The 1153433-nt window shown below is 37.1% G+C and overlaps 3 protein-coding genes, 1 long non-coding RNA gene and 1 pseudogene across 11 annotated transcripts; 3 read left to right on the plus strand and 2 right to left on the minus strand.

Annotated features, from left to right (window-relative positions):
• Positions 1-24681: 24681 nt before the first annotated feature.
• On the minus strand, positions 24682-27856 carry LOC115947190 (uncharacterized). Its single transcript, XR_004081138.2, has 2 exons — positions 27696-27856; positions 24682-27122 (listed from the first exon to the last, which is right to left on the minus strand). It is a non-coding gene; the product is annotated as an uncharacterized lncRNA (long non-coding RNA).
• On the plus strand, positions 27851-43590 carry PTP4A1 (protein tyrosine phosphatase 4A1). 2 transcript variants are annotated; one of them, XM_034060346.1, is made up of 6 exons: positions 27851-28114; positions 35070-35620; positions 37154-37246; positions 37608-37738; positions 40667-40741; positions 41981-43590. In XM_034060346.1, exons 2-6 carry the CDS (start codon positions 35516-35518, stop codon positions 42096-42098), a joined length of 522 nt encoding a protein of 173 aa, XP_033916237.1. In that variant the 5' UTR covers positions 27851-28114; positions 35070-35515; the 3' UTR covers positions 42099-43590. The 2 variants fall into 2 exon arrangements, with proteins under 2 accessions (XP_033916237.1, XP_033916238.1); XM_034060347.1 differs by having other exon boundaries at positions 27866-28114; positions 35073-35620.
• A 14412-nt stretch (positions 43591-58002) lies between these two features.
• On the plus strand, positions 58003-111040 carry PHF3 (PHD finger protein 3). 7 transcript variants are annotated; one of them, XM_034061081.1, is made up of 16 exons: positions 58003-58220; positions 68326-68594; positions 78035-78196; positions 80138-81953; positions 92252-92573; positions 93787-93964; positions 95630-95780; positions 95894-96050; positions 97043-97159; positions 99121-99252; positions 99676-99808; positions 100266-100461; positions 101825-101972; positions 103780-103869; positions 105109-105304; positions 106702-111040. In XM_034061081.1, the coding sequence occupies exons 2-16, from the start codon at positions 68351-68353 to the stop codon at positions 108876-108878; spliced, it is 6219 nt and encodes a 2072-aa protein (XP_033916972.1). In that variant the 5' UTR covers positions 58003-58220; positions 68326-68350; the 3' UTR covers positions 108879-111040. The 7 variants fall into 7 exon arrangements, with proteins under 7 accessions (XP_033916972.1, XP_033916973.1, XP_033916974.1 ...); XM_034061082.1 differs by lacking the exon at positions 68326-68594 and adding an exon at positions 77345-77419; XM_031052749.2 differs by lacking the exon at positions 58003-58220 and adding an exon at positions 66192-66250.
• A 1829-nt stretch (positions 111041-112869) lies between these two features.
• EYS (eyes shut homolog) lies at positions 112870-889552 on the minus strand. The gene is made up of 47 exons (XM_031052748.2): positions 888799-889552; positions 886710-886823; positions 836463-836656; positions 833631-833758; positions 827106-827220; positions 814257-814416; positions 799425-799529; positions 799020-799159; positions 789210-789376; positions 779961-780214; positions 761577-761681; positions 675248-675370; positions 661264-661368; positions 649605-649727; positions 647825-647938; positions 646553-646666; positions 645999-646112; positions 625726-625923; positions 624061-624182; positions 596221-596342; positions 571185-571444; positions 558747-558843; positions 557600-557707; positions 556610-556755; positions 533390-533561; positions 532863-532941; positions 519715-519914; positions 453350-453474; positions 447866-447990; positions 444042-444291; positions 377324-377514; positions 375462-375553; positions 359821-359971; positions 327536-327648; positions 304620-304849; positions 259871-260035; positions 250073-250226; positions 217713-217821; positions 214233-214453; positions 163291-163463; positions 154617-154799; positions 147298-147464; positions 146969-147113; positions 140526-140700; positions 133926-134098; positions 122755-122916; positions 112870-114150 (listed from the first exon to the last, which is right to left on the minus strand). The coding sequence occupies exons 1-47, from the start codon at positions 889550-889552 to the stop codon at positions 112952-112954; spliced, it is 8736 nt and encodes a 2911-aa protein (XP_030908608.2). The 3' UTR covers positions 112870-112951.
• Positions 889553-1059498: 169946 nt separating this feature from the next.
• On the plus strand, positions 1059499-1059617 carry LOC117435978 (uncharacterized; annotated as a pseudogene).
• Positions 1059618-1153433: the final 93816 nt, after the last annotated feature.

Raw genomic sequence — 1153433 nt, forward strand, 5'->3', positions numbered from 1 at the left:
ATGATTGCATGCTAAAGCCATATTCACAAAACTCCAAATGAAAAGGACCCTGGTTCAATATACTGCAGCCCTCTTCATTAGCAAGGCACATTGACTAGGGTACATCACAACGCTTGTACTGTGTGCAAGAACTTAATATGTTCTTTTGTAAACCCTCAGTAATGTAACTGGAGAGCATTTTTCTGAAAATTAGTGTTACTTACTCCTTGCATCTATCGATTTCCAGGACTGGGGCCCTTGTCTAATTTTAAATAGTCTAGCAAGTGAAAATTGGAGACCATTTCTCCTTTCAGAATCCATGGAAGAGCTTCAATTTGTACAACAGCAAGCAACAAGACAGGTGTTAATGTAGGGAGTAATTAATGGAGCCCATTTTTTGTGGACTTCATTGCTTTCGGTGATGAGACTGAACTGGACTTTTGCCTATTCATTTAATATGTGTTTTCCTAAAGGAGGCATTGTGCTGTTGAATCGCTAAGGGAAAGCAATGGGGTAGACAGGAAAAGGGAAAAACAGAAGCAGAGATCTTTTCACATCTTTATTACTAATGCTTTAGTTTGCACAATGCCCCCTGAACACAGTGGAGGATTTAGAAACCATTGAACACCAATAATTAGTTCAGAAAAGACAATACTACTGAGGTTTCAGGTTAATAATAAACCATTTCATTCCTTTTTTAAGCTGTGTATCTTTTTTCCATTTTTTTCTGTATGTTTTGCATATGAGTGTACTTTTTCCTTGACTACTATGAGGAATTTAAATAATATAATAATTATTTTTGTGGAATATACTTGGTTTTCATCAGTATTATTAAATAATGTTGCTTGGAATTCAGGCAGATTACTAGATATGTGGATTTTGAGGTACATCATGCCCTGTAGAAACAATCACTAGCAGTTCAGATAGCACAGATGATAAATGAGATAGAGACAATCAACGGATTTTAGATCCCTGACAAGGAAAGACAGATCAAGTTCATATGGTTACAAATTGACAAATCCATAACTAGGAGAACAGAACAAACATGACTCTTTTCTAATAGTTTAATAGGGTTGAGTTGCTAAATGCATTGGGAATAAACAATCTTTTGATAAATGCAAAAACCTATATAGTCTGCAAGTGACTACATGCTTTCTGCCAGTTTGCTTTGTCAGATTGCTCCACAGCATCATTTTAATCCAGGTACCAGATAACTGTAAATTTGCCAACAAAGTCAAATTTGTACTTACTGCTGAAAAGAAGCCTATGAAATCTGAGGTCCAGATGAATAGACAGCAGTGGGAGGATGGCAGAAACAGACATGACACTGGGGTTATGTTTCATGGTGATCAGTGTCTGAGAGACATCAGCAAGCAGCTAATTGTCTGTAAATGAGTGCATTTACCAGTTCATCAGAGCAAATTCTAACCTAATGATATTTAAATACTGCTACACAGACAGACCATAAATTAATTCTTTTTAAATTACAGCTTTCTCACAACAGAAGCAAACAAACAAATTAAAAAAAAAAGTTTTAATTTGCTCTTTCAAAGCTAAATTTAGCATTTGTAGTGTTTACATATTGATGGATTGCTGAGGCAGAGATTCTTTCAAATGCCAATGTAGACAATACTGCACCTAAACTGAAAAAGACTGATTTAGCTGTAATCTTGTAAGAGGTTTTCACTTCAGCTGTCCATTTCTGCCCTCTCATGAGATAACTAACTTAGCATTAAGTGGCAATACCCCTAAGCATTTTGATCATATTCGCTTAATTAATTTCATTTTGATTTTTGCTTTATTTGTGACTTAGAACAGAAGTGCATCTGCAAAAGGGACCAATTCTATTCTGCAGAGTTTTGAGAGGTTAATATAACTATGAAATAGGAAATAATCTGTTTATACGTTATTTCTTATTCTCTGTCTAAAGATACTAACACAATGCTTTTTATCATGCTCCAGCCTTGAACCTTCCCCATTGCTCTAAAATAAGCTAGTTTTTCAGTCTAGTATTTCAATCCTGCTGTGTCTTCTATACCTTCAGAGGCACACAAATGAGCTGTTTAATCCCTTAAATACCATGGAAGTGTTTCTGCTTGTTCATTTGCTATGCTTTATTGTGTTTGCTATGTGATACCTGCTTATTCAAACTCTTTGCAATCATGTTTGTTTCCCAACCCCTGAGCAAAAGGATAATGCAATCACCTTTCCTCTCATTCTTTTCCTGTTAGGTCATTAGCCCCGAGTAGTTTACAATCAAAACCTGTTGGTAACAGATCTTGCTAGAGTTTATGAGACATGAAACACCTCACTGCCAAGGCAGTTCTACACTGTACATTTTGATAAGCTGCTAATAAATGCATTTTGATAAGTGTAACTGTACATTCTGAGTAGCAAGATATAGCTTCATGTTGATGCCTTTCAAATGCTGATACCTCATCCAGAACACATTCCTTCTAAACAAGGTATTTGCTTAGGCACAGCTGTATCAGACAAGCCACAACAGTTCTCTGATAGCATCATACATCGAATAGCATAAACTCTGAGATATGGAGTTGGGTCCAATGGAATTATATACTTCTGATGATGCTTTTTATATGTGTTTCCTGTGAGATATTATAGCCATATTCAGAATAGTCATCCAGTGCTCTCAAGTTTGATGCCCTGAGTGAAGAGAAGGACTAGAAGTATGTTTAAGCTGTTACTGATTTTAGCTGTTTGCTTCACTCCTTTTCTAAAGGACCACCATAGACACCTGAGGGGCCTCAAGAAATAAAGGGCATTTCAAGTGTAAGCAGGAAACCCTATCAAATTTTCCAAATTATGAGAAGATGGCTTGATCCTTCCTGGGGATGAAGACATTGTTTCTGGATCTGTAAATTGCTTTTCTGAAGAGTGCACAAGTGTCTCCTAATGTCTAAGGCTACTTGCTACAGTGGAAACCAAGGAAAATTAGTTTTAGTATCCATAGGGGGTCTACAGGTAGCCCAGGCGAGCAGTACTGCTGGTTCTCTTCTATGGGTATGTATGGGTATCTAAAGGTATATGCTTTGGCTTCAAACTGGTTTCCATTTTATAGGCACACAACTAGGAAGGAATAACTCCCTCCTTGCAGAAGGATATCCAGCAGACACAAACATATTACCAGCTATCTCATGGTATGCACATTTTGCAAAACTTTGCTTTTTTGGTGACTCACTGACAATAATATTTCTTGCCTGGGCACTTATCTTAACTTGAAGTTCCATGTTCTGAAACACTATTAGATGCATGCATACAGTCTTCTCTTGTCCTGAGCAAATAGGCATTTTCATATCCTTGCTCAAAACAGATCAATTGCTCTCCTTGCTGTGCTAGGATTGGCCATGGTTTTTTGTTATTCCAGAATATCAACACACTCCTGAGCTCACAGCATAGCATTGTGAGAAATTAAATCAATGCTCCAAGTCCTAACACAGGCTCAAGTAAAGAATTGCTAACAGCCACTCATTCTTCCATAGCATGTGACACATGAGAATGTCACTGTGCCCATTTGAAACTTTTGCATCTGATCACAATCCTTATAGCACAGCTATCTGTTAACATTAATTTTTCTCTAGAAACACAGAAATTCAGTGGAATGAGGACAGACCAACGGAGATGGTGATGAAGTCAGCAGGTCAGTCAGTCTGGACTGCACAATTTCCACACTCAGTGTCCCACCAAGCTCAGCAGTGATTCAGTGGCTGAGTGCACATCAGTACTTATATGCTTGAAACAGAAATATCAACATCTGCAAAACTCCTTCCAGTGCAGTATTTATGGCCTTACTCAAGCACAGGTTAAAGGAAGGTTAAATAAAAGCCGTGGCTACACCAGGCAGTCAGCTTCCAGTGCAGCTGCCTCCTGGGGCAGCAGCTGAGTTATGAAGAAAAAAGCAGATAGAAAAGTGCTGGATATGGCAGCTTTGTGAAAGTAAAGGAAAGGTTAGACACAAGACAACCCAAAAAATCACATAAAATACACAAGAAAAACTGTCACAAAAGCATAATATATGATTTCTCCAGTGCAGGCAGAGACCATTCATGACCTGACCTTGCAAGTACATGTTGAACTGGTCCTAATCTACTCTACCAGGTAATCTGGTTCTGCACAGACATAGCATAACTGCTTTTATCGTTAGACTTCATAAGTACATCTAAAATCAAATAAATCCTATGTTCTCAAACCTGCGATTTTATAAATTCATATTAAAATCCTACCAGATACAAAATAAAGTATTCTAATAGAACACTCAAGATTCATTTTTGTTGAGACGTCTACCTATTGAAAAATACTACATGAGAAATAGCTTGTGTTTTTATATCTCTTTAAAAGCACCAGTTTAAGAGCTTTTTCAAGGACTAACAGTGTGGATATACATATACACATACTCGGTCCCCATAAAAAAGAAATTATTTCAGTACTAAGGCTGGAATTAAACATCAAACATTCAATTTAAAAATATTCAAGACAGAGTGCAGTCTTTTTTCCCCTTTTGTTTACGCTTTGTTATAACAAAGTTCAGTACATTGTTGACTGATTTGAGGATTTGAGACACTGAGCAACATTTCTTCTCAAAACCAATATCACTGAATAAAAAAAGAACTTGTGTGGTATTGCTTACAAGGTTTGTACGGTCTGAATTACATGCAGAAAAGTTTTGTGTGCAAAAACACTGCAAAAAGGACTTGCAGGTACTGGTGAATGAAAGGCTGGACGTGAGCCAGTGATGTGTGCTCACAGCCCTGAAGCTGTAATGCTGACTAAATTATTTCTTAATAAAAGAATAATCATTGTTATCTCTTCTATTAGATATGTTTCAGAAAGCAGAACAAGTTCTGATGGAATTTGAAGGATCTCAAATTTTTATGTGGAGTTAGGCATATCTGGAGCAAGGTTTTCAGATCTGATCCTTTTATAGTCTTAGCAGCTGCTTTGGGTAGGTTTTGGATCCTACTACAGCAAAGGTGGAAGCCAAGCACTGAGCTGCTGAAACTGGGACAGTGTAGGAACAAAAACTGAGTACAAATTAAACAGTCAGGATGACTTACTGAAACGAAGCACTTAGAGCCATCACATGAAAGTTTTTGATGTATGACTGAAGTAAGTGCAAGATTAAGCAACCTAAATTCAAGTGTTATAGGTATCTAAGCTGTGGAACTGTTTTATTTGCAGTAAGGTTTTAGCCTTAATGACTGTTCTGAGGTGAACTAAACTGCTTTTAGACTCCAACTGTGTTGCTTATATTTCCATCAGCTATAATGGGGCCATAGGCATGTCTGTAAATTTCTAAATATAAAAATCGAAACTTAAGAGTCTTAATGTCTAGCCAAGTATCACTGTCATTCATTGCCCTAGATGCCATTTGTCTTTTCTTGTATATGCCTCTGAATCACATTTCTCCAACAGTTTTTTATAAACTCCCCTCTATTCTTATAGTGACCAATTTGTAATTTTTCTCACTTTGCTCAAATAACAGCATTAAAAATGTTAATTCATGCTTAAATTACATATTTTTTAAAGTTTCATTTTGTGTAGTACAACTATTTCACACAGTTAAAAATTGGCATATTTGCATCTTTTCTGGATGTTTGGCGGCATTTACGCTTAGCGTAATAGGGTACCATATTCTGGGTTAATGTTCCTTGAAAGTTTAACAATGGACACACTACATGACATGAAAATCAGTATATCTGAAGTGATTATTTACTTTTTAGCTCCCACAAATTTTCCATTATTCATAGATAACACGCCATGGTAAAATATTCATGTATTTTCAATCCAATCAGATTGCAATTTTCTTTTTACAGTGAGAGTATACTATTGTTCTTTGAAGTTCAGACAACAATATCTGAAATTGCTTGTTTAGTCACATAGTAACATTCATATCTAATGATAAAGTATATTTACCCCAAATTTTGGTGTTGATAGTTTCAGTGCTGAAAAAAATAGTCCAGGTTTCCAAAGAATGAGATTAAATCAGCCCTTTTTTCACTCTATTCTTGCTTGTAAGCTCACTATAACTTTACAATTGTTAAAGTACAAGTAGAAATTGAGATCTTTAGGGCTTTATTAGCGATTCTTTGCTGACTGTTCAGACTTGTGCATTTCCTTACCTTTCATTTCTGTTTTCCTTTATGTGTGGTGCTCATGGTATAGTCCAGAATCCCATATAATTCAGCATGAAAACAAATTTTACTCATCTTAAACATCACTAAGGTGTTCAATTTTGAAGGAAGTTCTGATTATTCTTCCTGCTGTTACATACAAATACCCTTTGAAACTATTTTGTGTTTATGTTTGCCCTGATTTGGGTCACCTTAGAGAGCTCCAGGAAGAAACATCTGATTTGCTCTCTTGCAGTGGTTATGGTATGAAGCCAAGGAAAGAATGATGCATAGGCAGTGCAGAAGGAGCAGTTCCATGGGAACCTCTTTGCAAACAGGCACTGTTTCTCTGTCCCCTTAACTGAAACTGGAACTTGTGGAGTTTTACAAAGGGCTTCCACCCTCTGTAGCTTTCCAACCACACATCTTTGACAGAGCTGAACATGAATGGAGCTCTGAGCAGTCTGATCCAGTTGAAGATGTCCCTGCTCATTGCAGAAGTTTGGACCAGATGACCTTTAAATGTCTCTCAGTCCAAACCATTCTATGATTCTATGTTCTATGCCTTCTTTGTTGATTATAGCACTACGGTTTTGGATACTCCTGCACATTTTTAGTAATTTTTTATTTCTTTTGTTTTACATCCAAAAGCATATGTCTAAGTACAAGGGAAATGAGCTCTGACAGTGATATGGATAGCCTTCTATTAGCCCACATAAATCCTGAACATGGAGTAGTGCACAGACAAATTTTAAAGTCCCATCATTAATTTTCATGTTAGTAAGAAGAGGTATGATGTAAAAAGCATCTATGGAAAATGTAAGATGAGTGGCAGAACATGAAACTCTTTTCTTTCTTGCTTGCAGTAACAGATGGGGGATATCCTGTTGCTATTCAATTCTGCCAAAAAACTGCCAAAAGTCACTACATAAATTTTACTCAGAATAGGTTTCTTTACCCTAAAGGCTGAAGTAATTCTTTCTCTGGTTTGATACATCAGTATCTGTTAATGTTTAATACCGGCCTACTGTGATTTTTGAAATCTATGATTTTTTTAAAAAATGTAGATTTTATCCTCTGCTTATATAAATCAATTTTAGTGGCCTCTTCTATTTTACCCAATATAAAAATTGGAAGTCTTACTTTCTGAAGTTGTTGCAAAATATAAAATATACCAAAACAGCACTCTAAGCCCAACTCTCAAACATCCCAGTTTAAAACTACTTTGTTTTGTTTTCTCCCTATACCAATGAATAAGTTACAGAAATGAAACTGGTTTGGTGTGTTTTTTTCTCTCCTTTATATTCTGTTGATTAAGGTGTTCTCGCATAAAAGCAGAAGACTACTCCAGATCCTGGTATATTAAAATGAAAATTTTAATGTAAGTTTTATCTTCCCACATGTGTGTCCCAACTATTGCTTTTTTGGAAGGAATGTGTATATCCACGACCACACAGACAGTAAAAGTCTTTATCATTCATTGGAAATGGTATAACAGCACTCCCCTAAGAAAAAATAGGATAGCTGGGAAGATGTCTGCTTTGGCAATCCTGTCAGGAGATAATTTTCAGTGTAGGTCCCTAAGCAATGAAGTGTCATCCAGTGTAAAGTGATAAAGCATCCCAGGTGCAGAAATTCACACAGTACACTATCTGCAGAATTGACACTACCTGAGTGAAAGACTTTTGCATTAAGCATTATTTGGTATTAGATTTCTGCCTCAGAGAATTAAGAGAAATGTTCTCTCCTGACCTTGCAGAGATTGTGGGGAAATAAATGCCTTAAATATTGCAAGGTTCTGACACCAACAGGTAAATAGTCTTTCACATAGCTTTCTAGGATTACACGCTGTGTTCAGGACCTATGAGAAAACGATTAGTCTAAACAGATGGACAATGCAAAATAGTGGAGTGGAAAATTTACAGATGGCACAGAAATATTCTGAGGAATGAAGCCAACATTTTCAAGTATAAATCTTCGGAAGCCATGCATATAGTGAAAGAAGCATCTTGTCTAAAAGAAGCTTCTCAGAAGTGTTGGCTCCACCAGCACAGACTGCCCTCGTTGTATATTTAATATTATAGGACTTAAGTGAGCATTCAAACTTGAAAATGATCATCTGTTGCTCATTACAATGCTCCAAACCAAGAGTGAGGCAGGTAAAGCTCATGCCATGAAATATTCACACATAACTGTTGTTCATAGAGCCAGTCTTAGAAAATAAAGAAGATTTTATGTAAATTAAGTTGCTTATCTGGAATTACTGAGTGTCGGGATGTAGACAATTGAAGGTAAGTTGGAGAACAAACTGGGCTGTCTCCTAAAAAACTGCCAGAGTGTGTCTGGAAAAGCAATTGAACCTAGAAATACTTCTAAATACTTGATGAGGAAAAAAAAAAGCTCAACCATACTTCATTGTCTCATTTTTAGCTGTTCAATATTCAGTATATTTCTTTCAGGCACCATGTGTTACTTAACCAAATAATTATTTTAATTTTTTTTACATTATTTTTATTATTTGATATCACTTTTGCACTATTGTTATTTCTTTTACAAAAATTAAATTATTTTGGACTTGGTGTAATTTTGAGCAGAACGAGGTCCTTAGAATTACCAGAAGGGCAGGTGGCTGAAATAACCACAGCAAATACTTTCCAGGAGAGGAAGCTGGATCAGTTATTTTAACCCTGCCTAACAATAGATGTTTTAGCTGATGTTTTCCATACTGGAAATATGGCTGAGCCTGGAAATATTTAGAAAACATTATCAGTAACACTTTGGTTATTTGTGAGAGGGGAATAAGGAAAAGCGTGATGATTTCTACATATTAAGGGAAAAAAAAAAAAGAAAAAAAAAGTCTGGCATCATGCCTTAGGATTTTATCCCCATCTCACTCTCCTCACCTTTCCCTCCTCTGTAACTTGTACCACAGCAAGATACGAACGTTTCAAGGACTCATCTGTCACTGTCCCTGTGAACTACCATCTTAAATGGCCATAATTGTAAAGCTTATAGTGTCACTCACACATAGACATAGGGACCTGTGAGAGACAACAAATTAGAAATTCTGTACTCACTGCACATATCAAAGCTTTGCAAGGCTTGTAGTGATGAGTAGGCTGGTTTTGCACAATTTCCATAAAGTAAATGACTGAGCTCATCCACATAGTTTTGGAAATCTTCCCCTTTCCTGGCTGTCCCCAGCTGCTCTGCCTCAGAAAGTTTCTTCTACAAGTAAAAATTGCAACCACATAGCTCAATTTTTTTAAGAGTTAAGGACTCAGACTGTAAAAATTGTCAAAAGGACCTCTCCTCTAGACACACAAATTGCTAAAAATACTACCATATTTGAAAAATGAGGCCTTTTCCGTTAGACACATGAAATTAATGGATTCCTTTGACCTTAGCTTCTCCATACTTCAGCTTCCTACAGTCAAATTGGGGTAAAATAATTCCGTTATTTCACATGGGCATTGAGACAATAAATAGTGAATTTTTGTGGTGATTCCAGATGTAAGAGATACATTTCATAGAAAAGTCTGTGAGAAAGGTAATAATTCAGAGAAGACTCTAAATACTGTGCACTGTCAGCAGTAATGAATTAGGCAATATTTAAAATATATTCTTCTATATCATAATACATAGGCAGTTGGATGCCAAATTAGGATTGCAGAGATATTTTTCATTCTGGCACTTACAAACTTCTTATTGCTTGGTTTCTCAACCTACTCACATTTTTATATTTATGCATATGTCTATAGTCTTTAAAACAGTGAATTTTGCAGCAGCAGCCCTTTAAGTCTGTAGTTAATGGCAAATTCTAAGGCCTATGAATAGAAAAGGACTTATTTCGGTCTGCCGAAATAACTGTTATTAAATACTACTGACTTTAGTTTGCTTTTACAATCTGTTTTCTCCCTCTGTGATCTGCCTTGCATTTTTGTAATCTTGTGAAAGCTGAAAAGTCATTTCAGTGACACTGTCACTCATTGCTTTACAACATTCTTACTGCTCTGCAGTTATGCTACCTGAGCACAGAGCTCTGTTTATAAACATTTTAATCTTTCGATTGCTGATCATATTGAAAAATAAATTACCACTACACTATTTGAGAAAGGATTCACTCCCAGAATTTTGCCTACAGATTATGAAATCAGATAAATGAACTGAAGAATAGTTTACTATTTCTTGCCTTTTTTCACCTCCAAGGGACATTTTTACAGACAAGTTTGTTTTAGCATCACTCAACTTTAAGAAAGGTTCAAAATTTCAGTCTATGCTACATGTCAATGAATTTAATGGCATTTTTAACTGTTGACAGTTAAAATCAGTATATATAAATATGTCCTTGATGTTCTAGAGATATGAAGGGGGTTAGCAGGAATATATGTTCTACTTTGTTTTGTCACTGGCTTACTCTTGTAGGTGTGGCTCTCAATAAAGAAATAGATTTACTTAGCAAGAAAGTGCCACATTTACGTAAATAATGTCCAAGGAAAGTCACAGCTTAACATTTTAACTAGAATTTGAATAAAGTGGAAATTGTAGTATCCAATAGCCTAGATAGAAAAGACAACATGCCTATCTATTTACAGCAATACCAATGTTAAATCCAAGATGGAAAAACACCAAAAGTAACAGATGCTGTGGCAATTTTTGCACATCATCAGAAAGAAGATATGAACTGTTGTTTTATTTGTATGCTGTCCAAACAGTCAGACTTCTAGAAACACCCTTTTAAAAAAACCATAGCCAAAAAGACTTAGTCTGGACACTGTGACAGCCAAGTAGGTCACCAAGAAAACAGCCTAACTAATGTAAACCAGAAATAATCCTGAATATAACTAAACAAAAAACCTTGGGGATCTAGCTGAAGCAATCATCTAAATCCTAATGAAAAGAAAAAGAAAATAAACAGGTTATGCAGAACAATTTCTCTAAGAGAGGTCACTATAAATCCAGATCAACAAAGATTAATATAGCAACACGAGAAATTTGCAAATCAGTTTTACAAAGTAAAAGTCCTTTATCTCAGTGACAAACTAGAGGCAAACTAAAAGCATGCAAGAGAAAATCAGACAAAAGTATTAACTATGACCTCTGGTGTAACATATCAAAGTTAAGTCTACAGTATCATCCAGTAAGTTTAAGGATTACAAATGTAAAGAGAACATAAAACTTTTGGTGAATCCTTAGATCAGAATAATTTGATGTACCACAGACAATATCTATGTTAGAAGTAACACGAAATCCCAGTCAGAAGCAAAATCCCCTGTCCAAAACACATATGAAATCATGATCACTGTTCTAAGCTAGGAAGTATAGGCAAGATACAGCCTGAGCTTGCTTTATTCACTGGAGCTTTTACAAGACAAAAATGATGGGGTTTTCTAAATAGAGTTGCTGTGCTGCTGTGAGTTTATCCATAATGACGGTCCTACAAATTATGGGTGTTAGGATAGCATTCAGATACATGCGTAGGCTTTAATTAGACATAGCAAGCTGTTAGGGACCAAATCCAATATCACATAGAACAACAGCTTTCGAACATTACAGCCTAAGCTTAATAAAAACTAAAATTCAGTTAACTGTGGACTACATTGCGGTTCTCATGTTATAACAATAATAGCAATATATTTTAATCTTTCTTACAAAATACAAATTTGCCTTAGTCAGGAGATAGTTTGCATTCAACATTCCAAAAACTGTTCCTCCTGTACATTTTCCTGTTTAATCAGATAAACATTATGATTCTTTAAAATAACTGTAATCATGTTTGCAACTCCAAACATCTGCCAGTTTTGTAAAAAAAGCTAAATAGACAGGGTAGACATAAAGAATTCAGAAAGATCAAGCTCTAAACCCAAGGTTTAGATCTGCTAAGGATTTGACTCCTTAAATCAGTGATTCAGTCATAAAAGCAAGGATATTCAAAGACCACTGAAAAAATTCAAGGAGTAGGTTCTTTTTGAACACTATGAAAATCCAAGGTATGATCACTGAGCAGAGCAGCATTTATTTGTCTGTCATGCACTAATGATTTAGCCAATCAGATTAGAAGAGAGCAACAACAGAAAAAAAACCCAAGAGTTTTAGTAACAGCACACATCTCTTATGACTTTGATTAATGCAAAGGTATTTAAACATAGCAACAAACTAACAAGGTACATATGTGAGAATGATTGTAAAGAGCACAGGAACAACTCAGCTCACAAGGCAACGTATATCTGTAAGATATGCTTCTAAACCAAACTTCAGAAACAGATTCGCTAAGAGATTCCTGTCCCATTCTCTCTTTTTTTTTTTAATAATCATTGTCTATTTGCATCTTACTGACTGAAATTCTAAGGTCCTGTCTCAGTAAGCTCTGACCTCAAGAAGAAATCTCAACAGGATTATCTGCACAAAGTCTCCTTTGATTCTCCAAAATTAATTCAGGGACCTAGCATGCATATTCTACTCATTCAGTTACTCAACAATTTATTTAATTGTGCTGGTTTTAAAATATGTCAGTATTTGCTTTTCCCTCAGCATATAAATTATTATTCCTCAGCCTTATTGAGAGGCATGGAGACCTTACATAGTAGTAAGGAAGATGAATACAACACATGTGCAAGCACGGGTATGGGAAAGCTAACTTGGGCAACAAGTTCGTAAGCTGTCAGTACTTCACTTCAATGCCCCTAAGGGCCAGTAGGAAGATTTGCATTTGATTGTGGATACTGGGTCCAAAAGCAGGTATATTTGGATTATAGGTTTTTCCAGGCACTATCAAAGCTTTAAGAGGTCTTTACTACAGGTTGCTGACCTACATTAGCATTTAAGTATGTAAACAGCATAAATATATGAAAAAAACTACTGATATGTTAGAATACTTTTTGCATTTGTAGTTTCAGGATATTAAATAATAGATCACATTTTCCTTTACCAAAGAAGATGGTTAATTACTGTCATGGTAGATGGTTAGCTACTGTAACGCAGGCATTTTTGCACACATTGTTTCTTGTAGTACAACCACAGTGATCAAAAAACCTCAATAAGAAAGTCAGCTAATTAATCTAGTCTTTTTCCCCTATTCATGAAATAGCAACAACTAAAAATATTTTTAAACATGTATTGAAGTAAAACCAGTTCTCTGTAAATATCAGTATTTGTTAATTTGTATAATTTACTTGCAGTTATCAGTTATCAGCAACATCATTGGGTTTGTCATTATATGAGAGTACAAGTTTACTTAATTATCATATATTTCAAAAAGGAAGTTTACCCACTTTTTCTTTAACTTCATTTTGTTTCATTTCATTAACTTCAATGTTTTTCCATTCTATTATTTCTTTTAACAAGCTGGACAGCTTAATTGAATATCTCTCTTCGCCTTTCTCATCTCAGCAGTGACAAAAGGCAATTGGCAATTATTAACTGGGACTTGTCTCTACTTGTTTTACACTTTAAAAGTGTTGTATAAATCCCATTATTCTTAACAAATGTCCTTTTGCAGAAATTCTTAACTATATTTTCCTTGTCATATCAATGGAAATGTTAAAACTAGTAACAGCTCTGGTGCTGACTCATACCCCACTGCCTCCAATGACATTGTGCTGAATTAATATGAACGATATTTTACTCATGAATCAAGCAGTAATGCACTGCTTTTAATTCCAAAAGGTCGCAAATCAAAATTGCAAACTCCTTTTCCATAATTGTAAGACAGAAATCAAACACGTCCTACTGTTATTTTGTTGCTATGTTCAAATAAGAGGCAAGTATCTTGCCAAATTTGAAGAAGAGCTTTGACTGGTTAAAAAAAAACAAACAAACAAACAAAAAAAAACCCACCCCAAACTCAAACCCCAAAACTAACCTTTTTCTTTAGAATATCTAAAAATTTATAATTTTTAATATATAGCTCTGTAACATCTATATGGCAAAAGCAGGTGATGCACTGGGTTGCAAGTTTCTCTTCCAGTAATAGAATATAATAGTTTTGGTATTAGCTCAAATTTACACTAATTCGCTCCTACCTAGTATTTCTACAATATTTTATTCCTGTGCATCCAAAGCAAGTGTTTTCTTCTCTTCTTAGAATTCAGCAGTTGCTAGGTAATAATTCCAAGCCAAATTGCTCCAAACCAAACATCAGAACTCTCAGTAGCAAATAAGCTAGAAAAGAATTCTCTTCTCGAAAGTTTTGGAATTATATGTCCCTTGCAAAGACTAAGTAAGATTGGAAATTTGAGGTTCCCTGCTCTCTTGTGCAGTCTTCTTTTACCTAGAACAAAAGAAAGGGGAAACTGAAAATTAATATACATGATGCTCATTTGCAGACACATGCAGACCTGCTAGAACTGTACTGCATTTTCTACCACTGCAGTCTTTGGAACACATGCTTTTTGCCTTAATACATCTACCTGTCCTACAAACATCATACTTTCTCCTAAAATTAACTCTGTATTGTAACAATCGTCTTTTGGCCTTCTCTGTTAAACTGCTTGTATTTTATGGTGAACAGCCTATGCTACTGACTAATTTTATACAGCTAAAATTAAAGGACAAAAATCCTTATTAAGCTTTGCTTTACTAAAAAAAAATGGTTTTTTAACATAACCTGGTTTATTTTTTATTTAAGAAGAGTTAAATCATATGAAGCTGGGTCTTCTCTGGAAGATTTCAGTCCCCAAAATACCAGTAGTACTCCAATCATCAAATTAGGGCTTTGTAGAGGCCATCCCAATTTAGCTTAAGTATTGCTCTTCTGACACTGTCATTATATGAACACAAAGCTCTTCCTATTCTCAGCTCCCACTTGCAGTTTATAAATAGCTGCAGTGCTCAGTGCAAAAACAGGTTGCAAACAAGATGGAAAGAACCAGCAGTGGGAAATAACCTACCTTTTTGCTGGGGACTAATTATTGTTTGCACTGCTGTAATGACCAGAGTCAAAGCACTTGAGTACCCTGTGTGCTTTAGAAATTATCTATGTCCTTTGAACCTTCCTCAGGACTTTGTGGACATGATTGATAAAACAACATCAAAGCAGAATCCAGTCATGATAGGTTGATCAAAAGAATAGTTTAGATTAAAAATAATTTTCCTTGTTTTTTTCCACAGTACTACTTCTTCACATTTCTTCAGGCAACTTTTCTGCCTGGCACTGACACGGGAAGAGAAATTTTGGTGGTATGAGGGCAAAGGGGCACAAAAGGTCACTATGGCAATTAGAAGGTCCTCACTGCATTCAGTGGCAGCAGTAGTACATAGGAGACCTATCAGTGACTGTCATGGGTTCAGCAGTAGCAGTCATTTTTTCTCCTTCTTGTAGCTGGTGCAGTGCTGTGTTTTGACTTCTGGGCTGTTGCTTGATAGCGAGCATGTTTTGAGGGTGTTTTTGTTCAAGGCCTTTTCTGAGCACATGCTCTGCCGGGGACGAGGGGAGGAAGGAGAGACAGGACACCTGACCCAGGCTAGCCAATGAGGTATTCCATACCATAGCACGTGATGCCCAGGATGCAACTGGGAGAGAGAGCTGGGAGGGTGGAGCTCTGAAGGGAAATGGAGGAGGGAGCACGCGGTGCTCGGCCGGGCAGGGTGGAGTGAGTTATGGGTCGGTGGCTGGTGGGGGGTTGTATTCTTTTCACTTGTTATTGGCTTTATCATTATTATTTGTAGTAGTAATGGCAGTAGTGATTTCTGTTATACCTTAGCAATTAAACCGTTCTTATCTCAACCCGTGGGGGCTACGTTCTTTGGATTCTCCTTCCTAACTCTCCGGGACTTGGGGGAGCAAGGGGGGGAATGAGTGAGAGTACTGTGAGGATTTGATTTAAACCATGACAGTGACAGCCATTGGCCCACAGCCCATGCGATCTGGATTGCCTGGGGAAAGACTTGATCAAGTTGCTTTGTCTGGACAAAGAACAATTTGTGTAGGAAGAAATGATCTTAAAATTCTCAATACAAATTGGAAAATTGTTGGATAAGTTTCCCCTTGCAAGGGAATTGCCCTACACATGTACTCTTTACCCTCTTTGACTTCTTTTTTTTAGAGAGATGTTATTAACCCTCCAAAAAATGCAGAAAAATACAATAACCCTCTAGTCAAGATAGTTCTTAGCTCAAAAAGTTCAACATAGTGTCTATCTGGTGTGCTCCTAAGACTGAACAGCACCTGTTTTCCCAATACAGCTTGCTCCTGTGCCCTTCCCTGCCCCTGATACTCTCAGCTGGAAACCCTTGGTCTAAAATCACATTGCATCCTCTATTCAAAGATCTGAAAAGAGACCCAAGAAAAATATTTAAACACTTGGTTCCAGGAGCAGGTTTCAAAACCAAGGATGTGGCATCCAGACGACACGTACAGCGCACACAGCAGTATGTAAGTGACTTAGAATGAAAACACAAAAATTTGATACCCTGCTGCTCAGACAATAAAAAAACCCCAAGGACAGTGACATGTCTGAAATCCATCCGCTCCAGAAATGCTGCATGTAATGCCAGAACAACAGTAAGGTATTCCTGTCCACTCATGATCCACAGTCATGAATTCTTGCTTGATAGTCAGCTGGGTCCAGATTTATTACTTTCTTTCTAGAATGCAACGGAATGGTTTCTGCATAATTGCCCTGAGGTTAACATACTGCTAAGGAAAGGACTGCCTTGGGTTTAAAATTTGTCTTTAATCAGAAACCCAGGGGTTTATTTTCTAGAGATTTTTCTAATTGACACACTAGCTGTATGTTGTAAATAAGGGTCCAGAAAGAATAACACATTTTAAACGGAGGCAGAGAGGGAATTAGGAACTTATGAACCAGTCAGACAACTGCAATAAACAGCCAAACAATTTGGAGGTTTTTAAGAGACAGCCTAAGAGATTTGTAAGGAATCCCTTGAGTTAAACCAGCTTAATCTCCTTCTAAACCAGACTGTAGGCTTTGTGGATAGGAGAAAAGAAGAAAAGATCACAAGTACTAATTTGCAAGAAGTTTTTTGATACTTCCATGAGACTTTATTTCAAGCAAAGACAAATTTATTGATGAAACGAAAGTAAGATGGGTGCAGAAGCACTTGAGAAACTTTAAATATTTTTTTAAAGAAAATTTAAAATTAATAGTTCATTGTTCAAAGGGAGGGGTGATGGAGTATAAAACTATAGAAATTTTCCTTACAACTGGTACTATTCAGTAATGCAAAATCAGTAAATTAGACTATCACATAAAAGAACAATTTATTACAGTTGTATTTTATATTATGTTTTGGAGCATACATAAGCAGACTGAATGACAGAATTAGAATTATTGTGCTTAACAAAATTCTTTTTAGGGGCTAGCAAATGCACAACTGCAAGACGACTAGACAAAAATTCTTTGAAAAAGAATCTGGGAATCACTGTGGTTTGTAAACCAGGGTGAATCAACACTGTTTTACTGTTGTGAAAATGTAAACCATACTGGGATGCATAAACAACAGTGCTGCAGACAACACAGGGAAGTAGTGCTTCTATTCCCACAGACATGGATAGATATTGAGTACTGCATCCTATTTCAGGCATCTAACTTCAAAGGAGCTGGACTAACTGGATGGAACAGGATAAGGAACAAAATATGTACTCTGGAGCAAAAGACTGAGGGAACTGGGTTTGCTTAATTTCAGAAGAAACTAAACCTATAGAACTCCAGCAATGATTTAGGCAGATGGTCCATTAGTTGTTCTAGAAAATGACCAAAGCTGTGACGAAAGTACTGTGAAGTATTAAATTTCTTCTACTGTCCAGAGCTGAAGTAACAGTGAAAAAGTGAATGCAAATGAAGATGGATCCAGAGGAAAAAAAAAATAAATTTAAATGTAAACTAGGAACAAAGAATTCAATATTTCAAATATTAAACTACATTTGGAAATGTATTTTAAAATATCTGTTTCAGGCCATATAAGTTAGGGAAATATTCACTGAAAACCAAGGTACCTATGCAGCAAGTCTCTGTTTCTAACCAGATGACTAACTACTATCCACAGGAAGGAGGGCATCAGCAAAGTCTTCCTTACACCATTTAGTCCAGAATAACAACTTTGACAAAGAGTCATTAAAAGCATTAATGCAACTTTCAATACTTAGTTTACACATTCTTAAAAAATTAGATTTCAAATTCAGAAAGAACTTAATATGAAATCAGAAGTTATCACATATTTTGTCCAATGAAATCAAGTAAAATTCATTTTGGATTATTGTACCTCCCTCCCAAATTACAGGGAGATCTTTGACATTGATAATCAGCAAACACTATTACAGACCTCAAAATGGGTGGAAAATGGTGCCTCCTAAGGTCTGTATTTCATGTTAAAAGGCATTAAAAATGTAAACTCTTTGTTGAAATACATACCCGAAATCTATTTTTTAACATGATGTATGGTTGAAACTGTGTTTTTAGATGGATGTTTAAAGACTGAGCTACTGTACCTTTTCTATAAGCAGCAGAAGACAAGGTTTCAATTTGGCTGAATGCCCCCAACCAGAAGGCAGTAACCAGAATCCAGAATTCTTTTTGTGTCACACTAACTGAAGTTATGTCCATAGTTCAGCTAAGGCATATTCGCAGCACAGAGCTTCATTAATCCTACAATCTAGGGATTTGTCCCTTCTAAACTAACATTAATCTCATTGCCAGCCTTTTAGTTTTCAGTCTTATTATGCTGAATTACTTAAAATATAATTGAAATACCCTGTACCTCCTTGCTCTTTTAAATCCAGCAATAAGACAAATTACTAGTTGTTAAACTTATGTGCATTATCCTGGAAACTTTGAGGCTTCTGTTTAAATAATTATCCAGAAACAAACAGACCTAACTTAAAATCCTGTTTCTTTAATCACTGTCTATCCCAGATCTACCTGGGCCACCAATGATTCCATTGCACTATGGATATAAAACATAAATAATCAGTGAGTCAGAGACCAAAAAAGTAAGAAGGTAGACAACTAACAGGTACAGCACATGTGTTCAGCAAGGATCTTTACATCTGGTTAGAGAGAAGAGTAACAGGAGAAATTGAGAGGCCCTAGTCACTCGCTATATACTGAAGATGCAGTACAGCCTCAGGATTAAGGGAGTCTTCTGAGAGATACAGGCGCAAATCCCAGAAGGTGGAAAAGAGGATTACGTTTACGGTCTTGCAGTCCTTAACAAGTGCCTTTGACCTTGCAGTATTAGGCCAATACCACAACACAGTTGTATTTGGAAAGAATGTGAGGCCCTTAATTTATTTTGTTTTCCTTAAAAGTGCATAATGCTGTAAAAATGAAATTATAGGGGTTTCTGTTCCTCATGGTTTCTAAATGATTTTAAGGTAGGGATAAGAAAGAACTGAAACAGATGTTGAAGAGGTTGTAATATGCCAACTATTGGAACACAGCCAGGACAGATGAGAAAAGCATCTGTCAGGAATGACACATACTGACCCATAACTTTTTGTGACAGCAAAATGGACTGGATGACTTCCCAAGGTTCTTAGTTAGCTCCATTTTATTCTGATCATCTATCCTTCAGAAGGGGTCAGACTGGTTTTAATCTTAGCTAAAGCAGAAATTCCTCCCACAGGTTTAAAGACTATAAATTCACTTGAAATGTAAGAAATTTAGATTCAACTGAATAATTTGAAATATTGAGGTATGTTCTTAGGGCTTGCAAGTACTCTACATGTCATCTTAACTCGTATTTTAAATACAGTAACTTTGGGGTGATGAGTTAAGAGAATGTATTGAAATATTGCAGAAGAAAGGTAGAAAATCATGTCCTGTGAAATAACTGATGTACTCTGTCAGTTGAGTGAATATATTTATCAATAGTCATATCTGACTGGGCTGCAATTCTATCAGTTTCCACAAGCTAAGTGGATTAAAGTCTTTTTGGTATGTAGCACATCTCAAAGTAAAATATCAAGCAGAGTATGGGAACAGATACTGTTTAGAACTAAGCCAGAGGCCTACATGGTTTTAGGTATTAATAGGGTACGTTTTTTCACAACTGATATGCTAAAGCCATTGGTAAGGAAAGTCCATGTCATTCTAGAGATTGGCAAGACTTGGAGTATCACTTTTGACATGGCATCCAACCCCACATAAAATCTAGTTTCAACAGACACAAAGGCAGTCTTCCTATCACAGGTTGTTAGGGAGACTTCTAATGCAAAGATGCTTCACTTCAGTATGGTTATTGTTTTCATGACTGTATTAAATGTTATAGGACAGTAAACATCAGAGGTATTCAGGGTATCACAATGTAGTTTTAGAATTCACCCTTTACTTTTAGATTTATTCTTGCTTGAGACATTACCTACCATTACAGTTAAAAGGGGAAAAGTATTTTTAATATATATAGCCACTAATTTTAATATTACAGTTTGACTCACTGAAAGTGAATACTTCAGCATGAATAGATACTAACACAAAACTAAGAAGTACTACAAATAGGACTATAATTAGACAGATGTGGAAATACCAGAATTTGATATCAGAAACAGTGTGCTGTTGACAGTCATGCATTTCTTGCTAATCCTATAATTTCATCAATTAAAAAAATTAGGCATTTGAATACTGAGGAGGCATATGGAATGAAGGGATACCAGCTCTTTAGGAACGACAGGCTAGGAAGACCTAAGAAGGAGAGGGAATTGCCCTTTATGTGAAAGAGCAGTTGGAGTGCATGGAGCTCTACATGCAGATATGTAAGTGCGAATCAGAGCTCAGGTATTGGAGCATCTCTCATATGAGGCCAGGCTGAGCAAACTGGGACTCTTCAGCCTGGAGAAGAGAAGGTTCTGGGGAATCTCATCAATGCATATAAATACCTGAAAGGAGAGTATAAATTAAAATGGAGACCAGCTCTTTTCAGCGGTGCCCAGTGGCAAACCCAGTTTCACAAAGTGAAACACAGGAGGTGCCATCTGAACATCAGTAAACACTTTTCACATTTTCTATGACATGTTCTAAACTTCCTTCTTGCAGAATAATTTTAACTGCAATTTAATGGTATAAGCTTGCATCTAAAGACATAACAGAACTGCAACAGAGCTTGTGTTATCAAGCTTTGCCTTCTATCTTTCAATCTCAGAATTAAAATCAAAGGCAACAATTTTCAACGATAATGAAATTATAACAGTAAATGACAAGATAAACTGAATCTAGTGACAGTGCAGCATATCAGTTGACAGAAGAATAGACTGAGTTATACAAGTGGACCTATAAAGCTTTCCTGTGTCGGTAATCTGCTGATATTTTACTGTACAACAACAACAAAAACAACCCAAAACACCACACAACAAAAAAACAAAGCCATGCAGAAAAATCAATGAACATTCCTCCCTAGCAACAGAGAAGAAAAATCAGGAGCAGTGTGGAGAGGATGATGAACAGGCAGTAACTGACTGATGGCTGCAGTAATCTGAATAGACTCAGCAGAGATCACTGTTTAGTTCTGGCTGCAGCAGTAATAACAACAGGCAATAAAATGTGGTTAGCATTTTAGACCAAGAATGTAAATGAGTTTTCACATTCATCCAAAAAAACAACCCAATTTAAAATGGAATAGTTATTAGTCCTTACAATTGTACTACATCTTGTAATTGCCATTAAATGTCAAAGATATTATTATTAAAGTACCAGCCAGCAGCCTTCAATGTGTAGCACTGTTAGAAGACATTAACAAAAAATATCAGAATTAGATTGCAGTTTTGTAACAGCAGCTGTATAGGATCTTTATGCCACAATTTATTACATACATGGTCATATCAAATATGAAGAACTATAAGCACCAAAAGCTCTATCTGTCATCCCTATAGCTAGGCTCTGTTTGCTCCCCTAACTTATTTTGAGAAAATATTCCCAGGCTGTCAGCACAAATAGCTTGCTGAGATAAATGCCATGACATATCCAGAATGTCAGACCACTGGACTGTTCCAAAAAGAGTCGTTGTAGAAAATCTAACTTAAATGAAATCAAAAGGCCCAACTTTCCTTACAACAGACCTAATCTACTTCAATAGTAGTTAATAAGGAGACATGCTGTAAAATTGCATAACAGAAAACTTACATATGAGCAATACTGTGCAAATTTTTTTTGAACTATTAATCTTTAGAATTACTCCTGTATTACTTAAATACAATCTATTTTTATTGTATGTTGCCTAAGTGCTAATCATGAATGTTAAACCTGCTGAGTGACAATTACAACAAAAAGAGCACAACTTCTTCAGTCATGAAAAATCCTTCTTTAGCAAACCTCCAAAGTTTAAACAGACACTGGGCAGAAAGCCCTTTACTGAGACAATTCTTCCCTTGGACAGAAGTAACATGAGTAATTCATTGAATTTTCCCAATAAATAACTGAAAAGGGGTTTCATAATGTTTGACTGTGTTTGTGAAGTATCGGTAGTAGTTCTCTATTCCCTCTAACCAGTTCCTGACCAGAGTTCTAGAAACGGAAAAGACCTTCTCTTCCAAACCCAGCAGTTCTATGAGCTGAAAATAGAAAACAACTCATCACTAAAGCATATGGACAAGATCTATCCCAAGATCATGAAACTATACCAGAAATGTTTAGCATACCACATCTCATATATAAAGCTCCCTATTACACTAAGAGGTGAAAGGATCTGTGCTAAATCCTCATAATGAATTATGATTATTTTTCTAAATATGCATGGCCAAAGAAACCAAATAAATAAGAGCCCACTGTAAAATATTTCCATTTTGGTAACATGCTAGAGCAACTCACATAGATTTCCCACAATAATGAAGAGTGTACCACTCTTCAACCAGTTCATTCCACTCGGAACCACAAATATATCAAAAATATCTTCCAAACATCTGCACAGAAATTTCCATAGCAGAGCAGCTCCCCCTTGTAGCATAGAGCACGTCTGTCTCATCAGTCTTGCTTTCCTTAGGTACTATATGCCAGCAGCAGAGGGCTCAGAGGCATGCTGTAAGCATGTGAGTCCAAGCCATGGAAATCGAACAGGCTTCCTGACTGTGCAGTTGAGCAAAACCTGGACATAGGAGAAAAATTAATTAACATTTAACAATCATGAGACTTTTTAAAGGACTGTTCAAAATTAAGCAGTTTGAAAACAGACTACAACTGAAAACATCCTTCAAACAATAAAGAAGAAAATTTGTTAGAGGGGGCAATAAATGAGACCAGCCACAGAAATGAAACTGACATAGTGAAAATTGACATGTGCAACAAAGTAATTTAGAAGAATTTTATCTAGACAAAGAAATTAGTATCACTGGAAAAATATAAAGAAGCAGCTGGTTAAATTTAAGTATTAATGAAGCTTAGAAACATTAAAAGCAGCATTTCAAGGTGAAACAAAATGTGAGCAAAAAAAGTGCTAAGAGTAGCAGTGGTAAGTGTAAACGAGTAGGTAATAGGGCACATGAAAAATGCCACACAGAGAATCAAGACAGTTGGATTTTTTTTTTTATATAACAGAAAATAAGGTAATTTGAGAAGGCTGTGGTGAACAGCCTGGTATTTCAATAGCTAGTATTGATGCTATTTATAAATAAAAATCCTTCTACTCCTCACAATTTCAGGTTATATATCTAAGGATCACATAAGGATCATTTTTACTGTTACCACAGCCCTGCCCTGGGAGTTCATATCGGCTTACTTGTGCATTAAAATCCCTGGACTCTTTTGAGAGTAACAGAAACATTCTTAAAAACTTCTAATTCTTGCTTGTGTTCCTGGTTCTAGGTGTTTGACTTTGCTTCCAAGTGAATCCGAATTACTAAAAAAAAACACCTAGATTACTCCACAAAACTACACGGACATCATTGTTACTTGCTATTAATCAGCCTTTGCATCAGTCACACTTGTTTTTTTTTCAGTGATCTTTGATTACACTCCTTTAATAAAACTGAAAACATGAACATTTAGTGTTACAGCTATGTAGTTACTTTTACGCCAATCTTGTAACCTTATCAAAGCATTAGGTCAGCTTTCTTTACAACAGCAATTTTCCCTAGAACTGTTGATTTCCATTAATTATATTCTTATACTTTAATTCTTTATTGTTTTAATCAGCTTTCAGAAATTTCACCACAAAAAGCTACCGTTAATATCAGCAAATCAAAAATCTAACCAACAAACCCTTAAGTTAATTCACAGAATCACAGAATGGTTTGGGTCAGAATGGACTTTAAAGGTCATCTAGTTCTAACCCCATCACCACAAGATAGAAGGTGGCACACAGCACAAATCTTACAATTCACAACTGTATTTTTGTCCATACAACTCGTAACTCCATACTAGTAATAGACATGACACCAGTATCTATATAAAAAAACCCTGACTATATTCAGATTTAAAATAGGATTAGTCCACATAAACACACTGAAACTACAGTTAAACTACAGTCAATAGATATCTTAACAAATTCAGATTCTTTTATTTCTTTCCAGTATACAATTGTGGTTTTTTGCCCTCATGTTATGATACACAAGACCCACCTAAATGGGTGCAACTGACTTCTGTTTAGACGGACTAAGGAAGTTAAGTGTCTGCAAAAAACAAGCACAGTAAAAAATCTGAATTTTTATTTAGTCTTTGTGTAATATTTACATTAGTTTATACATATAGATAACACACTTCAAACATAAGAGCAATATTTTAAAGCTTAGCTTTCATAAATCCCATAGGAATGGCATTCTCAAACCAGAACATATGTACTAGCAAGAAATCAATACAAACCACTTCAAAGTGATGCATGCACACTGTGTGACTGCATGCTGAAAACTACTTCTACTTCTGCCTCGAGTTAAACAATAATATATGTTTTGGAAGTACATAAAAGTTGACAAAGATGATCAGAAATTTAAAAAAATTGCTTCCTAACTACATTAGGATTCCCATTCTTGACAAAAATGGCTGAGAGAGCATATAAAGTATATAGACTTCTACATAAAGAAAGTGAATAGGGAATCTTTTCCACTATTGTACGTCAGAGAATAAGGCAACATCAAATTACTAGAGATTACAAAACACCAGGTTTTCTAAAACAAAGTAATCATAATGTATATCTTACCATTATGATTTTTGAAACTGGTATTCTTTAAATTCACTGGTTTAACACACAACTTCCTATTAAAACTTTCTAAAAGTACTGGTTATAGTAGACTAGGTAAGGGCTAGACATTCAGGCAATGCCCAGATTTTATTTTTGACTCAAACTGCTTAAAAAATATATTCAAATTCTACCCTATTATAACCTCTTATCATAAAAGTGGTATTATTTTTCCTAATACTGTAATACTGGTGATGATCACATCTTTGCTCCTCAGACTAATAATGTCAATTACTTATTAATTCACCCCACTTCTCTTTACAAGCATTTTTTTAAATCTTTCAAGTTCTTCAGGAGCCTTTTCTCTTCCTGTTATTTTCTGCCTCCTCAACTCAAATTGTTTCACCAGTTCACTAGCTGGCACCTTGTAACTACCCACTTGTCTGTCTCTCCTATAAATATCTCTCTGTCCTATGATACATGAAATAGTGGACTACTTTATTGTAGTCTACTTGTAACACTCCATGTAATTCTTGTCACCTCACAGTGTAAAGCACAGGAACTGCATCTTAAGTACCAACTAGTATGATATAATTAATCACAACTAGGGGGTCCAGATAGGGACTATCACAATATAAATTAATCTTAAATAGTTAAAATGACACAGGCATTCTTTTGTATTAAAAACAAAAAAAGTAAAAAAAAATCACATGGGTTTAGACTAAATGATGGTTTTAGACTAAAAGCTTTCTGATCTAAATCCTTTCTTCTTAGAGTATACTGTCTCAAAGAAACTGCCAGTGACTCTTATTTCCAACCTATTGTGCCACAGCACTGAAAGGATGTTGTCGCAGAAAGTAATTTGATCCTAAAATCCTGATCAGTTTAATGTGCAATGAAAAGTAAACAAAAGCCTGCATTGTTGCAGGAAAAAAAAAAGCACCAAAACCCAACAGTGTGGACGAAAGTAGGTAAAGAACTGTTTGATCTGTCTCAGAACTTTATCCAGAACAAACTTCAAACTTGACTAACGAGGGGAGCTGTGTTGACTTTTTCTTCTTCCCTAAAATGCTTCCTATCACTGTAACCACCAACAAAAAACCCCACATTATTCCAAGCAGTCATTAACCTTGGGATCATCTTATTATTTGGTAGGATTCTGTGCATATTTTCAATAAGTTTTACATGGAGAAGTAGAAACAGCTCCAAGTACATCAGACAGAAGCCCAGAGTCAAGTCAGAAAATAAAAACACTCAACTGTAAACAAATGCAGCCCAGATGTAGTTTATAACCCAGAAAAGCTGAATGTTTTATCCTAGCAGACATGGCTCCCAGTCAGAAATTAGCTTACGCTCACTTGAAGCCAGGTGGAGTGAAAGGTAATACAGACACTGAGTAACACATCTGTGGTGTAGACTACCATGAAAACCTCCTCTGTACAAGCCATGGTCTCTTCAGGTTAAAGAAAATCAGACAATTTAGGCAAAGCCACAAACTGGCCGTGCTTTGTACAAGCCAACACAAACTGCCAAGATTCAGAATTGAGCTATGTATTTTCTAGATGAAAAACAACTTCTGCAGACTCTTGTAATGTGCAGAGTGACAGTAAAATATCACGCAGAAAAAAGGCGTAACTGGTTAAATGTAACTAGAACAGTATCAGCCTAACTGAAGCTAAAAATAGGCCGTTATTTCATAAAGCTAGCGCTGACCCACATTGAGGTGTCTTCCAGGCCGGCAGTATCTGGCTGTGGGGACTGACTCCCGTGTCTCCACCAGTTACGCACGGAAGTGACACCACAGGTGTTTCCCACTGCCGCATTTCACCCTGGAGACGTCCGCCTGTCAGTAAACCCTGTGCCTGAGGAGAAGGGGCTTCTTCTGGGCGAGAGACAGCTCAAGGCTGAAGTCCACATTGTTTCCCACTCTACTTCTGCCCTACTGGGCCGACCTCCCACCTATAAAACCAGAAACCACGATTTTATTTCGTCTCAAAAGCACAGAATAATTTGCGGACAAAATGCGCTAAGAGCTTCCTATTAGCATCAAACTCGCAAAAGAGGTTTTGCGGCAGGGGCGTGAAGGAGTTTAGGGATTAGAAAGCACAACCGCGACTGCTCCACCACCGTCCGCTTCAAGGCCGGAGTGTCGCAACACGCCATCCGCCTACCGCCTACCCCCACAGGGAACACCGCTCCCCCCTCACACCTCCCACCATTTCTGCCACTCAGCACCGCCGGGCGCCCCGCCCTCAGACACCCCCGACCCGGGAACTGGCTGTCTGCAGCCGGCGACCCGCAGGGGCTACGAGGCGCCCATCGACCGCCCTGTACCCAGGGCGCGGGGAACCGTCTAGAACTCGCCGTCCCTGGGGAGCCAGAGGCCGCTCACAGATAAGCCGCCGGCAGGGGGAGCGGCTCCCGCGGAGGGTGGCTCCAACCCGACCCCAGAGGCGCTCCCCGCGCGTCCCGCTCTGCCCCCGCCGCTCCGCACCCCACCCGGCCCCGCCGCCACCCGCTTCATTCACTAACCGGTTCTCGCCGGCTGCCTCCGCCTCCCGGCTGCCCCCCGTCTCCGCCCAGCCGGCCGGCACCACACTCCCCGGCACCTTCGCTCCCACCCCGCGCGAGCCGGCGGCCCCTCTAATTGGGCGAGAGAAACGCTTATCGGTGACGTTCACGCGTGAGGGTGGGTCCTGGGGCGCCAGTGCGGGAGGCGGCGCTGAGTGTCCCTGCTGGTGCAGCCGCGTCCGCTCCGCGCCAGCCCGCAGAGCCGCCTGCTGCTGCAGCTGTATGGTCCATCCCCGCTCTGCCGCTGAACCCCCTCCTGCAGCTCCGCGGCCTCCAGCGCCTCCGCGTCCTCCTGGTTCTGCTCCTCCTGCCCCCGGCGGTGGCGCCCGCACCCCGGCTGTATGATCAGGCTACAGTCTTCAATGAGTAACCATATTCCTGTGAGTGTCGCCCGCACGTCCGCGCCCCCAGCCCCAGCCCGCCTCTCCCGGCCCCTAGCCCCGCCGGCTGTGCGGCCCTCAGGCTGCCCGCGTGTGCCCTGCAACCGCGCCTCTCCTCCCCCTTTCTCTCTGCCTTCCCCGTTTCCTCCATGTTTCTTTGTTCTGTCGCCCGGGCCACGCCGGCTCCGGGCGGCTGCTCGCAGGGCCGGGCTGTGGCTCTTTCCGGGCTGGCTGCAGGAGAGCCGAAGAAGCCAGCCCCGCTGCGGGGGGGATCGGCCCTTCCGGCGCCCCTCAGCTCCTTCTCTCGCTTGACAGTGCCCGTTTCTTCTTCTCTGTCGGGAGAGAAGGAGGGGGCGACCTCTCCGCAGCTCCCGAGCGGCCCGGCCTGGGCACAAAGCCGCTTTGTGATCCTGGCTGCTGCCGGCCCCTCCCGCAGGCCCAGCATTCTCCCCCGCCAGTGTCTGTCTGGCGGCGGCTGGCGGGCCGGGCTGGCGGGCGGCCGCCGAGAAGGGCAGCGCCCCTGCGGCCGGGGCCCCAGAACCCCCGGCCTGTGTCTGGCCGGCAGTGGCGGGAGCCGGGAGCCCCCTGCCGGGGGGGAGGCTGGGGCCGGGCGGCGGCTCCGGGGGACAAGATGGCTCCGTGTCGGGAGCCTGATCGAAGCGTGATGTGAACCCGTGACCGCCGCAGCTGGGGCGACGGCCCGGCCCTTGGGGCGGTGTCACGGCCGGGACAGTGGCTCCTCACCGGGGAGAGACGGGCAGGCCGATAGCCCGGTGCCCCAAGGCTGACGCGACGCTGGGGGTGGCCGGACCTTGGGTCTTAACGGGCAAGCCAGGGCTTGTCCGTGGTTGCCCGCCAGCCTAGCGGTGCGGTGGGGAAGCGTGGCCGAGTCATGCCGCTGGCGGCTGGTTGCTGGGACGGCCGGTTCTCGCCCCCCCGCCGTGGCCCCACGTGTGCCGCCGCCGCCGGGGCGGAGGCGGCCGAGCTGCTGCTTTGTCTCCGGCGTCCTCGGGTGAACGTGAATCCTTTCCAAAATGAGTTTTACGCAGCAGAGGTGGGGTATGCACAAACTCCCGTATGCAGCTGGTCTTGTTCAGGCCGGGCTTTTAGATGGGTCTTCGGCCGGATGAAAAGTCCGCAGAGGAGTCACTTGAGTACACGTTGAAGTGGATGTTCCTGCAACAGTGTGCTATTATCCCTCAGAAGCTCACAAACGCGGTCAAATTTAGACCGAAGCTGCTTCTAAGATCTTGCTGTCTGGCTTTTCGAAGAAGGCATTTTCTTCCGGAGGTGGATCACGGTTTCAGCATCTGAAGTTTTTGCTTTCCTCATCCTGTTTGCCAACTCCCTGATCTCCCTTCCCCCTCCCAGGTAGTCTCCGTGCCAGTTGCTGCCTAGCATCTGTGACCGCAGTGCACAAACAATGCAAGGCTTGCTGGTGGTAGTAAGTCCTTCAAAAGTGAGGAAGCAAGAAAGACAAAGCATTATAAGAATCAAGTAATCTACAGTAATAGAAGCAGGATTAGTGGTGGTTATGTGCAGGTCTTGGTTGTGGTCTCATAACCAGCCATGCACACAGCAGATGTTGGGAGATGACAAATGCACAGTCTCTGTAGCATGAGGGTCCCACAATTCTAGTGTTTCTTACTACTGCTGTAGACTTTCCAATATGTCTCCTGCATCTGCAGAGTCTTTCCCAAGCAGTGTGTGACTCAGACATATGAACCCTGTCTTCTTGTAATCTCGTAAAACTGAAATCAAAAAAACATGAAGGTGACACTTAAATGTCAGTTCTTACTATTACATTGATGGAACAACAGAGGGTTTTGAAATTGTTGTATAGGAACAGATTTTTTTGGGGGGGGAAATATAAAAGAAGCAGCACAAAATTGCATAGCCATGGGAGAAAATAAGAGAGTGAGAAAGAAGAGTGACAGAGCAGGAGCCAAAGAAGGATGTCATTGTCCTGTCCAAACTAAATGTGTCAGTAAGGCACTAAATAAATAGTATTTAGCCTTATCTAATAACTTCTATCTTGTGCAACCTTCCTGTTCTGACAGAATACATGCCACGTAAGAGTGCTGGATCTGTCCCAGTGTGTGGGCTGACTATAAGTGATCACTTGTTCTCTTAAAGATTAACCATAGCACCCAGAGTATTACTGAATTCTGAATAATCTAAGTAGTAGATTGTAACTTTATTTTAGAAAAACCAAAAAACAGCTAAAATTCACTCAGGTCAATTCAAGAGGTACTTCTGTGTTAAATGTAAATCTGTAACTCCTTACAGTTTTCTTCACAGATTAAACTTCTTGTCTGGCACTCATACCCTAGTAAAATAGAGCAATAACTGTCTTTGCATGTATATGCTAAATTTCTCATATTATTGCTTTAATCATAATGGAGTAATTCTTGAGTAGCATGACAGGGTTTATGTCATTCACTATTGAAGTGACAGCATTAAGGAATTTTGAGATTCAGGAATTTTGATGCTTTCAGGAACTCAGGAGGCTGTACTAGACAAGTGCATGGTTTCTGTGATTTATTACTTTTTTCCCAATATCTGCTGAAGCTTCTTTGGTGGGGTGTTTTTGGTTGGTTAGCTGTGGAGGGTGGAGGTTGGTGGTTTTGGGTTGGTTTTTTTCATGGTCCAAGCAAAACTAGAATCACAACTACATGGCCTCAGTTTTATCATCTCTGGAAGCTGTATTGACTTGTTAGACAAGAAGCTTTGAGATAATTTTTTTCTTCCACCTAAACTTCATTCTTGAATCACAAGAAACATCCTTCCTTCACAGTGCATGTTGCAACAAATTTATAATAAAACCTTTGAAATCTCCCCTCTGTGATACATGAATGTATTTTCTTAGGCCACCGGTCACTTTCTCTGGTCCAAAATGGGTAGTGTTATCACCATGGGTATGGTAATACAGGCATTGGTGTGCCCAGTAGATAGGAGACTCATCATGTCAACAGTAGGAAGTTAGAGCAATGAACTTGCAGGTGTTCTCAAACTGTAATGAAATGTAGTTCTAGTTTTCTAGTTCTGATCCTGTGGTTTCAGTAGTTGAGCAAGTGGTAGGTCTTGACTTCAGAGAGTGTGGTAGCACATGGTTGGTTCTGGGTATAAATGTTTGTGGTCTGTGCGCAGGTGGATTGAGCTTTCCACCTGTCAGTAACTGTCTAGTAAGTTACTTGTTACTTTCATAAGCAGGTTTTGCCAGACACAAGTGATTGTTTCAAACCCAGAATTAACATGCAACTGAATCTGCTTGGCAATGAAGACAGATACTTTAGCTTCCAGCACTAAAGAAAGACCTGAATTAAAGCTTTCCTTTTCAAGATAAATTCCTCTTGCTTGAATTCTCTAATTTTTCCTAGCATAAATGATGGTAGATGGTACAATCATAATTAACATTATTTTATCCCATATTGAACAGGATACCTTCTCTTAATAGGTGGTCCTGGTGTATTAACCTTAGTTTTGTTTTCCAAGTTTATTTTGATGGATCTAACAGCCTAAATGTTTGGCTTTCAGTTACTGATAAGAACAGCTGCTTTTATTTCCAAACCCCTGATGTGTTAATTTTCCTCAAGGAAAACTCATGTGTAAATGGAAAGGGATATGCTGGAATACCCAGCTTGATGCTACAAATGATGAGTTGCGGTTAAGCATAGAATACTCTGCACTTGAGTTTCACTTCTGTGGCCTTACGCTTACATACACTATCTTGACTTTTTTGATAGACAGTTAACTACTTGGTAGGTAAGCTAAGACAGTAATTTAAAAGTGTATTTCAAGCTTCTCAAAAATTTGCTCATGTAATTTCAGTTTTCTCTAAGCCTGAAGTGGTCTTAATTACTACAACACTTTTTATAGCTGATTTCTTATCCTCCAAGTCTTTTTGCTAAAGGGTGAAGTCTGCTACATACAAACAGTATGCCAGGGTACTACTTGTCTTTAATTTTCATTTGACTCCCAGAACAGAACTAAACTTGGTTAGCAAAGCTGTCTTAAAGATAGTACAGTGTGTCACTGGCCGAAGAAGTTGATCTGCATGTGGAGATTTCTGACTAGAAATGGTGAGAAGTGATGGCATTCTCATCAAAGGAAAATGTGAGCTTTGCTCCTTTATACTGGGGCAGCAGCAGTTGCCAAGGCAAACAGTGAGAACTCAAGCTTAACATTGTGTAATATACTTGCTTCAACTTTGCATAAGAATTTTGAACTTTGCACCCAATTTCTAGATATGATTAACAATCTGCATTTAAAAAGTAGGATTTATTACTTGACTAATGCTTTGCTGTCTGTCTTCCTCTTTACCCCTGTGATCAGTTTGTCTGGTATCATACTGAGTACTCCTAATTGTATACTAATGGCAGGATGCTTACCAGGCTGGATGAATCCTGATTACATCTTACTTCCTACTTTCCTCAGTATGGGGTTGTATTTACTGTTTACAATTACTCTACATTTTTTCCTCCCCAAAAATCTGCATCTTGCAGATTGAAAGGTCTTCTATTTACCATAGTGACCTTATTCTATATCTCCTTGAGCTCACTTGCATACTTTTCTATTTCTGTTTCTGACAACCTTCACTCTACCAGGGATAAAGACTGGCTATGGCTCCTCTTAGCAGTCTTAGAGGAGATAAACATGAGATTTGCCAGAGCATGTGAAAAGCGGCAGAACACCTTGTGCAGCTCTATCTGCTTAAAGCTGTCCTGTCCTTTTTTTGCTGTTCTGCTTCTTAAACCAAATTAAAGTGACTTCAAAAAAGCTAACATTTGGTCTTTTTTTTTTTTGTTACTATTTTAGGTGTTCCTTAGGTCTGCTCTTAGGAGTCTTTTTAATACACACCTGCTTTCTGCTAGGGCATGGCTGGTGTGTCAGGTCATGATTCTTGGAGATCTGAGTCTGAATTATCCTGATTACTCTGTTGGCCTTTAAATTCAGAGGGTCTTCCTTATTCCTTTCATGCCTCTTACATTTATAGTTCTTGCTGTTCCTCAAGCTATCATAAATAAAACCTTCCTTCTACAACCCATACAGAAATGGATATGGTAATATCTGGGGTGGTGGCCTAGTGCATATCAAATTGTCTTATTAGTTTCTTCTATTTGTTAGCAGGTTTTGTTTGTTTGGGGTGTTGTTTTTTGCTTGTTTTCTGTGGTTTTGCTGGTGGGGTTTATTCGTTTGTTTTTGTTGCGTCTTTTTTGTGGGGTTTTTTGTTTGTTTTTTTAGTGAAGCTGTAAAACTTCTTACAGGGAAGCTGTCTAAAAATATGAAAAGGATGCCTGAATGTGTTTGGTCTGCATTTTTTTAGAGGTCTTTTGCAACATTGTGCAGTGCTACTCTACCCATCTGTTACAGTCCAATCTCCTAATGATTCTGATCTTTTCTGTTACTACTACTCTGTTGCTGAACTTCCTCTTCTCTGGACTTATGAATGGAGCAAAGCTATGTCTACAACATAAAGCACTGCTGCAATTCTTTAAATTATAGTTGTCTTTAAGAACTCTTTTACTGTCAAGATACCTAGATGACCTTTAAAGGTCCCTTTCAACAACTATTCCATGATTCTATGCCTCTTAAAAAAGTCAGCAATTATTAAACTATTGGTCTATTGTGACTTTCGCTTAATAATAGTTTTTGTTAGATAGACTCACTGTAGTCTTATAGTATATGGTTTAATGCCTGTAGTGGAATCTTGGACTAACTTCAAATCCTAGATGGCAGCCAATGACCATGATTTATTTGCATGTCATTTTTTCTTTCTGCGCTTTGGGAAAGTGAATGAAGATACTAGTTATTACCAGCACTTACTGTATAGTTGTCTTAATTTGCTTTCTTATGATTGGTAAGCTTTTCAGCACAGACTGCTGCTTTCGTAGTCTTTTGAATGGGAGGGTTTGAGTGTAGAGGTCTGAAATAATGTCTCTTCTTATTTTCTCATGTACACTTGCACTGATTATATATGTGGATGGATATGCAGAGCTTGCTTGTAGTTTAAAAAAAATCTGAACACTGCTATAATGAAGTTAGGGCTTCTGCTTGCTAGAAACTAGATTTACGAAGGCAAAGAACTAATATTACGTGTTTTTAGCTAGACTATGACCAGTATCATGGAATATTAATACAGTTATAGTGTAAAAAGGTAGTTAAAGGCAGATGAAGGTTGCCACGAGTCCTCAGCCTTTAGTGTGTGAAATGTTCCTTAGTCAGAAATCTGTGTGACCTGAAAGTCTCAAAAAAAGTTCAGAAGATCACAGTTTTTTGTTAGCCTACAAAGACCTTGCATTTGCTTCTACAGCCTCCTATTTGAGACAGCTGGATTTAGGTGATTTTTTTTTTGTTTTAACTGGCTGTTCTGTATGTGAATTAATGATGCTTATATGCAAAGCAAGTCTTCTGCCTTTAAGACAAGTGATTCTACATCTATTTTAAACATTAGAAATTGTTTGATACTCAGCTTGAGTATCAAACAAGGGATCTCATCCTTGCCTTCATGGGACTGCTTAAGGTCAGTATAACTTTAGTATGTGTTGTATGTCTCCCAATTCAAAATGTAAAATGCAGTTGTATGGGTATCCTGGAAAAGCTATGTTTTATATAAATACAGGGTTTCTTGAAACTTGGTGTCTTCTTCCTATGTTTATCACACTTGAATTGGTATTTTAATACATTTCGCATTTCTGGTGTTGAAACAACCCTATATGCAAACTTTGTATTAATTAAATGCATTTATTTTCAAGTAATCCTTGCTAAGAAAGGTTAATGGGATTCTTGTGCAAACCTGGTTCTTGGATTAAAAAATAAAACTTGTGAAACTGCATAGTTTCCCTGATCTTAATTTTTAATTTTATAATGCTTTGTGTCTTCAAAACAACCTCGCTTCACCTGTGCTAATTATGCTTCTTTTTTTTGTTTTGTTTTTTTCCTCTTCTCTTTACAGCAGTTCTGTGGTGTTCTTGGTCACACATTTATGGAGTTTCTGAAGGGCAGTGGAGACTACTGCCAGGCACAGCACGACCTCTATGCAGACAAGTGAACTGTAGAAATTCATTACTACTCCACCAAGAAGCCCCCCTAAGAGTGGTTGACCAGGATAAGTAGTATTGAATTGAAATTGGCAGAGCATTTAACAACAGAATTCAGACCTGGATGGGGTAAACCTCAGTGCACTGCCTTTCTTTTGCCTCAGTATTACTGGATTGAAGAATTGCTGCTTCTTGTTAGGAGGTTCATTTCATTTCCCATTGCTCCCAACTTCATACGTCCAAGCACTGAGAATTTCACGTGGAGTACAGTGAAGTAGACTTCAGTTTCTCTACATCACTTCTGTATTAGATTTTTATTTGAATCTTTTCATAATCTTGTTGCATGTTTATCTAAATCAATATGGCCCGAATGAACCGCCCAGCTCCTGTGGAAATCACCTACAAGAACATGAGATTCCTAATCACACACAATCCAACCAATGCAACCTTAAATAAATTTATAGAGGTAAGGCCAGAACAAAGTTCTTATTGGTGTATTTTTTTTAATGTCTGAACAGCATGCTGTATTGACAGTTTCCTCCTTTACTAGTTGATAACAGGTGTGGAAGCCATATGAAAAGGTATGACACTATTTGTGTACTGACCTTTTTCAAATACTGATGCCATGATCCAAAGACCTACAGATAAATCTGTTCACAAAAACATACTTCTGAAAGTGAAGCAAAGAAATAATTATACCATATAGTATGTTGTACATTGGTTAGGTCTGAAAACAGGAATTATCTGGCAGTTACGTGTAGAGTGATACAAAAGTAGGCTAGTGATAAGAATTCACTTTTAGATTAACTTAAAGTAGTGTAACATTTCTCTGCACCTATTGCATAGTGATTAAAAAGAGAATAATTAACTATACATTGTGGATCAGAAGCTTAGGAACAAATAACAGGATGACAATATGCTTTCATGACTCTAGTATAGGTTAAGAGAATCCTCTGAGAGTCATAGTGAAATCTGTGGTGGTAGGCTTGCTCTGCATCCTGAGCTGCTGAAGCTGCTGTAAGTATTTTGGCACATGCTGCAATTGTTTACTGACTAAAGCTAGGTCGCTTGGTATATATTGCTAGTATCTGAGTAGATCATCTGAACCTTGAATCTAGCATGTTGGAGCTATAAACTACACAGGTAAAGTTGGATGCATATATTCTAACAGATTCCTCCAAAGTTACGTTTTGGTAAGGTCTGAGCTTGTAATGCAGTATCTTGTCCAGTGTGGGATAATTTACAAGAAACAGATAACGTTTGCTTGCCTTTATACACTCACTACTAAGTCAAAGATGCTTAGGCTACATTTCAGTCATTTCAGTGACAGCTACAGTGACAATGATGGGTTGCTGCAAGGAGAATGAAAAATGGTAGCCTTTTTTTTATTATTATTATTGAGGGTAATAGCAAAATTAAAAGGAAAATTTTGTTATTCTTTAGTTTCAGTAACTTGGGAACTGAAACAATGTATTGTCCTGTGCTCTTAACAGGAGGTTTTATAAGCCTGTTCTAAATAGAAGGAGAGAAGGGGAAGAACTAATCCTCATATCAAAATGCTTTTAGTGATGTAGCTTTGCAAACCAGAAAACATCCTGTTACTTTAAAAGAAATTATCTTTTTGGAGATAGACTACTTATTTTGTCAGTATCTGGATATGTTTTTAAAAGAAAAAAGTCTGATCCAACATAACAAACCTTAATCTTCAGATCCGTTTGCAGCAACAGCTTAAAGGTCTCTGGCATTAGCACACAGGTTTTTAGTTATTTCAGCTGTCTGTATTCCTCACAGTGTGGCAAGAATGTTTGTGAGTTTACTTACTGAATATTTTGAAGCATTGTTAAGGTAACTGAAAATTCAGTCATAAGTGAAGTCAGTTTACTCTTAAAGCAGGGTTGTGGGGTTTTTTTGTTGTTTTGTTTGGTCTTTTTGGTTTTGGGGGGGTGCCTTTATTTATTTATTTATTTGTCTATTTATTTATTTATTTATAATTCCCTAGGAACTTAAGAAATACGGTGTTACCACAGTGGTAAGAGTGTGTGAAGCTACTTACGACACTGCTCCGGTGGAAAAAGAAGGCATTCAGGTTTTGGTAAGTAATGCAGGAGCAGAGTTTAAAACCAACCTACTCCCTCACGCCACCTCAAAAAGTAATTTCTGTTGACACCACCTTATTAGCTTGAAAAATGTATTCCAGCAGCTGATGAAGGCAAAAGCAGTAGAGACATTTTCTCTTGTCAGGAAAAAATAGCCAGGTTTGAGCAAAATTATTTGCTCAATTAAAATTGATTGAAAGGACTATATTCCTAATATTGCTATAGTTATACTACTAGAAAATGTAAGCTTGAGTGGTTCCCATAGCTGTCAGTTCTGTTTTCCGTTGTTACACACATCAGCATACAGCATAAAGAGTTCTATGCTTACGCATTTATATATGTCATCCTGTATTCTAGGATTGGCCCTTTGATGACGGTGCTCCACCATCTAACCAGATTGTTGATGACTGGCTAAACCTCCTTAAAGTTAAATTTCGTGAAGAACCTGGTTGTTGTATTGCTGTACACTGTGTTGCTGGTCTTGGAAGGTGGGTAAAGTTTTAAAGAGCTGTTGAATTGCCATGTGTAAGTACAAAAATTTACTTGAGGCGAATGTAAAATAGTCACATACCAAGTACTGGAATGACCTCACAGTTAAAGGTCATTCAGATGGCAAGGAAATAGTTGCAAGTACACATTAGACTAAAAGGATTTTACTTAATAGATGATGCTATTATCACAGCTCTTTCACAGAAACTACTGAGTGAAGTAAACAAGTACAGTCTTGTACCAAGCATATTGATGAGTGTCCCATTGATATTATGTCTTGCTAGGTTGTCTTCATTCATATGGATGTGGCTTTTACTAAGTTTTCTCTTCATCCCCATTTCAGCAGTATTGTCAGCCTCCTTGTACTGACAGGGTATTGTAACCACTAGCCAAAAAAAAAGAGGGCTGTTCTGGCACAACATGACAAACTTTCATCTACTACCTATTTGGGGGATGAAAAGCATTTTCCAAAGTCCCAAAGCTCTGTTTCAATTTCAGCCTCAGTTGTGAGAACTTAAAGGTTTTGATGCTATTGTTCTAGACTACCTGGAAATAGATGTGTTCAAAAAGCAGCAGCCATATTCTAGCCATGGATTTCAGCATAACCAATATAAAATGTAGGTTTCTGGTGTTGCTGTGCATAAGCCTGGCTTATCCATTGTTTGTGTTATGGCTTCACATTAACAAATTTGACTGTAGTGGTGAATACTACCAGAAGTCTCTTCAGGGCTTTCCTCAAAATTGGGCAGTTAATTGGTTGCAGTTCCTAGCTTTTTATCATGTTGAATTTTGTTTGTGGGTTTTGTTTTGGGGTTTTTGGGTTGGTTTTTTTTTTTCTTCACTTTGGGTGTTTTGGTTTGGTTTTGGCTTCTTTTTGGTTTTTTTTTTTTGTTGTTTATTTTTAGTCCCTGAACGTGTGCACCTTATAGCAAGCTTAAGTGGTCTCATAAGTCTGTTGTTAGCCTGTGGCATGAGGGTTTGTCTTATTATCATTTTTTTTTAGCCATAAATTGCTACTGTATTTGAGTTTTATTAGTGTTAAGCTTTCCTGACTGAAAACTGTGTTCTGTCAGAAGAATAATACTGTGACAAACAAGGAAATCCTTGGGGGTGTGCAGCACCCTGTGGATTGCATCTGTTCCTAAAACTTGTAACTAGTTCTAGGACCTGTCGGTTCTTGTTGCTATGGGGTCCTCACTGCTTTTAAGGAGGCTTGTTTATGGGAATAGAAGCCCATATGCAACTCTTGCTCACTATCAGTTGTTTTGAATCAAATGGGCAAATATTACTTGCATTTTATTCCTGCTGTCCTCTCCTATACCTAAAGTCAGATGAACAAAGCTCAGGTTAATTTAAACACCATTTTTACATGAGGATGGGTAGCTCAAACAGATGGTATAATGGCTAAGTTAATGTAAAAAAAAATCACTTAATAAGGAGGATGTGTGGATGAAGCCCTCTACAGGCAGGTGGGAGCAGCCTCAGTCTTGCAGGTCCTTGTTCTCATGGGGGTACTTCAACCAACCTGGTATCTGTTGGAGGGATGGTATGGCCTGGCACAGGCAATCCATGAGATTCCTCAGTTGTGTGGAGGACAGATTCGTCTTGCAAGTGATAGAGGAGCCAATGAGGAGATGTGCTATGCTTGACCTTGTGCTCACCAACAGGGAGGGGCTGGTCAGCATGGATGGACCACTCGGTGGATAAAGAACTGGCTGGATGGTCGCACTCAAAGAGTTGTGGTCAATGGCTCAATGTCCAGTTGGAGATGGGTAATGAGTGGTATCGATACCTCAGGGATCGATGCTGGGACCGGTCTTGTTCAACATCTTTGTCGGTGACATGGACAATGGGATTGAGCGTGCCCTCAGCAAGTTTGCCGATGACACCGAGCTGTGTGGTTCTGTTGAAATGCTAGAGGGAAGGAATGCTATCCAGAGGGACCTTGACACACTTGTGAGGTGGGCTGATGCCAACCTTAAGAAGTTTAGCCATGCCAAGTGCAAGGTCCTACACCTGGGTCGGAGCAATCCCAGGCACAGCTACAGGTTGGGCAAAAAGGAAATTCATGGTAGTAGTCCTGCGGAGAAGGACTTGGGGATATTAGTCAATGAGAAAATGAACATCAGCTGGCTTCAGTGTGCACTCAAAGCCCAGAAAGCCAGCCACATCCTGGGCTGCATCAAAAGGAGCGTGACCAGCAGGTCGAAGGAGGTGATCCTGCCCCTCTACTCTGCTCTTGTGAGACCTCACTTGGAGTATTGTGTGCAGTTCTGGTGTCCTCAACATTAAAAGGACATGGTACTGTTGGAACAAGTCCAGAGGAGGTTCACAGGGATGGATAATCAGGGGCTGGGGCACTTCCCATAGGAAGACAGGCTGAGAAAGTTGAGGCTGTTCAGCCTGGAGAAGGCTGCGTGGAGACCTCATAGCAGCCTTCCAGTATCTGAAGGGGGCCTACAGGGATGCCAGAGAGGTACTCTTTATCAGAGACTGTAGCAGTAGGACAAGGAGTAATGGGTTTAAATTTCAGCGGAAGAAGTTCATGTTAGATGTAAGGAAGAAGTTCTTTACTGTGAGGATGCTTAGGCACTGGAAAAAGTTGCCGAAGAAGTGGAAAATGCTCCATCCCTGACAGCATTCAAGGCCAGGTTGCTCAGAGCTTTGGGCAACATGATCTAGTGTGAAGTGTCCCTGCCCATGGTATGGGGTTTGGAACTAGGTGATCTTAAGGTCCTTTCAACCCCTAACCATTCTATGAAAAACAGCTTCTCACCTCTTTTTTTGCTTCCTCAGGGGAAAAATATCAGATACACAGACGGACAGAAAAGGGAACTGGGGGAAGTTAACTCTTCTTTAAATATGTATTGGCAAATGCAAAACTGATGTTGGGTTTGGTTTTGTGTTTTGTTTTGTTTTTTAACCAGGGCTCCAGTCTTAGTTGCCCTTGCACTGATAGAATGTGGAATGAAGTATGAAGATGCAGTGCAATTCATAAGACAGTAAGTATGAAGCTAATAATCTAGCTGTTTCCAAGATTTAACATGATATATCCTTGGGCACTAAAGCAAAGCAAATTCTGAATACTGTTCTTGTCTTACACTTTTAAGAGATATTTAGTACGTCTGAACATTTTAACACGTGCTGCATACAGGCAGCGTTGTAGGACTTTGCTTATGTGGGTTTTTTTTCTTGTTCGTGTGGAAACCAGAAAGTAATCATTTGAGCAAGATTTTTTTTTCTTTTTCTGTTTTGTTTTTTTTTTTTTAATCTAAATAAAACCTTTAACAACTAACCTTCAGTTAGATTTGCAGGGTTATCTTTGTGCATATGAGAGTTAGAATACCTTTGAAATTTAGGTTCTGTCTAATAGCTAGAGCCAACAGTCATTCATATTTGTGGATCCTTTCTTCTGTATTACATCAAAGTATGCTAAACAGTTCTTCTTAGTGTGGGGAGGTTTTTTTGTTTGTTGGGGGTTTTTTTCTGCTATTCTGCAGAAAAATATTTCCTTGTTTTTTTTTAATAAGTGTATGTATGTTGGATGAGAACAGTTGTAGTCTTGGTGGCTTAATTTTGCATATATTTAATTAACTATATTTATAAGAAGCTGCAGATCATATAAACTATCCCAAAATGCTTCTTGCATAATTGCCAAGCCTTTAAAAAATTAAATTTGGTATGTATGTCTTAGTAGGCTGGTGTACATAAAGTGAGAAATAAGCCTGGTGTGTATTCCAAACACTCAACATGTACCCTTTTTTCACATAATTTTGGTTTGCAGAAACCAAGACAGCTCAATTTCTGTTAAGCTTTTATTATGGGGAATTGCAGTGTTTATGACATATACTTCAATACTGCAATACTCTCCATAATTATTTAAAGAGATCGCATAACTTCAGCTTCAAGACCACCGTATCATGTCTGTTTTCTAGCTTCCTTTTGAAGTTCCTTCTAAGGATATTAATATAAGATCATTGGCTTGTGTATATCAGAGAATAAAACACTGTCTAAAATGCTGGATACTCCTTTGAGCATGCAGTTCAGTTGAGGTATTTGTGAAAGGAAGCTACCACCCTCTTTCCTGGCACTTTTAATTATCCGTATTTTGGTTATAGTCTTGACTTAATGGTGGGGGTTTCTTTAACGGACCTAAAAATATTTTTTCTCTGGTTGATGATATTATTTCACTGGGCAGTAGGTTAATGTTCTGTTTAAAATACTTATTTCCCCTCGTCTAGGAAGCGGCGTGGAGCTTTTAACAGCAAGCAACTTCTGTACTTGGAGAAATACCGCCCCAAGATGCGTCTGCGCTTTAAAGACTCCAATGGTCACCGAAATAATTGTTGTATTCAGTAAAGCTCTACAGCCTATAGTACTTCTTTGGGAATAAAGGATGGTATCTAGAATTAAGCAGACTGCATGCCAAAGACATCAGTCTGATACTTTTTTTTCGTAGCAAAGGAAGCTTCCTTAGGAGTATTTAATAGGCTAAAGGCTTAGTAGAAATGCAACTTCTATGTTTAGATAAATATCCATCTGTTTGGAGATCCAGTAAATGTTTTTGCTGTACCCTGTTTCTGAGCTATCTCCTTGTTCATTAAGTACCGGTTCAAATAACCTTTAATCATGCCGTTGAGTCTTTACCACATAGTTTCAACTACTAAAAATTGGGGTACTAAAATCAATTTGTAGAGAGATTAGGTGCCAAAATACCCAGCATATCAGCTACATGTTTTTCATTATAAATGAGCATAGTTCTGATGATGTGAGAACTACCAGCTTACCTGGACCCTTATTATATTTTTTTTTCTAGTCATTTCAATATTTAAGAACATGGCCTCTAAGGTAGTTGCCTGCTCACTGTATGTTTTGTCTCCCACAATCGCACTCGAATTACCAGGATTTGCACAGTCTTGTCTTTTTAATACTATGAATTACAGTGACTTTTTACCCCAGCATCTGTACTTTTCTGTTACCTGAACCTCTTCATTTTACAAATCATGACTCTGGTTACTCATGTAGAAAATCTTTTAAATTTTACAGAAGCACACAAGTCTTTAATGTCTCCAGACAAAAAGCCTTACAGTAAAATTAATGTCAGCACTTCATGTGCAACTTAACAGAGGGCCTGAAAATGTTGGGAGGGGCTATTTAATATTTCTAGTAAAATGTTGCCTTTGTCTTGTGCAGGAAGTATAGAATATGCCCTTTACTTTAGTAAATATTTTTTTAAAATGTAGAAATGCTTTGTTATTGTAGCTAAAAATTCTTAATCAGAAAATTTCTGAGAAATCTTGTAGTTTCTTTTACTGTACCTATTGGAAGTTGTTTACCAACTATTGCTTTGTTGGAAGTGTGATTTCTTTTTTTTTTTTCTTTTTTCTTTTGATTTTCCTCCTTGAGTTTCTGCTATGAATTGGGCAGACCTCTGTAATATTTTGTATGCCTTTCAAGCTGCGTAACTTAATATTTGGATACTTGATAATTTGTTTTATTATGTAATTGATAAAATGGTGATGTGTATTAATGTTAGTTCAACCATATATTTATACTGTCTTGGGAATGTGTGGTTATAGTTCTGTGGGAGAAATAATTTTGCCAGTGTTCACCAGCTTGTAAAACCTAGTGCGAGAGCTTAAACATCTAAATAAATACTGAAATGCACTTAAAAAGTTTGTTGAAATGCTCGTGGCTTTCACTTTTTTGTGTGCTTTGTCTGCAGTCTTGAGGTGCCTAAATTCAGAATTTATCCAGGCATCTGTTTTCTTTTAAATCTGGCCCTGAATGTCCCCTTTGCTGTAATGTTTGCTGTTTGTTTTACTCATAAATAAATGTGGACAAAAATTAATAGTAGAAAGTACAGTATTTCTTTATGTAGCTTATTTTTTAAATTCCCCACTACTAAAATAGTTGCTTACTGTTCTTGAAACTGTCTTTGCAGTAAATGCAGAAGCATATGCACATCTGTAAAGCTTGGAGAATAATTTTATCAGTAGCCTTAGAAGGTAATTATAGCATAAGAATTACGTGAGCTAAGACCTGTGTTTGAGTTTACAGTGGTGACCAAACTTCCTGATGAGAACTGGAAGATGTTCTTAATAACCAGCTGAGGTGGTGATCATAAGCTCAGGCCAAAATTAACCTATGCTTAAAATGAACCTATGGTTAAATATATGTTGTCTTCTTAAGCAGTGAGGTGGGTTGCTCTTGCTGTGCAACATCGGCCTCAGTGAGATTTGATGAAAGGTACAGTCTCATTATACTCTGAAATTATGTATGATTTAAAATGCGTGAAACAGAATATAACTTAGCTTAGTCCACAAAACAGCAAAACTTTTAAAATAGTTCAGCTTTCCTTTGGAAGTTGAACTTGCTTTAAAGAATATTTTTATAAAGGAATACAGCTTTTGGCTGAGAAAATAAGGCCTTTTCTTTTGGAATGCTGTCCAAAGTCATCTATGTTTCTATTGTAACAATGGACTAGACTTTAGCAAAGACATAACCTACAAAAATTCTGTAACTCAGAAGTACAGCAGACTGATGTAAATACTGGTTTAACACAGATTAATATCCACGTTGAGTTAAAATTATTCTCTTGGTCATTCATGCAAGTAGGAGAAATATGTAAAACAGCTGCCAGTAAAATATTTGATTTTTTTTTTCCTATTTAAGTATATCAGTGTAATTTCTGTACATACATCAGATTTTGTTGTGTTCTCCACAGGACTACATTTAGGTTAAGAACTCTAACATGACAGTGATTTGAACATGATCCTTTGAACTCTTCAAACCTGACTGTACTTCACTCAATTTCAGTAGATGGAGATTTCTAAAGAGGAAATACTTTTGCATACTGTGTCTGCTTAAAGCAAAGATGAAGTCAACTTCTGAACTATTCCCACATTTAGACATGAACCTTTTGTCTAACAACTGGTAGGGTTTAGGGACTAAAATGCAGACTACTCAAAACATGAAGGTAAAATAGCAGATGGAAATGCATAATGCAAATTAAATAAAAATTATGTAATTTATATGAAATCACAAATAAAAAGGGAAGAAGATCTTAAATGGAATTACTGGGTCTTCAGGGTAAAGCCTGGCATTGAAGACATGCTCTAATGTTATGTCTAATTTTAGATACTTAGAATGGCTATATAACTGCTTTGTCCTTTTTTTCAAGAGTTATGTTGTGGCACTACTTAATTACGTTGTAGCATATTCTAGTTCTCAGCTATGTTTTATGCTGTGGACCTAATGGCTTGGGTAGGTATGGTTTGTAAATGCTGGTAGTATAATATGATTCCTTAGCATGTAGTGGAAGATAAATACTTACGGGAAACAAGAGCATGATCTTACAAATACTGCAGCAGAAATCATAGGTTCCCTATACTGTTCTGTAATATAGTCTCTGGTAAAGAAGATTTCTACTGGTGCCGCCAGGAAAAAGCGGCGGGTTGTAGTAGTAGGGGACTCTGCCTTGAAAGGGACAGAAGTGCTCATCTGTCGGCCTGACCCGGTCGCAAGGGAGGTGTGTTGCCTACCTGGGGCACAGATCAGGGATGTTGCAGAGAGGCTGCCTGCTCTAGTAAGTCCCACGGACTATTATCCACTTCTAGTGATACATGTGGGTGCTAGGGATATAGATAGTAGTAGCCTGAGGAGCATAAACGACTACAGAGCTCTGGGAGAGGTGGTCAGGGGTTCTGGAGCTCAGATGGTCTTTTCATCAATTCTCCAAAACACAGGGGAGGACCTTCCAAAGGCAAGGAGGATTGGACAGGTTAATAAATGGTTAAAAGGGTGGTGTCATAGTCAAGGGTTTGGGTGTCTTGGACATGGGGCCCACATTTGTAGGCCAGGGCTACTGGGGATGGTGGAGCTGCTCTGATAAAGAGGGAAGAGTGACTTTGCTGGGAGGCTTGCCAGACTTGTCAAGGATGCTTTAAACTAGTTGTGTTGGGGGAGGGGAGCATCATTCCATCCCAACACACCCCGTCAGTTGCCAGCACCTATAATAAATACTCTGAGCAATGTAGTGATATCCTAGCTGCTCCAGCCAATGAGCTGGCTTCATTCGGAGCTCGGATCAGATGCCTCTATATAAATGCCCGTAGCATGGGGAACAAACAAGGAATTAGAGATGTGGGCACATCTACAGGACTATGATATAATAGGCATCACAGAAACATGGTGGGATGGCTCCTTTGATTGGAATGTTGGAATGGAAGGTTACAGGCTTTTTAGAAAAGACAGGCCCGGTAGGAGGGGAGGGGGAGTTGCCCTTTATGTTAGGGATAGGCTGGAGAGTATGGAACTCTGTCTGGGGACAGGTGAGCAGTTAACAGAAAGTTTGTGGGTCAAGGTTAAGGGGAAATCAGTGATGGGAGACATTACTGTGGGGATATGTTACAGACTGCCTGATCAAGAGGAACCTGTGGATGAAGAACTCTACAGACAAATAGGAAAAGCCTCACACTCACAGGCCCTTGTTCTCATGAAGGACTTCAACCACCCTGACATCTGTTGGGGCGACGGTACGGCCTGGCACAAGCAATCCAGGAGGTTTCTCAATTGTGTGGAAGACAACTTCCTTCTGCCAGCAATAGAGGAGCTGACGGGGAGAGGTGCCCTGCTTGACCTCGTGCTCACCAACAGGGAAGGGGTCGTTGGAAATGTGACTCTCCAGGGAAGTCTTGGATGCAGTGATCATGAGATGGTCGAATTCGAGGTCCTCAAGACAGTGAGAAGAGCGTGCAGTAAGCTCACTGCCCTGACTTCAAGAGAGAGCAGTCTTTGGGCTCTTCAGGAACCTGCTTAGAAAGGTTCCATGGGATATAGCCCTAGAGGGCGGGGGGGGAGGGGGGCAAGACTCTTGGTTAATATTCAAGGATCACCTGCTACAAGCTCAGGAGTGTTGCATCCCGACCAGAAGGAAGTGCAGCAAGAGGGCCAGGAGACCTCCTTGGATGGATAAGGAGCTGCTGAGGAAACTTCACAGGAAAAAAGAGGCTTATAAAAGGTGGAAGCAAGGACAGGTGGCGTGGGATGAATACAGGGATGTTGTCCGGGAAGTTAGGGACCAAGTTAGCAAAGCTAAGGCCCAATTGGAGCTAAACTTGGCAAGGAATGTTAAAGATAACAGGAAGGGATTTTATAGGTATGTAGCGGCTAAAAAACAGACTAAGGACAATGTAGGCCCCCTCCTGAAGCTTTTGGGAGAACTGGCTACACAGGACTTGCAGAAGGCTGAGGTTCTGAATGACTTCTTGGCCTTGGTCTTCACTGGCAAAGGCTCTGACCGCACCACCCAAGTCTTGGAAGGCAGACGCAGGGACTGTGAAAACCTAGACCTTGGGCCCACTGTACATGAGGATCTGGTTCGAGACCATCTTAAGAACCTGAATGTAGACAAGTCCATGGGACCTGATGAAATCCATTCGTGGGTCCTGAAGGAGCTGGCGAATGAAGTTGCAAAGCCACTGGCCATCATATTTGAAAAATTATGGCAGACAGGTGAAATTCCTGATGACTGGAAAAAGGGAAATATAACCTTTATTTTCAAGAAGGGGAAAATGGATGACCCAGGGAATTACAGACCAGTCAGTCTCACCTCTGTGCCTGGCAAAATCTTGGAGCAGATTCTCTTGGAATGTATGCTAGGGCACATGAAAAACAACAAGGTGTTTGGTGACAGCCAGCATGACTTTACTAGGGCAAATACTGCCTGACCAATTTGGTGGCCTTCTATGACGGGGCTACAAAAGTGATGGACAGGGTTGGAGCATTTGACATCATCTACCTGGACTTGTGCAAAGCATTCGACACTGTCGCACATGACATCCTTGTGTCTAAATTGGAGAGAAATCAATTTGATAGGTGGACCACTCGGTGGATAAAGAACTGGCTGGATGGTCGCACTCAAAGAGTTGTGGTCAATGGTTCAATGTCTGGCTGGAAATCAGTAATGAGTGGTGTCCCTCAGGGATCGATGCTGGGACCGGTCTTGTTCAACATCTTTGTCGGTGACACGGACAATGGGATTGAGCGCGCCCTCAGCAAGTTTGCCGATGACACCGAGCTGTGTGGTTCTGTTGAAATGCTAGAGGGAAGGAATGCCATCCAGAGGGACCTTGACACACTTGTGAGGTGGGCTGATGCAAACCTTAAGAAGTTTAGCCATGCCAAGTGCAAGGTCCTACACCTGGGTCGGAGCAATCCCAGGCACAGCTACAGGTTGGGCAAAAAGGAAATTCATGGTAGTAGTCCTGCAGAGAAGTACCTGGGGATATTAGTCAATGAGAAAATGAACACGAGCCGGCTTCAGTGTGCACTCAAAGCCCAGAAAGCCAGCCGCATCCTGGGCTGCATCGAAAGGAGCGTGACCAGCAGGTCGAAGGAGGTGATCCTGCCCCTCTACTCTGCTCTTGTGAGACCTCACTTGGAGTATTGTGTGCAGTTCTGGTGTCCTCAACTTAAAAAGGACATGGAATTGTTGGAACAAGTGCAGAGGACATTCACGAGGATGATCAGGGGACTGGAACTCCTCCCATAGGAAGACAGGCTGAGAAAGTTGGGGCTGTTTAGCCTGGAGAAGAGAAGGCTGCGTGGAGACCTCATAGCAGCCTTCCAGTATCTGAAGGGGGCCTGCAGGGGTGCCAGAGAGGTACTCTTCATTAGGGACTACAGTGATAGGACAAGGGGTAACGGGTTGAAACTTAAATAGCAGAGGTTTAGATTGGATATAAGGAAGAAATTCTTTACTGTTAGGGTGGTGAGGTACTGGAATGGGTTGCCCAGGGAGGTTGTAAATGCTCCATCCCTGGCAGTGTTCAAGACCAGGTTGGATGAAGCCTTGGGTGATATGGTTTAGTGTGACATGTCCCTGCCCATGGCAGGGGGGTTGAAACTTGATGATCTTAAGGTCCTTTCCAACCCTAACTATTCTATGATTCTATGATTCTAATGCTGAGGAAAGATAGTAAACGAGATACTCTGTTACTGGATGTTGCAAATTAGGTATAAAGTTAAATGTTATTTTCTTGAATCTGATTCTCAAGTTCTGAGCTGTCAGTTTCAATTGAAGTCAGTAAATACTGTACTTATATATGAAACTATGTAGTATTGCATATTTCTGAACAGTCCTGAAGCATTTTAGTATTCAGAACTACTTAATGCTTCTAGTTGTTAATCTCCTTGGTCTTCAGTTTTCTGAGCATAATAATTCATTCATTCCAGTCACAGAATCATAGACTAGTTAGGTTTGGAAAGGACTGCAAGATCATCTAGTTCCAACCCCCCTGCCATGGGCAGAGATGCCTTGGTTTTGGAGATAAGCAGTAACTTGTGAACTGATCAGACACATCTGTATAACTGCAGCAGAAACAGGAAAATGTGTAATTCTGTATTGTGTGTAAAACCTAGATTAGACTTAAGATCTTGTTTGGCCATAGGAGTGGTAGTAAAGCACTGCTCATTCACATGAGCATTGTTCATCCTTACAAGTGAGATGGGGGGTGAAGAGGGGGGAAGCTATGTAATTAGATTTCAGTATTTGAGAAGAGCAGACTAAGGCTTCATAGATGACATTACCTGTATGATTTTTAAGCTTTCAAGTGTTTGAGTGTGTACTATTAACAGTTTTTTCATTTTGAAGTATGTGCAACATTAAATTAAATAGTAACTGAGCAATAGTATTCAATATTTTTGGTTTTTTGGGATTTTGCTGTATCATGACGTATTTTTAGGAAGTATGGGCAAAGTTGTCAAACTGGAGATCATAGTTAATTACTTGGAACAATGTGTTTGGTTGGGTTTGTTTTTTTTTTTTTTGCACACGTTTGTATAATCCCACTGTAATAAAAAGAATAGGTATACTTCTAGTTGAATTCCCATTTTAAAATCAGGCTGAAAATTGGTGGGGTTTTTATTAGTTTGGACTCATCTAACAAATAGAGACTTACATATGAGTAGAGAGTTCCCTTACACTTAGTGAAAGGGATTTTGCACTTCTCAGGAAATTAATCATGATAAAGTTGGGGCTGTTCAGCCTGGAGAACAGAAGGCTGTGTGGAGACCTCATAGCAGCCTTCCAGTATCTGAAGGGGGCCTGCAGGGGTGCTGGAGAGGGACTATTCATTAGGGACTGCAGTGATAGGACAATGGGTAATCGGTTGAAACTTAAGCAGCAGAGGTTTAGACTGGATATAAGGAAGAAATTCTTTACTGTTAGGGTGGTGAGGTACTGGAATGGGTTGCCCAGGGAGGTAGTGAATGCTCCATCCCTGGCAGTGTTCAAGACCAGGTTGGCTGAAGCCTTGGGTGATATGGTTTAGTGTGAGGTGTCCCTGCCCATGGCAGGGGGTTGGAACTAGATGATCTTAAGGTCCTTTCCAACCCTAACGATTCTGTGATTCTATGATTCTATGTGCTGAGAGATACCTAAATTGGCTAGAAGAAGAGCTCTTCAAAAGTAAGAACATAGTCTATAAGAGAGCATGGGACAGCAAATTCAGTTTGTTGTGTGGGGATCTACAAGTAGATTAAATCAATCTCGTCTTACTTGTTTAAGTGCAGTAGTAAAAAGTATCAGTTATTGTCTATTTCTCTCAATGTACTTGAGAGATTACCTGCTGTTAATGTGTAATAAACATTGACAATTATAACCTGATTTGATTTTGATTGATTTAGATTTATGCTACACATAATTAGAGCGAACCCTATTAGGAATTATTTTTCCTCTTGATAATCACCTGCATGAATGCTGCTAATTTTGACAGATACTGTTCTAATGTGTTCTGTCATCAATGTATTGATATTTAATTATCTCAATAACAACACAAACGGTGGAAAACATCTTTGTAAGTTAATAGTGGTTAAACGGTGGTCTGACAAGAAATGATAAGGACAGTGTCAGAAGATTGAGTTGCCTGCTTCAGTTTCTGATTCAAATGAGAACTCTTTCAAAGTACAGCTGAAGAAAACTAAATGTTTAGATACATGGGAATGCCCAGTATAGAAATACTCAAAGGACAGAAGACAGGTAACCTGTGTCAGTGTAACAAAACCTAAGTAAATATATAGAAAGGGTATTTTCTAGTGGGCTGGAATTTTAATTCTACTTTATTGGTAAAAGTTTCTACTGGCACAAATAGATACTTATTCTTCACATGAACTTGTATATGACAATATGTTGTCCACAAATTTCACAGATACTTGTTCTGAAGAACTTGAATTACATTTGGGTTTTGGAGAAGATATAATTGAAGGCAATAAACTCTTCTTCACAAACCATAAGCCCATTGTTATGATACTGATCTGAATGGGACAGTGCCACTTCAGCATTGACACATATTTCATTGGCTCCTAACAGGAGACTACACACTCCTTAGTGTTTGCTTTCTTCAATTCCCTAGTAAATCTGTGTGTCACAAGGTAGGGCATGCAAACCCTGAACTTGCCTTTCACATTTCAATTCAACTCTACAACAACTTTCAATTCTTCCTAATAAAAGCACATTAAGGAGATGAGGGCATAGTAGATCTGTAAAGTTGGAAAAGAGTTCCCTTATACTGCAAATACAACCATGTCTTTAAGCTCAATACACAAGGTATTCTACAGTAAACAGGCCCTTTCTGCAATGCTACTTTCCTGTCAATTGACCCCCAGCCTGTACTGGTGCATGGGCTATTACATTCCACATGCAGGAGTTAACAACAAAAATAACAATGTTCTCCATCCATTGAAGCAATCATCTCATCAAATGCTATCAGATTGCTCAGACAATTCTCGACCTTGGTAAATCCAAGTTGGCATGCACACAATCCCTTCTTTTTCATGTGCTTACTGGGAAAGGAAGTGAGGCTGATGGGTCTGTTTTTCCCTGGATCATGTTTCTTGAAGATGTGCATGAGGGTCTCCTTCCTCCAGACACCAGAAACTTCCCCAAACACCGTAACTTTTCAAAGATTAGAGAAGTCTCACAACAACTTCAGCCACCTCCAACATTATTCTTGCATACATCCCATCTGGTTGAGTTAGCTTAATTGCTCCTAAACCTGATCTTTCTCTACTGTGTGTCAGTGTTGAATAAGATAAAGGCTACAAAGTTTATGGAAATAAGAATGTAGAATGAGAAAAATTCACACAGAGGCAGTTCTAAAGAGTTTCTTGTTTTCTAGTGAGGGGCTGGAAAATGCTAATGTCTACATTTGGAAAGAACTGAGTCTTCACATTTCAAGTTCAGAGGCAAAAGGTGGTGATATTTGCATGCTGTGTGAGGTGAGTTTTAGACTGGACATTAGAAAATATTCATTTACTGAGGGGGTGGTCAAATACTGGAACAAGTTCCCTAGAGAAGTGATCAATGCCCCAATCTTGTCAGTGTTTTAGAGGCATGTGAAGAATGCCCATATTAATATGCTTTAACCTTTTACCAGCTCTGAATTGGGCAGGCAGTTGGACTAAATGAGCATGATAGGCCTCTTCCACTGGAATAGTCTATTGCGTTCCTTAGCCTATCCTTTCCTCTTTTTCTTTTATATACTGTGACAAAGCCAGAGGCAAGCACTCAGGCGCAGTTTCTGCATCTGCTGTAGCTAAGGCTGTGACTGAACCATGCAACTGCAGTTGTCTCCCTGCATACCCAACCACTCTCCCTGAGGAGCACTGGGAGCAGTGGCCTGTCTGTGTTGGTAGGGCATGAAGGCTAGGAATATACTGACATAATATACAATAATATATCTATACAGAAATTATTATTTAACTGCATTTTCATAAAACCTACAATATGATCAAGAATTGTGCTGAGGAATATCAGAACGTTATGCATAGCTCTCATTACATATGCCTAAGACAGATGAATTCAAGCTAAAGCATGTGTGCTTAATAAGATTTCTTCTCCAACGGCCTGGAGGAATTTTAACAATATCAAATTCAAACTGGTCCATGCTCGCTCCCCTGCTACTTGATGCTACATCACAGTTGTTGGCAGGAAAAGGACAGGACTTAAAACAACTGGTTACTGAATGTGCATAGAGCATAGAGGTGAATGGAGAGCATGTCTGCATAGGAAATGCAATGCTCAGCCTTACTGGAAAATCAGAGAGGAAATCTGAGACATTAGAAACCAGCTTTACAAGAAACTTGTACAGGTTTTAAATGCACGATATATCACATGCACACTACAATGCTTATCAATAAAGCTACAGGGATACAGAAAATTACTTATGTGAATAAAAATTTCTTAAAATAATAACTGATAACTCTCTCAGATCTCTCTTCTTACAAATATATAGAAAATAAGCCCTGATAAATACCAAATAAGCATTTACGCAATATCAAATTATTTGTTTATTGTACTTCACTACTGTTTTATTGCCTCTACAGAACATAAAAAATAAGCTAAACAGCACTGGAGTGAAATCTCACTCTAGTGAGACTGAGAGGATTAGTAACCCTAGCAGCAGTTCCATAGGCAACTGCCCAAACTAGTTTGGGAGATAAGCCTCAAAGGCCTGTTTTGTGCTAGCTATCATAGTTTGCTTTCCTCTAGCACTCCACAACCTCAGTCAAGGATTTTTTTTTTCCCCTGGTGTACACAAATCTCTGCAAACAATTTCAACAACATCCTTCTGGGATAAAATGGCTTTTTTCTTTGTTTTTTTTTTTTCCAGCCTCAAATCTGTGTATTCTTAATAAATAGCTTGTAGGTTTTGTATGCTTCATCTCTCTAATAAATCTGCCCTTAGTCATACAATCAATGGCTAAACATCCTTTGTCTTCAGAACCTCACCCTTGTTCACCAAGGTGTATTGTTGATTTTAAAAGCTACAGTCCCCTTCACCTGTGGAACTGAGTGGTTTTCTGCTACTTCCTACAGTACGACTAGCAACTACTGTTTGAAACAACTGGCAGCTGCTAACGAGTTTTTATGTGGGGCAAGAGAATGATCTTATTTTAAACTTAGTGGAAAGGAGATGCAGTGGAACATGTTACTCCTCCTGTATTAGCTACAGCAAGGAAAGTTGGGCAATATAACAAAAATGGTGTCAAAATCAGTCATTGTTAATAAAAAGTGGGACTAGAAACTTTTACATTATTGACTGTTATTGTTCTCCATTTGAAGAAGTCAAATTATTCTTACTACAATAAGAAATAGGAAAGATCTGAAGAACTAAGTTTTAAATTTTGCTAAGGGTACTAGTTCACAGTGATTTACATCAAATAGGGTTTGAATGACCTATCAATGGAGCTTCCTGAACTATTGATATTGGCAAATCCTAGGTATTGTGTGTAGGCAGTCTGCTGTTCATCCTGGGGGAAAACATACCATATGTGGTATTAAAGGCAGTTTTCTAATTATTAAGAGGTGTAAATGTAATACTTACGAATTTTCATGAAACAGAAGGTAAAAAAAAAGCTTGTTCAGTGTTGCAGATTCAGCAGATAAATGCAACTGCTGCTTTAGTATATTTCCTTTAGAGGTCTCGTTCTGCTTTGTATGACATTCTAAGAAGTTATGTAACTTACAAACTAAATAAACCACTTGCATTTTAAAATCATTTGAATCAAGTATCTTGAGAGAATTCAAACAGGCATACCCAGCCAAAATATGAGATTCTCCTGTGAGACCCTGCTTGCATAATTAGAATTAAACTTGGCTAGGGATATTAAAAATAAGAGGAAGGGATTCTATAAGTACATAGCGAATAAAAGACAGACTAGGGACAATGCAGGCCCCCTCTGGAAGCTATCAGGAGAACTGGCTAACCTGGATTTGGAAAAGGCTGAGGTTCTGAATGACTTCTTTGCCTTGGTCTTCACTGGCAAAGGCTCTGACCACACCACCCAAGTCTTGGAAGGCAGACACAGCGACTGTGAGAATACCTAGACCTTGGGCCCACTGTACATGAGGATCTGGTTCGAGACCATCTTAAGAACCTGAACGTCCATGGGCCCTGAAGAAATCCATCCACGGGTCCTGAAGGAGCTGGCGAATGAAGTTGCTAAGCCTCTGTCCATCATGAGAAGGACTTGGGGGTGTTGGTCAATGAGAAAATGAACATGAGCCAGCAGTGTGCACTCACAGCCCAGAAAGCCAACCATATCCTGGGCTGCACCAAAAGGAGCATGACCAGCAGGTCGAAGGAGGTGATTCTGCCCCTCTACTCTGCTCTCGTAAGTCCTCACTTGGAGTATTGTGTACAGTTCTGGTGTCCTCAACATAAAAAGGACATGGAACTGTTGGAACAAGTCCAGAGGAGGGCCACGAGGATGATCAAGCGACTGGAGCACCTCCCATATGAAGACAGTCTGAGTAAGCTGGGGCTGTTCAGGCTGGAGAAGGCTGTGTGGAGACCTCATAGCAGCCTTCCAGTATCTGAAGGGGGGCTATAGGGATGTTTGGGATGGACTATTCAGTAGGACTGTAGTGAGAGAACAATGGGTAATGGTTTGAAACTTAAACAGGGGAAGTTTAGACTGGATATAAGGTACAAATTCTTTACTGTTAGGGTGGTGAGGCACTGGAATGGGTTGGCCAGGGTGATTCTGAATGCTCCATCCCTGGAGGTGTTCAAGTCCAGGTTGGACAGAGCCTTGGGTGACATGGTTTAGTGTGAGGTGTCCCTGCCCATGGCAGGGGGGTTTGAACTTGATGATCTTAAGGTCCTTTCCAACCCTAACTATTCTATGATTCTATTCTATGGTTCTATGGTTCTACAGTTATTGGCCTACCGCTGTAACATATCTCAGCTTTTGAGCTTTGGACAGGAGCAAATACTACCATGCAGCATAGGAGAAAGCCTGCCAGTTTGCTATCATATCAACTAACTCCTTTATCCAGTTAGGTGTATGGAGCAGTACAATTCCATTCTACATTTTGACAACTAGAGAACTAGTAATTAACACTCAGAAGTGAGCCATGTTGAAGACCAGTATGGCAGGGGAAGCTGTTAAGAAAGTTATTCAGGAACCTCTTGGAAAGAGTTGTGGCTGAAAAGACTTGGAACTACAAGCAAATAAACTGCCTTCTGCTTCTTTCTCTTACATTCAGGTCACTAGTTGACTGTTTCCTGAAAATAAATAGGTTGCTTTCCAATGGAAACAACTTGCAAGATCTGGATTATTACCAAGTATCTCATGTGTAAAGCGACAACATGATAAAAAACATTGCTAGGAAAGATAGCAGATGGTGCAGTTGTAATTGGGTAAAGCTGATCTGCCATTGTATACAAAGATGTCTAATACCTATTAAACTGTCTGTTGAGATTTTTTTTCTTTTTTGTTAAATTAAACCAGAATGAAGGTGCTACAGGTAGGCAAGGTAATTATCCAACAAATATGACTATAAATGGACTGTCACAGCATGGGTCATGGTAAAATTATACCAACTCTATTAAACTGAGATGGGTCAGTGGAGTTACATGACTTTTGAAAGCATAAAGGAAGAACTGAATAGGGCAACGAACAATGATCAGATTACCAACAGTGCTTTGCCTTCTGCTTGTGTCAAAAGCAATGAGATCAAAATGGTTGAATGCTGGAAAATTGCTGACATTCAGTATGTAACTGGATTTCACTTCCAATAGTAATTTTATTTCTTGGTATAATCTCAACAATGTCAGACGTTTAGCACCCTGTTGAAAGATTGTGCTTAAAAACCCTCTGAAGAAATTATGTGACCAGCCCAGTAGCTCAGCTCTGTGCATCATAAGACAGTTGTATTTTTTTAAAGATGCTTGCCTTGGAAAGGAGGAAGAATTTCTGAAACTGGGAAAGCATGGGAGGGAAACTGGAATAAAAAAACCTTGTGGTGATTTGCATAAAGGTGATATAAGAAGGACAGACAAAAAAAACCCAAGTAGGTTAAAAACTGTGCTCTGCTTCAAAGGTGTTACTACCTTATTGCAACTACCCTGTGTAGTGCCTGAAAATGTCAGTTACCATGCCTTCAGTTTAAAGCCTCCTTTCTCACTGCGATGATAGCAAGAGAAATATTTAACGTATTTCAGCCTACATGGCACCGCAGAAGGCCCTAGACAACATGCATCTCAAGGACTCAACGCAGAATTGAAAGAAAAAAAAAGACAAACTGATCCATTTTAACTTCATCTTTTTGTTACTCTTTTTTGTCCTGCCTTCCTAAGATGCATTTCACTACAGAATAGGAGGAATACATAAAGGTAGTATTAATATATTCATTCAGAAGGTAATTCTAAATTTGACTTTCAGAAACAATGTTTCTCTTTTGGGGGTGTATTCAATTTGCAGCTTGGTATATGCAATAAACCCCCAGTACTACACTTCATAGCAGCCATGAGGCTGAAAGAAGCATATAGACATTGCATTTAACTAATGATATAATGCAAATTCGAGAGTCCTTTTGTGAGATAACATTTCTGAGATAACATCTCAGAGAACGTCTCTAGACCAAGTTCAGGTTCTGGTGAGGGCTGTTAGAATCTTATTAAGCACACATGCCTTAGTTTAATTCATCTGCCTTGGACGAACTCCCACCACAAAAGCCTGGTCGGTGGGGATTTGTGCCAAGGTGCGTGTTACACGCACCTACACTACTTATGGAGAAAGTACTACCAGAAGGGAAGGCCAGGGAGAAAACGTGCGCGCCAAGAGGCAGCAAGAGACGCACCCCCTCCCTCCCCCTCCCGTTAGGGACTGACAGGCTCTAGAAACCGCTCCTGTTCGCCCTGTAGCAACCGATGAACTTAACACGCAGACGGCTGAAGGAACCTGCGAGGCCGCCGGCACACAGGAAGAACCGACACCAGGCAGATTGCGTAACAGACTGCTCCGAGGAGCATCTGCCGTTTACAAAGGCCTCAATTACAGTCACGCCCATCAGCTCGGTGCCGTGCCCCCCATCCCCTCGTAGGGCAGCGCCCTGCGCCCCCCTGCCTCCTCTGCTTTGGCCTTAAGGGGTTATACTGCGGCCAGCCCTCACCGCCCCACAGGTCGAGCCCTGCCAGGCGTGGAGCTTGGCGCTGCGGCCGCAAGGCCCCCGCTTCGCGAAAGTTTCAGGGACGCGCCATGCAGGCCAGCTCCAGCAGCGACGCCTTCACGAGACCTGGTTGCTGTGCCCAGTAACAGAGGGACCCCCAAAACCAAATCGCGGGCAGCACCAAACCCCCACATAAACCCCCGGCCCAACCCAGTTCGGTCCGGCGCCTGCGCACCGAAGCTGCCTGCCCGCCCCCTCCGTAAACAGGGGCGTCACGTGAGCTCCCGGGCCCGGCGCGGCTCGCCTGACGCCGCGGGGGCGCGCCTAAGGGGCAACGGGCACGCGGCCGGCACCGCGAGCCGAGCCAGGCCAGGCCGGGCGGGACCACCGGCGCTGAGGTAGCCCGCGCGCACCCCGCTCCCACAGGCCGCGGGGCTGCGTGCGCCGCCCTTTCTCCCTGCGGCGCGGCCGCTTCATCCTTCACTCCGCGGCTCCGGGTTAGCGCTGGGCAGCGGAGCAGGGTGAGTTACAGCTGCCAGGTAGCGCTGCGGGCTGCGGCAAGTAAAGGGGTTAGAGGGGGAGCGGCGGGGACAGCCAGGTTGCGCGGCCTCCCCCTGCCTTCGTTGGGGCGCGGCGGGCGGGCGGGCACGGCTGAGCTGGGCCTGCTGCGGCGGCAGGGCTGCGGCCTGTCTTGGCCTGGCCTGACGTCTGGGCCCGGCGCGGTGGGGCGGCTCAGGTGGAGGCGGCCTGCTTCTGACGCGGCGCTGCTGGCATGGGCTATACGCGGAGGTGATGCGGACGGTGGCAGTTGTGGAGAGGCGGCTCATGGTCTGGCAGCAGGCCCGGGGATGCTTTCTGGGCGAACCGCGGCCGCGCAGCGCCATTCCTCCCGGGCGCGGCCTCGCGGGCTGCTGCTGACCTTGCTGAGGCTGAGCTCTGCGGCCCCAAGGCCGCCATGGCCAGGGCTCTTCGCTCTGCCCTCTGGCATGGCGCTTTGGCCCCGGCTTCGCTGCCTGCGGTGGTCTCTCCGTTCTCCGCCCGCCCCGGCTTTCGTGCGGCACCCTGCCGAAGGCCCCTGCCTGCAGCCGTTCTGCGGGCTGACTTTCCCGCACCGCCTCTCCTGCCCTTGCACCTTCTTAATAGTGCTTGTCCTTTCCCATCTTATCTCGTGGGCCACTGATACCTTCTTGCCCCACACAAAGCTGAGGAACAAACGCTAATTTAGACCCCGCTGTGCTTCCTGCTATTGGTCTGACCCGTTCCGGGCTCCTCCTCCCGTCTCTCAAACTTAGCATCATCAACAGTTTCTGTGTTTAACTCTTGTGTATAATACGCACTGTAGGAAGTGCAGGAGAAAATGTGGTCATCGGCAGTATCTGGGAATTCAGTGGCCTGGTAATATTTCCAGGTCCTGTTCTTGGATGAGATGCTCTTTTTGAGGGAATGTGTCCCCACTTCTAGCTTGCTCCTGGAATGCTAGGAATTAGAATCTGTGAAGCCGTAAAAGAGCCATTGCTCATATGGTTGTGAGTGTGTGTTCTGTATGGTCTGCACAACAGAGAGCTGTTATAGCTATGAAGTGAGGGTCTAGAAGAGCACTCTATGCTGTGTAGTTTGAGTTAGTAGAAATAGATAGTAGAATGAAGCATAAAAGTGAGTAAGGGAATATAGGAGTATGTGATGACAACAGCTGTACCATACAAATTGTAGCTGCTGTGTTGTCTTTTATGTAGCTGTTAATCCATTGTGTAATTTCTGTACATTTGCAGTTATGAAAATGGATGATAACATCACTAACCGGTGGATATATTGTAGTATTAAATGCAAGGATGGTAAACATACAGCATCTCTTAAACATGGTTAATTCATGCTTTGCTTTGATTAGTAAATTAATCTTTTGAGGTTTGGAGCACAGTGTAAGGGAAATTTTGGAAATGAGGATTTTATGTCTTGGAATAATTTAACATTGCATGGGCTTTACACTTAGTGTGTAGCCCACAATGAAATTGCTATTCAGCTCCCTTATTTGCTTTACCAAGTATCTTCTGCTTTTAATTTCTGTAGTTAGCTTTAAATATAATGCATAAAAATACACAGTTCTGAACATCTAAATTTTTTTTTCAACTGTCATTGCCCATTACTCAGTCATTCTGTTTTTATGTGCATTTTACATTTGCAAACCCTCAGGAATTTCAAGTAGCTGAAGGGGCACCTAACTTCAAACTATGTTCTCTAGATCTGATTCAGCATAGTTAACTGAAATAATTCATCACAGTAGTAAGGTGTTTTTAAGAAAAGAAAAGCTCTAAAACGTCTGCAATTCTTATAAGCCATACTCTGCAACCTCCGCTTTTTAGAAAGCTGAGCTCTGCCTCCTGGAGTAAATACTACTAATGTTGTGCAAAGACCTGAGTGGATGTATGCTGTATAATGGGTTATTAAGATGTTATTTTAGGGGAAGTTTATATTAAAAATATATTTTGCTCTGGTCAACTTAAGTATCATTACATTCGAGTCTTAAAAATACTAAGTGGAGGTAAATTATTTGTAGGAAATAATAAACTTTAATTGTTTTATTGTATTATTCAGGCACGATATGCCAGAAAGGTGTTAGTTTATTGTAATGACAAGGGAATATTCTTGAAAGGCAATATTATGAGGTAGCAATGGCAGTGTCCCCTAAATGGGGATATGAGTGATCGTTATGTAGCAGCAGAAAGCAAAAAATACAGACAGCTTGTGGTATCTCCCTGAATGGTGTCAATATAACTACATGATGGCTGGTGTATTCCTGTGGAATAAAGAAGCCATTAAGCTTCTAAATACTTCTGAAAAACAAACACTCTAATGTGTGTTTACAAATTAGTCATTATAAGAGAGATGCTGGCAAGTTCAAAAGGTACTACAAATGAAATTATTCTGTTTGGGGGACTAACAATCCATGTAACCTGTTACACAGCTTCCTGTTTATACTGTGTTTAAGCTGAAAATACTTAATACTTGAGGAACTTGAGGGTAGAAAAGAGTTGAAGTGCATAGCAGTAGTGATGGAAAAATAATCTCTTTCTTTTCGGGGAAATGCCTCTTACAAAATTCTAGAGTTAGATGCAGTGATGGAGAGATTAATAGAACGGTATATAATATTTGTGGTATTCAAGAGTATACACTGATGGTACAGCAAATGAAAACAGTGTACTTTACAAAATAAATTTGCAAGATTTTACAACATAAAGACATATTTGTAACAGAACACAACTTCTAGTGCAGCAGTGTGCCTCTTCAAGCTGTAAAGTGAGGGTGAGGAATATTTTGAGTATTTTTTGGGACGTAAGTTAGTCTGTTCAAAGATAACAGTTAAATTGATTTTCTGTGTTATAATAATTTGATCTTGATTAAGAAAAGGCTTCTTTGTACTTTTTCTGCATTTGATTGTATTCTAATTAAGTACTTTGAAGTTTACTTCTTCCTCTTCACTGAAATGAGGTGTAGTTCTGGCTGGTGAATGTAATTCTTTTGGATAGTGGTTTAATAAGGAAAATATCTTGAGCTATCTGCCTTTCTTCAAATGCCATGATAGCAAGTAGTAAGGCATCTCCTGTGTCAGGGAGGGCAGCAGCAAGCTTCAGGTTATAGACAGATATTTGGGATGTGATTATTACTTGATGTGTCAGACTATTGAGATTTCAGTAGCAGAGTGCTAAGATTTGTGTCAGTTGGTGTCTGAAGACTAGGGTGAGTAGAACACAAAAATAGTGTAGAAGAGCTGTTTAAGAACAAATTAAATGCTCAGATTTTATATTTCTCGTTCTTTGATTTGTGACAGGGTTTTGGTTTTGGTGTCACTAAAAACTATATATTTGATTTTTAAATGCCTGATTAAATAGTAGATAATATATAGGGGATTTACATAAGGCAACATATGGTGTATGCATACTTATAGGTTGATGTTTCTGGCATATAGTTTTTGTTAGTGTACCTGGGCCTCCTTTACAGTAATACTGGTGTTTAAGATGAACCTGTTAAGTATATATTGCTGTTAGGCTGGTCTTTGACAGTGTCTTGTTTAATGGTAGATGGGTAAATGAGGAAGATCAAATTTTATTATGCTCAAAGGCCAAAGCTCAGCAAAGCACATTCTGTCCAAGTGGTAGGGTTTTTTATTATTTTTTATTTTATTTATTTTTTTGAGAAAAGACATTGAAATTCTTTTTAACAATACTGAACATGTTTTTTGGTGGCTATTTTGCAGTTCATATGCTCATAAATCAAATAGCCTGTGCCATCAGAAATATTTTGTAAGCTAATGCAGTTCCTGAAGATTGCCCTAGATGATGGGATTTGAGCCAGTGTGAACCAGAGTGGAAAGTGCATTAGTGTAAGAGTTGTTAAGTCCAAGTTTTCTTGCCAGCTCTGCCACTGATGCACTGTCTGGTATTGACTTCATTTTTTTTAATCCTGTGATGTTTTAAACTATGAAGTTTAAAGTTGGCCAAAATCTGTTACTGTAGAGGACCTGGGTCTTGGGTTTGGTGTTTGGTCCTGTAGTATCCATAAGTGTCATGAGTGCAGCTGCTAGTGCTTAAAACACAACTTAGCATTAATTTCCAATTAGATGCTTGTGACCTTAAACTTTAAAGTTGTGTAGATGGGGAAGGGGAAGGATGGTAGTAAAATTAGCCTGTGCTCAGCATCAGCGCTTTGAAGCAACATTGTTTGGTAGGTGGGTTATGTCAAGGTATCAGTGAGCACATGGGATGGTCCAACATCACAGCTCCAGTGAAAAAAGATAGGCATTTCATACCTTGATTACCTTGAATGCTCTTTTTAGGTTATAGTGTTTGCCAGAAGACTCAGGTGAGGATTTTTTTTAATTACCTGCCTGTGGTGTTACCTGATTTCATTTTCTAATTGCATTGAAAATTTATAATTTTCAATTACAGTGCAGTTTCCCTCTTTTGATGAAAAATTATTATTTGATTCTTCTGTGACAGTGTGGAGTCAGCTTTTCCCATGCTTTTTGACATCTAAGGTGCTATTTATCTGAATAGCTCTGTTCTTTTTGTATACTTTTCTGACCAGCATTTATTATTACTACTTGAAGAAATAAATATAATAGGGATTTTTTTTTATGGAGTATGTTACTGTTATGACTAGTCCTTGCTCTCAGTCATTTGGCCTGTGGGTAAGTTAAAGGAAGGTGTTTACAGGTTAAGAGACCAAGTGTTATATTTTGAGTGTTGTGATGTTTCCAACACAGTCCAGTCAATAACTAGATTTACAAAAGCTTTTAAAAGTACTAGATGGCTTCACTGAATTTGAAGCAACAGACACTATTGAGAAAGGTACATACATGAAATGGAAGTAACTGTGATCTTCAGCAGCCTCAAACTCACTGATTCGGGTAGGTCAATAAAGTGGATAGGATCTTCAACAGCTAGGATTTTGAGTATTCTAAATAAGCAGTGTAAGGGGTTTTTTTCTTTTATTTGGTTATGTTCCTTCAGATCCCCTTTATTCCCAATTTAGGCATTTTTTATTAAGTTTCTTTGTAGAAATATTGTATGCTTCTAAAGTCTAATTTCTGAGGACTTTTGTAAGCCAAATTTCTTTTAAATTCACAATCATTAAACATACAGGAACTTCTATTTTATATTGATAAGTTTAAAATGTAGGCTAATACATGAATGTCAAGTTTAAAATAAAAGCTAACACCTGAAAGTCACACCCTGGGCAGAGAGGGGAGGAGAGGAAGTAATTACAGTGAATGTTATTTAAAAGTATGAAACGTACCTTTCACTTAGTAAAATAAATGGTGTAGGAATACTGTTAAAATTGAATAAAACATATGTGAAGGAAAATAATAAAATATCAAGCCAAATATGAAAATCTAAAGCCATGAAAGACAGTATGGTCAACACGTACATCAGCTAAGAAACTCTTAGGATTTCTAGTGGTATGTGAAATTTGTGATTGCCTCTGCTTGAGGTGGATTTTAGATAAGATGGTAGAGACACGTTGATGCAGTTGGATATGTCCACTAAACTCTGTTCCAGTTGCTGTGTTCCAGTTAGAAAATAATGTAACAGGAACTGAAGTAATTTTCTGCTTCTTTCACAAACTAAATAATGAGAAACCATAAAGATGTACAGTATCTTTTGTCCAAATACTAGTCTCCCTTCTACTTGAAGATCAGTTAGAAAGGATATACTTCTTTGAGATCTCAAGTTTCTTTCCTTTGCAAGTTATCATTCTGGCAATTTATCTTTTAATTTTGGAAAGTATTTTAGAGCTGCTAGGGATGTAATGAAAAGTAGTAAATGGGAACAAGATAGAAATCTGCCATATCAGATCTTACAACAAATTTGTTTCATAACAGTATTTGTTGGGATTTGAGGTGATATTACGACATCCCTGACTTAAACTAATACAGCAGCTCAAGAACTTTTTCTTTTTTTTTAAGCTGACTCAGGCTGACGTTGAGACCGTGAAGAGATTTTATGGTAAACATAACGCAAGTGAAATTCAGAAAGTCATATTTAATTGACATGCTTTTTCTCTTTAACATGGTTGTTTTTTAGTGATGCAATCAGTGATTGGTGGGTTACTTCTGTGAGTACCTACTGTTGCAGTGGGGAGGCAGTTTGAAACAAATCAGTCTTAAAAATGTAAAAGAAATCTACTTTATTTGAGGAATCAAGGAGAAAGCTTTCTGTACCTTCAGCTTTTCCTGATGGTCAGATCTTGTTGCTTCCACACTCCTGTGTCTTGCTGCGCTGTGTGCTGTAGCAGTCTCAGTACATGCCCTGGTACTGCAGAAGCCAGCAGGTAGAAGTTTCATGTCTGTCCAGACTGAACATGGCTCAGACTTCCTTCTCTGTCATTTGCTCCTTTGCCTTGTTTCTGAATGCTGTTCTCAGTGGTTCTCCATACATGAGACTTTGCATATTCTGTTGCTTCTGATCACCCAGTGGGAAAGCACTTTTGAATTATTGCACGGTGGGGGTACACTTGGTACATGCACTTCTGCTGAGTGATGCTAAGCCATTGGTCTTTAAGGTTCAAGTGGAGGACACAGCTGTTTTTCAGGGGAACAATGAATTCCTCCTCCAGGTGGTTAGAGTTATCTTTGGAAATAAGTGACCATAAAAAACTAAACTCTGTTTTTACTTTTACCTCTGGCTACTTTTTTCACTGTGTTTCAAATGCAAAATAAACTGTTCAAAATGCATACACTTTAGGCATTGTGTAAGGGCAGATATTTTTTTTTCTTGTAACAACTGTTTCTAACAGTCAGCTGTGTAGCAAGAAGTGTGTCTTTCATTGTCAGTCCCACAGATGCTACACTTCATGGGAATCCAGTAATGCTAGAAATAATTTTCTAAACTTGATACTGTACAAGTTATGCAAAGAACTGAACAGTGGTTTCTTGAATGAGGTAAAGCAAAAATTTAATTTCACGCATTGAAGTTTTGATATGTATTCATATTGTAGAAAATTCCTCTTGAATTTTTTCTAATAGCTAGTTAGGTGTCATTGAAGGTGACTGTGGCCATTGTATGTATAGTTGCTTTCCCAGTTATTTTGCAGTGCTTTTAGTGTTCTGAATGGCTGCATGTTAGTCTGGCAAAATTTGCAGGTTTTCTTCTCTCATCACATAGCTGAAGTCTGGTTAATTTCTGTCAGGAGCAATTTCTTTACCAAGAGCTAACATTCTGCTTGAGCTTTGCTACTTAACACTGCTCCTAATGAAGAGGCGAGTGCTGCTCTGGTAACAGCAGTGTTTGAGTAACAATTACAGAAATATTTCCCTTCTTTCCAGAAAGAAAACCTGAGGTGCATTATTGTAAATGTGTTCAAAGGCCCTGCCACTCTTTAATTTTGGGTACAAAAGGTTTCTTGCAGTAATTCATAGGTGTTCTGTTGTTAGTGTCAGGGTTCACCTTAATATGTTACTCTTGCGCTCCTGTGCTAATATGAAAAAAAACCCTGAAACTTTACGGGAAGGTGTTTGAAAGTACTGTATTGGGGCATTCATAATACTTTGCTTACTTTAAGCTGCTGCAGCTTTTATATTTTATCCTCCGTAGTATCAGATTTTTGTAACTACATGGCATAATAAATACAGATTATGCAGTGCAGCACGCTTCCTCAGCAGCAGTTAGTTTGCCAGATTAGGAAATTATTTTTACAACTGCAAAAGGAATGTGGGCTGTAAGTGCTAGTTGGCATGGCATACATGTAGAATCACTGCATTGCTTGATAAGAATTTTTTGGTGAGGGAGCTTTAAATTATGACACGCTGCTGTGAGACTGCTCCCTGCACCTGTATCCTGGGTTCAGCAGTAGCATTCATTTTCCTTCTTCTTAGTAGCTGGTGCAGTGCTGTGTTTTTGACTTTCAGTGTGGGAGCAATGCTTATAACACTAATGTTTTTAGTTGCTAGGTAATGTTTACTCTGACCAAGAACTTGGTGAGTCTCATGCTCTACCAGGGAGGAGGGGAAGCCGGAAGGAAGCAGAGACAAGACACCCGACCCAAACTAGCCAAAGAGGTATTACATACCACAGCACATCATACCCAGTATATATACTGGGGGAAGTTACCTGGAAGGGCTAGATCACTGCTTGGGTCAGGCTGGGTATCGGTGGGTGGGTGGTGAGTGGTTGTATTCTCTTATCATTATTATTATTATTGGTGGTAGCAGTAGTGATTTGTGTTATACCTTAGTTACTGGACTGTTCCTACCTCAACCTTTGGGAGTTACATTCTTTCAGTTCTCCTCCCCATCTCTCCTGGAGCTGGGAGAGGACGAATGTGGCCGGGGGAGTGAAAGAGCGTTTGCCTCATTCTGAAATTTCAGTATTCATTCTGGGCTTAAACCGTGACAACTTGCTTTGGCCTCACTTTGCTTTTTGCTGGCTGTTGCATCAGTAGGACATTGTGTATTAGACTGTTTTGTCATGATTAGTGTGTAGATACTGTAAAGGCACTGTGCTCTTCAAAGACATAATGCTGTACTTGACTGTTCTTCTGAGCTGCCCTGTGGGAGAAGGAAGAAAGACCAACATATTTAAAAAAAAGGATCACCCCCAGAACCCCCAAACAAAGCAGAAAATAAAAAACAAAGCCCACAAACAGACAAACAAAGACCCAACAAAACAACAAACAAGCAAAACCAAAGCAAAAATGAAACATTTTTTTAATGCTCACGTCTAGTTTTTGTTAATTTTGGAAATTAAATAAATTGTATAAATAGGGTTGAAATCAGAGCTCTTACATGTGTATGGCTAGGATTTCCCCTGATGATTGATTGCTAAACCAGAAATGTCCCATTAATGTATATAAGGAAGCATATTTACTGCTAACAGTAAGCATTAGGAGGTACTTGGATTTATATATAGTGGCAGGTTGCTGGAATAGGGATATACAAGCACTACAAACTCTAAATCTTACTTCTCATCCTTTTCCTTTAATTAGTGTGTTCATTAAAAAAAAAGAAAATAATAGTCCTGTCTGGTGTGGGGGAGAGGGATGATGAAGGAAAGAGAGGGCGAGAATGTATGTCCTTCTCCTGTTCCGAAAGCTTGAACAGCTTTGCGTGTGCCAGAACTGCTCTCCTAGACTTTCCTGTATACCAAATTAAGCAAGGCACTGCTGCACTACTCCATTTTTCTTGCCTCTGTGATATTTGCTATAATTCTCTTTCCACTCTTAAGATGTGCTTATGCTAAAGTTCTGAAGAAGCACTTTGATGGCTTTTTTTTCTACTCTGTTGTGTCATTATATATTCTTCTTAGTTGAATCTCTGCTGCAATAGTTGCATTTCTGTTGTATCTCACATAAGTGATCTAGAAAATACCTTCCTGTAGAACATAGGTGCCAGCTTTGAATACAGTTCCTTCAGTTTTACCTAAACTTCTTCAAAATTGAAGCTTCTAAAAGGCTGCTGGCCCTTTTGAAGGCATCTCAGAATTCTCATATACTTGATTGAGGTCAGGCTTTAAAGTTTCTGTAACTTTATTGAATTTTATGATATGTGAAAAATAATAAGGCTTTGCTGCTTAAAAATAGTTTCTTGCTATAAAGTACTTGGTAGTTCTTTTATGAACTGAAGTACAGTTCTTCTCAGTTTTGGGCCTATTATGGTCAGGCTCCTGAGCCTTCTCAGCTCTGCAGGTGTTGGTAGAACCTGACTTTGCCTTTTTCACAGGTAAAGTGAAAATGTTCTGTTCGCAGTGCTGTTAACCAGGTTAGCTTTATTTCCCCCTCCCTCTAGTGTCCCACTTCTTTGGGTTGGTTAAGTTTTAAACAAATTGTAGAAAGGAATTGTTTCAATTACCCTTGTTACAAACACTGTAGAGGTAGCAGCACTCTGATACTGATAGCAGAGTTTATATTAATTTAGCATGGTATTTCTTTTTTTAAATAATCAGTTGGAGAATTGATCTTTAGCTATGCAGTCAGCTGTCCTAAGGCATAAGTAGATTCTTCTGTTTGTTTGTTACAATTCTAAAATACCTTAAGCATTCTTTATAAAACACAACAGCCAAAACAATTTGCTGTTTTCTTAGGTGTTTTATAATTTGTAGCTTATTTTCTTATGGTATTTTTCTTGTCTTTCTATAGGGCTGAAAGACACACAGGACTCTTCATGGATATAGTTGATACATTTAACCATTTAATTCCTACTGAACACTTAGATGATGCCCTATTTCTAGGATCCAACCTGGAGAATGAAGGCTGTGAGGATTTTAGTACAAGTCAAAATGTCTTAGAGGATTCGCTGAAGAACATGCTCAGCGATAAGGATCCTATGCTAGGATCTGCAAGTGCCCAGTTCTGTTTGCCTGTTTTGGATAGCAATGATCCCAATTTCCAGATGCCTTGTTCAACAGGTAAATCTTATAATTTTTTAAGATTACAATTTAAATTACAGTTATACTCTAGTACACTTTTTTGTGATGTAGAAATATTAATTTGGGATTTCTGTCTTCTTCCTGCCCTTTTTGTTATGCTGCTTACATGCCTGGCATGTAAACTGCGTGCAGTTCTTTTTAACTTTGTTGCATAACCGTAGAGGAAGGCTCCTAATCTGGATCAGGAGTAATTTAGGCTTTGTCTTGAGTACGTGTAAATTATTCCAAAATAAAGTCATGATTTGTTTAGAGTACATACTACATACTGTGCTTCATCAGTGAAGTTTCTGGTTGTCGTAAAAAAATGTAGTAATTCTGGATTGGCAGTAGGAGTGTGAGAGTTGTACAAATTATTGCTCTGACATCAGGGTTATTCAGTTAGTTCTAGGCATTCTAGTAGTGGGCTGATATGGATTCTGGGTGCTTTGCTTTGGTTGGTTTCAGACAAAACCCTCGATGGTAATACAGTTTTGTTTTTTTTTTTTTTACTGTTTGGAAACAATTTAGAGAAGTTTTAAATAAAAATAATTTTAGGTGTTGTGGAGTAGTTTTTGAAGGGTGGGGTTTTTTTTGTGTGTGTATGCTTTTTTCTGTTTTTTTTTTTTTTTTTTTAAGAGTGATCAGTCACTAAAATTCTTTATATTGATGAACAGTTAGAATAATTAAACCAGCTTGTTGTAAGAGATGAAAATACACTCTTTGCTTAATATTTTTCTATTTGACTTAAAGTTAAAAAAAATATTTTGGGTTCATTAATGAAAGGTGGTGTAGATAACTTTGATTATGTAAACATTTATTTTTTTCTAGTAAGTTTTATAGCTGTTTCTGAAAATCCCTGATGCAATAGGTAGTTTGTTCCTACTAGCAGACTATATTCTCACCTTCACTAAGTTAGGTCTGTTACAGTACAGAGATAAAAAAACAAAACCAAAAAACCAAACCTGTAAATCAGAGGTGATACTGACTTGAGGCAATTGAAAAGCAAACTACAAAGCCAGAACAAGACATTTGGTCTTTTTACTACTTTAGTAGAATATTATTTGAGGCCATCTTTGATATTTTTTGTTTATTCTTTCTGTGGTCTACATCCTCATACATTTTCGTAACCCCCAAAACAAAAGTGTGTCAGTCTTAATGTGCATGAACATACAATGTATGCAACCAAATTCCTCCTCTATTTTTTTTTTATTTTCTTCCAGTAAAACAATGATGCAGATCCTTTTTTCACATTGCATCCTGTGCAGCCTCTAGTAAACCTATACTGGTTTTTTAATTACCTATTGGGTGCAGATGGATATTTTTAAAGTTGTAGGGAGACTTTTAAGGGCGTCTTGGCACATATTTCTCCTAAAAGTGATCAGCAGTGCAATAATTAATACTACTGATGGTAAAATAATCACAATTAATTTCCAGGTCCATTAAAATAAGCAAGCTACATCTCTTGTGTGAGGTCTATTATTTCAGCCTGTCTGCAGACTAAGGGAGTCAAAACCGGATTACATTTAGTGGAGTTCATTAATTTACCTTTTTTTTTTTTTTGTAATCTGAAAGCAAGAGTAGAGCCATATTTCAGTAAGTAAACAAAAACATACAATTTGGAATTAATGTAGTATGCATTCAAAAGGAAATGAAATGTTCTTGCTGTTGCTTATTCTTTCTAGGTCTTGATGAGAACTGTGCCTATTCTGAGATGGTAGGACCACAGTATGTGTTTATAGGGTTTTTGTTTAGTTGAGAATAACAATTATCAGTTTGAAGCAAAGATTCTTTGCATATATTTCTTCCTTGACTATTCGTATAGGTCATGATTGATTTGATTTGTCTGAGACCACTGGTGATCTACCACAGCTTGCGTAGTCTGCTGGTAAGAATGCAATCATACAAGATAATAGTACCCTTGGTAAGAATTATGCTTACAAAGCCTGTTGGTTTGTGTTTTTTTCCCCAGACATCATGTCTGAAAGCTAATCTTTGCACCAACATCAATTTGTGTAAAAAATAAAAAAGAATAGTTCTTCCCCACAAAACTTGCTTTACTTTCATCCTTAGAGCTACAACTCCATTGGTGTGTCATATGAAATGATGGTGTGCTTTATTCTGATCCTTCCAGTTCTTACCCCTTATCATCTCCCTGCCCCCTATTGCTTTTTGTGGTAACAGAATGGTTTGTTATTGGCCCTTTCACTAGGGCTATGATTGTACTCAGCAAAATGTATTGTCAGTAAAGTTTTACTAGGTTGAGATACATTTGTTGTTACCTATTTAAGTTAATGAGGGCAAGACTTAGGAAATACTAGAATGACAGATGATGGTGTTTTTTACGGTATTGATACTATTCAGGAAGAAAACAGTTAACTTTTTCCAGAGATACAGATTTATTTACTACAATTTATTTTAGACCTTCAAACAGTATTTTGCATAATACATGCCTAGACTATGGAACTGTTTAAGAAAAAGACCAAAATGCTCATGAAAATCAGTTCAGAAGGTCAGCAAAGGACAGACTGCTCCACGAATAACTAAAATGTACTCTGTTCAGTCCGATTTTTAAAGTGGTGAAGGTTTCATGCTATAGCTTATTTGATTGCTTTGAGGAAGCTGAAGGACATAAAGGTAAAAGTAGTTGGACTGAGGAGGTGAGTTGGCTAAAGTGGTATTAGGTATCATAGATAACATAGAGGAGCAGAAAGTACAGCTAATACTTCTTTGAAAGCATGTTTTGAGCAGAGTTCAAGAGTATTTGTAAACCTGTACACAAACTAAGACACTAGAGTCTTTCAAGCCAAGGAGCTTGTACCATGTTCTAAATATGAAATTTCTTAGGTGAACATGTGTATATGTGAGTGGCAGAAGCTTTGAGAAAGACTCATTTCAGGCATGCTTACTCACATACCAAATTACTTATGATCATGACATTTTGTCTGCTTTATTTTGGAGATCAAGTCTTTTTGTCCAAGGATGCTTTCTCTCTTGCTCATAACTTGAGTTTGAGTGTGAGTTTGTTTGCTGTTTTTCTTATAGCTGCATTTACATTAGTTCTTGTTGGGTGTTATTTACAGGCCTAATCCAAAGTTATTACTCATCAACATTGCATCTCTCTTGCTTAGCTTCCGGGTTTATATTGCACACCATTTACCCTGAATTAGCTTTTTTGTTCATAGCAAGCTCTCCGTGGTGAGTTACCAGTTACATATGGTATGTCATATAACCAGTTGCTACCAGTATGTTTTCTGAACAGCTCAAGTGCTTGTCTGTAGGACAGAAATACATAGCTTTCTGTGAGTTGAAGTTTGATTTCCAGTCGCTGCTTGTTAGAGGCATCTGTCCAGCAAATGCAGGTTTTGTGAGCTGGATTAGAAGTGCTTTTCTTGGGGAGGATGGTAGCATAGAATCATAGAATAGCTTGGGTTGGAAGGAACTTTTACAGGTCATCTAGTCCAACCCTCCTGCAAGGAGCAGAGCAGGCACATCTTCAACTAGACCAAGTTGCTCAGAGCCCTGTTTGACCTGACGTTGAAGGTTTCCAGGGATGTGGCATCTACCACCTCTCTGGGCAACCTGTGCCAGGTGTCATCCTCATTGTAAAAATTTTCTTCCTTATTTCTAGGCTGAATCTACCCTCTTTTAGTTTTAAACCACTACCTTTTGTCCTGTTGCAATAGGCCCTCTAAAGAAGTCTGTCCCTGTCTTTGGTAGAATCTTTCTTTAAGTATTGGAAGGCTGCAGTAGGGTGTCCCAGAGCCTTGTAGTCCATGTCCTCCTTGTACTGAATATCTCATAATCAGAAGTACTGATATGTGACAAATAATAAAGAGCATAGAATGGATGTCTGTTGGCTATCTATTGATAGGAAGAACTGTATCAGTACCAGTAAAGTAATCTTGTGTTCATGTCTTGGCCTGAATTCAGTTTGTACTGGATTGAAATGGGTCCCTCGGTTAGGTTACATTGTTGGTCTTCGTCTCCTCTGTGAGCTGGCTTGGTGATTGCCACTGAATAACTGAATAGGGTTGTATTGTTCAGTGGGTTGTATTGTTCAGTTTTCATTGAAGTTACATGTTTGGAGAAGATTCTTTGCAGGTGATCCTAGTAATGGCTTTGAGCAGATGTAGAAGGAACTCTGACCCTCTCACAAGCTGGAAAGGTTATGGGTCAAAATAACAGATGTTATGCTGAAATTCTTTTAGGATGTTTGTAAAGAATGACTGCTAAACTGTATAGACGTAGCTGAGTTGCAAGTTTGTGGAGTTAGAGTGAGCAGATTGCTGCTCGTAGAGCACAGTTAGGAAGTTTTCTGTTACTGAATGAATCAAGGTACAAGCTGTCCACAGATCTTATTATTCACTGCAGCTCCTAGGAACTTAGCAGTAATGGAAGAAGCAGTTCACTGTCCTGAAGTAGGTATTAGCAATAAGACGTGCTCTTGATAGGAAGCCGATACATGTGCTGTCTTTGCCAGTTGAAGGACAGAATTTGACAAAATGAGGCTTTTGAGAGCTATGTGCACTCAAAGTTCTTGAAACAAGCAGAAGTGTCCGATACCATGTTGTAAGTATGTGTTTCTGGTCATCAGAGTGGTCTGGTGGCTGTTCTTCCGAGAACTGACTGACTGACTCAGGAGGGGCTCTTTGGCATATTTAGTATTTGGGTGGTGAGGGTGGGTGTGGAAGTGTGGTTCTGCTGTGTTGTGGGTTTTGGTTTTTTTTCCTGTTTTTCCTGATCAGTTCATTGGTCAGAAGTGAAAACTTCTGAAGCTTAGAATGTGACTTAACTCATGAGAGCAACACCTTTTTTTCAGTTTTGGATGGTACCCTAGTGATAGGTTTTTTTTGTTTTCTTCTGTAATTTCCTGCTGGAAGACATGTTGGAATCTTATCCATGAGTTTTATAAGCTTGTGAGCATAGCAGGTCAGACTAGTAACATGCAGTTGAACTGAATAACCAGCACTCATACTAAATTTGTATTTCTCAGCAATCACAAGTTCCATAGCTTTTCAGGATATCATTTACTGGGGCAGTGTGATTATACATGTAATAGAGGTAACGGAATTTGAATTGTGTATCATCTGGAGACGTTTCCGGATTTAATAATAAAGAATCAAACCAATTTAGTTTGAGTGTTAATTATTAAGTCAGGTGTTTCTCATTAATGATAAGGAAAACTGACCCTACAAGAGTGTACTAAGACTCTTAGGGACATCTTTTAATTGTCCTTTTTTTCCTGTCCCTCTGTATTGCTGCTGGGAAATTGTTTCACCCAGATGCAGTCTGTTCTTTCTACTTATAGCCTGTTTTCATGACTTCTTTTGAAAGCAGCATTACCTCTGCTAAAATCGTGATCACTTACTGAATCTCTGAAGCCAAACCAATTGTTTTGACTGCAAGTATTTCTTTTCTTTAACTAGTGGCCTGTTTGGGCGTGTAAATCATGTCAGGCTTTTTTTACTAAATCCAAATGTGTGTATTTTTCCTCCTACAGATGAAATAATTTTGAGTGTAACCTTCAGATTGCAGCCCAAAATTGAGTCTAATGTTGTTTCTCTCAAGATTTCTTACCTCTTTATGCCTTCCTTCCTCCAAGCTGTCCATGCGAACAGTTGTACAGTTTCTTGTGACCAAGGTAGTAACTTTCCTGTATAAAATTTAAATTTACTATATTGGAATCATACTTAGAACCTGGAGAATGTTTATTTTTCACTCTTTTCTGTTTGTAGGTAACAAGCTACCATTTGAAAGCTTTAGTTATTTATTCCTTTGGATCAGTTTTATGGATGGAGAGAGGTTGGATGTGTAATAGGATTTAAAAGGCAGTTCATGAATTTATGAATCACAGAGCTCATATAGAGGCTCTCTTCTTTATAAAATAACTTAATTTGGTTTAAAGTGCTTGGTTTGGTGCTGTGTTTTTACTTTGATGAAATTTGTTCTTTACTACTCCTTATTTCCAAAGTAACAGGCTCCTGTGGCTAAAGAACCATAAACTGGTAGCCCTGTGATGTAACTCCCATCTTTTTTTGAAATGGGATTTCAGTCCTCTGTCAAGATGCATGCTTTATTAAATTTATTAATCCTAGTTGATTTTCATATGTTTTATTCAAAAGAGAAAATCCCTCTCTACAATTCAGAGATTAATGAAGAATGGGAGTAAATCTTTAGTATTTCTTGTGGTACTTATTGTGAGTCTTGCGCTGGGCAGTCAGTACAGAGTACTCAAAGGCAAATTCTTAGTTAAGCAGGTTACAGGGTTACAGGAAAACTTCTTTAAAGCAGTTGGAATTTGGTGTTTCCTTCGGTAATTTATATCAGTGACCTTGTTTCCCTTGCAAATACATTTTTTTCTAACAGAGCATTTTTAATTCTGTCTACTGAACGTATGCATCACAAATGTCAATAGAAAAACATTTTAATATAAAGTATGCTATCTTCATTTACAGTCTAGAGACTTAGTAATACCAGAGTATTTCTAATTTTGGCTGAAGAAAATCAAAGGAAGACTTGCATTAATAAAAATAAAGATTTATAAAGTTCTAAGATTTTGGTCATGTTTTTAGGGGTATTTTCTTCTCTGTCTCTCTTTTACTACCAGCAAGTAAGGGTTGTTTTGCTCAATTTTACATTGCTGAAGAATTAAAAAATGGCCATGCTTTCGTTTTAATGCATGGAAAATCTTACTTTAAACTTGCAAGTGAATTTTTTTTTCTGGATGTTATTCTATTATTGTATAACATGATACATCAGCACAGCACAGTAGTTTGGAAATTTAAATACTTTACAGGTAACGAAGAGACTCAAAATACTAAGGTGAAGGCCAGTGGTGTCTTTTCCAGTACAAGTATGTTGAATGTGACTCATAATTTCGTTATTTGCAGCTTGTTCAGTTGTACATTGGTGTACAACTTTTTCTATTCACATGTTTTTCCTTGATTTTTTCCTTTCTTTTATGTTTTATCCTTTTGTCTTAATTTCTGTATTACTGAAATAATCTTAAATATTACTAAGATCATCTATATCTTTCTAGTTCTGTCTGGTTTTGCTTTTGTTTATTTACTTTTTCCGATGCTGTTTTTCTGCCTCTGCTTCTTTTTTCATAATTTAATTTTCTAGTCTCCTCTGTATCTATTACTGTTCTCTGTCCCTTTTTCTCTTCCCAGCAGGGTCTGTGTCGAATGCTCCTCATCCTGGGGCCTCATGGGGCTGTACTAGCCGAGTTATAGCTCAGGTGGTTTGAAATTTGCAAGATTCTGTGCTTCAAATTCCTCTGTAAAATTAAAGCTACAGCACAGAGTCTTGTAAGTATGAAAATACTTTAATTCTAATATTTCAAACTGTCTGTCAACAGTAGACTAAATGTGTCCCCTTTGTTATTGATAAAGGAGGGTGTGTAAATTCAATAACTTGAACAAGAGCATCATAAAGCCCAAGACTCTAATGGCAGCCCTGAAATCTGCTCCAGAGCTGTTTCAGAAGTCCGAGTAGTTTTTATTTGTAATGTTGTCTTCCACAGCTTGGTAGTTTAGTTCTACAGTGAGAAAACAGAAGGGAATCTGCAAGGATCCTCCTTTGTTGCAGTCTGTTCCCCAATACCAATTTCACATTTTGAAGGAATGTTCTTTAATGAGAATGCTAATACCAAAGTGCAGAGCAGTTGGTAGGACGTCTTTGAGAACACAAGAATGAGCAACCAGAATTAGGATGAGAGTCCGTCTTGTTCAGTTTTCCATCTTGGACAGTGGGAAGTATTAGATATTTAGGGCAAAATAAAGACTAACAGGGCACTTTTAATGTAATCTTTTTGCCAGTGTGTCCTTTTTCCCCAGGAGGTAGCTTATAGCAAATAAGTGATTAAGGAACATTTGGATGAGTGGAGTAAGACCATCTTATCAGTCCTCTGCAGCCTGTGTGTGGTGTTTGTTACATAAATACATACACACAGACATAAAGGTGGCTCTGTGGATTGGAAAGTGAAAGTTGCCAGTAATTTAATGAAACACACTTTTCCTGTAAATTGATGTGCACAATGCAGTAACTAAAAATTATAGCTAAAATAAAATGAGTAAAAATAAATTGTCAGTTCAAGAAACTCCTAGCTTTCAGCTCCTGGCAACCATCTAATTTTGGAGGTTCAGAGTGCTGATTACCTGGTACCAAGGTCAGGCTTCCTTAAGAGGCTTTAAAAAATCCTAATATTTGAATTTTAAAATTACCAGGTGGTTTAGTTGGCTTTTTTTTAGTTCTTCATGACAGGTTCTTGTGGATTGAATTAAAGGCTTGATATACTTGTTTAGCCGTTGGTAGTAGTGTTTCGCAGCTTCCAAGTTTTGTTATCTTAAAAGTATACTCATTATTGTAGTGCCTTCGCAGGAACATTATTATTTTTTTTAAGTTGTAGTAACATCTGACTTGAAAAGGAGCATGAATTGACAGATTTTTTTTTTGAGACAGTCTTAAGATTTTAAAATTTTTTAATTTCTATTGTTTATTTTGAATTCTAAGATAAATTTATTAATTTAAATCAGTTTTAAGTAAGCAATTGGTAGAAAATTTTAGGTATATTATTTCTATCATGTGAGGTGGTTTATCTTAAAAATGCTTCTAGTTAGGTTCCTGAATAGTGAAAACCAGGCATATTTGGTTGTTTGGAGTCTGTGCCGTATTTGTTAGACCCTCCTACATGTTTTGTAAAGTCACTTGGGTGTTTGGCTTGATCTCGCAAATTTCTCATTCCACAGGGACCAGGATTCATTAATCACACATAGGATCTTGGGATAGGAGAGGCTACCATTGCAGAACTAAACTTAGAGAAGGTGAGGAGAATGGCTGGTACGGTGGCCTGACTGTCTGTTAGGAAATTTATTTGCAGGAGAAACCTCTGGGATCTTTTGTAGTGGAGGTTAGGCATTTAACAAAGATAATATACTTACTCTCCTGGGAGACTAGTGCATGCTGCACTCCATACTCTTCCCAAAAGGGGTTGCAGAGACGTGATGTGGGTGGGACTTAAATTTTTAAAGTTGTGTCCTGTGAGAAAGCTGTGATTTTAGATTCTTTGCACTGCTGGATCAGCTCTTTCTGCTGTTTACCTTTATTCACTTTTTCTTAGGTGGGAAGGGACAGTGAGGGACAGCTGATCCTCTAAGACTGGGGACCTTCCTGTGGCAAAAAAAAAAAAAAAAAAAGTGAGTCCACCAAAAGCTATAAAGAATAAGAAATTTTAAGCTTTGGGTAATAGCTTCTTCTACACTGAAACTGCCTCACATGGAAATTCTGTCTTGAGTTTCTTCTTCTTTTCCCATTTGTTTTAAGATGACAAATTTATTTATTTTTCCCTGTCTCTTCCCCTGTCTTGCTTGGCATTACAGCTGCAATATGTTTTTTCATTTAAAGTTTTAGGCTCTTTCTTGTTTGCTTGTTTTTTCCAGTGATTGGTCTTGATGATATTATGGATGAAGAAGGAGTTAAAGAGAGTGGGAATGACACCATTGATGATGATGAGCTTGTTTTACCTAATAGGAATTTGAGGAGCCGTTGTGAAGAAACATCAGTCACATCACCAAGAAAATCACCACGATTAATGGCACAAGGTGATCATTCAATAGATTGTGTATTTAAAGTAAATTAAATTTTTATAATCCCATGAAGTGCGGATAGACTCCACAACTAGTTAAGGTTGTAAAGTAGGTATGCTTTTATTCAGCGCTGAGGTGCATGGGGATAGCTCCTCCAAAACATGCACACCTCAGGGTTGTTCTCCCTTTACATTTATTGTCTTAAGGTATACATAGACATGAGGTTGCTCAATACACCTATACATATTTAGTATCTATCCCCACTTCATATTATAATGAGCCGGAAGGTCCTTTGCACCTGCGCAGTGCCCCTTCTGGTCATGGACATGGGTCTCAGGATGAAGTAAATGAGTCTTCCTCTTGTGGGTAGGGGTCTTCAAGATGAAGTAAATGAGTCTTCCCCTTCTTAAACTTTACACCTTTTAACCTCCAGACATGGCCTTAGGGTTTGGTCAGCTCCCAGTCTGCTTCTCCCCCACTTCTCTGTAGGACCAAACACCTGTGCTTTTGTCATGGTCTTAGGGCTTGGTCGCCCAGTCTGCCTCTCCCTGGCTTATCAGCAGGACCAATCATCTGCTTTTGTCAGTAGAACTAGCATCTGCTTCACCCCCTCCAGCAGTAATCAATGCCTTGGCAAGATGGCAATGGCAGGTGCTTAGGACAGGCAATACTTTTTTTTAAGCAAAGGAATTCCTTTAACCCCCTTGTACAATTTCTCTGTATTACCCCCCTGTACATTGGTTATCCCTGTATCACCCACACCCCCAACATTTATAAGCCTAAAGTAAAGCTTTGATGTTTGCTTCTGTGAATTCAAGTACAGATACATCATTTTTATACACTGCAGCTCGAAGTCAGCATCCATAGAGCACTACTCAGTTTGAGTTCCTGTTTGATAAATATTTTGTGTCCATTTTTTGGCCAGTGGTCCTGATAGTAATTTTTAAGATTTTGATCCTTTTACCTGCATCAAATTAGCACTGTGGTTCTTCACTAACAAAAGCATAGTGGATTTGCAAAGAACATTGGAATATTAGATTAGTGTGTTTCTTTATTTTAAATTAAAATTTTAGTTCTAGTGATTTTTGTTAGTGTATTCTCTTCTTGTTTTAAGTAGGTTTATAGCAATTACAGTAAAAGTCTTCCATCAAAATATTTCAATATGGCTAAGTATTTTAATCAAATTTTAGATTGTGTGGCAGCTAGTTTCTTATGGTTAGGGTTTTTCTAACTTGGTGAATTGATGGAGTTATTTACAGCACTGCTTATTCCCTCAGTAGTGTAGGCTGAGTTAAAAAACTCAGGATTTAAATAAGAGCCTGTGGTACAAAGCTGATGAGTATGCTTTTTAAAAAGACACCATGCTGGTATGGTGTCTTGTTTAGAAAATGTAGGAGATAGGATCAGGTGAGAATATGATTGGATCTCAGATTCTGGTACTATGTTGTCTAAAAGCTTTGTAAGCTTCACACCTATACTTCCAAACACAATATAACTTACTTGTGCAGCTTTTACTTGAGATAGAAAAAATTGAACTCTAGAAAAGTACAGTGGGTTTTGATTGCCTCTGTTGTCACTTCTGTTTTGTATATACTATTCAGAAGTTTTGTAGCCATTAGAATAATGAGGACTTAACCTCCATACTATAGTTGTGTAAAATTGAAATGCAGATAATTTACTACTTTTTAAAGTAGACAGCTGTGAGGGCTTTTTGTGTTTTTTTGTTTGTTTTATTTGTTGCTTGGTTGTTTTTTGTGTTTTTTTTGGGGGGAGGCGTGTTTGTTTGGGGAAGGGTGTTTGAGTTTTATTTGGTTGGGTATTTCAAGTTTATTAAACAACTAAGTTGTAAGTTCTCTTTGTGTCCAGTAAGCTAAATCAGTTCTATTCTGGATAGGTCTTGTATTTGCAAAGAGGAGGATGAAGTATAGCTAAGACATTTTCTTTCTCCCTTTCTAGAACCAGTACGGAGTTTGCGACAGAGCACGCTAGCCAAGCGTTCAAATGTTGCACCTCTAGTTAATACCAAGAAATCGTCTGTCAAAAGTGGATCTGCTCCAAAAACCGGACAGAAACAAGAGAGAAGTCCAGCTAAAGAGGCAGATGTTGCTGCACCTTTGAAAACGGAGCAGCCTAAAGAAGTTAGACGTAGTACAAGAAGATCAGGACAGATAGAAGGAACTGCAGCAGCAGTTACTGCATCCCAGAGTCATGCAGAATGCCTTCCTGGTCCTGAAGACATGAATGAAGTAACGTCTGAAACTCCTGACCAGGCAAAAGTTGAGGAAGCATCCCAAGAGTTAAGTTGTGCTAGTTTAGCAGGAGCTTGTTCTCCTTCTTCTGGAGAAAGAAAGGAAATAACAGAGGTTTCAGCAAAGACTGAATCTGAAAATGTTGAGTCAATTTGTTCAGTATCTGCAGATACTGAAATTACTGCAGTTAAAAATGAAGCAAATGATATGCTTGATTCAGTGGTCTCTGAAACTTCTTCAGAAGAAAAGACTGAAAATAAAACAGAGGAATTGGAGAAGAAAACAGAAGAGCATGAACAAAGTGGGGTAACTGGAAAAACTAATGATCCATCTAGTGTTTGTGTGAATCCAAGTGAAATCTCTGAGACCTTTTCGAGTTTGTCCAGCTCTGTAGAGGAGGGGGTTGATTGTATTTTAGGTTCCCAGAATGTGGAAGTTCCTGATGAAAATACGTTGTCAGTAAAGGAATGTATAACAGAACCTGCAAATAATGACAAGGAGAAAACTGTAACTTCATCTGAGAAACCATTGGACAGTACAGATTTTGATAATAAAGACTTAAAAAGCAAAGAGTTTACTTCTGCTGACCCAGGAATTAGCATTTTGGAAAGCACTGATCTTGACCAGGCAAGCCAAAATATACAGCAGCAGATAAGCACTAAAACAGAAAGCCCTGAAGCAGCAAAGTTTCAGGACGGTGATAAACAAGTTAGCATTCCATCAAAATGTGACAAGCATATTAGGCCCCGGCATAGTAAATCTGTTACGCAGAATAAACAAAATCTGGCTGCAGGTACTCGACAGAAGTCGGGTACAGCACAACAAGAAATAACACGTTCAAGAACAAGAGCTGGTCTTACAGTTTCAGGTCTTCATAGTCCATATTCAGCAAGTCTGAAGCGGAATGCGGATGATCAAGAGAGCCATCAGCATCCAAGTAACCCAGTTAAAATTAGAAAGAAACAGTCTGACCTGAGTTCGAAAGCAAAGAGCTGTATTTCAGGGGTGACGGTAAAAAAGCAGACCAATACGATGCTGAAGAAAATACCCCGAGTCCAAACTTCTGGGCAAATGCAGAAGTCATCAGTTCAAAGAGCAAGTGAGAAATCTCCTACTCATCATAGCTTTTCTAAAGATACCCACCACTCTGCACACTCCTTGTCAGGGCATGTTTCAAATCTTGGACAGAAGCAAGCTCAGGGCCAGAAACACCAGCTTACAACTGTTCTAAAAACAAATAGCTCCACAAAGGAAGAGGCAGAGACAAAAGATCCCACTGTTGTAGAACATCTGAAGGAGGATGATAAAGAAAAAAACAAATCAAAAAGAATTGATAAGAATCTCCAACCTCGCCAGAGAAGAAGTAGCAGAAGTCTTTCACTTGATGAACCTCCGTTGTTCATTCCAGATAACATTTCCACAGTTAAACGGGAAGGCTTGGAACACACCTCTGTTAGTGAAAGCAAATATGTTTGGGTGCCCAACAAGCAGTGTGGCTTTTGCAGGAAGCCACATGGCAACAGGTGTGTGTAGCTTTGTGTCTGAGGAATTTATTATTGGTCTCAGAAGATAATTTTTTTCATCTTTTACCAAATGTTTCATGCTGCTTCTGTTGAAACAAAAAGGCATAGCCTCATAATGGAATACTGTCTTACACTGTCAGTTAATTTCATTTGCCTCATAATGGAATACTCTGTTACACTGTCAGTTAATTTCCTTTGCACTCGTACACTTATATGCCTTTTAAATAGAGTAGTAGAAACTAGTTTGACAAAAAAAAAGTTACTGGAAATGCTTTGTTCTAGGAATAAATTTGTTGATGAATGTGTAATTCTGCTATGCTGCTAAATTGTGTACTTTAAACTTGACTTTTTTTTTTCACAGAAGAGAAATAAGGCTAAGATGTCTGTGTTGCAGATTGTCATTTTCTTCCTTACAGGGACATCTTAACTTGAAGGATTACTATCAGCCAAAAAAAAAAAAGTAGTTGTGTACATGTGACTTTTATCTGGTAGAAGTGTGATCTTAAGGTCCTTTCCAACCCTAACTATTCTATGATTCTGTGATTGCTGTGAGGCTTTCCTGTCATAGGAGTACCAAAGTGGTTGAGGAGGGTGGTAGAAAGAATGTAAATCTCAACCCCTGGAAAACTTTCATATGAGGCATATCTGAAATTGCCTTTAACTAAACTTAATAATGAGTTTGTGTCTGAAGTTGATAATGTCCCTCTGTGGCAAAAGTTACTCTTCTACACTGTAAGTGAACTGAAAAAGTCTGTTAGGTTTCACCCTTGGGATTCTGTGATTCTGTCACTCCAAGACTAAGAATTCCTTTATTACCACTTTTTATTTTCTGGATTTTTATATTGAAGTATTTTTTTGAAGTTACAGTTCTACCTCCCAGTTTTTTTATTTTTTTTTGTTTTGTGGGGTTTTTTTGGTTTCATTTGTTGTTTGGGTTTTTTTTGTGTTTTTTTTTTGTTTGTTTGTTTGTTTTATGAAATCATGTCTGATTAGTCCTTTCCTTATGTGAAAGAAAACGGTAATTTTCAGTGAGTGTGCTTTAAAACTCCATATATCAGAGTGAAATATGGAGCAATTACCTTTGGTGCCTGAGGTTTTTATAGCATTCATTTGTAAGAAGAGCCCTTGTGAGTTTTATTGACTACTTACATAATTTGAAAAGCTAATACATCAAATTCATTTACTGTACAGCTATAGTAACTGCATCAGTGTAGCCTATTATAAGAATAATGGCTATATTTGCTCTGCCTGGTTGGTAAGAATTTTCTGATTTAGGGGGCGCTCAGGCTTAGTTCTGTGTGATTTTGTGCTTTTATTTTTTTGTTCTCATTTTTTTTGGTTGGTTTTTGGGTTTTGGATTTTTGTTTGTTATTTGTTTCTTTAATGCTTCTGTTGTTAGGGCTCTCCCTTTACCATTTGGGCCTCTGTAGCAGTGTTTAATTTTATAATATTGTTTAACTCTCTGCATTTTGCATTCTCTTAGTTTTTATCATCTCGTGTATTGCCACAATGGTAGAAGTACATAGCCTGTATTTCAGTGAATTGTTTACATTCAGAAAGGCTGCTTCATGACATGGAAGTGTTTATGTGGATATTTTTAAAGCAAAATATGCTTATTTGGGGTTTAAACAGCTTTCTTAATGTCAGTCTTGTTTTTTTGTTTGATGTTTTTTTGTTGTTTTGTTGTTCTTGTTTGATTTGTTTTTAATGTCTGTTACAAAATTGCTGGCAACCAGCAGTTTCAGGAGAAAAGGAACAGATTTGCTAAATGTAAAAATATACAGAATTTCTGTATATAGAATGTAACTGAGACACACTAGTAGAAGTGAGGAAGCTTGCAGTATTGAGCCTTGTGCTTAATAATAGAAGAGTTAAGACTGCCATTCCAGCACTTTTTACTATCACTATTCTAAAAAATGTTTTGTTTACGTTATTTTTTATTTTGTAGCTGTATGCTGCAAATAAAAACTCAAACCTTTCGGATTCATTTGGTGACATTAAGATACAAAAGGAACTAAAACTCATATCTCAAGTGCTTAGCATTTTGTATGTGTTTAATTATTGATGCACGAACAAGAAAACTTTTTTAGTATGGTGCAATAGAAAAAAAAATCTTAACATGAATTTCACTCTTATCCCTTGGAAAAACATCAAAACTCACAATATTGAGTGTATTGATAAGGAGTTTTCATTTGCTTTGTGGATTGCTTTTCAAGGAATTTTTGTTTCCCTTTTCTAACAGCCTGGCTGGTCAGTCTGTTTCCTGTATGGTGGTTTTTTTTATTCTTTTATTTGCTCATTGCATAGGAGAAGAGGAGAAAGTGCGAGACACAAATGCTGTCAAATGACAGTAAGTTCAACAAATGTCAAAGCCAGAGCTAAGATCTGAAACATTTGTGATTTTTGTCCTGCTTTATGGTTATTTGAACTTCAGAGATTTTAGCAGTGCTCTGGTACAGATGACCAGAAAAAGAAGTTGAACTGAAGTTGCAACCTCAAGTTGGGATATAATGTGCATAGGAGTTTTCTAGTACATCATGTTAATGTAACACATTTAGAATTCAGGCTGCAAATTACTTGTCACTGGAACTTTTTTGTATTCACTACAAAAAATGAAAAACCAGTAGCTTGTGAATGTTAATAGTGAGCTAGGAAAATTGATTTGGGTTGAAGATGTGGAGATGTGTTGGAGAGGGTTTCATCAGCTTTGTTTGTGTACAGGATTACCAAAGGGGGATGCTTACATAGGTCTGTCACAGCCCCAGAGTAAACTTATTGTGTCTGCTGGAAGAGTTAAAGTGTGTTTATGTTGCATTGCAGATGCAATGGATTTGGCTGTAAAAGGAGAAATCCTTTATAACAAATGTGACTTGCGTGATCAAAAGAAGTTCACAAGATAGAACATGTCTTGATTTTTAAGAGGCAATATATTTTTTTCTTTTCCATTTAATAATTGCATTCTTTGGCACATGAGCTTTGAACAATGGCTGTTTGTTTTCTACTTGTCTTGATGCTTATAAGCTGGAATCAACGTAACAGGGGGTTTTTTGTATCTTCATTACCCAGAGTGGGTAAGCAATGCTTGGCTTTAGAACTGTTTCAGCCTGTGGGCTTGATGTGTGTTAATTCCCCTTCAGAGATTTACCCTTATAATATAACACAAAAGTAATTTTACTTTTATGTGAAAACTAAACCATTTTTTTTTTTTCTGGGCAAGTCGGATAACTATGGTGTAGCTTTGTACTTAGTAATTTTCAGCATATCTGAAAGCGGGTTTTTTGTTTGCTTTTGTTCCAGTGCGAAGTTTGAATTATTGTTACTCATTATAGTATTGCTTTCAATTTCTTTGACTTTGCCATTGTATCATATTGCTGTTAGATGTTTTCTCATCAGCTAATATAAATCATACATCTAGATTTTCATTCATCTATAGATGAAATGTGTATTGATATGCATATCACATATATGCTGAAGTTACTACCTCAACTTCTTGATGAGTTCATGCAATGCTGAAAAGAATAAGTTTTATCACAAACAGTAATTATTTTTCTGAAAACAAATTGAAGGTGTTTAAAGACATTTGAAGAAAAAAACAATTTTATTTCTTGACAGAACTAAGTGAAGGTCATAGCTCTGCCGTCACTGAATAATCTACTAATGTAAGATTTCTTCTTATATGCCTTATATGTTCCCTATTGCAAATTTCTCCAGTTTTCACCATATATGTTCGAGTTATCTACAGACTGGAGAGCTGAACTCATTTCTTTCTTGTACACATAGACAAAGCCTAATATTTTGCAGATTGTCTCCCTTGTCTTCACCAAGTCTTGATCAATGGAAGACGTTCCACCAAATTCCAATTAATAATTCATTGTACCTAACTTGAGGTACTCTGTTTCTAAGCAAATTTTCTAAAAAGCCTTGTGTCACGAGGAAAGTTTATATCTTTAATTTGTTGCTGGTGACTTCTGCTTTTGATTTCTATAATTCTAGTGTTTTGTGTTTGGGTTTTTTTGTTTGTTTTGTTTTTTGTTGTTTTTTTTTAATAGGGTATGAGAGTTTGAGCATTCTCTTTTATTGTTTTTTTTTGGGGGGGGGAGTTGTTTGTTGTTTGTGTTTTCCTGTTTGTCTTTGTTTTGCTGTTGCTTGAGATTTGATCATGCAGTTTTTGTGGTTGTACGCAAACTGGCCTTCTCAGAGCTCGCAGAAAAATTAAGTGATGCAGGACCAGAGTTTTACTCAGCTTTAATATAGAGGAAAAGTTAGTAATACTGTAGAAGGCAGTTTACTGGAAAATGCAGGAGTTGATTTAGCAAAGACTCAGTATTCCTGATCTCTTGCATATGCATAGCCACTAAAAAGTTTCCGCAGAGCTGTCATAGAGAAAATTACTTTGTCTGATGGGTGAAGTTAGAAAAGAAACTTCAAAACTGCTTTTCCTCTTGTAAAATCGTTGGGGCATTTATTTTTTCAAAGTAGTGCTCATACTTCAGTAAACTATTTTGGAATCAAGCAATCATGTAATTTTTATAGCCAGTACAAAAGAGAATGGCTAAGGAAGGAGATTAATGCTCCAGACTTATAACCACCCTTAAATTAAGTGTGCATATTTTTTAAGGGTGGGTGCATATAGAAGCAACTGAATCATTGTTGTGACAACACTTCAGAAGAAACAGTCATTAGAATAATTGTGATGCCTCAGTTCTGGTACATCTTCATTGAATAGTATATTTTATACTGCACATTATGCAATATATCATCAGTTTACAGTCATGGATGATGCCTGTAATTTCTGCCTCTGTTACTGCTTTTTTTCCACTGTGAAAGCCTTGCAACATTAAAAGCTATCAACCGTGTCCACCCACAGCCGTAGAAAAATTCTATGACCGTATAAACAAAATTGCATTGTAATGTATAATTAGTGAATGGAAGGACTCAACTGTGTTTTGTGTTTACAGCTGTGTCATTTTATTAGTAGATTTTTATAAAGATTATATTACTGGGCAGCAGTACAGGTAGGATTATTATTAATGCCATTAGGGATTCAAGGAAATGGATAGCATGAGTTGTCTAAAATGCATAGATTGATATATCAATATATATGTATATATGCAGTTAGAGAATGTACGATCCTGATCCTGCAATTTGCATTATGTGTGTAGAATCCTGTGATAGTAGAGCTTCCTTAAAGATTTTTTTTTTTTTAAATATGGATTTGTTATTAATGTTAGGAGATGTACCATTTTTGTCAGGGTTTTGGAAAGTTCTGTGATTTTGGTTTTCTTGTTATTGGGCATGTTTCATGCATTTACCTTTACTTCAAAGAGCAGAGGATTGCTTGTCTCCCTGTTTGCTTTTTGGAGAGGTTAATTTAACATAAAAAACTAAAGTTATGTTTTCGCAGAAAAAAGAAACTTACATAAAAGATGGGCTATTGGAAATTAATATTTTAAAAATGTTCGCAGTGTATTTTTCCTATGCTGCAAATTTTGTGCAGACATATGCTGATAGTGTTTCTTTGAAGATAGGTTATTCTTGTTAGATCAAAACCTGATAGCTCTTGTCACCTGTGTAAGACCTATACATGAGCAGTTTCTCTTTGTTTTTTGTACATAGGGAATGCAGTTTTTTGTTTTGGCGCTTTTTTTTTGGCAAACACTCGTTTCACTTCAGCTGTGAATCAAGCTTATGCTGCTTCACTGATGTGAACCATATATGCTACTAAAGCTGTTACTAATATCTTACTACTAGTAATGTCTATATTAGCTGAAGAAATAATTCCATGTTGTATCTCTGCTTTAACGGTGACTAGCATCAGTGCAGCTGAGATGCAGTTGTAATGTTAATACAACTTTACAATAGATGTTATGGAAGATAGATGAACAGTGCCATTAATCGGGGAGAAAATGCAGGCGTGAGACATGCCTTCAATATTTAAGTTCTTTAAAAGTGTGTGAACAGTAGTTTTACTCCTCCTAGGTGTGTTTTTTTTCTAGGGTGTCATTTTGAATAACTTGGATTGATTTTTTTTTTTTTGAGATTGGAGTCCTCTTACAGTGTTTTCCCTAAGCATTGACCTACAAATGCAAAGGACTAAAGAGAAGCAATTCTTTCTGAAATAAATTATTTCTTACATTATCTTAGAATGCCCACACTGAACTATTCTGACAGCTTCCAATTTATTTCATTCATAATTATAGCTTTACAATGAACACCTGTTTTATTAATACAATGGTTTCTGCCCATTTTAATTGTAAAATCTTATTTCATAGTAATGGATATCTCTAGAAACTTGCTTTTGAAACATAAATGGAATGGTTTTTACATACATGTAATTTCCATATATTTAAAACGTGGCCTCTATATTTTTAAGATAAATCATCCAAGCATGAGTTTTTTTGTCTAAGAGATGAATTTACTTTGATACAAATAAAACACCAAACAGAATCGTGCAATCCTAAGAGAGGCTGTGGAGAACTTGTATTATTTATCTCTTTTTATGTATCATCCATTACTTTCTAATTTTAAGGTACATCTTTTCATGCTAATGCATGGACTACCAAGAGGATTCTTTAAAGAAATTAAACAGTAACATGTTGTATGCGAAGGTCCCAGTGTACTATTGTACTCTTTGCTGTCACTTGTCAGCTATTTTAAATTTTTTTCTTAAAGTCTGGTTTTATATTCAAGTCCAGTGAAAACAATTCTGTTATTTAACATGGCGTGATTTAACATTTTAAAGGACATTTTTCTTTCTCTTTCAGCTTTACATCTTCCAATCCAGCCTTACAACATGGGTAAAACTCCTGCACTTCAAACTTGAAGCAATCTGCAATCAGAAACTTTGGTGTTTTCATAGTCCAAGATATCAGAACCTCTTCAGTCACAACTTTGACAGCTGTGCAAGAGGACATCCTTGATACTTCAAGCCAGGCTTCAGTTTCTCTTGACTTCCCTTTTTAGTATTTAAACATTGCCCATTACCCAATTATAATTGCTGTTACAAATCATAATTGTGTTTTTTGTGCAGTTACATGAAACAGATAAAAATGTAAAAGTGGCCTTATGGTAAAAAGGATTATTTACATTACTGATATCAAAATCGGTGTGTTCTCTACTGTCCTCAGAAGTTGTAGTCTTTCAGTTGACTAGTGTGAAAATATAAGTAGAAATAGTGAATATTTTAGGCAGACAGCACTGGTATTCCTATTACCATTCAAGCAAGACAATTGTAAACACTGCATTCTGTTTTATAGTACAGGCTTCATGGACATTTCCAGATTCTCTTTGTAGTCCTAGCTTCTGAATCCTGAATTCTGAAGTTTTATTGTGTGTGTTTAAATACAGTGTAATTGAAACCTTATTGTGAAGACTGGAATGAAGGCAAATGGGTATTCCATCTCAGTAGTTTGCCTAAGATGGCTTGAATGACATCTGTCTGTCTTGGTGTGTGTTCTTAGTGAAAAATGATCTTTCCTGAGCTGAGTTTATTACGGGGGGGGGGTTCCTTTTTTTTTTTTTTTTTGCTTTCTTTTTTTGATAGACCTGAAAATAAAGATATAAGACTGGATGCCTATCCTGGTGCTTTAATTATATCATACACTATCCCTGTTGCCCACGTACTATGTGTGAGCTAAGCTGAAAAATTACATGTGCTGTCAATTTAAAGTTGAAGATGTGCAGCATCTTGTGTCTCTGCAGTTAATCTCTTTAATGCAAATTTAGTCTGTTTTCTAAATATTAATGAAAATCTTGTTTTGGTTGCTAAATGTTGCAGTCTAGCTTTCTCATTTAAAAAATAGTCTCCAATGCTTGAGTTTCCAACTGGGGAAAAATATATACATTTTAAATAAAAATCCAGGTAGCAGTTGTGGCTTCAAGACGGTGTATTCTTGGTTTACTTTTATTTTTGACGGAAAGTCGTTCATTCATTGGTACACCAAAATACACTTTAAGCAAGAAGCACTTTACGCTTTGATTTTTACTTCAGCTCTGCAGAAATTCCTTTGGATTTTTTGTAGCCATTTTCAGTGTTTCCAAAGCTTTACTAGTAATACAAGATACATCTTATGTAACACTTCCTTGCAATTGTGAAGTAGGCACTCATGCTGTATTTTCTGTCATCGCATGTTTGGCTCCATGTTCACAGAAAGGAGCAGTCATCTTTGTGCTGAAGTCCCATTGCTTCTCTCTTGTTTTCCTGTGGTGTTTATGGATACTATGGTATTACTCTGGTAAAACCATTGGAAGCAGTTGTTCCCTAATGTTACCTTTCTTTTAAATTCACTTTGCTGGAACATGAATCTGAAAATATTGAGATACTGACAAAACATGAAGGAAGCTCTGCCTTCCTAATTGAAGATGCTAAGTAGATGGAAGTTTATGGTTTGCTAGTGATAAGTAATACCACAAATGTACTTGAAGCTCAGGGGAAAAAAAAAAAAAAGAAAAAATGATAAAATAGTTTGTGAAGAAAATGACTGAAACCTTCTCCTTCACATCTAGCAAGCAGCATCACAGGCTAGTGAAGCTGGAAATGACTTTGTTCTCAAGCTGCTTGAGTTTTAAAACTTCTCAGACTCATTTTGCATCAAAAGATTATTTATTTCAGCAGAATTTAATCCTAATTTATTTTGGGTAAGCAAGAACACTATAACCACAACATTCTGTTCTCATTTCAAACATCTGCTGTTAGTAAGAATTTTCATCTCTTGAGTTATCAGTATTTCTTGACTACAATACTTGCATCAAACCATCTGGAGTGTTCATTTGCGGTTCTGGACAAAGAAAGTTCCTCTAAGCCCCTCTTGTAGTATTTATATGGTTTTGCAGAGTAGGTAAGTCAGCAGAGGGCAGATTCTAGCCTGAATAGGAACATACATAAATTAGGAATCATTTTCCTTAGACTCATCTTACGATGGATTAAAGGCACAGGGTTTGCAGGTTAGTGTATGTAGCTTCTGGCATATATTGCTGAAACAACCAGCATTTTATGAATTACTGTTTTAAGTATAAAACAGAAGCAAACCCAGAGATACAAAAGGGAAAAGAGAATGAGTGGACAGTGCAAGAGATCTTCCTAGGTCATTTGAAATCAGGTCTCTAGTTAATGGTACCAGTTTATTATAAGAAAAGATTGTAAAAAAGATCATTGCTACCATGTAAGTGTCCTGGAATCGCTTTATTGAGGGGTTTATCCTATGTGACTTTGAAATTTCACATCCCTCCCAAATTGTTCCACTGACAATTGTACCTATCAGTGCAAGTAGGTACTAGTGGTACCTAAGGAAGTTTTCAAAATGCTTCCACAAAATAATCAAATTATGGCTTTATTTTAGGCCAAGTGATCTTTACTTTGAAAATACTATCTGTACCTAAAGTTACTTTTACTATTAAAGTAATGAAGGACTTGAAGTACCTCTGAGAGGAAGGGTGTCCTTTGGTGTTTGAAACATCCTTTAAATAACTGTTAGCTCTGAATAACATAGCAACACAAAAGTGGCATGTACCTTGTTTAAAAGAAACCAGTCACTGCAAGCTAGACAGATACAGTTGAAGGCTCCTGGTTCCATATTCACCAGTAAAGAGAATAAAAAGGAATTTTCTGTAAGTATTTAGGGTTATAGTCTATTTAGGGTATAATAGTCTAAGGAATGTGATGTTAAAATAGCAACTAGTTTAGAATAGCTTGATGTTGCTGTGTTTGTCATGTTTGTCGGAATGCGTATATATCTTACTGATATGGAAGACTGCAGTAGGTATGATGCAGTGGGTAGGATGGTGATCATATTTGAATGAAAGAAAGGGTAATAGGAACTTGGAAGAAACTTTCCAAACCTTTTGAACACAAGTTTACTGGTTTGGAGAGTTTAGGTGTGTGTTTGGTTTTCAGTTTTTGTTTTCGTGGGTTTTGTGTTTTGTTGTTGTGGTTGGGTTTTTTGGTGCTTTGTTGTTGGATTTTTTTTTTCCTTAATTCAGTCAGGAATTCTATTTTTTTATTTAATAGTATGAAAAATCCTGTTGGTAGGATTTGGGGGCAGGTTACAAAAAAACTTAAGGAGGTTATGATAGTCTCTTGGACTACTGCAAAAGGCAGAACAGCTTAAAAAGTATTTATCAGGAATTCTGTGCCATGTCGTAAGGCTGGAGATGGATGTAAAGCTACAAAGAAAATCCCTTTCCAGGTAAGAACAAATTGTTGAGATGCACAAATCAAAACAAGTATGGTACGTTCTACTCTAATGGCTGTTATCTTCTTTGGAGTCTGTATGCTGACTTATCTCTTCTTTTGTTTCCAGGTTTATGGTAGGCTGTGGAAGATGTGATGATTGGTTTCATGGTGATTGTGTTGGACTGAGCCTTTCTCAAGCACAGCAGATGGGTGAAGAAGATAAAGAATATGTGTGTGTGAAATGCTGTGCTGAAGAAGACAAAAAAATTGAGTGTTTGGATCAAAGTGTACCAGATAGTCAAGTGAAAACTGAAATCCACAGAGAAGAAAGTCAGTGTGAAAAACTGGGGATGTCGAAGCAAACACCTGCTTGTAATCTGAACATAACAACTGAAAAAACAAAGCAAATGGAGGACACTGGGAAGCACAAAGTCAAAATCTTCAGACGGGTGTGTCTTATTTAATGCTTAAGATGCTTTTAATTATTGGGGCTAGAAGGAATTTCCTCCTAACCCCCTGCTATTTAAAATACCACATTTCAAACATTTTTGTGAATCTTAATTGCAGACTTACTATTTTCAGAGTTACTTCATTTTCTAACTGGTTTGACTTTTTTTTTAATGGCAGTGATAAATTCCTTTGATACTGAGCAGGGTTATGTGCACATCATATGCATGTGTGTATATATACCTATACATACTGCTGTATATAGAAAAGGTGAAGAACTTAATTTTTTCTTCAGATTTGTAAGCACTTCTACAGGATGTCTGTCAATTTGCTGTATGATATAAACTGCAGTTCTTTTAAATATCTGTAAAGCAAGTCAAGCACTGACACAGGCTGCCCTAAGAAGCTGTTGGCTGTCCTATCCCTGGAAGTGTGCAAGGCCGGGTTGGATGGGCCTTTGAGCAACCTGGTCTAGTGGAAGGTGTCCCTGCCTATGGCATAGAGGCTGGAAGTTGTCCCTGCCTATGGCATAGAGGCTGGAACTAGATGATCTCTAAGGTTCTTTAGAACACAAACCATTCTATGATTCTGGGAATATGAAGACAGTATTTTAGTTTGGCTGTTTCAAGTTTGGTTTATATGCAGAAGAAATTGCCTAACATTTTAATTGGGGCCTTTTTACATTCTCTGTGTCTCATATTAGACGAACAATAATTTGCAAGAGCAGTGAGATGGTTTCTGTTACAATTCTTTGGAGGGTTTCAGTATATAACATATTCCTCATAACTTAATCCAGTAAGCCTTTTTATCTTTATTTTTGAGTAGTAGTGTAATTCAGACACGTAAGTATTGTGTTTAATTTTGGTTTATGTCTGCTTTCTAAACATAAGTGACTTCCTGTAGATACGTGGTTAAGGGACGTTCATTCGTATCCCTGATCTTTTAAAATAACTGAAAATATAATGGTTTTCAACATGGAGTTTAACTGCAAATTCCTTGTGATGTGTTTTCAGCCAGTATTTCAAAGGGGTGGTTAAGCAATACTTTGCAGTAATTTGGGATATTCAGTAACCTTTTAGAAAATACTATACATACATCCAGGGAATTTATTGTATGTTATGAATTATACTTAAAATGTGCGAAATGTGTGGTAATTACATAGTTGTTCATTGTAGCATTTAGTAGCACACTAACATGTGTAAATGTTTACTTCAGGAATCTGGTGATGGGAAGAACTTGACAGAGTCCAGAGACTCAGATATGAAAAAAGGGCAACACATTCCTGCTCGAAAAGGATCACAAACTGGTGTAGTTCCTCGGCGGTCCCCTGAAGACAAAAGTGAAAAAATAAGTAAAGAATCCCTTAGTGTGGTGGAAAGGTCCACAAAATCAGGTAGTGAGGTTTGGTGATGTACTCCATGCTCTAATTCACATACGTGTACAGTGAAAGATAATGACTTTTCTTTAGTATCAATTTTTCAAGTGCAAATAGTGTGAAGGGAAATGAATCTGCAGCATCTATGAAATAATTCTTCTAAAATATGTTGCTTGAACTAGGAGATGACAGATTTTATGATTACAATTTCAGACTATAAAAATCTTTTTTAAACAGGAGAGGTTTGGCAGTCTCATTTAGGACAGTTATTATTAGTTATAAAATTATTAATCAGCACATTTGTCTTAATCTCTTAACTGCTTTGAATTAGGCTTATAGTGGAATTGTTTATTGCTAATCTTGCCCATAGCCTCCCTGTTGCAGGACTGTGTTTTCAGAGGGCTGGAATTTTGCGAAAACATTGCTGGCATGTGGAGGTTTTCCATTTTCCATGCCCCCCTCAGGCTATTAGTTTTAGTCCAGCTCCTCCTCTTGAGGAGAAGATAAGCACAAAAATGTATTGAGCAAATAAAGCATTGTTACAGCTGCTTTAATAAACAAGCCTATTATCTGAAGACTTTAAGTCACAGTGCAGAATGGCAAACAGTGATCTCGGGTCAGTACAACCTTGCTGGCAAGGAGGGGAAAATCAGTAATTTTGATAGGGATCATAGTCAAAATAATGAGACTTAATGATCCAACCACACAGTCTGCCCAACAGAAAAGAAAATCTGTCTTTATTAACTACTGGAAAACACAGTTCATTTGCATCTGGTATTAATACATTTTAAGTTGTACTCAGTGGCTGAAACTAATGATGAAGAAATAGGGATTTTTTACCATCAAACACATAAGCTAGATATTTATCAAGTCTTCAATTTATTTAAGTTTTCAGAGTAGAAAGTAAATAATATTATTTCCCATTGCTTTCATAAATAAAAAGCTACTGCTTTGTATTAATGACATTCACAGGCGAAGACAAACAAGCTTTCAGTTTACATTCTGAAAATTTAAGTTTGAAGGAATTTGGGTTTTTTGCTTTAAAGGTTTTAATTTGATTTGAATTTTTCATTATTCAGTTATTTGTGACACAGATCGTATAATGGCCTTGTTTAAGAATGTCTGTTACCTGAATCAGAAGCTGAGATTATTGTAATTGAAATAATTCTGATGGCTAACAGATGCAGAAATGCTAAATTTAATGAAAAATGCTATCTTAATGTAAAGTTTATGATGCTTGTAATACGTGCTTTCCAGATATTATTTCTCAGTATACTCATTTAAAAATTAATGTATGCTATTACAGAAATTCAGAGTCAAAATTCCCAAGTAAGATCAAGCTAATGAGCACTGGTCATCTTGGTTCAGTGTAGAAGGAAATACTTTAGTCAAAGAGGGAAAGTCCTGTTTGTTTCTTTTAAAGAAGTTTCTTTTGGATTAATCTAATTAAAACAATATCCAAATAAAAAGAGAAAACAAAACAACCAAAGAAACAGAGCACCAAAACAAACAAACAAAGCCCCAAACAAACAAAACGACTAACTGACCTTCCTATGAGTCCATTCCTTTTCCTTGAAGGTCACTTCTTAGCAGTTTAAAAAGAAAACTTCATGACGTCCAGCAGCAGTAAAGGTCTATATCAGTGGCTTGAGTAGCTTACAGTTTTTAACTGTGTTTTGGTAGGTGTTCATGAGAAACAAGAAATTAAGAAAAAGAAAAATGAGAAAGGATCCTTTAGTGCAACACACCTGCCAGCTGTGCCAGCTTCCAAACCTTCTGCTGATCAGATAAGACAAAGTGTCAAGCAGTCTCTTAAGGAAATTCTGATGAAAAGGTAAAGATATATATAATTAAAATATTAAATTACATTTTCAATTATTTCAGAAGTCAGAGAAAAAAAATTATTTGGAAGCATTTGGTAATTTTTGCCATTGTGTTCTCTCACAGATTGACAGACTCCAGTTTAAAGATTCCTGAGGAGAGAGCAGCAAAAGTTGCCACAAGGATTGAAAGAGAGCTGTTTTCTTTTTTTCGGGACACTGATTCAAAGTACAAGAACAAATACAGAAGTTTAATGTTCAATCTAAAAGATCCAAAAAATAATGTGCGTATTATTTGTCTGTTGTGCTTTACATAAATCCTTTATTTGCTGTAGATTAAAGTCTCCTATGTAGATACATTATTAATCCTTTCAGAGTTTATCTTGTTTGGTTTTGTTTTTTTTAACTTTCCTGGTCTCTTTGATGTTGTTTGCCTTGTGCACAGTGTTCCTTGTGTTATTTTTCACCTGTTCCTCATAATTAATTCTTCAATTCCTTGCTCTGAGAGTACTTATGATGGTATTTCAACATGTAGTAAATACAGCTTGCCTAATGTGTTTCTCTTTACCTCTGATCTGTTGTCTTGGTGTCCCTATCTCCCTCCTTCTCCCCCACCCCCAACCTTTGCTGCTTACTGCACGCAGTTTTGTTTCTGTCCTGTTGTCTCACTGCTTTTTAATACCCACATTTCTCAAGTTTGATCTTTTGCTCTCTTTTCTGCTTTCTTAGAGCCCATTATTCAGTATCGTGCTTAATCAACTTACGTCTTTTGTCCTTTTATCAATTATTCTGATCGTGTTGCTTTGTCTGCAATATTATTGCAGTTAGCCAGCTGTGTGATCAGGATAAATTCTGTCACTGGCTTCTCTTTGCTTGTGCTGCTAAACTATTTGGGGGTGGTTTACCCCTGGAATTTGGTTCGTTCAAAAGGCAAAGACATCATCTTAGTACTAACTTCTTTCTGCTGTGTAATACAAGGGAGTTACTGCTGCCATGGGCATAAACTTACCTTCTTTTTTGGAACAGTAGTTAATTAAGTGTCTGATCATTAATGTGTATAATGTAGATACAATCTGTTATGTAGAATAAATGGAACTCTGGAACTGGGCTTTTATGTTGTAAAATCTAGTACAGCTTCCTGTAGTGCAAGATAATTACGAAACCACAGTACCCATATAGCTGTAAGAGTATGTTGTTTGTTGTTTCTCTGCTTCATTCCCAGCTGCAAGCTGTTTCTGTCTTGATAGCAAAAGTGAAGCTTTTCTTCTTTCTCTAGATATTATTTAAGAAAGTATTGAAAGGAGAGGTTACTCCTGACCATCTAATAAAAATGAGCCCAGAAGAACTGGCTTCCAAGGAACTTGCTGCTTGGAGACAAAGAGAAAACAGACACGTAAGATTTGTCAACTTATATTGTTTACTTCACTGCTTAAGCATATCTAACTTCTACATACACTTAATGTGCAAACAGAAAGAACAGAATCTATGTTGCACAAAGAAACTCTGACAAATCAGGAAGATCTCTATAATTTATTTAGTGTTCAAAACCCAAAGGGTTTGTTTGAACAGAAGTAAAAAGAAGTATAGTAAATTCCTGAAAAGGGGAAACTGTGTGTTTTCCTTTGCTGTGCAACTTTGTTGCTTGTTCTTCCTGTCTTCTGTCTCAGGTGTGAAGGCTTCTTTGTCATTATTTCCAATAAGATTTTAAAGGTCTAGCTGGAGCTTTAGAGACATCAGTTTCTTAAAAACGGATATTTCTTTGGACAAATTAAACAGAACTGTTGTTTGCAATTTACATACTGATGGAGCATGACAGGTCACTTGCCAAGAAGCAGACCTGAAGCTGGAAATCTGATCTGCCACTGTGAAAAGAGTTCAAAGGGGAAAAAAACCCACTCACACCCCCAACCCAAAAACCATCCAACAAAATGAGCAACGACCCCTACACACAAAAAAGGACCCAAACAAGTTTAAAAAACAATCCCCCCAAAAAATCAAAACAAAATAAAAATCCCAAACAAAAAATACGCCATCAAAAAGTTCCCAACAAAGTTTGCTAGGTTAGTTTGGGCATTACTTTTCTTGAAACAGGAAGTCACACTATATCTATAGCTGTGTTAACAGCTCAGAAGGACTAACAGGAATATGAGGAGCTATTTTATTTTTATAGAACATCATTTTTTCTTAGTACCCTATTTATTGTGCAGTTAATCCAATTATAGTTAATTTCAGCTGCTCAGAAATGCCTGTTTTTTAGCATCAAGTTTTCTAGCTTACAAAATCTGGATTTGTGTTAGCAAAATCTTTCGATATTTGTATGTTGCTTTGTAGAACTGATAAGCACAAAATTTGAGTAGCGTTAACTGGCATGCATTTTGGTTTTCTCATCTTCTGTAGTATATCTTTATTACATTTACTTTTATAAACATTAACAAAATACTAAAACCAGACCACACAAAACAGTATTCTGCTGCTGTGAGGAATAGCTTCAAAACATAAGTGTATGCTGCTTGAAAATCGCTGAAGGGTCATAAATACTTCAGAGAAATACTTCAAAATTTCTAGAGGTTGAAATGGAATATGGTGTGTGAAACAAATAACAGTGTACCATTTGATGGTATTTTTCATTTTATTTAAGCAAGTCTTTGAGACTGCTACATACTGATGTCTTTTGAAGTTTCCCTAGCATGTTCTAGAGTAACTGTAAGTGTTTGGCAGACAGATAAAACAGTCATAGAATGTTGTTTCCTTGTAAAACCAGGCTTAAAATACTGGGGACTCCCAAAACAAACTGTTTTTGGTTTAGATAGAACTGTTCTTCAAGAAACAATTTTATAAACAATGGCTTATGTTTCATTTTTTGCAACAGAGCAAAGCAGCATTACTGGTCGGAATTAGCATATTCATTACCTTATGAATATTTTGAAATGCTTGGTTTTTTTCAAGGCAGAGTGTTAGCTTTGTGTACTAAAAAATGAGCCATTAAAAATTACACAAATCTGTGTGTCCTACATTGTCCCTACTATTATGGGAATAGAGTTGATGTGTTTTTTCTTCAGCTATTGTAAATTCAGAATTGCCCATCTTTAATTTTAGTCTCAAAAGTCTGCTTTATGATGTGGTTAAATACATGACCAATAAGGACTTGCTGCACTGTAGTTCGGCTTAAAATGGCTGCTTGTGCATCTGCTTTATGAAACTATTTGAAAATTGCAAAGTAAGGATATCTTCTTTTTTCCGTATGTGGTTTCCTAATTGTAATCCTATTTTTTGTTGTTATATATGTGGTATATATGTGGTATTCCAAATTTTATTGTATAGAATTAAATACATGTAACTTCTTGGTTTTTACAGACAATAGAAATGATCGAGAAAGAACAGAGGGAAGTTGAAAGAAGACCTATCACAAAAATTACTCACAAAGGAGAAATAGAAATTGAAAGTGAAACACCAATGAAAGAACAAGAGGAAGCCATGGAAATTCAGGTAGAAAAGAAAACATGGCAACAAAGTGTATTAAATTCATAGATAATATGGTTGTAAACTGGTCTGTGTATGATTTTGTTCTTTAGATCCGTGATTATATGCTAGATCTGATTTGAGTTTTATTTTTCTTTTATCCTTACTTACTTTCACCTCCAGGCCTGGTGGTTTTGTGTCCATCACTATGGTGAATACTGGCAATACTAGAAAATATTTTTTATCTTATCTAAAAAATATTTAGGAATACTAATTCATTCTTTTAACAGATCTATAGATTTTGGAATAACCTTTTAGGCTATAGAGCTGAAGGGAGAGTTTTATGTCTGAAGAGAAGAAAATGCCATAAAATATTTAAGCAATGTGAAGAGTAATACTAGGATTATTAACAGAGGAAAAAAAGCTAACAGAAATGTGTTTAACTTCTAGGAACCTCATACGAAGTTGTTTGAGAAGTCAGAGGAAGCTGAAAAAGATAAGGATATAAATGAATCTGCATCTCCAGACACCACAAGTCAACATAAAAATCATCTCTTTGATCTTAACTGCAAAATCTGCATAGGTAATTTTGAAAGCATGTCAAAATAAATACGTCATGCTTGTGTAATGCTTTTCAGTCAGAAATCTCGTTGTACCTTGGGGATGTAAATAAATGCCTTTTTTTTCACTAGTTTGCTGACAAAGATGTAGAAGAAGTGTTTTACTTCATAATTTATGAAAGGGACTATTAAAATGACAAGCTATGGGCATAAACTTGTCTTCTACTGAAAAAAAAAACTCTGGAGAAGAAAATCTCTATAATGGGTGTACATACCGTTTTTAATTCCTCTTAATCATATCACATTAGTGCAATATTTATGTATAATACTGTATAAATGTGTTTAAAATTTATCTTGGATTATGCTGTCCCACTTCAATGCCAGTTGTAGTGGTTTTGGTGCGTCTTCCATGTCTTTGAAGAAAATCCTCTTCTGTTTCTTCAGTAAAAATTAAAAAGCGTTACATTTCTTTCCCTGTAGGACGAATGGCACCACCTACCGATGATCCTTCTGCAAAAAAAGTGAAAGTGTCTGTTGGAGTTGCATGGAAGCAATCAGACAATGAAGCAGAGAGCATTGCAGATGCACTTTCTTCAACATCAAGTATTTTAGCTTCTGAATTACTAGAAGATGATAAGCAAGACTCATCAAAGTCATCATTCACACCTCTCCCAAAGTAAGATAAAATGTAGAAACAGTATTTTTAAATGAAAGACATTGTTAATCTTATTAAGCTGTTATGACTAAGGCCAGTTTTTTAATGACATTTCAGTAATCCATTTGTGTACTTGAACTTGTACACCTCTGTTTAGGAATGGGATTTTCTTCTGAAGTAAGTGATGCTATGCATTTATATAAATAATACTTCATATATTGTTGTGATTATAAACTTTTTATTGGCACGTTGTCTTTTGGGGAAAAGTAAGCTACCTTATGTTTTATGGTGCAAAAAAATCTAAAAGGGTGCATGAGTTCATATTAAAAAGTCAGGATATAGATTTCATATTTTGCTGTTACGGAACATTGAATGTACAGTTCTGCATTTGAATGGCTGTGTGTGTTTATATATATAAAGCTAGGGGATTTTGAGATTTCTCTGAACAGAGCATTTATATTGATAAATCAGGCTAGTTTCAAATCCTAAAGCAATGTTTTTCTAGAAATGTCAGTTAACAGCAGCTTGTTTGATGTTTTGCCATTTTTTCTGCCAATTCTGTCTTCATTTTCTTCCACACTCTATTCTGCTACCTGCTAAATATGAAATTTCATTTTATGAGGCTGTTTTTTTTTTCTGGTTTGAGGGAAGGTTTTCTAGGAAAACATTGACTCCCAGTTATTTATAATTGACCAGAGTTTGTGCTGAAATTCTTCCTTTCTCAGGACAGTGTGATTGATCCCTTACTGAGGACAGTGGACTTCTGAATAACTTGCAGAAGTTACTTTGAACAAAAGTTAAGATCTTGCTGAAGATTCAGAGAAGCAATTTCTAGTGTAGACAGAAAGAAATGTGCTGTGTTACTGTAACAGCACAGCTGGTACTGCTAGTGGCTAGCTTAAACCACTAATAGTGTACCTAGGATATTTTGATATTTAGGAGGAGGCAATCACAGAAGCTGTGGAAGTAACGCATGGGGTGAGAAGAGGTGAGGAAACAGCTTGTTGGGCAAGGTTGGGGAAGGGGAATGCAGGTATACAGGTCATGGACAGACAATATTGCAACAAAATGGGGGAGCTAGGAAAGCAGGGTTGAGGGTAAGCCAGCAAGCAGTATGTTGTTTTCTGTTCGTTCTTAAAAGGTACGTTAGTAAACTAACGTGCTGCTTATCTGATTGTCCTTCTTGTAACTTGTTTCTGCTCCACTGGAAGATGAGAAATATGGTTGTATGCCTATCTCTTTTCATTGACCTTCAAGTATGCTTAACAGAAAAAAAAATTCTTAATGGCACATCATTTCTTCTGGAAAGAAAAATGCTGATTTATATTATCTTGTGGGTTGTATCATGTTGTAAACAAAGTGATTTTTGTTTGTCTTTTTTTAGATCAGAAACACCTGGTACTGTGGAATGTGAAAGCCTCTTTCTGGCACGCCTGAATTTCATTTGGAAGGGTTTTATCAATATGCCTTCAGTGGCCAAGTTTGTCATTAAGGCTTATCCAGTTTCTGGCTCTTTTGAATATTTAACAGAGGTATTTATATTTACTGCAAAGAATGAACAGTGAATTTAGTAACTTCAACAACCTGTTTACATTTTAGGCTAATAATAGTATCGTAATGAAATGCAGTGAAGCATTGTCATTGTACTGACTAAAGTATTTGTGGGAGGACATAGGTTAGGGTATGAATTTATAGGTAAAATATTTTTCAGTTTGTCCTACATGGACCCCAGGGCTCATCAGTATTCAAGCTCTTTGTATTTTCCTTGCATCTCACTGTAAAATGTTTTTTGAGGTAGAGCATCTGTATTTCAAGAGCTGGTTTTCTAAAAGTTGAACTTTTTTTTTGTTTATTATGGAGGGTCTTCTGTAGCATAAAGTAACAGGGAAGACAGGACAAAATTGCTGCTGAAATAACCACCTTGGTGGCATCCCTTTTCTGAATTAGAGGCAAGAAAATTGTAGCTCAGTTTTGAATTCAAAGCAATAAGCAATTCAATACCAATTCTTTGTAAGAAAAGTGTCTCCTGGTGTTTCATGTTGGCAGTGTGAGAAGTCTTTTCATCTTCTACAACAGAAACCTGTGTAAGAGGGTTTAATTTTTAAAATTTTGCCTGTCTGGAGGCAATTCTGGTCATAACTTTCCATTGTGAGACTAAATTGTCCCTGTAACAAAAAAAAAAAAGAAATTAATCTATGTAGTGTCTTTCAATGTCTGAGAGACGGGAAGAGAATGCAACTGCTTGTAATAGTTGTATTATTAAAATAGTTGTATTTATGTCAGACACTGAAGAGAGCTCTTAAGGCTCAGTGTTACTTCTTGCCAGTGACAGAGGATGCGTCAGCTTTCTAATGAAATGGTTTTCTGTTAATACGATTGTCTTTGCCATAAACCTTCAGTGAAGTGGGCCTATGGGGGTGCTGGTGAGGGACTCTTCATTAGGGACTGTAGTGAGAGGACAAGGGGTTGAAACTTCAACAGCAGAGGTTTAGATTGGATATAAGGAAGAAATTCTTTACTGTTAGGGTGATGAGGCACTGGAATGGGTTGGCCAGGGTGGTTCTGAATGCTCTATCCCTGGCAGTGTTCAAGGCCAGGTTGGATGAAGCCTTGGGTCATACAGTTTAGTGTGAGGTGTTCCTGCCCATGGCAGGGGGGTTGGAACTAGATGATCTTAAGGTCTTTTCCAACCCTAACTATTCTATGATTCTAAGTGCAGGAGATGCAGTACCCTTTAATATTGAAGGACTGTTTTACAAACGTGATGTACTTTTCAAAACTCATCTGCTATATTAAAAATAATAAATAGTATATTTTTCCTGAAGTGTTCCTAAATGACGTGAAAGCCTGGTTTTATTGCTTATGTATAGTGAACTCAGACATATCCCAGGAGAAATGTATGTCTATATGTACACACATGTCTAGGTTATTTTTTCCCCTTATGATTAAGATTTTGAAAGTTTATTATTTACATAGGTGTGGGCTTGTCATAGCAGTTTGATCTTGTGGACTGTACAGATAAATTGAGTGTTTCTGAGCACACTACACTTGTTTGCAGTTAATGTTAGTGAAATAAATAATTTTGGAAAAGTATATATGAACAGTATTGAATGGTAACTGATTTAGTACGAATCAGTGACTTTGCACTAAAAATCTTCATTTAAATATACCAAAGTTAAATCAATTTGCTTCTACTTTTGTAATTTTTACTGAGATTTTAAAATTATAATTTGAGAACTGAAAGAATTAAATATGTTTTGACTATATGAACATATACTGGATGAAGGATTTACCACAATTTGTGTGCTGGATTCAGATTTCTCTTGTCCTTTCTCACAGGATTTACCTGATAGTATTCAAGTAGGTGGTAGGATATCTCCTCACACTGTCTGGGAGTATGTAGAAAAAATCAAAGCTTCGGGGACCAAGGTAAGAATTTTACATATTAGAAGGCTTGTGGTTTAACATACATCATATTTGCCCTCAAGATCTTGGTCTTTTTCCCTGGGACATTTGCAAAGTACATGATACTTCAAGGACTGATGGTTAACTGGATGGATGTCAGCTGGTAGTGTTTATTTTCTCACTATCTAACCTTAACCTTTCAACTGCTGTTTGAGAATCCTTGTATTCCTTTGAGACAGGAACTCATCACGAATGATTGGACACCTTGTCTCAACTCTTACCCATTTGGTTTGGTATTGTTACAGTGCGCAAAACCATCTCAGTGGGTCTCTGTGGAACTTGTCCCACTGTGTGCAGCTTGTCCTTGTGCTGGGGAGCCCAAAACTAGATGGTATTCTCCAGATACGCTCTCACAAGAGCTGCATAGACAGAAAGAATCATTTCCCTTGGCCCCATGGCTGCTTTGATTCTGTCTGGCAGCATGCAGTTGACATTCTTGGTGTGGACACATTGCTGGTTTATACAGCTTGTCTACTAGCAGCATCCACACATGCCCTTTTATACCAAGCTGCTTTCAAGCCAGTCAGTCCCCCAGCCTCTCCTGGTGCATGGGGTTACTCCATCTCAAGGCACAAGGTTTTGTTTACCCTTGCTGACCATGTCAAAGGTCAGCCCAATTCCTGAGCCTGCTGAGTCCCCTCTGAATGGCAGTCAGCCCTTCAGCATATCAGCCACTGCCCATGATAAGGTCCCATGTCAGTTTTGAAGGATGTCTGCTGTGCCATCTTCCAGCTTAATTAAGCTATTAAATAGCATCAGCCCCAGCATCAACTTCTGAGCTGGGTTATAGTTCTGGGATCTGAACACTAGTCTTCTCCTAGTGTTAATTGGTATCTTGACACAGTAAGAGTACAAAATAAAGCTGTCTGATAATGTTAGGAGTGGGAGAGATACAATTAAGTAGAAGCTGACATTCCATCATAAAACTTGGTGTTTACCTGGCTGATAAAATGTTGGCTTTTTTGTGTCATATGCTGTAATTCTTTTTGTTACACTAAATGCTTTTTATTTGTTTTCTTCAGTTTTCCTTAGTTGTTTTTGGCCCTGTTTCTGCTGCTTCTGTCTCCTCTGTTTTCTGCTTTTTTGGGGAGGCCTTTTTCCACCTCTGAACTGTGCTTTTAAATAAAGAGCAGTTACCAAACCAGTTAAAATATCATAGAAAATTGCATATGACCACCTTTTTCTCTCTCTTTTTGTATACAGGAGATCTGTGTAGTTCGCTTTACCCCAGTAACTGAAGAGGATCAGATATCCTATGCGTTACTGTTTGCCTATTTCAGCAGTAGAAAGCGCTACGGTGTAGCAGCTAATAACATGAAGCAGGTGAAAGATTTGTACCTCATACCTTTAGGTTCCTCAGATAAAGTCCCACATCATCTTGTGCCTTTTGATGGGCCTGGTAAGTACAGCTTGGAATTTGGAACTTTATTATCATAATGCTACTTAACGAGGTAAACAACAGAACTATAAGAGAAATTAAATTTTAAAATGCCACCTGTTCTGTTCAAACATGTCTTGAGTTTTCCATTGTATTATATTAGGTTCCATGAAAAAGCATTAATTTCCCATTGTAAGATTATTCTGATACTTTATTGTTGTCAAAAAATTTTCTGTGCATAACTTTGTTTCATGTTTACTGTATTCTTGTTTAACCAATGTGACTTTGTAAGTTACAGTCCCAGTAAATTCAGTAATGCAAGTGAACTAAGGCAGTAGTCATACTGAGTTCCAAATTGATACTGTGACTTTAAAATAACATTTTTCATTATTTGAAAGGTACTAATTCCTTTTTTCTCGAGTGTCCCAACCTTCCTAAAAAGTAAAAATAAATTTAAAAAGCAGATGGGCAAGGAAGGAAAGATCCTGAAGTGGCTCTCACTTGTTCTGCTTGCACCCAACTTATTTTGTATCAGTTTACATTTCTTATAAAAATTTGTGTTTGATATTTGTCTTCTGAGATAGGTAGGGCTGGAACAAAGAGAGGATGAGGGACAAGAGATAACAGCCTCAAGCTGCAGTTGGGAAGGCTTAGATTGGATATTAGGAAAAATCTCTTCACAGAGAGGGTGCTCAGGCACTGGAACAGACTGTCCAGGGGCAGTGGTGGAATCACCATCCCTGGAAGTGTTCAAAAAATGTACAGATGAGGCCTTTAGTGACATGGTTTAGTGGTGGACTTGGCAGTCCTCAGGTAAAGGTTGGACTTGATGATCTTAAAGGTCTTTTCCAACCTAGCCAATTCTATGATTCTTTTGTGCAAGAAGTTAAATTATACAGAATAAAATACATAGCGAAGAGATGGCTAATAGTATACCTTGAAACGCAGTGCCTTCCTGGAATGAGGGAAGCATTTTGGGAAGTCACTCTTGGTAAATCGGAGAAGTATTTCTAACGCAAATTGACGAGGAGATACCGTGGTTGCAAGTGTGCTCTTTACATTTTTTTTCTTTTTTTTTGCCTCTTGTGCTTTGCTACCACTGTTACCAGACTATAGCCTTGTTAGACTAGAATGGTGTTTAACTTCTGTGTTTTTTCTTATGTGATTAGATTTCCTATGTAACTGTCTCATATTCTGTATTTGGAAGTTATAATGGGCAATATAATACTTAAAGCAATTTTAAGTTACAGTGTTTGAAGTCATAACTTTTATTTTGGAAATGTATTTTTTATTGTTTGGTGTGTTTTAATCTTAAAATGAATACTTCCTATAATGTATTATAAGAGTATGGGGTTATTTTGTTAAAATGGTTGCCTTAACGTAAGGAGATGATAAATTGCTGTTGCAATTTTGTACAGGGATTGAAATACATCGACCAAATTTATTACTGGGATTGATAATTCGCCAGAAAATGAAGAGGCAGATTACTGCTGTTGCAAGTGTGACTAATAGTTTTGCTGATGAAGCTTCTGAAAGTACCTTGAGTAACTTGCCACCAGAGAAGAAAAGCAAGCCAAACAAACCTGAAGTCTCTCATCACGAGTTGACAATAGAAGAAGAAGAGGAAAATGATTTTTTTAATTCCTTCACAACTGTGCTACACAAGCAGAGAAATAAACCTCAGCAATCTGCTACAGAAGACATTCCAGCCGTTACTGAACCATTGGTGGAAAGTATCAAACATGAACTGCCAAAGCCTCTCAGATTTCTTCCTGGAGTCCTGGTTGGGTGGGAAAATCAGCCTTCTACTCTGGAGCTAGCAAACAAACCGTTGCCAGTGGATGATATTCTTCAAAGCCTGTTGGGTACTACAGGGCAGGTATATGAGCACAGCAAGTCAGAAACAAGTACCAGTGAAGATATACCATTATTAAATGAACAGCCAACCTTAAAAGAAGAAAACATGGATGTTACTGATGTAACTACTGAAGTTAGTGAAGCAAAGACTGGTTTGGATGATCTACAAGAAGCCACTGACACTGCTGTAACTGTGGATGCAGCAGCTGTAGGGACCTCAAGTTCTGCAAGAAGTGCTGGATCTTTGATAGGACTGAGTCTTAAGGGAAAGCCTCCAGATGTCTCCACAGAAGCATTTTTAGCAAATTTATCTGCTCATTCACAGAATAAGGAAACTGAGGAAAGTAAGGAAAATGACCCAAAGCAGCAGTTAACCGACAAGGATAATAATGTTGCACAGGAAGTTAGGACCACAAATTCCATCTTTTCTTCCTCATCAAATGCAGGGAAAAAGCCTAGTGAGAGCAATGTTAATATAGGCACTGCTGAAGGTACCACTTCTAATGCCTCTAAATCATCGCCATTTATTAATCTTAAGAGAGACCCACGACAGGCAGCTGGACGGAGCCAGCAGGCTAATGCTTCAGAAAACAAGGAAGGAGATGTTAGCAGAAATGAAGACAGACAGAATGCTTCAGGAAGTGATCAAACAGAACCAGAGAATAAGCAGTCTTCTGGAGAAGTGGGTGTAAACCTGTATCAAAGCGATGCACAAAGCAGTGAGACACAGTACAGTTCAACTGCAGCAAAAGCAGATAACACAGTTACATCACAAGCGGAAGATGCCAAACACTTACAGGAGGATGCAATGATGCAAAACATTGAAACTCTAAATTCATTTAGAAGAGGACCAGCAGCAACTTCATCTCATTTTGAAACCGAAAACTCTTCTCGTTCTGAATTTATTTCCAATGTTCCAAGCCCTATTGCAAGTGCTAGCTTCTCATCTGTTAGACCTCCACAGCAGAATTTTCAGCATCCTAAATCTAATCCACCTGGATTTCAGTTTCAGGCTCCTGCACCTCATAACTTCCCTCCACAAAACAACCCTATGTTTGGATTTCCTCCTCATTTACCACATCCACTTCTTCCTCCTCCTGGCTTTGGCTTTCCTCAAAATCCTATGATGCCATGGCCAGTAGGTCATTTATCAGGTCAGCCACCACACTATGCCGGACCCATTGCACAAGGGCTACCAGTGGCTCACAAACAATCAAGATTTATGGGGCCAGAAAATTTTTTTCAGAGCAAAGACAGTAGGAGACCAGAAAGACGCCACAGTGATCCTTGGGGCAGACAGGAACAGCATCTGGAGAGAGGGTTCAGTAGAAGCAAAAATGATCAACATAGACAAAGATTTTACAGTGATTCCCATCACCAAAAGAAAGACAGACATGAAAAAGAGTGGAACAATGAAAAATACTGGGAGCAAGATTCTGAAAGAAATAGACGCAGAGACAGAAACCAGGAAAAAGAGAGAGATAGGAAGAGTAGGGAGGAAGGCCAGAGAGACAAAGAAAGATTGCGATCTCCACACAGTGATAGGGCTGCTGATGGAAAAAGCCCCAGAGAGACTAGAAATCCAGAAAAAAAGACAGAGAAGCCTAAAAGTGAAGAACAGCCTCATGAAAAAGATAAGGAGAGGGAGAAAAGCAAAGAGAAGCATAGAGAACGAGACAGTGAAAAGAACAGAGAGAGACATAGGGACCACAATGACAGAAGTAAAAGCAAAAGGTAAAAAGATGCAGGCAGTCTTTTAGAATTTTATTTAAGTAAACTGTTCAGAATAATGTCGTAAAACTTTGTATAAAACAAAAGAAAAAGCCTGCTAGGATTGTGCCATCTTTTTTATTCTGTGTTGGTGTTTTGCAGAAACAAGTCTGTGTTTTGGTACCACTTGATGTACCAATACTCATCCTTTTTTTCATTATACCAACTATTGCTAGAAGTAGGAGTTTAATATTTTTAAAAATTTTACATTGCTGTATATTCAAAATTTTAAAGATTTCTTTTATTAATATGCAATAAAGGCTTAGAAGTTTTCTTAGCTGATGAAGTTGGCTTTAGTCAAGTCTGCAATATAGTTGCTGCCTTTGGTAATTTGTGCTCTCTTCTGTTTTAAGATGCTTGGATAATTTTAAAGGTGAATTTCATACAGTAACCTTTTTAAATTGCACTGTTTTTAAAGACTGTAGCAGAGCCTCAGAATTCACACACCTTACAACAAAATTGAACATGCTTGGTGGTGTAAAGAGTTTTTGAATTATTTGGTAGTACAATAAAACAATTCAAGTATATTTCATTAGTTTTTCAAGTATTTCCTAAGCATCTGAAGCAGTTTGTGACCAGAAATTGGAAGGCTGAGCTGCTCGAATGTTATTGCTTTAAACGGCACTCATTTTAATAAGAAATCATTTTTAACCTGAACTCTTAAAAACATGATTTGTAGTAGTAAATTCATTTCTCCCAGAAATTCCCATGCTTCAAAAACTTGAATACTTAAGCTTGTACATTACGTTGTGTTTTGCTATCCTTTTTACTGTAAAATGTAAATATTTTAAGGGATATTTTGATTCTAAAATGATAAAACTTTCTCACATGCTGTGTGTGTTTGATTTCGTAGGTGTGAAACTGTAGGCTGAATGAATACAGCAGGCTGAGTTACAGAGTGCCACATTTGTTGTATGCTTCATGGCTTGGTCATTTCAAATTTTGGGGGGCAAATGGAGGGGGAAGAAGGGCAGAATGTTTATTGTGCCATTGGGACTTCTAGTAAATTGATATTTTGCAGTGACTGCTATCTACTGATGCAAGCTAAAAAGCCAGAAAAGATGCAAACCTGAAGACAAGCTAAGATGTCCTGCTCTTACACTTCTTAAAATACACTGGTCATTTTGTTGAGTCTGTCAGAAACAACAGAAATATTCCAACATATAAAGGAAAACCTATTTGTTGTTCTGGTTTTCAGTGTTTTGTTTTTTATTTTACTTTGAGTACATCACTTTATGTGCTGATGAAGCATTTGCACTTTGCTGTAGAAAAACCTCTTCTTTCCAGAAAGGTCTTTCCAGTTTAACAGCATACTAATGGTTAGTTTTAATTACAAATGAATTTTAAGGTAAAATTCCATTTGGATACCTTGCAGGTAGTTTCATTGTCAAACTGACTAAAATGAAAAATCTTGCACGGAATAAAGGGGGTGGTAGAGTGTTATTAGGTAATGTTTCTTAGACTAATAGTTGAGAAGATGCATAAAGAAACATCCTCAGTTTTTGGAAACTAGAAACAGCATTACGCTTTTATAGCGTAATAACATTATGTGATTAAATTAGTCTTTTCCAAATTTATTCCGTGGTCTGTATAGCAGTAGTGCCATTGAATATATCTGACAGTATTATGCATGTGTTGTTTAAATATTTACATCAGAGTTTTTTAGGCATAGAATCGCATCAAAGCATTGTTTTGATTTTTAGAGGAAATTTTAAAATTGGTAGCTCTGTTTGTAAAGGTTTTCTTTTAACCTCTTCCAGTGTAGTCTATTCCTGATCCACTGGTGATCCATTTCTCATATTCACATTCATTTACGCTTCAAAAATAAATTGGGAGCAGTGAAAATTAACTGTCCGTACAGAAGGGATGGGAATGCTTTCTAACAGAACTACCAGAAATAGTTTGTTTGGAAAGAATATGTAAATGTTTTCCAGGTTTGCCAAGTGCTTTGCTATCTGCCTTGTGTATGTAGAATCCAAAAAGAGCTACAGTAAAGCACCTTTTGAGAGAGAGTTTTGTTAAGAGTTTAAATTAACAAGCAGCAACAATTTCCAGGATTTCGTCCTAGAATCTGAGTTGTTGTAATAGGAATAAATCCCATTACTACAGGAATAAAGGATTTTGTCTTCAGTCACCCTCTTTCCAACACTCATATTAGCTGGAGGTGGTCTGATTACTGGTTTTACACTGAATCACTGCTCAGACCACAGAAAATAGAGTGTGCTGATGAGGAACTGGCAGTACACCAGGAGCACCAAAGAGAACAAGATAAACCCTGAATACATTCCCTTAGCACCAAGTGGCCATAAAAGGCCCTTCTAAGCGAAACTGAAAGAGGGGAAGAATCTGGGGGCACCTCAGATGCCAAGTGGGCTTCATGAGCTGCCTGCTGGGGAAAGGGGAAGGAGGTCTTTTGCATCAGGCTGGTCACTTTAGGGCTCAGAGCAGCTGAAGATGATAGAATAAGACTCACAAAGATGTTGGCAGGTGCTTATTAAAACAGCTGGGGGTAGTTCCATGACCCCACCCCCCATTAGTTATTTTCAACTCATCATTAACTGACTTGGCAGTGCATTCATGGCTACATACTGATTATGGTTATGGGGAAACAAATGTGTGTCACCTGGTTTTACTGTGTTTGTTGTCTCTGCTCCATATCTGCTTTATGGAAAGACAGAAAACAAAGTAGAAGTAGTTACTTGCTGTTGATGGGTAGCCACTGAAAACTTGTATTCAGAAAATTACCATGCAAGGAGGTGATGATTGATTGCATGCTTTTGAGCAATAGTGAAGTAAAAAAGGAAAAGATAAGAATCAATTGCTATTATTGTTATTTAATAATTTTATTTAGATAATAAGCCAGCAGTCAAACAAGAACTGTAGATACCCCATAAGCACCTCATTAAGCACATTAAAATAGAACTGGATTTTTTTCTTGCTCACTTAAGTATAATATAACTGAGGTTTTTTTTTCAGAAGGAAATAGAATTTTTGCATTTACATATGAAGAGCTCTGTTTACTTTTGGGATTGTAAATTCATGAAGAATATAGTAATGGAAATTCAATTTACTGTGGCCCAAACCTTTGTCTGTTTAAAATCTCAAAATTTCCTTTAGGGACACATAAGCCAGAAAACTAAAGCAAAGCAGTTCTTAGACCTTGTGATTTTCAAGCTGTTGGGAATAGCAGTTAGTTGTAGGCAGACAGCCAGCTTCCCACATTTCAATTGTGAATGGTAAAATCAAAAAGTTTTCCTGTAGTCAAATAAGGGAGACCTCTGCTGTGCAAAACTATCAGGTATGTTTTATTATCTTCAGTAATTAAGTGAAATACATTTTCTGCTCTTAAGATCATTCTTCAAATGGAATATTTTAGTGTGAATACAGGCTTAAGTTCTGGCCTTTTACATAAATGCTTACCCAATAGATAGAAACTCAGCTGGGAGGGAGAACAACTTTGTTGCCTAGAATAATCATTGTGGACTTAAGAAGTAATTACAGATATTGTGATTTAAAAAAACAACAACTCATTACAATAAATATGAGCTTTTTACCCCAAGTACACCTTTTCATCCCCTCTTCCCCCCGTCCCCTCCACAATTTTACTCTTGACTTTAATGTGAAAATGTTGTAAGAGAAACTCTTCATTCTAATGGAATGTAAGAGTTTTGGAGGAACAGGTAAGTTGTCTGCTCATAAAGCAACAAACAGTTAATACTGGAGTGATGGTTGGCTTTATAAGCTAATTACTACCAGTTTGTCTACACAGCTAATTTCCAGAACAATAAAGAAAAAAAACCTCAGACTTTCCAGTTATTTTAAAGTAAATACTAAGGACTATATAGACTAATTTTCTGAGTAAAACATCTGATGACATTTTAGGCAAACTATTAATACTCAACATTAAAAAAAAAAAATAATTAGGGATAATTATTAAGTGCTTTCTTATGTTGGTTCCTGAGTCTTACACTGCCTGCTACTACAAGAAACAGGAGGAAAAGAAAATTTATCACTTTTGAAGATTCTTATACAGTTTTTCAGTTAATTTCTGTAATTTCCATTGTAAACATTATACCCTTCTGCTTTCATGAGCTGGATCTTCTTGGAGTCTTGGAAGAGCACAACATCTTTAATTTTACCACTGAATTCCTTGTGAAAAAGCCCTGTAGTGACTGTATTGACTTCCCTGCCAATTTCAAACCCACCAAAATAACAAATACCACCATAGTTTAAAGCAGTGTATTTTCTGTGTGGATCAATATCTTCAAAAAGAATTAGCTCCTCATCAAGGTAAACCTTAATACAAGTTTGGTTTTGAACTACAGTAACGAAATGCCACTTTTCGTCACAACAGGAGGAGTAATTACTATGAATTAGAGGAACAGAGATTCTTTCTCCAAGATTAATCACAACTTTTAGTGTTCCATTGGCAAGACCAATGGCAAGGAAATCATTATCTTCATCTTCACCTTTCCCCATCCATACTATTAAGCCTTCAGATTGATTGGTAGTAAAATTTAAAGAAATGCGGCTATACTGGAGGTCTCTTTTTCCGTAATACGGATCTATGTATTTGATGTAGGAGTTGCCGACAAACTTTGCTATAAAAAAATGGATTTTGCTATCACAGTATTTACCTGACCAGCCTAGTGCGCACATGCAGGAATATGAAAACAAAGTAGGTTGAGGAATACACAGAGCCTGAGACCCACACCTGTGTTGTGAACAGTGAATAGATTGTTCACATGTGCTCCCTGTCCACTCCTGTGGGCAAGAACAAGAAAAGCCTGAGTTTTCAACTTGACATGTTCCATTATTTTTGCACACCGTGTACCCGCAAGCTGTTCCATCACAGTCACCAACATTGGCTCCACCTGTGGGATCATTCACAGTAAGCTTCAGTTCCCTGTTGTTGATAACAACTTCTCGTATACAACCAGTGAAACCTGTGGGTTCATTTTCTACTGCCATTGAATTAACAAGGTTTAAGGAGGACACCCCTCCAACAAAAAAGTCTGTGTGCGTGTCTAGTGCATTCATTCCAGGGCTAGCTTTATGAGTAATGTTCACACCATCCAGGTCCAGGTAGCCTTCATTGCCAGCTCTTCCTGCTTTGAGTGAATGCCATGTACTTCCATTTGTACAGACTTTCTGAAAGGTCTGTAGGGTGACTGTCTTGTCTCCGAGATTGTAGCGTAACTGGATAAATCCATTTACTAATGATATACATAAGAAGTCACCTGGAACAAGCAGGATAAAATAGTTTTAATTTTTAGAGATGGCACACTGAACAACAGCAAATTCCTAATACTGATGTTTTCATACCTGTGCTTCAGTAATTTTCAGCAGTCTTGTATCGCCATTGTATCTAAATAACACAAAGGGGAATGTTCCCTGATGAACTGCTTGTATCCCCTTTTATTTTTTTCATTATTGGAAATTGAATTTATGTTTGCTTCCAAGTAAGAAGTCCAACCTTCTGAGAAGCTTTCCTTGTTCAGATACTTAGGTAACTGTGAGCTAGAAGGGAATGGGATCATGTTGGCATCCAGGCAGTGTGAGCTGGTGTTCCTATGAAAAGGAATCAAGTTTTGGCAAAGCTACAAATGCCAGAATATTCTTAATTTCTGTATGCTGAATAAAGGTTGATAGATTTGTCAGTTTAATGCACTGAAGGTTTGTTTGTACCAAACATACTCCACTTTCCCTGCAGCTGCTTTTTGCAGCAGGAATGTTTTGGGTTTAATAATCTGGCAGCTGTAGGAACAGATAAACCTTTTATTGAACTGGAGGCCTCCATGACCAGAAATATTAGGAGAGAGTTATCTTTCATTGTACTCTTGGTATGTCTGGCCTTACAGGCAATGTAGAAGGAGAATAGTGCTCTGAAGTACACTTACAAACATGAAGAAAAGCTGGGAATGGCTAGGAAACAGGAGCTGATACGAAAGTAAGGGCAGAGACAGTCTTAATAGGAGAAGGTGACAAGGGGACAGAAGAGGACAGCAGAGGAGTCTGCAAATAGAAGTCACATTCACAAACTTTGATATTTACCTGTGCAATTTTTTTCTTACGTTGCTTTTGGAAATAGTAGCCATCAGGTTTTAGGGTTTTTTGGCTTGCTTGGTTTTTTTTTAAGTTCTTCAGTTAAATTGATAAATAATGTTTGTTAAATTTTAATGTAAACCTTTGTTCCTAATAGCTACTAGTAAAACTTAAGTTTCATGTAGTATTTTTCTAATGAAGAAATACTTTTAAATTTGGGAAGTACAATTTCCTTAAAGATTTAGCGTTCTTAGGGTGGACCTGTTAATAGAATGATGAAGTTTGCGTTCTTGAGGGTTTAATTTTTGCGTATTTCTAATCCTTAGGTTACACTGTCTTTAGTGAAGTTAAAAATGAATGGCTTAATTTACTGGAGGCTTGCAAAAGTTACTAAAATTTTATCTCTGTTTTCAGTAATTGCTCAGGTTCCCATTCAGGCAGGGGAAGATGTTTCAGTGTGTTAGCAGCTGTAGAGCACAAGCATAGTGCCTCACCTTCCCTGCCCCAGACACCCGTGGGAAGAATGAGAAGGCTCTTTCTCCTTTCAGCTCCAGTCCAACAACAGCAGGCACTTCCGTGTAGCTGGCTAGTTCCAGTTATGATTATCTGTTTTATTTCCCAGTGTTTAGTGTTCTTTTTGAGTACCTTATTTATTCTGTCTTTTTTCAGAAAATAATTACCTTCACTTGTGGTTTCTCTTGCTCAGAGGTGTGGCTTTAATCTTTATTTTTCATTGCATAGTTTGAAAGCCCTAATCTCTCTTGTTTGTTTGAGCAGTGTATATAACCTGCTTGTGTATTGCTTTTATCAGGACCTTAATCATTAGGGTACTTGCAGTCAGTTTGAATGTCTTAATACAAGAGGAAATCTGAGTTAGATTACACTGTAGATAGTATTTGCAATCTACAATGTAAAGAGAGGTTGTGGCTGAGTCCTCTGGATTATGGTCTAACACGTATTTGAGGCCTCTCTTCAAACTGGAGTAGCTTCCTTTTCTGATAGTTATGAACAAAAAAAATGGCACTATCCACTTTCAGTTCTCTCTGAGGCTCTCAAGGCACTTAGTGCCTCGGTTAGCCCCTCTCTTTTCACAGATGACTTGCTATTTTAGTCTTCGCTAAGAACAGCAGAGTGTTGAGATAAATTTTAATCATGTGGACATGGATCCCAGGGTTCAGCTCAGTATTTCTTCATGAAGTTTATCATGCCATAGGCACTACCCAGAGATAACTGGCTGAAAACATTTTGGGACTTTGAAGTGCGGTGTGCTCAGTGTCCATGAAACTGCCACTCAAAGTGAAGGCAAATTATGGACCTTGTTTCTCCACACTTTAGCAACCAGTGACGTTTTCAACAAGGGGCCTCAGCTGTCCCTGTCTCTGAGGGACAGCTTGCACAGCTGCAGCCTGTGCAGGCCTATGCCATCATAAGAATTGCATCCATTATTTTAAACAAGCAACATTCTTACCACTGAATTTCCCCTCTGGTCAGTCTCAATATGGAAGGCCATGAACACTGTTCCAGTTTTAGCATTATTCAAATGTGTCCCATACAACTGTAACAGGAACCAAAGGCTTTTTTGAGGAGGTTTGCTTCAGAAAGAGATGACATACTCAGGTTTTCTGGGCTAGCTGTTATGGTCCCTACTTTCTAGAAAATACTAGAAAGGACACAGGACACACGACTTTGCAGCTTTTCAGATTAGCATCTCCTCCAATACAGACTATTTATCCATATCAGTAATGTCACAAAAAACAAAAGCAGAGGGACACTTGAGGTAGGCACTCATTCTTTTCTTGTGCACCCAAGTCTTTGCCCAGCCTGTGGGATGGTGTGCAAGGAACTGTAAGGCAATCTTTATCAATAAGGTTGAATCTTCTTTAGATACAGGCTACTGTAGCTTAGCTGAGGTTTGGAAAAGCAACATCTCAAGACCCTGGGTGTTGAACAAAATCTCAATAGTTACAGCATTCAGTTCTATTCTGATGCTCCTTCCTTCCTCATCTTCCATGTTTCAGTAAATTAGAAGGGGTTTTTTTATAGCCCAAATGATTAAAGGTTGTTTCCTTGTCTTCTCAGGCGATAGGCATTTTGTAGCAGGTGATACCTTAAGGAATTGTTCTGGAGATAAAATAGTGCTTTTACTTGCAAATCCTATTTCAGGTCATTCACCAAATGACTGAAGGTCAAAGTTGCTCCACCTCAGGGTGGATTATCTCTATTCCGTAGTAGAAGCCAGCACTCCAAAACAGTCCCCAAAGCAGGCCTTAACCTGCTTCCGAATCAGATGTCAGCATTCCCTGAAACCAAGTCAGTTCCATGCCCTCAGCAGTCAAGTTTCTAAAACTGAGAGTTTATGAGAAGTCTCTTGTAAGTGTATCTGACTACTACTGTGAGATCTGGATTATCTATGATGATGTCTTCTTATATGACTTCTTATGATGGATTCTGAAAATTGCTGATTTGACTTAGAGTGATTAATTCTGAATGCATCACAAAAAAAAAATCAGCTTGCTACTATTCTGCATGAGTATGTAAGTCTGTGAGCAAGGTAGTTACAGTCACACGGTCAAGTTCTGAATTCCCCAAATGGTGACAATGCTTTATCTAGACATGCCTCTGTGTGTGTATATCCCCATCTTGAGAACGGGTCATGTTTTAAGCAATGGCAGGTCACCATGTTTTTATGTTTCCACAGGAAATCTACATCAAAATCCACATGTCAAAATTTTGTACAGTTGGGTATGCATGCTGGAACACTGCACTCATATTTTGGGATGTCCTATCCGTGCCAGAAGTACTACCATGCATAGCAGATATGATAGTGTTAAATTTACGCAGCTGTAAAGCCGATCTTTGCAGAGGCAAAGATCTCAGCAGTTACAACTTTCACCATCAACTCTGCCTAATCCCATACATTTCCCAGGGGGACTGGATATGATGTCAGAGGATCTTAGGCTGACAGAGCATGGCAGGGAGGGTGTCCTGGTATTTTTAACATTACTCTTCCAGGGTCTATTCCCCACAATGATGGAAAGTGTACCCTTGTGCTCCATGTGTATGCATATGAGGCAAAGCCTTTTTTACTTGCCAGAGTACCTGAATTTATTCCCACACTTCACCACAAATTAACAATAAGATGGATATCCCATTTCTTTGTAAAGACAAAGAAGCTTCCAAAACATCCTTTTAAATAATTCTGGAAGCAGTGAATGCAGCCTTCTAGTCAGTGGCATTCACTTTTTTCATGCAGGTGTCATGTCCCCAGCGATACAGAGATGCAAGTCTCCATAAGGCCTCCCTCTTTGCTCAAAGCTCACCAATGAGTTCCTGGACTACTGAAGGTCTAGATTTCTTTATAGAACTTTGTAAGACAGCTGATCCTTGTCGTTTTTCTCATCCTGTGTTACTAAGCAGAAACCTCTGTGTTATCCTGGAACAGAGGCTTTGATGAAATCAGTGCTTCAGCAGCTTCTGCGGGGTAAGGTGTCTCAAGAGCTGTAGGCAGTGGTTTTCTGGTTACAGAACATCTATAGACTTGGTTCAGCCATTTCAGAGCCCTGAGATGGCATCTCTGGAGGTATGTTTGATGGCCTCAGTCTATGCCTTCTGTTGCTTTTTCCTTGCCTTTCCATCCCCTAGCACAAGGCCAGAACTTGTTAGTAAGCAGTAAGTTTCTTCCATTTGGAGCACCACCCCAGAGCAGAAAGGCATAGCTGGGATCTGGAGCAATCCAGCAGGCAGTGTGATGCTCATGCATCTAGAAGGTGTGGGTGATTATCTATTTGTAGGTTAGACCATTCAGCCTCGCCTATAAAAAATGTTGCTTTCCTTGGTGAAGAAAGTTTTTCTGCTTCCTTTAGTCATCACTGTCACCCTGGCATATCTCAGCAGGTAGAAGCAACCTTCCTTGAACAACCTCAATATACCAGTCATAATTTTGATTTGCTTGCCCGTGGCAAATGGGTAGCAAAAACACTCCATATGCAACAGATTTCAGGACAATGGTGGTGTCACATGAGTAACCAGCAATTCTGCTTCTTGTGTTGATAATTCCCATAGAAATTATCACAAAACTAGTGACAAAGCAGAAATGATGTCCCTGGTGGTTAAGAAACATGGCTGCCAAAGGAGAAGACTTAACCACCCTGTTCTGAAAGTGGGTGGATAATCTATTTCTGATCAGGAAAACAACAGTTCTCCCATGTGAGTATTCTAGAAATTTCTAGAGTATTTCCATAAGATTTCAGTCCAGTTCCATCACTCTGTTTTTGCCGTAAGCAGTATCAGAAAACTGCAGACATCACACCCCCCCCCCCCCCCCCCCAATGCTGGCTGTCTCTAATTTTCATGCTCAGGGTTTAAAACTGAAATGCCTCAAATATCTGGAGTTGAAGTTCTGCATTTTTTTTTTCAGACCAGCTAGGTAACATAATGATGTTAAAGAGAGACAGAGCATTGCTCTTCCAAATGTTAAGTATTAAATTCAGCATGAGTCATCCCATTCTGTCTATTAACCTGACTTCCTTCTTAGTCACCCAGTATATCTGTTCTCTCATCTCATCAGGGAACAAACCTTTCCATCACCCTGGCCTGGACTTTGAAACAGTGCAGAGAGTCCGCAGCATAATCCACCTTCATAAACAAATGTAGACCTTCAGTAATGCTGTGACTCAACAAAAAAGTAATGTTTCTTACTCGCTTTTAGCCAGATTGCCAAGGCCTTCAAATATATAGAGTGGTTGCTATGTAAATGGACTGAATTATTCATTATTCAAGCTGTTGATGGGCACCTGGCAAACACTGTCTGAATTAAAAACTATCACACTTTTGTTGGTAGAAATAGGATACACTGCACTTGAGAAAATGTGAATTGGGCTGGCTTTCACTGACACTGCTGAACTCCACAAGTAATTCTGTATTATCTGCAGAGGACTCACATAGAAACAGTGCATACAACTGTCTGTATCTCCCACATTTTTACCTCATTGGCATAAAATAAGTAATCAATGTGAGGGGAAAAAGACCCATTGTCATTATATCTGCAAGTTTCCAAACTAAAATCTTCATATACAGCTCACTTATTGGGGTTTCTTTCCAGCTTATGACTAACATAGCCAGCCATGTAAGTTTTGCCAAACTTTGGAAATGGTTTTCTCAGGGCCTGTGGAAATCAATACTACCAGGCTTAAATTCATGATACACATTCAGAAACAGCTGGCAAAGAGAGAAAACCAGTGATTGACAGAATTGCAGGAAATTCTGTTAACAGATAAAGATTTGTAGGATGTTCTCTGTTTTATGCCTGTTTGCTAGGTGTTCAAATACGTGTACTGAAGGTATCACAAGGTTAGAGGAGTTAAGTAGGATAGCCACCTAACCACCCTTTTTAGAAATGCATGTAATGTTTTTTGAAAACAGAGCAAGAAGAAAACGTTTTAGTGGAATTCTTATGTTTATTTCTTCACCTAATAAAGGTTCTTTTTTGATGACGGGAGGATTTTTCGGCAGGGGCATGCTCCTGAAGGGAAGGTCTCAGTTTAGTATTTACATGGGTGACAAGCCAAGCCAGTGTACAGCTGTGCCACTCGGTATCATTGCTAAATTGGCTGCATAATCAGAGCTCATTTCTTTTAAAAAAAAACAGCATTGCCTAGTGAGGAAAGAAAAAGGAATTCTAATCACTTCCTATTAAAAGGGAATTTACAAAAAAAAAAAAATCCTGTGATTTTGGCAATCAATTTATTAAATCTTATATAACTGTGTAGGAGAAAAGACTTTCTCTAAAGTGCTTTCTAAACTAATCCCCAACAGAAAGCTCTTTCACATCTGCTGGCTGCTAAGAATACTTCTGAGTCTTTCATCAGTCTAATTCTGTCTGGATTTGACAGGATTATGTGAAAAAAAATATAAAGACCCAGACTATTAGCTTTTCCCAAATCTTTCAAAACTTCAGGACAGTGAAAATGGAAGTAGTGAATTTGTGAAGAAATTAAATTACTCTATAGAAGATGGGTTTTATTTTGAAATGAAATTGTTATTATTCTAGAAAATGATTTAAAGAAAATATTTCTTCCTGTGCAAACTAAACATTCATGAATGGCAACAGAATGAAGGCAAGCTCATGCTAAAATACCCCTGGTCCAAGTTAAACGGGCTTAGCACTCTCTTTGATGCTTCCAAAGAGATACTGAATTTCTTTGTATGCTAGCTGCTTCCCTGACCTCTGACTATTCTTTTGAGAGAGATCCTTTTTTCTCTTCTATTTTTCATGGCCCGTGTAATGCTTTAGTTTATACAGGAGAGAACTGTTCACTGATAATTTCAGAATTTGGCCTGTAAGTGATAGAATTATAAAAGATTCATTGTGGAAGACAGAGTTCTTTGCAAATAAATTTATTTGTATTACAGATATGCCATATATTTTTCTTTGAAGCTGTTCTTTGCATGTAGTTGAAATTGGAACAAGGCAAACAGGAGTTGCCAGCAGTGTATGATGTGTTATCAGTCTTACCAAAAAGCAGCCTGTTAAAACATCTGTGTATAGAATAAGAAGTTGGTTATTTGGGCATATGTGTGTTTCTATGCATATATCTTTGAATATGTTTATTGAAATGTCTCAAAGCTTTAAGCTTTGGGCAAAGGAATGTAAAAATATGTGTTAAATAGTTAAGTGCTTTTTTTTTTTTGTCATACAAAGGCCTGCTTCTCCAAAACATATTGCTTGATTTTGCTCTAAGATCGTGTTTGGGTATGTAATGCTTCTGTTTAAAAATGGAGAAGATACCACATAAATGCAATATAAAGTATGTTAATAAAGTAATTATAACAGATTTGCACCTTAAAGACTACATTTTAAAATGTATTTACACTGGGTGGCAAATAATGTTTTCTTGCCATGAAGTTTTAGGAATGTTAACTCAGTTTGTAACCCAGTGTTACAAGGAATCACCTGGAAAATACAAGTGGCAGTAGGCACAAGTTACTCCTGGGGAAATTCTGGTTGAACACAAGACGAATGTTTTTCACAATGAGAACAATCAGACATTGGAATAATCTCCCCAGGGAAGTGGTGGATGCCCCAACATTGGACATTTTTAAAATTCATCAGGACAGGGTGCTGGGCCATCTGGTATAGACTTTTTTCGCAAAGAAAGTTTGGACCAGATGATCCTTGAGATGCCTTCCAACCTGGTGTTCTCTGACTTTATGGTTCACCAAAGTTTAAAATACTTATATAAATAGTGGAAATGCCTTATTTAGATTTGTTTTTCACCCTGCATAGCTGACAAATACAAAACTTTTGCATGTTTTTGCATGCTGCCCAGCAAGATTTTCAGCATTATGTAATAAAAAGTTAAACTTGCAGTAAAGCTCATAAATCTCTCTCAGTCTGTTCACTTTCACTTAACTTGTTTCTTTATTGCTTTATTTCTGGTCATTTTAAAATGCTGGGCAAAACACCCAGACAGTGAATCCTAGGGTAGCTGCAGTGAAACTGTGGGATCAGTACCAATAAATGTCATAAAGCTGGCTAGAGTTACTTTTCAGGGGAAAATGATCTCCTGAACTACTTCTTTAAATACTTGATGGCTTTGGACTAGTCCAAAATTTTATGTTTTTTTCTTGTTTACGGTTTGTTATGTTTTTCCAACGAACTTGATTATTCACAGTTCAAAACCTAGTCACTGTGGACAGTGAGTTGCAGAGACTGAAGGCCTGAATCACTTCAGTATACTGCCTTTCTTCGAAATGAAGTTACCTGCATGTATGATACCAGCAAGCTGGAAGATTCTTACCTGACTGAGTACCCAAATGCTGTGCAGTGTAAAATAGGATACCATCTGGAGATAGAGGCTGAAACTGCAGTTTGATATGAGTCTTATGCCGTATATAAAAGGGTGCAAATGACATCCATGATGATTCATTACTTCTGAAAGATGGATCACTAATGGATATATCTGAAAAATACAAGAGGAAGTGTCTTCTGAAAGGTGGTTTTTGGTTTGGTTTTTTTCTGCATTTCTATGGCACTGGTTGTTTACAGTTATTTTGTATAGTTCATAAGTGCTGTACAGAATACTTGCAAATCTTCCCTTTCCAAAGACTGAGAATAACCCAGATACAGAATAAAACAGATAATAGCAAATCAATGCCATTTTGTCTCCCACGTGTCTTATTTTCATTAACAATCAATCCCATCATTGTAATGCAAAATAAATGTGATCTTGTTAGTGTTCATTTTCAAATAAAAGTGTAAATTTTACATTGTTTAGAAATTCAAATGTAAAATACTGTTGCAGACGTCAGAATAAACATTCATTTCTTCACCATCCAGATGAAAACTTTAGTGAAGGATTTTTAAGGAACTGCTGTGTGTGTAATAAGAATGCACAATTTAAGTGGAATGTGTTCATTAATTGTTGCTGAAATTCATTCTTAGGATGATCATGCTGAGATGCTTGATAATTCAAATTGTCCTATCTTATGCTGAAATGGAGCACAATTACAGTGAAGTTACAATGTACAATGAAGTTACAATGTACAAGTAAACTCTTTTGAGTTATAAACAAATTCATTGCTCTGTCTTACCACTTCTACTCAGCGCTGATTGTTCATACACCTGTAGGAAACTGAGCTGGTTAAACTTCAGCCAACTGATGAATTATTATACTCTTCTATGCTTGAAACTGTTTCCAGTTTTTCCCATTATAACAACATTATATATTTGAGATATATTAGTTATTAGCTAATTCATTATTGAGTGCTTGCTAATTTGCTGTATTTGTGGGATCATAGGAATAAATCTAGCTATTTAGATGTGAAGAATGTATTTAGACTTCTGTGTGATAAGACCTTTTTCTTACTTAGTTAACAGCAGTGCTAAATTCCTGCACTCTAAGTGCTTCCTCCCTCAGTTTTCAGTTTTCCTGCTGAAGCTATGCTGTTTCTCTTCAGAGAAGCCAATAGCTTTCTTCATTTTTGCTCTTCCAATTTCATAGTTTTATAGTAACTTGCTTGCAGTCAAATACACCTTCAAGGTGTCCTTGTAATGCACTCCTAGGCAACCTTATGCAATCTATCTTTCCACACTCAGGTTTTCTGCACTGTAAATGCACTGGCTATCCAGTTGCACCTTGTGTTCCCTATCACAGATGGAACTTAGTTATTAGATTTGTATGCAGTCAGCAGGCTGCAAGGTTTTGTGATTTGTCTATTTGTCACACCACCTCTCACAGAATAGGATTCATGGTGTTCCCTGTGGACTGTGTCCAGCAGACAGATGCACCACTGTATAGGATCCAGATCTCTCACTTGTTATCAGCATATAACTTGAGGATGCCTCTTGAATAGGTACGAACAATACAGCTGGCTTTTTATTGTTCATTTCCACCACTAGATCGCAGTTAATACTTCTGAGGAAGGTGCATGGATATAACATCACAAATTCTCAGCAAGTCTAAAAGGAAGTTTTAATCTCTGAATATATGTAAGGATTTATGAAATGCTTAAATGAACAGAATCAGGCTTTTGATGAGCTGTAACTCCACGTATATATACATTCTCATGCAAACATAAAACATTAACAAATCACTTCCATCCTAAGCATCATAGTAGCTGTTATGATATCAAGGGTAGGTAGTGTCTGTAGTAATATATTCCATAATGTCCAAAATGTGAAGTTCCTGGTATCTATACTTAAAAGCTGAAAGAAATAACAATAGTTTTGAGAGCAGCAATTACCCTGGAAGATAAATACTAATAAAACTTCCTAGGCATATTAGGCTATATAACTTGTATCACTAAATTGTTTTCAAAAGACAAAATAATACTTAATAATTTTCATATGGATTTTTAGATGCTCTTAATTTTTTCAGTGCATAAGAGACAATGATCTCCATTAATGTTTAAAAATCTAATCCCTATACTGATATCTCCTTATTTAAAAATCAATCAGAAATAATAATTCATTTTGTACATAAACATTTTTGCTTTATGCATCATTTAGAAGTCAGCCTTCTCTTAGCAAATTTTTGCACAGTGGGACTTACATATAGAGTAACTGTGCCACAGTTGTCAATCTTACATTAAAATATGCTGCTGCTTAAAAGGTCATACCAGGTGAAGTGTACAATGAGGCATCTGAAAGTCTTTGTGTCAGATTCAGTCTCACTTTGTCAGTGTAGTTATTTCTTTACTGCTTGTGAAGAAAGCATGAACAAAGGCTAGTGTGAAAGCAAAATGTTCAGCTGCAGCAGGATTGAAATGTTACATTGCTTATCACTGCAAGGTACATGAAAGGAAGATTGCTATGATAAAGAGCCTTGGAGCTGAGAGAGAATAAGGATGAAAAAAGGTAATTTTATAGTATCACTCAGAGAATGAATGAAAACCATGGCTTTACATTGCAAACAGGGTAATAAAAAAATAACACCCATATCTTGAGCAGATGTCCGAATGCTTTAGAAAACAGGTGTTAATCTGATTGACAGATACCAAATAAAATGCTTTGTTTAATAAAGTTCATTCTGAATCTTCTAAGGTGCAAATATTTTATTCCCATTTTGGTAAAAAGGTGGTTTATTCCCAATAAATATATCCTAACAAATGTCAGAAAGCAACATGTTTTGAAACAGCACAACAGGACTAACTGCAGGAAGTACTGGAATGCCTTCTAATTTTCTTGTAAATTATCTTTAGATCCTGTAAGTGCTGATAGTATGCATACAGGAAGTCTGACTTGACAGGTACGCCCATATCTCAGAACAGAATGCTTTAACTCTACAGCAGTGCACAAAGATGATCAGTATAAAAATTTTTTTTTTTTGTGAAATTGCATCTATAGATAGACAAACTTTTAAGGTGAAGAATAAGACAATTCAAGATTTTCAATTTGCTTTTATGGCAGGTATGTGCAAAACTAACATGTCATATCAAACGCTGTTGATCTCTTGGCAACAAACTTTTGCCACCCAAGATAAGAAAATAAGCTCAGCTAAACTTCCACAAGATAGTTCCTGTGTTACATATGCTTACTCCAGAGAAATTCTTTGCTTAAATAAATGAAGTGAATTGATATCTTTGCTAATCCTATAAGATGAATTTGTAGGACCTGTGTTGTGTAACTACTGCATTACTTGCTAGGGTGCTCAGCACTGTGTGGTGCACTGTAAACAGAATAGGCATTTAAGCAAATATTTCTGTTCTGTACCTGATTAATGACTCACTTCTCTAAGCTGAGTAGCAGTATCTGGTGAAGCTATACATTTCTAAATGATACCAAGAGAAACTCTAAATCCCTTTAGACCAGTTACAGCTATGGGAACACAAAGTTTCTGCAAGTACTATTGCTGAAGCGTGATTTTTTCCCCCTCTACTATCTGGATATCTCCTGCTATCCTTGTTTGATCAGCCCTGTAACACTCACATATCCTATATAACTGTTGTCATGATCAAAGCTTTTTAGGTTACATCCTTGCCGCTCAATTTCCACTACTGAAACAGATGTGCTTGTACACATCCCAGTCTACATTTTGATAGCATTAAATCACATTACTTTCAGCAAGCCCATTTTGCTGTTCAGCATGTCAAGGAAACTTACAGTGGAAATGTGTAACATGCAACATGAAAAACTGAGCTCAAAATCCAAGATGGAAGCACAGAGGCTGTGGAAATAGGGATGGGCCACCCAGCAGGAATACAGAGGCTGAGTGGAACAGAGATGAGTTAGGAGTCAAAATGCAGCAGGGTTTGAAACTGGCAAAGGATATGAAAGGAAATGAGGGCTTCCAACAAGAAGGAAACCAGAGTTATGATATGGCTGGCAGGGAAGAGACCTCTTCAGCAATGGCCCTGCCCAGAGTAGGGCAAGCAGGAGAGGCCAGGGGAGCAGCCACATCAGCTCCAGAGGCCAGATAAGCAGGGAGTTCCACAGCGATGAAGCAGAAGTTAAGGTCAAGCCTGCAATCAGTCTGTGGATCAGGGTCCAGGTCCAGATCAACACAGCCAGGCAAGGCATGAATGTGATGCTGCTGCAGCGTAAGATCAGCAGAGGATAAAAGGCAGGAGCCTCTAAAAGCTGCTCCTGAAGCAAGGCAGGAGGAAACTCCTGCTCAGGCTTCTCAGCAAAACTGTCTTCAAGACCAGACACCAGCCCTATCCCTAGGCCAGCCCTGTAACCAAATAGACAAACCCTCAGGAAGTGGTGGGAGGAAGGGCTCAGGGTCCTGCCAGTTGCAGTGCAACTTTAGCAGCTCGTTAGCAATAAACAACTGTCTGAAAGCTTCAAACTCCACTGTCAGAAGTTTTCAATGGTTTTGTTCATTCATAGAGAGAAAGCAGCTCTGTCAGGTGCTTTTTTAATTTTGGAAAACAATGACAAATACGGCTGTGTGGAACTCTTAAGATGCAATTTACTTAAGGTTGTAGCTCAGAGATTTCTGATATTGCATAGACATGTTTTTCCTTTTCCTGTGTAAATATTTGGAAAAACTGAAAAAAAAATCATCTTATCTAAACGTATTTTTTTCTGATGAATTATCACTTTTATTTACTTCGAAGACTAATTCATCAGAATTCATAAACGAATCCATATATAGCAGAAAAAGAAGAAAAAGTATAGCTCAACTTCAATTTTTTAACAAGTAGAGCATGTTAACAGAAGTATAAATTAACACAACTCAAATATGATTCTATGATTCTATAAGAACAATGTACTCATGAAAGCTGTAATTTTGCCAGGATTGTAGCCATTAGTAATCCTTGCTGTCCCTGAAGAGGAGAAAATGAGGCAATAGCTATTCTGAGCAATAGTGGAACAGAAGACTGCAGTTTTGTAAGTGAAGTCTACAGTTCTGTTTGGTTTTGTTGTAGTGGAGCTGAAATCTTTACTATGAGCTAAATAGATGTCTAATTATCTAAGAAGTAACACTGAGGAGCATATGGCTAAATCTCTAAAGAGACTTCTGGTCTTCCAAAGCCTAAAATAGCTGTGACTAGCCAAAGTCAAAACAGTAGAATTCAGTCTTTCAGTATGACACATATTAAGAGATGAGTGCTGAAGAATAAGTTATATGAGCCAACAAATTTAATAGGAGCAGATATGAAACCTTAGTACTAGGAAATCAATTGGACCAGAAATCTGAACCTGAGGATGTGGATATTATAACCAGAATAAGGGTAATTTCTATTTCAGCTGTCCAATGAATATTTTAGTAAACAAAAATTTCCTAGAAGAGATCAGACCATAGAAGAAAAACCCCAAACCCCTACATACCCAATTGCTCAGTCGTTATTAATTTCCTTGAGGGTATGACATATACATGGGTTCAAATATTTGCATTATGATAATGAAAGTGAATAACTAGGCAATTAGGAAAATGGGATATAAACAAAATCTACAAATGTTGAACCCATGCCTGCATTTGGTAGTAAGCTCGTTCTAGGTACTGAAATCTCTGAAGATGTTGTCAATATGAAACCTGCAAGAAGAAACACTCAGTCTGAGATTCCCTCACTATCACCATTTTGGCACTGGAAGCCTTCAATTTTTTAAAGACTAGGGCACTGGATGGGACTGTGAGTATTTCAGTGCAGCCTGATAAAGAAATTGGAAAAGAATTAAATATCTATGATTTTGTTAACATAGTGTCAAATTGAGATCTTCACTTACATTTTGGACTGGATTTAGTACGACAGTGCTAGTGTGCTTTGAGGAGAACTGGAGCACAAGAAAGTTGGTGTCCTGCGAAGTGTTTCTGGGACTAATTAAGTCATAGAATCATAGAATAGTTAAGGTTGGAAAGAACCTCAAGATCATCTAGTTACAACCCCCCTGCCATGGGCAGGGACACCTCACACTAAACCGTGCCACCCAAAGCTCTGTCCAACCTGGACTTGAATACTGCCAGGGACAGAGCACTCACAACCAACCTGGGCAACCCATTCCAGTACCTCACCACCCTCACAGTAAAGGACTTCTTTCTTATATCCAATCTAAACTTTCCCTGTTTAAGTTTTAACCCATTACCCCTTGTCCTATCACTACAGTCCCTAGCGAAAAGACCTTCTACAGCATCCTTATAGGCCCCCTTCAGATACTGGAAGACTGCTATGAGGTCTCCAACAGCCTTCTCTTCTCCAGGCTGAACAGCCCAAACTTTCTCAGCCTGTCTTCATATGGGAGGTGCTCCAGCCCCCTGATCATTCACATGGTCCTCCTCTGGACAGTTCCAACTCCTTTCCTCCTCTTCCAACAGTTCCATGTCCTTTTTATGTTGAGGACACCAGAACTGCACACAATACTCTAAGTGAGGTCTCACAAGAGCAGAGTAGAGGGGCAGGATCACCTCCTTTGACCTGCTGGTCACGCTCCTTTTGATGCAGCCCAGGATACGGTTGGCTTTCTGGGCTGTGAGCACACACTGAAGCCGGCTCATGTTCATTTTCTCATCAGCCAACACCCCCAAGTCCTTCTCCACAGGGCTTCTCTGAATCTCTTCTCTGTCCAGCCTGTAGCTGTGCCTGGGATTGCTCCCACCCAGGTGTAGGACCTTGCGCTTGGCATGGTTAAACTTCATGAGGTTGGCATCAGCCCACTTTACAATATGTGAAATATTGTTATCAACACTGAATTTATTTTAGCCACGGTGTCCTGGTTTGAGCAGTAGCAGTCATTTTTTCTCCTTCTTGGTAGCTGGTGCAGTGCTGTGTTTTGACTTTTGGACTGGGAACAGTTGCTGATAGCAAGCATGTTTTGAGTTACTGCTCAAATGTTTGGTTTGTCCAAGGCCTTTTCTAGGAGCCTCATGCTCTGCCAGGGAGGAGGGGAGGCCGGGAGGAAGGAGAGAGGAAACCTGACCCAGGCTAGCCAAAGAGGTATTCCAGACCATAGCACGTCATGCCCAGGATGTAACCGGGAGAGACCCGGAAGGGCTGGAGCTCTGGGGGGATGGAGGAGGTATCGGTCGGTGCTTGGTCGGGGAGGGTTGGGTGAGTTATGGGTCAGTGGCTGGTGAAGTGTTGTATTCCCTTCACTTGTTATTGGCTTTATCATTACTATTTGTAGTAGTAGAAGCAGTAGTGATTTGCGTTATGCCTTAGCTATTAAACTGTGCTTATCTCAATTCGTGGGGGCTACATTCTTTGGATTCTCCTTCCTAACTCTCTGGGAGTCGGGGGAGCAAGGGGGAGATTGAGTGAACGAGCTGTGTGTGGACTTGATTTAAACCATGACACACGAACAAGTCTTTTCTAATACTGCCATCTATAGAGTCTTTCAAATATTACATTGCTGTCCCCTTAAATGGGAATATTATCACGCCTTTGAAATCTTGCAACTGACTAATCTGAAATTATTTGGTTCTTCATTCCTCCACAGAATCAAGTAAATTATCTAAGACATAAATTTCATATGCTTACTATCCAGAGGAATTCCATCTTGTGTCTCAGTACTTAACAGAATGTCAGAGGAGCTTCATTGACTCCAAATTTATTTTTGCTGAAGTTTTCCACTGCCTGAAGTGATACTGTTCATGACAAGATGAGAGATTTGATTGAATCCACGAAATAAATAGCAAAAAAGCACAGGGGAAAAAAAAAAAGATAAGCTACGAATGTTTGGATGTTGATGACTACTTCAAGGAGATGTCATATATAGTTGCTGTGTGAAACTTTCCTCTAAACCTTCATTACTAGCCACTGCTACAGACAGGATTACTAGCCTCACAGAGGAACACTGTTTTTATAGAGGAATAAACTGCTGAGACACAATCTAGTAGGGATTTGGATACAATTGTAGACAGTCATGGATAACATACCTATTTTTAATGTTCACGTCCCTTAATAAGTATTAGTTATGAAACAGATATTGAGTTCAAATATATAATAATAATGTGCTATAAATCAAACTATCTGCAGCAAAAGGTGTTTAGATTGTTGCTTCTTTCCCAGGAAGAATCATCCTTGACATTCTATCTTCACTACTTTTTCTCCCAAGTAGTAATCATACTGAAGCCAGTAGTTCTACTGTAGACTTGCAGGAGAGCTGAAACGAGTACCTTAGAGTTTTCTCCCTCTTCAGAAACCCTTTAAGATATCTAATTACAGAGGTACTCATTGTGCTAAAAAATAAGCTGGAATTTGGTGTGCAAAGCCATGCAGTAGACTCCCCAGAGTGCTGGGAGCTGGAACCTCTGTTGGTTTTGAACATTGTGTTAATGAAATAACTACTCTAAATAGCATGCTGATGTGGGTTGAAGGTTCACTTAATCAGAAGACAATTTAGAGTTGTCTGGTACTTCAGTTGCAAACTTTAAGTCAAATGAACAGAAGCTTTTGTTAACATTATATTTTGGTGGAAAATGTAACTACTTTCAAAAAAAAATCCTTGATAAACTGTTTTCATTGCATTCTTAACCCTAGTGGTTAAGGGAGCAATAAACTAGGAATTAACACTGTGCTAGATCTTGGCAATGTTTGGTTTCTCTTTAGGCACTTCAGGATTTGGGCTGGGTTTGCTGTGTTACTGTTAGAGTTCTGACCTTTTCAAACCAATGGAACAGAATTATCTCCTGCTTCATGTGTCATGAGCTGTTTTAGAAGCGGTCTGAGTCCAGATGGCAATGTTTGCACTAAGTGAAAAAGACTCCTAGATAAATAATCCATTTCCTTCCCATTTCATTACAACTGATTTTTATTCTGGCAGCATAAATTGATCATTTTTTAATTTGTTAGATCAGTGTTACCTTTAGAAACCTAACACTCTTGAAGAACCATCCTGTCTTATGAGTGTTAATGGGTTTGGACAACACAGAACACCAAAGAAGTGGAGCTTCAATTTACCCTAGAATTAATGTGTTACGCTGCCTTGCCTGAGCAGGCTTTATTCCTTGGACCCATTCAGATGTAATTTTCAACCCTCTTCTTTCTTTCTAGTGCTCTTTTTAGATGCTTGCCTTTCCAAAATAGGTCCTCAGTTTCATAGGCACTTTCCTGCTGCACTTCAGTCACCAGTCTGCTGCCTACCTGCTATACCACTTGATCTTTCTCCTAGAAAACCAAGTCCTGGCGCTTGCTTTGGCAGGTTGAAATGTACAGTGAAATATTTGATCTCAGAGTGTAAGACCAAAAAATATCAGTGTACTACTCATTGAATATTCATTGGTCATGTACAGCCTGTTGGATATGCAGGATAATTGAAACTGCTACACTCTTTTCACCAGTTGGGTTGATTTCTTTGAGCTTCCTCTAAAATATATGATCTAATACACATCTTACCACAACGTTCTGAGAATATTGCTCAGTATTTATGCTTTGGCAATGAGCATTGTGAAAGTGGACCTCTCTGTCAATTTCAAGCCATATGAAGCGTTAAAACTACGCTCTTTAACTGATGTTGCTCTCCATGGGTTTACCTTTGTGCTAAGTTTTCCAAGTACCAAACACTTGCTCATGCAGCTCTGACTTCTAAAGCTTAACCATAATGTACCATATCTCTGTGCTGATAGTCATTGCACCCTTGGTGGTTTGAGTTGCTGCTCTAAGCAGGTTACTTCATGTTACTCTTTAAGAACAGTTATGTCTTTAGCTGCAGATATATTTTCATCACCCATGTACATAGTTCATAAAAAAAGACAATTTTTAATGTTTGCTAGGCAAGTTAGTTGCTTGATTTTTCTCAGTTTATATTTAAACACCCTTCAATTTATGGTCATAGTAGTTTTCCTTATTATGGTTCTACCCCTAATGCTCCATTTACTCAGACCTGTCCTCATGCAGTACGTACTGTTCTCCTGTATTTACTGGTTGCTATTTTTTGGTAAAGTCCTATTTGTTCTTACTGCTTGTTATTCTCCTCTGTTTTTTTTCCTCATAAATCTCGTCTGCCTTTTTCTCACAATTCTTCCCTTTCTTTCTTGCACATTTATTAGTCCCCCTCATTTAATTACCATTTGTTCTCTCCTGGTTCCTTGGGCTGTTCATTGTTCTCTGTCTATTTTTCTTTTGGCTCCAATAACCACCATCAATCTAAAGATGAGATATTCAGTCTTGATAAGCAGCTGTTTTTTAGCAATTTGCCATCCACTAAAAGTGCAAACTGCACTTCAAAAAATCTCATGATAATTCATTATTCTGACAGAGTGAGGTGAAACACAGGGCAAAGAGTTTGGTCAGGACCAATACTTCCTATTCATAAAACCATGTCTTTTAAATAAACCAGAGAGGAACTCTCTAATGTGTATACCAGATAAAGGAATTACTAGACGGTTGACAATCTACAGGAAATACAATTTTCTGTTGCTCAGATATGCCCTATTTATACAGGTAATAGTGGCCATAACAAAAAGATACAAATCTATTCTGAAAACAGAACACGGGAATGTTTACCTGATTAATTACCTGCTTTATGTATAGCACCTGCCCTGGTGATCCGTGTCCTGAATCCAGTTGCATTACTTTCAAAAAGCTCACTTGAAATGAGAATTCAAAGTTGAAAAGTTCATCTAAAGAGCCCCGAAAAGCTCTTTGCAGCAGATACAATAGAGCAAGCACATTCTTATGTGGAATAAAGAATTTGCGAATTACTTCCAACATACTTTGTTATGGTGAGCTTGGGAATTGAACTAATCACTGTAATGCTGCTATACAATGCTTTCTATCCTCTTGGCATTTAACAAATCACAGCTACACTGCCCATGAAATTTTCATTGAATAATATGAAAAAACGAAGAAACAGATGTAAAAAATAAGCAGTTAGAAAACAATATCTAAAAATGCAGAGCTTTCCCCTCCCCCCCCCCCCCCCCCCCGATTTTTTTCTAATAGAAAGGAGCACCACTTTCTAATATAAAATCTATTTTGTACTTCAGGTCTTTGTGTCACATTTAATTGATATATTACAACATACTGTTTTTCTACTAAGGCATTAACAGCATACCTGTATGTACAGTGTACTATCCGTTTGACATACCTTGTTCACAGTAGGTACCGGTTGTTCCAAGAGGACAGTGACATGTGTAGCCATTAGGCAGTGGCACACAAGTACCACCTTGCTTACACAGATGTGGAGGAATGTGCTCAGGTTCACACACTGACACTGTTTCTGTACAAAATGCACCTTTCCATCCAGTGAGGCAGTCACAGCTACAGTGGTAAGTGAAAGGAAAGAATGCAACATTATTACCAAAAGAATCAACAAGACAGTAGCAATGTAATCAACACTTTCAAGTCTGGATACCTGTATTTAATCATCTGAACCAAACTGGTTAAGAGAAAAGTGTAGTAACGAAGTTTCTCATGCTCACTTTAGGTTCATTTTATTGTAAAAGAAACATGTACTCAATAGGAAATGTTTTATTTTATATCTTAGTATTAACACTAACTGCAATTTTAAAATCAGTATGAGTTCTATAGAAACTGTTAAATAAAGAACACACTTAGCATTGATGTTACTAGTGCCCTCCTTACTAAAATGTTTTAGAATAGTTAAAATGAAATATTTCAGATCTGTATTTTGGAACTTACTGACACTTTATGATAAACAGAATTATTCCCTTGAATAAGAGCACTTACAGATTTTTCCCTGGAAGTTTTCTCTCTCAGAGCTAAGAACGCAAACTTGTATATCTTGATTGATTCTTTGGCCATGTCTTGTATATGTGCAAAATCTTGAATTTTGTTTCACACTCACTGCACTACACTTTCACCATTAATCAGCTCACTGTTTCTGGGCAAAACTTAATGAGGAGTCTGTGAAGCTTTGCTATTTCACTGAACCTTCAGATAAGACAGCAACATGTAAACAAAGCACAGCCAACAAGGCTTTCAGAGTGATAAACAGCTATTTGGAATGAAGGGGGAAAGAGGACAGGACCTTGCAAAAGCCAAAGCACCTCAATTCATCAAAGTCAGTATCAGAACACTTCCTGTCTCAGCTATAAATGTTATGCTTGATGCATGAAAGCTACTGAGAAGGGGAAGTAATTTAACTCCCTGAGTGCAAACAGAAATGTCTGTTTCTTGGGCTGGGAAGCAGGGTGTTTACTGCTCTTAGGCAGCAGACACAAGGGTTCTTCCCCTTTTCTTTTGCTTGTGTCTGTGTATAAATTTCTTTTCATTCTTGCCTTTTAGGACTTAAAAAAAGCTAGGCTTTAAATGAGTTGAAAATTATTTGCAGAGAGTTGAACATATTTTCTGTGGGCTACAGTGGCAAAGGTCTATGAAAGAATGAAATCTCTTTTATCTAACAGTCCTAAGAAAGTTAGACTGGGATTGGGAAGTTTAGATTCAAGGTTTCCTAATCTATAGCAAGATAAGGAAAGATGTAATCTTTCAAATCATTTCCACCATGTGGCCTGCTATGCTGGTCTAGTTTTCTCTATATTTTATTGATTGTCGTTGCTTGTTTTTCTAAACCAGGAGAACACAATGGCTTTCAACATCACTACTGCCTTTTACTCTTAGAGACTTAAAGACCCATTTGGAATTATAGAGCATTTCAAACTAGAAGGGGCCCGTAAGAATTTTACACATTTAGCTCACATGGAGTCCAAAGAGATTAAGATTGGAAGGAAATTAACTATACTTAAACAAAGAGAACAATGGAATACTACAAATGTGTCCCATTAAATAAGCCAATTTGAATGACAGTTTTTAGATAGCAAATTCACTCCAAAAACTTTATTGAGGTAAGCTACAATAGTTAAATAGAGAAATGCCTTTACCCTTACAAACTATGCAAGTATGTCCTTGCATTAAAACTTAATTCCATCCATGCATTGAAAATCGGTTCAAATTGAATTAAACCTAATAATGAAACAACAGCAAATAAATTTATGGGACTCTACCATATAGATGTATGGTTTAATTTGCTAAACTGCAGTGATTAGTGCTATTTAAAAGCTACAAAATACAGGAAAATCTACATGATGTTTGGAGATACAACAGAAGACTTAAATGAGTCCTAAGCTCTTCTGAAGCAGCAGCTGAAGGCCAAATGGTCTACCCATGAGCATCTAGAGTGACAGCACATGCTTACATTTAACAAATTGAATCCTGCCTGTTATGCCTGATGTTCTGTTCAAAGTGACCACAAGACATGCTTTTTCTCTTACTTCAGCAACAAGCAATAGCCATAACACATCATAAACAATCTTGTTATATGCATTTTCTATTTTGTATGATTCTGTGCCATAAGTAAAATACTGGAGGATATTATTGTCCTTTGAATATAAAAATCTTAATTTTATTATTAAAATATTTCATCTCTATTTTTAAAAAACATAGTAGTTATCCTCTGTTGCAGGCCAGAATGTAAAGTATAATGCTGTATATCCCTGCTTCCATTAAAATCAAAGCATTATGCCTATAGCAACTGAATCTACAGCATTGCACACTTTCTGGCACATTGGTGAAAGTAAGACACAAAAATAGCTCAAAGGAGCAAGAAAAACCCCTGGAGAAATTGAATTTCAGGAGGAAAAATGTTTGAACACAGATCCAGTTCCCTCAAGGACTCTGCTTTCAAAGGTTCTGAATGACTTCTTTGCCTTGGTCTTCACTGGCAAAGGCTCTGACTGCATCACTCAAGTCTTGGAAGGGAGACACAGGGGCAGTGAGAATGAAGACCTCGGACCCACTGTAGGAGAGGATCTGGTTCAAGACCATCTTAAGAACCTCAACGTACACAAGTCCATGGGACCTGGTGAAATCCATCCGCGGGTCCTGAAGGACCTGGCAAATGAAGTTGCAAACCCACTGGCCATCATATTTGACAAATCATGGCAGTCAGGTGAAGTTCCTGACTACCGGAAAAAGGGAAATATAACCCCCATTTTTAAGAAGGGGAAAATGGATGACCCGGGGAATTACAGACCAGCCAGTCTCACCTCTGTGTGTGAGACTGACTTCTCTTCTCTTGGAAGGCATGCTAAGGCACATGAAAAACAACAAAGTGCTTGGTGACAGCCAGCATGGCTTCATAAGGGCAAATACTGCCTGACCAATTTGATGACCTTCTATGATGGGGCTATGGAGCTGTTGGACAGGGGTAGAGCAGTTGATGTCATCTACCTGGACTTGTGCAAAGCCTTTGACACTGTCCCACACAACATCCTTGTCTCTAAATTTGAGATGCATCAATTTGATAGGTGGACCACTCGGTGGATAAAGAACTGGCTGGATGGCCTTACACAAAGAGTTGTGGTCAATGGCTCAATGTCCAGCTGGAGACCAGTAACAAGTGGTGTCCCTCAGGGATTGGTGTTGGGACTGGTCTTGTTCAACATCTTTGTTAGTGACACGGACAGTGGGATTGGGTGCGCCCTCAGCAAGTTTGCCAATGAAACCAAGCTGTGTGGTTTGGTTGATACACTGGAGGGAAGGAATGCCATCCAGAGGGACCTTGACACACTTATGGGGTGAGCTGACGCCAACCTCATGAAGTTTAATCATGCCAAGTGCAAGGTCCTACACCTGGGTTGGAGCAATCCCAGGCACAACTACAGGTTGGGCAGAGAAGAGATTCAGAGCAGCCCTGCGGAGAAGGACTTGGGGGTGTTGGTTGATGAGAAAATGAACATGAGCTGGCTTCAGTGTGTGCTCGCAGCCCAGAAAGCCAACCGTATCCTGGGCTGCATCGAAAGGAGTGTGACCAGCAGGTCGAAGGAGGCAATCCTGCCCCGTTACTCTGCTCTTGTGAGACCTCACTTGGAGTATTGTGTGGAGTTCTGGTGTCCTCAACATAAAAAGGACGTGGAACTGTTGGAACAAGTCCAGAGGAGGCCACGAGGACGATCAGGGACTGGAGCACCTCCCATATGAAGACAGGCTGAGAAATTTGGGTCTGTTCAGCCTGGAGAAGAGAAGGCTGTGTGGAGACCTCATAGCAGCCTTCCAGTATCTGAAGGGGGCCTATAGGGATGCTGGTGACGGATCTCTTCATTAGGGACTGTAGTGACAGGACAAGGGGTAACAGGTTAAAACTTAGACAGGGGAGGTTTAGATTGTGTATAAGGAAGAAATTCTTCCCTGTAAGGGTGGTGAGGCACTGGAATGTGTTGCCCAGGGAGGTAGTGAATGCTCCATCACTGGCATTGTTCAAGGCCAGGGTGGACGAAGCCTTGTGTGGCATGCTTTAGTGTGAAGTGTCCCTGCCCATGGAAAGGGGGTTGGAACTAATAATCTTAAGGTCCTTTCCAACCCTAACTATTCTATGATTCTAATTTGAAAACAGAAAGAAGTTGCTTCTGGGAAATGTGAGATGGTATTGACAGCTACTACTACATTGACAAAACCAATATGCATTCCATGTCCACACATCTTTGTTTGGCAATGTTCCACTTTTTTGTGAGAGGAAAAATTGGCCATTACTAGTACATGCATGCTTATATTCATAGTCTGTGAAGACCTAGCTGTCCAGAAGTATGAGGAGAGGAATATAATTCAGCAGTAAGTCATGACAAATTAAAAACAAATGAAACCCAGAAGAGAAAAAAGAAAGAACCCCACTATTTTAGAAAAATCCCTAAACAAATCTGGAATACTAATTATGAAACTATAATAATGAAAAAGAACTTTGCTATCATATCAAGCTTGCAATATGGCTATGTCAACAGCTGCCACTCTAGCCTGCCACCTTCTTTCGAAATGTTGTCTTAATCTTGCTGGTGGTGGCTCTGTGTACCTTATGGTTGGGAAGATGACTTTTCATGGTTGGGAAAGCTGCTGAAGCAAGGATTTAGAGTGAATGGTGTAGATGGGTAGATGAGAGTCTGCATTTCTGACACCTTTTTTTCCTTGCAGTTTTGGTTTTGTACCTCCTCTAATATCCTCATATGTGAAAAGAGTGCCATTTGCCTTTTTTGTTCCTTAGAGAGAGCAAACATTCTGAAAATCAAGGGTTTAACATTTCTGGAAGGATCATGCAAAGTGCATTAATTATGACATAATGTAGTGCAACAAATGGAAAGCAATCCCAAATTATATCATTCAAAGCATTTCCTTCATTTCTGTATTTAAAAGACTATAAAAACACTTGTGAGAGGAATGGGGAGGAAACTTCACACTGCCTCTCAAGGGTGAATATTTAAAATTTTAGTACAGCCTTACTAGCTTTGTAGTAGCTTCTAGTTTTGTACAGGTTTTCTTGCAGATTAAGATTTCTCTAAGGGCAGCAAAACCAGTTACCGTGCAACACTCTCTCCAACACACAGTTATTAGACTGTTTTTAGCTTGACAGGTATGCAAACGCTTTTCTTTGTAGCACACAGAATGACAGGTCTTTGTTGTTTTGAAGAAGAATCACACAGAGGTTCCATTGTGCAAAACCTGTGTTTTTATTCTTCTTGTCTTTCTGTCTGCAGTGTTTTCAGTCAGTGTCAGATGTTTTAAATCAGCACTTTTGTCTTTTTTAAAAAATATGTAAATACATATAAATAAATGAACACATGTGGAAGCACATGAAGGGAAGCAAGTATAATTAATCTTGGCAGATACTTCCAAAATCGAAAGTGCTCCTAAGCAAAGGTTTTACAGCTGAGTTACAAAGTGTTTGAAAACAAGCTTTATTACAATGGAAGTGTTGACACACAACAGCAATTTGGAACTGCAAATATACTTCTTTCTTGTATGCCTTACAGTCTGGACACTATGATCCATCTGCACTTAGTGATGAGGCGTGAAATACCATACACACATCTGGGCCAGCTGTACTTTCACACCACTTATTATCCTATAGATCAGCTTATATGAACTTACCTAGTTCAATGTATTTCAACATAAGATTCTTATTAATACATTTTGTTTTGATTGAAATGGATTAAGAAGGTCTTATATGGGCAGGCTAGCCAGCAGATCTGGAAAGGCAACCATGAATGAATGCTTGAGTGGCATGAAGGCTGACCATGAAGGTGCATTTGAGAGTTGGGAAAACATCCACAAAAGTCACAACTGGGGGCACAGAGAACTGTATGTATTAACGAGTGACTGAGCATAAGAGAAGGATGCATAGGTGCTAGGTAAGGAAAGTCCTAAGGATTTGAACTGTCTCAGAACTTTCTGATGTTGGGCAGCCAGTGGTTTACTCCAGAAAGAGGTTCTTAGATAAAACCACTATTTTCCAGGAAAAAGAACTCACCTATTTTTATTCCATCAACCATGTTTATATATTAAGGCAGTCAAGCTCTTCTTTTTGCTATTTGTTCTCTGCTAGCTAGGCTTCTCACTAAGTTTTTGAAAAATGTCTTTCTTACCCATCTAGTTCTTTCCATGCATTTTGTCATGAATAGATGCCAGTGACTTCAGTGGAGCAGAACCAGTCCATGGCATTTCTTCAGAAAGTTCCCCAGGAAGTGGCAACACAAAATTCTAATATTTCAGTTTTGATTTTATTAAAGTAAGATTAAAATTCTCTACGTAACTAAAGGAACCTTTCAGCAGTTTTCATAGTTTCCTTTCCCTAATAAGGTGATAGGCTCCTGGAGATGTCTGTTACCAAGCCACTAAACTACCATAGTTATAAGTCTAGAGATCAGTCCATGTTGTAGTCTAAAAAATATATATATATACTTACTAAACAGTAGAGCCACTTTCTATGCATTTCCCACCATTTCTGCATTTTATTAAACTGCATGGGGAATCTTTACATTGTCCAACACTGCGACCAGAATTGGGGTGACCTTCTGGATTTCCAGGTGATTTAAACTCTTGATTCATGCTGGTGCGAACTTGAACATCAAAAATGCAACCTCAAAAGTCAAATGAAAAAATAAATGAAGTTTAATCTAGACACAAGAAGTCAAAAGAACCCAAAGAACCAGACAGCGGACTGAGGAGTGACTAGGTACAATTTTGTGTTTACACATGCATACTCTTGTAAGAATGCTTCTATATAAGATAAAAGTGATAGCCCTCCCCCCCCCCCCAAAAAAACAAACTAAAAAAACACCACAAAAAATGACCACATCAGAAAAAACAACAGAAAAGGAGAACAGACTTCAGGAAGTCTGTTTAATGTAAAATATATAAGCATCTAGAGAACACACACATATAATGGAGGTAGGGAACATGGATTTGAAACTCCTTAGGCTGAAAAGGGCCCTTTCAAGGAAAGACAGAAATAGTCCTCTTCTTAAGTGAATGCTTCAGTCCCTACTACCTACAGATCATGTCACACATGATCACATTTTAAAGTAGGCATATGCTACCCCTTTAGACCCTTCATCTCAGAAAACATTTCTAAGGTTTAATGTATACTATTAAGGCAAACACTTCCAGGGCCTGTTACTTGGTCCTGTGAGCAAGTGACTTGATAGTAGTCATTATTATATTACCAAAGTTCTAGAGCAGTATAGCTGCATCCAGGCTGCTGATAGAAAATGGTGCCTAGATTATGTTAAGTCCCTAAATACACCAAAGAATTGTTTGAAAAAAATGATAGTTGTCACAAATCAAATATTTGTAAGGGACCACTGTAAGAATATATTTGCAGAGATGATTGGGTGCCAGTGCCTGGACATCCTATTGATTTGGTAATATATTGGTATCCGAAGTGAAAAGGGGAGCCAAAGCTTCAGAGTGAAGCAGAGGTGCTCCTTACACTCTACCTCCAGGCAGCTTCTGCTTAATCTGTGGGCAAAGACTTTGGAAAGTCCTTGCACTTCCTAGAGACTGCACACAGTGGTTAGTTTTATGGGTCTAACCTAATTCCATAGTATTTCTGAATCATATTTCCAGATTTACATGTTTATTTATGTACAGCAAAGCTGCATATAGTATATCATTTTTGATCAAACCCCATATAACTTTTCAAAATATACCTGAACATCCTATTGATTTAAAGCCACATTTAAAAGTAGTCTTAAGCACTTTTGAAATGCCACCTACATCTATACATAAATATATAAAAATTCAAACTAAATATCACTTTAGTTAAGTCAGTACAGTAATGTGTTTGGAAATACCAATACCTTTCTAAGTCTGATTTACACAATTTAGCTGTGAATTCCCATAGTGCCTGAAATAATGAGAAAGTAGGTATTCAGCAGTGCATGTCAGAGGCTCATTGCTTAATATTAAAATCAAGGAAAGGATATGCTAAGGAGATTGCAAGTAATCATCACACTGTTTTTTTAGAAAGTTTGTGCATGATTCACTGAAATCACATAAGAAAAAGTCTTGCACCTGAAAGACAGAATGAATGTCACATAATTTGTTTCTAACAAGTTAGAAATAATATTTACAGCAAGATAACTATTTTAATTACAGTTAGAACAGTGTTACTAAAAGTAGCTTTCATACGCTTTTTCCATATTACACACATTTTGTGGTTCTGTTTATATGGACAGATAACTCATCAAGCAATTTAAAATAACCTGGTCTGATGATTATTTGCAATCTTAATATTGCTTCTCTGCTTTTAACAATGTTAGTTTTAGGTCTCTCTATGCTCACTAAATCCTAACGTTTCATCTGTTTATCAGTAGCAGATAAAGCATGTTCTGTTCCACCGAGTCTTGCTGGAGTGCTAAGAAAAAGCAGCCTGGAGCTCTTTGTAAACAATGGAAAGCACACTGAGTACCCAAGAACTGGTAAGGTCATAATGGAAAATGAACTGTCATTTGTGTTGATGACTACTTTAACTGTACCAGCAGAACATCTAGGTTAGGAACAATTATTGAGCACTTGTAAACAAAGCATATAGTAGGTACAATAGTATTTTGGCCCAGCTTTATGAATTCAACTGTTTTTCTTTCCTTTAATTTTCTTATTTCTTCTAGTTCTTAGTCAGTGTGATGCAGAGGACTCAGAGAAGCAATTTGAGCCTGTTGTAGCAAGCACTATAAAACCTTCTGCAGAGGGATCAGCTGATGAATGTGCTTTCTTTCTGACCTGAATTCCCTCTGCTCTGCGTGTTCTGGGCCTCTTTTAATGAGAGACTGCCAACTATTCTGAATAGTGGAGAGGTTTTCTGACGCAGCCAAGTCTGTAAGAGGAGCTCAAAAGAAGGTTCTGAATTTGTGAGTTAGACTTGGTTTGATCCCAAAGATCAGAGTTTGATGCAAGTAAGCTGAAACACAAGACAGTGTACTCACAGAGGGTAAACTATCTTTTTATTTGGAATCTTTTGTCTAGTGACTCCTTAGACCATACTTAGAGCTTTCTGCCAACTACTTTTTTTTTCACTCTCGATTTAATCTATGGCTTTCACCCCAGGCTAGCAGATCTCTCAAACCACCAAAGAGCTACCAAAAATGGATCAAGGAAACTTCGGAGATTATAATAGAAAATACAACTTTATTACTCAGCCTTATGTTGTTGTTGGTTTTTTTTTTCTCCTCATATATACTTATCACATAAAGAATTTTTTGCAAAAATTTCTCACTAGTCTCCCTTACCTGCTTGTAAGTGCTTGGCACTAGTTTGACTATAAAATACACAAAGCAGTCATTTTCAAAATGTACTAAAAATGCAGCAAATTACAGAAATAGATATCCTAAATTTACACATTTTTAGAATTCTACCTGTACAGAAGTGCTTTGTATTTTCCCTGTTTTAATTCAAGGTTTATGAGTAGTGTGGTACTTGTCCAATAGAGAAGTGCCCCACAGTGACCACCCAGTGCTGCTCTGAGCTGTAAGCCAAACACCTACAGGTCCTGTATGGATCATACCAAACTGTGATGCAAGAGGCAACACTGATTAAAAATTGCTTCAGAAATCACTTTCCTTCTGGGACACCTGTGATGCAGAAACATAAAGAAAAGTAGTCTTTGCCCTGGCAAGCTTGAAATATATTCCATTTTATTATGAATATAAACTTTGACCACAAAGCTATATTTGTATCTATTTGGAACATCACTGAGTTCTGGGTTTACTTTAAAAAGTGATTTCAGTAGCTGGAATTTCATTTACTTCTTTGAAAAATCATTTCTGTGAAAAGGTGGCTCTCTCAGTGTGAAAAAGGTTCCTCAAAAAATCAGCTTAATGGTAAGAACTTCTTTTGACTCTTTACTCCTTCATTTAATACTATTTGCTGTGAAACAGCAGATTGCTTCTATAGCCATACTTAATCCTATTTACAAGACTACAGGATCAAGCAGTTACTCCTGCTTCCCTGTTCTGCACTTCTTTCTGGCTAAAAACAGCATCATGCCACCAGGGATGGCATGTTTCATGCCTTACCATGAAACATTAGACGTTTGTCTCTTTTTCTGCCTGCCACCAGATTTCTCTCTGCCTGTTCCAGCTATGTGAAGTCTGGAAGCAGCTGTAACTTCTGACTTTTTCTAAATAACAGCCTATCTCATTTTGTGTAGGCGAGTCATAGAGCTGAGTTGTGCAGACCTGAACAGAAGGCAGTTGCTTTTATACTGTGTTTCAAATTGTCCATAATGAGCAGGCTGAGTCTGTCTGGCCACAAGACTTGCAGCTACCTAAAACCTACAATGACTTTTTAGAGATGAGGCAGTCTGATCTGCTACACACCTCAGTAAACTCTCGAAGGTCCTTTAGTTGCACTGTTATAGATCAATAAGGAAAAGCTGGACACTTAAACTATACTACCATGTTAACATTACAAAAGGCACATATAAGCCCAGAAAGAGCTGCAAATTCAGATGAAGCTCAAAGTTAACAGCACCTCAAACTCCACATGAATTTGGCTTCATCAGAGCTCTACCATTACATGCTAATGTTAGCGATAACCAACAGGAATCTGGTACTTCACTTTAACCAGTTTTACAGTTTTTTGACAGTTTTACAGGTTCCTCTTGTTGCAACTGTGTTGCAATGGCCAAATTTCTACCAATGCAGTTTATCCCAGAGGCTGAAGGAAGTTTTCTAAATCATTCAAGGTGCCATCAAACATTCTTCAGTCTACCAAAAGAATCTGTAGGTGCCAATGCAAGAATTTCCTAAACATTAAACTCCCAACCTTTTTCTTATTAAATTACAGTTTATTAAGGACATTTCTTTTCAGTTTCTCCTCCCCCACAGAAATTCCTTGAGCAACAACTGCTAAAGGCATGCAGGTAGGAAAGGAAATGGTCTGAAACAGTAGCTGTACACAATAAAAGTCCTAAATGATTGCACAGTGACACTGGGGACAGTTAGTCTGCAGCAGCAAGGCTGACCTCAATGTTTCTTGACCTAACAGTGATTGCTTACAAAAGGAAAGGTACACTCTGGTATTAGAAGCAAAATGGTTTTAATAAATCTTGTCTTTAAAAGCAGCCAACAGCAGCTATCCAAAAGCCTGAGTAGTTTAATCAACAATGTGCTAGATAAATTAATCTTGGCTGCCACTTTCAGAGTTTTTCTGCTGGCCCCCTATAGCTGTAGATTGGCTGAAGTAAAATGTTTTTATATTAGTGGTATTGCAGTTCCCACTCTAGAGAAGGGCTATGGAGGTTTATTTCTGATCATGAGGATCCTGAGAGCTGAAACTGGGGAGGTTATTTCTGAGCTAGAAGAACAAATGAGGTGCTGACCACACCTGAAAATGTCATGAGAAATAGGTCATAGGGAAGTTCAGCTGCCTTGAAAGTCAAAATGCTCTAGAGAATAGACGCAAGCTGCTGCTGCGAAGTGAAGCATGGAATGAATTAGCAAATGTAATCGACTTAATACTGTGAATGGTAGGGGCAAAGGGACAACTGTGTATGTTCTACACATTTGACAAAATTTTGGGGTAGAGATTTCTTTTTAAACAGTAAGAAAAAATAAAAAAAAATAGGGTGCTAACTAACAGTACATGAACTTTAAACTACTTTTCATTTTTTGGGAGAATTCTCATCTTGCATTTGTAGACATTTGGCTATCACAGTACAGTTGCAACATGAGGAACCCGTAAAACTAGCAAAATATTTGCTGTTGAAGTGAAGCAAAAGATTCCTGTTGGTCACTACTAACATTAGCATGTCTATTAAAAAAGCCAGAAGTATTTCAGAAATATTGACAGTATTAAAATACTTGCTTTCATGATATGCCAGTTTGAAAGCTGTCAAGAAGCAATGAAAATTATAGCTATGCAAACCATAATTCCTGAAAAGATTGAGGCAGATGACATGTAAATTCATATGTCTTTTTGAGTGAAAAGTTAACTACAGGAAAAGAAATTGATATTGGGGAAATTTCTGTGTAAGAACAAAAAGTAAGGTGGTGGCTGGAAAAGCAGCAGTTACATGGTCTTAGTGGAAATGGAGTGAAGCAGTGTATGAAAGTGAATTTTATTGTTATGCTTGCCTTTCATAATGTGCCCCAATTTTATAACTGAGAACTCCAACTTTGTTCTGTTATAGCAAAATGTTTTCTTTTAATTTAAAAGTCTTTCCAGTCCTTAAAATAAGTAGAAGTTTACCTCACAAATATTAAGCACATTATTCCTATGGAAGTAAGGAATGCAGATACAGAAGTGTTATGAGCAAATACTTTACTTCATTGCTAAGCTGGTAGGAGCTGAATTAAGAGTTTTACAGAGCTTCAGTTATCAGTTTTGTGGTAGGATTAATTATTTGTCAGATAAATAGCTGAAGTACAGCTAACAGGAATTACTTAGGTCCTGTCTAGAGATGTAGGTCATGATGTCAGGGAAAAAAATCAGATTTCATGATGTTTTATCAGAAAGAATCTTCTAGCATGAAAGCTGTTACCCAGACCAGCACTGCCAGTAACAATGGACAGAGTGAGCTGGGAGAAAAAATTCGACTGCGGAGAAAGGAAGTCCTTTTGGACTGATGCTGCACAACAGTGGCAGATAAGGAAAAATATAATGGTAAAGTTCTATTTTTATCAGAAATTTAAAGTATTAAAAATATTTAGCAAAACATCTCATTGCATAATGTTTCTTAGTTATCATAGTGAAATAATGAAAAAGCCACAGGAATTTGCTTGGCTGAGCAGGGACGTCCTAGTTTGTTTCCTTACAAGAAAGAGATTTTAGATCTCTGTTTCATAGGCAGCTGAAACGATTTAAAGCATGTTTTATAAGGAATTGAAAACAGTAGATAATGTTTACCTTGAAAGCCGTTCTTAAATCTGGATCCCTTTGGCAGGAGTTCTGGAGCATACTCACGATAGCCTCCTAAATAAAACTGGCTGAAAACATTGAGTCCAACCAGTCTCCCAGGAGAAGTGACAGTTTTATTCTTCTGATCATTCACCTTTCAATGAAACATTTATATTCGTTACAACAAAATATTTTACCATATTTAGGAACTCCCAGTGAAGATGGTCCTCTAAACTTAACAGGGAAACACAAAAGTAATTTTTAAACTTTCCGTATAAAATGTGAATAAAGAGAACCTGTTAATCTAAACTATTCTTCTAAAGAAAACAATTCCTTACCTTTAGCCAGCCTTTTTGAAGATATCTGCCAAGATGGATGACATGAATATTGAGTGTCAGATCAAGTGGTTTGCTAATGATTGTTGCTGTGCCAGAACCTAGATTATAACTATATACTACTCTGCCATTACGGAGGCCTAACTCCAAGAAATCATCTCCATTGAGACCTGAAAAGACAAATATAGAATAACTGCATATTCCAGTCTTTACTGAATACTGATGAAGAAAACATTCTTCAAATGCACCAAAAATATATCAGTTTAGAAAAATTCTAGCCATCAAGGTTTTATGTTCTGTATATATATTTAATATTCTCTGTTTAACTTGTAATACTCTTTCCAGAATTCTTGTAGACTTAAAATAGAAACTGTGGAGATTTTGAATATTTAGTATTTTTGGAGGCCTTTTTTTCGCACTATAGTAATCAGTGACAACCACAAAGTCTATCTGTTGTTGTGTCTGTTGGATTTAGCAGTCACTGCTGTTCCCCCTGCAACGTGAATAAATACTTAACTTTCTCCAAAATCTTTAAAAAAAGCAAACTGAAATTCCAAATCACATGTGAGAATAGTAAATTATTTAATTCTACTCCACTATGCTTTTAGCTTTCATGGTAGGTACTTTAATAGACAAAAACCTTGAGGACTTTCTACAGGCAACTGGAAGTAGCCTCGCAACTACATGCCTTAGTCCTCATGGGGGATTTTAACTACCCTGATATTTGCTGGAAGACTCACACAGCCAATCATTCACAGTCTAGGAGGTTCCTCCAGTGCACTGATGGTAACTTCTTAATGCAAATGGTGGACAAACCAACTAGGAGAGGAGTGCTGCTAGATTTAGTACTCACCAACAAGGAGGGTTTGGTTGAAGTGGTGGTGGTCAATGGCAGCCTTGGCTGCAGTGACCATGAGATGGTGGAGTTTAGGATCCTGTGTGGGAGGAACAGAATACCTAGCAAGGCCACAGTTCTGGATTTCTGAAGGGCCAACTTTGGCCTATTCAATCAACTGCTAAGGGAAGTCCCATGGGAAAGGGTACTAGGCGGTAAAGGGGCTCATGATAGTTGGTCAGCATTCAAGGACCACTTCTTCCAAGCTCAGGATCAGAGCATCCCAATGGGTAGGAAATCAAGTAAGGGATCTAGGAGACCAGCGTGGTTAAACAAGGAGCTGCTGGGCAAACTCAAGTGGAAAAGGAGAATCTATGGATTATGGAAAGAGGGGCTGGCCACTTGGGAGGAATATAGGACAGTTGTTAGAGGATGTAGGGAGGCAATTAGGACAACTAAGGCCTCCTTGGAAATAAATCTTGCTAGTCGGATTAAGGACAATAGAAAGGGCTTCTTCAAATACATAGCAAATAAAACTAACACAAGAGGCAATATAGGCCCGCTGTTGAACGAGGTGGGTGCCCTGGAGACAGAGGATATAAAGAAGGCAGAAGTGCTGAATGCTTTCTTTGCCTCTGTCTTTACTCCTGCAGACTCTCCCCAGGGGCACCAGATTCCTGTAGCCCCAGAAGGAGTCACGACAAAGGAGGAGTTTGCTTTGGTAGATGAGGATTGGGTTAGGGATCAGCTATGCAATCTGGACATCTATAAATCAATGGGTCCGGATGGAATGCACCCACGGGTCCTGAGGGAGCTGACGGAGGTAATTGCTAGGCCACTCTCCATAATCTTTGGTAAATAGTGGGAAATGGGAGAGGTGCCTGAGGACTGGAAGATGGCAAATGTCACACCAGTCTATAAGAAAGGCAAGAAGGAGGACCCGGGTAATTATAGACTGGTCAGCCTTACCTCCGTCCCTGGAAAGGTGATGGAACAACTTATTCTTGACTCCATCTCTAGGCATATCAAGGATGAGGGGGTTATTAAGAACAGCCAACATGGTTTTATGAGGGGGAAGTCATGTTTGACCAACCTTATAGCCTTCTATGAGGAAGTGACTAGGTGGAGGGATGATGGTAGAGTGGTAGATGTGGTTTTTCTTGATTTCAGTAAGGCATTTGATACTGTCTCCCACAGCATTCTCATAGATAAGCTAAGAAAGTGTGGGCTTGACGATCAGGTAGTGAGTTGGATCAAGAACTGGTTGAAAGGAAGAAGGCAGAGAGTTGTGGTCAGTGGGGCAGAATCTAGCTGGAGGTCTGTGACTAGTGGAGTCCCTCAGGGGTCAGTGCTGGGACCAGTGCTGTTTAATATTTTCATCAACGACCTGGATGAGGGAACTGAGTGTACCCTCAGCAAGTTCGCTGATGACACTAAACTGGGAGGAGTGGCTGACACACCAGAAGGCTGTGTTGCCATTCAGCGAGACCTGGACAGGCTGGAGACTTGGGCGGGGAGAAACTTGATGAAATTCAACAAGGGAAAATGTAGAGTCTTGCATGTGGGGAAGAACAACCCCATGTACAAGTACAGGTTGGGGGTTGACCTGCTGGAAAGTAGTGAAGGGGAAAGGAACCTGGGGGTCCTGGTGGATAGGATGACCATGAGCCAGCAATGTGCCCTTGTGGCCAAGAAGGCAAATGGCATCCTAGGATGCATTAGAAAGGGTGTGGTTAGTAGGGCAAGAGAGGTTCTCCTCCCCCTCTACTCTGCCTTGGTGAGGTCGCATCTGGAATATTGTGTCCATTTCTGGGCCCCCCAGTTCAAGAAGGACAGGGAATTGCTTGAAAGAGTCCAGCGCAGAGCCACAAAGATGATGAAGGGAGTGGAACACCTCCCTTATGAGGAGAGGCTGAGGGAGCTGGGTCTCTTTAGCTTGGAGAAGAGGAGACTGAGGGGTGACCTCATCAATGTTTACAAATATGTAAAGGGTGGGTGTCAGGATGATGGAGCTAGGCTTTTTCAGTGATATCCAGTGATAGGACAAGGGGCAATGAGTGTAAACTGGAGCATAGGAGGTTCCACATTAACATCAGGAAGAACTTCTTTACTGTGAGAGTGACAGAGCACTGGAACAGGTTGCCCAGGGGGGTTGTGGAGTCTCCTGTGTTGGAGATATTCAAGGCCCGCCTGGACAAGTTCCTGTGTGATGTACTCTAGGTTACCCTGCTCTTGCAGGGGGGTTGGACTAGATGATCTTTTGAGGTCCCTTCCAACCCTCGGGATTCTGTGATTCTGTGACACCTGCTGCAGTGAGGTAAGGAACCAACAACGATATGGACCTGAAGCTCTAGCAGCTTCTATCAAGCTTGGACAGTTGCCCTTGACTCAAGAATGCTGGAGACTTTATTGCAGCTGCCCCCACCTAGAATATTTGTTACTGAAGTTTCTCTGGTCAGAAAAGCCATAGGATTTAATTCTCTGAAGTCTTCTTAAACTTTCAGGTTAGAACTTGTTAATTTGCAAACACATAGTAAATAGTTTAAATTCTTTACATTTAGGACTACATGCTGTAAGTGTAGTCTGTGTTTTTCAGGTACCATAGTATAAAATCTCACTTGAAAGATCTCACTAGAAAGTCTAAAAAAAAAGCCTGTGAATAAAAGTTGAATTCTTGGACCCATTCCTGGTCACCCAGATAAATGGATTTTAAGGCCAGTATCTTCGAAGAGAATTTGATCCCTCTTCTCATGTAGGCACAAGTGGAACCACTATTATTAGGTCATGTTAAAGAAAACATAATCACCTGGTTTCTTTTTACAAACCCTACCCTTTCTTTTGCACATACTCTTAGTATGGTAAAAGAACTGGGATACAAACAGTGGTAAAAGGAAAGAAAGTTCCCAATCTTGGATTAGGGTGTCCTGAATTGAAATTGAAAGCCATCAGTTTCTTTTTACAACTCTCCTGTGAATTCAAGAAATTTGGTGCTCAATTTCATGCCAGTAAACTGTGTTTTATTGGATATTTGCTTGTTTTCCTAAGACTCTTTCGTTTTGTATTTGGTTTAGTGAAGGTCTCTTCCTATTCTTGCCGTGTCATATGGTGGTCCTCGTATCATATGTGTCTGATGCCCCTGCTCCTAGTGCATGGGGAATTTGCTTCATTTGCAAAAGATAAAGTGGGCTGGCTTTTCCCCACAAGAAGCAATGATACTTATATCTCGTTCTCCCACTGAAGCTCTGCATACTGCTGTTTCATGTCCAAAATTTCTATATTCCACTTATTTCACATGCCCTAAATGATCATGCTGCGCTAGCAATGCACAGGTACAACACCACAGTACTCTGCTTTTTTTATACAGAAGTTTGATTTTTCTATACAGTTACTATTTTGATGCACCATGAATTATACAAAAAGAAAAGCTCGTTCCGGAGAATTTGAATACACAGACTCTGTAGAAAATGTTCAATTACATTTAGTTGAATATAGCACAAACACTGCTCATTTTTATTACAGTGATTTGTTAATGACTGAATGAAACCCCATTGCTTTCAATTACACTGGCAGGCTATGAATGAACAACTTCCAAATTGAAAATAGCATTTTTTTTTAAATTGTTACCAAAGTTTCTATTTTCAGCAGTGTCCACAAAGTACTTGCATGTTTTGGCCTGCAAAACTAGGGGAGGCACATTAAAGACAAAGTGTTATTTAAAATGATGTCTGGATTTTTAAAGAGCTTTCTTGGAAATCAAGTGCATAAAAGAAATGCAACAGTGTCAGTGTTCCACAAAATCGACCTGATGGTGAAGGTAAGGTTAATTAGTAGTCTGCATAAACGAGACAGCATTTCACTGGTTGGCTTTGATTCTTTCAACGTGCTCCTTGTCTGTACCAAGAATGGAAAGGAAAACAGATTCTCGAGTAGGCTTCAAAGAAATAAGGCTATCTTAAATTCCCATTCTTTTTGTTGATTTCTGACTTATTTTGGGATTCAAACCCAGCTGATTTTTGCTTCTACATTAGTCTTATAAAGGCATAATTTTATTAACTTAGTTTTTCTTACACTAATATAACTGCAAATAGAATCAGATCCAGATCCAAAATGTTTTAACATTTTATGCTTTCAAGGTTGTAACTTAAATTGCTTCAATACCTTAGCTACGAAAACCAATGGTGGTTATTTGGTATACACTAATAAATGGACTTCAGGGAGGAAATACTTACTGCTTTTTCTGCTTTTGTATCTGTTATTAGTTCTGTTACTAAAGTTTCTCTGGTCAGGACAGCTTTAATTCCCTGAAGTCTTCCTAAATTTTCAGTTTACAAGTAGTTCATTTGAAAATATGAAGTAAATAACTGCTTTAAAATTAGCACTACATATGCTATCATTGGCAGAAATCCTTAGAAATAAATGTTTAGGGTTTTTTTGGGGGAAACACACACAAACAACCACAATATCTTTTCATTTCAAGAGGGCAGCAAATGCAACTTGGAATTACTTGTTTCAAACTATTTTTTAATGTACAATATTTAAACCCTGCAGCTGTTGACAGAGCACACTTTTATACATACCAGTTTGAAGTGTCCTGCAACATAGGGATATAGTAAACATAATTTAAAAATAATGTACACTGAGAACAAATGTTTGGTGTGTATAAATAATTTCAGGTGGGTTTGCTTTTACTTTAATATTATTATTCCCACTTCTAGAATAATTGCCACTTACAGAAGCCTAATGTTACATAAACTTAACAGCTATTTACATAAGCTTAACATATGTTAGGGCCCACCTTCACTTCTTCACTACAGTCCGCTCTTCCCCACCCCTAACACCAAGTGGGGTGTGGGATGGGGGTCTGTGGTCAGTACACAGTTTCTCTCTGGTGCTTCTTCCTCCCCACACCTTTGCTCTGCTCAAGAGTATTGCTAGTCTGATGGCTGTGAGAAGTTTGGTTTTAAGTGAGATATCAGAACAAGTATGACTTCCGATTTAGAAGCTTTGTGGGTGGAAGAGGAAGATCTTACACATCTCTGTATTAGACAACATTTGATAGAAATTCACCAGAGGTTATCCGTGACATCTGTGTCTGTGGTTTAGGCAGATATGGTGAGGGAGGGGAATCAGGTAGGATACTGCAAAAGAATGCTTGCTATAAGAAATTAAATGGAGAAAAGGGAAAATGAAAACAGAACATTAAAAATACTTCCTTACGACAAGATCAGAGGCTGTGCAAATCTGCATGCTTCTCATGGTGAGAACATTATTGTCAGAACAACAGCATCTCCACTTGGTCAAATGAGCAAAGTTCATTTGGTAAGAAATACTGCTTTCTGGTAATTGAAACAGGGGTTACTCAGTCTCCCCAGCTATTTAAACTAAGGAGAAAATAAACCTGTGATTTACTAGGCATCTCATTGTTTTTCAGCCTTGCTGACAGTGGGTGCTGTGCTACCTACCCATCATTTGACATGATGCTGAAGAAATGTGTTACTACTCTATGGCAGTGTTCACAAAAATTTACATGAAAGTAATAAAGATCCAGGTTTCTGCCGGACAACTGTATAATAAGTCCAGAATGCTAGTATTCTGGTTGATAAAAATGATATCAGTAAGAACTGATTTTCACTGTTTTGTGGTTGCAAGACCTACATTTCACATGACTTTGACACTGCAAGGTACACTCTGCATACAGGTCTTTTTGAGACAAACTTTAGTGCAATGTATTGTTAAAATCTTAGTACAGATATAAGTAGATTTATATAACCTGCTTCTTATCTGTGTTAATCACAGCAAGTTGGATACTTTGCAACACAGACTGTATCACAACTTACTGATAGCTAGCTTGGGTTAACCTGCATTGAGTGACTTCAAGGGTTACAGTCTGCTATTTTATGTAAATAGCAGAGTCCAGTTCTGTCTGGCACAGGGTTGGATTTCAGTGTTGAGGGTCCTGTGGGCCCTGGAAGTGCAGCCCTGTCACAACAGCAGCAATTCATGGTTACTTCTGCGGCTGTTGTTTGAGAACACAGGAAGAAGAAATGAAGGGTGACTGTGGCACATTGGATGGATGGATTGATTTTCCAATAAAGTATCAGTGGAAGAAGATTTGAGGCAGCACCTCTCAAAACTGCACACCAAATAGATGTAATCAATAATGAAATTTATGTTTATGCCTGAAAAGAGAACTTGAATATTCTGTTTTCCATTTATTTTGTTCAGAAATATGCTGCCTCAAGCATCAGATTAACTGCTGACTTTAATTAATGGAAGAAGTTATACTTCTTAATGAAAAGAAACATTTATACAGCCTGATTGTTTACTGTGTGTTTTTTCAAAAGAGTACAGTATCAAAGAGATTATTTTCCTCCCAATGAAGTTATAGTCTAAAAATAATGAAGAAAAAAACTGTATGTGTTTTTTAAGTACTTGTTTAATGAACTTTTCAAAGCCTGTAAGGATAGGTAATAAAAATAAAGCTTACCTTGACCTTTCTGTCCAGTGAAAAAAATCAGGTTATCTTGTAAAGCTGAGTGGTGATTTGCCAAATGAAATTTCAAGCTGAATTCATAGTAGAAGGTGATATTTGGGATTGTAGAATAAGCCAGGAATGAGGTATAGCCAAAGGCATCTGTGCCACTGAAACTCGGCTGGCTAATATTAATAGCTGGATTAAAAAAATAAATTCAGTGTTAGAGCAAATTCTTTAACATATGTATTTGCAAGTTCTATTTAATAGCCCTTTCAGAGCTTAAAAACTAATGATTAATACTAAGAGTTCATTATATTATAATATTTTACACACATGCAGATATAGTTTGGCTTTCCTCAGAGTGTAATCTTATTTTTTAGCTCTTGTAAACAGGTTTATCTTACAAGCGAATTATTGGCAACCACTGCCATCTCCTGGATTCTATGTTACATTGTTGCAAACAGAAGTACACTGAAATATTTACTCAAAACTCAGGTAGACAAAAGAAAACAGACATTCTTCCATTAAAAGAAATGCCATCTCTGAGGGATGTGTCCCGATGGGTCTAATTATAAGCCTGCAAACCCACACTCCAATTAACATTGTGCCTCAGCTGCACACCACTCTACCAGAGAACTGAAGCATCTTACAACTTTTGTCCTTGATTGTGTTCTGTGTCTGTCAGTCCTATGCCATTCATCATTGCTCTCTTCTGCATTCCCAGTACTGAACAAGTAATGAGGTATGATTTGTCCCATCAACTCACAAACAAATAATGACAAATTATCACATTATATAAATACATTAATATGGTTGGCTAACTTTCCCTGTCTTTGTATACTTTATCAGAGGGGAGAGCACAGAAGTGGGAGGTAAAAAAAAAATAATTATAGTTTGATAACAATCTTAACAAAGAGGAGAAAATAAAGTGACAAAGAAAAGAGAATAATAATTTAATTATCTTTGGATTTTCTGTTATGAGTTAAAATTAATGTTCCTTTCAGTGTTCCCAGCTAATGTATCTTGAATCATAGCTTTACAATACATTGTAAAAAACAAGACAGATGAAAGGGATGGAAAGAGGTGAAGATTTCAGGTTACAGAATTACAATTGCATAATACACCTTTTTGTATTATCATTGACTAACTGTGCACAGTTATCAGCTCAGTGTCTGGTTTTGGATCAGCAGACATAAACACAGGACGATGAGTATAATTTAGTCCTCCTAAATACCAGCTCACATATTTGCAAAGACAGTGTTGAAAAAGGAATGCAAATCACTATTAAGCATTGCATTTTCCAGTCGTCCAAGCTGTGGTGGGCTGCGGTCAGTCCACCACACGTTGGATATGCTGCTGCTTCCTCCTAAGTGGCAGAATTCCTCACACTCTTCCTCTGCTCTAGCATAGGGTCCGTCTCACAGGAAACAGTTCTCTGTGAACTTCTCCAGCATAAGTAAATCTGCATTTGAACTGGATTGGCCCTACAACTGAAACCAGAGGAACACTTCTGATGACTAGTTGCCTGTCAGATGTAGCTCATTCACTACAACCGTTTGATCTCTGCCCTTCAGTCAGTTCTTGACCCAGAGCACCATGTACCCGCTCATCCCACAGTTAGACAACATCTTCAGACTGTGAGGAACAATATCAAAAACCTTACTAAAAATCTTTCCTCACACCCCTTTCTTTGGATTTGAATAACGTTCCAGTCAGCAGAGACCTGCCCAGGCTCCCAAGACCTTTAGTAGACAATCAAGAGAGGCCCTGCTGTAATGTTCGTTAGTTCATTCTGAATTCTGGGAGGAATCCCATCAGGCATCATGGACTTGTAAACATGTAGCTGAAATAACTGATCCCTTACAATTTCAGTGTTCACAAATGGAAAATCACTGTTCCTATACTTGTCCTCCAACTCAGGGGACCAGGCAGCCCAAGGTCTGTGAGTCTTATTAAAAACTGAGGCAGAGAATATAACCCTAACCCTAACCCTAATGCCTATGCTTTTCTTCATCCCTATTAATCAGATGACCATCTTCAACAAGTATCAGTCCAATGTTTTCTTTAGACTTACTCTTGCTATTAACATACTCAAAACGCTCTCTTCTTGTTATCTGACACAATACTAGGCAGTTTCAACTAATTAAGCTTTGGTCTTTTGTGTCTTCTCCTGCATAAATAAACCACAGCTCTGTACTCTTCATGAGAAGCCTGACCTTACTTCCAGAGATCATATGTTTTTTTTCTCTTGAGCTCCATGAGGAGTTCCTTGTTCAGCCAAGCTGGTTTTCTTCCCCACTTGTTCAACTTGCAACACAGTGGAATTGCATGCTCCTGTGTATTTAGTTCACATGTTTTGCTAGTCCTACATTAATGATGTTTTCATTAATAGGCAATCAAATTTCCTTACGGGAAACTCTGGGAAGTGCAAGGAGGAAAAGGTAAGGGGTGTTGGAATTGCAGAGCAGTGCAGTGCCAGCTGAGCTGAGGTGGTAGTAAAAGACTTTTGATGTCTGGAAAACAGCTGTATGAGGAATTAGTGATCCACATAATGGATAATTCAGGTGTATGCCTTCCCCTCCCCAGCTGCAGTAAATACTTATGTTCCTTTTATTTGTCTTGTGGTATCGGTAGTCATGGAGCCATCGGCCCATTAGCTTAGCTTATTTCTAGTAACTTGTACTCCTGATCTGAAATAATAAAAGTGATTTCACTGCCCAAGGATGAAAATATAAATCTGAAAAACTGGTAATACAGCAGTGACATTAATAGCATATGAGTGTGCCTATGTGTGTTTTGTACAATTTTTATGACATTCCTCACTTGGAGGGGAGGGGGAAATTAAAGGCCAGCTAAAAGCAAATGACCCAGAAAATAAATTCTCTTGAACAGGAAGAGCAGCAACCCTGATCAGCATTCCCCAAAGTCTCTTTCCACTGACCAGAAGCCTTGCGATGCAGGTGTTTTTTTTTTGTTTTTTTTTTTTTTTGTTTTTTTATCTGAGGAAATTCCCTTTGGGCATCTGCTGTCACTGAACTGCACTATTTAGTCTGCAGACCCAAACAAGTCTGAAGGTGACATTGTGTGCCAGACATAGCTGCACAGAAGCAATTCACTTGCAGGCTGATTTTCACTCTTCAGAGCTTGGAGCAAGTGACTATTCCCACTTCAGCACTTGGAAATTAATTTTATACATGTGGGGAATACATCCTACAGAAATCCTGCTGGAAATCTTTGCACTGTGATGCATTGCCATAAATGATGCTCAGAAAAGTTTCAAGAAAGATACTTAAAGATTGCTGTGAATGCATGCTGTGGATGGCCCTTTTGTGTATTTATTAAACACAATGTCACAGCGAGGACTCCATTTTAGTGAAACTAAACCACTGAAGTTTTGTTTAAACTACCAGAATTGACACAATAACTCATCTTAGCAATGCACATTCCTTTGAAATACTTCTACTTTAAATTTACCTTTGTGTTACAAAATGCTTGCTCTTGATTCCTGGCTTAACAATATACTTCATCTTATGAACAACAGCTTTCCAGAAGGGCCCAGTTTCTTGTGTAACATAAAATTAAAAGCAAAATCATAATCATAGAATAGTTAGGGTTGGAAAAGACATTAAGATCATCAAGCTTCAACCCCCCTGCCATGGGCAGGAACACCTCACACTAAAACATGTAACTGATACTGTCCAACCTGGCCTTGAACACCACTAAATCAAGAGTTTAGAAGTCAAAGTGTTCATTTCCATTCCTGGTGTATAAACCATTTCTGCATCACTCACATTTAGAAGGCCATGACAACTCTGCAATGCAATTATATCCTGATATTTCCTCTTTAAAATTTTCCTTGCACTCAGATAATTCAAACATACTGGCCTTCTGTATTACAGACCATACCAGTTCCCTGTACCAAACAGGGAATGCTTTCAGTCTGTATCTAGGGCTTAAAAAAAATGAAAAATGAAATAAAGGCTGATTACAGAGATTGCAGAAATTGAACAATCCTTTAATTTTTCAATTCTTGGGGGACAAGAACTGTGTCCTAAACTTCTCATATTTTGGTGAGACACAACAACATAATTTTAATATTTTAATTTCATTGAAACTACTTGACTTTTAACAACAGTGATTTGGACACATTTCTGTTCAAATAATTATAATTAGAGTTCAACTTAATTTCAAAAGAATTGGAGTATGGTGATCTGGACATCTCTCTAATTGTCTGTGCTCAAGTTTTGTCTTTAGATCAAGCAAGCACCATGGATGTTCATTCATTTAAGCCTTAGAGTTTATGAAATTACAAATTTCCCTGGATGACAGGCACTTCAGAGCTAATCTAATCCTCACTTCAATAATGAGTTGTTGCTATGTCTTCCTGACCAACTTCAAAAGCAGAAATATCAAATATATAGGAATTATTTTAACAAGCATTTTCCAGAAAAAAAAATCATAGCACTGTTGGAGAATGCGTATCCTGTATTCATTTGGTCTGAAATGGTGCTATTTGTAAATACTTTCATTCAGCTGTGTGACCCTAAAGACTGCAGGAGACTTATAAGCTGCAAGAAACACAATGCAAGCAACTTGTTACTAAACGAAGTATGAAACAATTTTATCAGAGCAGGGCTTGAATGTTGACTGCTTTCACACAAAGCTACTGAGAAGACAGAGCTCATAACTGGACTCAGTTTAAATGATGTAGATCCCTCTCTGTACAGCTTAAAAAGCCAAAGTCACATTGGAGATTGAGTCAAGTTGCCCATGTAGATACAGTCTCTGTTCCAAACTGTTGCATACTGATGATTTTCATTGCTAAATACTTCCTGTTTTCTATTTTAATAAGTGACTAAATTCTTGTTTCAGGCAACTGCACCCCTTTGGGTTGAAAGTCATCGGGGGCATTTAACTCCTCAAATCAAGAGTTATGTGATAAATGCTTGACCTCACACACACAAAGCAGCACAGACAATGGCAGGTGGTGGAACTCAATTATGACTTTGCCCCATCTGCTCCCAGACCTATCCCAGGAACCATCAGCCACCACAGGTCCATCCCCACAATCCCAGAGGAGCAGAGTCCAAAGGAATGTGGGAACCCAAATTAAGGATTCAGAGGAAGGGACACCCTGTTTGGGCCCCTCCCAGAGGAGACCCAAGAGACCCTCAGCCCTAGTGTCCAGCTGTGACACTCACTATGACAAATTGGCACTGGAGCACCTTTTAAACAGTGGGGTGTAACTGCCATGGAATTGGGGACATATTACGGGATGCAGGTGAAGAACATTTTGGAACAGCACAGAATTTATGGATGTCTAAGGGGGAAAACAAAGGATAGAAGAAGGAGGGAATTAGGTGATTTAGGAGGAATAAGTGTGGGAAAATAGAGGGATACAGGAACAAAAGGGGCATGAAAACAGTTGTCTGGTCAGCATGTTTGTCTGGCTGTGTCCTTCCCCTGATCAGCCCAGCCTGTCCTCTCTTCTAACTTATATTACCATCCCTGGGGCTACTGACCCATTCATTATGTGTTAGCTATGTAGCTTCTTGAAAGAGATTTCCACATTTAATGGTCAACTTGCAGTTATAATAACATGGTCATCTAGTGATAAAAGCAAGAAAAGATGTGTAATGAGAGATAATGTACTTTATTATACATATTTGGAAAAATGGACATGATTTTAGGAAGCTTTTCTTGATGTCTGAAACAAGCATAGGGTAACCAAAATAAGCTCAGAGCTTATTTTGTTTTTATTTTCCCCCACATTTAATAGTGGCATAGATTTATTATCACTTTTTCTTACATTTCTGGGGAGATTGATGTAGTTAGAGTGTCTTCTAACTCTAAACAGATGGTAATTGGAGCTCTGATATGTGCAAGTTCTGTAGCAGAGGGTTATTTTGTGGTTCTGTTCACATCTTATTTTAGCTTTACTTTGTCTTTTGTAAATAATATCTGTTGGCAGGAGCAGCAATGCTGGCTTGAAATCTGCAGATCAATTTGTTATATTTGCTATATTAATTTTATCAAATAATCACTGTAACTTCTTGCACATTTCTTGTTGATGAAGTCCAAGCAGTACTCAATAAGCATTTAGGAGAAACAAGCTTTCCTTCAGTGTTTTAGACATAAAGTAGTATGCACTTGATTACTAAACTTAATAGCAGAGACAACATTTTCACATATCTTAAACAGGAGATGATTGGTTGAAAATCCATGCATCCAGACTTTAAATTTTATGGACCATTTCTTTCTAGCAAGTTTATTATCTGGACCATTCATTTTGTTATAGTAAACAATCAAATTTGTGTTCTGTTTCTAACGTAATTTATATCGCTCTACCATTGTAATTAGTCAATCTATCACTATCTTCAAAACACCTCACCAAATGTACGCCTTTGATGCTGCTGGGGCTATCCCTAAAGCTGCAGCCAGACTTCACTGCACTGTGGCTGTTTCTTCCCTGTTTGTTCAGTTTTAGTATATGTGATAAAAAAGGCTTTCTTTTGCAGCTCATTCAAGTTTCAATGCAAAGTTTAGCTAACAGGATTTCTGCCTGTGATCAGTTAATTTCTATTCTAAACTCTTAAGACACAGGTCAACAGAATAAATATTTGTATTTCAATATTTTTTTTGTGCTGTGGGATTATTGACCCTAGATTTATACTCTGTGCTATGAGGCTGGGTGCTCTTCCGCATTTTGTTTGCTTACAGAGATGATCCAGAAAGTTTTCCCTTTCCATTAAAAAAAAAAAATCATTCTTTCTGCGTTTTCAAAGCCTTCAGCTCTAGTCTAATCAAACTAATGATTTTGTGTACTTCCTCTCAATTTAGGCTCTGTTAATTTTTACTCACTCTCAATTTAGAGACAGCTAACTACAAAGAGTTGCAAAGAGCCTCATTGAACTACTACAGGGAAAAAGCGTTAGATGATACTCAGTGCTGACAGATGTAAATTGAGGTAGATTATACAAACAGTCCTAGCCTTACATAGAGAACTGTGGACTCTGAATTTGCCATCAGTATTCAAAGAGAAAGGTGTTAGGAGTTTTAACAAGCAGTTTTATGAAAAACACCAGTGCACTCATAAAAGGAAATAGGCTGGAAGAAATGTTTAAGGAAAGGACATAGAATAAAACAGAAAGATGTCTAACAGCGCTATATATTATCACACCTTCAGTACTGCAGTCAGCTCTGGATCCTCATTTTAAAGAGGGTGCAGTGGCACTGAGAAACAACAAAGAAAGGAAGCCTGGATGACTAAAGATACAGCATGGCTGGTGTCCCAAAAAGTGAATGAATCTACTTGAACTATTCAGAAATTTTTTTTGGGGGGTTATAATAATGATATATATAAAATCAGGAGGGGCATGGAGAAGGTGAACAGGGAAACATTCATAAAACAGGGAACAACTATGAAACATCTGTTCTCACACAGAAGCTTGAGCCATTAATGTCATTAACAATTGGAGCAGTTAAGCAAACAAATGGAAGTACTTCTGCACAAGTTATATACTTAAGCTCTGGAGCTTTTGCCACAGGATGTTGTGTATCAAGTTTATATGGACCAATTAGAGAAGTACTATAGCACAGAGTTCTATACAAAGTACTGTACAAAGCACAAAGGCTATACCAGGTACCAACCCCAGCACAAGAATCCCCAGTGTCTTGTGATACCACAAGTTAAGAAAGATTACCAAGAAAGTATCATGCATGTTTCATACATTTGCCTACACATTCACTACTGGCTATCAATTATCAGTGTTAGGTGAAAACATGGATAAACCAAACATTCATCTGCTAAAAATTTTGGAAATGAAAGTTTTGGAAATTAAATTTTTAAATAAGAGCTACAGATATATGTGATATGAAGAAAAAGACAGATTTCAATCCAATCTGAACATTGCTTAATACTTATTTTGAAAAGCAGTTCATATGCAGTGCTAAATCATCTTGAGACCAATGATTATTTTCTATATGCAGGTTTTTCAATCATTACTTCTTATTACATTTTTAGAGGGAAAAAGAACCTTGGATGCTCACACACAGGAATTTCTGACCTAGAACAATCATTATAATCAATGATTGAAGAACAAAAGCCATTCATTTGATAATATTAGTCAAAATGACCTATTCACTTAGCTTTTTTAATTTCCCTTCATCCTGTATCTTGTTTCGTACCAACGCACGTGGTAAATTTTAACTTGTTCCTCTTTTTGACCTGAGAAATTAATCAAATTTTAGCACCTGCTGGTATTTTTACAATCCAGAAAGTATTATTTATACACTCCTTTAATGTACAAAATTTACAATAATGCTTCCTTAAGTAGAGGAAAATTCAAACTATATGAGAGATTAATTTCTCAGCTCTCAGTCAAATCTCTCAGCTTCTTTTGAGGTAAATTGCTAAAACGTCAGACACTATCTGTTTTTTTTCCTAGCTTGTCTACTCTTAAATTTTTTAAATTTCCTTTCTCTGGTCAACACTTTTATGAAATAACAGGCAGCGAGGGTGCTCAGCTGAGACATTTTTTTGCATGTGACTGGATTTTGGGCTTTGTTTGTAGGTGGGAAGCTGGTCACTTTCAGTGTTTTGCCTTTAGACCATTTGGCTTGTTTATTGTACATTTTCTATGAATGATAGAAACTATCACCTATGCATGAAGAAAATGGTTCTTACCATCACTGCAGAGGATGCCAGATCTTCCGTATGGACAAATGCAAATGGCATCGCGCCTGGACTTTGGAAAACATGTAGCACCGTTTCCACATGGGTTTTCTTCACAAGTCGCAAACTGGCAGAGTTTTCCAGAGTAGAGTTTAGGGCATTCACAAAACCAATTTTCTGCATCACTGAAAGATTTAAATGAAAAGCAAAAAAATATGAATAAGTACCAAAATGCCTTACAAAACCCAGGATGGGTTTTATACTCACAGAAAATCAGTGACATTTGACTTACAGTTAAAATACATTTTTTTTGTTTGGTTGGTTGGTTTTTTGCTTTGTACTTGTCATTAGAGATGCCAAAATGTTTTATGGCATATGGGTGACTTGACTTGAGAGATTCTTTCAGGTTTAATTTTATATTTTGATTCATCTTTCCTTTCCTGGTAAGATATATGGCTTTTAGCATGTATTGTTATTCGTGCTGCTGCTTTCATGAGACAGTTGAAATAAGTGCTACACAAAAACAGCTCTCCTGTTATGGCTTAAAAAAGGAAAGAAAGTGAAAACAAAAATTATAAAGCTACTAACTTACTTTGCAAATGGAAACATCATTTGTATATTCAGCTATTACATATAGCTTGTGACAAGACAGTAGGATGTAAAGACCTGAAATAAAAATACTTACAGTAGTGATTACATTGAAATTGAACCAGAGTAAACAGGAAATATCTCTGCTTTCATATATTTTGTGTTCTCAGTCATAGACAGAATAGTAGAATAGGCAAGGAAAAAACTAAGTCAGAATCAGTCTTGAGAGGTGATAGAAACAAATGTTTAGAAACATGCATATTCTGTTTGTATGAATTACGTGGGTTTTAGTATACAAAGGTAGCACAACAGCAGATATGGTAGGAAAACCAAAATAAGATAGGTAAAGCATGAGTGTAAGACATTTCTACCTATTACTTATTATATAATGAAAATACAATTTCATTAAAGGTCTCATTTGATTTTCCCCTTGTTTTATGACTGAAATTAGATGACAGCTAGGTAGGTCAGTTCATGCCATTACTATACATCCTCAGTATTGAACAGAAACATGTCTGTCTTATACTTGATAAGGTCACATGTGCCTGTGGGTATGAATACAGAAGACGTGATGTGAGCTGTATCAAACCACAGTCTTTGTGTTTGTCCAGATAATAGCATAATTATTAGGATGTTCAGTGATAGAATGCAAAATACATGTGATTTTTTAAAATCTTGATAATGCTTATAATATCCACACAATCAGGTTGGAGAAAATAATCTGGGGCTGAAAGAACCCCTGTATTTTTTTAACAGGGAAATAAGTGAGCCTTGTGACAGCCTTTGTGCATAGCAATTGATGAGTGCATTTCTAAAATGACCACCTGCAGTTCTGGGGAGAGAGGATCTCAGCTGGAGAGTCTACCAGAATGAATCTCATGAATAATGCCTCCAGACACCTTTGCAAAAGAAAATTACTATCAGCTGCAATAATAAATTTCTGTTTGTAGCCTATTCTATTTATAGATCTGCTGCAGACACCAGCAGAGGAATGTAAATGGGGTCTCGGATTGCTTTTGTTTGTGCAGCATCAAGAAGCCTGCTTTCTACGGTTTTAATATCAGCATTACATGGTTCAGCTAATTAAAAAAGAAACAATAAACCAAATTCTTCCTGGAAATCTACATTGATGGTGATGATCACTAAATCATCAAATGTGTTTCTGTTTGTTTATAGAAGAGAAGACAGATCATCCCTGCTGACTGCCAAAATGCATAGACTTTAGTTTTCATCTTTAGAAAAACAATTTTCATGAATACTTCTATTGAGCTGTATATGTCACCATTGGCCATTTCTTTTTATAGCCTTATTTTTTTCTATTGTTGAGAACGTTAAAAATGAAATCTCTCATAATAAATTGTGAGGAGTTTATTGTTATAAAAATAAGCAATGTTTCAACAATTCACTATTCATGCCGTAACACCCTAATAACAAAGACTGATTCCCAATGAGGCAAAGACAACAATTTTTAAAAAGTTCTACAAAATAATACAAAACTTGTAAATATAACAGCTAGCCATAGAGAAAAAGTATCACAGCACAGGAAGTCTCAAATGACTTACTTATTCTCTCTCAAAGCATTCTGTCACTGTACTTATAAAGGACAAGATTTCCCATAATCTGCTGAATTAATCACAGCTGCAAGAAACACATAAATGCTTGAATGGCAGTGGACTTCTCTCTTCCTGAATGTATTTCACTATTTCATGATTCTGCTATCCTTTATAAATGCAAGAAGCAAATGAAAAGGGACAACAAATCAGAACAGTAATATCTTTTGTCTACACTGTACCTATGAATGCTCTAAGACAAAGTTGTTGGATAATTACACACATGAGCTGAAAACAGTGAATAATGCATGAAAGAAACAAGAAAAATATCAGAATTTCTAGGCTTCAAAATTAGAAAAAAATTTGGAATGTTTTTCTGTTATATAACTACACTTGCATTTGAGCTCAGATGTAGAGACATCTGAAAGAGATTTGAAGAAAACCTCCCTGTTATCACCAGTTGAAATGCTTTCATTCGTATTGTGGAGTGGTCTTGAATGTGTGAGCTCAATTTCTTTCAGATGAACCTGCACCAGAAGATTTTCTTACACCTCAAGTACTCCAGCTGCTAGTGGGCATTTAGCCCACAGGGCCAGACCTGGTCCAGTGTGAGTTAAAGCTCCCTGAAACATGAATAATGGGGATACTGGGTCCTTAGCACTAATTGATATGTCCTCTAAATCTATTCCTATCGAACTACATTATCTAGTAATGTGGAAACGTATTTATATGCCACCAAAAGAAAATCAGGTAGCCATGGTGTAGGTCATATACCAAAAAAGACTCCAGATTTTTAACTGCAATATTGAAGAACTCCAGACATAGACAGAGAAAAAAACCTAACCATCCAGAATCATATGAAGGAAGAATGATACAAACAGTGTGAGAAAATGGGAGAAGAGACAGAAATAGTGAAGAAAAGACAAGAACAATACTCCTACAGCACCATTACTTCATATCACCGGACATAATATATAAAGAAAAAGGTGCAGGGAAGATGAACTGTCCTCTGAACAACTCTGAAATGGTGAGAGACACATTTCTCTTCATTACCATTACCCATGTTAAAATATTCCTTTGATCTTCAGTCTAGACATTAGCTTGGAAAGAAAATAATCAAGAAGACTTTGCACGGTACAACATGATACTGGTAATTCCATCAGATCCTTCTCCTTGAATCAGTATGACATCAGTGACCTGATTTAATGAAATCAAAATGTTGTGTAAGATTGACAGCTTTGGGATTTTGATTAATTCCTGTTTTCAAATATTGCATAATAAGGGGAGACTGGATTGTAACACGTTAATAATACAGTCACAGCTGTATATAATCACAGTTTTTTGCTTTTAAATTAATTCTGTTTTTGAAAGAAAAGATTATAATGCCTCTGTGCAATGTGCCACAGGCATATTTTGCACTCTGGTGATATAGTGCTGAGATTTTCCAAAGCAGGCTATAATTTTCTATATGCTTGCGTTTTTTTTCCATCTCTGAAGTGGAAGCACTATATTCTGCCATTCCCAGGGAAAACATTGTACATGCCATTGTTATAGTCACATATGAGAGGGCTTCCCTGAAAGGCAACCCTCTCCACACCCTTTAATCATGACAGTACTAAGCTGACAATGTAAGAAACTATGTGCTGGCATGGGTTCAATATTTAACTACACAAGTTCTTTTAGTGCTCTCACTATATTGTATGGGACCGTTATGGAAGTTGGAGGAAAGAGCTTCCCAAGCTTCTTCAGTTAATAAATAGTAGGTACAATTCAGTTAATTTTACAGTTGTTACTAATATTTATTACTAGTGCCACTTTGTTTTAAATAACTAGAAACTGAAAGGAGCATCACAATTTGTCACTTTAAAGTTTAAGTTGAATTATACTTCATGCAAAGGTTCATTTAACTCCTTATAGAAAAATAACAGGATAATGTAAAGGGGATTAGGATCTTCCTTTGAAAGCTTTGTGTAATAGCCAAATCCACAGAAACTCATTGCAGCCAGAAGGATAACCTTATCTCAGCAATAATCTTTAAAATATTAAAGGACAATATATAAAGGAAGCATTTCTTCCTTGTGCACAGCAGGTGTTTTTCTGCTATATAATACATCTGCCAATCTTTCCTTGTGTTATACAGCACCTGAAAATCATTTCAGCTTTCCTGCTGCTTTAGTACTTTCAACCAGGTTTCCTCAATTACAGTATCTTCTCTAGATCTGAGAGCTTTTGTTAGCTTTACTGTTTACAATCCTTTTTTTCCCAATCAGGAATTATTATTCTGAAAGCTCCAGTTATTCACTCTATTTTTTTATTTTTTTTTTACTGAAAGAACTTATGTACTGGGTTTGTGTGGCCAGGTTTTGGTAGGGGGAGAGAAGGGTGGGGTAACTACAGGGGTGACTTTTGTGAAAAGCTGCTGGAAGCTTCCCCAGTGTCTTGACAGAGCCAATGCCAGTGGGCTCCAAGATGGGCCCACTGCCAGCCAAGACTGAGCCCATCAGTGATGGTGGTGGTGCCTCTGGGATAACACGTTTAAGAAGGGGAGTAAGCTATTGTGCAGGAGAAACTGCAGCCAGAGAGAGGAGTGAGAGTATGTGTCAGAAACAGCTCTGCAGACAGCAAGGTCAGAGCAGAAGGAGGGCAGGAGGTGCTCCAGGTGCCAGAGCAGAGATTCCCCTGCAGTTGGTGGTGTAGCCCATGTTGAGGCAGCTGTGCCCCTGCAGCCTATGGATGTTGATGGTGGAGCAGATCTCCACCTGCAGCCCAGGAAGGACCCCACACCAGAGTAAGGAGATGCCTGCAGGAAGCTCTGATTCTGTGGGAAGCCTGTGCTGGATCAGGCTCCTGACAGGACCTGTGGCCCCACGGAGAGAGGAGACCAAGTTGGATCAGGTTTGCTGCAGGACTCATGACCCCACAGGGGACCCACACTAGAGCAGTCTGTAAAGAACTGCAGCCCATGGGAAAGACTCACATTAGAAGTTCATGGAGAACTCCCATGGGAGGGACACTACATGGGAGCAGGGGAAGAAGCAACAGAGACAAAGTGTGATGAACTGACTTCATGACACATTCCCTGTCCCCCTGAGATGCTGGAGGGGAGGAGGTTCAGAAAATCAGGAATAAAGTTGAGGCAGGAAGAAGGGAGGTGTGGGGGAAGGTGTTTGTAAGAGTTAGTTTTTTAGTTTCTCTTTACCCTACTCTGATTTGATTGGTAATAAATTAATTTCCCCAAGTCAAGTTTTTTTTGCCCATGACGGTAACTGGTGAGTGATCTTTCCTTGTCCTTATCTCAACCCACAAGCCTTTCATTATATTTTCACTCCCTTGTCCAGCTGAGGAAGGGAGTGATAGAGCAGGTTTGGTGAGCACCTGGTGTTGAGTCAGGGTCAACCCACCACAGCTTTCTGAACTGATTCTCTTTATTCAAACTACCACTGACAGGCTCTTTTAAAACCAAGCCTAAATCACTTGTGAACTATATCAGTTTTGAAAACTCCTAGGGAAAATATTTCCAGATTGGTTGAGTGCACTCATAGAGAAATGTTTTTGCTTTAAATTTTTCCTTGGGGCAGGCTTATACTCAGAGTTGTACTGGTTCTACCATTTAAAAGGTATTTTCAAATTCTTTGATCCAGATTAAAAGTATGGGAGTGGGAAGGTTCCAATTCCACTTCACAAAGGACAACAGAAGAGAGAAAAATTTTCCAATATGCTGCTTGCATGCTGCCAACATGCAAGAAATAGACCATTGTGTACAAAACAGTTCAGCTCAAACAGAAAATTAATTTTTAGGACCTTAAAATATGTCATTATTTTCAGGAATTTAGGATTTTATTATTCTATGATTATTTTATTTAGGAATGTACACCATCAAATGTCTAAGAATGATCAAGAAGCATCTCCTGGAGTTTTTGTAAACCCTATTTAACATCTATTTTCCACTCAGATGGTGAATACACAGGTGATTCCCTATCACAATGGATACACACCCATTAAAAATTATGATGCTTAAAAAATCCTGTCCTCTCATGTGACAATTATGACCATTCCTGACACACAAGCGGATATACCAGTGTGGGGTATCAAGCACTTCTGGACACATAGCACTTAAAGGTTCACAGTTAAAGATCCCTCAGGAAAAAGTACAGCAAGCAGTGGTTGGTTAGAACAATTTATGTGGGCAGAAATCCATTCCCTGGCCACATCTAGGAACAGAAATAATGATCAGTCAGGCTGGGTCCACATCAAGGGCTGCAGTTAACACTATTACTACTCCTTTCCCCAATATCCTCAATCTTTCCAGTTAATCTACATTTTCTCTTTCCTTCTGTTGTATGGGGCAAATAGAAAATAAATAGTATCATCTGCTAAAATGTATTTATAAAAAAGAAATTAAAAAGATTGAAAAGTTGAAAGGCTATGATTTTAATAATAAAAAATTAGCACTGTATGAAATGTGGTTGGGGAAATACATAGACATTTAAACAGTGTAAAGTAGAAGCCAGATCTCCATCTCTCACTGAAATCACATGCTGCCTAACTTCAGTTTGTCTTTTAAAAATCTCTCATAATCCCTTATAACAGAAAGTTTCCAGTTGCTCCCAGCAGTCCCTAGAGCTCTGAACAGTCTTTTCTCCAATATATCTACTATTTGCAGTGGGACTCATAAGCACCATTTTCAAGGTAGTGACACTGAACATGGGTGTGCAGCATATTGCTTGTTGCACTGTTCTCATTAAACATGCATTGTATGCTGTTACTCATTTCTGTTTGAATTTTAAAACTATCTTTTAGTACAACATCATTCATTACTTCAATATTAGATCAACTGATAGGTTGCAGAACCATGTAATTTTTAAATCTTGTAAATTACTAAGTCTTGTCATAGTGAACTGCAGTTTGCTACACTGATCATGAGGAGCTTGCACTCAAGTGGTCAGATAAGCCAGGTAGTCTGGTTTATTTGTAGCAAAAGGTAAACTATTATCTTGAAAAAGTAAATTACATGAGAATTTATGTTAGAGGAAACCCATTGCATCACAACATCATTAGTATTACTGTCTTTTGCTTCCAGACTTCCTTCAAAGGAACAAGTCAGTTGCTCATCCTTGACATCATGATGCCGATTCATTTTGTTATATTTATGTAGAAGAATACCGTGAAGTGACTCTGTCAGTCTGGCTCTACAGGCTCAGTCTGGCTCTACAGGCTATCTTATCTTGAAAGCTTCAGGGGAATGGAAATAAGCTGCTCTTTTAAAGAAGACACTTGAATTTGCAAACTAAAATAATCCAAATTCATACTGGAAAATACAGGTGTAATCATTTACATTTAAGCATATCACTGTTTAGAGTACTATCTATGAGATAAGGGCTTTAACAAATCTTTAACTGATACAAAATATAGCTGATTATAAACATTTATTAATTTTTCAACAGTACTATTTAAAATATAAAATCAATGATTATATGATGAGAAAATCCTTTTAAAATCTTACTTTCCATTTGTATTTACACTACCACTTATTTTTAAAGATGTCAAGGGGATGAATAACAACTGTTTTAAAATACATTACTATTAATAATCTTTTAATTTGTTAAACAGCAATAAAATTCATATCACAGTGATATTTGTGAGAAGGGCACCTCTGGCAGAGGTTTTTGCTAAGGCAACTGAAATGGAATATCTTCACTGGGATTGAATCTGCTTTGTGATTGTAAAGAAAGCCGAGTATGAGCAGTTTTGTTGCAGATGCTGATTTCAGTCTCCAAGATTTTACTGAGCACAACATTTTTTTTCTGGCAGAAATTTCTGTAACTCAGATGGCTACTCTTAAATATATTTTCTGTGCGATATAATTCTGTCTTTTAGTATAATTTAAAATAGTGTTTATGTTTAAGGTATCATTTGCGTATTTTCTGTGTTCCAGCAATTAGATTTATGCTTGTCTAGAAATTGCAGTGCTGGAAGAATGGAGTGATTCATTGCTAGGGTGTTTCTATGGTAAGATTTTCCACTACTGTAAATGTTCAGCTCCACAGGTGGCAGCTGTGGCAGCATCACTTGTGCAGACAGAATACCATGCAGTTTCTGATGGTTTAAGGAAGGCTATTTTTTTAATTGCTAAAAGAAGTCCTATACAGCATGATACTTATATGTGGTAATAATTACAGTTTCTATTAAAGACTAACTCATGCACAGTGAGAGTCTCTGTAATAAACACTAAAAATAGAAAAAAAAGAAGATATTATAGACTGACTTAGCAAACAAAGAAATCTGAAGCTGTACAAGTCATAAGCAGAAGACATAAAAAGTGGCTGACATGATTTTAAAAGGTCTATAATACATAAACTGTCAGATTTTGTTATATTTGTCCATTTTGTCTAAGGGTGACCTTTAGCTCCAAAATAGAGGAGTTATGCTCCAAACAGACAAACTAATCTAGTTTACACAGAACTCCATAAATCTCAAATTTTAGGTAAGACAAGAAAATACATAGCTTTTGTGGAGACCCTTTAGCACTCTATTTGTTATTTATCAAATATCTGTTTGTATACATAGCTAAGCTGTGATGCTGACATGACACAATGAGATGCAAGGAGCACTAGCACTATGAATTCATCTAAGAGCCACCAGCATAACTCATGGAGGAGCATGAACTGTATATTAATCACTCCTTCTTCATATGTCACCACCTGCCAGGGGATGGTCAGTAATATGCCCTCTTGTTCTTAAACAGTTGCCTGAAATAGTATTAAGTCCTGTTTTATAAAGGTTAAGTATCCTGGAGGAAAGGCATTGTCCTCTTACTAGCCAAGCTATTAAAGCCTCATCCCCCATTCATCACCTTTTCAACGAATACATTGCTGTGCAGTCACTGTGCTCCCCTGCCTGCCAGGGAACGCAACCTCTGGAGAGCACAAACCTCAGCATGTTCCTACCACCTGTCAGATTGCAACAGCAGAGTTTTTCTAAATGCACGCGAGAGACCCGGTAAAAAAGCCCCAAAACGCACTTTATTGCAGAAAATATGATGACAAAGAAAAAATTCCTTCACACTTTCCCAGAAGAAATTAGAGCAGTGTTCACAGTGGCTCACAGTATTTGCAGCTGTACTCTGTCTGATCTATGAATGAAAACTAGTGATCTCCCTCTAAAGGAGTTGTGGCTGATGGGGCAGTGTCATGCACTCTTTCTTTTCTGAAACATGAAGAAGAGCTGGTGATCTAGTCATTTTTGACATGTCTTATTAACTCATGGGAGAAACTCAGAACCCTTTCTTCCTCCAGGCAGACAAAACCATACTCCCTTTTAGCTTATGTGACATGCATTCTTGAAATGGAAACTCTGTTTCTAAGACCTGTCCTGTGGCCAAGACACATTGACACCAAGCTATGCCTCCTCACCTGAAACAGTACAGGGTAGCAGAGGCACATGCCATTTTTATCTTTTACTGCTCTGGTGTTTCAAAAATGAACAATTTTGAAAATGTGTGATGTCAAAGAGAAAAGGGGTGTGAAGTGGAAAGCCTAGTTATTGCACTCCATCACATTCAGCACCAAGAGAAAAGATCTTTTATTCCCCAAAACTGCAGAATGGTTGATGTTGAAAGGAACCACTAAGGGTCACCTAGTCCAATCTCCCTGCTCAAGCAGGACCACCTAGAACACGTTGCTCAGGATTGTTTCCAGAAGGCTCTTGAGTATCTCCAGGGACGTCACAACTCTGGGCAACCTTTTCCAGTGCTCACCCTCCAGTAAGGGAGTTCTTCCTCAAATTCAGGCAGAACTTCCTGTGTATTAGTTTATGCCTGTTGCTTCTTGTCCTATCATCTGACACTGCTGAGAAAAGTCTGGCTTCATCCTCTCGACACTCTCCCTTCAGATACTTGAATCCATTGAACTTATCCCCCATCAACCATCTCTTCCCTAGGCTGAACAGGCTCCACATATGAGGAAAAGGTCTGATGATCCAGACCCTTAATTGCTCTAGTAGCACTTTGTTGGACTTCCTCTAGGAGCTCCATGTCTCTCTTGTACTGGGGAGCCCGGAACTGAGCACAGTACTGCAGGTGAGGCCTCACCAGGGCTGAGTAGAGAGGAAGTACTACCTCACTTGACCTTCTGGTGGTGGTCTTCCTGATCCACCTCAGGGTACCATTGGCCACAAGGGCATAATGCTGGCTCATGGTCAATTTACCGTCCACCAGGACTCCCAGGTCCTTCCCTGCAGAGCTATTTTCCAGGAGGTCAGCCCCAGCCTGTGCTGGTGCATGGGGTTATTTGTCCCCTGTGCAGGACCCTGCATTTGCCCTTGAACTTCAAGATGTTCCACCATGCCCATCTCTCCAGCCTGTCTACATCCTTCTGAATGACAGCACAGCACTCCTGGGTATCAGCCACTCCTCCCAGGTTTGTATCATCAGCAAACTCCCTACAAAAATGGTTAATTAAAAATGCGTATATTTTAAAGCTAACTTTTCCATTGTTATCCTATTATTACCATGATGACATTTCTAATACTGCAAACATTTCACACTGATGAGATGGTCTGCCTTGTGACAGACATTAGAAAAACCATCAGTTTAATTTTTCTACTGAGTTGAATTTTATGCAGGGTTTGAAACACATTGTTTTTTTTTTTTTGACAGGAACTAGCTTTGCCAGAGAATAGCTAGGTGCCTCATGCATTCAGTTTAGGTCAAAATTTGTACTTCATCTATTCTTTGTCTCTCATGGCCACCAAAGAAGCCAGTTGCTGCTGAATGGACAGAGTGAGGACATTCTCCCTCTAAAATCTAAAGAAGATATAAGGCAGATTGATATGGACATTATTTATGATTTTATACATTGACCTATTACTGAAATGTAACCTACTAGATACTTCATAGTTCATTACTGTTGCAACAGATCAGTGTTTTCTCTGCTTCTTATTCTGAGTAACCTTGCAGTGGGGCAGGATGTTAGAAAGAGACACAGTCAGGACAGCTGACCTGAACTGGCCAAGGAGAAATCTCATACCATATGAACAGTGCTCAGCAATGGAAAATGAAAGGTTCTTTCCAAAGGATCTGTTGCTTGGAGACTGACTGGGCATTGGTCTGCTGAGGGTAAATGATCTCTTTTGCATCATTTGGATTTTTTTCTTCATTTTCCTTCACTTACTAAACTGTCTTTATCTCAACTCACCAGTTGTCCTGCTTTTGCCCTTTCAATTGCTCCACATTTTGCTGGAGGAGAGTGAGTGAGCAACTGGCAGGGGCTTATCTGTTGGCCAGGGTCAATCCATCCCACTGAGTAACTGACAAATTCCAAACTGGCCTGGGAGCTATGATACTGCAATATAGTCACTCTGGAGGAGTTTGCATTTCATGTGCTATTCAAGGACAAATGATGTGACCCAAGGACTGGAAAATATGGAATTTGCAAGGGACATCAACTTCGCGCAATTCTTCTGCATTTTGATAAAAACAAACATTTGTCAGAGTGGGTTCACTAGCAGGTCAGGATTTATGTGACAACCAGGCTGCCACACATTTAATCAAGAAACAGAGAGCAGAAATACTGCATATCCTTAAAGGCTTTAATTCTTCATTTTTTGACTTTGTTCCTCCTGGTCCACAGATCACAGTGGACGCCTTGTCTGGGTTCTGCGATGGCAAATACAAAAAATCCACTTCCCTGGAGTCGGTACAAATCCCAGTCATATGCCCACAGAGCTATGAATAAGTCCTTGGGGTTGACACTAAGTGGGGCTGAGCAACACACAGAAATATGCAGAGACACTTTGATCTGGCGCAGTGCAGAAAAAAAAAGACTGCAGGGGCAGTGGGCTGTATGCTATCAAGGGAATCAACTTAGATGGTTAACATGTATCATTCTAAAGCCCTTTAGCAACTCTTAACTTTGATTAACTTTGGTAATTTTCTCAGAATTAATTGTGAGCGTTCTTGTACTAAGAAACACTGGAGGGTGAGACCCCATAGGATGGACCAAAGCACACCAGGGATTTGATTCTGTGGGGCATTTTGCAATACTTGTAGATACTAGCTTTGAGGAGAAGGCAATGTTTCTTCACATGCTCTTTGTAAGAATACTTCAGAGAATTCAGAGCTAGAAAGTTGCTTCTGCTGTTGGCAAAAGATGATCAGGAAGAGTTCTGGACATGCTGATCTATACTGGATGCTAGGTTGGGACCAACAGCATCCAAAAGCAATTCAGTATTGTCCCAAGATTTTTAAGTGGGCAAAACTAGAAAATTACAGTCACTTTTAGGGAGAAATATACAGGAATGCTATACCTGGTACAATTATATAACAAGAGAGGAATGTGAGAACAGTTACTCATGTCAGACCAATGTAAGTTTTTACCATTATTCTATCTATGACAACAGACAAAGCTGTAATCTCACAAAAGGGGATAGCTATAAATCATGACCTGCAGCAAAGAATGTCTTGAATCAGATATGTTTCACAGTCCCTAATAGATACTTTTATCCATGAACCTCTCTGATTCCTTTCTAAACCTATGTCAACTTTGAACATCTACATTGTGTGGTGCAGTTCCACTAAGCATGTACCCCTGCTCTGTTTGAATTTCTTTTTTTTTTATGTGATGTACACAAGTTCTCATAAAGAAGAACAAGTATTGTCTATTTGCTTTCTCATGTCTCTCCTGATGTAGACATCTTTCATAACACTCTTCAAACATTTTTCTTTTCTGCACTAGGAAATGTCAAGCTAATCTGTTGAATTAATGGATTCCATTTCTTCAATCACCCTTCTCACCTTTTTCCCTTTCACATCACCACTCTCCTTTTGGAGAGGAGAGAATAAAATGACAAAGTAATGCATGGTAATAGAGACATATTAATTCATATCTGTGCTTTCATGATGCTTCCACCCTCCCTTCCTAAGGATTTACTCTTTGCTTTCTTAATTGCTACTGAACACAGAGTTGGTGTATTTAATAGATTATTCAGAAAGCACTGCAGAGAATAATAGAACCTATAAACTTACAAAACCTTTCCTGAGAGGTAGTTTATGATTCAGAGCCAACCCTTCCATTTGAAAAGTTAAGATCTTCTCCTCTTTTAATGTGTTTTGCTTCTCAGTATATTGACTTTCTTTATATTGAATTGCTATCCACATTTATTTTTCACTCAGTCACTCAGTATTATAACTCTCATACAATTCTTCACAGTTGGCTTAGATGGCTACAGATCAGCCTTTAGAGGTAAAGGATAAGGTAATGAGAACAAAATGTTATAGTGGACCTTGAGCAGTCAAGAACCAATTTGCAGCTGAGAATATTGTAAGGATGGCTTACTTATCATGAGCTTTGGGAAAGACAGCAAAACCTCTGTATCTACTGAACCAAATGCCCTAACTATTTACCCTAAGTGGAATAAAGCTTTTTTTAATATTTCAAATTCTAGAATATGAGGGAGAACAGGTAAACAATATCAATGCACCAGATACATGCTTAATGCGTAGTTAAAAGATGTGTCTGATATACTGCAGTTACAACTTTCCCTGTTATTTCAGGTCACCTTTTGTATCTGTATTTCAGTTAATGTTTAAAAGTGATTCCACAATCATTAAAATGCATATCTAGTTAAAAATAATGAATTAAAGAAAATTAAGAAAAGCCACTTTCTTTATGGCAAAAACAATGAAAATGACATCTTGCTTATTATGTCACACCCTGTTGACTTTAATCCATTAAAATGCCAGTTTTAGAAAGCTGATAATTGTATTATAAGATGCTCTGAAGTAAAATAATATTCAGTCTGTTTCTAAATGTGTTTCCATTAAAAGCAGATTAAGGCGATTTATCTCAAAGGCCTGTTGTGCAGAGATGCTAAGATTACAAACACATCCTAATTGTGAAGAGCCATCAGCCTTTTCTGGAATATAAAGGAAAGTGATGCTAAGAAAACATGACATTCACCTGGAATTTTGTAAATTTATATTTTCATCTATCGTATCAATTTTTCTAGAAATCAGCTAATAGAGCTACTGAGACAGAGAGAATTAATAAAACCTAAAGTAGACTTTCTGCTGTTTAGTCTCCCAATGTCAGCAGCAATACATTTAGTTTATGAATGTCCTGAAGGCACAAGCGTCTCCTGCTCTAAAGACTGTGATATGTCTTATTTCTCAGGAAGAGTGAAGTTGCCACTGGAAATTACATTTAAATCCAGTGAATTTCTAGAAAGCAAAGAATCAAAACCATCAAAATACAGATGGGAGCCAGTCATCTGCATTTTGAGTAAATGCTTCTCATGATCCAAGGCTCATTACTGTTCAGTTTCTGAATAGTCCTGCTTCATTTATGCAGAAGATATGGTAGGACTGGAATGTGCTAAGAGCTGTGGTACAGGGAAAATCCTTGCTTTTCCACTGTCCTGGTTTGAGCAGTAGCAGTCATTATTTCTCCTTCTTGGTAGCTGGTGCAGTGCTGTGTTTTGACTTTCAGTCTGGGAACAGTTGCTGATAGCAAGTATGTTTTGAGTTACTGCTCAAATGTTTGGTTTGTCCAAGGCCTTTTTCTGAGCTCATGCTCTGCCAGGGAGGAGGGGAGGCCGGGAGGAAGGAGAGACAGGACACCTGATCCAGGCTAGCCAAAGAGGTATTCCATACCATAGCACGTCATACCCTGGATTTAACTCGGAGAGACCCGGACAGCCTGGAGCTCTGGGGGGATGGAGGAGGTATCGGTCGGTGCTTGGTCAGGCAGGGTGGGGTGAGTTATGGGTCAGTGGCTGGTGAGGTGTTGTATTCTCTTCACTTGTTATTTACTTTATCATTATTATTTGTAGTAGTAGTGATTTATGTTATACCTTAGCTATTAAACTGTTCTTATCTCAACCCGTGGGGGCTACATTCTTTGGGTTCTCCTTCCTAACTCTCTGGGAGTCGGGGGAGCAAGGGGGGAGAGTGAGTGAACGAGCTGTGTGGACTTGGTTTTAAACCACAACATCCACATATTTTCAGACCTTGGTCAAATCTTTTTGATGTTTTCAATGAAGACCATACTTAAGAGACTACAGCATAGCACCTACAAAGCAGCCTGATAAGATCCTTCTGTTAGTGCAACCAACTTGAGTTAAAAAGGTCAATATACATGAGTTTTTGGTAATCAAGGAATTTAAGTTAGATGAAAGACTCAACTTTGAACTGGAATTATTTTTCACCTAAGGGAAAACAAGGCTTTTTTCTATGCTAAGGTTCCTGACCTGTAAAATCAGTATCATTTTAGTTTTCTGGATGTGCTATAATGTTCAATGATCATAATGAAGCACTGGAAATATGACCCAGATAACTCCTTAATGCATATTTAAAACAAATTCTGTTATAACAATTTATGCTGTCTGCTCACAGACTCATCTAACACCAGTGATTCAATAGAATGGATTAATATTTCTACTTCCATTTAGCAATATTTACCCCTTGGCCCTAATTTCAGTGTGTTAGTGTACTGGCTAGAAAGAAACATTATCTTATTGTCTTACAAAATGGAAAGGTTTTCATTTGGAGAGTAAAGATGAAAATTGCTGAATGCAAAATTACCTATTTTTTTCTGAATTTAGGAAATTACTATAATTATTTTTGTATTTTTATTTGAAGTCATACTTATAAATACAAGGTTGCAGAAGCAAAATCAGTAATATCGCAGCATTTCTAATGTTTTGTATGGTAAAATTACTGAAGATACTTACATGCAAATGGATGTGTGACTTCCTTTGGATTAGCCTGCTAAAAATGGCTGTAGTGCTAGCCAGACTACTCAAATATCACTGATGTAATAAAGGCTTCAGGATACTTTCTACAAGCGTGCCTGAGCCCTTCAGCAGGGGGCTTAACCCTTTCATGGAAAACTTTTCTGAAAACTATATTCCCTTCACTGAAGTTCCTACATAAGCTATCTATCTTTGATGAGTCTACTTGTGTTCCACCATCTCTGTTGTTTTAGAATAAATATACTTTTTTTCCTAAAAGAATAAGAACTGGAGTTATTAGTATTTAAAAAAAAATAAGCCTATATAGAACAATGTTTTTCTGTTTACAACCAGAAGAAACCCCCAATAGTCTGTGACTTAGAACTCCAAGCCATTGCTGATATTTCAAACAGATCAGAAGGGCCAAAGTGACTATAACTAGTAGGCAAATATAATTATCATAAGCAGACATGTAAACTTCTCAAAAACCCAAGCATATAAACCTAGGACTGTACATGATGATATACTGGATGTAACACCACAGGAAAAGTGTCCTGCCACCTTTTTGAATAGCTCAGTCATTTAAAATAATAAAATAAATGCAGCTGTGCAAAAAACCACCATAAGTCCTGAACACAGATAATAGCCAAACATCTATAAAAATAATCTGCAAATAAATACTGACACTCAGTAAGTGGAAGAATAAAACTCACCCTCTGAATGAATACTGGAGCTCATCTTTGAAAAGTTATAGTGGGGAAATTGAATGTAAAAATGTCACTGGAAGCAATTGGCTTAACAAATCTGTTTTCAAACTTTCAAAACTGAAATTTAAATAGATCTGAAAGACTCTAAATCAAATAAAATCACTCCAGTGGCTTCTATTTACTTTACTCCAGGTTCTCCAGTAAGTAGATGAAGACTATTGGCACCATATGCATTTAATCCCTTTTGAGAAAACTGTCAGCTATTATGCATCATAACAGAAAAACAGCCTTGTAATAGGCTTTTAACATTGTTACATATATTCTTTTATGCTTTTATGCCTTTGTTTTCTTTCTCTCTTTTTTACTGTATCTAACATTCTGCCACCCTCCCATCTGAATGTGTCAATGAAAGTGTCTTAACATTATATGTTAATCATCCAGGCAGTGTCTTGTGGAACCATTAAGGATGGGGTCCTACTATAACAGGTGTATAACACAGAGAAAGAGTCAGATCTGGCAGTGTAATGTTTGAAGACTTTGGTAATGGATATGTTCCTGCAGTTACTCAAATACTGTGGAGATGACAATGTTATAAACAGAAAGCCTAAAGACGTCAATAGATTGCTAGCTCCTACAGCTACTGTGCTCCTTTCTCTGAAGGCTGGAAGCTGTGGATGCTCCATCCCTGGCAGTGTTCAAGGACAGGATGGACAGAGCCTTGGGTGGCATGGTTTAGTGTGAGGTGTCCCTGCTCACGGCAGGGGGATTGGAACTATGTGACCATAAGGTCCCTTCTAACCCTAACTATTCTATGATACTATGAAAGATGAGGGGGCTCATATCTCACTTCTGCCCCACTCCTCAGATCTATCTGTAAGCAGAAGTGACAAACCTCCACACATTCCTTAATACAGTTCATACTGGTGAGCATTTTTGCTATGTATGCAAGGGTTTCTCCATGTCCCAAAAGCCCGAGAAAAAGATTTGCACCACTAGACCACTGTTTATAAGATCATTTCATTACGCTTAAATGCTTGAAAACTTAAACAACATTGTAGTAATTTCATTGTAGGTACAATTGGGGAATGAACCATTTTAGCAAATTAAAGTCTGCCCCGCGTGTTACAAATGTTTGTGCATTTGCAATTTGTTATCAGAATGTAACTGTCTCCTTCTAGCTTTGGTATCCACAGCAGTAAGCTTAAGCACTATTGAGAGTTACAACCAAGAGGCTTCATCAGTCAGGTTTCAGGATTGCTTCATGACAGTTTGCAATGTTTATGATTCTGGCAACTGTCTGTAATGTAAACTCTGTGGTCATCTGGATAAAATAATGCTCTTAAAATAATATGATAAATCAAAACTACTATATAGAATTTATTACATATATTATAATGCCCTTGGTTTAGCATTATCTTAATGTACTCTGCTGCAATAAGGCTCTGTACATTTGCAGTAATATGCTGCAATTTTATACTGTTACATAAAAGCCTTATTGAAATAATACTGCACAGCATTTTTATGCATTTCTTTAAATAGCAGAGACATAATGTAACCTAAAAATCATAGGCTATTTAATAATGCATGAGATGTTAAAATTATGCCTCTTTTGTATTGTAAATTGTTCTTTTTTTCTACATCTTAGTGTCTCGATGTGCTCTTCAGCACTCTGCCTACTTCACCCTCCTTCACTGATCTCAATGCAAAGAAGTATAATTTTACAGCACACTACTGTTGTATTTTTCCACCAATCTATAATGCATTATAAAAAGCAGGTGAAGAATAAAGTATTTCCTTTTGCCCCTGCTTCCCCATTTTCTTTGCTTCATTTGCACACATTCAGAAAATGTTGAAAGAACCACTGTGTTTATCTTGCTGAATGCTATTTCAGAAATTATAAAAGCAAGGAAGAGATTCAGGGCTCATGATAATCTTATGCATAATTTTATTGTTCTTTGGACACCCTTAGATATAAAAAGCTATGTACACAGAAATTAAAGACTTTAACTACCAGTCTAGAAGTACGTTTTTCAGTCAACACAAAGATATTATAAAAGTCTGTGTTCACAGAGTTTACCAGAAAAGAATACCCTAGCCTCTTCAGTTCCTGAAGTAGGCAGGCATTGTCTTAAGTGTACAACACATTTATACGATGAGGGGACCCTAAAGCAGTACAATTCTGTTGCTTAGCAATATCAAACAAAATTAGAAATATTTCCCTTCATCCTATTCCCCTCTGCCTCATACATTGTTCCTTTTCTGAAATATCCACGGGCACTTGTGACTAAGCCATGCTAGGCTTATATTGAGTATGATAGCCTATATTTTTTTTAAATATGAAAAAGGCACTTTTATGAAAACCTTTAAAGGAAGTACCAGCCATTATTGAATGTTTAAAATTATTAGACTGCTACTAAGGACAAGACACAAACAGTGACATTTCTGGCAAACAAAAACAGCCATCAGATTCAGATTCTTTAAAAAATATTACTGTGCCAGAAGCAGAATTCCTGTTTCAAAGATTACAGATTCAGAGAATGGTTGGAAGGCACCTCCTCGTCCAGCCCCTCTGCTCAAGCATGGTCACCTACAGCCTCTTGCCCAGAATCATGTTGTTGTGGTTTAAAACCAAACTGCACAGCTTGTGCACTCACTCCCCCCCTTGCTCCCCCAACTCCCAGAGAGTTAGGAAGGAGAACCCAAAGAATGTAGCCCCCACGGGTTGAGATAAGAACAGTTTAATAACTAAGGTATAACACAAATCACTACTACTATTAATATTAATAATAATAAAGAAAATAACAAGTGAAGAGAATACAACACCTCACCAGCCACCGACCCATAACTCACCCCACCCTGACCAAGCACCAACTGATACCTCCTCCATCCCCCCAGAGCTCCCTAGCCCTTCTGAGTCTCTCCCAATTAAGTCCAGGGTATGACATGCTATGGTATGGAATACCTCTTTGGCTAGCCTGGATCAGGTGTCCTGTCTCTCCTTCCTCCCGGCCTCCCCTCCTGCCTGGCAGAGCATGAGGCTCAGAAAGTCCTTGGACAAACCAAACATTTGAGCAGTAACTCAAAACATACTTGCTATCAGCAACTGTTCCCAGACTGAAAGTCAAAACACAGCACTGCACCAGCTACAAATAAGGAGAAAAATGACTGCTACTGCTCAAACCAGGACACATGTCCACACAGATTTTGAGTCTTTTTTTGAGTCCAAAAAGCTTTTTGAGCTTTTAAGGATGGAGACTCCACAATCTCTCTGGACAATGTGTATCATCATATGTTTAGCTAATTATGTAGCACAAAGCAGATTATAACAATTTCTGAATACATTTTACTGCTGATTTCACTCCTTATCAGATAGTTAAAAGGAAAAACCAAGAAATACAGCTGCTGACAACCTGACAAATAATCACTTCAATTTCAAGATAAATTACAGCAGTCAGTCAAATGGAAGTTGCTTACATAGATGAAATAACATCAGAACAGTGCAAACAGTGAAGGAAGTTCATTAGATTTTGAGCATTTTAAATGTTGGTAATGCTTACTTACCAGCTGGCTGGCTTGCATTTATAATTAAATTTTCAGACTAGCTGTGCCTTGCAAACAAATGCCAAGTATGACATTTGCTTTTAGAAACTGTAACACCCAGCTATTGAACCGAATGCTTGTAATTCCAGAATGCTAAATTTTCTCCAGCATTTTATGTTCACTGAACAGTTCAAATTATAATATTTCTTATTCTACAGGAAATGAATATCCATAAATGCATACTTAACACTTAAAAATCTTCAAAGATCACAGATTAATCGAATTGAAAGAATCTCTGTAGATGAGACAAATGATGCTGAATGAAGACACAGGGTCAAAAGAGCTGAACAATACCCAAGGGAATATATAAGCACAGACTATATAGAGAGAGCTATGTTAAAGGCAAAAAGTGTTTATTGTTAGAAAAATACAGCTGTGGGTTTTTTCCCCCTTCCCTTTTGTATGATAAATACAGATCTAATAACTTTTAATGACATGGCCCCTTTTACAAAAATTTCAAATTTATCTCGGCCATGTACTATAAAATGCACTAGGTGGCAGCAAAAAGTAAGATAACAAATCCGTAACATGAAGGTAACACACCAAGATTAGCGCAGAAAATCTGCATTATTTCAGCAGGGAACAAAGGTGAAAGGAAAGAAATCTAGTTTTATTTTGCTTAGACCTTTTCCATTAAGTAGTGCAATGGCTAAGCAAGTTGTCCATTACACTATTATATCACAAAGCTGAGATGTTCACAATGGTCTTAAGGACAACGAAATGTAGAGTTACTACATGGCTCAATGCAGAGAAAGTCAGTAACAAATCCACTGGTGTTAATAGATGCAAAAATGGCTATGCCAAGCACTCAATACTTCAGGTCAAACATTCTAATTAAAATTATACACTGTACTTATATACAAGAAGATGATGAAGAATAATACATTCCAAAATAGGACCCTGATTTTCAAATTATTTCTACTGCTGTCTCCCCTTCAATATATTTTTTTTTCCTATAATCAGAATTTCAAAATAAAGTAATTTCAGGATTCATGTATTGACCAGTACAATCATTAAAAGTGAATCTCTTCCATAAAAATAAAAAAGCCATGTAAAACTATACCACTTTAATCTTATCTAAAATAGCTGCCAGAATATTAGGTATAATACAAAGGACAGCTGCCAAGACATTATACTCTAGAAAACATTTGGAAGCTGTCATATAGTACTTACCATGGCTCCCATTAAAGTTAATTACGTACATCTAACTGCTTGCCTATACAAGAGACACAAAAAGTTACAACTAACTAACAGAAGTTTAATATAATTTTTATTATATCACAAGAAGGAATCCTTTTATCATAGTTTTAACCCCAGCTGTCAACTAAGCACCACACAGGTTCTCACTCCTAGCCCCCTGTGGGAAGAGTAAAAGTGGGAAAACTTGTGGGTTGAGATAAAGGCAGTTTAATGGGACAGAAAAGAAAGAAAATAACAACAGTGATAATAATAATGATACATTCATTTGAACATACAAACCCTCTGATGCACAATGCAATTGCTTAATACTTACTGACTGATGCCCAGCCAGTTCCTAAACAGCGGCCTCCAACCAGCTTTTACCTCAGTTCATATGCTGAGCATGACATATGATAAGGAATATCCATTTGGATAGTTGTGATCAGCTGTCCTGGCTGTGTCCCCTCCCAGTTTCATGTGGCTCTCCAGCCTTCTCACTGGCAGGGTGTGAGAAGCTGGAAAGTCCTGGACTCAGTGTAAATACTGCTTAGCCTCAACTAAAAGCATCAGAGAGTTAACACTATTCTCACGCTAAATGCAAACCACAATACTACCCCAGCCATTAGAAAGAAAATTAGCTCTATCCTAGCTGAAACTAGGACAGCCAGGTGGATTTGTATTAAGGTACTGATCTGTGAAGTGGAGGAACTGGACCATGGTTACACATTCTGTCCTACTGATTCTCTGCAGTGGCACTTCCTCCAACAGGGGATGGTGCTGAGGAATGAGGGGTTGAAACTCAGTCAATTTGACTGTTTATGATGTATGTGAAAGCCAGAGATTAGGGAATCCTATATGTAGGACAGTAATTTACCTCACTTCTTTTTTTTTTTTTTGCTAGATTTGGGTCAGTTTTTTTTTCTTTTTGTTTGTTTGTTTGTTTTTATTATCACAAATTACTTATTTCGGTAACCCAGACTTTATACCCTTTATATCTTGAATAACAGAAGTACTTTATCATATTTGTAAGTCCACTGAAACCATGGATTTAATGGCAAGTGGATCATTGTGACTGTCTAGCTTTGGATACTCCATGATGTATGGATACTCCATACTTTTCACCTCATCACAGCCTGTTGATATGCCTGTTAGTTTTGCTTTAGCTATAGAAAATCTCTTAATACATACTGTCCTTTTTACTGTTTGAACATAATTTACCTACCCGTAAAGATGAACTTAGGTTTAGTTAATGTTTGGTTACTTAAAGATGTAATACTGATCTCTCCATTAACTGCATTTTATTATTCAATGGTACACTAATAAAAGCAAATGTGTCACAGATTAAGTATTTAGGGAAGATTACAGAGCTCCTTTCTCTCTTGGACATTCAACAAACCTCAATGGAATAGATGTAGTTTATGAAGTAAATTAAAGTCTGGGTAATTCTTTTCTTAAAAACTATTTTCATTTTCATTAGTACATGCTGACATTCCTTTAGTGCTTTGTTTCCTTTCTTGATCATCAAAACACAAGGTAACTACCACACAGGATTTCTGAGTTGTTTCCAGGCTTTTGTCCAAATACACACGTGCAGTGCCTCTCCAAGACACACAGATACTTTGACATATTTCAGAAAATAATTTTCTGAATCTGGATTCTTAACTGTTGCACATCTAAATGGAAATGGAAATGTAGAGCCTGGAAACACTATTCTTAAATCTCATTTAGTATTTTTGGGAGCTGTGGATACAACAGATAAAAGGTTAAATAACTGCTGCCACTGTTGTGAAACACAAGTAAGATTTTTTTCTTAACATAGACATCACAGATTCATGGCACGTACCTGGAATGTGTCCATAAATATGTAGAACAAGGTCAAACTTAAGCTTGTGACCCAAAGAGAAAATTAATAAAATAAAAAGGAAGTTGAGCATTCAAGTTTTAACTGGCATGTCTGAGTTTATAGAAAGAAGTGCTATACCCTGTCTTGTAAAAGCAGCAATATGGTAGGAATAGTAATTTCTTGGCAGTTGCAGCAATGCAGTAAATGTCTTCCTGAGCTCCTTGTGGAGAATATTTCTCCTTAAAAAAGCCCAGAGGGAAAGACATATCATATAGCAGAGACACGTCAAGGAGGAATTATTTGGAAACTATTAGGACTGGGCTGCAATATTGGAAGAAGAGCAATGTTACAGAAATAATATTTTTTCAAGTATGGTACAGAGTTAAAAGAGCTAAAAATGCCTTAGAGAACTTAGAATCTAATTAGTGAGAGGTAAGATAGACATGGGTTGTTGTCGTATCCATTTGCATAAAAATAATTGGAACTGAGCATTACAAGCTGCAGCATTTGAAAGAGTGTAGTGGTTACATATAAATGTCTGAATCAGCCTCTCTGAGGGTGATGGGAGAAGATGCTGAAATATGACAAACCAGCATAATAGATAAGAAGCAAAGGTTAGAGACAAATTATGATTAATTAGTGCAAAATACAGATTGAAATCCTCTGGAAACTGAGAGATTTTGTTTCCTTCATCATTTACACAGTGTGAATACAGTTCTTCAGAGTAGACAAGGCATTATGAGTGGGAAATACTCATACCATTCACTCTTACCTTGTTTTTACCAACTTTAATAAGAAAAGTTTAAAATATTGGTGTTGTTAAATGAAATATTGCAAGGAAAGCCACCAATATGTATTTCTCACTTGTCAAGATCAGTGGCCAGTTCAAGCAAAATCTAAGCTGTGGTCAGTCTGTGAAGTCACTACATCAGGTAAAGTATTTCTTTATCTTGGCTGAAATAAGCTTAATTATCTTAAGGTTGCAAACCTAACTGTTTTATTGCATAAGTGCCAGGTTTTCAATCCCTGCATTCTCTAATTTCATTCTTGAGACTATTTTGCTTCATAACAACTTGCTGGAAATGACTGTGGAAGTACTAATAGACCATAGAAAAGAAGGATTTTTAGGGAAATATTGATGCAGTTTTCTGAATCAACTGGCTACTACAAACATATTCAATGTTATTTATTTATGTCTTCCAGAGTCCCAGACAAGTGTGTTGTAGGAAAGAAGCAGGAATAGAATCTGAAATGGTCTGGAGAGGGTTGTATATTACCGCCTTTTTATTCTTCTCAAAAGACCTAGATCCTGTGAAAACAATTTCACATCAGTACTTACACAGCCAAGACTTGTGGCACTTTACCTTGCATTGTTAATTACACATGATAAGCACCAGTTTTGAGGGAGCATTTCACAGTGAGGAGAAAAATTAATAATGCATATTCCACATGAGAAATCCTAACTAGGATTAGTAATTCTTGACAGTCCTTAGCAAAGAAAAGTGGCCTTTTCTTCATCAGTGGTTAATTTCTCTTGAAAGTATAAGTTTTCTGGCAAGCTGAAAATCAACTAATAAAAGAAAGTTAGTGCTTGAGTTTAAGCCCAGCAGACTGAAGTTTTTTACACTCTGATGATCACTGCTTATTTATTTTCTTTATATTTCATGGGCTTTATTATCACAGTGTAGGGCTTACAGTAATACAGTGAAAATCAGATTAGAAACAGTTCACTTCATCTGATTCAGTTCTCATTAAAATCCTTTAAATAATACATTAGTACACATTATGGTTTTTTTGGCCATACCTGACATACCCAAAAGTATGACACTGATCCTGTTCTGACCTGCTCAACTTATTTGCACACTTGGTAATTCCAAGTCATGAATTCACTTTAGCTCAATGTAAATTGGACTTCTGCTGCAACAATCATAAATGTTCTTAATGCTTGCTTGAGTTTGTATGAAACTTGCATGCTGCCAGTGTTGCTCTAAATGGTTTCTGCCTCAAGGATGATTACAAAATCATACCTAACAGCTTCCTTTCAATTTATTTTATATATGAGAAAAATAAATTTTATCCAACGCAGATTTGTATACTTCTGAGAAAACTTCTTAAATATGGGCAAAAATTTGACACAGGATTTTAAAGCTGCATATATAAATGTGTTTACCTGAACAGACCCTGTGGTTTGTAATACTGCATCAGCACCTCACAAGGTCCACCTGATGCTAAGGGGAAGCAGCAGAACAAATAAATAATTGTCTTTCAGAAAGAAAAGGCATAGAATAGTGTGAGAGGTGCATATACTCTCTTGGCCTATTGTATTCTGCAGTGAAACTGTCAGAACTGTTAAGATGTGTGATACTGGTTCAGTGATCAGATAGGAAACCTCCGCAGAAAACCCAGGTGGCAAAGAATCATAGTTGTTGATTCAGCAAGGGACTCATGTTTAAAAAATCAATTCTGGTTAAACGTCTTAGTCTGATGCTAAAGAACACAACAATTCTCTTTCAGATGAGACCTTAGGCATGAGTCTTGTTTTCAGTTATTAAAGGTTGGCTGACACTTCAAAATTAACGTATGGCAGATTTATGAAGGAGTAACCTGCTGGTTGGAAAACAAGGTGGAGTCTTGCAATTCTCCTCCCACACCCAAATAAATTATTTCCTATCTGGATGTTCAGTTCTCATTAAGCCAATATTGTTTTCCTTTCTTAAGAAGGCTGCACTTAAGTGGTAACAAAAAAGGATCCTTTAAGTATATTTTTCAACTAGATTTCTTAAATATAAAAAGTCTTAACTTTAAACACTGTAAGAAAGCTGATTCTGTTCAGATGAGGACAGTTACCATATTATAGGAAAGGTGTATAAAAAAAGGATAACCATGGTATTAAGGGTAGGAATATTTTGACAAAAAATATGTTTGACTGCAATAAAAGAATAAGTATTACATGTCAAATTCCTCTTTGGATATTTAGTACAATGCAAATTTCAAATTGATGTTTTTTAATATTAAAGATGATATTTAAGATCAGTAAGACACTTAGAATGAAATTTCTTACTTACAGTTCTGTTACTTTCTACCACAATACTCATCATGTTCTGTAGTTTAAATTTAGAGTCTATAGGTTATTTGGGATTTCAGCTGATGGCCAAAAAAACCATGTTTTGACACAGTTGTGTTATGCGTGCTGAATTTGCCAAATAATACAAGTTTGCAACAAAGTTGTCATGTCTGACCCTGAATAACTCAACAGATTAGAGTCTGTTAGAGTATATACTAAAGCAATTTAAATGAAATAATTTACTCTTGTGATCTTTTAAAAAAGTCTTCTGGTCACTTTTCCCTCTTCCTCCTTTCCTACTAGGCAAAGCAATCCCTGATGTAGATGGGTGTGCAGAAAAGTATATTTGGATGCAAAGTGTGAGCTACTGAAATTAGTTCATTGTAGTACTGTGATAGAATGGAAACTAGGAAGAGTTAAAAATATAAAAGTATTATCAATAGCAAGTTATCTGCTTTACACATGTTTTCATCTGTATTGCTTGCCTCCGGTCTTTTGATCTATTTGCAGGTTCCCTGTTTCCTTTAATACAGAGATATTTATAACAATATCCTGGTTTTGGCTGGGATAGAGCTAACTTTCTAACAGCTGGGATAGTATTGAGGTTTGAATTTAGTATGAGAATAATGTTGAAAACCCACTGATGTTTTTAGTTGAGGCTAAAGAGTGTTTATACTAAGTCCAGGACTTTTCAGCTCTTCACACCCTGCCAGTGAGGGCCACAGGAAGTTAGGAGGGGACACAGGCATGACAGCTCACCTAAACTGACCAAAGAAACATCACATACAATATGATTTAAATGGGGGTGAAAGCTGGTTGGGGGCCGCTGCCTGGGAGCTGGCTGGGCATCAGTCAGCAGATGTTGAGCAATTGCATTGTGCATCACTTTTTTCATATATTTTAATTCTTTTACCATTATTATCACCACTATTATTTTCTTCCTTTTCTGTCCCATCAAGCTGTCTTTGTCTCAGCCCATGAGTTTGAGCCTTCTGATTCTTTCTCCCACCCCACCACAGGGGTGAGTGAGTAAACTGCTGTGTGGTGCTTAGTTCCTGTCTGGGATAAAACATGATATTGGCTTATACTAAAATGCCAAACTGGGTGATGAGATATAGGCATTCATTCCTTCATCTGGCACAGAAGTAGAGCAGACACTTTGAACAGGCACTGCCAACATTATCTGTCAGAGCTCTGAATGAGTTCATCTGGATTTCGAAATTTACACTGGACAAGGGAGTTTGTGTGACATCTTTCTTGTTGGACTCTGTGGGTTTATCTATTTGAAAAACAAAAATGACAGACTATCCTGAATAGTCAAACAATGTTCATGTAAGTATATTTGCATAACATTTGGGTTACAGATGTTAAATTATCACCTTCTGCATTCTTTCTGCTGCTGTATATACATTATTTGATATCTCAGAGTATTTCCTCTCGTCCTTAGTGATATAACTTACTGCACTGTTATGCTACATGTGATGCTCCCAAATTCTCTTTTGCAGATGTCCTTCAAAGTTATTTTTAAACAATGGTCTCAGATGATCAGACTTGTGTATCAAACTGAACACCATACACACTCATTTTAATGCGCTATAATCAATTCTTGCAGTTTCTCTATTGATTGTAAAGTGCAATTCTTTTTTGTTATTGCTTTTCAATAACACGGCCATCAGCAAGATATAATTTCAAAACTGAATTAAATGTTATCAAGATGCCTTCCTTCCAATATTTTGTATGGTGCATATTAACTACTAAAACATTGATTCACTACATTTTTAAAAAGGGTGAGAATTCTCTCTTTTAACTTGAGTGGTCTGAAAGTTAGATAGCAAGACCAAGCTAATTATCCTCATACCCTTGACAGTCAAATAGGCAGAAAATTACTTCCAGAGAAGGATTTATCGAGTACTAAGACATATGTCTAAGAAAGGTTGTGTGTTCTGCTAAAAGTGCCTGCATGTCTGTGCTGACTGAGGAGGAAGCACAATCACAATTTAACCATCAGACATCTTACTCTCTGGGAGCCTACATTGGTATGGTAAATCTTATTCTAGTGCCTCACCTGAAGGTTGAAAAGTAACAGTATTCTGAAATTTAGGGTTTGACATCATGCATAGGCTAGTAATGCTAGCTAGTTCCGTATTAACATTAAAATTTAAAATTTTAAGGTTTCTTTTTTGATGATTTTTTAAAATCAGATACTTAAAAAAAATTGCAAAAGTTTAAAATACATATCCTAGTGAGAAAGTAAAACACCTGAGAAAGTGTGTTTGTGTGATTTAATAAATTAGCTGCTACATAATTCTGTTAAATTTGGCAAATCAGATGGAGGTACAGTTACAGAACAAAAAATTGACATCTTGATAGCGTCAAGATATCATTACATTAATTCAGTATTGTTATAACTTGCATATGGATAAATTATGATTTATGTTATATAATATCATACAATCATAGAATCATAGAATAGTTAGGTTGGAAAGAAACTTAGGGTTGGAAAGAACCTTAAGGTCATCTAGTTCCAACCTCCCTGACATGGGCAGGGACACCTCACACTAAACCATGTCACCCAAGACTCTGTCCAACCTGGTCTTGAACACTGCCAGGGATGGAGCATTCACAACCTCCCTGGGCAACCCATTCCAGTGCCTCACCATCCAGTGCCTCATCACCCTTGCAGTAAAGAATTTCTTCCTTATATCCAATTTAAACCTCTGCTGTTTAAGTTTGAACACATTACCCCTTGTCCTATCACTACAGTCCCTAATGAATTGTTCGTCCCCAGCAACCTTATAGGACCCCTTCAGATACTGGAAGACTGCTATGAGGTCTCCACGCAGCCTTCTCTTCCCCAGGATGAACAGCCCCAACTTTCTCAGCCTGTCTTCATACAGGAGGTGCTCCAGTCCCCTGATCATCCTCGTGGCCCTCCTCTGGACTTGTTCTAACAGTACCATGTCCTTTTTATGTTGAGGACACCAGAACTGCACACGATACTCCAAGTGAGATTTCACATGAGCAGAGTAGAGGGGCAGGATCACCTCATTCGCCCTGCTGGTCACACTCCTTTTGATGCAGCCCAGGATACAGTTGGCTTTCTGGGCTGCGAGCACTCACTGAAGCCGGCTCATGTTCATTTTCTCATTGACCAACACCCCCAAGTCCTTCTCCACAGGGCTGCCCTAACATATTACATGAGCTCTTTTATGTCTCTGTCAGAATTACAAAGTTGTAGAAGAACACCTGAAATTTTTCCCAGCTTTCACATTTTGGTTAACAGCAGTAAATTCTTGCTGAGAAATAAATGTGTATATTTTAACAATGTGGTGTTCCAGACCATTAAAACCAAGGGTTTCAGTAACAGTAACAAACTCAGTACCACGCAGTCTCTCTCTCTCACTCCCTCGCTTTCTTCCCCCCTGCTCCAGGATGGATGGGGAGGAGAATCGAAAGACTATAACTCCCACAGGTAGAGATAAGAACAGTCCAGTAACTAAGGTATAACACTACCACCAATAATAATAATGATAACGGAAATAACAAGGGAAGAGAATACAACCACTCACCACCTGCCGATCGATATCCAGCATGACCTGAGCAGTGAACTAGCCCTTCCAGGTAACTTCCCCCAGTTTATGTACTGGGCAAGACGTGCTGTGGTATGGAATACCTCTTTGGCTAGCTTGGATCAGGTGTCCTGTCCCTGCTTCCTCCCAGCTTCCCCTGCTCCCTGGCAGAACATGAGACTCAGAAGGTTGTTGGTCAGACTAAACATTACTGAGCAGCAACTAAAAGCATTGGTGTTATCAGAACTGTTCCCATGCTGAAAGTCAAAAGCACAGCACTGCACCAGCTACTAAGAAGGAGGAAAATGTCTCCTACTGCTGAACCCAGGACACTGCCCTTGAAGATTTCACAGAAAAAGGTGGCCTTGATCCAACTGGAATGCAAGAGAATGTTTACCAGAAGCTTCCTCTCCTTGGCATTACAGGAAATCGAATCATTCTGCATTGGTACTGATTGTTTCCACAGCCATTTAGGAAGACTGAGCCTATTCATTGCTGATGTGAGCAGGTGCCTCTCCAACAGTACTATCAACAGTGAATTCGGCTCTAAGTATCATAATAGACAAAACAGTCCTTTCAAATCTAACTGCAGAGAATAGCAATGAAATGCAATGGAAGCCTTCCAGCTTCAAGAGAAGGAAGTTAAATGTGTGATGCAGTTACTAGAATTATTTAGTTCTAGTGCAGGTTTGGCAATATGTGGTTATTGGGAATACCTGCATAAATAATTTTCTCAGGTGAGTTTAATACCTTAAGGGGGCCTATAAGAAATCTGGAGAGGGGCTTCTTATAGGGGCATCTAGTGTCAGGAAAAGGAGGAATAGCTCCATGCTGAAAGAGTGTAGACTCAGATTAGATATTAGGAAAAAGTTCTTTACTGTGAGGGTGGTGAGACACTGGCACAGGTTGCCCAGAGAAGTTGTGTATGCCCCATCCCTGGAACTGTTCAAGGCCAGGTTGGACAGGGCTTTGAGTAACCTGGTCTAGTGGAAGGTGCCCCTGCCCATGGCACGGGGTTGGAAATGGATGATCTTTAAAGGTCCGTTCCAACCCAAACCATTCTATGATTCTACAATTCCATCTGAGTATCTGGAACAATGGATTTGTACTGCGTATGGCAAATTCTAAACTAAACAAAACTCCAAACTGAACTGTTTATACTATATTTACATATAAAGAAAAGCAGGAAAGCAAAGGTACTCCAGTCATAAACTAATCCCAGTCATAAGAGGTCAAACAGAAACAAAAAGATATAATTATTAACAGGAACAATAATCAGTTTAGTTAGCAAAATGATTAAATGATTGTATTGCAAGTTAGGAGAGTGGGTATGAGCAGTGGGGAAAATAATGGCCCCTAGATATCTTAGTATTAAAATTTAAAGAATTTAAGCATTACAGAGAAAAAAAAACCCATAACCCAGTGAGCCGCAGACCATGAAATCTGATGTAATAGAAATAATAGAAAAATGGTAAATGTACCTTTAGAGGTTTGCCAATGATATCAAACTGGGAGGTGCAATTGACTCTCTCAAAGGACAAGAGGCCTTGCAGAGGGATCTAGACAGATTGAAGCACTGAGCTACTATTACTGTGATGGAATTTAACAAGTCAAAATGCTGAATCCTGCACCTGAGATGGATAATGCTGAGCACAAGTATGAGTTAGGACAGGAGTGATTGGAACAGCTCTGCAGAAAGGGACCAGGGTGCTTGTTGGCAGCAGGCTCAGTGTGAGTCAGCAGTGTGCTCTGGCAGCCAAGAGGGCAAACCACATCCTCAGTACATCAAACACAGCACAAACAGTCGGTCAAAAGAGGTAATCATCCGATTGTATTCAGCATTACTGTGGACTCACCATGAGTACTGTGTGCAGTGCTGGGCCCCATAATTTGAGAAGTACATGAAGGTCCTTGAATCCCTCCAGAGGAGGGCAACAGACCTGGTGAAAGGGCTGGAATGAACATTCTATGAAGAATGGCTGAGAAATCTGGGCTTTTCTTCCTGGAGAAAAGGAGGTCGAGGGGGGACTTTATTGCTTCCTACAGATCCTTGAGGAGGGAAAGTGGAGAGGGAGGTGCTAAGCTCTTCTCCCTAGCATCCAGAACATGAGGGAATGATTCAAAGCTTCCATACGGGAGGTATAGACTGGACATTAGGAAGCATTTCTTTACCATGAAGGTGGTCAGAATTAGAAAAATCTTCCTAGAAAGGTAGTCTATGTCCCAAGCCTGTCAGTGGTTAAGACATTAGACAATGTCTGTAACATTCTTTAATTTGGTCAACCTTGAATTGGTCAGGCAGTTAAATCAGACAATTGCTATTGGTCCATACACAAACTAGTCTATTCTATTCTATCCTACTCTAGTCTAGTCTAGTCTATTGTCTATCCCGTTTAATTTTAATTTTTTCTCAGGAAAAAAGGAAAGAGTGATGCACCCGTAATGTAAAATAAACATAAAATATCTGGACCTCAGTAGATTATTTACTTGAAGGTAACTTGCTGAACTGTACAATAATGTTGGGTGGGGGTGTGCATACCTTTTTTACCTGCCTCACCTTCAGCAAAATGTCCTTGAAAACAACAGCTGATAACTTAATGAGGTCAGTGCGTTACAGTGTATGCAATGGGACACCCAAAAACACACGAATGTTTGTCCCAGACTCAAATTGTTCAGTAGGAACTCCATGATACCATCACCCAGACAAAGCAGTAACAAGGGAATTACAAAGAGACTTTAGAATTCAAGGAGTCAACTTGAAATGCAGTGTAGAAACAGAAATCAGTAAAAGATGCTGGGAGAGATAGGGTCAGCAGCAGTGACTCTGGTTGGACATCACCTGGTGGTATCCCCAGGCCTGCCTGAGTGAGGCCCATCATCAGCCTGTGGGGGACACTAGCAACCTGCACCCAGCTAAAGACCCACAGTGTGGGAGGGTCACCACAGAACCCACCCTTAGGGTTCAGGTAGGGTGGGGATGTGTGGGGTCTGCTGTGCTGGTGCCTCACTAGGTTGCCAGCAGCAGCATGGATGGACACAAAGCTACAGCACCCACATCTCCACAGGAGGATCTGCCAGACTTTTCAGTATTCACAAAATCCACACTGCCTCCAAGGGGCTGGGTGTCCACACCCCATATGCATAGATTAGTTACAGAAAATTGCTTAGAAATTTGTAGATGTTTATTAACAGTCTGCAGTGTCTAATGCTGAAGTTTATCTGGGACATTGCTGATACCCATCCTGACTACTTTGTTTACTTATTGTCACATCATTAATAAATAAATAATTATATATAATTAATAAATCAAGAAATTCTTTTGTTTGTGATTTAAACTACATAAATTAAGAAGCTTTTCCCTGTAACAAATGTCTGTAAAAATGTTAAGATAGGAAAAGAACTAGCCAGTCCAGCCTGCCTCTACCTTCTTATACTATGTAATTCTGAACATGCACAGACTGTTGTGCTTACATATTTTAGGAAAGTTAAAATGAAAGTACCAGCTAATTTTAAACACCTCTTGGAGCTAGGAAGTGCTTGAGAGGAAATAATCTGAATTACTGAGACAACCTAAAGTTTGTCTAAACTGAGAGAATAGATGTAGAGAAAAAAATGCAAGTGTGGACATCCAAATAATTATCCACATTGCACAGTGGCAGATCTGTTTCCAGCTGTATCAAACGCAGATGAAAGCACTTAATGGGACAAAATCTGTGAAGCATTCTGTTAACTAAAAGTAGATGCAAAGCTTCAGTCATGTTCTCTGTAGAATAAAGAAGACCCCTGAATTAGACTCCCACTTTTCAGACAGAATTAATTGATTATTACTCAAGAATTCCATTCTCTGAAAAAAATCAACCCCCTTTCCTTCTCTCTTGAAAAGGAATTATAGTCAAAACAGAAAGAATAAAGCGATTGTAGTGCTGTTTACCGGTAGCTATGGTGACTGCTCACAGTAAAGGGTAATATGTTCGCAGAGGAATGAAAAAACCCTTTGCGTGTCCTTCTTTGAGTAAAATTAAGCAAAACCAAACCAGTTCATTTTTCATATATGTTTCTTTACTCAAGCAAGCAGAATGGGAAGCAAACTAACTTCCTACAGTTCAATATATTAATTGGAAAATTGTTCTAGGAAAAGTGTCGTAACACTTCAGGAATATCATCTTTCTGTGCTAGAGATCTACTATCTGGCACCTTTGTAATAATTAACTCCTTCCAGAAAGCAGAATGATAAAGAGGGGGAAAAATGTTCATGCAATAGTAATGGTTACTTGTATATTAGTATTATAAATAATTGAGTCAAGTAGGCCTCCTGTCTCCAACATACCCTTGAGATGCTGGATTCTTGTTCATATTGATGTGGTTCTGGGACACAATATTGATTTAATCATCATTATTAAATTATTAAATCTGTGGTAGGAAAACAGGCCAAGTTTATACTTCTGTGCATAATTCATTCCAAGATAGAGAGATCTGAATGTGTTTATTGGCAATTGCCCTCTCTGTTTGCACTGCACTTATCCAGCAGCCATTTTTAAGCTGGAGTACAAAAACGTATCGCTTAATCATGAGCTAATGTGCATTCAGCTAGCAGTGGGCTCTAAGGAACAGGTCATTGTATTTCAGCAATATTAAATGCATTCTAAAACCTAACATATTTAAAGACAAATGTGACAATTGACTTGATATTAGTTCAGAACTTAAAGTCCATCCCTGTCATTTTTCATGAGGCCTGTGTGGATCACTGAGTCACTATGGAAAGTGTTGCAATGTCATCTCAAGATGAAATTACTTTTTTTCTTTCAAAGGATGAATTCTCAGACTTCTCAGCAACACATACACTTATCCATGACTGCTACTGCTAGAAGTAGAACAGGTTTTGCCCTTTTCTTTGTCCAAGAAGTGAGAAGCTAGTGGATTTCACTCTTCCCGAGTTTCACTCTACACTGACATCCATAGTGACACACGCTGGCAGCAGCAAAACAGTGACACCACAGCAATTTCTCTCTTACAGAGCCATTCATTCAGCAGTCTGAAATGACTCAAACAGCGCTTATTGTTCTGTTTTCCATCACTTGTTATACCACACCATCTCTTTCCTTCTAGCTGGCTACATTTCTCTATAAAGAATAATAAAGGTAAAGTTGGACAACTTCTTAATCAACAGGACTGCAGTACTATTGGTGGTATCATCCCTGCCTCCAGTCTTTATCTTCTATCCATATAAACCACTTAAGAAGTTCAAGACATTTTTGTGTGCTTCTGACTGCAGGTCCTTCATTGATTTCTAAGGAAGATCCAGCTGAGTATGGCAATGGAACAAGCACCTTAAGAACTTTTATTAGGTTCTAAATGAGACACTGTTTCTCAGGTTTCCCTCCTGTTGTTTTCTGTTCAGTTTTGTAATGCAGATCAATACAATCCAGATTTATCCTAGATGAACATAAAGCTGTTGAATGTATCCAGCTGTGGTCTTGATTAGATTTTCACTTCACTGGTACAAATCAGAGTAACTCCGCATAAAGCAGAGGGATCTCAGCACCCTAAATTGATGCAATCTCAGATGTAAACAAGAATCAAGTTCCATTTTCTTTCTTCTTCTGCTGTTAATGTTAGCTCCAAACCCCGCATCAGAGGATGGTGTTCCTTTACATGTAAACTCTGAATTGTACAAATAATATTTTTTAATGATTGCAATATTTTGGCAAAGAAGAATATGCCCCTCACGTCTGCTGTCAAGAAAGATAATTGGAGATGCCTCCTGAAAGAATATGTACTTCTGCCTCTGTGACTCATATGTCAGTACATAATTTCCGTTTGAAGAAAGGTAAGTGCTCTGAAGAAATGCTGGTTACAGGCTGGATTAAGTTGTTTTTATTTCTTTAGTACAATAATGTATTCCTGGGGGTTTTTCATAGCACAATGAATTCCTGTGGGTTTTTTTATTATACTCATTCCACATTCAAAAATAAAAAACTAACCAAAACAAAGTCACGTGTTAAATGTAATTCCTGTGTTGAAGATGCAGAATGAAAAAAAATATGCTCTGCAAATGATAGCAAGTTAGCAGTGCCATGCAGGCTGCTGCCTAAGTGCTTACACATTTCACTGTGCAAGGATACCTTCATGAACACAGCATTTCTACTAAAATACATAATTAGCTAAAGCTCACTGGAACTACTTACATAAGAAATGCTTTTGGGAGTGAAGAAGCTTGATCAGCCCACATAGAGCACTCTTCTTTAATGTAGCATAAAAAGTGAAATGAAATCAAGAAGAGCATAGGAGGAAAACCTCAGATACCACAGTAGGAGTGAAAAAAGAGGATACACTTGAATGGAAACAAACAACAACAATTCCCCTTCCTTCCCATGCATACAGAATTTTTCATGCCATTATTTACTAGGATAAGTACCCAGAATAATTATTAGAAGCAAGCAACCCTGAATTTTCTGTATGGAAAAAGATACTGCAATAAAGCACAGACCAAAAAAGGTGGGAGCAATTGCAGAAAACGGCACACCACTGCTGCACATTATTATTCCTGTTCTCCTGAAGTCTTAATGCAGTGGGGAGGAGGGACTGAGTTTATAGGAGAAAAAAACTGTTTTGCAGTACACAAAACCACAATCACTACATAGGTCCCACCAGAGTATAAGCTTTCCTTTTCCTTTCTGATAAATCTCAGAGTGTTTCAAATGTTAGAAAGCTGAGGGTTAGAGTTTGTGTATTGATATTTTTTTCTTCTATGAAATTTAAGTTCTGCAACATTCCTGCCAAGGTACTGCCAGTAAGAAGGTACTGGAATGAGAAGGAAATTGCTTGAACATGCTACTGGGGGATTCACTTTCTCTGTAGCCCTAATTTTATTTAAATGTTATAAAAAAACTCTGGCAAACCCCAATTGCTAACAGCTCTGCAAAGTCCTCCTTTACCTCATCTCTAAGATCTACTGCATTTTGTTCAGAGAGGCCCTTAGTGCAAGGTCCATTTCTTTATATGGGAGTTGGTAGCATTCCAGCTGTAGGTGGCAGTAACCCACAGCTCTTCTATTTCAGAACTTGGTGGAGGATTAAAACCAGCCTGGACACACTGAAGAATTTCACTCAAATGCAGCAGAACAAAATATGGATAACAAGAATTTTTCCTAGCCAAGGATCCCAGAGTTTTCCTGGCAAAGAAAATGAGATTTTGAAGTACCTGTTTACTTACATTATGATCTCTGGGTTTCTTTTTTTTTTAAATTGTAGTTGTACAAATCAGGTATTTTTCTTTACCTCAGTTTTGTTTGTTTGCATTTTTGTTTTTCTTTTTGCTTTTGTTTTCTTTCTTTTTTTTTGTTTGGTTTTGTTTTAGAAAAGGACTATTTTGCACTTGGACAGTGTATAATCAAATGTCTACAAAGCAAAAAGATCAAATTTAACATAAATCCAACTTTTTTCATTTTGTCTACAATTTTATTTTTGTAAATTGGGGTATTCTGTACTGGGTGGACTCAGGATGCTCTGGGAATTCTTTTGGATTTGTGGCTAAGGTTGCAGTGTTCTAGTCTATGGAAAGTTAATTGTACATGTACCTAGCTTCTTAGTGTAAATTGATGATAGAATACACAAGCAATCTGTATCAAAGACTTGAGAAATACACATGTATTGAAGTTACTAAAAGTGCATAATATTAAGGCTAGCCTAAAGAAAATTACTATAATTTTAAACAATTCATACTAAAAAAATCCCACCCCAAAATATAGGCAAAACCATACTGATTAAAAAAATCATTATATGTTCACATATATGAATTTATTAATATTGTTTATTGTTACACTTATGTAACAGTGTACAACTGTTTTTACTACTACACAAATATTTATCCACTAAAAATGGATCAAAGTTGAAGTTTTAACTGCATTAGCTCTAGGCAGGAAAAAAAAAACCAAAATTTCAATTACCATTTTGAACCTGTTCTGCACCTAGCAAGATTAGTTCATAACCACAAATGCCACCTTGTTCATATTAAATCACAGCATTTTACCATCAAACTAGAAGACAAGCCTCTCATTTTTAAACTAAGTATAACCCCACATATGCCCCTAAATCATCTTTGAGCTTTAAAGACCTGCTTGAAAACAAACAAGCAACTGTCAATAAATACAAAGAGTGTCTTGATATTGAGTCCTGCTTCATTTGAGCATTGACTCTTGCCTTGCAGCAGCTCATATGCAAAACATTCTATCCTACAGATGGAATCCACTTGTCCTTGCTATTAAGTGAAACAGCAGGACCCAGAGAGCACTTGCTGAAGCTGGAAACTGATTTTATAATTTAGCCTTGAATCTTGAGCTGGCATAGCTATCATGTTATAGATCTGGCTGCTGAGTCTCAACACTTGTAAAGCAAACAATATAAACTCCTGAATGATTTGTCTTTTTCATTGCAGTTTAGGCATACATACTAAAGCTAGATTTTAATGCTAAAAACACCTTATGTTTGTCCACTCAAGGAATTTCAATACCTAACAATTAAATAGGTATCTACCAAGAACAAAACAAACATGGTTTGTCTACCTCACTGTTTTTCAAAGCAGGGGGACTAGCAAGGATACACAAGGACTGCATCAGCTTTTAAAATGTGAGTGGCTACATTTAGCTTACTGTGTAAACAGATGCACATTTATACACTGCATTCTTTGTCCATCATCCCCGCAACAGTGAGAAATCAAGGAACTGTTTTCCAGGGGCAGTGCAAAGCCTGTGTCACATTTCAACTCTGCTTCCAGGGTTTAAATGAAACTTAAGTAGGCAAATTTCACCCTGGGGAAGGCAAGGCTATAAGAATCAGAAACCGAGAGAAAGCAATAGGAAAAGGAATAGGACTGTAACGGTTTCCCTAGAGACTTAAGGCTGGGGTGTGGCATTTAGACCTTCTGTCTAATTGACAGATTTGGTATTAGTCATAAGGAAGATTCTTTTAAGATGCTCTCTTTTGGATAAAAGAAGAGGGTTCTATCAGACATGATTATCAGCTATAAGTGCATCATAATTTGGAGTAAAAGCACCTAATGGACTGTGTGTCCTGGGAAACAGAAGGGGAGATTCCAACCCTTTGGCAAGCTTTCAAATTACCTTCTTCATTAAATGTGCTTGGGGGAAAGCTAAAAAAAAAGGTTAAAAAGCTGTCCACCTTTACAATACACCATTTATTTGTTAATGGTTCTTACATCCAAATGGTTTTCAGTCCAATTTACCCTAGATTTTTCTAAGTGGTTTATTCTTTTTCTTACACTAGTGTATTTACCCAGGTAGTGACTCTGATCCATGTAAGAATATCATGAATATTAATGAATACCAAGAATAAAATCTGGATTACATAGAATGATAACATGGTGAAAATAAGCTTAGCTTGAATTTGGGGATTTAAATACATCTCTGAATATTTTGATAAGGTGTGAAGTCCATAATTAATCCCTGAAGATATCAAGGAAAGAGTTTAAATCTGTGTTAATGAACTACCATGCTTGATTTCCAGACTAGAAATATACTGCATTGTTTCTGAAAATGATTTACAGAATAGAAAAATAGAAGAATAATTGGGTGAGTCTGGCAACTGAAATATAATGGTGATACGCTATAATATTATATCCTTCTACAACAACAAAATATCCTGGATATTCTTCAGCCTTCAGATAGTAGCAGTCTTCATGTTTTACTTGAAGATTTGTGTTCAAAATGCTGTTTATAACTCAATACCCCTTGTTGTTAAGATTTTTTTTTTAGGTTGAATGTAAGTTATTGATGCCATACCATCTTCTAGCATATTTCTGTGTATTTCTCTGTGACTTTTCTTTGGCTTTTCCAGATCCCCAGTCTAAATAATTCTGAAGAAAATACACTAAATTAAAGCTTTGAAAAGTAGCAGGGCTAAGACTGACATCAAGAAAGAAGAAAAAAATGGCTATTTACAGGCTATTTATTAATGTAACTTGAACAAACCAGTCATATGTCATTAATACAGTTCACTACAAACATACTCCTTCACCAGTCTGTTGGGGATTTTACCTATTTTCTCATTGACCTAATCTTTACAACTGGGGAAGGGGTGAGGGGAGGAGAGAAACAAAATAAAACCAATTGCTCTTAGTACACTCACCAACATTATGTCATAAAACTCCATAGTATAATAAAGAGAAGACAATTATGAACAAAGGAATAATACACACAGCACAACTATAGCCACCATATAATTAAAGTATTCGAGTGCATAGACATATACATGTGTATCCAGTCACAGAAATGAGTATGAGAAATGTCTAAAAATTCATAAGTGTATTTCATATGCCTTACTTCAATGTCACAACCACATTAGAAGATGATAAGAAGCAGCATGATCAGTCTTCTACGTAGCTTCTCTTCAGAACAGTGTAATGTTTTCTTATCTGCCTGTAAAACTCCTTACTGAGGCAATGTCTGAAGAAATCTAATGCACATACTGACTTCCAAGCCAGATGAATTTTCCAAAGCACACAATGAGGCTAAATTGATGGGCATATTGAGAAGGTGACCTGAATACAAGAGAACACAGCACCCCATATGGAACTCTCATGCCTTGTGGAGTAATACAAATCATGGTTTGACTCCCCTGATCCTCTAACTCATAACTCCTAAGCACTAGCCGATTTTGAAGCAGAGAAGAATCAATACCAGCTTTACCCTTACAAGCACACAAAGAGCATAGTTTAACTGGGTGTGACTAATAAAGCTGGTAATAATACAAACACACCTATTAAAAAATGTGGACTGTCCCTAAAGGAAAGATTAAGCTTTTTAAAGCTATGTAGGACATTTTTATGTAGTGATACAGTACCTTAGATAGGTAATTAAACAATATTGATACTGAATAATAGAGAAATGAGATAGACAATAGACAACTATTACTGAAAATAGTGACATGGGCTTTCTAAGTGCTGCTGTGAAATGATTTTTATTGTTCCACAGAGATATTAGATGGCTCCACAGACTATGCAAGGTACCAATGGACCCATATTAGAACGTGCACTGACCACTTCTACTATGATTTGAGGTAACCCAAGAAAGGTCTTGGTGAAGGACAAACAGATTTCTGTGGTTCTAGGGTCCTTTTATCTTCATATGTCCTAAGATATTACAGATTTCAGATAATCAGTCTTGATGACCAACAGATATTGGGGTCAACAAGGCCAGGCTGCATGGGGCTTTGAGCAACCTGGTCTAGTGGAAGGTGGCCCTGCCTGTGGCAGGGGGCTAGAACTAGATAATCTTTAAGGTCCCTTCCAACTCAAACCATTCTATGATTCTGTGATTCTATGAAGATTAATTGTTTCATACATGTTTTTTCCCAAAAATTGTCTTTTTTTTTTTTTCTCTAAGAGGGATGCACTAATTTTCTACTTAAATCACTGATTATCAGGACACCTAATAATATTTAAATCTTCGATTTTTAATAAATTTATCTTCTATGCACTGCTTAGAAGTAATGCAAAACAACAATAGGTCATCCTTAGTAAAAAAAAATAAAAAATAAACCCACAAAAACAAACAAACCAACCCCAAAACAACCACCCCCCCAAAAAAAAACCAAACCAAAAACAACCCCAAAACAAAAAAACCCACATTTCCCTCTTTACAACATGCAAGGCTAATATTTAATCTGAAATGACTGGAGCCAGATGTGGGGAAGACTGTACAAGCACCATGTACTAGCTTGTGACAACTGGCAGAGAGAAGTAAGTGAGGTACTAGTGAGGTTAACTTTGCCTTTTAATAGCTGGCTGAACACCCACAGGATATCTCCTTTATTTCTGTCTTTCTGCTCCCTAAAAGCTTATCTTTTAGCTGGGTTTGGCATTTGATCACAAAGCTGATTGGCTTTACTAAATCCAAAACTGAAAGCTTACTGGTAAAAAAAAAAATCCCATTTCCTATGTTTCTATAAAGCAAACTTAAATAAGTGCTGTTACTGAGAAAGAAATAAAGTAGCAAAACCAGATTTGGTGACATGGTAATCTTCTGTATCAAGATGATAACTCATATCCAGACTTGCCACATTCAAGAAGATAACAAAGGTGAAGGAATTTTCTCTAAAATTCTTTGTTCTGTTACGCGACCTCAGATAAACTTCACTCTTCTTTCAATGATAAGGGAATTCAGAACAGGGATTCAGAATAATGATGTTCTTACCCACTTAACTGCAGTAGTCAGGACTGATATTTCATAATATTTCATTTTGTGATAACTTACACTAAACAGCTAGAGCATATAATGGGTCCTTATGGAAAACTTGCATATTTCACTAAAAGGATTATCTCTGTGGAATTTTTGAAAACCATGAGTACAAAGAATATGGCATATTTTTCATTTTTTTGTACACGAACTACATGATACAACTTATAACAAACATCAAATTATAACAAACATCATTATAACAAACAGTACCAGCTAAACTATTTTTCAGGATTTATAGCAGAGTGCAGTTCTTATTAAGACACTGTGCACTACTTCTGCAGTTAGACATATATGTATAAACAGTGTTTTGAGTATTTCTATTTCTGTATATACTTAAACATCTCACTGGCCTTGGAAAAAGACTCAGTTAATTTTGCTGATATGTGTTTTAAAGCTACTCCAAATAAGATACTCCTTCTGGAATCAAAGCTATCAGAAATGTTGATTTGGTTGTGCTGTAATTCTCAAAAGCAACATTAGACAGTATTTCTGGGAATTGAGTCACAGCATTGTAAAGACGACTGGTATTAAAATGACATTTATTGGGATTTCAATACCCACAGAAAAATTTTAGCCATGGCAGCTTCCTTCAGTAAAAACAAATTGAGATTATGTATAAATATAATGTTTAACAGATTTTGCACACAGCTTTCATATTATCTAAACAGGAATTTGAAGTGATGTTTATATTTGGATGCTTGATTTTCATTCGTGCTCTGTATTCAGCACAATACTTTTCACATTAATTGAATACTAAATCTGCAGATCTGAGAACATAAGAAATTGATTTTTCCGCAAACATTTTTAATAGAACTACCACTATACTACCTGCGTTAAAAACAGAGAAAGGTTTACTCTTTAAACACTGATTTTCTAACTTGTTGGCTTGGATTATTTTTCAATTGCCAGAACTTGTTATTTCAAAAATAATGTATATTCTGATTCATATTCTAAGGAGTATAAAATATTTAAAAAAATTAATAAAGAAGTTGCATATTTTAAATGCTTCATTAAAACTAACAACAGGAAAGTACTTGTATGTCCAATAGTTTTTAGAATTATATAAATTAGAATTATATAAAATAGTATTTTGCTACTTCCTCATGTGTTATCATAGCATAACCCAAGACATTTCTTGGGGGTTTATCCCAGTTCCCTGCGATGACACAGGGAATTACAGACCAGTCAGTCTCAACTCCAGATGTCCAACAGGATTTTGGTCATTCTGAGAAGCTTAACAGCATTATCTTTCATAATCTTCAAAAGTGACATAAAAGATTTTTCTTAGGCATTATGGCATTATTTTTTCCTAAGATCATGTAGAACCTGAAATAATGAAATATGAAATGATGAAATGATGAAATGATGAAACCTGAAATCTTTCTTCCAGAAAAAGAAACCACCTGAAAAGAAATTTAAATTAACTCTTCTTTTCACCCAAGCTCAATGTGAAGTTATCATTGGAAAAAACAATGGATTTCAAAGTGAGAATCTCTTTTATAAGTACCAAACTCCAGCTACACTAATCTCATTAAAATTACAGGATCAAAAAAAAATCAAGCCCCCTAATTAGCCTTCCTAAGTAATTGTGTATGTAAACATTAATCAAAATAATAATACCAGCAGTTTGAGGAGTTGTACAACATGTAAACATCTTTAGCATTGGCAGCATAGTATTGCCTAAAGAACAGCCTTTTAAAAGAAAGCAGATTAACAACTTCACACAAATCATATTATATACAATTCCTATGTAAATTCATATAGCACATATTCTGAAAAGGTATAGGAATACACAGCTCCCTTCTGGAAATCTTATTCCTTTGCAAAACAACTAAAATGAAATTTAATCCGTTTGTTTGGTTTGTCTTTCTGCAAGAGTTGAATACAATGGAACTTAAAATATTTAGTCTGGATTTAATATGGATCTTATTGAAGTTAACCAGGATTCAGATTTGTAAAAATCCCAACAAACGGATGTTCTAGATAATGTTGACTGAGTCTCTTAGTCTATAAAACAGACCTATAACAAGATCTGCGATACATGATCAACCCTGCTATTTCTGACAAGCTTGCTCCTTTGTTACCTAGAAACACCTACATCTAAAGCAGTGATAGGAAACACATGAGCAATTCTAAAATAATTTTTAATTATTTTAATTATTCCTGGCACATAATCTGGGAAAGATTCACTTTGGCTACCATTTGAAATGGAAAAAAGGTATAAAAATATTTTAACATCTTAGTGTCTCCAAATCAAGTTTGGAGTTCTTCTTTTTTTCTTCCTTAAGAAAATCATACTGCCTTTTCTGTTTATTTTAATTAACATTGAGGATTTATACTAAAAGGAGATCACAGCATTTCTTAAGTCACTCCCCTTGGTTTCCTCAGTAACTGCAACACTTGGAGCTCTACCACAACCAAGTTCAACTACAAAATTTCCTTTAACTTACAAGAAAGCTAATCTAGACCTCATTTTATATTAAAAAAAAAGGTGTTCAAAACCTTATCAGATTATTTGGTAATCAGATCTTTAAAACTTAACAAGAATTGCATGATGCTGCAGCATGCAGTTTCTGAAATATGATTTAAAATATGGCTTTTCCTATTTATAGCTGAAAAAGTATAATCCAAATGAGACCTACATATCCACAAAGGTATTATTTCTTACATTATCAGGAGATGGAAATTGAAAAATTACATTCCTTGTGTATTTGTGGTGATTACAGGATTCATGGCGGTTGAAATCTGAAGATAAATGTCTCTCTATTGAAATTTATTGCTATTTGAGTTTGATTTTTCAGTCTTGGTTAATTGATTAACATTAATGGACCCATCTGCTGCACCAATCTATGGGAACAACAACAGGAAGAATAATCACTGTAAGAACAGTTTGAGACACTGGAAACATGATTGTGGGAGCAATTAACTTTGAGATTGTACTCTCCACACTAAAAGCTAGGCTTGTCTATGTTTACATTTTGTTGAGTCTATACAATTTAAAACAAATGTATTCATCAACTTCTACTACTGTAGTGGCTGTCGTAATTGTCAAATCATTGATGAAGTAATTTTATGAGTTTATTTCTCACATACAGATGTGTCTTCTTAAACTATGCTTGGTTTGGCTCATATGAACAGGGGCCACTCAGAATGTTAAGAGTTTCTTAGGTTAATCTTTCCATGCCCTTTTCAAACATACACTTTAAAACCCAATGAGGTTTGAATTTCCTAAATTAATCATAGAACTATATGACATTCAAACCATAAATTTATTGAATGGTTGCCATTTATTTTCCTCTGAAATTAACCAGTCTCTGGAATTTTACATTAGTATGGATATAAAGTGCAGTAAAAGAGCTAGTAAACTTGCAAAAGTGTTTCTAAAAGCAATAAAGCATTTATGCAGGAGAGTACTTTGTTTTTAAAACTAATAAAATAATGGCTATGTAAAGAATTAGAAATTTACATATGTACTGAACCACTCATCTGATACAGCATATATTTAAATAATCTTGAAACAGAATAGCTTTTGTGCTATTGTGCTATTTTTGGCTAGGTTAGAGTTAATCTTCTTGACAGTAGCTAGGATGGGGCTATGTTTTGGATTTGGGCTGGAATCAGTGTTGATAACACAGAGATGTTTCAGTTATTGCTGTGCAGTGATGGCAGAGTCAAGACCTTTTCTGCCTCTCAGACCACCAGTGAGTAAGCTGGGGGTGCACAAGGAGTAAGGAAGGGGCACAACCAGGACAGCTGACCGAACTGGCCACAGGGACATCCCATACTATGTCATGTGTAGCAACAAATAGCCAGAGGAAGAAGAAAGAGGGGACTTTTGGTGTGATGTCATTTGTCTTCCCAAGTAACTTGTGCATCATGGAGCCCTGCTTTCCTGGAGATGGCTGAACACCTGCCCGCTAGTGGGAAGTGGTGAATGCATTACTTGTTCTGCTTTGCTTGTGTGTATGGCTTCTGCTTCACCTACTAAACTGCCTTTAACTGAACCCACCAGTTTTCTCACTTTTACTCTTCCAGTTCTCTCCCCATCTCAACCTTAGCAGGGACAGGAAGCGGATATCTGGTGCTTAGTTGCCAGCTGCAGTTAAACCATGACACCTGTACAGAGATATTTTAGTCAAAATAAAAATGGAACCTATGTAACATTCTTTTTTTTTTTTTAACAGAAACAGAATGTGTCTTAGCTTAAAAAGAATTAAGACAACTACAGATTTCTAGTTCCACAATACATGATACACTGAGTAGCATCATGGGAAAGTGGTGATTACGCAGCCCATCCCTATCCCCAAGGCCCTGCCCGGCCACCTTGGGACTGTGCCTGATTCTGGTTCCCCTCACTGGACTCCCCTCACTCTCTTGATCCCCCATCAATGTCCCAGCCTCGCCTCTGCCCATCCCCATCATTATGCCCAGAGATGTGCCTGATGGCCAAGCCTGGCTGCCCCAGAGCCCTCCAGCTGCCCTGCTCATGTGAGGGACACAGGGATGGACCTTGGCTGCCAGGCCCTGCCCTGCCTGGCCCCTGGGGAGCACCTGATGCAGCCAATGGCCAGACCAAGAGGAGCAACTGGCCTCTGCTGCATCCTAAAATTTTGTATCTGAGAACTAGGGACACTAATCCCTGTCTCTCACTACTAAAAATATAAAGAAAACTTTTTTTTCCTGTCAAGTAAATTTATTCTGCATAATTATTGTAATTAATAAAATGAACACTACAGTAGCATTTTTTTACTCAATGAGGAAAAACAACTTTCTTTTAAGAATGACCGTAAAAAATGTTTCTTATGAAACACACCTGTCTATGCCCAGCAGTATGTGATGACAAGCTCCGGTGTTCATTATGAAGCACAGCTGAGGTATTTGTACCTTTTCAGATGCAAAAGCTTTAATTAGTTGCCAAGCACCTGAAGAATAACACACACTGAAAAATCTTTTTTCATGCCACTAAATACTGTAATTGAAAGAACTGGCAAAATTTTAAACAAGTAAATAATACTTTCATATGAATTGTCAAAATGTTGTCTGTTTTGCCCAATATTTTTTTAATACAGCTGTTTTACAGTAATGAATACACAAATGGACAATTAATGGTGTAGATGGTAATATTTTGTGACACTATAGATTATTTATAGCTCTTACTGGTTTCAGTCTCCTGAATATAAACTCATTATCTGAAGATAACACAGTTGTATAGTCCACACACACCACTTGAACACTGGGTCTGAAGCTTGGAAATTTTTCCTCATAAACAATACACAAAATGTTCATCTCTGTCTTTTCAATTCTCTTGCTTCACATTGAGATAATGTGATAGGTTGATGACCAGATAATTAATCAAATAATTGCTGGGATAAAGCAACAAAGTGTGGGGATAAGCTTGTGTCTTTGAGCTAAATAGGTACCAAATACTGTTTGTAACCAAAGCACTGAAGTACAACAAGACTAACACACTCAGAATTGGTCCACTTACTGAATAGAGGTTGTTGCAGTATGCACATTTACTAAATAGATCCCTGACGTGTGCAGGCCCTGCCTGGAAAGAAGTACAGGAAGAGTCTATAGTACATAATCTCTCATTATTCAGGAGATGCTTTGCCTACTGAAGCAGCGGCCTTAGGTCATAAGACAGCAGATTGATAAACAAACTTTGCAAGCATTCAGAGGTTCTGGAGCCAGACCAGTTAAAGCTGATCAGGTGGTATGTAAGTTATTCTTATTTGCTCAAGCCTGTGGAAAATGGAATCAGGATACAGCAAAGTGAAGCATTCCCCAAAGGGGTTTCTGACTTCTGTCAGGCAGAGTCTGTGTAAGATGCCTGCCAGTACTCCTGAAAAATGGCTACTAGCACAGGCAAATTTACATCCCAGCTTGACACGACACCTTGTTTACATCTTCTATCAAGAAATTGCTGAAGTGAGGTAGATGACTTATCAAGAAGTGAATCTTTTAGGTCTGTCACTCTTAGCAAAGCAAAAGCATTTGGTTGATTACATGGTATATAGTGACAGAGCAGTATCTTCTCATATATGTGTTTAACTCTCCAGGCAAGGGAACATTGCACACACTGTAGACAAACTGAAGCTTCAGGACTTTGGGACGTAGGAATTGCTCCTCTGAAGACCACTACCTAGTAACCTATGCAAGAGAGAACTCCAAATCCTGAGAAGTAATTTGTTATAATAGTTTTTGTTGGCAGCCTTGACACCTAAGAGGAATGATCAGCCTCTTATAAAAAAAGCGCTATTCTGTCAAGTGAGCAGTCTGAAATCAGAGCTGCAGAAATTGGATGCAAGAAATGGCATCTAGATCTTCCTAGCAATGTGAAACTTACTGAACATGAACACCTTGTGAACTGACTGAAGAATATGTGCATGGACATATGAAAACCAGCAAACCAGGTGAGAATAGAGGAGCCTCCCTTGACCCACTAACGCAGGATGCTGTTGGCTTGCTTTGTCACTAGGGCACTTTGCTGACTCAGGGTCAACTAGTCCACCAGAACTAGTAAATCTTGTTGTGCAAAACTGCTTTCTACCCAGTCAGATCTGCCTCCAGCTGGAATTTCTGTTGCTCTTTTTAAGCCTGCCCTTCAGCCAGTTTTCAGTTCACCTCACTGTGTATTAACCTAGCCAGTCCTTAATCAGTTTGTCACCAATAATTTAATGGGAGGCAGTGCTGAAGACTTACTAAAGTTGAGTAAATAACATCCAGTGCTCTCCCCTCATCTGTCAAGGCAGTCATCTCATTGTGGAAGGCTATAGAGTTGGTTAAACACAATTTCCCCTTCACAAATCCATTGTGACCACTCCCAACCACTTCTTCGTTCTTATTGTGTTTGGAAACGGTTTTCAGAACAATTTGCTTCTTCAGCTTCCAACAGATCAAAGTGAGGTTAACCATCCTGTAGTTTGTCAGATCTTCCTTCTTGCCCTTCCTGAAAGTAGTCTTCTAGTCCTCAGGTCCTCAGGAACCTCTCCCTTGGTCTTTCAGAGATTATCAGGATTAGCCTTGCTATGACATCAGATAGCTTCCTCAGCACTCATATGACTCCTATCTGATCCCAAGGAGTCATACATATCCAGTTGGTTTGACTGGTCCCTAATCTGATCCTTCTCCACCAAGTGTAAATCTTCCTTGTTCCAGACATTCTCCTACATGCCTGAGAGGAATAAGATTCCTGAAGGTCAGACTTATAAACAAAGACTGAGCCAAAAAAACCCAGAATTTCTCAGTCTTTTCTGGATGCTTTGTCACCAGAACACCTGCCCCTTTCAGCAGCAAGCTCCCAACTCTTTCTTTTGCTGATGACATTTGTAGAAGCATGCGGGTTTTCATTGCATGTCTCCTGCCAGCTTAATATCCAGATGGACTTTGGCTTTCCCCGTATCTGTATATTTGGATATTTTCTCTATATTCCTCCCAGGTCACCCAGCCATGCTTTTACCTCTCACATACTTCCTTTTAATGTTTAAATTTTCTCAGCAATATTCTGTTCATCCATGCAGGCTTCCTGCCACTTGATTTCCTGCTCACTGGAATAGACCTTTCTTGGGCTTGGAGGAGGTGATCCTTGAAAATCAGTTGGTGGCTGTAGAAAATCATGAAAATTGTGCTTCCATAGAGCTGCTTATCCTTGGTTTGCACATACACATGGCTTCCATGTCTCCTCTGGACAGGATAGCAAGTGACCCATTTCAGAACAAAAGCATTTTTTAAAAAGGCTGAGGCCAGCAGTTGGAAAGCAGAAAATCAGGAAACAAATCCAATAGTCATGAATTATTCAAAACCCAAGCTTTAAATGAAACAGTATTCCATAATGGTAGATAACAGGACAGTCATTAGAATGCCAGAGTTATCAAGGAATAAAAGAGGAAAACCAGACTCATTACTCTGAAGTACACACTGACTTTCACCTTTTTGGTAGGCAAATTATGCTTGTTTTCATAAGGTTGCCTTGCTTTTATCTGTGCTCTAGTCAAAAAAGACTTCGAGATCAAAAACCTGTTTGGTGCTCTTTCTGTGCTTACATCAATCAAGAGAGGCAAAGATGCACCTCAAAACTTTGATACCAGTAGTCCTCAACCTAAGAAACATACAGTGATCCAGAGCTTTAAAAGAATTTTAGACTATGTTCTATTCAGCATTTGCCTTGAAGTTGAAGTACAATTTTTAAAATAGACATGGCAGCTACTTCACAAATATTATCAGTTTCAAACAGAAACATGGTTCCCAAATGCTAACTGCCTTAGGCAGGGATCAAGTTGCTGTGTACCAGTAGAACCATCATTCAGCTGAACTATCATCCTCTATGCTTTTAACTCATGTCACTTTTGGACCTCATTTCCTCTTTCAGCATGATGCACTTTAACTTTCAGAGGTTCTTTGACAATGATTCTTCACACATCCTGAAGGTGGTCTTACCTGTTAGTGTTTCCATAGAATGATACTGAAAGCCTATGCAGTGTACTCAGGAGAACATCATGAAGATGTGCGAGGGTACAAGGCTTAAAAATATACAGTTGTTAGACAGAAGAACGTGTCTTATGTGCTTCTGTCCAAAACATCTATAAACAGTCTGATTTAGCCACCAAGCCTTGTAGTGGAACTGATCTAGTTGATTGCAAAGTAATTCTGGCAGCCACCCAATACGTATGCTGTGTTGGCAATGTAATTACATTTTGTATCTTTTTTTCATGTGAGCAAGCAAGCTATAAAACCCCTCTGGTTAGGCATGAGGATGTCACATTTTCTATTTCTTCATTACACAGAATATTATAGTAATTTTTCATGAAGGATGAATCTACCAGTCACAGAGTGTAAACGGATGATAAAATGATTAAAGGGGTGACTCTCACCTCATACAGGTACCACCATTGTGGCATGGATGATAATCACATATTGGAACATTGCAGTTCTCAACATTCCTCCCTCCAAGAGCCTCATCTATGATGAATAACTCTCTGTTGTTAACTTGAAAATCCCTAATGCATCCTTTATAGCCATGTATCTGTCCAGCACATCGATGAACCTGTTCATGAACAGGAACATTTCCAAGGAAGATTGATCCAAAGGTGATCTGCAGAAACAAGAAAAAAATCATCAGAAAAGAATATTATTTGAGATGTTACTGTAAGCAACCAGTGAATAATAATTAGAGATAAAGGAAATTGCCTGTGCTTGAAGCTTGCCAAAAACTATCAAACTGGCTGAAAGGATTATTTTTTTTCAAATGTGGTTCTGTGATTCTCTTTAAAAACATAATAATAATAAAAAAGCCATACAAAAGAGGAGTTTATTGCATTTACATATCTTCAAATGTGCAAGACAACATGCACATGAATTGGAATTCCCAGCCTTAATCATAATAAACATGGTAAGGATTTCTCATTGCTTCCCTCATTCTATTCTGTGAATTTTACATTCATGGTTGAGGGTTGGTGCAGGAATACAGGAGAAGTTTTAGCCCTGAAGTCTTTCTTCAGTATCTTGATCCTATAGGACCCTATGAAAATGTGAATACAGAAAAAAGATATTTTTTTTGGATGAATGACATAAACCAGGCCACTATGCTGAAGCCCAGGGGAAAAGGAAAAGTTTTAGGTAGTAAATTCTAGAGCCACAAATGTCTAGAACTTCATTATGAATGTACCAAAAGCACACCCACAAGTATTTCATACTGGGACTGACTAGATCGTATTTGTGCCCAGGATGATATTTCCTGTGTTACCTGACATAGGAGTCAAACTCTTCACCATCACATATAAAGGATCTGTGACTTATTTAGCACTGATTTCTACTCCTCAAACTGATGCCTGATTTTCTGGAGTTCTGACATGAGGTTTCACCATTCCTAGGTTCCTTTGCTAAATGCCTGCCATGAAGAATCGAAAAAAAACATTTTTTTTTCCACAAGTGTATCACTTTGTGGTGCATCTATTTGTATAATGCCATTAATCCAGATGGAAGTTGAAACCTAGCCAATACAAGCCAAGTTGGAATAAGCCAGTAGTATGAAAAATATAACACAGTATGTGCAAAGCATGTGATGAGATAATTTATAGAGAAGAGGCTCTTCACCATTATATTCAGACATCAACTGTATAAAACCAAGAAAACATCCCATTGTTTTTTCTGGAATTTACACAGCTGTATGGTTTTGCTGTTTCCTATATTGCTTTTATCAGTCTTGGAGCTATGTTGCTGACAATTGCAAGTTTGAAGATGCAATGAACATGAACACTACCAGATATTCCTTTACTTACAAGATCTTTTGTTTCAAAGAGAAAGAAAAATCACTACTTCTTTTAGAGCATGGATAAAATTAAATCAGAATTTTCATGTGGAAGGAATTCAAAGATAGCGGCACAGCTTGTGCTCAATTCATTTCATATTACTTGACTTTATCCCTTTTCAAACAAAACTATAAACCACTATAGTTATAGACAAGATTTGTAAAGTTTTTGCAGACAGGCATTTTCTTTCTGCTTGTGAACCTGTTACAAAAATTAAGGAAAGCATTGGACTGGAATGTAAAATGTCTATAATTAGGAAACAGCTTTAAATCTCCTCTTGCAATGCAATATTTTTATTATTTGGCTTATTTTATGAAAACACTGACCTTGGGGGAAGACCCAGTGCACCACAGAACAACTTCAGTGGCCTCGGTTCAGCTTCTCATATCAGTGTATTTTATCATAGTATGTTAGATGTTTGAACTCATGCTAGTACACCATAATACATATTCTTTCTCTAAAGATCCTGTTCTGAAATTAACTGAAATATATTTTAAGGAAGCACTCATTAATAATTCCTGCAAGTCTTACTAAAAGGTTCAATATAACATTATATTAGCATTATGTTAACTTATGTAATAGTAATGCTTAACTTTTCAAATATTAATTTGAAAACGTCCTCCTTTACTTGGAGCCTGAGTGGTAAAAATTATTAACTTGGCCAGTAATAGGAAGCAATTAATTAGTCCTCTTGGTGGTAAGAAATGCCTTTCTTTCTTTCTCTGCTTGTGTACTTCATAAAGAAAATTGTGGCTCTGAGAGATTAGGAGGAGACCTGTGGAGTGTAATAGTCATGAACATTCATGCTACATACCATGGAAGCGGTGATTCTGGACGAACTATAATTTTGTGCTATGAAATACCTGTTTATGGTTACAGCTCATCAAGTGTATTTACAGGGAGCAACTTTTGTGTTATTTTACCCTAAAAGAATTCAGCTCGCAGTCACTCCAGGACTGCTATGCAACATGAACCAAAGTGTGGTAAGTGGGAACATTCACTTCAAAACCCCATTTTGCAGTATGAAATGTGGACACACCCCCCAGCCCCAGCCAAAAAAAAGAAATAGGGAAGAGTTGTGGACTTTTTTAGGAGCCCAGGAAATTTCCTGATTAGGATAAAAAATATTCTGATGTATGATCTTGGTGCATGACATGAAATGTAGTTACATGTAAGTTTTTCTACTAGTAAGGTATTGCTGGTTTATCTATATAATTAGGTACTGGTGGTAAGTTCTTTCCCCATATTCTCTATGCAGAAGCTGCCAATAGTGTTCTGTCAGAGTTAATGAACCTGAAACACAAAGTGAGAGGCAAAGCAATCTTCTGCAGCAGAATGTCAGGTTGATCAGCTGGAGTCTAGGAAAGGACAACTGATTGGGTTGATAGCAATGTCTAATACAAGTTAATTCTTTATCTCAGACTGAACAAGTACCTAGATGCTGACTTAGGGAAGAAAGAGGGAAGAAATTCTGTTACTAACTAGCAGTGTAATACAGTGAGATGCACATCGTGATTAACAACTCTATAGCTAACTGGCCTAACTTCTAGTGAAGAAATTTCCAAAATAAACTGCCAATCACAGTTAAAATTCTCAAGTCTGAAAACATTTAAAATGTATCATGCAGCAATAACCTTGTGATGAGACAATGCATAACAAAAAGAAGTTATGTCATGGAGATAAAAAATAACAGAAAAACTCTAGATTTGGAAAAGCTGTCATATTGCCCATTTATAATAAGTCTTCTGATTCCAGTTTCACAATGGGGATAGTCATGGACTTTAGACAGTTAAAATAGAATTTTCAAAATCAGTTAAATCAAATTAGTTAAAAGGAAATACTGTGGATACTTGATATGAAAAGAGATACTAAAGAGAACTTAAGTTCTATAATTCTATGATATATGATGAAATCTGAAGAGGAATTATATTTCTTCCATTAGAAAAAGTTAGAATACCTATTCTCCTTTGAGAATAACTAAAGTGCATATACTGATGAAATGTTCGAAGCAAATAACTGGCTTTTGATATTTTGCAGACTCACCTGAGTTGCTTGATATAAGAGAGAAAGTCTGTGCTGTACAGGAGTATTTCCATCTACAGCCATTTCAATCATACAGTAGCCTTCAGGACTGCTCACAGGCAACATATAACTGGAAGAAAAAGGAAGGTATCATTACTACATACGCTATTGACAGCAGAGTATCCAAACCTCACACAGCAAAGGCAAGGTGAAAAAGATGTTTCTGCCTCCATAAAGAATGACAATCTTTGGACACTAATAATTCCAGTTTCATGGCTACTTGGACTACCCAGGAGACAAAATATGCAAGTTTCTTCTAACATCCGTCGTTTATTTGTTTTCCTACTGATTTTGACTCTGGTGTTTGAAATGTATACAAAGAAGAAAGAAAACTTTACAGATGAAAGTGGGTATTGATAAATTTTAAGTGCTAACTGTGGCTGACATATGGTCTCCCTGGTATAGAAAATGTTGGACGAGTAACATCAACACTGAATGATGCTGAGCTCCCTCAACGGAAATTTCCTTTTCCTTCCCCACAGGTGAAACAGAAATAGAATAAGAAATGAAAGGCTGCATGCCTCTGAGCAGCAAGATTACACTGTGATATAGTTATCGCTACTTGGGAAGCATGTTGTTAATGTAAACTCTGGTACTGAGCTTCAGAGATAAAGATGAATGTAAGGTTAAGGGAATTCATAAAGTAAATATCAGAGAACATTCAATAAAACACTTAGAATTCTTCAGGTTGTTGCTATGATGAGATCCTAAAAAAATGCATTTTATAGTATCAGCAATAAAAATTAAATTCAACAAGATGATTTTCAAATATACTGGGTTTGTATTTAGAAAGGAAACTTGCATAAACATTATCACAACAAAGGCAGAATAAGAAGATAGATTCCTTTAAACTGAGCTTTGCTAGTTTTGTAGAATGCTTCCCAATTCCATTTTGCCTCAGTTTTATTTTTCACAACCTTTATAACAGAATGCGATGGACCTCCTTTTAGGAGGCATGCTGAGGTTTACTGACTACATGCACTTTGTCCATGAAACCCTATTCAATTAAATCCATGTATTTTGGTTTCCAGACTAAGGCCTTTAACAAGAACAATGTTAAATTCTTGTGTAGCATTTCACAAATGTTACACAAAAGATTTTACAAGAGATTCTGAAAAAAAAACCAAAGCCATAAATTTAGACTGCCAAATTTTTTCTTTTTTTTTTTTAATTTGGGCAAATAGTAAAGGAGAATTGAAGGAATCTCATAAGGTATTTTATATTGGGATAGATTAAGTTTTATGTTAGGCCATAGACATTTTTTAAAGCCGATTATGTCCTGAACACTAGAAGCATAGATTACTGTTCCTAAAAATGACCTCAGCACAGCCAAGCACAAATTTGTCTTTGAATAATCCTGAATAACCCACATCAATATGTACCATGCTCTTAGATGCCTCCCCTTTTCATACACCACCCCTTGTTGGTTGTGTATAGCTGCCATCGTATGGTATATCCCATATGATGCCTTGAGCTTTGTTTTTCTACTCTTGTATCTATGGTCTTACTGTTTCACACCCTGTCTGTAGATTCAGTATGAAATTTAGTCTCAGTTTGCACCTCTGAAGTTAGTGGCAACATTGTATTGACATAAATGGATATAGTATTGGTCCCCTAATGAATATTTATAGCATTCACTGCAGTGCAGTGGTTTCTGAGTGAGTCTTATTTGCCGTATATCTGTATCAGCAGGTGATGCACCCATATTAATAAATTCTACCTTTCCAATGGTTATATTGCTTCTGGTTCCAGAGTAAATTCAGTCAATATTAACTCATTGACTTTTTACTGTGCTCTGCTGCATGGGGTTGAAATGTGCTAAATTATTTCACCTTTGCAAATATGCAACACTTTTCCTGGTTTTGAGCCAGGAAGAGCTATGTTTTTAATTTTGTTTTTAAAGACTGAGCTATTTCAATGGTATATTCTATTATCACCTTTTGAAATCTGATCTAGATCCCTAGATATTCTAATATGTTTGAAAAATGTTAATTTTTCTTTATTTCATTTAATTTTTATTTCAGATAAAAAAAAGTCATGTTGTTTTAGGTATATTTTAAGTTCATTCTCATGTAGTCTAAAGTTAGCATAACATTCTGCTTTTGAGTGTAAGGAATAAGAAGCAATGTCTGCTCTTCTGAGGATCATCTAATTTTCATAATTTCATTATAAACTGTGAACTGATTAAACAGAAGTTCCTCCTTAAAAATAATGGGTATAATGGAAGATAGTTTTGTGATTGCCTTTTTAGATACTTGGAATAAGGTCAGTTTTGGAGGAAGTACTTTCAGCTACTATGACTTCCAACCAATTCTTGATATATAAAATATAATTTGAATTTTATTTATTTTTCCTACTCATATTTCAGCTGCTGGGAATTGTCCAGCTAAATCATAGTGTATAAAGTATAAACTTTCCCACATGAAAGAAAATCTGCTCATTTAGGATTCGCAAGAGAAAAAACAACTCATAACCTTTCCTTGATGCTATGTACTTACTGCGTGGATACTTTAGTATAGACTTAACATACTCCTGACAAAGCCTAGCCTCTGCCTTGTCCCTGCATTTTAGTTAGATTTCTGAAGTCAGCATCTGCTGCAATTTCTAAATCAATTTATGGTTTAACCCCTTATATCACATATTCTAATAGTCCAGCGCACTAAGAACAAAAGTTCAAGTGATGCAGAAAAGTTAGTAAAGAAAAATGTTATCTAATGGAAAAGAAAGAACAATATGGTCTGTTCCAGTTTGATAATTTTCAAGGAATTAGCCATCCAAGCCAAATTCAGCATTGTAAACTTTCACTGAAAATAGCTGGCATTCAGACATTCTCATTGTCTTGTATACATAATTTCTTGTTGTATTCTGTGCTAGGGGAAAAAGAAAAGTGGAAGATTAAAAATAGGTGCAATCAAAATAAGCCTTAAATATTACTTCACACTGACATGTTTTTTACTGCAGTATGTTTATGTAGACAAGCCCAGGTATCCTAAATTCATATAGATAATAACACAGTCACCCCTACACAGGCATACCTGATGATCCATTCTACCTTTAAAGAAATGTGTCAGAAAAAAAAAGAAAAAAAATTATCAAAGATCCCAGTCCCTATAAACAGCAGCTATTACCCAATGATTATGATCATTAGGTCTCAACTCCACAGAGGAAATAAAGCCTTTCTTTTATTTTTAAAATATAGCAATGAAATCTCAAATAAAAGAACTGATTTGTTTGACATCAACAAGTAGATTATAGTGACTAAGTTGTGAGGAAAAATACCCACAGGCTATAAGCAGCAATGCACTGCCTTGGATATGGAGTGCACATTTGGAATGCTACCTACTTTCTTCAGTATTTGTGCCTTTATCTGCAAGGATTTCCAAGCAAGTAATACCAGAAATTCCTTTCTGTCTTGTGTCAGAAAGGAAAAACTGTCATTTGAAATGTGAACAGAATGAATATTTTTCATGCTTACAGTACCACAAAATTAGGACTGTTTGAATTTGCTAGATTACTTGAATATGTTTAGAATAGCTTTTAGAAAGAGGCAGAGCATGGAAAATTACAGCCCAAAAAGACAGCTTTCTGAGAAAACTATGAAAATAATGAAAAATGGCAATTAAACCAGAAATGCTGTCTCTATCTTTAGTATAGCATTTAAACCCACAAAGTGCTACAATATAGACATATGCAAGACATAATTATACTAGTTTGTTTTTTTTTTTAAATAACAGAAAAAGAATGTATTTGAAATATTCTGTGACAGAAATGACCTGAAGGTCTATAACTTGATAATATTTTGCTTATAATCTAAGATTAAATTTGTCTTTATCTTGCAACTGGATAAATGCAGTTGTATTATTTCATGCATCTTATAGAAGACTGAAATCCATTATCCACATTAGAAAAGAGAAAATTGAACTAATGATTTATTCTCTTGACATTTTTTCTTTATTTTTCTAATTAACCTTATATTATGAGATGCTGACCTCACATTAAGAACACCTGAGATGTAATTGGCTAATCGCTGACATCTTTAAATTTTGAAGTATTTTTAGTTCAGTTGTACTTTCTCACTCATTTAGATGCAGAAGGCATTTCAGTCCATCTGCCTCACATCTCAGTGGTGTATTTCAGTTGCATTCAAAGCCAGTGTATTTTTCCCTCCAGAGACAGCGACAGGAGAGAATGTAATGTGATTCCTACTGCACGATTATTTTGTCAGGCACCAAAATTGTGATTCATGCACATCACACTCATAATGATATAAAAAGGATTTACAGGCCAGTAGAGAATTGAGTGTGTGGGGAGCAGTTATAGGAAATGGGTGTGGGGTGGGGATCTAATGGAATGTTAGGCACAATAAATAGGTCTAGAGCCATGTGGAGCCAAACATGTTCCTGTAATGTACATGCCTGATGTAGTGTTTGTTTCCATAATTTGACATAAGAAGAGGTTCAGCCTTCCTTTCTATGCTTATCTTAGAATAACTAACTTGATTTTTTTTTTCATAGCTGCTGAGGATTTTATATAAAGTAGTTAAGAGCAGGAATTAACAAAGGCTTTTTTACGGGGGTTGTTTCTTTACAAAAACTCACGGACCTTGACAGATGCAAAACACAAATTATAAAGAGTAATTACTCTTTATAACTAGTTACATCTTGACTAATTATGTGTATAAACACTGAATTTCTATCAAAACACAATGTTTATTTAACACATTTATACCTATGACATATACCTGTGGATATTAAGTATTGGATTAATTTCAGCCTGGAAGTGATATAGAAAGAAATCATCTTAACCTAGCTAAGATTGAGGCATTTCTAAATCAAATGTTACCTGGTATAATCTTGCTGGAGCAAATGTTTTAGCTTAAATTATCACAGCTACTTCACCTGGAAATGTAATCATACTTTTTTTTTTTTTTTTTTTCCTTTCAAACTAGTCACCAGGTGGCAGTCAAGGAGCACAGTAGAAAGAATGAAGGCAAAATTCATATTAATGTCTCTTCTAATCATTGGAGAGACTGACTTAAGCCCTAATTGATAGCATGATTGCTTCAGCTTCCAGTTTATATCAAGGGAAACACAGTAAAGTGTCTTAAACTGATTACATATTTGACAATGTGGATGAGAATAGGTCCGGAGACTGGAACTTCTGGATGACTTTTAACTGCATTCATGCATTATAATTATCTAATGTAATTATGTAGAAATGGTGCATTAATGCTTGTGCAAACATACTTAAGGAAATTTAGTTTATAGCAATTATGTTTTCTATATAGTGTTGAAAGTGCAGCCATATTTCTAACCCATTAAGGAGAGGCATAACAAAATTAAAATGTCAGATCATCAGGTATAAAAAACCCCACACTATTTTAACAAGAAAGAGCTTCTGTTTTTATCCACACTAAATTATTATGGTAAAAGATTTTTCTGAGCACAGATCTCTCACTACTAGCAGACTAGGATTTCTTCTGGAAAATGATTACAAAGCAGTTATATACTACCAACTATTTTCTAATGCCACACTTGGAGCATTATATTTAGAACTATTTGTTATTTTCTTCCCTACAAACTGACAAACACTAGGCCAACTTAACAGCTCAACATAGGAAAAAAAATCCTCATAAAAAGACTCCTTACTGAAAAAAGTGTTGATATTAAGGACACAATACAAATTACTCCTGAAAACCACTGAAACAGTGGATTCATCTGCACCCTTGATTAACCAGAGCAGTTGTCAAGGGAACATCTAACCAGCTGTCAAGAAATACAGGAGAATTTTCAAGAGCAGTGATTTTACTTCCGACTGAACACATTGAATTCACAAGTGTGAAAATCTGCACTGCGTCTTACAGTTTTAATAACCTCTTGGTACTTCTTTCTAAAATTCTTGTACTTACATTTTTTTTTCCTTAAAAAAAAGCAACAACATATATATAACTTACTCTTCCTAAAATTAAATTCAACCTGCTGCTTTCATGGAAGCTTTCATGTGTCTACCTTATTTTATTTCAACAAGGTCATATTTTGGTATTTCTTACCACCTTCAATTACAGCACTAAGAATGTTTCTGTCCTGGGTTCAGCAGTAGCAGTCAATTTTTCTTCTTCTTAGTATCTGGTGCAGTGCTGTGTTTTAACTTTCAGCCTGGGAACAGAGCTGATAACACCGATGCTTTTAGTTGTTGCTAAGTAATGTTTACTCTCACCAAGGACTTTGTGAGTCTCATGCTCTGCCAGGGAGGAGGGGAGCCCGGGAGGAAGCAGAGACAGGACATCTGACCCAAACTAGCCAAAGAGATAATCCATACCACAGTATGTCAGCCCAGGGAGGTAACTGGAAGTTACCCAGAAGGGCTTGCTCTCTTCTGGGTCGGGCTCATTTCAGAGGGTGGTTTCCTATTCTCTTCCCTTGTTATTTCTCTTATCATTACTATTATTGGTGGTAGCAGTAGTGGTTTGTCTTATACCTTAGTTATCGGGCTGTTCTTATCTCAACCCGTGGGAGTTACATTCTTTCGATTCTCCTCCTCATCAAAGGTACATTAAGTAAGTTTGCCCATGATACTAAACTAGGAAGAGTTGTGGATTTCCTTGAGGGTAGTCTCTACATACAAAGAGAGGTTTTATAGAGAGAGCTGGATAGACTAGGGAGCTGGGCAATCACCAGCTGCATGAAATTTAACAAGAGGAAGTTCCGGATTCTCCATGTAGGATGGGACAATCCTGACAGGCTGAGAACAGCCTTCCAAAAAAGATCTGGGGTTTTGGGTTGATGCCAAGTTGAATATGAGTCAACAGTGTGCCCTGACAGCCAAAAGGGCCAACTATGTCCTAGGGTGCATATAGTACAGTATATCTAGCCAGCTGAGGGAGGTGATTGTCCAACTCTACACTGCATTGGTGCAATCCCATCTTGAGTACTGGGTGCAGTTTTGGATGCCACAACATAAGAAGGACATCAGACAATTAGAGTGTGTCCAGAGAGAAGTGACCAAGATGGTGAAAAGTCTTGAGGGCAAGACTTATGAGGAGTGGCTGAGGTTTCAGTTTGTTCAGCTTGGAGAAGAGAAGGCTAAGAGGTGACCTCATTGCAGGCTACAGCTTCTTCAAGATGGGCAGTGGAGTGGGAGGTGCTGATCTCCTCTCTCTTGTGGCCAGTGGTAGGACATGAGGAAATGAAGCTGTGTCAGGGGAAGTTCAGACTGGACATTAGAAAAAGGTTCTTCATTGGGAATGGTTGGTCATTGGAATATGGTCCCCAGGCAGGTGACCATGGCACCATGGCTGTCAGAGTTCAAGGAGCATTTGGACAATGCTGTTAGTCAAATGGTTTAGTTTTAGGTAGTCCTGTGAGGAGCAGGGAGTTGGACTCAATGATCCTCATGGATCCCTTTCAACTTGAGATATTCTGAATCCATGATTAGTTGTCAGAGGTCTGGGTTTGGAGAAGAAAAGAAACTGTAACTGTGAAAGGCTCTTCTGATGGGGCAGAAAATCTGACAGTTTTGCTGATGGTTTTATTTTCAGTGTTTTCTTAATTGTTGTGTCCTAGAATATCTGGTATTTGTGCAATATGCAAAAGCTGCTCCTCACTATGTGAAGAAAAACAGTTAACAATCTTTGACAGCATTAGACTGAACATTACGTTCCCCGTTATTGCTGACACTTTCCCATATCCACAAATAGAAGACTACTTCTCCTAACAATGCTAAAAAAATGTTCTATTTGTTCTTAAATTCCTCTTTCCTTTCTTTATCAGTTTTTGTAGAATATGCAGGAAAATAAGAACTAAAAATATGTGAAGGTGAATTTCAGAAAGTGAGCCCTGAAAGATAACAAATTAGCATAGTAGTGCACATGAATATTTCTGGGGGTCTAGCTCTCCTTATGTGTATAAGCAGTTGCTCTGACGTATGTGTTTCCAATAACAAGGGTACTATGGCTAGGAGAGAAATTATATTGCTTATCTATCTCTGTGCCTTATATACAGCTTGGTTTGTTTCTACAGTATAGTGGGTCCTGCAGTACTACATGATTTTTGTTGATTCAAAAGGACATTAGATGTTCTGTTACTAGCTGCTGCTGAAAATGAAAAATATTTTAGATTGAATTGGAGTTTTCTCCTACCATTGTACACAGTGCCTTGTCTTCAGCTCAGTTTATCTCTGAGTGTCTCATATTGCATTGCTGCAAAATACTGCTTATTGTTTTCAGTGAAAAGAGTTGCAAAAAAAGTGCTCTAAAAACCCTGAAGTTTTTAGAGCATCAACCCAGTTACATTATAGTTTGACTTTGAAAGTCTTCAAAGGACTTCATTTTCTCTTTCTTCATTGTAGCTGCAAAGAAGGAAACATAAAAAGGAACTACCTATCTGTTGCTTGAACACAGATACACAGTTTTATGGGAATATCAGTCTTAGGCACTACTTTTAACATCAATTGTCTTTTAAATTAAATGTTTCTTATTTGCATTTGATTATAGATTTATTGACAGTGTTGTTTTATCTATAGAGCACATTTGATTTTCTTCCAGACTTTTGGATTTATCTGTAGGAAATAAATACTTCTGTCAACATCAAAATCTGTGAGAAAGTTTGAATTGAGTTGTACATATGATGTTTACATCAGAACTCCTGTGTAATACACAGAATGATTTGCACAGTAATATCATATTTTTTGTACTAAATGCATATTGTTCCCCTATTCTGCCACACAGCTTTTTTCCATCTTTTAAAGGAAAACCAACAAGAAATGGTGAAACCTTATAGCTTTTTGCCATGTGATTTTGCATATTCCAGGAGGTCATAATTTTCTTAACAAAAATCTGACCATATTAATAATAGTGCTGTTATGTTACTATGTCTAATCTCTCTCATAGATATTTTATACACTTTGCTATAAAGATGATACAGTGTTTGGCACTAAAATTGTACTAGTTGCCTCTTGTTTCTTAGTAGACTGCCAGCTAGTGTAATTTGTTGTACATTTGGAAAACGTAATTTGTCAAAATTCTGACTTCAAAAGTGCCATCACAGTACCTGCTGGGTATTCTGGGAACAGGCCAAATTCTAACAAATTATAACACACGTTAACAAACTTGCATTAACACAAGAGAGAAAATATGGCTAGCTCTTCCTCAGTTCTGATTAATTCAGGAAGAATAATAACATTCTTACATGGCTCTCATATTAAAGTTGCTGAGCATTCTTTCATCATACATATATCAAGTTATAAGAAATTAACTATCAGTAAGAGGACAACACATCTTGGCTTTCCATTATTAACATGCTGGGAGAATATATTTTGCATACTATCAAAATGAACCTGCTAAATTTCAAACCTGTTTATTATATGTGAGCTTCCATACTCCTCAGTTTTATTATGAAAAGATGTCAGTCTGACACTGATGTTTACCATGGTTTTGTTGGACAAAACCTTTTCTGTTATGCTAAAAGGTATTTTAAGAAAAAGTTTATTTATTCTACTCTTCCATTCCTGTGACATTTTCTTTGTTTTACAGATAAATTAATACAATTAAGGTTCACCAGAAACTGTCTTGATGCAAAGCATCAGCTTTCATCCAGTTAGCTCATAAGGGCATGTTTTGCTAAGCTTGTTGTCATGTCCTTTCTCATAATCCAGTAATAATTAATCTAGTATTAACATAATGAACACAGTGCTTAATATGGCATAATAATTATAAGGAAAATGTGCTTCACAGTGGATTTTGGAAGCTCCTAGGACTTGGAAACAGTTATACAGTTCCACAGGAAAGATCCTTGAGAGCAGATGACAAGCTGAAAATGAGTCAACAATGTCATCCTATTACAGAAAATGTATGCACTATAATGGAATATATAGATAGATATAGAGACAGCAGACATGTAAAACATTTTTCTGCTTTCTTCAAAGGTGAGGCCAAAGACTGATGCAGTATTTCTTAACAGCCTACTTTATTAATCAGCATTAATTTTGATTAATCCTTTTACTGATCTCTGATCTTCTGTTCCCTTATTATCATCAGCATATTTGGCATCTGCATTCCCTCGTTTTGATTGTTGCCTGCTACATAAGGCATGCTAATAGCCTTCAAATGGTGCATCACATTGAAGAATATGTGAGACTATATATCAGTACTATCACTACATTGTAAAATGTCCCTTTTTTCTCTTTTGTTGTGGATATACGAGTAGAATTGGATAGCCTAAGGAGAACAAACACATTTTAACTTGTCTAATATTGTCTATCATGCACAGAAGATGCAATTTCTTTACTTAATGTTGGCATACACTTTTTCACACATCATATAGAATCTTAAAAAAAACCAGAAATTCATGTTTCTGTGTAAGCACAGATGAGAATGGTAATATCTACCTAGGGTCAAACAGATGCTGTTTATGCTAGGTTCTACTTAGCTTGCTTTATGCCTCACTTACTCTAGCTCTGCCAGTCCAACAGTCAAGTATATGATCCTTTAGTAGATTGGTTAATGGAACTCTTTCTATTGCATATATCACCGAGCATACTACAGGCAGCATGCACCTAAGGATCATTTACTTCAAAGGAATGCTTTTCTTCAAGATATATACTTCATGAATCATGACTTTAAAGATATCTATTTTCAGTCTGGATCCTTAAAGGAAAGTGGAAATTCTGCTCTTAATCATATCTCTGCTGTTGCACTGACTTCACAGGGACTGCAGTGGTGTAAACACATCAATGCACTGTGACAACAGACTGAAAAACTGTGACATCTACATTTCATACACAAAAAATGAGAATAACACAAACATGCTGGAAAAATTAGTATTAACACTTATGCAGAGTTTTGAAGATACAGCAAAATTTAATATTTATCATCATTATGACAGTTATTGTCAGTTATCCATGATCATGACCATACTGGAAGAATAGATTGTTACAAAACTAATTGTGACAGTAGTCACCAGCTCTTATGGAAACATTATGTGCTAATCTGAGTTGAACAATAACTTTACAAGAAGAGTACAAAAGTACGAGATTTTACCAATGCAGATATATTTCATTCTCAAGAGAAACATGACTATCTGTCCACCATTAGTCATACCATCCTCTTTAATTACAAAATCACTTGCAGTTACAATGATTTTGAACATCCTGAGAAAGTATATTGGATCATGCTTCTATTAAAAAAAAACCAAACCAGTATCTGTAGAAGCTGGTTATAACTCTGTATGAGAAACATTTAGCATTATCTCCCAGTAAGCAAATTAACATACGGCAAAATATGAAACAGAGCACTCAGTAAAAATCTCAAATTTCAAAATCTATTTGGATACTGTGTACACAGTTGCAGTACAAACTATGATACTGCATCTTAAAACTCTTTGTTAAATCCTGTATCTACTTACCAGCAAACTGAGTCGTATACATAGGAAAGTGTTGATGAAAATAAAGGAAAATAGTAAATCAGTGTATGTATGTATAGAAGCAATAGTCCCATGAAATGCCTGTGAGATACAAAGATTTGAGAAAATACACGCATACATAAACTTCTGACAACCCACATTTACCTACAATATGGTTGTAATAACAATTTGCCTGCAGTGTTGAGTTGGGTTTTTTTTTTTTGTTTGTTTGTTTATTCATAGATTGTGTGTGTTAAAATGGTTAAAACAGACCAAAAAAAGGAATAAAGAAAAAGAATAATGTATCCAAAATACCATATTTTGAGGTGGGAAAATTACACTTAAGAATAAAAAAAGTAACTTCAAACAAATATTGAGGTTTCAGTTGTTCTAACACCTCACCAACTAAATGCCTCAAAAATAATTGGCAATGTGCTAACAAAGAGATCTAGTAGGTAATGTCCTACCAATTACGGCCAGCTTCCCTGAAGAGTCCTATCATTCCCAGCAGCAGAACAACTCTTCTGGAGTTACCAGAAGTATAATATTGCACTAGAGCATAGGAATAAATGATTATGTTGAGCTATCTTCAGATATAGTCTTCCATTTAGTGTCTCATGTAAATCTGATCCTATGAATGAAAATTAGGAATCCAACTGACACATGAATAAAGCTGTATCAATGCAAAGTTGTACAGATAACAGTGCAGTACTGCCATGACTTTGATTGAGAATCTTCTGTTTTCTTACCTATTACAGACAGAAAAAATACAGTAACAAGTAACATATATTACTTCCACATAGCAGCAGTAATTAATTTTCCTTTGTCTACTCTAATGGTTTAAAATTGCTACCTCCCCTCTACATGGGAAAACTAAAGAGAAAAATTGGTTAAGTAATCTGGTTAATGAGAAACTGTCTTTAACTAGAATACCAGGAGAAGGACCAATTTATATACTTGTGCTGAAAGCTCTGTGGGGACTCTAAAGCATAACAACCTTCTATTGCCAGCTAGTGCAAGCCCTGAGGTTGATGCTGGCATTTTTGCTAGCACTCATAACCAAGAGACATCCTGCTGGTATTTAGGTTTTATGCATTCAAGTAGGAAAAAAAAAAAAAGAAACAAACCAACAAACCCAAACTAAACCAAACCAAAAAACCTGTGGTATTTTGATTTCAGACCCTTTAAGGCTCATGTCTTCTAATCTTTTATAACCTTAAGTCTTTGGACCTTGGAGTTACTCTCACACTGCTGTAACTGCAGCTTAAACAAATCTCATGTGCCTGTTTCTCATTCATTCAGACAGCCTATTCTTGGCCTCTGCTTATCACATTAAATAATTTAGTTCTTCACATTCTCAGAAGCATCTTAGTTGCAAGAAAGGAATAGGCAGACCCCTAATATCTCTTATAATGCAGGAACAATTGCTGAAGCACATATATCCTCTACTCGACTCTTCTATAAATGTCTAAGAATGCCTAATTCAGTTGAATTACATTAAGTTCGACTGAAAAGGTGGCAAGAGAATGTGAGTCAAGGCATATGGAGCCCAGGAGAGCCTCTTAAAATAAGATATCAAGTTTTCTACTGCTTAATTTGGAAAATTATTATTTTAATTTCATTCAAGGTGCTAATATATATATATATTTTTTTTTTTTGCTAAAGAACAGTTTTCCATGTATGACAAGAATCATCACTAACATTTTATCTGTGACAAGCATTACTTCCTATGCTGTCATAAAAGGCCAAGCAGACCTGCAGAGTATACTGTAAAGGGTGATATATCAGCCCAGTAACTCAGATGAAACTGGGGATAAATAATTCATCTTTCTTAGTAAATTGTAACAACATTTTTGAGCATTATCTCTGTGTCTGTCTGCAGCCTCACCAAAATTTTCTCTTGCTTGTCACCATCTGTAAGAAATAAGGTCTTTGTCATTATAATTTCTTCAGTCTCTCTTCAATACATGTAAGAATAATTCTGATTTTGGATAAATGAAAGGCAGCAGTGCTACTTAAAGTGCTGGCTATATTATAAATGTGCTTTCACAAAGTATGAGCAACTCATTTGAAGTTAATAATACAACACAGAAACATCAGATGGCATACCCTCTTACCAGATTTCTTGATTTCTGAAGCCTAACTGTAAAGCAATGTAATCAGTTAATTGCATTTTTAAAAAACTTATTTTGTTACTGATATATATTTATATATATTTTGTTCAGAATATATACATAAATGCAGAATTGCATGGAACTTCACTGTTGTAGTCTGAACTGATTAAAGGGGTCCACCCACCTTTAATTGGACCAGGCTCATTAGGTACTTTAAAGCAGTCTGCTTATGATAATACATATGCTGGTTTTTTCACTGTCATCGAAAAACTATGAGCTTTACAACAGCTATTTCAAAGAAATCAAGATTCTCATAGTATTTTCATATGTACTTTGTAGCTGAAGCTGTCTGAATTAGAGCATCCAGCATGAACAGCCAAGAAAATGTGTTAAGCTATAACTACTTTTAAATAAAAAGAAAAAAGAAAAAGAGTCTGCTTTATGGTGATACGTTTATTCACATTTTAACTGCAATTTTCCTTAAATATACTTTTAAATATACATGAAAGTAAGGATCGTAATGCTTATCCTCTATTTGAATATAAAAAGGCAAAATATAGATTATAAAGTCATTCAGAGGTGCTTCAATAGAGACTATTTAAATAGAAAACAGTACATTTTCTAGTGCATTAGAAATGTGCCACCTGTTTTTTCAGTCACTTTGATTAGTGATTTGAGCTGAAGCATATTATCTGAAAAATAAATATTGCTCAAAATTCATGAATATTAACTGCAAAAAAGGAAAAAATAGGTAAATATGACTTTTAGATTGAATAAATGTGTGTTCAGAAGCCACACGTTATTAAATTTTCTGTTTTCTTTTTTTTTAAAATAAATAAATTACTTCCATCAAATTTCAGAAAGTATGCAATGCCCTCGGAAAAAGGAAATCTTGTATGATATGAAAGGTGCTATACTTCATGTGTAAAAAAATCCTTATGTAGAGCAGCAGCCTTTTAACAAGATTATATTTTATGAATGTAACTCATTAAGGAAATTATTAAAGTATAAACAAACACAACAATAAGTGTTGCTGTGTATGTACAATCTGGTTTTCCTTAAAGATGAGGTGCTTTATGTCTTCATTTTGATGTCCACTTTTTGACTTAAATATTATGAATGCAAATACACACATACAAGAAAAAATTGAGATTAACTCTTTCATTTCAGAGAGATGCTCAGTTCTATTAACCGTATGGATTCTTTAGTTAAAAAAATCAAGTACTGAATAAACATTTAGTTTATCAGAATAAACATTTCTAATTGAGAAAAATTAATTTCATATTATGCTGTCTCTGATCTGCAACAGTTTAGATTAAATGCACAAATCAAAACAGATTAAGTTTAAATATCCTGTTCAGTAATGTGAAACCACAAAGTTCCTACCTGGAAGTGTGAATTAATGCAGACTTTATTCTCACTGCAGGAGACTGCTTATGTAAACCAGCCATGGTACTACACAAACTTTGGTGGGAAAAAAGGTACTCTGAATACCCTAAAGGAGTTACCACCAATAGATCCAACCTCTGTATGGAAGTACTGCCTTATAGGATGATGCACAGAAGCATTGATCATTCATTGCTGGAAGGTAGAACAAGTGTTATATTCCAGACTTGATCAGTCAGGACAGAGTGTGGGCTAGCTGGTCCCTCAAGGCTGGGGTGTCAGGAGTCACAGGGGCTCTCTGGGGTAGCAGGGCAAGGATTGGCAGCCAGGGCCTTTCCTACCACCTCAGTCAGGAGCAGGGCAGCTTTAGAAATGATGAGGAGTAATTTTCTTGTAAGAAAATCTGATAATAGCTCAAATGATCAAAATGGGGTAACCCTCTGATTGGAAACCCATTTGATGCTAACACAACCCAAGGTTGCCATTGTCTGAAGAGATATAAGATGACTGTACTATCCTCTTTCCAGTGTTAGACCTAATAAATAGCATTTTAAATGATACTTTACAGAGTCTAAGTGCCTTTCTTACTCGGATCATTTAAAAACAGCACCTCCTGGTGCAGAACATGAGCCTGAGCTGAGTCTAGGTTGGGAGGTCAGCTCATGGGTTGGTATTGAGCTTAGGACCTGAACTGGTGGAATACAAGGCCAAGAACAGGCACTGCTGCGGGATGGGTGCGCAGCAGCAGCAGAACCTCAGCTGAAAGAAACACTTGATGTATGGGGATTACCACTGGCTGTGTTCATGTCCGGTGGGAAAGGTATCCTCCAGGGTGTGGGATCTGAGCCAGCCCTGGCAGTCAGATGTATTCAGGGCCCTGACAGGATGAGGGTTAGCACGATGCATGGCCTCCCTGCTGCAGTTGTAGCATGGGCTGCAGATATCATGCAACTGTAACAGGTTATTCCTGAATGAGATGTCTATGTGTTGTGTTGTTAGTAGGTACAGCTGTTGTTTAAGTAGTTCTTTGTTTGGTATTCTTGGCTTTCTAATTCTGATTATTATTGGTTCCTTAGGTAATAAAATAAATACTGAATTAAGTAAGGTGTTGTCTCCTTTCCTGGCATAACTACATGCACACTAATCAGTCAAAACCTTCAAGATGACATCTGGTGTGCAGTGCTTTGGCAGAGGGCACTAAAGGTAGGGGAAGCCACAAGCTATTCCTTGTGTTTCAGCACTATGATTCCTTCCCTCAGAAGGATCCAATGCGCTACTTTATTATTTGGTTTGTCACAGTATTGAGCACTAAAGGATTCCACTAGTAACTGACTGCCACCTAGACTATACACTTCTGACCATCAAATTTTCCACCCACTTAGCTAATCTGGATATAAGGGTCTTATGGGAGGCAATGATGAAAGACAAATTGAAAGGACAGAAAGGACAGCAATAGGTTAAAGCAAAGGCTTTTTAAATATTTTAATTGAATAGCAGTGTATTTTAGGAAAGACATTTACCTATCAGACATAAGCTATTTTAGTCTTCAGTATGTATCTCAGCATTTTGTGATTATTAATAAATTTTATAATAGCAAGATCTCTGCAAATCTTTTATCACAGGGAAGGAACTGAAGCTAACATAGATAAGAAGTCTTGCCCAAGATCATGTCCCAGGAATGCCAAGTATGTCAAGTAGTGAGCACAATTTCTGTGATTGCCACGGTTATATCCATAATTAGATAAGCAGAATAAGTTGTTTGGGGAATCTAGTATGGAAAATCTGCTGCATGATTAATTAACATTTGTTTTCTTTCCACTGTATTTTTTTATCACTGTTTTCTCATTGGAAAGGTTGGAGGTGCAAAGGAAGCTGTCCTGGGTTCAGCAATAGCAGTCAATTTTTCTCCTCCTTAATAGCTGGTGTAGTGCTGTGGTTTTGACTTTCAGCCTGGGAACAACACTGATAATACCGATGTTTTTAGTTGTTGCTCAGTAATGATTACTCTGACCAAGGACTTTCTGAGTCTGCCAGGGAGAAGGGGAAGCTGGGAGGAAGCAGAAACAGCACACCTGACCAAACTAGCCAAAGAGGTATTCCATACCACAGCATGTCATGCCCAGTATATAAACTGGAGGCAGTTACCTGGAAGGGTTAGATCACTGCTTGGGCCAGGGTGGGTATTGGTGGACAGGTGGTGAGCGGTTGTATTCTCTTCCCTTGTTATTTCTCTTATCATTACTATTATTGGTGGTAGCAGCAGTGATTTGTGTTATACCTTAGTTACTGGGCTGTTCTTATCTCAACCCATAGAAGTTACATTCTTTTGATTCTCCTCCCCATCTCTCTGGGATCAGGGGAGGAAGAAAGAGGGGAGTGAGTGAGCGACTACGTGGTTCTGAGTCACTGACTGGGCTTAAACCATGACAGAAGTTCTGTGTGTCTACTATTGTTACTGCTGAATGATGATGTAACTGTTTGGCTAGGTAGTGAAGAAACAGCCCTTATTTAGCTTAAATCAGAAACTAACTCTATACTGATGTAGACAATGATTCTTTTCAGAGAGGTAACTGCAAAGGAGAGGGTAAGAAGCTTGTTAGACAAAGTTTTTAATATTTGTCTTTCATCAACTCAGCAATTTGGAGTCTACTTGTCCTCCATCCATGATGATGATTTAAAACATACTGTTATAATAAGAGAAGTTCCTTGGAGCCCAGGGAAAACTATCCTTAATTTTCTGGGATTAAAATGAGCAGGGGTACTCTCAGCTGCTGACATCTGAAATATCTCAAAAGATTGAATATGCTGTTTGGAGGAATAGAAACTCTGAACTTTTGTCTATTTTTGGTTTAAAGGTATGCAATGAGATTTGAAAAGTCTAGAACATGTACCTACAATTTTCCCAGTTATTAGGCAATTTAATTTATTTCATCATCTGAGATGCAGCAGCATTATGCTGTGAAACTTGCGGGTGGCAAAACATTACTTCATATTTAGTTCAAGAACTTCTGTTAGGTGAGATGATATGTACTAGCTTCTTGCAGCTCAACTCGAATTTAAACTGAACAACTCTGTGCTGCTTAATTTCCTACTTAATGTAGCTGTGAATGTTTCGGCCCTTTGGACTTCTGTATTCAACATGCACCTTTGGCATACTTAACAGTCTTTCTCTTCATAACTGAGAAAAATTACATCCTTTCTCCGTCTTCTTAAAATGGATTTTGAGTAGTTTACCAAAAAAAAAAAAAGAAAAAAAAAATCATAGAAAGAGTTGTGAGAGCAAAAAAGTGTTCTGCATTTAAGCATTGATAAGCATGAACAGGAAGATAAAAACTATCAATAAAAAATGCTCAAAAAATTGCTGCAAACCTGTCAGAAAACATGAGCTCTAATTAAAACTATATGGACAAGTCACCTTAAATCACAAAGCAGTTGTATGAAATGAACAGTGATGGGCCCCCTGTCTTTGGATAGTTTGTCTTCTACACAATAACTCATCAAATTAAGAATCAGCAGAATCTATAAAGAACAAGAGAGGAATTTCCAAGCTTAGGCTTTATTTGGCTTATGACTACCATACTTGCCTGAGTGGTAAAATATCTCATATTTAATCTACTGTTAATAAGGGGCAGATTTAGTAAATCTGAGACTGTGCTGCTGACAAAAAGAACAGTGCCCATTAGCACCTTGCTACAGGTGTTCAATTAGTGTGATTAGAGACCTGATCCCACTAAAACTCAAATTATCAAATCCCCAAAAGATGATTTTTATAATCAGTTCAAGAGAATTTCTGTAGGCCTTCACAGCTAATAAGACAATGTTAGCCTTTTCTTTCTGTAGCCTGACCAGTAAGACTGACACTACCCTCCTGAGCAAAGAGGACTTTAATAAGAGATATATTGATTCCAAAAGCTGTAAGATGCTTATCAGTGTAAAACTCACAAGTAAAAATGTTACAGGTGTTATATCGTCTTAAAATACTTCATGTTGAAATGCAGTATATGCAATAATATGCAGACATTTGTTATTCAATATGAATTAATGTTCTAGGTGTTGGAATGTGTGAACACTTGAATACCATAGGATTATATTTTAGCATTCTCAGATGTTTTGCAGTTTTTAGGAAGGATGAAGCAAATGATGATGTCTACTATGTTTCCCTATTATGAAATAGAGACATCCCCTATTATTAAGTATGTTTTGAAAAAAAAAAAACCACCACCAAACAAAAAACAAAACAAACCTCAAACCAGCAAACCAAACCCCAAAACTTTCTGTCTTAACTTTGAGGCTTAAAGAGGTTAAGAGGTAACATATGGAATAATATAGGCTTAGAAAGCATTCCTTGTCCCTGGGGTATGAATTGGGTGTTTAGCAAGACCAGCAATACTCTGTCTTTAGCTGGGAGAACCTCAGTGCATCATCACATGGAGTACTAAAATTGAAAAACATATATACACATTTGGCTTATGCTGCTGCTGAGCTTATTGTCTACATCAACCAACAAACTTCACTCATGTAACTGTGATCCTGTTTTATCTTACATATCTCCACCTTAGGCTGATTTACATGAGAACTGAAGAAACACCATTTACAAAGTGGTACAATAGAAATGCCAGATTCAGTACCTGCATGAAATACAGTTAGCAATCTGAAGTAAAGGAGACTCTACAGAAAGATTATAGAGGTATTTGGTTCAAATAAATTCACTAAAACAAAGTGATATGTGCCTCTCTTCTGTTAAAGGTGAAGGAAGAACTCGCAATCTTGATAATCATAGAATCATAGAATGGTTTGGATTGTAAGGGACCTTAAAGATCACCTAGTTCCACCCCTCTGCCATGGGCAGGGAAATAATAGACATCTACCTTCAGGAAGAGTGTTTTTCATCCACTGCATCCAAAGAAAGAATGGTCAGATTATGCCTTGTTTTATGTGAGCCACAGACTGGTGTTTAGTTTTGTATTTTTCACAACACTTGCCATTGAGCAAAACTTATACCATTCCCCAGAAGGCCTGCAAGTATAATCTTGTTATTTTCCAGATGGGTGAACAAAAGAGGTTGCAGAAGATTGCTTCTGACAGTGCTGGGAACAAAACCCAGGGGCCAAACCACCTATCAGATTTACATAAAATATATTCAAATGCAACAGAAAATGTATTTTCTGACGGTGTTTTGAACAGCTGCTGTGTAATTTAGTAGTAACACAGCATGCTACATTATAGCTCCTACATTCACATCTCTCATTACTTCCAGTTCACTAGGTGCTGGCAGCTCTGACAAGACAATGTGAACTGTAGGGGGGATAAAATGATTTCTGTGACAATGTAAAGATCCTTAGTTCCTGGTGTTCTCACTAAGACCCATCAAGTCGTATCCACCATCAGTGCAAATAACTGACCAGCACTGCAAACTGCATGGAAGCTGTAGAAGAAAAAACACAGGGACATATATCCCAAAGCTATATATGCACCATTTGCTTAGATAGGGAAAGGTACAGCAAACATGTGATCCTGCAGTTGAGAAAAAACCTCCAGAAAAGGCAGTCTACAGCCTGAAGAGGAACTTCGTTTTATTGTAATCCAAACCACCATATTGCATGTCTGTTTAATACAGTTCACTTGGAGTGTGAGCTCAATGCATATCTGGCCTTATATAATGTCTTGTCATTTCACAGTAAAGCACAGAGTTTCCAGAGACCTAGAGAACCTTTTTACAAACTATGACAAAATAGCTACTCTATCTTGAAATACCTTGTACCACAGCCGATGGTTTTCATGCCTCTGGAAAGAAAACAGCACCAGTACTTAGACATTAATTAGTTTTCTATGTTCATTATATGATAAAACGTATAATGTGACTGCAAGAATTCTACAGTATGGTCACCTTTATCTTCTGTTGAGCAACAGAAGAATAAAACCTTATCCAGCACAAGGCAGCAGTAGCTGTGATTTAAGTAAACTACATAGGTCACATTTATTACAGTGTTTTACCCACGCAACTATGTATGCAAGGAACATAGAAAAACTTCACAGCTCCTTCTGTGGTGGGTTGAATTTGGCCAGCTGCCAGCTACCCACCCAGCTGCTTTCTCACTCCCCTTCATAAGGATAACAGTGGGGAGGAGGGAATAAGATGAAAAAGCTCCTGGGCTGAGATCTGAGTGATCACTTACAAATTATGGACACAGGTAAAACAGACTTGCCACGGGGAAAAAATAATTCAATTAATTAATTACTTAAATCTCGGCTCTGGCACCTGAAGCACCTCCTCCCCTCCTTCTTGACCTTTGTCCTCACAGAACTGCTTCCCCTTCCCTCCTCCGCATCTTCCTGTGTGATGCTTGCCCTTGCTTAAAGACGTTTTCCTGAGGCATCCCCACCTCAGATGTGGGGCTCAGCTGTGCCCTGCGGTGGGTGGGCTGGATCTGGAACTGGCTATGTCCAGCAGAGGACAGCCCAGGTCTCTCCTCATAGATGCCACCTGGCAGCTCCTGCTGCCAGTTCCTGGGCACCCGCACTTGGTACACCTTCTTCCTATAAGCGCTGCATGCACTTTGCTGAAAGATTAAGATATTGACATGTGGATGTAAACATATTAACTGAAAACCTAAGTGACTTATTGTACAACCTTGTCGGTACAAATATGACAGCAATGACTTTGAAAACTAGTCTTAGCTATTTTAAAATAGCTTACCTTGTTTTGAACTACATGATGTAATACTAGCACAAATCTGCATCCTTAACCTGCTCCTGGTGAAGGTGTCTGCCCCCTAGTTTCTGCAACATTTACCCACAGCTTAGATTTCTGTCTGCAATCAGTCTCCAGTGAAGTGCACAATTTTGATTCTGTATTTCCAGCCATGTCAAGGACAAGATCAAGTAATGGTCACAAAATGACAAAGCATCTTTAGATGAAGGTGAGCAGAAATAGATGTAACAGCATCATCAGTAACTCGATAAGAAATAGATCAGCAAAGCTAAAGACAGTGGGACAAAAGGCAAGGGGCACAAAATGATAAGCAGAAGATAAAGTTTCATGGACATTGCATGGTCTAATAAAAAACCAGGTCAATGTGTGCTTCAAAGAATAAGCAAGAGATAATGACAGTCAAGAAAGTGCAGAGATAAAAAAAAAGCTTCTCCCACTTGATTTAATTACATTCCAGAATATAAATGCATCACATAATGTACTTCAGTTGAAGGGAGAGAAATAACTTCCTTCCTCAGTTGTATTTCTGAGTTTCTTTCAGACTTTTAGAAAGATGCAGCTCACACGTATCTCTCTCAGATGTATCTCCCTCTGAAACCTGACTACTCAAGACGACTAGTTAACAAATGTACGTGTGAATTTTACGCAATACTCTCTTTAACCAAGTAATTAAATTTACAGCACCAGATTTTCTCACTGCCAGTATGCAAAGCTAGAATTAAACTGGTTAGTTTTGAAACAATCAGCTGTCTGATATCCCATTTTTTTCCTTCTCCTCATATATGTGAACTATATATAAAATATCTGCCTGCAATTCATTTAGAAAGCAATAAGTTAGAAATAAGGTTATAGCAATTAAAATAAAATAATAGTAATAAGCCACAGAGCAACTATTGCTCTTTCTTCATTCCCTCATCACCTTGAATATAGATTTCCAAAAAATTGTATGAAACAGACATCCCTAGTTACTATATCTGAGGTTCTGTGGTGATTTTGGGTTACACAGCTGGATTGAGTATAGTACAATATACAAATCATGTATCAGGATCTCAATGACACATTTTAAAAAACTGTTTAAATACTTGACCTCAGAACATTTAAACTTTTGAACATCTCTCTGAGATAGGAAAGTAATACTCCCACTTCAGAGCTGTGCAAGCTAAGTAACAAGCCAAGAGTAACCAGACTCTGTCAGACCACACAGGAAGTTTGCTGCTGAGCTAAGAGCTTATCACCTAGACCAAGAACTGCTCCCTTCTCTTTAGCACAGAGGAGAAAATTAAGTTCATCTTGCAGCAATCCTGACCACACTGCCTGTTTCATTGTTTGTGGAGACCTTCCCTCTGATTCCTTTACAGCTACTGGTGCTCATGAGGTGTATCAGAGAGCTAAGCTGGCTCGTCTGGACATACATTTTCTTCCCTTTCCCTCCACCACTCCTTTTTTGGACATTCATGCAAAATCTAACTGCCTACTGTTTTTTGATTTTACTGATTTTCAATATCTACAGAGCTAATAGCACTTCCTATTGCTTTCAGCTAAAACAAACCTGTAGAGAATTGCAAACTGTTAGAAACACACTGAACCAATTTTCTTTCTGTATTGATCTTCCACATATGCAACAACAGGCTTGAGGAAGAGAATTTTTAAAATTGCTTTGCCTTCAGAGGGTATTTTTTTTGTTTGTTTTTTTTTTTTAGCACTTCAGAACTCACAAATACAACAGTGTAAACATTTACTACCATCCCACTTTGTGTGAAGAAGGCATAGTTACTTGGCAACATACTGTATTGCTATAGTTCCACATGCTGTGCCAAACTAACATGAATTATCATGTATGTGAAGGAACTGTTCTTCCTTCCAAGCAGATCAGAAATGCTCTGCATTCTGCTTCTTCACTGGAATAGCTGGAACAGCCAAGCATTTTGAAATCTTTGCTGTTTCAGACAGACTCATTTAGCTAAAAGAATACAAAAAAGTGAATACTATGAGATCATGGAGCAGAAGCTATTTGTCTAGAGAAACTGCAGTGAGTAAGCAATCCCATCAACAACATGTGGAATACAATGCTTTATGTAGCACAGGGGAAATAAAAGTACTATGGTGTGTTTGAAAGGATCACCATTAAAGCTTTAATCCATGAGTACTTGAAGGGAGAGTTCTAAAGAGTTTAACAAAATTCTGGAAATTTAGGATAAAAACAGTTTAGAATTTCCCTGATATAATAAAAAGAACACTTGCAAATGCTTTAGCTGTAACGTTGCTAAAAGGCAAATCATGTAATTTTCAAAGCAGATGTATACAGAAAATGGGAATTGTGTTATAAAGACTATTAGAACTTTAATCCTGCTATTTCCCTTGCAGAAACACAGATATTCTTCAAAACTTATTATAATTTTTAAAATTATAACAAAAATCAAACCCCAAAATAAAAGGTAATAAAATGTGCATTCATATTGTTTTGTAATGTATATCTTAATTCTGGTGAATATGCAGATCAATGTCTTTACAAGACCCAGTAAATTGTGACTTAGAGCTTCAGTAAAATCACATAAACTAAAATTTCCTATTAGCAACATCAGTCACTGAGAAATTAATAAATAATTATTGAATTATCAGCAGTGGATTGAAATGGTTTCTTAATGTGATTACTAATCCTAGAGCTTTCTTTGGAAAATGAGATTTTCTGGTTATTCTTGCTTCTGAAAATTACACTAGCTATTAGTCATCTCAATTTTGATAAAAGGGGCTGCTAAACAAGAAGGTGTTAGAATGTTCTGAATCATACAATACTTCAGTCACGCTTTGCGAAGGTTATAGCATGAAAACCTAGCAATCTTTTCACATATCTAATTACCAACATAGTTTTAATACTCACAACAAAGAGGTACTGAACCTTAGAGATTACTATGGTTGTTAAACAGCTGATCCTGTTTAAACAAGTGAATATGGATCTGACAAAGTTTGTAAGCAGCCCTCCTTAGTCCTATTCCTATCACAATTTAAGTCCTAGTATGAAAAATTCAAAGAAAATATGCTGTCTTGAGCCACTTGGTATTTCCCTAAAATCAGTAGTTGACAGCAATGGAATTAATGGTTTGAGGGGTATTACTGAAATGTTAAACTTGTCTTAGGGAAAACAGGCATAACAAAAAATATTGGACAAAACCGAGAATATCAACCATCATTATTATTTTCAAGTATGATCCTCTATTTAGAAATGAAGACTGGGGAAAATGCAACAAATTATTGGCCAGGAATTAAGCTTAACCACTGAAAAGATACAGAACACCTTCTATTTCACCACCAGGCTATACAGGCACTCTCAGTGGGACAGTTTGTACACAAAATATAAAGCCTAACAAGACAAAAATCATCAGAAGTATTTCTTTTTTTTTCTCAACATCACAACGTTTATGTCTTGTACATTAGTGAAAAGTTAACTCTTCAAGTCTTTATGGCTAATTTTTTAGTTTACATAGTTATGAGATAGTTATGTCTGCAGGCAAGCAAAATAACATCACAAAATGAGAAACAAAAATATTTCTCTATTTTCAATATAAATGTCTAGGAAATGGAACAGCTTTATTAAAGTCAAAGGTTACCAGCTGTCACAGGCTTGAAGAAAGGAACTCAAACCAGTCTTTCTTCACATACATGTACATATATGTATGTTATTAATAAATCTACTCTTAGAATACTATGCGTGTGCAAACAAAACCACACATTGGTAGAATGAATTCCTTGTGATGATTTTCAAATGGTAAGTTGCTATACTAGAAGTCGTTGTCTGAGACAGAATTGCCAGTCATCTTTTCTTTTAGGATGAGTTAGCTCATCCTAGAAAGGTAAATGCAATGCAAAACAAACTATGGTGAAAGTTACTCTAATTTTTTTGTGTTACCTGATTTTGCTTAATTATGCTAAGTAGAGCTGCTTATAACTATAAATACCCCCAACAGCCTTGGGAATACAAATGAAGTATGTTAATTTCTTAAAAGAGATAAGAATATAGAATCATAGATTTTATTCTTCTATGATTTTTAAAACAGATAATAATATAGGTAAAAATAACAGCTGTCATTTCTTCTTACAGTGAATACAGTCATCTGTAGCATCTCTTATTCTGTCAAGCAAAAAAGTTTAAATTCTAGTAGATGATACTTTGAGGAATAGAGGTTAAATTGTGCCCTCTTTTTTTTCAGGACACTGAAGGGCTGACAAGAATTTACTATGTCAATTTCAAGCTCAAGCTCAGAGTTATCTTTTTGAGTTAAAAGTCAGCATTTGACCCCAGACAGAATTGGATTTAACAGAATGTCAGATGAGACATAAAATTTGATAACATAGAATCACAAACAAAATCTAATTTTTTTAATTCCATTTTTATTAGGAGGTTGGAAGGTGCACTGTACTAACAGGACTTAAGAAAGAGAAAAAAATTGTTTAAAATTCTAATAAGTTTGTCACTTTTTACACTATTGTTTTTCATGGTACTAAGGAAACTTAAAAAATATATTCCTTTTACCATTAAGGCTCACAACGTCAGAATCTTGACTCTTCAAGTAGATTTAACTATTCTATGATTCTATGATTTGTTGTTGCAGCAATTTCAACAGAAAGAAGGTTTTATCAGTGGGGAAAAGATTGTGAGAAAGTAATAACTTTTGTTTTGTAGATCTATTCCTTTATCTTTTCAGAATGTTTGTCATTTAACATTGACCTCTATTTTTCAGTGGAGGTAGACAACCTAAAGACAAGCTGCGAAATTTCAGATGAATGGCAAAAATTTCAAGTGATAATAGTCTTAGTACTGTATGAATTTGTATTTTTTTCCCATTAATCCACATATTTATATGTACTAACTCCTTTATACTAGATACCTAACTTGAGAGCAGATAAAGTTAGGTGGAATGAATACAAGTCATTAGAATATTTCTTGAATAGCATAAGTAGTCAACAACTCATATTTTTTTCAAAATTTTTATCTTTGAAATATCATAAGCTTCTGTTTCTCTGTGGCTTCAGGTAGGTTACTGTACTCCATGTGACTCAGAGTAGACCACAGTATGATGGAGGGTGCTGTTCACAATTATGAGAAGACCTGTCAGTGCCTGGCACTTCAGGAATGGCAGCTGACAATGCTGTACTATGCCACTCAGTATTACTGAACTGTTGCTACAGTTCACATTTAAAAATTCACATATTTATAAATACGTATTTTGTATGTATTTGAAAGAGACTGAAGAAAACTCACACCTAATTACATAAGTAATTAAACGTTCTTTAACATTTTTTTTCATCAATTGTTATAACTTCTGGACTAGACATCCTTGCAGGTACTCAAATGACATTTAATACAGCTTGCTAACTTGCAAATAAGAAAGCACAGCACATATCAATCACTTCCATAGTGATATAGCCCTTTTATCTGAGAGAAAAGCAGAATGACACGAGACTCCATAGACTATGAACTTGTTGGCAGTGAGCCTCTTTGGAATAAGCTACCCAAAATTAGTTGATTAAATTTCATAATAGATCTAACCAGCTAAAAATTACAAAAATAAAAATAAAATAATAAATCTTAAAAATCACATTGTTCAAGAGAAAAATAATAAAAAAAAAATCATGGCCAAACCTCATGACACTTCTGCCCTCCTCTTAACACAGCTGCCATAAAAAAGCTTAGTGATTATCTGTGTCGAGGATCACTGTGTAAAGAAAACAATGTGAAAGAGGAGAATTCTTAAGTATGTATTGTATGGAGCTAATAAGACTGTAGTCTTCAAAAATTTACCATAAAAATACTGTTAGTGGAAGGGGAAATCCAATGGATGTTGTTCATCTAGACAATAGTAAAGCGGTTGACACAGTTTCCTACAGCATTCTCCTAGAGAAACTGGCTGCTCATGGCTTGGAAAGGTATACTCATTGCTGGATAAAAAAAATGGATAAATGGCTGAACCCAAAGAACAGTGGTGAATGGAGTTAAATCTAGTTAGCAACTGGTCACAAGTGGCATTCCCCAGGGCTGAGTATTGGGACCAGCTCTGTTTAGTAACGTTATCAGTTATCTTGACAAGAGGATCAAGTGCACACTCACTAAGTTTACAGATGACACCAAAATTGGTGGGAGTGTTGATCTGCTGGAGGGTAGGAAGGCTCTGCAGATGGAACTGGACAGGCTGGATCAATGGACCAAGGCCAGTTCTACTCATTCTACTGACCACACTTTCTTATACAAGCCAGGATGCTTTTGGCCTTTTTGGCCACTTGGACACACCGGTGGCTCATGTTCTGCCGGCTGTCAACTTTCACAGTTCAGAACATGCCATATGCTTTTCAAGCATGAAGATCAAATAATAAGCTTCAGCAACCGTGTACCACTGCATGGCCTAGGCTAGAATTAGGTAAACAACATTAACTGAATAATGTATTTAACAAATACAGCTTTTTATGGATGGCTAAAGGTGCCCTTTTCAACCATGAGTAAATGCTTACATCCATACCACTAATTAAAGTGTGACAGAATACTGGAAACAACTACATTTGATATGTTCACTTGGAAGATATATGAAATATTAATGTACAGAATACATTGATAAAGCTCTGTGGGGATGGGTACTATGTTCATTAAATTCCACAGCAAAATTCTAACAATTCTGCAGGTAAATAAAATGGAAAAGAGTGACACTATGATACATAGGCAAGATTTTAATTGATGGTTGCCTGGAATCTTTCAAACAGAAAAGAATCTCATATTCCCCACTGCTGTCTAGAACAATCTAAACTTTTTAAGGAAATATAATTTAAAAAATAAAATTTAGAGAAAAAAGTGTAAGATGTTTAAAAAATTATATAAGTATTCGTGCTTTAAAAGGTAAAATCCACCCCACTATCTCACAGAATCAAAATAATGGTGGCTTGATCATTTCAGTCTCTTGCTTGTTAAAATTACTTTAACTGATGCGAAGGGTTAACCGATGTACAGGGGGGTTAAGGTTAAGCCACTTTTTAAACAATGTTACTGCTTCCTGGTGCTTACTCAACACATGTGCTCAATGCTTATCCTGCTTGCCAGAACAGGGTGGAAGGACCAAGGCTATTGTTAAGAGGAAGGAACAGTAACTCCTATTCTCTGGACCCCTAAACCAGCTGAAATCAGCTTTGCGGATTGGACAGTGACTAAATCACTAGGGAACATGCACAGCTAGAGATGAAAAGTTCAGGGAAGACTCCTTTACTTCATCTTGAGACCCTCACCCACAACCACCAGGAGACACTGCGCAAGCAAGGACCTTTTACCTCATTATAATGTGGAGATAGGTCATGAATATGTATATGCATGTTGCATAACCTCATGAATATGTAATAGTTTAGAGGATAAATATGAAGGAGAACAACACTGAGGTGTGTAAGCCTTTGGAAGAATGATCCCCCATGCACCTCAGCACTGAATAAAGCATACCTACTTTACAACTTCAACAAGTTGTGGAGTCTACCTGCGTATCATAACCACTGAATTGAAGAAACACCATCTGTCCCCAGTGACAGTGACATCATTTTAACCACAAATAACATACAACAAATTTTGCGTGATGAAACACATTTCAGAACCTATGCATAGAATTAAATGTGTTTGAACTAATATGCTTTGAATAACTTTAAGGAACAAATCCATAAAGGCAATCTAAACTACATCTCACATGCATGCTCAAAGCTTTAACTGAAAAGTTCAATACAGTCTCAATTATGTAATCACAAAAAGTGAAACCCAAACAAATGCACATTTTAAAACCCAGAAATCAAATAATTTTAAAATAAACAGAAATGGAAACAGTGAATAAAACTGCATTGAAACCAGCTCTAGTTTCTACAGGCAAAGCAAAAAAAGCAAGCAATCAGAGTTTTATAGCTTTTTCCTATAGAGCTGTCATTTCACAAGGACCATAAAAGCAATGACTGAGCATTTAAAACTCATTAAATCTTCATCAGATTTGAAAGAAATGGCCATATCTAAGAAAAATAACCACATAATTAAGAGAAAGCAGCAGTTGTAAACTATGAGTATATCCTAGTTTCCTGCACATAGTGAATGTAGAAATAAAAAGTTTGAGAAGATGAAAATCTGTTCTATAGACATTATTGGTTGTGTTAATTACACTGTTTATCCACTGGAGCCATAGTTACACCCAGAACTGTAATATCTGTCAAATGAAATATTATAGAATTATTAAAAGTCAAGTTTAACAGAAATACTGTCTCCCAGTTGGAGTGTTTTCAAATAGAAACAAAAATAGTTATTTATTCCAGTGTGTGTCTTTTCCTGCATTACAGGAGGAAAAAAAAAAACAAACCCCCTCATTAATCTTGCAGGTAAAATGTACAGATATAGTTATCTATCTTCAGCAGTCACTAAGAGAACACAAATCAACAATTCTGTTATGGATTTGCATTTTATAGCCTATGATACAAGATCCGGGGGGCGGGGGGGGAGGGCAAAAATGCCTTGTCATTTGCTTTTTCCTTTGGCAAAGGTTAAGGATGATTTCCGAAGGATTACAACTTTATTGCTGGTTGGTGAAGGATATACTGCTCTCTACATTTTGGAAGGACTCACAAGAATAATCACTAGTTATTTTGAAGGCCATGCCTGTAAACTCAGATGCATGTAAATCCCCACCAGTCACAGTCTACAATCACACACTTCGAGTTATTTAATATGCCACTTTTAAAGACAGCAGTATAAATTCCAGTAAACAAAGGTAAAGTGTAAATTGAACTGACATTACTTTTTAATGTAACACTATGGAGAATGAAGCCATAAATACCCAGGTGTTAATTTTCAGCTGGAAAACGAGGAAAGTTTTTTTTTATTGTGAACATGAACTTTATAACTAGAATCAATCTTTTCAATGCCATTTAGCTGCATTTGTTGCTTATTATTAGACTCTGAAATCTGTGCAACATTTTAATGCCTCAGTCTCACAAAGCAGAGACAGTGCTATCACATACAGTGATACAATACAGTGCAGACAGTTAGCTGACCAATGTCTCACACAAGAGTAGTCTTTGAGATTAAAAAAAACCCTTGGACTTACTTGTTAATGTTAAGCTTTATATTTTTAACAAAGAGATCTTTGTTATCTTCAAAGAGAAAAAAAATCTTTATCTGTTGTCTTTTAAGGATAGCAAGAGATAGAATTGTCTTTATAAATTTTAAATACATTTTGTACAAAACCCCTAAAATAGATTAATATACTTTCAGCTAATGTGTAAGTAGATTTGAATGTATGCTATGTGACTTTGCTTCATTAATGTTAGGGATTAATGTTAATATAAAATGAAAGGAAAAAACCTGTTTTAAATATAGCAGACGAGTAATGTATAGACCTGTGTCTGAGAAGAAATGTAAGATGGAAATGAAAAAATTTCTTAAATGGTAGATCCTTTAATTCTTCCATATGTTGAAAAGAGGTTTTATATTTACATTGTAATAACTTTGTTAATAAAAGATCATGGTAAAGCTGATGGGGTGAGAATAATATCTAGCAAAAAAAAAAAAAAACCTAAACAGACCTTTCTCCCCAAATCAGTCTACTTAATATACTGAGATCTCAAGCTCAGAAGTCAAACACAAAAAACCTTTAGATGTACTTTTACTTTCATTTTTGGTTGTTAAAGGTAATTTTGAGAACTCTGATGTGCACATTTCAGAGTAACTTTTGCAGTCTCCTCTAACAGGAAAATCGTTCATATCTAAAACTACTTTCAATTTAATAACTTGTGCAATGAGTTCTCTCACATCACAAATGTTTACAGTTCAAGTGCACCGATTAGCTCTGATATTTTAACTATTTAATAAATAAAATAATATCTTAATTATAGTAAATTTAAAATTTATATGAGTGTCAAAATTATTTCTAAACCATTTTTAAGATAAATGGTAGATACTTTACTAATATAACACAACATCTATAATATCCCATTCATACCTTTTTCCAAACTAACACATATGAAATTCCATGAGTAAAAAATAAATTAATCGTTTAGCAAGGCATGATACCAATATCTTTTCCAAAATTATAAGTTAACCATTCTGTGAACTATTGTGTGTACTGGGTTAAAAATGACAGTACTGGTCAGCCACCACTGTATACTGCATGACAGTTACATATGTAGCAATGACAGCTTATAAAGTCATTTTGGTTGGGGAAGATCATCAAGTCCAGCCTCCATTGTGAGATGCTGTCAACATGCTCATTTTTTAATGTTTCATCTTACAAAATAAATTAGTTGTATATTTATCACCAGAATTCTGATCACAAGTCTAACTTATTCAATGTATAAATTAATAAGCAGAAATTATGAGCTGCCAATTTGATACCAATTTGGTAGCTCAAATTATGAACTACCTCCAATGTTATGTCCAAATTGTTTCAGCTCTCAAACTGACTATCTGTATCTGTAAAAGTGTCTGAAATTTGAATGATTCATAAGTTCTACAAAGGATAGAAACAATCTGTTTGAAGTAAAATGTATTTTACATTTATACCTTATGAAAAAGCTTTCCAAATATGCATACAATTTTGCTTTCCAATATGACTTGTCTTTTATTGTCAAAAAAAAATGGTGAAGTCAGACTTTATTGCTGATATATAATACATATATATGACTAAAATTCTTCAGTGCAACACAGTGGTAAGTTCTTACCTTATTGTGATAGGGATGAGTGTACCTTTGCTAATGGATTGATTGACAGATACAGTCAGAATGTTCTGAGAGTTTCCACAGCTGAATCGAACTGTTGGTCTTCCTTCCACAAGATACAAGTGAAGGAACTGTTCTCCAAAATTCCTTTCACTAGCTTTGAAAAGAAAAATGGAGACAGTTACACTTCTGAAAGTGTAAGACCTTCCAAAACTATTTCACACTACTGGAATGCCATCACCAGTCATAATGCCTGTGTCTTATTTATTATAATTATGACAATCATGTGTCACAATTGAGGAATCTTCTATTAATATAAAAGACTCTTCTTAAGTGACTGTAAGAATAAAAGCAAACTCTGTATCAACAGCTGATAGCAAGACAAAGTAAAAGAAAATAACCAAAAGACAGAACTTATTTTTAGACCAGTGTAATTGCATGGACCTGGTAGAGATCTTTACATTAATTGAAGGTGAACTTTCCTCTATATTCAGGAGTATTATTAAGGTGCCAAAGGTGAGACAAAAACACCAAATAAATCACAAAAATACTGTATAATGATTTATTATTTCATTCTGCTTTTCAACCACATTATAGAAAACAAATATTATAAGAGAACATCTCCCTATTCTTATAATCTCTGTAAAGATCATAAATGAGTCACCTTTCCCAATTAATGACACATGTCAGAGTTGATAAGAATAACTGCTGTCCACAAAAATTTAGACATACTGTTACTTGCACAGTTCAAACTAAGGATAAAACTATAAAAAAAAAAATCTTTCAGTCTTTGTTTGCTTCTACTGAATAGTATATTGTAACGATCACCCCAAAATATTTCTATTTAAATGATGGATGGCACATTGATAACACCTCCAATGGCAAATTATTTTGAATGAGTAATGCTTTATGAATTTGCCCTTTGAATTTAACTGTACTTACTTCTCAGAAGCTAAGACAGTTCCTATTTAGGATTTTTATTCCCCATTAAGGCAAAGTGTTAAAATATTAATCTGTTCTTTTCTCTATATTTTACTATATTTAACTAAAATAAAAAAGGCACAATAGCTAGGTCATGAAATTGAATTTACTGCTTATATTTTTTGGCAGCATTTGAGCAGAAGGTTACTAAGTTATTCTTAACTTCCAGAATCCTACCTGTATCCAATTCTCCAGCTTATCTGTAGTTCAGCTGAGAAAAACCACAGCATATACCATATACAAATAAATTCTTTATGAAGGTATGTGATAAGAGAGAAAATTTGCTTCCTTAAGATTATCTGATCAACAACTTTATCAAACAGGATGATAAGGAAAAAGGGCGAAACCAGAACACAAAGAGGCACAAACTTGACCAACAAATGGAGATAGTAACAAGAACCAAACCTGGTGGTTTACAGTAACTGGTATGGGCATGCAGCGTGTGGGAATGCTTGTTTCAGTAAGATTTTCTGATTGAGGACCCTGCCAAAAGGGGACAATTAGGAAACAGGAAGGCAATAAGCAAAACACAGATGTGACAGCCACAGAAAACAGTAACAGAAGCAACAAACAGTAACAGAAACCAATATCTGCTACTGCTGAACCCAGGACACCAGTCACAGTAATGGATGGACTATCACGAATGTTCAGACATCACTTCAAGGAGTGCTAACCTGGACTTTGTAATTGAGAAGGGTGCCAACGTGGAGGTCCAGGATACTGAGGAGGTTTGTGTTGGTAGAGCTATGCAAACAGGAAACTGGGGAGGAGCAACCCACGAACGCATATGTCCTTTTAAATCTAGCAAGTGCCATGTGTGTGCCTTCATTAGTGGACTTCTGTCTCTACCAGTCAGAGAAAAGAGAATTTGACTTTCTACAGCCATGTTTTGTGAGTCCTGTGGACAAATGTTTTGAAGTCAGTGCCTTGCCTGGGGCAGCCTGTGTAGCCAGCTGTGTAATGTTCTCTGTGTGTCTGCATGTGGGCACATGCTTGTGTGCCTCTGGCATGCATGATGAACTTTGCATAATTTAAACAGCAAATAGGAAAGCAGAAGCCTTGCCAATCAGACTGGGATACAGACCAGGTCCTTGGGCTGGGTTCCAGTGGCTGGGAAGGAAAGATTTCCAGACCTGGAGCTGCTGGAGAACACAGCTTAACATATCCCTTAACATTTTTATTCAGAAAGATGGAAAAAATGTGGGTGTACTTGGAACAGCCACCTGCTGAAAACCTACTGATTTGTTAAGAGAAAATGATCAATTTTCATTTGGAGGACAAAACAGAAAGAAAAAGGTAATAGCAGGTAGAGAGGGGCAACAGGTGCTAGCAACTTCCTGATCATTTGCTTTTGCATAATTCATAGGAAAAACATTTCAAAAAGTAAGCTCTGTCCTCTAGAGCAGCTTTCTAGTCAACACGGTATTTCTTCAGTCTGTTACAAATCCTGATGACTCCCTGAATGTCTTTTATGCTTGGTCATATTTTGTATTCTGTTTACCTAATTAATTCCAAAGGTACTTTAATTTGACTGGATTTTATGCTTTTGGCTTTTATGTGTCCCTTCTACAAGAATCTGTTAATTCTCTTTCAAAACATATTGCACTGTTAAAAAAGCCACTGCCTTCTAATCCCAGCATAACTGATGCACATACTGCATCATCTATTTCCTTATCTTCTCCCCTTCCTGCACATGCTGTTCCATGCATTTCTAATTTCTGTCAATAAGCAAATCTGTAAGGTACATTGAATTCAGAGAGAATGAAGTGGGGAGGGTTGTGAGTGTACCTAGTGACAACATGTCATGAAGAGGCAAAATTACAGATGAATAGATCATTTCTCCCAGTGAATCTGTCTGTCCATTCCCATGGCCCATTAGTAAAAACTTGTACATAGGTCCTCATTATTATTATTAGTAGTAGTAAAGTAAAAAATTTGGGACAGCTCCCCCAAAGGCAGCATTACCCTTTGAAACCTCAGCAAGTGTTACTGCCTGAACTTCAGCCCAGGGAGTGCTTATAAGTCACACTTGCTGGAGTTTAATATCATTCTTCATATTACCTGCTAGGTGGTATGAGACCCTTGGAAAGGACAGTCCTTCAAATCATTCTACAGTGAACATGAAAAAGCAGAGTGTCCCTGTGAAAAATTTTGTTCTGGCAATGTAAAGGAGCATATGCTACTTATCATATATGGTGGGAAATTGCCTCCATAGGAAGAACCCTAGTCTTAAGTACTAGGAACATATTCCAGGAACAGACACAGACAGGGAATCATCTGAGTGAAAAAATCTTGATGGATATTAAGGGTAACTTATCTTGACCTTAGTAGAGATTATGTCAGGGAATCAGGTCAAAGAAACCAGGTCTCAGCAATCATCCTTTCAAAGGAAATGGAAAGCTGGAAGGCTATATTTGTATGACAGCAAGCAAGTGGCCACTGAGGTCAAATGGTTGTCTATCTAGAAAAGACAGATTTAAACTCCTATTAAGCTATGGCATGAAGCTTTATTATGCAAAAGCATTTTGACACGGAGGAAGGATACTGTGAAATACTCTGCTTGAGAATGCTAGCTGAAATAACAGGCAAATAGACCATGACTGAACTGCCTGAAATGACTATTCTCCATTTTAGGAGAGGAAGTAGCACTGGGGAACAGAGCTTCTGAAAGCATTGCTTATGAAAAAGGAGACAGTGTCCTTAAGGAATGCTATAAACATGGGCTGGGCCACCTAAAATCCAATTGTCAGAAGTTACAGACTACCATATATACTAGAAGTTAAACAATTTGTCCTTGAAGGGATTGTGAACAGCATTATGCTAACCCTGTTAAAAGTGACAATGATGAAGTGAAGCTTTATAACTGTATCAGGTTTTTTACGACTACTTGAATTTGTTTTGTTTTGTGGATAAAAGTCACAATTTGCTTTTAGAATGCAAACTGTATTCAACAAAGAAATATTTCCCAAATTATGTCTAATATTGTTTGGCAAAAGCATAGTAACTGTGTATATTTTCAAACTTTTTCTCCTGACATATTTAAAGAAAAATCTCCTCACAGTCTACCAATAAATTAAAGACAAGGTCCAAACAAAAATTCCAGACAATTTTAGTCCATTGACAGTTACCATTTTTATGCTTATTAAATACATACTAAAAATAATTAGGGAAAACATGCTTATTAAGAAGGAAAGTTGATTTGTCATTGTATTAGAACAGATGATGGTTTATAATCTATTAAAAATTATATGCTAACTATTTCTTCCTGGGTTACTTTCTTTGCCTCTGATACATGTGGCAATTTTCTATAAATAGCATATAAACTTATATCTCTTTCCCCATGTTTTTAACAACCTATTTTTGCCAGCCTCTACAAAAAAAAGTTAGTCCTTAGTATTTCTTGTTCTTAACCAACAATTGACAAAATCTTCTTTAATTAAGGTGTTAAATAGGAAAATGTTTTTCAACAATATAGTGCAAATCAGTAAAGTGACATGGCCAGCACAGTAACCAATTCTTTTATTCTACCTATTAGATAGCCTATAAGTAGGCTTACTTTATGTATACACATATTTTATTTTTCTTATTTGTATTTTTGTATGGGCATTTACATCAACTGCTAAAAGCTATGAAAACAATGCATCAGTACTTCTGAGAGTTCACTTTATTTTAAAATGCATGTATATGAACAAGAGAAGGCACAGATCACCTTTTTGATTCTCACTGGGTGGTATATTACACAAAGATAGGTACAAGTTTTAATGCTTTTACATTTTCCCATAAGATTCTGAATTAAATATTCTTCTTATGCACTCTTTCTGATTCTAGTCATTTGTACAGCAAAAGCATCTTGTCTGAGATTTCTCACTGAAATAAAATGTTTACTAATTATCTGTTAGAGAAAAGGATGTAACCTCATGACCAATTGGTAAAATCAGGTGCTCTTGTGAAAAGGATAGATCTCCAAGTGGAATAATTAAAAAAAAATAAAAAATGTAATTATTTTCTAGTAAAATACATATGACACATGCAGATCATTGTGATTTTCAAAAATGCTTTCAACAAAGAAGATTTTTGCTTTTTGAAAGAGTGAAACTTGTTACAAACTTAATCACAAGCTATTAATATCTGTATATTAACAGAATATGAAAATGTAGGGAACATTAAACCTTTTTTGTAAGTCTATAGTTCTTGTTTCTAGTGAGTGTACTAGCCTCAAGACGACTTTCTGCTGACAGTTCATTTCTCAGCTGTTTGATGGTAGCACAGCAGCAGCAGAAGCACGAGTTATACTACTATTAAAAGGAGAACAGCTGGCAACAGCAGCTTCTCTTTTGAAGTTGTTAGAAGGGAAAATGAAAGAGCAAGGAACAAAAAATGGGTGAAGGAAGAACAGAGGGACCATATGAGCTCATGAATGATATTATGTTTGTTTATCTGACAGAAGAGTTTGTTGCATAAAAAAATAATAAACTACAAAATTCAGCATAATCTGTATATGCATATTGTACTCATTCAGAAAACACTAGAGATGCAAGTATGCTGGGTTTCTCAGAGACAAAGAAGAAAACGTGAGTAAAACATCTGCTAGAAATCATGAAAAATTACCCTAAGTTCCTGGAACTGTCCCAGCTCAGTGTCAGGGTTAGAACTGAACTCATACCATTTAATCCTGACCCTCACTTCTTCCCTCTGGGTTCATAAAGGGACAAGAAGGGAGCTGTGATAGTCAGTGGAGGTCTCAGATATGGGTAACTGGAAAGCACTAATACCATTCTACCTTTCTAGAAGTGCAAAAGCAAAGAATGTGAAGTGCTCAAGTTCTGCTGTAACAAAATCTCTGTAAACACCCCAAAATCTTGCATTAATAATTTCCCACAGAAAGCATGAACTGATAGCTGAACAGCTATGAGGTTAGATTCAGGATGAGTGTATTATCTAGAAAAGAACGTATGTAGAATCACAGAATAGTTTGCGTTGGAAGGGACCACTACAGGTCATCTAGTCCAATCTCCCTGCAATGAGCAGGGACATTTACAACTAGGTCAGGTTACTCGAAGCCCTGTTCAATCTGCCCTTGAGTGTTTCCAGGGATGGGGTATATACCACCTCTCTGGAAGACCCCTTCCAGTATTTCAACATGCTCATCATAAGAAATCTGTTTCTTATATTTAGTCCACCCTCTTAGTTTAAAACCATTACCCCTTGTTCTGTGTCTACAGGGCCTACTAAAAAGTCTGTCCCCATCTTTTCTGGAAGCCCACTTTAGGTACTGAAAGAATGCTACAGGTCTCCCTGCAGAGGCTTCTCTTCTCCAGGCTGAACAAGCCCAACTTTCTCAGCTTGTCTTCATAGGAGAGGGGCTCCATCCTTCTGATAATTTTTGTGGCCTCCTCTGGACCCACTCAAACAGGCCCATGTTCTTCTTATGCATTTCCTTCGTGCCCTTTAGTTTGACCAGCAGGTCTTGACTCAGCCATGAGTTTCTTGCAAGTTTCTTAAATCTGGGGGTCAAGAGCTCCTGCATACTATGGAAAGTGTCCTTCAAGATCTGCCAGCTCTGTTCTGCTTCCTTGTCCCTTAGGGCAGTTTCCTATGGGGTCCTACTAATTCTTTGAGAAGCTGGAATTTTGCTTTCCTATAATTGAAGGTCCTGACTTTACTCCTTGCTTGACCTATATTCCTCAGGACAGTGAACTTCACCAGTGTGTGATCACTGCAGCCCAAGCTGCCTTCAATTTTGACATCACTGATTAGCACACTTGTGTTGGTGACCTGGTTGGTTTGGTATTGCAACCCCTCTAGTAGTGCTATTATCTGGTTTAAGAAGTTATTCTCAATGCACTCCAGGAGTCTCTTGGATTGCCTTCAGCTCATTGTGCTACATTTTCAGCTGATATCAGGGTGGTTAAGGTCCCCTAGCATGACAAGAGCCTGCAAGTGCAGTGCTTTCTGTAGCTGGAGTAGGAAGCCTCCAACTGATTGGGCAGCCTGTAGCAGACACCAAACACAAGATCCCCTTGGCTGCCTTGGTCCCTAGTGCTTGCCCATAAGCCTTCAACCTTCTCATGGCTATAATCCAGAGAACAGCTCTTCTCACTCTATCCATAGATGGCAGTCCCTTCATCTAATTTGGTGGGATTTTACACCTAATTAAATACAAAGTAACATCAAAATGTCCATAACATTATCCAGTATTTGAATGCATATAACTGAATTAGGCATAAAGGAACTGTGTTTTTGTTAAATCAGTTTTGGATTGTGAGGGTTTTTTAATATATGTATATATATGTACATATATATATATAAACAATGGTAGAAGCAGATTCACTGGGATACAGAGAATAAAGTCAAGGAGTGTAATACAACTCATTTATGGCCACTGTGGTGTTCTCTCACAGTGCACGAACAAGGCATCTGCATATTTATTTGTAATGATTGGAAAACATAGTGAAAGAGCTGGAATTTGGTTTTCAGTTACAAATTTTGAACATTTGGTGTTTCAAAGATAGGCAAATTCTTTCTGTGTAAAATGGTTAAGTTGTAAACTAAACAAACAGCATCCAGCATTGTGATTTCTGTTTCAAAGCCAGGAACCATCCCTCCTCGGCTTCATGAATTTGCTACTTTTCCAACAAGTAGTGACAGAAACAAATTTGTCTCTGCTTCTGGAGTAGAGTACATTTATCCAAGTTTTCAGAAAATGCCACTTCCTCCCCCAGAATAGCAAAGGAGCTTCCATTTTGGATGTTTTTTTTTTTTCTTTTCTTTCCTTCTTAACAGACATGCTTACTCAGGGCTTATGGGTAGATAGTGAGCTTTACTCTAACTTGCTGGAAACCAACTACTTTGCAGTGATGAGGCAAATATATTCAAAGTACTTCAAGTGACTCTCCTTGAAATCCTTTTGAAGGACAAATAACTTCTCTGCAAATTCAAACAACTAACAAGTATAAAACACTTCAAGATAAAGAACTGCCACCTATCCATAATTTTTAGCAAGATTTACAGCCATGCAGCTTAGGCAGCTACAGCAACAGCCCAGCTATAACATAATAGGATTTGAGATCTCATTTTGAAAAGCAGTAAACATAAATGTTCACTTTGGGCTACAGTGTTTTGCACCTAAAGAAAGCATAATTAAACAATACCCTGGATCTTATACTACTTTTAAATCTGACTTATAAATACTGACATTGTGCAGGTGAATTCACATATATTATGTCCATATTAATATATCAATAATAAAATAAATTAAAATAATTTATATTAAATCAAGATTTCCGTGTGTAGAAAATCCTTGGGAAACTGCTGTGAACAGAGAATCCTAATGATTTTCCCTTTGTGGGGTAAATCTATAGCATAGATTATACAAATGATACGCGGATAGACTCCACAACTACTTAAAGTTGTAAAGTAGGTATGCTTTTATTCAGCGCTGAGGTGCATGGGGATAGCTCCTCCAAAGCATGCACACCTCAGGGTTGTTGTCCCTTTACATTTAATCTCTTAAGGTATACATAGACATGAGGTTGCTCAATCCGCCTATACATATGTATTATCTATCCTCGCTTCGTATTATAATGAGCCAGAAGGTCCTTTGCACTTGCGCAGTGCCCCTTCTGGTCATGGGCAGGGGTCTCAGGATGAAGTAAATGAGTTTTCCTCCTGTGGGTAGGGGTCTTCAAGATGAAGTAAATGAGTCTTCCTCTTCTTAACCTTTACACCTTTTAATCTTCAGACATGGATTTAGGGTTAGTCGGCGCCCAGTCTGCTTCTCCTGCCGCTTATCAGTAGGACCCAACACCTGTGCTTTTGTCATGGTCTTAAGGCTTGGTCACCCAGTCTGCCTCTCCTGCCGCCTATCAGCAGGACCTTTCATCTGCTTTTGTCAGTAGAATTAGCATCTGTTTCTTCCCCTCCAGCAGTAATCAATGCCTTGGCAAGATGGCAATGGCAGGTACTTAGGACAGACAACACTTTTGTTTAAGCAAAGGAATTCCTTTAACTCCCTTGTACAATTTCTCTATATTACCCCCCTGTACATTGGTTACCCGTGTATCACAAACATATTTTTCTAGCTCTTCCTGGATTTGTGAAGAAGTCACTTAATTTTCCAGGTTTTCCATTTGGATAGAAATTACAATATAAAATATGTAATAAGATATTCAACTGGCAGAGAAGCCTATTTCTCTTGCTGACTAATGAAAAGCATACTGTCTCAGAAGTTCGTGTCATATACTGAGGAATGAAATATGCAGGCAAGAAGGAACATTCTTATGTGGTATTACCAAGCACACACCTAACTCTGCAAGTATACTCTTCAGGGGCCAGAAAAGGATCCTCTGAATTGCAAAACCAAAAATATGGCAATTTTTCAGAAACTAAGATACTTCCACAAATCAAAATATATATTGAACCAAGATCACAATTATAATAAAAAGTCTCAACCTCGTTATGGAGAAGATGTTTTTCTGTAATAAATTGTTCAAAACTTCTTCAAGATTTGTATTTTGAGCTGTAACACTTATCACTGGAGTCAAATGCTTACTATGTTCTTTTTTGTCAGGAAGCATCTTTTTCACTTGTAAGTTTATTTTGCTCAATGAGTCATAAATTAAAGAACTTTCCAGAGGAACACAAAGAACGATGGTTCAAATTTTATAATGCATCACACATTAGAATACCAAAAGGCTTCTACTGCAGTTTAATGACTCATTTTGCAGCTGAATAGGAAATGCCAGCTGATGTACACTAAAGTTAATAAGGACCTGAAGGAGCTAAAACTGATACTTAACTTCAAGTATCATTGGTACTCACTGTAAAGAATTGTGCCATTAAGAGCAGTTGTTTTCACTGCCAAGTACAGAGTCGTCAGATTACTTGTTTCCTGCCCAGATGCAGTCCTGGTCTCAGATACAGATGTCAGAGAAGGTAGTTCCAAATAAGAGTTTCCAGTGAAGGATGGAAAAAACAGTGCTGTGTCTGTAATGAATAACCAAAAGCTAATTTTATTAAATTATTACAAAATCAAGTGATAAAATAAAATACAATCAGCAAAGAACGCTTAAAAATATTAATTCTTCTGCATACCTGTGAATAGTGTAATCAACTACATTATTTGCAAAGCATGCATATACATTTAATTTCAAACATTCAAGTTAAATATGCAGAAAAAGAAAATGTTCTAGCATCTGCATATTGCCAGAAGCGTAAAGAACATTTTAAGACGGACTACTCTCAGAAGATGCAAAGTTTGAAAGATTGCTACAATATTTTATCTTTACAGATGTGTCTGTGCAGAACTTTTGTCCCATGACATCCCTGTGAAGTACCTTTGGTTTATAGTTGTAGACAAGAAACACAGGTTTCCTTCATTTTGGCGATACTCCAACCTTCTGGGTTTGAAATTACGATGAGGATGACATTGGGTGGTATATACATTATTCCATTACACTACTCTTGTCTTGCAAATGAATACTCATAAGAGAAAATTTTTAGGTATGAAAGCTTAATGTTTGCAACATCTATTGCATTCATTATCTTTTTCATTATGATTATTTTAGTTTTGTTTTTTTTTTCCACCATGTAGCTGTGATAATAATAACCACTCAAGCAAGAAAAAAAGAGTAGAATCAATTGAGGTTAGGTGGAATGTCTTCCTGATGCCTAAAGCATCCTAGTTAAGCAATACCCCTTGAAGACTGTCCAAATCCATCACTGGGGATATAAATAAAGAATGAAGAACAAGAAAAGCAGTCTGAGTTCAAGTAATATTTTTGCGAACAATTTTTAATTGAATGAATTAAATCTATACAATGGATTTGTGCTTGATTACAAATAAGCATGACTACTACTTGGAGGGTTTTTTTTTTCCAAATGTTTATTCTCTTTACTTGTTGTTTCTTTATGAAATCTGCCTGTTTTATTCTTTGTGACTTTAGTGGATTCAAGAAGAAAAAACAAAATGCAGCCCATAGTTAAAGAAATGAATGTTGAAGGGCATTCATTAAAAAAAAAAAAAAAACAACCCACCACAATACAACAGTTCAGCTGTGCTTTCTATGTCCCATAGTGCAGAGGAGGAAGAGGTTTGGGTAGCCACAGATCCTGCAGGGAAGAACTTCCCAGCCTCAGGAAGCATGATCTGACATCCTCTCCTCAGGGAAATTTACCCATGAAAAGTCTCTAAAGCATTCTTTTCCAGAAACAATCTTTACTGTTAATCATACTAGATTGTTTTATCTTTTGTAACTTTGATCGTAACAACTTGTTTTTAAGTATGCATATTCTCTTGTTCCTTAAATCTTGACAAATAATAAAAAAAACTAATTCTGAATAAAGTAATGCACTAATCAGAACACAATTCCAAAAGAGGGAAACTGTAATTTGGTGGCAAGCATTAGATAAGCAAATAGCCCAGTATATGGCAAGACAGTGAAGCATGTAGGAAACCCAGCATCACAAGCATACCTGTAGCAATATCCATTGAGTCTAAGTATTTTTTGTCTTCTATCTTGCACATAGTGGAAGCACCTTTTAAATGTCCTCAATATTTGTCAAGCAACATGAAATTCTTTTTCAGTATTGCTGCATTTGTCAAAAGTAACAAAATCTAAACCCCACTTTTGAATCAATTTTCACATCTCATCTTTTATCCTTAACAGAATTTATACATAGAGCTAACTTTAGACCCAGAATTTGAAATTAATTCAGTAACAGCAGCAAACAGTTTGATAACAGGGAATAGGCTATGCAATGCAAACAGTTATTTGCAGAAAATTGCAGCCTCACGCACAGCATTATTCTTCCTAAAGATTATCAAGATCAATCAAATGACACAGTATTTTTGGAAAAATTTAGTAATAATTTTTAACAAATTTCCTTAAGATATGCATTAGGAGTTCACTGATAGCGGAATGTTGCTATCAAAGTTGCAAGAAATCCATAGGCAAAAGAAACACCATAATTCAAAACGAAGATCTTTTCAAGTTCCTGATAACTTACACACATACCTATAGATCCATTCCATAAGCCTATGTTGAACAGTAATACGTAATTCCCTGACATGGGATTCTAAGGAAGGTGACATTGTATGTACCATAAGAAATAGCTGTCTCAAACTTATTAATGTTTTCAATTTATACATATAATTGGTAATAATCGACAGTGAAAAGATGAACTATGTTTAACATGTATAAATAGTACATGAGGATGGTTACCATAAACTCTTTCTAAAAATTAACAAAATAGTAGCCTTGAAAGAATAAAACATAAGCTGTGAAAAAACTTGGAATAAAAAGTAACTTTTAGGTAAAAAAATGTGGAAAATACATGTATCTACAAGTAGCACATATACTAAGATAAAACCATGGTTCTGAAAAATCAGTTGCTGCTCATTGATGTAGTTAATTGTGTCTGTGTATTAATAGCCTAAAATCCAGGTTTGTGATTAAATAGGTAGAATAGCACACACCAAACTGCTTGTCTGGAATCTCTTTTTCCACTTCTCTCATTCTGCTGAACTCTGAATTAGCAAAAATTGAGGTCCCATGAAGTACTGAGCATGGCTGCACTGTACTAGGTTCTGTGAATCAGAGAGAAGGAGGGCATATGTTGAAATTCAATAAGCTAATTACATACTATCCATGCCAACTACAATGTGTGTATGAGACTTATTTTGTATGATATGTTTTCTAGTAACATTTACAAATTTCCATATTTTAAGGTGGTAATAAGTGATTGGTAATAAGTGATTCTGTACTTTGTTTATTTATTCTCTCCTGGGGCCACTATCTACCAACTGTCAGCTCTGTTCATGACTCCAGCGAACTCTTCTACTAGGGCAGTTGTCTCCAAAGTGGAGTGCATGCACCCCAGAGGGTACACAAGACAATTTGCTGAGGTGCAAAACAAAAAATCTTAGAACTGCAGTAGCACATATATGTAATTTACAAATAAATATATTTATACATTGGTGTAGTGACTTCAAAAATTTTTTACTGGTGGGGTGCACAGCTGAAATAGTTTGGAGACCACTGCACTAGTGAAACATTGAAGGGCAATAGGCACTTGCCGACTATGTCTCCCACAAGAAGGAGAAGGAACATAATGGAGTAACTAGCACAACAATTCTGTAGTATGGAGAATTTCTACAAAGAAATTGCATTATGATTCTTTGACCTAAGCTTTACCATTTACAGAGTGTAACTTTCTGAGATATTAAATGTTACTGCAACTAAACAGTGACAAATGTGACACTATACCAACAGAGAATAGTGAGAAAAGTAGAATGATACAACTAATCAAATCCATGCAGTACTTTTAGACTCAGAACATGTCCCTGTTTCAACAAACAAAATGGTTTAATAAACTTAGGACATTCTTTGCATGCAAGCTTTATCAGGAAGCAACATAATAGAGTGATAAACAAAATGAATGTATAAAAAGAGTAAGTACAAAACATAATTAATGTAACAGATTTACAGATCTCAATTACACTGGAAGAAATAAAAATCTAAGATTTTAAGGGTAAAAAGGGAGACTGCAAGTAATTCAAGACATAACACCCGCAAAAATTCATAACAGTGACTACAGAGTTGGGTCTTGGATTCCCTGAACAGTGCATATTGCTAAGAATTGCACTTTAACTGTTTTACTAAAGACTCAGATTTTCTGCTGAAATAGATTATCTGGGATATTATTGACTAAAATTTTCATAATACCACATGTGCAAGCAAATTTCTATTATGATCCTATTTAACCTTTTCTTAATTAGAAAATAAACAGCAGTAAGGGAAATAATACGGTTTTATACTGTTAGTAAATTGGAATCAATCTGTTTCCACTCCTATCTCTAATTTTCCACTTCCACTGCTTTGCATTTTGTGACGTTTGGTTTAGTACTGAGTTCTGTTCAATTCTATTGAATTCTCTGAAAAATAAACTTTTTAATCTCAAAGATCAACTGCACTAGCCATCACTAAATAAATTCAAACAAGAAATAAATAACATTTTTAATAGTAACAACAAGTAGGGAATAAAACCCCAAAACAAGAAAACACCAGAAAACACTGGAAAGTAATGCATTCAACTTCTGGTAGAAAAGATCTGGTGAAACATCTGACCAAGCCATATAAAATTTACAGGGTAGATAATTGCTTTGAAAGTCCTTGGTCCTCTTGAATAGTGAAGAGAAATGGATAATCATAGGATGGGAGTCTGCTCAGCTTATAGTAAACATTTAAAAAGACCAGGTGTATCATGGCCGAAACCTGCCTAGTTCTCTTCACTTGCTGTAAAGGGACTTGAGGGTTTCTAGTTTAGCTGTAGGCGTGTACACCAGCAGTATCTGAAGTTAGATGAAAATTCTCACTTTTGATGTCTGTGCATCAGAATGTAATGGCCTGCTGGAGGATCTTCTTTAGGCAAAACCAAGTTAACATAGTAGTTCTGAGTTGAAATGTTGGATATGTGAACTGAGTAGGATGTAGAAATTTTAAGTCTTAAATTCTGAATTTGCTATGTGTAGTTTTCAATTTCAGTGGTAAACATCCTATCACAGAGATTTGAAACTTATGGACAGGTTCTGTTCTTGTTCTTCTTTTCCATCACTTAAAGAAAACTATAGAAATACAGATGATAAAAGCTTTGCTGACTAGTGGATCAAATATTTTCCTTTTTACCAAGAATGGAGGTGTTTCCTCCCAGCAGACAAAAAGTCAGTTTAGGAGCGCTATTAAGGGACTGATGAACACGTGACTTGCTCTATCCATCTTATACTCACAGAATATCCCAGGGACCCCAATTTAACTGCCTGAGAGTAATGCATGCTTTTATCTCATGTTCACGGTGTGAAGAAAATCAAAGTGAAATAAATATGATTCAGATAATTCCTAGGGATTATGTCTGGTACATACAAAATCTGACCTGGGTATTCCATAAGGCATCACACACACCTACAATAGTACAGAAATACAGTCAGCATTTCCTTAATGACTGTAACTTTTGAAATCTATGAAATAATTGATTAGTTGAGTTCAGCTCTTTCCAGACAATAAAATATGAAACAAAATAGATTTCACCCTTGCTGCTTTCATTCATATGTTTCAATGCACAGAAACCTTCTGCTTGCTGTAACTGAACTACTACATCACAAGGCAAAAAGTCCCTAAGGAATAAAATGCACAAGTTTTTCTTTATCAGACCAGCTTAGTGCCTTGTTGATAATGCTCTCCGCTGTCAACTGGGAGATCTGAATTCAGATCACTGACTTAATCTCTTACTTTGCAGATTGCTGGGGGCTTCAAATGGCAGAAAGACTCTATATGTAATTGTGAAGACTCAGAGGAGGCACTGGGAAACAACGGGTCACATAAGCAATCCTCAAGAGCAGGAGACAATTTCATTTTCATTGAAGGAAACTCCCTTAAAAGTGAAGAAGTATTAGATGAAAAGAGTGTAAAAAATTACAGGCAAATAAAGCAGCTGATACCATTAAAAACCTCTTCTGATTTTTTTTCCACGCAGCCTGGTAACATTCATCTGCAGAGATACAATGAAACAGAAGAGAAACAGGGATGATCAAAGGGATGGTATGCCTGCCAGAGTGAGAAACAGACCACGCCTATTCGACATGCAGATGAAAATGTGAAAAACAAATGACCACTCCATGTCTTGTAATGCAAAAACTGAGGGCAGTCGTGGATAATATCAGGTCACAGTCTTGAAAGCCAGAAGCAAATGATTACTAACCTTTACAAAATGCATATCTGTAAGAAAATAAAAGAAAACCAATCTGTCAGACTAGCAACTATAATGGATTCACAGCTCAGGAAATCCTGGTCTCACTGCCTAAAGGAAGCTGAAGTAATTGTACTTTAGGAAAAATCACATTTGCCCTCTTTTTTATATCACTTCCAAGTATTTTTGACTGGTTTTGATCAGAGACAGGATATTGAGCTAGATGACCTGCTGGCCTGATCCAGTTAATAATTCTCATGTGACTTGTTCTGCTTGCTGTATTGCTGCTAAGATTGCATGACAGAACATAAAGAGTTATGCACACCATTTAACATAAAGGAAATTAATGTTTCCATAGTAATCTGAAACATATAACAATTGTCATTACATAATGCCTAGAGATCAAGTTACCCTCTTTGGCAGCTGCACTGTAATAAATAGATCAACCCGATGTAAATACTTTATTAGTTTTATTTGAGGAAAAACAATTGATCTGTTGATAGTTTTAGTATTTCTTACATACTGAGAAGTTCAAGAATTAGCTGCTTGTCTGACAAAATGGAATCACAGTAAAGCAGCTTGATGTTCATATGCTTTGGGAAACAGGAAGCCACAAGAAGAAGAAATTATTTTCATATTCCTGTTTAGTAGCCCTAATTATTTCTCTTCTGACCTCATATTTTAGGAGGGAAGAATCACTTTCCTATTTTTTGCATAGACCCTCAGTTGCTGTACACCAGTAAAGTTATAACTGCATCAATTTACTGGTTATGAGAATTCAGTATTTCCTGCCAACTTCTGTGTACCCTTAAAAGGGAGAAATTTATCTGTCTCATAGAATAAGACGAAACTTACTCAGTTAATGGCTACAAATGGTCATTTATATTCAGTTCAAGATTTTGTGAAGATAGTACCTCAACAGAAGGTGTGAAAAATAATCAAGTTGGGTGTTGAAGAAATTGCAAGCAATCCAGGGTTATTCAAAACCCAGAAACAAAATTAGCAACTTGCTACCTGCATTTACTAGTTTTGAAAACAACTTGGTAATTTATCTGTTAATGCTTGATTAGTTTAATCTAAAAAATTTTACTTTACTTTGCTTCTAAATGTGTTGGATTTTAAAGCAAAAAGAATGCTCCTAATTGATACAGCGCCTAATCAGTTGTATTTCACCACCTGCATTCAAAATGATGCATAAGTACTTAAATCTTTTCCTGAATTTGACATAGAGGAAATTGGGAAGTTATTATCTAATATTTCCTTCAAGCTTAACGTATTTGAGAGGAAATATGATCTTCCTGCAAAACACCAGAGATTTATCTATTAAAAAAAAAAATCTATCTTTTTATAGATAGGAGGGAAATGAAGGCCCTTTATATCTTCATTTATATTTTTCAACCCCTTCTAATTAAAGGAAAAAAAATAAGGTAACTTTGAATGTCAAACCTTAATATACACTGGAGTTGTCCTGATGCACTATTATATTTGATGTTGAAAAGCGGTTTGCTTTTAAGGTCACTGTGACACATACTATGGCAAATTTTAATGAAGCAAGGACTTGTAAAAATCTTTTGAAGTTCACTCATTAATACTTTTGTTCTGTAAAGTAACACAGAAAGTCTACTTGAACATGAGTTTTCACAGTCTTGATTCAAGTCTAATGAACTGGTAAAAGGAGTAAATGAAGTAAAGTATTGGTTTTCAGGGTGAAAAAGGCAGCTGTCAGAATACATTTGGAAACTCAGACTTTTCATAACATGTTTGTCTACTAGAGGTCATGTATTACTCATTGTAATAATAACTGTTTAGTTACACTAATGAATGCAGCTCAATAGCTTCATTTATAGTTGGTTTACAGTGAGTGTCAGATAATGTGTACATATTTTATATTTGTATTTGTAATTCTTATGTCTATCAAAATTCTAAGGCCATCTTTTTTGCTTTATGAGATATCAATGTATTTTCAGTCCCTTCAATTTTATTTCTGCCTGCTAATTTTAATTTTATTTTCCTCAATGGTGCTTGAACACATAAGCTAACATTCCTATCCCAAAAGATCAGAGAAATACTTGTCGAATAATTGGCTATAAAAGTCTAATTTGAACAAATATTCAGACTTTTTCACTGTGTGTGTCATATTTACTCAGTTGAAGCAGAATCTTCCATATGCATAACACTGCAGACTACATTATTGTATGGTTGGCACCAGATAATTGATGATCAATATTATATGTGAAATATAAGCTACATTTTAAAAAACACTAAATTTAATGTTCACAGATAAATAACAGTTTATGTATTGCCACATTGTGTATGTAAGAAATTTTTATTACTTTCCTAGGAATTTTTAATGAGATTTTGATTAGACTTTCCTATTATTATTTAGGCATATAGATGCATAATTTTCAGAATTGTGTATATCTAATCTGAGTTTTGTTTTGTAGGTTTAGGTTGCAAAGGTAGTTCCTGAAATTTCTCATTTTCTGGCTATCAGTACCTTCCCTGTAACAATAAGTTCCTTCAAGAATCAATGATCAATTGACATCCTTCTACTAATGCGTTTAATGTAGAAAACATTGATGTGGCCTTTTTAGATTTCTGTTTTGAAATGAAATTCAGTATGTTTCCTAGGACTTTGCAAGATCTCTAAACTATATAGGAACATGTTATAGAGGTCTTTATGCCCCTCTTTATTTTGACACAATAATTTGTGCTTAACACATTCAATGTTTCTCCAGAAAGCTGGCTGTATCTCCTTATTACAAAATACTTTTGGAGTTAGTGTTCTTCTTTTGTTTGATTTCTTTTTTCTGCAGAGGGTTAGTGTATGAATATACATTCTTAATGAAAAAAAAAAAGAAAGGCAACAGTAATGTGTCTGCAGATAAATATTGTCCCACAGAACAGATGGCTGAACAGCTACTGGCACACAAAACCAGGGGGAAAAAAACCCAAAAACCCCAGAACTTAAGAACAACATCGTACTAAGAAAAAAATAAGAAAATTATACAAGTAATGATGCAGCAAAAGTAAATATGTGGTATTCAGCGGAAGATTGGATTTCAAAGGCAATTTCATAATGTAGACTCCCATTTGCAAAACTAATTAGGTGGTTGGACAATAAAATCTACAAAGCTACAACAGAATTGTAAAAATAAATGCTGTATTTTGGCAGAAGGATACAAAAACCACAAACATCAAGTTCAGCAAGATGTCCTAACTTCTTGGACCAGAGAGTGTAAGCTTTTCTACTTTATAAGCCTGGAATGAATTAATTTACTAGATTCTATTTCTTACTTAAAATGAATCAGTGGATTGGTTGCAACGGTTTAATTTGTTTAAATTGGTATCTTACAGTTTTCCCTGAGACTCGGTTTTGGGGTGGGAAATGCTTCAATACTGTTGCTGTGTATGGTAACAGCCTGAGATTAGCCAGTGACATTGTCTACAAGTGAGAATGAGAAAGGTTAGAAACAATGTGAGCATAAATATTGCTAATTTCTACCCTGTCAAAATATGCATTTTTAAGAGGTAGCACGAAAGCCACAAAATAGGAATACAAAAGTGATTTCTTCTCCATTGTCCAGTTATATTAACACCTTGCCATTGCTTCTTTTGGGAATCACGTAGCTAAATCTAGAGTTTGGTTAAAATAAAAAATCAACAAATAGCAGAACATTTATAACAGAACAATATTTACGGTCAAAAATTATTAACAAATTAAGTTGGATTAATCTTCAGTTAGCATCAGAACAAGAATTAGAAAACCAGGCATTTAAACGTATTTACTCTTTCCTCTGAGGATTCACAAACCAGTAACTTTCTGGCTCACCACAGTTTTGATAACGTAATTTTTTTATTTTTAGCCAGAATTTTCTGAAGAACGTGAAATTATAAAATGAAAAAGTATCTCTATTCCCTTCTTTCATTTCCAAACATTTGCTACTGTTATATTAGGAAGTACCAAATTAGAAATACCACTTACATATAATGATCATTTAAAATATTTGCAGTAGAACATATCTAACATTCAACGGTCTTAGAAAAGTTTTCTAATTGATTTTTAGGCTATTTACTGTATTAATATTTAACAACAACAACAACAATAATAATATATCTGAATTGCAGTAATTTTGGTTGTTATTTTAGCAGTTATAAGACAGCAACATTTGGAGGAAGCAGGAACATTTGCAAATATGCATGTTCACATAATCCCAACAGCAATAATTTCAAAGTAGCTTAATTGGGCTCAGTGTTGCAGGCACGCAGCCAGTTTAGTCACATGAAGTTGCAAAAGACTGTTATAAACAAGTAAGCAATATTATCAGATTATCTAATGAGGAGGCCAACTGAAAACCCAGAAATGCACTATCTATTTTTTTAGAATTCTTTATTTTTAGCAGCGTTATTCTGCCAAGTTGTAAATTCAATACTGTCTGATATTACCTTAAACAAACGAATAATTTTATTGTCATTGTGTTGACTATCTTGGCTTTAAGTGTAGTACCATCACTCTCACCTTCCAAAACATAACCAGTAGTAGAAGTGCCAGAGGAGATGGATGCTCAGTATTAGAGCTTTCAGCTCACATTTTCCTTTTTTCCACTGATTTGATGCTACAGTGATGTAGCAAACCCTACCCTGGCGGTAGGTGAAACTAAAAGGGTAACTGTTCAATTTACTTGTAGATTGTCTGCTGTGTGTAAACTGAAGCATGAATTTTTAGACTGTAGCATTGAGGGGCCTTCAAACAATCTGATCTGGTTAAAGATGTCCCTGATCGTTGCAGGAAGGTGGGACTAGATGACCTTTAAAGATACCTTCCAAACCAACCCACTGTATGATTCCGTTATTTCCTCAAAGCAGAAGTGACTGAACAGTAGACAGGAAACTTATTGCCTTGCCATAGCTGGTGCATTTTGGGTCAGTTTAAGTCTGTCCTGAGAAAGAAGAGGGAGAAGACTGTTTCTCCAAGGAACAGCTGAGCAAGCTTTAGAGATGGAAGAATCCTTTGGCATGGCTGTGAACACAGACATCCCCAACTCCAGCTCTTCTCACCCTACGTTCTGCCTGCCCAAAGAGACCTGACAAAATTCAGCCTCAGAGGTAATAAAAAAGTCTAAGAGAGTTTCAATAAAGCTAGGAGAGCATCCTTCTGGAATAGATGTTTTTGATCCTTTTTAGCCTCTTTGCAGTAAGGATGTGATTTTCATCTATACAAAAACTTACTTTAATTTTGTGGTTTATGTTCTATGTGACAAAGATGCCTTTCATGTTTTGGGGTGTTCTCTGAAAAAGGAGGAAAACAATATTTCAGCTTTAGGCTGTGGTTTACTTAGGAACCTGTTGAGTGGTTAGTACAGACTAAAAGCTCTTATTTCAGAGCCACTCAAGTTACTACAAAATACCACATGACTATTGATAGTGAAGCATTACACATCACCTCCCATAATTTCCCTTTTGTTTAACTGTACAGGAATATATTTTAGCATTAATGTAAAACCTTTTGTATTGCTGTAAGTAGGTCTACTCAAACACAGTGTTGATTTGATTTACAGCATTAGTTGGTAAATATGCTTAAATAAGTAAACTCAAATTAATAGCAAGGTGGTCAACAAAACAGCAGATAATAATTTTACCCTACAGAAAAACACTTGAAGACAAAAATTTCATCTTCTCCTTGTCTTTGCTGCAGACTTCAAACACATAAATTTCAAGGTTAGCAAAACTTCTGCTTTATCACAATTCAAGTCCAGGTGGCAAAGCTATTAGAATATGATTTGAGAAATACACCAAGTGAAGTGACACAAATGCTGGAAAGCAAGTGAAAAATTATTTTCCAGCATTTGCCAAAATTTTAGATACACTTTCTTGTATATATACATATTTCTACAAAGAATCCCAGCAGGAAAATCATCTCTTCTATGCAAGAAAACAAATACAGCAACATTTGTCATGTATTAAAGTAATCCTTGTACCTCAAATACAAAAGAGAATTTGTAAAGCAAGGTATATAAGCAGCAACAGATCTTTAGTATACCTAGCTTGACTGTGAAAAAAAACACAGGAACTCTTAAAAAATTGATTGATGCTCTCTGATGCAAAGAACACAAATTAGAAGGCATATGAATATTCCATGGCAATAAAAGTATGAAATATGCCAATATTAAAGTTTCTCAGTGAACCAGGACAAGTCCCTAAAATGTCCTTATTCTATGATTCTATGAAAATATTAATGTGTCAGTATGCTTTTTTTTCTCTTCAGTTCAGAAGGTAACTGCACTTGAGCTACTGAAAGCTTGTCTATCTGACAGACAAAAGCAGGACATTACTATGGAAGCAAAAGAGACTCACAATTTATAAATCACCAAACTCCAGTCTATTCTGACACTATGAGCACATATTCTGCTTACACAATGAAGTAGATCTCGTTGGAGATGGCACTGTACGAAGCGAAGCAAAACAAAATATCTGAAGCTGGTTTAGGGCATCAATGAATAGTGAAACGTAAATGACATGTAATAGAAAAGTTTCCATTACATGTTTTCCAAATTAGATTGATTTCTCACTCACTTTTACGTATCTAAGGAAACAGCCCTTCTTTTCATTTCAAGATTTGGTGCTGCTACAGTCAAGCAAATAGCACTTATCTGATGATCGTGTCAGTTTTTCCAGTGCTAGAGGACTGACTGCACTGCACAGCTTTTAAGTACTTTTAAGTGCATATAGGATTTAGAGAAGAGACAAAAAAGGTCTTAGAAACCACATCCAGGCCTCCTGCATTGTGATGCTGAAATGTTTAAAAAAACCTGTTTTTCTTTAATTTTATCATTATTGTATATTAAGGTACAAAATGTTAAGCAAATGTAATGGAAAACCCCAATAAATTAAAAAAATATTTTTATCACATGCAGGATACATCTCATTAGTGACATTAATCTATCTTAAAAAGAAGTAAATTTAATTTTAGTAATTTAAAATAATTCAGTGTTAGTAAATGTTGCACTAGAGAATTAATATAATGGTATTGTCTTTTCAAATTAATTGCCTACTTTTAAATAGTGTGCTGCATGTTTTCATAGTTTTTCAAATTATCTTTTTCTTTCATTGATGTCAAGGATTTTCTCATGTAGTGGGATGACTTTCACATATTCTTAGGGGAGAAAAATGATCATTCTAGCAGTTTTCCATTATAAGACCTGTTTAACAGCTGAGTTGTAATTAAAAAAAAAAAACAGCACCTGGAAGCTGATGCTGAGTTTTTGTAGCACAGACAGTGAATCTAAACTGTTCCGCTTAGACTTTAATGTAAAGTAAAATCAGGACAGTCTGCCCTTCGAGCCAGTGATGAAAAAGCTAGGAAGGAAGCAGTTTTATTTTTATACAATTAGTATTTTTATAGAACATAGTAGCAAATGACATAAGAAAAATGACTTTATAAACACTACAAGGAGTTTTGAGTTGAGAAGCATTTTGTAGGAGTGATCAAGATAAAGAAAAGTGAGGAAGATATCAGGGAGAATATCAGCCCAGAAGAGAAACATTTTTCAGTCATGGGTATAATAGGCAGACGGAACCCATCTCTCAAGTCTGAATAGGGTTTACCTGAGTGAATCACTTAGATCACAGACAAGTGGCTATGTTAGAAGTACAAATCATGTTGTTCAAACTTACTCTTCACTTCATATGACCCTATGGAACTGCACTTCAGACAGATCTGTATTAGGATACTGTATCAAGGATCCACATCAATTCAAGTACTCAGAGAATTAAGTTTTATTTACGTGTAAGTGGAGTAATTTTTCTGGTTGGAGCTGTTGAAAACTACGGAGCCTGGACATGATAAGTGTTCTTTTCTCTCCCTTCTTCATTTGGATCAGTGTTTTGTATAAAAAAAAAAAAAAAAAAACAAACAACAAACTGTGGCAAATAAGAACATGAAGTTTCAGAATAAGTAACTTTATATTTTGTTTGACATTTGCATGTCTACCAAATCACATATATTCCTTTGAAAGCCACAAGTAATAATAGTATGAAATGTATTGCATCTCCTTTAGAGGTTTAATGTTTGTGTATCAGTTCTTTTCTCCCAGCAAACTCTGAAAGGTCATGTCAAAATGAAGCTGCTGATGTTGCTGTGATGGTTAGGCTGGTTTTCCCCTTATTATTAAAATCATAGACAACTTAGTAAACAAACCCATTATGACGCTAGATATTTATTTCTCTAAAGCTGAAATAAATCCACCTGTATATTCCATTGGAAAATTACTTCACTACCATACATGAAGTTGGGAAATCAGTAAAATTTAACACAGTGAGATAAGATACAAGCAATTACTCAGGCTGGACAGGTGAACACACCTGAGAGACAAATACTAACTTTTAATTACATTTTGTGAAACCATCAAAATTTCAATTTTATTCAGTATCAGAATAAGAAAAAATGGATTAATACCTTCCGTTTAAAGTAAACATTTCTATCTTCGCTTCATCCATCATGATTTCAGAATATATATTCTCACCAACTACAAGATTCATAGATAAATACTTCACCTTATGTTTGATATAGGTTTTAGATTTACCTTTAACAGTCATTCAGTGAGCAGCTGCTAAAATCAAAACCATACTAAGGCAGACAGGAATAAATGGGACAAGATGATAACCAGGATTATGTGATTTCAGAGAAGTCCCAAACTACTGGAGTTAGAAAGTCCGCTGTCCTCACCAATGGAGAGCTAAAAGCACCTGCAGATTTTCAGCTGGTGTATTTCTGGTTTTGGCCTTAGAGTTGCTCACAAAACATTTACTATCTCCACAGAGCTAGGCAGCATTTGTTTTACTCAAAAAAAAAAACCTGATGTATATGCTGTAAGAGCAGTTAATTTACAGAACTGGTTCAAAGCTCAAATACTTCTCATTCTAACTGTGTAACATAATATTACAATTTATCATTGATGTACGGTTGATAGGTATAAAATGAAAGGTTATCTACCATTTTGCACTACCTTAATTCTATCACTTAACCTATTGGAGGATACCATCAAAGTAAAAAGAAAATTAAAAATTTGCTTTTATAAAGCTAAAAAGAACCAATAATCTAGACTATCATTAATTGGTTAATGTGCTGGTCTTTCTGCCTTGTTAATTAGGATTTCAAGAGCTACTTCATGAAGATCAATACTTTGTTGTTACTGTTTATAATAATAGAATCAACTAAGTTGGAAAAGACCTTTAAGATTATCAAGTCCAGCCATTACCCCAGGACTGCCAAGACCACCACTAAACCGCATCACTGAGGGCCTCATCTACATGGTTTCATAACACTTCCAGGGACAGTAATTCTACCACTTTCCTGGGAAGCCTGTTTAACACATGATGTGATTCTTCCAGTTTTAAACTTGAGATGTTCCACAGCAAATTTCAATGGCATGACTTAACTGGTTTTGGCTGGGACTCAGGTAATTTTTTTCACATATTTCACTGTATGGTGCTATGTTTTGGACTTGTGATGAAAACAGTGTTTCTCGCTTTTAACTTTTGATTCTCTTCACCATTCCACTAAGTGAGGAAGCAGCTATGTGAGGCTGAGCTGCCTACTAGGGTTAAACCACATCACCATACTAGAAAAATACTTCCAGCCCATCTAAAATCCATTGTGACACAGTTTACTGTCATTTTTAGAAACAAGCTATTAATTGTTCTGAAAAACAAGCAAAGATCCTTGCTTAGCCTTGGATAATGGAGATAATAGCTGGGAAGTATGCATGCATGAGAGTCCTAAGATTAAACATAGAATTGTCAAATTATAGTAAGAGCCTCACTGATTGGAAACTCCAAGAATTTCTAAAAAAAGATCTGAGATGTCTGAAGCAACAGGATTCAGAACTATAATTGATAGAGAAAAGGTGGTATCACCCCTTTGACAGGTCTTTTTGTATATCAACTGTTCTTTCAGTAATGTCTGAAAACTCCTTTCAGAATTACAGGATTGGCCAAATGCATTGCTGGCAACAGAAAAGAGAAATAGAAGAGATAAATAATATCTTTTAACACTCACTGCAAAACCCAAGTAAATCCATTTTAACTGCATCACTGGGGCAACCTAAGAAGAATAGGTAGAGGTCATCATAGAATCATAGAATGGTTAGAGTTGTAAGGGACTTTAAAGATCATCTAGTTCCAATCCTCCCCTGAATTCATAGTTCACCATGAATTTGCTGTATCCAGGTTTTGGTTCACAAACACAGATCAAATAACACTTTTAATTCTTCCTCTCCAGAGACCACAGGCCTGAAGTATGGAGTGTGGAGCCTCTCCCAAGCTCTGTTTTTATATATCAAAACACAACTATGATTCCTTTTTAACATGACACCATACTTTATGATGGAAAAATTTATTTGAAGTCATCGGCAGGGCTGAGTTCAGTTTCGTTTTGAAAACTACTTGCACTACTTTTGTATTAATTTTCTATACATTTTTCCCAGTCTGATGAACAACTGCAACTGTAAAACAACCTTACAGTAGTGTCACAGCTCTGGCACTAACACCACCAGATGTTATGATTGATTAGTACCTGATAAAGAAAACAGGAAAGCAATGAACAAAACAATACTGAAATTACATTTACTACTACTTTTAAATGTTACCCATCTACCTTACTAATACCTGCTTGGGTATAAATAGTCATCTATAAAATTACTTCTTTTTCAAATCATAGATGAAAAATGAATATGGGAGGAAAAACCAAGGTTGAAATGAGCTATCATTCAGCACAGCTCAAATACAATTTAGAGCAGTAGCAGTGCTGATGATTCTTTTGAAAGAAACTGAATCTCAAAACACACTGAAAGGGAGATAAAACCAAAATGTGTTCACAAGAACATGTTCTAGGATAAGGAACACCTGCCCTTTTAGCTTGATGTATCTAATTATTAACAAAGTTACATTCTGCGTTTTAGTGCTGTCTGATTGTTCCTCTCTGAACCATATTTCACCCTGAGTCACACCTCAGATATTTTCTAACAGTCTCAGTGCTGATGGATTTCAGATTGGAAAATGTAATTGCTTTTCTGGGTTTTTACTACATTCATTTGGTAACAAACACACTAAAAAGTATCACAATGGATGAACTGCTGGTAAATGATCCAAGACATTTAATCTAATTTATCTACTAAATCACTTTAATTAGTTTTGGACTGTCAGCTGTTACTTTCAGATTTTTAAAACAACAAAAAGAACAAAACCTCTCATTTGGAAAAAAAAAAAAAAACCAACAAACAAGACTCCTACACACTTTCTCAAGTCAAATAACCTCTCACAAATTAAAGAAACAAACAGAGATAAACCCCCATGTCATTAGTATACTACTTTCAGTTCACGGATTGGATGACATGAAATAACTAACATCTGTCATTTTGAAAAATGTTCTTTACCTTTATTATCTAATGCCTAGCAGAGTCAGACACTGAGTAGTCTTGTTTAAGCTGATTTAAATTCACATTTATTTTAATGCATGTTAATGCAAAACCCTAAATATTGAAATTTGCATTTATTTTGTTGTTTTTTTTTTTTTAACATTGCTTATTGATATCAGGTACAGTAGTACAAAGCCAAAATAAAGAGTCTGTAAAGCTAAGTATGACAGTGATTGCTGCCACAAAGTGTTTGCAGCTGTTATTAATATAAACTATCATAAAAAATGGCTAACATCGGTTTGTATCTTGGACCAGCAGAATGAAAACTTCTTTTTTTTTTTCTTTTATGCACTGCATATAAATAAACAATAGATGTTTAAAAACTCTTTATAGAGTGTGTTCATTTGTTGCTGAACTGTTTCTTGTACAGAAACTGTTTTGTAAGAGGCTTCATATTGGTTTTAAAGAACTAATTGTATGATATAAAGCCATTGTTTCAACAGTGAAACATTTTCAAAATTATATTCAAACACAAAATGAATTTGTAAACCATGTTTGCATTACTAAGAGCTCACAGTAGAGGTCTTGCTCTGTTACTATATTGGCTTTGTTAGACTTGTTTAAAAAGGTAGAAGAGGAACTAAAAAGAGCAAATAACAAATGAATATAGACTGAAATCTTCCCCAACAGCCTAAGTCCTACAAGCTGATATATTTGCTTCTTAATCTATAGGAAATTTTCAGTTATATTAAGAACTCTGGGACTTCCTTTTTTATTCTTTGGCAATCAATGAAGCTATTTACTACTATGGCATACAACTCTGCCATGGAACAGAATGTGTGGCAACTGAACAGATACTATTGCTGCAAAAATGTACTGCCTGGTCTTTAATTAGATTCACACATTTGCATAAGGAGGTATCTGGAGACAAAACATGTTGATTCTTCTTTGCTTATGTTTATGTATCGAGGAGATAAAAACCAAAGTCCTGATGGATCAACAAAATAAATTAATTATTTTTTCTCTACAATTAGAGTGGCAACCCTTCTGTTTTTCTAAGGGGGCTGGGAAGGCACTAGAGCAGCAGCTGGTGCATGTCACAGATTCAAGGTCTACTAAGAGAAACACCAGACAGGAGATTTCCATATGGGAAAATATAAAGGAGGGATCTGAGTGTATCTTCAGATATGAGAGATCTGGGGTAAAAAATTTTAAGGTGGTGAGTCTGTTCTCAGATGCTGATACCTCCAAATAGGCCTTGCATCTCTTATAACCATCACGTTCTTTGTTGTCTGTGAGAAACAGCCAAGGTGAAGCACAGATGAAGCTTGCATGTGAGAAGAGTAAAATCCTGGTGTCATAAGAACAGGCAGTCCAACCACAGCCTAGACCAGGATTCTCTTTATGATAGGGGCTAAGAGAAGATACCACAGAAGAGTATATAAATGTGGCAAGTACTTACTGATGCTTCTGGAATGCTCTTCCGGATTCCAACAATTGTTGGACTTTCTGAGCCAAAGATTCAGACTTTTAATTTAATATCTTTTAATGAATGTCAATCTCATGAATTTATATATGTTTCTTTTTGAACCCATGTAACATTTAGTATCCACAATGCCCTACAAAAAATGTCCCTATGTGAAGTAAACAAGCAGGAGAATCCCCAGTGATTTCAACTAGGCTGAGGGTTCTTTCCCCTCAGAACACACAGTGCCTTAAAAAAGACAAAACAGTTGAAAGAGGTGGGAAAATATGAATTCCATGAAACAGTTATTTGGACATTTTGTTAGCAGTTCTACATTATATCCCAAGAAATTAGTTTCAGAACTGTCTTTTTTTTTTTTTTTTCTGAAGAACTTCATATTTATCCTTAGAATCTAAAAACTAAGAAAACTTATTATAGGTTTCAGCACATTTGCTGAGAATAATAACAGAAAGCAACTGATTCTACTAAAGCAAATTATAAATAGAAGAAATCTTGATGACTAAAGACCACATAGGCATAAGAAAAATGTAACAAGCTACCATTCCTAATGTAAAAACATAAAAAATGAGTATCTTCTATTAAGAAATTGGTTTCTATAAGCGTAAGTTTACAGGGAGAGCTCAAGAAGCTCTGAGCCCTCTATTATTTCTCTATACAGTGTGTATTCTGGAGTCATGGGAGAAATTCCTGTTCAAAACCCTCATGTTTGTGCAGACACATCTACCCTTGTCTGTGTATCTTTAAAAATAAATTTAATTCATGCTTTTTTTTTCTTCTGAGAAATATTGACATCTAATGAAATAATTGAAGTTTAACTAATTTATCTGAAAGAGAATATCAGAGGACATACAATGGAGAGCAAGAAGAACTTGCTAATTTGAAAATGAAAGCAGGAAAATCTTTCCCTAGATGAGCTACAGTTTTGGAAATGGTGAAAATGTTGACACTATAGTCATGTTCATTTGTGAATTAGATACAGCACCTTAAAATGTTACTTTTCTTGAGCTGCACATTACTGTTTCATCAGATAAGATCTAATCATGTGAATCATGAATCCTTTCAGCACATTTCAGTGCACAGTAAAACATGTTAGATTAAATCTTCTAACAAATGAGAACATAACAGAATCAATTTTTATCACCATGGATTACAATAATATCCTAAATCAGGTGAAAAATTAGAGAGTAGACTCACTTTATGGAATTTCTGAAAAAACTCTAAAAATAAACCTTTTACTTATTCAATTTTGTGCTTCCAAAAGCCAAATAAGCTTTCAGCTTTTTTAGAAAACAGAACACTTCACAATTTAAAAAGCTTGTTAGCTGTTAGGCTAATAATGAAATTAGTACTGTCTTGAGACACATATGTGGAAAACACAGCTTTCTAAAGGACCAGAACATGCTTGCTAACTTAATTAGCTCAAAATAGTAATAATGAACCTCCAACTCCACACTCAGCAGAAGCTCTTATCATCTATGTTTCCTGTTCTTAACTCATGCATTCTGTATTAGTTACATTTTATATTAGTATAAAATAATGCTTTCATTGCAAAACTCAGTTTTAGAGTTATACCTTGCTCCTCTCTATGGTATTTTGGTATGATCCTGTTCAGAATTTTTCATATAAAAATAAAAAACTCTCAAGTATGACAAAAGGTTTGTGGTGGTATTTTTAGATAATCAAAATGGTACTACTGCTACATAAAGTAAAATATTTCAACACTTTTTGTTCAGGATTTTGTGTTTTATAGACAATTTTTAGCAACACCACCTGTGTGAGAAATATTTTTGTAGTTATGAAACAGCTGATGTAGAGTTTCAGCCTCTATAGATATGACATTGACTCTTGATGTAAAATGACAGCTGAAGTTTGATATAATAAAGTTTATAATAGAATATTTCTACTTCTTTAGGTCTACTACAAACAGAGTAAGGGTAGAAAGAATATCATGGCATCATGAGGCATTTCTTCACAGTTTCAGTTGTTTAGCACTTAGTTAAATGAAGCAAACTGAAATTTTGACCATGTAAAATCTGACTCATGTCCAAAAGATGCTACTAGCGTGCTAGAATTCAACTATGCAGATTGAAAGGAAACCAAGAAAATTAACATTCACAGATTAAGTCTGGCTAAACTCAATTGACCTTTACGCCTCAGAAAGAGGGCTCATCATCCACACTTAGAATCGTAGAATGGTTGGGGTTGAAAAGGACCTTTAAAGATAACCTAGTCCAGCATTCACTGCTTGAGTGAGAACTGTTAATGGATGCACAGACAGTGGATATTTCCATGCTGTATGTGAGGCAGGTGGGAAGTAACCTGGAAAATGTCACTCATTCCTGCTACAGGAAGATAGAGCTCTGGTTACCATACACTCACAGCACTAAGAGCTGCTCAATCTCAGGCTTCTTCTTCACACCAATTACCCATGTAAAATATGGCACTGGGGCCATTCTACAGAGGTGAGGAGATCACTGTGAGATTGTAAGCTTTCAACAACATACATGAAAGTACTTGGTGGTGCTATCCCATTTCTGATTCAATGTCAATACCCCACCATAACAATTTGTACTGTGAATAATTTTAATCCCATCAGTTATCTTGGAGGTATTTTTGTCATGTCCTAGAGATAAATGCTCTAAATTGTTACTGTCAGTAATTCAGTAAGGGTGCTAGTACTGCTGGTCCATCTGCTACAAGCACTCTGCTAATTTGGAGAAAAGGAACAGGGAACTTAGAGTTTTGTTGCATGAAGAAGCTCTTCAATCCTAAAAACCAACCTGCCATTCCAAAGAATAACCTTTTAAGGAATGTTTGGTTTCTTAAATATCTTCATATTTGCTTTTCTCACAAGTTTTTAAAGAAATTCACTAGGTGCTGTAATGTTATAATTAACAGTGAAGTCCATATTTCTGTGACATAAATGTATGATGATGCCAAAGAAGTATATGTTAGGACTGGAGTTAGCTGTTTAGCTTACAGTCACTGCTAAGTGCTACTGAAGGCACATTTAAGACTGCTGCAATATTCCTTATGGATTTTCTCTGCAATTTTTCTGCTTTTCTGACCAAGATATTTGGGTAAACACATAGTTGTATTACGCTGCACTGTGTCAGCAAAATCAACTGGTTACATATAGATGATCTTTATTCCCACCAATAGAACAAGACCTGTATTTGTTCCTGAAGAAAAGTATACATTGATGCATCATTACTGACTTAAAATTATGCATAGACCCCCTGAAATGGAACCTAACACGCAATTATGCAGGCAGTAGAAACTGTGCTGACAGGAATTCTACTTTTCTAAAGCACTCTTCATTGTAATAGATAAAATACACTTTATCCACCCAAATAAATAAAAAATACATAATCAGCCAGAGCTGATGATACAGAAAGCTGAAAACAAGTGTAAATAGTATAAAATAATACACAAAGGCCAAAGCCAGCAACTGATACTGTCATTCTGTCACTCATTTAAAAGGCTTATTTAGTGGATACTTCATACATAGTTACTTTTATTAATTCATAAGTGGTTCATTAGAATATCATAGGCAATATATATAAATAATGAAAACAATATAGCAATTCATATATGAAATATATGCAAGTAATGACAAACACTGAAGTGCCTTATGACAGCTAGTGAGCTTTGAGAGATACTGTGCATGATTGATAGCATTTTTCTCTTTTCAAGACAGATTCTCTGGAATTTACTAACAGCAGTTCCTTCTCTGCAAAGTTTTCACAGCTAAGTAGGGAGAACAAAAAGCACATCACAAAATGCAGCTACAACATATTTCAAAGTTCATCATTTACTGGGAGATAAGAGACAGTTTCCTATAACTACAGTATGGCTATGTGTACATATCCTACTGGTGATGATCTTCTGCAGTACGGTTTTTTAATAGAAATTCTGAGCAAAAAAAATATCTACACAGTGAAGAAAGCAAAGTATACTAATTTTCATATCATCAAATCAAGGGAACAGGCATGCATCTGGTGAAAAAATATTAAAAAGAATGACTGTATCACATTCCCCAAAGCATCCAAGCTAAATAACTACTGATGCTTAATGCTTGTCTGAGGGCCTGACTCCTAAAACCAGCTGAAATTTTGTCAAAAGCAGCAAGTCTTTCAGCCATGTGATGATATACCTGACACTTCCACATATTCCACTGGAGATACCTTAATTAATGACAGACCTGTATTTTATTCTTCAACCATATATTCCCAGCTCACCAGGACGTTTTTCAAAATGTACCTGTCTAGATAGCTTGAAAATTCTCTGCAAATATGCAGTATTACAGTCTGAGTTCTCCTTACCAGAAAGTCACTTGGAAATGCTGGCAAGCGGATAGGTTCACTTTTGAAATGACACACAATTAACTTTGTCATATGTACAATATGTAATTTCACAAAAAATTAATGAAATATGGCAGGAAATTCAATTATCAATGTCTATTACTCACTTCATTCATGGAGGTATTGCCACAAGTAATGAGATATAAAATGTGTGTTTAAAATGTGGGATCATGAGGTTTGATAAGTCCAAATACAAATATAACTTACAGCATACATCCACTGAATAGACTTTTATATAAATCCTTTGGAAAGGCAGACATTTGCTGACAAAATGCTGAAAAAGCCCTGTAATAGATGATACACAGCTGAAGTAGCAGCTAACTATACTGTTATCAAATCCAGTGACAGGCACAGCTGCTTAAGCAAACGGTTTAGGATATCTGGAATCAGAGATATTGTTAGTAATGGCTGTTATTGTGGAGAAAATTATAACTGTATTTCTCACTTTGCTAGTATCTAGGTTTGCTAGAATTGTTTCTGTTATGCTTAGACCTCTATGGTACTTCTGAAACATGCACCTTGTCTTGAGGAAATCAGGCCCTGAGCCTCCAGTAAGGCAGGCTGCACAACTAGCTGAAACAAGGCTTAGGTACACCAAGTTACCTTTACCTTAAAAATATGGTGTTCTGAAGCACATGAAGTGTGGGTGGCCTCAATAAACAGCTACTCAGAAGCTATTTCATCTTTATTATTATCTGAACAACAAAAGATGATTACACTGCAACTACTGCTAACCATATATAATGGCAGCATGCTTTGAGCATGAAAATGAAAAAAACCCTAGCAAACCCTCTATTGTCTATGAAAATACAAGAGAAGGTGTGAGAGTCTCCTATACCCACAGAGGGAAAAATGGCCCAAGCACTGGAAAGAGAACAGCGGGCAACTGGGTTTGAAAGCCTTTTGTTGTGTTTGAGGTTTACTACCATGTGAAGATTGGCACTCACAATTAGTCAGAATTTCTCAAAGTGAAAATGCAGCAGCAGCTGCATCACTTTGGGATAAACCAAGCCTGCTGCATTTGACAGCCTGAATGCCAACAAAAAGAAAGGCAGAGCAACTGGGAAAAGTTATTTTAGCTAGGTGACACTTAATTATTTGGTTATATAAAGTGGTTATAAGGCACTCGTAGATTGTCGGGTTTTTTTTTTTCATAAATTAAAAACTTAAATGTTTAAGCAAACAATCAGAAATGTAAGAGCTGTCCTTACATGACCTTCAGGCATGTTCACAGCATTTTTTGCCTTTTAATTCTTCTGTGCATCTCATGTCTTTAAGCAGCATCTGAGGATTTTTTTTTCCCTGTCTATCTGCTTCTGTTCAGAATTCAGAGTGTTAAAGTAATAATGGAAAAAATGCTGCTGTTGTTGCCTTAGGGTGATGCTGCAGCCTCAACAAAATGAGGGCTCATTATAAAATTCCCTGGTTTATTATTATTAATGTTAAAAGAATTCAAATAGTGTCAATATGAACTGTGTGCAGATTGTAGCTAAAAAAATCCAATGAAATACAACAATTAACTTACATAGCAGTTTACCATTTCAGTGCCATAAAACAATAGCCAATTGTGTAATAATACTTGTAAATAAGAATTACCTTTATATTATCAGGAAAAAGCAGTGTTCCTATTCAAGGGTTTATACTCATGAAGAGTAGTCATTTATGCACTTTAAGACACCTTCAGCAATGGCCCAGCCAGCTCAAACACAACACACTACTGTCTGGGCAATAATCTAATTCTGTTCTTGGCTTTGGGCTTTGAGTTTAAATCTCCAGTTGCTGTGGCACAGAGCTGGTTAAACCTTGTTGATCGCCAGGTGACTCCCTTGTCCCTAAATGCCAATGACAGCACTTCTCTGCATGTAGAGAACCTTCCAGAGCAACAGATAGGGAAGCCTGCATGCTGGCAGCCATTCGCCAGGTGCCATGAGAAATTAAGACAATCAGAACCAGGTATTGCACCTCTGCCCCTGTGACTGACAAGAGCTGTAGATCAGGGACAGGGCAGGTAGAGGCCCTGCATGTGGGGGCTGGAACAATTTGGGGTTCTGGCCGCTGGTCCAGCCCCATGGCTGGAAGCTCTGCTCTGACCTGTCCAACCTCCTCCCTGTGCTGTATTGCCCTACCACATCAACAACCACTACCACTGCTACTGTTGAGAGGCAGGGACATCGTGTGAGGAACCTTTATCCTCATCCACCTAGCTTCTTTCCCAGGCTGTCCCATCTACCCAGCCACAGGCAGGGATGCCTGTCATTCACTATCATTAAATACATATCTGCACTAAAAGTGCTTCAGTACCTGAGTCCATTTGTCTCCACACTGTCAGTTCAGTCTCAGACAGTCATATCCTGATTTAAACAATGATTGTTTATAGTGTTCCCAATGAAAGGCTAATAGAAAGAGACTTACTGAAAATTATACAGTGATTGCTTACATGGCACTTACCATATTAAATTTTAACATAATTTAGCTCATTGCAAAATATACTTTCAACAAAGTTCATGAGCAGTGTGGCATCAACACAGATTTTCTGCAACTTTCTGAAGACAACAAAAGAACATGCCCAGGAGGGATACAATCATCTTAATGTATATTTCAGTCATACTAGAAAGTACATAGATTTAAGCAAGGTAAGAAAGTATTGTCTGCAAGTTAGCACTACTGTTTGATAACATACTGCCCACTAAGCACTTCAGGCTGTTTTTATGGTACTTAGCCTGATAAGTACTTCTTTTGAGTACTTCTTTTGGGGCTACAAAAACAATGGACAGGGGTGGGGAAGTTGATGTCATCTACCTGGACTTGTGCAAAGCATTTGACACTGTCCCACATGACATCCTTGTCTCTAAATTGGAGTGTCATCAATTTGATAGGTGGACCACCCCGTGGATAAAGAACTGCCTGGATGGCCGCACGCAAAGAGTTGTGGTCAATGGCTCAATGTCCAGCTGGAGACCAGTAATGAGTGGTGTCCCTCAGGGATCAGTGTTGGGACCACTCTTGTTCAACATCTTTGTCAGTGACATGGACAGTGGGATTGAGTGCACCCTCAGCATGTTTGCTGATGACACGAAGTTGTGTGGTTCGGTTGATACGCTAGAGGGAAGGAATGCCATCCAGAGGGACCTTGACACACTTGTGAGGTGGGCTGATGCCAACCTCATGAAGTTTAACCATGACAAGTGCAAGGTCCTACACCTGGGTTGGAGCAATCCCAGGCACAGCTACAGGTTGGGCAAAAAGGAAATTCAGAGCAGCCCTGCAGAGAAGGACTTGGGAGTGTTGGTTGATGAGCAAATGAACATGAGCTGGCTTCAGTGTGCGCTTGCAGCCCAGAAAGCCAACTGTATCCTGGGCTGCATCAAAAGGAGTGCGACCAGCAGGTCGAAGGAGGTGATCCTGCCCCTCCACTCTGCTCTCATGAGACCTCACTTGGAGTATTGTGTGCAGTTCTGGTGTCCTCAACATAAAAAGGACATGGTACTGTTAGAACAAGTCCAGAGGAGGGCCATGAGGATGATCAGGGGACTGGAGCACCTCCTGTATGAAGACAGGCTGAGAAAGTTGGGGCTGTTCATCCTGGGGAAGAGAAGGCTGCGTGGAGACCTCATAGCAGTCTTCCAATATCTGAAGGGGTCCTATAAGGTTGCTGGGGACGAACAATTCATTAGGGATTGTAGTGATAGGACAAGGGGTAATGTGTTCAAACTTAAACAGCAGAGGTTTAAATTGGATATAAGGAAGAAATTCTTTACTGTTAGGGTGGTGAGGCACTGGAATGGGTTGCCCAGGGAGGTAGTGAATGCTCCATCCCTGGCAGTGTTCAAGACCAGGTTGGACAGTCTTGGGTGATATGGTTTAGTGTGAGGTGTCCCTGCCCATGGCAGCGGGGTTGGAACTTGATGATCTTAAGGTCCTTTCCTACCCTAACTATTCTATGATCCTATGATTCTATGATAAATTATGCATTTAATCCAGAAGAAGGAAGTGCTTATTTTTTGCATTGTTTGAAGTCAGAAGTATGTAAAGCTACCTGTGGTCTGACGAAAGCATGTTTGTGGGAAGACTGTATAGGAGCATATACTTAAAGATTAATCATATAATCATAGAATAGTTAGGATTGGAAAGGACCTCAAGATTATCTAGTTCCAACCCCCCTTCCATGGGCAGGGACACCATAATTTGTCACATGCTTTAAAAGCTCATCACATGGTTTCTGTTGCTATTTGGTACACTGACACAACTATTTACATCTTGTGCCCAAAAAAGATACAATATCACTGTTACGTCAAAAATAAATAAATAAATGAAAAGTTGGTGCATACAAGGGAAAAGTTACCTAGACAATTTTAAACATGCTTTTTGAACTCTGGCTAAATATTAATTTCCCAAATGCTTCACACCCTGAAATAAAAAGACTTGAAATATTCTTCTTGCTAAATGAGTCTCATTAGGAATATGATTAATATAGCAAAAATGTTGCAGTCCATGGCAAGGTTAGTATGATCAATTGGTAGCCAGTTTTATAGGCTGATAATAGAGAGAGACATTTTTCTTTTAAACTTACACATTATAGCCTCACTGGATATCAGCAACAAGAGATAAGTAATGTGGGTACTCACAAAATGATTCATCTTCATTACTAGTAAGGACACCAACACATATCACATATCTTCAATCTGTGTTCACCTGGCTTAAACTTAAAAGCAATGGAAGTTCAAAGTCTGTAATCACATCTTATTTCATATGTAAATAACCTGAAAGCCAAATACTTGCTTCTGGAAAGCTGAGAAAAAATGTTGTCTGATTAAAAGCTATTCTTCTCACATCCTGCATTTTTTTATAGAAGATAAAGCTTCCTTCCTTTTGAGTGGATACATAGCATTGTATATCAAGACAATGCCAGGAGTGACAGCTTAGCTACTTAACCTGATATCAAGTTTTACTTTACTATCTTCAAACTACTGTAGTTACAAAATTGCTGGAAAAATTGTGTTAGTTTATCTAACAGTGAATAATATTTGAAGTGTTTTAGTTCTCCAATGGTCATACATCTTTTTTTGCCTAACACTCTGGTTAAAGTAAAGCTCTCCTACCTGGTTTTCCAATGCAGCTTTTCATTTTCACTAGCTTTTTTATAAGGGTGTACTCTCTCAGGTAATGGATCTAAGTGATTTACACAGTATCAGACCAAGGGAGCAGAAATTTCTGTGTTCCTCAGAGCAGCCACGTTTTTAATCAAATATAGCTCATAAATCACATTTACAACTTTCAGAGCTCAATCAATAGGATATTTTATAGTCTGTAACAAAATTATCTGGAAAGAAGTAGAAGTACAAGAGGGATGTTACTGAAGGGCCACTCACACCTAGGCTCTGCACCCTCTCTGCCTTTAGGGATTAAACTGCTAATTCTAACAATGAGTGACCTGTCCCAGAACTCTAATGCATTTATAAGCAACGCACAGTTTGCTGATAATGCAGTATTTTAGGAGGCTATAACCAATAGTATCAAAGCATAGCAAGTTTTCTATTCCACTTTACCTTACTTTGGTGACAAGTGTTAGTACTTTTCTCATCAAACTTTAGTTAAACACTTCTATTCTCGTGGGCAGAAGTTTTTTGTGGCTTTGCTAACTCCACACTACTAAAGTTCTCTGAAGATGTCTCAAAGAGAGTCACAGAATACCAAGGACTTCTCAGTGCTAATTCAGTTACATGTCTTCCTTGAATTCAATTTACATATTAAATATAGCAAATTCTTCATCAAGTGTTAAATTTATATACTGAACAATCTCCTTCTATAAAATGTAGTAAAAATTACTGCATTACACAGTACTTCATCTAGGACTGACGTACATAAGTAAATGGCAAATTCTGTAAATTACTGCTAAAACACCTGTGTAACTTCAACTATATATTAGATAAATTTGTCATAGTTTCTGGAGTATGCAACAGAAAATAAGAACTTAATCACTTCACATTAGGTACTTCTTCAAAATGTGTTGCCTACTTATATATTCCACTAATGACAGAAATACTCTGTACCTTGTGTTGAAGATTTATTTGCAATTTTCCCCTGCAAAAGGCACCATGAGAATTCTCATACTCTGTGCTAAGACTACAAATAACAAAAAGTATTATCTTGACCTCTTGAAGATGTAATGACAGAAGCTTTCATGAAAATATAAGCCTTTCCCTGCAACTGTTGTATCAATAACCAAACTGTACACGTTCTGTAGTGATACCAGGGAGTGCTGGCTAAGTGACTTTTAAGTGACAGACTACTCAACAGCAAGTTTCATTCAGATGAAAATCACCTTAATAGACTGTATTCAGATAGCTTTGCTTTTAATTCCTTTTTGAGACCTCTCCAGAAAGTGTTGGCAAATATATGGATGATTTCAGTTTTGAAGACAGAAGACTAGAACACACTGAACATGTGAGAGCTGTTACCAGGCCTTAAAGCATATAATGGATAAAAATTAGGAAATAGCACTGATACATTAAGACCTTGTATTAAAATGTATTTCCAGCATTATTTTCAGCAATTCAGATGGAAATTGCTTGTAAAGACAGAAGACAAAATGCCACCACAGATAGGAAGTACATTCCCTTGCCAAATTGCAAGTGACTTTTAGTATTATGTCTATCAGTGATCATGTTGCCGCTGATTCAAGACAGTTCTACAGATTAAAATATTAAATAAGGCCCTAGATGTGACTGGATGTTCAACGGGTTTAAACACTTGTCCTTTTCAATATAAACCTTCAATAATTTTACTTTAAATTAAGGGTGGGAGAAAGCTGTTTGGCAAATATATGGCAAATATGATCTGGTGTTGGGTGGTCAGCTTCCAGACAAACCCTCTTCTTGTAGATGGAGAATATGGCACCTAATAAAATTACCATATTTATCTATTTTCTACCATAAATGGAACCCTCTGATTTATGACTATTATGAAAATTTTGGCAATCAGACCTTTCTGGTATTTAAGGGACAGAAATTGAATGGACATACAGAGGCCTGCCTGCATGATCTGGTACAGAAAAATACTTATTAATTCAATTTCTATTCAAAGTTGGCAGGCCATGAATCAGATCTGGTCTACAAGGCACGGTACTGCAGTAATGCACACAGATGGTAGTAATTTTCCCAAATGTGTGAATTCCCATGCTAATAAAATCACATTATTTATGATTTCTTCACACACTGCTTCAAGACCAATGATTTCTCAGATGCACTCAGGGCATGACCATCTGTCAGTAATAATAAAGATATGTATAGAGCAGAGCAATCATGCAGCATCTGGTCAAAATATAATTCAAAAGGCCAATAATGGCTACATAATCTGCAGTATGCTATGATAAAAGTTATCATATCATGAAACAGATGTATGTGCTAGCAGGGCAAGTAACACTATACTATAGGGACTGGATTTTTTTTCTGATTATAAGATTCTGAAATCTGTACCAAACCAGGTAAACCCTGAGCTTAGAGTTTTCACAGGAGTAATCATATCAGAGCAGGGTTGTTTAGCTTGTTGAATATATGCTGAGTATCCAGCTTTAAAGAGGAAGCTTTCTTTTGTATCAGCCAATCACAAAGGAAAGGTGCACCAAGATAAATGGCTTTTTAAATTATATGTGCAACTTATTCCATTAAAACTGAAGGAAATTGACTTTATGTAATTACTAGACTGACAGGCATATTTTTTATTAATAACAAGTAGAATATGCTGTGAAGAATTTATTATGGATACTTGATGTGCATTGATAGTACTGATTTAGAAAAATACGTATTTTAAAATTGTTCAGTGCAAATAAGTTTCTTTTGCACATTAATGTTTTGAGTTTTCAAATCCATGAAAGTTTCTGTTGTGATTAAAAAATACTCTGGGAAAAGAAAAAAGAAAAAAGAAATTACTGATAATGTACATATGCCTGTTTCAGAGAAATGTTGAAGGTTTGTGTTCTGTGAAAAGACATAGTGCATAGGATCCTTGAAAACACAAGGTGTATCTGTGGTTGGTCTTACATACTGGGCAGTGGATTTAAAACTGTTGATCAGAAATACCTGCGCGCACAATTTGATGTTCCTATTCTCAAGCACTCTCATGAGAGCTTGCCTGTGCTGACTGTCCCATCCTGAGTTAAGGACAGCTGTCACAGCCTGCAAAAACACAGCATCTCTGGGTGATCAGTTGATCCTTGTCATTAATAAAGGTTTTGGAATTCACTTTTGTGGGACATGACTGCTGACAATTACATTTCCTTTAATGCTTGAAACCTGACACATTATGCTATTTACTAATTTGTTAATCCCTCATGCTCTTTATGCTACTGTATCAGCTTTCAAAGGCAGCTGATTGGAATTATCACATATCTCATGATTAGAAAAGGAAGTAAATAAGGACCTCCTTGCGGCAGCTTTGGGAATTTAAAAAAACAACTAGATAAAGAATGAAGAGTGAATTGCTGTTTGGCAAACAGAATCACACTGTTGTGATCCTACAAAAAACCACAGAAAAATGTGCAGCAAGAATTGCAGTGAAGGAACAGAAGTCCAAGGTCACAGAGTGAGTCTGAGGCTAATTCAAGAACATAAGAGAGCTTGATTTTTAGTCTCTTATGCTATTTAATGTTAACAGTTTTTCTATCAAGGACTGAATTTGTCGAGACTACAGTAGAAAAAAATGTATCTGTAACTGGAAAACCAGTTTCTTGCAGAGCATGCATGGAGTTGCTTTTGGTGCCCTGAAGTACTCTCTCTCTCTAAGTTACTTCCAGGAATAGGCTTTTGCTCTGATAAATTACTAGAGGTTTTCTTGGGGGTGGAGGCAGGGATACTCTTTTCACTTCCTTATCTGATTGTTTCTTTCCTCAAATACAGTCTGTGTTGACTGAGAAACAGTCACATTCTTTGATTTGTGACAGTCTATTTTACTTTTCTTTCAGTATATTTTGCTTTGTTAGTTCTTTCCTTACACTGAACATTGTCTGTGCAAGTACCTCTACTCCTTCCATGAAATAACTGAATAGCTGGCCCCAGGAAACCAATTCTGAAAAACTACCTGACATCATCTTTCTCCAGAACCTATCTCTTTCGAGTCAAACTCTCTGGAAACTAATCCCTCTTTATGCTCCACCTTTGTGAAGGTATTTTTCTTTGCTACTTCTTTATAATCCACTGTGTACAGCCAAAGAAAACCATTTCTGTGGTCTCACTAGATTGATTCAGGGCATCTCAGAATATATATATTATTCTTCCTCCCTAAATCCCTTCCCCCTTTCCTTTATTATTCTTGTAGATCTGATGTGACATGTGCAGAGCACCAAGTTAAGTTGTGTGGTGGATTCTGTTCTCTGCTTTATCATATATGTGATGGTACACTGGTCACAAAAGCAATGAAAATAAGCAACAAGCTACTGCAGATTTCAAGAGGACTTATGGAACCAGCAGAAAACCACAAAATGCAGGCCCTTGGTTTTGTGGTCAAAGATAGGACAAGTAAAACATAGCAATTACTAATGCCAGATTGGTACACCCATATTTGGATATACTTTCTGAAATAATCTCTGGCTGATAGCAGTGAAATTATTAATCTGTTTATTTGAATTCTCCATACATTTCCTAATATTGCCTCTTTAGTTGACCAATATATTAATAAAAATTCAACCCCAGATTTTAATGAATCTTTTTCCATTTCACATTCAAGACATTCTATCAATTTTTAAGATCACAATGGCTGCCAAATCAATTGAGCCTCATGTACTTTATTACATTATATTAGCTTTTGAAAAGAGCTGATCTGAATGATCAGACATTCCAGGATTAGAAAAGGAGGTAAATAAGGGCCTTACAACACTACATACCGAAGTCGTGATTGGAAAAGCTGACTGATTTTATTCTGCACATGCTGTTGGCCAAAAACATTAAGGGCAAAAGAAACAATGCTTACAAACATTATGAAGATACTTGAAAGTTAACCTTTTCTCAATTTTTGCTTTCATCGTTATTCTTCTAAGTAGTTTTTTAATGCTTATGCTGCCATACCTTCACTCTACTAGAACGTTTTCCATTTTCAGCCAGAATAAAAATAATAATTGTAGTACAGAAAATATAAATCAAAACTACATGAAGAAAGAAATGCCATGGCTCAGTCTTTATTCAGTGATGGCAACAGGGAAACATTCATGCTCTTTTAAGAAAAAAGGCTAGGTTGGACTTGGTTAGACTAAACATGATTGGTTTTAGACTCTCCTGGATTCAGCAGTAGCAGTCATTTTTCTCCTCCTTAATAGCTACTGCAATGCTGTGGTTTTGACTTTCAGCGTGGGAACAGCGCTGATAACACTGATGTTTTCAGTTGTTGCTCAGTAATGATTACTCTGACCAAGGACTTTCTGAGTCTCATGCTCTGCCAGGGAGAAGGGGAAGCTGGGAGGAAGCAGAGACAGGACACCTGACCCAAACTAGCCAAAGAGGTATTCCATACCACAGCATGTCATGCCCAGTATATAAACTGGAGGCAGTTACCTGGAAGGGTTAGATCACTGCTTGGGCCAGGGTGGGTATTGGTGGACAGGTGGTGAGTGGTTGTATTCTCTTCCCTTGTTATTTCCCTTATCATTATTATTATTGGTGGTAGCACTAGTGGTTTTGTGTTATACCTTAGTTACTGGACTGTTCTTATCTCAACTTGTGGGAGTTACACTCTTTTGATTCTCATCGCTATCTCTCTGGGATCAGGGGAGGAAGAAAGTGAGGAGTGAGCAAGCGACTACATGGTTCTGAGTCACTGGCTGGGCTTAAACCATGACATAGACTTACACCCAGACTTCTATCAAGAGATAATTAAAATCAGATTTTGTTTAGTAAGTATTACCTCATTTTCAAAGTTATTGTAATCATAATTTTTACCTAACCACACAGCACACTCAGCATTTGCAGATAGCACCTAAAAGCAACGAGAAAACTTCAGGAGTATTTTATGTAAAAGTATTTTTTTCATAAATACTTCTATTTATAATTTAGTCACAGCATTTAGCATTTTGCTAAATGCTATAATTAAGCATTTAGTAAAAACATCAGTAGTAAAGAACATCACTTTAGCTTCTTGTCTCACTCAGTTTATCAAATCTGATGTGGTACACAACACTTCTACTCACCTATATTCCCACCACAGGGGCCACCACAACCACCTTTAGCCACAACTACTGTGAATGCCTTTACCACAGAATGTATCTCCTGCTGACTCATGTGAAAAGAGCAGATTACTTCAAACAGACGCTGTTCTAGGTGAGCAAGCTGAGCAGCTACTAAATGGCTCAGACTGCCTCACAGAATGGCACTGCAGTTGATACACAATGTGCTAACATATGCTTTGCTGTATCTGTAAAGTTAACTTTAGATTAAACTGGTTTGGACTGGAAAGCAAAAAATTTTTCACATATGATGGACTACATATGTTTTCCACATAACTGTACTACAAAAAGAATAATGCAAGTTTGTAACAGTGGTCAGGCAGCATGCAGAAGACATCACTTTCCATCTGAGCAGGGATTAAAAAACCTCACACCAGGTCTCCCTTCTTTTAGACATTGTCATGCATGTAAGGGTAACAAAGAAATTGTCTCATACAAGGAGATGTTAAAAATGTTCCTAGCATTATACCATGGCTCATAAGAAAGGAGATCCAGAGTCAGATTTTTTTCTTTTCTGTTCACACTGCACTGGAGAGTAGTCAAGTCACAAGAGACTGTAACAGCTACAAAACTAAGGGAGAATAAACAAAAAAGGTGACAGGAAAAGGGATAAAACTGTCATGAAGTCGAAATGCAGCGTTTCTATATGCTTTTTGTGTATTATACACATATACACAATAGCACATAACCAGTTTATTCCTTGAGGTGAAAAAAAAAGTTGGAAAAGACATACTATCAGTATTGCATGGTCTGTAGCATAACATTTAGAAAGGAAAGAAGAAGCTGTGTTGGTTAGGTTCAGAAAGAAGCATTTCTGTTATTAACAAAGACACTACTTTTAATGACATTTCAGAGTATTTTCATAGATGCCTTTAAGCATTTCTCTCCCAGGTTGTTTTTTTTTTGGTAGGCAGACATTGATTCTATCTTCTCTCAGACTCATTAATCAAATGTTAAGGGGGAAGACACTTTTTGTCAGGAGAGCACCTTTTAAAGCAGAGAACGAAAATGGCCATATTATGAGCAAAAAAAATAATGGCATAGATAAATGAAGACATTGCTAGGACTTATAAAAATCCTTATGGATTGTCAGGAGTGAGATTCAGCACTACTCCTAGAGTTCTACATAGTTTTGGCAAGTTGTTTATGTGAAAAATAAGATTCAGCAATATAATAGGATAGTATTAATCTACTGCTTCTAAAACTGTAACAACTCAGCAGGATTTCAGTGTAGCACTAGTGGAGCTGGAAGAAAGAATGAAGAATGTCTCTGTTCTGGAAATATAGCAAATGTATAATGTATTTTCAGAGATAACATAAAATGCAGACAAATGCAGGGGTTGGTAATGTCCTTGCTGAAATCTCATTTTAAGAACAACAAAGTAGTAACACACCTCCGCACTGAGGTAAGATGGTAATACCACAAGCTGAAAGAGTTTGTGGAAATGTCAAGTATAAAATGTTAGTTTCCTTTGTCAGATATTTCTGAGTTTTTATTAACATTCTCTGTGTCCAAGATTTTTTTTTTTATTCTTATAAGATACTTTCAACTGGATTAAATGTAATGCTGATGAATACTTTCCTTTATAACTCCTCATTTCATTTTGCTTTTCTAGCTTAGTATTTCAAGAATATTTTCAGTGTTGATCTGCCCTATCACACCAGCTCAGAAATCTGTCCTGCCTGCTGCTAAATGACAGAGTAGTAGTTTTTTTATTCTTTTCCCTCCTCCTATCCTTAAATGTCATCAGCTGTTTAGCATATTTAACAGGGACCAAAGGGCTTATCATCTTGTTAATGTACCTAAATCCCCATGAAACTAACCCTTTGTTGTTTTATAAAAAAAAAAACAAAACAAAAAAAGCACAGGTGACCTTTGCACCAAACACATTTTAATCCAGTATTTTGGATCACAATGTTCTGTTTTAGCCAAATTTACTGCTACTGTTTCATCAAAATCTTTTGCCTTCCCAGCCTCTCTGGATAAATTTAAGATCCTCAAGCATCACTATCTTGATTACTCACAAAAAATATTCATGCTTCAAATCTGGGCTGACATTTTTCTTTTTATTCTTAACTGCACCCAGGCTGGTCTCTAGAAATGTCAGAAAAAGGGAAACTGATCCTGATCATCTGGAGCTGAATTTTGTCATATCATTTCCTGTCTTGAGTCTGTCTGTCTTCATCCTTAACGGAAGAGATTTATGCAGTGTGCTGGATTTCAAAGGCAATGAATGAAATGTCCCTTCACACTCAACTTTTTTTTTTTTTTGTGCGTGTAAATCCTACATTTTCTGCACCTTCTCTATGCATTCTTTTTTTTTTTTTTTTACGAGTGATTTAAAATGTTTTTATATCAAGATCAGAATTAAAATAACAGGAGTTCCTATAAAATTCCTATATAAGAATCTCCAGGAACAAAGAGGGTTGCATACTGATTCTACTATGCTATAAATAAAACATTTAATTAAGTACACACGCATTTAATAGGAATATTCCCATCTTATATTTTTTTCTATTTTTCTACTAAAATAACTCCACAATTTAAACGATGTACAAAGTCTAAATGATAAATCTTTTTTGTTTTGCACTCAGCTGTAAAAAATATCCCAGTAACATAATCCCTGTTATATGAGAAAATGTACGTGAAGAGATAAGTGTCTGAGAAGAGTCTGGGATTCTGCTGTTAACTCTAAGAGAAACCTTAAATACTGAATTTTGTCACATTGCACATATTTTACTCATATGAATTTCTGGTTGATTTATTATTCTTATTTTGCTGAAGTTAACCAGTTGCTGAAGCAGGTTGTTCAGATGAACAAAAATCCCCAGTCACTACAGCTAAGATCATTTCAAAAAGATAATGTTAAGAGTAATGCCATGTGTTGTAAAACATTTTTGGAAGTCAGATGAATCTACAGTTTTCCACCATGAGTGGTAGAGGCTAGCAAGATGCTTGCCTTTATTCTCTTGCTTTTATTTCCTATATTTGTGTATTTTCCCTTGTGTTCAATAAGCAAGAGATTTGTATTATTTATATATCATACAATGGTGGGGGGGGGGTGGTTTGTCTTTTATAGGGTGGAAGAATTCATTAAGCAAATTCTTGATACAGGACCATACCATTCACATAGGAAAATTATTTTTATTTATTCAATTTCCTGTCTTAAATATGAATCTAAAAGAAAGCAGGATTCTGACAGTAAATGCCTCAACTCTTTGCTCTGTTTGATGATGTATTCAGTATTTTCACTAATTCCACTGAAACACAGGGGGACTCTACATGCTCCCTACTTCTTGAACCTCCCAAATATTCTGCACAGAACGGATCTACAGGCATGAAGAATGTGAATAAATAACTACAGGAAATTAATCTTTCGAATGCTGAATTTCCTGGGTAGTTAAATACCTAAATAGAGAAAATGGTTTTGCTATATAATTACTTGCATATTTTATCAAAACAAATTCTTACTGCAAAAATGTAAAGAAAATACAATTGTAGAAAAAAAAAATCTGTCTTTTTATAGTATAAGCTGTTTTCTTTCCCTCAAAGGAGGTTTGTTCTCTTAAGGAGCCTCAAAACTGCTTTCCTAACATTTATATCTTAAATTTTCCTCCCCCTTGAACAACAATGGTTTGAGAATTTATGTAACACAAGCACCAGTGTTCCATGAAGATGCATGAAAAGAACGTGTCAGGCAATCTTAATTAGAAATAATGGGGGGTTTCATAATTGAACCAGTTTTATGCTTAGGCCAGGAAAGAACAAAGGCATTTCCTTTGTAACCACATCGTGTAAGTGGTCGGTGTTGTCCCAGAATGACCATTCACTTTGGAACACTCTGGAATGTGACATGAAAGAATCTACCAGTTGGCATTGTTCTGAGCAGGATGCTTTAGGGAGTTCCCTAGAGAATTCTGATGTTCACACTCACAGCTAGCTGAAGATCCTGAGAGTGATCTGGGAGCAGATCAGCAGCTGAACACCTTTGTATCCAGGAATGGAAAAAATAAAACCCTGTGTTTTTAATCACAACATTCTTGAAATCAAAATGTCGTAGTAGCACAATATACTGTTATCCTAAGTTGCTAACACGGCTGATTTCACTGATAAAAGGACTAACTAACTGTTTATTCTGTGCTATAAAAGCAAACCAGTCTTCTCTTTCTTACAGGCTACATAATAAAGCTCAAAGACATTATTTAATACCTCACCTGCTTTATCACATGGCATTTCCTGTGGAAGAATGCAAATGACTCTAGCTCAGAAAATCAGCATTGCCATACAGCCTGGGGAGACAAATAACATTTCCACAGATGACTTGATTATCAGCAAATTAGCACCAACTGAACAAATGGCAGCAATTCAAGCATCACTGAAAGAAGGTGTTTCCAGAAAATGCCATAAATGGAGAAGGAAGAAAAGAAGCAAGTATTTGTCACCTATGCAGCAATGGTTATCTTTGAATGTAAAAGGACTCGAAGGCGCTGGGAGATTAGTAGCTGAATAGGTAACAAGGTTTATGAAAAAATCAATTTTATACTGACATTTTCAAACAGAAAATGAATGGAAGAAAACTTGTTCACCACAAATTCTAAACTTGTCATTGTTTCATTTTCTGTTATCTGTTCTTGTCTAAAATATGTTATAAAATTGTTTCAGCTCTCTTAAAGATTACTATGACAAGAAAAATTTCATCCACAGTAAAGAAATAGTGATTCAGATGCCTAATAGTAGAAATGACAAAATTTCACAGGTCTGATTTACATCGGAAAGCTAATAGGTTTGTACTGCTTTTATAATTAATTTTTCCCTGAAAAGGCTGACTTCTTGAGATGTGCTTATGCATGAAAGCCTCTATAGCAGAATGCTCATTTCTAATAACACTCAAATGATTAAAAAAAATCTTTAAACAATACTGCAGTGACCATATGCTAAGTCCAGGTGACTGTGCACCTAATGTGATTACTCACAGACGCATGGCAATATGAAGCATTAACATGTTACATTTCACAAGGTTTGTCTAGTCTCATATCAGTGCAAGATCACACCCACAGATGAAAGTGCAGAGAACATTAGAATTAATTTAGATAATTCCTTTTTCTTTGCATTGCTCATCAAAATATTACTTCTGTTGAATTCTAATGTATCAAGTAAACTGCATAGGAATGGCTAGCTATTACCTACACACAGTTTTAGAATTGTTGCAAGCAAGCACAACCTGTGTATCAAAGCCAACACATAAAGTTATTTAAATTCTGGATAAATCTCTGTTCTTAAGTATCATAATGTGTTTTAATTTTTAATGTCTTCCTCTTAATCTGAGGGGAAAACTTCATACTTTTTATAAATTTAGCCCAAATTGAGAGAGTTAATGTGGAAGTTTTACATACACATATAAATGTTTTTTCTTAAAATTAATAGATATCTCATATGTTTAGACATTGAGTGTGGTTTATGACATCAAATTAATTACTGAAGTTTACACATAGCTCTAAATATGTTGTTTTTCTACTCACAGAGTCTTACCAAGTTATGAATCATTTTGAGGGAGGACAAAATCAGTGAAAGACACCTGAACTCTGAAAAAACAGAGCATATGGCGTGACAGTCTCACATTTTTCTTTCTGGCTATCTCAAAATGAGACTTGAATGTGGAGATGAAAACACAAATGTCTTTCCTCACTCACACATCTTCATATGATTCCTCATCCTTCTTTTTGATGGAAGTTTTCACAGATTTGTTTTAAATCATACATACAAAGTATAAACATTATTAAGCATTTAAACAGATTTATGACTTACTGAGACATGAGATTTTTCTAAATATGGCCAAAATCACAGATATTGGACGAATTACATTTATTTTTAAAACCATATACATTGACATACTAGTCAATGATGCAAGTTAGAAATGTTAAATTAGGAAAAATCTCTATAAAAGCTGCTAGTAAAAGAAACCTGGAATGTTAGGGTGGTATTATGAAGTATTGCTCAATAAATCAGGAATTCTGCAAGGGTATCCCATGGAACAAATGTAGCAAAGTCCCCAGGTGAGACAGTTGCAAGATAAATGCACCTAACAACCTCCTCTTTTACTCCTGGTTTTGCAGCTTTGTGGAAGCAGTTGACCTTTAAGTAACATACAGAATATACACAAGCAACATATAAAAATTACAAAGATTTCCCATTTTGTAGCACGACATTTAAATATTCTTTTTATTGAACAATCTATAAAACTTCTACAGAATGCAAAAAAAAATTTGGTGACTTTAGAAATGTTAATCTTATAATTAACAGTCAGGGACATACTTTCTTTGCGCATACAAGACAGTGATATTCCAAACCTATTGCTATGAACTTTACAGTAATAGACAACCATCTGCCTTCATACTAAAGCATTACATTTTTTCCACTCGTGTGGGGGGATTTCACAATGAAGCAGGTACAACCTCTTAGCTAATAATTGTTTAATGGATGAAAGAATTACACATTTAATATTAAAGTCAAAAGACTTATTTACTCAGAAAGGAAAAAGAAAAAAGCCAGCTCAGAGTATACTACTCTTCACTGTGTTCCCTATCCACACAATCTTCCCTTTCTAGTGTATGACCTAGCACTCACTACTCAGTAATAAAATTTAAATTTACATAGACACCAAATTTTTTATACTGCATTTAAGGTTAGAGGTTAGTGTTTTTAAAGAAAAACTTGTAGCAACTTTTTATTTCCATATAACTTTGGTAATCTGTAGTATACTTAGGCATATATCCAGCATTGATTGCTTCAGTTTGACTTTGGCAAATACACTGATTCATACGCACAAATTTCTATTTCAATAGGAAATGGAGATAGATTTCCACTTTTCAAAATTGTCACTTAGAGACATTTCAGATTCACAGGTATTTGATTGTAAATATACTATGCATTTAAATGAACTAGCTTGGCCCCAGTATGTCCATAATGACTATTTTGACTTGGAACACATTCCTTGTACGGACAGAACAACCTACTGAAGTTTATTAGTTAAAGAGCAATCAAATAGGAAAATGCAATAATGCATGTAATAACATACTATCAAAGTAAACCATATAATTGAGATAATAGCATTCACTTACTTTCACTCCAGAAGCTGATCTTATACACTGTAATAAATATACAGTTGTTACTAAGTGGCATATCTTAACCTAGAAATATACAATGCATTCTAATCAAGAGGTTTGTGTATAGGACCCTGTGGTGTGCTATATTGACTGTTACTATGTCAGCTGAGTGTGTGATATATTTTCTTGCTGACCTGTAGCTAATGGCTGGTGCAAGGTAGACCACTAAGATGCTTAATACATATATATTACTGGAAGGAAGAGGTATATATTACAGCATGATTAAAACAGATCATAGCTATCTCTAATGAGTTAAGAGGTAACTTTCTTGACTGGAAAAAAAAATCTGGATTGCATAGATGATAACTTAGTTTATAATTTTCAATGTTTAGAGTAAATAATAATAAAATGATTACAGATGCCCTTATCTTCTGCAATTATGGGTTCTTTCCAGACTTCTTGAAGAACTGGTCTCTATCAAAGGCTTATAATGCCAGTTCAGTTAGTCAATTTCTGGTCTCATTACATGAAATTATCAATCACATTGAAACTTAGGAATTAAGAAAAATGACATTATGCTTCAGTTACTTTTCATCTGTTAAATACAGGATACATCAAATCTGATCCTGATCTACCTAAATATACAATATGACTGCATATGCCCTGCACTGCAGCTGCCTCAGTTAGCTGCCAGCCTGTCACATATCACAGCCCTGGCTGACCCAGGACTGCTAAACATGAAGAAGGAAGCTATTCCCTGTATTGATGGTGAGATTGTAGGGTGTAAAAGAGCACTATGAAAAGAGGAATTTCTTAATCGGTCTTCTTACAGAAAGGGAAAAAGAAGATGAATGTTCAAGAGCTATTAAAAGACATCCAATGCAGAAAAATGGATCTCTGTTAAAATCCTATCATCAAGCATGCCTGCAGGGCTCTGCAAAGCAAACAGCATCTCTTCCAAGTACAGAAAAAAAAAAAAAAATCTCATGGAAATTAGACACAACCAGTGAAAGGATTATAGAAATGAGGTTATATTCTCAAAAGGATCTCATTGTTTCAGGGGTATTTTAAGGCTTGCATTTTGATTTTATTGAATGGAATAGTTACCAGTGTGTCTAACATAGGATGCTAGAGTCCTAATCTTCAGAGATTTGGTTTCAACTGCAATTTACTGTAATAATCCCCTGCTTTTAATCTGCTCTACAGACAGTCATTATTCAGCCATATTTTCACACATTTTTGAAACAAAGTAACAAAGAGAGAAGGTGACCCCATCATTCACACAGGTAAGATAAACACGCAAAATTCCCTTGGAAATATCATTTAAAGACAGTCAGCGCATTACATTGTATGAACTCAGTAGGCCTGTATTGGTTAAATTTCAAAGGAGAAAAGATTTAGGATGACGGTTTAGTATGAGGTGTCCCTGCCCATGGCAGGGGGGTTGGAACTAGATGATCTTAGAGTCCTTTCCAACCCTAACTATTCTATGATTCTACAATTCTACGTATTTTTTAATGAGCAACCCAAATATAGTTGTTTCTGTCAATGGACTGGAATGTACTTCCATTAAAGTCTGTGGCACAGGGGGGAAACTACTTAGTCCAGATAATGTAATCCAAAGATAGATTATGTCAGTTTTCTTTAAAAACATCAAACTGTCAAAGACTCCTGAAGACTTACAGATCAACAGGAAAATAAGATTAGGACAGTAGAAGGTAGCAATCTGACACCAGTGGAGTCCAGACAAGGTATCACCCAGCAGAGAGGTTGTGTATATACACTGTTGCAGCCTGTTACCCCAGGATGTCTATCAAACTTCTGTTTGAATTTAACATTGTTTACTCCTGGCAGACCCCTTGAGAAAAGGCAAAAGTTGCTCCCATCTGAAATACTGCAGATGATGCTGATGCAAAGGATGCCAACTGCATTCTTTGGAACATGGAAAGGAATTCTAGCATATAAAATATGGGTTAATAAATAAAACACTTTATTGAAATATTGAAAAATCTTCATTGCAACACACAGGGAATGGTAACTTAATCTATTCCCTTTGAAAGAAACATGCTTTTTTGGTTCTACAATTTTATGGCTCAGTTTGCACAACTGCCATGTACTGAAAGCAAGTGCAAAGAGTATGTCCAGATAGCAGATTCATAGAAGATATTCACAGAATTCAACTTAATTACTTAATGACACTGAGAATTTGAAATTATATGATTAAATTTATTATAAAATTGGGAAAGGCTGGAAGATAAAATAGTCTCTGGTATCTAAGCAACACATGACAATTTCTTTTTTTCTTTTTAAGCTTACAATCATTGATTGCTTTCACATACAGTGAGTGTAATGACCTACTTTCAGAGAGTAATACAAGGTGATGTTAGCTCATATACTGTCAGGCTAGCAAGTGAATTTTTAACTCTAGTAGCTTCTATTTCATACCATGAGAAGTTCATTAGGAGGATGTTACAGTTACAGAACCATAATCTAGACACTTATTTTTTTTCCTGTGCACCAGTAATGCCCTTTAATACTATGAGATTTATCCACTGCCATTTATAACACCTGTACCTTAAAAGTGAAAACAGTTTTTGAAGCTAGCTGTAAAATGTCATAAAAAGAACTTTCTGAAATCTAGTAATGCAGAATAATTGCAACTACAAAATAGTAACATAGATCAGTTTGTCTTATAGCCTTGATTCTTTTTACAAAGAAGCCCAAATTGTTTAAAGAATTATTTTTTATTCGAATTCTAATTAAAATATGTTCATTTGACTACTATGTGCTTTATGAGCAACAGTAGTACAATAGAAGGACAAATGAACAGCAGAGTAAAAAAAAGCCTTTTTAAACAAAGGACCAGTTACAGTGGCAAAAAAAGACCTCGATCTGTAGTAATGGAAACCATATAATCTTTTGAGGAGATCTTATTTTCATAAGTTAACTTCCTTCTGTCTCAGAAATAATACTTTACATAACATGCATTCACACAGTGCACATGAATTTGCACAAATGCTTTTTTTATTTACTCAAGCTTGCTATCTTTACTAGTGCCTGACTGATACCACCAAACTTACACTGCAAGTATTATTCCAAATACCTCAATGAATTTACTTCTGAGTTTCCAACAGTAACTGGCAGGAAAAGCAGGGAAACATGTTGATTGCCATCTCTTCCCCTTTTCCAGCTCCAAAAAGCATAAGAATTGCATTTCACAACTAATACAGAAAGAATGACCCACAACTACCTTTTTCGCAGAACCGACCAGTGAAGTGTAGTGGGCAGTCGCACTGAAATGAGGTGGCCCCAGTAGGCAGAGAGAGAGGATGACAAGTCCCTCCATTATGGCACAGTCCATCCTGGCATACAGATGGCAATGTGGGGAAAATCTGAGAGGGCACAACAGGCTCAAGCAGCTCAGGCACATCAGAAGAGACCATAGGGAATGCTGTTGACAGATGTGTGGGTACAGGAATCCTGATAGGAAAGAGACAATATATCAAAACAAAAAAAAAAAAATCCCAAGACTTTTCTACTTCACTTCAGCTTCATTTAAAAACAGTGTGTGTGTGGGTTGTTTAGAAATTCAGATTATATTTAAGAAAATGTGAGTACATTAGTAATTCCCAAATCAAGTCCCCATCCTGAAATCTATCAGAGAGATAATGAAAGAATTTTTCCCTTAGAATGCAAGAAATAATGTGCATGCATATAGCACAGTTTGTACATGTTCTCACAATTCCTTTTCAGTAGATGAAAACAATGGAGTGATAAATAAATATAGGCTTGTATTATTAAGCATTTTATTGCTTGAAGTTACCAAATCTCATAAGGCAGTTCTACAAGACATGACTTTCATACAAGTATATTAAGCATGCATATTCAGAAGAGAAATGCTGTAGTATAGCAATAGAGTATATTTTAATTAGCAATAGAGTATATTTTAATTCATACATATAACTGGGGTGATGGTGAGAGAAAGGCAGATGATTTTGCCTTTATTTCCCTCCATAACTTTTCTTGTTTGGAATTACATTCCATCTCTCTAAATTTTTGAGCCCTCACATTAACTATTAGACTGATATGTTAATCAGTAACCTCCTTTTAAATTATTTCCTACTGCAAAGTTACTAGAAATAAATTAGCAATATCACCTGGTTGTCGTAATTGCCAGCTCTATTAGTTACTGCTTTTTGTTTCATACAGAAAGCCAAAGTTACACCTCACTGAAACCATACAAATTTAAGGTTACTGATTTACTAACCAGAACAACTTATGTGCATCACAGAAATTACTAGAATGAGTGTAAAGCAAAAGGAATCAAAAGTCACAGAAGTCATGACCATTTAATAAGTTTGCACAATACTAAGAGATAGACTTTTTCTTTCATTTCATAAAGTTCAAGAGGTTCTACTTGTTTCCAGAAAGTAACTTTTAATTCTGAAATTTGGCAACAGTAACCTCATAAAATACCCTACTATTTTTACTTCATTCGTATTTTTAAACTTTCTGAATATTTCACCTATGTCTTCATGTTTTAAAAAAAAAAAGGAAAAAAAAAGGAAAAATCATATTAGAGAGTGAGAGACTAGGTTGAACTGACATGTCACTAGCACTTTGGCCAAAAGAGAAATTAGAAATTAAATGCTTCATGCAACGGTTTATAAGCGTTACACCTTGTGAAAGCCAAAATTTTCAGCAATGTGTTAAATACCAACAGTCAAATTCTTATTTTGTTAAAAATGGTGGTATATACCTGCTTTACAAAAAATAAGATTAAAAAAAATTCATACATTGGCCCCTGCTGCACCCTCCTCTCTCTCCTTGTCACCTGCTCTTATCAGCTACAACGTCTGCTTACGTTATTGTAAAGATTGGAGTATGTCTTAACAAGAAGCATTTGAAAGGGATGATGCATCATGAAAACAGAGGGTGCCTACTGAAGCAGTGTGATGGAGCACCTTCACTGTGACTTGCGTTCACAACTACAAGCATTTGTCTCCTTTAATCTATCTTCCAATTTTTTTGTATATCTCACTTAGCCATGACAACCCAAAACCTGATTTTAGTAGTTTTCTTTTTTGCATCCCTTATGTGCTGCTTTGGGCCATTAATTTTCTTCATAGTAGCTAGTAGGGGGCTATATTTTAGATTTGTGCTGAAAACAGAGTTGATAACACAGAGATGTTTCAGTTCTCACTGAGCAGTGCTTAACAAAGAGTCAAGGCATTTTCTGCTACCCACCCCACTCCACCAGCAAGTAAGCTGGGGGTGCACAAGAAGCTTGGAGGGGACACAGCTAGGACAGCTGATCCCAAATGACCAAGGGGAAATCCCATAGAATATGACATCATGCTCAGCAATACAAGCTTGGAGAAGAATGAAGGGAAGGACATTTGGAGTTATGCTCTTTGTATTCCCAAGTAACCATTACATATGATGTGTCCCTGCTTTTCTGGAGATGGCGGACACCTGCCTGCTGGTAGGAATGAATTCCTTGTTCTACTTTACTCGCACGCACAGCTTTTGCATGACATATTAAACTGTCTCAACCCATGAGTTTTTCAGTTTTACCCCTCCAATTCTCTTCCCCATCCCATCAGGGAAAATAAGCAGGTGTATCTGTATGGTTAATTAGTGAACTTGCTTAATTGCTGGCTGAGGATAAACCATAACACTATATTTTTATAATTACTAAAAAACTTCATAATATTCTGAAAGAAAACAATAAAACATATCCCAAGTAAGTACACTGTCTGAAAATATCACTATTGAAAAAATCAGTTATATGATTTATTAATATATCACCTTTACAGAGAAGATGATACATGCTGAGAGGCAGGTAGTAAGGAAAAGAATTGGAAGAGGAAGGACAGAAATAATTTGAGACAAAGTAAGTATCTAAGGGGAGCCAGAGAAAGGCACAATAATTGAGAAACAGTGGAGCCTGGGGAAGAACAAAAGGGACACAGGGGTTATATGACAGAAAAGAGATGTGCAGAGCAATAATGATAAGGGAAGCATTAGAAGGGGATACTGAAGCAGACACACAGTTTGTATCAAAAAAAAGATAGCCAAAACATTCACACTGTGATGCTTAGAAATGAGGATACTGGGACTTCAATGTGGTTAAAAGCCATCCACTTGATTGAGAGGAACACACTCAAAAAGATGGCAGACAAAAAGAAGGCTAAAACCAAATCCCTAAAAGGTCTTGAAGGCAGAAGACTTGCTGATAAGAGGCTTGGAATTTAAAAAAAAAATAAGTGATTTCCTCTTTATTTCCATTTACATGAATAGAGTAACATTTCCATTTATATGATTAAAATTACGACAAAGAAATTACTGGGTTTATAACCACCCCTTTTTTCTCCTAAGGGAAATAACTAACATGATCTTCATATAGGCTATTCCACCCAGAGTAGCACTAAGAGTACACTAATATGTGTGTTATCTTCCACCAGGCTAGCATGGCAAATTAAAAATGTTCAGTCACTTGCCGCTGAGATTACAAACAGTGATTAAAAAATAAATAAATTAAAATCTTCATTTTCTACCCAAACACAGCATAAATGTCTGAGAAACTCTGAACTAATTACATAAAGAATCAGGAGAAATTTCTTGGGAGCTGTTACTAAGATTTGGAGTTGATTTTTCTGTTACTTCTGCGGAAAAAGACCCCACCAAAAAACAACAATAAAAACACTACCCCCCCTAAAACCTAAAATACATCTGGGGAAGAATCAGGGCATAAATTTCACTCTCACTACAAGTTATTACAGAGATCATTTCTTTAATGACAGATAATCATACAGATGACCATTGCAAAATTTACTCCTCTGAACCCGGTTACAGCTAATGTCAGGGATAAAATACTGAATGAGAGGGTATTTGCCTCACTGGCAGGTTGTGCATTTTTGCGTCTACTTGGAGGCACTGATCTACAGCCATAGAAGTTTCACATGCCCTTTCTGATGGGAAGCTACTGCTTTTCTCTAAAATAGAATGTCAGGAGTGTGCTTCAAATGACATTTTATGAGTGCAAGCAATGCAGCATGGCTTAATTTTTTGGTTGACATTCTAATCCACAGAGAAGCAAGAAAGGAAAGCTCCTTGGTAGGTTGATTTCTCCCTGGTTCATTTGCTAGTATATTGTTGGGTTTGTCAGCCTTTGCTGTGTTGTTCTGGATGTTTTGCTTCTAGATGGTGCCTGACTGCTTATGTGCAGGTGCCTGGTGGCTCATTGGCTTACTGGAAAAGCGGAGAATTTGCCTTGGCTGGTTAGTGGGGCAAAGGTCTGCAGCTGCACCCACAAGCCATTGAAGCTGCTGCTGCAAATAATCAATGACCTCAGGTCAACAGAGTTTAACTAAACATTTATTTAAATCAACAGCCAGGAAATGTTTAAAGAAATACAGTAATTGAGGTGTTAGAAATTTTGTCAAAGTGAAACAAAAATAAATCGGGCAAAACTTGATTCACTGATACTACCCAACAAGGCTGCAATTTTCTGTTTGTTTGCTTGTTTTTTCCCAGATTGTCATTCCCTGGCATGTCAGTAATGCACAGAAAGATCTTCTAAGTTTCTGTGAGCATCAACACATTCTTTTTAATCTTAAATTAGCTCAGATAGCTGAAATTTAAAGGCTTGCAATCTTGTGTTTCATAGCTGAGTTCATGCAAGTTTGAAATGCTTGTCTAAATATAGGTGTTAGTGCAATCTGAAGTCTTGGTTGTTCTATATTACACTTTGCCACTCAAGCAGATGTATGATAAACTGAATGGCAGAAATATATGAATCATGGTAGATGTTATGTCATTAAAGTAAAAGTACATATACTAATACCAACTGTGCTCCCCACACCCCTGTGCTGTCCTCTTTTCTAAAAAATTTTTAGTGTGTGGAGCTAGAAGCACTTTTAACTTTGTTGACTCTATGATTCTCTCTGACTGAACATGAGCCAGCAGTGTGCCCTGGCAGCCCAGAAGACCAGCGGCCTGTATCAGAAATGGTGTGGCCAGCAGGCCCAGGGCAGTGGTCTTCGTCCTGTACTTGGCACTGGTGAGGCTGCACCTTAAGTACTGTGCTCACCTCTGTGCCCCTCACTGCAAGAGAGACATTGAGGTGCTGGAGCGGGTCCTGAGAAGGGCGGTGAAGCTGGTGAAGGGTCTGGAGCACAAGTGTGATGAGGAACAGCTGAGGGATCTGGAGTTGTTTAATCTGGAGAAGAGAAGGCTCAGGGGGGGGCCTTATTGCTCTCTGCAACTGCCTGAAAGGAGGATGGAGATAGGAGGTGGCTGATCTCTTTTCCCAGGGAAAAAGTTATAGGACAAGAGGTAACAGCCTCAAGGTTCTTCAGGGGAGGTTAAGATTGGATATTAGGAAAAAATTCTTCACCAAGAGGGTGATCAGGCATTGGAACAGGCTGCCCAATCACTGGTGGAAGTGGAATCACTGTCCCTGGAAGTGTTCAAAAACTGTATAGATGAGGCCTCTAATGACATGGTTTAGTGGTGGACCTGGAAGGCCTTGGGGTAAAGGTTGGACTTGATAGTCTTAAAGGTCTTTTCCAACCCAATTGTTTCTATTATTCTGTGGTTTAAAAAGTTAACAAAACTTCTGTGATGCCTGGCTGTGCTCTGACCCAGCAGTGCAGAGCCTGAGCTGCCTGTCACTAGTTTAACCCCTGTACCACCAATTAGGGCAGAAAGCTGGGACTGTTCAGCCTGGAGAATGGAAGTTTTGGGGGGATCTTGCTAAGTTGTAGAAATACGTGAGGATGGTTTTTTTTTTTCTTTTTTTAGGGGAGATTTATCTGTATGAAGGACTTCAAACTGAGACCTGAGAGCAGACTTGTCTCGAAAGCAATTCATTATCAGGCTGATGGCAGACATGTCTACAGAAGCACTATGACATTTTTCCATGAAGCAGGTTGATGAGACATGCAATGGCACTGGAGTCCCAGTGATATGATAACATCTCCACTGCCTATATCTTCTGGTATTTACACACTTAACATTTTATTACTGAAGTAATGGATTTAGCCTTATCTGATATGAGTGTGATAAGGAAGTTTGTATTTTTAGCTTGTCAATAAAGTAATTTGTGCTGGGAAGCAACTGCTGTTATTTGCAATTTTCTTTGGTGGAAAAGTCTGTACATGTCATTTTTCTTAGGTTGTGACAGGATATTATTTTAAGCAAGTGTTTTAGATTTTGGAGCCAAAAGAAAGATTTTCCAAGGGAATTAGCATGTATGGTAGAATATAAATTCAAAACATTCTGAAACTGAAAACAACTTCACTTTAAGGAAATGTTGGTATAAACAGGAATAAAACACTAGTACCTTGCATGTAATTTGTCAAGAATGAACAAAGCCTTTTATAGGTTGTTTATTTCAATATTCACAACCATGTTGAGGACAATACTTTAAATAGTACATCACTGATTGCAGTGAATCCTTAGAACAGTATATCTGCATGCTTACCTTACTGGAGAAACCACTTAAATCACTCAACACAGTAATTTAGAAAGCAATTGAAGAGATTACTAGAGAGGGATATATTTCAGCAGTTTGCATCTGAATTTTATTTCTTCTCCCTCCCTTCCTCCCTCCGAAACCTGTGTTTGTTTTATTTGGAAGAATCAGGTGTCTGCCTAATAGAGATGACTTATGATCAGGCATGTCTCTGAAAAATTCAATTCACAATGTATGTTCCAGGCCATAAGACCAGCTTCTCCCTCCCACTAGGCACAATATTTGGTAGCAGAACTCAGTGATACTGTAGTTGCAGCTTTCCATTTAAAAATTCACAGTTGGTCTAACATCATTTGCAACTGCTTTTACACACACAGCATCTTGTTTAATGGTGCAAACTCTTAGCAATGAAAATAATATATTCAATATACAGTGAAGCTGAAGATGTGAGAATACAATTAACAGATACAATGAAGTCTATGAAAGTTTGGTTTACAAATTCAAAGAAAAAAATATGAACTCCAGGATGCATAGGAGTGCCAGATATGGGAAGAAATGTCAGGTATGGAAAGAGGTGAAAGGGGAAAGAGGAAAAGGAAACACATGTACTAAGAGACATCTTCCTGTTCTGTTTGCTTTAAAGCATGTAGATTCCATAGACTTTGCAACAGATAAATAAGTTAACAACACAAAATTTGCAGCAGCAACACTTTATGTTGAAAGTTTAATCGCAAAAGCCTTCCTAAATAAGACATTGAAGTGAGTTTACCTTAGATTATAATTAAAAAAAAATCTCTCAGTCCCTAAATTTAGAACATGATAAATAATGACTTTGCTAGAACTGAATTTCTGTACCAAATCCAGTTCTCTTTTTACTTGGATTGCTTTCAGAAGTGAGCATTGAATCTTTCAACTGTTCTCAATGATCTTTGGCTTAGTTTTGCTGTTTTATAGGCTTTCCCATTCTCTCTTTGACTCTTGACTTCCTATCATCCAAACAGTAAACAAAAAAAAAAAGGTGAACAATCAAAACTACTGAGCACTGAGTAGACCAATGTGCTAATCTTAAACTTTCTGAAGATCAAGCAAATCTCAAATCTGCCTAAGCTTCGGCTTTCTTTTTCACATTTAGTCAATAATCACAGTTAGGAAACCTCTTAACAATTTCATCTTAGCTACTGTTTAGGAAAACAGCACTTAAAATGCCCAAGTATTGCAACTTTTCATTGATTTATGAAACTACTTTTGTTTCTTGAAACTAGTGGGTTTGAATGGGATAACCACTTTCATTCCCTCCTTGAAGATTCTCTCAGCAGATCAGAAACGTTATTTTTTTTTAACATGGCACTGTATTTGTACATCTGAAAAGCATCTGCTAGATCAGAATACAATCATCCTGTCGCAGTCCTAGCTGGCTAAGTAAAAGAGATGGTGTGAGAGCTATCTAAAAAATCATGATTCAAGAAGGCAGTCACTACTGTTTACCGAAGCTTCTATCTAGCTTCAAGGACTAAAGGCATTCATCCACCTCAATAATGACATCCAGAATTTATACTCCAAAATGAAAGATCTACCTATGGAATTTTATTGCTCAGTGTGTCTGTGAGGGATAAAGGAGAATCACTTCTTGCTCCTGAATATGCAATTGATTTCCTAAGTGATAATTCATCTCAGGCAAGAATCCCACGTTTAATTCTCAGGAGTGTAGTGCCTAAACCTTTGGTCTTTGCCCACAGTGAAGATTCTCCAGATGTCTGGAGCCGTGCTTCAAAAAAAGAAAATTAAATGTTTCAAGAGCAATTGATACAATGGAAAAGTTTGTATTCAGATGAATAACCCAAGAGATGTGGAACCATATGCAAACTCTATTCCTTTCTCCACTCATCTCAATGAATACTTGTTCAATGAGGGACAGAATAGGCTGAGGAACTGGTTTGGTGAGTTCTTACAGTCTTGGTAGCAGACTATCAAGTTGATAATTCCATCAACCTGAGGACACAACTGAAGTCAAGTATCTCATAAACCAGAACAGTGCTCTTACTACTGATATGAAGAATAAAAAGTGAAAGCAAGTATTTGCCATCATTGGCTATGTCTTGTACACTCTCTTCTCAATTTCTTCTGGGCATGCCTAATAGTTCTTGCTCCCTGTGAGATACACAGGAACAACGAGTAAAGTCATTCTCAGACTCTAACAGGAGTAAGGGGGATTCTAGAGAACCAAGGTGCTTCCACAGATACATAGAAATACACACTTTGGCAGGCTGGAACTTCAGTGCACCCTGATTACATTACAGATAAAATGCAGTACATACTTTGTTCTGAGGTGTATCATATAAGTATAGTTTAAGTATCTGAATAATTTTTAAAAACATTTTGCTATTCAAAGACTGTATGACTGGAAAGAGGAAAGAATATAAAAGGTGTTCTGTACCACTCACTATGAAATTACCATGAGAGCTAGTCTGCAAGCAGGAGGACACAGAAATAAGAAATTATTAGTATATGAAGAGTTAAAAGTGCAGATTACTGTTATGTATTATCTAGTATTTCTTTCAGGCTTCATTTCTAATTTTATCTTAATGCTAGAGAATGGCTGGCATGCATACACACAAACATCATTTATTCATTAGTAATCTGGCATTTAATTAAAATATTGCTTCATTCTCATTGAGTGCAGAAAGAGGAATGCTGTAAGTATGACAAGTCAAAAGCTCCTTGTGATATTAACAGACAGAGTGAAAAAATATACTACCAAAAGCTTCCTAGAGGGTATTTTACAAGTTAACAGATAAGGAACTAAAATAATAGGCCTTTATGTGCTTTTATTCTATGAGGAAAAAATATTTTACAGTCAATAAAGCATGTTTCACAGATGAGAGAGCAAACTACAGCCCATAGTGGATCCGGATACTGAGGTTTACTTAAGAACTGATGAGATTAAAGCTTTTACCTTGCTTGTTTATCTCACACTTTCCCTCATTCCACCTCATGCCCTGTTATGTTCACTAGTTTTCCACTTCCCTTCCCAACAGGAAGTTTGCTGCTGGTCTGGGAAGCTCAAGTGGAAAGCGATGTTGATTCACATTGAGCTGCTGGTCTGAACTGTTACCAGCCATGGTCCCTGGTATTCATCTCCATGCACCTTCCTTATCTACATTACTTTCCTCCACTTCCAGGATCCTTCAGGCAGGAAGTTTACCTCCTTCTTTCCTGGACACCTTCTTTTGTCCAAGACCAAATATTTTCAGGAGTTCTTATTTTTCAGCACTCACTTTCCTCTCCAGAACCTCCAGCACCTATTTTTCTCAACCAAAATAGTCTCTTTGTACAGAAGCACAATGCAAGACCAGCCTCCTACAGGGTGCTTTTGTCTCATGTATCTTTATTAATTGGAAGCTTCAGGATATGCAATTATTCTTTGGTCCAGACGTTATCAAAATTTACAACCACCTCATACTGATTGAAGATATTGAGAACGAAGCTTCTATTTGAGAATTCACAAGTTCGGCTTGGGATATTTGTATGTACATTGTCAGCTGCCTGCTATTACTTCCAATTTAATATTTTTTTTTCCTTACAGCAGTATCATATTTTAGAGTGTACTAGTGTAACAGGCAATACTGGTAGAAGTATTTTCTTTCTTTCTCATATTAATATGGAATTACTGTAAGAGTATACTAAATAACGTTATGTTCTTACTAATGGGATTTTCCTAAAGAAAGGTGGTTAAGTGCTGGAGCATGGAATATTTTTCTCTCACAATTTTCTGATCACAATGTATTTGTATCGAGCACTGTCACTTTACTTGAGAGTGAATAAATACTGTAACAGTGACAATGACAGCAATAATAAGAACAATCAATAATAAAATAATTAAAATGTTCAATACTTGTGGCCTTATGTTCATTCCTTTTTCGATTCCAAATTCTCCAAGGCTTCAAAATGCCACCCAAAATAGCCTTTCCCTTCCTAAATATTTGAAGAAATTTCATCTGCCAATAAAGCTCTAGGACAGAATTCACTTTGTCAAACATTATCTGCCTAAGAGCTTGGAAACTTGGTGTGACCTATCGCCTTCCTTTTCCCTGTAGACAGTCTATAGGCAGGGAGAGGCATTTCCAGTTCAACCCATTCTAAGAAAAATATCACCTTCTCCATTGACTAGAGATCGAACTGAACAAACTAACTCTCATTTGAGAATATTTTAGATCTTCTGGTTTATGAAATTAATTTTATAGCTGGTAAAAGCTGGAAGCCAGTTATTGGTGTTATACATATGTTTATAGTGCCCAGAAACTGAAGAAATCTAACCACTTCCCTTCATTTTCATACAGTACTTAATTTTATAAGGTCAATAAAATACGTTAGCATTTAGTTCTAAAAAATTAATGTATGGGCAATGTAATTTGGCCTTCAGCCTTGTTTCTTACAGATGTAAAAACCTTAATATTATCCTAATATTATCTTGCTATTTTTATAAGGAATTCTTTTGACAGTTAAGAAATGCTAACTCACTTATGTCATCTAGGACCTTGTCTGAGTAACTAGCAGTGCAGCATCTTCTCCTACCTCTCCCTTAATTTTAGAGTGTGTGAAGAAAGGGAAAATGGGAAAATCTGACTTCAGAAAGCTGGTCTGGAACATGTATATGTCAGTAAGCTTACTGCATAGAGACAGGTGTTTTTTTGAAGTTCATGTAATTTCTGTTCATGTCCTATTTTTGACACTGCTTGCAATTTTACCAGTTTAGGATTTTATAAGCTGACACCCTTCCTTTTCCACATACATACATGAATTACTTGAGATTTTTACTATGGCTATGACCAAGCACTGCTTTCTTTAAACTTCAGAGCTTTGAAAGAAATCCATAAACCTGTAACTAATGTTATTCTAGAAATTAGTAATTATTTGAGGAGATGTGAGCAGGAGCTGAAGGGGTGGATACAAACCCCAAACTTAACTTTATATTTTATGTGTGATTTTGAGTGAATTGACAAAAATGTACATGAATACCTACAGCAGTTTTGCACATAAAGCAGTAATTTCTGTACACTCTGAACATCCTACAAATTACAGAATTTGTCTCTTGGAAGATCAAATTCTTTTTGTAACCTTTTTTTTTGTTTTGGTAATTTTTTGTAACTACTCATTTTAAAATTTACACATATATTCTGAATTGTTTATGCTTCTGATTTCTGTTTTTCATATGTTGGGTATTTTGATGAAAAACAGAAAGGATTTTTTTTATTATCACAAATATATCAAAATGTGCCCTAATTTTTAGATTAAATTTCCTAAGCATTTTCTCTTTACCCAAAAGTTGTAATTTCACTTTTAAAGAAGGAAGGAGGAAAAAAAGAAATGTTACAACAGTATGCAAAGCTGTTCTTTTTCTGAATAGTTACTTCAACAAAGATCAATAGCATATTTTTTTTAAATGTTATACTAGTATTTCAAGTCTGCAGGGGGCACTGATGCTCTGTATATCCACAGCACTGCAGAGCAATATTCAGACAGGATATGATTAAACAGTCCTGCAGGTTACAGGGGCAGAAAAACCACATAAACAATTTATAGTCAATTTAGGTTTTGAGAAATTATGTAATTGTAAAATACCCATATGAATTTTGGAGACAAATTAAAGTTTCTTTTACTGGTAAATATATTTGTTTTTCAGCTGCGATCAAGTAATTTTAAGGATAAGACTGTTAACTTCATAACCAAGGATCTTTGAAGGATAATATATATTTCTAGTATTACATTACTTAATATTACAGCCTTAAACAAGCAAGCAAAAAATCCACATTCCCTGTAGAAAATAAAATTTTGCTTTACAGATCCCCAGACAAGCCCATTTATTGACTGCTGATAACATTTTTATGTATTGATCAGCCAATACAGTTACAATTTATTCACAGACTCATTTAGGCAAGAATGTATATCAGTAAGAAATAATTATGTATTTTAATAAATAATTATGCATTTTATCAGTTTATTTAATTTCTCTATTTTAGGATCCAAGAATGATATCATCTAAGATGTAGAGATTTCTTGATAAGAATGCATTGCAAGTTATCAGTCAGCAACACACAGTAGACATGCATCAGTTTTGTCTCTTGTTTACCTCAGATCATCATATTGCCTCCAGTTACAAATGTACTTAGCCCAGTAAGTTATGGCTGTTTAGAGAATCCTTTCTAGAAAGACATGCAAATCTAATTTTAAAGCAGGAACACATGAAGAAGCCACCACTTCAATTGGTAGTTTGTACCAATTATAATCATCATTACTGTTACAGTTTGTTTTTTTTTTGGTTTATTATCAATTCAGATGTGTGATTACAGCTTTCAGCCACTGGATCTAACATGCTTATTTCTGCTAAGCTAAAGAAATCTCTGTCCAGTTTCTCCTCGTTAAACATATGTCCTATCTTCATATACACTATAACCACCTTGGTCATATTTTTTAGGAAATAAACAGAGTGACTGAATAACAAAGTCTCTTTCTGTACAACTTTTGTAAAAAATACCCCCAATTTCTTTGAGGATTTTTAAATTATACTTTTCATCTTTTGTACTTTTTAGGTACTGCTCCAGTGCACACTACACACAATGTAATACAGCACAACCAGTATCGCAATCAATAGTGTACACAGGAATGAAATTGTCTTCCTACTTGCTTGCTCAGACACACAGAAATCGTATTTATCATTTTGCTTCAGAAACTCTTCAGAACATCGTTCTTCCTTTGGGGTTTAGCCTCTTGAAAGCCAAACTTCTAATATGAAATTTTGCACAAAAGTAATTTCAAAAACATTCCTACATATTTCCCTTTTTCAGGCTTTCCTTTTCTTGTAATAATTAAATCTGAAATGTTAGAGCAATTTTAGAGGAACTTAATTTTATTGCCAATACCTCTTATGAAGTCAATGCTTATTAATATAAAAAAATTTAATTTATAGGTTCACAATATATATCTCCACAATGGATATCTTTTTGATATTAATAATATAAGAGACTTAAAAAAAAACCCAAACAACTCACAAACCCACTCAGTTTTAAAGATGGATTCTTTAATAACTTTAGATCTGAAATACTTTTAATTAAAACTGCTCTGCCAAAAAGTAGCTCAAACTATCTTATTGATTGTAAAAAATGTTTGAGACCTTAAGAATTTACTATTATTTATATATATATATAATCTTGTTGATTGTTCCAGTTTTAGCTTTGTTAAATGAGATTTTTACAAACCCACAAATAATTTATAAGTTGAGAAGTCCTGTGGTCTTCACTGACACAGTGAAGGACACAAAATGATTGCCAACAGAGCTGCTAGAGAGAATCAACTGAACTTCCAAGCTTCCCTCTTGACATACTGGCTGTTAGCAGTTGAAGGCAATTCTTATCATTTCTGTATCAAATTCAAAAGTGAATCTCAAATATGACAAAAGTCAAAGTATTATACTGATTCAAGCTTCCATTAGGCAAATTATTCCTTTCAGTATTATGTGTTCTGACTTATCCTAATATGCTTCTCTTCATGATACAATCTGATTATAACAATACAAGCAACTGCATCTCGATTGAAAGGCTCTTCCTGCACATAGCATGGAAGTCATGGAAACCTGCTCCAAAGAAGGTTTAATTATTTGTGAGTATATAACAAAAGGGGTTTTTTTCTATTTCTAGGTTTCTGTAATCGGAATGACATGAAATGCTAGTGCTAAAGCTAAGCATCACTGCAGTCCAATAAGGAAAGCATGCAATATAATTTCTTTTATTATGCAATTGATTTTAAACAATTCCTCCTTTTTTTATAGTTTGCTTTTTCTGAACCATTGCTCATAACAGATTTAAAACTAGAAATTTAGGGAAATATCCTAAGGCAGAATTCCACCAATCCATCCATGCATCCATCTGTAGGCCTTAGATGGGTAGAACAAAACTGAGATTATTTTTTTCTATTCTAATAGAGCAGAAGAGGGTTGTAATATTCATATACCCGTCTGGCTAGAAGCCTAAGTCATTATTTCAGGAAGCTACTGAACCATACCACTTGATGTCTTGTGTCACTAAGATAACTTTTCTTAAGAATTAAGATAAAGCTTCAGAAGAGTATTAAAATGGCTATGACATATGATGTTATTAATATTGTAAAAAATACATATAGTGAAGTTTTAAGAATATTGAAGAAGGGCTTTAAATTTAGTTTTTATTTTGTGAATCTGCTCCAGTTTTGTAGGAAAGATGGGATGTTCTCCATCCAATCCTTTTATTTTTTTTTTTTTTAATTCTAACAAAGCCCTTCTGTTTTCATATTTATGATATTACTTGGTTTTTAGGGGAAGCTATGCTGAAACTTGAAATAAAAGACATTACATTCATTAATTAAAATGAGTCTTTCACGTAAATCTTAAGAAGGTATTTTCTGGATACATACTTTTTTATGGTTTTACATTTCAAAAAACAATCATGTTCAAGCACAGTTCTTGTTTGGATGACAGAGTTTCTAGGAAAGTATAAATACTGAAAGCAATTTGGCAGAAGATAATGAACACTTTTGATAACCTAGAGCAACCCAAAATGTTGTGGCAATCTCTAGTGTTCCTGGAACAGCGACCTTTGATATAAAGCAAAAAATGAGTCCTTCAAATTTGCTGGATCTAAAAAAACACAGCAGGTATCTTGTATCTCTCCACCCATCTTTTTACCATATAATCCACAGGTAAGAAAGGCTAAAAAACTGCAAAAAGGCTTTAAAGTTATCTTGGCAGCATTCTAATTCTGATCACTCTTAACACTGAAGAAGCTCCAAATACAGAGAATTCACAATGTTGTCAGCTAGACTGTAATGCTGCCCATAATTTCTGAACCACCATGCTGGTCCTCTGAGCAATGTCACACCCTTAACTCTCTTATCTCCTTCCTATATGAGAACTTGTGATGATCTACTGAACAGGCACCTGATGGGCCATCTCTCTCATTTCCACATTTTAAAAATGTACTGTGGATGGATACAGTGATTTTTTTCATTAATCACAAATGTTTATGGGCTTTGAATCTACCAAGGTAAAGAGGTCAAAGCAGACTTTTTTTGTTGTTGAAGCAGAAGTCTTTAATAAATACTTCTCCTTCCTAAGTATTTATTTAACAAATTTAATTCTATTCTGTGAATGTTCTGATTAAAGCTTAGAATTTTACTGATTTATAAAGGGGTCAATTCATATGCAAGGGTTAAGTATTTCGGGTAAGAGAAACTTTATAAATTTCATTAATAAATTTACTAATCATATAGTGCAGGAATCACCAGTAATCGGAGATGTTCAATATTATGCAACTGCACTAAAATATATAGAAAGATGGGAAACAAGAACAAATTAACGTTTCTCCAGCACTGGAGCCTTTTCTTTAGCATGTGAAACAAATATGTTATAAAATATTGAAGTGCATATGAACAGTAGTAGGAAGACAATGTCATTAAAAATCCTATGAATCCTATTCATAAGCAAATTTCCTTTCTGTGCTACTTGTGTCAGAGAGCTTTCCAAAATATTCAACTGGGAGGTTTATTTTCAGCAACACACTACCTCAGATTTATACATTGGCATGCATACAATGATATATATACTTGCAAACAGCTCCTTGACGGAAACAAAATTAAAAAAATGCATGGTATCCCTTTAAGGCTTATTAGCTTCCATGCAGGGACCTGGCAATTTCAAAAGAAAACAAGATCTCATTACAATTGCTCATTACGAACACACAGACAGTGACTGCTACTGAATTCTGTTGAAAAAACTAAGAAACAATCCCCTGTTGGTATAACGCACACACCTAAAGCCACAGCAGGGTAAGTAAGGTCAAGGTAAACATCAGCAAAACCTGTTATTAATCTTGTAGAAATAGAGAGTTGCCCCAAGGAAGATTGGTGTGAGTTTTGCAGTATGCTGATGAAAGTCAACCTTTTCCAGGAACAGGGAGAGAAATGTAGTATTTACAAATAACCATTATCTCACCTTCATATATTTGACACATGGGTTTGGCTAATATCCATCACAATTTACAGTGATTTTGAGGATTTCTAATAGTATGAAAGATTAGATCTGTTACTTCTTTCTTTTTGTTTTTCTTTTCAACATCGAAGTCAGTGTCACTGAAATGTCATTATCTGAACAGGATGGCCAAGGAAGGAAGGAAGGAAGGAGGGAAGAATAGGGAACAGAAAATAATACACAGAATTCACGTACACATATGGAGCAGAAAGGAAGTTGAACAAGACAACAAAACTCACAAATGAAAAGAAAACATGCACAGAAATGTTGTAAAAGGTAAGGGAAATCAAAAAGAGCAAATCAAGCAAAGAGAATGAAAGAATATACAAGCAACTCAGGCACTGGGAAAGGAGGAAGGGGCAATTAGAAACACAGAAAGGGTTATTAGACAGCAAAAGCAATAGATGAGAAATAAGTAAAATGATAAATGTAGAAAGGAGAAAAAGTGCTTGTTATCATTCTGCTAAAATTGCACAGAATTGTTGTTAACATAATATCATGCATCATATGTGACGAATACAAATGGGTGATATTTCTTGTCTTCAGTTCTGCACTTTAGAAACAGTCCAATTTCTACGTTAACCATTGAATACACATAAAACCTGTTAAATAATTAAAATTGAGTGGTGTCAGTTCTGTTAATTTAATAATTTTCTTCTGCAGTGTGGAGGAGCACTATATAAATATATTTTTTGTTTGTTTCAGAATTAAGCACATAACTCCAAATTTATAATGAAAAAATATGAACATGACTACTTATGCTGATATGTAAGAAGATAAAGTCTTAATATTTTCTCTTTCACATAAAACAGAAGATCAGTGCTTCTCATAGGATCTTGCATTTATTTATAAACTAAGATGTAAGTTGACAGAAGAGCTAAAATTTGGAACGCGATGATTTCCCTTTCAGGTTTGAGCCAGCTTGTACATTTGATTTCAATGTAAGCTTTTCAGCTCAGGCATATTCATATGACAGAATCCTTTGACCTTATTGGGGTCTTGTATGGATTCTTACAATGAAGTCTAACAGACAGTATGTACCACCATAGTCATTTTTCCTTTTCTAGGTGTGGAACAGTATTGTCGCTTTTCCTTTTCTAGGTGTAGAACAGTACCTGACATTCATGACCAGCTGAAAAATAACTTTTCAGCAGACCCAACTTTTCTCTTTTCAAAGTACGCAGTTAATTTCAAAGACAGAAATCAAACACTTCAGATGCCTGGTGTCAGATGCTCTGAATTGTGATGTTTTATAATACTCTGAAAAAGCAGGAAGTTCCATAAAGGAAGAGACATGCTGAGAAATTGCACAGGAGACTGAACTTCAAAAAGGTGTTTATGGTCTGTTAGGATGTTTGTAAAAAGACTACAGAATGGAAAGGAGAGTACTCACATGTAAGAAAAGGGATTTAGAGCTTGTTGGGAAGTGGATAATTGAGGAGAAAGTGGAACTGAGGGCTTACTGTAATTGTATTGCACAGCTCCTGAGAAAATTCCATGCATTAGGAAACCTAGCAGTCCTCTTGATCGAATGGAACTTGGGTAATGCAAATTCAAGAGCCTTTTCCCTAAATGCAAATGGCAATCAGTTTTTGCTGAAATGAACCTCAGTTTCAGCCTGGAAAAAACATCTTAAGATAAATTGACAGAAAAATAAAATCTTTAAAATATTAACCAAAAATCTTTTTGATGGGCAGTAATGAAGAACTGAGCTTATTATCTCCTATCTGTGAGTGCCTTGTACATTTGCATTCATCAGTAAAACTTCTCTTAGGAAAACAGCAAACAGTATTTTTCTGTTTCCTAGTTAGGAATGTTTTCAAAATGGAATATATAAATATATGCATACTCATACGTATATGCATATATTTTATGCATGTGTGTGTGTCTGTTTGGAACCATTGAATTTACTGCATATTCTTACAGGAATATATAGCAGTCCTAACCCCCAGAGACTAAACCAAAAGTGAGCTGCAGCAGATACCAGCTTTTAATACTGGGATTAAAAGCTTCGTTTCTATCTGTTATCTACCTGAACTCTACCTGAAAGTGGTACTCATTCATCCTGCAAATCCATTCCAGTAACTTTTTCTGAAACACTTACAGGAGCTTTATGTTGCATTGACACATCATGAGTATCTTACTTGCTCCAGAAGAAGGAAAAAAAAATATTTTTTTTTAACAGATCTCATCAGAGATCCATTATTTCCAATTGTCTCTTCTGCTACTGTGGGCCATTATATAATCACTTTCAGAATTGTCTGTATGTTCATAGCTCTGAGACAGGAATAGTTTAGACAGAATCTTAAAATAAACTGACAGGATTTACATAAATAGGTAGTTTAGTATAACTGCAGAAAACTACCTAGAGGAGGCTGACCTTTTCTAATTGATATGGTTCTCTTATAACCTTTCCTGAAAGCAATAGCTTCATAGCTCAGAGGACTTTTATGTCTGTAAATCCACTCTCACGGAGTCAAGCTTAAATTCATTCCCCTGCTCATACCATTATTCTTATGTTTCTTATTCCACCTTGGTTACATCTTGTGGCAGGAAGCTCTGATGAGCCTTCAGTGCAATACATCCCTCCTAGCTGTTCTCCCCATGGTATTATGTGTTATTGCATATCTATGAACTCCAGGTTTAAACAGAGATGCATGGGATTAGCAGAAGGATTTGAGCTATGACTTCACAGATTAGCTGAGTTAAAGCCTCATACTTGAAAGGCTGCTTCCAAGCATGCAAACATCCTACATCTTTCAGAAGGGTCGGGATTATTGCAAGTTTTAAAGTCTTTGAACTTATCCAATTGCCTGGTGCTATGTTCATCAATTATCCTCTTGAATTTAAGCAGAAGTTCAGCATCTGCTTCCAGAACACCATGAAAGGCAACTTCCATGTTGCTCCCATCTCCCATTTAGTGCTACCAAATAATTCTCCCTCCTTTGCAGTGTATGATATTTGCAGTACAAGATTCTGAAGGCACAAAGACCACTCTTGTCCTACATATTTAAGGTATTTTAAGCAGATAGTCAGATATGTTTGACAGTGAAATTAATTTTATGGCTTCATTTTTTTTTACATTTTGTAATTCTCGGAGATTTTTAAACAGTAACTTAAATTGCATTAATATCTGAGATAAGGAACATGAAGTAATACCTATGAAAGGTACTGACTTGTCCCGAAGTAATGATGACAATAGTTTTTGAAAGGTTAATTGTTTCTAAAATTTGGTTTTGACAGCTCTCTATATTATTTGCACATGTTAGCTCATTGTTAGGTATTTTAAAATTCAAATAGATCCAGTTAAAAAAATGGCAGAACATATTTGAGTAAATTTCAAACCTATTAAAAATTCATAACCTTAAAACTTACTCACAAAGCCATACTCTTTAAGAAGTTTCTGCATGTCTCCCTTTGGCTGACCTCCTATACCAAAATAATGAAGCAATCCATGCTGCTGAGAAACCAAGAAGTAAATCCCCCAGCACGGTAAATGAATGCCACTAGAGTATGGCTAAATATGCAAAAGCAGGGGCATTCAAAAGGATTAGAAGTCTACAAACTGGTGATGATAGGTAGAAAGTCAATTAAAGACAAATTCCAACAGCATGAACAGAAATGCACAGTGTCACTGAATGATAAATACAGGAAGGTTTTTACAGAAAGAAATTGGATTGCTTTGAAAGCCACGTTGTGGAGTACTCTTCTACTGACAGGCAGCTCCAACTGTAGCAATATTACATCAACAGAACCATATGAAGTCTGAAAATACAAGTATACCCGGCTTTCTAGTATTCACCAGCTACTCATATTTGCAACATATAATCTATTACTGCTATATTTAAGGAACTTTCTTCAATTTCTTCTTCCTTCTCAACACAAATGTCTTTTCCTGGCAAGTCTGTCTTGAATAAAAAGAATGGCTGCTGGGATTCCTATATGCTTCCTGAGAAGCCGAATTTATATCTAAGGACTGATGATGGTCAGGATGCATGGGAGTTATACCTAAAGTGAAAAGCAAAGGATAACGTAAACTGCCATGTGTGGGCACATATGAGATTCTTGTGTCACAAGGAAGAGAATGAGTAATGAGAATGCTTGCCATGCTTCCCTGCGGTCACTCCTATGGGACAGCCATGCCACTGAGGGAAATTCAGTCTAATTTCACTTCTGTTTCCCAGCTTTTCACAGACAGAAATAGTTGTGATTTGGAGCAGGAAGGAGCCAGCTCTGTGTTGACTGCATGGGCCTGGACACTGTTAGGATCATCTGCAGCATTCTGAGATAAACAGGGGGGTAAAATGAGCATATTGCCCAGAATAGAGGATTAAGAAGGCCCAGCATCCTTCCAGCACCCCTTTAATTACAATCCTATTTTCGACAGTTCATCTGTACAAATTTACCATGTTAATTCAATTACTTAATCTGTTACATATACACAGTGAGTATAGTTTGCAAGAAACAGCCCTAGACTGTAATCACTGAGTTCTGATTGAAATAAAGCAAAATTTAGTGTCTGTATCATACTGTAAAAGCCATATTTCTATGCTAATTGACTAAGTATGAAGGGAAGTATCAGAAGTAATACAAAATGCAGTAATTTTGGCATATAATTCTATAGATTAGAATAGGTAATATAGCATTCTATATTAAAGAAATCAAAAAAAGAAACAAACACAGATTTTCTTGTAAGCCATCTTTGTCCTGTTATATCCCTCTATACGTTAGGTACACAGACTGGAAAAAGTAAACTTAATTGGTCTTGTTTCTTGAAGGCTACTGGTTCTTAACTGAATGGTTATATATGTCAAAAAGCCCAAGGATGTAAACACCTATCTCAGAGAAAGTATTCTTTTTGGCAAATTAAAAAAAAACATGGAAGATACTAAGAGTCCCGGGTTTTAAGTTATCGCTCTTTTATCTAGCAGTTAAAAAAAAAAAAAAGAAAAAGTGCTTTAGTGATAGTACAAGGCGGAATGGCTTTAAACTGAAGGAGGGTAGATTTAGATTAGATACTAGGAACTCCTTGCCATGAGGGTGGTGAGACACTGGAACAGGTTTCCCAGACAAGTTGTGGCTGCCCCACCCCTGGCAGTGTTCAAGGCTAGGCTGGACAGAGCTTTGAGCAACCTGATGTAGTGGAAGGTGTTCCTGCTTGTGGCAGGGGGTTGGAGCTAGGTGATCTTTAAGGTCCCTTCCAACCCAAACCATTCTATGATTCTATGATCTTGCTTAGGATTTGGGACACCAAAGCTCTAATACCTGTGCAAAATCTAGAACAATTTCCTACCCTAACCAGAGAAGACATCTGAGATGGTTTATAGTTTTTTTTTTTTAAAGATTATTTGATTTCTAATTTAGAAATAATTCTTGAAGTGAAGATTATTTTCCCCCTAAGTTAATACCTGAATTAAATGCATGAAGCAGCTTCCTTACTTGCCTTCATCTCCATGAATTTCTGTTCTGCAAAGAGCCATAGCTTCACAGACAAGTGTATATTCTCCTGTTTTTGAGGAGATCACAGTTGTCACTAGGGAAAATCTCTTGGCAGAAATTCGGGTGTGGAGCAATTGCTTCTTTCTTAGCTGGGATTTGTCACAACTGAGGCCAGAGTTCTGTATTTTGTGTTCTGAATAAATTTTACATGCAAAAGCTTAGATGTCTAGGACTTGAGTCAGGTGGTTTATTATATAACAGGTTCGATGTTTACACTCCTTTTGTACCTTTGAGTGTGATGTGTGCAAATTCATGAAAAGGCTAGTGGTAGAAGTGGAAGCATAGTTCATATCTCATGGATTTTTAATTAATGATCTAGTCAGTTACCACTAATTTTCTAACATATTGTTTAAACAAGCACATGGACATTCATTAAAATATTCTGTAAATTTTAGAGGAAAAATTTAAAGCCATATGTAAAAATGATTATATGAAATTCCCCAGGGATATTGGACATATATGTCCTATGATTAAAATCATACTCTCTTTTGAAAGACTTCATGATCTACAAATGCAGCTCACCTCTACTTTCTTTTGTTTTCCACTTTCTCGTATTTAAATCTTTTATAAAAAAGAATATAATCCTAATCTACACAATTGCCTCTGTTTAGTGTTTTATTTCAATCAATTAATGACCAATAGCAATGTGAATATACAAAAAATAAAACCCAGGGGGTTTTTATGTATTCAGAAACAATACTTTCCAACATTTTTCACAATCTCATATATAAAAGTGTAGCACAAAGTCATCAGTATTTTGTAAAAGATTAATGGAAATCCCAAAACTGTAAGTAGAAACATAGCCAGAGCACCACCCCAGTTCCCACTCCTGTATTTTCTTGCAGATTATCTTTCTTAGTACAGCAAGATAATGTTTCAGCATTCAGTGGGTGAAAACACTCTAAATAAGCTGTCAAGTTTAATTGAACTATTCTGAAAAAAGCGTCTTCCATAAAGAATATGCTTCAGAAGCATAAAAGAAAGAATAATATCTCTCCATATACTTTTTTTTTTCTGAAATGGTTATATTTACAGTATTTACAGGTAAACTGTTGAAATTACCTAAAATAGTCATCTTATTTAGCGAAGAAAGCAAAATCAACACGGGGAAAAGGCCTAGAAGGTGGTTTACCTGCAATTGTCAACATTATTTCTTCCCACAGCACTAGAGAAGTTGAAAGGTCCCACATCATTAATTTCTACAACTTGTATGCAGCCAGTGTAATTGTAGACAGGTCCAGGTATCTACAAAGGAGAAAAAGCACACAATTCTTTTGCCTATTGTCATTGTGATCAGTTTAAGAAACAATTTTTCTGCAAATGTTTTGTAACATAATTTAACCCTACTCCTGAAGACCCATCCCAATCCCCATTTTTAATTTAATGAAACCCTGTTAAAAAAAATATATACGTGAAAAGGAGTTACAGCAAGGGAAGCAGTACTGGCTTAAAAATAAACTCATTGAGTTTTGGACATGCAGACAGTCAACAGGTATAGTGAGACACCAGCAAAAACTGGATTTAATTAGGTACAAGGGGTAACGGGTTGAAACTTAAACAGGGGAGGTTTAGACTGGATATAAGGAAGAAATTCTTTACTGTTAGGGTGGTGAGGTACTGGAATGGGTTGCCCAGGGAAGTTGTGAATGCTCCATCCCTGGCGGTGTTCAAGGCCAGGTTGGATGAAGCCTTGCATGGCATAGTTTAGTGTGAGTTGTCCCTGCCCATGGCAGGGGGGTTGGAACTAGATAATCTTAAGGTCCTTTCCAACCCTAACTATTCTATGATTCTATGATTAACTTTTTATAGATGACCACAGGTCATGAAGAACAGTAAACAAAGAAACTTTGAAAAGTCTACTTTTAAATTTACTACTCCATCTTCAAAAGATGTCTAGTACCATTAATCATGTTTCAAAGATGCCTAAGGAGCTACTAAAAAAGGAAATCACTGTAGGTGCACTAAAAAAAGCAGAGAATGAATTCTTATGCATATCTCACCACCTAAACAAATCACACTGATACAGTATATTGACAGGCATTATAATTATAACATATAAACAAACCACCCCAAATGGTGCAACCAAGTCTTATGGACTAGACAAGTTCCTGGTCACACCAGATCATGTGTACCTGTCTTTGGGGGCAGATAAGACTCAATATTTTATATAATAAATTTTGTGCCAAAATAATACAAAAATACTGCTGTAACTGTCCATGAAGATAAAAATCATTGAAACAGTTGAATGAGAGATTACTCAGGAAGAAAAGGCAGCATCAGAAGAAGGTATGACCTTAGACACCTAAAGGGATGCTGGTCATAAGCCCATAGGAAGAGAAGTAAGGCTTGTCTTGGTCCTTAATAATGCAGCATCAGTTTTAGATGCAAGCAGAAAGAAAAACAAAAGGTCTTCAGGAACAATTTGCTAAAAGCATAATGGCAAGCATTAAATGCTTTTTAAAACATAATAGAAGCAGTAAGCCTGACAGAAAGCCTGTAGGGCTAATAGACCATCAAAGACTAAAAGAGTGTTCAAAGAGATAAAGCTCTAGCAGGAAATGTAAATAAATTCACTAAATTAAAATTTAACATGGAGGAGCTTTGGGAGTTTCCCATGACAGAACGTCTTTTTAGTAGGGATACATCAGAGATCTGTCTCAATTGAATTATTACTGTAAAAATGTTTTAAAATTAATTAACAAAGTTAACAGTATCTATAAAGAGAAAGACCAAATAATATTTGTCCAGAAGTTCTAAGGGAAATTACTGTGGTCATTACTTAAAATGGCATCCAAACATCAGGAATAATAGATGTGGATTTTTTTTTTTTTGCTTTGTTTTTTGTTTGGTTTGGGTTTTTTTTGTTTGGTTGTTTATTTTTTCCCTTTTTATGATTTGGGAAATGGGGAGAAGACTAGGGAATGAAAGACACACCTCAAACTAGCATCAGTAAATCCCAGTTCCATTCCAGACAAACTATTAAGAGCTTCAATAAAAAGCAGAATTAACAGACACATAGATGAGCATAATGTACTGGGGAATAGCTGAGATGGTTTCTGAAAAGGAAAATTGTAACTCACAGGAGGAACAGTGAATACGTAAAAAGGATGCCTTGGAACATAGCCTTTGATTTCCAAAAGGCTTTTAACAAGTTTCTATGCTAAAAGATTCTAAAATAACTTGGTCACCCAGGGATAACAACAAAAGCCTTCAACGTATTAAGAGAATGGGTAAAATAGAAGCATAAACATTGGTAATAAATAGTGAGCTTTCTCAATATGGAGAGACCCTAGAAATTCTATCAGAAATCTGTATTAGGGTCCATGCTCTTCAGCATATTGACAAGTGGCTCAATGATTCCCATGTTACTCAGGATAGCAAGACCAAAATTTTGAGACGATGATTTCACAACATGCAAAAACTATAAGGTATGAGGATGGCGACACATATGAGAATTTCTGAACAGACAGTGACTACATAGACTAGGAATCTTTACTCAGGGAAACCCATCATCAAGGAGATTTAGAACAGAGTGGTGTGCCGATGGATAAAGTGTTTTCACAATTTCTCACTATACACAGTCAAAAGGACATGAAATTATATAAATAAGTGTGAAGATCAAAGCAAGATAAAGGGTGTACTTCTCATACTCCTCAAAACTAAGCTGTGCAACTCTTCCACAGGATGTTGTGGATGGTACAAGTCTAAATGGGGTCAAAAAGTGATCAAATTAATGAAAGATATTTTTCCAGGATAGTTTTCCTTATTTCTTTTCTCATCATTAAGTGTCACAAAAAGAACAGTACCCTATAGCCTGTATATTCACCTTCTTCCTTACCAGCCAGTAAACCACATTTCACATTGTGATGGCTTCATGCTCTGTTCGGAAACTTGAAGTAAAAACACCTTCCATTTTTTTTAAAGAAAAAAGAGATTCTGAGGGACTGAAATATTTTAAAACTATGTTTACTATAATACAAAATCCTAAATTAGAACATGGCAATCATTTAATAGATTTCTGATGTGCTGGATAATGTAGATGTACTTCTTTACTGTAAGAGTGACAGAGCACTGGAACAAGTTGCCCAGGGAGGTTGTGGAGTCTCCTACATTGGAGATATTCAAGGCCCGCCTGGACAAGTTCCTGTGTGATGTACTCTAGGTTTCCCTGCTCTTGCAGGGGGGTTGGACTAGATGATCTTTCGAGGTCCCTTCCAACCCTTAGGATTCTGTGATTCTGTGATTGATTTCCCACTTCCCTTGTCCACCTTTGCAGGGAGGGCACTTTCCTCAAGTCTTGCTCTTTAAAAAGCTTCAGTGTAAAAAGCATTTGGCATTCTAGGTGCATACAGCTGCTTCTGGGTCACAAGGAAAATCTCCTTTTTGCCATTACTTCTACAGGGTGGCTGAGAGTCAAGCTTTAAGAAAGCACCCTGTTCCTCTCAGGGAGGAGAGCCTCCCAGAGGCTTTCTGCCTGGGGCCACCAAAAGCTGCTTCCAGTTCTCTTGGAAAAGAAGAAATCTCTCCCTCCCAGCAGAGAGATACACTGCACAAACACAACACAGCTGAAGCAAGGCACATTGCTTTGCACTGTTCAGACACTCTGTAAGATAACACACCTTGACATGCTATACAATAAATAAAATGAAATGGCCTTCCAACCCATGGGAAGGATCAAAGAAGTTCACTAACAGTTCATTGTTTATTCCTTTAGCAGCAAAAGCTTAAGGGCAGTTGAGACTTGGAAACACATTACTATATTACTACAATGCAATATGTTACTACAGTGCAACAATGTAGAAAGTTATGTAACTGTTTAATGTGGCATTTAAAGTCAGAAAAGTTCAAGTGCTGGAATGAGGAAGATCATATCTCTGTGTAGTAAATGTGTTTTAGAGGATTGCACTCAGGCTTCCTGGAGCTTAGAAAGAAATAAAACCCTCACTCAATGACTGGATATGAACACACCTCTTTCCAAAGATACACTTCTGCTGTTGAGAGGACAATGCTGCTTGATATATCGTGGGAGTGGACTATTGATATTGATTACAGACAATAGAAGACAGTTTCTTTTCCATTTTGGCAAGGAAATAAGTGTGATGGACTGCCAGGTCTTATACTCAGCAGTTTTTTTCCCCCTGTCTTTTATGAATAGTAAATAAAATAATTTTCAAATTGTCCTGGGTTCAGCTGTAGCAGTCAGTTTTTCTCCTTCTTAGCAGCTGGTGCAGCGCTGTGCTTTGACTTTCAGCCTGGGAACGGAGCTGATAACACTGATGTTTTTAGTTGTTGCTAAGTAATGCTTACTTACCAAGGACTTTGTGAGTCTCATGCTCTGCCAGGGAGAAGGGGAAGCTGGAAGGAAGCAGACACAGGACACCAGACCCAAGCTAGCCAAAGAGGTATTCCATACCACAGCACGTCATGCCCTGAGAAGTAACTGGGAGTTACCTGGAATGGTATGTTCTCTTCTGGGTTGGGCTGGTTTTGGTGAGTGGTATCTTATTCTCTTCCCTTGTTATTTCCCTTATCATTATTATTATTGGTGGTAGCAGTAGTGGTTTGTGTTATACCTTAGTTATCGGGCTGTTCTTATCTCAACCTGTGGGAGTTACATTCTTTTGATTCTCCTCCCCATCCCTCTGGGAGCGGGGGTGGGGAAGGAAAGAAAGAGGGGGTTATGTGTGAGAGAGAAACTGTATGGTTGGGTTTAAACCATGACACAGATTAACAGAATTCAGGATCTATTTCAAATTTAATATGAACAGAGACAAAAAGTAAAAGATTCTGAGTTGGAAATTACACGGGACCCACAACATTGCTAAAAAATTGAAAAATTAAACATGTTTTAATATTGTTATAGTTCTGCTGCTTCTTGTCTTCCTTACCAACAATGAACTTTCGTTAAATCTTAATTATGACTGTTTCAGTTGCACCATGGGTGTTTTCCTAGAAAAGCCATGCTCTCATTCTTGGGATTGTAAAAACAAACAAACAAACAAACAAATAAATAAATAGAAAATGAAAGGTACTAGTAAATGCAGAGGTCAGATACAACACAGTTTTAATATTTACAAGAGCTACTGTGCCTAGCTAAGTTCTTTCAAGAATCTGAATGACAGATGGTATACGAAAAATTCGCTATGGCAACCTGTGATCCATTTTGCACACTGAACAGTAAATTAATTGCTTGGTTTGGGAATAAAAAAATTACCTGTGTATTTCCCCAAGCACTATTATCAGTGAATATTTTAACAACATAGTTTCCTTCCCCCAAACCAAACATACTGAGTGAGTTCCTAATAATTTCTCTTACACTATTATGTGAATATTTTGAATGCAATGCATTCCTCTGAAGTAATATTAAAACACTTTGTTTTATAATTAGCACCACATCATAAAAACTCTGGTCAATTACTTGTCTTTAAACTGCTATGCTATCTATAAAAAAAACTAGTGTCTTATATTTAGGAATAAGGACTATTTATTAATAATCAAAAGCAAATAGCTTTTATTTTGTTATTTTTGAGAACAGATACTCATTTGTGATTAGCAGAATATTAAAACGTAGACTTTACATGTAGCTGGGTTTCCTTCCATTTCCAAAAAATACATTAATATGCTGACAATCTGTAATACTTAAATTGCCTGAAAATGTCAGGGTCATAGCAACACCAGAAATTTAATTTAACACAATTCACTATTCAGAAACTATGCAGATATGTTTGACATATAGTTACCATGCTCTTTAAATGCCCTTTATACCTGACAAAAATGAGTACAGATACTTACCTGGTAGGAAAAGTTCACACATATATGCCAAACCATTTATTAACATCCCTTACTGACTAGACCAAATTAAAGTTCCTGTTAGGTAGAATTAACCTAGAATTGAGCTCCCTGTGAAATGAGCTTGCTTGCTGTTATTTATCTCCAGATTCATAAATAATATAATGAGGCTTTGGCTTATGATCAGAGCATTTATACAAAAAATCACAACTAACTCAAAAGAAAACAAATCAGAGCACAATCTTTCCTCATTTGTCTCCAGTCAAGACAAATTCTATATATCTGAAAAATTCTTAATACAGATATTACAACATACCAGGATACACTTTTCAGTAATCTTTCATGTCTTCATGATTCTTGTGAATCTTTTCCAGAGAGTTCTACTAATCAGACTCCAAAATCAATCAGACATATTTCACAGGATTTAAAGATATGAAAATTTTCAAATTACAGTATTTTAAATATAAACAAAATGGCCCAGGTACACATTTTTGAATGCTCTAGGAAAGTTTTTATTTATATTTACTAACAATATTTTGAACAGTTTAGAAATTAATGCTGAACTCAAAGATAAAAATCAACCATGTGATAACAGTTTCTCTGTTATTGTTCTGGTTTTTGATAGGGGTTAGAATCATATGAAATTGTCATAATGAACTTTGAAATGAAGCAAGTTCTACTCTCAACTCTGCATTCTCTTCAGATTGTCCAAAAAGCAACAAATTTGACTGACCATATTGGGTTTAATCTGGTTGAAACCTACTGCAGCTGAACTTCAGGATCATACCCACTAAAAAAAAGATCAGAAAACCAAAATTAAACTTAAAAAAACCCCAAACCAAACCCAAAATTCCATGGGGGTGGTGGTGCTCTTTCCTCCCTAAAGAAGAATTTAGTCTTTAAGGAACATCATTTTACAACCCATGTTTCTCAGTTAAAATTAAATGTAGCACAAAATAAAACTGCATAGACTACCAAATTATCACCAAGGTAAACAGAACATTTTTAATCCAACAGCACCTTATTCTGCCTTTGTATTCCATTTAATGAGCACTTAAACTTGCTTGCATTTGAGGCAACATGCTATAGATAGAATTTCGCAGTCTCTTCAAGCAACCGAATTTTAAAGGGTTTGTTAAAAATGAAGAGTGGGATTGGTTGTGAAAGCAAAAGTAAAAAAAAAGAAAACACTTAACATATGGGAGAAGGAATATTGTATTCTGTACTAGTACAGAAATGAGAAGCAAAAATAAGAAGGCATACTTGTAAAATTGCTTACATGCCACCATATATACAATAAAGTGGATGAAACACAAAAGAACTGAAATCTTTCATACATACTGAGCAGTAATGTTTATTATATGAAATGTTAAACCTACGCAAAACATCAAAGTTTTATTTAATTAATATGTTAATACCTGCTTTTACACTGAAACTGTGGTTTTGAGCCAAACATCAAAAGAATCATTTTAATTCACAATTAAACACAACTAAACTAACACAACTAAAAACCACAACTAAACACAACTAAAAAGGGGTTAAGAACTAAGTTAAATTAGGATTCTTTTTCATGTAGCTGCTCTAATGATTTTTTAAATAAACTATTATTATTCTGAATCTGCACTGACATCTACCATGGATATTGAACCCTATCACAAGACATTCATGAAACAAGAGTGGTGAAGCATCATAAAACAGGCAGCAGAGCGGGAAAGAAAAACATCCCCAAACTGCCTAGGGTGGAAGAGATTTACATTTGTGCACCTCATTCCTCATTTGTTTTAACAACTTAAATCAGGGGTTGCAAAACTTGCAACCCTGGTAGTTCTCCCATATGTGAAATCAGCAAGTCAGGAGTTCTTCCGGTCTCCTGTGCTTTAGAGCAAGGAACTGAGACTATCTTCTCATATTAGATTTGTAAAACACCTTCTGGGCTGCTGCACTCTACAGTGGGAACCAGGCTGGTCCCAGACTGATGGAGCCAGCTCACCATGTACCAGATATTCACATTCCTCTTTCATAATTTCTTTTTTCTAAAGTGACTGGCAATGTAATATTTGAGAGTGTTTCACTGTCAATTTCCTATGATTCTGCCAATTTATTCTGGCTGAAAATTGTTCATTAAGCCACAAAGGATTAATTAAATTCAGTAAGTCTGAAAGATTCAAGGGTACTGAGAAATTCCCTTACCATTTTTATGAAAGTTTGTCCCTGGCCAGGATCCTTATCTTTTAAACTTGCTCTAGCCTTGCAGTTAAGGAAGTGCAATGTTGCATTTCAGAAGTGCTATGAAGAATCATGAAGTAAGGAAGGACTTCCCTAAGTTTTATAGCTATCAATATGTGGCTTTTTTGTCAACAATTTTAGTGTTTACACTTACAAGCATAATGCATGACTTACTGTTTTTGCTATTCTTCATAAGCTCAACTACTGTAATTTATCTTATTTTCTCTTATTAATGTGGCACAATACCTTGCCCATGAACAAGATGGAAAATATACTGACCTGAGACAACTAGAACAGGTAGAGTGAAATGTGGAAAATAGACTTGTATCTCTTAACTAGTACAGACTCTATCAACTGACTGTGGAAATCAACTCAGTCCCCTTCATATCAGCTTTTCAGAGTGGTGATGAAGTTAGAGATATTAAACACTCTGGCATTCTAATATAATAAGAGTATTACAGCACATCAGAGAAAAAATGTTTGGAGCCCATTAGCATGAACCAGTTTCCAGTCCAAGCTGGCTGACTTCTGTAGTTCTGGCTCTTGTCCAATCAATAACCAATAGCTCAGACCTACAAATGTGTAACCTGAAATATGTTTATATCAAGAATGTATGTTTATGCAGTGATGCATTTGTAGCAAGTACATACACTTGTATATACATTTGTATCAAGTATATGTACTGATGCATTTGATGATCCTTAGGGTCAGTTTCAACTCAAGGTATTCTGTGATACATAAAACAGGATTCAATGTGAAACACTTGTTATTGAATCATTAACGTTAAATTACAAAAAAAGGTTGAAGCAAGCAGTTGTACATCTGTCTGAACTAGAAAAGATAATGTTTTATCTAAAACAAACATCTGCATGTCAAAGGAGTTAATATTTAGACAATGGCCAGGCTATCACTGGCATAACGAGGAAACATTTATGTTTCAGGGAGAATGACTGTATTTATCTGGAATATCTTGAGGTCTTCAGAAAGAAAAGATGTCTGCAAAAGCTAAAAAGTTCCAACAAAGTAGGTTTTTTGTTTTGTGAGGTTTTTTTTGTTTGTTTGTTTTTTTTCTGGTTAATATAAACTGAAGTATATGGTATTCAGAAGGGATTCATTTTGCCAGTTCTAAGAAAGTCGAAAATTCTCTGGTAAAGAACAAAGAAACAAAAAAAAAATTCTTCATAAATACTTGTGATTATGTACTTTTTTATATCTTTCCTGTACATCTTTTTATAAACATTTGTGACTGGATTGTCTGGTTTTGTAGACTGTAAACACTTCCTCCCTACCCCCAGCTAGCTAATTATCTTTTAAATCAAAGGGTTTCAAGGTAACACGGTATTCCTCACACTAGATATAAGCAATATACCAGCTGGCACACTACGCCTTTCAGAAAATGCCTTTACTTCCCAAAACACTTAGAGAATCCTAAATCTAACAGTGTAGCATATTTAAGCTATCAGGACCAGGTGAGAACTTATATTCCATAGTTTGCTGTGTTAGGAACATGGTAACAAGGAGAGCTGCCGGACACCTAAGAAGTTGTTTATGAATGTGCATGCATTCCAAGATCACGAAGATGTTAGCCACACATATTTCTGTTATCAGAGGTGTACCTACAGTAGACAATCACATAAAAATGTTAACCATATTGAAGAAGGTAAATATCCATGTAGTTCCAAAATGATTTAATTCTCTTATTATAGTAAGACTTTTTTTTTTTGTTCCAAACACAATAAACTCTACCAATGAGTAAAAATTTAAAACCTTTATCAATTTTGATGAGACAACTGACAGGTTACTACCCACTGTTGTCTGCACTGTCTTTCAGATAGATACTACTGCCCATGTGACAAACGTAACAGAACAGGAAAATGTATTTATAATACATGATAATAACATAGATTGAGATTAATGGCAGTTTAACTTGGCACGACTGAAAAGTAGACCCATGACCTATTTTGTCATCTCTCCTGAGGAAGTAAAAACCTTTAGCAAGGGAGTGAGGTAAGCAGTTGGATTTGGTTACCTAATTATTTGGTTTAGCTTGAATTTCCAATTTGAGAGTCACAGTCCTGAGATTCACAACAGCATGTGTTTCCCCAGAGCTGGGAACTTTCTCTGTACTGCCTACTCATTGCCAGAGGCAGATGTAGGCTTATGTGGAATACTTCCTTTTGTTCTAACTCTCAATTCTATCTACCTCCACCTTAGCTTGTATACTATTCATATATTTGCCAAAAGACACCTGATTCTGAGATTCTCATAATTGCCCTGAGTTTCATGTTCTTAGAGGCCTTGCCTACAGCATTCACAAATTTTATTTGGAATTGACAGTGCCCAGGAAAGCCAGAGTAGACAAAAGGGTCAGATTCACATGAACCTGTATTTTGCACTAGATGATTCAGATAAGAAAACTGGAAGCATGAAACAAGTTTTTCACTTAAAAAATATATGAAACAAGTACTAAAATAATTAAATATGCATGGCAGATTCTAAATAGATTTGTTACTTGTTCCCATCACTCAGGTCCTGGAACTGAGTTCTTTCCCCTCCCTCCCTAGAATTGCTTTAAACCTCAGTGCTGTTCTACCATTCTGAAGATGAAATCTTATCTCTTTTTTTTTTACTTGCAACATACCTCAGGCTGTTATTCAGGGCAAACACCACAGGGTCAGCCCTTTGCTTTTTTTGAGACTCCAGAGCATGTGTATTCTTTCTGTAGCACATTCCTTCCGGCTGAAAAAAATTTCAGCTGTCATGATTTTTCTAAGGCTATTAAAAGCCAGGGAGGTTTAGATTGGATATAAGGAAGAAATTCTTTACTGTTAGGGTGGTGGGGCACTGGAATGGGTTGCCCAGGGAGGTTGTGAATACTCCATCCCTGGCAGTGTTCAAGGTTGCATGAAGCCTTGGGTGATATGATTTAGTGTGAGGTGTCCCTGCCTATGGCAGGGGGATTGGAACTAGATGATGTTAATGTCCTTTCCAACCCTAACTATTCTATGATTCTATATAATTATATATTAAAAAGTTGGTCATACAATATACATCTTACCAAACGAACAGAATTTAGTTTTCTATTCTATCTCCACAGAGACTACAAGTGTCATTAATAACAGTATAGAGATCTGGTACTCAGAGGGCTCTGAACCCTCTCTTCTGCTATTCTGCAGCCATTGCGGCTTCTACTACCACATCTGACCGTGGGGAAAAAAAATAAAAATTTCCCCTCCACCCCCAATTTTCTCCTAGAATCAGAAATATTAGATGAGAGTAAAGAATCATTTCACTAAACACTGAGCCTGTACCCTATATCTCAAGTAGCAACCAATAAAAAATGGTAGGGAAGAGAAAAATAACATATCATGTAGGCTGTGGCATCTCAATGAACCACAGCAGGGTTGAAGTTAACCAGGAAACTCTTTTAACTAGATCGTAGAATGATTAGGGCTGGAAAAGACCTTAAGATCATCTAATTCCAAACCCTCTGCCATGGGCAGGGATGCCTCACACTAGACCATGATGCCCAATGTTCTGTCCAACCTGGCCTTGGACACTGCCAGGGATGAAGCATTTACCAGTTCTTTGGGTAACCCATTCCAGTGCCTCACTGCCCTCACAGTAAATAACTTCTTCTTTATATCTAACCTGAACTTCCCCTGTTTAAGATTAAACCCATTGCTCCCTGTCCTATTGCTACAGTCCCTGATGAAGAGTCCCTTTCCAGCATCCTTGTAGGCCCCCTTCAGATATTGGAAGGCTGCTATGAGGTCTCCACACAGCCTTATCCAAATTACATCTGATAAACACATAAATAGATCTGATTCACTCAAATCCCTCTCCTCCAACTCCATTAAAGGATTCAGAAGTATTTTGCTGTATGCCAGAAAGCTAACCAAAGACAGACAGCAGGTTTGCAGCATGGGTGAACAGTTTTCACAGACTGATTACAAGGCAAAATCAATAGCTTTGTTTTTCAGGGATTGAGTACCCATGAGCTCACAAATGGCAAATAATATAGGCTTATGTGAAAAGCCAAGATATTGCTACCTTTTCAGGTTTACATTAACATTACCTCTTATAATTAATTTGTATCAATTTTGAAATATGTTCTATAAATATATTTGGTTTTAATTTTGTTTTCTGTTTTTCCCTACTATTTTGCCAGTGCTATGAACAATAGTCTGTAACAGAGTATTTGGTGACCTGGAATGAGAATCTGTATAACGAGACAGTGACACAATCAAAGAATGCTTTTTCTCTTTACTATTGTACACCAAGAAAGAAGCTTTCAGTAGTTGTATATATAACTCTGAGAGTTTAGTAGCCACTAGCAGAGTAAAGTAGGTAAAAACTAGGTAAGTAAATAAGAAGGAAGTCTAAACCACATGAATGACAGGCACTGACACAGTTACTTATCTTTACTCCTTTTTGCCTTAAAAAGCATAGTAGTAAGATTAAAAAAGCAGGCAATTAATTATTTTATGCTAATGTTCTCCAAAGTTCCTCTATTCTTTCATTTCCAAATGAAAGAACAGAAAACAAGAGTTGTGTTTCCAGTGGTTTCATGTATAAAAGCTGCAAATTCCTTTGTTCCTTTCTTCATTTTATGATGTACACCAAAAATCAGAAATTCACAATGTGATCACTATGTTCCTCTCTTAATACTGACTCTTTCTTTACATTACAACAGATTACTTGGTTTCTACCTTTGAGCAGATTGCACTTCCTACTGGCTTGGCAAATGTGTTATTTGACTATCTTTCAGGCTCAGCTATTCTCTGCATGCCCAATAGGTACATTCAGATATTTAGTTTGAAGTGATGTTGTTAAGCAAACAGCACTGAAGGGCTTATTTGCCAGGGATCAGAAATGGGCTCCACTTACTATAGTTTTCTATAAAAATTGTCTCTGCTGCATTGCTTGCAGTTGGGAAAAGAAATGAAACAACACAGTGAAATGTCAAAGCTGCCGAAATATACAAGGTCAATTTATTATTACTGAAATATTGGAAACTTGCATGTAGAAGATCAATGAGAACAGAAAATCTTGGTAGTGAGAATGAATGCAGAGAAAGACCATTAACATTATTAGAGAAGCAGGTTTTAGAAGAAATCACACAACTATAAGAGTAACTTAGCACACATAACAGGAAACCAAGTGCTTTAGATTTTGATAGAATCCCTATTCCTCAGGAAAACATTTTTTTAAAATTTTTTTTATTCATCAAATGTGCACTCAGCCTGAAAAAGATGATGATATGTTATATTTTAGTTTAGTTTGATAAACGTCAAGGTCACTATAGAAACACTAGTCACCCAGATTAACTCTGGAAGGAGCAAATAGGAATCACTATAATTTATACAGAGCCTAGACAAACAAAACTATGAAAAATTTTGGAAGGAAAAAGTACAAAATTAAAGGAACCAGTTAAAGAACTGAAAACATCAAAGATGGGAGGTGTGAAATTTCATGATGAAAGTGACAGAAATGTCAGACAATCACCATCTGGATGACCGCACTTGGAACAATGAAGAACACAAACAATGAAGAACAAAGAGCTAAGAATTTTATGTTAGAATAGAAAGCTGAAAATAAAGATGAAATAAAACTTGCCAAAACTCAAACTGAGTTGGACCTTCCATAAAATTTGAACACATTGGGAAAAGAAAAGTGACTACGAGTGAAGGGATGGACCAAGTTACAGATACTGTAGCTGTAACCAACAACATTGTCTTACTAATAGCGGAGAAGCACTCATAGGGTTCTCCTAGACTGTCTTGTATCAATGTGCTGCTGCAATAGGCCACATATTATATTTGCTTCTATTTTAAGCTAATATTATTTTCCTTTAAGAATAACAGTTACCCTGGTAGAAAGGGAAAAATATGGTTTATTTTCATAAGGAGCCACAGAGTGGGCCCTGGTTATGAAACCCAAAAAGTCCATAGAAAACCCAAATGGCAGGCCACAGGCATAGCAGGGAAGTAGCAGAGTGCAGCTGAGTAGAGGAACTGAAACTGCTGTTAGGAGAACAAGGCAGAGAACCTGAGCTCAGAGGTAATGGAGAGGGGAAGAGGGTCAAAGAAGATGCAAATTCACTAAAGTTTAGAAAGGCAGTGAGAGACTAAAAACTCACCTGCAAGATCATGGTTGCTGGGAGAGGATTGTGTCTAGATGTTTTTCTCCTATTTTTGTCTGACGCCATACTAAACTTTTATAATAAAGAGATCAAATGTTCCAGATTTTATTCTGCTAAAGACTGGGATATTTCTTATTTTGAATACTTTTGTTTTTCATTGGTTAGATATTATCATGCACAGTTATCTTCCTGTAATCTGAGTCAGATCAGGTGGCTATCAACTGTGAGAGCATTTATGCAGCCTTGAGTAAAGATTCAATGAGAAACTATTTCAACATCCAATTATTTCAACATTCCCTTCATTGAAAGATTAGGGAAAGCATATAATCCTATATGAATATTTTCTTTCTGTAGTACCTTTCAATATAGTTTCCTGCAATTTGTAAATCAGATACTTCTACTACCTGAAGAGTTTAGTAAAAAAAAAAAAAAAGATTAAAAAAATTATGCAAAAGTAATCATTCATCACCAGCAGACCATTGCCCAGCCTGAGCAATGACTACTTTGGAAAAACTTCCCCCTGATTTACATCCTGAGCATGATGCTACATAGTATGGGATATCCTTTTGGTCAGTTGGGATAAAATGTCCCAGCAGTGTCCCCTCCCAGACTCTTGCCCACCCTCAGGCAACTGGCTGAGGGTAAGAGCAAGAAATAAAGAAGGCCCTGATGCTACGTCCTGTTCAGCAACTGCCAAAGCATCCCTGTGTTAGCAACTGCTAAAATCAGTTTAAAACACAGCACCATACAGGTTTCTATGAAGAAAATTTGGTACATCCAAGAGTGCCTGACCAACTACAGGCAATCAACATGATTCCAGAATTTCTCAGACATATGACAAGAGTAGTAAGGCTTACTGTGAGTCAGTGCATGGAAATACAAACTGCCACTAAAGATGTTAGAGAAATGCAAAGTGATATAAACATTACTTTAGTGATAATGGTGACAGAGGTGAGAAAAATAGCACAAATTTATGTCCAAGAATACTGTAAAAACACAGCCGTGAGAACAAAGATTTTTTTATTAATATCATTTCAGGTGGCAGTATATGGTTATGGAATAATAAATAAAGTACCTCAATATATTTTCTCACTACATGCATGCTTTTGATTACTAAGTTTGTATTTATCAGAAATGGCAACAAATTGCTCCGCTTGCCATCCAAAGCACACAAGTTTAATCAGTAAAAGTAATTTTCAGTGGGATTTTGTGGGATTTAGCAGCAAATTGCCTCCTTTTTTTCCTGAAGAGAAACTCTTGGATTTGCATCTTAATAGGGTGGAGGTTTATACCCAAAACTTCATGTTTGTGGCATAAACCACTCTGCTGTTAAACAAAACTGGAGAAAAATCATGCATACATAAAATAGGGAGAGATGAATAATTGTTTTGTCTATTAAAATGTGATAAGAAGTTTGCATGATGCATTTTTTCTCCTGTGGTTGTATTGCTACAGCTTATGCCTAGATATCAAAACCAAGTTAACAGAGGAGTAAATAGATAGCTGAAGATCAGTTCATGATTTTAGCTGTGTGTTTCAGGGAATTCACAAAGAAATACAAGCTAATATTTGAGCATTTTCATTAATTGCAGAAAAAAACAAGTTTGAGAGAGATGAACCTACAGTTCCCAAACACACAAATAGCAGGCTTCAGTATGGTTTCTGATGTTGAGAAGGTCCTACCTAAGCTACATGGAAGTAATTGCTTGTCGCACATTTCCCCTCTAGGTTCACACCATCAGGCTGTATCATCACAAGAACTGCAAAGGAAGATTATAGGCCACTAACTGGCATCTGTTGGTTTGCATGGTCTACAAATCCCCGTTTCTGAGGAGTACATCCTCACTCTTCTCTGTACTTCACTGTTTATAGGGAGAGTACAGTAACCAGTATTCAAGACTTAGACAGAATTCTGCCTTGCAAAAGAGACTGAAAGGTTGGGGTGAGCCAGAGTGACCAACAGTTGTGGACTGCATGTGAATTTTATGTATGAAACCTTTTTCTTTTTCTATTTGAGGAAAATGTACCCATACACATTTTCAGTACAAGCAGATATTCTGCCATCAAGCTTCTTACAGAAAATCCCAGAGTACTCTTACGCAATGAATGATTACAACTTATCCTCCAAAGCTTTGGGAGGTTGCTTGGAAACAACATAATGGTCAGTCAGTGTCTGGAAGAAGCTCAAAGTGCTTAGATGACAGATGTTTGGGATGCAAGCACTGAAGGGCACTGCTGCATTAAGTCACTTCTCCATAGTTTCTTATAGCTTTAAGCTTTGTTGGAAGGGATTGATACCAAACATATACTCTAAGGGCTCATGAAAGTTATCTGCTAACTGCTCAAGCCTTACTTCTCACTGATCATCAACTAGACTTGCTGAAATTTTCCAAAAAGGGTAGCAGAGTCACACAGAAGAACTACTGAAATGTCATCTTCACAGATGATGCCATCTGTTGAGCTCCATTGCTTACAGACAAAGGAAACTATTTCTTTTAGTTGTTTGTATAACATGTGGAGCAAACCTATACTTACAATTCTCAAAAGTATATACATTATGAATTGCATCAACTTCTGAGATGTCAGTATGAAGACATAGCTCCATCAAACACTACAGATCCTGTGTAGCAGACTGCTTGAATGTGATCTCCTTTCCATAATGCTGTGTGCAGCCACTTTCAAGACAACAGTTAGATTTTAAAAATAATCTTCCAAAATGGACCATGAATAATAGGCGAATAAAGGTGAAGTACCTGACAAGGTACCTGAAAAGGTGTTATGTGCATACACACAACCACATTTCCAAGTGAGTCAAACAATTGGAAACATGGAAAACTATTGGATAAAAAGGTTTGAATATGCTTAGTAGAAGTCACCCTAAATGTTTATAACTGCTATGAATTTTACACAGTGAATAGGAAGAAGAGACAAATGGTTAATGTTAGAGAAGCAGGGCTGTCAAACGATGAAAGCATCAAAGACACACTGAAAATTTTCTCCCAGGACAATTCCCATCTCAGCCCATACATCAAGATAAGTGTCAAGGATATGTCTTGCCAACAAAAAAGGGCTGTAGCTGTTGCCAGCATCCTGTTGGAATATGCAGAAGCTGTTGATTAATTAAGTGGCAACTTCAACCACAAACTGAAGATCGTAACAGCCAGGTCAGCCTGTCAGCTATGGAAAAATAAGTGCCCTCACAGTTAAAAAACAAAAAGCTATCTTGTAGTCTTGCCAATATATTCAAAGAAAAATAATCACCTGCAAATTCATGAAAGCAACTTGCATGCAAGTTCAAAACAGTGTTATCCTTCCAAAATGTTCTTCAAAATAAGGTAACAATATCTACAGAAACAATCATATCTTTGCACATCATCAAACCATACCTTTGTATATTGCTAGAACATATTTTCTCTGATAAAATTAGTGGCTTTTTGTATGGAGTGTATGTATCAAGGCTTTGGCAGTGAAGAGGCTGCAGAGACGACCTGTGTGAGAGGAGGCTGGAATTGCCCAGTGCCAGAGGCAACCAGTTCCAGCTGACTCCAACAGACCCATGCACAGGGCACAGCTGAGCCTAGCAGCCAAGATGGTGATGACTCTGTGGAAATGCCACTAGGGCAGAGGAGGCATGGAGAAAAAAAGAGAGAGGGAAACAGAAGTGTGAACATTAAGGTCAATATCTGCTCCATGTTGTCAGAGGAGATATCCCATGCTGCCCATGAAGAGGGCAAACCCAAAAGTACTAAGGGTACCAACTGGGCGAAGTACAAAATGGTGAAGAAGAGTTTTCAGCTCTATGGAATAATTGGTGGCAGTGATGTAAAAGTCCACTAAGGTACTATTCAGAACAGATTCATCAGTTTCAGGTATTTTATTACTAAGTTCTTAGTCATGAACAAAGCCCAAGTAGTTCATTAGTGAAACCTAAGGGATATAGGAGAATAAGCTCTTCTTCTAGCAGTCAATCTCCTAACATTTCATTTTCCTGCAAGGCACTCTGGTGCAGCCATGAAAGTAAAGGACAAAGGAATACACATAGGTACTCAGTATTTCTGGAGGTTTAGTAGTTGTAGTTCATTGCTTTTACAGATGACAGTAAGAGGGTAACAGTTGCCAAATTGCCTGGTCAGGCTCCAGCAAGACCTCACATATTGAAAATAATCTTGCATGGGCTAATATAGAAGAAAACTTTCACTACGCTATGTCTGCTGTTACTCTTTGAATGCTGAATAGAAGTTTCCAGGATCAAACAGCACACCAGATTAGCAGAAGAGGACAGGCTTAACCTGAGAGCTTCCAAAGCCCAAGAACACTACCTCTCAAGGCATTCATGCCTGTGAGAAGACGTGTATCCATCTCTTAGCTGGCCACAGTGCCATATTATGATAATGCACAGAAGATACTCTGAAGAGGAGTTCTAACTCTTGGCTCCAGAGTAAAAGATTCAATACAGTGAATTGCCAAGGAGAGGTAGAAAAGAAAGAGGAGGGGCAGAGTTAACAGTAGGTTTGTGAAGGACTGACGAGCAAAACCCTCTGAGCATTTAGAAATAAAAGATGAGGGAGGACTTGAGAGGAAGGGATGACAAAAACAAAAGAACAGTCCCAGGTTTTTCAGCTTTTCCTCGTATGAGAGATGCTCCAGTCTCTTAATTATCTTTGTGGTCCTGTGCTGGAGATGCCCCAGTAAATACATATATTTCTTGTACTGGGATCACATTAATTCAGACGTGGCCTCACCGATACTGAGTAAAGAGGATGAATCCCCTTGCTTGACCTGCTGGAAATGCTCATTCTAATTCAGCTGCAGGATACTGCTGTCTTTCCTGCATCACTGGCTCATGGTCAGCTTGTTGTCCACCAGAACTCCAAGGTTCTCCTTTGAAAAGTTTTTCTCCAACCACTTGGCCCATCATATATTTGTGTATGCAGTTCTTTGCCTTCAGGTGGAAGACTTTGCAACTCTCCTTGTTGAATTTTATGAGATTCCACTGGATGGCAGCACAACCCTCTGCAGAATTAGCCAGTCGTCTCAGTTTTGTACCATCTGCGAATTTGCTGAAGGTGCACTCTCTTCCATCATCCGTCAGTAATGAAGATGTTGAACAGTATTGGACCCACTATTGAATCCTAGCATACACTACTAGCTACTGGCTTCAACCAGACTTTGAGTCACTGATCACAACACTCCAGGCCTGGTCATTCAGCTGGTTTTTAATCCACATCACTAAGGATTTACTAATACCTGTACTTTGTCAGTTTGTCCATGATGATGTCATGGGAGACCGCATCAAAGACTTCACTAAAGTCCAGGCAGACAACATCCACTGCTCTCCCTTGTCTTCCAAGCTAGCCACCTAAAAAAAAAGGCTATGAGGCTGGTCAAGTATGATTTCCCTTTGCAAATCCATGCTCATGACTCCCAGAAATTTTCTAGTCCTCCATGTGCTTAGGAATTGTTTCCAGGAGGGTTTTCTGCATCATGTTCCCATGGACTAAGGTGAAACTAAGCTATAGTTTCACAGATCTTCTTTCTTACCCTTTTCAAAGACAGTGATATTTGCTCTGTTCTTCAGGAACCTCTCATAATTGCCATGACATTAAAAGATAGTGATCTCATTATGACATCAGATAGCTTCTTCAGGATTCCTGATGTAACCAGTCAGGCCTCATGGACTTAATGCATGAACTGTGCTCCCTAACTTGGTTCTTCTCCACTAATGCAAATAATCCTTGCTTCAGACTTTCCCTCTGGTCTTAGGGGCATGTGATTGCTTCAGGCTGGTGGTCAATGACCAAAGCAACGAAGGCATCAAGTATCTTGGCCTTCTCTGTGCCATTTGTAACCAGTTCCTCTCTCCCATTCTGCACTGGACTTACTGTTTCCCAATGGATGAACAAGTGAATGCCCACGATGGGCCTATCTTGCCAGGTAAGATTTGAATCAGTGTTGTCAGTACAGAAAAATATAATATGTCTCAGGAAATGGGGTACAAACCCACAGCTGGCACAAAGATGAAAGGGAGCCAGTGTTGAGTTCCTAAACTTTAAAGGCAAAGCCAATTTCTGTTTTACATGCTGAGCAAGAGGAGAGAAAAAGCTTGAGCAGCCCCTCTAAAGGTACAGCAACAGAAAAATTCTGAGGTCACACAGGAATACACATGTACTTTCTTTCAAATAAATACGCATTTCTACAGTGGTATATAAATTCATCTGAGTGCGTCCACCAGTTGCTTTTAGAAATTGTCAGATATCATACTATTTTCCTTTTAATTTATCTTTTATTTCTAAACCCCTTATTTCTGTCCACAGGAAACACTAGTTAGAAAATGTTTCTTCCACATTAAACAGAAATCTGAACTCAAATCTCTTATTAAATTATCCAAGTACAGAATTTGTTTATATTCTCTTCCCCTGTATGTTTTTCAAAATTATCTCAAGAGAACAAGGCAGAGAAAGTTTCAGTCATACTTTTGTATCAGCCTTTTAATTTACTGAGGATGCTTTCTAGTTAGCTTCAAGCATTTAGAAAACACAAATCTGAATTCAGGCACTGTAAGTATGAAACAATAAAAATACTTTTGAGAAAAATACTCTATAAAGTCAAATCTGAGGGGATTTCAATGAGACAGTGACAATCATTATTCAGGATTAACAGGAGACTTTTCTATCATTTTGTTTTCATTTTCTCCACACATGCCTTTAATTTCAGACTCAGAAGATTCAGCAGTTTGATTTCCCCATGCACAGAGAGGCCTGGATGTTTCTAACTGCATGAAAGAGCTTCTGGAGAACTTGGTTAAAGCCATGCATATCAAGACTCTCATACAAATAAAAAAACAGGAATAATCTATTTGGCTCAGCATCCTGATTCTGCTCAGAGTTCTGGAGTGCAGACCCATTGTTTTTAATGTCCTGATTCAGTGTGGCTGCTCCTAATGATGGCCTGCTCCACAGATGGCCCAGAACATCTTAAAGGTCATTGGCTTCTTTTCTGCAGAATATTGTAATTATATCACTCATTTGGGTGATCTATAGCTCTGTAATAAGTATAATGAACCTGGAATTCTAGTATTATCTAATCAGACTGAATCACATTTTTAATCTTGCTTGTAGTAAACAGTTTATACTGTGGATTGCTGACATATTACATGTGTGGAAAGCAAATGCATTTTTTTCATGTAGAGTTGTGCAGTTAGTTAGATTTTGAACTTTTATAAAGCACAGCCATGCAAAAAAATGGTATACAATCTTAAAACATCTCCCTTAATTTGATGCACCAGATGATCACTGAAAAAAGATGTTGATTTCTCAACAGTGATACTTTCTGGTGAGTGTACTTAAAACAGTGAAGGATATTTTTTGCTTTCTGGTTTGTGATTTTTTTGTTATGGTTTTGTTAGATCATATGGTAAATGTTAATAATAATTTACTATCAATACAACGTTAACATAGTATTAGTATCAACAGCTAATATAATACTGATATTGGCACTACTAATATTATTTTTATATAATATGGCAATGAAGAAATTAATATAAAATTATAATACATAAATATAATATATACACATACGAAATTATAATTTCTTGAAACCAGCTCTAATTAAATTAAGAAATGGAGTAAAAATATTTCAGAATATAGCTGGAGAAAAGGCAGAAAAAAGATAGCTACTTGTAATATACATGTTTACAATCAATAAGAAGTCTAATATTATAAATATCAGAAATACTTTTTTCAGTATCTTCCTAACAAAACATAAATGCAATCTGTAACTAGAAAAATTGCCCAAATCAATAGGAACTTTTCAATATAGTTACCGAGAAGTATTCAGGAGATAGGACTAGTAACCAAAAAATTGACATTTTGATTAATATAGTCTAGGTTTAGATTTTACTAGGTCAACAACAATCTCTCCAAAACACTTACAAGAATATATTCAGATGTAAGAAGCACTAACGAATCAATAATATGTCTATAAGCATGCTGATTAATTAGAAAAAAAAAAAAGAAACAGAATGTGGCACTAGACACTACAATGCTCTCCCCGCATACCTCTAAGTTTATACTCAAATACTACAATGTCCATAATCATCTTCTACAGACTTTACAGCACACATTGACTTGAAAGGAAGAATGCGGGCAAGCAATACAGTATTACAGGAACATAGATTTTCTTTGAGGGTATCACTTCTCTGTCTCCTTTAGACTTAAAGACCTAGCAAGACCACACCCACAGATGGTAAGGGCTACTGACACATTGGTAACAGAGAATCCCAACTGGGAAATATTGTGTACATCCAGAAATATCAAGGAAATATCTTTTTTTTTAAAAAAAAATAAAAGATTTACATTTAAAATATACATGATTCAACTGTGGTAGGTAAGTATGATTTAAAAAAAAATAATATGATCAATTTATGTGCTTTTAAATACAACTCCCTTTCTGTCAAACCACTAAAGAATTATTCCTTTCCAACAGACAAATGATTCCCCCTGGAAACATCTGAATTCCAAAAACTTGAATTCTACCTTGATGACAGAAAAATAAACACAGAGATACTTTGACGCAATTATAAGAATCATGAGAGGCATAGGCTACACGAGAAAAAAAAGACAGTATAAAGGAAGTAGTTGAAAAAATATATACAAACTAGCACAAATCCTTCTGCACTGAAATTTCATGCAGAAAGAAAAAAAACAAACATGTTAGAGCTATCTCATATATCACCTAACCAAGATGATGATGGTGTTTGTTAAATACTAGAACAGATTATAAAGGATAAGGTAGAAAACACAATAATAGGAGAGTTTAATTACTCCCAAGCAGCCTGGTAAGAAATCATGAAAAGACGTGATGTCGGGACTATATTTTCAGATGCTGTAAATAATGGTTTCTTGGAACCGTTAGAAAAACCACAGGATAAATAACTCTTGATTTTGCATTAAGCTAGGCATAGGATCTGTTTCAATATATAATCATCAAAAAACTCCATTTACAAACACTGACTATAATGTACTCAACTTCAGTGTTCTTCTGGGAATAAAACATGCTTTAAAAATCCACCAAAATAGTTTAACTTGAATGGGGCCAGGTTAGTAAGGATAAAAATAAATGGCAAAACTAATGGGTAATATGTTTGCAGGTTACAGCAGAACAGTTCCATGGAGTTCAGATAACTACGTATGCTCTAGCAGAAAAAGAAATCAAGCATGATTTTTAAAAAATTGAGCATGAATGACAAAATAGCAGAATAAGACTACTAGTCGGCATCTTTCAAGCTGAAGTAAGGGTGGAGGGTATAAGGGAGAATACCTGGTAAATTAAATCTACAACTATGCATATTCTAAAAGGTTCTGGAGTATAATCTATTTTAGGCAAAGAAAAATACTCATAGAACCATAGAATCATAGAACCATAGATTCATAGAACAGCCCAGATTGGAATGGACCATGAAAGTTCATTTCATCCAACATTTAATGGGAAAGGGAGCTTAGATGTGATTTTTAGCACACAATTTTCAATTGCATACTGAAAACCTCTAGTGATGGGGACTCCAATATGTTCCTCAGGGGGTTGTTCCAGTAATCACTAATACTTTGTAAAACATGAAAAGTAGGAAGCCTGGCAGTGTTCAAAGACAGTAGACAGTATGCAACTTTTCACATAAATCATGTTCTGTACTAAAACACAGGAAAGTGACAAATACGATACTAGGTTTTTAAAAGGACAAATTAAGGGCCAAAATAACTGAAGCAAACTAAACTCCAGCAAATCTGCATTCAGAGGCAGTTTCCTAAAAGTTGCAATATGGAATGTATGTAGCAAAAACATGAACAATGTGACATAAAGAATCAGTGTAAAATTTTGTACAAGGAATTTATCTCCCCAATAATTAGACTTCCTTGAGCACATTAATGGTTCTAAACAAGAGTGTCATCAAACAGTATAGCTAATTTAATTTCCAAAATTATTTTGACACCTTTCCCCACCAAAAGTTTTAATAAAAATTGATAATCATGGAAAATTCAGGAAGGTCTGCTTTTGTGTTTATAAACTGCTTAAAAGATAGAAAAAAAAATACAAATAGTAGGTCAGTTTTCACATTGATTATCTATCACAAATATTGCCAACTGATTCTTATGCTCTTATACACATTCACAAGTTATCTAAGAATGTACAAAGTACTGAGGTGAAAAAGTTTGTTGATCACAACAAAATATTCAGAACAGGCAAAGCAGTAGGTCCCTGCAGAAGACTGCAGAATTATGTCTCCACTCAAGAGACAGGATCCCTGATTTCAGGGAAATGATTAACTGTACCAGAACAGAGCATGTAGACTATGATTTCTCAATATAAAGAAGAATGAGTAAAAGTGATTGTGACAGCAGCCAACAAAACAATGAATTCTGTGTAGAAGATGTATTTTTGGTGATGTTGCAAATATATAGTATCTATCTGTATATTTATACAAAACATAAATATAGAAAAGAGCTTGAGGAAGAATAAGTAGAGCTGTTTATTCTAATAAGCATTTGGGTGATGCAAAGACAGTTCCAGAGCACACCCTAAATAGGACACAAGAAAGAAAATAGTTGTCAGGATCTAAGGCTGTCATGTGAATATCCAAGAAGAAACTAGACACTCTTCAGGATGTACAGTGCATTTCAAACAAATAAACAGTCTGGAAAAGCCTTTCTGAACACTGTAATCACAAACCTGACAACAGAGCAGACATGGAAGATGTATAATATGAGTAAGAAAAGTCAAATTAAAAGGGAATAAAAGGACAAATATTTGCATCCCTTTTTTTGAAAAATACAGGTGCTGGAATTGATACAAGGAGGAAAAGCTCACAGTTTCTGCAATGTAGTACTGGAATCTCATAAAGATGTAGGATAGAAGAGTCAACACTGTTCACTCTCATTTTGTGTATCACAGCAGAACCTCAAACCCAAGTGCATAGCTACTACAAGCTAAGCACCTATATTCTCCTATACCTTCAGTGAAGATTAATGCCTGGCAACTAACTCCCAGTTAGTCTATCCTAATCTAGAGCTTAAAGTCATGGAGCAGATGATGCTTTAAATAATATCAAATATGAATTATCCTTTGAAAAATTGCCAAGTAGATTTATGATCTAATGAAAAAAACTAACCAGTCTACAGGTCTCATTGTATACATTGATGAAAAAAAAATCTAAGAACATTGAAGCATTTTTGTTAAAACTTAGAGGACTCTGAAGAGATGTGGCAATTTGACTAGTGGTCAATATGTCAAAATTCTGTCAAAATAAGATGGCTTTATATATCTTATTATTTTTAATAGTTATGTATGAAAATTTCAGGTGTGTTGTGTACCAACAGGAAATTTGTGGAGATTCAGGAACTAGCCCCTCTGAGGTTTCAAACTATTTACTTTTGCTTATACCACTGTAGCAAAAGGTTGTGGCCATGTAACAAGATAGTATGCCTTGTAACCCTATGAAAGATTGGATGTCCCTTCCTTTGCTGGCTTCTCCAGGAATATTCTCAAGCTGGACACAGTAGCCCAGAGGGCATTAACTGGATCAGGACCAGTGTAATTTGCTTACATCCGATGACTACTGTAGCAGGATATTAAAGCATCGTCTAAGTACAGTTTTATAAATTATTATGTGAAAGTTACTGCCAGAGCCCCATGCTACAGCATTATCAGATAAGGTGAATGCCAGATAATCAAACTTGAATACTGTGCACAGATTGTACTAAATTCTCCCACTGCTTTACAATGCTTTGGCAGAGGAAATGGATCATAAACTATGTCTAACTAGACAGTTACAGAGAGATTACTGTTGCTTTGGTCTATGGAAGCACAGCAGCTGCAGCATACTGCAAACTGCCTTTGGATCATTCCAAATGAAGGGCCTGATACTGTATTTTACATTGTCTATTTCTTCAGTCACTGACATTGAATTCAGTGGATGAGTAATTGAGACAGAAAGCATGTAATTTTATACATTTTAGCAATAATTTATTAAAATGTTTAAAATATTTTTATCGACATATGGTAATACCTGACAATTTTCTCAGACTAAATAGGCAGTTTCATTTCATCATGTGATTTTGATATCACACTGTCTCTTTTTCCTGAGAAAAACATATGTTTTCTTACATATGCACTAAATATTTTAGACCCACATATTTAAAATATGTGCCCCCACAAAAAAACCTATCAGGTCTAACTGAGAGCCTTTAGGTATATAATGATTTCCATCTCATCTTAGTTACAATACTAACACACTATTATCCTGAGCTTATCACTCAACTGTCTCTTTCCATTTCCCAATTACCTGTTGACATTTCCCCACTGGTAACATGGGAATACCAATGTCCACATATATATTTCCACACTTTCCACTTAATCTTTAATCTTTATTTAGAAGGCTGTTCACTTTGTACAGAAGCTTCCTTTCCTTTTGAAATTTTACTTTCTGAATACTTGCAAAGTTTAATTATAGAGATCTGCTTATGTTGAAAAGGAATATGAAGATATAATGACATTTCATATTCTCAATACTAAAATACTATTAAGTCCAGAAATATAAGCTATTGGAGCAATTATAGCAGCAGAAATAACACTATCACTGCAATCAACTGTTGCTGTAGGTATTTGAAAACAATCTTTAATTTCCCTTTGAGTGTACCAATCTTCTCTGCAGAGGAACAAGCTACTGTAAACAATTAATGACACTGAAGCTGGCATGAAATTAATTATGCTGAAACATATCTTGAGTTTTCAGAAATAATACATTCTCCTTTTTTTAATTTCTGATTTAAAATGTCTTCTTTCTGTGTGTAATTTGATTTCTATTCCTGTGTTTTTTATTTTTAGGTCTTATAAAACAGCTATCATAAACAGCCATAAAACCCCAATGTTTTGAAAAGATGACATTCATTAAAAGATTAACTGATTTTTCCATTTACCTGGTTTTTATATGTGACAAGTCTCAATTATGCCTATCACATTATTTAATGAAGAAATAGGATATGACTTAAAAATAAGTAATAAACAAAGCTGGCAGAGAACTGAATGGGAATGCAGAGACAGCAGGATGAGATGTCTGCTTCCCTCCTGACTGTTCAGCTCTGCCTTCTTATGCTCTCAGATGAATCCACTAAATTTTGCAAAGGACAGAGAGTCATAAAAACAATTTCTTGCTGTGCATGAAACCGTTTGCACTGCTTGAACTTTAACGAATTCATCCAAGGTGTTTCAGCGCATGTGTCTGTCAACTCATTTTCCACCCACGTCTTCAGATCCTTCAGAATCCATAGACAGGCAAACACTATTTTTATCTTTGGCCTGTGGGTACATAACATCAGAAAACTTTAGATGTGTATGAAGGAGTTGCAGAGATGAGCTATTATGAACTGACCTGTACAACTACCTGAAAGAAGGTTGTGGTGAGGTGGGGTCAGTCTCTTCTCCTAAGAAACAAGTGATAGGACAAGAGGTAATGGCCACAAGCTGCACCAGGAGAGGTTTAGATTGGGTATTAACAAAAAGTTTTTCACAGAGGGGGTGCTCAGGGATTGGAACAGGTTGCCCAGGGAAGTGGTGGAATCACCATCCCTGGAAGTGTTAAAAGAAACATGTAAATGAGGCCCACAGTGACAAGGGTTAGTGATGGTCTTGACAGTCCTGACGTAACAGTTGGACTTGATGATCTTAAAGGTCTTTTCCAATTTATCTGATTCTATGACTCAATGACCACAACTCCCATTCTCCTTCCCCTGTGTTGCTTGTGAGGAGGAGATAGAGGAGCTGGGAATGAAATTGGCTCTGGCAAAAAGCCTGGAAAAAAACCTGCTCTCCTTTTAGTCCACAGAGCCAGTCATCTCAACATGGAACGCAATCATACTCATCAGGCAGTATCCCCTTGGTATATCTATGCTGGTGGTTCCCAAGGACCTATTTCTTTTTCATTTGTTTCTACAGTTCTCTCAGGAGTTGTCCCACTGGGCTGACCAGTTCATTATTACCCAGATCTTTTTTCTTCGTCTTTCTGAAGATGAACATGATATCACATTTGACTTTTTCCAGCTGCTGGGGACCTCTTCTGATTGCTGCAGTCTTCCAGAGCTGATAGAGAGTGGCTTTGTGATAACATCAGCCATTGACATGTGCTTGTAGGCATCACATCTGTACCCATGATGATATGTCTGGTTTACTTTAGTAGCCCATAACTATAAATATAACCTGCTCTACTGTTGGTAGTGCTTCTCCCCACCAACCACAGCCACTGGGCACACAGATCTTGAAGTTCTGAGGACTTCTGATTAGTGAAGAAAATTCTTATGTATTATGGCATGGCTTCCCTAAATGTCATGGATGTTGTTCAAATTTACCACTGCCTTAAAGATAAGGCTGTAATCTGTTCTCCTGAAGTGCCTTTCCAAGCTGTGGAAGCAACCAGGGAAATCAGTAGAGTGATTAGGCAGGAAATTAAAATTAAGTCTGCTAATATGGTGAGTAGTGGAAACATACATAGTGCTTATCAAACCTTCCAAAATATTACTGTTGTGACTTTGTTTATTGATACTTCTATTCAAAAAGTGTATAATAAGTAGAATGTCAGTCAGGTTCATAACAGAATCAAAAGACCTTAATGAGTACATACAGAGAAACAGTACCTTCTCTTAATTATTCCTGAAAGACCTTATGGTTTCCTAATCAATCTTTAAGAAAGATTGAAACAATTTTCTTCCTTAAAGAAAGAGTAAAAGGCTACCTGTTACAGAACCCCCTATACAAGTATAAAAGGAAAAAACTGTCAAGATAGGGAGGTAATTCCCTTCTCATTTTTGGAGAAGTAAGTTTCCACTTTTTAAAACTGAAAGGCAGTGAATAGTTGTTGCATATTGCCTTACATGTTGAGGGCATTTTGACTCTAAGTAATACCAGCTAATAGACATACAGACAAGAAATACATATGTGGAAAAAAATGCACCGATACTTAAGAGCTGATTAGGAAACTGCAGTACAGGAAATCCTCAGAGGACACAATATTTTACACTGAGGGCTTCACAGACCATATCAAACTTCAGTCATAAAGGAAGAGAAAACTACCCTGGAAATTAATAGTGTAGCACGAGCCAATACTAGTGATATGGAACTCGTGTCTCAACAGTTTCTGTCACGCAGACGTAGAAGTTCCTGTTAGAAACTGAAGCAGTCTAGGGTCTGAAGTCACTGCTCTCTACAACTTTGACAATATTGGAAGGTAAAGAGCCTACAGCAGAGTGAAGTACTCCAGTGAGGGAAACAGCTCATCTAAAACAAGGCAATGTATTATTAGACAGATACTACAGATATCACAAGGGTCATCAGACTTGACTTCAAGAGTGATAAGAGCATTTGTCAGAAGATGCTGAGTCTCAGCTGGAGCAGAAATCTCCCTTGAAGCAAACTGCAGGATGAAGGTCAGAAACAGACCTTTTCTGTTTCTGGAATGATGAAGCTTTTACAATAGAAGCCTGACTGCCTGGGTCAAAGCTGATGATAAGGAAACTTTCTGGAGTGGTTACCTACCGCTGGGACTGAAAAGTCCACATAAAGAGAGAACTTGGACAGACAGCTCTCTGACTAAAAGAAAAAATATAGCTTTTATAGAGTGTATGTGGCTTATAACCAACAGACCTTAATAGTGAATCCAAGGAAAATTAAACTTGCCCAAAGCTACAAAAAGGAAAAATTAAGCAAAATGAAACACCAAGATCAAAATGAACACAAAAATCACAAAGGAGCAAACAAATTAAGTGAAATAAAAGGCTGAGGTAATTTCAAACAGAAAGCTTCGCAATCAACTGGAGAAGCAACTGTGGATGTGTTTTTACCCTTTGGGGAATTTATCCGAACATAAATTTATCCGAACATAAATTCTCTCTTGTTTTCCAAGTACTAAGAGAGGTTAGGTACCACCAGCTTGAGCACTTGCACATGTCCCACATCTATTACCTCATCTAAATAACAAGCATGTACCATAATATTTCATCTATTAATCCTGTATTTAGAATAATCTATTTAACTACAACATCCATAAAGAAAGAAAACCTATCTTGATATGGCAATCGAATGCATATATATGCAAAATATTTTAGCAGTAGATTACCCTTAAAACATTGTGGTTTACTGCTATTTCAACTTACCTAAGGTAAACCTAGTTTCTGGATTTTATTTTGCCTATAGCTAGTGAAGAGCTATTTACCATCTCAAATTTCCTTCTCACATATTATTATGTATAACCCTCGAACAAATTGTTTCTTTACTTGCTCCTAAATACTCTCCACGGATTGAACTTCTCTAAGATTTCACTATAAATTCTTTGGGGCAATCCCCAGAGTATTTCTTTTAGCTTCTAGAAGATAAGTCATTTAAACACTGAAAATATAATTTCCTTCCATCTTATTAGTATAAAACATTTCTTGAAGACACATTTCTATAGTAAATAAATTTTTATGTGCAACTAATAGGATAAAATATTCCAGATGAATGGACAGTTTGCATATGAACATTTAAGTTAAAGGAAGAGTTATATAACTACAAATACCCTTTGATATGTTTTGTAATGCCATTATATGTTATTTAGAAGTATACTCTTGTCTGAGTATTTTTCAACCCTAAAAACACCTACTCACAAAGACTTCTAAGTTGGGTTTCCACAGTACTGTCACTTCATTGGTTACACTACTATTGATTAAAAACATCAAAACCACTTCTGTGCGTCAAATTACTGTATTTGCCTGATGGTAAGATGACCTCTACTTCCCAAAGAATAGAACAGAAATGAAAAGGTTAAAACAATTGTCATAGAGTGAATCCCACCCAAAAGTACAGCTTAAAAAATGAAATCTGAACTACATATGTCCAGCTCTGACTATATGACTCTGCTTTGCACTAGGAAAACAAAAAGCCCCACAGGTTAACTTTGCTACAGTTGTGGAGTAATAGGTAACCAGAGATCATTGCTCAGATAAATGAGTCCTGGACTACACCAACTCACCACTAACAGTTTAGTTTATTGCACTATGCATGGAAAACAAAGAAAGACTCACAGATAATTTTTGTAAGGTGATGGTGAACAGCTTTACATTCTGGTAACACATTTGGGACATGAGACTAGAAGGTGAAACGATCCAGGTAGCCACACTGATTGGCTTTAGAAAAAAGGAAAATCAGAGCCTGACTTGGAACTATGTTACCAGCAAAGCCACTGGCATCTTATGGAAACAAATTTATTTTAAAAATTCATATATAGTTATGATATTAGCCCCTTGGGTACAGAGGGGGGCTCCACACTCAGACACCTGACAATATGTAGAAACCTGAGCCACCTGGGAACTGCTTTGCACAGGGGTCATGCTGCCAGGAGCTGGACTGAATGTCCCCTGGGTGTACAGTGCCAGCCCCAAATGAATTATAGGGGCTGGGGTTTTGATATATGTAAGTGTGAAGAGTTTGAGTGTTATAAACTTGGATAGAAATTGCTGTATATACTCATCCTGCTGTGAAAAAAAATGTTTAGATAGGAACTCAGTTAAGTGATGTGCATCTGTTATTGTGACTACCCCAAATCCCTCCATAACAACAATTCAGTAATGAACTACTTATCTCCAACCCTTTGCATAACCTTGTGTGTACTCTTCTTCCCTAGTAGTATGCTAGCCCTATTATATCATTACTTCTCACCCCTGCATACGCCATTACCCTAGCTGTAAGCAAGGCCCCACACATTTAAGCTCCTTTACCATACCTCTCATAGATTAGTATAGTTCTGCAGGTTAACTTGCTTGGTCTTGTTTTACACACATTTGTCTGTGCTAGCACAGAATGCAAGCAAAGAGTCTCTTTCATTACAGAACCTAGTACAGTTATACTTTTTATATTTTTATATAACTAGGACCTGAGGGAACAGGTACTGATTCTAAATTTGATCATACTTGCTCCTTAACTCTGCCTACTCAAGGCAAACAGGATTGCAGATAATAACTTCAGGTGAGAATGCTGTTTCTGTTCACTTACTAAAGTCCCACGCACCAGCAAAACTCTGCAAGAGACCATACTCATCTGTTTGATGCAATCCTCAAAACGTCACAGCCAAAGTAATTTTAAATTTTTGCATAGTTTAAACCACTTCAGTTATATCCTATTCAATACACCACTCCCCAGATCAAAACATTTTAAATAAAGATAAATAATAAGAAAAAAGTTACCTGTTTTATTGCATAATGATGAGGCAAACCACCAACAAATATGGATCCCGTTTCAAGCCAGTATGAACTGGACCAGAAATTTCTAGGTGTACTTGTCTTTGCAGATATCCTCAGGACCGACATTTCTGCTTCACATGGTACCATACGTTGCCTGCATAAATTTAGAAGCAGGCACATTTTACCACCATAAATATCTTACATTGCTGTCTATCTGACAAATTAATTGGGCTGTTACTAAACCAATGAGGAAAGAAAATCAAGTAAATAAGTGATTTTATATTAAAGACTATAAACATAAAAGAAGCTGTTTAACAAGCTGTAAGTTGGTATGTCTTTGGGGCTTGACCATGTATTAAAATGAAAACCTATTGTAAATCTGAGCAATATAACCTCTAAAAGAGCCAAAGCACATAACAATGGCTGAATAAAAAAGTTAGGCAATTTTTAACAATAACAAGAAGGCTTTATAATTTGAAAAAGAAGACATCTATTGACATCGAATATTTGACATATCCCTCTTTTTCAACACAAAAAAAGATAACCCAGAAAAGCAATTTAAAATAAACTGCATTTTAGAAAGTGAAGATGTACTATAATCTGTAATACTTATCTTCAAAAGCATCATTCCTGAAACTGAAGGCTGTAACATTAAGCCCTTAAATTAATATATATGTTCCCTTCTCCCCGCACCACCTTGCACACACCCTCTTAACAGTGTTGCTCTTAACAGCATCATAAATTGTTAACAGTAAACAGAAAGTGCAAAGTAAACAATTTGGATTTCTTATTTTTTTTTAAATGATGGAAAGCTCATTTGCATACTGATAACCAACTGACAGCAAGCACTTTGTCTTCATGAAAAAAAGCACAGGAAAGTAACAGCAGAGCTGAACAAGAATCTCTCATAGAAATTTCTCTCAGCCTATCCTCCTTGCTTCACACAAAACAAATCTGAGTTCAACAAGCTGTATCTTTAAAAATGTTCCAGTGCCTCTTTAGTATAGGTGCCACAAAAAAAAAAAAAAACCAACACACAACTGTGTGAAAATAACACACACATACACATATATATAAAAAAAGCCCCAAGAAAACCCCAAAAACTATAAAAGCAACAATCTGTAATTTAGATAGGATGCTCTAAGTAAAATATAAATTCAATTTAGCTTTTATGATACAAAATTAGGTTCTGAAACATCTTAGTTATAAAAAGAGCATAGAGATTTTCTTCACTACCTTCTGTCAGATAATGAAATATAAAGGATTTCTCACATACTATTTGTTAAGATGTTCTATCATTTTTTAAATTGAGAGTATGCAGACTTAACATTTGCAACATTTGCAGACAGTTCTCTATGTTTGTTTTCCATATAATTCTGTTAGTGGATACTTCCAGGAAAATATGCAAACATATTTAACTGAAACAACTTTCTGAGCAAAATGGACTGTTTAAACTAGGGTAAATAACTTTGGATAAAGAACATAAATTATTGTTGTTAAAATCAAGCTTAAAAAGATAAATAAATTTGGTTCTTAATTCTGTGGACTAGAAATAAACTTCTTAGAGGACCAGTTAGGAGAAATTTTTTGTTTCGTTTTCACCTCATTTTTTTATGCAGGTTTTTTTGGGTTTTTTTTGGTTTTTTTTTTTAAGCTTGCTAACTAATAGCATGGATGAGTAAAAGGAAAAATCTGTAGTCAGAACTGCAGCCAGGGAAAGGAATGTTTTGTAGCACATTTTTTAGATATTATAGACTGGTTGTATGTCTAAGCACACACATGAGGTTCTGCAGCACACCGTTTTCATTATTTGCTTAGAAAGGAGGTTTGTTTGTATGTCATACATGCATTCTCAGTAGTTCTGTTTGCGATGATCAAGCAGTTATTTCTGATAAAAGGATATAATATTTATCAATAAATGCATAATATTAGGATAGCAATCTTTCTGAAATATTTTAAATTAAACCTGGTTTAATGCAAAGTAATTTTTAGAGAATCGAGTGGAAGAGGGTCAGGGGAGGAACTGACAGGAATTTTTTATTTTTCAAAGTAATTAACAGATATGCTAATTAAATGAAAGCTGCCCAAAGAACTTCATTTTTATTTTAAAATTCCTATTTCTTCTATACATTTTGATAACTATGTAACTGATTCTGTGACCACGTATGTACTTCCATTACACAAGCATCCTATTTCTAAATGTAGTTCTTTTCACATTAGCTTTATACATATTTGTCAGCTTGTCCTTGATAGCTAATATGATGGATATGCAGAGGTATTATTGTGTGCATATATAAATATATTTTGAAATTAATTACCAGTACTTTATGTCAGAAAACAAGTTAATGCAATTCAATAGCATCAGCTGCCTTTGCCCTAAGCTTGTTAGAATGTCAGCCATGCACCTTTGATTGTGCTTAATTGAATCTAGCAGGGTCTGGCCAAATTAGAATAACAACCATAAACCATTATTTTTTAGCATTTGCTGATAATACAATCAATGGTTCATAGATGCACTCCATGCAATTTCCATCAGGCTTTTAAAATTCTTTTTCAGCAATCAGCACATTGTGTGCTTTAAAGGTCAAGTAAGAAGTCAGAGCTTTTTGCATAATTATAAATGTGGAAATGCATACAGCGATTCTCAAGCACTTTTGCTGGGTAAGCTACCAGTAATTGTGCCTCAGTCCAACCCAGCAGTAATAGTTCACACTTTCTTTATTTGTACTCACATAAATGTAATGATTAAAGACTGGCCTATTAATTATAACCTGAAGATGAGTTCTGTCTAAACAGTATTAAATCCATTGCCCAATGCCTCACAGGTTGGAAGGATGGAAAGGTCAGATAATAATTTGATAACTGTTGGGATAATGGTACCTAAACATGACAATGTCTGCATGAAATCCAAATCCTTTTACATAATGACCTTACTTGCTGACATTTGTTAGTGATAATTAAATTACATGCTTGGGATTGTCATAAAATGATAAAAAAAAAAAAACAACAACTGGGGGAAGAGGAGGAGGGAAAGGGGGGAGTTATCCAGATAAAGTATTGTCAGTCAGGCTGTGCATTCCTGGGAATAAAGCTTCTTCAATATGGTGATCCTGATCAAAAAGTGAAATCTCTTGTTCTAGAAACAAGATTGAAACTTACACCCAGCTCTAGCAATTCCACTTTGAAGGTGACCATGCTAAACAACAACAAACAATTAACTAATTCCCCTGAACTCTTTAGGATGTAATGTTAACATTCAGTCTATTAAACAAAAAACAACAGTAGGTTTGCAAACAGGTACACAAACATGAGTTGTGAACTACAAAAATTAAAGAGGTTTTATTATCATATATTCTAAAAAAAAATCCAAAATTTCCCTGATTTTATTGAAGACAACTGATTAACTAAAGCTAAGAAACATATTTCATTTCCACTGTGTTTATTGTATTACATACTTCTTACCTTAAAAAAATCAAAGCAAATTCATGTTTCCCTCTGTTTTCACTGAGTATCTAGGAGTTTGAATTTTCTGGTTCCATACTGAAATTGCTCCTTGCAGTTGAATGTTTATTTTTGTAAAATTGCAGGGGGGGGAAATAAAAGAACTACTGTCACAGACAATTAAAAGTTACATTTTCTTAATGCACTTTTGGACCAGCACTGGTTTTGAAACCCTTAAGGCTTTGCAAAGGTGTTTGAGACAAATTAAAGAATGGAACATCTGCACCTCTCTGCTCAGAGAGATTGTACAGGTTTCACCCTTGGAGGTTTTCAAAACCTGACTAAATAAAGCCCTGAACAACTTGGGCTGACCCCTTGGCTGGCCCTGCTTTGCACAGAAGGTTGGACTAGAAACCTCCTGGGTCCCTTTTAGCTTATGATTCTCCAATCCTGCGATATCTTCCTTTTGCAAAAAACACTAAACCCTGTAGTAATCGGCTTTAGAGAATAAGGCAGAATCTCATATTACCCTCAGTAGATTAATTTAGATAGAAAATATACCAGTTACACTCACAGTCATTAAGTTTTCCCTCCGCAGTAACATGCATCATTTTAGACAGCTTGTATCTACTGGTGTAGACTGTGACTTGTGGAGGCAGCAGGTGACAGGTGCTTTCATGTTGCCGGTGAACTAGAATCAACAATGTATCTTTCCTCATTCCCTCTGACAGCAGACTCATATTTGCTGGTCCTGGAGCTGATTTCTTAATCTGGTTTTAGAGAGTGATTTAGCTAAATAAGTAAGAAAAATTAAGCTAATCACAAGGCATGATGTAAATTTCTCCAAGAATAGCGGGGGTGGGAGGAGGGAATAATCTTTGTTTCACATTCTAAGGAATGAATAAATACGGTACACTTATTCTTTTCACAGAGGTTAAACTTATGTTACTAAACTAAAAAGGTCCACAACATGAGTTCCTGCCCTGACAGATAATAATGCATATTTTTATCACAATTCCTGTTACAGTTGCCACTCAGACTAGCTGCCACTTCCAATTCTGAAACTGAACAAGTTCTCTGGTTAGTGCAATTTAGGAATCATTCCTAGTTTAAATGTTACCAACCTACTTTACAATAAGTACTTTTATAGATATGATCTGGAACCTGCTGGTTGGCCTCATGTACAGAGAATAGTCTTCAGATTTCAGTTTTATTTATTGCTACAGATTTAGCTAGAGAAAAAACCAATGATCTATGCCTCTGGCCATTGCTGTCTTTGCAGTTTGGAGAGTTTCAATTTTCCTGCTGTTCACTTTATAACAAACTTACCCCCCCCCCCCCCCCCCCCCCCCCCATCTGTGTTCTCCTTAATATAATTTCTGTGCTTGTGGCATCGGGTCACAGGACGTTGAACCTTTAACTACCCATAAGCATCCTTAGATATTCCTCAGAAAATAATATAGAACAATGTTTTAAGTATGTTATTAGAGTCTTATTCTATTGCTTTTAAATTTCTGTCCCTGAAATAAGTTGTTTCAGAAGTTAATGTAGAAAATGTGTGTTCTAACAAGCACTATTGAGATCCAAAGTAAAAGAAAGTAGCAAGTTTTAGTATTTATCTAGTTAAGTAATCTGAGCAAGAATAGAACACAACATACCACAGATTTGTCTCTTTGATCATTCTAAATTCTAACTTGTGTCTGCTTTGATGGCAGAGTTCTGACAAGGTAAAGAATGTGATTTGTACCCAAGATGCGTCATGACTAAACAAGTAAGCTTTTATCTTAAAGAGGCTATAAAACAACAGTCTGTTTCAAACTAATGGGGGTATTAAGTTGCTGTTAGCTGTCACTATGATCAATTTAGTATAATTAAATCCATTGCATTCAATCACATTTCTCAAAAAAATCAGCTGCTTAGTCTCAGTTGAGTCACATGAAGTTTAGGAAAAACAGTCACTTTTTGTAGAATATAGAAAACATACACAACATACTGAGTTTTGATTTCATAACAATTTTTCATTCCAATTAAGATTTCTTTACACTGCATTGATGCAAAATAACATTATATTGTTTAGTTGCAAACAAATGCACTTAGTTTTAGTCTTTCATTTTATTACAAGATTTGATGAGTGCAAGGGTTTTGTATACAGTGGCAGATATGCAAGAAGAAAATCTACTTTCATTATTCTCAGTTTCTGGAAACTAAATGCAAGATATGAAAATATTAACATCAAGTTCTGTCACCATTTCTAGGTTTCATCCATTTCCACTATTCCTTCTTTTTCTGTGAAGTACTAGTTCTTGTTGAATGAATAAAGCACTTGTAGAGACATTGAAATAGCAAAGGGTATTCTGATATGTCTGGCAGTGCAGAACAGAGATCTTTACTACATGGTGTTCAAAAGCAGTATGCTCATGGAACATCAGTAAGATAACAGCATGACTTCTTTTTCTGAGAGTTAAATTGCTCATTTAAAGAAGACAAGCTTTAAGCTAAGTGTCCTGGTTTGAGCAGTAGCAGTCATTTTTTCTCCTTGGTAGCTGGTGCAATACTGTGTTTTGACTTTTGGACTGGGAACAGTTGCTGATAGCAAGTATGTTCTGAGTTACTGCTCAAATGTTTGGTTTGTCCAAGGCCTTTTCTAGGAGCCTCATGCTCTGCCAGGGAGGAGGGGAGGCCGGGAGGAAGGAGAGACAGGACACCTGACCCAGGCTAGCCAAAGAGGTATTCCATACCATAGCACGTCATACCCAGGAGGTAACCGAGAGTTACCAGGAAGGGCTGGAGCTCTGGGGGGATGGAGGAGGTATCGGTTAGTGCTCGACCGGGCAGGGTGGGGTGAGTTATGGGTCGGTGGCTGGTGAGGTGTTGTATTCTCTTCACTTGTTATTGGCTTTATCATTATTATTTGTAGTAGTAGTAGCAGTAGTGATTGTGTTGTGCCTTAGCTATTAAACTGTTCTTATCTCAACCCGTGGGGGCTACATTCTTTGGATTCTCCTTCCTAACTCACCAGGAGATGGGGAAGCAAGGGGGGGAGTGAGTGAACGAGCTGTGCGGACTTGGTTTAAACCATGACACTAAGATTTTAGAGAAATTCTGAAAGTGAATGAAGGACTGTGAATATGCACAGTAGATACGGTGGGGACCAGATCATCACACTAACATTTATTATACATCTATAGGTGTGGTTTGATGGGCAATTTAGGCAAAAGACTGAGTTCCAGCCTTTATTCCATGGGCATTCACATGTTCTTCATGCAGGAATTTGCATTAAAAAAGTAATTTACGTGAAACCACTAAAAAGTATGTATATTTTAACTGATCAGTTTTCTGTGTATACTCTGGCCACATGAATCGTAGCCACATTAAAAAAAAAAAAAAACAAGCAACCAACCATTCAACCAAAAAATCCACAAACGGAATAGAGGGAGAACAAACCAAGTTGAACATGATGAAAACAACCAAGTCTCCCTGAGGACAAAAGTCTCCTTTTGAAGGGACTTTGAATTGTCTTCCTTTAGTTAAAGGGGCTTCTCATAAAAGACATATAAGGAGCTCCCTCTTTAATAAAGCTCCCTCTCTAATAAATTTAAGACAGACTTTATTCAGATTTTTAAAAGGTAATATTTTAGATATTGAAAATGTAGAAATAAGTGTGATAGATTAAGTAGAAGGTAAATGTATTCTCTAACTTGAATAAATGCTTTACACTGTTGGTCCCTAACAAAATCTCCTTTCCTCCATGGTCTGACAAGGCTCCTATTAGTGCTCGCTTACAACAGCAGTCAGACTGCTTTTGCTTGACTGGTTACTTGATTGGTTTTTGTTTTGTTTTTTTTTTTTTTTGGGGGGGGGGGTTAGGATTTTCCCAGTCTGCACTATTGTACTATTGCTGCAGATACTTTGCAAGCTCTATCCCATCCTTCATGGAGACAAAGTTTATTTGCTTTCAGAAAAGGAGCAATCTCCTTGCCTCCACATGACTCTGAAAGGGAATAATGTGAGATAAAGACAGCTTCCTTCTTGCTAAGTATGTGTTACAGTGTACAGCATTCACACAGCACTATCTGAATAAACAAGAAGAGAAGGCTGCATGGAGATGTCTTAGCAACCTTCCAGCATCTGAAGGGGGACTATAAGGATGCTGGGGAGGGACTCCTCATTAGAGACTGTACTGACAGGACAAGGCGTAATGGGTTCAAACTTAAACAGGGGAAGTTTAGATTGGATATAAAGAAGAAGTTCTTTATTGTAAGGGTGGTGAGGCACTGGAATGGGCTGCCCAGGGAAGTTGTGAATGCTCCATCACTGGTGGTGTTCAAGCCCAGGCTGGACAGAGACTTGAGTGACATGGTTTAGTGTGAGGTGTCCCTGCCCATGCAAGGGGGTTGGAACTAGATGATCTTAAGGTCCTTTCTAACCCTAACCTTTCTATGATTCTATGATTCTGAGACAGCTATACTGCTTGGCCTGCTCTCTGCACATCCCTCTTTTTTCAGTGAGAAAAGGGGGGCTTGCATCATCTTTCAAATACTCATGGTTCCTCATATCTGACTCAGTACAATGATTTTCATGAAAAATGCCTTCATGTTAGGCATTGCAATTGTCTTCATGTTAGGCAACTGCCTAACAGCAGTTTTCTCTCAGTACAGAACATTCAAATTATTTTTGTTTCTCCATTCCCTGGGACATCTCTGAAATAGCAGACTTTGAAGCTTGCTGTGAAAGGATATCTAGCAGGTAAAAAAAATCTTTGAGGTGAGAGTGAATTACACCTCTCTTGTGTCTGCCACCTCTTGTTCATGTAGTTTGGGTCACACATCTGAGACATAGGGTTAGCAGGGTCAGACAGTAATCTTTACCCAGATTTTATTTTAAAATTTTCACTGAAGTATTAGCTGTGGTTTGCCAGCCATAGTGATATGGATGAATAATTCTTCACCAGTGCTGTTGGTTTAGTAAGAGGTGACCAGAGTAGAATGTGTCTTAGGAAAATATTTAAGAAAAAGAGCTTGATTTAACTGAAGTGTGGCTTTCTGAACAAAATACTAGGTTTGATATAAGGAAGAATTTTTTTACTGTGAGAGTTCCTTACTTTTTACTGTGTGAGTGTAAGGCACTGGAACAGGGTGCCCGAAGAATTAGTATATGCTCCATCCCTGGCAGCATTCAAGGCCAGGTCAAATGGAAGTCAAATGGCTCAGCACATTTAAGCATATAAAAGAAAATACAGGATAGTGTGCGCATTATATACATATATTAGGTCTGTTTTCCATATAAAAAAGTCCATTCAGAAACAGTATACTGTTATGTTCAATTAATTTTTATATAGAAAAAATGTTTCAAATGTATAAAATATGTCAGTCAATGTTGTTATTATTTTGTTTAAAACATAGCAATTTGCGGTATTCTGAGAACATAATTATGAATAGTCAGGAAAATTAATAATATGAAGAATGGAGTTAGTATAGAGATCACATGGGGAAGAACAGGATTTAAGTATGTTTAAAGAGAGAACCAGCTTAGGACATGTCCTGAGGAAAAGCCTCCAGCACATAAATAAATTATTGAAACAGAATCTCTGAAAGATATGGAATTTAGTGATATGCAACAGCTAGTAAGAGAGAGCGTATTGTTTCTTTGCTTTTTTTACTGAAGACATAGAAAGGCAATTGTAAGTGTGGAAAGAAAAAAAAATTATTTGTAAATCTAGAAATAATAGGTTTGGTTTTGATGATAATGACACTTTAAGGAAGAGATAATAGTTTTGGTAAAATAGTTCTAGTATCAAAGCTTAAAATATCTTTTCAGAAAAAAAAAAAAAATGGAACTAACTGAAATTTGAAAATATCTAAGATTAACAGAAGATAACTGCATTGATAAACTGTATAGTAAAATTAATTTCTGGTATTTCTTCACAAAAATAATCAGCTACATAAATCCATACTTAAAAAGCAAAATGGATAAGTATAATTTTATTGATTATCACTTTTCTTAATATTTCTTCAACATCATGTTATGAATGTATTCTCAGTGTTCAACTTGCGCATAGACCACTTATCTGAGTTTATAACTGTTTAACTATTCAGATGATTTTTATTGAGATGCTGCATTTGTATTTACGTTGCTATTTCTCTCTAGAATTCACAAAATCATTATTTCCATAGTGCTCTAAGTCATTATAAAGGGATGATTAAGATCTGGACAAAAAAAGTATAATCTTAAAACCATTATTGATTGAACATTTATTCTTAAGAAGCACCACCATTTATTTTGAACACTTGGCCTCCAAATAGAAAGACAGATTAAGCCACATTTAAATCAAGTATTTATGAGATACAGTAATGAATAAAATTAGTCACAGGAGGGAATGTTATTAGCCCAACTCCCCTTCTACTTATCTTGAAAGGATTAAAATCAAATTAATTCTCTCTAAATGTACTACACAGGTTAGTAGAATGAATTGGAAAGTATATGAAGATATAGTCTGACTAGCAAGATTTCAAAACTTTTCGTCTATTTAGTGTTTTTCATTCATATTTGGTTTTAATCTCACAGTTCATAAATCAGAATCACCTCTGATTCTCTTGCTTCAATCCAGCATTGCCATTTCTGTAGCACTGTCACACACTGCTAGTGGTCAGTAATAGTGTCACTGTGTAACGACCATCTTTAGGCCCTAGAAATTAGTTTTCCAGTTTTTAAGCTACTTGTGCCAACAGCCAATTTCCCATTGCAAAGTCAGTCTCTTTTTCCTTTCAGATATATTCCAGAATACTCTTTTTTTAGGAGATATTCTCCACTCCTGCCTCTTCATCTATGATAGTCACCATAAATATTTTAACATAAATTTCTTTATCTCTGTCCAAAAACTCCAAACGAAACAAAAAAAAGAATCCTTTCAATTTTCTTGATGCTTCATGATCAACTAATTCCTATTTTCTATCTTACAAATCCAGGTTTTGATAGTAGCATGATTATTTCAAAAATATTCATATAAACTATATTCTCAAATCAGGTTGTTTTCATTGGCTTAGCCTCTCTTCAATGAGCTTCCTTGGGAATGGCCTAGAAAATGAAAAGAGCATGAAGCTATCTTCTATCAAGAATATACTTCTTACTGCATTTTATAAATATTGAATACACTTCTCTAATTAAGCAGCATCCATTGCTATTAATATCTTGTGGTTTACACTGTTTTTTTGGGAAGATGGCCCATTAAGCATATTTTTATTAAGTAGACTACATGGCATTTACATGGTACATAAAACAACAGATGACTTCTTCATCTATATGCTGTTACATTAAAAATGAAGGCTGATGTTTAGCACCTTAGCAATTAAATAAAAAGAGGAATTTAAAATAAAATGAAATAAATAAATAAATAAGCCCCAAAATACAAAACAGAAAAGCATCTGCATTTTTTTCTAATATTTGTATCTATGATCTGCTTATCATATCTGCCTGTAAACCATAAGGAAAATATGAGCTTTGTAATATATTCTGAAAGATAATAAATACAGTGTATTTTCTACCATATGGATTATCTCAAGCCTTCATTAAAAGTGATCAAAACCAAGCAATATACAAGCTCCAGAGTGAGCATATGTTGCATTATGACATTATTAGAAGGATCTTTTTCTGACTATAGGAATCAGAAAACATCTACAGACCTAAGACAATAAATCATCAGACATCCTATAGTTACCTAGTGCAAACCTCAAATCACAAATATTAGGGTTAAAGGAGAAGAATAATGCACTCCTTAAAAACTAAAATTGTCACATTTTGCAGCTGTTCTCCAGACTGATGCAGAATATATACCAGTTTTCTAATCCTAATGCTCACAGTCAATTAAAAAAGGTAAAGGGGATAGACTTCATTTTTAAAGAAAAAGTTGCATTTGTGACACCTACTGCACAATCAATTTATATATGATCGATTTGCTAAAGCAATCAACATTGTGATCTGAGATTAAAAATAAAATAAAAAATGCTCTTTAATCAAGGAGACTATTATTATCAGTACTGAAATAATTGTTGAAATGAAGCATAGTGAGCCAAAAAAGGGATAAATTTCTAATACCTCTGCTACAGATTAACCTGTTTCTGCAATACATGTTATTCTGTCAACTTGTTTTGATGATAAAGATCAAAGAAGATAAATCTTTAAGCAACTAAATAAGGCGGTTTGATGAGGGCTGGAATGAGAAGATTGTGCAGAGCATTCCAAACATGTAAACTTCACAATTTCCTTTCCTTCATAATAACCTGCAGAAATCTAATCCCTGGGTGATATTGCCCATACCTGTTTTACACTTCTGATGTTTCACTTCCCTGGAAAGATTCTTAAGAGAACTAAAATGATACAGTCAGAAATCTGAAATAGCTGCAATGATTTTCATTAATAGCTAGACTTACCAAACTACTGTGCAAGCCTGACATAAACCAGAACTGCTGGCTATTACTCTGAGACAAACCTTGACAACGTATTGTTTTTAGCAGCCAATGCTAGAAAACTAATCTGAGGCAAAAAGTTATATCCTATCCAAAATTATCAAGTTATCTCAGATTTTAATGTAAATCCAGACCTCTTAGTATATTCAATTTCATTAAATTTTTACAATTGTTGTAGCCACAATATTCCATCATCACATTGCTGTACTTCAGCAATGCTGCCATTTTACTTTCAGCATGAGTATTCTGGAGAACTGTAACAACTGGATACAGTGCAGTTTCTGACAGTAATATGCACATTTATTTGCAAACATCAAAAGGTATGAAATTTCTTTTATTCACACCAGCAATGATTTCTGTGGGATAAAGGAAGCAGAAAAATAGTCCTTTGTAAGCAGAAAAAGAAGATATTATCACTACCTAATTTTTACTGTATTCAGACTTGCATTACACAGCACTCATACTTTTAAGTCTATTTCTTCCATTTAATACAATATTGTAGAGGCAGTATATTTTTTGCAGATGGCTTATCTGCAGTTGCTGAAATGCACTGCTGTTAGTAAATCTGAAAGACAAAAATCTTTCCATCACAGGGAAAGACCAAAAAGGCTCCAAAGAATTAGGAATATTTTAAGCAAAGAGAATGAACATTTTCTTTCAACAAATACAACATCTTTTTTTTTTCTTTTTAATCACCTGTCTTGTCTGTTCATAATACTTTAGATCTGCAGAGCAAAGAAAATCCCACACTATGCATACCCACTATGTTAAAATATCTAGTAGCTCCTACATACCCATTCTGACTTCACCAACATCCCAGATAACATTGTTCAAAACTTGTCTTACTGGAAATCAGTTCTGAGAAAATCAAACAAACTTTGCAAAGCTGTAGACAGCTGTTGAGTAACCTACAGCAATTTTTAAGTTTCACTATGCCATCTTATACTACTGTTGATTAAATTAAATGGTCATAACCCAAAAAATATACATAGTTCAAGAGTGACTTTATAAAATATAATTGCCAATATATATTTGTTAATAAAAAAAAAAGAGTAGCTATACTTTTCCATGCAACATATACATTTTCTTAATTAACTCAAGCACATGTGAAGATAAACTAAATTAAAATAAGAGGCAACTTTAACAAAATCTTTCTGACATCTGTGACATTAAGACTTTAAATCTTAGAAGCACAGAATCATTTAGTTTGGAAAAGACCTTTAAGATCATTGAGTCCAACCATTAACTTAGCACTGCCAAATCCACTACTAAACCAAACCACTACTAAATCCACCACTAAACCAACTCTAAGCACCACAAATATATATGTCTTTCAAATGCCTCCAGGAATGGTAGCAACTACTTCCCTGGGTAGCCTGTTCCAATGCTTAACAGCCTTTTCAGTGAAGAAATTTTCCCTAATATCCAATCTAAACCTCTCCTGGCACAACTTGAGACCATTTTCTCTTGTCCTATTGCTTGTTACCTGGGGGAAGAGACTGATATCCATCTCACTACAACCTCCTTTCAGGCAGTTGTAGAGTGATAAAGTCTCTCCTGAGCCTTCTGTCCACGCTGAACAATCCCAGTTCCCTCAAACAGCCCCCATAAGACTTATGCTCTAGACCCTTCACTAGCTTTGTTGCCCTTCTTTGGAACTGCTCCGGCACCCCAATGTCTTTCTTGTAGTGAGGGGCCCAAAACTGAACACAGGATTCAAGGTGTGGCCTCACCAGTGCCCTGTAGAGGGGAATGATCACCGCCTTGGCCCTGCTGGCTATGCTATTGCTGATACAGTCCAGAATGCTGTTGGCCTTCTTTTCCACCTGGGCACACTGACAGCTCATATTCAGCCAGCTGTTGAAAAACAACAACAACCCCAGGTCTTTTTCCACCAGGAAGTTTTCCAGCTTCTCTTCCCCAAGCCTATAGTACTGCATGAGGTTGTGGCCCAAATGCAGGACCCGGCACTAAACCTTGTTGAACCTCATGCAGTTGGTCTTGTTCTATCAATTCAGCCTGTTCAGATCCCTCTTCAGATCAACTCTCAGCAGATCAACACTCCTGCCCTACTTGGTGGTGTCTGCATAGTGTCATCCTAAAACAATGTCCAAAACCATTTCCAGTTTACTGAAGTGAGTAGAGTGATTAATTAAAAATTGCTTACTAATTAGCCCAAGTCCCAGAAGTAGTATGCATTCATTCTCTTTTAACAGCAAAAATCAGGGTGGCTCATCTTACCTGAGTTGTTCTGAAATAATTTCCATTCTCTGCAAATAAAAGAAGTTACCTTTTTCTTCCTTCCTTTTTAGGCTCAAATGGAACACCAGAAATAGAAATTGGGTTGTTTTTCTTTCCAGCTATTGCCATAGGGTGATTTATGGATTTAAGTTATTTTCTGCTCAGTAGAGTTGGGGCAAAATCCATAATATGTGCACTCACATCATGGTAGCTAGTGCTACCTGAGCAATGTCAATGACATGGGAGTTTTCATGCTTTGGCACTAGGGAAAGGTTGTTTTCCTCAAAGGCTCCTACAGTACTTAGGGTTCGGGTATCCATTCATTTGTTATTTTCAGGATCTTAAATCTTCCTTAGAATTAACAACAAAGGAGTAACAATACAATTGTAATAGATTAAACCAGCTAACAGACTAAAGATTTTATGTCTCCAGTCCTTACACACTTCCTCTGTGACACTTGTGATTTCAGAGAATTTGGTGTTCTCCCACAGTCATCTTTAATAGACTTGCAGAGTCCCCTGGTTGTTTAGTCATTATCTAGAAGCTGCTTAATGCCTTTATCATCCCTACATCTCCTCTCTAAATAAACTTGCAATCACACTTTCTCCATTTTGAGATGGAGAGGGAGTCAAAACCAGAGAAATAAACAGAACTGCACATGTTATTCAAGATTCTAGACACTTTCATAGTGTCACAGAGATGTCTTCTATTCCTTCTTGGTCAGAGAGAAGCTTACACTTGCTTTTAGCTTCTATTAGCAAGGGTCAGTTTTATGTTGTTTACTTTTTTGGTAATAAGCACAACTGCTGTGAATTATTGACTTTTGTTCCTTGTATTAGTTTGCAGTTACTGTGGAGCTTGAGCCTAGTTTACCATGCTAGAAAAAAAAAACAACAAAATAAAAATGATGACAGCTGAAATGCAGCAACAAACTGTGGTCCTTCTCACTGACTGCTCACTGCCACATCTGAGCAAGGCACAATACAAAAACTCACTATCTACATTCCTTCCTTTCTTTTTATGCTGCTTCAGTTGCAAGTATTGTTACGTTTGCAGGAGTAATATATCCTCTTATGAGTTGCAAGTCAGCGGCAGTAAAGTCATGGTGCTGCTTCTGCTTATATATCTTCCAAGATTTTTCTGTTAGTTACACTCTCATTAACAGAAATCCACATATTTCACCTATCCTGGACCTACTGTACAGTAGCTTCCCTGACAGAATGTTTATATTTACTATGGTACATGATTGCAGTGAGAATAAATTTATTTCCATTAAGCATATCAGTGATGTGATGAGCACTGTCCAACTGCATTACAGGTTTAAACATTCTTTCCAAGTATGTGTTGTAGTCCATGCTGTCATAACATGATTTCACTGTGCATATTCAGGTATCACTCCTTTTTAATGAGATACATTATCATTGGAATTTACTAGCTACGCAACTTAGAAGATCTTTGAAGCATTTAGAAACACAGACAACAGTAAGATAGAAAACTTACCTAATTTGCACTTCATACCAGTGTCCATCATCCACTCTAGCAGTAGTAGTGATGCTTTTGACTTCTGCTGCTTCATCACATAAAAACTGGTACTACAGAGTAGGAAAAACACTTTTATTATATAATTTCTAGTAATTAAAAAGATACAGACCTCAAAACTTGAATTTAAAAATAACAAATGGTTTTATAAAACCCCAAAGGATGAAATGTGCATTCAGTAAAACTAATGCTTCATTAAAGGTCTGGATCAGGAAGTCTATTGCACCAAACATATACAAACACACATATATGCTTCCTAGCTTGCATGAAAATGATCTAATCTATGTGTATTTGTACAATCACATATTACAGGCCTGATTTGCAAGGAGGCTGACCATCTGCAAGCCAGTTGAAATTAATGTTGGCCATGGGTGAATTTCACTTACCATTTTATGGCCTCCTTACACTTTCAAACACGTAGTGTAGCATGGAGACATGAGCATTTTGGAACACCATTTAATTTCCTATACTAACTTGAACAAGCACTTGATTTCATGGTTTGTCTACTTGTAATTGTAGCTTGATTGTAAGCTTAGAACCATTTGTTCATAGGGTTTTAAATCTACATTTAATTGACCAGCTTTGTGAATGATTAAGTGAATTCAATTAGTTTTAACATGGCATACTGGGATCTCTGAATAGGTTTTTGTCAGTTAAAGTACTTTCATATTTTATGGTGCTAATGATATGTTAGAAAAATATTTTTCTGCATCATTACTTTACCATGAATACAAGCAAGATGGACCTAAAACCATCAACATTTTTCTAAAGCTTGGATAACGTCCTGCCCCATACTAATCACATTTGTTGTGAATAAATGGAATTAGTCAAAATAGATAGTCAAAACATAATAAAACACAGCAAATCACAATATAATAAAGTAAAAGAAAAGGTTTTTCTCCTACTGTTTTTCTGCAATTTATATACCTTTTTAGTACAATCATGCTCTTTAAACATGAAGGCAAATATAACTAAAATGTTGTTCTTAACAATTGTTTCATAGCTTTTAGAGAAGAATGTAATTGCAGCAAAACTTTCAGAAATTTTTAACAGGATGATGGAAGATTCATTATAAGAAAAGTAGCTTCTCTTTTAATAGCCTTTTAGAGTGTCTTTAGTATTTGCCCATCTCTTCGTAAGGCTCAAGATTTATCTCTTCCTCAGAAAGGAAGGAATAATTTACTACAGATAAAGATACGCTGGGACACACACTTTATTCTTTAAAGCTTATAAACAAATATATTTCCATTCACTTTGTCCATTAAAGCCAAGCAAATGTTTTGGGGACTTTTTCTGATCCTGTGAAACTGTGTACTAACATGATAGCTGAAATAAAAGGTTTCTAGTCAGAGCCACATGGTAACAAAGATACACTCTATTCCCTTTTACAGTAAATTTTCTTATGACAATTAACTCAGTTCCACAGCCTCCCTTATAACAATTTTAATGAACTTGCACATGAAGAGGTTCAGTCAGCTTAAGCTTCAAATACTAAATAGAATACCTTAATTCATACTGGTTGTAAAGATAAAGTCTACCTTTCTTTATTTTTGTCTTTTAATGTGTACTTTTCATATGACACATTCCAATTATAATCACTATTCAATTTTCCTCAAGCACCACATCTTGGGAGACATAATAATGTTAGCCGTGAATTTCCTGTAATAGATAGCAAGTTTGACAGCTATTTTCCTTAAAATATTAAAGAGCGTCAAGACTCTGTGTATCTCTATCTACCATCTTCTACAGTAGGAAACAGAAAAAAAAAACAAACATTTTTACAGATCCTAGCTTTAATTCTCCTTCAGTGGGAGATGACTTACCTGTAAGGTGCTATGTTTGATGAAAAGCTGAATTAAAAAATGTCCTATTGTTCCTGGGCTCTGTTCAACATACAGGAGGAGTCCATGTGGTTTGTACGTTTTAAATTCCAAGTGGATGAAGTTTTGTATGTTCAAATGCAAGCCTTTAAATTCCAGGTAAGAATCACCATAGTAGTGAGCATAATTAAAATCTGTAAATAGAATTTTGATATAAGGATACAAACACTTTTTTCTTCTTCACCCACTGCTTTCATATTCTGCTAATGGTAGCACAGATACAGGATGTTCTTTTACATCTGTCAAGGAGGCAGACATGAATCTGAAAATTTATATTGGTTTTCTTCTGTCAAAGACTTAACACTGAGAGTTTATAAAACTAGACATATAGCTTTAGGTCAAATTATATAAAGCAGGCAACTAAGATCAATGCCTGAAAGAAAAGGCGATCAAGACAATAGCACCTGTTACATATCTAGAAGCTTTAGCTCCCCATAAGGCAAGAATAGTCTTTTAAAAGTTAGGCATTCACAGTTTTTGATGCAAGAATGAGCAAGTTTGAAGTCTTTGCAGAAATCACATAGTATGTAAAGGGAGGAAGGCATTCCAAAACCTAGTGATGAAATTGACATCTCAATCAAATATGTCAACTATTTCTGTCTAAAGCAATAAACTCCATATTAGAATGAAAGCTAAAATTTTGCCTTCTGACTACATCTAGCTTGTCTGTTTGATTTATCTAGATGCCTTTTAACCTCCAGCACCCTGTGCTATACCTGGCAAAGGAAGATGCAGCTTTTAATGAAAAAGGTATGTGAATACACGGCTGCAAGCACAGCAGATGATAGAGGGGTACAATTAAAAGGGGCTCCCCCACCATCTTTTCCTCTCCATTCTCCTTCACTTTTCCCTCTTCTTTATAATCTCTTCTCCTTCATTCACTTTTTTCCTTCCTTTTTATTTATTTTTTCTATGTATTTTTCTTTTTTTCTTGATTTCTCACTTTTCTCTGTTTTGTTTCTCTTTCTCTCTCTACATGTCTCCCTCCCTCTCCTTTTTATTTTCCCTTCCCTGCTCTTCCTTTGTTTCTTCCTTCCTCTTCTTTCCCTTTCAATCCTTTTCTTTCTCTTCTACAAGGTGTGGTTTTACAGAAGAGCATTCAACATACACTTGTTGTGGTTTAATCCCAGCCACTGACTAAGCACCACACGGACACTCTTTCACTGACCCTGTCTCCAGAGGGATGGGGAAGAGAATTAGTAGAGCAAATCAGTAGAGAAAAAGTGAGAAAACTCACAGGTTGAGTTAAAGACAGTTCTATGGGAGAGAAAAGGAAGAAAAAAATAATAATGACAATAATAAAATTAAAATATACAAAAAAAGTGATGCACAATACAATTGTTCAATACCTGCTAATCAATGCCTAACCAGACACTCATCAACAACCAGCCCCTCCCAGCCAACTCCCCTGAATTTATATGCTGAGCATGATGTCATTTGGCTTATGGAATAGCCCTTTGGTCAGTTGGGATCAGCTGTCCTGGTTGTGTCACCTCCCAACTTTTTGAGCACCCGCAGCCTACACTGGTGGGGTGAGAGGCAGAAAAGGCCTTGACTCTGTGTAAGCACTGCCCAGTAGTAATTTAAACACCTCGGAATTATTAACAGTATTTCTTGTACCCCTCAGTCTTCTTGCTGGCAGGGCATGAGAGGCTGAAAAGTCCTTGAGTTAGTATAAACGCTACTTAGCAACAACTAAAACATCTGTGTGTTATCAGCACTATTTTCTTACTAAATTCAAAACACAACATTATACCAGCTATTATCCCAGCTGAAGCCAGGACAGCATGGGTACTCATTCACACACAAATGCAGTCATGTACTTCTTAAGTATTTTCGCTTGCTAATATTTAAACTGGGCCTCAGATCGACATTTATCTACTCATAAGGAACTAAAAATGTGTGTCCTCTTGCAAAAATCTAAAATGAGGGGTTTAGTTGTTTCGTTTTAGCACAGATACAGGTTTTTTATTTTTTGCACAAGTAGACATATGCTTTAGTCTCACATGAAGAATTACTCAGCCTGCAATTATTTGTTTAATCAACTTTATGAGACTGATGAAAATTTAAAAAAACATGAACAACTCACCCATCTTGTTAAAAAAGTCAGTGCGACAATATGAATCTAGATACAATGTGCAACACGTAAGTGAAGAATTTAATTTTGTTTGGCTTAGATTTCACTGAATCATCTATACAGGGACTCTGAGCATCTTTGAAGGTCCCAGACCTGTTTCTATTTTCCAAAAATATGCAAAACTTTAATCTGTTCTGACACTAACTCCAGTAGCAAATACATTACTACATATGCTTAAATTCTGAACATCAGCAATACTGGGATAAATTGCAAACTGCTATATAAATTGCACTCCTATATATCACTGTAAGACTATGCTTAATTTTATCCTTTCATGACTTTTCAAAAAACTATTTACAAAGTCAGAGTCACTGTGGTCAAATCTCAAACAAAGCTCTTCTAACAAGTTCTCAGGAAGAGATGAGAAACAGCAAAAAATCAGCGATATATGCACACATACGACATGCAAGAAAACAAACCAGAAATTTCAAGCAATACAAATCAACAACTACTGATGGGAAAAAAAAAGTACAATTTTATATGTATTTAATCATTAAAAACTTTGTTTTCAGACATAAGCCTGTATGTGTAAATTTCAAAAAACTCAAAACAAACAAATACAAGAGAACTTCTTCCATTTTATTGACAGGGCAATTTCTCTAAGAAAGGACTGACACTGCTTTAGAGGATTACCTCCAATCCCTAACCCTTCTTTTTCTTTCTGAGCTCACCACTGACCTCTAAGTCCTTCTCTTATTCCATTTGCCCCAAGTTGCCCCTGGATATGGTTTTGCTTCTTCTACAGAACCATTCAGTTTTCTCCCCACTCCTGAGACACTGGTATCTAACCACCTCTTTTTTTTTTTACTCCACTTAGGAGATCAGCTTGGCTGAAAGATAAGTTTCATGGAACTTCTTTCCTGAAACTCCGACTCCTTCTGTACGTTCTCGGGTTTTTGAAGGGTTTTTTCTTTTGCATTGGTGTTTTGTTTTACTTTGTTTTTTTGCATTGTTCTGCATACAATTAACAACACATATGAGAATACATAAAAATTATGTCAGTTCTTTGGTATTTTGCCAACACAAGGCATTTGAGCCCCTAGATCTCACTACAAGAATAAAATAGCTAATTGAGAGGAGGAAAAAAAAGTGAGTGGGGGAACAAAGTTGTTTATTCATGGTTCTTGAGACTATAACTCTGGTAACTGAGGGCAGACTGGATTATCTACTAAATTTCAAGAAAGAACAAACAAGAGAAAGCTGCTAGCATCTACATTTAGCTTTCTATATACAATTGCAATAAGTACACATAGCACTGCAGTCAATAAATGCACTTTATTGTTGCTAACATCCATATCTTTTTATCTTCCTATGATGATAATGATGCTGCTTGCAAGACAACACACTCCATTATTCTATGGATTTGATGCCAATTTGGCTTCTTATAGGAACTATATTCATGATGCTAAGCAGAAAGATTTTTAAAAGAATCAGCTGCAGCAAAATTGCTGCAATTGCTCTGTGTCCATAAATATGGAAAGAGCTAATGAGAGAAAGCACAGAGGAATATTTAGCAGACTTGAGGTTTTTGTGAAACCATGAAAACATGATGCTTGAATCACAAATGGCTACATACCTTACCACAAAAGCTATTAACAAAACCCACTGCTGTGGCTTTATCCATAAAGATTCTCACATTGTTAGTAACAGTACACAGTCTCTTTTTATAGAACGTAAGCTTTGCTTTTAATCCTTTTACCACACTTACTTATATGTAGCCTTTTCATTTGACCTCTAGAGTTGGCTTCCTAGATTGCTATTTGTCCTAGAGCAGAGTATTCATCATCACCCAAGCCTTCAGAAAAAGAATAAAAAAGCTGAAGTTGTATTTTATCTTTCACTCTGAATGTCTAACACTTGTTTTCCTAAGAAACAGGAAAGCCCTTTGGCCTACAAAATCCTCTCAGCTGTAGCTCGCTCCCCTGTGTACATACAGCTCTCCTCGTTTTTCTGTTTACACGAATTCACTTTAATGTCAGAACGTTAAAAGGTTTGAGACCTAGCTGTAACGGGAAGCAAATACTCAGGCAGGTCTGCAACTCAGCTGACTGGCAAAGCTTCATTAACTCTTGCCAATACCTACCAGTTTTCCTCTGTTCCAATGAGCTTCAGCTGCAACAGCTTCAGAATGAAGGCCTTCAAATGTAAAACTTGAGAGCTAGGCAACCGAAAGTGTTGTTTTTTAAAGGCAGGTACAGACAACAAAAACCTTTTAATATGCTTGTGAGCATGTGCTCCTGTGGATGATGTAGCTTCTGTACCTTGATATTTCTAACGCATACCCTGCAGTTTGCATGGATTTAAGCACAGAGATTATAATACTACTTTTCTTCTTTTATCTGCTATTTTTTGTTGTTATGTTACACCTTGGAACAAAACATTCCTGTTTGAGCTATCATTTCTCTTTTATGGACACATCTTTTACATCATTTGCTATTCTTTTAATTAGCAATACATCACAAAATTCAAAGAGAAGGCATCATTGCTGTGGGAAGGTATGAACACTTAATTTGCTGTTTGGAAATTTTATTATTTTTTTTAGAAAGAAGGAACAGATCTCTTACAATACTACAAAACTATAGTCATAAGAAAGTTATGTTTGTTTAAGACTGGGGGATGCAAATGAAAAAATAGTTTTAGAAAAGCAAAATGAAAAGGTCAGAGCAAGGACTACTTCACTGGGCTGGCTACAGACTGTTCCAGCCCAACTATTGACTTCCAATTGCTGCCAGGGACCAGGCTCATGAGAAGAGCATGCAAAGAACAATGCTTTTCCTGGGACAGCCCATAATCTCCTACCATAAACAATGTTATGGTTTCCTCACACTGGGTATTCACCCCTGCTTACCACCTTCCATAAGCCTGGCTGGGACACCAAAAATATAAGCAGTGGCCCAGTGCCCTGCCCCTCCAATGGCCACACCAATAATTCCCTTGTGGCTCCTTGTTGTTGCATACAGCTGGGTACTTCAGCATGCTCTGGCTGCAGCACTGTGGTGTCAGGTGAGGGAGTTGCAGGGAGAGATGGGCTTCCCACCATCAGAGAAGACAAGGGTGTTTGCAGAAATGTGCTCTTGAAGGAAGCTGAGCCACCCAAAGAAAGGGAGCAGGCACAGCTAAAGGTCATGGCCCCATGAAGGGGCTGGCTGGCTGTTGAGATGGGAGAGGCTGGAATCTTGTGACCTCTGGTCAATCAGAAACTGCCCAGAGCACTTTGAAGGCAAACAGGATATTTTAGGAGACCCCTCTGGGCCAGTTCAACCTAAAGCTTATGTCCTCAGAAGGGAACAAAGGCAAGTGGGACCATTCCTGGACTCACTTTTGTGGGGTATGGAAGCACCAATCCACTAGTCCAAACTGATGTCTCTGGAGGCTTGCTGCCTGGCAGGGCCAGGATCTGGGATTTTGCAGCATCCTCCTGTCTCAGGTGGTCTATGCATATAGGAGTGTTTCTTCTTTACTGAAAATATGCTGAAAGTACTTTAGCTTTCATGTTCCTTACTTTCTATGTTTTATCTCCAAAAGCTGTGTTTCTTTGAGGTTTTAATGAGTCATGTCAGTCATTCTCTTTTGCATTCTAAAATAAGATCCATCATTCCAGCAAGTCCTGGAGGACAGCCACAGCAAAATAAGTTTTATTCTTTAAGTTTTTATTCTTTAAGTTTTATTCTTTAGTCCCTTAAATACAGCAACATACTTCATACTTGTAATCAGCACTTAAAAGGTTTTAGTGTGTTTTCAAATGAGTCTCATGTTCTTTAGTATGCTTTATTTAGTCTTCCCAGCTGAATCACAGAATCACAGAATCCCAAGGGTTGGAAGGGACCTCACAAGATCATCTAGTCCAACCCCCCTGCAAGACCTTGAAGACAGACAGAACAATGGTCTTCAACCATTTTTTCTATTTTGAGGTGCAATTTTATTTCACTGTAATATGCCTTACCTTTGGTTTCACATAACATACCCACAGTTACAGTGAACCTATGTTTTATGCTGTCAGTCTGTGCTGCATGACTAGCAGAGAATTGTAGTTGTGTTTTTCTCTCAAAGTTGAAACGTTTTCTAATGTGACATGCTAGACAACAATAAAATGTGGTTAACATCCAGAACTGTTGCCAGTGCAGCCCACAAGCAGCTTTCAAGCAAAGAAAAACAATAGTTATGAATAAACCCTCTTTACTGTTCCTTTGTCATGCTTACACAGAGCTACAGATTTGAGTAGACTGCAAAATTCTTCTGAAAGAAAAACACAGATGTTTTAGAGCTCCTATAATTCACAGTGTCTACACTTCTAGCCTAAACATATGCATGCACACATATACAAACACCTACATAGAATTCATCTGCTTTAAGGGGTTGGAAAATCAAATCCCTAACCCCAGAAAACTCCTTCCCTTTTGCTGCCATTACTGTGTATCTTTCCTCACACATGCATCAATCATGTCTGTTGATGCATGTTTTGATTCTTAACTCCTTCATGTTCAAAAGTCAATCTGCAATACTGCTGGTAATGAGATCTGTGCTTAGCCTGCCTGCTCACTCCATAAAGGAGACAATTGGCTGCATTTTCTATTAATTTTCAATTCTCCCCTCCATCCTGTTCAAGAGTTAAAAAATATACTTGGAAACAACAACAACAAAAAAATACATGAAAGGCTTTCTTATTTTTTTTTCACTAAAGATATATATGCACACACAGCACAGATCTTTAGAAAGAAGAGAGGCATAAAAAAGACAAGAGAGGTAGATAGATTGAAATTCAGAGATTTCTAATAACACAAGTAGCAACATTCTGTAATATAGACTTATTTTAAGGGAAGTGAAAGTAAAATCCATTTTTAAAAGTTTAAACAATTACTTTGTTTATTATTTACAGTATTTGGATACCGTGGGGAAAATGGGCATGAAACGTATTTACATCCAAGGATAAGAAGAGATTATATTCACGGTAATAATTTTTCTATATATTGAGATATAGATATATATAGATATTACTTATAAAATTTCTTTGTAGAAATTACATAGACCACACACTTTTTAAAAATATATTGGGAAAGAGGAAAAGGGTTTCTTTTAAACTATTATAGATTTTTTTACATAAAAGAAAACTCAGTGAGCACCAGAAAATAGTTCTGTTTTTGTCTCTTTTCTATGACTCAAATAGGTCAGAAAAAGAGGTTCTGGAGGGTTCCCCTTGGAAAGGAGGGATTGAAATGCTGGACTGACCACAGCAATGTGGACTATGTCTCACACTGACATATGGTATGTGCCAGCACAACATTTGTGCTCCAAGAATTTTTCAAAAGTATAATTGAAATCAGTCCATTTCAAACTAAATGGAAATAGGATATACATCTTTTTTCCTCTTGGAGAGCTCTAACACCTGCACCTTTATTCATGAATGCTGAGAATTCCTGAATTACTTTTAAATTATTTTAGGATGATAGATACTCAATTGTAATGCCTAAAATGAAGCTCCCAGTTTCTTTTGATTTCCATTCTGTTTTTCATTGATGCCCTCATTCTGACAGCCAAATTGTTGGCCATTTACAGACAGTCAGGTCAGCACTTTTAATTCAACATCTTTCCAGAATCGCCTATTGCAGGTAAGGTGTGGCTGTGCTCTACCTTGCCAGAACATTTATAGCTACATTGTATTTCTGGAAATAGTTATTTGCTATTTATATAGGTAATATATGTGTATTTCAACACCTTAAAGCTCCATATTTATTAGCAGTTAATCTAGCATTTCTGGTTTTCTTCACTCCTCTTCCATATACTGAATTTGAAGAGCACCATGCTCTTGCAATGTGACCTTTCTCTACTGCTGTTACTTGCCTGTGAGCAACACTTTAATTGCCAGCTTTACCTATTACTTTCAGATGTCAAATTCCCTCTGCCTCTTTTGCACTCCGACATCTATCAGGGCCCACTATAATAGAGTTTCCTGCGTTTAGCAAACCTTTGCTGCAGCCCTGTGCCAAAACACCTTTTGGTGTATTCCACTGATGCTTAAATTAGACTGACAGAAATGTCTTCTCTAAAAACAAGTCTACAGAAGATTGTCATTCAAGACATGTCAACTGGCCCAACACACTTGAAAATCTTTACATTTTTCTTGTCTCTGCATTTATCACTAAGAGAGTCATACTAAATGATTCTCCTGCTACCACTACAGCTAAATTAATTCCAACAATAATCCAACCAGAAAATACAAGTGTGCTACATTATGGAAAAATTGCTGATATTGAGAAAAAGTCAGGATAAGATATATGCAATACAGCTTAACCAAGCGAAAGGTTTGTTAGAATGGGAGTGTAATAACAACTGTGAATCACTTATTCTGTTGGGTTCTAATACTAAAACTACTTAAAATGCCTACAGATGAAGAAGAGCATGACAATCTTGACGTTTTAAATGTTTCTGTTTTAATTTGATATTCTGCTCACTCATATGTTGAAAAAGTATTTCTGTCTACAAATAAATGCTCACAATTCCTTTTCTAGAAAATTCACAATCGCAGTGAATGCTATAGGCTTATGGATGTATTAGAGTGGAATAGCAGATGTTATCTGATTTTTTCTTAAAAGTGCACATAAACAAGTAAATAAATTAATTACTGTACCTTTAAAAATAGTAATTCCAATACATCTATTCATATGTATATCAATTGCAAGGAACTGAGAAGATGGTAAGTCTTAGCCTCTCCTTGAACTGAGGGAAAATGAGGGCAGTCTTGTAGCAGTAACTCATTTAAATTATAGGAGGCACCTGGAATGTAATTAGTGCAGGAAATTGTTTTATTATTATCATTAACATATGAATATTTCCTAAAACAGGACTCTGTTTCGTGCTCAGGTATGGAATTTAACATAAAATACACTGCATGACTGTATTAATTACAATATTAGATTAGCGAGATGAACTAATACTTATGTGACTGCTGTCTACCAGTCACACAAGAGATTTTTCAACGTGTGCTAGCTCCACAATGTACAGATAATGAAGAGAGGTGCTAAGTTTTACTGCAATCAGCAAGTGAGTAGAAGAGATTCTTTCACTGAAGTTCTAAAACGATATATATATACCAGCAAAACCCCCAGCCATGTGTGGTTCAGTTTCAGCTAAAGCCTGTGTTGTTTTTTTCCTTTTTAAATGTACCATAAGGGACATAGAGAGGATCAAGTATTATTACAGCCCAACTCAGGAGCAGGTCTTTCCGTGGGGATAATTTGGCCTGCTCTCAGCAGAGCTTCACAAGCCTCACTAAAGTCTTTCCCTTCTGCTGCACTTTCTACAAAGTGCTGGCAGCTGGCATACAGCCAGCACAAAGTACAGTGCCATTGCTTGCATGTTGATAACCCCCATGGTTAGAAAGCATTAGAGGCGCCACTAGGAGAGAAGCAGGTGTATCCATAAGAAAAGCTTTTTCACTTCTATTAATAAACCAACTTTCTATTTCCAGTCTCTTACAACTAGACTTCAAACAAACAGAACTGAACTAATTTTAACTTCTTATCAACTGTTTTAAAGATTATATCCAGTATCAATGGTCACAGCATGAAGTGCACATAGTATGGGTTTAAAATGTCCTTTAAAGTGTTATAGGTTACTCCAGAAGGCATTTGTCTCTGTTACTCAGAATAAATAATATAGATGCCTATGGAACGATAATCAAAATCTTGCAATGCATTGCAATAACTGCCCCCTGAAAGCATGTTTTAATTCTATAATGCAGGAAAAAATCGGTCAGTAATCATCCTTCCTCCATTAACCCCCAATGCCAAATCAAACATTTAAGCAAGATTAATTTTTACTGGAAAACAAAACAGAACAAAAAATTCTTGTGAAATCCAGAGCAAACCAACATTTCTATCTGGCCAAATTCACTGGTAGAAGTTTCATACATTTTGTTATGGATGCATGTACTTGATGATGTAGTTGTACTAGGTTCAGCAGTAGCAGTCATTTTTCTCCTCCTTAGTAGCTGGTGCAGTGCTGTGGTTTTGACTTTCAGCCTGGGAACAACGCTGATAACACCGATGTTTTTAGTTGTTTGTCAGTAATGTGTACTCTGACCAAAAACTTTGTGAGTCTCATGATCTGCCAGTGAGGAGGGGAAGCTGGGAGGAAACAGAGACAGGACACCTGACCCAAACTAGCCAATGAGGTATTCCATACCACAGCATGTCATGCCCAGAAAAGAAACTGAGGGCAGTTACCCTGGAGGGTTAGATCACTGCTCAGGCTGGGCTGGGTATTGGTCGGTGGGTGGTGAGCAGTTGTATTCTTTCCCCTTGATATTTCCCTTATTATTATTGGTGGTAGCAGTAGTGGTTTTGTGTTATATCTTAGCTACTGGACTGTTCTTATCTCAACCTGTGGGAGTTACATTTTTTTGATTCTCCTCCCCATCCCTCTGGGAGTAGGGGAAAGAAGGGAGCAGGGAGTAAGGTAGCAACTGCGTGGTTCTGGGTTGCCGGCTGGGCTTAAACCACAACACTAGTGTAGCAGGATAATGGAACTTTCTGTGAGTAATTTGTTCTTGTTTCAGAATCTAAATAATTTCTAAATATTCACAGATCCAACATTCTGATTTAGCTGAAATTAGCGTGAATTGCTTAGCACTACACTGCCCTGGGAGAGGTGATATTTAGGTGATTTGCTGACAAGTATTCTCAGGAGTTTGCTTTTTTCTGTGTAAGGTTATTGGGAAAATTCTCCTGAAGTGGTAAGATTAAAAGTGTGGTCATTCTGAAAGCCATCTCTCCCCAGTCACTGATGAAATACTGTGGGAAGATGGCATTGTAAGATAAGCTACGCTTGTTCTTCATGATTTATTGTAATTTTTACCTATTAATAGCACACTGACTAAAATGACAGGTAAGTTTTATCTGTTCTGTATTGATAAATAAGTATGTTGTATTTACTGCAGTTACAACTTTGCATAAGCCTATATTTGCCCAATGAGTTGCAGTTAAATCAGACAAATGCATGTCTCTAGTATGTCTTGTTTTGGTCATAGTTATGTATGCCAGCTCTCAGTGGTGGCAAACCTGTTAGTGGACAGGTACATCAGCTGCAGAATCTGTCTTTATCCTGGATATATGGAACCTGAAAACAATCTCAACTGAGCTGCACCTTCAGACATGGAGAGGATTCACAGTAGTACCTTATCAAACTGTCTTTTAGAAATAGGGCTGATGCTATTGATCCTAACAGCAGAGCCTGAAATAACACCTTGATTCACTTCTGGTGAAGCCTCTTTCAACTAGTATCTTACACATAGTCTTATATTCACTCTGCCTGCATCTCTCCGCTTTCCTTTCCCCCAAAGTACTTTGTAGTGTAAATATACTAAACTGTCAGTTAAGAGCATGGTAAACCTTATTTCTACTCTCTTCATCTTATGTCAATTATTAGAAGCCTGCAGGCTGTCTTGTGTACTGGTATGTATTTTATTCTCCCTTAATGAAGAGCCGCATGCATTCAAAGCATCAACAAAAAAAGACCCTCAGTGATTTTTAATGGCACTCATTATTAACTTCCTTGATGATGCCCAGTAAAGGAGGCCTAACATAGATGCATACAATATACAATTTTCTGTTTCACTTTCTGAATCACAGTGTCTATGGTCTGCTAATGCTATCAAGTACTATGGAAACGTGCTGCTGTGGATATTCCAGAATATAAATAAGGAATGAATCATTAATAACATAGTAGTCCAGCATTATACCACATAAACCTCAGTGAATATGTTGAAGGACACACAAATGAAACTCTGATTAAAAACGGGATCAGGAAATTTAGTAGGTAGCTTTTATGCACATAAGCTACTGGAGAAAAACAAAACTCAAAACCTAAAATAGATGGTTCATAAATTATATCTTGAGAGATGTACATTATAATAAATAGTCCCAGCTGCTTTCCTTCCTGTTTTGTATGTGCTGTAGTCACTTGCAACATACAAATGCAAATGCTTTTCAATACGGAAACTTGGTAGCTCAAAGGATGGGGAAGATTCTGAATGACAGTGCTGCTTAGGTAATTTATTTCAAAATATAAATTTAAAGTAATTTCTGTGCTGACAAATTAAGTTATACATTTGGAGTGGTAGTGTAAGCACTGCAGAATAATTTCCCCTGTGTATAACTTAAAAGCACAAAAGGAAGCTTTCACACAAATTTTCTGTAGCACAAATTTTGCATGAATCATGAAGGAAATATTAGTGTTCAGACACAGGCCATCTTCCAAAATAATGTATGAAATTTTTCTGTATGATGAAAAATGAGAAACTTCTTATTGTTATACCCGTGTTTATACACATGTAAATGCATGTTTTAATAGTGCTTGGCTCTTGTGTTTTTGATTTCGATGCAGTTTGGACTCTGAAGAAAGTACACTGTGGTCTGTAGACAATTTGTGAAAAGTTTCCCACTTCTGGTCATTATATCAAGTTAAACAGAAAGCTAACTGTTGTGGTTTAAATGGGCTTAAACCATGACACTAACTTAAAACCTTACTGAGGGGACATGTCTGGAAGATAAATGGCTTACAAATGCTAGCTAGCTATTAATCAGGCATGCAAAATAAGTAAGTTACCAATATACCTTTAGTTTTGAAGGGGTAAAAAAAAGCAAATAGGTAAAGATGTCTGCTATCAAGATTACACAGACAATTAAGGTAGCAAGAATGAGAATTTTTGCTTCTGCAAAACTCATGTGAAATAGAGAATATTTTAGTATGTTACAAAGGCATGTATTTATATATGGAGTTTTTCCAACAGAGCTCAGAAATTAAGATGACAACAACAGATGCTGGAAACACTAATCAAATTTAGAATAGATCCAAAGACAAAAATGTTGCTAGAGCACCAAATGCCAAAGACAATAAAAGAGAGGAACTGTACAGTTACTTATGTTTGAGACACATTCTGAAGGTCAACATGAGTTGAAAATTAGTGTCAATGAAAAGGATCACTTAGCCAGTGGCTGGGTTATCTAATTTATCCTTACAAAAGCCGGAAAGGAGCTTTATATCAAATTTTCTTCCTGTTCAGTCAATGGAGAAGTATGACCAGTGGAAATTTCACTAATCCCAAGGCAACTTTCAAAAAAAATAGAAAGAACACCCTGCAAAGGCATCTTTTTCCACTACTGAAAGATCCCAGATCATAATCTTCTGTTGGTCATTTGGAAAATTACTAGTATCTATATGGTAAATGACTTGCACAAGAAAACAGCTGGAATTTTTGTTAGTTTTTATAAATCTCCGTGCATACAAGTAGCAGGGCTACTAGAACTGTGGTCTGCTTTACGAAGGGCACCTTACTGTTGTGAGTTTGAATGGACCAGATGTCTATAACATCAGGTCATGAACTTCTTAATATAACTGCCTCCTTTTAAAATAAAAATTGGATCTCAATAAGCTGGTTACCAAAGAATCAGTGTTTCAAATTTATACTTATTCCTTATAAGCCTTTACACAATTTTCTGACTATAATTGTTTATATTGCTGAAATTATATTAAGTAGGAGTAAAGCCAATGTATTTTCTACATCTTGTGAATACCATTAGTATTTGAAAACAGTCTGTATATTTATCTTCTAATTAGAAAATTTTAAAAAATCTTTGTAAACAGGGTGAATATAAAGCACCACCTTACCTGCTTCTGTTTTCTCCAACAATAAAAGCAGAAGAAATATTTGAGGAAGGACTGAGGAACACAATTACAATTTGTATGGGAGCTGGCAATACTCTTTTTTCACAGTCAGGCCTACGAGCAATTCTTAGTTGTTCTGTTACTCAGTTCTCTGCCTAATCTGCTAATATGCCAAACACTTCCATCTAAATATATTTGTTGCCTCTCACAGAAATCTAAAACCTCACCACTGGTAAGGCCCATGTTCACCTGCCCTATATAAAATACTACTTAAGAAAAAAAATGTTGTCCCATATGCCTCTAAGTAAACATAACTCAGGAAAATCAAGCTACAAATAGTGGCTTATGCTTATATGCCACACAGCAGCAGTCACTGAGGAATTCTTGACAAACAGTGGATTCTATTTTGATCAAAACAATGAGAAAAACGAACTGTAAAAATAGATTACTTTTTGGAGCTAGAGCACATTGTATTATTTCTTTAGAATGTTAGACATGATAAGGATGGAAAAAAACATTAGTTACACCAAATAAAATTTGAAAAAAAAAATTATAATCTCGGGTATGATGACATTTCATTTATTCAACTCTGCTTAAAATTCTCTCCAAAATGCTAGCTTGATTTAATAGAATGGTTAGGCATGAAATGCAAGCAATTTGAAACAAGTATTTTCAGATACAAAAAAATACAAAAGCTGTTACATATATTTGTATGATAGATAGGATTTTCACAAAAAAACATTAATGTGACAATCATTTGGTTAAAAACAAACATTGTAGGATTTCAAATTTATTATTTTCAATTGTCAATACATCAAAAGTAACAAAATAGTTGCGGTGTATTTTGTAACAACAGGAGTGAGTACTGCACACCCTTTTTGAAGAACAATCATTAATGGAAACCAGAAAAGCCTGGAATACAAAGGCCTTGTCCTGAAAACTAGTGTTAGCTCAGCACATATAGATTTAGAGTGTAGTATGGCAGTATGCAGTCCTTGAATTATTTAGCATGGTGTTTCCAGGGTTAGAGAAATATTGAAAACACTGATTCTAACTACTGTTAATGTCATTCACTGTGTCTTCTTTAACTGGTTTGTAAAGGTCATACACTTCTTTCTCTTCATGGGGTAAAAAATTTGTATACAATTTAGTTATGCTAAGTGAAATTTCAGGCTAGCAAATAATGACTATGCTTAACATTCCCAAGTGAATTTATTTCTATAGTATAAAGAAATACTGGGGAAATATTAAATTAAAATTAAAAAAATTTAAAAAATTAAAATTACCCTAATATTAAAAAAAAAACAAAAACAACCAACCAGAAACCAACTCAAAAACCAAACAACAACAAAAAAACCCCAAACACACACACACAAAACCCCAAACCACATAGAGAAGAGAAAGTGCATTACACAATTAAGGACATATAAGATCTAACCAATGCTTTTTACAGCCTGCCCCAAAAGTTTTATTTTTAAACTGAATACATTTTAATGTTTTAACCCTAAGTGATCCAAAACATCAGAAATTTGTCTTATGTCTTTCATATATTCAAATTCAATGTTACACAAAAAAAAATGGCAGTATTACCAATTGTTAATATTAAAAATGACATTTTCAAGAATAAGAAAATCCATAATTTTGTCATGAAACTTTTCCATCTCCATAGGTACAAGTTCTACCAATTTGGTAAGGACAGAACCAAAATCAGCCTCATGTTTAAAACTTGGTTGTTGTAAAGGTCTAATAAGGATTAACTTACTGTAAAGAAAAGGAAATAGTTAAAAAAGCATTAAACTAATCAGCACATTGAGCTTTGTCAGCAGCTTTAAGCTCTAAGGACTTAAAATCAGCTCCCTTATTTAAAGTACAAAGCAGGCTTCTCCTCCCATATGGAGCATAGTGCTAAGCCCTCTGAAGGAATGAGCAGCACTTTCTCTTCTTATATGAACAGTAGACACGACAACAATTCACACATACATGCACAACCAAGGAAGAGTCATATATATTAGAACCCCCCCCTGCCTGAAGAGGTTTAACCTACAGCTCTCATCTTCCTTGGGAAAGTTATAGATCATATTCATGTCTTAATAATACCATTCTTCAGAAATTAATTGAAAATCCACTGGGATGGACAAAAGGAGGGAGATGTCCAAGACTTCTAGATGCAGCCTAGTTAAAAAGGCTGTCTCCTGGCTAGAAATCTGAGAGGATCTGGGCATTGTAACAGGATTTTGACTGTATGATTCCAACTGTGCCACAAATACAGAAAAGAATAGCATTTACATGAACTTTTAACACTAAGAAATTCTATGCTGTTAAAGAAGTGTGTCATTTTTGGATGGGGATTGAGAAAACATTTGTAAGAATAAATAGGAGACTGCAAATGAAGTCTGGGAAAGATCATGCAAATATGGTGGCTTATATCAGTTGAGGCCTAGAAAAGCAAGAAGAAAAAAAAGATAACAGTTTTAGTGGATTTAACCTCTTATTTGGTCTGAAGAAGGTGTAATTATATATATCTGGCTTGAAATAATCAAAGACAATTTAAAAATAGGCATCTAAAATTCAGTTTGCTGAATAATGAATATTCTGCTTTTGTTTTTTTTTACATAATTCAGGGAATTATTGATTATTCACCATCTCCACCAGAATGATTATGCCCAAATCCTTATACTGTGGCTTTCTAGCCACCTAAAATGAGATCAAGAGCTACCCAATACTTGTAAAATTTATAATTTTCAAACCATATACCTGTATACAAAGCAGGAACCTAATACTAGATAATAGAAGCTAGGGAAGGTAGCATCTGGGACTTTAACCCCTCCTCAGCTGCCTGGTGTCTGATTGCGCAGATCCATCCACCTGGAAGCTGAAGGTCAGAATTTTCAAAGAACTAAACAGAGATCGTTATTTTCCCTTACAGCAGTACCACAGAGGTGGTTCCACTGTTCACTTTTTATACTACAGAGTAAGTATTACAACATTCAGATAGTGGGAGAAGCAGGTTCGTTTTTGGCTCTGTCTAGTACTCAATATTTGTATCTCCTATGTATTAGCAAATGTCCTAGCAACTAGAAAGCTAGTTCAGAGGGCATTTTGTCCCGCAGAATGGCAAAACCCATGAAAAATATAAGAGAGGAGGAAAGTATAGATTTTGTAGCCTTAGATGATAAAAATGCATTTGTTTGAGAGAGAACAACACAGTATGATTAGGATTTGTTTTATAGTGGATGGAGAGAGGGGTACTTCTATAACACAATTTACCTGAATCATTTTTGATACATTCCTTGACATGAATTAAACTCTAAAACCACCTATTTCTCTGCATAAAGGCAGTTGAGTGTCAGATTGCAAATCCTGCCACGAGCAAAAAAGAAAACACCATTTATATGGTGCCATGAAATCTGTGTTTTAAAGGTCTCTTATCACATACTACCCAATTAATACAGAAATACCTCATTAATTTAGTTAAAATAGTTATGCAATGAAGTCTTCCTTGTATCTTTCCCTTTTCTTCACTGTTATTTGCTGTCATCTTTCCTGTTTCCTGCTGGATCCTAAGCTTGACTTTTTGGTCTTCCCAAGAGTGATGGGGGTGAGGGTTTGTCATAGGGGATCACAGTGAGATGTCAGCATCCTCAGATGCTGACAGAAAATGTTATGTTTTTCTCCTCAGGCCTATGCTCTGTTTTGGGTTCTTTTTATACACTTCCCTCTCACAGCCCGTTTCTTTCTCTCAAGCTGCCAGCTGCAGCTCCCCAGCCCTGCCAGCCCCAGGCACACGAAGGGCTGTGTTTTGCCAGGCACTGACAGGCAGGAGGTGTTACCCCCTCCCCACTGGGGGCCATCTCCAGAGCAGAAGTTGGAGCAGGGGAGGCGGCAGCCAAGGGCCCAGTGCAGGGGTTAAACCAGTAACATGGTGAGGCTGAGTCTCTGGGGTTGGCACATAGCCAGGCCATCCCCCTGCTGAGGGTAGACATTGTATTTACTGGGCTGTAATAGTTATCTAGTTCCCATATCATTATAATCATAAAACTCCAAAGTTAAGTATGACAAAGTCTATATTTTGTGACTTGCTAAGAACAAACTCTAGACTATTAATGATCAAGTGTAAGACAAAGAATAGCTATTGCAAATTATGTCAGTCAAGCTGACTTTTCTGATGTGATTAAAAATTACTTTGCATGTCCTTGAAAGCAGCGGATAAAAAGAAAAGGAGCAGGATAGAGTAATTTTAGTTGGTACTAAAATTGCTAGTTGGTAAATGTCGTGGTTTAAACCAAATCCTCACAGTACTCTCACGCATTTTCCCCCTTGCTCCCCCATGTCCCGGAGAATTAGGATGGAGAATCCAAAGAATGTAGCCCCCACGGATTGAGATAAGAACGGTTTAATTGCTAAGGCACAACACAAATCACTACTGCCATTACTACTACAAATAATAATGATAAAGCCAATAACATGCAAAAAGAATACAACACCCCACAAGACACCGACCCATAATTCACTCCATCCTGCCTGGCTGAGCACCGTGTGCTCCTTCCTCCATCTCCCTCCAGAGCTCCGCCCTTCCAGCCCTCTCCCCCAGTTGCATCCTGGGCATCACGTGCTATGGTATGGAATACCTCATTGGCTAGCCTGGGTCAGGTGTCCTGCCTCTCCTTCCTCCCGGCCTCCCCTCCTCCCCGGCAGAGCACGTGCTCAGAAAAGGCCTTGAACAAAAACACCCTCAAAACATGCTCGCTATCAAGCAACTCTTCCCAGCCCAGAAGTCAAAACACAGCACTGCACCAGCTACAAGAAGGAGAAAAATGACTGCTACTGCTCAACCCATGACAGTAAAAACAACTCTATACATGCCTGCAAGATTCTGAGAAGTATCTATTCACTCATGTGCGGAAGTAAGAGAAATTCAATTAATTGAATGAAATCTTTATCTTTGTCTTCCCTCACAGTTCCCTCAGATTCCCTAATCTCTAATAGAAGGAAGAGAAGGAAATTTCAAATTAAAAGAATATGAGATGACTCCAAATTCAATGAACTTAAAAATTAAACACTGTGTTTTTTTAGATAAAACAAAGAAGTAACTGCTGCATTTATGTACACTGAATTAAAGTATTTAACTCCTAATTTGTCTTTCATATTCACTCAGTACACCCCTACTGATGTCATTGCACTGATCTTCAACATGCATTTCTTTTCTGCTGTTTATTTAGAAGCCATCTGAAGCACTAAACTGAGCACTTGCATTTTCATTAGGAAAAGTCCTGTTTTTTTTCTGCTCAACTGAAAGGATAGAAAAGGGATATCACATCAGGATTTTACTGACTGCTGAGGTGTTTCTGTTCCTAATTTCTGATAATCTGGAAAGTAACAATATCTGATAAAATTTAATCCATCAGTGATTCCAGACAGAAGCCTGTAACATTACTGAACCAGAACAAAAGGAAAGACAGCTCATATTCTCTGAAAAATAATCTACTACAGGAATGTTTCTTTCACCCTCTCCTTTACTGAGCAAATCCTTAAAATTTTAGGAAATTACCAAAACAGTTTTTTTAAAGCCTTGAGGAACTGTTTATTTTTCATTTATTAGAACCAAATGGAATGTGTCTAGAACTTGCAGTCTATTAAATATGTATGGTTTTTTAATTGCTAGCAAAGCTAAGGTAACAAAAAAGGTCACAAAACCCTTAGATCTTTAGTTAGTTACCACTTTATTTGGTTACCATGATGTTTGGTGTGGTTTTAAGTCTTCTGTTTCCAAATGTGCTGATTAATCATGAGGTTTTAAGACACATTCATATCAAGAAAGAAAAAAAAATTTAAACTACTAGAAGTATTAAAATAAGAACAGTTTTTATTCTGAACCATGTTTCTTAGGATTTCGATTATACAGCAATTTGAATTCAAAGTAAATAGTAAAAATTCAAAAACATATCCATTTTATTTTATTTTTTAGTTTTCTAGTCTCTACTGAAAGGAATTACAGTTCAGAAGCATCCATAGATTAATAAAGAAAAAGGGTTAATTAAGGTTAATTCCAAGCTAGCAGAAAAGTCAAGAAACCACCTATTGTATATTTTGACTCTATTGGGCTTAGTGTTACAAAATATTTTTCAGCTGGGCCAAATCTCCCACAAGAACAGCTCAGAGACTTCAGCACGGTGAGTCCCAAACTGTAGCTGTGTTTTGATCACAGATACAACTCCTAGTAGAAACCCAGTTTAAATCAAAGCATATTCTGATTAATCAGTCTCTTTTAGTTTGTGTAAGTGAACAGATGTACTTTTATACTGTAAAAAAATAGCCGCCTTCTATAACTTTTCAGTGTTGACTGTAAATATTTTACATCCTACATAGAAGAAATGGTAAATATCAAACAAATTTTATATTTTTTTTCTTTATTTCTTAGTTCCTGACAGAAAGACTGTGCTTTAAAAATTTCATATATATAATACCCAACAAAATTAAACTATATCATACAAGCCTGTTGTCATTTGTCTTCTGCTGCTCTTAAGACTTCTTCTGGCAAAGGTTGCCTCTGGAATATTTTGGTAATCACACACCATTTTCAGTACTGATAATCTGTGCTGTTGAGGAGAACCATAGTATCAACCAAATTTAAGATAATTAATTTTCTCACAATTAATTTTAAAGCAAGAAAAAATGCTGTAGTAGTTCATACTGAACACATGTAACAAAACTGCTGTAGTTGCTTGGCAACCAGGATCAGACTTTTTGGAGAAAAACAAATACCTACAGTGATCTATAGAGATTTGCCTATAACAGAAAGAGGTAGCCAATACTTTTTGGCAGGCTGGTTTTCCCACTATACGAGTTCTGTCTGGGTGTTTTTTTGCGATTAACAGTTTGAATTTCTCTGTTTAGATTGCTGTGGGTGTTATATTCACTTTATTTCTTCGTCTCAACCTACATTGGCAAAGTAGCAACTATCAGATAAATCTGTTGAGCAGATCCTCTGTCCAGCCTCCAATATAACTTTGAAGGTTTCTTGGAGCATCTACATTTGCTTATTCAAGAAATTACTAACTTTGAACCACTGCTTCAGAACAGTATCTCTTAGCAGTGTAAGGGGTTGTGTTTGTTTTCACAGCACATTTCAAGCATCAGTACGTAGAACACACCCAAGTCCAACCCTCTTGGGTTTCTGTGCTGTGATGAATAGAGGTGCAGACCTGGAGATCAGCAGGAACTCTAAGTAAGACCTGCATCACTCTTACACTCAAAAAAACCCCCACCTGCAGTATGAATGCTTGGAGTACTTTTTGCCTGGCCTAGTGGCATACATTATTATAATTCCTGACCTCTCCAGTGTGAAAGAGCCCCAAGACTGCCTGCTGCAAAAGTTAATGGGAGTTATAGACAGTGTAAATGTAGGGCTGCTTAGCCATGTCTATAGCTGTTCTCCAAAACCAGCAGCTTGGCCTTAAACAGCTGAATCTAGAAGACTGTGGTCTGATCTGGCACCCTATCATCAATATAGATATAGCCTTTCCTGCAAGGGAAACTATTTCAGAGTTTTAGAGAAAGAAAAAACTTGCAATCAGCAAAAAAATATATTAACTTGGAATAACTGCTTTCTACACAGATGCTTCATTGCCTCCTATGTTCCAGGTAAAATGCTGACGGCTGGTAAAATATCCTCTGATCTGGAAGAGAAGTAGATCATTTCATTACAGATTAACTTTGTTTCTGCTATCAGATTTGTCATGTATGATGTAACAGTGCTTAGAGGTATGAACTTCACTGAACACATAGAGGGATTCCCTTTAGAGAGAACTTAACTCCCTCTGGACTAAGCTATCAGTGCAATGGAAGCTCAACATACAAGGTAAAAGAAAAAGAGAACTATGGTGCAAACTGTCCTTTATTCTGGTTGAGATTAATTTCTGTAATCAAGTGTAGCCTTGTATACACAGAACAAGTGTGTATCATAAAAGCTCCTTCCTGTTTTATCACAAAAAGAGCCAATTATTCAGAGACAATAAGAATGATAAAGGTATCCTGCCACTCTGGTAACTTTAGGTAAAGCCTAACTTTATTTTTCCTTTTGTTATAGAATACTTTTGCTTATATAAATGTGTCTGTTCTCTCAGCCTTTCCATTCTATTTCCACCTTTAAAGTACTGTCTAAGGCTTCAGTCAAGATAACAAGAAAGTTTTTTAAAAAGGAGTGAGAATATGGCACTATTATAATGGAAAGAGAATAATTCATTTATGACCTACAGATATACAGACTTTCTTTAAAATAATTTCCTCAGCAGGTTAATGCTCCCATACCATGGACAGGATACCTAATGATAAAGGACAAGAGTTTAAATAACGCCCTTTTTTCTCTTAGTGCTTAAGAGAAAACTAAACTTACAAGACTAAATATGCTTCAAAGGGATTAAAAACAGACATAAAAATGGAAAACACTGCAGAATAAACAAGAGAGTGTTTTATTGTCTTTTTTTTATCTGACTACAGTGGATGAGTAAATCTAAGGTAACTTCCATTTGATTTAACTGTCTGTGGAGAACAGTATGAAACTAAAGCAAGCCATAAAGAGGGAAGCAAAGATTCTAAGTGTTTCTGTTTTTTCTGACACATAACCAGATGCCCCACATTTTATTAGTGCATGAATAAGATACTGGTAGATATGCTGAAAGTAACACCTGCCGCAGCCGGGTGGAGGGGAGAAAACACCGATACGATGTAGGTTCACAAAATGCTCTGTTTATTGATTACAAGGCTGCTATTAATATACTGTCTTACACGTGATCATGCATTACTTGATTGGCTGCTTCGCTTTGCCCACGAGGGATACACGCTCCCCTTCACCTCTCCTGATTGGTTTCACACCTTCGCTTCAGCTTAGCGTTACATCATGCTTCTGCAATTACTGGCATCCTGTTACTGCATTCCTGTTTTGCTGATCTTGACACTTCTTCTTCTTTTAACCTGGGGTCATAAGTTCACTTTCTCACAGATTGCTGTAGGCCTGTTCAAGCGCCCATGCTCGACCCCCAACAAACACCTTTCTTTTCTATTTAATACTCTAACCTCAAAGAATCAGAAAAAAAGTGTTTTCTGTTAATAGGCCCATATAGATTTCATAGAAATCCTTTATGGCTGTTTACAAGAACACAGCTATTGATGGGACTGCACATAGAGGTACAGAATTAATTTGTATGTACTAATTCCAAACAATACACTTAGATTTTATTACCTCTCTGCCTTTGTTCACTCTGCCTTTGGTTCCTTATTTAACATAGTATCACTGAACTGTAATATTACTTCATACATGAAACCTTCAGCAATTTAACCATTTTAGTGGTCTTACTGATCGCATCTGTAATGCAGAACTAGAAAAACCTTCTGATGCTTGATACCTATAAACCTGTCATTGTAGGTCATAGAAAATCTATTATACCAGTGAACACTTTCTGCTTCAAAAGGAGATGAGCAGGCAAACCTTTTATGGCAATTTGAGAGGCATTTAATGGTGTGAATCACTATTGAGAAGTTTTTTATACATGTATTAAATCCAATATAATACTTGAGCTGAAGAAGGTGACAAGCATTATATAATAATTCTGTCACTTCATAGGTTGCACCAAGTGTTAATGAAAATGACATTGGACGACTTAGCAGAAAACAAAACAAAATATACAAAGCTACTGCATGATGTCATTTGAAGTTATCACATTTAAATTAAATATTAGAAGAAAAAACCAAAAAAGTATAAGAAAAAAAAGGAAAGAAAAGTCTGGATGTGAACCTTATTTATATTTTGCTAATAGCAGTAAACCTCCCATCGATCAATAAGCCTCATACTTCCTCCAAACAAGCTCAGCTGAAGTATTGCTCACTACTTACAGAATCAGTTTTTTAATTCAGTCAACACCTGTTGCATTGCTAGTAGAGTTTTCCATCCAGAGCCTTTGATACACATTATAAAGGTGCTTTCAGATTTAATAAAGGTAGTGTTCCATCTCCTTACAGTTAAAAGGTTTTCACAATATCTTTTTTAAATTTTTGAGTTAAAGCATCAAAAAGGCACAGAAATATCAGCAAGGATAGACTTTTCTAGCTTAGATTTTATAACAGTGACTCTAACACTTCTAACTCATGTCAACACAGAGGCAAATTTCTGGTGTTCAATATTTTGTATACTGAGTACATGTGTTCTCTATAGATGAGCTCAGAGGTGCAGGAAAATGAGCAGTTGCTGGTATGGGCTAATTTCTCAGGTTTCATAGCAGGTTTCACATTGCTGAGCTCTGTGCTGGTAAAACTGTTCTGGCTATTCTGATGTCTTCACCACAGCAAGCTATTTTAAAGCTTGGTTCTCTGCATCTGCATAAGCTGTAGTCATATCTTTGACTATGTTCTATTTGGAATGATTCTTAATTAAATGTTCATGGTGCAAATGTTATGTAAAAGAATATGGAGCTTTAAGAATTTTACTACTCACAATTAGGGATGGTATACAAAACTAACATTCAGATAACTCTCCCCATTTCTGTCTGGATGATGTGCAACAGCAGGAATTCCTAGAGTTATCTCCTTTTTTCATTTCATTGCACAAACTTTTCTGTCTTGGTGAACAACTGTCAACCTCAGTAATTATGTGAACAATACTGTGGAGTAAATAAATGTAATTTCATGGAAGACTGTGTGCAAAACAACATCAGAGATGAAAATACAACCTAGGCTGAATGTAGGCACAGAAAAAAAATTAATCTTCTAAAGCTGACAATAGTTGAGGAATTCTGCATTCTGTTCTAAACATTAAGTAAGCTGGAAGAGGACTCCCCTAGAGGCAGAGACACCACTACATGTCCATCTGCAAAAAAGGGATACTCAAAGAATGCAGGGCAGGAAAAAAAAAAAACACCAAAAAACCAAAACCAACCAAACAAAAAAAACCAAAACCCAAAACCAACGGATAATTACAAGGCAGTAATTACAAGTAATTACAAGGTTCCAGTGCCTCACCACCATCGGAGTAAAGAACTTAGAATCATAGAATCATAGAATAGTTAGGGTTGGAAAGGACCTTAAGATCATCTAGTTCCAACCCCCCTGCCATGGGCAGGGACACCTCACACTAAACCATATCACCCAAGGCTTCATCCAACCTGGCCTTGAACACCGCCAGGGATGGAGCATTCACAACCTCCTTGGGCAACCTAACCTGAACTCCCCCTGTTTAAGTTTAAAACCATTCCCCTGACCTATTGCTACAGTCCCTGATGAAGAGTACCTCTTTGACATCCTTGTAGGCCCCCTTCAGATGCTGGAAGGCTGCTATGAGGTCCCCACGCAGCCTTCTCCAGGCTGAACAGCCCCAACTTTCTCAGCCTGTCTTCATACGAGAGGTGCTCCAGTCCCCTGATCATACTCGTGGACCTTATTTGACTGTTTCTTCTGCGTTTGAATTTGCAAATTTTTTTTCACAGAATCTTGTATTCTTATTTTTGCCTACTAAATATTTTTGTTCTTACCTAACCCCACTGGTTCAGGAATTTTTTGTATGACTGTAGCTGCGCATTGTGGCTACAGGAGATAACGAGGCAGAAGCCATTCCAGACACCAACGAATCCCATGACTGCACCTTTGAGTGAAGAAATGATGGCTGCAGTCACATGAGAGGCACTGCAATTTATGTCTTAAATTCAACAGACCCTGAGGACAAATTAAACATAGTTTCAGTCTACATTCTTGATCTAAATTTCAACTGAAATAACCCTGAAAACAGTAGTATGTCATTCAGAAGGAATGTTGTATGGTTATAGAAGCCCTTATGATGACTAGCACCTAAAAAAAAATATCCTTGCATCCCCAAACCCATATCTTTTACACACACAAGGAGTTAGGCATGCCTGAAGGACCACATCACTCTTGACAGTCAAGATGAAGTGAACTGATGTCCGCCTCGGTTTTCCACATTTTACATCTTTTTCATGGCACAGGGTCAGGTCACTCATTTCTCCTCCTTTTGTAATGTGACAGAGGATGACTACTGAGAAAATCTATTCTGCCTGACCAATAGAACTGATCAAACATTGTAACCCATTAATGGTGAAAAGAAAGCACAGGAAACAAACAGACAAATAAACAAACAAAACCAAAACCTGAAAAAGCCCAATATCTGATAAATCGGAGTAGGATTTATGTTAAGGATATAAAAAATCTACAGGAAACACACCATTTCCTTTTTAACTGTGGTCACTAAACTTAAAAAATCACCATGGATACACATTACATGCTTTTGTCAAGACAAATATACAGATTGTTTTTCAGGGTTCTTGAGAAAAGTTTTATATTTCTTTTTGTTTTCTTAGAGTCTCTAGTTTTAAATGGGAGATCTTATAGGAAACAACTCTTTCTGCCTAAGATAAGACACAGCCAAGTGTATCTCACAAACTAAAATTAAGGCACTGATGTTACTGACATCTATTTACATTTACAAAGGATGAATTAATTTAGTAAACAAATAAGGTCAAATGCTTTGTAATTTAAGATGAGGTTTTTATAGATAACAATCTGGAGATGAAAGATGTACCAGAAAAGAAACTCAAATCTTTGCATAATGGTTCAAAATTAATATAATAATCAGTTAAAGTAAAAGAACTGATGTAAATAAGTGTAATAAATACATACAAGCAAAAAGAGTAAAGAATGGATGATAAACATAGACTAGCATGAAGAAAAAAAAGGTCATAAAATTGCAATGTAATAATGTAAAGGTATTAGACCAATAGCCAAAACATGGCTATTCTGAAATCAATCTTTCTCGCATCAACAGGTCACCTGCAGAGGACATAGAGATAAATGTAGTTTTAACATTAAAACAGAGAAAATGTACTTTTAATTATATTTTTAGGTATCTAACCCACCAGCTTAACAATTCATAAAATTTATCTTTAAAACTAATCTTTATATTTAGACTAGTATAAAATAATCCTTCTTGTATAAGAAACATACCATTAATTCAAAACATACAAATAGATGCTGTCCATACAGTAAGAAATATGCATGCTAAATTTCACTATTCTGAAAATACATGCATTTGTTAATTCTACACTCATTTGTAAAGAGTCTTTGAAGAAGCGTCATTTTCTAATTCCATCCATATTAATTCTTTATACAGACTATATTACATGATCCACTACATCAGATCACAGGGTTTATCTAGAGCAGACATATGCATCTAAGTGCATCTAGTATAACAAGCAGAAGATTTTACCTGAAAAATCAGAATTTTTGAATATGTTGTACTGATTGTTTTGACTACAAAGGTGCAATTTCTAACTTTGGTATTAGGAACCATATTTGATACATAGTAAATGATTTCTTTACAGCAGTGCATCCTTGACTGTTCTGGGATTAATATGCAGAATACATATCATTCACAAACAAAAAATGGCTGGGAGTATCTAGATGCAAAGCACCTAATACACATTGTCTTTCCTGAAGCCTGACAATCTTCTAATGCTTCTATAACAGATCAGGAATAATATAATTCAGAATGAATTTCATTAATTGTGTCTCAGACTTGTCTCAGATATACTTATTATAAAATATTTACATGAAATCTCTCAAATGTTTATAAGGTGAAAAAGCATTATCATGGCCTTGCTGGGGCTAGGGGTATAATGGAAATAGGGCCCAAGTTTGGAATACTGTTCAAAAGGACATTCGGAAGAGAACCTAAGTACTGTAAGTCTCAGCACATGCCATGGATTGATAACCAATAGGAAAACAGTACCTGAAACTGCTAGAAATATGCATCATGACAGCTTGTCCTGGTTTTGGCAAATCACACAGTGATCTGATTGGCAGCCTGTGCTGAAATCTGGATATAAACACCCCCTTGTAACCTAGTGGTTATAGAGGTAAGTTATAGTATGTGATAAAGATGGGGGAGAAACATTTTTATATGGATGCAGAGGACATGAGGAACAACAGTTTTGTGTTTGTGCCGAGCTGCTGGCCAGAGCCCAGTCCTGACAGTGCTCCCTTCCCCTGACGTCGATGATGCCTGCTGGTCACAGCAGCAGGGGTGGGTCTCAGTTAACAGTGTATGTGTGTGTGCACAAAACACAGCCCTGTGGATCCCTTGGTTAAATCAAAAGTACAAGTAGCAGACTGTTCCATTCTCTTCTGTGACTGAGGGGTTCTTCTATGTTTTCTATCTTGCAATTTTTTTTTTTTCCAAGGATGGGGTAAACCAATTTTATATGTAAAAAATCTAAAGGAGTTAAACAGAAAAGCTGATTTATCCCAGCCCTCTTGTGCTGTAGCACAATTAAGTTCCCATAGAGCAAGAATATAATGTTCTGAGGACTTCTGGCCATCCTGAAGCTGGAGACAGGAAGATATTTCTCAGACTGGACAAGAGAAGGCTATAAGGAAACTTTATTTTTGCCTTTAAATACTTTAAAGTGGGCTTATAAAAAAAGATGGGGACAGACTTTCTAGTAGGGCCTGTTGCAATAGGACAAGGGGTGATGGTTTTAAACTAAAAGAGGGTAGATTTAAACTAGATAGAAGAAGGGTTTTTTTTTACAATGAGGGTGGTGAAGCCCTCACAGGTTGCCCAGAGAGGTGGTAGATGGTCTACCCCTGAAAATATTCAAGATTAGGGTAGATGGGGCTCTGAACAGCCTGATTGAAGATGCCATGGATCATTGCAATGGAGTAAGACCTTTAAAGGTCCCTTCCAACCCAAACTATTCTGCTGTTGATTCTGTGATTCTATGTTGTTCTGAATCCAGCACTGGGACCTCAATAATGGAACTAGGACTGCACCACAGGCACCTCTACTAGAAATACCGGGTTCCTTTATATTCAATTTGTAACTGTACTTACAAAAGTCACAGAACTGATCAACTGCAGTGCAAGAATTCAAAAAGGATTTTCATAGATAGTGGTTTCCTTCCAAAACGCTTTCCTCCGATAAAGATAAATGCAATAATAAGTTCTTGTATATTTCTAATAGTGGATCTCAAAGCTCTCTGCTGACAACATCTAATATATTAATCACCCATTGTAGAGATGGGGAAATAGAGATATGCTGAAATGACTTTTATGAAGTCAACACATCAAAAGCAGGGACTGAAACCAGAAACAAGATGGAAACAACTGATGCTTTCACTGAAAAGTGATTGATATGGTCTTTTTCGAGAACCTTAGTAGGGTAGCTGAATTATTGCCTCCTACACTTTAGGGTTTCACCTGACAGTACTCAGATATCATTTGTATGTGGATCCATTCATCTACTACTCTTTCCCCTAAGAAACAAGACACATCTGAGAGTGCATTCAATCATGCCCCCAGCCACCAATACAACCCTTGATAGTCAAACCAGATCTTTTTTTAAATGAAGAAAAAAAAAAAAGATGAGTATACTTTCAGGCAACATGAATTTACCTGTACAATACCTGTGGAACAGGCTGCATTTTCTGTTTTTTAAATACATCTTTATGGAAAATTAATTTCTCTGTGGATTGTTAAAATCTCTACAGAAACACTTATTAATTATTGAAACATGTAACTTTTTTATTAAGAAAAAGCAAAATCCAAACTTTTTCTTCTGTAGTTTTTATAAAGGTTGTACATTTAAAAATGAAAATAAACAGCATGAGTGCTGTTTTCCCAATTTAAATATTTAATAGGCATGAAAAAATCAGTAAAAGTAGAAATATATGTGTTAGTAATTTAGGGCAGAACTAAATGAGACCAAATATTAAAAATATGTAGCGAATCCATAAATACTACTTAAAGGCAAGCCTAACAGTAATGCACATTAATCAAGAGTTAGTGAATAGGATTGAATGGAATAGTACTGGGTCATATTAATGAATCTGCTGATTACAGTTCGGGGATCATGAGAAATCTGAATTAGTAATGATTACAACCTGTGTTCATACTAGACAGCTAGAAAACAGAACCGACCAACACAAAAAAATTATTGTGTCTGTCTTTTTAATTTGCTCTCCATACAGACTGCAGCTGAAGAGAGAAAAAAAGTTACAGCTCTGAACTATAAAGTAACCAAGAAATAATTAACTGTTCCTGTGCTATGTCTGATGCGTCTGATGCATTACTGGTAGCACAAAATTAAAAATAAAGAAAATGTGCTCAGAAGAGGGACTTTTCCCTGACATATTATATGTAGGTTAAACTCTTGAGGCGTAAAAGCAGATTTGTAAGTTCTTGAATGACAAAAGGTAGTTAATAGTATTAAATTATTTAGCACAGCAACAAAGAAGCTTTCTATGACATAAGCAAATACTGGTATCTAAAATGAAAGAGGGTTGGAGAGAATGAAAACAGCTAAAACAACGAACACTTTTGTTAAAATAATTGTCTGACATTAATTTTTTCAATTACTTTGATTGTCAGCTGCTCAGATCCTGTCATTACAGTGGACTCTGTAGCTGTATTTGCATTCCCCAGCTCTTGGTATATCATTTTCCGGCGAGCAAAAGACAGGAAAATCCTGTGGTTGTCCAATAATAACAACTTCACAAGCAACTATTCTGCAATCAAGATTCTATTATTCTGAGGAAATACTGCTATGCATTTCATATTCTCCTTATCAGACATTTTTTTCCACACCTTTCAAAAATATATATTTTGGATTGTAAATATCATGAAAGTCCTAAGCATTTATAGTCTCAAGAGGAAAAAAAGAAAAAGATAACATAGATAAAGCTTCTGAATATCAAATGTCTCAAGTGCCAGTCCCCTGCTTTTTCCTGAAGGCTAGAAGGAGAGAGGAATGTTATCATGGACTAACACTCATATGTAGTTCTGCAGCTTTTAAGGACAGTTAAAGGTAAGCACAAGAAATTAAGGTTTAAAAATACACTGCCCAGAGTCTACAGGCATCCTAACGTATATGAAATTTGTCAGCTGCCATCAAATTTGTCAGCTGGCTACCTTAACATCTTTAGACCAGTCACAAAGTATGCCATTAGTGCATGTTTCTAACATTATTCTTATGGATCCTGGTGTTTCATGGAAAAAAGATTTATACTAACTGTTCACATGTATGAAAACACTCTCAGCATTATTAATTGGTCCTGACAAAAGCAGTAGTTTTTGCTGCATACAACTGAGCAAAAAGCCTTACTCAGTACAAAGCTTTCATCAAATTATCTACCAGTGAAAGCTGACAAGCTGATTGAATGTGCCAGAAGGGGGAGGTGATATATAACAGTACAATTTTCATTGCACAAAACAATATTTTTAGCCCTTACAATTTGTACTGAAACTCATTATTCTTCTCCATTATGGGCAAAGGGGAAATTCTGTAAGTGCCCAAGTCTCTGACTTCTCTAATTTTAAATCTAGCTCAAATGACTGTTTTCTGCAGGGAGATGACTAAATGATATACAGCCACTCACTAGGCATTTGTCTCTTGTTCACATTCAGGGAAAGCTATCAAGAGTTAAACTCTGTGCAGGCATTACACTGTTGGGAATATCAAAGCTGGGACTCTGCTACATTAGATGCAGCATAATGAAGGATGTTGCATTGCAGTCAATCGAGAATCAATGTCACAGGACAGATGCCCGTGTCACAAACAGAAAGAACTACAGCACTCTCATTCAGTACCTGCTCTAGAGTGAACGCTTCTTGACATAACATAATGACTTGCCATCTATGTGGCCTCTTTGTCTTTTATCACAGCAAGAATTGACTGAATTGCCTGGACACACCAGTGTAAATAATGGTCTAATAGTATTCATTACATGCACACAAATGAGAAAATGATACTAACAGCTGATGAGAATCTGCAAAACCAATTGAAAAAACCTATCTTACATAAGATTTTCTGAACTTCTTTTAAGTGAAATTAGCCAAGTGGTAAATTCAATCTAGTAAAATCAAGTAATTCCATCACCTTTTGGTTGGTTTTGGCTTTTTTATTATTATTAAGAGCTACTATATATCTATGTTTTAGAAACAAAACAGATCAAGAAATTTCAGCCAAGTCGTTTCTTGGCCTAGTAAATCATACCAGGCAATAGAGCACAAACATGAATTTTCTATTTAACAAGAAATGTCTAGTTGCAACAGATGATTTAAATTTTAAATAAATAAATAATAATGAATTGTAAATATTATTTTAAAGTAATTTTAATTATTTTCTTCTTTATTTCAAAGCCTCAGTTACTTGCAGTATATCCATTAAACACTCATTACAGTGAGACTGTACAGAGGCAAAGAAAATAGCAGTTGTGGGTCTGCAGTACTTTTCAGGGGACCATCCACTAAGCCCGCATGGCCACAAAGGATGAAGTAGTATTTACCCAAGGTCATGCAGGAGCCAAGTCCTGTAGCTGACTTTTACTTTCGTGAAATATTTTCTAGACTGTGCATGAAAATCTTCCCAGACCACCCTCAAAAACAAGTAACATTAGATAGAGGTCATGGCAAAGGTCATCACTCTTGCATGCCTCTGTGTGTTCCTTTAGCAGAATCTGTACTTCAAGTTCTTCACTTTCGATGCAAAGTGAACTGAGATATGCATGTTATTCAACTACAGTAACAATAGTGTGAACTGTACCTACGGAAAAGTTAAACTTGCTACTGTCTCTCCCCTAGTACCCCAACATTTTAGGGTTCAGGCAATTCATAAAAAAAACCCACCAAGCACCCAACCAAACAAATAGAACACCCCCCACATTTTGTGTTTAAAGACAACTACAGATGAAGACCAGCAGCACACCGAACCAAACAGCTTGGTGTCATTGGCAAACTTGCTGAAGGTGCACTCAATCCCACTGTCCGTGTCACCAACAAAGATGTTGAACAAGACCGATCCCAACACTGATCCCTGAGGGATACCACTCATTACTGGTCTCCAGCTGGACACTGAGCCATTGACCACAGCTCTTTGCATGCAGCCATCCAGCCAGTTCTTTATCCCCTGAGTGGTCCACCTATCAAACTGATGTCTCTCCAATTTAGAGACAAGGATGTCATGCGGGACAGTGGTGAACGCTTTACACAAGTCCAGGTAGATGACATTAACTGCTCTACCAATGTCCATCAGTTCCGTAGCCTCATCATAGAAGGTCACCAAATTGGTCAGGCAGAATTTCCCCCTAGTGAAGCCATGCTGGCTGTCACCAAGTATCTTTTTGTTTTTCATGTGCCCTAGCATGCCTTCCAGGAGAATCTGCTCCAAGATTTTGCCAGGCACAGAGGTGAGACTGACTGGTTTGTAATTCCCTGGGTCATCCATTTTTCCCTGCTTGAAAATGGGATTTATATCACCCTTTTTCTGGTCATCGGGAACTTCATCTGACTGCCATGATCTTTCAAATATGATGGACAGTGGCTTAGAAACTTCATTTGCCAGCTCCTTCAGGACCCACGAATGGATTTCATCAGGTCCCGTGGACTTGTGTATGTTCATTACTTAAGATGGTCTCAAACCAGATCCTCTCCTACAGTGGGCCTAGGGTCTTCATTCTCACAGTCCCTGCATCTGCCTTCCAAGACTTGGGTGGTGTGGTCAGAGCATTTGTCAGTGAAGACCAAGGCAAAGAAGTCATTGAGAACCTCAGCCTTCTCCAAATCCAGGTTAGCCAGTTCTCCTGATAGCTTCAGGAGGGGGGCTACATTGTCTCTAGTCTGTCTTTTATTCACTATGCACCTATAAAATCCTTCGTGTTATCCTTAACATCCCTAGCCAAGCTTAATTCTAACTGGGCCTTAGCTTTCCTAAGCTGGTCCCTAGCTTCCCAGACAACACCCCTCTATTCTTCCCAGGCTGCCTGTCCTTGCTTCCACCTTTTATAAGACTCATTTTTCCTTTGAAGTTTCCTCAGCAGCTCCTTATCCATCCAATGAGGTCTCCTGGCCCTCCTGCTGCACTTCCTTCTAATTGGGATGCAACACTCCTGAGCTTACAGTAGGTGATCCTTGAATACCATCTAATAGTCTTGGGGTCCCCCTGCCCTCTAGGGCTATATCCCATGGAACCTTACTAAGCAGGTTCCTGAAGAGGCCAAAGTCTGCTCTCTTGAAGTCCGGGGCAGTGAGCTTACTGCACGCTCTGCTCACTGTCCTGAAAATCTCAAATTCGATCATCTCACGATCACTGCAACCAAGGCAGCCCTGGACCATGACATTTCCAAAGAGCCCTTCTCTGTTGGTGAGCACAAGGTGCTCATGGCACCTCTCCTTGTTGGCTCCTCTATTACTTGCAGAAGGAAGTTGTCTTCCACACAATCGAGGAACCTCCTGGATTGCTTGTGCCAGGCCGTACTGTTGCTCCAATAGATATCAGGGTGATTGAAGTCTTCCATGAGAGCAAGGGCCTGCAAGCATGAGGCTTTTCCTACCTGTCTGTAGAATGCTTCATCCACAGAGTCCTCTTGATCAGGTGGTCTGTAACAGATCCCCACAGCAATGTCCCCCATTGCTGTTCTCCCTTTAACCGTTACCCACAAGCTCTGTTGACTGATCACCTGTCCCCAGAGAGAGTTCCATACTCTCCAGCCTGTCCCTAACATAAATAGCAACTCCCCCTACCTGCCTGCAGTCCTGTCCTTTCTAAAGAGCCTGCAACCTTCCATTTTTCTATGGTGCCTATTATACCATACCCCCGTAGATGTACACACAACTCTAATTCCTCTTGTTCCCCATGCTATGGGTGTTTGTATAGAGGCATCTGAGCTGAGCTCCATATATAGCTGGCTCATTGGCTTGAGTGGCTGGAACATCTCTGCATTGCTCTGAGCATTTATTAGAGGTGCTGGCAGCTGACTGGGTGTGTTGGGATGGAATGATGCCCTCCTCCCCCAACACATCTAGTTTAAAGCTTCCTTGACCAGTCTGGCAAGCCTCCACCCAACACTCAATGTTAATAGTATTATTTAATCATTTCTAGGAAGTCTGGGATTCGAACTTTTGTCTACTGGCTCTATATGTAAATATACTATTTAGCTATAAACATCCCCCTCCCCAAACACTGAATAAAAGGGCAACAACTAAGCATGTACAGCCCTTCGTCTTACAAAGGTAGAACTGAAGTTCCCTGCATAGGTTGCCAATGGTCATCTAGTGATCACAGTCCACAAGACAGGGGCCAGCAACTCTATCTCAGGAACAACAATGCAACATTTATAGTCTTGCAATGTCTTGCAATCTCACCATGTTTTACTTTTACACAAAAAAAACCCCTTCTCTTAATCATGAAATGGAATTTGGTCTAGGTTACTCAAGGAAGCAGTTAGCAGGAAAACCCAAACTTTCCCTTTGGTTATCTGTCTCTTGGTATCTTGATATTGGTTATCTGTGTCTTGTCTATGGCAACATTAAAATCAAAAGAGCTTTGCAATACCTGCCACCTCAGCAGCCAGGCTCTTAGAATAATTCTGGCCTGACTCATTGGAGAAGGGCGGCTGGCGTGATGGGATGCTGGATACATCTATTCCAGTCCTTTATTCATCCTCAAAACATGGTCAGATGTACATAAAATATGGAGACGAAATCTTGACAATTCTTTAGAACTTTATGGAAATTTTATAACTTATATACAAGTTCTCTGGCAGCAGTCTGTGGTCAGCTGAGACCTGTAAGTGGAGTTAAGTACTATGGTATTTCAAATTACTTGCTAGAATACCAGCATGAGCAGATAGAGAAGCAATACATAAGGTCCACTCACATCCACTTAATTTTGTGTTTCCAAGTCTTTTTACCACCCCAGCTTTGCAGAACATTGAAAAACACTGGCCACACTAATTTTTGTCTTTATTATTGCGTAGCGTACATGATTATTTTACTCCTGTCTGAATAGGTGTACCCCAAAACCAGATAGCAAAATCATCTTGTAAAGTTTGTGCCTGGTGGTGCATGATTGTTCAAATGTTTGTAAGAAAATTATTTCCTAAAAATTTTCCTGGAAAGAAAGAGGTCAGGATCTGAAAGTCAACTTGATACCTAATCAAGGAAAAGAACAAAATCACTAGTAATAAAGTTTTTGAAGGTCAAGTGTTTCCTACGGCTACTTCTATGGAAGCTGACTATTCCCAAAATAGAATTTAAATTACATCTTTACAATTCTATTATCTTTAGTATAGTAGGATCTGAGGGTGTAATTTGAAGAGAAAACAGTTTGAAAAAGGACACAAATAAAACTGGGTTCTGATGACTATGTGCAAAATAAAATGTATTCTAATTCAATTTCAGATTAATGTTGTTTATAAAACAGCAAAGGAAAATCCTGTAAAAATATGCCAGTAAGTATGTAGAAGCACATAAACAAGCAAACATAAAGGCAAGTGAAATTACTTTTTTTAATATAGTCATTTCAGGACTCAACTACATATTTAGGGAAATGAATGGATTTATATTTTCCCTCTGTTGTTTGTCCTTTGCCCCAAGTACTGGCCAAAGATGAGTCAGAGACATTGTTACTCATCAGAAGCAGACAAGACAGCAAAAGGACAGCCTTCCAAGAAAGAGCTATAAGGTACAGGATGTTATTCACAAAGGAGGGTCAAAACGTGGTATTTTTTTAATTGTGTTTTAATTGACATTAGAAGTGTGATGATAAAAAAGCCTAGTCTAGAAAAACAAAACTGATGTAGGGAATTTTAAATGCCATTTTATAGTTTAATGTACCTGTAGATCTTGCTGAACATAAAGAAAGAAAGAAAACCAGAAAGCTAAACTACAGTGAAGGCAGGAGAAAAATGAGGTGTGAGAAAACTAAAGATTGCTGCATAAGAACTATAGACATTTTTTTTTTCCCATTAATATAAAAAGAAAATGAGACCAGTGAGAGGAAAAAAGAAAATAAGAAAACAAGTAAGAAAAATAGCACTGTATGTAAGAAAAAAATAGCATTATATATCTGGAACAAGAAGGAAGTTAGTTGAAAATATTAATAATGTGATGGTAAAGAGTGTCAAACTTTCTAGGGTTAATGATAATTCAGCAGCATTTGTTCTCTGTCTTGGAATTCTCTGGCAGAAACAGCAATGCATCCTTTAAGAAATCTTTCTGCTGTCCCTAGGTTCATTGAAAAATCAATCGTATATTGGTTTTGCTATCTCTGTCTTAGGACCATGTTCTGTTAAAACATTCTCAATAAACTCCTAATGAGAATGTAAACTTTGAAAATTTTAAGAGATAGTTCAATGTTAATATGTGATATTTTTTTTTTCCTGTTTACCATGGGTGTTTGACAGTACTATTTCTTGACAGTACTGTTCTAAAGTTCTTTGCAGTTCCATAAGAAGAAGAAAGACTATTTTAACTTACTAACTTATTGTTTTTGCTTATAAAATTAAAAGTATATAATCAAGTGAGATTACTGTTTCTCAGAACAAATTTGCTTACTATATCCAAACTAAGAAACTTACATATATATCTATATATCTTAAATTATACTATTACAGGGATAAAGTTTATCCAGGTTGAACAAAATAACCATAAGACAAATCTTGAGCTTAAATATATCTCCCCATAAAATGTGAATCTCAAATAATTATCCCATTTCAGTTATTTTTCCAGTAGAGTTTACAATTTTTCCCTGACCTAATTACAAATTACCCCATATACAGTTCAGATCTATGTCAATTCATTAATGATCTACAACAAAAGCAACAAATAGAAAAAAAACCACCAGTTCCCTACAACATAGATTCCGCTCAACAAAGAACTGAAAAGAGGAAAACATGAGAAAAGCAGTCCCAAAGACTGCTTAGGTATTATAAACATTCTCATGCTTTTGAGAGCTATGTTGTCTAAATCACGTACAAGTAACCTCTCACTAGAAGAATCATGGGTAAAGGACAACGTCTTTCTAAAAGGCTTTTCAACACATTAGGCTATTAGGATGGTTCTTCAAAGGAAGTAAAATTCTCATGCCTTTCTAAAACGTCTCAGAGTTCAGACTTGACCATAGACTGGTTTGGGTTCAAAGAGACCTTAAAAATCATCTGACTCGCCTGTAATTCCCCTGGTCTTCCTTTTTTCTCCTCTCCAAAATGGAGCAAGTTTTTGTCACTGACTCTTTGGGACTTAGAATGACCATTACTGGATCACAATTAAGACAAATACAATGAAGTCAATCACTTTTGTCAACAGGCTCAGCCTCCATTTTGCTGCACATAAATAACTACTTCTTGACATGGCCTAAATCCAAAAATATGTGTGACAGTGGTGTATTAAAAAAAACAAAACCACAATCAAACAAAAGAAAAACCAACCAATCATTACAATTCTGCTCTGGCTATTCCCAGTCAAGCTTGAAACCACTAGTGAATACCTGAGGATGTGGTATCTTCCCTGGGAGTCTGAAGAGAAGGATTCCTCATGCAGACTACAGGGAAAGCAGGATGTTCTGTCTAAGAGCACTCTAGTTTAATATGCTTTCTTGACATCTCCAAATTAAAATCAGAAAAGACAAACCGTAGCAAGCAAATCAATTGAACAATAGGAAACAAAAAACATCCTTCAACTACTTATGAGTCAACTACAATTTCAGTGAGTTGGAGGAGAGAATATTTTTACCAAACGAGTATAACTTTTAAGAGTACTAAGATCTTGGAGAGATTTGAATAGCAGCAATGATTTAGTAATAATGGGCTGGATTTCAAAAGGAAATACAAATGTACTCAGAGTATAGAAAATTAATTAGCATGCTGTAAAATGACTATTTGATAAATTACTAATACAAATGTACTCAGAGTATAGAAAATTAATTAGCATGCTGTAAAATGACTATTTGATAAATTACTAATGATAAAGACTTTCAAAGTTATACCTTTTTTCAGATCTTCCTGATTTCTCTTGAATGTACTTTATTCTTAAATTTCATTTGTAATTATTTGATGTTTTTCTTATGCAACAATACCATAAAGGATTCATAAAATCCGACAGCTCTTGTATTTTTCAACTTTAAACTTTTCTGAAGAAATTAGAGTTTAGCATTTCAATTTCAACTTTTTCTCTTATAAAGTGAAATAGCTTTTGCAATATGTACCATAGCGGACATATTTTAAAGTAACTGTCTAAAAATCCCTGAAAGAAATAAGGATTTCTGCTCCTGTTTGTAGAATGTTCTTTGCTATTATACATACACATTTTAACAAACACAGCTGGAGGTTCAGGAATGGATATTACACAGAAACAATATGCAGAGAATATGTAACCAATTTTGTTATTGAAGGATGGATATGCAATTTGTGGATGGATGAGCATTCCACCTGACCTGAGCTTAAGCACAGATCATGCTGTAGGTCTTAGCTACCCTTGCAGGTTAGCAGTGAGACCTGCCTAACCTCCTCTGGCTAGAACCAGCTACAGCTGGGAACTTCAATTTGTTTAGCTGGAAACCAGATCATGGATTGCTGAGTGGTACTGAAAACCCATCAAAAAAATTGTATCTAGCATGACTGTAGAAAGTCTAATATGTAAGACTAAATTGGGCTTTTTCAATTAAAGTTTTTACTAAAATTTTTATTGCTCAAGATTTGAAAAACTCCCTTTATACCACTGCTTATAACTCAATGGCAATAGCATCAGTAAGGACTACAATGAGGACGACTCTTCTGTCAAGTCAAGAGATAGCAACAATGAAACTCTGGTTTTCATATAACCCTTGTGAAGTTTTCAGGGTCAGGAATTATCTCTACAGCTTTCCTGATGTTAGTGAGCTCCTCTGGTTATCTTTGATCAGTGGAAGATTGACCCCTCCCATACCAGCTCTCACACTAGTGAAACACAGCATCTGCAGATAGGCACCACGATGGTGAAGGGCAATTGCAGGGGAATGCCCAAACCTTATTTATAAGAATTTCTCCACAGTTAAGTAAATTTGCATGCAAAATGAAGATAACACTTGAGTACTGATTATGAATAGACACTATTGACAGAGAAAAGGGAATAGAAGGTTTAAAAAAATGAACCTAGATTAAGAGCTCCCTTGGATATTTCTGTATGTTTATCTCTGATGATGCTGAAATTTTCTTAAGATTCAGGTGACAGAAGAGGTAAAGAGAGGCTTCCAATACATGCAGAGATGTTTGTTGTGCTAGCCCAACCTTCCAGTATGATTTATTCTCGTTAATTAAAGTTTTTTCTTCTGTATTTAGGCAGTAACATTACTATGTTTATGTTTTTGACTTATTAACATTACTATGAGTTTCATAAAAGAATAAGATTTATTTTTTCCTCTCCTTTCAAATTGTGCCAGAGTTTCTGTTAGGTTTTTGTCTTCACAGCTACTTAATACATGTCTTAATTCAGTCTGTTTTCTCCCTTCTGAAAATACACTGTGTATTTAATTTTTTCCAATGGAAGCTTTCCAATCATCTTACAAGAGAGAAATTCTGTGTTTATGAATATCAGAAAGATAACACTTGAAACCAAAGATGTTAATATTTAGAAATGAATGCTATGTTGAAAGAGACAACCACCTATTTCTGCATTAACTTAGTTTAAATCCTGACAGATTTGGGATACTACTGCCTTGGTTTCAATGTATCTGGCAATGAGACTTCAAATTACTCAAAGACAAGTTAGAGATATTAGACATAGAACACAGAGATCACAGTATCATGTCCATAGCCATAGACTATTAAACCCCTTCAGATTCAGTGCTAGTGACTCAGGAGACAGCACACGAAACCAAGAGCAATGGATGCAAGGTAATACAATCTCAGTACCATGAAACATCAAACCTAAAACTGCTGTAAATTTTCATGTCATTTTGATGAGGCCAGCAATTGATTCTTCAGTAAGTGGCAGAGAGGCAGCTATTCTGTTTTACAAATAATTGAGTTTTTATCTCATTTGCCAGAACAGTACAGAAGCATCTAAACCAGCACAATTTTCTGTTCTATCAGGCTGCAGTCATTGTGCTGGAGTTTCTTGGCAAGTATATACAGATACAGACCTCTGGAGCTCATGCAGTTAGTCTTAGTCTAGAGAGGATTTCCTCTGTTCCTCTGGTCTTGTTCCAAGTACAGATAGCTGCTGCTGACTGAAGGGGATTCAAGACTTTATGTCTATGGTTAGGTTTTGATATGCATCAAGAAACACATTTCGTATAGCCTGACAAGCTTCTCAGGGTTGCACAGAATTATTCTTTAAAAATGATTTTGTTGCTTATTAACCTTCTAGGTTCTCTCAAGACCAGATTCAAAAAGGATTTAATGAACTATTTGAACTGGTACTCCTTAATGTTTACTTTTTCTGGTTCCTACAGAAGAACCCCAAATTTCTTTGTAGGTAAATGCTTCATGAATGCCCCAAATCAACTAGCTGAAGAATCAGTTGCCATTGATAGGAACAGTGCAAAGTCCATCTCCTGGCTCATATTGTATAAACCATAAAGCGTGGTCTGAAACTCAGCACTGGAAAACCATTTTGACTAATTTTTACATTTAGCACTTTACCCTTAACTCTGGTATTTTTAATAGATTAAAACATCAGTGGTTTAATCTGTAGAGAAAGATAGTTCTTGGTAACAAAAATTCAAAATAGAATTTGCAGTAACTGACAGAAAAGGTGCTGATTTTAAAACTCTTCAATGCAATCCACAGCGATTAGATAGTTAAGAACTATTTACTTACTCCCTATTTAATGTAGTTCAAATGATATAAGAAAACAAGAGAACTCTAAGGCCCTTATGAGATAGAAGCAGCGAGCTATATATGACTCTACTGATGGGGCTTTTATCAGGACCACCTATTTGAAGAAATTCCAGTTTGCCAACCATCTCCATTAAAATAAGCACTGTGGTTCTAAACAGTATTTACAATGTTTTTATTCTTGCTACTTCATAGCATTCTTTCTTTGCCCTTACTGCAGGTTCAAATTTGGAAGCACTAGTTTCTGTGACATCTTTACATATAGTTTGTGTAGATGCAGTTTTGTTCCATTACTTATCTCCCACCCCAAGAATCTGCATGATACAATCAGAAATTGGTGATGAAAAGGCTGACACAGCCATTAGGGTGCTTTTTGTGGCTCCCTGAAATGATTCTGCACCTGTGATAGAATGGAGAAACTGCAGACATTCTGCAGTATATTCTGAACATGGTGCTATCTCTCATATAAGCAGCTATCACAATCATATTATTAAAACAGAAAGCTTTTGCTGGGTACAAGTTTCCAGTCAGTATATTTTCAAAATTTCCAAATAGCAGAAGCTACTATTGAGATTTTTAGAAGGGTGTTTGTGGGTTTATTTAAAGTTACAGTGTGCATTAGGAAATCTAAAAAGTAGTGACCAACACATATATTAATAACCACCACATTCTGAGTGCCTTCCTCTCCTAAAACAAAGAAGGAAACACATTTTATTGCCACAAGAGGGTATAAAACTGTCTATAAGCCAAGCATCACAAAAAGCATGAGAGTTATGTACCTTGCTTATAGCTCTATCTTTACTTTTTACTGTGATTGACTGCTCCTCTCTTTTACTAAAATTCCTATTGATCAAATTTTGCCTTTCCTTTCCCTCTTTGAATGGTATATCAGATCTTTGTTCTTTTCTTTCAATTTCTCTCTCATCATCGATTCCTGGCTCTCTCTTATCACACTTAGGAAATTTTCCCCCATGTGCTTCTTGCATGTTAAATAGGTTGCTATTCTAAGGTATTTATACAGTGAATGGTACTTCTTTACTGGTATTAAATGCTTTAATGGAGCTAGTCTTTGAATTGTAAAAGGTCTGTGTTTGCACAAGGTTCACTCCACAAAGCTCATGTGAGGTCAGGCACCAAACAATATTCACAAAACATTTTCCAAGAGACAATTGGTGGGATAATCAGAATATACAGGTACTTTTGATATACTGCTGCTGAAGGTGGACACTATCTGCCAGATCCCTTCCTGAAGAAAGGGGTCAGGAAATTTCTCAATGTACTTGGCAGGAACTTTGTTTACCTTTTAAGAAGGGGAGTGCCAGTGGCACTGTAGCTGCTACCTCCATGAATTATAATCCTACCCCTCTGGAGCCAAGAACAAAAAAAAAATCATTTGTGTACATATGTGCACATACACAGTTTACTTAGATTTATATTAGGAACAATGTGTAAGGAGAAATTTGATCATAAACAGAGAGATACCCAGCACAAAACAAGCGCTAAATTTACTCCTTCAGTGAATTTATACAGTGCAGTAAAAGTCATGCTGACAAAGAATAAACATGCACTTCTACTTTATTCTGTTCTTAAGATTGGTTGTCCACTGTGACTCTTCAACCTTCCAGTTAAAAGCTGAAATAACTCCCCCAAACCACAGAGCCAAATTTCCCCCTTCAGTTCTAGAAGGTCATGACAGCTTAAGTTTCTGAGCTGATGATTGTTACACCAAGTGAACTGGAACAATGAAGAAGGGTTTTGCAATATTAACTTACAGAGCAATAAAATTATGACTGGAAGTCAATGTAGATAAAGGTGATGTTAGACACTAAGAACATAGAGACAAGGAAGCAGAAAAGACCTTATTAGGCTCATGTAGTGGTGATGTCCCCATTCTATGAATACTGAGTGGTCTGGTCCTTTTGTTATAAATTGGCAGTGTAAAATTGGAAAAATAACAGAGGACAACTTCTTTCTTACTAAATAGAGTAGGAAGGATGGAATAATAGTATAAGAAAGGGCTAGGAAGCTATAGCTGACATTAGAAAGTTTAATGAGGCATTCACCATTTTCCAACAGAAAAAACAGAGGACTTATCTTAAATCTATCCCAGCTAACCGAGGCCAACTATCAGCAAATGCACTAATTCCTCATAATTTCCATAATTTTTTAAGTCAACCTGTGTCATTCTGCTCTCCTAGGATTTGTTATGGTATTTGGGAAGACGAAAAACAAGCATTAGGTCAGTGCTTATTCTAAATGACTCAGCAGTGCTTTGTGTTTAATTTGCTGCCCTGAGCCCACAAAAAAGTATACTCACTCGTTTTTTTTTTGAAAAATGCACTTGCAAGTCCTACCTTGAAGCATAAAGTTTATTAAATGCCTTTGAACAATGGTACATACTAAAAAAAAACAAACCAAACCCAATCCAAACCCCCAAAACAAACAACAAAACAAATTAACCACTTTTCCTTACACATGAAATTAAGAAGTTGCGATCACTGGTCTTTCTTTGAATGCAATATTGCATTGTTATTCAAGTAATTCTCTTGAAATAGTGCCTATGTTCTCTGCAAGCTGAAGCTATGCTGACATAAAACCACCACTGTACTGAGAATCCACAGCTCTAAAGGTGGGGCAAACACTGCAGTACTTGGAATCTGTGCAGTGACAGAGGGCAGGGGTGTTGGAACTAGATGATCTTCAGGTCCTTTCCCACTCTAACTATTCCATGATTCTGTGGTCCATTCCCATGAGAATCCCCCATAAGGACACCATCAGGATTTGAAGAAGCATGACCATGAGAGTGACAGCACAAGAACATGGGAAACATACCATCACCACACCTGTGCACATTGGTGGCTCATGCTCAGCTGGTATCCTCTCAGATTCTTCTCAACAGAGATGCTCCCCAGCCAGGCAGTCCCCTATATTTTTCAGTTACAGGTTCTAACAGTAATTTAATTCTCCTGTTGCTACATCAGATACACCAGCATATTAAGTCTTTTGGCAGCAAACTTCTGCCTAAGTTTCTGCTGGTTTTGGCTTCCCCACATCCTTGTATTCCAACTCCCTCCCAATTACTCTAGCCACCTCTCTGTGAAACACAGCCAGCCTCACATACACAGCTGCAGCTCCCTCTATAATTTCACACCATTTTTAGGAAGATTCCTTCAACTTGAACTCTTAATTTCAAATTACTTGTAATATTGTCATGAGTTTACTTCTCACAGCTTTATTCCTTTTGCAAAAATTATCATCTCCAGAAATCTTACTTCTGAAACATTCCTGAATGTGCAAGAACTTTATTGTAGGATTCAAATATCATGAAGACTGACTAGTTCTGCTATTTGTTACACATAATTATTGTGTCTTTTGAGCTGTAACCACAGGTATTAAAACTATGTTTTCCACTCTGCCTACACGCAATACTCTCACTTCACTTACAAACCCAGCAAAGCTTAGCTGACTATTTTAGTACAGTTTATGCCAGTCTTGTGCATCATATCCCACAGATGCTTAGCCAATTTATGCTCTTAAATGGGCGCCTCATTAACTAACAACTTCAATCGTGAATAAATATTCTATACTTGCAGTCTGAATAATGATCTTCTTTGCCATAGGGCAGGGGCATCAGAAACTTTATCTTCACAACTAGAAAATTTTTGATGAGCTACTGCAATTGCAGTATTTCAGATGCTCCACATCATTATGGCACACATTTCTCAATGTAAAAGTATATTCTTCCCTATTGCAGGAAGCGTAAGCTAGCTGAGTGCAACAGGGAATCATGGAATAGTCAGGGCAGTATGTAATGTTATGTCCACTGCCGCATGGAACCATGTCTAACTTTCCAGAAAGAATCAAAGGTGCAAATCCCTCGAAGTGCCCGGTTCACCTCCCCTCTTTCTGTGCTTAAGCAATAACTTGGCTATTCTCCCATACATTAAGTTTTAAAATATATTTTTTAAAAAATACAGTAGGATGTATTCTGAGAGAAAGAATGGTGAACTAAAATCTACCACTTGGATTAACAGAGTTGCTATATACCTTATACAAAGTAGATTTGAAAACTCTGAGAAATTCTCTTGGATACATTTTAACTTGCATTTCTTTGCTAATACTGTTGGAAATAAATAAAACCAATTACTAAAATGCAGAATGGCTCAGTTTCAGAAATTGGAATCTACAGAGCTGTCTTACACAAGTACACTAGCAAGTTCACTTGTGAAAATAATTTTCACATCACATGCCATAAATTATCACATGCTAGTGATGTCCACTTACATCATAAAGATACTAAGAGCTATTAGATTGGTGATTATCACTTCATGCAGATTAAAAGAACAGCAAGAACTACATTTGCTTGAATATTTCTTTTCTAATTCATTTGGCTATTATGAAAGGGGAGAAAGAACACTACTGCTTGCACTATTTTCTGCTTTAAGTAACAAAAAAATGACAGCATTCAGAGAATGAGATATTGCATCTGTAGGAAGGGAAGTGTGCCTATAATCTCATAACTGTTGTACATAGGCACCTGGGAGGTTAAAGTGGGCCATGGGGGTTTTTGTGTGGGCCAAAGAGTTTTCCAAGTGTTGACTGGCATCCATTAATTCCTCTCCCTTCAGTCTGGCAGGGATAAAATTCAGTACCCCCTGGGTCATGTTTTTTTCTGATGGCCATTCCTGTTCCTGTCTCAGTAACACCAGAGCCTGATTCCACCACTCTATCATCTTCTCAGACTCCCTGATGCTTTTTGACCTTTCTACTCCCTCTTAGCTCTGCCACCAGGCAGAGCAGATCATCCACCTGGTCACATCTGACACAGTTGCTGTCTCTTCTGCCATCTGATACTAGAGAAAGGCTCTGGCACTCCCTGCTGCCAGAGACCTGGATGGCAGGAAACTAAATGTTTTTCATGGGGGCTCCATCTAGGTTGCTACACCTTTCCTGGTGAGTGTAGGGGACATAACTTTTTAGCAGGTGGACAGTACATCCAAGCTCCTTCTGGGAGGTTGATAGCCACCAATAGAGCCAATATCTTGAGTTGGTGAGGGGCCTATGACCTTCCTGCAGGAACTGCTGCATTACAAACCTGGGTCGGGGCAATCCCAGGAACATCTACAGGTTGGGCAGAGAAGAGATCCAGAGCAGCCCTGTGGAGAAGGACTTCGGGATATTGGTTGATGAGGAAATGAACATGAGCCGGCTGCAGTATGAGCTCGTAGCTCAGAAAGCCAACCGTATCCTGGGCTGCATCAAAAGGAGCGTGACCAGAAGATAGGAGATGATCCTGTCCCTCTACTCTGCTTTTGTGGGACCTCACTTAGAGTATTGTTTGCAGTTCTGGTGTCCTCAACATAAAAAGGACATAGAAGTGTTGGAACAAGTCCAGAAGAGGGCCACGAGGATGATCAGGGGACTAGTCCCATAAGAAGATAGGCTGAGAAAGCTGGGTCTGTTCAGCCTGGAGAAGACTGTGTGGAGACCTCATAGGAGCCTTCCAGTATCTGAAGGGGGCCTATAGGGATGCTGGTGAGGGACTATTTATTAGGGACTGTAGTGACAGAAGAAGGGGTAATGGGTTAAAACTTAAACAGGGGAAGTTCAGGTTAGCTATAAGGAAGAAGTTCTTTACTGTAAGGGTGGTGAGGATGGGAATAGGTTACCCAAGGAAGTTGAGAATGCTCCATCCCTGGTGATGTTCAAGTCCAGGTTAGACAGAGCCTTGGGTGATATGGTTTAGTGTGAGGTGTCCCTGTCCATGGCAGGGGGGTTTGAAGTAGACGATCTTAAGGTCCTTTCCAACCCTCACTATTATATGATTCTATGAAATATGTCTTCTGCCTGTTGATGATTGCATTATAAGGATACTTCTCACCCATTCAATCAAAGATATGAAACTGTTACAACCCAAAATATGCAGTTAATGAACTCTAACCAAGTAAGCAAACACTAAAAATTTCAAAGAGTAAAGCATGTTAAAGGCTTACAAAGGAAGACTAAAGGGCATGGCACAGTAGTGTTGGGACAGTCAGAGACACATTATGAAATAAATACAAAGGGCAGACTGGACATCAGCAGATTTTTATTACAAAATACACAGAAAATCCTGGAAGAGTGGGAACACAGGACTCTCCCTTCTTTAGGTATGGACACTAGTATTGGTTACATCCCTAGTCTAAGAATGTAAGCATACACTTCAGATCTCTTTTTAAAGTATTATAGCCTAAGGAGCTGCACATTATTTTAGGTGATGATTAAAGCAAAACCATGGCAGAAGAAGTCTCCCCTTTCGCTTAATACTAAAATGAAGAACTTCATAAAATTCCCACCTTTTAAAAGGTACTTTTGCTCCTCATTTTCCAAATTAATTTGGTAGAAATCTCCACTCTTTGAAGAATAAATTCATGTTTCACTGAATAAGACCTTTTCATCTATAATTCTCTAACCAGCCCAAAGCAGTTCAAAATGCTCATAACGATTTATGTAACAAAATTTAGTCCCCTGAACTTTCAAGTACAATTTCAGAACAAATCATTAAACCAGTGTAACAACTGCAACTTTCCAACCTGACACTTATAATTATGTTTTGTTCCTTACTTTTTGAAAAAAAAGGTTAATTGGCATATTTAATTTGGTTCTTTAACTGACCCAACTTACACTGAAAATTGCCAAGTGATACAACTGTTTCATTAGCCCTGCCTTAGTTAACTCTGTGTATTCATCTTCTACTAGACAAACCTATTATATAGGATTTTCTGCAGAGAAAGACAATTTGAGGGTTTTTTTTTGTTTGTTTGTCTGTAACATTAACTGTATTTCCACAACTGTCAAGCCAAAATGTTAAGCTCCGTTTCTCTAGCAAGACCAAATACTTAGAAAATGAAGTTAGTCTCAGGTTTCATGACACACTTTTCAGTTTCCTTACTATTGTGTCAGTTAAGAGCAAATCTCCGCGAATATTTGTTCCAAGTTCTAGCAAAACATTACACCTCTATCCTGGAAACCTCTACTCCAGGGTCTACAAGAGAGCAGAAATAAACATGCGAGACAAAGAAGCCATATGCCCTTCTCTGTGAAAATTCTCATTTCGGAAGTTCTCCCTAGGAACAGAATTCGATAGATTTTATTGCTTCTTTGAACTACACAAGAAAACGGGATGGAGAAGAACAGTATAACCAATTGTTTAAAGTATTGATGAGATGATCTCAAGGTAAGTGAGTAAGTGTTAGAAATGAAGATTAACAGTTCAAAAGTCTTTAAAGTAGAATTCAAACTATATATATATGTATATATAAATGTTACTGTAAAAGTACCAGCGTGTGTTGGCATTTCAAAGTAAAATAAATCATTTATTGAACTGCACTAAGAAAGATGAGCCAAAATTAGTTTGCTGCTAGTTTTTTTTTTTGTTGTTGTTGTTGTTTTTTTTCTGCTTAACATTGGTCTTTAACAACCAAGCAAGAATTCCGTCAAAAGGAAGATGGGACTCCAAATTTTGTCATAGATGTGACAACAGCCGTATTGTTTGATTTCATCAGTCCCCATCCTCCAGAAGTATTTAAAATTAATAACTGTACAAAGGCAAGAACAGATCAAATATACAAGTGTCTTTGCTAATCTATTACTCTTCAGCTCAGATGTAGCTTTGATGGCTTTCACACTAAAATCTTCAATATTCTTCTCTAATCTTTCCCAATTTTATTATATCTCTTTGAAAAGAGCTAGGAAGACCGAAACTACAGATGGCAATCAAGATATAAACAACTATGCTATATCTTTGATGCTATAGAATTCCTCATCTATTTTCTTAATAATTCCTAATACTTTGTGTTTTTTGTAATTAGTACTGAACTGACACTTCCATTAAAATATTAGGCATGAACCCCAAATATTGCTCCTTAGTCTGTCACTATAACCTGAGTCAGGATTTTCTCATCTTCCTTCTATGCCTGTTCACCATTTCAGACATATGGCAAATTTTATCATGCCATTTCATAATGCAGTCTGACAGTGTCATAAGGCTCTATCTTCTGTCATTCTTCAACTAACTTGCTTTCTTCAGTAAGCTGTTTATCATTGCAATCATTATTTCATTTTCAGGGCATTAAAGAACTTACTAGTTTGTAGAATTTCACTTCTGCTCTCCAGCTGCAATAAACATTTACTGTTTTACTGTTTCCTACCCTTTAGCTTCTCACTTTCCTCAAAAATCTGTTTTACGGGACACAGCAGCAGCCTTTTGGAAATTTAGAAAACTTTCACCAATCCCTTACCCACATGACAGCTAACTCTTCCAAGCCTTTCAATAGGTTTTAGGGTACAATTTCTATTTAAAACAAACCCAAACATGTTGACTTTTCTTAACTAGGTCATATTTACTTGTGTATTCATTCTATCCTTAAATATTACTTCTATTAAATTATCTGATACAGCAGGACATCGGTCTTATGGCTTGTAGTTTCCTAGGGCTTCCCTAAAACCTTGTCTGTCATTGCTTTAAAGCTGACTTGGCACTGAACACAGAAAATTTCTAATGTTCATTTTCTCAGTTTATTCAGCTATCATTGGTGCAGTTTCTTTTCCAAAAGTGTCTTTTGAAGACTCACACTCAAACAAGGGATTCAGCCTAAATGCTTCTTCAGTTTCTTGTAAGTGAAGACAAAATAAAGAGCACAAATATATAAGGACTGATTTCAGTTTTCTTGTAATGGCCCTTGCTGCTCCATTACTCCTTTTTTACCTTTATCCATCAGCCTTATGGACTTGCTTGCTGACATCCTGCCCTTGCAATACAGAAGAAAAACATGTCATTAGAGTGACACATTTTTCTAGCTGTTCTTCAAAGCCTTTTTGACCTGCCTTATATTTTTATGTTTAGCCTGCCAGAGTTTCAGAATTTATCATCCTTAATTCTCCTTGAACAATACTTAACAATACTAGCTTCCTATGGTGCTTTTTGCAGACTCTAAGTATTCTGCCATAATATACAATCTCTTTCATTGCTGCTCTAGATTTGTAGAAAACAGCACTAAATGCTTAAAGGGGACAGCACCCAGCTTTCTAGTCCTGCTATTAGAGCAGACAGAAGTAAAGACTACTGGTTTCCACCCCTTCCTCCAGGGCAGCTTCCACAAATTATCAACATATTTTAAATGCAAATGTGAATAAGTTAAAAAACAGGACCAGGTGAGATGTAGATGATAAGATTCTATTCTTCTTCTTTCCCTGGTATATTTCACCATTTTGTATTTAATAGGAAATGCTAGATGCTTGTAATTCTTTTAGGTGCAAATTTGTATCTCATCAGTCTGTGATACTTGATATCTGCTAAATATAATGTGACAGGAAATTAAATCAACACCATAAACACCAGGCAGACTTTAGCCAATTTAGAGGCTGGACTTTGATCACATTGAGAAGAAAGTTATACGTAACATGACAAATAAGTTATCAATCATGGCAGTAAAAAGCAATCTGTCATTAACTCCCTTGCTCTGCAAATACTTGGAAGGTGTATATTTGTTCTATTTTCATTTCATATTTAACTGCCTTGCTTAGAATATTTAATAAATACACTTTATGCTTACCATTTCTTAAACATATGATTTTTTTCTATGTTAGAAATCTAAAAGTATACAAAATAGAAAGCTATCCTGATTATAGCTTTATCTCTTATGGAACTGTTACTACCTTTGCAGAAGCCTTAGCTAGCTTTGCACTTCCAAGTTAGATATGGTACACACTTATTTCCAAACATTTTTGAATTCACTAAAAATTCAGGAACTAAGGCAAGAGCCCTTGTCTTTTACTAAATGGAACTTTCTAATACATTTCTAAGATGATATTTTAAACCATGCATTTGTACCTAGGTCATTGCCAGGGGCTTCAGCAATAAAACCAATCTATACACTGCTACTGTTTGCTCTTTTTCTGTTAGAACATGAAGTAAGAGAAAGAAATTCAGCAGTAAGGGCTGGTATCTTAACTATGGACAAAAAGGTTATTGATACTTCTCATCAGGATATTCTTCCTTTTCTTTAACAAATTCGAAGAGAAAACAGAATTAATTATATTTGGGTTATGTAGCCTATTTTTATAATTCAGCTTCATAATCAGTATATAATCACATTTCCAGTGGCAATATCTCTTTGCCTTCTCTTTGATACAGTGAGAGAATGACCTTCATGCCCTTCCTCAGAAATTTATAGTGGTATTTATATTAATCTTATTTCTTGTTTATTTACCTTTCCTTTTATTTTTAAATTTAGATAAGTGCTTTACCTGCTGACCTAAAATCAATTAAGCTACTTTCATGAAAAGAAATCAAGAAAGAGAAAGCAAAATGAACAGGAAAACCTCCACTGTAGTCAGTCAGTTTATTCTGAGAAGAAACTCAATAAAACTCCCTGATTTTTCCCTATCCCACTTCAAAATTTTAATTTCAGTCTATGAAATTCTGACTAGGGTCTGAAGGAGGAAAAAAATATTTGAATTCTTATGAATTGTTTAACAATCTGCTATTTTCATGCACTTTAAAGGCTTTATTCCAAAACTAATACAGTGGGAATGGCTGTATCCATGCATCGACTTTCTGTGTTGATGAGCAGAAATCCATGCAGCCTTCCTGCTGTTATACCAGCAGAAAATAAAGCCCTTTACAGTTAGAGCAGAAGAGCAATACAGCGAAAAATATGGACTTAAAATCAGCATTTACATTACAGTTGTGCTGCAATGATTGTAAAGATGAAGTTAATACTATTTCCTAAATGGAAAATTTTATTTCAAAGTTCAGTTAGCTATTTAATTATTTATTTTTAACTTCGAAATATACAGTTGTGCATTTGAATGTGAAAGAATCAAGAACTGAACAGTATTAGGGTTCATTAGATTATTTTTTTCCTTGAATTACTGATTTTTTTCTTCGTTTGAGCCTGGTGGGAGTTTTAATTATGGAACCTCATCTCACTTTATTTTCTGTCACTTCTTGGGAAAGAAAAGCCTGTTGAGCCACAAAATGAGCAAAATTACCTCCCACTGCTTAGAAGGATGAGTCATGTGTTTGCTTCACTTCCATGGATGCAATATACCTGTATAAGCCATTTGCTTACATCTTATAGGCCAATGCTGTATAACACCCAGCAAATTACATTTCAAGAGATTACACTATGCATTAGGCAATTACTTCAGTACTTGAAGAACTGTTATTGCTTTTCTTGCCACTCTTACCTTTTTTTTTTTTAATGTATCTGAATGAAATGGTTACCAGGAATAAGCTAATTAAGTCTGTGTCATGCTTGCTTAATAAAGGTATTTTAAGTATTTAGTAAGTGAAAGCTGCATATGGCAGCAGCCTGTACTGTTACAAAACTGAAGCCATTCCTAAAGTAGGGCATTATCTAAAAGCAAAGATTTGGAAATACAGTAATCAGAGATTTTATAATGATTCTTTTGATTATGAGTGGGTACTTCACAGTCTCATTGAGTTAATGCTTTATTAATATTACTGAGTTATTTTACTGTAAGTGTTAGTATTGAAATGTTTTCATTCGAAATTAGTAAAGAGTAATGATTAGCCATCCATCAGAAATGTAGTGGATTAAGCTTTAATAGCTCAACAATACATAGAAAAAAAAATTAAAATGCTGAAGTTCAGTGAGATAGGTGTTTTAACAGCTTTTTCAAATTAAGCCCAAGAACACCTGTATCATTTGTATGAACTACACTTGCTTCCCCTGCAAATAGGGCATGATACATTCAGCAGTTACTATAGCAATAATTTAGTGATTACTTTAAATTGCAGAAAAGGTACTTCAGTAAAACTCACAGAAAATATCCTCATCAAACTATATTCCATTGAAGCTTCAACTGTTGAGGTTTTTTGGGGGTTTTTATTTCAGCTTTGGGGTTTCTTTTTCCCTAATTAAACCCAACAAAAAAACAAACCAAAGAACCAACCGCAAACCAACAACTTTTGGTAAGAGCTTTCAGTCACCCACTCTAAGGTCTTGATAAAAAATATGTATATAAGACTGATACACATATGATACACATAAGAAGTGCCCTACATTTTAAGAAGATATACTCATAGAGTCCACAAAGATTTTTAAATTGGTATAATAAAACATACAACTTGCTGTGGTCTAGAATCTGCAACTCACATCACAGGAAAATCAATTTCATGACAGGGAACATTACACCCATTAGCAATCGCTTGTAGAATTATATGGAAATTTTACTTTCCTATGACATGCACAGATACATAAAACATGTGTATGTATATAAGCATATATACATTTAATCAGTCTTATAACACTAAGGAATACAAGAGATCTCTTTCATTTCAGATGAGAGTTCTAATGAACTGGAAGTCGCATCACTTCTCAGCACTATAACATCATTGTTTATATCTGGTGTCATGGATATGGTCCAGAGCAAACAGGCTTGAAAAAAACAAAAAAAGGGACCTAAAAATAAAACTTAATAAAATTTTTATACTTACTAGAAGCAAGACTACCAGGAAAAAACCTCACTCTCTGAATATTATTTCTTTACCAGATGGGAACTGGCAAGTTTAGAAGTATACTGTAAATAATCACATCAAGTCAAATAAGTCCTGATTTCTGTACTTGTACCTTAAGATAAATGTTTAATCATCTATGAAATGAAAGCCACACTTCTGCACACAAGTGTACCATTTACTTTCAACTCTAGGTCAATAAATATTTTAGTGAAGTTATCTAGTAACAAATAAACATAATTTTTAAAAGAGACTTGACCACAATATTATTTATAGTTGGGAAACAGCAGATCACAGTATGTATATATTTTTCAATCCTTTCTGTGACTTTAAAGACTCTATTATTAGTGCTGATGGAATAGCTTCAAGCTAGCAGTTATTGACATTAATTCAGAAATATCTATTATAATCCTTTTTTTAGTTCATTGTAAATATTTGATTTTTATTTATATTAGAAAATGTGTCTTCATAGAAAAGTAGTTAGAAAATAAGTGATTACTAAGTCATTCAGTGATTAGGCTTGTATATTCATTTAAATATGGGAGTACAGAAATTTAAAACTGTTCTTAGCTTTTCTAACACACCAACATGTCAGTTCACGCAGATAACCTTGAGAAGTCTGTATTAAATGAACTGTGTATGTTAATTCACCCAGATCTCCATTTCTGCACTGCAGTAATTTGCCTTCAAGAACAACTTACTTTTTCAAGTTACAATTTTTAGTGTTTCTTTGTATTTGTAAGATCAAAATGCACATAGTACAGCATGTTTAACAATCAAGACAGCATACATCTCTCCTAAGTAACTCAAGTCAAAAGACAGTCAAACTGATAAACTAATAGAACTTCTATTTAGCCACAGTCCCCTCTTGGCAGCTTGTGATTTCTAAGAATATCTAATCTGTGAACTTCTTTTCCCCCACAGAACGCAGAGCTCTCTGTTAGGCATCTATGTTCTTTTCACAGTTCCTAGACAGTTTGAAACCTCTGGAGTAGCCTATAAGCAAACTAACATATTCATGGCAAAAATTATTTCCCTACATCCTTAGCCAGTCTCACCTGCCAAATTCACAATACATTTTTTGATCAAAGTCCATGGCAGAAATCTCATAGGATAAGTATTATCAAGGATTCCACACGAAAGTGCTTCCCTTCATGAGAGAATTCATTACTTTCCTTGCCACAGCTAGGTTTAGTGAGAACCCTGACTCTCTGGCCAGTGTTTCCATTGAAGACGTGCTAGTGAGATTTCTTCCTTCTCCCCCCATGACACTAATCCTCAGACCACTTACGGAGAGATCATGCAGGCTAGTCTGCACTTCACCTTCACTACAAAGCTCAGTAGAACTAGAAATAGATTTCCTCCTCCAGGGTTTACTGAAAATTTGTTCTCATTGACAAAGAAAGAGAACTTTAAAAGAATCAGAGATGAAAAGTCTTGTAGCAAAAAGGGCACTTATTTCTCAGGCAAGGCAAAGGAAGGCAAAGGAAAGGAAGGGAAAGCCTTAAGTCCTAACACTGTATTTTCAGCAATGACAGTTACCTAGTTGTCTCTACACGTGGGTAGACTTCAAGATTTGACATATACTCAGAAAAAAAAAATCTAGATTTCCTTCCTCACACCAGTAATTTTGGTTCTTTCTTGTTTCAAATTCCACTTTCCTAAGAGTGTTGTTATATTAAAGCATAAAAGCAATTAAATGCTTCTCACCAACAAAAGAATATTATTTTTACCAATATTTACAAAGATAAGTATAGACAAAGCAATTAATAAAAAAGTCTTCAGTAAAATTCCATCCTTTCCAGAAAAAGATGTAGTATACGCAGAGTATTGGAGGTAGAGCTACTTTTTACTTCATAATCCTAGTATGAAGTATAATGATCTTTAGACATTTTTCCAGTATCCCCACCCTTACGTAAAGTTTAAGTAGCTGCATGCATAAAAAATTAATGTTACCAAGGAAACGACTTCTAAAGAGAGAAGAGAAAGCATGGATGTAGGTGATGGTATCTGTACACAAAAAGACAAAAGGAAATCAGAAAATTTGTTCTACTTTTCCATGTTCTGCAATTTTTCACATGTGATCTTTAAACTAGATCCACCAAAGATAATTTAGTCACTGTTTGTCGTGGTTTAAACCAAGTCCCCCCAACTCCCGAAGAGTTAGGAAGGAGAATCCAAGGAATGTAGCCCCCACAGATTGAGATAAGAATGGTTTAATAGCTAAGGCATAACACAATAATAATGATACAGCCAATAACAAGCGAAAAGAATACAACACCCCCCCAGCCACCGACCCATAACTCACTCCACCCTGCCCGGCCGAGCACCGTGTGCTCCTTCCTCCATTTTCCTCCAGAGCCCTACCCCTCCTCCTCTCTCTCTCCCAGTATGCATCCTGGGCATCAGGTGCTATGGCATGTAGTACCTCATTGGCTAGCCTGAGTCAGGTGTCCTGTCTCTCCTTCCTCCTGGCCTCCCCTCCTCCCTGGCAGAACACGTGCCTTGAACAAAAGGCACTTGAACAAAAACAAAGGCCTTGAACAAAAACAAAGGCCTTGAACAAAAACACCCTCAAAACATGCTCACTATCAAGCAACTGTTCCCAGCCCAGAAGTCAAAACACAGCACTGCACCAGCTACAAGAAGGAGAAAAGTGACTGCCACGGCTGAACCCATGACACTGTTATATGTTTTCCTTTAAGAAATCCCAGTTATTTAATTGAAATAAGTATTCTTGGTATAAATTAAATACACCGTCAAATGTGCTGTTGTACTGCACACATTTACCATTCCATTTTGCTTAATAGTTCTAAGAGATCATTAAGAAGGCTGAATAAAACTGTGAATCTAATACTGCTGTTCTTTTAGGAACATCCAGTAGTCTCCAACAATTAAGGGCAAATGTTATATACTAAGATATTTTCCAATACTTGGTGTATTCCCCAAATTAGGATAAAAACATCAACAAAAACATCATTCAAACTAAAGACTAAGAAATCAGGAGAAACTGAGATACTTGGTCCACAGAGTACATAGAGATACTCAAGCATTTAAGTTCATGCTACTACCCATGGTTGAAATACTAAGTTGGAAGATAACTGCTCTTCTGTGTAAGGAAAAGTATTCTGATACTTTAATTTCTACTTCTATCATGGAAAACAGGGCAGACTTTTAACTCATGTTTCTAAATTGAGTATGTTCAGCATGACTTATCCCCTCCAAACTTTTCTGATTCATTTACTGTGATACTGAATAAATTCTGAATACTTCTAAACAAAATTATTCTCAAATTAATTTTTAGAGTTAATAGTACAAAAACTGCTTGTGTTGCACAGAATGACTGAACTGCCATATAATGGTTTTTGATACTTTACAATGCAGTTTATTTGGTATTTGGAATAGAAAACATTTTGTTACAATGCAAATCATAACCTAAGTAAGGATTAACAGCATTGCATTTGCACAGCTTGGAAGAAATAAGAGCTTCCGCAGTAAATTATACCAAGAGATGCTAAACCACTTCTCTCCCTCTTCCCCCAGTAGAAAAAAAGTGCTCAAGAGATGTACATTAAAACCTTTAGTTGGGGAGTAGCTATTTCAAGCCAATAACAATGGTAAAGCATTTTTCTTCTGGTATATTCTTGACCTACTCAGGTATGCAAAAAAGGCATAACTCAACACCTCTTCAGCTATCTTATTTGTTCTCTTATAGTGACAGGTGCTCATAATCAACTGTTTAGTTAACAGATACCAGCAAGTTATATAAAGATACTTAAGGTATTTTTAGCTTCTGAAGAAGAACAAAGTATTTGAGGAAATTTGCTCCAGCTCCACACTGTGTATTTACTAATAGGGAAACTGTGTTGCATCTTTCTTTTCAATAATAATAAAAAAATAATTACTACGTATGACAGATTGCTGGCCAGGCCAAGTGAAGCCACAGGGCAGCTTACCGTGGCATAATCAGGCACAGTTATCTCAAGAGTATTGAGTAATCAGTTCAGTCTTTATGAAAAAGTGACCCATGTACCATCAAGGGAAAAAATAGGATTGGCTTATGAAGTCATTTTATGTTTCCCATAACTGCACACAAAGATTTATTAGCTACTTGAAACAAGACAACCCTACTGGTCAAAGGTCTGAGGTGCATAATCCACTCTTGCTCACAACTATAAAAGCCTGTTAAAATTAGTGGTATTGAAAGGGTAAAATAGCAAGCATGCATCACACACAGTAGGAGCACTACTGCTTTACTCATGAGAAGTTATTGCCTCTTGTTTCCATCAGGGTAAATATGGGTATCTTTAGAATTAATACATTGACAGAAACTGAAAAGAATCTGGAAAGAGTACAGGCCCTCTATTTTTCTTCAGGACCAATTACTTGCTGTAATATTTCTGGTCTTGCCCCTAAATATGTCACCCTGAATGCTCACAGATTCTTGATCAAGTTTCCTGCTTGATTCTTATCACACATCACTTATTGTTTACCTCACTGTGCACCCAGTTCTGCTTATCGTGTCCTGACCCTACAATGTCCCCTACCTTTTACCTCACATATTTCTCTCCTTTTCACCCTCCCCATCCTACAATTTCATTCACTTGCAAACAGATATTACGGCACTTCAGAATATTTGTTTTCTTCTTTTACTTTCAAAAGGACACTGCCCCATTACATCTTTACAGATATGACTGAATTGAGAATAGAGCTGAGATTTATAGATATTCAGCCAACAGTTCCTCTATCTTATTGTAATGTCTATGCAAGCACAGATCACAATCAAAGGAAAAGAGTTTCTCAGATGCATCAAATCAAGAAAGAATTTTTTTACCTTAAGTACTTATTATCTTTTCTTGGATGGATGAAGTCTGAGAATTCACATCATTTAAAGATAAATACAGGCCAAGTTTGCTCAGAGTTACTCAGAAATGTTATGGTTATTTGCAAGGAAATTCATACATCATCCACCCTTAATGTTTTTCTTTTTTCCCTTCAGTCTTACATGGGTGATGGCTATCTGTCCTGGGTTCAGCAGTAGGAGTAATTTTCCTCCTTCTTAGTAGCTGGTACAGTGCTGTGTTTTTGACTTTCAGCCTGGGAACAGCGCTGATAACACCAATGTTTTTAGCTTTTGTTCAGTAATGTTTACTCTCACCAAGGACTTTCTGAGTCTCATGCTCTGCCAGGGAGGAGGGGAAGCCAGGAGGAAGCAAAGACAGGACACCTGACCCAAGCTAGCCAAAGAGGTATTCCATACCACAGCACATCATGCTGAGGATGTAACTGGGAGTTATCTGGAAAGGGCTAGTTCATTGCTCAGTCAAGCTGGATATCGAAGGGTGGTATCGTATTCTCTTCCCTTGTTATTTCCCTTATCATTATTATTATTATTGGTGTAGCAGCAGTGGTTTTGTGTTATATCTTAGTACTGGACTGTTCTTATTTCAACCCCAGTGAGTTACATTCTTTCGATTCTCCTCCCCGTCCCTCCAGGAGCGGGGTGCACGGGGGGGAAGAAGAGGGGAGGGAGGGAGTGAACAGGCTGCGTGGGTTACTGACTGCACTTAAACCATGACACTGTCATACTTTGCATTCATTACACAATAGAATTTACACGCAGATGCCTTAGTCTGAACAATGTTTATCAGCTGCAGGACTAGAGACCTTGTACCGTAATCCAGTGCATCCTTCCTATTGGACTCCTCTCTTTGGTCCAGATTCCAGTGACTATTATCTGAACTTACCACTGCTGGTGAGAAGTTACTCACTCGAGGGAATCACACAGGAACCTCTTTATTTCCTCCACTAAACTGAAAAAATAACAGTTGAAACGGCAGTGTTTACACTTCCTGAAAACTGCTAAATCATCCCCAAGTATAATTGAAATCCATGGCATGTAACAGTATCTTTGAAGATGAATCTGTGCATTTGGGATGCACCTCATACTACACCAAATAATAGGTTTTTTTAAAAAAATAATGAGAAAACTTTGTTATTTTAAACCACAGATGTTGATTATTATAATTTATTTTGACAACATTCAACATATGGGCTTAAAAGCAAAGCATAAGTAAATTCAGTAATTGCACTAACTGCTCTAAAATGTAAATGTGAAATGCCAGCTGCATGGAATTCCTCATAACTTTTATTTGTTTTATTTTAAAGAAAATTAAATCAAATCTTTTTAGGCTCCTCAGAACCCACAGCAAAAATGACATTTTAAGATACTGAAACACTATTGGCTATGCTGATGAATGCTAGCATGAATGATACATGGATTGGTCAGTCCAAAAATCTACAAAATAAATCAGCATATTCACAACCTTAACATAGAATGCTGATACTATTTATCAAAAGCAAAGCAGTCTTTTGAATTACTGGGAAAACAATAGCTTTCCTAAGCCAGAAATACTTGTTCTATTCCACTTACTTCCCCTCTTCCCTTTTATTTTTACTCATATGGAAGTTAACTATGCCTGTATAAAGTTCCTTAGAGTATTGTCTTTCAAAGATGGAAGACATTACTTGTCTTCTGTCAGTTCCAGGAGTAGATGCTACCCATAGATCCCACCGGCTTTGAAACTCCAAATGACAAAAGCTGTCATACTGTTCTTAAGATGGCTTCTATATACCTGACACTCAAAATCTGCTATCACTGGTATGTATGCCAAGAGGTTTATTCCCAACATCATGATTCTTTCTGCTGTAAATTAACATAGTCCTGGGAATATCGGGCAAAATGAACCTCTGTGCAGATGGACAATACGAAGTTTAGAGAATGTGTAAATAGTATTGGAACACTTTTGATGGTTAGAAGGCAGAATACAGTTGTCAATTCAAAAGGGATATTTAATCTATCATAGGTAAGAATCTGGCACCTATAACTATCATCTTTTTTACTTGGACAACAATATCTTATCTAAATTACCAACATTATTTTTAAAAGCTAAACCTAATTTCATATTTGGGAAATACAAATATTATCACTAAAGACTTGATTTTGCTATTTGTACTAAGTATTTCTTATTGCTGTGAATCACTGTCATCAGTAAAAAGGCTTTTACTATAGATATATCCTGTATGCAATCTCCTGGAAAAGTCTGTTTCTATTTTCTGTGGGAAGGAGCTAGTCAGTATACTATACTGTCAGATATTACACAATGCTATGAACTAGTTTCTCATGGTAGTTTTTAAAATTGTTAGCAAAAATGTTGTCTGAATATAATTCCGTTATATTTTTGGACGTTCGTATTCTTATAGTTATTACGCTAGCTGATAACACGGAAAATACAAAGTGAAAAAATAAAGGTAAAATATTTATGAAATTAAAATTAAGTGACCTAATTTAATAGACAGGCTTAACTGATCTTAGTTTCATTTGACCAAGAGCTCATATAAAATTAATGAAGATGTGAAGGAGTTCTACTTCTGTGGAACATGAAATTATTAACATAGTAGACCGGGTTTACAAGAAATCTGGAGAGGGGCTTTTTACGAGGCCATGTAGCGACAAGAAAAGGGGAAATGGCTCTAAAATGAAAGAGGGTAGATTTACATTGGATATTAGGAAGAAATTCCTTTCTATGAAGGTTGTGAGACACTGGAAAGAGAAGTTGTTGTTACCTCAACTTTACAAGAGTGTTCAAAGCCGGGTTGGATGGAGTGCTGGAGTCCTGAGCAACCTGGTCTAGTGGAAGGTGCCCCTGCCCATGGCAGGGGGGTGGAACTGGATGATCTTTAAGGTCCCTTCCAAATCTAACCACTCCGTGGAATTCCAAATTTTTATTTCTGACTCATATCCAGTTATTATTAAAGACTCCTAAATTAGTTAAATTTTCCTAGAAGAAACGCAAATTCAGAGCTTTTATTTTTTTTTTTTATTCTCTGTTACATAATGTAATGCTCCTCCGTCTTTCTCCTCAATCAGGTTCTATTCAATCATGCGAAATAGTGTGTGCCAAGGTTTCTGAAAAATGTTGAAATTACATGACACCTTTGCCTTCTAATTCTGTTTTATCATATTGAATTGTGTCCATTACATTCACTAGATCTGCCATCACTCTCATGACTCCTTTAAACTCTGTCTTCTCTCAGTTTGGCAAGACATTATTATTCAGCCCATTTTAGTTTCCCTGTTCTCAATATCTGCAATGATATGCTGATTTAAATGTGTCTTGTTACATCTGCTATATCAAGGAAGGAAATACTTTTAACATCATTAAGATGCCAGCTATGTAGTTTAGCATGGAATTTCATGTAAAGTGAATGTGTTGAACCCTGATCCAGTATTTGCACTGTATCTGTAACTGCTAGAAGCTTGAACCTGGCAACTTTCCAGACCTCTTTCACAAGCAGTCATTCTCTCCAGTGATCCGATAAAGAACACATAAAGTGTTAATGTAAACCTGACCTGCTTCTGCTTTTATTTAAGTGCCACCTGCTGCCCTGCAAACAAAAGGATTTTGATAGCCTGTAACTATAAAGTGTGCTTTTTACTCTGATTGCTTCATACTCAAACTTCATGGCAAGTAAGATATATAGGAAAATCTGTGGGAATTCTATATATGTAGGCAGCACAGCTAGAAGCAGGTAAAAAGTATACATAACTTTTTTACTTTTTAAGTTTCTATATTAGAATGAAAATGAGTACATGGGAAATGGTTAGTGACCTGCTACATCACTTAGACATACAGAAATCTATGGGGCTGGATGGGATCCACGCAGGCGTATTGAGGGAGCTAGCAGAAGTGCTCATCAAACTATTTTCAAATATTTATCAGCAGCACTAGCTAACTTGGAGGTAGCAGTTGACTGGAAGTTAGCAAATGTGACACCTATCTAGAAGAAGGGCCAGAAGGCAAGTCCAGGGAACTACAGGCCTGTCAGCCTGACCTCATGGCTGGGGAAGATTATGAAGCAGATCATCTTAAGCACTTCACAACCCTCACAGTGAAGGATCTCTAACATCTCATCTAAATCTACCCTCTTGTAGTTTAAAGCCATGCCCCATTGTCCTACCCCCACATGCGCTTGTAAACTCTCCAGATTTCTTGTAGCCCCCTCTAGGCACTAGAAGGCTGCTATAACATGTCCCCAGAGCCTTCTATTCTTTATGCTGAAAAAACTCGTCTCTGTCAGCCTCAGACAACTTGACCTCATGAATGTAGATGCAGTATCAGGAGGTGCTTCTGACAGTAAGAATTTGAACTGTTTACTTATGCATGCATGCTGAGAATGAAATCTACATGGACAAGTGTTCACATGAAAAAAAAAACACTGTTATTCGATCCCAAAAAATCATAATGTTTTACTTGACTTTTGGCACCTTTATACTTATCTTCCATAGTTTAGAATCCTTTTAAATTTTTCTGTGGGAATTAAGTCAATGGAATAAAAACATTTTTCCTATACAACCCCCCAAACAAAGAATGAAAAACAATTCTCTCACTCCTTGGCTTGATAGGTATTCATTTTGTAGAAAGTATTTTTATAAAAGAACATAATAGTAACACAGTCCAAACCGATCAATATTCTCTAATGTTTAATTCTAGAATTCACAGTTTTGTGTGTTCTTTTAATTTTCTATTTCTAAAAGAGTTCTAATGTTCTTACAAAAGTACTGTTTAAAAAAAATGTAGCCATTGTCTGTCATTTTGGAATGAGAAGTGCAAGTTAATTATATTATATATAAAAACGACTCTCTCAAGAGATAAAAATACATTTTTTTCTATATCTATTTTACATTTAAAATGTTAATAATTATACTCATATACTGTAACATAGAGATACCATCTGAATTTATATGTAAGTATGATGAAAGCTACACCTGAAATCCTGAAAACTTTACTGTAGTGAAGCGAAACTGTTCAGTTGCTGATTGCCTGCCAGCATTATAGCAGTCTCCAGCCTGCTTCTATATTGATCTAGTAGCCTATATGGCAGAATATGAAGAATAACCATCTGTGTCAGGTACAGCAGCAGGTGCTGTATTCATTGAACAGGCTGCTGCCTGATTACAATAAATCTTTTTGAAGCACCTGGTAACCTTGACAGACACTTTTATCTTTGTACAAAAACAACCCACCACCTCAAAAACTTGTCTGAATAGAAATGAAAAACTCAAGAGATAACATCAGCTCATAAAGGCCAGAAACTAAATCTACTGTAGATATACTGTGAAGTCTAGGTAAGACAGTATTTAGATTCACAAGGAATTCCTTATCATACAGTACAGTATTGCTAATGTTATTGCAAGGCAGAACTTAAAGTAGGATAACAGGTACGTAAAGATAAATGCTTTGTCACTAACATTTTACAGATTTCTGTTTGCACACAGACAAGGCTTGTGCAGATAAACCAAGTAAGACAACTCACCACTAGAAGATTAAAATAATGATGACCTTTCACGGTATCTGTGAGTAGGTTTACATTCAGAGTTTTTGTAGGAAGATGATATACATCAAGAATACTTGATCAGATTGTTTTTTTAAAATATTTTAAGTGTCATCTGTATTTATTAGTAGATGTATTTTTGAACTCAGAACTACTATTTATGTGTGCTAAAAGTAACTGAGATAAACTACTCAGCTGAATGTTCTACTATTTATTATGTGTGCTAAAAGTATCTCTTGAGATAAACTACTCAGCTGAATGTTTAAGAAAGTACTCTGACTTAATGAATGATAGATCTCTGTAACCAGACAGTTTTGTCTACAGTAATTGTTGAATTTCTTCTGTTGTCACGTGCTCAATAGTAGTTAATAATTTTGTCAAGTTGGCATTTCTCTCTTTAAAGGACATACATGATGAAAATTAAGATTATAAAGAGAGTCTTTAAATGAAAAATAATCTGACAATAGGAATAAAACCATGGAAAATTAATATCTAATTCTTGTGAAGGAAAAGGCAGAATAGAAAGTTGTATCAGAGATATGTGTGCGTATTTCCTGCAGTGGGATGCAAGGATGACAGTCATGTGAACTCCAGGAATGTTATTTTGCTAGATGAAGAACATAAATACCCAGAAGTAATAGCAGGAGCTCCCATTAGTGTGTACCAGCTGGTTAATATCACTGAATTAATCCAAAATGTCTCATAAAGTGGAAACTGTTTGTTATGCAGAACTTGATCCGGGAATTGATCAGTTTTATTCCAGTCATAGAAAATGCTGCACATATTTGGCTTAACTCACTTAAAGATTCAGCAGACTGTGATTTGGTGTTTGGATCTGGCTGATGAATGAAGCAGTAATAGATATTTACTAGGAAGAGATGTTTTGCATTTGAGTTTCGTGACTAATTAAGGAAAGATATCTGTTTTTATGTGCATATATTAGTAGAGAAATTAGAAATTATTGGAGGACTTTGTAATGTGCACTCTTCTGATACTGAAAAAAACACCTGACAATTTTCAGGAGCTTCTTGAGACAACCTGGAGAGCACTGAAGCTGCACTTGTAGAATCAGTTATAAACTGTAACCCATATGAGAATAGTGACTTGCTATTTAATTGTATTTCAGCCCTTGGTATATTACTAATTTCTGAACTCATATCTGTGGCAGATAAACAACAGTCTAGTACTCCTGTAATGATGATACTTGTGTAGGAAAAGTGTCATTAACAAACTAGTGATAAATGAGATTCTATCATAATTATGTTTGGGAAGAGGTACTGACCTTAAATCTATAGAAGTATCAGGCTACTCTGACCTGCAAAGGTTCCTTCCAACTCAAGCTATTCTATGATTCTGATTCTTGTTCCACCTTTCCTCACCTTCAAAAGGCAGGTTTTCTTGATTTGTGAGTAGCAAGTCCAACAGTGCCTCATTCCTACTTGACACATATGTATATCTCCAAAAGACTAATCTGTACAGAAATCAAGCATTAAGTAAAACTCATTTACTTAAATTAAAAAAAAAAAAAAACCCAGGATTCCTGGCTAATTTCTTGTACAAGTAATTACTTGGAAAGAGTATATAAGCAAACAATTCTAAAACTGTAAAGAGGAAGCCTTGTACACATATATCTGTATAGTACTAGCTTTAATAAAATGAACAGGCCACAATCTTCAAAATAAAATGTTGCACTTGTGTTAGTGTTGACTTTTCTTAAAAAATTTTAGAAATAACAGGATAGGATTTTTTTAGGCTTCCCAAAAACATCACTATAAACAGTTCAGACTGGCAGAGATGTTGAGAGGCTTGTTCCAGATATTTTTAGTGAGAAAACTGTCTAGATGCACAGAAAAGGAAGCACTGAGAAAACATGTGAAGTAGGAAAGGAAAATCAAGTCTCCATGGAATAAGGCAAATTATCTTTCTGCTGCTGACTAGCCAAGGAAGAAGAAAAGATTGGCATTAGGGTCAGAGATTGCTGAACGCAATATGAGGTATATGAAATTGTACACTCTAGCAAAGCAAACTAAAAACCAAAATCAAAGAAAGTGCAGTTTTCCTTACTGGATGTGTAAGATGCTTAGAAAAACACTTTTGAGAGAAAAGAGTAATTTTCCAGTTACATATGAATGCAATTATGAAAGCATGATGGATTAAGTTAATGGAATAGAAGGTAGTACAGGAAGTAGAAAACATTCTTAAGAAGAAAATACATTTTGAGTATTCTTACCATTAAAAATTCACAAACAAGGAAAGAAGACTAACATATGCAATTACTCAGAAGCTCTTTCTGCTTACCTTGGGACACTTCTTCTGTATGAGAGTCAGGAGAAGAACGTTCAGACCAAAGTTCCATAGACACAGCCAGGGATGATGGAAGGTCATTGTCTAAAATCTGATCAGGAAACACTTCAGCCACTTCGGTGACAGTTTTTTTGCTTTGGGGGATAGGTAAACAGGTGATATTGTTTATTCCATCAACACAAAGAAATCCAGTGGAGCAGGACTGTATATGACAATCATTGTAATTAAGCTCACAGCTTCGTCCCTGAAAGAGAATTTTCAAAAAGCCATTTTTAAAGGCAATTTACATTTCATAGTTACATTAGTTCAAATTATTGCTTCCTTTTCACTTTAAAATGCTGTTTACCTATATTAAGCTTTCCACACTTGTGAAAGCAAATCTAATCATGTGGAAAATATTGCTTTACTAATTTTACGGTATAGTCATATACTTTAAATTTTAACTAAATGACATTTTGACTCTATTACAAATTACCAGTATAAATATTTTTTTTCCACAGATTTATAACTGCAAAGTATTAAAGATAGTATTGTCACCAGTAACAAAAAGTGGTTAAAATAATAATCTGCAGTTAACCTATAGTTACACAGAAGGTCTTGTACTGTGGACATGGCTGTCCAAAAGCCTGTGGTTTGTTCTGATTGTCAAATTAATGCTCTTTCTTTTTGTACACTGAAGCTCAGTATTCGTTGCCTGCTGTTCTTCAGACAGAACCTTGCTAATACATTAAGTTCACAGGTACCTTTTGGAAAGGAAAAAAAACATGTAGTGGCAGTCTCAAATTTGATCTGATACTTTTTATTTTTTTATCAAGACTAACAATTCATGGGAAACCTAAAATATCCTTCCTAGTAATAAATTAAAAATGTTTTATTTAGTGGCTTGTAAAAAAGACAAGAAATACTGAATTTTTTATAGTAATAAGTACATGAATTAAACACATTCTTGAAGTGTGAAATAAACATATTCTGAAGCCAGACCTGCATTCATTTTATTTTCACTTCCGTTGTAATGAACTAATGGGTTATGTGAAGAAGTACAGCTAACTCAGCTAACATAGAAGGTTCCTACACATCTGGATAGGTATTTAAAATATGTATGGTGTCATTCCTGAAAGACATGCATATCTGACAACATATCATCGTGATACATTTGCTGACAGAAGCTTCTCCTACAGCTGGGGTATATGTAAGAAAATTCAAGTAAAAATTCAAATAAATTCTGTAGTGCTCAATAAGCATGTGCTCATTGCACTCTTCCCTCAAACAAAATGCTTAAATAGTCTCTCTTAGCTATGTTGCTTGATATTCACACAAAACTTGAACAACTTACATTTTCTTAGATCTCTAGCCACCCTATTAAATTAATTTATAATGCTGGGAAATAATAGGAGGTGCAAGAGAGAAAGGCAAAAATACAGACGGAGAAAATGAAATTACTCTTCTTGTAAGTAGTTTAAATCAGTGTTTAAAATGGAAGAGGTTAAATTGATGGGTTTTGAATGATTTAGATATATCCATGCCTGTTTCAATCAAGTTCTTAATTTGCTTTGGCAAGCAGATGAGTTATCTGGTAAATTCATGGCATCTTATAAAATCACTCACTGTATCAGTATTCCAAAAAAGCATGAAGGAACAGCAGGCCAATTCATATGTCATATTCCCACAGAATGATAAAAAAACTTTTCTTCCTTGATCTATTTTAATTCCACACATAGCACAAATGATCAGTTTGAGTAATATTTCTGTCTAATAATTTTTTTAATCCTATGAGACTTGTTTTATTCTGACTTTCCCTATGACTTATTAGTGCATTTTTATTACTTTTGCATGTAATGGTGAAGAGCATTTCATTAAGATTTTATGACTCATAGAAACAAAGCAGATGTGGATAACCTCTGCTGTGTGTGAAGAGTACATTAAATAGTCATAGATAAATTTGACAGCCTTGAAAGTCTGTCTGTAAACGCTTTAACAGCTTTCATGCAGGTAGATCATAGAATCATAGAATCGCATAACTGTTTAGGTTGTGCAGATTTGCATTTAAAAGTATGCATAGTTGTTTCGTTTTAAAAGTAAACATCTATTTCATATGCTACTGGCTACTCTTTCCCACTCAAAATTAATGAGAAACTTCATGATCCATATTTTATAATCCATACTTCAGATAGTATCACATACATAGACTACAGAAGATTTACTTTACACACACTGTAGCTGGAGCTCCTTGAATACTTACTTCTGTGGGAGGTGCCCTCTTTCCTCCTCACACTTACCCAATAGTTAGGAACCAGAACCCATCAGGGGCCTACCAAATACACATCTTAGGATGTTTAATCCCTCTGATAGTTCCTCTCTGATGGTTTTATTTGATGTCCAGAAGATTTATTTGGGCGAGAAATTAATATGAAAAAACACAGTACAATTCATCTTCTGCTTAACTTTAGACCAACGTTGCCTTGCCTAGACTTGGAAGAACCTTTTGGATGGTTAACATGATCACTTGTCTTGTTTTGCTCTCCTTTTTCAGGTACTACAGGACTCAATCCCTTGCCTGCAAGCTCATTGCATCAGCCTACCTTGCTGCTATCCTTGGCTTCTGGCCTACCTTCACTTCTGAAGCAGCCCACTTGACACTTGTACTCCTTGACATGTGCTAGTATGTACTGGGGATCATGAGACAATGTGTGTGGGACAGAGATTAACGGTGCCTGAGAACAACTGAAGATAAAAGGGTTTTTCCTGCTTTTCAGAAAAACCTTTTTTTTTACCATTTTATTGCTTTTTAGTTTTTCCCTCATTGACTGTAAATGAGAATCTTCTGCTGTAGAAAGAAGCCCTGAAACCAGCTGTCTGAAAACTTACTTTTTCTTGACTTGATTGCAGAGATATATGAAAGCGAAACTGAATCTTACTTGCAATAACCTGATCCTTTTTTTTACAGCTGTAGATACACCAAATAAATCATCAACATTTATAAAGAAAAGGTATTCAAATAACAATTTCAAGCTTAGAGTTGTAGAGATAAGAATTACTGAAATAAGAAAAAAACCCTAAAATCATATAGTCCCTTTTTCTCCTCATAAATAACCCCAAACTAGCAAACGATATCAAAAAAAGATTATATCTGAAGTGTGTATATCTGATTATAAACTGAAGTGTGATGAGGTAAGGAACAAGCTAAAATTGTATGTAGCAACTGCATGTGTTCAGCTACAGAAAGAACTGGCAAAAAAAGGCGGTAACAGCATGGAAATTTCAACCTTACATGAATATAGCATTGGCATTTAGCCACCCTCAAAGGATTCTTTTGGTATGCTGAACAGAGAGAATAAAACATAGCACCAAAGCCTAGAGTGTCAAGCATAAAAAGGAACTATTTGGCTTAGTTTCAGGGAACTTGTTTTCAAAGTATCTGTCTGTATGCAATAGTCTCAAGTATGAGTTATATTAGTATGCAAAAATATTAATTGATATGTGTAATACAACCGTTGATTTATATGTATGATAAAATTAGTGGGTTTTTTTAATACTAACATACTCTGCTGACTCACAAAGCCATTACATGCACACACTTTTCCACTTTTTGTCAATATCAGATAGTTATTTCTCTGGAATATGAGTTACTATTAATAAAACAAAAATATTAAGCCAAACCAAAACAAAACAAAGAACAGTTACTAACATATTGTATTTTTCTGAAATGCCAGGCTTTATCTGAGCAAGGTTAAAAAGGAAAAGGATTGCATATAGTGTTTTCTGTGCAGCAATGAACAGTCAAGTTAATGGAAGGACAAGAAAGAATGCCAGCATCTCACCACAAATCCTGCCTTGCAAAAACAGGAGTAACCAAAGCTGGGGTCCTTCTGAACACAGATTCCATGTATGCAAGGGTTGGATATGCACTCATCGACATCCAGCTCACAATGGAGGCCTTCCCATCCTGTCAGAAAAGAAAGAAAACCCAATCAAAACAACAAAAAAACCCAAACTAAGACTTATTAAAATTCAAATCTATTTATGGAATGTCAATCAAAAAAACCTGTGAGTAACTGTAATCAATTATTACATATAAATATATATAAAAACATAGTATAGGATGACTTTAAACTGAAAGAAAGTAGATTTAGATTAGATATTATGAAAAAATTACTTGCTATGAGGATGGTGAGACAATGGCGCAGATTGCCCAGGGAAGTTGTGGCTGCCCCATCCCTGGAAGTGCTCAAGACAAGGTTTGAGTAACCTGGTCTATTGGAAGGTGTTCTTGCCCATGGCAAGGGCGATGGAACTAAATGATCTTTAAGGCCTTTTCCAACCCAAACCATTCTATGATCCTATGATTCTGTCTATTAGGGAAATTAATGTTTGCCAACTTCTGTTTCTGTAGACATAAGTAAGCAAACAAGAGTAAAAGCTGAATATACTCTTTTTTTAAACACCAATGGTTCAGCACTTTGGGGACAAGAATATTGGTCTGGATGGATCTTCTCTCTGATGGTAGTCCCGTTGTTCTCAGGTTCTCCCAAGTGAAACAGCTCAGGCATTTCTAGAAACGAGCATGAGGAAATAAAACCAGGTTCATAGGGAACCAAACAGGTATTGCTCACCTCAAAAAGATTTGGACCCATTTGGTTGGGGAGCATGTGCTGCTTCAGACTGAGGCTTCGAGCCTTGCTAGCGTCCGAGATGTGGAAACCCAGCTCAGCTGGATGAACACAGAAGACTTCCAACGAACACATTCTACACCTGCTTTTTGCAAATCCGATCGGATGGTCAAACCATCTCGAGACAATCCACAGCTCTTAGCTCATGGGAAGGTACACACCTCCTTGCCAGAGGGTGACAGAGCTAATGCCTTGGCTGGGACATGATTATGGGTATTCAGTGCCTTCTGCTAGTAGAAGGCATACCTCCCATATGAAGATAGGCTGAGAAAGTTGGGGCTGTTCATCCTGGAGAAGAGAAGGCTGCGTGGAGACCTCATAGCAGCCTTCCAGTATCTGAAAGGGGCCTATAGGAATGCTGGGGAGGGACTCTTCATTAGGGACTGTAGTGATAGGACAAAGGGTAACAGGTTAAAACTTAAACAGGGGAAGTTTAGATTTGCTACAAGGAGGAAGCTCTTTATGGTAAGGGTGGTGAGGCACTGGGATGGGCTGGCCAGGGGAGCTGTGAATGCTCCATCGGTGGCAGTGTCCAAGGCCAGGTTGGGCAGAGCCTTGGGGGGCATGGTTTATTGTGAGGTGTCCCAGCCCATGGCAGGGGGTTTGAAACCTGATTATCTTAAGGTCCTTTCCAACCCTGACTATTCTATGATTCTATGGGTTGCACTTTACCTACAGAATTATCTGTATTCTCACCTCTCTTGTGGCTAAGAATTAGAAAGTGTAAAACATCCCCTGAAACCTCTTATCTCCTTTCAGATTTTCACAGTGCAACCAAAGCCATATTGTTTTTTCCAAATCTAAACTGAAAGAGTATGGAATTGCCTATATTAGTTTTTGATCCTTTTTGACCTATTCATTAAATTTGTGCATTATTGCCACACTGAGGAATGAAAACTGGATGTTTAGATAGACGAAAATAGTTACATTACATAACATAAAATAAGGGGAAAAAAAATAAAAGAGAAAGTTTGAAACTGATTACTGTACCAGATCAATAAGGACAACTTCTGATGAAACACAGGTTTGTGTTTCAATACCATCAGAATAACACCTGCTTATATTTCAATTGTCAGATTACTGGAATTTTTGTCAATAGGCATTTCTTATAAAAATAGGTTTTACATCATAAATTAGAGGCCAAAAGCTGATCTGGAAGTTGTTTTTTAGATCACATAATTTGAGCCTATATTGAACTTGGTCCTTAGAGGCTAAACTAAACTAAGGAGCCCAATTGCTTGGTAAATATGAACCCAGAATCCTGTAAAATATGGCTAGTTGTTGAAAAACAGCAGACTTTCTGCCATGATATTCCCACTGCCCATGACATACTTGTTATTTCTCCAACTAAATTTTCCCATTTCTAAACAAATAAATGTATCTTGACTTTCCCTAAAAAAATCCAAAAAACAAAAACAAAACAAAATGAAAAAATACCTAAGAAGCCAAAACAAAAAAAAATTCCCAACAAAAAAGCCCCCAACCTAACAATAAAACAAAAAAAAAAACCAACCCACAAACAGCCTTCAGCTGATACAAATCTAGTTGTTACCCCTGTCCTGCATTTGCCTCACAGCATGCATCAAGCAGACCCACCAGTTACATTCCAGTCCTGCTTTAGCTGTCCTGGCAGAAATGCAACCTATCACAGTTAAAGACTTCAGCTGTGAGGCCACTAGTAGTTCCAACAGCTGCTGTTGTTTCTTTTGAGCTGTCTGAGATGCTGTTAGAATACAGTTTATATCTCTCTGTGCTGCTTCTGCACCTGAACAGCCTGCAGCTGCAGTCACACATCCTGAACATGCATCTATTATTCTAAGGGCATGGGGCCTGCTACTGGGACAATAGCTGACAAAAATCATGATCCATTACAGAACAGGTTTGTCAGTGCTAAATCAATTCCCTTTTCTGGTATCACATGCTGTCACCACATGCTTCATTTTATTCTCTGGAGGTTTTTGGAAAGCTGCAGTCATCTGCTTTGTTCCTACTTCTTTCTTGCTACTATCCCTTTTCCATTTTATTAAATTCCAACTGTTGATCTGTTGCTGCATATCTCACACTTCCTGCCTGAAGTTCTTTCCCATAGTTGCCTCTACAAATCCAAAAATACTCAATCTCGTCTCCATATTTCTATAGAATAAGCTTAGTAGAGAAATGCAAGACCTATCACATGTGAACAGCAGTAGCCTGCAACAACAGCAAATTTGTTCCAAGCATTTCTACTTTCTGTCTCTGCAAGATGTTTTTAATTCATCTTCTTTCAAGCCCTTTTTTTTCAGTTATGTAACATTCGAAAAAGCTGCTCCTCCTAAAGATTCCCCTGCATCTCCAAATTCACTTACTTTCTGAGTTGCAACCTTATCTCTTCAGCTGTTTCAGAGACTGAAATAAGATTTGAAAATACCATATAAATTGAAAACAAAAAGCTAGATATATAACTAAATATACAAAAATCTAGATATATAACTGTGATGCATATACATAATGCATATGGTTTCTCCTGGAAGGCATGCTAGGGCACATGAAAAACAAAAAGATACTTGGTGACAGTCAGCATGGCTTCACGAAGGGGAAATCCTGCCTGACCAAAATGGTGGCTTTCTATGATGGGGCTATAGAGCTGATGGACAGGGGCAGAGCAGTTGATGTCATCTACCTGGACTTGTGCAAAGCATTCGACACTGTCCCACACAACATCCTTATCTGTAAAATGGAGAGACATCAGTTTGATAGGTGGACCACTCAGTGGATAAAGAACTGGCTGGATAGCAGCATGCAAACAGTTGTGGTCAATGGCTCAGTGTCCAGCTGGAGACCAGTAACAAGTGGTGTCCCTCAGGGACCAATGTTGGGACTGGTCTTGTTCAACATTGTTGGTGACACAGACAGTGGGATTGAGTGCATCCTCAGCAAATTTGCCGATGACACCAAGCTGTTTTGTTTGGTTGATGCACTGGAGGGAAGGAATGCCACCCAGAGAGACCTTGACACACTTGTGAGGTGGGCTGATGCCAACCTTATGAAGTTTAACCATGTCAAGTGTAAGGTCCTACACCTGAGTCGGAGCAATCCCAGGCACAGCTACAGGCTGGGCAGAGGAGAGATTCAGAGCAGCCCTGTGGAGAAGGACTTGGGTTGTTGGTTGATGAGAAATGAACACGAGCCAGCTTCATTGTGCGCTTACAGCCCAGAAAGCCAACTGTATTCTGGGCTGCATCAAAAGAAGTATGACCAGCAGGTCAAAGGAGGTGATCCTGCCCCTTTACTCTGCTCTTGTGAGACCTCACTTGGAGTATTGTGTGCAGTTCTGGTGTCCTCAATATAAAAAGGACATGGAACTGTTAGAACAAGTCCAGAGGAGGGCCACGAGGATGATCAGGAGACTGGACCACCTCCTGTATGAAGACAGGCTGAGAAATTTGGGTCTGTTCAGCCTGGAGAAGAGAAGGCTACGTGGAGACCTCATTGAAGCCATCCAGTATCTGAAGGAGGCCTATAGGAATGCTGGAGAGGGACTCTTGATTAGGGACTGTAGTGATAGGACAAGGGGTAACGAGTTAGAACATAAACAGGGGAGGTTTAGATTGGATATAAGGAAGATATTTTTTACTGTTAGGGTGGTGAGGTACTGGAATGGGTTGCCCAGGGAGGTTGTGAATGCTGATCCCTGGCAGTGTTCAAAGCCAGTTTGGATGAAGCCTTGTATGGCATGCTTTAGTGTGAGGTGTTCCTGCTCTTGGCAGGGGGGTTGGAACTTGATAATCTTAAGGTCCTTTCCAATCCTAACTATTCTATGAGTCTATGATTCTATGATTTATAACTGTTCAGAAAATTTATTTTCATCCCACCCAACACATACAAGCATGGATATGTGTGACAGCAATAATAATAGATGTTGATTACAATTTTCAGAATCTCTTTCCAGTCAACTTTATTAAATGTCTAGTTAAATTCTGTAGTTGATGTACATTGCCTGTTTGAGTGCTTGCTTGGTCAGTAAGTTACATTAGTAAATCACAGAATCATAGAATATAATGTTGAAAGTGACCTCTGAGATCATCTAGTATAGCTTTTCTTGGCAAAACATGACTTAGACTAGATGCCCCAGCACGCTGTCCAGCCAGATTGTACAAGTGTACAATACTGGGGAGTCCACCTTCCTGGGGAGATTGTTCCAAAGGCTGATTGTTCTCATTGTGAAAAATTTCCTTCGTGTCCAACCGGAATCTCCGGAGGAGTAACTTGTGCCCATTACCCCTCCTCTTTTCCATGTGACTTCTTGTAAAAAGGATGTCTTCATCTTCTTTGTAGTCACCCTTTAAATACTGGAACATGGTGATAAGGTCTCCCCTGAGAGAAATCATACATAATAAACCTAGCTCCAGATAATTCTTCTGACTTACTTAATGAACTGGGTTTTGTTTCAAGTGTTTTTAATGTCCTTATTAGACTAGGTCATTCTCTTCAGATTTCATTCAAAAAACTTGTCATGGAGAGTTAATATTCATGCACCCTATAGGTTATATACAAATAGTGAGTTTGATATAATTTACCATTTTTCTTGGTAGTAGCACTGATACAAAGTTTAATAAGCTATAGTTGTTTAAGATTATTCTATTAAATGCCAGTTACCTTTTTGACATGTACAAGTGTATCCACTGATATGATCTTCACAGGTTGAGCCATGTAGACAAGGTGATGAATTACACTCATTAACTTCTATTTCACAAAACTGTCCAGAAAATCCAGCAAGACACCTGAAGCAAACAACATTCAAAAGGGTTATACTATGCATAACCATCATATAAAATATAGTTTGTGAGGGAAAAATAGAAAATGTGTAATGTATGTGTATTAACAAAGACACGATCTCATGTATTCCTTTCGGGTTTAAGAAGTACTTTAATGGAACTCTTCCACATTTCACATTTTAGCCCATGGTGATCTGTTAGAGGATTTATGATGGCAAACCCATAAACCAATCACAGATTTCACATCTGAATCATAATTAAATGCAACAGTCTCAGTTACAGTTTACTGGTTCTATCAAGGTGAGTACAAACCTTTCTTAATGTATTACTGGGAGACTGTCTACTAAAAAAATTTAGTTAGCTAAGTAACTTCAGCCTATGTTTGAAAAACTGCTTGTTGGGAAATGTTGCATTAAATGTAACTACTGCATGAAAACTAACCTTCAGGGTTATTTATCATTCTAGTTATCAGATGTTGGTCATCGTGGAAAAACTCTTCTGTATATTTCTGGTTGCAAATCCTACGTGATCATTTATACCAAAATACTATGATTTCATACAACTAACCCAATTTAGACTCACAAGACCTCTAATGAAGCTCAGAAATTTTACTAATCTCGTAATTGACACATCCTTGCATACATATGCACAACTTTACAGATATACTCAAAATATATTTTGCAAAACAGGGCCCCATGATGGTATTTACAATACTTGTTCTTTTGAGATGCGTCGTACATGGATACATTTCACATGAGACAGTGTATTCTAAAACTTCTGTTGGCAAGTGGGTGGTGCACATCTTGTATGTTGTCTTGGCTCTAATGAAGAACTTAAAACTTTATGCCCCATTTTAAGGAAGATAAGCACATTAACAGATTATGTTAAATTAGAATAGTCATTGTCACCTACTCCTCAAGCTGCTACATTGTGTGAATGCAAACCACATCATTAGAATGAAATATCTGCAGGGTCTATCTGAGCTTTCCAAATACTGAAGCAACAGAGAAGGAGGATAGACCACAAACAGGTATGTGTAACACTTCTGAAAGATTATGACACTGTGTGCCCGTAATTACATTTTGGTTTAATTCTGCCTTGACTATTAGAATATATTTGTTTCATTTTATATCGAATTCACTCTGGGCAATGGGAATTTGGAATCCATCAAGACAATAACAGCAGATTTCCCAAAGTCTGTATCAGTTACAGATCGCAGCAATATACTACTTGGAAAATGTATAAATTGAAGCACACACTATTATTTTTCAAATACCTCATCATAATGTGCAAGAGAAAAACTTAATGAGTGAACTGTAAGGCCACCTGTGTAGCTCTTTGGCCACAAAACACTAAGCAAAACCTACTGAGAAGATACAGTCTGGCCTTTCATCCTGTCAGCAAACACCAAAGACCAAAGTCAAAACGTCAAAAACAAAATTGTTCCACCTAACTTCACATGCCTAACTGTAACAACCCTAGGATTCTCTTACACTTGGTGGAATAAGGGATGCAGAGGATTATGCTCACTGTAAGCTTAAATACTTCTCTGCAGATACATTTGTCTTTCCACTGGCTGCGCAGTGTATTAAAAAACTTAAAGGAAAAGAAATAGTTGAAGGGAAAGACTTCTACCACATATGTGAATGGAGACCAGGAAGAATGAATACCTACAGAATAATAGAAAGAATATTCTACAGGAAAAAAGGCAACTAGACACAGGAAAAATTGGGGTAGTTTTAAGATCAATTCAAGTTTGTGCTTTGGGGTGCTCATAGTCATTTCACTTGGGAAAAAGTGATTACAACATCAGCTACAAGAAAAACACATTTATTATGTAAAAATTTTGTACAGAATAACTATACCTACATTTATCTAAGATGAGTGGTCTTGATTTTTCAGGCTGCAAAATGCAAATACTGAAGAAAAGTTTAAAGGTCTTTTTCAGAGCTCTTCTGCTGGCAGCTTCAAGGTGGCATATTTTTATACATGATGTGTATATTCGCTGACAGGTAGAAACCAGTAATTTCAAAAGCAGTTTACCCAGTTACTGTGGTCATAAGTAGTTGGAGTAGGTTGATATAACTCCAATGGAGCGAATCAATGGAATTGAATCAGCTTCATATCACAGGATACAGCCTGGATAAGCTTTCGATGATTTTCTATTCAGTTTATATTGACACTTCAGAGGCACTATACAGCCATGGGCCTAACTCTCTAAACACTGAAGTAGAGAAATAGATATAGGTATAAATGTTTGGTAAAAAAATATTTTGTACTGAAAACTTTTAAAATATTTATTGTATGTATAATACTACATAGAGCGATGGTGGCACCACCAAAAAAAGAGAAGTTATAAAAAATATTACTCTGCTTTCTATTAGAAAATATAAAGTCATGAAAGCTCTTGGATATCCAGTAAATCAAATACCACATTAATTAATTTGCACTAAGTACACTTTCTCCCAAGTCAAACAATCATTCAACTTAGAGAATATTTAATAATACGGCAAGTACTTCACATACTGATTTGTTTTATTTATTGCAAGCATTACAGTACCACAGTGTTCACTTTGCTTGTGTTCAGATAGCATAATTAGATGGAAATGATGCTTCATGACTGCAGAGGCAGGCACTCTACTAACTAAATGATTCCGAGCAATTATGAAACAAAAGCAGCAAGCATATTACTGGTGCTTGTAAGTCATAAAACAACACCTCAATGTCAGCAGCTGTTGTAAATTTCCCAAAATTGTAATACATAGTATGCTTTATTAAGAGTGTTAATGAAGTTAACGCTTAGGATTTAGCAATCACTTTAAAAATTTCCTAAGTTTTGTTCATTCTTACTTCTTTTAAATTTATATTTCTGTTCTGCCCCTCCTCATTCATAGCTTTTGTCATTTCTTTTAGAACATTAGAGGGAGCGCAAAAAAAAAAAATATAAATACTACTGACATTAGAAACTGTAAGCAGATATGCAAAATAGTTGTTGTGCTGTAAATGGTATTAAATCTAACTCAAATACTTCAGAAAACATTTTTATGTGGTGGCTGGGATATGATAGTTCTGCAAATGAAAAACAGGGTCTTTGTTTTTTTGATTTTCATTCCAAGGTATGACCACTGCAAATTTCGTACTGTGATTACTACTTAATAAAAGAACAATTCAGGTCTTTGTAAGTAAATGCATAATTAGGTTTAGCAGCAAGTAACTCTTAGACCTTATCTGATAAAGAAAGTTAATACACTGAGAAGGCTGAGCTTTTAAACTTAGAAAGGTATCAACATAAAATCAACAGTTTAGTGCCAAAAAGCAGCAAAAAATGACTGCTGATTTGCTGTAAAAATAATGCATTCACAATTTAATTATCATAGACTCATAGAATCATAGAATAGTTAGGGTTGGAAAGGACCTTAAGATCATCTAGTTCCAACCCCCCTGCCATGGGCAGGGACACCTCACACTAAACCGTATCACCCAAGGCTTCATCCAACCTGGCCTTGAACACTGCCAGGGATGGATTATTCACAACCTCCCTAGGCAACATAGAATGGTTAGGGTTGGAAAAGTTCATCTAGTTCCACCCCCCCTGCTGTGGGCAGGGATGCCTTATCCTAGATCATTTATATGAATTTCAGCAAAGATCTTTTTTTTATCATTCTCCACAGATTTTTTCCTCTCATAAAAAATGCTGACATGAAATGGTCCCTTTTTTGTTGCACCTTTACATCAATCAATATCAGGATTGATCATCTTATTTTGGACATACGACAATGCAATAGCTGAACAAAAGACTGAAAAGATTCTATTGAATTTGATGGATTTGAAACAGAAAAATGTAACTTCAGTACTTTTACACTGCAGTAAAGAACAAAGACAGGAATAAGCATCTCAGCAAAATGCTCAGCTGAGGATTAGCATGGTGTAGAAGGTGACAGTTCATTTTTTTTTCTTTCAAAAGAACACGGCCAAGGAAGCACCTTTAAATCTTCTATGTATCTGAAGGAGCCAGTTCTTTGCAGTTTTCAACCTGCAGCTGATATTGACTGCAAATTGTGATGAAATCATACTTGCAAACTTTCAATTTTGAAATCTTTCCTCACTCCACATTAATCTCAGCTGGATTGGAAACTCTGCCTTCTAAAATGAATTCAGGAGTTTATTAAGGTGACCTTGAAGGTCCTATTGGAAGCTAATGGACATTTAACCTGGTTATGACAATCACTCTTTCAAAAGTGCTTGTATTATGTAGCAAGATGAAGAACAAGAGTGAAAAGAGGTATACATGCCTCTAAGTGTCTAAACTGCCCCTTAAAAATATACACAGGTTTAGAATCAGTGGCCAATTTCACCGGCCATCTAGTAAGACCTATCCTACATCTAAATTAACCCCAAGCCATATAGGAAACCTGTGAGTTAAAATGAACCTTAAGTGTAAGTATAACGTTTTAGGCACTTCCAAGCTGAAATTCCTAAACCAGGAGCAATCCATTGATCATTTTAAAGGTGCTTCCTCTTTATGCTTGCCCTTTGGGCCACTGGCTGATATGAACACAGAAAAGACAGGTAATATGTAAGAGATAAGTTTGTTTGTCAATAATTATTTTACTGAATGTGTCTTGAGAGAGATCAGATGGCACATTACAGAGGGAGCAAGAACTCTAAAATAACAAGAGACTAGGAATACTTAGGATAGGGAAATACAGTCTGAACAAAGACCCAAACACCAGTGGTCTTATTACACAAAAGAATCATTCAAGAAATGGAAAAGGGAAGCCAAGTTTAAAAAGTAAAGCATGCGGTTTAAAATCATACTTTAGTGACAAAGGTAAAAGCTATCAAGAAACAGAAAAAATAGAAGGGTCATGCCCTGCCCTTTGAGTGATAAACTTGCTTCTCAGCTGGAGGTAGGAATAGCTAGTGCCCTAATGATGCTGCATTGGGGCCATGACTATATTTATGCCCTCTTCACCGGAAAGGATGACAAGCAGCAGCTCTGGGATAAAGACTGCCTGTTCTTGTAGAAGACCAATTTTCTCATCCTCAGTGTCAGTATCCAGTCTTTCCAGTAAGTAGTGCTAGTCTACCTTAGGTTTCCTCTTCCTTGCCTGTACCCCTACATCTTTGAAGGGTGTTGGGAGTGATAAAACAGAGATACTTCCAGCCCTATTCTTTTAAAGAAGCCATGCTTCTATCACAGCTATTTTCAAATATGGTTTCAAGTGAGGTGTTCAGATTGAGAAGTTTGTTAGTTATCACTACATACTTTCATAACAAAATCCTTGCACTCTCACCATCCCCAAAAGTACTGAGATAACAAAGACTGCTGTTATGCCTTGATAGCACTGAAGATTGCTTAGCTCATTGAGGTAGCTGGCAAAAAAAAACAAAGGTTTATACTTTCCATTTGTACTTGATATCACGAGCAGTTGCAGATACCTGGGAAGATTCAGTTATTTGGAAAGTGGTAAGAAATTTCTTCTGCCTTGGTCCTGAACAGTAGGGCTATGTGTTATGGTGTCTGCACTGTTTCTCTCACTTATTCCTCTCTTCCACTGCTTCTCTGCAGCAGGCTTTTTTTCCCATTCTTAAACCCAGAGGCTCTATCACTGCTACTGTTGGGCTCAGCCTTGGTCAGCAGTGGGTGTCTTGAAGCCAGCTGGCATTGGCTCCATCAGACAGAGTGGAGAGTTCTGGCATCTCCTCACAGAAGCCCCCCTCCCCCCTTACCAAAACCTTTCCACACAAACCAAATACACTTTGGTATTTATTTTGTCAGATACAGCATTCTAGCTTTAGTAAGATAATTTCCACTATGGTTTTCATTATGATTCACTAATGATTGAGACAAGCTTCTCTTTGTCCCTGCCCCACATGGCTTTGTGGTGCTTTGTTTCAGTTACAGTAGAGGGAACAGCTATGCACTGAAGGCTTTTTTTTTGCAAAAAGCAGCCAGGACATTTAAACTGAATGAGAGAGGCAATACACAAACTCAACAAAAAGACTGGAAAGGGGCTAGAGAATGGGCCTGTAGGGGGATAAGTATAAAAGCAATTTGCCTGAAGCTGGCCTACACAGTTTTGGCTAGAAGAAAGATGACTTATTCAGGATGAGGACTTAGCTGTCTAAGGGGCTGCCAATTAATATAATGAAAAACTGACCTTTAAATCTAAGAAAGCTGCACAGATACAAAACCACAGCTCATGTTGTCCATATGTGCTTGGCTGACCTATTTAGAAGACATGAATCAGGTCCTAAGAAACATTCACAGATGCAGTAATCTTAAACCACAAATTAAGCACTTACTATTGTAATATTGACAGATTTATAGAACTACACGAAATTGTAACATTATTGATATTTTCCCAACTCAAAGTCGGAGTAAATGCCATCTACCTGATCTCACAGTGCTGTGAGATCCTACCCCAAGGCTAGCTATGCAATGGATTAGAACTGGGCTAATTATCAGTAATAAGAAGCATCCTTACTTTATATGTAATATTTAACAATCTAATGCAGCAGAAGCTGCACATATGAGACTGATCCCAGGTCTTCACTCTTGGTTTTCATGACATTAAATGGGAAATGCAGCAAGTAAAATTACCAAATAAAGAAAAAAAATATGGATACCTTATTTTCTTTTTAGTTGGACATTATAAGTGAATAGTAAGGTAGAAGCACACAGTTCTTGTAATGAATTCATACAAATTACACTGGGAGAATGAAGTAGTTATTTTTCCATTAGTTCAGAGCTAGTCAGATCAAGCCTAAGAACACCAATGTTTCCATATGAAAGCAACAAACATTTTTTTTTAGATTAAAAATAAAAGAACATCAGAAGAATCAGCTAATGAATCAGAACACAGCTGAGGAAAAGTCTACCTGAATGTCTCCTTATTTCCTGACTTCCTCACACTTCAGCAAAAACTCAACTGCCTACAATCTCTTGTATTAATGATTATCAATCAAAACACAAACTATAAAAAAAAAATCTGAGGCATCCCCACAATGCATCTCTATGAAACAGGAAGATAAGTTGTTTTACTAACTTGTTATATAATAAGTACATAAACAAAAACCCTGCAGTTATTTAAACAAATAAAAAAAACCCAAACCTACTTCTACAGAAATTAAAAATTTCATATTTTTATCAGCATAGGAAAGGTCTATCAGAAAAGGAGAAAAGGAACTTCACAGACTTCTTCAAGCATTTATGCAGCAATTGAGTTATTCAAGCCTAATCAGAATTTTATTGGGATTGCAAAAATATTTTTAACATTCTGTATTAAAAGTGAGTAAATCAGTAACAAATTTCAACTTCTAGATGGAGTTTTCAACAAAAATCCAAGATGTCCTATGTGAATCTCTTTTAACAAAGCAGCAGTGTTAACTGTTGTCAGTTTTACTTCATCTTAATTATCTATTTTAAGGGCTATTGGCGTGCATACATTTCTACTACCCCAAACATTAGATAAAAAGCAATTCCAAAAAGACTGATTAATGATTAAGAGAATTAAATGATGTATTTTGATCTACAACAATTATAGCTGCAGCAACAGTAAAATTTCTTCTATGTGAGTAAACTTTCAGCATCAGAGAAAATCTGCAAGGACTGAAATGTCAGCCAAATTTTTCCCCACAACTCTACTTCATATCCTGTTGTAACTCATCGCTCTTTGAGCCTGTTTTGTAACTCATCTTTTGAATATTTTTTATCTGTACCCTTTTCCTTCTTTCTCCCACTCTTTTATCTGCTTTGTGACCTTTTACAGCTTATGAATAATTTGTGCATCTATGAGATATAAGGTTCAAAAAAATCGTGGTTCTATAACATAGAATTTTATTAGGTTTATCTGGGAGCAATGATTAACAGCAATTGTACTTTCAGAAAGAGCATTTATGCTGTAACCTTTACCTGCCTATGTGACTCATTCAGCCTTGCAAAATCAATAAACTTTGTGGACCAGTCCACAGTATGAAATTTGTTTGTGGCATCAATTTTTCTTCATGTGTGTTAACCTTGATGAGTGAGGTAATATTTTGTGTCTCATAATTAGGTCATTAGGACTTCAGGCAGAATAATGGATCACTATGGAAAAAACCTCTCCTGAGCAACTGTGTTAGCTAAATAGACTTGTAAATGTACAATCTCTTTTGACATCAGTTGTGAATTTTTTCTTTTTCAAATCTGCATTCTCTATCCAAAATAAATCTAGTTAACTGCTCTACTGTAGCAGGCCAACTCTGTCACTGCAAATTTATACTGGAATTGCTATACATTATTAACAAGCTATGAAAAGTCACTGGCTAAATGTCATGGTAGCTGAGATATAGCAGCACCTTGGGATTCATATAGCAAACAGTTTAGTTTTAATCATCTTGGACCACAAGGTGCCTTGACATTTGCGAGGCAACTTTTTCCTTTTTAAGTTCCACTGGAATTAGACCTCTATTATCTTCACCCATAATTCTCAACTTCAAATATGATGGAAGGTTTTACCTTCTAAATTAAAAAAGTGAAAAATCGATCAAACATGGATCAATTAAACCTTATCATTCATTTAATCGATGCTCATATGCCAGCTTGGAAAGGAAAAAAGGAAGAGCAAGAAAAACGAGATAATTAAACCACCTTCAGTATTAGACATTTCCTGTGAAATACATGACCCTTACCTTAGCACTACTGAGGCATGACCCTCCTCAGCAATATTAACACTGAAAACTTTTAAAAACACTACAAAACATGTTAATTTTAAGGATATATACCTATCATTACAACATGATTCTTAAAAATTAAAAAATTATCTAAAAGAATTAATCTGTGGTGCCAAATGAATTTGCAGTCATTGTCATACTTCACTCTCTAACCGCCAACCTTTTGGATTATAAGTTCCAATGGAAGGCAATGTATCATTTTCTTCCAGATACTTTAGTATTCTAAGCTTTGCGTCAAGCATTTCAAACAACTTTCACAGTGAGATTTATCAGGGCCTTCGAGTAACACTAAAATTGTGGGTGCTTTACAGGTGACATAATGAGCTCATCTTGGTGGAAAATGTCCCACACGTTTCAGCAGATTTTGGTGATTTATTACAGATTTTGCTGTTTTTTTTACAGATTCTGGCCTTTTATCACATTAAGTAATTCCTTATGGACAACTAAAAAATGAAGGTATCACATGGGAAAAATGAGGTGTAATAGGTACAAGTTATTCCTTGGGAGATTCCAGTTGGAACACAAGAGGAAAATTTTTTACAATGAAAATAATCAGCCATTGGAACAATCTCTGCAGGGATGTGGTGGATTCCCTAACATTGGATACTTTTATGATTCAGCTGGACAGCGTGCTGGGACATCTAGTCTAGGTTATGTTTGCCTAGCAAGGTTGGACCAGGTGATCTTTGAAGACCCTTCTAGCCTTTTATTCTATGATTCTATGATCCCATTGAAGCAAATTATCTGCTGTCTGGTCACCCAGCTGATTTGAAGATTGTTGATGCTGGTGTTGACCCAACCAATGTGTGTGCTATATATTAAAGAAAAAAAAAAGTGTGCTATTGCTTTTAGATTCTGAAAAACAGCTAGGGGGGATTGACACTGGTGTGCATGTGCGTGTGAACTCCTGATGATTTCTGCAATCCTGTGGTGGATCAGCTTAGATCTTCGTTGTTACTGTGGTTTCACTGATGGCTTAAACTGATTATCTCCATAATCACAAAGACTCTCAGTTCAAATTAATATGAGTCAACTGCCTTATTACTAATACTAATGAAAATTGCTTTTCCTGATAGCCTTTGAAGTACATTTCTATTGAGAGAATATGAGAAACCAGCCAGTATGGAACTTACTGAAGTCTCCTGAGAGAGCTTTTCTCTGATTATTTTCTCTAAAACCCTTCCCAAGGGTGATACTGTGATTAATAATTTTAGAACTGACAATGAAATTTTCCCCAAGCTATAGGTCTAGCATATCACATAACTTTTTTTTTTTTCTTTCCTTTGCCTCCTCTGAATCTCCTTGGAGATGCTGTCAAAAACGAAGCAAGTTTATTTATCTTTGAAGTAAAATCTTGCTTAGAATGTAGTAAACATAAAATATAGTTACCAGGGTGATCAGAAAATGTTACTTCTATTTTAAAGAATAGATTTTGTGAACCGAACGGGGGGAGGGAAGTAATAACACACTTGAGACTATATTTGATTTCAGAGGTCTTTCTTCCATTTATTCGAGTTCCTATCTCCTTAGTATCAGAGGCCCTCCTAGAGATTTATAGCCCCAAGTAATAAGGCTCATCTTTTTTCTTTCTGCTTTCTTTCTTAGTTTATGGAAGAAGTCATGCAGTGATTAAAATATTTTAGAGTTGAATAAAAAAAAAATACTAGAGAAAAATTAAGTTGAAGAGTCACATACATAGTCCAAGAGATACAGGTTCAGATCTTGTAAATGTTCTGATTCTCATAGTCAGGAACTTCTCCATATGCATTACCAGTTTCTATAGAATGTAGATTTGCAAAGGTAAAAATAATTTGAAAAAGGTAATTCATAGTGCCATTCTCTCTGAGAACTATTTTTAGAACAGAAGCTACAAACCATAAGGTTAGGACCTTACCCATATGTTCACAATTAACAGCCCCAGATTTTCACTAACAATCAGAATTTACTGTAAACTTACATAAATCTCTGACTGGTTTAAAGACATGAGACATTTATCACCGGTTTTTGGCCCCATCTCTACTACATATTATTGCCTGAGATTTATATTCACACGGCTAAATATAAGAAGGAATGAACTAATACATCCACACTTTGTAAGGAATGAAGGAAGAAGCAGCTTACTCTTAGTCCTCTTAGAAAACCCTGTCAGTATGCTATGCTGGATACTCTAGCGGAAGGCATCCTTCTTCCCAGAGGAGGTATATTGCATGTAACAGCCCAAAACAGGTTCAGCTAGTTTAGATAAGATTGGATCTGGAAGCTCTGCAACTTTTCAGCTTTCTTCTGTGTTTGAAAAATTGTTAACAAAACAAAGAAATTACCACCTTTATATAAAAGAAAAAAAAAAGAAATAAGAAAAAAAGAGAAAAGGAAACAGAAAAAAAAAGAGAAAGAAAAAAAAGAAAAGAAAAAAAGGCAATGCAATGGCAGGATAGTAAAGACCATATTTAGAGCTTTATTCCTGACTATAATATTCTAAGTGCAATGTGGGCTAGATAAAACTTTTTTTTTTTTGCTACTCAGGACACAAAAAACTACTGAGGACATAGTCTACATTTTTATTTTAAAAAGGTATCTGGACAATAAGGGTCCTTATTCTCACAGAATGTCTCAGGATCACCACAATGCATACTAAACATTTGCTTATAAAAAGTTCCATTCTTTCTAAGGTCATTCTCGTTATAAGAGACCTTAAACTTTCTCAGTCCACTTGGATACAGTCTTTATTTTCCCTAAGAGAAAAAGCAGATTTTACTGCCAGTAAAATCTCCCACAGCGGTTAACATAGACATTCTTATTAAGTGATAAATTGCATACTTGCTAAATCACAGTTGGTGGGGTGTGACCGAGTTGTAAGAAAGGTTAATCTGTGGAAGATCAGGAAGAATGAATACAGTAAAATAACCAGAATGGCTAAGCCTTGATGAAAATCTGCTAGAGTTAATACACTCCTTTCATTATTTTACTGATGTATCCGACTGGAAACTGGATGCATTTCTTCACACACCACTGTGGGCAGAATTAAAGGAGGAAGTTGCATGTGTGTTTGTGTGTGTCTGTGTGTCCTTGCTTGATTGAGGAAATCCACCATTCAACCATTTTCTAAAATAATCCAGTTTTGCACTCAAATTTCACATACATAAAAGCTATCATTAGCTGGTCAATCCCTGCTCAAATGTAAGTCTTCCTGACAAAAAAGGTCAGGAACTAAGAGTTCCTGTGCATAAATATGTTAAGAAAGGTCCTCAGCTGATGTGAAGACTCATGTCAGTCTTGATATATGTCTGTGCTATCCAGTATTCATTCACAATTTTAGATACAACAAAACAGATTAATATCAGACACCACTTTCTTATTCTTCTTTGTTTGGTCCAGTTCCCTTGGTTTAAATCAGTTCTGTTCTTATGTGACTACGTTGAGAACCATGCATATGAAAATGGAAGCTTTGAATTAGTAGATTTTATATAGCTCCACTTACAGACACTGCTTTTTAATGTCTTAGTGATCTCTTTGTCCTGCAACAGCCACCAAATCAGGATAAAATTAGCCAAAAATGGTCTTCAGCTTATTCCAGCCAAGACAAAAAATGAAGTAAAGCTATCTTTATTTGTAGTGCTCCCCATCCCCAGTCATCTAAGATCTCCTTGTTTTCAGAGGCAGAAGTCTGGTGCATCCAGAGAGAAATGAATAGTTTATATATCTAGCCATCTACCTTGCGATCTCTAGAAAGTGACTCAACTGTTTATTTCAGGAATGGATAATTTGTAATTTGAGGGTGCCTGTTGCTCCATTCACTAACAGCAGAACTCAAGCAATTTTTTTACACAGATGACTAATTTTTGCTAAGCAGATTTAAGCAAGATGAATCTCATTATTCATCTTACATTACTGGGGTTTTTATCTGTAGTAAGATTTATGTGATTTTTATAAAGCCAATTAGCTAAAAACCATATTTACTTGTTTGTTCTCTGAAGTTTCTCATTACTCTTAAAATTATTTTGTGCTTATAAATATCCAGAATCAAATATTGTTCATGAGAATTATTTTATTTTGAAAGTCATAAATTATGGAAAAGTGACTGCAGTCAGGGATTTCTGTTTCCTAAAGAACATGTAAAGCACTCACTCTTCCAAGCTGAAAGCTATCCTGAGGGAGAAATCTACAGGAGTATATACTGGACAATAAAATTCTCACTGAAAAGAAATGTACTCTTTGAAGTTGATTTTTTTTTTGTTGTATTTAAGCTACCAAAGATGTTGCTCTAGGCATAGGAGGATTTCTGAGACAGAGCACATCTCAAAGCTAAATCCAGCCTTGGATTAGTCACACATTTCCTAAAAGATGCCTGGAATGTAAGGACATCTGGTTTGTAAGTATATCTGTTTCACAGCTATTCGTCATAAGGAAAAAGGAGAAAACATAAAAAAAGCAACAAGTGAAACAGAACACACAAACCTTAAAGAGCAGTAGATAACTGAGATTGTAACAAACCTGAGACCTTTCAGGTCACTAACTGATGGGACACTGAAGGAACTAGTCAAGTAGAACAGTGGAGAGGTTCAACCCGAATGTCATAACAGTAAGAAAGGAAACAACATTATCATGCATGTGATAGGAATAGCAATAGAAAGAAGTAGTCATGTGTAAACAAGTTTCTTATCAGTATGCTTCTCTGGCCAGTCTCTCTATTGGTCCGTGCTATCCTTTTATTAAATTCCTTTGCTAACTATTTTCTCTGTGACCATTGCTCTGTTGTGTGTGTGAACATAAGCAGCCAGTGAATTTTAAGCTGGACTAGCAAATGAGAAGACTAGCATCCTGAAACACCCAAGGTAGGGCCTATGGTGTGACTATGGATATTGGACTTTAGGTCCCCACTAATATTTGAGGAATCCATGAATATGATTTGTGGATAAAGATGTAGAGGTTGTGTGCAAGTTCTGCTAGTGAAAATCAACACCATTAGCCAGAGAGAAAGAACAGCATTAGGCAATCTTGGTGATCATTTATCTGTAACTGCTGTTTAGTTTATGTGGGTGTCTGTAAAGGCACTTGTGTGCTGTGTGGCTGGCAGGGGGTGTATTTGCATTTTTGGAATTTGAATGCAGCCTTATTTCTGGATGGATGTGTAAATACACAAACATCAAAGAGACCAACTGGGAGAATTCTCTGGGCTTGCTTCTCAGGGTCCACCAGATCCACTTCTCTTCCTTACTGCTCCTGCTTTTCAATTTGAAGTATGAAGTCAGAGAGCTTTGGGAAGTTGGCATCCTTTCTCACTGTCTTGGGGCCTTGCCAGAAGACTAAGCTGTTGCCTTCTTGGTCACGGTTTGCAAACTCTGCTCATGTAAATATCACTACAGGTTAACTTACTTCCACTGGCCTCTCACAACTTCATTCTGTAACTGACCTTTGTCAGCACCAGAAAAGGTTGGTCCTTGAATTGTACTTACAGCTGAGGCACTCAGTTGTGTGGTGGGTTTGTGGGGTTTTTTGACTTCTTTTTTTTTGTAATTTTTTTTGTCATACTGTTCATTTACTTTTCTTTTGTGAACCACTACAGAACCTAATGTGAGAGATCACTGCAAATATTTCATGCTCCTTCACACTAAGTGCTTGACCTAAATTCCTTTGTGTATATTAGCTTATAAAACAAAATGCTGAAGCTAAAGGAGAACAGGACAGATGTTATCCAGAGAAATAACCTTTCTGATAAAAAAATATTCTGTACTACAGTTAGTCTTGTTTTGCAAGTACTATTTAAGACCTCTGTACTTCCCATTCTGGCGACACAGTTATAATACAGAATCATGAGCCCTTCATTAGCAGGCTGCTATTTACTGTGAGGACCAACCTCCCTACCCTCTTAGCTTCTTGTTAGAAACCCTAGGGATGATTTCACAGTGGCTATCTTGCTGATTCTCAGTGCTAGTCATTCTGACTTTGAATGGTTCAAAACCAAGTGAGCTGTAATAAATTCAATTTGAGAATATATTTCTCAGTTTTACAAACAACATCACAGTTTGTTCCATGCCTCACGTCTGTAGTCCTTTAGCTCAGCAGATACGGCCTTGCTGAAGGAAAAAAAACTGCAAGGTTTGTTCTAACACTGCAAGACCACTAGGCTAGGGCTTATCAGGCATGATTTGTCTGGACTTGTCTTACACTTGCCTGGAGCTTTGTTTTAGCTTTTCAGCTCTAGCAGACTGTTATCTATTTTGTCTGAGTTTTGCTTATCTTTGTACAATTCTGTGGTGCAATGTCTCTTGTTATAATAATTCTGATATAGCTCTGTAACTAACAGTGATAACAAGTACTATTCTAGTGACAAAGTTTATTGTGCATAGAATAAGTTATGTGGTATTATGGAATAAAACCACCAGATAACAGCAGAGGTTTTGAAAAATATAAACAGGGGATGACAGATCGAGGCTGTAGATTAATCATCACTGACTACTAATCACTGAAAAGATGATACTTTTGGAGCTGGGTGAAACTGGCTTTAGGGTAACAAATAGGAGATTCCAACATAAATAAAACAAACCTTATGTAACAAATGCAGATGTAACACAGAAATGCAAAAGCAGTAAGGTGTAGAACATGTTAGAAAATGCTTTAATATATCCCTTAGTATAAGCCCCTCAAGTATGAGAAAGAAGAAGCCCTCCACTGCATTCCCTTGGCAAAGGATTCAGGATGACAACTTACAGTTTCCATTTCTTTTACATTTCCCCTGAATTAAAACATTGCAAGTATAAAGTCTGTTTGACAGTTAAGAGTTTAATAACTATTAAACTATTATTACTGTGACTGAACTGCAACAATTGGATAATTTGCATGGTAAGTTTTAGTACTTTTGTAACTGCACTGTTAATACTTCCTTGGCAAGACTACAGTAAATTCTTGGCTTTGCATATGAAGCATGCCCCTAGTCCCAAAGTTTTCATGTGGCATACTGGGAGAGACAACCAGACTTAAAATTTAGTTGAACCTTTTTCCCCCATCTTTCTCTCATATCTCCAGTGCACTCTCAACCTACAGGCCCTGCTGGATAAAAAACAATCCCCCCAATCCCAGACTGGGTTGATAAAAGGCAGAAAACTAAAATATATATTATGGATCCCAGACTGACCTACAAAAGTGAAGCAATAGTGCCACCTGGAAAAAATGTTACTTGTTCATGACTAGTCGCTGCTATTGTGTCTTTGGCTGAAGAAAGAAACACTGAAAGTTTTCCCATGACAGTGGTCAGGGGAAGAGGCTGGTGAACTACCATAGCAAGAGAAACTCTGATATATAAAAAATGCCTCTAATGGCTAGCAGCAACTAATTTTAAATCAAAACTGCTACCTTAGATTCCCCAAAAGTATGATCAGACTCCCCAAAAGCACAATCAGACAACATTGCAATCTGTCCAGATTACAGGCATCCACAGCAATTTCTGTGCAGAAGACATTTTAGGAGAGCATATAGCTCCATTTAATAGTAGTAGAGAACTCTGTCAAGTCAGTTTATTTATCAAGGGACATATTTGACTGCCATCAATGTAGTTACAACACTTAAAACCAACATTCCCACAGAAAAAGTCAGAGCAACTCTTTGAAAGGCTAGACAAAGCTATAATAATTCTTGGAGATCTGAGAACAATTTTGACACAATAAAAGAAAATAGTGAAAAAAAGAGAGAAGTTGTGAAGAACCAAACGTAGTTTGAGTGATAGTTTCACAAGTGCAAACATAGTACTTACTGTTCTATTTTTAACATGTATTTATTGCTTTATTCAATATGACTGTAGAAGAATAATCTAGAACAGTACTGCATACCAACTTCTGGGAAAGACTGTATAGATGTCATTGAGTATGAAGCAAGAACTGATTTTTCAATAAGAGCTCCCTACATTAACCAGAACATTAGTTGATTTTCTTCTTACACTGCGTAATTTCAAGATCATGTATACAAACAAAAAAATCTCTACACTTTGTCACTAGCACATACCCTCCACAAAACACTCACAGCCACTTTAGCTGTTGATGAAAAGCAGAAAACTAAAATACACGTAACGGAAAAAACAAAAGTATTTACAGAATTCAGTATACACACTTTCTAGGTGCAACTGAATGAAAAATGTAACTTTCTTTCTCCCCATGTCTTTACATGCTTCTTTTCCTTAGCTCGGGATATTCTTTGGGGCAAGCATACCTACTGCATGAGAATGAAAAACCTATTCTTTCCTTACATTGTCTGTCATTTTACAGATACTCATGACTGTGTTATGTTACCAATGCTGCTGCAAAAAGTTAATCTCCATTTCCAGATGCAATATAAGAAACTGATTACTATAGACCTTTCCACTCCTCTACCCTAAATGGATAGGATGAGTATTAGCATAAAGATGATGCTAGGCGGCGCTCAGTCATAAAATGTATTTGTAAAATTCAGTAGTGGAAATAATATATTATCCACCTTAACCCATCACTTTTCAGCATTTGACATTAATCTTCTCCTGTCCATTGAAAACACTTCTATTACAATGAAACTAATTTCCCACCTTCAAGGAATAAGTTGAACGTTCTGTTCAAATACTTATCTGCCTAAAACTGCATCTCCAACCCTGAACACCCCATTATATATATTTTTTTTTGCACATTCTACTTTTTAAGCTGTGTTTAGGACTTATTATACTCACTGACTAAAGGCTTCTTTCTTGCCGTTTTCAGCACATAGTGCCTTCTGCTTATTTTTGTTTCCTGGTCTTTGGCTACTAGCAATACTTTTATGGGTGGGATTAAGTCACCTGCACAGAGATATCAAGTAGCAGTTCAGGCAATACATTCCACAAGGCTTCCTGCCACTTTTCCAGAAGTGCTTAGCTTTCCCAGAGGTCCCATATCATATTTACGACCATGTCTGTATCTCAGATTCAGAAGGGAAATTACAATTGCACTTGACACCTATTGTGCTCCAGTAAATGTGATTTGTGCTATGAACAGTAGAAGGACACAGGCTCTATATTGACCTGACTGTGGGGTCTCATGATTTGTCTGAGCTTGTCCTAGCCTGAACTGGATTTGCTTTGTTGTAACAGCTATGCCAAGCTCAAGTGACTGCTGACTCCCCTGCTCCAGCTTCAGCTCTGGGGATAGCCACTCTGGGAAGGGTGTCACCCCCTCATGCCCTATGTCACTGCCAGACAAATTAAAGCTGCATTGGGGTGGGGGAGTTCAGCCAGCAGGCTGGGAGAAGGAAGCATGCTGTGATATGGAAACACATGAATGAAACCCAAGTGGACCCAAAAACTGAAGAGGAAGAAACCCCCAGCATTAACATCATGCTCCTCCTCACAGAGAATGAGCTAATGGCTTATCAGTTTACCCCGCATTTTGCGTATGGAAGACTTGAAGTGTCAGCCTTTAAGACATGGAGGGACATTGGAAGTATGAGAGTAACACCAAAGAAAGGGCAGCTAATAAAATGAAAAGATTATATGATAACTTTAACTGCATTTGCTAACATATTGGGCAATTCGGATAACCAGCCTGATAAAACTACTTCATGGCTCTACTATATATTTTGCATTCCCCCTTGCCCATAAATAACACTGATTGCAAATCTCACCCATCACACCACAGGATAGTTCTCATTTCCATTGCACTCCACAGCCCAAATCACAGTAAGAAATGCAGTGCTATGTCCAACTTTATCTGATAAGGTAAAAAGCTTTCCCATTAAGCTATTGTAAGACCTTTTCCACAGAAAGTGATATTGAAAGGTCTCATGATTAAGTACTTAGCAACAACAGCCAACATTTACACCTGAAGGCTTGATTTAACTTATTTCCTTTACTTTTACTCTTTCACAGGGCTATCATAAATATCCATTAAGAAAGTTACCTGGCACATTGTAAGCCTCTGCTTTAATTTCTTTTGTAACATCTTTGGGGGGAGTGGGGCAAGCAAAAATCTCCCCGTGACAAACCATGTCCAAATAAAGTATCCATAAACTGCCTAAGAATTGGCCACCCACCCTAAAAACTGCTGAAAGCAAGGGCAAATCCCAGAAAAAGCTTGCCATAAAAAGTTCACCATCTGCCTTTCTCCTATGCCTGGATGCACCATCTAGACAGTTCATGCCTTGCGCTTGTATGAAAAGTGGATGATAAAAGACAAAATGTCTGCTCATGGTGGCACTGGAAACAGGGCATGCATGACGCAAGGCCATGCTTGGGTGCATCACCAGAGGACATCTCAGACCATCCCAGCCAGGGACTAGAATCATCCTGCTTTTTCCTCACCCTGTACAGAGCTAGGTCACTGCTCTCATGGGGACCTCTCCAAGGCACACAAGGGTGACATTTTCTGGCAGGCAACCTAGTCAGCCCATGTATGGCACAATCACAGGGACAGCTCCTCACTGCATGGGAAGGATATGGTTCCTTGCAGACATACTGTAGTCTCGCCCTCCTCTCATCCAGCTCTGCTGGTTTCCTGTTTCCCAATTTCTTATTCCTCACATCTTGTTGCTCACCTGATTGTTACTGGGGGGAAGCAGGGATGACACTGAATGTTGGCCTTTCTGACATGCTTCAGTTGTGAGATAAGAACAAACAAAAAACATGATTTCACATGATGACATATTTTAAACACCCTTGGCATGCTCTGCAGAACTTCCTCTTTTGTTTCAGGACCTAATACAATTTTGACTTTAAATTTGGCCAAGTAAATGTCAGACTCTGTCATCTTTATTGAACCACAGTGTTGTGGTTTAAACCCAGCCGGTAACCCAGAACCATGCAGCTGCTTGCTCACTCCCCCCCTGCCTTCCTCCCGCTGCTCACGGAGGGATGGGAAGGAGAATCGAAAGAATGTAACTCCCATGGGTTGAGATAAGAACAGTCCAGTAACTAAGGTATAACACAAAACCACTGCTGCTACCACCAATAATGATAATGATAAGGGAAATAACAAGGGAAGAGAACACAACCACTCACCACCCTCTGACTGATACCCAAGCCGATCCAAACAGCAAGCAAGCCCTTCTGGGTAACTGCCCCCAGCTTATATACGGGCATGACGTGCTGCGGTATTGAATACCTCTTTGGTTAGTTTGGGTCAGGTGTCCTGTCTCTGCTTCCTCCTTCCTTCGCCTCCTCCCTGGCAGAGCATGAGACTCAGAAAGTCATTGGTCAGAGTAAACATGACTTAGCGACAACTAAAAACATTGGTGTTATCAGCTCTGTTCCCAGGCTGAAATTCAAAAACACAACACTGCACCAGCTACTAAGAAGGAGGAAAATTGACTGCTACTGCTGAACCCAGGACATAGAGAAACTGGGATTACTACAGAGGTAACCCCTTTTGGGACAGGTTTTGTCAGATGACAGCATCAGCCCCTTCCTTCTTCCTCCTTTATTTTGTCAGTGAACCAGATTACTGAAAATCAGGAGTGTCCAGCTCTATACTCAAGCTCTTATTTACCATTTAAAATTCAGACAAAATTTCTGTCTCCCCATTCCCTTTACAGTTTTTAAATACATTTTACAATAGTGTAAAAGAGGCCAAAGACACTCTGACATTTTGCTGCTCTTACTGACTCTGGCATTGTGCCAAGCACGTATAGAGGGGACCAAATTGCTCCAACCCTTACAATTTTTATGCTCCTCTTATGCCACTGTTCTCTCAGTTCAGCCAATTTAGGATGCTGGGACCTTGCACAAGTGAACTAAGTGGCTTTCGAAGCCTGATCTGTTCATTCTTTTGAAGTCAATAACTGCTCACTAGATAGAAGTTATAAGTAATATATTTCTCTTTGTGCCTCTTACTGGCAACAAGAAAAACATTAATTTAACTTCTTTGGCTGAATGTGAACTAAAGCCTTAAAAAGAAGATGAGTGACTCAAACTACTTTGCTGCTGTTGCCCTGCAACTCTTAAAGAGAAATGAAATACTGCAGGGATTTTAGAACTCAGTTACAGTGACTTTCAAGGGAGAGAATAATTTCAGTTACAATCTGCCAAACCATACAAAAATACTGTTTCAGCTTTAAGTCTCCTTGACTCTGTTAAATTCTAAAAAGGATACATATATTTAAGCAACTTAACAAACAATTTATTTCCAGCTGATTTCTATTTGGCAAAGAAACTGCTATTGAAGTATTACTTTTTTTTTTTTGCTGTAGATTCAGAAACACATCATTAATACATTTACCATTGTATTTTTTATTATTGTTTGTACAAATGTAATACCAAAACAGCCAGATCAAGATCTGTGAGTCTGTACACACAACAAGAGAATGTGTTAGCAATATAAATAGATTAAGCCAGCGGGATGGGAGAGCGGTTGAAGAGAAGTGACATACTCAAGGCCATCCAAAGTATCAGTGAGAAAGAACTAAAATTTTTATCCCAGTAAAAAATTTCTGAAGCTTTCCATATGACAGCCATTTCAAAGGAACATAACTCATCAAGTTAGAGTGATCTATATTTACATTGTTATTCTGCATAATGTAATACACTCTAGCTTAATCTTTTGCAATGCATGTATAGTAACTTGTTAATCCTGTCTGGCATAAATAAAGAACAATCAGAAGTAATAATCTTTAATTCATTAATCCTGATGTTTGTTATGATGCTTAATACTGTATTTTGTACTACTGCCTTATAGCATGTTCATCTGCAATGCAAATGGTAATTAACGCTAGAAGAGGAAATGCAGTTGTATAAGTAGACTCCTGCTTTTTTTCAAATTTTCAATCTTTTTTTTTTTAGATGTATGTACATAACACAATTAGCACTCAACTAATTCAGAACTGCGGTATGTTTATTTATATAATTATTTGAGATGTTTACAACTACTTTTTTCATACTAATTAACAGGAAAAATGTAAACCATGTCCTGGTTTTTCAGGCTGTGAGTCTTAAAAAACATTCCACTGATGGCATTTTTGCCTAATGCAGTGAAGTAATGTTTTATTAAAGTTTCATAGAGGTGTATGAACTCCAGTTAATATTTAAATCTTGCTTTCAGTGGCATCAGGAAATGATCCACCTATGTCAATAGTAGAAAATAGCAGCAACAAAAGTTTCCTTGGGAGGTATGCCCTTTTTAACACAGGCAGTTCACATATCTTGTAGAGAATTGCTCAGTGGGCACCCCTATGTGCACACAGTGCCTCCTCTCTTGTTTAGACTCTATTCATCATACCTCAAGGTTTCCGTATCTCTTCATTCAATTTTATGTGGTTGACCTGTGTTAAAGTTTGCACTTTCCTATTCCTCAGGAAAAAATACCTGTAACATTCCTACCTCCTGCTTATATTTGTATAACTGTTTGCCATGAAGAGTGTTCAAATAACTTATGTCTTACAAAAGTTTAAATATATAACATACAAATTAAATTCTTGGATCAGGGAATAAACAGAAATTGGGTGTTTGACTTCTCAAATACATCTGCACACTGCTTTACATCTTTGGCTCTCCCATGCCCTGCAATGTCTCAGTTAAGGAAGACACAGAATTCATTTATCTCAATATAGGCACAGTTCTGTATTAATGTAGCTAGAACAACAGTCATCAAAAAAGAAAGTACATGTACTGTGGGGACAACATCTTTTTCTTGCTACAACAATATTCTACAGTCAGTAATCTGTTGTTCTGTTAAAGACAGAAACTGAGGACCCAAAATGAATAAAAAAAAAAAGTGGGAGTTTTATACTTTTTCTCTTTGAGTATTTAAGAAGTCTTACAAATAAATGTGCACACCTACACACACACGGATACTTGTGTGAGAATAAGCTCTTGCAGCTATATACGATTCTTTGGGTAAATATTGTAATCCAGGATTTTTTTTTCTTAAAAAAAAAAGCATATGCAGAAACATATATCTGTGCACATTATTGCTTTTTTCATTTTGAAATATATATACATTTCCATCCATGTAAAAACTTTGCATGCATATTTAAACTGCCTCTATGCAAGAAAACTGATTTGCTATTACAAATGCTAACAGTTGCAGATGTCTCTTAAAATTTTAGTGTTATGTATCAGATGAAGTGCATTCAAAGGTGTTTATTTTCTGTTCCTAGTTTTAACATTTGAATGAAATACAAATTTATGTTCTCTGTATATACCCCTGAAAAAGCTAGGAAAACACCTCAAAAAATTTAACAATTGGACATATCCACACATTAAATCTTGTAAATTCATGAAATTAATTTCTAGGGCAGCCTCTTGATTTGTGTGTGTAGATGTTTGCAGCTTTAAAAGTGCATGTACATGGTTAAGCACGTGTATTGCTGTGACCAGATGCTCTGATGTAAATTGAATGCTGGATGTTCACTTGCTATTTAATGAAGAAGTTCTAGGTTGAATGCAGAAAACCAGGGAGCCACTATCTAAGAAGGCTGTGTTCAATCCATCTGAGATGTAAAGTCGACTAAGATATCAGTCTTAAGGACATTTGCATACACAAAGAGACACTGCTTTGGTCTAATGAAAAAAACATTTTCCATAGGTAGTTGCCTTAAACCTAGCAGCTGTCAATTATAAAGCTGCAGATGCTTTGAAATTTGATAAGGGCTGACTGAGTCCTTTTGGTTTTAGGCCATTGATTTGAAGAGTGTTTGGAGATTTGCTAGAAGGCACAGTGTGCAAATCTATATAAATAAAAGTGCTGGCAAATTGCCAGGGTATTAAACATAATCTCATAATGCAGCAGGTGCTTGCTCTGGGAAAACAAAGTGCTTGATGTGACTCTCAAGTTTTCTACAAGGCAGTACCTGGTATGAAACACAAATACTCTGCAGTCTTCTCCTTTAAACAGAATATTAAAGCATATGTACCTTGTATTTTCAGAAATTATTGTTCCAGTGCTATAATATGCAAGACCTTGGATCATATGTACAGCTAGAGAATGCTAATGAGAGGGATTTTAAAACCTAAATATATATTTAAGGTTTCAAAAAAGAAAAAGAAGGTATTCTTTCACTTATCAGTACACCTAACACTTTTTTATTTTCCAGCATATTAAATTTTGCTAACAGGTGACACTTCCAAAATAATAAGAATTTGAGAGTTACAAGTAGTTTTTTGGCATGGAAGTTGTTTCCATGTATCTTTTGTTAAAAGGGATGGCTGAGATAAGAAAAAAAAGGTATTATTTGGACCTAAAAAAATAGTGAACATGTATTTAAGAAAAAAACCCCAGAATGCTGGAACTGCAATCCAAGCATAAAATACTGATGCCCAAGGAAGAAAGTTGGTTTAGCATACCTTATTAATATTCTAACCTCTGAAAGATACTAAACAAATTATAGAGTCATAGTACAGTTAGGGTTGGAAAGTACCTTAATATAATCTACATCAAATTCCCCCACCATGGACAGGGACACCTCACACTAAACCATGTCACCCAAGGCTCTGTTCAACCTGGACTTGAAAACCACAAGGGATGGAGCACACACAGCTTCTGTGGACAACCCATCCCAGTGCCTCACCACCCTTACAGAAAAGAAATTCTTCCCTGTATCCAATCTAAACTTCCCCTGTTTAAGTTTTAACCCATTACCCTTTGTCCTATCACTAAAGCCCCTAATTAAGAGTCCCTCACCAGCATTCCTAGAGGCCCCCTTCAGATACTGGATGGCTGCTATGAGGTCTCTACACAGCCTTCACTTCTCCAGGCTGAACAGCCTCAACTTTCTCAGCCTGTCTTCATACAGGAGGTGCTCCAGTCCCCTGATCATCCTCGCGGCCCTCCTCTGGACTTGTTCTAACAGTTCCATGTCCTTTTTATGTTGAGGACACCAGAACTGCACACAATACTCCAAGTGAGGTCTCACGAGAGCAGAGTAGAGGGGCAGGATCATCTCCTTTGACCTGCTGGTCATACTTCTTTTAATGCAGCCCAGAATACAGTTGGCTTTCTGGGCTGTAAGCGCACAATGAAGCTGGCTCATGTTCATTTCTCATCAACCAACAACCCAAGTCCTTCTCCACAGGGCTGCTCTGAATCTCTCCTCTGCCCAGCCTGTAGCTGTGTCTGGGATTGCTCCAACCCAGGTGTAGGACCTTGCACTTGGCATGGGTAAACTTCACAAGGTTGGCATGAGCCCACCTCACAAGGGTGTCAAGGTCTCTCTGGGTGGCATTCTTTCCCTCCAGCGCATCACCCAAACCACACAGCTTGGTGTCATCAGCAAACTTACTGCGGGCACACTCAATCCCACTGTTCATGTCACCAATAGAGGTGTTGAATAAGATCGGTCCCAACACTGATCCCTGAGGGACACCACTCGTTACTGGTCTCCAGCTGGACATTGAGCCATTGACCACAACTCTTTGCGTGTGACCATCCATCCAGTTCTTTAATCATAATAGAAGTCAAGTGTATCTGGTTCTATATTGCAAGAAATATTAAAAATTACTTTCAACATGGATCCTAAGACCTAAGAAATTTAGCATTCAACTGTTTTCCTTTCCATCCAGCTCTTGCCATATCCCTGCAAACTAATATATTCTAAATTCAGAAAGATTTAACTATTTAGATTTCTGGCAAAGCACAGATTGTAAGACTGCTTCCAGAAATGTACTCATTAAGCCTGTCAACTTTTGTTTCAACTGATTGTGTAGACATAGCCTGATTTTTTCAAATATCATTTTCTGAGGTCTATTATTCTGCATTCAGCAGTGGGAAGGATCACTGTCTGAGGAACTTGTTCAAGCCTCAAAGTTACAGGGAACTATATGCATTAGAAATTTCCTTCTCCTTCCAGGTGATTTTCTTTATCACGTGTAGCATAATTTACACTTCAACATTTCTCTTCGACCTCACAAAATAAATGCTGTATACTACCTTTTAAAAATTATATATATTATAATGCATTTTATTTTACTTTAATTACTTATAGACTGTATCCTTATCAGCTAATAATGTATTCTGAATTGCTCATTTTATTCTGCTAGAATAAAATGAAGAATCCCAAAGGAAAACCACCATCATCCAAGACTATATCTTCTTCTGAGCAAGGGATAAGCCTTATTTAGTTATTTTGTAGTGCTAAAAGTAAACTGAGCTGTTTAGAAATAACAAGCAAAGAAATAGTGTTCAGCTTTTCCATGAGGATGTATAGTTCTGTCTTTAATAGTAAACTGCCACATTCGCTGGATATAAAAAATATTTCCATTTATTTCTTCTTACCTCATGGATACTTTTATGGATATTCACTGATGGACTACTTAATTCACTTACGGCTTTGACTAGCAATAGAGGTGACTTGACTGCTGATGAGCAGGCAAAACACACTACATTTTTTGTACTTCTATTTTCACACTATGTTCAACAGTGATTATCTTTGGTCAATATTCAGAAAGTGTTCATGCTGATGGCTGGAAAATGTTATTACAAAAATCATATGTGACTACATATGTACAAATACATGGTTGTATCTCTATGTATATACAGACATGCACAGTATACACATAAACGTGTGTTTATTTTACACACAAACTCAAGAGTATAACATGACAGAAAATGTTTCATAGAGAGATTTAACTGAAAGAAATACGTAAAAATTCAAGAATCGTCTATAATGAAAAATTTAATTACCTGAGAAAGACAGTAACATTTTCCAAAAAAGGCGGGGTTTATACTTTTTCTTCTCTTTACAGTTAAAATACAGCTGTAAAAGAATTGCTTTCATTGCATCAAATATTGAATCACTCTCTACAATTAAAGGTGGATGGCAGCCTCTTCTGCCAAGTAATGAGTTACAGGGCAAGAGGAAATGGTCTCAAGTTGTGCCTGGAGAGGTTTAGGTTGGATATTAGGCGAAATTTATTCACTGAAAGGCCCTTCGAGCATTGGAGCAGGCTGCCCAGGGAAATGGTAGAGTCACAGTTCCTGGGAGTATTTAAAACACATGTAGATGTGGCACTTAGGGACATAGTTTAGAGGAACTTTGCAGGACTAGGCTTATGGTTGCACTTGATGATTTTAAAGATCTTTTCCAATCTAAATGATTCTATGGTTCTATATGTTTATGATTGAATAGCCTCTAAATTTATGGTGAACAAGTTGGGAAGTACCATTTTAAAAATGTATCATTGAGACTGAGACCAAATTTTGTACTACCCAGAGAATTTAAATGTTGATAGACATGATTTGATATATTAATTTGTAAAATTAACATGTGATGGGATTGTAATTTATACATTAGTTCCTTTTCTTCCTTATATATTCATATGAATATTTTATTCATTTTATAGATAAATGAATTGTGCTTTGTCTGTAGTAAATTCCTTTACCAACTATTGAATTTTAGGCCAATAATAATTTTTTGTATGCCGTTTCAATCATATGCAGAAAATCAAAATTATTCCCACTATCGTGATGCAGGCAGCTAATGGCAAGAGGAGACATACAAAATGCAATAGCTTTTTGTTGCCACCTGTTACTGGAGGTGGTAACAGCCCTGCAGGTCTTCAGACAGATATTTAACACAAGTTTTGTTTAGCCTGTTCCAAGAAAAGTCATTTAGATTGGATTAAACTGTCAATGAACTAATACAGTTGACTGTATCTGACTTGGATTAGGGCAATTTTACTTGATCCTTTCTGCTACAGGCAGTTATTTCCAGGAGCTGATAAAAATCCTGTGGGGCAGACAAGCTTAGAGACACCACTGATGAACAGTAATGAGCAACATAGACAGTATTTTTAGCTGGCACTGTCATACCTGAAGATGATGTATGTCCACAGTGACCATTTCAGAGAGCTGTCCTGGTCCCCTTGCCTTGGAGGAAAATAAAATTGAACCACACTTGTGTAGTCAGAGAGCAGTGAATTCAGCAAAATATAGAGATATGGACAATTACACAAAAATACAATGATTGAAAGAAAAGAATTCAAGCATGACCTTTTATAAAACTGAGTTAATACTTTTGTCCATGCTGGGAAAAAATCATATTCTAATCTTCATAAACTGAGAAAGTTTGAATTTGTTTTTCCTGCTCTCCAACAGAATGGCTTAATTTTCCATGTCCCTTTCCTTAAGTGTTGTGAATTATCCAAATTTTGAGATGTTGAAACATCTTAATGAAGCAGTGTGAATTTATCCTTGACTTAGTGGCAAAACACTGAAATAATGTTCTTACTTTGATAAATGCAAAAAAAAAAAAAAACGCACAAAAAATCACTAAAATCCTGTGTCTTAAAGTCACAGAATAAAACCTCCTGAGATAAATTAGATCTGCACTACACCTGCCCACCTGTAACTGATGAGATGATTTGCTAGGAACTGAGAAAACAAAGAACAGATGACTGACATTTTGAAGGTCAACTGGAAAGCAGTCATGAGATCTGACCTATCTCTACTCTGCTATAATGGTTTAGCCATATGTTCTGTAAAGAAATAGAAAATCACAGATCTATTGTTAATACCTTTACATTTTTGTAGCACATTTGGGGTGGAGTCCAGAAGGTGACCATTACCCAGACTAATTGGCTTAGATCGGGAGAAAATTGTAGAGATTTATCTAAGGTGACTTCACCATCAAGGTCATTGTGCTAACCATCCAAGTTAAAAAGCAAGGAGTAGTACTAGGAGTAGCTAGTCCCTTGGGGGAACATGTCTGCAAACAGCCAGTGCTGCAGGGAGGGCTGGGCCTGAAATAGAAGTGCTGCACATAAAGGCTAGACTGCCACCCAAAACTGGGACCAGCCAAAAGTCCTGTTACCCCTGACAGATCCATGGTGCTGGCCACAGCCACACCAGAGGAGCTGGTGCTTTGGTTAGTATGAATGTATTTATGAATACGTGTGTGTTGTAGAACAGGAACTGCTCTACAGCTATACCCATCCCACAAAGTAAATAAATCATATAGTTTATCTCATTGAGGAGTGTAGTTCTGTTCTTGCAGCCACCCCAGCCCTAATTCCTCGGCTGCAATCTGGGTCAGCACTACACCAACAATCAAGAGTAATAAAGAACTTGGGTTGCTTCTCTGATACATCTTCAAATCAGTGTTAAACAAGGGTGCCTTGTAATGGATGGTATATGTACACTGGTAATTAACTTTTTTTAAAAAGATGGCCTTATTACTAAGCTGAGGAAAAAGCAAAAAGATTTCCTTGGGGACCAATATAGGTCACAGTATTGATTATAACAGAGTCTGTAACTCTTAAATCTGTTCTATAATTTTTTTAACAAATCAGATACTGTAAAATTGTTATCTCTAAGATGGTCCCACTGCCTTTGGAAATTTAAGTGTTCATAATACAGTAGCTACTGTAAACTTAATGCTAATATGCAAAGGTAGGATCTAAATTTAGATGTCAACAAGCAAATATGCTTAGATACCAAATAAGGTACCTAATGCTCAATCTATGTGTGTAAGACGTGGACTGACAGTGAGGATTTCAAGATCAAATAATTTGATTTTGAGGATCTGACACCCATATTGTATGCATTTAATTATTTTCTTTATACTTTTTTGCTTAACTTTAAAATAGTTATCATCTAGTCCTGTGGGCTAACCCATCTGCAGTTGGAAAGCATTAGTTGCAGTTTTGGTTTAGTTTCATCCAAAATAAATCTTATTTGTGCACTCTGAGGATGCTCCACCATATGAAGGAAAGCATAGTAAATCAGCCAATCAAATGATATTTAAAAAATGCAGTCTACATAAACTAAAACACTAATGTAAGCCCTTCCTTAGATCCCATAATATTTGACAGACACCTTATATTTGATAATATAACACCTGAGAAACAGTCGTCGAGCCAGCTCAGAATGACAAAACTAACTGTCCTTAGGGATGTGATTCAGTACCCACTGTTTTAGGGGCTGCATCAGATCTGCCCTAGATCTGCTAGTCTGTTGTGAAAATTTGGGCATTCTAGGCCATTTTCAATGGCACTGATATCAATGCTTAGGCAACAGAACCTGAAAAAGATACTTGAGCTCCAGGTCTCTAGGGAGGGTTGAATTACTTTGCAGGCTACAGTGACTGTACTGAGTAGGTTTCATTAACTACAGAACCAGCATAGACACCTGGCTGTTTTCATATACCTAAACACAGGCATGTGTGGAAATTTAAAATCCGTTTAATGTTTCACTCTGGAAGTGAATTGCCTGAGCTGTCTGCATTGCACACAAAGAGATGCATCACCTGTAATGGTGTGTTGCCACTTCCAGTACTAAATCCAACATTAACGTAAATATAGGATGAGCTAAGCATTTTTTATACCAAAATGGCTGGTCATTGCCAAGAGTTAGAATTCTATTGCTGGGGTAATATGCCAGATTTCGGATATTACTGCCTAGATAAGACAGTGATTACTGGCTAGATTACTAGCTTTAGATTTCTTTTTTACTAGATACTGGTTTTACTAGATTTAGATCTTAGTTTTTACTAGATTACTAGTTTTAGATTTACAGTGATTACCAGCCTAGATTACTGGCTTTAGATAAGACATAAGGGGAAGGGGAAAAGCTGTGCTCCCTACACCATGAGAAATGCTTTAAATAGAGAGGTGACACAGTAGTTTCCTACCATCTCTAGGGTTCTGGGCTCAAACATAGTACATCAGTAATGGAATGAGATCTTGTGATACTGAAATAATCTGTAATTGAAATTCACTCCCATTTAAAAGTATTATAGAAGCACTTACACTTACTATATTTCAGTAGAAGCAGAGCTTTACTTTAAAGTGCTGTATCCATAAAACAGATTGGAAATAGAGACTTCTGGAATACTACTGAGTGAAAGTCACAAAATTCACATAATATTAATCATTGTGAATACTGATGCAGAGCAGATGTGGAAATACACATGCATATAATACAAAAGAACTCTGCTGGAGCTCACTTCTAATAATAGTCACAATGTATGTATGAAATTATAAGCGGAGATAGTAAAAATAACACAATTTAAAGAAAACTGGAGAATATCTTGCATTAGGAGAACATATACAGCTGCCTTTTTTATTTCAACATTATTTTATGCTATTCTGTTAATAAAATAACAGAGATGGAAGCTATCAGTGATTGAGATAGATTATGAGAAGTATTAAGTAGTTTTCCAACATTCTTACTTTTGTGGTGAATATCAACATTTCCCATGCTCAGAAACTTATTTGTCTGTGATTTTAATGCATACAGCTTAAGAAATGCCCAAAAGTGATTTGTTATTGTCTTTGGGGAGAAGAATTGTGTTTTAATTTTTCAGTTAATTCACAAAATGAAAGTGACATTTATTATAAAGCACTCCTGTATATCCAAGTTATTCTGGAGTTAGCATTAAAACGGGTTGAAGCCTTCTTTGATGACTACTGATTGCACTCCCTCATTGAGTAATGATCTGAAGCAAATTATTTGTTCTTTCTGCCCTTCAAAATTACTAGTAATATCCATACATATGCACATGCACCAGAATTGTATATTTAATTAGTCATTGATGAAAGGTATACTGGTTTTGTACTCAAGTCTTCAAAAAAAAAGGAAGTCATCCTTTTCTTATAAGTTCCATTTCACTTTTCATGCAATTTTTGGATGATCTTTTGCTGTTAGTGTTTTCATTGATAGAAATATAAGTAAAAACCTTAATTCTATTGTAAACACTGCATTTTAAAACTCAGCTAGTACGTTATGGAGTTTCATTCTCTTGATCAAACTAATTGTTATGTTTGTCTTCAAATATATAGATGCAGTGGGAGGCAAAGTACAACTAATAAAGAAATTTCATAGAAACATAGAATAGTCAGGGTTGGAAAGGACCTTAAGATCATCTAGTTCCAACCCCCCTGCCATGGGCAGGGACACCTCACACTAAACCATATCACCCAAGGCTTCAGCCAACCTGGCCTTGAACACTGCCAGGGATGGAGCATTCACTACCTCCCTGGGCAATCCATTCCAGTGCCTCATCACCCTAACAGTAAAGAATTTCTTTCTTATATCCAATCTAAACCTCTGCTGTTTAAGTTTCAACCCGTTACCCCTTGTCCAATCACTACAGTCCCTAATGAATAGTCCTTCACCAGCATCCCTCCTGAGTACACCTCTGCAGTTCTGGACATTAGTAGAACTATTCCAAGGCTACGCTACCTCAGGATTGGCAGAATTTCATTATAATGCTATAGGGCTGAAGACATGGTAGTGACAGAGATTCAAAGATACTGATAGTGTTATGTAGTTTGTTATCCTAAGATCGTACAATCTGTGATTAGTTTTAATGCCTGATTTTCTATGGTGCTCAAGTGCTCACTGATTTGTTTGAAGTAAGCATCAATGAATTATCGTGTACTAATAAATCTTCCATAAATGAGCATGATCCTTAAATCTCGTCTTCCTGGCAGACATAACCCATATGTTCATTTATAGATGAACTTCTGATAACTTAGCTACCTCTAAAACTTTTTCTTGGCCTGAGAGGTATATTTAACTACTTCTTCAGATACTTAAGAAAAACCTAAACCCACGCATCCACTGGTATCAGTGGAAGGTAACTGAAATTAAAAAAAAAAAAAGAAAGAAAGAAAGGTATTTGGGCCAGAATTGGCATTGTATAAAATGTGTCTTTCTCTTTCATCTCTATACAGAAGGAAAAAGCCCTAGAGAACTTTGTATTAGGCTGTGACTTTCTACCCTGATCATAGTAATTTTCAAAGCAGCACAGTATGCTGATACCTCTCAAGCCTATCATCCTTTAAATCTATGGCAGGTAGCTGTGACTGAGGACAAAAGAAGCCTGGCTATGTCTAACTTGCCCACTAAAATGTAGCCACCTATAAAATACCACGTATTTCTCACAAACCTGAAGATACTTGTACTTCCTTTGTAATTTTTGATGTAAGTCAATTTCTGTATGACTATGGGCCCATAATTTCAAAAGCATCCACACGCAGACAAACAAATTTTGATACACTGACACCTTTTGGAAATTTCTGAATTCTCCTGATCTTCACATTTTACCTGTTTGATTTTTTTTTAACCAAATGTCATAGTTTCCTTCTAAGCTATCCTCAGACTGCTGTAAGAGAAGATCTGGTGTAAGCTTGTCTAAAGCATGTCTAAATCATAGAAGAGAATCAGAGAAAATCTTAGAGTGGAGGGGTCCTCCACAGGTCATCCTGCTGGAAAAACACCAACACTGCTCAGGGCACCCAAGTCATATTTGGCAGAGTTGCACCTCAGTCACTGTGTCCATCACCTGCACTGAGGCAGGGAGTTAGTCCTACAATCAAAACTTTGCATTAATCTCTGTTGTAACCCATGAAGTACGATAGGCTCATTCCTCATGATATTTGAGGTCCCTCTCACAGCAAATGCTGCGCTTCCACTTATCAGCTGCTCTTCCCACTTCTGTTGTTATCATAGGCAATGTGTGGAGGGTGTTTTCTCTCCTTTCTTCCATGTCCCTCGATCAGTGTTAATAGTGTTATCACTCCTGGTGTCAAATCCTGAGGAGCACCATTTAGAACAGTTGCCCCCTATAACTGTGTTTCTGTGTGTGGATGTTTTCATTAATGCCATAATACTCTTTGTTAGTCTCCTTTATAATTTAAAGAACAGCGTGTGAGAAAGAAAGTGGGCCAGTGATTGACTAGACAGAACATATAAGAACTTTTCTATTTTTAGTGTAAAGGTTTAGGTATTTTTTACTGTTTTTTTTCATATTTATTAATCCCACAACAAAGTGTATAAGAGTTAGTGGAAGTATTTGAAAGCTTCTTTCACATACAAGTTTGACTTGACCAAAGGTAACATTTTAAGATAAAATGAATCATTTTTTTTCTGTAACTATAACTGTCACCTGCCTATGCAAGTGTAAACATCATTTCTCCTACCTGACTCAACCAGTTGAAAAGTGTACATGAAATACAGCTACAACAGATAGAATGGGCAAAAGCTAGAGCTATTTTTCAGCAAGTCACCAATGTAATACACATTTTATACATTAGTTTAAATTATATTGGTCTTATATAGAGTTGAAGAAACAGGTTTGGTTTTCTCCCTTGGCTGCCAATATGAGTAATAGAGTTTAGCAGTAAGAAAACATTGTAGACAAGCCTGGCAGGAAACAAATAGCAAACTTCACTTGCCAGGTAGCTCATTATCTGGGCCTTTTGCAGAGAAAGACAGATAAAAATAAAACACTAAATGAGTTAAAATTGTGTTAAAGTAAATCTGTGTTACTTTGAAGGGTGTCTACAAAATATTTTTTCTAACATGGTATACTTTGCCCTGTCAGACTTTTATGAGCCATAGCCTCACCAGACACTCAAAAGTAAGTGCTTTTACATTTATTTACTGGTTTTAGCAGACATGCTTTCTTTTCTGAAGTCCAGAATCTACAGGAAACTAAAATTAATGTAAATATATAACCTGTCATCCTCTTTGTAGTGACATTTTTGTTATATGTAACATTAAAAACACGTTACTTTCTTCTGTAATGTCTTCTCCACAGTACTTCAAGTTAACAGTTAATCATTGATTTGTGATAACCACTCTCCCTTTTTTCCTGTTCAAAACTTAGTATTTTTACTTTTTGTATACTACACCCATAATTCAATGTTTCATTTTCAGCATACTATGTACATCTGGAAGCTTTCTTCAAGAAGCACAGGTTAGTTAAAGGCAGCAGAAATGTAATAGCTCTGCATTGATATCCCTCTAGGTACATCCCCATGGCATTAAAAAAAATAACAGTGTATATTCTGTGGTTCTCCTATACTGAAAAATCTCCAAACCCAATATATGTTTGAGAAAAATAATGTTGCTGCATTTATACAGCAAAGTGTTCTTCTGCATAGAATTCGGTTCTGACACATTCCCATTCACATGAGAGCTTGTTGTAAAAAACCCCAACAAAACTACAGTGCCTGTGAACATACTTCAAAGTTTTCACAATCTGATTTTAGAGCAAGTTTGTGTTTTTTTTAACAGTCAGTTTAAATTATAAGATTTCTAAAGAAATATTAAATGTTCATATTTAAAGATTATGTGCAGAAGGTATGCAAAAAGCATAATATTTCATGAGTTTTTTTTTAAACAAAATAATTATGTTACCATATATTTTTCAAATTCTTCTTATATATATTAAAAGCAAAAAAAAAAAGAAAAGGAAAAAAGAGAAAGAGTATTTATTGTAAATCAAAAAATAACAGAACCACAGAATGGCTGAGGTTGGAAGGTGCCTCTGGAGGTCAGCTGGCCCAATCTCCCTGCTCAAGCTGGGTCACCTACAGCAGGTTGCCCAGGATCATGTCCAGATGGCTTTTGAATATCTCTCATCTACCAAGTCACTCATTCCAACACAGAAGTTTATGAAGTTGGCCAAGCATCACTTCCCCTTGGTGAATACACACTGACTACTGAATGATTCTCATGTCCTTCATGTGCATAGAAATGCTTTCAAGGACTAGTTGCTAAATAATCTTCCCAGAGATTCACAAGAGGCTGACTGACCTGTAATTCCCTGGGTCCTCCTTCTTGCTCTTCTAGAAAATAAGTCTGACTGATAAAAAATAGGAATGATTTTTTTTTCCTCAGTCCCTACTTACACAACAAATTCCCACTCGACTCCAATGGCACCTCTAGGCTTTCTCTTTTGCTCAACCCTAACCCTAATTTCCAGTTCCATTTGGGACTAAAGACCCAGCCTTTGGCCCACAATGCAATGTTTCTCTCAGCAAAGATCTCTGTGGTGCCCCAGTCAACCCTGAACCTAGGCCTAATTCTAAACATGCAAATGGATCACATCTCTTTGAATAACTATTTAGTGAAAAAAAAAATCTGTACAACAGATTATTAGTGACAGTAGGCACCAGCTTTCTGTTTGAAACAAATTGGTTTTAATTCTTCCTATTCTGTAACTCAAAGAAGAAAGCCACAATCCCTCTGGTATGATGTGGCACAGGGGCAAAAATGGAAGACTGCACCAATGTGTCTGTTCATATAAGCTAATAATTCTTCATAAAACCTCTGGTATTTCATATTTATTTAAAACCTACCGTAATTTCTCATTACAGCACTTACAAATTATCGGTGTTTGAGATAACATATTTCTCCTGACATTTCTTATTTATCTTCAAGTAACTTTAAGCATTTTTTGTTTATACAAATCAAATCAAAAGTACTGCATTATTATGATACTGTAATTTTTTTTTGTATAGTGATAACATATAAAATCTTCATGAATCTTTTCGAACACATATAATCAAGGAAAGGTGGTAGCAGCTAATATGATCTTATGCCCATAAACAACATTATCTATACTCACAGACACACACATTTCTACACACACACTGTACAATGTATTAGCATAACAGATCTGAAAGAACATAACAAGGAAAGAAAAATTCTGAATATTAGACCACTCTTTGGTAATTCTGTTTAATTTTTATGAACATATTTTTAAAGACTGCTTTCATTACAGAAAATTCAAACAGAACACCTTAATAACTAGCACACAACAGCTGAACACATAAGCTAATTAATCTAATCGTAGTAATTCTATTACACTGAAAAAAGAATCTTTTGAAAAGAAGGGTGCTCTACCTTCTTTTAGCTGTAACTTCATTAGTGAATAATTTCCTGTGCACAACATTAATTTCAAAGATTTGCAAAGTCAGGCACTACAATGGCTATTTTAGAAGAGGAACTGTATATATGAATGGGAAACCACTACATACAAGCAATCCAGGAGGTTTCCCGATTGTGTGGAAGACAACTTCCTTCTGCAAGTAATAGAGAAGCTGACAAGGAGAGGTGCCATGCTTGACCTCTTGCTCACCAAAACAGAAGGGCTGGTTCAAAATATGATGCTCCAGGGAAGCTTTGCTTGCAGAGATCATGAGATGGTCGAATTTGAGATCATCAGGACGGTGAGAAGAGCAAGCAGCAAGCTCACTGCCCTGGGCTTCAAGAGAGCAGACTTGGGCCTCTTCAGGAACCTGCTTAGCAAGGTTCCATGGGATATAACCCTAGAGGGCAGGGGGGGGGCCAAGACTGTTGGATGATATTCAAGGCTCAGGGGTGTTGTATCCCAATTAGAAGGAAGTGCAGCAGGAAGACAAGGAGACCCCATTGGATGGATAAGGAGCTGCTGAGGAAACTTCAAAGGAAAAAAGGTGAAAGCAAGGACAGGCAGCCTGGGAAGAATACAGGGATGGTGCTCAGGAAGCTAGGGACCAGGTTAGGAAAGCTAAGGCCCAGTTAGAATTAAACTTGGCTAAGGATGTGAAAGATAACAGGAAGGGTTTCTATAGGTACACTGCAAACAAAAGACAGTCTGGGGGCAACATGGTCCCCATCCAGAAGCTATCAGGAGAACTGGCTACACAGGACTTGGAGAAGGCTGAGGTTCTCAATGACTTCTTTGCCTCAGTCCTTACTTGCAAAGGCTCTGATCGCACAACCCAAGTCTTGAAATGCAGATGCAGGGACTGTGAGAATGAAGACCCTAAGCCCACTGTAGGAGAGGATCTGATTCAAAACAATCTTAAGAATCTTAATGTACACAAGTCCATGGGACCTGATGAAATCCATCTGCGAGTCCTGAAGGAGCTGGCAAATGAAGTGGCTAAGCCACTGTCCATCATATTTGCAAAATCATGGCAGTCAGGTGAAGTTCTTGATGACTGGAAAAAGGGAAATATAACCCTCATTTTCAAGAAGGGGAAAATAGATGACCCAGGGAATTAAAGACCAGTCAGTCTCACCTCTGTGCCTGGCAAAATCTTGGAGCAGATTCTCCTGGAAGGCATGCTAGGGCACATGAAAAACACCAAGATGCTTGGTGACAGCCAGCATAGCTTCACAAAGGGGAAATCCTGCCTGACCAATTTGGTGGGCTTCTATGATGGGGCTATGGAATTGATGGACAGGGGTAGAGCAGTTGATGTCATCTACCTGGACTTGTGCAAAGCATTCAACACTGTCCCACACAACGTCCTTCTCTCTAAATTGGAGAGACATCAGTTTGGAGAAACCAAATGGACCACTGTGTGGATAAAGAACTGGCTGGATGGCTGCATGCAAAGAGCTGTGGTCAATGGCTCAGTGTCCAGCTGGAGACCAGTAATGAGTTGTGTCCCTCAGGAATCGATGTTGGGACTGGTTTTAACATCTTTGCCAGTGACATGGAGAGTGGGATTGAGTGTGCCCTCAGCAAGTTTGCAAATGACACCAAGCTGTGTGGTTTGGTTGATGCGCTGGAGGGAAGGAATGCCATCCAGAGGGGCCTTGACATGCTTGTGAGATGGGCTGATGCCAACCTTATGAAGTTTAACCATGCCAAGTGCAATGTCCTACACTTGGGTCAGAGCAATCCCAGGCACAGCTACAGGTTGGGCAGAGAAGAGATTAAGAGCAACCCTGTAGAGAAGGACTTGGGGGTGTTGGTGGATGAGAAAACGAACATGAGCTGGATGAAGTGTGTGCTCACAGCCCAGAAAGCCAACCATATCCTGGGCTGCATCAAAAGGAGCGTGACCAGCAGGTTGAAGGAGGTGATCCTGCAGTGTGTGCAGGATCTGTATGCAGTTCAGTGTCCTCAACATAAAAAGGACATGGAAGTGTTGGAATAAGTCTAGAGGAGGGCCATGAGGATGATCAGGGGACTGGAGCACCTCTTGTATAAAGACAGGCTCAGAAAGTTGGCGCTGTTTAGCCTGGAGAAGAGAAGGCTGTGTGGAGATCTCATAGCAGCCTTCCAGTATCTGAAAGGGGCCTATAGGGATGCTGGGGAGGGACTCTTCATTAGGGACTGTAGTGATAGGACAAGGGGTAATGTGTTAAAACTTAAACAGGGGAAGTTTAGATTGGATAGAAGGAAGAAGTTCTTTACTGTAAGGGTGGTGAGGCACTGGAACAGATTGCCCAGGGAAGCTGTGTGTGCTCCATCCCTGGTGGTGTTCAAGACCAGGTTGGACAGAGCCTTGAATGACATGGTTTAGCATGAGGTCTCCCTGCCCATGGCAGGGGGTTTGGAATCAGATTATCTGAAGATCCTTTCCAACTCTAACTGTTCTATGATTCTATAAATATTCTTTTTCTAGTGAAGTCAGAATTCTATGTTTTAGTTCTGTTTTTATTCTGAGCTGTACCTGGTAAAGTGATGTGAAGTCACCCTAGGAAATCTAGGTGAATATCGGTTTACTATTTGTAACATCTTTACCACAAGAATCATTTGTTTCTTCACTGATGATGGTGAGACACTGGAGCAGGTTTCCCTGATAAGCTGTGGATGGCTCACCCATGAAAGTGTTCAAGGCCAGGTTGGACGGTGCTTTGAACAACCTGGTGTAATGGAAGATGCTCCTGTTTGTGTCAGAAGATTGTAACTAGATGATTTTTAAGGTCCATTCCAACCCAAAACTTTCTATAATTTTATGATTTTGTGATGTTGTGATTGTTTGAATAAAGTGAGTTTGTGAGTAGAGATTAAGCAGAATCTTATCCTCTATGCGCTTCAGTATAATGCTTGCCAGAGTTTAGTAAAGACTCTTGTAACATGAGATCAGTCAGACATAAACGAGATTTTGCAGAAACAGCTGCAGGCAATGGACCTGCACGTGTGGTTAAATGTATTGTTCCATACATCCCTGGTGTTTGGCCAGGTATACACCTCAGCATGAGCTTTATGAAAGGTTGTTCTCTTGGATGTTCTCCAGGATGCACTGGCATCCAGTGCCATCTGGCTGAGAGGTAATTTTACAGTTCATTAGTATGCTATGTCTGAAGGTCTTTATGTACATTCTAAATGTCTGTATTACTTTGCAGTCTACATATTGGGCTAAAATAAAATAGAAGAGGGAAGATCCTTGATTCTCAGAAAGAAAAAAACAAGAAGGACTAAGAATGCACAGCCATCTTTATGTGGAATATAGATATAGGTAAATGTTTTAGCATCATAGAGGTCAACAGGAGAAACTGACTTTTAATCAAACCAAACCAAAGCAAAGCAAACCAAACCAAATTAAACCAAAAAAAAAAAAGATTAAGAAAATCATCCCAACATAGACAGTGACTTAAAACAGTGTAAGGAACATGAATAATACAGAGAAATAAAAGAAAGCTGCATTTGATCCCACTGCACAGCAGTCAGGTCACTATGTAGTTATATAATCTATCTGAATTTCCATGGGGAGGAAAAAAAATCCCACTCATACCAGTGCTCATACAGATTATTTTCACTGGTTCAGTATTTGAGAGCAGTTTTTCCTATTGACTTGTGGCAAGTGACACTGAGCCCAGAGACTGAAAAGCAATTCCAGTGTAAACATCCAAATCCTTTCTAACATACAGAATACACAGATGACAAACATAGCTCCCTTTCTAAAGTCTACCTTAACCTTTTGATAAAAAATTCTTGTGTGAGCAAAAAAAAAGCCCACCCTTTTGTTATTCATACATAGAAATTAAATAAAACTGACCATAATTTTGTTTTTAAAAACATGATCTTGAAATCATGAGTCAGCAAATGCACCTTTGCAGTAAAGAAGATTAAGAATACGTTGGGCTGCATTAGGAGGAGCTTTGCCAGCAGGTAAGGGAGGTGATCCTTACCCTATGCTCAGCACTAGTGAGGCCACACCTGGAGTGCTGTGTCTAGTTTTGGGTTACTCAGTACAAGAGAGCGATGGACATTCTATAGAGGGTACAATAACGGGCCACAATGACAATTAAGGGGCTACAGCAACTCTCCTGTGAGAAAAAGCTGAGAGACATGGGGCTGCTCAACCTGGAGAACAGAAGGCTCAAGTGGATCTTATCAATGTCTATAAATACCTGGAAGGAGGGTGCACAGAAGAGAGCTAGGCTTTTTTCTGTGGTGTCCAATGACAGGAACAGAAGCTATTGTCACAAGCTGTACAAAGGTGGTAGGTACTCTCTGAACATCAAGAAATACTTTTTCACTGTGAGGGTGACTGAGCACTGGCATAGGTTGCCCAGAGAAGTTGTGGAGTCTCCATCTGTGGAGATATTCCAAAGCCATCTGGACACTGTTCTTGCAACCATGACACTAGGTGACACTGCTTGAGCAGGGGCACTGGATAAGATGACCTCCAGAGGTACCTTCAAACCTCAGCCGTGCTGTGATTCTGTGAAACTATTATAGCAAAGAAACTGGTGTTCTGCATGGTGAAAAATACAATCCAACTCTACAGGAAATAACACATGTATTTTAGTTATTACAAGCCAACAACAAAAAACCCAATTCACTGTCACTAATGGAAGCCAAATTACAGATAAAATACAACTGCTACAATTTCAAATTTAACCCAAGGATGTAAATGTCCTGTAATAAGATGAATTTTACACTTTAAAGGCTCCATGTTTTGAAATACTAATATTCAGAATCTTAATCAGCATGAATGCATGCAGTCCTGAAATCCAGATGGTAGTTTATAATTTTCAAAGAGTTTTTCTTAGATACTATACAAGAAAAACAGATTCAAACCAATAGAGGACTGATGAGATTCACATTTGTCATGCAGATATGAAAGGCTCAGTAACAGTTTAAAGTCTGAAACTGAAACTGATTCAACCAAGATTAACACTGCAGAGTATAAAGCTTCACTTGAAATCTACGATAGTGCCGAACAGTTGTTGAAATTGGTTTCTTTAATAAAAACTGAGTTATCCATTCAGCCAAGAAGCTGGCAAATAAAGACTAAAAACCAGAAAATACATCAGCTCTTTCAGTGAACTTCTCTATATACTGATCATAAAAAGAATGAAAATATAGAGGTTATTGTTCAAGTGCTTAGTCTTATCCTTTCCAAGAAACATGCAATAGTGCTACTGAGGGCACTATTATAATCTTTTTTTTCATTAACTTAAGATATGACAAAAATCAGTACAAGATACTTATTTTATATAGATTTATATAGATTTATATAAACACAAGAAATTCTAGAAAACCATTGTAAAGCTTTAAAAAAGAGATACCAAATAAAGCCAGGGTTTTGTAAAAGACAGCATGTGCTTCCTTCCAGGTACAGCACTGGCAGCTATTGCAGACATGTCCAGGAACAAAAATCATCATGGGGCAGACTATCAGAAGTATAGAGGATCATACCTATACTGATTTTTATGAAGATGAAAGATTTATACCACAAACTGGTATATCTCTTGTGGGATTTATGGCCATGGCATTCTGTAGAATTTTGCCTTCCTAGTTGGTTGGTTTTGTTTCAGTTATGGTAAACAGAAGGAAAATATAGACTGTCTGTAACAAAATGATTGATGTTAAATATGCTGTGATGTCAAAAATGCCAAAATGTTTGGCACTGATAACCACATAGATAACTAGCTGCCTGATGAAAGCTGCAGGGTCTTTTAGAGAAATACCATAAACTAATTTTCATGAGGCTTAAGACTCTTGCACCTGCTACTAGGTCTAAAATCTGTCCTTAATCTCATCAGAGAATAGGACAATGATCTGAATAAATAACAATTTGAGAATAGCTATTACATACCTAGGGAGAGAATCGATCACTGAGATGGAGAGACTGAAAAGCATTTTAAAATAATTAAGCTTCAAAAATGAGGCATCTGCAAAAGATGTAGCAGTTATGAGCTGTCTATTTCATAAATGTAAAATAACGGAGGGTTAATATTACACTTAAAAAAACCCCAAACAGCCTTTTTTCTGTTTGTAGGAAAGAAAAGAAAAACAAATATCAGGTAAGAGCCACAGTAACTGAAAGGACAGGCTAGGAGTAAACCTTTGATTTATTTCTGTATGTAAAATAATCCTGATTGTAAAGATTTTCTTATTATAAACTTCATATACTATGCATAAATAAATTTACAGCTGAAAATTAGACTGTCAAACAGGAAACTTTTCATAGCCACATTTACAATGTAAGGCTTGACTGTGCCCTGCTAAGTGAATGGAAAAGTAGGCAATGCCTTGTATAGAAGCAGGATTAAGCTGTAGTACTTGAAGCACTATGTACCATTTCTGTAGGGATAACTCAAGTCACAGAGTATTACAGCAGGGGGAAACCAAACCCTTCACTGAGCTTTGCTATAGACGTGCCTGCTTCATTTAAATGTAGCACAGCTCCAGCTTTTATAATATATGTTCCCCAAGTAAAGTAGGGCATTGGCTCAGAGTGAAGTTAAAATGTTTGTCATGTGAATTGTAAACAGTGAGCAACAAGAAGAAAAATATGATGGAAACAAAACCGCACATCTCCACACTCCAGAGCACTCCAGTCCTGCTACAAAAATTTAGTCTAAGCAGAAAAATCACTCACTTTAAACAATGGAGACTATCTAATAGAAATGGCACATATTAATACTGTCAGTGTGACAGATGGTTGTTCAGTACATAATAAAGTAAAAGACATTTTGACGAGAAAGAAGATGTATCTGATAATTTGCAAATCAGAATCCTGGCAGCACAGTGAGAGAAAGATAACTGAGCACACATTTTGCTGGTTCATCCTTAATGTTTTGTATTTTGAGGCAATAAAGGAATGGAGGTGAATACAAGTACTTGGAGAACTGAAAGGAAAAAAAGGGTATGTTTATCTGCTACCAACAAACATACACTATTGCAGCTTTCGGTTGTTTCTTTCTAAACAGGCCCATATTAGCTGTATGGGATATATGTACATACTGTAAGTATTTTAATTGAGAAAGTAATTTAAAAAAAATCATATTTAGGGTTGATTTATATTTAGAATGCCAACAGTTCCAATCTAGCCACAGGTAAATTAAAACCATGCTTAATTACAAGAAGCTCTGCTTCTAGTACTGTTGTTTTAATTTACAACATATATTAAGTAGATCAAGATGTTTAATCAGAGTATTTCCTCCAAAGGTATTGCTTCTCACAAAATATCAAATAGACTTAATTTATAAATTGTGTCTTCAGATAGTCAGAAAGTGTTAAGGTTGTATACTATATATCTAGGGCAGGAACATATATATAATCTCAAGAGGTAAAAACTTTTTTTACATAAATTGGATCTGGATGATGGCTGAAATGTTCAGGATTGCATTTAATTTTAACTGCAAAATTCATAAATAAATATGCCAAATATTCACAAAGAAATGGTAGCATCCTCACCTGAATTCCCTTACACACACCAGAACCCCATTCTTAATCTATGGAAGTTTCAGGGAATGGCACTTGGAGAATGAACAACTCCTTTCCTAGTCTAGTTGTCTTTAACTGCGCTAATCTGTTTTCTTTTGTTCTTGTGGTAATGACAAGATGCACAAAATTTTTGTGATTCTTGGAAGATGATGCATTCACATGCCTTACATGTTCCTCAGCCTCTGTTTTCCCACTTGGGACTTTCTACTATATTTTAAAGTATCCTTATGAATTTAAAATATATAAAAAAAGAACTTATTTGCAATTGTTTGGCCCCACCACTGTCTGCAGCAATAGTTACAAACTTCATTTTGGACTAGAATAAACTTAGTTTAGAAGAAGGATACTTTGTGATCCACACAGATGAATCTGGATATACCACTAGCAGTGAATACGGAATTTAAAAGATTTCAATTGACAGGTTAAATCAAATTTGAGGCTTAGCACTTGATTAAATTTATATGGAATTTTAAAACTGAATGAAGATAAAATCAGAAAGAGAAGTTTTTCTTCTCCAATGATGATTTTTAGGGTTTATTGCTTCAAAAGACACATTAGTCAGTGAGGTTTTAAGGAAAAAAAAATCAAATCTGTATGCAAAATATTTTGTCTTGACTTTTGGCTGGATTTGTCTTCCCCTAAATAATTTAGCAGAAAAAAAATTATCCCAAAACTTTGGAACACGATCATTAACTGAAAATGGCCAAATCATGTGACAAACCATCAGTCTTAGTTACTGGCAGTCTCAATTGTAAATTGATGGTTTTGTTAAGCACTTCCGCTATTTCTTCTCATAGATGCCTTATCAAGAAAAGCAATAACATATTTTTGATTTTTTTGGCCTTTACCAATTCAAATATATTCCCAAATAAATTTATTATATAGGTCAAATTTCATTATTTGCTGTTACTAAATTCATCCTTATTTGCATTTCAGTCTTCCGTTATCAAATTAAGAGGAAGAAAAATCTGTGACATATTTTCTAAAGGTATAGATTTGTACTGCTTAGTAAATCCATCTGAATCCTGTTGAACAGATTTTTTTTCAGATTAATCACTGAGACTCAAAAAAACCCTGGCAATAACGACTAACATGCTCTCTTATTATCTTAGCATCTGCCAGTATCTATATAGTTTCGTTGATAGAACTCTACAGATATCTCGTTATGAACATCTGCATGGACACACATCATGAAAAATTATCACATCAAAGGATTTAGATTTTTGCCCTGACAAAAGAGAACAAAATGGATCAGAGAAGTTCAATGAAACTTTTAAAACATTTTTTTTACATTGTGTGTGAATATACATATATTAAAAAAAAGGATAAATAACTGCTGGCTGCTGTAGTACAAACAATACAGTTGAAACAAAATGTGTAACCTTCTCAGAAAATGGAAACAGCTGTTACTGAGTTTCTGAATGCTGTATACAGCTCTCAGAGAGATTTATATTGACATTTGAGACTGCAGATTCCCATTAGTCGGACACAGGGACACAACTCTCATTTACTCTCCATAAAAATGTATGAGTCCTGCTAAAGGCATTTCATGTATCATAAGGATATGTGATAAAGGTGTTCTGAGAATTACTGCTCACTTGACCATTTTATGATTACAAACTAATGGCAATTGCTAGGCAGTAAACCTGAAGTTACATTTAAGTAACTTGTAAGCTGAGCATTATGAAGAGTTGCTCTATGAAGCCTGACGCAAAGGTAGAGATAGTGTAACTCTTCTCTCTCTGCAAAACACTCAAGTCACAATTTCAAGAAACATGAACTTGAAGACTTTTGTCTTACAGTAGGTTGGTAGATAATGCACACCAAGTTAATAAGTTCTTAAGTCTCTAGTATTCAGGTCTTTTAAAGCTTAACACACCTACCCAGGTCTTGTAACACACTGTAATTATTAATGACTGGTGATTTATACACATACAGACACCTTCTCATCACGAAAGCCACCAAAATGGTAACAAAGAAAAAAAGCATATATACCAAAAAATTTCAAGCTGTACTTTTATCTTAAAAGTATCTTGTGGTCATACAATAAAAATTTGCTTCCTGACTCCTGCCTATAAGAACAGTTTTTTTTCCTATTAGAATTTTCAAAATATTTATAGAAACGTTAAAGATAATTAAAACTAAAATTTTTATTATTTAAAATAATAACCCAAATATTAAGTATTTTATCTTTATAATACTATTCCAGCTGTAATATAAGAATGAGACAGAGGTGACTTATGGATTTTTTTTCAAGGATGAATAGTTTTGACTCAGGTATCTTGAGGAACTGAAAGAAGAATGGATCATACAACAGTATATAATGTAGAACTATATAGAATGCACACATTTAAGTGCCCAAGTATAGAGGTTAGTCTTGTGAGACAGGTAATGTAAAAAAAAATTGAGCCTGACTCTCCCATTTAGCTCCATGTAAAAGGTGGGTGGAGCTTTTATTGTAAATAATTTCTTCAAGTAATATAATTTCAGGCACCTATTTCCAACAGTCTTGCTTCTTATGTTCTACTCTTATGATTACTAGCTTGAAGTTTTGATCATGTCAGCTGAAGAAAGTGTTATTACCTAGTCCCAGATAACATCTGGCTTTTCAGATCTAGGAATTAATATTCTGGTAAGTCAAGTATAAAGGCTACATGTAGTCCAGTTTGAAACTTCAGTGGAGGTTGCACAAAGAGTTATTGTACTGGGTTTGGCTTAGATAGAGTTAATTTTCTTCATAATAGCTGGTATGCTACTTTTTGGATTTGTGGCCAGAACAATGTTGGTAACACAGCAACTTTTTAACTATTGCTGAACAGTGTTTACACAGTGTCAAAACTTTTTGTGCTTCTCAAACCACCCCATCAGCATGAAGGCCGGGGGTGCACAAGAAGCTGTGAGAGAACACAGCTGGGACAGCTGAACCCAACTGAGCATGTAAAGCTTAGGGGAAAAAGAAGGAAGTAGGGACATTTGGAGCTATAGTGTTTGTCTTCCCAAGTAACCATTATGTATGATGGAACCCCGCTTTCCTGGAGATGGCTGAACACCCACATGCCAGTGGGAAGTGGTTAATGAATTTCTTGTTTTGCTTTGCTTACATGAATAACTTTTGCTTTACCCATAAAACTGTCTTTATCTCACTTCACAAGTTATCTCATTTTTACCCATTCGATTCTTGCCCCCTCCCACAGGGAGAGAGTGAGCGAGTGGTTGGTTGGGGCTGAGTCATCTGCCAGGGTTAACACGTAGCTGTTTCAAAAAAAGTATTCTTCTCCATGAAGTATAGATTAAATTACAATGCACTGCTTTTGCATTTAAATTTGTTATGACAAATACAGATATGTTAAAAAAATAGCAGAAAAGCTACCCTTGAAAGTGAGTCCATTAGCCTACATTAATTTACACCCAGTACATCATGTTCATTTATTTCTTTGCCAATAGGTAAGCTAAAGCCTGTCAGAATCACTCAGATATCAGACATAAATCTAACTGGTCAGCTCACTGAATTTTTCAGTCATCAGATTTCATATGCAGCACAGTGTTAGCTAGTAAATGACACATTTGCGTATTGCTGATTACTGTTTCTAAAGGAACAGCCTTTATCATTACTACTTCCAATTTTTTAGAATACAACTGTCTCTCAATTGTCTTTTTTATGATATATCAAATATAAAATGACCAGGCTACATTGCTTTTTGAAGATTCAGTAGAGCTGATGCCAGCATCCTGTATTATCAAGAATACAATGATCTGGAAATAATCTTGCAATATAGGAAATAATCTTTCAGGACAAAGAAGCATGTCACTCAGTGGGAATCAGCATTAGCACACAAGAATTCACACAGTCAAAGAGGTGAACTTTCTTGCTGAAGAAACAAATCAAACATGAAAAAGAAAAATTAAAATGAGAAAAATGAAACACTATAGCCATAAAAATGACACATTTCTCAAGAACTGATTGGTCTGCGTAGTGGAGCGTTTTCTCTCCTAAATGGAAAAGTTAGTTTTGTATAGTACTATGTGATGAGTTTTAAGCTTAAATATCAAACACTGATATATGTTATTTGAACTCTGTGCATCCAGGACTTCAATAAGGAAAATTAATTAGACTATTTCTAGATAAGCCTTAATATTTTGTATTTGACATCTCTGGTAACTATTACATACTTGTGCTAATGGAAAAACAGTGAGGAACTAGCTAGATGAAAGAAGTATGAATGGCAGAGTTATATCCAGCATTACGACTCACTAGACTGTCCTGGGTTCAGCAGTAGCAGTCATTTTTTCTCCTTCTTGGTAGTTGGTGCAGTGCTGTGTTTTGACTTTCGGGCTGGGAACGGCTGCTGATAGCAAGTATGTTTTCAGTTACTGCTCTAATGTTTGGTTTGTCCAAGGACTTTCTGAGCTCATGCTCTGCCAGGGAGGAGGGGAGGCCGGGAGGAAGGAGAGAAAGGACACCTGACCCAGGCTAGCCAAAGAGGTATTCCATACCATAGCACGTCATACCCAGGAGGTAACCGGGAGTTACCCGGAAAGGCTGGGACTCTGGGGGTTGGAGGAGGTATCAGTCGGTGCTCAGTTGGGCAGGGTGGGGTGAGCTATGGGTCGGTGGCTGGTGAGGTGTTGTATTCTCTTCACTTGTTATTTGCTTTATCATTATTATTTGTAGTAGTAGTAGCAGTAGTGTTTTGTGGTATACCTTAGTTATTAAACTGTTCTTATCTCAACCCATGGGGGCTACATTCTTTGGATTCTCCTTCCTAACTTTCCGGGAGTTGGGGGAGTGAGTGAACGAGCTGTGTGGATTGGGATTAAACCATGACATTAAACTCCATATTCTGTAGGAAAGATGCTCCCAATATTAATCCTAGATTATATTTCTGCATAATTTAATTTCTTCAGCAGCTGATCCAAAATTTTATTGTAGCTTTAAATATATATTTTTAAGGCAAATTTTCTCTTCTCACCGCAAAAAATCACAAGCAAGTACTTGCAAACCAGGCCCCACTTTCCACCACACACACATACATTTTTCTGGGGTAGATTTAATGATGATAGGGTGTAACACAGTTATGTAAAGGGTAAGGGAGGGTACTAAGATGGGCAGTAATAAGGTGGCCTTAACACAAGAAGTGATGGTATTAAATATCTGAATGAAAGATTGAAAATAATTACAGGCTAGAAATTGTTGAGAAAAAATAGAGAAAGGGTAAGAGAACATAGAAAGGAGATGGCTTAAGCTACTGTGGTGATATTTCCAGAGTATAGTGGAATGTGGGAAATAAAACAAGCTTATAATACTTTCAGATGTTTGTGTCATTGATACTGGTTTTCAAAAAGTTTGGGCTTAGAATACAGTGTTCTGAAAATAACTATTTGCCTGATTTATATTAGAGGAAGAAAGGCTATGAAAACCACTCCTATGAGTACAAATCAATTGCAGACTGAGCATCCAGAAGTTCTACAGAGCACCCAGAAATAATTTAGGAGGAAAAATATGTGAAGATATTTCTCCTATATTCAAATGCTTAGGGGAACTCGAAAAAAGGTTTCTTACTTGAATGCAGGCCATGCATATGTGTTCAGACGTAGCAATTTGATTGGAATGCAGGAATATCACCCTAACTTAATAGCAAGTAGATAGTCAACATTGCTTTCAAATAAGAAATGATGGTAATTTCAAAGATTCATGATTGCAAATATTATATCTGCTGTAATTAATAAAATGTGAATTTGGCAGGCAAGACTGATAAACAGGGCTATTTTGTCTTTAAATATATGAAGATAATGAATACATTCACTACATGTAAAAGATAAATCTGAAATACAATATTGAAATATAGTATTTTTATGTGTTATTTAAATTTGAATATAAATTTAACATTTAAAATTTAATTTTCTCCTGAAGAATAGCTGCTTTCAATGTATTATGGCCTGGATTTCTTTATTTTTAATGCTTGGTGTTAAGCTTTTCTTTCAAGAATACTTTCAACATTTTACCTAATACAGGGAGATATTCACCAAGGAAATGAGAAAATAGACACTTTAGTTAATGAGAAAGTAAGAATTATTTAGAGACAAAACCTGAAATTAGATGCATCTGTCCCCTTCCCCATGGTTCCTGTTCTCCAGAAAGGAAAGCTACCAGCAAGCCACAGTTTTACTCGTTCCTACTTCTATAGTTTATTCTATTGACATGAAGACAGTGCCAGTGATGCACTGTAGTATCATATTTGCCTCGACACAGTCTTCGTAAAATATATAAAAGCTAATAAGATAACTCAAATACTTCAACACCTTTTCTGGTTTTACAGCTCAGTCCATGAACAGTAACCAGTGTCTCAAGGGCTCCTTCCTATCCATAAATACTGCCCTTAATAACTAACTATTCCCCTGGTTTCTACATTGCTACAGAATAAAATTATGTTGGGACATGAGAGCCTAGGTTGGAGAAGAACAGAAACCAAAGTAGCTGCTCTTGTTTCGTCAGCAAAACATGAGAACTAGAGCTCTCTTACTTTATACAAAAAAAAAATCCTTCCTCTTGGGTTAGGACAATGTAATCTATCTCAGGGCAATTTATAGATATGAAAAATATTTATTATTAAATTTTAAAAATACACATATTAACACATGTACATACAAACCAAATTAAACCTTTCTTCCTGTTTCCCTCTTCTACAGATATATTGTGATATCTGTTGTTTTGTTTAATACTTCAAGGAGTTTGGAAAAAAAATAGAAGGAAAACCTGTTGGGGCCATAAGTAGAACTGCTTACACCAAGTGCTTTGTTTAAGCCCACTCTGCATGACTACAAAATGAACTACCAGAAAACAATAAAGTCTACTTCAACAGCCAGCTGAAATTAAGTAATAGTAACATACCTACTTATCACACCATTTTCAAACTGATTGAGAACATGCATAATGACATTGTGAATTATCTTCTACTCCTACAATAATACTACTGTTATTTACAAGTAAAGCAAAGTTTACTGATGTGCAGCCTTCCTAACTCCACAGCTCCTTTCAAATATATAATTTTTATTATTATTTGAATTTAGCTACCTGTCTGCTAATTTGCAGAGAAAAAAAAAATCTTTTTTTGAATCAGAGGTAAGCTTTTGGTATGGTACTGATCATGTAAATACACCTTAAACAAGAAGCTAAACTCACAGTATGGGTTAGCATCAACACAGGAGGCAAAAATTGTCAAGTATTTACTATGACTGGTCTATGCTTAGAACTGTGGTTCACGTTTCTGCTAAGAGATCTATTAAGTATTAGAACAAACCACTGGGATAATTATTTGGTCTGAGAAAGCGACACAACTGAATGGTCTTCCAAAGAGATCACCTCCTCAAGAAAAAAACAAACAAAACCCAAAAAGCCAAAACATAATGTTTAGCATCTAGTGATGCTTTTCTCTTTCCACTGTGACTGCTGGATATTGAAGCAATACTTATCTTTTTGGTTGCAGTTTTACCTGATCACCTTGTAAATTAAAGGGTAGGGCAGTTAAAGTGTTGCTGAGAGTCCTGAAAGCAACCTGGCACAGTGGCCTCAAAACGAAGTGCAAAATCTTTAAAAGTGGAAATAACCTGTACAAAGATAAAATGCAGCTGGAAAAAACTCTAGATGATTTCACATACATAACACAAATCATCTCACAACAGTATTTAATAAGATTTACCATATATTTCAAAGAAAATGTGGAAATCAATAGTGTTAACATTTCAGCAAAGTTTCCATATTTGGATATTTCTTTTTTTGTTCCATTCTCTTGCAAAAATTGTTTCATACTCTTGCCAGTAATGATCCGCGTCACAGAAGATGCCTTAGTGGCAGTAACAAGTATGTATTCTAGTGGGAACATTCTTACTGCACTGCTGGGACTTCACACAGAAGGGAACTACTTAAATGTGAATGAATAAACATAAAGGACTAATCACACAGCAGGACTTGTGCTTTGCACCACCTTATGTAGTTAAAATCAGCTATTTCCTTATGCTAATCGTTTAATTCCATCTGTTGAAATCCTGCCAGCCACATGTCTAACATAATGGTAGAATTTGTACTTCAGAGTGTCATTCACATGTCTACCATGCCCATAAATTTCTTCCTATGGTTAATGCTATTGCTGTATGAAACAATCTTCAATATATGTGAAAATGGTTGGTGAAACACTTCACTGGAAAAACTGTATCTTCTTAAACAAAGCGAGACTATTTCTTAAGAAAAAAAAAAAAAACAAAACCAAAAACAAAACAGAAAAAAACAATCTTAATTTCTTAACCAGCAAACAAAATTTGCAAGATAAATTTTCAGTGAGAAAGTTTATATGCATTGAACCAGGAAGGCTATTCTATACAAATTCAATTGCTAGATCAGCCAGATTTAGAGTTTCTTAGGAGCTTTATGTATATCTGAAATATTTACTGCACATAAAGCAGCATTAAAAATACAATGTGGCTACACAAAGACTCTATGACTGCATTCTTGTGAACATACATGATTTGCATAATGACAGTTTAAGCATTTTCTATACTTTAACTACTTAACTTTGTAACCTCTATAAATCTAATTTAGCATTCAGTTCAATGGGGAAAAAGAGATACACACAGATATAGCCTGCATGCAAGTGTATGACTCGAATCTCCAGTCTTCCACATTATCTGCACACATCTCTGCATGTTTAGTTACATATTAGGCACAAGAAATATCTTTCAGTTGGAGAAAGTTCATTTTGGTACAGAGGCGCACTGCTCAGACTACATTCAAGTGACTGTTGCAGACTCTCTCATTGTCACATCTTCCTCAATTCTGAAGAAACTCTCACACAGCCTGTGCCAGGTCCACAGACTGCAGATGTTTAGAGACAGGCATCTCCTCCCACCAGCTAGTAAAATTGCTCTGGCAACTCCCAAGCACTCCCAATGCAGCATATGCTGCTGCTGCAGGTGTTGCTTTGGCAACAGTGTGAGCTTAACTCTTAAAAATATTCATGTTCAGTTATCACTTTGTCAAACAGCCAACTTTTTCCTGAGGAGAAAACCAAAATGTCTGAGGCTGAATTTTCAGTGTTGCAATAAACATGGCTGGAGGGGGGGAAATCGCATTTCCATTCAGTTCAACTAGGGGGACAAAAAAATCTCTGTGAAGATGTAAATTATACAAGAAGATCCCTCACACTCCTATAGTTTGTGTCATTCAAGAAGGCAGTTTAACTATGGTGAAGAAAGAGTTTCTTCTGCAAGTAAGATCTCTCTAGTCAAAAGCTTTATTGGTATGGTTGTCCTGGTAAACTTACTGCAGTCTCGCTAGTCCTGAAATTCAGCCATAATATGGTGGTATTTCATAAACCAAGAAAAAGACAGCAGTTTTGCTTCTCTCAATTTTAAAGGCTATTTCAAGTAAGCATGTTAGACCAGAAAGGAAGGTCAGAATAATCTCTCATATAACAAAGTCTAAGTGGAGACTGGAATAAGGAACAATATTTACCTCCTGACTGCTATTCTAATCCCCACTGTGATGAGTGAGGAAGGGATAAGCAGAAAGGGGATGGAAGCTTTGACAATATATCACCTGCTAGTATTCCACAGCTGAAAGGATGCAGTCCCCACCTAGGAACAGATTGGTTCATGACAGGATTCAAGAAGCTTTCTTGTGTGCTGGGAAAAAAAGAAGTACATTTTATTTCATTTATGATGGCATTCTAGCACCATCCCAATATACCATATTTTATTTGTGCTAGCTTCAAAACTCAGACTGTGGCTGCAAGATCTATTTCCTGGAGCATTTTCTTACTATTTTTACATTTTACAGATTAGCTCCGAGCTTTGATTTGTCTGTATTTATCAGGTAAGTGTCAAAAGACTGATCATGCTACATGTGAAACAAAGCAGTACATTGTATCTCTCATAGTCTTATTTAAGGTGTGCCTGAAGAAGCGTAAGGTGTAGGGCATGGCTTCTAAGAGCTGCCTCTAGAAAATTCAGTGAATAAAGAATCTAAGTTAATGAAATATATGAGTAGTAGATGGTAAGGTAATACATGAGGAAACTGGGAATGTGACGAGTGCAGAATGGATCTAATCATGCAGATGATAAATGATTTCTGAGAAGTACCCAGTGTTCAGTAATGCTTATCTTGGCTCAGATTCACTCTTTGATACCTTTTACAATAATATGGTCGATCAGTGCTTGTAAGTAAATTGAAGAGGCTTTGTCCTTTCCATTGATGCTTTTTTCATTTTTTTTTTTTTTTTTTTTTTTTTTTTTTTTTTTTTTTTTACTCCCTTGGTTATTCAGGACATTACTTGAAAGGTACAAAGTCAAATTAACAGGACTCCTGGAAGAATCACATAGATACACACTGCTTGGGGGAAAATGTCAGTCTGAGCTAGAAACAAAGATGGATCAAAATTACAATAGAAATTTGCAGACTTAAAAATTAGCTGGGTATTGTTTAAAAACTGAATATGGAATGCATGTTTTGTGCCTAATGGTAATATTAAATATTTAACAACCTCTCTCAGATCACACACAGCATGCTATTTCAAAGTTATTTTACATGTAAATAGTGACATATAAGAACCATTGACATCTGCACTGCCTCCAGTTTACAGTTATCTTTTTAATGTAATATTTTCAATGCCTACATTTCCAAAAGTAAAAGAGTCCTGAACTGAAAAAGCTAAGTATATTTTCTGAACATCAGACCCTGTTGTGTCGCAAGTTCTGTGCCCATTTATTCATAGCAAGGTACAGAAATCATTAGTTGCCATTTGCTTCAGAAACTATATTTATTTTTTTCCAAGTAAAAGGTACACTGTTTTTTTTTATGTACAATGATAACACTTAATATAATATTTTAAAAAGCATCTTAAACTAAATGTATGCTTCATTTAGTACTGGAAATTTGGATTATTTTTTTATTATTTCTCCAGATAAACTCTGTTTCACAACAAAACAATGTATATATTTGCATATAACTATGTATGCATAAACACATGTTTATATATATAATATTGGTTATGCCAGTTTTCATCAAGGAGTAAGATTTTACTGTATGAATCATGAGGAAAGGATATGTCTGAAATGGCATAGCAAAACAGAATGCAGGATTCTTCCACTCACTGCCAACTGTTGCTGTTCTCCTATGTGAAGGATAGATGAGGCTTGGAGAAGATTTTCTTTATTGTTTTGAAGCAGTTGGCTCTGAGTGTAAAAAAAACATCATGCTGAGCTACCAGGAGCAGCATTCATTCTCATTTGAAAGCAGGTCATGGATTCAGCTTTGCTCTCAATTTCCAAATAATCTAAGCAATGTGCACCACATGCTGCTTCAGGCCTCTGAGAGGACTCATACTGGTAGCATTCCCTACCACGCTTATCTTATTAGTGGTCTGGGCTTGTCTATTTTTTAGTTCAGTTTCTGATTTTGCACACCTGCCACAATGAGGAAACCAAGAAGTCTGCCTATGTTGTTAATATAGAATTTTTTTTTTTTTTTGGGTAGTAACACTCAGTTTTTGTCTCCAAGCAAAGTGAAAAATGGTATAACCGCTACAAATTCTGCTACTGCTTCTCAAACAGTGTTCACAGATAGGAAACAAAAACAAATGAGCTGTCAGCATAAAACTCAGAACAACAGATTGAATTGGATTTTGTCATCTTCAACACAACTTCAATTACTGAGAAAATTACTCGGAAAGGTATTTAGATCCTATCCCCAGAGGTGGCTATTTTTCTATGTCAGTCAGTTACATACTCAATGTACTACCCCAAAAGCCCTCTGTAAAGGGTCTCTTGGCAATGGTATGGATGCATCTTGAGCACTACACTTAGTTTCACTTCCCGCTTTGTTTCTTTTTCCACCCTCCCCCTCCTCTTGGGTTAAGCAACAGAAGGGAGTTTGGGTCAAAATATCAAGCATTTAGCTGATGTGATCTACATTGGGAAGCTAAGGGAACTTGTCTTGTAAAATCTTGTGTAGAGAAGGCCAATGAGTGCTTGAATAACAGCATCAATTATTTGCAGTGTTACAAAGATGATGGATATTAATTCTATTTGAGAAAATATAAGAAGAGCTAAAAGTCACAGATTGTGGGTAGGAAGGTGCAGTCTGGACCTTTGAAAAAAAAAAAAAAAAACAAAACAGAGGCTGAAGGGTTCCCTTTTTTGCAGGCTTTTAAGATTTGGCTAAGGAAAGCCATGAGCTAATCCAGGACTAACAATCCTACTTTAAGCCAAAAGCTGGGATAGATGACCTAAAAGTACCTTCAAGCCAAAATTTCTATGATTTTATGATTATTTGCCACTCCTGATTTTGCAAAACTGTGTAAAGTTTTTATTACCAGTATAATGAAGCTGTGGGAGAGAAGCTAGACTGCAGATGAAAAGACAGGCTCTGTGACTTCTATTTAATCCTTTAAATATTGTTATTTTCTGAGAGAATGCCCCGTAGATGGTAGATATGCTTTAGTCTTGCTGGATGCCAAGTAAGAAGGTACCAACTCAATATTGCAGCTACACTGTCAAGCTGTTTTCAGGCATTTTCCTTCCCATTTGAAAGAAGAAGACTTACTGCAGCTAGTCATGCTTGCTGCTGCTGGAATGAGTTCTTCCATTTTGGTAAAACTGAAATTTGTGATCTCTGTAAATGCAGCGAATACTCTGTACTGTCAAAAGGGTGGAGGCAGATCTATGGCCTAAAGCAGGTGCTCTCTCCAGCAGAAAGTGCATCTGTTTGCTCATTTTTTGAGATTCTAATTCATAAGTTTAGTTGTATCCACATAAACTTAATCATCACTACATCATCTTCTGCCACATCTCATTCATAGTGCTGGGATTTCACATCAGTAATCTATAAACTTAATTTTTCAGTTAAAACTGATTTGGTATTCTAAACCTGGTAAGACCTGGAGTGAAAAACAGATGCTTCTCAATTTTTTCCCACTGCACAATACTTCTCTAGAGAAGGTAGTTCAAATGATACAATGAAGGCATTGCACAAGCTTCCTATCACCCTAGTTTTTTAAAAGTTTACCAGACTAAGATAACTTCAGTTCTCGCATTGCCAGTGTATTACCAAGAGTCCCATTTTAATTTCTGAATCTACCCAGCTGCAGATACTGGAAATGGTTGAGAGATTTACAAACCATAATACAAAAGAAATTAAAGTTGTTACCAGTGTAAAAGTGGAATATAAAATTGGTTTAAACCTTACAATGTTGTGCTTTAACCTTTCCTAAGCCTTGCATGAAACATCACTAAATAGCTGGAAGGAATAAAACCAGGAGATTTTTCCTTATGAAAAAAATAAATACATCAGAATCAAAGAATAGATTCTTTGAGTAAATGTCAGAGTCTTTACCAAACAGGAAATTTTCAGAAGTGGAACGGGTTGTACACAGCCGAACTTTAGGATAGTCTCAGATACTTTTCCTGGAAACTACAGTCTCTTTCATCTGTTTGGTTGTTTGTGTGCTGTTGTTTTGTTTTGATTACCCTTTTAAATTCAGTGGAATTTAGCATGTAAATGAAATATATTAATTTCAATAAAGCACTGGCAATGACAAATTATGTCTTCTGTTCCCTATTTCCATTACTCTTGCAATCAACTAATTTCTGCCAGCCCTCTACACTTACTTGGTAAGCAAAGGTGGGCAAATCACTTTCCAGAAGTGTCTTCATTCCCCTTTATTTATTATTTGAGAACAAACAGTAGTTATATTTCCTACCATCACAAGAAGACTGTTGATGAAAAATGAGAAAAATCATAGGAATACTTAGTAGGAACCAAAGCATCTAGTATGTGAAGTACATATTCCCTAGTGCTCACTGAGAACAAGACAGAGAACCTACAATCTTGCAGGAAACAGTTTCTCTAGGGAAACCTATCCAGAATAACAAATACTTGTTTGGGGAAAACTGAGTTCCAGAAGAAATAAAAAAGGAAGATATATACAGCAATATACATGACATACTTACTTAAACAACACTATTACTGAACATATTTATAACAAATAAGCAATATTTACTGGTAGATATGTGAAGAAAAGCTTGGAATGGCTTGGAAATTTTATGGGATACAGAAATATCCATATTTAATGGTGTCATGGGTTCAGCAGTAGCTCATGCTCTGCCAGTGAGGAGGGAGAGATAGGGCGCCTGGTCTGGGCTAGTCGGGGAGGTATTCCATACCACAGCACGTCCTGCTTGGGGAGGGGACTGGAAGCTGGCCGGGAGGGAAGGAGTTAACACGCCGGGCGTTGGTGGTATAGTGGTTAGCATAATTGCATTAAAATAACATTTAAGAAGTATCTTAAACTTATGCTTCAGGGCAATTACTGCCTCTGACCAATTACACTGAGACCTGTACATGTTGGTATATGAATAGGTGGGGAAAATTATGTAGTTTTTCTACTGAGTTCTTCAGGCATTCCTCTGACCTCTGGTTACAGTACAGTACAAGTACAGAGAACAAGACGAAACTGAGGCCTGACATTAAATAGCAGTTCCTGTGTTCCATTTGCTCTCCCCCAATTCCCTAAAATGAAAACAAGTACAAAGAACTATGCATCAATATTAAAGTTATTGAAAATAATAATAATGCAATTGAATATAATAATAATGCAAACAGAAGTTTTACAATGCTCAAAAGGTGAGGAAATTTATTTTACAATAGTTGTTTAATTTGTCCTTAGCATTAGTGCTTACTAAGGTCACTTTTACATGAAGTAATTTAAGTGTACACAGTTGGAAAAAAGAAAAAAATCTGTTTATGGGACCATGGTAGCCATTACCTGGTACTACACTACAGTAGCATCTGAAAGGAAAATGTTATGCCACTGGGGTTAGTTCTTAAGGGAAAGCACCAATTCTCCACTGCAGATGAATAGAGACTTGATCTTTAGCTGTGTCCTGCACAACTGAAATTGGGAAATTTTCAGGAAATAATGAAGCATTTCAGGTAAAGCCATATACAGAAAGAATATCTAATTCCAGTGGCATTAATATACATAATTCATGACACTTTGGAGAAATTGTAAGAGAATTACACTGTATGCCACATTTGGACAAAGAATACAATACCTTATGTATGATTTTCAATATGGGTAGAATAAATAATACTTGAAATTACAGAAGGTTTTTATGGTAGAAAAATATTTTTCTGGTACTATTACTCTGTCAGATGGACTTATTTATATTTATTTATTAATATCAAATTCCAAGGTGTATCTAACCACATTCATGCATATTGGCACACATATGCATTTCTCAAAAATTGTATGGCTCTCCTACAGGCTAATTCTGAAACAACCATTTCCAACACTGAAATTAGATGGAAAAACATTTTTTATTTTTGTGGGCTGTGAAAATGACCAATATAATGTCTTTTTTTTCCCCATTCTCTTTCCCTTGCCCTTGTTTGTGCTCTTCTCTAAGATGTAACAATCTGTATCTCTGACTGACAATGTGAAACAGTTAGTGCTACAAGAAAAAAAAAATCAAATGCTACAGAGAAGTCTGTTTTTTGTGGTTTTTTTTTTTTTTTCAACTGTACTTTGTTTTCTCACTTTTTACATGCAGGGTATAACAAAACCAAATAGCCATGAGCTATAGTGCACCTTTTTCAATAAACGCCCTTTAAAGCCAACCAACCAGCCAACCAAAACCTTTTGAAATTCTGTTGTTTCATACAATGACTTGAAAGATACTGTCATTCAAATTCTTTATGTTCTTTGCGTCCAAAGTTTATGGACAAGTAAATGCAGTTTAGAAGAAAGCTTTCTTATGCAGAAAAGCTGAAACTTAAAAACTTCTATTTTTGTTTTCAAATAAAAAGCAATATTTTCCCCTTGATAAAAAAGGCAAAGTCATTGTTACCAATATATGTGCCATTTATGTACATGCACTCAGAATATATCTTTTAGAAGGAAAAAGAGAAAAAGAGTGCCAAAAATACCACTAAGTTTTGAAGACAGTTAACAGGAAAAATATCAAAGGTGATATGTAACTAAATCACTTGGGAAGCATGCTTTAGTATTCCACATGTGACACTGAATAAATAAGCAGCACATTGCATCTTAAAGCACTGTGAAATTTTAAATCTTGTTCCAGGTGCTGGATTTTATTTGGGCATGGATGTTTTGGGTAAAGCTGAATTAAACATTCTTTGTGTGTAGCTAGAAAAACCTGAAATGTTCTGTTACAGTCACATTCCCAACTGTTCAGTCACTGCATCTTCTTTAATGGGGATGTGAACACAATTCTCAGTAGCTGTTATTGTTTAGCTTCTGCTTCATGAAGTCAGAAAACAACGTAGCTAGAAAAAAACAAAACCAAACCCATAACCAATATACACATAGGGTAGGAACATTTTGTGTCTTTTCAAGGAGTGAATTTTTAAAGGGTTTGCAAAAAATAAAATAATATAAGAATTGGCATTAGCTATTCAGATATAAGCTCTAAAATGGTTTTATTCTGAGACTGGGCAGCTGGGTGATTTGTATCAGATTTCTGTTTTGCTTTTGTGTGTGCTTTTTTTCTACTAGGTTTTAGTGCCCCATTTCCAGACACTGCTGTCTTCATTTTTGTAGACAATGTTAATTCTCTAGCAGATTTCACTTTACTGTTGAATTTTAGAAATTTAAAATGGTAAGAGTGGTAATTCTAACTAGATGCAATACTACCAATGTAAATATCAATAGTAAAATGAAACAAGACAGAAAGTGCATCTATTTATAAAAAATTGTAGCCATGTTTGGGATGTGTTTCTTAATGCTTTGCTTCTCTTCATGCTCCACCTGTCACGGTTTAAAGCCCCTTTGGCTAGTTTGGGTTAGGTGTCCTGTTTCCACTTGCTCCTGGTTTCTTGTGCCCCTCCTCACCTGTAGAACATGAGAGACTGAAAAGTCCTTGATAGGAGTAAACACTACTTAGCAACAACTAAAAACATTGGTGTGTTATCAGTGTTATTCTCAGACTAAAGTTGAAAAACACAGCACTGCACCAGCTACTAAGGATTAAAATGATTGCTGTTGCTGGATCCAGGACACCACCATTACAGCCTCTTTGTATTTTTTTCCTTTACAGCCTCTTACCATTTGTATTTTTTTCTACTTGTATTTTGCTATTTAATTGGCAAAATGCCTCTGTAGGTATTTAAAATGACTCGATAAAATGTCTGAATGTCAATATAACTATCCACTTCAGTGAGAGAATGACAATTTTTCTCTGCATTTGCCCAGAAGCACTACAAGATACAGCTATAGCAGTTATTCCACCAGGCAGAGAGTGCACATCAAACATCTTTAGATACTTTATCTGTTTTTTTAATTGCTCATTCCAAATCCTGTGATCTTGACCTTCATATACATTTGCTATTATATGAGAAACCTCTCTAAAATTAATGTCTTTGCAGCTGTGATATATTCCTTTACCTTTCATGCAATACCATACAAAGAGAGCAACATATCAATTTGATCCAATTTGAATGAAAAAGGAGCAATAAGGCATGTATTAATAAAAACTTATTTTAAAGAATGCAAATTATAAGCACCTAAGCTTCTTCTCAACAAGATATGTCTAAAAAAATTCAGAACTATAATTCACTTGGAGAACTACCTTTTTGAATTACATATTAACATTTTTATGGTTACAGTTCTGATTTTAGTTGAAAGTGTAGATATATGTTAAAGAGTAATAGCATACACAGTTTATTAAATGAATTATTTACTTTATATTCGCATGTAGCAAATAGAATCCCTTAGAAGCTTGTCACATGCATAAATGAAGATTTTTATTGTAAATTCAGAAAGTAAGAAAAATACAGGACATGATCTGCATTTTTACTATACTATTTCTTTTAATAGTATCACAGTTAGTACTTTTCACATGGAGACACAAGAATTTGTTGCTATAAAATTGAATAAATGGTTAGAAAATGTCATTAAAATAATTACCTATTTTTATTGCTCTGACAGTGAAGTGGTATTTTGCTTAAATAAAGAAGTGCAGTGTAATGGAAACACACACACATATCGATATGCATATTTATAGTTAAAATAATTATACATGGAGTGGTATAGGAACATGTTAGTATGCCAACTTTATCAAAACTTTCTCCATGGAAACTGTATCAGCCAACTTAAGAATAAAACTGTAATACCTGTGTGAAACACCCTCTCCTGCCAGCATCAATGAAATGCTCGTTGCTGTTATGGGAGGATTAGAGAAGGAGGAAGAAAACATGCCACTGTATAAAGCACAAAGAGGCCCACAGCTTCGATACTTTGTGTACTTCTTATCCCCTCGTGTCAGTAAAGCAAAAAATACAAATTAAAAAACAAAATACAAATCAAAAAGCCTGGAAAAAGGGCAACAGGAATGACCAGGAGCTTGAGATGGCTTCTGAAGGAGGAAGAACTGGGAAAGCCAAAAATCTTTAGCCTGGAAAGGAAGAAGCATGGGGCAATATGGAAGTGGACTGCAAAATCAAGGAAAGGATGGTTAGGAATCAGCTTTTCATTCTTCTTATTCACACCAGAATAAGGGAACATGAGAAAAAGCTATCAGGAGTGGTGCTCAAAGCTAAAAAATTGAGGCCTTTTTCATGCAACAGGCTAGGCCTGTGGGTCTGCTAGCTGAATGGTATTGTCACAGAACAGCTGATGTTGGCAGGGACCTCTGGAGATTGCCTACTCAAAGCCCCCTCCTCAGAGAAGAAATTTATAAAGGTTTAAGGGAAGCTGTGTAAATACTTAGAGACTCACTGACTTCTACTGAGCAAACCACAGGACACAGGAAATCCCCTGTTTGAGGGAACATGGGAGAGTACTGGAGGAAAAATATTATGCATGCACTTTTTATATTCCTACAACCCACTGTTGGGAATAGCAGTGTTGGGTTAGTGTCCTTGGCTTCGACCTGTACATCCATTCTCCTTTTTTCATGTTACCTAATACACAATGCAAAGCCTAAAATATCAGTGCTTCATTAAATGTGAAGAACTATGTACCTGATTATTAAATCAGCAAGTATGCAGAACCCATCTCCTTATCTACATACAAGTGGAGGAGCATCTGTTTTCACACAGAGGAGATAGAGAGAGAAAAGATTACCACACATGTATTCACAGCACATACAAAAGTGAGAACCTATCATTTTATGTATTGCCTGCTATAAGAGATTCCGATGTTCCAGTGGAGTTACTCCTTCTATATGATAAAATCACTTTCTTACATTTATCTCAGTGCTCTGACAAACTTAGATACATAGCTCTGTGTAATGTGTACTCTACAACTTCAGTCAGACCTTGCACACTATCAAATGCTAAATGAAATGAAGCTTTTCAGTTAATAATCTTCCAAGATCTTTCCAAGAGAAACCTGCCTTTTCTGTTACCTGGCACATAAGACCTAACTGATTGTCAAAACAAATACCATTAAATCACTCTTTGGGTTGATGGGGGCACACAGTTGAACAATGCTCCACACGTTCAGCCTTTTGAAGTGCAGGAGAACCTTTTGATTATTGCCTGGATATGTCCTGTGTAAAGTGCTCTAGGTGGCCCTGCCTTGGCAGGGGGGTTGGACTAGATGATCTGCACAGGTCCCTTCCAACCCTAACGATTCTGTGATTCTGAAAAGCAGCTGAAAAGTGCTGGAAAAAATCTTCAGTTCTGCATGTAATTCAGCAAATAACCAAATATAATCCAAAAAGTAGATTTAAAAAGCACTAGTCTCCCTTTATGAATTCAAGGGTAGCACCAAACCTACCTTGTGACCCAACATATTTCTCAGACCAACAAAGTTATCTTGTGCTAATAAATGATTTTAAATTCTGGAAATGATTACTCAAGAGCAGATCACAAAGGACAGAATGACATTAAAAAATCACCTCTGTCTTCCCTAACAAAAGCATTACAAAACCCAAATGTGCTATATATATCCTGAAAAAGTACAGTGAAGCTATAATACTCAAGAACTTAATCTAAGTACCTGAAACACGCATTTGAAAAAGGCTCAATGCCAGCATGAGTGGGGAAGGAGGAATACTTTAACTGGTTTTGGTTTTACTTTTTTAAATCCCAAGCCAAACATGCAAAATGGTCTGGGACCAAAAGGTGAAAAAGTGAGGATGAAACAACTGTGGATTAAATATAATGAAAAAAAATCTAAGTATTTGATGAAGAACAGTTTCTCTTCCTCAAAATACTTGCAGAATACTATGAAAAGGCTTCAGATTTCCTATTACATACTTATTATATTAACCATATGTAAGTGGAGTTGAATTGTCTTCTGAAAGCATCACTGAATCCAATGACAGCTTTATTATTAATTTGCTAATTTATACAGTGTTTGCTGTTGTGGCAACTAGTTCCTTTAATTAAGAAGACTGAAATACAAAAGAAAGTAGATGGGCATTCTTTCAGATTGTAATGTTTCCTGAAGCCCTGATTCAGTGGCACTTTGCCCAGGACAGAACTGAATTACAACTCCCAACACCCCTCTCATTTCCAGTGAGTTGTTTTAATTTTAAACCAAGGATTTGAAGACAGAAAGATATTTCAGCTAACACACAATTCAAGGGCTATCCCAAAAGGCATGTTTAATATTTATTTCAGGAAGAAGCCTGTAGGGTTGCTCCTGTAATTGGTTCCCACATAATTCAAGAAAAGTTGAACTGTTCACTTACACTACTGGGCAAAATATCACATACATCATAACTCAAGCTGGCAGCACTGCCTGCAGTTAAGTCAGAGTGACATTTATCCATTACTGGACACTTTTCATTACTGGCTGTTTCCAGTTTTACCAACCACAAGCCATACCAAGCTAGATCCACAAAACAAGGAGTCTCTAAATGATACCAGATTTTTGTCTTTCCTCCTGCCCATTCCATAATGAGTGTGTAACAGGCAGGAAGACTCCTTACTCACTTGAGTATCTGTGGCATTTTGCTAGAGTAGAAGCTGTTTCTCCCTTCCATATTCTGCAACTATTCTGCTTTTCCTATCCTCCGTATCAGTCCTATTCTCCAGCCTGTACAGGAGTTTTGTTCAGACCTCTTAAAGCAGGTGGAACAAGCCAACTTAATGATCTTTTTGTTTCTAATTTCCACTTGTACACTTTAGTTGGAATGGGAGCAGCTGCTGAATGGTAAGAAATGAGTTATGTCTGTTTTCTGAAGCATATCAATGTAAAAGTGACAATGAACTGAAAAAAGTCCATTCCCTGTACCCCCTCAGAAAGAAGAAGTTTGTGAGTATGACAATTCTTGTTGTATCATTGCAACTGTATCTCACATCAACTTACCTTTGCATAGTCTTACAACAGTCATTTAAAACTTCATGATCTTGGCAACACTAAAAATCCTGATCTTAATTATTTGCAGTTTTTCTCACTCTGCATCCATGATCAGCTCCTCCTGATGGCCAGTGCTGCACTCAAAAGCACGTGCAAAGTAGTAACACTCACAATGTTTGGAATAACTTCCCAAGCAGAAGAGAGGAGAAATATAAGTAATTTCACTTAGCTCTGAAAATTCATTTGTGAAAGAAGAAAGGACACTGCAGCTTGAAAAAAGAAGGTCTTTGTGCAGGTAGCAGCCCACTGCAAAAGTATTTCAGTGCACTAAAAACACTGCACTTTGAAGCATTTTAGTATGTATTGAGTGATGTAAGCTAAACAATAACATATTTGAGTTATCTAACAAGGACTATATATTAGATGTATTTAGCCAGAAGCCTTAAACAGACAGAGAATTATGATAGATCATAAGAAATTTCTTTGGATATATGTTGTTACACACATACTATAAATCATAGAATCATAGAACAGTTAGGGCTGGAAAGGACCTTAAGATCATCTAGTTCCAGCCCCCCCTCCTTGGGCAAGGACACCACACACTAAACCATGTCACCCAAGACTCCATCCAGCATGGCCTTGAAAACTGCCAGGGATGAAGCATTCACTAATTTCTTGGACAACTCATTCCAGTGCCTCACAACCACACAGTAAAGAACTGAAGAGTCCTTGAAGGACTTGAAGGTCAAATACTACCGTCATCTAAGTTTGATTGTAAATGAATTCTCTCTTTGAGCACAAAACACATGAGTACATACATACCGGTAAACATAATGACATAATGATTTAAAAAAATTTAGGGTCAGTTTATGTCAGGATTTTCCACACATAATTAGGAAAAGCACTAGAAGATGTTTCCAGATAAAAGGGCCTGATGTTAAACAGTAACTGGTTTAAGGTAATAATATTTTTGATCACTAGATTGAACATCAAATTAACTGAGTTCACATACTGCACAAATACCACTGCTCTGAAATCTTAGCAAATAAATATGTATTAACTAAAGCAGCTATATGACAATGTTCATACTAACCTGCAATGAAATGTTCTTCCAGGTCCATCAACACATACACCTCCATTGTAACAGAGAACTGAGTTCAGTGCAGGCTCACTGCAAACATCAACATCAACTTCACAAAATCTGCCAGTGTACCCACTCAGGCAAGTACAAACAAATGCATTGACAGCATCTTGACAGAAACCTCCGTTAATGCAGGGAGCAGATTCACATTCCTGAAGAGAGACATAATAATTGACTACACTGCTTTAAAACACATTACTTATTCATTCATTTCAACAGCAAGTGCAAGGGAATGAATCTGGAGATTAGAATAAGTGTTAGACTTTTTTTATTGTCTGATAAACAAAAGCCTCTAATTTGGGATAATTTTTGTTTACACAAAGATCCTTTGATTGCAACTCATACTAATTTTTGAACTATACTGGCTATTAATTAATCTTGGAGAGATGCAAATATATTGTTATATAAGCAGTCTTTCAGCTGTAAGTATGTGCTTCCCACTCATGTTTCCTTTATTAAAAGTTTAAAGCATGTTTTCTGAACCGTAGTTTATACAATTATTCCTTTTAAGTTTTTATAATAGGGCCTATACCAGTGAAAAAAAAAGTAGCATTAGTCAGGCAGTTCTGGACAGAATACAAAATTACTTATATTAACCAATGCACACAAGCCTTTTATCAGTATTTCCTGATAAATATTTTCTCATTATCAATTAATGCATAAAAATGCAAACAGAAACACGTAGAAATGTTTGTGTTCACATAAAACAATTTCCTCTGATAAAGCTAACGTGAAAGTAATCAAATTCAAACCATGCAAAGTAGCAGCAAATCAATGTTTCCCCAGAATTACAGGTGAGTTTAGTTAGTGCAGTTGCCAGTGAAAAAAGTGTGGTTTTGCTGTTGAGCACGGAAACCTTGTTTTGGCCTATATCCCAGAGGAGGTTTGTTTTGCTGCTACCACTCAGTCTAGCTAAAATCAGTATTTTAAATTTATTCTCACACTCCTGTAACTTTAGGAGGTTTAATTCTTTAAGAATATCCAAGGGCACTCAGATTTCTTTCAGGTACTACACTTGCTTTGACAGAATGCAAATTCAGATATCCAGGGGGAATTGTGCGAAAACAACTTATTTTCCTATAAGCTCTCCAGCTGGGTGTATATAGGATAATTTATTAGTGAGCATTACCTAAACTAATTGAATTACATATCCCATGGGAAGATGGGGATAGTTCTACACACTGCCAAAAATCCTGTGCCTAGGTTCTAGTAGTCTTTTTGCTATATTACATTTGGGTTTGGCAAACATAAGTCTTTGTTGTGCTCATAAAAAAATCTCAATTCACAGGTCCAACTTTCTGCCTTTTTTTCTGTTCCAGTAATTTCTCTTGTCTAGTGTCCTTAATTTATATTCATTTGTATCCATCTCTAGTACTTCTGTTATTACAGCTTTGCACATTAGTAGAATAAATTATGAATATATCAAGTAATAGATCATTTTTTTTGCTTAATTATAATTAAAAAATTAAAATTTAATAATACCAAAATTAAGTGAACTACCACACTAGCATTACTGCACTCTGCACCAGACACAGACGATTCCAGCTGGTTCCAGTGAACCTATCACAGGGCACAGATAAGTCCAGCAGACACTATGGGAAAATATGTTTAAGAAAGAGTAAAAAACACTGTGCAGCACAACATGAGAAAGTGAGGAAAAAGTGTGAAAACCAGCCTGCAGACACTAAGTTCAGAGGAGACAGAGAAAGGCGGTGGTTCAGGCAATCTCCACCAGAGATTCTTCTGAAGCCCCTGCAGAAGACCACTGTGAAACAGGCTGGCCTCTTTAAGCCCATGAAGGACCACAGTGGAGCAGATATCCACACTGCCATGTGTGTGAATACTACACCAGAGCAGGTGGATGTGCTCCAAAGTAAGTTGCAACCCATGGAGTGTCCGTGCTGGAGCAGGATCCTGGCAGGATGTACAGCCTATATGGAGAGGAGCCTGTGCAGAAGCGTATTTTCTGGGAGGCTGGAAGGAAGTGTGCTAGGTTTTCATCAACAGTAAATTAATCTTCCCAAGTTGAGTCTGTTTTGCCTCTGACAGTAATTAGTGACCATGACCAATTTCCTTATTTTTATCCTGATCCATAAATTGATGTGGAAGGGGAGTGCAAGAGCAGCTGTGTGTGTGCCTAGCAGATAGCCAAAGTTAACTCACCACACCTAAGTTTATTCATAGGCTGGAAAACTTTCTTTCCGTCTTTATAGAACAAGTAACCTGTCCAAACTGAGCTGTATTAACTTAAGTGGGGTGTTCATCACCAAATCTGTAAATGATGCCCAGTACTCACGCTTTACAGCATACCAATACTCTCCTTCCCAGCTAATTTTTAGAACATGGACAGCTTCAATGAGCTGTCTTATAAAGAAATCAAACGATATCACAAAACGAAAATTATACAATTATCATTATTTGCATAGAGTTGTTTTGGTAGTTTTTTGTTGGTTTTTTTTCACACCACCAGTCTGACATACTTTACCCTCTTTCAAATATCTTGGAGTTTTCTTGAACCTGAGCTCCTAGAGTAAAGCAGGACGGCTCCCTTCCATTAGGCTTTTTTTTTTCTGTGTCTGTTTTTCCTGTGAAGCATACACATTTCCCCGTCTGCCAAGGAATCCTTTGAGTTTATGTTTTGTTAACAGGCAATGACCTTGGAAAAAACTTGGAAGTTATAATGGACAAGTTATCAACATGAACTCCCATTGCAGTGCTACAGAAAAAATTGCTAATGCTATCCTTAAGTCTTCAGAGAAAAGAACTGTGACTTCCACTTAGACAGATAATTATTCCTCGTTTTATGGCTAGGGGAAACTGAAACATTGGGCCAAGTTCTAGAATCTGTTTATTATAAAGAATGTCAAAAAACTGAGAACATAAAATGATTTAGGTACTAGATGAAATGCTTTACAGTAAGCTAAAGCTAAGGATAATAATACTTAACAGAATTTTTAGGATAGATTTTATTTTTTTTTCCAAAGCCATTATTACACATATATCTCATTTTCACATGGTACTGCTGAAAACATAAATAATGTATATTGGTTAAAATGATTAGACAAATTCATGGAATATATGTCTGTTTCTAGCCATTGAAAGAAATAATCAGTGTGAGCTCTTGGCTGTAAGAAGTTCAGAATTTGGCTCTATGAGTGTTCTTAGGTTTAGTTTATTACCAAGAAAATTGAGAGAGAGAATGGCAGTGCACAGTTATTTTCACAAGAAGTAGTACAAGTTATGGAGTACTTTAAGTCCCAGAGAAAGTCAGTATAAAGCTGACTAACTGGATTCCCGAATCCAGATATATCTGTTAAAGTCCAACTTTACTACTAAGAGTCACCCACTGTAAAACTGTCAAAAGTAGTTGACCTTCCTCCTCAAGTTTTTAAATAAAGGCTGTAAGTATCTCGAAAGCATATGATTCAGGCAAATATAAATTAAATACAATTATTAGTTTCCACAGGAAAGAATGACAGGAATATACAGACTTCTGATATGAGAACAGAATGGTGATTTTCTGCCTTTATTTTTACTAAATTATTGTTATGGCACATGAAATGTGAAATGTGTAATTGTTATGGCACATGTGTAATGGCACATTGATTTTTCTTAGCATAGCATGACAATTTAAAAGTCATGGCAAAAACTGAAAGAATATTAAGATGCAACTCTTTTAAGGGTAAGTTTTGTTGAGAATCCTTAGATCAAACAATGCAAAACAAGATCCGCTACATTTAGTAGAACATAGTAGTTTACTGTTTCTTGTTCTCTGAATGTCATGGTGTAGTAAAGCTTGTTTGCACTAGGAAAGGGATGACTGTCCCTTAAGAGATCCCTCCTGTCATGGCACAGCCCATTGGTTCTGCTGGCAGGGAAATGCACTGAAATCTGGACTCTAGCAATTGACCTAGAAAGGCACAGCACTTTGTTCAAGGCATACTGCTCCCTTATCCAAATCTGTGGGCCCATACTTACATTTGCCTTTGGAAGTGAGATCAACTTTCCACAAGTTACATTATTGCACTTCCAAAGCCACAATCCATAGCTTGCAATAATTACAAGGTAATACATTTTAGCAAATTAATAAAAATACTGAAAATCCATATTTTTAAAACTAACATGTTCAAATCTCTTAAAATCTAAAAAAGTATTTTAAAGTTAGGATTTTTTTTTTTTACAGAAAGGACTGTTTTTCAGTAGTTGTCTTTGGAAACTGATTAGAAATAAAAAATTATTTCTACTGTTGCTTCAAAATCTATTTCTATAAAATAGATTCAAGGCAAAACAAAATTGTGATGATAATGCTTTTTCATTTAAGTGAAGTTTTATATAAAAAAGGTAACTATGAAGTGGACTAATTCTGAGCATAATCGACCCATGCAAATCCATTCTGAGTGGAAAAAGTCTACTGGAAATACACATAAGCTATTCGCAAATGTATCTTTCAACATACTTGTATGCATGTAGTGCATTATACAGTTTAATTTCTTGTGCATATTTATGACATAAAGCCCCAAGTACTATTTGCTATCTGATGTGTTGTAGACAATTATGAAGTGACTAACTGTATGGCAGCACTTGAAGAAGAAAAAGGTAGTAGCCTTAAACATTTATTCAGGGAGTAAAAGCATGCATCCTGGTATTTGGGACAAAATTGGGTTCTAGGTTGAAATCACTTACTTGTAGAAGGTTGTACCAAACAAAGCTTTAAAACCCAAAGTTTGATGAAGTTGAAAAGAAAGAGATAAGAAAGCAGTTCAAAAATAGATACTCCGTCACAAAAGAAAGATGCCTTCTAGAGTCATGTTTCCAGTCATTTATGATAGGAGTGAAGGCAAAATTATTCTCAGCTCAGAAGTGGATGTTTTTGTGATAAGCAAGAGCTATGTGGTTAAGGGTTTGCATTACAATAGAAAAAAAGAGGGAGAAAGGGAATCAATGCTGTAAATAAACACTTTAGAAACTGATTTATGTGTTAAAGCAAGGTTATGTACATACCGCCCTGAATCTAGATGTCAAGAAATTTTCTAAATTTACATTAATACTTCATAGGAAATATATAATTTAATGCTTTAATAATATTTCATAGTTATACAAAACAGCCACGGAGAAGTACATTAGGCAGAAACTATGGATATGGATTTCAGTTCCTTTCAAAAGTATTTTACCACGATTTAATTTATTTATCAAGAGTGAAAACATTGGATGTAACTACGACTGCTGTTAACAGACTAAAAGACCCAGGTTTTCTTTGCTAAGTTTAAAATAGCACTTAGTATAAACTGAGTGGTTTGCTAAGTTATGGACTTTTCCATTCACATGGGAGACTGAGTGCACTCTTTCGGATAAATTTCAACAGTATTGCTACTATGTAAAATATGAGAGTCACATGGAGAACAAGGTGATTGGTGACAGCCAGCATGGCTTTACAAAGGGGAAATCATGCCTGACCAAAATGGTGGCTTTCTATGATGGGGCTATAGAGCTGATGGACAGGGGCAGAGCAGTTGATGTCATCTACCTGGACTTGTGCAAAGCATTCGACACTGTCCCACATGACATCCTTGTCTCTAAATTGGAGAGACATCAATTTGATAGGTGGACCACTCAGTGGATAAAGAATTGGTTGGATGGCAGCATACAAAAAGTTGTGGTCAATGGCTCAATGTCAGCTGGAGACCAGTAACGAGTGGTGTCCCTCTGGGATCAGTGTTGGGACTGGTCTTATTCAGCATCTTTTTTGGTGACACGTACAGTGGGATTTTTGCCGATGACACCAAGCTGTGTGGTTTGGTTTGTATGCCGGAGGGAAGGAATGCCATCCAGAGGGACCTTGACACTCTTGTAAGGTGGGCTGATGCCAACCTTAGGAAGTTCAACCATGGCAAGTGCAAGGTCTTACACTTTGGTCAGAGCAATCCAAGACACAGCTACAGCTTGAGCAGAGAAGAGATTCAGAGCAGCCCTGCAGAGAAAGACTGGGGGGTGTTGGTCAATAAGAAACTGAAAATGAGCCAGCAGTACGTGCTTGCAGCCCATAAAGCCAACTGTATCCTGGGCTGCATCAAAAGGAGCGTGACCAGCAGGTCGAAGGAGGTGATCCTTTCCCTCTACTCTGCTTTGGTGAGACCTCACTTGGAGTATTGTGCACAGTTCTGGTGTCCTCAATATAAAAAGGACATGGAACTGCTGGAACAAGTCCAGGGGAGGGCCATGAGGATGATCAGGGGACTGGAGCACCTCCCGTATGAAAGACAGGCTGAGAAAGTTGGGGCTGTTCAGCCTGGAGAAGAGAAGGCTGCATGGAGACCTCATAGCAGCCTTCCAGTATCTGAAGGGGGCCTATAAGGATGCTGCAGAAGGACTCTTCGCTCGGGACTGTAGTGATAGGACAAGGGGTAATGGGTTAAAACTTAAACAGGGGAAGTTTAGATTGGATATAAGGAGGAAGTTGTGTATTGTGAGGGTGATGAGGCACTGGAATGTGTTGCCCAGGGAAGCTGAGAATGCTCCATCCCTGGCAGTGTTAAGGCCAGATTGGACAGAGCCTTGAGTGGCGTGCTTTAGTGTGAGGTGTCCTTGCCCATGGCAGGGGCGTTCGAACTTGATGATCTTAAGGTCCTTTCCAACCCTAACTATTCTGTGATTCTATGAATGCTACAGATGTGTATTTCTATTTTAAATTTAACAAAACTACAAAGTGTATTTTTCTAACCAGTAAAATTATTATTTTTTCCTGTAATTTTTTTGTTAATATTATTAAGTACCCATATTGTTTACTTATTAACTTCCTAAAGTGTTTTCATTTTGTGGATTAAATATGCATACAACATTCTGTGGAATAAACTAGGAAAACTGATTTTCATATTTTAGAGTGTTGGTTTTATCCAGCGCCATTCAATTCAAAGTAAGTTGAAAATGACAAAAATATTTTGCTTTGAAATTTTTAATTATAGACACAAGGAGAAGATAAAAATAATAGAAATAAATCTATAATTTTAAGTAACAATTAAAAGCAAGAACGTATTGGATCAGACCATTGCTCCATCTAGCCCAGTTTTCTGTCTATAATAGTGGCAGACAAAAAGCCACTTTAGAAAAATCATGTGAAACTTGCCACTATCTACAGTCTATGTCCCATGCATCCTCCCAGCAAGCAGAACTTTCTAATCAGGTATGGTAAACCTTCCTGACTGGTTCATTTAACATTCATTTATCATTCATTTATGGACCTATAATCCATGACTTACTTAATTTTTCTGAACCTACTAATAAATCACCTGGCTCTTCTGTGGAAGCAAGTTCTTGATGTTCTCTGCTTCCATGAAAGCATTTTAAAATGTTTCTCCAATTCTTTTCATCATGCCCACCCAATTCTTTTACTACAGAATTTAGTGAAGAAATTTTCCATTTAAGTTTAACTACCAGTGTCATAGTTTTCTAAAACTTAATTGCCTTCCCCTAAGCTTTCTCCAAACGGAATAGTTTCAGAGAACAGTCAGTGATTGCTCAGTCTTCCTTCCTGAGTTCTGACTGAGAGTTATGAATTCAACTGTACATGGCTATACTTCCCTAGATTGTTGTCTTACACTGATGATTATCCACCACCTTTTCACTCTTTCCATTTTGTGAGGTCTTTCTGCACTCCTCAAATGCAAGGAATTCACTGTGCTTCTCCAGCTATGACCTTACCCTGCACGAGTGCCATTTTACACTTTAGCCATCAAGCAATCCCACCAGTTCCCTTCCTAAATTCCTGATTTTGATAGATGTGAAGAGCTTTTAATAAGTTAGAGTATCCTGTAAGAGGCATTTTTTATGTTTCAACTTTTTGATCTTCCTGCAAACATTTGAACTAACATGTTTTACAGACTTTCTATTCTTATGTGGGCAAGCTTTCAATTTGTTAAAATGCCAGTTTTCCCTGTGAAATCCTTATGTTTCTTCCTTAAGTCATCCAGGGGCTTTGAACCACTTTGTGTTCTTGAATTGTGGCATGCATTTTACCTGGACTTTTAACAAATTATTTGTTTGATAGCCCTGAGTCTGCCTGAAAGTTTCTCATGGTTTTAGCTTGCTCCTTTTAAGTTATTTGACAATGGACCTCATTTTCACATGGTTTCCTTTCTTGAAATTGAGTATCTATCCACTGGATTAATTTGGCATGCTCTTTCATGTTACTGTCATAAACCCAGGTGTATTATAGTCTCTAATAGACATAATCTCTGTCACTAACACCTCTCGAGCCAGATTCTGGTCTTCTCCGAGGCACACTGAACATTAGTCATATTCAGATTTTCAGTTTTGTCATTCTTATACAGTACTCTCCTATATGTGTCAGCATTCCCCAAGCATCTAGTTTAGATATTCCCTGACAACCATTTTAATTTTCATTCAATAGCCTGGTTCCATAATGTTAAAGGTGCAATCCATTCCTGTACTGGTTCTTTAAATTTCAAAAGGTTTTCTATTTTCAAATGCATTTGAATTGCTTTTGTCTCTAAAAAGATATTAATCATGTACTGGATCTCCATCTCTGTCTCCCTCTCAGGTCTTACATGGACATGACACTTTTTCAAAGAAAGCTAGATGCATGCCCTAGACATGCCCAGCCTGAATTTGTAACCTCAAGAATATCCTTCCTACACTTCCCTCCATTAGGTGTTATCAACACAGGTCACATTTATCAGCTTCTTTTCAGCACACCCAAGTAATGTCTCTAGAAAAATTTTGAGATCCACCATCTTTCCAGATGCAAAGCATCTGTATACAAGGCTTCTCTGATGTCATAAAGCCAGTTACTGTGTGACAAATAATCAAATAGTTCTGTTTTTTAAGATACTCTCTGTTGTTAGAGCATCCTTGTTGAAAGAGCATACTGTGAGCATCTATTTACAGGCTTTCTCATGTAGGAGATCAGAAATATGCCTATCAGTGAAATGTCCTCAGAGGGCTTACCACTTTGGTGGTGAAACTCCTCTGCAACATTCTTGCAGGCCTCATGCGTTTCTCTATTTCTTCAGTTTCTATTCTCTATTTTTCTATTAATTCTCCATTTAATAGAATCTATTAAATTCAGCCACTTACTTAAAATAAACTTATAACTTCAGGTCTGTCCCATGGGTGAATAATCACAGATGTGCTTTGTAGAATAAAAAGGGTATCTCTCTCTCCTTCTAGTCTTAGATTTACCTATCGGAATCTAGGGCATAAATTATGTTATGTTTTGGAAGTTTACATTAGTTTAACTTCCTTCATGAAACTACTTACTTTGTTCAACCCTCTTTAAACTATTTAATAATACATAAAAATAATTGAGTGTGTGAACTCTCGAGTATGTACTCTCAGTACAAACAACAGCATTCAGCTCATCTGAGGATCTTCGTATGTTCACGAATGATTGCCCTACATGTATATGCTAAACATCTATAGACAGAATTCTTGGGAGGATATTCTACTCTCTGGCTATTATAGTCCATTAAGACCCAGTCAGCTCAGTCAGTGGAATCTAGACTCACTAATGAAATGCGGATGTCCATTTTAAAATCAGCTGAACAGCTCTGCAGATCTCACTAAATATTCCCACATTCTCGTGGACTACAAGAAGTTCACAGACATTTAGCTTTCACAAAGACACCTCAAGTTAGGCAAGCTGGATCCTACCATTAAGTCTCATGCCTAATATTGTAAGTCCTGGTGAATAATTTATTGCTTATTTGCTTGGACTAGCAGAACACTTATCTGACTTCATGTGTGCATTGGGCTCTGGTGCCTTTGTGTAGAAAATTAGTTGTTTTTCCTGATTTCCCCCTTGTTTAAGTCTTTCATGAAAATAGAGAGAAAATATCTGGAAAACCAGACAAAACAAAGTAATACTAGGAAGCTGTCTGATCACAGCTTTCTATCAGGCAGAGGGGGAAGCACCAACAAGCTGCATATCCTCCTGTGTAAAGACTCAAAATGCTTTTTGCTCCCTTTTCGGCAGCATACGATAGACTAGCTGAACATGGAAGAAGCACAACTGCCAATGACTTCTATTCAGTCACTGCAAAAAAAAAAGGACAAAAGAAATTTTGTCTATCACTAACCCTAAGTACTACCACTGGCCATATCAGCAATCTACATTTATGTTTATGAGACTGAAAAGAAAATTTTTCAGTTATGTATATTTATTTATTTCAGAAATTTGTAAATTTCAAAAGAAATTGTGTACTGCAACTAATTCATATAGTGTTTTACTTTTTGCTCTTTCTTGAATTAAATCCATATATGAAAAATCAATGAGAGCTGTAGTAGATAGGGAAGTTCCAATATTCACACTCCATATTAGGTATGCAAAATTTACAGTCTGTGTCTATAAAGTGTTTATTTTTTTCCTAAAACTATTAGGTAACCTGAGAAAGCCTTGAAGTGCATTTTCTTGCAAACTATACTGCAACTCATGTAGAGGATGAAAAATTCCAGGAATAAAACTAAAAAAAATACAAGTATGTCTACTAGAGAAATATCCTACCCATTAATATATTTTTAAATTGGTTATTTGAATCAGCTTAGCTGCTGACTTTTCCTGGCTGTATAATGCCAGTCTCTCACTAGTCTCTCACTCTCCCTCCTTAACCAGACAAGGGAAGAAAGTAAAATGATAAAGGTCACATGTTGATAAGGACAGAGATCACTTAAAAATTACTGTCACCAGCAAAACAGACTCAGGATGGGGAATATTAATTTAAGTTATTGTCAATTAGAAATTGACTTTTGGACAGCAAAAACCAGAAACCTAAAACCATCCCCAGTTCATCTCAGGCTCAAGTTCACCCCTCCATTCCTGACTTTTCTGCTTTCTCCTTTCACCCTGAGCAGTGGAGGGTGGGTGGGAAATGGGATTTGTAGTCAGTCCATAACAAATCCTCTTTGCTGCTCCTTCCCTCTCAAGCTTTTCCCCTGTTCATGTGTAGGTCCCTCCCACAGGTCCTGCTTGGAGCCTGCTCCTGTATGAGCACTCCATGGGCTGCAGTTCTTTTAGGGCATATCCACATGTGGTGTAGGGTCCTTCATGGGCTGCAACATGGGTCTGTCTTAGTCCTCTCCATGGACTACACGGAAATACCTGCTTTACCATGGTTCTCTCCACGGGCTGCAGGGGAATCTCTGCTCCAGTGCCTAGAGCATCTTCACCCTCTCCTTCTTCACTGGCCTTGGTGTCTGCTGGTTTTTTTTTTCCTCACACTTTCTTTCCTCACTCCTCTCTGCTGGGCAGTGCTTTTTACCATTTCTTAAATATGCTTTCATGGAGTTGCTACCATCTTGGGGGAGGGACTCAGCTGTGTCCTGCAGTGGGTCTACTGGAGCTGACTAGAACAGGCTGTGTCCAGCATAGGGCTGCCCTGGCCAGTCTGCAGCCTCTCTTCTGAACAAAACCTTGGCAGCTACACACAGTGCTGCTGCATGGCCCCTAATAAGAAGATACTTATCTTCAAGGGAAGAAGATATTGAAGTATATTTACCTGTATTGATTTCTGATTATTTTTTAAACAATGGGACTTGCTGATGTTAGTCTAGAACAAAACAATTATAGAGCATGAGCCTACCGTGGTTTTCCAGATGTGCACACCCATACACAGTCAGACAGCCCTGTTAATCACTGTAAGACTTGCATAGGCATGGTATCTTTCTGAGCAGGATGAACGCAGTGCTAGAGCCTTTAAAAGCATGACATCTGCATTACAGTCTAATCTGGGAATTGCACTGCATGCAAATAGAATAAGTATTAAAAATATAGCCATCACTCCGACAGACTTATCTGTCAAATATATATGTATACTGTTTCTTTCTCCGAGTTTCTAATCTATGCATTTTCAAACACCTCAGCATGAAATATAGTTATCTTTTGAATATGATTTTATGCAGTTGTTTACAGATCATTCAATCTCTCATTCTCTTAAAATAAAGTGTAGATCATGGACATTGCTAGACAAAATATTACCCAAAAGTATTTTGTATTACCATTGGCAACAACTGATAATCATACAGATTTGCAGTGTCATATCATGATGTACACTCTTTTGAGCTGAATTACTTATTTTCTGACTTTTTCTTTCTGTAAAGGTAGTTGGAAGATAATATTCCAGCTAGGCTTACTCCTTGTGCAAGACTGTAATACATTTTCAAAAGAAAAGTTATAGATCTGAAGAATTTTTAATACTTCTACCTATATATAAAAATCATGAAAGGTTCTTGCATACGTAAGTTAAAAAGAAGTTTAGATAACATTTTGGAATGTGTTTTTTGACAATTCAGAAGCACAAGAATAGAAGCCAGGTAGCACAAAGGGAAGTGGATTTCAAGCCAGATTTTCTCATGAAAGCAAATACATTTGAAATGAACATATCCCAACATCTTATTAAACTTTTTGGCACGAAATCTGAAAAAGTCCAAACAAATTCAATACTTCCCCCAAAGTGTGGCAAACATTGTAAGGGCTGTTTCTAGCTATACTAGATGTCATTTTCTACAATTTAGTTTGCTGACTACGGGAATCTTCATGGCACAGACTCAGATATACAGATGCTTTCTTATACACTGCCATTCCCCATGATAAAGCAAAAATATTCCTGAATTTAAGAGGAAGAAGTGGGTAGTGTATTTTGTATGCTACCATTTTGTATCATAGAATTCTACAGTTGCACAGATTTTGAAAATTTAAACACTAGTCATGCCTACTTTCACTGCAGCACATTGCACCTTGAGTTTTACTATTCAAACATACAATTAAGCTACAGCAAATGGGGCTTGCAATGTGAATTAGGTAGTTATGTCATCCATGAGGGATAAATGATTTTCAGGTAGCGTTAGCTTATCTTGCTGTGGCTTTTCACATTTATCACTCATACTCCACTTTTAAACATTTTATCAACGGTCTTTTCTAAAACATTTAATGAAAGTAATAAATAATGAACTTTTCAGAATTATTTGAAACAACTGGATTTGTCATGCATTTTCAGTAAACGGACTGGTTCAGAAGTTACTTAAATGTAAAATGAGCTTCAAGCAGCATATTACCCTTTCCCCTATGATTAAAATAAAATTTGAAGACATACATTAATATTTATCTCACATCTTGAGCTGGTCCATCCTGATTCACAAGAGCATTGATATCCATCAATGAGATCTATACATCTGAAATACAAAATAGTGTTATTCAGATGAAGCTATGTAATTCTAGATTCAGCACTAGTAGTATCATTCCATACATTTTCAAACAATGGTCTGATGTAACCTACTGAAATCCATAGCATTTAGTTTTAATAATGGGGCTTAAATACATAAGTTATGGGTGCTGAGGAGTTTTATAAGGATTCTGATTGCAAGATGTCTTCCCATTTCAATCTGTTGGCATTTAACAGCTGATGACTTGTTTTTAAGTATATTAAACTCTAATTAATCCACACATACTGAAAACTGCTTAAGTAAGCAACATCTATCATCTTTATGTTGCTAGTACTCTTATTTTATAGAAGAATATTATTAAGAGTATATTTATCAATCTTCCCATATCAGTAATCTTAAATATTGCTAGTTAGGTACATTATCTTGAAGACCATAATAGTTAAATAAAAATAGCCACCTTCCATGAAGACAAGGATCTGGCAAACATTCATTAACATTGATCTCGCAGTTTGTTCCAATGAAACCTCTTCTACAATGACACTTATAAAAACTGATATCATCAATGCAACTTCCATTGTTGAGGCAAGGAGTAGACATACATTCATCTATATTTACTTCACATCTATCACCTGTGTAAAAACCAGAAGATATGAATAACCTTTAAATTCTAAACTCAAACCAGTTTATTTATTGTTTACTATATTCATCAATAAACAATATCCCACTTGAATTACCTATAGGTGCAAATGCAAAAAGAATGGTTATACTGCAATACATTATGATGATAACATCTGTAATTCAGCAAGGCAAGAAGGCTTTGAGGGTCAGCTTGCAAGCAAAATAGTTAAATGGAGAATCTGAAATTTCAAGAGCATCCCAGTTTCAGCTGTAACAGTTATTTTTCTTCCTAGTAGCTGGTGCTTCTTTACACAGCTATTAGAAAGATGAAAAGCACAGGTTTCCAATAGGAGAAATAGAGAATTAAAATTATACGTGTCTTGGTGGTGATCTAATGGTTAAAACTTATTTTATCAAAATAAAATGAAAATGCAATACACAAAATTCTTTGAAATCTTTTTTAAGACATTCATTATGAGAGATATGGTGATGTGCTTTTCTTCTTGCAATTTTCCTACAAATAAGCACCACTCATCTTCCATCTAAACATCTCAAAGTATTTTAGAAAATACTAGTTGACAACAAACACATTCATAGATCTCTCTGTAGGCAGCTAAGCCCCACATAGCTGCTTGTTTCCATCCCACCATGGAATAGGTGAGAGGAACAAAAGGCTAAAAGTGAGAAAACTGGTAGGTTGAGATAAAGAGAGTTTAATAGATAAAGCAAAGGCCACACAAACAAGCAAAGCAAAACAAGGAATTCATTCACTGCTTCCCACCAGCAGGCAGGTGTTCAGCCTTCCCTAGGCATGCAGGGCTCCATAACACATAAAGTACCCTCCCTTCCTTTTGATTTCCCACAGCTTTCATTGCTGAGCACACCGCCATATGGAACAGGATGTCCCTTCGGACAGTTGGGGTCAGCTGTCCTCTCTATGTCCCTCCCAGCTTCTGATGCACCCACAGCCTACTTTTTGTGGGGCACTGTGAGAAGCAGAAAAGGACGATGTAGAAGTACTGCTCAGCAGTACCTACGACAATGATGTGCTATCAACTGTTTTCAGCACAAACCCAAAATATAGTCTCACACAAACTACTATAGAGAAATGTAGCTATGGATAAGTTCCAGCAAAAAACAGTAGACTACATATAATGCAAGAACATTCTCCTGATTTTTTCAGGTGTGTGGGCCAGGGGAGGTGTGGAGGAGAAAAAAAGAATGCTGGAGGTGGCAGGTCCTCCTCTGGAGCAGACAAATTGTCCAGAAGCCAGAAGTTACACTAGTTCCTCTGGCTCTCCATTTCAGAACAAAAATGAAAGGCATTTCTTGCCTTTCTGTAATGAAGCACTTAAGTACTGCAGTCTCAATTCAAATTCAGGTATTTTATATACAAATGTTTATAGTAAATGAAAAGTTCCTATAGCCTTTTATCATTGCTATCCACCTGACTACTGGCAGCTTTTTAAAGGAAGGAATTCATAGCAAGAATTACAGAGATACAATAATCTTTGTCTAGTCCATATGCGAATATATAGCCAAAGGTAAAAATCAGACATCTGTAATAAATCTATTAACATGTTACAAATAGAACTACTTTAAGATCATGGGAAATGTTTTTACCTAGTAAAGATTAAGTGTAAAATAAAGCATCCAAGATTCTGTGCTGACATATGTGGCCTTAGCCCCAGCAGCCCTAGATGTCAAGTTCTAGTGGAAAGTTCATGACAGAAGATTGGACTTGGCAAGTACTCCCAGGAAAATGAGTCCAGGGTGGCTGCCATGTGATTCTGTATTTGACCAGATCTTGGCACAGTGGTACTTGCAATATGCTAAACTATGCATTGGTACAAATTAGAAGGCAGTTCTGAAACACGTTTATCCTTGTTAAACCACAACAATCCCCCATACCATGCAACATTCAGCAAACAGCTCTGACCAATTGTGCTCCCTGGATGCTCTCATTTAGCATCACACTCTCTGAATCACTGGTGACTTATTTGATATCACCAGATATAAGAACTTTCAGAAACAGATGTTTTGTTAATATATTGCCAAAAACTGTGTTCAAGATGACAGAAGACAAGCTCATCTGTCCATTATGGAAGACTGAACTATCAAAAAGGCAATTGTTGTAAGACAGCATTAGGAAAGAAAATTCTTAATTGCTCTTATCAAGGAATTCTTCAAAAGCATTGGCAGGCCAAAAGTACTACACAAGAATATACTTCAAGCTCACTTTACTTGCAATTCTGGAAGTGTTTATTTTTCTCGTATTTGAATGGCGAGGGCATCTCTAATTCCACATGATTATAAAAAACAAGGTCATTCCATGATTATAGATATTTTGATCTTTGATCTTCCTGGTCTATTTAGCAAAACCTGAGAATTTTAAAATGTGATAGTCATGAGGTTTTGGTTTGGGGCTTTTTTTTAGTAAATTAATAATTCCAAGCTTTGCTTTCATAACCAGCTACATTTTCCCTCAATCATATTTTCATTCCTATCATTCCAATGCTACTGACTAGAAAGGATATTAGCTTCCCATTAAAGTAATCTGCTCTCCTAAGAAGTTCTGATAATTTAAAATTATTAAATTAGTGAGAGGACATATTAATTAAATGGGTAATATTAATGTACACAGACTGCTGCTGGCTTTTGTACTAGGTATTATTACTAAACCCATATGAGTTACTTTTTAAAATTCACTTTCCTAGTAAATCGCACGTTACTTAGGAAATGCAAATCTGTATTTTAAGAGTTCTCAGTTCAAATTTAGTAATTTGTTTTTGATAGTGATATATATATGAAAGCATAATAATTAAAAAAAAATTAGTGTTTTCCAGATTTTTAAGGCAGATGTTTCTCATGTCATTTTTCTTCCTAGTAGATAGTGCAGTGCTGAATTTCAGCTTAGTCTGAGAACAATGCTGATAACATATGAATACTTTAGTTGTTGCTTAGTGCTTACTCTAAACCAATCTTTTCAGTCTCTCATGCTCTGTCAGTGAGGAGGGGCACAAGAAGCTGGGACAGAGCGGAGACAGGACACCTGACCTAAACTAGCTAAAGAGGTAATCCATACTGCAGCACATCATGCGCAGTATATAACCTGGCGGGAGTTACCCAGAACGGACCGATCGCTGGTTGGGTTGGGCTGCTTATCAGTCAGCAAGTCATAAATAATTGTGTTTTGCATCACTTGTATTTTCTGAGCTTTCATCTCTTTTTTTGTTATTTCCTGTTTTTATCAGTATTTATATTGTTGGTATACTTTCAATTATCTCTATATTTTACTTTATTTTAGGTTATTAAACAGTTCTTTTCTCAGCCTGTGGGTTTACATTCTTTTGATACTTGTCTCCATCCTGCCTGGAGAAGAGTGAGTGGAAGGTGAACAAACACCTTCATGGTACTGAGGTGCCAGCTGGGTTTAAACCATGTCAGCTGACAGGACTAAAAGACCATTTTGACTATTAACATTGCTAAAGCTTTCCTATTAGGGGCAGATTATGGAGATATCCTTACAAGGCATTTCTATTCTTTCCCTCAGATTCAATCTTTTTTGATGGAATCAATCTTACTTACACCTCACGATATCTGTTTTTTAAAAAAACTAAGCACAAACTTGCAGTTCTCCATCTCCCAAAAGTTTTTCCATGCCTGAACATTACTTCGTGAATTTTGGTTCCTGTATTTTGAATACACCTGGGGAATAAAGACCCTCTCTGTCATTAAACATTGTCCTAATCAAAGACTGCCTTGAAAAATGATATACAGGATTTCACATTACTTGGACAGAAATAAAGGAAAACTGCAGTGATATGTTCTTGCTCCCAAGGTGTGGGAGCACTAAGGCTGAGAAGAAAAAACTTATTTAAGGAAATATTATTTCAGGACTCATGCTGGTATTCCAAAACCTCATATATATAGCACAAAAAAGAGAAACTATAGATTTAGAAATTGTGGCGTAAGCTGCATTACATGGATAATGTGGTTTGCAGCTGATACTAGGAATAAGGTTAATTTTCACCAATTTTAGTTCTCTATAAACTCCATATGAAAGAATCATTTCTTTGCACTAACAATACATATGACTAGCTCTAGTTTTGCACTTTGTTCAGAATTTTACTGAATTAACCACTCTTCCCTGCTCCCTTCCCCACCCTTCCCCCCCCCCAAGCAAATGTTTGGGCACTTAAATGGAAATAACCTGTTAATTTAGTTTTCAAACAATTCTATGGTATTTTTCTGTCATGTTCTCTTTTACTCTATTAAATATGTTAAGTCATATCTCATTTAATTCTTCAAGTTACAAAAAAGGAAAATCTCTTTATATAATGGACACTTTGAGTATTTTTACACAATTTGTTAATTTTGAATGTTTTTTTAAAGAAATGATTCCTGGTTTTAAAGCTCTTGAACTGTAAGGTGGGCTTTGATTCATTGAGTTGTTCAGGTAAAAATGTATTCAATGTAGCATAAACAAGAATCAATCAAGAATGTAAAACAGAATCTATTCAATTACAGGATATTAATAATCTAAAGGAACTATAACTTTTCCTTTCTCAATAGATTAAGCATCATGATTATTTTAACCCTTAAATCTGTCTTTCAGAATCAACATGCCAATATATGTCAACCTCTCCAAATGAAAGCCTGCAGCCACTGAGGTATCTCAGTCAAGCTGGGTTGATAACAGTCAAATCAAATTTCATTACATGATTTTGGAATCTGCTACTGCTATAGTGCTGAACTAATTATTACTATATTTGTAGCAATATATTATTTTTTAAACTTTAATGTAAATTGATGTCAGGTTTATTTCCTTCAGTTGATGTATTAGACCTATGTAGAGGACAGAAGACAGCAGCAGTGAAAGGCAGCAGTAGGAATGAACAACATTGGATTATTTATAAAGCAGACTATTTTAAATAATAAAAACATACTGAACAGAGCTATTCTATAAACATCTTTATTTAAACTATTTCCAAAAGAAAAATGGCCTTTGTAATTTCTCACAATACAGACACAAAAAAGATAGCAATCATTTATGACTGCAACCTAGACAGCCTGTCATTCTCTTCCAATGTGACTGTCATTTATTTTGAAACCTGTCTCCTTTTTCAATTCTTGTGCAAAGCATGAAAACTTCTAATAAAAATAATCTTGCTGCATCGCAATCATTATAATAAAGCATACTGCAAAGCTGGTGTGAAAGACAGACTGCAATACCGCAGAACTAGCACTTAAAACTTCACCTGTAAATTCTTTCATAGCTCTGATTGCGCCAGATGTGTTATTGTGATGAAGACACCCCTTGGAGCTTTGCTTTACAGATTGTACTTACCATGCTGGAAACAATGCATCCATACATCAAAGGGAAAAGCCTTCCAGTATCTGTAGGGGGCCTATAAGGATGGTGGAGAGGGACTCTTCATTAGGGACTGTAGTGGTAGGACAAAGGGTAATGGGTTCAAATTTAAACAGGGAAAGTTTAGATTAGATATTAGGAAGAAGTTCTTTACTGTGAGGGTGGTGAGGCACTGGAATGGGTTGCCCAGGGAGGTTGTGAATGCTCCATCCCTGGCAGTGTTCAAGGCCAGGTTGGACGGAGCCTTGGGTGACATGGTTTAGTGTCAGGTGTCCCTGCCCATGGCAGGGGGTTTGAAACTAGGTGATTTTAAGGTGCTTTCCAATCCTAACTGTTCTATGATTCTATGAAAAGTACCTCACATGTATCACGTTTGAGTTATTACTGATAGCAACAGTAATCTGGGGGCTCTGCTGCACATCAAGAGTGCTGTGGAAGGCAAGGAAATGTCATAGATATGAGGAAACAAAAGTATGGAGTGGTAAAAGTAAGACAGAAAGGAGACAACTATTCTCTTGCTCTTTCGAATCATTCATTAATGGGAAGGATTAGCCTGTCTCTTACCTTGATAAAAACTCAACAGCCTCTTCCAATGCTTGTTTTATGTTCAACCTACTTCATTAATTGGAGCTAATTTGCACAATTCCACACCAACATCCTAATCTAGAGGTTGTCACATCTTCCATCAAGACTTTAATCTTTTTAAGTGTAAATCCAAACATGAAATTTCACTTCTCTGTCTTTAAGGATTTTTCTCACCAACTTCAAATCCCACCTAGAATCTCCATCTTCTGATCACTAGGTATTTATTCTCAGCCTTCTGTTAAAGTCGTGATGTTATTGCATTTCTTCCCTCAGAAACACATCCCCTCAACATCTGACTTTTTACAAGCTGCAGTATACCTAATAAGGTGAAAATCAGATACTAGACTTCATCCACTAAGTATTTCAGCACAGGAAAGGAGGAAGTTTTAAACAGTGGTGGGTCCTTCAAATTACTTACTTTTCTTAACTCTCTCTCAGTTGCAAAACCTGAGCTCCTTCAACCTAAGAATGGACCATGCAATGAATACCTGTGACTTATGTGTGATCTCTGAGATATGCAAGCATTCTTACTTATGCTCTCCTGAAGCTTTTATCCTACTACTAAGAAAAGCATGTCTGAAGTTTTCCTACATATTTTTACATTTTGCCTGTGGCTGATGCACTCATGCATCTGTAGTCTGTGTAGTGCATATCATTATTTACTTATTTTAAAATCATTCAGCTATTCAGCTTCATTACATAAAGACATACTATCTGAAAAAGAAAAATAAATGCATGAAAAAACCCCCAAACAAACCAATTGGTTATTGAAGGTGTACCTGAAAATGGAAAAGAAGAATAGGAAATTAGTACAGTATACTAATTCATACATGATATAGGAAAAAAGAGTAGGTCCTTCTATGGCAACTGCAAATTTTATATCCAGTTGGAAAGAGCCAGAAGCAAGAGAAAAGGAGATAAATCCTTTCAGAATTGCTCAGCAATACCTAGTTCTCTTGTTGAAGCAAATTTTAACTAATATGATAAGACTACTGAAATCTACTTGTGACTATTCCATGAGATGTCATCATAGATGTTAATCGAAAGATTAATTAATAGATTTATTATATGGATGTATAAAATGGGAATTAAAGTAATAATAAAGCAGATTTTGTACAGATAAAAAGATTGTATAGCATAAAGCTTAAGAAAAAATACTGCTCAGCTTAAATATGAGCAGAAATACAACAAAGCACAGTGAAGAGCATTTTTAAGGTACAGAAAAAAAATGGCCCATTTACTAAATAATTTCAGCATGAGAGCATTAAGCCCAAGAAGACATAGAAAATGAGAAACAAAAATATTTTCAAACATGCCTATGTATCATAGAAATTGTGAATAATAATGGTTATTCTTGTGAAAAACCTACATTTGTAGAAGAATTTCATGTCCTAGTACCATACTTTTTTTTAAAAGCACCATTCATCTACCAGTTGTCCTGGTTACTGATCTAACTCCAAGAAGCATGTAATAATACATAGTAAACAACTACAAATTATCAACAAAAGTTGTGGAAAAAAAATATAATATAATAGTTAACACTGGTAGCTATTTACAGCTTCAAAATCTTAAGACAGACAAAAAATATGTATTCAAACATGTTTTATCTTGACAGTGATCAAGAATGATAACTGATCATTCTGAGCTGGCTTTTTGCAGAGGAGAAGAAAAAACAAGAAAATAATAAAGAGAAAAAATACATCAGGTGAGCTGTCTGGGATCAGCAATGTAAATGATAAATTGGTGTATGGAAAAATAATGTAGTAGCATCTCATAATTAAAGCAAAGACAATCTGGGATGACCAGTAGGTGAAAAATTCACGTATTTAACTTATTACTGGAGGATGTGGAAGATACATCTTGAAAAAATACAGTATTTAGTAATTTCAACCAGCTATAAATTAATTTCCACAGCTTTCAAAATGTCTTCTCTAATAAACACTTTTTCTGTATAAACATATGTACAAAAGCACGTTATAAATAAATACTTTAGTCTCCTTAGAAGACTCTTTGCAGGAGAATTTGTGTTTCTTCTCTAACAAATTAACTTTGATGTAATATTCCCCAATCACCAAATTCTAAATTAACCCTTTTACAAATCTAGAAATATGTTGCCTTTTAAAATTATTAACTGACTGCAAAGAACCACTGTGATGACATTAATCTTGTGAACAGCATAAGGTCCTTTTAACATGATTTTAGTATTGCCTCATTCAGTCTGTTATGAGTCAATAAACTGTAACAAAAATTTTCTCAGTACACTGCATGAAAAACTAGGGCTGTTAAGGTTGCTGAGCTTGTTTTTGTTGATTTCCTCTTCAGAAAGATTTATTATAGCATATTTACTAATACCAGAGATGTAGGTTTTCTGTTTCTATTGTATTTTGTGTCAGTAATAGATTTATTTCAAGCAATAATTTCACTTTCCTTATATTAAGTCATGTTAAATTGGTGCTGATCAGGCTGCAGAAAATTAGTGTGGTTGTAAACTATTTTGAAGTATTTTTTCTTTGTTTAAACAAGGTTTGGTTTCCATTCTGGATAGAAAAGTGAAGAGAACATTACAAAACAAGATTAGACCACAATAATTAAAACAAACACACATTAACATACTTGGTCTAAAATTTGAAGATATTTTTTTATTAAATATCAATTTGAGACCTCAGATGTGCATGTATCCCAAAAGTGAATTGCATCCACCCGTTTAAAATATAAAAGTGAATGCAAGAACGAGACATCAACTATAGCTTGAATGGTATGTTATTTGGATGTTTGAACTCTAGAGCATGTTAGGAAGTCCTGTAACACTCCTATTTATGTTTTAACTGTCTGACAGTCAAAATTACCAGTACTGAAAAACATTGATATTAAAATGGTTATACCAACAATCCCCCCAAACCTTGACAGTATCTAATCCTTTTCACTGGTGGTGCACCCACACTTCAAATGTCTCTGTGGGTTTAAAGTATGGCACTGCAGTTTTTTCCTCAAAAATATAGAAGGCAGTGGAGAAAGGGGTGTTGTAAAGATTTGCCAGCATTATGACATCTTTGCCAGAAGGACTGCGATGGACTGGGATTTCTTTCTTCTCTTTGTTTGAAGGAACATGATATTTTATTCTTTCCTTAATCTTGGTCTTTGCTTTATACATTTCCCTGTCACAGCCCTGTTCCTTCTTCTGGCACCCAGCCTTCCTAGTCCCAAGCACACAACGGGCAATGGTTTGTCAGGCAATGACTGGGGGGCAGGGTGTCACCCCTCCCCAGCAGGCATATTCCCAGAGCCAAAGTCGGAGCAGGGAAAGCAGCAGTCACTGGGCCCAGGGCAGGGATTAAACCAGCAATGCCCATCTTGGGCCACGACAAGACTGAGCCCCATGCAATGCCAGGTCAGTGCACAGCTAAGCCTCCCTCTGCTAAGGGCACATATCATATTTACTGGATTTCAAAATTATAAAATCAAGTGATATCTAAAGATATCACACTTTATATTCAGTTCACAGATGAACAAATTTAAAGAAAGGGATGGAGAACAAGATAAAGCTGAAGACAGTGCAAGTAAAATCTATTAATTTATGTCTGAATATTGGAAAAAATCATGACAAAAGTGTCATAGTTGTCAATATTGCCAGAGGAGGTCACATTGCAGCTGGGCAAGCTGTAAATATCAATTCAATAGTTACAACATTTTAACTTTGACTTTGAGGACACAGGTTCTACTATGAGAAATTACTGTATTAAAAATAAGGAAAACTTTTAATACTAAAAGATATCTAAAAGCTCGTAAGTGAAAGGTAAATTTCTAAGAACCAAAATATCTCTCATTTGAATACATATCAATATAGAGAAAAGAGATGTATTGGTATGTTATATTGTCTATATAAATGATGTATTTCATATATTGCATATATATTTTAATATAAATACATACTCTTAAAGAGAAATACCCATGTTTATTCAGTGTAGTTGCCATTTAGTAGCCATTTTAACATTGCAATATAGAACAGAGTCTAAAAATTAAAATAAAGGAAAATTGGAGAGCTGTATTATGTGGTAAAGTCATAAAGAAAAATATGTTTTAGCATCATTCTAAAATAATGTAAGTACAGCTGTGTGTAAAAAATAATTGTATTCACATTTACTTCTTTATCAATCTATAACCTAAATGTCTCCAGAATATCCTAATATTATGAATACTTTTATAGGTTTGATTTTCTTCTCTATTAGGCTTGCTTTATGTAGTCTGTATTAGCCGTAATTAAAACTGATGCACTTACACATTTTTATAGTCAAATGATAAGATTAGTATACATGAACCTGTATAGCTAAAAACTCATCTTTCTCTTCCTGGAACACAAGGAATTACTATTAATAAGTAATATATTGTTCAAATTACAATTTAAACGTCTCATCAGAAATGAGGACAATACTGTCCTTGGAAATTTCCCAGACCCAACTGGATAAAGTGTCATGGTTTGAGCAGTAGCAGTCATTTTTTCTCCTTATTGTAGCTGGTGCAGTGCTGTGTTTTGACTTCTGGGCTGGGAACAGTTGCTTGATAGCGAGCATGTTTTGAGGGTGTTTTTGTTCAAAGCCTTTTCTGAGCATGTGCTCTGCCGGGGAGGAGGGGAGGCCGGGAGGAAGGAGAGACAGGACACCTGACCCAGGCTAGCCAATGAGGTATTCCATACCATAGCACGTGATGCCCAGGATGCAACTGGGGGAGAGGGCTGGAAGGGTGGAGCTCTGGAGGGAGATGGAGGAGGGAGCACGTGGTGCTCGGCCGGGCAGGGTGGAGTGAATTATGGGTCGGTGTCTTGTGGGGTGTTGTATTCTTTTCGCATGTTATTGACTTTATCATTATTATTTGTAGTAGTAATGGCAGTAGTGATTTCTGTTGTGCCTTAGCAATTAAACCGTTCTTATCTCAATTCGTGGGGGCTACATTCTTTGGATTCTCCATCCTAACTCTCCAGGAGTTGGGGAAACAAAGGGGGAACTGTGCAGATTTAGTTTAAACCATGACATAAAGCCATAAGCAGCTTGGTATGACTTCATCGCTAACACTGACTTCAGCAAGAGATTGGACTCCAGACCTCACAAAGTCCCTTCTAACCTGAATTACTGTGATTCAAGAATGAAATTTCCTCTGGGAGCTTGCCCTGGTGGCCTGGTTAATGGCAAAATGCATGGAATCAAAGGTATGCCATGGATGCATGGAAGCAGAGAACAATGCAACAAGAATTTGATCATGGCTACATGAAAAACTTCTTGTCAACAGCATGTAGTTCATCATAGGGTAGAAATTTTTACAATTCTTATGTTATTTAATTACATGTAGTCAAAATACAACCTTCCCTCAAAAAAAAAAATTACAAACAAAAGTATGAAAAAAAGGTAGGCTGGGGTTTTTTTTCTGTTTAGATTGTTACTAATCACAAACTGAGACTCTATGCAGGCAAGTGGGAAGTACAAACACTTGCAAATAATCTTAATAACTGGAAATAATATTAATTACTAATGAGAAAATGTATTATTTAGAATACAGGTATGCCTTGGGTAGTATATTTAGGCAGCAACATTCTGTTCATTTAATTGCTATATCACACCACCTTCACTATTTAGTTCAAATGAGAACTTAGCAACTTGGAATAGTACTTAAGGCTGACTGCAGGGAAATACAACAGATCCGAGTCATATAATCAGTAAGAACTGGAGAGTTGCCCCATACATTTTTCCACTATGAAACAGGAAAAACCCCAACAGAATTGCTAAGAAAACTACTAGCTTCTTAGCATGAAAAGTCAACTCATTCTACTTTAGTGAACTTCACGAAGTCATCTACTTCTCTGAATTCTGTTAAGAATAAAATCAGATACTGCCAGCAGAAGTAACTACAAAGAATCAAAAAAGGAATAAAAAGAAAAATATCCATGATGGTACCATGGCCATGCTTTTCCAAAATAAGAAGTGCAACTTTACAGAAACTGTTCTAATATACAGCATATTGATTTCTGTGAAAGTGAAAACATCACTCAGCAGTCATTGTTTAGATATTTATTGCTGTGACTGACTGAAACATCCACAGGTTTTTAAGTGATGAATTGCATGTTTTTATCTAACTAGTTCCTGATCATGTATTTTTGAGTGCATAGCAAAAAACCCCACACCATCAGAAATAGTTATTAAAATATTCTTAGTTCATTTGTAATGTTATCTTTTAGAAGCACTACAATATCTTAATACAAAAGATTTAGTACATTTACAACTTACACAAAGCTCAAAGAAATATTGCAGAATCACAGAAGAATAGACTGGCATTATGGTGCAATGTTCCTTTGTGGTGCTCTCTCATTAAAGCTGCTTAAAAGTTCCTTTGTCACAGTATTTGTAGCAGAGCAATTTGGGTGGAAACTTAAGAGTTCAATCCCCTGGGCCTTGGTAACTATTACAGCATAGAAACTCCTTTAAAGCATGCACAGTGGCATACTTGAATACGTTCAAAGATCCCTCCAAAGTTACATTTGCTGAGAAGTACAGTGACTTTCCTAGCTAGCAGTAACTGCTAGGAAATAGCTCTAACAATTGTATCAGGGCTTTCTTGAATTTGTTGTCGATATAATATGAAGCACTGATTTTGTCTTTAGAAGTCCTAGGTAAATTCCCATCTGATAGCTTACCATAATAGATAAGATCTAATCACATGACCTCAAACTCCCAAATGTTCTCACTGGACAGTCCTGAATTCTTCATTTCAAGCAGCTCAAAAAATCTTCAGGAAAAAATTCTACTTCTGCTTTACCCTGAAACACTGCTCTGATTGATCATATTTATATTACCAATTTCAGTTGCTATCTATTTAGCTTGGGATTGTTTCAGTTTTCTTGAAGGTTCCCATACACACATGCTATCTAAGTGTATCCTAAGAAAGATACTTATGTGCTAATATCATATATATAAATACTGTATACATATATATAAACACACAGAGACATATATATATATTTCATATGCATATACATCTGCAGGTCTTGAGGGAATTGGTAGATGAAGTGGCTAAACAACTATCCACCATATTTGAGAAGTCATGGCAGTCCAGTGAAGTTCCTGCCGACTGTAAAAGGGAAGGATAGTCTGCATTTTTAAAAAGGGAAAAAAGGGAGATCCAGGGAACTACAGGTCAGTCAATCTCACCTTGGTGCCTGGCAAGATCATAGAGCAGATCCTCCTGGAAACATAAGGCACATGGACAAAAAAGAGGTGATTCCTGACAGCCAACATGGCCTCACTAAGGATAAATTGTGCCTAATGAATTTGGTGACCTTTTACAATGGGGTTATAGCATTGATGGGTAAGTGATCAGCAACTGGCATCATCTACTTGGATGTGTGCAAAGCATACTGTCATGCACAGTATCCTTGTTTCTAAATTAGAGAGGCATGGGTTTGATGGATGGACTTGGTGGATAATTAATTGGCTATGTGGTGTGGTTGACACACTGGAGGAAAGGGATGCTATCCAGAGGGACCTTGACAGGCTTGAGAGGCTGGACAGAGCAAACTTTATGCAGTTCAACAAGGCCGAGTGCAAGGTCCTGCATCTGGGTTGGGGCAATCCCAACCACAAATACAGGATGGCTGAGAAAATGGATTGAGAGCAGTCCCAAGGACTTGATTGACAAGAAGCTGGAAATAACATGGCAATAGGTGCTTGCAGCCCAGAAAGCCAAACATATCCTGGCTATATCAAAAGGAACATGTCCAGCAGGTCGAGGAAGGTGATTCTCCCTCTGTACTCTGCTCTCATGAGACCCTACCTGCAGTACTGCATCTCTGTGGCCCCCAACATAAGAAGGTTGTGGACTTGGAGTGAGTTCAAAGGAAGGCCATGAAGATGATCAGAGGGCTGGAGCACCTCTCCTATGAAGACAGGCTGAGGGAGTTGGGACTGTTCAGCCTAGAGAAGAGAAGGGTCTAGGGGGGCCTGAGAGCAGCCTTTCAGGACCTAAAGGGGCACTACAAGAAATCTGGAGAGGGACTTTTAACAAGGATATGGAGTGATAGGACAAGGGGGAATGGTTTTAAGCTGAAAGCGGGTAGATTTAGATTAGATATTAGGAAGAAATTCTTTACTGTGAGGGTTGTGAGGCACTGGAACAGGCTGTCCAGAGACCTTGCAGATGCCCCATCATTGGAATTATTCAAGGCCATGCTGGATGAGGCTTTAAGCAATCTGATCTAGTGGAAGGTTTCCCTACCCAGGGCAGGGGAGTTAGAACTAGATGATCCTTAAGGTCCCTTCCAACTCAAACCATTCTATGATTCTATTCAATGACACAGAATCATGATCATGATCAAAAGCTTAAGCAAATAACAGAACTTCACAGTAGCACTTCCATAATTAGGACACAACATTTAACAGTGATTCTATTCTTGTAAGGCATGGTTTCTTAAAGAAAGGGATTGCTATTATTATCATCATTATTGTTATTACTGTGATTACTTTGATTACCACTTTGTGGCAACAAGATAGAAATAAGATTGGTGTCAATCTTGCTGTAGGATTCTGCAAAATCTGTTACTTTGAGAGACACAACTAGGCTTTCCATGCAATCCACATGGGAAGTCAAGTACTTTAGAAGCTAGAAAACAGAAGAAAGGACTATGAGCATGCGTCTAGGTAGCATAAAATAGTAGAGCTTTAGAGTCCCCAAGAAAGATGTGCACAGCAATAGCTCTGGAAGCTTAGTGGACTTTTGCCATGTTAGTATGGCGTTGTGTGTGGTTTTACCGACTCCTCTAAGGAGAACAAATCAGCACGGGCTGACAGAATACTGATACAGATGCATTTTTTAATTTTGGGTTTTTTTGGGGGGTGGAGGGAGAGCATTTAAGCTAACTTGCAAATTTTTAACAGTGCTGTGTAGGCTTAGTCAGCTGTGTAAGTCTAAAGAATCACTGTCTTCCATCTTCCCTAATGATTTAAAAAATGCTCTGTTCTCAAGTGTTTCCAGATCTGGTACATATGGAACAAAAAAGTAACACATGAACTGCCAGAATGCACAAATGGCTCATGTACCACATATTTATATTGAAAATATTTCTTCTGCTTTATTTTTTGCTTGGTTGGGGGTTAGTTGTTTGTTTGGAGGGTTGTTTTGTTTTGTTTTGGGGGAGGGTGTTGTTTGTTTGTATTCCATTAGGTATCAATTATTAATATTAAAGAGACCAGCTATGAAAAGAGAAAGAATATGTCAGGGGACATGGCACCATAATCTTGCATTATAATATAGGATTCAAGACTTTGTTCTGCTCAGTGTGGAGTGATGTATGGAAAAAGATGCAGAAGTTATCCAAAACTCTTTACAAATATTGTTACATTTAGTAACCTCTATGAAGGTGCAGGAAAGTTGGAGGGAAATCTACGGAACCAAACTGAGATTTTCTCCCAATCCATCACACCATTTTAGGGAACAAGTACAATTGGAAATGGGTCTAAGTCCAAACATGTACATGACTGCATGAACAATGTTCTTTTTATCATTATAAAGCACTTTCCTACATTGATGCTATTCATAAATAACTATGATTCATAAATAACTCACTGTTTCTTTTCAGCAGTCAAATGTAAGAAGCAGAGCTAGTTCTATTCCTCTTTTAGTGACTCCTATAAATCCAGAAAAAGAAGCTGGTTCTCTCTGTAGATAAATAATAATTAACTATAGAACACAGTGGTGAAATCACCTTAGAATTGCTGTGCTAAATATATTCAAATTAGACAGTAATAAGCATGAAGAACAAACACTTCAGATTTAGATATCCTTTGCCAAAATACAAGGATTTTTCTCCCTAAAGACACAGATCTGTAAAAAACCCCAATTTTATTTCACTAAACAAGGGGAGTGTGCTGCCATCCAAGTTCTTAATCACCAGATTTAATTTGTATACATAGTGAGAGTTGCTGTTGCCAAACACTTATTATGAATAGACTATAGAATTGTATATTTCAAGCATAATCTGTAAAAAAAAAATTAGGCAGTTATTTACTGAGTCTTCTTAAGGACCAGAGACGTCACATGCTGTAGAAACCTTTCTTACAAATAGGATTCTTAGCTGTTCAATAACTTCATTGCTTTGAAACTACAAATAAATTTCTCTACAATTCTATGATTCCATGATAAAGACAGGGAGATCACTTAGCAGTTATCAACATGGGCAAAATAGACTCAACTTGGGGAAAATTAGCATTTTATTTCCAATTAAAATAGATTTTTGGATGGTTAGAAACAAAGATGAAATAAAGCAGTTCGTTCCCCTTTTCCTATCCTCCTCCTTCCACTTCTCCATTGGCTCAACTTCATTCCCAGTTCCTCTACTTCCCTGACCTGAGCATCACAGGACAGTGGGGAATGGGAAGTTAGGGTTAATCAGCTCCTCTTTGCTGATCCCTCCTGCTGGCACACTTTTCCCCTGCTCTTTGAGTGGGTCCTCTCCCCAGTCCTTCAAGACATACCTGCTTCAGAACGGGATCTCTACAAGCCCACAGTTCCTTCAGGAAAGAATCACCTCCTCCTGTGTGGGGTCATCCACAGCCTGCAGTATGAATACCTGCTTGTGTGAGGACTGTTTTCCAGAGGCTGCAAGGGAATACTTGCTCCAGCATGGTCTCTTCCATAAGCTGCAGGGATATCTCTGCTCCAGCACCTCAAGCTCCTCTCCCTCCTTCTCTGACTTTGCTTGCTCACAGGTTTACTTCTCAATTTTACACCTTCGCCCTGTAGCTCTGAACTTTTGTCCTTTCTTAAATACATTTTCTCAGAGGTGCCACCAACTTGGCTGAGGAGCTCAGCTGTGTCTTACAGTGGCTGCATTAGAGCCAGCTGGAACTGTCTGTGTCCAGTAGGACTCAGTCCCTGGTCTCTTCCCACAGAAGCTCCTTGCAGCTCCACACCCTGCCAACACCTTGACACCTCCACCCAACACTCAAAATAACATTTCAATGGCTAAAATAGAATGTGTATAAGTGTATAAATTCAAAATTCTGATTCACACTGCCAATTATTGAATATATGATTCAAAAGATGCCTAAAAATGACTAAGTACCATGAAGTCATTTTTTGCTGTGAAGGTTCAGTCATCATTTCTGCAGAGAAGTAATTATTCCTGAATTCTAAATAGCTATTTTCTTAATCTCATATCTGCCCTAACATTCTTATCTTCTCTATGAGATCAGTGCAAATTGACATTTGGAAGTAAATAAGGGTGCATTCAAGTTGTATATTAAACCAAGTCAAAACCTTGGCTTAAATAACTCATAATGTATTTTATCTTTAATGCCAGTTCTGAGCCCCAGCCTTTCTTATCCTGGACCTCAGAACCTGCTGTTCATCTTGTCCATATGACAATGAAAATCTGCTTTTTTTTTATACAGTTATTTAACAAAAAAGTCCCACAAGATCTAATCAATGAAAAGGGAAAGAAGTTTTCTTTTTCTTTTTGACCTTCCCAGCTACTTCTACAGCTTCTTGCTGCCATCTATCTCTGGCAGTGGTTGCATCTGCACTCATCAAATCTCTGTCTGTATTCCTTGCTATTATATGCAGAGGGAGGAGAGCAGCTACATTACTAACTAAAGTGACTATTTATTTAGAGTCAGATGGGGGGAATCTCATGGTACACTCCCTGAGATGTCAAAGCAAGTTGCCACTTACACATCAAGAGAAGCCAAAACTGACTGGCACATCAAGACCAAATTTAACATGTATACTGACAGAACCAGGTTTCTGTACTAAATATGGAGCTAGTGGTGTCTGTCTTTCAGTTCAATGTTTAGCACATTCACATGAGTTTTTGGGAATTGTAGGATCAGTGAACACACTCCTTATGAGAGGAAAATTTACTTAATGCATTTTCCTGAGAAGTACTATAATGTCCATGCTATAAGTTAGCTTAATTTGTAAGGAAAAGAGGAGGAACTTTTGCTGGACTTGCTGATTTTCAACACTATTCAGCAAAGATTTCCTGAGCCAGGAAGAACATAGAAGAGTAAGGTATAACCTCAAGTAGTTTTTGCCTTGAAGTACCAAGTCTAGACTGCTAGTCCCCTCTCCTGAAAGTCAAGGTCAGGACATAAACATTCTTTTTCCTCTCAAAGTGACTCACGGTCAACTAACTAGAGCCTTAAGCCATACTTTCCTGTTGATGAGGGAGACTGAGTAGCTGGGTGAGCAGCTGGCAGCAGTCCACTGGTTGTCCAAGGTCAACCCAGCACATTATCAGAAAAAAACTTTAGTCTTTGTAAGAGATCTTAGAACTACTTATTTAACCTCAAACAAAGAAATAAAACAAATAAAGATTTAAGAATTACCATGCCTGTCAGCAAAGACAACAATGACTTGGTAACCCTAGAATCCTTCCAAATGAAGCAATTAGGAACTATAAAAAAAAATTCTACAGTCAAATGACTTATACTCTTATTAAACCCATTTTGCAGCAGACACAGTGACCCAGACACTTATACTTGACTATACTTTATACTTGACTATAAAATAATTTTTTCATGAACATGAAAAATATTTCATTTGAAGCATGTCTGAATCATCTGGATTAAAATTTGATGTAAGGTTGTTCATATGGTAAGATTTATAAAGAAGTGATTAACACCTCAGTCATGAAATGACCTTCTGGGTAAGTGATCATAATACAGTATGTTTAATTATTCCTTTTAAGATGCTGTACTGTGCAGCTGAAGAGAAATTAATCATAGTGTTTTAATTAACAGGCTTTTTAATAGCAAACTCAGAGTAATATACATGTATTTGTTTTTTCTTGTTTTTTTCTTTACATGATTGTGTACCAGTGCCCATTCAGAATGCAACATCAGATTGATTTGTGATAATGCAGATATAGCTATACACACTGATTAGTTCCCTTATTTTGCTTTTAATTTTAAATTGCTGATTAAGTCCCATGTAATTTATAGTTTCACAGTCAAAAGAATTCCACTTGTTTGCATTGTATCTTTAGATTCTCTCAACAAAGGTTTACCTACCAAGTCAAATTAAATCTGACGTAGGCTTTTATTCTTCTTTTATTTCTTTAGATTATGAATACATTTCCTGTATTTATAGTAACATTTATGAAACCAAAGGATTCTGGAATCATATAAACAGTCCCTGATTAAGACATTTAAAGGGTATCTTAGGGCTGAAAGGTGACTTATGTAAGCCTTAGTCCCTTACTCAAAAGACCTATCCTCTATGTACATTAAATCTCAGGTTTGGCAGATTACAAAGTATAATGTTTAGAGTTGCTTGTTTCTCTATAACATTTGCAGTGCAGACTCAACAGTTCATGTTACAACCATTAACATTCATCACTGAAGCCAACGAATGGCTAACCATTTAGACAAAACAGGTTTTATATTCAGTAACTCAGGAGTACCTTTTAGTTTTGTGTTATATCTAATACTCAGTTACCACCAATGTACAAACAATAAGCAGTAACAACGGTGATCTTGAGTAAAGAGCTATTCTACTTAGGTCTTTCAGACACTGATTTTTTCAGTTCTGTAAATTAAGCCAGACTTTCCCCATACAAAGACAGGATGTATGGAGTGAGAATGATCAGACTGGAGAACTGAAGAGTTCATAGAATTTTGTAACTAACTGATACCTAGGGACTTCATGCTATGCTACCTAAGCATAGCATAACATAAGCACTAAACACCAAAAATATTTTTGCAGGCCTGCATCTTTCAACATGAAAGTTTAATGTTATTTCAAATAAATCACTATTTTTTGCAGTGGAGTGTAAAACTAGGAAAATATAATAACGTTGCTGTGTGCTCAGAAGTGAGAGGTTAAAGTGATGTAAGAAGACAGTTTGTAGCTTTAGTATGCATAAGTCATAGATGTGAAGGAGCAACAGATGTGTGTTTATAAAGATCCTTTTGGGCAACAAGGATGATGTATACTATATACGTAGTTGCTAAAGAGCAAATATAATTGAAAGAACAGCAGCAGCTGATAGAACAAGAATAATAAGATCTTGTGTTCTCAAGAGGACCTAGTGGAACTGAGCAATATTGTTTCATGGTGCAATATCAGCCAGTCTAAGCAATTAACAAACCAGGGACTAAGCTAGGGATGGAAAGTTGTCACTGGGTCACTTGAACCTTTAATATGGCTTTGCTAGTCAATGTGATTGGTGACAACTAAACATACACAGAAGGCTACTGCAGAAGAGGGGATGCAGTAATCTTTAAAAGGTATTTTTTCAAAAAAAAAAAAAACAAACCCAAAACCCAACAAAGCAAACTCAGAGGAAAGAAACTGTGTACTGCTGAAAAGTTGATTGTTATTAACCTTTTATTGCTTTTCTCCTCCAATACAGCACTGCTTTATTAATTCACTTTCAGGGAAAAAAAGGTTTCTTGAATTCCCAGATAATTTTATTTTCCAGAGTATCTGGGGTAAGGACTTTAACCAGGGTTTATTAGTCTTACCTAGGGTTTAAGAACACCATTGTTGCTGCCAATTATTTTCTGACACAAATCATCTGAACCGTGATCACTTTTTGAAAGAGTCCACCGAAGTTAGAAAGCAGACGATTTTATCTTAGTAGTGTTGAGGAAAAGTTGTATTTTAATGGTTAATAAATTATTTTAATGTATTTTTTTAAACAGGTATTTAAAATTAAATAAAATTACGAACAACATAAAGTAAATCCAAAATAAATACAAATATGGATTTCTTAACATTTTATGAGATAAATAGCTGCCAGTTTTCTAGAGCTACAGAGATCAGTGTCTAAAGACTGCTTTGCTTAGAGGTTAGAATTACTTAGTAAGCAGAAAAAAACATTAAAAATGTCTGATGAAAGCGAATACTTTAAAATATTTTTTTATAAATGAAATGAAATATAGTAACATCATTTGGCTTATCCTATTTAAAGTATTGTATCTTTTTTGTACACTTTCCATTCATATTTAGAAATCTATATTTTAACAACTCTTGTCAATGATTAAAGTTTTCTCTGCACATTAAAACACTTTTGAAATTCAAACCATCATTGTGTAAAGATACACTGTTATGTATCTTTAAAGGGTCCTTGTCCCTGATTAAAAAAAAAAAAAGCTGTTCTTAAGTGTACAAAATAACTGAAATACACTTATCTTTCAGAGTTATATAAATTACTTTTGTCATACTGCTACAAATTCAGTATATTGAACACTAATATTTTGTAGTTTCATGGTATTTTCTTTTACTATTTATAATTTCAAAAGTTGGTATTCTCAGACAATATATTTACCTTTTCTGTATTGTAGGTAACATAAAGCAAACAAAAAATGTTAAATATAAAAGAAACACCTATTGGATATTTGAATTGCAATTGCTAGAAAAATTTTGCCAAACCTCAAACTGTCACAGAGCTACTTCAGAGGTCTGGATGTTTTCCATACATTTCATGCATGCTCTTTTTGCTTCATCATCCAGAAAAGCAATGTTTTGCTCTAAGACCTTGCTTTGAAATCAAATTACATTCACTCACTTCTGATCCTGCTAACACTGCAACTTCATTTTAAAGCCTTAGTTTAACTGCTATACCAAACACTCTGTGGATTAATTATTTGTTCAGACTTAGTCTAACTGATACATTGCATAGCGGATGTCCAAATAATGTCATTTGGAGGGGAGGAAAAAAATCACTGGTCTTAATTAGGTGATTGCCAATGTATCACTAAATTTTGAGTAATGTTTTAGTGCTTGATAGATACCCGGATATCACCCCACCCTTGTTAGAAAATAACTAACGCTGAATAGTAAACAACTATTTTTACAAAATTAGTGAAAGAATTTGTACCAGTAAATATCTACTTGTAAGACTAAACAACTACTGCAGCTAATTAAAACAGAACAAAGCAAAGTCACAAAACCTCCCTAGCAAAACCCAACATCTTATCCTTGTGGTTAAATGTGTTAAAGAATCCAAGTCAAACTGCATAATCAATAATGAAGAATCACAAAAGGAAAGCACACCTGCAGATTCCTTGTTCCTTTTCAAATTAGTCTCTTAAGCCCTTCAGGTACAGCTGTCTTATCTTTTATGAATATAACCCGAAATTCTTACAGAAATGTATACAGAATGGTGGAGACAACTGTTTTAACATCAGTTAGTAAATAACTAGTTTTAACATCAGTTAGAAGTAAATACTGGAGAGCAGGGGGAAGCTTTTGAAGTTTTAAGATATAAAATTATATAGATTTTTCCTCTTTTTGCTGAAATGTCAAAGATAATTTTGAAGATCACTCCGCTAGAAGTATAGGGACTCAAGCTTGTGGTGGTTTGAAGAAGGATATACAGCTATATAGATACTTCCAAAACTGTACTTCTTTGTTCCGTGTAGAAAATACATTCTTCTGAGCTCAGTGGTCTGAATTGTACCTTTTCTAATCTTATGAATTATGTGGTATTTATCAAAGGCTGAAATGGGTAGGAAAAAACATTTTATACAGAAAGAATGAAGAAATAAAACAACTTGAGACAGAGAACTACAAAATTTCTGCGAGTGGAGTTGTATGACCCTACATGTTTTCAGGTTCCTTAAGCTGGATATATCAAAATATTAAGTATGAACTACTTGTTCTACAGCATGCAGAGCGTTTAAATGTCATGGTCATTTTAGAGAAATTTTACTGCATCTCTACCCACTAAATGTTTTGTCATTAGTTCCGCAAAAATGCAACAATTAACACTAAAGGCAACAGTGTCAGTCCAACAGGTCAGCAAAGTCAGTGGCTGAACACAGAAAACATTTATTTTCTTTGCACAATGCAATCTCTCTTTTAATAAGTTTCAGTTGAATGTATGGGTGACTAAAGAAATCATCAATCAAGCCTTAATGTAAACAACATCTTGAGCTACATAGCAAGAATTATTTCAAAGTTCTATTTGAATTAATAATGATTTATCCTCCAAAAATGAGATGATCCTATGTACTCTTTTTTTTTTTTTATTTAGTTGAAGCCATTGCTATAAAATTAAAACCCTGTAAAACCTGTGAAATAGCTTTCTCCACTGTGGTAGAGAGTGGACCATACCTGTGAATCCAGGTGGACAGAAGCACCTATAGCCACCAAGCCTGTTGATGCAGCTTCCTCCATGCAAGCAAGGCAAATTTTCACATTCGTTTACATCCATCTCACACAGAGACCCATAGTACCCAGGTGCACAACTGCAGATGAATCTTCAAAAAAGAAAAAAAATCAGGTAAGTCAACAGAAATAAACAACATGATCTACTCTAATATTGTGACGCTATATGTATGTCCTGATGTCAAGCTGGTATCCCTAATCCTCATCTGTATCAAAATAATTAACAGACTGTTGTTCTGTGTTTGGCTGTAAGTTATTTTTCTTCTTAGTCAAACTGGTGTGCCCCGGCTCCCCAGGGCTCACCATATTGATGCCACCCTTAGCACAGATGTGCACTCAGAGTAGCGCACTCGGTGTAGCGCGCTGCAGTCCAGAGCTCCAGAACTTCTCATTTCCACTTTTCTGAAGCAAGCAGAGCAATGTATTCCTTTTTTAAATCACTAGAAAAACTGAGCACAATAATTTTAGCTGAACGTATGAGGACTGACTTAAAGGCTAAAGTTCTTTTGACCCAAGTCTCTGAATAACTGTGGAGTGTTGTGGAAAAAACACAGCGTACAAATTTCTCTCTTGCTTACACTTAACTTTTAGTAAACACACTAGAGAAGGTCATTGTCAGAAACTGAAAAGAGAGATACAGCACTCTTGACTGAAGATTGTTTTTCCTTTATTTTACTCCTTTTCCAAATTTATAAAGAAAAAAGAAGAAGATAAAAAGGTAAGATGAGAAAGAACAAATTGTGCTGAAAACAGCTTCCCTTCTATTTTTCTTTCAGATCATTTAAGAAACACATACATGAGTTAACAGCACTTGCCTACCTAATTTTAACACAGATTTTTTGTCATGTGCTGAAGATCCCATCCAACCTCAGGGCAGTGAGCAGGTTTTTTACATAAAGAAATCAGAGAATTGTTTTTCATTTAGTAATAACTAACCTGTTTACAAGATCCAGGCAAGTTCCATTGTTTTTGCAGGGTCCTGATGAGCATTCGTTTATCTCTGCTTCACAGAGTGTCCCAGTAAAACCATGTTGGCAGGAGCACCTAGCAAAAAGGATATCACTCACCATCTTATTTTTTAGTTTAATATAACAAGATTCTGGGAAAATGTGGCAAATTTTGGGGAGTATGAATTAGATGGTGCCAAAATCGTGTTTGGCTTTTCTTCTGGTCCTTACACAACTGCTTTAACAAGCCTCACAAGTACAGGGACTGCAGCCCAGGAATTATTTTTTTTTGCCATTATTAGCTGGAAGGCCACAGCCTTTGTGTTGACCCCACTGTGCAGGGGCCCAGAATTTGCCCTGGCCTGAGACCCTTTTCACTTCTTTTGACACTTATCCTGGAGCTAGCTGTCTGCTGCCTCTCATGCTTTAGCTTCAGCTCTGGAATTAGCACTTATGGTGAGGGTGTGACACACTGGGATAATCATGGTGTTACAAACAGTAACCTTTTGAGTCCATGTGGGCTGGGTAAGCTGATAAACAGTGCAAAGGAAGTAAATTGAGATAAGGAAACATACAAAAATAGCTCCCAGTAGGCCTGAGGCTGAAGGTGAGAAAACTTTCAACTGTAAATTTCACACTTCTCTTGGCAAAGAGTCCCAGATACTAGTGACTTGCAGTAACACTCCTAGTTCTTGAAGAAGACTGAAATCACTCCTCACAGGACCCACAGGGAAATTGTGACATCATAACAAAAGAGACAAGAGCTAGATAACTGCAAAATTTCCTAATATAACCATTATAACTACATTGTTCATGAAGCTGCTTTCTGTTAGCTTCAACTCAGACTATTAGCATTACTGTAACTGGACTAAAAAAAAGTTGTTTGTTACATTTTGATTAGATTCCTAAGATTTTAATTAGCCCTACGACAGGTTCTTGAATCCACATGGATACTGTACATGTATGTCTTTTTGCGTACAACATTCAGAGTGTAATATAACAGGGTCAAACACACCACAAAAAAAGACTTTACATCACCAAAAGGCAGGAAACATAATACAGGCAAAGTATGAGAAGACTAGCTACATGATAAACATCTGTGCATGAATAGCTGTCATTCAAATTATTTTCCTCACCTGTAATGGTTAATCCCATCCACACAGAGACCTTCATTCTGGCATGGATGGGAGATGCACTCATCACTGTTAATTTCACAGTAAGTGCCCTCAAATCCTGAAACACAGATTATATTAGCTGAATGAGTGAATCCTACTACATAATACAAATGTAAGTCACAGCTCCTCTTAGAGGTTTGGCTGCCTGAGCTCAGGGCCAATTTAGACAATGTACATGGCAGGCCTGAGAAACCTCATCTGCCCTTGAAGCTGTTCAAGAAAGAGCTGAGTAGTGACTACCCCTCCTCTTTTGGGCATCTAAACTGAGGCTCTTTGCCCTTGGTATCTGCGCTATGCCCATGCTTAGTTATATACCTGTTTGTCTGGATGCTGACACTGGCCTTCAGACTACCTCCCTGACTTGACCTTGGATCTGCCCCATTCCTGTAGCTTTGACTGGCTATCTGGTGTACTACGGTGATCCTGGTCACCACCATTAGCCCTGCACTGCTCACCTCTTTCAAATACTGTCAGACAGGACCCTTGACAGTGAGGACCCTGCGCTGGCTACCTTGGTAAGACTCCTGGCTTACCTTCACTTCCAGAGCAGCCAGCCCTCACTGCTCTCTAACTCCAAGATCAGGGGCAGCAAGCTAATGCAATCCTAAAAGAATGTTTTCCAATTATTTTTGTTCACCAAATTCATTTCAGGAGAGTGTGAAAGTCTTAACATACTTTAATGAACCAGAAAGACCAAATCTGGATGGAGCATCCGGCTAGATATACTGGGATAATGTAACCTGTTTTAAAAGACTGAGAAGGCTTTCTTGGGGACTGCGGGACAATGTCAGAAGCTAAAAGCTAATTCAATAAATAATATATTACAGAGCATAATGGGAGTTACAGAGACCATATTTATTCAAAGCAGTCACTAGGTAAAAAAACCCCACATTTAACTTTTTTCAGTATTTAGTGAAGAAAGAATGTGATCAAGAGCTCATCTCCAGAGTACATCACTTGCATAATACATTATGTTTGCCTCTGTAAACATCCCAGAATATGAGCTTAAGAGAAATAAGACATTTTTTCAGTGTATAAAAACACTACCTGCTCTTCTATGGCATAAAACATGTTACATCAGTCACATAAATAAATGTTCTGCTAAATACATAGTTGTGTTAAAATTATGTACGGTGGATAAACTGTAGCTACTTAGTTGAATTTTGCACAAACTGAATATGTTTTAATTGATGTAGTAATATATCCATTAAAATGAACAAACTATTTGTACTGTAGTGACTATAATAAACATAACCACTTTTAGAAGACTGACTAAAGAGCATTTATGTTGCTCACCAAACTGCTTTTGAACCTCATGTAGCTATCAAAATTAAAAAAGCTACAAAAGAGCCACTGAAATTCAGTGTATATTATCATAAATAAGTCTTTACTGAATTTTCTATTAAAACACATAAAAATTGGTATCAGTATTTTTTTAGATACTGAAATAAGGAGAGTAATGACTTTTATTTGTGGTTTCCAAAGTCCTTCATGGAAGTGGGCAAATTATCAATGACCATATTTACAATAATATGGCTTATTTTTTTCTAGATGTATTGGGTTTCTGTGGCAAGGTTGGGGGGGGGGTGGGGGTTACAGCTTCTGTAATAAGCTGCCAAAACTTAGCAGGAGGTGCTACAGGTACTAGACGAACATTCCTCTGCAGCCCATAGTGCAGATCATATTGAGGCAGGCTGTGCCCCTGCGGCCCATGGAGGTCCATGGAAGAGTTGCAGATCTCCACTTGCAGCCTGTGGAGGACCCCAAGCTGAAGCAGGAGGTTGCCCAAAGGAGGCTGTGACCCCACAGGAAGTCTGAGCAGGAGCAGGCTCCTGGAAGGATGTGTGGCCCCATGGAGAGAGAAGCCCATGATGGTAACTGGTGAAGGATTTCTTCCTGTCCTTATCTCAACCCCTAAACCTTTTCTTACATCTTCTCTTCCTTTCACAGCTGAGGAGGGCACCTGGCATCCAGCCAGGGTCAACTCATCACCTTACAGAAAATCATTTCTGGAAAAATTAAGCAGCTTGGTCAGAGTTGTAGGGAAAGCTGTGGAGAGAGATCTGCTGCCACTCTAGTGTATGATCAACCCACATCAAAGCAGTTGGTATTTTTGTCTTACCAGGAATTTTCTGCATAAGAAGTTTTCTGGCTAGAGCTGACTGAAATGAGTTTGCAGTACTTGCTGAAGTTTTCAAAGCAAAGTTTGACTGCTACAAAGCTGGAAAATAAAGCCTAACCCTTCAATTCTAGTAATTTATATTCTTGTGATATTATTCTGGGGGTTTGGGGGTTTTGGTGGGTTTTGTTTTGTTTTGTTGTTTTGGGCTTTGGTGGGGGGGGTGGTTTTGGTTTTTTGGTTGGTTTTTTTTGGGTTTTGTTGGGTTTTTTTTTCAGAAATACATTGAGTGTGAAATTATGCCCTTATTTATTTCCTATTTGAATGGCATTTCACAAACACTTTGTAAAAGAATTTCCATAATAGGGGACAAAAATTCCCTGACCCAATGTACTGCCTGTAGTAGCTCCCTCAACACAGGCAACATTGTTATATTTAGTTTATTTTTTACACATGGGCTGGAGCCAGAATTACAGATCCAAATATTTTTCTTTGTAGCATGTGCAATCTGCATCATAATATTGCAACTTCAGCCTTCATCTATATTTGCCTGAAGTTTAATTAAGGATTAAAGAAAAGTAAATGAACTATAACTTTGGATGTGTCAGGTTAGTTCAATGCTCAATACTAGACCTGCTCACATTGAGAAGACAGCAGGCACTGATAAACACACACACACACAAAATAATCAGAGGTTGTTCTTTTGACACATGCCTTCCCAGTGCCACTGAATAAGACCATAAAAGGTAGTAACATGTTTCTGTAACTCTGGTTTGATTAAGAAACTGGATGATATAGTGAATGTGGAAAGCCATGACTACCATTTGTAGCCACCATTTGTAGCCACCTTCTTTATGTGTAATTTCTCATTTTTGGTAATGTTTGGTGTTTCTGAAACTAAGTTCTGTTACAGAGTAGAAAGCTATGTCAATGGGCAGGGGAAATGCAACTTCACTGAAAAGCATATGTTGAAAGAGAAAGTAAACCTATGTAATATAAATAACCCAAAGGTATATAGGCAGATTTTAATTTTCTAAGGTTATCAGGAAAGGGTGTGAAGCTAACAAAGTAAAACAAAAAAAAATACTAAAAAAACTTGTATGAAATAGCTTCTTATTCTTTTGTGGTTCTATATAACAATTTAGCAAGCAACTCTCATTAAAAAGCCCACCATAGTTGTCAGATTAAAATACACAAAAAGGAAAATGTGAGCATTCATCATTCTGCTTCTGCCTGCCATCCCCACTTGGCTATGGAAGTTTTATCATACTGAAATGAATACACAGAGCATCATTTAGACACATTTTTGATTGCAGTAGTACACATTTTTTCAGCCCATAGCAAAATATAGCTACCTTTAAAAGACATAAAATAAGAAAATATGTAGCAAGCATGCTACTTTATCTATTCTTCCTACAAATAATGAAAAATACCATTTTCATCATGAATTTTACTGGTTACCTACCACATTATGAAATAAGTAATCTATGAGTTCAATTTACTATTACATATTGTGGGGTTTTAACTGACATAAATTAGCTTAGTTCTTTTATATAAAAAATATTTTTTTTTCTTAATGGCATACACTGTTCAAAATTCTATAGAACTATTTTGGTATTTATTTGACTCACAATGAAGTTGTGAACTCATGTAGTTAATTTTCTAAGGAATTTTTAGCCCTTCATGCAAATTTTTACTGAAGGTTTCAACAAAAACTCCTGCTTTCAACTAGAACAGTTAATCACAAACCCTCAGATCTGCTTAAAAGGACCTTAAAAAGCTTAGCAGTACTAACTTCATTCATACTTTCTGCATGCCTCTGCTGTAGCATATTTGTAATTTACGAAGCTTGTACAAAGGATGTTTCAATAAAAGTGCATGCTATTAAGCATATTTTAACTCATACCTCATACATGTTCTCAGAGTAAATGACTAAAATAAAGGAGTGTAATATGATACACATCATTCATACAAACGAGAGAGGTCAAACCTCAAAATGTATACTGCAGTGTTTGCATGAAAATGTTCATAAAATGTTTATGAACAGACATGTATCACAGCCCTTTCAAAAGTGCTCTGATCCAAAAGATCACTTAAATCCAAAGATCACTAAGAAGCAAAAGAACACTTAAATTGCTCATACCTAAGTGGAACTGGTTTAAGGAAAGAATTACCTTGGTAGTTTATTTATATAGCACTTGTTGAAACTCTGAGTAACCTCATTGGTCTAACATGCATGGGCTCACCTTACTCTTGCATTTTACATATTTAAGCACAATTTAAAGGGTAATACATTAGGTAATTTGGTATGAGCTACAACTGCTGCCACATGTAGTTGTGATCTTCTGAGATGCTTAAACTAAAATTAATGTAAGAATGTAATTTTTATAAGCATGTAGACATGTTTCCAAATTATTTCATGTATTGCAAGAGGAAAGATAAAAAGACAATGGGAGGAAACTGACTTAAGATGTTTAACATGTCAGATATATTACTGAAACAAACATTTTTGAGTAGCAAAGAAATCTGCAGTATGTAAAACAGCATTCACTTAATGCAGCCAACAAAGCTTTATCCATAGTTTATACTTTGATTACAATTACTTTATTTGAATTATAAAACACGGTAATTTTAATTTTAAGTGAACTAGTTTGCAAAATCATCATTATTGGAAAGCTTCAAAATATCCATGGTGCTGTAATGTATTGTTATTGTAGCAATATTTAGTACTATGTGTAGGAAAATAATATGCATATTTAAATGCAACTACTTGCTGCCTTTGCTACTGCCAATCAGTCAAACTTAAGAACCAAACTCTAAATCAACAGCAAATATAAACTATTTGATATAGCTCTCCAGCTGTACACTTTTCCAGATGTCAAACCTGAGTGACATCTTAAAAGTGCAGTTGGTGACCTTAGTGTTTTTTTTACGTAGAAAAAATTAGTTTTCTGAACTCATTGCAAGCCATTCTGAACTTCTAAGTGAATAAATGCACCTGACCAATGGAGAAGAGCAAATGGCACACATGGTCACCGTGAATACAGATTTCCATTAGATATCTGCTCCTAATTTCCAATCACTGAATCCAAGAAACAAGTGGCTTTTTCTTTTTTCTTTCAGGTGGCCAGTATAAAGGCTAGACAAATGTCATTGTGAAGTCTGACAAACAAACCAATGTGTTCTACTTGTTAAACATATTTTATACTATTTTTCCTGCCGCATTAGAGTAATTGAAGATGCAACCAAAGACTCATTAAAAAAAAAAAAGATATAGGGTTACAGTCCTTCATTTAAATATTTTTTTTTAAATTTTAAGGAAAATGTATAAGATTTTTTGAGGAAGTTAAATGTATCTCAGAAATGTTAACAGATTTCATAGTAATGGATAGTAACTTAAAGAATTTCAGATATTAACAAAGAAGAAAAACAATTGAAAATCATTGTGATTCTTTGCGTTTAATTTTATTTCTGCATTTATTTCAACTATTCAGGAAGCATGAAAGTGACTAATAATATGAACTCTAAAAAACACCTAGGTTCTATGGAGAAGGCTACAAAAGCAGCTCCTCTAGTCTCAAGCCCTAGTTTTCTCATACTCAGCCAACATGGTTTCGCTAAGGGGAAATCCTGTCTGACCAATTTGGTGGGCTTCTATGATGGGTCTGCGGAACTGATGGATAGGAGTAAAGCAGTTGAAATCATATCCCTGGACTTATGCAAAGCATTTGACACTGTTCCACACAATATCATTGTCTCTAAATTGGAGAGACATCAATTGGATAGGTGGACCACTTGGTGAATAAAGAACTGGCTGGATAGCAGCATGCAAAGAGTTGTGGTCAATGGCTCAATGTCGGGCTGGAGATCAGTAACGAGTGGTGTCCCTCAGGGATTGGTGCTGGGACCTGTCTTGTTTAACATCTTTGTCACTGACATGGACAGTGGGATTGAGTGCTCCCTCAGCAAGTTTGCCGATGACACCAAGCTGTGTGATTCGGTTGATGCGCTGGAGGGAAGGAATGCCATCCAGAGGGACTTTGACACGCTTGTGAGGTGGGCTGATGCCAACCTCATGAAGTTTAACCATGCCAAGTGCAAGGTCCTACACCTTGGTGGGAGCAATCCCAGGCACAGCTACAGGTTGGGTGATCCTGTCCCTCTAGTCTGCTCTCATGAGACCTCACTTGGAGTATTGTGTACAGTTATGGTGTCTTCAACATAAAAAGGACATGGAATTTTTGGAACCAGTCCAGAGGAGAGCCATGTTCTCAGAGTAAATGACTAAAATAAAGGAGTGTATGCTCCATCTCTGGATGGAGCCATGTATGTATTCATCTCTGGATACACATAAAGGAGTGTATGCTCCAATGCTCCATCCCTGGCAGTGTTCAAGGCCAGACTGGACAGAGCCTTGAGTGGCATGGTTTAGTGTGAGGTGTCCCTGCCCGTGGCAGGGGAGTTAGAACTAGATGATCTTAAGGTCCTTTCCAACCCTAACTGTTCTATGATTCTGTGAGTCAACATTAACTCTAGAGGGTGTGACAGTATGCCCAAATTTGTTTGTATTTTACGTGCAGGAAGAATGATGCATTCATTTTAGTTTGCAGAAATTCCAGTACTGTGTAGTAGTGTTCCTGCCAATGGGTGAAGCATTAAATGCTGTTACTTAGGATGGGACAGATCTTATTGTTCCTTCTGTTTGTCTGAAATAGAGGAAGTGGCTACTCCTGGAAACTCAGCTCTGGGACTTATGTTAGCTGTGAAGTGCAGTAATACATATAGCACAGAAGCTACATATCTGCTGCTACAGTTATGGTAATTTTCATTTCCTTATTCCACTGCAGAGAAATATCACAGAATTCACCTCTGCAGGTAACACAGAGGATTAATGGGATTCTTTCCCCTTAAGCTCTCTTTTGCTTTCATCATTACAGTATAATTGATTGTATTTATCTCCATTTATGAACCAATGTTTACAAGCAGCAGGGATACCACAATAGCTCCATAAACTTTAGTATAAGTATTCAGGTTACTCAGTATAACAGAGGTAAATGCATGTATCAAAACCAAAGGTGTGCAAAATGCTAAATACAGTAAAAATATTATTTCCCTTTGTGAACTGTGTGCATATATTTCTGAAAGAAAATGGCACTGACAGTCTTAGAAATCTGACAGTGTCAAACTTCTGTTCTTTAGCATCTACTTACTAGTTCTGCTTGGTATTATTAATTTTGTACATTACGATAATTTTCAGTTAGTCTTATTTGAGATATGGGATGAAAAATATTATGTCTCATTTCAAACTTCCAGCTGTAAAATGCTATAGACCAAAAAAAAATTATCATTAGCATGCTGGACAAAAGGACATTAAAAAAAGGTGTCACAGGAAACAGTTACTGACAGTAAACCAATGAATGGGGTGAGAATGTCCTGAAAAGAGCTGTTTAAAAAAAAGACTTCAGAAATTACCCTGAAGCATCAAGAAATGAACCATAAAGTCTTTATTTTAGAAAGAATATTTGGGAGGATAAAGAAAAAAAAATAGGATGGCTAATTCTAGTGCAAACTCTAGGTATTGTTTCTTCTTAGAGACAGCACAGTATTGTCCTTAGATCTCATTGTCATCTTTTCCTGGAACTTGACAGGTAATTTCTCTACACCCTAAAAATGGTGGTTGTAATCTTATGACCAGTGAAATTCCTCTTGCATAAGTACATTTCTTCAGCTTCTCAGTTTCTAGCTTTATAACTCTGAAGAAAAAATGAGCACAAAAAAGATTACAAATTTGAACAAATTTTCCTAAGCTGCCTATGGAGTCAGCAGAGTGGCATACACATTTAGCACAAACTACTTGAGTTTCTACCTCTGCTTTTTGGGTGAATTCCCTCAGAAAATTTCCTCCTTCTCTTCATTGACTGTACATGGAACACAAGGGGGACCTTCTCAGTGTATACTGTGTATACTTGTATATACACCTCCTCAGTATAACATAACACTGTGAACATCAACATCCAGCTAAATTAATCCAGACATTCTGGTGTATTTGTTTCAATAATAAATACATTATTTAATTGTTTTAATTTCCCTTCTGAGTCCTCCAACTCATTAAAATGCTACTGAACTAACACAAATGCAGACCAAATAACCTGTATTTTTAAACAGGATAGGTAAAGCTTCAGTATGAATACACTCCCTCTCTCTCTCATTAAAGTTAGTTGCATGTATGTTTCTTGAGAGTTTTCCCATCACAAACTAAAGGAAAGTGGAATATTGCTTCTATTGTAATAAGGACACTGCTTAAGCATCCTGAGAAGAGGATATTACTTGGACTAATGAAGATTTATATCTAATTTTAAAGAAAGAGCTTTTAAAGAAAGAGAAAAAGCAGTAATTATAATACTCTCTGAATTCAGTAATTTTGTTCTTCTCTTCCCGTCTTTGTCAGCAACTAAATCTGCTCTTCCTACTAACCTTTCTTTGCTTTAGCTCCTAGACAGGTCTAATAACAATTCTTGCAGCTGAATAAATAACTATTCAAAAAAAGTCTGGCCCATGGATTAAGTTGACAAATTATGTTTTGTCTTGTTAATTCTCTGTAACATTTATGTGCTTATATTTCCACAGGTCTATCCTTATGTCTCCCCTTTTGTCATTTTGTAGGTCTGTTGTTCAATATTCTTAGCGAGAGACCTGATCTTGCACTGTCATGGTTTAAGCCCAGCTGGCAACCCAGAACCACACACCTGCTCGATCACTCCCCCCCTCTTTCCTCCCTCTGCTCATGGAGGGATGGGAAGGAGAATCGAAAGAATATAAATCCCACGAGCTCAGATATGAGCAGTCCAGTAACTAAGGTATAACACAAACCACTACTGCTACCACCAGTAATAATGATAAGGGAAATAACAAGGGAAGAGAACACAACCGCTCACCACCCTCTGACTGACAGCCAGCCCAACCCCAGCAGTGATCTAGTCCTTCCAGGTAGCTGTCCCCAGTTTATATACTGGGCATGACATGCTGTGGTATGGAATACCTCTTTGGCTAGTTTGGGCCAAGTGTCCTGTCTCTGTTTCCTCCCGACTTCCCCTCCTCTCTGGCAGAGCATGAGACTCAGAAAGTCCTTGGTCAGACTAAACACAACTTAGCAACAACTAGAACCATTGATGTTATCAGCTCTGTTCCGAGGCTGAAAGTCAAAAACACAGCACTGCACCAGCTACTAAGAAGGAGAAAAATGACTGCTACTGCTGAACCCAGGACAATCACTCTGCATTTGCAAGAGTTTTCCTTCATTTTAAATTTAATTTTCTCAGTAAAGTGTTCTTTCTTGGAACACAACTGTTCTAAGAAGGCTGCACTATTTTTACCAAACTGTCCTGTCTTTTTTGGTTGCCTTTATGAAACTAACACTTTTATGCTTGGAATTATGTGAACATCATAGTCTAATGTCCATCCACTACTTTAATTAACTCTCTAGCTCTCTTACATGTGCGGTTGAATTGCTCTTTGGGTCTTTTGCTATAGATCTCCCAGGGAATTTATGAATAGTTAGTTGTCCATGCTCATCTACAACTATTTAAACATGATTCATATACTATAGCTTTGCTCATGTTTCCTAACCTTCTTTTCTGTTACACTAAATTTTCATTTCTATTATTAATTCCAAGAATTGAATTATTCAAGAACAGAAAAGCTTGTTGATAAATTAGGCTATAAAATTTTCTATTATTTGCCTTAAATTATCTTTTCCTCTTCTGTTTCATTTGAGTTTATTATGTAGCCTTTCAGGAGAAACTAATGGCAGGATTCAGTGCTGGGTGTATGCATAACAGCTCAAAAGACATCTCCTCCCTATAGCCTTAATCAAACCCTTGCTTATCAATCACTGGCAAAGTAGATGAGATTTTCTGTAAACCTGTTGGCAAACATGCTCTACTGCAGTAATTCCTGGATTTTTACAATAATAGCTTCCCCTACAACATTCTTGCAACAATGAATATACCAGCATACAAATGTAGAGATCACAATTTTTTAAACTGCTTAATTGTGTGGACAACTTAAACTTACAGTCTAACACTGCTCCATAGCCTACCATATGACAGCCAAGTTTTGTATTACGAATGTTATAATCTAGTTCTTTGCAGGAAGCAAACCTTTACAGCTAGAGTAGACACCTCAAAAGGAAGTTTTACATTTATATTATTTATTGAATTTTAAATATCTTCAATGCAAGACCAGATAATTGTAACTCCCTAACATACACAGAAGAACAAAAATGTGTATCTTTTCTTTGTACTACTACTAATCATGACTTCATGAACTCCCTACCAATTTGCCATAATAATTCTGTCCGAGGCTAGCATCTTACATGAAGCTTGAATGTGCCTGATTTGTACTCCATCAGTTTTTGTCCTCTCCACCCTAGTGTGGCATTCCAATCCCAGTTCTCTGTAGTCAGTGGATATTCTCTTTTTCTTCTAAATATGTACCACAGTCAGTAGCATGATCTGTGGCCCTATTTTACCCATCTCACGTATGGTTTTCTAAAGATAATCTTTAGAATATGGTAAGCACAGCTACTTTTTGCAACTCTTGCTAAATCAGTCCCATACCTGGCCTGGTAACTACCAGCAAGTTATTTAATCACATGCCATTTGTTACCAAGTCCGGTATCTTGGAGTAACCTAGATATGTGACTGCTGTTTGCAATCAGATCTGTAATTGTTGCAGGTTTACTGGGAGAAAAAGGGAGGCACATGGCAGATAAAAATAGGAGACTGAAAGAAAAAAAAGACAACTGTAGAAACAATTTCCATAAATTGCTTTCAATTAAATTTCTGTATTTTACCACCTCCCTTTTTTTTTTATAAGAGTCCTGAATAAGTGGCTGTATTTTTCCTAACATGAATGATTAACTTATTTAATGAATTATGCCTTTTACACCTTTGCAATATTGAAGTATTTTCCACTTTACAAGATTTGTTAGCAGTGCATGTTACTGGTTCACACAACTCCCCTGCTAGTTCCCTGAAGATTCTTAGCTTCAAGAATACTTGAAGATTCCATCAAAATTCTCTGAGAATCTTGGCTGCAAGTTTTTTGGATTCTTGATACTGTGCACAAAAATGTTTTGAAAAGAAGACTTTTCATAAGAATGTTGAGAAAAGACTTGAACTACATGTCTCTCTGCAGATCATTTTTGAAAAATGTTTCAAAATCACTATATTGTATTAAAAGCTATTTTTAAAAAGCAGCTTTTCTCCAAGTGGCTTTATTAAGCAATGTGCATACCTCCCCAGCGATCATTTTTTAACTCAACTTCTGGTAACCTTTACCTTAATAGTAAAAAAAACCTGAGCTATAAACATTACTGACTTGTATGCATTACCTCTGTATCTTTGAAGCTCAGTAAACATAAAGCAATACTATTGTGGTATAATACTGCAGTTAACATATTTGCTGTCTTTGGTCTCCAGGACACCCCTACCATTTATAGGTAGGTATAAAAGTGAGGACTTCAAAATTCTGCCTAAATTCCAGATTCAGTAATTGTACTTTCACTTCTTACATTTTCACTGCAGTTTTCATTTGTTAATGTATTCTTCAAATCTGTTGCAGAATTGCATAGTGATGTTCTGCACAATTAAACTCTTGCTTGATGGACAAGAACTTGTATGTATGAACCATGAACAGTTCTTGTACATCTAGGGAGAGATCATGTCTTTTAAGCCATGGCCCAGGAAAGCTGTCAGCACCTGTTGTGATTTAGCTTGTTGTGCATACAGAGAGCAATCCGCTCTACCCATTAGGCAGAAGATTACTCCCCTGATGTGCCAGGTCTTTCTGACAGCTCAGCAGGAAGAGGAACCATTTCCAACATGTATTTTTTTTTTACTCTTAACAACTTGCATATATTTTGTCTATTTCTGCCTTTCTGTTCCATCAATTTGGTTTGTCAGGTCTGCTGGCTAGATGCATGTCTATATGTTGTTGTAACAATTTAACACAGACATAGTGTATGCTCTGAATGCTAGTATCTTAACAGACTTAGATTTAATAAGTACAGTAATATAAGAAATTGATAGTAGGCAAACTGACATCTATCTTAACAGTCTTTTACCATAACTGATAAGACTGCTGTAATTAATGAAGGCTTGATATGCTTTGATAGGTAATACATGGTTACTTTCCCTAAAGACAGCATTAAATTCCAATCATATTTGCAATTTTTCTGCATAACGACAACTGAAAAGAGTAACTACACCAGTTCTTACCTGTTTTGCAAATGCACACTGGATTTCCATTGGCTTGTGCCAAGCAGGTTGAATTGTTTATGCATGGATTGTAAGGCAGCTCACAGGGACTGAAGCGCTGATGGCAGAAGTCACCGGTATAAAATGGAGGACAAATGCATACAAACTGTCCCTGCTTAACAGATTCATAACAGGTGGCTCCATTCAAGCATGGTTCAGAATCACATTCATTTATATCTTCGCTGCAGTCTGGCCCTGTCCATCCTGTTGTACACGTGCACCTGAAAAGAAAAAAAAAGATGGCATGGTGGCAAAATGGAAATCAGCAACTTAAAGTAGTTGGAGCTAATTGAACTATTAAAAACTACAGAGTAGCTGCAGTAAAAGAAGGCTCTATGTGCTTTAAAAGATGTATGTTCCTGTTACTTTCTTTGAAGACAGAATGAATTTCAACAGATATTTGCAGATATTTTCCAGGACAACAGGTAACACAAAAGGTTGACTACACCAGATCTTGTCTGCTTTGATTGATACAAATTTCAGGCATTAAACCATTCAAATACTGCTTCATAATTTTAATTTGACAGAAGGAATTGTTCTTAAATAATACACAGGTCATTCAGTGGAGAATCAAACAGATAGCTCTGTAAGGCATGGGTATTACAGAATCACAGAATCATAGAATAGTTAGGGTTGGAAAGGACCTTAAGATCATCTAGTTCTAACCCCCCTGCCATGGGCAAGGACACCTCACACTAAACTATGCCACCCAAGGATCTGTCCAACCTGGCTTTGAACACTGCCAGGGATGGAACATTCACAGCCTCCCTGGGCAACCCATTCCAGTGCCTCACCACCCTTATAGTAAAGAACTTCTTCCTTATATCCAGTCTAAACTTCCCCTGTTTAAGTTTTAACCCATTACCCCTTGTCCTGTCACTACAGTCCCTAATGAAGAATTCCTTCCCAGCATCCTTATAGGCCCCCTACAGATACTGGAAGGCTGCTATGAGATCTCCACACAGCCTTCTCTTCTCCAGGCTGAACAGCCCCAACTTCTTAGCCTGTCTTCATACGAGAGGTGCTTCAGTCCCCTGATCATCCTCATGGTCCTCCTCTGGACTTGTTCCAACAGTCCCATGTCCTTTTTACGTTGAAGACACCAGAACTGTACACAATACTCCAAGTGAGGTCTCACGAGAGCAGAGTAGAGGGGCAGGATCACCTCCTTTGACCTGCTGATCAAGCTCCTTTTGATGCAGCCCAGGATACGGTTGGCTTTCTGGGCTGTAAGCGCACACTGAAGCCAGCTCATGTTCATTTTCTCATTGACCCACACCCCAAAGTCCTTCTCCACAGGGCTGCTCTGAATCTTTTCTCTGCCCAACCTGTAGATGTGCCTGGGATTGCTCCCACCCAGGTGTAGGACCTTGCACTTGTCATGATTAAACTTCATAAGGTTGGCATCAGCCCACCTCACAGGAGTGTCAAGGTCCCTCTGGGACTTGCCACACTGGAGGCAAACTCGGTTCATTTAAAAACACAGTGCTTTCTTTGTACTTTCTAATGATCTGTTTGAAATCAGTATTACTAAGAAACTTTATCATTTGGAAGTCCTGAGTATTTTAGCTATAAGGGTTCAAAAATTATGTTACTGTATGCTTTTCGTGGACAGAAAAATAGTTCTAACTACCAAAAGGCATTCAGGCATTCTTAAAAGAACTGTGACAAAAATCACTTTTCAGGACTCATTTACCAGTTACAGCACTCAAACCCACATTTTCTGAAACATGTTTATAAACAAATACGTTTGTTTCTCTGTTTTATGCTCAACAAACATGTCTGCTTTTGCTACTCAGTAGCATCAGTTTGATATCTAGAGGCAATACCACTGAGTAGCAGTAGATACACTACTCAGCACTTTGTTTCATTTTCTCTTTAGTCAGCTTATAAAAGTATGAGCCTCTATTATAAACTAAGTATCTCTGAATCACCAACACTGGACATAGCAGAACAGTCTGTTCCAATAGGGAAGAACAATTATTTTAGGTGTTAATTTTTTTAAGGATGCTTATTTTTTTCTTGAATATGTCTGTGCGTCGTCTGTAGCTTGGAGAGCTGATTACATGGAGAGGCTTTCACTGCATATTAGGAGAATGGGGTTTGGTTCTAAAGTGGTCTAACTGTTACAGGTGTAACTGAGGTGCAGAAGAGTAAACATAAAGCATATTCTATTCTCTTCTTTTTCCTAATGAATTTCATAACTGCCTTCGAGTTATGAAAACTATTCTGTATGGCCACAGGGAGCATTAGGTCAGATGGAGATCACTGAAACACAGCAGTTTTTCTACACTACACAACTAGACAGTCCTACCCTGGCTTCATGATAGCTACCAGCTGACACAATTAATAACATCATTTTATTGTACTCTGCATTATCAAGAAGTTGTTGGTGCTCTCATTAAATGTGAAAAAATACATAAAAATGTCTATCGCAAGGCCCAGTTTTAAGAGTCAAGACAACATTTTGCCTTAATGACAACTGTTATTTAAACAAGGCGGGGAGCTGTTAAGAGTATTAAAAGAATATACAACAGTTTTTTAACTGTGGATTATCAATTAACCTACTATAGTTGATATTCTTGTAGATTACCTGATCAAAAGGCAAAAATCCAAACAGTCTTTTTCAAAATGACCAGTTTACTCACTACATTAGGAAAAACCAGTCATGTACGCTTTCATGAGATCACGTAATATATGTAATACAGTCTTTTATCAACTTGCAAACTCAGATAAAAAATCTAATAGTGGTAGCAAAATACCATTAAAGTTTTCATATACCTTCTAAGGACAAAAAATGTAAATATGGCAGATGTTTTATATGTAATTTTTTGTTTATTTCTAAATCACTTAGACATTATATAAACTTTTTTTGAATGCCCAACACACATACAGGTCAGCTTTCATAAATATTACCTGTTGACTTTCCAATGAACAAAATCAGAAAGTAATGAAAATATACAATGTAAAGTATATGCATGGATTTGCATTTTACTTCCTGTTTAAATATTAAAGTCAAAGTCAAAAATTGCAAGTTATAGTCATGAATGGTACTCAGGAAAACTAATATTAACATTGAAAGCTTATCTATATCTGTATGAGTTATTTGCTTCTCACCTGCTTGAAAATTCCCTTTTTATTTCTCTCATTGAAGTGAAACCTTATAAGTTTTAAGAAATCAAATAATAGGGAAGTGTCTTAAGAATCCCTGAATGGTTGATGCTGAAAAAAGTCCTTGAGGCCTATCTAGTCTCCCCTGCTCAAAACAGGGTCAGCTAGAGGCTTCTCAGGCCTGTGTCTTATACTTCAAGTATCTCCACATACGGAGACTCCACAAACTCTCTTGGCAACTTATTTCTGCTCCTGACCTCCCTCACACTAAAAAAAAAAAGTATTTTCTTATCTTAAAGTCGACTTTAATGTATTTCAGCTTCTGTCCACTACCTCTTGTCCTGTCACTGCATACCACTGAGAAGAGTCTGTCTTCACCTTTTTCACTCCTTTCTATCAGTTATTTACACACATTAGCAAGAGCTGCACTTAGCCTAAGCCATTTTATTTCAGGATGCCAACCAGAATGGGAATCCACCCTGAATTTTAAGAGTTCTAAAGTTACTTTCTTTCTACTTAGTTCGGCTAGGAGACCTGGAAAAAAGCCAAAGCTTGACAAAAGCAATAATGCAGATGATTACACCAGCACAGAACAAATTTCAGAAGGCACCCTTTTTGGCCTTCAGACATCTTACAGCAGAAAACCAAAAAGGAAAATGGTCTTTTCAATCTAAATTTGTATTTTACACAAATTTTCCAGAAAATGTCAAGGAGCTTGCTTTTGCCACAGATGCAGGTGTTTCTACAGAAAAAAAAAAGGATTCAAGATACAGCAGAACTGTTTTTTTTTTCCATAGTGTTTTAGTTAAAGCAACAGGAATCCTAAACTGAACCCTCAGATATACTGTGCCCATCATTCACCTGCCTCATTATTTGACAGGATATTGATGAGAAATTTCAAGATGTTCAATGAAGTGTACGTTAGCCTGTTAGCTATGCAATGCATGCAACAATGGCCCATTCTACAGTAAGAGTTTGTCTAGTGCATTCAATCAAATCAGCTAACAGCCCGAAAAACCACAGTGCTCAGTAACAAATTTATTTCTGGTAAGCTAGAGGTTATTGGACCATTTGAAGTAGTAATATGAGAGCTTGTTTTCAGCACATGCACAGATTTCAATTTAGAGCACCAACACACACCACAAAGTTCTAAAGGCATACACTTCCAGTCACCACAGAGGCTTCAAATATTCATTTTTCTCTCCTCTTTCCTCCCACAGAACCTTTTGTTCTCTGAAAGCTTAAAACCCTCTTTGTTCCTCAAGCAACCCTCTGACCCATCTTACATATCTCACCATCTTTCATCTGCAAAAGTCGTATAATGAATTTATCTCTGATGGTGTTCTGGTGCTACTAGCTTTCTACTCTCATATGCCACTACTACATTTTTCTCAGATTTCCACCCATGTCTCTCCTCATCTCACCATCATGCCTGGGAAGATCATGGAACAGATCTTACTGCAAGTTACGTAGAAACATATGGAAGATAAAGAGGTGATCAGACACAGCCAAAATTGTTTCACCAAGGGCAAATCATGCCTGACTAATCCAGCACCCATGGAGTGAATGCATTAGCAGACAAGTGAAGAGCTACAATCCATTTTTACTTCTATAAGGCCTTTGATATGGTGGCAGAAAACATTCTTGCTGCAAAACTGGAGGGATACAGATCTGACGGGTGGACTATTAGATGGATAAGTAACTGGCTGGATGGCTGTGTCCAAAGAGTTTATAGGCAATGTCTCAATGCTCAAATGGAGATCAGTAACACATGATGATTTATTTCTGTGATTCTGTGGTTTTATGACTTTGCCACTGCTTGCACAAGGCCGCCAGCTGTGGGCTGACCTGGCAACACAGTGGCTCAGCATTACTAGTTTAAGCCCTATGCTGGGACCAGAAGCTGCTGATGGGGCCCATGCTCCAGCTTCAGCTCTCGAAATGACCCCTTTAGGAGGGGGTGACCACCCTGCCTGCAGTCACTGCCTGGCAAATCATAGCCCTTTGTGTTGTAGGGACTGGGGGCCACAGCTAGGCTCCAGCTCAGAAGTGCGCTGTGACAGGGAAATGCCTGAGACAGAGGATGAAACTAATTGCTCAATCTGTTCTGCATGGCAAAAGTAGTATTAGTTGTTATTCTGCTCTTTTTTTTTTTTGCATACTTTTAACATGGGACATATATAGTAATCTTTATGAACGCTAGCAATAGGATAGACCTTTTAAATGATTGAGGCAAAGTCATAAAGGATAATATTGGCAAAGACTAAAATTCTCACTTCTTTTATTGCTGTGGTTAAGAATGCAGGACCAGATAAACCCTGAAATAAAAGTGCTGTGTTATAAACTTGCTCACTCATTGCCCTTCATTGATGTGTACCAGGAAACCCTTGGTTAATGTGAATAACAGAAAGATCTTTTCAACACCCAGTGCTTTCTACTTCAGGCTCCTGAACTGAATCATACAGTTCAGTGCAGGTGTACAACCAATCTCCAAGGTCTACCAAACCATTGTAGGAATGCTGGGCGCTGTGAAAATTTTAACACAAGGATACACTCAAAGGATATCCTCTAATTTAGTGTCCTGGTTTCATCTGGGATAGAGTTATTTTTCTCCCCAGTAGCTGGTGCAGTGCTGTGTTTTGGCTTTAGTCTGAGAACAATGCTGATAACACACCAATGTTTTAGCTGTTGCTCAGTAGCACTTACCCTGATCAAGGACTTTTCATTTTCCCACTCTCTGCCAGTGGGGGACAGGCATGGGAAGCTGGGAGGAAGCAGAGACAGGACACCTGACCCAAACTAGTCAAAGCGGTATTCCATACCACCGCATGTCATGCCCAGTATATAAACTGGGGGGAGTTACCCAGAAGGGACCTATCACTGCTCAAGTCAGGCTGGGTATTGGTCAGTGAATGGAGAACAATTGTATTGTGCACCATTTGCATTTTCTGAGCTTTTAGTTCCTCTCTTGTTGTTTCCTATTGTTGGTATTATTTCTCTTACTACTATATTTTACTTTATTTTAGTTATTAAACTGTTCTTATCTTAACCTGTGGGTTTTACATTCTTTCAGTTCTCCTCCCCATCCTGCCTGGCAAGAAAGAAAGGGGGCAGCTGAGTGAACAGTTGTGTCATACTTGGTTGCCAGCTGGGTTTAAACCACAACATTTAGTTTCATTCCAGTTTGGGTGTGTATGATCATTCAACACTGCAAACCAACCAATTGTGTACATCTAGGATATTCACTTTATTTACTTTAAAAATCTAATCACATTCTGAACTAAAACTCACCCTGGAGTATGCTTGATTTCCTCTAGATAACTGAGGGATCTGGCCTTCAGAAACATTTCAGAGCACACTAGTAAGGAACAGACTGCGCAATTGTGACAACTGAAAGTTTGTACATTATGAGTTAAATCACTTTGAAGATGTTTTGTCAGTGAAGTAAGCTACTTAGTTCAGATCTCAGATGAGATGAATGAATCCTTCTGGAAGGAACCTATCCATTTACTTATCTTCCTTGGCTATAAAGAAAACCGAGAAGCTAGGTTTATGAATTTAGAGTTCTCTGTCAGATACGCAGAGAAATATCTAGACCAAACCACTTTCCTCAAATTTGAAAAAGTTTTTATTTAACAATCTAAATAATTCAGTCAAATTTGAAAATCCAATTCATTGGGTTGTTTAGCGGTCTTTTTAAACTATGCTATTTTTCCAATCTGACGTTATGAATCCCTGATATTTCAGAGGCAGCTGTATTCTTTTACTAAAAAGGTAGTCTACCAGTGAACAATTTTGCGTCAGTTTCTCATAGAAATGAAGAAGAAAGCTGGAAATATTTCTTAAGGCTCAAAACAGAAGTGAATATTGACCCCACTAAAGTATTTGGTATCAACAGTCTTACTCATAGGCAATGGCCATGTAGAAACCAATTGGTAAAATACCTTTCCCATCAGCCTTACCTCCTGAAACTTCTATTTTAGATGCAGCAGGAATTAGTTAAAAATCAGAAACAAACAAACAAAAAAGTATGTTATGGAATATTTTTTTTTACTTTTGTTTCACAGTTTTGGCTATTATCTAGGGTACTAGATAATGCCTACATGCTAGATAATAACTACTTACCATGTTCAAGATTTTTAACACATATTATAAAAAGATTAAAAAATACCAAACCATCTGTTAACAAAACAGGAACTTCCTTCTCCTAATTTCCCCAAGTTATATGCGAAGGCTATCACAGTCATGTGAAAATTTTCAAATGTAGTTTAGCAAGTCAGCACACAAAGCAGTGTAAAGAGAAAGAAAGATCTCTCTAAATCTGTGTTCAGTGCATAATATGATTTTCTGAGTAGCGGTGTTCATTTCTTGAACTACTGCAGACCCCCATATAGGCTATCCATGCATTCTGGCAGGTGAAACTGCTCTTAAACAAGTAACATTATCTATTACTTAAATGTATTTTATACTTCTTTCTGTTCTTGACAAAATGCAAAGGGGAAAGACACACATTCTTTTTTATCTTACTACCTGTTGTCACTAACATCAAAAGCTGCATTGGTTGCCTATGTGTCCTTCGTCCCACACTGGAACAACAGCAATCAGTACAACAGCAACAAGGTAATTCAAGACTCCACCCAGCAATCTGAGGGAAAATACATAATTTGCATCCTTTTTAACATGCAGCACTTTTCCAAAGATTGCATCTGCCAGAGAGCAAAACATTCATTTGTGAAAACATGGTGGCATCAGTAAATCAATACTATAGTGAACAGGAAGTAAAGAATCTACCTCCAGGATTTTGGATGATATGGATTCACTTTGGTGGAGAAAAGACAAGTATTATTTCATTCTTTCAAGAATCAGAGGGAATCAGTTGTTATGCAATGTCCACGAAGCTGATGTTACATAAAGTTAATCTGTTAACTGATTTACTCAACATCTGAGCTCTATCTGGAAGACTCTCCATCTTTGAAGAATTCCTGGACAAAAGGCTTCCATCTCCCTAGTTGTCTGTTTGCTTGTGCTCCTCTATCTTAATTTAATACCAGTCCTTAATGACAAATCTGGTAGTGGGCTTACTGTTGCACCTATGGAAACTGGCACCCGGTACTATTTCCCCTTGGGAAACTCTTCCTCTCTACTAGATTTCAGTGTAAAGGTCCTATTTGATATGAAAATAAACACAATACTGTTTTTCAGTTTGTATTGCTCTGATATTATCTGAGAGTTACAGGTAACTCTTGTCATGTTTTAGTACACTGGTTTTGAGACAAGTCCTCTTTGAGCTCAAAAATCTGAAAGGAAGATGAATCCTGCACTGAAGAAAATAAAAGCTATCATGTACAAGCAGTTAACAGCCCATGCAGGAAAGACACTTGTTAATTTGGAGAGTTTAGCAACGCAACAGTAGTTCTGCCAACTGACCTCAAAGCTCTTCACCTACCATATAGACATGGCACTGATTACAGAGAAGAAAAATGAAGTCTTCAGGTAGAGTGGTAACAACAGGAGGTACTTCTGCTCCAGGCAGAGTAAAGAAGATCTTTCCTGATCTGTTCATTACATCACAGGCAACAATAGAAGACAAAGTAAGGGTAATTACAACTGCTAATCTTTATTAGCAATAAAGTTAGTACAGCAACATGAACTGGTAGATAGCATGCTGCAACTCTGAAATTTTTTGAAAAATTAGCAATATGAATCTAACCCTGAAGATAGATCACTTTGACTTTAAGAAAATATACATGAAAAATAACTGAACTTAATACACACCAATTCAGAAGTTTATGCAAATGACCTCCACATAATAATGACAAAGAAGCATTTCTCTCCCTCATGTTTCTGGCCGTTTCTGAATTCCACAAACACATTTGTCATTTAAGAAGATATCTTTATCAGCATCTTTCCCCAATGTTCTATGCCCATTTTTCAAGCTACTTTCAGGATTGTCACTTATCTTTACCTACACTAGCATTAGTCAATTATATCAAAGTTTATCTGGTGAAGCATTTAGCATGTGAACAACTCTCACAATGCTAATTTGAATTTTTTAATAAATATAAATATATAAATAAATATAAACTTTAACATTATAAACTCATATTTTAAAAGGAGCCAGTAGGAAGCAAAACTTTTGGAAAGGCTACCGAGTGTGTTTTTACCAATACTGGCAGTTTAGAAAATATTCTAGAAAAAGTTTAAGAAACAAGGATGCCTCTGGGCTCAAATTTATTATTTGAGTAATAGAAAGAAAAAAAATGTTTTGTGCAAACTGATCTTCATTAATGATTTAATATACTAAATTATAATGTTAGAAGTCACCTGAAGATATAAGAAGATTGTTAACTTCCAACAAATAACTGAGGCTGTAACATTTCATCTTGCCACAGATAAGTTTACCAAAGACTACCCAACACAGGCCTTGCTTAAGTTTGCCTAGGAAGAATTATTTCATTAAGCCTATGAAATATTTCTAAAGAAGTACTACAACTTCCAAGCATATAACCAATAGGAAAAGGGTAAAAGTAAGCATTTTTAAGTTCAACTCAGAAAGTATTTCTCAATGTTATTTAAAAAAAACCCACCATAAAACAACAACAAAAAAAAACCCACAACCAAACAACCAAACAAAAAAACCAACCAGAATCATAGAATCAGCTAAGCTAGTTGGAAAAGACCTTTGAGATCATCAAGTCAAACTGTTACCCCAGGATTGACAAGTTTACCACTAAACCATGTCACCAAGGGCCTTACCTACATGTTTTCTGAACATTTTCAGGGACAGTGATTCCGCCAGTTCCCTGGAAAGCTTGTGTATATATGTGTAGGTGTATGCTGCTCAAATACTGCAGTCACAAGATGAGGAAGGTATTTCCCTACTACAGACTGTTACAAAACAAAATTCAACTTGTCATATCTTTGCAACCAGCATTTCAAAAATAGCTTTTTCCTTAGAAAGATGATTGTTCTGATATAAAGTTATAAAAGTCAACAATAAAAAAATATTTTCAATTGGTCTCCAAGAGTCACTTATGTTTTTTTCTACCCTTGATACTATAATATAAACAATCAAACTTTTGACTATGGCTTTCTCACTGAGTTACTTCAATAGACCAAACCTATGAAAATTTTATGGCTGCCCCTTCCCAACAGGGAATGAACAAGCCTAAGAGACATACATAGCAACACTTATGGGTGCTCACAGAGGGATGTGACTTTCAAATTTGTGCTCCTCTTTCTCTATTTGTGACCTTCAAAAGATAAAGGACTCCTATTATAACTGTGATAGATTTTTTTTATTTACACATCCAAACTGGCTTTTGATGGAAGCAAATATGATAATTAGAGATCCTGCATTATGCAGTCTGCTTGTTATTGCTGAAGAGCAAGCACTGCTTTATAGAGCACATCTAACAGTGTACGATCTGTAACAGCAGTCTAAATAAGCTACCCTATAATACTTCTATTTAACAGAACACAACAGTTTAAATCCCAGACATACTTAGAAAGACTATTAACTAAAATTCCATTACCCATAGAAAATGGTGGTGGGGAAAATTATGTTGAATTTCTAATTATGTATTGTATACAGTTTACAATACCAGAAGCATTCCATGTAATTTGTATATTTGTACATATATTTCATATACAAGCAATCATTTCAAAGATGCATCTGCTTTAGCTGAATAACTCATACTTTTTGTAATGTTTTCTAAACATAAAATTCTACTCTTCCTCAAAACCAATTTTGTAGTTGCTAGCACAACCTTTTAAAAATGTATATTTTTAAAAATAAAAATCTTATATTAATTTCTTTTAACATGTCTTAAATGGAAGACCAGAACAAAACAGCACTCTTTTTGTTCCATTAGCTACAGGTCACATTCTGCCAGTTTCACAAATACTAGATTTTACTCTATTCTATTAATAGTCTTGCAGAATTCTTCTTCATATGTTGCCTTCATCACCCCAGTAACCAAACAATGGTAATATAATTTACTCACCTAAGGTATGTGAGCACCACTGATGAGATAGATAGTATGTCACTACTGAACTGCTTGACATAACTAAAATGTATTCACCTACACTACAACTAAATACATAGTCAGGATTATTTTTTCTCCCTATCATCTCCCAAAACAGAGAAAATGCTGCTTGCAAAGTAGTCTTGCTGGTTGTTCTTAGGCAAATTGTGACTGCTATTGTTTGCTTCAAAAGAAAATGCCTCAAACTGAAGATGAAACCTTGCTTTTGTTTTGGCTGGAATGCTATTTCAGTGCAAAATACAAACAGGTAACATTTTGGCATTAAAACTGAAACAATTAATTTACAAAAATTTTGACCCTGAACCACTTCAGAATTGCTCTAAGAGGGTAGGTAAAACCTATGAAACTGATGAAATCTGTTCAAACAAGTGAAACGTAGGTTTTGCTAATGATTTTTTAAATTAAGTGAAAAAAAATATAGATTTTATAGTAAAAAAAATGTCCTGTCCTTTTATGTGGAACTGTTTATTACCCATTCTTCATGGTTCAACAGGATATAATGTCAGCAGCAATGTCCATAATCCTTTCTAAATTTTGTTCCTTTGTGCATCTATTAGACACTGCTGATGCATGAAATATCTAATCTGCAGCTAACAATGACAGATGGTTTTCCCATTCATTTCTAATGAGCCATTTTTAAAGTGTCAGCTCCATTTTTTTGTTTGTTTGCTTGTTTGTTTAAACCTCCTATTTTACTAAGATTTCCAGAATTAAAAAAGTGAACATGCTTCTAGGGAACTGTTAAATGATGGGAAAAAAGAAGAAGCAAAATGGAATCTATTAAGAATCATCAGCAACAGAAACATTGTAACAGATTTGGATTAGAAATAATGCGTTAGTGAAGTCTGTCTTGAAAACCTTTTTGGCTGTTCTTCTCTTCATTGCCTATCTTATTTCTATCCATTGTAGTTTTAATTCTAACACACACAACCCCTGCAAAAATACTTAGTAGTGGCATGTCGTGGTTTAAAACCAAGTCCGCACAGTTCGCTCACTCACTCCCCCCCTTGCTCCCCCAACTCCCGGAGACTTAGGAAGGAGAATCCAAAGAATGTAGCCCCCACGGATTGAGATAAGAACAGTTTAATAGCTAAGGCATAACACAAATCACTACTGCCATTACTACTACAAATAATAATGATACAGCCAATAACAAGTGAAGAGAATACAACACCTCACCAGCCACCGACCCATAACTCACCCCACCCTGCCCAACCGAGCACCAAGCGATACCTCCTCCATCCCCCTAGAGCTCCAGCCCTTCCGGCTCTCTCCCGGTTACATCCTGGGTATGACGTGCTATGGTATGGAATACCTCTTTGGCTAGCCTGGGTCAGGTGTCCTGTCTCTCCTTCCTCCCGGCCTCCCCTCCTCCCTGGCAGAGCATGAGCCCAGAAAAAGGCCTTGAACAAAAAACACCCGAGCAGTAACTCAAAACATGCTCACTATCAAGCAACTGTTCCCAGCCCAGAAGTCAAAACACAGCACTGCACCAGCTACCAAGAAGGAGAAAAAATGACTGCTATGGCTCAAACCAGGACATGGCAACATTTTTGTTATTGCCCAGAACTGTAGCTACATAAGACATGCCGTTGAATTTCAGTTTTAATATCATTGCTATATAACATGATGGGAACTTCTATCAGATTCCAACAGGCAGAAAAATACCAAACATTAGAAGTTACATACTCACTTTGAGGTAATCAAAATAGGCTATGGCAAAAAAAAAAAAAAAAAAAAATTAAAAAAAATAAAATCATACAATGCTACCTGTTGTCATTTGCATTGAAGGCAATAGGGCATGTTTTGTTTTATTTTTATTTATTAGACCAAATCTCATCATGATCACCAGCTTCCTCACTCTCTCACACTTCTCCTTAAGATTTATTCACTCATTTAGCACTTTACCTCATATACCTGCCTTCTAATGTACCACCATCTTATCTTCAAACCCCAAAAGGAATATTCGGAGATGGTCCCAATATTTTTTCCAAATTTCTGCTTCCTTCACCTCAATGCCTTTATCAAATTCTGAATTAATTTGTTGAACAGTTCCATTTTTGAAATGCAACTCCAGTTTTCTAACCCACTTTTGGCAAACTCCTGCAGAGTCAATTCTTCCATCTCTGCAAAAATACTTTACTAGTGCTATTTTTAATCTTTTTTTACCCCTAGATGCAAATTAATTTTGCATCTTTTACATACACCAGAGTACTGAATTCACTCATACACACTTCATACTGCTCAGTGTGTGCTTGTACAGTTTTAAAACTGGTCCTTGCAGATTTCTCCTTTGGCTCTCACTTCTATTACCTTTCCAATTGTATGTGTCCACTTCTCTGTACATTTTCTCTTCAGCAGTGACCTTAAAGTCAGGGAGCTTAGGTTTGAGGAAATATAAGAGGTACGTAAGGCTTTTTCTCAGAAAAGAAAGGGTACTCAGTTTGCTCATTCTCCACACCCTGTCACTGCAGGAATAAGAATTGATACGACTCACTATTTCTCTATCAAATCCATTACAAATTATGCCAAATGAAGTGGAAGTTTACATTCACAGGTTTTTTTCTGCATTCTCACTTCAGCCACCAAAGAAGAAATTAAGTGCAACACAAGCACAGCTCAATCTTTCTTTCTTTTTTAGCCCTTTCCTTCATATTTTTCTTTTAAATGTTTCCATGTAAATCTCATTACCAGAAACTGTTGTATTAATACCACCAATTTTATGTATATAGTTCACTATTATTTTATTACTCCTAACTATAATAATTATATGGATAATAAATATCTTAGGCTTTGGGCATATATGAAACTTGCTATGTAAAAATGTCAGAATCCCAAAATATATACCCGAACTGAAAAACTGCAAATATAAAATTGTATGCATTTTATATACATTAAACATAGGAGTAGAACAAAGCTAAAAGAGATTTGAAATGCAGAGTAACTGGTGCATATATTCATGTACACGTTTCCTCATTTATACTGTCAATATCACCTACTTAGACCCAAACTTTGAGGGATCTGTGCTTATGGACAGGAAAAAAAATTTGATGGTTACAGAAATAAGTAGAAAGGCAGAACATCACTGAGGCTGGAAGGGACCTCGGGGGATCATCTAGTTCAACACTCCTGCTCACAGCAGCTCAACTACAGCAGGCTGCCCAACACTTTGTCCAGTTGTGTTTTGGCTCTCTCCAAGGAGGAGACTCCACAATCTTTCTGAGTTCCAGGGTTCAATCACCCTAACAGTAAGAAAAAAAAAGGGCCCCTATTTAAATGGTCTCCCACGTATTTCAGTTTGCACCTGTTGCCTCTTGTCCTTTGACTGGGCACCTCTGAGAAGAGTCTGGCTGTCTTCTTTACCTGTTCCTTCTCCCTGTCTCACTGCCCGCTTCCCCAGTATTAGACTCTGATCTTGCTCAGCCTTCCTTCTCCAGGCTAAATAGTCCCAGCTCTTTCTGCCTTATTTTTCTTGTGGGTACATCATCACTGACTGACCATTTGGTCTTTGTACCTGGCAATGCAGTCAGTTTTATCTATGATAATAGTGTCTAAAGTCAAGATAACACTCACAGCTCTCCCATTTTCTGTCAAGCCAGTCATCTGATTGAATGCTATTATCAGGCATAATTTTCTTTTCATAAACCTATGCTCTACATCACCTTCTTTTCCATCACATGTGTGGAAATGGTTTCAAGGTTTATTTGCTCTATCACCTTCCCAAGCAGGAGAGTGTGGCTGACTGATCCACAGTTTCACAGATTCTCCTTCTTGCCTTTCATGAAGATATCCGCAATATTTTCTGTTTCCACCCTTCTTTTTTCTGCACTTTTCCATTCCATTCTCTGACATATTTTTAGTTTCCATCTTTCCTCCAATCCTCATGAACCTCTTCCAGTCACCAAGACCTTTTAAAGATAATCAAGAGTGGCCTTGAAAGTTCCCTCAGGACTCATGATACATCCTATCAAGATCCTGCAGCAAGGAGTCTTCTAGTACACTCACTTTTTGTATCTCAGTGCTGCCTCATGGCTCAGGTTCAGCTGAAATATCTGGACCGAATTTCTAGTCTCTTTGCTACCAGCTTGCTGAATCAACTCTGTAGCTGCAGAGGCTCCTGCATGTAGGACAGGAGCCTTCATTGCACTGTCCATATCACAGTCTTCCAGCCTTCATCATCACTGGAGTCTCCACTTACAAGCCTCCTAAGACATTTGCTGGTCCTCTTTCACTCTGGTCAAAAGTTTAGGTTCTTGTATCTGTAGCCTTGGAGAATATAATACTGTTATCATCTCTCAAGCTGCACAGTCTGATTACTGCCTCCTGCAGCTCATTTACTCAGCAGCACTGATCCTTCTCCAGCACATGAGTACTTCCTGCAGTAAGGACACTGTAACCTCTGGTCCTAGGCTCAGCAAGTATCCCTAGACATGTCTGCAGCACCATGCCTGCAGAACTACCTTCCCCCTGAGGACTTCCATCCAGTCTGAGGTCTCTAATATGCTGAGGTAGTTGTTGCTCTGGCGGCTAAGGAATAGTGTCCTGTAGCACCTCACTACCTAAATCCACAGTGTCCTCAACAGTTTCTGGCCCGCTTCTACAGTAGTGCCTGTGTTGACTGTGCTCTAGGCTTGGTAGTTACATACTCTTTCTAGCGTTTGCTGAAAGGAAGCTGGACTGTCCAAATGAGGAGTCAGCTGGAAATAAACAGCTCAAAGTTTCCATCAATCAAGATCAATCAAGCAAAGTTGACAACAAAACTTGTGGGAAACTGCTACAGCTTGCTAGCAGTCACAGCCTCCTCTAGCTATCCCTTCACAGGAGCAGCAGGAACCCTGAAGCTCTTCAAAGAGTTCATAGCAGTCCTCTGATGACCCCAGAAATAGTTCCCAGAAAATCAGCCCAGACACTGGTGTGCAAACTGTTTCATCTGTTAGCTGTCTCTTTTAGCTGTGCTTATATACTTATCATTATTTACACTGAAAGTATTTGATTGCCCTAGAGCACTGATAAATTTGGATAACTTTTGTATCACATTTCAGGCACTCTCAAAGCTATGCCCCAGGTACCTCATTATTTTAGAAACTGTTTTGTACTCCCTCCATTTAACCTGTGAGTTGATCAGATGATTATTTTCATGTCTTTTTGGGTGTCTGTAATGGAAAGATATTCTAAAACATTTATTTAAAATATGCTACACAATGATTGAATGTACGAGGAGGACCAATTCTATTGTTCAGGAAGGAAAACTTAGTGATCTGTTTAGGGTGGAGGAGGTATTTTCCATGTACCTACTGTGTATCCTTTTAAATTTTATGTTTCATTGGGATTTTGAATAAAAATGCCATAGTATGTTCAGAAAACTGTTGAATTAAGTCCAAAATATGCCATAAGGGGTGCAGAATGTCAGTAACTTTTAAGTAAATGCTACTGAGATGGCACAGCGCTATTTTGTTGTTTGCCTCAGGCAACAAAAACCCTAAAGATGAATTCACACACTGCAGTATAACAAGCAGCATCCTACACGTTTTTGGTTCTTAGCAGTATTTCCAGAGACAAAATTGTAAAACGCTTGTTATCTCTGGAGGGAACACTTGCTGTTGCTTTCACAAATTTCTTTAGATAATTCATTAGCAAATCTCCTGACTGTCCATATGAATCCTTTAAAGATGATTTTCAGTAAAAGGTGAATACATAACTTTGTAGTAAGATGAAAAAAAAACCCAACAAGTCAGGACTAAAGAAAAGTCAGAATTACAACCGATAAATGTTTCAGGAAGCATCTCTGCAGCAAGAGAGGAAGAGCTGGCCAAAGAACCCTGAAGAAATGCCAGCTAAGAAGCCAGATGCTTGCAAAAAAATGTTCCAGAGTTTGGCATCTGGGACCATTACGTGCCAAGCTGATCCCCATCTGTGGGAAAAGCTGTTTACTGCTTCTGGGGGAGAAAAAGCAAGAAAGAGTATAGAAGTAGTTTAAAGTAGTTTAAAGGAGTGCCAGTAAAAACAGAAGGCAGCCTGAACTCAACATTTCCATGTTATTTTAAAAACTATTCCATGATAGTTTAAAAGCCATTAATTTAGAAGTAAATGTATTTTAAAAATATACTGCATAAATATGCATGTTTTTACTCACGGATCTTTCAGATATTCACCCATCCCTAATTTCCGAATCACCAGCTTATAAAACCTAGTGAAGAACAAATCTTGCATGGTTCAGAGAAAACAGAGAGGCTGACTTTAATTGTGCTTTCCTAAAGCACAGGTAAAACTGCAAATCCTCCCCAGATGTGGGAAAAAAAAAAACCAGCAAAACCGTATGCTTCTTTTCTGTAACAGTAATATAATTAAGGATTACGGTATGCCTAACACTGAATGCATTCTAACGATATATGGCTAGTCCCTTTTCAAGAACTCAGCACAGGTAGATGACAGTTACACTAAGAAAAACTATTTTTTATTCTGAAAAGAAGACATGGCTTCAAATGCTAAGAAGCAAAGAGGGGAGCTACAGGGCAAGACATATTTGGGAACTGACTGTGAAAATAACAGGAAAGAGATAAAATAAGTCTAAATCTGGTTGACAGTATAGTTACCCAAATTGTCAGCTAGAATAAATTATTACCTAAGTAAAGACGAAGAAAGGTGATTGGGGCATAGTTACTAATTGAAGAAGCGTTGCTAAGGAAGACTAGCACAGTCTGAAATGACTCAAAAGACCTTCTACTCTAAACTCAATTCAGAGTCTAAAGGGAGATAGATAGGAAAACCAGGGCCTCTTACAGGACAGGACAAGCAACATAAGAGTTTAAATAAAGAGCATTTAAACAGACAACATTTTTGCACATTATCAGTAATTTCTCACAAGTGCTTAAGGAACTTAAGCCTCATATTTAAAGGTGACATTGGCATTTCCCAACTTTTGTAATTTGTCTTTGCAGATGTAATTGGGAAAGCAGTGTTTCAGAGTCACCTCTGAAAAGAAAAAGCTAGCTCCTAGAATTAGAGTAATATAAAAAGATTACAAAACCAGCTACAATTTTTTACTGAGCACTGATGTGTAAACAGTCATAATGTTAGACAAAAATAAGATCTGTATCATATGTAGCCAAAGAAAAGGACCACTGCACCCAAAAAACAGATGCTTAGAAGCAGGCTAAAGGAACTGTATGTAACACTTGCTCCAGACATAAGCACGCTAAAATAACATGACTAGAAAACATTAGTATTTCATAATACTGTAACACCACTTACAGAATTTTGTAACACAACTAGGCTTAAATATGTAAATATTATCTGTAATTGTGAAAAGGCAAATGTAGACCTATGATATAGCTACACAAGGTGTAAGAAAACATGACAGAATTAAAATCTAAAGGATAAGAATGCCCAGGCAGGAAAGATGCCTGTCTGCAAAAGTGAGTGAAACAAGAAGGGGTCTCCTTTTTTTATTTAAAAAGTAAGATCTCAAGGGCATATAAGATCATGGTTTTCTTTCAGAGAGGAGGCATGAAGCATAAAACGTTGATGACCAGTGAGGAAAGTTAGGGAAAGAAGACAGATCATTGTGGTTCCTGCTTCTGCCACTGAAGAACTCTAAGGACTCACTACCTTGACCTCAGCAGCTAAGAGCCATCAACAGTCACAGCTGGCAGTGCTAACTAAACAGCATCAGTTCCACAGCATTGCAAGATTATATAAACATGATAAATATACATACATATAAATAAATAAATAAAAATAAAAATAAATAAATATGCATATAAATAGAAATAATGTTAATTTTAAAGTTAATAATGGTAAGGACTAATGGTGTTATACATGCAATGATAATGATTAACAGCAATTAAGACTTAACCCTTGGCAATGTGTAGTGTTAATGAGTATTAGCAATCCAGTAGAGTAATTCTGAAGTTTGGAAGTTGCATAGTTTGGCAGTCTTTTCAAATATTCCCATCAGAGAGATCACCCATTTCCTAACTGATACATTCATCTACATATTAATTTACAACAAACTTATATTTAACTAAGTTACAATGAAAAGAATGTATATAGTAAAGTCAGCAAGTCAAGATTTTGGATAGAGTTCTGTTGCTAAGGACCAGCACTATTTGACTGACACAGCATGAGTCCCAGTCAATGAATCAAGATACTGTAAAGATAATTATTCTCTATTTTTTTTACTTTTTTAAAAAAGGAAAATGCTAGAAAAGAACCATTAAAGATGTAAAAGGATAAACTACAGGTATAAAAATAGAACTGGACTTCAGTTTCCACAGAGATTGTAAAATGGTATCTTATTCAGCCACTGACAAAGGACAACTTTTCTTAAGTAAACACTGAACCTGTTATAAAGACTACAAGATCAATAGATGGCATAATTAAATATACTTCATAAAGTACAATTTTCTGATTAGTATCGAGAAGTCAATTGATATGGATGATATTGATATGGAAAAGCAGCAACAACACATCATCTCAACAAATACTGACAAAATGGCAAATAGCATGAATCTGTGGGATTCAATGTGAACACACAGGAAGAACTGAGTACTTTGGAAAGACACTTGGTTAATTCTCCAAGTTTTAATTTCATAATGAATACAGCCAAGTCCAAAACTATTCTATACCATTAGAAGCACCGGTTCATCCATAAAACTATGTTACCTACTATTTTGCAAGAAGATTTGAAGAGAATTTTCACTTAACTCTTGATTCAGTATCTTATTCTAAATTTCTTATTCTTATTCCTTAAAATAAAAGCGCACAACTGAGAAAGCTTTGATTTTGGCAGAAAGTTTGCAGATCAAGGTTAAAAACGAAATAGCACCATATAAATAAATGAATATAAAAGAGAAAATTTTAGTTAGTATTTATGGGGGTTTGGAACTAGATGATCTTAAGATCCTTTCCAATTCTAACTATTCTATGATTTTATGGTTTTTACTATTATTCTCATTATTACATATCTGAAACTTGCTACAAAAATATTTCCTTTTATATTGTATTTTTTTCCTTAATTTTCTTTACAAAAGTCTATTTTTTTGTTGCATACTAAATTACTTAATTTTTCAAAAAGTTTTAGGTGGATTTGGAAATACTTAAAAGACAGTAAACTAATCTATTTATGCCTTATATATGCCTAAATAATTTATGCCTTATCAAAGTCATAAAAGAAATCTGTTACCTATCCTTCACATCAATTTAAATTTGATGCAATATCAAGAACTAGTGTTGGTGTGGCCAGCTTCAAAGAATTTCAGAAAATTCTGAGTATCGCGTCCAGCAACTAAAGTTACACCAGGAAAATAAACAGTGCCAGAATTTGGCCAGGAATGCAGCTGCATTGTCTATATCACTGTTGCAATTTCAAAGCAGTTCCTCATCTAACTTTGGTCACAGCAGCTAGTGCTTGTCTAACACAATATCTAGGCACAGCTCAAGAATGCCAATGATCTTTTTCTATCAAGCAGTTAGAATCCAGTTATCCTTTTCTAAGGACTTAATTTTAAAGATATAGCTGAATATCCCCAAGATCAGATACTTGTCAGTGCCACTACCTAGCTACCATGAGATGAACACTTGGTTTTGTCATTCTAATTTTAAAGGGGAAAGTGTTAAAAAATGTATTAGAAATCACACTTTTTTACATTAAGTAATTGTGAAAAAAAGCAGAATGCCTTTTAATATAAGAGAGCATAAACTAGGACAACTCTAATGACTGAAAATAAATTGCTTTAGATTATACAACAAAACCATGGATCTGGACTCATTTTCCTTGTTGTTGCCAAGTCTAAAATTGTGGTGCTTGCAGTTCAAATCGATTCACTTGTTAACATTTTCTGTAACAGTTCAGTATTTGCCAAAGACAGAAAAAGTACTTTATGAGCACCTTTTTTCTCATCAAACAATAGGAAGTCTCTGGATTTGCTCATACATAGTTGGCCTAGGTATGAATAAAGACAGGAGAAGCTGTGTTACCTTCTGCAATATATGTAACTCTCCAGAGACTGAAAAAAAATAGGTATAATATAATGGCAGGTGATGATACATGATTGCAAAATATTCTTGCACACAGAACTGTCCTTGAGAGTGGTGAAACTGTACATTTGCCTATATAATCATAGAATCATAGAATAAAATAGTTAGGATTGGAAAGGACCTCAAGATCATCTAGTTCCAACCCCCCTGCCATGGCCAGAGACACCTCACACTAAACCGTATCACCCAAGGCTTCAGCCAACCTGGTCTTGAACACTGCCAGGGATGGAGCATTCACTACCTCCCTGGGCAACCCATTCCAGTACCTCACCACCCTAACAGTAAAGAATTTCTTCCTTATATCCTGTCTAAACCTCTGCTGTTTAAGTTTCAACCCATTACCCCTTGTCCTATCACTACAGTCCCTAATGAAGAGTCCCTCACCAGCATCCCTGTAGGCCTCCTTCAGATACTGGAAGGCTGCTATGAGGTCTCCACGCAGCCTTCTCTTCTCCAGGCTGAACAGCCCCAACTTTCTCAGCCTGTCTTCATATGGAAGGTGCTCCAGTCCCCTGATCATCCTCGTGGCCCTCCTCTGGACTTGTTCCAACACTTCCATGTCCTTTTTATGTTGAGGACACCAGAACTGCACACAGTACTCCAAGTGAGGTCTCACAAGAGCAGAGTAAAGGGGCAGGATAACCTCCTTCGACCTGCTGGTCACGCTCCTTTTGATGCAGCCCAGGATACTGTTGGTTTTCTGGGCTGTGAGTGCACACTGAAGCTGGCTCATGTTCATTTTCTCATTGACTAACACCCCCAAGTCGTTCTCCGCAGGACTACCGTGAATTTCCTTTTTGCCCAACCTGTAGCTGTGCCTGCAATTGCTCCCACCCAGGTGTAGGACCTTGCACTTGGCATGGTTAAACTTCATGAGGCTGGCATCAGCCCACCTCACAAGTGAGTCAAGGTCCCTCTGAATGGCATTCCTTCCCTCTAGCGTATCAACAGAACCACACAGCTTGGTGTCATCGGCAAACTTGCTGAGGGCACACTCAATTCCATTGTCCATGTCAGTGACAAAGATATTAAACAAGACCGGTCCCAACACCGACCCCTGAGTGACACCACTTGTTACTGCTCTCCAGCTGGACATTGAGCCGTTGACCACAACTCTTTGAGTGTGACCATCCAGCCAGTTCTTTATCTACTGAGTGGTCCACCTATCAAATTGATGACACTCCAATTTAGAGACAAGGATGTCATGTGGGACAGTGTCAAACGCTTTGCACAATTCCAGGTAGATGACATCAACTGCTCCACCCCTGTCCATCACTTCTGTAGCCCCGACACAGAAGGCCACCAAATTGGTCAGGCAGGATTTTCCCCTAGTAAAGCCATGCTGGCTGTCACCAAGCACCTTTTTCTTTTTCATGTGCCCTAGCATGCCTTCCAGGAGAATCTGCTCCCAGATTTTGCCAGGCACAGAGGTGACACTGACTGGTCTGTAATTCCCCGGGTCATCCATTTTCCCCTTCTTGAAAATGGGGGTTATATTTCCCTTTTTCCAGTCATTGGGAACTTCACCTGTCTGCCATGATTTTTCAAATATGATGGCCAGTGGCTTTGCAACATCATTCGCCAACTCCTTCAGGACCCGCAGATGGATTTCATCAGGTCCAATGGACTTGTGTACATTCAGGTTCTTAAGATGGTCTCAAGCCAGATCCTCTCGTACAGTGGGCCCAAGGTCTAGGTTTTCACAGTCCCTGCTTCCGCCTTCCAAGACTCGGGTGCTGCGGTCAGAGCCTTTGCCAGTGAAGACTGTGGCAAAGAAGTCATTGAGAACCTCAGCCTTCTCCAAGTCCTGTGTGGCCAGTTCTCCCGAAAGTTTCTGGAGGGGGCCTACATTGTCCTTAGTCTGTTTTTTAGCCGCTACATACATGTCAAATCCCTTCCTCTTATCTTTAACATCCCTTGCCAAGTTTAGCTCCAATTGGGCCTTAGCTTTCCTAAGCTGGTCCCTAGCTTCCTGGACAACATCCCTGTATTCATCCCAGGCCACCTGTCCTTGCTTCCACCCTTTATAAGCCTCTTTTTTCTTGTGAAGTTTTCTCAGCAGCTCCTTATCCATCCAGGGGGTCTCCTGGCCCTCCTGCTGCACTTCCTTCTAGTCGGGATGCAACACTCCTGAGCTTGTAGCAGGTGATCCTTGAATATTAACCAAGAGTCTTGGGTGCCCCTGCCATCTAGGTCTATATCCCATGGAACCTTGCTAAGCAGGTTCCCGAGGAGGCCGAAGTCTGCTCTCTTGAAGTCCAGGGCAGTGAGCTGGCTGCACGCTCTTCTCACTGTCCTGAGGATCTCGAATTCGACCATCTCATGATCACTGCATCCAGGACTTCCCTGGAGAGTCACATTTCCAACGAGCCCTTCCCTGTTGGTGAGCACGAACTCAAGTAGGGCACCTCTCCTCGTCGGCTCCTTTATTGCTTGCAGAAGGAAGTTGTCTACTCCTCAGGCTACTACTATCTATATCCCTAGCACCACATGTATCACTAGAAGCGGGTAATAGTCCATGGGACTTACTAGAGCAGGCAGCCTCTCCGCAACATCCCTGATCCGTGCCCCAGGTAGGCAACACACCTCCCTTGCAACCGGGTCAGGCCGACAGATGAGCGCTTCTGTCCCTTTATTATGTAAGAATTCAACCAGCTTATCACACATAAACATTACACAACTATAAAATTATATTTTGTTAGTAGAATGCAAAAAAAAACTACAAACTTCACAAAAATAATTACAAAAAAAGTATGTCCAACCCCATTAACCCTTCCCCCCCCAAAGAAAAATCAACTCAAAATGTTTGAACAGATTTTCTCCGCCTCAATAGGTTTCTTCTCTTATTGGACTGAAAATGTTTCTGAAAATATCTTGCCAAAGTAGGACAGATGCCTATGCAGTCCTAGGATGACCCAATGTATTTCTGTTAAATCCTGAAAGCAGAATAATGCAAAAATTTATATATTATATGTATTATTTAACTTAGCTGGATTTATGTTTGGCTATTTGATGAATCATGTCTGTTTGCAGCTGTGGTAGGTTTTCTTTCTATTGTCTATATTAGCAGGAATATAATCATGACACAACAACTGGACTCTGTACTGTGTACAGTTATTATACTGTGTTCTTTGTGTAGCTATATCAGTATTAAGGGCTTACATTCCAATACAGGACTGCTTTAGCTAGTCCTGACATCTAAATATAGGTAAACCCTGGATACAAATAACAGAAGCTGATTGCTAGATGGTTTATGGAGTTCTTAACTTTATAAGAGTAAAAAAAGAATAACTTTTAAACCATAAATGCATTCACGAAATAAAGACTGGGGTTTAAGTTATGAATACTATGGTGTCAAATCCTCATGCTTTCTCCCAGTGTGCTTGTAAATTTTAAATTTCTATTTTCCTATCTTTTAAACCATAAGGTGGCAGCAATGATACAATCTCATCTCCTAAGACTGTATAACCCTCCACTCTCACTACTTTTGAAGTATCTCCTGTGCTCACAGGACACACATGATAGAAAAAGATCCCACATATTCTTTGACAAAGTACAGATCCAGGTTAGATTACTTGCTAAGTGTTTTGAATGGATGCGTTTTTTTTTTAATTCTCTATCTTCAACTAATTATGTCTGCTGACTTCAAACGAACATAAAGTAGTTTATCTATGACATAAATTGTTTGCTCATTTCTGCAATAACATTCCATTCCCAAGCTGAGCAACAAAATTATAACTGGATGCATAAGTCTGTCATTCCTGGAACATAATCATATAGGGAGAAGATGCAACACTTACCGATAGCTGTTGAAAAGATCCATGCAGGTGCCATTGTTTTTACAAGGCTCTGAATTACATTCATTTGATTCATTTTCACAGAATGTTCCTTCCCATCCAGGCATACAAACACATTGGTATCTCTGCAATGTATTAAGTAAAATAAATAATCTGTTGTTGTTTCTTTTTTTTTTTGTAATTTTAAAATAATTACCACAGGTATTATTATTGATTGCTATGCATTTCTATCTCCTGACTGGCACTTCACCATTTCAAAACTTGAAAATTTCATAATATATCAATACTTTGACCTACTACTATGATAACATAGGCATGTAACACTACTTTTTAGTTACCTTTTTTAATAACCAACTTGTGTACCTGCAAATCCTTTACCATTTCTGCCTTCCTTCTCTAAGTTTTTTTTTAGTAAAAGATACCATCTCTTATATAAAAATATTTTGCTTAGATATTACACAGACATGCCTAAATTACAGGTATTTCTAATAATCTGAGTTGTAAGGTTCAGAATGCAGTCCAAATAGAACTCAATATAAAATAGTTTACTATGGAAATTCTCAGGATTATATAGCGATCCAACTTAACACCCTTAATATGAAATTGCACATCAGTATCCTAATTAAGCAGTACTAAACAACTCATGGCATAAAAATTACTGTCTCCTATACAGTGTATTAGATATTATGCAGGGTATCAATTCAGATAGCATAAATGCAAATCTTCTAGTTCTATGGTGATTGTATTACATACCCCAATGATCAGGTGCTGAGTGCTAAATTTCTGACAGATTAAACTGCATAAAACTGCAAAGGGGTGTTTCACATAGTCTCAAAAAACATAAAGCATATTTTTCCTGCCTGTGTTCTAAAAAAAAAAACCAAAACAAACAACAACAACAAACAAACAAAAAATGAAAAAAGAAGGAAAAAGAAAAAAAGGTAAAGATGAACATCTGCTGAATTGATTAGTAACTAGAGAGGCCCAGCAATGCAAACACTTCCATTAAGCAGAATGCTTCTTTTGTGATATGCTTGTTTCTAACAAGGCTTTTTTTTTCTGTTAAAAGTTAGGAAACACTTTAAATGGTAAGCATGACTGATGTGAATTATTTCATTACTGGCTAAACATTGCAACAGCCTTCAGGATAGATTTTAAAGCATGTAAACTGGAAGGCATTAATAGACAGCAAAAAAGTTACTAGCGTTTTTAAAAGCTGAGTACGTAAATGAACAGCCACAACATGATGATCAAATGTGAAATGCACCAGTCTTGTGGCATCTACAGGTATTTGCAGTCTGCAAATCATATTGTTGCATTTCAGCTGTTTTATTATTGAATATGCACTTTGGAAACAGACACCATTGTGTTTCAAGGAGATATGGGCCATGAACTTCTACATTAACAGCAAAATCATTTTATTTCCTAATGCAGCTTAAAAATATAAGTTAAGGATCAGAATTCTAAAGGAAATGCATATTGGGCAATTGTCCCAGAACTTTCTATCATGACACTCTAACACTCTCCTGTATTTTATTGGAATGAAGATAACAAAATAAAAAAGAAAGAGAAGTTAATAATTTAAGGTCAAGGTGAGCTTAATTGTCCTGAGGTGTCAGATATTGTGGAAGAGTTCCACTGATTCCAGTACTTGAAGTAAAATTATTTACATGTATATTCTACTACAGCTGGTCAAATCAAAATTTTCACCAGCCTATTCGTACATAACGGATTTGCTATTTGTACTTTTCCAACTGCACTTGATTTGTTTTGTGCTCATGTTGACTAACACAGTCGCTGTGCTTTCTTGGGACACACCCATCATTTATGTGACGTGGATTTTCTGAACTCACTGAGATAAACTTTGTATGTCAGAAAACAAAATTGAAGGGTATCTGTCTGAGTTAAGATAGACCATTTTGACAAATATGAAATGTCAGCGACTTGCTGACACAGCAAAATAACAGAAAAATTGTGTAAAAGTAGGTTGGGCACTCAAAACAGGAACAGTATATACTGATGAGTCAACTACTTATTCTAATCAAAAAAAGAAAGTAACATTTTATCCTTTGTGGATTACATAGGCAAGGCTATTCCATGCAACTAACTACATCTTGTTACCTGTAGATTCCATCTGTTAAAGAAAGAAAATAGGAAATCTTAATTGATAGTTTACTGTTACTGCTCTGTACTCCTGAACTCAGGTTCAAGAACTGCAAAATATTCTTCATGAAGAGAGAAGAAAATTATCAGCTTAAGTCCAAGAGTTGGGAAATATATGAAGTGACAGTAAATCAAAGACTAATAAAGGAGACAGATTTTGTTAAAATATTTTGTATTTGTTTAAATATAATACTGAGAGACAAACATGCAAACAGAAAATCATTTTCTGGGAAATGTGCCAAGGACAGAAAAAAGAAATACATTTGAGACAAATCACATTATTAGGCCACATGTAAATATTTTCTATTACATCACAGACACACCCAAACTACTTATTAAATACCTCTTTTTAATTTATTTTTTTTAACTGAGATTTCCTGAATTCTCTGCATATTTATCAGTGCCACGAGAACAAGTGTTAAAAAGGGGAAAAAAAAAGATGGTACAAAGGCCAAAATGGGAATGACTAATTCATACCCACAAGTAACTCTTAGACACCTCTTAAAAACTGTTCTAATGGCAGGTTAGGTTTCCACATAAAGAAGGAACGTGCAATAACGACTTACTTCCAAAGAAAACTCTCATAGAAATGGATTATAAAATTAGATGTGAAAGGAGGCTGTCAACAGTTTTGTTTAGAAAGCAGCAATGTTTTTTCTGGTCTCACTAAAACCATCTATCAATCAGCTGCTGAAATTTTATGCTTTGCAGATTTCTCATGATATAAGCAAGCACAAAACATTACTCATGCATACGTATATCATGCATAAAAAAGTTGCATTATTTCATCTCTATGTAGATTTACAGCAACTGAAGGTGCCATGTTACAATAAATGACGTATAAGTATAGGTAGACAAAAAAGGTGTTGATAGCTGTAAGACTTTGAAGAGAAGAACCTTGGGGTCCTCGTGGACACCAAACTGGACATGAGGCAAAAACACACCTTTGCAGCAAAAAAGGGTATGATATCTCAGGCTGCATTAGGAGGGCTGCCAACAGGTTGAGTAAGGTGATTCTGCCTCTCTACTCAGCCTTCGAGAGGCCACACCTCTAGTCCTGTGTCAATTCTAGGCTACCCCATATAATACAGAGATGGAGATACTGGAAAGAGTCCAGAGAAGGGCCAACAACACCTCTCAGATGAGGAAATGCTGAGAGACTATCCTCTGTCGGACAGTCAGTCAAGGCACAGTATACTCCAAACAACGTAAAATGACAGGAAGCCAGGTAGTGGCAAGTATGCAGTGAAGCTAGGGACTGGAGGACTAGGATTTACACCTAGTGTTGTGATTTAAGCCCAGCTGGTAACTCAGAACCACTCTTCCCCATTCTTACTTCCCCTGTTCCTACCACTGCAAAGCACGTGTGGTGTCCTGAATAATTTTACATAGCTTTAAACGGACTGTATGCAGAGAGAGGAAATTGTACCACAGATAAAATACATTTAGCACATATAGCAGAAAATTTTTGTGTTAAAATGGTAAGAATTATAGATGTTAATATAATGAGAAAAAAAATGAATGGAAGAATATTCTAATACTTGATGATAATAAACTATTTATTATACAGTTATTGATAGTCACAGAATCACAGAATCATAGAATGTTTTGGGTTGGAAGGGACCTTAAAGTTCATCTACTTCCAAGCCCCCTGCTATGGGCAGGGACACCTTCCACTAGACCAGGTTACTTTCAGCCTTGTCCAACCTGGCCTTAAATTTTTCCAGGGATGAGGCATCTACCACATTTCTCGGCAACCTGTTCTGATGTTTCACCACCCTCACAGTGACAAATTTATTCAGGTACTAGATGGCTGCTTGTCATGGTTTAAAACCCCACCTCAGTCTCCCGCAGTACCACACCCCCCTTTTTTCCCGCCACCCCCACCTCCCCACTCCCAGAGAGATGGGGAGGAGAACCAGAGGAATACAACTCCCACGGATTGAGATAAAACCAATCCAGCAATTAAGGTATAACACAAATCACTACTGCTACCACTAATAAATCAATGCTAGAGGAAATAAACAAGGAGAGAGAATACCATACCACCCGCCGAAACAAGCCCAACCTGGAAGAGAGCTTCCAGCCCCCCCTTCCGGCCCACTTCCAGTTACCTCCCCGATCATGACGTGCTGTGGTATGGAATACCTCCCCGACTAGCCCAGGCCAGGCGCCCTATCTCTCCCTCCTCCCGGCCTCCCCTCCTCCCTGGCAGAGCATGAGCTTAGAAAAGGCCTTGGACAAAACCCAAACCTTTAAGCAGTAACTCAAAAACATATGCGCCACCAGTAACTGCTCCCAGCCCAAAAGTCAAAACACAGCACTGCACCAGCTACCAAGAAGGAGAAAAAATGACTGCTACTGCTGAACCCATGACACTGCTATAAGGTTAATAACAACTGTTGTGGTTTAAGCCCAGCTGGCAACCCAGAACCATGCAGCTGCTCACTCACTCCCCTGCCTTCCTCCCCCTGCTCCTGAAGGGATGGGGAGGAGAATTGAAAGAATGTAACTCCCATGGGTTGAGATGAGAACAGTCCAGTAACTAAGGTATAATACAAACAACTACTGCTACCACCAATGCTAATAATGATAAGGGAAATAACAAGGGAAGACAATACAACTGCTCATGACCTGCCAACTGATACCCAGCCCAACATGAGCAGTGATCTAGCCCTTCAGGGTAACTGCCCCCAGTTTATACAGTGGGCATGATGTGCTGTGGTATGGAATACCTCTTTGGCTAGTTTGGGTCAGGTGTCCTGTCTCTGCTTTCTCCCAGCTTCATCTCCTCCCTCCTTCCCATCCTGAGCATAAGACTCACAAAGTCCTTGGTCAGACTAAATATTTGAGCAGTAACTAGAAACATTGGTGTTATCAGAATTCTTCCAGGCTGGAAGTAAAAAAACACAGCACTGCATAAGCTACTAAGAATGAGAAAAATGACTGCTACTGCTGAACCCAGGACACCTAGTCAGGTACTTCTTTCCATTTATTTATGGTAATTATACATTACTATTAATTGTAGACGGATTAAAATAAATGGTAGCTTTGAGTTCCTCCAAATCATCTTTTGCTTGTCCTCTAAAGAGGATAAGAAATAACGTCATAGTCATTCCTTGTACATACCCTTCCCTTTTACAATATACAGCACAGTACATATAAGAAGAGTGGGTTTCACCAGCTATACATGGGGTTAAAAACAGATTTTTAAAATCTCCTCTATACATAGCAAGCACTATATATGCACACTAGCTTGTCTTTACTCAATTAACTCTGTGCGTGTGGTAAGAAAGTGCTATTTAAGAGAATTTGCATATTTTCCCTTCTTTAACACTGTAAATGAAGAATCAATCATTTCCTTAAGCTGTAGTCAATGTTACTTTACTGGAAAATGGCAACTGAACATCTGGCAAATAGAACCTTTTTGTTCATCACACACAACAAGGATCTGAATTATGAACACAGTAAATCTTCAAGCCTGTACTTCGCATGTGGAGGTTGAATAGAATTTCTGCCATACAGATATGTACTCCAGGTACTCTTCCACATCCTGAGCAGAATTTGAATGGAAGTAATTTTATTTCTGAAGATCCTATGAAATTAGGTCATTTGGAGGTGGCATTACAGTTTTTAATTTACAGGAAAGACAAGAAGATATCCTGCTTGGAAACAGAAACAGACAAACAGAAATTTAGAAATCTCCCTTTATCTGTGTGTTCTAAGTTCTTCTGCCAGACTGTTTTTCTTGTGGTGCAACTCTTTTTCCATTAAGTCCAAACAGCATAAGCATATCATACCACCACTTATCACTGGCACATAATGTGAGATGCACTCCAGCAAAAAAACTCAGGTTTGACTTTGAGAATTTTTTTTCCCCTGGAAAATTATGGCCTCTCTGCATCTACAGAAAACTTTACATCACAAACTTCATTTTGCTAGTGCTAACAGCAGTTCATTTAACCTTGTGAAATAAATGTGAACATAAAAATGTAAGCATCTGTGAAATCATATTTGCAATTGCTCTAAACCATATTGAGTTCTTAACATTATTTATGCAGCCTTTTATGTTAATTTAAGGGTCTTTTCTGAGTTGCTACTTTAAAACTTCACTTTTAAGTTATTGACTTAACCATTTACAGAACATACATATTCACTAACACTAGATTATTCCCATTTTTCATAATGACAATGTTTTTGTTATGCAAGTCTGCTTGCATTTATATCCTAAATAAGCAAGCATCCTAAATAAGCAAGCTTGTTAAAAACAGAACAAAACAACCCAACCAAAAAAGAAGATACCTGCTCATTTTCAGCTAGTTTAACCCTTACTTTAACTTTACTAAAGAAAAACAAAATAAAACAAGATCTATGCAGTGAAGTCCCAGCAACTACACTGCCATTCAATCTTGTTGTAATAAATTATTTACCTGATCTTTACGAGATGTAGGAAGAGTAAACGTATCAACACTATTGTTCAACAAGTGAAAGAAAATTGGCTTCTGAGGCATGAACAAAATCTGTGATGGGCCCAGTTTTTCCTAGTCTGAAAGACATACATGGCTTGCTCTAATATTTGTTAATAAATCTGTAAGAGATAGTCACACTGCCTACCCGTAACTCATGGGAAATAAACACTGCCATGATTTCAACAACATGACTATGAATAATGAATTTTAATTGGAGGAACAATTGTGACATGAAAGATTAAAGTGAAAAAAAAAATCTGAAATGTATAAAACTTACAATAAAAAGTCTGATTTCAAAACAGTGCTACAATAGAGTGGTTTTGATAAAACCACTATTTAAAAATCACCAAATCAGTTACTATGCTTATTATTAGTATCATAGAATCATAGCATAATAGAATAGTTAGGGTTGGAAAGGACCTTAAGATCATCAAGTTTCAACCCCCCTGCCATGGGCAGGGACACCTCACACTAAACCATGTCACCCAAGGTTTCATCCAACCTGGCCTTGAACACTGCCAGGGATGGAGCATTCACAACTTCCCTGGGCAACCCATTCCAGTACCTCACCACCCTAACAGTAAAGAATTTCTTCCTTATATCCAATCTAAGCTTCCCCTGTTTAAGTTTCAACCCATTACTCACTGTCCTGTCACTACAGTCTCTATTGAAGAGTCCCTCATCAGCATGCTTATAAGCCCCACTTCAGATACTGGAAGGCTGCTATGAGGTCCCCATGCAGCCTTCTCTTCTCCAGCCTGAACAGCCCCAACTTCTCAGGCTCTCTTCATACAGGATGTGCTCCAGTCCTGTGATCATCCTCATGGTCCTCCTCTGGACTTGTTCCAACAGTCCCATGTCCTTTTTATGTTGAGGACACCAGAACTGTACACAATACTCCAGGTGAGGTCTCACAAGAGCAGAATAGAGGGACAGGATCACCTCCTTTGACCTGCTGGTTATGCTCCTTTTGATGCAGCCCAGAATACGGTTGGCTTTCTGGGCTGTGAGTGCACGCTGAAGCCGGCTCATGTTAATTTTCTCATCAACCAACACCCCCAAGTCCTTCTCTGCAGGGCTGCTCTGAATCTTTTCTCTGCCCAACCTGTAGCTGTGCCTGGGATTGCTCTGACCCAGGTGTAGGACCTTGCACTTGGCACGGTTAAACTTCATGAGGTTGGCATCAGCCCACCTCACAAGCGTGTCAAGGTCCCTCTGAATGGCATTCCTTCTCTCCAGCATATCAACTGAACCACACAGCTTGGTGTCATCAGCAAAGTTGCTGAGGGACCACTCAATCCCACTGTCTGTGTCACTGACAAGGATGTTAAACAAGATAGGTCCCAACACCAATATCTGAGGGACACCACTCCTTACTGGTCTCCAGCCCAATGTTGAGCCATTGACCACAACTCTTTGCATAAGGCCATCCAGACAGTTCTTTATCCACTGAGTGGTCCATCCATCAAATTGATGTCTCTCCAATTTAGAGACAAGGATGCTGTGTGGGACAGTGTCAAATGCTTTGCACAAATGCAGGTAGGTGACATCAAGTGCTTTACTCCTATCCATCAGTTCCATAGCCCCATCATAGAAGCCCACCAAATTGGTCAGACAGGATTTCCCCTTAGTGAAGCCATGCTGGCTGTCACCAAGCACCTCGTTTTTTTTTTTTCATGTGCCATTAGAATCATTAGCTGCCACAGTCTTCTGGTTTAATTTTTTTTTCTTAATTACTCTTTTCTATGTAAGTTATAAGTGATTTTTTGCGCTAAGCACTCAAAAAAGTGAACTACTAGTAAATAACTTCATATTAAGCATTAGCTATCTACAGAAATTGAGATAGTACTATGGATTAAGCACAAAGGCTTAACTACTGTCTATTTTCATTTATACATCCTTCCCAAATAGTTTGACATGTTAGAAATGCTGACCAGTATATTTATTTGTCCTTCTGAACCTACTTTTATTCTTTTGCAATCAAAGAATAAAAGTTTCTTTCATTTAAATTTTAAGCAAGCCTTAAAGGGGAAACAAGAACATTTTAAATTTCTTTATGTCTCCAATGTTTTAAATAATGAATTAGTTAAATTAGCAAGAGGAAGCATATTTAAAATGCCTGATATGGGCAAAGTTTGATGAGCTGTAATGAGTTTCGCCCTACCCTGCAGTATTTCTATATCTGTGTACATTAGATGCATTTACTAAATATGTGCAAAAGTACAATTTTGATCTTATTTCAGTAGCATGCCACTAGTAAAAACAAGCTTACATTTTCATTCAGTGCAGGAATCACCATAAAATATGGCTGGTATTTAGACATGATGCATATTTACAGCTCTGACTGCACAGTACTGTAATTTGTGGCCTCAAGGAAAATTATCTTGAATAGGAATAGTAGTTACTTGCACTGCATGTTTTTATACACAATCATTTCTTAAAACGGTAGCTTTGCTAATAAGTTCATAATCATTTCTGCTTTTGATATTGATAATTTTAAAGTGACCCATCTGTAAATATACAATACTTTGCTAAAATTTTAGTGCTCCTTAATTAAATCAAGACTAATGCTAGCAATAGAATTCTCCTCTAATTATTTTAAATTTCATGTGTTCATTGCAAATAAATGCTGGACTGTGCCTTTAGAATTTAATCAGTTATGTCCACCACTACTCAAATATGACAATTCTCATAGTCCAATGGCAATCATGCTCAGCTTTATTTTTTTGTGGTGATTCATCTGTAACATGCTGAAGCATGCAGTCATACAACATGGCTTTTATTCATATTGACGAAGGTTTTCCATTTGAGCACAGCCAACATTATGTATTACATTTGCAGAAAGAAGAAAAATAGCAGTAACAAAACTATGCCTCTGTGATCTTACATTTTTCTGTTTATTTTAAAATGTTATTCTAGGGGAGACATTACAATGAATGTGAACATTAGAAGACCATTAAAAGTATTTAAGAATAATCATTGTGGTGGTTTAAACCAAGTCCCCCAACTCCCGGAGAGTTAGGAAGGAGAATCCAAGGAATGTAGCCCCCACGGATTGAGATAAGAACGGTTTAATTGCTAAGGCATAACACAAAACCCCTACTGCCATTTACTACTACAAATAATAATGATACAGCAAACAGCAAGTGAAAAGAATACAACACCCCACCAGCCACCAACCCATAACTCACTCCACCCTGCCCAGCCGAGCATCGCATGCTCCCTCCTCCATTTTTTCTCTAGAGCTCCACCCCTCCAGCTTTCTCTTTCCCAGTATGCATCCTGGGCATCACGTGCTATGGTATGGAATACCTCATTGACTAGCCTGGGTCAGGTGTCCTGTCTCTCCTTCCTCCCGGACTCCCCTCCTCCACCTGGCTGGAAAAAACCTTGAACAAAAACACCCTCAAAACATGCTCAAACCATGACAATCATTAAAACAAACAATTGCAGCAGTCAAAGTGTTTAAAAATTATTGCTGCAAATTAGGAAAATTGAAGTATATCTGGAGAAAAGCTAAGTCTTGCTTTGAATTTTTTTACTGTTTTTAGAAATGTAATTTAAAAAGTATGGGCCTAATCTAATCAGACTAGAAGTAATTTAATGACAACAAACCAAAGTCAGTTTGAGGTCTCTTATATAATTCATAATTGGTGATAGATTATTTTCATCTCTGTTTCTTGACCTCTGCCACTTATTCTATTTATACCTTTCTTTCCTTCCTCTCCTAGAGAGCTTACTGCAAAATGTGTCAATCAATTCACCTTTAACATGACAGGTACTGAGTAGCACAGGAAAACTAATGAAAAACAACAGCCTTAAGATGTTTGTGCAAAGGAAACCTAATAACTTGTTCAGCTAGTGACACACATTTGAATATCAGCCTTTGATCGGTGTACCTAGTTTTACACTTAGCTCGATAGTGAAAGGTCATAAACACATTCCTGTTGAGCAGAAATACTGAAAGGAACTTGACTCATCTAAACCCTTATCTGGAGCTTTCACTTTGCCCCTAGACCTCAGGTAACAGCAGAGCTATGGGAGTTAACAGCGATATTCCAAACGAATAGTCTTGGATACTGAGAGACAGAAGTAACACTTTGCATCTGAATTTCAACCCTGATATTGTTACTAGTAGCTTTTTTAACCAAGTGTGAAAAAGCAGTAGAACAACTACTGTTTTCCATAAAACAAAGCTGTCTGGTACCTTAACATAACAGCTGATTCAAATTTAGATCTTAAGCATACAACCATCAGTATGCTTCAGATACCACCAAGTGTCACTTTTGCCAACCTCAGGCTCAAAAGTGGGGTAAAGTTAAAGAAACAGACTGTTCTGAAAATACTTCAACTCAAATATCCTTAAAGGCCCCCAGACATTCATAGAAGTATTTGATGTCAGTTTTCCTCTTTTGAACTTTCACTCATCCCTACTTTAAATTTATAGAGCATTTCAGTATAATAAATCACATTACAAAATAATGTGCTACTTCTATCATATCTAATACAAAAAGGTGAGTTTTTGAAAGTGCCAACCTTGCGCCCTGTGGTAAGTACAGTTGGCATAAAACCAAACAGCTACGCAACTAACAGACAAGGATCAAGGAAGAAAAGATGATTCTGTAATAAACGAATTTTATGCAATCTAGTCCATGTATTAATACGCATACTTGAAAACATTTTATTCAATTTAATCCAAAATTGCTATAGACTAGAATAACAGGGTTTCAAAATCCATTTAGTGGGTGGACATAGACAGGCTGACACAGTCTCTGAACTGGACAAGGGAAACTGGTTTCATACAGCAACTAGGAGCCTACGAAGAACAAATTATGATCATGGGAGAAGGCAGGAGTGGGGAGACCATGACGTGACCTAACAACTTAAAGAAGCAAAACTTTAGGAAAGAAAAAAGAGAAACAGATTTTTTTGTGACAAAATGAGGTCACATCAATCACAATTAACCATAGCCTTCTTCATTAACGTTAGATTTTTATGATATTAAGTTTATGCCATTGTCTCCAAAATTAAGATTCATGGCATTTTAGTTGCTGACTGCCTGGTTATAAGGTGACTGTACATTGCATGGTGGCTCAGCACTAGGTAACCTGTAGAGAACCTTCCAGAGAGACAAGCAGGGGCACCCATGCAGCAGCCAGTCACTGCTGGGTATTTCCCCTCTGCTCCTATGGCTGACAGAAGCTGTGGTTACAGAGGGAGAAAGCTGGCAGAGATGCTGTGGGAGGCAGTTGGAGTGCTTTAGGGCTCTAATGGAGATGTGGAAGTGACCTGCCCCTGTCGCTGGGAGTGCTGCCCTGACTCACCCCTAATCCCCCTGTACTGTATTGCCTTTCTCCATCCACAGGGCAGGGATATTGTGTAAGGAACTCTTACCCTGACCCACCTGGCTACTCTCTCAGGCTGTCCCACTTTCCCTGCCATGGACAGGGAGGCCTGTCACTTGTTAATGTTAAATACATACCTGGAACTAAAAGTGCTTTCATATCCAAACCCAGTTAGTTCTCACTGTCAGTTTGGTCTTAAACAGTATTGTTTAGCTCAAAGTCTCTAAGTGATGAATGCAGATGTCAGAAGCAGCTCAGGCTGATGTCTAGCAGCCCTCAGGTGATGTGCAGTAGTTATTTACAGGGTGTTTTCAAATAAATTGGGTAGTGCTAGTGTCAGGCTATGAGAATGTAAATGAAGACGCAAAGCACAGATAATAATCCAATAGGAAATCACATAGTTGTGATGCAAGGTATAGTAATGGACTAAGGAAAGGGTTAAGAGTTTTCTTCAAACTATGTATTGATTTCCTTGACTTTGTATAGGGAACAGATATGTTCTTGTTCTTGCTAGTCTTGTAGTTAAACTATAACCCAGAATAGAATAGGTAACTGAAAAACACTGCTTAAAATCAGGGACCCTTTTCCCTGAAGAAGATGAATGTCTGACAGGAACTTGTTTCAACAAGTCTCTAAAAAACTTGAGGTTGCCAGCTGGGGAAACTCTGTCAAGGGTGAAAAGTGCATAGCGAGGAAGACCTCTTACTTCATCCTTTAGAATTTAATCCTGGCCCAAGACTACCAGATGGCAGTGCACAGGTGTAGAGGGGAGGGAAATGGTATTAATGAGGTTTCTGAACTAATTGTAATTATCTCCTCCTACGCTTGTGAAATCTGACGAATATGTATGCTTGTGTGTAATAAATATCTAGCTTGCTGAGCTCTCGTTGTGTGAGTTAGGAGGAGCGATCCCCCTTTCATCCGGCGCCGCAATAAACATACCTGCTTTATAACTCTTTGTGAGTTATGAAGTTCTGTTCTGTAAATCAGTTGTACCAACACAAACAAAACATGCATTGGGAGTTAGGTATTTGAAAGAATGAGAACATGGATCCCCATTCACCTAGGGCTCAATTTGCAACTCTCGGGACTTGACAGTGCTGGTTTTCAGTGCTATGTCATTGTTCTTTGCCTTTTCAGTTAGGCACAATTTCAAAAGTTTAAATTCCAGTGGAAACTCCCCCATTTACCCCATGCAGCTAGATAGACACCAACGTCCAGGTAGCACTGTGCATGTCTTGAAGAGAAAGTTCAGCATTTTTATTGAACAGTTTTGTCATTTTGACCAGGGCCACAGATCCTGGAAGACCAGTGGGTGATTGGACCTGGCAGATTGGGTTCCACAAAAGTGAATTCCATTGTCCCCAGATTCTGAGTCACTAGATGTAGTACAGTTTTCTAGACTTTATCTCAGGTCAAAATGTAACACTGTAGCACAGATGTTTGTATTTTGTACATTTCCTCTGTATTGGAAACTAAACCCTGGGGCTCTTCACACTGTTTCTTCACTCAGTCTTACATTACCAAAACTAAGAGTACACGACTGCTTAATAGTAAACAACTGAAGTTGGTTTACACACTAAGAACTTGGAAAAGTCTGTTTAGAAGAGTCACCCAGTGATAGCTGCATTCACAACTAAAACTTCATAGCAGTTTCTGACTGCAAGAGAATTTCTGTAGTTAATACTTATGGTCTCAGAGTGGCTTGTTATAGGAATCAATACTTTCCCAGAAAAGCACAAATTGTGTCTAACAGTCTGATTCACTTGTTATGTAACATGATGTGTAAGTCTCCAAAAGCCAAATACAAGTACTCTTTTGAAAACTGAAGTATTTAATTGAAAAATCAATTACAGTTTGCTTTTGAGGCCTCTTCTAACAATCATCTGTCAATTAAAATGTGAATAAAGAGGATGTAGAAGAGGACATAAAAGTTGATACCCAGATACATTTAGTCAACATTTTAAAGATACAGTTACCTATAAGACAGAGAGAGAGAGAGAGAGAGAGAGAAGGGAACTGTGAAATCTTGAGAGAGAATGACCAGCCCCCACCATTTTTAGAGACTCTTTTCTGTCTCAGGTTTTATCTCTCTCTTTTGAATGTGTTTGCCTTACTTCATCTTGAAATAGCAGCAGTGGCTCCAGACTTTAATGAACTGTTCCTCGTTTTCCTGAAAAATGCAAGATAATTCTAGATTTATTAGCATACTAAAGAACGTTTAGGAAAGGATTTCCATTATAAAAAATTTATACAGGTAAGAGAAAAGGGAATAGAAGGATTCTTCCAATAATATCCTAACCTAATATTTTACATTCAAATATTAAGAACTGTCTTCCCCTCTTCCTCTGTTTTCCTAATGCATAGTTAAAATTAATTTTAATAGTATTTAAGATGAAGCAATAAAACCGTCAATAATTTGTTCTGTAATTAGACTACTGTGCACTTACAGAATGCTTTAAGAAATTATTTCTTCAGATTTTATGGTTCTATCTGTATTTGATATGACACAGGTTAACAACTCTTTACCTGTTAGCTCATATTTCATATAAGAGAAAGAAAAGGCTCTCTGATAGCAGCAAATTTAAAGACTTTAATTCTATCTTTTAAGGCTGCAAAAGTATTTAATATTACCTGTAACTTTTTCTGTCTCATTTCTTCTCTCTGAGAAAGCGTGATCTTATTAAAAGTAACCTTGTGTAATTTGCATGTTGGGGGTCTTCCTGGAGTTTACCTCTTGTTACTCTAATGAAGTCCTATTTCTGAATACTGAGTCCTATAGGATTTCAGGAGGCTCCACACCTTTTAATCGTGTTGCAAACACCATACCCACTACCTGTATTTATTAAACCTGTTAGAATTTATGATGATGGTGCATGGTTAAGGCTTTTCTTCATTCTTGGGATTTCAGCAGCATATTGATGAGATAGACAGTCTCAGCAACAAGCCGCAGGAAGATTATTTCTGTCTGAAATTTGTCTACAGGTTTGATAGATTACATTTCTTTTCCTTTCTGTGTAATTGCAGTTGTGTCAGCATTAGGCCACTGACTCTTTTATTCTCCCCTCTTTTTTCTCCACCACTAAAGATGCATCTTTTTCTTCCACTCATGGAATCCTACTCAGGCCTTGGCAGGAACTGGACAAGGCTGTGGATTTGTGCAGCCGTTGCAGCTAATGGGACAGTAGCAAGGGAGACTATAACCCCACAGAAAAAAAGAAAGAGAAGGGAAAAAAATAACCAAACAAACAAAAAGAAAAATCCCAAATGAAACCTGTAGTCCTGTAGTACAAAATTAATAGGAGAGTGAGGAGAGTGGTGGTCCCTGGACAAATGTACTGACTTGGGAAGCTTTAAATGAGGAAAAGCAATAACAAAACAGAATAGGAGAGACAGATAGGAAACTGCAGATTCAGAGCAATGACATGATGAAAGGACATAATCTCTGACTAAGCAGTCTTTACTAATATTTATAGATCTTTAGGAAGTCTAATTTTGACCATCTTTTGTTAATGGATCAAATTATGTTGCTGTTGTTGTTGCTATTATTATTACTATTAATAATAATAAACTATTCTTATCTCCACATACATTTTTTCGTACTTTTCCAAATCTCTCACATTCCACTGGGGTGGCAAAGTGAGTGAAGGGCTTAGTTGCCAGCTGGGGTTAAACCACCACACACAGACATTAAGCCTGCAGGGCATTTTTCTCTCACCTACAGGTTAAGAGACAGAAAAATGTAACAGAGATACTCTGATATACTGTTGCAAAACAGAAGCTTGACTATGTTTGATGTGTGCTTTGGTTATCTGCCAGCTTAGCAACAGAAGGAAATTTGGAGTTGGAAAATCTATGATACCATAAAGAACAGAAAAAAATAATGCATCTGACAGCAACAGCAAAATAATTAGGCCAATTAAAAAAAAAAAGAAGATTTAGACAGCTGTTACAAGGAGGTGATACATTCATAAAGACGGGAGGAAGGAAAGACTGAAGCTCTGCAGAAGTCTGCGTTTTCTTAGATTAGCATACATGAGATTCAATACACTTGAACTGGATCAAAACTAATATTATATCAAACTTAACTCTTATATATATAAATTACCCAGTTTTAAAATCTATTTCTCATTCTTTCTTTCCTGATATGCCCTTGTTCATCATTTCTTTTTCTCTAAACCACATAATTTTTCTACAGTTGTATCATACAGAACAGCTGGGAATGGAGACTCCAGAAAGTCCTCCTCAGCTAGTGCTTGTCTTAGTTAACTTTTTGATTTGTTCCTCATGATGCTGAAAGCTTTGGTTACTCTTATAATGCCTCCCTGGTCTTTTCTGCCAGAGGTATATTTTATATTGCTAAAAATCACACTAAGAAGTTTTGTCTCTTTCACACAGTTCCTTTCCTTCCCCTTGGTCAGCTACAAGTCAGTATTTCCCTTAATGAAATGCATATAGATAATAATAGGAATAGTATGGATTTTGTTAATGGTCAAAGCTGTAGTGAAGAAAACCTGACAGTCTGTAAGGTAGGCATTGTAAATTATTCAAACCTTTTGGGAATACAGCCAAAACCAAGAAGCAATATAAAGCTGGGAACTTGGAAGCTACAGGTGTACATAATGAAACCCGAGGAGAAAGAGTTTGTACACAGTCATATATATTATGAGAAGATGCATTTAGCCTACTATTCATAAAAACCCTTATTAATGAAACTGACATGCTTAAAGCCTGTAAAAACCAGCATCTCTATTACTGTTCATTCCTCAAGCAAGAAACAGCTACTAAAACATGACTAAAAAGCATATGCCCATAGCCAGAGGACAATGGTAATGTTGCCTAGGTAATAATATCATTTTAGTTTTGGGAAAATGAAAATGCCAAATTCTTTGATGTGACTTTTGTGTCTTTCCCCTCTGTACACACTCGCAGAATGTACATTATTGTTCACTACAGCACTGGGACTTCTCCCTGCAGATGTGTTGCAGGCTTGGACTTCTTTAGTACTCATTTAGTGACAGTCATCCCAGATGGATAGCTAACCAGCAAGTGGCAAGACAGTAAACTAAAAAGTGTATTGTGTTTTCTATGCTGTACAAAATACAGGGTTGTTTTTCCTAACAGAAAAAAAAAAACCAAAACAAAAAATTAATATTCAAAAGTGTCAATTTCTTACATTAAATATGTATATTTGGACTAAGCTATTTCATCTGATTTTTAAAGTACTACATGTATTTTATTACTGTCTTCAAACATGAAGATCAGAAATCACCTTATAACATGAATCTTACATGAGAGATTAACATGAGTCTTACATGACAGATTGCTAACCAGACCAGTTGAAAACTTTTGCAATCCTCCAAATTTTTTTTTTCTTTATCATTTCTGTATCTCAGTGTTTGCATGTGAATGAAACTGGAACAGCAAGGATCTTGAACGGTACTCAGCACCCAATGCATCAGAAACATGTATCAAGAAATAAAATATTTTTCTCCTCTTTAGTACTCAGAATGAAGGAACTGGAAGCAACTCCTTCCTAGGCTTCTATTTCATATCATGGACTGAACTACATTAAGACAGATGTTACACTGGGATATAAGTCAAGCTTGTCACACAGTGAAGCTATGTAAAGCATCTAGTCATTCCCTTTTAAAAGAAAACATACTTTCTTTGGTATATGCCAGTGCACTGCTAACAATTAGTTGGTTCCTTCCTGGTTCAGTTCAACCAAATATTATACCACTGCCAACAGTCAAGTTGCCAGCAAGAACTGTTTAAATTTAGCCTCCTTGCTCTGATGTCTTATAGGGCTTGGGACAATACAGAGAATTTTTCACTTAACTGATATGACATGGTCTGTTACGGACCAGTAAGAGCTAAACTACTTCAATCACTTGGCACAATTTGTCTGGCTCTGTTAAATGGACCACTGATTTTCCAGTGGGCACAAAACCAGACAAACATATGGAGAACATTTATAGGCAATCAGTATACTTACACCTAATTTGAGTATCTCAGCTGACTAATGAGGGACAGACTTAAAGCCAGAGATTTCCAAGCTGTTGTCCATACTGAGATCACAAACTGCTGCTTCATAAGATTTGTCCTTTATGAATCTGTTGGCCCAAGTAACTTAAAAACAACCATGTGTTCATATGTTTCTTAGGGTCCATAAGGTCCAGACACATTAGTGTTTTAGTTTAGATTAGGACTATGGTTTTGACATGAATTCTTCGATTGTCCTCACTTAGATGTGCTTTGCCTCACACAATGCAGTGGTCTCACTGCATGCAAACCAGATTACTTTTGAAAGAAACTGAGTAAGAAGATTGCTTCAACAGTACACCCAATGTTCCCCTATCAGTAATGGGCACTGAGTCTACAGGAATATGTTCACTATGCTAGAACTACTCCAAAATAGCAAGCTCCTGCTCCAAACATGCATATTGTTTGCAGACAGGCCTTAGGTACTGTTGTTTCATGTTGTTTCTGTCGATCTATGCTGCTTGCTAATGTAGCAACATCCTTAGATCATGTGTACTATGAAATGTGAATGAAAAAGACATATTTTTTTCATTTCTTTGACTATATTTTGATCTCATAACATACATCTTCTAAAACCTCCATGGTATACAGTTTATGTAAATTGTATACATTTAAAAGCAAGTAATATGCAATAGAGTATAATCAGGCTGGATGAATTGTGCTGTATGTTCATGAAACTTCAAATTACTGTGGTTATATCTACACTAGCAATCAGCAATAGCAACAAAACTCTGAAAAGTGTTCACACTGAGGACCCAATGTACACACTACCTGGATCCTGAGGGTTTTACTTTAAAATAGATTTTAGCTAAACCCACAGACTTAAAATCACTGATTGAAGCCCATTATATGCATGTGTGGAGAGAGTTTTTCTGGCTTAATTTCATCCAAAGGAAATCCTGTTCGCATCATCCAAGTCTTCTCCCCAGTGCAAATCGTGTGTAGTAGGTTGGTACAGCTGGGAAATTTGCTGAATAAATGTTCTTGTAGTACAAACTAAAATGGTAATGTAAGCATAACCTACAAGATACTTCAAAGGATTTGTTAATTTTTATTCTTGATTTACAAGACTACATGTGAGACTAACCTCTTACGAAAACCTTAAGTTAGACTTTCCTCCAAAATGTGATGCCTTTTACAGCCTGTGGCACATGATCAACTTCTATGTATACTTTTCATTAGAAAGGAAGAATTTATGGAGCCTGAAACTGGCTTCTTCTATCTCCAGCTGGTGGCATAGCTTTTACTAACAAAAGAGAGCCGGAGTTGGGTGGGTAGTCTGAATAAAACCATGGGAATAGGTAACAATGAGAGAATCTAATCTGCTTAGCTGTCAACAATGAACACCACAAGGTCTGTCTAGTTTATACACATTCATTTAAGTTTGCAAGGACAGGCTGTGGAATTTATGGATAAATTCATTCTCCAAAGTGTACTACTTAATAAATAGTTATATGTATAGAATCTGTCCTCACTAGTAAGATTAGAAAGGTATAATGCAATTTAGAAAGGTCTTCTAATGCGATTCCTTAGAACTTCGGGTATTTTAACAAAAAAAAACATTTAAACAAATTAATAAAAAATATAATTTGTGAAGAAATAGAATCTTAGGATCCTTCAGGAAGTATAGTTCTTCCAGAAGTGCTTTCTACACGTATGCTACTCTAAGTATGTACTCAGCCATAATAAGTTGCTCATGTGAAGTCTCACATACAGCATAATCTTAGTGCCCAATCTTGCATGCCTTTACAGCCACTTGGTCAAGATGAAAGTATGTCATAAGCTTGGCTTTGCACTCATTTTTTCAGTCAGAATTCCTAGAATAGAAGGACAGATCACAGAATTTGCAAGCAACTAAGTGAAACAAACAAACAAAAAAAACCAACAAAAAACAAAGGCAACTATTCTTTCTCTGGGATATTTTCCATGCTAAGTTTTGCAAGCCTGAAGGCAGTTTCAAATAGAGATTATTGGCTAAAGAGATCCACTAAAATTAGCAAATTATCTGCTGGTATGTAGATTACAAACACAAATAGGAAAGTTATCAGTTCTACATATATCATGTGAATTATTTCACATTTTATGATACAAACAGGAAGGAGAGGCTATTCTTTATTCCTTCAGAATTTGTTTTGTTATGGAAGAGACACCATAGCTCAATCTATAATTGATGGACTAGGATTAACATTCATTCTATAGAAATGCAAACAGTTTGAGTTCATATTCTTTAAACAAAAGAGAAAAACTCTCTCACCACATGAGGAAATGTTTTTGTTGCACCCATTTAGAATTTCTTCTCAGTGTAAAAATGCCATAAGGCTTGCAACACTGTGTGAAGTGAAATGAATGTAGTGAAAGGATCTTTGACTGCAGCTTCGGGGGGAATCTGTCTTTATGGCATAACTGCCCAATGTAGTAACACAAAGGCTTGGATGTTCTCAGGATATGTGAGAGAAATAATATTGGTTCTTGTTTCCCATGGAAACCTTCTGAAGTCAATGGGAGCATTCCTAGAAGCAGACACTTGCAAGTGTGAGAGTACAGCCCTAGGCTTATAAATATATTTTCTCCCAAATATACACTCCAAAGAAAATACTTCCTTACAACTTAAAGGACATTTATGAAGAACATTTTGTTTCTATTTTTATTCTTTTTGACTGTGGGAACACTAGCATCTGTCTCTTAATTCACTCTGTAAACAGCTGTGTTTGCTTTGCCTATCTAAGCCAGTCCTTTTGAACTGGAAACCTATCACGCTGTACAGTCATTTTGATATTTTCCCTCTTAATACCACCTCACTGCTTTAGAATACAAAAGTTTCAGTATTAAAGTTTCTGTCCTGAATCAATCTTGTACTGAAAATAGCCAAACCTACATTTAAAGCCTAGATATGATTTCTGAAAAATTCAACCAAAGATGATAATCAAAAGATCTTCACACAAGTTGCCTAAGGGCACCAAGGTATTGATAAACCTGATAGGGTTCTTAAACTTCAGAAAGAGAACAATAACCTGCTTTCAGAATGCTCAAGCAGCAAACTCCCTGCTGGCCACAGTACAATAATTGGCAGAGTCAGCAGTAAAGGATCAGTGAAGTATATTGCCAGGGAAGGATTATCAGAAGACTTGATTTTATTTGATGTTCGATTATCAGTTTATCATATTAGCACCCAGCTTAATTCCCTTAATGAAATTCTTGAAGAGTTGATAATATATGCAAATTTGCTTTCAGCTGAAACTTGGTATACTTGAGTAGGATCTCTCATAAAAAGAGAAAACACACAGAGACCATTTTCAAAAACAGGAATATTTTGTGGGAAACTAAGAGATAGCAAACCTGGAGTCAGAAGAAGATAATCTACAAATACCATTATGGACTTTTTTCAAGGAAGGCAAAAGGTCTTCCTTTGATGTAATATACATCAATGTCTGCCACTAAATCAAAAGAGCTGACAGTGGAATTAGAATATGCTTGGCCAGTGGAGCTCTGAAGTTAACAATTTTTCTGTCAGCTACAGTGAGAGCAGAGCAAGGCCAAGGCTGAGTGCTTTTCAGAAACTGCTGCAAATATATGTAGCATCTACTCACATTTAAGAGTTAAAAACATCTACTATATGGAAGTCAGAAAGTAGTCTCCATAGCAAAACCCATCCATATAATGATTTGGATCCATTATATGTAATTTATATACAAATGTTTGCGAAAAGAAATAATGCAGGTGTTGCAAAATCATATACATCGAAAATTTAGGAAATGACAGAATTAAAGGGTTTTATCATTCCTTAGATTTAGCCCCTCTCCATCTAAATATCATGAAAGAGTTCTACCAACATGGATTAAATAATTTTCCACCATTTCATTCAGTGCCTAAGAGAGCATGATGAAACGTATCTGCTCTACAGCTGCAGTAATGGGAAATACATTTCTGGAAAAAAACAAAGAAGGGTTAGTTTTCTGGTTTCAGTTGAATGTTGCCTTAAGAAAATTAAAATAAATCACACTTCAGCTGAAGTTGGTTTAGTGGTTATATTTTTATAGATAGAATTTAATTCCTCCTGTTTGTTTCATTTTTGGTTTTTTTTTTCTGAATTTTCGGCTTAAGGTGTGATTTTTAGAACTGTTGAACACTCAACACCTGCAACTGAAGCAAATAGGTGCTATGTTTTAAACCGAAAACTAAATATTTGCAAGATACTTAGCTTTTTGATGACAAATGTCAAAAAATACATTAAAATACACACACACAAAAGAATATTTTCATGAGAAAATTACCAATACTTCTCTCAGAAATGTGTGTTGATGAAGCTTAAATATTCCTACCAGACTCATCTGGCTTGACTTTAGAGACAATGACTTATCGAGATAAAAATTGGAATGTGAAGTTAGTCTGAGAGCTCCTTTTCAGTAATAGTCCTGATGCTCAGACTTATCCCACAGTAACTCAATTAGTTCATCATGCTTCTACTGAAAAATAAATTTGATCTTAATTCTTGCATGCTTTATTGTAAAGATGTATGTAGGTAGTTTTCAAAGACCAAATAACAACCTATAAATGTCACTATTTAACTGATTTCAGAGTTATTACTGGGGGTTATTGTGGAATCCTACCCCTCAGTGACTTTCTGCTCTATAGATCTACTAAATACAGACAATATATTGTATCCACTTCTCTGCAGCTAAACCTTCTTGTGTAGAATTATCTTCCTTATGAGTCAAAGAAGTCTCTGTAGTCTCAAGTCTCTTTAATACTGCTGCTGGGCTTTTAATGCTTTTGAAGCCACTTCATATTCCACTTCAAACAAATATTAGTCTCTATATCCTACAAAAATCTAATTTAGGGTAATACTTTCCAAAAACATTTCTCCAGCCTGTTTCTTACGTTGTGAAGTTTTTCACTTCTTTCCCTGCTGTTGCTGATTTTTTCTGTCCATCCTCCTTGCTGCTGGCAGAGCTCACAGCACACCATCTGGGACCACCTTCCTGTATCTTTAACACATTGATATGCCGTCTGTTCACACATCTCGCTGGAAATCCTACCTTTAACTTTCTCTTAATCTCCCTTTCTTCCACTTCATAACGCTTTTGTTTTGTTCTGTAGAGTATTTCAAATTCAGTTTATGAAAAAGACAATAAAAGGGTTTTGCTCCTGTAGTATTTACTGACAATGCTGGTTAAAGCTAAGACTTTTCATATATGTCCTCAATTTCTTAAAAAAAAAAATCAAACTAAGGCATTTAAAATATTGTAGTAAATAAAAAGAATAAATGGAAAGTTGATGCTTGTTTGCTGACTTCAACTTTCAATTAGATGAGTATGACATAAGACATCATAATCACTTTATCCAAGTAATGTATAATTCCACAGAACAATATTAAGGACATTATCCTAAGTCAGTAAATCAGTAGTTAATTTTGTGCATTCCAATGTCTTTGACTCAACTGGATTTACTAGAGCATAAAGGAGTACATCCCATAATGGCTAAGTTTTTAGTCTGTGTACTCCTATATCCACTAGCCCTATAGTACAAGGCAGAGGAGGGTGTTACTTAACTGGATCTTCTTCAAAAAAAAATTATTGAAGGACTATGAGGACACTGTTCATTTGTTTTAATTAAATATAGGTGGAAGATGAAATATATCAGGTATGGCAAGTCAAATTTTCAGGACAGCACAGTGAGTTGTATTAGCAGTACTTTGCAGAAGTACTACTGTGGTTGTTAGTCTCTTAAGTGAACTCCAGTTGCTGTTTAGCTCTTTTGTGGGATGTGTGATTGGTAATCTGAAACCGATTTGTCAAACAGCACATTCATAGTTTCAGCAAATGGATTCTCTCAGCAAAGTTAAATGTGTAACTTTGTCACATACAACTTAACTTGAATTTATGTGACCTGGGAACTTTAAGGAACTTATTGCTTGTTATATGATGTATGCTATTCATAGTATCTGCTCTGACCTTTAGTTAAACTTAGGTACTGTTTCAGACCAATTTCAGTGGCAAAACTTGCCTGCTTTATTAAGACCTTAGAGAATTTCCACTCCCATAGAAATCTGTAAATTTTTTGTTGATGCAGGCCTATCTAGTCTTTTTCCTTATTTCAAGTGTTGACCACCTGCTATCATCAGCTACGAGCAACAGCCTCCTGAAACTCAGTTACTTAATTATACCTTGAGCATCTCTGGATGTTCTATAATGAATTATATGTTTTGGAGATGATTTTTTTTCTTTTTCCTATTTAGCAGAAAGTACAGGAAATTCTGTCTTAAACTGAAATTAAGGATGGATGACAGATTTAGGAAATTAAGTTAGTCCAAAAACCTGACTAATTTCTTTTTGGGTAATGTAAACTGTTAACAGTTAGCTACTGCTTTTCCCTAGTTCTCAATGCCAGAGCTTTTTTCAATTAATCCTCCTTTCATAACTTGTGTAATAAGCTAATCTACTTGTGGGTTACACTCTTGAGACACGATCTGTGGAATAGACCTCCTGTCTGTCAACTCTGAATGTATTTTTGTGCGAGTGGAAAAAAAAAAAAAAAGAAATTAATAGTTCTCTCTCTCCATGTTACACATAAACCTTACCTATAATGCAAAATGTAGGTTCCTAAGACACCCAAATTACTGAATTTCACCTTGTAATGAGACCTTTTTTCCTTCCACTTAAAAAACCAGAAACTGTACAAGTAATCATAGCTTCTTTGGGTTCAAATTGACAGTATCTTCTGTTACTGTGTTGGAGAGTTCATTTACACAATACTGTGTTTTATTGAAAGAGAGATAATTGTGGTTTGACTCAAGCAATGGCAGAGAGTTAACCATAACGAAGATATGGGATTGAAATAAAAACAGTATTATACAACTGTATGTTTACTTACAGCACAGAAATAATAGCTTCCAGAAACAAAGCTCTGAAGAAACATTTATTACAATTTGCTTCATGGATATCCATATACACTAAAGTGATAGGATTTACATTATATTTTGACTTACAGAACAGTACAAACAAAAACTGAAGTCAGAGCTACTGTATGATCCATTTGATCTGATGAAAATTATTAGGGACTATCTCAACTTTATACTATACTTGGAATTAATCATTTTAACTTCTTTTAGAGCAATTTGCAAATTATCCTAGGTAAACCCTGCCTTACCATAAGCAAAGCCAGAGGCTAACATTCAATAATAGCTTTTTTTAGTAAAATATTTTGCTGTTTATATATTTCAGTTTTATCCTATTTTTATTCATTACTTGTACAGTGAACGCAGAAAGCTTTACCCCTTTACTTTTTGTTAGTTCATGAGGACTGCATCTCTCTCTTCTGCAGTGACAACACTGCAGCCTTTCAACCATTCTCATACTTCTCATCCTATTATTTTGATCTATCAGTTTGACTAACAATTGAATTATTTCTACATGAATGTAAATCCAAGATTTCACACTGTTTTACACAAGGCTCACCAAATGTTTCTTGCTAGAGTGAAAATAAAAGACACTTAGACCTTAATCAGATTTATATCATAATTACCAACAACAAAAAGATAAATGATTATGAAAGGCAACTACTGTTATACCAACCTTCCCAGTATCAATCTTGTTTTTCAATATCTTAAAATTTTTATATTCGAGCTACAAAAAAAAAGACATCAGTTGTGGCTGAGCTGACCGATGACTGAGAATATATAGGATAGGTAACTGTGCTAATAGTACTAATATTGGCAGCTTTTAATTTTTGCTGGCTGAGGTGACCTAATGAAGGAAGTGTCTGCTCTGGTTAGTTCCTCTGACTCATGTCTCAGATAAGTTGCAATAGATAAAATTACTTCTTCTTCCATGATACTTCTATAGAAAAACATTTTATAATTTGCCACATATTATCTGATATGTTGTTAAGATGACTTTTTTATTTTATAAAAGTCAGCTGTTAATTCTGTATATCTGGGTGTTACTACTTAACACAGTATTTCCTTATCATCACATTCGCCTAATCTAGTGCCCAGCCATAGTATCACATAATTGTAGACTAGTGAGGGTTGGAAAGGACCTTAAGATAATCTAGTTCCAACCCTCCTGCAATGCGCAGGGATGCCTTACCCTAGACCAAGTCACGCAAGGCTCTGTCCATCTCACTGAATGAACAAATTTGGGAACTGAATATACAATTGATGTCCCAGATTTTATCTGAGGAACTCAGACAGAGTTTTGTAATTCTTCAGTTATAACCATTTGTGCTTACGTTTTGGCATACAGTGTCAGACCACTCCACTGTTAGAATATTGAGAACACAATTGCTGCGTTCCCGCTTCTCTCTACAGTTAGCTAAGCAAAACATTGTGTTATTATCCTTCCTGCTGCTGATCACTATGTGTTTTACATATTTTTTGGATGTGAATTTTATGGTATTGAGAACTTTTATAATACATAAACCTTAAAATTCTGAATATGCCACCCATACAGACTAATCTCTTAATTGATAGAATGTTCTTATTTCTGAGAAGCTATTTTTAACACTCTTCATGTTTAAGAAATAATATAGCTAAAGAATTTTGAAAGCAAATGCTGAAGTACTTAAATCCATCTTTGGGGGTAAGATACATTTTAAGCCCATTTGAAGGTAATGTCAGTGTGAGTATCGCTGTCACTTTGAGTCCATAAACAGACCTAGATAAAAATATTCTGCTCCTTTTGAATTCCCCAAATAGCCATGTTGACTCAAGAACTGCTTTTAAATTATAAAAACATTGCTCTTTCCCACTGCCTGTACCATTCCAAATGAAAAAAAAAAAACAAAAACCAAACAACAAAAACAACAACAGTGACTGGAAAGCACAATTATAAAATTCTTGACAGGTGTATGGATTAAGTGGAGGTTTAAAACTTGCTGCAGTACTACTTTAGCTTTCAGGAAGAAAACCTAGCAACTGAGTGTGCCCTCGTCAAGTTCGCTGATGACACTAAACTGGGAGGAGTGGCTGACACACCAGTGAGACCTGGACAGGCTGGAGAGTTGGGCAGGAAAAACTTGACGAAATTCAACAAGGGCAAGTGTAGAGTCTTGCATCTGGGGAAGAACAACCCCATGTACCAGTACAGGCTGGGGGATGACCTGCTGGAAAGTAGTGAAGGGGAAAGGGACCTGGAGGTCCTGGTGGATAGGAGGATGACCATGAGCCAGCAATGTGCCCTTGTGGCCAAGAAGGCAAATGGCATCCTAGGGTGCATTAGAAAGGGTGTGGTTAGTAGGGCAAGAGAGGTTCTCCTCCCCCTCTACTCTGCCTTGGTGAGGCTGCATCTGGAATATTGTGTCCAGTTCTGGGCCCCCCAGTTCAAGAAGGACAGGGAATTGCTTGAAAGAGTCCAGCGCAGAGCCACAAAGATGATTGAGGGAGTGGAACACCTCCCTTATGAGGAGAGGCTGAGGGAGCTGGGTCTCTTTAGCTTGGAGGAGACTGAGGGGTGACCTCATCAGTGTTTACAAATATGTAAAGGGTGGGTGTCAGGATGATGGAGCTAGGCTTTTTTCAGTGACATCCAGTGACAGGACAAGGGGCAATGGGTGTAAACTGGAGCATAGGAGGTTCCATGTTAACCTCAGAAAGAACTTCTTTACTGTGAGAGTGACAGAGCACTGGAACAGGTTGCCCAGGGGGGTTGTGGAGTCTCCTACATTGGAGATATTCAAGGCCCACCTGGACAAGTTCCTGTGTGATGTACTCTAGGTTACCCTGCTCTTGCAAGGGGGTTGGATTAGATGATCTTTCGAGGTTCCTTCCAACCCTTGGGATTCTGTGATTCTGTGATTTGAAGTAAAAAATACTCTCTACTGACCAGATGTAGATCAACGCATGTAGAATTGTGTTCACAATAATTGATTATGCAGTCATCAATGTCCTGGTCACATTTCAGTCCTGCATATCCTGGGTTACACAAACAATAGAAGCCATCCACAACTGTAACAAAGATAGTATTTTAGTAGTAACAGTGGTTTAGCATAACAAAAGATTGCAGTAGAATAAAGTAAATTACAGTTATGACTAGTATCTGGAAAAAGATCTGGACTGGATTTACATAAGGGGTGTGGACATGTTAAAATATTGAAATAAATGAAATGCAATATCTCAAGATACTTTTTTAATATGAAAGCAAATTCAGGTACTGCATGTGTTTAAACAAGTAAAGTTTTTTGACATAAGAATTATAAATCAATGACCCATTACTAGCTTCTGAAAAAGTGATGGTATCTTATAAGCTAGTGAGTAATTTTCCATCACAAAACTGTACACAAAGTACATAAGATTTTATGTCTGATATTGTGCCTAAATTAGATGGGTGAGTTAAATGTTGTTTGTTTTGTTGGCTTTTTCTGGGGGGCAAAGACTGCCTTATATCACTATATTAAAAGAAAACTTGCTTGGGTTAAATTTGCCTGCTCAACCTATGAAGTATTTCCAAGCTTCATTTTAATGTTAACAAGCTAATGATAAAAATTCTCTCCCTTTTTCACCACAGAATCATCATAGAATCATAGAAGAATTAGGGTTCAGGGGCAATTACACAAATGACAGAACTGAATTCCTCTTAGCAGTGTCAGACAATATAAGGGGCAACAGCCAAAGTTACAGCTGAAGAGATTTGGATGGGACTGGGAGGCAGGGCAACATTACAAGTGTAGTGCATCAGTAGAAGAGGCTGTTTTGAAGCCTTAGATGTTTTCAAAACTCAGCTAGAATGATCTCTGACTGACCTGCTCTAGCACTGTTCATAGTCCAGCTTCATGAGGACTTGACTACATGACCTCCAGACTTCATTCTGTTTTCCAGCCAGCACTTTAAGATTCTCTGAAAAGTACCACTTTTACTTTTTTTTTAACCAAGCACAGATAGTGTCTGATAGGTGGCAATGGCCCCATAAAACTTCCAAGTAAATACTCTATACATAACGGGTGCTACTGAACTTAGCCTCGCAATCCAGACAAAACGTAGTAGAATAATTCATCATCAAGTTGCTTCTAAAACCTTTAAATATATCTATTAGTGAAGGTGTTAAGTTATACAGTAATACACTATAGAAGGTGCTTAACAATAAACTGACACTCCATTCGCATCAGTTTGATGTTTAATGCTGTTTTGGACTCTTTAGAATTATGACACATACTGCCTAACTGCTCCATGAGCTCCTTTTCAGCACCTGAATATTCTCTCATCAAATGCACAATGTAAGATGTGTTTGGCTAATGTAGGTATCAAAGGAGACAGCACAAATCTCATTAAAATTTCTCATTAGCTGCAGTTCTGACCCCCTGAACACTGAAATTCCAGTGCCAGGAGTTGAAGTATTTTGGCAAAAATAATCCTTCTGGTACTGGCTGTGGAGCATCAGACAAGCTAAATTTCAGTAAATTATCCACTGTTCTCCCCAGAGCAGCTCAGTAGCTACAGACTCTTCAACAGAAAGACTACTCTACATTAAAGTGAGTAACCAGACTGAACTCACTGTCATAGCAGTATCCGTGGAGGCAAGGGTTAGAACTGCACTCATTGACATTGATCTCACAGCGTGGACCTGCAAAGCCCTTCACACACTGGCACTGGAATCCAAGGGGAAAAACGTCCAAATTCATTTCTTCTATGCACACAGCTCCGTTCTCACAGGGATTGCTGGCCTCACAAGGCCTAAACTCACAGTTCAAACCTGAAAAGAAAAATGGCAAAGCTGTCAGTGTTTAACTAATGAACATATCCCTGCAGCTGCTGCCTATTACGAGCTGTATTTTCTTTATATCCCTGGTTAGAATTGAGTTGGAGTGTCTCAGAGGTACAGATAAGTATGTTACCATGCAGAAACATTTATCTGCTTTGTAGAATTACTAACAAAATTTTTTTTTCTGTTTTGTTTATATAATGACATTATATTTTAAAATTATAATAGCTATCTCAATATATTTTAGTTTTTCCATTTACCCTTGTCCTCTAAAAAGGTAATGTATATTTCAGAATAATTAATGAATTTTGTTTTGAGGCTCCTGCTATTTCTTCTTGATACTCTGTCACAGCTACCCTAAAAAGTATTTATACATTAACCCGTAATCCTGAATGAAATGCAAGTAAACTTGCATAACTGTTCTGGTTGAAACTTGTGACTACACACATAATTTTACTGAAATTATGTATATGTTTTACAGTGAGCAACTACTTCCATCATTTATAAGAATTCCATACAGTAGAAAGTCTCAGTCCATTTCTACTCTTTCCTAACACTGGTGTATAACAGATTACGTTAGCTGAGCTAATCAATGAATCATGTGATGGTGATCTTGGGTTGCAGTAGCCCTCATCGAAATCTTGCCTTTCAGGATTAGTTTCAGAGCCCAGTGGCTTTCAGGGCTCCAACAAACCCCCTACAAGCCCCAGTGAGCCCCTTTGTAGCCCATCTGCCTTGCTGTGACTGCTAAGGCTGAGCTATCTTTCTGGTGGAACTGCAAAGGCCATGCCCTCTGCCCACTTCTCCATTGACCTTGCCCCAGCTCTGGCTCCCCAGACATTCCTTCCTGGAGCAAATTCTCCCTGCACCAACAATGTTCCTTTTCCTTAGACAGGCTGTAACCTTAACAACAGTAATGGGCAATGCGACACTACAACCTAAAGCACCTGGGTAGTCTTGAGGAAAATCAGATCCACATATTTATGTTGTGGTGGTTTGACCTGAGCTGGCTGCCAGATATATACCCAGCTGCTCTCTCACTCCTCCTACATAGGGTGGTGAAAATAAGATAGAAAACCTTGTGGGTCAAGATAAAGATAGTGCCATCACTTACCAATTATCATCATGGGCAAAACAGACTCAACTTGAGGAAAACTGATCAAATTCATTGCCAATTAAAAATAGGATAGTGAGAAATAAAAACATAAATAAAGCCACTTTCCTCCAGACTCCATTCCTTCACTCCAGACTCCTCTACTTGCTCCTTAACCATGAGCACCACAAAAGGGTGGTGAATGGGACAGTGGTCAGTCCATTACAGTCCCCCTCCACTCTTCCTTCCTCCTCACACTGTTCCCATGCTCAAGTGTGGACCTCCCAAGGGACACAGTTCCTGACAGGAGCCTGATAGACCATTGTCTTCTCCACAGGCTGCAGGGGAATCTCCATTCTGGTGCCTAGAGCACCTCCCCCCCTCCTTCTCTCATGGTGGTGCCCACAGGGCTGTTTCTCACACTTTTTTCCTCACTCCTCACTGCCTGGGCAGCATTTCAACCTTATACAAGTTTTCACCAAGGAACTACCAGCTTGACTGTGGATGGGTTGGACCAGGGCACCTGCACCTGGTACATGAGGAAAGGCATGTTCAGGTGATGGATAATAGTACTGAGAATTTTCAGCTTCTTTTCAGGCTCAGAATTTCACACAAGAATTCCTGACAAAGAATCAACCAGTCTTACAGGTCACCTAAGGCTTACAGCAGCTTTAAATTTGTAGACCAGTTACTAATTAACAGAACAGGCAATTCATAGAGGCTTTTTTGACAAAAGTTGGGGGAAACTGAATCAGTTAAGTGGCTAGTTTATTCTGTAGGAATATATTGAATATTCAATTACGGTTCCAGAAGAACAAGACTTTACAGCAAAGTGGTTGAGATCCAGCTACAGTGCCACTTAGTGCCATTCTGTGATTTGACTGAAAGCTTAAAATTCCTTAAATTTGTAGGATATGGTGACAAGATGAAGAACACTCACTGGATAACTTCAGTATTAAGATGACCATGGGAAAGAATGTTATTCAACTTTATCTTGGGAAATGTACTTTAAGGTTTATGGAGGTGTGCTGTCAGTAAAAAGATCTGGGCTCTGCAATAAAAGAGGATGGTGAGGTGCATAGTTACACTCTTGGTATTGGCTGCAGTCAGCTGAATTCTCTATCTCCTCCTTTGTATATACTGTTACTATAGAAAAATGTTGTTTGCCTGTTCCACATCAGCTGCCTTTCTTTTTCTACTGGTAGCTGTTAATCATTTAGTAGCACACTGGCTATGAACAGGTGTCATGGTTTGAGCATGTTTTGAGGGTGTTTTTGTTCAAGGTTTTTTCCAGCCAGGTGGAGGAGGGGAAGCCGGGAGGAAGGAGAGACAGGACACCTGAGCCAGGCTAGCCAATGAGGTATTCCATACCATAGCACGTGATGCCCAGGATGAATACTGGGAAAGAGAAAGCTGGAGGGGTGGAGCTCTGGGGAAAATGGAGGAGGGAGCACGCTGTGCTCGGCCAGGCAGGGTGGAGTGAGTTATGGGTTGGTGGCTGGTGGGGTGTTGTATTCTCTTCACTTGTTGTTTGCTGTATCATTATTATCTGTAGTGGTAATGGCAGTGGTGATTCTGTGTTATGCCTTAGCTATTAAACCGTTCTTATCTCAATCCGTGGGGGCTACATTCTTTGGATTTTCCTTCCTAACTCTCCGGGAGTTGGGGGACTTGGTTTAAACCACAACAACAGGTCTTCACAATAATGAAACATGCACTGTCCAAATGTCAGTAGGATTTTAGGTGAGCTGATTCCTTACAATAAATTAAAGTCATAAAAGGGCTAAATTCTTAAGGCTTCTAATAGCAAAACAACAAGTGGGAACAGACTGAGGTTAAAAAAAACCAAACATCAACCCTTTGACACCAGTAGTCATGCAGACAGAGGAGAAAAAGAACGGCACAAGTTATTACCTGTCTTTATGTCACCAGTGATCTCTCTGGTGCAGGATGATCCTGCCATAGGCAGTCAGCAGTCTCAGATCTGGAATTCATGGAATTGCACAGCAAAAGCAGCCATACAGCATATTGAGATTTTGCCCTGAAGTTTTCATCTTTATATCACAACAGCTTGACATGGATGACAACCCTGCTGATTCCTAAAGTGGAGTTCACACCTACATGAATAAACTTAACACAAGGCCCACAGTCGTAAGTCTGTCAGATGATCAGTAATGCAGTGTTTGGCTTTCTTTTGTGTTGGTGAAAGAATGTTTAAACAGATTTGCCCATCCTCTTACATGCCAAAAGATCGTGCAGGGAGACATTTCTGGTAGACAAAGTTATTCAACAGTGCAATAATTTTCCCCAATTACAGTAATCTTCTCCAATGTTAGGTACTGCCACTTTTTGTGTGAGGACACAGCAGAGTTTTTGTGAACAACTGGAAAATCAGGATGCAATAAGAAACAGTGAGGATGTATGTCCTAAAGGCTATAGGTTTATATTATTTATAAATACTTGTCCAGTATAAATAGGACTGTGCACAGTTCTGTCTAAGAATGCTGATGGATCTAAAATTTTTAATCTCAGTATCTTGTGGCAAAGTTTCATGAATTAATTATATATTCCAGAAAAATATTACCTTATTTCAAATATTTTGCTCTGCTGATTCAGTTACATACTTAGTTTTTTCTGCTTGTTCCTTCTACACTGGTATGTTGGGGTGTCCTGGTTTGAGCAGTAGCAGTCATTTTTCTCCTTCTTGGTAGCTGGTGCAGTGCTGTGTTTTGACTTTCGGGCTGAGAACATTTGCTGATAGCAAGCGTGTTTTGAATTACTGCTGAAATGTTTGTTTTGTCCAAGGCCTTTTCTGAGCTCATGCTCTGACAGGGAGGAGGGGAGGCCGGGAGGAAGGAGAGACAGGATACCTGACCCAGGCTAGCCAAAGAGGTATTCCATACCATAGCACGTCATACCCAGGATGTAACTGGGAGAGACCCAGAAGGGCTGGAGCTCTGGGGGGGAATGGAGGAGGTATCGGTTGGTGCTTGGTCAGGCAGGGTGGGGTGAGTTATGGGTCGGTGGCTGGTGAGGTGTTGTATTCACTTTGCTTGTTGTTTGCTTTATCATTATTATTTGTAGTAGTAGTAGCAGGAGTGATTTTGTGTTATACCTTAGCAATTAAACCGTTCTTATCTCAATCCATGGGGGCCACATTCTTTGGATTCTCCTTCCTAACTCTCCGGTACTTGGGGGAGCAAGGGGGGGAGTGAGTGAGCGAACTGTGCAGATTTGGTTTAAACCACGACATGGGTTTTTTTTTATGAAATCTTAGATAGATAGTTTTCACTGTGTGCTCTGAGAAAAGAAGACTGAATCTCTTCTCATTAGATCATATTAAATGTTAGTCTTCTGTTAGGTATCCCTGAAACTTTATTCTCCAGGTTGAAAAATCTCAGCTTTTCCACTGGTGGAAAAACAGCCTAAAAAAGGCATTGAGTACCTCAGACTCTTCCATTCAGCAATGTGATCACATTTTTCTCCGTCTTCGTTACTGGCAAACTTATAGAAATCTTTCTTTTTGCCCTTACTTTCCTTTATAGTTTTAGCCTCACCTGCCCTTTAGCTTTCCCACTGCATCTATCTTCTGTGCACTTCTTCTCTTTAAGCAGAGGCAGGAGTTCTCCATTTGTCCATTTTTCTGTCAGTCACATCTCTAGTTTCTGCACACTGGAAAGAACTGCTTTGAGGAAACTGTCTTTTAAAATAAATCAGTGGGTCCAAGATAAATCAGTTTTCCCTTGAGTGCAGTCTCTAACGAGTGCTTGCCAAGCAGATCCCTGAGCAAACTGAAGTCAGCTCACTGAAGCCCAAAATCATTATTTTGCTACTTTAAATTATCATTTCTCTCAGGACTATAAACCCTATCATCTCACTGCCATTGTTGCCGAAGCTGGTTTTGACCTTTATGTCCCAAGCCACCTCTTGCTTATTCACGAATAAAGCATCCAGGTAAGTACCTCCCCTACTTGTTTCCCTCTGCAATTGTTTCAAAAAAACTGTACTCAACTGTTGCATGGTCAAAAATCTATGCGTGTTTTTCCATGTTATCTTTCCAACAAAAGTTAGGGTTATAATAATATCCTAGTGTGAACTAAGGCCTGTGTTCATGAGTCTTTTTTCCAGTTTCCTAAGATGGGTTCATAAACATTTCTGGATCAAGCTGTCTGTAGCAGAGACCCATCACAGTATTTCTTTATATGGTTCTGTTTTCAACCTGCCCTATCAGCTTGAGTAGTGCACCATTCATTTCATAGCAAAGATCCATGCATTCAAGATACCGCTTTGCATGAAATTCTACCCAGGTTCCTCATCTCCCCTGCCTGTATTTCCAGAGAGCTTGCATCCATCCATTCCAGCATACCATTAATTTGAGCTATATCGGTGTACATTATTCGTCCGACAGGAGGCTGTAGTACTAAGAAAGCACACAGACTCCTTACTCCTTCTTTCCTATATTTGAAAGTTGTCTGTAGGCACTTGAAATGGGCCCTCAGTTGCACTCCAAAGAACTGTAATAGCTTCCCTGATCATGCGTTCTCACAGGTAATTCTTTTGAGCTCCATGTACCTTCTGTGGAAGAAAACTTCCTTCTGCAAGTAATAAATCAGCCAACAAGGAGAGGTGCCATGTTTGACCTCGTGCTCACCAAAAGGGAAGGGCTCATTTGAAATGTGATTCACCGGGGCAGCCTTGGTTGTAGCGATCATGAGATGAACAAGTTTGAGATTCTCAGGAGAGTGAGGTGCTGCCAGGAAAAAGCAGCTGGTTGTAGTAGTAGGGGACTCTGCCTTGAAAGGGACAGAAGTGCTCACCTGTCGGCCTGACCCGGTTGCAAGGGAGGTGTGTTGCCTACCTGGGGCATGAAGCAGGGATGTTGCAGAGAAGCTGCCTGCTCTAGTAAGTCCCACGGACTATCACCCACTTCTAGTGATACATGTGGGTGCTAGGGATATAGATAGTAGTAGCCTGAGGAGCATAAACGACTACAGAGTTCTGGGAGAGGTGGTCAGAGGTTCTGGAGCTCAGATAGTCTTTTCATCAATTCTCCAAGACACAGGGGAGGACCTTCCAAAGGCAAGGAGGATTGGACAGGTTAATAAATGGTTAAAAGGGTGTTGTCATAGTCAAGGGTTCGGGTGCCTTGAACATAGGGCCCAAATTTGTAGGCCAGGCCTACTGGGGATGGTGGAGCTGCTCTGGTAAAGAAAGGGAAGAGTGGTTTTGCTGGGAGGCTTGCCAGACTTGTCAAGGATGCTTTAAACTAGTTGTGTTGGGAGAGGGGAGCATCATTCCATCCCAACACACCCCGTCAGTTGCCAGCACCTATAATAAATACTCTGAGCAATGTAGTGATATTCTAGCCACTCCAGCCACTGAGCTGGCTTCATTTGGAGCTCAGATCAGATGCCTCTATACAAATGCCCGTAGCATGGGGAATAAACAAGAGGAATTAGAGATGTGGGCACATTTACAGAGCTATGATATAATAGGCATCACAGAAACATGGTGGGATGGCTCCTTGGGACAAGCAATCCAGCAGGTTTCTCGATTGTGTGGAAGACAACTTCTTTCTGCAAGCAATAGAGGAGCCGACAAGGAGAGGTGCCCTGCTTGAGCTCGTGCTCACCAACAGGGAACGGCTTGTTGGAAATGTGACTCTCCAGGGAAGTCCTGGATGCAGTGATCACGGGATGGTCAAATTTCTAGGTCTTCAAGACAATGAGAAGAGCGTGCAGCCAGCTCACTGCCCTGGACTTCAAGAGAGCAGACTTCGGCCTCCTCGGGAACCTGCTTAGCAAGGTTCCATGGGATATAGCCCTAGACGGCAGGGGCACCCAAGACTCTTGGTTAATATTCAAGGATCACCTGCTACAAGCTCAGGAGTGTTGCATCCCGACTAGAAGGAAGTGCAGCAGGAGGGCCAGGAGACCCCCTGGATGGATAAGGAGCTGCTGAGAAAAATTCACAGGAAAAAAGAGGCTTATAAAGGGTGGAAGCAAGGACAGGTGGCCTGGGATGAATACAGGGATGTTGTCAGGGTAGTTAGGGACCAAGTTAGGAAAGCTAAGGCCCAATTGGAGCTAAACTTGGCAAGGGATGTTAAAGATAAGAGGAAGGGATTTTACAGGTATGTAGTAGCTAAAAAACAGACTAAGGACAATGTAGGCCTCCTCCGGAAAAATTCGGGAGAACTGGCTACACAGGACTTGGAGAAGGCTAAGGTTCTGAATGGCTTCTTTGCCTCGGTCTTCACTGGCAAATGCTCTGATAGCACAACCCAAGTCTTGGAAGGCGGAAGCAGAGACTGTGAATATCTAGACCTTGGGCCCACTGTACGACAGGATCTGGCTTGAGACCAACTTAAGAACCTGAACGTACACAAGTCCATGGGACCTGATGAAATCCATCTGCGGGTCCTGAAGGAGCTGGCGAATGATGTTGCAAAGCCACTGGCCATCATATTTGAAAAATCATGGCAGACAGGTGAAGTTCCCAATGACTGGAAAAAGGGAAATATAACCCCCATTTTCAAGAAGGGGAAAATGGATGACCCGGGGAATTACAGACCAGTCAGTGTCACCTCTGTGCCTGGCAAAATCTGGGAGCAGATTCTCCTGGAAGGCATGCTAGGGCACATGAAAAAGAGAAATGTGCTCGGTGACAGCCAGCATGGCTTTACTAGGGGAAAATCCTGCCTGACCAATTTGGTGGCCTTCTGTGATGGGGCTACAGAGATGATGGACAGGGGTGGAGGTTGTGAATGCTCCATCCCTGACAGTGTTCAAGGCCAGGTTGGATGAAGCCTTGGGTGATATGGTTTAGTGTGAGGTGTCCCTGCCCATGGCAGGGGGATTTAGATGATCTTAAGGTCCTTTCCAACCCTAACTGTTCAATAATATAGAGACTCATACTGATGATTTTCCTTTTCTATAACATATTACCTCCTCTTCCCTTTATTCTTTTTTCCTGAATTCCCTGATTATTGCAGTTTAAAATTCTCTTCAGATTTAACAATCCTGCTGGCAGATTCTCTCCTCTTTATTTTTAGATTTATTCCATCTTTGTCAAACAAACCTCATTGCTCAAATAGGACCTCTCTTGCCTGTACCACTAATCTTATATTAACCCTCAGGAGTCCTATTCGTACCAGCAGTGCTGTGGAAAAGTGTCTTTGCCTCACACAGTCTTTGCCCTTGCTACTAGAGTCCACTAGTCACTTTTGATATGCTCAGGGTTTCTGTTGGCAGTATTGCTGGTTCCTGCATGAATAAGCAGCAAAAGATAATAAGCTGGCACCAGAGAAGCTTTGGCAATTTGTTTCTTGCATCCTGAATCCAGACATCTGACATGCAAATACACCTCCTTAGAGATCAGATCTGGTCAATGGGTGGGTGCCATTCTCCCTCAGAGGAGTGAGTTTATGTATTGTCAACCACTGCTTCATTTTAGTGTTACTGGTGGGTGTGTATGCATCAGGGTCAGACAGCTTACATGCCTCTCCAGATGAAACTGACTCTTCTTCACCTGTTTTCATGGCCCAGTACTTATTCCATAAATGAACTTCTACAGGTGAAGAGAAAGTCTCCTTCAAGTTATCAGAAGTAATTACCTTCCAGCATCCACTGTTGCAGACTCTCTGTTCCCTCATGCCTGTGTATATCCTCTACCTATCCTTCCCCTCCTCCTCCAATCCTGTTTCTGTATCAGGCTTTTGTCCCTTCAAGGACTCTAAGAAATACCCCTGCATTTTGTATTTTGTCATCACTGATACTGTACAGTTCTTACTCCCAGGCTTCTTCCCCTGGCAGCATAGAAGCTCAGTCAGGATGCATGTCTGGCTAGTAAGGAATTCATGCACCTTCCTCCCATGACATTCTGCAAGCAGGAGCATTGTTTTATACATCTTCTTCAGATTCTTCCTCAAGGTAGCTGCCTGGAAGGATATTAATTCCAGTGAAGTTTGTACTGATTTGAAATTACACCAAAATTGTTCCCTGACAAAAAAGACTTTTACTCTCTCTGTAAGATATTAGGGGAAACATAAATTACTGCTTTTGTTCTAGCTATAGTAAAACAAAACAGCACAAAGCAAAAACCACTTACATTATCCTGACATTTATAAAACCTGGTCACAAAGTTGATAACCTGGGTTAACAATCCTATTTACCAAATGCAGCCAAACCTTGCTGTACAGTATTAATTGCTAATAGTAATCTAAACAGTTTTTTCAGTGACTTCTTTCAAGCAATCTTCACCACTCTTTAATTAGAAATTCGACTTCTTTTTCCTCCCTTCCCCTCACTGCATGAAATATCTTTCTCTGCTTCTGGCAGAAATGGCAAATACTTCATTCATATTAAAACTGGAGGATAGGGAAAAACAAAAAGACAAGAAAATAATAAGAGTGTCTCCCACCCACTCAGTCCCTTTCCCTGAATCTATTAATTTTAACTGTCAGTGTTGAGAATTAATAATTTAAAAAAACATTCCCTCACTCAGAGGATCACAACTGTTTATATTATTTCAATAAAATTCTGAAAATGATTAATTATTAACTGACTATTAGTGCTAATGAATATAAGTAGCAAGAAAACAAGAAAAAGCTGGCTGCTTTAATGTGGAATTATTTTGAAAAATGCACATCCACACAAAGATTAAGGTCGGATAGTAACAAGCAATGGGGATTAACTGTCAGTATGAGTTCACTACTGCTTTTGAATTCATATCAGCATTTTTTTACAATGCTGTAAATGTATGATTAAAGCTATTTGGATAAATCAAGGAGCTAACAGGTTATAGGTGAAAATTTCTTTAATAAAGTAGATTAATCCGAATTTCTGTTTTCTGCATTTTTCTCTTTCTTGTTAGAGAATATTTGTGCAAAAATATAAATATTAAATGTTTAACTATTACTGATTAATTTGAATACTTTCACTACTATAAGAATTTTCTCACTTGATCTTGGAAGTTTCTGAACTAGCAAGCCTGTGACTGCTGACAGAAAGGAATGTTGTGCCAGGGAAACAGTTTATAAAATGTCTTCTCCCACTGACGTATTTTTTAATTGGCCATCACAGACTAAAAATCTTGTGTTCCCTAAACATAGTTAGCTGACAAAAAAGCAAAATAAAGTATGCCCAACAGATCAAATGTGAAAGAATCAAACAGAAGATCATTAATGAATTAGTAAGTTCAGCATATCTTTCCAACTGTGCTTATTTCCATTAGACAAGTTTAAGCTTTTTGCTTGTTTAATTGTTAGCTATATTTTATTGATTACAAGAATAGATTGTCTTCACTTTACTAGACAATTAAAAGCCTCGCTATTAGAATAAACCTGAACAAACCCCATAAGGATATGCACAAATTATTAAACTACAGTCAGCCAAATGACAATTTCCTTTTCAGTGGCACAATATATGGAATTAAATATTATACTTCTCTCTCTATATATATATATATAAGCCTATGCTATGTTTCTCTATTAGCTTACAATATAGGAAATAGTGAAATATTCATTTGGAAAATCCTTTTTCTTTTTTTTTTTAGGAGTGAGAAGCATATTGCATATTCAGAAACGCCATTCTGCTAACATTAGTAAGTTCTCTTTTCCACTGTGTTTGCTTATAATACTTCTAGAATAGAATCTCCAAACGTAAATGAACACTGAAAAGAATAGATTTCTTTTTTTTTAAAGATTGTTATGTTAAGGCAATTCTTGTAAGTAAAAAGGTTGATTTATACAAATGACACAGAAAATAAACTACCAGGGATAATTCTTCACTTCTTTATGCAAAACTATTCATGTTTCTTTGTTTGATTTGCTCAGCACAAATCTGCACATGAAACATGTTGATGTGTAGTATATAATTCCCCTATAATCAGAAATGGCATCTCTTCAATATTGTTACTCTTTTTGGAAAATAATTTAATAAAAAAGCCATTTGCTACTAACATCTTAAGGAATTAGATTTGACAACAGCTTTCAAAGTCAGCATTTTGCCATGATAGTACAGACTGAATCAATGACAAAATATATCTGATGGCAAACTGCTGGCATGATAACAATATAGTGAAAATAAACTAACTATGGCTAGTACCAGAACAAGTATGTCATTTGGGTGGCAATTTCCCAAATAATACCACATAGTTTGGTCAATATTCATCAATGAATATTGATGTTCAATATGCATTTATGAGGACAGAAGGCTCTCAAGCCAGACCAAATGCCATCATTGTCAAATGGTCCATGTGAGGGTTTGGACAAGAGAGGAAGTACAACCATGTAGCAACACCTACACTTGGGCACCAGACTGGGTTGAGCTATGAAGTCAGGAAGTTTCACAGTCCCAGTTCTACTAGCTGCTCCAATAGAAACTGCAATGCTGACCTGATCTTTGGACACTGGCTAACCAAAATATTGTTATTAAAATTTATTTTATTTTTTGTAACCTTGTAAAACAGGTAGAATTGGATATCAGCATAGTCTTGCTTAAACTCTTCTCACCACAGTTATGAATTTGATGAAAAAGAATGTATAATATGAATGAAGTTAACAGCATTTTGCTCCAATGAAATGAGAAAATTAGACCAGCTTAAAGGATGTCAGTAAGGAAAGAATAAAATGTGTTTAGTTATGGGAGATATTCCAGTGTACAAATGCAATGGAAGGCTACATAAACCCCCCAGATCCCTCTCCTCTAAATTAATGACCTAAATGTTGATGCTACTTTCTGCTTTTCATATAACTGTTCTTTTGAAATTAGTGATATAGTAATTAAAAAAAAAATTAAAAAATTTACCATTTCATAGAAATCTGTGGTTTAGTTTTTTATCAACTTTATACAGCTCAATAGCTCCCATCCGCAAAGGTTTTCATAAACTTACCTTAAAATCACAGGAACACTAATGAGTAGTAAGTTAGATGCTTAAAATCTGAGATCCTTGCAACTCTAAAGATTAAATGTCTTAATGCTAAGTAGGAAATAGTCTCTAGTAAAAATTCAAAATTTTAATTTTCTACGATTTTCTATTACTTAGAAGTACCTCTAAGATTGCCATTATTTTATAAACTGTCTGCTTAGCTTGATCTATTTTATGGCAGAAGAAAACAAAACACCTCCACAGCTAAGATGATTAAAGGCTAGTAAATGTAAATAAAAAACCCAGAAGCACCCTGGAAGTAAAGAGCAATAAAAAAAAACAACCCAGCAGAAGCATGCACATATCGATATTACTTGAAATTAAGCCAAGTATTACTTTAACAGTTCAAAAACATAGCCAGTCCTTTCAGTTCAAATATATAACAAATCCATCTTTTCCCTGGAATGCAAATTCTACTTTCCGTGAGAAGTATTGTTCTGTGATACTACATGCAATCTATGAAAAGACATTTTCTGTGAAATCTACATTAACTGAAAATCGGTAAGTTTGTTTTTTAAAGCAAGGATGTTTGAAAAGCAATACTTAGTACTTTTCAAGTAAAACATTTCCTTAACTCTCTATGGTAATGCAGACCATGCAACATGCTGGAACAAAGCATGTGATAGACCAACATCACAAACTTCAAAATTAAAACCACACAGAGACACATATGTTATTGCTTCATACCTGTATAAATTTCTGTAAAAATAGACAAAAGCAGGAATTGAATACATTATTTAGGTGTATTTTTTTGTTTTAAAATATACCAGTTTACAGCTACTAAACAATGAAGATACGCCTGTATTCATGAAGATATATCTGTATTCACATCTGTGGATTTTACATTTCAAAGTAAAAGGATGCTTCACTCTTTCTCAGAAAATAAAAGAATGCTACTAAGGAAAAAAATACCAAAGGTTTATTTCCTACTGAGATGCCATGCAATGGGAGTGCTTTTCGTTCTTTTATCTTATCTTAGTTTATTACATCAGAATTTAACTGGAATTACATATATATGATTAAAACTTGAAGAAAGCTGATATCAAACTCAGGTTTTTTAAATGTAATTTTCAGATATAGGAATGGCCAGCTTCAGTTCAGGTGGCCAAACCCTTCAGTGTTTTGAGATCCTGATCTCATTTTCTTAAAATGTGAGAGATTGGCCAGACATTATTTATAGCAGCTGCTATCAGGGGTTTTTTTATTACTTTTATTTGTATATTCAACAGATGACCCTACACCATAAATAGGCCCACCATGTAGAAAAATAAAGCTGCAAGCTTTTGTTTTACCAGCCAAAGAAAAAAAAAAAGCCAAATTTGTTAAACTTTTGTTTGAGCAACAGCAATGTCCTCTTAATTTGTAGGGTTGTCAGGGAAAATGTAACAATATTTTAAGTCTTAAAAAATTGTGGTTTGCCCATATTTTCTGGAAAATTAAGGATCAGATCCATACAGATTCTCTTTTGCAGTGAATATACTTTGTATTATCTACATAACTTATATCTCCTTCCAACTGAGTTTCTTGTACACCATTCACACAACTTGATCAATGAAATTCAAATCCCCTATCTGCTGTAGATGACTGGATTTACAAGTGCAGTATTCCCAGCATAGTCATGGCTGTAAAGGCTTAGAAAATTTTTCTTGTGGATCAAGATGTGTCCCAAGCTCCAAACTTATAGCAGAGCTGGAACTACCACATATACGTCACTGAATTTGTATGTGCAGAGTTCAGCAAACAGGGCTTTTAAAGATGCCTTTGTGTTCTTGGTGCTCTTCTGGAAGGCTATGGATCTCCCAGAGTTTGTTGTATCTGCCAGGCCCATACAGATATCTTGCATACCCAAGACTGTCTAAATTGACACTAGAAATGACTAGGCAAAAGACTTGCTCACTCAATTGCTTCATTTTGGAAGCAGGAACACCTGAATTTAGGTATCTAGATGGCAACTTTTCAAAACCATAGAAAAATCAGTAGAAATGCCAGAAAAAAATTCCAAAGAAGTTCTGCAGTGACTTCAAACACGAGCCAAGAGCAAGTACCAGCTCATAGTAATTCCCACTTAGGCATTGTATAGCTTTTTTAGAAAAATCTTCTCTACTGCTTAGAGGTAATGCATATTTTCTACTTAATATACCACAAATGTGGCCACTCTGCTTCTCTATCCACAAAAAATCTTCTATGTGATGCAAAGTGTGCTTCATAGTTCTAAGCATCAGTTTCCTTTTTCCCTAAATAAAATTTTATTTGGCTGTTCAGTGTCAAGAGAATGGGAAAACCAGGTATAAAATTACGTTGAACAGAAGATATTATTTCATGATCTAACACAGAGATATGCTAGAAAGAGCCACAGGTCTTGCATAACTGCTTTTTTTTTGCTGGGTCTTGGCACAGGGAAGACTGAAATTTGGCCTATGAGCACTGAAAAAGTAATTGCTCCATTATCTCCACTCCAGTTTTTTTGGCTTCACAAGCACTTACATTTCTTACTTATTATCTGTTTTGTAATTAGCTGTTCCCATAATAGAGTGTCCTGTGCTGAAAACTCCATTATTACTCTTGCTTTTCAACAGACTTAAGCATTTTTTTTTCTGCTGAGTTGCCTTTCTCACTAGTTTACTTTCTTTTGCAACATGTTTAATGGCCAATTACCATTTTTGCTTTAATCTTAATTGGAACACATTTGGAGACATGTGTCATTAAGGCTGCAACAAATAAGTAGACATTTCCTCAGAACTGAATTTCAATTTTCCTCTACAATTACATATATTTGATTAAAAAGGTCATACCTATTAGCAGCATCTAGACCAAGCACATACAATGCATTTTTTAAAATGAGTCGTGCAATAATCTGGATCAAAGGATAAACTTCTTTGCACATTGCTCCATTTATTAAAACCAAGTTACTAAACAGGGTTTGGGTTTTTTTGTTTGCCTTTTTTTTTAAGGAAAAAAAAACCAAAACAAATGTCAACACTTACAGGGCTATCACATATCAAATATACAGTCTCTATCTGAATTCTTCCTCCCTGAGCTTTCGTTGGAAATAGCAGAACACTGGCTCAGTCCATGCGTCACAGAAATGTTGCTAGTCAAAAATTAGTTTGGTTCACCCTTTTCCTTAAATACCGGTGTAGAAAATGGGGAAAATTTTCAGTGTGGTGTGGGAATGCAAGATCTCTTCTTAGTTTTTAATCCTAAATACGAATAAAGCAGCTTTATAAGTCCTACTTTATTTTCCATAAAAACCAGCTGATCCAAAAACTGTAGTGAGACCATTCTCCTTTTGCATGCTAAGAATACTGAAAAACAGCATGCCTAATACAGGGACAATGCCCCTTGGCTACACTCTTAACAAGGACTATGTCTAATAGCTATAACTCACTTTATTGATGTGGCCATGTAATACATAAAAATGTTGGCATTCCGAAGTGGTGAACAGTGAACTTGCATTTATTGTTACAGACCTGGCTCTTAGAAGAATATCTGAATATTCTACAAAGTTCTTACAAAACACCAAACCCATCAATACATCTAAATATGGATGGAAATGCTAATGACTGTGGTGAAGCACCTAGAGGTACCTTGAAAGTAGACATGTAATTTTAGAACAACTCAGAAGTATAAGAAATACTCATTCATTATGTAGTGGGCCAGTTTTACCAAGAAACAGTAAACTGGTGTTTATCAGTGGAGCATGTGAGCATGTCTTCTACCATGATACCTTCGAACAACTGAATGAAATGCAGGCATTCCTGCCTTTCACACAAAAAAGAAAGTTCCAGGTAAAACCTGTAAACTGATGTTCTTCTCCAGCTTTAAGTTATATGAAGACTTAAAACTACGGAAAACAAATAAAACTGTAGCAATCCAAAAAGGGTTTTGATTTTTCTGGCACAGCTAGAAGAATATAATGGATATTTTTCAGCCTTGTAACAAAATAACTAGCTTAAGATAAAAAATGTACTTCATTAAATTCTCATGGAGAACAGCTAGGGACTGAAAAAAATATGGGGTGACTGGAGGTTTGGAATTTTTTCTTTTTACTCAGCAGAAAGAATGTAGAGTTTTTCATTGAAAATTAAAGGGCATATTGATTTCAAAATATGATTATTACAAACTTCTGCTTCCTATTATTCTCTGTAAATAATTTTTTTCAGGTCTGCATTTAACATGCTTCTACATGGAACAGCATGGATATAAATATAGGTAAAGTGCAGATATATATTTTTATATATAGATAAAACATGACAGACTATAAAATTTATTAATTCTTGAATTGTCTGTGAACAAGACAATATTTTCTTATAGAAATGTAGGAGCTTTCATTCTACCTTCCAGGAAACTGTTAGGACCCCTAAATGAGATACAGTCTCACAGTATATTTCTCACACACTGCTCTCTGAAGCACTTAGTATCAATTCTTTAATAACTGTGATACCATTATAGAAAAGCTACAATTGTAGAATCAATATCCTAATAGAAAAGTTGTTATAATAACTCCCCAGCTAGGATACTATAATGGAATCAAGCTCATAAGAGGGCTGAGAAGCCTTCTTAACACTGTAATAGATAAATTACTGCCAAAGACTACCACTGATAATGTACTGGCCAGAACTGCAGCTGAATGTACTTCTGAGCTGTTTGTCTCCTGTTACTAATATCAAAATCTTTGATTTGTCCTCCACCCAAATCAAGTTTATCTTCCTTCATGCTCCCAGTCCCAACAGTTACTCTGCCAGTAGGGAACACAACAGAAAACCAGCTGATCCCTTTCTCTATTTCTGAAGAACTTAATTTCAGAATGTCCTGTGATAAAAAATGTCCAATATACAGGACTATCAGTGTTGTACCTCAGATACGATAGAAAATGAGCAGAAGAGGGAGAGATTTCTTAAACAGTATCATATTTGCAGGGACTAATACATTAGAACAAAGCAGAAGCAACTATACCAGATATGTACTTAGATTAAATCTTGTATGAGAAGAACATTATACTACAGTATGCGTGAGTGGCTGCATGGTAAATAGCATTTCATCATTTAAGTGTGAGGTGTAACAGTTGTAATAGTAATTTGTACTCTACAGATCACTGACATAACACCATTGAAAGCAGACAGACATAGAGAATATGACTGTCATATTGGGGTAATTAGAATATATTCACAAACACATATAGTATTTGTGGCATAGATAACTATTATAAATAGCAAAACCATATCATATAAGTCTACATGCTATTATTTTTTCTCCATTTGGCCTTAGTTGCAACATATGCTCAGTAACTTCTACTTTCTGTGTGGGTTTACATGAGAATCTTTTCAGTAATAACATAATCTGGTATAATTTTTTTCCTTTAATCAAATCTTCAGCTTTCCCCAAACCAAGGTCAAAAGAGTTATGACATAGAAGTAAACAGAATTTGAAATTCATTATTTCATACTTTATCAGGCCTACAGGTAAAGGTCTGTGATTTTGGAAAACAGAAATTCAGTTCTTTCTTCCACAGGACAAGGAACTTGGGTGAAGATGTAAAGACTTCAGTTATCATATTTAGTAATTAGACCATTATTGGAAGTTGACAAGGATGGTATTTTGTACCTGGAATTCTTAAGAGTTTCTTCAGTTATCTTTTGAATTATGCATAGATGGACTGCTTGTATTCTGAAGCTGTTCAGCTGAACACTTCAAAAAGTCAAAAGTGGCAATTTTAGTGGCAATAATTCCAATGAAGTACTATAATATATAGAAAAACAAGTGATCTACACTATGTGTGTGTAAATCTTCTGTCAGGGGAACACTGATAGGAATTTAATTAGCTCTGCCACTGTTAGGGTTAAAGCAACAGCATCAGAGGACATCTTGAGTGCTCCTCGTGCATTGACTTTACCATGGAAATCAGATTTCCTAAAGGAGGTTTGTGCTCACAGAAATACTGAAACATCATCCACAAATCAGGCTTGTAGAGCTACTTTGCACAGCTTGAACTGTTTGACGTTTCAAAAAAAAAGAAAAAATCCAGATATATCTTGAATAGTCTCCTTGTCAAAATAAACAGAATAGTCAAGAATATTAGGAAGAAATAAATGCATGCTAACCCATTTTTATTGATAGAATCCATTCCTAGCTTAATCTGACAGACTACCTTTTTATGTGAATGCACCTGAATGTCCAAATCATGCCCTGTCTTCCTTAATTCTTCATTCTACATAGCAGAGGTCAACTATACAAATCCTGATCAACTGGTATATTATGTTACTAATAGTGGTGCATACCCTTCCAGTCAGATTCTGTGACAGGAGAATCAGAAGATTAAAATGCATTGTGGAAGTAAAACTTTAGATCACTTTCCAAGTAAATTACAACATTCATAATAATCATTTATGCCTTTCCACTGAGAAAAGCATAATCAAGAAAATATATTAAAATATTCCAAAAATAAAACAATTATTCTTGTATAAATCCTACAATTAATATAATGTATTTACTTCATTAATAAAACAATTCTATATTCTCTAACTGGTATACAAAAAGATATTTGTTATAGTAATATGAGTATTTCCACACAATTAGAAAACACAGTTTAACTAGCCATTATGTTGGCTTACTGAGAATCTACTGAAGACTACATTTACAGGAGTTTAATATTAAATAAGCAGATGGTGTGAGACTGAGGTAAAGTTATCATATGAAACTAATTATGCTTTTATTTATAACACTATAAATCTAGGTAACATTATTACAAGAATTTGATCTTGAAAGGTGCCGAGAAAAAACTGTAATGAAGTAAACAATCTCAAAGAATCTTGTATTTCAACAAGAATCCTACAGATTCTAGACATTCTGTACCAAGAATATTATGTTTTTAGAGAAGCTCAGTTAGCACTTACAAATCTTTGCAGCAGGGTTTAAATTCTCCATCAAGAGTGTTAGACACTCCTAGCTTCCTGGAGGGTAACTACAGAAATACTGGCTTTCTGAAATTTTAATTATTTACTTAAATATCTAAACGAATACTAAAGTCCTCTGAAAATCTTTCTCTTTGTGAAACAATTACTTAAGAGACCAGGATTTCTAACCATGCACTGAAAATTATTTTACATCTTTCTGAGCAGCGGCAATTCTGATACTGCAGTACTCATTTACTTGTTATTATACTACATTTTATTTAGCTGAACATAAATTAAAACTAATAAAAATAACAAACTAAATTTTGACCATTAACTAAAATAATATGAGCAAATACTAGAGCTCACTCTTTTCTCATGAGTGATGAATTTAATGCAACAATCTTCCCTAAAGGGAAAAAGCCCTGCTGTCTCAACATACCAAGAAAATTGCCTTTTAATGATTATTCCAGAATCCTAAGTATGTATCATTACATTGAACTGCAGGAGGAAAAAATGTGCTTATATTTAATTTATAAATCAACAAGTGCCTATAATTGAGATTATCACTTGAACTAGATTTGCTTAAGAAACACCACACAATTTGTTATTTTAAGTTTTTGTAACAAGTGAGTCAGTGTTTAAAATTAAACCCCCAAAATTTCTACAAAAATATCACAATAAAGCTTGCATTTAAAGTGTATTTCGTTTAAATACATTCCTTTAAATTTCAATAGCAAAAATCACACAAAATTTACGGATTCCAAGATAACTATAAATTGTTTTCTGATAATAAAAAAATAATTTAGAGACTGATCAATCAAATTAGGGAGGAAAATGTGTAGAAAAGCAACCAATCTTTGCAAAGGCAGCCTAATGCTTTTCATTTTGTAAATAATCTTATTCTGTTAACAAACTGATTTGAAACTATCCAGTTTTATTAATAAATAAAAACTCGTAATAGATGTATAAACAAAGTTTACTCCACATTACTTGTAGCTTAAGGCATAATTGGCTGGTCACTTTAAAAGCTTTGCCTGGGAAAATGAAGGACTAATAATGCTGTAGGAAGGTGAAATGAGTTCAGACAATTGACAGAAATGCTTTCTAAAGTTAATTATGTTTGCTTTCCCCTCTCCCTTGGTGTTCATTACCTTTAAACGGAGCCACACATTGGCAGAAATAATTACCAGGTTGGTCAATGCAGGTGGCTCCATTCTTGCAGGGAAATGAAGCACACTCATCTATATCTGTTTCACATCTTGCACCTTCGAAAAGATGAAGGATTTGAGCACTCGTTAAGACAATTACTAATTCATTTGCATCACAAGAATCTTAAGCAACTTGTGAGGAGAAACTAATATAAATCAGCCAAATAAAGAGACACACATAATAATGTCAGCATCCATTAAATTCTTATCACCACAAATAAGTAACAACTTATTTTTGAGTTGCTAAATGGTAACTAATCTTCCCTCTGTGTGGAAGCTTTGAAGGCCTTTTTAAATGCAAGCTAATTTATCTTGTGCTCTTTAGTTTACAGATGGAGTCAGTGTTCCAGTTTGTTGGAATGCAAATGAAACATTAGACCGGGGCAGATAAAGAGAAATGAGAAGGAAACACAAGCAAATTAGTCAGTGATGTCTTAATGGATGTTTTGTGGGCTACCTCCACGTGAAAAACAAGGTTTTCTATGAATACAACTCACCAGTGAAGCCAGGCAAACAGCTGCATTCATAACCACCAATAAGGTCCGCACATGACGCATTATGAAGACATGGCGAAGAGTGACATTCATTTATATTTGCTTCACAAGTTGTGCCTATAAATATACAATCAGGCAAAGGGAAGAGAAGTTACTGCATAGCACATATAGTTAAATACCGTATTTTATTTTAAGTGAAGATAGTTCACATATTGGAATCTATTTGACATCCATTTTATATTCAAATTTAGCCATCTATGACAGTATGTTGATATTTTTAATGTTTAAGCTGTTCACTAGTTTTCTTAAAAAAATAAAAAGTACAGTCAATGAACAGATTTGCAAGGCTTCAAGCAATTTTCTTTCTATATAAATATAGAAGAATAGAAAACAAATAGCATTAAATATGACAGACTGCACTGCACTCACATGAGAGAAAATATTCCTTACATTCATGATTAGGCAATAGAGATACTCCCAAAAAAGGGAAAAAGAGGTCCAATGTATACAAGAACACAATGTATTCCAGTTGAGACTATAAATAACAAGTACATAGCTATTTAAAGCATAAAATACTCATTTGCTAACATTTCTAGGGGAACTTTGGGTTTTTTTTGCATTTGAAGAATAAATGAAAAATGACATCAATCGTGTGGTTTGGGAAGTTGAAAGAATCTTACTAAGTAAAAATGCAAATTATAGCTGTTCTTAATATAGCTAGCAGTAGAAATATATTTTGCCCTGTAACATTTGAATTACAGGTTGTTTTGTATTTCAGTGACTAAAAATCCATGATATTTAAAATATGATGCACTAAAAATAAAGTGGATGCAGTTTAAATTCTTAATCTGAGCTGAAAGCAAAAAATAGCTGCAGATACTAATGCATGCACTTATCAAAGCGATTACATTTTTCATATAAATTATACAAATATGCCAAGAACAAAAACCTTTCCCAGTTTTTCTCTGATTCTATTAAATCTGCCAGCAGTTTAAAAAGCTTACAGAAAATAGTATCTTCCATTTGCAAAATTTCACTGACGCTCCCACTGATCCATTTTCAACAGCTAAGCCATCAGCCAGTAAAAAACACCTAGTCCTATGCTGTCATAAAAGCAAATTAGATAACTTTAGTCAAGATGCACTTATGCTGAATTTGCATATTTACAACCTCTGATGACACTAAAGTATACATGTATCTCATCCAATATGTTAAAAAATTGGTGTAACACTCAAAATAAATTTGCGAAGTCATAGTTTTCTGATTTTTTAATACCTTGAAATCCATCTTGACAGATGCAACTGAAGGCATTCAGTTGATCAACACAAGTAGCTCCATTGTGACAAGGGTCACTAAGACACTCATCCACCTCAGTTTCACAGTTATTACCTGGAAATGAGTGAAGGATTCATTTCAGTAGGAACATACTGGTGGTGAGTTACCAGTGAAAGCAGCAACAACATGATGAAATAACTGAGGTTAGGTACAGAGAGCTTTTATCAGTGAGCCCTGAACAGTCTTTGGGGAATTAATTTCTTGTTGATTAAAGGCAAGAGTGAATTGAATATATAATACTTAACAAAGATCTGAGGGAATTTCATAGATTAATTTACAGAGGTAATACAAAATTTTCATTTTTTCATATTTTAAAAGCAATAAATTTTGAGTTTCCCTGAAACAACATAAAAGTTTAAAAATTATTTCTAATACCAAATATTAAAATACCACAGTCTTTTTCTATAATGTTGTTAGGTTTTGGGTTTTTTTCCATTCATTTCCTTTTTCTATTATTTTTTTATGGAGATTTGCACTTGAAATTGATGCACTTAATATTTTTTTCTGGCCTTCAACGTAAAACAAAGCTCAGAAAGTATTTATTTGCATTTTGCATGTGAATTATCCAAACAGATGATGGATTCAAGTTTCTAATTACTTATGTCTAATAAGGAGGTGAAAAGTTCCTGAATGTTTCAGAGGCATTTTGAGGACTTCATTTGGACACAGAAAATGTATGACTTAAAATTATTAATCAATTTTGTAGATTTCAAAATTTAAAGAAACATTTAAATAAAATAAGACCTCACCAAGAATTAGCGAAAATAACATCAATTTTACTTTTATATTTTGATAATAAACCAGCCATAGAAACAAGACATAAAATTTCACTGTATTATAGACACAAATACTACAGCTATTAAATTACAGATCCTTCGTCTAAATGGATGCCTACATTAGGACATAGAGCAACAATTTAAGAGGTATGAAGTCTGCTCAAGATCTGAATTCCACTGGTTGTCTGTGTTTTCCACAACTATTGAGAAAGATTCTAGTATATTCTTATTCCTGCTTCAGGAGACCCATCAAAGTCCCTTCAGCTGGGTAGGATGAATCTGGGCTCTAGAGCTGATCTGCCACTCAGGGAATTCCTATTTCACTTGATTATTTTATCATAGAGGTGATCAAAAAGTCTAAAAGATCTGAAACTGTGTCTAGAAAGATTTTTTTTTGTTTTGTTTGGGTTTTTGTTTGGGTTTTTTTGTTAACACTGTACTCTGTAATTACCATGACAGTATGCTGACATAACCAAACTGATTTTAATTACTAATTTTAATCTATTCAGACTTTTTACTAATGACAATGACCTGGCTGGGCAAGCTTAAGCATCAATAGTTGAACCTGCCCAGATCTTGGATGTGTATTTGACAGTTAAGGCCCTTGTCACTGCAGTCTTAATTTATCTGCTTTGTGTTTCTTGTAAGAGTAAGACCAGCTTGCATACGGCTGGGAGTTGCAATCACATCAGTGTAAGAAAGACACTGTCTAAACCAGTATACAGTAAGAATTACTGGGGTGGAAATAGTCTCTTGTAGTCAGTATTTTTTACAGCTGAATACTCTTACACAGCTAAGTACATCTGTGTGCCAGGAAATAAAAGTTGCTTCTTCCTGAATCAGAGGCACATGGCTAATTTATATGTATTGCTACTTTTGAATAACCTTCTTCTCTGTGGTTTAGGACTGACTTAAACAAACTAAACAATACTCTTTGAACCCACCTATAAAACCAGGTGCACAGAAACAAATGTAGCCATCCACTATGTCTTTACAGATGCTGGAGGCTCCACATGGTTGTGACAGGCAGGCAGCAACAGCCACTTCACAAAACTGACCAGTAAAACCTAATGAAAAATAGAGTAACAGAAGACAAAAAAATGTATTATCACATTTAGTCTGAGCAAAGAGAGTGCAAGACCAATTTTGAGGAAAACTTTTATGTTCTTATATTTAAAAATAAAATTTAAAAGTTTCAGTTTCATAATCAAAGCAGTTCTAAATGAAACAAAAGAACTCTGGGAAAAAGCCATTACTTACAATAATAACGCAAACCATTCAACCTACAATGGGTCTTCACGAGAATTTGATAGGATGGCAAATTCTTCAAGTTGTTTTATGCAGATATTCCCATTTTTATTGAAGTATCAATAAGCACACTGTTGAAGAAAGCCTTCTCATTTTTATTGTGGTATTGTGTACACTACACTAAGAAAACATCCTGTTTCCAAGCCAAAAAATTAAAACTGTCCCAACACATTCTGTAATAAAGCTGATATTACAATATCTAACAGATTAAGCAACTTACTGATTTTGATTTTTTGAACCACTTAACTTACAATTAATAAGAAACCTAATCTTATGAAATATTGAGCATCTGTGCTTCTTATTCAAGTGCTACATGAGCACAAAAATAAAAAAAAATATTCTAAGATAAAACGAGAATCTACATTTTACAGCTAAGTTATACTGGCCATAATATTCTAGTTTGTGGAGCCATCACCCAGAAATAAAGTCACATGGTTCACTGATAACAACACCTTTAGTTGTAAATAAACATTCTTTTTTCACTAAAACCCAGTTGTTTTCAAATCCAATATCTTTTTTTTAAATTAATTGATATAAAAGCAATTAAAAATTCACTCACTGTGTGTGGAGCAAGGTTCCAAGTGCTGAACATAAATGCCAGGTTTCCAACTTTAGACATCTTGTTTTGACTTTTGTCATAACAAACCAGTCAGTTAAAGCATAAGAAGTACTGTTTTCAGTTCTCTCATTAACAAAACACTTTAAAAGTTTCTAAACATTTTTAGATCATTGCAAAAATAATGTTCCAGAAAAGATCAAAAGGGACTGGACCAATTTATTATAATTTAACAATTACAGCATGAAAAGTCATTAAAGACTTTAACTAAAGATTTGCTTCACTGAGCTAAATATCATTAATTCCAATGTCTTAAAAGCTTGGATGCCAAGTCTGGCTAAAGATCTGAACTTCACATTTCATTTCATTTCAGTAAAGATTTATAAAAGAATAGTACTCTTCAGTAGCATAGGTATTGCCAGAACAGCGGAGTTACTCTACACCTGACCTTTGAAACAAGGGGAACACAAAATCACAAAATGGAATATATAAACCTTCAGAATTAGTTTTAAGCGATGCTCATCAACATTTTACTCAACAAGGAGAAAGAAGAATCAGCCTCTGACAAAGTTGTTAGAAATATTTGTATTCCTATACAGTGCTGTGACAGCTTTTAAAATTAAATATAACCCTGTTTCTATAGAATTTATTAAGTGCAGATCCAAAGTAGTAGATTATGACAAAATATTAAAAGTTCAATCCTGCTTGAGAGTAGTCTTCAAATTAAAGGAAATGTAAACTGTATCTTTAGGGCACAATTGAAGAGCTCCTGATATGGAAGATTTTCTTTAGATTTTGAACAGCTGGTTAGATGAGGTAAGACAGCAATTTCTGACCATCAAAGTAAATTGCTGAAAGATACTGTACGTTAGAAATCTTGGCTTCTATAGCAACCCTTTGAGGCATAAATACAAGACAATGCACATTAAAGCTGCCCTACACATGCAGTCACTTTGGTTTCTAAATAAGTAGATGCAGAAAGGTGTCTTCAAGCTATGTTTCTATTCCATCCCAAACACCAGCTGTGCAATGCTTTCACATAGCTGAAGTTTTCCTCCCTGTTGACTGCTATTAAAAATTTAAGCATCTCTCATTTTTGCCTTCGTCAATAGCTGTTAACATCTGCTTACTGAAGTACTGCATAAAGCTAATATAAAAATTTATGATAAAGAAGTAAAATGGAAACATTAATCAATGATGGTAATGGGTATACAATATAACTGTTACATGTGCTTATATGACTGTCATCCAAGTAGAGATATTGAATATAGGAAAAACAGGGTTTTGACAAGCTAAAAAAGAATATTCATGGTAACTTTATAGATTGGAAATAAAATTCTTACCCTATGCATGTTTTTTTCTGTGTCTTGAATAAATTATCAAAGTATTGCAGCATAGAAAAATATATAAAATTACTGTACTAAGCTGAAGAACAGAGTGGTGGTTTTCAGAGACCAATTTTAATATTCAACAGCTTTTTTGTATAAGGTTTCTCATCAAAACAGATTCAGCAGCAGTACTTAATATAAATAGAATTGTACTTATGAATATAAAACTAAATGAGCAGGTGTAGGTTTATTTTTCTGCTACAGACACTCAAAAGACATTTTATGAATTCAGATAATGGAAATGTAACAGCAGAGTATTTTTAAAAAATATCTATTTTATTTTATTTTATTTTATTTATTAAATGCTGCATTTACATTCTTCAGACATTTCTTTCTGACAAACCCAAATGCCTCATGACAGAAGTGATTTTTACTAGTCAGACTGTGACAAACTCTCCAGAGAGATCACTGAATTGTGATCTATTCTGACATAGTCCAGGAACACAGTGATTTATGGCAATTTCACTACATGGCTCCTTATATGCTGGATGGCAGATACATCTGAAGCTATTAACTGGATCCTCACATTAAGCTTTATTGTCAAGACCAGCAGGATTTAATGCCCATTCATGTACTTTCAGTGAACAAATATTACTTCTGGGGAAACAGTTATACAATTCCTGTTAAAATCACAGCTGGGAAAAGCTTAAAGAGACTGAAATAAACAAATGTGAGAATTTAATAAATTCATCTCAAAACTCAGAAAACATTTTCATTGTCATTAAGATTCTTACATACTAACAGTTTTCAAATTTCTCCTTATTTGCACTGGATGTGATAATAACATACAAGCCACTTTCTTTGTCCAGTTTTTGAGGGAAAAGTGATTGATGTTGTTTTTGTCATTCAACTCCTGTCATAATGAAATACTACTTTTGCTTGGGTCTTCTAGAATTTCAAATATAATGACTTTACTTATTGCAAAATGTATACAAAATGCAAAACCTGTAAAAAATATGCAATTATTAATAGCATCGTTGAATAAAAAAATAGAGAAAGAGTAATAAAGAGGAAAAATCATCTTTGGATGAAAGACATGGAAAAAATGCTGCTGTTACCTCAGACCATACAACAGGAAAGTGATTTATGGTGACCATCTGCTCTAATAAATACATCGAATTGTTTTATTGAAGAAACTGGTTACAACTATAAAAGACACTGTGGAAGACACAATTTTCTTTGTTGTGCATATGGTTTCTGGAACTCTGAAATCAAACCCCACTAATTCTCCGTAAAGACAACTGACACTTCACAATTAGATTAGAATAAAAGAATTACTCTCTAAAAGTCTTAAAAACTTGTCCAAAATTAAAGAGACTGAGAATTCATACACATCCAACTTTGTGTTCTCTGATGACAGCTCATTTTCACAAGCAGACTTCCTGATATAACAACAGCTGCAATCTGAAAAACTGTGTTCTGTTCCAGTGAGAAATTCAATTGTTTTATTTCTCAGTGTAGCTCAGGGGTAAGTCAAAACTTGTGTTTTAACTTCCAAAAGAAAGTTAAAACACCTTATATGAATGTGCTGTTATGAGTATTTAGGGTGTTTGTACTTCAGTTACTTACCTACATATTCTATTCTTGAAATAAATAGAGAAATATTCTAAGAAAAAATAATTTCAACAGATTTTTAATTTTCTGCCATTTACGTTTGAGGTAACCCAGCAATTTTCAAACTTTTGTAAAATTTTCTCAACTAAGTAGTAAGTGAAAAGAATAAAGATCCTAGTGTAAAAGTCAGGTTTTAGCACATCATGTCAGCATTTTCTGATGAAACAACATTTCACTGGATGTTTCTTAAAAAGCTCTACTGGCAGCTGAAAAGTCATCATTATAACTCACTTTGAATTTTATACTATGATTTTCTGGCAGGAATACTAAAAAAATATTTATTTCAGCAAAAACTTACACACATCATTTAAGTTCAATTTAGTCTGGAGAGAAATCTTAAATAGCAGTGAGTCCACCTTTTGCTTACCTCTCACTCCCTTTGGTATCAACAAATACATATGCGTTTTAAAATATTCTTGACACCAGAGTTCTGCCTCAGTCATATTAGGTTGTTTATGGTAAACATATATGTGACAGTGATGGCAAGCTGATGTACCTGTCACAGCCAACTCAAATGGATGTTTCATCTAGGCTACTGGTATTTTCTCTGAAATGCACTTGCTCTAAGATCACTTCTGATTCAGACAGTTCCCAGTGGACAGACCTCACAGGTAGATTTGCAGAGCTAGAAGCATACCCTATCTGAGCCTGAATCCACACACCTTTCTGGATGTCTTCTAGGTATTTATTAGGCAACTACTGCTGTCCAGTTTGTCCTAGTCACCTCTGTGCAGATATTCTTGGCACAGGCAGAGTCATTTCCCTTCACTGATATATCTGCAGGTGCTGCTCAGCCCTGGATATTCATTTTTACCTACACATAGGTAGTGCTCCTACACAGGAGAGTTAAAGGGCATTGTTATTTCCATTTCATCAATGCAGTGCATTGTGAAATCAAGACTGAAATTACAGGTTAGTATGAACATTGTGCACCTGAATGCAAGTTATCTGGCATATTTACAAATTAACAAATTGTCAGATTAAGCTGAGCTCTCTAACGGTAACAAGCTGTTCTCTAACAGTTTGCTCGCTAATTACTGGACACCAGTACTTTTCTAATAATAATCCTCATTCCTCAAACGAGTCTAGCACTACAGAGAATAATGGTTTTTTTTTTTTCCCATGAATGCCTATAGCTCTGTACAGAGGCACAAATCCTTTAGAAGCAATAAGTTTTAATAGGCTTTGAGAGATGGGCAGTGGTTGATGAAAACACATTCCAGTAATGTCATGTGATGACTCTGTATGGCAGGTCTACATTTTAACACCACATTGTAAAGTGTTATTAGTAAAGTTCAGGTAGGTTTAGTTTAAATATTTAAACAACTTTTATTATTCATATAGGGAATATGACAGCAAGGGACACAAAGCACAGCTTCATGGACAAGCAACACAATCTCACAGTACCCAAATGTCCTGAGCAGGCTGAATGCTGGTAACAAGGGTCTGTCATAGCCCAGGGATGACAAGGCAGCATGCAGTGACAAGGTAGGTCTGAGATCGAACTGGGAAGTAAAAGTCAGCAAGGCAAGGTCAGATTGGCAGGAGCTTGGTAGTACATTCTGACATATGGCAAGGAACTGTATCTCTTCTTGCATGAACTCCTGACCAAATATATCAACAAGGAGGTTTCTTTTTTCCACATCACCAGTACTTTGCTGAATCCCACTCAGATCGAATTCTCTTGATTTGTTTTTGCAGATTACTGCCTAGTTGTTCCTGATTTCTACGTGTTTGTTTATGACTCCCAAAGAGCTCGCATCTTTGCTCAACAGAATCTTCGTTCTTTTCTGGAACATTACTAGAGGTTTTGCCTGTCTTTCTGACATTGGTGCAATCTGCAAGTTCAGTCACAATATTCCCAATTCAGTCATCAAGGTCATTGAGGAAGAACACTGATGAAGAATATCAGTGGACCCAAAGCAGTTCCAGTGAAATTATTTTCCACACTGAATCATTATAATATTTTGCTATTTTTTCAAGTGAGTTATGTGTCATTTAGGGATATTTTCAGTAAGACACTGTTCCCTTGGTTTCCATATAGGAATGCTGATGCACTCAAGATATATATCAGCTACTTCTTCCTCATCTAGATGACTTATTGCCACATGAGAACAGATATGACAATGCTTTCAAGTATTTTGCTTTGAGAAATACATGTAACCCGGCAACTGATGGCAATTTCTTTGCTTTCAGATGCTTATAAGAGTTCACCTTTACATTTTCTCCAGCATTTTTTAAAGAATTCAAGTTACACCTGACAATTCTATACTTAAACTCTGCTCTTTTCTGCCATTCTGTTATTTGACCTATCCACAAGCCAAGAGCTCTGAAACTGCTCTGAATCATTTCTAAATACCAGAGCTGAAGCTGAGGTCAAACAAAGTATACTTTTATATCTAAGCATTTTGTAGATTCATTTTTTTCTTTTATGGTAAAGCCTACAGCTCCAGGGACACTGGGACTGCAAAAGCCATACCAAAAGGAGCATGGGCACTGCACCAACATTACACCTTCCTCGTCTTTCTCATCTGGACCAACCATGGTGACAGAGAACTAAGCCTCAGCTCCAAGATGCCTTTCTCATTAAGGTATAGGGTTAGGGTTCAGAGAACCACAAAACATACAGCTTCAGGGACACTGGGGCTGCAAAAGGCATGCCAAGGGGAGCATGGCACTGCACCAACATTTTTGTTAATGGTTCTTGGGCAGCAGCAGCTCAAAGATATGAATGGTTTCCTAAACATTTCCTGTCTGTAATCTTCATTATTCCATTTATTTTTTGAGTCACAGTATGCTTACTTCCTAACACCTTCTCCTGGAGTAAAAACTTTCATGTATTCGCTTCTACTTCATAATAATGCTTGCAAGAATTCACAAGTCTTATTTCATGGTACAATGAACTTTAATAATAGTGAACATCCTAGAAAGTAAGAATTTGATTTAATTTTTTCTGCATGTGGGTTTACTCTTAATCAGAATTACTGCTCCTTTGATTCAGTGGACTAAATTGAACAAAAATTGATTCTAGGTTGAATCCATCAATCCAAACATCTTAACTGACCCGATTTTCTGCTTCAAAATCAGTCTACTTTAGTAATCATGCTAATCATCCACCAATCCCACTGAAATAAGAAACATTCATACATTCATTTAGCTGTAGCAGGGATAATACATCACTGAGGTATAAACTTTAAAGAAGCTGTGTGGTAGATGTAAGGTTTTCTAAAAGAAAAATATGAGAACATCAAGTAAGAACTTAAGAAATACCCTGTGTAGTCAGTGCAATGGTGCATCTAGCCTAGAACTGTCTGAGAGCAGAAAAAGAGATGCTATTTAGGGAGAGTATATTAGCTTAGTGACTTCTAGCTGTCTGTTCCCTTTGAAACTGCCAAGCATTTGGGTATATTAAAAAAATCAGAGCATCCTTTAATAGCCATTTACAGCCTTTTTGGTTGTGAATTTGTCTAATCTCTTACCAAACCTTCTAAATAATTCTCTAGATACATCACATATGGTGATGTAAACAAAGAAATGTAATGTCATATGCTAATTTTTTTTTGTGAGTTTTAGTCCAAAATCCCATGAAGTACTTCAAGTACCTTATTGCTTCTTGTGAGCAGCCTTCAGTGAACAACAGTTCTGCTTTCAGCTTAACTCCTGCTATCATGATTTTCTTTCAAAGCTTCCTCTCTTTCACTCACGCTTTTCTTCTACAAATTTAAAGGGTCCTTGCTTTTTCATAAGACAGTTGCTCTATTCCATTGATCATTTTTGTTGTCTTTCTGAACACATTCTACATATCCAACATCTTCTAGATTAATATTTCCTTAAATATTAGATTACCTGGGGAGAAGTTATAAACTTTTAAAAATGACAACTCCCCTCTTCCTTTGAGATTTACCAGTTCAAAGTAAGGTTTCCAGATGACCAACTACTGTTGTAATAAACTTTTTACTACACCGCTACAGCACTTGTTTTTGTTTTGTTTTTCCCCCCCCCCTTGTTAAAATGCAGTATAGATATGAAGCAATTTCCTAGTGAAAGGCTAAATTAACACATGGGGAAAAAATATTATCCTAGAAATTTTAAAAAATTCGTGCAAATTCTGGCTTTGGAAAAGCATTGCATATGAACAACCACTTTTTCAGCTACAGAGTTGTTTGATTGACAAAAGATGACACAAATGAAGGTTATGGAAAACTTTTAGATGTGATCAAATGCTTATGGTCTTACAAATTGTGTGTAGGCACAGAAGTTCCATTAATTTCAAATCTGAAGTGTTACATTTGTAAACTATAAAGAGAATTGGGCAAAGATTCCTCATTTGTAATAGACTTCCAAGACAGTTTATGTTGGAAATTACTTCTTGAGGCCATCTGGTCTGATCCTCACTGAAAGCAAGACCAGCTAAATGAGGTAGTTCAGGTAACCGTCCTGTCAAGATCTGAATATGTCTCCGAGGACTGGGATTCCACAATCTTTCCAGGCAGTTTGTTTCAGCAGTTAGCCACCTTCAGTGGGGGCTTTTGCCCCTATTATCTATTCAGAATGCTACTGCATTCCAATTTGGTATGTTACCTCTTGCCCTATCACAATTTTCCCCTCCGTGAAGAGCCTTGCTGCCTTTCATGTATCTTCCAAGGAACTAGTTGTAAACCCCAATAAAATCTTCTATTACCCTTTTTTTCATGCTGAACAGGTAAATCACCTCAACTTCTTGTGCACCAAATTTTTCAGGGCCTTGGCCATCTTCCTGCCCCTTTGTTGGACTTGCCCCAACATGGCAATGCCCTTCTTTTAGTGGAGAATGTAAAATTTAGGTGCAGTCCTTCAGATGCAGTTTCACAAGTCACAAGTAGAAAAATAATCACTTCCAGACTTGCTAGCCACACTCTTCCACCAGTCAATACCCTGGTCATTGAAGTTGCAGACATGTATGAAGACCTGTAACGGTGAAACTTCTTCAAGATGTTTTAAGAAGGCTTCATTTACTTCTTCTTCATCAGGTGGTCTATGGCAGATGCCCACCACATCACCTGTGTGATTTTGCCTGCTAATCCTTACCAGTTAGATCTTGACTGACCCATTGTTCATTTCAAAATAAATATACTGGACACTCTCCTTTGTATAGTGTGAAACAGTCTCACCTTTTCAGTTTATCTTTCTTAAAGACTCACTATCCTTCCTTTGCAGCACTCTGCGTTGGCTATCCCACCATATCTTTCTAAATCCCATGAGATCACTGCTGTGCAACTGCACACACACTTGTAATTCCTCATGTTTCCATCACCTGCTGAATGTATTTCTGCATTTGTACTAAAGAGGGACTCTCTTAGTTATGCCACTTTCACAAGTGTGAGAACCTCCCCTACTATTCTGCCATCTGGACATTTTCTCATCATTCTGTGTGCCTTCACATCTCCTTCTTAAAGCTATTCTCCAGTGATGTATCCAGTTTAAAGACCACTTGTCAGGGTAAGAAGCCTGCTGCCCAAAATGCTCTTTTTCCACTTTCTCAACTGGGACACATCTCTCACTGTCCCTCAGAGGGAGAATTAAAAGCTAAAGATCTGCCTGCAATTCCAGCCACAGAGCCAAGAACTCATCTGCATGATATGCCCAAACCTACCTAAGCCTTTGACTTTCCACATTTCCTCCAGTCCCTTCTTCACTTTTCCTAGTGTTCTGTAATCACTCTTCAGTTTGTTCCAGTTCTCCCTTTGGTAGTACTCCCATTTGGTTGGGCAACCAGAGGCAGGAGTCTAAGGGCAAGATGAACATCAGCAGTATCTCCAAAGGATCCAACATCCTAGCACATCTTCCAAAAAATGAACACAAAGAGATGGGCAGGAGGTGCTACAGGTGCCAGAGCAGAGATTCCCCTGCAGTCGGTGGTGCAGCCCATGGTGAGACAGATGTGCCCCTGAGCCCATGGAGGTCCATGGTGACACAGATCTCCACCTGCAGCCCCATGTGGGAGGACCCCACAGCAGAATAGGTGGGTGTACCCCGGAGAAAACCCTGTGGAAAGCCCATGCTGGAGGAGGCTCCTGGTAAGATCTGTGAGCCCATGGTAAGAGAAACCCATGCTGGAGCAGGTTTGCAGCAGGACTTCTGGGGGACCCACAGAGGAACAGTCTGTACTTGTAGCACTGCACTCTGGAAAAGATCCATGCTGAAGCAGTTCACAAAGAATTGCAGCTTGTTGGAGGGACTCGCTTTTGCAAAATTCATACAGAACTGTCTCCTGTGGGAGGAACCCCACAGTGGAGCAGAGAAGAGTGTGAGGAGTCTTCCCGTCAGGAGGAAGTAGTGGCAGAGACAATATTTGTTGAAATGACTACAAACCCCATTCCCTGTCTGTCTGGTGATGTAGAGAACTTAGGAGTAAAGGTAAGCCCAGGAAGAAGGGAGGAATGAGGGGAAGGTGTTAAAATTTAGTTTTGTCCTGGTTTCAGCTGTAACAGTTGGTTGGGTTTTTTTTTGGCTTTTTTTTGTTTTGTTTTGTTTTGTTTTTTCCCAGTAGCTGATGCAGTGCTGTGTTTTGGCTTTAGTCTGAGAACAATGCTGATAACACACCCATGTTTTAGCTTTTGCTAAGTAGTGCTTATCCTGGTCAAGGACTTTTCAGTCTCTTATGCTCTGCCAGTGAGGATGTGGCACAAGAAGCCAGTAGGAAGCAGAGACAGGACATCTGACCTGAACTAGCCAAAGGTATATTCCATACCACAGCACGTCATGCCCAGTATATAAGCTGGAGGGAGTTGGCCAGAAAGGCAGATCACTGCTCGGGTTGGGGTTGGTATTGGCTGGTGGGTGGTGAGCAGTTGTATTGTGCATCATTTGGGTTTATTGTTTGGTTGGTTTTTAGTTTCCCCTTTTAGTTTTATTTTCTCTCATCTTGTTATTTCCCATAATAGCATATTATACTTCAGTTATTAAACTGTTCTTATCTCAGGCCAGGTTTACATTCCTTTGATTCTCCTCCTCATCCTACCTGTGGAGGGTGAAAGAGGGAGTGAGTGAATGCCTGTGTGGTTCTGAGTTACAGGCTGGGTTTAAATGATAGCAAGTTTTTCTTTGTCATTATGCTACTCCAGTTTGTAATAAATTAAACAAATTGTTAATTTGTAACAAACTAAACTAATTTCCCCAAGTCAAGTCTGTTTTGCCCATGCCAATAATTGGTGAGTGATGTCTTCCTGTCCAGTTGAGGAGGAAAGTGATAGAGTGGATTTGGTTGGCCACATGTCATACAAACAGGACCAACCAACTACAGCAACCCTTATGACAACTACTGTATAAATACTCCCCCCCCTTTTTTTTTTCCTTCAGAGTATCATAATAAATTTAAAAGCTAACAATTTCTAGTAAGAAAGCCTGAAACAGTACCATTCTACATTAATGAAAGAAAAAAAATTAACTTTGAGATTTAGAAATTCAGAATCCCTGAAAGACACTAGGGTGAATACCACTAATAGTATTGGTTGATTTCCAAGACTCTTCATTCATCAGTTTACAAGGCAGGATTTCTGGTACACAGGTTATATGTTGTAAACAAATTCTGCTGACACCAGCTGCATAGTAATTGTAAAGTTTTCTTAAAGAATATTTGGCTGGTCGTTCTGTCTTGTCAAGAAAAATAAGTGACTACTTAGTTGTGTGCTTATGAAAAACTGTATTTCTTTCTTGAATACCACAGAACATTTCTCACCTAAACATCTGACTTCTTACCTGGCAAACAGCTACAGTAAAATTCACCAATCAAATCATGGCAATGGCCTCCATTTTTGCAGGGCTTGGAGGAACATTCATCAATATCCATGGAACAGTTTTTGCCTGAAAGAAAAGAAAATTAAACATTAAAGCTATAAATCATGCTGGGTTTGGGAAAGCAGAAAAGCCGCTTCACAGTGCAAGTGACAACTGCATAATTTAAGTTTTCTGGGTTGGAAACACTATTTCTGCTTAACAGCTTTAAAACTAGAGATACTCATAGATCACAGTCGATAGTGAACAAATTAAATATTTTAAAGGAATAAGTATGAGCTACATTTGCAAGTATGTTTTGTGTATTGTAGCATTACATCTGAACACCATAATTAGTTTGACTATATGCCACATTCTAAAAAATATTTTAGAGATTTATTAACCGTGGTAACAATAATAAGAAAAATATTTCTCAAGGTTGCTTCCATGTTTAGATGAATGAAGTAATTTCTCAGATCCCAACAGAAAACCACAAATTTCCTCAACTGTTTCTTCATTTTTCTGCATTTAAAGAGATTTAATTGAGTTGTAATTCAAATTAATTCAAATCTGAAACAACAGAAGTATAGGAGAATATACATAAGACTAATTAGAAGACAATATACGAGGTGGAGTATGAAAACAATTAACTCATTTGGCATACCAAAGAAACCCCACAGCTCCTCATCTCTCTACAGTGCACTGCATTAATACAGAGCAAGCCCTACCCTGGTATAACTTATACTGGGATCTTCCTGATCCAAAATTGATCTAAAATCAAAGAACTATAGAGGTTAAGAGTTCCCATGGACACCAGAAGCTACTCCAGGGATATAGCAGGAAAACTGTAGCTGTGACAGATGTAAGCGAGCAGAGTGGCCACTGGTATTCTACACAGAAAGTGATGGAAGGATCCTTGTGTCACTCAAATCAGATATATCAGGTAATTCCACCCAGGAATCTCATTCTAAGGAGCCGAATTCAAGGATCACATGGGGTTTCTGGGGTAATCAGCACTCAGAGAATTATAGATTCATTCCAGCAATAAATGCATGGCTGGCAGAGGGTGTAACCTGGCACTTTTTCTTAACCACATGATGTACTTTGAACTATGAGGTAAAAATAGAATCTATGTAAAAATCAAACACACTTGACAGAGAGAAAAGTGATGAGAAGGTGGGGAGGGGAGGAGGGGAACCCTCCTCTTTACACTGTTTCTCAAAAATAATTATTTAGAAAAGGCTGTAAGGGGAAAAAAGCAGAAGTTCATAGACAAAGAGAATGACAAAATCTAAATCAGACTTAGCAAGTATGTGGGAAATACTGCACACACATAGTTATCTTCTACATTTAATCATTCACTACAGATCACAAGTCTAGTAAAACCAGTACAATTAAAGTTTAGGTTTTTATAGGCATTTTTTGTTTGTTGTTTGGTTTTGGTTTTTTAGTATTTTAAATATATAAAAGAACTAGTAGAATCTTTAAGACACTGGACTTAAGAGTATTAACTACAAAAACATTGTTTTGGAAGTGAATCATCATTCAAAAATTCAAAGATTTCTGAATGTGTTATTTGCAATTTGTCATGTGATAGTGGAAAAGGCAACAACAAACAAATTTTTGGGGTTTGATTCCAAATGAACAGGCAAAGTAGTGTCTGAAAATGAGGAGAGAAATATGAAGAACATGGGTGAGAGCAATCAAGACCCATGGGAAAGAGAGAAGGGTGAACAATATAACAAAGCAATTCAGAAAAATTTCAAAGAATGAAGAAATTTTTTTACATGAAACCTGAATTAAGGCTGAATTAAGTTAAAAGGGTAATTAAGGAAGTTGCTACTTTCATTAAATGCAACACCAGTTATCGTTTTGTGGGAGGAAGACATGGGGTATTAGGAGACCGATCTGATGCTTCCTGATTTTCAAAGGATGAAAATGCCCAACTAGCAAAAAAATGTCAGGTTACTAAGGATAAGTACAGCACAAGTAAGCAGGCATGAAATCAGACTGGCAAAGGCACTGAATAAGATCATCATAGGATCATAGATCATAGGATCATAGAATAAGATCATAGGATGGTCAGGATAACAAGAAATGATGATGTAAGAACTTCAGCATTAAAGATGAAGGAAAAGTATGGTTTGCCATTAAATGGAGAAGGATGGACACTGATCATGGTAATCACGCCAGATTTTTAATGCTGCTTTTGCTTAACCCATCAGTAAAAAGGTGAACTGCATCAGATCATTACCCTAATTGATACCTATGATTAAAGGACAAAACTTCAGTATTGAACAGAAAAGGCGGGCTGGAGAATTGTCACACGAGTCAGATACTCATACAGGCTGGTTTGATTAACTTTACACTTGGTTACTGGTTGATGAAAGCTCAACAGTTTTGTTTGCAAAATTATGTAAGATAGGCAAAGTACCTGAAGACTCAATAAAGTTTGCCTTTAAAACAGAGTAAAAGACAGAGCTGTGAAATTATAGATCCACTTGTGTAATTTCTTTTCCTGGAGGAAATACAGGAAAAAGTTACTAAACTGATTAGTTGTAAGAACCTAGAGTATAAAGTAATTTACAAAAAAATGAGGTTATGGAAGCAAACCAATTCCCTCCTACATTACAGTTCCAGGCCTTGTGGATTATAGAAAAAAAAAAAAAGTGGCATATATATCATAGTCCTTGATTTCACTTATTTTTCTGCCGCTGTTTCATGTGAAATACTAATAATTGGACTGGATATGAACTACAAGATATGAGGTGAACAAAAAATGTTGGAAAGCCATATTCATATATTAGTTACCTGTGGTTTTACTATCAAAATGTATACAAATTTTTAAGAGGTCTACTGCCCATCTAGTTCCACTAATCTTTTTTCAATAACAGTCTGGATGGTTGACAACAGAGTAAGCTTATTGATAGCAACATGAAAAGGTACACTGGAGGACAGGATCAAAAGTCTTCATAAAATTTGATGAATTGGAGATAGAGTTTGAAATAACAAATGTTATCCACTCAGAACAAATCGAAGATCTCGAAATATAGCAAATCATCAGTTAAGTAGAAATAAACTCCAGAATTCTGTTTCAAATCGAATAGTGTGCTGGGATATATAAAAAGGAACATAACCACTTAGAAGCATAAAATAATCCATTCTCATTGAGCTGGAGTAAAGCTTCATTTGGAGTGCTTTGCCCTGTGCAGTAAGCTGCATTCAACAAAACTGTGGACCAAATGAAGACAGTCCATGTATAGATGACAAGAGTGACAAAGAACTTGACAGCCTGACTTCTTAGGATAAACATAACAAATGGGTCCCTAAAGCCTAAATAAAGAATATCTGAAGAGAAATTATGATAATTATAAAAAAAGAAAAGGCTTCTGCAAATGTCTTTAGTTCTCCATGTTCATAGCAGACTGGGTAAGAAATAATCCATTTAAACTACAGTGAAAGAACAGATTATAAGAAACTACTTCTGATGCTCAGTATAAGAACACACTGGAAAGACTGCTAAGGAAAATAAGGAATGGGGCTGGATTTCTTTGAGGTGAGACAAACATATGAGAGAAATAACATATGTATAGTTTAAGTTTCTGCTGGAATGAGGATGGAATAGATAATATTTACTGTTTTGTTCTAGTGTCATATATTTTACAGAGCATACACACTCTAACACTGAAGAAGGTCCAAAGGCTTTTATGTTCATACAGTGAATTGATTGTCTAGAAATTTGATTGGCCACATGGTAAAGGTCTTAAGTTACTTGTGGTGTGATAACAGCTCCCACTTTGGAACCTAGTACTTCTGTCCAAATCTTTGTTTCCACTGTGTCTCTGTAAAAATGCATTTCTGTCTTAGTCAGAGAAGACAAAGGTGAGTACAGCATGCAGTAGGTAAGAGAAACAAAAGATGAAAATATTAACACTAGTAGGCAAACACATTCTTCAAGCACACCATAAATGTGCATGGTTTAAAACTACAGAGGGGTAGATGGTAAGTCCTCCTCTTACAAAGGGAGCAGTACAGCTTTTGGCACATTCAACCTGTCTTCGCCCCTCAAGTCTTTCTCATGAGAAAATCATAATGAGACAAATGAGCCATTTCATTGTTCCCTCTTTTTTCTGTAGGTGGATGTGAAAAGCCCTTACTCTATTATTTCAACACTAACTTTTAAAAAGACACTTCATTTCTACTCTGGCTTCCTTTCCGGTACCTCCCTTCCACAGAACAGCAAGCATTTGCACTAACTCTTAATCCTGTGGTAACTTTTTTTAGTTACACAGTACATTTTTCTATGTACTGCACGTCACTTCTGGTAACTTGCAGCTGCCAGATACAGGCAAAGGAAAAGACATGTAGGTTACAGCTGCTGAACTGTATGGGAGGAAACAGAAGTGATCTGAAAAGGACTGCTGAGGACCTCAGCATATGACCCCTATTGCAGTGCTGTGAGGGGGAAAACAAGATCTCAAATGTGTTTAAAAAAACAAGAATGGTTTTGTGTTGTATTGATGTGTAAAATACTGCTGCATAAAACATTAAGTACAATGTTCCATATTAAAAATAAGTGGAAGAATGCAGGAAAAGACACACAATTTATTCAATAACTGAAGAAAGCATGCTGTTGGCAAAGGCTTAAAGAGCTCCGTTTCATTTACAACAAACAAAAACAAGAAGTGACTTGATTACAGTGTAGAAGTGTCTTTACAAAGAGATAATACTTGGGTAGCAAGAGGCTTTTTCATTTTTGTGTAGAAAAGGTAATGATATACAGTGGCTCGAAGTTGAAGACAAAAAATTAAATAAAATATTTAAAACAAACGTCTAAGTATGTTTGTGATTCCTACTAGAAAAAATGCCAGTGAAATTCTGACTTGTCTTCATGCATTCGTATCAAGTTTTAAGCCTTTTGGATTCACTGTGTACTTTAATCAAAAGTAATTAGGTTCACTACAAGGTGGTTAACGGGCAACATTAACTGCCTTCTAGTATGCAGTCGTAACATAGAGCATACAACCACAAGTCTACAGGTTAGAAGACTTTCAGAATAAACTTAATCATCCTGTAGACTTCTATGAGTCTTTTCTGGGAAAACATCAAAACAGGTCTGTGAGCCAGGTATCTGTCTATGATAGCTATAGCTCACCCTTAGGCATCTGGTTTCTATAACATCATTGTCATCATGCAAAATGTGTTGATCCCGCCCTTGGAGTTTCCTAGCAAAACTGTCTGTCAGGTGCTGCTCTTCTGCTACCAGAGCAAATAATCCATGCAATTCTGTTTCTTTCTGACTGCAAAGGTGTCAAGGAAAAAAGTACTCTAACAAAATTTGTATAAACAGCTTTAAAAATGCCACTTTGCACTATATGCTTTTCCCCTCCTGCCTCAAGACTCCTTAGATCTGGGCAAACAACAGCCTCTGATCAACCTACTGTTCAAGTGAAGCTGGTCAACCAGTGCAGTAATGTCCCCACTGTAGTTCTGCAGCCCAGTAGGTTTGTCATTGCCATTTCAAGCATCAGGCCACAGGTTTGGTATGAAGCTAACACCAGAAGCCTCAGGACATGTCTAGGGGTCACGTGGATCTTGCTTAATTTGTTTCAGTCTTCCTTACTTTTGTAAATTGCATCATGTTATGCTTATTTTTAATGAGATGTAGACAGAAATAACAAGTAGTTGTGCTGTACAGAATGAGCTAATTATGATCCTAGAATAAGGCTGCAGTGTGAAGGAGTCCAGGGGAGAGAGCAGAGGCCTTGAGGATGCATTTGTAACATGGTACTGGAGACTCCAACGGTATTAACAGCTCACCTGTGGCCAGTTACTGGTAGCAAAGCAAAAAATCTAACATAGGAGCTGGGCAAAGCCAGTTTCAAGTTTGATGTAAACAACATGGACAAAGAATGAATGCCTAACATATGTAAAATGTCTCAAATATAGAAAAATCAGTAGTTACAGGGAGTTGCAGGACTGATGGGAAGAAAGAAAAAACAAAAAGGTGTTTAAAAATAAAAGAAAAATCAAGACGAAGACAAAAAAATGAAGAAAAGTCAACAAATTTTCTGAAAACAGCACCAAATATGACTCCTACTTAGTGTGGTCACACTAAAACTGGTAATGTCATACCTTTTACTGCATAACTCTGTCAATCAAGAAGGTGCCCAAGGTGAGTTGCTTCACTTGTTAAAAAGACAGCCTGGGATATACTGGGAAATACTTTTTAGTAGGAAAACCTCCGGTAAAATGATAGTCATTACTGCAAAGGAGTTACTGAATAACAGACTTTCCAATGTCAATGATTTGGGAGATTTTTTCCAAAGAGGAACCATCTGCTATAAAAAAATAGAGAAAACCATTCTTCTGTAAGATGCTACTTCTGTTTCTCAAATTGGCTAACAAAATGTCTGGGAAGGATGGAAAAATATGCAATGGGGAAAATGGCTGGTTGCAGATTTTCCTATGTCAGATATCTATTCATCAGTTGCTCATGTCATAACAGAAAATTTAGTCAATGAGGTAGTTATAATAAAAATCTTAACCTAGTTGGAAATTGTCTTGAAATCTATATGTTATTTTACATATTTTACAGGTGCACTCATGTAAAAAGCAAAAATTGTGCTTACTGTGCTGGCATATCACTGTTCATAGTACAATGATATCCATGACCTTAGTTGTTTAGATTATAAATAGAAAGCACATGCAAAGGAAAAAAGAAATAGTTTATAGAAAAATTACGGAGTTAAGGAAAAATTTGGTTGATTTCCCACAGTAACTCAGAAAGACTAAGACTTTCAACCATGGTTTCTGGAATCTTCCGTGTGTGCTTTAGTCACTGTATGAGCTTTTCTCGACATGATTATTTTTTATCTTTTATTTGCTAAGGGCCCCCCAGCAACTTACAACATTTTTTTACTGAAAACCAAACCTAACATATTACATTATTATGTTACAGTTTATTTAAAATTAATTAATACACAGTTACACCCAGATAGATATTAAATTATGTTCTACATACACTGTATTATGCATGACAATTGTCATCACTATTGAAAAAAAAAAACACATTATAGCTAAAGCGGATAAACTGAAATACAAAAATTATCTCGTAATGCCTCCAGTAGAGCAATAATAAAGTAAATCCCATATAAACTAATTAAACTTCTAATTGAAGAATTAACTTATCTTTTGTCAGATGATTCCAACTGTTACTACTCACCTAATTCAAACAAGTCAAGCATAGTGTTTGCAGATGGAAAACTATTGGAGAAATGTACCATTTGATTTCTCACAAAAGAGAATAATGAGACGTTGCTTGTTTTTTAGATGACTGGGAAAAAACACTGCTACTGAACTATAATTTATTTGATTTTCGTTCATGCAATTCAATAGTTTTTAATGTATTATTTTATCAATTTTTTATGTAATGTAATTTGCAACATGATGAAACTTGGACTTTTCTACACTCTACTGATCATTATTTTTCCACTCTGTTCTATCCTGAATTTCTTACAGAAGAAGAAGCTACAATTACACTTGACATGATGATAAACATTCTCTAATAACCACAGAAATACATATTGAATACATTTGCATGTATGCATAAAGAGTGTTTATTTTCCAGCACGTTAAGTTTGCATACCCAACTGTGGGGAGCCTGCCCCTGGCAACCTCCCTTCTGGAATGTTTCTGAAAACCAGCAGCCCATTGGCACTGCTCTAGCTGAGCAGAGGGAAAGGCAATCATACTTTCCCTCTCATCCAGCATGGGCCCGCTATGGATCACAACGCTGGTGGTGAGGAGCTGTGGTAACCATACCACCCTCTTCAGTTTTGGATTGGTTTAAAACACTTTTAGCATTCCAGCTAAAGGTTTTGGATTGGTTTAAAACACTTTTAGCATTTTGACTACAGATCAGACATAGGCATGTTGTTTACATGAACTTGGTCATTAGGAGACATCAGAGAAAATACCTGGCTTTGGGGCTGCTTCTGTAAGGGCCATTGATTGGAAAAACAATATGACGCATAACATGCAACCAGAACTGAGTATCTTCTTCACTATGAGGGTGGTGAGACACTAGAAAAGGTTGCCCAAGAACTTGTGGATGCTCCATCCCTGGAAGTGTTCAAGGCCAGGCTGGACGGGGTTTTGAGCAATCAGTGTTCTGGCAACCAGGTCTAGTGTAAAGTGTTTCTGTCTGTGGCAGGGGTTTTGGAACTAAATGACCTTTAAGGTCCCTTCCAACCCAAACAATTCTATAATTCTGTGATCTGTGACTGACTCTAAAGATGGGTGAGCACCAATAAGATTTCTCAGGCCAATTCTTTCCTTTGAATTGTTGAGGACAGGACTGGAGATGATCAGCAAGGATGGAATAGAGGATGGAGTGACTCAATTATTTTAAACTGTGCAGTAGTCCTGATATTAACTAAAAACATCTGGGTTATCCAAAAGATGCCTAAAATAGAACAGCTTTTGCCAGCTTACTGAAAACAAAGCTTAGAAAATGGTTGAAAATGAATTAACAGGAAAAGATTTTTGAAAGAACAAAAGGACATCACCTGTTCCCTTGTGATGGAGTGAGGTGAGCTGTGAAACACTGCACATGCTTTTATAATTTTGGTTTTCAGACGTTCAGTGTTGCAGGGACCACTTGTTTAGCTACAATGGCTACTACAGGGTTCCTAAAGCTCATGAGACATGCTGGAGGAAATTACATGGATTTGAACTTCACAAAGCATATTAAATGGCTTGCAAATTTGTTTAGTCTGCTGTGCAAAACCTAATACTTATTTAAGTGAATATGTCACCTGATGGTAGATTTTGATTGTTGATTCATACTGCCTCATGCTAATGATAAACATGAATGAGACGCAGGCAAAACCTAAAACAACGATCATGTTACACACGGAGAATTTGTATAGACCATGATATGGGTGAGGAAATCTGATTAGAAATCTCATGCATATAAATAACAACAAAATTCAGTGGTAAGTGCTAAAGTAAAAATCACTTTGGAAACATCTATTTTCTACCCAGTCTTCACTGGTGTCAGCTTCCTAAGTTAGGGATCACTTTACTCAGGCACATGCACACAGGTTTGAAATTTATTTAATTAATAATCTCTTAGAAAACTTAAAATAGGCAAAGAGTTTACAATGGACAAAATATAATCCCACACATATTTGCAGTTAAAAACCCATGCCTTGTTATACCAGAACAATGACTTACAAAATTCTGGAATTCCAGTGACTGATATAACCAGAGAAAATCCACCCAAATTATGAAAAATGGTCAGTAACCAGCACCTCATAAATTGCGTCCTCCTTTTGTATCATTGGTGAATTCCATTCTAGCCCACCTGATTCAAGGTGCCTTATTATTCAAGGTACTGAAGGTGTTCTACTGTTCTCTACTTCACCTATCTTCAGGTTCTTATCATGCCCAGAATTAACTACTCTCGATGTACAAAAAAAGAAGTCCTTTTAATTTTTGTGACTTGCCTGCCTAACAGATGTGGGCTGCCTTTACCTATCTCAACTGCCAAATGGTTTTGAAACCCTTTTACTTGACAAAATTAAACAAAATATTGTGAAGTAAGAAGATGGCAGTGTTGCCATCTGTCCATTTGTCCAGTAGCTCTTTACTATGGGATAAGTATAATGATCCTGTGTATGCTGACTCCCACAAGAGGGCATTTGAGAATAAGCTTTGATTTAATAGAAAGTCTTTTCCTTGTCTTCCTCAGGGCTGCTTCTCTCTGTCTGCCTATCTTTCTCACAGTAAAGGAAAGTCCACGAAGCAGGCTGCAAAGTTGCCAGCATTCAGGTGCCCACCCTTTTAATAGTAAGATCCGTATGTGAGAGAAGAAGCTTGAAGAACACTCTCTGCTCCCCTCAGCACTCTTGGGTATTGAGGATGATGTTGTCCTGCTGATTTTCCACAGCAGGAGAGAGTTGCTCCCTCCCTTCCATGGTATTGCCTCCTCCTGGCTCTGCTCCCAGAGAAGGAACAAGCTTTGCAGTCTGTGGAGCATACCCAGCCAAGGCCATTGAAACAGGCAGCTGTCTCCCTCCTGTCCAACACTGCCCTTCCAGCAGAGCATTCATGCACAAGGCATGCAACACCAAAGTTGAGTTATGCTGCCAGAACAGAGCTAGTGAACAGTAAGACAAGCAAACAACTAGGCTTAAGACAGTTTTTGTACCTGATAAGCTCAGATGATAAAGCTAAACTCTACTTGGAGATGCCTTTTAACATGCTAGGAAAGCACATCTGGGGGGAAAAAACTAAAAAATGTAAAATCAGCCTTATACATTTTATACATTTACTGGTTTTTAGAAAATCTCAGTTCCTTGAGCAAGCCTCATCAGAAAAATACAAAATGTGATTGAGAGGGTGCTAGCAGATGTTGATGAACTTTTGGACTTTTGCCTCCGTGTAGTCAGAACTAACTCTGGTAGCTCAGTAAATACAATGTTTACCCTCAGCAGGGGATGCCTCGGCAATGCCATGGCCTGAGCTGGGTTTCATTGGCTCAGCCCCTGCACTGGCCCAGTAACTGCTGCCTCCCCTGCTCCAGCTTCAGCTTTGGGGGTGGCTCTGCTGCAGAGGGGGGTGACTCCTCCTGCCTGTCACTGCCTGGCAAAACACAGCCCTTTGTGTGCCTGGGGCTGGCAGGGCTGGGGATGACTTCCAGGCTACAGCTGGCAGTGCAGGACAGGATATGGGCTAGATGAGAAAATGTGTAAGAATAACCCCAGCTGGATCCCTAACTAAAGAGGAAGAAACCCCACCAGGAACATAATTTCTCTCTTGGGAAAGGGCTCGAGATATTAATGACTAAAGCCTAGAATCCTTCATACCTTGAGAAGACTGAAACAGTCACCTGTAGGACCCAAAGGGACACTGGAACATTGATCATAACTCCAAAAAAAATGGGTAGACATTAGTAAGTTTTCTGGTATAACAGTTTTTACTGTACTGCTAATGATGCTTTTCTACATTCAGTATATAATATAGATTTCTAAATTGCCTAATTATTAACTGGATAAATAAAATATTAATATGCATCCATTATATTTCCTTTCTCCCTTTAAAAGCTTTTGAGTGTACCACTGTTACTATGTATCTTCTTGGGCCATTAACATCAACCCTAAAACGCAGAAAGGCATGAAACATTCTTTTACCACTGTCTGCTTTTCTTAGAAGGTAAAAGCTCAAATATATGGTATTTTGCATCAAAGATTCTTTCTATGGAAGCTGAAGCAGTTGTTGGAGGGACCAAACCTAATGACATCCACAATGTGCATTTACTCTGTGCAATCAGGAGGATCCTTATCCCAATTTCCAATTCCAGTCAGTAGACTGAATGATTTTTTTCTCATGGTAGCTGTCCTGTCTCACAAAAAAAAGCCAGTTTAAGTGAGATCAATGGCACATTCATGATGAAAAGTCTCCCACACAGGAAATAGGGGAGAAAATAGAGCCTTTTCATAACAGCCTATTATGCAGTCATGTGAACTTCTATGACTTCAACATAGGCCTCAAGGCAACCATTAAAATCTGCCCATAACTTACCTGTAAGTGTTCTACTGTTGACAGATTTTGACTTCTTTTTGTCTTGGAATGAACAGATATGTTATTGGCAAACTGTTTGCATCGCTATAAATCTAGGATAAAGTGTTCTTCCTAAGGAGAACATATGCTGTTCAAGGCTGCCTTGTTGACATCCAAACATTAGTTTTAGTTCTTCTGTTTCTGTAATGTGGATTCCATCATACCCCAAAGTAGTGTAGCTGTATTTTCAAAGGAACAGCTTTTCCTGCATTCCCTAGTTCAAACTGACTGCAGTCTACTACAGAAAAGTCATATGTTTTCTATTTTGATTCTTGCAGCATGGCAGTATGTTTTTAAAGCTCCTTCTTTCAAAACTATTGCATTAAAAATGCTTCATTACATCAACAAATACTTTGTAATCACCTCCATTATTTTCATGATTGACACAAAGTAGGCAAATACTCTGCAAACTCATGACAGCAAATCCACTTATGAAACAAAAAAGGAGAGCATGATCTTCTAAGAAACAGAACACAGCCCAGTTTTAAAATACCGAATAATATAAGAATAAAAACAATAGTTGGGACGAATCAAGCAAAATCACAGATGTTTGTGGAAGCTGCAACTATTATCACTTTCACAGATTCTAAATCTCTGTGTATCATCTTACATTCTTTATGTAATGTCTACCTATTTTTAACCATTGACAATATATGTATGAAGTGCTCCTAAACTGGATATTAAACCACATTACATCTTTGTCTCTAAATTGAAGAGACATCAATTTGATAGATGGATCACTCGGTGGATAAAGAACTGGCTGGATGGCCACACGCAAAGAGCTGTGGTCAATGGCTCAGTGTCCAGCTGGAGACCAGTAACGAGCGGTGTCTCTCAGGGATTGGTGTTGGGACCAGTCTTGTTCAACATATTTGTCAGTGACATGGACAGTGGGATTGAGTGCACCCTCAGCAAGTTTGCCGATGACACCAAGCTGTATGGTTCGGTTGATACCCGGAGGGAAGAAACTGTTAGAACAAGTCCAGAGGAGGGCCACGAGGATGATCAGGGGACTGGAACACCTCCCATATGAAGACAGGCTGAGAAAGTTGGTGCTGTTCAGCTTGGAGAAGGTGGCATGGAGTCCTCATAGCAGCCTTCCAGTAACTGAAGGAGGCCTATAGGGATGCTGGGGAGGGACTCTTCATTAGAGACTGTAGTGATAGGACAAGGGGTAATGGCTTAAAACTTAAGCAGGGGAAGTTTAGACTGGATATAAGGAAAAAGTTCTTTACTGTTAGGGTGGTGAGGCACTGGAATGAGTTGCCCAGGGAAGCTGTTAATGGTCTGTCCCTGGCAGAGTTCAAGGCCAGGTTGGACGGAGCCTTGCATGGCATGCTTTAGTGTGAGGTGTCCCTGCCCATGGCAAGGGGGTTGGAACTAGGTGATCTTAAGGTCCTTTCCAACCCTAACTATTCCATGATTCTGTGATTCTATGATGCTGGTGTTACTATCAACTGAAATGCTCTATTTACTTCTAACTTATTTTTTCCTCCTTGTCCTTAACTAGTCTACTTGCTTCTTCAACCTTTTATTTTTCCATAACAGATCTCTTTCATTTTTGTGTTTCCTCTCCAGTGGCCAACAGACTTTGGGCTCTCAGTACATATTTGTTTGGCTTTTTATTACAACACCCACTAACTGTGTATGATTACTGAGACTGCCACTGCTTGTCTACCTGTTACAGCTGATGACTAATGCTGCTCCATTTGCCTCTATGAAATCAGCAGCTGAAAGTCAGTTGCTCCAGCCTCTGAAATCACAGCATGTTAGCTGTTAATATGGCATACTTTTGGAGACAGTGTTATTGATTTCCCAATGATCCTTTTAGATGCTTGTGTCAGAAAGTAAGGCCATGAAGACTGCTGCCAGTACAAGAGTTACTTTCTTAAACCTGGTAGACACACAAATAAAAGTTCAGTTTATAAGCTATTTATCATAAGGATTTGATGGCTTCTTTCTGAAGAGAACAAAACATTCCCTTGCTAAAACTGTGTTCTCATTTCTGTCTCAATTGAGTATGTCTCTGCTATGATCATCTGAAAATGAACAGCACCTGCTATAGCTGTCATTGTTCACCTATATAGACTAGGTGTTTTTGAACGCTTTTTTCCTAGGCAAAGTATAATTTTGCTTTCCATCAATTAATCAAACAGCATGCACACTGCTTTCAATTTTTATCATATTAGTAGGGAGATTAAAGCAGATTCACAATAGCACAGAGCATCTTTAATGCTAAAATGCTGAACAAAATGCAATTAAAAAGTTTCTTTTAATTTCAGAAAAAAATAGTAAAGAGTTTAACTGTTTAATGCTTTTCCAGAGTTAAAAGAAATCTTACCAGTGTATCCTGGAGGACAAACACAGCTGTAGTCTGCAACCAGGTCTAAACAAGTTGAATTGCTTTTACAAAAACCGTAAGTGCACTCATCAAAGTTGATTTCACAGTTCAAACCTTCAAATCCTTGTTTGAAAAAAAAAAAACAGACAGCTATTTATTATTCAGCTAAATCTGTGCCTTCTTTTCTAAAGCATGTTTTTGAGTCCCTTTTTCTAAAGAAACTAAAAAAACCCCAATTGTTTTCAATTTACTCTTGTAATAACATTGTCTTGTAGCCTTACAGAAAGATCTTCCTGGAAGACTTTTGTGCTCTGTCATTAACAGGAAAATACATTTACCATCAAATATACTTTAAAAGGAGCTAGTAACTGGAAGAACAAGCTTAGTATTCAGTATTTTCATTAATTTAGTTGAATTATTTGTTTAGCAGAATCAATGTATCTTTTGCCATTTTGAAAGCACTGCAGACGAAGGTAAGTGATGCTAGAATTTAGAGAGCTAATTATAGTTTTGAAAATCAGCTCTCAAATAATTACTTCTCTACTTTTTCTCTGTTTGGTTCTTGTGTCATAGTGACTTTTGCCAAACTCAGAAGCCCAACAGTATCTTTTTGTACTTGAAATTGCTGGAGAATCTGCATTCCAATAGCTGACATTTTATGCTCTTCTAAATGCATTCTAATTCATGGTCATGGTACAAAATGACTATCATTAGTGTTGTCACAGGCCATGACTGCAGGAAGACCATGACTAATGCTAAGCTATCAGCACCCTCAGCGCAAGGCATATTCCCGTAATTTCTCAAACTGACCATGGAACCAATTTCCACTGATCCCTAAATCATAAAACTTTAAAATTACCCTCAATTAATTAGTAATGTATACAGTAACTGCTCTCATTTGCATTTGCAGCTTAATCAGACCATGTCTCACAGGTAGCAAGTACACCACAAAATTATCAATGTGGATGCCAAGATTTATTTTTCCATAAGCTTATCAGGCAGACCAGCAGAATGATCTTTCCCCAGCTTAATTTTCAACTGTCTTCAATATCTGTTTTGGCTTCCAATTTAAGCTAACAACGGAGTCTGTACTTATGAGAATTATTTGTAGCAATTTCATCTTTTGTGATGAGTTTCTGAATTTATCACCACTAGAATACTTGAATATACAACCCCCTGAAACATTATAAGCTTTCAAATCAACTCAGCATCAGTCTATCCTTACAAAATAGTAAAAAAACCTCAAGCAAGTATAAGAAAATTTAAAACAAAGTACCACGTTATAAATCATGAACTTGACTTTATTTTTAACTAAAAATCCAATTTAAAAAAAGAAAATAAAACCAACACATACAAATATTCAGAAGAAATCTATTTGTGAAAGTATTTGAGGAAGACCTTAAATGTTTTAAAGCATTTTAGTTTTTCTTTTAACTACTTATTTCTTGAAAACATTCATTTGTTCATGCACGTCTGATATCACTGAGCAGTTTATGCATTTTTAAACAAACAGACCTAATGCTGAAAACCTTTTTTTCTTGTCTGTGAAAGTTTTGATAGATTTCTACACTGAAGATATATTACAGTCATTATTATGGCCATTGTAATTTTGTAATTTACATGCTATGCTCAGTTATAAAGCTGTAATTTAGTAGATCAGGATAAAATAGATTATTTGTAAGTTCATTGATTACATTTTCTGTGGATTTCACGTACTGCTCATTTGTGTTTTCTCCTCTCCTTCAGACTGCTAAAATCATGAGGTTCTGTCCAAAAAACAGTGGCAGTTACAATTGTAGCTTTCTCCATTCGTAATGAGAATGTTTGTTTTATTGGGTGCCTTGGTGGACAAAGATGCAAATGAGACTTCAGAAAAGAGTGAAAAACTTCCACACAAAGGAAATTTTAACAACGGCTTTGAAGACTGTCAAGTACATGTTTTGCAGACTTCAGGCAATTTTTAGAATTGTCAAAGATAATAAAAGTAAATTATTTTGAACAACTTACCTTCAGGGCAAAAACAATCATAGCTGTTGACATCATTCTGACAGACAGCACCATTCAAGCAGGGAGCTGAATCACACTCATTCACTTCTATTTCACAGTACTGGCCTGAAAAACCTGGAAAGGAAATAAGATTATCTTTGATTGCCTTCATCTTTATGTGTGCTATTAACATGGAACTTTTATTACAAACGCTGTTCTGTAATTAAAACCAGGAGGTGTTGCAATCTATAATCATAAAATTTATTTATATAATGCACATCTTCTGCAGTTTATTTACAAAGAATTAGATTTTACTCATTTCTGATTCAATATCTCAAAGACATGCATTTGTTACTGGAATAGAGCAATAAATTAAGCAGAAGTACTTCCAGAGGACATTCATAGCGATACACGAATATACAGATTTTCAAGTGTTTTGCTTGTATTACAGTCACTTTAATAATCTTATAATACCTTTCTTGAATTTTGTAATGTCAGGATAAGACAGAGTAGATCGATTATCTCTTGTCCATTGTCTAGGGATTTCTACTGTGGCGAGGAGCAGTTAAAAATACAGAGAAAAAATACACTGAGGAATAACAAACATGACATACAAGTCAAGTCTTCAGCACATGTAAAGTGTACAACTTAATTACAGTAGATGAGGATATGCTGCTAAACAAGGGAAGAAGACATCTCTAAAACAAAACCCCAAAAGACTAATGAAACTTACAGAAGGAAAAGATAACTTGGTTGTCTTGTTTTTTTTCAGGTACTCTTGACTTGCTGTGCGGACAGTGCACCTGCCCAGGAGCCGGCAGTGGGGTCTGAAGGTCTCCTCTGTGAGGAGGGGCTGGGGCTGCCCTGTGCTGACACAGTCAGTTCCAGATAGATCCAGCCCACCCACTGCAGGGCACATCTGAGCCCCCAGCCGAGGCGGTGGTGCATCTGGAAAAAGTTTTTAGGAAAGGGCAAAAGCTGTACAGGTGGAGTGAGGAGTATGGATGGGGGAAGAGTGAGAAACAATTCTGTGAACACCAAGGTCAGAGAAGGAGGGGAGGAGGTGCTCCACGTACCTGTGGAGGACCCCATACTGGAGCAGGTGGATGTGCCCAGAAGGAACTGTGGCCACAGAGAGCCCACACAGGAGGAGTGGAGAAGAGAGGATGAAAGATCAGCAGAGAGCTAACTGTACTGACCACAGCCTCCACTCCCTGTCTCCTTTGTACTGCTTGTGGCAGGAAGGAGGTAGAGGAGTAGAGAATGAAGGAGTCCATTGAGCCTTGGGGAGAAAAAAAAAATAGAGATGGGGATCATAGAATCATAGAATAGTCAGGATTGGAAAGGACCTCAAGATCATCTAGTTCCAACCCCCCTGCCATGGCCAGGGACACCTCACACTAGACCATATCACCCAAGGCTTCATCCAACCTGGTCTTGAACACTCCCAGGGATGGAGCATTCACTACATCCCTGGACAACCCATTCCAGTACCTCACCACCCTAACAGTAAAGGATTTCTTCCTTATATCAAGTCTAAACCTCTGCTGTTTAAGTTTCAACGCATTACCCCTTGTCCTATCACTACAGTCCCTTATGAATAGTCCCTCCCCAGCATCCCCGTAGGCCCCCTTCAGATACTGGAAGACTGCTATGAGGTCTCCATGCAGCCTTTTCTCCTCCAGGCTGAAGAATCCCAACTTTCTCAGCCTGTCTTCATACGGGAGGTGTTCCAGTCCCCTGATCATCCTCATGGCCCTCCACTGGACTTGTTCTAACAGTACCATGTCCTTTTTATGTTGAGAACACCAGAACTGCACACAATACTCCAAGTGAGGTCTCATGAGATCAGAGTAGAGGGTCAGGATAACCTCCTTTGACCTGCTGGTCACGCTCCTTTTGATGCAGCCCAGGATACGGTTGGCTTTCTGGGCTGTGAGGGCACACTGCTGGCTCATGCTCATTTTCTCATAGACCAACACCCCCAAGTCCTTCTCCACAGGACTACCATGAATTTCCTTTTTGCCCAACCTGTAGCTGTGCCTGGGATTGCTCCGACCAAGGTGTAGGACCTTGCACTTGGCATGGCTAAACTTCATGAGGTTGGCATCAGCCCACCTCACAAGTGAGTCAAGGTCCCTCTGGATGGCATTCCTTCCCTCTAGCGTATCAACAGAACCACACAGCTTGGTGTCATCGGCAAACTTGCTGAGGGCACACTCAATTCCATTGTCCATGTCAGTGACAAAGATATTAAACAAGACCGGTCCCAACACCAATCCCTGAGGGACACCACTCGATGGTGTTGTTTTGATTTGTCTTTGTTTCTCACTACGCAAACCCACATCAACTGGTACTAAATTAAACCAATTTTCCCCAGTCTAGGTCTGTTTTACCCATGACAGTATCTGGTAAGTGATATCCCGCTCTTTATCTTGATGTGTAAGCTTTTAATTTTTTATTCTTCCCCCACACTGGTAAGAAGGCAGAGTGAGAGGGAGCTCTGGCAGCCAGCCAAGGTCAGCCCACTACACATCTATAGATTTGTTCTATGTTCTATGGTCCAAATATTCTTGCTATTCTTTACGCTATCATTAGCATGTTCAGTTTGCTTGAAAGAAAAAATAAATCATACAATCACAGAATAGTTGGGGTTGGAAAGGACCTTAAGATCATCTAGTTCCAACCCCCCCTTCCATGGGCAGGGACACCTCATGCTAAATCATGTCACACAGGACTCCATCCAACACTGTCAGGGATGGAGCATGTATCACTTCTTTGGACAACCCATTCCAGTGCCTCACCACCCTAACAGTAAAAAATTCTCCCTTATATCCAATCTAAGTTTTACTTGTTAAAGTTTAAATGCACTGCACCTTGTCCTGTCACTACAGTCCCTAATGAATAGTCCCTCACCAGCACACTTACAAGCCCCCCTTCAGATACTGGAAGGCTGCTATGAGGTCTCCACGCAGCCTTCTCTTCTCCAGGCTAAACAGCCCCAACTTTCTCAGCCTGTCTTCATACAGGAGGTGCTCCATTCCCCTGATCATCCTTGTGGCCCTTCTCTGGATTTTTTCCAGTATCTCCATGTCCTTTTTATGTTGAGGACATCAGAACTGTACACAGTACTCCAAGTGAGGTCTCAAAATTGTATCTTTATTGTTACTAAATAAATGAAATCCACATATAAAATGAAAGTGCATCTTTTGAATGTTTTCCTTCTGTTCAGTTTCTTTTCATGGACTTTTGTGTAATTACTCAAATGGAGAAAAAGCATTTTTTTAGATGTGGTTCCCAGGACTTTAATTTTATAGGATGTATAGTGAAAGCACACCACAGTGTTAAACAGATATTTACTGATGTAAAGCAAAAAAATCATGCTTTTTGTTTCCTGAAAAAAAAATATTTTTAAAACTACTAAACAGAAATAAATCAATTTTAAAAAAGTATGTTAGGAAATACATGATTTTACATCTTTCCTTCCTATTTTCATGTCATCTTTAAAGTCTCTCAACCTTATCTCATTTAGAAAACACATTCAAAAGCCTTCAACATCATCATGTCTATCCACAATGAATTTGTGAATATCAGAAAAAACAATTTGCATAGAATTGATATGTGTGTCAGCAAAATAACAACAAATGCAGATTAATGGAATGTCCCAGCACAATTAGTGTGTGAGTTGTTTTCCTTCTTTCTTGCAGATTTTTTTTTATGAATTCTAATATATGGCTGGGTTTCTGACATAAGCTACAGAGCACAAATGCCACAGAATACAATGTCAGATATTAGACAAGCTTTCAAAGAATCTCCTTTCCAGTTTCATCTTAAACTGAATCTTTTTACAAGGCACCACACAATTATATATTTGGATTATTCTTGGTTATTTGGTATCATACATTTCTCATGATTATACCAAAATAGCAAGGAAAATTTAAATAGTCTGTGGCAGTTAAAATATTGATGGTAGAGGGTACAAATCATGCAGATTTATATGAGTTAAACTGTAATGCTTGTGTTCATTTCACAGATGTTTTAATTTACTATGAATACTAGTCATGCTATTGTATTTGGAAATACGATTAGTCCTTACTTTTTCAGAGGATACATTAATAAACAATAATGATAAAATATCATCTAGGAAATGGATTTTTTGTTCAGAATATGTTATTTTTCTCAAAGGCTTTCTTCCAGAAGTGAAACATTGTTTCTATTTGCAGATGCAATAAAAGACTGTTCAGCTAGAAGCACTGTTAAATCAAAGCCAGGGAACTCCATACTATCCCTCCCAGGTTATATTTTATCATTCTGTTGCATTGTGGAACAGGCCTCAATAACCTAGGATGTCCCCCCTTGCCCTAGTTTCCAAAGAACTTTATCTTCCCACCATTTAGAGTTAATTTTTGGAAAAGTGTAAGTATTTATGATTGCATAGTTGTTAATTTTGACGCGTTGGTTTTTGCATATTCCATATTGCCTTTTTTATTTCTTTTTTATGTCATTTATCCTAACAGCTTTGTATTGTTCCAGAAATATAGCTTTGAACATCATAGAATTAAACTTGTTTAATCCACTAAAATTGAGAATTATATGTGGCTTGTTTCTAATCTAATTGCTGAGATAATTGCCATTTTAACACTTAGCCAGTATCACTGGTCCTTGTAAATAAAACAAAAATTAAAAAGAAATCACAAGACAACCAAGCATCCCAGTCTTTTTGTTGTCACAAGTGATTTCATATATAAGCATTAATGTTATGAAGACTGTCTTCAGCCCCCTTCTATTAGCTGGAAAGAAACACAGCAGTCAGCAAGTGAGCAATGCGCCCAGTTTCTACACAACTGAAGATTGCTTAGGAAAGTTTCTCAGATCACTTAGAATTACAGGCCATGAATGGGTCATTACATAAACAGTAACGAGTCTGAAATTCTGTTTTCTTTCCTCAAAATCCAACTTCTATTTATTTCAACAAGGATACTTTGGCAAAAGAGCTATAGCCTATACCAAACAGTCTGACTACACTTCTGATATAATTTTGAACTTACTAGACCTGATATGGATGGCACAGAGCATAGCTATAGCAGCTTATACTTCTTAATAGGATAGATGCTTATATGAAGTGTCTGAACAAGCTATAGATCACAGGCTAAGCTCCATGCTGTGACAATATAGTTTGCTATCTACCTGGTTTAAGGATACCATGATCTCACAGAAACACATTATCATGTTTACTTCCAAGGCTAGTCCTACCCAACCTAACTTTCTTCCACTTGGAATTCAGAACAAGCAAATTGCCTATTCTTATTTGTGCCAGCTGATAATCTTACATTCAAAGTGGAAAAATAATCAAGAATGGGATTAAATGCTGTTGAAAAGGTATTTCCAGAGTCTTACAAACTAGTAATTTTAACAGCAATCTCTTTAATAGAATTGTTTCACAACATATCCAAAAAGCAGAACTGTGTATTTGTTAATTATCGGAACAGTACTTTCAGACCAGCTCTATAGTGAGAGTATAAATAAAAGCCAACATGATACAAAGTGCTAGAAAATAGCAGTTTTATCTGTGCAATGATGAGAATGTGCAGAAGTACATAGTCTGCATATTTTATATGCAGTTCTGTATAGGAAGAATTTTGTTACCAATAAAAAAAGCCAACCCAAATCCTTAAACAAAACATAGAATTGTAAAATTAGAATCTATTCATAAATTACTAGATTGGTGCTGTGGTTTCAAGCTTCCAGTGGAAAACATAACAAAATGAATCAGGTTTAAAATCTGTTTCTCATAACCTATCTAACTTCCTAATGAGTAAAGACATGTAAAACAATTTAGATTTTAAACACAAATAATCATTTACCAATGTATTATGAGATTAGACATCATGAAAATGAAAAGCCGAGAGGCAAAATTAGTTACTGTAAATCCCCTATTGTAAATTCTAGCAGACTACATACACTAATTGTCACAAGTTTAGTTCTTCTTTAACTAAGACAGAATTATTTCTTGGATGTATTGTAAACTGGGCACTTTGAAGATCATATCAGATTCCCAGGCATGTTATTAGCTGTTTCACAGGGCTCGTCAAAATTTCAAATTTAGAAGTCCAGAAGAGTGAGTTTGGAAGCACAAAAAGTGCCAGTTGTGACATGGTAAAATTAAGTATTTTAAGTTTTGCTACATCAAGTTGGTACTGCAAAAGTGCAAAACTCTCAGACTAGAGCCTTTTTCAAGGCAAAAATGTTTCTTTCTTAAGCAGCAAATATGGATCTTCCAGGTTTTGCTATTTTTATCTGATTGCTCTGTAGATCCACAATCAGAGATTCAGGAGGAGTTCTAACAAGATAACTCCTGCAACTTTGGGTGATAGAATAAATGTTCAAGAAGTTAGACTGCTAAAGACAGATGGGAACCTTTATTCACTCCTTTAATAGATATACAACTTTCTCAGAAACCATTTCAAAAATCTTTTCTCAGGGGAATGGTAGAGAACAGGATTCCAATACCTGATTACTCAAGACTTTCCTGGTTTATTATATTATTTGACAGGTGGAATAAAGCTCTATTTCTTTAGCAAGATTATGCTTATTATTTTTTGCATTTTCTTTTCCATTTCCAATGAGGTTTGGAATAAACTTTAGCCATTTTCCATACGGCATGCTTCAAATGCAGAGAAATGAAACATATGAAACTTATTCTTTTTAAGTTAACTGTTATGAATTATTAGCTAACAATTGTTACTGTCACAACTTCTAGCTGCTTTTCATTTCTGCTAGGGGAATGATAAGAATTTCCTGATGTCACAGAGCAAAAGAGGAGGGATGAGAAACAAAGCTGTAATGATAAAGAGATATTTAGCACAGTGAGAGATAAATTCTTCAGTATGCTAGCTGCTGTTGTTAGCCACTGAAATGTCAAGTTACCACCACTTTTATTTCTTACAATAAAGAACCTTCATGATTATACCTCTTTGAACAATTCTGTATGGAAAAGATGAGAGAACATTACTGTTCTGATAATTTCTCATCTTTCATAATAACAGTAGTCATCTTTTATTGTGTGTCCAAAGGAGGGAGGGTCACAAAAATAAAAGAAAAAGAAATAGACATATCAACTTATTAGCAGTGCTCAATAATGGAAGAAAAAAGAAAAGATATTGAAGATCTCACAACATTTTTTTTTTTACAACATGGCATTACAGCTCAGGAAAAGAAAAAAAAGAGAGTATTTTTCAGACTAACAAGAGTCTCAAACAAATCACAGGGGAAAAATGTCTCAGTTTCTGAGAAGCCCTTGCTTGGAAAGAAATCCTATTAAACTGTGATTGACAATTTTCTTCTCTACAAAGGTATTATATACTATCACTTCCACATAGCTCAGAAGAAGATGCAGAGCTCAATTTATCTCAAAAGATTAGGCAACTAAGATCTCATCAGATTTCTTTATATGAAGACTGAATAGAAGACCATCTGATTCCCTCAAAATGGAGAAAATGCCAAAGACAAAGAAAGAAAAAATACAAGTCAGAAAAACAAAGTAAGATTTTTCTTAGAAATGCAATCTGAAGATAGCCATCTTTGGAATATCATTCCAGTATAAACAGACAGTGGCCTGGAATTACATTGGATATTGGATGGGTATTGGCAAAATTTATGGCAAGCAAAGTTGCTATGCTCAGTTGTATTTTCAGAGTGATAGGAGATTTCTAAGAATTAAGAGAAGCAGAAGAAAAGTAAAGTTGAAGTATTGCAGAGAGTTAAAAGAATTCCCTAAAGGAAGGTAGAATATGTTCATTAACTTACATTTATATTGGTCAAAGTTATGACCAGGATGACTTAATCCTAATCATAACACCAAATATACTTAAGAAATAATTAAAAAAAAAAGAATCTGCAATTAGGAGGTGTGGTGCATTGATCTCGGTTGAAGGCCAAGTGCCCAGCAAAGCCTCTCTGTCACTCCCCCCTCCTCAACTGAAAAGGGGAAAGTAAATATAACAAAAAGATCATGGATTGAGATAAGAACAGGGAGAGACAATCACAAATTATGGTCATAGATAAAATAGATGTGACATCAGGAAATCAGTTTAATATATTACCAATCAAATCAGAGTAGGATAATAAGAAATAAACGCCAAATCTTAAAACCATCTTACTCACACCCTTCCCTTCTTCCCAGGTTTAACTTTACACATATTATCATGGATTGCAAGTAGCACAGGGGCAAACACAGTGCTGCAGACAGCAGAGACTTTTTTAAAGGTTTTCATTACATAGTTCAATTCATGCTGCTGTGGTTGTTCAGAGCTGCCTTTGGTATACTCCACACCTAAGGACTGGGAGGGAAGAAATTAAAGGCATAAGTCAAATCTGTATTTAATTTCAGTCTAAAATTATTTGGTGTACACAGTGTGAAATATCCACTCTGAAAGATGTGAAAAGAAAACATACTGATAGATTTCTATTTCTTTGTCCCTTGTCACATTCTTAAGAGAATTTGTTCTGCACACAGAAAACAATTTAAATGTAATTTGAATTTATCTGATTTGTTTCTGCTAAAGTAATTTCATTTTCAAGATCGTATTATATGCTTTGACTATGTTTCTTTCTGATCAGAATGCCATCAAGTGACACCTCTCTCGCATACATCAATTAGCTATATTAATGTGCTGGAAGAACATGAGAAAGGGTAAACTCCATTTGAATTATTTTTAAATTAGGAATGAGTTAAGAAGGGTGTTTTTAACTACATTATAATCCATGTATTCATGCTTAATTACCTAATTTAATATAATAAAACTAAGTTAGACAAAAAACCAAAAACTAGTCAAGTAAAATATATTTGTACACTTGAAATTGTACTGGCTTGATATGATTTTAACTGGGATACCATGCAAATTTCACCAGTTCCAAATACGTGAAAATACAAGAAAACATTGATGTGACCTTGACACGCTTATTAGATGGGCTGATGCCAACCTCATGAACTTTAACCATGCCAAGTGCAAGGTCCTACACATGGGTGGGAGCAATCCCAGGCACAGCTACAGGTTGGGCAAAGAGATTCAGAGCAGCCCTGCAGAAAAGGACTTGGGGGTGTTTGTCTATGAGAAAATGAGCATGAGCTGGCTTCAGTGTGCATTCGCTGCCCAGAAAGCCAACCGTATCCTGGGCTGCATCAAAAGGAACGTGACCAGCAGGTCGAAGGAGAAGATCCTGCCTCTCTACTCTGCTCTCGTGAGACCTCACTTGGAGTATTGTGTGCAGATCTGGTGTCCTCAATATAAAGAGGACATGGAACTGTTGGAACAAGTCCAGAGGAGGGCCACGAGGATGATCAGGGGACTGAAGCACCTCCTGTATGAAGACTGGCCGAGAAAGTTGGGGCTGTTTAGCCTGGAGAAGAGAAGGCTGCATGGAGATCTCATAGTAGCCTTCCAGTACCTGAAGGGGTTCTATAGGGATGCTGGGGAGGGACTATTCATTACAGACTGTAGTGACAGGACAAGGCAGAATGGGTTAAAACTTAAACAGGGGGAGTTTAGATTGGATATACGGAAGAAGTTCTTTACTGTGAGGGTGGTGAGGCACTGGAATGGGCTGCCCAAGGAGGTTGTGAACGTTCCATCCCTGGCAATAAGACCAGGTTGGACAAATCCTTGGGTGATATGGTTTAGTGTGAGGTGTCCCTGCCCATGGCAGGGGGTTGGAACTAGATGATCTTGAGGTCCTTTCCAACCCTAACTATTGTGTAGAATATATGAATGTTAGCACAGAACATAAAATTATTGCCAGTAGGATAATACATGAAATGGCGTGAGAGGGGAAATAGTATATTCATATTTAATTAGTTTATGAGAATTCCTTTACGGGAAATCTCTTTCATTTAAACTTCAAAGATGGTGATGAGATCTCTGTTTCCACTGGTACTAGTCATAGTTTTCTCACCTAAGAGAAAGGTAAAATACAGCTTTAAAAGCCAAGAAAAAGTGCAAGATTCACTGGGAAACAATTCTGTGAAAGCAACACTGCTTGCAAGAGTCATATACATGAAGTTGTTTAAAAATAGTCATTTTATATTGATCTGTGAAGATATATAAGCAGTGAGCTGACTTATAATTATGTCTCATACATCAAAGGCTCAGCATTATTTTGTTTTTCAGTGATTAATGTTAAGGAATAAATCATGAAAGAAGAAATATTTTAAATGTGTCACAAATAGTCCAAGAAACTGTTGGTCAAATCTAATGCAGTTCTTTCTATAGAAAATATGGAATGAAAATATGTTTCTAATATTTGAAACTTGAGAATTATGATTCCACCAAAAAAAAAAGAAAAAAAAAGTCTAAATAATTCCTTCTCATTCTTAGCAGAAAGATCACAACCACAGAAAAAGTAATCTGCATCATGATATGCCAGAGAAATAAGAGATGCTTTCTGAGCCTTATAGGCATGCTGCGTTTTTAACGAAAACCCCCTTGATGCTTAAGTCTATCGAATCACATCATTAAACACTAAAGGCAAGAAATCTTTGCTATTACATTTGATTTTTGATAATGCATCTATTTGCAAAAAAAATACAATACATGTCTATTTTTTGTATGATTTTATATAAAACTACACTCATATAAATGTGTCAGAATCAACTTCACAGCAGCTTTAATTCACTTTATAGCAAACTTATTGCTTTACAAAGCGGTAAGACTTCTAGATATTTTCCAAGGTTGAAATCATAAAACTGAAAACCTTTTTATGTTACAGTCTTTAAAGTTTTAACTTAAAATGTCCAGCTACGCCTGATACTGAAGTAGGTTATATGAGAATCTCTTGCACTGAAAAGTAAGGTGCATTTGGAAACTGAATTGTCTACACCTCCAGAAATGAAGTGAAATCTGCTTGTTGAGATCAGGTATTTTTATGTCTTGGTTTCTGCTATTTATTATTTCTTCAGAGAGCTTCATACCAGCTTCAGTGGTACAGCTATCTGACAAAAGATGCAAGATTCAGTTGCCTAGATGTAGCTTGCTTCTGCTATTTGAGATGTTCAGGGGTATTAAAGACATCTGCGAAAATACATGTCTTGGGGACCAAAACATTAGTAGATGCCTATATTTAAGCAATTGAATCCCCCATTTGGAGCACCTGTGTAGATGTAAATTTGACAGTACTGCGCACACTGTAAGCAAGCACAAATTATGCAACTTCAGATTATACTGGATTTGCATGGAGAGGAAGACAGAGGATACAAGAAATCTCACTGGCGACATTAATTCTATCTTTTCCAGATTTTGAAACCTTAATCATTCATTTAATACAGTTTGTGGGTATACGCACAATAGGCTTAATCAAATATTAATAAAGAAAGAATAAAGTCCCCAGTCATGCAGGGGATACAATATGGGCAAACTATTCTGCTTCTACAAAATTCCACTGACCATCATAGGATGAGTTATTCTAGCTGAGAGTGTCTTCAGCAAATATACTTTCTGGTTACAGTACTAATCTAAAACTGAACAGAATATTGGACATTAATCTAGAATTATTAAGGGACAGAACTTCATCTTGCAGATGTTTCAGTTTTCTAAATCTGCATCCAAACTATTTGCTTAACATCTTTGTCTGTTCAGGGTTAAACCGTTACTAACTCCATGCAGTTAGATCGTGAAAGGAGACATCCATAACTTAGCTATCTTGTCTTTTGAAAACCACCCTGCATCCTATGAGATTTCATATATTTTTACTTTTTAGGCGATCGGAAGGCTAAACCTAAGATACCAAAGTATCAGAAAACTTCAGAACAAGAGAGAAAACACACATTAGAATTGTCTAATGCAAGGATTAGAATAATTTGTACAGGAGATGAAGTTTTTTTATAAACTTCAATGACAATTAAGAACAAACATATAGCAGAGTACATGTATTTTAAAAAAGAAAAATCCCCATGATTCCCTGCAGAGAAAAATAAAGACAGACTTGCATGTCAGAGATGCTACTCACTCAAACAATAACTTGGGCTTGAACAGAAAACCATGCTCCCTGACAGAATGATTGTATAAAAACTGTGCAAGCTTAGGCTTCCCGATTTTTAATTTGTGCTACAGCAGGAAATCTTCCAGGCCTTTCTTTCAATCTATTCTAATTTTCAAATGTTTAATGATATTTTTGTTTAAAGATTAAAAGCATCAGAGTGGTTTCTTTCATTCCTGTAAAGTACAGCCTTTTTTCTTTTTTACTTTTTATTCTTTTAACATTAGTATCTGTTTATTTGAAAGGATGTAATCACTGCAGACAAATTTATAAAGCCACATCAAAGCTAAGGATGCATGAACACCCAAGTATCTCCCATGGATAAAGAGAAACAGATGCCAGAGCAGAGAGGTCAGTTCCAAGCAAGATGCTGAACATACCTGCTACCATAGTCAGCACAGGGACAACTATTAGTTCATTTGTATCTCTAGGCCTGAGGAGCTTCTTCCTGCATTTCTGATTTTCATGACTTACAGCTTGAGTTAACAGAATAAAATGATTTATGTCTCAAATAAATGAAATAACTTATGATGTGCACACAGTTGCAAGAACACACAACACATCTAGGTAGGCAGTATTTTCCCTGCTGTAAATGTATTAAAGGCACTATATTTACAAAGATTTGGAGAACTGTTTTTGATTGTAATTGTTCTGTTTGGGTTTCTGCTTTCCTTTCTTATTACTGCTGTTATGATGGGTTTTTTTTGCAGCAATGTCTTATTCTATTCTATTTTTCTATCAGATTTTAAACTGAAATAAAAAATATTCTTGACTAATTCACTGTAAAAGAAATTCAATAGATAAAGGACATTACAAAAAATAATTATTCATTTGGACTTTAGTAATCAGATGGAAATGTCTTTATTCAACAGACTAAAATTCTCATGCATCTAACTGGGATATACTCCTTGCCTAGCAGATGTACAACATGGATGCCATTTTAACCAGGTAACTACCTCAGGGGACGTGAAGCATTGTTAATTTCTTTTAAATAATTCAAAAGAATATTAATAATTCCACAACTCCTTAGAGAGATAACTCTGTTTCTAAGAACAGCTAATTTAAACAAAGTATTCAGGACACAATTTTAACTTGTGAAAAGCTCAAATGTAAGTTTAAAAATAGTCTGGAGACTAACCTTAAATCAAAATAACAAACAGGTCAGAATATGTAGCATTTGAACTAGGACTTGAATGGTAATTTTTGACTTTTGCTGGTAAAGCCTGCACAAATCCTATCATGCAAACCAATGAGGTTCCCTAATTTCCCATAATTTATAGAGGCAAAGATGCTGAATATGATTCCCAGTTTGGTTAAATTGACATTCTTGATACTTGATAACCATCCATCACAAATAGAAATCCTTAATGGAACTGCTGAAGGAAAAAAAAAAGCAAAAAAAAACCCAAAAACAAGCTTAAACTGTAAATGCAGTATATAAATGTGGATGATGGTATGGGGAAATACCAAGTAGAAGCCTCCAACTTTTAGTCATTGCGTGGCCTTATGTCTTGGGTTCAGCAGTAGCAGTCATTTTTCTCCTCTTCAGTAGCTAGTGCAGTGCTGTGTTGTTGACTTTCAGCCTGGGAACAACACTAATAACACCAATGTTTTTGTGCTGCTTGGTAATGTTTACTCTGACCAAGGACTTTCTGAGTCTCATGCTCTGCCAGGGAGGAGGGGAAGCTGGGAAGAAGCAGAGACACAACACCTGATCCAAACTAGCCAAAGCAGTATTCCATACCACATCACGTCAAACCCACTCTGTAAACTGGGGGCAGTTGCCAAGAAGGGCTGGATCACTGCTCAGGTCGGGCTGGGTATCGGTCGGCAGATGGTGAGTAGTTGTATTCTCTTCCCTTGTTATTTCCCTTATCGTTATTATTACTGGTTGTAGGAGTAGTGGTTTGTGTTATACCTTAGTTACCGGACTGTTCTTATCTCAACCAGTGGGAGTTACATTCTTTCAATTCTCCTTCCCATCCCTCCGGAAGTGGGAGGAGGAAGGGGAAGGAGTGAGGTAGTGGCTGCATGGTTCTGGGTTATTGGCTGGGCATAAACCGTGATACCTTATTGTAAATTTTGGTAACATCTGTTAAATAAATGTTGAATATCTTGAATCTTCCAGTAAACAGAGAGACATAAGAGACAATTACCCATCAGTGCTTCTGCACAAGACTGTTTAGACTGAGAGAACTGAGGTGTTGGGCTTTTACAAAGAAGAACTGGTGCACAAAAATATGAGTTCCTGAAAACAAGAAGTGGCCTTGTAGAGAAAGGAGTTAGTAAAGAAGGAGGTAAAGATCCTGGCTGGAGGAAAGATCCTGGAAGTGTGAGAAGAGCCTGGAGGTCAGAAAGATGTGTGAAGGGTCCAAGTGGGTGAGTACATGGGTTAACCAAGTATGGTAAGAGCTGCAATCTGGTTATTAAATAATCCTTGTTACCCAGATCCACTATGGGTGGTCACTTACATTGTTGTCCATGACAGTGGCTTGACTGACATCAAGAAACTGAAAATATGTGACTCTTGAAAGAGAATGTCACTTTAATTACAAGACACAAGGACTATACTAGGTGGCAAATTTATATCTAAAAGCCTATATCAAGCTGACTACAGAAGTACTCTTTGCAAGGTTTTGGGGACTGTGTCACATGAGACACTTTCATTTCCACACTGATAAAACAGACCATACAGCTGCTTATCAATGTAAATTGTTCATAAACTGCCCTGATGTTTTTATTGCTGTCATCATTGGTCTTGATGGCTGTTAGCCCATGTTTGGATCATAGAATCCCAGAACAGAATAAAAAATCACAGAATTATAGAATGGTTTGGGTTGGGAAGGACCTTTAAAGATCATATAGTTCAACCCCCTGCCATGGGAGACTGCGCTGCTCAAAGCTCCATCCAATCAAACCCTGAACACTTCCAATGATGCACACACAAAACTTGTCTGAGTAAACTACTACAGTGTCTCTACTCTGATCGTAAAATATGTCTTCCTTTTGTCCAATCTAAACCTACACTCTCCAAGTTTAAAAACTGTTGACCCTTGTCTCCCCAGCTTTCTTTAAAATCCCCTTTAAACATGGAAAGGTGGCAATAAGGTCTCTGGTGGATGTACTTTTATTGTCCTCCTAAGCATGAAACACAAATAAGATCTTGAAATTCTTATCTCACCCCAGATCTCAGTATTACTTCAGAACTGAAGAGTCATGCTTGTTAGTGGGGATAGACCCACAAAGGTGGACCATTGTGATAACATATTGATTGATGCATACTAAACAGGGTAAGTTCCACTACATTTCACTGTAGTGGCAGATCCAAGTTTTGAAGCTATGTTTTGTGCTTTGTGCTACATGTTTCTGTCACTGAAACAGTTGCTGCCATCACCAAGTTCAGCTTTATATTTGGGAATTTTATTAAATTCCCAAATAGTGTAGCAGAAGAGCTGTCAGTGATATGTTTTAAAAAATAATAATTACAGAAACAGTCTTTATATATTTTCTAATGCGTTCTTACTACATTCATTGTGAACACAATTTTGCCAAACAACAATTTAGTAAGCTTTACAAATTGTCAAAGAACCACCATTATATTTCCAGATGTATTACTAGTTGCTAATAAAATAATTCTAAGAAACAAAGTAATATATAAGTTATTTTATTCTAGAGGGTATTCTAATACTGAATTCATAATTTGTACTCTTTTGGGTCCTTAAGAAATCAGTGTCTGACAGTTTGTGTAAACTCTATGATTTACTGTAGCTTTCCAGAAGAATCAGGGAGGTGGTTGAAGGGCATTTTTGTTGAGTGGTTTTGAAGTGTCAGAAAAGCATTTATCAGAGAGAAATCCAGTTTGTCTTAATTTCTTCTACAATTTATATGCCAGTTATATGCAGTCCTGCAACTAACTGCACTGAAGACCAATAAATAAATGGCAGAAGTATTACTTTTTAAAATACTACAAATTTAGATCACATAGAAATATGAATAGTATAGTTCAGACATAGGTATTTCTATATGTGCAAACCAAAGTAATTGTACTGAAACAAACAGGAAAAAATTGAATACTCAGAAATTTAAAAAATCAGGTAAGTGTCCTCTGAAGGGAGTAGCTGAGCTATGTTAAGTATAAGAAATTAATAACAACAAGGAAAAATTTCATATACTTGTAATGGCTTGAAAATTAGGACAGGCCAAAGTACAGGTACCTAGAAACATAACTTGCCACAAGATTTAGTGCTGGGGTGGTAAAATGTTGATACGATCATTTTAAGACAGCTAAACAAGCAAACAAAATGGTTAATCTCTATCATCACTTACTATTGAAAAATGTTTTCACCTCCCAGTCACGAATAATCTGTTCTTACAAACGATCTGTTTTTACAGAACCAGTGAGTAAGGGCAATGAAGCAGTTATTTTTCACAGCATTCAAGATGTACCATCACCATTTCCTGAAACATAGAATTTTAACTACGATGTGACAGTTTAATGCAAGACCATGGAGACCAACTGCTTTCAATGCTGTTACAAGGTGAGATAACCATGACAAAGTAATTTCTGTACATGTCTATAGGGAACCCGTTATGAATCTATCATACTGGCATTACAGTGTGAAATTATGACGGGAAAAAAATAATTCAAATTTGTACAGCGTGACTATGCTGTTCCAACATGAGTTAATGATACATAGCAAGTGAAGTGCAAGCTTGTTTTTAACTTCTTCCTGTATTGTGAATAGAACTCCACCAACCACAAAGTTGTGATTCACATATAGTTTAAGACAACTTGATATAAAATTAAATTATTAGAATTACCTTCAGCTAATAATGTATTCTTCTCTACTCTGTGTCAAAATTCTGCCTTTAGGCTAAATCAGGAAGTTTCTTTGTAAATTTACCAGCAACAAAAATTCACCTTGTACAGATAAAATACACAAACAAAGCCACATAACCAGAAATCAGTTACCCATGTTCCCATAAAACAGGGCATCTGATCCTCACACAAATTTTCATTTGTTTTCTCCAATCCAATTATTCTTACGCACCTGCCAACTTGGGGTTCTTTTGTTAACACAGTAATTTTGAGCTTCCTCTTTCAGTACTATGTACTAACGTATAATTTATGTGTATGTTTCCCAGTATGTCATTATTTGCCCTTCATTATCAGTCATTTTCCTTACAGAAGTGGTATTTCCTTATGCACTGATCAGTCTTTTTTCCTTTTTCTCATAAAAGCCTCCCTTTCCCTGAAGCATTTTTTAGTCAACATTATTGTTATTCAATTCATTATTGTACTCACCTTTTCTAAGACTTTCGGTTCAAAAACGTTTCATGCTATTTCTAAATTGTGACTTTTCTAGTTCACTCCTGTCTTTTTCTATTTTAATAGAGATTTTATTAAACTTATTAATAAACTTTTATTAAACTTATAAAATATTGAACTTATTATTTTCATAATCCATATTTAGCCACATTTATTTATGCTTCATTTTTTTTTTAGAGAAACACCAGCCTCAACTTCTTTATTTACTGAAGAACTAGAAAGAAAATGATAAGAAGCCTGTCTATTCAAGATAGATAAATTTACACAGAAAAAAAAAAAAAACAAAACCAAAACACCTTATTCAGCATTGTTTTGTATCTCTTGTGCCAGGTAACAAAAGAACTTTCTGATGTTGTCTGCAAGGATTCTTGCTAGCTAGAGTGCTTCAGGTGTGTTGTTCTATGGTACAAAGGACCGGAGTTTAAAAAGTCAAGATTTCTATAGTCTCTCAGCTATATAATTAGAAATGTTTCATTTTAAAAGTGAGCATAGTGCTGGTGAAAATATTGAACAAGCATTGTCCTTCCATACAAGCACTTGAAACAAGTACAATGATACCCCACTGGTATCCTAAAGAATGTGAGTCATTCAGGCTTTGGAGGACCTCCTCTGAGAGTTAAAGTGTATTTCATTATCCAATATCTGCTATACTTTATTATTGAAACTACATAGTGGGGAATCATGACAAGGTAAATTAAAAAGCACATCAAAAGAAATAACTCTGGTCATTTGAGTATCAGTGAGAAAAAGATGACTTGAATGCTAATAAATATTTGGGATGCAACAGGTGAAACTTACCACATTGCTGTCCACAAAATCTGTCAACCTTCACTTTAGGTTTAGCATTCCAGGTTAATTTGTTGTAAAATACATAAGAGATAGTGGAAATCAAAAAAGTCTACAGACTGTTACTTAATTTGGCTTTTCCAAACTGAACATGTATTCCTATCAGCCACTTAAACATTTTTTAGCATATGCTTTACTGGTTATCAATCCAATTACACTAACAGTATTCTTCAATTTAAAAATTAAAAAGAAACAGATCAAAAATGGTAACAGAAAGATACTAGGTATTTCTCCAGGGAAATGTGGGAACTAGCTAGTTTTAGAAGCAGTATAAGTCACAGGAACATGTATCTGGCAGGAACTACTGAAGTAATTCAATCAGTCATTTCTCATTCCTGAAAGCTGCTGATCATGAAAGAAATGCTTCTTTCAAAAGAGTTTTTCATATCTCCTTAAGGAATTTTTCAGGACAGTGTCATAAAATTAAGGCCTGTGCCAAAACATCAACTGTACTGGGGGAAAAGATTGAGAGGTAGACTGAAGTCTTAGATACAGTAACAGCAGAGAATTTGTTAAATTAATGTTAAATTGAACTTCCTGATCATCTCATGATCTGAGAATGGCCTGTACTACAGAGGAAGGCTAAGAAGATTTAATACTTAAAAAACACCCAACAGGGAAGAAATCTTGAGTGCAATTAATAAACTAAAATACTTAGATATGTGACCTGTAGTGTGACATTCAGTAAGATTAAATGGAAGGTAGTCCTAAAAGTTACTCCTCACCTACTTTATCAGGGGAAGTCAGGTGTTTTTACTGCAATTAGCAGTCTGTGGAAATCAGGCACCTGTGTCTTTCAGGTGCTTTGGAAACTGGCTCCTTGAAGACAGAAAATGAGAAAAGAGCAGTTCCACACTTTGTCAAACTTGAGATTTCATTAAAGTTTTTTTGATAAGGTAAATTCACATGGTTAAACTTAATATGCAGGCCATGAGAAGCAGCAAGTATCAGCTGCCCAGGATATAGCTGATGTTTATTATCCACATTCTTATAAGATCACAGATTTTATTTTGAGAGTGTTCACTACGGTATTTGAAAATAAATAAAACATTTAAAAAGCAGATGAAGTCTGAGGTAATGGCAGGAACTAAAACCCATCCAAATGGAAACACAAGAGATGTCCATGCAGGCAATTTATATATTCCATCTTTCATGCAGGTCCATATTAAATTTACAGAACAAAGACAACCTATTATTTTTAATGAACTTTTCCTCAAAAGTTGTATTTTTTTCATTTAAAGACAAAATTTATTTCCAGGAATCAAATCTAAGTGCTTGTCTACTAGTATTCCTACCACAAACTTCAAGACAATTGTGATTGTAGGACTGCTGCTTTGTTTGTTTTAGTAACTCATTCTAGCAGTAACTGCTCTAGAAAGTAACTGACCAAGAATATAGTGTTAGTTTAAATTGCTTCTGAACAGGTGTTAGAAATAGTATTTGAATAGGTGTAAATTATTTACTTAGAAATTAGCAGCACAAATACTCTCACCCATCATGCACATCCTTTCCTTTTAACAATGATTTAATGGTTTCTTGTATGGAACTAATACAAAACAATTAAAAAGCTAATAAATAGTCACAGTGGAGGGTAAGTTGCCTTTCCTGCTTTCAAGAAGCATGTGTGCAGCTGTAAAATATTGTTAATCTGTTAAAATCTCAGCATAATCCTTCCTCATCAGATGTTTATACCATAGCATACTTCAACAACTTACTCTTAGTACTAAAGTTCATTTTTCCATATGCGTTATGCCTTGAAAGCATAAACAGAACATCATTACTTACGACACTGCAAATATAAACGAATTACATTAAAAAATCCCCTACTGTAAAATTTACCAACAGATTAATTTTATGTCATCTGGGTTGAATACAAGCATGAAGACGCACAACTAAAAATAAGATTTAATTATTCAGAAGTAAAATACTTAATGAAGTTAGCAAAATACTGAAAATAAAAAATGGTTTACATATGGACAAATACAACATTTTTCATTACTGCATGAAAACGTATTTCTCACTGACATTGTTAAGGTATCTTTAAACAACACTGTGAAGCTAAACTAGAGACAAGAGCAGCTTTTCTTCTAACTTGAGAAATATACCTATTTTTACAGTGATAATGAAATATTTTCTATTTCATCGCTGTTACGGATAATGCTAAAATAGGAATATCCAATTTACCACATCTTAAGTCTGGGCCAGGGACAAGAAAAACATTCAAGATTATTTAAAAAAAAATGAGTCATCTTTAATAATTAATATTAATTATAACAAAAACTTGGAATAACAAAACTGCAGAGGATTGGAGGGGAGAAACACACTGAGAAAGTTGGGGCTGTTCAGCCTGGAGAAGAGAAGGCTGCGTGGAGACCTCATAGCAGCTTTCCAGTATCTGAAGGGGGCCTACAGGGATGCTGGGGAGGGACTATTCATTAGGGACTGTAGTGGTAGGACAAGGGGTAACGGATTAAAACTTAAACAGGGGAGGTTTAGATTGGATATAAGGAAGAAATTCTTTACTGTTAGGCTGGTGAGGTACTGGAACAGGTTGCCCAGGGAGGTTGTGAATGCTCCATCCCTGGCAGTGTTCAAAACCAGGTTGGACGAAGCCTTGGGTGGCATGGTATAGTGTGTGGTGTCCCCGTCCATGGCAGGGGGGTTGGAACTAGATGATCTTAAGGTCCTTTCCAACTCTAACTATTCTATGATTCTATGATATTACTGCTGCATTAAAAGTCCAAATAAGAGGGCTCTTAGAGATTTAGATTTTTTATCTTGACTGTACTTCTAGAAAACAATTATAGTAAGATCTGGAAAGAACTTAGACACAATTTGAAGGACAACAATATAACTGACAGCTACAATCACTATTTCAGGAAAATAGGCAGTATCAAACAAAATTGACATTTATGGTATGACCACAAGTACATCTGACACACACAAAAAAAACCCTTCAGGTTTCTATGTATTTTTTTACTTAGTATCAGAAAATAATATGCTGAGTTATGCAACAAAACTATGCCAAATAAGGGGTCCCCAGATTTATTGATATTAAAATTAACGGAGACAAGCGATTTTGACTATGTAAACTCCACAGAGCAGGAATTTGTTAGTCATATATGGAAGAAATCTATTCTTGGTCTAAAGACATTCCCTATTTTAATAATAAAAATGGAAATAAATATTAGTAAAATTTGCACCTGGAATCAGAATAATAAATACTGATGTAGACATGCAAGTTATAAAAATGACACAGGTTTCTAAGAGGACTGTTTGGACAAACTGTTTCAAGATCAAATGGTTAAACTAAGAAAGAGGGCTATACTTACAGATAACAATTAAACTGTAGTTCAGAGATACGTAAAATGGGCTTATGGATCACAGTAACATATCACCTGTCACAAAAAATATTATCTCATATGTAAGATGCTGATCCACGAATGGAAGAACCCTATCAGTGAGACTTGGGCTGGCACTTCTAAAACAATTTGGGAAAGCTTAAGGTCTTCAAAACTTTGTCTTGCAAAAACAGCCTTAGGAGCCACAGTCAATTTAATTTGTCTGCACAAATATGAAACACTGCATAGAATACAAAGATGCAGCAGGCAACCTCTCTCAGCAGACTTCTTATCATGTATACTTTCCGCCCATTCCAGTAGTCAGAGTAACTTGTGATTATTATTGATTCTGTTTACTTTTAGGCATCTACTTGTAGATGGAAATTTGTAATGCTGCTTTTCAGCCAAACAGCAGTTCTTGCTTGGGCTCACACAACTGGTAGTGACAGTAAAGTGTATTATTATGTTCAGATCTGAATGAAATCTGTATAAGAATCCATCCTAATTCATCTTAATTCATACAGGACTATGTAGAAAATATTAAATATATTATTATTTGTAATGAAAACAGGCTTTGCTGATTATTTAAAGGGAACAGATAGACAAATTGCACATTATTTATAATTTTTATTAATGTGATCCACTGACTCAATCTGACCTTAACAGATAAGCATGCATCTGAGATGAAAATTTTCCAGAAATACCTCTTTATTGTTATATTTCTCTGAAATACAAAGAAGCATGTTTTCTAATGACAGTATTTTAGGCCTGAATCCAAGAAAGCACTTAAGTAAGGGTACAATTTAAGCATGTGAAGAATGGTATTGATTTCATTGGAGGCACTTATATAATTAAGAGTTACTCAGGTGATTAATGTTCTACTGGACTTGGTCCCCATTGGCATGGCACAGAATTCACCTTTATGCAGAAATGTGGAATCAGCAGAAGGAAAAAAAAATCTCATAAACCTTTTATAATGGGAACTCCAGTGTGGGCTTACACTAGAACTTTTCATTTTTGGAAAACAGAACACCAGCCCAGCTGTAAAGCAAATCACATGGCCAAAGAAATGTGTGGCTGAGTAGCACCTCTTATTTTTCTTTTAAAACAATAATTTCTTTTACAGTAATTTTTCAAACTGGAGCAGGCCACTGCCAGTGTAACTCAGGGAATGAATAATCTCGTGAACTAAACTTCCAGAAGACACTGAATGAGTGCAGGAAACTTACTTGTTATATTCCAAAGTGGGAGAATTTGTAGATAGTGTGGAAAGAGACTATCAGTGTGTGAGTGGGTAGGCTGCAGGCAGAAGCCTGTCCACAGATATGTGTCCCTGGGTGCAGGGTGGGGCTTCTCTGAGGTTCAGTTAGGCAGCAGCACAGTACTCCAGACTACTACTGAATGGAGACAGTATGCTGCTCAGAAACAGGGCCAAAAATCCCTATGTGGCTGCACAGAGTGGAGGGAGGACATGGCATAATACTGTAGATAAGGACAAGACAGAAGACTAGTGGCAGGGTGGCCTGGGGTAGGAGCTGGTTATGCAAACCTCACTCACACTGTGTATGACTTGTCCCATTGTAGTGTCACCATCATCAGTTCCCCATTTCTCCTCATCTAATAATACTCAGCATGCTGCTGTGAGAGTGGTGAGGCACAGGAACAGGCTGCCCAAGGAAGCTGTGGCTGCTCCATCCCTTCAAGGTCAGGTTAGATGTGTCTGAGCAACCTGGTCTACAAGGAGCTGTCCCTACCCATACAGGGGAGATGGAATCAGATGATCTTTCAGGTCCCTTCAAACCCACACCATTCTGTGATTCTACAAAAATCAGAAATAGAGCTGTAACACAGACATAGCATTTTACTGTTATTCAACGCTAGTAAAAACAGGCAAGAGACCATCTAAGTTCTAGGTCTCTAAAGCTCTGTATCAAAAGTGTATGCTAAAAACAGATCAAAGGGTTTATATAAACATTATTAGTGGCATTAATTTAGAATGCCATGGCACTTTGGCACATGCCTCCTTATAGGACTTGTAAGTAAATAACTTCAGCATATGTGTGTGGAATTTATCTAACAAGCTTCTCACTGAGATTACAAGAAAATCCAAAGTATTGAGTTCTTATCCAAGCTGATTCCACCTCAAATGATTCCACATTTTTTTTCCTTTCAGAAACGCTGACTGAATGCTTTACAAAGTTAAACAATTGCAGAAGCAGTGTGATGAGACAGACTTATTTGAAGTTGTTTCACAATTTAGCAAATAAATTGTTCTGATATTTTTTATTCCTGCTATTACAACATAGCCACACAATTAATTATATGAGAAAATTACTCAGCACTTTAAACTGGTGCTTAAAACATCTATGGCTTTGGTATGTAGACAAATCAGCTACAACAGCACTAGGCTACAATTACTGTCACCTTGTCAGCATATATTCCCTCTTGTGAGTTTACAGCTGGTCAGTCACTGAAGGACTAAATTATCTACACTTACTGTTGGGAGTTTAGCCATACCATACCTTGATTTTTAGATCTTTATAGTGAATATTTTCTTGATGGAATAGTTATTTGAAATACTTTTAATGAAGTTGGTCAAACTAACAGTTCTCACTCAAGGATTCACTACAGCCCACTGATTTTTCCTTTTTTCTCAGGTTTGCACCATGATTTTTAAATCTCTACTGTTGTGGGGTTTGTTTGTTGTTTTTTTTTGTTGTTGTTTTGTTTTGTTTTTTAATATGTATAGCTGTCAAAACCAATGACATATTTTTAAAATTTTTCCAGGCAGTTTTCATATCAACTTAAAACCAACAATAAAGAAATCCTATAAAAGAAAATAGGCTTCAGCTAAAAAGAAATAAGTTTGTTGATAAGAGATTTCTAGGTTGTGTCCATATTTAACCTTTCTTTCTCTTACGCTTATTGCTTTCCCATTGTTAGTTAATTGTGTTGCCAGTTCCAGTTTGTTCAGATGTTTAAATCTGTTGGCCTAAATGCTGGTAAACTTATGGTCCATATGAATATGGCTGTCCTAGTAGCTTAGAACCCACATAAGCAAGACAAAATAGGAAAACAGAAATAGATACACAAATAAGAGAACTGATTACTCGTATCTTGAGCAGATTTGAAAAGGCAATCCAGGTTTCACCTGTATCATTTGTAGGTTTGACTGTGTTAGCTCTTGCTTTCAAAACTGAGAACAGAAAATGAGAAATGCAATACAATGCCTTCAGAGAGAAAAGAGGGATCTAAAAGCCAGTAGGCTGCACTGCAGCTCATTAACCACTGATGAAAATGATGCAGCTGAATCTCTCTGCAAGACACAGAGAAACAGAAGTGGTTTGCATTTGCTGTATCCTGAAGATGAACGAGAAATGGTTCAAATATTGTTTTCCATGTCAGAGTTGTCCAGACATGCAGCCATCTACAGCTGGACTCTAGCTCACAGCTGGATAGTGGCTTACAGCTATATACAAGCGCTGATATAAACAGTGCCCAGCAAAAAATCAACATTTATCAATAGATAAAACACCAGATATATAACATGCCACAATTATATTTTATTTGAAGAAAAAAGGTAGGAGAGATGTTATATTGTATGTGAACTGGGGCTATATTCTATCAAACAAGGAATGCATTGAGTACAGAGCTAGATTTTTCAGTGTATACAGCATGTGCTCCTGTGGCTGCAGCATAGCTGAACCAAATTTATAAAATCTTTGCACATCAAGAAAGAGCTTTAAAATGTAAATACTGTGGAAGCAAACACTGAAGATAGCTTTATTCAGTTCATTGACCCATATGCAATTTTATTTCATTCCAGGATTTACAGAGCTTTATTTTACAGTACTTTCTCTTCTATACTTTCATCCTTGCTTAATGCTGGTTAACTATAATACAATTATCATTCTTCATTTTACTTTTTAAGTTGTAGATGAGTAGCATATTTGGGTTTTCTGAAAATTTGTAAGGACCTTTATGGCTTTTATTTTCTGCACATTGCTTTACATTAGAGCCTTACTGCTTCAACTGAAATATTTACTTTGAATTTATTTTGCATTGCCAGTTCTGGATATAGCTACTGCTCTTGTCAGATCTGTCACTATGTTTACTCCCTTTCCATTTGTAAATTTGCTTTTAGCATTCCTTGTAACTATGTATTATTATGTTTAAAATCAGAGTATAGACAGAAGGAGACGTAGGCTATAGCAAATAAAAGAATTTCAAGTTTTAAATGCATAAAAGCCTCAGAGTTTATACTTTTATCTAGCTATAATACTGTACAGTTTGAGATAATTGTTTCTATAGGATTAATTGCAATATCCACAGAGCAACTCACCCCACTTTTGTTCTATTTACACACCAAGAGCTGACATAAGCTATCTACCCTGTAATGTTGTATTTAGGGCACTTTTGTTCATACTCTTCAGGACAGCTATAAAATTAAGACTATTGGTGCTCAATAACATGTTTTGTAAGGGCAGAAATCTTAATCTTGGCCTGATTCCAGGAACATTCCCAAATAAACTATTTATGATACCACATATTTTAACTGTGGCTAGCATACCTTTTTCTAGGCATGCTACTAGGTCATTTTAATCTATATATTATGTCTAAATATTAAGCGATGTGCAATGACAAGAACAAATTTCAACAAAGACAAAAAGCAGTGAGGTTTACCTGAATGTTTTACATAACCGAAAAATTGAGCCATAAACAGTCCAGCAGATTTTTGATGTATTTGTTTTTATTCTCTGTGCAAGAAGACTTAAAAATACCCTGTCAGGCAATGTGAGTGCCAGCTGGCTCCCGAGTGCCAGCTAGATGGTTCTGCAGGAAAACAAAACCTCCAGCCTAGAGAGAAGTGGATAGCTGTGGGTAAGCTGGCTGCCCTTGGGGTCCTTCAGGCTGCTTTCCAAAGGCTGGATCCCACTGAAGTCAACAGGATTTTCTGTTGCTTTGAATTGTCTTTGGCTCAGATCTTAACTGCTCATAGCCAAGACCTCCATAGTGAGGACTGTACATGATAGTCCAATACACAGCCAAAGCTGAGAAAGATGACATGGTACTTCAATGGGAGGTATTTGTTCAACTTTGGATAATAAGGACTCCTTTCAATTTGAATTGCTCTACGTTATAATCACAACAGCTATAACTGTGCATAAAATCATCTGGCAGACAATCAGATATTTCCCTAATTAAATGTTAGAAGATGACTTATCCAACCACATCTTTTAGACCTTTACTGTTTTCTACATATTTTCATATTTATGACACTTTCTGTGACTACATATGGAAGATATAGGTAAGTCAGTAATTAAATTGATCATGAGATCAAAATAAAATGATTTGTAATAGAAAGAACTGGTCTACTGTTCATTTTTGAAAGATGTTGGGAAGGTCAATATTTTCTATTGCATATAGTTTTGCTTCTGTTTTAACAAGATATACTCAAGCATATGTACACAATTACCAATTCACTGGTGTTTTTTTTTAATAATTATCATGTGAAAAAAATTACACTTCAACACTCTATGATTCCTTTTGCAAGATAACTGCCTTACCTTAGAAATCAAAATAGCAACAATGGAAGGCTTTGTATCACAATATATCCTATCTGATATTTTATGTTTCAGTCATTTCTTCAGTTACAACAGTTCCATTAGTTTAGTCTCTTCATGTACTCATATCAACATGTTAAAACTATAGGAACTCATCTTAATTCCCCCTGACAGCTCAGTAGAAGATGAGTATCTAGGATAATCACAGCTTTTTGTGGTTTAGGGCATTGTTCTGCATTCCCTGTTCAGATTCAAGTCAGTTTAAGTCTCCATTGTATAATCACTGTAAAAACACCTAATTAAATACTTTGCCAGGAATTCTCTTTTCCTCATTCCATTTTATTTCTACATTGTATGTGCTTAATTAAGGATGAAAAACATTTTTTTAAGTTTTTCATCAGAAAATCAAAAATATCAAGTTAACTAAAAAGGGGGGGTACAACAGGTGCAAGCAAGAATATAAACTTGACAGTTTATATAGGTGCATGCTCAGATAAAAATGAAAGAAAACAATTTAAATAAAAACCCATGACTCTTCTCCTTCACTGGGTGCTAGGAACATGTATCTTCATTTAATTGTTTATATGAGCAGAGAGAACAGATGACTGTACTATTGATACAGAGGTTGTCAGATTTGCCTCAAGCAAAATACATATAATCATAAATGCACTGAAGCAGTACTTATGAAATTTGTTGATCTAACAGTAAATCAGGAGTTACAATACACTATATGTTTCTAATATGCTGCGCTTGAAAATTTGTGTAGATAATTGTATAAACCATATGACTAATGACTTGTGCAATTATTTAACATGTCAGGTACTGAACTTTCAAACTTTTAATGTTTAGGGTTGTGGATCTTTATCTAATTGGCAGTCAAAGCAAGCATTACTGTCAATCCAGGAAAGATGTTAGTATTCTAAAATACCCTCCACTGCTTGAACTCAATGGATACCTACATTCTTTTTTATAAAAAAAAAAAATAAAAAAATAACTTTTGATTTTTTTTTAATACTCATCTCATTTGAATTTTAATTTCATATTAACCAAACATTTGATATTCTACTAGCTATCAGCATGCATTTTATCTTGACACTGTTATTATAACTGGCAACTATAAAAACAGGTATATATACTTTTCACCAGTTTGAAAAAGAAAACCTGCATTTGATTAACAGATCTGATCTGAATTCGAAATTGGCTGCGGGTTCTCACATAATGTCAAATGTCTTTGTACATCTGAATAGGCTGTGCAACAGAACAGAGTTTAACAACAGAGATCAGCCATGAACAAATCCCAAGAGCACGTGCGTGGAACATCACTAATTTCAAAGGGCTGCTTTGGGGCAACAGTCTGTCAAAGGTCATTCTGGTGTGAACAGGAACTAATCTGCTGCAATCAGGAAGAGAGGTGGTTGCAACTCTGCCAAAACTGTGGTAAGTAGGCAGAGTGGCATAAATTATTTTGACCAATTACAAAGTATGCAAATTAGATTTATTAGGCAGGCTAAGCAATTTACAGTGGTAGTGTCCCTCTATCCCTGCTGACATCAATTTATGCCTAGGTCACAGGATGGGAATGTGTTTGTGCTGCTGTTGGATGCACTTTCCCTACACAAACACCATTGTGACCCATCAAGAGGCACAATTATCATTAACTGGAAGAGACAGCTCCAGACACAATGGGCTGAAAAAAAAAAAAAAAAAAAAGAAAAAAGTGTCTGTGCTCATTTATGCTGGGATAAATTACATGGAACTGATGTCAAGGTACAACTGACTGAGAAATGTTAGTCTCACTATTTGCAGGTTGTCTCTCTGCAGATAGTCCTGATCTGTTTGTTGCTACATAAAGAACATATACAGAAGGTACAAACCAGTTCTGCCTTATTGATCAGAACAAAGAGCAAGTAGAAAGCATACTATATCATCACCAACCACTGACAAGGTGGGGACAGGCAAGGCATACAACTCATGTTCATCCTACCTCTACACAGTAGAAAGAATCTGAGGCAGGCACTTCTTTTCTCCATGTGCATGAAATAATTTCTATTATACAAATAACCAACTCATTGAGAGAGAATCCATCATTGAAAAGCTACTTACTTAATGCAGACTATTCACTTTAATAATGTGTACATATTTTCAGGAAATGTATGTTGTGCTTGAGTGAGAATTAAAAACTAACATTAACATCTTAAAAAGTAATTAACAATCTACTTCAATATTACTAATACAGACATAATAAGGACTATTTTGCACTATGCAACTTCTTAAAGTATTCTTTATCATGGATATATAATAAAACTTCTAATCTAGAAGCAACTATAACTGTAAGTAAACCTAACTTCTAATATATACATTTTGTTCTTCAGCTGACTACTACCAGTATTTTTGACAAGAGGATAATTTATTTTTTTAGCTCTCAAAGTCATCAAAAGTAGCAATGCCAGAACTGAAGGTTGATAATCTGTCTATAATTTATCTTGAAAATAATAGAGTTAATTTCTTTCAGTTCAGCTATAACTGCAGATATCTTAATCTTCATACTCTTCTGAAAACATTTAAATTTGCCTTTATCAGAAATTAATTCAATAAGGATTAATCTTCATTCCTTACCTCTTTGTCCTGAATTCAGAATCACGCAAAGTGTTTGCTGCCACAGATACCATGATATGTAGCAATTGTTATTATGCACAATTTTGCTTTTTCCTCTAACAAAGCTTGAGTGCTTCTTGGCAAGGTCTCAGCATGCACAATGTTACTCAGCACAATGGGAACTCAATTATCTATTTCTTAAAAGCTTTTATAATCATTCCTACCACTGCAAAGCACGTGTGGTGTCCTGAATAATTTTACATAGCTTTAGATGGACTGTATGCAGACAGAGGAAATTGTACCACAGATAAAATACATTTAGCACATATAGCAGATTTTTTTTTTGTGTTTAAATGGTAAGAATTATAGATGTAAATACAATGAGAAAGAAAAAAAATGAATGGAAGAATATTCTAATACTTGATGATAATAAACTATGAATCTATTATATAGCTATTGATAGTCACAGAATCACAGAATCATAGAATGGTTTGGGTTAGAAGGGAACATAAAGTTCATCTACTTCCAAGCCCCCTGCTATTGGCAGGGACACCTTCCACTAGACCAGGTTACTTTCAGCCTCGTCCAACCTGGCCTTGAACGTTTCCAGGGATGAGGCATCTACCACATTTCTTGGCAACCTGTTCTGACGTCTCACTACCCTCACAGTGAAGAAATTATTCAGGTATTAGATGGCTGCTATAAGGTAAATAATAACTGTTGTGGTTTAAGCCCAGCTGACAACCCAGAACCAAGCAGCTGCTCACTCACTTCCCTGCCTTCCTCCCCCTGCTCCTGGAGGGATGGGGAGTGTCATGGGTTCAGCAGTAGCAGTCATTTTTTCTCCTTCTTGGTAGCTGGTACAGTGCTGTGTTTTGACTTTCGGGCTGGGAGCGGTTGCTGGTGACACGTACATTTTGAGTTACTGCTCAAATGTTTGGTTTTGTCCAAGGCCTTTTCTGAGCTCATGCTCTGCCAGGGAGGAGGGGAAGCCGGGAGGAGGGAGAGATAGGGTGCCTGGCCTGGGCTAGTCAAGGAGGTATTCCATACCACAGCACGTCATGCTCAGGAGGTAACTGGAAGTTAGCCGGAAGGCGGGGAGTTAGCTTCTCTTCCGGGTTGGCTCATTTCGGCGGGTGGTATCGTATTCTCTCTCCTTGTTTATTTCCTCTATCATTGATTTATTAGTGGTAGCAGTAGTGATTTGTGTTATACCTTAATTGCTGGATTGGTTTTTATCTCAACCTGTGGGAGTTATATTTCTCCGCTTCTCCTCCCCATCCCTCTGGGAGTGGGGAGGTGGGGGGGGAAAGGGGTATGTGGTACTGCGGGAGACTGAGGTGGGGTTTTAAACCACGACAGTTCTTTTTGGTGCCCAACGTGGGGCATGAGAATCGAAAGAATGTAACTCCCACCAGTTGAGATAAGAACAGTCCAGTAACTAAGGTATAACACAAACCACTACTTCTACCACCAATACTAATAATGATAAGAGAAACAAAAAGGGAAGAGAATACAACCGCTCATCACCTGCCAACCGATATCCAGCCCGACCTGAGCAGTGATCTAGCCCTTCTGGGTAACTGCCCCCAGTTTATAGAGTGGGCATGATGTGCTGTGGTATGGAATACCTCTTTTGCTAGTTTGGATCAGGTGTTGTGTCTCTGCTTCCTCCCAGCTTCCCCTCCTCCTGCCAGAGCATGAGACTCAGAAAGTCCTTGGTCAGAGTGACAACTAAAAACATTGGTGTTATCAGTGTTGTTCCCAGGCTGAAAGTCAACAACACAGCACTGCACTAGCTACTGAAGAGGAGAAAAATGACTGCTACTGCTGAACAGCAACAAAATCAACTATACTACTAGTAATTATAACAGGAAAAAGAGAAAGAGGGAATAAACCTCAAGAAATACAACTGATGCACAATACAGTCACTCACAACCCACTGACAATACAGTCACTCACAACCCACTGACCAATGCCCATCCCACCTGTGAGCAGCAACCGATGGCTCCCAGAAAACCACCCTCACCCCCCCGTTTATATACTGACAGCTTATAGTATGGAATACTCCTTTGGCTGGCTTGGGTAAACTGTCCTGTCTCTGCTCCCTCAAGGCTTCTCATGCCCCTCCTCACTTGCAGAGCATGAGAATCTGAAAAGTCCTTGATTTAGAGTAAGCACTAAGCAACAACTAAAACATCAGTGTGTTATCAGCCTTGTTCTCAAACTAAAGCCAAACGCAGCATGGTACCAGCTAATAATTAAAAAAAAAAAAAAAAAAAACAAAAAAAACCAAAAAAACCCCCAAACTTTATCCCAACCACTGGCTCATGTCTAATTCTCTATCCACCAGTATCCTCAAGTCCTTCTCCACAGGGCTGCTTTCAATCCATTCATCACCAAGACTCAGTGTTACAGATCTAATACAATAACCTACAACTCTAACGAAATCTGCGTATTCAAAAAATATCTTCACTGGTAGGTATTTGACCTTGAATAAGCTATTTTTCAGTGCTTTCTAGCTTGTTTCTTTGCTCTATGCTTTTAGTGAAAATAATATAATGGTCTTTAAAATCAAGAACATCTTAACCTTGCCCTTCTGGAATACAAGAATCAAAATGATTTCTTTTTTACCCTCTGGATAGGTCTGGAAGTGAAGGCCTATACTGCAAATAGAAACCATGCAAAACCTACCTTAAATCACTTAGAGATATTATCTGTGCAGTTTTTTCTAAATAAAAGCTTGTTTATCCTGTTTTTCTGCTGCAATGATTCCAAGAGTGATAAAACCAGCATCCTTACTCTTTCATTTCATAACAATTAATACATTAAAAAACGCTGTGAAAAACAGAAAATTTAAAGATGTTTCTCTTATTCTTGATATGCTGAATATTTGATCGCAATAAAGGTTTGGTCATAGCTTATTGTCATTTACACAGGCAATCAATAAGACGTTTTCATCTAGGTATGTCAAGACTTTTTGTCGTCAACTGCATTGATTAACAAGTATCTCCTGAATTAGTTCAAGACCCACACTCTACAGTGTTCTATGTTATATGCAGTGTCATATTCTATGACTGTATGATTCTATGTGGTATGAAGAATACAAAAACTGCATAGCTTCAATATTTCTTTCCAACTAACAAGCATTTAATTAAGCTTCTACCTTTCCAATAAACAGGACATTAGTCATATTATGCACCAAATAGTAATAATTACAACAATGTATAGTGATGATAATAATACATAGAATAAAAAGCAAACAAACAAACAAACAAAAAACCCACAAAAAAAAACCCAATTAATTCCATGCAGGTTTTTAATGTAACTAAGGAAGAAAACAAAAAGGTTTCATCACAAAGGCCTGAGGGGGACCAACTGCCTTCAAAGGTAAAGGCATTACTGATGTAGTGCTGCAACGAATAACACACCCACTTTCTGATCTTCCAATTTTCCATTTGTGACAAATACGAAGGATGTACAAGTATAAATGTAAAATTTGTCCATATGCATATTCCCTCACACATGCATGTCCAATTGGAGATCAGTGACAACTAGTGTTCCTCAGGGGTTGGTGTTGGGACTCTCACTATTTCACATCTTTGTCGGTAACATGGACAGTGGGATCAAGTGCACTCTCAGCAAGTTTGCTGACAACACCAAGTAGTGTGGTATGGTGGACATGCTGGAGAGAAGGAATGTTATCCAGACAGACTTGTCAAACTTGAGAGGTGGGCCAAGAAAGATGGAAGGGGACTTTTTACAAGGGCACGCAGTGACAGGACAATGTGGGAATGGCTTTAAATTATCAGAGGGTAGATTTATGTTGTACTTTAGGAAGAAATTCCTTAGTGTGAGGGTAGTGAGGCACTGGCACAGGTTGTCCAGAGAATCTGTGGCTTCCCCATCCCTAGCAGTATTCAAGGACAGGCTGGATGTGGCTTGGAGGAATCTGGTCCTGTGAAAGGTGTCCCTGTCCATCACAGGGCAGAAGGAACTAGATGATCTTTAAGGTCCCTTCCAACCCAAACCATTCAGTGATCATTAGGAAGGTTGTGAATGCTCCATCCCTGGCAGTGTTCAAGGCCAGGTCGGATGAAGCCTTGGGTGATATGGTTTAGTGTGAGGTGTCCCTGCCCATGGCAGGGGGGTTGGAAGTAGATAATCTTAAGGTCCTTTCCAACCCTAACTATTATATGATTCTATGGTTCTATGATTAATCCTTACTTTATAGTCACGACTCTCTGGTCTTGCATTAAGTGTTTTCAAATCTGGGAGCAGATTCTCCTGGAAGGCAAGCTGGGGCACATGAAAAACAAAAAGATACTTGGTGACAGCCAGCATGGCTTTACTAAGGGGCAATCCTGCCTGACCAATTTGGTGGCCTTCTATGACGGGGCTACAAAAGTGATGGACAGGGGTGGAGCAGTTGAAGTCATCCACCTGGACTTGTGCAAAGCGTTTGACACTGTCCCACACAACATCCTTGTCTTTAAATTGGAGAGACATCGATATGATAGGTGGACCACTCAGTGGATAAAGAAATAGCTGGATGGCTGCACGCAAAGAGCTGTGGTCAGCGACTCAGTGTCCATCTGGAGACCAGTAATGAGTGGTGTCCCTCAGGGATCAGTGTTGGGACCATTCTTGTTTAACATCTTTGTCACTGACATGGACAGTGGAATTGATTGCCCCCTCAGCAAGTTTGCCGATGACATCAAGCTGTGTGGTTCACTGGAGGGAAGGAATGCCATCCAGAGGGACCTTGACACACTTGTGAGGTAGGTTGACGCAAACTTCATGAGGTTTAACTGTGCCAAGTGCAAGGTCCTACAACTGGGTCGGAGCAATCCCAAGCACAGCTACAGGTTGGGCAAAAAGGAAATTCATGGTAGTCCTGCGGAGAACGACTTGGGGGTGTCGGTCAATGAGAAAATGAGCATGAGCTGGCTTCAGTGTGCATTCGCTGCCCAGAAAGCCAACCGTATCCTGGGCTGCATCAAAAGAAGTGTGACTAGCAGGTCAAAAGAGATGATCCTGACCCTCTACTCTGCTTTTGTGCGACTCCACTTGGAGTATTGTGTGCAGTTCTGGTGTCCTCAACATAAAAACGACATGGAACTGTTGGAACAAGTCCAGAGGAGGGCCACGAGGATGATCAGGGGACTGGAGCACCTCCTGTATGAAGACTGGCCGAGAAAGTTGGGGCTGTTTAGCCTGGAGAAGAGAAGGCTGCATGGAGACCCCATAGCAGCCTTCCAGTATTTGAAGGGGGCCTACAGGGATGCTGGTGAGGGACTTTTCATTACAGAGTGTAGTGACAGGACAAGGGGTAATGGGTTGAAACTTAAACAGCAGAGGTTTAGTTTGGATATAAGGAAGAAATTCTTTACTGTTAGGGTGGTGAGGTACTGGAATGGGTTGCCCAGGGAAGTTGTGGGTGCTCCATCGCCGGAGGTGTTCAAGGCCAGATTGGACGAAGCCTTGGGTGATACGGTTTAGTGTGAGGTGTCCCTGGCCATGGCAGGGGGTTGGAACTAGATGATCTTAAGGTCCTTTCCAACCCTAACTATTCTGTGATTCTATGATTCTATATTATGAACTGCTCTTGGGCTTACTGTGAAACAGCTACAGAAAAAAATTATCCAATTTGAAATGTGCATCATTCTGAAAGATCACACAGTGAGAAGTACTCCTCACCACAACATGCTGAAAATTGTGTTTGAAATTAACCTTTTCTTTTTAAGTAGAATTACTGAACTTCCTGGAGAGGACCTATACTGTTAATAAATGGTATTTTTTCCTTCAAAACTCAGTTTAAGATTCCAAGAAAAGATAAATTAGCATCTTGAACATTTACTAATTGAGATGTAAAAAACACAGCTTGAGTCTCTGATTTTTATTTTTTTTAACCTTGAGCAGATTATTAATTACATTTGCTTTACTGGAACCTGGGTAAGTCATAATTTTCCCAAGTTTATCCTGTGGGGACAGCACAGCATATAAGGCAGCATAGATCTGAGTTAGTATCACTGCCTTCAAGCGTTAAAACTACAGCAAAGAAGAACGAAATTACAAGCAGAAAAAATAAGGAAAATTACCATTAAAATTTTAGAAATGGCATCATTGACAAGAGTCATTTAAATGCCCCTGATCAAACAAACAAACAAAATCTCTTGTACAGTGGTACAAAAAGACAAATACATGTCAACTTAGCTTATGATACTACTAAATCAATAAAGGCAGGTTTCTCTTAACAAGGTTTCATAGTTTTCTAAGACTAGTCTGTAAAACATTTCTTTGTGAGATAAAAACAGATACACAGTTTGAAGCTCTTATGGCTTACCAGAGAATGATTAATCACAGTCACATCTCAGGTTCAGAAAATAATATTACGTTACCCTAAAGAAATAAGTAGTTGATGCCAATTAATATTCAGAAATTGATACTTTTACTTTGAATGGCCTTGTTATTTGATGCACTGATGAAATATTAGAAGCTTTAGCAAGTGAAATCGTACATATGGAAAGGCAAGAGAGCTGTAAACACTGAGAAAGCCCAGAGAGCAAACCCACAGCTCATTCTCAAACAGCTCTGTCTGTAGAAAAGGCTGAGGCCTTGGAAAACCAAGACTGGTTTTCCTAATATATATCCAACAATTAATGAGAGAAAGGCCACATGGAAACTATGAACTATTTAATTTTCTTCTCAGGTTTACTCTTCACACGATACTGCAAACATGATCAGAAGCTTAGAGAAGCAGCAGCTAGCTTTGTTTCAAAGTTAGTTTCCCTGTGTATCTTCCAGATGCTATTTGGACTTCATATCCACTTTAGGAAAGCTCTAGGGCAATAGACATTTTAATAACCGAGTAAGCGCTTATTCTATTTGTGGGGTGCAGTTACAAAGTGAGCTCAGTTGAGATTCATTGGATCTGAATGAAGAAAACACAATAGGAAACCTTCATAGCTAAAAACAACTACAAAGGAATCAAGTGTAAACCCAAATAGCCCATTTCCTCATACTGGTTTGCACCTGCTTTCTTCATAAAAATGAGAAAAATAATTTTTAAGTTTTTAGTTCTACGTGGTTAGGGTATGACAAGGATAGAGAAATATCCTCTCTCTTCTTGTGCAATATCAGTTGATTTGTGTTAGTGCTAATCTGGCAGCTTTTCAGTTTTATCTGCAAGTAGGGATGAGGTATAAAATAAGGACCTTCCATTAGAGTGATGCTCATTTCACTTTCTCACAGTCCAGTTTGACCTACTCACTCTGATATATAGAGTACTGGTAAGACGCTCATCCCCATACAACACTTAGAAATAAAGGTGGCATCTTACTGAAGGAGTGCATAATTATGACTGCATGGAAATATGTGTAATTAATAAGACTGTTCTGAAGTGCTTGGAGTGAAAAATACAAGCAGGTGGAGAGGCTTGATTTTTTTTGGTTGGTAGAAAGATTTAGGAAAGCTGGAATAGAGAGAAAGAATAAATTCTTGAGTAGAGTTTAATAAAAAGACAAGAACTATAAAGGTTTTGGAATTTAGCATTTTAGTGAAAAATACATGGAACAATATGTGTAAAACTATGTGTGTGTTTCATGACATTTATACACTTGATAATGGCTGGTGACTTTCTAATATTCTTGCTATGATATTAATTGGCAGCTCAAAATGTTATTTTTAAAAATGTATTTAAATTATGGATTCTGAGACAAAGGGAAGGATGGTCATCTGCCTTCATTACCATAACCTGTTCGTGCTCTGAATATGTGAATAAGTGTTCAAATGTGATACTGCCTATACAGTATAATTTGGATTTTCATTCATAGAATCATAGAATGGCTCAGTTTGGAAAGGACCTTAAGATCATCCAGTTCCAACCCCCCTGAAACAGGCAGGGATATCACACACTACTAGGAAATGTAACTCAAGGCTCTGTCCAACCACCCTGAACACTGCACTAAACCCCACAGCAACAGAGTTCTGGCATACTTTGTATATTTTCAGAATTCTTCCATCACAGTCACCAGAACCACACTCTGCAAATTAAATTTTTGATACAACTTCAAGGTTATCCAATATAATATTACTGCAATTTTCTTTGCTTCAAAAGATGTCTTTTGCTTTGCTTTGAAGATATGAGAGATAATGAAAATTATGGATATATTTCACTGTTTAATTACAAAACAAACCACCTTTAAACAACTACATAAACAAAGGAAGAGTGGATATACATAAATTCATAAGAATAGTACTGTCTTCTACAAGCTCTGCTCATAAATAGTATGCATAGCTGAACACTGGTGTGAACTCCATAACAGTCAGAAATAGTTTTGCATGTATTACTTGCTTTGAATATGATTTAATACAAAAATATTTCATAAGCAGCTTCAATGGAAATTAAATGCTGGGGATTGATAACGGGCATACAACCTTCTTAATGGAACAAATAATATTTTTAATAGACAGAATTAGTTTAAGTACCAATTCTTCAGTTGTATTTGACAACAGCACCCTATTTGTCTCACAGTATTATTAACACTTTGGTTGACAAGGGCTGGGGAGGGGGGTGGGGAGAGGAAGAAGAAACGATCAAGCACAAGAACAGGACTCTTAATAGCTACAGTTTATAAAAGCTATACAGACACTGACAACAAAGTCTTCCTTTACAATGTCTTTATATTTTCTTTCAGGTGGGTATTTCATTTATTGATAGGTAGCAGTAGATTTGGTACTGTTTTCAAAATAAAATTCTATGCCAATTTAGAAAAACACCTTGAAGGGATAAGATGAAGCCAAGATAAAAAGCAAATTAGAAAAAAAAAAAAGAAAAATCCAATATAGTTTAAGCCACACTGTTGTCCCTGTTTTTATAATTGATTTCCTACAAGCTGAGTGGTGAGTATGCCTTTCCTGCTGCCCTGCCTGTCTATGGATGCCTTGAGACTAGGACATGTGAGTCACTACTGACTCTAAGTTCTTCAACACGAAACTACTGTCACTTCCTGAGCTCCTTTCCTCTCCAGAACATTCCTGAATCTATTCTAGTCCTCTTCCAGAAGTAAGCTGTATAAAGCACTGAAGAGTCTGCCACCTTTCAGCTACATTAGGAATATCAACTGAAAAGCCAGAAGTGCCTTCATACTGTACAACATTTAGCAGCCTTCAAATTCAACATGTTTGGGTGTTATCCTGATGAACTTCATTGTTAACACCCAGGTGACTTTCTAATTATCATACCTTCTGTTCACTCTTTTTCACCTTAAACACATTTATTGAGAAACAGAGGCACAAGACTCAATACCTATTAAGTGTCCTAATCTTTGTATTAGCAGTCAGATTCCCACTAATTTAATTTTATTTCTTTTCCTTGAACTCTTCTTCCCAGTGACAGGTGAGGCAAAACTGGTAAGACTGAACCAGGTTTGTCTCTAAGCCCTACATAGTCCTCTGTGACTATACCAGAGTGGATACAACCAATCTGTGGTGTGTAGAAAAGTCCCAGAGCTGCAGCTGGAGCAGGGTAGGCAGCAGTCAATATCTGAGGTTGAACCAGCAACATCCAGCTCAGGCCATGATGATGATGAGCCCCTGCATTGCTAGAACAAGGCGCAGCTGGGGCATTCCCGCGCTGGGGGCAGACATCATATTTACTGGTCTGCAACTTCTGTCCTGGCACTGACTGAGAGAGGCAATTTCATTTGATTTACCTATATAAAGTCCTGAATATTTCAAGATGGCCACCTTTAAAAAAAAATTGTTAAGAGATGCCTACATATAAGCTTAGGAACCTAATTCTGGACTTTTGTTATGGTAGTAAAATATCAAATTATTAAAGCAGGCTTGTTCTCGTACACCCTTTCTCTGAATCAACCGCTACACTTTTAAAGTAGGAAGAAATTATTTTTCAATTGTTACTGACAAGAAATTCTCCTATCTCCTAAACAGATTACTGCACCTAAATGTGGTAGATTTGTAATGAGAACTTGTGCTTTGTTGTTTGTTCTTTTTTTATAGATCATGGATTTGGGAAGTGTGAACTCTAGAAAACTAAATAACTCTAGGTGAGAAATAGATGAGACCCAGAATACACTGCTGAACAAAATTCACAGCAAACCAAAGTTTGTAAAAAATAATCTAAACAACCTTAGGGGGATAGATTTTTATGCTCTAAGGGACAGATATAATAATAATTAATGCTTTGCACTTACATGTGATCTATTATCTGAAGATCTTGAGTACTGCACATTATTATTTCATTAAACCTTACAACACCCTTGTAAGGGAGGAAAGTGCTTTATTACAGATATTTTACAGATGAGTAAACTGAGGTATTCAATTAGGAAAAAGCATGGCAGCTCAGTAGCAATATTAGCCCATATTGCCACAACAGTTAAAAAGCAATTGTTACGATTTTCCCATTAAGGAAGAGAAGAAACAAATAAGCAATTAAAGTTATATTTCTAAAAAAAGAGGACAGGTCTTCATTTAAATTACCAATTTGAGTTTAATAGCTTAAAATTAGCACTTTGGAACAAACATTTTAAGAAGGGAAAGACAGAGAAAAGACTTCTCCTAGAAGTTAGGGATGTTCTGTTTTTAGAGATTTTTAAAAAATTATTGCACAAGATTTGGAAGAGCTTTTCAGAGTAAACCTTTCTGTTATATTTTTTATAATCAGTACACTTCAGATATTGAAACTCTCAACTACATAAAAAAATTTCATAAGAATCGTCCATTATCAGCATTTACAAACTACACATAATTAAAGCAATAATCTTTCACAACTGTCACTCCAAGGAGAAAATAATTTCCAGAATTGTTTTGAAATGCATTAAAAAATGTGCTAGTGTATTATTTGCCAAGTTAACAGATGCTATTGTAAAAAGTGGAAGTAAACATGCACAAACAGAAATACACAGATGTGAAATATTATCTCTTGTTCACATGTATCAGCAGAACTGTCTTCTTTCTATTTCAAATGAGTTTTGGTGACCTACTGGAGACCACTGCACTTCAGGCAGGTAATTTAATGATTTTCTATGTCAGTTAGAAAACTCTTATAAACCAAAATATTAAGCTTAGGGTTTGTTTTCTTTTTAATCTTTTAAACTTGATAAAATCACATATAATTTTGTTAGACCTTCCAATTATCTTATTTTAAACATAAAATAGCTTCCTTAAAAATTTTATACTTAAAACTTTAAGACTATAGACTTCTTTCCCTCAATAAAAATGTCAATTAGTTTATCAAATAAATGCTTATAAAATGTAATGACAGCTCTCAGATGGTATGCCTAATAGGGAAAATCACTAAGCACATTTCAGAATTTTAATTTTCTTTTTTTACTCCAATAGTTGGAGGAGCAGAAAAATGAAAATAATTGCCCCTGCTAATAGTGTAATTTTCCATTTGGCAAACTTTCAATGTCCACCTAGCAACACTGAAAAAATTCCTTCTGTTTACTACTCATACAGAATTACATAAGTGAGCAGTCTGATCGTTTGCTTACAACATTTGCAAGGATAGCAATGAGTAAGGTATGTTATAAGTTTAAGGCCAGACGGAATTTCAACCTGGTTTCACTTTCTGTAGACAAAAGGGCATTACAGTTCACTTGGTCTTTCTAGGAGGACTGATTTACAGTTACAGACCTACACAATGCACAGGTACATTTGAGGACTTTCTTGAGAACACTGCTGACTGTTTCTACATTAAGGAAGTTTTCTTATGAACAATAACATAACCCTCCATTATTTCTTCCTGATAAACTGCACTCTTACATCTTTCACTATAAACTGTTCTATCCATTTTAGCCATTCAGCACTATTCACTCCAATTTTTCATCAGACTTTTTAAAATAAGCAGTATGCTATCCTGTCAGTGTCTCATGGGTGAGGGAAACTGAATGTCCATACTAAACAGGCATTAGCTTATCTATCTTGTCTAGGCTAATAGATACCTTTCTAGTAGACTGGAGAGCTTCATTACAATACAGCTAAGTAAACGTAATACAAATAACTTCCTTCAACCATGCTGAATCCATCTTCATCATTGGCTACTGGCATTATGTGTTTTAATATGACATGGTTTTAGTCTGTCCTCTTTCATCTTAGAGAATAAATACGGGGAAAGAAGTTATTGTTGTAAAATTGATGTTTTGAAGCATACTAACACACATTTTTAATTATGAGTTACAGTTCTTTTCAAAAAGCGAAACAAAATAGAGCATTGGATCACATAAAAGGATATCCTAAGTTAACTTTCTAAAATGTATCTGTCTCAATATAAGACTTGGGCTTCTAAGTTACTTAAGTGCTTTTGACAATTGCTTTTTTAAACACCTATGGGTTAATCTGTTTATAAATTATACATGGTAAAGATATGGCTGCCTATGAGAGGATAGACCGCTATTACAATTGCTGCTGCTCCAAGAGGCCATTATTCCACAAATTACACCATTCCTAAAGAAAGAATCCATATGGGAAGATAAGAAATAAGGAATCTTATTAATTCTGAAGAACTCTGAAGCACTGACAAGAGCAAATGAGTATTTTGGGTTTAGATTGTTGGGTTTCTTTTTCCCAGTACTGCTTCTAATATGTGCTGATGTTTCTTCCCAAAATACTAAGATTAAATGAATACAAGCAATAAAGGAAAATACAAGATAGTGAAATAAATACAGAGTTAAAATTCACAGACTTAATAAATATGGTGAAAGCTCTCCTGAAAACATAAAGCAAAATATTTTCAAGTGTCAAATTTTGAAATGCTTACTTCAATGAAGTAATTTTCTTGTCCTTTCTTCCTTTAAAGTGGGCTTTTATTTTTTACTCTTTTCCTGAGGGTTAGAACTGGTTTGTGGAGGTAAAGAATGGGAACATCTGGCAGAGGCAGAACTTCAGTTTTCTTTCAGGTACCTAATATCTAAATGCTTTATTTCTGCTAATTTTATTTTTAGAAGTGTCACTGATAGGGGACCATACTCCAATGACTATATTATTGTGTACCATTATACAAAATTCTGGACATACCCTCTTCTGACTCAGACTAGACTATGCAGAGTTTTGATGTGATGGATTAGTTTTGATCCTTTCCATTAGGATCTATCTTGAAGCTTTTAAAGACTGGGGAATTCACCGAAGATACATGTAACAACAAAATCAGAAAGGAGAAAAACTGCTCCTCCTGAGGCCCTGAAATAGAGATAAACCAGACATTTTATATCTCTACTGTTTAGCTTCTGACAGAACAAGCAAGCAATAACTCACGAATATATTAAAATTCATAAAATAAAGCTACAGTGTTGGAAATGGAAATGTACAGGTCTCTACAGTGTGGATTATCCTGCCTACCAGTTACCAGAAATACTTTAAATTGTCTATAATGTTTCCTTCATAGAAATTTTCAGCTGGGTATGTATTCTTACAGATAAGCTCAACCCTCTAGCTCTAACAACCCCCTCTACAGTTTATGAAATCACCAGGGGATGATATCGAGGTCCTTCCACAATTCTCTTTGTTTCTATTCTTATTGTTGTCTTTCTAGGACAACACTGTTAAACTGTGCAAGAAAAAAGCTACATTTCCTCTGCAATAAAACAAACAAACAAACATACATCAATCTGTATCAAGTCAACTTTCTTTTAAATTAGTTTTGACAGTGTAGGAAAGAATAGAGGAAAAGGCTGTTGTGACAGGGAGGTCAACCTCAAATGTCAGCACATATCACTTCAGATGTGTATTCATTCACTACTTCCAATTACCATGTGTATTGAAACTAGTGAATAATTCCTAGGAGATCAAACTTGTTTGTTGTTGACTTTGGATGACCACTTTTTAGTAAAAGAAGCTTTTTTGGTTAATGATCAGATGAATAGAAAAAGGAATAAAAGGTAGGTTAATTTTCCATTTTTCACTGTTTGGCATACAGTAGAATGTTCCATTCTTTAAATAGTTACGTTTTTTGTGTGTGAGTTATGGCTTGATTCAAATCCCTCTGAAAACATAGCCCTTGCACTGGAACAAAAGAAGGCAAGCCAAATTCCATTTAATTTAGTAACAATCAAAATAATACAGGCCATTGTACTCAGTTTCAGTTCCCTGCCATGATTGAAGAGAGGCTTAGAGGCGTAAGGTACTTTCCAGGAAATTATATAGCAAGACAAAATCTAGCATATACAGATTTGGCACTACAATAGATGAAAATGTTTAGAGATAGATAATGCAGGCCCTTACAAATCTTGGAAGAACTACCCTCATTTCTGTAAGAGGTTGATATAGCTCTTTGGGTATTTACTGATGTTTGGCATAACCGCAATAATTTTATCACTTTTAGCCTGAGATATTTGACATTGTTCTAAAACATCTAGATCTTAATACATACAGTGAGATCATGCCAGCAAACAAAATTAAGAGCTTTATTACTAAAAATCACTCTTACAGGCAAAAAATCCCAAAGGGTGTTATTAATAAGTCTTAACTCATATTCAAAAAAACTCTCTAATACATAAACCATTCTGCCAAAACAAAAAAAAAAAGCTAATTGTGGAGGTAGCTTAGAACCAAGATTAATAATGACAACCACATAATGAGTTCATATTAAGAAGTAAAAAAAAAAAATCTACTGAGCAGAGAGATCAGAAGAGACAAAGAAGCATTGATGAGAGAGGTTATGTGGAAAAGAGCATTTAACATTTATAAAAACTTTATAGTTTTGCATCTCAAGAGACCTTTTGCATGTAATATTATGACATTTATCTGGCCATAGCCTTTTACTTTACTAGATACCTTTTCTGACTGTGTAGCATGAAACAGAGCACGCAGTATCCATCTAGCAAATATGTTTGGCATAGAATATGAAAAAAATAATCAAAATTCCTAATTTTGATGCAGTGCTAATTAAAATCTTTTATGATCTGTTGTTTCATCTCCTAAATCTAGTCTTCCATAATCCATATGCCATCAGCTTTCTAATTAAAAAGAAAATACCTCTGAATACTGGCACAAAGACAAATTTAATTTCTATAGGTTGCTATGAAAGCATTTTTAAAATATTTTTTATGTATTTAACTTTACAAAACCTTTCCAGTATTTGAAATACAAACGAATTGAAAACTATGTAGAATTCAGTGAAATGTCTGCTGCTGTCACTAATATTGCACGCTTACTTTTATTGACTAAAGTAACAGTTTTGTTTAAGTGAATAGAAATCTTACAGGTTTTTTTTTTTTCTTTTTACCATGTTTATTTGAAACAAGAAAGATGCTTCACATACTTTACAGCCAAGTAAATGCTATGGGAGTACAATGGTCACAATTTTAAATTTGCAAGATACTGAAATCCTGTTGAACAGACAAATTGCAATACCTCAGTGCAAAAGAGTTTAATTAATAGCTAGAGACTGCACTGGTTTATTGTAAGTTTAAAAGTCAAATTAAATCAAAAGACTAGTAAATTTCTTCCCAAATCGGAATATTTAATTCTTGTATCTACAACTTTTGAAAGTGATGTCCTGTACTGTAATTAAAGATAACTCTGAAACAGAGGTCCTGAAAAATGTTGTTGACTGCCTTTGTGCTGTTCTTGACTCAGTGAAACCACTTGTGCTTATCTTCAAAATGTTCATCGTTTCTTTGAGAACTGCAGATTTTTGGAAAATGATCTGCCAGACAGTTCAATGGATGACCTTGACATTAAACTTCTGAAATAAAACACCGAGGTTCCCAAATCAGGATTTGGGGTGACACTGGTACTATGAAAAGGCAAAAGTCACATGCTGAATGGGGAATCACTTGAACTGACTGATAACAAATATCCCCAGATGAATGTGTCTTGAATCCATTTCAACTTTAGCTATCTGTCTCCATCCCTTTCAAGAGTAAAGTCTGGAATCTTTTACTGAGAATCGATATCTCTACTCATCTTCTTTCAAGGTTTTAAGTGAGAAGACACAGGAGATTGACAGTCACATGTCAGGGCCCTCATGGAACAGGCATTTGTGGCCCTGCCCAGCCTCCCAGCTACTTCCTATGGCCCCTTACCATGGGTTCAGGAGATCCACTTTATCCCAATTGGGGTTGCAGCAATGCTGTAGGAGACTCAGTCTCCAGCTCTGTCTCTGCTCTGTCTCCTGGACAGGCTTCAGCTCTATGCTGTAGATAGCTGGACCCTTCAGAACCACCATGAAGCCTTGTCTCTAGTGTTGCCTCTGGACCCATTTGCTCCTGGCTGGACTTTGTCTATTGACCCTGGACCTGGTTCACTGCTCACTGTGTCTGGGTTGTCCCCTGCTACCAGCACTTTCCTCCCCTATTTGTGGAGCACTCCCTGTGCTGGGCTCACATTCACTGTTCTCTAACAGTGTTCCTTTTACTTTACATCTTTATGACCTGAATCCTAACCAGTGATGTGAGAAATTTTAATTCAGATTGCTTTAGGTCCCCAAACTACTTGCATTGACATCTTCTGTTACTGTGTTGCAGACTCAAGGTCATCAGATACTTTTCAAGAGATGCAGCCTTCACTTTTTTCTTTTCCTCAGTAAAGAAAGAGAACAAGCAAAGAGAATATGGAAATAGAAACAAAAATTAATGACTTCTTAGCCCAATGGTTAAAAAATACATTAGAGATACAAGGTTTTTGACAAGACCTGCATCTTTGCAGGACATCTATGCAAGAGGACCTCACCAGTGTGAGTGGTCTAACCACAAGGATACAAAAGCAGTCTTCACTTTATTTCTCAGGTTAATGCATTCTCTTTGTAATCACATTTTGGGGCTGATGTGCTCCTATTTTGGCTCAGTCTTGTATTAAGCTTGTTACAGATTTTAAGTCTTGAGCTGGTTCCTTTGATGGGCAAGACTTGGCACCTATCTCCCAGTGATACCATGAATTTGAATTATTAAAGGAATGGAATTATAATAAATGCAAAAGGTTGTTTTGCACACTAACTGAATACTCAAAGTGGAGCTACTTGAGGACCAAGTTTAAAGGTTTTCTCCTGCATAAAAATATTTCAAGACTTTCAGGTTAGCCTCTTATCAGCTTGCACCTACAATGAGCATTCCAAATACTATCTACCACAATGTACCTCAGTGTAAGAGGTTAATAAAAACATACTAGTTATAATAGGCATTATAACTTATCACCTCTGCTAACAGGTCAGCCATTACATGCATATGATACAGGTTTAAAAAAGCTTACAGTATAGCTTTATCAAGTAGTTTTGCATGAAGAATTGAGGTTCTTAATACCAAATAATCATTTTGAATTTTCTGTTCACTTATGTGATCTATGACGGTCTGAGAACTCAGTACCAGTAAACTCAGAAAATTGAAAAGACATACCTTACAAAGCCAGAAAGAATGAAGGAAAGAAAGAGAGCATGAATGCTAATGCCACTGCTTTTGTAATGCATTTGGTTCCGAACAGCAGATGCATCAGTGTTTGCTGATACACTGATAAGTATGAGGTACACACAAGTCAAGGAACAGAGCAAAATACATCTATCTGCTATTCATGCATATAGAGTCATGCAGGTGCAATCCTTTATTTTTTTTAATACATTTGAAAAATTAAAGATTATTGGAGAAAGGTGCTCCTTTTTTTCAAAAAATTCCTCTGTGAAATTATGTATCATGCAATATGAATATTTGTAGATGCAGAAGTGTGGAATAAAAATTACCAAACACAGACACTAGCTCTAAGCAACATCAGCTAGCAAATCATCCACCTAAGATGCAGTGGTAAGGACATCATTTCAAGCTACATTGAATACTGCATGGTATAATACAAGCCATTTTGAAAGATAATTAGATGCATAATTTCCTACACAGACAACATAAGAAGCCAAATCAAACTAAATTTGTCATTCTAGTGACACATTTTTGCTATCCTTAATGTCAATTTGCTGCAATTTTTAACTCCCACTGTGTTGTTATTTTTGGTAAGGAAGACTGCCATAGAGTCCTAAGGTATATTTTGCACAAATCAATATACCAGAATGACAGCTATGAAACCCATTTACAAAAAAAGACCACATGAAGTTTGAGGAAGAGACTGTAGTGGGTAGACCCATAAATTCATGTTTATAAGATTGTCTCTCAGTTTTCTCACTGGCATTATATATTTTTTAGTTTATAACAAAGGCATGAATTTTATGATTTAAGATGACTGATAGATTCATAATCCTGTATTAGTAATGTCAATACTTAAAAGGTCAAAAGTTTTATTTATATATGTAACAAAAAAGTCCATCTGACTTACAATCCCTACATCTTCAGTGTCTTTTTCTGGTAGACTTTACTGTAAAATCTGGGATTAAATGGTGTAAAAAGGCTGTAATTACGATAAATTAACATTGGTTGAAACCAAATCAGTATAACTTCTTACCTGCCTCCCCCTCTTCCCTCCCCACCACCCTTACTTATAGAATTATCTTCAAATTATGTTCCTCTTGTTTATGGTGATAAATATGTTTATTTTACACTATGCATAGTTCACTAATTACAGTATTCATTACTTTTATTAGAGCTTTCAGTAGCCACAGGTTATAACTTCCACATAAGTGAGCCGGCACACGTGGACTGAATGTAATTTAAATCTGCATTCCATTTTCTTCAAAAGATCATGTTCAATGATTATTTTCTGAAGTACTTTTTTTTAGAGGTACAAACATAAAATTATGTTACCGCTGAGTTTTACTAGGACTAGTTATTGGGTATCTGACCTGCCTCAGTGACACAATGAAATCCACTGCTCAAAGCTGTGTCTCTCCCTGTAAGTGGGAATCAGACAGCCTGTAGCTACCAGAGCACCTGCCAGCAAGCTATGAAAACAAGTCAGTAGGAAACAGGAAAGCAATTTCTCTTCAGATTTAAAGGTGCACATGTAGAACTGGGATGTGCATACCAAAATGTGTAAATCCTGAAGTCATCCCTTCTTTTAAAGTGAAATATATATGTATGCATTATACAGTTCTGTAATGAAGCACTCATGAGACAAGGTGATGATACAGCAACATGTCTCTTCTCTACTCAAGGTGTTTAAGCTTGACTGTTGCAGCAGCAAGTCCTGTAAAACAGGGTATAATCTGAGTTCCCTGTACCCAGCTTCATTCTGGGAATGAGCAGCAACAAATGCAGTATTTGGGAAGGGAAAATGGAAAGTACAGGCTTGTGGCTGGCAGTTAACAGAGTTTTTTGACTACATCTGTTCTAGCTCAGACCTGTTTCAAGCAGAGTACAGAAACATTCCTAGGAACAAGGGCTAAAGGCAAGTTTATACTCCCAGTGGGAATATGTCAGTGTTAGCCTGCTGAGGAGCACAAACTCTCTTGCATGCTTTTTCTCACAGCTGTGAACCCTGAAACCCTCACAGTCTGGTAGTCTGGCTACTACAGACAAGGTTTATACATCCTGCCCAAGTCAGATGTTAGTCCAGTAAGGAAGGCTTGGCATTGCTCTTAGTGATGGGAGATGTAAAATGAGTAGGGAATCGAAATTTTTCACCCTGTATGATCGTTCTAGTAAACAGTGCTGTTACAGAAAAGCAAACGCACTATTGCTCCATTTTTTTTTAATTAAGCAGCAATGGAAGATGCCAGTTTTTTTTGGATACACATTTTCAGACCTCATCTATCAAAACTATATCCTTTCTGTGCATGTCCCCAACTTGCCTGTCAAATTAATAAATGCCTATAAACATTAAAGCAACTGAAAAGCTAAGCAGTGACTTGGCTCAGAAACCTATGGCTTAGTCTTTCTGATAGCAACAAGAATATTTGGTGAAACATTTATCTGCTTAATAGAACAATAAGAAGCCTATTTGCACAAGAATACTTTTACCACTATAAAACCTTCACAGCTGAAACATGTTTTTAATTAATTTCTTTCTTGATATTAATTTCTCCATGGATTTGCAATACCAAATACACAAACACATAAAAAAACATGAATGGAATAAATTTTCACTACCCAGAGCTATGGTTTTATACAGTGAATACTGAGAAATACAGTGCAATGATTCACTCAATAGATCACTAGACATATTCCAAAACTGGCAGCAGTTGTTGTTTCTTTATTCTTTTCGCCTTTGTTTATAGACTCTGCCTCTATGTGTGTCACACTCCTGTCAGAGACACTTTGTACCAGAGGGAAACTACTTCTACTTCATCTGATGTACTGTGCTAGTTTTCTACTGCAGAATGTGTTAAATTGCAAGAATTCATCCCCTACTGCATTTTCAGTTTCTATAACTGAACTGTCTTAATTATTTCCAGCAAATGGCCAACTATAGGGTATGGCTCCTTATCACCAGACACACAGAAGCAGACTATCTTTGTACTTACATTGTTCTATTCTAACCTCCCTCATAGGTCTAATTTGAAATGGTTCTCTGAAGGGAGGCTAGAGGGATGCTCATACAATTGTTTGCAATTTGAATGTAAAGAAAATTACAAATAGGTTCATGGAGGCTGCTCCAAAAATTACTCTACTTCTTATTACAGGATTCAGCATTTATGAGTGCATCCTGACCTAGTTTGCTCCTCTGAGTTTTCAAAGCAAGGACTGTTACATAATGGTAGCTTCATTTAGGACATACTGGTCCAGATTCTATAGACTATATAAAGCAATGTGTAGATCTTACTACTAGGAAAAGACCTGGCATATTATGGTTAACTTTCTGTAGGCTTTAAGAAATCAGCAGGCCGAAATAAAGTACAGGCTGAAGGGGCTGTGTGACAGCAGAACCACTTGCCCCATTCTGTGCCTGGGAGTGAATGCCTTTAGAGGAGTAAACACAGCGGAGGTACATTCTCCAAATATCCACAGGTGTAGCCCTAAGAAATAATCTGTAGTATGATTTTCCTGTATGTAGAACAGACAGCAGCTCTTTTGCTGAATGGTAACTGAAATAAGGACTATATAAACTACTTTCTACTGAAGTAGTAATCCGTGATGTAACATCTCCATGTGTCCTCAGTGTAACTAACATAAATACACATGTGGTTGCATAGGTATGCTGTACCTTCTCTTACTGAAATCTAAATCCAAACACCAATATCCAGTTCCTGAAAATGTACTGTATGCAGCGTAGTTAAAGCAATGTTATCTTGCTTCAGCACAAACAAATAAAAAACAATACAAGTAATTCTGAAGGAAGAATATATGCAAGCATAGAATGAAAAATGAAAGGACACATATAATTCATAATGGAGTACAGTGAAGAAATCCATGAGCTAGCTATGGTCTGAAATGTGAGGACCCAGCAAGTCACTGAGACAACAGACGGTGAGACAGTCACTGAGACAGTGAGACAATGCAATCTCACATATTTAAACAGGAGTCCTACTACATTCCATTTTAATGCTCCAGGGGAACAGGTAGGCTGTGCCTGGCCCAAAACAGCTCCCACCAGCCACGTACTTTAGCTACAGTCATCTCTGATCTGGATGTGGAGAGAGTACACATGAGATGAATCTAAATCTACCTGCTGTGCGTGTCTGTAAAATACTATCTTATGCTACCAAATGAAGCAAAACCAAGAGATCATCACACAGCACTTCTTTCTTTTACTTCATTTCATGCTTATCCTTGTCTCACTTTCTATTTCCCTGTTTTGGGATTATACTTTACAGAGAAGCTTTATGCGTTCAGTCATGCATGGACATAATGAAAATGTGTTAAGACCACGGGGGGGGGTCTGTATCAATTGAAACAACAGCTATGTAGAACTCTGAGAGCTAGTAAAAAAAAAAAGTTGATTTTATTGTCTAATGCCAGCTGAGCAACTCATTATCTTCTAATGACACATCTGTGCCCTCCCTTCACCAGACTTCTGGATATGGAACATAAAACCTCAAAACCCAAAAACCAAAATAAAACAAAAAAAACCCAACAAAACAACAACAACAAAACCAAACAAACAAAAACAAAAAAACAAACCCAAAAAAGAAATAACACAATGGAAAGATACTTCTCCAGTGCTTGGATGTCAATGAAGGACAAAGAACTAACAAAGGCAACTATTGTGACCACTACCCTATTAATAAATATTATGATGATAATGTTAGAACAACTTTAAAAAAGCAAACCCTGCCATTTTATTTGTGTACAGTTCCATGTGATAGGCACCTTTTAAGATGAGATACAAGCCAACATTTTTTTCCAGACTGCACAGTCCCCTTGCATGATGTTGCTGGACTGTCATTGACTACTTCAGGCCCACAATCTTTGGCAACACTGTGAGCACAAATAAAATCCAACTGTGCTTCTGTTTGGAATGTACAGAGGATATAAGATTTTCTCATTCCCCTGCCTTCCCTTTCTCTGCCTTCCCTTCCTTCCCTTTTCTCCCCTTCCTTTCCCTTCACTCATCTATTTACAAGTCTAACCTTAAGCCGTATATGGGATATACACAATGTTGAGAATTAAATAGTATTATTAAAATTATTAACCACACAGAACTGAAATCCCAGATCTTTTAATGCATGTATTCTGAACACACTACAAAGAGGAACTGGAGAGATGTATTTGTGACTCACTCCTGTGTGAAATGTTTTCTCCTATATGGTTTAAACTGACCATGACTGATTGTAATAATTTATTATCACTCTTTAAATTCTGTGAATGAAAGAAGCATATGCTTCCTGAATCTCATTTACAACTGTCAAGTTGAAAAGGTGTGTGAGACTGTAATAGATGCATCAGAGACTCCCTGTTACATGAATAAATCCCCAGCAAATTAATATCAGTGAGATGAATTCATGAATATTTACATTGTCCTTGAAATTGATTATGAGAAAAATAGTCATTTACGTGAAATTTATCAAAGCAGACAGGTGGGAAAAGATGATAAAATATATATTTTTAGGAATATAGGAATATATTTGAATGTGACTTATATGACAAGATAGCACTTTCTTATTCTGAATAGAAAGCCAAACTTTCATTTCAGAATATGCTGATAAACCTGGCAACAGTAAATGTCATGCTGAAATGTAAAGTCAATGGAAACTAAATGAAATATTGGAGCACCCAATATGCAGTTATACTGCCATACAGCAAAATAAATCTGCTTTGAGTGCTGTGAAGTACAACTCACTTAGTAGTGTTTATCAAGTAGAATAACACATTTATAAAGTATATATGTGGAAGGACTGTATGAAAAAAATAGCTACAAGGTTCATTTAACAAGTTTCTTAAGAGTTTATCTTAGAAAAGTCTAAAGTTGAGTATTTTATGGCAAATAAATACAACAGAAGCTTGATGATACTTATCTGCTTCCAACAATTCTGTAAGCTATAAAATTATGCAATACATAAGCTGGTAATTAACATATTAAACATATGAAAAGTGTAGTTCATGGTTAGAAAAGGATTCAGGGAACTCAATTTCACTTGCAGTGGGTAGATTACAAAATATACAAAAGCCACGTAGTACAATCAGGAATGCATTAGGCTTGTACAGGTTGGGCAAAAAAGGAAATTCATGGTAGTCCTGAGGAGAAGGACTTGGGGGGGTTGGTCAATGAGAAAATGAACAGGAGCCAGCAGTGTGCACTCACAGCCCAGAAAGCCAACCGTATCCTGGGCTGCATCAAAAGGAGCGTGACCAGCAGGTCAAAGGAGGTAATCCTGCCCTTCTACTCTGCTCTCGTGAGACCTCACTTGGAGTATTTTGTTCAGTTCTGGTGTCCTCAACATAAAAAGGACATGGAACTGTTGGCACAAGTCCAGAGGAGGGCCACGAATATGATCAGGGGACTGGAGCACCTCCCATATGAAGACAGGCTGAGAAAGTTTTGGCTGTTCAGCCTGGAGAAGAGAAGGTTGCGTGGAGACCTCATAGCAGCCTTCCAGTATCTGAAGGAGGCCTACAGGGATGTTGGCGAGGGACTCTTCATTAGGGACTGTAGTGATAGGACAAGGGGTAACGGGTTGAAACTTAAACAGCAGAGGTTTAGACAGGATATAAGGAAGAAATTCTTTACTGTTAGGGTGGTGAGGTACTGGAATGGGTTGCCCAGGGAGGTAGTGAATGCTCCATCCCTGGCAGTGTTCAAGACCAGGCTGGATGAAGCCTTGGGTGATATGGCTTAGTGTGAGGTGTCCCTGCCCATGGCAGGGGGTTTCGAACTAGATGATCTTGAGGTCCTTTCCGATCCTAACTGGATGGTTCTATGATTGTATTGACATGTGAAACTGGTTGTCTCCTAGAGACCTGACAAGCTCAGGGCTGAGTCTGTACATCAGCAGAAAAATTGGATAGGATTTGGTCAGGATGAATAGCTATTGCTGTGGTGAGGGTAACTGTCTTTTATAAATAATTTGATATATGAGGATCTAACTTAGGAAGCAAATCAGTGCAAATCTTATCCCTTCCTAACCTATTAAATACTCTATATTCATTGATATTTTATAAACAATTATGTTCTTCATATGATGACATGCACAAATTATATACTTTTTTCTGACTGTTGTACTTATATACATAATTGTTTCATATGTATTATTTTTTTCATATATAGGAAACGATTATGTATATCTGTATAACAGCACAGAAAAAAAGTACTGACTTTCTTTAACAGGGATTGGAAGGATCTAACTACATATTTGTAGCACAAAGGAAGCATAAATATGCTTAGCTTTTCTCCTTAAAATTTATTTTCATGAAAAGGATAATACTGGCAGAGAAACAAACTCATGTAAACATGCTGTGATTGAATAAAGTTGCAAGCCATCAAAATGATTTGAGTCTCCAGAAATATTTTACACAAGTCATGGAAAAAAGCTTTACTGCTTCTAAATGGAACTAGGTTTGTGAAAAGTTTATACCTAAAAGTTTATACCTAAAAGTTTATACCTAAAAGGCACTTTCTGATACTACTTCATAGGAACTTGCTTTACTTGTTTTTATGGAATGTCTAAGACAGCTGGTTACTGGGTAGCCAGTCAAACTGCAGAGAATGAGAAGATACCTGCAGATTTTGACAATGACCTGCTGTCAAACTACTTTTTGGTAACCCAGCACATTTATTAATAAGTATACACACTAACTTTTCCTTGCTAGGCTTCTAGTAAACACCATTAAAAGGATTCCCAATGCAGTAGCTTATCATTTAGTGATTCATTCAATAAGCTTTAACAATATCTTGCAGTCATTTGTACGAATGTGTACTATAGTGTACTGAAAGACCACTTAATTCTACAGTTAACTTTCATGATTAGGTGTAAATGCTGATACTGGATGGATGCAAAGGGAAGAACAATGCACAATTAGTATTATATATATATATATTTATATATATATATAATATATATATATATTAGCATTATATATATATATTAAAATATATTTTTAATTTGAAACAATTTTATGCATTTTTGTATACCTTTTCCCTACATTACTGGTTTTCAAGGGAACATTGGTTAATGATTAAATCATGTAATCAGAAAATAAAGGCAACAAAACAAGTTCCTAACTCCATGTTATGTGTAGGGAAAAAATAAAATGGTTTCAAGTAAGATGGTGAAACATATGTTTGTTCTGAAAAACAGACCCATATATGAAAGAATCATGGGTAGTTTAGTTTTAAATTAATCACTGGTCTGAATTACTCAGCACAATTTTAAGTGTAGCTATAACTGACTTCCATCTCTGGTACACCTGCAGAGCTCACAGCTACCTTTCTTTGCATTTTGCAGCCTTGACATTTAATTTTTCTCTGAATTTTTCTTCTCATTATTTCTTCTGCCTACGTTGTTTCTTGAACTCCCAGTTATTTCACAGACTGAAGTGGTTGACAGGAGAGTTCAACCAATTATTTTTAACTAAGCTTTGTTCAAATTTGACCTTAGTTGTTATCACCAGTTACTGAAAAGCAGCATCTTGTCATGCTGCTACCACTGTCTGATCATCAAACAGTAATGTCAATATATTTAGGCTAAGTACGTGTTTATTTTTTTTTTAAACAAAATTAGTGTGAATGCATTTGGACAGATAAGGTGCATTTGTAACAAGATTTAAAATGGCTGAGTTATAAAGTTCTTGAAAATGAAAGTTAATAATGAAACCATGGAAAGACATTTGAACACAGCAATAACACATAATGACTTCTTGACATATAAGGAAATCTTATGTTCTCTTTTTAAAGTTCTGAATGATTTTCCATTACATATTTCCAGTATCACTGGACTAGAGCTTCATACCGCATGAACTGCCATCTAATAAAGGCTTTATCCTATCACTACCTGTCTTCATTTAGAAGGTGTCTCAGGAAAGGACACATTGAAACATCTTCAGTTCCTCTCACTGGTTCAAGCCTTTACAGAAGCCCAGTTTAAAAAAAAAAACCCTGTAGTTCAAACAATATATATCTGCAGTATTACAGCATCCAAGTACTTTACTTCAGGAGGCAGCAAATCCAAATGAGTCATATTTACTTACACAAAGGTTTTACTTCAAAGATAAAATGACAAGGAGAGTTGTTTTCAGCTCCCATGCAAGGAGATTAAAAAACCTTCCCTTTTTCCTCAAAAAAAAGAAAAAAAGAAACAAAACCAAAGTATATTTAAGTATAATAGCAGAAAACTACTAACAAAACCAAGTTCCAAGAAGAGGTATCAGTACAGGTAAATGAATTCTGTATCAGACATAGAAAACAACTGTTTGTTAACTCTATCTGGGAAACTGCATAAAACCACTGAGTTTTGCACTTATTGTAAGAAGCAGATCTATGACAGAAACAGTGTCAGAAACAGCTCAGAAAGCTTCGGAAGAGACTCTGAGCTCATATATTTACACTAATAATCTAAATAATTCAAAGGACACAATCTTTAAAATAAAGAAAAAAAAATCATGCAGAGAAATAAATCATGCCTGGTGGGCAAATGGGTTTGTGGTGGATAATAGCCAGTTTGTTGAATTGTGGAGTAATTTAGGTTAGAAGGTGAGGGGTCATCTGCTTCAGCATCCTGCTTAAAGCAGATTTAACTTCAAAGGCAGATGAAGTTGCTCAGGAATGTGTTTAGTTATATTTTTAAAATCTCCAAGGATGGTGATTCCACAGCCTCTCTGGAAGCTCTGCTACAACTTATGACAATCAACCCCGAACTTTTTTTGTACATGTCAGACTAAAGTCTACTTGATCTTCTCCATTATCTCCTATTAGAATTAAAGTGTTCCCTGCTTGACTCCTCTCCCCTGGGCTACACAAACGAAGACTTTGTGTGTCTCCTCCCAAGTTATATATTCCAGCTTTCTATGTGCTTTAGTGATCCTTTGCTGGATTTGCTTTACCTTATCCACATATTTCTTGTACTGGGGCCCAGAACAACTTATTTTGTTTCAGATGTGGCCTCCCTAGTACAAGAATGGCTTCCCCTGGCCAAATGATAATATTACTAACACAACTGTACTGGTCAGGCTGGAATGGAGGTAATTTTCTTCACAGCATCTGGTATGGTGCTAGTCCAAATTTCTGAACAAAACAGTGTTGATAACACACTAATGTTTTAGCTATTGCTCTGCAGTGCTCATACAGTGTCAAGACCTTTTCTTTTTCCCACTCTGCCTGTGCAGAGCAGGCTGAGGATGCATATGAAGCTAGGGGACAGCATAGCTGGGAGAGATACCCCCAACTGACCAAATGGTATTTCATACCATATGACATTGTGCTCAGCAATAAAAACTCGGGAAAAGAAGGAAGAAGGGGGAAGATGTGTCCATGGTATTTATCTTCCCAATTAACCATTATGTGTGCTGAGGCCTTGCTTTCCTTGAAACGGCTAAACATCTGCCTGTCAATGGCATGTAGTCAACAAATGTCTAATTTTGCTTTGCTCACACAAATCAAGTTTTACTCTACTTTGCTTTTTTGATTCTCTCCTCCTTCCCCCTGCAGGGAGATGGGAGTGAGCTAGCAAATGTGTCTGGACTTACTGCCTGCTGCCATCAAGCCATCATAGCAGCCTTCTGTGTGACTAGCTTTTATCACCACAAGAGTGTAGTCCTGGCTCACATTAATTTGTTCAGCAAGACACTCACTCAGGACATTTCCAGCAGTGCTCTTCCCCAGCACATCAGTGCCAGCACTAACACACGTGCTGGGAACTTCAACTTTGTCGAACTTCACTGGCTCATTTCTCCATCTTGGATAGCTCACCCTAACTGACAACCCTTCCCTCCAGCATATCAGGTGTCCCCAGTTTGTTGTCGTCCATGAACCTCCTAAGGGAGTCAGTATTGATACGCAATTTAATGAACAGGTCACTCAGAGAGGCTGTGGCACCTCTGTCAGTGGAGATTTTCAGATCTGGACTGGACAAGTCCATTACCAACCTGATCTAACTTTCAAGTTAGATGTGCTTTGATGAGGAGGCTGACATAAATGAGCTCTTGAGGTCTTTCCATCCTAAATTACTGGTGCAAACAGAAAATACAGGAGAAAGTCTACACTTTTTTAATTAATCAAATCATATCATAGAACTATTCAGAAGGAATAATTAACTATATCCAGAAAGAATAATCAGCTCTTCTCATTCTGACAATGTTTTGGTTACACCTCAGATGGGCTGCATTCATATACAAGTGATTAACAAGAAGCAGTATTAACAAACCCCTGTCTTTCTACAAGAAAAATTATAAGTGCTTCCTAATAGGAAGGTAGAAGTAAGACTCCATAATCACTTAAGAAACACCAGATATTTCAAATGCTACTGCAATACCATTATACAGTAATGATGACCACCACAGAGTAAACCAAATTATATTATTTACACTTTGCTGTCAGCAGGCTTTCATTCCTGCAGTTTCCTCCTAAGCTGATCCAGGAGATTAATATATGATGGATATAACTGTCACTGGTATACAGGATTTTTAAGCCTCTCTGTGTGTTATTGTGAAACAGCCTTTTCAATTCAAACTTTCCTTTACAGGATAGTTTAAAATCATACCCAAAGGCATGAGAATAAATTCTTATTCCTCTCCCACTACTCAAGATATGTTAGAATTACAGTTGTATTCATGAAGAAAGGGTACACATAGCTCAAAGGATATTCTTTAATATTCTCAACCCCTGTAACTCCTTGAATTGGCTAAATTGCACAATCTCTTATCTTTGCAGTCCTGCTCCAATGCACTAGAAACCCAGAGCAGTCCAAGTTAAAATACAATTTTGTATCTGTGTACATACACACAAACACAGATGAAGCCTCATGAGAGAGCTCAGAGAGATACAGGGAGATAAAATTATTTGCTTGCAAACATCTAAATTTTCTGAGAGGAAGCTGTTTGGGAAGTTATTGAACGTGATTGATTTTATCCAAAACAGACATCTAAAAATGATGAACTGTTCACAAAAAGTTCCTCTTTTTCCCTGCTTACTGTGCAACTATGTCATTTATCCATGGCTATTTCAGAGAAAGATACCTCAAGCTGAATGAAGCTAATACCATCTCTGACTAAGGACTTCATATTGGGAAATGACAAGATTGCTATTAGGGACTCTCTACATTCTTTCAGTTTCTGAAATCTTAAATACAAGGTCTGGTATTATTTGGAATATTGCTGTATTCAGTGCAGTATTCACCTCATCTTACTGAAGGTGTCTTCAGTATTATCATAGCATGTCATGGAATTCTAGTAGCAGCTAAAATACCTGTTTTTTTCTTGGGCAAATCTGGAATTCAAACAAGTTCATTTCCAGCATAATGTAAGGCTAAAAAGATGCCAGGAACTTGTTACTACAGTTCTCACTGTGGCTTAAGCACAGACTTCCCAAGAATCTGATTTAAAAAAACCACAAAACTTTTAAAGTCTTAATGTGAAGTAAAAAAAACAAACCCTCCTGAATTCCTATTTTGTATAGTGTAAAAAGACTAAGTGAAGTAGTACACAATTCATGGCTACATTTAAGCTAACAAACTGAAGTTAACATGGCATAGCATATTATTTGATCACTTTTTCTTCAGCATAGCATTTGAAAGATCTAAGTACCTTCCTCCATCTCAAAACACCTAAATATTTTGCAGTCAAGCTGAATGAAATTTGCAGTAAGCAGCTCATTTACTGTGACTTACCTCTGAATTGCTCTGGCATAGTAATTATCAATAAAATTAAGAGCAAGAGCCCATTGGTAGATTTATGCATGTAACTTTTACTTGTGTTGGCAGGATTTAAGAAAGTCGTATGCACTACTATCATAAGAGACTATATATATGTTGACAGTGTACAACTGTGGATACACCATTCTCTGTTCTTAGCATATACTCCCAAGAACAGACACTACTGAAAGAAATGCCTGAAGTACAAGATTCGATGCAAAAAAGAAACAAACAACAACAACAAAACCCCCCAAAACAGGTGAAAAAATCACAGTAAAACACATTCATAACATAAGAAGGATGTGGACCTACTTGAGAGAGTCCAAAGGAGGGCCACAAAGATGATCTGAGGGATGAAGCACTTCTCCTATGGAGACTAGCTGACAGAGCTGGGGTTGTTCAGCTTGGAGAAGAGAAGGCTCTGAGGAGTCCTTGTAACAGTCTTCCAGTACCCAAAGGGGGCTACAGAAAATCTGGAGAGGGGCTTTCTACAAGGACTTGTATGGACAGGACATAGGGGAAGGGTTTTAAACTGAAAAAGGGAAGATTTAGATTAGACATTAGAAAGAAATTCTTTACTATGAAGTAGCGAGAGACACTTGAACAGAGAAGCTGTGGATGTCCCATCCCTGAAAGTGTTCAAAACTAGGTTGGATGGGGCTTTGAGCAACCCAGTCTGCTCGAAGGTGTTCCTGCCCATACGGGGGGGTTGGAACTAGATGATCTTTAAGGTCCCTCAAATATAAACCATTCTATGATGCTATGACTCCAACCACCAAAACCCCCCTCTGTGCTACACATCTCTTGCACATGTCCAAATAGGAGAGGGAGTGGGTGTGTAGCCAATTTTCAATTCCCTGTAAGAACTGAAAAGGTCCCTCTCCTGGTCAGAAGGGGTAAAGGTCAGAACTGAGATGCTGGATGAGAGACACAGTGTATAGAGAACTGGGAGTACACGCTGGCCTGGCTACACCTGAACTGTGTATTTCACACAGAATTCCTGGCAAATGCACAATGGCTTTCTGCTAACTAAGAGCTCTGGGACAGAGGCCGCAGTATAAATAGCAATAACAGACGTAATGTATCTGTTAAACTACTGTAAAAACCAATCTTGTACATGGAACAAATACTTCTCTTACTTGCTCTTTCCAGATCAGTCACAGCATTCCCTTTAGTTTTTGTTTATTATTAAAAAAAAACCAATTAACTTCATCATAACTATTGTGCCTACTTTTCATTGCCTTTTCACCTGAGGTGTTACTTTGGGTCTTTGCTTTATTAGCACTTAGGAAAAAGGTGGGGCACAGGGAAGGGGAATAAGTGTCTTCCTTTCTGGAAGATTACAAAAGAGAAAACTTTCTGCAATTCAAACATTAATTTTTATATGGAAAGTATTTCCCAGCTAATGTAATGGAAAATATTGTTACTTTATGAATGTATTTGTTGGATATATTTCTTCATTCATATTTGTATGAAGTGTGTGTACTCACATAATTTAAGAGATGTACAGTCAGATCACCAGATCCTCACCAAGAAATGGCCTTATGGAGAATGCACCAAATGATTTATTCATATTATTCACATATATGCCTGGTCCTCTTTCTCCATCTGTTATCTGTAGTTTATCCATTATCTGCTGAATTATTGTGTAACAATTGTACTGTCTTTTAACATGCTCACTATTAAAAAAATCAATGTACTTAAATAAAATTGATTTTCAAATATAGCCTACAGGGTGTTCTGTAAGAAATTACACCTTGCCTTTAGATCTTTTTTGTTTTATACTATTTGGCTAGGAAAAATGTTCAGAACTTTATTTCAAATAAATGAATGTTTTAGTTAACAGATTAAATTTTAATAATTGACTTATAAAAATACATTTTTCTATCTTTTATCTTCTCCAAACAAGATCTTCCTTTCAAACAGAGAACAAAACTGAACAGTTGGTTGAGAGTTTCATCCCTATTATGAGATGAAATCTTCTGTCTTCAACTTAGGTTTATTCTGGCAGACTTTAAAAAACAATATAGTGTGATAAAACCCTGGATTATTATTTTCAGTTAATGCATAATGGTTGAGTAATTACAGAATTTGTAGGTGTGTGTATGCAAGATAATAGTGCTATCTGACTAACGAAATAATACAATCACCCTTTTCACAAAATATTCAGTATAACCTTAAAAAGACAGGATAACACGTTCCAATTTCCTACATAGAAGCACCCCTACAACAAGATATTTTTTACAGTGAGACTGGTTGGAGACCATTGTAATTGGTTTTGTATGGTAATGTGAGGTAAATTAATAAAATCATTTTACATTTATAAATCAGTGAGACAATGACCTTGTCCATGTATTCTGAACTATGCTGTAATTATAACTAGATGATAAGAACAGTAAACAATATTGTCCTGGTTTGAGCAGTAGCAGTCATTTTTCTCCTTCTTGGTAGCTGGTGCAGTGCTGTCTTTTGACATTCAAGCTGGGAACGGTTGCTGATAGCAAGCATGTTTTGAGTTACTGCTAAAATGTTTGGTTTGTCCAAGGCCTTTTCTGAGCTCATGCTCTGCCAGGGGAGGAGGGGAAGCTAGGAGGAAGGAGAGGCAGGACACCTGACCCAGGCTAGCCAAAGAGGTATTCCACACCATAGCACGTCATACCCAGGATGTAACCAGGAGAGACCCGGAAGGGCTGGAGCTCTGGGGGGGAATGGAGGAGATATCGGTCGGTGCTAGGTTGGGCAGGGTGGGGTGAGTTATGGGTCGGTGGCTGATGAGATGTTGTATTCTCTTCACTTGTTATTTGCTTTATCATCATTATTTGTTGTAGTAGTAGCAGTAGTGATTTGTGTTATACCTTAGCTATTAAACTGTTCTTATCTCAACCCGTGGGGGCTACATTCTTTGTATTCTCCTTCCTAACTCTCCGTGAGCTGGGGGAGCAAGGCGAGGAGTGAGTGAACGAGCTGTGCGGACTTGGTTTAAACCACAACAGTTCTTTCTGGTGCCCAATGTGGGGCCCGAGGGGTTGAGATAACAGATCTGAGCGGATTTATAGTCACTCGTCACAATGCTGATTTATTGGCTCTCAGAGTTTTTGTCTGGATCTCACAGTTTCAGGATTTTGCCAGGTACTTTGAGTATGGATTAGCTGTCTTCGTGTTTATCAATTATGGGGCTTGGGCTAAAGTTTTTGTTTCACTGTACTTTATGGCAATGACTTGTAATACAGGGGGACTCCGGCAGCAGGGGGGGATGGACGTGCCTGTGGACTTGGACTTGTACCAGGTCATCCTGCTGCTCTTCACCGTCCTTGCCCTTGTCCTCACCTCCGTCTGCGTGAGGCTGCGTGAAGCCGGGAAGGAGCGGCCCCGGGAGCCGGCAGCAGCGGCTGAAGCTGCCAGGGAGAGCGGCTCCGGGCACCAAACGGCTGTAGCAGACCAGCGGGAGGAGGCGGTGGAGGAGCAGAGAGAAGCAGTAGCCGAGCAGCAGGAGCAGGCAGCGGACAAGCTGAGTACTGCGGCCGAGCACAACCCCGTGAAGGCAGAGAGTATTCCCTGGATGTCACCCGCAGAGCCCCAGGAGGATGCAGGAGACCACGCAGCAGTTCCCAGCAAGGCGGAGGAGGAAGATCCGGATTCGGGAAAAGAGAAGCTGGTGGTGGGAGAACTGGCAAGCACGACAGCTACATCAGCCCCAGTGACAAGTGCAGCAGCAGCAGCTGAGAGTTCTGACGGTTTTGAATGGCTTTTGGGTGCCCTTGGGACCTGCCTGATGATTGTGATAGGGATCAGCATGGTGGCACACACACAGAGTGTGTTCTACCCACAACTGTTTTGTCTGATCCCAAAAGTTAAGCAGAGTCAGGTTTGGGTCTTGTCTAGGGTTAGACAAGGATATAGGAGCACCAGAAGGCTTTCCCCAAGGCTGGACAGTCATGAGTGGCAGGGCATGTGGGACAGTATGGGCGAGTATCTGGTTCACTGGACCCCTCCAGTGCTTTGGAAGCATTGGAGATGGAAGGCAGCTGTATGGAGGCCCCAGTAGCAATCTGTAGAACTGCTGAAGGGGACAGTGAATGATTTTGAGCCTGGTGGGCCCACATACTTCAGGCCATCAGAGCAGAGATGCAACATAGAGATTGACTCATGATCGAGGGGTGGACTTAGCAGTGCTGGTATATTGAAAATGTGGGATCTGAGCATGACGTGAATGGTATGGAATAAGGGGTGTATAATGTCCTGGTCTGAGCAGTAGCAGTCATTTTTCTCCTTCTTGGTAGCTGGTGTAGTGCTGTGTGTTTTGACTTTCGGGTTGGGAACGGTTGCTGATAGCAAGCATGTTTTGAGTTACTGCTAAAATGTTTGGTTTGTCCAAGGCCTTTTCTGAGCTCATGCTCTGCCAGGGGAGGAGGGGAAGCTAGGAGGAAGGAGAGGCAGGACACCTGACCCAGGCTAGCCAAAGAGGTATTCCACACCATAGCACGTCATACCCAGGATGTAACCAGGAGAGACCCGGAAGGGCTGGAGCTCTGGGGGGGAATGGAGGAGATATCGGTCGGTGCTAGGTTGGGCAGGGTGGGGTGAGTTATGGGTCGGTGGCTGATGAGATGTTGTATTCTCTTCACTTGTTATTTGCTTTATCATCATTATTTGTTGTAGTAGTAGCAGTAGTGATTTGTGTTATACCTTAGCTATTAAACTGTTCTTATCTCAACCCGTGGGGGCTACATTCTTTGTATTCTCCTTCCTAGCTCTCCGGGAGTCAGGGGAGCAAGGGGGGGTAGTGAGTGAACGAGCTGTGCGGACTTGGTTTAAACCAGGACAAATATATTGGCAACGGATTTGGTATCCAACTCTATTAAAAATTCACAACAAATAATTTCTTGTATTTCTATATACTGTCCTGTTAATCTATAACAACTTTTTTGCAATTATTACAGTACACAGGAAGAAGATATTTGCACATATTGCTCAAATATTAAATGTATATACAATTCTGTAAATTATCTTAATAATTTAATTAATGCTTTAATGAAAATGGAGTCCTAGCTATGTATTTACTGAGTAAATAAAAATGTAATTAAGTGTATTGTATGAAGTACTGTGAAGTATACCATTGCATAAATTGCAAGGCCTACTGACCTTCTGCAAGTAATGCCTCCCTTTCATTATTTATATACATTGAATTATTTTGTGTAATATTTTGAGTACTGAACTCTACCCAGGGATATATTTTAGGACATAACTGGACATAGTGGTACCTGTGTATGTTGATATACTCAGACTAAACATCTTTTATGAGCATAAGAAAAGCTGTGCATACCAATGTCAGTCCACCTCTATACAAGATCCAACCTCTCAGAGATATTCATAAAGTCTTGAGACTGCAGGACTGGTTATGAATAATGAATGGTACTGCAGCTCCAGAAAAAAAATGTTCAAAAGGACAATGGGTATTCGATACATTCTGAACAACTGTATTTGGAAAGAAACCACCTCCAGACCTGTTAGTGAAATATTACCAAACAACCATCTGCTTTGTGAAACAATCATGAAAGTATCATTTGTAAACACTCCTGTCATTCTGATCAAAGCTAAGTTGCCAGTTTTATGCAATTCCAGCATTGCTGTATGTCTGTTCTTCTTTTCTGACATGACAAAAGCTTGGTTTTAATTTCTGAAACAGTACCTTTAATAATGTCATATAAGACACATTGTTAGATGTAAGATACAAAGTCCATATGATTTAACAAATTTGAAAAGATAGAGGGTATCACAGATGTCAGAACTGATGTGCTATATTACATTACTTTCACATCAGATAACAGTTACCAGAGCTGATGAAGAATGCCATGTCTCCCTGTGAGGATCTCCTCACCCTTGAGATGAGGAGAATTTAGTTAAGAAAAGCTGATGATAGCAATGGGAAATATTTGAAATGCTTGTTCTTACAATGGAGACAGGTGGAAAATCAGAAAAGAGACAATCCCAATAAATAAATACTACAGCAAGAGACATTATGGAAAAAAATACAAGTGTGAGTAGAAAAACACAGCCCATGGTCTTGAAAATTCTTATTTATACAGTTACTGTTACTAAAATAATCTATTGATGCTACTTTATAAAATGAAGTTATAAAATCAAGTATAAAAGGAAGTTGGAAGTAATGTTTGCTCACAGATCTGCCCACTTTTATGACACTTTGATATGCAGAAGTAGCTGTCACCATACACATAAGCAACCTACAACCAGCATGTCTAGATGCAAACAGTAGTAATAGAAATGTAATAGTAATGTAATATAATATAATAATATAATGTATAATAATAATATATAATAATATAATAATAATATAATGTATAATAATATAATATATAATAATATAATGTAATAGTAATAGTAATGTAAACAGAGTAATAGAAAAGTCTAGGTCAGAAAAGACCTCTGGAGACAATCTGGTCCTGCTTTCTGTTGGTAGCAAGGTGTTAGCCAGGGCTCTGACAAGTCTTGGATTCTTTCCAGCATGAGACATTCCACCACTTCTCTGAACAATAAATTCACATGTTGAACTGTTCTCATGGTGAGGACTTCCTGAATCCAGTTTGCCCTGAAGCTGCTTACACCCACTGCCTCTTCTGTGACTGGAACATTCTTGTGACAAAAAGAACCTTGATGGTCTCTGCAGCTGCCTCTTAGTTAATGGAAAACTGTGACTAGATCTTGCTCGAGATGTCTCTTCTACGCGTAATGAACACAATTCCTTCAATCTCTTTTTGTACGTCCAGTTCTGAAGCCCTCTGATCATTTTGGGGCCCTCTGTGGGACACTGCAACTTTCTTGTGTCTCTTGTCAGCTGGGAGGCTCATAATTGAGCACAGTCTTCCAGGTGTTACCTAAAAAGTGCCAAGTAGAGCTAAGTAATCACCTCCCTCGATCTGCTCACTATACACTAGATGTCACAGCCCAGGATGTGGTTTACTTTTCTTGTTGCTGAGGTACATACCTCTGGCTCAATTTCCACCTGCCATCCATCATGACCAGAGGGCCTTCCTGGCAGATGTGTACTTCTAGCGGTAAAGATCCAGCTTGTGCTGCTCTGCAATGTTATTTCAGTTACAGAACTGTACATTTAACCTTGTTGAACCTCATGTGATTCTTGTTGGCACGACCTTACACTAGTCCTTGCTGAACTTCACCAAGTCTTGTTAGCCCACTCTTCCAGCCTATCCAGGTCTGACTGCAGAGTAGCTCTTCCTTTCTAATTGCCCACTGCTCCACTCAGTTTGGTATCACTGTCAAACTTCATCACAGTACCCTTGATCCCATCATTCATGAAATATTAAAGAACATCAGGACCAACAGTCCTTGCGACAAGTTGCCAGAGAAGGAGTTATTTACCATTACCCTCTGGGTGCAGCCTGTCAGCCAGTTGCCCATCCACAGGCCACTTGTCTAGACTGTAATACATCAGTTTCTCTAGAAGGAGGCTGTGAGAACCTCTGCAAAAGCCTTGAAGAAGTGCAGGTAAACAATGTCCACCACTCTTCCAAAATCAACCAAGCCAAGACTTCTCAAAGATTACAGAGAGTGGACTTGAAATTACATCAGCCAGTGTTTAACACCCTTGTGTGGATATTGTCAGGACTCATCAATTTGCTGGGGTCAAGCTCCTGTAATAATTGCCATACCAACTCTTCTTTCACTGATGGTGAGTCTCTGTTTGCATTAGTCTGGATTTTTATTCCAAGGCCTGGGGCTTAATGGTGTTGGTAAAGAAAGAGTTGAAGAACAAGTTGAGAATCTCTGCCTTTTGGTGTTACTGGTGACTTATTCACCTCTCCTGCTTAACATCAGGACAATACATTTCTTCTGCTTCTGCTTGTTGTTTATGTACCTGAAGAATCCTTTCTTGTAGTTTTTCACATCTCTGGCCAATTTCAACTTGATCTGAGCATTTGTTTTTCTAACTGCATCTCTGTACCCTCTGGAAAAGCCCTTGTAATTCTCAACAGACATTCTTCTGTTGTTCCATCTCTCGTAGGCTTTTCTTTCAGTTTTGAGCAGATTCAGAAGCTTGCAGTTAAGCCATGGTGGTCTCTTCCCCTGCCTTCTTTCCTTACCTTAAAAGGGAATGAATTGGTTTTGTGCTTCCAGCAGAGCGTTCTTGAAAATCTCCCAGTATTCACTATGTCCTTTATCTCCCATGGAAGTTTCCCCAGAATCCCTTCCAGCTGAGCTCTGAGGAAGCCGATGTTTGCTCTTCTAAAATCCCAAACCTTTATCTTAGTGCTTCAGTGTTGTGGTTTAACCCCAACTGGCAACTAAATATCACACAGTTGCTCACTCTTTCTGCCGCTCTCATAGGATGGGGGAGAGAATCAGCAAAAAAAACAAACTTCATGGACTGAGATAAGAACTGTTTAATAATATACTACTAATAATAATAATGAAAAAAGACTCCATGGTGTTTACCTTTTTTTGCTGATTCTCCTCCCCCTCTCACCATGGCAGGCTGTGAGTGAGCTGCTGCTCAGTACTTAATCACTAGCTGGGTTTAAACCACAACAATGACTGAGATAAAAAACTCTAACCAAGCTGTCACACCTACAGGTGACTACAAAGACAATGCATTTGACAAATCACTATTTGTGGTAATTTCAGAACTCTGCATCTGATTTGTTGCCAGATGTAGTCAGCATATTGTACTTCCTCTCTTGCTTGTTACTGAGGAGTAAAGTTATTGTACTGGTTTCCTGGCTCTAGCATCTTTTCTAGTTGAATGTGTTTCCAATATTGGCAATCTTCAGCTACATCTCATCTATCTGCTGATGGCAGCACACTCTCCTAACCATTCTCTGATTTGGCTTTATGACATCTGTAGAGCTAACTTAAAGTCACTTCAGTCAGCTCTAACACCTCCAACTTTACACATACTATTTATGCTCTCTTCACTTTTCCCAGGCCTCTTTTCTCAATTGTTTTGTACTGTTTGTCCAGACAGTTGCTCACCCTTCGATGATAGATGGTTCCTATTTCTTCTGTCATTTTGTCAGGGTTAGCATTCAAATTTTAACTTTCAATCATTTTATCAACACAGCCTAAATTGTTGAGAAAATTTAACTTCAGCTTCCCAGATGCAGCTATGAGACTCAGAAGATGAAATGCATGTATCCCAAAACATGAAGGTTATGATTTCTTGTGGAAACACAATCAGAGACTGTAGGTTATGAAAGACAATGGAGGACCATGGTGACAACACTTTTTCTTTGGTTTTGTTCTGGCTAAAAGACATTTCCCTTTTAATACAAGTCTTTCTATTAAAATGTTTGTTTTGCTTGTTTGGGTTTTTCTCTCCAGAAAAAGAAATACACCAAAATCAAATTAAGCCAAGGCAGCATTTTATCATTCCGCTACTTTCCCAGTGCTTCCAAAGCTAGCAGTTCATAAAGCATGCTCACCTTGGAAAATACATTATTAACTATAAACATCCAATGAAGTTTATATTGTTTCAATAGAATCAAGATTTTACCTTGCCTTTCTGAAGTCTTTCTAATAAGATCCCGTTTCTCTAACTACATATAGTTGTTGAACACTCTTTTTCCCTTGTAAATAAATACTGCAATAGAACCAGTTACCTGCAACACAAAAAATACCCAATACTTACAAGCAATACTGTGTTACTTAGTCTCTTGTGACCAAGCAACCTTCCTCCAGTATTACTAGGGGTGGTGGCATTTTGGAGGCAGGAAGGAGTGAAGCATGTATTACATAATAGTGATAATCTTCATTGTTTTCTATGGACTGTGCTTTTGGAGCAACTTTTGGAGAAAAACAGACTTTTAATAGGTTTCAGGTGTCTCAAAGTGTAAAAGTGAAAAGCTGGTAAGATCTTTATGACTTTTACAATTAATTTGAAGATCAGTTAAACCACAAGGTATTTTAGGTGTAAAGAATAAAAAGTCTAAATACTAGTTTTAACATGACAGCAAGCACTTCCTCGAGAAACCTAATTAACTCACTCATAACTTTTCTTTCACTGCTTTCAGGATTGTTCTGGAGGTATCTCACATGCATTTCACTGCATAATCAAGTTTGGTTGGTAATGACTGGTCTTTTGATGACTTGAAATACATTAAGTCTTCTGTAGAGAATGAATAATTAGAAGACATTTAGTATAGCTAATGAATTCTGTGGATTTCATTAAGCAGAATAAATAACTATTTGACTCCTCACAGACACAGCTAGCAACTGTGATTATCTGATCAATACACTTTCATGAATGGCAGTAACATTACAGACTTCGGCACTTTTTGTTGATATTCCTTCAGATGTCCTGAAAACCAGCTGTCTTTATAAAATGCAACAATATAGCTAATGTATTCGACTTAATACCTGTCCTGATAGCCTATCCTTTGTATTAGGTAAATTCTCTAAATTCTACTAAGGCTTTCTATGAAATGTCAAATCTCATTATTTCTTTGAAGTCTTGGCAGTTAATTTCTCCTTCCAAAGCAAGATAGTATTTTGTACGCTAGAATGTGTACAAAAATGTTCTTTTTAACTTGTTAAAAAGTTCTTTTTGTTATAAATTTGTTAGATAATCAAAATCAGAAAATGGAGCCTAAGAAATATTCTTATGTTTATCATATCTTTAGAAAACAAACTTTATATGAATGTTCTTTATGAAACCTTATGTAATGCTTTTTGCTTGTATGCATGAAAAATGCTGATTAAAATCACCAATTTCAAAGTCAAACAAGTCACATGTCTAAAAGTGTTATTTCTATAAGTTCCATGAAAGTGAAAGTTGAGTTCTGATGATTCCAGTGACTCAAAAGCTTTACCATTAGCTCTCCTTTTCTAACACAGTTCAGAATTCATGTGGGATTTTGGCCTTCATGTGGCTAAAATTAGGCCTGCTATCTTAAATGCCAAAAAGTTAGGCTATGATAAAGATGTCATAATACACAAATGCACAAATACTGCTATCAGTACTTCAGCTCTTGGTAATACAGGATGATACCTATGTCATGCTTCTTTACCTTACATATGCTGTTTACTTCCAAGCAAAAATGGTGAGAAGATAAAGCTATTTATTTCATTAATATACCTTTCCAACATGTATTCTTTAAAAAAGTAAAAAGGACACCTAACTCAGAGATATATTAGAGAAGACCAGATCTGGGGTAATTAACAATCAAGAATGGGATTTGTGTTAACCACAAATATTTACAGTGCAGATTTACATCACACAGCTGATCTAGCCTTCCTTCACATCAGTGGTGAAAAAGCAAAGGCATTTCTGGACTGTGAATTAGCACTTTGTGTAGACATTTAAAACATTATGTGAAATGGTCTTAAATTCCATTGGCAAGATAAGATTGTAAGCTGTGTTGCGAATATACAGATAGGACTCCTGAATCTTTGTCTATCCTAGGTAAAACAGTTAAACCAGTTACTGGAAAGCGTCCCTCTTCTCATGCTTAATGCAGAGTTAGAAATTGAAGGGCTAGCTCAAAAGAGCTGGATAGATAAATCTTTTAATAGAATACATGGCATGAAAGTTTAAACTTCTGCCTCAGTTCTCATCAAGTCATGTTTTTAACCCTTTAGACTAGAGTAGCTAAGAATGTAGATACTGTATTGTAGAAGTTTTGACCAAGAGTGGAAAGAAGAGAGGAAGAAATACTGAAGTCTCTTGTTTGAGATTTATTTTTGAGATTTTTGATTGGGCTATGTATGAGCCAACGAAAATTGGTTTAAGAAATCTAAGCATGCCTTTTTCTGCAAAGAAGAATTTCTGAAATACAAGAACTGATTTTGCTAACAGTGCATGTGGCACCAAACAAAACCCCCTAAACATCAGGTGAATCCATCACTGATATACATGTCTGGTAGCTGAATGAAGATGATTATGGTCATGTGTTGCTACAATATTTTTGGTGGCAATTTCATTTGAAGCATTCATATTGACACTTTGGACATTACTGAGGGGATTTCTAATCCTAGAATTAACAGGGAAGGAAAAGTGGTTATTTTTAGCTTGTTTTTTTGCAGTTCTACCCCTGCTGAGATGAATTCCAAGACTGCATGAAAGAACTATCATTATTTGAAAAGGTGGCTTCTAGTGTATCAAGAGATGTTAAAAACAAATAAAATAAAAAAATGTTAATTTAATTAATGTTGCACTGGATTTGATACATTATTAAGATATCTGGGAAAGGATGAAGAAGTGAGACAGATGTCATGTTTAAGCTGATCTAGATTCAGGAAGATTTGGTCCAAATCTAACAAATTTTAGAGAAGAAAATTCAGGCATATATTAAAAAAAAAAAAACAATGGAAGAAAGCAAAGCAGTAACTCTATCTTGAGGGCATGGTTTCAATGTAGTCTAATAAATGAAATATACAGCTCTAGGGTAAAAACAAGACACAATATTGAATAATCTTTTTTTTTTCTGTTTGAGGATCATCTGTTTTACACACTTCATAAGACAGTCCTGAGGGAGAGGAACAAAAACACGGTTGAAATGATACGGTAATGTTGGTTAATGCCAGTGGGCAGTTCAGCTAGACAGTCACTTGCACACTCCTCCACAGTGGGTTGAGGGAGAGAACTGGAAGGATACCAGCATGAAAAACTTGTGGGTTGAGATAAAGACAGTTTAATAGGGAAAGCTAAAGCTGTCCATGCAAGCAAAGCAAAACAAAGAATTGATTCACTACTTCCTACCAGCAGACCATCTCCAGGAAAGCAGGGCTCCATCACATCGAACAGTTACTTGGGAAAACTAATGTCCTAACTCCAAACAGCCTTCCCCTTCTGCCTTATTCCATGCTGCTTTATTTTGCTGAACATAACAGCATATGGCATGGGATGTCCTTTTGGTCAGCTGCGGTCAGCTCTCCTGGCTGGGTCCCCTCCCAATTTCTTGTGCACCCCCAGCCTACTCTCCAGCAGAGCAGCGTGAGAAAAGAGAAAAGGCCTTGATGCTGTGCAAGCACTGCTTAGCAAGAAATACTGGCATGTTATCCACACTGTTTGGTTACAAATCCAAAACACTGCATCATATGAGGTGCTATGAAGAACATTAACTCCATCCCAGCAAAAAACAATACAGATAAAAAACAATGTGAAGGTTTGTTCTGGGTGACAGGGAAGTTAATTCCATGAGAAGAAAGTTAAATGGACTTACTTGAAAAAAGAAACCTGAATTAATCCAAGTCCAAAGAACAGAATTTTTTTAACTAAATCCCAGTTAGAAAACTGAGTATTTCTCTTGGGATTATATGCAATCTGTACTGTGTAAAACTGTTGATGTACAGACTCCCCATCCGGCTGTCAGAAGCATGCTTTTTAATAATCTCTGGAAGTCCAGCTGACTCAGCTGGCACAGCCTGAGTTAGGAGCTTGAGGAAGCAAACTGCCGAGTACATTCACAGACTACTTGCAGATGGGTTGCACACTGAATTCTTGCCTGCTATGTGAAAGGAATAACCAGATAGCAAGTTTTCTATCTGACCACAGTTTATCTGAAACAGGCTGGAGAGAATAACCATTTCTAATTACAAAGTCCAAACAGCTGTTCTGCAGTGCTAACTGGAATGGATTTAACTTTTCGTCATGTGTTAATGTCCAGCAAAGATAAATTTGCCATTCAAAGCTGGTCTGCAAACATATGAAATATAATTTCCCACCCTTGTTACCAATTTCAAGTCATAAACAATTAAGAAGTGAAAAAATTGGCAGGGCTGCATTGTCATACAGGAATATAAATAGTGCAATAAAAGAAGGCATATAAATAATGGAGAATGATGATATATTTCTATGTAGTACAGCATGGCTCAAGCAAATAAACAGGCTCAAGCAAATAATGTATTTTTTCATTCAATAAAAAAAATTATGGAAGATAAAAGAAAACTATAGGCAGGGTAACTAAATAATTTAATGTAGAGTTTAGTGAATAAACATCTTATAATCTTGCTCCCAATAAGAAAAATTCATCACTTATGGAACAAGTAAAAGTCGGTGTGCTTTGTTTTTAAATATTTCCCTGAGGAAGTACATAAAGACCTCTTTTGTCAAGCTATAGTTTTGTTTGTGAAATCAAATATATTCCATAAGCAAGTTTGATTACTTACATTAGCAGTCATAAACAGATATGAATAACCGATAAAGATATTAGATTTTATATGAGCATTATACAAATGATTTTGTGCTTACACAAATATGTTTTTATTATGGATATGAAACTTGAAATTCTAGGGATCGTAAGAAACCTACAAACCCCAAACTGAAACTATGCTAATGACCAAGAATGTTTTAAGGTTATAGTGAACCTTATTTAGGAAAAATATCAGTAAGAAAGACACCATGTGTTTAAAAAAGTCAATCTGCAACCAAAGAAAAATATACCAAGGCAGATGGTGCATAGATTAACAGGTTGTCTAAGATGCACAGGCTATTTAAATAAATACAAAATGAAGGGTAGTTGACATAACTGGTTCTCACATTAAAGAAAAGTGAAATATTTTGCGATCAAATCAACCTTGCAAAGGGATTCAAATTAAATCAGGCAATTTAATCCTTGAAGTTGAGTATCACTAGTAGCATAGGTGGAGCAGCTCCAAGTTTTCACAGAATCATAGAATAGTTAGGATTGGAAAGGACCTCAAGATCATCTAGTTCCAACCCCCCTGCCATGGGCAGGGACACTTCACACTAAACCATAGTTTTGGTACATAATGCTGTAGTTAAACCCCAGTGCAGTGCTTTTTCTTCAGAAAAAGGTTTGCCAAATTGACCACTGATAGCTTTAATTCTATTGCCAGTTACATAAGCATTGCTTTATTGTCATTAAAGTGAACTGTGTAAACCTGGTGTAAGGTCTATATGGCTGTGTTTGGCCTGAGTACCTGACTTCGAGGAGTGCCTACTAAGGCTGGCTGGATGAAACAACTGATTAATAATGTGGCAGCCTAGACTGTAATTTGGCTGCAGCAAAACCATAAGTATTAATAAGTTTAAATTTTTATTTTCAATTGTGGAAGGCATAACATATGCACTCAGTGTGCAGTTTACCTCAGACATTGTCAGCGTACTGCAACAACTCAGACAGTAGTTTTGCTACTGCCGTCCTAAGTTATTCTTTAAAAAGAATATTATGATGCTGAATTTAATAAAATTGTGTGGGAGTTTTTGTGAGGTTTCATTTTATTTAACTTTTTAATGGTGCCTTCTTACAGTTTATTTTCACAGTTATATAGGGACTGCATTTCTGCTCTTACCATCCTGCTGCACTTCCCACATTGTTCCTTTGATGATTTACATTAAGTTATAATATATACACATTTTCCACTTGTCAGATTTAATGAGTTGATTATAAAAAAAAATAATAATTGTGCTTTATTAAAGTAGATGAACCCTTCTGGGGATCTTAAAGGTGTAATGAGAATAACAATGAAGAAATCTGTGTGAATAAAAAAAGAAATCCCATCCCTAGAATTCAGTTGTTAACATGGAAGAAAGCTTTCAGAATAAGGCTAAGGAGACCTCTGTCCACTCCTATTGCAGTGTCTCTAGCCACAGAGAAAATCACTTCAGCTGGGAGTCACCTAATCTCTTCTACCTTCAGCTGTCTAAAACTTTTATTTTCTAAATCTAAACCCCCTCAGTTTAAGTTCTGGTACAAGAGACTTTTACTGTAGCAAAATGTTTATCTGTTTCACCTGTGTTCATGTTGTCCCTACAACTACAAAATAGGGAAAGCAATACTTAACATATCCAACCATTTTCTATCTTGTTCACGACAGTGATGTTTCCATTTAAAAAACAAACACTGAACTTTTTGTATCAGATCAATGCCTATGCTACTGTAAAAGGAAAATACATACCGGAAGTACATTGTATAATTGTACTTGGTATAAATCAGGCATCAAGGACGCTACTACAACATAAATAAAGAAATACCTTCTATCATGTATTTCACCTGATTTTTTTTATATGGATAAAATAGAAATATCTTTTCAAATAAGGTGCAATGAAAATGATGAGATGCACAGGAGTAATGCAGAAATGGTTTTTGAAACTCTGAGAAGGGAAGTTGTCATGGAAACAGATGGGTTAGAAATCTTTTTGTTGCTACAATTTTATTTAGCTGCTGCTCAGACTTTATGTTATCTCAATAAATTAATCTTCCTCAAGTCATTCATGGTTTTATTTTTCCCAAAACAAGATGCTACATTAAGAACTTTTGAGATGCAAGGCAATGACTAATGGCATATTCATCTACACTGAAACATACAAAAATGAAAACTTCCATTCTACTCCTACACTCACCTAACTGAAAGATTACAAGAGAAAGGTGAGCAAAAGAGTTAGTCACTGATTCCATAAAAGACTACATGGCATGCTAGACAATGTTTTCCCTAAAGCAAATAAAGGAAGAAGAAAACATGTATAAACAGTCCCCTAAAATTTGAACTGCTTAAATTATTTAAATAACAAAATAACTACCGAGTTAATCAGAAAAAGCACACAAATACTCAGGTGACAAAGTGAAAAGGAAAAAAAAAAAAGCTTGCTACCCAGCCTGCCTGCAAGAAATAGAAGTTTAATTAGTCTGTTTAAGGAACAAATAAGAGTTTCTAAATATTATAATCAAACAGAAGTGTTAAATAACATTGAGAGCAGAATGAGAAGGACAACAAGTGGCACATATTCAGAAAACAACCTGAAGCAACAAATGCAAATCAAACTCCAAAATAAAACCAACAGACACACACACAAAATGTGTTTCAATGAGTAATAAAAACATTAGAGCCAAATAAAAACATTCTGAAATCTGGGCCACATAAAAGAAGGAGGATGGACAACGAAGCTATGAGGCAGCAAAATATAAAGGTAATGAATTCATGGACTTTGAAAGTGTGTATATTATTCTTTGGAACAAGAGCAGATCTAACACTTTCCACTGACCTTTTTTTTCTGCTAAAAATGCTGATTCACTGCTAGCTAAAATGTCTTATGAACACATTAATCTTAGCCAATCTTGGCACACAACATAGGTTCAAATATTATCCTTTATGGCTTCCTCATCAGTCATCTGCCCTTCAGTCTTCTCGACAGACTCTGAAGAATTACATCTATTCTGTATGAAGCCAATGACATGTTAGCTCCAATATCACATATTAAATCAAATATCATGCTAACTGCGTATATATCACCACTGAAATTTCTTCTGCCAATCCTTCCATTGATGAAGATAGCATTATGTTGTGCTTCCATTATGCTGAATTAAAAATAATGAAAAATTAATCAATACTGACCAGTCCTTATGTTTCTGATGAAAAACTCACACAGGGACAGTGAATGATGGAAAGAGACATACTGCTGGTGCCTATCGTTTTTTCCTTAGCACTTTTAGTGTTGGCTGGAGGTCTTCTCAGCCCTAGTGAAAGAGCCATGAGTTTCTTCCTACAGAATTGATGAAAAATATCTTTCCAGAAGGTATTATTTAACAACGGAAGACTTGCTGTGCTGGAACACAGATTTCAGATTCCAAAGAATTACTTGCTTCTGTAGTGCTGTCTTCCAGGCATATCTGCCATAACTGCATCACTTGTTTCTGTATAAGTACTGAGCAGGTTTGTCTAGGGCCTTTCCACCCTATTAACAGTGCTTATTGTTATGATCCTTTCACCTTAATTTCAAGAATCCTAAACAGAATTCATGTTAATTTTAATACTGGATAACCTGGATTTCAATATTTTAGATTTTTGTTAGAAACTCTGCTCTTAGGTGCAAGACACACTTGAGGTTAAAATATTGAAAGTTCCTGTTTTCCCCAGGACTGGTGCTTGCAGGTGTGTGGTGGGTTCACACTGGATGGCTGTCAGACCTCCACCCACCTCCACCCCTCAACTGGATGGGGGCAGAAAATAAAATGAAAAATCTCTTGGGTTGGGATAAAGACATGGAGATCACATACCAGTGAGCATCATGGGCCAACAGACTCAACTTGGAGAAAATTAATTTAATGTATTGCAAATTAAAAGCAGATGACAAGCAATGACAAAAAATAAAAGCATCTTCCACCTAACCCTCTCCCCTCTTTTTCCCAGTCTCAACTTCACTCTTGTATTCCTGGCTCTACCACAACAGCAGAGTCCCAGAAGAGTGCATTATTCATTTCATGGATGAGGTTCTTATGACACTGTATTAAATTAGAATATACTACAAGGAAATTAAAAAAAAAAAAAATTAAAAAGTCCACAGAAAAAATATCTGGTAAGAACCTAACCTAAATGCTCAAAAGGCAAGAGTTTTCTCTAGCTATGTATTTTTAAGACACTGGTTATATCAGGTTTCAAGCAATGCTGGGATATATTTATGTGAACTAATGATCTGTACAATTAAATTACTTCATTTCTTTGTATTTAGTGACAATATCTTATCAACAGCAGCACAGAGTACTGGAATAATTTCTAAGAAATACCACAGCTATATTATCGATAATTTTAATGAATTATTTTTAAAGCTGCTGAAAGGAGATTTGTCATATGAGAATAATAGTGTTAAAATTGACAACATATTAAGATAATTATCTGACAGTAACTAATAAAGCATTAAGTGTATTTCAATAAAATTAGCATATACAAGTTAGATGTGCATATTTTAGACTTGCTAAATACATATAGCTTTTCTGATTTCTTAACAAGAAGGAGCAACCCTGCTTCTCAAGGATGATGGAACTGTACATGTAAGTTTGAAACTAAAACTAAAAGCAGTCACTCTTTTTTGTCATTTTTAATTGACTGTGTAAGATACAGAAGTATTTGGGGTAGATCTGGGTAGCTATCTAGAGAATTCACACTCGAACAGGCACCAAGGATCCAGATGAAGATTAGAGTCAGAATTCAGATTTGGATGAGCAAAAACCAGTGATCAGAAACCTCAGGTCAAAACTTTCTGCCATCACCATGGTTCTGCAGTTTGTACTAGCAGAATCAATTCTTTTACTAACTTGTGGTATTAAATGTGTTGTGTAAAAATTCACTCTGGAGCAATGTAGAACTTGCAGCAGATTTCCTAAATCAAAGTTCATTGCTTTAGCCCTCAGGCCATGTTTCCTTTCAGCTTTTATAGATGAAGAATTTCCTTACTGGTGTTCTCTTAGTTTCTAAAATGTGAGGTTTCTTTCTGGAATGAAAAAGGAGTTTGTTGTCATGTTTAACCCTACTGAGTCAGTTTAATTTTTGACATTGGATAGGCGGATGAAAAAGGACTCCAGTATAATTTCCCCAAATGGCAGTTTTCCAGGAGTAAGAGTTCAAGTGTTTACACACTTCTCCATTACTCAGTACTGAATTCTTACACATTTACATATTTCAGAAGTTTGTGGTCAATGTGCATTTATTCCAGCTACATCCTATTTTAAAAGCATGTAAACATTCAGTACAAATTATTGAAGGTCTTGCAGACATTTATATTCAAAAAGCATACATTTTATTAAATCTCTTTGCTTTGCTTTCAAAATTGTTCTTATATCCCCTCAAGGTTCTTCTTCTAAGAATATATTGAACATGTTTATATGAACATGTTATGCTCAGTGCAAAACAACAAAGGGTTTTGTATAGTTATACGAACGTTATATGTGTTATGTGTTACATATGTTACATGTGTTTCGTAGAGTTATAACTCTATACATAAGTTACTAGAAATTCCAATTTACTAATAATTTGTTGTTTTAACATCACAAATGACTAAAACGTATCACAAAGGATGTTCATCATACTTTACCAGAAAGTCTTCATATGTGCAGATTTACGAGTTTGTCTTGTTTCAACTGAGACAGAACAGATATAATGACAGATCTACTAATTTTCTTCTTACTATGCACTTTATTATTATTTCCTACATTATTAAAAGAGTGAGGTTGAATTTGTATAGCTGAAGAGAACGCGTCCATCCTAACAAATATTTACTTTTGAAAAACTGAATTTTTCAAAGATTCTTTTTTAAAAAACTTTGAGAATAAATATGATTTTGTGCTTTTGTATGAGGTTTAAAATATGACTTCTCAAAAGAGGTATTTTATGAGCTACCAATGAGTCAAAGTAGTATTTCAGTATTTGTGCTACTGTTGCTACTGCAGAACTTTTTCGATCATCAGTGAGTCCAGCTAGGCTAATCTCTTGAACCATCAGAAGGATTAATACTGAGGTTCAGCTAATAGGTTCACCAAAGGTTTCAAAGGTAATTTTACTTTCTATTTTCCTGCAATTTAGACAGAGAAGACACACCTGCTCATATTATAGAGAGAATGTTTTCTGCACAAATGAGACACAAAATGTGAATCTAATTAAGTAGGAATTCAGTAAAACTAGTGAAAATTTCAAATTTCAGTAACAGGAATTTTTGCCTTAAAGAGAGAAGAATTGAATTTCTAAAAATAAGAAGCATATTTTAGCATTTTTAATTTAATCATTACTGTAATGCTTTAAATTCATCAATGTGTCTTATGTACTTAAATATTTTATCTGGCACACTGTTTTTTACAGCTAAATTTAATTTTTTGTGATGCGTATCTTACTACCCTTAAAAAATCAGTAGCTCTTAAAAAATTATTTTGTTGTAGATAAATAATGATTGTTTAGCTATTACTCACTGTTGTTTTAATGATCATTTATAGCACAAATAATCTAGCAATTAGATTTTATTTTGGAAGCTTCCTATTGAAGTTTCCTGTTGATTTATGATTTATGTGGTAGTGACAGAAATGAAGAAGATGCTTGCAATTTTGCATGGCATCAAGGTCTGTTATTTTTGTGACTGATGCAAATAAGGTTTTTCACCAATATTCCACAGAGTAATTAAAAATTGTAGCAGCATCATAGATCATTCAAAAAATAAGAAACATATTTCCTATGCTTAGCAAAAGCTTCAATACATCTATTTTTAGATCAATTTTATTTTTTTTTCTCAAAAGGAAAAAAAATCTGTGCTCTTACTGAAAAGTGAAGGTGTTAAATTCAAACAGTTCCATCTTTTGAAACATAATATACACATATTTAATACACTGAAGAACCTCAGTACTGTAAGAAAATTCTCATTTGGCTGCCTGAAACAGAATGGATTCAGTATTTTCTATACACTAATTACAGAGGTGTGTAATGTTAGTGTGCCTTGGCTTCTGTTAACACAGTGACTACTGGTGATGGAAAAAAAACAGTAACCTTGGAATTTCCAGTGGAGAAAGTACTGAGATCTTCACAGGTACATTTATGACAATTTCTAACTATAGATTCTGTCTCAGAAAGTTCATACAGACATAAACACGACAGACGAGCTGGTCTGCTGGAGGATTGCCCTGTAAAGCAGAGATCCCACTGTTCATTTTACATGCATTTCCCACTTCAAACTCTTCTTTAAATAAAATAAAGATGGAAGACCGTGAGTCTCAATCAAAACCAGTTTGATCACTTTATAAAGCTTCTCTGACAGGGTAACTCTTAACTCCAGCCAATGGCAATGTGTTAGTAGCTCTGCACTTCATAATTATAGTATTTCATAAAGAGACAGTATCTGAAAGAGCTTACTTCAGTATCAAAAGCAGTGTTAACTATCATCATAGCTTTCTTGTTGAGTTAATAATCCTTGGTTCTTAATCAGGTTAATTATCTTGCTTACTTCAGACCCAACCAAATGTCTACACCAAACAGTGCAGTGAAGAATCTACCCTTTAATCCATCATGTTTGCATTCTTATTGAGGCAATTATGCACTTCCAGATACAAGACTATATATCATGCATTATAATTCCTTGTAAAATAATAATTTAAATTATAAAAAAAAAGAAAAAGAGAAAAGAAATAGAATTTCCACTGTATATAGAGGAAAGCTCTTTATCATTCGTAGCTATTTGATAATCTTGAAAGGTCTAATTTGGGAACACATCACTATGTACCTAAAAATAAGATGCAGTTAGAGACTGTTTCGGACAACAACAAGCAAAGCAGAAAAGTGGAGAGGTAACAGCCACCTATCTAATGAATAAAAATATATTCCAAAGAAAAACAGGCAGTGAAAAGCAATTTACTAGTGATCTAGTCAGACAGACAGTTGCAGATGCAAGTATTGTAATTTACAGGAACTTGATCACTGGGGCATAACTAAATTCTCTGTGCTCCCTTGTATCCTGTTACTGAATACATGTGATTTATTCAGTGTTTTTATTACTTATCTGTTGTTACTTACCTGCCAAAAGGCAGCAACTACAGATCCTCTGATAAGCAAAATCTATTTTCTTTTTCAGAAATCCTATATGACATTGTTTGTCAATGAAAGTATGAATTGTCTTTTTTTCACTTAAGGATTAGACAGAGTTAACTGTCTTATCTTTTGAAGTGGTACTTTTGTTAGACCCCAGCTATCTTGCAAAGATATCCAGTAACATAGCAACATTTGTTTTCAGGCAATTGACGGACATTATGTGTTTAATCACTGCAATATCTTTGTGAGATGGTTACATTTGTTTATCTAAACCTTCACCTAGAGAATATAAACTGGGATATTAATTAATTTACCCAAGGGCACAAAAGAAATCTGTATCCCATATAGATTAAAATTCTTCTGTTTTCAGCTCATTGCTAGGTATGCACATCACAACATTTCCTCTCTCTCTAATTCAGCTTGCCATTGTATTAATAATGTAGCTGCATATAGTAATACAGAAAATCATAACTCTTTTAGAAACTAACTGATCATTTCTACAGATAACTGCTGGTTCACCATGAGTTACTTGAACCTTTGACCGATGATGATGAATAACCACTGCCATGCACAGCATTTTAGTAGAGTCAACAGAATGAAACTCATAGTTTCTCGTGTATATGTGTCCATTATGTAAACCTCACTGTTCCAGACCAATACCTGAATTACCCTCAGAGGCACAACATGAAGGAATTAATAGTTACAGACACTCAAACCATGCATGTACATAGACACACTGAGAATGATAAAAAAAATTAATCGTCTACAGAGCGACTGACCTTAAAGAAGCACAAATGACCTACTAAAACAGTGTCACAACAATTTTCTTTCCTAACACTGACAGTCATTCTGCTGTGTAAATAAGATCTCTTTTCAGATCTGCGGAAAGATATACAGGATGCTTCTCTAAAATCCACTGTATGTGAGAGTGTTAGTGAACACCAATGACAGTTGAACATGGGATAGCAAAGCAATACAATGAATGTCAGAATCTCCATATCACAATATTTATTTTTTTATTTATCTACAGACCTTGTGTCTACCCACCTCAAGTAAAATACTTGAACACATGCTGAAATTTGTCCCAGTGAAGCAAGAAACATTATCTTACCTTTGAAGATATAACTCAGTATTGTTTTCAGTTCCCAACGCAGCAGGATAACACCCTTAAAACTTTTGAGGATCTCTTGATATTAAGTACTTGAAAGTCCAATTAAAATCAGTTTATTTGCTTCAGAGGGATAGTTGGAGACTTGTGTTTTTGTACTCTGACATTCACAGGTTTTACTGATGGCTAGCAGTTTCTCTTCTAAACACCCAAATACTGTAAACCTTCTTAGACCACATAAGTGTAAAATTTGTTCTTCTGACCTTATTTGCCATAGTAACAATGAGCACGTCAGTTAATGAGCATGTCAGAACCAAAAGCCTCCTTAGAATTTATCAGTAATTTCTTACCCATACTTATGAATTAACTTACCAGTTGCTGAATGTCTACCCCATTGGCCGTAATTAGATTCTAAGGAATTTCTAACCCACACTTTTCTATGTTTTCTTAGTCACCCTACAGTAACATACAAAATTCCAAATTATACAGTGTATATATAATTAGCGAAACAAAATCTTTAATACTATATTTCTTTCTCCTTCTATCTTGCTGTGTCTTCTCACATTATGTGCTTAGTTCAGTTGCCACCATGGCCTGATCCATCTTGGATGTCCCTTATATCCTGTACCATATCTTCTAGACTCACGTAGTATCTTGGATACTTAAGGGCAATTCACATGACACAAAGTGCACATACTCAGGCAACAGGCTGAGGTCATACATACTTTAAAGCAGTGTATAATCTTTTAGGTGTGAGCAATGTGGTGAGCATAACAGGGTTCCAAAGACTAGGATTTTGGATGTTTGCTCAATTTTAGTATATTTTGCTGGCTAAAACCTACAAATAGACACTAAATAGTTGGAAATCTCCAGTTCTGTCATTCCCTCACCAGTATGTTCCAGTACTAAACATATGTCTTGATCAAAGTAATCTAATCTACTATTATAAAAATCAGACATAGGGAAATTGTCATGGACACTTACTGAGAAAATTCTCCTTTAGCAACATAAATAACTATCACTTTATCTTTCAAAATGTAAGCAAAAATGCTTTCATCATAAAAGAAATGATAGCACCTGAGTAACAAATGTAGAACTCACACATTATACCACACTGGCAACTGTATAGAAACTATAAATGCTTACCGAAGGGACAATTGCATTTGAAGCCATTTATGTCCTCTTCACAGGTTCCTCTGTTCCAACAGGGTCTGTCTAGACACTCATTCATACGAACAGAACATGTTTCTCCTGAAATTTTAGATTAAAAAACAAACAAAAAAAAGACAAATGTGCTTACATGTTCAAATCACAGAGACGAATTTGTAATAAAAAAGGACTATAGGATTGTCACTGTCTAAATGCTGACCCCATTGGCCAAAGTGCACTCACTGAGTACACAGCAATACCGACAGACATCCTGCGTGTCATGAATTTTTCCGATTTATTGGTTACAACACAGTCCATATTGACAGGCAGTGTTGTAAGCATGACAATCAGGAAAATAGAAAGCTTTCCTACTGAGAATATGCATAAACCTGGAGCTTTTTTTTTCCATTATACAAAATTACTATATTCAGGCAATTTTCATTCAGTTGTGTCAGTTCTTTTCTTTAATTTCACTCCCTGTCTCCTTTAAAAAAGAATGGCAAAGTGTCACTGAATATGAAAGTATATGCAAGTCAGGCCAACACTAATTTACAGATAGTTACATGTAACAGCAGAGATCAGCCTATGTTCTACAGAAAGCTGTCAGTACTATGATGCTGGATATTTCTTTTTGCCATATAATACAAAAAAGGAGAATGATCAAGTCACTGAAGAATATTTAATGAGGCAAAATATAGATGAGATGGAATGAAATAATTAGGAGCAAAGATAGGAAATATAGTGAAATGTGGATTTGCAATCCACAATAGGGGTTGCTTTGATTTGTAATGGGAAAAGTTTCCATCCACAGAAATATGGAGGCAAATCAGATGTTCAATACTAACCACAGGTCAGCAGTGTACAAAGCATGCTGGGCTTTCTGTGAACCTCAAAGAATTAGATAAAACCAAAACGAATGCTGAAAATCCTCTGAACTCTTTGCACTGTGGAAAGTATTTGGTCTCTTATCTGCAGAACACACACATGTCCTGTCATACAATCTTAGGAACCAAGACAGTCTGCTCTCAAAACCTGTATTTTGGGAAACTACTAGCTATAAAAGGCCTCCACTGGAGAAGCCGACAGTTGCACCAAGGTTCTCTTTCACAAATAAAGTTATGACAAAGTGGCTATTAGGGTCTTTCCCTGCCTCTAAACATGCTCTGCTTTTTCTGTAAGACTTCAAGATATCTGTATGAAAAGGTGGAGGCACGAGCAGAGACTATGGAAAGTTCAGGTAACTCAGTGAAGCAAAAAGCTATCTGCTTGCAGCAGCTGCTGAGTGCTGCTCTGAGTGTGCTGTGGCACAAGTGAGGAATGGACAAAGTATGAATCTTTTCCTAGGTTACTTTTATTTTTTCTCTTTGAAGTGCTGTTAAGGTAATAGCAGTGTGTGCAACCTTTCTGATCTATTTCTGCTATCTTGGTTTCTTTATGTTTTCTAGTTCAGATCCATTTCCACAGTCAATTCCCTAATTACAGTAGGTCTCTTTTGATAAAAAGAAATGGAAATATACTGGCATATGATGTCTTCTGCATAGACAAGTGGGGAGTAGCACACAGTTTCCTGCAAATCATCTGACCACAAGCCATGCATAAACTGCAGCACGTACAAGAAAAAAATACTCTTTGAAAAAGATTCTTTCACACTCCTTGAGTTGTGGTGCACTTGTGATACACAGGATAAAATAAACCAGCTGTAATTCTAAAGGAAATTATGGATTGAGATGATCCTCATTTACTCATAATATTGAGAGATTTCTGAACTTCTTGCTGCATTTTTGTGAAGATGGCTCTGTTTTCCTCTTGAATCTAAGGCAGCAAAGTTATCTTACTGACCTGGATAGTACCATAATTTTAAGACATGGCTGTTACAGTTATAACTGCAGTTCCCTGTAGATTGCTCTTAACCAGCTCCTTTGATTTTATTTTCATTATGGGAAATGGGTGTGGCATTCAGCAAGAAATCAGTCAAACACATGTAGGCTTCCAAATACAGGTCCATGACAAAAAAGCACCTAGGGTGAAATTCATTTCCCTGGCAGTATCTAATGCAATATATGACATCCTGTGTGTTCAGTCCCAAGAAGATAGTTCTTTGGGGATGTCGTGGTTTAAGCCCAGCTAGCAACCCAGAACCACGCAGTCGCTCGCTCATCCCCTCCTTCCTCCCCCCACTCCCAGAAGGATGGGGAAGAGAATCAAAAGAATGTAACTCCCACGGGTTGAGGTAAGAGCAGTCCAGTAACTAAGGTATAACACAAACCACTGCTGCTACCACAAATGATAGTAATGATAAGGGAAAAAACAAGGGAAGAGAATACAACTGCTCACCACCCGCCAACCGACACTCAACCCGACCCCAGCAGTGATCTAGCCCTTCCAGGTAACTACCCCCAGTTTATATAGTGGGCATGACGTGCTGTGGTATGGAATACCTCTTTGGCTAGTTTGGGTCAGGTGTCCTGTCTCTGCTTCCTCTCATCTTCCCCTCCTCCCTGGCAGAGCATGAGACTCAGAAAGTCCTTGGTCAGAGTAAACATGACTTAGCAACAACTAAAAGCATTGGTATTATCAGCACTGTTCCCAGGCTGAAAGTCAAAAAACATAGCACTGCACCAGCTACTAAGGAGGAGAAAAAAGACCGCTACTGCTGAACCAAGGACGGGATAAAATGGACAATATGCAGAGACAACTGCAGCATTTTTATAACAATATTATAAATTGGTCATTCAGGCTGGAAATCCTGATGGGATGAAATAAGAGAAAAGAACAAAACCATAGAGGACAGCTGTCATACAAGGACTGTTTTCAAAAGAGAACAAAAACCAGCATGTACTGAGCAAGTTGAACCCTTGGAGGAATTCAAAAGCAAAATGACACCTGATCAAAAGGTTAATTCTGTGGCTATGTTTCAACTGAACTATATGAAATGATACAACACCAGAGGAGTCCTGAGAGAATGATGAAATAATGAAGGCTAAAAGAATGTAAGACATAAGATGAATAGTGGAGCCTTAGCTGTGGCAAGGAGTAGTGACAAAACTTAATTGTGTGCAGAAAACACGAGAAAGGAATCAAAACCATTCTCCCATTCCAAGTCTGACACAAAGCATAATGATTCTGCCAATATGAGAAAGGCTGCTGAAAAAGACAATTTATTTTGCATCTTCATTTGCAATAAATAAATAGCTGCTATAATGTAGTGCAAAGAAATTTTCACCAGTGGCATCAGAATATTAATTTCATTTCTGATCTCATGACACTAACCCCCATTATTTTAAGACTTCAATGATTGCAGGTTTTAATGTATTCTTCTATATTGCAACACTCCATAGATTAAAAGATTTAGTTCCAATTTGGACAATTAATCCCAAATCTGCAAATTAATGCTGTACACTAGAGATATTTAACAGAAAACTTCTCGGCTTCAGACATTTTGCTTTTATTTGCCTATGACCATGCTAGGTGTTTATGAATTCCATTCTTCATTTAGGAGAACATGGAAATGGGGAAAAAAAAGCCCTGTTCTGTTAACAAAGGTGATGATTTTACGCTGAAGGCTGTTATTACAGCTGAATTACTTCAGTTGACAAAGAAGCAATTACATGCCACTCAGCCTCATCTGAGTTATCAAGCACTGAGAATACCTCTCTCGTAAGTGATGAAAATACTTCTGAAAACCAATGACTGATTTACAAGTTGTGCTAACAGTACTTGCAAAAGCATTTAGAAAGATAACAAGATATCTGGAATATTCCAGTTGAAAATGCTGTTAACACATCAAATACAGATCACTGATTTTATTCCTGACAAACTCACAGTATTATTGGCATACAAAGCTAAGACTTTAGTTTCTATGGATCTCTGTTACCATTCCTTCAGTATCACTTTTGTTTTTTTTCTGATTTTTCTATTTGGCTACTGAAAAATACAGGTTATGCAGCTATGAAAAACTGATACTGTTTTTCATCTAAAAGCTAACAATGCAGCCTTGGGTAATTCTCTACATTTTAGAAAAGGCTAGGAGAAGAGCATATTTTTACTTATGAATCATGTTAAAACTTGGAAAAGCCTTCTTGTTTTAGTGCAATTTCTGCCAGTCAAATGCACAAGTAGTGAAAATAAAGACAACTGCATTTGGTGTATTGTAGATAGTAACTAACTCATCTGGTTATGTGTCATAACATGGAGTGCCATTAAACTGGCAGTTGTACCTGACAAAAGGCATGTTCCAAATCTACTTGCAAACAGTTGCTAGGGAAATGTAGCAATTCATGTCCTCAGAGTGCAAAGGCAATATATGGACAGTAGTTCAACAATATTTCAGAGAGAATAAAAAAAAACTATGAAGGTACCATGAAGACATATTTTCTGAGTATTTCAAACATGAAAAAAGCTGGAAAAGTACAGAAAAGCCTTTTTTTTTTTTTTTATTTTCCCAGTATGCAACTAATCTCAACTAGGTGTTTGAAATGCGTGATGAGGACCTTCTTTGAACATCTCATAAAAATCACTAATTAGCTACAAATTACTTTCAACATCAAAGTATGCTAATGTAAATATTTTCTGCTTTTACGCTTTTACGCTTAATATTAATGTGACACATCCAAACATAATTAGCAGTAAAATGCAATATTTAATTAGTTATTTAATAAATCCTACCTTAAGGTCTGAATTCCTAAACAATTTACTGGGATCATTTCACCAGATTCTGAAGTACAAAGAGAATGATAAAATTTATCATGAGCCAATTCTAGTAACTCTATAGTGTGTCTTATCTTGTAAAAAAAATGCAGTTCTTAAGATACAAAACAAATAATTACAGCTGCTTAGGAAAGTCTGTCACTTTTACAAATTGCATAGCCTTATACTTAATAGCAACATTTTATATAGGCACACTGATGACTCACAAGAAACGTTATTGTAAAGGAGCACAGAAATCTTGAGAAAAGCATGAGGATCTGAGCAGGTGCATGTTAAAAAATTTAGCAAAGATATTTAGTCCCCCACCAGCATTACAGCTGTAAATCACTTTACTGTAAATCACTATTTCTGCTTAACTTAAAGAGCTTAACTTTGTCTGAACTAATGGAACTATTTTTAGATTTTGCAGAATATCCACAAAACTGATTTAATATACCAGAATAAATTTAACTTCATATATAAATACAATATTCAGACATTAGTACAAAACCGGAATTAATTTGAGAGCTTATTTTCTCAATGTTAATAAACATTATATATAAGTATCTCACTGCCAATACTATTATAATTATATCTATCTGAATTACAGAACACATTATGAAACACAAATATCAAAATAAAAACTTTACTTACTGTTTACACAAACTTTTGTTTTATAGGAATAAGGGAATATGAAGTTTGAGAATGCAAAGACAGAATGGCCACAATTAGTAAATGGATATTTAAGAATTTAGATTTTTTTTTTAACTAAAACCCTATTGTTGAGAAGAAATTACTTCAAGACATAAGCTGATTTTTTACATTCCAAGATCTGATGAAAAGCAAATTATTTAGCATTCCATTTCATGTAATCTTAATCAAGTACTGCTGAAAAAACTAGGACCTTTTTAAAGTTCAACTACTGCCCAAACAAATAACTATGTATTTGAAGGCTGGATGGTTGCCTTGCTGTCTACCATTCTGTAAAATACACTTAAAAGCATTCAGGTTGTGTACCTGAGAACACAGGGTATAACTCTTGTTGCTTATTAGGCAAAGTAAGCTCTGTGTTAGATAAGAGAGGTATCAGCCTCAGTAACATAACACTGCTGCTTACTTTGCAGAAAATGCAGTTGTGAAAAAGGGAAGACAGACAGATCCAAGTGTGGCCTCCATGAATTTAGCATTTCCCTTTCTCAGCTTTGCTATACTACACATTTGTTTGTTTCTTTGTGTTGGTTTTTTTTCTTTTACGTGTAAGAAATCACAGCAGTTAAAAATAAAAAAAAATCTTTGTTATTATTTATCTCCTACAGTGTAAACTTTTCTATGAACTCTTATTCCAGATTGAAACCGATTTATATGATCTTGTCTTAAACCACTTCACTGGCTTAGATTCCATGAAAGAATTTTAATTTAGAGAAAGTCTGTGGCTCTTCAACTCTATAATCTGCTGAGAGCCCATCCCATCTCTCTCCATGGGATTACACGGTACATCTGACAGGCTAGCCACACCGGCACAGGATGCTAAGGACAATCAGTCTCCCCTGGCAGAAAAAGCCAGCCAAAGCCCCCAGAGAGGCTGCACTGCCCAGTACCCTGAGTAACACACCCAGCTTAGATCTGTTTGGTGGTGGAGATGTGGAAGCAGACATGAGCTGTACTCACAGGATGGCCTTGCCCTATTAAAATAGGAACTATATGAATGTAAATGAAGCAGGTATTTCAAACACAGAGTGTGTGAACCAACCAACTGAACCCAATTGCCTTCCTTCGCACAGCAGAATAAATACTTTCATAGTATCAGGTGACTCTGCTAATATAAGCAGATACCAGGACCTTGAGATCACTAGTAGTCCCTAATTTCCCTAAACAGCCACATGTGGGACCTTCCCGTACACCCAGCCCATTGTCCAATGAGCATCATTTCAGCTCAGCTCCACCCAGCTGGAGGCACTCAGATCTGGCCTAAGCTATTCTGTAGATGTGCTATTTCTGGCCTTTGGCCCTGTTTCAAGAATGGACTTCAGCTCACACCGTAAACAATTTTTCTCTTTGGATGGACCCCTTGTATGTACATCGTAGTGTTGTCTTTGATCATGTCTCCTGTTCTGTCTAAATTGCTTTCATCTACTCTGCTCTCATGAGACCTCACTTGGAGTATTGTGTACGGTTCTGGTGTCCTCAACATAAAAAGGACATAGAACTCTTGGAACAAGTGCAGAGGAGGGCCACGAATATGATCAGGGGACTGGAGCACCTCCCATATGAAGACAGGCTGAGAGAGTTGGGGCTGTTCAGCCTGGAGAAGAGAAGGCTGCATGGAGACCTCATAGCAGCTTTCCAGTATCTGAAGGGGGCCTACAGGGATGCTGGTGAGGGACTCTTCATTAGGGACTGTAGTGATAGGACAAGGGGTAATGGGTTTAAACTTAAACAGGGGAAGTTTAGATTGGATATAAGAAAGAAATTCTTTACTGTTAGGGTGGTGAGGTGCTGGAATTGGTTGCCCAGGGAGTTTGTGGTGCTCCATCCCTAGCAGTGTTCAAGGCCAGTTTGGATGAAGCCTTGGGTGATATGGTTTAGTGTGAGGTGTCCCTGCCCATGGCAGGGGGGTTGGAACTAGATGATCTTAAGGTCCTTTCCAACCCTAACTATTATATGATACTATGGTTCTATAACCCTGGACCTTGTCCACTGCTTGCAATGCCTGGGACTTATGAGGGACCTTGTTACTAGCCCTTGGGTCTGACTGATCTGTTTAGATGCCACAGGGCTATAGTTTTCTTAGTGATTGCACTGCCTCCACTGGGCTCACTCATTCACTTTGAATTCATTTACCTGTAATTCAAGGCCAGGTTGGACAGGGCCTTGGGCACCATGGTCTAGCGGAAGGTGTCCCTGCCCATGGCAGGGGAGTTGGAACTAGGTGATCTTAAGGTCCTTTCCAACCCTAACTATTCTATGATTCAGTTTTTAAAGATCACAATGTAAATTTCCAGGTTTGCTATAGGACAAATTCTCTTCCAGGCAGTGGAGAGTATTCCAGGCGTCTATAAAGTATCTCCATTTTAGAGTTTCAGTCACAAGTACAGTTTATAGTTCAAAAGAAAAGACTGTGGTAAATGATGTTAAAAAGTATTTGTTTTTACTGTGCAAATAACCAAGCCTTGGATTTTTTATGGAAAGTGCCTAAGGCGTCCCTAGCTAATGCAATGTAACGCATTTTAGAAATGCTGATAGACATCAGATCAATCATCTGGAGAGAGAAGACAGCTATGAGTTCTCTATGTAAAATTTTGCTTCTGAAATAAAAACTGATTCTAATGTTATATCAAAGAGCATTCGGGGATTCATTCATTAGCAGGAGAGAAAACAAGCTGGTGACCGGGAACTCGACAGCTTATTTGCAAATCTATAAATCCTAGTTCACAAAGTATGATAGTTGTTCTAAGATTTACAGAGTCCTGGGCAACAATAACTAATTTATTTACTATTGCCTTTAATATTTCATGTGAAAGTGAATTCGCTATTTATGAAAGAAAAAAAAGTACTATATCTGGCTATGTAAAAACTGAATTACAGATAAAGGACACGACAAACACACACACACAATAGATGAAAATAAATGTGTTTTTTTAGTATTACACTGAAATGCTCTTCACTGATTTGTAACATGAATCAAATCTGTTCTAGCTGGAAAATGTCCCGGGATCATAAACCCTGAGACTATAGGAAAATGGAATTGCTAAGGTAGCAATAACATTATTACAAGTTTAAATAGCCTTTTATTAAGTGTTTCTGGTTTATACTCTCTGAAAAATCAGAATTCAATATACTCAGTACATGTGATAATGAGTTATACTAAATGGGTATTATGGTAAAATTTCTTTTTTCTTTACATAGAAATGCTATTATGTAATACCTCATCGGGTGATTTTTTCAGTTATACATAATTTTATAATTTATATAAGCAAGTCCTCATGTTCACAGAGCCACACAATGGTTAAGGTTGGGAAGTGACCTCTGGAGGTCATCTTGCCCATCCCCCTGCTCAATCAGAAACACTCAGAACGAATTTCCCAGGACCTTGTCCAGATAGCTTTAGAATATCTCTATGGATGGGGACTCTGCAACCTCCATGGACAACCTGTGCCACTGTTGTAACCCTCAAGGTAAAAAAGCTTTTCTTTATGTTGAGACAGCACTTCCTGTGTTTTAGTTTGCACACTGCATCTATTCCTGTCATGTCACTGCTGAAGAGAGCCCAGCTCCATCTTCCTTGCACTCTTCCCTTTAGGTATTTACGCACATTGATGATATCTCTCCAAAAGCTTTTTCTTCTTCAGGCTTAACAGGCTCAGGAGCGTAAGCCTTTCCTCACGGGAGAGATGATCCATTCCCTTAGCCATCTCTGTGATCTTTCACTGGAATCCCTCCAGTAGTTCCATGTATATCATGGACCAGGGACCCCAAAACTGGACACAGTACTCCAGGTGTGGCCTCAATACTAGAATTGAGTAGAGGTGAAGCATCAATCCCCCTGATCTGCTGGCAAAACACCTAATGCAGCCCAAAAAATTGCCTTCTTTGTTAAGGGCACATTGCGGGCTCACAATGATGGTCCACCAGGGCCCCCAGGTTCACTTCTTGACTTTGTGCCACTGATCACTACCCTCTGGACCTTGTTCATCCAGTTCCAACCTCACTATATGCTCATCCAGCTCATACATGATCATATTTTTTTTCATGAGGACATTGTCAGAAACAGTTCTAAAAGCCTTGCCAAAGTCATAGAATCATAGAATAGTTAGGATTGGAAAGGACCTCAAGATAATCTAGTTCCAACCCCCCTGCCATGGGCAGAGACACCTCACACTAAACCATATCACCCAAGGCTTCAGCCAACCTGGTCTTGAACACCGCCAGGGATGGAGCATTCACAACCTCCCTGGGCAACCCATTCCAGTACCTCACCACCCTAACAGTAAAGAATTTCTTCCTTATATCCAAACTAAACCTCTGCTGTTTAAGTTTCAACCCGTTACCCCTTGTCCTATCACTACAGTCCCAAATGAAGAGTCCCTCACCAGCATCCCTGTAGGCCCCCTTCAGATACTGGAAAGCTGCTATGAGGTCTCCACGCAGCCTTCTCTTCTCCAGGCTGAACAGCCCCAACTCTCTCAGCCTGTCTTCATATGGGAGGTGCTCCAGTCCCCTGATCATCCTCGTGGCCCTCCTCTGGACTTGTTCTAACAGTATCATGTCCTTTCTATGATGAGGACACCAGAACTGAACAAAATACTCCAAGTGAGGTCTCACGAGAGCAGAGTAGAAGGGCAGGATCACCTCCGACCTGCTGGTCACGGTCCTCTTGATGCAGCCCAGGATACGGTTGGCTTTCTGGGCTGTGAGTGCACACTCCTGGCTCATGTTCATTTTCTCATTGACTAACACCCCCAAGTCATTCTCCGCAGGACTACCATGAATTTCCTTTTTGCCCAACCTGTAGCTGTGCCTGCAATTGCTCCCACCCAAGTGTAGGACCTTGCACTTGGCATGGTTAAACTTCATGAGGTTGGCATCAGCCCACCTCACAAGTGTGTCAAGGTCCCTCTGGATGGCATTCCTTCCCTCTAGCGTATCAACAGGACCACACAGCTTGGTGTCATCGGCAAAATTGCTGAGGGCACATTCAATTCCATTGTCCATGTCAGCGACAAAGATATTAAACAAGACCGGTCCCAACACTGATCCCTGAGTGACACCACTCGTTACTGATCTCCAGCCAGACATTGAACCGTTGATCACAACTCTTTGAGTGCCACCTTCCAACCAGTTCTTTATCGACGGAGTGGTCCACCTATCAAATTGATGACACTCCAATTTAGAGACAAGGATGTCATGTGGGACAGTGTCAAACGCTTTGCACAATTCCAGGTAGATGACATCAACTGCTCCACCCCTGTCCATCACTTCTGTAGCCCCGACACAGAAGGCCACCAAATTGGTCAGGCAGGATTTTCCCCTAGTAAAGCCATGCTGGCTGTCACCAAGCACCTTTTTCTTTTTCATGTGCCCTAGCATGCCTTCCAGGAGAATCTGCTCCCAGATTTTGCCAGGCACAGAGGTGACACTGACTGGTCTGTAATTCCCCGGGTCATCCATTTTCCCCTTCTTGAAAATGGGGGTTATATTTCCCTTTTTTCAGTCGTCAGGAACTTCACCTGTCTGCCATGATTTTTCAAATATGATGGCCAGTGGCTTTGCATCTTCATTTGCCAGCTCCTTCAGGACCCACAGATGGATTTCATTGTGTACATTCAGGTTCTTAAGATGGTCTCAAACCAGATCCTCATGTACAGTGGGCCCAAGGTCTAAATTTTCACAGTGCCTGCATCTGCCTTCCAAGACTCGGGTGCTGTGGTCAGAGCCTTTGCCAGTGAAGACCGAGGCAAAGAAGTCATTCAGAACCTCAGCCTTCTACAAGTCCTGTGTAGCCAGTTCTCCTGAAAGTTTCCGGAGGGGGCCTACATTGTCCTTAGTCTGTTTTTTAGCCGCTACATACATGTCAAATCCCTTCCTCTTATCTTTAACATCCCTTGCCAAGTTTAGCTCCAATTGGGCCTTAACTTTCCTCAGCTGTTCCCTAACTACCCTGACAACATCCCTGTATTCATCCCAGGCCACCTGTCCTTGCTTCCACCTTTTATAAGCCTCTTTTTTCTTGTGAAGTTTTCTCAGCAGCTCCTTATCCATCCAAGGAGGTCTCCTGGCCCTCCTGCTGCACTTCCTTCTAGTCAGGATGCAACACTCCTGAGCTTGTAGCAGGTGATCTTTGAATATTAACCAAGAGTCTTGGGCCCCCTTACCCTCTAGGGCTATATCCCATGGAACCTTGCTAAGCAGGTTCCTGAGGAGGCCAAAGTCTGCTCTCTTGAAGGCCAGGGCAGTGAGCTTACTGCACGCTCTTCTCACTGTCTTGAGGACCTCGAATTCGACCATCTCGTGATCACTGCATCTAAGACTTCCCTGGAGAGTCACATTTCCAACGAGCCCTTCCCTGTTGGTGAGCACGAGCTCAAGCAGGGCACCTCTCCTGTCGACTCCTTTATTGCTTGCAGAAGGAAGTTGTCTTCCACACAATCGAGAAACCTCCTGTATTGCTTGTGCCGGGCCGTACCATCGCCCCAACAGATGTCAGGGTGGTTGAAGTCCCCCATGAGAACAAGGGCCTGTGAGCGTGAGGCTTTTCCTATTTGTCTGTAGAGTTCTTCATCCACAGGTTCCTCTTGATCAGGCAGTCTGTAACAGCTCCCCACAGTAATGTGTCCCATCACCGATTTCCCCTTAACCCTGACCCACAAACATTCTGTTAACTGATTACCTGTCCCCAGACAGAGTTCCATACTCTCCAGCCTATCCCTAACATAAAGGGCAACTCCCCCTCCCCTCCTACCCGGCCTGTCTTTTCTAAAAAGCCTATAACCCTCCATTCCAACACTCCAGTCAAAGGAGCCATCCCACCATGTTTCGGTGATGCCTATTATATCATAACCCCATAGATGTGCCCACATCTCTAATTCCTCTTGTTTATTCCCCATGGTACAGGCATTTGTATAGAGACATCTGATGTGAGCTCCAAATGAAGCTGGCTCAGTGGCTGCAGCGGCTAGAATATTACTACATTGCTCAGAGTATTTATTATAGGTGCTGGCAACTGACTGGGTGTGTTGGGATGGAATGATGCTCCCCTCTCCCAACACAACTAGTTTAAAGCATCCTTGACAAGTCTGGCAAGCCTCCCAGCAAAGTCACTCTTCCCTTTCTTTATCAGAGCAGCTCCACCAGCCCCCAGTAGTCCTGGCCTACAAATGTGGGCCCCATGTCCAAGACACCCAAACCCTTGACTATGACACCACCCTTTTAACCATTTATTAACCTGTCCAATCCTCCTTGCCTTTGGAAGGTCCTCCCCTGTGTCTTGGAGAATTGTCGAAAAGACTATCTGAGCTCCAGAACCCCTGACCACCTCTCCCAGAGCTCTGTAGTCCTTCTTTATACTCCTCAAGCTACTACTGTCTATAGCCCTAGCACCCACATGTATCACTAGAAGCGGGTAATAGTCCATGGGACTTACTAGAGCAGGCAGCCTCTCCGCAACATCCCTGATCCGTGCCCCAGGTAGGCAACACACCTCCCTTGTGACCGGGTCAGGCCGACAGATAAGCGCTTCTGTCCCTTTCAAGGCAGAGTCCCCTACTACTACAACCCGACGCTTTTTCCTGGCGGCACCAGTAGAGATCTTCTGTACCAGTGCACCAGTCAACTGTTTCTGATGCAAGTGCAGCCTTGCATCCTCATCAGCCCCCTGCAGGACATCAAAGCGGTTCTGGGTGGGTACAGCAGATTTAGGAGGAAGCCCCTTGCTTTTTATTGCTCTCTTCCTCCTTTTGTTGTTTTTTTTTTTTTTGTTACTAATTCCCAGCTTCCCTGATCAACAGCCTCCTTCTTTCCTCCGTGAGTTAGAAGGGAATCTTGAGGCCCCTGTGCTGTTTGATCCTGGAGCAAGCAGTCCTGCTTCCTCTCAGCTTCCCTGACATCTTGCAGCTTACTGAGAGCATGCCGTAGCTCAGCCACCTGCTGGAGGTGCAGTGAGCGCAGCCCTGCCCATTCTGCACCTTTCCCTCACAAGACCAGTGCAGGCACTCTCTACACTCCAAGCTCTGCACCACAACCTCCCCACTTACCGGCTCTGTCTGAGTGCCTACGCTGGCCACCACTGGGGCAGCCGGGGCAGAGCTCCCAGAACGGACCCTGGTCATACGGTGAGTGCTCACCATCCCGCTTGCTTGCCCATGCAAACTGCCACGTAAACTGCCTCGACCCGCTCTGCTTGCCTGCTCTGTTTGCCCGCTCTGGTTGCCACGCTCCCTGGGTAGATTTTTAACCACTCACAGTTGGTGCCACTCATCCTGTCTCCGCCCCCAGTGAGTCACCTCCTCGCAGTAGCTGAGCTCTTTGCGAGTCCTGTCGAGGACTTGAGGCTCCCTCCTCAGTGGCTCTTGTCACTCTGTGGTGCGGCATCTGGATGCTGACCTCCCCCGGCTCCACTCCGGTGCCACAGGCATCCTTTCTCAAGCCACCCCCCTCAGCAAGTGACTAACAATGGCTGTTGATGGCCGGTTTGAATCTTCCACCAAGCCTCCTGTCAAACTAGACAACACTGTACTCCTCTCATCTACCAAGCCAATCTCTTAATTACAGAATCACAGAATCCCAAGGGTTGGAAGGGACCTCAAAAGATCATCTAGTCCAACCCCCCTGCAAGAGCAGGGTGACCTAGACTACATCACACAGGAACTTGTCCAGGCGGGCCTTGAATATCTCCAACGTAGGAGACATCACAACCCCCCTGGGCAACCTGTTCCAGTGCTCTGTCACTCTCACAGTAAAGAAGTTCTTCCTGAGGTTAACGTGGAATCTCTTATGCTCCAGTTTACACCCATTGCCCCTTGTCCTACCACTGGATATCACTGAAAAAAGCCTAGCTCCATCATCCTGACACCCACCCTTTACATATTTGTAAACACTGATGAGGTCACCCCTCAGTCTCCTCCAAGCTAAAGAGACCCAGCTCCCTCAGCCTCTCCTCATAAGGGAGGTGTTCCACTCCCTTCCTCATCTTTGTGGCTCTGCGCTGGACTCTTTCAAGCAATTCCCTGTCCTTCTTGAAGTGAGGGGCCCAGAACTGGACACAATATTCCAGATGCGGCCTCACCAAGGCAGAGTAGAGGGGGAGGAGAACCTCTCTTGCCCTACTAACCACACCCTTTCTAATGCACCCTAGGATGCTCCTATCCACCAGGACCCCCAGGTCCCTTTCCCCTTCACTCCTTTCCAGCAGGTCATCCCCCAACCTGTACTGGTACATGGGGTTGTTCTTCCCCAGATGCAAGACTCTACAGTTATCCTTGTTGAATTTCATCAAGTTTCTTGCCACCCAACTCTCCAGCCTGTCCAGGCCTCGCTGAATGGCAACACAGCCTTCTGGTGTGACAGCCACTCCTCCCAGTTTAGTGTCATCAGCGAACTTGCTGAGGGTACACTCAGTTCCCTCATCCAGGTCATTGATGAAAATATTAAACAGCACTGGTTCCAGCATCGACCCCTGAGGGACTCCACTAGTCACAGACCTCCAGCTAGATTCTGCCCCATTGACCACAACTCTCTGCCTTCTTCCTTTCAACCAGCTCTTGATCCACCTCACTACCTGATCACCAAGCCCACACTTCCTTAACATATCTATGAGAATGCTGTGGGAGACTTTATCAAATGCCTTACTGAAATCAAGAAAAAACACATCTACCACCCTACCATCATCCCTCCACCTAGTTACTTCCTCATAGAAAGCTTTAAGGTTGGTCAAACGTGACTTCCCCTGGTAAAACCATGTTGGCTGCTCTTAATGATCCCCTCATCCTTGATATGTCTAGAGATGGTGTCAAGAATAAGTTGTTTCATCACCTTTCCAGTGATGGAGGTAAGGCTGACCGGTCTATAATTACCCGGGTCCTCCTTCTTGCCCTTCTTATAGACTGGTGTGACATTTGCCATCTTCCAATCCTCAGGAACCTCTCCCGTTTCCCACAAATTACCGAAGATGATGGAGAGTGGCCTAGCAATGACCTCCGTCAGCTCCCTCAGCACCTGTGGGTGTATTCCATCCAGACCCATCGATTTATAGATGTCCAGATTGCATAGCTAATCCCTAACCCAATCCTCATCTACCAAAGGAAACCCTTCCTTTGTCCTGACCTCTTCTCGGGCTATAGGAATCTGGGGCCCCCAGGAAGAGTCTGCAGGAGTAAAGGCAGAGGCAAAGAAAGCATTCAGTACCTCTGCCTTCTTTATATCTTCTGTCTCCAGAGCACCCACCTCGTTCAGCAGTGTGCCTATATTGCCTCTCGTGTTAGTTTTATTCGCTATGTATTTGAAGAAGCCCTTTCTATTGTCCTTAACCAGACTTGCAAGATTAAGTTCCAAGGAGGCCTTAGCTGTCCTAATTGCCTCCCTACATCCTCTAACAACTGTCCTATATTCCTCCCAAGTGGCCAGCCCCTCCTTCCATAATCCATAGATTCTCTTTTTCCACATGAGTTTGCCCAGCAGCTCCTTGTTTAACCATGCTGGTCTCCTAGCTCCCTTACTTGATTTCCTACCCATTGGGACACTCTGATCCTGAGCTTGGAAGAAGTGGTCCTTGAATGCTGACCAACTATCTTGAGCCCCTTTACCACCTAGTACCCTTTCCCATGAGACTTCCCTTAGCAGTTGATTGAAGAGGCCAAAGTTATCAGCTTGGTCAAGCATTACTAAGCATTGGTGAATCCATGCTGACTACTCCAGATTATTTTCTTGTCATTCACGGTTTCCAGGATTAGCTGCTTCATCACCTTCATAGGGATCAAGGTGATGTTGACCTGCCTGTAGTTCCCCAGTTCTTCGTTTCTGCATTTCTTGAAGATAGTACTGGCATTTACTTTCTTCCAGTCTTTGGAGACTTCTGCTAATTACCATAATCAGTTAAAGTTTATTGATAGTGATCTCGCAGTGACGTCTGCCAGCCCTCCCAGCATTTGTGGTTGCATCCTGTCAGGACCAATGGACTTATGTATATCCGGTTTGCCTAGGTATTTCCAAACTTGAGTCTCTTCCACCAAGGGTACACCTTTCTTGCTTCAGAATTTCCCTCTGGTCTCCAGGTTGTTGGATTTCTGAAGGACAGTCTTACCAGTACACGTAAAGGCAGCATTCAGTAGCTTAAACTTTTCCATGTCCAGTGTAACACATGTCTCATCTCACTGAGCAATGGGCCCACATATTCCCTTCCCTTCCTTTCATCACCTATGTACTTGCAGAAGCCCTTCTTATCCTTCAGATCCCTTGTCAGATTCAACTGCATTCGAGCTTTGGCTTCCCTAACTTTATCACCTCACAGTCAGATAATGCCTCTGCATAATCCTCCCAGGTTACCTGTCCTTGCTTTAAAACTCTGCATGTTTCTTTTGTTTGTCTTTCAGTTTGTCCACGACCTTCTCACCCATCCATACAGGTCTCCTGGAATTTTTGCCTGACTTCCCTCTTTGAGATAAATAGTTCTCAAGCTTGGAGGAGGAAACAGGCTTTCTTCAGCCCCTCTCCCCTCCAGGGCTTTATCCCATGGGATTCTTCCAAGCAAATCTTACACACCATTGCACTGTCCTTATAGCAGACACTAGGGTAGTTGAAGTTCCCCACGAAATCCAAAGTTCAAAATACGGGTTGGAGCTTCAGCAGTGAAATGGAAATATATTATGCTAGACTTTGTACAGGTGAGCCAAGTATATTTTTTCTCCTTTGGTTGCAGTCACTTAGTTGTGCTATCCAATAGAATTTAGAATACCCCAGGGAAAGCACTCTGTTTCGTTACACATTTATTAATGAATGAGCATGAAGATGATGCATCATCTTTTATTAAATATGTTTTAAAATGCCCAAGAAATTATATACTCACCTTAAATTGAGAACAACAAATTTGCAAATGTAATTCACATACATAAATGTATATAATGTAAAGGAATAAAGATGTATTTAAAATTAAAAATGTTAGTGCTGAAATACTAAAAGTGTAGCTGCGCAGAATTTATAATGAAAATTTGCACTGAAGTATTAGTCACTTTATAGCTCAGTACTGTGGCAGTGACCCAGAAAAATCCAAATACATGTGTTATCTCAGTGGTTTGACTGGGACTTACAAGTCTAGTACTATACATGTTCCCTGAATTGGAACAAAAGCCCTCAGCAGCTTGAAGAAGAAGCTGTAAGTAATTATTAGTTAGTACAGACAACACTGTACATACTGTACTATTTTTTTTTGTCTTTGTTAGTGGTAGTGTACCACAGATTGTCAATAAAGATAGAGAAGCATTCAGAGCATTAATGCTTTTGTTCAATGATTTGGACTACAGACTGGGAATGCAACACTTCAGTATTGTTGAATCCAAAATTATTTTCTGCCTCCCACACATAGTCTTTGTATCATGGAATTCGCAAAAAAACAGAAAACTGGAACTAAAGGAATCACATTATCAGATTGTGTGGGATTCATTTACCCAATGCAGAAATCTACAGTGTATCTCATCCTAGAACAGATGTCGAAGATAGGCAGATGCCCTATCTCTGCTGAGTAGAACAGGAGTCTGAACAACTCACTCAAATATAGCTATTTATATTCCATACATGACAAGAGATGATACTGCTGATCTCATTCCTCCTCATGCTTAGATTTTCCTGTTCAATACCAAAACATTTGTTCGTATGAGCTGGTGCTAACTAAATCCATGAAACGGACGTGAACAGGCTGAATAACAGCAAAATCAAAAAACTGCAATTAAAATTGTGGTTTGGAACTTGATCAATTTTTTTTGACAAAAGCATCAAATCTTATACTCAGAACTGTATATTTAGGGTAGGGAGAGTCACCTGAGGAACACTTAGAAGACACAACCTAAGCACCTCCATGCTTATTCATTCAAACAGATACATATTTCTATATACATAAAAAATTGTTATTATGCAATCATATATACACCTCTTACACATAACTGGACAATCACATCTGTAGCACAAGTCACTTCAAAAGAGAAAACTTACCTTTGAACCCAGCAGCACACTGACATGAAAAGTGGTCAATTAAATCCATGCAGGTAGCTCCATTTCTGCAAGGTGAACTTGAGCATTCATTAATTTCAGCTTCACAGAAAGGTCCTTCATATCCAGGGACACAGATACAGCTGTAATTATGCAAGTGATTCTGGCAGAAATCATATTCAGAGCACTGGTTTCCAATGCAGTTGTTAGCATCAATTTCACAAAATGTGCCAGTGTAACCAAGGGGACATATGCACCTGTTATTGAGACGAGAGGAAGGTAAAAAGAAATCCTGAATATATGGGTCACTAATAACTAATGTTAACATTATTTTAATTTTGAATTTCTCACAAATTAATTGTAATTTTTTAATCTTCTTTCTTTACCTTTGATTAATCACTAAGTAGCTTTGTTTTACATAGACTGCTTGCAATAATGAAATGGAACTGCACAATAATCAAATTTTGGATATTTAGAAGGGACAAACTAGCAGCTATATAGCTTTTAATATGAAATTTCCAACGACAATATTCAAATAGAAAACTGTTATAAACAATGAACATGATTCATCTTATGAATTCTTTTCTGAAAATCATTAGTTGCTTGCTATAATATTAAAAAGAAAAAAACCTCTATATTACATCTTGCTTGCTCTGGACATAAAATCAGTATAAAATGCTTTATCATTAGAAACCAAGTTTGCAATTTCATTCTGTAACTGACCAAAAGTGCAACCAATCTATTGAATTTTATATAAACTCCGTGATTGTTCCCCACAACGTAGGATAACACAAAAATTGTATAATACTGGAGATGGCTTTTTTTGTGCTTACCCTTTTTTATTTTTGAAGTGTGTGAATGAAAATTCAAGGTGGATTGTCCCATAGCTGATCCACATACCATAAAATAAGAAAATACCTTTCTTTGATTGATCTTCTCCTTATCATGTCCAGAGGTCTCCTTCCATGGGAGGAGATAAAATTACATATTCTTGATCCATAAAAATGTTATTTGGAATCTGGAAAGAACTAACAAGTTAAGGAAGGCTTGATTATAGCAATGTTCCCTACTGATCAATCTGGCAGAAAGTTTCTTTTCTGTTTATTTTTTGACAGAAGAGAATGTTCATGTGGCTGTTTGCTTCCTTATTATCCTTATATTTATGTGTTAAGAGTTGTGGAAATCATGCTTAGGTAATTTATACAATTGTAATTAGTAACTGTAAGTCAGTAGGAGAAAGATCCCATGTACAGAAAGGATCCTGTAAAATCATAGACAGCATGGTAGTAGCAATGTAATTTCAAAATGAATGTCACAGATCTTCATGTCACATGAAACAAAGTGGCTGACCTATGCTGCTAGTCAAGCCCAAATCTGTGGCAGTGGCCTAGAACAACATAAAACTACAAATAGTACAGAAAGAGTTTTAGTTCTGTTAGTCGTATATAAATGCAAATAGGAGAAATCTGTTCCCCTTAATAACAATTTAATCTCTTACTAAGTGTTGAGAATTAAACCAGCAAAAAATTATTAATTTGTTTATAATCCAGACTGAAGTTTAGAGGTGACGGGATCTAAAAGTTCAACAAATTCCTTATAAATATAATTTATAATAATCTACATAAAATTCTAGTGGCACATTTACACATAACTTTAGTACATAGAATCATAGAATAGGTAGGGTTGGAAAGGACCTCAAGATCATCTAGTTCCAACCACCTGCCATGGCCAGGGACACCTCACACTAAATCATATCACCCAAGGCTTCAGCCAACCAGGTCTTGAACACCGCCAGGGATGGAGCATTCACAACCTCCCTGGGCAACCCATTCCAGTACCTCACCATCCTAACAGTAAAGAATTTCTTCCTTATATCCAATCTAAACCTCTGCTGTTTAAGTTTCAACCCATTACCCCTTGTCCTATCACTACAGTCCCTAATGAATAGTCCCTCTCCAGCATCCCTGTAGTCCCCCCTTCAGATACTGGAAGGCTTCTATGAGGTCTCTACGCTGCCTTCTCTTCTCCAGGCTGAACAGCCCCAACATTCTCAGCCTGTCAGAAAATCCACAAAGGAAGGCTAAACAATATTAAAATGCATAGGTTATGAATGATCTTTATTTGGAATCTGCACTTTATAATGTGTCTATTTTTCAATACTGCTATTTTTATCCAGTAAACGTCTAAACTAGTCAGGTCTTTGAGTTTGGTGCATGTTTTGTTAATGTAACAGCATTAACATGCACTAGTTACTACTTGCATTATATATTCAACAGTACTATATACAAGGCCAATATGGATCACTCTATGCATATTTCTTAAATTTACTGCATAATAGTGTTGGTACTGTTATGTAGGCTTTGGATAGCAGCATCTGACTGCTTTTATTTTTAGCCTTAACATTTTTATATGATTCTAAATGATACAAGGTGTTTAATAAATGTTATCATTTCATTTCTAAGTCAATCTATGAAATGGGTCTTGAACACAGTTTTGATAAAAACTCTGCTGGCATAACACTGACACAGCTGAACTTCAAATATCTTTCCCTGCCTGTCTTAGAAATAATATCAAGACCAATGATCTAAAAGTAATTAAGTCTTCTACACTTGTAGCAGGAAAAATACAATCATCACATTAGATTTTAATGAATATGACCTTCCATTAATATTTCAGCAGCACTAAAATACTGAACATGATGTCAAAAGCTTTGAATCATGGATTGATTTGCAGTTTCAATTTGCTGCAAAGCTGAACTGCTTCTCTACAATAATTTTTTTAAAAAATGTATACAGATATCTATAATACCAGAATTTCTATTTGTGAGTGAATCTCTAGCTCAGAAAACTTGGGTTTTGCCCTTATGTCATGGTTTAAACTCAGTCAGCCATGCAGTCTCGCTTGCTCATTCCCCTCCTTGCTTCCCCTCCACTCCGCTACCGGAGGGATGAGGAGGAAAATCGAAAGAATGTAATTCCCATGGGTTGAGGTAAGAACAGTCCGGTAACTGAGGTATAACACAGACTGCTACTGCTACCACCAATAATAATAATGATAAGGGAAATAACAAGGGAAGAGAATACAGTACCACCCACCAATACCCAGTCTGACAGAGCAGTGAACTAGCCCTTCTGGGTAACTCTCAGCTTACATCCTGGCCATGACGTGCTGTGGTATGGAATACCTCTTTGGCTAGTTTGAGTCAGGTGTCCTGTCTCTGCTTCCTCCCAGCTTTCCCTACTCTCTGGCAGAGCATGAGACTTAGAAAGTCCTTGGTCAGACTAGACATTACTGAGCATCAATTAAAAACATCAGTGTTATCATTGCTGTTCCCAGGCTGAAAGTCAAAAAGACAGCACCACACCAGCTACTAAGAAGGAGAAAAAATGACCACTGCTGCTGAACCCAGGACACCTTTATCAGAAGGACACCCCAGCTGTGTGCTGGGGTTCAGCCTCACTATGGCCTGATATGGGTTTCAACAGGGCTCAGTCACTGCTGCCTTCCCTGCTCCAGCTTCAGTTCTGGGTGGCATACCTCCTACCAAAAGGCCAGGAGCTCGTAATGACACCCCCCCAACTACTTACTTAAGGAAGACTAAAACATCAACTTTACAAACTGGGGGCACATTGAAAGGATAAATATGGCACTAAAGAAAAGGCAAATATGAGGAAGGTTTGTATTAACATTAATGGAAATAACGGCAAATTCCTAGCTTTGCATAGTCTCTCTTTTGCCTGTATCAAGATTTTGATTATAACAGATCCTGGGAGAGGAAACCAATACCTCAATGCTTTTGCTGCAAACACGGATTTTAGTATTTAGCGCATACCAAACACAAGCTACTGTTATCCTACTGTAGATTGCTTTGCTCCCACACATACCATGCCGATGACAGTATGTTGCTACTCCACTGCTTAAATCCAGTTAACACTGCACTATAATTTGATATGCCTGTAAAATAAATGTTAAATGGAGATGTAGATATGTCAGGCATGGAATTTAGTCTAAGAAGGGACATGTTACATAAATACAGATGATTATGGAATATCTGCAATATGTTGCTAGCAATATGGAGTGGGATACAACTTCTTAGCACCAAAAGTCTAGAACAGCAGGTGTGCAGGTAAGTAAGTCCCTCCTAGTTAGTCCAGGCAGGGCAGCTGTCACAGTGTCACCACAGGCTGCCTGCACTGAAGAGATGTAGTACGACTTGTGCTATTGAGTAAGAAACTGTGTACAACAGAGGAATGTTCAAAAGGACTAAAAAAAGACAAAGAACATATTGAAGATTTGGTTATGTTGATCTGTGCTAGGAGATGACCCAGCTACCTATTGTGTATCTTGAGACAGAAGGCATATTGGCCCATTGAAGCCTGGCATTAGTAAAGACTTCCCAGTATCTCTATACTTTGTTTTTTTAATAGATGTTTGGGGTTTTAAATTATAGTTGTCCAAACAGATTAATTGCATTTACTCAGTATTTAGTATTTTCTTTTCTAGTTGAAATACGAACTCACAGACATTCATAAAATGAATTAAAAGGTTATTTTTCAAAGTTTCACTTCAGCTTTTTGTAAGCATCTGTAGGTATTGCACAAAAGCTGTTGTATAATTTATTACAGAGATATTTACCAAGAAATTGAAACATATATTCACCTACCTTCTGGAGTTGTAGCAAAGCAAGGAAAAGTATTTTTCTTCTTTCTCTAGTGAAAGAAGCCTGTCATTGCTACAGAAGACTGTGTATATCATAGTACTAACTTCATACGGCACTGTCAAATAGGTCCTGAAGTCAAATTGCATATATAATACAGGATGAATAAATTTAAAAATAGAAAATTAGGTATTAAAAAACCAATGTAATCTAACAGCCTAATTTATCCATCTGGCAGAAAATGGAAAAAGTCAAGGATGAATGAAGTAATAGAAGCGTTAAATTTTATGATACAGAAAAGTCATCTAAATTATGTTTACTTTTCATACTCTTGCTGGCATTGTGCAAAGAAGTATCTTATATTCTAAAACATTTTATTTAACAATGTGCCACTAGGTAAGGCTTTACTCTTTCCTAGTGAGATGAATTCAAGATTAAATTATACACACTGAAATTTATGTACTGAACACTAAAAAAATGAGCTGGCAGTTCAAGCTGTACTGTACACCAAATCCAGCTTCTTAATTGGAAGTTTTCTTGCAATAAAGGCTCATGAAATGCTGACTTCAGTGCTATAGCTATACACTAAAATAATTTAAAAAACATATTATTTTAAATAGTGATAAATTCCAGAATACAGCTTCTTCTTAATCTAATAGTTCTCAGTCCTTCTTGCAAGGTTTTCCTGGGGCTATGGTGTCCAAAACTTGTCTGAATTGACTGGACTGAAGAAACAGGAGAAATAGGACAGGTAATTGAAACTACATTGTATTTTAAATTCTGCCTTTTCCCTCTGTTGCTCCCCCTCTCTAAATAGACTACAATAAAATATCCGCTAGGAGTTATTTTGCTTAGAATCTTGGTTGTCCAAACAACAGCAACAGTAAGGAATAAATTTACAAGGGGGAAGAAAACAGAGTAATAACCCCCTGTTTGGATTGCAAAACAGGAGTATCAGCTCCTTGAAGAATTCTTTCACTTTAATTATTTATTAAATGCTTCTCATTGACACATGTTAAATTAGTTCTTCTCTCACAACATAATGAAACAATACCAAGCTTTTTTGAAAGGAAAATTCAAATACTTTTTTATGTAACAACATTGACTATTTACTGAGGTAATGAATCTCTGGTTTTTCTCTGTTTTATATGTAACCACAGGTCAAGAGATTCTTTTGGCATGTGAATGCAATCGGTCTATTGTATTGTATCTTCCTGATTCATCATATTGACAGCTATACCATCAAGCCAGTGGCAGGAGCAGTAACTTTCTGAAGAAGTTATCACTTTAAATACATGCTGATTCACTTATGTCATGTTATCTCAAACAGCACAGACTCAACTGGCAGTGCAATAATTAATTTGGATTAGAGGTTTTGTGATAGCATGATCGAGGCCATTCTAGTTGTAACAGATGGCTCACTAAGCCAAAGGAGTAAAACTCCTAGGACTTATAATTATGTTGCTCTTATTATGTAGCCTGAGTATTATCCTCTATCATAGTTTTAAAGTCCCTCCTCTTCACACAGAGCAATTCCCCATCCTGTACTCAGAAGAAATTCTCTGCATGTATTATGTGACACTACTGTCTGCAACAGTCATTTCAAAATGGGAGGAGAAACAGAATATGCCATGGTGAAGAGACAGAAAGTTAGAAAAATTACATACAGCTGAGTGCATATTTCCAATCTGGATAAACGTGACAACTTGTAAGCATGAGATCTTAAAAGAAGGATATGTTCTTGAAGCTAAGCTGGATACCTTCAATGCTTTCCTGCTCTTAGCATTATATAATTAGCATTATTATAGCAAGCTACCCCTGGAACAATACATTATGAATAAAGTTTAATAATTAGCTTAGAAGTAAAGTTTTCTTACCTCAGAAAAAGTCTGGTTTTACACTTATTATACTAAATAAAACCATATAAGAACATATAACTAATACATAACATTTTGGCTAACTTCATAAGTGGAGGAGACAAAGGCAAGTAATGTTTTGAATGACTATAACATCTTTAAAAATGGATCTCAGTAGAGCTGTTAATGGCACTTACACATCTAGTTCTCCATACACTCTGCTGACAGTTTTCATATGTCTTCCTGAAACTACTTTGCATAAAATACAGTTCTTGATAACTGCCTTATCAAAAGTGATAGCCATTTTAGGATAGAGACACAAATTGCAAGTCTCTTTCGAAAAATGTGGATGAATACAGTAGTGAAGTTCTTCATTTCCTCTCCTACTGTTTTGGTTTTAATGGTGTAGTGCAAACAAGAAATTAAAATTGTTTCACTTGCTGGCAATAAATAACTCTACGGAGTTATTTCTATGGAAGGAATAGTTTAGCTCACTTAAAAATACTTCACTGTCCTTGTGAAATAGCAATCCCCTGTCAACAGAGCAGGTATTACACATTAAACACTCTGCACACGGTTTTTGCAAAATAACCAATTGTGTTCTTGTGAGGTCAGGTTCTCTGATAACAAAGTGTCTGCAAACACACCTAGGATCTATATCTCAATGGTGTGTTTTCTTGTCCCTTAAATAAACAGGTTGCTCTGCCAACCTTATTTGTCTTTCAAAGACGTAAAAAAGTAAGAATTAAGTGTTTTCAGTCAGTAGCCTGAGTCTGGATTAGCAAGCTAAATTCAGAAGTTCTTGTTTCATCATAAGTCTTCAGACATACTCATTTCTCAGTAAATGCTAGTGGATTTTGTAAGGTAAACTTGGCTTTGCTCATCTATCAGGATTCTCTTTGCGATACAGACAGGAAACTCAAAGATTTATCAGTGAAATAAAAGGAATTTTTGTCACCCTTATGAAGTACACATCCTTCTTTTTCGCAAGCTTGCAATCAACTCTCGTATTGAGTCACTGGACCGTATTTTGACATTATAACTCTGATATGTTGAGAATCATGTACTTATCTGTACTTTTGTGCTTATTTGGGGGTTTTAGTTATTATGACAGAAGATTGTATAAAAACAGAGGTGGAGTGGAAAAAATTTTAATTAGTTCTATTTTAATTTGGTCTGCTATTGCATACTTTTCTAAATAGAAAAAACCAGCATATTAATTACAGTTCTTCTAAGTACAGGACACAGCATAGAATTAAAGCCTTTCAAAATACACTTGCAGACATTATGGAGAGGTTTTAGTTATACTGTTTATTTGTGGAGGAAAAATAAAAAAATCAAGTCTGATGAGAACAGATGAACTCTGCTTATTGAAGAAATCTTTTTTTACATTTATTTTTTCCCCATAATTCATAGAGTCTTATTTTCAAATATCTACAGCCTGTTGCAGCTCACTAAGGAAAGCACATACTTGACAATTTTGTCAATACCTATGTCATGGTTTAAGCCCAGCTGGCAACTCAGAAACATGCAGCCCCTTGCTCACACCTCCCTCTTCCTCCTCCCACTCCCGGAGGGATGGGGAGGAGAATCGAAAGAATGTAACTCCCATTGGTTGAGGTAAGAACGATCCAGTAACTAGGGTATAACACAGACTGCTACTGCTACCACCAATAATAATAATGATAAGGGAAACACCAAGGGAAGAGAACACAACTGCTCACCACCCACCGACTGATACCCAGCCCAACAGCAATCTAGCCCTTCCAAGTAACTGCCCCCAGTTTACATCCTGGGAATGATGTGCTGTGGTATGGAATACCCCTTTGGCTAGTTTGGGTCAGGTGTCCTGTTTCTACTTCCTCTTGGCTTTTCCTCCTCCCTGACAGAGCATGAAATTCAGAAAGTCCTTGGTCAAAGTAAACATGACTTAGCAACAACTAAAAACATTGGTGTTATCAGCGCTGTTCCCAGGCTGAGAGTCAGAAAGGCAGCGCTGCACCAGCTACTGAGAAGGAGAAAAATTACTGCTACTGCTGAACCCAGGACAACCTAAAAAAAAAACCCCAAAACCTAGAATCCACAAATAACTCAGCATTTGAACTATTAACTTGAAAATTATAATTTGGGTTTTAATAAGAAAAGCCACTCCATGTCACACTACAGGGTCATAAAGTGTTTACCATTTACTAGAAGAGACAATATGTTTATCTGAGATTTCGCATAGTTGGTTTAACTTTGTCTGTCAAAGAGGAATATTTGTGAGGCTTTCCTGTGCAATACTTCAGACTAAGGAGTCTTACTGAATGCACATAGAATCATAGAATAGTTAGGGTTGGAAAGGACTTTAAGGTCATCTAGTTCCAACCCCCCTGCCATGGGCAGGGACACCTCACACTAAACCATATCACCCAAGGCTTCATTCAATCTGGCCTTGAACACTGCCAGGGATGGAGCATTCACAACCTCCCTGGGCAACCCATTCCAGTACGTCACCATCCTAACAGTAAAGAATTTCTTCCTTACATCCAGTCTAAACCTCTGCTGTTTAAGTTTCAACACATTACCCCTTGTCCTATCATTACAGTCCCTAATGAATAGTACCCTTGGCATTTTATGATCTGACAAAAATACTCCTGCAATAGCAACTCCCTTTGTAATTCTTGTTGAAAGGAAAAATATCTTCATTTGGTATAAACTTCTTTATGAAGCCTTGTATGGAAAGCATCTTGTTAGTACCTGTATTTATTAACTCCATCTTCACATGTGGCTCCATGTTGGCACTTGTTGACCTCACAGTCATTAATATTCTCCATGCATGTTTGTCCTTTCCATCCAAGAGCACAGGCACAATGAGATCTCTGATTTTCTTCATCATAGAAGCAGCTACCTCCATTTGCACATACCTGCATATGAGAAGTAAAAATACATAAATCAGCTTTTCTGTACATTGGGATTTTCTCTACATTGGGATTTTTTTCCCTAGATTTTAACTGACTAATTAACAATTAATATGGTTTTATGCTGTAATATTACAAAAGATAGATCTCCAAGATAGTTTTAGGTTCCAAAAGAACCTAAAAATACTGAATGTCACTAAATCAATCCATCATATCATTATTTAGCTGGAAAGAGGAATTTATGATTCTATTTAATAGTGCCACTTTCATAACTGACCTTAAAACATGCGTGGTTTAGGACAGTGAACTAGCCTGTTATTGTTCCACTGAAAGTGTAGAACAACCGTTCCTGTGATTAAAATCAATGTATAATTTAACTGAATTTTTGGCTATCACCAGAAAGACTGAGTATTTTTTTTAATTTTAATAATAATTTTGATTCACAATGTATACTTGAATCTTTTATATACATCTGTATCTATCTATACCTTTATCTATATCTAATACATCTATGCACTGGGAAGACCAGAAATTTCTTTCTATTCGACCTCCAGATACTGAGAAATTAATAAACCTAGACTGGAATGGCTTTTTTTAAAATTTATTTTTAATTTTAGCTTTTATTTGCTAATATTACTTACAACATTTCCTGTATTCTTCAAAAATTGCACAAATTTCTAGGTCAGAATGAATGTTGTTTTCTTTGTTTCTCTTTTAGGGTCCCATTTAATTTCCGTAAAAATTTTGCAAGTGTAAAAATGGATAACTACAATTTCATTTCAAGCCAATTAAGACCCCTCCTTCTAATCAATTGGTTTCTAAAGAAAATCATGTCTCAAAGATGAGCTAATGCACTAGTACTTCAGTTTGATTGAGTCTGAATCTCTTTATAATGCTATTAAGTTCTGTAATAATAACAGTTCTTGACAGAAATCCTCTAATATTCATTTGTCTTTGATTAGGTTTTAAATTGACCTTAAAATGAAAGAGATTTTTTGCTAGCTCATACCACTGAATTTTAGACATGAGATTCTTTTTCAATAGGACAACTTATTTGAAGAAAAGCACTGCTCAGCATAAATGCAAAGAAAACAAATGGAAAGAAAACTTCTCTGTGTATAGTTTTGGAAGTATTCTCTTTTTGATTTTTACGTGTCTTCTTACTTTTTTTATTTTAACATTTCTGCAGGATTTTTTTTCTGATGGCTGTTTCCTCAAATCTCCAAGATAAGCTTATATTCAAAAAAAGTCAACTATAGAAAACTTCTAAGACAATTAAGACAAAAGTTGTATTTCAATATTGCCACATTATTATAGTCATTATAGTCTTATGTGGGTTTGATACTTCATACTGTCAATAAAGGTGTCATCCTTTAAGATGTTATTACAACCTAAAGCAGCTTTAAATGAAGATAAAGTTATGGAAGACATTTTTACCATCAAATCTAGTCAGCAGTTTTCTTTATCATATGCATTTTTACCTCTGCTGTGAAATTAATTCCCTGTCAATTTAAATATTGAAAACTTTGTGTTAGAATTATTAAGAATTTGATAATAAGTTAATGTTAAATACAATTACTCATTTGTTACTAAAGTCAAACTAAATACCTACTCAGTGTTGTTCTCTAAACTTCAAACCTGCGCTGTAGTTTTCTAGTTACTACAAGAAACACTTTTAAATTAAAAGAAATAGACAAATGGACTTTCATAAAGAACAGCTTCCTCTCATCAATCAGCTTTTTCTTTTTCCCAAAGTAAATCTTCCTCATCACTATGATTAAGCACAGATTTCATGACTTCACAAACTGTAAACAGGGGCTCTCCTGGTCAGTCTGACACTTCTGTCTACAGCATGTACTTTAAAATAAATCCACCTTTATTATTTAATCTTCATAAAAACATAAGAATCACTTCCTTCTAATATCAACCAGGAAATGTTATTACAGCAAGAGAAGATAATCAGTCCCCAGTTGATTACATTTCCTCCTTCTACTTTCTTCACTGCAGTAATTGAGGATATAATCCTACTATATGACTGTCTCTTCTCTATGTATCATCTATTCTCCATTGCTTGAGATAAGAAGACACAGAGCTAGAAGGATCTCAGCACAAGAATTTCCTATCATTTCTTCCCTCTTTTTCAGAAATTCTCTGCAGTTAGAATGGAAAAGGTTTTTCTTGTTTGGTTGGTTTTGGTTGGTTTTGTAATTTTTTTTTCTTTTTTTCACCAGGCATATCCTTTCACCGCAGTCTTCAGGCTTTATTACTGCAAAATCAATTGCACTCACATTCAAAATTTCCCCAAAGTGTAATTTTAATGGATCTGCCCTATGTTCTTTCCTAGACTAGTGGTACACTAAGAAAGTAGACAAAAACCTTTTATTAAAACAAACAAACAAACAAAATCCCTCCTCCAAAAAACAAATAAATCTGTATTTCAAGAGAAAAATTGCTGAAAACTCCAGAAGGAATAATGAAACTAAAATATGGAAAAGTATGATTAATATGAAAGAAGCAGTCTGCTTATACTCTTAACTGCTTGTAGACTTCACTTCTACCTGCACTGTAGATGCTACTGAATTATTCCTTGTGGAGAAAATACTTAAAATCCTTAGGCTGCCTATACGCAGAACCTAATGCCTTTCTTGGTCTCCAGAATGTGAGGTAGTTCACCTAAGTTATGAAGGCTCATATGTTTCCACTGTGTTACCTTTTATACAATTTTAATACTCTGGCTTCTGATAATTAAACATTATTTTTGCATTCTGCAAGTGAAGTATTGTGAGAGCAGTTTCTAAGACACAAACTTTGTAGAGAAAAAAATATTTCTACAGATGGCTATATTGCTTAGCATCTAAAACCCTACCTGCAATGCCTACTACCACTAGTAATTGAAAAGTCATTGAATGTCTTATCTTGGAAATTAATTTAACATAACAATGCTTAAGTTCACAGACGTCACTTGGAATCTGCAAATATACACACTAAATTCCATCCTGTTTTCCAAATAATTTCTCCAAGGTGATGTCAGATTCATTTGTCCAGGAAACTACCATTAGAATAACTCAGCATAAGTATCTTACCCGCTTCATATCAATCTAGAACAGGTGCACTGTTTCCCTGGCTTACTTATAAGATTACTGTTTGAGAAACTCATGTATTTCAAGTTTTCTAAAAGCTCCTTTTTTTTGTCATTTCTATTCTTGCTACAGAAAGAAAATAAATTGCCTTGAAATTATTGACTTCTGAATTTTTTTTGTTACTTTATTACAAGTAAAACTTTTCCCAGAAACTATAAATGAAGTATCATTAGTTTCCTTTATATAAATAAAAAAGGCTTTATTTCTAATTTTTTTAATGCACATAACTGTAGAAAATATATAATAATGTACGCCTTATACTCATTTTCCTGTCTTGACTATCTTGTGCAGGTTTTCAAAGATAATCACCTAGTGATTCAAAGCCAGCCTCCTCCAAACAGGGCAGCAAGGAGGGCACACAGCAAGCTCACTACCTTGGAAATCAGGAAAGCAGACCTTGGCCTCTTCAGGGATGTGTTAGATGGAGTGCCATGGAATAAAGCCCTGGAAGGAAGAGGGGTGCAGGAAAAGGACTGTCTCTTCTAAGCTTGGAAGAGATGGATCCCAACACAGAGGAAGTCATCTAAAAACATCCAGAGGCCTGCATGGATGAACAAGGAGCTCCTGAACAAACTTGAGCATAAAAAGTAAGGTGGAAGCAAGGACAGGTAGCTTGGGAAGAATAGAGAAATCATCTGAGTAGCCAGGGATCAGGTTAGAAATGCTAAAGCACTGACAGAATTAAATATGGCCAGATGTCTGTCAAAGACAACAAGAAAAGTTCCTATGTATGTCTGTGATAAAAGAAAGACTAGGGAAAATGCAAGCCCTCTCCAGAAGGGACTGGGAGACCTGGTTACCTGAGACATGGACAAGGTTGGGATATTCTATGACTTTTTTTTGCCTTCCTTCAACAGCAAGTGCTCCAGCCACACCACTCAAATTGCAGAACACAAAGGCATGGACTGGGCAAATTAAGAACCACCCACTGTAGAAGGAAGTCAGATTCAAGAACATCTAAGGAACCTGAAGGTGCACAAGTGCATGAGACCTGACAAGATGCATCTGTGAGACCTAAGGAAACTGGTGAATTAAGTTTCTAAGTTATTATCTATCATATTTGAGAAGTTGTGGCAGTCCAGTGAAGGTCCCATTGACTGGAAAAAGGGAAAAAGCATTTTTAAAAATGGAAGCAATGAAGATCTGGGGAACTACAAGGCTAGATCTGGGGAACTAAAAGGAGGCCGTTCCTGACAGCAAACATGGTTGCTCTTTATGTGAGAGAGTGACTAGAATGTATTGAGTTCTGTCCGGGGTCAGATGAGGAGCAAGTGCAATGTCTGTGGGTATGAATTAAGGGACATACTGGTACGGGTAATGAAGTTGTGGGGGTCTATTATAGACCTCCTGATCAGGACAAAGGAGTTGATGAGGCTTTCTACAGGCAATTGAAAGCAGCTTCGCGACTACATGCCTTGGTCCTCATGGGGGATTTTAACTGCCCCGATATTTGCTGGAAGACTCACACAGCCAATCATTCACAGCCTAGGAGGTTCCTCCAGTGGATTGATGATAACTTCTTAATGCAAATGTTGGACAAACCAACTAGGAGAGGAGTGATGCTAGATTTAGTACTCATCAACAAGGAGGGTCTGGTTGAAGTGGTGATGGTCAGTGGCAGCCTTGGCTGCAGTGACCATGAGATGGTGGAGTTTACGATCCTGTGAGGGAGGAATAGAATACCTAGCAAAGCCACAGTTCTGGATTTCCGAAGGGCCAACTTTGGCCTATTCAATCAACTGCTAAGGGAAGTCTCATGGGAAAGGGTACTAGGTGGTAAAGGGGCTCAAGATAGTTGGTCAGCATTCAAGGACCACTTCTTCCAAGCTCAGGATCAGAGTGTCCCAATGGGTAGGAAATCAAGTAAGGGAGCTAGGAGACCAGCGTGGTTAAACAAGGAGCTGCTGGGCAAACTCATGTGGAAAAAGAGAATCTATGGATTATGGAAGGAGGGGCTGGCCACTTGGGAGGAATATAGGACAGTTGTTAGAGGATGTAGGGAGGCAATTAGGACAGCTAAGGCCTCCTTGGAACTTAATCTTGCAAGTCTGGTTAAGGACAATAGAAAGGGCTTCTTCAAATACATAGCGAATAAAACTAACACGAGAGGCAATATAGGCACACTGCTGAACGAGGTGGGTGCTCTGGAGACAGAAGATATAAAGAAGGCAGAGGTACTGAATGCTTTCTTTGCCTCTGCCTTTACTCCTGCAGACTCTTCCTGGGGGCCCCAGATTCCTATAGCCCGAGAAGAGGTCAGGACAAAGGAAGGGTTTCCTTTGGTAGATGAGGATTGGGTTAGGGATTAGCTATGCAATCTGGACATCTATAAATCGATGGGTCTGGATGGAATACACCCACAGGTGCTGAGGGAGCTGACGGAGGTCATTGCTAGGCCACTCTCCATCATCTTCGGTAATTTGTGGGAAACGGGAGAGGTTCCTGAGGATTGGAAGATGGCAAATGTCACGCCAGTCTATAAGAAGGGCAAGAAGGAGGACCCGGGTAATTATAGACCGGTCAGCCTTACCTCCATCACTGGAAAGGTGATGAAACAACTTATTCTTGACACCATCTCTAGACATATCAAGGATGAGGGGATCATTAAGAGCAGCCAACATGGTTTTACCAGGGGAAGTCACGTTTGACCAACCTTAAAGCTTTCTATGAGGAAGTAACTAGGTGGAGGGATGATGGTAGGGTGGTAGATGTGTTTTTTCTTGATTTCAGTAAGGCATTTGATAAAGTCTCCCACAGCATTCTCATAGATATGTTAAGGAAGTGTGGGCTTGGTGATCAGGTAGTGAGGTGGATCAAGAGCTGGTTGAAAGGAAGAAGGCAGAGAGTTGTGGTCAATGGGGCAGAATCTAGCTGGAGGTCTGTGACTAGTGGAGTCCCTCAGGGGTCGATGCTGGAACCAGTGCTGTTTAATATTTTCATCAATGACCTGGATGAGGGAACTGAGTGTACCCTCAGCAAGTTCGCTGATGACACTAAACTGGGAGGAGTGGCTGTCACACCAGAAGGCTGTGTTGCCATTCAGCGAGGCCTGGACAGGCTGGAGAGTTGGGCGGGGAGAAACTTGATGAAATTCAACAAGGGCAAGTGTAGAGTCTTGCATCTGGGGAAGAACAACCCCATGTACCAGTACAGGTTGGGGGATGACCTGCTGGAAAGGAGTGAAGGGGAAAGGGACCTGGGGGTCCTGGTGGATAGGAGCATCCTAGGGTGCATTAGAAAGGGTGTGGTTAGTAGGGCAAGAGAGGTTCTCCTCCCCCTCTACTCTGCCTTGGTGAGGCCGCATCTGGAATATTGTGTCCAGTTCTGGGCCCCTCACTTCAAGAAGGACAGGGAATTGCTTGAAAGAGTCCAGCGCAGAGCCACAAAGATGAGGAAGGGAGTGGAACACCTCCCTTATGAGGAGAGGCTGAGGGAGCTGGGTCTCTTTAGCTTGGAGGAGACTGAGGGGTGACCTCATCAGTGTTTACAAATATGTAAAGGGTGGGTGTCAGGATGATGGAGCTAGGCTTTTTTCAGTGATATCCAGTGGTAGGACAAGGGGCAATGGGTGTAAACTGGAGCATAAGAGATTCCACGTTAACCTCAGGAAGAACTTCTTTACTGTAAGAGTGACAGAGCACTGGAACAGGTTGCCCAGGGGGGTTGTGATGTCTCCTACGTTGGAGATATTCAAGGCCCGCCTGGACAAGTTCCTGTGTGATGTAGTCTAGGTCACCCTGCTCTTGCAGGGGGGTTGGACTAGATGATCTTTTGAGGTCCCTTCCAACCCTTGGGATTCTGTGATTCTGTGATTCATTAAGAACAAATCGTGCCTGATCAATTAGGTGGCCTTATACAATGGTGTTACAGCATTTGTGGATAAGGGAAGAGAGACTGGTGCCATCTAACTGGACCTCTAACTGTCTAAATACAAAGCATTAGACACTGTCCCATATGACATCCTTGTCTCTAAACTGGGGAGGCATGAATTTCACAGATGGACCATTTGGTGTATAAAAACTCTCAGGATTGTTGTTCTCTAAGTGTTTCAGTCAATGGATTGATGTCCGGCTGGAGACCAGCAATAAGAAGCATTCCTCAGGGGTCAGTATTGAGACAGACATTTTTTAGCATCTTTTTCAGTGACATGGACAGTGGAATAGACAACACCAAGCTGTGTGGTGCAGTCAACGTGCTAGAAGGAAGGGATGCCATCCAGAGGGACTTTGAAAGGCTAGAGAGCTGGGCCAGTGTAAACCTCATGAAGTTCAACAAGGAGAAGTGCAAGGCCCTGCACCTGGTTTGTAGCAATCCTAAGCACAGGCTGGGAGGAGCCTGTATTGGCAGCAGCCCTGAGGAGAAAGTCTTGGGGGTGCTGGCTGACAAGAAACTCCACATGAACCAGCAGTGTGAGCTCACAGCCTGGAAAGCTAAACATATGCTTGAAAAGAAGCATGGCCAACAGGTCAAAGAAGGTAATTCTCCTCCTCTGCTCCTCCCTCATGAGACCCAACCTGGAGTACTTCATTCAACTTTGGGGCCCCCAACATAAGAGGGACATGGGCCTGATACAGCAAGTCCAGAGGAGGGCCACAGGGATGATCAGTGGGCTAGATCTTTCCTGTGAAGACAAGCTGAGAGAGCTGGGCTTGTTCAGCCTACAGAAGGCTCAGGGGAGACGTTAAAGCAGCTTCCAGTGCCTTAAGTAGGCCTACAAGAAAGCTGGTGAGGGACTTTTCACAATGGCATAGAGTGATAGGACAAGGGAAATGGCTTTAAGCTGGAAGGGGAGATTTAGATTAGACATTAAAGAAAATATTCTTCACTATGAGGGTGGTGAGGCACTGGCACAGGTTGCCCAGAGAGGTTATGGATGCCTCCTCCCTGTAAGTATGCCAAGACTAGGTTAGATGGGGCTTTGAGCAACCTGGTCTAGCAAAAGGTGTCCCTGCCCATGAAAGTGCTGTTGGAATTAGATGATCTTTATGATCCCTTCCAACTCAAACGATTCTGTGATTATGTCACTCTATGAAAAGAATTAAAACTCAAACATATCACTCATTTATTTTAGTTTCCATCCTCTTTCCCATAAAAAGTCTACTATTCATTTCCATTTTGCCCCAAATATGTTTCTCATACAGTGGATGTATATAGATACAGGCATATTATTTTTTTAACTCACATGACATTTATGACTGTGTATGTAATGTTTATATGACTAAATAAAATATGTCTTAGGGCTTTTAAGCGAATATCACAGTAAAATGTTATAGTAGCTCCCATCAACATCCTTGGCACATCATCACTTCTCATCCTAACTAGCCATAATGATTATTGCATCATTATAGTATTATGCAATGTACAATAAATTTGCACTCAGTATGACACTTAAAATAATGAAAACATTTAAACTTAACAGATGCTTAAATATAAACCTTTAAGCCAGCGAGTACTTAAGCATTACATTTCATACTCATTGGTGAGTGTGCACTCGTGGACTTTAAGGTAACATAAATGTTGATTTCTTCTATGTAAACACATTGCCTGCTCTGCATAGTATGGTTTTATGGTGAATATATTTCAATAAAAGAATAGATTCAGCCTTTGAAACACTGGTTACCATGTTTGAGTAGCTGTTTGAAAGCGCCACACAGTATTGTGTACGTAGCTTTTAAAATAACTAACATAATAAAGCAGTGCAACATTATTTTACTTTATCCTGCATTGCAATGTCAGTAAGTTAAGAGCCTGGATCTGTAGTTCACTCTGATGTGAATAAATCCTAACCAAACCAGTAATTTAATTGAAAAGGTCACTAAAGTTAAGCAAGAAGGGTATAATCAATACATCTTAAAGACATCTGGATACAAAATGGATGCTACACTGGTCTAAGCATTGTCAATATCTAACTTAAAGTTTTCTACAATACCTTGTATGTACAAAAATCCAATTCAGCGCTATATTATGAGCATTTAAGAATAACTTGCAAGGAGAATCTTGACTTTTTCTGCTAACTGCATTTCCAGCTCTCATTGCAGTGTAATATTATTCTTGCTTTAGTTTATTGTTGTTGATTATGGTGTTTATTTTTGCTTTTAATGGTAACTAAACTTTTGTCATTCTTTCTCCGCATTGATACACCATCAGCCTTCTCTCTAGTAACTTTCAACCACATCAAACATTTCTAGGAAATTTCATTTGTTCATACAAGTTTCATAACATAGCAGTAAGCAAGGTACTGGAGATGTCACTGAGTAAACCTATAGAGAACAAGAAGGGCAGAGCTCAGGAATTACACAGTTTGTTGGACAATAACCGGACTAGTCACATCATGTGCCTATATATATGCATGTTACACAGGAAAGGGTTGGATTAGCATGAGAATATATCAAGAACAAGTACTGTGTTTAGGAAACCTATGGGAAATGAGGCTTCATCAGCTAACTGCTCTTAGAGTAATTTGTTTGATTTCCCAAAAACAATGGGAGAAATGTATCACTTCATCCTACCTCTGTATTTCCAATACATGGTGATAAACATGTGTAATTAAATCCATGAGATTTATCCACACACAGTGCTCCTGGGTCACAGCTTATATTGGAGAACAGGCAGGCATCAATATCCAGTTTACATCTTTCACCTTCAAAACCTGCACCACAAAGAGAATGTTTAATCACAGTTCATTCAGAATATTGACGTTACGTCTATGCAGGGTGTCAGCAATTAACACCACTCTACTAGAATAATTTGGCAGTTTTATCTCTGAAACAAATTGAAAAAAATGTATTCTTCATTAAAAAATATTTATTACATACACTAAAATATACTGCTATTTTTATGACATTATTTCTTCAATATCATACGACATTTTCTTTGTTCTGTTTAGAGAATAAAGTACATTTCCAATGACTCACCTACAGGGCAAGAGCACTTAAAATGATCTCCATAGTCAATGCATGTTCCTCCATTTTCACATGGACTGGAACCACATGTATCTATTTGTACTTCACAGAATTCTCCTAGGGTTGAAAAAAAAACCCAAACAACTAAACATAGAATCATAGAATAGTTAGGGTTGGAAAGGGCTTTAAGATCATCTAGTTCCAACCCCCTGCCATGGGCAGGGACACCTCACACTAAACTGTATCACCCAAGGCTTCATCCAACATGAACCATATTAGTAATATTGGTAAAAGAATTGCTGTAAATCATCTGTCTGGAATATTGGTTAGAATTTAAAGACCTTGTGTAAATTTCCAGACTCCTTTCTCTCCTTTTCTATACATATAAAAAAAAAGAAACTGAAATGGAGGTGATGCTTTGCATTTTCTTCTACTCTTTACTACTTCATGAGACAACCCTGATCTCTTCTCAAGTCTTTTGATTCTATTAAGTATATATTTCATTATGTCTTTTCTCAGCTCCATTTTGGCTAGAAAAAAGCTAGTCCACATTTGCCTGAGTAACCTTTAGTGTTGTCCCACTGAACAATTACATGCTCATTTAGCTGAAGACCCATTTTTTAGGTCAGCAAGAAAAAATAACTGAACTTGAAATGACAGTTCTAAATAAAATGTGCTGAAAAGAAATATAACTTTGGCAGTAAGAGACAAGGAAGATGGTCAGCTTTACCATTTGTCCTGGAAAAACCAGTAGATTTGATGAAAAAAGCACATAGTACGGTTTTCTCCTTATTCTTTTTAGTACTGAAAACAATATAATGAATTCTGTTTAAAGGGTTTTGATGTTTTTTTCTGTTTTTCTTGTTATTGGTGTGCTGTTGTTCCTTTTTCCATTAGCTTTTTATTTTTCAATTTATTATTTCTACAGTGATAAATAATCTTTACTGCCAATAAAACTAGAAGAAAGCGGAAGAGTTTTTAAAAGTTTCATAGAGCTAAACTTCAGAAAATAAAGTAAGAGTAGCTTGCTGATGGTTTTACTATCAACTTGTTTGCATTCAGTGATACTTTACTCAGTAGCTTAAGCAAAACAAAAATGGAAGAGCTGTACAGGAGAAAAATGTTTGAGAAATGCACAGGGAGCTGGGATACTTTTTTAAATCAAAGGGCTCTGTAAAATGTTTTGTCAAAAGTTATCATTCAAGTTAAATTTTTTCACAGGAAAAAAAAACAAACCCCAATTTTACTTCAAATAATTATATAGTTTTTAAATTTTTAGTCAGCTCTCATTTTGATCTAAAGCCAGAGACATCAGTACAACATGAACTAACAGTTCAAAATCTGGTAAGTAAAGGATTATGTCTGTTTCCACAATGCATTTCTACCAATTTAATTTACTTTAGTCAATTAAAAATATAAAACACTTAAGTTTCCTGAAACATACACTGTATCTTTTACCATGCTTGGAATGGAGCGTCAAACTAAGACCAAAAGACTGCTTTTATGGACTTCTACAAATGTAAACAGGAATATACTTATTAAGGCCTCAATACTGTGATTTGTTGCCCAGAAATCTCTTTTCTTTTTGGGCCACCAGATGCTGAAACACATGTACAATCTTATGTATTTACAGATAAGTTGACCAGCATGATACACAGACTCCTAATGTTTATTTTGTCCTTTTGCTTCTCAGCCCAAAATAGCCCAGAATTAACATGTCAATTTTGAAACAGCCAAGAGTATACTTTACTGAAGGTTTTAAAGCTTACTGTGAATATTAAATATATAGAGAAAATAGGAAATTAGATACATCTTGCTGTTGTTATTATAATATTACATATTACATAATACATGTAACATTACATATATTAATACAGATTAATAGGTAATATAGTGTATTATGTCATTATATAATTATTGACATTATATTAATATTACATGTAATATTACATATATCATATTATAATATGTAATATTACATGGGCAACTGTGGGGAAGGTGATCTTACATTTATAAGATTCACATTTCCTCACTTTGGTAACTGTAATGGTAACTTTTAGAAAGCCATGCTATGAGGTGAGCTAGGAAAAGAGTTATAAAGAGTAACTCTGTAACAGCGATTGGCAAATGGACATGGTAAAAAAACCCCAGATAATTTAACTGCAAAATCAACTGAATGTGTTGAGGAAGTTGGTATCTCCTACAGAATGTGGGGTTTCTTTTAATATTTTTCATAATAAGGTCTGGAAAGCAGAAAGGTGAGAATAAACTTCAACTCAATATGTATTTTTGATCCAGTTTTTCATAGTTATTAACAAGGATGGAATTCTCTTCTCCAAGACACCCTCATGAATAAATATTAGTACAACCAAACAGGATTAAAGAATTATTTTACTACAAATCTTAAATTCCTGTAACAGCTGTATCCTTTAAGCTAACTTTACAACTGTTCCTTCCCACAATGAGGTCAAGAAAACCTAGTACTTCAAACCGTTATAAAATTTATTAGAGTCTGAATACTGCTGAGAAATGCATAATTTATGGTATTAATATCTGATTAAGTGTTAAATGGATGTCAGGAGAGATCTCCACAGTAATCCACTTAGCTTTTAATGCCTAATTATCACTTCATAGTGAAAGAGAGCTGAATAATTGAGAAATGCAATAGTAGGAGAACTCAAACGAGATTTTTGTGTGCAATTACGCATGTTATTCTTCTATCAGGAATAAGTTCAGCAGGTACAAGGAATAAAGGAAAAAAAAATTGTATAATATAAGAGGGACTGGAAATAATTTTATATTAAAGTGTTTACTGCTCTACTGTTTATTTTTAAAAATCACCTTATGTTCTCACAAGTTAAATTGCCTAAGTACAAACTAAATTCCTGAGATATCAGTGAAATAAAGTGTGACCACAAACAAGCACAAACTACAGTTACAGATGAACACCAAGAAACATTTTTACTGCAAGGGTGACCAAGAACTAGAACAAATTGCCCAGAGAGGTGGTGGAGTCTCTGTCTTTGGAGATACTCAGAAATCCATCTGACATGGCCCTGGGCAGCCTTGGGACCCTGCTTGAGCAAAGGAGTCAGACAACATACATGCCATCCAGAGATCTATTTCCAATCTCAACCATTCTGAACCTGAAGCTGGACGAAACTGGTATTAAGGGTAACAAGAAACAGTATTTCATATATGTAAGAGCCACCATAAAAAGTAAATTCAGATATAAAATATAACTGCAGCTCAATGAAGTGTAAAAGCATTTAAGCAGACATATAGAAATGATCCCAAGTGGATCTTAGAGAGATGAAGAAAACACTAGTATGATCATATTCTTCCCCAGGAAGGACTGTAGATTCTGTAACACTGTCCCAAACACCACCACTATGAAATTAGGCCTGCCCCAATTATTGTTATATTTTTAATATTCCAGTTACATTACCAAAAATTCTTGGCTTTATAGACATGTACTTTTCCCTTCTCCATAACCAGGATTGTGACCTGTCATGGTTTAAGCCCAGCCAGTCACTCAAAAACCACGCAGCTGTTCACTCACTCACTCCCGGAGGGATAGGGAGAGAATAGAAAAAATGTAACTCCCATGGGTTGAGATAAGAACAGTCTAGTAACTAGGGTATAACAAGAATCACTACTGCTACCACCAATAATAATAATGATAAGGGAAATAACAAGGGAAGACAATGCAACCACTCACCATCCACAGACCAATATCCAGCCCAACCAGAGCAGCAATCTAGCCCTTCCAGGTAACTGCCCTCAGTTTACATCCTGGGCATGACGTGCTATGGTATGGAATACCCCTTTGGCTAGCTTGGGTCAGGTGTCCTGTCTCTGCTTCTTCTCTGCTTCTTCTCCTCCCTGTCAGAGCATGAGACTTAGAGAATCCTTGGTCAGACTAAACATGACATAGCAACAACTAAAAACATCGGTGTTATCAGCCCTGTTCCCAGGCTGAAAGTCAAAAACAGCACTGCACTAGCTACTAAGGAGAAAAATGACTGCTACTGCTGAACCCAGGACATGACCATAACAGAATCAGCTAGAAATGTATGTACTAGTAGGCCTGATTTTAAAAACAACTTCCTGAATGTCCTTATAAAGAATGCAACTTGTAGTTGCCTTCCATACTGCAGAGTGCACAAAGTCAGCACTTCTAATAAGGGTGTTTCATTTTTAAATGACCCAAATCAGAATTTGCTTTCTTTAGGACTTTAGCCGCATTTCTAGACATGTTTTCGGTTTTTGATTTGTTCTATTTTTACACTTCTGCTCTCATTTTAATGAACAAGATGGTCTCAAGGTCTTTTCCAATCCTAACCATTTTATGATTCTATGATTCTAAAATTACCACTTTTTTGGCAGAAACTATGTAAGTGACAATCAGTATGATAATAAAGAGTATATATATATCTACACTGAGCATTTCCCACTCCCTATTTTATATGGCAACAAGCTTATCAAGCAAAATATCTTACATGACCTAATACTTTTCTTCAGTACATAGGTATTGAGACTGCATCATAATTTTTTTTGTTCTAAAATTAAAGTAATTTTAGCAAGCTACAACTTCTTTCTTCTAAGTGTAGTAATACCCAGTTAGATTTAGTGCATATCTGCATATGTGCGCAATTGCATACATACACATACACCCATTACTTTTTGACCATTGAAACAAAGAAGCTAGTAGGAACTAGTAGGGAAAATCATGGCAGTCAGGTGAAGTTCCCGACAACTGGAAAAAGCATAATTTAACCCCATTTTCAAGAAGGGAAAAATGGATGACCCAGGCAATTACAGACCAGTCAGTCTCACCTCTGTGCCTAGCAAAATCTTGGAGCAGATTCTCCTGGAAGGCATGCTAAGGCATATGAAAAACAAGGTTCTTGGTGACAGCCAACATGGCTTCACTAAGGGCAAATCCTGCCTGACCAATATGGTGGGCTTCTATGATGGGGCTATGGAACTGATGGACAGGGATAGAACAGCTGATGTCATCTACCTGGAGTTGTGCAAAATGTTTGACACTGTCCCACACAACATCCTTGTCTCGAAATTGGAGAGACATCAATTTGATAGATGGACCACTCGGTGGATAAAGAACTGGCTGGATGGCCGCACGCAAACAGTTGTGGTCAATGGCTCAATGTCCGGCTGGAGACCAGTGGATGAGTGGTGTTCCTCAGGGATAGGTGTTGGGACCAGTCTTGTTCAACATCTTTGTTGGTGACATGGACAGGAGGATTGAGTGCGACCTCAGCAAGTTTGCTGATGACACCTAGCTGTGTGGTTCGGTTGATACATTGGAGGGAAGGAATGAAATCCATATAGAATCATAGAATAGTTAGGGTTGGAAAGGACCTCAAGATCATCTAGTTCCAACCCCCCTGCCATGGGCAGGGACACCTCACACTAAACCATATCACCCAAGGCTTCATCCAACCTGGCCTTGAACACTGCCAGGGATGGAGCACGCACAAACTACCTGGGCAACCCATTCTAGTACCTCACCACCCTAACATCAAAGAATTTCTTCCTTATATCCAATCTAAACCTCTGCTGTTTACATTTTAATCCATTACCCCTTGTCCTAACACTACAGTCCCTAATGAATAGTCCCTCACCAGCATCCCTATAGGCTTCCTTCAGATACTGGAAGACTGCTATGAGGTCTCCACACAGCCTTCTCTTCTCCAGGCTTTTCCATCCAGAGAGACATTGACATGCTTGTGAGGTGGGCTTATGCCAATCTCAGGAAGTTTAACCAGGACAAGTGCAAAGTCCTACACCTGGGTCAGAGTAACCACAAGCACAACCACAGGTTGGGCAGAGAAGGGATTCAGAGCAGCTCTGTGGAGAAGGACTTGGGGGTGTTCATTGACAAGAAAATTACCATAAGCCAGCAGTGTGTGCTCGCAGCCCAGAAAGAAAACCGGATCATGGGCTGCATCAAAAGAAGTGTGACCAGCGGGTCGAAGGAGGTGGTCCTGCCTTTCTACTCTGCTCTCATGAGACCTCACTTGGAGTATTGTGTGCAGTTCTGGTGTCCTCAATATAAAAAGGACATGGAAGTGTTGGAACAAGTCCAGAGGAGGGCCACAAGGATGATCAAGGGACTGGAGCACCTCCTGTATGAAGACAGGCTGAGAAAGTTGGGGCTGTTTAGCCTGGAGAAGAGACTATGTGGATACCTCATAGCAGCTTTTCAGAACCTGAACGGGGCTCTATAAAGATGCTGTGGAGGGACTCTTCATTAGGGTCTATAGTGATAGGACAAGGGGTAACAGGTTAAAACATAAACAGGAGGAAGTTCTTTACTGTAAGGGTGGTGAGGCACTGGAACGGGCTGCCCAGAGAAGTTGTGAATGCATTAATTAAATTAATTCATGTTTAACTAAAAAAGGAATAAATAATACAGCTATCTCAAATGGCAATTGGCTTCACAATGCACATATTTATCTGCAGTGGTATTTGGAAAATGAAGTTTTAATATTATTTTTGTCAAAATTTGAAGTTTTGATGATAATTTCTCACTTATTTTACCTCCAAAATTCCTTGTCTCTCCATTTTAGGATGTTTTTTTATATATGCCAGTGAAGGTAAGCTATTCTTCTGAAAGGAAGGGATTATAAAAGTAAACCCAATAAAAATGTGGTATTGTTTTCTAATGACACAGATTTTCTAATTAAGATCTAAAGCAAATAGTTTTCATTATGTCCTGAAAAATAAAAATTTGCTGGGGTTGGAGATAACCAGTTCTGAAATTGGAACTCCTCATATACTGAATCTGTTTGGGTGAAAGATACTAGGCACATTTGCACCATACAGTGAACCAGTTTTCTAGAAAGATATTTCTCCTCTTATAAAAACATCATAACCTTTTAACAAAAAGATACACATGAACCAGTAAGTGAGAGCAAAGTGAAACACTAAATACTGTCCCAGGTTCATAGACTAAGGGGATCCAAGCTTAAATTCAAACAGTAATTGGTTGAAGTGAACATTAGGCTTATTCTCAAATTTTATTGTCCAGTATCTTCTTATTTACATGGAGCTGGATTTAAAAATTTTTTGAAAGATCAGGAATACTTCTGCTGACCACAGTGAGCTTATGACTTAGCTGCATGAATTATAAATATGGACACATAGTCTTGAATGTTTAGTATACAGTTAAAAGTTCATCTTCTCCTGGTTTAGAATGAAATGTATCATTCAAGGACTCTTACGGAACAGTCCTTTCTGAACGTGTCTCTGTAACTATTGTTTTAGCACAGAGTCTATCAGCTGAGCTACTTTTTACACAATGTCTTTGTATTTGCTTGATATGTATTTTATTAACCTTGGCTATTAAATAACTCATTATTCTGGAACATACAATTTGACTTTTGACCATCAAATAAATTATCTGTCTTTTCTCATAGCTTCCTCCAGAATTTAGCTGGAAACCTGGCCTTAAAGATTCAGCCTCTGGCACAGTCTTTTACAGACCTCCTTTTCAAACAGTCTCTTACTCTCCTGGGGGGGGGGGGTGTTTTCTTGTTGCCAAAGTACCCTTCAAATCTCCCTAAGAAAGATGGTCCATTAAAGAAATCCCAGGGTACTTGAAGAATATGCAAAATATTTTTCATGCCAGAAACAAGAGAGATTTCATCTAGCTTTATCCCCTTTCTCTGTCTTTTAAATTTATCCTGAAGGTAATCAGTCAGTCATCATATATGAAATATGAAGAAATCCAGAACAACCACTCACACATCCATTCACAGAGAGAGAGAAGCTTCCAGATGGAGCATCCTTCCCAGCCTGGATAAACAACATCATCCTTGCTGCCTCCTTTGCCCATGAATGTCACACTTGGGAGTTCCAGAAATGTGGTGGGGATTTTTGAGTTTTATAGAAATTCCTTGGCAAATTTGCCCTTATTATTTAGATATAAGAATTCTGGATTGAGAATAGGATGATATGGGTTATAAACCTGGAGTAAACCCTAATGTCAGTGCACTGGGACGGCAGCCGGAATTTCATGGGTGCCACAAAAATTAAACATAGGATAGTTTGGGTTTGAAGGGACCTTCAAAAGTCATCTAGTCCATACCCGCCAGACCTCTCCCCGGCAATGAGTAGGGACATCTTCAAGTAGATCAGGTTGCTTAGAGCCCCATTAATATTTCCCAGGATGGAGCATCTATCACCTCTCTAGGCAACCTGTGCCAGTGTTTTACTACCCTCAGCATAACAAATTTCTTCCTCATAGCTAGACTTAATCCATCCTCTTTTAATTTAAAACTAATACCTCATCACTACAGGCCCTATTAAAATTTTTGTCCCACATCTTTCCTCACAGGAAATATGTTCCATCCTTCTGATCGTTTTCCTGGACCTGCTCTGGACCTGCTCCAAGAAGTTGATGTTTTTGCTGGCTGAAGGCTCCAGAGTTGGATGCAGCTCTCTAAATGATGGAGTTCTAATGTTATTTAATGTTTTTATTAATGACTTAGCAGATGAAACAGAACTTCAATCACATAGTTTATACAAATTTGGTGGCCAATATGGAGGAGTAAGATAAAATAAAAACATATGTAAAGAGATTAAATATTTTAAAGGGACATGTTTTAAAAGTGAGATATGTCTCAGGAAATAGAAATTGAAACAAGTACATTTCAGAAAAAGTAAACTTAAGCTATTCAGAGAGTCCCAGAATGAAGAATAAAGCATAGAAGTTGTTGCTGAATATAAGTTTCCAGTGTGATACAGGTTAAAAAGAAAGCAGATAAGTCATAGGAAAAATACACATCAATACAGTCATCAATAACACAGATGAAACTGTGTCACACTGTACTGTCTGAAAGGAAGAAGTATTTGAACAGAATGTTGGTTTGCTTTTTTGTTTTAGAAGGAACAAGTAATGGACACAAAGATTAAGAAACAGCTTAAGAAAGCCTTGAATTTTTAATTCATATGTTCCCATAATTCTAGCTTGACTATGTCAGCTAATGATGTGGTATACTGCGTTTGAGAAACAGTAAGTAATACCTGGTTAAGCATTCTCTAAAGAGGAAATTTGATGTTCAGGTTGGTGTAAGAATACTGTAGTGGATTGGTTTAGTTGAACATGGTAAAACAGGTAACTGTTTTTCTTAATCACGTTTTCTACATAGTTTCAGTCATGATAATTTCTTCAGAAACACTGAATTCCAACTAGAATGCCTCCACCTTACAGAAAGGCTTCAGGAGCTAAACGATGTAAGACTAAGGTCTTCTAAAGAAACAAAATAGAGCTACAAAGATCAGCTGTGTAATGAACACAGTCACTAAATCTTCATGATAGTGTTTTTCATCTCTCCAATGCATTTTCTATTTTTAAATGTGTTATTTCTAAATCTATACTACACACCTCATCATGTTTTAAACCAATTAGTGTGATAGGTGATTTTACAGCACTGTCAACAATTTTTCTGCCTAGGTAAGATCTGAAATGCTGTTCCTAGTTGAGCTAATCAACACAGGATCAGCTGAGGAACAGGAAAAAATGTCTCTATGGTTATTATAGTTCATCAACTTTTTAAACCACTTCAAACAACTTGTTCTGAAGGCTTTTTGACTGAATTTACATAAAACGTGTACTTCCCTCCTGTTTGTTACTGATGATTTGATGATTTTTTGGTGGTGATATACAGCTAATTTGAATGTACACTAGCTCTCCAGCTGCCTCTCTGAATGTCTGAAGAAAGCTTAAAAATTCCTAGCTTCCCTTGTCACTTACAGCTGATTTACATGTTGGGTAATGAGAATGAATAATGCACTGGTGTTCTCTATGAGAGAGATGAATGGAGATCCATGGAGAAAAGACCTTTCCTGTTAGGTTTCACTCTGAATGAGTAAACAAAAAAACCCAAATCAAACCAACAAAAAAACCCAAAAAACACCCACCAAAAAAACCCCAAAACAACAACAACATAAAAAATACAGACACTGGTATCTGTGAAGAGACACCAGAAGAGACAGAAAAGCTAAAGCCAATCAGCAGAGGTCTGCAAACTCCCTGAGGGTAAATCTGGGAGTTCTGTGCCCTCATAAAATGAGCCCTGGTAGGTATTGGAAAGTAGGAAAAGAAAGTGGTAGTTTCTTTTGTATACACCTGATTTTGAGCCCAGCCTTTCACATGAACACACTGATGAGGAAACACTCCTACTACATCTCTGATATTTTGTTACTTTTAAAATACCCAGTCACTGATGCAGAGCACCACTCTGGTTTGAGTGCTGGTCTGACAGTCCCAGAAAGTAAAAGGTCAAGGAGTTTGTACTTTGCTCAAAAATAAAGAGGGTTTTCAGAGATGAGTGAAAGTTTTTGAAATTCATGAGCAGGTGTAGACAGCTGGAGTATTTTATATGTCAATTTTAAGTGCAAATTTTAAGCATGTCTTCCAGATGAGAACTTTATGGATTATTTATTCAGAAATCCGTACACATTGACACTACATATGCTTCTTAACAACCTACAGCATCTTTAAGCTAACCATATAACTATTCTTGATGGACTAAAATTCTATCAAAATTCTTTCTTATTCATATGGGCAAAATACATTCACTGTACAGAGATTTAAACTGGAAACTGAAATACTAAAAAAATATGAACATGTTCACAGATATTCTGTGCATTTAGAACATTCTGTTACATTTAAAAAGGAACTTCAATACTGATATTATATTTCTCTTTGAAAAATCAAGTAGAACATTTTTACAGTCTTTTGGCTTTTCATGCAATTGCTGGATGCCAAAGAATAAAAAGTATTTGCAGCATGAAAATTTCAGTAGTCTTAATATTTCTTGTGGAAATCAAGATCTGAGAATAATTGCTGACTTAACCTGCTGTAGGTCACAGTCTGCATGGAGTCCCCACAAGTATGGTACAACATTAGATATTAACCCTTGCTTACTTTTCTAAGTTTATCTGCTTCAAGTCAAATACTATGACACTATGTTTTCATGTGTACTTTTTATTTTTTGATGGCTTATTTTTCCATCTTTTTATCTCACTTACTACAGTGGAATGCTCCAGATGGACTGACATCATTATGTTTTCACATAATTCAGCTTGCTATCTTCTTAGGTGACAAATCTTTGTAAGGACCTGTGCCCTAGCTAAAACCATTTGCATTTCACCCTAACTAATGCTATTCAGCCACACCTTCTAAACAGTATTTTAAACAGCAGGAAACATTTCTAGACATCTGTTGAAGACTATTAGAGATTTAAATACTTTGGTTGTTGGTTTTGCTTTCTGTCAGTTATCACTGAAAGTTCTTTAACAGGAAATTGAATTCTCTGCAAAGCAGTGAAGTGTTCCCTTTTTCTTCATTTAATGAAGGTAAGTATTCTGAGTGAATTCCTCCAGCAATACTTACAAAGTTACTTCTTTTATTCCATTATTTCAGTCCATAGTCATTGATGTTTGGAATCCACGTGCATAAACAATTTCTCTTTCAAAGGTGACAATGCTAATAACATAAAAAGTGCTATGAACAAAGCTTCAAATGACAGCATCTGTTGCTCAGACATATACTGCTCTGTAATTCCAGTGACATTTCTGTAATATAAGGACCTCCCACGATGCTACAAAAATTCCTTTACCAGCTCACCTTCAGTACAGAGGATAGACCAGTAGAAGAAATGTTATTGTTCTTTTTATCTATTTCAGCTGAGACTTACAAGACTTCCATTGTACTTCAACATAAGAGAACTTCCCAAATATTCTGCAAATGGCTGAATGCCTGCTTGTCAATAGGAAGTAGTGAATTAGTTCCTTATTTTGTTTTGCTTGTACATGTAGCTTTTGCTTTGCCAATTAAAACTACTTTTAGAAAGGAGTTCAACTTACAAAGGTTTTTTTTTACTTTTACCTTTCTAATTCTCTCCTCCATCCCACTGGTGGAGAGTGAGCTACTGGCTGTGTGGTGCTTAGGTGCCCACCAGGGTTAAATCATGTCTTCCCTGTATTCTGGAGAACAAAGTGATTTAAAAATCTGGACTTGACACAGAATCTGGATTTTGGCATACAAATTGTTTCAATTATGCCATGTTGTTGTTTTGTTCATAGGATAAATGTTGTCTTACCTAGACTGTAGAAGTTACAGGAAATTTATGCCCCATATTTTCTTCTCTGGGCCACTAGCTATTATGGCACCAGAGCTACTTTCTGTAGAAGACTGTTATGAACCACCATAGTGCAAGCTTCATACAAATCTCTTTATAGTCATTTCCCATATACCTGTAGAAATTAGCAGCCCTGTCTTAACTCAATAAAACAATGAGATAAAGAGGGGAAAAACATTATGAATAAATCCATGAATTATCTTGATGAATATTCTAAAAGGAAAGTTTGAAGATGAGGAAAAATTATCTAACTGAAGCAGTACTTTAAATAATGGTTGGTGAGTTTGCTTTGGGTGTAGCTCATTTTAGCAGCAGTAAGATTATTTTAATTAAAAAACTTTTCTACCAACTAAATGAAGTGTTTAACATGCCCAATCAATTCCTGACAATATGATTGCTCTACACACAAGGAAAGATAGTAGTTAATTAGAGGAAACTTCTCCAAGAACAATTGGTCTCCTACGCAAAACCTGAGAAATTGCTGACATGGGTTGTTTCATTTCAATGTCATAAGCCATGTTACTGACATGTACTGTTGTAGATACAAAGGTTTTTATCCACTTTCAGAGAAGAGAAAAATCAAAATGAAAATAAGGAACTAACAGTAGAAGGAAGTCTAAAGTACAAAAAGGGTAACATCTGTTCTATAAAATAACTATTTTATAACCTTTTTATTGTCTCTTTTGACCATCTAAGCTGAATACTTGGATATTTCTGTGTCAACTATCCAAAACATATTTTACATAATAAAAAAATAAGAAATGCAGTTTAAAATTGCATTTTTATTGTGTGTATTTGCTAAGCTTCTACAAGGTTTCACTAAGGGTATGGAACAAAAAAATTTTTTTTATTGCTTTTTAGATCAAAGTTCTGCTTTTCACAGCTGACAGTGTTACATCATGTCATATTTCTTTTCACTAAGATAAATCTACTCCAAATATGATTTAAATGTTAATGCAAAGACTGCAGCTGTAGTGTGTATAATTTATAAACACAATTAAGAACAATCAGATGTGAAACTGCAATAGCCTTTCTGGTTGCAGATGCTATTTCATTCAGGGAAGTAAACATGCCAGATTTGCCACTGCAGTGTTCTTCCCTCTCTCCCTTCCCAAACACATAAATAAAACAATAAAAAGGTATAAGTTAAAATATTGCTAAGGAACAAGAGTGAAGATGAAATTTATTATTTAAGAATAGAAAGAAGTAAAAAAAAAGTATCTATTACAATATGAAGAACAACTTAGAGTGATATTGCGCACAGGAAAAAATCTTTATATTAAGATCTCCCTGAACACTGAAGTCAGTTCCACTAGAACTCCATCATAACTCAGTGTTTAGTAAGGTTAAAATTTATAAATTGCATATATTTATTGCCATTTACTATAGTCTATCAGACTTTTGTTTGATGATTATGTTGTACAGTACAAAACCTACTATTCTTTTAAAAGCCTTGAAGCATTGCAGTCAAACATTATTTTTATTAAGAAATCCATATTTTTAGCTGTTGCACCAATAAAAAGTAACCCAAGATTAGTTTGAAGAAGGATCATAGAGGTGATAAGGTGGAAGTGAAAGAAGAAGCTGATAGTTACAACTCTCTGGGATATCATTCTATAATGTCTATCTCAATAGCTGTAAAGTCAATTTTCTCTTTTTAATACTAGCATTCTTTTAAATTAATCTAATTTTCATTCTTTATGCAATTAAGTTTCTGTCTTTCAAATGGTTACTTTTGTAAATTCTGGTAAATCTCTTTTAGCACTTATCTTTAAATGTATATACACAAGACTAATATCTGTTTCCTTAATTTCACCTAAAGCTGGAGTGAATCATATTCAATGATCCTCCTTCAGTACCCTTCCTATGCAAAGATTAGTTAAGGATTTTAGAGTCCAACTTAAATGAGGTTCTAGTTAAAGGGTAAGACTGAAAGAAAAACTAAGAATTGTATTCATTGTCGAATAAAACCCAATCTGGTTAATCTAAACTATTTTTCTAGGCTTCTTTTGTAGGCAATTGAAAGAGTAACACTCATGAAGAAAGTGTTTCTACCACTAGCAAATATCCAATAAAAGTGGTCCTAATTCCCTTCTGAAAATGCTTATTCACTGATGATACACAGAGCCTTGAAGACTTTTTTACTAGGTCTCACATTACTTTATAGACTTCTAAGGTCATGTGAAAGTAAATAATTTAACTCCACCCCAGATTAAGTTGCATAAATCATTGGTGGCCAACCAAAGAATTGAAACTGGAAGTTGGATTCAGCTCTCAGAAAAGATAAGTATAGTTATCTGAACTAATAAAAGTTGATACAAACTAACCACCTTCCTAAACTCCATTGTTTTATCTCCAGGCACTATAATCAAATGACAGACATCTAGCTCACATGTAGAGCTTCTACATGTAGAAATACACTTAAGTCTCTTAAGCTGAAGCTTGATCTACGTCTATTCTTATTATAACCTTAACTGGAAGTTTCAAATGTAAACCTGTATGCTTTACTTATATTTTGCAGACATCACAGCAGAGGGCAGAAAATGCAGAGAGTTGTGATTACTCCTCCAAACACTTATTTCTTATTTTTGAAAATTCAGCATTCCTATATTGAATATTTAAAAGGAAACGCTATAACAAACTTCTACAAGATTTGCATATACCTTACCTGTGAAATTATGAGGACACAGACACTGAAACAAAGGTTGCTCTCCCAGTTCGCTCATATCGATGCAAGTTGCTTCATCAGAACAACTATTCGGGTAAATCAAACATGCATTTTCAGCAAATTGGCAAAATTCTCCTGTCCATCCAGGTGCACAAAGGCACTAGATATAACAAACACACAAACAACAACAGAAAAACCACTGAGAAAACACAAAACTAAAATTTAATGTCAAATTTTATGGGAATCTGTCTTGTATTTTACTACTGAACTAAAGTACAGCAGAATGCAGTGTTAAACCCAGCTGAGACTATTCTACATGCCTGATGAAACAGCTGAAAGACTCAGAATTTATGTACCATGTCTGTTAAAAAAGTGTGGGAAAAGAGGATACTTGGGCAGGAGAAAATGGCAAGATAATTACTGGCTCTTAAGGGATGGAGCTGCCCACAGGAACAGAAGAATTCAGCATGCAAAAACATTTAAAAGGCTTTGAGGTGAGGGAGAAACCAGGCAGTGATACTAACACAGCCTGCAAGACAAATAATGGCCAACTGGTAATGAGGAAAAATAATATGGGGGTTCCGTTAGATGTTCTGACTCTGTTAACTAAAAAAATAAAACTAATTTCTCCAGATGAAAGGGGAAGGTTTAGAGCTATCTACTGAAGTTTTTTAGTACAAGGCTCAATATAGTATTTTTCTTTAAGAAAAAAAAAATATTTCTGGAGTAATTGAGAAATCTTTGGTAGTCTTCACACATTACATGTCTTTTGTTTTGGAGTAATGACAATACAATCATGACTCATTGAAACAAAGAGTTTCATTTACAAAAAAAATTAACTAAAACATAGGGACAAATATGTTACAGCATTATTCCATTATTATGACAGAATTATTATTAAGCATTACTGGGAGAGAAACATGTTGGCAGAGTCTTTTTATTTCAATAATCTTCAAGGACTAAGAAGCACCATGTAAAAAAAAAGACACTAGATATAGCTATAAACAAAAAAAATAAAAAACACAGAAAATATTCTCTTGGAATGCAAGCTTAATAGATTAACTTCTCAAAAGAGTCCCATGAAACCTATAAATTATAAAAGCTCAAATAAGGATATAATTAATAGCTTGACTTGAATCCAATTATAAGGGCAATAAAACAGTGTAGCCAAAAGTAGCATAAAATTATTTTACAACTTTTTGAGGGTGTTGCCAGCCACAATGTGTAAGCTTTTCACATGTGTACAGTGTGACCAGCAAAGGGATGTACAAGGGTGTAGTTGCACATCATGTAAGTAAGATATGTTGCTAAAGGAGGAGATTAGCTTAAGGCACGGAAAACAGGCAGGACATACTGCTGAATACAGAAGAAGAATGACTTCTGTAAGTCTGCAAGACACAGAAAAGCCCTAAGGCAAGCAATATTAGAAGAGGAAACCCACCTTTTTTAAGGGGGAGGGGGTAACAAAGCATGAAATGTCAAACATGAAGAGGCAGGGTGGAGCAAAAGGAAAACAAGCTCACTTTAGTAATTACTTCTCTCATGAAATTCCTCATAAAACAGATTACGTTGACTTTGGAAGTAAGAGCAACCAACAATCAGAGCCATAAGCAATAATTATATGGCACCAGCTCCATAGTATTGTATAATCACAGAGTATTTAGAATGTAAGTATTGCAGAATAACAGTATGTAAGTGTAGTGTGAATGGCTGACATGTAAAAAGTAAATTCAGTAAAGTTTTGTTTTAAAAACTTGCCCAGCAATTCAGTCTTCTTAACATTCCCATTACACTGATCTCTGATTCCCTGATACGTATCTTTTGAAAAAAATTAACAGTGTTCAGGTAACCAAGGGAAGAAGAACTACGGTGATGGGAATTCCACATTTTGAAACTGAGCTCAACTAATGAAACAGATGATAGCTAAAGTGGACTGTCATCTCTTGAGAGACCAACACATAAAAGGAGCATCATATGCAACAGCATTAGTGTGACTTACTTTCTCAGGGCCTGGAAAAAGTTAATGTTCTTCAGCGGCTTTATATCGCTTAGTTGTTATTTTCTGAATTCCTAATCCCTGTATCTCTTTGTTTGACAACACCCATACATGATTCTGCCATTTCCCAATTCCATTTTATTCAACCTCCAGAAACACCTGCCACTTCCAATAAACCAACTTTGTCCCTGATGTTACGTTTGGTTAACTCTGACACAACTATAAAAATGTAAAAAAAAACCATGGCATGTTTTAGGTATATATATAGCAACACCTACCTTTGTCATGCAGTACACAAAGCTTCCCTGAACAAACCTATAAAAATACTATTTATTCTATATGTCAACATATTTTACCAGAATAATATAAGTTGAGAGAGATCTTTGAATGTCATATAGCCCTACTCCTTGCTCAGAGCAGTTCACCTTTGAAATTCAGGCTGGTTACTGAGGACCTTGTCTTACTGGGGTCTGAGTATCTATAAAGATAGCAATTCCACAGCCTTTCTGGGCCACTTGTTGCAGTACTTAGCTGCAGTCTCAGTATAGTATAAACAATTTCTTCTTCATATTTAGTCAGAATTTCCCTTATTGCAACTTGTGCCAGTTGCCTCTCACTCAGTTGCTGTGCACTTCTGAGAAAAGGTTGGCTCTGTCTTGGCTGTGATCACTCAATAGGGAGCTGAAGAAGAATTATATCCCCATTCAGTTTTCTGTTTCCAATGCTAACAAAACCCAGATCCTTCAGCTTTTCTTCATATATCATGTGCTGCAACCCTTTCATAAGGTTGGTGCCTCTGAGCTGGACTTGTTCCAATTTTTTTCAGTCTTTTTTTTTTCTTTTTTCTTTTACATCAAAGCCCAAAACCTCATGCAGAACTCTAGGGATGGCCTCCAAGTGTTGAGCAGATGACCTGCTGGCTACACTTTTACTAATACAAATCATTATAAGATGAAGCTAGCCTTTATCACCTTCTGATTACATTGATTCATAAAAAGAATCATGTCCAGCAGGTTGAAGGAGGAGAGTTTGCATCTCTTCTCTGATGAGATGTCACCTGGAATACTGCATCCAGCTCTGAAGCCCTCAGCACAGGAAAGACAGGGACTTGTTGGAGCAGATCCAGAGCAGGGCCACAAAAAATGATCAGAGGGATTAAGCACCTCACCTCCGAGAGAAGGCAAGGGCTGGGGCTCTTCAGCCTGGAGAAGACTCCAAGGGGACCTTACTGTGGCCGTTCAATATCTAAAGAGGTCTTATAAGAAAGATGGGGATATTTTAATAGGTAAGATGGTAAGACGAGGTAGTGGTTTTGAAATAGAAGAGGGTACATTCAGACTAGATATAAGGAAGAAATTTTTCACAATGGTGGTGCTGAAACACTGGTACAGGCTGCCCAGAGCTATGGTAGATGGCTCATTCCTGGAAGTGTTCAAGGTCAGGCTGGATGGAGCTCTGAGCCATCTGATCTAGTTGAAAACCTGCCTGCCCATTGCATGGAGTTGGACTGTATGATCTCTAAAGGTTCCTTCCAACCCAAGCCATCCTACGATTCTGTGATCTCTAATATGATATGCTCATTCACATGAATCCCTGATTTCAGGTAAAACTCTTTAGGGCAGAAAAACAGTGTCTCTTGAATTAATTTATTCATTTTTATAGAGATTATATTATTTCCTTTCTTCAGGTTTACACATGGGGGGAAAATAGTAATTACTTTTTTTATAGTAACTAGTATCTCTCTGTCTTCTGATGAAGTAGAATTCTATCTGTGCATATCTCCTATAGAGACAAGGAAGGTGAACATGACTTTTGTGTAGTTTAAGCATGTGCTGCATCTTATTACTTTATAAAAAACTTAAATTTTATTTTTAATTGTAACCTAGAAAGGAAAATTAAGAATGCATATTTTATTTGGTAGAAGACGAAGATAAGGCAGACACTGAAGGATGAAAATTATTCAGCAAGAAGCTGCGGCATGTACTAGAAAATTACTGAGCAGTGTTGGAAACAGCTGCTGAAGGCACCACAAAATTTAAGCAGCACAGGGAAAACATGTCTAATCTTATTGGCCCTAACAAACAGATTAAAGAATTTAGTTGTAAAGTTATGCACTTCAGAAATACACAGGGCTGAGCTGGCTGGCTAAACTTTCATGGAATCGTCCTACAGCAATCCTCCTTATCTCAACGGGACTGGTCCTTATTAGGTAGAGAAGTCAGAAAAGAAGATATTTGGGCAATTTCTGCCCAAATTGAGAAGTGGTTTAAACTTGAGCACTGATTCTGGTAAAAAGTAATTAAAACTCAGCTAGTGTGATGTTCTAGTTTTGGCTAGGATAGAGTTAATTTTCCTCATAATAGCTAGTGTGGGGCTATGTTTTGGGTTTGTGCTGGAAACTGTTAATAACAGAAATGTTTTAGTTATTGCTGAACAGTGCTTACACAAAGTCAAGGCCTTTTCTGCTCCTCACTCCATCCAACCAGTGAGTAGGTAGTAGGATGTGTTTCTACAACACAGAAATACATTACAGACATTATTTTTGCATATGGTCCATTTTTAATGAACATGACATTCCACTCAGGTACAGGTTTTCATCTCCTTTATAGATTTCATGTCTTTCCATATGAAATAGAAGCATCTGGGCTGTAGGTCATATGGTCTTCGATACAGTAACTATTTCATAGTGCAAAATTAGTAAGAAATACTGCTAGCATTCTTATGTGAACACTGTTTTCTTGAGATTATTTTTCCTTTCTCCTTGAAATTTGTGAGGTGTTTTCTTGTCTTTCCATTCCTATGGTCTAAAACTCATTTCTCCATCTCACTATCTCAAAATAATCTAAGAATTTGTCCCCTGCATACAATGCATAGAACAGCACTGCATTCTATCAATAAAAAACAGTATTTCAGACCTATCATGTAGCATGTCTTTCACTGTAATATTTATGAACTTCGTGTATTTTTCATTATTTTTTTCTGGCTTATGCTTTTTTTTTACTGACAATGAGTTAACATGACTATGCCATCTCAGAAGTTTTGCTTAAAAATAAAAAAAACCATTCTAATTGGTTATTTTTAGCATATTTTACTGTCTGCTTATATTTAGTTATAATCTACTCAAGTAGACCAGTTATAATATGTGTATAAAGATATGTAAAAGTATTACATGATCAGAGCTTTAACTAAACATTTTTTGTTTCAATTAACTCTTGGAAAGCTGAGTATTTAGTTTATTACTTGAAGATTTCTACTGTTTGTTAACTTCTGCACTGCTCAGAGGTACTTAACAGCATGTATGAAAAGTTCCTAGGATGCTTTGATGCTGTTTATCACAACAGAATAAGAAAAATTGGAAAAGGTTGTTTTGATTAAGTTCAAATTAAATACTGAAGAAGCACAGAACTGTATAGGATATTTCAAAATTAACATGACCTCTTCTGTGGAATTACTGTTACCATGTGGAAGAAAATGGACTAATTAACCTGTGCAAAACTAGACCATAATAGAAGTATCTGACTTTGAACTACTGCTGTTTGAACAGTCAGCTAGAAGGACAAATACAGGGGGCACATCAGTGGAATTAATGATGGTGGCAAAGTTGCTTCACAGAGATGAGATAATATTGCTCAGACAGTCCATGGGGAGAAACCAATAGAAGAGATTTTTTTTTTAAAGGAAAATGACAATAATCTAGTTTATATGTTGTTTGTAAGTATAAAAGTTGCATCTGAGAGCAGTATATTGTGCAGTGCCAATTTTCACTGCTTCAAGCATTGCCAGTAGAGCTGTTATAAATATTCATAACAATTTTATCACCCCAAACAACAGCTTTAATATATAGTATGCCAAATATATTAAATGTTTATTTCCTTACGGCTTTTTTATACTCAGAAAACAAATGTTGATTGATACAGTGCAAAGGGCTTTAAAAGAGCCCTGGTGGCTTTTTTGCAAAGAATTGCATTCTGCATTTGTTAAACAAGGTAATGTTTTCTCTCAGCTATCCTTCTTTTTAATTCTGGGTATGTTACCTAGAACTTACTTCTCCTCTCATGCAATACATACAAACGGCTTCTCTAAGAGTAAGTCTGAGGCCTTGTCAGGACTACGAGATCTAAACTGATGTAACACAGTTCTGGAGATTGTTGCTAATTCTGCATAGAGATGCTTTATTTGGGGTTATAAATTCAGCCAGACTTCTGTGGATAAAGTACTACCAAACAACACTGGGACTGAGAGCGGCTTCTCATGGAAGAACTTACAAAGTGATAAAGGGGAGCAGTAGCAGCAGTTTCCACAAAGGCTGTTCAGGCTGGTATAGGGAGCACAATAGGCCTGCAGGGCTTGGCACTGCTTGCTACTCTTCTGAAAATCAGCAGATTGATTCCCAGCCTGATAGCTGGCTGACGGATCTGGTTCTGCACCCACAAGGACAAACCTCATCTGATGAAACTTGGAGCTTTGTCTGCCTGACAGTAATTTCTGCAGAAGTTCTTTTGAATGCATAGCTCATTCCAGCTTTCTAACATGGGGGAAAAAAACAGGAGAAAGAGAGGTTCCTTCCTCTTTCCCTCATCCACCCGTAAGGGTTATATTGGCTTTGATGAAGACAGTTCTTTGTGTTAGTATTCAAGCCTCTTCTTGTAGAGAACGTGATCATCTTCAGACAGCACATATTTGCTGGCTTTTGGTGGTGTTTTTTGTTGTTTTTTTTTTCACTTAAACTACAAAGGTGTGATCCATGGGGTTACTGATTATTCATTTGTGCTCTCAATTTTATTTTACCAACCATATATCTTCTTGGTTCACACTGTTGTTGAAATATCTCAGGTTCACCAATAAACTCTAGATATAACAGCCATGGCTTTGGTATGTGGTCATACGGAAAAGGATCAAAAGCATATAACATGAACAGCCACAGAGCCATCTGTAGGGCAAGATCTTAGGTACCAATCTTTTCCATTAAGTTTCCATTAAGTTTCCATTTTTCTATGCTGTTACAGTGATCATACTCCTTGATATACACTATTAAATGCATGTCCATGTAAAAAAAAAAAGCAAAATCAGTGACTGGGGAACAACTCTCTGAAAGGTATGCATGGTAGTACACGTTTTCATTAATCGGTGTTCTCCCGGCATATACAAACACCTGACAGTTACAGAACACATATACTGAAAATTACTCATAGAAGTTAAAACCATTATTCCTTTTTGCCTAGCCTCACTCCCCCTTTACAGCACAGTCTATTTTCACTGCACTGTGTGAACACCAGCCAGAAATCAGCAGCAATTCCTGCTACTCTTTTGGAAAGTGCCAGGACATCCATTGACAATGATTCCAACATAAAATTTCACATTCAAGTGTGAGCACAGCTTTTCAGAGAAAATTTTTTAACACTTGCTTCGAATTGCCAACAGTAGGTATAATTGTAAAACCTAGAATGATAACACAGATTACCGTCTCTTTCTTTAATGCTGCTCTAGTGTTTATTTGTTGCCAACACAGCCCTGCTATTCAGGCAACATGTATAATTTTCTTAGTCCTTCTCTCAAGTATAGTGCAGGCAACTGGAAATTGACTTTACAATGAAATTGCCTTCACTTCATCTTTTAGCTTTATTTCTTTGTCTATATGACTCAGTTCCTCTGTTAGCTGTAAGCACATAACCTTGCATGAATCAGCGGTTTGTCAGGATGATGGGAGTTTGACAAAATAGACTTCAGCATGCTATGCAAACCATGTAAGTTCAAAGACAATTGCTTGTAATGTAGTAAGGGGCTGTTAGGCAAAAAGAAACAAAACCAACTATGAATGAGCACTTTTACATCCTGCATTTTCACTCTGCATGGCCTCCCATATGAAGTGTATGGCAGAGCAGAAACAGGAAAGAGTGTGTAGCTATTCCAAATTTCCTGCTTGCAACTCAGCAGGCCTGCACTTTCTTCTCCCTCAAATGCCCTTTTCTGTAGGTATTCATAACTGGACTGTGAGTTCTGTAAATTTTATGCAATTCAGTCATTTCCCCCTAGAAAGTAAAGACAGCTGGTCTGCCACAAACTTGACAGTCTGACATCCCCTACTTTCCCACTCGTTTTTCAGAAACTGCACTTCTTTACAGTCTTCCAAAATTTAGTAATTGACAATGCTGTTATCCTCATAATTTACATAATTCACGTAATACATTCTTTCAGTATCTTTGGTTTTGTTGTTTGCTTGATTTATTTTAGTAATAATGATTCAGGAAAAAAGCAGGTGATCTTAAACAGAGATAATTCTTTGGCCTTAGTCTAAGCCACTTCCTGTGGATAAACAATTGAGTATCTGACTCCCCCTTGGGATCTAGAGGAATGCTTTACATCCCCAGGTGATTCCTCTTTTGTATACCCTCTTTACCTGCTTTTACTGCTCTGTCTGCTTGTGCCAGAGGCTTTGCTGGAGTCATTCTAATTCACTGAGAGAACTCTACCCAAACCACTACATGCCCCCACAGGTGGTTAGCATATGGCAGCAGTATGATTAGCACAAAAGAAACAACAGCTCTTTCTTCCCTGACAGCTGTCCTTTGGGAATTGTTGATCTTTTCCCTGTCTTCATGTAAAGACAAGGATAACAAACACCCATTGCCATAAACTGGTTAAGACACTCACATTAAAAGCACTGAAAAATACTATGAACTTAAAATTAAGAACACTGTCTTTTCATCTAAAAAATCCATTGAAGAAAATTAAAGAGTTGCCATAAAAACAGATATGCCTATTGAAATGTGTTTCTGTAAGCAGATTTTGTTAAAAAAATACTTTTATGGAGCAGATTATCACACTGTCAAAATAATTTAGATGAACATTTTTATTGAATAAACTTCTGCTGGAAACTGCAATAGTTACACACGGAAGTAACTGTAGAAGTATGGTTTATTTAAAACCTATTTTAATTTAAAATTTTCATTAAAACAACAGCCTCATGTTTTTTAATACTGAGTAGTTGGAGGTAAAGTTGCCAAATCAGGTTAACATCAATTAAAAATCTTACCTATGTGATGGGTATTGAAGAAAAATTAGCTATATTATATGTTCTTCTATATAGGTTTCAAAAAGTGATTCCAACATTGCAGATGAAAACAGCGGAAATTCAGTAGCAGGGCTCTTGCAATAACTGACAAATCAATAGTAAATATTAGAATTTTACATAGCAATATTTTTTGAAAGAGGAAGATCTGTAATGTTCAAACACTCTATTTGTTACCTGTCCAATAGATAACCTGGTTTCTTAAACTGAGGCAAGGTTACAATCTTACCTTTCTGTATTTTAGGAACTAGCTAAAAAAGTAAATGTTGTATCTTTGACCATCTACAGAGCCCAAATAAAGTGAGTTGAGTTTTTTATGTTTTGACCATAAATACAATCCTTTTCCCAACCTTTTAATTCAGAAGAATGAGAGTGCTGCATAAACTACTACAAGCAATTCACAGTAAGTCTTCCAGCCTTCAGTCTGTGGTAATTTTGGGGTTTGAATCCCACAGCAGTAAGTCCTCATGAAATTTAATGTCAGGTGAAGTTTTTCACTAGAACAGGACAGATGTGACCTGGCACTGATCTGATGGAAAACTGCTTATACATTGCACTGCACCATATTTTATTCTAACTATTTTTTAAAATGCTCCTGATATATACCAGTAGCGCACAGGAGAAGCAGATAAACAGAACTATGCACAACACTGTTAGCACATCCTTGCTAATGTGGCTTTATCATTTTCTGGGACCCAGAATTAAATATTCCAAATACAACTGTTCTTTTGTATTTCTTCTGCCGAAAACTGACAGCCCATGGACTGGGTTGACATGAGCCCACTAAAAACACTCATAGGGAACACTAATTCCTAATTCATAATTATTTTCATCTTTGACTATTCACTCAATTTTTACTTAATTTAATATGGTTTACCAAAAACGTTTTCTAATTTTAAAATCAGAATAACTGTTTCACAAATTTTCAAGCCTATAAGTCCAGTAATACACTGATAACATTTCTATCAGTTTGAACTTTTTCTGATTTAGAAAATAAAATCAAAAATGTATCTTAGGCAGAATTCTAGGTTTTTTACAGTCATCAGTTGGCTGTGACATACAAACCGTGGTATCTTCTGTTTCAGCTGGATGGGGTGAGGGAGATGTGGGGTGTGTGCTGCAAAAAGCAGAACATTCAACTGGCTGGAAACAAAACTTTCTTGTGTCAATACAGCTGATTGGTTACACCCACTGAAGTGTCATCAAGATCTAGATTTTTTTTCCTTGAACTTGCTCCATTAAACAATTTATTTTGCTTAATGAGTAAATTGCAGCAGAAAATGTTTCTCCATCACTACCTATCAGGTTGTTAAATCTGCTTTGTATTATGTCATCTGTTTGCATTAGGCTATGTCAACAGGAATTAACTACACGCTGTTTTTCTAATGATAAATCTTATCTTAATATTAATATATATACACCATGATTTTGATTCCCAAGATGATGGGCAACCATGCAAACAACAAAGGAAATTGTTACTAGTAGAGCTGTACTCTGAAGTATGACATATGACAATTGAGATATAAAAATATGAAATAAAGGGTATGAAATACGAGAAGCTCTGTTTCCTAAGAAACAACAATTTCTATGTTTATCTGACACAACAGCTTCATCAGTAAATACTTCCTATAACTTCGCATTAGTATTGAGCATAAGCCTAATATGAATTAGAGGGATTTCTTAATAGAGGCAGAAACAATTTTAGAAACAGATATTAAATTACCAAATACAATAAATGTAAGCAGAGTAGCTATTAATATTACAATTACTTATAACTAGTATCAGTTAGTAATCAAGAATTTGTGCCAATAACTATTACAGCAATACTGAAAAAGAAACTACACTGTTTCAATTCTAAGTACTTCCTACTTTTTGAAACTAAACTAGAGATTACTTTTAAAACAATTTTTAAATTACATTTTACGTTTCAGCACCCTGATCTTGCAAAAATTCCTTTGTTGAGGGAGGGATGGTTTGGGATATTTTTTTAGATTGACAGCTTAGGTCCACTTTTATTAAAAAAAAAAAAGAAAAAAAAAAACAGCCTAATTTCTCTTAGCTGGAATTCTCAAATTACTTGTCAGCATTTGATTTCCTGATAGTCCTGAAAATAAGTACTTACTGGGGGAAAAAATGAATTATGATCACTAAAGTTACCACAAAGAGAAGCAAAAAAAATGGCTGGACAGAATACTTAGTTATCTGTCTCTCTTCACAGAGAATTTAACTTATAATTGATGTACAACTGCTTATCTTCCAAATAAGGAAGCCACACGACAAACTGAAAATAAAATGACAATAATTTTCAACTGCAGAAATGGCTTTTAACATCATAGAAAGCATTGTGGAAACAATATCAGCACCTCTTTAGCTTTTGTGACTACAAGAAAAGTGATGAAATATAGACTTAATGAATAATTATATGCAAGAAATATTCAGAGAAACTGTCAGGACCTTGAATGCATCAACCAGCTCTAATTTGCCTAAACAGACTATATTCATCTTTCTCTGCACTCTTCCTTAGTGACCTCTTTTCCCTCTCTCACAGATAAAACTGCATGTGCTCAAAGTCAGCTCTGATGTGGCCTAGCACTGTCACCTCAGACCACCCTACTGTGAAAACAGAACTCACCTCTCAGACGTCTACATTTTCATTCATTTACACATGAGCTGCATTTAAGCTCAGGCACTAGATCCTTTCCAGGGCTATTTTGTCAGTATGCATGTATCCAGCTTTGTACATTGCTGATCCTGATCACCTGACTTCTCAGCTTGACTGCAAATCACTACAGACTTGTTTGGTGATCACTGGTCTTTTGGCTGAGTCTCTGAATCTGCTGTGGGCATTGAGGAACTTTGTGCCCTTTGTTGGTGAAGATATTGTCACTGCCAGCCTTGCTGTCACCCTCAATTCCAGCTCTCCTTCCTTTACACAAGAGACTACTATTCCTGCTCAATGAAGCAAGGAGTAACAGTAATCCTAATGCATTCTGTCTGAACACCCAAACGGGTAAGTGGGTTATGACTGGATAACTGGCAGTAGGTGGCCCTGTTTGAGTAGAGTGGTGGACAAGTTGACATCCAAAGTAATTTCCAAGCTCAAGCATTCTGTGATTCTGTAATCATCTCCTGCTATTTGCAGAATGAACGTTTGTTTAGAATAACCTTTATGTTCCCAATTATTGCTGTTGGAGAAACTATTCTTTCCTCTCTTCTGACAAGCTATGATCAGGAGAATCTTGGTACATGATGGATGTTAGAAAAAGCAGAATTACTTTATTTTTCAAACTGTCAGTTTGAATTAACCTCACTGCATGGCAGTTTCATTATCAAACTTCTAAGCTTTTATTAAGTTTAAATGTGCTCATGTTTAAATTGCTAATTTGATTATGGTTAAAGCAATGGCAACAGATGTTCTCAATTCAAGCGATATATTTTTAAAGACTGAGATCCTCATTTGTGTGGACTGGCACTGGACTACAATTATAGAGATAGAAATATCTCTATAATATATATATTACATATATATGTAATTTTTACAATAAAAATACTTTTCAGTTTTTTTACTTAATACAATACAAACCATGCTTTCAGTAAAAAAGTAATAAAAAAATCCATATTACCCAAGTGAATTGTCCTTATGTTATTGATTTAAATAAATAAAACACATAAATGTATGTCCCTCTTGTCTCTTAAGAATAATGAATGGATTTCAAGTTTTGCTTGTTTGAAGCTTTTGTACTTTGGAGCACTGAATTAGTTTAACATGTATTAAATTACTTACAGTGAATCCACCAATTATATTAAGACACAATCCTTCATTCAGACAGTTGATGCTGAGCAGCCTGCAGTAGTCAATTACTTCCTCACAGTTCTTTCCAGTGAATCCTGGCATACAGCTGCAAATACACCAGTGGGTCAGAAGACTTGTATTTTAAAAGTTAATTGTATTTAATTATTTTCCATAATTCTATTAAATAATGTTCTTGCAGTAACAAAACCAACTCATATGTTATTTAAAATAAACAGGAAATGTTCTCAGGCAATTAAAAACCAGTTGCATGATTCTGGATATTTTTGCTTCCTCATAAAATATTTTTTTTTGCATTGATTAAAACATTTTCATACCAAAACTTCAAATAATCTTCCAAAAGCATAAAATAGTCTAGAATGACATAGTATTTAATAAAAAGCTGTAAATGAGGTTTTAGAAATCTGTTAGAAAGGATGAGTCAATTAAACCATCAGAGAGAAAAATTAGAAATATGATGATAAATGAGGTCTAAAGTACTTAGCATCAATCATTACTAATGACTAACAAAGATTAGTCAATAATGACATGCTTAGGTATGTAAGGAACAATCTGTGGAGAGAACACCACATGGTTTAGTGTTTGCTTATTTGCAATTCAGTATTTTCTTTAAGAGAGAAAACTAGCATTCTATTTTTATGACAGTTTGTTAGTTCCATGTGATGCCAATGGAGCCATTCTATGGCAAAAGGAACTGCAGGTATTTCTTCTGCTTCATGTCAGCACTTGTCATTAGTAGGTGAAAATCTTTTTCTTATCTATCCTTCCAGTGATTAAAAAATCCTCTGTATACAAACAAAAGAGATGAGGTAGATACAAATGTAAACAAGTCTTATTCAAAAGCAACAATGGAACAAAGTAGAAAAATATTTGAATATGTATATCTTGCTCAAAATGTGCAAAAAGTAAAATCCAGACTGCAAAAACTCTTTTGTGCTTGATCTGATACATTCTTGTCAAATTCACTCAGTATTTACTTGCAGACATGCTTAGCATGTTCCTCTGTCTAAAGGCTCCTTCTGGTAGCATAGGAAAAAAAAAAAGATTTAAGTAGAAGAGAAAAATAATGGCCAATTGCCTGAAAATTTGTATTTGTGACGGAACCCAAAAGTAATAGATGGAAAGTTTCTTTAGCTCTTTCTGAGGGAAACTTTGTCTAATGACTCAGCACAGAAGCTGGAAATCATGAAGATGACAAATAATTGCTTATTTTTTTTTTTCCTATGCTGTTCTTCCACTGGATTCATGTTGCTTATATTTTCCCATTTTTAGAAACAATATCATGGCTGGTTTCAGTATGCAGAAGCCTCTCACAGTTATGTAGCGCAAGGAAGGGATATATTATCAATAGCAAATAGTCAACAAAATTTAATAAACGCTAAGTTAGCTGCATTTTCTAACTCAGTTAAGGTGCCTAATCAATGGGTATGGTTATGTCTGTGAGGGATGCACAGAGGCACCCAGCATGTCCAGAAGCTTAAGTCACTTCTTAACCTTTGGTGAAGTGTCAAACCAGCTGCATTTCACCAGAAACCCCCAGAAAGTATCCACACAGTCCATATCTAGGTCCATTTGGACAGAGATAGGTGGATATGAGAAAGCCTTCTCTAAATAGTTATTTCTTTCAGGCTGGTATAAACACAACCACAGGAGGACACTATATGCAAGTAGCAATGGACTACATAATCTTCACCCTTCTCTTGAAAAAATGGCTGTATGTAAATCCTATATTTATATTGCTACCTTTTCAAGTACTTAGAATCAAAACTCTTGCAAAGTTTATTGTTAACTCATTTCTGGTTCACATATTGTAGCTAAAAGAAGCTTTTCATTATACTTGCCTGCTTTTATTTAGGAATGTTATTGGATAGTTTCCCTCTAAACAGAAGTACTCATATCAACAGATGGCATATTTGTTGTCCTCTATGTCACAGCACCATTCAGCCACAATTATATTTATACGTCAAAGGAATGTAAATGTAAGTAAAAGTCTCTCTTGTTAAAATTCCATTTTTAATTAACACTTAAAACCAAATCAGAGCAACTCAATTGTAACATTTGTTTTACTGGTTTGTCTTTACCAATGATCCTGTATCAGGTGAAAAAGCTCCTACTTTTCTGGTTCAATTTATTTGGGTAATTGATGACTGTTCCATAAAAAACTGTTTAGTAAGACAATTTTGGAAGCTGCTTCTTCCATTTTAAAAATTTGCTAATTTTTCCCATTTTTGTTTTTGATATCATTTTGCAATAGACATACCAAAGTCAGAGGAGGTAAGAGTAAAGTAGCATTAACAAAGTTGACAGTGAAGTTCTGAAGAAGACACCAACAGAACAAATTTTCTCAGAACACCCTTTCATATATTTTGTGATTTTTTATTGTCCTAACGAACATGGATAATAGAAGATACAAAGTAAAAAATCACACTTTATTGTGATGGATATCCTTGTTCACTGCTTATTTGAAATCACCTTAAATTTTGACATTTAAGAAAAACTGCTACTATTAGAATCTAAGCACAAAGCTGTATATGATAGCAAGACTGAAAGGATGGAATTAGGATACAAGACAGTCATACGTCATAACTGAAGTGGAGAAAAATTATAATAAGTGTGTTTGGTTATATGTTTAGAATTGAAAACAACTGCTTTCCCGAAGAAAGGACAAGTAGATAGAAGATGAGATGGTGATGGATATAAGCAAAATGGAGCTTGGATATAAGGAGAAGCATATAAAGTAGGGACAAGGAAACAAAACAAGGAGTAAAAAGGTCAGTTCAGCTATTACTTGGATTTATATATGCATGTGAGCTAAATGCCATTACGTTTCTTCAAAATGTTAAAAAGTGGATCAGGTAGTAGTATTGCACCACAGGAAACACATGCAGTTTTCTATGAAGTAACTAGACATAGTCATAACCTACATTATTGGACAATGATGACAAAAAATGAAACAAAACTTCTGCTTAAAACCTTGAATGAGAAACTCAAAACATCCTGAATAAAGCAACAAAGTTAATGGTAGGTTTGCTTTTGGTAAAATGAATTCAGAAACAACTCACAAACAGAAAGCTTCAGAGTGTGTGACTTAACAAAACTGAAACTGTTAAATCACTGTTCCTATAGAAAGTAGCTAACTCGAGACATGCAACTACAAAGATAATTTTGAATCCTAGAAATAGTAAAATCTGCTGACTGTTGGCCCTCTCTGGAAGTCAGCATCTCCTCTACATTCTGATTTTGGCAATACTGTAGCTCCCACAACCAACTACTGAATCTGGTGTCCTTTTAAAAAGTATGTGATTCATACTCCCTGGAAATGCCTTCTCTCAACTAAATGCCTCCTTCCCAGTATACAGGCATAAGTATATACAGAATTTACATTTATTAAACATTGAGGATTAAGTGGTAGAAAACTGTAATTTAACAAAAAAAATGAGGAAATCATTTCACATTTATTAACAATAAACACTAAAAAATATTACAATCAGTAACTGGAGCCTTCAGGGACTGAATGATAATACTATGCCTGTGTGCTGGTTTTCAATATGTGAATGGACAAGCTGCTAGATAATCTCATGCAAGTACCTTTTCCCATGGAAGTCTGGACCAGATGATCTTTTGAGGTCTCTTCTAATCTGGCTCTTCTATGATTCTCTCATTCTATTCAAACCAATTTCCAGCACTGCTATACTTATCTAACATTAGAAGTCTGCAGTTTTAGTATTTGGTTTAGGACATCAAACCAGGCTTTCTCTGTGTCTCTTTAAAGAGAAAATCTTAAACCTCAAGAAGATGCTTCATCTCACCTGTCCTGGATACAACTCTTCAGAATAGAAGTAATTTTCTGGAGTTCCTCCTTAACAAAGAAAGTCTGCTGTGCAACTTGGATGCTAAGGAAAACTATGGGGGTCTAAAGTTTTTAAGTTTTTATGTAAATAGTCTGTAAGGGCAAGGCACTTGACACTGTGCAAAGCTGAAGGATGCACTCTCCATAACTCTGTTGACAGTGCTCTCCCTAGGATGTTATTCCCCTTTTTAGAGTGTTCTTAGTGTTAAAAAATAACAAACTTCTAAACTCTATCACAGCTACGGGTTGGGCAAAGACGAGATTCAGAGAAGCCCTGCAGAGAAGGACTTGGGGGTGTTGGTCGATGAGAAAATGAACATGAGCCGGCTTCAATGTCTGCCTGCAGCCCAGAAAGCCAACTGTATCCTGGGCTGTATCAAAAGGAGCGTGACCAGCAGGTCAAAGGAGGTGATCCTGCCCTTCTACTCTGCTCTCGTGAGACCTCACTTGGAGTATTTTGTTCAGTTCTGGTGTCCTCAACATAAAAAGGACATGGACCTGTTAGAACAAGTCCAGAGGAGGGCCATGAGGATGATCAGGGGACTGGAGCACCTCCCATATGAAGACAGGCTGAGAATGTTGGGGCTGTTCAGCCTGGAGAAGAGAAGGCTGCGTGGAGACCTCATAGCAGCCTTCCAGTATCTGAAGGGGGCCTACAGGGATGCTGGGGAGGGACTCTTCATTAGGGACTGTAGTAATAGGACAAGCAGTAACAGGTTAAAACTTAACAGGGGAAGTTTAGATTGGATATAAAGAAGAAATTGCTTCTTGTTAGGGTGGTGAGGTGCTGGAATGGGTTGCCCAGGAAGGTTGTGAATGCTCCACCCCTGGTGATATTCAAGGCCAGGCTGGACGAAGACTTGGGTGAGATGGTTTAGTGTGAGGTATCCTTCCCCATGGCAGGGGGGTTGGAACTAGATGATCTTAAGGTCCTTTCCAACCCTAACTGTTCTATGATTTTATGATTCTACCCTGTTTCTCAAACTAGCTCTCCACAAATATATCGCCTGTCTTACCAAATGTGTATTTTACACACAGAAAAAAAACTATACACTTATATACAAATGTAATATACAGATATTAAAGGTAAAATGTAAGCACCACTGATATTAATAGGATCTTAATATTTGATATTAGTAGTAAAGAGGATTGTATCACTTGAGTCTAAAACTAAAACCTCTAGCACCTAGCTTTACCACATAACTTAGGTGAATCTCTGAATAATCAGTATGCATGGGTTAATTGCACATTTTTATTTTCTGTTATATTGGTCTAAACCATGACTCTCATTCTTATTCTTCCATATTATATCAATTGGAAGACTGTTAGATCACCACGCCTTTCCATGGCTATTTTTAGGAATCAATTTTCTTGGTACTATGAAGTTCATGGTATAAATTATTTCTACCAGTGGTTTGAGAAGTTATAAATTACTCAATCTGCATTGTACACAGGGCCAAAATTTTATTTTTTGTTTTTTTAAGAAATGCAATCTTATCTTGGTATTAATTGCTTATGTTATGCATAATTTTAAATGTAAACATCAGGCATCATTTCATACTTATTCCTGCACCAATATACCATGTAAAAGACTGGCTGTACAGTAGTAAATTATTAGTAGTGTATGTCTTGTGTTAAAGTATTGGAAAATAATTGTTAACCCCATTGTTCTATGCTATAGATATTTGTATTGAAAGATCTAATTTTGTGTGTTTGTGAACGTATATATATATTTAGGTGTAAGTATAAATAAAATTGTCTTTTTTTTTTTTCTGTGGGAAAATAGCCAACACAATTCTATTTATATTTTAATTTTCAGACTTCTCAACTGAATCACTTCTGGTAGACTCTAAATTTATGTCTGTACTTCAGTTATGCATTTGCAGTTTCTAAATTCATTCATAATGGTTTCAGGCTTTTATGTACCACAGCTTTCAATTTTTTAGTTTTTATGAATATCTTAAAATTTGAAAGTTGTTTACTGCACTTCAGTAGAGCTCAGCAGAACTTAACTTCAGGCAGCCAGATAAAAGCCAAACAAATGGGAAAAGGACAAACTCTACTTTTTAGTGGTGTAAGAAAACTAACCTATTAGTTTTAGTTTAGCTTTAAAATAGTTTTAAATAGCTTCTAAAAAGCTATTTAAAATAGAATGAAATTATATACTGGGCCTTCTCTTATTTTCAAGTGGATAATTTCCAGCATGGTCTTCCTGAATAAAGCAGTTTTAACTATTCTGCTTGAAGGATCAATCTAAGACTTACTAATACATATCTGTGAAACAGAAATCAAATGATTTGTCTTATCCTATCAGAAACAACAGAAATATCATATACCTTGAATGAGAGTGGTACCTGTAGTATAATTGTCTTAATTATCATCAATTTGTCAGTACTTATATATTTTATCTTACAGAATTACTGATTTAAAAGTTTGTAACTTGTTCAATGTTTTAAATCTTTTTGTAGTACTTCGAGAGTTTTCAAGAAGACTGACACAGTAGAGCACCAAAAATACATACACAATTGTTGAAAGAAAAGTGTTTTTTTCTGTGTGCTCTCTGTGACTGAAGAAGTCTGTTCTTTCTGCAATCAATGGGATGTCATCAAGTGATAGAAGTACTGAAATAAATTAATTTCTAATCTTACCGGCAGTTATAGTTTTGATGTTGAGCTACACAAGTTGCATTATTTAAGCAAGGCAGTAATTCACATGGATTCAGTATTCTCTCACAGAACTTGCCAGTGAATATTGGCAGACAGATACATGCCACATCCTATAGAAGAGAGGGAAATTAAAAATAATCATTTGTTGTAACCAAGGCAATACAGAAATTAGCGTTTAGTTTTATCATATTAAACAGTCTACAAAGACAGAACAAAATGCACTCCTAGCTTACAAACAGAATTTAGAACAAGTTGAATAGGCATTCCAGCACAAATTAAGCAAGAGCTCGGCTTGCTAGCTGGAAATACACCAGCTCTAAATTTAGCTGGCTTTGTCATTTCATAACTGGATAGAGAATGAACTTTACAATTCATTTAGGGTTTTTCCTGATTTCTTAATTTGTATCAATGTAATGTTTGCATCTATCAAACAGTGCACAAGGTACATCAGATACTAAACAGTATTTGCTAGCTAGAGTAGGAAATAAAATGCTTTTTCCCCTTCAATATGAAACACAGAAAATATGCTTCTCTGTGATGATGAAAGACATTTGTAATTTACACAGTAAAAACACTAAGTTACTTTACAAAAAAAGGATTTCTCAGAACTGATAATCTCACCCTTATTTTTCTATATAAAGAAATATTCTTTACAGGTCTTTTGATGTCAGAAAGTATACGAAAATTATATAGGGGTTTATTCCCCCAGTGAAATTGGAAGTGTTCAAGTGTTTCTTTAGAATCAGTCCTATAGGCATGATCAAGGGAACTCTGGACATCTACTGAAAGATTTATATATATGTATGAAACAAACTACTGCATCTGTTTGAATATAGAAATGCCTGTACAAATTACAATGTGCTAGTATGTCTACTAAAAAACATTTAGACAGATTGTATAATTTAGAAATCCATCAGTTTGTTTCAGAATTCAGATGTCTTTTTTTCTCTCTGTAAGTATGTATTGCCGGAATGTGATACTGAGCTTTTGAATCTTCTTCCACTATTTTGGTTCTGTATAATCACTGCTATTTGCAATAGTCATGCTAATGAAAGAGCACTGACAATGCCATTTGAAATATGACCAGATATGACTCTATTATCAAGTCTGTATTAATTTATTCTATTTTACAAGCAGAAAAAAGAAGAGGGAGGGGGGAAGGGATGGAAATTAAAACCAAATATCACAAGCAAAGCAAGAGAATGGGATAAAACCATTAATTAATAAAGATGACTGATGTATCAGATTTTATATCAGAAGATTTTATTAGGGAGAGAGAAAAAAATTAAGCAACACTGGTAGTTTCTCAAGTGACCAAAAAAAAACAACTGAACTGAAAATGTAGTATTTGGCCTTTTTAACAATAGAAATATTAGGAACACTACATATTCAGACAAAGCTCAGTTTCTTCATGAAGCATTCAAAGCTCATTGTAAAACGTACATTAGAATTAAATGGTCTGCCACTTTCATGGAACAGATCCTTCTGGAAGCTATGGTGGGGCACATGGATAACAGGCAGGGGATTAGAAATAGTCAATATGGCTTCAAGAAGAGCAAATCATGCCTGACTGACTAATCTGGTGGCATTCTATGATGCAATAACTGTGCTGAGGATAAGGGAAGAGCAACTGATGCCATTTACCATGACTTCTGTAAGGCATTTGAGATTGTCCCACCAAATGTCATTGTTGCTAAATTGGTGAGGTATGGGTTTGATGGATGGACTGTTCAGTGGATAAGGAATTGGCTGGATGGCTATTTCCAAAGAGTTTCAATCAACAGCTCCATGTCCAAATGGAGATCAGTAACAACAAATGGTATCCTTCATGGGCATGTACTGGGACCAGTACTGTTCGGTATCTTTATAAATTACACAGACAGAAGGATTGAGTGCACTCTCAGAAGTTTGCACATGACACCATGCAGAGTGGTGCAGCTGATTCACTAAAGGGAAGGAATTCCATCCATAAGGACCTTGACAAACTTGAGCAGTGGGGTCATGTGAACCTCATAAGGTTCAACAAAGCCCAATGTAAGGTCTTGCACGTGTGTCAGGGCAATCACCAGTTTTAGTACAGACTGCATAATGAATGCATTAGGAGCAGCCCTGAATAGAAGGACTGGGTAATAGTGCTGTTTGGAAAATTTGATGTGAGCTAGCAATACACATTTGCAGGCCAGAAAGCCAACTGTATGCTGGGCTGCATAAAGGAAGTGTGGCCAGCAGGTCAACAAAGGTGATTCTCCCACTCTAGTCTTGTAAGATCCCACCTGGAGTACTTTGTTCAGTTTCTTGGGACCACAGCATAAGAAAGACATGGACCTGTTAGAGCAAGTCCAGAGGAATGCCACAGAAATGGCCATAGAGAAAGGCTGAGGGGATTGGAGTTACTCATAAAGGTAAAGAAAAGTCTCTGGAGACTCTGTTGAGGCCTTACAATACTTAAAAGAGGGCCTACAAGAAAGCTGGAGAGGGACTTTTTAAAAGTGCCTGTATTGATAGCACAAAGAATAATGTTTTTTTTAAGCTAAAAAAGGGAAAGGGTAGATTTAAATTAGAAATAAGGAACATACTCTTCAATATAAGGATGGTAAGACACTGGAAAAGACTTCCCAGACATGGGTGCCCCATCCCTGGCAGTGTTCAAGACCAGGCTGGATGGGGCTTTGAGCAACCTGGTTTAGTGGAAGGTGTCCTTACCCGTGGCAGGGGAGTTGGCACTAAATGATCTGTAAGGTCTCTTCCAACCAAAACAACTCAATGATTCTATGACTCCTTGTTCAAATAGAAATCTCTGAAGCTTATACTTACATTTGGCAAATTGTTACATGTACCTCCGTTCTGACATGGCCTTGAAGAACACTCACTGATATCAATTTCACAATTGTGACCAAGAAAACCAGCAGGACAATCACAAACATATCCATACTGGTTGTATTGGCATATGCCTCCATTCAGGCATGGCTGAGATGCACAAGGATCACCAGGTTCCTCACAAAATGGACCTAAAAGTAATAAACACAAAAAGCTAGGGAGTGTTTGAGTGAATTATGCTTCCTGATATTCTGCCCATAAACATTACCTTGTCACTACGTTATGTCTCCCTATTATTTCTCCTTTTTTTTTTTTTTAATTTTAGGAGGGATTGGGCAGTTTTTATTTTTGGTGTTTTTTTGCAATTGTCTACCCTGTGAGGCTTTAAGTTACTAACTGAGACATCTGAAAACTATCACCAATTTAAAATAAAAGAACTAAAAATACTCCTGTTGGTTTATTTCATTTTGTGAATAAACATGGTAGAAGTATGTGGGAGTAACTAAACTCATCTCTAACAAAAGAAGAACCAGAACCACAGTTCCAGGAGATACTGAATGGTCACTGAACATCTCTTTCACAGCAGTTATTATGAAGAAAAGCTGAATACAACAGACTTTCAGATCAAGGAGGTTGTTCCCATTCCTGTTTTAGATCCAGCCAGTAGTGAAGCTGACTGTAGTCTCAGTAGGTGCATAGTCATGCACACACACACACAATACAGACACACTGCCCACATGGATCAACATAAACACAAATAGCATTCACATCAGCATGAAAAACAATGTTTGACCTTTTCCTTCTCTCTGGCTAGTCAGTACTGAATCTCATCAGCTAACATATGTGCTCCTTTATTTTCTAAAGGCACAAATAAACCCACATAAATGGATCACTCAAATATCAGCGCAGGTGTTAAGTTATGTCTGATATCCAGATCCATATCCTGAACCTTCTACCAACTTGCTGGCTAAGATCTTAAGTCATTCCAGATCTGGGTATTCGACTTGCAAAAGCCCACCCCTGCCCACTAAGTAGGGTGGTAACACAAGTAAGTAAGTAAAAAGACAGCAGTGGTCACACAGAGACTCAGTCAGAGAAGCACAATGAGCAGAAGACTGACTACACTCAACCAGCCCTTTTATCACCTTTTCTCTGCATTTTCCTATATTTGTACTCCCCTCACCCACCTTGATCCCTTTTCTTCTCCAGATAAACAACCCTTACCTAAGTGTTTGTCCCCATGGTCCCCAGTTTTGTCACCTCCATACAGAAATTTGGTATTTCTGGTAGCTACCTAGATAATCTTGGTTTTATGTGTCATTACTGATGTGGCTACCGAGGCTCTGTTGGCCTTACAAGAGAATAATCCACAAAATGTTCCCAATTCCTCCTCTAATTATCTGTGAAGTTTTCCTGTTTCTCACAAAATTCTCCCTTAACCATCTATGAAATCCAGTCATCACTCATGATGCCATCTGCAACTTTCAGCCACTCAGTTAATTGTTAAAATCGGCAATTTCACATGTTCTGTCCAGTAGTTAACAGTGTCCTGTTCAGCTACTGTAAGCCCAGGCAGGGGTTTACTAATCTACCTGCATACCTCAACAGTTACAAGCTAAATATTCTGGTCAATTAACTTTTTAAATTGTGCAACATCAGAGATAAAGCAGAATTACAGAACCTAAGAATTTACTTCCATTTACTTCTGAAAATTATGTAGCAGATATACTTTTTACATGGCTTGTACTTTGGTACTCTGTTTTAAACCTCTTTCCTAACATACTTACAGATTACATCAGATGCATTCTTTTTCAGTAATTTGCTGTAGCAATAACATTACCTTCACAATAAATCTATTCTGAAGTAGCAGTATGTATTGATTCTGCATTTTGTTAGCCACTTGAATTAACTGCATTAAAAATAGACATTCATTAAAAAAAAAAACAAAAAATTATACTTTGCACAAAGATGTATCCTTCCATAAGGGTAAACACAATACAGAAAATTCAGAATTGTAAACTACAAGGCAAACATACAAAATTAATTCTGAACCAATTAATAGGTAAGTATGCAAGCCTTTAGTGATTTTCTCACCAACAGACTAGTTATACAGGCAAACTGTAAGTATGTGGAACAACGTTTACCAGGAAATCCAAATATTACACACTCTGTCTCTATTATTTACCAGAAGAGCTGATGCAACAAACGCTATACATGAAAATCCCATTAACAGAAAAAAGGGTCAAAACAAAAAGTCCTTTTTCTCACTCAGTTCACTGGAAGTAGTTGTTTCAATAACACAAAATTCACTGGATCTATCTTTTAGAATGTATTACTCCATTCTCCTTAGCATCAGAGGACATTCAAAGAATCCATAATGAATATGTTGCTATCCATCACCATAGTAACCAAATTACAGTAAAAATACATTGCAACTTGCAGATATTAATAGAAAAAGCTAAGAAGGCCATTCCTCAGAACAAGGCCACTGACTGGTGTTAGTGCACATACATACGAGAATATTTGAAACATGAAGTGAGGTGGATTGGCCAATTGTTTTATATTATTCAATTATGTATTTAGCTGTCCTGCTATGCTTCAGTATTATATTGTACCTCAGCAGTACTCATAGGTAGGTTTACATATCAATGGTTATTTTTTTAAGATTTTTTCCTTTTATTGGGCATATTTGACAAGAATGGGTGCTCTTGTCCCACCTATGTTACTCAATAGGAGATGTCAAATCAGTAAAACAGTGACTTCAACTGCTATACTCAAAGGAAAGCGAAACAGTGTAGTTCCATAAGCCAAATGGTTTGTAAGTTGTTCCTGCCTGAGTCGTAAAAGCTTCCCCATTTCTTCTGCCACTGTTACACAGAATTTCTTAGCCTTTTTTTTAACCAGATAGGATAATTATAATAGGGAAAGACTGAATGAACAAGCTAACACAGAACAATGAAGACCAGCAGACCAGCTGCAGAAACCAGATGTCAGAGGTGACTTTTTTTGATAACGGCATGCTCATTTGCAGTAAAAAAAGGAAAATGCACTTTTCTGCTGATTAAAAAAAAAAAAAAAGATAGTGCAACTTCATTTTAGAGAAGACTAAAACTAGACGGAAGAGAACTAGGGAAAAGCCTGAGAGGAGACAAGGGAATGCTAATCACAGCATGACAAATGTACCAAGGAAAAAGTTCACTGTTCAAGGAAGGTGAAAAAGCTGTTTAACTTCTTTTCACCCTGCATCTCCTTACAAGGGGCAAAAAATTTGTACATTTCTTTAATTTGGAAAAAAAAAAAGTGCTTTTAGTATGAATTGGAAGCCAATTACCTAACCAGGTCATGAGGGATCAATTTAAATGAAGATACTGAGGCAGTAACTGCACATATGGTCTAAAACATAGATCAATCTGGAGTAAATTCAATGAAAAAATCTACCAACTGCCTAACATCTTTTAGGAAGAATTCAGTCTTGAGCACAAATATTTCCTTAATCATTGACGCTACTATCGTGGTTTAAGCCCAGCCAGTAACTCAGATCCATGCAGCCGCTCGCTCACTCCCCTCACCTTCCTCCCCCGGCTCCCGGAGGGATGAGGAGGAGAATCAAAAGAATGTAACTCCCATGGGCTGAGATAAGAACAGTCTGGTAACTAAGGTATAACACAAACCACTACTGTTACCACCAATAATAATGATAAGGGAAACAAGGGAAGACAATACAACCACTCACCACCCACTGACCGATACCCAGCATGACCCGAGCACTGATCTGGGCCTTCCAGGTAACTGCTCCCAGATTATATACTGGGCATGATGTGCTGGGGTATGGAATACCACTTTGGCTAGTTTTGAGTCAGGTGTCCTGTCTCTGCTCCCTCCCAACTTCCCCTGGCAGAGCACGAGACTCACAGAGTCCTTGGTCAGAGTAAACATTACTTAGCCACAACTAAAAATATCGATGTTATCAGTGTTGTTCCCAGACTGAAAGCCAAAAACAGCACTGCACCATCTACTAAGGAGGAGAAAAATTACTGCTACTGCTGAATCTAGTACAGCTACTCATGTCTTTGATATTCCTCTGTTTTATAATTTCTTGTATTCAGCACCTCATATGAAAAGCAAAAGCAGTGCTCTTTCATTTGAACATCCATGCCTGATGGGTTTGACAAATAAAGTCAATAAAAGAAATTCTGGAGGATTAGTGTTTTGAAGTTTTTAGTCTATCATTTCCAAACCTGATATCACACTCTATTTTCTTATTAAGATTGAAAGGTGACTTAATAATAGCCCTTGGATGGGGAAATATTAGACACTAAAATTCAGTGGAGAAAAAATGCAACAAAAGCAAATGAAGAGAGAAGCAAACACAAATGAAGTTAGAAACGCCTCATATTTTTACCAGTGAGATCTCTGTATCAGACAACCATGAAAGAACTGGATTCTACAGCTGCTCATATCTTTACATCAATGCCTTTTGAAAGATACTATTTTAACCATATACAAGACAGGAGCCTTAATATATATGCAAGCAATATAACAAACTTTGGTCAGAATAGATGAACAACTGTTACTCTAAATTTGCAAATCTATTTATCTACTTGGACTCAAAATATATACAAAAACTCTTAATAGTTGTGTAAAATTAGGAATTAAATCCAAATTCACATAATGAAACTGGTATGCTCTTGTTATCCTCAGCACCCCTGTTTAGGTATGTTAAAATAAAAACTTCTTAGTGATGCTAACACTTATTGACCTCTTGAATGCTGTTGTTAGAAGCAAGGTAAAAAGTGACCAGGGTAAAAATATATATGTATTATCTGAAGTCAAATGTGAAGCCCTGTAGGAGGATAATATTTAAGCAATGAACAATGCAGATGGAAAGAATACACTGGTCCAACTTGCAGGTGAATATTGAAGATGTTTGTACAGATTATGGAGAGCTGAGACTTAAATTAAAAAGGGTAAGGCAAATTCTTTTAACTGCATAGATCTAATGCATAGATCTATTTTACTTTTATATCAACATGGTATATAGGCATAGTATTTGACATAGGGGCTGGGTATTTCTGTTGTCAACAATTTCAACAGAAGTCATTCTTACCTCAGACAGCCCAAAAAAGAGACAACAGCTGAAAATATTCACTGATAAATGATTAACTGTGGTTCTATATACTATGGTATATTGTTCAAATTCTCAAGAAAATAAATGTAGAAAACAAGTTTTAATGGGAAACAACCAGGAAACTTCCAGCTACCATACCAAAAAAAAAAACAACAAACAGTTCACCTTGACTGAATATCCTGATGAAACAGGAAAATTAAAGAAATTAAAGACATCACCAGCAGGATCAGTTCACCATGGTCTTCCAATACATTGACTTTTTGTTTTATTTACTTCAATGAAATAAAAATGGTAGAAGATTAAAGAGCAGTAATGGGCAAGTAAAGACTATCCTACAGACCAATAAGACAGTTAATGAATTTTAGTTTAAGGATGTGAACCTTATTTTCAGCATTCTTTATTGCTTTGACATGTGAAGAGAATAAATGAAAAAAAAAACAAAACCCCACACCTTTCTTGTTTAACTGTATCCCTACTAATTTTCATTATTTTCACTATCATGTAACAATGATAATCCATTAAAAGTCAAAAGACATTCCTGACACCATTGATAAGCCACTGAAATTGTTAAGATACTACATAGTGCCGCTTACAAAATATCTGGGGTTGTTGATTAATACAGTTTTTATTTTTAATACAAGTCTCTCTGGGATTCATATTTCTACAACCATTTCCATTTCCAAGGAGAAAAATATGTGAAAGACCATATAAGCATACTATACTTTAATATTATTGAGTATTAATATTATTATTGAGTATTAATATTATTGAGTTTTTTAATTCATTTAATGAAATATCAGTATTTTCTAGAAGAGTTATGCATGAGGCGCAGCAGACTTTTTCAGGAAACAGCGTATGTTACACAAATATACATTCACTTATTTGTACTTCAGTTAGAAAGAAGCAATAGTATTTCAGGGTTAGCATAAAAAAGGAACTATTTATTGGGAGAGAAATCTATTTTCAGTTTAAATGAAAAAAAGGTGGTTGCTAGGAGCTACAATCAAGGATCAAGATACATAGTAGGCAGTGAACAGAATAAAGCCTGGAAATGAAGACATATATGATAATGTAATTTTAAAAAATATTGTTAGAATTGTAGTGTGTTCTGTTTCACAACTGAAATTATAGAAACTCACACAGCATGTCCTCATGTCATGCCATTATTGATGTTTAGGACACTTGTTCACTTTAAAACTAATGCCCAAATGAGATTTTTTAATGTGAGGTCCACCAGGTTTCAGTTGATTGAGTGAAAGTACTTCTGCAATTAAACTAATATATATCTGTATAGTTCTGTTAGCAACTTCTTTCAATTAGTCCAATACAATTCTCTCTTTTTTTTTTCACTTTTCTTCATTTTGTCTGCTGCCCTTCCTTTTAAAGGTAAAACTGAAAAGTATTTTAAAAAGCCCTCTCTGTAAAAAGATATTTTTTCTTTTGTTTAAAAACATCACTGAAATCACATGGTCTTGTCTTATATATCTAGACCCTGAAATATACCAATATTTCTCTTGGTGCACTAAAAGCATTCATCTTTGAAATATGAATACAGTATTTGCATCTTCATATAGATTTTTAATCAAAATCAATGAATGCCACTTTTTTTCTGCATATGAAGTTTCAGTAAAGTTTGAATCAAAATGACATCTACTTAGGGCACTGTAAATCTAGGTCTCAGAAGAGAGAAAGTACAAATCTCGGTGAAAGATTATAAGGGCTATGATCTTAATTTTAGACCAAATAGGCAGTATCAAAGCTCACTGATGTGCTTTATACAGAAGCTCCAATCAGCAGACTTGAAAATAGGCATTTTGGAAGTAAATGAATGAGAAGAACATTAGCTTCCATCAGAGTAAAGCCTATTAGAGAGTAAATTACAGTACTGCTGGAAAAACTCATCAAGAGTCCTTGGAAACTTTTTATCTTGACTAAACACAGTGTTCAGAAATTCTAAAATAGCCAGAGCTGCACTGATTCTGAGCCCATGGAACTCTGGCCACTGCTAAGGCAGTCTGCATGGGCTGTCCAGTCACTGCTTCTGGAAAACTATTATTCCCGGGGGAAAAAGCAGGGCATCAACATAGTTCTAACAGATCAGCATGTACTATTCCTAGCCTAAAATCCCTTCCTAGTGCCTCGGTCTGTTGCAGAAAGAGGTGCTCAAATAGCTGCTAGGGGCACAGGAAGAATAGCCATTTAATGTTCATATTCACAGATATGACTTTTATCAAGAACATCAATGCTGCCCACTAATGGAAAGTCTAGATTTTAACTTGCCTCCCCCCTTGCAGCTAGCTGCTTGTGTTCACCAGACACCAGGTACAGAAGAAAATGTGTGAATTTACTAATTCTGCATAGCTTCTGCTACAGTAAAATTACATAATTATGTACCCATGTTTTGGAAAACCGGTTTTAGAAATTCAGTGGTTAATCAGTTCTTTTTAAGCCAATGGTTTCTCCAGATAGCATTCCTTTAGTTCCTCAGTGCTTCTCAAGTGACAAGACTGTTCCTATGCTGTTATGTCTCTGATGGCTCACATACATGCTCCTGTGAGAGGCTCAGTATTTCTCAAATATTCCACCTCTCAGAGATGAGGATATCTCTCCTGACAGTCACAGACTAGCATTGTGCCTGAAGATATTCAGCATGCTTTCTAAAGCTATGATACTTCTTACTTCTTGTTGAAATCCTAAATTATAATAGATATACTGACAGGAAGTTCATTTATAATGTAAGTGTAATGAAAGAGGGTGACAAATATGGCTAGACTTGATTATTAGTAAAAAGTGGAAAAGAAAATGCTTGCATTTACGTCATCTTCATTATCAGGTCACTGAATACCTGAGGTCAGTAGAGTAAATGACAGAGCTTGTCTGCTTCTGGCTGGGACAATGTAGAAATTTCCTACATTTTTCTTTACCTCTGTACTACTGCTTGAGATTCACAAAATCACATGATAGTTTAATTTTATCAAATCAGTACAACCCTGAAAAGTAATATGTATGACACAACTGAACATATAATTTTCTCATATCTTGAACACTCTGTCCAACTTAAGAAGATTACCTTATAGCAACGGAAGCTACTTAAAGCAGTCTGAGATTCCTGGTAATATACTGGTGAAGTTAGCTCTCCAGCAGATTCTTTAGGAACATTAAAAATACTTTACATTATTAAGAAAAAGAAGTTTTGTAGGGACAAAACAGCTTTTGTAGACCAAAACTGGGGTTTTACTTGTTCACTTTTTCTGTCAAGTTAATAAATGTATTTTTGCTTCCATTATTCTTTATTTACTTACAGATTTTGTTCCCTGTGTCTAAAAACCCTACTAATGCAATGCGGAAAATCAATATTTCTTAATTAAATTAAGCAAATTAATTAATTTTCTTCTAGCTCTTATTTTTCTTTAAAATGGAGACAAAAGACTAGAAAGAGCAAAACCCCTTCATAAGGCACTGAATGCACTGAGGTTTTAATGAGAGGTGTAAAATTATATATACCTGGGCCAGAATTACTCTGAACCACTCAAAACTCTTTGGGACATTCTTTTTTATAAATGTTCATGGCACAAGTAACAATTTTAGCCACATTATCTTCAATCTGGTTATTTATGATTGTTAGCACTTACCTTCCTAGCACCGTAAAACTAGATGAGATTTTAAAAAACACATAAAGAGGCCAAGTAACATTTCTGAAAACATCCAAATAACTTGACATACAAAATAAATGTGCTATGCCTCTTTTTGTTATAGCTAGACTCTTTCACATCTGAAGGTATCTTATATGAAATTGTGTTGGCAACTGCAAATTGAATTTTAGATTTGATTTTTGAGGTGATACTTTGATATACTACTATGAAATCCCATTTTCAAAAATTATCTAGGTACCTTTAGAATGGAAATTTTGTTGCTGGTACTGTAAAATATGGTGATAAATGGCAGCTTTAAGAAAATAATTGTTGTTAACTGTGCTAACAGGCTTACTTTAGTCTCCATAATAATTTATTCTTCCTTCTTGAGACACTTTCCTTTGGTAAAGTTGACACAGGTTAGATTTGCTGGGTTGTTCTTAATTCCAGTATGGAAACATTCAAAATTACACACCTCACCATTTTGTGGCAGTCATAACTGTGTTAATTTGCTAACTGATCTCAGTATCACCTAATATAACCTGGTGTAAATCAGGAGAAACCCTTTTTGGACATCAAAAACTTTAGGCTAATACCCATCAAGAGTCAAATAAAGAAACTGACCTGCAACTGGAAGTTCCCTACTAAAAAATTGGCTGTAACAGACCTGTACTATATACCCCAATATTCAGCAATCATGACTACAACATAATAAATGTAAACCTTTCAGAACTGTAAAGATTTTTTTTGGGGGGGAGGGAGGGTGCAAGGAAGGGAGGTGTTGTTATTTCACTGTCATGAGACCCTATGTGCAGTACTGCATTCAGTTCTAGGGTCTCTAACACAAGAGGGACATGGACTTGTTGCAGCAAGTCCACATGAGGGTCTCAAAGATGCTAAGAAAGCTGGAGCAGATATCCTATGGACACAGGCTGAGGGAGATGAGGTTGTTCTACCTCAAGTAGGCTCAGGGGGACCTTAAACCAGCCTTTCAGTACCTCAAGCAGGACTACAGGAAATCTGCACAGGGACTTTTTACAAGACCATGTAGTGATAGGACAAGGGGGAATGGCTTTAAGCTGAAAGAGGGACAATTTATATTAGATATGAGGAAATAATTCACTATGAGGGCTGTGACATGCTGGAACAGGTTGCCAAGAGTAGTTGTGGATGCCTCAGTTCCTGGATGCCTTCCAATTCCAAGGCCAGGTTGGACAGGGCATTGAGCAACCTTGTGTAGTGGTCTAGTGGTCCAGTTCCTGCCCATGGTAGGGGGGTTGTAACTAGATACCCTTTAAGGTTCCGTCCAACCTTAACCATTCCATGATTCTATGACATTACTGTTGTTGTTATTATTATTGTTTTCCATTCTTTTGACTAATATTTTCAAGAATTCCTCTGAAACTAGGATAAACCAAAGATGCAATAGTTTAAATATTGATAGTGAGCCATTTAGTTAGTTACATGAATCCAGAAGTAAGCCATTTACATCTTTTTACATCAACTATCATCAAGAAAAAGCACTTGCAGTCAAATACAGTTCACAGAGCTGATATATTATACACAGCTGTTAATACTGAACATGACGAAAATGCTGACATATTTGCACCACTCTCAAGTTTTCAAATGGAGTCCTCAGCAATGTACATTTTAAACACTTTAATTCTCCCAAACAGCTTGAATCTTTTGAACTAATTCTTATGAAACCCTTAACAAAACTATTTTTAAAATGAGTTCTGACAGAAGTGAATGACTGAAGCCAGTGATCCATTTGACTCTGTATAGTTCTGCAGTGAAATGTGAATTATTTTTAAGATTATGAATCTTGCTTTACTATCTGTAGCATGTAGAAGCAGGTTTACAATTAATCAAGAAAGAAATTAACATGGGGACTAATCTTTTTGAAGGGTAACTGATTGATCAAGTCTTTGAAAAAGGAAACTATTCAAGATATATACTTTCCACAGCACACATCCCCCACCATGGTCCTTGGAAATCACAAGTCTAAATGGCAAAGTCCTATTAGAGTCAAAGAGGATTTTGGCTGAGATTAATTCCTACTTGATTACTTAACAGTGTTCAGAAACATGACTGTAGGCTTGAGAGGCTTCTGAAGACCTGGGAAACAGATCTTCAGGAGATATTTTCACCTGAAAGTCAACAAGCAAGGTAAGGGTTTAGGAAGACATAAATTATAGGAAAATATTCTGGGAAGGTATGCTCTCAGGCAACTGCAGAGACCAGGGATATGTGTTAAATAAGGGGAAGCCTGAGGCAGCAGTGGCGATTGAGTATAGTGACTAGTAAGTAGAGGGTGAGAGAGCAGGTGGTATAGACAGTAAGAGCAAAAGGAGACCTTGAATCTCAGGAACAGAGGAGCCCATCACAGTAAGGCAGACCTGCAGGAGGAGCTGAGTAGTTACTGATACATCTGTTTTAATATGTGCAGTAGCTAGCCTAGGAGGCAGAGGAAGAAAAAAATGCAGTTGAAAAGAGCTTTCTTTATGTTGTTGATGAGAAAAAGATGGGTTTTAAGTTGAATATTTCCATATTGCTGATTTTCATCCTGTCTAGGAAATTTTCAAATAACATCATGAAAAATCCCAAGAGGGCTCAGTTGTGTTAATACCTAAAATGAAGGCTAATCACATGGATAAAATGTGTGGAATGCTATGAAGTGACCATATCACACCATCTCATAGTCCAAATTTATCTTCTCACCTCCTAAATTATGCATTAATTTATTATGATCTACTAATCTTGAGAAAGAAAAAACAATAATCTCTAGGAGTACCTATAGAAGAAAACCAGAAAAATAAAATAAATGTTAATTCAAATCAGATACTCAGTTTTGTACTTAAACCCCATCATACATAGTAAATTCAGATGTGATGTTGAACTGCTGCCGAGTGAAGGTAAAAAAAGATATATAAGTTTATTAGCAAACAATTAAACATGATCCTAAGTAGATCCTTCAGCAAGGAAGATGAAACCATTGGCATAAACACTATATTCCTCCTAGAGAAGGACTCCAGATGCCCACAATAGCTCTCACCTTAACACCCCTGCTGACAACAGCAGTAAAAGAAGCATGGAAAGGGTCAACATAGCATCTGGAAAGGAGTCAGAATCCAAGGAGTAGATATGTATAAACCTGAGACATATAAGATCCATGTCTGTATTATTATTGAAATATTTTTCACACAGATTCTGCACAGACTTTTAAGATTTCAATTACACTATAGTTTTTTGCTTTATATGTGTATTTTTTTTCTGGAATCCTGTGTTTAAATATTGATACGTACTAAAACAACAAATGGCAGCAAGAAAACAAAGCCAAATGAAATTAAAGCCAGAGAAAATAGGGGAAAAAAAAAGTCATTCATTTAATATTGAAGACACTTTCTAGGTTATTAACAAGATCCCCTCAGTAGTAAGTTAAATCTCTACAGCATCAGAAGACTGTTTCAGCATTTGGGAGGTCTGTGCTCTGTAACATACAAAACAGAAGTTTGCATGACCTGACTTGGGCTATATAAAAACTAGAAACTCACCCTTAACTGCTGTCAGACTGTCAGAACCAACAGTGGAAACAGGACACCTCTAGATGATCATTCATTCCATTCAAAAAAGGTAACTAGGGCAGATGCAATGAATTGTTCCTGGGATACCTGGGTTTTTTTCTAACTAAACAGAGCAAACTAAACATGTATTTCAGGTTAGATACCAAAATCTATACAGCTGATATTGAATAACATGGAGCCAGTCAATGAAGACTATCTAAGTTTGCCAAACTGATGGATTAAAACTAATCAGAGAATATAATTTTTCCACAGATTTATCTTCAGAAAAATTCACTTTACAGAAAGCTGCAAAGGCTAATTGATAAAAATAATCGGTTTTGGTCTTTTGGCTTCACTGTCAAGGTGATAAAACGTATTTTGAAAAGACCAATTTTTGTTTGGAGAAAAGACAATGAAATTGTGCCCTGCATCTTGGAGAAAAATCAACTTAAAACGTGATGTATTCCTACCTATACATTTAGGGATTTCATTCACACATATACTAATAAACTGAAGTGTGGCTAGTGTCATCTTTTCATTTTGCCAAGAGAGTATTTTTGTTTTAATCTGTAACCTCCATTCGTTTTGAAAAATTCCTTAAAATTAAATGATCTATGGGTTTTTTTATTGGTATTATGTTTGAACAGTTAAGCATATAAGAAGTTTTAGGATTAAATTTAGTTTAAAAAGGATTATAATCTACCAACAAAATTAACAAAGGAATTGTCAAAGCTTTCTGAAAGCTGTGAAAAGCTTTTGAAATAGCGATTTCCTGTCATAATTCACAGGTTGTTACTGTCTCCTTGTAAGGTAAACTTGTTTTCTGTTTATTTAATAGTCTGTATATTTTGGCTATGAAGAGTGGACTTCCATTTAAAAGAAGACAAATGTTATTTTACCGAAATGTTTCCAACTGTATTGGTTTTATACACTGATTTATATCCCTCCAGGTGCAAGTGATGTAATTTCTAAATTCTGCTTTGCTGCTAATTCCCTAAAATAAATAAATGAGTCTTACTAAATTGGAAATATGTATAGTCATCATCTATTTAAAGAAAAAAAAAACCTTCACACATTTTTTCTAGTGTTTGAGTTTCATTTATTAATTAAGTACATTAGGTATTGCCATCTGCTGACACATGGTATGATGCCAATAAACAGAAAGCTACATTCAAGACTCATTTTGTCAAGCCATTGATTTCCAGATGCTGAAATAAATTTTATGATAATATTACAGTCTATAAGTCCTACTTACATAGCAGCTATATAATGATAAAATGTTTGAGATTCTTATCTCTTTCACATATAAAGAGAAGAGTCCTGTCCTGGTGTCCAGTCAGATTTACACCTCTCTCTGGACTAATGAAGTCCATGGAATATGCAAAAAAATGTCAAAATACCTGTCAAACCACTCTCACTTTACATAAGCTATAGGTTGCTCTTAATGACATAGACTTGGCAGGTGTTTTACTTCTGAAGTTATTTCTAATTTGAAATGGAAAGTGGTTCTAAATATTGTTATTTACACTTAGTTAAAGATTATTTCACCACTGTTATCATAGGGTGTACGGACAGTAGCAAGCTTGTAGTCCAACCTGCTGAAAGCAAGATAAGCTATGAAATCAGACCAGGTTAGTTAGGGCCAGATATTCAGTGCACTACACAAAGATCATGCTCTCTCACAGGTGCAAGATACTGCCAGCCAGCTAATCAGTAGCATATTTACCCTCTAACTGGTGAAGAAAAAAAGCAATCCTATGTATATATACTGAAGGACTTATGATACCCACTTTAGAAAGCACTTCAGTTTGTGCATCAAGCTACTGCCTTGCTATCCAAATCTGTATCTTATTGATTTTACTCATTCTGCTAAGGAAAAACATTTTGTCAGTTTATTCAGAACACTAACTTACAAGGTAAAGAATACTGTAATGTTTCATCCATCCTGAAAAGACACCTGGTCAAATAAGCCAAAAAGTTGGGGGTTTTCATCCTTTCCCTTCATTCTGACGTATTTTCAAATTCTGTTTTATATTCTGTCTCCATATCCTTGATTTTTGCTCATTTATAAATATACTATGCTTATCTTTTTCTACTGCTTTTGGCTGGGATGAAGTTAACTTTCTCTATAGTAGCTAGTATGGGGCTGTTCTGCATCTGTCCTGAAAACAGTGTTGGAAACACATCACTGTTTTAGTTATTGGAGCAGTACTATCACAGTACACTTCTCATAGCAAGTGAGCAAGTAGGCTGGGAGTGCATTGTAAATTGGGGATACAGCCAGGACAGCTGATGCCAGCTGACTAAATAGATATGCCACACCACATGACATTATACTCAACAAGAAGCGCTGTGAAGAAGGGAGAAATGGAGGGACTTCTGAAGTTATGTCATTTATCTTCACAAGTAACTGTGACACATGATGCCACCCTGTTTTCCTGGAAACAGCTGCCTGCTAATGGGAAGTAGTGAATTAATTCCTTATTTTGCTTTGCTTGCATGCACGGCTTTCACTTTACCTAATTAACTGCCTTTATCTCAATGTGTGAGTTTTTTCACTTTTACCCTTTTAGTTTCTTCTCCATCTCTGCCCCATCCCATGCTGGGTGGGGGGGTGGGGGGTGGGGTATGAGTGAGCAGCTGTGGGGGGCTTTGTTGCTCATTGCAGATAACCCACAAAAACCATTTGGAGAACTATGCAAGACTGCTGTAATGTGACTGAAAGCTCACTTCTTCATATATTCCTTTTTCACCTTTCCACTAAGTGTTTTTTTCAGGTAGAAATTGTTACAATCTTCAAGTTTCACAAAGTTGAGTCATACTCCAAATCTGCAATGTTTTTATTTTTTTTAAGCAATATTAGAATGTGTTACTACCTTTTCTGTGTAATTTGACCTCAAAAACAAAACACATAATTGCCTCTTGAAATAAACTGAGTTCTTAAAATACTATAATTGACAGTTTGGGTTTGGGTTGGTTTAGTATGCTTTGCATTGCTTTTTCCCTAAAAAATTTGTTCTGATTTTGCTGCTGCTGTTTTTTTCCTAGTTTAAACACTATTTCCTTCAGATTTCCTCAAAGGAATGAAAAGCCATCTGGATGGATTAAGTTATGAGATAAGCTGAGGGAGAAACTTATGAATTGGGATTTTTTAGAATTATCTTTGGAAGTCATATAGCAATTTATGTTATTTATTTATTTTAAAAATATGACAACTACACAGGTAAGTATTTAAATTCTATTTTATTCACTGGAATATAAATGTACTGGAATAGGTCATCAAGTCAGACACCACTTCGAGGTAGACATCCTCTTCACAGTGGGTTCCTAAATAACATCTGAAAGGTTTCCAAATTTAAAAAAAAAAAAAAAAAAACCAAAAAAAAAAATAGCTTTTATTAGAGTATGAGCTAGAAGAATTCAGGTATTAAAAAAAAAGACCTCGAAGTCACCTGCCTAGTTAGAATAAAATGAATTTTCCTCTTAGAATTATAGAATAGCTTAGGGTTGGAAAAGACCTTAAGATCATCTAGTTCCAACCTCCCACCATCATTCGTCCAACCTGGCCTTGAACACTGCCATGGATGGAGCATTCACAACTTCCCTGGGCAACCCATTAAAGTGCCTCACCACCCTCACAGCAAAGAATTTCTTCCTTATATCCAATTTAAACTTCCCCTGTTGAAGTTTTAACCCATTACCCCTTGTCTTGTCACTATAGTCTCTAATGAAGAGTCCCTCACCAGCATTGCTATAGGCCCCCTTCAGATACTGGAAGGCTGCTATGAAGTCTCCATGCAGCCTTCTCTTCTCCAGGCTGAACAGCCCCAACTTTCTCAGCCTGTCTTCATATGGGAGGTGCTCCAGTCCCCTGATCATCCTCGTGGCCCTCCTCTAGACTTGTTCCAACAGTTCCATGTCCTTTTTATGTTGAGGACACCAGAACTGTACACAATACTCCAAGTGAGGTCTCACGAGAGCAGAGTAGAGGGGCAGGATCACCTCCTTTGACCTGATGCAGCCCAGGATACAGTTGGCTTTCTGGGCTGTGAGCGCATACTGAAGCCAGCTCATGTTCATTTCCTCATCAACCAACACCCCCAAGTCCTCCTCTGCAGCGCTGCTCTGAATTTCTTCTTTGCCCAGCCTGTAACTGTGCCTGGGATTGCTCCGACTCAGATGTAGGACCTTGCACTTGGCATAGTTAAACTTCATGAGGTTGGCATCAGCGCACCACACAAGCGTGTCAAGGTCCCTCTGAATGGCATCCCTTCCCTTCAGCGTATCAACCTAACCACATAGCTTGGTGTCATTGGCAGACTTGCTGAGGGCGCACTCAATCCACTGTCCATGTCACCAACAAAGATGTTGAACAAGACTGGTCCCAACACCTATCCCTGAGGGACACCACTCATTACTGGCCTCCAGCTGGACACTGAGCCATTGACCACAACTCTTTGCGTGCAGTCATCCAGCCAGTTCTTTATCCATCAAGTGGTCCACCTATCAAATTGATGTCTCTCCAATTTAGAGACAAGGATGTCATGTCAAACACTTTACACAAATCCAGGTAGATGACGTCAACTGCTCTATCCCTGTCCATCAGTCACAGAAGGCCACCAAATTGGTCAGGCAGGATTTGCCCTTAGTGAAGCCATGCTGGCTGTCACCAAGCACCTTGTTGTTTTTCATGTGCCCTAGCATGCCTTCCAGGAGAATATGCTCCAAGATTTTGCCAGGCACAGAGGTGAGACTGACTGATCTGTAATTCCCAGGGTCATTCATTTTCCCCTTCTTGAATATGGGACTTGTATTTCCTTTTTTCCAGTTGTCTGGAACTTCACCTGACTGCCATGATTTTTCAAATATGATGGACAGTGGCTTAGCAACTTCATTTGCCAGCTCCTTCAGGACCCGCAGATGAATTTCATCAGGTGCCATGGACTTGTGCATGTTCAGGTTCTTCAGATGGTCTTGAACCAGATCCTCTCCTACAGTGGGTCTAAGGTCTCCATTCTCACAGTCCTTGCGTCTGCCTTCCAAGACTTGCGTGGTGTGGTCAAAGCATTTGCCAGTGAAGACTGAGGCAAAGAATTCATTCAGAACCTCAGCTTCTCCAAATGCAGTTTAGTCAGTTCTCTTGATAGCTTCCAGAGGGGGCCTACATTGCTGCTAGTCTGTCTTTCATTTGCAATGTAACCACAGAATCCCTTCCTGTTATCTTACATGCTCTTCCATGCTTTCTCTGCAGATTACTTGTTTCTGGGCTTGGTATCTTGGCTAGTCCTTAGGAAATTCTTTACAACACCACTAATTCCTGGCTGTCTGGTCCTTACCCCTCTACAGTAGTATTCTGCATAAGCTACGGACTCTTTCTCACTGCCTTTCTTCCTGTTTGCCACACTGCTGTGTAGAGACTTCTCACCAGCTCTGCTCAGCTCTTCACCAGGGAAGAAGCAACCTTCTTGTGCCTTTTTCTTTTGGTTTGTTTTTTTGTTAAGGGACATATCAATTGAGACTGACAAACAAAAGCAATTATTTTCATTACGTACATTTTTTTAAGTGTTCTGATAGGATGGATACTGTTATTCCATACAGCTTGATTATATTATTTAAAAATTACTCTACTGGTGTCAGTAATTCTGACCCATTTATAGTCCCCTCTCTCTTCTACCTGGCATGTGACTGTGGAGATTTACATTCTTCTTAATTGACTTATAGTATAGTATCATTAAATCCTTTGAATATTCCTACAAAAAATTATAAGTTACTGCTGATTCACAATTGTCGAGGTTTAAAACCAAGTCTGCACAGCTCGTTCGCTCACTCTCCTCCCTTGCTCCCTCAACTACCGGAGAGTTAGGAAGGAGAATCCAAAGAATGTAGCCCCCACGGGTTGAGATAAGAACGGTTTAATAACTAAGGCATAACACAAATCACTACTGCTACTACTACTATAAACAATAATGATATAGCAAATAACAAGTGAAGAGAATACAACACCTCACCAGCCACCGACCCATAACTCACCCCACCCTGCCCGACTGAGCATTGACTGATACCTCCTCCATCCCCCCAGAGCTCCAGCCCTTCTGGGTCTCTCCCGGTTACATCCTGGGTATGATGTGCTATGGTATGGAATAGCTCTTTGGCTAGCCTGGGTCAGGTGTCCTGCCTCTCCTTCCTCCTAGCTTCCCCTCCTCCCTGTCAGAGCATGAGCTCAGAAAAGGCCTTGGACAAACCAAACATTTGAGCAGTAACTCAAAACATGCTTGCTATCAGCAACCGTTCCCAGCCCGAAAGTCAAAAGACAGCACTGCACCAGCTACCAAGAAGGAGAAAAGATGACTGCTACTGCTCAAACCAAGACAATACAGGTTTAGTAGTACTAGCATTACTATTAATTACCATATGAAAGATTTTTTTTAAAAGGATATTCTAATTTCTCTAAATCTCTTATGCGTCTAAGAGAGGCGTGTGTACATCTGTGTACAAAGGCTGCATTTAGGAGATTCTGTTAAGCAAAGCTGTACAAGGGCTACAGTTATTAAGACTGTTCAACAATACAGTATATAGAATGTTACAGTCTATCTATGGACTTGGAGACATACAATTTTGATTGGACTCTTATGATTATTTAATATATTATGATTTTTCTGACTGGTTTTGACTAAGTAGATAAATCATCATGAGTAAAAATTAAAACAAAAACCAAATTATTTTAAAATGCATCAGAATTCCCATGGTCCAACTTCCTCTCCCTGAAGCATGATAAAAGATATTTTGTGTTTCTGGCTTGTCCAGAATTTGAATAATTATTCTGGAAAGCAAATTAAATAACCAATAAACAATCATTCCCTCTCTGACAATGAACTTTCTGCCTATTTTACAGGTAAAAACATCATGAATCTAGGATGGATTCTGAATGAACCATGGGTTAAAAGTAGTTTGCAAACTATTTAAACTTCTTAATTTTGAGCTCCTGTACATAAATGTACATGTCATTATTTATGTACAGTCCTGAGCTACTGTACATAAATGAAATGTATAATCACAAATGTACAGACCAATAATTTGTCCACATAGTAATGGACAAACCATGGAAATTTTAAATTGAAATGGCATGGTAAATTACATTCTTTAATTATAAAAAGCTTCTTTAACACTTAACATTTTTGAAATAAATTTAATTACTTTCAACCAAATTTACTTACAGGAAATGCTGATCTCTCTAATTGTATGTCCAATTAGTTTTTTTAACACTGCAGCTTCAATTGGGCTGCTGTTTTTTTTGAAACAATGTAAGATTCTTCTTAAAATGAGAGACTGACTGATAGAAAAATAAGAGGGTTTGCTTTCAAATGTCACTATGCTGTATTTTCATGAGCTTGGTTCATTACTATATGGACAAAGTTAAAGTCAAGATAGTACTGAAAGTTGTACTATCCTTTAACTTCAGAGTGATTAATGACAAGACAAGATATCAGGTATCTCAGGGTTGAGAACCCATTAACTTTGAAGCAAGCTGAAAAGCCAGAGGGGAAGAAATAAGTCATAGTAACAAAAGGAGACAAAGAGCAATGCAGTTCTCTTGACTATAGATTGATATGCTCCTGTAGACATGCTAAGTGTCAAAAGGAATTTCAAATCACTGCTCATGTACACTCTGGCTTTACATTCTAACTAATGCAAGTTGACCAGTAAGCATGAAAGGCTTAAAGAGAAAAATAATAGATGCCAGCAGCAGGCTAAGGAAATGGTTCTCTAGAGTAAGTTCATAAAAACAAGAGAAGTTCACATATAAGAAAATTAATACAGTATTTTTTTCCCCCATTAACATAGTTTTAAAAAGGAATTGAACTGTACTGAATAGAATTGCATGTGTACAACATAGATTAAATCTATAAAATATGTATGGAATTTTTCTCTTTTTTCAGTCTCTAGAGTGTTCAATTCACTCAGCATACTGTCAGAATAGAACTAATACAAGTTTACCTTCTGCAAGGATATCCACTGAACAAAAGGAAAATATGTGCAATAAATCAATCTCAACAGCAAATATATAGTTTGCTTTACATTTCTAACTTCTCTGTGTTTGCAGTGATTTGCATCACGTAAAAAAACTTTATTCCTCACACAGCACAGCACAGATGAGCTCCAAGTGTTTCTTGTGTTTAGAGGCATCCATGCAAGCTTCTCTATTGTACAAGAGTTTTACATAGTATATCAAGGCTTTCTCTGTTTTGAATATAACTGGTTTCAGGAACAGCTTGGATTATGTTTTCTTTTTATAAAACAATAACAACAAAAAAAAAACCACTACTGATGTAAGCAAAATATTCTTTAGTTGACAGTTGTCGATAAAATGGTGCCTGCTAAGACATCTTCAACAAAATTAATTGAGTAGAGAGTACCTGCTGGTTTTAAAGGCCAATAATAACAGTAAGAACTGTGAAATGGTAGGTTTTTGTACTGAACACTTATTAAGCTCTTTATTCCCGCAGTGAGATAGATTACTTTTTGACAAATCAAATGGTGAGTATATGCCTACATTCTATATCAACATACAGTGACAGAACACCTCACAGTACATCTTTCATGGTCAACTCAAAGGAGTGATAGATTACTTTTTGACAAATCAAATGGTGAGTATATGCCTACATTCTATATCAACATACAGTGACAGAACACCTCACAGTACATCTTTCATGGTCATCTCAAAGGAGTGACAAGTGTAAGCATGGAAGATGCAGTTTATGGATATGGAGAGGGAGAAGAGACTGCAGCTAGAGCTCATGAAAGCTTCTGTGTTGGTAGGAGCACTTTGGCAACTAAGTTCTCTCTGTACCCAAAATGGTGGTAAAACATTCTCTAAACAGCTACCACCTAATCACCAAGGCACCCACATTCTATAGGCTTCATGATTTTGGTATCGTGCATTTGTCTAAATGCTGGTGCCATATTTAGGCTCAAGCTCTGCCAGTTTGATGTGTTCACTGCCTCTCTTCACTGGTGTAACTTAGATAAGCTGATGTTCTTGGTGTATGTTACTTCAATAAGAATGAAATAGGTGTCATTCAGATATGTGATCTGTTTTTTGATACTGTAATGACACTATACCTATGTTCTGTAAAGACACAAAACTCAGAATCCTTACTAAATTACCCAGGAAGTTCAACAAGCTGTATAGGATTTGAGAAATTCTTGCCTATCAATCAGAAACAATTCACACCATGAGAAGCAACAGCTATGAGCAGTCACAGTTCATTTTAATAACATTGAGCTACACCCACTGACTTTGGAGAAGATGGTATTACTTGCACAAAAACTTACTACAGAGTACTTGTGGGTCTGGTTTACAAAATTTTGTCTTGTGTTTTTAAAAACAAATATTCAGAAAATACCTTTATAGAAAAATTACAATTAGTGATATAGTACTATCAGTGGGCATAAAAAAATCACTGCACTGAGGACCTTGATGATGACTAAATTAATATAATTAAATCAAGTTTAATTTGTTACAAATAATGTAATCACAAAGTACAAATGCATTTAAAACTGAAGTACAGAAATTAATTCAGTTTGGCTACATTTTTTTCCATAAACTAAATATACTCTTAAACCATTTGTTCCTCTTGGGCACTAAAGCCAACATTATCTTGCAGTTTCAATTCAGTCCATTAAAAATATATTTCCGGCAATTTTAAATGTGTATTAATTTACAGAATGCTGTTTGATCTGAGGTTCTCAATTTTTGTAAATGATCACAAAAATGGATGCATAAAATCATGGTGGTCACACTGAAAAATTACTGTGAGACAAACAAAAGTCTATAATCACAAATTATAAAAAGGGGGGGGGGAACAGATTTTTGTTATAGAATATGGAGTCGAAAAATACTTCAGAAAAGTACGATGCAATACAGTGAAACATGCAGAGTCTGCAATTAGGTAAGAATACTCCTCTATGCAATAACTAGTTAGATAACAGTTATTTAAAGTTATTTAAAGAGTTTCATGTTTTTTGAGCACCGCAATCAATGTGAATCAATAATTTCTTGCTGTTGCAAAAACTGCTTGTATGAAAGGAATATTTTCTGTATAAATAAAGAAGGTTTCTTTTCAACAGGTGAAACGCCTTCCACTCTGCTTTACTTTTTTTAAACATAGTTTTAGGTTTGGTTCAGGGAATCATAGAATGGTTTGGATTGGAAGGGATCTTTACAGGTCATAGAATCATAGAATAGGAAGGACCTTAAGATCACCAAGTTCCATCCCCCCTGCCATGGGCAGGGACACCTCACACTAAACAACCATGTCATGCAAGGCTCTGTCCAACCTGGCCTTGAACACTGCCAGGGATGGAGAAGAGAAGGCTGCGTGGAGACCTCATAGCAGCCTTCCAGTATCTGAAGGGGGCCTACAGGGATGCTGGGGAGGGACTCTTCATTAGGGAATGTAATGACAGGACAAGGGGTAATGGGTTGAAACTTAAACAGCAGAGGTTTAGATTGGATATAAGGAAGAAATTCTTTACTGTTAGGGTGGTGAGGCACTGGAATGGGTTGCCCAGGGAGGTGGTGAATGCTCCATCCCTGGGAGTGTTCAAGGCCAGGTTGGCTGAAGCCTTGGGTGACATGTTTTAGTGTGAGGGGGGTTGGAACTAGATGATCTTAAGGTCCTTTCCAGCTCTAACTATTCTATGATTCTATGATTCACAACTTCTTTGGGCAACCAGTTCCAGTCATCTAGTCCTACATGTCACGCAATGAGCAGGACATCTTCAAATAGATCAAGTTGCTCAAATTCCCATCCAACCTGACCTTGAAGGCTTCCGCACAACCTGTCCAGTGTTTCATAACCCTCATTGTAAAAATATTCTTCCTCCTATCTAGTCTGAATTTCCCTTTTCCTTAGTTCTGAACTCTTTGTCTTATTGCAACAGGCCCTGCTAAAAAGTCTGTCTCCAATTTCCTTAGAAGCCTCTTTAAGTACTGAAAGACTGAAGCAAGGCCTCCTCAGAGACTTCTCTTCTCCAGCCTGAATGACTCCAAATCTCTCAGCCTGTCCTCCTGGATTAGGTGATCCATCCCCCTGATGACTTCTGCGGCTGTCCTCTGGACCTGCTCCAAAAAGTCCTAGATGCCTGCTGGATTTTGGATACAAATTACGGCAACAGTGATACTTTGTAAAGTCCTGAAGGCTCAAAAACCTAAAGGTTCTCAGCCATTATCCCTGTGTGGCACTATTGCAGTTCTGAGTAATAGACATATGTGACAGGTTTGAAATAAGGCAAATTTGTACAGTTTTCTACAATTTATACTATTAAATCTGAGAAAATTATACTAGTTGACCAAATTCAGGCAACAATTTACACTTTACTACCCACTTTTGTCAATTAGCTATGTCAACAGGTAATTAACAACCACAGAAAATGTTAATGGGATTCTGTATTTTTTTCTTGCTCTGATCATAAAATTTGAACATATTTCTAAAGCAGTACTGCACTATTCCTTTTACTCTTGACTATATTAACTCCCACAATGTAGAAAAATAGAAAAAGTGATATGCAGGTGTCATAGTCGCAATTTAGAAATGTTTGGCCAGCAAGTCTGATTTGGAAGGCTCCCAGGCTGCTTTGGTGGACAAACTGGAGTTAAAAAAAGACCAAGTACATGATTACTGACAGGAAAGTCCTCAACCTAAGAAAGTGGTAGGTGCTGGTGTTAAGAAGACCCAGCTGGTTATTTTGCTACTACTGAGGTAACACACCCAATCATGAATGAACATAGGAGATGGAAAAACTGTATCTTTACAGTGTCATAAAGTTGATGGCGTGAAACAACAAGGCCTTGACTTCCTATTTAAACTAAGGATCTAAGTAAGCATAGTTCTAGGGAGGAAAATAAATGTAGTACCCGACAGAGTTTCAGGTGGTCATCATTATACAATACTTCAGCAAGCTGACTAGCAAAAATTCTGGACTCATACACAGTCTAGGCATACAAATTTGATAGTCAGATCACCGTAAGGCAAGTCAGAATTTGCAGGTGTCAGAACTGCCCAGATATTATGCAGTTTGATTGTCAGATGAACAACCTATGGGGTGCTGTATGTCACAGAATGCCTGACAATTGCAATTTAAATACCAGTTGTAAGAAATTATAAGGGTTCAGATTCAAATACTCAGAAGAGAAGAAGAAATTAATGGAAGCCATTCTTAATGCTGTTTAGCTTTATAAAAGATGAAATGGATAATGTCAAATAATCAAGCTATTTGCAAACACCCATAAGACAATAAAGACAGCATATAATTAAAAAAAATAAAAGACAATATGGAGTTGTAAGCTACAAATCTTGTCAAACCAGTCTAGGCTTATGAAGGACAACAACACTTATAATGCTGTTTATATTAAATTTAATAGTGCATTTGACACTTCCATAAATAGTTGAAGAAAAACATAATCTGGTTCTATATCAACTAGAATACTGTGTCAGTTTAAAAAACAGAGGGAAAAAGTGTGTCATTACAGAAAGCCCTGCTTAAAGAAGCGAAGTATCAAAAGTTTAAAGACAATTATTTACAAAGTCAATTTGAATGAACTTGAGTTTGGCTAAAGAAAAAAAAAAAGGTTTAGGGAAAATGTGATGGCAATTTTCGAGGACATGTCAGATTTCAACATCTTCCTCCTAAGAAAATCCGTAATAGCCTGAATGACCAAAACAAGTAATTCTTTCCAGGGACTATTTCAGCATGGAGTGCTGCGCCCTGCTTGGAGTGCCATTCAATACTACCAAAATCTATAGGGATATTAAGATTATCTATACTATTTTCCCTTTCTTTGTTTTGTTAACATTGATAGATAGAATTTTAAAGCATCATCTAGCATGAGACCTCACAGAGTCTGACTGCCTTTCTTCCTAGGGCCATAACAGACTAGTACCTCACGGTAAGAATTACCTTTGTGACACAAAGTGCTAAAACAAAGACAAAAGGGACACTGGTAAGGAATTATATCGCAATTATCTGATGGCAGCCTAATAAAGTATTTTTGCTTATAAGGCAAGTTGCAGGTATAGCTGGTCCTGCAATGGAGAAGGATGGAGTAGATGTTGTTTGGATTAATTTATGTTATATTCCTATGATTTTTGTCAGCCAGGATACAAGTCAGGTAGCATGCACTACCTCAGAGAAGGTTCTTTGCTGTGGCAAAATCAAATGTGAGACACATTGTTTTTTGGGCATTTTTAAAATTATTTTATCTGAACACTGCTTAAGTGCAAATATTCTGCAAATCTTGAGTAAAATGTAAAAACTGGCAAACAAGAATACTGCCTACCATAAATGAACATTTAAAAATCTTATGATGTATAAATGTCAACAAATGCAAAATGGTATCACATCAAACACCTCTACAGTGACTTTAAAGTGTATATGCCCTATGATGGTGCTATTGCACAACATTTCAATGAAGATTATCAAATTCTGTCAACTGATGGATGAGAAATGCTGAATCACTGATGCAAAATGAACAATGCAATACCATTAAATCATTCATCTATCATTTTTGACAAAATGCTACATGAAACTTAAGCTACCCATAAAGAAACAGATAGTAGCAGTACCTTTGTAAAATGCTTCAAACTCCTAAACAGCTGCAATAGAGCCATTCAATAGAAACATACAGTGTTTACAAAAAAATATAGAAATATAGGAGACTTCATGCTGAGCATATAAAGCTGGGTGAACAGGGAAACAGGGATATTCAGAGTTACAGCATTTGTCTTACCAAGTAACAATTATGTATGATGGAACCATGCTATGCTGGACATGGTTGAAAACGGTTCTGCTGATGCAAAATGGTAAATGAATTCCTTATTTTACTTTGCTTGCATGGATAGCGTTAGGTTTCCCTATTAAACTGTCTTTATCTTAAGCCATGAATTCTCGCACTTTTACTCTTCTGATTCTCTCCCCTATTCCACCAGGGGAGCAGGGATAGTGAACAAGCAGCTGTGTGGTGCTTTGGTGCCTACTGGGCACCACAATACTATAGTACCACAAGCTGGTATGACTTGTACAGCAAGGGAAATTGAACAAAAAATTTAGGTCATTAATCCAAAACCTTCAGTACTATCAGCTATCAGGCTATTGCAAGTTTTCACAAAAAAAATTCCTTCATTCATACTTGAGTTGGCATAAAGGGATCTGTATTTGTCAGCATATATATGAGAGAGATGTCGTGCTAAATCAAAACTTAGATAATTGCTGTATCATGGGCTGTTCTTTGCCAATGATTATACACATATTAGGACATATGTCATATATCATCAACTCTTTTGATCACAAGAACAAGCAACTAAGCCTGCAAGTCATCATAAAGGAAATTAAGGTCCTCATCCAGCTTCACAACACTGAAGAGCTAGAAGATGCTGAAAAGTCAGTCAGATCTGCGCATTACCACTGAATAATGCAAAAATCTGTGGAAGAATTTAGCTAGGTTGACAATATAGCTTATAAAATATGCATGGATGACAACACAGATTAATTCACGTTCTGTTTTGGGACATAAAAACACATCTCTCTATTATGGAGAAAGAAAACATTTTGAATGAAAGTGTGCTCTATTCATCTTTCAAAGCCAGTTTAATGTAACATGCAGAAGAAACTTGCAGTCATCAGAATAAACATCTCAATACTTTCTGCATTAGTCTGCATGAATGATTCTATTCATATAAAGTGACAGAATATAGTCCTGAATATTGAGACTAGCAGCACAGCTGTGTGACACTTTAAGCACAAATATATTGGTCAAGGCATCTGAATCTTAGATTCATATAATAGTTTGGGTTGGAAGGGACCTTAAAGTTCATCTAGTTCCAACTACTCGGCCACAGGCCTTGACACCTTCCACTAGATCAAGTTGCTCCAAGCCCCGTCCAGCCTGGCCTTGAACATTGCCAAGGATGGGGCATCCACAACTTCTGTGGGCAGCCTGTGCCAGTGTCTCACCACCCTCACAGTAAAAAAATTCTTCCTAATATCTAATCTAAATCTACCATTATCCCTTGTAGTATCACCACATGTTCTTGTATGTCAGACAATAGATTGCTCAAACATGTTTTCATTGGCCAGATAATATATATATGAACAGCTGAAAAGCTGATGAAAAACTACATGTACACACTCAAGCTGAATCTTCACTGGAGTGGCAGCAGTACCACTACAATGTGGAAAGCTAAAGGTAACTTGCTGAGTCATATAACTTATACTGATATTGCCACGGCCGTCAAGGAAAAACTAATTCAGAACAATGGACAAAAGCCACTACTGAAAGTGACTGCAGTAAAGAGTACAGAGTATTTTTTATGGCGTCTGTTGTACTAATTTGCTACAAAATAGCACCGTAAATTACTATGACTACAAATTACAGTAGCTACAAAAATGAGACTAATGTCTCAAGAGGAAGTCACAAAGCTGAATCTTCCCATATTGAATTAGCAACGTCTCTGTAAAAACATTCCTGGAAAAACCATTTATCTAAAGAAACATAAGCAAAATTTTGAGATTTAGGATATTCTGATTGAACTCTGGCACTGCAGAACTTGGCGGGGTGGAGCGTAGAAAAAGCCTTATTTTATTCACTGTGAGTAAAATTTACAGTTGTGTCAGTGAAAGGCTCATCAATCCACCTAATTTTTGTGAACAGATTATTTGTGGACTGGTCCCATCTTTTGTTTAAAGAAGTATTTTTTCAACTGCTCTGGAAAAGCCTAGTAACCTATGGAACTGTGTACACTGAGACCCCATAGAAAAATGCATTAATTATTTAAATATTGTTACACTTAAAATCTTGTCTTGGGCAGAAGGAAATGAAATGGGATGGCAGTGTGTGCTTGCCCAGAAAGCCAACTGTGTCCTTGACTGCACCAAAAGGAGCATGACCAGCAGTTCGAAGGAGGTGATCCTGCCCTTCCACTCTGCTCTCGTGAGATCTCACTTGGCGCATTGTGTACAGTTCTGGTGTCCTCAACATAAAAAGGACATGAAACTGTTGGAACAAGTCCAGAGGAGGGCCATGAGGATGATCAGGGGACTGGAGCACCTCCCGTATGAAGACAGGTTGAGAAATTTGGGGCTGTTCAGCCTGGAGAAGAGAAGGTTGCATGAAGACCTCATAACAGCCTTCCAATATCTGAAGAGGGCCTACAAGGATTCCAGAGAGGAACTCTTCTTTAAGGACTATAGTGACAGGACTAGGGGTAATGGGTTCAAACTTATACAGGGGAAGTTCAGGTTAGATATAAGGAAGAAGTTATTTAACTGTAAGGGTGGTGAGGCACTGGAACAGATTACCTAAAGAAGTTGTGAATGCTCCATCCCTGGCAGTGTTCAAGGCCAGGCTGGACAGAGCCTTGGGTGACATTGTTTAGTGTGAGATGTCCCTGCCCATGGCAGGGGGGTTGGAATTAGATGATCTTAAGGCCCTTTCCAACCAAAACCATTGTATGTATGTACGTATGCTGCAAGCAAATAAGGTAAGCAAATGTAACTACTACCTTTCTAACTGTATACCATTTCTGCCTGGATACTGAGGATGTTACTTAAAGTTGGTTTTGTAAGTCTGACTTACTATGTGAATAAAGGCAGCACAAGATTATTTGCAGGCATGACTCCAAGTGAAATAACATTTGTTCTCATTAAGAGAGTATTTACCTCATTATCATCTGTGCTGCTCGTATGTTATTTTCTTTGGCATACCACAGCCAATGGGTAGTTCTGTGTGAAGGCTTTTGAAGAGCTAACTAACCTCATTACAATTTATAGATATGATACAGAGTCTCTATTGTGAAGAAATAACTTATTTATTTTACTACTATGTACAAGTCAGCAGTGACTCTATTTCCTTTTATGTGTTATGGTCACCATAGCAACTAGATTATCATGTTAACCTTCTGTTACTATGCATTTCTTTCTTCTGTATTTTAACTAAGGCTCTTCAGTTATTTTGTGGGCTTTTTTTTAAACAGATTAATAAACTCTAAAATAATCCTTAGTTTATTCTACAGAATCAACAAGTTCTTCATAATCCTTGGGATACATCCACAGTAGACTATTAGTTTTCATTAGTTTTATAATTCAGTTTTCTTTCTCAGTATTTCTTTCTCTCAAATCATTTTAACTGTCTTTCAGACTTCCTTTTTCCAGCTAGTATTTATAGAGGACTCATAAGAGAATGATACTGAGATGAATTGATAGTATTAACAGGAGCACATTGTACTAACAATGTAATACTACTTGGTGGCACAAATTCGCATTGGAGGTCCCAAAATAAAAAAAAAAATAAAAAGTCATACCAATATGAGTAACTCTTCCAGCTGTTTAGTTGCCATAAATGAAGGTAACTAACAAACCTCTGTTGATAAATACAGGTTGGAGCTGATTCACAGGAATACACGAAGTAAAAGGATTTCTTGGGCTATGGAGTCCCATGCCCTCTTGAAAGCACTGTGTTGCTTTATGCTAAAAACAAACGGGAGGGGAAGAGTTACCAGCAGCCCTGTGAGTGACAGATAAATAGGTTTCACAAGCGCCCCCAATAAAGTGAATGAAAGGGAACACAAAACGAACGAAATGTGGCTTAAGCAGATTCACCTCCTTGCGTGAAAGCAAGGAAGTGCCTATAAAGCATTACTGTGAAGAAAGAAAAACAGACCCTTTTTGGGAAATCAGCAGGTGTTTTGCTAGAGTACCTGGGCAGAAATGCACACAGCATAGATAATAACATAGTATCTTGGTCACAGCTGGGATAGAATTATTTTTCTTTTTAGTAGCTGGTACAGCACTGCAGTTAGGCTTTAATCTGAGAATAACGCTGTTAACACACTGATGTTTTAGGTGTTGCTAAGTAGTGCTTACCCTGATCAAGGACTTTTCAGTCTCTCATGCTCTGCCAGTGAGGATGGACATGGGAAGCCAGGAGGAAGCAGAGAGAGGACACCTGGCCCAAACTAGCCAAAGCAGTGTTCCATACCAGACCACATCATACCCAGTATATAAACTGGGGTGAGTCACCCAGAAGCAACCAATCGCTACTTGGGGATGAGCTGGGCATCAGTCAGTGGATGCTGAGCAATTATATCACTCCTATCTTCAAGAAGGGTTAGGACAGAAGAATTATGTGTAGTTTCTCTTACTGGTGAACTACAGGCTGATCAGCTACACCTCAGTTCTTATGAAAGCAATAGGGAGCTAATACCATAAAATATTTCCAGGTGCATGAATGTGATTAGGTGTAATTAGCATGGATACATAAAGGGGAACATTTGGCCAACCTGACAACCATCTACAATGAAATGACTGGCTTGGTAGATGAGCGTATATTGTCTACCTTGACATTAGCAAGGCTTTTGGCACTCCCTTCTGTGAGATCCTCATGAAAAACTGGATGAAGTATAGGCTGGATGAGCAGTGAGGTGAACTGAAAAATGGATGAACAACAAGGCCCAGATGGAGATGACCCCTACCATGAAGTCTGCTTAGAGGCCAGAAACCAATGATGTCAATAGTGGGTTCAGTCCTGTTCAACATCTTCATTAATCTGACTGATCTGACTGATGGCCCAGAGTGTACCTTCAGCAAATTTGCGTAAGACAGAAAAATGGGAGTGGCTGACACACTAGGTGTTGTGCTGCCACCCAGAGGGACCTCAACAGGATTGAGAAATAGGCTGACCTGAACCTCATGATGTTCAACAAGGGGAAGTGCGAAACCCTGTACCTGGCGAGGAATAACCACAAGCACCAGTACATGCTGGGCGACGACCTGATGGAAAACAGCTTTGCAGAGAAGGACCTGTGGGTCCTCGTGGACATGCAGCTGAACATTCACCAGCAACATATCTTTTGCCACAGAGGCTAATGTTATCCTAGGCTACATACAGGAGTGTTGCCAGCAGATTGACAGAAGTGATCCTTTCCCTCTATTCAGCACTGGTGCTAAGGCCACACCTGCAGTACTGTGTCCAGTTCTGGGCTTCCCAGTATAAGAGAGAGATGGATGCACTGGAGAAAGTCCAACAAAGGGCCACTAAAACTTATCTTTCTAAACATGTAATGAGTCAGGTACTATAATTTTTCTCATTGAACTTTTTTTTTTTTGTAGTGTGCTATCAAAATATTTCCCTTTTCATGAAATCTGATTTTGGTTAATCAGACATTTTCTGTTTGTTATGTCCTGTGTTATTATATTAGGACACAGTAATGTGATACATACTATGCTAGTCATTTACACATTCACAATTCTACTGTGGTTATACTTATCTGGTAAATAAGCAAGGATTTATGTATGACATCTGAACTGTACTCTTTCTTGGCAGAGTTTCCTAATGAACAACTTTGGAGCTTCAGTTTTGTATAATTTAGCTGACATGGTATTTCAGTTATGAAGTATTTGGAGAACAGAGATTTTTGCTTGCACAACTCTAAGTACAACAACAACTGGAACTACAGCCAGAATGAATGTAAGATACTGAATTGAAACTAAAAAAAAAAATTAAAAAAAGGAAGAAAAGAAACAGTATCTATTGAATTTTTTTTTTATTTCATGGCATTCTTTTTTTTTTCTTTTTTCCCTTCTCTGTATGGATATCAAAAGCCATTACCACAACACTGTGAAATAGTAACATCTGCCTTTTTGTTTTTGTTCACAAACCGTGGACATGATTTCAAACCATTTTTTTAAAAAAAATTGTTGCTTGCTTAATGTTGAGAATTCTAACCAGTCTTCTGTTCAGAGTGGCAGTCATTTTATTAACTGTGACACTTTTATTATTTCTTATAGTATTTGCCTTCTGTTATTTTCAATATTTGCCTCATAAGACTTTGTGTGACTTCAGTATGCTGTCTATACCTAACTTTTCAAATCACCTTGTGTTTTTTTTTCTCCCAGTATATGTAATTTATAACCCTCTAAGTGAAATGGCAGCACAGGCAGAACTAAAAAGAAGTATTACATCCTCATGTTTTCATCAATATTAACCCAATATATTGCAATGTATGCTTTGTCTTCACCAATCCAACTATGATTTCTAAATATGAATAATGACAGTCAAACAATGAGCAATCTTTCTTTGTTTTTTTATCTACCTATCTGTCTGTTCATCCATCTCCCCAGTATCCAATCACTTCCATGAAAATTAATAGTGATGTTTTGTGGACTTAATGGAGCCTTTGGCATGTCTCCATTCCAAGCCCAGCATTGTGCTGGGATAGAGCTTTTTTGTTCTTAGTATTTGCTGTGGCTTGTGAGTAACAAAGAATGTCACATTTGAGCTGTCATCCATCAGCCTCTTTGGCTACCCTAGACTCTCTCACATTCACTACTGGCTTTTTGCAAATAATGGCTCTGTTTTTATTTCAACATCTTCCATTCCTCTTATTTTTTATTACTTTATCTCTTCATTTGTTTTTAATTATTTTTTCTTTAAATACTGATGACTACATTTAAAATGTCTTTCCCTGATCACTCATTTCCATTCAGTCTCTTAGCTAACTCCACCTTCTGAGCCTACTTTCCATGAAGTCTCACATTCAACTGATTTTTATAGAAACACCTCCTTTTCCTGAGTTTTTTTTTCTTTTTCTGTCATTCCTCCACTATATTCTTTTTTTGTTGTGTCAACCTCTCTTCTTAAGTTACATGGGAGAAGGGGTGCTCTGGACACTGGAGTGTCAGAATGGAAGGGTATAGGCTTTACAGGAAAGAGGCTGGGGAGACAAGGATGGGTTGTCACCCTCTATGTCAATAACCAGATGGAGTGCATAGAGCTCTGCACTATGGGTCAGGATTAAAGATAGTTCAGCCTCAAAAAGAGAAAGCTCAGGAGAGACCTTACAGCAGCCTTCCAGTACCTAAAGGGGCCTACAAAAAATCTGTCTCTCCAGACTTTTTACAGGGACATGTAGTGACAGTACAAGGGGGAACAGCCTTAAACTGAATGATGTTAGATTTACATTAGATATTAAGAAATAATTCTACACTATAAGGGCTGTGAAATGCTAGAATGGGTTACCCAGAGAAATGGCTACCCCATTCCTGAAAAGTGTTCAAGGCCAGGTTGGATGGGGCTTTGAGCAACTTGGTCTAATAGAAGGTGTCTCTGCTTATAGCAGGGTGGTTGGAAACAGATGAGCTTTAAATTCCCTTTTCTAATCCTAACCATTTTATAATTCTATGATATAAAAAGTTGTTATTAAGTCTTGGCTCTAAATCTCATTTCTTCACTGATTATATGTATAATATGAAACTGAACATTGTTCTAGCTGTACAAGACTATTAAGAAAAGAAAACACATGCTCCCTTCTGGTCCTATGGAAGAAAGTTGAAATGCACTTGCTGCTTTCTACTGCTTGTCATACTTCAGATGTATTTGATCAAATAAATATTACAGTAACGTGCTTTGCAGCTGTAAGAGAAGCACCATGTGCCTTTCCCTTAAAAATATTTTACAGAACTGGCTACTTCATATATGAATATTATGATGATATTCCCTTTCATGATGCATCTAGCAGATGTTGAAACAATGAACTAAAATTAATAATTAACTATAACTGACTAAGCAGTTTCTTATTTCTTATTTCCCTATTTGTTTATACTCTTGGACTCATACCCTTTTTCTTCACTAATGAAAAAACATAGAATTTCTCTATCATCTCTAACACATTCAACTGAGAAATGTAAGTTAATAGCTTTCTTTCTGTAAATATCTTTGTTGTCAATGGAGAGGCAAGGAATTCTAGGGCAGATTAAGCAAGGTCAAAATGGAGATCTAAGTTGATTTCACATTATTATGTGCTATATTCTGAAAAGAAACACTTAATTTAAAACTGTAACAAAAATGCAGTAGTTACTCATTATTAATAATAATTAGTTGAGAAAGTGATATATATACAGTGACACACTTTTAAATACCAGTGTTTTGCACTGTGAGCCATGCAGACTAAACAGGTATGTAAAAGTGACTAATCAAAAGACTGTAGCAGAGGTTCCCAAGAGGTCAACACAGAGGCTTTGAAAATACTGAAACTTATCAGACAGCAATATAAAGCACACCAGTGGCCAATTACTGATAAAAAATAGTGAAACAAGCTAATGAACCTGCCCATAACTCACAGCATGGCTGAAGTGCCTTTATAGTGTACACAAGACTACATTAAAAAAACTGATTCTGTAGTTGCCATGCTTCAGAACTGGATATGCAGATCTGATCACTCTGGAATTTTACGATGTATGGCTACATGTCTATGCATTGTTCTATTAGCTTTAAAGGAAATTTTATTTAGTCTGAAGCGTTTGTGACTGCTTTTGGTTTAGACACCCATACTTAACAACTATTTAAACTAGATGTAATATCTGAGTTAAGTAGACTCAAAATTATGCAGCTAATTTTGCCTTCTTCAAAAGAATTAAAAACATCTAGTGATTTTTTAATCTGTTATTGTCTTTCCTAAGTATCCAAAAATATTAATGTACCTATACTCTTTATGGTGCAACTCCTTGATTTATTAGAAGGAAACTATTATATTCAAAGGTAACCTTTCTGTTTGTGTTTTGTGTCTTCATTCCTGATAGAACAAGGAAACAGGTTATTTTTTACATGATTGGTTTTGGTTTTTAACTTCTACTACACTGTAGCAAATTACACCCTTTTGTAAAAAAAACGGTAACTGTCTTTAATTCCCTGCCTAGCTTATGAGCTCACTTCACTGAAATAATAGATTTAAGTGTAATGCCTAACTTCAGAGAGGAAAGAAAACAAACGAGAAAACAAAGAATTATTGAAGACTCAGTTTACTATCAGGCCCTAGAATAGGCCTTGTACAAAGCAGCTAGCAAACAGCAAAGAGATTAATATATTTGGGGTAGTCTAGACTAAGGAAGATAAGACTACAAACTTAAGTTAAAAGCTATCAGGTACATCAAAGACTTGCAAATAAGAAAGACAGTTCTTACTATGCTGAAGTCACAGCACTGATGTAACTTTGTAAAATATATGAAATCAATTGTTAAGAAAACTTTTAATGAAATTAATAGAACAGAATGGCTTGGGAGATCATGAAGTCTTTATCTTTGGAGATATTCAAGAACATGCAAAAATTATTGGTATGCTTGTGGTGGTTTAAACTGGCTAATGAAAAATGCCCACCCTATTGCCAGATCACTGTCCCTCCTCAACACGACAGGGCATGAAAACAGGAAGAGCAACAGAAATGAGAAAGTTTATGGGTTGAGATTAGAGCAAGCAGACTGCTTACCAACTACTGCTGTGGGCAAACAAGACTCAAGCTGGGGAAAATCAGTTTAATTTATTAACAATTAAAAAATATTAAGGTGTTGAGAAACAAAGACAAACATTAAGACTATGTATTTCCCATTCCCCAGACCCAGCGTCACTCCATTCCAGACCCCTGTACACCCTGCGGGGAAATACCTGCTCCAACACAGCCTTTCCGTGGGCTGCAGGGGAATCTCTCATTGCTCCTCTGACCTTGCTGTTCTCAGGACTGTTTCTCACACGTTTTTCTTTCGTTCCCCACCACCTGTGCAGCATTTTTCTGTTTCTTAAACACATTTCCGTCTGAGGCACCATCTCCCCTGCAGTGGGGCTCAGCCGTGCCCTTCGGTGGGTGGGTTGGATCTGGCTGGAACTGGCTGTGCCCGCACGGGGCAGCCCAAGCCTCTCCTCACAGAGGAGACCTGAAGCCTGCCCCTCCACTGAGAGCAGCTTGCAGCAGACACCCACTATGATGATAAATCTAGCTAAACACCCTGAAGGAAGGGGATTGGTTCCAGATTATTTTTTGGCATTGTGCCCTCTTCTTTCTATGATAATCTTACATTTTTAAATGAGGATGGTATTGATTAACAGCCCCCTGTTTTGCAAGTATGAAAGTTGTTTGTAAATATGATGTTTTCTTCTCCTTATGTGAGATTGTATTTGTCTTCATAAAAACTGCAGCTGCATTCCCTGCAACACCATTGTTCACACTCTTCCACTTTTAAAATGCTTACAAATGTTGATTTCATGTTTTCTGTCATACATAGAAACCAATACTGATCAGGTGAGGAGCAATAATGACACAATTATTTATGCCTACATCTGAAATGTCAATCAGTATCGTTTGTACCTTTTACTTACTGCTATCTATTTCAGCACTTTACAAATGCTGTTATTTTCCAAAGTTCTAAATTTAGTACATAAACATAAGCTTAGGTTTTTTTAAAAGATCTGTTTTCCAGAAGACAAGCGGTGTTAATTGTATAGTCATCAAGAGTATTGAGATACTAACCACATTCTTCCACTTCTTGTTTTTGAGAACTCACGGCCTTTATCAACATATACATCTTTTAAATCCCACGAATGAAACTATTTACAATCAGTTGATGAAAAAATATAATTTAAATATGTAGTTTAGTCCAAAGCGCAACACCAGTGTCAAATGAAAGAGCTCTTTCAGTATAGATGGCATATTTTCTACATTGAAAAAGGATACCTGAACTACCAGGACACAAGAAAAATGTCATGAGATTTTTAGAGGATTTAAAGCACAAAATGATAAATGTGCCTCACCTTATTAGTTACATTAAATCCATTTTATCTCTTCCATTAAAAAATATTTTTTTCACACTCGAGTGCACTTGCTACACAGTAATTCACAAGTGAAATAGAAAGATGTGAAATTAACTAATCAGATGTAGAATTCTATGAAGTCATAATTACTGAAACCAGGATACTGCAAATATTACAAGTTGTTACATGTGCTAAGGTTCTTCAGCCACTTGTCTGACTGGGACTGTGGGGTTCTTAAGAACATAAATTCTTCCCAGGATTTTTGAGGACTGCAAAACATATCTCATTACACAAACCTTGAGATGTTACAGCATGACAAAGTGAACAACAAAATGTTCTGATCTGTGATAAACACATAAATGTATTGGCTTTCACAAATCATAGATGTGATTATGTGGATGTAACTATACAAGTTTATAGTAACAAAACCAAAGCTCAATAAAGACATAAGATGAGCAAACTGGAGTCATATAGTAGAAGAATCTGTAAAGTTAAAAAGAAGAAAAGGGGGGTGGGGGGGTTGCATGCTTGATAGAAGTAAAACTAGTGCCTGTAAAATATAGAGTTAAAATACTTTTTAGCTTAACTTAGGTTGTAGAAAAAGAACAATGTTTATGTTGTTAGCCTGTGGAATTTAGTGGTCCCACTAAATGTGAGTAAACTGTTTCACACTGGTCCTCTAAAGTATCTTTAGTTTTAAAGAACAATGTTTGTGTTGTAAATCTGTGGTGAGATAACAAGATTTAGTGACTCCACTAGGCATGAAGGAGTTATTTCACACTATCTTTGTACTTATCAGTTAGTTCAAAGACAGAGCCTCCCAAACATCTGCTAGCTTGGGATACTCCTATCCTGCTATAAATTTTGCAGGAAGGTCACACAGTTTCAAATCTTTGTTAGTTATTAGAATAATTACAGATATAGCTGGTTTTAGCAAGCTATGTAATTACGGGGGCGTCCAACTGGGTCAAAGGTGAAAAGCACACTGGGAGGAAGACTGCTTACTTCATCTTGAAGACCCCTACTCACATGAGGAAGACTGATTACTTCATCCTCAAGACCCCCACCCACAATTATTGAAGAGCAGTGCGCAGACACCAAGAGGAGGAGACTTATGATAATAAATTACTGGACTTAATTATAATGTTCCCTGCCTATATGCAGGGATTATGAATATATATGTGACTAATGGAATTGTGAAAGTATATAAACCTGTAACAAATACTAATCACTTGTGCCTCTGGCTACTATCACGCGCCCAGCGCTGTTTGCTTTTGCTTTATTGACTTCGTCCCTTAATAAAACCTTGTTATCTTGTTTATAGAAGTGGATTCGTATTTCACATGATCAATGTTTACAAATATATAAAGGGTGGGTGTCAGGATGATGGAGCTAGGCTTTTTTCAGTGATATCCAGTGATAGTACAAGGGGCAATGGGTGTAAAGTGGAGCACAGGAGGTTCCACGTTAACATCAGGAAGAACTTCTTTACTGTGAGAGTGACAGAGCACTGGAACAGATTGCCCAGAGGGTTGTGGAGTCTCCTACGTTGGAGATATTTAAGGCCCGCCTGGACAAGTTCCTGTGTGATGTACTTTAGATTACCTTGATCTTGCAGGGGGGTTGGTCTAGATGATCTTTCGAGGTCCCTTCCAACCCTTGGGATTCTGTGATTCTGATGAGCCGATATGTACCATTAGCTTGCAGTCAGCTTTGGCACCACAGTGAAACCTCTGAGAATTTGCCTAATCTTTCCTTGCCACGCACCCTCTCCTTTCTTCCTCCTCACCTCTCCTCTCCTCTCCTCTCCTTCACTCCTTCATTTTCCTTTCTCCTTCACTTTCTTTCTTTTCCTCCCCCTCTAATTTCTCTCCTTCCTTCCCTTCTTTCATTCCTCCAGCACTTGTCTTTCGGCTGATAATATTCGGTATGTATGCTCAATAAAATGAGACAACTGGGTTTCTACATGGCATATGCCTATGTGCTGGAACCTTTTATAACATCTGCATCAGGTGGCATTCACAGTAAGTTACTCATCCCTTGATTCTATTAAACCATGCCCATTCTCAAGACTTTGTGCTTTGGCTGCTTTAAAACTACGGTCACTATTTGTTTTGGAACTGTTCAGCACTTAAGCTGCTGTTGTTCTTACTGACTGTAAGGCAGCGTGCCCTTATATTCCTCCTGCGGATAACAGGTGGATTTGGCTTGTCTTGAAATGATTATACCTCCCAGAAATATCAAAAGGCTGTTGAGCTGTAATGGTTTTTGTATTGCAAGGGCCAGAATCTGTATCATTTCATCAAGATATATGCACAAGCGCAATTTAAGGGCTAGGAACTGAAGGGAAGTGAATATGTCACTAACAGGTCTATCTCTCCAAAGTTAATTTGGACTTCCTTTAATCTATAACAATTATAAATTAATTTTCAAGAAAAGGCAAAAAGCTTGTCAAATGTCTCTGGTATTAGTATTGCCTCATACTACTACTTAAGTCATGAGCGTTTTCAGCCTGTTATTTCATCAAATAGAGATGAGAGCCAGTGTGTCTTGGTTCTTAGTCCTCATGCCTTATTACACTTTTCAAACGTTATATATCACTTGGCTCATCCTCCACTGTAAATTTTGCTGGCCATGAAAGACTGAAGTATCATGGATCTTCACGGATTCCGTTAACTGTAAACACACTTTGACTGTAGCTTAGAGCTTTTATTATTATACCACTTGTCAAAATATTATGTTTGTATTACTTAAATAAAAACTACTGCAGACCCTGGACTCTACAATATTGGATTAATTTTTATCTTTATTCAGAGCAATTATGTGAAAATTCAGACAGAAGTTTTATTTCCATCCTACGCAACCCACCTCTGCACTTATCTCCAAGCTGCTTTGAATAGAAATTTGTATTCTTAACATGCATCCTTAACAGTTGCTTCTACCATTATTGTCTTAAACAAAAAGTGAACTACAGTTGCATTTAGATTAAAATGAGCAGACAATTCTGTAAAAAGAAAATTGTTGTGAACAGCTATGTTAAGCATCTGAAGAAAACAATGGGACTGAGAAAGTCAAAGGAAACTAAACCCAAGCTTACTATGCCTTTGCATGAATACTACCTTTGAAAGTTAGTACAGAAATCCAAGAATACTGAGGCTATAAAAATCTCTAAATTACTATGGAACAAAATTATAACAATATACCTTACATGCTTAAAAACTCAAAACACTGTGGAAGTGTTTATTTTTCTACAGAATTTTCACTTTTGCTACTGAAGTTGTATTTACATTAACCAGAGGCAACATTACGAAAGATCTGTCTACAATGTGTTTGAATGCATGAATATATTTAGCTAAATGGTGAAGATGAGATAAAAGGGAACTTTTGTCTTATAAAAATTTTCCCAAGACTTAGGATCTGGTCCTATCAAATAAAAGGCTAACCAAAAATAGCTTATGTGGTAATCAATGTCCCCTATTCATTCAGTTATGATGTTTCGGGTTTTTTTGCTTGTTTGTTGCTGTTTTTTTTTAATGTGTTTACAATGCAGGACTACAGCTGTGAAACTGCAAAATTTACCTTGCAATAATTTATAGATCATGGAAAGCTAGTTAAGTCTGATTATAAAAGAGACAAATTCTCTTCATACACAAATGTCTGAAAGGAACACCAATTTGACATAAACCAACCTAAATTATGCAGACAAATTGGAGATTATCAATGTTCATTCCCTTCTCCAGATCACTGTTGAAGATACTGAATAAAATCAGACAGTGTTAGCCTTTGGGTAAAGTATGACTGACTTTTCTCTTTCCTGAAATAATAAGCATTAACTCCTATCCTTTGTTCCTGTTCTTTAAGAGGCTTTTAATCCTTCCTCCAGTTCCACATATCTTTGTGTTGCTTGGCATTTTGTCTTGTTCTGTTTTGAGTGGAACACCACTAAAGGCTTGGGTTTTTTTCTTGAAAATACAGATCTATTACACTAACTGCATTTCCTTTTCCCATACGTTTAATGATGAGCTTGCAGAATTTCAGCAGACTGAGGCAGTATTTCTTTTTATAGATTCCATGCTGACCACAGTAACACCCATATTTGTTGTTTCCAGCTTTACTTTCCCTCACTATCTAGTAACAACTCCAACTCTTCAGTGTTTTCTTTCTAGTCTGTATTACTGAACCTCCCACATCAGTACATCTGTCTCTTACCAGTTTTCCATGTTATCTTCCATATCTTGTAAGTCAGCACTGAATGGATTTTCATCTCTTTCCTGATCTGGTACTCCACACTTATTTTTTTACTAGTATTCACTTACTGCAAATCTACTTTTAGACATGGCATGACACAAATCTCCTCCTCCCCTAGTTTTGTAGGCCTGTAACGGTCCTTTTCCCAGTGATTCCTGCTGCCAATGGTACCAGCTGTAAGCTGTTCATGATCACTAGTCACCTTAGGCCTGTGTCATGGTTTAAAAACAGCCACACAGTCTCTCTCTCACCCCCACCTCTTTCTTTCCTTCCCCCCCTCCCACCACCCCACTCCCCCCAACCTAGAAGGATGGGGAGGAGAATCAAAATAATGTAACTCCCACAGGTTGAGATAAGAACAGTCCAGTAACTAAGGTATAACACAAATCACTGCTGCTACCACCAATAATAATAATGATAAGAGAAATAACAAGGGAAGAGAATATGATACCACCCGCTGAAATGAGCCTGACCCAGAAGAGAGCATGCCCTTCCAGGTAACTCCCAGTTACCTCCCCAGGCATGATGTGCTGTGGTATGGAATACCTCTTTGGCTAGCTTGGGTCAAGTGTCCTGTCTCTGCTTCCTCCCAGCTTCCCCTCCTCCCTGGCAGAGTATGAGACTCACAAAGTCCTTGGTCAGAGTAAACATTACTTAGCAACAACTAAAAACATTGCTGTTATCAGTGCTGTTCCCAGGCTGAAAGTCAAAACACAGCACTCCACCAGCTACTAAGAAGGAATAAAATTGACTGCTACTGCTAAACCCAGGACAGCTTGGCAGAGAGGAAGTTGATGGATCCAGAGATAAACCCATCCCTTCTGCTTTACACCTGTACTCTGGAACTGATCGGTCCATGGTTCTAGTATCTTCAATAAGGATAGGCTAATATAAGGAAACTTGTATCTGAGGGCAAGATCATATCTGATCTGTCATTATTGCCATTTTAAATTTACCTCCCTTGAGGCAGAGGTGATTACAGAAATTCAGTAAAAATTACCTTTGTAATACTGCATATAAAGGTTTTGTGTGATTTTTCTGTATACTGCGATTTATGGCTGAGACACTTAAAATGAAAATTTAAACCTGTAATCCCAAAAACGCTTTTAGGTGAAAATACACTACAAGCTAGTTGGTAAGTTCTGTGTAACTTTGCAGAGAGCATACACATTCTCATAAAGTAAAATGGTTAATTCATAATTTTAATAGATTTTTACAATAAAAATATTTCTTGAAGATTGCATTTCCAAGAGTTAAATGTTTAAAAAGCAAACCATTAAATATTCATACTTTCCTAAAATTAAAAATTAAGCTATGAACTATTTCAGTTACAGTGGCAGTAACTTCAGAATATAGCAATGTTTGTAGGCAGACACCTGAACAAAAATTATGAAAACGCAGTGTCTGTAGAAGGCTTTTTAATAAAGAATGTTAATCATGTTCAGTTTGCAATGTGGAAAAGGTGGGAAGGAAAGCTTATTTCCTTTTAAAATTATAGGCATTTTAAATGTACTATTAAAGAGGAAGGAAACATGAGAAAATGTTCTTGTTTTCATTAGTAGACGTAGGATTATTATCCAAGTTTAGATATCTACAACACAAAAAATACATGCTAGCTAAATATCTAGGCACTTCTTAGAATGACGGCTAAGATCTAGGTTAAGATCAATTGCTCTGAGAAAATTGCTTTAAGGAAGTAAGATTTTTCCCCTGTGGAGGAATGCCATGGGTAACTTCATTTCTCAGGTTAAGACACCTAAACTTACATAACTGTGTGATTAAATAGTTAGTAGCTCTGTGCGTGCATGGACGTGGTCTTCATGTCCCTGCTATTTTCAGCTGTAAAGGAATTTGTGAATTTTTTCTGAATGAATTTTGAGGAAGTAATTAAAAACAGCTTTACCATTATTATCCTTTAAAACAAATCAGATATTAAATCAGTTCTACTGGTTTGGATTGACTTTATTATGTAGGAGTATTTTATTTGTAAAAAATCTAGAAAATAAAGTTTCAAATCACCATGTTACCATTAAAATCTTTTTAGTACTCCAGATAAATAAACTCCGTTTGATTCAAATTTTTAAGATAACAATGCTACTAATATTGACAATGTGCTTTTGTAAAACTGAAAAGACAGGGAAAAAAACATTTTATTGACTGAGTCACCTTTTTAGTATTCTGCCCTTCATTTCATTAGCCAAATTGTTCACCTCATCAAAGCTCAAGCATACATCCCCAAACATCTTATATGCAATATACTTACGATCTGTAAAGCACCCACAAATATTTGAACACTGCTGTATACTTCCAACTTATTTTAGAGCTGACAGTCTTACTTTTCTTCTAAAAGAGCAATTTCCACTTTTAACTGTAGAACTAAGTATTGTTATTCATCTCATGGTCAGTGATTCTTTCCAATATTTAGAAATAAAGTTTTACAATTCATTTTAGTGAAGACTTATTAGTTGACATATTGGATTAGAATGTTAGTGAAATGTACAAGTGAGTCTCTGAGGTGTTGATTTATATTTAACCTTGGGAAAGGTCACTGGAATTTGCCTTGATATAGCTTTAATAATAGGGAAACTTGAGTGCAAGTTAGCAAACTCCTTTAAAAGGATCACTGAGCTGCTCAGAGTTTGAAGCTACTCTTTAGTAATTAACAGCAAACTACAAGAAGCATGCATATCTGGTGCTGTCCCAGACTAATTATACTTGCTTATTGTTAAGTGATATCAGAGATATATTCAGTCATTATACTGACTGAATATACTTAATGTTGAGTTGATATGCTCAACAAATATGAAACTGACTTATAAACCAATGCTGTTTTTCTATTAATAAAGAAAAAAAGATATGTGATGCAGGAAGATTATCAAAAGCAATAAGAAGTTTTTGAAAGCTAGGCTACTGAAGTGAGAAATGGAATCATGCCAAGGAGAATACATTTAAGAAAACTTAAATCTACTATGTCAGACAAACTAATTCATGTAATTTACATATGTTTCAACCTGTGTATATGTATTTATTACTACGTTATCTGTATCATGTTTGTAAACTACAGCTAAACTGCTTTAGCCTCAGATGGTCCAGTCACGTATTTTTGTGACCTAACTTAAGGGCGTTTAGCTTAACTCTCAAACTGGAATATTCCTTCATTGCTGAATTAGTCTCTTCAGGACCTCACAAGCCCACAAAAAACATAGACTTAATTCAGGTACACTACTCAAATATGATGCGAGTGAAATGTTGTGAACTCGCTGACTCTGAAGTGAAAACAACTACTGAAGACACATATATAGTAGCTAGATCAGAGAACAGGGAGATTTATTTTCATATCTGGGTCCTATGTGACTGACACGTATTATAGTCTCTGGCATAAAATAATCATGTAATCTGGAGGAGAGCTGAGTCTCTCAATTATCTGATCAGTTTCATCTGTCATTAAGTTGCTTCACTGGATACACAGAAAGTGAGGACAAGTACTGCCTATGAACCATGGTGAAAGTACAGTGGAACAAATGTCCAGTGATAATTTGTAACAGAGGTTAAATGTAACAAAGGATGCTGAGGAAGACTTAAACTCTAATTTTGGAATTTCTAAACTGTTTTAATAGTAGGTTAAAAATAAGCTGTAGAAATGGCAAAATAAATAAAAAAGAAAATCAAACAGCTAGAGTTCTGTTAAAAGATGTTCTAATAAAAATAAGTATTTTTGTGATGCTTGAACCATGGGAGGAAAACAAATTCCTGTTCTGGACATGCTGTCACAGATTTTATGGTACTTTTGAAACAAGTATAAAATATACATGAAATGATGCAATTAAAAAAGTCATCATCTCTTCATTAAAACCCCAAATACAATATACGTTTTCTTCATTAACACTAGAAGTACTAAAGCTATTTTATCAGTGTCATTCATACAGATGGCCAAAAAGCTTGACCATACTTTCTTCATTGTGACAGCTAACAGTAATCACAGAATATTTTACAGGATGTTTTTACAACTAAGGATCATAATCCCCATGATCTACAGGTTTCTCTGAGGAAACTGTTATCCTTGCCAAACTGTTTTATCAAACCGTAGCCATTCAGTTCAAAACAAAACAAAAACCAAATCACAAATGAGATTAAAATATCCTATAAAAACATAATCTCCAATTACCCTCTTCTCTTCCTCTAGAGTAACACAAAAAATAAAAGCCAGATTCTGTAACAGGAGTATCTCTTTAGGCTGACCTTTGTGCTGACCTGACAGTCCAAGGGCTCAGGACTAGTCTAGTTTGCTTTAATCCCTGTGTTTTTGGGCACAGTGACTGCTGGCTCACGTGCTCCAGCTTCACCTCTGAGAATGGCTCCTATGTGGAGGTTGTGATCCAATCTTCACCTCGATCACTGGCTGACAAACCACAGCCCTTTGTGGGGGGCGGCTGGGGACCACTGACAGGCTACTGCTGGCAGCATGGGAGAACGAAGATAATAAATTATAGGAAAACATGTAAAAGTAGGTTGAGATGGACCCTTGGCTGACAGGGGAGAAACTTCCAGCATGAATGTCTGATGAAGACCTCAAGATTCTGATGACTTGCTGCAAGTCTCACCTCCTCACCTTGAGGGAGACTGATGTATTGTTCTTTGGATAAGAGAAGGGTGGAAAGCTGAGCATAATATCAATGTAAAAAATACATAGTAGGAAGGTGTTTTTCTGTAGTATTTTTAAAGGTATTATTAATAAGGCTTTGGGTGTTAATTTGGGCTTTGCTGGTATTAGAGAAATTGAACTATTAGGATGTTAAAACACTAAATATACAAACAATAAAGTCTTCTCTCCATACATATATAGTGAAGTTCTTTTACAATTATGACTTTTTTCAAAGTACTCTGGCTGTAATTCACTGATTAAGCAAAGAGACCATTTTAAATTAAAGCACCTGGATGATGGAAGCTCTATCAAAGTAGCTCCAGGCAAAACCACCTTGTTCTTATACTATCTCATGTCCCGCAAGTGAGGAAGAGAACTCACTATGGCCTGTAAATAGGCTTATTGGGCCATTGGGGAAGGCAGAAAATTTAGGTCTCCCTTGCACGAATATGTGAAAAAACCTAATAATCTCAAGTGCTCTACAGAGGGGTGGTTTTTAACCACTTCTCTTACCTTCCATATTCCTACTTAAGAAGTAAGAGGTCCCCCCAGATTCAATAAAACATACTCAAATGGAACACCACTTCTCTTAATCCACCAAACACTGTCTAGGGTAAGCACTACTATTAGAGAGGTAATTAAGATATTGATATTTCCTGTAGGCTGTGAATGAGTCACATTAATTTTCTGTGCATCTTCAGAACAGGATCACAGCATCCGTAAGAATTTCCAAAACATCCTTTCTGTTAGGCAATACATAAAAGGTACCTCCAGGTAGCTCCTCTGGTGAACTCTAGGGCCTGAGGAGCCTCTTTCCCAACTCCTGGAGCCCAGCCCAGTGCAACCAGAGACCTGGGAGTCCCTCTGTCCTAAGCTAATGAACACATCTGTTGCTTTCCTGTTTGAAGGCTCAAGAAGCAGCAAAGATGAATATGTATACCACACACACATGTCCTCCACAAATGTAGAGGACACTAATGCAGCCAGCTACATAGACTGCCCACAGAGAGGGCACTGCCTTTAACATCACCCACATCTGACACTACCAGAACTCACATAAAACATATGCACAAACAGCCAAAACCCAGTCCTCCTCTCTCACTGATCAGGATTGAGGTTTGCTAGTGAAAACACACAGTCCCTTATTCTCTTGTTCAAAAGGACAGACTCACTCCTGGGTGCCTTGAACAGTAGCATGGGTCATTTAATATTAATGCCCAGGCCCTGGGCCTCCTCTCACCAGACAGTCCAGCTTGTCTGCTAATGAATTACACATGCACAGACATGCATGTGCACACATATATAAACATGCATGTGGAGGCATACACACAATGTGAGGGGGAAATATAAACATTGCAGTCTTCCTGGATCAGCTCATGCCCAGGCACATGGGCCCTATCTCACTTAGTCCCCTCTGCACTTGCCAGCTCTGGGACTCTCATGTTCTCCAGCTGGCATGAAGCACAAGAATCACTATAACCCAAGGCTGGATGCCAGTCACTAGCACTAAATTTACTCACTGCAGATACATAATCCTGCGAGCTGTGGACTCTCTGCAGCTGCTAATGCTGAGATCCTCATTTACTCCAGCTGCCAGCACCACAGACATTAGGACCATTATTGCCAGTGGTCTAACTCCATTCATAGACCCCTAGTTCAACCACTTTCATGTCTCCAGATTCTGGCATCTAGACCTTACAGCACTTGCAGTGTGGGAGAGGGTGAGATTACATTAAAAGAGAGTTCAGAAAGGATTAAATAACACTGAACAGACTAGAGTGATCCAGTTCAGGCTCAGTCAGACAAGTATGCTGACCAGCTACTGCTCACACCCTACCAGACAATTTTATTCCTCCTTGCTTTCTACACTCACCCTATCCTCATTTCGCCCAGATCCACATCCTTTAAAAATTCCTCAGTAAGTCTAAGGGTGCAAATTCTGGTATTAGTTGGAGTACTCAAACATAAGAATAACAGCATGCTTACTTTTAGCTGTTCGTTATTAAGTTATGCTACAAATGTTCTTTCAAGAAAGAGTTTTGAGAGCTCAGTGAACGAACAATTAATAAAAAATAAAAATACATAACTGACATGAACATATGCATTGCTAGTCCAATAGATCCGTTCTGTCATTGTGAACAAAACTTGGACAAAGCAAAGTTTACTTATTTTTTAGAAATACTTGCAGAGTCATAATAATTATAAATAAAAATATTATCATTTCATTTACATGCCATCAATTTATAGTAACAGGAATATGTTACACTTTCCCTCAGATCATGTGAACTTGCTACTGCCAGTGTCTTACCTTATTTTGGAAAAAAGTTACGTCAAAATTTATCAAATCTGAAACACCATTTGCACAGTCTTGGTATTAATATTTGTATCTTCTGTGCAGAAGTTCAATATCAAAACAGCGGAATGTTTTGAATTTGCTCCATCTTCACACACTTTGAATAGCATTCGAGATACATGATTCATAATTACGCAATTCATCTTGTCTGAGAACACAATACAGCCAAGATGGTATAACAATAGAAAAATGTCTCTTTTCCTAGAAAAATCAGTTTCACAGGGGTTGTATTTCTTCAGATAACTATTTTTGAAATTGCCTTAGTGCTAGCAAACACTCTTACACAGGATCACAGGAAGAAATACAGACTTAAACCATATCTGGTCAGAATATAATTGCAAAATTATAATGTCTGCTAGTCAATCAGTCCTGTTGCAATGTATGCAGATATACTACATAATTTCTTCTTAAAGCAGGACCTGAGGTAGTTTGTATCAAAGCAGGAAAAAAAAAGGTAAATTCCTGAAAGTCTGCCTCTCCTCCTGTGATACTTACATTATGCTTAGAAACAAGAAAGGATTGTCAATTTTCTTTTGGCTAACTGAAGAATAAAAAGGGAGCTAATTCACACTCATAGTCTCCTTTTCTCCATTGTCATCCTTACCAGCTACCTGGAGAGTGGATTGCAATGACTGCTGCTATCTGCTGGAATTGAGTGTATTGAACTGTTTTAATGTCATTATATGTTTGGGCTTATAGTTTCTGGAAGGCTTTCCTGCTGTCTTTTACCCTCCTCTCCCTCATTAGATCAAAACTGCAAGGATACAGAAGATTTTTTATGAGGAAAACTTTGAGAGCAATGTGCTCACACAATTTGGGTGAAAGGGACAAGAGTGAAGTGTTTTAAAAAGATACAGGCCATATGGGGGGAAAAGCTCATTCTAGAAAACTTTACTAATGGACTTCCCTTGTTTGAGGAAAAAAAAAGAAAAATTATTTTCCTTTTTTCCAGTTTTCTCTGAATGATGGTGACCATGATGCCCTCTACAGTGATGAAAAGTGCGCAAGTGGAAATGAATACAAAACAAATTTACTGGCAGTTTAGAATTAAGAACGTCTATCCCATTTTTAAATTATAGTTCTACACAGACTTAACTAAAATGTCAACAAGATTGTTCAGCCTTTTACTATGAAAATAAAGGCATGCTCTCATTGGTTCTTGGATCCCTCTATTTCCCTTAAGCTGTTTTTGTTTCCTTCTTTGTTTTGTTTTTATTTTTAACTCTGTATCTCAGTGTCGTATTTTGTTTATATTCTGTGGTTGTCAGGGATTACTGATGCTTCCAAGAAAAGACATATTGAAGATTTACTGTCCTTGAATATTCAAGTGCTAGCTTTATACTTTGCTCATTCTTAAAGAATGTTATTTGTATTGCTACTTTTCTTATACCAACATAGTGAATCTCTGCTATGAAGCACAAGAATGGTACTTTAAGTTTGACTATTATCCTGACCTCCAAGAAAAAGTGCTTACAATAGGATGGATTCAGATACGTTTTCTGATTCAAGCTTCTCTCATGACAACATCTTACTTGTCCAATATATCATAAGTAAACAGATTGGCTTCTGAAAGTTGGAGTTTTTTAATCAAGACACAGCACTAAATCATGAGGCTTCTGACTCTTTAAATTATTTCCATCTTATTTTTCTAGCACATGGGTAAGGAAGATGCTGGAATTATGAATAAAGGTGTCATGATCATTTTAAATCATCCAGCAAGAGCTTCTGATCCTAGTCTTGCAAACTCTGTACTTGAGAACCAGTGAGTTAGTGTTTATGAGTCTTCCTTTGTCATACTGCCAAAAGGAGAAGGTACTCATGGATGGGATTCAATTATGAAAAGCTACCATCATTCATGTTTTACTTTAGTACATAAGTATTTTACAATAGTCACATGGAAGTCTGATTTCTTTATTTTAGAAAACCTACATAAAAAAAGAAGAGGAAAATAGTAATCTAAAATAATTCCTTTAATAAACAAAAGTCACGCTATTATTACAACACAGGAAACCACTATTATAAGAGAGGAAACAAAAGTGTTTCTTACCTGTAAAGCCCTTGTCACATTCACAAATAAATGTGTTTGGAGTAACATTGCTGCAGTTGCCATTGAAACATGTAGGTGGCTGGCACTGTCCAACTATTTCTGTACAGTTTTTACCTATTTAAAAGGAATTATTTAATTTTATTTTCTTTTTTTGAAATGTCAATTTTATATGTAAAATAAGACATTATTTTAATAAGTGGATGGATAGATAGGAATTTGTGCTAATATTGGTTGCTAGTTTTCACCAAAATCACTCAAGTTCTAAAGCAAGGCAGAAGGTTATACAGCTGCTGCAATATGAGCTACTGTGATCAACCTCATCTGCCATATAGTTACAAATCAACATATAGCTTAAAACGCATAAGTGCTATTAGCAGTGTAGTACGTTTCATTTTTACATGAATCTAGCTTACAGTTTCTTCCAGAACTGTAAAGCAAAAGAAGTTTTCACATGGACTCCTGTTTGACTAAATTTTTCTTAATATGCAGCTTTCTGGAAACTACAGTTTCAATTATACATTGTTTATGTTATTACAACATATGGGTCTAAATAACATATTATGCTTGCCACTTGGATTGTTGCTATGTCATTATTCACACTTCAACTTTTCAAAATTCTAACAGACTATATTATGGGAAGCACATTTTTCCTCCCTTATTCTTGTGTAGCCACATCCATAATACAATGTGGCTTAATCTGCTAGTTTTTCTTGTTCACATACAGCTTATTTACCGTAGCAGTACTGCCAATAGAAAATAATGGCATTAGCCAACACTCTCTCATATAGCCTAACAGAATATTTTAAGCATTGCTTGTTGATAACATTAAGCATGATGATTGCTTTTAACAGAATTGTGAATCTCTCAATTAATTTGAATTAAAGTAATATAAAATACTTTTTGATATTATCAAATTCAAAGCATTTTACACATCCCTCAGAAAATAGGAAATGCACTGCATACTAATATTTTCCAATATTTTACTAAACTTCAAATAATTATAGAAATATTCTTCTCATAATATTGACTTATTCATACCTGCATAAACTTCTTTTTGCAAAAGCATTAGTAATCTAATTATTATGCAGTTTGAAAAGCAATTAAAAATAAATTACAGCAAACTTCATGCAACATAACCTCACTCATTCCTGACTCATCAGCTGTGTTTCATAGCATAGCATCACTATTGTGAAAGCACAGAAGTGCAGTCCATCAAAGGAACAGTGCTAGAATTCTGCTCCACAAACACAAAAAGAGCCATGACAATCTTTTTCATGGTATGAATAGATATTTCTGTTACTTTCTAAAGGTTTTCCAAACTCCACTGTTCTCAATGCAGCAGGAAAAATAAACTCGTCATTTTCTTCATTCATTAAGAACATATCCAATCATACTATATTCTCTGGTAGTCCAAACCCAAACTCAGATTCAGTTTCTCCAGTGGGTTTTGGGTAAGTACTGCAGAATTTCCTGGATAGAATCAGGTGAGCTTTTTTAATTTTGTGATAACAGCAAGTTTAGCAAACTACTTGTCAAAGAACTTTTCAGTGAAAAACAATCTGGAAGATAGAGTATTTTTGTTTGCTTTTTCTCTTAATTAAATCTTTGCCTTTGAAATTAAAAACAAATTTTGTTTTCAAAAAACTCCTTTAATGTAATTTAAAAGTTCTTTAAACTGGAAAGGGAAGTTTTGTGGCAGGTTGTATGAAACATTCATTTCAACAAAACATTTGCCGTTTTTCAGCAGTCTGGTTAACTAGTTTTGGGGTTTTTTGGTGTAGGAACTTGAGCTGCTGAAAAACCAACAAAAAACATCTATTACTTCCGTAAGTTGAGAAGTACTTACCAGTGTAAGTGGAAAAAAAGCATAATAAGAACTTATTCTGTTTTTCCCCACAATGCTGACATGAATGTAAGCAACCACAAACTGTCTTCAAATAACTGCACAGTCTCATCAGTGCAGGTGTAGTATTGACAATGGACAACCAAATTATACAAAAACTTTGCTAATGATGTTCAAAATGTTTTATCGTCAATTAAGGAAAATGTATTATCTATGTAACTTATTCCTAGAGAGGAAAAGAAATACCTGAAAATTTTGGAGGACACCTGCATTCATAAGAATCTCCAGAACGTTCTGTTTTCTCAGTGCAGGATGCATTGTTGTGGCAAGGTTTAGTGGAGCATACATCAAACTTCTGGCAGAATCTTCCTGAATACTGTGAGAAACAATGGCAATGATATGCTTTTTCCCAAATGTGGCTTAGACATTTTCCATGCCCAGAACATAGTGGTGCACTTGGAGACTGTTGACAAAACTGCTGTTTCACAGTTACATTCAGACGGAGGCCCATGTTGCACAGTAGTGGGCCTTTCTTATGAAGTTCTGCAAAGTAATGAGTTCCAATACCAAGCCAGTTAGGGTCAACTTTGTGCATTCCTTTTATCTGACATACAAAAATCAACTGTTCTTGAAGAAAACCAGCTTTAGGGCAGTTAATAAATTCTTCCTTGGAGACATTTATTAAATTCATTCCAAAGGACTGAAAGGATGGCTCAGAGGAAATGAAGAGACTATCACCTAATTGAAGCTGTAAAGGGCATAACTGAGGGATATTGAGGTTTTGTTCTTCTGAGATTTCCCCAGAAATACCCTTATTCATATTCCAACATTCGGTGTAAAAATCTGAGCAGATGTTTTCCCTCGGTGTCCATTTTATTATACTAGGTTTTGGTTCCACTCGCCATTCTGCGGTCATTTGCCTCTCACATATTACCTGCCCCTTTACAACACATAGCTGAAGAAAGCACACAAATATATGAACTGTTGATTTTGTATTCATTGTTTCACTTGGCAAATGGGAGATGTCTTTCACACCTGCTTCATTACTGAAGATAGCTTCAGAACACTTGTACCTTAAGGTTCATCTGTATTTTCCACAGCAGCCTAGGAATTCAGAGAAAATTATTTGTGTTTTCACATCAAATATAGTTGAATATCAAAGCCTTATTACAAAAATAGAAAATACACAACAAGCAACATCTATGTCTAATTACACTGATGTGGAACTGGAGTAAGTCCAATTAACTGATCAGAAGTATACCACTGAAGTCAGATTTTTCCAATTTCTATTCTTCATAAAGATTTGCTTTTCATTTAGTACATTTCATTGTACTTGCGTATGAAAGAGAAAGGGCTTAAAAGAATACTTTCTATATTCCATTCCTCTGTTGACAAAAACTAATGATAACCAATTTTAACATCTGTGGCAAAATTAATAATTAAAGCAGAACATCTAAGTTCTAGTCATGAGCTTTAACTATTGCTGTTATATTGATGATTTATCATTAATTTTTGATAAAAGATATTCTGAAGATATAGGCCTGTGAATCATGGCTTCATTGAAGAAAACATACAAACATATCCTCAACTTTTTGATTCACGTGCACTCAGCAAAACAATCAATTAAATTCTTAATTTTCCAAGTACTTGTCCAAAAACCAAACCTAATCATATGCTTGAGGCTTTTGATGCATCACAGTCAATGCTAGCAGACTACAGAGTACTCTAGGACTATTCAATTTATACAAAAGTCGTTCTTGGCCCTTCAATATATCTGGAATTTTTTATTGCATGGAGATCAGTGATTACAGTACAGAAAGAAAAACAAAGTAAAATTATGAAGTTTGTCCTTCAAGTCATACTGAAAACAAAGAAAACACAACATGACAAAGTCTTTAGAAACTGTCATTAATAATTTAATTTGCCTTAATTTTTTTCTCCCTTTTAATTCTATAATGCCTTTTTTTTCAGTATATTTATGTTACACTTTAAGATAGCAGCCTCTAAACTGACATTTACACATGAGAGAATTACTGTGAAGAATAAACTATATCTTTCAAGGGAAGCTATTCAGTATCAATGCACAATGGCATTTATATTTTGAAATTGGTTTACAATGCTTTCATTTTTACACAGCATATGGAATGACATCTGGATGTGTGTATTTCTACACCTACATACACCTGTTACATCTCTGAAGTGCACACAGATTATGATACCACTCTAATTACAACATTTCATTAAATGTCCTATTCAAAAAAATCTTGGAGCACACTACAGCCTATGCTGGAAGACCAAAGAAAGACAGGAAAGATAATGTTTGTGGAAACTTTGAGCTGGGGAGCATTAAATGAGTCATCTGTAAAACTTTAAAGATAATATCAAAGGGTAGTACTCAGTCACTCCTGTTGTCACCTAAGTTGGGATGAAAACATCTAAAAATTAGCTATGTCTTACTAGTAAATTGCTGTGCATGTGAACCTGTCCAAATGACCTTCGTGCAGCACAGTGACCAGCACTGTTTAAGCCTTTGAAGATACCAGAAAAGTGTGAACTATGACTAACAGTAATAATAGCAGACTTGAGGGTTAGAATATTAAACTCACACGTGGTAGAAACTAGATTTTGATCCTCCTCCCAAAATAGCTTTTGTTTTAATTTAATAACTGAATCCCAGTTCTGCCTCCAAATACTTGAAGTACTCTAACCATCTAGCTCCACAGCCAGGCAAGCATGCTAATTAATAATTCCTTTCTCTGCCTCTGTATTTCCACCCCTGGAAGCTAATTCCCCAAAGAAGAAAAGAAAGGACATGGATCTGCAAGAAAACTACTAGCTTTGTTATGGAACACTCATAGTTTTTCTATTTTAGACCATTCCATTATCTTTAGAATCTCATGATGTTCAATGATACCATTAGATAATGTGCTATCAAATGTGTAGTTTGGATCATTTAGCATTTTTCCTTTTAAGGCAGCAGTGTTGAACTATTATACCTATTATATCTGCCATTACATTTGTCACTATTAGCAGGTGTAAAAGTCTGTGCTCTGTATTACTGTACATTTAAAATCCTACATTCAGCAAGCTATCTTTACATACCTTTTGCATGAGATTTTCTCAGGCATTACTAAACTAGATGTTTATAAAAGGTTATTTTTCTTCTTAAGACACTTCAAGAAGAAAGCTATTGCATGCCCAATGCAGAAAAATTCTTGCCCACTTACATTACATTTGGTCCTTCATTCATGTCAGTTTGCACAGGTCTGGTACTATACGCAGGCTTCACTTTTACTGGTAAAGAAAACTGGCTTCCTTAAAATGTTTGTATGGGATGAAAATTCTGAACTATTTTAAAATACATAATTAGAATCATTGCAACTGTTGATACTCTGTCTTCACAGTTACTACTTCTCATGAAACTAGAAGATTATTATGGGAGTATTAGAATTAATTATGTAAACAAATACACCCTGCAAAAGCAGTTGCAAAACCAGGGAAAGATGGGAAAGAAATATCAAGAGAACAAAGATTGGTTTTTAGCAACAAAATCAAGAAGGGGGAAAAAAAGTTATACAGTGGAGAGTATGAAAAGTAAAGATCCATGCATGGAATAGAGTTAAAATACCTGACTAAGAAAATCAGACAAGATATTAAATACCTGCAAAATTATGACCTGAGGCCATGTTATGAGACAAAATTATGTCATAAGATGAAATTTGAAGGCGATTATGATAACTGCTCCATTTTAGGTCTCCTTTAGGTAAGAAGTAAATCTTCCTATCTATAACCCCAGATGCTTCCACGTAATTGATGAAAACTAAGTCCAAGATTGGGACTTATACAGACACACAAAGATACTTGAAGAAAATTTAATTCTTAAAGTTGCACAAAACTGCGTGAAAAGCAGCACAAAGCTCTGTTTTGAACTAAAGGAGAACTAAAGCAGCAAGATTCATACAGAACCCCAGGGAGGTCATTTAAAAGCAAAAATGAATCGCAAGTTATTTGCATTCCAGTCCATTATTTTCAGAATTATGTTTTCTTTCTATTAATAAGTTATTAAATACTAATTACAAAAATAAAGTACATTTTAGGTAAGATTGGATAAATGCCTACAGAAGGAAAAAAAAAAAAGTTTAGGAACATCATGTCACCATGTGGGGGACAGCAATGAACCTTCTCTTGCCACCACTGCAGATGTCGTGCACACATTTTGTAGACTGCTTCCGTGTGTTTGAGTTCAGCTCTGGCAGGATTGGGCTGAAAACCTCGATAAAACTGCTGTGAAAAGAACTGAGAGAGAGCTGGAGAGGGCAGGGTTTGCTGACAGCTTGCTCGCTCAGGACCTATATTTAGGCTCAGGCTCACTCTCAGTCCTCACCTGGGCTATGATGCAAGTGGACTGATACCTAGCCTTACATTTATACCTTGCTTACCTAGGCCTTGACCCTTATCCAAATATTTGATTTACTGGTTTGATCTCAGGACCTGTCTCCTCACTGCAGAACAGCCTGGGAACCACTGGACTATTGACTGGCTCTGATTGCCACCCTCAACCTGCACTCAGCTTCTCACATAGTGCTGTGAGGCTGTCTTGCAGGACAGACAATGTTTGCTGCTCCCTAGACTGTGGTATCATGCTTTCTTTATTTCTGATGAACATTTAAAAGCATCAGATTTAAGCATTACTTACGTACACATAATACAGGAAATGCCACAAATTATAGTGCCTGCATAATTTGACTTCCACACTCTCTGTATGTTTTACAATATCCACTAACTGTCTCAATGACATATCAAGTTGTCCTTTGTACTTTACATTTTTCATCACAAAATTAATAATTTTCAGGAAAATATGCATTATTTATGCCAATCTTCATTCTTTGCAAATTAACCTTTCCTTATTTACTAAAGGCCATTCAAAACATACACTGCTGAATTATTAATTTCCTAATATGACTTTCTAGAATAATGAATATGCTAGACAGTGAGTTTATCTGCAACTTAAAATACAGAATCTTGATTTCTACCTTATAGTTATACTATGTCTATTTTATCAGGGCTTTCTGATGGCTAGTCTTTTATTTACCAATTCGTACAACAACACTGTAGGCATAACAATATTGAGTCAAGGGATTTTTATTTTATTGCTAGCTGTTATGGTTTTAACCCCAGCTGACAATTCAGCCCTATACAGATGCTTGCTCACTACCCCCTCCATGGGATAGGCAGGAAAATCACAAGGGTAAAAGTGAGAAAATACATGGGTTGAGACAAAGGCAATTGCATGGGTAAAGCAAAAGCCATGCACGCAAGCAAACCAAAACACAAAATTAATTCACTGCTTCCCATTGGCAGGCAGGTGCTCAGCCATAGCCAGGAAAGAAGGGCTCCATCACATGTAACAATTACTTGAGGAAGACAAACACTGTTAACTCTGAATGGTCTTTCCAATTCCTTCAGGGTGGTTATAGGAGATCAGCACGTTGTATGTAACACTTCTCTGCTAGCCTAACCTTAATAGACTGGTGGTGATGCTCAGTTTCCTTATGTCCTTATGTCCTTATGGTATGGGTTGACCATGACTGCAGTCTCTGAGCACGTGCACGCTCCTGTGGCATGGTGTGCATCTCCCAATACATATCCAATCCCTAGCAGCTACTAGTGCCTTTTGCACCTGTGTCTGAGCAAGTCCATGCACTCCCCTGTCTTCAAGACAGTTTGATACAGGTGGATTTGCCCACCTCTCTTTGTCAGTTCCAAAACTCTCAGGAATTGCCCAGAATAAGCAGAAGGTCAGTTGTGGCCTTGATCCCACTACAGTCATGCTACTCAAACCCAGACAAGAGCAAGTTTGTTACAGACTCTACAGATCTTGGTTATTTTGTGTGATCAACATGCACACATACCAATGTAAAGACTAGAAACATGACAAAAAAGGCAGTCCGAAGAGTCACAGAGGCAAAACAGATGCTAGTAAGTGTGTCTTATTTCAACTGCCTTCGTTTCATCTAAATAAAAAACCAAACAAACAACAAAAAAACCCAACAAAAACAACCAAACAAGGACATTCTTTTCACCTGCCATCTTTATTGTAGCTCTTTTCAAAGATCACCATGGAGACTCTGACTATGATTGTGACCACAACTGTGACCTGCTGTGGTCAGAGAGGCTGTGAGTACAGGAAACTAAACAGTGATGGGGCATCACAGCTACCATGAGCATTGGGCAAATAGCCCAAAGGCGTAATTAAAGATTAAAGATTATTTTTTTCAGATGGGATCAGTGACTGTTTCATGGAGCAATAGGTTAGAAGACACAAAGGACAAAGCAATCTTTGTCATGATTTATGTTATTTTGCATGTCCTGATTCAGAATTGAAATGTATCTTTTCAAGCTTTCAGAGGAAGTGTCCATCAAGTACTTAGATCCAAAATGCTTGCAGAGAAACAAAAGTGAGGAAGTACACAGTTGTCCCAAGTTTCTAAAAGAGAAACCATTGATGTAGTGAATTTATTAAAAGGAGGCTTAAAAGAGAGCAATGTTGTTAAATGATAATAGAAAAAGCAGAGACTATCTAAGTATACTGACTGGAGACAGAAAAAATGCATACCATTAATCATGGCTTGAAAATAGATAAAAAGGAGCTGGCATGACTAAACTGCATGATGTGGGAAGGAAAGTAAGCAGCAGAACTTAGAATCTGCAATTTCCAATAAATAAATAAAATAAAAAAATCATAAACTCTGATATGTTAAATGTGAAAACACAGATTCATATAAAAACACTAGAGGGGAGAAAAGAATCTGAAGAGAAAATGATATCAAAACCAGCAACAAATCTCTAGAAAGCAGCAGCTTAACAGAGCCTCTATGACCAACAGACATTCTGTGTACAAAAGAGACATTGAGATATTTAGAAAGTTAAATTATAGCTTTTTATATTCACTGTGACAAAATGCAATACGGCTGATACAAGGATTTTTCAGGGCCTGAAGTGCTGATATTTGTTGACATTTAAAAAAAAAAATTAACAGAGTCAACTGCAATAGTGAAACAGACACAATGAAATACCCAGTTTTAAGCAAGTTTCAGAATTAAATAGATCCACTTATTTTTGTATATAACCTCCTACGAAAACTATCTTGGTATGAAATGTTGGGGAAGAATCAATATGGCTTACTGGAGTTTCGGAGAATTCTTCACAAACAGAATATTGCGAAATCACTGAAAAAAAATAGGATTGTGTCACTCTGCAGCAAGTATAGTTGCTGCAGGGTAAGAATAAAGTAACGTGTTTTATATAATTTAAATGCAAAAATCATCTATAGAGGAATCAAAACACATTAGTCCTTTCTCCTAGCTGAGTGCTCTACTACATTCTTTCTTAATGACCTGTTAAACTCGAGGTGCTTTCTGTTCAGTGTTATCAATGCTTTTGGAAGAGAGTTGGAAAGTGGATTCCTGTGAATCTAATTTATTTTCTCACTGGTGACAGGAGATGCTAGGATGAAGAAAGGTTTCATATCTGGGAAAGAAGGTTCAAGAGCCTGGTGAGACAGGTAGCTGGGTGCTCACAACTCTTAACAAGCAGTCACAGGCCTTCAAAGTAATGACAGTATTTTCTAAAGACTGAATTAGAGTTTGAAGCAATGCAGAAAGTTGATGAAATGACTGGAGGGGGCCCACAAAGATGCTGGAAAGGGACTCTTTATGAGGGACTGTAGTGTTGGACAATGGATAATGTGTTCAGACTTAAAGAGGGGAAGTTTACATTAGGTATGAGGAAGTTCTTTACTGTGAAGGAACAAGTAGTGCAAGAAAGCTGTGAAGGCTCCATCCTCAGCAGTGTTCAAGGCCAGGTTGGACAGAACCTTGGGAAACATGGTCTAGGGTGACAAGTCCCTGCCATGCAGGGGGCTTGGAACTAGATGATCTTAAGGTCCTTTCCAAGCCTAACCCTTCTATGATTCTATGATTTGCACAGTACAATAAGAGCTCTTAATAAACCCTTTCTGTGTATGCTCTTTCTTGATTTTCTCTGTTAAAATGCTTATTCAAACAGCATGTTTAATTAAGACTTCTTAGCTGAAAAAAATTTAGGGAGCTTGCTTGAATAGATGGTCTATGCAGAACATGCCTGTAGAAAGCAAATCTTTATCTCCAGATGACGGAGAGTATGTCAATATGCTCTATATAGCACCTTTTCTTACACTCTCTGAAGAAGTCCCACAATGAGCCTGCCTTCTGCTACTTGACACCACGGCACAGTGGATCACTTTTGCATGAAAATCATGGTCACAATACAAACTAGAGAGGAAAATAACATATTCAGAACTCTTATCTCAGTCAAACCTAAAGACAGTTTCAAAAGCTACTGAGAATGGCAATTCCCTTTAGTTGCCTGATAATGCTAGAAATATTAACAACGGGTATTGCTAAGATTCATGTTGGGTTTTGTGTTTATATACATTTCTAATGGATATGTGCATTTACACTGCACTACAACTGTACTAAAAGCAAGGAGGCAGCAGTGTTCTGTCCTTTAACATTACGCAATAACAAAACAAGGTCCTGAAGGTGACCATCAGCTATGATGACGAAAAGCATTAACGTTAGTCAAAACATGCATGGAGTAGTTTCTTACTTGAGTTACATTCCTCCCAACAGTTTCCCTGATCAGTCGTTTATGAACAATGAAAAGAGATTCATTTAAAAGAGAACACACATTTCTCTTGCCCATCATCACACTGCCTTTGCTTTTGGTGCTTAAAAATTGAAAATATTTAATCATGTCAGTAAAACAGGTGCAAACTTCTTAAAAATTAGAAAAGGATTTTCAATGAGAATGTACAAAACACATGATGGGAAATGTAATAGGTTTCTAAATGTAAAAGAAAAGATCAGCTTTGCTTACTTTGTGCAGAAATAATATGTAGATTGGGAACCAAAGCTACCAATACCTGTGTTCTGTCACTGACCATCATGTTTACTGCTGGATTTGCCATGAAGTTTCTGATTCTCTTAAGTTCCTCTGCTAATGTATTTCCACTGCTGTCCACAACTATGACTTGTGGTTTTGATTTTATTGTTCAAGAAGAAACAATTTGTTTTAGTAAAAAATACTTAGGAAGGCACACTAGATGCGAATTCTGCAGGGTTTGGTTTTTTTTTTTACTCCTTTCATGTTAGATACTCAACTGTTCTTGAACTTTGTTGCACTTAATAGTACAACAATTCATGAATAAGGTGTTACTACTTTGAAATCTGAGACACAGAATTCAGACAGGTTTTTCTTTCTTGATTTCTTTCTACATACCAAAAAAAGATATAATTTCATTTATAAATGCTCATCAGAGAGGTGAGAAGGCCAACCAATAGTTCATTTTCATATTTTTGTTTGAAGAATCAACTTATCAAAAATTATTATATGCTAATTTCACGTTTTGGAGAAGTCATTTCAGTTTTCTTAGGGAAAGATTAATCTTTTCCTGTGAAAGGCTGAGCATTGAAACAGTTTTGAGATAAAATGTAGTATTTATGTAATCAAATTACCTATGGTAATTTCAGCCCATTTTATAGTATGATGAATTATGAAACACATGAAACACCTAACACACATCTGATTGGAATATTTACACTGGTTCCATTGAATTTGAATTGAGACCCCTGTGAACAACAGGTAAAATTATCCCCCTCCCAAAAAAAAAATTAAAAAAGAATGTTTCCAACGCAGATTACTAGTTTTTTCTTTTTCAAATTGCTAGACTTAGAAAAGATGATTTTCAGATAGGATAAAGTTTATTACAAATGAAATATAATTACAGAGATTCCACACTTCTTTTTACCTTGAAATCTCCAGGATTTTTCAGTACTTTTCTACTCAAAGTGACATGTTTCTAAATTTAAAAAGCAGTCACTAAGACAACTTATACTAAAGATCAACTGTAGATTAACTACCATGTAGGTGAGTTCTTAAGAATCTCATTCCTCTATGTCTCTCATGCAGAGCAAATTGATTTTTACTGCACTAGACACCCAGATCCCCAAATCATTTTGAACTGATTATCAGTTTTTTTCATTTCTTTGAAGGTTTTTAAGTTCCTACAGCATGTATTTTATAGTTGAGTTTCATTCAGATTAGAAATATGCTTCTTAAGCCAATTCCAAAACATCCCCCTGTAGCATACTTTAGTTCACATAATGTGGCAATCTCAGAACAAGTGAACCTTCACATTAAATGAACCTGAAATAAGCACTTTGAGAATATATCTAGTGCACTCCTCTGACTAATGGATGGCTGATCCACACCTGTAGGGTGAGTCTGCAGTAAAACCCCCAAAAGAAGAATAGAATGGATATCAGGTAGCAGCATCAGGTAGCTTTACTACTGCACATAAAAATCTTCTTTTATTGCTCTACAGTGCTTGGGAACAAAGACATATCTGGGAACTAAATGGAAAGTAAAATATAACTAATTTCTTAAATCATTTAAGGAGTAAAATTCTCTTGTATTCAACAGAACTGCTTCCTAATTAGAGCAAAGGAATTATGTCAAATCTCAAAACTAGCATAAATCTTGAAAAGAAAATTCATTTTTGCCAACACCAGGTAATTTGGGTCCAGTGAATTGGCCTCAACACAGTGTTAGAGAAAGTATTAGCCTGGTTTGCTTATTCATAAAGAACCGTATTAGTAAAGGATTGCCTGACTACTACAATCTATTGTAAATGTAGGTGAGGACAGAAAGAACAAGATTAGGGAATCCTAGACACCCCACTTAAATGAAAACTGAATCAGCAAAGGAACAAGCCAGAAGTTAAAAGAAGGCTCAATTCTCTTTTGAATTTGCACTGAAATATTCAAAAAGGATTACAGGACTATGACTTCACTTTTGCCTTTTGTTTGCATTTTTTTTTCTTTTTTTAAACACCAGAACGCATTTTTGCCCTTGTAAGAAAGACCCTTATCCTATTAAATAGTTCAAAAAAAAAAAAAAAAAGACTGGAGTTATTAGCAATACCTAGGAATCATACCAAGAAAAAGCAGTACTTAGGAAGCAGATAAGTATTAAAATACAGTAATATTGCAGGAGGTAAAAAATAACATATACAATGTAATAATCAAATATCAGTTTATTTTTTCAATTCCATAAGTGGAAAAAAATATAAAATCTTCTATATTGTTAAAGTGACAGATTTGTTTTTGGAATGACCATGACCATTACCAACTCCTAACAGTCAGTTCTCAAGCACAATTTGTGACATGTCAGGCCAACGATCATTCCTAGAGGGCAGGAGGAGGGCAGGCATTTATTCTGGAAGCTCAGTGGTTTGTATAGATCAGACAATCCCCTTAAGCATCAAGACTAGACAACAGGGTCTGGTAATACTCAGTTACTAGAAAAATTACTTCAGGCTTTTAATGTAGATGTCATGGGTTCAGCCGTGGCAGTCATGTTCCTCCTTCTTGTAGCTGGTGCAGTGCTGTGTTTCGACTTCTGGGCTGGGAGTGGTTGCTTGGTGGTGGGCATGTTTTGGGGGTGTTTTTGTTCAGGGCCTTTTCTGAGCATGTGCTCCAGCCAGGTGGAGGAGGGGAGGCTGGGAGGAGGGAGAGACAGGACATCTGACCCAGGCTAGCCAATGAGGTATTCCATACCATAGCACGTGATGCCCAGGATGCATACTGAGAGAGAGAGAAGGAGGGGTGGAGCTCTGGAGGAAAATGGAGGAGGGAGCACGCGGTGCTCTGCTGGGCAGGGTGGAGTGAGTTATGGGTCGGTGGCTGGTGGGGTGTTATATTCTTTTCGCTTGTTATTGGCTGTATCATTATCATTGTGTTATGCCTTAGCTATTAAACCGTTCTTATCTCAACCCGTGGGGGTACATTCTTTGAATTTTCCTTCCTAACTCTCCGGGAGTTGGGGGACTTGGTTTAAACCACGACAGTAGGATATGATTGTTTCTAATGATGGGGAATTTAGTTTAGGCTTTTTATTCAACTTTTTAGCTGTATTCTTGAAAGAATAACAATAAAAAAGGTAAGTAATGACACCTTTGACAGTTATGTACCATTGTCTGAGGTTTTAGTTGCCTCTTATAATTCTTGTATGAATTCACAGAATAAAAAATATTTTCAGAGATAACAATGAAAAAACAGAAAGCTCACCATTATCACTGCATTTATTTTGAAAAAACAGAGTAAATAGGCAGATGATTAAATTCTGTCCCAAGTCTTTCAAAGTCACTACTAACACTCTGAATATCAGCCAAACCTTTGCAAGCCACTGTCAATAACCTGGGTTCTATCTATCTGTGATAAGCTGCAGCAGATGCACAGCTTTTTCACATATGGCACAGAAAAATAAGGTAGTTTTCAAAACCAGCCCTTCTTTCAAAGGCAATTAGTCAAGATGAGATTAACATAATTTTTCTAGAAATTTTGAAGAAGGTGCCATGTAGATTGTATAACAGAATGTCAGTGTTGATGTCAAATTATATGAAGAGTTAACAAGTACGATGTTAGAAAGGAACTTGCAGTTCTCCTAAAAGCTCAGCTGAAATGTACACCCAGGGAGTAATCAAGACTCTACAAATAATTCTCAAAAGCAGATTTTAGCTGATGGTGGGGGAAAAAAAGGGGTTAGCAAAAAAATTTAAAAAAAAAGTGTATGAACATTATTCTCCAGATTCTCATCACAAATAATGATGAGTTATTTTTCCCTGACATAAATGTCTCAGTGCTCCTGGAACAGTACTCAAACCCTCCACTACTAGGGAAGCAGGTATCTTGTCACCTGTTCCCACTGCAGAAACACACTCTAGGACAGAAAGTTTTACAAAACTCTGATGAGATTGTGCTTAAATTTAATTGCCTGGAAAGATGTGTTTTGGACCTCCTGCTGCTTTTATTCAAGTGGTGATTTTATTCAACTATGCTTGTGTTGCTAGTCAAAGCAGCAACCTTTCCTGGCTCAGAGGAAAAAGGTTACTGATGCACCAAAATTAATTTACACAGGTATCTGGAGTATGATTTCCTGCTCTTAAAACAACACTGCTCAAATGGTAGATTTTGGATAGGTAAAATGTGTATTTTACTCAGACTCTGATCATGATCTCAGAAAATTAATTTCTCACACAACTGTGAGTGATTCCTTGCTGTTCTCCTGATCACTCATCTGAGAGGTGCATGTGCCAGAGTAGCTTTCAGCTCTGAGGGAAGCATGCCCACTGCAACTGTCAGAGCAATGTAGAAACTGGTTCAACGCTTCCTGCTGAGAGCATTTCACTTCTTCCAGCAGGCTTTGGTAAAACTCAAGAGCTCTGTATAAAAAAAAAAAAAACAAAAACAAACAAAAAAAAAAAAACAAAAAACAACCAAAAAAACCAAAACCAGAACAGCTGAACCAATTGATGGCTCCTGAACCCAAATCACAGCTTTGAAACAGATATACCCCTTTTTGTTTTTTTTTCTCAGAAGCCAGTTGTGGTTTTGCATTTCTAGGATTATTAGAACAAGACACTTAAGTTGGAGGTGATCAGACAACAAGAGACGGATTTAAACAGCATTACTAATACCCATTGTGTAATTGAACGGTATACCCTTTCCTGTGGTCCAGCAGTTTTCAGAGGTCTTTTGGATTTAAAAGCTACACTATTCTCTCTATGAAAGTGAAAAAAAAAAAAAAACAACCCCACAAATCTCTACATTTCCAGTAGTCTCTGAAGCCTCCTTATTGCTCTTGCCAAGATCTTCCTGGCTGTGTTCAAAACCTTGCACTTGAACTTCAAGAGCTTCTTCAAAAGCTCATACTGAGCTGCAACCAAAGTACTGTCTTTCACTCTGCTCACGGACATATCCATACCCAAGGCATCAGTTATTACAGGGAATACATACCACTTTGCTCTCTGCCACACTCATCATTCTTTGGTTTTAGATGAACACTTATCAACAACTGAGTGCATGAACTGGGGCTGTAAATGCTTCTCCCTGAGTTCACTGCAAGTATGAATGTCTCCCTGAATCAGCCAGACCAGCATAAGGGGTGAGAATACATGGCTAAACCCAATGAAGAGTGTAAGACAGGTAGCAAAAGAATTTTGAAGAGTAAGGAGCTTGATCCAGTTTCAATTCATGTTTTTCTCACTGTGAACTGGGGACACCAGCATTGTGACTGAGCACATTATACAGATTTTATTGGGATTGTGACTGAATGGCATATTGCAATTTTCACTTTATTTTGCTGTCTTTAACTTATATTTGTATTGTGTTATGCAGTATATTTTATATAATCCTACTAAATGAAAAATCCCATGTAACATCACAAATATTTAAATAAATATATTTTATATCAAACATTACACATTTCACCTGTGGACTATCAAGAACCACCTGGTCAGAGTACTGGACTATGACAGTGGCTTACCTAATGAATGACTCAACAATATTATCCAATATGATTTAAATGAAGACTTTGAATTTGGCTCTGTCTTAGTAAAAACATGCTATTTTTGCTATTACAAAAGTATGTTAAAAGCATGTTTGCCCTGGGTTCAGCAGTAGCAGTCATTTTTCTCCTTCATAGTAGCTGGTGAAGTCCTGTGGTTTTGACTTTCAGCCTGGGAACAGTGCTGCTAACACCAATGTTTTTAGTTGTTGCTAAGTCATGTTTACTCTGACCAAGGACTTTCTGAATCTCATGCTCTGCCAGGGAGGATGGGAGTCCAGGAGGAAGCAGAGACAGGACACCTGTCCCAAACTAGCCAAAAGGGTATTCCATACCACAGCACATCATGCCCAGTATATAAACTGGGGGCAGTTACCTGGATCACTAGATCACTAGAGCTAGATCACTGCTCGGGTCAGGCTGGGTATCAGTTGGCAGGTGGTGAGCAGTTATATTCTCTTCCCTTGTTATTTCCCTTATCATTATTATTACTGGTGGTAGCAGCAGTGATTTCTGTTATACCTTAGTTACTGGACTGCTCTCATCTCAACCTGCGGGAGTTAACATTCTTTCAATTCTCCTCCCCATCCCTCCGGAAGTGGGGTGAGGCAGATTGGGGAGGGTGGGGGGGGGGGGGGGGAAGAATGAGCAAGTGGCTGGTTCTGAGTTACTGAGTTATCGGCTGGGCTTAAGCCCTGACAAGGTTTAAATAAAATGCTTGAAAATTGCTACATTAAGATTTTAATTTAGGACAGCAAAACACTTGTAACTATCATACAGCATGAACTTGTCATTCTTACTTTCTTTTCATTCTAACTTAGTATGTGTCTTCTGTGTCATTACCACTATTAATCATTAACTGTGATAATATTCCTACAGCTAATCATATAATATGATTCTAACACACTGGCTTGCATAAACATAAAGGACCTACTCCTATGTATCTTCACTGACTCAACCTGAGAATTAAAAAAAAGTTAGAGGAAAAATTTATAGCATATCTTCAAACACTGGTCTTGGTTTTCAAACGTACTTACCTACTCTGTTTTCCTTAACCAAAACCACACATAGCTATGAAATATGAAGTCATTAATTAGGTACAAGTAATACTGTCATAAACTTTTAATTTTAGCTTAGTGAACAGATGTAATACCACACTGTTGTACCAGGCAGAAGATGTAACTTTACCGATAAAACTATAGAACTGGGCTATGTTTGTAGCAGTTCACATTTTTACAATGCAAATATATTTCATTTTTTCCTATTATTAAAATTCTGTGTTGGTTTTTTTTCCCCTAAAAAGAGAATGTTTAAGTAATATAAGCAACATACTCTTCTGTGTTACTAGGGGGAAAAAGGCAGAAATTTCTATTTCTCTCTAACAAATGTAAAAATTCAGGATTGTAACTGACAATCAATGGAACATTTAAAAACACAGTAGAAAAAGAGGAAGGCATTTATATACAAATATGCTGCTAGCTAACCATCAGACAAATATTTTTAAATGGTAATAATTCCTCATAAAGTAGTCAGGTTGAAAAACTGTTCAGCTAATTGACAGTGATCAGTCTTAAAGAACAGACCAGGATATTAGCCTCTATTTCACAGATTGCCTTGATGACTGAAATAGTGTCATGGGTTCAGCCGTGGCAGTCATTTTTCTCCTTCTTGTAGCTGGTGCAGTGCTGTGTTTTGACTTCTGGGCTGGGAACAGTTGCTTGGTGGTGAGCATGTTTTGAGGGTGTTTTTGTTCAAGGCCTTTGTTTTTCTTCAAGTGCCTTTTGTTCAAGGTACGTGTTCTGCCGGGGAGGAGGGGAGGCCGGGAGGAAGGAGAAACAGGATACCTGACCCAGGCTAGCCAATGAGGTATCCATACCATAGCACGTGATACCCAGGATGCATACTGGGAGAGAGAGAGCTGGAGAGGAGGGAGCTCGGGAGGAAAATGGAGGAAGGAGCACGCGGTGCTCTGCCGGGCAGGGTGGAGTGAGTTATGGGTCAGTGGCCGGTGGGGTGTTGTATTCTTTTCTCCGCTTGTTATGGGCTATATCATTATTATTGTGTTATGCCTTAGCTATTAAACCGTTCTTATCTCAATCCGTGGGGGCTACATTCTTTGGATTTTCCTTCCTAACTCTCAGGGAGTTGGGGGACTTGGTTTAAACCACGACAAATAGTCAAACGTAAACTTATGACCTATTTTAAAATTCCTGTTTGTTCCTCTGAAGCATGCAGCAGTCACTGCATAAGCACAATCACAGCAGCTACTCAGAGGCATATGCTCTAAGTAGGCAGAGTCCCTGTCCCTCCTGCATTTGAGATTAAAATGAAATGACAAGTATGGAAGCTGGTGTACATCCTTCTGCAGAAATAGATCAGTGATGTGCTAGGTTTTCCTACATTTGCTAAAGAGGGCAGGAAATGAGCCCTACGTGAATGAAACTCTTTCAAATTAAACATGGATATTTGCAACATAGGAGATTGCTGTGTAGGAAGGAGAAAGCTATGAACTTAAATGTTGAATATATAGGAAACTAATAAGAATAAAAGACATCTTTTAAGAAAAATCTGAAAAGATTTTGTAGTGTGCAGTATTCAGGACTACGTGTTTACTGGTCATGTCTCCCATTTAAAACTCTGCTACCACTAGTATCATCCCAGTATTACTTACATCCAAAGCACTTAAGTGTAACAAGAGAGAAAGATTTATGCTTTGTTTCAAAACTGCCTATTCTGGAGTTTAACTGAGTGAACTTCTCTTGTGGTAGAAAGCATAATCTTTACAGTAGAAGTCACTTTCCCATGACTGTATGAAGGAGTGCTAATGATGCCTCATACATACCGGAGACCACTGTAAAAGGTGAGTTTACAGAGGTAAGTCACAGACTTTAGGAAAATGAGATCTAATCATTCAAGCATTTCAGGTGATGATCATGAGAACAGTTAATGAACTAGAAAAAAAGGTGTTAAGTCTCCTGAGTCAATCTCCTAGTGCTTGGGAGGTAATGATACATATTTGCAAAAGCAATTTCAGTAAGACATAGTAAAAGGAGAGTCAATTTAACTAATTAACAAAAGTGTCACAACTTGCTGCTCTATTATAAATACAAAAATATATTACTTAAATTTAAAAAGGCCAAAATCCCCCAACAAGTATGTTTTACATTTTCTAGTCTAAAAAACAATACATATCTCATCTCCCGTCCAAGCAAACAATCATTGCAGGAGGTTAATTATTCCTGTTAATAGAACACAGATTTCAAAGTACTGTGATTTCAGGAACAATAATGAATTCTCAGATAATCCAGTGTCATTGTGCAGACTTCTGTGACTTTCAAAAATTACACATATTTCAGAAGGAATCCAAATTAGCTGTTTATAAGAATCCTGTTTAGGCATAAAATTCTAATTTAAAAAAAAAAAACAAATGTACTCCAGAAGCATATGCTACATAATTGCAGTTGCACAAGTAAATGCATTAAAATGAACAGCCCAGGTAAACCATAACATACAGTACGCAACCATTTAGCTTATGTAGCAGAGTTCAATTACAGTAGACATTACTGGAAGAAAAATTAAATTCCACTGAGTGTGATTTTCTTTGGTTTGTCAGAGAATAAGAAAATTGGGAAGCACTAAAACCACTAACATTTTAAATCCAGCACCCTGATCCACCATTATTTCAGTTTACTCAGAGAAGTTATAGATGCCCCATCCCTGGAAGCAGTCAAGGCCAGGTTAGATGGGGCTTTGAGCAAGCTGATCTAGTGAAAGGTGCCCCTGCCCATGACAGGACGGGTGGAACTAGATCATCTTTAAGGTGCCTTCCAACCCAGACCATTCTATGATTTTATTACTTAAGTTTTATATTTGCTATAAAGCCATTCATCTCAACTATCCTTTACTTAGTTTGTATGATAAACAGGATAAAGCTACTGCACTTGCATAAGGTTAAAATTGTTTCACTTGCCATAAAAAGATGGTTAGCCACAAATATAGTAACCTGACAAAAGTGAATGCAGTATCCCAAAACTAAAACCACAGAATTCACATACTATTTGGCAACAACACTTCCACTACTCTTTTGGAAAATGTTTTTGTCCAAAATAATTTCTGGATTTTAATAATGCAATTAAGGGGTATATGTATATTAGTTAGAAGAAAATGCTTTATCAACAGGGAAGATCAGTCATTCTGAAGTCACCTGACTGCACTTCAACACATTCTCATACCCTTTTGATTACTTACAATTAATTCAAATCTAAAATAGCTCTGATAATTTGTAGCATGCATTTATGGAGTTAAACTGAATAAAAAGGCTCTTCAAACATTCTGCTATTCCTCAGTTACAAGTTCTTGACCTCTGGAACTACATAGCTGATGAAAGTCAAATATTGAAAACAGGAGTGCAAGATCTGACAACTGCAAAGCAAATTATTCTGCTGCTTTCCTGCATATCATACTCTCTACCTCAACCCAACCCCCCAAAAAAACCCACAAATCTTCACTGAATAAGCCCATACAAAGCATTGCGTATAATTTGTTGCATTTAATTGATACCATTAGAAGTTTTAACTTGGGCCAGCTATATTCACCTTGGGAAATGAGATCTATCCAGTTCTGAGTTAGACAGTGCTATCATAATCTAAGATCCACACAGTCTGACTGCTTTAAAATAATTTAACATGCAAAGAAGAACGAGGCTTGCAAGGAGAAAAAAAAAGAAAAAAAGAACACTACATAAATTGAAGGTGTATGAAAATTAAAGATTCTTGATCTCATCAATGATGGTGAGAATTTGAAAGAGGAATGTATTCTCAGCAATTTCAGGAATTGCTTTACCACCAATTAGTTAAGATATTACTAATCAAATTAAAGAGCACAAGAAAAACCTCTGTGTTATCAAACAACTAAAAGAAAGCAGCACTACAAAGTCTTTTCCATTTATAGCAGAAATTTCATGCTTTAAATGCTTATCAGCATCATGCTTGTAAAATAAAAAGCTCTTCACAGAGAAGCCTCCCACCACCTCAAACCCTGTAGAAGCCTACATTTGTGTCTCTACTAGGATGTCTTCTCTGAAGCTGTGGCTCACCTGTGAAAGAAAATACCTGTATTAGAAGAAGGACAGTAAAGCAACTATCTACCGTCACCTCCTGCATGGCTGCCTCAGAGTTGAATTGGCAAACTGCTGCAAAAGCAAAGCCAAAACCTGAGGATGTGCTCAAGAGTTTACTTGACAAAGTTATCACCAAAATAGTGGACAATGTAGATGCATGCAGATGCTAAAAGAATTGTCTGCTGAAGAAGTCCAGGTATGGAAAGGGAAATGCCAAGCAGCGTGGCAATTAACAATCTTATCCATACAAAGATACCTATGAAGAAGCTCAAAGGAGCTTGAGTGGTGCGGTACCTTTTCTTCCAAATTACCTAGAATACAGAGGTATTATTTTCTGCTTTTCTGGTCAATCCCCATTCTTCCTGTTATGCTGAGCTAGAGTGCTCAGCTAGCATTGGTATCTTTCAGTTAAGTTATATCTTGTCCATAAAATACTTCTATCCTTGCCTTATTTCTGAATTTCCCACTTTTATACCATGCCAGGTTACTTAATGTAATCATGGCTTGCTCCAAAATGAGAAACTGCAGCATCCTCGATGTGTTTCATACTCTATTCATACACATATTCCACAACATTGCAATAATTCCCAGAGTGCAAGACATCTTTGCACCTGTAAGATGGTCCTTGTCAGGAAGATATTTTAATTCTAAGAACAAAGAAGGAGAAATGAAGAGGAAAATTATAAAAAGAAAGAATGGGATTAAAAAGAAATATAAACTCACTAGATTGAATGACTAAAATGTTACAGAAACAGGTCCCTAGAGGGCCTGAAACATGATCAGACTAGGGGCCTTGCATACAAGCTGCGGGATCAGATGCAACGCATAAGGAGCCGTGTGAGTGAAGGCACTTGGAGATTCTGTGAGAAACTGACAAACAGGCAGTCAAGGGTGGAAATCTTAGAACTGAAAATGGAAACTCTTTACACATGGTTGAGCAAGAATAAACTCTGCTATGAAACAAAAGTAAATGAACTGACAGGATCTAAAATATTTTACATGTTTCTCACAAAAATATACGGTTATGAAAATTTATCTAATTAAATGAAGATTGGGGAAAATTATGAGGAACAGAACTGTATTTTTCTTTTTCACAGCTTTAACCTACTTAAGATGGAATGGAATAGGAAACTGTTATTTTGTTAACAGTAATATCTTTATTTGATTTGCTAATACTTTCCTATACTAATTTCATTTTCTTTGTGAGCTTGATAAGGAAAAACACATAATGTAAGAAAAAGCACGCTGTTCTATAAGCATTTGGCACAATGTAAACATGCATTTGAAAATACACCTACAATCAGAAAACACTTTGAATAATGAGGTGAAAACTTCAGTTATTTTTGCAAGTTTGAAACAGATTTGGTTTAGTGTTTGGATCTAAGTACCAAGGCTTGAAGAGTCATTTTCACATCCTCTTGTTATTTTACAGATTGACAGGTAACTCTTGTTTACAGACCTGGCAAATATTGCCATTTTGGGATTCTCTTTTTTTTTACATATATAATTTTAATTGAAAAAGGCATTTTCTCATAGCACTATTTGACTGGACTACCTGCCCATATTGACCTAAAACTGCAGCACCACCAGTGTAACCTACGTACTAAATATTTTATAATCTTGTTATCTTCATTTGCCTGCACTGAATTATAACCAAAGGTAAGAATATGAAGTCATTATCAGATAATGATATACAACAGATTTTATGTGGTTCATAGATCCCATTCCAAAATCACCTCCTGAAGCCTCCTGAGGTAACATCTGCTACTGTACCTTTCTGAAGAATGATGTTTAAAAGCATACATTAACAAATCCATTTATAACAATAGCTCTCTTATTTCCCTGTTCTAGTCTGTTAAGCTCCACGTTTCTGTCTTCAGAAATAAATTAAGCATCTGATTTGCAGAGGGCTATTTATCTCCTATTAGCTGCTTCTCAGTCACTGAAAGAACAGCAAAAAAATTGCTTATCTTGCATTGATTTGCCTGAATCAAATCATACTCAGCTGCTTATTTTATCTGACTGATCTAAAGATGGTCACCCAGCAGACACATTGCTTTAACTTAAGTGAAATAAACTATGTTGGAAAAACAGCAGTCAAGATAAAACTCATTATTTTCACACTAGATACTGGGTTAGACTTCTATGTAAGTGCTAAATTGCATAAAGGGCATTGCATAAAGGGCAACATTTCGGTAACATAGGCAGAGGAGGGGGGCTGCATGGTACACAGACTCTGTAGAAGGATGTGGAGGCTGCCCCCATGTTGGGCACATGCTGTTCAGGTTGCATCCACAACAGACACACCACAGGACAGCTGAGCCCATCTGCCAAGTTGGTGCTCCTCAGTGAGCACGTTTAAGACAGATGAGGAAACATCTAGAAGGGAGAAATGGAACAGGGAGACAGGGGAATAAAAGAATTTAACAAGGGAACAAGGTCAGGGTAGTAGAAGGTGCTCCACAGCAGAGCTGAAAGGATTGAGGATCATAGACAAGCTTATGCTGGTACAGGGATTCATGAATTGACTGCAGCCCATGGAAGAACTATGCTGGAGCAGAAGAGCCAAATGAGAAGGAAAAAGCAGCAGACAGAAGTGTTACCTGATAATGCTTTAGTGACATTCTCACCAAAGGCACTGCATGCAATCTGTGGCAGTAACAAGGGGAGTGGACACCAGAAGGGGAAGAGAAGTGTCTGGAGTGAAGCTGATTCTAGGAAAGGGAAAGGTATTTTCATAAGTGTTTTGATGTTCGGCTTCTTTGTTACCCTATATTTCAATCAGTTATTAAATTTTTAGGTTATGTTAAGAAGCAATAAATTAAATTCCCTGAGTAAGGCCTGGTTTGCCTGTGTCAATAAGTGGCAAGTGATTTCTCTGTATTTATTTAAATAATTATTTTAGGGTACAGCTTTGTTTTCTTTTGAAAGTGGGAGATAACTGTGTACTCACTGAAATAAGACATTATAGTCTGCAAAATCAAGTCCTTTTGTACATGTAACAACTGAAAAATAGAATATTCTGACTTGATCTTCTGAATTACAGAATCACAGAATCCCAAGGGTTAGAAGGGACCTCGAAAGATCATCTAGACCAACCCCCCTGCAAGAGCAGGGTAACCTAGAGTACATCACAGAGGAACTTGTCCAGGCGGGCTTTGAATATCTCCAACATAGGAGACTCCACAACCTCCCTAGGCAACCTTTTCCAGTGCACTGTCACTCTTACAGTAAAGAAGTTCTGAAATCTCAGGCTTAAAAAAAAAAAAAAACAAAAAAACAAAAATCTTCAAGCTCAAATTCTGAACTTCTTTTGAATATAAACTGACCATGAAAACAGGTCATACGATCTTTGTAATATAAACTCTCTTCAGTCCTATGCAGGTATATGTTATGCAGCTTCACTGTGATTTGTGAAGTGTGTGAAAGATATCAGAAAATTTGTTTTATATAGCATGAAGAATTTCTAATTTTGTCACTTCCTTATCTGCTGTGGAACATGCTATCATCAGCTAAATGTGGATCACACTGTGTCCATCAGTCTCTTTTCTCAAGTAACAAGCAACAGGACAAGAGGAAATGGCCTCCAGTTATACTAAGGGAGGTTTAGAGTGGATATTAGGAAAAATTCCTACATCAAAAAGATTGTCATGCATTGGAAAAGGCTGCCCAGGAAGGTGGTTGAGTCACCATAACTAGAGGTTATTTAAAAGTAGATGTGGCACTTAAGGACATGACTTAGTGGTGGACTTGCAGCACTAGTTGGACTCAAAGATCTTTTCCAACCTAAATAATTCTGACTCTATTTTTAAATAGGCAATTTCGATTTGGGTTTTTGGGGTGGTTTTTTTTTCAAAATTATCAGTTGTCCATTTATATCTATCACATAGAAATGGAAAATGATATATACATTTTTTTTTCAACAGAAAAGACAAATAAAAGAATGATGTTTGTTTTAATGTTAGGATAATTTTCCTTGCTACTTCTTTACAGATAGGAACATTGGTTTTGCTTTGTAGGGTTTTTTTCCCCCTTTTTTTCTTTTCAGAGGAAACATGCTGATCTTTTTGTAGCTAAATGAAAATGAAAACAAATCTTTACAGAACAATCCCCAAAGCCAGCAGTGAAAATTACTGTCACACCTTTTACACACAGATAGCTGAAACAGATGAAATATTTGAAATTTAGCATTGTAATAGTGCTCATTTTTGCAAAGACTATGATTGAAACAGGAATTGATTAAATAATGACATAAGGGACCAGAACCTGGTATAAACTAATTAGGCACTGCCTGAGATTCCCTTTAGCACCAGCTAAGAAAACCCAGCTGCTTCTGCACCTCAGACATTTTGTGTGCTCAATCTGGCAGGTAGAACAGCTGCTCGAGGACAGTAGTTCCCCTAGGAGGAATCTGATTAAAAGACATATGACCGTATACAACCAAAATATTCACTTAAGTGTGATCAAAAAAGTCTGCAAAAATTAACATGAAATTCTGATCATTGTTATGCAACTTTAACCTGTGCATTGCTTACCTAATGATAAAGTTTAAAGCAGAATATAACCTCTTTCCCTTGCCACTGAGATCCAGCATTTCACTATAAAATAAATATACACCTGTTTACACAAAGGATTTATGTTCATTCAAGTATTAGGAGAAACAAATCAAATTGACAGTTATCTGGATTTCTGTGAAAGCCTAACCTACAACATTTGATCAGTGTCGTTGAAATGACGAATTACCATTCAGAATGTTAAGACTATTAATCTCCCTATTAACAGTGGAAAATCAAAATTAATGCTGTATTAATAAGAATCCAAATATGCACAATTTAATCAGAAAAAAATATATTAAATATACTGCATGGTCTGAATGTCACACTTGCACAATAGAAGTGAACTGTATTTAACAAGAACTGCTTTGAGACAATGTATGAAGTTTTGACTGCCTTCAAGAAACTTACCTGTTTATTTCAATTTTTTCCCTTGAGAACACTCCAGCTGTTTTCTGGATTCTGAACTTAACTTTTCAGAACTGTTTCATTTATTCTGTATTCATTCATAAAAGTGATCCAGCAAGCAAGTGCTGGGAAGTGACCAGAGTTCAGTGTTTATTGACCATGATCCTTCTGCATTATAAAATCATTAGGGTTGGGAGGGACCTCTGGAGATCATTTGCCACAACCTGCATCAGGGAAGGTGGTTGGATATTAGGAAAAATTTCTTCACCAAAAGGGTGATCAGGTATAGGAACAGGCTGCCCAGGGCAGTGGTGGAAACACCAACCCTGAAGTTTTCAAAAACACGTGTACATGAGGTCCTTAGTGACATGGTCTAGTGATGGACTTGGCAGTCCTGGGATAAAGGTTGGACTTGATGACCTTTAAGGTCTTTTTCAACCTAGTTGATTCTATGATTCTACAATCATCTAGTCCAACCCCGCTGCCAAGGCAGGTCCACCGAGAACAGGTTACACAGGAGGTTTTACCCCTTTTGAGGGGGTTTAGGAGACAATGCTATAGAAGTCAAATATATTTACTCCATACTCAATGAAGGTGGTGAATGAGAAAGTGCACTAAATTTGCTGGTCGTTCTCCTTTTTCTACAGTGCACACAAAAGAGCTAATGAACTGGGTCACTCTAATATCTACCAGCAGTTTTTGTACTGACAGAATAAAACTTATTGCAGTCTAATAACTGGGCTATGACTATCATATTTTTCAGATTAGCTTTCAACTGTAAACTGACTCTTGCTAAAGTAATCAGGGAAATGAGAGCTTTGGTTTATGACAACTTAAATACCGCTTGCTAGCTTGTCAGCAAGGTGTTCTGGCTTTCATGCGGGGAGTGTGCTGGCTGTAATGAAAAAATATTTGAGTATATGCTAAAAATGCTGACCTGGTAATTTAAATCTTAGAATAAGCAAAGACGAACAAAGATGGTACCAATCATAAGCCAATTGTGATAAGAAATTAAAACACTGGTGGACCAGTAACGACTTCATTTTTACCATACCACATTGGCTATATGATTATTCTCTTGACTTAAGAATATAGCAATGAGCCACCCTTGGGTAGTCAAAGGCCTGTATAGCTTGATTATGGTCTCTTGCAGTGGCCAATAATATTTATGGAAGAGCCCAGAAATAGAGCTCTTTGCATTATCCCAGCTTTCAGAGACATGCAGCTGAGGAACAGCCTCAACAATGGTGACAAACTTTTCATTTCACGTATTTCAATGCATTTATTAATTCATAAAAATAATTTTAATGTTCTTCAAGTCCTTCCTAAGAAGACAGGTGGATTTGAATATACATGAATTCCTATTTTTACTAATACTCCTCTCATTTTTTTTGAGATACAAATATGACTGTTTCTATACTAAACATAAAAAAACATCAGAAAGTGTATCAATGCAGAAATCAAATAGTCATTTTGGGGTTCAAAACAATTTCATGACAATATAAAGAGCTGTGAAAACAAAGTGAATATTCTGTCACTGTCAAAGCAGAAAGACACAAACACACTCAGAAACTCCACACCTTTTAGATGCCCAGTTCCAGTTACAAAATTCGTTAACTCTGAACTAAAGACAGAGCATTTCCTCAAGTAATGACAGACATAAATGTTTCATTTCCTTCTAAACAATTTACAGGTTTTATACACTGCATTTTAAACACTTCATGCTCAATAAGCACAGGAGTTTCTGTTCTGCGTAAGAAAGTAGTTCTAAATTTAAATGTAAAAATGGGTTACACAACAGACAAATGAGGAAGTAGGCAAGGAGGACATTAATTTACTAATTCAATACTGAGAAAAGGTCTGTATCAGAAACTATGCATTTACTATACTTAAGCATATGCCTACACACTCAAGTTCACGAGAGCTCATAAACAAGAGCATCACCAGCCTATGTTTCAACAGAGCAGCTGCATTTTCCAGTATTCTGTCTCAAAGAGCAGCCAGTAATAGACACTTAGGAAAAGAGAGTAAAAAATGGAGCTAGTGTGAGTAAATTACATTTGCTCATGATATTCAGTACTGATTAATGATTACTCAAGTAGTGGTTAACCATTGACCTATCATTAGATTGATCTCATTCTATTTCTGCTTCCAGAAATATGCTATGGCAAAGTATGCCACAATTGTTAAGTAGTAGTTTGGTGGGGTTTAACTCTGTCAGTTATGAACTGTAAAATCTAGTAATTTAGTTATTCATTCTTTCATTTGTCCCTTTTATGAAATGATACATACGGATTGTACTATGCCTTTGGTAAAGATAACCTTTCTCTCGGGAAACTCTACTTCAGGCACTCAGGAAATTAAAAGTGTTACTTTAGTTTCCAACTCAACTATTCAGGATAGAGATCCCACCCCTTCCATTTCAAAGCAGAACATTCTGACAGCGAAGCTGCAGAGGAATCTTGATTCTCATTAGACCTCACTTAGAGTATTGTGCAAAGTTCTGATGTCCTCAACATAAAAAAGATATAGAACGGTTGGAACAAGTCCAGAGGAGGGCCACAAGGATGATCAGGGGACTGGAGCATCTCCCGTATGAAGACAGGCTGAGAAAGTTGGGGCTGTTCAGCCTGGGGAAGAGAAGGCTGTGTGGAGACCTCATAGCAGCCTTTCAGTATCTGAAGGGGGCCTACAAGGACGCTGGAGAAGGACGATTCATTAGGGACTGTAGTGATAGGACAAGAGGTAATGGGTTAAAACTTGAACAGGAGAAGTTTAGATTGGACATAAGGAAGAAATTCTTTACTGTTAGGGTGGTGAGGTACTGGAATGGGTTGCCCAGGGAGGTTGTGAATGCTCCATCTCTGGTGATTTTCAAGGCCCAGTTGGACAGAGCCTTGGGTGACATGGTTTAGTGTAAAGTGTCCCTACCCAGGTCAGAACTAGATGATCTTAAGGTCCTTTCCAACCCTAACCTATGATTCTATGCATACACGGCCCATATACCAACCAAGTAAGTTTCTCCCCTGTATTTAGCTTCACAAGAACTGTTAGACTGCCTTAATTCAAAACCAAATACATAACATCTGCTGCGTTTTAGACTTGAATGACTTTACACCAAAATTAACTGGGAGATGTTGACAGTGACTCAACTATTTATTTTGTTAATGTCATATGCCATTACTGAGTATAGTCTTCAGCTAAAGAAAGTCTGACTGAAGTCCAAAAAGAAGGCTGTCTGCTCTCTGGGCCCTAGTGTTCACACATGATACTGTAGAGGCTGGTCAAAGAACATTGGTGGAAGTCACTATTTCATAAATATATGAAATAACTGCAGGGTAATGTTCATTATTTAATAGTTAAAATTTAAATTTTCTTTTCCCTTTCAGTTTTATTTTCAATTTCCTTACATGCTTTTTGTCAGATGTCCCCTTTTTCACAAATGTTTGAATTTACTTTCAATTTTTTTATTTTGCTATTATCATATTTTTTTACACAAATTCTATTGACTACAACTTTATATCCTATTTTCATCTGCAGTTTATACAGGTGTTATTTAATTTCAGCTTTCTTTTGGAGTTTTGTTGTATTTTTTCCCTCTGAAGACTGTTTGTCTAAAGTCTGCTAGATTTATAACAATTTCTTCCTTCATATCAGAAGACAGTGAAACACCATTCAGCTTGATAATATCTGGAATGCGTGAAATGCTATTTGTCTCTTCAGTGACTATTGAAATAAACTAATAATCAAACTGTTGATGATTGCTCAGAATGCAAACAAAGGCAAAATTCAGAAACAGATAATCATAGAATGGTTAGGGTTGGAAAGGACGTTAAGATCATTTAGTTCCAACCCTCCTGCTGTAGGCAGGGACACCTTCCCCTAGACCAGGTGTCATAATGGAAAGATATGCCAATTTCTTTCAAATTAAATTACAATAAAATGAGAAAGATAAACAAGACTAATGAAACTGTATTCAAAAGCACTTTAATTGCAATTCAGCCAGCAGATGGCAAGTGATGTTCAGTGAAGAAAGACAGTAAGAACTGTACAATGGAAATATTGTATGTACTGAATTAATTCTATGTACTGAAGATCCAGATAAACCTTTTTTTTCACCTATCCAATTATACTGTGCTTTTGCTACTGTAGGAAGTGGAAGGGCAGTATCTTCTGCACCCTATTAATCTGAAGGATAAGGTGTGAGGTGTCCCTGCCATGGCAGGGGGGTTGGAACTAGATGATCTTAAGGTCCTTTCCAACCCTAACTATTCTATGATTCTATGATTCTATGTTGAAGATGTAAACTAATTCCTTTGTATTGAGCTTGAAGGGGTTCATTTGTATAATTTTTACTGGATGTTCCAATCTGAAATGGATTCTTTGCTAACATTTTGGAGTATTAACTTGAAGTTTAACTCAAGTATTTGCTTGAGCAAGCTCATGGAGAAGTAACATGAAAAGGGAAAAACACCAACAAGTACTCAACAAACACGAAATATTATGTATAAAATATTACTGCATCTACAAGGAATTATAAAAGACCAAGTATAGCTGAAAAATGAAGTACATGTTACAAAAAAAATGACAAGTGACAGATGTGTGCTCAAATATACTGTGAAAAAAAAGCAAGGAATAAAAGCCTTTTTACTTTTTTCATTCAATGAATTCTGCTGAATTTAATGTTAGTGTTAGGGAACATCTTTTGATCCTAACATTATAAATTAATAAAAATACAAAATATTTGATAACAATGTAGTTATGTAATCTAAAATCACTTTTCAGAAAAGGAAAAAATCTCTTAAAAGGCAGAAGTAAAAATTTTCTTCAAAAAGTACCAGCAGCTTCTACTCTACATGTATGTGGCCAGGCACATGTTGACTTATGCATGCGCTACCCAAAGAACTTGAGAGACCTCCATAAAAAAATCCAAACCACGCCAAACATCTGAAGGGTGCATTTTGATAAAAGCATGTAGCATTTTCATTAGTTCAGGTGAAAATTAAAGTTTTCAGCTGACTTTCCCCCACATTTGTCAGCAATACTAATTAATAGCCAGGGGTATAATTTTCTCTTGGCATTCTCTGCAGGGTGCATGATAGCCCTCACGCTCTTTCTGAAAATATGCAGTTAATCTTGGCTTTATAAACATGCTTCCTAAGAGAATATATGTTAAAAATGCATAAATATTTCACATTAAAATTAGCCAAATGGAACTGAGGCAGGACAACACTGAAAGAAAAAAACATGCAAATTTATTTCTTAATTGTCTTAGAATAATTAGCAATTTGTTTCCTCTGGTAACAGTCAAACCTAAATTGTGTTGTGGATATACCAGTAAACTGCATGGAGCAGTGTCAGAAGACTTAAATTTTGTAGAGATTTGATGTTAACTGGCTTAACAATCCTGCCAAAGCAATTAAAGCAGCAGTGGGTGTTTTGAGGCTGATGTGCAAATCATTGATGTCCCATCACAAAAAATACATTACATCCATATTTTGCCTGAGTGGATCCCGAATGAACTACCCACACAGGACAGAGATTTTAGAAAGCCTCTGTGCAGAAAATTTCTGTGATAAGCAAGTCACAAGTGTTAAATGTTGTACAATTTTTGGATTCTACCATTGGACATAGGATAAAACCTTTAATTTTTAAGTGTAATTTAAAAAAAGGAAGAAAGACCTGCTTTCTTTTTTTTTTTTTTTTTTATGACCAGAATTATAATTGCTGGATTTCAAATATTGCTACTTTTAGATTCCTAATAAAGCAAAAGCAAGATTTTATCATTTATGGTTTTGAAGCATGGTTTAGGTTTCAGACAAATAACTTCAACTGTCCTCAAATGAAGACACACAGCTTAACCTCCACTATCAAAATTGTAAAAATGTATTCAAATGGTACAAAGACATTAAGGCAGGGTTATTAACACTCCTGAATCTTGTCAGTCTACCAGCAGCTGTAGCAGATGTCAGAATCTCTCAGCTAGTTAGAGAACCTTCCAACAGTTGCAGTTGCTTCAGTTTCTTTATTCCCACTGTTTAAATAATTTAAATGAAAATGTCTTTGCAGTGACTTCAAACACTGAAGTGTAAGTTTTCCATTAAATGTTTGCAAAATGGAAGATGAGTTTCTAGCCTCATACATTGTATTTTTATTCCTCAGAATGTTGTTTCAGAATCCAAGTTTCTGGACTTTAGCATCATAAGGAGACAAGAATTAAGAATATAAGGCTTGCATTTGGGAGTGTATTTTGTCTTTATCTGCTCCATTAGTCATCCTATCTGAGGGCCAGATATTATGTAATGTAAATCAGAATAGATTTCATGTAACTGGTTTACTGAGACAAAGATTTTGAGGGGAGTATCAGCTGGAAGTTACCTGTTCTCTATGTCCCCACTATATGGCTCTTTGTAGTGCTGAAAAGAATGCTTTGGACTGAGGCTTGACCTAGATTTTAGAGTCAAAAATTTTAACATTAGAGCTTACAATTTCAGATTTTGTCTCATGAAAATGTAAACCTCAGCCTTTGGCTTCAGAAAAATCAAATGTAAAATTAAAACTAATTTTCTACAAAGAATGTGGGAAATTCTTCTCATCTGAATATATTCCTTGTATTCTTTTCCTCAATATAGTGAGAACTTTGCAACTTTCTATGATATGTGAACAAAGTTAAAGTAGAAGTACAAGTCTAACATGTACTGGCATTTTTATCATGCTGAAGCTAAAGAAAGCCTTCTCACACCAGAAATTAGTTTTGTCTGTTTATTGTTAATTTTACATTTTCTGACAGATTTTTTTCTTTTTTGAATTATAAAATACAATTCAAACAGGAAATACGGGGTTCTTTACAACATTGCATAGCTACATAAATCATAGATAACTACTCCTTTCTCATCCTTGGACTGTGAACTGGAACATCACATTTATAATTAAAAAAATCTGGGACCCAATACAAGTAGAAAACATAGCTCTTTGGGATCTAGTGGAAGTAGATAAAGCTGATATATACTGCTCAATTATAAGATGTCTCTATAGAGGATGTATCAAAAATTCTTTGATCTGGATATCTTCGCCAAGCACTCTTTGAGGAAGTCTACTGTTCATGCCTATCAAGTACATCTGTTTGATAGCTGCTTTTATAGATACGCTTGATTATTTTTTTCCATGCAAGCTTTTTTTTTTGCCTACATGAGAACTGTAATTTACCAAAGCACAGCACTTTTAAAGATGTATGGCACTGACCCAGGATTTTTTTCAGAAAAGATGCAGAGTTCAGTTATGTCTACCATTAGTAAAGCTTTTACAGTATTCATATCCAAAGATTTCGCCCTTTTGCTGTCAAAGCGATTTAGCTACATCTCCATTTCATGAGATCAGGAATCCTGAATTAATCTCTAACCTGCAGTAATAAAGAGAATTTCAGAAAAGCTGACCGAAATTATTTACTGTATGAGTACGAGTTTCTTAACCTCTTTAAAGGTATATCTTTGCGTTACAGACTGAAATATTACTACATACATTTTGGTTCAAATATGTGCAGTTTCTTATGAATATTTTTCTGCTTTTTCTATAATAGTGCAGAATTGGTATGGAAAATGTTTAATTTTAAAAATACAAACAAAACATAACAAAAGTCATGTAAACCTTAAAAAAAGTCTGTAACTATATTCTCAATGCCCCTTTGAGCACTGCTCTACTCATAGAAAAAAAAACATTTTTTTTTTTTGGGGGGGACAAAACAAAAAACACAAAAAGCTATGCACAAGTCAGATACATACAAAATAAAATATGAAAATTAAAATGCTTAAAAAAAAACAACAAAACCTACAAAATTTAACAAACTTCAGTAAAACAGTGATTTAAAAGCCTCTCTTCTCATATATTAGAGGGAAGCATGGTTTGTTCAAGTTGGTTGTTAGGGGGTTTTGATATGGGGTTCCACTTAGGCAACTATAGGAATGATTTATATCTGCTGGAAAGTGAAAGAAAATAGTAAATTTTGGGAGGAAACTGTCTCCAATCCTTTTAATATAATTAACACTGATGAAAAATAGCATGCATAGCATTGTCCGTCTATTTTGTATACACATATATATAAATATATTACACAAAGATATGTGAGTATGTTGTGTTTACAAACTCAGACTGGGAAAGAGCCATTGAGGTAACAGAGAAAAAGGTCTTGACAATACATTTTTACAATTACTTACAAATTTTGATGTATATTCCGTTTGTTCTGTTGGTTAATACAGAAGTGGTGATACAATGCTTAGAACAGTAAGCACTGTATACATGTTGAAACTAATTTTTTTGGGCAGATAGCTTATTTAAAGATTTATTTCACTCAGTGTAGTATGTGTAGGGCATCTTCACTAAATCAGCTTTTTTTCTCTATTTATAGTGTTATCAGAACTTCATTTGGCTGGTATATTTAAAATACGCTATTAGTATTGAAAATTTTTAACTGTATGTGTGCTGTGAACTAATTGATTTCATCTTTGGACACTTGATCAGCACACTTAAAGATGTTCTTAACTTCTTACATGATCCATTCAACTCCTGTTGCATACTTTCCACCCAATGAATTTACCATTTTAGAAAAAGGATGGTTCAGTGAAGAAGCTGCTAAGTAGGCAGAACCATTACTATCTTACAAAATCCTACCATTTTACTGGCTTAGTAGTTTAAATAATCAAGTTATATCAGACATTTGTTGATGTCACGATAATGACATGATGTCAGTAAAATATGTTTTGCCTTTCCATTAGCTATTACTTACAGGCAAAAGCTTAAATTTTCCTCTTTCTGCTTTCTTATTTGCAGTGGACTTCTGAATGGCTTTGCATCCCATTTGAATTCCTTTAATTGTGAAATATGTCTTGTGACAGAAAAAGAGCAAAAAGTATCTATTTTCATGTCTGACTTTTTGAAGCAACAGGACCAATTTTACCTTAAGTCACTAAAGTTAGATATACTTTAAGGTCAAAACACATTAGAAACCTAATTAAAAGTTTTTTTCATTTTAAAATAGTTTAAAAGTATGTATATTGCTAAGATATAAGAGACTTTTTCAAACAGAGTTTTCTCATTTTTTTTCCCCCTCAGATATATGAAAAAAAAAGCCCACATACCTTTGGTGCAAATGTCATTTACCCATTGTTACTTTGTACTCTGAATCTCTTCCTGGATGTGAACAGCCACCTACTTAGCATAATAAATTTTCTTAATTTTACAGCAGATGTAGTAGTTAAAGCTGAAGAACTGGGTGGTATTTTTATGCATTTACTGTTAATCTATGCTGCATAGTATAACTTCTTATTTGTGCCTAAAGATCAGCAGCATAGCAGAGACAAAAACTGGAGTCTGACAGTAACAAATTTACTCCCTTCCCACCCCCAAGAAAAGCTAATCTCCTTCACCCATGGTTCTAAAAGCTAACCTATTTTGATAGCATTTGGATTGAGTGACCAAAATGAAACCAAAAGAGCATAGTGAAAACTCAATTCCAAGTAGCTAAATTGCACTGCTAAACTTTGCTTCTAATTAACTGAAAAAGGAGGATTACATCAGGACTTCATGGCATCTATCTAAGTAGATAGGGTAGGTATTTGCTATGGCTGAGAGGCAGTATGACACCTTGTCCTGCAGCATTTCAGAAGATTATGAATTTTTCAGATACAGGAATTTTATTTTAGCGAAATAAGGAATCTTTCTCAAGATCACTTCTCAGTACTCCATTTACAGGTATTTGTCGTTAGTTGTTCTGTGTGCCTTCTTGTTGCACCACCATATACCTTACTTAATGCAATTATCAGGAAAGCACATAGAAGTATTTCAGATATATCATTGGCTAGGAAATGATGCAAAAGTACAAAAATTATTCTTGACTTCTACTGGAGTGTATAGTTTCTGTAGTACTACTGATTACAGTCAGTGCCATTTACAAATAATCGCATTACAGCTGAGAGGTTAATTCTTTTCCTAACATCATAAAGAACAGCGACAGATTTTGATTTAAATAAATATTACATACTTCTGCAATTACCACTGTCCCAACTTCAGCTTCAAATTTTGTCCCTTTTATAGAGCCAAAAGCAGGAGTCTAATTGTACAAAACCAACCACTCTATTTTCCTGACTCCATCTTTTATTCCAAGATTTATTGTTCATTTATTACAATAATTTTAAATTAATTTACCAAACTTTGGCATCCAAGATATAAGCCATTTAAGTTGGTAGATTTTTACTTTATGTAACACCACAGTTTAAAACCCTGTGGCCATCCAACAATTCTACAAAGGAAGTCTAAGTCTTGCTAGTCACAGATTGCCTACACAAGAAAAAGCTCACTGTTAGAAATATGAAGAAATGAAATGACAGTCTAATTTTCACTCTTTCTTAGATCATATCACTCCCCTCATTGTATTTTTAGAAAAGATCCATACACCCTAATCTCTTGATTTGAGTCTGTAACAGAACTGAATCTGATGACTAATTTCACCACCTACTGTGCTAAAAATCACTGTTACATCTCCTTTAAAAGTTCTGTACAATGTCTCCTTCGAATTAGTGCAGTGACTTACTGTTTCTACAAAAAAATATTCCTAGATCAAAAAGAAACATTTCTACAGCCACCTTGCTTTTCCTTTTATCATCTTATATTATCTTTTAGTCTTGTCATCCTTTTTATTTGAATCACATAATAACTGTCTCCCCTGCACACCTTTTTATACATTTTTTATCTTTTTACCATGGTAGAATATAGAGCAGCTTATTAGTTATTATGATTTTTATTATTATGCCTCAAATTTGACTGTATTACTTCAGTCCGTACACTTTATGTAGGTAATTACAAGAGGCTAAATTCCAGAACTTAGACATATGTATCTTAACATTTATTGTTTCAACTCACTGGAGACATGCAAATTAGAACAAGCTTCAATTATACCGAAGGAGATGCTTTATAATGTCCCTGGCTGCAGTTGCATGTTTTGAGTCAATAAATTGTTGTCAGGACTTGAAGATTTTTATAGTTCCTAGCTAACCTTTCAACCCCAATTAGTTACTACATTTTAGACTTTATATGGTTTTATAGGGAAGGTGGGAAATAACATGGCTGCTTATTGCTGACCACAGTTTGGGAACCAATAATTAGTGCATCTTTAATTCTGAGCCTGACAGCAACACCTTTCTCAGCAAGAAGGCTAACAGGAAACTCCTAGATGGCATCTGTGTACACAGTGACACATACCTTCAGTGGGAGTACCGTTCTGAGGCTCAGCTTTACCTGTGAAGCAGTTTAAAAGAGGTATAACATAGCAACCATCTCAATCAGTATTTAAACATGCAAAATCTAAGTTCTGATATTTAAAAATAATAGAGTTCAGCAATATGACAGTCTGTTTCTCTCTTGAGCATGAAATTTGGAACGGTTGAGATTTAGTATTTTTCAGTTACATTATAGTGTTATGAGTTTACATTGTGACTGCAACCTCATCAAAACTTATCCTTCTGGCTTAAACAACTTTTAAAATCTTAACTCATCTTAAGATGTCTCAGATTTGGCTGAGCTTATTTGGTCTTTTTTTTTTTTTAAATGCTTTTTAAGCATTGCATTGTACCATGTCTTGCACTGTTATCTTGATAGATGCTGCATTTTAAAATAATGGACGTTATTTTCAAAAATCGCCAAACAATTGCTTCCCTACTTCCTTTACAGTCCTGGAAGTGAAATTAGAAGCCTGAATATGTGGGAACAGCTTTCACACCTTTGGTTACAACAGTTTATACAGTCCTGACAAGCTACAGCTAAATCATTAATTTCCTGGATGAAAAAAAAAAAAACAAAAACAACAAACCAAAGCCAGAGGTAATTAGAGGCAGGAGAAAAAGAGAGGCATAAAAGGTAGAAGACAACAGGAGCCTTCAGCTACACAAATATGGTTGGATAGATATAAGTGGGGCTCCTGTATAGCCTTTTGGCATTCCTCTTTTCAACTCCTGCTCAAGGATTTTAAGGTGATTCCATATTTTATGCTTCAGTGAGGGAAATGAGATTTGTTACTTTAGCACAGGTAACATTGAATTGCAAAAAATGTATAGCAACTGAAGTGTCTCAAGTCAACAAAGCCTAAAATTCTTACTTCTCCAAAAAATTACTGCATTAAATGTACCGGGTTTAGACAACAGTAACGGTTCTTGAACTGAAAACCCAAAACTTCATCTTTTCCTCTCCAAAAACCTCACAGCTTTGTCCTCTGAGCTTCATAAAATTTCTCCCTTCCTTGCAGGTCAGCTGGTAGGGAATGTTAAAAAAAAAAATAAAAAGCCTTAAGTGTTCCAAACCTACATTTTTCAACTAGTTTTATAGATCAAGTTTTTTACTAACCTCTACCTAAAATGTGGACAGAAGTGAAAGTATGAAAAGGTGGCAGCTTGTAGGTCAGGAGAAGAAACTGACAGAAAAATTGAGTTACACAAGTCATTATGGGCAGTGATTCTAATGCTAAGGCAAATAAAATAGCAGTAAAGTTAAGCAACAATGTCATTCAGATCAGTTAGTGAGACTGCTGAATGAAAACTTAAAAGAAACCCACCAGGAATCAAATTAAGCTTTTTTATGCCAGAGTAAGTCAAGTCGCAGTCAAGTTGATTTTTCCCTATATTTACACAAGCTCTAAACTTCAATATATCAGGACTCCAATAACAGTGCTATCTATATTTCTAGCTTATTTCAAGTGCAAAAGATTCCGTGACACAACACTTATCATTATAGAATCATAGAAACATAGATTAGTTAGGGTTGGAAAGGACCTGAAGTTCATTTAGCTCCAACCCTCTGCCATGGGCAGGGACACCTCACACTATACCATGCGACCCAAGGCTTTGTCCAACCTGGCCTTGAACACTGCCAGGGATGGAGCAACCCAACTGGAATGGGCAACCCATTCCAGTGCCTCACCACCCTCACAGTAAAGAACTCCTTTCTTATATCCAATCTAAACTTCCCCTGCTTAAGTTTTGACCCATTACCCCTTGTCCTATCACTACAGTCCCTAATGAATAGTCCCTCTCCAGCATCCTTATAGGCCCCCTTCAGATACTGGAAGGCTGCTATGAGGTCTCCATGCAGCCTTCTCTTCTCCAGCCTGAACAGCCCCAACTTTCTCAGCCTGTCTTTATACGGGAGGTGCCCTAGTCCCCCGATCATCTTTGTGGCCCTCCTCTGGACTTGTTCCAACAGTTCCATGTCCTTTTTAAGTTGAAGACACCAAAACTGTACACAATGCTCTATGTGACTTAATGTATCCAGATCAATACATTTATTATTGTAGAAGGGTGGAAAACTAGCTTTATGCTATAAGTTACATTCAACCACTGTTACAAACTGTAGGTCCTGAAAAAAGGACCAATATCAGAGAATAAGCTATTTTAGGTACAGGATAATCCACTATCTGCAATATTTGCTCATAAACAGGATAATCCACTATCTGCAATATTTGCTGGAAAATTCCTAACCTTGAAGGCTTGTTAGTGCTTTCTCATGGCTGAGGTTTTTATTCAGGCTTTTGTCATGAAGAACTGTGTATTGTTCAATTTTGCGTAGGTTTGTGGCTTAGCAACCTCATTTTTTGGTTTTGCAGTCCATATCTTCACACTTCTAAGCCTTGGGGTTTGTATTTAAATGGATTAAGTTTAATTTCTGTGAACTGTTATTCCACTTCCAGCATTTTTATCAAGACTAGGAAATGGGTTGGAACCAAAATACTCCTGAATCCCCCCTTCCCATTCTCCTGATCACTGAAGCAGTTTCTTTATTCCCGCTACTGAGGCAATTAAGATTATTTTTCCCCTCAGTAGCTAAACTATAGAGGTAGCCCATTTTCTTTATTATCAATGAAAGTATTATAGAAGCTTGGAATAATGAAAGGTGAATAGAACTGAAGACATTAAAAAAACAAACCCCAAAACCAGGAAAATTATCAGGAAATATTGAAGTTTTAGTTTGTCCTGTAAGTTAACTATAGATGTTTTGTTCTTGGTTCTGTCATACAATATCTTATGTCTGATAAAGCATTTTACACTAAACATTAGCATTCTAACTCAGGCTGTATTAGCACCCAACAATAGCTGGCAGTATTGTCAGTATTGTTGTCATTCAGCAAAGGTAAACATAGGTATAACCATTTTAGAGACTTTGCTTTCAATGTTTGCAACAGATTTTTCAGGTGCACTACGAAAACTCAGAAGTTACCCAACAACCAAACAGGGGAGATTTAGGTTAGATATAAGCAACAAATTCTTCACTGTGACTGGTGTGGCACTGGAACAGACTGCCTAAACAAGTTGTGGATGCTCTGTCCCTGAAAGCTTTAAAGGTCAGTCCAGATAGGGCTTTGAGCAGTGTGATCTAGTGGAAGGTGCCCCTGCCCATGGCAGGGGTGTCAGAATTAGACAACCTTGTGATCCTTTACAACCCTAACCATACTAAATAGTACTATGAAGTATGTGAATATATTTATCAGGTGATAAAAATGTCAAAATTATTCTATGACCGTTCTACTAAAATTGCAAATAAATGGCACTGATCAAAGTGAAACACAAAAACTTCAATGTGGTATCATGGTTTAACACCAGTGCCCAGCTAAGTCTGAGACATCCCTGACCTCTGTTAAGCTAATGCTGGAAAAGAGTACACATCTAAAACAAAAATACTAGAGCAGGTTTTTTTTTAAAAAAAAAAAAAGATTTGTAACTGATAATAGGGGACAGCTTCAGCTGCACAGAAGGAGGAAACTTTATAGTTCTATGATGGAGTTTATATCTGCATCACATGAAAGATGCATAAAACAGCATGAAGTTGGACCAAGTTTCTCTTAGGTTTATATTTCTCAGTACTACTATGCCATTTTCCAGGTGCATTAGGATTCTTGCATTACATGTCTTATACAACTCCTCATTAATGCTGAAGCTGTATCAGAGGTATAAGAAAAAGAAACATGAAGACCCTTGTCCTCAGTGGCTGATATTAAGGGATGCTCCCGCCATGGTCTTCTGGATCACTGTGTACAGTTCTTTTTTGAAAATAACTATCATATTCAGAATGACTCGATAATACATCATATTTATTAAAACCTTTTGAAGGAATCTTGCTGTCCTGGGTTCAGCAGTAGCAGTCATTTTTCTCTTTCTTAGTAGCTGGTGCACTGCTGTGATTTCGACTTTCAGCCTGGGAATAGCACTGATACCACCAATGTTTTTAATTGTTGCTCAGTAATGTTTACTCTGACCAAGGACTTCGTGAGTCTCATCCTCTGCCAGGGAGGAGGGGAAGTTGGGAGGAAGCAGAGACAGGACACCTGACCCAAACTAACCAAAGAGTTATTCCATACCACAGCATGTCATGTCCAGTATATGAACTGAGGGCAGTTATCCAGAAGAGCTAGACCACTGCTTGGGTCGGGCTGGGTATCAATCAGCCAGGGGTGAGCAGTTGTATTCTCTTCCCTTGTTATTTCCCTTATCATTATTATTATTGGTGGTAGCAGCAGTGGTTTTATGTTATACCTTAGTTACTGGACTGTTCTTATCTCAACCTGTGGGAGTCGCATTCTTTCGATTCTCCTCCCCATCCCTCCAGGAGTGTGGGAAGGCAGAATGGGGGGGGGAGGGAGGGGTAAGGGGTGGGGGGTGACTGAGAGGCTGTGTGAATCTTGATTGCCGGCTGGGCTTAAACCACAACACTTGCTCTCTTGTACCTGAAAGTTTAAATTTTAATTTTCTTACATTTAAGACCCTATAGTGTTTGTGAAGCTTTCATTAGGAAAGGTAACACTCACCACAGAGAGAAAGATTTCTCATTATTTCAGTAGCCTAAAAGCTTTAGATTAGATTCTAAAACCAAGTGGAAATTCTGCCAGTTTTCTCTGTGTGCACTAATTGTCCCCATTGCTTTCTTTCTAAAAAAAAAGTCTATACATATATCTAAAAGTTTATTTTAAAATATATTATCATGATGACTCTTTTCTGAGTTTCATATTGTCCATCATCCTTGAACCTATGCACACTGCCAAGAAAATGATGAAACAAATTACTGTTTTAATTAAAACTAATCTAAGGACAAATAAGTGAAGTCTGAAAAGGGAAAAGATACATCCATAAAAGACTCCACTGCAGATACTAAAAAGAAGTTTCATTTAATAGCAATTTTAATGTGTTAAACTTTTTCAATCCTAAATGAATCAATAATGTATCATTTGAATACTTACAAAAGTTAATCCAGCTGCTGGGAAGGGTTTTTTGTAACCAGAAAGAAAGTGGAAAGGGTTCAAGAGCCCTGAGCTTTGAGGATGTTTCAGAGAAGGAAAGTAAATTTTGACTATCCCTGAACTAAAATTCTGTCACAGGTCAACACAGACCTTTGCTTCAGCAGACCCTTTTTATTTCCACCAAGCTGGGATCTTCTCACTATACCTAACTGTATTTTAAATATTAACTGTAACTTAGAATACTTAATTTTTTCAAAAGACATAGTGAAAAACAGGGACATAGTGAAACCTCCATTTCCAGTCTGATGTTCAAATTATCTTTTACCTCAAAACAAATGTAAATTTCTGAAAGAACAGAAATGGCATTAAGATAAACAGAATATATTACCACCCCGAGGCACTATGTGAAAATCCTCTGTGCTAGTGAAAAGCTTATTGCAGGGGCACAATTTGTTAAAATTGTCTTTTCATGTAAACGTATTTTAAGGCCTTTCATGATAATAAATGTAACTATTTTTGTCCTTTATCAAATCATTGTCATCTAATTGACAGTTGTAAACCAAAATTTTGGATCTGTCCTAATATTACATACATTTCCTCATTTCTCTTTGCAAATGAGATAGTGTTCAGTCATGATCTACCATGCACAATTGGGTGGGAGAATGTTGTGGTTTAAAACCCCACCTCAGTCTCCCGCAGTACCACACATTCCTTTGTTTCCCCCCCCCCCCCCACCTTCCCACTCCCGAAGGGATGGGGAGGAGAGCCGGAGGAATACAACTCCCATGGATTGAGGTAAAATCAGTCCAGCAATTAAGGTATAACACAAATCACTACTGCTACCACTAACAAATCAATGTTAGAGGACATAAACAAGGAGAGAGAATACGATACCACCTGCCGAAATGAGCCCAGCCCGGAAGAGAGAGCTAAGCCCTCCCCTCCTGGCCAACTTACAGCTCCCTCCCTGAGCCCAACCCAGAAGAGTGCTAACCCCTCCCCTTCCGACCATCTTCCAGTCCCCTCCCTGAGCAGGACGTGCTGTGGTATGGAATACCTCCCCGACTAGCCCAGACCAGGTGCCCTATCTCTCCCTCCTCCCTGGCAGAGTATGAGCTACTGCTGAACCCATGACAGAGAAGTATTATAAAACCACCAAATATGCGAAGATTTATTTAAGACACAACGAATATTTGGGTTTTTAAGACTATTTATTGTCCACTTTATTGCTTTTATCTTGGACTGAATTAATTTTTTTCATAGAAGCTTGTGCGGTGCTATGTTTTATATTTGTGACCTAAACAATGCTTATAGCATAAGGATGTTTCAGTTATTGCTGGGTAGTGCTTGCACAGAGTTAAGGCTTTTTCTGCTTCTTACACAACCCCACCAGCGAGTACGCTAGGGGTGCACAAGGAGTTGGGAGGGGACACAGCTGGGACAGCTGACCCCAATTGAACAAACAGATATTGAATACAAATAGCAATAAAAGCTGAGAGAAGGAAGAGGATGGGGAGATATTTAGAATTATGGTGTTTGTCTTCCTGAGTCACTGTTAGAGGCCTGCTACCCTGAAGATGGCTCTGAATACCTCTGCATATGGGAAGCAGTGGAAGTCTTGCTTAATTTGCTTATTCACACACACAGCTTTTGCTTTCCCTGTTTTTATCTCAACCCATGAGTTCTCACTCTTACGCTTCCAACTCTCTCTCCCATCACACAATGGGACAGTGAGCAAGGGGCGAGATGCCTAATGGAGTAAAACCATGACAGTCAGGAAAATTTTACATTATAACAGTGGAAAGAAACATTATAATAAGACTGAAGTGATTCGTAAGTATACATTAATCAGGTTACACGGAATTATGTACTCCTAGTCAAAAAGATACCATTTGTATTTTTTGTTACAGACAATATAAGGAATAAGAACTAGTGTCACAGGAAGTAAATTAATGATGCCTGTAACTTGTAGGGTTACGGATATTTGAACATCCTATGGATTTTCGTTTAGTGTCAAGGTGAATATTAAACATAATTACGATAAAAATACATAGAATTATGACAAATTATATTTTTAGACTATAGTAATCATATTGAAAATAGGACTGAATGAAGAATTTTAAAATTACATTGTTCAGAGACTGGTATATTTGGACTTGCCTCTTTGAGTCATGGTGAAGATGTTTCAAAAAATACTTATATGGTGAGGGGACAATGCATGAATTACAAGCAATCAGAAGTCTTGTAGCCTCAGTAGTTCTGATACATGAGCATTGAAATATAGGTAAACACACAAAAGATTGAAGACTTGATTAAAAATTTTATCATTAAAATAACAAAGTGAGTATAATTAGATAGAATGTTCTTCATTTCGCTTGGATAGGCATCTTCTTGGGATAAAAAAGAGTGGAATTTTTAAGTTTGAATATTAGTTTCTAAAATTTTGATGACTACATAAGTTGAATTGCAACAAAACTTGTGTCAATGCAAAAATAAATAGATAAAGAGTATCAAATTTACAAATAAATGAAGCTATGAACAGTCATTCAGAAAAGTCTATATCTAACATGCCAGACTTGAAAATTTCCATTTACATTTTCAGTTCTAATACTCAAATATTAACATTTTTTAGTTTGGAGATTAATTTTATTTGAATTTTTTTAATGACATACTGTGCTTTCGCAGTTTATGTCAATTAAGTACTGTTCCATTATAAGAAAGAAAATTAAATAAGAGAATGTCCTTGTCAAAGAAATTTCCAAGAACAGTTTTTATTTTAACTTCAGTTTTACTGCAATCAGAACCATTTTCAAGAACATCAAGCTTTTACCCTGTCACTGGAAGTGATATAGTCAATTTTGGTAATTTTTTTTTTTTTTTTACTGGATTAACAAGAGTATTACCTCTACATATTCCTTTAGGTCACTAGTATTTTCTCAGCGTTTTGACACTGATTAGTCTATGTGTGCAGCTAACAAAGAAAGCATCTTCTCTATTGTATCTATAGAAAAAAATTACTAGTAGCACAAACTGCTTGCAATGCAATAAAGTAAGAAACTATATCCTTAACTGTCCAAAACTGTATCAGCTGAATTTCTGAACAAATCTGTGTGTTACAGATCAGATCATTTTTAATTGATCTTAAAGCCTCCTTAGATATTTGCCTTCTTTTATTTCCATTTATTTCCCATTACAAAATTACAGTCTAACATTTCAGGTGTTACAACATACCTTCAGAACCTACAATGAGAACACAATAGTTTAAAGAAGTACTAAAAAACTCACATAAACAAACCTCATCCAGGCAGCACTATACAATAACAACAGCAGCCCCTGCTCATGTCAGTGACCTATCCCTGTCTCCTTAAATAATTGAGAAAATAGATAGAATTCGAACAATGCAAAATCAATACACTATTAGTTCCTTATCCTGACCCACTGTCACAGCATCAGGATTGATATACCTTGGCCATGAAAAGAAAATCCTAGCCTCTGGACTATTTCCAAAACAAAATAGCCATTTTCCAACTTTTCTTAAACTCATTAGATACAACAATCGTTGAAACTAACACACCTATACAGTAAAACAGCATACATTATCTTCTGCCCAAACTAAAAACATCTTTTCAATATGACAATCTGTCGTTTGCTCATCAAAAGTGAGAAAGTGCTATCTGCTTCTGTCTACCAGCTGAAGTTTGCTGATGAGTTATTACAGTGACACCCAGTCTCTCTGCCTTCCAAATGAGATTAAGCCTGTGTTTGTACAGCATTATGGGGAAGCTTCCACTCCTGCTTATACATGCATTTTTCAGGATAAAACAAGGTTTCTCAGGTGTTCATATACAGTGGGGAGATCGAGCAACAAACAGTGGCTTCTCATTTTTTAAACCCTTCAGTTCCTCCCCTCAAAGGTGCAAAAGGATTTAAAGCACCATCACTGGGAGGGGAAGGGACAGGGTGGGGCACGGTGGGATGCTTACCAGTCTTGTGGGGCTCATAACTGCTCTTCCCAGCAATTCCACCAGTTTCTGGATGTGATCGGTGGGTAGGCTATGCAACATTGTGCAGAGGGCCCCTAGCAGTAACGTTTTTCACCAAAGATCATTTCTTTCTGAATCATCAATCAGCCCCAGTCCTCCTCTGGTCAGTTCCAGATCTCAGTGGCGGGCTGCACAGGGCCGGAGTTTATGACTCGCTTGTTGGAGCGTCCTGCTCCCACCCACACCACCCACCAGATCATAGAATCACAAAATAGTTAGGGTTGAAAAGGACCTTAAGAACATCAAATTCCATCCCCCCTGCTATGGGCAGGGACACCTCACACTAAACCATGTCTCCCAAGGCTCTCTCCAACCTGGCCTTGAACACCACCAGGGATGGAGCATTCACAGCTTCCCTGGGCAACCCATTCCAGTACCTCACCACCCTAACAGTAAAGAATTTCTTCCTTATATCCAGTCTAAGCCTCCCCTGTTTAAGTTTCAGCCTGTTACCCCTTGTCCTGTCACTACAGTCCCTAATGAATAGTCCCTCATCAGCATCCTTATAGGCCCCCTTCAGATTACTGATGTCTCCACGCAGCCTTCTCTTCTCCAGGCTTGATAGCCCCAAGTTTCTCAGCCTTTCTTCATATGGGAGGTGCTCCAGTCCCCTGATCGTCCTTGTGGCCCTCCTCTGGACTTGTTCCAACAGTTCCATGCCCTTTTTATGTTGAGGACACCAGAACTGCACACAATACTTCAAGTGAGGTCTTGTGGCCATCCAGCCAGTTCTTTATCCACCGAGTGGTCCACCTATCAAATTGACGTCTCTCCAATTTAGAGACAATGATATTGTGTGGGACAGTGTTGAATGCTCTGCACAAGTCCAGGTAGGTGACATCAGCTGCTCTATCCTTGTCCCATCAGAGAAGGCCACCAAATTGGTCAGCCAGGATTTCCCCCTAATGAAGCCATGCTGGCTGTCACCAACTACCTCTTTTTTTTTTCATGTGCCTTAGCATGCATTCCAGGAGAATATGCTCCAAGATTTTGCCAGGCACAGAGGTGAGACTGATAGGTCTGTAATTCCCTGGGTCATCCATTTTCCCCTTCTTGAAAATGGGGGTTATATTTCCCTTTTTCCAGTTGTTGGGAACTTCACTTGACTGCCATGATTTTTCAAATGTAATGGACAGTGGCTTTGCAACTTCATTTGCCAGCTCCTTCAGGACCTGTGGATGGAACTTGGTAGGGCAGTCGCACGGGCCTGGAGTTTATGACCAGCTCATCAGAGCCTGCTGCTCCCGCCCACGCCACCCACCGGATCAGCCTAGCCCATCTTGTGCCCCTGGGTGAATGTCTTGTGTAACGTCTCCGCCCTAGTCCAAACTTGCACAGGTAGTTCCAAGAGGCTGATTGTCCATGAATTCCCTCCTCAAGAGACAAACAGTATTCTCAAGGGTTCTGGGGATCCTCTGAGCAGGGATATGCGGTGACTTGGACCTACCAGAGCACCCATCGGTACTCCGTGCAGCCCTCTCCTATTCACTGCTTGGATGCAAGCAGCTGTCTGTACTCCATCCAGTAGCTTTAGCAGCCCTTTAACTTGAAGAGTGGCTGGCTCTCCTCTCTCCCTTGGCTATACCCCAAGGCCCAAGAAGCCACTTAGGGAGGTTGCCGACTGCCCGCCCAGTGCTCTGTTGCTCAAAAACAATTCTGGACCCCTAAAACTGCACTCTTTATGACTTAGTATCACTTAACAATATCCAATCTCCCCCGTCAGAGTGACTCCATAAACACTCCATTGCCATGTCGCCCAGCTTATGTGAAAACTCCATTTGCAATTCCCTGAGATCAGCTCCTGACCAGAAGCTGCACAGACCGGGGGTTCCCGCCTTACATACCCATCTGCCTTTCAGTTTGAGTAGGGGCTTGCACACCCCTTTCCTCCAGCTTCTCCACCTCCTCAAGAGCTGCTCTCCTCAGAATCTCCCCAGATACTCCCTTCCCCAACCCTCAGGGTCTGTGCCCACAACCAGCTTCTGAATTCGCACACTACTGCGGTTTCTGGTTTGGGTTTTATTTTCTTATGCCAGCACAATTTCAATTCTTTGTTCCAACAAGCTTGATCTCTTTCTCTTTTCAAACCCTCTTTTACATGATCTGCCTCCAACTGCCTCTACGAATCATCCTTCGAAAAACGTTTCTGTGCCTGTACCAGATACGTACCCAAGATGGCGCACGCACTCTCCTTATCACCTTCCCTATCTCCAGAACACTGCCTGAGTCCCTCTAGCACTGCCCCAGCGTCAAACCACCTCCCCTTAGCCTACTGCACACCCCTGGGGCAGAAGGGGATCACCGGAGCGATTCCTCCATGGACAGTATGCTGGCTATGCCAATATACATACAGATCCAATTAACTGAGGCTGAACCAAACGTGTTGTTCAAACTCAATTAAAGCTCCACCAACATCAACTACGGATTCAGGCTGCCCCATGCATTTGTCGCTACACTGCTGAATCTTAAACTTTATGGTCAACAATTCAAAAATGCACTGTCACTCACCTAGTAAGAGGAAGGCTCTCAACCTCAAAGAGATCCTTTGGCTGGCGTCCTGACCCAGGGGGAGAGTCCCTCATCACAGTTGTGCTGCTTTGAGGAGCACCAACTCAGCATAGTGCTGTGGTGAGACTTATTTTATACCCTGGTCAAGTCTGAGCTATAGTCAAATATGGCCAAACCCACTGGCTGAGGGTTTGGTTTTTTTGGTCCTGCATTTGCTGGCCACCATGTGAGTGGGACAAGAGCTCCAAAAGTGGGAGCACTCCCAGGCTTTTTTCTGTGGGGGGAACCTTCCGTGGCCCTTTGTGAGGGCCTTTGTCACAGAAGGAGCACCTGCCACATCGCCACAGCCCATTAACTAAAGTGTTGTATCAGTGCAAGTATTTTGGATGGCAACATTTCACACACTGACTTAAGCACAATGCAGGGTTCTGCTAATACACATTGAATAGTAATATGAACAATGTAGGAGATTAAGCTTCTGCCAAGCTGGATAACAGCATGGAGCAATTAAACCACTGATTTTTAGAAAGGTTTTAATAGCATATTACTGTGCTTTATGCAAGTTTATCCCATTGTATTCTCTGCTCAAAAGAGCTTCAATAAATACAGGCAACAACAAATTTCTGCCAATACAGACTGAAGGCTTTTCTACTTACGCCTTTCGTTTTTCTTCCAGATGGTTTTCAGTTACATTTGGAGCAGCAAATGTGTTCTATTTCCTCACAAAGTATAATTCTTATATAAGAAGGCCATCTAGTAAGCTGGTGCAAAAGGTAAAAACACTATAAACAGTAAGTCTGTTACGCAAATTAAGTCTATTTCATTAATTACCATAGATAAAATGTTTAGATCATAGAAAAGCTGTTGGGATGTTGAAGAATTAGCAGGATAGCTCAATCATGAAGTGTCCATAACACTTGATTAGCTGGCACCACAAAACCAAAGGAAATAAATAAACAGGCTTTGGAGCAAGAAACTAAGGCGATATTTACAAGTATTGCATTCATAAAATGTAATGACTTTGGAAAACATATGTCAGAATGAACAAGTAAGAATGAACAATTCAGAATTATTGTATTCTAAAAAGTGTGGACAGAGGGAGAAGTAATTTTGCATTTGCAAATGTTTTCATTGACCTTTTATGACTGCATTTTTCAGGTAACAAATTACAGGAAACAGTGCAAATATAAGCACAAGCCTGATATAAAAGCACTAGAGAAAACATATATCAAAAGCCTTAAATGAATTAATCTATATCAGTCAGAGTGACTGATCCTTTAGTAAGAAGATGAATTCTGTACATTTTCTGTGTGAATCAAAATTGAAAACATTAAGAGAAATATGCTTCCCCCAGTAAGAAAAAAAAAAGTAATGGGTCTTTTGTGAATGTAACATTACATTGTTAAACAGCTTTTGAGACAAAATCATTAGGCTGGATCTTTTAAATACTTTTCTAATATAAAAAAATCTATGGTATGATATCTGTACTAATATGATAAAGACATACATAAAAACTAATGCACTGAACTGTCTTTCAAGGATATAATTCACTTTTTAAAAGTACTCCTGAAATTATTCTCTAATTACTTCTGGTATGTACCTGTCAATGAGCTTGAACTCTTTATAACCATAACATGTTATGATAAAGATAACAGCACTATTCGCCAAGTTAAATGTATCAGTCAAGCGTGTAATGTTGATGGATTTTTTCCAACTATTGCAAATTTTGCATAAAGTCAGCAGAAAATCAATTATTACACTCACTTTGTAATGTGTAACAGATGCAAAGACCATTAAGACCTTGTCAGAATCGTGAGTATATTGTTGCAATTTAATTGTCTATCATTCCATATGCTTATACCATTTCGACTTTTACAGTAAAATGCATATGACAAGAGAAAGCAGATGATATATTGTTGCCAGATTTGGAAGTATAATATCAAAATATGTGTAATAATGAAAGAGATGAAAGAATTTCAGACAACTGTTAAAGTATCAGAAGATAAGTTTCATTGACAATGTGTAAACATGATGCTTAAGACACATAAACATGAAAAGAACCTAACCGATAATGATCAGCATATGTTTTATATACAAGTTCTTGAAAAAGCTCCCATGAAGGGGCAAGTCTTTCTTACCCTGAATTTGAACAAATAATTTGACTCATTCATGACATTTGCAGTGCTCTGATAACAACAGACAAGTCAAATGCATGAAATAAAGAGTTTTGTATTTGGTTGAAACTATACATATCCTCTTATTGAGGAGTAATCTTAATTTGTAGTCATAGTGTCTACCATCAAAATTTGCTGTTGACACAAGAGCAATATACAAAGTCTCAACAGATTTCCTGCTATATTTGAATGTAATATACTGTCAAAAAACAATAAAGTCAGCATAAATGACACTGGATTATAGAAGGGACAAAATGTGAAACACCTAGGAAACAGACTTGTAATCTAGTGTCTCTTGTTTCTTGTGACACATTTCTTTTTTTTCAGGTTCTATTTGACTGAGAATTTTACAGCATTAAATAAACAAGGCTTCATACCCAAGGAGAAAAAATAAAATGAATCTGAAAAAGTATATAGTATGATTTTAGTTCTTGAAAACTCAGATTTTCTTCCCAGAAACTGGAAGGTCATTAAAAACAAAACCAATCAAGCCCTTTCAGTAAGCATAAACATTGCATAAGGAAACCTAACAATGTTATTTAAAAATTGGATGCCTTAAGTGTTTGGTGTTATGCACCACTGTGACCTCCTACCCTAAAGCATTTACATCTGTGCATGACAGTGCCATCCTACTATGCTGTTGGTATCATTGTAAAGAGATATTGCAGAAAAAAAACACACTGGAATGATAAGTCTAGCAGGTGAAGAGCATGCTGCAGTTAATGCTAGTGACAGCATCAGTAATATGTCATTGATCTGTAGTAGCATTTATATTTTAATTGTGATTGCCAAATCTATTTGTCACATTAACAATTTTCCAGGAACTTGAAACTTGAAATCTCATTTTTTCAGTTTTTAGATATATACTGTAGTCAACATTGCAAATGGATATCAGTCAATACATCACATGGATCACAACATCAGATAACGATGAATTAGTTAAGGGATATTGCTATCCAAAATATAGATTTACATGGAATGCCAGAAACACTCCCTTTTGTCACTGGAAGCTTAAGTTCAAATTCTCATTAGTGCACAAGCTAAATTTTATTTCTTGAGCTTGTCTTACTCCCTTTGTGTTCATATCATTAAATCAATGTATCTCCCTGAATAATTGGTTTTGGAGAATAGAATTTGGAATAATGAAAGTGACAGTGTGCACATGACAAGCTATCTATTCTCTACCACAGAGGGCAAAATTGAATAGAATAAACCAGAAATGTTTCAAATTTTGCACAGAAAGAGATATGTAAGCCTCAAACTACATTGTCCTGTGAATCCAGCCATTCCCATATTACATTATTGTTTTACCATTTCTCTTAAATAATGCAACAAAGTTTTGCTTTTATTTCTTTTGTATCTGCATGGTCCTTTTTTTAACACAGTCAAGTCACATTTTTGCCTAAAATGATCATGCCAATTCCTGCTCCTGAAAATATTCACAGAAGTTGTAATTAAGTTTAATTCGGCAGGTGTTTCAAAAGCAGTAGTTTAGTACAGACTACAAAATAGACAAAGACAAGCAATATATATTAGAATCCTAGTTGTGAGCATCTACTAATAATGTATAAATGAAATTAATTGGACAAGATAGATTTAAATAAAAGACAATCTCTCAGCATTTATAAGATCCGTTAAAAGAATATCACCAGGATATTTTTGGTGGAAAGCTGCAAAGTCAAGCCATCAACATCACACACTGAAAAGCCTGGCAGAGAGCTGAAACTGGTGGGTACCAGAAGTGCAAGAGAAGGGATACGTGGTATTCTACAGGCACAACGTTAATGACTGAGGTCTGAAGAGCCTGAAAAAAGAGACTATGTCTGGCAATGTCATAAAATTGAATAGCAACATCATGAATTTGAATCAAACTCTTGACTAAGAGATGATATTTTTTTTCCCTTCTCTTTGTATTACAAGAACACTTTTAACCTTTGTGTTTACTTTCATACAGATCCTGGATATGAAATCACTGTTCTCTCTCAGAGAGAAGCAAGCAATGAGAACCCAAGTAATTTGTGGAAATCTTATAGGAAACCTGTCTCAGGTCTAAAATCTTAACATGGTTTCTCTGAAATATGATTGAACAAGTTCTAATCATTGCATTAACTTGTGTTGGGGTTCTGTTTTAATAATTTTAGTAGCATCCGTGGAGATTATCAAAGTCATAAGGGTTCCAGCTGCTTCTTGTTAAGGTGCTAATAATCAGTAAAATGTCTACAGTGCTCAGAATAAATGCTGACACACTAGACCTTAACACTTCCTTTCCACATTAAGTGTCCATGAAGCTTTATCAATTAAATGCTTGAATAGTGATATAACTTATTTTAAAATGCTGATGAACTATTTTGAGGAAATTTTAAGTAGTGTTGATATTACTCTACAGTTTTGTGAGAAATTTAAATTCTTCTGCTCAATGCACCAAAAAACTAAAATGAAAACTAAGCATTTTATATGTAATTTAGTGATTTCAGTATGTCCATTAGCTTTACCACTTCGATTAATACTAATTCTTGAAAGCATAAACCTAAGTAAATTACTTTATTCAATGTTCATATTCAAAGATGTTCTTGGAACTTCAATAGAATGCAGAAGGGTTTCACATAATGACTGGATGTCTAAATGGTAGTATTTTCTTATATACACAGACAGAGGTATATACATCTATTGTAAAATGTGACCTCTTTTTAATTTGTAAAATACAAATTTCATTAACAAAATTATCAGAGTCCTAAATGGACATTATGTCCTGTTGGATATTACTGCCATTCATCTAAAAACATATTTCCAACTCCAGCATAAAAGTAATTTATTTTACAACTATCTATTATATACATGTTTAAATTAAGGAAGATACAAGACCAAGGCACTGTGCTGCATATTTCACTTAAACTGTCTGAAAATCAGCTCTGCCGGTGAAATTAGTTCTGTTGGATCTCCACCATTAATGGAAAGAAAGAAAGAAAGATATACCTCAAGAAGATGCCTGGCTTCTGTCTTGGACATCTACGTTAGAATGAATTACTCGCTAGAGATGCCTCCCAGATAGATAACTTTTCCATAAGCTTATTGACTGAAAGAAGCTGAACAGGAGAAAAGCCTGAGTATACAAATTGATCGTGGAATCATAATGAACTATCACTGTGGATCAGAGGAAGCAAAATAATTTCCAAGGTACTTAAGCTGAAACATTCTCCATAAAAAACAGGGAATCAGCTTTCATTATATTCTGAAATGCTGAACACAATTCTTTTTCCTCATGTTCAAGACCGATAGCATCAAACTACAAAAGATGCTGATGAACAATGACAGTGATAAAGCAAGTAGGTAGCTATCCCAGGAAAAGAAATGGAAAAAACATGGCTTGTTCAGTCTAGCATAGTATTTCTAATATAATGCCAGGAGTCAGAATTACAGTTTTAGAAGAGGCTTACTATAGACATGAAATGTATGGGCTTGTCAGAAATATTTGCATTAACCAAGAAACTATTATTTTGCTAGAAGCTAGGAAGCAAAATTCTATGTCTGTATCAGAAGCAATCTTGCAAAAGACAGAGAAGGACTAAAATACTTCTTTACATACCTCAACACATCAAGGGTATAAACATCAGCAAAGAAAAAAATTACTGTTTAAGACACAAGTCAATACTGGTACAGTGGTGAACAGGTATACACTGGCTGTGGAAATATGTGAACCAGAAATTAGAAAAGTCACTAACTGCACCCTAAGCAGTCCTTTAATAGAAATAGGGTTGGCAATCACAAGAAAGAAGCACAAAAAATAAATCAATGTAAATGAAAATCCATCTATTTTAAATGTGAGGGTTTTGAGCTATGACCACTGCAATCATAGAGTTTAGTTCTGACACCCTGGAACTCCCTTTCACAGCTAAGTTTCTACATACTTGTTAAAAACACTATCTTGCTTTGTCAGGTCTTCTATTGTCCTAAAAGAAAATATTACCCAATTATACTAGAAAAGCTATTCTTACATTTTGATTGCATGATGCAAATGATTTCTGAATCATCTTGGAAGCAACCTTTTACATTGCAACTGTATATAGTGACAAAAAAATGAGAATAGTAATTGTTGACAATAAAAGAAAGAGATAGTTCTATTAATGAGAGCCATGCAACCTATCTCCAGCTGCTTTAAGGGGCATCATTAGTGCACAAACTGTTTGATAAGACAGTACAGCAAAGGAGGGAAGGTAGGGGGTTGCAAACAATTTGAGCTATGACTTAAACAGCGTAATATATTGTAATTTCTTAATTATCAAGTATTGTCCATTGTTATTATAATCAGTAACTGTTGAGAAATTATTTTTTAACTAAAATTTTAGCCTTGTAGTCACAAGTAAGAAAATTACCTTTATGCATAGGCATTTTCCAGAAATAAGAGATGTGAAATAGCTACAAAAGTAAAACAATTGAGCTACATCAATTGCCCATGGATGAGGGGCTTTTCATTCAGTATTCGAATTTCTCAGAAGTCATGCAAAAATACTGGTCATTTTGGCCATTTCTAATACCATCCCTGTACCACAACTTGTAACCAATTCATTTTATTTGACTAGTTTCATATCAACAATCCTCTTTAAATGAGAAGTTTAGAAAAATTGTGATATTCATATGTTTCAGTTTCAGTTTGCTTGATATGGAGGAAACAAAAAAAAAACCCAAAAAACAAAATAAGCCCCAATGAAAAATCCAAACCTCGCTACATTAGGAATGGACAGTGCTTTATTATCAGTCATTACGAAGATTAAAACAAAAAAAGGTTCCTTGTGAAACCTTTGCTCATATCCAACAGAATACACAGCATTAGAATACTCATTGTTTATCTTATCAGCCCTGTTTAGCTCTTGCATTTATATTTGTTAGCAAAACCACACAATATTATTGAAGAAAGCCAAGCTTTGTAGAAAAAGGTAGTAACCTTTAGCAGATGCTACCAAATGACTTGAAAAATGGAAAAGCTTTCAAGCATACTAGATTTATATTATTCTCCACATTAAAATAATATTACCTGAATAATTCAAATATTGATAAAATGGAACTTCAAAAAGCTACTCAAAGGTGTGTAAATGTATGAATATAAGTAATTTACTTTCTGTAATTTTAGTGTTGACCCAATCTGCAGGTTTTTGATCAGTTGCTTACTGTAATAATCAATTAAAGTTTAAAATAACTAATTTAAATGTATGAACAGGCAAGATAGGAACTCATTTATTTGCATGCAAGAGTGAAGATGAGGACTTCAGAATGATGTGATTCTCAATACATGAGAACCAATTTGAATATATCAGAAAAGTCACACAAGAGACAAATAGCTCTAAAATATCTGTGAAATGAAAAAAAATATTATGCTGCTATCTGAACAAATAGCTGAAATATTAATTCAAATTAAAAATAAAACATAGACAATGGCTCTTCATCACTCATTTGAAATTTGTTCTGCACAGCTATGTTTTAAGTTTCCTGGACATTACCTAAACTACAAGTACTCAACAGCACTGATTGTCCTGTATGTTAAAAGCTATCATAACACTGGTATGCATAACAAAATCACTTAAGTAAAATTAGATATTCTTCCCGCAGGGGTCCGTACTGGGACCAGTACTGTTTAATATCTTCATCAATGTCAGACAGTGTGGTTTGAGTGCATCATCATCAGGTTTGCAGATGACACAAAGCTGAGTGGTGTAGTTGACATGCCCGAGCTATCCAGAGGGCCTTGAATAGGTTTAAGAGGTGGGTCCATGTGAACCTCATGAGGTTCAATGGGACCAAGTTAAACCTGCAGCTGGGTCAGGGCAATCCCCATATCAATACTGGCTGGGGATGAAGGGATTAAGAGTACTCCTGAGGAGAAGGATTTGGAGGTACTGGTGGATGAAATATTGGATGTGAGCTGGCACAGCTAAGAAGGTAAATCGTACCTTGGGCTGCATCCAAAAGGGAGTGGCCAGCAGTGTGAGGGAGGTGATTCTGCCTGGTGAGACCCCACCTGGAAGTACTGCAGCCAGCTCTGGAGTCCTTAGCACAAGAAAGATACAGACCAGTTGGAGAGGATTCAGAGAAAGGCCACAAAAATGATCAGAGGGATAGAACACCCTATCAGGTGTTTCTATGTGTATCTTTCCTATGAGGAAAGGCTGAGAGAGTTGCAGTTGTTCAGCCTAGAGAAGACTCCGGGGAGACCTTATTGTGGCCTTAAAAGTTCTTAAAAGGGGCCTGTAAGAAAGATGGGGAAAGACTTTTTGCCAGGTCCTGTTGTGATAGGACAAGAGGTACTAGATTTAAACTAAAAGGGAAGATTCAGGCTGGATGTGAGGAAAATATTATTTACAGTGAGGGTGGCAAAATACTGGAACATGTTGACCAGAAAAGGGGTAGATGTCCCATCCCTGGAGACATTCAAGGCCAGGCTGGTTGTGTTTCTGGGCAACATTTCTATTTGAAGATGTCCCTGCTCATTGCAGGGGGGTTGCATTAGATGATTTTTAAAGGTCCCTTCCAACCCAAACTATTCTATGACTCTATGATATCTGAACCCAGTTCTGCCTATGAATAGAGCTGTTCAGAAATTTTATTAAATATTATGTGCTGTTAAAACCTGCTAATTGCTTAATTCTAAAATATTAAGTTGGAAATATTTTGGTTGCTTGAAGGTAGGACTTCAAAAGGCGTAACAGATTGTAGCCCAGACAGACTGGCTGTTTTACTTGCTGAAGTGCTTTTAGGAGCTGCAGCCCAGAAAATCCAGTCCTGATAGGATTTCAATCAGTCAGCTATCAACTTTGCTGATGATCTGTACGTGAAAGAGTGAGCTACCATTTCTGAAATAACTTTCCCACAGTTTTCAGGGTGCTTGGTTGTTTGGTTTGGTTGGTTTGTTTTGTAACACACAACTTCCACTGAAGAAACTTCTCCAGGGCACCACTTTCCAGGCTTTCCTGATACTATATTCTATGGAACATAATAGCTGATTATTATTTTGTGTGCATGATATATAGTTTCTTAAAACAAAAATAATGACCTTAATGTTTCAGTCTGTGTCAGCAGGAGAAGAGTTATGGACTGCTGATATACTGGTAGTTAGGGATACATTTGAGGAAATGTATTTCGAACTTTTCTGATGATACACAAGAATTACTTAGGAGATAACATCTTTTTGGCAAAGGAGACAGTAACCAGTAGATTTTGAAAAAGAAAAGAGACATAACTTATCCTAGTAAGCGCTAAGCTGTAAGGAAATGAGAGAATTATGGCTAAGAGTCAGACCCCAAGAGATATGTTTTAGATAGTTGAAGTGATTCGCTCTTGATAATCTTTTTTTCCTCTGAATTCTGCAAAACAACTTTTTACAGCTAAATGCTGTACAGATGCAGGTGAAAAGGCAACAAAACATCCTTAAAGCTATTAAATGTTTTCATTCTCAGATTTTAAATATTCACAGAGATTCTTCACTGTTTCACACTATGCTGCAGGTATATTTCACTGATAGAAACGAACAATTTAGTTCAAAGTTGAACTAAGAGGATTCAGTTTAGTATGATTCAACCATGGTCAATGCTGCAGAAATCCTACCTGAGTGCTACCTAAAATTTTCTTATGTGTCTGTCACATCTAAGTCACCCTAAATGGCAGATTAGAGCTAGTCCCAAGCTTTCTGATGGAAAATCAGCTTTTCCAGCTATCATTATGAAATATTTCATATAGAGTGAGTTATCTTTCAGTAACTCAGAGAATTTGTTTTGTAGCAATCTCACTAACCTGCTGAAGAATGAAAAGCATTGCCTATTCTGTGCTGGCTCTTGAAGGCTCATTCATGGGTTACTAGAGACCAGGAGCTCCTGGAAGTATCTTGTTTGTATCCATGAGTTCTGCTTCCTGCTTGAACCTGAGAGTCCAAGGATCCAAGCAGGTGGTCACAGGGATGATCAGTGGTGTCAATACAGCATTCAGATAGAATCTCTTTTGCAAGGATCTTCAGATCCCATGAGTCATCTCAGTTCCTTCTTTTTGTTTCAGAAGAGGAAATAGGGCTTGCATGTGTATTGCTCAGTAAGCATTCTACACCAAAGTCCAAAATTTCCTGGTCTCAGATATATGTGGCGTTAAAGTATGATTTAATATATAGCAAAAGACCCCTGGAAACAGACAGATGAAATGAAAGTGCTGAGGAAAGTCTAATTTGCATGTTAGTTCTTGTGAGGTTTGGGGTACCTGGAAAAATAAAAAAAAAAAATAGTATCTAGCTGTACAGAAAAGCCAAAATATTTAAAGATACTGAATGAGTTATAGCTGCTGAATTAACTAAATATAGGATGCATGATTCTTTCCCCCTTTGAAAATTTCAGAAAAAGGTTTCTCAAAGTATTCTATTCAATCTGGTGCAATTAATGAGTAAAAGTATAACAATTATTATTTAATATGTATGTATACATTCCTTTATATTTTATTAGTAAATGTCTCTGCATTATTCTCCCCTTGAGAGTAAAGAAATTTTTTTAATTTTTTTTTTTGACTGACTGAAACCTGTGAAGCCACCATTTTTTGGATGATAGCAATAAAGTGTCTTTTACCTTTTAAAAATACAAAAAGAAAGATATAAACACAGTATAACTGGATTTATTTTTCTTTCCCCATATCACGTTTTTGCCCAATATTTCAGATGAAAACAACATAAATGAGACTAGGACCTTATAGTCATCTCAAAGAATATATTTTGTAGAGGAAACCATCAGTATCTTTTATATTTTGATAAGAAATAATTACATTTTTGTATAAGTTCACAATTCGGGCAGGGTAAGTACCTCACCAGAAGAATGTCTCTTAGGAAGAACTTATGCATAAATAAGAAGTATTATTTATAGACAAGAAATTAAAGAAGGTATATCTAGCTCTTTTCATAGCTTTGGAGGATCATACATCCTTAATCTGCTTCTTTCATGTTTTTGAAAGGTTACTTATCTGGGTGCACAGTGTAACCCACAATTCTTTTGTTGGTTAACAAATCAAAAGTTTCTGGAGAAAAATAGCTTGACTTATTTCTTAAAAAAGGAACTGAAATGATAAAATATTTTCTATATTGTTACCTTCTTTCTTATTTTGAAGAAGAGCTATTTTTTCTGGGTCATCTAAAAATACTCGATAAGCTGCTGTATTATGAGTGCTGCAAGCTATGCTAATTAAATCTGTCTTGCTCTTTTGTGTCTCTTGGTTGGCAACAGTGGTCTGTTCCTATATTCCTGGAATCTGACGCAACCAGAACAAGCGATACAACACTGACAAATGTTAAGATAATTCTCTTCCTATGGCATAGTAAATTATTTTAAATTTATGGTACATTTCTCAGATAAAATATAAGATACTTTAAATTATTAATCTCATTTCATTCACAGATCATTTAAAACATCAAATTGTTTATCTTTCCTTTGGAAACATCATGCAATATGGCATAGGTATTGAACTGAATCTCCTGAGGCATGATCTGTGCATCTAAACTTCTGCTCCCACACAAAGTTCCTCATGAGAACAGTGCTGAGTATCATAAACGGGTAGATAAAACCACAACACCTGACTTTCCAGCTATAAAAAATATAATAATAAAGGCCTGCTGGCATGCAACACCATTTTAAAGAAAAATTAATAAAATACCTCAGTTGCTACTACTTACTAATAAAAGCCAAAGTGTTTCCTGAAAACTGTTTTCCATTGGAAGGGCTCACAAGAGGAAAATTACTGTAAAAGAGTTGTCCCTCAATAAGTGAGGTGCTGCTGACAATTATGCATTAATATGAGGGCAGATTTTCGGAGTTTACTGTTTCTTTCCTCTAATTGGATTTAGTTGCTTATCAGATCCTCATTTCCATAAGTAAACATCCATCAAATAAACACAGTAGTCAAAAATGAAGGTAAGACCCACTGTTGTTCTGCTTCCTAGAACATCTCCAGCTTATTTTTTATATACTTTACTAGTGATTCTCAAAGTTATTGTTCCTGCTTTGCTGTAATTAGAGGCAATGACAATATTACGAGTCAAAAAAACCCAACCAACCAACCAAAAAAAAAAAAAAAACGACCAAGCCCAAAATGCACAGTCTTCTTCCCTCCATAAACTGGTGGCATTAGATGCTTGGCCATTTAAATATACAATTTTGAATCTTTCTTTTAGGTTCAGGTTCACAATTCAAATGTAAAAGATTATATGGTAACAGCCTTATCTGAGTTTACTCCAAATAGTAGGAAACAATTTCTTGTACCATCAATTTATTTTACCTTATGTGATGTTATATCATAGTAGTGAATCATAATCATCATCATTATCATCATCAAATTGACTAGCCCAATCAGGTCTTAGTATTTTTTTGTCCTTGCCAATAATGAATTTTCAGTTTATAACAAATGTTCACATGATCTCTTCTGAAGAGCATAGCCTAAAACTTTACTTTTAATACAATTTTTGTTATTCAGATCTTCAAAATTATACAGTACTTTTTTTTGGTGACATGTTTTATACTGGTTCACTGAAACTATAATGTATTTTTCTCTTCCTCATGACAATGTGATACCATTATTACTTTTATCTTTGGAATTTTGATTGTCACATTATAAATTGCATGTCCACGTAAAGCAAAATTGATGGAAAAGAATGCATTGTTGCCTTCTGTGCCATAAGTATGTCCAGGTCTTCACTGTGGAAAAATAGTATGTGATCATACAACTGAACAACCTACCATCGAGTGAACATGAGGGAACCGAATGAAGATTTTAGAGAGCTGCAAACCAGTCATTTTCTAATCCTGCAGTGCTTGATATAACAGTCTTATGACAGTGGGGTTTTCTGTATGGTTTATGCATACTAATACATATATTACAAGTACAGAGAAGTTTATTGTACGGCTACAGAGGCTACATAAAGCTGTAGATTTTAAAACTATAACCTTATGTTCATTAATGATTTTTCCTTCATGGTTAGTTTGAAACAAAAAGACAATGTCTCTGATTTGAGAGAACTTGTCCTCCTTTCTGTGTTCTGTTACTAAAAAGCAAATAAAGTGGAAAAAAAAACAATTAAAATATAGTACTATTTAAAAGAATAAATGGATAGTTATTTCCAGCCACAATGGTTTCAGATCAATGACACAGTTTAACGGTGATTTGCCTTTAACAAGTGTAGTCCAACAGAACTATGAGTTTGTCAAAGCCAGATACAGATTTAAAATACTAAATATGTATTTTTCTAGACAAGATAGATTCAGGTATTAAATTCCAACAGACATTGAGTGTTTGGGGGGGCGGGTGATTAAAATTCTGAGCAAATTTTCTGAAAGCCGATTCTTTTATCCACCATGACTGAACTCGGAACTCAGTCTTTCAGTGTTTTGGTGTTTGTTTGTTTGTTTGTTTTACTCCCATAGCAGTAACCTTCTGTTAGAACTAGATCTGTACAAAGAACAAATCTTCCTAATCTGTTTCAGGTGCTAAAGGTTGTGAACTCATATAGGTAAACTCAGAAGACCTAACCTTAAGACTTAGGAGGTAAGTGACGACGGAATTGATCTGAAAGTGCTGTTAAATAATAGATAAAGAAAACTGTGTTCTGGCAAGGAGGCCAGGGTAATCAGCCTTGAGAGATACACGGCAAAAAAAAAAAAAGAAGTACTGGTGGGAGAAGGGACAAACTTCAAAGAGATGCAGAGCAGAAGAAATGTTTTCTTCAAAAAGAGAAAAAAAAAATCATGGGATGCTTCATAATGGCTGGTCTGGAAAAGTCCTGTGCTTGCTGAGCAGCTCAGAATTTGGGAGTGTTCTTCCCCTGAAGCAGGAAACAATGTAGATTGTAGCTGTGCAATGTTTAGCCATTTGAACAGTGTCCAGCTGTGTTAGAGGTCTCACAGAAACAGATTTTTTTTAGCATCTGTAGTAACAGCTTATTCATTAGAAGTACAGATTATATAATTCAGTCTTTATTGATCAGTACAAAGTATCCCTTTTGTAATGTAATTTCTTACAAAACTAAGGTTCCGTGACTCTTCATAAATATCAAAATGCGTAGTACCGTCAGAAGAACAATAGTGATACCTGAAAAAAGAAAACTCTAGTTTTGGCAAGAAGAAACAAAGAATGGAAGTGCTAACTCGAGGACAAGGAATAGATCATAGTCTTCCCCTTATGATCTCTTTGTATTTAAGGGATTTTTTCCAAGGAGCTTTGAAGACATGAAGAAGAAGAATTTTACAGGATAACTCAAAAGCTAATCGAAGAATAACAGAAGTCAATGTGATGTAAACCATCTATTCTCCTCAGTTTGTTCAAATGTATAAATGAAATGTGTGTGTAGAAAAACACTCACAAAAGTTACATATTATTATATTAATTAACTTTGCATGTGTATGTATATATACATCTAAAAGTCTATTTCATATTTTCAGTTGGTATAATTTATGAGGATCTGGTTCGAGACCATCTTAAGAACCTGAACGTACACAAGTCCATGATACCCGATGAAATCCATCCGCGGGTCCTGAAGCAGCTGGCAAATTAAGTTACAAAGCCACTGGCCATCATATTTGAAACATCATGGCAGTCAGGTGAAGTTCCTGACGACTGGGAGAAGGGAAATAAAACCCCCATTTTCAAGAAGGGGAAAATGGATGACACGGGGAATTACAGACCAGTCAGTCTCACCTCTGTGTATAGAAAAATCTTGGAGCAGATTCTCCTGGAAGTCATGCTAAGGCACATGAAAAACAACAAGGTGCTTGGTGACAGCCAGCATGGCTTCACTAGGGGAAATCCTGCCTGACCAATTTGGTGGCCTTCTATGACAGGGCTACAAAAATGATGGACAGAGACAGAGCAGTTGACGTCATCTACCTGGACTTGTGCAAAGCATTCGACACTGTCCCACATGACATCTTTGTCTCAAAATTGAAGTGTCATCAATTTGATAGGTGGACCACTTCGTGGATAAAGAACTGGCTGGATGGTCACATGCAAAGAGTTGTGGTCAATGGTTCAATGTCCGGCTGGAGACCAGTAATGAGTGGTGTCCCTCAGGGATCGGTGTTGGGACCTGTCTTGTTTAACATCTTTGTCATAGAATCATAGAATCATAGAATAGTTAGGATTGGAAAGGACCTCAAGATCATCTAGTTCCAAGCCCCCTGCCATGAGCAGGGACACCTCACACTAAACCATGTCACCCAAGGCTTCATCCAACCTGGTCTTGAACACTCCCAGGGATGGAGCATTTGCTACCTCCCTGGGCAACCCATTCCAGTGCCTCACCACCTTAACAGTAAAGAATTTCTTCCTTATATCCAGTCTAAACCTCTGCCGTTTAAGTTTCAACCCATTACCCCTTGTCCTAATACTACAATCCCTAATGAATAGTCCCTCTCCAGCATCCCTGTAGGTCCCCTTCAGATACTGGAAGGCTGCTATGAGGTCTCCACGCAGCCTTCTCTTCTCCAGGCTGAACAGCCCCAACTCTCTCAGCCTGTCTAAAAAAAGAAGAGTCTGCTGACAAGTTAAATCTTCACAGCTACTGTAGCAACATCTGCAGTAACAGATTCCAGAAAGTAAGGTTGTTTTGTAGTGGACACTAAAAAGCCTTTTGTTATGGAATTAGTTGAAAATGGTCCTTTTAGGTTTGTCTGAGTAATTGAAAGCATTTTTATCTTGTTTGTCAGGATAGTTTTTAGCACAGGTGGTCAAGACAGAAAAAGATGTGGGCTCAGAACTGGTGTTATTTCCTGGCTTTCTTAGCTTTCTCATGAATTAACTGTGCTACAGAAAATCACTGACAAAGATGGAAAGAAGAAAATCTCAGCTATGCAATACTGTAATTCTCCTCTGAATTGGGTAACTGTCCCTTAGGCAGCTTTTAACACCCTTGCAAGCTTTGTTTGGTTTTCAGTCATAGAAGAAAGCTACTAATTTGCTTACTTTATATAGAAGCTTGACTTCTTTATTTCCTATATAATGATTAATTTGTGTCAATATTGTATATGAGTGGGTCTTTTTCATTAGGTTTGGTTTTTTGATTTTTAATTCTTAGAAGAAAGAAGAACAAAAAACGTCACAGACCAAAACTGGAAAGCCCCTGTTCCACACACAAACACGAAAGACTTTAAGCATGGTTTGACACAGAAGTTATGGGGAATTTCACTTCAGAGAGTCAGGACTGGATCTACCTACTCTTACATGTTTGGTGATATAACTATGTTTCCAGACTGAATGTGAGGTTGAAAATTAAATGTTTTAAGCATTATTTTATGATAACAGAAACTAGGGCATGATCTTAGAAGCACTGATATAATAGAAAGATTCTGATTGTGAGTTCAGTTCTTTTTTTCTTTCTTTTTTTTTTTCTTTTTTTTTTAGATGTTATTTGACAATTATTTTGGCTGTTAAACCACAAATGCCTTGTAAGTATAAATCCTTTGTATTCTGCATTAGTTTATATGGACACAAATTAGCACAAATTAAAAATTAATCTTATTAATAAAAGCCTTTATCATCTAACTACCAAGGAATCTTGGTTCCTAAATCAATGGGTATTTTCTCTATTAAACTATGTATTGATTTCTTAGAGCACAGAGCTTTCTGAACTGCCTTGGGAATGGTTAAAATATTCTTGAAATGAATGAGAAGCCTTTTTAATTACAAAAGCAAACCTAGTTAAACCTTTTGCTACAACTTACAAACTAACTTGAAACCTTTATTTACAAAATCAATCATTACACAGTAGAAATTTGGTCTAACTTAATGACTTAATTGGGTACATTTTAGGTACGAAACCTCTGAGATTCACATGTAGAATGTGTATTAATCTGTCTTAATACCAAGAATAACAGCAGTGGAGTTAATACAGAAATTGTTAAAACAGAAATTGCTTTCTTCTAACTTGTTTTTCATCATCTGGATTTAGTTTTAACAGTAAAGTAAAAAAATACACTTGAGTAAAAAGAAACAGTAGAAAGCTATTCAATACTTAAATTCTTGCCTTAATTATGAACACAAAATGAAGAACTGTGATGCAGATAAAGATTTCTCAGTCAAAAAAATACCCTTACTGTTCTTTACTTCAGTAAACACAGAGATGAACTGTATGCAATTTAGAGAATAAGGAAACAGCTTTATTTATTATTGATAAATACTGTTATCTGTTACCTTTCTCATGAAGCTTACATTTTCTTCCATTTGAAAGTTTTTTTTTATGGCACATGACTGTCATCTTTAGAACATTACAGGAATCTCTTCAAACTAAAAAGTTTCTTTGAATTTTTCTAATATCTATACTGATATCAAAGAAAAGAAGACTGAACAAACCTAACATTAGTGGATGAATTCTGGAAAACAGTAGGGTCTATGCATTTAGGAAAGTCTAGTTCTTGGTATTTCTACTTAGAGGCATAATACAGAACTGTTCAATGCATATATTTAACTACAGCACACCAAAAAAATAGTGGAAGAACAGCTGACATTAACTCCATGTTACATCTTTCATGCATAGAAAAAGTTATTTAGGAAATCTGGGTACAAAGCAAAGTCAAAACTCAACAAGGTTATGTATATTATTTTTGTGAAACCATGGCTTTATATACTAATCTATTACTTGAATTTGTAAATAATAGACAAGTTTGAAAGTATTATTTATTAATTATACAGAATAATAGTTAAAGCTATTAAAAAAAATTGTGTGTGCAAGAAAGAACATACAATATCTCTGTTTTGTTTTTAGTGACATAAAATATTCCTGATTTTGTAATGGCCAGGGAAAAGTAAAGGATCAAAATCATATTCAGGTTGCCGCTGGTCTTTTTCTCACTAGTGTGCGTATAGTAAAAGAACTTGATATTCACTATCCAGTCAGAAAAGTAACATAACGTTGCTTTTGAGAATGTAGAATTCATGATACGACACCGAACAGGCAGTCAATAATGAAAAAATCTATGAATATTAAGATAATATATTATTCAAAGTTACATCCAGTTTCTAGTAGAATCAGCATTATAACTTAAGTAGGTACATAATGAAATTCATTTGTCTATTCATTTCTTCATGCAAATCTTTTTAATAACCCTCAAAGGTGATGTTATTTTATGTATTTGCTATAACAGCCCATAAAACTAAGTCTAGCTAACTCTTCCCTTTTGCAAATACATCATTTTTAAAAAACAAATTACATTTGGAATTTAATCTAGAAGTTGTGATTATTTTTGTTCATGTTGTCTAAGTCACTTCTAAATCTTACATATGGAAAATGATAAAGGAATATGTTCCTGTGGTGTTATGGATAGGATCAAAAAGAAGGTTTGTTGTCCAACATCTTTTTTTACAAAAGTTCTTTGGTCCTCAAAGAATATGTTTAACTTCTCCCTCTTGGTGGAAGCAAAGAGACATTTTCAGCTAGTGGGAGAAATAATCATACAGAAAGTACATCTAAAGTACTTTGAACATTAGAAACTCTGGCAAAGAGCAGAAGATGTATATTATACACAAATCAAGAAGGCCTCCTTATGACAGCAAGCTACTCAGTACTTTTAGAAAGTTCAGATAAAGTGTAGCAGGACCTATATGGCAGGTTGTGGGACACTAGGGCTTAAAGACTATGAAGAGAAGCTGACTATGATTAAAAATACAGAAGTAAAAGTTATTGAGAAAGAAGAAAAGATGGCTGAAGCAGACTCAGATGACATAAATTGCAGGAGGAACCCAAGTCCCTTAGTTTCTCTTATAAATACTGGCTGAGATTAAGTAGGTTATTGCAGGGCCCATATCCTCTAACAATACAGCATTTTACTTCTTATTTCTTTAAAGGCAATGCGTAATATATCCCACAACTTCAAGAACGGAATCTAAAATATTTGTGTTTTTATAACTACCATGTAAATTCTTTGAACAGAAGAAAAAAACTCTGTGCTACTTGTGGTGTTTTCTACTGCAATAGTTAACAATGACTTTTACACACTAATTTTTTTATAGTGGATATTTATTAAGCTATAATTGTTTTCCATATGTTTCTATGTACCTCCCTGCATCATATCAAATGTCAAAGTATGTAAGTTGCACAGTATGTTTACTGACAAGTATATGTTTCCCTATAACAAATACTAACAATTCGGAGACTTTAATAATAATTTATTTTTAATATTTTTTTCTAGTTATTGTTATTTGGAAAACATTACACGGTTCTTTTAAAGAATCATGATGCAAAATTAAAATAAAATAAGTTTTGATAATATTACTCATTTGAAATGTTTAATCCTACTATAGTTCAACTATTCTCTAAGGGCTCAGGTAAATAATACACGTGTTACATTAATAGGTTCATTATAACTTCTGTAGACCAGCAAGATTATGAAAATAACGAAGTAGATGACTGTAATGGTTTAAACCCAATCACACAGCCTCCATCTAACCCCCCCTTTATTTCCTTCTCCTCCCCCCTCTCCCCCACTCCCAGGGGGATGGGGAGGAGAATCGAAAGAATGTAAGTCCCATGGGTTGAAATAAGAACAGTCCAATAACTAAGGCATAACACAAATCACTACTGCTACCACCAATAATAATAGTAAGAGAAATAACAAGGGAAGAGAATATGATACCAACCACCAAAACGAGCCCGACCTGGAAGAGAGTGAGCCCTTCTTGGTAACTCCCAGTTACCTCCCCAGGCATGATATGCTGTGGTACGGAATACCTCTTTGTCTAGCTTGGCTCAGGTGTCCTGTCTCTGCTTCCTCCCGGCCTCCCCTTCTCCCTGGCAGAGCATGAGACTCACAAAGTCTTTGGTCAGAGTAAACATTACTTAGCAACAACTAGAAACATTAGTGTTATCAGCTCTGTTCCCAGGCTGAAAGTCAAAACACAGTGCTGCATCAGCTACTAAGAAGAAGAAAAATTGACTGCTACTGCTAAACCCAGGACAATGATAAAGACAGAACATATGTTCCAGAGTCCAAGGATTCCGGGTGAGAGGTAGATGCGAGACACAAATAGAGAACTCACAACTAGTTTAGTAATATAGGAAAATATAGAGATACTACAGTAAAGGATACTTCTGTTGCTTAGTTATCTATCTTACCAACCCCAAAGACCATGTAATGACAATGAGGAAACCAGCTCCAAGAAACATCATCGTAGTGTAAGGTGACAGGCTCAATCTTAGCTGGCATCCCCGCGGAGGCAACATTGACGTGGGTGGTATGAAGTTCTGCCTCTCCACATTAAATGAGGCTCAGGCTTTTATACTAATAAAAGTGCACACTCATTCTGAAGCAGGGGGGCAGTCTACGTCAGAAGAAGTGGCCAGCAATATCTAGAAAGGTCTCAAAGGATGGTACTTTTCTGGGGAATTCTAAAGTGGAACTTTCCTGGGAGGAACCGAGGCGGACAAGGAGTACTTTTCTATCTTTGTGTGTTTCACCATAGACCATTATCTATTGTCCCTGACACAATATGCTTCCATTTTTAATATTTAAGAAAATGGAACATAGCTTAAAACACTTTTGGTTCCTAATTCTAGCTTGCATAATGATGGATAATTAATATTTCATTTACTTTAAATAACCTAAGTCCAAACTAAGATTTTGCCTGCAAATTTACCTTCTGATCAAAATATTCAAGCATATCTGTTTTGATTCACTGTTCATATATTTCTATAGATAAAACTAAGGATAGATAACTTTTAAGAAAACATAAGGAATTAGTATTAAAAACATGTTACATTTTGGAACTCAAAACGTTGCATGTCATAACAGTGCAATGTGACATTTTCCAAGCTGTCCTTTCCTTCAGAAGAGCTATGGATAATTTTACAATACTGTGTAATATAAAAGGAAAGTCTGCAGAATATTGAGTATCTGAGGAGACCAAGGGCTGAAATCAGGTGCCCACATGTAGGCATTAATGTCCTTTGAGAAAACCTGATATATTGGAGACATCTACACTGTATTCACAGATAGGTTACAGACCTACGAACCCCTCTGGACTGGCAGCTATAGATCAGTTGTCCTGGGTTCAGCAGTAGAAGTCATTTTTCTCTTTCTTAGTAGCTGGTGCAGTGCTGTATTTTCAACTTTCAGCCTGGGAACAGCGCTGATAGCACCAATATTTTAAGTTGTTGCTCAATAAATGTTTGCTCTGACCAAGGACTTTGTGAGTCTCATGCTCTGCCAGGGAGGAGGGGAACCCAGGAGGGAGCAACGACAGGACACCTAGCCCAAAGTAGCCAAAGAGTTATTCTATACCATAGCACGTCATGCCCAGTACACAAACAGAGGGCAGTTACCCAGAAGGGCTAGAGTGCTGCTCAGGTCTGGCTGGGTATCAGTCAGCGGATGGTGAGCAGTTGTATTCTCTTCCCTTGTTATTTCCCATCTCTATATTATTATTGGTGGCAGTAGTAGTGGTTTTGTGTTATATCTTAGTTACTGGACTGTTCTTAACCTGTGGGAGTTACATTCTTTCGATTCTCCTCCCCATCCCTTCAGGAGCGGGGGGAGGAAGGGGGAGGAGTGAGCGAGCAGCTGCATGGCTCTGTGTTTCCAGATAGGCTTAAAACATGACACCAGTCGGGCAACCCTAGAACATCTCAAAGGACATTAGATGTCCACATGTTGGCAACTGAAAAATCATGTAAAGCTCTTGGCTATACGAGCAATATGATAAAGAGGGGAAAACAGATTGTATAGTACTAGTCAAGTACATTCAGTGATGACTTTGCCATACTCTGTTTATCTAGAAAGGGAGAAGACTAAATCTTCCGCAGAAACATCCTATTTTGAGGCTACGTAAACATTTGGTAATATTGCACATGTACTCCTGGAAGGACAAGAACCTCCATTAATGCCTAGATGGATGTATTAATGTGGACTGATTTTTCTTCCATACAGTTTACGGTCTATTAGGCAACTGAACAAACCAGAGTCCCTGAAAGGATGCAGCAGTTGGCACAGGAATTTGAAATAGTGTTGAGCTTCTGGACAAGTTGAATCTCAAAGAGCAGGATGCTTTTTTGTGTTTTCTCTAGAACTGGATCCGTCAGCATTAGTCCTGAAGCAGAAGGGTTCATAGCATAGACAATGTAGACTGAAGTCATGAATGAGGAGTACACTGAATGATGCAGGCATATTACAGGCACTTATTCAGCACCATCTGGCCTAACTTATTTGCATATATGAAGAAAAGAAGGGAATGTTTTTTGTATTTTATTTTCCCTTGTATTAGCTTTCTGGGGCAGAATGTGGTATTATAAAAATAATAAATAAGTTTCCCTCTCTTCCTTTACTCATTGCTAGAAAGAATTTTACCAGTTTACCATAATTTTATAAAACTTCATTCCACTTAAGAGGTGAGCAGAAAGTTGTAATGCAAAGCTATTGTCTGTCTCCACTAACATTATTTAAGAAGATAAAATAATTGAAAATTAGGAAATAATTTAATTGACATATAAAAATAAATGTTTTCAGCAAAACCTTAACAGTAAAAGTAAAGTCTCTGGAAGTGAGGTCAGGCTTTTCAGGAAGTCACAGTTCATTCATTCAAGAAGAAAACACAGGACAACTATAGAAATCAAACTTTTGTTTTGGAACTACAAAATATTTTTGGTCATATTGCTGTGTTATTGTCCTGGGTTCAGCAGTAACAGTCATTTTTTAGGTGTTGCTAAGTAATGTCTACTCTGACCAAGGACTTTCTGAGTCTCATGCTCTGCAAGGGAGGAGGGGAACCCGGGAGGAAGCAGAGGACACCTGACCCAAACTAGCCAAAGGCGTATTTCACACCACAACACGTCATGCCCAGTATATAAACTGGGGGCAGTTGCCTGGAAGGGCTAGATCCCTGCTCAGGTCAGGCTGGGTATCAGTCAGTGGTGGTGAGCGGCTGTATTCTCTTACCCTGTTATTTTGCTTATCATTAGAGAGAAGACTTTGGCCTCTTAAAAAATCTGCTTATTAAGGTACCATGGCATATAGCCCTACAGCGGCAGGGGGACCCAAGATTGTTGGTTGATACTCAATGATCACCTACTGCAAGCTCAGGAGTGTTGCATCCGAACTAGAAGGAAGTGCAGCAGGAGGGCCAGGAGACCTCCTTGGATGGATAAGGAGCTGCTGAGAAAAATTCAAAGGAAAAAAGAGGCTTATAAAAGGTGGAAGCAAAGACAGGCAGCCTGGGATGAATACAGGGGTGTTGTCTGGGAAGCTAAGGACCGGGTTAGGAAAACTAAGGCACAGTTAGAATTAAACTTGGCTAGGGACGTTAAGGACAACAGGAAGGGATTCTCTAGGAATGCAGATAATAAAAGACAAATTCAGGACAATGCAGACCCCCTCCAGAAGCTATTGGGAGAACTGGCTACCTTAGATTTGGAGAAGGCTGAGGTTCTGAATGGCTTCTTTGCCTCGGTCTTCACTAGCAAAGGTTCTGACCACACCACCCAACTCTCGGAAGGCAGACACAGGGACTGGGAGAATGAAGACCTTAGGTCCACTATAGGAGAGGATCTGTTTTGAGACCATCTTAAGAACCTGAATGTGCACAAGTCCATGGGACCTGATGAAATCCATCTGGGGGTCCTGAAGGAGCTGTCAAATGAAGTTGCAAAGACACTGGCCATTACATTTGAAAAATCATGACAGTCAGGTGAAATTCCGGATTACTGGAAAATGGGAAATATAACCCCCATTTTCAAGAAGGGGAAAATGGATTACCCAGGGAATCACAGACCAGTCAGTCTCACTTCTGTGCCTGACAAAATCCTGGTCACACTCAAAGAGTTGTGGTCAACGGTTCAATGTCCGGATGGAGATCAGTAACGAGTGGTGTCCCTCAGGGATCGGTGTTGGGACCAGTCTTGTTTAATATCTTTGTTGCTGACATGGACAATGGAATTGAGTGTGCCCTCAGCAAGTTTGCCGATGACACCAAGCTGTGTGGTTCAGTTGATACGCTAGAGGGAAGGAATGCCATTCAGAGGGACCTTGACACACTTGTGATGTGGGCTGATGCCAACCTCATGAAGTTTAACCATGCCAAGTGCAAGGTCCTGCACCTGGGTGGGAGCAATCCCAGGCACAACTACAGGTTGGGCAAAAAGGAAATTCATGGTAGTCCTGCGGAGAACGACTTGGGGGTGTTAGTCAATGAGAAAATGAACATGAGCCAGCAGTGTGCACTCACAGCCCAGAAAACCAACTGTATCCTGGGCTGCATCAAGAGTGGTGTGACCAGCAGGTCGAAGGAGGTGATCCTGCCCCTCTATTCTGTTCTCGTGAGACCTCACTTGGAGTATTGTGTGCAGTTCTGGTGTCCTCAACATAAAAAGGTCATGGATCTGTTGGAACAAGTCCAGAGGAGGGCCACGAGGATGATCAGGGGACTGGAGCACCTCCCATATGAAGACAGGCTGAGAACGTTGGGGCTGTTCAGGCTGGAGAGGAGAAGGCTGCGTGGAGACCTCATAGCAGCCTTCCAGTATCTGAAGGGGGCCTACAGGGATGCTGGGGAGGGACTATTCATTAGGGACTGTAGTGATAGGACAAGGGGTAATGAGTTGAAACTTAATCAGCAGAGGTTTAGATTGGATATAAGGAAGAAATTCTTTACTGTTAAGGTGGTGAGGTACTGGAATGGGTTGCCCAGGGAGGTAGTGAATACTCCATCCCTGGCGGTGTTCAAGACCAGGTTGGCTGAAGCCTTGGGTGATATGGTTTAGTGTGAGGTATCCCTGCCCATGGCAGGGGGGTTGGAACTAGATGATCTTGAGGTCCTTTCCAATCCTAACTATTCTATGATTCTCTGATTCTATGATTGTTTGTCAATGACAAAATGAACATAAGCCAGCTTTAGTGTGTGTCTGCAGCCCAGAAAGCCAACTGTATCCTGGTCTGCTTCAAAAGGTTCATGACCAGCAGGTCAAAGGAGGTGATCCTGCCCCTCTACTCTGCTCTTATGAGGTCTCACTTGGAGTATTGTGTACAGTTCTGGTGTCCTCAACATAAAAAAGATATGGAACTCTTGGAACAAGTCCAGAGGAGGCCACAAGGATGATCAGGGGACTAGAGCACCTCCCATATGAAGACAGGCTGAGAAAGTTGGGGCTGTTCAGGCTGGAGAAGAGAAGGCTGCATGAAGATCTCATAGCAGCCTTCCAGTATCTGAAGGGGGCCTACAGGGATGCTGGAGAGGGACTCTTCATTAGGGATTGTAGTGACAGGACTAGGGGTAACGGGTTAATACTTAAACAGGGGAAGTTTAGATTGGATATAAGGAAGAAATTCTTTACTGTTAAGGTGGTGAGGCACTGGAAGGGGTTGCACAGGGAGGTGGCGAATGCTCCATCCCTGGCAGTGTTCAAGGCAAAGCTGGACAGAGCCTTGGGTGGCATGGTTTAGTGTGAGGTGTCCCTGCCCATGGTAGGGAGGTTGGATCTAGATGATCTTAAGGCCCTTTCCAACCCTAAATATTCTGTGATTCTATGATTATTATTACTGGTGGCAGCAGTAGTGGTTTGTGTTATACCTTAGTTACTGGACTGTTCTTATCTCAAGCCATGGGAGTTACATTCTTTTGGCTCTCCTCCCTATCCGTCCGGGAGTGGTGAGAGAAAGGATGGGGAAGTGAGCGAGTGGCTGCGTGGTTCTGGGTTGCCAGCTGGGCTTAAACCGCAATATCAAGCAAGCAAATAATGGTGTTCTTGTGGTCATATAGCATATTTAATCATTTAGTAGAAGTTATCAATTAAGGTTTTTACAAGACAATTAATAATATATAAAACTTTTCAACTCAGAGATTCCAGTAATATTTAATTTTGATCTTACGTACAACCAACCTTGGGAATATCTAACATTACTAAGTTCTTTTTTTTTTTTTTTTAAATACACAAAACACAAACACACAGTAGTTAAGAGAGGAAAAAGTGTGCTGATGCTTATTTTAAATAACATAACAAAGACTGCATACTGTTTATATTAGAAAAATACCACTTGCTTAAAATTATGCAATCATTTAGACAGCCTAAATATCAATGTTTTCCATAGCAATTTTCCCACTTCATATGCTCCCTTCCAGACTGTAATATATATTTGGTTATAAATACTCCTAGCAATTTATAGGAAGGACGGAAAGTTTATGCCTTTAGTAAGTGCAAAGAAAATAAATAAACACAACCAGGTATAATTTCAGAGTTCACTTCACTTATTTCAGAAGATCTTTGCTTATAAATAGACCTTAATCTGATATTTATTAGGTTGCCATGTTTTCAGTGCATGTTCTATGATTTTTAGCACAGTTTTATTAGATTAAATATTTTATGAGTAAACCACTCCCCAACATATCTGTATTTCTGTATCTGTTCATCTACAAATATAATCAAATTATCTGATCTCTTCATGGTTATCCTAACATATTATATTACTAATTAAATGATATTTTGATCTTTTGTTATTTAACACAAATACTGAAAGCTTATGAACACTATATTTATACCGGATAATACAAATATCTATGGATATTAAAGGTAGTTGGGAATTATACATGCAATATTCTCCACCTTGGTTATGAAATATAAAAAATTAGATTTTTTTCTGAAACATTTAAAGCTTTGGATGCTTTTCTTCAGAGTGCTTTAGATAAATGCAAATGCTACTGGCAATATGTAGCAGATCTGTTTACCAACGCAGAAGTAATAGTAAATGTCATTTTGTGTGCTAAACTTTTCTAACAGGTCCCTAGATTATTTGCTAACGAACAACTCTTTATTTCTCTGTCACTTCTAATAAACTGAAGGCATTGGATTTATTTTGTCTATTGCTTATTTTCATCTTGTTTTAACTACTTCCAAGTTCTTGAATCACATTACTTCGCTGTTATAAACATGAACAACTTCCAAGTTTTATCATTATTTGTAGAAAGAAAATAATGATGACAGCCTTCTTTGCAAAAGCTTTTCAAAATCTCAAATCTCAATATACCAGCGGGCGTGTTTTATTAGCAATGTAAGATATACTTGTGTATATTGTATTGTTTATAGCAAAATCATCTGGTTTATCTAGATACCTGTTGGAAACACAACTGCATGAACAATTCCCATTTTGTTTCTTCAGAATTAGTAAAATTATTTTTTACTAATAATTAATAATTAGCAAAAATCAGAAACTTCCATACTCTCATCTTGTATGGTAACACTGCTTTCTGGAAAGTATGTCAATGAAGATTACAAAAGGAGAAAGCCCTGCATTTTGTGTTTATTTCAAAGGTGCTTTCTTCAAGCACTGCCTTGAACAGTGAAGCTAGTTATTTATTTTTCACACATATGCTACAAAACCACATTATCCCTTATATAATAGTCTGAATATGCATATATGTCAGAGTGAATAGTCATGCTAACAATCTCTTTCAATAGCTGTGAGTTTACTATCCCACAAACAACAGTGACTTTACTAGCAACAACATACTATTAATTAGTACAATATGCCTATATTTCTATACTTCAAAAAATTCAAATTTAAATTTAGAAACATGAGTGGTTACTGAAAACTAACAATTAAGGCTGATTTCAAAGCAAGAGATCAAATTTATTTTGAGATAATTATTATTTACAGTGAAATCACACATTATTGCATGTAATGTTATTCTTACCTGTTCCGAAGTTAGATCTTTGTGAAAATTAAAGTCACTGTAGTCAAAAAAAGTATCAATCACTATACAAATAAAAATCTGTGGAAACATTAATAAAGAAAAAGTTGGCATCAGTTTTCTTCTGCACCATGTCAGCTGACAATTAAGCAAACTGCCTGAAAGTCTAAATATTTATGTTATGAAGACATAAATCATTTTATAGTAAGAAATCAGGCATTAGAAAAAGATCTGCAGATGACTATAGGCGATGGTACTTCAATATGCAACAGAAAAAAAATTTGTATGAAGCCATCTTTTACTCTAAATGAGAAGTCATTAGAGATCTGTTTCTATTTTTATGTGTATGGAATGCTTTTTAATTAACAGACATTATGAATACAATATATTTAACAGATGTAGTTTCTAGAGAATTAATTTGTCTCATATTAAAAGTAAATTTTACCATCTGAGATAGAAATACAATTGTTCTGTTCCATGCAGCGATTTATATTGAGAGCAGATGCACCTCTATAGCCCTTGAGAGAACATCCTCAATGTAACAGGAGCAACCACTGAACTTCCTTTTCAAAACAACCTGATCCCGGTTAAAACAGAATGAGGCAGGCACTCATTGTGTAAATGAGCATAAAATGTCTCTGTTCTAACTGCAGTATATGGACATGGCATCAACAATAGTTGCTGTCTTCCAAGGTATTAGTTCAATTCTTAAGCAACAGTAGTCAAAAATTTAGTATTTTTACTTTTTACATTGTCTGAGTCTGAGGGAGGAAGGACGCAATTCACAGGAAAAAACTTGCTTGGTATTTACAGAATAACAGTGTCTTGAAGCTTCCAGTCATTAACCAAGGTCCTATCATACCAGACAAAATAAAAATAACCCAGACAGATAGGCCTTTCCACAAAGAAATTGTGGCCAAGTGATCATTTGAACAAGTCATATAAAAATGTGTGCTATTGCACTTGTTAGACCACTACAGGTGGTGTTAATAATGAAGCCATGAGAAGATACTTCCCCATCTTTCCCAACTCTGTATCAAATGACACCTATGAGGTACTTTTAGATGCTTATGAGGAACTATCTGTACTGCCAACCTCAAGAAAATCTAAATGAATCTGAGTTTCACTGCACAAGCTCTGATACAATGAAATCACACTGATATGGTCTTTAATATGAATTAGCTTTTTTTTCACCTTTCAGATTATAATGCATGCATAATTAATGATGATCCTATGCTTCATCAACCTACCACTTCCTCACATAAAAAAAAAAAGAAAGCACACATTTCATTCATTTCATTTAACTACCTATCTTCCTTTCTGCTTTCCCACCTCCCAGTAAAACTCACTGTAGTAGTGTGATCTGTTGAAGAACACCTTTCCAACAAAACATAATACGTTGGTCAATCTATAATTTAGTGCATTAATTATAATAAAATGTTATTACTCATACAAATAATTATCAAAACACCTAATGTTTTTAAATATTTTTTTCTGATATTAACAATGACAATAATACCCATGTTGATTACTATAATTAATCACTGTAATCAGTCACAAAAGCTACTTTTACACAAAGTAGCTAATATGACTAGAAATTAGTATTTATCCAAGTTACTTCTCCTTTCCAACTCTGCTACCTTTGAGTTTTTCCTCTGACTGAAACACAGAAACAGCTCTTTATCACGACACATTTTTTTCCATTGAGTCAGATTACATGGCAAAGAGGAAACCTAAGCAGGTTTCAAAAAGAAATATTTTGCAGTGGGTTCTGAGGTCAAATCTCTCCTGCTAAACTGTGCTTCACAAATTCCAGAAAAAGAGAAATTTCTCATGCTTTACAAATGTGTCATGTATTGGTACTTTGTATTTTGGGGTATGAAGGCAAGGTGGAAGAGCTAGGCAAGAAGATTAGAACATCAAGAAGGCTGCAACTGTGCATGAGCTTCACTGACACAGAAGTTGAAAGAGTAACATCTACAGATATTGAGCACTAAAATCCATGGTATACAACATTATATTTAATCAGTTTTGACAAGTGAGTTGTGTAATTCATTGTCACCTATTTGAGTTAGTAATTGTTTATTTTTTCTTGTTTTCTTTTTAAATGTAATGACATAATAACATACTGCTGTAGCAGCTTATATTTAAGAACAAGTATGTTCACACTTAAAGAAAAGATACTTAGAACAATGGGCTGATATTCAATAGCTCCAATCTTAGCATCTCCATCTGTTTAACAAATGTCAGCTAATTAAACCTCATTTACACCCAGGTGTAATCTTTCCTCTTGACAGTGTGTCTAACGTGCAACTATATATTCTGCACATAAACTCCCCAATTCATATATAACTCTAGTAAACTAAATTTTTACATTACATTTTTTATACAATACTTTAAAGAAGAAAGCCACAAGGCTGACTAGATGAAAGAGACAATTTTATATCTATTAAAAAGCTGAAGATCTCTCTCAAATATACAGCAATTAGTGTATCTGTGGCCTCTTTATTTGCCTGTATGACAACAGCCTCTCCAATCAATGGCTTTGGAGGCTTTTTAGCTTTTTCCTAGCATTTTTAAGCAACTCATCAGGTGTCCTAATATTACTGTTTTTTTTTTCATATAAGTAACCAGTCAATACTAATCAAAAGTCATAGACCTGTACCATAATACCATATTAAATAAATATAAAATTTTAACAAAAAGGATTAGAAAAAGATGGAGGTATTATTAGCCAAACAGAAACTTCTTGAGCACTAAGCAAAAGTTAACTGAGTGACAGTGAAATAAAATGTCAGCTAAAATTAGGGTAGTAGCTTCAAAGCATTGCATATAGGCAAAATAATTCTTAGCTCTATGTACAGAATGATGGGCTATAAATTACCTGTTCCTACTTGGGAAAAAATATGTGGAATCATCTTGACCAGCCCTTTGAAGATAGCAGTCTATAGTTTACTGCAGTCCAGAAGGTCAACAGAATAATTAGGAATCATTAGAAAAACAATGAAGGACAAAATAGAAATCTTAATTTTGCCACTGTTTAAATCTTAATACAGTCTTAAATTGTGTAGCAATTCTCTTGTAAACTTTCTCAAGTGGAGTAATCAAGATTTAAAAGTAAAGAGAACATTCAGAAGTGTAAAAAACTCTCATATAAGGACAGACAAAACAGCAGGACTGCAGTAAATAATTGTAAAATGTAATGAGTAAATTACGAATATGTATTCCCAAATTTCCATCTGGTATTGAGAAAAACAGTGGAAATTCACAACCTGAATTTATTTCTTGAAACTAAATTTAACTTTTGTATATTTTTTTTTGGTACAGATACGAAAATACTGAATTTAGATACTATAATACAGATAAACACAGAAGGTACAACATCATTAATGATACCTACCTAGCTGGAAGAAGCCAGAGCATACTGCTAGTCAGAGACATGCAAATCTGATGTGACATAGGTAGTTCCAGTTACAAACTTGAAAATAAAGAATGAAATCCAGGCTACCTGATTAACAGCTCTCTAGAAGTTTCATGTGATGTCAATCTTACTATTTGGGAGCTAAAATGTCCATGCACTCTCCTTCATAATTTCAAAGATCAACATGTTATGAGGATGCTGAAGTCACTTGAGAATTTAGATTCTACAACCAATAGGGTTCCAGGTGTAAAAGCCTACTGAGCTAAAAGAAGTGCAATAGAGTCATTCCTAACTCCACATAAAATTGCAACCTACAATAGGTTAGATGATTACAGTCCCAGGACCTCTAAGAAGCAAAAGTAGTAAGTGAGAAGGCCTACAAAGTAAGCTGTCACTGTTATATTATGGAGGAATAAATACAGACTTCTTACCCCCCAGAAACTGCTGATCAACCTATTCCCTGGTGACAGTAGCAACTTCGCAGCCAGTGTAAATGAAAATTGAAAATTAAGTTTCCAATGTCTACATGTTAAATAGGCAAACTGCATAAGCCTCCATGTTGTCATTCACTCAATTCCAACCCACCACTTTCTTGTTTCTATCCAAAAGTGATACAAGCAACCAGGAAAGGTACCACTGCACATCCGTGCATGGGAGGAAAAAGAAGCTAAAAGAAATGTTATCACTATCTTTATCAAATCTTTAAAATCCATGCTTTGGGTCCTGATGCCAAAACGTTTTAAACATAAGCTATAACTGTCTCATATGATCAATGTGTTAAAATCATAAGGGAAAAGATAGAACTTACTGGAATAGAAATATATTCAGTTACAGGGCTGCAATGGTAAAATAGCCTGCATAAATTACCATTATTTTATATACACACAATATAACATTACCAGCTGCTATAGCAGTACTGAGCAGCATAAACCAATTATAAATAAATTTTCAGTTAGTATTAACTAAAACTGTGAAATTTTATAAGTTTTGAAAACTAAGAACAGGCAAAAAGTTTGTCCGAAATCTTAACTTACTTTAAAAGTTAGAATTCCTTGTAAATGATCTTCACATTCTAAGTATTGTAATCCTTAGGGGAAAAAAAACAAATGTAGATACATTCCTCAACTGTTCAAATATTTTCTTTGTCATTATATGTTGCTTTTAGGGTTTCAATAAGACATAGGGTTTTGAATGATCAAAAGCATACCCAGAAATTATACTTTTGTATTTTCCTAACACATTTACATGCTTCTTTACAAAAGGTAATAATATTTAAAGTGTTTCCTCTAGAACTAATGTTTGTCCATAGTTGTACAGTGTTGTTAGTTTCTTTCTGTACTCAGCTCACTATTATGGGAACTTCTGGCACCCTCTGAAATGGATGTAAAAATAAATGTTAGCAAGAAATAAACAGGTTAACCTTATTAACATATAAGCCATAACCTACTGTGCTTTGAAGTTCCTATCTAAAATGAGTGATTGAAAACTATTTTCATCTAGCTCCCATGTGGCTAGAGTCATAGAAAACCGACCGAGAAAATTGAATTATTTTGTGTGGTAGTGGCTGACTGGTAGGGTGTATGTGAAGAGATAAAAATGCATTGGGAAGGGTCATTACATTTTATCAGCAAGAGCTTTATAAAGAATAAAAGGTGATAAAAAACAAAACATAAGCATTTGTCAGTGCCTTTTATACAGTAGGTGTAGTGTTGTAACATTTGTCTAGTGGTAATTCGGAGGTACTTAAAGACTTGTTGTAATGTGACTAGTTCTGCAATCTCACCCCAGAATTTTAACAGGATTGTTTCATAGGGCTTGCTACAAAATGCAAGGTAAGATAGTTTTGTTCAGAGAATGAAGCTATGAAACTTTCTCCTAACTCTTTAATTGTAATATAAATTTCTTCATAAATAAACTTGCAGCACAGACTACATAGTAATGGAAGTCCAGATACAAGGAACTGAATACATCAAAGTCAGACATATCAATGCTCATCCTGGAACTTGGAGCATGATCCAGTCTCCAAAGCTAGACACACAGGCTTTTATAAATAACAGCAACACAGATCTGAATCCAAAGCTGCTGAACACTGACCAGGGGTCCACCAGAAGTTAGCATATCATTCAGCAGTTTCCCACAGATATCGCAGAATGGCTTGAGAAGAAAGGGATCTTAAAGATAATCTAATTCAACTGCACTTCCATGAGCAGTGACACCTTCCACTGTACTAGGCTGGTCAAAGCTCTGTCCAACCTGGCCTTCAACACTGCCAGGGATAGGGCAGCCACAACTCCTTTGTTCCAGTGTCTCACCTCCCTCATAGTAAAGATTTTTCTCCTAGTATCTAATCTAAATCTACCCTCTTTCAGTTTAAAGCCATTCCCCCTTGTTCTATTACTCCATGCCCTTGTAAAACGTCCCTCCCTAGATTTCTTTTAGGCCCCGTTTAGATACTGCAAAAATGCTCTAAGGTCTCCACACAGCCTTCTCCAGGCTGAACAAGCCCAACTCGTTGAAACAATGAAAACAGAGAGCACCGGCAGAGGACAAAGAATTTATGAGATAGTACTTTAAATGTGTTTGTTCCTATTATTTTAAAAAGTAGTATTAAACTTAATGCTATCTTGTTCCTTGGAAAATATATATGATACTCAGGAAGTAGAACTAAGACAGGAAAGTAACATCCAGAAGGCCATGTGTAGGTAAATATAACCTGAAAGGACCTGACATACCTTTGGAACAGCTAAACACTAGTCAAGCAGATTCTCCAAAGTAGGTAGTCAGGTAAATCAAAGTAAAAATGCTACCTTTTGTGGAACATCTGTGAAAACAGCCTGGGGCTTCTTAATCTTGAAAGACATTTAGAAGAGGATTACATTGTAAGAATTTGGAAATCTTATAATTTTTCTGTTCTATATGCTTAGATACTTTCATTGGAAAATTAGGACTTCCCTTTAAAATTCACAAATTTCTTTTTCCACTCAAATTAATTAAAAAAAAAAACAAAACACCAAAACCACACCTTTGAGTTTTTGTTTCAATTTCATGTGAAAAAGGTCCCTTCTAGAAATAAGGGATCATTTTAGTTCAGTATTCCATTCAATGAGAAATTACTGAGCTCCCCTTCAGAGATAATTCACTGGTTTGCTTCAGGCAGCAGTAACAAAATGATCTCTCTCTACCTAGCTTTCATTTAACAGATTGATGCAGAGACTTAAGAGAGTATGAAGTGGAAAGAACTAGATAAAGTAGAAGAGGCTCAAAGGTGTTCTTACAAGCTGATTATAATTAAAGATAATACTGATATCATGACTGTTTCAGTTTTCATTCATTTTTTTCTATTTAATATTAAATATGGCTTTATTATACTCTGTCCTATACTGCTTGGAACTTCCATACTTCATCAACTCATCAGACTTGACTTCAAAAAAGTCCCCAAAAAAGGGAAAATTTTTGTTCTGATTGCTGTTTGGGTTACTATTAGGTTTTAAATGCAGCTCAAATGACACGGCAGTAGGGGCAAGGGTGAATTGTTCAGAAGACTTTTAAGGGTACTTAGTTTCTAAAAAATGCCCTTAAAATAATTTTGCTGCTAAACTTTTACAGAATTCAACTGACTTTTTTCTAATTCAGGTTATGGTATAAACATTTCAGCTATGATGGGTTTACCACCTTGCTATGGTCACCCAGTGCATCAGCCTATTTAACAATCACATTCAATCTTTCTCAGTACAGGAATAAAGACATCTCCTATTTGGACAATGAAAGTTTCATACATTTCTACTCCCGTAGGTAAATTACCATGTAATCTTCCTTCTCCTTATTCAGGATATATTCAGATTCTAAGATATGTAATGTCAATGATCATGTAATGTTGCTAAGCAGCTATTTTTGTACATGAATATTACCAAATATTTCAGCTATGTAATATGGACCAAAACTACATTATGAAGAGAAAGTAAAACCAAAATTTAACTCATTCAAATGTGTTAGTTCAAAATTACAGTCAAATAGCATAATGATTTATCACATGAATGCAGAAATGTATATACATACAGGATTGTGTATGCTCCTTGAAGTACTCCCTCTGCTATTTTTTTAAAGTTCCAACCTATATATTCCACTACAGTGAAAACATGCTAGATTTTAACTTTGGTTATAATCAATAACTGATGACTTACTGTCATAGTTTAAGCGTTTAACACACATCTATGCTATAATTTTTGTGGCTATGTATTCCTTAATTTACATGCATGTGTAAAACCCTAAGTAGCTAGCTAAGTCATTTATAACCTATTCACTAGACTTCATTGGTATTATGTTTTGTACTTTCTACTGTTGCTGTTATAAATGACATTAAATTCGTTACTGGTATTGCTTCAGTAAGCACTACATAGGGTTAGACTACCCAAACCACTGAAACCTGTTTTGAAGTTTGCAGCGCTGTGAAAATTTTACATATTCCTATGAAACCAATAGGTCATGAAAAATCTGGTGCCTTTCCTTCATGACAAAGATTAACAGGAACAGAAGACGGCTTGGCATGAACCCATTTTGTGACAAAAACTGCCATGAGAATACAAAATAGCACAATATTAATCCATTCTCATGAAAATGATGGTAATGAAAATGAGAAATGGCATCAACTAAATCCATTTTCATTACTCTGTTATGATTGCAATCTTGTAGCTCTCAGACACTGGGCTGAGTGAAAAGACCTATATTTCAGCCACATTTTTAATGCTTTTGATGAGCATCTCCTTACCGTTATATACCATTTCATGCTATACTTTGAATTCTTTTTTTAAAAAGCTTTTAGATCAGTTCCAGGTATCTAAACTTGACAGAATATTTATTAATGGTCCTTAAAAATGGCCCATAAAAAGCAAAGTCATGGACCTCTGAAGAAACTGGCATTGCATGACCTGATTAGTGAAAATGCAGAGCTCCCCATGTTTGTATAAAATTATGTAAAAATGCAGACGCACAGTACAAAACTGTAAGTGCTCAAATCAAACTCATTTTCCTTTCAAAAAGTCTTTAAAAATGTTCTACTTAATGAAAGCAAAAAGTATTTTTTAGATCCGAAGTGCTTTAAGATACTTAAGATACTCAGGCTAAGATAGTTGGGGCTGTTCAGCCTGGAGAAGGATGTGTGGAAACCTCATAGCAGCCCCCCAGTATCTGAAGGGAGATTTATAGGGATGCTGGGGAGGGACTCTTCATTAGGGACTGTAGTGATGGGACAAAGGGTAACAGGTTCAAACTTAAACAGGGGAGGTTTAGATGGGATATAAGAAAGAAGTTCTTTACTGTTATGGTGGTGAGGCACTGGAATGGGTTGTCCAGGGAGGCTGTGAATGCTCCATTCCTGGCGGTGTTCAAGGCCAGGTTGGATAGTGCCCTGGGTGACATGGTTTAGTGTGAGGTGGTTTGGAACTACATGATATTAAGGTCCTTTCCAACCCTATTGTATGATTCTATAATATAGCTTTAGAATATAATCACAATAATAATGTAATTATTTATAAAAGAACAGTTCTAACAAAAATGAATTATCAACGTATGCCTCACTCTTTAATATACTTACACCTAACATATTTTTAGTTCTATACTGCCATGCTTGCATTTTTGCAAAGCTTAAACAGCTCCCTGTATTTTGATTTCTCAAGCACCACAGAACCTGATGCCCAGAGAATAGGATTAATCATACTCTATAAATACAGCTCAGTGTTTCAACATGAAAAACTGAGCAGCCTTACAGCTGCAGAGCTAATCTGAATATTACAGCAGGCACTTTCACATTCCTACCTTTGTTTTTTTGCATTACTTCCTTTGAGCCCATGATCTCTAAGAATTCCCCTTTTGCCTACCATCATAATAAGGTTACTGCAGGACAATCTCTGTAAATGATAAATCCAGGATTTCCAAATTCTTTCTCTGGCATTTTTTAAATAGAGGTGACAAAGTGCCCAACTAGCAAATTATTTCAGCAAATAAAAATCTTGCTTGTGATTGTGGCTAAATTACAGTAAATGCCATCCAAACACAGGGTAGTGATTCATGATACTCTCTTTTCACATTTCCCACCATAAACCCAAGAAATTTTGTCACAAAAGTCTTGATAAAGTGATAACGCAAACCTCCTGCCATGCTAGTGTATCACAAGCCTCCCTGAGACACAAAGATGATGTAGCCCTACTGCAGCCTGGGCATCTATAGCACTTGGCTAGCAACTTCCTTCCATATGGCCTGTTCACTGCAATCCTATACAGGTATGTCTTTCTGTTCCTATAAACAAAACATGAAGTGGTGTGGGGGAGTGAGTGAGTGGCTGCATGGTTCTGAGTTGCTGTCTGGACTTGACCAACATAAAAATCAACTTAAAAAGCAGGACAGTACAGGGTAGTTAAAGGCACATGTGGAAGGTTTTCGATTATACATTAAGTTTGCAAAAACACACATAATACCTTAAATATTTGGAATAAAACTTATTCCAGGAAAAAGTATTTACTTAGGCAGTTGAAGTCTGGATCCATAAGGTCTTCTTAACTTCTCTTTCCCTTCTTATAAAAATCAGTGTATGCAAGTTAGAGTTTTAGAAAGTAATGGTATAATTTATTGTATTATATATCCATGTCTTTTCATGTGTCTGAATTTATATTTTCTTTCTGATCATTTCTGTAAGCTATGGATCAGTGTGCCGCTAAGATTTTTTTTATTAGCCTGAATGTTTTTTGCCTTTGCTTGCAGTCAGAAACTGGTACATCTGCAATAAAGCAATATGTGAAAAAAAAAGAAGCACTGAGCTCAACCTGATTTCACATAATTTATTGACTATACAATTATTCAGAGTTCTCCTGACAAAGAATTTAATGATAATAAAACCTAGCTTATTAATCTACTCATTTCTGAAATATATTAGCATGGTAAAAAATCTCAGAAATGTTAACATAGTGCAATTTTGAATTAACTTTACAGTCTTGCATTGTCCCCTGCACCTTATCCTACCACACTAAGTCTGCTGTTGGTCCTGTAATCCTAATAATGTTCAGAACTGACCAGTTATCTTCAAAGCATAGTCATTGTTACTTTTTGTTTTCCCCATCACTGTTTTTAAGTTTTAAATTAAAAGAAAGCAGATAAAGTATATTGATTCAGAATGGCATTAAGCAACAACTCTGCTCTGCTTTATACCATATGAGCAATTACTTATTTTTTAAAAGAAAGTTGCTTCATCTTCACTTGAATAGTAATTTACATGCTCAACTGAAGTATCAGGCAGGACTAAAATTTTACAGAGATTATATAAAGCCCATTTCAAATTTTTATTCAGAAAGACCCTTGAAATATTGGATAAATTGGCTTTGTCTCTCTTGTGTTACCCATGGAGTCTTTGTGCCACGTCTAGATATCTGCCTGTTTAACAATGTCAGGATGCTGCCTCATAGGAGCTAGCTGATACAGTTCTCCTTATGAACAAAATGATCTCTCCAGGCAGTGATATCAGACACTGTCTTCAAGGTGATCCAGGCTCTTATGTAGAGTATGTGTTATAAAATCACATTTATAGCTTCTTGAAAGTCATATCTAGGGCAGTTTTTGAAGAGATCTGTGCCAGTGTAGACAGCAGGGAATCACAGCACTCAAATCTCAGCATAGTTAAAATAGAACTACTTGAACCAAGCAAAAGATGAGTGGTCTGGACCATCTGAAAATTGGTCCTGAACACTCAGATTCCCTGACTGAACTTCTTTGTGTAGGTTCAATAATTTTTCTAAGGACAGATGTTATATTAAGTTGCAGTGCCCTTCACAAAGTTGCTGTGTCAACTACTTGACAAAGTACCATTCTTCTATATTTGCTGTGCATTTTAACAGGCAGTGGGTAGCCAGAAGACCTGATGGCTCCTGGCTAAAGAATTCACAATGAAACATACAGGCTAACAAATGCTGATGATATGATCAGAAGAGAAAATTAAAATTAACTAAGTAACTAAATGTAAGGCATTTGTAATAGGTGGACTGAGCTCTGATACTTCCAAAAAGAGCAAAACGTATACATACAATTTTGTACATGTATATATATAAGATTCAAAAAAATTTAGAAACAGGATTAACTTTAATTCAGGAACACAAACTCTCTTAAATAGAATATGAAAGGCAAAGCACTATGTTTCACTGAAATGGAATTAGAAAGTACATTAATTACTTCTCACAGTGTTTCTTCCACAACAGATACCGAAAAATAATTTCTATAGCACACATTTGACAATATGGGGAATTAATCTGTGCATGTGTGTGTGATTAATGCTCTCTGATGTAATGAGTTCCTTATATTGTTTTTTCTGTACTCCTATCATCTACGTTGTCTTAGATCACCTGTTTTTCTATTAGAAGGAGAGGAACTGCTGGTTATATGCCTGACTCTGAATCAGGCTGAGCAAGTTTCACCTTAGTGGAACAATGAAGCACATACAATACAGGCAAAGCCACTGGTCTGCAGGAAAATAGCTGTGTGTTTACATTAAACACCTGTAAAAAGGTACACGTAAAAAATTCAAGAACAGAGGAAAAGTGACTCACTGCTTTTTGAACAAAAGTAATACTTTTCATTGTCATTTCTACTGAGATTGCTCAAAGGGAAGCAGAGTTAGGTTTCCGTTCATCTGGGATTCTGAAACAGTGTAAACAATTCTGCATTCCAAGGAAACTGAGGAGATAGTGATCTATACATACACTTGAACATTTTGGTAGATCTGAAAGTTTCTTGAATTGTGCATGAGATTGTGTACATATATATATGTATGTATATATTATATGTATTCACATATATATATTTCAGAAAGTCCTGCAAAAATCTGTCTACACAATACTGTTGTGATATACCCTTCCCTTAAGGTTAAAGCAGTAGCCCATAGTAACAAGAAGACTTGCGATGCATGTGTCTCTGAAACAGTAATCTACGATATCCTCAAGTTAAAAGAATTACCCAAATTGTGCTGTAGCAGATTCTGTTTGCCACAGAAACTATGCTTTGTCTCTGCTTAACAGCTACCAAAATGACTGTTCATAAAAACAGCAGGCAAATGATGTCCTGTTCTACTGGTGATAATATCTCAAAGACTGCTAGTTGCTCTCCACTCTGGTTTTCATTACTGAATTTCACAATTCAGTGAAACAAAACAGATCTGATGATGTAAATCCACATTGTTTTGCAGCTTTTAGTAGAACACAGTGTATAAAGTAGTCTCTGTGTAAGAATATGGTTTGTACAAGTATACAAAGTGATTGCCATCCTGCAAATGAGCTGGGTATAAACAGTTGACATCTTGAGCTGAAGTGCTACCATTTTTAGGGCTAGAAGCACACATATCGTCTCTGAATCTGTCACAACAACACAAGCTTAATAAAAGCAAGGAGACATAAAATGAAGACTACACCAAGTGGCATGATAGGGGGATAATACTACCACTTCTAATTAACTGTTGAATTTGCACCTGATACAGGAATGCACTGCCATTGACATATTCTTTCACATTTTGTGTCAGTGTGAGATGCTGCTTGTAATGTATCACATAAATATGCCATTAAAACATAGTGTAAAAAGGACTTTCTATACAAAAGAAAATCCAATAAAAGGTAAGTATGCAGTTCAGTGTCCTGTCTTGATTACAGGATTTGCTTGTGTCTTTGTTTTTAATCCTTCTATCACACTGTGTCTGACTTAATGTGTGAGGCACTTAGTATGGCATGATTGTTTTATTTCAGGCAGCCCACTAGCTGTGGGCCAGCACTTGGTCAAACTGATTTGTTCTTGGCAGGAAGCTAAGAACATGTACCACTTTCAATTGTACATTATGACTTCGGGGCTTTGTGGTGGGAAATAGCCAAAAGCACTAACTCAAGCCTTTCAAAGGTATACAGTTTGGTTTCCTAATTAGTCACAACCTCTGCTCTTAGAAAGCAGTGGATTAATGGCAGTTTTCAGAAAATGCTGTCAAGTTTACAGTGGCTTGGTAATCTCTTACACTGCATAACTACTCCTGTCAATTGCATACTGATTCTCATTCTTATGACAGTGATTATAATGAGAAAAGGAAAGTCTACAACATGAATCTTTTAATAAAGATTATTGCAAGGATTTGACAGAGTACAAAATTCAACCCACCCTCTTAATAATCTTGAAAGTGTCATCTGCTGTCCCCTTTAAATGCCTAAGGGAGGTGATGGCTTGGATGTTATCAGCCACAAAAATAGGAAGCAGATCTGTACTTCCTTCAACACAGTGAATCATCACGAAAAGATTATATTGTAAGTGATAAATGCTGCTACTTATGCAAATTAATAAACAGGCGAGAAATTATTTTTTTTTTTAATTTAGCTAAACAGAAAGGAGAGTAAGGATGAAAAGCAGAGCTTGGTCAAACTGACATGTTTGGCAAAATTCCTCCTTTTTTCACGCTGAGATGAAAATATGTGTCATAGTTCAAGAGGATAGATGCTCAGTCCATTCTGTCAGTCTCATTTTTTAGAAAGCTTTGCTTTTTCCAACATGTTGCTGTCTTATACTCTCTGCTCTCATTTGTTATTAAGGCTGCTCTCTGTAATATGTTACAAAGCCAGCCTGAAAAATCTTTTTTGCTTGTTTTAATTAGATGTTTTAGCAATTAAGGTAATAGGCAACAATATTTCATTGAAATTAAAAGAAAATGAAAGAGTATAATAAATTATTCCAGTGACTAGTGTTATGTGAATAACATACCGTAACCTTTTGTCCTCCTTGAAGATAAAAGTTCTGCAATTTAAAGAAATAAATTGGCATATCAAACATCATTTATGTTGTAGTCATGGGCTTTTAGGCTGTGTAGTATTCATTGATTAGCATAACTGTTAACTAGTGCAGTCATACTGCTGTATTGAATATGGCTGTATTGACTAAGATGCATAGCACTACAAGATAAATTTACAAAACCTGGGGGGGTGGTTCACAACCAAGTTAGACTGACATTAGTTTAAAATAAAGTATTAGAAATGCAGAACTGAACACCATTATTTGTATGATCATTTAAATATTGCTTCAAAAATTGAACCAGATTTTTTTTCTTTTTTTCTCTTTTGTAGACAAATGCGCATCCCACAGGACTAAGAAAAACTAAATTAATTCTCCATTACATTATAATCTTTGTGTAAGGCACATGTAGGTTCTTCATCTTTACATATAGCTAATGGTTTTTAAATACAGTTCATAATACTGCAACTAAAATAATCTGATGATAATCTGAATATGTGCAAGACTGTGAGATGCTGTGTTGCACTTTTGGTTATAGAAGGGGAGATAACATTTAAGAGCAAAAGAAGACAGAGTTTTAATGCAAAATGTTTATTTTAAGGTTATTCAGCACAAATGAAGCACAATAAGCTTCACTGTTTCAGGGTCTAGTACCAGAAGTATCAGTTGTCTCTTAGGATAAAAAGTAATAAAAAATAGTATTATCATCTATTTTAAAAACATGATAGCAATACAAGACTGTGACAAGGTCATAATGCCCTCATACTTTTCCCCTTTATGTTATAAATCACCATTTAATTTTCACTATATATATATTCTGCCCATATAGATGCAAAATCTGACAATAAATGAAAACAAATTATTTCCTAGGTGACAAGTGGGGAAAATATGGACGCATTGTAACAAAAAGTGATTTATCCATGTAGTTGTATAATGATAAGGACATACACTTTTTAATAACAAGATGTCCTAAAGATGTCTTTCTTATATATATATGAGTATAAATAACTACTGCGCTTTCAGCAATGCATCATTTATCCGTAAAAGAACAAATACTGTAAAGCAGTGGGGATAGAAAAGAAATTCTAAGCAATAACATTACATGTGAGCTACTGTATGATTTCCAGAATGTCAGGACAGTATCCAATTAGATTGTTACCTAAAGCAAGCACAGGGTAGCACTGCTCACCACAGAGTAAGAGTTAATGAGAGCAGTAGTCTCTAATGAAAATCTGCCTTCACACTGAGTTTAACCCCCACTCTCATGGATGAGAAATAATAAATTGAAATTAGCCTGATAAATACAGAGGGCGTTACAGAAAGTAATGCTGATGTCCTTATGAAATGACAAGGGACATTGCTTTCAGAATAAACATATAGCAGTTACCTAGTCACAAGTTCATGGTAGTGGGGAGAACAGGCTCAAGAAGAGGGGAAGCAGGGGAACAGCTAACAGGCTCCAGAATATCTTCCTACAACTGCAAATGGAATTTAACAACAAAAAAAAACCCCATAGATTAAACAGGAGGACACACTACTCAGTAAAAAGACCACACAACTCTAGGTTTTGGTTTTCAAAATACTTTATTTCAAACACACAGTAGTGCATAAAGTAATTGGAAAATACAGGGCTAATTCTATAGCTGAAAGAGGAGCTGTGCTACACAGTGTTTCATGTGGGTCAGGAAGTTTTTTAAGTGAATATCCTGACTGCCCCCACTTCAGATCACATCACATAGCACATGAAGAGTACTGCTTTCAAATAAAATTAAACCAGAACATGTACTCCTGATGTGTAACTAATAAATCCACCTGCTAACAGGCATTCAAGTCCCCAGGTAGGAACTAGAGTTAATCCAACCTATAGATTCTGAAATGAAAAATGTGGATACAAACCTTCCACAAAAAAAGGGTTTTGCTATGAAAACCCACTCCAGCTGGGACACAGTACTTACTGTGTTGGACTGAAGCTTTTTGGCCAGTGCTACCAGATGCGCAAAAAGGCAGCATGTCTGGGGTTTTGCCCAACATGCCCACTACTTTTCCGAAGTTGCTCTGAGCAACTACTGTGTTGCAGTCTGAGAAATAAATATTCACTGTAATCGCATGTTTCCCATTTGTCCTGGGTTCCGCAATAGCAGTCATTTTTTCTCTTTCTTAGTAGCTGGTGCAGCACTGTGGTTTTGACTTTCGGCCTGGGAACAGTGCTGATAACACCAATGTTTTTAATTACTGCTCAAATATCTAGTCTGATCAAGGACTTTCTGAGTCTCATGCTCTGCCAGGGAGGAGGAGAAGCCGGGAGGAAGCAGAGATAGGACACCTGACTCAAACTAGCCAAAGAGGTATTCCATACCACAGCACGTCATGCCCAGAATGTAACTGGGAGTTACCAGGAACGGCACTCACTGCTTGGTCAGGCTCGGTTGCCAGGTGGTATCGTATTCTCTTCCCTTGTTATTTCCTTTATCATTATTATTACTGGTGGTAGCAGTAGTGGTTTGTGTTATACCTTAGTTACTGGACTATTCTTATAGTGGGAGTTACATTCTTTCAATTCTCCTCCCCATCCCTCCAGGAGTGGGGGAGAGGGAAAAAGGGAAGGAGTGAGTGAGCAAGACCGGGTGGCTGACAGAGTTCAAACCACGACACCATTTAAGTGCTATAAGGAAGAACACGCAGAATCTGGGTGTCTACAGAGCTCTACTTTAGACAAGCTCCCATGAATCCTCCTTCTTTTCGTGCCTGAGCAGTACTTTTATGAACCACATTTTGCTAGTTTAACTTCAAATTATCTGTTTACACTAAAAATGACCTCATCTGGGGGACTCATATTAAGAAAAAAAAAAAAGACAGAAGTTATATAAAAAAAAGGAAGATATTAAAAGCTACATTGATTCTTCCTTTCCCACCCACAGAAATAATTCTTCAGTGTGTGAATTTTTTTTCAGGGAAACAGATAACTCTTACTTGATCTCTTATAATGCTACTTTCCCTTAAATTTCACTAGCTATTTAGATTTTACAAAGTTAGGCTTTCTAGATAAATATCTAGTCTTGTGGCAGACATCAACTAGTGGAAACTCCATTGCCTCCATTTCTTTCACCCAGTTTCAATCTTCTACCTTTAGTTTCTGTACATTAGTTTCTATGCTATGCTTACAGTATTTGAAAAACATTTCACTAATATGGAAAGTTGCTGTTAAGATCATAGAAGTGTAGAATCATAGAATAGGTAGGGTTGGAAAGGGCCTTAAGATCATCTAGTTCCAACCCCCCTGCCATGGGCAGGGACACCTCACACTAAACCATATCACCCAAGGCTTTGTCCAACCTGGCCTTGAACATTGCCAGGGATGGAGCATTCACAACCTCCCTGGGTAACCCGTTCCAGTGCCTCACCACCCTAACAGTAAAGAATTTCTTCTTTATATCAAATCTAAACCTCCCATTTATGTTTTGACCCATTAAAATACTTTAAGGCAACCTGTCAGTCTTGAATTTAAAAAGCTGCATGCTTGAATTCTATCCCAAGCAGTTCTATTTAACAATGCCTCAAATATCTTTTCAATTCTCATCAGCTTCCCTTTACAATTTTCAGCAAAAATGATATTACATCACTGGTTTCACAACAAGTGTGTACAAGAATAAACATCCCTTTAATTTGCTTTCTTTATTGTATTGTTAATTATGGAGTTGATCTGTTTCATTTTAGGTTCCACATTAGAAAGAATTTTATAAATAAATGTATTTGCTTTAGAAACTTTGTCCTTTGAAATTTCCCAATTTTGATATGACATATTTACACTTCTATAATATACAGTATTATATGGCAATAGAATTTTGCACGTCATAGACATAAAAGCATCACTGTGACAGTCTACGAAAGTAAAATTACTTAAGAGATTTAAATAATTCACAAACATTGTATTAATTGAATGTCATTACATAGGACTTGAGGAGCATTAGACCTTTGGCCCAACTGCTTAACATATGTATGGAAGTAGAAAAATCAGTCTGGATAGATGAAAAAAAATATCACTGATGATTTATTTTGTTTTCTTCATTGATATTAATGAAAACAAAATTGTTATTTTTTTCTCCTTGAGACAAACCCTAAATTGTGGCCACCTTAAAACTGAATATATAATTTCTGCTTCATGAAGGTGGCATTAACCTTTTAGCCTAAGTAGACCAGATATTTTCTAAATGTTCTGCATCACTGTAAAATTCTACAAATACCACAGTTTGAGTTTTTCTTGGTATTTCATTGAAGCTAACCCAAATTGTATAATATACATAACAATTCAGTGAGCAAGTAGAGAAAAGTACAAGCTATATAAATTACAGGCTAAGGCCTTCCACAAGAAAGTGCAAGAAGTACCTTAAGCCTAGTAAGAAGCAGGAGACTCCCACGGAAATCCATGTTAATCTCTTGACTACTGAAGAAGATAAACAGCTCCACAGTTTCAAGATTACTATCTATCCTGGAAGAACCTAATATCCTTCCTTTCTTTTGTCCCATTGAAATCTTTCAGACATTTTAAATTCCCTCTTCCTATGAAGGTTGAGCTACATAACTCTAATTTCCATTTCTTTATAGAACAGTGCTTTGTGCACCCACTGAAGAAGGGTGTGTGTACCCCATCAGTGACCTATTTATATGTTGTTAGCATCCACTCAACCTGTGAAGCACCTAGTGTTGAACAATTATAGATCCTTGAAGATAAAAACAAAAGACTATAAGCATTTAATGAAAAAAAAAGCCATAAAGTGCCTTCCTTTCAACCACTTATTTATGTGAGCAGCTTTACCTAACTACTGCTTTCATGCTTCATACAATATTGATTCTCTTTATTTGTGCAGTACTGATACACAAAATAATGGCAGCTACTGTCTTCCAAAGGAACACACTGTCTGGGAGTCATGCAAAATTAGAAAAGCTAGTAAAAGGTTGGATGACCAGAAGAGACCTACAGACACAGCAGTAACTTGACAATGTACAGTATGATATTTTTCAGCCTTCATTAATGAATATCATTCATAGGAAAAAAATGAATCTTTGTCTCTTTACATTTAATAAATAATTATTATGATTTATAATTGCTGCAGCAATTGGACTGATCCAGGAAGTCAATGTGCAAGGTATATTTATAGCTAATAACAGTTTCTTCATCAGGTACCTTGGAAATTTTTATTAACCTTAAAAAATCTTTCACACTCTAGTATGAAATTTACGTTAAATGCATTTTAGGATGAAGGTGACTTTGACTACAACTTTTGTCCGAGGCATGCTTAGCAATATACACACAGTCATCAACACTTTGAGTGACAGATTATGATCTAATCTGGCATTCCATTTGTACAGGCAGTTTTTCAGTATATTTGACATTGATCATCTGTCCATTTGATTTGTTAACTTTATAAAAAGCTGGGGTTTATACAAAATAACTAGAGGCTTGCTACTTAGTATAGAAAATGCTGTTATTTTATATTTTACTTCATCATAATGATTTTTTTCCAGAGAAATTGTTTGATTGGTGAAACCAGTTACATTATTTTTCTTTCTCTGTCAACTCTCCTTAGCTAAATGAGCCTCAGAAATTTGGGGCTCAAATGTGACTAATTTGCCTGGCACAAGAGAATTCATACTAGACTGACAGAATGGGGGGATAGAAATTATCATGCTGCTGCATCTATCATAGTCTTGTCAGCATGTCTGCTCTATAACAGATTTTATTTCTCATAAATCTTCTATCTACCAAACATTTATAAAAAAATAAACAACTCAGAAACCACAAACCAAGACACTGTATGACAACAAAAAGAAAACCAGCTCTCCCAAATGGTGTTGGGAACACAAACTGTTTAAATTCATGTTTGCCAAAGATCATATTTTAAACATTCATTACATAGCACTTTCACAGAGGGAGGGTCTTCTAAAAAAACAGGTAGATATTAAAGCCTACATACTTTTTCCTTATTCATGCAAAAAGCTTGCTGATGCTATTTTGGAATGTGTACAAAGAATAAGAACTGGAGGAAAACATGGATGAGTCTGTGTGCAAATGTCCACACGTTTTCTGAAACATGCATATAACCCTGATCCCAAATTTGGCAAATATGTTCATGATTTGTTAAAATTTGTACACATTTTTGAGATATATTACTTGTCTATAATACAGATAAACTCTGATTTTTAGTTCTCCAGACCAAGCAGTTTACTACTGACTAAACAAATAAATTCTACCTCCATTTAGCCTTACTCAACTGTGTTCCCCTGAACAATATTGTTTCTCCAGAAACACTTTTTTGAACAGGATTGGCTGCTTTGTGTTTACAGTGAAATGATCCTTTTATGCATCTCAGGTAATTACATTACCAAAGTACCTCCAAATGTTATTATCAAAACATTGATTATTGAAACATCACCGGTATCGTAGAAAACCACCAACTCAATTTTGAAGAATAAAACCTCAACTTAAAAAGCAATCACTGATTAAGAAATTTGTTAAAATTCAGTAAATGTGTGGCCTGAGTTCTACAACTGGTAATGTTTAAACTGGTGGGTCCAGTGTGCTGCCCAGCACTGTGAGGACATGCAGGGATTTTTACTAGTTGAGATACTTGGTACTGTGCGCTGTTTGCGATGCTTTATGTGTGGTCAAGATGTGTGGGGGTTTTGCTGCTGTTCCACTACTATCCTCACATATTTCAAAACAGAGATCTGTACCAAAGGTTTGACAAGTGTGGTTTTTAATTTCCAGCTCAGCCTTAAATCAGTTCACAGCATAACACAGTCTAGCCAAGGGGCTGCTGGTTCCTACGCCTTTTCTTGTTGGAAAATGTACTGACTAGACATCGGAAATGCACAATCTCCTCTGGTGTGCAGTTCTTCCTTATTTAGTTCCTTGTCTGTAAGTTAACTTAACTAGAGATGCGTAAAAAGCAAGTGATACTTTTGTTGTGGAATATTATGAACCTGAAATACAATAATGTATAAACAAGGTGTACGTGTTTTGCTACATTTAAAGCATTTCAAATATGTCATGTTAAAATTATATGCTATGTTTCTAATATATTTTCAGTAAATATTTATGTATCTTTCACATTATTATCTCTTTCTCATAACACACTGTTCTTTAGTAAAGACCAGATATCACTGCTGATACTTTGCAAAGGCCTTTGGACAATGACTATCATTGTCCTGGTTACTTCATAAAAGAGGTTCAGCCCTAAATTAGATGAATGTTGTATTTTAATGAAATTGCTTAAAGACTTCTTACCAATCACCATCTTCAGAAGTATAAAGGCACATCTCTTAATTTCATTTCAGTAATAAAGCCACAGTCACAACTTTATTCAACCTATACCATAGCTTTCACAATTAACATGGCCAAATTTTGTACACCAAGAAATTACAGTAATTCAGGCTTACTTACAAAAGTGTTTTAACAAATGTATCAACTATACTTTGTACAAATATTCCTTAAAAAATGTTACTGTTTCTAAGTAAAATCCCTTTAAAACATCATGCATGTTATCAATTATGAGATCAGATCATTAAAATATAATAAGAAATAATGGGTATTTATTAAAATAAAATTCAAAATTCCACTGATCTGGGAGCTCTCCATGCTAGCTGGGTGGGCTAGAATGTGTGTGTCTTAGAAATTAATAAATTCAGAAGATGCTTTCCTTGTTTTTAGTTAACAAAGTAAAGCTTTTGTTTAGGCTATGTTAGTAAGTACAAACATTTAGTCACTAAATTACTTCCAGAAACATTTTACAGGTTTCCTGTGTGAAAATAATATGTGAGATCTGGACACAGTTTTTAACATGTATTTTAAGTCAAATACAGTTGATTTCTTCTGTGAACAGTAACTTCTAAACCAGGTACATTCTATATAGTTTATTGCTTGCTATAGTCAGCCTGGAGAGTGACAACAGTATGAAACCAGTAATATCAAAATTAACTTTAAACACCTTGGGAATATGTTTATCCTGTCAAATGTATAATAAAATGAAAATATAGCTTTTTAATATTTGCTGTCTTAAATAAGCAGTAAAAGCCCTGTAACCTCTTATGCTTTACAAAGTAAACTCAGAAATACATAGGCCTACATATAGCCCAGACTTTATCTTTCTAATCTGGTGATGAATACAGCAGGCCACCATCTGGTGTGCGTGTACATCAGCAACTAAAAAACAGCCCTATAGCCTAATAATAACAAACTTTAACTGCTACTTACCACTTCTTTCCAGATACAGAAGGTCTCAGAATATATTTGACAAAAAAACCCGTAGAAAACAAGCATATGATTAACTGTTTTTGTTCTGGATTTCAGATGCAGACAGTGAAGCAGGGAGAGCTTTTCTGTTGCTAAGGAGACCTGACGCTGAGGATTTAATGACAGCATCAGGTGGTATTGTGCTGGAGATAGTGTGCTTGAGGGACTAGACAGCAATCTTGCTGATAAGAAGTAGGAATTAATTCCAAATGTTTTCAATTAGTTTTATCAGAAGAAGCCCTTCATTGCTCAAATATTTTAATTTGATACTAGACACAAAGAATTTTTATTAGTGGTAGGAAGATATATAACAGTGAAACCTACTCCATGTGGAAGCTTGCTAGACGGTTAGTTAATCTTCATAAAACTTTTGCTCCATATGTAAAGTTTATAAAATTAATACTCTATTTCAAGTTTTTAGACTGAAGAACATAAATATTTTCCTTGGTCAAAACATTTGGTTTTAAACTGACAGCTTGTAAAAATTAAGACTTTAAAAATTCTTCTGTTTAAGTTCATGTGAGAAAGGGATCCAAAGAAGAAAAATTTCCAACAATTTCCACATTTATAGAGGCCTGGAACTATTACAATTCAGAGATTTATATAACATTCATTCATTTAAATTTGTAAATGTTTTTATTTTATTAGATGAAAACACTACTATAATTTTAAAATAGTATTTCTAATCACAGGCTGCAAAGTATCACCTGTCAGAATGTAGGTTGATACATGTCTTTGGCAGTTCAAAATTTACTTTAGCAAAGTATCTTTCTACTTCACAAATCATTCAGAGTTTCATTTCCCCCTGCTGATTAGTTATCATTGTTAGATGAATAAATATCATAAACAATATTATCTGAAAAAAATATCAAATATGTCTACTTTTTCTTATTATATCTAAGTTCTAAGATACCAGTTAATTAGGAAGTTTATATAAATACACAAATGATCATTTATATTTTACTGAGGGACTTTCATTCCGAATTATTTTACAAAACTTTGTGTCAGAACACTACATAATTCTGGGAAGCCTGTAGACTGTCTTCACAGAAGCAGCTCCTTTTCTTCAAGGATAAGCCTACTGCAACGTTACTCTCCAAACAGAGCAGCAAGATCTGCCATTTCAAAGGTCTAAACCAAACATCACATAAGAGCAATTGATCTATCTGCCTTTGAAGGTTAAAGATTGATTCAGTCCTACTGAGATTTAAGTCTGTATCTCCAGGATACTTAGGCATTTTAAACCTGAAGATAACACCATCAATAGGCCTCTCCATTAGCATCAAAGGGAATTTCTGATTATGTCAACCCGAGGTCCAAGCAATACCTCTACCTGCTGACCTTAACAAGTAAAAAAAATAAAGAAGGGAAAAAGAAAACAATCAAGCACTAGAAGGATCTTGCTTATCAAAATATTATGAATTTCCCTATAATATTTACTCTTTGGATCTTAAACAATACTGGAAAAATTATTTGATGATGATCCATGAAAAATTATTCCATGGTCAAACTAAAACTTCATGAAAAATGGTTCAGGTTGAACTAAATCTTTTTTTTTATTGATTTTTGAGGAAGAATGAGGAGGTTCAAGCTAAGGAGCAGGGTTGTCTTTTACAAAAATAGCAACAGCAACAAAATAATATTAAGATTTATTTGGATCAATGTAGGCAATCCTGGCTTAAACAGGCTGATGCCTTTTGAATTAAACATTTCAATACTACCTTAAGAAAAATCTACCTTCAAATTAACAATGTTGTGAATGCAAAAGAGCTTCTTTTTGTACAGAAAAAAATTAAATGTGCTAGCATTTCACAAATCAAACATGTTCTAACTTTCTGAAAAATGAACCCATGTTTTAGCCCAAGTTGCTCACCTGTTTCAATTTTCATTTCTTGTTCTAGATAACTTCCCAATTCTTCTTTGGGCAAACCTAATACTTGTCAGAACCAGTAAAAAAATCCCACACAGGTTATGTTGAGAAACAGCTTTGAAAACCTGCTAGGATGAGCCCTTCCAGAATGTACCACTACAGAGTATAATATGAAAAAGAATATACAGTAATTGAACAAAAAATACTGCATGTACACTCGCCTTTAGAGTTAGAAAGAAGGGCCTTGGAGAGGCTTCAACAGTGGCTTTTAGGAAAACATAAGGTAAAATTATTCTTTCGAATAGCCAATATATTCTTTTTTAATAGGCAAAATTATTAATGGAGGTTAATCAGCAACAAAAATAAAAAAAAAAAAAAACAAACAAAAAAAACCCCCAAACCTTACCAAAACCCTGTAATAAACATAAAAGCAATTGAGACTATGGTAAAATCTAAAAAAATAATTTTAGGGTAATTTCATCAAAAACACAGATCTATTTCTTGAAATCTCTTTTGGTCAACTGTGCAGAACACACCACACAGAGGGTGAAAATATCTTAGACGAATTTGTGCTTTGAATCATTGGGATCTATGGTATCTTTTTTCCTTCTGATTTTAGGAGTACATGTGTTATAGAAGTGTTAAGAATGACTTTATTATTTCTGAAAAGACAGAAAGAACACTCCTGAGAAGCAACAAGATATACTTAGAGAAAGTCCCAGGGGCTACAAGATTTTGCAAAAGAACATGACCTAAAAGAATCACAGAGAGGGGGTGGAGATCTGAATTTTATACAGAGACTGAAAACCTGCTGAGAAGACTGGGAAGCACACAGTTCTTATAGGCCACAAATAGGCCAAAGGAAGATCATGTAGATAGTATTATAACTTAAAAAGCTGCTGAAGTCTGGAAACCAAGCTTAGGGAGAAGACCTCCTAGTGGTGACAAGAGTAAGAAGGTGCACAGCTGCTTATAAATAATTTCCATTTCTATCCTCTATGTGCAATTTACACTGTTTCTTATTAAAAATATCCACTGTATCAGTGGCTTTTGAACAAAGCCTTGTTCCTTTTGGCTGAAAAACGTTTTTTGTTTGTTTGTCTGAGGTTGTTTTTTTAATGGAACTCCTGAAGGAAACACATGCTGAAGGAAACATCCATGCTGTGAGTAAAACAAAGAATTTTTCAGTCTTGAACAGCTCCAGAAGGCCCACAACAGTGACGAAGATTAAATAAAATAAAGAAGTATTACAACAAATCAGACATAAGAGATGATGATAATATGTGTTTTCTTCAGATGAGTATAAAGTAGTTCCATTTTGATAAAATTATTTATTTCGAAAGACTGTTAGGGCAGCTGGAAAATGACTAGACTGCTTGAGCATGCAGCTGGAGCAGGACAATAAGCCAGACTGATTGTTCTGACCATACAGGTTGAGCCTGCCTGTGCCATCAAGAGAATCAAGGTGGGAACAAAGTAAAGCCACTTCCCTGACTGCTCAGCTTGACCCAGGAAGGTGGTATCACAATAACAGAAGCTTAGTATCACAATGCTCGTGACCCTTCCAGGCCTGACAGAGTTGGCAACTCTCTCTTTTCAAGCAGTCTGCAGGATGAAGTTCACCAAGCAATGAAGATGACATGTATGCTTGAAAAATGTTGACTGTATGTTTTTTTAATACTTACTTTTTCCTAATTTAGTTTAGCACTTAATGAGTTAGCAAAGCCTGAAGGAACCTCAATGATTGATAGATTAAATTAAGATACTTGTATACAGAAAATTTATAAATGGCAAAATGCTTTTCTGAATTAAAGTCACTTCTTACATTTTTACTTCCACTCTAAAGATTCCATGCTATACATAACTGTAATAGGACAGTTAGAAACACTCTCTAAAATATGAGAGAAGGGGCACAATGATAAACCACACTAAAAGGTTTTGGTTCTTGCTGTCACTGGGCATTATAACTAAATATCATGCTGAAAGTAAATTTGCCTTCCCTAGAACTGAGACCTGATGCCCTGACAGGGTGATGGGCTGCTGATGGGGGTGATGAGACTATTCTGCAGAAGTCAGATGGGCCTTAATGACTGCCTTAGCAGGGTGAATGACGGAGAAATGTTAATGTTCAATGTTTCTGTTCCACCCTTGCACAAGAACCACAGCCTTTGAGCAGCTTGACTAAAGGTAATTGAAATTATTGTTATCCCTCATTTAAAAAAAAACCGCACCAAAATGAGAATGTCGCTGTCCTCCACCCGCCCCCATCTATGACAGCAGCACTGAATTCCTTCGTGGCAGAGGATGAGTATGACCCCACTCTGCAGACAAGTAGATGGGCTTGCTTTTTTCTCCACCCCAAAGCAAGGGCACCTCTTTGGTAAGATCTGTAACTTCGACTATGTTGGACAAAACCTAGGGTCGAAACTGAGCTCAATGAAGTACCAATTCATTATTTTTCTATATGAACTCAGTTAATCGTTGGCTAGTTTTGGATTTTAGCACTAATGCAGTAAGTGAATTTACCAACAGAAATTCTGAACTGGTATTTCCTTTGCTTCAATAAAGTGCACTATGCATGACTCTGTAACCGTGAAAGTTCTTATTGCCTGTGACTGGACTTACAGTGTTGAACTGATGCAGGGGGTTGAACAATGTACAGGGAGGCTGTACAAGAGGGTTGTACAAGGGGGTTGTACAAGCGGGGTTAAAGGAATTTTGCTTGCTTAACAGAAAGTATTGTTTGAAAATACCTATCATACTTGCCATGCAGTACCAGGACAATAAGCTATTGGTAAGGGGAAGAAACAGACTAATAAGGGGGAGAAACAGTTACTTAGTTCCAGTGAAAACCAGCTTTGCAGTTTGAACATCAATCAGACTCCTAAAGAGCACGCATGATGGCTAGAGGTGAAAAGTTCAGGCTCAAGGAAGACTCATTTACTTCATCCTGAAGACCCCTACTCACAAGAGGAAGACTCATTTACTTCATTTTGAGACCCTCACCCACGACCAGGGGGGGTTGGGGGGGGCACTGCACAGGTGCAAGGGACCTTCTAGCTCATTATAATATGAAGCAGGGATAGGACATGTATCTGTATAGGCATATTGTGTAAACTTATGAGTATGTATAACTTTAGAGAATAAATGTGAGAGGGAAATGACACTGGGGTGCACATGCTTTGGAGGAGCTATTCCCATGCTCCTCAGCACTGAATAAAAGCATACCTACTTTACAACTTTAACGAGTTGTGGAGTCTATCAGCATATCAGAACTGGTTATCATTAGAAATTAAACCTAGCTGCACTCAGCCCCTCTGACCTCTGAGGACTGGCTGGAATGCAAGGGTTTTTTGGGATTTTTTGCCAAATTTCCATATTCTAATGCAACACCTTTGAAAAACCACCTGTTTATTTTGTATGAAGCACCATTATGAAAAAGTAAGAATCTCAGACTACTGCTGAATTCACACTGAAAAAGATGGAACCGTCTTGCTTAAAATAGGTAATAACTTATGCTCTGTGGTGGAATTATCCTACCCTAAAGGTATTATATAATACTATGTGAAAACATACTACCCAAATGCAATATGAAGGAAATATCAATATCTAGGAAAACCAGAATTGTAGCAAATTATCCTCACAGGTAACTCAATCTACCAAGATAGCATCCCAAGCTGTCTGGGAATCCTATCAACAGTGTCCTAATAGAAAACTGCATCACTATTAATTCTCAAGTGTATCACCTCATGAATTACTATCATTCAAAAATCTGGCAATTTTCTCATTCACAGCTACTACAGCACAGTTATACCAGCCATTGATTAATGTATAGTATGTTAATTATAGTGATCTAGTAAAATTCCCAGGATAAGCAACAGATACTTCAAGCTTTGGATATGTAGCAGCAGATGGACAGTAATTAATGAATAAGAGAATTTCTGTTTGAGAAATTAGACTTGGTTTCAGTTTATCTGTTTCAGTTACATGAATGCAGACCAATGCATAGAGTATAGCAGACAGTTATAATCAGTAGTTTTCTAGTACTGAAACTTACAGACAGTGCTATCATTAGTGTTCATGTCATTTATCCTGTTATACACACTAACAGATATTAAAATATACATATGTATGTGTATGCATACTACTTGTATTTGATCTAAAAATTGCTAAACATATGCCTACTTACAGAAAGAATTACAAATAAAACTTTACCAATCTATCAGAGTAATTCGTATTTTAACGGAACATCAAATTCTTTTGGCTCCAACAGGTTCACATCCTTGTATTGGGGGCCCCAGAAGTGAGTGTAGTACTCGAGGTGGGGTCTCACAAAGGGGTAGAGGGGAAGTATCACCTCCCTTGACCTGCTGGCAAGGCTTCTTTTGATGTAGCCTCAGGGCTGTTCACACAGGTCAATCTCTGCTCAGCCTGTAGTTGTGTTTTGCCCTGACCCAGGTGCAGTACATTCCACTTGGCTTAGATGAACTTCATGGGGTCTGCACTGGCCCACTTCCCAAGCCTGTCAAGGTCCCTCTGAGTGGCATCCCTCCAGCACGTTGAGTATGTAACTGTATGTTGAATTAAATACCACAACAATCTCCTTTCCTGGGTAAATCATACCTCTGAAAAAAATAGCCTGTAGTAGCTACTCTGCTACTTCAAATAAAAAAGCTCATCCTCCTACTTCTGGGCACATTTTTAATAGCCTATCAACGTGGAGAAGTGTATCATCACATACCTCATACCAAGAAAATCTTCGAATTCTCTCTGCCTCTCAATATTGCAGCCCATGTTGTCAGTCATTTAGTTTGCAACAGATTCATTCCTTCTTCCATGCTTCTCTTTCCCTCCAGCCTTCCTCACTTCTCAAAATGCCCCCATACCTGGACTACATAGGAATTTCCTATAAATAATTCTATTCTCACTTTAATTGTGCATATTTTTTTTGAGAGCTGGTCTCTTTTGGGCAAAAACCATATATTTTCTCACTTGCCTGTTAAAAGCATATATCTGAAGCTACACAAAAACATTAAATAATGAACAATAGAAAATAATTCAGAACTCTCCCTTACCAAAACTTAAATCTGGCAAGATTTCAAGGAAACATTATTGAAAGCCATCAGTAAGCTATTTGTAGATTTATGTTTGGAAGTAGCTTAGAGCAGACAGCTCTTTTATCTATATAGATATCACTTCACCTCATCTCTACTCTTCAGGATATATATACATATATATGAAGCCTAATAAATAAAATAAACACTTCAAAACACCTTGGTTCATGTCATCCTATTCCATACTGTCACTACCTATAACTCAGGCATTGTATAAGATGTAGCGATGTAGCTACATGTATAAGAGCGATGTAGCATTTTATACATATGCCATAGTGATTAGCATTTTTGTACATTTGATATGGCTATGAAGATCTAACAAGAAACTAGCTTAGTCATTTTACGGTAGAGTTGCACCTTTTTATTTTAAACCTAGAAAGAGACCTGAAAAAGCAAAAGTATTTTGTCACTGTACAGGCTATTTAATCCCTGGACTTGGTTTGTTGTTTGTGCATTGGTTTGTTGTTTGTGCATTGTTGCTTGCTTGTTTTTTCTTAAAAAAAAAAAAAAATAAATGTATTTCTACCATTTAAATTCTACTTCTATTTTCCATTTCCTGACTTTTTTTTTCTCATGGCTTTCATCTAAATATCACAACTCCAATAGCTATTATTTTAAGAAAACCACCTAAATACCTGTCACACTATCCAAACAGTTAAGGCTGATGTGTAGATCACTGGCAAATGCTTGTTTATGCACCAGCAGCTCCAGATTTTCTGATCTGCATTCCCAGAATGTCCTGCAGGACCCTTATCACTTCTCTCAACTGTTCTGTGGCCCTGAATCTGTAAGACAACGTCAAGGCACAATGAAGTATAACACAAGATGTAATGAGAGCAGACTGGGATGCTGGCTGAAGCAGGAAGCAGGGGAATGAAGAGGAGTACACTATGACAGGATGTGTAAGGAAATGAGGAATGCATTACTGGGTTCCAGCTATAGAGTGGAAAACTAATGGAAGCATAAGGGTTTTTGTTGCTATCTTAGTTTAAAGGACTAAGGGTACTTAGGGTAAGCACAAAAGGAGAGCTAATTATTCTTATCCAGACATGCAACAAGAGTTGGGTTTATTGTTATTGCTTATACCTCTGCTTGGCTACACCAGCAAAAGCTAGAGAAATTGAATCTGAAATCTCATTACAAAAATGGTGAGGTTCATAGATTTTCACTAAAGCAAGTGTTCTGTCTGCATTTACCTCTTTACATCATAGTAATATTTACTTTTTTTCCAGTATACAGTCAGTAGTCTGGTTTTATAGGGCAAGATACTTTAATATTACTGATGTCTGGATGTGTGACCTCAGGACCAGGGAACAGGATCTGCTATTGCTCAGTTTACTAATACAGAAGAAACCTTGTATGTCATTTATGCAAAGGAAAGTACATGAGCTCTGTGTTGCAGCTTTCTGGGAAGTGGAGAACTATAGCTGTTAATTAATTATCTCTTTTGGAATGTTATAAAAATGTGAATGTAGTTTTAAAGTTGATTTTAAATAAAATACATGAACTATTGTCCACAACATAGAGAAATTTATTCATTTTGGCTTCTTTCTACTGAATAATAACCAGTTAAGTCTTTGGTATTAAACTATCAAGAATGCTATGCCAAGGTATTAAGAGAGATGCTAATGTGACTTTCCTAAAGTCCTTGCATGATGTTGGACAAATAAATGGACATCATTTGTATTCCTGTAGTAATTTAGGTAGTCAGGTTTTTTATTTCAGTGTTAGGTGCTTTTAAGCAAACAGGTTCTTATTCTAAATGGTGGCACAGATTTTATTTTTTGTTTGCTGTGCTTCAATTTTTTTTTAAAAATAAATCTATGGTTATAACAAAATGGACTATATATAATCTCTTCCCTTACATCATCTACAAGAGATAAGGATAGTTTGTCTTCCTCTGTGGGATGCCAGTGCACACTTGAGAAATAAAACCACAGGAAAAGAAAAAACCAAAACCCCAACAAAAAGCCCAAACAACCAACAAAAAAAAAATAAAACCCAAATCCTCAAAAAACCTAAATAAAAAAAAAAAAAAAACAAACCAAAACACCACCCTCCCACACATACACCCATACCTATGCCTATTTCCTAGGTATGTTAGATGCTAGGTTTGAATTGCAGGACAGTACGTCTCAGGCATTCTCATTCTCCAGAATAGGGGATCTTAGGAATTGCACTATGATTTCCTCTCCCAAAGAAATAAGAATACACAGAGTGATGATGTATATCTGTCTCTTATCCTACGTAGATTCAGAAAGTTTTTAAGGTGTAGCACAGAGCATAAAAGGCATACTTTAAAATGTGGTTATCACCAATTTAACCCTGAGGAGTTATGTCTCTATGCCTCTTCCATTTCTTGTGTTAGACAGTCAAAACCACCTATGTCACAAACATCAGTTGCCAGTTTGTGTCCTTACTACACATAAGATCCAACATGATTTACAAAATTAAAGTTTCCCTACTTAACCTACCTACAAGATCCTGTCTGGTGAGTATACTTAGGATATGCATTCTCACCTATAAAATACAACACGCAGACAATTATGTCTTCTCCCATTCATTAGCCAAGAATTCAGTTCCACAATGTGGAGCTGTTGTCCTCAAGTTGATTTTGGCTCCTCCAGCTACTAGAATTTTCACTGAAACTAGGACTATTCTTAGACAAAAACTCCTGCTCACTTGTTATGAAATGCTGAAATTATCTCTATTATTTGTTCTGTTGCTTAGTGATCATTTAACTGATTATATTATAGCAGAGCACCAACCTAAAAACCTTTTGCACTTGCCCATCATAGTCACCTAGTACCTCAGAATGTGCTATACCTAGACTGTTTATCTGTAAAACGTAGAGGTTGTGTTCAAATATTAATTTAATAAGATGTTTAAGAGGCTTGAAAATGGTGTCTTCAAATCTCTTTTAATTCAGGAAAATTAATGAATTCTCATGTAGCAATTTTATGCATAGGAACTGCTCCTCTTTCTTTGTGAGGAATAACAAGTGTTTATCAGTTCTAAGTGATGGATAAACACAGCTTTTTCTAGATGACTTCTCAGCGCTGTTAGCACAGACAAAAAGGTTAGAAGTCTTCTCTGGAGTTGGGTTGATGTGGTTTTGCATCTTATTCAATGCCAGTAGGAAAACGGTCCACAACAGAACTAATGCAGGTTTCCAGCTGTTCAGCTGACCTTCACTAAACTTACAATTTACATTCTTGTGTCACCATCTTTCAACTGAGCTCAGCTTCACTTGGGATGATTTCAGATGATTATCCCTTCAGCCACAGTAATTTCAAAACAGTAAAAAACACTAGAAGAGCAAATGTTATTTTCTAAGTGGCTTTTTACTGCTTTGTCCTTTCTCTGGTTCTACAATATAAACCACGGCCATCCAACAGAGCTTCCTCTGGTTAGAGTTATATTGTGTGTTAAGGCTTTTGCATTAACAAGAAAACTTTTTCTTTTTTCTCTTTTTTATTTAGCTAGTTAATTTATGAATTTACAGAGAATAAAAGAAAAACAGATAAATACTATATTTGCTGGATGAAAGATGTAAAATAAACTAAACTGTAAAATGTGATCGTTACCATTGTTCAAGTACGATATTAGCAATACAATTTCAAGCAATTGAAAATGTGAGGGTAACAGCGTAAGAGAACACTTCACATTAGCACTTTATTTTATCACTTGGAACCATTACGTTTGCCACTGGTCTTGGGCTACATGGCAAGAATGGTGAAATGTAATAAAATAAGAAGAAATTCAGACATATTTCAAGTTCAAAACCCAAAACATACATCTGCATCATGCGCTGATACAAACAGTTGCAGTTTTTAATTTAGCTTTTAACCCAGTGGAGAGAGTATTTCACCTTAGGGATATTTATTTTATAAAGACATACTAGGTCACTGTGGGCCACACTATCAGAGTAGTGTTTTTCTTTATAAAGCTATCTTCAAATCTGCTAGGAGAATAGTAAAAAATAAAGTAATAAAAAAAATTTATGTGTGCTTTCTCATGTAACCAGTTGTACAAAATATATTATTTTAGAATTTTCCTGACATATTACTCTGCCTGTACTTAATTTTCTGCTATAAAAAGTGCTTGTAAAATCCACAGCCTGTAACTTTTAAAGTTCAAATTCATAAGATATTCTCTCATGTAGCAGTTTTAATTCTACTCTGATTAATATTGTTATTTTTAAATACAGTAGGCATAGTATGTGGTCTATACATCTTTTAACTTGACTTCAATCTCTCTTCCAACACTTTGTGATTCTTCTGCTTTCATATCAGATCCTGTAAATGAAGAGTCTTTTTATATATCCACATTGGTCCCATTAAGATTAATAGTAAATATACCTATGCAACACACAGAGAATAGAACCTAAATCTTTTATTTCTTTCTCTAGAACATATTTCTGTAAATTCAAAGCATACAAATGGGTTGATGACCCATTTATCTGAATTTTAAGTGAAATCACACTATAGCATGGCTTTGAGACATCCAGTAACTGTCAGGAGACTAAAATAATTTTCTTCTAGCTAGTGGAAGCTACTTCCTTTCTGCTTGCTTGTTCTCATATGTGCATATACACCTTCTGAAAAAAGGACTGCTGATTTCAGTTGGATTTAGACATTTCAGCAGAATAAAAGCCAAAATTGTTGTATTTGTTGTGGTTATTAATACTTGGTAATGAACATGAATACATGACTAAAGAACATTTGGAAAGTTGACATGGGTTTAGTGACAGACGAAACAAAAAAATGGTTATGACAGAAAAAATCTAAATATGCAAGCTTGGCCATGCCATGATTCTTGTGCACATTTTCTGGAGCCAATTTCTCATCAACCTCACATCTGGTTTTGATTACTGTGAAGGGACTGAGTGCAAATGCCTAGTTTGTTGCGATTGCTATACCTCTCAATTTTTAGAAGCATTAGCTGAATAGATACTATTTGATTGCAACAAATGTCCATCACATATTCCCTGTGGGAATATCTGGAATGACAAGTAACAACTCACAGGGCTATTCCTCTAAAACACTGTTAAACCTCAAGAGCTCAAGACCTCAGGAACTCCTTCCATGCATTTGACCACAGAGATAATGTCAGTTTGGAAAAAGAATTGGACGGTTTGAAAATGTTGCTTCAGAACTAATTTTTTTTTTTTTGTAAATCTGAACTTTTGATGAACTATTGCACACACACACCAAAAAAAAAAAGCCAAAACACTCCCCCGCCAAACAAACAAACAAAAAAAAAAAAAAACAACCAAAAACCAACTTTCAGGAACAACAGAAATGAAACTTGAGAATTAAGTATTTTTGTCTGCTATCTCTAAACATCTCAGTTTGGTAATATTACTGTCATACATTAGGAGAACTCAAAATTCAGTTCCTCAGATTGTTGTTCTCCTCCAAGGATTAGATTCTCCAGCCTAGTTATTATCTTATTACTGACTGGATTTAAGAAAAGGAAGTTCCATTTTTCAGAAAAAAAAGTTGCTTTGTTTTAGGAAAGAAATTCATTGTGGCTTTTGTCCACAGAGATTTGAACCCTATTTGTGTACACATTTTGTTGATGGAAGTGTTTTGGAAGCTGTTATTTAACATGATCTAATTCATTGCCCATGTAAGTCAAAGGAAATCACCCTTTTATGGAGCCAAGAAACATGCAATAGGTTTAGCTGAAAGAAAATGGTGTTAAGTGTGAATTTATAATTAGCTGCCATCCTCTTTTTTTTTGTCATTTTAAGAAGGATTATTATCTGAAAGGAAACAATCTACAAGCTACTTGGAGGGTTCAATAATCTACTCCTTTAGTATGTTCAGTAACAAACATAGATTAAGATGTAGCTAGTAAACTTGTGTATTTGCTTAACAAGAAGGATATTTCCTCCATTCCTCATTCCTGTTTATTATACAGATATTTGGTCTAGTGTGAGATGAAATATCCCCAACTGATGCAGCTAACAATTTCCAATTTCTTATTCTTATATAGCCTCCCAGAATTCAGCCCGTATTTGATCCTCTTGCACTTTTCCTGTAAGGTGAAGGAATACATTAAAAAAATCTTTGAAGGCATCAATCAAAGCAAAAGCATCTCTAAACCAGAAGCCCTTTGTGAGCTCCATGTACATGCCTGCATTTACTTTAAGGCTAAGATTATAGTAGGCACAAGTGGGGTCTAGCACAAGCATATGGAATCTTGTACACAAGCTCTAACCCTTCATCTCAGTACCTGGCCATCTCTTTTTCAGGCAGAAAAAGGAGCTTTGCTGAAAACAACCAGTTTGCAAATGACTTGAAAAAATACAAAGGCAAGAAGTCTTTTCTATCAATGAAAAAGACAAACACATTCCATAGGAATCCAAGAAGCCACAATCAAGTGCTTAAAATCACTTTAATTTTCAGTAGATTTACTTTCCCAGGCATATTTAAAATCATAACCTCGCAACGCTGAATGTATAGTAGATGTGATTAACATGTGCCTTGGGTGTGCTACAGGCATTTCTTCACATACCCACAGTCTGTTATCAGTCAAAGCAACTCCACTGTTGTTATGTTTTGTTGCTTGTTTATTTGACCATGTTCTTCATCCATCCCTTTCTATAAGTACATATTTATATATATCTAACCAGAAAAAGTACAATGCCATTGGCTAGATTTTCATATACATCCTCTTTTAGAAAAGATTTATCTCACCTGATAATTACTAATTTTATTGCTCAGTCTCTGTGCAAATACTGAATGATTACCCAATTAGTCTGTTTCCAGCAATGCTTGCATAGTCAGTCATGATTGTGATCACCAGAGCAAGCTGCTTACTTTAATATTCCAAGTCAACATAAGAAGGAAACCACAGGCTATTTTACCCCTTTTTATGCATTCCAATATAGTTAGGAAGTAGAAGAAGAAAAAGAGACAGAGATTGAAGCTATAATTTACTGTGTGTAATGTATAGGTCAGACTGAATGCTTATTTGCTGAAGACAAATAAATTGTCTTTAGAGGGACAAAAAAAAAATTAAAAAATGCAGTACTGTGTGTATCAGAGGAGGACAAGACTGCATTATTTTTGTTGGCTAGAAACCACTAGGGTCCTACATTACCTGAAATTTCAATTTACAATGCTTTATAATTCAATTTCCCTTCTCCTTCTTTGTTTCTTTACCAGTGTCATTCTCACTTTTGCTATGGTAGCTGTAGAAAGATTTGGGGGCAGGCTGGGAGGATGAGAGGTTTATATGCAATGTATGGAAAACCTCAATGAACATTGCTTTGTTTGTTTCTTTGTATACAAAACACAGAGGAAAAAGACTCTGTTCCAGTCACAGGGTTTCTTTCTAAGAAACTCTGGTTTAAGAATCTGTTTTGGCCATGGTTTAAGAAGCCAAAATCAGCAAAGTGATTGCTGTTGCAGATGGTGAAAGCAGGTTGTGATCTGAACTTCATGAACCAATACAGAAATACAGAGGTCTGGACTATTTTATAACTGCCTGTAATTCATTTTACCACATTATTTGAGACAGAGATAAATTTATACTTTATTTTTCGAACAAGAAGCAACTGCAGTTTCTCACAAGCTGCCTTTGAATGCAATTCAGATTGTGCAGATGGCCTGCACAGGGATGACACATCACTTAAGTCCCAATTAGCTCCTCACTGCAGAATTTAAATGAGATTACATGATACATAAAACCTTGGCACTATCTGAAAAGTGATTTACAACCTCTGAAATTAAAGGCTAAACATCTAACAACCAGCAATTTAAGTACCTTTTTTTTTTTTCCAGAATATGAAGATACTGGAATAGCGAATGTCTTTTCTTTGAAATTTTAACTGAAAAATATTTTGGCACATTCAGGAACTCTAGCTCTCTAGGTCTGGCAAATGACAGGAAGTACCACATCCTTATTGACATGTGTCTCATCTGTGTTTTCTGAGAAGCATGCATTTGCTCAGCAGCTGTAGCTTGCAACACATTAACTTCCTTTCTTTTTTGTCTTGCTACAGTATTTTTAACTCACAAAGAACAAACTGAAGCCATCAAGTATTTCTCAAGTCAGATTTAAGATAAACTATAATGGTTGCAGCAAAAGGCAAAGGTGGATTTACAGAAAAGGTTTTTTGCATGTTACATTTATAATATGGCAAGAGAGTTCCACAAAGGCACCAATGAAAAAAGAACATTTTATTTCTATCAATTGGAAGCTGAACAACTAGCTGATTTTTAAATTGCCCTCCACTCTTAAAATATGCTTTACAGCTGTGCTTTATTGACTTTTTCCTCAGATAAATAACTTGCCCTCTGTTGAAGTCTACTGAAACAGTGAGGTTTACCCTTATGCTCAAAAGAGCAAAATCTGTTACCTTGCTCTTGTGTGGCAGGGTTGTTTCCTGAAGGAATTAAACTACTATTAAAATATATACAGTTATTTAAATCTATTCAACAAAACCTCTATCTCGGATACTTTGAGTCTCTGATGTTCTGCTGGTTTTCTTGCTGGTTCATTTTTTCATGGAAAAAAAACCCTAGTGGTAATGTGTTTTAAAGAAAGATTCTTACATTAAGATTTTGTAAAATGTTATGTGTTAGCGTAATCCTTAATGTAGGTTATCCCAGTTGGCAAAGATCTTTGAAGCAGAAGGTTCATTAGACTCTAAACACTTGACCAGTTTTAATTACTTTATTGGAGATTCTTTCTCTTGGAATGTGAAGAGTGTCACAAATTTCTGGTAAAGAAACCCCATCAAGTTTACATTCTGAAAATGCTTTTTGTTTCAATATAGCCAAATAGACACTGAAAAGGCAAAATTCTGAAAGAGGATTTATCATGAAAGGCCAACTACACAAAATGTGATGCATCAAAAATAAAGGGCTAAAAGCATCCACAGAAGTGTTAACAGAAAATTGTTAAGCAGGAAAAAAAAAGGAGCTATTACATGTGTTCTCAGCATCAATAAGATTCCTGTTGGAATATCACAGTCAGTTTTCACTTGCCTGTGTTTGGGGCTGATTGGCAAGGATGGTACAAAAACTGAGACACGGTTTCATGGAAGTTTGGATTTAGCTCATGCAGTTTGGACTCTGTTGGATATAGACATGTATGTCTGTAGTGTAGGTATCTACGAGAGGGAAGATTCAGATTAAATACTAGGAAAAAGTTCTTCAGTGCTTCACTGTGAAGGTGATGAGGCACAGTAACATGCTACCCAGGCAAGTTGTGGATGCCCAGTATCTGGAAGTGTTCAAGGCTAGGTTGGACTGAGATTTGTGCAACTTAGTTTAGTGAAGGGTGTTCCTGGCCCTGGCAGGGGTTTTGGAACTAGATGATCTTTAAGGTCTCTTTCAACACAAATATTCTGTGAGTCTGTGAGTCAGTAAGTGGCCTAAATGGTTAAGCTTCCTTTATATTCAGTATATATCTTAGGCTTGACTGTATTATCTAGGTGTCTCATGCATTTGAGATACTTGTCCTCTAGGTACCACTGTAAGTGCTCATGTCTCTCCTGTCACATTTACCAGCCCAGTGTGGATATCCCAGATGCGTCAGGGTGTTCAAAGTGGCACAGAATGCTTATAATTGTGCAATTGGACTGTGACTTTAATCAATATAATTGATGGTATGCAGAGAGACATTTAGCTCATTCCAAACTGCACACATCTGCCTGAAGACTTTGCTAGGAGCCCTTGACGGTGTTGATTAGATCTCCATGGACTGTAATGAAATCTTAGATGTTTACCTAGTCTACATGTAAATACCTATGTTACAGAGAGCTAGATGTCTGAGTCTAGAGCTGGATTTCACCCACAGTCTGCCTTGATATTTAGGAGAGAATAACCTATCAAAACACGTATAAAAGAAGAACGCCTCTGAGAGTGGACTTTTCAGTATAGAGTATATGAGAAATAGCAAGATTCAAGGTATGCAAAATGAACATAGAAGATAATTAAACTTGAAATCAGACATATTTTAAGAGCAAAACCTATAAGGCACTCAACAGTCAAGACTTTATAGTCCTGTCAGGTAGTGGAAATAACCTGAATCGACTTCATATCAAACTTGGTATTTTTTTTTTCAGATCTCTGTACTGGTTTCAGCTGGGATAGAGTTATTTTTCTTTCCAGTAGCTGGTACATTGCTGTGTTTTGACTTTAGTTGGCTTTTGTAAGATATATGTCATAGACTATTAGAAAAAAAAAGAGAATAATGAAATAATTACTTGTTACCTAAAGGCCAGCATTAAGCAATATTACATAATGTGTTATCATAAAATTTTTTTTGGCCATAAAGTCTATTGCTACATTTATACTTGTTTATAAATGGGGGCATGAGATTAAGCTCTTGCCCATGACTGTCCATTTCTTTTCTTAACACAACCCCTGGTGTGGCTTTGCCTTAGGCTAAATAACACTCTTCCAGACAAAGTTGAGACAAAGTTGAGGAAATAATATATGTGAAACCTCCATTTCAAAGACACATTTGCATATAATACACACAGTAAATCTAAATTCCCTTTTTGCCCTGCAGTTAAAAAACGATAGCGCTGTTACTTTGCAGTATTTCACTTTCTGTAGCTTCCTTGTTAATTTATATTTTCAACAGAACTATTGAATTTCTTCCCTCCAAAATGCAAGTTACCAGCACAACGTGGAGTACATCTTGTAGCTGAGATATAGCAGAAGATTTAATAGTGTGCTATTGTTAGCAAGTCAGGATCAAACTCGGCTCTACACTGATAGTCATAAGAAAACAAGTATTACTGACCCATAACCTGAGGTTATGACAGATGTGAAAAATGAATGAATTTCCTAATTTCTAGTATTGTCAAGTTTTATATGGAAAATAGTGAAAGTGGTATATTTCTATTGATTTTTAATATATGCTGTGAGCCTAAGCGCATATTTTATCTGAGGATTGTCCACTTGGTGGATCTGTTATATTATAAACAGATGTATTTCAGCATGCATTTTAAAATATGTGTTGCGGTTTCTCTGTAAAATAGAAGTATTTCATGCTTTAACAAATGGTTTTCATTACACGGCATGTATAACTTCTTTATGTGTATCTGCTTCATAATGTGATTTATGATCTTAATGGCATCTATTCTCATACTCTTCCTTTCATAAAAATGAAATCATGGACTATCTGTTTATCTGTATCTGTTTTTTCTCATAAGCAATAATAATTGGAAGATGTCATGTGGCTCTGGTAAAGCTCAGCCTCTGCTGCTCTCACACGTTGCTGAATTTGGATCTCAGCATTTCACATCTCTGTATTCCTATGCTTCCTGAGTTTAGAATGGTCAGGAGCATTGCTCCTTTCTCTCACCTTTGTGTCTGTTAACCCTTCTCATAAATGAGACCTGTGTCTCCCTCTACTCTCTAGAAGTCTTTCTACTTCTATTCTTGCCCCTCAGACTAACAGCTGTTTGGGAGGAGGCCATGAGCTTTCAATTCAGCAGTGGTTCAAAAATTTAATATCAATTGATTTTTTAAGTTATTATGGTCTGTAAATGTTTGTTTGCTTTAACAGTAACAGATGGGTTAAAATGTATTGTGACATTCACATGCCTTGTGAAATCAGTGAATAAACGTTTCAAATCTCAGAAAAAAAACCCTTCTCATGCACACACATACACACAGAAATCTTATAGCTACATGGTAAAACATGCCTGTGTACTGGCATATGAGCTTTTGTGCTCTCAGTTTGTCATCAGTGGAAGCTGCCTTTTTATAGAATAAATTATATTCCATGATACAGTGATATTAACATACATTTCAATACTTAAAGCAGATTAATTTCTAAGAAATAATTTACATTAATATATTAGTGTTCTGATTATATAAACCACTACAGCAGAAATATCAGAGAGGCTCTTTTTTTTGTCTGGACCTAAGTACTTGTGAGTGGTTTTACAGATAGAAGAAAGGTTCTCACTGCAGATTAATATATTTTTCATATGTTGCTTACCAGTTCTTTCCAGTATATAATCTGGTTCTTCCCTAATAGGATTTCACGACTGTATCTTAAGCAGAGAGATCCTGTTTACAGAGCTATGACTTCAGCTTCGAATAACGTAGGAACTGTGACTATATTAGAAATACAGCCTTGAATTGTTTGTTTGCTACCTGGTCTGCCTGATGATAGTGGTTCTTTGAGTCATAATATTTAATAACCTATATTTTCAATATTATGTATTCCTAAAAACAAGAAAAAACCTTCCAGCCTTTAGCAGATGGCAAAGCTTTCTGAAAGCTTGACGTTTCTTTTTTCTTGCTACTATATATCATTGGTAACTATAGAGAACAGTAAGTGCTATGCTACCCTCAAACTAGAGTGAGAGCAGGCTCAAAAGACCTTTCAAAGATTCTCATCGCCTACTTTATATCAGACACCAAATCATGCTCCAGCTTCAACCATTTAGAGCCATTAAACAGCTAGTGGGATTTTCTGTAACAGTAGGAGCATTAACCTCAGTGTCCTGGACAACTTCCAACACAAGTAATTACACCGTGCCAGTAAATTTCCCCTGCATTTTATCTGGACACTGCATTTCTTTTTCTTCTAGTAAAACATTATGTGAGGTTTGTTGTGCATTGTTAAACAGGTGCTGAGTTTTACCTAAAGTGGTTGCATTTCAAGGATGTAGGAAGTGATCTCTGTAAGATAGAGGGTGCAAATATCAGTTTGGAATGCATTCTGGTACCCTCTGGATGATAAGCATTATATGAGGTTACTTTTTATGATTTTATTATTATATTCATGCAGAGGACTGCTAAAGAAACACAAGAATCTTAAGCAACTTTAAATAGAATGCACTAAATTATTCTTCATTTTTTTTACCGATTTTGAATAGCATTGGGCTGATCATTTTCTCCATAACTTCTCAGGATCTCAGCAATACCCCTGTTCATAGTATAATAAAGATACTGCTTTCATAATATTACGTACAGGAAATAAGAGTGCTTATATGCTAGAGCAGGTAGTAGCTTACAGAGAAGCTCATTCTTTTCTCATCCCAGAGACTGGCACTCAGCTTTGTGCCTATTTTGAGCTAGAGTAAGGGCTTAATCTCTTTTCTCACTGTGTCTCTTAAGACAAGCTGCTTAATTATTTGAGTTCTGCGCATTAGTTACTCAATTATGAGTTGAAATGCCCCCCCCCCCCCCCCCCCCCCCCCCCAAAAGAAGCCTTGAAGGTCTACATATTCTGGCTTTTTGTAACTTTTTTTCCTGTAACTGGCTTCATTCTTGATACTGGGATCATTTACCTGTGCTACCTATTCTGGGGTGCTTTATGACTGTTCTGCAATGCTAAGAAAGCAAATTTGAAATTGTTCCAAGCTTGTGTATATGCAACAAATGAACTGCTCAAAATTCGTGACTAACTAGTTACTGTTTGCACAGTGCTTTGAATGTATAAAGTACTTTGTAAGTGCTAGGCATTATTACATAAGACACAGTCCACTGCAGAGACAAGAGATGCTGTACTGAGGTCGTATCTTCTGTAGCAGCCTTAAATTATTGTGCAAGAACATGAAAGCTGTATGACTTAAAAAATTCATTCCTAAATGCATTTCACCATATCAAAAGTCTTCAAACCATGGCATTTCCATCACTTAGAAAAGAGGAAGTCTAGACTACTAATTGTATAGAAACTGAGCTATAAATTTTACTACCTAAGAGCACTTTGATGGATATCTTTTAAGTAAGGTGTAGATATTCTGAAGTTTCTCGCAGATCATTTTTTTGATGTCTTCCAAACAATACACTATTTTGCTTTTTTTAATGTGAAGTAGGCATGCACAGGCATACTTCAAATCTTCTCTCTCACCCCATGTGTAATTTCTTTAGTGAGTGTGTTTTGGACTATGCCACAGGCTGTATTATTAAGCTTGAAGTAACCACTAAGTTAATTTGAATTTTATTTTAATAACACTAATCTTTAACCAAGACCCATTAGAAAACATATTTTCACAGAAATGTGTTGTTTTAAACAGTTTTTAACTGGTGCAGCTTCTTTTTTGCCCCTTTTATACTCTGCAGCCTGTGTAAGGGATATGTATGCTCCTCACATTTAAAAGTGTAAAGTAATAGTTGTTCCTGACCACACATGCCTCATTCTTCTGGAGGCATTCTATCTGCATCAACACTCTGCAGGCAGAATGCCTGCAGAACATATCACATGGTTAGTGCTTTGTTTAACTTGCTTCATATGACAGTGCAGTTTATCCCACTCCTTTCACCATATGCTCAAGAACCATGAATGCTGGAAAATATATTCTCTGTGCCTGACTCCTGAGGTACATTTCTACAAGCCCAGCTGAATTCTGAGCCCTGTGCTATTAAGTATTTTAGTATGACTACTGTTACTAAGAATACTGTTATTACCGTTATTACAGCTGCTATCTACCAAACAAAGCTGATTTAGTAAAACACAAAGCATGATTAAATAATTTAGTGTCACAGTATAGTGCATTCCTGAAAAAACAGTGTTTTTAATTTCTTATTTTCATTCTGCAGCCTCTTATTTCATCTACACTGTCTAGAGAAGATCACATCAGACAATTAGATCATATACAAGTGACTAAACTTCAAAATATGAACATATATGCGAGCACCTGCAGAGGTTAACTAAAATTAATGTTTGTCAAAATTTAATAATTTTCTTCTACGGCTGGGACTTTTAAATTTGTAGAGCTGATAGTATAAACAATATAAAAAAAGAAAACTTTATTTCTGAACTATGAAAAGTAATTAATAATGTAGGAAGAGTAAATAATTTAAGGGCTTACTAATCAATCGTCGTGGTTTAAAACCCCACCTCAGTCTCCCTCTCACCACCCCCTCCCCCCCCCCCCCCCCCCCCCCCCGCCCCCAGAGGGATGGGGAGGAGAACCAAAGGAATGCAATTCCCATGGGTTGAGATAAGAACAGTCCAGTAACTAAGGTATAACAAAAATGACTACTGCTACCAACAATAAAAACAATGATAGAGGAAATAAACAAGGAGAGAGAATATGATACCACCTGCCGAAACGAGCCCAAACTGGAAGACAGCTAGCCCGAGCCCTTCCGGCCAACTCCCAGTTACCTCCCCAGGCATGACGTGGTGTGGTATGGAATACCTCCTTGGCCAGCTTGGATTGGGTGTCTTGTCTCTGTTTCCTCCCAGCCTCCCCTCCTTCCCTGGCAGAGCATGAGACTCACAAAGTCCTTGGACAAACCAAACATTTGAGAAGTAACTTAAAACATATGTGTTATCAGCACCGTTCCCAGCCTGAAAGTCAAAACACAGTGCTGCACCAGCTACCAAGAAGGAGAAAAAATGACTGCTACTGCTGAACCCAGGACATCAATCAAGGAAAAATATACCAATCATGAACATGGATGAAGCTTTATTATTCCTTCCATACAATATAAACCAAGTGTTCCCCACAATGAAATCTATTGTTTGATGTAATCTTCTCTTTTAAAACGATCTTCCATAATCAGGGTGGAGATAAAGATGGAAGGGTCTGTTCAACTTCTAACATTTTCAGAGTCAAGCAAAAAAGCTTCCTACCATTTTGTTGCTGAATATGCCTAGTGTTTTTTTCGCTCAGAGAACTCCTTGCTTACACATAAACTATATACTTTACTTAGAACGTTTCATAAGTGTCACCTAGACCACAGAAACAAAAGCGGAATAGGAGGTCTCCAGGATGGATCTAGATCCAAAAGTCAGTTTATGAGGACAGAGAAGTTTAGCTCATGATTTTCAATAAGCATACACCAAGTTACATCAGCTGCAATTCTGAAAATCTAGAAATTTTCACAGTGAAATTTGAAAGAGTTTCAAGTAAGCAAAAGTAGCAGAATACAGTTATTTAACCATAATTCTAGAGTTAACTAGCAGTCAGAAGAGATGCATTTTAGGCTGACTCTTGAAATAGAGTGGTATATGTAAATAACTTGCTTAGTATGCCTTAAAGTGAATTATGAATATTATATTTCTGGCATGCTGTTGAACTATGCACCAGCAACTAAGAAATCATTTAATATACTCCTAAGCAAAACAACCTGTAAACCCTTGGGCATGGTCAGAATGTGACCAATTATAAAGCTAAATATTGGACTTGCTCTTCAAATTGTTGAGCTCTCATCACTCTCTTTACAAAAAGAAAATTACAAAGTGATAGAAGGTCAGGGATATCAGAGGCACTGATACAGTAATGGATCATTATGACAGCATTGTAAAGCAGTAACAGGTTGAAACATTGGGTGATTCACTTAAGAATTTGCTACAAATTTGAAAATTTCATAAGCACATGATACAGGCATTAAAAAAATCTATGCCTAAAATGTTGTACAGAGAAAAATACTTCTACTAGCAAAGCTGCTGATTTTTTTTTTGTGACTGTGCGGCAAACCCAAGAGAAAAAATTCATTCTGTGGAAACTAAAATGTAAAAGTTTCTCATAGAAACCCTAGGTCATTCTCCTAGTCTTATCTGAAGCAGAAGGAATTTTACAAGCTTACACTAAATAGCCTTTGTGAGGACAAAAAATATTAGATTGTGGTAAACACAGCAATCACGAAAGTAAGATTTTAATTTAGGGACACACACACCCCCTTCTCCTCTTGCTTTCTCAATGAGCTTCCAGGTACTTTTTGTATGGGGAGCTGCCTTGCTCTTCACCCACTTCCTTGTGTTTGATGTTGGATTCTTCCACCTCTGCCTGCTGGGATGGGGTGGCTGCTGTCATGAGCTGAGAAGCAAAGTACTGAAGTTGACTAGCTGATCGGCTGCTTCAGAAAAGAAGAGAAGGGTGCAAAGATTCTGCTGAGCTGTTGGTTATCTTAAAAAGATACTGCAGTGTCTTGAGCATAGTATTTTCTAAAGAGAAGTTATCCCATAAAGTGTGAACTAGAAGAAAACTACAAGGGCATGACTATTCAAAGAAATGTGTTTTTCTGACAGTGAATTCCAGAAATATTGTAAGCAATATTTTAAAAGTATCCGAAGATTTTTGTTATTGCCATTTTGGACATACAATGATATGTCTAATTTTCCCTTGAGACTAAGGACTTGGATTTTTTACTATAAGAACTCAAAGTATACGTTGACTGAAAATAGTCCCTTAACACCTCAGATTTTATAGCTGAAACAATGTGGAAACATACTTGTCAGTCTGGAGGGATATATTTTTTCACAGGAAGTCTGAGACAAGAAATAATTTTTTTTAATAGCTAAATAATTGTGCTCAGTTAAACAATGTTCATTTTTGAGTTATTTGGTGTTGATTTGAATGACTGTAACTAAAAGTTTTGATTCTTAAGGCTGTTATTTGTAATCATCTATGAAATATCACTTTTGGAAATATTTTTAGCAATTCTATCAGGTTTTCTCTTGTGTAGGTTATCATAATTTCAATAAAAACCTAAAATGGGGTTTCTTTTGTTATATGGGCTAGCTGTTTGTGGCACCTCTGCTTCTGAAATGCCCTTTTTGGTTATTTTTGAACTATTCTGAAACCACATTTACTACCTCAAATTGGAATCCTCTGATGAAATCTAGAATATTAGAAACTAAAAATATATTAGAATATATTAGAAACTTTGTCTGATTAACCAATGTATCTGCTTGGGCTGGAAAAAAAATAACTCAAACCCACTTTGCTTCTCAGGGACACTGAGTAACGGAATGGTTGGCACAATTAACAAAGGAGAGGAAAAAACAAGCTAGAATTTTACGGATTTTTTTTTCTAAAACATCCTCAAATTACAACAAACAGATAAAAAGACTTTTCTTTGCTCTGGTTGTCATTATTGATATTGTCTCAGCTGAACAGGCACATGGCTTTCTCACACAGGAGGGTAATAACAGGTCAATGAGGAGGCTAAGGCTCTTCAGAAACCCATGCCAGGATGTACTAAACTGGAGGCAAGACACTGTAATTGATACTGTCATGTATCCTACTTTACATCAATTCCCTCTAATTGTTTTCCTGTATTGTCTTAGAAAAGTGTGTATGATTACCTCAGTATTTCCTGTGTTAGAAAACACAGAAAATGGATCTGCAAAGAAACTTGAGGTATCATGTTATCATGTTATCAAATTCTCTACCTTAGGACAAAATCACCTGCTAATGCATTTGCTTTACCTATTTTTTTATTTTTAAATATCAATTGTATGGATTCTAAAAGCTCCCTAGACAATGTACTACAAAGCTTAATTACCCTTACCAATAGATAGATCATTACCTTTTTTATGTCTAACTTAAATATCCCTCCTTGCAAATTAAGCCCATTACTTTTGGGCCAATGGAATACAGAATAGTTAATTGTCTTCTTCTTTCCAATTGCTTCCTATTGCTGGAAGGCTGTTACCTTGTCTCATGGTCTTCAAATTTTCCTTAACACAGAATACAGAAAGATTGCTACCGGGCACATTCAGAACTAAACTGTTGAGCAAGTGGTGAAGATATTCTGAAGTTAAAAGTAAATGTTCTATGCATTCATTATGCTTGACTGAATAGTTTCTTGGTATAAAGGGTTAAGAGATCAAGATTCATCTATACTCACATATATTTGTCAAGGCAAATTGAGTTCTATTTTACTAAAATACTGAACATATTATAGGGAGTCTGTCCTCTGTAGAAATCTTCTATCAGATTAAGCTAATTTGCAATGATGGCAAGGATACATTGGGTTATTTTATTACAGTTGCGTTACTAGTAGCATTTCATTTAAGGGAATCTCAGTTTATGAATACTAATACAGTGAGAGAGGTAGAAAGAAAGGAATTGCTCTACTTCTCAGATGAGAATAATTCTTAAAACACATATAGAAACACACTTGAATTTTCCAGTACAATGAAATGAAAATATTCTAGAATAATTAACTGAATAAAAGCTGTGACAAGAAATAGGACTCCACTTAGCTTGCTCGAAGCCAACAGTATGCAAGATTTGAAACACTAAAATATAGGATCACTAACATTCTATTTCTAAAAACAATTTACCTGGTAAAAATTATTTTCAGTTTATAAGGAACATCTTTAAATGTTTAGAATAGGTAAACAAAATAAAAATTAAAATAAGAAAAGCTTTAGTTATTAACTGGCTCTTCAGCAAACAAGTGTGCCAGATGTCAGTTTATGTCAGCTTTGAAATAATTTCACTCAATATAATGTTTATTTCCTCTTTCTATATATCCCTGAAAGGACATGGAAACAATATACTCAAGCAAAAGTTTTCAAATCTTAATCAAATCATATCAGAAAGATCTTAACATTTCAAGTAAGTGAATAAAAATAAATGTAAATGGAGATAGCTATAATAACTCCTTTTTCTCATTTGTAATGAAAAATAAAGAACACTAAGTAGTTAGAATTAGCATTGATAACACACAATAAGTTTAGTAGGTATTGTATCACAAAAACCCAAAAAACCAAAACCAACCAAACAAAAAAAATCTACTCCAGAAAAAATCCCAATAATAAACCCCCTTTCACCTTAATAAACAGTAGAAAATTAAGCTCAAATACAAGAAAAGATCAGCACAGTGTTGTGTGTAGTAGAAAGCATGGCTGAACTTCACTACAAATGGCAGTATTCAAATTGTCTTTTTCCAGTTTGTCTTTTTACCTATCTATTTAGCAGGACTTCAGTTTCCTAATACGTATTTTCACTGACTAGTAATAAATGTAGAAATTAGTTTTTCTGAGGGAAAAATGTTGGACCTTCTAAGCTGATGATTTTCTGCTAAGGATACACAAATTCTTCTTTGCTTAAATCACATCTGAGTTTGACCCCAAGACTTCTCATCCATATAAAACTGCTGCTGCTGCTTCCCATTTGATCCACAGGCTGTTACAACTCCCCATCCTAACAAAGAGGGCTATGTGTGAGGTAGGTATTAAGACATAAAACTGCAAGGCAAAGGAATTCTGAGTATGAATCCCATGGCATTACAGCAGTGCTTAAAAGCATCTGTTCTAGAGAAGGGGAAATTGTAGGATGAAAGACACAGGATGGTGGAATATTATTTTGTCTTTCTTTAAACCAAGATCTAAGCGAACTGTGCTTGCTTCTCCCAAGAGGCTTAAATCTTCTTTAGCTGGGGGAATTGATGGTTATAAAAGTCAGCAAGGACAGGAAGGAGTACCACAGCACACTCATCAGGGAAATATATACAATGGTATTTGTATTCCTGGTGCCAATATCCAGTAAGAAGTGAAAAAATAACATATGCCAAGCACTTATTTATCGTGCTGTTTCCAGAGTTAATGTATAAATCAGGGGGCATGGCACATACATAATGGATAGAAATCACTAAAGTGTGATTGGAATCAGACAGGGAACTGTGAAAATACTATGTGGTACTTCATACCGGCTTGCCCTCATTGGCATCCCTATCAAATTTACTTCTGTTTGAAGAGCCTAACTGCTGAGTCTGTATTCCTGACTTGTAATTTCACCTTTGTTATTTTTATATAATTCATAACCTGCACAAGGTTGGCAGCTGAGTGGAAGATATGCTAAGAAAGTACCAACTTCCTCTTCTGCATAGCCTTGGTCTGAAGTGCTGACCTTAGAAAACATGTGTCATGTCAGCTGAATTGTGATACAGCTACGCAAAGCCTTTGTTTTGTCATTTAGCACAGAAAATAATTGATTTAATCTATTCTTCAAGCACAATATAAGCATTAAATAAGATCTGGTGGAAGCCAAACAAACACAGGAGTAGGGAATATAATGAGAAACATACCACACTTCAACAGTGATTTTTATGACTTTTAAACTAATTTAGCTTCTGGCTCAGAGTTTGTCAAAACTAGGGCAAAGGCACACGGGCTATAAAGTTTGTAAAGGTTAAGAGTCAGGTATACTCTACTATTATTTTTTGTTAAGTCTAATTGCAATGTACTGCAATGTAAGTGGCCTCCAAGTCCTGTGAAGGGGTCCCTCACAACAAATGGAGGCAAAGGGTGCGAGTTATGCACAGAGATGTCATTCACAAATGGCTGAGAATCTTTGCAATGGAACTTTCCTGCATGGGGAATCTCCATGATAACTGTCGGACATTAGAGTGCAGATGCAATTACAGTTCTTCCTTATGGAGCTGTACTGGGGGTGTGTGGGTTTGGCAGTGAAGTCTGAAAGTCTCCGTGAGGAGAGGCTGGGGCTGCCCTGTGCCAGATGCAGCCAGTTCCAGACGGATCCAACCCACCCACTGCAGGGCACGGCTGACCCCCACAGCCAAGGTGATGGCATCTTGGGATGCATGTGTAAGAAAGGACAGAAAATGCCACAGAGTGATGGTGGGAGTGGGGAAAGGAGCAAGTTGGAAAACAGAGAGATGATGAAATGATGAAGAGGAATAACACAGCTCAGTGGCCGAGTGCAGTGGAGCAGAGGAGAGGGAGGGAGGACAGAGATTGCAGAGAAAAACTGCTGCCTCTTCACCACAATGTCCCTCATTTTGTTACTGGTTGCCTCATGAAGCTACTAAGCTTAAATGCAATGATATAAAAAGGGGGACAAGAGGTACTTAGGGTGATGAAGAGCCTGGGAAAGGGGGATGAAAGGTGAAATGTTTGTTTCTTTTTTCTTGGCTTTTGTTTCCCAATACCTGATTCAGCAATTGAACATTTATATAAACTGTCAATAAATTAAGCTAATTTCCCAAAGTTGGGTCTGTTTTGTCCACAATAGTAACTGGCACTTCTCCTGTCTTTACTCCTTGTCATTATTACAAGCTTTCTCATCCCTGTTTTTCTCCCCTGCTTCCCTGAAGAGAGGGAGTAAGATAGCAGCTGGGTGGGAGTTTGGCTGTTAGCCAAAACTTACCAACCACAGGCAAAAATTTAGTATCTGTGTGTAGCGCACACATGTAGCAAGGCCAAGAAAATAAACTAATTTGAGTGTAAATATTGCTATATCTCTATATATATTTCTATATACTATATATATAATTAAAGAAAAATCAGATGTTTAATGCAAACTATGTTTCTTAAATCAGTAGAACAGTTTTACCAACACAACTACAAGCAGGGATAATTTATTTATTTATTAGAACCAACAGAGGTAAGCAGTAACAAGAACTGCATCTAAGAAACATGATTTTTTTTTTTTACAGAGAGTGTAGATTAGTTGGTGTAGACCACATGAAAAATATCACTTCACTTCTCTGATGATATCTTCTCAGCAAATATTACTTCAATTTGGATAATTTAAATGTTTGCTTCTTCCCTGCTGAAAAGATAGTATCTTTTATTTCTATGCCAATATTTATAACTATGAACAAATTCAGGAAACTTATCACTTGTTCAATTTAAATTGAATTTATGTTGATTGTGGATGTACTTAAGTCCAAACTTTGGCACTGTTCTAGCTGTAAGCATACTTACTGTTGAAGGAAAAAATAAGATAAACTTTGAAGCAGTTGTAGAAGTAAATGAGAGCTTAACATTATCTCATTGTGTTTATTGTTGTAAGGATATGCACATTATGGAAACAGCTATTCTGCAGAACCTGGAAACACTTTTCAATTACACATGATTTAAATTCTGGAATGTAACCAAAATATTTCAAAATTCCTTCTTTTTAAGTGAACCAAAAAAAAAAAAAAACAGAAAAAAAACGCCTGTTGCTAGTGGAAACTGCTGTGTATTTAAAAAAATCTTCCAAAACACCACAGATGTGTTTACTAGTCAGACTTCCTTCTTCAATTTAAGCCCTTAATCATGTAAAGATGCATTGATACATCTTTGCTTTAAGGTCATAGGAAGCAAGATTAAATTACTCTTCTAAAAAATCATCTGAAAATTTGAACATGCTGAGTTAAAAGATTATTCAAAGCTTTTGTGCAGATATGCAAAATATCACATTATGAATCAATATGACACATTTCATACATGGTATTGTTAAGTCACAGCATGTAGTATAGAAAATAAATATGAAAGACTTTGCAATGTTTGCACTGTAGTTTACAAAATCTTTCCCGCACACTAAGTCCATAAAGTGAAGTTTGTATTTTAACTCCTAGCTAATGAATGGAAGAATGTATCTCCACTCAATTCATACTTCAAAAGCAAGAACCAGAAATGTCATATGCTTCATGCATCCTTGCAATACAAAGTAAAAAAAATTACCTAGGACAAGAGCTGCATTTTTCTTCATTGAAAAATGTAGGTTTTATAAAGAAAATAAAAGCTTTAGTAAAAAGTTTTGTTAAAAACTATTCTATAGTCAATCTATGACTGTATGAACACCAGTGCTATTTGACATCTCTGTATCATCAAGGAAAAGAAAGAAAACATTGAACACAAGGGTAATGACCAAAATCTGTTCTCAGTTGTAAAATCTTTATTCTCCATACAGATTGTATCAACATCTGTTCTCTAGAGGTATATAAGACTCTTGTCTTATATATTAATAAGAATATCATGTAATTAGGTTTTCACATGGCCCTGTAACTATACAACACCGAAGAGAAAGCATAATTTGACTTCTGAGTACAAGATCTCAGTTTGCAATAGTATATGATAAAAAAATCTGACCAAACCCTAGTAAACCTTGGGTATATTTTGATAAAGGCACATAAAGGAAATAGAAAAAAAAAAAGAAAAAAGTGAAAAAAAAATCTGAAACAAAAAATGTGCAATTGTGCAGAAAAATTCAGTTGTTTTTTTGAAAGTTTCAATGAGGTTTGACATTTCCACTGAATTAAATTGCCTCATTTCTTTGGAAATGACAGTTCTGACTCAACAGATGAAAAGCCATCTCCTATCTGCCACTTCCAAGTTCTTGTTTCAAGAAATGGGAAATGTACTCCCTCCAAATGAGGTGTGTGCTTCAGTGTAAAACATTGAGCATCATATTCAATCTTTAAATTTGTAAACATATCAGAAAGCTTGTGCATTAGATGAAAGCATGTAGCCATTATCAACACTGTTAAGATCACATGCATAAGTATTCCAGGTTCTTTGAATGGATTATAGATAAGGCTAGTTCATTTCTGTAATGAACTAAGCACGTCAAGCTCTGTGGCGGGTGCAAAACTCTTGAAGTTCAGCAGGCCAAGTGCAAGGTTCTGCACCTGGGTCAGAGCAATCCCAAGCACAGTTACAGACTGAGTGGAGAATGGATTGAGAGCAGCCCTAAAGACAAGGACTTGGGGATGCTGGTTGATGAGAAGCTCAGCATGACTTGAGTAAAGGATGAATAGGTATATATAATGTTTCATATTATTCTAAGGCTCCTCAGAAAGATTTTGTCAAATATCCATCCAAGGCTAACTTTCACATATAGTTTCTTAGTTTAAAGCTCTCTCTCATACTGCTAGTGCTTTTTTTATTTTTTCCAGGGCATTACTCACAAGTTTGAATAAGCTTTACTGAGGTAATCAGGAAATGAACCCAAATCAGTAACACTATTATAATTATATTCCGTATGATTCTCTCTCCACTTAGTAGAATTTAACAGCTTACCTATTTTTGACAGTCCCTGGCTTGTGTAAGTTGCCCGCAATGTTATCTAGATTTAATTTCCTAGAAAGACTTGTCACCACTAATTTTGAGAAAGCTAAGCAGGGTATTGCCTCAATAGCTTCAGGATTTTGATGGGTGGTAGGACAGACTGTGAGAAAGTAACTGGAAACCTTATGTTCTTTTTTTCTCTGCTAATGTAAGGGAGTAAGCTATTCCCTTTCAAAAAAAAAGTAAAAAAAAAAATCCTTTCATGCTTTTTGTCTTCCTATTTTGTTATAAGAGGACTGTTGAAAGGGCTTGTTTCCAATTCCACAACATCATAGTAGGCACAAGAAAAATTTTGAGATCACAGAATGGTTTGGTTTGGAAGGGACTTTAAAGATCATCTAGTTCTAATCAGTATGTCATGAGAAGGGAGGCCTCTCACTAGACCAGGTTGCTCAAGGTCCTGTCAAACCTAGCCTTGAACACTGCCAGGGATGAGGCAGCCACAACTTCTCTGAGCAACCCATGCCAGTGTCTCAGCACCCTCCCAGTAAAAAATTTCTTCCTAATATCTAATCTAAATCTACCCTCATTCAGTTTAAAGCTATCCTCCTTGTCCTGTTATTACATGTAAAAAGTCCCTATCCAGACCTTTTGTGGCTCCCCTTTAGGCACTGGAAGGCTGCTTTAAGTTCTCCCCTGAGCCTTCTCTTCCCAGGCTGAACAAGACCAACTCTCTGTCTTCACTGGAGAAGTGCTCCAGCCCTTGGATCAACTTTGTGGCCTCCTTGGACTCACTCCAACAGGTCCACATATTTCTTGTACTGGCAGCCTCAACAGCTGAATGCAGTACTCCAGGTGGGGCCTCCTGAGAACAGAGTCGAAAGGGAGAATCACATCCCTCAGCCTGCTGGCCATACTAATTTTGATAAAGCCCAGCATACAGCTGGCATTCTGGCCTGCAAGCACACAGTGCTGGTTCATGTTGAGCTTCTCTTCAACCAAAACCACAAATATTTCTTCTCAGGGCTGTTCTCAATCCATTCTCTGCTCAGCCTGTGTTTGCTCAACCAGACACCATCCTGATTTGGTCTTTGCCTGCACAAGTTTGACTAAACATTTTCCAAGTAAGGCCAGAGCTGCTAGGTGAAACCACCATCCAGTGACAGGTAATCTCTGTAATGCTACACTAAACTTGCTCATTGCTTCTCCAGATACAGCTGACAGTTGTTGCAAAAACTGTTTATTTGCTAAATCATGCTTGCTTGCTACTGCTTCCTAGCACTGAATTTCTTAACTCCTACTCAGACTGCAATTTAGAAATTCAGGATTCTGGGAAAGAATTGGCTTTCCTCTTACTGCTGCTGCTGGAAGGTGCTGAAAGAAAGCTCAGAGTACAAGATGTGATATCTCAATATAAACTACCTCAACTCTGCCAAGCAACAACATGCATATATGTAGTTACTCTAGAAAAATAAGGGACAACTTTTATGGGATTGCCTCTTATTCTCCAGTAATTCATTTAGTTAGGAAAACTGTTAATACTGTTTCTGCAAGATGCAGTGAAAAGTATTTATTTACCTTGTGGAAGTCTTGTGAAGATAAAACACTGAAGACTTGCTGGGCAGTTAAGTTTAATGCCAGAATCTGTGACAGAACTTCAGAGAGTTGATTTTTTTTTTCCTAGCAAGTCTACAGTTCTCCAACTTCAAGAAAAATGGTATTTAATTGTATTGTTTTTCTTGTATCTATATCAAGAAGTAAAATAGGCCAGCAGCTATTTGCCTGAGAATGCCATGTGGCATAGCACACATATAACCCTGCAGTCCTAATGGGACCACTTTGACAATTGAACAGTATGATCAACTTCATTTCAGTTTTTAAGCCTATAATCTGGTCTGGTTCAGTTTATTTGTATAGGTGTGATTTCTCTGTACACTTTATTCACCTTTTCTACTTCATCAGAAGATCTCCTACCATTTTATGTCATGTAAGAGCCTAAATCCATAACCATCACATAAAATATTCATAAAAAAACCACAAAGTGGTCTTAATTAAAAGCAAACCAAAATCCCACAAACCACCTTTTAATGTTTACTTAACTAAACTTTTGTGACACTGTAATTTGTAATGAGGGTTGAGATAGAAAATCTTAATTTCCCAAGGGTCTATGATGATCAGAACCTAAACCAAACATGCAAGTTTCAAATAACTTTTCTTTTAATAGCTAATTGTTTTAAAATATGAATGTAGAGCCTCTTATAGGGTTTTGCAAAGTCTCTATGACAACAGAAAACCCTGTTAAATTCTCAAGTATTTCACACAGATTATTTTCCCAGTGTTTTCAGCTCTGCAATAAATAAGCTTTTCCTGAGCTGAAAGCTCTCAGAAAGCTTCTCTGTAATAAACTAGCCAGTGTTTGAGGGAGTCCCTGTCAGCAGAATGTGGTTAAAAGAGGTCATTTTCATAATATAAAAATTGCCAAAATTCAAAATCAGTTTGAGCCACAAGATTTTTTTTTAAAAATCCCTTATTAAATCTTTGAGTAGAAGTTCCTTTTCCTTTCACAGTAACTCACTCACCCTTTGGGGTATATGGAATATTTGCATGGTAATAAGGTAGAAATACTTTCCCCAAGGCATTTAAGTGACATAATATTCTTTATGCACTGCGAATTTTCAGGAAAGCACTTGGTCAGAATAAGGTTTGTCCTATATTTATACAACTGAGAATTTTTTAAAATGCAACAGTATCTGAAATTAATATTAAAAATCCACCTAGATGGCAGAAGAATAGGCATAAATATAATTTAAAAGCAGAAATATAAACATAACTTCAAAATGTCAAGTTAAATGCCCACGACTTGCACAATAAAAATTTTACAGAGTGCACAAATATTTAAAAAAAAATTAAAAAAAAAATAAAATAAAAGACCATTACTCCCTTATTACCAAAATTATCTCAATATGCTAGCAGGGTAAAAAAAAAATCACTGGCATAAACCAGGTTTTCCTGGTAGAAGGAAAAGGATTGAAAAAATAAGTTTATACATATTAGAACTCCCATTTGCTCATAAGAATCATATATTCCTTATTTTCATATTCTCTTATGCTTTTCTGAGGCAGTCTCTTTGAACAACAACAATAAAAACAGGATAAAAAAAAGAGCAGAGACTTAAACCACATCTTAATACCAACTATACTTAGCATTTGTCACCCATAGACACTCAAGGTAGATAAGCAGCATAGATTAGTTTAAGAGAGGAGAAACTAAAGCTCTAGAGGTGTGATCATTGCACAGGGCTATATAACAGGTCAGGAAAAAAGCCCAGCAGAGAGAAAAGGTATCAAATTGTTAGTTTGAATTGCTGTAATATCAGGCTAATTTAATTTGTTCAGTTCTGATTTACAACACACCATACAAGAGAAGAATTAGGACTTCTGTCTTTTGATCTACAGTGTTCTTTCTTGTTCAATGAAAAATATTTCTGTCAATCTTAGATTCTGTGAAGCTGAGCTCCAAGTCAACGTTCTGTCTTTCGTGGAACAAGCTTTGCTAGAGTACCATTCAGCTGAGCTCTTCTGGCTTGACTGCACCAACAAGACTTGGAAAAAAAAAGGTCATCCATCTCCTCCTGCAGTTAGTTAAGATGTATTTTGTTGGGTTTTTTTTTTTTATCATTATAGCCTGACATGCAACAGAAACAGATTCTTTGAAGTCATCTAAGATACATTGCTATGGAGCGGTTTATGAGAAGTCTGCTGAACACTTGCAAGTCATAAAGGTGAATTTTATCACAGACTGTTTGAAAAATTTAGGTAACTGAAAAAGATGTCTTGATTGGAACTAGATGATCTTAAGGTCCTTTCCAACCCTAACTATTCTATGATTCTATGATACACTGAAGGAAATCTCTAATCTCCATAGACATCCTTTAATCTAAAAAAGTGAAAAATCCCAGTAGGAAATGAAATTTGCATGTTAAGAAGAAATTACTAATTTCGGTCTTAGCTACCCCTCCTTCTCCCTTGTGTCAGACTATTCACTTAATAATCTGAATTATTACACACCACACCCACAAACATAAAAAATTTTTCAAATATATGAAAAAGTGTTCTACCAGGAAATCTGTGCGGCATTAAGACGTTCAGGGTAAAATAAAGACTATTCAAAAAAGATAAAACCATAATAATTAAAAAGTATTCTTTGCTTCTCTGTTAACTGTAGCAGAAAATTAGGAAGTTCCCATGTTTGAAAACTTTATAGGTTGAAAGAAAAGAAAAAGCGAAATATAACATAGAGTTTACATGGAATAAGGAAAATCAAAACAAGGATTTTCCACTAAAATAAAAATAAAAAACTAAATCAATACAGTTTGACAGAATAACGTATCACAGAACCATAGAATAATTCAAGTTAAAAGCAACCCACAGGAACATCAAGTCCAACTCCTCACATAACTGCATGAAACTAAAACTTATGACCATCATCCAGATGCTCCTTAAACTCTGGCATATGGAAAATAATTGTTAAAATGGCAAAGACAAGGATTAGTAGAAATATATGATTGTTAAAAGTACTGCCTAAAAGAATACAGTAAATATCAGTATCCACTGAGAAAGTACTAGGCAGAGGGAGAAGCTTTTGAGGATTTAAAACTCATCTCAGCTGATATTCTCCCATCACTAGTTATTTTAGGTCTCTTTCACAGACACCCTTTTGTCATGGGGAGAGAGCTTGCGTGCCCTTGTGAGGTTGGGAGCTATGCTGGTGGTGGCATATGCCTCTGGTAGGATCTCCCATGACAGACAGGTCTCAACTGAAGGGTCAAACAAAGTGCGTCCATGGGCACAATGGGCTCACTAGCCTTCAGGCAACCATCCTAGGAGAAGGACAACTCTAAACCCAAGCAGATGGAGCTCGTTTAGCTCTGTAAGGCCATCCATCTAAGAGAAGGGCACTCTAATCAAACCTACAACCTGAGGACTTTGCTGTCACCATCCAAGCTCGCTAGGCCCTGGCAGTTAAACCTCAGGTGTAAAGGGTGGGTCCAGTTCCACGCACACTGTGCCTCACCTAAAAATCCACTGCACAGGCCTGAAGGGTTTACCCACACTTGCAAAGCCCGGTAGCGACAGGTGAGGGATGAAACAGCAGGTGATAAGGTGCACTGGAAGTCACAGACCCAGCCCTGCATGCAGGCAACTCAGGACATTGGTCTCTCCATAGCACCATTGTCTCCTTTGAGAATTCACGCAGAATTAGTCTCGAGGAGAAAAGACAACGTAGAAAGAATTGCACCCTGCCTATACCACCCAAGGAGGCCTTTCACTGTGCTTTTTGCAACTGGATTTGCCTAATCCACATCGGCCTTTTTAGTCATCAGTGCACTTGTAGTTAAAGTGTGGGTAAAGCCCTTCCTAAATCTTCATTCGCAAAGTCAAGCCAAGATGATGGAATTATTTTAGGTAATCATTCTATTCTATAAATGCCATTAAGACCTTCAATTCAAGCAAGTTTTAAATGTCTGAAATAATGGCTAAAGGAGGCAAATTTTAAGTTAGTTTCCACAGCTATATTAGAAGTGTCAAGCTTTGCACACCCTCATCTGAAAAAATAACATTTAGACAAAGTTACTCATTGACAGACTCCTGGCTATAATAATAATCACAGTAATAATTACAGGCACTTTCAACACCATTTCTTATTTTAGTACCATTTCTCAGAATTAGTAGCTGTGCAGTAAGTCAACGAGTCAGCAAAGAGTCCAAAGCTATTCTAAATGGAAACTCAATTTAAACAGAATCCAGAAAGACTTTGGGCAAAAAAAGAAATCAGCTGATGATAAGTGCGGAAGGATAATAAGAACATGTGCACTGTGTAAACAAGCCTGACTATCTTGCTATTTAATAAATATGCAGCTGTATATATACTGCTGTCATCAAAAAATTTGCAAAGATATTTCTGAAACTTATCACAAAGTCCACACTATATGCTCCTATTCAAATTTTAGTATAAGGTAGAGTTCATTTTTTTTAGAATGATAATAATGTTTTAATATACAAAACGCTATCAGCTATAATGAATCTCACTTTAAATTTGCATACACATAACACCTGTTAACTGATAAAGAGGCTTACATTAGTTATGTGAAAATGAACCTTGCTAACTTTTGAGTATGTCAAACATATATTGAACTATTGTAAACACTCTGATGTAATACTCTGAAGATCTGCAGATTTTAAAAAACTATTTTTTTCATAAACCAATCTGTAAATTATGAAATTATAAATTTTGCTTTACATAAATAAATTTACAAATATGGTACAGATTGTGAGATGTGTACTCATAGCAACATGCAGAATTCTGTGTACCACTTTCACTGTGCTCCAGAGTGGGCAACCAGAGTGGGTCAAGGCAGTTTGCACGACAGAGCAGGCAAACAGAGCAGGTCGAGGCAGTTTGCACGGGCAGGCGAGCAGGCTAACCACCTCATCAAAGACGACTCACCTGGAGCGCAGGAGGAGGAAGGAGTGCTTGTTTGTGTGGAGAGACATAGACAGATCAATCGACCAGATAGATCATGGTTACAACACAATCAAAAGCAGTAGTGAGTAATAATGTGGGTGTTCAGACTGAGCATTCCTGCAGACATGCGGCCGTGCAGGTCTCCGGCTGCAGCAAATGCCTGAGCCCGGCACTTGTATTGGAGGGAGCCAGTGACACTGCTTGTGTTCGCTGTGAGCAAATAAATGATCTGCTCAGGCAGGTGCTTGAACTGAGAGAGGAGGTAAAAAGGTTGAGAGCCATCAGAGTACACGAAAGTGAAATAGATTGGTGGAGCCATACCCTAAGGCAGGGGCAGAGGGAAGTGGTTGAACAAGTGATGGATCCCCTTCCCTCCTACCATCAGACAGAAGGAGCCAACTTAAGGGACAAGGAAGTATGGAGGGAGGTCCCTCCTCAGAGAGGTAAGAGAAACCCTCACAATCCCTTCCTCCCTCCCAGTTGCCCTTGAATAACAGGTATGAGGTCTTGGAACTACAGGGCCAGGTAAATGGAGATGGAGAGGTACATCTATCTAGTGAGTCACCTAGGGCTTGTCACTCACCCCCATGCCTTAGAACTTCCCCAACCAAGAAGAAAAGAAAAGTAATTGTGGTGGGTGACTCCCTTCTGAGAGGAACAGAAGGGCCCATTTGTTGATCGGATCCATCCCACAGGGAAGTCTGCGGCCTACTTGGGGCTCGGATTAGAGATGTTAAAAAGAAACTCTCTGATCTGGTGCAGCCCTCTGACTACTATCTGCTGCTGGTTTTTCAGGTTGGCAGTGATGAAATTATTACAAGGAGGGCAAGGGCAATGAAGAGAGACGTCAGAGCCCTGGGACGGCTGGTTAAAGGGTCTGGAGCACAAGTGGTGTTTGCCTCCATACCTGTTACAAGCAAGGGTGAAGAGATAAATAGGGAGAGTCTGCAGATTAATGTATGGCTATGTGACTGGTGCCAAAGGCAGGGTTTTGGGTTTTTCAATCATGGGCTGCTGTAAGAGACACCTGGTTTGCTGATGGCAGGTGGGATACACCAGTCCCAGAGGGGGAAAAGGGTTTTTGGGCAGGGGTTAGCAGGGCTTATTGAAAGGGCTTTAAACTAGATATGAACGGGGGGGGGGGATTTAACTGCGCCTGTTGGGGACAAGCCCAAGAGAAACATGCTAGGGCTTGAAGGATGGTGGACTAGGGAGGACTATCAATCTATTGTTTCATTTGTGGGAAAGGATAGTTTAGACCCTGTCCCACAGGGGAAAAAGGATACTAGGACAAGAGTTAGCAGACCTAACTCACAGAGCTTCAGGTTAGATTCAAAGTGCGAGGGGGTTGTAACAGGGTTTGAACTAGCGGGGCATTGTTCTAATATTAATGAAGACCAGAAGGCCTCCTGCCTCCCGAGGGTGCCATCAGCGTGCTCTGCTTGCTTCCTGAAATGCCTGTACACCATTGCACGCAGCATGGGGAATAAACAGGAGGAGTTAGAAGTCTGTGTGCGGTCTAAAGGTTGTGATCTAGTGGCAATTACAGAGAAATGGTGGGACAGTTCACATGACTGGAATGTGCTCACAGATGGCTATGTCCTTTTTAGGAAAGATAGGTCAACAAAGCGAGGTGGTGGAGTTGCTCTTTATGTCAGAGAGCGACTAGAATGTATTGACTTTTGTCCGGAGGCAGATGAGGAGCAAGTGGAATGTCTGTGGGTACGAATTAAGGAACAGACTGGTACGGGTGATACAGTTGTGGGGGTCTATTATAAACCTCCTGATCAGGACGAAGGAGTTGATGAGGCTTTCTACAGGCAACTGAAAGTAGCTTAGTGACTACATGCTTTAGTCCTCATGGGGGATTTTAACTACCCCGATATTTGCCGGAAGACTCACACAGCCAATCATTCACAGTCTAGGAGGTTCCTCCAGTGCATTGATGATAACTTCTTAATGCAAATGGTGGACAAACCAAGTAGGAGAGGAGTGCTGCTAGATTTAGTACTCATCAACAAGGAGGGTCTGGTTGAATTGGTGATGGTCAGTGGCAGCCTTGGCTGCAGTGACCATGAGATGGTGGAGTTTAGGATCCTGTGTGAGAGGAATAGAATACCTAGCAAGGCCACAGTTCTGGATTTCCGAAGGGCCAGCTTTGGCCTCTTCAATCAACTGCTAAGGGAAGTCTCATGGGAAAGGGTACTAGGTGGTAAAGGGGCTCAAGATAGTTGGTCAGCATTCAAGGACCACTTCTTCCAAGCTCAGGATCGGAGTGTCCCAGTGGGTAGTAAATCAAGTAAGGGATCTAGGAGACCAGCATGATTAAACAAGGAGCTGCTGGGCAAACTCATGTGGAAAAAGAGAATCTATGGATTATGGAAGGAGGGTCTGGCCACTTGGGAGGAATATAGGACCGTTCTTAGAGGATGTAGGGAGGCAATTAGGATAGCTAAGGCCTCCTTGGAAATTAAACTTGCTAGTCAGGCTAAGGACAATAGAAAGGGCTTCTTCAAATACATAGCAAATAAAACTAACACAAGAGGCAATATAGGCGCACTGCTGAATGAGGTGGGTGCCCGGGAGACAGAGGATATAAAGAAGGCAGAGGTACTGAATGCTTTCTTTGCCTCTGTCTTTACTCCTTCAGACTCTCCCCGGGGGCCCCAGATTCCTATAGCCCCAGAAGGAGTCAGGACAAAGGAGGAGTTGGCTTTGGTAGATGAGGATTGGGTTAGGGATCAGCTATGCAATCTGGACACCTATAAATCGATGGGTCCGGATGGAATGCACCCACGGGTGCTGAGGGAGCTGGCAAAGGTTATTGCGAGGGTACTCTCCATTATCTTTGGCAAATCGTGGGAAATGGGAGAGATGCCTGAGGACTGGAGGGTGGCAAATGTCATGCCAGTCTATAAGAAGGGCAAGAAGGAGCACCCGGATAATTATAGACCGATCAGCCTTACCTCCATCCCTGGAAAGGTGATGGAACAACTTATTCTTGACTCCATCTCTAGACATATCAAGGATGAGGGGGTTATTAAGAACAGCCAACATGGTTTTATGAGGGGGAAGTCATGTTTGACCAACCTTACAACCTTCTATGAGGAAGTGACTAGGTGGAGGTATGATGGTAGAGCGATAGATGTGTTTTTTCTTGATTTCAGTAAGGCATTTGATACTGTCTCCCACTGCATTCTCATAGATAAGCTAAGAAAGTGTGGGGTTGATGATCAGGTAGTGAGGTGGATCAAGAGCTGGTTGGAAGGAAGAAGGCAGAGAGTTGTGGTTAATGGGGCAGAATCTAGCTGTAGGTCTGTGACTAGTGGAGTCCCTCAGGGGTCGGTGCTGGGACCAGTGCTGTTTAATATTTTCATCAATGACCTGGATGAGGGAACTGAGTGTACCCTCAGCAAGTTCGCTGATGACACTAAACTGGGAGGAGTGGCTGACACACCAGAAAGCTGTGTTGCCATTCAGTGAGACCTGGAGAGTTGGGCGGGGAGAAACTTGATGAAATTCATCAAGGATAACTGTAGAGTCTTGCATCTGGGGAAGAACAACCCCATGTACCAGTACAGCTTGGGGGTTGACCTGCTAGAAATTAGTGAAGGGGAAAGGGACCTGGGAGTCCTGGTGGATAGGAGCATGACCATGAGCCAAGAAGGCAAATGGCATCCTAGGGTGCATTAGAAAGGGTGTGGTTCGTAGGGCAAGAGAGGTTCTCCTCCCCCTCTACTCTGCCTTGGTGAGGCCGCATCTGGAATATTGCATCCATTTCTGGGCCCCTCAGTTCAAGAAGGACAGGGAATTGCTTGAAAGAGTCCAGCGCAGAGCCACAAAGATGATGAAGGGAGTGGAACACCTCCCTTATGAGGAGAGGCTGAGGGAGCTGGGTCTCTTTAGCTTGGAGGAGACTGAGGGGTGACCTCATCAGTGTTTACAAATATGTAAAGGGTGGGTGTCAGGATGATGGAGCTAGGCTTTTTCCAGTGATATCCAGTGGTAGGACAAGGGGCAATGGGTGTAAACTGGAGCATAGGAGGTTCCATGTGAACATCAGGAAGAACTTCTTTACTGTAAGAGTGACAGAGCACTGGAACAGGTTGCCCAGGGGGGTTGTGGAGTCTCCTATGTTGGAGATATTGGGGCCCGCCTGGACAGGTTCCTGTGTGATGTACTCTAGGTTTCCCTGCCCTTAAAGGGGGGTTGGAGTGGATGATCTTTCGAGGTCCCTTCCAACCCCTGGGATTCTGTGATTCTGTGGACTTTCGGAATATACCCTTATCTCTCTTGTCACAGTCATTAGTAACAGGAATTTCAGCTTCCAGGTAAATTTTTACCATGTTTGCAATTTTCAATTATTTTTAATATGGATTTAAAAGAAATAATCAGCAAAAATAATAAATCTTGATACTTCCAAGCATTCCTTACTGAGGAAATATTTTGGAAGTTTCGACTAAGAAATTATCTCCTAATATCAATTTCTTTATCCCAGCAGTGATTTTGCCATTGAGTTAATGATCATTATTGTAACTGTAAAATTGTAATAGTTTTCAGTGTTCCCTATGTTTTCCAACAGCTGGGTACAATGAGCCTTATAAACAGTGTGAGAGTTGATGCCTTTACATGAATACTCAGACCTGAAATATCTCACATGATTTTGTGAAGCATTGTAATATTATTAACTTTCCTTCTCTGTTTTCTACCTTGCTGCTTTTGTTTGCTGAGTTTCATTCTTGGTGTACTAGGCTAAGTTTAGGTGACAGTTGATGTTACTCAAACCTGTGGACTCAGGTAAAACAGTTCACTTAAATCATGTAGTTTGCACCAACATGCAACATTTTCGCCTAGAGTCCTTACATAATTCTAGAAGACATCTAGAAACTCTTTCTTTAGGCATCTACAGCACACTGCAGCTCTGTTGCTTCTTTCGCAGTGTTCTCTGAATATTGTAGTATTCTCTGTTTTCTCACATTTCCTTTCCTTGGACACTACTTGCTTGTCCCATATCTCCTAAAATGCAGACAAAATGAGGCTTTTAATGTGTGGAGTAATGCTGAGATACATAGACATGACCAAAGAGAGGTTATGGTTATTTCCCCGCAGAGAAGGGAAAGAAGAAATTAACTAAAATGATCTTTCTGTTTCCCTTTTGTTCATATTTCTAGAAAATCTTCAGACTTGGCAGAAGTAATATTCTCTTTCCATAGACAATCATTAACAAAGACCCCTGAAGAGGACTTTTCTAATTGTAGATACTTAATTTTTAAGGACAGTTTTGGGTTTGTTGTTTGTTTTTTTTTTAATGAAAACATACATATATGGAATTCATTTGGAGAAATATTTTCTGTCAAATGCAATACCACAAATCATAGCGTAATTTATCTTCTAAATTGAACAAAATCATTGTTTAACTCAAATTTGTGACAAAAAACATTATTTTGTGTAGCACTGAGTATCTTATGATGATGCAAAATCACCCATGCTAAGAAGAAGTAATGGGAATAATATGAGGGAGGGATGTTTGCATGGACTCAGGAAGAAAGAGACCAAATGAAATTATTTTCCAAGCATACTAAAATATAGATCTACGTGACAGGCTCTTTACGGACTGATACAGGTTTGGTTCCTAATAAATAAAAAGCGTTGGTATCTGACTGTCTTACTGATTTCATTCGTATTAAATCAGTTTTAATCTGTTGAGGTTTAATTGCATTTATTGTATGTTAATTGTGCCAGGGTGCTTGGAGCCTTGGGCAGGCTTTTGAAATAATTTACAACTGATTAAAACAAACAAAAAAAAAAACCAAACCCACAACACCACCATATTTTAAGAACTCAGTAAAAGAAAGCAATTCTTTAAATCTGGAAGAAAAAAACTATACCTCTGCTGTAGGGTAAGTGCTGTTAAAGACTGATTTTTAAATAACTTTTTTTAGTGCAAAGACAGTAACAGTGTTTGGGCTGAAATGTAATGCTTGCTGTAGAAAGATTATTGCTTCTAGCCCTCTGAATTTAGTGTGATATTTTCAGGAGCCCTACTCTTGCTTATTTCTCCTTCCATATATTTATTATACCTCCCAGTGTTTTAAATTGTCTTTTGGTAGGATGTCTTTGCCATATCATAAAGATATATATACTCAGTTGTGTTGGATCTGGCTGGGATGGGGTTAACTTTGCCCACAGCAGCACATACAGTGTAGCTGGAAAACTGCTGATAGCACACCAGTGTTCTAGGAATTGCTGAGCAGTGCTCATGCAGCACCTAGGCTGTCTCACACATACACACACATGCATGCGCGTGCATCAGTATCTTCAAGGGGGCAAAAGGCTGGGAGACATAAAACTGGGATAGCTGATCCAAACTGACCAAAAGGATACTACATACCATACGATATTATGCTCAGTAATAAAAGGAAAAAAGTGATAGGGGAGGGGCACAGGGGATTTCATTATTAAGGCGTTTGTCTCCTGAAGACACTGTTATGTGTACTGAGGCTTAACTTAACAAGAAATGGCTGGACATCTACTGCTGATAGGGAGTAGAGAATAAATCTTCCTTTTTTTCTGTTGGTTTTCTTCTGTGCTCAACCTTTATTTTCTTACATTAAGCTGTCTTTTTCTAGACCCATGAGTTTTTCCTCTTACTTTCTTTCTCTCTGCTGCTGAGGAGAGGGAGCAAGAGAGTGGCTTGGTGGGCATCTCGTAGCCAGACAAGGTTAATCCAACACATCAGTAAAAAAACCCAAACAACCAAACAAAAACCCCCAAACCAATATCCAACTTTACTTCCTGTACAAAATTTATAGATGTAGGATTACTTGCAATATTAAAAAATTGAGCCTTTTGAGGAAATTACAGGATTTGGGGGCACAGAGTGGCCACTTACATTGTTCTGTTTACTGAAAAACATAACCTTTAAAACATCAGAAGCAGTCATTTATGGAGGGGGAAATCCACAGAAAACTGCTCAGGATATGAAAATTAAACATGAGACTTTAAATTCCCTGCCCTTTCCATCTTGTGTTGTGGTTTAACCTATCAGGTAGATAAACACCACACAACCACTTGCTCACTTCTCTGCTGCAGGGGGATGGGGGAGAGAACTAGATGGGAGGAAAAAAAAAAAAAGGCAAATTTTGTGGCTTGCAATAAAGAGAGTTTATTTAATAGGGTTTATTTAAAAGGGCAGAAAAGAAAGATAAAATAGTAATAATAATGATAAAACAATTATAATATACAAAGGAAACGATACACAATGCAATTGCCAACCACTGACTGACACCCAGTCAGTTCCTGAGCAGCAACCCGCAGCCAGCATTTCCCCTAGTTTATATACTGAGTACGACATCTGTCACAGAGCCAATATACTGAGACTAAATGACATTTATTGTTCAAATTCAATTAAAGCTCCATTAACATCAACTATAGATTCAGCATGTTGCATGGATTTGTCACTACACTGCTGGCTCTAGAATTAAATCTGAATCATCCAAAATGTTCAATCACTCACCTAATAAATGGAGGGCTCTCAGCCTTGAGGAGTTTCCTTGGATGTCATCCCAACCCAAGGGAAGAGTCGACAACTCCAGGCCCACTGCTTTGAGCAGGAACAACTCAAATTGTCTCTCTGGTGAGTTCCATTTATACCCTAGCTGAATATGACCTGTAGTCAAATATGAACATGCAGCCCCCATTGGCTGAGGACTCCAAACTCCTCACCTTTGTATCTGCTGACCACCACCGTGTGGACATGACAAGAGCTATGCAGGGAATTTCTGAGGGCTTTTGTCAGGTCTGTTTGTGGGTGCAGCTGCCACAATGTCATAGGGCACGGAATACCCCGTGGGCCAGTTTAAGTCAGCTATCCTGGCTATGTCCTTTCCCAGCTCCTTGTGCCCTCCTAGTCTCCTTACTGGTGGTGTGAGAAGCTGAAAGGTGCTTGACACTGCCTATCAACAACTAAAACATCTGTGTGTTATCAACATTATTCTCATCCTAAATACAAACCACAGCACTATACCAGCTACTAGGAAGAAACTGAATCCAGGACATCTTGTCATACCACAGCTGCAATTTCTTCAGGGAAACCAAGTATGTTTGTCAGTCTCTTTCTCACCTCCATCCTTTGTCTGTGAACTATTTCTGACAGCCAGATGAGACTGATTGTGTAATCTCTTCCCACCTGAATCAAATGAACTAACCAGACTTTTCAATTATATTATAATTTCCAGCCCAGTGAAACTTCATTTTGAATGAGTATCAAGTCTGCATCAATTCATAGAAAATTTAATTAATTGTTCCTTTACAAAAGTGAACAGTACATACTTCAGTACAAAAATCCACGAAAACCCCACAAACATTAACAGATATTCTGATGAGGAATACAACATTTTACATCCTCATGCTATGGAAAATCTCTGTAGTGTTCAATTTGAGGTCCAAGACACCTACAGTTTAATTCCTTGGATGACAGAGACAGAATACACTCAGTAAAACACATCTCAAGTTTTCCTGTTACACACATTCATTCACTCAGTTATTCTTCCTGTTGACTGTTTCAGAAATTTTTACTAATATTCTTTAAGCTTTTCATTTTTGATAAAAATGTGCTGTGATGCAGTGTAAGGCTACAACTTTTGCCCAGTCTTAATTTTTATTTATAAGAACAGCACTGTCTGACACATCCCTCCTAGAAATCTCTTTGATATGGGTTAGAGATCATACCTGCCACCAAAGCCACTCTTCCAGTGATATATCCTGGTGTTTAATATGTGTGGATATCTTATATAGAGTTATAGAGTAACAAAGACACTTTAATGATATGTCCCTCCTGTATGCCTGTCAAAACCAAACCAATCAAACACTCCCCTTCCTCTTCGCCCAAAACCACCAAAGTAAAATTATTCTCTAAAAGAAGCTAATAAGAAATTAATACAATAGTAAGTAAATAATTCAGGAGATTTTTCAATTCAATTACTCACTGTCTTCCATGTACTTCATAACTTTCATAACTTTCTTTGTCTTTGCTGATGTTCCTTTTTCTTTAATCAGATTTTACCCTAAGATCTGCTTACTTTCTAAATGCATGATTTTGCACAGCATTATCTTAAGTCTTTAACTGGGTATCTGCGCTGGCCTGGGCTCTTTTCTAGATTCCCACATCAAACCTATTCAAAGTTTCTCGTATTGTTTAGCATAATGGCTAAAAGACATCTTTTCTATGGGTCTACATCACTAGTAACCTCGTGAATCATCTCTCTCATCTTGATCATCTAAAACATTCCTTCCACTTACCTTCATGAAATACAATTATGCCTTTCTGACAGCCAGCCAAAAAGCTAATGCAAAGCTTCTCCTCCTAATGTGTCACTTTAACTTTATAATCCCTCTTCTGCACTGTTCTATTGGCTGCTTTTCTGACAGGAGAACAGAAATAGACATCTTCGCAGTCAAGTCAGTCAAGACTATCTCTATCGGCTCTCAATTATTATTCAATATTAGGAGAATTATTATTGCCTATCACTAGCAGTTGAGTCTACTTTCGCACAAGACTGCATAAGTTCCAAAAGGAGGTGAGAAATTACCCTAACCTACTTTGCTGATGTGTTAACTAAATGATTCCCATGAGCACATGCCAACACATCACATAGGCTAGCACAGTAATGGTTTGACTCTCTTCTGATTAATTCAGTTTTCATGAAATGGGAATTAAGTTGTAAGAAATATGCAAACTCTTTGATAAGTAAAAATAGTTTAATTTTCACCTACTTTTAAATCAACTGTGGCAGTACATGACCTATAAGGTAATGTTTGCTGAAAAATGCTTCAATTTTCTAAATATACTCTGTGAAATGGAAACCCTTCCTACTGCCATCTTAGAGAAAAAGAGTTCCTTGAGGGATTGCTCTAGTTCTTTTTTCCTGCTCATTAGACCTTTTATATTAATATTAAACATTTAATCACTTATTTAAAGAAATAATTCTACTTTCATTTTGTCTTTACAGACTTAATAACCTAGTGCAAAGAGCTAATGCCCTTTATCCACTTAGGCAAAGTGCTACTTGTTCACTATGATCATGTTCTAGAAAACATTCAGTTGCTGAAAGTATTTTCCCTTTGAGATTTAAACTATCCACAAACCACATGATATGTGTACCAAAAAGAAAAAAACAACTCCCAAAAAAGCCCCAACAAACCCAAGCTGCCACTAACCCAACCACCCTAACCCGAAAACCTAGAAATTCCTCTGGCATCAGATTTACCACAAACAGAGAATACATATCATTTTAGATCATTTATCATCATGGTGACTGCCCAAATAAGGAAAATTTAACAAAAGTAATTTAACAAAGAGCTACTGTTAGATTAGGGGAAAGAGTAATAACATTTAAATATAGGAAGATAACAGAAAAAAAAAACCGTTATTTTTGATTTTTTATAATAGAAATAAAAAGCCCTCTGGATTTTTTCTTTATTCTGGAAATGATAGAATCATAGACTTGCAGAATATCTCAGGTTGGAAGAGACCCATAGGGATCACTGAGTCCAACTCCATGCTCCTCTCAGAACTACCTAAAACTAAACCATATGAATAAGTGCATTGTTCAGACACTCCATGAAGTGTGAAAGGCTTGGTGCCATGAACTCTTACTTTGCTGGGGAGCATGTTCTAGTGACCTCTCAGTGATGAACCTTTTCCTAATGACCAAATGTGGATAGAATAGCTGATATCCCACTTGTGTTAACCTCTACAAAATATTCTCAGACAGTCCTCTTTTCTCAACTAGCTATTAGCTGATGAAGGCAAGTTGCATAGCACACAGAGCGCTTTTCAAAATGTTCTGTTGAATTTTTAAAGGTTATCACACTAGTAGCTATTCCAGATCTCATGACCCATCTGCAGGAGAAAGATAACATTTGGGTAACTGCTGAAAAAATACAACCTTTTTTAAAACCTGAAGGGTTTGAGAGTTACACAAGAATTGCTGAAAATCATTATACATTTTAATGCTTTATTGTAATATGCACACATCTTCCTAAAAACTGAAAAATCACTGGAAATTTAAAACACACATCTAGCGATGGAGTATGGTTAAGAAAGGGGGCCTAACAGAGTGTGTGATGGAATTGTCTCTATCTCGATCTTTAATATTTAAAAACCTCATAACAATTCATGTTCCACATGTTTTAAGTGAACAGTAATAGAATGAAAACTGCATATGTCATTTGCCTTCAGGTGAATTCAGAAATTTTCATCAACCTTGACTTTCAAATAATTTGAGCATCAACAGTTAAAAGTACATAGCTTGTTACACTAATTATTTTTAATTATTAAATACTGGTTACAGTACTAGAAAGATAACCAGAGGGAAGTTTTATAACAAAAAAGACAATAAGCATAATTCTGTATAGGAAAGGGCTGTTGCATTTTATAATCACTCTCTAAAACTAATTGTGAATCACTACATGAGTTCTATGCATGTAACAGATGAAATACACAAAGACTGTGTATTTCAAGGAATCTTGAGAGTGCCCATACTTTTTCGTTAATTCTTCCATACTACTTCAATCAATTTCATGCTCTTAGCTCTTAATATGGGGCAATCAATTTTTTATATAATAAGCAGTCACTAGAGCATTAGGGCTTCTGCTTTAAACAAAGATGTTTTGCATTACATCTTGCATATGTTGTAGCAGTAAAACTAAACTGCATTTTTTAAGAAAACACTGTAAACATTGGCATAAGCATCAGGTTCACTGACATCTCTACCCTACAGCTCTAAGGTCCAGGGATGTAACTAGAATCCTAATGCTTTGATTTCGTTTGCTAAGTCAACAAAGTTGTTTTGAATCATCAGAGTTCTTCTGAATCCTAATGAATAATTTTGATGGATGCACTTGATCCCCTTAACCAACTAGGTAGTATGTAGTTTGGCGCAGGCTCCAACGGAGGTAAAGGCCTGAGACTTAGCTAGGTCAGTAAGTCCTCCATGAAACTAACAAAGGAGCAGAGTGACTCAATGAGCATCAATGCATATGAGATTGGAACACTGATCATGTATTTAATGCATGAATAGCAGGTATCTTTTCCAAGATTCATTTGTCAAGGAACAAAAAATGTTGTGGGTACAAGAAGTCTCATGCATACCTTTTCCATTTCCAATTGTATACAATTTGACAACAAGCCAAGCACTTTATCCCCTAAATATGCCTTAGTGATCTAGGCAGGGTGGTTGTATGGCAGTACAGCTGGGAGACCTCTCAAGGTTGCTTCTCAAGGCAGAGAGACTTTTCTACTAAAGACAGATTTTTGGATGAGTCCAATTCAAGTTCTCTCTAAATTGCAACTGCACTGTGCACCAGTGATACTACCCTTTGCTGGGATATCTCTCAAGGTTACCTGAGACTGAGAGATCCTTTTTTACCCAAGTTGGAGACACCCTTTATTTGCAAGTAAGTTGCTGATAGGAATCTAAACTAATACTAATGAAATCCAGGTAGTTAACTCCTTTAGACATAAACTCTTGTCCAAGTCTGAGACTCAGACTGGACCTAGCCACATACAAGCTCCATCAGGAGTTTAGAACTTAAGGGGGTCAACTCAGAACCTTGTGACTCAATGGGAGGGTCCCCCTTACCCTTTTGCACCTTTGGTCTCTACAGAAATAATTCCAAATCTATTCTAATTAGATTTTCCTTTCTGTGTTTCCTAGAAGTATAGAACCATAGAATGGTATGGGTTGGAAGCGACCTTGAAGGTCATCTAGTTACAATCCCCCTGCCACAAGCACAGACATCTTCCAAGTGACCAGGGTGCCTTAAATACTTCCAGAGATAGGGCATCAACAACTTCTCTAGGCAACCAGTTCCAGTGTATCACCACTGTAATAGTGAAGATTTTTTTCCTAGTATCTGATCTAAATCCACCCTTTTCCAGTTTAAAGCCATTCCCCTTTTTCCTATCACTACATGACAGGACATTCAATCATGAATTAAGTAATAAAGTTAATCTTGCCAGCAACTTTGTTTAGTTGTACTTTTATAAATAATCATTAAACCCACTTTTGCTATTATCTTTGACAGTGATTCTTTAAGCAACCTAATACAGTCATTCACAACAATAATTCACAGTTTTTTGAGTGATGGATTCTCTGACATTATCAGTCAAGCAGAGATACATGATTCTGTACTACAGCTTAAGGAAATGTCAGATGATATTTCACTATAAGCCTTTACTTCAAGAGGGGGCGGGAGAAAGTACTATTTAAGAGTAACTAATTTCATGAAATTATAATTTTCCAGGTTCAAGATTGATGTTCAGGTTTCTGTACAGCTATCCTGAGTTGGAAGGGACCCAGGAGGATCACAAGGGTCTAACTTCAGACTCCACACAGGGCAATCTAAAAGTTAAACCATAAATCTTAGCATTGTCCAAACACTTCTTGAACACTTACAGGTTTGGGGCCATTACCACTTCCCTGAGGATGGCTTGAGCCATCCTCTCAGTTAAGAGTTTTTTCCTAATATTCAATCTGAACTCCCCCTGATGCAGCTATAAGCTATTCCCTTAAAACCCATCACTTGACATCAGAGAGAGGAGTTAAGCACCTCCCCCTCCACTTATCCCCATGACAAAGTGGTAGACAACAACCTTCACTCCTTTTCCTGACAAAACATAGAGAGCACATTTAATATGATAAAACTTATACTGGGGAGATAAACAGAAGAGAAGAATAAGACTGGCAGTTCTGAGATCATACCATTCACATAACTTCAATAAGCTACCCATATGTGCATATCCATGGCTGCCACAATAACTGGCATACATAACAATTACCAGACTGTAATTCCAGAATCCTATGTTCTCTTCAATATAGTTCCTAGTTATTCTCAATGTCCTCTTGAAAAAAAAAGGAGAAAAGATGATATTAACAAACAGAATGACAAAAATGGCAGAAAAAAGCCAATTACAGTCACTCTTTCTTTCTCCATTTCTGATCTCTCAGTGCTGCTCCCCAAATGAGAACTAAAATCTGAAAGACCAGATAAAAATGCACAGCTATTTTAAATGCAAAAGGTTCCATATAGTTTATGGCATATCATAATTGTCTAAAACCTAATTCCCTGCCAAATATACAGTGTTTCACACTGCTACTCTGAAAAGACATGCATTATACCATGAACTTAATTGCTGTCCTCATTGCAACATCAACTTTTGCTTTACAGGTGGAACCCCCTTTGTCTTTTGTTATCAAATCAATTGACATTAATGAAATTAGTAAATTACTTTGAACTATAGTCAGGATGCCTTATATATGTGAAAATTTAAGGAGTAGATGTGATATAGGATTGCAATATATAGTATGTGAAGATCTGTCCTGTGTAATCGTCTTTAAGTAATTTCTACTGGAAATTACTTGGGAGTGGTGGGGAAAGGCAAGTAAATTAGAAGGGGTGGGGAAAGGTGAGCAATTTAGAAGCTTTAGAGGAGAGGGGAAAAACATAAAATATTTTTGGAAAGTGATCTATGTGTAACTGAAGGAATCATAAGAGATTTTTTTCATAGAAATAAAAAGGTGAAAAGACAAAGACAGTGTAAACAAAAATAACAAAATGAGAAATAAAGAAGCAGCTTTTTCCAAACATAACCTGTCTTGTCAAATTAAAAAAAATAATTAAGTAAAATGGATCGAAAACACAATGTAAGAAAAAAAATACAACAAACTATGAGAGGAAAGGATATTGCCACAACAACATTAGATGACAAAAGAGATATCTAGCAAAATTCCTTGCCCAAAGTGGAGTGTGCAAGTGCATTATCAGAACCTGAGAGAAAAACAACAGAATTGTATCAGTATTAGGCATTATTTTATCTATAGCGAAGGAACCTCCTGATGCTGCAATATTTAAAACCTAAATATATAATTCTAAAAAAAAAAAACAAACAAACAAAAAAAAAACCTGCTACCCAAGCCACAGCAGAATCTGTCCACATCCACTACTTTATTGTTATTGCATATTCTGTATTTCTGTCCACTTTCTTTGACTCATTGATCTTGCTTCAGTCATGCTGAGATTTACATTAGCTAAAGGTCTGGACTCACACCTGGCATATGGCCATCATAGGGGAATACAGTAAGATGCAGAAACTTGACGTTTTCATTAAATATTAAAACCGTCACTGATTTTAACAGAGGCAGGGATTTGGTCACAGTTCTTAAAGTTTGACTTACAACATTATTTCTGTGTATAAAAATCACCAGACTGGGACATAACTGTAACGGTCAGTGACACTTTACAATGACTGATTAAAGTATGGATTATTTTTTTCCTCTTCTTTCCTATAATGTGTAGCCAATCAAAAATAAGTATCTTTGAATTACACAGACAATAAGTTGGGCAAATGTTCTCATTTTTTTCAAGTGCTTTCAGTATCTATTCTGGAAGTTTCCCTCAGAAACCACAAAACAAATGTCTGCTGCTCCATTAAGAAAGCTCTACTTGTATTCTGCAGGCACCAGTATCATTTGACTCTCAAATTCCTAATGGCGTTTAAAATTAAAATTAATGTTTCTGTTTACTTTCTAGTGTATTCAAAAAGCCTAATCAATGATGTCAGCACACCTCGGTAATAGTGTTTTTCTATTAATGTCTGATACAGGCAGTAAAGGAAGCATGGGGCACTGCTCAGTAGGCCCTTCACTGGAGGATTTTTTTATGTTGTCAGCTGTGAATCAACTGAACTGTAATAAATAGTACAACTAGTGGAAACAAAATAGCATACTGGAAAGACTGAGATTATACATTTCAGCATTCATAAATGTTGATAACTTACCACTTAAAGCTTTTTTTGAAAGATAATCTTTCATATGTACTTCTCCCCCTAGGGCTGTGACTCCATCATTTAATCTTGATAGCTCTATGTATGGACCATTATGTCTCCTCCATTGACACTGCTTATGCAGCAGCTGTTTTATATGAATCTCTTTTGTTCTCATAGTCTTTGCTGTCACTAGCACAGCTGTCTTAGCTGTACACTGGCTCTGCTGATTTCAGGTTAGCGAGCCTGTTTAAATCAGTTGAGAATCTGGATCTAAACCTTTGTGATTAACACTTGACAAGTATTTTCTAGGGAGAAACAAATAACAGGTACTTGAGCATAAGCCTTCCTTTTAAAATATAATTTTAAACATAAATACTCATTTGCAAAACAGAAAAAAAAATCTTTTCTTCTACACAGAAAATTTAAAGCAAGAATCTCCAGGGAATTTAACTGTATTATAGCATATGCACATAAGAAGGATTGCAAATTAGATTACACTTTATTGCTTTATAAGCTAAGCATTTAAACTTCCACCATCTACAAAATGTTACAGATTACAACTGTAACTGCCATTTCAAAGATTCCTCTGTTAGTTTTAGGAGATGTGCATTTTTTTTTCTATGAATCTTAAGTTTAGAAGTCTTTTAAGTTATATATGCAAGTCTCTTAGAAATACTGCATAAACTCATACTGTACATCAGATGCAGTCTGTGGTATCATTTCCTGAGATATGTGAGTATTATGCAACATTTTCAGGATATTAATAAAATTGACAAGGTCAGAATACTGTTGAACTGTCATAATGTTTAAGAAAAACAGTCCCCATTGACATACCCCTTAAATGTAGCTAAGAGGCAAAAGAGAATTGAATTAATGCAGCATGTTCTTGATCAATATACCTGCTGGCCATTAAGGCTTTAATACTGCCACTAGTACATTAATTTTCCACCCTACTATGGCCTTATGAAGTTTAGTTTAGTGGATTACAAACCAAAATAATTAAAAAAAAGTAAGATATAACAGATGATTATTTGGCCTTTAATACTGAACAGTATTGATATTCTGATTAAATTTCATTAATAACAACCTCATTTGAAGAACAGAGCAACAGATTTGAACAAAGAGCTTCATTACATTTATATTATACATGAGTAGTTGATGAGTACTTTAAACTTTGCAATAAGAAAAAAATATAAATTTATATATAAAATTTAATTTGTATTCAACCAATATCAAATTAATATTATACTACTATCTACTAAGATCAGACATTTATTCTAAAACAATACACTGCAGTACAATACAAAATAAATCACTAATACTTTTTAGCAAGGTATTCTCTATAAGTGGGACTCATCAGCTCACAACAGACAGGAGAAAATAATAACAAAGTTGTCAAGTCCCAGAAATGAAAGTTAGAGAATGAATGTTTTCCTACGGCATGAATGTAGAATTTTATAACCCACAAAATGAAATCTGGCAATTTTCTATTTTCAAAATACAGCTCTCCTAACTTCAGTCAAAACTGAAACACATTAGTGGAGAAGGAAATGAAAGTTAAGTTGTTACTGCGTGAATTCCTCCTTAGGGTCCAGTTTCCATCCACATATTACAAGGTCACTTGTTTGGTATCAACCTAAAGATTGGTTTGGCAGCAATTGTTAAATTTGGTCTTGTTTTACCTGATTGTTGCACAGAATACGGTGCAAAGGCTTTCAATAAACAGAATTATTCCCTTAATTAACTTGCAGGGCCTGTGATTTGTGACATGTCTTTCTGTGATTTGATGGCTATGTCAGAAAGCAATTCTGATTCTTGTACAAAGAATTCATGTTTCCTTGTTCTGCTTTATTTTTACCCTAATCTTTTTCTTATTTGATGTAGATCAGAATGAGGCAATCCACATCTTATGTCCAAAAAAAAAAGAATGTGGTAGAGGGTTGTTTAACGTTATAAATTATTAAATTCTCAGCCAGCTTCATGGATCAATGACTGACAAGACTTAAGCTGGATAATGCTGGAAGGTCAGCTCCACCTAGGCTTACATGTTTATTTTCCCATCTCTTCCAGCTCTTGCTGTTAAAGCAGTAACTCTTAAGAAATAACCTTGAAAAAACCCTCTGGTCTTCTAAACAAAGTGTTGATTTACACTGGCAATAAGTTCTGAACTTAAAAAACAACAAGTTTGTACCTTTTGCACTCAGTTTTCAGGAGGGATTATAAATGCCTGCTTTTTAATACTACTATATCATTTTAAAATCTCGATGCATTGAAATATAAAACACTAGGAGCTGTTATTTTAAAAGTCTTTATTGAGGAAAGACTGAAACCCCACTTCCCTTGTGTGCATGCTTGTCGGAGATTTGAGGCTAAGACAGTGGACATCTGTTCTGATAGTAAAATGTCATCACAGAGATACAATTATCAATAAGGATTTTGCTTTCTTATTCAGTTTGCAATATCTGGGCAGGACCTGGATTGAGTATCTGAAAGGTAAATTGGTCTTATTATTAAAATAAAACAAAAGAATTTAATTGCCTAAGTAGAGAAGCATTAATCATGTGAACTGTAGATTCTCAATTATGATATAAACAACTTTTTGCATGGCCAACTTAATTTTGCAATCCTAATCCTAACATTTGCACACATTTATGCTTGATACCTCAGAAAGATGACTTACGAGTTTCTAGAATACTTCACTATTTCAAGTTGAGTGCTTCTTCACTGAACCTCCCCTTTGAGCACATAGACATTACTTTGATCAGTTTCGTATCACAGAATAGATAGCATAGAAATGTAAAAGGTATCGTAAAGCTCCTTTAGTCTAACCTGTTCTCACGAATGTCTGTCAATTCGTTTTTCTTGCCTGTGATTTTCTTTTAATACTCAATTTATGTCAGTAGTGACAGAAACTGTTTTTTCATGATATCATGACAGGATATATGCAAAAATGTTAAGAAAATCATAAAGAGTTTAGCTATGTAGATCTTAACTGTTATTAAGCATTTCATTCATTCATTCAGCTATTTAGATCTTAACTGTTAAAGAAAGTTTCCTTAGGCCTGTACTGAATACAGTGTTGGTATTTTTGATAATCATACAGATATTGGAATTAAGAATAGACTCATTAAATTTGCAAACAATATGAACAATTGTTGTAAATAAGGATTAGAATTTTATAATTTTTAAAGAAGTAATCTGAAAAAAATATAAGTCATAAATCAACAGGGACAAAAATTACTTGTTCTGCACTTAAGAATAATCATCTGCATGAATGCAGGATAAAGACCAAGTAGCACTTTCACAGAAATTAATCTGGGGAAATAATCAGGCTCCACACAAAACAAATCGTTATTCTACCACCAAAAAAAGGTACACAATATATTGACAGATAACTTTCAAAAACCTGTCTACAAGGTATGCAAAGAGAATTTTCTGCTCTACCTTACATTGCTGCAGTCTACACTGGGAAACTATATTCAAATCTGGACACTGCACTTCCTGAAAGAGCTCAGCTCATGGATCAAAATGAAGGTAATGTAAATTAGTAGTTGTATAGAAAACAGAGAGCACGAGGATGGGTTTAGAGACTTATTTAATTTCGAAAACTTGAGACTGAGTATGGAAATGTTAATGCTCTCCAAATTCATCAAAGGCTACTGCTAGGGGGAGGGGAAATATTTGTTCTTTATGTTCGTATTAAGTGGGCTTCAATCAGACCAAGGCAGATTCAGATTATAGTCTACAAATAGCTTTCTGATGGTAACAATAATGAAACACTGGAATACTTCAATATAGGGAGACTCTAGATGCCTTTAAAAAGAGGTTAAGCAAACATCTATTGGGAGATGCATAGCTAGAGCTAATACTGCCTTAGATCTGGAAAGCTGACCAGGTGACATTACAGTCCTCTATTATTCTATGTGAGTGATATAGAAATATACACAGAAGAACAGTTTTCCTGTATGTGTTTAAAACAGCCATGAGGGAGGAGAACTACCAGATGTACATATACTGTATGCAGCAGCTGACATTTCATTATCAGATTGTTACACTTCCACTCGTGCAAATTCTTAGTCTTGGTGACTTGTCTGAATCTTGTTTGAAATGTAAGTATGTTTTATGTTTAAATGAGATGTATATGATGATAAGAAAGAATGTAGCTTCAGGAGCTACAGCAGACAAAACCATTTTGAAAAGACTACTTCAAATGGCAAAGACAGTAATGATAAAATAGTTATTTCTTTGGAAGGTGTTCCATGTTCTTATGTTCCATAACTTTTTAAAATTGAATTCCATCTAGATTTGAAAGATTCTTTATTTTTCTACAGAAAAATGTTAAGTCACTGCATTTCCCTTTTGCCTCTGGAGATGTGCAGGATTTGGCCCAGTTTGCAAATACTTATAAATCTTTCCTACATGACAGTTATAACAGCCTAACCAGAAGTTAGGGCCTATGCAGCAGTAAATTTCAGATGTTTTCCTAATGCTTCGGCACTAAGCTAGAGTTTATTTCTGACATAAAATAGATAGAAAAGGTGCTATCAAACAGTTTTATTTCCTTTGTGACATAAAACCTACATCACATGAATGAAAGCCTAGGTCTTTCCAAACAGTAAACTTGCTGAAAAATGGATTAAAGAGCTTCACAATGACAACCTCAAGGAATAAAGGTAGTGCCTTGACATTGTGCTGCAGAGAGAAATACAGAAAAATCTAGCCAAACTTAATGCAGAAACAAAATGGTTAAACTCTACATTTTGAATGGGCAGAAGGGAAGGCAAATTTCCCTACCATACACTTTGTCCTAGAATGAGAATATAAGTTGCCTTAGAGAGCAAGGGAAGCACAGCCTTCCACAATGAGTAGTTTTTAATGCTGTATTTGATGAACTAGGAAAAAAAAAACCAACAAAAAAGGGGATAAGAATCAAGTCTGGAAAAGAAATCACTGAAGAATTATTGTTAATTTTAGAGTTTCCAGCCAAACAACTGAAATAGATAAGTAGCATAAGACAGGCGAGATAATGGATACAGTGGCCCATATTCATCCTATCTAATTTTGAGTGCATAAATAATGTACCAAGTTAACAACTTACATGTCTAAGGATCTGTAAAAAGTCAGTGTAGAAAAATAGATGCCTATATATGGTGCTTCACTTCATCCCAAATCTTAAAATACTTTATGAAAGTGCTGTCTCTTGCAAGCTATAGTGAATAAATCTTGAAGAGTTAAACTGGGACAACCAAAATTAACCTTTAAATAATTACTCTGAGTATTCAAAGCTTTCTGAAGTTTCTGGTCTTTCTTTGAAGTGTTTGAGATGTCTCCCACCTTAATTTAGGAAATCTGAAAATGTGGGAAAAATACAAGCCAAAACAGCCAGGAAAACACTTGTCAGCATTTTATATTGCAAATTTACATTGGTTTAGAATGTAAAACTTATACACTAATTTATATTGTTTGCAAAGACTACAAAACTAGAATTATGGATATTTCAACCAAAATTTAATCTTCCCCTATTAACCTTTTTCATGGAATTGTTTAGTTTTGTTTTTTTTTTCTTTTGTTTTGTTTGGGGTTTTTTGTGGGGTTTTTTCATATTTATACACAATAATAGTATTGGATCTGCTTTTCTATTCTCTTCAGTATACAGTGACTCCAGCAGAATAACTGGACTGTTAAGTAGACTCTAATGGATCTAGGACTCCATAATTACTTTCCATTATTCTAGTTCTGGCAAAGAGTAGGGTATTTTAGAGACTGCTCTACTGTTAGTTATTGTCAGAAGTTCCCAAGAGAAAGTCTTCAGTCTTGGTTTCATTCATACACATTATATTTTTCTTTTTTTCCTCTGAAATGTATCAAAATTCATTGTTGCAAAGTGGAATCTTCATCTCCTCTTCATTTGTACTGCTGGAATATAAATACTAGAGAATATTTCTATAGCATTTTTCATTACAACAACATTTGTATTTCTATAGAAGTACATAATTATTTTACAAAACTTACAGATCATGTTACCAGTTTACCAACTGAGAAAGAGGAGAAATATAATCCTGGTGATATGAAATGGTATCTTCTTATGAAGACACAAATAACTCAATACTTACATATATATATTTAAATAATATTTCAAATGTCATATTTCATATTTCAAAATGTTAGTATCTCAGATACTTTTGACAGCTGAAGAAAAAATAACTGTAGTAGAGTACTTGACAGGTTTTGGTAAATGCAGCAAGCATAAATAAAAAGTGAAATACAGTGCTTTGTTTCTTTTGATAATACTGTATATGAAAAACAAAAACCCCAAACAACAACCTAAACATTCTTCAATGTACTGTTGAATGTAAGAGACAGTCAGCAAAACTCTATTCCTTATGTAAGCACAACTGTCACTAAAGTCAATAGGAATTCTGTTATGTATGGAGAGGGATATTTGGTCCTTAGTGGCTATGAGAGAACTATTGTGTGGCAGTGATGCTCAACAAGCATGGAAATGATAGCTGGAAGATGAATATAAGAATAAGTTGGAAGTGACAGTGAGTCTGACTATATGTACAGTGTTCTTTGTGGAAATGAGCTAAAAGTAACATCTCAAGTGCTGTCACTTTTCTTGCCACTAGCAGCTATTTTTATATATCCAGAATAAGCAAAGTTGGTCTATAGGCCAAATATTTCTATGGAGAATAAAAATTGAATTATTTCCTGGAGCTGAACATGATACAAAATTTACAGTACCAATAATAAAACCAACTGATTTTAATGCAGAAGTTTGGGCACTGAGGCTCTCAAGAAGTAATACTAACACTATCCATTGTTTCTTGCTATCTGTGAGCAGACTCTTGATTTAATTTTGGAAGAAGAAAATAGAAATACTTCAGATACATATGCATAAGTGATGACAGAGAATCAGGATTTAAGTAGCTTCAGACTGCCATTCACATCATTCTGAGGGAAGTAGAAATTTTTTTAACAGTTGGTGTTCCTGAAAATGCCTAAACAGAAAAGCATTTTGAGTCCTTTAGACACCTATGTTATGACTTAGGTGTATATAAGCTTAAATTAGTACAGCTGATTTAATAATTATTAAATTTAATTTAATTTAAATAATTTTAGTCCTCCTTAAGTCCACTGTACTGCTAGTAAGATTGACTTTTATTTAAAATTTTCATTTGTTTGGGTTTTTTGGTGAAAAGATAATGTGGCAATTTTGTAAAAATAATTCTCTCTTTGGAAAGTACACGTACATAAAGTAGTCCAAGATACCTAATGAGGCTGAGCATCTTGTACCCATCATATCGCTTTCAGTGCATTTTACAACTAAGCAAAATTAATTATTGTTAGAAGAAAGAGCAATATAAATTTGGATGGGAATAAAGGTCTAAGACTTTTGGTTTCTAGATCTCACACCTATAAAGAGCACTATTAAATTAAAATTTGCTGGGCTTTTGCATGCTGGTCATAAATCTCAAAAAGAATAAGCATTACCTGCTTCATAGGAGGATCTAAGGAAGTCTGCTTTGGGAAGGGTAATATTTCAGAGGGCCTTTTAGAATGAGCAGTGGTTGTTTTGGTTTTTGTTGGGGTTTTTGCTTGTTTTTTTTTAATTCTTGGAAATGTAAGCTCCTCTTGGAAAGTCAGCCATATTCAAAGTATAGGATAGATGAAAAGTAGCACTCAGGTAACGTGGGAACCCAGTTACTTGTAGAGAAGCATAGACATTAAAGAACTTTGTACATAGGGAGGTTTTATCTTCTTCCTTAAAGAATAAGCCTTTAAAGTCCTTTTTAAGACTGACCATAAGGCTAACACTTGATAACCATGCTTGCATTTATATACATTATTCAAAATGCTTTTACACATTTTGAGCATAACCTCTTGTTTTCTTATAATTAAATATGGACAAAAATATTTTCATATTTCAGTCTGTCGTGGTTTAAACCAAGTCCACACACAGCTCGTTCACTCACTCCCCCCCCTTGCTCCCCCAGCTCCCAGAGAGTTAGGAAGGAGAATCCAAAGAATGTGGCCCCCACGGATTGAGATAAGAATGGTTTAATTGCTAAGGCACAACACAAATCACTCCTGCTACTACTACTACAAATAATAATGATAAAGCAAACAACAAGCGAAGAGAATACAACACCCCACCAGCCACCGACCCATAACTCACTCCACCCTGCCCGACTGAGCACCGCGTGCTACCTTCCCCATCCCCCCAGAGCTCCAGCCCTACCAGCCCTCTCTTAGTTACCTCCTGGGCATCACGTGCTATGGTATGGAATACCTCATTGGCTAGCCTGGGTCAGGTGTCCTGTCTCTCCTTCCTCCCGGCCTCCCCGACAGAGCACGTGCTCAGAAAAGGCCCTGAACAAAAACACCCTCAAAACATGCTCGCTTATCAAGCAACTGTTCCCAGCCCAGAAGTCAAAACACAGCACTGCACCAGCTACAAGAAGGAGAAAAGTGACTGCTACGGCTGAACCCATGACACAGTCATACAGAACTGATGCAGGTACCTGCACAGAATGAACAGAATTCAGGCTTCGTTAACATCCAACAATACATGAGGAAGGAGAGAGAAAAGCAAACAAACCAAAAACCCCCAAACCACTAAGGAACAGGAGAAAAAAACACCAAAACAAAACAAAAACCAAAAAACTAATCCAAAACAAAGCTAGATACTGAGTTTCAAAAGTGTTTTCAGGAAGTAAACTCAGTAGCAAAATAACTTCCTACATTAATTTTGAACACCGAGTTTTTCTGCTTTTTTAATAAAAATTGAAGACTTCTGGTAACTGTTATTGCTTAAGCTCTTTCCTAAAATACTGTAACGTGTGCTCTTTTATAAAAGAGCTTTGGAATATTATTCCAGAAAGCAAATTTAATAAAGCTCGAGGGTGCATTCTGAAATCCTTCCTCCAGTCTGCAAATTAATGCAAGCTGCTTCCATAAAGTACTAAAAAGCACAAACCTGGAGACACTCTGGGCTTGAATGGCCGCAGCTGAGAACAGTATTTCACTTTAAAAATTATAATTCAATTTGTACAACAGAGACCACCATTAGTTATTTATTAGCTAGTACATGATCATTTTGTTTTGTAGTATGACAGCTCAGAAAGTGTATCTTTGTTTCATTGACACAGGTTCCACTAATTCATAACAATAACAGTGTTTTTAACTAATAAGTAATTCTAGTAAAAAATCTGTAATTTTCTTATCCTTTTGCATTTTATTTGTAAAGTAGGGATAACAGTATCTGCCAAATCTGGCAAAACAGTATGTTGTCTATGAATCGTTTTCAAGGTTAAGTGGGTGAGGACTGTAATCACAAAGACCTTCAGTAAAATATAAGATTTTCTACACAGTTCAATATATATGAATGAAATACAAAAGACAACTAGGAATGTCATGCTGAACACTGCAGACAAAAAGCAACATTGAGAGTTTGCCTCATTCTGTAAGCATTTCCTAACTCATGGTACTAATCTTGGACACAGGTATTCAGATTTTTTAAGTCAATATAGCTACGAAGTGTGGAGAAATGAGCACATGCAGTGTTAAAAGGAAAGATGACTAAAAAAAACAAGGGATAGAAACCAAAGTATTGCATGAGTAACTCTGGAATTGAAAGAAATAAACAAAAAAAAAAGTCTGAATTGATACTGTACAAAAACTAGGTAAAAATGTAATGCATCCTAACTTTTAAATAACTGAATTTGTAACCTTCACAACATTTCAATCCTTTTCAATTCACACATGTTCAATCATTTAAAAAATAGATTTATGCTAATGGCTTGGGAATTTTCAATTGAACAGTATTTCTTCTTACTATACATTAAAATACATTGATTCTCTTTTCTGTAACTTTGCCATATTTGGGTAATTATTGGTAGTTATTATTTGCAAAAGAAAAATATCAGAGACTTTTTTTTTTAAGAAAGAAGTATACATGAAATTAAAGTGATTACAAAGACAAAATGCGATTAGTATGTTGATTTAGTCCATGTAATGAGAATTTAAATAGCTGATTTTTAAAATGTCTGGATCACAATGCAGATTTTTACACAGATGTTTATAGAGAAAAAAAAAGTAATTAACAAACTCATATTGGTCCCAATGACAGATATCCAACTTCGAATATAATGTTAAAACAAAAGAAACCTAATATAGATACATAGATACCTACAACTATTCTACTCACTTAATGCTTCCACATTTTTGATACAAAGATTCACTTTTGGGATGCAGTTTGTCTGACCTGTTTCAGATACCTGCTTACAGTGAGATCAATCACATCCCAAAATTGCTTATTTCTCTCCTCAACTGTAAAGGCAGTCTATTTATTTAAATTTTGAAAGATAAAACCAGACATGGGAAACTGAAACAGATCAGTGGCATTATGAACATTTACCCTATAACAAAGATTAGTTCCCCAGTCTTTGACTCAGAAAAGCACATTTTCTAGTTGCTGAACCAATAGCTAAATTCTTTTTACACCCTGTGAAAGAGGCATTTAACACAATCTTTCTAAGATTATGTCTAAACAGAGGACAGAATTAAGTGCTTCTAACTTTAAGAAATACAAATGAGCAAGATGACACTAATTACATTTGGAAGGTACAGTCTATGTACTAACAAAATCTCCATTAGCAATTCTTTCCCTTGCAGCTACTGTAAATGTAGCTATTCCATACTGTGCAATTATCTTTGCTGTTTCCAGTAACAACCACGAAAAAGTAGAGTTTTGGAGAAACTAGAGAGTCAAAATGCAGCTCCTAGAAAGTACTGAAAGAATGCAAACATAATCGCATCATCGCTTTGGGAACAAGAACAGTTTAAGATACTACTATATCTCTTGTGGCTCACTAGCAGAAGTTGTTAAACAGCTAGAATACAATACATTTTAGACAAATTCAGCCAAGTTTCTATGAACCATCTCCAGGACTACACTAACACAAAACTATTTGACATTACACGGAAATGGATTACGAATGCTCAAAGGGTTGTTTTCTGTTGACTTCACTGAGTGGTACACTCCAGGTAGGTGGTGGTTATCAATAGCTGTCAAGAGTAATGTCTTTAATTACCTGCCACATTCATAAGAATATATGTATTTACACTGTGAAATCCTGACAAGGTACATTTACTTTCTACCTTTGATAAAAAGCTGAATACAAATTGCTACTCAGTATTTCAGAAAAGAAAGTTTACATCATTCTGTGCAAAACCCAGGATTTGATAGCATACCTAACTCTGCTAAATGGAAATGCTTTTTCTTCAATGCTCTCTAAATGGCTTTTTTGGTGATAGCACATGGCATCCTAAAAAAATGTAGCATTTAAATATATCTTCACATAATATATGGAACATTTCGTTGTTATTGCAAAATAAAGGAAAGAGTAAGAGCCTAACTAGCTGTAATTGTTAAGTACTTTCCTCTTTGATGTTGCACATCTGAAGAACAAAATAAATTAAGAACTCCAGTAGAGCAATTTAAACAATAGTGATTAAATCTGAATTTGGAATAAAAATGTGAGAACTTCTGATTACAAATAAAAGTGATTCTCATGGAAAGGTGAAATAGAAACCATTCAAATATGCTATATGTTAATATATGTTAGTCTTTCTGTTGCCAAGGTTTTTGTTCTCATGATGATTTTTAGTAAGCTGTGTTACCTTGAAGCACTTGTAAACCTATCAGAATAACATACATGGCAACTTAAGCTGTCTGTCTCTCCCTTCTTTTTTTATTAATTTCTAAGGTTTGGTGAATAGGTCAGTCATACAAATTCTACTAACGGCACATAATTTAGATTTGTTTTGGTGGTGTGAGCACTATTGCAATTGTATGTACTTTCATGCATATATTTATGCATATATATGTATGTCAAGTATCTAGAAAACTGTGATGAGAAGTTTCAACCATAAAAAAATAATGAAGTCTATTAAATATATCGATTACTAGCACATTATAGACCTGGCTAGTTCTTACACAATATTAATCATTATTACTGCATTTTCAAAACTTTGTCTTTAGCATTTATATGTTAAATAAGCTCTGAACATACGAAAGTATAGAGCTGAAACTGTTATCATGAATACCTGTAGTTTTGGGGGACTGTTAATCACTGACGCTCAGATCAGTCTCAGGAGCTCATTGCTGAAGGAACTCAGAACCAAAGTCACCCTGTTCTCTTTCTTCTGTGACTTTCCTTGCTTGTACCTGCTGTTTCTCTACTGTTGAGCGCTTCACAAAAAGTCTGTGATGGGGTCTTATCTGCTCCTGATACTGCTTTCATAATTTTTTGCCAGTCATCCTTCTTTTTTGCTGCAGGATGTATGCAGAATGCCTTGCTTATTTGAAACTTTTTTTTTTTGCTTATTCTGTCCTTATACTAACTTTTATTGCTTGAATACTTCCTATGTACAACTACAAGACTTCATTTGCCTGTTTGGTGGTCATGCAGATGATACATTTAGGCAAAATGTCCATACATTGTCTTTAGCTATGCCATGACAGTGTTACAGAATGCTTAAATACTATTGCTGTTTACACTACTTTATGCTACTTTGGTTATAGTCAGATATATCCTAGTTAATGTAATTATGATTTCTTTTGGCTACAAACTCTCTCACCTGAAAAATAACAGTATTAATAAAAACTACACAGGCTGCAGCAGTTTCTGATTTACTTTTCAGGGGCAAAATTATGACACATTTATATAGCTATTTTGGAAGTTGCATAATTAGCCCTTACCATTACACCTTCATACATTTTACACACCTGATTCATGAGCTCATTAAGGTTAGTCTATCTTCTAAGCAGTTGTTTAACAGTAAGCACATTTTAGAAGTTAGTGGGCTTGTTACAAAGTTAAGCATGGCTTAGGTACTTTGATGAAACAAAGTTTGAGGCCACATCTACACTTTGCAACAGTGTACAGTAGAGTCATCTTTATGCTTTCTTGATCTAGCACCATCCAAAATGAGAAGTGGCATATATTAATGAGGAAGACTTTTTCTGGCTGAGAATGAAAGGTCTACAGTCAGTGTGAAAAATTATATTAATGGTTACACTGCATTTTGGAACCCAACTTCAATCCCTGCATAGATCTGAAATGGTTAAATATACCAGCTGTTCTTAGAACTGAGACAGAGTGAATATTCTTTCTCTTGAAATAATGTTATCTATGTGCTTTATGTTGTTTTGGATAAAAAAAAAAAGTAACTTGGAAATCTAAAATACCATCTTAGTATAATAAAATCTTTGGCTATACTAGGGTAATAAGCCTTTTCCTAGTGAAGAGGAGCAAGAAGACCTTCACTAGTCAAGTGAGGTAAAACAGACCAGCAGGTCAAACATCTCAAAAATCTATCTGAACTAGCTGAACTTTGGTCAGTTACAATTGGGCTTATCTATTTTGCTCCTCAGTTACAAGCATAGCATATGTTAGCTCTAACACTGCAGAAACTAAAAAAGCAAGTCTAAACCAGATAAGGAAAATGACAGGCAGGCAACTGTTTTACACTGTAAGATGGGTTCAGAATGCTAAGGGATGGTCGCTACATGAGTCTGACTTACCTTTCTAGCAAAGCATTTTCACAGAAACATAGTCATGACTGCAGTACACTTATACTCCTCATTAATTACATCAATATGAGAATTAAGGTCTCTGATTTTCACATATAGTATTTATAGGCTGTTAAATGTACCTGAAAGAAGTACAGACTGCATCCATGTTAGTCGTCTACTTCTCCATTGCACAGATGAACAATGATCATTAAAGACAGGGAAACCAATGAAGTATGAGAACCCCACAGAAGAGGTATCTGGAATGTGTAAGAACTGTAGCTTTCTACGATAATTTGTCTCTGTGTTAACAATTTCAGTCTTGCAAATGATGAAAATAAACAATGCAAGTCTCATCCTGATTTGTTTATGCAATTACTTAATAATTTAGCAAAGCTGTGTGTTTACTCAGTTGAAAGACTAGCTGTTTAGAGAATATTTTTACACTAATGCTAAACATTTCTGTACACCTTCTCACATACAGTTCTGGTGTAGGCTAGGATTCTAAGTATAATGAAGACTGTTGTTTTCTGTCAAATTGTCATCTATAAAAAAGAACATCTATCACAACATACAAGATGACATTTTCATAGCATTTCAGTCCTACAGTGTTAACAGCTGAAATGCGATGACCTTGGTGAGAAACATTCCTCTCTTTGCTCGTTTTATTTACAGAAGGGAATAAATTAAGAATCCTATGGTAAAGGTTGTGCTGATATATTTTGAAGGCTACTATATTTTCTTATACAATTCTATCAGTTCTAGTTCGGATATTTCAGCTTCTCAAACCTAAAGTTTTGATGAAGGTCTATGAGAGTTAGAGAAACAGTAAACATCTGTAAGGGCAGATGCAGATATTTAAATGCAGATGCTTCAAGAGTTTTTATCAAACATAAACTGACAGCTATAGATGTCTGAGATTCAACAATACGTAAGAAGAACAGTTTAAGTTAGATTTTTTTTTCTATATAAGGACTTAATTTTGCTTGGTTTGTGTCCAGCTAAACTTGCTGCTGCTTGTTGTTGATTGGTATGTACCATCTATGTTACAGGATTATTATTCCTAAGGCTTGTTAAGTAGAGTTTATTATTATTTTTAACACAGAAATATCTCAAGTATATGTCCAACATCATGACTCTGTGAGAAAAAAATAATAGATTAAAGAGGAGTAGTACAGAAATAAATTCAATATTCTTCAGTTTAGAACTAGGAAAAGAAAATTTGCAAAGGATTGTCAAAGACTTAACAACACACAGCATGAGCTTTTGACACTGCAAAAAATATGTTAGGTCTGTATCTCTTTTGCCTGATAAATGTTTTCTTTTGTATGTAAAAACATACTGAATATAAAAATACATTAAAATATGCCCACATTTTTTTCACAGTCTAGGGAGAGAATTATTCCTATGAGTAATCATAGGAGAGAGAGACAGATAATGAGGAGAGAAAATAGTAATGAAATGCAGATAAAAAATAAAAAGAATGGAAAATAGCAACCATTAGAAAGTTGCCGCCTGAATTATTCAAAGATATACTTTTAACTATACCTTACTATTGTGATAGCTATGAATACAGGAAGTCTGGAATGGATCTGCAAATGCTGGTGATTTTATTAAACTAAAATATTTGCTCATTGCATCATCTGTCTTATTTACCTCATGTCCAGAATGATTACTAAACCCGTAAATCTAATAACCAATCAACACTGAGGAAAGATTACTTAGGATAAAAACTGAAGATATTGTTTTGATTATGTAACACATCTGCTGACTCTAAGAAGATGAGGTTTTATTGAAGACACCGATTTAGGTTCACGCTCAGACAAACCTTTGGCCCCCTGGAGCACTTTTGGTCTTTTAATTAATGTTTCTATTAAGCTTGTACAGTTTAAAAGCTAAGGGATGCAATTTCAGTAGGACATTAAAACATAGCAGGAGAATACTCAACAGCAACAGAAATGCATGTATTATACCAAGCATTTTGTAAAACCATACATAACACCAACCATAAAGACTAACTTTTGCAGGGTTAAGTGTGGTAAGAGAGTTGGCAAGCTAAAAAAAAAAAAAAAAACAACAAAATCACTGTGATGTGCATGTAAATTACCAAAACAAAATCCGTGCAAAATCATCCCACCTCACTTTTTCATTTCTAGTGAGAAATTTCTAAAAGATTTCTAAAAGCAACAGAAGACATGATCTCAGCACTTGTATCTTTCTCTACCATCCTCTCCCTTTCAAATCACCACCACTCACCATCAGCCCAGCTCACTCTCTGCCTATTACTCATACATTCCCTCCTGCTAACAATTATTGTTGCCTTAGGTTTTCTGTGCTAAGTTACTGACAAGTACATAATGAGAGGGAGAAGACTACATTTTGTGCTGGTGAAAGGTAAGAAAAAAGGTGTGCATGAGGGAATTGTGCTTTATTTTCAAGACTGCAGACAGCTCTCAGAGGTCTTGCATACAAACCATGCCTGCTTGTGTCAAAGTCAAAGCATGGGACTGTGGGGGGTGATTTGCATGTCAGAGTTTGAATGGTATTTACTTGAAGGTACCTACTTCATCAGAAGAGATGCCAAGTGGCTTAAGAGGAAAAGGTTTCCAGAAGAGATACTCCATTAAAAAAAAACAGAAATAGAAAGCAAAAGGGATGTTTTTGAAAGTTAGCATTTAACTGTGCTTCATAGCAGCATACTGTGATGAATGGGTAAGAAAGAGAATCAGGCATATATAGTTTATGGTGAAGCCTGCAGACAGACTTCCTGTTTGGTTCTTTTGGTTTTGCTGGTTTTGTGTCTTTTTGGTTGTTGGTTTTGTGTTTTGTTTTTATTTTACGGCTTCTTCTCACCTCCTTTCTTCTCACCTCCTTTCTTCTCTTCAGTTACTCATTTAAAGTAACTGCAAACAGCACCTCATTTAGATGCTAGATAGAATTCTGTTCAAAAGCATAATGGGAAAATATATTCTTATTTATTCCTGAAGCAGTTTCAGAGGAGTGGAGATTCCACACTTAGTACTCCACATGAAGAAGGAATGGAGCTTGTTGGAACAGTATACCATGACTTTTTAGCCTCATTCTCTTTTTCTCAAGGCAAAAGCAAGGCAGGACAGGCAGGACCAGGGATGTGATGTCAGAAATTGGTCATTAATATGCAGTGATATTAGTATATTACAAAGATGCACTTAAATTAGTGACTTTTGGCTGAGGAAATGACATCATCTATCCATAAGGGTGCATTTAATGGGTTTGATGATTTATTTTTTGCAAATTCCTTATTTTCATGCAGACAGGGAGAGAAAAATACAAAAGAACAATACCCTAGATTTAGAAGTTCTGCACATAGTAGCACTAATTTTTTTTTCAAAACGAGGAAAAGATAAGCAACATGTAAAATTATCTCATAGAAGTTGGAGTCCACCATGAACAAGAACTGTAAGAAAAATATTGCTTACAATAAAAATGTTCTGGTGTCCTCAACATGAAAAGGACATGGAACTGTTGGAACAAGTCCAGAGGAGGGCAACAAGGATGATCAGGGAGCTGGAGCACCTCCTGTATGAAGACAGGCTTAGAAAGTTGGTGCTGTTCAGCCTGGAGAAGGCTGTGTGGAGACCTCATAGCAGCCTTCCAGTATCTGAAGGGGGCCTATAAAGATGCTGGGGAGGGACTATTCATTAAGGACTGTAATGATAGGACAAGGAGAAACAGGTTAAAACTCAGACAGGGGAAGTTTAGATCGGATATAAGGAGGAAGTTCTTTAAGGGTGGTGAGGTACTGGAATGGGTTGCCCAGGGAAGTTGTGAATGCTCCATCCCTGGCGGTGTTCAAGGCCAGGTTGGATGAAGCCTTGGGTGACATGGTTTAATGTGAGATGTCCTGCCCATGCCATGGTTTAATGTGAGATGTCCTGCCCATGGCAGGGGGGTTGGAACTAGATGATCTTAAGGTCCTTCGCAGCCCTAACCGTTCTATGATTCTATGATTCTATATTTGGGGGGATTAATAGGGTGGACACTATGGCATCTACATCAGAATCATGCTTTCATCTTGGACTATAACAGACACGAAAGCTATGAAAACAAATACATTTTAATTTATGTAATGATAAATACTCCTATACTTCAAAGCTTAAAACCTGACAGGTTTCAGAAAAACATTTCTACCTGAGGGCATCTGCTACGTACATGTTTCTTCCTCCAATGAATGCAGTCAAACCACATATGGTCTTATCTAGCTTTATTAAACTTCCCATGTTAAAAAGACTCACCACCTAGCAATTTACTTCTTAAAGGAATTCAAGACAAGCAAGACATGTACCACTCCTAGAGCAAGCATGAAATGTATTATATAATTAATTTCATTTTACACAGTCACCTCTGCAATAATTTGAAATGCATAGAAGCTATATAGAGAGTAAAACCAGTCTTCTAATAGGGCTTACAAGCAACAGAAATGCACTTTTAAAGATCACCTGTTGAAAGTCACTCATCCGTGACAATACTTAATTGGTCAGATTACTTACAAAAAAATAAGATCAATTTAAGAAATGTAATATGCATATATATATTAAAAAAAATGTTAAACTTCTGTAAAACTCTATGGCATTACCCAAATATTTCTACATGTTCTGGTAATATTTTAAGGTTGTATTACATTTTCTCGTTTATGTTGTGAGTTTGGGTTGTTTTTTTGATTTTTTTAAATTATTAACTCAAATTTAGTTTATCAGTGACTGTAACAAAGACAGTGTGGAATGTGGTTATAATAATCCAGGTATATCAGATGCAGGGAAACAAACCTAATTGATCTGATTTTTCCAGATTTATCAATGGAAAACAAAACAAAACAATCACACAAACAAAAAACCCACATCCATGAAAAAGAAATCTATCAAAAATCTTGGATCTTGATAATGATATACACTAATATGCTCACTAACATAATCTAATACTGCACATTTCTCTTGAAAATAAGTACAGACTTTATAAATAGTTCCCATTAATCCACATGCCATTATCTGATTAGACGAATCTAAACTTTCTAGGTGCAAATAACTTTAGATGAAAGCAAATTCTCACAAATTTTCTTTATCTGCCTGCAGTTATTTTTTACTTGGTTTAGCTCTGATTGCAATTTATCTAAATGACCAGTTAGCTTCAGCTAATTTATTTTAATTCTTTGTATGATACAACCATGGGTGATGACAGTAAACATATAAAAATGATACACAAGTAGGTGCTAGAGTAAGGAAGAGAGCACCATCAGCATCAATGTCATATCCCCCCAGTGAAGGACTGCCAATGCTCACTGTAATATGTCTCCTGAGAACATAAGGATGAAAGCACCAACTTTAGGGTCAAGAAGAGAAAAGGAAGGGTCAGCATCAAGCCAGGAAAAGGGGCAGAAAATAAGAAGTATCTGTGTAACAGTTTAAACTATATTATTAACCTTTCTTTTTCTGTAATAGTTAGATCTAGACTAATAATTATTAGATTAATGCTAGTATTTCAGTTATATGAAGAGTAAGTCCTTCACTTTCTATATACATAAGGTGTGCTTCCTCTTTGCCTATATGTAAGATTTTGAACATAAACAGTATGGGCCACTTTTTAAAGTCCACCACTACGGCTGTAATAATAAGCAATCTGGTATTTATTACAGAATTCTTGTATACTGTTTTGTTAATCTGTTCAAGTAAAGATTATTTATGGATTGTGTAATATATATGTTATCATTTGAAGGGTATGAAAAGATACAAAATAGAAAGCTATACAGACAGAAATGTATTGGTTAGGTAAGAGTAACAATTAGAAAATTCACATTAAACTATAATTCACTGTTGGGGTTTAGCTCAGCCAGTAAATCAGAACAGCCACACCACCCTGAAAACACCCAATCTCATCTGATCTCAGAAGCTAAGCAGCATCGGGCTCAGTTAGTACTGGGTTGGGAGACTGCCCGGGAATCCTGGGTGCTGTAGGCTTTATATTGTTCTGGGTTCAGCAGTAGCAGTCATTTTTCTCCTCCTTACTAACTGGTGCAGTGTTGTGGCTTTGACTTTCAGCCTGGGAACAGTGCTGATAACAACAATGTTTTTAGTTGGTGCTCAATAATGTTTACTCTGACCAAGGACTTTCTGAGTCTCATGCTCTGCCAGGGAAGAGGGGAAGCTGGGAGGAAGCATAGACAGGGAACCTGACCAAACTGACCAAAGAAGTATTCCATACCACAGCACATCGTGCCCAGTATATAAACTGGTGCCAGTTACCAGGAAGGGTTAGATCACTGCTCGGTCAGACTAGGTATCGATTGGTAGGTGGTGAGTGGTTGCATCCTCTTCCCTTGTTATTTCCCTTATCATTATTATTATTGGTGGTAGCAGCAGTGGTTTATGTTATACCTTAGTTACTGGGCTGTTCTTATCTCAACCTATGGGAGTTACATTTTTTCGATTCTTCTCCTCACCCCTCCGGATGTTGAGGGAGTCAGAGAGAGGCTGCATGGTTCTGATTTACTGGCTTAGGTTACCACAACACTTATATACAGATAAATAAATCTTTGAAACGTAGGTGAGTTTACCTATGCAGTTTTTTTCAGTTTCAGGTCAGATAGATAACTCTTATAGCATCCAATAGAACCAACAGGTCCATGAAGGTATTAATGTTAAAATGATATAATATGAAGATTATTAGGTTCCACTGGTCACAATGACAGTACTGCTTCACCTTTGCATTTAATTTCTTAGTGCCAAATAACATCTACGTAAAAAGTCTCTGTACAGCAAATATACCAAATGCAGTTCACCAGATGAATGAAAGCAGACACAAACACACACAGTTGTAAGTTTAAATTTATTTGGAGTGTCTGCCTTTGACAGCAATAGAGCTCATTATTGTTAGGACATATATTTTCTAACACTGACATTCATGCCAGGCTTGAACTACACAGTAAATCTGCTGTTGCAAGACAAGTAACAACAATGATTCTTTAATGTTGGTGACTTTTCCTAGAGAGGTAGAATCCATCAATATAAACTTAACAAAAAAAAAAAAGCCCCTATATACTGCTACATACATCCACCTTTTCAGTCCTTTGTATAATAATCTGTCACCTTTCCAATCTTTTGTATAAATTGCTGTGCAGTAGCAGTGATAAAAAGTACTTATTTTAATGGCAGAAAATCTCATTAACGTATTAACTGTCTTTGATGATTATTATTTGAAATCCATTATGAATCTATCTAATAGAAGATGCAAATGTTGAACTATATTTGACTTTTAAAAAGTAAAATACTAAAACATTTACCACTGCAAGATAAAATGCAAATTTCAACCAATGTATTTGATTATTAATGTGGTCAGGTCTTATTGTTTATATGTATGATTCCAAGCATTGATTATGCACTATTACCATAAACTATGTCTCACAAATACTCTATTTCAGAATACATAAGCAAGGTCATTTCCCTAATATTCAGGCCTAATAAATATGCTGGCTCCAATTTCTCAATTTTCCCCTAATTGCAAATGTTACTAGTCTTTTAGCATCCAATAGTATGATGTGATAAAAGTGGCCAGCCTAAGTCTAAAATAAAACTATTGATTTTTTTCTTGGTAATTAGGGTAGTAAATTTTTAAATACTATCTAATTTTGAAACATCTGTGGAAAAGGATTTCACAAAAAGATTTCGTCCTTCAGACTTTGGAACTAGCATATAGTGCAAAATATTGTTTCTCATAAAGTGATAGTTCTAATTATTTATTTATGGAAGGAATCAAAGTTTTAGTTGGAATTACTGCACTGATGGATCTTGCTTCAGTGAAGCAGAGTATGTAATACTTCAGTATGTTTTGAGAGCAATGCTGCTTTTGATGAACAAGTTTTTCTGATACAGTAAAAATTTCTGGACATTTGTGGTATGAGTGTGGGAAGTTTCTTTACACAGACTTGTTTGTTGCCCTGGCTGCAGACTAAACCGTAACACTCTTAATGTGCTTTATCTAAGCTAGTTTTCAATGCCCTTGGCAGCCAGCAAGCAGCCAGTAATTTCCAAATTTCAGGAGCAATCGCTTTGTGCCCTGAAGTCATGACAAAAATCTAACTACAGAGGAACTGACATTTCAGCCACTGTATGTATTTGAAGTCATTCCCCTATACAGAAATCATCTTAAAGTCACACTAGCATGGTAGCAAATCATTTGGAGTGCCATGTGACATAAAGAAAATAGGAAAATCTGGATCATTTTATACAATGGCATAACTATGTCGATTTTCACTTACATTCATTGTTCATTGTTTGTCACATTATTTTATCATGCTTTCTTCTCCCCTATGTGATAATCCATGGTTATTGAACAAGAAAATAAAATCACTCAAGTGTGTGATTCATTACATTATGCTGTTAAAAGCATCTTTTGCCAGGAAAAGGGTAAAATAAATGAAACCACTGATTATACAGCCTAAGAGATCTTGCTAATGATTGGTCAGTAGTGTATCTGTTACTTAAGACTAACTTCAGCAATTCCAAGTGACTACAGACAAAACTGCAAAACTGCTAAGTTGTCCTTTGAAAAACATTAGAAAATATCAAGCTTACAATGCAATTTTGCTTTACAAAACCACATCCTGACTGCAGCCCTCCTATGCCTAGTTGTGTTAGCCATCTAGCAACTGGCTGCAGTTGCACACAACAGCCACTTTTAGATACTTTCATCAGGTAGTGGTTAGGCAGGTTCCAGCGGTAACTGAATCCTTAGCCAAAAAATGCTGTATTTTGAGTACATCCTGTTTTCTTTTGTTCTTAAACTTGAAAACTTATTTGTATTGTGAACACGTGAATTACCAGTATTTGATAAAGGTGATTTAATAAAAATGAACAATGTCCTTGCTCACAGCAGTGGGACTGAACTAGATGATCTTTAAATGACCCTTCCAACCCAAGCCATTCCATGATTCTAGGATTTTAAGGTTCTTTGAATATTAAGGACTCTTTCTAATACCTGCATACTTTTACCAGGAATTTTCATACAGATGTTTAACTCTTTCTTAAAATGGCTAGGTTCATCTTCAAACACACACATTTTCTCCTCGGTTAGCTGAGTTTAACACTTTTTATGCAATCTTTTTCTTCCTCCTTATGCTACTCTGATGTTGCAGTATATCCTCAGTCAGAAAGAAAACTGTGTTACTGCTTAAGTGCTTTAATAAACTGTGTACTGGAGACAGACGCATGACTTGAAAATAGCTGAAAACAGTAGCACAATAAAGCAGTACTATGGTCCTTACTGACAGCAAGTTTCCCCATACCAACCTGATTGGTATCTCTTGACAATGTTTGGAAAATGCAAATTGCTACAACTCATTTCAATATGACCAATCATGTGGAGTGAATGTATTTCTGGAACTACACACTTTATTATTGGATTTAATGTATATTGATTGAACCACCATATTTTGACAAGCTTTCATGATGGCATATTCAAGCAAAGATCTGTCAACTGCTACAGCACATTTATTTTAGGACCAATGTAATTTACTTTAATGTCCATAGCTATAGCTGCTGAAGTGGAAGAGAAAAATTATCAAGTTACTCAGAAATTATCCAAGTGCTTTCAGAAGGCTTGAAGCACTTGTCTAGGACAGGCACAGTAAAATGTAAGTGTGCCAGCCTGCTTCATTCTTCTGCAGGGAAGCAGTACCATTCCCTTAAGTTCTAGGCACTGCAGAGGAAAATGTGCCTCTAACAACATGTCCTTCTCCCAGAGCGCATATAAGACAGGCTCAGCTACTACATTATAAAAGCAGATGGCTGAAAATTGTTCTTGGGGCTGAACTGATGATCAAGCTACTAACAGGATTAAGCTGGAGAAGGAACTAAATATGGTTCTTCAAGTCAAAAGGTCAAAAAAATCCTCACTGTAACCTCAGGAAAGTCACTTAACCTTTCTGAGCCTCCAAATTTCCAATTACTTCCACTGTCATTCTTTCTATACATTTAATAAAACAGCAAAGGATGGTAACAGTTCACTGAGGACCTTAGAGTTTTAAATAATTAATGTTATAAAACTTTTCAACTCATCAAGAAGGAAAAAGGTCAATCAATCAGAATGACACAGGATTACACTCCCAGTACACTGTGAAGCCTGTTTTTTCCTTAGAAGCAGGTTACAGCTACTTGTTATTGGAAAAGCATATTATTGTTAGAGGACCCTACTGGAAATGCTCCCCTGTTTCTCCCCCATACAATGTTTTAAATGTACAGCTAAAAGTTTTACACTGGAATAATTATCATTTTTTCACTGTATCAGCAATACTACTGTCATTCAAGTGATTAAAAAGACAGTTGGTCTACACATATGTTCATCTGCATTTTTATAGCTGGGTTGTGTTCGCTTTATTATAATATTGTGTTACACACAAAAAAAATACATGTAAATAGCAAGAGAAGAAAACAAAACCCAGTGAAACAGTAAATGCACTTTTGTTAGTTGGGTTTATTTATTATCTTTGAAAAAATACCTCACCAGATTTTGTGTATAAAGTTTCATATTCTGGGCACTATACTTCCTTAGTTCATCACCCAGATAGTAACTAATGCACAGACCTTTATGAATTTATATATTATTTAATCATAATTTTTCAAGGAAAATATTTCTGTCAATTGTGCTATTTTTTCTTAAGACTATAAACATTATATCATATTATATTATATTATTCTTAATAAAACTGGATGATCCATTCTGTTTTTCCAGAAGACAATTTGAATGTTTTTCAGAGATAAAAAGAGGGAAAAAAATTAATAGGAAGTTACTAAATGAAAATTTAAAGAAAACTAACAATTATTTTTAGATTTCTGTAGCTTTTTATAAAATGTTCTCATGATCTTCTATGATTAAAGCATTAAATTAAAGGGAGGGAGAATAGGAATACAGGATCAAAAAAGAGGACAAGCTAGGAAAAATATTTTTCTTGCTATTTTTTGTTTGGATTTTTTTTTAATGGTTATTCTGTTTCTTCTTTATTTTTCTCCCCTAACAGCCCTGCACTCAATGTGACCATGCCATTAAAAGACAAAAGCTCAATAATTTAATTATAGTAAGACTGTTTCCATATGTACACTGAACATAATACTCCTAATGGTACTGAAAATCAGCATATATGCATATTCTTGAATCTCGAATTATTACATGAATTCCAGTACAAAGGTATGGTAACAAATTGTAACAACTAGGATTTTTGTTTTATTTATAAATTTAATCAGTGGATGGTGTACAACTACATGCAGCAGCTCAAAGTAACATTAACATTTATTATTTTGGAATGGATATGAGCCACCCATCATTAAGTCAGATATTTTTGTGCAGAAAATAATTCTTCCACTATATTCCTTGAAGCCATAAAAGGAATTAGGCATATCTGATGCAAGAATATTAGTCCACTTTATTCTGGCTTTACAGTGTGAAATGGGGTAGCTGAGGAACATCAGGTGTTCAGTAACAAAGTAAAATTATGTAACTCATTGTGCTGGTTTTGGATGGGGTAGAGGTAATTTTCTTCAAAACAGCTAGTATGAGGCTATGTTTTGGATTTGTGCTGGGAACAGTGTTGATATAACAGAAATGTTTTATTTATTGCTAAGCAGTGCTTGTGCAGAATCAGGGCATTTTCTGCTCCTCACCCCACCCCACCAGGCAGTAGCCTGAGGGATGCACAAAAGTTTGGGAGAGACACAGCCTGGACAGCTGATTCCAGCTGATGAAAGGAATATCCCATACCATTTGACGTCATGCTCACCATGGGGGAAAAGGAAGCAAGGGGAAGAAGTTCGGAGTAAAGGCATTTTTTCTTCCTAAGTAAAGATTGTGAGCGCTGAAGCCCAGCTTTCCTGGAGCTAGATGACAGGAGCAGCAAATTCCTTATTTTGCTTTGCTTGCATGCATGGCTTTTGCTTGAACTATTAAACTGTCTTTAATTCAATGCACTTTTACTCTTCCAATCTTCTCCCCCATTCTATTGGGGTGATTGAGAGAGTGGCTGTGTGGTTCTTAGTTGTCAGCTGGGGTTAAAACAAAACACCCAGGGAGCAAGTAGTTTCCAACTGCTTTTGATGCTTTAAAACAAAACCTGTAATTACTTTTTTGTTGATGTATTTACTGGATCTAGTTTATGGTAGTGTAGTTGATGGTTATTTGCAAACAACTATTACCTTCTATTGAAGTATATTGATACTGAAAAGGTGAATAATTTTCAAGTACAATGCTGAATGTGGGAGGTGATCTAGAAAAAAAGAAATCTCAAAACAAATAGGACATTTTTTCACGTATTTGTTAAACATATGCTTTGTAGCTATGCTACCATGCCTTAGAGTCCCATCAGTCCCTCAGAAGTTCATTATCTTCAGACACAAACAACTGGAAAGTGAGTGATAAACAAAATCATTAGCCCAATTTTCCCATTTACTTTGAGGATTCAGAAACAGGTGTTGCGAAACAAACCCCCATTAAACAGCTGTTTGTTTCATTTCCAGTAGCAGTATAAACCACACTCCTTCATCTCAGAATCGAGTATGTCACTGTTACACAATTTATTATAATTTAGTGTATAAGCGGCCATCTCCTTTCAAAAACTTCAATCTGAACTGCAATGTGAACATGAGAACTAAGAGTCTGGTCAGATTCTAATGTGTTTGCACAGTGTGTTGGTTACAATTTCCAAGTGGTATCCCGTAATATAAGTGTAGTTGCTTAATCTATTTTTTTGAAAGTCAGAAATAAGGCATATTTTCATATTTTTTTCTGTTGCTTCTGTTGATTATATTTTTTCATCTTCTGTAATATATGCTACAGAATGCAAAAGAGATGTTCCAGAAATCCAGTCTATAGTATGTTAATGAAAGACAGTCTACATTTAGTTTGAGGCAGGCCTCCATTATTTCTCAAATATGTGGCTCTTCACTTCTGCTTAAAACATTTTATTGTAACAGTGCCTCTAGTGGCAAAACCACCTCAACAATCATCTAATTTCTACCATCTAATAGAATTTTCACTAGAAGATCATTTTATGTAACTACTCAAAAGATCTGGGAACAAACCTAATAAAGACTATTTCTAAAGAGAAAAAAAAAAAAAGGAAAAAGCTTCCTATTCCTTAGCTCAGTAAATGACTTATAAGAATTTGAAATTATATTTAGACTGGCCTGTAGATGCAAGCAACTACCACTCTACCACTTTACTCACATTTTAAGGTTTGAACCAAAGGAATTTGTTATGTTGGAAGGAATTCATTCAGGAAAATTAAGAAAGCTCAGTTTTTGAGGTTACAAATAAGACTACACTATCATCACACAGTTTTCTCAGTAAAAATTCATACAACTTGGAGGTAAGCAGTATATTTTTAAAAATAATACTATTTCATAAATGTATGTTTTATATATTTGTCTGACACACAAAAGAATGTGAAAAAACATAATTAAAAATAATTCAGTAAAACATAATTAGAATTTGAATGGGCCCTGTATCTTCAGTTTACTTTCCTGATCTCTTTGTCTTCATTAAGTTATTTTACTGCCTAGTAAGTCATAAAATATGCAAGGACTTCCTCTCACTAACTCTCTGCTTTCCTACTGATAAAGTAGCAAAGTCTCCATGATCCTTGTAGTTACTGTTATCATATGAAGATAAATGTATTTTTTATGATTCATTGAGAACTGCTGATGTAGGAAGTTACATAGTGGCTTTTCAGGAGAGTAGAAAATGGGTGAGAATCAGTAGTTTGCGCCAACTTACACGTAATATCCCAGTGCCTAAGGCTTCCTGCCTATGGTAGACAGTATCATTATAGACCTGCAGCTTGCTGCTTGCAATTGCTTTTTGTTTCCTTAAATGCTTAAAGTGAAAAAAATTACAATATCCTCTGAAAGAATTGATCTATATACAAAATATAAATTGTTCTATATACAAAATATAAATATGAAGCCCACATTTAATCTGACCAGAAATAAATGTTATACTAGATAGATGAAAGATAATTTGCACTCCAATCTCATGCTAACACACTACATCTGGGGAACATTGCTATGATGACAAATTTCAACAGTTTCAACCCTTAAGTTTCTTGTTTCCTCTAAACATATACTGACAATAGCTAGAATGAAATAAACAACATAATAATGGCCAAAATATTTTTTTCTTCCTTTATAGCTTTTAGTCTTACTGGATGCATCACACTCAGAAATTTACTATGGACAAAACGGAACCAAACATGTATATGAAGCTGAGAATTTTTTATTAGTCCAAAATACAGTAAACAAGTATTGCTGGCTCTGTTAGTAACACTAACACACATGGTGCAAATTAGTGCACACAAGTCTCAAGAATACAAGGGTTAAAACTGTTGCACCAAAACCAAATCAAACTTCACTTCCTTGCGTTTACTTATTTTCCCAGACATGACACCCTGTGACAGTCAAGAGCCCCTTTTTGTGTGCACCTCAAAACAACTCAAACAGTAGGAGGAACTCACCGCGTGCTCCCGCTTGGGCGGACGGCTGGGGACAGAGCAGGATCCTGCTCACCACGGGGGGGCAATGGTTTCCTGTGTTGTCTGCCCTGAGGCCGCCAAGATCAACTGCCGCGGCAATAGGGTGCCTGGAGACAGCGTCACAGACACTGCAGCGCCCACCAGGCACTGAGTTAACTGATTCAAGGGCTCACCAGATCTCCCGGCCCCCAGCAGGAAAGTTCCAGAACAGCTCATGGTGTATGTGCAGGCATGGAAACGAGTCTGACTGTGGGGAGGGTTTCAGGAGGTAAAACGGCTCCACAAGTGCGTGGTGTGTATGTTTCCATCTTGGGTTGTAAGAACTGGAACAGAAAGAATTTCCAGTTGCTGAGTGAGAAAATGCTTTTACAGGGTGGTAATCCTATTTCTGCTTTTCCTTCCTTCATCTTGTGTGTGTGTGTGTGTCTGTTATAGGAACAAAAATGCGCGAATACTTTTGTTTCTCTTGACATAGTTTTAGGGGAGTTACTGATAAAATTCATTGTGGGTTCTTCCCTCTCTCCCCTTCGGTCTCTGGAGGGTTTCATTTGTGAATTGCACAGAGTTTGTTGTAAGTAATCGGGTCTCTGACCCACCTAGCGGGATAGGACGAACTCTTTAAGCCCAGGCACACCCAAGGCTATAATTTCTGAGACAGTGACTGCAGTGGGGAGGGAAAGTTGTCACCCCTTTGTTACCCCCAGAACTGAAGCTGGAGCAGGGGAGGCAACAGTCACAGGACGTGGTGCATGTTTTATGTGAATAGCATGCAGCTCAGACCTGGTGGGACAGCTCCTGCACTGCTGTGTCGCTATGCAGCTGGGGGTATCATAAGAGCAAAATCATATTTACTGTATTGGCTCCCTGTGAAATAAAAGATAAACTGCTTGCTTCTGCTTGCCTTCTACAAAATAAAACCAGTACCTCTAATACTTATGAATTGCAATTTCATTTTCTCCTAGCCTTGCTTCCTGCCAGACTTCCCATCATTTAGTAATAAACTGCCTGTTGACACATTGATCAATGAATCTACCTATCAGTCAGGCATAAAAGAAACATGATAAACTATAACTTTTACTAGTTGAATTAATCTGAAAATTATCCAGTGATAATTTGTGTCCTGTTGTTCATCAATTTCTCTAGTGAAAGGCAAAAATGTAAGTTTGTTTAAAAAATGCCTGCCATGTGTCAATAATATTGCTATGGTAACTTTTCATATAAATTTCTCTCCAGGTTTCATTTCCTTGTGGGACTGAACCCACTCAGAATTGTGCATTGAACCTGACTCACACAGATGTGGAGAAGCCATAAGATCTTTTAGGTGTGGCCTGTTAGTTAAAGACCCCACAAAAGAGTGCTAGTACAAAATGTACCTCAGTCAGCTTTGCCCAATTCTGACATTTAGGACAGGATACATGCTGCTTTTTCTCATGCTCCTCATGTGTCGTGGTTTAAACCAAGTCCCCCAACTCCCGGAGAGTTAGAAAGGAGAATCCAAGGAATGTAGCCCCCACGGATTGAGATAAGAACGGTTTAATTGCTAAGGCATAACACAAAACCCCTACTGCCATTTACTACTACAAATAATAATGATACAGCAAACAACAAGCGAAAAGAATACAACACCCCACCAGCCACCGACCCATAACTCACTCCACCCTGCCTGGCCAACCACCGCGTGCTCCCTCCTCCATTTTCTTCTAGAGCTCCACCTCTCCAGCCCTCTCTTTCCCAGTATGCCTCCTGGGCATCACGTGCTATGGTATGGAATACCTCATTGACTAGCCTAGGTCAGGTGCCCTGTCTCTCCTTCCTTCCGGACTCCCCTCCTCCACCTGGCTGGAAAAAAACCTTGAACAAAAACACCCTCAAAACATGCTCAAACCATGACATCATGTCACTAATAGCTTGTGTAAGCTTTGTGGGATCATTCCCAGTCAACACCAGTCATTGGCATTCAGCCTGTAAATGGTAGTTGTGGTTTATGAAACAGGTTTTACATCAGTGTGGTGGAAATGAGTGCTAGTTACCTCTGCATTGCTATTAGATCTGGTGTACAGACATACAACATACAGAGGGGAAGAAAAAACAGAAAATTTTCACTCCCTTGTACAGAAAAGACCAGCCCTTTCTTAACCCACAGTTCCATTTTTATATGCCTGATGTACAGAAAGGAAAAAAGATAATTGTAACTCCATTCTGATTTTCTAATTAGAGAAAACTCTCTATTTCATCAGTATTACAGGGTTCCAAACCATCTGCATTTTAGATTGCTTTACTGTATCATTCCTATATACGGCATACAAAGTAAACAAATTCTCAATAATTTCTTATATAAATACCTGAAAATATCTATTTTCAAACATCATAAGTATCTTAGTGACTACTGGTATCCGAAAAGTCTCAGCTATCTTCAGTAGTTGAAAGTCAGTGACATTTTCAGAATCCCTTCTTTCCTATAGCATTATACTGAATGCTGATACAAAACTGTTCTCTGCATTCACCAAAAGGCTCAGTCTTCTGCACTGCAGCTTACAATTATTAGCAGCAGCATACTCACCCTGGCTAATGACAAGTGTCTCTCATTTATTCCCACAGGGCTGGCAATGGTAGTTGACATAAATAGGAATTGCCTCTACTTTAAATGTCAGCTGAAGGGGGGTTTAGAAGACCATAGCTATCCATTACTGTGCTAAGAATATCAACAAACCCCATGTATCTAATGCTGAAAAGAGGCTCATTTTTAATTATTGCCTCATGAAAGCAATTAGAATGTCTACTGGGAAAAATGTAGAAAAGCTGGGGTTTGTTGTTTTCTTTTTTCATGTATTTATTCTTTGCAGCATGATTATGCAAAACATCTGTTGAGTTATAGGACAGACCGGAAAGGAAAGAATAGCATGAGAGAAGGATATACATAACACTTTAATTTATATATTTTTAGGTTTACTTGTTTTTAAAATCCCTTTCGAAAAGCTCATAGTATTTTCAACAGTGATCTCTTCACTTTCAAATTATTTAACCAGCAGCAAAGGAAGTGTTGTAAATGTAATTAATGCTATCTTAGCCGACAAACTAAAGAAGCAGAAAAAACATCTTCAGTTGCTTTTGCTTGGGACATAGCATATAGTCCCTGAATATCTCTGAACTGGGATTTTCAGCTTGACAGCTAATATGGGATGGATCTCTTTAGGTGTAGATCACCACTAGGTAAGGATCATTTCTGTAGTAAGAGAATTCTATTGACCTGTTCAGTTTATTTCTATGTTACACAACTTCTTGTTCAAAGAAGCTGATTATTCACGGTAGTGTAAAAATGCATGTTGGCATACCCTAACATTTGCAGGTTAGGAACTTTTGGCCTGATTCTGTAGTCTATTACACATCCAAACATCTCAAAGAAGGGAAAAATCAACAGAAAATACTACTGTATTGATTCTGGTAGTCTTTTATATTTATTTAGAGCCTATGGAATGCCTTTATAAAATGGAGCAAATAGGGAATCAAGCCCTCAGTTTCCTGTGTTCTGCACAATTCCTAAAATATTTCTTCTTTGGAGGGCATTGGCCTAGAACTTTTTGTGCTTTTATGAATGCATTATGAAGAAGCAGACAATACAGCTCCTTACTACAGAGTTATCACTTTCAGTTCTCATTATCTCAGACACTGTGTTTGGAGCTTTTGAAAAATGTAGTGCATTTAATGGAAGAGATAAAATATGTAATTTAGGAAAATTTAAGGAAAATGGTAAGCACTGGTTTCTGTCTATTAAATGAAAAAGATATAGGAGATAAATTAGTAGAACACAATATATTTGTGTGTGTATAAAATAAGTATTTGGGAAAGCATATTTAGAGAGCTGTTGAGATGAATGTACACAATGGAGCTGTTAGAGAATTACAAAGTGTACAAAATTTTCAAAGCATTATGAAATACAGATTTTGGTTCTAAATATCTGGGCTCCTTTCTAGTATCTTCTGATTAGACCAAGAGCTTTGTACAGCAATATTGTTTGGTTTTGGTTTTTATTTTTTGAGGGTTACTTTGCAAAATCAGAACAAGTGGCATGACTGGAATTATCCATTGTAAACTGTGGCTTTTCAGATTTTATTTTGGCAGTTTTAACATATCTAATGAATCAATGGATTCATATGAATGCAAAAATGTGTTAATTGGAAAACTCAAATTTTTCATTGTTGCAGATTCTAACTGAGCACTTACCTAAAAAAATAATCAGGTAGCATTGTTTTTATCTGCTTTCACAAGTAATTCAAAATAGAATCACTACCTTTCTAAATAAATAAAGGAAAAGAATTTAACAGAAAATAATGATAAATCATAGCTCAGAATTAATAATTACACTGAACTGAGCAAAAAATTATAATTAGATTTGATACATCAGAAACATTTTCTCACAAAAAAAAATTTTATTAACCTACACATTGTGTGCTTGAAAGTGGTATAAGAGTTCTAAGCAGCCATGCCATTTACTTTTAATGTCACTTCCCTTCCAAAATGGCCTGCTGCTTTTGTTCCAATGTCATTTCCAGATGTACAGACAATTTTTTCACATTTTATTAGCAAAATTTGTCATCAGAAGAGGTTCACAGTGTGAACACCTATCTGTGTATATGAGTGTATCATACATGTGAAAAGAACAAAGTTGTATAAGCAAAATTAGGCATTTGGTCTAGATCCTTTTGCATTAACAGTTAATCTCTAGCCATTTCAACTACAGCTAAAGAAATGAATGCACAAAATAATTATACTTAAATCACAGGGTTGGATCAAAGAATAATTCAGTTTGAATGGGACCTCAGAAGGTCTCTACTCTTAACCTTCTGCTCAAAACAGGGTCAGCTGTTTTTTCAGATCAGATTGCTCAAGACCGAGTCTTGAAAACCAGGGATGGAGACTGCATAGCATCTATAGTCAACCTGCTCCATTCCTAAACTGTCTTTATGGGGAAAATGCTTTTCTTTAGATCTAATCTGAAATTCTCTTTTCAGGTTATGCCCATTGTCTGTTATCTTCCTGCCATGTATCACATGAAGAGCCTGGCTTTGTCTCCCTGATATTGTCAGAACCGGCTCTTCTGCATGTTAAGTTCTAGAATGGTTTGGGTTGGAAAGGACCTTAAAGATCATATGGTTCAATCCCCTCTGGGATTGAAGAAGTATTGCAGTATTTGTATACTGCTGTAAAAAAAAAAAAAAAAAAACAAAAAAAAAAAACAACAAAACACACACCCCCTCCATCCCCCCAAAAAAGAAACAAGCCTTGAAAGATTATCCAGTCTCTTAAACTATTGGGTTAAAGGGCTAATTCTGCTGGATTTGGAGACTAAGAAAAAAAACACTACTTAAAAAGTGTGGGAAAACTTAGTGTTCACTGAGGCATAAAAACCATTTCTAATAGCATTTAAAATGAGTCCATTTTTTGTAGCAATGGTAAGTCTGCTTCACAGCCCTGTGGTGGAATTCTGGTATACATGTGATGGGAGTCTTTCATAGCATCACAGCTTTTATGTCTACAGTGTAAACATCTGCATAGAGCAAGTATTTCTATTGACCTTTATAAAGAAATAGGTACCTTCAAGGCATGAACCCCAGCTGGGGAGTATATAACCTATGCAGAATGCTAGTAACACATCTCATCTGTGCGTATGAACAGGAGGCCATGACATGGTATATGTCAAATCTTATTTTTGGAAATAAGCTCTAAGCAGGTAAGCATTCTATGTTAATTTTGAACATGAATTGGATAAAGGTCTGGAATGTGTGACATACAATAAAGTCGGCCATTTATGGTTTGATTTTCTCATGAAACAGAATTATTTAACTACTTAATGTTGAACCAGTGTTAACAAGATACCTGAATATAATTATGTAGTCTACAAAAACCTGACATGATTTCTATTCCTGTAAGTGATTTTGTATTTCCTTTTTTCCTACTGGAACCAAACATACATGAATCACAGGACTGATAGTACATGCTCTTTTGTGTTAGACAAAAAATGATTTCCACACATAGGGTTTTGTTAAACCTCACCCAGCTTTACATCCTTTATGTAATTCTCAAATTATTCTTGAGTGAATGGTAACTTCTCACCATTGTACAACTTCTCTTCAGCCCTTTATATTTCTCTTAACCAACTATGAATCTTCCATTCAATAATCATTCCTTCCTGTTAATTCCCTTTAATGACACAATTTTTCTTTTTTAATCTATTTATTGAATATTGATTGATCAATATTAAAATTTACTTCAAGAACATTAATAGATTTATAAAGCATGACTTTCCTTCGCCAAAGGTGTATTGATCTTTGCATTATGTTTATTTATGCATTTACCGATATTATTATTATAGCATCTATTATGTTGCCTTGAAGTAGAGTTACATGTATTCATATGCACTTCCTAGAATCATTGCTAGAGGCCTCAAGTTCAACTTGTGACTATTGCACAATTTATCTACAAAAAAAATTCTTGGTCTGGATTTTTCCATGGCTAAGATGAGTGTTACTGTCAAAAGTTAAATGACTTTATTCTGAAATTGTGTGCAATTCTGGTGTCCTCAACATTAAAAGGACATGGAACTGTTGGAACAAGTCCAGAGGAGGGCCACAAGGATGATCAGGGGACTGGAGCATGAAGACAGGCTGAGAAAGTTGGGGCTGTTCAGCCTGGTGAAGAGAAGGCTGTGTGGAGACTTCATAGCAGCCTTCCAGCATCTGAAGGGGGCCTATAACGATGCTGGTGAGGGACTATTCATTAGGGACTAGTGATAGGACAAGGGGTAATGGGTTGAAACTTAAACAGCAGAGGTTTAGACTGGATATAAGGAAGAAATTCTTTACTGTTAGGGTGGTGAGGTACTGGAATGGGTTGCCCAGGGAGGTAGTGAATGCTCCATCCCTGGGAGTGTTCAAGACCAGGTTGGATGAAACCTTGGGTGACATGGTTTAGTGTGAGGTGTCCCTGCCCATGGGGGGGGTGGTTGGAACTAGATGATCTTAAGATCCTTTCCAACCCTAACTATTCTATGATTCTATGAAATAGCCTTACATTCTCAACATATTCCTGTTAGGTGCTTTCCAAGGTATGACCCTATCTTGCAGGTAAACCCCTCAGAGGTGTTTACTCTCTTTTCCCTAGAAGGATAGGGGAGAGAGTCAGAAAGGTAAAAGAAGTAAACCCACGGTTTGAGATCAAGCCAATTGAACAGGGAAAGCAAAAGTGTCACAATGCAAGCAGTAAAATAAATAATTCATTCACAACTTCCAATCAGCAGGCAGACACGTAGCCATTTCCAGGAAAGCTTTATCATGTGTACCAGTGTCTTGAGAAGACAAATACCGTAACTCCAAATGTTTCACCCTCATCACCCTTCTTTCTCTGAGCCTTTATTGCTGAGCATGTCATATGGCATGGAATACTCCCTTGGTCAGTTTGGGTCAGCTGTCCCTGCTGTGTCCCCTCCCAGCCTTTTTCCCACCCCTAGACTACTTGCTGATGGGACAGTGTGAGAAACAGAAAAGGCCCTGATGCTGTGTAAGGACAGCTCAGTAACACCCCTGTGTTATCAGCAGTGTTATCACAAATACAAAACACAGCATGACACAAACTACCATAAAGAAAACAGTGACTCTCCCATCTAAAACCGCTGTTTTAAATAATCTTTGAATATTTATCAGGCCTCCTAACAAAACTACATGGTCCCTGCTTTGAAATGTTTGCTTGGGTTGGCCTATCTAATGACATGCGTAGCATTCTGGAGTTTATTATTTGTTACTGTTTCTAATGGTATGTGGAATGATAAGTGTTTGTTCCTTTAAGGCTGTCCGATCAAGGACCTTTTTCCATGTAGGGAAAGGAAGGGAAAATGTGAAAGGGAGGAAACCATAGAGAAGGACATAGAATCATAGAATAGTTAGGATTGGAAAGCACCTCAAGATCATCTAGTTCCAACCCCCCTGCCATGGGCAGGGACACCTCACACTAAACCATATCACCCAAGGCTTCATCCAACCTGGTCTTGAACACTCCCAGGGATGGAGCATTCACTACCTCCCTGAGCAACCCATTCCAGTACCTCACCACCTTAACAGTAAAGAATTTCTTCCTTATATCCAGTCTAAACCCCTGCTGTTTAAGTTTCAACCCATTACCCCTTGTCCTGTCACTACAGTCCCTAATGAAGAGTCCCGCCCCAGCATCCCTGTAGGCCCCCTTCAGATACTGGAAGACTGCTATGAGGTCTCCATGCAGCCTTCTCTTCTCCAGGCTGAACAGCCCCAACTTTCTCAGCCTGTCTTCATATGGGAAGTACTCCAGTCCCCTGATCATCCTTGTGGCCCTCCTCTGGACTTGTTCTAACAGTATCATGTCCTTTCTATGATGAGGACACCAGAACTGCACACAATACTCCAAGTGAGGTCTCACAAGAGCAGAGTAGAAGGGCAGGATCACCTCCTTCGACCTGCTGGTCACAGTCCTCTTGATGCAGCCCAGGATACGGTTGGCTTTCTGGGCTGTGAGTGCACACTGCTGGCTCATGTTCATTTTCTCATTGACTAACACCCCAAGTCCTTCTCCTCAGGACTACCATGAATTTCCTTTTTGTCCAACCTGTAGCTGTGCCTAGGATTGCTCTGACCCAGGTGTAGGACCTTGCACTTCGCATGGTTAAACTTCATGAGGTTGGCATCAGCCCACCATAAACCTGACCAACAACCAGAAAGGGAGGTGGTGAGAACCACACAGATTGTTGTAGGTGTGTGAGAGTGACAATGTTTATTCTAGCTAATTTATCTGACTGGGGGTCTTTTCAGTTAAGGAGCTAAGGAGAAAAAGGTGAAAATGGAAACAGACATGACAAAATAAGCATGGAGGTAAAGACAGGAAAGAAACCCCTGCAGTTACCCTAATTAATGGGCTAGAAAGAAACTAAAGGTGCCACTTCCAGGAAGACCAACTTTGACACTGGTTGGGCTGGGGTAACAGGCAAGTGTCCACACCAGTATGCTTGGGGAGAATTTTAGTGCTGTTTTTGCTAGGCAGTACAGAGATGGACTGGCTAGTAGTTTGGGGAAGTGCAGGCTAGGTGAGAGTGGCTGGGATCTAGGCAGGGGTGCTGGGTGGACATGGGAGCAGTGCTCAAGGGTGGCAGAAGAAGAAACTTAAATCTTTGTCCAAGCCCTGGAAGGTTATCCAGTTTCATTAAACTATTGAGTTAAAGCGCTAATTCTGCTGCATATGGAGACTAAGAAAAAAAACCCAAACGCGTTTGTGCTAAAACTGTACAGGAGGTACAGCCTGAACTTTAAAATATTTCAGACTATGGAAATTAATTTTTCAGCAAATTACCTGTTTTTCCAGATGCCTCACCCCTATCTGTCTTCAACTGTTGTTCAGTAGTATTGGTTTTCTTAATGACTTATTTTAAACTAACTTTTTGTTTTATTATTTGTCTATTAGGCTTTTGCATACGATATAGAAGGTGACACTGATTTTGCAAAATTTGGTGTGTTCCAATACTAAGTGTTAAATAGTCAGAAGTCTTCAAAGTACTTACTTTTTAATGGATGATTTTCTGATTTTAGGGTTTTATTTTCAGTATCTTTATGGTATGATGAACTTAAGCTGTATGTGGCATACTATAAGTGGCATACAAAGAACTGCTTTTCTAGAAGAGTACTCTCAGTCGTGAGTATTTATGCTACTCTGGGGTTCCTGTAGGCATTGTGATGTAAAAAGTGTAGAAAGTGTAGGATTCTTCCAAAGCCAAGAACCATCACAGTGACTTTTAGCCTGTGTATTAGTTCATTTTATAATGATATGCTACATATCTTTTCCAGTAACTTCTCTATTTCACACTTAATTTCCTTCACAACCCTCAGATGAATAATACCCAGTTTCAGTGATATACTACACATAAGTTTTTAAAGTTGCTCTATAACTTCCTCCATGAAGGCTATAATTTTGTTAAAGCCATAGTATAATCTCTAATGAAAAGTGCCCTGGGAAGAGTAATCTCCCTATAGTCCTTGATAGTCAAGACAGATGCAAAAAATTAATTTAACTCCTCTTTTATTTTACCATCCTCTCTAATTGCTCCCCTCATTCCTTATTCTAATGCACCTTGTATAAGGTATCTTCTGCCTTTTTATGTCCTGCATAAAGTTTTATTGTTTATATTGATATACCTACCAGTGCACTGTGAAGTGCGTGCTATAGAGAAGGCACAGAGCAGTCTTGATGTTACTCAGTGGACTACCTGTTGTGCTTTCTCAGTGACCTTGCATTTTGAGTTGTCGCTTATATCCTTCCAAGGAGGGTAAAGCACTATGAATTAATAAAGGTAATATTTTATAGCCTATTCTGTGGAGGTAAATGTGTGGAGCAAAACAGAAGACTTGTTGCTGATGAACAAAAAACCTTGTGGATTTAAATGCAGGTAAGCTTGACCACCAAGGATCATTGTCTGAGTGGGAGAAATACAGTTTAGAATTCTTTTTTTCACAAACTCCTTTCTAGCTGACTGCTAAAGGCACCTTCTTCAAAGTTTATTCAGTGGAGACATGGTAAAACCTTCTTAATGCTTTCTTTCTGGCTTCTTATAAAGTGCCTCCTTAAAGAGTACAGCAAGGTGAAGGGAAGAGTGGAGGCTGATGAAAGGTGAATGCTGAAGTAACTAATATTCATTCCCCTCATTCTGTGGTCAGACTTTCACCCCTGAGCTGCTGTCTCACTGTGAAATGTGGGACATTTCAAAGGCAGAAGAAACCTGTCTCTTTACTTGCAATGAGAACTTACAGGCAGGACAGCAGGTGGAAACCTTGGCCCTGTAAATATATCTGCCCTTAGTAGGGGGAGGCTCTGTCTGTGTGCTGCTGGTTCAGCCCCTGCACCGAGCCTAGTGACTGGTGCTCTGGGAGTGGCTCTGCTGGGGAGGGGGTGACACCACCTGCCTGCCACTGCCTGGCAAAACACAGCCCTTTGTGTGCCTGGGGCTGGCAGGGCTGGCAGCCTGGGAGGAGGAAAGGGGTCTGTGACAGAGAGATGTGCAAATAAGGGACAGGTGGACCCCAGAGACACCCTGACAAAGGCCTCAGTATGCAACAGCTCCTCCCATTTTGTTATTGAGGTTTTCCTGTGCTAGACAGTTGTGAGTCTTCCACTTGTTAACCTGATTTACTTCCTTTTGTCTGTAACTGAGTGAGACTGGTCTGCTCTGTCTTGTCTTTGCTTGGATGTGGGTCTGGTGTTACAGAAAAGGTCTGTGAATTTTGCAGGATGGGGAGGACAGCCTGGTGATACACCAACACTGCAGGCTGAGAGGCTGAGAATAGTCCTAGAAACTATCTCTATGAATGGTATGGCTTCAACACTGATATAAAAAACAGTGTTATGTGATGGTTGCTTTATGCTGAGAAACTGTGATCACTCTGAAGGAATCTGCTTTTTTAATCTGGAAGCAATAGATATGGGAAATTAATTTCTACTGGCTTCATAGGTCTTTTCTTATTCATCTCCTTCCTCAGAAAGCTATGTTAATTACTGTGTATGAAAATAAGGAATGGATGGGCTCATGACACTGAAAAATTAATTTCATAGATTGCTGTGAAATCCTGTTGAAGATGTGAAGTTAATTGAATTATGTTACCAGGTTCAAGCTATGAAAAAATAAGGAATTTTGAAAGAGAAGAACTGGGCAAAGATTGAGTCTCATAGATATATCTATAGCTTTTAAATTAGGTATATAGACCAGAAGAAAAATGCTTTAGATAAATCCTTTAGATGCATGCTTCAGAACATACCTGGACAAGGTCCTGAGCAGTCTGAGCCAAGTTGATCCCGCTGTCAGTGTGGGATTGGACCAGATAAGCACTAGCAGTCTCTTCTAGCCTAATTTTCTTGGTTTACACTGATACCTCAATTTTTTTTTTCTTTCTGCCTCTAAATGATATTTAGAGAAAACACAGGTAGGACACTACTGGGTCATGAAGTGATTTCCCTCCTGCTAGAAACAAATATTGCTGCTGTCTCTACTGATACCCCTCTGGAAAATGAAAGGGCAGGCTGCTTCTGAACAAGATTTTGCTGTGGTAGAAGTTTTCAAATAATAATAAAAAGTCATCAATCACCCATAAAAATAATCCCTCTAGTAGTGTTTTTGGTCAAAGTCCTTTTTTATAGGCCTATTTAACCCTAATTTCTAACTGGTGAGCTGAACATTTTTCTATAAATGATTCTCTAATCTTTATTATAAACCTAAATTACTCACTGCAAATCCCTTTCTTGACATGAGGTTTGAACAGACTCAATTGAATTTCTGCAATAATTACTGTAATAGTAAGAGAAATACAATTTCATTAATAAATAGAAAATATTAAATAAAATGCAATCTGGAACTTCTGAAGACATTGAGGAATCGGCCATATACACTAAAATTTTTGATTGTCATTATTGAGTTTGTAAGTTGAAGGGGCTTTGGCAATTTGATGAGTGTCAAGCACAGAATCTACTGTGTGTAACGGCCTTAGTATTTTCTTTATTGTCAGAGTTAACTATAGTGCCATATACATGGTACAATATGGTGGCAGTCCAGTGCCAAAAAGGTAATGGGGCTTTCCTCTGTATGACAAAAAATCCAACGTCCTATGTCATATCAAATGGTGTAACACAGAGCAGAAAAGTCAAAAGGCAGCACAAAGTTTTTGGCACTGTGTTCGTGCAAGTTTAATGCATGTACATCTATTAAAATTAAACCCAAAATATGTAAGGAGAAATGGATTTTAATAGCACAGAATAACTTTAATGTAGATATTCCAGAATGAAACAAAATGAACAATAAGGATATTTTAGGTTTCTTCTGGACAGAAAGTAAATGTGTCAGCAAACATGTGACTTGGAGAAATAAAACTGTTGGAGGGGGAGGGAAAGCTCACATCCTGCTTCTTCCAAATGTTAAATATTTCCTTATTAAAAAATAAAATCAAATTAAGAGCCGTAGCAGTAGAAGACAAAATATGATAGCTCTAAGTTCTACAGTGGAAAAGAGCCTCAGAAAATATTATTCTGTCTTGATTCTCAGAGTTGATATGTTACGTAAATGCCACAAACTCAACATTTGATCAAGATTTCCAAAGAAAAAGGTACTTCACAGAAAATATCCTACTCCAAGAGACATTTGATGTAAGTTAGTAACTACTATTCTCAGCTGTATGGGCACATAAAAAATTCCCTTTGGCAATAGAAAAAGAGGAAGTGTCACAAAAATTGTAATGCTATAAAAAAGTAGTTATTTTTTGTGTCACTGGGGTCAGTATAGTAGCAGTACTAGTCAGTATTCATTGCCTTACTAGCACTGACATAAAGAAATGTAGGAAAATTGGCCCTGCTGGATGGGAAGGCCCAAGGTGTAGTGGAAAAGCTTGAAGTTCTGCAATAAAGAAGATTCAGGTAATGTTGCTTCCACAATCAAAATGAGCATTGGTGAGTTATCCACTGAGTCTGATAAACTTTAAGGGGGGTGGGGGGAAGAAGTATATTTAGATTTACAACCATCTGTAAAGGAAAAAAAATCTGAAGTGTAAATTATTTTGTATTAGACTTACGCATGCATCTGTTAAGACTGAGCATGTCATGTACACAGGCACATGCACTGTGGAAAACAAAAATGTGGACTATAATAATAGCTCACTATACTCATGTCAAACATTTACGTTTGGATCTTACCCAGATGGTTTCAGACTAGCATAAAAAGTTATGCCTGAATTATTGTAGATCCAGTTTCTTGAGATTTATATATATTCTGGCAAACACTTATTCATAGTAGTGCTTGTGGGGGCTGATTTAATACATATTTTACAACAAAGTTTAAATATCCCTTTGGGTAAAATGAAAGACATAGATTAAAATAAAATCATTGAGCTCATTGTCCTTAACTTATCCTTTTATGTATAAAAGAGGAATATAAAGGTCTGTATTGAATGTAAATGTGAAAAATACACATTTTAACACCTTTGCCTTCTAAACCTTAAGTACATAATGTCTAATTTTTCAAATCTCAGTTTCATCAAGTCAGTTCTCAATTAGTAAGACAAAAAGACATTCAGTTTCTGTCTTGCATTGTGTTTTCCAGCCTGTCATTTCAAGAGTTACAGAATTTAGATGGATTACAGCATTTCTTGCTATATCTGATACATTCTTGCTGAATTGAACATTATAAATATTAATTAGTAACTATTTATTTCAGTGTCCAACTGTAGTACTGGCCGTTAAGATCACAACAAATTGGGACAAGGGAGTATGATAGTTTATTTCTATAGTGCAGCTCACAGTGTGTTCACTGGCGACAGGGAACGTGCAATACTTAAGCTTTTAGCTTTGGCAGCTAAATGGAGTGCTTAAAGTTGGGTAGGGAATAACTTTTACTTCTTCCAAAATAGTTATTCGAACAAAAGGCTATGTTAAGAAAAGCATTCAGTTTCTATTCTACAAAAATAATAGTGTCTGCAGTGTAGACCAAGGCACTGTTACCTCAGTGGCAGTAACAGTTCAAGTCCAGGTTGGACGAAGCCTTGGGTGATATGGTTTAGTGTGAGGTGTCCCTGCCCATGGCAGAGGGGCTGGAACTAGATGATCTTAAGGTCTTTTCCAACCCTAATTATTCTATGATTCTAAGAACAGAGTCATCATGAAAACATTCTTGCATTTGCAAGAATTTTGTAGAGTTTAAGTAGATAATAAACCTATCAAATATCCTGAATTACATTAGGAACCAAGCTCATTAAAACTACTCACAGTAGTTAGTCTGTTAGTCTTTCTGTCAGTCATTGACTATGTTATTTTTAAAATACATTTTCATCATTAATTGAGTATGTCTAAGAAGAAAATATTTGATGTTTTTGTGGACTCATTATGACTTAAGGCATCTAGAATGCTTCGGTAAGCACATTCTGTGAGAATTTATTCTGGCCCCTTAATGTTTTTCTGCACAAAGCTGTAATCTGCTGAGTTGCTTGTTTAATTAAAAATCGCAGAGAGAAAGTAAAATTTGATGCTAGACTTCAGAATTATGTTGCTTTCTAATTAGCTAGAAAATTAATATCATTCTTCACAGTGGAAAAAGAGAAAGGAAGCAACTTTCAGCTTGAAATAAAGCTGATTCATTTCAAGTTTGACTAATACAGTTAGATGTTCTTTATATGAATTTCATCTAATTAGTTCAGAGTAAGAATGTAGTAAAGCTATAATAACATGACTTTTTGTAAACTTGGTAAATCATGACTTGTTTCTTGTGGAATGATTTAGATGAAATTAATCTTTTCTTAATTATTTGTTATGCCTTGTTTGATATCAAGAAGGGGTTCTGTAAGTAAGTATGAAAGCATACATGCACCTTTTTCTTGTTCAGCAGGACAAATAAAAAACTTTAAAAAATATTTTAAACAATGATTCAGATCTGGCAAAAAAGGATGTTATCAATGGGGTTCTTCAGGGTTCCATGTTGGAACTTTTTCTTATTTATACATGATCTGGGAAAGCGAATAAACAGCAAAGCATTCAACATTGTCTACCACTGCTTCCTCCTTGACAAACTGGCAAGATGCAGACTTGATGGGTGGTCTGTGAGACAGATAGGAGAGGGTAGCGATCAGTGATTTTTACTCAGGCTGGCAGCCTGTCAGAAGCAGGGTACCCCAGAGGTTGATACTGGGCCCCATGTTGTTCAGCATCTTCATAAATGCTCTGGATGACAGGATTGGAAGTACTCTCACCATATCTTCTGAAGACAAAATACTGGGTAGTGAGGTGGACACATCAGAAAGACCTGGACACATCATTTGACAGGCTGGAAGATTGGGCTAGCGAGAACTGTGTGAAGTCTAAGAGAGGCAAGTGCAAAGTCCTGCACGTGGGATAGCATAACCAAAGATCCCAGTACAGGCTAGGATCTGTGTGGCTGGGAAGCAGCCCTGCTGTGAAAGGGCATGGGGGTCCTGGTAGTCAACAAACTGAACATAGGTCAGCAGTACAGTGCTGCAACAAGCAGCAAAGACACATCAGATCTTGGGCTGCATCTGCAGTGTCCTTAATAGCAGAGCTAAAGATGTGATCATCTGACTCGACTCAGTGCTGGTCAGGCTGCACCTGAGTTAATGTGCCCAGTTCTATTCCCTGCAAGTCAAGAAAGACACAGATGGGCTGGAGAGGGACCAAAGGAAGGTTATGAAGATGTTCAGAGGTTTGGAGAACCTACCCAATGAGGAAAGACTGAGGGAGTTAAATCTTTTCTCCATGAAGGAGAAGACCTGGGCAAGAGCCATCACCATAATGTATTAGTAGCTACAAGGAGGACAGTCTCTCACTTTAGTAGGCATCCCATGAAGACAAGGGGCAACAGGTACAAGTTTCACTGGAAGGCTTCTAATCTCACTGTAAGAAAGGAAATGTTTATATTAAAAGCAACCCAGGGGATATGGGTGTGAAGTGTCTTCCAATCTCCTTTATAACTTCTCAGCAGGAAAGCAGGGGAGAAAATGAGATGGGGAAAAAATGGCAATGTTCAAGGTCAAGTTGCATGGGGCTTTGACCAGCCTGGTCTAGTGAAGGGTGTTCCTTCCTGTGTCAGGCAGGTTGGAACTAGATGATCTCTATGATCCTTTCCATGACCCTAACTGTTCTATGGTTCTGTAAGAAATCTATTTGAATAATTTCAGGTAGATGAAGGCACACAGAAGCTATATTACAGTGACAAGTTTTTCATAGTAGGATAAGAGACAAGCACACTTAAATTATTTTAATTTTTCTTGCAAATGATCCAAAAAAGAATTATTTTTTTTTTGGTAAAACTTGGAGTTTCATGCTAAAATAGAAACATATTTTGATTTTCCTTTTGATGAAGAAAAGGGGGACCATCCCCTCACCCCCCCCATTAATTTCTGGGGTTTGTTGAGGTTTCCTTCTGGTGGTGTGTTTTGTTTTGCTTTGGATGTTGGGGGATGTTTTTTCTCCTAGTTTAACAGCTGAATCAAAAAATGTGTTCGTAACTCTTAATATATACACTGCCTTCTCCAGTTATTCATGACACTTCCATCTAATGTACCATGAAGGGCTGTGGCTGGCTTAATTGTGTCTGGTTTGACCAAATGATTTAGACTGTTCAGAAATATGTCACTCATTAGAAAATGAGTAGTGATAGAGAAATTGCAAAAACATCTATCCACAGGCTACCATTTAGATCAAATGATAGAACACATTAACTCCTCAATTACTGCCTGTTTCTAAGTCAATTTGAGCTTCACTTACTGGAGACCTATATTACTGGGAAAACTGCAACCTTCTAAATGTCTTGCATCACTCAGTCTATAGTTAGCTAATCAGAATAATGTATGTATGTGCTTTGTTTCTGCTTTTGGTACTGACAACAATTTAGAACTGTTAATGTTATTTCCTTAATTCTGTAAGCAAAATACAATCTTGCATTTCTTTTCTCTAATGTAATATTCCAGTTGTCAGATATGAAAACACAGTTTTGAGTTTCATATCCAAAAATAAGATTCTGTGAAATGAATAACTGCAGCTGGAAATGTAATGACCTCTCACCAGCTGTCCATGACATTTTGATTTCAGATAGTCTTCTTAAGTCTTCAAATCCTGGTTCTTAATCTGCTGCACATATAGAGTTATCTGTGCAATCTTGCTGGCTCCTCCTTAATATAATTTTCTTTCCTCAGAGATGGATGTGGTATGCCTCTGGCTTTTAGGGATTATATTGAAGTTTGAATCCTCAGTTTATCCAAAATAATTCCTCATGACTAAGTTATGTTGTTGTTTCTGACTAAATAAATCAGATTTTCTTTTGTTTTATTATTTAATGTAATTTAAACCTAAATTATCTTGCAAAGACCCTAACCTTGCACACTGGCCAGTAAAAGTAGTCTCTTCTTTTAAGTGGGTCCCATTTACTTCAGTGGAGCCCTGCATAGGTTAAAGCTTTAGTTAATGATAAGCAGCTTGCTAGACAGCTCTCAAATAACACAGAATGAAAATATCATCACTTGGTTGCACTAGATTTGATTTTGCAAAAAACCTTGCAAGATAATGAAAGTCTTGAGTTTTCATGGAACTGTCAGCACTGAAACTTTTAAAGGACCAGCTCTAAAAACATAATTTGGGAACCGTCAGCAAAACATAGAAATTTCAGTTTTAACCCTACTCCTCAAAAGTTACAAAAAACCCTGCCACCAAAACCAAAACCCCAAAACATTTATGATGTCTCATTTTCCACAAGAAATTTCTCCAGATATGTATTTTTGGCAATATTGAAAGTTTAACAGTGCTTTGGAATCACCACATTCTTTCACCAGAAGAGATTGTACTATTCCATTTTTAAAGAAGATATCGAATGGTGGATGCCAAATATGTTGGCAAGACTTAAATAAAATTATCAAGTAAGAAAACCTGTAGTGTTACTCAAGTACTGAATATTGAATGGCTTGAGAAATAATTTAAAGATTACAGCTTTCCCAGACAGAAGGATTTAAATTACAGTCTTATGTTCTCTCTCCCAAATAAATGTTTTAGCCATGAGTTGGTACGCTAGATTGGAAAGTTGAGGAATATGGTCAATAGGCTTTCTCTTGAAGCTGTTTTAAATGGCAAAAGAGGAACTACACATTTGAGGAGCCAGGAAGCGTGTAAATATAAATGTCTGTCTAATCTAGGGATCAGAACACCTGTGTGAGAATGATGTATAATCCCTTCTCCTGCAGGCTGTGTACTGTATACAGATGTATACAATAAACAACCACTAAATAATAAATAAATTTAACCACTCAGGCACTCTATGATGTGGTGTATGTGAATTTAAGCACAAATGGGCTTGGAAGGGCAATTAAAAGCACTTGTTTTACATCATGGGTGAATGCTTTAACTAGAAAATTGTTGGACATGGTAGAACAGGAGAGGAGGCAGATCCTTCTGTTTCATTTCAGAAGTAAAAGTTAACATTCGACATGCTTAAAAAAAACGAAGAAGAGTATAGTGGCTTAACTACAGGAGAGATTTAAAACTAGGAATCCAAAGTAGGAGGGTATACAAATACATTAAGATGCTGGCACAGTGGCTGTCCCTTAGAGCTTAAAATTTTTAGAATGCTTTGTACAGCAGTCATAATCACAAAGGATAACTAACAGTTATTTCCTTCTTGTGAACTACAGTGGGGCTGTGTCCTGGGTTCAGCAATAGCAATCATTTTTCTCCTTCTTAGTAGATTGTGCACTGCTGTGTTTTTGACTTTGAGCCTGGGAACAACACTGATAACACCGATGTTTTTAGTTGTCGCTAAGGAATGTTTACCCTGACCAAGGACTTTTCTGGATCTCAAGCTCTTGCAGGGAGGAGGGGAAGCCGGAAGGAGGCAGAGACAGGACACCTGACCCAAACTACCCAAAGGGATATTCCATACTACAGCATGTCATGCCCAGTATATAAACTGGGGGTAGGTACCCGGAAGGGCTAGATCACTGCTTGGGCCAGGCTGGGTATCAGTTGGTGGGTGGGAAGCGGCTGTATTCTCTTGCCTTGTTATTGCCCTTATCATTAGTATTACTGGTGATAGGAGTAGTGGTTTTGTGTTATACCTTAGTTACTGTACTGTTCTTATCTCAACCCATGGGAGTTACATTCTTTCGATTCTCCTTCCCATATCTCCGGGAGTGGGGGGAGGAAGAAGGGGAGGGGAGTGAGTTAGTGGCTGCATGGTTCTGAGTTACCAGCTGGCCTTAAGCCACGACAGGCTGCCATTCTAATTAGAGATTATTAGGCTCCAGATTACAGCTAGGTAATAAGTAAAACTTTTCTTGTATATTTACCAAGGAATTAATTTTCATTTCCCACTGTTTCTTTACCTCAGGCATACATAGTTTAGATACTGTTGTGCCAATGTTCAAAAACACGGTGATCTGTTTCACTCATGAACTGCAGAAGGAATTTGAGGTAATCTACCATACTGTCATTTAGACCTAGTTCTGAATCACTGAGCTTAATTCCAAAGGTCTTACTCAATAGCAGTACATTTACTATAATAAAAATTCATGGGAAATAAATGAGAATAGCACTGGTGACATTATATTTGTGCAAATTTCAGCAAGGATATTCAATAATATCTGTAATCTTATGAATTTTCAAGATCCAGCTTCTTTTAGAAAAATCACAGTAGGAATAGCTCTTCTTTATCTGAATTCTTCATTTCTCTTCCAGTCAAAGAAATAACGATGTATTTTTTCCTCAGATCTTTCATATTTTCAGGGAGCCAAAGGAAGTTATGCTTGTCTTACTGCATAGCATTAAATTGACCCATTTGTCCTGGGTTCAAGAGTAGCAGTCATTTTAATCTTTCTTAGTAACTGGTGCAATGCTGTGTTTTTGACTTTGAGCCTGGCAACAATGCTGATAACACCAATGTTTTTAGTTGTCGCTAAGGAATGTTTACTCTGACCAAGGACTTTCTGAGTCTCATGGTCTGCCAGGGAAGAGGGGAAGCCAGGAGGAAACAAAGACAGGGCACCTGACTCAAACTAGCCAAAGAGGTATTCCATACCACAGTATGTCATGCCCAGTATATAAACTGGGGACAATTACCTGGAAGGGCTGGTTCACTGCTTGGGTGGGTGGGGTATCAGTTCGCGAGTGGTGAGTGGTTTTATGCTCTTCCCTTGTTATTTCCCTTATCATTATTTTTATTGGTGGTAGCAGCAGTGGTTTGTGTTAAACCTTAGTTACTGGACTGTTCTTATCTCAACCCGTGGGAGTTACATTCTTTTGATTCTCCCCCCCATCCCTCCGTGAGCTGGGGGGGGGGGGAAGGGGGGAGTGAGAGAGAAACTGCATGGTTCTGATTCACAGCTGGGCTTAAACCACAACACCATTAAAAAATGTTAATTTGAAGCTATTTGCATTCAAGGTTATGCTCCCGAATGGGTCACACAGACACAGATATACTGAGTCTTATTCTTTTGCCATTATACAACTATTTTGGGTTAACAATATACAATTTCAAAAAATCAACTTAGAATTTGCTTGGCTTGTTTATAGGCCAAGCTCATATCCAGTCATGATCTTACAATTTAAAGCATGCTTCTAAGAACATTTTATCCAGCATTAGAGTGTGTTCCCTGGTAGCAAGACAAAGTCTGTCTTATTGATGCAGTCTTCATAACTGTTTAAAAACCTGATTGAAACAGAAGTATGTATCATTTAAGTACAAACATTTTAACACCAGAAAGATCTATTACAGTGTGACTTTCCTAGGTCTGTCGAGGTATCTGTGGTCAAAGAATGTTTCTGAGAACATTTAGCAACACTACCAATTAAGACTTGGATTAATACAACTGTACCTCTGTCATGCAACCTCTGTCATACTGTTTAGCTGCCTAAATCCTCAAAACTCATTTCTAGCACTAAAGATTCATAAATTCTCTACAGTAAAGTGAGCACCTCAATTTCTGTTATTAGGCATTTGCAGAATTTATCATATGTTTTATGGGTAAACTGTTTAGTTCCCTTTCAGCCTCACATACCTTCAGTAGCATGTTGCCTGTATTCTTCTCTGACTTCTAAAAGGATGGGAGAGAAAGATGTTCTTGCTCAGCAACTCTGTCTCAGTGACTTCTCTGCTTTAAATCTCACTTTTTGCTTGACAGAAAATGTGGAATGGGAACAGAATGTATCTTGCTATTTGGAACTGGGATGTTTTCTGTTGGATTTCCCTCTGTCTCTTTTACTGGTTTTGCTGTGAGAAAGACTAATTAATTTCTCACACTACACATATGCCAGTGAAGAGCACTGAAACACAAAATCAAGTGCTAGAAACCAATTGCATGTACTGGTTACCTATGTATTAATGAGAAGTGCAGGTCAGTAGCAGCAGGTAAGTAAAAGAAAAATGATCACACTGTTTGGCAGTGTTTTGACTGTTTTGGCAGTCCATTGTTCTCATGTCTTGTTCATGGGGTAAATTCAAACTCTGGTGTTGGTTTCAGGAGACAATCAATTATTTTTACGAAATAGGTAAGCTTTTGTAAGAGCCACTTAAAAGATTGCTCCTTACACTGGAGAGGGTGAGCCAGTAGGGTTATCGCTCTTCTGAAAGCTGGGACTGAGCTTCCTGAGTCTCCCAGATCTTAGGTAAGCTCTCTGAGCAGCAGTGGGTTTTGGTGAGACCAAATTCCTCTGAGAAAAGAGTGGTCTGTCTTTGGAAATACCTACTTTCAAAGCAATTTTCTGCTGCATATCCTTAGTGGATGTGAATTTTTCCCTGCAGCTCAGTAGCCACTAGTTAGTGCTGCCAAAGAAAGCTACTTCCCTGCTGGCTGAAGGGAATTCAGCTGCTTCCTGTGCTCAGGAGTTAGAAGCTGACATCCTAAAAAATTAAGTAATCCCCACCGTTGTACTACTAAGTGTATAGAAAGAAACAGTGAGGAAATAGTGCACTTGAGTTACACTGTTGTGGATTAAACACAGACGGTAACTGAGCACCTCCCCCTCCTCTTCCTCACTCCAGGTGGGATGGAGAGGAGAACTGAAAGAACATAAACCCCATGGGTTGAGATAAGAACAGTTTAATAACTAAAGTACAATATACTACTACCACTAATAATAAATAAATAACAAGATGAAAGAATATAAAACTAAAAAGGGGAGAAAAGCCACCCCAAAAAATAAACACAAGTGGTGCACAGTGCAATTGCTCACCACCTAGTGACCAATACCTAGCAGTGATGGGTCTCTCCCGGGTGACTCCACCAAGTGTATATATATCAGGCACGACATGTTGTGGTATGGAATACCCCTTTGGCTAGTTTGGTTCAGGGTTAGGGTTAGGGTTAGGTCCTTGCTTCCACCTTTTATAAGCCTCTTTTTTCCTGTGAATTTTCCTCAGCAGCTCCTTATCCATACAAGGAGGTCTCCTGACCCTCCTGCTGCACTTCCTTCTAGTTGGGATGCAACACTCCTGAGCTTGTAGCAGGTGATCCTTGAATATTATCCAAGAGTCTTGGGCCCCCTTACCCTCTAGTGCTGTATCCCATGGAACCTTGCTAAGCAGGTTCCTGAAGAGGCCAAAGTCTGCTCTCTTGAAGTCCAGGGCAGTGAGCTTACTGCACGCTCTTCTCACTGTCTTGAGGACCTCAAATTCGACCATCTCCTGATCACTGCATCCAAGACTTCCCTGGAGAGTCACATTTCCAACGAGCCTTTCCCTGTTGGTGAGCACGAGGTCAAGCAGGGCACCTCTCCTTGTTGGCTCCTTTATTGCTTGCAGAAGGAAGTTGTCTTCCACACAATCGAGAAACGTCCTGGATTGCTTGTGCCGGGCCGTACCGTCACCCCAACAGATGTCAGGGTGGTTGAAGTCCCCCATGAGAACAAGGGCCTGTGAGCGTGAGGCTTTTCCTATTTGTCTGTAGAGTTCTTCATCCACAGGTTCCTCTTGATCAGGCAGTCTGTAACATATCCCCACAGTAATGTCTCCCATCACCGATTTCCCCTTAACCCTGACCCACAAACTTTCTGTTAACTGATCACTTGTCCCCAGACAGAGTTCCATACTCTCCAGCCTATCCCTAACATAAAGGGCAACTCCGCCTCCCCTCCTACCGGGCCTGTCTTTTCTAAAGAGCCTGTAACCTTCCATTCCAACACTCCAGTCAAAGGAGCCATCCCACCATGTTTCTGTGATGCCTATTATATCATAGCCCCGTAGATGTGCCCACATCTCTAATTCCTCTTGTTTATTACCCTTGCTATGGGCATTTGTATAGAGGCATCTGATCCGAGCTCCAAATGAAGCCGGCTCAGTGGCTGGAGCAGCTAGAATATTACTACATTGCTCAGGGTATTTATTATAGGTGCTGGCAATTGATTGGTTGTGTTGGGATGGAATGATGCTCCCCTCCCCCAACACAACTAGTTTAAAGCATCCTTGACAAGTCTGGCAAGCCTCCCAGCAAAGTCACTCTTCCCTTTCTTTACCAGAGCAGCTCCACCAGACCCCAGTAGTCCTGGCCTACAAATGTGGGCCCCATGTCCAAGACACCCAAACCCTTGACTATGACACCACCCTTTTAACCATTTATTAATCTGTCCAATCCTCCTTGCCTTTGGAAGGTCCTCCACTGTGTCTTGGAGAATTGTCTAAAAGACAATCTGAGCTCCAGAACCCTTGACCACCTCTCCCAGAGCTCTGTAGTCCTTCTTTATACTCCTCAGGCTACTACTGTCTATCTCCCTAGCACCCACATGTATCACTAGAAGCGGGTAATAGTCTGTGGGACTTACTAGAGCAGGCAGCCTCTCCGCAACATCCCTGATCTGTGCCCCAGGCAGGCAACACACCTCCCTTGCGACCAGGTCAGGCCGACAGATGAGCGCTTCTGTCCCTTTCAAGGCAGAGTCCCCTACTACTACAACCCGACGCTTTTTCCTGGTGGCACCAGTAGAGATCTTCTGTACCAGTGCACCAGCCAACAGTTTCTGATGCAAGTGCATTTCCTCATTGGCCCCCTGCAGGACAGCAAAGCGGTTCTGGGTGGGTACAGCAGATTTAGGAGGAAGCCCCTTGCTTTTTACTGCTCTCTTCCTCCTTTTGTTGTTTTTTTTTTTTTTGTTACTAATTCCCAGCTTCCCTGATCAACAGCCTCCTTCTTTCCTCCATGAGTTAGAGGGGAAGCATGAGGCCCCTGTGCTGTTTGGGCCTGGAGCAAGTAGTCCTGCTTCCTCTCAGCTTCCCTGACATCTTGCAGCTTACTGACAGCATCCCGTAGCTCAGCCACCTGCTGGAGGAGGACCTCCATCAGGGAGCAGCGAGCGCAGCCCTGCCCATTCTGCACCTTTCCCTCACAAGACCAGTGCAGGCACTCTCTACACTCCAAGCTCTGCACCTCAGCCTCCCCACTTACCGGCTCTGTCTGGGTGCCTACGCTGGCCACCACCGGGGCAGCCAAGGCAGAGTTCCCAGACCGGACCCTGGTCATACAGTGAGTGCTCACCATCCCGCTCGCCTGCCCGCGTGAACTGCTGCGCAAACTGCCTTGAACCCGCTCTGTTTGCCCGCTCTGGTAGCCGCACTCCCTGGGTAGATTTTTAACGACTCACAGAGAATAAGGATATTGTTCACCCTCATGCCTATGTTAAATAATGGGAGGCTGAGGCATAACAAAGATACTTTAGAAATACTAGTTTTGTTCTAAATTTTTATAAATACTCTTGGTTTATTATTGATTTCCAGTCTAATGTTTCTTCTCTTTCTCAATTAAGTGTTTTATATACTGATTCGGTGTTTACAGGGATGCTGACAAGAAGTACCTATGAAAATTATTTTGGGAAATTGTCTGATAATGGTAATTAAGTTTTGAAGTAATCTGAAGATTTTTGAATTTTACCCTTAGAAGCATCAAGCAGTAGGGTTGAACAGATACCATTAGTTGTTTCATGGAAAGGAATATTGTATTTCCAGCAGGTAGTTGGGAATATTATGTGCCATATAAGAAAATCTTCTAAGATATTGAGTACATTCATATATCTCCTTATCAAATATTCAGCAATGCAGGCATATAGAATTAACGTGACTCAGAAAATCGGACCAGTGCACATTACAGGGGTTTACCCTTATTTCATTTAACCACAAACTATATGAATGATGACCACTTGAGTAAAGGAGTAAGACTTTCTGCTACAGAATTTGATACTTGACCAGTTAAAAAAAGAAGCAGATACATGGGGTTACAGGAAAAAAAAATGGAAATTGTTGGAAATTACAAGAAATGCTGGTGACATGAATAGGGTCAAAAGTCAAGATGCCACCCTCTGAAAAACCTTGAGATCCATCTTTACAGAGAACAAAAGAGACACCTATTTTAACTTAGAAATCTGGATAAATAACTTAGAAATCTGGATAAATAACAGAGATAAACCCATAGTGTAGTCCTTTCATGTGATCAGTTTAATCTTGGAGGTGCAGCCTTGTTTTGTTGCTAAAATAAAAACAGAGAACACATTTGATTTTCTTTTTTTATAAAATCAAGGGAAATGGTGCTTTATTTCAGTAAAGATATAGAAGTTTTACTCCATTCTTCCCCATCACTTACAAAGAATACTTAATTTACTGATTTTCTGATTCATTACTTTCTCCTTTTATACACTGACAAAAGTGGATGTATATTTTTTCCATTAAAATATTTTGTGCTCAAAAAAACAAAAAATTAATCTTTATCCTAGAATATTTTTTCTTAGTTTTAATAATGTTAACAAAATTTAGAACCTGAATTTCTGGACATACAGAACAAGACCACTAGCAAGTCAAGTTAAATTTTAGGGTCTATAAAACTAGAGTCATAGCTTTTTCACTGATTCTGCAAGCTTTTGAAATGTCAATGTTAATCTCAACTTTCGTACACTTTAAGTTAGAGAATATTACCAACCTTCTTTGTTGTGGATATAGTCTTGAAAATGTTAGCTAATTGCAGAGATAGGATCTTTAAAGTGTTATTCATAAATGCTACATCCCTGGCTGCTACTATGTTGGATAAATCTGTTTTCTAGAGTGGAATAGATGTGCTTCCTACTCAACAAGTCCAGCACAATAAGAACCATAAAAGTTGTATGTCCTGTAATATACTTTGTTCTTTACTGACACAAAATGTCTCACCAGAGCACCAAGGCAAGCAGTCCTAGGAGTAGCCCTGTAGCTATGAGTAAGTCTCTAATATGGTTCCCTATGTGGTTTTCACTCACAATCTATGTAGATTTCAAGCACAGTAGCTTTTTAGATGTCAATTTCCAAAAAAGTACAGGAGTGACATGATGCTACCTTCAATGCATACAGTTTTTAAACAGCATGGCATTTTACAGATGTTCTACTGCTCTTAATGATATTACCTTTTTAAATCCTGATCATAATATTAGCAATAGCATAAGCAATAGAAATTTTTATTATCCTCTTCAGAATAGAGATGAACCCCAGATGTAAAAATTCACTCATGAAATGGCAACACAGACCAATAGACAAATTAATCTGAAATTTATAGATGAACACAGTAGCCTTGGGGAATTAATAAGATCATGTACAACAGTACCATAGTACAAGCACAACTGAGGTTTCTAAGGAATATTTTATGAGAAAAATAAACACAGTCTAAACCTGCTGATTAAGTTATACAGGAAAGTAATAAATAGTTCTAATCTAAACAATACTTACTGTAATTTTTCCTCACACAAAATACCAGTGCAATAATGGTTTTAAGATGGAAACCTGTCAACCACAATTGAATTATTAGAATGCACATCAGTTCTGGAACTGTCTTATGAGGAAACAAAAAGGTCTACATTGATAAATATTGTAACTCTTTTTTACCCAGGAATTTTTGAGCTTTTTGAGTGACAGTGTCAAGGTCTATAGGAAGGTATTCTGCATCTCAAACACCTAGACACACAGTTCTGATATTTTTTCTTCATGAAGGTAAAATGCTTTTTCATTTATGTCAGTACGGATGGTACAGCTACCTTTAACTCATGCCTAGTATTCAGACTTCAATATGCACATGATATAGGCATAGGGGGAATTTGGTAAAGTAGGCCTTATGTAATATGTTTTTCAAACAAATGACTGAAACAAATAATTGAATGAAACTTGAAAATTTTCATTATAAGAGTTAAAAAAAAAAACAACGAAACCCACTGTCGTGGTTTAAACCAAGTCCACACACAGCTCGTTCACTCTCCCCCCCCCACTCACTCCCCCAACTCCCGGAGAGTTAGGAAGGAGAATCCAAAGAATGTAGCCCCCACGGGCTGAGATAAGCACAGTTTAATAGCTAAGGTATAAAACAAATCACTACTGCTACTACTACTACAAACAATAATGATAAAGCAAATAACAAGTGAAGAGAATACAACACCTCATCAGCCACCGACCCATAACTCACCCCACCCTGACTGACCGAGCACCGAGCGATACCTCCTCCATCCCCCCAGAGCTCCAGCCCTTCCGGGTCTCTCCCGGTTACATCCTGGGTATGACGTGCTATGGAATGGAATACCTCTTTGGCTAGCCTAGGTCAGGTGTCCTGCCTCTCCTTCCTCCCGGCCTCCGTCCTCCCTGGCAGAGCATGAGCTCAGAAAAGGCCTTGGACAAACCAAACATTTGAGCAGTAACTCAAAACATACTTGCTATAAGCAACTGTTCTCAGCCCAAAAGTCAAAACACAGCACTGCACCAGCTACCAAGAAGGAAAAAAATGACTGCTACTGCTCAAACCAGGACACCCACAAAAAAAAATAATCCAAGAAACCACAATAAAATCCAAAATCAATATTCTTACTAAGAGCCATGAATATTTCCTCTGCAATTTGCAATGGCATTTTAGCAACTTACAAAGTTGTAGTGTGCGTGTGGTTTTAATTCAGGGGACTGAAGGTAAAATGCTATGCTACACTGGGTAGGTTAGGGTGGTTTTGCTGCACTAAATGATCATTTGTGTATACTTTAAGCTAATACAACCAGTGGAGAGAGACACCGCACTTCTACACAGATTAAGCATGTAATATGTTTAAGTAAGTAAGCTTACTGACACTAAAGACTTAGACAAAAAAAATGAATTGCACTATTTTCCTAAGGTTTTTTTTTAATTTCTCTGTGTGAATGGAGCTTCATCAGTAAAACTACTATGCACAAAAGTGAAACTGACTAATGAATTATGCTAAAAACATGGTGTTCTACTTTAAAATAAAACATGCAAACTTGAAGATCATTTGCAATACTTTGGTATATAAAAATTTTATTAAGTCATCTATATATTTATTAAATGTATCTTACAAGCATTAAAATTCTTTCTTTAAATGCACTACTTTATGTTAGTTTAAATGTTCATTCATTATCTCGGCATGTCTTTAAAAGGAGAACAGAATGGCAAAATCTTACCCAATAGATGAGTATTTTTCAAAAGCAATTAATAAGAGACATTTTCATTGTTTCACAGTATTAAAAACTACTCAGGCAATAAACAGCAGGCTATCACTTGTATTAAATATACATGAAAGTCTCTAAAGCATTTTATATGTTTTGAAAACTGAAGTATGTTGTTCAGTGCTGATCAGAAAGAAAATGTAAATTAGTTTAAAGCTTGGTGATAAGGGGACATAAAAAAAAACCCAAAATCCTGTTTCTCAGTTTCTTCCACAGCATACAGCAGAACAGATCATAAAAAAAAACAACAACCCTCCCCCCCCAAACCAACAGAACAATCCAAGATTACTGTCTCAAAGAGAAATAAAAATACTAAAATGCTTTAGAAAAGATTCTGAAACAGTAAAAAAAAATCTGAAAAAATAAAAAAAAAGGAAAAATGTTAGATTTCATAAATTTCTCTGCAATTTTGTAGCTCAATTGACATTTCCTGGAGAGTATTTTCTCTTTAAATTAAATGACCTTTTTGCATATAATATCAACCTTTTGGATTTATCCAGTCTCTAAATACTTGAAGCTAAAATCTTTCTAAGTAAATGAACATAAAATTTATCACTTAGTATTTTTTAATACTAAAAATTGCAGTTTTGGTCCACAAAGAATATCCTGTCAAGCTTTTTTATAGGTGTCACTGAGAACTTAATTACATCATGATTCATACATTAAAGGTTTAACTCCAAGACATACTTGTATACTTTCAATCTTAATGTCTTTATCTACAATTTCACCACATTTTTGGATGTTAACAGAATCAGCATCTCTTCTCTGAAATATGCTTTGAACAAGGAAGTCTGGCTTAGATATTTCTTTATATGCAAGGAATTCTAGATCCTAAAAATTCTATTGTGAATTTCTAAAATATTTGCATTACTAAAATTTGAAAGGATCATTACCATATATCTTTATAAGAGAACATTCTCAGAATATTGTCAGAGTTGCTGAGGTGAGTAGCTTGAGAGAGGACACCAGCAACACCGGAGCAGAGTGGGGAGAGATCAGTGTCCGGGAGCCTCACCTCAGAGCGACAAGAGCCACTGAGAAGGGAGCCCCAAGTCATCAACAGGACTTGCCCAGGAGTCAGCTGCTCAGCCTACACTAGGGGCTAACTCACCGGGGGCGGAGCTAGGAGGAGCGGCACCAGCTGCAAGTGGTTAAAAACCTACCCAGGGAGTGCCACAACCAGAGCGGACAAACAGAGCAGGTCAAGGCAGTTCGCGCGGGGAGGCAAGCGGGCTGGCAAGCGGGCTAATCGCCTTATCAACAGGACTCGCCTGGAGCTCAGGAGGGGGAGGAGAGCTTGTTTGTGTGGAGAGACATAGACGGATCAATCGACCAGATAGATCATGGTTACAACACAATCAAAAGCAGTAGTGAGTAATAATGTGGGTGTTCAGACTGAGCATTCCTGCAGACATGCGGCCGTGCAGGTCTCCGGCTGCAGCAAATGCCTGAGCCCGGCACTTGTATTGGAGGGAGCCAGTGACACTGCTTGTGTTCGCTGTGAGCAAATAAATGATCTGCTCAGGCAGGTGCTTGAACTGAGAGAGGAGGTAAAAAGGTTGAGAGCCATCAGAGTACACGAAAGTGAAATAGATTGGTGGAGCCATACCCTAAGGCAGGGGCAGAGGGAAGTGGTTGAACAAGTGATGGATCCCCTTCCCTCCTACCATCAGACAGAAGGAGCCAACTTAAGGGACAAGGAAGTATGGAGGGAGGTCCCTCCTCAGAGAGGTAAGAGAAACCCTCACAATCCCTTCCTCCCTCCCAGTTGCCCTTGAATAACAGGTATGAGGTCTTGGAACTACAGGGCCAGGTAAATGGAGATGGAGAGGTACATCTATCTAGTGAGTCACCTAGGGCTTGTCACTCACCCCCATGCCTTAGAACTTCCCCAACCAAGAAGAAAAGAAAAGTAATTGTGGTGGGTGACTCCCTTCTGAGAGGAACAGAAGGGCCCATTTGTTGATCGGATCCATCCCACAGGGAAGTCTGCGGCCTACTTGGGGCTCGGATTAGAGATGTTAAAAAGAAACTCTCTGATCTGGTGCAGCCCTCTGACTACTATCTGCTGCTGGTTTTTCAGGTTGGCAGTGATGAAATTATTACAAGGAGGGCAAGGGCAATGAAGAGAGACGTCAGAGCCCTGGGACGGCTGGTTAAAGGGTCTGGAGCACAAGTGGTGTTTGCCTCCATACCTGTTACAAGCAAGGGTGAAGAGATAAATAGGGAGAGTCTGCAGATTAATGTATGGCTATGTGACTGGTGCCAAAGGCAGGGTTTTGGGTTTTTCAATCATGGGCTGCTGTAAGAGACACCTGGTTTGCTGATGGCAGGTGGGATACACCAGTCCCAGAGGGGGAAAAGGGTTTTTGGGCAGGGGTTAGCAGGGCTTATTGAAAGGGCTTTAAACTAGATATGAACGGGGGGGGGGATTTAACTGCGCCTGTTGGGGACAAGCCCAAGAGAAACATGCTAGGGCTTGAAGGATGGTGGACTAGGGAGGACTATCAATCTATTGTTTCATTTGTGGGAAAGGATAGTTTAGACCCTGTCCCACAGGGGAAAAAGGATACTAGGACAAGAGTTAGCAGACCTAACTCACAGAGCTTCAGGTTAGATTCAAAGTGCGAGGGGGTTGTAACAGGGTTTGAACTAGCGGGGCATTGTTCTAATATTAATGAAGACCAGAAGGCCTCCTGCCTCCCGAGGGTGCCATCAGCGTGCTCTGCTTGCTTCCTGAAATGCCTGTACACCATTGCACGCAGCATGGGGAATAAACAGGAGGAGTTAGAAGTCTGTGTGCGGTCTAAAGGTTGTGATCTAGTGGCAATTACAGAGAAATGGTGGGACAGTTCACATGACTGGAATGTGCTCACAGATGGCTATGTCCTTTTTAGGAAAGATAGGTCAACAAAGCGAGGTGGTGGAGTTGCTCTTTATGTCAGAGAGCGACTAGAATGTATTGACTTTTGTCCGGAGGCAGATGAGGAGCAAGTGGAATGTCTGTGGGTACGAATTAAGGGACAGACTGGTACGGGTGATACAGTTGTGGGGGTCTGTTATAAACCTCCTGATCAGGACGAAGGAGTTGATGAGGCTTTCTACAGGCAACTGAAAGTAGCCTCACTACTACATGCCTTGGTCCTCATGGGGGATTTTAACTACCCCGATATTTGCCGGAAGACTCACACAGCCAATCATTCACAGTCTAGGAGGTTCCTCCAGTGCATTGATGATAACTTCTTAATGCAAATGGTGGACAAACCAAGTAGGAGAGGAGTGCTGCTAGATTTAGTACTCATCAACAAGGAGGGTCTGGTTGAATTGGTGATGGTCAGTGGCAGCCTTGGCTGCAGTGACCATGAGATGGTGGAGTTTAGGATCCTGTGTGAGAGGAATAGAATACCTAGCAAGGCCACAGTTCTGGATTTCCGAAGGGCCAGCTTTGGCCTCTTCAATCAACTGCTAAGGGAAGTCTCATGGGAAAGGGTACTAGGTGGTAAAGGGGCTCAAGATAGTTGGTCAGCATTCAAGGACCACTTCTTCCAAGCTCAGGATCGGAGTGTCCCAGTGGGTAGCAAATCAAGTAAGGGAACTAGGAGACCAGCATGATTAAACAAGGAGCTGCTGGGCAAACTCATGTGGAAAAAGAGAATCTATGGATTATGGAAGGAGGGTCTGGCCACTTGGGAGGAATATAGGACCGTTCTTAGAGGATGTAGGGAGGCAATTAGGATAGCTAAGGCCTCCTTGGAAATTAAACTTGCTAGTCAGGCTAAGGACAATAGAAAGGGCTTCTTCAAATACATAGCAAATAAAACTAACACAAGAGGCAATATAGGCACACTGCTGAATGAGGTGGGTGCCCTGGAGACAGAGGACATAAAGAAGGCTGAGGTGCTGAATGCTTTCTTTGCCTCTGTCTTTACTCCTTCAGACTCTCCCAGGGGGCCCCGGATTCCTATAGCCCCAGAAGGAGTCACGACAAAGGAGGGGTTTGCTTTGGTAGATGAGGATTGGGTTAGGGATCAGCTATGCAAACTGGACATCTATAAATTGATGGGTACAGATAGAATGCACCCACGGGTGCTGAGGGAGCTGGCAGAGGTCATTGCTAGGCTACTCTCCATCATCTTTGGTAAATCGTGGGAAACGGGAGAGATGCCTGAGGACTGGAGGGTGGCAAATGTCATGCCAGTCTATAAGAAGGGCAAGAAGGAGCACCCGGGTAATTATAGACCGATCAGCCTTACTTCCACCCCTGGAAAGGTGATGGAACACCATCTCTAGACGCCATCTCTAGACATATCAAGGATGAGGGGGTTATTAAGAACAGCCAACATGGTTTTATGAGGGGGAACTCATGTTTGACCAACCTTATAGCCTTCCTATGAGGAAGTGACTAGGTGGAGGGATGATGGTAGAGCGATATATGTGGTTTTTCTTGATTTCAGTAAGGCATTTGATACTGTCTCCCACAGCATTCTCATAGATAAGCTAAGGAAGTGTGGGCTTGAGGACCAGGTAGTGAGGTGGATCAAGAGCTGGTTGGAAAGAAGAAGGCAGAGAGTTGTGGTTAATGGGGCAGAATCTAGCTGTAGGTCTGTGACTAGTGGAGTTCCTCAGGGGTCGGTGCTGGGACCAGTGCTGTTTAATATTTTCATCAATGACCTGGATGAGGGAACTGAGTGTACCCTCAGCAAGTTCGCTGATGACACTAAACTGGGAGGAGTGGCTGACACACCAGAAGGCTGTGTTGCCATTCAGTTAGACCTGGACAGGCTGGAGAGTTGGGCGGGGAGAAACTTGATGAAATTCAACAAGGGCAAGTGTAGAGTCTTGCATCTGGGGAAGAACAACCCCATGTACCAGTACAGGTTGGGGGTTGACCTGCTGGAAAGTATTGAAGGGGAAAGGCACCTGGGGGTCCTGGTGGATAGGAGGATGACCATGAGCCAGCAGTGTGCCCTTGTGGCCAAGAAGGCAAATGGCATCCTAGGGTGCATTAGAAAGGGTGTGGTTCGTAGGGCAAGAGAGGTTCTCCTCCCCCTCTACTCTGCCTTGGTGAGGCCGCATCTGGAATATTTCATTCAGTTCTGGGCCCCCCAGTTCAAGAAGGACAGGGAATTGCTTGAAAGAGTCCAGCGCAGAGTCACAAAAATGATGAAGGGAGTGGAACATCTCCCTTATGAGGAGAGGCTGAGGGAGCTGGGTCTCTTTAGCTTGGAGAAGAGGAGACTGAGGGGTGACCTCATCAGTGTTTACAAATATGTAAAGGGTGGGTGTCAGGATGATGGAGCTAGGCTTTTTCCAGTGATATCCAGTGGTAGGACAAGGGGCAATGGGTATAAACTGGAGCATAGGAGGTTCCACGTTAACATCAGGAAGAACTTCTTTACTGTAAAAGTGACAGAGGACTGGAACATGTTGCCCAGGGGGGTTATGGAGTCTCCTATGTTGGAGATATTCAAGGCCTGCCTGGACAGGTTCCTGTGTGATGTACTCTAGGTTAGCCTGCTCTTTCAGTGGGTTTGGACTAGATGATCTTTCGAGGTCCCTTCCAACCCTTGGGATTCTGTGATTCTGTGGTTCTGTAATAGATAGAAAGCTTTTTTTTCCTCTTTTTTCGTGTGTAAAGGAATTAAATGGAATAATTTTGAATTACGAAAGTATGGAATATCTACTACTTTCAAGCAGCTGAACTTTGCACAAAATATTCATATAGCAGCAAGACACAAAAATTTATCATGTATCAAATACCCTCCACAATGAGATGTGTCCCATTCTCCCTAATAGAAAGCCTTACTTACATTAACCTAGAAAACACATATGGCTCTAGAGTCACGAGTTGTTTGCCATTGATGTAGATGATGAGTAATGAGTCACATTATGCCTCAGATTATCCTAGGTTTCAACTTAAAATGGAAATCATTAAAAAAAAATCTAGCACTGCTCTGATAAGATTAATGTTTGAGTTCAGGAAGATTAGAATCATAGAATAGTTATGGTTGGAAAGGACCTTAAGATCATCTAGTTCCACCACCTGCCATGGGCAGGTGTCCTGGGTTCAGCAGTAGCAGTCATTTTTCTCCTTTTTGGTAGCTGGTGCAGTGCTGTGTTTTGACTTTCGGGCTGAGAACGGTTGCTAATAGCAAGTATGTTTTTTCAGTTACTGCTCAAAAGTTTGGTTTGTCCAAGGCCTTTTCTGAGCTCATGCTCTGCCAGGGAGGACGGAGGCCGGGAGGAAGGAGAGGCAGGACACCTGACCCAGGCTAGGCAAAGAGCTATTCCATACCATAGCACGTCATACCCAGGATGTAACCGGGAGAGACCCAGAAGGGCTGGAGCTCTGGGGGGATGGAGGAGGTATCGCTCGGTGCTCGGTCAGTCAGGGTGGGGTGAGTTATGGGTCGGTGGCTGATGAGGTGTTGTATTCTCTTCACTTGTTATTTGCTTTATCATTATTGTTTGTAGTAGTAGTAGCAGGAGTGATTTGTGTTATACCTTAGCTATTAAACTGTGCTTATCTCAACCAGTGGGGGCTACATTCTTTGGATTCTCCTCCCCAACTCTCTGGGAGTTGGGGGAGCGGGGGGGGGGGGGGGGAGTGAATGAGATGTGTGTGGACTTGGCTTAAACCACGACAGCAGGACATCTCACACTAAACCATGTCACCTAAGGCTTTGCCCAGCCTGGCCTTGAACACTGCTAGGGATAGAGCATTCACGACTTCCCTGGGCAACCCATTCCACGGCCTCACCACCCTTACAGTAAAGAGCTTCTTCCTTATATCCAGTCTAAACTTCCTCTGTTTAAGTTTTAACCTGTTACCCCTTGTCCTGTCACTGCCATCCCTAATGAAGAGTCCCTCCCCAGCCCTATAGCCCCCCTTCAGATACTGGAAGGCTGCTATGAGGTCTCCCATCAGAGAAAGTATTATTTCCTTTACGGGAAACCCAGTACTTAGCTCATATATCTGTTTCCATCTTAATCTGCTAAACAATGTGTATTTTCTTATGGTATAACATTATGTCTTAGGACACAGTTTCTGTGGTAACTATGGAGGAAATGCAAGACAATAATGAGAATCTCAATCCTTTAACTCTTAAGTTCTGTCTGTATTTTTATGATCAAAGCATTTTATTTTACCCTGTAATTACTGCTACTTGTAATCAGTGTTTCTTCACTTGCAAGCCCAACCATCTTAGGTCTACGAAGTAGAGGGATGTAAAATGCTTTTGTCTCTAGTGGGAATCATTGAGCTCCCTTCTGCTGCTACCTTTGACAAATAACATATCAAACAAAGTATTTGTAATGATATTTATCTGTCCTTAGTGTATTTAATATAAATAGTAATACAGATATAAATCCTGATCAAGCCTGGCACATAATTATAGTGTGCTTTTGCTTATGAATATTTATTTGATAAACCTACCTTTTGGAGAGAAGAATATAAACCCAAGAAAAACCATCATATATGTAATTAACAAGACTAAACATAATTGCTGTAGAAAGAATTAACAAAACATCAAACTCCACTGGACAAATAATTCTTTAACATGGATGGCATTTAGCATTAGGTCTGTGTAAAAGACGTAACTCTTATTTATGCTTCTGCCTAATAATCAAAATCCATTTCTATTTTGGTGGTGGTACAGAAATCTTGAACCGTTTTTCCAATTCATTTTTTTCTCTTTAAACAAAACGAAAATCTGATTATAAAAGGCATTTTTTACACAACAGTGAGAGGCCATTTCTCTGATAGTTCTGAAGTTTTAGCTGGAATGAGTACTTGCTCATGTGGAGCTAATACTTGATTTAAATACAAATCATGACACACCCATACTTGAGTGAAGGCTTATGTTATTGGTTCCATTTGCATTTCCATCGTAACACATCCTAGTATTTTCTTTTTCTTATCACTAGCCTGACTTCCTTTTGTCCTTAAACCTGAGGTCAGAAGTATCTTTATTCTATGGGAAGTGTGCTTGTAGTAATCACAAAGCAATATGTATGTATTTAACATCTGCAATGTATACAAGATGAACCATTTTTCAATGCAAAATTATAATAAAGAATGCTAAATTTTATACTTAGCCTTGGTTGGAATATAGGAATTTGCTTCTTCATTTAACCTTTTTCTTTCTTTTAAAGACTGGTTCAGCTGCTTACCTTTTTTTTACCGCAAAATTACACTTATACCATTAAGGCGTTGATGTAGAAAGTTTGTATATACCAACATATATAGTTACGAACAGAATCGTAGACTAAACTAGGTGGGAGGCTATCTGGTTCACCCCACTGCTTAAATCTTAAGGCTACATTTGGTTGCTCAGGCTTTATATATGTCACCTGTACTTTCTGTTGAGCTACGTATCCTCATGCCAGTAGCGGGGAACACACAAGAAGAAGGCAACCAGATAGTTATATTTACCATAAATATCCTCCCAAGATAATGAACCTGTAGTTCAGGCACTGAGACATAGGTGGTCTTCTGAGAAAGAATACTTTACATTGTCCACCTAGAGTTATTATCTTATAGTCCTGCTATCTGCATATTTTAAGACGAAGATTAAATGCTATGGAGTATGTGACAGAAAATTTGCACTGACACAGAAATTATACCTGCTGCATTTCTTTCTTAAGATAATAGCAATATGAAGTTGTTTCAAAAGAGTAGGGTATGTCTAAATGCCTAATGGTACTGATTGCTATTTAATAAACTCTAAAGGAAACCAAAGTGTGTCTGACTGCACCGATGACAGAGAAACTCACATATGTTGTGAGCTTAGTTTTTCCAGACACAGTGCTGCAAGCTGACACATAGGCAGGAGTCATGTCTAGCCATTTTAGAATCTGGGCAGAACACAGGACTGTTTGCTGTTCCTATATAGAAATGTTTTCTATTTGCCTAGCTCTTTCAGACACATACACAATTTTGCACTTCCTTAAGATACTTACGCATTCATTGCAAATATAAAATTTAGATGTGTATGCTTGCACATGTGATTTCAGTTACATTGTTAAAAGATGGCTGTTTTGGTACAACAAGCCAAATACAACTTTCCTTAAGGTTAGTGTTTGCAGATACTCTTCAAAGGGTGAACAGGTTATAAAAGCTACAGTATGAAGATATTTTCTTTCATGTGTCAAAGTACTTCCCATTTTTCTTGACAGGAGAAATGTGAGTAGTAGAAATCTCTTTTGGATGTTTAGACTGCAGAAAAGAGAGTGTAGAAGAGTGTAAAAAATCCTGTAAAATATAAATTTGGCATTAAGAGTTATGCCTTTGAATTATATCAGTTTTGATGCTGATGAAACTTTTTAGTGCTATTAAATTCGGACTAGGTTTAGCAATTTTCGCAAGTATTTTCTAGAGGGAGAGTGATATAGCATAGTTGAGGATTTTGGACCAAGGACATTATATGATTTCTCTGTCACTCAGGTATTAAATATGAATTATAGAAGGTTATTACATATGTCACTTTGCCTGAAGCAATGATATTAAGGTTTTTAGAGAGCTATCAAAAACCTGCTGTGTCAGAAATTAGCATGATTTCAAATTATTATCAAACACATGAGGATAATACTTAGAGTAAAATCATATTTGAAGGAACATGGGAAAAATAAAAAAGATTCCATACTGTCAAAAGATTTACTTAAATGTAGCTGTTAGAAAAACTTGTGGTTTTATTTTCACTCAGTTTTTTTATAAAATATATAAATTTATATAAATTTTGTATCTATATAAATAAATAGAACTTTCTGTTTTGCTAGTGTAGGAAAAGGTATTACAGTTTAAGAAAAGTTTTAACTCAAACCAATTGTATAGAAAAGCAATATTTTCTGAGGTAAATGTAAAGCAATGGCTAGCACTCAGTATAGTAACAGTGATGGTGAAGAAAGATTGTGTTTGTTGTAACTTAGTAATTTCCAAGATGAAACTGTTCCATTGCAAGAAAAAGACATGGCTGGTTTGTTTGCTTGTTTTTTTCTCTTGGCAACAAAAACAAACCCAATAAAATCCAGCCAACCAAATAAACAAACTAAACCCAAAGTAACTACATGCCAAAATAAAACAAAACATAAAGAAGTAAATGTACGAGAGGGAAAAGGACAGCTCCAAAAGAGTTATATAGAAATACACATGAGCATTCAGAGGTGACATTAGGGGGACAAAATCTCAGCTGGGGCTCAAATTGGCAAGAGATGTGTAAAACTGCAAGAAAGGGACCTGTACCTATGTTCGTAGAAAACAGAAGTACAAGGAATATGTAGGTCCACTGCTGAATGGGACTGGGAAGTTAGTCGTAAATAGCATAAAAAAGCTGAGATACTTAATGCACTTTGTCTCAGTCTTCATGGGTAAGGTCAGTCCCAAAGCCTTTTTTCCCAAGAGGCAGTGATGAAGCAAAGAGTGATGAAGTGAACATCTGAACAAATTGGACATATGCACACCTGTAAGGCCTGACAGGATATATGGCAGGGTGCTAAAAGGGTTGTCTGACATCCTTGCAAAATTGTTCTTTATTATCTTTGAAAGGGTCAGTTGGGGTCCTGAATAATTGTGAAAGGGGAAGATAATACATCCATCTATACACAAGGCAAAAAGGGAAGGTTCAGGAAACTGTAGGGCAGTTAGCCTCACTTAAGCCTCACTGGGAAAATTAATGACTAGGTCCTTGTGGAAATTATTTCCCAGCACATGAAAGACAAAGTGAACAGCAAAAAGTGATGGGAAAATGCAGTGCAAATTTACCAAAGGTAAATTGTGCTCGACAAACTCAGTTGTCTTCTGTGATGAAAGTACTTGCTCAGTGGATGTAGGCAGAGCTGTGGATGTTGTGTATCTTAATTTTATCTAAGCGTTTGACATGATTTTCCACAACATTCCTGTTGACAAGCTGGTTAAGGTATGGATTGGACAGGCAGATCACAGAATAGATGGAAAACAAGCTGAATTCCTGGGCTCAAAGGGTGGTAGTTGGTTCAAAGTAGCACCCATTCATAAGTAGAGTTGCTCAGAAGTTGATAATGCAGCTGTTAGCATCCAGTAAACAGTTGTGATTATGGGGTTGAATGCACACATACCAACTTTGCGGATGATACCAAACTGAGAGAAGAGGTAGATATATCAGGAGGAAGAGTCACCATAGAGAGACCTTCACAGGATGACTGAGCCAACAAGAATTCCATGAACTTTAACAAGGATAACTAAGAAGTCCTGCAACTAGGAAAAAATAATTCCAAGCATCAGCACAGGATGAAGTATGAAAAGCAGGGGTGTAGCTCTGCCAGAAAGGCCCTGGGGTTCATGGAGGTGAGCATTCTGGTTATGAACCAGCAGCGTGTTCCCTGGCAATAAAGAAGACAAAGCATATCCTGGACTGCATCAGCAGTATAGTGAACAGATCAAGGAAGGTGGTTGCTCAGCTGTGCTTGATCAAACCAATTTTATTCTACCCAGTCCCAGAAAGGCATTGAAATACTGGAAAATATCCCAGGGAGGGGAACCAAGGTGATGGGGTTGGAAAATTTTACATATGATGAAAAAATGAAGGAACTGGGTTTATTCAGAGAAAAGAAAGCTTAGGGGTACTGTAATTACACTCTTCCAATACCTAAAAACAATGATAGAGGAGGTAGAAATTCCCTTTTCACAGAGATACATGGTGATAGGGCAGTAGGACTAAATGTAAGCAAAATTTAACACTGGATTAGGTCACACAGAGAACTGGCAAAATCTTCCTTCTTACAGTATTCCAGACTCTGAAATTCAAGACAGGATCGTGGATAACCAGATTTCCCTTCTAACTTAGACTTTTCTATGGTTCTGTGGTATCTGTAAGAAATATCTCTTATAATTAGAGATGACAAGAAGGTGAAAAAATGTGGGTGACACCAGGTGTGACCCTTGGAAATGAGGTCTTCTGAAATTCAGTATACACTTGCTCAGCTTTGGTGTCACATACACAAACTTCATGTAATTGCACCCGCGGTTCAAAGAAGGGCAAATATATTGGTTTTTTTGTGCTCTTGTAAATTGTTATGGTAACAGTCTTACATAAAAAGCACCCTTGTGGTAACAAGAGGTATGATAATCTCCCTGGCTTCAGTTTTCAGAAATTCAGCATCTAATCTAAACTAGCCATCCAGCATCTCATCATAATTAGTGCAGAGAGACAGATGTGTCTGGAAAGAAAGATCCTAGACAACTATTCCAAGCCAGATGCCTATCATTTACGTATAACAAAAATTGAGATGAATTGCTTTTTAAGTGACATGCCCAAGGAAAAATAATTATTTCTTGTATAACTGGATCAGAAATTTTCTGAAAAGGAATAAGGTTGAAAAGGGCTGCATCAAAAGGAGCGTGACCAGCAGGTCGAATGAGATAATCCCGCCCCTCTATTCTGCTCTCGTGAGACCTCACTTGGAGTACTGTGTGCAGTTCTGGTGGCCTCAACATAGAAAGGACATGGTACTTTCGGAACAAGTCCAGAGGAGGGCCACGAGTATGATCAGGGCACTGGAGCACCTCCCATATGAAGACAGGCTGAGAAGGTTGGGATTCTTCAGCCTGAAGGAGAAAAGGCTGCATGAAGACCTCATAGCAGCCTTCCAGTATCTGAAGGGGGCCTACAGGGATGCTGGGGAGGGACTATTCATTAGGGACTGTAGTGATAGGACAAGGGGTAATGGGTTGAAACTTAAACAGCAGAGGTTTAGACTGGATATAAGGAAGAAATTATTTACTGTTAGGGTGGTGAGGTACTGGAATGGGTTGCCCAGGGAGGTAGTGAATGCTCCATCCCTGGCGGTGTTCAAGACCAGGTTGGATAAAGCCTTGGTTGATATGGTTTAGTGTGAGGTGTCCCTGCCCATGGCAGGGGAGTTGGAACTAGATGATCTTGAGGTCCTTTCCAATCCTAACTATTCTATGACTCTATGATTCTATGTACTGAATCATGTTCTGAGTGAGAAAATAAATTATTTCAGATGTTTAGGGGGTGCTTTTTTTATGAGGTGGGTGACATAGTGGTCCTAAGACGATTATGCAGCTGTATAGAATCTTCTCGGAATGGAACAGAAACCTCAGTGAATAAAAATAGAATGAGAGAAAATTTTAAAGTGTTTGATAAGAGAAATCTGTTGGGAGTAGGAAAAAGAAACCACAGCTGTTTTGTGCTGAATGTTGTGGCTAGGTTTAATTTGTGCCATTCCAGACTTCAATGCCCTTCTTGCTCTTTTTATACCTTTGTATACCAGAATTTCATACTGTTTTATATTATAATAATTTTGATTAATTTTAAGGGAGAATTATTTTTATAAAATGATAGAATAAACACTTTATCAGAGAATACTTTAAGCCTTGTGGACTTCTTGATTTAGTCCTTGCCAGCAGCACTGCACCTAAGGTCTTATTTAAAATACATTGCCCACCGTCACTGTCTGAAGTCCTTTGGTGTTTTAATGTTATTTGAAAAGGAGCCAGAACTGTTTGCCTTGGGCTTTCCAGATGATTGTGGTCCTCTGCTTTTCAGATCATTCCCTGAGGCAGGAGATAGAACCACTGCAAATCTTAGAAACAATACTTTATTGGCTCCAGACAAAACTGCCTTATTTTCAGGAACACGTATAAGGCAGAGCCCATAGAAACTGTGGCTGCACAGATCACTTGGGCTCAAATGCCATTGCTTCTCCTGATTTTTTGAAAGGGAGTGTGGAACATAGGCAAAATGAAGTCTCTAAGTTTTGGGCAGTTTTGTTTGTCATTTGTATCTTAGCTACCTAAATAGTAATTCTAAGAAATATTTTTAAATGAGACCTGTTTTGTGGATTCTAAACTCTTGAAAACAGCTCTGTATTACTTGTCAGCCAAGTGCAAAACAGTGCTTAAAATTACAGCCATTGTGGTTCTCTTAGGTACATAATTATTCTCATCCTTGTTATTTAGTCAAATCAGATAAAGCTAAATAGAAAAAAAAAAAGGAACAGTGTATTTATATTGTGTTTCTTAGCACATTTCTTAGCCAAGATAGATTGTATTATGATCTATCTATTCTTGTATATGTAAACAGTCTTTTGTAATAACTGCCACATAAACCCAATACATATGGATATAGCATAAAGACTGTGAGGGGTCTTTAGACTTTATACGGACTAAAGCTGACATCAGATATAAACCTGATTTGTGGACCACTTATTCAGCCAATTTTGTATCTGCTTTTTTTGCAGCAATACAAAAATAAATTGAAGTGTCTTTACAGAGTAGCACTGCTCAGACAAGAATCTCCATTATTAAATAGCCAGTTTACAAGAAACAAGATACACAGGTTCCGCATCTCTTAAGAGTCCTGTATCAGCTCCTTTTTTTACTATTGCACCATACTTACAGAAAATAATTCCCGTTTACAGCGATCAGTGGTCAGTAAGAAGACTTGCTTGACAGTGTAAAAGACTACTCTGTGAGATGTTATGAGTATTGTAGAAAAACTTTGTTTTCAGGATTTTCTTGTGTGTTATATTCAGTACATTTCTGAATATTTTGGGTTTTTTTTTTATTATGAGGTCAGAGTACTATTCATTGTAACAAATAGAAGTGAGCAGACACTGCACATTCTTCTGGTTTGCATATATTACAGAGCGAACTCAGAAGCACAGATGTGGACTCTTTACCAGCAACAGATCAGTGTGTTTATTGACAAGTCTAAACCTAATGATCAGCCAAAATGATAAGTGGTTTGTGTTTGTTTTCTCTGTTAGCTGCATCTGGTACTTGTAAGGTTTTTATTCTCAAGTGTTAATTTACATCAACAGAATAATTCATAATAGTTGTTGTGAGTTATTTGGTAATAGAAATCATTGTATTTGAATTTTGACACAGCCCCACAGTGCTGGGTGAAACTAAATATCATACATCTGTGAGTCCAATTTATGCAAATTGTGATAGGCTGTTAAAATTAGCTGTCTCTAGGCTACTTTATGTGACTACATGGGTTGCTTCGACAATGAGTCTTTGCTTTTCCTTTCTGACACACGCTGCTAGAAAATAGAGGAATACTGTGTTCTCTCATATATAGCGCTGACACATACAATTGAATACTCACACTTTTTACTTTTTTTTGTTCTAGCTGCTAACAGCTGAGTGCTAATGTGATATAAAAGCTGTTTCCAAAAAACCATGCATATTTATATATCTGCCTCTTAGAGCTGGTAGTATAGCCATAAGAAAAATTACTTTTGGAGGAAATAAATGGTAATACATGTATAAGCCTTTAAACTCTTTATTTTATTACACATTATTTTATCATCTTAGCATATTAAGTTTAAGAGGAACTGTATTTTGTCAAGGACATTGAAAACATCCTTCTCTCTCTTCTGTCATGTACAGCATTTCCAAATCTGAGGGTTTTTTGTTGTTAGGTGGGTTTGTTTTGGGTGTGTTTTTTGGGGGGGGGGGGCTTGTCTGTTTTTTTTTTGGGGGGGAGGGTTTGTTGTTTGGTTTTTTGTTTCTTTGTTTTTGGTTTTGTTTTATTTTTGGTTTGGTTTGGGTGTTTTTTGGTTTTGATGTTCCCTTGAGGAAATTCTTGAGGAATATTTATAAAAATATTTTGAATACTATGAAAATAATAATTTCTAGATTTTGAGGTTCTGTTGGTCTCATCTGAGTGGCAAATACGTTATTCTCTTTATTAAACCCCTCTACATTTTACTTCCTGGTATTGCACATTTTGTTGACAATTTGAAACTCCTCTTTTTCTTGATCAAGACTTCAATTAGTGAGTTTATTATAAAGCTCAGAAACCATTGAACAGAAAATAATTCAAAAGCCTTTCTCACAGTGTTTAGATCCAGAAATAAATATTTCCTCCCCCAGCACATACTAAAACCATCATAGAATGAATCATGAAAGACTACAAGTTTCTTTTTACAAGTTTGCAAAGGTTTTTATAAAATTGCACAAGACTGCATACAGGACAATTTTATTTCTTAGTGTTGATATCACAGTTGCATAGAGAAGAAAATACATTTATTATAGAAAAGAAATACAAAAGAGAAAACATATTAAATGGGATGACTAAGCACTGGGCACCTAGATGGTTACAGGGTAAAATTAAGTTTTATGAACTAGAAATAACAGTGTTCCCACTGACTTATGAGGGTTAGGACACTACCCAGCATTTGGGAGCTGTAAAGATCCTACATTACCTGAAAGGATGGAAACAATGAATGTTATATTGTTTTCAGGCTTAGAAAAATGATACATAATGAACAGTGAAAAGTATGAAAAAAGCTTTTGCAATTTAGAAAGGAAAGAGATATTTTAGAGAGAAGAATATGTATACATTTTTTGTTAATTTATTGAATTTATTCCTTTGGCATTTTCTCAGGTTTTGAACTTTTAGCTTCTATTTCTTCTCTATTACTTAAGTTGCTATCATGTATTTATTCTACATGTGCATACTAAGAGCTGGGCTGATTTCCCTTTGTTTTTTTGTGATGTCTTCTGAGACACTTTGAGATAAAAAGAGCTATGCGTGTGAGAATAACAAGCATAATGTTAGTATCCAGCAAAAGTAATAAGCATTCTTTATTCCTCTCTCATTCTCTTTCCATTCTAAAATTTAGAAGCTATTTGGCATGATATTTTTTTTTAAACAAAAGCTTTACAATTTAAATTTAAAATAGGCCTTTGATGGGAAGCTAAACAAAACTATGGGCAGGGTATAGGGTGTTTTGCAAGCTGCTGGGAGTGGAGGGGCAGGCTGCAGGTCTCTTTGAGGAGTGGCTGGGGCTGCCCTGTGCTGTACACAGCCAGTTCCAACCGGATCCACTCCATCCACCGCAGGGCACGGCTAAGCCCCACAGCTAAAGTGGCAGGCTTCAGGGTAAAGGTATTTCAGAAAGGGCAAAGAATGCCAGGTGGTGAAGGGATTATGAACATAAAAAACTGACAAAATACAAGAGGCAGCACCAAGGTGACAGAGAAGTAGAGGAGGAGGTGCTCCAGGTGCCAGAGCAGTTTCCCCTGCAAGCATATGGAGAAGACCCCAAATCAAATCTGTTTTGCCCATGACAGTAATTGACAAGTGATTTCTCTGTATGTCAACTCATGAGGATTTCCATCTCATTTTCTCCCTGTGTCCTGTAAGGGAGGGGGAGTGAGAGAGCAGCTGAGTGGAGATCTGGCAGTCAGGCAAGGGTCAATGAACCACACATGCATAAGATATATTGTATGTAATATGTAGTCCTCTTAGGATGTAGAATTGTTTCAAAGAAAAAGAAAAAAGTGAAAATGAAAGAAAGAGAGAGAAAGAAAGACAGAACTAAGCTAGGTCATTGATCATTTGAAATTACTATTAAAGGGTTTAATTTCACCCACATTACCCTTCTGAGTAATGTTCTATGAAAGCTATCTGACATCTCTTTCCTATTTTATTACTCTGATGCACTGTCAAATGAAGACCATGGGCATTTTTTGTTGACGTACATTTACTATAATAGCACAAGAGTATACCAATAGTATAAAGACTGCCTTCATTCCATCATCTATTACAGTTGATCTTCAGTCATAAAAACTTGACAGTTTTAGTATTCTTCCTCTTGAAATTGGTTGTGTTAATTGATGTCCATCTAGTGCACAGATGAAAGGATAATTATGAAAGGAAATGATGAGGTCATATTTTATTAACAATTCTCACATTCATTTCCTTTTCTTGAAAATGTATGTGTAAGTTTGTTGTGAGTTAACCTCAGTATGCAGCTAAGTACCACACATGCACTCATTTGCTTCACTTTTCATCCCCAGTGGAATGGTGGAAAATAAAAGGAATAATAAAAGTGGCACCACATAGTAAGGTATCAGCATTGTTTTGGTCACAGATCTAAACCACCACCATATGAGATGCAATGAATAAAATTAACTCTATCCCAGCCTGAACCACTACAAAGTTAAATGTACAAAAAGGCTGTCAGATACTGAGGTTGTAGTATCTATTTTTTGTTTGGGAGCTTAAATCCCAGCATGTCTTCATTTTGTTATTTTTTTTCTGGTATATTTTCAGATTGAGATTTTTTTTTTTTTAGGTAGGCTGCAGTTTCCACTATAGTTTTAAAGTTATTCAACAATTGACAACTGTGGAAAAATAAAATGGAAGCTATTAAGTAATTTCCAAGAAGGTGATAATAAAGTATTTTTCTGCATGATGAAAGCATCTGTCTGCTTTCCCCTTAAATTGTTCTATTTTTAGCATGGTTCAGAACAAGGGAACCATATTGCAAGGTGCAACAATTCCTTTTGTATCAGCTAAATACTGGCCAATCTTGAAAACTACAACTTTCACTTGCATAATACGAACTCTGATCTTCGCAACTAACCTGCCAAAGCTTTTATTTTTGCCAGGCACTGTCAAAGTTCTCAGAAATCAGACTCTATCTATACTCTCTATCAAAACGGTAGAGCACAGTGAGTTCCTTCACATCCCCAGTCACAAATACGAGCAGTAACAATTATATTTTCTCAGGCCAAAACTGTATTTGGACCATTACAAAAAGGTGAACTGGTAAGATGTGGCCTCTGAAATACCTCTTGCCAAATATTTCAATCCTAATGTACTGGCATTTCCTGACAGAAGAATACACCACTGTGTGTTAACTTGCTTCTGCTCCTCAGCTTCTGTGTGGTAAAGGAGCAAGTTTCTTAGCCTGAAGTTTTCACAAGAACTGTTTGCATTCTTTGGTTTTGGCTTTTCAGTCAGAGACTTTGCATAGTGATTAAAGATTCCTAGTGGTTTCACAAATCCAGAGAATTCAGTGCAAACTATGCTTTAATATATATGTTGTATAATATGCTACCGTTCTTGTAGAAATCTGGCTAAAAAATAACTAGATGCTTAACATTTGCTGCTTCTGTAAAATGTGGATAATACTCCACTTGATCTGCAGTTAATGAAAATTAATGAAGCACCAGAACTATAGGGCTGAATGTTCCAAGAGAAGCAGAATAAAGTGATTAATTCTGTGTATGAACTGGCTTCTCTCGCTTAGGCACCAAATTTCCCTGAAGTTTTAGAGGCCAAGTGAAATATTTCTCCTCAATTAAGTGTTCATGTTCTCTCTATTATCAGTAGAAGGAATCTGAGTGCACAAAAGTGTTGAGCTACATAGACAAATAGTGGGTTTTGATCTTCTGCCACATTTTTTAGTTATCTTGTTTTGTTTTCTTAATATATTATAGATTTTTTGTGTGTGGTATGTAGTATTACAGTATACAAAAAATATATACGAAATCAATGGGACTCTTTCTTATTTTACTATTCAGTTTTATTACAGAAGTACAGTTGGGGTTTGAATGACTGAAATTGTAATGGACTTTAATATAATGCATTGCACTATACAGTAATTTAATTTATCAAACCTGACTTACTTATTTTTAACTTAGTCTTTCTGTAAAGAACTTTTTTTTACCAAGTTATGCTATCATTCATAAATCATATTTTCTTTTCATGTCAAATTAAATAGAAAATGTTACCAGTATATTGTGAAAAGGTTATTTTTTTTTTTACTTGTATCTTTTCTCCCTTTCAGTTGTTATAAATGAACATGTGTTTATTTTTTAAGGTAATTACTTTTTGGGACATGTACTGATTATTACATAATTATTTTCTTTCTTGTATTTGTTGGTATACTGATCAAATTTTTTTGGCTTGAGGACTGGTTTCTCTCTTAGCTCTTTAACTGTTCCTGTTCTTTATCTTTCATTTTTACCATTATTTTCTTCTTTTCTCAAATTGAGTATCAGTGATGTTATGTGGCTTGAAATTTAAAATACTAACATATGCAATTGAACATTAAAAATATGATCTTTTCAAGAGTCTTTCAAGGGGCTGTTGAGATGCTTTCCAGCCCTTGGATCATAAAACTTTCCTTATCATCCATGTGGCCATGAATGATATTGCCAAGGGAGACCCAGAGAGCATTACCAGTGAGCACAGGTCTCAGAGGGCTAATGTGAAAGCCAGGGGAGTCCAGCTGATGGTCTCGGGATCCAACAGTGACATGGAAAGGATTGGGCAAGCCTGGATGCATCCTGTGAGTCAGCACCTGTCTACCCAGCCACTGCTGCTGGAAGGACTGTGGCTTAACAATCTGAAGACCCTCACTAAGTACTGAGAACAACTGAAGAGAGACAGGATCTGGCTGATAAGCAAGGCAAAGCCCAGTTAATGAGTCAGTAACTTAGGAGAGTTTCACAATAGATTTCTGAAAAATTACTAAATACTGAAGAGGAGTTAATGTACCAGAGGTAGTGAGGAAGTACCCAGGAACCCAAGAAACTGGAGGTGGCTGTCAGAGTTTTAGGAAATCTCTGTGAATGGGCACCCATACCTCAAGCCTGTATGCAAATGTACATGCTGTGGGAAAACAAGCAGAGAGAATTCAAGATCTGTTTGTGTTCAGAGCTTTCATCTCATTGGAATTACAGAGAAATGGTAGGGTAGGCTGCTTGCAAGTGTACTGAAATGGATGTATTCAAGCTTTTAAGAACGTGCAGCCAGAAGAATTGAGTAAGTGTCAAAAAGGCACAGGTGCACAGGGAACTCCTGACAGGGCTAACACAACATGGAAGAATACAAAAGGTAGAAGTAAGGATAAGCTACTTAGGAAGAATATAATGGTATTGCCTGAGCTTGCAGGGATTGAGTTTGGAAAGCCAAACTTCCACTGGAGCTGAAAGTATAAAACTGAGGGGTATAAAGGGGCTTCTGTAAATACACTGACAGGAAAAAGGAAAGAACAGGAAAAACAAGGGCCTGCTGCTCAGTGGGGCAAGGGAGCTAGGGACTAAGGACAAGGAAAAGGCTAAGGTACTGAGAATCTTTCCTCAGTATTAACTGATAAGGTTTGCTTTTATGGTCACTGGGCCTAAAACCAGAGTCTGTGGAATGAAGCTTTGCCTGCAGTAGAGTTAGTGATCATTTAAACCAATGTGACAAAGAGAACTCCAAATTATGGCAGCATCTGTATGGCCCATCCATGGCAAATCATGTGGATAACAACTATTGATAAGAATATGAGTGCAAATGGCATGTCTGCAGACTGAATACACAAAAGCATTTGGAGAGTGTTTGCCCCAAAACAATCATGTTAAAGAGGAAGATGGCCATCAGCTACATTCAGCAGTAACAGTCAGGGGAAAAGGAGGCTAAAGCAGGGAATTAAAGGGTTGAAAAATGACACAAAATAAAATCACATTTTTGCAGGAGATTAAACCACAGAAATTTACATTTTCTTTGTCCTATTAATTTTTATTGCAGTACCACGTTGTTGATGAAAGCAAAAATTAGATTCTGATCAAACCACTTGGAAAGTCTTAAATACTGCTTTCTTAAACTAGTATTAATGTTTTACTAGATGTCCTTTCATGAGTAGTTCTGTCAGATCTAATAATAATACAAATAAACTTTTTGCTTAATTATTAATTGTTCAGACTGCTGCAGTACTTCTTACAATTATTTGTAAATTTACATTTCTACTGAGAGACATCATGGACATTGTCATATGACCTCTGACAAAAAAACTATCGTTATCAGGTAACAGCTGGATTGCTTCAATGGTGGGAGGAAGAACTCACTTTTGATGTTCTTCACATCATAAAACACGAAGAAGGATATAATTTGGCATTAGTGGTTTAATGATGGAGACACCTGTTCACTTTCAACTACTGTGGATAGATAAAACCCTATAACTCACTCTTCATAGACAGCAATGCAGAACACCTGTCAGATGGTAATGACTTTCAGTCACAACTAACATGGAATTAATTCCCAGAAACTTAGTAGGAAAATTGTGTACATGGTCAATCAGGGAGCTCATTAAACTAGATTAAGGTCATACAAGAAGACAGTTGCAAATTCAAGCACAGAGGCTTCTCTGAAACTTAGATTGTGTTGATTAGCATTGAAGAAGGAACCAGAACATCAGTATTTATCCTGATTTTAAACAGGAAAACAAGTCAAAATTTTACATCTTAGTGTCCTTTATTTGATGAAGTTAGGAATGATATAGTCATGTTTTCTTACGGAGTCATAGAAGTTATTTTTTTTAGGAAACAAGACAGCATATGCAGATTGTTTTTACATAATTATTTGAGCTATAGATGCTTCTGAGAGAAAACAGAACTGAAGTCAGGGTAGAGATAAGCTCCCATCACTCCGTGTCATATCTTATATTTAGAAAAATGAAAATGAATAGAAGTGCTTTAAAGAAGTGAATTATAGGATATTGTATTAGATATTAGGTGTGTAAAATATGAAAGCCATCTTTAGTTGATGGAGAAAACTGTAACCCTCCTACTAATGTTGTGTCCACATCCACAAAAGGGAAATACAAGCCTCCAGGGTTGTCATTTTAAGCTCCTGGTAGAGAAGTAACAAAGGTTAAAAAGAAAGTATATCTAAAAATTTCTGAAATTAGTATGTACCACTACTAAGAAGTAATAATGGAAAAAAAGGACAAGGGACTCATGTGGTTAACTAAGAAAGTAATAAAAGCTATCAGTGGGGTGAAAAAACATCTCATGACATAAAACAAAATATAAAAAGCATGAAGAAGAATATGAAGTAAAGGAAATGGTTTCTAAAAGCTAAAAGTGGCAGTAGGGGATTGTTCAGGAAAAGAATTAAATAATAGTTTTTTTCATAGATAACACTTTCAACAGGGAAATACAGTCAGCATGTAAATCATGGAAATCCAAATCATAATGCTTGGAAAGCCCCCAAAATCTTTTGCAATATAGACACTCATTCTACCAGAGGAGTCCATTCTGTCACAGAGAACTCTTCTGTACGTTTGATTTTACTTCCTTTTCCCATGGTATTAAGTAGCCCTTGGAGTTCTTATTTCTCATTTTGCTCTTCACAACTGGTATATAACAATATCTCCAGTGTACAAGAAAATTCATAAACAAGAGCCCTTAATCTCCTCTTAAAACTAAGTGAAAATAAAGTAAAATAAATTAAAATAATCAAATCTTCAGCATCTAGAGGGTAGAAGCAAGGACATGTAGGTTGAGAGGAATACAAAGAAATTGTCTGACAGCCAAGAATCAGGTTCATAAAGCTAAAGCCCTGATAGAATTAAATCTGGCCAGGGACATCAAGGGCAACAAGAACAGCTTCTATAGGTACATCAGTGATAAAAGTAAGGCCAGGGAAAATGTAAGCCCCCTTCAGAAGGAAATGGGAGACCTGGTTACCGAGGATGTGGAGAACAGTTTGGTACTCAACAACTTTCTTGCCTTGGCCTTCACCAGCAAGTGTTCCAGCCACACTACCCAAGTTGTAGAAGGCAAGGGCAGAGACTGGGAGAATGAAGAACCACATGATGTAAGAGAAGATCAGGTTTGGGACCATGTAAAGAAGAGTGACTAGTGTCAATTCTTTATCATGAGTGTGGTGAGACAGTGGAACAGGTTACCCAGAGAAGTGGAGAATGCCCCTTCCCTGGAAGCATTCAGTGCCAGGCTGGATGAGGCTTTGAGCAATATGGTCTAGTGGAAGGTGTCCCACATGATCTTGTGGTTCCTTCCAAACCAAACCATTCTATGATCCTACATTTATAGATAAGTTCTATTTATGTATGCATGATATTTCTATGTAATTTACTTCTGCTTTTCTTTCTCTTGGATGTTAGCAGTTTGCAAGCAGTTCTTGGTGTAGTGATACATGTGGCCAGTTGAACTGGATTTCACAACTAAAACTAAATTCTATTAGCAAGACTAGGAAGCCAGCATTCGGGATTAAGGCAAAAGTATATTTTATACCTTTATAACGCTGGGAATTCTTGTTGTTTAAAAATTCTGGCTATTCATCCTAAATCTATAAATCAATTCCTCACCTGTGACCTATTGTGAAGATTATTAAATCCATTAGTGTACTGTCAGGATTTTCTATATTTTCTATGGTGTATTAGATGTATGTAAAATGTGTGCTAATGTATATGATAATAACAGAATCTTGGGCTATTATGCTGTGATATTACATGCTCAAATTCTAAGCTAATTTTCTTCCTTTATTATTTTCCTTTTTTTCCTGTTCATTCTTTTTTAGAGAAAAAAAATCATAATAGAATGGAGTTAATGACAGGAAGAAATATTTGTACTTTGAAGATTCTAAATCTTCAGGTATTACTGTATGTAATTTAAAAGACTAAACAGGCAGTCCAGAGTTAAAGTAACCCAAATATGCTATGCTAAGAAACAATTATTACAAAGAAATTAGAATTTCAACTGCAGATCTTGCCATAAAATTATGATTGGGTAGAACAGAAGATATTTTGTTGGGAAGTTATTAATTTAGTTTTAAATGGCTAGAGCATAACCGTACAAATAGGTATGACACATCAAATATTATCTACCTTGCAGGCACTCTTTCAGAGAGGTGGAAACCATTTTTAAATGAATATCATTGAGACTGAAACCAGCTCATGTCTGTTAACATGAGTTAACGTGACTGGCTGCACTATTTTGCTGTTCTTAGAAAATCCTTTAAATGAAATATGCTGGATTTTTTTTCACATTTTTCAGGCCTTTTCATAGAATTATGGAATAGTTAGGGTTGGAAAGGACCTTAAGATCATCTAGTTCTAACCCCCCTGCCATGGGCAGGGACACCTCACACTAAACCATATCACCCAAGCCTTCATCCAACCTGGCCTTGAACACTGCCAGGGATGGAGCATTCACAGCTTCACTGGGCAACCCATTCCAGTACCTCACCACCCTAACAGTAAAGAATTTCTTCCTTATATCCAGTCTAAACCTCTGCTGTTTAAGTTTCAACCCGTTACCCCTTGTCCTATCACTACAGTCCCTAATGAATAGTCCCTCCCCAGCATCCCTGTAGGCCCCCTTCAGATACTGGAAGGCTGCTATGAGGTCTCCATGCAGTCTTTTCTCCTCCAAGCTGAAGAATCCCAACCTTCTCAGCCTGTCTTCATACGGGAGGTGCTCCAGTCTCCTGATCATCCTCGTGGCCCTCCTCTGGACTTGTTCCGACAGTACCATGTCCTTTTTATGTTGAGGAAACCAGAACTGCACACAATACTCCAAGTGAGGTCTCACAAGAGCAGAGTAGAGGGGCAAGATCACCTCCTTTGACCTGCTGGTCACGCTCCTTTTGATGCAGCCCAGGATACAGTTGGCTTTCTTGGCTGTGAGCATACACTGCCAGCTCATGTTCATTTTCTCATCAACCAACACCCCCAAGTCCTTCTCTGCAGAGCTGCTCTGAATCTCTTCTCTGCCCAACCTGTAGTTGTGCCTGGGATTGCTCCCACCCAGGTGTAGGACCTTGCGCTTGGCATGGTTAAACTTCATGAGGTTGGCATCAGCCCACCTCACAAGTGTGTCAAGGTCCCTCTGGATGGCATTCCTTCCCTCCAGCGCATCAACCAAACCACACAGCTTGGTGTCATCGGCACACTTGCTGAGAGTGCACTCAATCTCGCTGTCCATGTCACCGACAAAGATGTTGAACAAGACCGGTCCCAACACCAATCCCTGAGGGACACCACTCGTTACTGGTCTCCAGCCGGTCACTGAACCGTTGACCACAACTCTTTGCATGTGGCCATCCAGCCAGTTCTTTACCCACCAAGTGGGCCATATAACAAATTGATGTCTCTCTAATTTAGAGAAAAGGATATTGTGTGGGACAGTGTCAAATGCTTTACAAAAGTCCAGGTAGATGACATCAACTGCTCTACCCCTGTCCATCAGTTCCATAGCCCCATCATAGAAGGCCATCAAATTGGTCAGGCAGGATTTGCCCTTAATGAAGCCATGCTGGCTGTCACCAAGCACCTTGTTTTTCATGTGCCTTAGCATGCCTTCCAGGAGAATCTGATCCAAGATTTTGCTAGGCACAGAGGTGAGACAGACTGGTCTGCAGGTCTCTGGGTCATCCTTTTTCCCCTTCTTGAAAATGGGGGTTATATTTTGCTTTTTCCATTTACTGGGAACTTCACCTGACTGCCATGATTTTTCAAATATGAACGACAGTGGCTTAGCAACTTCATTTGCCAGCTCCTTCAGGACCCACAGATGGATTTCATCAGGTCCCATGGACTTGTGCACATTCAGGTTCTTAAGATGGTCTCAAAACAGATCCTCTCCTACAGTGGACCTAAGGTCTTAATTCTCACAGTCCCTGTGTCTGCCTTTCGAGAGTTGAGTGGTGTGGTCAGAGCCTTTTCCAGTGAAGACTGAGGCAAAGAAGTCATTAAGAACCTCAGCCTTCTCCAAATCCTGTGTAGCCAGTTCTCCTGATAGCTCCTGGAGAGGGCCCACATTGTCCCTTGTCTGTCTTTTTACTTGATTGTTGAGAAAAAGCCCTTGTTTTTGTTATGTTTCTAACTTGTTAGAGTGTGATACATATCGTATGCTGCACCTGATACACATATCTTACCATGTTCTGTTTGAATTTATTTTCTTTTTTCTTTTTTTCTTGCACATATTATATTGAATGGAAATAGAAACTTCTTTATAACGAAGCTTAGAAAAAAACGCAATTGTTCTGGAGCATCTGATTTTCCTGAATAATTTCATTTTTGCTATTTATACTATTCCTTCCTCCCGCTCTTCCTCATCTTCTAGTTCCCCACCCTTTCTCTTCTGCCCAACCTTCCCTCCTCTTACCTGATGATTCATTGCCGTGGACCTGTAAGATCATATGAGACAGTTCTTATTTACTTTAAAAGTATTAAGATGCAAAGTGAAGCTGGTATTCTTGGAGCTTGAGTCATTCCCTGTAAGGGTTCCCATCTACCGCTAAGACATATGAGTTTAAAAACACCTTTGTGTCAGTGTGATCTAAGCCTTCTCAGAAATATAGTGCTTATATCTCTGTCATTCTGGTGGGTGATATAAAGCAGATAAAATGACAGTTAAAAGTGAGTCATGAGCTGACTTATATTTCTTTTTAAGCAACTACATTTACTATGAAGTATCTCTAAAAAACTAGAAAGCATTATTGTAGAGTTCTTTTTATATATTGTTCCTACTTTCTAAATAAGCACAGCATGATTTTTGCATTTCATTAGCTTGACCTTTCCTATGTTGTTTTGATCCACATAGAGTAACATAAAATTGACGTTCCAGAAAAATGCCATTAACAGATATCTAATCCTTTACTAGATTAATTACTCTTTCTTAAAGTCTGTAAGAAACTAGTGGACAGTTGTCTTCCTATGGCCTTTGCACAATTAAGCAATGTGTTTGAGAACCCTTATGAGGTAGGAAACACCAAGTGGCACAGTAAAATCTTCTTGAGCCCACTTTGCATATCTTCATTTCTCAGGATTTGCTTGCCCTGTTTACATTGTACTAGGGAAGGCACTTGTTTAATTAATTTAGGCAAAATTGCAATTTATAACATAAAAATCAAATCTGATGTTGATAAGAACATGTTGATAATGTTGATAATGTTGATAAGCTCAAAATCTTGCTACTTTTTAGATATCTAGTGTTGTATTCTAGAGATAAAATTTTCTAATAAAAAATCTACTATGTTTAGCAACAAATACAAATATATATTCTATAAGGGTTAACTTAAGTTAAACTTTATTTTACAAAATTTTCAGTAGTATTCCTGTGATTGTACAACTCCATATTCTTTCAATTCACTAATGATTTTAGTAGCATTATGCATGACAATATGATTAATGTGATCTGGCCTTTGTAAGATGGAAGACTACGAAAAACTTAATTCAGAGGGAGTATTGGAAGAAGTCACTATAAATGTCACTCATTATTTTCCTTCTAGTCTTCATGGCAGCTGTAGGAAAATAAATGACGTTTTATTTACAGTTTCAAACTGCAAATATACAAACAGCATCATTGCTCTATTTTTTTCTGCTGCAGCAAATTTAGCCATATAGTCTCCACCAGTGGCTTCTTATTTCTCATTCATGAAGGAAAAAATGTATATCACACTGAATTCAGTCCTTAGCAGAGAGGCAACTAACTTAGGACCTGAGCAAGACCCAGGTGTTGTTCATAAATTGGATATACGGATGCTGTTTGCTTTGGATTAAGAAGTAAATAATTTATAACAAATAATTTGAGAGATGTTGACAGACAGTTAGAATATTGGGGTTCCTTTCTAAAGTAATTAACAAGCCATACTTGTGTTCTGTAGCTGGTTCAGATGTGGTTTGGTTATTTATTATTAAATAGTTTGGCAACACAGTATTTCTGAGTCTTCACAGGATAATGCAAATGACACGGAAACAAAAGTGAAGGAAGGCAGTACTGGGGCTAGGAAGGGTTTAAGATTGTTGAGAGAAACTTTGCAGAGGTGAGAACTCAGAAAGAGGCCCAGGTGAAAGTATTACACTTCTCTATTGCCACCTTTTCCTCATTAAATTATCCCTTAAAGATTCACTGCTCCTGAGATACACACAAAACTAGATTTTTATATTCATGAAAATACAACACCCCAGGGCTTTAATGCATATTATCTTTTCTGCAGCTACTGCTTATTTTGTAAGCTCTTTGGGAAGGGTGTCCTTTTTCTTCTACAAGATAATGCATGTTATTGATCATGATCAAAAATAGAAACAATACATTTGATATACACAGTATGATATTCAAGATCTTCCAATTATAATCACAGTATGTAAAGTGAATATGAAAGGTACCAGGGGACTTCAGTTTGCTCATGTACTGTAGCTCCTAGCTTTCAAGTGTTCTGCTTGCCACTATAGTTAATGTCTGAGAATTAGTGACAAGCTGCCATGGAGGAGATAGGTAGCTATCTAAAATAGGATTTCACAACCCTGCTGGCTGACTCAGTCGAAGAGCAGAAAATGAAAAGGAACAGATAGGGCATATGTTCCACCCTTTTGCATTCCCAAGCATCTGAATCTAGACCAGCTGGAGATTTCTGCCTTCACTCAGCTATGAGACGTCTCAGCTGTAAGATAAAAGAAGAATACAAGCATAGCTTTTTAATGTCCCAGATAGCTTTTAATTGAAGAGGTTTTGACAAATGCATAAAAATGTAATAAGATGCGCAACCATGTCCTCAGTTGACTGTGTGAGGCTCAGATACAGTGTTAAAAGATAATGCTATAGACAGCATACCAGTCCTGTTATACCTGCTAGGGATACCTTGAGCAAGGACTTTTAATAGTGTAGGGGTAGATGGGGCTGGATCCATCTCCATCATAATGTAAGATAGAAGGAAAGGAAAGCACTGCTGTACAGTTTTCATTATGTAATAACTTTTAAGACAGGCCACTAAACCATATGGCACTACTGGTGGGGCTAGAATCACCTCATTAAATATGCAAATGGAGATTCACCACTGTCAGAAAATTGGTTACAAATTAAAGTAACTACAGAGGAGAAGCTATAAAGTAGCTGTAGATACAAACAGTTCTGAGGATTTTATTGTCAAGTGTATCTAAGTCCTTCCATCCATTTAGCTTTGTAATATCATTTTTAGGAAGGAAAGAATATAATGGCCTAGAATGATTATATGTAGCACATGTAGTTATTATGTGAAATATTTATTTTTTCCTCAGATTTTCTTCTTCAAGCATTAGAACAAGCTTCCCAGGGAAGTCGTTTGCTCACTATCCTTGTCTCTAAATTGGAATGTCATCAATTTGATAGGTGGACCATTCGGTGGATAAAGAACTGGCTGGATGGTCGCACTCAAAGAGTTGTGGTCAACGGTTCAATGTCTGGCTGGAGACCAGTAACGAGTGGTGTCCCTCAGGGATTGGTGTTGGGACCGGTCTGGTTTAATATAATTGTTGCTGACACGGACAATGGAATTGAGTGTGCCCTCAGCAAGTTTGCCGATGACACCAAGGTGTGTGGTTCTGTTGATATGCTAGAGGGAAGGAATGCCATCCAGAGGGACCTTGACACACTTGTGAGGTGGGCTGATGCCAACCTCATGAAGTTTAACCATGCCAAGTGCAAGGTCCTACACCTGGGTGGGAGCAATCCCAGGCACAACTACAGGTTGGGCAGAGAAGAGATTCAGAGCAGCTCTGCAGAGAAGGACTTGGGGGTGTTGGTTGATGAGAAAATGAACATGAGCTGGCAGTGTGCGCTCACAGCCAAGAAAGCCAACTGTATCCTGGACTGCATCAAAAGGAGCGTGATCAGCAGGTCAAAGGAGGTGATCCTGCCCCTCTACTCTGCTCTCGTGAGACCTCACTTGGAGTGTTGTGTGCAGTTCTGGTTTCCTCAACATAAAAAGGACATGGTACTGTCAGAACAAGTCCAGAGGAGGGCCACGAGGATGATCAGGAGACTGGAGCACCTCCCGTATGAAGACAGGCTGAGAAGGTTGGGATTCTTCAGCTTGGAGGAGAAAAGGCTGCATGGAGACCTCATAGCAGCCTTCCAGTATCTGAAGGGGGCCTACAGGGATGCTGGGGAGGGACTATTCATTAGGGACTGTAGTGATAGACAAGGGGTAACGGGTTGAAACTTAAACAGCAGAGGTTTAGACTGGATATAAGGAAGAAATTCTTTACTGTTAGGGTGGTGAGGTACTGGAATGGGTTGCCCAGGGAGGTAGTGAATGCTCCATCCCTGGCAGTGTTCAAGACCAGGTTGGATGAAGCCTTGGGTGACATGGTTTAGTGTGAGGTATCCCTGCCCATGGCAGGGGGGTTAGAACTAGATGATCTTAAGGTCCTTTCCAATCCTAACTATTCCATGATTCTATGATTCTATCCCTGGAGGTAGTTAAAAGACATGTAGATGTGGTGCTTAGGTACATGGGTTAGTGGTGGACCTGGCAGCTAGGTTTATGGTTGGACTCGATGACCTTAAAGGTCTTTTTTGCAGCATAACTGATTCTATGATCCTGTTCTTTGGATATTCATTCTTTATACACAGTATAGACTGTCTATATTTTGCTTTACAGAAAATGGAAGATACATAGATGAAGCACTATGATGTGTTCCCTCTCATGCAGAGAATTATTTCCTTGCAATTTGTGTGTTTGTTTTTTGATTATTACAATTCAGGATCACAGATATCTATATGTAGGCACTTCATCTGAATGCAATCAACATTTCACTGGTAGAACAGAAATCAAGCATTGTTCTAGGCAGTTTTTAAATAGTTTGAGTCATCTGTTTACAGGCCAGCATATGTGTTTCACTCACATGTTTCTGAAAACAAAAGGTAATATTTTTTTTAATTATAGAACAGACATTATTCTAATGCATCTATATGTAGTAAGAATGCACGTGCATCTGTATCATAGCATATCACTGGTTTTACCACCTTCCTTCCTTGCTACTTCTTTTTCTACTACATCAGTCACAACTAATTGTCACTTTTAGCCAGATTTTGGATTATCTTAATTGTCCTCTACATTTAATAGTTACTTTAGTTGGATAAATTCTACTGTACTGCAAGACTTGATATCTTTCTACATTGTCCAAGTATTGAATATACATCAAGTAACTGGGTATTTTTGCATGCCAGATTTGTGAATGAGGGGAAAAAATAAGCATACTTTGGCCTTAATACTTGCACAAAAAAGCACATTTAAATGTACAATTTTCTGTGATACCTACTTGTACTAATTCTAATAACTCATTATTGCATAATAATGATTGGATTACCTTTTGGTTATATATTCCTTATAATGCCTTTTGTGCTGCAGATTAGATAATTTTTTTTGTTCATGTTGCATTCTGTGTGAAAACAAGATTTCCCTTTATATTTATATATTAATGTATTCTTTTCTTAATCAGCAATGGTGCTGAGTGCAGAAGCATGCATTAGGCAGAAGAGAGAAGCGGGTTAAGATCACCTTTTTTACAGTAATGAGGCTTTCAATCAGGTTGTATCTGGGCTTGAAGTGGTCATTAAGTACCTCAGTCTTCTCCATGTGTCAGGTTACCAGGTCTGTTTACTTCTGGAGGGCGCCCTATCCAGCTTAATCCTCCTGCCAGGAATGTTAGACAAACGTTTCTTGTGTGGTATGCTATAGATTTCAGAAGAAATTCTCGCATCACCTCTCAACAGTTAAAAGAACATTTCAAAAATCAAGAGAATTTTCAAGGCAAATTTCAACATCAGTTTTACACTACTGTATTGTAATACACTGATTGCTATAGTATACAGTTATATAGTATATACTATAACCACAATGAACCATAGCATAACATGTCATATTAATCTGATTGGTATTGCCTGTATCCTTGTATGCTGAAGAAGCTTCTCAGATTCCCTTTGTGGCCTCCCAACATCCTTTCATCATGATGCTTTTGATATAACTATTTGATGAAGTGCTTTCAATTCTGAATAAGCAGATGTTAGCTCCATAGAAGCTATGTTATCCTCCTTGGTGGTTGGGCACATAAGTTCCAAAGGGGGGGGGGGTTATTCAATAAATAATTAATAACAAGAAGCTTTCCAAGGTAGATGAGAGACAGATCCTATTTAAAGTGATTTTGTCTCAGTGGTTGATCTGTTTAACTCCACGGTTATTTTATCTCAAACTTGTATTAGTTCTGCTTCAATTAGCATTTTAGACCCCAGTGGGGCACTGCTGATTAATTAGTTATTGTTCAGTAACTTCATCTTCTGGTCCTGACTCCAGCCACTCAGTCTGGTGTGGATTGATCAATCTCAATCTGTGGAATGTTCTTTTTAAGGATGCTTAAGAACTGATTGGTCTGGATGAATTAGATACTGACCTTGGCCTTTGTTCAGTAACATATTTAAGTATACACTCTCATCAAAAAAGGAGAAAAATGCAGTAAATTCAACTAAACTGTTTCTTCCTTCCTAAAGTTAGGCAGATACTTAAATACTATGTTGTTATCAGAGCTTTGGCTGGTTGTCTTGTAAATGAAGTGTACTGAGAGGTTGGGAATGTAGGAACACTGAATCTTGGACAATTTTTTAAATCCATCTTATCTATCTCAAACTCTGACTCATATCATGCACCTTTTTTATACGTAAGAATGAGCAAAGATCTTTGCCACAGATTAATCACTTGTAGGAGATTCTTTTTTCTTTTTTTTTTTTTTCCCTAAAAGCCTGACATTTAATACTTTGTGAAGGCCTCAGAATGCAATAGTTTCAAAACATCCTAGATATTTAGAAATGTTTGGTGATGGTGCAGCAGGTGTGATGTGTTAACTAGGCATGCATGAACATGGAAGACTCTCAGATCACTTTTCAACCTTTATAATTCACAGATATTCCTAAGGTTTCTTGTAAAGAAAGGTATGAATATTTAGCACTAAGAGTAAAATGCTTTTGTTTGAGTGGGACTGTGTAGGGAATGGTGAGTTAAGATCAGTAATTTCTACTGTCCAAATATAAAAGAGCTCCCTACAGCTGGAACATCCTATGCAAATTCAGGATGCTACAGAAAAGTGATCTTGTAATTTCATAAATGGTCATTCTAAATGTTTGACATTTTCTGCTTTTTATGTGCTGAGCAGATATTGTAAACTCACTGATTTTTTGTTCAAACTGTGTGATAACTGTTTTGTATTTAATGGACATTATAGTAGTTAAGGAAGAGCATGGAATCCAAAGATAACAGAAGTTTAGGAAATGTCAAAGTACTGCTTTGACTATGCTCATGATCTGTAATCTAGTTCTATTGAAAGCTAGTTAAAAATGTTTTTCTTTACTTCCTTGATGTTATACTCAAAATTTAATCTTTGGCCATGATTTGAGATAGAGAAAAAATTAAAAGTTTATATCCCAGGCAGAGTAGACCTCATGTAATTTGGTACCATGAACTACCTAGGGCCTGTTGAATCCAACTATGAAAATGTAATTAAGATATCTCAGTTAGGAGAGTGATACTGACCCCTTATATAAACCATGCATTTATATAAAAAAAATGAAGAGGTGCTCTGGGAGAAGCAGAGGAGAACATGATTTCTCTGTATCTGTATGCGTACCTTTCTGCATCCACTATCCTTGATTGACAGATACGTCTTATGTACTTTGGTGTAAATGTTTACTACCACATATCTGTACCTTTAGAGAGAGAAATTGTCGCAAAAGCCCAGAAGACTGAAGTGAGAAAACCTGTGTGCTGACAAAGCAGTGTGTGAAAGTTTTCACAGAATTTAAAAGCTCAGGAGATCTGCTGATTTTGCAGGAATGGATGGCCTCAGGAGACCAAAAGGCTGCTGACAACAGAATGGCGAACCCTGGTGTCAGGTTGTGTAACTCAGGCTGCACCTAAGAGGGCAGGGGCTGCTGAATGCAGATGAAACCTGTAGGGTCATATATACATTTAAGATAAAACAGACCTTTGAGGGATTTTATAAACAGCTGTATAGAAGACACTGGTGTGCCAGTGGCTCTTTGTTCTTGAATCTACTGTTGGAAATGGACTCCAAGTTGAAACCTGGACAGGTAAGTATGTGAGAATGCATGCACAAATAAAGTTTGTGTGAGTGAATAAGCGTATGTTTTGTTAATAATCAGTTTAGTAATAACAAAAGCTTGTTTATACTAATAATAACTACTTGGTGTATGAAAGCTTTCTTAAGAAATACTGTTTGTAGTGGTGCATCTGCTCTGCATCATTTTCTAGGCCACTCTATGATCTCAGGAATTCCTACCATGCCTTGGCTTTTATATAGTGAGCAGAATAGTGAAATCTTCCATGGCTAAAGAGTGAGTCACTGTTTGTACCAGGGACTCCTGGCTCTTGGTTAAGGTGGGAAATGAGAATAATGATAATCAGTCATCCCCTAATAACCTCAGAACATTACTTCCCTTGATTGTAGCCCAAGTGGAATGGTACCACTGTCTCTCGATGGAAAATTTCCAGTATTACTGACTTGTGTTGCGGCCATTATGGAAATTCACTAATTACTAAATCAAATCATCATGAGAACCTATAAACAATGCTCTTAAGTGAGGTCCTTTGAGTCCTGGGCTGCAGCAGGGTGTTATCAGCATCTCCCTCGGAGTGGAAGAACTCTCAGAGTAATGGGAGGACTGTTGCCTAAAGACCAGAATGGGGCTGAAGTTCGCCACTCCTCAAGACTTAACCCTTCCTTGTTGAGAAATACTGAGACATTAGATGTGAATATTAGATGTGAAGGGAATTCTGGACGGGTATACCTTTATATGTCTTCACATGTTTGTGTGTACAGATTGCTATAGCACGTGTAGTAAATTCTACTGACTCACATTATAAGGTCCACCACAAACTGCTGCTAAACGAAAACTGTAAAAATCCCCTTTGTGGTGAACTGGTACACTTGTAATCCTTTAGATATATACTGTTGACAAGGTCAAGTCAGAACTAAGACTAGATCCAGATACACCTGGGCTCCTTTGGGAGTTTAGAAAGCAAGAGGGTCTATTCTGAACCTTATGACTCAACAGGAGGATTTCCTTATTCCCTGTATCTTTTCAATCAGACATAAAACCTTGTCCAAGTCTGAGACTAAGATTGGATTGTGCCACACCTAGGCTCTGTCAGGAGTTCAGAAAGCAGAAGTTTTCAGAGCTTCAACATCTTTCTCTAATATCTACATTTAGGTGGAATGAATTTGGGCCTCGATACCTAAGAAACAGCGTATTGGAGGAAATGCTGCCCTCACTTAGAACTGCAGTAGATAGGTGGAGGACAATCATCCACCTTTTTCTGATCCTTCTAGCCCCTATTAGATTTAGAAATCACTTTGCACCTTGAAGTCTTAATGGAATAAAAAAAAAATGTGTAAGATTTTCTTAATTGGCGTAGGTTTTAACACTGAGCATCTGTGCTATCCATTGGAAAGTTCAGCTTAGCTTGAGTATTTTCTAGCAAAAAATGCTGTTATAAAAGAAATCAAATGAAACAAGACTATTCAAATAAATTTTGATTATGTGTTTATCAAAATAGTTTTTTCATAATCAAGAACATTTGAGAATCAAGCCTAAAGAGAATAATTCATTTGCTAAGTATTTTTTTTTTTGCCTGTGAAGTGGAAAATCCAGTGGAAATCATAGAAAAAAAAACAAATCTCAATTTTAATATCCTGTGAAAAAAGTCCTAAATGCACTTGAGATACTGGAGGTCTTTTTAATTGCCTTTTCTGATTTAGTATAAAAAGTATTAAATTATAGAGGGTAATGGCAACCTCATCTAGATGCAGCCTAAATTTTAGGCTAAATTAGATCTACCAGCTAATTTAGGCTAAATTTAGGCTAAATTAGATCTACCAGCCTAAATTTTGCTGAGTCCATTGACTCAGTAACATTTTATAGAAATGGGTTTTACAGCCCAATCCTGTCCTTTTGTATCCTGAACATTCTCCATTCTAGTTTCTCAAGCTTACCTTTTTTTGCATATTTTATATATTTTTTGTTAAAAATCCAAACAAACTTTCCCTCCCCACCTTTTATGCAACATTCAGAAAGAAAATAGTTATATAATTAAAGAATTCTCTCAGATTTTCAACTTCATTAAAATTATTTGCTTTAAAGATTCTTTAGGGGTAGTTAGGACATGCTGTAAACAGATGGAATGTTGTTTTTTTATCCTATTGGGTTATTTCAAGTAATTAAAACACCCCATGCATGAAGATTATCGGAGAATCATTTAAATAATTTTCTTCTGCAGACACTGGCTTTGATTTTCTCATTGTCAATATGGGCTAAATTGTATCGGGGACACCCACAGCATATTAAAAAAAAAAAGAAAGAAAATTAAAATTTGGGTTAGATAAAAAAATTCACAGCTAATAGTACTGTACTACATATAATAGCTTTCCAAGTTCCAAACAATGAAAATTTTATACATCTTTTTCATGTTACTGGTGGTTTTTTTCTTTGGTTGTTTGGGTTTTTTTGTTTCAGTTTTTTTTGTTGTTGTTAAGTAATCATATTTGAAAACTTGGCCTGCAATGAAGAACGTTAAGTGCATCTTTATGATTGCTGTGAGGAAAGCCAAGAAACAGCATGATAAATAAAAATTATGTTAATTTAAATCACTGACACTTAATCTGAAACTGCTGTGAGTCAACTTGGCATAAAGGAGAGCCACTAGGAGCCACAATATATGGTTTACCAGTCTATTATACAAAAATGCGTGTAAAAATATATTTCAAAATAAAGGTTAAGACATTTATCCACTGACTTACATATAATTTGCTATAATAACAGGATTATTTATGATAGGTTCAAAGTGGTTTCTTAGATTATAAATCAGAAGTGAAATCCTACAGGGCTGTTAGATGAGAGTGGTTAGTTGTATGGCTGGACAGGCAATCAAGTGAGTGCATTTTTTTCCCTTCTGATTCAGTGAGAGCGGAAACATATCTTCAATCTGCATAAGTATCTGCAGATAGAAATACTAAAATAGGGATTTGGAGACTTCTTTGTATTGAGAAGCATGTTTCTACAAGCCTGATGGTCAGGTTCTTTCATGCTATAAACTGTATTTTGATAGATTTACCCTCTGAGGTTAGGGCATAGTCTTGTAGGGCTTAGCATTATGGACACTGCTAAGTTTTTAGATAATTGTTCTGTGATGTGATTACTTCCTGGAATGCAACAACAAACCCCCAAAAAATCTATATCTTAACCCACATGACTTCTTGAAACCATAGTGACTTAGAATCTCCCCAAAAAGCTATCAAGGAAACAACATTTCTGAGCACTTGTCCTGCTTTCAGCTGGGATAGAGTTAATTTTCTTCCTAGTAGCTGGTGCAGTGCTGTGTTTTGGCTTTAGTCTGAGAACAATGCTGATAACACACCAATGTTGTTGCTAAGTAGCACTTACCCTGACCAAGGACTTTTCAGTCTCTCATGTTCTGCCAGTGAAGAGGCACACAAAAAAACATGAGGCAAAAAGCCATGCATGCAAGCGAAGCAAAACAAGGAATTAATTCACCACTTCCCATTGGCAGGCAGGTGTTCAGCCATCTCTAGGAGAGCAGAGCTCCATCAAACATAACAGATAGTTGGGAAGACAGAATGCCATAACTTCAAATGTTCCCTCCTACTTTCTTTTTCCTCCAGCTTTATATGTTGAGCATGAGGTCATATGGTCTGGAATATCCCTTTGGTCATTTGGGGTCAGCTATTGCATGTGTGTCCCTTCCCAGCTTGTGCACCCCCAGCCTACTCACTGGTGGGGTGGGATGAGAGACGGAAAAGGCCCTGACTCTGTGTAAGCATTGTCCAGCAGTAACTAAAACATCCCTGAATGATCAACACCATTTCCAGTGCAGATCCAAAATACAGCCCTATGTAGTGATTGTAAAGAAAAAAATCTCTCTCCCAGACAAAACCAGCACACACCACTATCATGAATTAATAACAGTGCAAATGGCAAACCACAAATGACTTCTGGCCATGCCCTTTCCCCACTATGTATCTTGTATGTATATGTGGATTCACTACTACTTCTGCTCCTGTCCCACTATTACATCTGCTCTTAATGTCTTTATGAAATAATTTCCTTTAGAATTTTTGTTGTCAGTTGCAGTTTGTGGACCTTTTTGTACCTGACAAAAGATTTTTTTCCTGGATCATGGGTGTTCTAGGAGAAAACATAATGAAGTAAATAAACAAAAACCACAATCACAACTGCAACATAAGTTGAGGCTATTTCACTTTCAGATTTTATTATTTTTAGTACCTGTTATTAAGATACTGAGTAATCCATGCTTTATTTTTTTTGTTCTACAACAGAATATTGTTTATGTAAGCTGGGTACATTTCACATTTGAGAATTTTAATATCTTGAATGTTAGCCTGTGAACAAGTTATGAAATAATAAAGTTTCTGAACTTCCAAATTTTTTTACACATTTTGCAATTATTTTTTTCTTAAACTATGCACATTAGAGTGTTATTAACACATTAGGAAATGCACATGCCCATGGATATTGTAAAGTAGCCCCTGGAAGTCATATTTTTCCATCCTCACATCACAGAATCTGTTTGTAAATTATTTTAAAAGTTTGCTGTTAAGCCAATCTCTATCTGATCCAACAAATGCCTTTGTAAAATAGTTTATTAACAAAATAAGATGCCTAATAGAATGAAGTGTCATCGTCTTTGCTTTTGTAAGCATAAGCTATATATTGCTCTGAGTTTTAAAGTAAAGATTTAGTTTTTACTTTCTTTGCAGACTCCTGTTTCTGTGCACATCTAGGTAAGTGAAATAGGTGTGTGTGAAGGACACATACACACTTAAAAAATGTAGCTATAGTAAGTGAACTGGGGACAGAGTAAATCACTCAGATGCAAAACATCAGGTTTCAGACTCCTGCTTTTTTATTATTCGTTGTGTCTAATTATGAAAACAAATAAAGTAGGATTTATTACACAGTGTAGATATATCTTCAATAAGACATCTGAAGTACTCTCCCTAAGTTTCTTTTATAATCAACTGAAAAAAGTAGATGTTTCATTACTGAGAATTACATGAACTATATTAAATGTGTACCTGAGGATGCAATAAATAGGGCTTTGAAACTTTATTTCCTTCTCCTGAATGTAAAAGAAGTCTACATATAAGTTTGATTATTCAGCCTTATAACTCTTTGCAATAGGTTTGTGAAGCAAGACAAATACTGCTTTTTGTGCCAGGGGTTTTTGTTTGGTTGGTTGGTTCTTTTTTATACATTGGAGGTGGCTAAAAGTCCATTTCTGGAAGCAGCGAGTGTGTCTCAGTTAACATGAAGCTGTAAAGCTTGCTTAGCTTTCGTTTGTAGCAAGACCCATTTCACATTCATACTTAAGATATTTCTGGACTTTTTTGCCATATCTTATGGTAATGCTTTCAAGTTTAGATACTACACATGTTGCAGCTGCCAGATATCTGCAAGACATAAATTTAGACCAAAAGGAAGTTATTAGTCTTTCTTTTTCCCAGCTAGGGATATAGCTCTGACGAGATCTACTGCCTAGGAACAGGATTAATTTCCTTTGTTTTGAGGAAGTTCAAAATTGTATTGTTATTCACATCACCTTAATCACTGTGTTGTAGTGGAGAGAAAGTTACATAATGAATATTCCATCAGGTGTGCTAACAGAGAATTGAGATCTACCTAATAAGAGAGAAAACAAAGTAAGATTTTATGTATAACCTAACCTTTGCAGTTAAGGCAGCCATTTATAAGGGTGGGCTGAAGTATTTTTTCATTTTATTCCTGAAGTGTATCATGTAAAATCCAGCTGCAGTGTCTAGAGTAAGAACAGACACTCAAAACTTCCTTCCAAAGTGGATGCTCTAACCTCTAGTCCTATTCAACTGCTTCAGCCACATTATGTCCCACGCATGTCTTTTTTTTAAAGTGGAAGAGATATATTGAGGTACATTAAGGCTAACTGTGCCCCATAGTATTTTACAACGTGTAGGCAGCAGTTCTTTTGCAGGAGACTGAAGAATTTGCATCAGTGTCAAAAAGAGGCTCTGTATTGGCTCTCTCTCATGTACTTGTCCCAGCCATGACCCATGTTGACTGATGTTGTAAAGATGTCATCTCATATAGCCATTTAAGAAAAGAAAGATATTGGTCTTTGAATGTGAGATTGTACCCCAGTGTCAGAGAACTATGCAAGACCATGCATCCCTAAAGATGCAAGCCCTTTCAGTTATCTGACTAAAGTCTGCTGATCCCCAGAAATACACCTGTACTAACTCTCAGTGTGTTAGGTATTTTCATTCATAGACATTTCCAAGCATGCCCAAGCCCAATTTTTCCCTGAACTTCCTAAATTTTTCAATCTGCCTACTAAGTTCTTTTTCTTTGATGCTTTTAATTAATCCAAATTTTAAAACCATTATTGGAAGGAAAATCAACTGTGTATAGGACCCCAGTGAAAGAAATCTGCTGTGTTTACACTGACTCCATGTAGTTCTGCACAAACCAGCATGAAGTGGTAGGGTTTCAGAATATTGCTATCATAGAGATGGATATAAACAGGATAGACAAGTAATGATATTATCAGTATTAGCATACCTTATTAATGAAGGTTAAAGCAGTGCTTCACTGAAGGGTACACAACTCTCGATACAAGAGGAAAAGGCTCAAGTAAAGACAAGTTTGTTTTATTTCTGTCTTATACTTACTCCTGATTCATAGAGAGTCCTCTATCATTGCTAATATGATCTGCATAGAAAAAAATAAATCCATTAACCCCTCAACTATTTTGATGGTACAGTGTGGTATACATATGACTTCTAATACTGTTTACTGAACTGACTGCATGTTGGTTCACTGATTTAGTTTCACAGCCTAAGTTAGATAAGGTAAAGGCATTTTCTGACACTGAACAAAACCCATTTGCTCTGCTAACAGGCAGGATACTAAACGAAACAATCCCACAGTAGCCATATAACATGCAATTTATTAAACAAGCTCACTAAAGCAAAGAGCAAACAAGCACAGTAATCAGGTTTATATCTATATCTCTCTATATATAGTAAATAAGTACAATATAGTGAATCAGAGATAGATATATGTATAGCACAGAGAAATTAGCAATGCATCAGATCATTACTGCATAGAGAGAGCAGAGATTAAGAAGAAATACATCACCAGTTACCACTGAGTCATCATCCAGGCCCACACTTCAAGTTGGGGAGGCCAGTTGCAGCTCATTCCACGTAATTGGGAAAGTTTCTGTGCAGTGCATCCACCCATAGATGAGGCTTCAGGTTCAGCTACAAGATGGTTTTCTACTCTTACAAAAACAACCAGTTTTTGTTTACTCATGGAGCTGTACAGTTGCTCATGATCTGTTGTCTGTGCTGAGAGTGCTGGCCAGGTGCCCTAGTGTGGCCAAGTATGAAGGTCATAGAACAGCTGCACCCTTACATTTTCCTGCCTCTTTTTGACAAATAGTCACAATGAACATAAATATATATACTTTATCCAATACACTCTGTCAGAAGCATACCTTATGTCTCTCAGTCGTGAGTGGGAATTAACTCTCAGCTAGGGTCCCATCCATTATATTGTTTTAACGACTTCTATTTAAAATCAGAATCCCTTTTAAAGACAAGTACTTCACATATGTGGTGAGAAGGAGAGAAATATTTCTGCAGAATGCAAACTTAAGACAAAATCTCGAATAAATAATACATCAAAGATACTACAAATAAACATCTGCATGAAATCCAGTAAGATTCTTTATCTAAATCAGAAGAACTGGTGTGTATCAGTATCTGTATAAGCAGATAAGGGAGATGGCAGGGAAAACAAGTTATATAAGGTTAAAAAAAAGAACATTTTTTATTAATGACTTTTTAATTAATATTTTCATCTATATGTCATCAGATGTATTGGGTTTTCATGGCAAGTTTTCGGTAGCGGGGGCACTAAAGGAATGGCTTCTGTGAGAAGCTGCTAGAAGCTTTCTCTGGGTCCGATAAAGCCAGTGCCAGTGCCAGCTGGCTCCAAGATGGACCAACTGCTGGCCAAAGCCAAGCTCATCAGTGATGGTGGTAGCACCTGGGGGATAACATGTTTAAGAAGGGAAAATAAGTTGCAAAACTGCTGTACAACAGCAACTTCAGCCACAGAGAGGAGTGAGAATAAGTGAGTTTGGGTTTGGATTAGATCTCCAGAAGTCCCTTCCAACCCTAATGATTCTGTGAAACAGCTCTGCATTCACCAGGTTGAGTGCAGAATGAGTGGAGGAGGTGCTCCATGCAGCAGAGTAGAGATTCCCTGCAGCCGGAATAGAATGGTTTTGGTGAACACCTAGAGTGCAGCCATGGTCAATCCACCACATCAGCTTAACAGAAAATTCCTCCTGTCTCTTCAGTAATGCCAATCAGTAGAACTGCTTATTGATTTAAAAGAATTTTTAACCATAAAATAAAATTGAAGGTATAATATATGGCAGAGTTAGACAAAATTTCTGTTACTGAATCCTTAGGTACTGTTATGTACACAGAAACAAAACCACACCCAAAGCAATTTGTTTAGTTGAAATGTTTCTAAAAATTCAAATATCTTGAAGAAATATGTCAGTGATGCAATTCAGCTGCATTTGTGGACAATGCACAAGAAAGTTGATTTTGCACGAAGGTCTTTGTGTTGAAGACCTTGATGTTTGTTAAATAAATCTGTCTCCTTCAACACTAATATGCTTTGCTTTGTTCCTATACTGCTAATGATGTGAACTCCTCATACACATTTTGTAGATGACATCTAAAACATTTTAAGCAGCAGAAAGGATATGGCACCAGGGTCAGACCTCAGCTGAACTCTTTACTAACCACTTTGAGCCAAAATAATGCTCATGAGTTATTGCACCTAAAGGTAGCATTTGTGGCAAAAATAAGTATGTCCTCAGATAGATAGCTTTTTTTTCACTATCTAGTTCAGTTGAATTTCACTACATAGTACCCAGCAATAACCTATGTAAAGGTTATGGCATGTTGGTGTTCTCTAATGGGTGTTGTGATTTATTAATTTCTAACTCCATGTACACCTAAATGAGAATGACCCATGGAGTCATTTTAATTAAAACTCTCATTGCCCACCTGTTTGTCTCTCTGATTCACACATCTTTACTAGTCCATTGACAAGACAAGCAAGATACATGTGTGAATGCAGATTTTACAATTTATATTTAATTGATGTAAAACTTGCAAACAAAAATCTCTAGAATAAATTCCTGCTATTTCCAGTCCTAGGAAACAACCTGCTTAACTCAGAATTGGAGATGATTATTTTACTGTTCTTTAATGATATTTGTCCTCCTTTTAAAAATATTTTCTTTCATAGAGTACCTTAATCAAGCCTTTCATCTAGACAGATAAACAGATCACTCCATTTTAATTATTAGCTTCCTTATTCCAACAGTTTTCAGCAAAGTAGGATGTGTATTCTAAAGACTGAAGTTAGATTAGTACCACCTCGTCCATCAGTATTTCTACTTGTAACAATGAGCAGCAGATCATAAGCCCTTTAAAAAACTCTTTCAGAAAACAAATTCTTCTAGAAAAAACACTTTATCTCTACAAGAGCAAAAAAAAAAAGCATTCAGAGAATATGTGCAGAAAGTAAGAACTTTTCAGCTACAAGTGTGGCTACATTGGAAAGAGAGACTTCTCACTGTTATTGAGGCAGTAGTTTTTATAGCACCTGAAATACTGTTGATACTCTTGTCTGGTAAAAAGGCTCATCTGTAATGTAAATCTATTCTTTGTAGCTCCAGTCAATGGTAAAAAAAATGCAGGAAAGAATGATAGGAAAATAATTGGAGGAAAATTTTAAATCAGCATCTACAAAGACAAAGTTTTGTCCTACTGAGAAGAAACTGGTATAATTTGTCTTGTTCAAAGTAGCAGCCTAGGTCTCTTGGCTCATATCTTAAAAACTCAACACCATTGATTAAGACTAATATTTAGGAATAATGGAGTACATAAAGAATGTCAAACATGCCACTGTAGGTCACAGAGTGGTACTGGTAGAGCAGAGGGATTAGACTAGATGATGTCCAGAAAGTCCCTTCCAATCTCAGACTCTGTAATTCCGAGATTCTGTATGGCTTGAGGGATTTGACTTTTATGACTATGGAACTCTTTCTCAGGATCAGAGGATCCTAGAAAGAAATAGTATCTGCCTGACCAGGTGGGGCATGAGCATTTTTGCTTACGGGCTAGGCAACCTTGTGGAAGGAGCTTCAAACAAAGACTACATCAGTGGACAGGGAAAGAGCAACATATGTCATCTGTCTTCACTTCTGTAAGGCCTTTGACATAGTATCCCTGTCCTGGTTTGAGCAGTAGCAGTTATTTTTCTCCTTCTTGGTAGCTGGTGCAGTGCTGTGTTTTGACTTCTGAGCTGGGAACGGTTGCTGAAAGCAAGTATGTTTTGAGTTACTGCTCAAATGTTTGGTTTGTCCAAGGCCTTTTTCTGAGCTCATGCTCTGCCAGGGAGGAAGGGAGGCCGGGAGGAAGCAGAGACAGGACACCTGACCCAGGCTAGCCAAAGAGGTATTCCATACCATAGCATGTCATACCCAGGAGATAACCGGGAGAGACCCAGAAGGGCTGGAGCTCTGGGGGGATGGAGGAGGTATCGCTCAGTGCTCTGTCAGGCAGGGTGGGGTGAGTTATGGGTCGGTGGCTGATGAGGTGTTGTATTCTCTTCACTTGTTATTTGCTTTATCATTATTATTTGTAGTAGTAGTGGCAGTAGTGATTTGTGTTATACCTTAGCTATTAAACTGTGCTTATCTCAACCCGTGGGGGCTACATTCTTTGGATTCTCCTTCCTAACTCTCTGGGAGTTGGGGGAGCAAGGGGGGGTGTGAGTGAACGAGCTGTGCGGACTTGGTTTTACCATGACAACCCCACAATATCGTCTAAATTGGAGAAATACAGATTTGATGAATGGATAAGGAATTGGCTGATGTTTGCACCCAGCCGAGAGTGGTTGATGTCTCAGTGTCCAGATGGGCATCGGTGTTAAGTAATGTCTCTAAGGGGTCCATACTGGGACCAGTACTGTTTAACACCTTCATCAATGGCATAGACAGTGAGATTGAATGCACCATCACCAAGTTTGCTGATGACACCAAGCTGAGTGGTGTGGCTGACATGCCTGAGGGTCTGGATGCCAATGTGAGGGACTTGGACAAGCTCTGACATGCCTCTGAGTCACTTGGTTTGTTGAGCTTGGTGAAGAAAATTGTTGAGGGAGGAATTTATTAACATTTATAAACATCTGATAGGGGAAGAAAGGTATTTTGAGCTAGATCCTTCTCAGTGGTGTCAAAGGAAATGATAGGAAGCGGCGGATAGAAACCAAAATACAGAAAACTCCATTTAAATGTAAGAAGATATTTTTACTGTGTGGGTAGCCCAGCACTGAAACAAGTTGCCCAGAGAAGCTGTGGAGTTTCCATTCTTGGAAACTCAGTCTCAGTCAAAATCTGAGTGGATACTGTCCTGAACAATCTCCTCTAGCTGACCCAGATTTGAGCAGAGGATTAGACTGGATGTCTGATTAGTCCAGATGCCATTCAGCTTCAGTTCTGTGATTCCATGATATGATTAAAGAATGGGTGTAACCTTATAAGGGGGAAAAAAAACAGAACTATGAGGGGTTTCCTGAAAGTCTGCTTTTTTTTGTGCGTGTGACATTAAAAATTAAAAAAAAATCTGAAGGTTGTATTTCCTTTCAAAATAAAGGTGTGGTCAGAGGAGTTAAGCAGAAGGGCTGGAGCCAGAGGACAGATTCCTTGTAATGATGGCTAAGCACAACAATAATTAGGCCTCTTATATCCTGCTTCAAACATCAAAAATAAAAAACCAATATCTGGAGCACCACAAAACTGGGGAGATTTTACCAAGAGCAAAAAACCAACCACATGGTTTTGCTTCAGGTAGTCATATTAATACTGTTGTAGCCTTTTTTCAAAACTCACTAAAGAATATAAATGAATACTTAAAGTCTACATAATTTTTATTTTAATCTTTCATAGGAAAGGTTGGACAGAGCCTTGGGCGACATGGTCTACAGTGAAGTATTCTTGACCATGGCAGGGGGGTTGGAGGTAAATGATCTTAAGATGATCTTTCAAACCCTAACCATTCTTTGATTCTATGATAGGAAATACATGTGACTTTACTGATACTCTCTAGTTTATCTAATGGAAAATCAGACTGTTTTTCTTGTACTGGAAATGACAGTTTATACACATCAGTTAAATATTAAAGAATGCAGCATACATTTTGGAAAAAAAAAAAAAAACAACAAACCCATTCCTTTTGAGTGCTACAGTAGCACATTCTTTGAAATTGTAACTTACTTGATATTAAGTTGGAGTGCTTTCAATATTATTGAAAATATTTCCATTCTGACAGGAACAGAAAGCACTGTTTTATAACAGACTGCAAAAATACACAAGCATTTTCATAAGACTTTCTGATAATAAGACCTGTTGAAGTGGTGCCCTGTGGCTTGCTTCCTAATGTAAGGCATTAATAGTTGTGGTCCAGTATTGCCTGTGAAGATGAAAAATCTTTAAAGATTCAACCTGATGCACTTCCCGCAAGTAAAGTATCTCACTGAAATTGTGTATAGAACTATGTAGAGGGGAATTATCTGCCTGGGAATGCAAGAATTGAATTATTGACCCATTAGTGTAACCACTTTTAAAAAATTCTATTAATGTACGGTACAACTAAAAGGATTCTGCTAGAATCATAGCTTATATAGCTTATGTTGGATGACAGATGAAAATATTTTAAATTTTTCCCCTGATGAGATGAGAAGGAACAAAAGTTTACACAGGGGAAAGACCTGAGTTACTGAATATTCAGATTTTTATGATCTTGGTTTTTTGTTCCCTGAAATATCTTGTATATTGTCTTCTCTTTCATTCCATCCTTGTCCTGCATGTCCCTTCACTTCAGTCTTACAGTATAATTTTGACAATGGCCCTTATGTTTCCCAGTTTTATACTTCAACTTTGAATTTGTTGCATGCAGAAACTAAGCATACAAAAACCTCTCCCTTTGCACCTGAGAGTGTATTATGCACTAAGAGTAAATGGTGGCAAACATTCCCTTACACTTTTCTTTAATTGTAAGTTTGATCAACATAGGACTCTAAAGAGGTTAATTGCAGACAGCATTTCCAGGTGTTCTTCTAGAACACTGAGCATCAGAGGTTCAACAACAGTTCAAAGATTCGATGGTTCAGTCTTGCATTTGTGAACTACCAGTTCTGCTTAATCATAGGGTTTTTTTCACTTTTTTCACTAAGACTTAATTAAGAATAAGCCCTATTTTGGGTAGATAATGAAGCATTTATATTCAAATATTTTCATCTGAACTGGAAAAAAAAAAGTTCTATCCCTTTCCTGTTACTGAAAAGACAATTAGTGAAATATAATGTTAATAGCAAATGCATATTTTTTGACAATACATTTTTTCCCCAGCATGCTTGACTGGAAAGAGTGACCCAACACAGCTAAATAACAAATCAAACCATTACACCTTCCACCCCTCCTACCCACACATGAACACATGTGCACAAATGCACTTTTTAAATTAAAAAATTATTCTGCATAGCATAACAATCTATGATTGTCTTTCCTGGGACTTTTTCATTCCTTCTTAAGACAGACTTTTTAGGTCACTGGAGTCCTTGCTTAAGCAAAAATTAGTATGTATAACCGTAGAGATAGTTTCCCTAAGCACTAGTGAAAGTAGGACTCTTAAAAGCCCTGGTCAAGACAGGGATTTTTCTAACAAAGCTGAGAGAGTGGTAGGTGATAAGTGGTCCTAGAAAACACCAGGGAAAAGGGAAAAGAAAGTGCGAAGTATAACCTTACTTAGTAGTAAGTGTGATAGTGTAGATGGTAAGAATAAAGTGTAAACGTTTAAGTGAAGAGGCTAACATAAAATAATACACTGTTATTTTGACCAGTCTGTAAAAGGCAAGTAATGCCTTACCTTTATCTTGAATGTGTTACTCTAATGCCTTGCACACAATAAAATTGTCCTTGTCAGAGCCTGTGGTCACTTCATAGAATCAGTGAATCATAGAATAGTTTTGGTTGGAAAGGACCTTAAGATTGTCTAGTTCCACCCCCCCCCCCCCCCCCCCCCCCCCCCCCGCTATGTGCAGGGACACCTCACACTAAAGAATGTCACCGAAGGCTCTGTCCAACCTGTCTTTGAACACTGCCAAGGATGGAGCATTCACAGCTACCGTGGGCAACCCATTCCAGTCCCTCACCACCCTTACATTAAAGAACTTCTTCCTTATATCCAATCTATCAAGGTCCCTCTGGATGGCATTCCTTCCCTCCAGCGCTTCAACCAAACCACACAGCTTGGTGTCATCGGCACACTTGCTGAGAGTGCACTCAATCTCGCTGTCCATGTCACCGACAAAGATGTTGAACAAGACTGGTCCCAACACCAATCCCTGAGGGACACCACTCGTTACTGGTCTCCAGCCGGACATTGAGCCCTTGACCACAACTCTTTGCGTGTGGCCATCCAGCCAGTTCTTTACCCACCAAGTGGGCCATCTGACAAATTGATGTCCCTCCAATTTAGAGACAAGGATGTTGTGTGGGACAGTGTCAAATGCTTTACAAAAGTCCAGGTAGATGACATCAACTGCTCTACCCCTGTCCATCAGTTCCATAGCCCCATCATAGAAGGCCATCAAATTGGTCAGGCAGGATTTGCCCTTAATGAAGCCATGCTGGCTGTCACCAAGCACCTTGTTGTTTTTCATGTGCCTTAGCATGCCTTCCAGGAGAATCTGATCCAAGATTTTGCTAGGCACAGAGGTGAGACAGACTGGTCTGCAGGTCTCTGGGTCATCCTTTTTCCCCTTCTTGAAAATGGGGGTTATATTTTGCTTTTTCCATTTACTGGGAACTTCACCTGACTGCCATGATTTTTCAAATATGAACGACAGTGGCTTAGCAACTTCATTTGCCAGCTCCTTCAGGACCCACAGATGGATTTCATCAGGTCCCATGGACTTGTGCACATTCAGGTTCTTAAGATGGTCTCAAAACAGATCCTCTCCTACAGTGGACCTAAGGTCTTAATTCTCACAGTCCCTGTGTCTGCCTTTCGAGAGTTGAGTGGTGTGGTCAGAGCCTTTTCCAGTGAAGACTGAGGCAAAGAAGTCATTAAGAACCTCAGCCTTCTCCAAATCCTGTGTAGCCAGTTCTCCTGATAGCTCCTGGAGAGGGCCCACATTGTCCCTTGTCTGTCTTTTATTTGCAATGTACCTATAGAATCCCTTCCTGTTATCTTTCAAATCCCTAATTTCTTGGGAAAGAACTGGAATCTTTCGACAGCAAATTTGCTGGCACAGAAGCCATCTGTGATACAATACAGACAGAAGGAACTGTAGAACCCCAGGGAAATAACGGTCATTACAGACAACACAAGAGTAGTCCAGGGAATACAAGTCACAGATAAACATTACTATCTCTGTTCTTAAAGAAGAAAAAAGGACAATTTTAAAAAGATCCCAGTGTCCTACTTTACAGTAAAACCATTACTCTCGTATATGGAAGCTGTCATTAAGTATAACAAAGAGATCCTTTTCTAATATGCTGTCTTTCCCCCACAGACTATTTATATTTTGATCCTTGAGGCAGAATGCATTGTTTACTTGGTCAGAAGCAGAACTGTTAAAAATGTAGCTGTTTTATAATAAAGAAAGCTCAAAACAGCCACTAAAATTCATCTAGGCTTTTTAGATCTGATTCTCTATTGCTCCATATTGCATATATTTCACATCTGAATAAAGAGAGTGAAAAGTGAGTGTAATAAGCCTCCAAAATTAGACTTTGCCAAAAGGACAGACTAAACAATAAAGCAAGCTTGGATGCAAAGCATAATTTTTAATATTCTAGCTCATATTCTAATGAATTCTGAATGTGTGAATGCAAATCCCAATTTAAGGAAGAAAAACTGAACCTTTTTGTTTTTTGCTTTTACAATAATCTCTGCTTTCTGATAATGCTTTGACTAGAGTACCAACTGACTGAGGCTATAGTTCAATTTTTCAACACTGTTTGTAGTAGAAAATATTTAAGCTTCTGCCCCCGGTCCTTCTCCAGATATTTATTCCCATTTTCTTCTTGCAGTTCAATGTTTCTTCAGTTGAACCTGTGAAACTTATTAGGAGACTGATAAGACTGTGACTTTAGTCCAGATCCATGAAATAAGTTAAAAACCCATCATCCACAATTTTATTTTTTTTTAATTTTTTTTTTTTTCAGTAGAAACAACATTCTAAATTTACTTTAATCTACAAAGCTTTTTTAAGAGATACAGTTCCCCAGTCTCAGGGAGATAGGTGATTGTCTCGGTCCTACTCAGCATTGTTTGCTCATTTGGCTGTAGTACCAGAGAATGGTCCTGGTGCATTATCATTTCTATAGAGACAAAATTAAAGAATCCCATCAATTCAAACAGCCAGCAGTCTAGCAGTGTAGGCATTGGAACATCAGCAAGCCAGTTCATCAGGGAATGTTTATGTCTTTTGGCACAGACACCCCATAACCTGGAGCTGAGCTAATTTTCACTGGATACTCATTGATTTGATGATGCATTATTTCGCAGTAAGTGTGAAGAAGGTAAGATATAAGTGTGGTGACATTAGCAAAGTCTCACTAAACTAACAATTCAGCCATAGCACCACATAGCACCATAATTATTTTACCTTTGAGGTCAATCGAGTAAATCTACTTGATGAACATGACTTCAGATTTACTCAAGTTGACACAATAGGGAATTTCCTCACTGAGCAGTTGTGTCACAAATGGCACTGGAAACAAACAAACAGAAGTATGTTTGAATTTGATTCTCCTGCTTTTGTAAGGAGTTTTATTTCTATTTTGAGCCTGGACTGAAGAAGTCTTTCTTTCAAAGACAATTTTTCAAAATCAGAATATTTTCAGTAAGGGAAAATGTTTGTGAGAAGTTGGATTTTTCTGATGAAGACAACTTCATTGGTACATTCATAATGAGCACTGTTGCACACTTCATTCAGAAATCATGTAGCATATTAAGGAAGGAAATAGGTTGACTGGAGGTGAAAAGCTACTTAAGGAAAAAAAGCCTAAGAAGCGAACGAAGAGACAAGAACACATAGAGCACAAAAATATGAAAACTTCTGAGACAGGCTGATAGTGGATGAAAGGGTTATTGATTCAGTGTTATATGATTCAATAACTCTTACAATACCAAATATCAGAATTGAGATTTGGGGTTACTCCTGTATGCTTTAACGCATAATTCCCAAAAAGAACCTCCATTCCCCATTGATTTAATTCAGTTTCACCTATATTTTATATATTAAGAAACTCAAATGAAGACTACACATACTTGTTAAAATGGCTTTCCTAAGCTACTCATACAGTACTAAAGGAATATTTAAATGGAGAATGCAGCTGTACTGTTAACAGTATTTTTGGATTATAGTTGTAAAGTTCAAAGAAAAAAGCATCTTAAAAAAGAACGTAAACTGTGCAAATTCATGTACATTTTGGAGGAAAGTATTCTCTGAAGAAAATGTGCGTCCTAAAATCACTGACTACCTTGCAAATACACGGTAACAGTGTCCTTGTAAGGAGGGTATTATTCTTGGTTCTTGCATGGATACTGAGAAACACTCTTAACTCTTAAGTTATGTAGAGTAGGAAGTGTACGGAAGTCGGTATGACTGGTAGTTTTTTTCAAAAGCACACTAGGATTTGGTCTAAAATGCTAATTTAGAAGCATCTATGAAGAGCACAGAGAGCAAGTAAGAGCTTCAAACAGAGTTCAAGTCCAAAAAATGGGTTCTCCTTTCTTAGGAGAGAAGTTCTTCTGATTAAAAATGTTGATGCTTACTTCATGTACTTTCTTAATGTCTTAGTTTCAGTGTTCATACTTTGAAGATTTGCTTTTTACTTCCTATCAAACTCAGTTGCAGTGGCTCTGAATATTTCAGAGTCACTAAACTTAATTAAACTCAAACTCCTATTATACTCAATCTCAGGACTGTCTGCAGTTACTTTCTGGGGCATCCTGCCATACACCCCAGAGCTCATATAACTGCAGGTCAGCTGCATGTGGGACTGTGCTGCAACTTCGATTTCAAACACAGACCTAAGTTTTGCCTCTTTGGAAGCTGCTCTATGGAAGATTGTTGATACGTGCCCAAGCCAGGTATGCAATAGAGTGACAAGGCCCTGAGTGTACTGCTCCAGCTTAAGTGGTTTGGCTGCAGGTGTCTGCTCAGAGCTCATGTCATGGAGGAAAGCAGCACTGTCAGACTACTACTGTGGCTGTTCTGTGCATGAGAGTAGTGAACTTACTGTAGAATTTAGATGTGTACATAAGGAACAACAAAAAAATACATAAAATTGAGGAAAGCTTATCATAGATCTTCAGCATCTTGGGGAAGTAAATGTCCCTTCACTGTTTTCTATTTGTTTATTTTTTGCTGTCTCCCTTCCCTCCCCCAAGTTGTTTCTAGGAGTATTTCTTGAGTATCATACAGGGTTCTTTATTGTCCTAAATATAATCAGTCTTAATAATTTGTTTTTTTCTTTACGATTCAGCAAGTTTGCCGATGACACCAAGCTGTGTGGTTCTGTTGATACACTGGAGGGAAGGAATGCCATTCAGAGGGACCTTGACACGCTTGTGAGGTGGGCTGATGCCAACCTCATGAAGTTTAACCATGCCAAGCAATCCCAGGCACAGCTACAGGCCGGGCAGAGATTGAGAGCAGCCCTGCAGAGAAGGACTCAGGGGTGTTGGTTGATGAGAAAATGAACATGAGCTGGCTTCAGTGTGCGCTTGCAGCCCAGAAAGCCAACTGTATCCTGGGCTGCATCAAAAGAAGTGTGACCAGCAGGTCAAAGGAGGTGATCCTGCCCCTCTACTCTGCTCTCGTGAGACCTCATTTGGAGTATTGTGTGCAGTTCTGGTGTCCTCAACATAAAAAGGGCATGGAAATGCTGAAACAAGTCCAGAGGAGGGCCACGAGGATGATCAGGGGACTGGAACACCTCCTGTATGAAGACAGGCTGAGAAGGTTGGGATTCTTCAGCCTGAAGGAGAAAAGGCTGCATGAAGACCTCATAGCAGCCTTCCAGTATCTGAAGGGGGCCTACAGGGATGCTGGAGAGGGACTATTCATTAGGGACTATAGTGATAGGACAAGGGGTAAAGGGTTGAAACTTAAACAGCAGAGGTTTAGACTGGATATAAGGAAGAAATTCTTTACTGTTAGGGTGGTGAGGCACTGGAATGGGTTGCCCAGGGAAGTTGTGAATGCTCCATCCCTGGCAGTGTTCAAGGATGAAGCCTTGGGTGATACGGTTTAGTGTGAGGTGTCCCTGCCCATGGCAGGGGAGTTGGAACTAGATGATCTTGAGGTCCTTTCCAACCCTAACTATTCTATGATTCTATAATTTATAGGATAAGCTTTTATTTATACCTCTTCTATTGTTTATAAACTTTTCTTCAGAAAAATAGATTCAACAGTTCACCTACCTTGTCTTAAAGGCTGTAAAGTCATTAATAAATTGTTGCAACAAACAATTACAAATTAAGACTTCAAAATAAAAGGACTAAAAGTATTTTGCCTTTAAATAATTGCTATCTTGTTATTAATAATGATACAGCATACACAACTTCAAAGCATTCTGCAATTGCTAATTAAACCTCAAAAGACTTTTGTAAATTCTTTCTGCATTATTAATACTGTTATACAAGTTTTCTGGCTAAAGCCTTAAGGACTAGAGTCATAATAGGGATTTAGGCACCAAGAATCTCTTCAGGTACCAAAATCAGTCAATATTGCTGTTCACAAAAGTCCCTTCCTGCCTTGCATATGAAGACTTTAGCTGCTGAAATTTATGCTAGTAATTTTTCCAGATGCTGGCTCACCTTTTCCAGCAAAGGTAAGAGGAAGATGTTGCCTGTTACACTACTCTGCCTGAAGCTACCAAGCTGAACTGATCATTTATCTTCTCCCTACTCTTTGAAATGTTAATAATTGATCTTAATTACTAACTCCTTCAATTCTGATTATTGTTCTAGGTTGTAACAGAAGAATAAATAAATGTTCTATTCATACAAGTTTAATCAGCCACTGTAGAGTTCTTAACACACTTTTAGGAATATACATGGGTGCAACTGCCTGAATCTGTAAGAGAATCAGATCTCTGGTTTGATAAAAGGAGCTAGCTTCATTCTTTTTACCTGCTAGATAAGCACTCCAGCAACAACCAGGTGACAGCAACTGTTAAAGTCTTAGACTGAAACTGCTTATCTTCTTACACAGTTAAGGTGTAAATTAATGAAGAGCAAGAACACTGGTCTCTTTCCATGCCCTAACTACTGAAGGAGATGATTATTTTAACAATCAACATATTTCACCACTGAATACTTATTCCAAGAATTCATTGTCTTCTATCATTATACTTTCTTAGAGCTTCTGAAAATCTGGTCTTGCAACAAATGAACCTTACAAAAATGAAGATCTGTGGTCTACATTACATTCTGAGAAGATAAATTTCAAGTTACAGATGTTCAGACATGAAGAATTGTATCAGAAGTCATTATGAGGATTGTTCTAGGGACTGATAGAGATTTTAGAAGGTAGCATTTCAAAATGTTTTAGCTTGTTTGTATATTATCCTTATTAGAAAATTTAGACTTCTAGTCTAATGTTTTGAACCTTTTTGATATTTTGAGCCCAAGTCATCAGCTGTCAATCACTCATGACCAGCGTACACAAGACACAGGGTCATTGCAGATTGCATTATTGAACCTGGGTATGTGCTACTATAAATAGCACAGTCCTGTTAAAACCATTATTTAATTCAATATTATCATCACCATCATCATAGAATGGTTTGGGCTGAAGAGACATTAAAGACTGCCTGGTTTCAATCCCCCAGCCATGACCAGGGACACCCTCCACTAGACCAGGTTGCTCAAAGCCCTGTTCAACCTGACCTTGAACACTTCCAGGGATGGGGCATCCACAACTTCTCTGGCAACATGCTCCAATATCTCACCATAGTAAAGAATTTCTTCCCAATATCTAATCTAAATCTACCCTTTTCCAGCTTGAAGCCATTACCCCTTGGTCTGTCATTACATGCCCTTGTAAAAAGTCTTTCAAGACTATTCCTTTTATTACCCATTTAATATTTCCTCAATAATCTCTTTACAACTAATAATTGCTGTAAAAAATATTACTTACTTTGTTTTTCTAGGCTAAGCATGTGAAAAAACATTGCATGCAATTCTTATGTATAATTCTGAAAAAAAATGGGGAAAGAGACCATAGATCTAATTGTATTAAATTTCCTAAAGTTGAGAAAACTTTGGCTCAAGTAGTTTTTGATACACTTAGCAGAAGACAACTAAAGATCAAAATACTTTTTATCTCATATGCATGTCAATTATTTACTTCAGAAAACCCTTAGAGTTCTTAAAACTCAAAACAGCTCATATACTTTCAGATTATAATATACTAATACTATATTATATTTCCTACTTCATAGAAAATCAGCTGTTTGACTGGTAATCAGCTGTTCCTTACACTCCCTTTTCCCAGAAATACCTTTTACATGATCAGTGTGAATGTTTTTTTGACTAAGACTACTTTTCCCTAATGAAATCTATGAATTCTTAATCTGAGGAGTGAAATTCATAGGGTGTGTAACTTCTTCT

The sequence above is a fragment of the Melopsittacus undulatus genome, chromosome 3, assembly GCF_012275295.1.
Source record: "Melopsittacus undulatus isolate bMelUnd1 chromosome 3, bMelUnd1.mat.Z, whole genome shotgun sequence".
NCBI classification, from domain to species: domain Eukaryota; kingdom Metazoa; phylum Chordata; class Aves; order Psittaciformes; family Psittaculidae; genus Melopsittacus; species Melopsittacus undulatus.

Coding starts and splice junctions, on each gene's coding strand:
- PTP4A1 (XM_034060346.1), top strand. CDS start 35,516: ATGGCCCGAATGAACCGCCCAGCTCCTGTGGAAATCACCTACAAGAAC. Junction 35,621..37,153: donor CCTTAAATAAATTTATAGAG/GTAAGGCCAGAA, acceptor ATAATTCCCTAG/GAACTTAAGAAATACGGTGT. Junction 37,247..37,607: donor AAGAAGGCATTCAGGTTTTG/GTAAGTAATGCA, acceptor CCTGTATTCTAG/GATTGGCCCTTTGATGACGG.
- PHF3 (XM_034061081.1), top strand. CDS start 68,351: ATGGATATAGTTGATACATTTAACCATTTAATTCCTACTGAACACTTA. Junction 96,051..97,042: donor TAAAAGATCCAAAAAATAAT/GTGCGTATTATT, acceptor TTCTTTCTCTAG/ATATTATTTAAGAAAGTATT. Junction 100,462..101,824: donor TCATTCACACCTCTCCCAAA/GTAAGATAAAAT, acceptor GTCTTTTTTTAG/ATCAGAAACACCTGGTACTG.
- EYS (XM_031052748.2), bottom strand. CDS start 889,552: ATGAATACAAAATCAACAGTTCATATATTTGTGTGCTTTCTTCAGCTA. Junction 886,824..888,798: donor GTGTCCTCCAAAATTTTCAG/GTATTTCTTTTC, acceptor CCTTTTAAATAG/GTAAAAACTGTACAGAAATA. Junction 519,915..532,862: donor GATGTGAGATAAATATTAAT/GTATGTCTTCAA, acceptor GTCTCTCTTCAG/GAATGTGAATCTGCTCCCTG.